General features: G+C 45.1%; 1 protein-coding gene across 1 annotated transcript; it reads right to left on the bottom strand.

Annotated features, from left to right (window-relative positions):
* Positions 1 to 31473: 31473 nt before the first annotated feature.
* On the bottom strand, positions 31474 to 819996 carry LOC146789044 (collagen alpha-6(VI) chain-like). Its single transcript, XM_085631022.1, has 37 exons — positions 819941 to 819996; positions 649932 to 650011; positions 472275 to 472865; positions 440546 to 440671; positions 412330 to 412947; positions 405790 to 406356; positions 395671 to 396228; positions 364153 to 364728; positions 336067 to 336639; positions 302158 to 302501; positions 279780 to 279858; positions 269163 to 269308; positions 260047 to 260139; positions 257936 to 257989; positions 244696 to 244767; positions 244569 to 244595; positions 241241 to 241285; positions 241096 to 241149; positions 237266 to 237328; positions 233784 to 233849; positions 224184 to 224237; positions 222479 to 222511; positions 217559 to 217621; positions 198946 to 199008; positions 190492 to 190554; positions 182900 to 182962; positions 182737 to 182787; positions 180355 to 180390; positions 178009 to 178071; positions 159044 to 159106; positions 153823 to 153858; positions 153694 to 153730; positions 149882 to 150375; positions 143195 to 143291; positions 92891 to 93559; positions 89107 to 89173; positions 31474 to 39043 (listed from the first exon to the last, which is right to left on the bottom strand). Exons 2-36 carry the CDS (start codon positions 649996 to 649998, stop codon positions 89112 to 89114), a joined length of 6666 nt encoding a protein of 2221 aa, XP_085487148.1. The 5' UTR covers positions 649999 to 650011; positions 819941 to 819996; the 3' UTR covers positions 31474 to 39043; positions 89107 to 89111.
* Positions 819997 to 998941: the final 178945 nt, after the last annotated feature.

Below are 998941 nucleotides of genomic sequence, written 5' to 3'. Positions count from 1 at the left end.
AATGCGTTACTAAAATCAAGTATATAGCCATCAGCGTCATAAATGAAATATTCATAGAATCAAATCATACAATCGTGAGAGTGCTGCAAATGCCTAATACATGGTAGGATTGTGCATTAGTACATCAGTGAGCAGAGCTGGCATCCATGGCAATGTCACTGACCATCAAATTGCTTACAGGGATAAAAATGCACATTCTATTTCCGTACCCCAAAGAGCAATAAAACAAAACAGATGCTACTGTCCATGCCGCTCTATCTCCAATAAATATGAACACAGAGGAGACAAAATGTCTCTGGGACGAGAAGTGAGGGATACGGTAGATTCATAAATGTCCATTTTTTCTGTACAGTAAATGTAATCCTCCACCCCACCTTTCTCGGAGGTGGACAGTCCTTACCCCATCTTATAGCAACCCTTCTTTCACAAGAAGGATAGCTAAAGCTGTGAATTTACACCGATGCTTGGGAATGCCTTTAAAATGACGTAACAAGGCTTGAATCGCGGAAGGAGTCATTTGGATCAACTATATTTGAGACAGGATAGTAAATATTCTTTCCTAGAACCGGGGGGTCAGGAACATGCCAGGTGACATTGGCATCTAGAGCATGTGGAGCCGGTTGCAAGTCCTATAGCATGCAGACTCGCTGGGGGGTATTGTACTCTATGTAGGAACTTAAAGTGCAGTAATCTGTGTCTGCTATATAGGGATACCTTTTGGGTTTATGTGCAACAATATCTCCAGATGTTATCTGTGAACAAAACCAAAGTCTTAGGCGCCCATCCTCCTGACTTGTAGCTCAGGGCGGATGAACTCATCTGACATCACATTGTACAGTTTGGTTATGAGCCCTTGGGCGGAGGCAAATGCTAGCGGGAAGGTAAGAAAGGGGGGGGGGGGGGGGGGGGGGGAGGGCGGGGCCAGGGAGGAATCATTAAAATAAAAAGTAGGAAAATGTGCCTGTATTGTCTTTTTGTTCTGCTACTATAGGAAGATACATTAGGGTATAGTCCTACTCCTTTGTTTAAACGCTTCTAGGGTAATAAGTGTACCACCTATTACAAAACAAAAATCCCCCTTAGTCTTCAGCCCTATTGCAGTCAGTTGCTGTTGTGCCTTTGATGCATAGCAAAAGGGGAGGATCAGAGATCGAGATGTAGAGAGAGAAGAATTCTCGAATATCCGGTAAGTGTGCCAAGCGTCACATATGCATGAAATTAGATCTGAGCACAAGTGGGTTTGTGTTATTGTCTCAGCAATGAGATTGATCAATAGAGTGTTCCAGGTCATGTCTCGTTCAATTTTGTGCATTGGCAGTTTAAATTCCTCTGGCATATGGGAATGTCAGTGTTGCCCAGGCAACTCTAGGATGTTTCCCAGGCGCAGAAGATGGATTGGACTGTGCTGAAGAAAGCTTTGGTGAGGGGCAAGGGTATGTTCATGAATAAATAAAGTAGCTGGGGTAGAAATATTATCCTTATAACCACAATGCATTACACTAGTTAGATTAGATCAGCACTGTAGCCCAGAGCTCAGCTTGATGTTTAATTCTCTGAACTACCAGGCCATAATTTGCCTAGATCACCTAAGACAGGTCACGGAGAACCATTATTCTTGTATATCTTGTTGAATCATCAACCATAACAATGGAAACTAGACAGTGAGTTTGCACATTCCCGATGTAAGAGGGATCACCTGGCATTAACTCCAATTAATTTACAGTCGTGAGAATCTACCGAATCTTATTCTCCCTCTCATGATAGGGCAGAGATTAAGGGTGGGATCTTTGACGTGAAGAACAATATCGTCCGCATAGAGGAAGATAAGATAGTCCTTCATTGAAGTGTACGGGCCACGATTGTGATGCTTTTCTTTTGAAATGCTAATGCGAGGTTCAGTTGCAATAGCGGTGACGGGGCATTCCTGCCGCATACCATGTGACACTGGAATAGCGGAGGATATGTAGACATTGATTCATAGCATAAGCCACAGTTTCAGCATACTGCAGCGGCATCTAACAGAAAAGCCCCTCACCGTGCTAGAAAGTTTTTCAAGCATATATACCCAGGATAGAGAGTCAAAAGCTTTCTGAGCATCCAGACGTACAACGGCAAATGGAAGTTCAGGGTCTATCTGTTTAGAACATGCAAAGATTGTCTGACGTTGATCTGCCATGTATGAAGCATGATTGATCAGAGAGACCATACCTCTCATATATCTCTTATAGCTATTATTTTGGCAAGTGTTTTAGTGTCAAGATTGATTCATGACAACGGATGATAGGATGAGCAATCTTCCGCAGGTTTCCCTAACTTCAGCAATATTGTGATTACCTGCTCGCTTAGGGATGGAAAAACTCTACTCAACTCTCAGGCTTCGCCATAAATGTCTCATAAATGCTTGATCTAAAAAATAGATTAACAATCCTTATAAAATTCAAAGATTAATACATCAAAGCTAGGTGCCGTTCCCCTGATTAGTGATTTAATCGCTTCACTCGCTTCTACCGTGAGAGGCATATTGAGGGGTTCACTCTCATGCATTTTAAACCAAGAGCGGAAGATATCGGCATGATACTTGGTTACCCATCCGGTTGATAAAACGCGATATGGTATGAGGAAAAGGTTGACAAGATATCTTCTACCATCATGTGTCTTGTCTCTTTCAGACTTTGTACAGTCAAGATATCCCTAGAGTCTCATGAAGGACTCAGCAGTCTAGCAAGTATGCAGCCAGGATGTTCGCCGTCCCTATAGCACCTGGCTATAGCCAGGAACTTAACTTCTTATTTTGCTTCATCCCATAACTTAAGAGAATGCAGCCTGAATCTGGGTGAGGATAGTGGAGCCATGTGTCTGTGCATAGTCATCTTTTAACCCCTTCAGCTCCCGTTCCAGAGTGTGAAGTGTACCCTGTATTGCTCACAGTATACCTGATGGTTTAGAAATGCAGAGGTCACAAATATAAACTTTGAAAGCCTCTCAGTGTGTAGAATTGCTATTAACAGAGCCCTCATTGAGTTCAACGCATTTGAGTATACCCTGCCGGATCTCCTCCTTAACCACTCTGTCTGATAGTGCAGCATAAGTGCACATCCAGGGGCAGTAAGTACTTGGTGAGGGCGTCATAGTCAAAGCTAGGGAGACCGGAGAATGCCTCGATACAGTCCGTGGAAGCATAGGTGCCTCAGTACAGTTCTCACATACATCTCTGGCCATCTGTCAGAAATCAATACACGAATGTGCGTCATGGACTGTGGAATAAAACACGCATTCTCTATTTAGGGGATGTGGGTACCACCTGAGAGTGCGCGCAATGAGTAGGACAACCTGTCTTGTGATTATGTAAGATGGTATAAAGTCTCTTCCTCCCTCCCCCCAAATAAAAGTAGAGCTGGGCAACAAAAGACACATTGTTATTTTAGAATGAGATGGTATCAATGTTAGTACCATACGTGTTGATGAGTGTAACCTGTGTACTTCCAATACATCCATACACTAGCAAGAATGGACCCTCTATGTCTGCAATGGTGGTCTCATGTCTAACATGAAGAGAGAACCTGAGTAATATGGTCACCCACAGGAATGTGTGCTTGTTAGACCTGACAGCCTTAGGGTGGTCTTCCCCAAACTTTTTGCCTGGTTTGCTTCACTTTTTGCTATATTCGTTTTGTTGGCCTTAGGACTCTAAGCACTTCACCACTGCTAACCAGTGCTTAAATGCATGTGCCTCTCCCCTAAATATGGTTTAATTGACTTATCCACAATTGGCATATTTAATTTATCTGTAAGTCGATAGACTGTAAATTAAATGCTACTAGCGGGCCACCCACACAAGTAGCCATTTAAAACATGTCTCAGGCCTGCCACTGGAGAGCCTGTGTGTGCAGTTTACACTGCCATGTTGACTTGGCATTTAACACCTAATGCCAAGCTTTAAACTCTCCTTTTACTACATATTACTCACCCCTAAGATGGGCCATAGGTAGCACATAGGGCAGGGTGCTGTGTAAGTAACATCTAGCACATGTACTTCTACGTTTTACCTGTCCTGGTAGTGAAATACATCTAACTTTATTTTCACTACTGTAAGGTCTACCCTCTCAGAGGTTAACATTGTGAATTTGTTATTACACTTTTAAGCTGTAATTCCTAATTGAGAAGGAGTAGCCCTGTTATGTTTACCATAATTGGAATGGTAATGATAAATCCTCTTTGCTGGCAAAGTTGGGTTTAACATAACTATTTTAGAAATGCCACTTTTAGAAAGATGGCATTTCTCTGCTCCTGAAGCTCTGTGTGTCAGCAGGCCTGTCTCAATACACATCTGGGGTGAGCGTAAGGTGGAATTTGTGCATTCCCTTTAGACAGCCACACACAAAGGAAGGATAGTGCCCATCTGCATTCTGATGGCTCATCCTGCACAGGATGAATGGGCAGTGCCCTGTCCCCAAAGGTGATTATCCCCCCTGTAGTGAGTCTGGAGCCAGGTCTAGAAAGTGAGGACCTTTTTACACTTAAAAGCCCCTCTTTTAAGTCACCTCCACTTCAAAGGCACAACTGGGTATAAGTACTGGGTCTCTGACCCCACTAATCAGACACTTCTGGACCTGTAACAAAACTCTGCCAGGAAGACTGACTGCTGTGCTGCTCCTAAGACTGCCACTCTGCTGGCCTGCTGCTCTGGAAGAACTATTTTCTGCTGTGCTGCCCTACTGCCTGCCACCCTCTGTCCCTGCTGCGGAAGAACTGGACTATTGCTGTAACCCAAAATGATCTTTAAGGGCATGCTAGCTTGCCTTCTGTTTTGAGACTCTGGGATATCAAAGTCTCACCTCCTGTGCCTGTTCCATTGGAAGTGGACCCTGGAGGCGATCACACATTTAATGACCTGTGTGTTTGCTCTACCAGGAACATAGGTGAAAGGGCTCCAGCCTCGAACATACTCGTGAGCATCTTCTCCAAATACAGTTCCATCTTGCCTATGTTGGTGGTTTCAGGTGTTCCTAGAAGCCACAGATTGTTGCAACGCGAGCACGCCTTTAAGTCTTCACTTTTGGCACGTGTAAATTCAAGCAGGTTTTCAAGGTACAGTAGTGATTTAGAATGCGTGACTGACTCATCCTCGCTCAGATTTGACCATTCATGTTCTCCTCGAATTGGTCCAGGCAATGTTGCATCAGGTCTACTCTGGATATTAAAGTCAGTGTTTTTTATCAATAATCTCAAGGCCGCTTAGTATATCTAGCAAAACACACAAGATGATGGACGGAATGTTGCACATTGGCAAAACATTCATCCCAAGTCACAGATCTGGGTTTAATCCATCGTTATTTTGCTCACCACGCCACCCCAGTTCAAACATGGCCATATGCAAATCAGTCTTGACCCTGTGCCTCATGGGAACAGTCCAGCCCGAACTGCCAAGCCATGTCTTCCCTGGACCGGAATCAAGCATCATAGGACTGGTTTTGGGGGTTCACCACTCTTCAGCCAGGATAGCTTGACTCCCGTGGCGTAGTGAGCACGGGACCCACGTCTAGGCATACTCTTCCCACATAGGGCGAACAGCAAAACACATAAGATGATGGACGGAATGTTGCACATTGGCAAAACATTCACCCCCAGTCACAGATCTGGGTTTCATCCATCGTTATTTTGCTCACCACGCCACCCCAGTTCAGACATGGCCATATGCAAATCAGTCTTGACCCTGTGCCTCATGGGAACAGTCCAGCCCGAACTGCCAAGCCATGTCTTCCCTGGACCGGAATCAAGCATCATAGGACCGGTTTCGGGGTTTCACCCCTCTTCAGCCAGGATAGCTTGACTCCAGTGGCGTAGTGAGCACAGGACCCACGTCTGGGCATACCCTTCCCACATAGGGCGAACAGCAAAACACACAAGATGATGGACGGAATGTTGCACATTGGCAAAACATTCACCCCAGTCACAGATCTGGGTTTAATCCATCGTTATTTATAACCCAGATCAGTTGACTGGGGGTGAGTGCTTGCAATGTTCAACACGCCGCCCATCATCCCCTTTGTTTTGCTTTGTTCACCCTAAGTTGGCAGGGTATGCCCAGACGTGGGTCCCTTGCGCACTTTGCCACTGGATTCAAGATAGCCTGGCTGATGACGGCTGATTAGCCAGAAACCAGTCCAAGGATGCTTGTTTCCATTCCAGGAAAGACATGGCTTGGCAGTTCGGGCTGGACTGTTCCCATGAGGCACAGGGTCAGACTGATTTGCATATGGCCATGTCTGAACTGGGGTGGCGGAGTGAGCTAAAGAATGATGATGGATTAAACCCAGATCAGTTGACTGGGGGTGAGTGCTTGCAATGTTCAACACTCCGTCCATCATCCCCTTTGGTTTTGCTTTGTTCGCCCTAAGTTGGCAGGGTATGCCCAGACGTGGGTCCCTTGCTCACTTTGCCACTGGATTCAAGCTAGCCTGGCTGATGACGGCTGATTGGCCAGAAACCAGTCCCAGGATGCTTGTTTCCGGTCCAGGAAAGACATGGCTTGGCAGTTCGGGCTGGACTGTTCCCATGAGGTTTTAGGAGACAAGGGTACCCCGATATGTGAACCTGGGGTGATAATGAAGAGTTAAGAACAATGGTTCAAGGATGGCCCAAAAGGGTCCAATAGAAAAGGTGACCCAGGCAGGGTCACTTGTTTTTTAAGATAAGTGAAATCAATTCCGTAGGGAGCAGGAGACAAAGTACGTAAAGGGTCATGTAGGTCAAAAGATAGCAGGTATTTATTTAAACAAAGTCAATTTTAGAATGCTCACAAAATAAGAAAAGCGTGGTGTGAAATAGTGATAGTAGTTTTTAAAAAGACATCGCATTGACAACAATATAGTAGTTGAATTCCATAATTGATCTTTACAAGTTATAAAGAATTCATGTTGTGGGGTGGTCGACGGCGTTTCGAACCCAATTATTGGGGTTCATCTTCAGGACAGTGGTGAGCATGTATTTTGAAGTTAAACTGCCCGTAAAGTTCCTAGAGTCTCCAAAGTGGGAGGCAGGGGCTTCAAAGGTTAATTATTTGAAAACAAGCAGCTTGGCAGTACATAGATCCGCCTGGAGAATGTAATTTTCTTTAGAGGGGCGACAGGGCAGTGAATGGGAGCCTGAGGCCGAGCAGTCAGAGACGTCCTGCAGCTGTTGGGGCTGGCTGATGACTGTTCCCATGAGGCACAGGGTCAGACTGATTTGCATATGGCCATGTCTGAACTGGGGTGGCGGAGTGAGCTAAAGAATGATGATGGATTAAACCCAGATCAGTTGACTGGGGGTGATTGCTTGCAATGTTCAACACTCCGTCCATCATCCCCTTTGGTTTTGCTTTGTTCACCCTTAGTTGGCAGGGTATGCCCAGACGTGGGTCCCTTGCTCACTTTGCCACTGGATTCACCTCACCCTGATTACCATTGAATGTTTGTGTAGTTTATGTTGTGTAGTTTGTGTAGTTTATGTTGTTTTGAGAGCATGATCTAACAGAGCAGCTTAAAGGACGTTTCGAGAGGTTCTTTACAGAGGATTATTCAGTGTACATGTGGTGCCAGTGGTGCCAATGTTTCCGGTTTTGCACATTAGAGCAGTCTATGACAGACTCAATTAAGCAACCCTGCGCTTGTTGAAACATCTGAGCTGCAATCTTAGCACACAATTTGGTTGCTTCACTGTTGCGAAAGTAGGGTATCATGCAGTCAATAATTGTTTGACTCTGGTGTGAGTTCCTCAAGGGTGGGGATGCAGGAAGCTTATCTTCGTGCACCCGCAGAGCCGTGAACGTGCCCGCAATAGAGGCCCTGGCATGGCACAGTACCAGCTTGGCACCCGCACCTTCGAACCAGCTCCACAGGTGATCACCAGTGCCTAGCCCAGGCTGCCGAGCCCAGGGCAGCACTTCCCATTCTGGCCAGGTCTTGACAGTAGCTCTGCCACTGTGTTGCAGCATGGTCTGGTTCAGTGTGGCATAGAGATGGTCCCGGCCGACGGTCAGGTAGGTGTAGCAAGCTTGCAGGCTGCTGGGGTCGTCTATGCAGCTCCAAGGACCCTCTGCCAATGAACATAGCCTCAGCGATGCTTGGTGACATGGAGATTGAAGGAAGGGCCAGCTCTACATCCGAAGAGCTCCAAAACAATTTATTTTGCCAGACAGTTGGTGGAGTTACTGGGAGCGATTTCACAGTATGGCCATGTTGCCTGATGCTCTCTAGCACCCCCAGGCAGTGTCTTTTTAGAACCATAATCCAGCTGCAGATGTACTTAACCTTTGTTTCACAGGTCGCAACAAATAGTACTCTGTATCCGAATGGAGAGCATATTGAGTTTGAACTTTGAACACAAACAATGATTTTGTTTTATCGTGTAATATATGGTATAATTTTATTTTTTTTAAAGTACCGAAAACAACAAGGAACAAGCCTTTGCAATGCAATAGGTCTTGCATTAGTTAAATTTAGAGCTATTGTCTTTGCAAATGAGAATGTTTTTTTTATATTTTTTTGTTATTTATCATTGCAGTAGCATATCTACAAAAGTCAATAAATAAAGTTGTGTGTCTGCTGTTTTTTTTCTATTTATTTAGTTTCGTAGCAATTGCGGCACGCCGGGCTTCAACCTAAGGTGTTTAAAAGTAAAGTGCTGCGTGCTGCTATTGCTACAAAAGTAAATAAATGGAAAAGAAATGCCGCATTTGCCCGCTTTTGTTTTTTTTAAATTTACATTTGTAGCAATAGCGGCACGCCGCGCTCTAGCTTTAGATGTTTAAAACTAAAGCATGGCATAGTGTGCCGCCCGAGGGGAATTTTGCTGCTACGGGCATTGCATTCAGATATGTAATACATCAAGTAACTAACATTACACATACAACTAGCCAGGACTATTGACATTGTCAATTGGTGTTAGTTGCATAAGACAAATAAGCAACTGTGGCTTTTTTGTATAAAATATTGAAAATGCTTCCGTTCTGAAATGCACGTCTGGTGTGTTTTTTTATGCATAGTACAGTAACCAAGCTGGCATGAGGGTTCCCTTACTGACAAACTGTATTCTAGCAGAGCAAGGTAAAAGAAACTGGTAGCAGAGGGGAGCATGCATCCATTTGAGACTTGTTAAACTTGGAAACTATAGCTTTCGAACACCTGCTTATGTAAGGACACAGAAAGCAGTTAAGAGTAGAAAATAAGTATTATCCATAGCTCTTGGCACAGATTAATGTGTGGCCAGCTGAGATATCCAGCTGACAGAGAGCGACTAATCATTACAGTTTTGTCACCTACTTTGGGAAACTATTTCTCGGTTTGCTCACAAGTCTTTTTAGGTCTTGCCTACGCAGCGCGCATGCGCTGCAAGGAGATCTTTAGTAATCGATTCACTTTTTGGGCCAAAAATGTGCACGCATTGCAGTGCTTTCAATGGCAACGCGTGCACGTTTGGCGATTCCCTTGCGGGAGCGAGCTTTGAAACCATCTGTTTGTAATTAACAGATGGCTCCTGCTCGCTCCCGCAAGGGAAGCAGGCGCAGGCCCCCTCCTCTCTCTCCTCCCCCTGCTGCCTTTCCCATCACAAACCTTGATTTCTGGGCAACGTGTTCTTCGGTATTCTTTAAATCCTTTTTGGAAAATTGGAGTACAAAAAACATTCACCGTCACGACCCGTGCATGTGCACAAATGATTGTGCATGCAAGGGCAGCTATCTGAAGGCTTTTTGCAATAAACGTTTTTATAAAAGCATAAACAAACAAACATTGGCAAAGCCAAAAGGTCAGCACCCAACAAGGAACCTATGGGCATTGTCAGCGCTTGTAATGAGAACAGGTTCGAACCATGTGCTTACAGTGGTAAGAAGACACCACATGGCTGTACAAAAGCCCTCTGGAGCTGCCCCGAGCCCGCACCTACCAGTGCTTCACGTCAAACCATTCAGCTGTGCAGATTAACCCCCTGCCAGCCGGGCCGTTGCCAATGCTGAGTCCAGCTAGGTGGATACAGCTGACAGCATTGCAGACTGAGTGGTCTCTGGTGCTCAGAGTCTGAGGATAAGCCTGAAACAGTCTGTCCTCGTCAATTTTGGGAAGAGAAAATTATTTGTGGCTACTGACTAAATGAATTTTAGGTGTGATGCAGAACACAGGATAGTAATTTTTACCCCTACTCTATCCAATGATTTCCCTACTGTTGCACTCTTTGGAGTGGGAATAGTAATTTTTACCCCCTCGCTATCCAACGCTTTCCCTACTGTTGCACACACTGGAGTGGGAATAGTAAATTTTACCCTCCCGCTATCCAACGCTTTCCCTACTGTTGCACTCTCGGGAGTGGGAATAGTAATTTTTACCCTCCCTCTATCCAACGCTTTCCCTACTATTGCACTTACTGGAGTGGTAATAGTAAATTTTACCTGCCCGCTATCCTACGCAAAAAATATTTAATATTTTTAAATAATATTACGTTAATATATATGTATTACATTTTTTTCTTTTTTACTTACATTAATTATTTATTAATTTTAAAGTTATTTAAGTATTTTTAAGTATGTTTTAGTCAATTATATGTATTATTTCATTAATTTTACATTACTTTTAAGACATTTAAAAAGTTCGATATTTTGACCAACTATATTTTTTACAATGATATTTTGGCATTCTATATTTTTTCCTCGATATTTTGGCAGGTCGATATTCTCCTTCTCCGCAAGACTTTTGGAACAACTGCACCCCGGAGTACTGCAGCTCCACTTCTTAAGGGGTGTGGTGGCACCAACCGCTCCGGGACCTACGACTGTGGCCTTGGGTGTCACATGGAGGAGAGCAGAACCTCTGCTGCCTTTCACTGAAGTGTACCGTACGCCCTCTGACATGTAACACCACCAGCTGTACTCCTGCCCTTCCCAGAGACGCTGCAGAGTCCTGCACAGGATAGGGTGACCAGACGTCCCGGTTTTCCCCGGACGGTCCCCGTTTTTGGAGAAGTGTCCCCGTGTCCCGACACTTCTCTCAAAGTGAGTCAAATGTCCCCGTTTTAGAACAGTGTCTGGGTTAAACAAAGAAATGTCCCGGTTTTTTACTGTTCCGTTTTCACTGCGTGTGACTTCGGGGACTAAGCAAAAATTTCGAGGGGGGGCTGAATCTTCAAACAGTAGGCAGAGTGGCGCTGACTTCGGGGGTGGGGGGCTGAATCTAGGCAGAGAGGAGCTGCAGGGGCTCTTAGGAGGGGTGAAACAACAGCGAGGCCTCATTAACATGCAAATGGTCTTTTTAAAGACCTGTGAAGTGCTCTGGCACGGCTTTGTGTCTGCCCGGGAAGCTGTCTCATCCCGGGCTGCCACACACGAGGGGGGGGGGGGGAGGGCTGAAGCCCTTTGAGTTCAATGGGTGATGCGCACCTGGTGAGCGCTGTAGCAGGAAGGGAAATCCTTGTTCACGCAGCGCAACCTACGTCTTCATGACGTGGCAGCCATCGGTCATTGCCTCCATCAGTCTGGCCTGACACCTTATCAAGAGAACACCTTCAGCCCTGCAGTGATCTTTGTTGCTCAAAAAGTTTGGTGCATGCCCGCCATGTTTCTGATGACCTCGCTCCAAACATATTTGTTTATTCGAAACAAACTTCTAAAGTGGAAGATTATTCTAAACAATACAAAAATGCCCCCACACCCTGAGTGTTTTATATCTTGGTGTTGGGTATGATTATTTGTTTTTCTGTTTGTGACCACCAGATTCTATTGGGCAGTGATGGACGGAAAGAAGGGCACATCATATTGTTCACTCGAAATAATTGAGACCGTCTGATGTCTTTACTCTAACTGCCCATACTCTGCTGGGCGGTCGAAGTGAAATTTCCGTGAGCAGAGCCTGAAGGGTCAATGCCGTTGGAGCGCAGGCAGCCTGCCCTAATCAAAATAGAGTGGGCAAGCAGAGGGTTTTGCAGACAAGGTAGTCAGTCAAGTTTCTGATGAAGTACCCTAACCGCAGGACTCTGAATTAGGCCCCTCATGATCTTCCAAGATGTATAATTGCAAGTCTGATGACAATTTATGTCATTATGTAGCCCACATGAGGTATGACAAAAACTAATATGAATCTTGAAACAATTTAAATTCAACAAAGAATTGTTTTGAAATAATATTGAACTCTGCTAAAGTTACTAAAATAGACTTGTAAAGAGAATTCCTCTTGCTAAAGGTGTAAAGCTCTCCTAGATAATCTTTTCCACATAATTTTTGAATGTCAAGTGTCTGATGTACCTTAAAAATTGTCTCTTCACCATCTCTTAACCTAAAGAATCCTTGCAACTTTTCATACACATGTGCTTTATTATTACAGTTTAATATTATTCATTCTACCATTTTAGACGTCTGAAACTGTTTTATTAGTGTAAAGTATTATTTGTCAATTAGAGTTTATAAGTCATTAAAGGCAATATATCCCCTCTCACACACTTATTGCATGCCTCATATTTATGTAATGGTGTTGGACAAGAGTTAGTCTGGTGCCAGAGGGACGACTGGCCAGGGGTGCATTGCTCTTCGGTTAGACTGTCTCTAGACAAGTATTACTGCTGTAGAACTTTACATGTTTGTTGTGGACCCGAAAACATCCTGCACGCACCTTTGAGAAAATGATCGTAATAAAGTCTGACTAGCTCTGCTAGAGGAGACCTGGGTGAAAGATATATTGTAATACAGGGTGGTCACCAACTATAGCAAATGTTGAGGCAAAGTCTGTTTCAATGGAATTAATGGTTACTGCCGGTAAAAGACCTCTGATTTGTCGTCTGTAATGCTTCATCTTGGTCTTATGGAGGGAGATGTCCTTGTAGTCCCTTTTCTATGTCTATGACAGCTGTCAAATAGTCCTACTTTTATGTCGATGGTTACTGCAAACCTTAGTCCTACTTCTATGTCTATGACCTGTCCCCGTTTTTTGTTTTGAGAATCTGGTCACCCTAGCACAGGAGTAAAGCAGTAGCTTGTTTTTCCTGCTCCACACGTTTTGCATTTGACTCCAAGGACTCCACGGTTTTACATCAGCACAATTTTTAGTATCAACTACGAGACGGCTTTTAGCTGTTGTAGGCAACATGGCGTCTGTCGTGCATGGCACTATCTGCGAAAGCCTATATCTCTTGGCTCTCACAAGACCCATCGTCCAATATTTGTAAACCTTCAGTAAGTATTTTACTGACTCGAGAGCCCAACCCGTCTATGAACGAACACCGCTGTTCCACGTCAGTGTGTTTATCAAGGGAATTAATTCATCACTGTCAAGTCGGAGGTGAGAACACGCATGACGTGACAACACGCATGACGCATCTACACAAAGATCACGCAACATTATTTCACGCACGAAACGGGGTACATTTTAAAACTGAGGTATGACGGGTTACCTTAGGGCCTCACGCGATACGGTGTTTTAGACACATTATATAGTGCGCATATACACTAAGATGGGTGGTATTTGAATCATACTGACGTCATTATACGCAAGAATTCTCCCTCATATCCGTAACAGTACTCTTAAGTGTCATATTAAAGTGATTTTCTAATGACTTGTGAAATGTGTGCTTGCCCATTGTTTAATACAGACTTTTTTGCTTTAATTACAACTGTTTTTGATATAAAGTGCATTTCCCAGTACAGGACTAATTCATCCGAAATGCACGAATGAATGAATACATTAATGTATTCATAATCAATTGCTCTTAATCATTACATGAAACAACGAACACAGTATTTTCTGGGTACAAAAATGAGGATTTTAAAATCGTGTAAGAGATCTGTCGACATTAAAATTCTTAAAAGAAATAGAGACACAATCGAACAATATGGGTATTAACTCTTGATGACGCGCAGCTAAGACCAGATTGTTTTCATGATAAAATATAAATAGATACAAATACTCAAAGAGTTGAAGAAGACAAAGTACAGAGAGCTCATGGCGCAGCTTGACTAATGGCGCGGGCCCTTTAAGGCGCGTGGACGCACCCGTTTTTCAGAAAAAAAGTGTCAGTGCAGGAGGTAAGGGGGGTTAGTCCAGAATCACAGAACTGCCCTTACATCTGCTTTGCCATCAGACCTGGGTGCATTTTACTACCTCACAGAATCAAAGAGCACCCCATGCTTATCTCATTAATGGTATGTGCTATAACGTTGCACAAAAAACTCCCTCCCTACCGCCCAGTACAAACAACAGGTTTTCTTAGCAGTAGGTGTAGACAAGGACATGCTAAGAGGCATGTCCTTGGGCACTGGATGAGCGTCCATGGGGCAGGAGGGGTCAGAGCGCAAGACCTGAAGGACATTGGCTGATGGTACAGAATGCTGGGAAGAGATTGGGTAAAGTTAGAATAATGTCTGCATATAAACAACCATGGAAAGCCTTGCAGCACGAATACTGAAAGGGAGCACTCCTCGAGAATGCTTTTCAGGCTGCAAAAAAAGACATAGAAAAAACTTCACACACACCTGCTGTGGAGCGAACCCGCCTTTAAAGGCACAGTCTGTGCAGGGCAGGAGGTGAAGGGACGAGCAACATATACAGGAAGCGGTCTCCCATGCATCCATCCCCCCACTTTACCCCATATCCAACCCCTCGAAGCACTAAAGCAGACTACGGTGATATGTATGTATGCCCGGGTGCTCTGCAAAGAACACGCCAGTGGTACAGAGCAGAGATTTCATGTTCTGAAGCTCACTACAGTGGTGTGTTGAGGTACAGAGCAGAGAATGAAAGGCGCACCCAGCACATAGCAGAGGGGCGCCCTTAGTCGCGGTATGGGCAGGAGCAGCCAAGGGTGGAGAGTCCTTCTTTGCTGTCACCACAACGGAGGGGTCGCGCCCAAGACGTCATCGGGGTCCGCCCAAGGGGGCAGCAGCTTTATAAGGCCCCGCAAGGCGAGGGATCGGCCTCTTTTTCCCTTCACTGAGCACCGGGATCCATCACACCGGATTCTCACAACCACCCACCCACCCTGGCAAGAAGGCAGAATGTGGCGGAATTGGCAGAATTTCTTGCAGCAGAAATGGGGGCTACCCCAAATGTGGACTGATTTACTGGACTTTCCTCTTGGAAGGGTGTTGATTAATGTGGGCACTGGGCAGGCAGGAGGGGGAACTGACCTGCTGGTGGTCCTGGACCTTTCTGCCCTACCCCGGGATGCCAGAAATTGAACATTTTGGGGGATTTTGCCTAGTGGTATGGTAGGTATCCCCTGGCAGGGATGGACCGCGATGGTGCCCTGGAAGTTACTAATAAAGGGATGCCCTTGGTTGAAGGGGAGGGCGATGAATAGGTTAAAGGGGCCTGCTGGCACTTGACATTAACCTTTCTGAAATGTTCCTTTGTAAAGGAAGGTCGAGATACTGATGTGTTGCTTGCACAATCTATGAGCTGTTCATCTGCCCTATGTCCTGCTTCTTATAACAATTATGTATGATCTGGCTGATCTTATGAACGGTGTTCTCATAACAATGTTTGCTTAACTATGACGAAGGTTGTCACTTATCATTTCACAATGCGTGGTGTCTATGTGATTAAAAGGCTACGCCCTTGGTTAAACCACAGTAATGACTATTGTCCACCTCCTTGGGAGTGATGCAGTGGGGCGCAGCGAGTGGCACGTGTGAGCGCACTATTCATGTTCTGAAGCTCACTGCAGTGGTGTGTCGGGGTACAGAGCAGAGATTTCATGTTCTGAAGCTCACTACAGTGGTGTGTCGAGGTACAGAGGAGAGATTTCATGTTCTGAAGCTCACTACAGTGGTGTTTCGAGGTACAGAGACGAGATTTCATGTTCTGAAGCTCACTACAGTGGTGTGTTGAGGTACAGGGCAGCGGTTTTGTATTCTGAAGCACACTACAGTGGCATGTTGAGGTACAGAGCAGTGGTTTTATATTCTAAAGCACACAACAGTGGCGTGCTGAGATACAGAGCAGTGATTTTATTTTCTAAAGCACACTACAGTCGTGTGTTGAGGCACAGATCAGTGATTTTGTGTTCTCAAGCTTACTACAGTGGTGTGTTGAGGTACAGGGCAGTTATTTTATTTTCTGAAGGTTACTACAGTGGTGTGTTGAGGTGCAGGGCAGCGGTTTTATGTTCTGAAGCTTATTACAGTGGTGTGTTTAGGTAGAGAGCAGTGATTTTTATTTTCTGAAGCACACTACAGTGGCGTGTTGAGGTACAGGTAAGTGGTTTTATTTTCTGATGCACAATACAGTGGTGTGTTGACGTACAGGGCAGTGGTTTTATATTCTGAAGCACACTACAGTGGTGTGTTGAGGTACAGAGTAGTAATTGTATTTTCTGAAGCACACTACAGTGGTGTGTTGAGATACAGAGCAGTGATTTTATTTTCTGAAGCACACTACAGTGGTGTGTTGAGGTACAGAGCAGTGGTTTTATATTCTGAAGCAGACTACAGTGATTTGTTGAGGTACAGGGCAGTTATTTTATTTTCTGATGGTTACGACAGTGGTGTGTTGAGGTGCAGGGCAGCGGTTTTATGTTCTGAAGCTTATTACAGTGGTGTGTTGAGGTACAGAGCAGTGATTTTTATTTTCTGAAGCACACTACAGTGGTGTGTTGAGGTACAGGGCAGTGATTTTATGTTCTGAAGCACACTACAGTGGCGTGTTGAGGTACAGGGAAGTGGTTTTATGTTCTGAAGCTTACTACAATGTTGTGTTGAGGTACAAGGCAGTGATTTTGTATTCTGAAGTACACTGCAGTGGTGTGTTGTGGTACAGGGCAGTGGTTTTATATTCTGAAGCTTACAGTGGTGTGTTGAGGTACAAAGCAGTGATTTTATTTTCTGAAGCACACTTTGTAGGAAGGTAGGATCTGACTGCAAGGTTACCTCCATTTTAAGGTCTTGCCTACGCAGCGCGCATGCGCTGATTAGGAAGGCCTTTAGCCGTCGCTCTGCTCATTTTCATGCACACACTCGTGCTTGTGATGGCATCCACCTTGCGGGAGCAAGCAGGGGTGTGCCACAAGCACGAGTGCAGTGCTTGAAAATGAGCAGACTGCTCTCCCAAGCGCGCGCGAGCCTCTTTCCTCGCCCACACATCCCGGCCACTCACTTGCTTCACCCTCTCCGTCTCCTTTTTGCTCGCGCTTCTTGTTTTTTTCGTGTGTTTATCTCCCTCTTTCTAGTTTCAAAATATTGGCATGTACCGTTGTCAGCTCCCAATGGCGTTTGGCTGCCGTAGCGTTAGATTGCAGAGCGCCTTCTCGCTCTTCTGAGCGTCCACACCCCGAAGCTGTTCTGGCAATTGCCATGTTTTACTGCTCCCGGAGCAGTGGTACTCTCTGCCTACAGACACGAGAGCACAGAGCAGAGCCCGAACACGGAGAAGCGAACCTACCTCTATTTTCATGCGCGTCCCATGGTTGCTTGGATACCATCCGTGACCTGGAAACTACAAGGTCTACTTCCGGACATGTTTTGTTGATGTTGCATCAGAATTGGTGAACAAGGAACCGGGATGGAATCTGCTGGACAGCAAAGTGAGTTTCAGGAGTGCTTGAAAATTGGGATGGGGGCTTTGGAGTGGCTGCGAATATTGGGGTTTTTGATGCCTCTTGCACACATAGTATGTAGTACCACCTGGAACTTACATGACATCAGAGCACTCTCTGCTGGTCAACTCCCGCTCCTTATTGGGGCAATGCATAATAGCTGATCTAGACCGTGGAGGAGAAATTAAGGTTCTCAGACATGTCTTCTTTCCTACGCAATTCCCCCCTCTGTTTTAAATCCAGACTTTGCCCTAGCCTGCTTGCCTATAATCCTACTTTCATGTCTTGCTTCCATCTCTCTTCGGTATGGGGGATATGCCAGTCTAACCTGTTTCGGACCAACCCTCAAGAGAGGACAAGTGATAGGCGTGTAAAGGTCTCGGCTCAAATAAAACTGTTGGATGAAAGCCGCCCTTCTGTTGTGCATAACATTTCCGCCTGCCTACTCGTCCTTGGGGTTACTCTCCTACAGGGCCGTTTCTAGGTGTTTTGCCGCCCTAGGCGAGAATTGAAAAATGCCGCCCCCTCCCTTTTACCATCACTCGCTCCCTCTGTCATCCAGGCTAGAAGAATTAATTCATTAGATATTCCCAAACTCATGTTTTTGGACGCCCCCTTCTGCCGCCCTAGGCGGCCGCCAAGTCTTGCCTAATGGTAGAAACGGTCCTACTCTCCTACAGTGGTGGAAATGCATGTCAAAATATGGGAACTACTGCCGGTGTGCCATGGGGGCGGGGTCAGATTAATGTGGGTCGGGGTCAGAGATGGAGCTAAAAAGAACAAGCATTGGCATAGCCAATAGGTCTCGTCTTTGGGACCTTATAAGTGTTTAGTTATCCAGCACAATATCCTTGGTGCAACAACATCAAGTGTTGCATGGCTAAACACTCATAAGGTCCCAAAGGCGAGACCTATTGGCTATGCCAATGCTTGTTTTGTGTTTGCCTAGGGGATGAATCTGGAGTTTAAATTTCATTGGGATTTGTAAGAGAAAATAGTCCCTTTTTAGCCTGTAGTAGAATATGGATAGGCAGGAGGAACAATTATTTGCATTTAGATTAATGAGCTAATAAATAGCATATTAATAATGTGCAATCAACAGAAATGTGTTCTCTCTAAAATAGTGTGTGGCATACCCACGCATGTCTATACATAACTCAGGAGCAAGTAAACTTGCACCCACATTTTGCGGTGGTCCGGAGGCCTCACTTCCGCCTGCCACAATCCTGGCTTCTAACCACATCTAACAACAGAGAAGCATCGCAAAGGGGAAGAATACACGAAAGCCATATTTTGCCCGTTATTTTTGCATGATGACATATGGTTCTGTGCGGAAGTGCTATAGAAAGTTTATTTAATTCCCACACAGCCCTCAGCTGTTAATTCGGGGAAAATGCATGCAATGTAGATAGAAGCGTGTCACTTAAAGCACGCGCGCAACAATGCCGCAGGTCCAAAGAAAGAAAACACTGCACTTTAACCCACGCATTTCCTAAAATATTGGAGAATGCAAAAGTTTACGCGCATGGGGGAGCGAAGGAAAGGGATGAGGAAAAGAGCTGCGCAAAAACATATCCCCAACAGCAAGTACACTTTTTTTTTAAAAAAGGGTTGCAGAAACCGGAAAGTATGTCGTGCAAATAAATACAAATGTAGCTTCCCGAGCACTGAACAGCCATTGTAGATAAATGAATGGTGGATTTCGACAGAGGAGCCCTGGCTCTCTGAAAAGGAGGCAGGGGAGGAGGAGCTGGTGTTAGAGGCGGGTCTACTGATACTGCATGGAGCGCAAGCGGAGAGGAGGGCGGGCAAACTACTGATAAGATGTAGGGCTTTATTTTATGTTCATAAATTTATAACATAACGCATTCACATGCCGGGAGCTTCTTTTAAATACATAAACTACCAGCTAATTGAAATGATTGTTGTTTTGCTTTTAAATTAAAAAGGTTCATAAAAATGCATGCCATGTAGGCAGAAAGAAGCACGTCACTTAAAGCACTGTGCCAAAACAAAGAAAACACTCGGGGGTGGGGTGGGCTTGGTGGTTGGGCAAATTTTACAGGAAAAGAAATTGTCCTACATGGCATTCTTGGACTAAGTTCCTGCTCTGATTTTATCAGTCTCTGTTCTAGTCCTGCTTCCTGAACAATGAACAACTTACCTTTTATTCCAATATTTCCAATCACCCAACTTTACAGAATGCTTGTTCATTTTAACTACTTTTCTAGGTGTAGAGAATCAAGATCCCTTGTCCCTTCCACTGGAGGTCTTTAGACTTTCACTCAATTTTCTTCTTTCACATTTTAGCTAGCGATTCTTAACAGTTACACACTTTTTCTATGCTTTTCCACTTCTATGCTTCTCCACTTCTCTCACTTACATTCCATAAACCACTGCCTACTGACATGTTCATTTTTGAACAAGACAAATGGAGAGACTTTGGTTTCTAAATTGGGAATGGGTCGAATCGGCCACAAAAGATTTTTCACCTCTTACATCCAGTCCAAACCATTAACCAAAGATAATTCTATATTTTCTTTAATTACTCTGTTACAGTGCTTCACAAGACTATTACTTCTAGGATGATATTGAGAAGTGGTGACATGCTTGATTCCAAAATCTCTGAGGAAACCTTCAAACTCACAGGAAACAAACTGTGGTCCATTGTCAGTAACAATCTTGTCAGAAACACCTTTTCTGCTAATAATTTTTGCAACATGTACTCAATAGCACTAGATAGGACACTGCTTATAAATGTGATTTCTGGCCACCAGGGGTAATAATCTATTACCACAATGCCAAACTTGACCTGATCACTAACTACTTCTAGAGGACCAATTATATTGATAGCTAATTTAGACCCCACTTTGTCAGGTACAGGAACAGAACTTGCAGAACTTGGTATACTCCCTTGGGTTTTGTCAGTTGATACACAAAACCTACGTTGCTTGACGAACTGTTTACATCCCTATCCATTTGAGGGCACCAGTGCATTTTCCTCACTCTCCTTTTGAAAGCACGCATTCCAATGTGGTCTTTGGTGGCTAGATCCTCAACCTTCGATCTTAAAGAATCAGAGATAACTAAACGATCTCACCTATGAAGAAATCCCTTGACTATGGATAATTCAGGTCCTATACGCCGGTAAGCATACAAAATTGCATCAGAATTCGATTTTGGCCAACCTTTATTCACATGGTCCATTACGACACCAAGGGTAGTACCCTGCTCCATTGCTAATGACCATTATGATTCTGCAATAGCGTCATTAGTAGCACCCAACAGCTCACTGACCGCGATCTCTAAAACATCCTTAGAAACAATGTCTTCCTCCTGACTAAGCACCGATGGCAATCTTGAAAGACAGCGGTACAAAAAGGGGGGGTGATGGACGGAGCATCAGAACCAATCAAACACTCACACCCAGTCAACAGATCTGGGTTTGATCCATCACCGTTTTTTAGCCCACTCTGCCACCCCAGTTCAGACATGGCCATATGCAAATCAGTCTGACCCTGTGCCTCATGGGAACAGTCCAGCCCGAACTGCCAAGCCATACCTTCCCTGGACCGGAAACAAGCTTCCTAGGACCGGTTTCTGGCATTTCAGCCGTCTTCAGCCAGGCTTGCTTGAATCCAGTGGCAAAGTGAGCAAGGGACTCACGTCTGAGCATACCCTGCCAACTTATGGCAAACAAAGCGGTACAAAAAGGGGGGGTGATGGACGGAGCATCAGAACCAATCAAACACTCACACCCAGTCAACAGATCTGGGTTTGATCCATCACCGTTTTTTAGCCCACTCTGCCACCCCAGTTCAGACATGGCCATATGCAAATCAGTCTGACCCTGTGCCTCATGGGAACAGTCCAGCCCGAACTGCCAAGCCATACCTTCCCTGGACCGGAAACAAGCTTCCTAGGACCGGTTTCTGGCATTTCAGCCGTCTTCAGCCAGGCTTGCTTGAATCCAGTGGCAAAGTGAGCAAGGGACTCACGTCTGAGCATACCCTGCCAACTTATGGCAAACAAAGCGGTACAAAAAGGGGGGGTGATGGACGGAGCATCAGAACCAATCAAACACTCACACCCAGTCAACAGACGTGAGTCCCTTGCTCTCCATGCCACTGGAATCAAGCTATCCTGGCTGATGAGGGCTGAAAGCCCGAAACCGGTCCTAGGATGCTTGTTTCCAGTCCAGGGAGGACCTGGCTTGGCAGTTCGGGCTGGACTGTTCCCATGGGGCACAGGGTCAAGACTGATTTGCATATGGCTGGGTTCAAACTGGAATGGCATGGTGAGCAAAAAAACGATGGATTTAGGCCCAGATCTCTGTACTGGGGTGAATGTATGACATTGTTCTGCATTCTGTCCATCAATTGTTGTTTTTGCATTTGTCACCCCGAGTGGGAAGGGTATGCTCAGACGTGAGTCCCTTGCTCTCCATGCCACTGGAATCAAGCTATCCTGGCTGATGAGGGCTGAAAGCCCGAAACCGGTCCTAGGATGCTTGTTTCCAGTCCAGGGAGGACCTGGCTTGGCAGTTCGGGCTGGACTGTTCCCATGGGGCACAGGGTCAAGACTGATTTGCATATGGCTGGGTTCAAACTGGAATGGCATGGTGAGCAAAAAAACGATGGATTTAGGCCCAGATCTCTGTACTGGGGTGAATGTATGACATTGTTCTGCATTCTGTCCATCAATTGTTGTTTTTGCATTTGTCACCCCGAGTGGGAAGGGTATGCTCAGACGTGAGTCCCTTGCTCTCCATGCCACTGGAATCAAGCTATCCTGGCTGATGAGGGCTGAAAGCCCGAAACCGGTCCTAGGATGCTTGTTTCCAGTCCAGGGAGGACCTGGCTTGGCAGTTCGGGCTGGACTGTTCCCATGGGGCACAGGGTCAAGACTGATTTGCATATGGCTGGGTTCAAACTGGAATGGCATGGTGAGCAAAAAAACGATGGATTTAGGCCCAGATCTCTGTACTGGGGTGAATGTATGACATTGTTCTGCATTCTGTCCATCAATTGTTGTTTTTGCATTTGTCACCCCGAGTGGGAAGGGTATGCTCAGACGTGAGTCCCTTGCTCTCCATGCCACTGGAATCAAGCTATCCTGGCTGATGAGGGCTGAAAGCCCGAAACCGGTCCTAGGATGCTTGTTTCCAGTCCAGGGAGGACCTGGCTTGGCAGTTCGGGCTGGACTGTTCCCATGGGGCACAGGGTCAAGACTGATTTGCATATGGCTGGGTTCAAACTGGAATGGCATGGTGAGCAAAAAAACGATGGATTTAGGCCCAGATCTCTGTACTGGGGTGAATGTATGACATTGTTCTGCATTCTGTCCATCAATTGTTGTTTTTGCATTTGTCACCCCGAGTGGGAAGGGTATGCTCAGACGTGAGTCCCTTGCTCTCCATGCCACTGGAATCAAGCTATCCTGGCTGATGAGGGCTGAAAGCCCGAAACCGGTCCTAGGATGCTTGTTTCCAGTCCAGGGAGGACCTGGCTTGGCAGTTCGGGCTGGACTGTTCCCATGGGGCACAGGGTCAAGACTGATTTGCATATGGCTGGGTTCAAACTGGAATGGCATGGTGAGCAAAAAAACGATGGATTTAGGCCCAGATCTCTGTACTGGGGTGAATGTATGACATTGTTCTGCATTCTGTCCATCAATTGTTGTTTTTGCATTTGTCACCCCGAGTGGGAAGGGTATGCTCAGACGTGAGTCCCTTGCTCTCCATGCCACTGGAATCAAGCTATCCTGGCTGATGAGGGCTGAAAGCCCGAAACCGGTCCTAGGATGCTTGTTTCCAGTCCAGGGAGGACCTGGCTTGGCAGTTCGGGCTGGACTGTTCCCATGGGGCACAGGGTCAAGACTGATTTGCATATGGCTGGGTTCAAACTGGAATGGCATGGTGAGCAAAAAAACGATGGATTTAGGCCCAGATCTCTGTACTGGGGTGAATGTATGACATTGTTCTGCATTCTGTCCATCAATTGTTGTTTTTGCATTTGTCACCCCGAGTGGGAAGGGTATGCTCAGACGTGAGTCCCTTGCTCTCCATGCCACTGGAATCAAGCTATCCTGGCTGATGAGGGCTGAAAGCCCGAAACCGGTCCTAGGATGCTTGTTTCCAGTCCAGGGAGGACCTGGCTTGGCAGTTCGGGCTGGACTGTTCCCATGGGGCACAGGGTCAAGACTGATTTGCATATGGCTGGGTTCAAACTGGAATGGCATGGTGAGCAAAAAAACGATGGATTTAGGCCCAGATCTCTGTACTGGGGTGAATGTATGACATTGTTCTGCATTCTGTCCATCAATTGTTGTTTTTGCAATCTTGAAAGACAGTCAGCCATTATATTGTTAATACCTGGACTGTTCTCCATACGGTAATGAAACCACTTGGCTATCCGGGATGTGGCTCTACTGCACCCTTAAAAAGTCAACCAAAGGCTTGTGATCCACTCGCACCACAAACTCACAAATACTGCTAGAAATGATTCACGTCTACCAACAAGCCAAAGCTTCCCCTTCAACTACTGAGTATGAAGAATCAGCACCTCTAAGACTAGGACTTGCAAACACAATGGCTTCATCCTTGCCATTTCTCCTCTGCTGCATCACCGCCCCTAATCCATACTGATCAGCATTAGTGACCACAATGCTAGGGTCTTTTGGTTCGAATGGTTTGAGCAGAATAGCAGTAGCTGTAACCTTCCTAATAATGCTGCATTCTGGGAAGCACACATCGCTCCAAAAAATCTTCCACCCTTTTTCAATAACATACACATAACATGCTTTCTTTCAGAACCCCTTGGTATAAACCAAGAGTAAAACTCCATCAAACCTATAAATGACTGTAACTGATCTTTTCCTTGTGGTATTGGAGCATCAACAATAGCCCTCACAAGATTCTCTTTGGAATCCACTCCACATGCAGATAACTTGTGTCCTAAATAATGCACACATGCTACTCCAAATTTTCATTTCTCTCCCTTCAAGGTTGCACCTTTTTCCTCTAGTACAGTGAACACATACGCCACTCATCATCAACTTACTTTATTTGGTTGTATATGCCTGGCCCTAGAAGCCTTGTAGAGAATGACGATTCTCCAATTACTATGCAGAGATAATGTTGATTTCATTAAAGACAATGGAGGCTACCATTATGCATATACTTTTATTTGCTGCCCAAACATGCCGCCCTTTAAAGAACCTCGAATACATCACAAAGTAAAAGAATGTTTAGACAAGCAGTATAAGTATCCTGTGCACTGCATCATCTTCCTCTTTTAGGTGCGCAATCCAAGTGGTAAATCGCTTCTTCTACGGTGAAAGAACGCTTTTATGCATTATGATCTAAAAAGAGAAAAGATTCTCACAGTAAGGAAGTACTGGAAAGATTAATGAATGCAGAGGAAAAAAACATGAGCACTATGCGTAATGAGTGAAAACATTAATAGTTATCAAAAAGAATACCAAACAGTATAATCACAACATTAAATGCAAAAACCCAAATTCCTCAGGTGAGGAGGGTGGGATAATGTTAGCCTCCGTTGTCTTTAATGAAATCAAGATCCTCTCTGCATAGTAATTGGAGAATAGTCATTTCATTATAAGACCAGAGGCTACCATTATGCATGTTTAAAGCCACTCAAGGCTACATTACTAACATGCTCTACAGGTCTTAAATAAAACTTAGCGAAAGTACTAGCATTAGACCAGTCAGCTGCTTTAAGAATCTCTGGGAGGGAACCCCCCTGCCCAGAAAACCTTACTAGCCATAGCTCTTCTTGAAGAGTGAGCACCGAACCTAGCGAGATCTACACCTGCTTCGGTCATAATTGAGCGAATCCATCTTGCTAAAGTAGCAGTTGACACTGGTTTATTTGGTCTAACATATGACAGGAGTAATTGATCAATGCCATCCGCTCTATGACTACGAATTTTTATGTCCTACTCTTTCATGCAATTAAAAACACACAATATTTCACAATCGTGGAAGAAAGGGTAAAATATGGATTCCGACATAGTCTTAGTTCTCCTCCAAATGTTGAAATGAACACCTTCAGAAGAATAGAACCTGTTAGAGATTTCAAGGGCATTAATGTCAGAAACCCCCCTAAAGGAGATTAAGCAGAGTAAAGTTGCAAGTTTTGTGGATATTTGCTTGAGAGAAAGTAGGGCGTTGTCTTGCCAAATACAGAAAAGTTCAAAAATCAGATTAACATCCCAAAGAGAATTATAACGTGATTTAGGAGGTCTTCTTAATCTAACCCCTTTCATGACTCTTTTAATTAAGGCATTACTACTAATTGCTAAATTATTTATCAAAGCATGGCTTGAAGATATTGCGGCTATCTAACAGTTTAAAGTTCTGTAGGAAAGACCTGAATAGAAAAGATGTGTTAAATAGTTAGCTATCAGTTGAACAGGGGCTTCCACGGGATCCAAGTTCCTCTCCAAGCACCAACTACACCACTTTTTTAGATGCCCAAGTATCTTTTCCTAGTGCCTGGTGCCCAAGATTCCTCCAGTAAGCTTTTAGCCTCTCCTGAAAGGCCAGGATATCTCTCTGAACCCCTGAGATCCTCCAAGCAAGAAGGTTCATTTTCCCTTCTAGAATAAGAGGATGTTCCTCTCCGTCTGGGCCCAGAAGTAGACCCAAGGATGCTGGGATAAAGCATGGAATGTCTATTGAGAGTTCCATTACCCTGGAAAACCACGCCTGGGACTTCTAAAAAGGAGTTATTAGAATGATATTGCTGAGTTCTTATCTTACTTTCCATAGCACTCTCTGTATCATTGAGAAGGGGGGGAAGGCATAAGCCCCCATCTTCCCGCAGTCTTGTAGGAAAGCATCCACGCTAGGGCATACAGGTCTGGCCTCCAGCTGAAGTAGGACTGGACCTGACAAGGTAGTCTGTTGGCAAAGAGGTCCAATCGTATTGGGCCCCAAAGATTCTCTATCAGGGAAAAGACCTCTGGATGTAGCATCCAGTCGCTGGAGTCTGAGATACCTTGAGTTCCAGTCTGCTCTTACGTTTGATACCCCTGGGATAAATTCTGCCTCGAGAGTAATTTTGTGTTGCCTGCAGAAATACCAGATTTGAGCTGCTATATCTGATAAAGTCTTAGATTTGGCTCCCCCAAACCCGTTTATATAGGAGACAGCTGAGAAGCTGTCTAGACGAATCAGGGTGTGGGAATTCTTTAACTCCTCCCTGAAACTCATTCGGGTATTCAGACCCGCTAGCATCTCAAGACAATGTATGTGCAGAGATGGTTCCACTAGTGACCATTTCCCCCCCAGTTTCCATTTTTCCTAACCGGGCTCCCAAACCACTGTTGCATGCATCTGATTATAGGATGAAGTCCGGCAGGTTTCCAAAGATGGCCTTCCCATTCCAAGCTTCTAGGTTCATCTGCCACCATAGAAGGTCCTCGCGGGTGTCTTTGGAAAGGGGTAGCATGCCCCCGTACCAAAGACCTTTCCTTAAACCCCATGCCTTCAGTCTCTGTAGGGCTCTGTAGTGGAGGGGGCAAGGAGAGACTGCCTGAATTGATGAGGAAAGAAGATCCAGAACTTTCCCTCGGAAAGATTACCACTGGACTGAGAACTTTGGTGAAGCACCATGGTGCTGATGAGAGGCCTAAAGGTAGACAAAGGAATTGATAAAGAGTTCCCTTCCAAAGGAAGGGGAGGTACTTCAGGCAGTCTCTGTCCATAGGTATTGTAAAGTAGGCATCCTTGAGATCCAACTTTACCAGTCAGTCTTGTGTCTGTAAAATGTCTCTTAAGAGATGGATACCTTCCATCTTGAAGTGTCTGTAGACAGCCAGTTTCGGGTTCATCCTTAAGAAGACAGCTTTATGTTTCTTTGTAATTAAGTTAGAGTTCGCATTGCCTAAAAGGCATATGGCACGCTGAGACCCCCCCTCTCAGGAGGTAGAGGTTCACGGGGTTGTTATTTCCCCTTGCTTCTTCGGCCATGTCCAAAATACATGTAAGCGGGCCGAATACATCCAGGAGTTTATCCTGGCATTGTTTAAGACATTTCTCAATGCCTTTTCTGGGATCTTTCCCATATTTAAAAAGGAATGTAATTAATTCTGGGTCCAGGTTGGGAGTGTTAAAGACCTTGTCCTCAGCAGAGGGCCTGGGGCATTCATTTCTCATTAAGTTGTGAGTCTCCTTGTCAAGGCCTTTCCTACATGGTCCATAGGCCACCAATCAGCACTGCGACGGTGCCTAATGGTGGTGGGGTCGAACATTTCTCCCCCAAAGGGATCCTTGATCCCAGAGAAAGTAGAAGCTTGTTCTGGGTCATGATCCAGCATATTGGTAGTATCCAGGGTATCCTCTGGATCAAAGATAAACTCATCTGGTTGTGTGTCATCAAAATCAATGTCGTCTGCAGAGGGGTTAAGGGCATCACTTCTTTCTCTTGTGCCACGAATGTCACTTCTTTCTATCATGTCGCTAAGGGCAACTCTTCTTCGGGCCCCTGAAAGTTGGCCTTTCTCGATTGTGTTGCAAGGAGCACCAATCTCAGTTGTAGCGTGGAGGCTACCTGAGTTAAAGGCGTGGTTAGTGCTTCCTCTTTTGGGAAACCTTCCCACATTTATGGTGTTCCGAGGTGGAAGAGGAGTCCCCATCTGAGAGGGAGAAAAAATTATTCTCAGGGGGGCTTACCCTCCTCCTCTTAGCTAATGCAGCGTCCACCGCCTCTTTTACTGAGGATCTGAGTTCCTCCTCTATATATTTATTCATATGTTCCCCCATATTATCCTTGGTTTGGGGGTTAATAGGATCGAAGTCCATTAGTAATTAAATTAGATAGTATTTGTTATGCCCAATTAATATTATATGTGCATGAAAAAGGATTATTCAAGGATTACTCACTTGGTAGAAGTTGATTATGTTGCTTCCTAAGAAGGTTAAAATGCATGGGTAATGATTAAAACGACAAATCGCCACAAAAGGGAGTCAACACGCTGAAAATACGATAAAATTCGTCAAGCGTGATTGCTACGGTGAAGCGCTGGCTGTAACTGACAACTTTCAGCTCGAGCGCGAGCTGTTACCATGGTAGCATCACGCCCGGAGTGTCAACATATAGGAAGGACCTGCCTTCCAGGAAGAGACACTCTGGATGAGACGCGCACACGAAAGTTGTTGCCGGAACGGCTGTTGCCCGGTAACTGGTGAGTTTCTTTGTTGCTGGGGGCCAAAGCCACCCGCAATGTGTATATTTAATTGTGTTGTTATTTTCGAGGGCACGCAGCGAAAAATATGTTGCGATCGAGCCCTCGGTACAAATAGACGAATTTGGGACAGAATACCCGGCCCAGGAATTAAGTCTGAAGAATTTACAAAGAAACACTTATAAACTGAAGACTAAAACAAAACTTAAGAATTACAATGAAACGCCTATGAATAGAAGCCTCAAAAGACTTACCGGGCCCTCTCTACATAAGGGAGGACGTGTTAGTACGATCGAAATTGTATACAAATAAGCAGGATTGCAAATTATGGCTAAATCAAATAAACAGCAATTTAAACAATAAAATAGTAAAAATCATACTTTAAATGAGACTGAGTAGAAGACAATACTTGGTATTGGTAAATATAGAAACTCTATCAAGATTAAAGTATAATAAAACAGTATAAGAGTTTCAAAACTAAGAAGCAGAGCTGATATACTTATCTTGTGATGGGCAGCTAATAAAAGAGGAAGATGATGCAGTGCACAGGATACTTATACTGCTTGTCTAAACATTCTATGACTTTGTGATGTATTCAATATTTTTTAAAGGGCTGCATGTTTGGGCACCAAATAAAAGTATATGCATAATGGTAGCCTACGGTCTTGTAATGAAATTCTTATGCATTTATTGCATGCATGCTCATGCCAGAAGTCTTTGACTGATGAAATTTCTGCGATGCCCGTGCACACGAACCCCATTTTTGTACTGCTACTCCTGTGCGGCATGCTATCCGACACTGCATGTACTGTAGGGTTGCCTTTTCCGGTCCATTTTATCTAAAACTCGAGCCTGAACAGCTTTTTGTTTCATTAAATTTAATGACCTCACAAATTCAAATTTCCGACACTTAATTCTGATTGGTGAAAAAGTTTTTGAGACTTGACCACACCAAGCTCTGTTAGTTCCAGGCTTGGTTTCCGTCTACTCTCCACAAGATGTACCATTTATGGGGGCATCAGTACCAACTTATCCACAAGTCTCAACCACTTTGGTACATGTTCACCATATATATCACAGCATTTCAAGTTTTTACCTTTAACTTTTGCTCTCTAACTGTAGTGCAACCTTGCAGCATGGCCTTTTGTTTGAACCGCTATCCCATCTGACGCAAAACACTGGTTTTCCTGTATCGGCATTCCAGTGAGTCCATTGATTATGTTAGAAAATGTTATTAATTGCTTGCTTTCCTCACCCTTTGACTGCTAATTGGGTTTATAAATTGGCCTTTTCATTAGGCTACCTCCATGCAGATAGCAATTATTTGGGAGGATAAGCCGCCTTCTACTTCCTTCATGAGGACACCAGGACATTTTACCTCTATTCCTAGATTCAAAGTCTATGTTCTCCTACATAGTTTTTTTTTTTTTTTTTACTTTGTCCTTGACTCCTGTCATGATGAAGACCCTGTTAAATAATACTCTGAGGGTCGAAACATTCACATATTGTCATTGATGTGGACTGCTCATGCAAATTCACTCTTGCTAATTAGAGAAGTCACGTGCAACCATCTATTGTGTTGTTTTTATTCACATTGTAATCATACCCACTTTTTCTTGCACTTGTGAAATTAACCAGCACTGCACTATTCCAACACTCACATTTGCAGCACCCCGTTTTTCTTGTTTTGAATGTTTTAAGTTTTTTTCAGTGTATTTAAGAATCTGTGTTCTCTATTTTCTGGTTAAATATGCGAAACCTACACAGAACATGTCGGAACCATTGACAAGTGTCCTGTATGGTTGTATGACGTATTCATGCATGCTTTTACAATGCATGCCTTTACAATGCGGGCAATACAATGAACGCGTCGTTACCACGCATTCCATTACAACGAAGGAAGTGCTGGAGTTTGGAATAGTATATTTTACTATTCCATCTCCAGTCTGTGCAACGGTAGGGAAGGTGTTGGATTTAAAATCCAACAATGAGTTCCCCAAAGCAAGCCGTTGTAATGACTTGCGTTGTAATGGAATGCGTGGTAACGATGCCTGTGTTGTAATGGCACTGCGTAGTTCTGTCTGCGTTGTAAACGCTGTTTCCCGACCTATATTACCTTATTTATGATCTTTTATATCTGTATATGATTTGGAAACTAAGAATCGAGTGAGTGAATCTGGTTTATATCTCAATGTAATTACACACTACTCTCTCAAGGGAACCACTGTCGTTTTGACCTCAGGTTTAAACCAGAGACCCTGATGTTGCCTGAGAACACGGGTCTTCTTGAGGGGTCAGCAGTCTCCCAAAAACAGATACCATGGATTTTCATTAAATGGTACACATGTTGAGATTTTTTCTTTTTTTTATTATTTTAGTATTATAGATTTTAGATGGGAATTAATGTAGCACAAGATAACCCCGCATGCCAACCTTTTCCTTTAATCAGTTTCTAAAACTTTGGGCTAAATCCTAACCCCATTGGTTGCTGAATATAATATGGAGGCGAAATAGAAGGAGGCTGGACTCTGTCATGTGAAAAACATGGACGCATGCTCGAACTGGTAAGCTGTAGGTGTGCTTTCTGATTCGTTATAGCTAGTAAAAGTGCAGAATTGTTATCTTAGAGATTCAATAGGTATCCATAGGTATCTTTTTGCACCCTGAAGTCAGATCAGTACTATCCCTGTAAAAGAGGAGGAGGAAAGGACTCGATCAAATCATTGGCATTTATTTTGTACAAATATGATGCAAACATTGAGAACGACATGTCCCATCCCACCCTAGCCCGTTGGTCCTTTAGTCAAGAAAAGGTGATTGGAGTCATGTGCTTCTCCCGCCTGAGTCTTGGCTTCCTCTGCTGTTCTGTGTGATCTTCAGCAAGTTACTTGATGTTTCTCTTCTGGTTCTTGAAGCCCGGAGGATACATTCGATTAGCAATTGAAATTGTCTATATTTGGAGGAAGTACCTCTACTGAGCAACGTATAATGCAGTATTCACACAGCGACATAAAAGTTCAGAGGCCTGATACCATGGCGAATCAATCGCTGAGATCCTGTGCTGTCCTCAAACTAATCAGAAGGCTTCCGAAATCAAACCCATATCTATGAATCAAACGAATCCCACCTACGTGTTAGGAAATTTACATTGAAACAAGGTTATCCTTGTGTACAATGCACACTTCAAGTTTCCATTCCCTACATTTAACTCAAAAAAGTGTACATTTATTTTCCTATCAGTCCTTTTCGTATTAAAGGTAGTTTTTTCCAAGATTCCATTTTTGTCTGTTCTTTTCCAATTGTTGTTGGATGGGTGTCATTTGTTGCAGGATTGCAGAGATTCTTTACATATGTTTTTCATACATCTGTTCTTCCTGTAACATTTTTAAACGCAACATAAAAAAATATTTATATACATAAAATTGCACATTGAATAGACTGGTTGAAATCTTGAGGTCTAGTGCAACTGAAGTGATTCAGGACTGTGGGGCGAGAGAGGCGCCTGTGAGGAAGGGCTGCCTGTCCCAGAGGCATTGGGGGCGTGAAGAGGAGCCCCGTTCACCAGGACTAGCTGGGAATACTTTTGTCACCTTTGTGTCGCTTTATCGCTCGTACCTAGATTCCGCAGTGTGGGATGCGCGCAGGCAGCACCCGGGGCATGCGCGGGCCCATCCCGTGCCTGTCAGTGCCAGGAAGAGGCGAGGTGGGGCCACCCCCCTTGGCCTGTTCTGCTGGTTGCAGTCTAGATTGTTTAGTTGTTTCTCTGGGTGTGTGCAGTGAGTGCAGGTACATTTCTCTGTCTTCAGCTGGTTTTCGCTGACACTTCGGAGCAATCACCACTGACTTTGGCTGTGATCAGGGCCGGATTGGCCGTAGCGGGCACCAGGTGTTGCCCCGGTGGGTTGGAGTGGTGGGGGCTAGTTTTATGGCCATGGGGGCCAGTTTTCCAGCAGTGCGTCAATATCGGCCCTCAATAATAGAAGCGGCAGCAGGGCTTTTTTCTAGCACCCCTCCCCCTCAGAAACAGTCGAGCAGCCAGGGCTGGTTGCTGTTCTCATTCCGGGCCTGGCTGTGATTGGATGTCACTAGACCCCCAGGCAGCACACTGACATGTATTTTTTCTTGAGACCGGTTGTGGAACAGCAGCAAAACCTTCCTGGAGGCAAATCTGTTCATCTGTGGGGGTCTTTTAGCAAGTTCTGCACATAATTTGTGTTTATATGGTGTTATCTGTGGGGTTGGGGTGAGCCTTCTTCTATTTGTATTGGCTGCTTGTTCTGCTCCCAGGAGGGTGGTGGAGTTGGGTGGCACAAGTAATATAAAAGGGTTGGAGGGCGATCAGGGTGGACCACCGGGTGTTATACCTCTGCCTTCTGTTAGGGGTGTCCTAAGGGTCAAAGACAGGTATTTACGCTCTTACTTCCTATTGTTAGCCCCAGGTGTAAGTAGAGGAGACGTGGCAGCTCCTAATCAAAGGAGCATTTTAGTAAATGCGGGGGCTCAAACTGAACTATAGTCATGTTGTCTCCCACAGTCAGACCCCTCACATGATGATTTGCTGTCTGAGTTGAAGGTTGCCTTAAAATGCTAAACTAGACCCTGTTCTGTCTAGCATACCTCAGATTGCATCTCAAGTCTTGTTAATCCTGGACCATTTGAATAATGTTTGGTTCATCATTTAGGGCAGTAAACTTTACCTGCAATGACCAACCCTTTTGATTTAGCCCCATTACGTAGAACCAGTGTTCCTTTCAATAACTCAGGGGGCATATTTTCAAGGGCTGGCGATAACATTATTGCTGCTTTAGCGTCTGTTTTTAGGCGAAAAGCGGCGATAATATTATCGCATTATTAACAAGGACACGCTAGCGCGTGTTTCCTTGCCTTAGCGCCCGTTGTCAGCACGCCTCGCATCGCATCGTTAATGAGATGCAAAGGAGGCGTGCCTGACAAAACTCCATGGGAAAATATCGCTAACCCAGCTTCGTGATATCATCAACGAGGGGTAGTGATATTTGAAATCTCATTAACTATGCCTTAACGCAGGAATTTAGCATCTGTTAAATTCCTGGCTAAGGCATACCTAACATGGGAGGTAGATTGTGGGGCTAAGACCACAGGGCCCTATCATCAACCATATCGCCGTTTTCCACGGAACATCGCTGGAAAACCAGCGTTGTTCCATGGAGAACGGCGATATCCCCACTATCGCTGGAATTTTTATCGCCTCAGTGATACGCGTTGTTAATAACGCGCTATCCGGGCGATAAATTCCAGCGATAAATAAAAAAGCGCTAAGCGCGCTTTGTGATATTTATCACCCTCTATTGATGATATGCCCCTCAGTTTTTCCAGGTCAAGCCATGTAGGAAGTCAACAGTTGTCCCTTTGGTTCCTCAGGGTCAACCAGCATCTAGGGATGTGTTCAGCCTCGATGTTACAGCCCATCCTCCTCCTTCCAAAGCAGCGGTGGTAATTAATCTGCCCCTGGAAGCGACTCCATATGTGATGGTTTTGGGGAATGTTCCCCCACGGGTCAATCCTGTAACCAAATCCTTGACTTGTCAAAATGTAAAGTGGTACACTGGCATAACCTGCATTCCAACATTGGCATGGAAATTTTTGTTTCGATTAACATGGTCCGGAGTGCTAGCTGGCTGAGCCGGGATAATAAGAGATGTGCAGGGGATTGTGTGGTGGTAAATTTCAACAAACCTACCATTCCTGCATGCGTCCTGGCCAAACTGAGCTCACTTAGCTCTTCAAAACCAAGTAGCATCCAAGCACTCCCTCTGGGTTTTTTCTATAAGCCTGTAAAGGTCTATCATCCTATGGGAGAACCAGGTGTGGCAGGGCGGGATTCTTAGTGTAGTTTTCCAACACCCCAGTTGATGTCCCCAACCCTGAGTTTATCGCATAGATTCACCTCCTTAAGTAACCTTGAGTCTTACTGAGCATCCCTGTCTCACCTCCATCACCCTCCAGGACTATATCTCTCCAGGAGGCCATTCCGGCTAATTATTTGAACAACCTGGAATATTGCGGGGTCATCCACCAAGTTAATGACCTTAACTGGGTGCAGGTTGTCAAGTCTTGTCAGATCATCTGCCTCCAGGAGCAATGGGAAGAGAACATACTTTCTTTCTAGAAGGATATAAGACCTATGCTTCCCCACAGCGCCCTCTGTGGTGAGGAGAGCTAGTGAGGCTTTGATTAGTTGTGACTGAATTGTGTGGGACTGTAAAGGATCTGGAATGGGACGTGCACATGCTGCATGGGCTGTAAATATCTGTTCCTGGCCTTACCCTGACAGTATTGGTTAACTTTTACAATGCAAAGTTTGTATTAGGTGGGGGTCTAAGGAACCGGAAGGAGCCGCCTATAGCGTCAGATATCTGGTGGCTGTCGGAAATGGGACCACCCCCTGTCCCGGCAGCTCCTATAAAAAAATCTAGGCGTGAAGTGGGAGGTCGATCTCTCATTCTCGGTTCAAATACGGCAGGTGACAGCCACCTGTTTCAGTAAATTGAGAAATTTGAGGAAATTTCTACACCTGCTACCAGAAGATTGCCGCAAAATCATAGTCCACGCCACGGTGACATCTAGGCTGGACTATGCAAATGGCCTCTATTTGGGTTTGCCAAAGTACCTAATTAGACGACTGCAGATGGTCCACAATGCGGCTGCGAGACCGATTAGACATGTTCCATTCCGTTATCATGTCTCTCCGCATATAAAAGAGCTCCATTGGGTACCGGTGGCAAAAATAATTGAATTCAAGGCTCTGACTTTGGCATTTCGAGCTATGCAGGGTAACTGTCCCAGCTACCTAAAACAAAGGTTATGCTGCTATAAGCAGACTCGCTTACTTAGGTCCAATTCACAAAAGCTGCTCTGTACCCCGCGCTTTAGGAAGGCTCGCCTAGGCGGCAGGCCCTTTACTGTCGGGGCTGCCAAATTGTGGAACTCCCTGCCAAGCAACCTCCGTCACATTGATTCAGAGCCTCTCTTTAGGAAATCAGTTAAGACCTGGCTCTTTAGGGCAGAATAGTGGTTTAGGGTTTCTGCTCTGGGCTTTTCGTCGGCTTACTGCCTAATGCTAGAGTTCCGGGACACCATTGATTGAGGTAGCTGTTTGCGCTTTATAAATGTCGGTATTATTATTATTATTATTCTACCCTCTACTGTTTATGCGCTGCTACTGATTCCTTGTCGGATCATGGTACCAGGAGGGAGATAATAATACTAGTGGGTGATTTCAATTGTCATCTATGTCATTGCACATTAGCGCCAGCCACATTTAAGCCCAAATGTATGTTGGATAAGGGGATTCATATGATTCACACTAAGGAGGGTCTAGGGCTTAACAATATCTTAGTGTTTTTGCACTAGATAAGCAATTTAACTCCCCAACCCGATCATTTTTCCAGAATTTAAATGGAGGGGTTGTATGTCTATTATAGATTTTTATGACCTTTGTTCCTGCTTATTTCTAACTACCCCCTGTCCTTAGTCGTTGATGGAGTAATTACCATTAGGCCATGGGGCGAGGAGCAAAGGGGGCTCCCTTTCGCCGATCAAGGCAGGAGGCTTAAAGGGTCCCAGGTGGAACCGTTGCAATTTAAAGCGTCCCTTTTTTCAAGTTGCGAGTAGGAGCTATTCACCTGTTTGGACGCAAGTGCCCCACATAGGGCTGTTATGTCAGCATTTGCAGATATTTCTCAGAAAGTTCTAACATTATTGTCGGTTCCTTTGACAAATGCTGGCTCACAGGAGCCTAAATGGTTTTAGCCAATTCTAAATCTATTCTGCGGAAAACTGCTTGGGAGGAACAAGGCCAGGCTTGTGAGCTTAGAGATAGCTCTCTTTTCTGGAGGGTAATAAACAGGCCTTATTTTGCAGAGGGAACTGGTCGGTAAAATCCCACCATATCTCAGAGCAACAATCGATTGACCAGTTTGAAGGGAACTATAATTTTGGTTCAGAAGGAGGTTAAGTTAGGATTAGTGTGATTTTCATATTGGAAGAAGACTCCCAGGGCACTTGTGTGCTATCGCGTAACAAGACCCCTGGACCTGGCGGGATCCCCCCGGATTTGTTTCTTGATAATATTGAGATCTGGGGCCCAGTTTTGACTCTGGCTTTGAATGCTGCTGCTCGGGTGGGAGTGTTGCCCTCATGGTCTACCGCGATGATTGTGCGGGTATTTAAGAAGGGGGGACAAGAACAACCCACAGTGTTTCCGCCCTATCTCATTGATCGATGCAGTAGTCAAGGTTCTTGGGAGAAAAATCCTATGCAGGTTGATGGAGTGGGCCAATGCCAATGACCTATTCTCAAACATTCAATATGGCTTCAGGCTGGCAGGTCGACATCTTATCAATGTTCAAATTTGTACCTAATTATCAACAAGTATATGGCCGCCAGGTAGGAATCTCTCCATTTGGCCTTCATGGACCTTACGTCTGCCTTTGATAGGGTTAAGCGTACAAAGCTGTGGTGTCTGCTTCTTGCAATGGGGCTCGACCCAAATATTGTGGGCTTTTTATCATACCTGCACTTCGGCATTGATGCAATTTTCTCAAGGTGCAAACTGCACCCAGCCTTTTTCCACAAGTAAGGGTGTTGGCCAGGGGGGCATTCTTGCACCTTTTCTGTTCACCCTCTACATTAATGGTCTTGAACAAGCCCTTTTCTCTGTCCAGGAAGTTTGCCCGAGGGTGGGAATGAGACTGCTCCCGGTATTATTATATGCCAATGATGCGGTCTTCATGGTCCGCACCGCCGTGGGGCTGCAGCTACTATTGGACAAGTTTGTTGCCTATATGGATAGTTTGGATTTGGAAGAAAATTTTCCAAGTCATGGTAGTTGGTCCAATGTCCACTAGTTCCAAGACATTTTGAGTGGCTAACTACACCCTGGCAAAAGTCTCTGCCTTTCCTTATTTAGGGGTGATATTTAATGTGAACAAAAACTTGAAGCCCCTGATTGATGGGAGAAGGTGTAAGCTTGTTAAGTCTGCAGGGCCAGGGGCCAGCTTCGCACTCAGATTGGGTTCCTGGGCACCACGTATTTACCTCAAGATCTATCAGGCTAAATGTGTTTCGCATGTCTTGTATGGCAGTGAGGTATGGGGGTATGTGAAGACTGACAAAATTCAGTCTGCCGAACACTAATTTTTAAGAAGACTGGTGCAGGTCCCTAAAAACATCCGGGCTTTCACTGTCCCTGAGGAGCTTTAAATAAGATATTTAGCTGACAATAGTTGCCCTCAGACCTTTGATGTGCTGGATGAAGATCTAGACCAGGAAGGAACTTAAGCTGAAAAGATAGATCCTTTCAAGACTGCCTGTCCCTTGACCAAGTGACTAGAATTCCCAGGATCGCTTATGCGAAGGCAGCCTTTGCTAACCTTGGCCGAGCAGATATATTTTTGAATCCCCACTCACTGTCTCTTTTAGGATTGAGAAGGGCAAAGGACTTGTTTTAGAGCATGTATCGTTAACTAGAGAACAAGCAGAGATGATGAAACCCATGATGAGGGGACATATGCTTCTGAAAACACTTCAGGGCCTGGAGCCTTACTTAGCCCAGGTACCCAACTAGGACAGATGTGTTTTGGCTAGGTTTAGGTGTAATTTGATACACCATCTTTTGGCATCGCCCAGTGGCTGGTTTCATTCTGACATGTTGTCCTACCGCTGCAACAATAGGTCTCCGCAGGACACTTTACATTTTGTAAATATTTTAGAGTGCCCAGAAAGCAGTTTATTATCCGATTGTTGAAGTGCCTGAACTTTACGCAAGTACTAATGTATTGTTGCCAAAGGGGGGGGTTTAATCTGTTTTTATTACTGTGTGGTAATTAACTTTAACTATTTGTATTTTCTGTGCATATCCTATGTTTGTATGATTGTATGTGCTGTGTTATTATGTTATTTTATGGTTGTTTTAACAACCGAAGAAAGATTTTATGATGAAGATGATGATTTAGGACTGCACTGTGATGACCCTTGGATAGATTTGTCTTTTTACAGCCACACCGCTGCAATTCTGGCGCCATTGGCATGATTGTATGTAAGTATGTTGTATTTGTATAGCGAGATCCTAGCTGAGGCTCCAGACAGTCACTTAGATGGGACCAAGGCTTGGATTTTCTTAAATCTTTGGGGGGGGGGGGGAGCAGGCCCACTCGAGGTTGTATGTTCATGTCACATTGAGGTACAGTACTGTCCTGCTTCTGTTTTCAAGCACCATTTAGATATGTACTCTGGAGGCTTTGACCTGAAATTTGAAGAAAAAAAAAAGATATTGAAATTGACTTGTCCTGGTCAATAGAACAATTACATTTTTAGAGCAAGGCCTGCCTAGTGTTTGCAAAATTAATAATATAAAAAAGCAAAACATTGGGGCAGTACCCCTCTCTACGGCCATGGAGTATGACTTTGTGCTTGGCAGCTAACTGGAGCTTTCAGTATGAGACGAGGCTGCTAAGCGTTCTGCACTTTAATGTTTAATCAAACCCCAATTTAGTTTCACTAATTAATATTATAATAAACAGTTAAGATTCACACACAATCTCTTCACTGATATTGTTTTTCCCTTCGTTTTCACGTCATATATTTCTCTTTTCTTACTCATGGCCACCCCACTTTCTGTCCTCCTCTTCCTTTTTCCTCCCCCTGTTCTTGCTCTTTGTTTCTCTCCCCCCTCTCTCTCTCTCCTTATCAATTTCCCTATTTTACGTTTCCCCCATTTCTTTATGCAGTATTAATTCAAGGGTTTAACATCGCATTGACTAACTGGAATAAAATTGTGCACTTTACAAATAGGACCTGAAAAGAAGGAAACAGAATTATTGTATATTATCGCCGGTATTTCTCGTTGTTAATTTCTTCTCACTTCTTCTTTTCTCCTTTTTCTCAAGTGTCCCCTTTTTGTCTCTCTCTCTCTAATCATTTCCCTCTTTTTCACTCACAATATTCATTTCTTTCTTTCGTTTTCTTCAATTCTTTTTTCCCTTTCCATCACTTGCTGCATTTTAGTGCCGGCTGAGACAAAACTTGTGTACTCTACTGTGAAGGGCATGGAGCTCCGCCTCCCACAGCTATCTGATCAGTGGCGTAAGGAAACTTGCGGGGGCCCCCCTGCAAAGTGCATGGAGGGGGCCCCTCACACTCTGTACCCAGTCAGGAGCTCTCAGACCCACCGGTGTGCAGTGCCAGAGGGCGACCCCTGAAGCTTGTGGGTACCAACCGCGGGAGCTGCAGGGGCTATTGTTACACCACTGAGACAACCTGGTAATATTTCCTTTTATTTTAGGTCTTCTTATTTTAGTAATTTACCATATGAACTCTGCCCACTCTCTCAGCTCCTATACATACTCAACAAGGACGCCCCTATATGCCCATGAGACACGGGCTCAAGCATATTCTCGTTTGCATAGGGAAATCGCATCTGGACATCAGTGGAATCCAAAACAAATTAGAAATGTAGTTCTGTTCCAAGTAAATTGCATTAGGAATCAAATCTGAGTTTCTGACATTGGTATTAAATCAATCCATGTGCAGTACAATATAATACACAGTCATACAACAGAATTATGTACAGATGACGCTTTGCTCACATAGTGATCATATTTACAACATATAATATGCAAGACACAAATGCTTAATTTGAGCCAGTGCTTTCCGGTGCTCTGTACCAGTACTTAATTGGAAGCACTGGCTCTACTGACAGTCCACTGCATGGTGGCGTGTAGTCTGTTTAATTTTGAGATGAGTATACAACAGCCATGTTTATTAAGTCAAATCGCATTGAGAATGAATGATACCAGCCTCTCACGCCATTATTATAGCTTTGTGTGGCCTGAAATAGTCTGCATTGTCATACTTGTAGGAGTGTGATGGCTAGGTGTTATGTTGGTACTTTCCTTGGCAGTGCTAGCAGGGGCAATGCATGGTGCAGGCTGCAACGGCCTTCCGAGAAGGGCCCTGGCAGTTATTCTTTTACAAATGAAGCACTGCAAGACGCTGTACAAACCCCAATGTTATATGTTAATCCAAACAAAATAGAGGGAAAAGGGTAGTTCAACTGTGGTGTAGCAAGGATACAATGGGTTCAGTAAGAGCAAGGAAAATGTCCTTTTTGATTGCTGTTGGAATAGTAACAAACAGCAATTATCAGAGTTCAATGAGCCCCCTCGAGCTTTGTGCCCTGGTGCCACTGCACCTGCTGCACCAACAATAGCTAAGCCCCCTACTTTCTCATCTCTCTGTCCTGGTCTCCTCTTTACTGTCTCTCTTCTAAAGTGCCTGATGCGCCTGCTGTAATTGCCTGGGGGAGCTGGAGGAAATGGCAGGGGTGCCAGAAGCGGCCCTATGCCCTCAAAAACTGGCCTCCTATGCTCCAACCCCCATGGGAAAATGCCCAATGGAATAAATGGTAAGTCCAGCCTTGGTAGAGAGTCGTCTTGGAGAAGAGGGGCGCTTGTGAAACCAGTCCCCTCTCATTTTCCTTGAGGCAAATTTCCCTACATTATGCGTGCAAATACTGGGGCTTATTTAGAAGCCCATTGCGCCGCCGGTGCATCTCATTTATTGATGCACCAGCAGCGCACTGGGCTTCCCCATATTTACAAGGCCATGTAAAGTCATCCTGCATGACTTTCATGGCTTTGTAAATATGTTTACCCTTTCACGCCACGCATAAGTATGCGTGAAAGGGGCATTCCATGGGTATTGCTGTGGGTGTTCCCACTCAACATCCATGGAACTTGATGCATTCATAGAATTACAACATTTTGTAAAGCTGGGAATGCGTCAGAATCCTACACCTCCCCAGGAGAGGCGTAAGGAGGCACAACGAGGAGAAAAATATTTATTTTTCCTCTTTCTATGCGTGCTGCAGAAACGTGCTGCATTCTGCAGCACGCATAGAAAGAGGAAAATGCCTTTAATTATTGATTTTGTGCAGGAAGGTGTCCCTTCCTGCACAAAAACAAGCATCTCATCAGCACTGGCACCCTTGCAAAATGAGGGAAGGGTGTCTGCTCTGATGCATGGCTGCTGTTTATGCGCTGGCGCAGGAGAGAAGGGCAGGAATGGGCCATGTCTTGTAGATACGGAGCATTCCTGCCTTTTTATTTTGATGCACGACAGAGCAGCAGGAATGCTTGCTGCGCTGCCATGTGTCAAAATATTGTAAATGAGGTCTATTGTGCCTTTGGGGGAGATGCCGCAGTCACAACAGACTTTCTCCTTAGTGCCTAATTCCTAGTATACTGGAAATCCTGATGTGATCATTTTGACCGTGAAAGTACAGAAAGCATGGGTATTGGTAATTTTGTGCTGCCAAATCACCTATGGATTTCGAGATAGCCCCTAAGGAATGAAGAGTTAACATCAAAACTGGGGTTGCCACACCTGTTTCCACCAAAAATCCCCCAATTTATGGCCTTTTTCTGGAGACCTATTCCACCACGTTTGATCTGATGAATACGTTCCCAGACCTACCAAAGGTTCTAATACCAAAGGCGGGATACCCCATTAGAACAAATTCCCTAGTCAGACAATCATGTTTTGTTTCTGCCGAAACTACAAGTTCTGAGTAATACGAAACGATGGGTCTGATGTGTGAAATAATGCTTTGGCAGGTGTACGCTCTTGAAATTGCACACCACGCATATTGCCTTCAGCCTAATCTCATTGCCTCACTAATAGAGCAGACCTACCCACTTGGACCTACAGCCACCCTTGTCCTTTCAAGCCTATCCGTCCGCCTCCATCAAATGTCCTCTCCACCTACGCCTCTTTTGTCCTCAGCCTACCCCTCAGTACCTATCTGCCGCCCCATTCCCATCTGATCTCTAGTTAACTTCTTAGTTACCTTTTGATGTGGGCTTACCAATTTCTATGCCCACCCCTCGCCAAACTGGCCTGTCAGTCCAGAAATAAAATAAAGTATAATTCATACTAAAAACTCCAGCAAGTAGTACGCATTCCCCCCCAAAAATACATGCAGGCATCATTGTGAATAAAGAACACATAGTCCTCAAATTCCATCTCCCTATGAATTCTGTGAGTCCTTTCCAACTCATAAAATACCCTCATTTTGCAATTGGCAGCCTTCTTGGCCTTTGCTGCAAGCCGCGGGCCTGAGAGCTCCCATCCAAACTCTCTTAGGAGCCAGTTTAGTCAATAACAAATATGTCCTTGCACAATGGTCCTTGTGTTAAATATAACATGTTTTTTAAGTTAATCGTTCACCACCCACAGGGGCTCACATTTACTAATGCTATGTATAAGGTTTGTGACATTTTTGTGACACAAACCTCTCACAAAGTGTTAGGGTGTGATTTACTATCCATGATTTGCATTGGATACTATCCCAAAGTAACTCAAAGTTGCGCTATGCGCTGCTTTGCGTTACTTTCCGTCTACGGGGCATTCTGTGTTTGGTGCATGGGCGTTCCCATGTGACCACTGATGGGCTTTGATGCAAATCCATATCTAAATCATTGGTAGAGAGGGGTTTGTGCCAAAACCTTACACCCCCTCAAGGCAGGTGTAACGAGGAGAAAGGTTTTTAAATTCTCCTTGTTTGTCCCATTTTTCATGTGAGCTGCAGTGTACAGCACACATGCATAGTGGAACAAGCCTAAAAGCATAGTTTTTGTATTGGAAGGCTCTCCTTCCAGTACAAAACCTATGTTTCAGAGAACGCACACACCCTTGCACTATGGCATAAGGGTGTGTGCGTTGGCAAATGGCTGCTATAAGCAGTAGCATAGCCAGAGTGTCATGGGCCTTGGTGCAAGGAAGGAAATGGCCCTCTGGCTACTGTTGGAATTATAAAATACAACAATAATCAGGGTTCAGTGGCCCCTCAGTCCTCAGTGGGCCGGTGCCACTGTACCTGCAGCACCAATGAAAGCTGGGCTGCTTCGCAAGGTGCACCAGCACTGGTAGAGAGAAAAAATGCACGATATCTTAGTAGATATAGCACATTCTTTCTTTCTCCCTTTGAAACAAGACAGTGAAACAACTTTGATGCACCGTTGCCTTGTCTCAAAGAATAGCAAATCTGTGCCCAGACATTTATTGTTATGCAGCTCAGCAGTACTTACTTTATCAACCTCAGAAGGATGAAGGCTGAGTGGGCTCACTGAAGTTTAAACGTGTGCCCATGAGGACAAACGCAGACTCATAGTATGTCAAACACAGACTCGTAGAGTAGGTGCATGTGTCCACTGATCCACGGACCCATCACCTTCATTTCTCTCAAATCCTTTTTCATTTGTTAAAGCAACACCATTCCGAGTCACAGAGCCAAATTGTGTATTTCTAAGGTGAAATACTTCGGCCGCTCAGCAATAGTAGGCAAATGACAAAACTGAATCCCAGTTGTTCACTGAAGCGCTTGCATTCTCTGAATATTAAACCCATCCGACTTTACAAAGTGCTGCCGCTTGGCCTGCATTCTTGCCGCATTTCCCAAGGCCTGTAGACTGCACAATAGAAAATACAATATTCGAGGCAAAGTTATAACTCCTAACATAAAAATGCCCGCCCCAAGCCACACATACTTCCTAAAAGGTATACATGGGCAGACGAAATCCTCCTCACCATTTCCTTAACTTGTCCAGTCTGACCCCACCTTTGATTTTTAAAAACTAATCACCACCTGTTTACCAGTGCATATCCTCCCATTGCAAACACAATACCACCTCTTGCTCAAGTAACTCTGGGGCCACAAGAACACCCATTCACACACAGCATAGATATAGTCCCCTCCCACTCTGAGACGTCACACTTCCCTACCGCGTGTTCCTTTCGGTTTCCCATCCTTGCCAGCATTATTCACTCCATCTCCACCCTGACTATTTGTTGATGGTCGACGTAGCTATGTTGCGAGCAAAGTTCGCTACCAGCCAGAGGTGCTGCATAATTGTGAAAATCAGAGCTGCCACGTGGCCTCGTGTCCAGTACCACACCTGCAGCCAGGGCTCAGGTTTTTTTTCTTTTATCCAAAAGGTCTAGGGCTTGCAGTCACCTGCTACAAAGACAAACGTTAAACTGCTAATCAGAAAATGCTGTTGGCTATGAACCCAGGGCTACTAGAGGTATCAGACACAAGTGTGGTCAGTTGGCTGCAGACGTCACTGAGCTCAGTAAACCGTACGTCACCCCAAGGAATGGTCCGTTTATCTGCACACAGACCAGACCGTCCTGCAACCCCCCACTCTGTTTCGCTTCCCAGCTGTAGTATTGCGAGAGACCATGGGATAGTCCATGGTCCTCACAATAGTAGGGGCGGTGCTAGAAGTTAACACCCCTCTAAAATGTAAGCATAAGGTGGGCTCGACGGAGGTCGAGACCACGTGGGTAAGGTGAATAAAATGCCCAGGGCGCTGGGCGTGGTTCAGTTCCTAGCTGGCCACCAACATTAAACCACTGTGTCGCCCACCTTTGTAAGTCTCCAGGGCCTACGCTAGTGCGACACCACACCAGCTGTCCCTAAGCACAGATTTGTGGGAAAGGAGAAGCACAAGTAAATATGGGATCAGTGCGCCCTGACATCACAAACAGCAAGTGCAAACAACAACAACTCATACTGGCCGTCTGTCCTTAGAAAGCGCCAAGTCGCACTAAATGGCCAACATACAAATCTTCCCTTAATTGTTCAATTATCTTTGATTACATAAGAGCAAATGTCTGCGACACATGACGGAAAATCGTTTAAAAGGCAGACTAGCAACAGAATCTCCTCTGTTAATTAAAATAATGTAGGACACTACCAGAGTCTAGCGAGTCATTTGGGTTTGGGAACAGGTGTGTTAAACTGATACTGCAGTTTTATCCCCCATTTGTGCACATTTAACCTAACGTAAGAAAAACACATTGGGTGATTGGCAAAGTTAAATCGACCGACCGAAAATGTCTACTCCGGAAAATCAATAACGTAAGAGACACGGGTTCTGCCCAAGAGCAAAGAGGATATGGGGCACTGAGGTAATCACTCTCAGCCACGGAAGAGGCCTAAACAATACCAAGCTAGATTCTCTCTGTTTGTAATCTTAGAGCCTCCAAACAATTTTTACATTTATTGCCTGGTCGGGATTAGAACCCCCCCCGATCATCCCCTTCGTAGATATCTCATTTAGTTCTTAGTGCTATGGTTATCTGGTGCTAAATCTTGTGCTCTACCAACTCTTTTCACACCCGACCAATTATACCCCGTACGCTGCAGCATTAACCCAAAGATAAACTGCGCCCCCCCCCGCCCTTCATTGTTTACCGTAAACTTGCTGCTGTTGTGCTTACCGTTACTATGTATTGTCCTGAGACATTGTCGTTCCTAAACGTTTCGGGGGCAAGAGAGCCCGCGCCGGCCTAAAATGCGGCGGCTGGTATCTTAAGGTAATGCCGCCATTTTCTACTGAGCATTACTGTACTGGCTATGGTGCTGGTAAGTTCCAACACGTGCGATCCTTATGATCCTTTGGTTCACCCTTGCCGAGGGGGGTCATGGCCTCGCCTGATCGGCTCCCACCTGAAAGGGCCATCCTCCAGGCTGCCCGCCAGCACGACCGCATCTTTCCTACAGCGGGCATAGAGCTCGCCTCCATGCCGCTGATATTTCTGGCTCTCATCACCGGCAGGCGCTCAGCACCCGCTGCTGCATGCTCTTGCATCCAGCTCAGTATTGCTCCTCCCGCCGGTCTTTTGACCGCGACTCGACCAGCGTGCTCCACCATGCCCCTGTGCAACGTAAGTGCTGGCTGCGCGGCCGCGCCGCCATGGAGGTGGCCCCTGGAACGCAGGGGCCTGTGTTACGTCGCACCCCTGCTGGTGGTGTAATGTTCTAGGTCCCCCCCCCCCAGTGAAGAACAGTAGCCAAGATGTGGTTCCAACCTTCATTTATTGGTTAGATAACTTATTACACCTAAGAGCGCCGGGCATACTGCTCCGATCGCTGTAATCCGCCTCGCGCGTCTCGCACATGTGCAGTAGCGTCCAATATGGCCGCCACGCGCATTTGCGTGCCTACGTAGTGCGCGTCCACTAGACCGCGACACTACATATCTCCCCCTTTTATACCACACAAAACTAATTACATAACTGTGAGTGTTATTCCAGTTCATAGTCTTTAAACTTGGATGGTCTCACCACCACTCGCCCAACTCGGGTGCATCTTACCGGGGTAGTGTGTCCTTCTCGACCCCCTTCTACGACTGGGCTTCCCCTTCTTCCTTCTTGGGTACCTTTTCCTTCTCTGTCTCCATTCTCGCCCACTTCCCGGGTCCTTTCCTCCGTTGTTGGTCCTTCTCGTACTTTCCTCTCGCTGTTAAGGTCTTCGGGAACACTCTCTTCATTCTCTCCGTTAGGAGTTCCTATTTCGTTTCTCGTGTCCTCTGGTGATGTCGCTCCTTCCTTGTCCTCGCGGGGCCACTGTAGAATGTTGTTGCATTTGGCCATACGGTCCTGGGACCACACATTTCCATCGCTGAGCAACGCCGCTTGGTCATACACTTCTTCCACTCTTAGGGGTGGGGAGTATTTGCTGTCTCCCTTTCTTTTGAGTACTGCCAACTTTACCCTGACCCACTCCCCTTTTTTTAAGGCTGTCTCTTTCATGTTTTTTCTGCGGTTGTAATGTTCTGTATATATCCTCTGTGCTTTCTCCAGGTTGTGTTGCACCACTGCTGGAGACCATTTGCTCGTGATTGTCTTCTCTTTCCATGCGACATTGTCTTTGGTAAAGGGTTGCCTTCCTCGTAGAATTTGAAACGGGCTGTACCCCGTGCTAGTGGGGGTGATGCGGTAGGCCCACACCGTGCTTTGTACTTCCTTTTCCCAGTCTTTGCCCCTGGAGATGGCTGCCTGTATGGAGCCCATTATCACCCTGTTGAACCGTTCTACTTGACCGTTGCTGGCAGGGTGATGTACTGACGTATGTTTGAGTAGAATGCCATTTCTCTCTGCAAATCGGGTCCATTTGTCTGAAGTAAACTGGGGTCCGTTGTCACTAATTATGGCTCTGGGGATGCCTTCCCTGAGGAATACCGTTGTGAGGAATCGGAGTATTGTGTCAGTGTCCATTTCTTCTTGAATGTGTACCTCTGGCCACTTTGAGTATTTGTCCACTATAACACATATGTACTTGGGGATCCCCTGGCATGTCCGCTTGACGTTAGTACCTTCACTAATGGTTTGTGGTCCGTTTTCAGCAGGAATCGCGTGCCCCACAGGAACTGGCGATACTTCCCCATGGCCCATACTACGGCCAACATCTCTTTCTCTATCACGCTGAACTTTTGTTCTGAATTCGTTAGTGACCTGGAGGCAAAGCTGATCGTCTCCTTCTTGCCGTCTTGTCTCTCTTGCATGAGCACTGCTCCTAACCCCTTTTCGCTGGTGTCTGTCATCAATATAGATTTTCCTAGGGGATCGTACCCTTGTAGCGGGATAGCCTGGCTGATTTCTCGTTTAACTGTGTCAAACTCTTCTTGCGTGTCTTCCGTCCATGCAAAAGCTGTTTTCTCCCTCGTGAGCTGCCTCATGTGGTGCGTTTTCGTGGCAAAGTGTTGGCCAAACTTACTGTAATATTCTGCCATCCCTAGGAAGGATCTTACTTGGTGGTGGGCGGAGGAGCATCGCAGATGGCTGTCACGTTCCCTTTTTTTGGTGTTATTCCCTTTTCTCCGATTTCATGCCCTAGTTAGGTGACTGATGACATGCCAAAATGGCACTTCTCCCACTCTGCTGTTAGTCCGTTTTCCTCCAGGATCCTAAGTACCACATCCAGCTTCTCATCGTGGTCTTCTTGTTCCTTCCCCATCACTAGGATGTCGTCTTGGAAGTATTGTACTCCCTCTATGTCTCTGAACATTTTGGAAAACTGCTGCTGCTGATGCCAGACCAAAGGGCATGCGGCAGAACTGATAGCACCCAAATGGAGTTATGAATGACGTCAGTTTCTTGTTCGTGGGGTGGAGGACTACCTGGTGGTACGCCGACTTTAGATCGATGGTGGAGAACCATTTCACTCCTTTTGTTCGTGCCAGCATTTCCTCTATGCGTGGTAGCGGGAACTTCTCGACCACGATACATTTATTGAGTTCTCTGAGATCCACACATAAGCGCACCTTGCCTGTCGGTTTCATGGCCACCACCAATGGTGCCAACCATTCCGCGCTGTTGATGGGTTCAATAATTCCTTCTTCCTCCAGTCGGTGTAGCTCCTGTTGCACTGCCTCTCTCACTGCGATCGGTATGTTTCTCACTTTGTGTGTCACAGGGTGGACATTCTCCTTGAGCACAATTTTGTGAGTAAATTTTTCCAATTTCCCTATCTTGTCACCAAATATTTCGGGTGTTCGCTTCGCAGTCCCGCTGCCTTAGACCATTTTCCTTCCAACGTTACTAACACTTGGGTGGATTCAGTTGCATTCCCAATTCTCCTTGGTCCATCCACCCTAGGACCAAGGGTCCTTTCTCTGCTACGTACAATTTCCACTGGGCGCTGCGTTCTTTGAATTGGAAGAGCAGTCTTCGAAATCCTACCATTGGGATAGGTTCCCCCGTGTATGTGACCGGTCGTATGTCGGGAGGTTCCAGATGTGGGCCTACTTTAGGTTCAAATTTCGCATTCCACACTGATCTTTGGACGATCGTGTAGGGGGACCCCGAATCCGCTACTGTGGTGATTTCCACTCCTCCGATGTGAATGTCGCACTGGGGTTTGCGAGACCTTCTGCCGTTAATGCCTAGCACTTGGTCTTCCACGCAAAGGACGTCTTCCTCTTGACCCTCTTCTTCCTCTCCTAGGTCTTGTGCCACGTATTTCACTGCGCGCTGTTTCCACTTCCTTCGACACACCTTCTCATAGTGGTCGACCAGGCCGCAGAACGCGCACTTTACTCTGAAGGCGGGACATCGTTTCTCATGTGCTGCATGGTTCGGGCTCCCACACCTGTAGCACTTCGACGTTCCTTCTTTGTCTTGTTTCCACGTTTGTCCTGGTTTTCCTTTTCCCCTTGTGCGTTCCCTTGTTTTCTCCTGGCGCCGGTTTTCCTCTTCCGTATTGGTCGGCGTCCTCCACCTTGTTTATCGTGGGTCTCGGGACTTGGTCTCTCTTCGCTGTGTCTGCGCAGCGCTTGGTTAGTTCTGCTCTTTTCACGATGGCTATCACGTCTTTTAGCGTCGCATCTCCACTTGCCCACAATTTATCCTGCACCGTCTTGCTTGTTGTGTGCATTACTATTTGGTCCTTTATAAATTCGTCGTGTAGAGCTCCGAATTTACACGTTATCGCTAGCTTCCTTAGTGCTGCAACATAGTCGTCAATCGTTTTTCCCGCTTCTTGCTTCCTCTGCTGGAAATTGTAGCGGTCGATAGATGTGCATACTGCGGGGCGATAGTGGTTGTCTAAGTCTTCGATGGCGTGTTTGAACACATCATCGTCCGCTGCTGGTCGGGTGACCGGTGTTAAGTTTTGGAATACTCGTATGCCCTCTGGTCCCAGATTATGTAAGAGTATCCTCTTCCTCCGGCTGCTGGAGAACGCCTCTTCATTCTCGTCTTCCAATGCTTCGAGGTAATTTTTGAAATATTCTCTCCAGTCCTCCCATTTCATTTGAGGCTCCCCTGGCCTTGGTAGGAACGGGACTGGTGTCGTTAGTGCTGACGCCTGTGCGCACATCTTTGCTCCTGCCTGTTTTCTAGGACTGCCTGGCGCTTCCGTCCCTTCTCCTCTTCTTCGGGTCGTCCGGGCCTCTTCAGTACCTTCTGCGCTGTTCCTCCCTGATTCCGCCAGGGCCTCCTCTATATCTTGCTCTGGTCTGCTTGCTTACGCTTCCTTGCGACTGGTCGGCACCCTTGTTTTTCTCGTGCCTCCTTCTGGCTTCCGTCTGCCACTGCCGCGCTCTCTCGGTGTCCTGGTGTCTCTCCTGTGACCACCTGGTGTACCTGCTACTCTCTCCTCCTCTGGGTGTCCTTCAGGGTCGATTCATCCCATCCTCGTCGCCACTGTAATGTTCTAGGTTCCCCCCCCAGTGAAGAACAGTAGCCAAGATGTGGTTCCAACCTTCCTTTATTGGTTAGATAACTTATTACTCCTAAGAGCGCCGGGCATACTGCTCCGATCGCTGTAATCCGTCTCGCGCGTCTCGCACATGCGCAGTAGCGTCCAATATGGCCGCCACACGCATTTGCGTGCCTACGTAGTGCGCGTCCACTAGACCGCGACACTACAGGTGGAGCTCCTCCCGCCGTTTGTTTTTTTTACCGCGACCGCGCTCACCAAAGCCATTGGCTGCGAGGCCGCGTCGTTGCGCGGCTGCGGAGGGGGCCCCTGTGTTACGCCCCTGTATCTGATTGTACCAGTCGCCATATTAACCTGCTATTGGTACGACTGGAATGGTCTTTCATAAAATATGGAGTTTTGCTATTACACTGGCTTATCACCATTTCATAAGCACTGGGATGACACTTTTTGTCTTTATTTGTAAAAAAAAATCCTCCATATAGTATGCAAGTACATTGTGCAGAATGACGAATCTCCCTAACTCTTTATGAGAACATCTGTGTCGTCAGTGCCGTCCTATATGTAACAAGTTACTTATCTTTGGTAATGCTGTTTCTTGTGGTTACTCTATCTACCACCAGATTCCTCCTCCGCACCAGACTGGATCTTCAAATGACTTGCAATAGCCGGTAGGTGGCATCATCGGCTTCCATTGCGGCTCAATCCCAACCCAACATGAGGACACGTTGACACATATAATCACCATCCATGCGTGGCAATACCTGTTTATCTCCTTTTTTCCCATTCTTTGAGACCCAAAAATGTGACTGACAAGATTGAAATGTGAATTGGCAGTCAGTAAATCTAATTTTGGATCTTACTGATTTCCGAAAGGCTGCAAGGGATCTGCAGGTAGAAAGAATAGAAAAGATTAGAATATACATCAGGGTTCTCTAAAGTCGGTCCTGGAGGGCCGGATCCATGGCAGAGTTTTAAGATAACTACATTTATCTAAATGGGGATATGCTAAAGATCGAGCCCTCCAGGACCGACTTTGGAGAACCCTGATATACATAAGAGAGGGCATTATTGAAGGAACCATATTCTTCTGATGGATACTAGTTGCAGATTCCTCACCTTTTGAATCAGTACAAAAGGGATCTCCCCAAAAGAGGTATGACCGAGGAGTGAACTTGTATCAGGAAGCCAAATAGGCCACCCTGTAGACCTTAGACCCAACCTAGTAGTGGCTGGTGAAAGTATGGACTGAAACCCATGTTTAGCGGCTTTGCAGATATCGAAGACGGGAGCAACCTGTTCTCGCGTTTCTGTTGCAGGTGGAGAAACACAGTTTTTTAGTTAGAATAACGCTTTTGTTTTAGGAGTTAGGCTTAGGGAGGAGAGGATACATTTGAGCGAAAGGTGCTGATAATGTGGGATGGTGTTCTTTCTCACTGGAGAAGGCCTGGTTATCAAGGTCATCAAGCCAGCACCTGGAAAGATCGAGCAGAGTGGAAAGTTACCTACGAGGAGGTGTTCAGCTGGATGGCATGATCACCTGATGTGACTAGGGGTGTGTCTTCAAATTTTGGTGTTGGAATTAGGGACAGCGTCCGTGGGTTGAGTTAGGAGAGGAGATCTGATGAAGAAAGAACGAGCATCTTAGAATGAGCTCTGTAGCCTTATGCTACTTGACTCATTTAGGAAGTCATCACGCGCTGACACCTTTTCTTGATCTTGCCTGGGGAAAATGCTCTTCAGGGATGTCATGTTAGCAGTAGTGTAGGGACAGGCTAATGCGTTCCACTTACGAGCCGCCGATGAATAAAACCCTTGATGTTGGCGCAGTAATATTCTGCATCCTTATTTTGAATTGGTAATCCTTTGTCTGCTACATAGACTAAATTTTGCATGTAGATTTGGCTTTGTATTAGTTTCAATGTATTTCGGCACTCTCATCTTGAGGTGTCTGTATGTTCAGTTATTCTTGGCTTTGTAATAAATTAACTAAACGTAGAACCTGGAGTCTGTGATCCTTCAAAGCCATGGTTTATTTGTACGAAGAAATTTTAATTGGTAAGATATTTCTCCCCTCCACACTTTTAAGGAGGAACCAATGGTCCATTGACTAGGGATTCCAGAGACAAATCAGAAAAGGGAATCCGGCCCCATCAGTTGGTAGCACTGTCGGATGGTTTCATCTTGAAGTGAGGGGAGAATCCAGAAAAGCTTAGGGAAGTTAGCGCCATAGAGCCCAAAAGAATGAGAGCCCAAAGGATCGAGAGCGGTGGATGACAGAGATTGGCGGAGACTGACAGACAGTGACGGTGCAGCGGGCACATCTGTGAACGGTGGAGTGAGCATGAATAGGGATGTTGTGTGTTAAATTACGGTGATGATTTGATTGTGTGATGTCTTGCGGAGTTGGGATGAGAGTCGAATGAATGTGGTTTCGGGCCGAACAAGTTTGGTCCATGACGATGATTTGATTTGATGTCAGGCTCGACAAGTAGCCTAATATCCTGGGATAGATTTGTGCTGTAGAAGACATCGATTTGATGTAATTGTCTGACCAGTGATTGTGGGAAGTCGCGAAGCTCTATCGACGACCCACCTGAGAATCTGTGTGTGAGTGGATCTGTCAGAGTCGTCCGGAAAGCCTTGAGCATGAAGGTGGACTATATAGACTCAAGTGGCCAACGCAGGTCGTGGTTCACGGTGTATGAATGTTCTTGAGTGACTGAATTCTATCGATCTCATTTATGTAACTGTCCGGTCGTTATGCGGGCAGACAGTTACTTGTTTGGTTTATGTGACTGCCAACTCATTTCGTGGACAGATAGTTACTTGTTGAGAGCCAGACAATTACTTTTTTATGTGACTGTCCGGTCGTTTCTCGGACAGACAGTTACTTGTTTGGTTTATGTGACTGTCCGGTCGTTTCGTGGAAAGACAGTTACTTGTTTGTATGATTGAGAGTGTGAATGCGTAAAAAAAGGTTGTAAAGGAGGGTGAACTGCTGTGAGGAGGAAGAGTGACGTCGGAGTGCGCCGCGCTGCGATATGTAGGTTGGTATACCGCTGAGCTGGGATTTGTGGGTTGTCATCAGGAAGTTGAAACGAAAATATCTTATGAGGAAAGAGTTGATCTAATCATGCAATGCTTTAAAGTATTACAAGACCTTTGTAGAGGAGATAGAGGAGTGGTTACTTGAGTGAGTGAAGAGGCACCACCCGAGGATACACCAGCGCATAACATGGCAATTAATGTAGGACTTCATACTATAGTTTGACTTCAAAATTGGCATAAGATTACTGAAAAGGAGGGAGATTAGGCTTTTCCACGCTATGGCTCTTTTAGATTAGAGGTTCTGTACCAGTTGAGGGGAGTGATGGCTTCATTGCGACTTCCACCTAGACCAACACAATTTGAGGCATTAGATGCGTGGAAGAGAGCAGCACAGGCGAGGAACAAGGAAAGAAGTCAGGGAAGGATGAAGAGGGCGATGGACCACACAGTTAAAGAGGTGGAGGGTTGACACCATTGAGGGGGAGAGGCTATTTCCATTATTGGGAAAAACAGGAGATGCTCGGAATAGAAAGGAAGAGGAGGATAGCGACACCAATGACAGTTTGTTAGACAGATTACTAGCAGAGCGCCCCTCACCATACAATCCAGATTCAGATGAGGGAAGGCGAGCGTTGGTAAATGCAATGGACAGGGAAGAGACAGGAGAACCACAGACGAACCCTAGTGCAAGAGTAGTGGGAAAGATTTCAATTGAATTGAAAGGAGTGGGGCGTTCAGCAGGAAACACAGAGATGAGCTGAATTAACACTGCTACGCGGTTACCGGAAGCCCTCATGGTGCCGGTCACTATTGAACCTATAGTGTCGGTGTATGATCCAAGTCAAGGGGAAAGAGGTAGTCAGCCACAGGCAGGAACGGGAGAAAGAGTCAACTTAGGAGGAAATGTTACAACAAATGGAAGTGGGCCATATTTGGTGCCATTAGAAGCTAGCACCCCATTGCCTGCAACTGCAGACCCTTCCAGAGTGTGTGTTGGGACTATGCAGTACGATCAGTTTCATTGGCAGATTCGCACTCAGACTTGAGGATTTGGGAAGCCCAGTTAGAGGACCAACGGAAGGATATTAGAAGCCAGAGCCGATCAAGGAGTTTCGGAGAGTCAGCATGTCTCATTGAATACGGTGACAGGGAATAGCCACAGAAATCAGAGCAGCGAAAGGGAAGGACCGAGTAGAGTGTCAAGTCAGGGAACCATTAAGGCTGCGCTAGAGGCCAAGGTGCTGGAGGTAGTGAGGTTAAAGGCAGTAGTAAAGGAAATAATCAGTGGAAGTCTGCCATTGGAAAGAATAGTGCTTTATGAGCAAGATGGGCTGTTGTTTGTGGTGAAGGATGTTACTCGCAAGGTGAGACTAGCACATGAGAAATTAACAGAATTGGCACAAAGGTATAACGTGGATTTTATCCAAAACAAAAATGTTGTAGGGAAGTCATAGACTGAATGACAGTGATCAGGAATTGGGAGAGAAGAGAGTTATGGGTTTGAGAACCCACATCCGAGAACAGGTTGTAGGGGTACGTGCATGGAGCATGCTTGATAAGTAGGAGAAAAGATGGTTGAAGAAAAATAATGAAAAGAATGGGTTAGGAGATACACAGTCTTTGGAAGGAGGGGCAGCAGGAGTAGAGGCTTATCCATTGCAGGGGGTACCTAGCGATGGATATGTGCATGTGCCTTGGAGCAGGGGTGTTTTGGCAGCATTTACAAATGACTTTCCTCGGCTGAGGAAGAAGCCTGCCGAATGGTACAAGCAAGTTGATCATTTTGTCAAGATTTCTAAAGTGTTGTGGATTGATTTAAACACTCTATTTGACATTTTGATACCTAGTGATTTGTAGTCAGCTTGCAAAATTACTGTTGATTGGCCGACTGTTGAACCAGATTGAGACCCTATAACACATGATCCGTCACCTTTGGTTATTAAAAAGTTTGAGCAAGTAATCACATGGTTTGCAGTCTAAGATCTCACCACAAGATATCAATTGGGTTAAGATCGATCGAACCACTCAAGAGCCAAAGGAAACCATGCATGCTTACTACGAAAGGCTCTTGCAAGCCTTCAAGCTGTACAGTGGGTTGGATACTCTAGATTCCAAAGACATGGGACAGTTTGTTTCCAAATTTGTCCTGGGATTGAGACCATAGATTAGCTTTATGATCCAGTAGCATTTGATTTGTTGGCAGAACAAGTCTGTGGACGAGATTCTGCACTATGCTAGGTACTGTAGTGATGAGGTGGATTCTAAGCATAAGAAATTAAAAGACAAATTGATGCTAGTCCAGATCAGGAATGCAGATAGAGTAGACCAAGTGCAGATGAGAGGAGAAACTTTGGGTCGGAAGCAGGGAAATAATCATGGAGGAACCCAGAATGCGTTGATTCACGCGGGTCAAGGAAGCGGTAGATCCACAGACCCCAAGACAGGGATTGAGGTTGGTACCCTACAGACCCTTTTTCTCTGTTTTTATTATCCCTGCCAGATCCAAGAATAAAGGGAAACTGGGATCTGACAGTGGATTTTTAATCTTTATCCCCCTGGCCAAACACATCTCATTAAGTGCTCCCTGAAAGATGGTCGAGCCCACCCTGACTTCTAGGCGTCAGAGTGTCCCGATGATGAAGCATGACACCACTAGGGTGTGTGAGGGAATATAAAACAAAAGGACGTGCCTCCTTTCCCACTCTATAGTGGTGTTATACTCATAGCTTCACATAGGTTGTCCCACCTAATGTTATCTCAGGGATCGTTCCAGAAATCCTAACCACTTGACAGCGGTTAGGTAATCAGCGGAGTACTTGTTGTGAAATAGTGTTATAACACGGGAGGGTGCACTCCCCTCTTGAGTTCCTCTCGGCCCCTTACCAAGCGGAAAAGATTTTCCTGCTTGTTTTGTGTACCACACTCTGTATATACTATACCAAAGTGAGGTATAGTGTGCACAGAGTCCAGTGGAACCCCAAAGGTAGGCAGAGGTAAAGTTAGTTTTGAGATTACTTTTCTTACACAGTGTAGTATACCTGGATACTACACTTGGACATTTCCTGTAAACAGGTAAGTAAAATCGTTTTTGTTCGTTAGTAAAATTTGAAAGCATTTCTTTAGGTTTTACAACTCCACACTTAGAAACTTTTCATAGAAAAACAGTCAATGTTATCCTATGGAGGAAAATAGTGTTAACGCGTCAAAGATAAGTATTTTGTTGTGGAAGTTGGTATTCTTGGGTTAGACTCAGGGGTCCCCCGGGTCAAGGATGCACTCTTGTTACAGCCTCAGTGGCACTAGGACGGCAGGGTGCAGAGTGCTGAGGCCCAATGTTATCCAAAGGGGGATAGGGGATCTCCGGTTGGTTGCTGCTGACGAGCAGGCCACTGGGTTGTGGGAGCAGAGCTCCTGGATTTAAGCTCAGGGCAAATGGGGGTTTAGGCCAGCACAAAGGAAGCACCCTCAGCGGCACTGGGATGGCTGGGTGCAGAGTGCTGTTTTGGTATCGGAAGCCTTGTAGCTTTCAATGGGTAGTCTCTGGTTTGCAAAAGCACTGCAGGCTCGGGACGAAGGTCTTCTGGGTGCGACCACCACTTCGAGAGGAATGTTGGGATGTTGGGGTTGGTTTGGCACCGTCGGTTGGGCTACCCAAGGCCATGGGGCGTCGGGTGCAGGGGTGCCTTTTAGGGTCAGATCTTCTTACCAGCTCCTGGTAGCGGTTGGGGGGAATCTTCCAGATTTAGGGTGCAGGCGTCGGCTGGAGGCTTGAGGCAGGTCAGGGATCACTGGATCTCGGGTCAGGATCGCCTGGGGGACCTCCTCGTGGTGTTTGCCCACTCGACCTTGGGCCATGGATAGCGGGTGCAGAGTGGGGAAAATTCGCAGTTTCCGGCTGGGACCAGAGGTTGGAGATGAACAAATCCAGTGTTCACGGGAGACACAGTCTTTGTGGTTGTAGGCAGGCAGGTCCTCCGGGGTTTTTGAGGTTGTTGGCTGCAGGACACAGCGGGATTTCAGAGGAGCAGGTTCGAGGTGGAGACAGGCCGGTAGGGCTGGGGCCAAGTCAGTTAGCGTCTTCCTCTTGTTTACTTCTGCACGGCTGTTCGGTCCTTCTTCTTTTCTTCTTGCAGGTTCTTGTTTGCTGAAGCAAGGTTCAGGGGTGCCCCTAAATACCAGATTTAGGGGCGTTACAGGTAGGTAAAAAGGTTGGGAGCAATGGGTCCCTTACCTGTGGTGGGTACACCCCCTATTATGCACCTTCCAGTGGGAGGGGGACATATGCCTTTCCCTGGTTGGCTGGGTCCCCCATCAGCAAGATGGCGGAGGCTGGGAGTTGTGCTGAACCTTGCTTCCCCCACCTGACAGGTGGAGTTTGCAGAGGTGGGCACACCTGTCTTCCTCACTTGTTTTTCCTGCCGGTTCTCCCACCCAAAGTGGGGGTCAGAACCAGTGGGGAACAGTTGCTGAAAGCAGCAAGTGGCCTGGGGAAGCTCACTAAGGCGGCAAGCCTTTGAAGCTTCCCCTTCGTGGACCCTGCCTATCCTGGGGGAGAAGGATTAGCACCTCGTCCCAGGATGTGCATTGTTTCAGGCCCCCAAGAGCGGCAGGCCCTCGACCCAGAGGTCCAGAAACATGCTCGGTGGTGGCAGCTGAAAGCAGCCACTCAGGCCAGTCACTAGTGGTAGGTCGTTTTTCAGGGGGCACCTCTAAGATGCCCTCTGTGTGCATTTTGCATTAAATCCCACACTGGCATCAGTGTGGGTTTAATGTGCTGAGAAGTTTGATACCAAACTTCTCAGTTTTCAGTGTAGCCATTATGGTGTTGTGGAGTTTGAAATGACAAACTCCCAGCACCATATACTCTTAATGGCAGCATTGCACCACTTGTGTCTAAGAATGGACTTAGACACTCTAGGGGTACAGGGCTTAGGCACCTATACCCTCACCACTGGTATAGTGCACCCAGCTAGAGGGGTGACTAATCTATGCCATGGCAATGGGTTGTAGGCATGGCACACAGGGATGTGTGCCATGTCGACTCTTCACTTTGTTTTGCACCAAGACACACAGCCTGCAAAGGCAGGGTGTGAGTGTAAAGGTACAGGACCTCTAAGGAAGGCCTTCCCTGGTCACAGTGCCCTGGGTACCTATGGTACCATTTACCAGTGGCTGACCTGTGGCCAGGGATGCCAATTGGGTTTTGGTGTCAATGCAGTTTTAGGGAACATAGGCCCTGGGTACCTGATTAGCAGGTGCCCAGGGCACACTCAGTCAAAGCACATCAGCAATTCAGCAAAAAGTAGGGGCAACCATGCAGAAAGAGGGCACTTTCTCACACAACCCCCCCCCCCCAACAAAAGAGGATAAAACTAACCATTCCCTAGAGAGTCTTAATTTTCTAAGTGGAAGAACCTGGAAAGTCCATCTGCATTGGAATGGGCAGTCCCAGGCCTGTGTTCCACTACAAAGTCCATTCCCTGTAGGGAGATGGACCACTCCAATAGTTTAGGATTTTCACCTTTCATCTGCATTAGCCATCTGAGAGGTCTGTGAACTAGGAAGTGAGTACAAAACAGGTATGGTCTCAGCGTCTTCAGGGACCAAACCACAGCAAAGGCCTCCCTCTCAATGGCACTCCAGCGCTGCTCCCTAGGGAAAAGCCTACTGCTTATAAAAGCAACAGGTTGGTATTCGCCCTCATCGTTGGTCTGGGATAGGACCGCTCCTATCCCTAGCTCAGAGGCATCAGTCTGCACAACAAACTGCTAGTCATAGTATGGAGATTTGAGAATTGGTGCTGAGCACATTGCCTCTTTCAAGGTGTCAAAAACCTTTTGACAGCTAACTGTCCAGTTTACCTTTTTGGGCATCTTCTTGGAAGTACGTTCTGTGAGGGGAGCCACAATGGACCCATAATCCCTTCACAAACCTCCTGTAGTACCCAGTCAAGCCAAGGAAAGCCCTGACTTGGGTCTGGCTGTTGGAGCTGCCCAGTCCAGGATAGCCTGGATCTTGGGCTGTAAGGGTTGTACTTGGCCTCCACCAACAAGGTGGCCCAGGTACATCACAGTTCCCTGCCCTATCTGGCATTTGGATGCCTTGATAGTTAGGCCTGCAGTTTGCAGGGCATTTAAAACCTTCCCAAGGTGGATCAGGTGATCCAGCCAGGTGGAACTAAAGACAGCAATATCATCTAGATAAGCTGCACTAAAAGATTCCAAACTAGCAAGGACTTGGTTCACCAACCTCTGGAAGGTGGCAGGGGCATTCTTTAAACCAAAGGGCATGGGGCGTGGCCAAGATGGCGGCGGAGTAGCACCGTTTCTTTGGGGCTCCGCTCTCCGTGGCTGAAACAAGGCATCAATCTGCAGTTTTGATACCCCCGATGCGGCTACAGAGAGGTCTCCGTGGGCCCTGGACGTTGGAAGCCAGTGCGGGTCCGAGGGCGACTCCTGGTTTTCGCTGTACCCGGCTGCGGCGATTCCAGTGCTGCGAGCACGAAGGCCGCCACAGGAGCCCGTCGGTGGAAGAAGGGCGTAGAGGCTGCGGCACCTGCTGACATCGAATCCGGTGGAGCCTCGCGGTGCACGGCGGTGAGGCGGTGGTGTGGAGAGGTGCCTGTGCCGGCGGCAAGGAACGGCGAGTAGGCCTTCCTGGGGTCCGGGACCGTGGGGCGGCGGTCTCGGGGGAGGCCCTGTGCCTGGGCCGGGCAGCAGATGCGCAGCCCTCAGGTGACCCCTGCATAAGGAGGCAGGCAGCGACAGTCCCCTAGACCTGGGCAGCAGTGTTGGGAGACTTTGGCAACGGTACACGGAGCTCGCTGCAAACGGCAGAGTAGAGGCTGGAGCTATGGTTGGCGGCCGTGAGTGGAGGCTGCCATGAGGAGCTGCAGGCAGAAGGAGAGTGAAGAGCCAGCAGCGCTTGGAGACATTGGCGCCGACAGAGCCACCGGCAGAGTTTGGGAGTGAGGAATGGTGCGGAGCGGTGCCAGCGCCACGGGGGTGATGCGGTGAAAGGTGCATCGAAGAGGCCTCGCTGGACACCGATTGGAGATGGTCCCCCAGGTTGGATTAGGAGTTCTGTGGGACAGGGGACCAGACAGCATACAGGCTGCGATGTCTGAGTGGATCCCTGGTCCAGGCCCTGGAGTTGACTTGGCGAACTGTGAGTACCTACTTACAGGTAGCCCCCGACGGCGGTCTCGGCCCTGAATCCTTGCCAATACCTGGGGAACCGGTCGCACCTAGACTCTCCCAAGCAGACAGGCCGGCCAGGCGGGGAACTAGGAGCCAGTAGCCAGAAGGCAGCACCGCGCTCTCACTGTTGTGATCTGCCCTGTGCCAGGGCCGGAGGTGCATCTCTTCAAGGAGGGTGTGGGCAGCGGAGTGCGGGCTCCTGTGGTGAGGCCTTGTTGGAACCTGCACCCAACTGGAGGAACTGCCATTTTGATTTCCACGACCAGGCCCAGATGACGTGCCATAAGGAATAACCCAGAGGTTTAAACGGCGGTCCTTGGTGGTGCGAGGGCCGACGGGGGGATGGAGAGCTCCGGAGGCTGGTGGTCAGGTACAGTCCCCACCCACACCTTCTGGCGACGGGCCACAGTGCTCAGCGAGAAGATCTTTTTTTTTTTTTTTTTTTTTTTTTTTTGAAAACCTTTATTTAACAGTTCAATAAGAACAAGTATGGGCCTACAACCCCCCAGGGCCGGCCGCTAAACAATCAGGGCAATAACGACAAGCACAAACACAGGCAGCACTTCGGGGAGCAAAATCGTACTACTATTACAGTGAACAGCGTAAGTAGGGCACCAGGAGAAAAGGTTTTCATTTTATAATGAGACAAGGCAGTAGGATCAGGTGACAAGCAATTTTAAAACAACAATCACGGATCTGCAGGGTAATGAATGTTAGCGATTTACAGCAATCTGTTAGGTCGATGGCGCAAACACAAGAACATCAGGATGGGGAAGAACTTAATATACAGTTGCGCCCGCAGGCCCCCGCCAAAACTCCCCAAGAACACCTCGGAAGTTGTGAACACATGGCACGGCAACGAGGCATAACTACAGGGAGTGTATCACGCTGATCCCAGAAAAAGAAAAAACAAAGAGAGTCAGAGAAGAAAAAGGAGGCCATGGAAAAGAAGATGAAAGAATACAGAATCCCCTCCCCCAACCCCCCACCCTGCACCTCTGCAAATGAGTACGGCCCCCCCCCCCAGCAGTGTGCCTGTCGCCCTGGAACCAGACCCGAAATATAGAAGAGTAGGGAAAAAGAGGTAGGAAAAGACCCCCACCGGGCGGGGGGGTAGAGAAAGTATTTATAAACTTGGAGGAGGGCCTTCATAACAGACCCCCGGCGTTCTCCCTCCCGCACGGTAAGGTTCCCCTAAAGTGACAGCGAGAAGATCTTCAAGACCACTGCCTAGTGGGTGATTGGAGGGGAATTAGTTCCAATCGGAAGATATTTCGTCTGGAGGGTCGTCAGACCCACACAACACCGGACCACTGCAATGACTACGCCGCGGTCAAAGAAGGACGCAACAATTAAAGATCTTTTACAGAAGCTGGGGGCACAGAAAACAGGGGGTTCTGGATCTGAACATCAGATGGCCCAGCCTGTCGAGAAGGAGATGGATCCGGACACTGGGCGAGCAGATGACCCGATCACGAGGGGCTTCCTGGAGAAGCTGTTTAGTTCACTCAGGGAAGATTTTTCAGGCCTGCGGCAAGATGTGGCCTCCGACATCAAACAGTTGTGAACGGAGATCCAGGAAGTGGGAGATCGCGTGGACCCCCTGGAACGCAATGGGGATCGCAGGGAAGAAGAAATCACTGAGCAAGCCCGGGAACACGTAGATCTTCGCGAACGGAATGAGGAGCTCTATCTCAAACTGGAAGATTTGGAAAACCACTCGAGGCGATCCAATATCCGCATGAAAAGGCGTGCCACTCCAAGCGGATGGAGGCAAATTGGAGGACTGGGTACTCCGCTTCTTTCGACATATACCGCCAGACCTGTGGGATAAAGAGATTATACTGGATCGCACCTTTCGCGCCGGGAGGCCTGCCTCCGGCCCAGGTCAGCAACAGGACATTCTCACCTGTCTGCACTCATACCGACAGAAGGAGATCATTATGACTGCCACATGTGACCGGACGACTGTGGCGTTTATGGGGCTACAGGTGGGAGTCTTCCAGGACCTCTTACCGCTTACTCTTCAGAGAAGCAAAGATCTGAGGCTGGCCACAGCCTTCCTCCGAGACCAAGGAGTGCGCTACAGATGGGGGAATCCATTCAGACTGTCTTTTGTTTGGAATGAGGAGCTACAAGTGGTGCGGAATCTACATGAGGCAAAGGAAATCTTGGGAACGCACTGGCAGAAGCAGGAGGCTCGGGCCCCTGGAGGAAGGCCCATCCTCTGGGAAGCCACTTAAGCCGAATCGGAGAAGAGGTCTCAGAAAAGGAAACAACAGGAAGCCATCAGAGGAAGAGCGCCAGAAAGAAAGGGAAGCCCTTCTGCATCAGATACAGGATCGGGAGGGTACTGGTGACCCCGCCAGTAAGTGATCTCCGCAGCCGCAGTCCCGGGGCCCATAGGTGGAGATGATGGTCTAAACCTTGGAGCAAGGGACTTCGGCCTTGGTGGGAGGAGCTCCACTTCTGGAGTGGTGATGACCGCCCGCTGGACACATGGACCCATGCACGATAGGGCGAAGCATTGCCTATGGACGGCAAAGCGGTTGTTTACTTGTTCTCTCTTGCTCTGTTTTTCTTTCCTTTCTTTTCTTCTCTTTCCTACTCTCATGAGCTCTGAGGTTCTCACAGAGACAGGAAGGGTAACATTTCGAGTTGGGAGCCCACCGGTAACAAGCAGAGGCGAGGGTCACCATGTGTTCCATCTACAGGGGGCGGGGGAGACATGGAAGGCTATACTACAACGACTGCGTTCCCTGGCTGAATTCTTCCTAGGGGGAGCTATAGGGCCTCAGGACGAGCAGCTGCGACCTGCACCACACGACAGACGGGTTGCTTATTACACTCCACCTGACGGGAGGTGCGTGGCATTGGGGAAGGGGGAGGGAAGGGGGGACGGGTAGGGGGTCTTTTGACAGGCTATTGCGGGCGGATGGGACAGGGGGACTGTGCGTAGTCAGGCTTGCTACCCTGCATCCAGCGGCTGCCAAGGCATATGCTCACAATATTTACCAATGACAGGCCTTAAGGTGGTTATTCTCAGCTTCAATATTCGGGGTCTTAACTCACCTGTTAAGAGACGAGCGCTTCTTGCTTTGTTGAGAGATGCCAAGTGTGATATCTGCCTCTTACAAGAGACTCATCTCCTGCACGCGGACTGGAAACTACTCCGGTTGAAATGGTTCAACAGACAGTATTTCTCATCGGGTGTGGGGAAGAGGGCTGGGGTGGCTACCCTGTTTGCATCGCACTTCCAAGGAACGGTGATTGGGGTGCATGCAAATGTACCGGGTAGGCTGTTGGCACTGAAGGCATCGATTGGGGGCCCACGCATACACTATAGCCTCCGCTTATAGCCCCAATGAGCAACAGGAAACCTTCTTTCGGGACTCGTTGCACACTATCCTTGAGTCTCCAGACAAGGACTTGGTGATGGGGGGGATTTCAATTTGGTCCTAGACGCTCAATTGGATAGACCGGCTCTTCATGTGGGGCACTCAGGATCCATTTTAGATTTGCTGCTACAGAGATTGGGGGAGGTTGGACTCACAGATGCCTGGAGACACCGTTATCCAACAGCCCAGGAGTACACCTTTTGTTCCGCAGCGCACTAAACATACGCACGCATAGACCTGTTCTGAACCTCGCCTCAGGTCATGGCGGCTACAGCCGATGTGGCTATCAGGACAGCAGTACTTTCAGACCATTTCCCAATTACTCTAACGCTACTCCTCCCTGGGGGAACCCCCCGACGAGGGACGTGGAGACTGAACCATAAGCTGCTCACATATGATGCCAATATTGTTGAAATACGGGTTGCTATTAACGCATACCTGGCTGTGAACGATGCGGGCACGGTCGATATAGTCATGGTATGGGATGCCCTGAAGGCAGTCCTGAGGGGCCGCTTTAAGCTATTGCTGTGGGCCTTAACAGGGAACAGAAAGCTAAGCGTGAGAACTTGGAAGACCAAATCAAGAAGTTGGAGGGAGTCCACCGCCGTACTGGGGTGGTTCAAATGCATCAGTTACTTACTAAGGCGAGGAAACAGTTGAGGGCCCTTGACCTTGACCATGCCGAATATGCTCTTTTATGCACCGTACAGCGTTATTATGAGAGGGGAACAAAGCCGGGAAGCTCTTGGCACACGCACTCAGGGCCGAGACAGTTGCACGTCGAATAGCAGAGATCAGGAACGACCAAGGAGAGATCCTGAGGTCGGATACGGACATTGTGGCTGAATTTGAGGCTTTCTACACTGCCTTCTACTCGCCAGAATGTCTGGACCCTGTGGCGGCCAAAGAGTATACGCTTGGGGCTCCGGTGTCTCCTCTCCCGGCCTCGGAGGCAGCCCACTTAGAAGTGGATATCAGATCCGAGGAAGTCTTATGAGCTATCCAAGAACTCTCTCTCCCGTGAAAGCTCCGGGCGAGGACTGCTTTTCGGCCGACTTCTATAAAATATTTGTATCAGATCTTATCCCCCTCCTGACACGGCTGTTTAATACATTTAGCGCGACTGGGAGGCTGGTACCATCGATGTCAATCGCCGAAGTGGTCGTGATCCCCAAACCAGGGAAGGACCTCCTGGAATGTGCATCGTACCGCCCTATTTCTCTGCTCAATGTTGATCTGAAGATCTTTACGACTGTTTTGGCGGCGCGGCTCGCTACTCACATGCAAGGACTGGTTGACCCGGATCAATTGGGCTTTATTCCAGGACGTAATTGCAGTGAGAAGACCAGGCGTTTATGTCATCTCCTGGATAAGATGCAGCGCACACAGACTGCGGCGGTACTCCTGTCGGTAGACGCCGAGAAGGCGTTTGACTTGGTTCATTGGCCCTATCTCCGACAGGTACTAAGCAGGTTTGGTATTGGGAAATGATTTATGCAGTGGGTGAACTGCATATTCCATAACCCACAGGCACGCATCAGAGTGAATGGGGTCGCCTCTCGTCCTTTTCAGATTGGGTGGGGCACGAGACAGGGGTGCCCACTCTCACTTCTCCTCTTTGCGCTCTATATGGAGCCATTTGCCGAAAGAGTTAGACCACTCCCTACCATCACCGGGATCCGGATGGGAGATAGATTTTGCTTTATGCAGATGACGTGGTGCTATTTCTGACTCAACCGCTACTCTCTCTCCCTCCCCTTCTAGAAGAGATAGAAGCATTTAGCGCAGCCTCAGGTTTTAAAATCAACATGCGAAAGACGCAGGCCCTCAGCCTAACATTGCCCAATATAGACCAGCAACAAGTAGCGGCACAGTTCCCATTCTCATGGGCCCCTAGTAGCATTACATATCTGGGGATCCAGGTTTTCCCAACAGTTAATAAGATTTCTCAGGTGAACTACTTGGAGATCCTAACCAAAGTATGAAAGGTGCTGCTCAGCTGGAAGACACACGTCTGCTCATGGTTGGGCAAGATCGCTGCAATCAAGATGATGATTTTACCCCGTATTCTTTACATAATACAGATGCTCCCTCTATGCTTGCCGCCCAAAATATTTGCCCAGCTAAAGCAGCTCGTTGATGGTTTCATATGGGGTGGGAAGAGGGCACGCATGGCTCATCACCTGACATATCTGAGGCAAGAGGATGGGGGACTCGGCGTTCCGCATCTGGGATGTTATTATGAGGCAGCGCAATTACGCTATATGATAGAGTGGTATCAACTGGAATCAGAAAAACATTGGTGTTTTCTCGACCGCGGGGTAGCGGGTATACACATCTGGAAGGTCCCCTGGTTTCCCAAACGACCCAGTCCACAGGGCGTGTACATCTCTCCTGTCTTGAGGCCCACCATGAAGGTATGGGACAGAGTACAAGAGAGAAGTGAGCTCTCGACTGTCATGTCCCCTTTGACCCCTTTTATAGGTAACCCAGATTTCCCCCTGCTAATACCGGGAATGCGTACTTGAAATGGCAGGAAGCCAATTGCAAACGCATAGGAGACCTTTTTGATACACAGGGAGTTATGGATTTCCCCCAATTAGTGTTGGGCTTTGGGATCCCCAAAGTAGCGTATTGGCAGTACTTGGTGCTGCGTCACTGGGTCATCCAGCCCCAGGTATGTCCACATGCAGGTCGCCCTCTTACTAAGTTTGAGCTCTGATTCATCACCCGTAACTCAAATAAACGTCTCTTATTAGATATCTACAACTTTTTGAACAAAGCTAAGAACCCCTCTAAATCCCCGGCGCAGCGCAGGTGGGAATCAGAAGTGGAGCGGGAATTTTCCCCGAAGGAGTGGGCGGACATTATCCATAGGCCAGGGCCTCCTCCTGCAGTACCATGGGTAAAGAAAAGCAGACAGGCACACTGACGCAACATCTATGGCAATGTCCTAAGATACAAGCCTTTTGGGACTCTATCCTATCTGATATTGATACCATATACCATACAGAACTCCCTAGATTACCTAGTTAAATCCTATTGGGACTCCCCAACCCTCTTACATATCCCCTTAAGTCCTATAGGGGCAGAGCGATTACTTTGGCACTAGGGGCGACTAATGTGGGAGAGGATGTGGTCCGTTGGCTAAACTGCCGACTTTGGTGCTGGAAACCAGAGTTCGAGCCTCGAGGTCGTGTCCACATCCTGTGATTCTAGCCAAATCACTTAATCTCCCCGTGCCTGAATGTGTAATGTAAATACGGTGCTCATGTAAAGTGCTCCAATACCTTCGGGTCGAGTTTGTGCTATATAAATATGCAAAAAAACAAAAAACAAAAAACCAAGTGCTACTATCAAGGTGGGGCACGGAAGACATCCCAACAAAATTAGACTGGCTTCATAGAGTCTAGGAGGTAGTGGGTATGGAAAGGATCACAGCTGGGATTAACCGCACACTGCCCAAATCTGATAAGACTTGGGGTTCCACCGTGGCCTATTTATCCTCGGAGTTTGTAGAGCTCACATGCCAAAGGTATTTATGGGTACTCCGGTTCCCTACTAATCCCCCGCAGGCGAGCAACCCGTTCAGGAAGAGGTGGTGCTTCCCATTGGCTAGAGTTCTACTCTTTTGAGTGATGGGAAATGTGTAGGCCTCTGACTATCTTCTTTTCTATCCCTTTGGTTTTCTTTCTCTTTCTTTCTTTCTCTATCTTTTACAATACACGTATAATTCTTACTATTCCCCATCGGCCATTGGTTGTAGGTGGGTGTTGTGTTCAAATTGGTCACCTAAAATTGAAATAAAATGATTTAAACCATAAACCAAAGGGCATAACAGTAAACTGATAATGCCCATCAAGTGTGGAGAATGCAGCCTTTTCTTTATCTCCTGGTGCCATGCCAATCTGCCAGTACCCTGCAGTTAAGGCAAAGGTACTTAGAAATGTGGCTTCACCTAGTTTGTCTATCAGTTCATCTGCTCTTGGAATAGGGTGAGCATCAATCTTGGTGACAGAGTTGAGTCCTCTATAGTCCACACAGAACATCAGTTCTCTCTTTCCACCCTGTGGATGAGGTTTGGGGACTAGAACCACTGGGCTGGCCCACGGGCTCTTGGAGGGTTCAATAACCCCTAAATCCAGCATCTTGCTGACTTCAGCTCTGATGATTTCCTTGACTTGTCAGACTGGCGATAGATCTTGTTTTTGACAGGTGAACTGTCACCAGTGTCCACATTATGGGTACGCCAGTTTGTCTGACCAGGGGTCAAGGAAAAGAGCTTCGCATACTGCTACTTGCTTGCAATCAGTCTGCTGTTGGGCAGAGAGGGTGTCTGAAAAGACAACTCCATCTACTGACTCATCTTTTGGGCTGTAGGAGAGGAGGTCAGGAAGAGGTTCACTCTCTGCTTCCTGTTCCTCCTTAGTCACCATCAACATGGTGATGTCAGCCCTGTGATTGTAGAGCTTTAGGCTTTTCACATGGATAACCCTTTTGGGTGTCCTGCTTGTGCCCAGGTCAACAAAATAGGTGACCTCACTCTTTTTTTCTAGGATAGGGTAAGGGCCACTCCATAGGTCCTGGAGTGCTCTTGGTGCCACTGGCTCCAAAACCCACACCTTTTGCCCAGGTTGAAATTCAACCAGTGCAGCTTTTTGGTCATACCAGTGCTTCTGAAGCTCCTGGCTGGCCTCAAGATTTTTGGATGCCTTTTCCATGTACTCAGTCATTCTGGACCTTAGGCCAAGCACATAGTCCACAATATCTTGTTTGGGTTCTTGGAGAGGCTTCTCCCAACCTTCTTTTACAAGACAGAGTGGTCCCCTCACAGGATGACCAAACATTTAAAAGGGGAAATCCCTTCTCCCTTCTGTGGCACTTCTCCGTAAGCAAAAAGCAGGCATGGTAAGAGGACATCCCATCACCTTTTGAGTTTCTCAGGGAGTCCCATAATCATGCCTTTCAATGTCTTGTTGAATCTCTCAACAAGGCCATTGGTTTGTGGGTGATAGGGTGTAGTAAACTTGTACTGCACTCCACACTCTTTCCACATGTGTTTGAGGTAAGCAGACATGAAGTTGGAACCTCTGTCTGAAACCACCTCCTTAGGAAACCCTACCCTGGTGAAGACACCAATGAGGGACTTGGCTACTGCAGGAGCTGTTGTAGTCCTAAGTGGATTGCTTTAGGGCACCTAGTGGCATGATCCACTGCCACTAGAATGATTTTGTTCCCTGATGCTGTGAGAGGTTCAAGTGGACCCACTATGTCCACACCTACCCTTTCAAAGGGGACCCCTACCACAGGCAGTGGTATCAGGGGGGCCTTTGGGTGGCCACCTGTCTTGCCACTGGCTTGACAGGTAACACAGGAGCTGACAAACTCCTTCACCTTTTGGTGCATCTGGGGCCAGTAAAAGTGGCAAACTAGCCTTTCCCAAGTCTTCGTTTGGCCCAGATGCCCAGCTAGGGGGATGTCATGAGCTAAAGTTAGGAGGAACTCCCTGTACCTTTGTGGCACTACCACTCTCCTGGTGGCTCTAGGATTGGGGTCTCTTGCCTCAGTGTACAGTAATCCCTCTTCCCAATAAGCACTGTGGGTACCACTGACAACTCCCTTCGCTTCTGAAACAGCTTGCTGCCTCAGGCTTTCAAGAGTGGGGCTGTCCTGCTGCCCCTGGCACAACTCTCCCCTAGAGGGTCCCCCTGGGCCCAAGAGTTCAACCTGGTAAGGGTCAAGCTCCATAGGCTCAGTTCCCTCTGGGAAGTCCAAGTCCTCTCCCTGAGGAGAGGGGTCCTGATCCTTTTGCTGAACAGAAGCTGGTTCCCCAGTCTTCTAACCTTTTCTCTTGGTAGGTTGAGCCATACTTTCAGACTCCAACACTTTCCACCCTGCCTTTTGCTCTGTGCTCTTGTTTTTACACACACCAATTCAGGGATATCCAGCATTGCTACATGGGTTTTCAATTCTACCCCAGCCCATACTGAGTTTTCTAGGCCATTGCCAAGCAGACATGCAGCTGGAAGCCTTGGAGAGACCACTACCTGCTTCAGGCCAGTAACCCCCCCCCCTCCCCCCCCCCCAGTCTAATGTCACCATAGACATTGTGTGGTTAGTGGTAACACTGTCAGCATTGGTGACTGGGTAAATTCTCCCAATCAAGTATTACTCAGGGGAAACCAGTGTATCTCTCACCATAGTGACACTGGCACCTGTATCCCTCAGAGCTTCTATCCTAGTTCCATTAATCCAAGGGTATTGTAAATATTTCTTTAAGTTGGGTGGCCACACAGCTACAGTGGCAAACTCAACTTCCCCTTCTGAAACTAGAACTGCTTCAGTGTGCAACCCGATTTGCTCTTGGCACACTGTTGATTCCATGGAGACTTGCTACACCAGAAGTAGCTGTAGTAGGGCTATGGGTCTTCTTGTTAGGGCAAGCAACATCTCAAGTTAAGTGTCCCAACTTCGTTCAGTTGTTACACCAGGCCTTTGCAGGATCAAACTTATTTCCCCTGTACTTAGTAGTAGATTGAGAAGAGCTTTGGGACCCACCCCCCTGTGCAGTTTTTTGGAGCCCTTTAGAAGACTTGGGCCTTCTATCTTAGGGATTCTCACCACCTTTGCCCTGGGGAGATTTTGCAACCCTTTCTTTTGGTCACCCCCAGTGGCTGTTTTAGTCACCCTTGTCTTGACCCAGTGGTCTGCCTTCTTTCCCAATTCTTGGGGAGAAATTAGACCTAGGTCTACCAAATGCTGATGTAACTTTTCATTAGTGCAATTACTTAAAATATGTTCTTTCATAAACAAATTGTAAAGTCCATTGAAATCATGCACAATGTGTCCAGTTAACCAACCATCTAGTGTCTTAACTGAGTAGGCTACGAAGTCAATCCAGGATTTGTTTTGGGTTTTGTGAGCCCCTGTGAATCTAATTCTATATTCCTCAGTTGTGAGTCCAAATCCCTCAATCCGAGTTCTCTTCATGAGGTCATAAGACCCAGCATCTGCCCCAGAAAGTGTCAGGAGTCTGTCTCTGCAGTTACCAGAGAACAGTTCCCAAAGGAGTGCCCCCCAGTGTGACTTCTTCTCTTTTCTAATTTCACAAGCCCTCTCAAAGACTGTGAACCATTTTGTGATATCATCACTCTCCCCATATTTAGGGACAATCCGTTTGGGGGTTTTAGGATCATAAGATTGCTCTTTCTCCTTATTAAGTAAAGTGATGCCACAATAGATGGGTGCTAGGCCCATCTCTGCTCTCTCTCTCTCTCTAGAGCCAGCAACCTGGTCTCTAGATCCAGTCTTTTGGTCAACCTTGCTAAAAGGCTGTCCTCCTCATTGAGGCTGTCCTCAATGTCCTCAGTGGTACCTGATCCACCTGTGTGGGATCTAGGTACTGAGAGGCTGATTCTTGGAGTCAGGTGCACTTGGGCCCTTTTCTCCCTATGAAGTGGAGGGGTGGGGGGTTGGTCTACCTGATCATCCCCTCCCTCTACTTCCTCATCTGATTGGTCTTCACCATTTTCAGATGGGTGGTCCTTAGCATACCCAGCCAACAGCTCCTGGAGCTTTTGTTTCGTGGGATGGGACCCCATGGTTATGTTTTTAATTTTACATAGGGACCATACCTCCTTGAAAGACAAGTGAAATGAAATTAAATGAAATTAGGATTCTAAAGCACACTAATACCCGCGGGTGTCTAGTGAAGTATTCTGCAGGTGTCAAGTGAAGGTAAGGGGTGAGGTCAAGCTCCTCAACCTGGTCCGCTATGGCATTGTAGTTATTTCTACTATCAGCTAGGTTCTAGTTTGAGACATTGTTAAAAAAAAATTCTAACCCCCTCTAACCCTAGCTAAAGTTACTTTTTATTTTTCTAAAATTCTACATGGACTTAACCAAGAACCTAGCAAGACTTTTAGTAATTTAGCAAAAATGCCAATTTATTAAAATCTGAATTCTAAAGACAATTTAAGAGTTCTGTCGTGTGATCAGATGGTAACCAAGTAGTCCAACAAATGCAAAGTTGTATATCCCACCGCTGATCCACCAATGTAGGAAGCTGGCTCTGTATATGCTATACCAAAGTGAGATATAGTGTGCACAGAGCCCAGTGGAACCCCAAAGGTAGGCAGAGGTAAAGTTAGTTTTGAGATTACTTTTCTTACACAGTGTAGTATACCTGGATACTACACTTAGACATTTCCTGTAAACAGGTAAGTAAAATCGTTTTGTTAGTTAGTACAATTTTAAAGAATTTCTTTAGGTTTTCCAACTCCACACTTAGAAACTTTTCATAGAAAAACAGTCAATGTTATCCTATGGAGGAAAATAGTGTTACCAGTTCAAAGGTAAGTACTTTGTTGTGGGAGTTGATATTCTGGGGTTAGACTCAGAGGTCCCCCCGGGTCAAGGATGCACTCTTGTTACACCGTCAGCGGCACTAAGGCGGCTGGGTGCAGAGTGCTGAGGCACAATGTTATCCAAAGGGGGATAGGGGGCCTCCGGTAGGTGGCTGCTGAGGAGCAGGCCACTGGGTTGTGGGAGCAGAGCTCCCGGATTTATGCTCAGGGCAAATGGGGGTTAGGCCAGCACAAAGGATGCACCCTCAGCGGCACTGGGGCGGCCGGGTGCGGAGTGCTGTTTTGGCGTCAGAAGCCCTGTAGATTTCAATGAGGAGTCTCTGGTTTGCAAAAGCACTGCAGGCTCGGGGACGAAGGTCTTCTGGGTGTGACCACCACTTCGAGAGGTAAGTTGGGATGTTGGGAGTTGGTTAGGCACAGTCGGTTGGGCTATCCAAGGCCATGGTGCAGGGGTGCCTTTTAGGGTCGGATCTCCTTACCAGCTCCTGGTCGCAGTTGGGGGGACCTTCCGGATTTAGGCTGCAGGCGTCGGCTGGAGGTTTGAGGCAGGTCAGGGATCACTGGATCTCAGGCCAGGATCGCCAGGGGGAACTCCTCGTGGTGTTTTCCCCCTCGAGCTTGGGCCGTGGACGGCGGGTGCATCCGCAGTTTCCGGCTGGGACCAGAAGTTGGAGATGAACAAATCCGGTGTTCACAGGAGACTCAGTCTTTGTGGTTGAAGGCAGGCAGGTCCTCCGGGGTTTTCGAGGTTGCTGGCTGGAGGACACACTGGGATTTCACAGGTTCGAGGTGGAGACAGGCCGGTAGGGCTGGGGCCAAGTCAGTGGGCGTCTTCCTCTTGTTAGCTTCGGCACAGCTGTTCGGTCCTTCTTCTTCTTTCAGGTTCTTGTCTGCTGAAGCAAGGTTCAGGGGTGCCCCTAAATACTAGATTTAGGGGTGTTACAGGTAGATAAAAAGGTTGGGACCAATGGGCCCCTTCCCTGGGGTGTGTACACCCCCTATTATGCCCCCCTCCAGTGGGAGGGGGTCATATGCCTTTCCCTGGTTGGCTGGGTCCCCCATCTGCAAGATGGCGGGGGCTGGGAGTTGTGCTTCACCTCGCCTCCCCCACCTGAGGGGTGGAGTTGGCAGAGGTGGGCACACCTCTCTTCCTCACTTGTTTTTCCTGCCGGCTCTCCCGCCCAAAGTGGGGGTCAGAACCAGTTGGGACCAGTTTCTGAAAGCAGCAAGTGGCCTGGGGAAGCTCACAGTGGTGGCAAGCCTCTGCAGCTTCCCCTTCGTGGACCCTGCCCATCCTGGGGGAGGAAGCTTAGCACCTCTTCCCAGGATGTGCATTGTTTCAGGCCCCCAAGAGCAGCAGGCTCTCAACCCAGGGTTCCAGAAACGTGTCTGGTGGTGGCAGATGAAAGCAGTCACTCAGCCAAGTCACTAGTGGTAAGTTGTTTTTCAGGGGGCACCTCTAAAACGCACTCTGTGTGCATTTTGCATTACATCCTACACTGACATCAGTGTGGGTTTAATGTGCTGAGAAGTTTGATACCAAACTTCTCAGTTTTCAGTGTAGCTATTATGGAGTTTGTAATGACAAACTCCCAGCACCATATACTCTTAATGGCAGCATTGCACTTACAGTGTCTAAGAATGCACTTAGACACTGTAGGGGTTCAGGGCTCATGCAGCTGTACTCTCACCACTGGTATTGTGCACCCAGCTAGAGGGGTGACTGATCTATGCCAGGGCAGTGGATTGCAGGCATGGTGCACAGGGATGTGTGCCATGTTGACTCTTCACTTTGTTTTGCACCAAGACACGCAGCCTGCAAAGGCAGTGTGTGAGTGTAAAGGTACAGGACCTCTAAGGGTGGCACAATAAGTGCTGCATCCCTTAGAGGCCTTCCCTGGTCACAGTGCCCTGGGTACCTGTGATACGATTTACCAGGGGCTGACCTGTGGCCAGGGATGCTAATTGGGATTTGGTGGCAATGCAATTTTAAGGAAAGAACATAGGCCCTGGGTGCCTGATTAGCATGTGCCCAGGGCACACTTAGTCAAAGCAAATCAGCAATTCAGCAAAAAGTGGGGGCAACCATGCAGAAAGAGGGCACTTTCTCACAGAAGTGTCAGATCAAGAAGGAGCTGGTTGGATCAAAGTAGTTTGTGAAAAGCGAGATGATGGCATTTGGGTTTCAGCTGATGGTCGGGCAGTGTTACCAGACTGTTTATTGAGCCCTATGGCCAGGCAGATTCATGGAGCAGTTCACATCGGAAGGGATGCCATGGTGCGAGTGTTCAGACAAATGTGGTTCAATCCACGATTCTGTGTGATTGCTGAAGCTGTGTGTCACAGATGTGTTATGTGTCAACAGATGAATGCTGGAAAGAAAACTGTGGTTGCACTGGGTCACATTGGAAGGCCTGAGGGTCTTTTTAACAGGATCCAATTTGATTTTATTGAGCTGCCCAGGTGCAATGGAATGAGGTACATCCTAGTTGTGGTGTGTGTTTTCTCACGGTGGTTGGAAGCGTATCCAATGAGAAGGTGTGATAGTCTTACAGTAGCAAAGTTGTTGGTCAGAGAGCTCATTCCACGTTTTGGATTTCCAACTTCATTGGAGTCGGATAGAGGAACGCATTTTCACGATGATATAATGAAGCTGTTGTGTACTGCCTTACAAGTTGATCAGAGATTGCATTGTAGCTACAGGCCGGAGGCGTCTGGGCTGGTGGAGATAAACGGGACTCTGAAGGCAAGGATGGCAAAGGTGTTTTCTTCGACGTCTTTGAAATGGTCGGATGCTTTGCCTTTGGTGCTGATGAGTATGCGTAGCATCCCAGATAGGAGACAGGACTTTTGTCCCACGAGATCTTAATAGGGAGGGTGATGCGCTTGCCAGCAGTGCCATCTACAGCATTGATAAACATCACCGATGATTTGATCCTTGATTATTGCAAAGGACTGGCTGATGTGGTCCGTTCTGTGTCTCAACAGGTTGAAGCTGCGACTGCACCGACCTCTGCCATGATTTGTATCCAGGCGATTGGATACTTGTCCAGAAGCATGTGAGGAAGAACTGTCTTGATGCTCGCTGGAGCGGTCCGTACTAAGTGATTTTGGTGACAAATACAGCTGTGAAGTGTGGAGTCTTGGCGAACTGGATTCACGCCTCCCACACCCGCACAGTTTCAGGACCCTTGGAAGAAACAGCTCCTCTCCCTGAAGAGAATCCAGCTCTGGCTGCAAGGCCACTGGAGAGGACGAGCCAAGCTGTGAGGGTTCCTGATTGGCTGGTTACCCACCAGAGCAAGCTGAGGGGGTCATGCTACACAAGGCCCAGGTATCGACTCTGAGGGAGACGGTAACGTTGTGAGGGGTAGAGTCAGACTCGGCTATAGGAACTGGTGTGGAAAGTGGTCGGGTGCAGAGAAGGAGGGTGGAAGCTGCAAGAGAGTCGTGGCCTGAGAGACAGAAGAGACAGAACTTGAGACTTGCTCCTGAAAGAGACCTTGCTCCTGTATCTGAAACATCTGAGTCAGAATTAAGTGATACAGAGCAAGCACAAGAGGGCGTAATGAGATCGAGGAGAGCAAAAGTGCTGTGTCAGAGATACGCTGCCCTGGAGTGGACTTACCTGGTCACAAATGCCAGGGGTAATGGGGACCGGGAGACTGAGGTCTGTACAAGTGGTGAGCAGAGCCTCCGAGTTGGTCATCGAGATTGGATTACTGGTCCCTGGGATAGAAGCCGATGCTGTGTTGACAGTGACTGTACCAAATCCTCCGATACTGAGTGGCGTACGTAGGTTGATATTGCGAGATCTGTCATTACCAACATTTATGTATCAGCTGCCAGCTCAGGAAATTGCAGCAATACGTCTTGAGATTCTACAGAGTGTCATTGATGAAATTGGCTCAGATCTTGTGAAGTATTGTTAATTGAACTGTTAACTGTAAATAAATGTTTATTTGAAGAAGAAAACCTAGGCCCGAGGGGAAGAAGAATAAATTAGGGATCTTTTCCATAGAAGAAGAAAGAGGGCTAGGGAAGTCCTTTGAACTGTCTACATAGTACAACAAACTGTGAAATCGATTTCCAAGACTCAGAGGAATTGTGCATGGACTTTGTTGATCGGCAGTAAAAGGCAGAGAATCTTCTCGCTGTGTGGATCCGAACCCAGAAAAAAAAAGTGGAGTCTGGAAATCCGAACAATAGAGCTAAGTGTATAATAGGTACACTTATAGTAGGAATACTCGTAGTTATAGCAGTAGTCATTATTATGACTGTAAAGAGTTCACATGAAGCAGAAGTTGATGGGGTGGGAATACAAGGGACATCCACACCTACCACTTCTAGCACAAAAGAGGGTACATTAGGAGCTGACAAAGCTATGCTAGATGAAACTGGTCGAATGTTGCATGTAGATTTGTCCAAGGGTGATTATACGTTGAATACTTATGCTAAATTGTTGTATTAGTATGTGAATACGATGAATGTGAGAGACTTATGTGTATATGCAGTTGCCTGCGTAAGTGGAGGAGGGAATTCGTCATCACCATTTGCTCCTGACGTATGGTATTACATGTAGTTTATTGCTTAGCATGTTTTACAGTAAGGGTCACTATGAATAGTACTTTTTGAACTTTGACGTGGTGCTTTCAGAAGTTCCAGCCTATAAGCACCTGAATAAGTATGACTATTATAAGCAGGAAGAGAGGATAGGGAAGTATTTCATACCTACTGTTACATTAGATACAGCTTATGTACATCGTCTTAATTTGACATGCCTACTGACTGACATAGAGAAGAAGTTTGAAGATCAGGTGGAAGATAGACAGAGCCAATTAACAGTTAAGCTTAACAGTAGAGAAGGAAAATTTGAATGGACCAAGGAGGAGTTAGCACATAAGGTGAAGGGTAGTTATGGTCCAATAGCTTTAGATTTCGAGCAACGAGGGAAACTTTGCATCAGACAAGTACAGACATATTATGATAAAACCTTTGTTGGACAGAGAGTGTGTGACCACATATTTACAATTGAAGCTACTGCAAAGAAGTTTTTGATGTATTTGGGGCAATAGTACCGAGTTTGGGAGTTGTTTTGAATGATGTAAAGATTAGACGGTTGTCAACTATTGTGGATAAGTTGTCAGCGAATACAGCTCAGTCTTTGTTGCTGGTGGATGGAGAGATGGTATAGAGAAGAGCTATGGTGATGCAGAACCACCTTGCACTAGATGTGTTGTTAGCAAAAGAGGGCAGAATATGTAAAATGCTGAGGGTCCAACAGTGCTGTACTTATATTCCAGACCATAGCAAGGATTTAAAGAAGTAGATAAGTAACATTACTGAGATTCACCATGAGGTACATGACCTGGCAACGGAAGGTGTTTGGGATAAGGTTGGGAAAGGATTAGGAAGAGTTGGAAGATGGTTTCCACACTTGGAGAGGGGATTCTCTGTTACATTTTGAGGCCTATCATGATAGTTGTGATCTGTGTGATTCTCTTGCTTGGAGCTATAAAAGCTTATAAGTTGCATAAGTCAGGACAGGCTGAGAGATCTCTTAGTGAATGAGAGAGGAGAATGGAGAGACTGCAGGATAGTCACTATGAGAATCTCAAGAGCCTAGAGAAGTTCAGACAGGGAAGACTGGCTACGGCTTTCGTTTAGGTCGGTTCTTTCCACAGGGAATTGTGATTGATTATGATGACACTTGTCATCAGAGGGGAGAACTGATAGAGCTCTGAAAACTTGTAAGGGTGCCTTATAATCATGAGTAGGTTGCACCTGCATATATTCCATTGTTGTATTAACTTTTGGTTATTAGAATGTGCAATGTAATAACGTGTAAAGTGAAGTGAAGGGTAATTTTGCATAATGTGGGGAAGATTAACATTGAAACTGTGTTCTAAATGATGAAGTTTAATGTTCGTTCACTAGCGACTAATGAGAACCTGATCTTTTGACATGTAATGTACTGATTTAACCCTTCACAGTAATAATGGTTGTGCATAAATGTGTTTTAACGAAGCTCATATTGATTCTTATGTTAGCCGATTTTTTTTTTGTATGCCTCGTGTAATTTCCCTGGCTCTCGAATTGAAATGTTCGCAATGTTCATGAGTTAGTAGGATTTTTCCGTTCTCACGTTTCTGTTTCAGGTGGAGAAATGTAGTTTGTTAGTTAGAATAACGCTTTTGTTTTAGGAGTTAGGCTTAAGGAGGAGAGGATACATATGAACGAAAGGTGCTGATAATGTGGGACGGTGTTCTTTCTCACTAGCGAAGGCTTGGGAATCAAGGTCATTGAGCCAGCGTAAGGAAAGATCGAGCAGAGTAGAAAGTTACCTATGAGGAGGTGTCCAGCTGGATGGCGTGATCACCTGATGTGACTAGGGGTGTGTCTTGAGATTTTGGTGTTGGAATTAGGGACAGCGCCTCGGGGTTGAGTTAGGAGAGGAGATCTGATGAAGAAAGAAGGAGCATCTTAGAGCGAGCTCTGTAGCTTTATGCCTCTTGACCCATTTAACGAGAGTGTACTTCTTAGGAAGTCATCACACGCTGACACCTTTTCTTGATCTTGCCTGGGGAAAATGCTAAGTAGGAATGTCACGTTAGCAGAAGTGTAGGGACAGGCTGATGCTTTCCACTAACGAGCCACCAATGAGAATAAAACTCTTGCTGTTGGTGCAGTAATATTCTGCGTCCTGATTCTTGAATTGGTAATCCTTTGTCTGCTACATAGACCAAATTTTGCATGTAGATTTGGCTTTGTATTAGTTCCAATATATTTCCACACCCTCATCTTGAGGTGTCGGTATGTTCAGTTATTCTTGGCTTTGTAATAAATTAACTAAACTTAGAACCTGAAGTCTGTGATCCTTCGAAGCCATGGTTTATTTGTACAAAGAAATTTGAATTGGTAAGATATTTCTCCCCTCCATACTTTTAAGCAGGAAGCAATGGTCCATTGACCAGGAGTTCCCGAGAAAAATTAGAAAAGGGAACGGCGTGTCCGGCACAAAGAGCACGCCAGAAAGGCGGGTGCGGTATAAGTACCCTCCCCCGACCTCTGTGCGCCATAAGTGACGTGCCTAGCATGCCAAGGGGAAAGGGCTCCTTCCCCTAGTCCAACCACCAGACTAGAAGGGGTGGTGTTTGTGCCCAATGGCACTAAAGGGCCACCCTTTTAGGTGGCCCCCCGTGGGGGCCGCGGGCAGCCGCATAGTGCCATCATTGGCAACATCCCCACCCACAGTCTGAGCATGCATGAATAAATAAATACACAACACAACTTTTGTTATGGGAAAATATTGCTGCAGGTTTTTTCCATACAAAAGTATGCAATATGGTGGGCTATCTTACAGGTGATCCAAGGGCAGGCAGCTGTAACCAACCTATGCTGCCCTGCCCGCCTGATGAGCCAGCACTGTGGGTAACCCAATCAGTGCTACACCTTTTGGGTGATCCTCTTCCCGGATCATGTGACATATTGGTCCCTTATTACTCACCCCCCTTTCAGGGCGGAGCGTAGCAAGGCAAGCCCCCGGTTGGTCAGGCCCCCAACCGCCTGAAAGACTAACGGGGCACCAATGCGGTTTTCCAGGTACCTGCCCTGAGGCTCTTGGGATTTGGCTCTGGCACCCCTATTGTGTTCGTGCAGAGGTACCCATCTGTACCCATCTGCTTTCTGATCACCCTGTAACTACCAACTCCGACACCATAGCTCCCCAATGTTCTGTGAGGGGGAGAATCACCCTTCCTGCTGTTTAGTGATGCATTTTTGATCCTTTACTGCCCTACCCTAGCCAGCATGGTAGGACTTGGCATGACTGCTACTGGAGAGAACTACCATACTCTTGTGTATCCTCCCAACCTCTCTAAAACGGCTGCAACATCTCTCAAGCACTCCACCCTGAAAACTCACCCTGAGACCCTGATCTCTGAATTACGATACAGCACTGACAAGGGCACAGTCATCAATGACCTTATTTTCTACTTCAGAAGACCATCTGCATGGCGCAAAACCATCGCGCACCTCCTCAATGTACACGGAACCAGGAACATACCATATGGGATCAAACTCACGATAATGCCCTCCGCATTATTACGAGCTGACCTCACCCTGTACAAAAAACACAGCATTGTCCTGATCCAAGCTACAACTAACAACCTCAATAAATTTGCGGACCTGTTTATCCTCCTCAAAAACCATGTGCATGACACCTGCCGGGCAACAAACACCCGCCCCAACGACCCCCCAACTAGCGTGCCCAGCCACCCACAAACCACCCTCCTAAGGGCGCACAACTCAGATCAACCTAACCCTCCATCACGCCACCTAAACCTACCAACAGAATTGTTCCCAGACATTTGGTCTCCTCCCCCCCAGCTCCTCCCTCTGACCTTGAGACCGAAAAGCTCCCATTGGCCTACGACACAAGTCGACCCAGCTCCTGATCCTCCCACCAACGCATGCCAATAGAACCGCTACCAAACCACTGTCCCCCTGCCTCCAAGCGCCTCCCTCTTATATTGATACCGAATCTCTGCACTACAGAGCAGCTCCTCCCTCTGCCCTGAGACTGAAACCCTTCCACTGGCCTACGACACAGGTCGAACCAGCCACTCTACCCTACCATGCGCCTTCATCCTATATTGATATCGAAACTCTGCACGACAGACATTTTTGTGTGGGAAAGTTGTGGCATCACCGGGCTGACACAAATTTCCTACCAGCCAGCGTTCCCCCAGGTCTCCCAATAAAAATGGTGCCTCACTGTGCGGGAGGCCCAGATACCCGCGACAGGCAAGGGCACAAAACGTATTGAGGCAACATCATAATTGCATCTCACAAAACGGCCTGGTTTTGCAAGGGGGGCCACCTGGGTTTTTGGCCCCGTGCTTGGTGGCCAGCTAGGGAAACCTACCAAACCCACACATTTCTGAAAACTAGACACCCGGGGGATTATAGGGAGGTATGGCTTGCGTTGATCCCCCAACCTTTTCTTACCCAGAATCCCCTACAAACCTTAAATTTAGGTGAAAAAAATCACTTTTTCCACACATTTGTGTGTGGGAAAGTTGTGGCATCACCAGGCTGACACAAATTTCCTACCACCCAGCGTTCCCCCAGGTCTCCCGATGAAAATGGTGCCTCACTTGTGCGGGAGGCCCAATTTATGGAGGCAGATTTATGGAGCACATTATCACCCAGTAGGGTATCCTGGTGTTGAGCCGGTGTGAGTCTAGCCAAACCGATGGCCTAGTGGAACTACTCAAAAAGCCAGGTCTTCAGCTTCTTAAAGAATTCAATAAGCGAGGAGGCGCTTATGTGTAGCAGCAGGTCGTTCCATGATTAGGAGCGATGTAGGAGTAGACTCGACTGCCAGATCTGGTTTTCCATATTTGTGGGATGCGTAGGAGTCTGGACGAGCTCAGATGTCTGGAAGGTTTGTAAAAGCAGATGCGGTTGTTGAGGTTTGCTGAGCCAGTGTTATGTAGTGCTTTGAAAATGTGGGTGATGAGTTTGAAATGTGCCCGTTTGTGTATGTAGAACCAGTGGAGCTCCTTGAAAATGTGGGTGATGAGTTTGAAATGTGCTTGTTTGTGTATGTAGAACCAGTGGAGCTCCTTGGGTGTGGTGTGATGTCAGTGCAGAGTGGGAGGTTGAGAGTGATTCAGGCTGTCGAGTTCTGAATGGTCTGCAGCCTTCTGGTGAGCTTATTGTTAATCCCAGCATAGTGGTTGTTCCCGTAGTCCTGTTTACTTATGACAAGGGCGTGTGATGGTATTCTGGAGGCTAAATGGGAGCCATTTGAAAAAAATATGGTGACAGCATTGACTTGGGCAGTCATGTTGAGTTTGCTGTCAATGACGATCCAGAGGTTGTTGGCGTTAGTGGCGGGGGTGGGTGTAGGTTGTAGATCTGTTGGCTATGAGATGGAGTCTCACGGTAAAGTGCTCATCCTGAAAATCATGATTTCGGCCTTGACGGTGTTCAGCTTCAGATGGTTGGTTTTCATCCAGTGGGCAATTTCAGTCATGCAGGTTTTTCCTGGTTCAGGGCGTCTTCTCTCTGAGGGAGAGAATGAGTTGTGTGTTTCTGGCATAGAAGAGGACTTTAATGTTGTGAGAGTGGATGATGCCCAGGGAGGATGCATGCTGTATTCCGCAGATGAGGGCACGGGTGTACAAGGTTTAAGTTGCCAAGCTGACAGACTAGGTTCTTCCAGTCATGAAGGAGCAGATCCATTGAAGTGGTTGTCTTTGGATTCCAATGTTATGTAGGCTTTGGATTAGAATGGTGTGCGATTGCATTATACGCTGCTCAGAGGACCAGAAGGATGAGGGACGCTGTGTCTTCTCCATATAGAGCAATGCAGATGTCATCGATGGCGGTGATGAGGGCAGTATGTGTGCTGTGGTTGGGTTTGAAACCAGACTGCATGGTGTCGGGGAGCTGGTAGTCATTGAGGTATTTGGTGAGGCGTCTTTTTATGATTTCCTCTAAGACCATGACTGGGAATGGTAGCAGGGATATCTGTCTGTAGTTGGCCAGTGTTGTAGGGTCCGCGGACGGTTTCCTCAGCAGTGGGAGAACAATTGTGTGTTTACAAGCAATTGGAAGGGTGCGGAAGAAGTGGAGGCATTCAGAATGGACATGAGCATGTCATTGATGGGTTGCAGTCCTCTAGGGCAGGCGTGGTGGGAGCAGGAGTCTGATAGGGCCCATGAGTAGAAGGACTTCAGGGTAGGAGTTGTTTCTCCTTGGATAAGATCGGGAGGCTTTTTGCAGGGTTTGTCGGGACCAGTTGCTAGTTGAAGATGCTGTAAATGGCAGTGATTCTGTTGCAGAACTGAGAGAGGTTGTTGTAGAGGTCCTGTGCGGGGGTGATCAAGTTGGAGTTGGCCCCGGTGAGGTGAAATCCTTCACAATGGCGAAGATTTCTGTGTTTCTTTTGGTGCTGGCATCAATGCACTCCACCAGAGGGGTACGTTTGTTGGTTCAGATAATTTGATAGTAGTGTCTCAGAGTGGATTCCAGTGTGCTCTTGTTTGCAATTTACTAGCTCAAGCTCCATTTGCACGCCAGTTGTTTGCAGTGGTATTTAATCAATCTTAGTTCCTCAGTGTACCAGCTGGCCTGGGATCTAGATCTTGTTGTAATGCTGTGTTTTAGGGGTCCCAGGGAAACAGAGCAGGAGGGGATCCAATTATTTTAATTCTTGATGGCTCCGGGGAGGCTGTTGCTGTATTCATGTCAGTGGGTCTTGAGAGCAGTGTTCCAATCCATGTAAGTGATGCTGTTCCAGTTTCAGAGGGCTGGTCTATCAGCGGTGCATGTGTTATGTTATGTTATGTTAGGTGATTTATACCGCGCATGGCTGCCCCAGCAACAGGGCGTCCCAGCGCTAGCAGAGCCGGTGGCCGGAAGAAATGACGCTAGACAGATGTAAAAAGCCAGGTTTTGATCAGCTTCCTGAATTCCCAAAGATCGTGAGTGCTGGGGGCAGCCTGAGGGATAGAGTTCCACAGTGCAGGGGCCTGGGCTTTGAAGGCACGACGACCCCCTGCTCTGCATCGGCGGACTCGTGGGACGCATAGAAAATGTTGATCGGCAGAGCGTAGTGCGCGCGTAGGAACATAGGCGGTGCAGAGTTCCTGCAGGATTTGGGGACCCTGGCCGTGCAGAATCTTATGAGTAGTGCATAGGGTTTTAAACTGAACTCTTTGTTTAATGGGCAACCAGTAAAGACGGTGGAGAAGATTGGAGGTGTGGCACTGCCTAGGCAAAAAGAGTACGTGTTGCTGCATTCTGTACTCGTTGGAGTCTTGCGGTGATTGTTTTATTGACGCTGAGCAGAAGGCCATTGCAGTAGTCTAGGCGAGATTGGACCACCGATTGCACTATTAGGTGACGGGTAGGAGCATCGAAGAACCCCAATATGGGTCTGAGGCTGCGCAGGAGGCCGAAACAGGTACCAGCCACTTTTTTTTGCATGAGGCTCAAAAGAGAGGGCAGAGTCAATCAGAACCCCTAAATCTTTAACAGCGTTTTTCGGTTGTGGAGGGGAGCCCAGGGTCGCAGGCCACCACTGGTAATCCCCTTTGTGGGTGTCACGGCCTACCAGAAGCAGCTCCGTTTTGGCAGAGTTCAACTGTAGGTAGTTGTTTGTCATCCAATCTGAAATGGCCAGAACATCCGCACGGAATTTCAGTTGGTCTATGGCCGGGTTGTTGGTAAAGGTGAACATCAGCTGGACATCATCCGCATAAGATACCATTTTGATGTTACGTTCTTTGGCTAGAAGAGCCAAAGGGCGGACGTACACGTTGAACAACGTGGGGCTCAAGGCAGAGCCTTGGGGAACACCACAGCTTAGTGGGTAGATACTAGATAAATAAGGGGGGGCGTGGACCTGGAAAGAGCGCTCTGATAGAAACGAGGCAAACCAGGCCAGAGCCCTGCCTTTGACCCCGATCTCCTCAAGCCGTTGGAGAAGGATCTTATGGGAGACCGCACTGAGATCGAGTAAAAATAGTGTAGACGTACTACCCTCATCTAGTGTTGCCGACAGCTGCTCTGTGGACTCTAGATATTTAGTCAGGATGATGTTAACATGGGATTCCATAATCTTGGCCAGATATGGAAGCAAAGATATCGGTCGGAAATTCTCCGGCAGAGATGTATCGAGAGTGGACTTCTTTAGTAGTGGGACAACTTTGACATGCTTCCAAGATTTAGAAATCACTGCCGAGAGGAGGGAGTTGTTAATAAATTTCCGGCCCGCCATCATAAGGCAGTTGTGGAATTTCCCAAAGATATCTGGTTTTACTGGGTCGTCGGGGGAGCCTGATTTGACTTTGGCTGCTAAAGTAGCTAAATCTTCAAGAAACACAGGTGGCAGAATTTCTAGGGAGTGTGGGGGTGCACTCGGGGTAGGGTTTGCCATGAGCTTGGAGGAGCTTTGCCTCGTGTCAAGTGCACTGTAAATATGTTCAACCTTATTAATGAAGAATTTTGTCAGTGAGTCACATTGGGTATTGGAAGATATGGTGTCATTGGTTCCTGTTGGAGGTTGCAACATATCTTTCAGGAGGGAGAAAATGGTTTTAGAGGGGTTGGAGCTAGAAGCAATCGATACTGCATAGAATGAAGCTTTTGTCTTTTGAACTAAATTATGATAGGTTTTTATAGCCTTTCTGTAGGTATTTTTAGCAGTGTCGTCATACGTGCGCCTCCAAGCCCGTTCCAGAATTTAACTTTTTTTTTTCCTCCCCGACGGATTTCATTGTACCAGGTATGTGTTTGTGTGCGCCTAGCTCCTGACAGTTTCTTCGGGGAGCTGCCTCCGGGTCAGAAGGCCAGTCTGGGCGGGAGGTATTTAGAACTGATAGAAAAGTGGTTTTGTCCAATTTATGCCAAGGACGTTTCCAGAGGGGTGGGCGAGAGGCCCTCAGGATGGTGCCTGCCAAGTCAAGACACATGGAAATAAGGAAGTGGTCTGTCCACGTCAGAGGGAGTGGGGTAAGTACTGACAGATTTTGAAGATTCGAGAAAACTGGATCCAGTAGGTGGCCAGCTTGATGTGAAGGTCCCTCCACCAGTTGAGATAGTTGGCAGGCCTCCAGATCACCCAGGAAGTTAGAGATCTCCTGGGAGTCCCGGCATTCCAGGTGAAGATTAAGATCGCCTATGATATTTAGATTAGCTAATTCTAGGGCAAGAGGGGAGACAGGATGCACCAGAGCCTCTTGAAAGGCCCTGGCTGGGCTGGGTGGGCGATAGATAAGGAACCCAGTGAGGGTAAAGTTATGTGTTATAGAGATTTTAAACCAGGTGCTTTCGCAGTCGGGAATCGTCTGTGGGGTTAATAAACACTAAAAGGCACATTTGTATATCACTGCTAGACCGCCCCCTCTTCCTTTAGGCCTGTTCTGAGTAAGCAGCTATTAGCGTGCCGGTAAAGCCAAGGTTGTAATTGCCATGGAATCTGCAGTAAGCCAGGTTTCTGTCAGAAATAGTATATCTGGGGCAGAGTCCAGGAGAAGATCAAATACGTCAGCATGGTGTTTTGCCAGTGACCTGCAATTAAGGCTGTATATAGTAATTGGTGTAGAGCCTGGGACCTCATGGGGATGACTAGGGCCCAACATGACTTTAAACCCACAGTTGTGGCACTGTTTCTAGGGGGTGTCATGGTGCCATTTATAGTGCTTGCAAGGCTCTTTGGGTTGTAGGGCAAGCAGCTGCTCCCGTGGGTACTGTAGCTTTAGGGGAAAACCAGGACCAGGGGTCCTGGCGCCAGGTGCCGTACAGGTGTGGACGGGTGCAGATGGGCTTGCCTTTGGCATGCCTTTGGCGCGCCAGCGGCGTGCCCGCTGCGCGTCCGTGGCGGCATTCGGTTTTAATGGTGGGGAACGGTGAAGATCGCCCGCCTCCTCCACAGCCCGGAAGTACGTCACTGGCGTAGGGGAGCAATTGATCCGTTCCCTGCCCTCCACTCAATCGGCAATAACCGCAGTGGACCGGGGTCTAGGCCGGTGATTACAGTGCAAAGTGCGCGATTTAAAAGTATTCCAGCAGTTAAAATTGTTAAAAACTGTATTTCTTAAACAAGCTAAAAGCGTGGGCAGTGTAATCGCAGCAGAACAATTAGGCAGCGCGAGCACAAGTCAGGGCTAGAGCAACAAACCCTCTAGCTGCCCGCTCCGCTGCGCGTCCGTGGTGGCATTTGGTTTTAATGGTGTGGAGCGGTGAAGAATGCCCGCCTCCTCCACAGCCCGCAAGTACGTCACTGGCGTAGGGGAGCAATTGATCCGGTCCCCGCCCTCCACTCAATCGGCAACAGCTGCGGTAGACTGGGGTCGGGGCCGGTGAGTACAGTGCGAAGTGTGCGATTTAAAAGTTTTTCAGCAGTTAAAATTGTTAAAAACAGTATTTCTTAAACAAGCTAAAAGCGTGGGCAGTGTGATCGCAGTAGAACAATTATGCAGCTCGAGCACAAGTCAGGGATAGAACAACAAACCCTCTAGCTGCCCGCTTTGGACTGGGACGAAAATGCTGAAATTAACGTGGTTGCGATCTGTACAGGAGACTGGTGTGGGCTTGTCAACTCACATGTGTTCAAAGTTGGTGAAAACAGATGCCATGAAGTGTCTAGTGAAGTGGGTAGCTCCCTTTAATAATTGGGTGAAGCACAGGCTTCCAAGGTCTTCGATAAATGCTTTTGACTTGGATTCGGAATGGTCTTCGAAGTTCAAGTTCAGGTCTCAGAGTACTATATAACTGCTAGCTTCGAGGACGAGTAGTGTCCCGAAGCCCATGATGGTGTTGGTGAAGTTGATGTGCGGTCCCAGTGGTCTGTAGATGAGAGTGCTACTTAGGGTGTAGTTGGATGTGACAAGGAGCTTGAACGACCGGAGTTTCATGCTGGAGGATGACATGTCCATAGAGGTGGTGCAGCTGAGGGTGGACTTGTCGATGATGGAGATTCCACCTCTGGGTTTGTGAAGTCTGTCTTGCCAGGTGATCTTGTAGCCGCAGGGAGCGTGATGTCATGCAATGTCGGGTCCTAATGTGGTGATGTCAGGGGCCGATGCAGGGTTCAGCCAGTTTTCCTTGAGGTTAAGTAAGCATTGGCCAGTATTGTGCAGCAGGTCCCAGATCTCTGTGTGAGTGAGCGGGTGTTGAGGAGCATGCATAGGAAGGAATGCAGAGTGTTGTGTGGGCGGTCGCAGGACTGTGAATGTGAGAGGGTTGGGTGTTGGGTACTGTTGATGGGGTGTGGTGAGCTGTTGGATGTGGGTAAGTGAGCGACTGCTTGTAGGAAGTGTGTTGTGTGGTGCAGCGAGGCAGCATGTGGAACAGCGGCTGTGGTTGAGGGCAGGGACGGTCGCAGCGTGGTAGTTATGGTTGAGAAGAGGACTAGGGTTCCTGGCACTGGACGTGGTCCAGGTGCATTTGGCATGTGTTGGGCACACTGACGATGCATCCGCTGTACATATCCGCACCATTAATTAGGTCCTGGGAGTGGGGTGTTCCTAGATTTTTGCCCTGAGCAGGGCCTTCAAGACAGCACCCTTTTCTTTTCAAAATTATTACTTTTCAACTCTTCCTAAAAATACTTAGGGAACGTATAACTTGCCCGCAAATATTCCTTGACTGGAGAATAGTAAATAAGCTTCCTGGAATATATGACCACAACACAGCATGACGATAGAAATGTGTTTTCTTTAAAACTGCTAGAATGGGAAAAAAAATCATAACTCACAAGTCTTTTTTACCTTTCTCAAGATCTGGCCCCGGCACATTGTGTCCTGAGAATTTGTGGTGGGTATTTGTTGATTCCACCTGCCAATGTGATAACAGTTTGTGAGTTTGCAATTTTTATATATGAGAAAAACCAACAACTTTCATCTGTACATTTATAAATATAAGTCCTCATTTTTCACATGGATATACACTGTAACACACAAGATACACCCTAAATATAGTAAAGCTCCAAAAGCTGGGTATCCCAATCTAACTGCATATTGATATCTGTTTCAAGAATAAGTAATGCACATCTGCTTGTTTGTAGCTCATCTAGCAATTTCCATGTAAATTGCACACTATTTTGTCGATTGTGAATTTGCTATAACATAAACATATTTTTAATTGGGTAATTCTCAGGACCAAAGGGCGGCTTTATCAGCTGTGCCTAAGTGGATAAATGAAAACGCATGAAATAAGTATTCTGGGCCAGCAGGTCCCAAAAGATCTGCCTTAGGTGCTCCTTGAAGTATACTCCTGTTATGTCTCACCATTGTTTTCCAGTATTTGAGAGTTCCACAAATGTCCTCGAATCATTTGTAAGAACTCCCTAAATCCACCTAAGAAAAAATATTTCTTTGTGTAAATGAACTCTCACCCACTGATCACTGCAGTGGAATGCTTCATCGTAGCGTTCTCCCTGATAACAACTGTATCCAGTTGGTATCTCTTTCAACCTCAACCCTCGAGGGAGCATTGGTGTGATGGGTGGGATCTTGAAATGTAAAATTTTCTACATGGTACCCTTGGTTTAGTTTTTCAATAAATGGTCAGTGTGGTAAGAAAAGCAGAAGGCAATGCCTTTGAGATTCTTTGAAGGGTACAGTAAAAACAAAAAGTCATGAAAGAAAAACCTAAGAACAAGAATATATACTCCACTCAGTCATTCAAAAACATTTTTCTGTCTTTTTTTTAGATATAGAATGCATAGAATTTCTCCCGGATCGGTTTGTACGAATGCTTTCAGTGAATGTGACTCAGCAGAATGTGGAATAAGTTACTCCTAAAAGATTCTGGGGAATCTAGGGATCTGAACTAGTCTTGAGGAAAGCCATGTGACAATTAGTTGGCAAAAACGGTGGCTGAAACATATAGACCAAAGTAGATACTCGAGTGATAGAATCTCGAAAAGCATTGAGGAAGTTCTATGTGCTGAAATGATTGGGTTGGCCCCCTCTCTGTGGTTGGTAATGAAACATTGTGAAGCTGAATCAACCCAAGTATACTGCTTCTCTACCCCCTTAAACTGATTAGCCTGATTTGTAAGTAGCTTTAAAAAAATACTACAGCTCATGCATGACAAAAACCTGCAGTAAGTTCATCTGTCTCTGAAATCCATTGTACTTCCAAATATTTAGACCCTTCTTCAACAGAACAGACCATTTGTAGTAACGCATAAAGCGAATAGATACAAATTGAAGATGCAGTACATCTTAACATGGCAGTTCCAATAGAGGGGCTGTGGCCAGAGGAGGGCCATGGCACATGTATGGTGTTATTGTCCTGGTGTCCAGACCTTTTAGAAAGAAGTAGATGTGACAGTCGCCCTCGTCCAAATGATGAACAAGGTGTTTTCAGGTGTGGTGATATTCAGCTCATCTTCCTATTTGCCACTAGAATTATGAGTGGTGTTTGATGACTTCATGCATAAGTACCTGTAGGTCCATAAGACACTGTTTTTATTTCACCCTTTATTGAATAAATCCTCAAGGTGTGACAACTCTCTAGTCACCTTGATGTGGGGTGTCAGTGCCCAATGTTATAGTCACTCCAGTTAGAAGTGATCCCTAGGCGTTAGGTGGAACAAGTCCATGAACTTTTAAGTTTCTTTTGCTTTGTATTGTTATATGTCTCCCAAGACTGAGGGTCCCACCTCCATTGGGCAGAATTTCTAACTAATATGCCAGGGAGAAGTTCTGGGTTATGTGCTATTGATCTTAGAGGAGAGAACAGTAGTTTAAATCCATCCTGCCCAGCAGTCAAATAACAATGGTTGAGCAGGGTTTAAATAAACTGATTGGCAGGAACCCAAGTGTTTTCTATATTTATGTGGGAGCCATAGTGCATGTTGCAGACAAATGTGGGAGAATGTCTGCTGCAAGAACACCACGGTTTTGTTGAACAAGCTGTAGCCCATCCTAAGGCAGGGAGGATTTGTGCTCCATGGATGTAATTGTCCACATAGGAAAATCTGAGCCATCAATTCCCAACCTGTTGGAAGATTGTAGTCATTTTAATTTGTGTCCTTTTCCCACCCTAAAGGAATTTCTCAAGCCTCCGATGGATACATTTAAGAATTACCTGGGGCATCCAGAGAGGGAGCTTCTGCACTATGAATAGAATCCTCTGGGGACAATTTGTTTATATCTCACCATCCTCGCAAGCCAGGAGAATTCAAATGACCCCGCATGTGAAGGTCTTTGAAAAGGGTGTGTAGCAAGCCAGGGAAATTGGTATTATAGATGTCCTCCGACCTTCTAGGGAGCTGAACACCAAGACATTGGATAAGCCTGCCCAACCAGAATAGGCTGAACTGTTGAATAAGTAGGGAGCCCGATTACTGAGTCTTAAGCCCATACTCACTGATTTCCCAGACTTTATTTTAAACCTGGATTTATAAGAAAAGTTATTCAACAAACTTAATAGCACCGGCAGGGATGGTCAAAAAAAAGATGTCATCAGTAAACATTATGGCTTTGTGATTTTCCATTTTAGTTCTCACTCCACTAATTGCATCCAAGACTTTACCTTTTTGGATAAGGAGTTTTAGGGAGAGAGCCAAGACTAATGGACAAACTTCACAACCTTATCTTGTGTGCCAACTTAAGGGAATGGATGAAGATAGTTTGCCATTGTTTTTGCATCTTAAACAGCAGATACCGGAAATGCTATTGACTGAAAATGATCCACTTCCCTTACTTCAGTCTGCTGATAAAGCACTGTTATTCATGCCCAAATTAATGTTGTATGGTATTCATCATGGACAGTGTACACATTCCCTTTAGGGGTAAGCAAAGTTCTAGGTCTAATCAATTGAAATCAGAAACAGCCCAAGAAGGCCCTTCAAGACAGATAGGCGATTATGTGTTCTTTATACGTGGCTCTAAACTAATTGGACAGTTCTTCTTAGCTAGCACTAGCTGGTTGATGGTAGTGGACAACCACCATAGCAAACTAACATCTATTTAATGTTATGAAATTACATTAGCACCTCTACCACAATGCTGTGAGAGCTCTCTGAAGGCGCACACCCGTGATAAATCCTGTGCTGCTAAATTGAGTGAGTTTAACTACAACTGTGATGACGTCTCTGAAGTTTCTGGCTTTGGGGGGCCAGCAGCTTCTCTGAGAATTTCAAAAGGTTGTTTAGTTGCTCAAGCAGGTACTTCGGTACTTTACCTTTTAAACTGTTTTTTAGCAACCAAGGTAAACACCTCCTAAGCTCCTTTGAAGGACAGAACAGCATTACCCGTTTAAATAAATATTGAAATAAAAAAATTGCAGATTGCATCTACCACAATGCTGAGACCCTACTGATAAACACTGTGATACTTTGACTAACCGTGACCGGGATTATGTTAGACCAATAACTAGATACTGAAACTAAGTACCCACAATGTTCCTATTTGCATCTCACACCTGGTCTATAGCAAACTGATTGTACCAATTTCTAAGAATTGCAGATGACTACATCAATGTGCACACATCATGACAATACATGCATTATTCATAGACGTATGAAATGTAAACACTTACGTCTAAGTGCAATCACAAAGGGTTGAACAAAACCAGATGCGTATTGAAAGTCTGGTTTATGAAGTCGTCCAAGCTGAACCAGGTGATGATCCACAGGATGACTGGCTAGATCTTCCAGCTCAGCCCTATTAAAGTGCGGTCCCACTGACACCACAAATATCGCAGAACCCTGGCATTTGGCTTTTAAGGAAGCCTCCTTTAGAGTGCGCTTGTCCCAATGACTCGACTCACCAGCTGATATCACAAATAGGATCTTGCTCTTTCTTGGATGGGGAGCTTTTGACAACATATTATCAACTGTCCACTGCAGAGTTTGCCCAACAATAGTAGGACCACTGAGCTGAAGGACAGACTCTTGGATATGTCTCTTCATGTGGTTTTTGTTTCCGTGCGATAGCAAATCAAATTCCACATGTGGGTTTCCAGTTCTACTTGTGGTGTTTCCATGGGAAGCGAGCCTCACTAGTGCTACTCGATCCCCGGAAACTGATGTTTTTGGCTGCTTGGCAATGTCAAAGTTATCTATCAACGTAATAAGGAGATCTTTGGCTTTCAACCACTGGTCCTCTACCACATTCTGGAAACTGTCCAAAAGGAACACAACGTCGGTACCTAACTTCGGTGGCGGGTCAATATCCTGCTGGCATGAGGGGTCCGGTTTACATCTGTCTACAAAACATGACAGAGATACATGGTTATTGTGTCCAGGCAAATACTATAAATAAGATCACAGTAAAAATAAGCATTTAACATAGATAGATTCATACATACTTTAGGGAACACTAATAACGTTAAAGTAACAGCCCTGCACCACTCTCCAAACCCAGCTTGCCCTCCAATCACTCAGTGTCTCCTTGCATCCTAGAATCATACATAAGCTCCTCCAGATCAAACTAAAAACTTTTTCCTTGACTACTTTTGTAAGTTAGATCTATGGCCAAAAGCATTGGGCGAGCTGTTGAATAGGGTCTCTGTCACTGCCTTGTTGTGCGATGCCATTTCAGATGTTCAGAATGGATACTATCAGAAATCTGATGCTAAAGCTGACTGAACATCACAAACCTGCAGGGCCACTGAGCCTATCAACAACTGTTCTACACACAAATGTACTCCTGTCAAGCAATGAGTATGTCAAGCATTCTAGAAGACTTGTAAGAAATGTGGAACACCTCTGTGGTCTTAGCCATCAAACAGCAAAAACATTCACCCGCATCTCATTGAACCTGACTCATTCAATTAACACACCAACAAGACCATACACTGTATGGAAGGCTATGTGATGTCATACCAGTGGCAACATATGCTGTGCACAAGCCAATAACACAGCATTTCTGCTCTCTGCATCTGTTAAGTTTTCTTCTGCTTTGTTCTGTCCTTTTTCTGTTATCCATCTCCTCACCAGCACCCACACTGCTTGTCACCCTTACCTTTAGTTGCCTCCCTGACTCTTGCTCTCCCTGCATATCCCTTGTACCACTACATCTGTACTTCATCTTCCTCACCATAAAAGGGTTTTCAGATTTTGATTGTATTCGAGGTGCCAACATCTGGTATGAAAAGTGTTGCTGGGACCCAATTCTTATACCTGTTCATGAACATTTCGATCCCTGTGACTAATAGTTTCTTTGCCACTATGCGGAGCCTCATGCTACATTCCCTTATGAATGGGGAGGTTTTGGTGTGCCAGATCTGCTGTTATAATTCTTGGCGGCTCAGTGCCAATTTCCATGCCATTGGTATCATGCAGATGTTCAATTACCTTAGGCGAAACCTGAAAGGGACCAGGCCGGAAGCATCCTGCTCTCTTCTATCCTCCCATTGGGCACACCGAGGGACCCCTCTGACATACAGACCTTGTCCACTACTAGTTAGGCATGGGGAAAAGTCTGCTGTTTCTTAGGAGGGGGCTTAATTTTTTCTCCTGCCATCCCACTGACACAAACCTCTGACATCATCTCATGACTGAAATACTGGTACAGCGTACATTAATTGCCCTCCAACTACACCCAATGGGGGTCCTATTTCTGGACGGCCATGTCATCAGCCACTCGGACACTGCCCACTTTATGCACGCCATGTATAAGGACACTTCATATTCAGATGACTTCACAATATTCTGCTTGATAGGCTACTGTCTTTCCCGGTGGAGATGGATGACTACCCTCCATTGACCTTAGTAAACACCTCCGCAGAGGGGATGAGACTGGTCTTCAGGCTCTACCAAGTCTGCGTTACATTGAAGCCGGACTGCACCAGCGGGGGGTGGGGCAGGTAAGCATTGGAGCGTGACCTGGGGAGCCTGATACCTGAATAGACCTTGCGCTATTGTACCCAAACAAAGCTCATAACCTGCAACCGTTGGCGTAAGCTTTTGCATTACAAATTTCTCTGCACATACATTACTCCTTGTGGTCTAGCTAGAACTTACCCTGCTTGAGAGCATCACTGCCTTAGGCTGACAATGCCAATTTCATGCACTTTGCGTGGACGTGCCCATTTAGCCAAACACATCGGATGAAAATCCTCACCCTTGTGTCCACCATGATTGGTAATACCCTTACACCTGACCCCCTACCAGCCTTACTGGGCTACATCAAGGGTATTCCACCAAGTACACGAAAATTCACTGCCATTGCGATGTTACTCGCAAAAAGATGGCTGGCAATATGCCGGGGTAATAGACACTGTCCCACTGACGCCGACTGGTTAAAAGACATGCTTTATTGTGACACTACGAGAGAAGTGTATGTCACGCTGCAGCCCCCCACATCATGACCCAAATATATATGGTGACCGATGCGTGATTACTTATTGACATTGGACCCTGATGCTTCCAATTAAGATAATATGAGACCCGGACTTCTGTATGTGTTGTACATCGTGGTTTTGCACGTTGGGCGTTGTTAGACCCATATTGCAGACAGCTACAGATCTACATTCTGACCACTCAGCTGTGCCTAATGTCTTCTTATTTACCTGCCCAATTAGATGACTAGCCTATGTTTTCTTTTTATTGCAATCCTCCATTGATTCTGCCTGACTAGTGACATGCAATCACTACTGGATATGTGTATGCTTGTTAGGCTAATGTTCTTGACATTTCAAATGAAAAATAAAGGTTTTCTTTTTTTGAAAGGTGGTGTTGGCACAATTATCTTGATTGGTTAAAGTGGTCATAAACAGACTAGAGAGAGAGTGCTAGTGCCTTGAAAACTAAGTCTCTCTTTAGAGTTCCAGAGCATTAAATGCCACCCACGATTCAGCCTGCAGAGGAACATATCACAAATCATTCTACATTTTGGTACTATTTTTCTGCTGTTCCTCTACGAAATGTTCATGTTTCTCTGACACGTCACAGTCACTCAGTCATTCATTCTCTCAATTATATTTTGAGACATAATGGTCATGCTATTTTCCTCCAAAATCACCCCTTCACCATTGACATCGATGTTTCACCTCCCACCCTTTCACTTACTTAAGCCCTCCACTATATAGACCCACAAAAGCCCAGTGAAACAGTCCTCAAGTACATGTGTACTCACATTGCTGCTCAATTTAGAAGCACATGGCAATGGCGCAAATAATGGTAGGTTCCAGAGGGTTACCATGTGCAAATAATATTAATTGGAGCTTAACTTCACCCTGAGAAGGTCTACAATGTCCACAGCAATCACCCTTGCAGGGTCCACAGCAGGGCTCAGGTGCTGCTAACAGACTGAGTCCGCCATATCTTAAGTGTCCCCTGTCCCATCCAGCAAGCTGCTCTATGGATTCTTTGCATTCGAAGGCTTTGGAGGCTTGAAGATAGAAGATGTAGAGAACCCCTTTTTGGTCAAGGCCAGAGGTCTAGTCCAACCTAACCTCCTGTTTACTGGACATTCATGTTGCAGGGCTTAGGAAGGGACCACCACACATAGCTCATGGAAGTAGGCAATTGATAGTTTTTGGTAGTTTTTAAAACTCGTAGAGTGGCCTTCTTATAAACATTTCCAACTCTATGATAAAATTGAGACTACTGACCAGAATGGGATAAACCTCCTAATATGAGGATTCAAACACCATCAATTAGAGAACAGCAGTGACTGTTAGCAACCAAACTTATCACCTGTTCTGCTCCAGCTTGGTGGATACCTCTCTGGAGAGATCACAATGTGGCTTATCTCTCTAGAAAACACCAAAATAAATACACAGGAGACCCTACTGCTGAGGCTTCAGCTGCAGCTATCTCTTTTTCCTGCAAGTCCTTTTCTTCTTCACATAAACTTTGCTTGCTTCCATTTTTCAAAGCAGGTCCTGTCCTCTTTCTGCCCAGCAGGCCATGTTTTCCTCTTTTCCCACTCCCTTCCATCAGTTCCAATGCACGTTGTTCCAAGAACCTACCAACAGTTCCCCATTCTCCAGCAGTTAATGTTGTCCTCACCTTGCACACTCTTTTCCGTCATCACTAGGCTCTGCCCCCCCCCTTTCAAATTCTTGCTGGGTTGATGTCCAGCTTTACTCCTGCTTTTCCAAAACCACCCTGAGCATAAACAACACTCATACTCTCTAAAACAGACATGTTAGTTTAGAGAGTGTATTTACATTGCACACACATACATCACAACACAGATATGCCACTTAATTTTGTGTCAATGCATTCACAAAAGCACACATCTCTAATCACACATCTGGTATACAATACCCATCTCTACACTTTAGACAGAACTGTGTACCCATCAAAGATAGCAAAAATATACCACATGGATATCACAGTGTTGAAAGCAGTATTCTCCACCAGAGCACACCATGCACTATGGTACAATACACTGTATTAGGAAAGGAATTATACCATACATCCATTACACAGCTGAAATGTGGCTTCATTTGCAATATGGCACTCAACATCTTTTTTTTTTTTTAAAGAATTTTTATTGATATTTCCCCAACCATCGCAGCATTAAATCAACGTTACATACAATAGCCTCGTGCAAGAGAGCTAGGCAACTCAGGACAGTGCAGGAGAAGTTAGTTTCGCAGCATTTTCTTCCCTATGGCACTCAACATCTTTTGTGACAACAGACATCTGTCTGCAGGGCAATGGGCAAATATTTTAGAAGATGTTGTCCAGTGGCGTAATAAAACTTGGGGGGGGCCGACCCTGGAAAGTACATGGAGGGGCCTCCCCTCTGGAGTCAATCGGATACTCTCAGGCCAGGGTACTGTGCTGAGTGGGCCCTCAGTAGCTCGGGCCCCCCGCACCGTAGGGGCTGCGGGGTGCCTGTGTTACACCACTGATGATGGCTGCACAGCAGTTCTCACCAAGACTAGACTCCAGCACTGCTGGGGCCAAGATATGAAGCCTAGGGAGTCACTCATTTCCATCACAGGAGCTGAGCATGCCCAGTGTAGTTACAGGGACTTGTGCACAGAAACATGATTGGTCCCTTATCTGTTTTAATAGACAACTCTAGCTGAATGTTACAAGGGGTGTCTTTTCTGCTATGAAAAAGGTGCACTAGTAGATTGATGGAATGTAAGACAGAAACCCGCATGCATTTAGCACGCATGCCTTCATCATGCCGTCAGTAAAATGAATGCGTCGTTAGTACTCATTCGTTCAGCACGCATATCGTTATAACGACTTGCCTTAGATGCGCACTGGACTTTGGAATAGGATCATTTACTATTACAACTTAAGTCTGCGCAACAGTAGGGAAGGTGTTGGACTTTAAATCCAACAATATTCCACAATGCGCCCCTTCTAAAGCAAGTCGTTCTAACGACTTGCGTGCTGAACGAATGCGTGCTAATGACGGGTTTGTTCTATTGCCAACGTTGTGAAAGCACAGCGTGATTCTGGCTTCGTTCTACAGGATGTTTCCCAGATTGACGACCTTGAAGACTGCTGAGAGCACTGACGCTGCTTGAGTTCTGTCTAAACCCATGGGAAACAGTAGGGAATATGTACCAAGCTGAATACCGCACCAACAGTGACCAGTGAAAACAAGACCTACATATATGTAACCGGTAATGGATAAATGTTAAGTGTAACTAAACGAAACAAAACATAACAGCCCTTTGTAAAACTCTCTGACACCCACTGGATCTTGTGCTGAATAAAATTGCTAAATACATAAATTAATGCATAAGGAATTAGGTCCAGCCCTCTGGTCTAACCTATCAAACGTGAAGCAGCTTAAGAAGTGATCCATGCAGAGATGTAGAGCAAGGATCCAAGATGCATAGATACCCAACATGGGGAAGCATTTGCAAACCTGTTGTAGCTGAAGGACAGAGGGAGAAAGTCTACATGGACAAAGGCCTATGAGACGAAAGAGCAAATGACAAATGGGAGGCCTTGTTCTGGCTCAGAAAGAAGCTCCAGGTACATGCTGTTGGTGGGATAGTTGGAAACCCAAAGGATGTAGACGCACATCCAATCAGGGTTTATAACAGCCTTAGGAAAACCTCGTTTAAAGCGCCATCATGGTTACAATTTAAAACCTAAAAACTGCTTCACTCAATCAGCTCCAGTGAGCTGTGCAGTCATACGTTTCATGCAAGACCGTAGGCTAGCATTATGCATAAGTCTTTAATTGCAGCAGTTCAAAGAAAAACATTAGCCACACTTAAAATTCCAGAAACAGACTGTCACTAGACCAGAGTCTATTTAAGTCTCAACCCAGCAGCCATCTTCCTCTTTTATCTGCTGCTCCTTAACAGCTAATTTTCAGGTGTGAATGGGCTTACATGTTTAGACCTCGAGCTGTATTTAAGATTTAAAGACTGTTGAATTTATATCATAGTGTATTTACTGTGGTACTTTGCAATAGTTCTTTCTTTTTCTGTTTAATTTTGCATTTTAGCGTTAATGTGTTACAGAGTAATGTTAAATTTGTTTCTTTGATCCCAATTTATTGGATTTATTATTCATTATTTAGGCAAGTTTTTGAAATTTGAATATTATAAATCGTGTCTCACCATTTACTTGGGCCGGAGGGGGCACGGCAGTAACGGACTCAGAGCGAGGCATTTGTTATGTGCACTTGCTCTAAGGAGACATGCGCAGTGAGGCTTCATTCGGGGCTTTTGGACGCAAAGTGTTTTGGGTGGCGCAGACCTCCCTTGTTTTGGTTTGTGACATCATGACACTTGGTACATGTTTTGGTGGCCATTTACTAAACCAATGATTTTCAGCATTTGAAGTCGATTTCGGCCACTTTGATGCAGTTTTAAAACACGGTTTTTATTTGTTGGGAATTTGGTGAAATGTGTTTGTAAAAAACAAAATATATATATATCGGGAAGAGAATAGGTTTAAGCTTCATAGGGACAGTTTGTAGTTGAGGTTATTCAGGAGTAAAAGTTGGAAATTGTTAGAAGGAGAGACATCTGGGGGAGGTTGTGACACAAAAAACAATGGTGCAGGACAAGGTAAGAGCCTCTGTGAAAGAGGTGGTTGAATCTATTTTTAGAAGGAAGAAAAACACTGTAGATATTTTAGGACATGAGCATTGGTCCTTGGATGAGGACAAAGGAAGTAAAGATAGAAGATCTGGCAAAAGAAAGATGACAAAGAGGAATATTAAGTTGGATGGCAGATATCTATCTTGGAAAAGAGATGGGCCTAGCACCACAGAGGAGGAGGGTGTTCAAGTGTCAGAAAAGAGGGGGTCCATGGTGGCACGAAAGAGATTCAGACGAGACCTGATGATGTTTACGCCATGACCAGGGGGATCATGGATATGATGAATTCATCCTAGATGAGTATGATAATGATGGTTTGGACATGGACAATGATAAACTTGAGAAAGAAAGCTAAATGCATTGTCAAGAATCCACATGGGGTAGACATGTTCAGTACTGACATGATTAGACACTCCAGGAGTGCCAATTGATGGCCAATGCCACAGGTGGCTGATTTAATAAAACTCTGGATTAAAAGACCTTTGGAAAAGGAATCTAGGGCAATGATGAGAGTGGAGTGTTCTCGTCCCGTTGTAGAAGACAAGACATGTGTAACACTTGGCTTTGACCAGACCTACCCAGACCTAATAAGTGTCTGTGTCGTGATCCCAAAAAAGGTCTGGAGAGGGCACTGAAGCAGTGCCAGGACAGGCTTTTAGATGTCATTGGACCTTAAGCCAGAATTTTGGATATGGCTGAAGAGGCGAAAATAAAATCAGTTCAGGTGAATAATGATTTATTCTGTGGCTGGCCACCGAGGGCGATATGGTTCTTAGGAAACGTCAATGCTGTGTTAATGACAGAGAGGAGAAAAGCAATTTTGATGCGGATAAGTCCTAGACTAGGGGACTTTGCAAAGAAGGAGCCTACAGAAGACCCTAAGAGGTATCTGTTTGCGGATGGTTTGATGAAGGGTGTGGGGAAGTATGTTTCCACATTTGCCGGCCTGGATATGGCTCAACTCTCATTGAGAAGAGTGTTTAGGGGCCGTGTTTGTGATCGGGCCAGAGCAAGGGGATTTTTCTCTGGCCAATCATTTTTAAGGTCCCAATATCAGTCGCAAGGTCAAGGCTCCTTTAGGGAATTTCAATCCGCAACTGGATTTTTGCCCCCGAGAGGAAGAGGTGGCAGAACTTACCAAGCCAGAAGAAGGGTGCAGTTTATCCAAGGATCCCAAGGTAGGTACAAAGACAGTTTTTGGTTCTTTCTTAGGAAAGGTAGGGGGACAATTACAAAAGTATGTACACATTTGAAGGATTTTAAGTAGAGATATATGGATCATAGATACAGTGCAAGAGTACACATTAGAATTCTGAGAATACCCTGCACAGTCAAAGGAACCATGACAGATGGTGTTTCAGGAAGACCAACAGATGTTGGTATTGGCTGGGGTACAGGAGATGTTAAAGAAAGGGTCAATAGAGAGAATATCAAAAGAGAAAGTGACTTTTATAAGTACAATATTTTGGTCAACAAAAAGTACAAGGGCTGTTAAATTTGCGAAATCTGAACTGGGATTTGGTCTACAGGCATTTCAAGAAGGAGGGCATTTATCTGTTGCGGAATAATTTGCAGAGGAACGACTGGATGGTCAAACTGGACCTCAAAAATGAGTATTTTACCATTCCAATGGCGAAGGAGAGTTGCAAGTTTCTTCAGTTCAGGTGGTTAGGAGTCCTTTATCAGTTGACTTGCCTTCCTTTCGGACTGGCGCCGGCACCTTGGTGTTTTACGAGGTGTTGAGGCCAGTAGCGACTTTTATCAGAGAAAGAAGCGTTTTTATGATTTTTTTAATCATGTCTCAGGATCAGGGAGAGTTGAGAGAGCAATTTTAATTTAGTAGCTGGCCTTTTGAAATCTCTGGAATTTTTGTTCAATATGGAAAAGTCAGTGTTGGATCACTGCCAGGAGTTGGATTTCCTCTGGTTTTATGTGAATCCTGTGACATTGAGTTTGCCAGAAAAGAAGATGATGAAGAAAAAGACATAAGTCAGGCAGGTTTTAAACAAGCAGTCAATTACACTGGGATCATTAGCAAGAGAAATGGGTTTATTGTCATCCTCAATTCAATGGTTTTTCTGGGACTGCTTCATTACAGGGCTCTGCAGAGATTAAAGGCGGAAGGTTTGAGGTGAGGATTATGGTACATGGACCAAATTTAAGTTTTTGTGGAAGCACAGGAGAAATTTGTTTGGTGGTTAGACAATCTGGATGCCTTAAAAGGTCAGCAAATTTTTGGAGGATGTCCGGATTACATGCTGGAAACAGATGCAAGCCGTTTTGGTTGGGATGCTTGTCTAGGTCAACAGGAGACAAGTGACAGATGGTCGTGGGAAGAAAGGTTCAAGCACATAAATGGTTTGGAGATGAGAGCAGGACATTTTGCTTTGCAGAGTTTTGGGAAGGTGTTAAGAAATTACAATATTTTGTTAAAAATGGACAATGTTTAGGTGGTGCGGTATATAAACCCATTGGGTGGAAAGAAGTCGAGGAATCTGACTCAGATTGCAAAGGAGATTTTGAATTTTTGTCTGGAACAAAAAATAGGTTTACAGGCAGAGTATTTTCCAGGTCTACCCAAAGCATAAGCGAATTGGAATTTGAGGTATCTCAGGGACTACAGCAATTGGAAGCTGAATGTTCTTTTATTGCAGAGAATAAAGAAATTGTGGGGTCCCACAGGCATGGATTTATTTGCCGGATTGGAAGGTAGAGGGTTATGCATTCACTTCTTTTGCGATGATACAAAGGACATTGTTGATGGTGAGGAGGGAGATTTGTCAGATAATTCTGGTAACTCCTTTTTGGACAGCTCAATATTGGTTTTGGGAGTTAGCGGTGGAGGAGCATTATTTGATTCCAGATTCAGGAAAGGTGCTGAAATGGCCAGAAGGGGAGTTGCAACCTTTGGTCGTGGAAAAGACTTTGATCCTTCTTGTTTGGAAGATTTCAGGAGAGGAATCCAGTTTGCAGGACTTTCACAACAGGCTCAGGAGTTGCTCATGGAGTTACGGGCTCCAGGCACTAGAAAGCGCTACATTGGAGCATGAACAAAATTAGTATGTTGGAGCTTGGAGAGGGACTTGGATCCCATGGCAGCTTTTTCCATAGAGGCGTCTAATTTCTTATATTTGTTGTTTGAAAAAGGCATGAGTTATAGGACAACTAATTGTTACAGGTCTGCGGTGGCAGGAGGTCATGCTATTGTAGGAGGTTGCTTAATAGGAAGGATCCCTTAATTTGTAGAGTGATGAAATGCATAAAGTTACAGGTATAACTGTCTGTGGAATGTGAATTTGATATTGATATTTCAGTTGTTTGAAAGATGAACCACAAATAAGTATTTATCTTTACGGAAACTGTTTTGTAAGGTGGCAACTTTGTTATGCTTAATCTCTTGTAGAAGAGTATCAGATGTACGAACTTTAGAGGTAAGTAATTGATTTTAAGAATCCAGATAGAGTACTTTTTCAAATTACGAGACAGACAAAATCGATGGGCCTTATTGCGAGTATGGTAGTTGACAGGACCGCTGTACAGATAGTTGGACCACCACAGGATCACTACATCTGCTGGGATCCAGGATCCCGAGGAAGTGATGCAGTGGTCAGGAACAGTAACATGCTGGCAGTGCCACTGCAGCACCAACGAGCATATTATGAGTTGCGTGTCCACCGCCCGCTATGAAAAAGGTGGCAGAGAGACAACCTGCCACTCCTGGGCCTTGGGATGCATGCAGGGGGGCACATGTTGTGCACCCCTGGAATTGGACCCCAGTTCCTGCATGGTGTGGCATGCACAACATGGTGCATGCCACACTGTGCAGGAATGTGCTGTGAGAGTCTTACAGCGGCAGTCTGTCTTAAGGCTCTCCTGTGAGCCTAGGCCAGCCGCTGCCATGACACCACCAACGCACCGCCCGCCATGGGTTACAGTTGTAATCTGGCGAATGCACTTCTGACTTGGCGGTCCTCCTATTGGTGTGGTGGTGGCGGGCCGACAGGGGGACTGCCAAACCCGTAATAAGGCCCTATGTCTTCTATATTTTATCCGAAATTTGACAAGCATCGTAAGTTTTGTGTGGTTCGTTGCTTGAGAGAGTATGAGAGTAGAATGGATGAGTTTCGAAGAGATGGAGTGAATCAATTGCTGATTTCTTATGTGAGACTTTATAATCCAGTAAGTTCAGAAACAATAGTACGTTGGGTGAGGATTTGTATGCTTGAGGCAGGGGTTGACATACAGAAGATGGGTGTACATCCAGTCAGAGGTGCGATGGCGGGTACATTTTTCTTGTCAGGTGGTCGATTGTAGGAGATTGTGAAAGTAGCTGACTGGTGTAATGCAGATGTGTTTGTTAGGTTGAATTTGAAACCAGTGGAATATGTTTCATCTGTTGTTTTGTCACAGCTTTGAACATGCATAATGCTAGCCTCCAGTCTTGACATGAAATGTAGAATCTCCAAGTTTGTGAAGAGCGAATTTGGATTTGATTAAAGACACGGAGGCCAGCATTATCCCACCCTCCATTCCCAGGTATGGATAATTTGGGAGGCGGTAGTGGATATCTAAGAGATATAATAAATGATAGTTTGTTGGACATGTTTTGTGAGAATGTTTTGGAGGAAATGATTATATTTTGTTAATATTATTTTTCAGATGGACAGTAAGAGGGAAGAGTCGCGGTGCGGAAGACGTTGTGGCAATGCCTTTTTTGGTTGTTGTTTTTTTTTTAGTTGATACAAGTTGTTGTGACAGAGCGGCTTAAAAGAGGAAGATGACTGCTGGTTTGAGTCATATATACTCTAGTAACATTCTGGTTAAGGAATTTTAAGAGTGGTTAATGTTTTCTTTGAAATGCTGCAATGAAGTTGCAAGAAAAGATGTCATGAGTGATGTCACTGACCATGTCATGAGTGATGTAATATGTGAGGTCATAAGCAGTGCATGTCATGAGTGATGTAATATATGAGGTCATAAGCAGTGCATTGCGGGGAGAAGTTATAGTTAGCACAGGTAACTATAACTGCTGAATTTCACTGATTTTGTACGAGTGAAATCTGAGCTTAACTATAATGTAACTGTAACCTTTGCTTTTTTCAGTGAGCATATATATATATATATATATATATATATATATATATATATATATATATATATATATACATATATATATTCCTCTCCTAAATGGCTAAATAATAATTATATATATATATATATATATATATATATATATATATATATATATATATATATATATATATATATATATATATATATATATATATATATATATATATATATATATATATATATATATATATATATATATATATATATATATCCTACTGGCGGTCGCCAGTAGGTAGTTATAGTTAGGACCACGTTTCCATAGGAAATCCGCAACATTCTATTTTGAATAACTTTTGCGCCGGTCGACGAATCCTCGCGAATTTTTCAAAATAGGTGGGGCGCTACGCTCCGCTCCTACCCTGAAAGTCTCGGGGGGATTCGTCAAGCGGGGGCTGAGATAAAAGGGGGGTCCCAAAACGCGTTTTTCCCATGCATTTTTCCATAGGACCTTTAGACAGGGCTACAGCCCGAACGGCTGAACAGAATTACTAGAAATTTGGCAGAGAGGTAGTCCTCAGGTCAAGGAAGTGCCTTTTGTAGGTTTGGTGTAAATCTGTTCAGTAGATTCTGAGAAAATAGCCTTTAAATCAATATATATATCTGAGCCAGCTTACGGTGCGCTTACGGTACGCTTACCGTACGCGTACGGTGGCGTGCGCGAGCGCGAGCGCGATTCTGATTGGCTCTTAGATCTTAGTAAACATTCGAATCGGCCGAAACCAGGAAGCGGCGGCCGCCATTTTCTCTCTCGCACTGAGAGTGATTTTTAAAATTGAAAGCCCAAAAACATGTAAAGGGGCTGTTTAGACAGCTCCCACACACATAGGCATGTTGAGGGAGTCCCCAAAGATCCCCCAAGGCCAAAAACGAAATTTTTATTTTTTCGGTAATTTCGCCGATTACGCTTACCGTACGCGTACGGTAAAAAATTATTAAAAACAAAAAATCATCCACACTCTCTCCACCCCGTGTGCAATTGAGCATGGCTTATCACAGGTGAGATAAACTAAAATATTAAAAAAAATAAAATAAAAAAAAAAATTATCCACACTCTCTCCACCCCGTGTGCAAATGGTGCCCGAAGGGCACCATTTGTGCATGGCTTATAAAATATACGAAAAATTAAAATATTACCTTTCAAAACGAAGTGCATCATATGTCCTCCATGTGCGCACGGTGCGCGAAGCGCATCCTGCGTACATGGCCCATCTAGCGTAACGTGGGCACGCGGTGCACGTAGCGCACCGCGTGCCCACCGTGCGTGCATGGCACTAACTGCGTAAAGTGGGCGCGCGGTGCGCGAAGTGCACCGCGCGCGCACAGAACGAACTGCGTTAAGTGGGCGCGCACGCCACGAATGGCGTAAAGTAACTTAGCATTTAAAAAACCGTACAAATTCACTGAAAAAACCATAGGTTTCACACACGTTATAGTTAGGAATTAGCATTTAAAAAACCTTGCAAATTCACTGAAAAAACCATAGGTTTCACACATGTTATAGTTAGCGGAAATTTTACTGATAAAAAACCAATGAAATTCCCACGTTATAGTTACTGCAGGCAACTATAACTCACGCGACCGCAATCTTCTGCTGATGACATATGTGTCTTTATGAAAAAAAAATATTTGTAATATATGTATAGCTAAAAATGTATGGAAGAAGACATGGGCAAATAAGTGTCTAAATACAGTATTAGCATCAGCAGAGGATTGCGGTCGCGTGAGTTATAGTTGCCTGCAGTAATTATAACGGGGGAATTTCATTGGTTTTTTATCAGTAAAATTTCCGCTAACTATAACATGTGTGAAACCTATGGTTTTTTCAGTGAATATATATATATATATATATATTCACTTAAAAAACCATAGGTTTCACACAAGTTATAGTTAGCTGTACATTTCACTCGTAAAAAACCAATGAAATTCCACGTTATAGTTAGATCAGGTAACTATAACTTGCGCGCCCACAATAAACTGCTGATGACGTCACATATTACATCACTTATGACATGGTCAGTGGCATCACTCATGACATCAATGATGACATCTGAAATGACACATTGTGCATTGCGGTCGCGCAAGTTATAGTTACCTGATCTAACTATAACGTGGAATTTCATTGGTTTTTTACGAGTGAAATGTACAGCTAACTATAACTTGTGTGAAACCTATGGTTTTTTTAAGTGAATTTGCAAGGTTTTTTAAATGCTAATTCCTAACTATAACGTGTGTGAAACCTATGGTTTTTTCAGTGAATTTGTACAGTTTTTTAAATGCTAAGTTATGTATTTATTTTTAATTTTTGCGCGCCGAGAAAAAAGGGGGGTCCCAAAACGCATTTTCCCCATGCAATGTCCTATAGGACCTTTAGCCGCAGCTACAGCCCGAACTGCTGAATGGAATGACACCAAATTTGGCAAAGAGGTAGTCCTTAGTTCAGACTCGTGCCTTTTGCTTAAATGGTGTAAATCCATGCAGTAGTTCCTGAGAAAATGACATTTAAAAGTACATATATATCTATGGCCTCGGAGGATTCGCGCACCCTATGCGCACACAATGCGCACCCTGCCGTGCACGAGCTGTATTCTAATTGGCTGTCAACACTCCAAATCAGGAACTGTTGGCAGCCATCTTGTGCCTCGGTAGATCCGAGGCACAAGAAACCTAAAAAAAGCGAAAAACGCAAAAATTTCGGCCGAAAAAAAAAAAAAATCTGCGCTGGCTCCCGCGCTGAATATGCTAATTTGCCCTGGGTACCGCCAACCCCCGAGGCTCTAACATAATATCGGCGGGGGGCTCACGGCCCCCTCGCAGCCCCGGGGACCGCCACCCCATGGGGCTTCTTTAAAATTGGTGGTCCCCGGGGACCGCCACCCCCTGGGGCTTCAATACATTTGGTGTGGGGGGCTCTCAGGACCCCCCAGCCCCGGGGACCGCCACGATCTCCCGAGGCTTCTCCGGGAGCAACGTGATTTTTATTAAGAGCTCTTGACTCTTGACTTTTTACTTGCCGCCTACCTGCACTTCCTCAAAGCGCCTCGGATCCGGCGCCCTGATCCTCCCTGGCTGCCCTCTCTCCTGCACGTGACCAGACCGCCTCCGCTGATCGCCCCCTCCTCGCCTGACTCTCGGAGAGGGACGGGCGGCTCCTCCATCTTGGGCGGGTCTGGCCTCGGCGCTGCAGCTCTTTGGCTCCTCTCCCCCTGCCACGCCCCTTTGACCTTCCTTCCTCATGTGTCGCCCCTATATAACGGCTCCTGTCTTCCGGCGGCGCAGCGGACGGGCGCAGCGGGCGCGACGGAGGCGCGCCGAAGTTGTGCCTAGGTTAAGCCCGTCTGTGCCCGTCCGCGACGGGCCGGGACCAGGGGCCACACACCCTGCTCCTCACTTGGTCTATTCCTCCGCTCAACTTATAGCACTATCTGCCTCTCCTTTTCCCTTACATCATCTACACTCACTTGGTATTCTTTCCTCCCCTTTGCCTCACTCGATACCAACCTCTTTCAACTCTTCCTTTTGTCCCACTACATTATCTCCGGTTTCTCGTCCCCCCCCTGCTCCCACTGTGGCCTCTGCCTATTTACCTAATACCCGGTCTGCAGTCAAACACCAGACAGCACTCTTTAATCTTTTGACTACTGACTCCCCTGACTTTTTATTTCTGACTGAAACTTGGTTCACTGCCGACTCTCTCCCTGATCTTTTAGCCATCCTCCCCGACACCTACTATGCCCTCCGAGCTGATCGCTCGGATGGTAGGGCCGGTGGAGGGGTGGCGATGATCGTCCGGTCGACACTTAAATTTCAACTCCTCTCTCACTCCCTCATATCCAACGTGGACTACCTTGTGGCCCGTTCCCTTAATCTCCCCTCTCCTCTCACTGTTGTTCTTGTTTACCGTCCCCCCCAATCGATGCCTTCTTTCGTAGCCTCTATTCAGGATCTTCTAGCCACCTTGGTGGTTAACAACTCCTCCGTTCTATTTCTCGGAGATTTCAACTTCTGGCCAGGAGATCCAAAGGAAGATCTCCCTTCCAAAGACTTTTCTGCCACTCTCCACTGCTTGAATCTCACCTCCCATGTCACAGCCTCCACCCATGTACAAGGTCATATCCTTGACCAAATCTGGTCTTCTCGTCCCCTTGCTTCACCTCCCTCTATTTCTCCTTGTGTTTGGTCGGATCACCATATTATTTCCTTTTCTATTCACTTGGGTTTGGTTGATAAGCCCTCTCTTCCCAAAAATCTCCTTGCCCGTAACTGGAATCAGACCGACCTTGATTCTCTTTCACTTTCTTTGGTTTCCTCCGCTCCTGATCTTACTAACCTCCCCCTTGAGTCCCAGGCCAACGCCATCAGTACATGGCTTTCCTCCTCGTGCGATCGAGTGGCCCCGCTAAAAAAGATCAAGGCGGTTCGCCCTTACGATGCGCACAAATGGTTTTCTCCAGAGCTTAAAGCTTTAAAACTCGAGCTCAGGCGGTCGGAACGTCTCTGGAGACGGCAGTACTCTCCCCCTTTGCGCGCTAAATATAAATCACTCCTCACTGATTACAAACAAGCTATCCTTGTGGCCAAAACCTCCTATTTCACTGAGAAAGTAGCTCTCTCTGCAAACAAATCCCGTGAAATATTTTCTCTGGTTCACAATCTTGCCACCTCTGATCGTTCTTCCCTCGGTTTGGTCCCCTCTCAGTCCCTCTGTTTGTCACTCAATGACTTTTTTATAGACAAGATTGTGAAGATTAAAGCTAACATTCCGACTGTACCCCAACCTACCCCTATGTGCTTTGCTACCTCCCCGCTTTCTTCCCTCGCCACTTTCCCCCCTATTTCTCTTGAGCTATTCTACAATTACCTGCTCAAGGTTAAATCTGGTTCCCCGGCAGACTGTGCCCCGGCGCGCATCCTTAAAACTCTTTTTACTGACTCTCCTGTCCCCCGCTCACTCTACTTAATTCTTCTTTGGCCTCTGGTTCTGTTCCTTTATCATTTAAATACGCCGTTGTTCTCCCCATTCTAAAAAATCCTGGTCTGGATCCCTCCCTCCCTGCTCATTTCCGACCCATCTCCCTTCTCCCCTATTTAGCAAAAATCCTCGAGACCCATGTCACCTCTTGCCTCTCCTCGTATATCGAGGATAATGGCCTTCTCACTTCCCATCAGGCGGGCTTTCGCTCAGGTCACTCAACGGAGGCAGTGGTTCTCGCGGTTCTGGATGAACTCAAGGGGAAGACCGATTCCAACCTCCCCCAAGCCCTGGTCCTTCTCGATCTGTCCGCTGCGTTTGACACGGTTGACCATTCCATTCTTCTCGCCCGTGTCAGCGCAGCGGGCATTCGGGGTGCAGCCCTCTCCTGGCTGGCATCCTTCCTTCGGGATAGGTACCAGGCGGTTCATCTCTCCGGTTTCTTTGCCCCCCCCCGTCCGGTCACCTGTGGTGTTCCCCAGGGTTCTTCTCTTTCCCCTCTTCTCTTTAATCTTTACGTCTGTCCCCTTGTCACCTCTCTTCTTGAGCTGGGGGTCTCTGTGTATAACTACGCAGATGACCTCCAGCTCGTCTTTGATCTTTCCTCCTCTCCTGACTCTCTTCCTAAGTTCAGTTCCACCTTAATCTTCATTTCCGAGTGGATGAGCGCTAACCATCTTAAGCTCAACCCCGATAAGACGGAACTTGTTCTCACGGGTGGTTTATCTAACCCCTGGTCCCCAGCACACTGGACCCTTTCTTTTGGTCCCCCTCCTACGCCCTCTCCCTCTGTTCGCACCCTCGGCATCAAAGTTAGTTCTGACTTAACAATGCATAGTCAGATTAGCTCTGTTGTGTCTTCCTGCTTTCTTTCCCTCCGTCTCATCCGGAAAATCTCACGCTTTTTCACCACTGATGCACTCAAAACCATAGTCCTGGCTTTAGTCATCTCTCGCCTCGACTATGGGAATGGCCTGTACGTGGGCATTCCTGCCTACGAGTCTCGACGTTTACAGGCCATTCAAAATCAAGCTGCCCGCCTTATTTTCTCCCTTCCCAAATTCTCTCACATTACTCCTGTTCTCAAATCTCTTCACTGGCTCCCTATTCATTTCAGATCTCTTTTCAAACTAGCCTGCTTCGCTTTTCGAGCTCACTCCCGCTCTGCCCCTCCCTACATCACCTCCCTTATTTCATCCCACGTCACTAGTCGAACCCTCCGTTCTTCTTCTCTTTCTCTTCTGCACATCCCCCGTTTCCGCAAACTCAGAACTGGTGGCACTCGCCTCTCCGTTTTGGCCCCCCAGTTCTGGAACAGCCTTCCACTTCATATTCGCTCCATCCCCATTTACACCCACTTTCGAAAAGCCCTCAAAACTTTTCTTTTCATTCAGGCTTTTTCCTCATAGGTCCCTCGGATCCCTTCTGTGAGCTCTGACCAGGTCCCCAGCGCCAGGAAGCCGCTTGGCCGCAGTGCGCTTTATTAAATATTTTTTCATTCATTCATTTTCATTCACCCCCCGGGGCAACTTCACAATATGGGAGGGGGGGCCACGCGGACCCCCTCCTGGAGCCTTGTATAGGCTCTGGGGACCGCCACCCCTAGGACCAGCTCCTGCAGTGTCCCAGGGTGCCCACCCCCGGGACACTGCTGTTTGCAATGGCAGGGCGGGAGCCTCGCGGCTCCCACCCTGCCATTGCAAACTGTTTTGCTTCATTGAAGCGAGAGCAGGGAAACCTTCTCTCGCTTCCATGAAGGAAAGCAGTTTGCTTTTCCATATGGGGAGCAGCATGTTAGTTGCTCCCCATGTGGAAAAGCAATGCCGGCTCCCGCAGGAGGCGGGGAGCCGGCGGGACTTGGGGACCCCCCACGGTCCCCAACGGTGAGGGCCATCCCCGGGGGATGGGGTCCCCGGGGCTACCAGTAGCCCGGGAGGGGGGCCACGTAGCCCCCTCTCCAATTAACATAAATTTTTTTTTAAATGGCCGGCCCCGGGGGATGGGGTCCCCGGGGCCTTGAAGTGGCCTGAGGAGGGGGGCTACGCAGCCCCCCTTCAAAATAGAAAAATATTTTAAAAAATAGGCCTTGCCCCAGGGGATGGGGTCCCTGGGGCACGGAATTGGCCACGGGAGGGGGGCTACGCAGCCCCCTTCCCGATTTTTAATTTTTAAAAAAAACAAATTGGGGGCAGGCCCTGGGGGATGGGGTCCCCAGGTCCAATACATTGGAAAAAGAAGGGGGCTACACAGCCCCCTTCTAAAAAAAAAGGAAGGGGGGCTTGCCCACCCCCGGGACACTGCTGTTTGCAATGGCAGGGCGGGAGCCTCGTGGCTCCCACCCTGCCATTGCAAACTGTTTTGCTTCATTGAAGCTAGAGCAGGGAAACCTTCTCTCGCTTCAAAGAAGGAAAGCAGTTTGCTTTTCCATATGGGGAGCAGCATGTTAGTTGCTCCCAGAAAAGCAATGCCGGCTCCCGCAGGAGGCGGGGAGCCGGCGGGACTTGGGGACCCCCCACGGTCCCCAATGGTGAGGGCCATCCCCGGGGGATGGGGTCCCCGGGGCTACCAGTAGCCCGGGAGGGGGGCCACGTAGCCCCCTCCCCAATTAACATAAAAAAAATAAAAAATGGCCGGCCCCGGGGGATGGGGTCCCCGGGGCCTTGAAGTGGCCTGAGGAGGGGGGCTACGCAGCCCCCCTTCAAAATAGAAAAATATTTTAAAAAATAGGCCATGCCCCGGGGGATGGGGTCCCCGGGGCACGGAATTGGCCACGGGAGGGGGGCCACGCGGCCCCCTTCCCGATTTTTAAAAAACAAAAAAAAACAAATTGGGGGCAGGCCCTGGGGGATGGGGTACCCAGGGACAATACATTAGAAAAAGAAGGAGGCTACACAGCCCCCCTTCTAAAAAAAAAAAAGAAGGGGGGCTTGCACCACTTTGCAAACGCGCCCCCTGGCGCGTTTGCAGAGGGGGAACTAATTTCCCTTGAATACTGGTGGTCCCTGGGGGCCAACTAGCCCACCAGGAACTTCCAGTATGTTCCAGGGGGCTGCGTTGCAGAGAGGTGCAATGAGGCCATGCCCCTTTTTACACCTCTCTGCAACGCAGCTCGTTGGGCGCCAGGGGACCTTAGGATTCAAGGGGACTTAATCCCCCAACTTAAAACGCGCCACAGGGCGTGTTTGCACACGTCTCCTCAGGCCCCGCCCTCTTCCTTCACCATTGTACAAATATTCCTCTAAAATCAGCCGAACTCCGAATTCCGATTTACTCACCTGTCATCCGGAGAGAACCCAGTCCTGCATCTTTTAGCCCAGCACTGACCCTGGAAAGTAATTCTAAGCGTACTTACCAGTAACTTGTATTTCCTTCCATAGGAATCCATTGTGTGGTTTTCACCAGAAAAGTTTCTAAGTGTCCATTTTTGAAATATACAAATATTCCTCTAAAATCAGCCGAACTACGAATTCCGATTTACTCACCTGTTATCAGGAGAGAACCCAGGGCTGCATCTTTTAGCCCAGCACTGACCCTGAAAAGTAATTCTAAGCGTACTTACCAGTAACTTGTATTTTCTTCCATAGGTATCCATTGTGTGGTTTTCAGCAGAAAAGTTTCTAAGTGTCTATTTTCACAAACTAAAAATATTCCTAAAAAATCGTCTGTATGACTTAAACACATTCTTTCAACTGTTTACAGGAGATTCAACAGTGCTGGATCCAGGATCGACCACTGAGTAAGAAAAAGTAACGATAACACTACTTACCTGCTAAGTGAAGTTTCTGTCATAGGATAACATTGGTTATTCTATGTGAAAAAAAATTCTGTGTCAACTTTTAAAATACAATAATATTCCTTACAAATCACTACTGTAACCAAAACGCTTTTACTCAACTGTTTATAGGAGATGTCCAAGGACTGAATCTAGGATCCAGTCCTGTGTTTAGAAAAGTAATCCATAAAGTAACTAATTGCATTTGACTAGAAATTCACATTGAGCTCAATGTTGCATTGTGTTTGAAATTCTGTTGCTCATTGCAACAACTGTAACTACTGTACTTAAAAATCTATTGCCTATTTGCAAAGTATTTAAACTAAAGTAATTCATTCTGAGAAAGTATATTTTGTATTGTAATGTATAATGTAATAAAAAAAAATCTAAAAATAAATAGTTTAAAAAATGTAGTAAATCAGTATCAAAAAAATGAGTATAACAATTAATACATTAAAAATTGTCATTTACAAAACCTTTGAAATTCACTGAAAAAACGATAGGTTTCAGGCCTGATATAATTAGGAATTAGCATTTAAAAAACCTTTGAAATTCACTGGAAAAAACCATAGGTTTTAGGCCTGATATAGTTAGGAATTAGCATTTAAAAAACCTTTGAAATTCACTGAAAAAACCATAGGTTTCAGGCAGTGCTTAATTTGTGCCGGTGCTTTCCGGTGCTTAGCACCGGCACTTATTTTTTAGGGCCGGGTCTACGCATGATATCGGCTTACTACATTCCAGTACTGCTACATTTACACGGTCTTCCTGGTAAAGAGGTGATATCCCACTGCAAATCCATATCTGGGTTTCAGTGTTGGGCTGATTAGGCATGGATTTGGGGGTAAAATGTTTGAATTTGGATGACACGTCCGCCTGCCTTATAATGAGGCACAAACCTCCAGAAACTTCATGGGTGAGGTCCTTGCCTCAGCCGAACTAATAGCAATCACAGCGCCAGTGTGATACAATGACTGCTTGAAAATGGATTAATAGCCCGGCCCCGTCCCTCTTTGGAGAATCGGCAAGTGTTTCCTCCGAGTCGGACCAATGCGGATTAGTGTCCTCACTTTTCACCCGCCCCAGCGCACTGCGCAGCTTCAGCACTAGTCTGTCAGCTAAAGAAGCAAGCAGAGTGTCACGCAGCAGCAGCTCTAATTAAAAGTTTTGAAACAAAAAGGCAGTAAGTAATGATTTAATTTTCATAGCAGGCGCAAGTATGTCTTGTTTAATGGTTGAGTTACATGCCCAGAAAAGTGTAACCTCTCATTACTTGCGCTTGTTTTTACGTAAACGTAGCTTAAATTCATTTGCATATTCTATTGCAGATGACCTGCCATACAATCCTGATTGCAGGGCTACACGAGTGATGATAAATAACGTGTCTGCATGTTGTTGTTTCTTCTACAGCAACCAGGTTTCCAGCTTTCATTTTTTTATTCGTACAGTGTTGTGTTCTTTCTTACTGTATTTTGCAGAGATCTGAAAAAAGCATGACGAGCCTAGAGCTAGGCCTTTATAAATATAAAGAGAAGGGGAAACCAATGGTCGTAGGGAATGAAGAGGATGAGTTTGCTTGAAACGTGGATGCTAGAGATTGCAGTATTTGTGACATAAGGATTTATACTACTAAAAGATAAACCCTGTCATAATTGCAGTTAAGATTTTAACTAGGTCTAAAAAAGAATTATATTTCAATATATATTATACAATACACACATTTGATAGATGTGAGTGCAATCGAGTATGCCAAAAATGTGTCTTGGAATCGGTCTAATAAAATTGCAGCTCATTACAAGGCAAATGTAATACATTTTTTGCACAATTACGCCCACTTTGTGATTAGGACAAAGGCTTCAGAATGAAAAAACTCCGGCTCTACAGTGTCAGGTGTAGTATAATTTCCAAGGAAGTGTTTTCCCCAGCAATGGTAACCATGTTAAAAGTGTTCCCCAAACTATCCCTTGTGGTTTATTCACCAGTTCTGAAATTTGTAAAGGTAGGACTTCTGGGTTGATCACCAACATCTGATCGAGTGAGCCAGCTTTTTTTCACGATGCCCACCACTTACGGTGCTCAGAGGCATGGTTAAGGCCTTCATTCATGCAGTTCAATACATGGTCCATGTAAAAGGGATTTGGATGAATTCTTGTAATTTGCGAGACAGGACTCTCACCTTGGATTTTCTTTAACATCCCATTGCATTCTGTAATCTGTAATCTTGGTTTACTTTAATTGTACCCATTGTACTAAAACGAGATTACACAGTTTACTAAAATAAGAACATGACTGGATTAGCCTTCCCCTAATGACGTAGAGCCATCAAGTAAATACACAACAGCGTCCCTTTAGATGGATTTTTAGAAACACCTGTAAAGTACCTTGGTTTCCATGGGTGACGTGGGGGTGATTTTTCCCTGCGATTAAGACAAACCATCAATTGATCAACTTTTGCTCCATACAAAACCAGAGCACACGTCATGAGCATCATTGTTTTTTTAACCAGCATTCCAACGGAGCAAAGAGGGCAGCAATATTCTTTACAAAAATGTTGTTATTGGCAAAATAACTTTCCGCCTTCATTCCTGTTTATCCACCCCTTCTTTACTTTGCCTGTCCATCCACTCTTGTCGATATGTCTTTCTTTACCAGATCAACTTTCCCCAACTTTCATTTTTTCAACAGATGTACTCCATTTCCCTCTTATTAGATCCTCTTCCTCTTTCTCCGTTATGTCTGTCTCTCTCCTTTGTTTGCACCCTTCATAGCATTCGCTCTGTCTTCATCCATCTCATTACTTCGATTTCTTTCTCTTCCTCATGTTTGTCTCTCTCTTTCAGGCTCTGTCTTCTCTCTCGCTTGTTCTTTCTCTATTTGCATTCTATGCTTCCACCTATTTGTATCCACTCATTCTGTCTTCTTTTTTTAATTCCATCCCTTTCTGACTCCCTTTAATCCAGTTTCCCTCCCTCCATTTAGCTTTGTGTTTTGCTTTTTCTTTTGCACTACACATCTGTGTATCCTCTTACATTAGTTGTACTTTCAGGTACCCTTTCTGTTCCACATGTTGTTGAAGATCTTTCAGCAGCACTACACCTACAGAGTCAGAAACCCTTGGCCTACCCAGCAGTGGAGACGTTTTAAGGCATGGGCAAAGAGGGTCCCTGCCTTGGGCCCCAGTCTTTCAGGGGGCCCCCTTATAAAACTAGCTCTGTTCTGAAAAGAGTGACTTGCCCTGATTACCATGACTAATTAGTTTTTAAACAGATTGTTTTAAATACCGTTTTCCTTTTTAATGTGGGTGATATGTGAGAGTCTATTATGGACATTTTGGAGAGATATGCTGTTTTTATGTTTCATGTAACATCTTCAAAAAAGTTTCTTTTAGACCAAAGCAGTACCTCTCAAATGAAAAATGGGAGGGCATCACAGAGATTATTTGCAGCAATATTAGTGTGCTGCTGCTGTGTTAAATGTTGAAAACACGAGTCATAATCCCTGAATATTGATGTAAACACATTTAAAAATTTGGACGAATTTCCCTTGATCACATAACATGCCTATCCTTGAGGCCTGCACTACTGGTCACTCTTGTCCACAAAAAATGCATGTGCCAAAGGTTTGAAGCACTGGGCTAATATCAGCTGGCTATTTAGTATTTATATGCCAGAGGATTGTGGTATTGGGCAAATATCAGCTGCCCCTATGATGTGAATAGGCTTTCACAACTTGCCATATATAATATACCAACCAAACAGAAGCCTACACAAGTGGAAATGTCCGACTCGGGTATGTAACATTTGCAGACCTCCATTATATGCGCTGTAATGCTTAAGTCATCTGCACATCTGAAAAGTGTTATTTTCAGATACCATACTACAGCATTACATACTGTGCATATGCAAAGGGTCTGCATGGTATACTATAGGCATATCTGTGACATTACATTTTACATGAGCATATGATATATGCACATTTTAGAGACATGATATTGCATATATTCAGAGGTTTTAGATGTCCATATTTAGCATATTACAGGACTGAATGATGTACATGAATCAGTTACAGGCAGTGCATATGCCAGAGAGGTGCATACTGTGCATCGAGTCCAATATTCTTCATGTGATAGATGCCCTCATAGTGGGCTCGTACCTCTCAGCTCTATAATACCATATATTTTTTGGTAACAAGATGTACATATATCAGTGAAAAGCAAATTCTCAGAGCAAAAGAATTGAGAAGTGTGGTGTGCTACTCTCTCGTACTAATAGAATGGTCCGGGGCAGTTTAGGGTGTTATTTGAAAATCAAGCCTGGGGAGTAACAAAACACAAGAGAAGTAGATAATAATTCCAGCATTACTTTAGAGTAAGGCCTTTCATGGTCAGAAAAAGTTAATTATCTGCGATTCCAAAAGTTATGACATCCAGTCTCTTATGTGGGTTTGCCTTGATTTTATTAACAACATGTTTTGCTTTAATTCTGATCAGTTATTACATCTGGCTTTCAGTGCCAGTTTAGGATGTGGGTGGAGCCAATATAGTAAATGGGTAGAGCCAGTGGAGGAGGTGGGTGGAGCCAGGGAGTGGGTGTGGCCTCCTACAAAAATTTGAGCACCTGTACTTAATATTTTACAAATTAAGCACTGGTTTCAGGCCTGATATAGTTAGGAATTAGCATTTAAAAAACCTTAGAAATTCACTGAAAAAACAATAGGTTTTAAGGGTGTTATAGTTAGCTGGACCTTTCACTCGAACAAAACCATTGAAATTCCTCCGATATAGTTAGTTGTACTAACTACATCTCGCGCGCCCGCAATCCACTGCTGATGATGTCACATATTACATCATTCATGACATGGTCAGTGACATCACTGAAGACATCTCAAATGACATCACTGATGACATCACTGATGACATCATCCATGTGACAATCAGATACACCTCATCATACACTAGTATAACCTTTCATCACTCACTGTAAAATACAGAGTGCCAGATTTAAAACCATTGACACACCAATACAAGTTTCTAAACACCCACTCAGTGATTCCCAGATCTATACACACATCTAATCACTTACATATAGATTCACTCATACATGCTGAAAATGATCAATAGAACACTATCAAATATACTTATACACCTATATCGACATTACACACCAGCACACATCCTAATCACTTATGAAGTCATCCTACTCACTTATTCAAACAATGGATCATACTTACTTTTACTAAGCTATACACTTATAAAAACACCACTTCATCTATTCATATAGATAATAACTCATACTTAGTGTGTTATAAAAACACTATTACAAGTATACAGTTATCCATACAGTCACTTATACAATCACTGAGTCTTATGTATACTTATTTATATACAACAACTGACACATACACTGGCTTTTATTTTTCTAGTTTGTTGGACATGTACCATTGAGACATATATTTGCTCATCGCCACACCCATAAAGATATTCACTCACCCAAACAACGGTTATAACATGTAGTTTTAACTTCAGATACCTACTGAATCAACTATTCACACATCTTTGGGCAGTCACACACCCCCCACCGAACCACACACACATTCACTCTCCAATACAAATACTCAGTTAACTAATCAATAAATAATATAGACTTTCACGTAGCTAGTAACCAACTGGTGCATCAGTTTACACAACCACTGACAAAGTGATACAGATATTCACACAGTTTAGTCACTATCCAATATATTTAGTGAGACACTATAAATTAGTCAAGTAAACAGTCAATCACACTGCTACTAAATCCTCCATCCAGATATTTATATTTATATATCCACTCATTCTTCAATGCAAATTGATATATATATATAATACATATTTAAATAACGAACCAAACCACATTCACTGGATGATGTCATCAGTGATGTCATCAGTGATGTCATTTGAGATGTCATCGGTGATGTCACTGAACATGTCATGAATGATGTATTATGTGACATCATCAGCAGTGGATTGCGGGCGCACGAGATGTAGTTAGTACAACTAACTATATCGGAGGAATTTCAATGGTTTTGTTCGAGTGAAATGTCCAGCTAACTATAACACCCCTAAAACCTATTGTTTTTTCAGTGAATTTCTAAGGTTTTTTAAATGCTAATTCCTAACTATATCAGGCCTGAAACCTATGGTTTTGTCAGTGAATATATATATATATACACTTATAACATTATTGGGATCATTGTTATATACGTGTGTGTGTGTGTGTATATCACAGCGGTACAAAAGGGGGTGGTGATGGACGGAGCATCAGAACCAATCAAACGCTCACACCCAGTCAACAGATCTGGGTTTGATCCATCACCGTTCTTTAGCCTACTCTGCCACCCCAGTTCAGACATGGCCATATGCAAATCAGTCTGACCCTGTGCCTCATGGGAACAGTCCAGCACTGCCAAGCCATGCCTTCCCTGGACCAGAAACAAGCTTCCTAGGACCGGTTTCTGGCATTTCAGCCGTCTTCAGCCAGGCTTGCTTGAATCCAGTGGCAAAGTGAGCAAGGGACTCACGTCTGAGCATACCCTGCCAACTTATGGCGAACAAAGCGGTACAAAAGGGGGTGGTGATGGACGGAGCATCAGAACCAATCAAACGCTCACACCCAGTCAACAGATCTGGGTTTGATCCATCACCGTTCTTTAGCCCACTCTGCCACCCCAGTTCAGACATGGCCGTATGCAAATCAGTCTGACCCAGTGCCTCATGGGAACAGTCCAGCCCGAACTGCCAAGGCATGCCTTCCCTGTACCAGAAACAAGCTTCCTAGGACCGGTTTCTGGCATTTCAGCCGTCTTCAGCCAGGCTTGCTCGAATCCAGTGGCAAAGTGAGCAAGGGACTCACGTCTGAGCATACCCTGCCAACTTATGGCGAACAAAGCGGTACAAAAGGGGGTGGTGATAGACGGAGCATCAGAACCAATCAAACGCTCACACCCAGTCAACAGATCTGGGTTTGATCCATCACCATAGCTTGGCAGTTCGGGCTGGACTGTTCCCATGATGCACAGGGTCAGACTGATTTGTATATGGCCATGTCTGAACTGGGGTGGCAGAGTGGGCTAAAGAACGGTGATGGATCAAACCCAGATCTGTTGACTGGGTGTGAGTGGTTGATTGATTCTGATGCTCCTTTCATCACCACTCCCTTTTGTACAGCTTTGTTCGCCATAAGTTGGCAGGGTATGCTCAGACGTGAGTCCCTTGCTCACTTTGCCACTGGATTCAAGCAAGCCTGGCTGAAGACGGCTAAAATGCCACAAACCGGTCCTAGGAAGCTTGTATCCGGTCTAAGGAAGGCATAGCTTGGCAGTTCGGGCTGGACTGTTCCCATGATGCACAGGGTCAGACTGATTTGCATATGGCCATGTCTGAACTGGGGTGGCAGAGTGGGCTAAAGAACGGTGATGTATCAAACCCAGATCTGTTGACTGGGTGTGAGTGGTTGATTGGTTCTGATGCTCCTTTCATCACCACTCCCTTTTGTACAGCTTTGTTTGCCATAAGTTGGCAGGGTATGCTCAGACGTGAGTCCCTTGCTCACTTTGCCACTGGATTCAAGCAAGCCTGGCTGAAGACGGCTGAAATGCCAGAAACCGGTCCTAGGAAGCTTGTTTCCGGTCTAAGGAAGGCATAGCTTGGCAGTTCGGGCTGGACTGTTCCCATGATGCACAGGGTCAGACTGATTTGCATATGGCCATGTCTGAACTGGGGTGGCAGAGTGGGCTAAAGAACGGTGATGGATCAAACCCAGATCTGTTGACTGGGTGTGAGTGGTTGATTGGTTCTGGTGCTCCTTTCATCACCACTCCCTTTTGTACAGCTGTGTTTATATCACACACATGTACATAACAATGATCCCAATAATGTTATATGTGTGTGTGTGTGTATATAAACGCGTATTGACGACAATGGAAGAAGAAATATTTCAAAAGCACCTATCTCGGGTCTGTGTCCATCACTGGTTTCCTGTTTATCTGGAATCTTGCTGGAAAGAAGTTTTATATATATATATATTCACTGAAAAATCCATAGGTTTCAGGGGCGTTATAGTTAGCTGGACTTTTCACTCGTACAAAACCATAGAAATTCCCCTGTTATAGTTAGTTCAGCTAACTATAACTCGCGCGCCCGCAATGCACTGCTGATGACGTCACATATTACATCACTCATGACATGGTCAGTTAAATCACTCATGACATCACTGATGACATCTCAAATGACATCACTGATGACATCACTGATGACATCATCCAGTGAATGTGTGTTTTTCTGAAAATTACATCATATGTTTTATATATGTATATCTCAAGGTCGATGGATGAATAAATGGTTATATAAGTGTCTAAATGGATGATTTGTTTTTGAAAAATTGATTGTATAACTGACTAATTAAGTGTATCTTAGTGAATACATGGCTTAGTGAGTAATGTTTAAATATGTAAATATCTGTATCAGTCTCTCACTTTGTGTATAAGTGGCTGCATGGGTTGGTGAGTAGCTACATGAGTGTCTATATAGGTTATTAGTTGGTTTTTTGAGTATCAGTATAAGTGTCTGATGTCTATATGGTTCGGTGGGGGGTATTACGTAGTGCATAGGTGCATGAATGAGTGACTCACTGTTTGTATGTGTTGAAGACAGCATATGTGCAGGACTGTATGGGTGGATGAGTGTGTGCATGGGTGTGTTAGTGAGTGAATGACTGTCTTAATAGTGTCTCTATGAGTAACTACATATGTTTTAAACTAGTATATGTGACTATTGGTGTATATAAGTGAATATATGTGAGAGTGAGAGATTGAAAGAGTTCCTGTATGAATAAGTATGTGTTTCTATAAGTGATTGTTAAAAAGACTGAGTATGTGTAAGTTTCTGTAGAAGTAAGTGTGGTGGTGTGTATAACTGTATATGCAGGTAAACGGATTTTTGATTCTTTATTAGCATGAGTGACTATGTGTGTGAGTAACTTTATGGATGAGTGGCGTTGTGTAACAGGATGTATAGGTGTATGAGTACATATGATGAGTGAGTACATGTATGAGTGACTGTATAGGACTGTTGGTGAATGAGTGGATGTGGATGTGGATCTTACAATTACTGAATAGGTTGTTGTATCTGGTATTGGTATGTCCATTGTTTTGAAAATTTTAATTTCTATTTTTGAATGTGTGTATCAAAGGTTATATTAGGGGGAGAGGAGGTCTGCCACTCTATCACAAGGATGATGTCATCAGTGATGTCATGAGTGATGTCACTGACCATGTCATGAGTGATGTAATATGTGACGTCATCAGCAGTGCATTGCGGGCGCGCAAGTTATAGTTAGCTGAACTAACTATAACGGGGGAATTTCGATGGTTTTGTACGAGTGAAAAGTCCAGCTAACTATAACGCCCCTGAAACCTATGGATTTTTCAGTGAATTTCTAGGGTTTTTTAAATGCTAATTCCTAGCTATAACGTGCCTGAAACCTATGTTTTTTTCAGTGAATTTCAAAGGTTTTTTAAATGCTAATTTCTAGCTATGCCTACAGAGATAGGACATGTGAAGAAAGAAGGAAAAACGCACAGAAAGAAAAAAAAGAAATGCAGAAAGAAGCAACAGAAGTCCTCAAAGACGAAGAAAAGTGCAGGAAGAAGTATAACGTGCAGAAGGAACAAACAGAAGAGCAGAAACAAGCCTTGTTGCAAAATCATCCTGTACCCTCAACTTTTTCAGACGGAAACTGGTGGTAACTGAGTCTGACTAACCAGTCCTAGAGCCAGTGCTATGTTAAAAGACACTCAGAATACAGTGAAAACACCTACATACACTAGGGCACACTATGTGTTGGGGTCCCCCTGTGATTAGCATGACCTCCTCTGTAAGCCCCTAGTATATAATAGGGCAGGGGATTAAAACTACCTCTTAAAACGCACCACAGGGCGTGTTTGAACACATCACCTCATGCCCCGTCCCCTTCCTTCCCCACTGTGTAAACACGCCCTGTAGCCGTTTTAAGTTGGGAGATTAAGTCCCGTTGAATCCTGAGGGTCCCTAGGGTCCAACTAGACCACTAGGTACCTCCAGTAAACGCCACAGAGCTGCGTTGCAGAGAGGTGTAAAAAGTGGCACGGCCTGCACCACCTCTGCAACGCAGAGCAGTGGTGCTTACTGGAAGCACCTGGTGGGCTAGTTGGACCCCAGGGTCCCTCAGGATTGAAAGGGAATTATTTCCCCAACTTAAAAACGCGCCACAGGGCCTGTGGGCGTTCTGAGTTGAGAGATTAAGTCCCCTTGAATCCTAAGGGTCCCTAGGGTCAAACTAGCCCACTAGGTACCTCCAGTAAGCGCCACAGAGCTGCGTTGCATGGAGGTGTAAAAAGGGGCGTGGCCTCAGAACACCTGCCTGCAACGCAGCTCCCTGGCGCATACTGGAGATACCTGTTGGGCTAGTTGGCCCTCAGGGACCCTCAGTATTGAAGGGGAATTAATTCCTCAACTTACAACTGGCCAGGGGGCGCGTTTGCAGAGTGCTGCAAGGAGGGGGCGTGGCCTCCGGCGCGATGCCGGTCTTTTATTTATTTATTTTTAAGAAGGAGGGCTGTGTGGCCCCCTTTCTTTTTCTAATTTATTAGCCCTGGGGACCCCATCCCCCAGGGCCTGCACCCAAATTTTTTTTGTTGAAAAAAATTAATTTGGCCCTCCCAAGGCCTTAACCGGCCCCGGGGACCCCAACCCCCAGGTCATGGCCTTTTATTTATTTTTTTATTCTTTAGGAGGGGGGCTGTGTTGCCCCCCTCCTCAGGCCACTTATGGCCCCGGGGACCCCATCCCCCGGGGCCGGCCTTTGTTTTTTATTTTTTTTTTTAAAAATGTATATTTATAGAAACACCTAGGACATGCTGGACAAACCGTATGTACCTATCACCATGACGATTTGCGTGATATTCATTAAAAGGCGACTATGCATACAATGAATCCACGTAGAATGTATTCACACCGCTAGTGAAGCTCTGACATGTCTGATACCCTACCGTGCCTAATCCCGGCGCCCCCGCTGGTGGGTACTCTCCAAGTAGACACCCTTGTCGCTTATTTATACAAACATGGGAAGGTTTTGACGGGCACATTTAATACACATGCACACCAAGCCATTCAAAGGGGATTCGACAAAAATTCGACCAAACTATGCAAGAAACCCCCTCACGGTTAATAAAATACACATCCACCGCCGGATGTGTAATACTTTTTATTTTACTCTCTGGAAAGGAGACAAACCTCACTTGAGAGTCACAGCGTGCTCCTGGCTGAGCCCAATGCTGTGTTACACCCACCAGTGCCCGCCGATTGCCACACACCTCTGTGTTGTATTCCACCAGCTAGTGCGTATGCTATGACACTCTCTAGCCCATGTGCACTGTAACACCACCCCGTGAATATGTCATGCCACACTTGCCTTCGCACGGGTTATATTGCCCCATCTAACATGCCTTCCTCGATGCCTATGTTATAAAGCACAGCGCTATGCCATACATATTACAATCTGGGATCCATATCTTTGTCACAGTGCATATGCAATGTTACACTACCCAGCACATATTTTATATTACAACTTTAGAGACTACTTAGGTTACACAACACTGCCCTGTGCATATTACACTCCAAGGCGCATATCACATAGCAAACGCTAGTGCCTGTGCTATCTCGCGCTCTCCAATGAATCTGTCATTGCGCACAATGTATTGCATATTATATTTCACGCCCCGGTTCATCTTATATCACACTTTTTGGTGCATAGTTTATACCATATACTATATCTAGTTTTCATTTTCAATCGTGCTCTCAGGACTATGTTCTATATAACACTGCGTCCACCTACCCTTTTCACGGGCATTACATTTTGCGATGGGGGGTGGAGGGTCAGGGGATGTTTCTGCCAAGTGAGCCCGGAGTCACAGTCCCAATCGTCCTCTTCTTCCTGAATAAAAGTGAGATTATGCTGCATACTTGTTCATATTTTAAGTAGTTCGCACAGACACACATTTTAAAAACAATAAAGTTCCTAATACCCACCTTCTATGAACAGTTAGCTTGCTGCCCCATCTACCTCCTCCCTATCCTCTGTTGTCTGAATCCATGGACTAGCCTCCTCCCTCCTGCCATGCATGGTCTGATGTGCTGCCACTGCCCTGCATTTACCATGATATACCAGTCCACTCATCCTGCCCTCCATTGCCCAATTCTATGGCCCATCATTGACCTCCTGCTTAGCCTCTGTGCTTTGCTTGCTGCCCCTATTCTCCTTCCCCCTGCCCTCCGATGTCTTTGTGCAGGCCCCTGCTCCATCCTTTTTGACCACCATGTTCCATGGACCTGCCACTCCTATCTACTCTGAGTGTTCTGTTGAGCTGCCACTCCCCTACCACCTGCCTAGCATTGTCAGATGACTGTAACCTGTCCCTGCCACCTCCACCCTGCGTGTCCACATGCCATGACCCTATCCCCTCCCTCCTGTCCTCCATGGTCCATTTTACTGCCACACCCTTCTGCCCTCCCTGGTCTGTTGTGCTGCAACTGCTCCTCCTGCCTGCCCCGTGCGGTCTGTTGTGAGGCCCCTTCCCCTGAACTCTCTTGTCTGTGCCCAGGTCCTGACCCTCATATCCTCCATGGTCCTTTGTGCATGCCCCTGCACCCTCCTTCTTGCCCATCATAGCCATTGTGCTGCCACTAACCCTCCCGCTTGCCATGCATGGTCTTCTGTGCTGCCATGGCCCCTCCCACCTTCCCTGTGTGGTAAGCTAGCTGCTCCTGACCCCCTCCCACCTTCCCTCCATGGTCTGTGTGTATGCCATCATAGTCTCACTGTTGCTCTCCATGGTGTGTCTTGTTTCTAGTGCCCATGAAGCCTGACCTCCATGGTCATCTTGCTGCTCCTGCCCTGCCCCCTTGCCCCCAGCCCTCTGTTTCCATGTGCAGACCCCTATTCCCTCCCTCCTGGCTTGTCGGTTCCATTGTAATGCCCCTGATCCGTCCCTCCTGCCCTTTATGGTCTGTTATGCTGCAGCTTTCTCTCCTGTCTGTCCATTATGGTCAGCTAGCTACCATTGCCTCTTTCCCCTCTGTTGTCTGTTGTCCATGTGCATGGTCCTGTCCCCTCCCTATTGCTTTCTATGGATTGTTGTGCTGCACTCCCGTCCCGCATGCCCTGTGTGGTGTATTGTGCTGCTGCAAACCCTGATGCCTGCCCTGTAGGGTCAGTTTGGTGCACCTCTCAATGTCCCTCCTGTCCTCTGTTATCCGAGTCCATGTCCCTACCCCAATTACTCCTGCCTACCATGATCCAATGTACCATACTTGCGAACATTTTGAACTTGGTAAGAGGGAGATTTTGAAATAAAACTGGGGTATTGATTTTCCCCTTTGAGTTACATTGAAAAAGAGAAGATTGTAGACAGGAAACAGATCAAGTAAAGCCCATTTGAGCTTAAAAACATTGGACGTTTCCTGGCTGAAACGGGTCTGTTGGCATGTATGGTTGTATGACCACTGCCTCTTCCTTCTGCCCACAATGGTCTATTATATTGCCACAGCCTCTCTTGCCAGTCCTGTATTGTTGGTTTGTTGCCCCTGCCCCCCTTTCCACTGCCCTCCATAGTCTGTTGTGCTGCCACTGCCCTTCCTGCCTGCCTAGTGTGGTCAAATTGTTGCCTCTGCACTCTCCTACCTGCCTTCAATTTTCAGAGTCCGTGCCCCTGGCCTCTGCCTCTCAACAGTATCCCAATGAACAACTAGATTGCTAACATTCTATATTTATTACAAAAGTGTGGAATGCCTGACGTCATCTTGATGTAATCAAAACTGTAATGCCTAGAGAATTTCCTTTAGAAATTACATATATGAGAGGGTCTTATTTGCATCAAAATTATGGTTAGTGCTCTAAAAAACTAAAATGAGGACATATTTTCTGAGTTTTCAAATAGCGACAAAGAACTTTTAAATTATTTGTAATCTTAGTTTTTTATCCAGTTGACCACTTGATTAAATGTTGCATCCAAGGGGAGAGGGTGTGGTGTTACTTCCAGAGCTGCAGACTTTGCAACTGGGGAACCAGGTTGGAGTTTCTGCTTCAGCTCAACATTCTGTGATTCTGGTCAAATCACTTAGTCTCCCCATGTCTACAACCAAAATGAATTTGATCTTGTGTGATGTAACCAATGTTCATGTAAAGCACTCCAATACCTGACAGGTTTGCACTATATAAAACTGCACTCAAAATGTGCCCTAATTTTTCTTTCTTCAGCACTAATCATAATTTCTATGGCAAAATGAACCCCCTCATTGTGTTCCTTTTTAAATTAAATGTTTTAAGTGTTACCAGTTTATTCCAATCAAGATGGCTTCAGGTGTGCCATACTTTTGTCATAAGTAAGACAGTAAGCGCTCTAGTTGTTCTTAAGAACACTCTGGGACATTCTGTCATTGGGCTATACTTGGGCTACATCTGGGTTATATTTGGGCTACATTTGGGCTCTTTTGTCTCTGGTGGCCATCTTGGGAGATTTATTTGTAATGAAGTTTCCTAATTTCCTCATTTACTGCAGCCTCCTCAGTAGGAAATACTTTCAGTTTTTTACTTTGATTCCATCAAGAAGGCATTCAGATGTGTCACACATTTTCCATAAATTCTGAATGTTAGCACTCTAGTTGCTCATTAGATCACTGTAGTAAAGCTACTGCTCACCAGGCAAGTCTGCTGCTGGTATTCAAAGTGCATGTTTCAGTCTGCATGTCAGAATGTTTTTATGAAATAAAAGAGGATTTCAGAAGTCAAAATGTGCCCTAGTTTTTCTTTCTGCAGCACTAATCATAATTTATATGGCAAAATGAACCCCCTCATTTTGTTCCTTTGTAAATTAAATGTTTTAAGTGTTACCACTTTATTCCAATCAAGATGGCTTCAGGTGTGCCATACTTTTGTCATAAGTAAGACTGTTAGCGCTCTAGTTGTTCTTTAGAGCACTCTGGGAAGCTGCAGTAGAACACAAAGGAATCAACTGACAGTCTCTGTAAAGAACAAAGTGGAAGCAATACGTGAAGCCGTAAGTCCTTTATTAATTCGCCAACACAGCTCCGAACGTGGAGCGCAAGATACAGCAGCTGCTCCGGATCACCAGCTGTCAACTGTCACCGCAACTGACAGCTGGTGAGGTCACAGCTGGTGAGGTGGCAGCGATATGGTGTCCTTGCAGGGACACGCAATTGCATTGGACACTACGGTGTCCACAGGAGGACAATAGACATACACAACACATCTTCCCCCTAATGAACAGAAGGATCATTAACATAACATAGCTAACAAAATACCTAATCACAAATGTAATCGCTAAGTTTTGCGGGAGGTACTATCCTTCTACCACACCTGCTGGTACTGAATGGTTGTGACTCGTTGTACCTAGGAGTAGGTGGCAAAACCCTGACTACTCTACCTGAATCCGCGCCAGTGGTGGCAGTGCGAACTACCTCATGAGGGGTGTGGGCCATTGGGTTGAGTACCTCAGTGTGTGATGTGAGTGGGTCCTGCATGGTTTCACTGTCGGAGGAGTCAGACAGGGAATTGTGATGCTTGTAGTCACTGTTTTTTCCTCCGTCATATAACTCACTGTGCACGTTGGTGGGAACTGCCGTGGTGGGCTAGCATACAGAGAGGGCAGAGAGGTGCCACACCTTACCATCACTCAAAAGAGCAGAGTTGCAATACACCTTGTTAACAATAAGGGGTGGGGAGAACCTGTTCTGACCCTTCGCAATGTGACCACTTCTCTTCACCTTCACAGTGTCCCCGATTGAGAGTTGCACTTCTTTGCAACCGTGTTTTAGGTCGTACATTTTTTTTGTTTTGGTCTGCCCAAGCTCAACTTTCCTTCTTACTTGGTCACTAGTCCAGTGCACTCTCTTTGAAGCTAAAGTCCAACCCACATTGTCTCTTGAGAGGGGCGTCCTGCCCCGCATGAGTACGAATGGGCTGTGGCCAGTAGAGTCGCATGGCGTGATTCTGTTGGCCCATAATGTTTAAAGGATCTCTTTTTTCCTGCACAGTCTGTTGTCGTTGGACAACTGGATAATGCCCTTTAGTACTCTATTAAAGCGTTCCACAGCGCCGTTTCCGGCTGGGTGGTACACCGATGTAGTTTTGTGCGAGATTTGGTTTCTAGATGTGTAGGCCCTGAATAGGTCTGACAAGACCTGCGGTCCATCGTCACTGGTTATTTGTTTTGGGAGCCCTTCTCGTGTAAACACTGAATCTAAAAACTCAACCACTGTCTTAGAATCTGGCTTGACTGTAAATTTGAGTTCCGGCCATTTGGTAAAATGGTCTATAACAACTATTATATACCACTGCTCATCCTTTTCCACTATGAGGCCCATGATATCTATCCCCACTCTTTCCCATGGCATGGCTGGGCAACCAATGGGGTGCAACGGTGGTCTAAGGGTTACTTGGGTCTTGTCGGATTGCTGACACATGTTGCAGCTCCTGACTATTCTTTCTACGTCTATGCTGACCCCAGGCCACCAGTAATTTTCTTTGACTCTTCTTTTACACTTAACTATGCCTAAGTGTCCCTCGTGACATATGTCAAGGATTCGTTTCCTTAACGTGACTGGGGGTACTACTCTACTGCCCCTCAATAGTAAGTCATTTTCGTGTGATAGTTCTTCTTTCACTTCATAGTAATGTCTCATCGTTTCAGAGAGTCTATTTTTGTGTGTCCACTCTCCCTCTAACATCCTGATTACAAGACAGATGTCTTTGTCCTTTTCTTGTTCTGCGAGCCATTCTTCCTTTGAGATTCCCTGTAGATTGTCATCCAGGCTGGCTATACAGTACTCCTCCACTTCTGTTGTGTTGTCTTGGTTCTCTTCACTAACAGGTAATCTGCTCAAGTAGTCCGCAACAACGTTCTTCACTCCGGGTGCATATTCTATGTTATAGTTGAAGTCAAAAAGGCGTACAGATAAGCGCGCCAGTCTAGGTGACGCTGAATACAGGCCTTTCGTCGTGAACACCTTGGTGAGTGGCTTATGATCCGTGCACAGTGTGACTTTGTTTCCCCACACATAATTACGATAGTGCTCCAAGGCCTACACACATGCCAATGCTTCGCGTTCAATGACAGAGAATTTTCCTCTGTAGGTGTCAATGACCGTGATGCGAACGCAATTGTGTACTGTATTCCCTTGTCGTCTTTTTGAGTCAATACGGCTCCAAGTCCCTTCGAACTAGCATCAGTTGTGATGGTGTTACGGAGTGAAGGATCAAAACCTTGTAGAGGTATAGCATTGGATAGATAATTTTTAACGGAGATGAACGCAGCTTGACACGTGACAGACCAGTTGAATTCACTCCTCATCTTTAGTAGTTGTCGAAGATCATACGTTTTCTCAGAGAAGTTCTTTATGAACTTCGCATACAATTCAACAAGGCCTAGGAAAGACCTCAACTCCTCCTTGTTTTTGGGTACAGGAGAGTTTTTAATTGCATCCATTAAGTCCTTTTTCGGGTAGATTCCATTTCCATTAATTTCGTGCCCCAGATAGTTCACTGACTCACACGCAAATTTGCATTTACTGTACTCTGCCGTGAGGCCTTTTTTTCCCAAGATTCCTAGTACCTGTTCTACTTTATCATTGTGCTCCTCCTTAGATTTACCCATTACTAGTATGTCATCCTGAAACATCAGGATACCTGTGACTCCCTTAAAAATGTTGTTCATTAGTCTTTGGAACATCGCTGCTGCGGATGCTAACCCAAAAGGTACTCTTGTGAATTGGTAACACCCAAAGGGTGTAATGAACGTCGTGAGTTTTTTGCTTTCACGATGCAGAGGTACCTGGTGGTACGCCGATTTTAGATCGATAGTTGAAAACCATCTGACTCCTTTTGTGGTAGCTAACATTTCACTAATTTTGGGTAATGGAAATTGTTCAACAATTATATTCTTGTTCAAGTCCCGTAGGTCCACACATAGTCTCAATTTTCCGTTTGGATGTTTGGCTACGACTAATGGTGCGACCCATTCGCTAGCCTCCACTTGTTCAATTATGCCTTCTTTCAGGAGTTTCTCAATTTGTTTTTTTACTTCATCTTTTATTGCAAACGGTAGATTGCGAGTTTTGTGTACTACCGGTGTTGCATCAGGTTTCACTATAATTTTATGCTGGTACCCCTTGAGTGCTCCAATTTTATCTTTAAAAACATTTGGGTACTTGTGTTTTATGGTTGTGTCGTAGTCATTTGTGTCTTGTACCACTAGGACAGGGTCAGATTTGCTCGGGTCTAAGATGATGCTCAAATTTCCCTGGTCCATCCATCCCAGCACCGATGGGTCAACAGCAGATACATAGAGTTTTCCTTCTGATTCCCTTCCTTTGTAAGCAAAGTTTAGTTTTCTGTAACCACACACGTTAATTGGTTCTCCAGTGAATGACTTTATCAGTATATCTGCCTTTTCAAGGTGACTACCAATACGTGGTGTGAATTTTTTTTCCCATACCTTTTTGTTCACAATAGTATAGGGTGAGCCCGAATCGGCGACAATGCTGATGTCGACGCCTCCGATGGCCATATTGCATATGGGTTTCTTCTTTTTAGTCACGCCGCCAGCGCTGACCTCATTTATTTGCTCCTCTTCGATGCTGAGGACACACATGTTGATGTCGTCTTCATCTGATGCATCATTCTCATATCCTTCTGATTCATAGATGTTTTTCACGGTGCGTGCCTTACGTCTACGACATGTCTTTTGGAAATGCCCGATGACACCACAGTAAGTGCATTTTACTCCTCGTGCAGGGCACTTCCTGTCGTCAGCCCAATGCGAATTGTCTCCACATCTGTAACAACGCCTTGCTCCGTTATCCACAGGTTTGTTGTTCATGTTTTTCGCAGACTTGTTCCATGTGTTTTTTGAATTTTGTTTTACATGTGTCACCTTGCTGACGGTACACCTCTCTTTTTTTTCGTTGCTCTCTGCTATGACGGAATTGCGCATCGACCAGTTAACTCTGATTTTCTGGTAACGTCAATTATGTTTTGGAGTGGATACTCCCCTTTAGCCCAGAGACTGTCCTGGATGTCTGCATTTGACCCTTGCATCACAATTTGATCTCTTATGAACTCGTCGTGCAGATTCACAAAGCGACAGTTTAATGCCAATTCTTTAAGTGCAGACACATAGTCGTTGACTGACTCTTCTTTTCCTTGCTTCCTGTGGAAGAATTTGTATCTATCCACACCGACGCACACATTAGGTTTATAGTACGCATTTAAGTCATCAATTGCGTTAGCGTAAACATCATCTTCTCCCTCCCCTCTTGTTTTCTTGTTAATGCTGTTGTACACTTTTATTCCTCCTGCTCCGAGACAATGTAGTAGGAGTTTGTATTTTTTTTTAGGAGTAAATTCATCATCATCATCAAACTGCGAGATGTAGTTGTTAAAATACTCCCTCCATTTTTCCAATTTCAGTATTGGTTCACCCTTGCCTGGTAGGAATGATTGTGGAGGGGAGAGATTCCACAAGTAGCCTGATGCCATGCTGTATTAAGTGTACTCGATTTTAAATTTCCTCTACACACAGTGCTTTATTGTGCTAAAATGTTGCTTTAGGTTTGTGTTTAATTCCTCATCTCTTTTTTTTTTTTTTAATTTATATTGACCAGCGCATAAATAGCGTTTCAGTTCGCTGCCGGTAACTGTTTAATTGGATCGCTCTTAAGCTGCCGGGGCTTTTTTTCCCGAATGCGTGTGTGCGCGTTGCCTTGGTGATTCAATTTCACTCTATTGTTTACACTTTGGAAATCCAAAATGGCCGCACGTTGTGGTGCGTCGTGCGTCACTTCTTTAGATTCCTGAGGGATTCCTCAACGCGTCTGTGCGCAATACGTCACATTCAATTTGCTTATTTCGTGACGCTGCTCCAGCTGACAGTTGGCACCGTTAAACTGTCACTACTCTTCGATTTGTGTCTGGTTCTGCGTTTTTCCTCACACACGCTGGATTCAAACAGACTCGCTCATTTTTGTTCACGGTTCCCTCTGTCAAAGTTCCACATTCCTTTTCTTTTTAAACACCACAGCAATTTTCTTGTTTGTATTTTACACGCAATTTCTTGAATTTCTCTTCACGCATTAAATTATTACGAACCTTGTATTTTTCCGTCTTGTTAATCTGCAGCTGATAAATTTTTACAGATCTCTCACACGTTTTTCCGCTAGAGTTCTTCTTTCTATTCTGTAAGATTTTCTTCTCACGTCGTTTTTTTTTTTTTAAAAGTTCATACCGACTGTGGGTTCCGGTGTTGGCGCTCGTCGCCACTTTGTAAAGAACAAAGTGGAAGCAATACGTGAAGTCGTAAGTCCTTTATTAATTCGCCAACACAGCTCCGAACGTGGAGCGCAAGATACAGCAGCTGCTCCGGATCACCAGCTGTCAACTGTCACCGCAACTGACAGCTGGTGAGGTCACAGCTGGTGAGGTGGCAGCGATACGGTGTCCTTGCAGGGACACGCAATTGCATTGGACACTACGGTGTCCACAGGAGGACAATAGACATACACAACAGTCTCTGCCCTTGTTGGATGTACATGTTTTACTGAGAATGTCAGACTTCATTCTTACATGACTGAGAAAGATAATGTGAATTTACAGAAAATATGCTCTCAGTTTAGCTTATAGATCACCTTCCAAACCTAAAGTTTGAGTAAATAGTTTTCTCTCAAACATGGTTCGTGATATCACAGCAGAAGGCTTTTTCACATGGTAAAATCACCTTAGAACACACCACAATTCCTAAAATGAGTATGGTACCATCAACAAATGATTTATAATGTAACTAAAGTCTTAAAACCTTCTATTAACTGCAATGCTTTTTAATGAGGTGCAGGACGAAAGAATAAATGGGTATATAAGTGTCTAAATGGATGATTTGTTTTTGAAAAATTGATTGTATAACTGACTGATTAAGTGTATCTTAGTGAATACATGGCTTAGTGAGTAATGTTTAAATATGTAAATATCTGTATCAGTCTCTCACTTTGTGTATAAGTGGCTGCATGGGTTGGTGAGTAGCTACATGAGTGTCTATATAGGTTATTAGTTTTTTTTTGAGTATCAGTATAAGTGTCTGATGTCTATATGGTTCGGTGGGGGTATTACGTAGTGCATAGGTGCATGAATGAGTGACTCACTGTTTGTATGTGTTGAAGACAGCATGTGTGCAGGACTGTATGGGTGGATAAGTGTGTGCATGTGTGTGTTAGTGAGTGAATGACTGTCTCAATAGTGTCTCTATGAGTAACTACATATGTTTTAAACTAGTATATGTGACTATTGGTGTATATAAGTGAGTATATGTGAGAGTGAGAGATTGAAAGAGTTCCTGTATGAATAAGTATGTGTTTCTATAAGTGATTGTTAAAAAGACTAAGTATGTGTAAGTTTATGTAGAAGTAAGTGTGGTGGTGTGTGTATAACTGTATATGCAGGTAAACGGATGTTTGATTCTTTATTAGAATGAGTGCCTATGTGTGTGAGTAACTTTATGGATGAGTGGCGTTGTGTAACAGGATGTATAGGTGTATGAGTACATATGATGAATGAGTACATGTATGAGTGACTGTATAGGACTGTTGGTGAATGAGTGGATGTGGATGTGGATCTTACAATTACTGAATAGGTTGTTGTAACTGGTATTGGTATGTCCATTGTTTTGAAAATTTTAATTTCTATTTTTGAATGTGTGTATCAAAGGTTATATTAGGGGGAGAGGAGGTCTGCCACTCTATCACAAGGATGATGTCATAAGTGATGTCATGAGTGATGTCATGAGTGATGTCACTGACCATGTCATGAGTGATGTAATATGTGACGTCATCAGCAGTGCATTGCGGGCGCGCGAGTTATAGTTAGATGAACTAACTATAACGGGGGAATTTCTATGGTTTTGTATGAGTGAAAAGTCCAGCTAACTATAACGCCCCTGAAACCTATGGTTTTTTCAGTGAATTTCTAAGGTTTTTTAAATGCTAATTCCTAGCTATAACGTGCCTGAAACCTATGTTTTTTTCAGTGAATTTCAAAGGTTTTTTAAATGCTAATTTCTAGCTATGCCTACAGAGATAGGACATGTGAAGAAAGAAGGAAAAACACACAGAAAGAAAAAAAAGAAATGCAGAAAGAAGCAACAGAAGTCCTCAAAGACGAAGAAAAGTGCAGGAAGAAGTATAACGTGCAGAAGGAACAAACAGAAGAGCAGAAACAAGCCTTGTTGCAAAATCATCCTGTACCCTCCACTTTTTGAGACGGATACTGGTGGTAACTGAGTCTGACTAACCAGTCCTAGAGCCAGTGCTATGTTAAAAGACACTCAGAATACAGTGAAAACACCTACATACACTAGGGCACACTATGTGTTGGGGTCCCCCTGTCATTAGCATGACCTCCTCTGTAAGCCCCTAGTATATAATAGGGCAGGGGATTAAAACTACCTCTTAAAACGCACCACAGGGCGTGTTTGAACACGTCACCTCATGCCCCATCCCCTCCCTTCCCCACTGTGTAAACACGCCCTGTAGCCGTTTTAAGTTGGGAGATTAAGTCCCTTTGAATCCTGAGGGTCCCTAGGGTCCAACTAGACCACTAGGTACCTCCAGTAAGCGCCACAGAGCTGCGTTGCAGAGAGGTGTAAAAAGTGGCACGGCCTGCACCACCTCTCTGCAACGCAGAGCAGTGGTGCTTACTGGAAGCACCTGCTGGGCTAGTTGGACCCCAGGGTCCCTCAGGATTGAAAGGGAATTATTTCCCCAACTTAAAAACGCGCCACAGGGCCTGTGGGCGTTCTGAGTTGAGAGATTAAGTCCCCTTGAATCCTAAGGGTCCCTAGGGTCAAACTAGCCCACTAGGTACCTCCAGTAAGCGCCACAGAGCTGCGTTGCATGGAGGTGTAAAAAGGGGCGTGGCCTCAGAACACCTGTCTGCAACGCAGCTCCCTGGCACATACTGGAGATACCTGTTGGGCTAGTTGGCCCTCAGGGACCCTCAGTATTGAAGGGGAATTAATTCCTCAACTTACAACTGGCGCATTTGCAGAGTGCTGCAAGGAGGGGGCGTGGCCTCCGGCGCGATGCCGGTCTTTTATTTATTTATTTTTAAGAAGGAGGGCTGTGTGACCCCCTTTCTTTTTCTAATTTATTATCCCTGGGAACCCCATCCCCCAGGGCCTGCACCCTAATTTTTATTGTTGAAAAAAATTAATTTGGGACCCCAACCCCCAGGTCATGGCCTTTTATTTTTTTTTTTATTCTTTAGGAGGGGGGCTGTGTTGCCCCCCTCCTCAGGCCACTTATGGCCCCGGGGACCCCATCCCCCGGGGCCAGCCTTTGTTTTTCATTTAAAAAAACATATATATATATTTATAGAAACACCTAGGACATGCTGGACAAACCGTATGTACCTATCACCATGACGATTTGCGTGATATTCATTAAAAGGCGACTATGCATACAATGAATCCACGTAGAATGTATTCACACCGCTAGTGAAGCTCTGACATGTCTGACACCCTACCGTGCCTAATCCTGGCGCCCCCGCTGGTGGGTGCTCTCCAAGTAGACACCCTTGTCGCTTATTTATACAAACATGGGTAGCTATTGACTGGCACATTTAATACACATGCACACCAAGCCATTCAAAGGGGATACGACAAAAATTCGACCAAACTATGCAAGAAACCCCCTCACGGTTAATAAAACACACATCCACCGCCGGATGTGTAATTCTTTTTATTTTACTCTCTGGAAAGGAGACAAACCTCACTTGAGAGTCACAGCGTGCTCCTGGCTGAGCCCAATGCTGTGTTACACCCACCAGTGCCCGCCGAGTGCCACACACCTCTGTGTTGTATTCCACCAGCTAGTGCGTATGCTATGACACTCTCTAACCCATGTGCACTGTAACACCACCCCGTGAATATGTCATGCCACACTTGCCTTCGCACGGGTTATATTGCCCCATCTAAAGTGCCTTCCTCGATGCCTATGTTATAAAGCACAGCGCTATGCCATACATATTACAATCTGGGATCCATATCTTTGTCACAGTGCATATGCAATGTTACACTACCCAGCACATATTTTATATTACAACTTTAGAGACTACTTAGGTTACACAACACTGCCCTGTGCATATTACACTCCAAGGCGCATATCACATAGCAAGCGCTAGTGCCTGTGCTATCTCGCGCTCTCCAATGAATCTGTCATTGCGCACAATGTATTGCATATTATATTTCACGCCCCGGTTCATCTTATATCACACTTTTTGGTTCATAGTTTACACCATATACTATATCTAGTTTTCATTTTCAATCGTGCTCTCAGGACTATGTTCTATATAACACTGCGTCCACCTACCCTTTTCATGGGCATTACATTTTGCGATGGGGGGTGGAGGGTCAGGGGATGTGTCTGCCAAGTGAGCCCGGAGTCACAGTCCCAAACGTCCTGTTCTTCCTGAATAAAAGTGAGATTATGCTGCATACTTGTTCATATTTTAAGTAGTTCGCACAGACACACATTTTAAAAACAATAAAGTTCCTAATACCCACCTTCTATGAACAGTTAGCTTGCTGCCTCATCCACCTCCTCCCTATCCTCTGTTGTCTGAATCCATGGACTAGCCTCCTCCCTCCTGCCATGCATGGTTGGATGTGCTGCCACTGCCCTGCATTTAGCATGATGTACCAGTCCACTCATCCTGCCCTCCATTGCCCAATTCTATGGCCCATCATTGACCTCCTGCTTAGCCTCTGTGCTTTGCTTGCTGCCCCTATTCTCCTTCCCCCTGCCCTCCGATGTCTTTGTGCACGCCCCTGCTCAATCCTTTTTGACCACCATGTTCCATGGACCTGCCACTCCTATCTACTCTAAGTGTTCTGTTGAGCTCCCCTACCACCTGCCTAGCATTGTCAGATAACTGTAACCTGTCCCTGCCACCTCCACCATGCCTGTCCACATGCCATGCCCCTATCCCCTTCCTCCTGTCCTCCATGGTCCATTTTACTGCCACACCCTTCTGCCCTCCCTGGTCTGTTGCGCTGCAACTGCTCCTCCTGCCTGCCCCGCCCGGTCTGTTGTGAGGCCCCTTCCCCAGAACTCTCTTGTCTGTGCCCAGGTCCTGACCCTCCCTTCTATCCTCCATGGTCCTTTGTGCATGCCCCTGCACCCTCCTTCTTGCCCATCATAGCCATTGTGCTGCCACTAACCCTCCCGCTTGCCATGCATGGTCTTCTGTGCTGCCATGGCCCCTCCCACCTTCCCTGTGTGGTCAGCTAGCTGCTCCTGACACCCTCCCACCTTCTCTCCATGGTCTGTGTGTATGCCATCATAGTCTCACTGTTGCTCTCCATGGTGTGTCTTGTTTCTAGTGCCCATCCTGCCTGACCTCCATGGTCATCTTGGTGCTCCTGCCCTGCCCCCTTGCCCCCAGCCCTCTGTTTCCATGTGCAGACCCCTATTCTCTCCCTCCTGGCTTGTCGGTTCCATTGTAATGCCCCTGATCCGTCCCTCCTGCCCTTTATGGTCTGTTATGCTGCAGCTTTCTCTCCTGTCTGTCCATTATGGTCAGCTAGCTACCATTGCCTCTTTCCCCTCTGTTGTCTGTTGTCCATGTGCATGGTCCTGTCCCCTCCCTATTGCTTTCTATGGATTGTTGTGCTGCACTCCCGTCCCGCATGCCCTGTGTGGTGTATTGTGCTGCTGCAAACCCTGATGCCTGCCCTGTAGGGTCAGTTTGGTGCACCTCTCAATGTCCCTCCTGTCCTCTGTTATCCGAGTCCATGTCCCTACCCCAATTCCTCATGCCTACCATGATCCAATGTACCATACTTGCGAACATTTTGAACTTGGTAAGAGGGAGATTTTGAAATAAAACTGGGGTATTGATTTTCCCCTTTGAGTTACATTGAAAAAGAGAAGATTGTAGACAGGAAACAGATCAAGTAAAGCCCATTTGAGCTTAAAAACATTGGACGTTTCCTGGCTGAAACGGGTCTGTTGGCATGTATGGTTGTATGACCACTGCCTCTTCCTTCTGCCCACAATGGTCTATTATATTGCCACAGCCTCTCTTGCCAGTCCTGTATTGTTGGTTTGTTGCCCCTGCCTCCCTTTCCACTGCCCTCCATAGTCTGTTGTGCTGCCACTGCCCTTCCTGCCTGCCTAGTGTGGTCAAATTGTTGCCTCTGCACTCTTCTACCTGCCTTCAATTTTCAGAGTCCGTGCCCCTGGCCTCTGCCTCTCAACAGTATCCCAATGAACAACTAGATTGCTAACATTCTATATTTATTACAAAAGTGTGGAATGCCTGACGTCATCTTGATGTAATCAAAACTGTAATGCCTAGAGCATTTCCTTTAGAAATTACATATATGAGAGGGTCTTATTTGCATCAAAATTATGGTTAGTGCTCTAAAAAACTAAAATGAGGACATATTTTCTGAGTTTTCAAATAGCGACAAAGAACTTTTAAATTATTTGTAATCTTAGTTTTTTTATCCAGTTGACCACTTGATTAAATGTTGCATCCAAGGGGAGAGGGTGTGGTGTTACTTCCAGAGCTGCAGACTTTGCAACTGGGGAACCAGGTTGGAGTTTCTGCTTCAGCTCAACATTCTGTGATTCTGGTCAAATCACTTAGTCTCCCCATGTCTACAACCAAAATGAATTTGATCTTGTGTGATGTAACCAATGTTCATGTAAAGCACTCCAATACCTGACAAGTCTGCACTATATAAAACTGCAAATACACAAAAAATAAGTGTTTTGCACACTTCTGTCATTGGGCTACATTTGGGCTACATCTGGGTGATATTTGGGCTACATTTAGGCTCTTTTGTCTCTGGTGGCCATTTTAGGAGATTTATTTGTTATGAAGTTTCCTAATTTCCTCATTTACTGCAGTCTCCTCAGTAGGAAATGCTTTCAGTTTTTTACTTTTATTCCATCAAGAAGGTATTCAGATATGTCACACATTTGCCATAAATTCTGAATGTTAGCACTCTAGTTGCTCATTAGATCACTGTAGTAAAGCTACTGCTCACCACGGAAGTCTGCTGCTAGTATTAGAAGTGCATGTTTCAGTCTGCTTATCAGAATTTTTTAATGAAATAGAAGAGGATTTGAGAAGTCACTCAAAATGTGCCCTAATTTTTCTTTCTTCAGCACTAATCATAATTTCTATGGCAAAATGAACCCCCTCATTGTGTTCCTTTTTAAATTAAATGTTTTAAGTGTTACCAGTTTATTCCAATCAAGATGGCTTCAGGTGTGCCATACTTTTGTCATAAGTAAGACAGTAAGCGCTCTAGTTGTTCTTAAGAACACTCTGGGACATTCTGTCATTGGGCTATACTTGGGCTACAGCTGGGTGATATTTGGGCTACATTTGGGCTCTTTTGTCTCTGGTGGCCATCTTGGGAGATTTATTTGTTATGAAGTTTCCTAATTTCCTCATTTACTGCAGTCTCCTCAGTAGGAAATAATTACAGTTTTTTTACTTTGATTCCATCAAGACGGCATTCAGATGTGTCACACATTTTCCATAAATTCTGAATGTTAGCACTCTAGTTGCTCATTAGATCACTGTAGTAAAGCTATTGCTCACCAGGCAAGTCTGCTGCTGGTATTCAAAGTGCATGTTTCAGTCTGCATGTCAGAATGTTTTTATGAAATAAAAGAGGATTTCAGAAGTCAAAATGTGCCCTAGTTTTTCTTTCTGCAGCACTAATCATAATTTATATGGCAAAATGAACCCCCTCATTTTGTTCCTTTGTAAATTAAATGTTTTAAGTGTTACCACTTTATTCCAATCAAGATGGCTTCAGGTGTGCCATACGTTTGTCATAAGTAAGACTGTTAGCGCTCTAGTTGTTCTTTAGAGCACTCTGGAAAGCTGCAGTAGAACACAAAGGAATCAACTGACAGTCTCTGCCCTTATTGGATGTACATGTTTTACTGAGAATGTCAGACTTCATTCTTACATGACTGAGAAAGATAATGTGAATTTACAGAAAATATGCTCTCAGTTTAGCTTATAGATCACCTTCCAAACCTCTGTGGGAAAAGTATGAGAAAATAGTTTTCTCTCAAACATGGTTCGTGATATCACAGCAGAAGGCTTTTTCACATGGTAAAATCACCTTAGAACACACCACAAGTCCTAAAATGAGTATGGTACCATCAACAAATGATTTATAATGTAACTAAAGTCTTAAAACCTTCTATTAACTGCAATGCTTTTTAATGAGGTGCTATCATGTATATTGGTCCCAAGATGGCTGCCAACACTTCTTGGATGAAGTACTGACAGCCAATCAGATCTCACGATGAGATGTGTGGTTAGGCTCTGCCCAGATATGTATGTGATTTTACTTTTGATTTTCTCAGGAACTACTGAACAGATTGACACCATATATGCAAAAGGCACATGCCTGACCTGAGGACTACCTCTTTGCCAAATTTCAAGTAATTCTGTTCAGCCGTTCGGGCTGTATCTTGGACTAAAGGTCCCTATGGAAAATTGCATGGGGAAAAGCGTTTTGGGACCCCCCTTTTTTCTCAGCCCCCGCTTGACGAATCCCCCCCGAGACTTTCAGGGTAGGAGCGGAGCGGAGCGCCCCACCTATTTTGAAAATTTCGCGAGGATTCGTCAACCGGCGCCAAAGTTATTCCAAATAGAATGTTGCGGAATTCCTATGGAAAAACGGTCCTAACTATAACTATCTACTGGCGACCACCAGTAGATAATATATATATATATATATATATATATATATATATATAAAATTATTATTTAGCCATTTACGAGAGGAAGAAATGCAGAATTTTATTGTTACTTACCATAGCACAATGCGCATTGCTGTAGTCTTCTTATCAGTGAGTCATGTTCGTCTCCAGCGCTATACTGTAGTATCTGAAACATCCCAGTGGTATCCAACTGTGCACAAAAGATGGTACAGAATGAAACTCTTCACATCACACAAACATAGTTAATATATTTTCTAAAAACACTCCTTTCTATTTCCCGATACCAATGACCATTCAACTCTTTTGGACTTATCTAAATATGTAAATTACACGAGTAAATCTACACATGTAAATTTACTCACCACTTCCCAGTGTAAATTTATTACAAAGTGTAGACTGATGTTTTCACTCTATGAAACAGGGTGTGGAACTACATTCATTAGTGTAAAGTTACTATTATTAACTTTTAAAAAGTAGGCAGAGTTCTCCATTAACGGGACAGATATCTCCCTATGGTAACTTTAAAAATATTTTTAAAGTTAAATATTTCTGTAAATTAATGTAATATTTTTATTTTAAATGTAGAATGAAATATAGAAAATGTTACAGTACTGGTAATTTAAATTTGAATTAAATATTTTAATAATTTAAATATATTCGATTAACATTATTTTCTGAAAGATTTATGTTAAAAAAAAGTGTACCCAAAGTAAAATATGTACATTTATTTATTATGGTTTAAACTTTACTAAAAGTTATTTATAGAACTTGTTTAAATTGATTTAATTATTACAAAAATAAAGATACATTTACTTTTAAATTAAAAAAGTTATTAAAATATTTCATAATTAAAAAAATGTAATGTATTTTTTTCTAAAAAATTAGGTTTATATACATTTTTTAAAAGTAAAAAAAAATCATAAATTCTAACATAATTTCCTATGGGGTGCTATTTTAAGTCCCTTTAGCACTTATTTTCTATGGGAGGGTGTTGAAGTGCAAGTGGTGTGCTTGTGGGATGCTTGACTTACTCCAGGTCTGAGCTGGAGACATGTGCAACTTGTTTTGGGACCTTTGTGGCTGCAGTAGTTTTAGAAGTGAAGTTTGTGACTAGGAATATGCTTATTCAATGTGGCTGTGAGCATGTCTCTACCTAAACCCCTCCTTAACCCTTCATAAACCCCTCATCAATCCTTCCTAAAAATCATCTATTAAGTTGTTAGTATGCCTCATTTTCCAGCTTTTATTTTCAGATTTGATCTATCGTTCATGCACTGCCCTCCCGTGGTCTAAACCAGGGATTTCTAACCTTTTCTGTAAAAAGAGCTACTTATATTCAATGAGCCTCATCCTGAGCATTTAATATTATTGATGAAATAGCAACCAACATATTTGAGATTGTCAGCAGTGATAACAAAGGTGCATTAGGCAGGTTTGCCAGCAATCACCCTGGCACCAAGGTGATAATACGAGCAATAAGTCTCTCCAACTAAAATAGTTTTAAATACATTTTCGAAATTCAGCCATTTTTCTCCAAACATCAGCCTATGAGTTCTGCAAATGCACACATTTTTGTGTCCAATATGTGATTTTATGATTTTGGTATACATATAATAACTCAACCAAGCAAAAGCTTCTATGCTAGTAGGCTAGACTATATATGGGAGAGCTACTCACAGATAGCTGGAGAGCTACCAGTTGCTCACAAGCCACAAGTTGGAGACTCCTGGTGTAAACAGTTGGATCTGACAGTGAGGAAGGTGGGAGTGGCACCACGCAGAACCAAGAATAGATGGACTAACACAGGTTTGGCCTGGATAGCTAGCAACTGGTCCAACTGCTCCACAAAATGAAGCTGCAGGGTACGCGTGGAGTTTTGCAGAACAAACTATTCTTTTGAGAACCCTTGTAGTCCGAGAAGCATCTGAAACCACATTGCAGAAACGGTTTTGTTGGTTTGGAAATGGTGTTTAAACTGGCTAATGGCCACTTTCTTCCCTAGTGGATGATGTCCCTTGTCAGACCCAAGTGTGACACAGTTCTGATTAACTGAATCTTCTTAGAGGCAACTAAGGTGCTGAGGAAGTTCACAGAATGCCCAAGACTGATTACGGCCCTTAGTGTCAGAGCAAGGTCAGACCATGACACGTCCTTTGATGCCACTTTGTTAAGGCAAAAACCTAGGTAAGAGGACCACTTGGCATATGCTGAGGTCAGGGTACAGACTGTTCGTGTCTATGATTGAAGTACTGATGAGATGTTGGCACAACAACAGTTTCTGCTTTCCTGCATCTTTAGCACATGATCAGCACCCAACTCTGATGGGATCTACTGAAGCATCTATGAATAACTCAGGGACCGGGAGCTACGGCGAAACTGGCAGTGGCAGAAGATACAAAGGGCCTGTTTCTACATCTGATTCTCAGATGCTTAGTGCTGTAACCGGGAGGTCCAACATCAGCACTTGAAGCTGAAGAGGAAAAACTGGGTAGTCTCCCTGTCATCTATCTTCACACTCAGTGTCTAGGGGACGAGTCTGAAGTAAGAATGGAGTATATCATGGAGGAAAATATTACATTTGGATTGAGTAAGAACTGGCAACTCCTGATCCTGCTGTTCCTGATATCATAGGTCAGGAAAGTCTAAATAATTTGCCATAGGATCCACTTTCCCTTAGAGGAGAGCAAACAGAGAAGGTTGGTGCCAAATCCTGTTCCCCCTAAATATGTAGTAGCATGATGTCTGACTAAATTGCATACAGGTGGTACCTCTGACATTGTTGCAATAACTTAATGAGACTATTGTGGCATGAGAGAGGTGAGACATCTCTGTACTCCTGCATACTCCTGTATCTCTTGTTGTTTGTGTTAACAGGCGGTGTGCCCAAGAACTACGGAAGGCCAATATCCTTGGCTTTTTGCAACAGGGATCTACAATCACCAGTCAAATACACCTGGCCTTCTGATTAATTGATTCTGTCAGTCTATTAGAGGATGGGTGACTGGGAAGAGGTCTGCAGAGCCAGCTGAGGCTCCATCATCGGAAATGTGTCAGTTCTCTAAGCTCAATCAGGTGGGGGAACTACCTGTTTAATGGGACGTGGTTCACTCCTCCCACCAAACTATATATGGCCCCCTTATATTGGGAACACACTTGTCAAATTCAACAAAAAATTATAACAACAGTCATGAAACTCTAAACAACTTAAATCAATCAATCAGTGGATTTCCAAACGCGCAGCTAATCACACAGGAGGCAATTGATGTGCAGGGGAAGAGGCAGTTGCAGAGAGATCAGTTGAACAGCCAGGCCTTGAGTGCCTTCCTGAATTCCAGAAGAAAGGTGGAGCTTCAGAGGTGCAGAGGGAGGTCTTTTTAGGATTTCACCGCTAGGTAGGAGAAGGAGCGCCCTCCTCTGTTACTCCAGTGAATGCGAGGGGTGTATGCAAGGGACAGCGATGTAGATCGCAGATGTCTGGAGGATCAGTGGAAGTTCATGTGGTGGTTGATGTAAGCTAAACCTTGGTTGTGCAAGGCCTTGTAGGTGTGGATCAACATCTTGAATTGGGTGATGTTGATGCATTTGAAGAGGTCGAGGATGACTCTGGCTGCAGAGTTCTGAATGTTCTGAAGTCTCTTCAGGAGGTGGGTGGTGATTTCTGTGTACAGTGTGTTGCCATAGTCCAAACAGCTGGTGTTTATGGCCTGGGTGACGGTGCGTCTGATGGTGATGGGGAGCCACTTGAAGATCTTCCATAGCATACGGAGTGTTAGGAAGCAGGCAGAGGGGACTGCGTTGATCTGGAATTTCATGGTAAGCTTGCTTTCCAGTATTATGCCATGGTTTCTTGCATAGTCTGTGGGTGTGGGTGAGGGTCCGAGTTCCACTGTCACCACAAATCCTTCCATGGTGAGGGGTTGTTGCCAAAGATCAGACCCCCATGGTTGTGTGGTTTTCCAGTAAGGAAGGAGGTGATCCACTTGAGTTTGTTTCCTTGAATTCCGATGTGATGTAATCTCTTGATCAAGGTGTGGTGGGATATGGTTTCGAATGCCGCGGAGAGGATGAGGAGGATCAGAGCTGCCATTTCTCCTCAGTTGTGGAGGGTTCTGATGTTGTTGGTGTCTGCGAACAAGGTGGTTTTGGTGCAGTGGTTGGAGCGGAATCAGATTGGGAGGTGTTGATAAGATGGTTGTTCTCCAGGTGTTGCGTGAGTTATCATTTCGGTCTTTTCCAGGACTTTGGCAGGGAAAGGGAGCAGTGAGAGGAGCCTGTAGTTTTTGAGGTCGCATGGGGTCGGCGATTGGTTTATTTAGAAGGGTTTTGCTTTTGCGTGTTTCCATCCTTCGGGTAAAGTGGCTAAGATGAGAGAGGCTTTGAAGAGGGTATTGAGATTGCTGCTGCTTCTGTTGCCTCTGAGGTTGAAGATGTGGTGCAGATAGGGGTTCGTGGGGGCTCTGGAGAGGACTGAGTACAATATGGCTGTGGAGTCCTGTGGGGTGAGCAGGTCCAAGTTGGTGTGTGGATGGTTCTGGGTGGGTTCTGTGGGTGCATGGTGAAAAAAGTCAGAAAGGGTGGACTGGGGTTTGACATTTTTGTAGATGGTGGAGATCTCTTCATGGAAGAAGCCTGCCAGTTTATCGCACCATTCTTGTGATGGGGTGATGCTGTTTTTGGTGGCGGTGAGGTTGGAGAACTCTCTGGCGAAGAGTTCTTTGCTGTGGCTGGAGCTAGCTTCAATGCAGTCTGCAAGGGTGTTCTTTTTAGTTTCTCTCCGAAGCCAGTGATAGTGGTTGAGTGCCATCTCGAAGATGGTCCTGTCTGCTGTGTCCTTGCTAGTGCGCCATTTTCATTCTAATTACTTACAATCGCGTTTCGATGCTCTCAGGTCTTTGTTGTGTCATGTAGCCTTTTTGGCGGATGTCCTGTGTTACTGGGTTTGATGGGGGTGATGTTGTTGGCGCAGTTGGTGATGCAGGTGGTAAAGTCCAGGTTGGGAGCCGATCCTGGGTGGGAAGTGTTAAGGGCGTTGGAGCGCTGACTCTCTGATACTTTGCTCCAGCTGCAGTGGGGTGAGCTGGGAAGCTTGGAGGCGGTGGTGGGGGGCTGTGATGCTGAAGTGGATGATGGCTTGGTCTGTCCAAGTGAGTTTGGAGACATGGCTGAACTTGACTCTGTTGCTTGAAGTGTAGAGAGGGTCAAGCGTGTGTCTTTAGATGTGAGTGGGGCTGGTGACCAGTTGGGTGAGTCTGATGTTGTCCATGCTTTCGAGGAGGCTGGTGGTGTTGGCGTGGTTGAAGTTATTGCAGTGGCAGTTAAGATCCTAGAGGAAGATGTACTCTCTAGAGTCTATGGCAAGCAGGGCTATGAAGTCCGGGTTGGTGTTGCAAAAGCTGGGGCGCAGACCTGGAGGTGTGTATGCGAGGGTGCCTCTGAAGGTGGATTTTTAATCTGTTCGGAGTTTGAAGTTTAGGTGTTCCATGATTAGGGTGGCATCATCTGTGGTGGTGCAGTGGATAGTCTCTCTGCAGATGATGGCGATTCCACCTCCGTGTTTGTTGACCCAGTCACGGTGTGCACTCTTGTAGCTGTCAGGTGTTGCTGAGGCGATGTCAAGTGTGGATGAGGGGGTAAGCCAGGTTTTGGTAAGGAAGATGACATCGGTGAGGTTGGTGATGATGTCCCAGATTTCGTTGGTGTGCTTGTAGAGAGATCATGTGTTGAGAAGGAGGCAGTCGAGTTGTCCCGGTGTGGGAGTGCTGTGCTGTTTTGGTCCGCGGTGGTGTGGTGGTCGCAGTGGCAGGTGCTCCAGTGCTGCAGGAGAAGAGGCAATGTAGGCAGTAGAAAGGTCCTACTATAGAACGGGGCACTGTGTGGCAGCAGTTGTTGTTGCTGTAACCAGTGTGCAAGGCTCGAAATTCAGGTGCATTGTATTTGCGGGGGGTAGGAGATCCAGGGTTACTGGTGCTGGGCACGGTCCATGTGAGGCAAAGAAGGAATAAAGCAAGCAGGCAGAAAACGGGCAAAGAAAAGCAAAAAGGCAAAAAGCAAGCAGGCAGAAAACATGCAAAGAAGGTTTTGAGCGAAGCAGAGTCAAGACCCAGAGAGGGTCATAGCGGAATCAGGGCACCACGAAGGTCAGCTGCTCGCTGGAGGCGAGAGGTTCAATGGGGCCATGCTGAGGCCTACATTAAGTAAATCCTGGGAGGAGAGAGGGGCGCTGGGTGGTGGGGGCGGGGCTGGCAGGTGAGGTGGGAAGCAGGCAGCAAAAACGGGGAGGTAGCTGGAAGGAATAACAGAAAGCAAAAGCGAGGAGAAATAAAGCAAAGAAGGAATAAAGCAAGCAGGCAGAAAAAAAGCAAAGGAAGGCAAATAGGCAAAGAATGGAATAAAGAAAAGCGGGCAGAATACTGCAAGAAAAGCAAAAAGGCAAAGAAGGAATAAACAAGCAAGCAGAAAATTGGCAAAGAAAGGCTCAAGAGCGACCCATAGAGGGTCAAAGTGGAATCAGGGTACCAAGGGAGGTCAGCTGCTTGGTGGAGGCGAGAGGAGTTGGTCAGGGATCTGCTTCATTCTTAATTGAAAGAGTCAGAACTGGAAAGGTAAAACCTAAGCTACCCCTTTTAAAAAGTTGGATGTGCATTGTAGAATCCATGTGTAGTGTAAGTCCTGCTCATCTGCTTTTTTTGGAAATGTGGATCACCAGTGCACTAAATTCTATTATCTTTTATCTTCACAGCATTGATAATACGTGAATGAAACTAGAAACAGAGTTCTTACCTTGAAGGCTTCTTGAATATGTGGTACACTGTTAAAAGCTATCACCACAGGAACAATGTCAAGGGCACTAAACTCCATGACCGCTGTCTGGATAGAAGGAGCATCCTCCGACTGGCCATTGCTGAAGAACACTGCCACTTTTCTCACGTTGGCACCTTGGAGGGTCCTCTTGAAGACATTCCGAGCCACAAATCTCATGGTCCGGCCGACGTTCCGCCCGCTGGAAGACCTCTCGAATGGTATCCCTCTCACAGCAGTGAGAAGCTGACTCCTGCTGCGTAGGTCAGAGAAGCGCACCAGGTACTTGTTGTTGTAGTTGTACGACAAAATGGCTACCCGGGCACCACTGGGGCAGTTGCTCTCTCTGATGTTGAGCAGACTCACAACTGAAAGCACAGTGTCCCTCATCTTCCGAAACACGTCTGGTGTGACGTCCTTGGACATGTCTAATGCAAACACCAACTCAGTAGGGTACACAGGGCAGACCGGATTTCCTGAAAAGCAATAACCTGATTGTTAAGTGATGAAAAATTAAGATGTTGCTGGAACAGCTTCTATAAAGAACCTGAATATGATTGGCTGACATGTTCCTGTGTTCCAGCCTGACTTTGCTTGTTTGAGTGACAAGTTTATTTATGCATCAGGACCTCTAACAGATTGCTGCTCTAACTGGCGGTGGAGACTACATATCCCAGAATTGAAAATGTCACATCTTGGGCAACTGCTGTAAACCTTTCTTAAAGCTGAATTGATAGTCCTAGCAGGATGTCATTTACGGAAACCATATTGAAGGGTATGTTTTCATAATTCGTAAGACCAACACCACAGCAACCAAAGGTGCTGGGGAGTGGATTTGAGCATTACCGAATCATATTGTTCACTAACATATGGCTCTGCTGCTTTATTTCAGTATAGGTAGAGAAACAGGCTGCCCTGTGCCACAAACTCGCCTTTGCACCATAGTACAAAGGTGTGTGCGTTCGGTACAGCATAGGTTTTATGCTGAAAGAGTATTCTTCTAATACAAAATGCTATGCCTAGACACATTTTGAAACTTTTCACACATTGGGTATGTGCTCTACAGTGTAGGACACATACAAGGTGTGAAAAGTTAGGAGAACTTAAAAGATTTCTCCTTTGTAATGCCTGACTGAAGGAGGCATTATTTTTAGCACAAGACCCTGTCTACCAATAACGATGAGAATGCCCATGCGTCAAAAACTATGGGGACGCCCATGTACCACCCACAGAATGTCCCCTTGGCGCAAAGTAACACTAAACAGTGCAAAGCACTATTTGCAATACCTTATGTCTACTTTCCACTGCTAAAAATGTTTGGGCTGGGAAGTAAATAGTTTGCGCCTCTTAGTGTCACTTTTCGTGGCTTTGAGGTAGCACAAAATATTGATATATCTGCCCTTTAGTGTTCTGTGAATTTGCAGTTATAATACAAGGAAACCCCAGGGGAGCTGTAGAGGATCCTACGTTCACTTCAAGAAAAAGAGGGTTTAATTTAACGATGGCAAGCTGCTTAGAAGTTATCCGCACCCAATCAAACACATTCCAATGTATGTTTGACTGACAAGACTTATTAAAAGTTGTATTTAGATGAGTACTTACCGTGTGAACAAGCTAAGAAAGGGAAAGATCAGAGAGAGAGAAGTGTTATTCCCAAGTTCAAATGTATATTTTCAACATGTACCTGCTAGTAATACAATACCATTTAACATTAACTTTTTCAGTTCTGGGATCTCAAATCCTGGCAGAAACGTCTGAGTGCCAGTTACAGCCATTAACAGTTTAAGACAGAGGTGCAACCAGTGGCGGCTTGCACAGGTAACGTGGTGCGGCAGGGCAGGGTGGGGGGTAGTGGAGTTCGACATACGAAGGGAAAGGTGAAAGTAAATAAATAAATAAATAAAACCACTTACCTTGCGCTCGCTGCATTGCCGAGTCGGCGTTGCGGCGGGTGCAAGATAAGTAGTTGTATTTCTTTCTTTTTTTACTTTCACCTTTCCTGTCGTATGTCGAATTCCACTACCCCCACCCCACCTGACCGCACCACAGCGTTACCTGTGCCAGCCGCCAATGGGTCCAAGAGAGCATAATTCACCACGCAAATAAGTTAGATTTAGAGTCTTTTATGTACATTTATTTTGAATGAGTATGTTGGCTGGACGCATGGGGATCTATTCACAAAGGTAAACTGACACATGAGTAAATCTATACATGAAAATGTACTCTTACAGTTTTGAGTAAATTTACTAATTTTGGTTAATCACCATTCTTGGGTGTGTTTTTTTTACAGAAAAGTGTCTCCGCCGCAATAAACCAGGGTGTTGCACCTACTTTACAACAGTAAAGTCACTACTAGCAAATTTACAACTGTTTTTATGATTCCGCACACTCTCTGTCACTGGGGCGAAATCTCCACCAAAGGGAGAAGATATCTTGAACCGGAGTGGAGTTCTTTCTATGATAAAGTATAGGTAAAAATGTAAACGTTTATTAAACTTAAAAAAATATTTAAAATACGGCTATGTTAAATATTAATGTAAATAAAGGTATAAAAGTACTTTAGTCTAGAACAAATTTACTAATATGTTATCGTATTTTTTATTTAATTGTAGACTAAATATATAATTATTTTAATATATTAAATTTAAAATAGATTCTTTAAGTATTAATACTTTTATGTATTGATATATACATTTTATGTAGTTACAATAGTATTTTTCAAATTATTTATACAATTTTAAACATTAAATGTTAAGTCCCTGCTTTCATTATTTCCTATGGGAGAGGACTGAGGTAACAGTGGGTGGCCCTGTGCGGTGCTAGACATATTCCAGGTCTGAGCTGGAGTCCCTCAACTACTAAGTCCTTTCATCCTTTTTAGCTGCAGTAGATTTAAAAGTGCAATGTGTGACTAGTAATGTCTGTTTTGTTGGGTGGTTGTCTGTCCTCACCTACGCTGCTGCTTAACCCTCCTTTAACCCCTCCTACCTAAACTCCACCTATTTGGTAGTAAGTACGCCCTCTTTTTCAACCACCCCCCACTGGTCCCTCCCCATTCACTTCTAAGTAGTAAGCTTAGATGTGTGAGGATCGCTCCATAGAAAAGGTAGGAGAGGTGGAGGAGGAAATCTCCACTCGTAGGTTGGTGAATTGCATTTTGTAGTATGTTTAGTAGTACTGCTGTAGTACTACAGGATGCAGTTTATGAATAGGTGCCTGTGTTTTCTGCACATGTGTAGATCTGCCAGTGAACGCTGAACCTTTAAGCTACAGCATTGGAAGTGTAGGAATGCATTAGTGCTCTTATTTCCTCTTTTTTCCTGAGGTTTCAAAACATAGCATAGGTAGCCAATTGGAAAGGCTAAACTCCCCGTCTAAGCTACCCATGCTTTCAGAAAAACCTAGGCCGCCACTGATGTATAAGATATAAAGAAAACACGGGGAGATTCTCTAATACAGCTGACATTTCACTCTGCGTCACCATATCATGCCCCATGCCCAATTGGCTACCCTAGGTTAATCAGATGTGGGATCACTCACTGATTATATCATCCGCTTTTGTGTATGGCCTGCTACGCTACACCACGACCAACAACTTCACTCAAACACCTCTCCACCAACAGGACGTCTCCACGATTGCTTAATTCTTTGAAGTATTTGGGAATTTATTTGCTAAAACAAATCAGATGATGACTGCAGTAGAGGTGATTACCTCCATTACCGTACTGGGTTATGCCCTACCTATATTTTAGCAACGGACGTAAATATATGCATATTCAGAAGAAGGTACTTACTGCATTTACTTCGAATAAACTCGATGAGATCACATGGCTGTGGAAAATAAAGAATTAAAAGAAAATAAGCCAGTCAGTCCTCCTGTGGCAGCTGCTGAGGACAACTGGAGTCTTGCCATAGATACTTACCGATAGCTGTGTCTGGCCCTTTGCTCCTTTTGCCCCCTAGACGAATAAAAATACAGATCATTAGATGATTAAGTGGATCTAGGTCAAAGCTCTCACTTGTATTTGACAGAAAAGGAATATAGCATTAAAGACAGTGGCTCTGAAAGCCAAATGTACTGTATTGAATGAACATCTTGCACTCATCCCTGTGTACTTTACTCAGTACTCCATGTCATTCTGTTCTACCTCGAGCTTCTAGACTAACATAAAACGATCTTAACTACATACAAAATCAAGTATGCATTGCACTCATAGATCACGTCCTGAAATATATCTGAAATAATTCATCGCAACGCTGGCCAATTGCATAACTACGCTTCCAGGAGCATATGCTTTCCAGCCAGGGCTCTAATACCTAAATTCATCAAGCGGCACTGTTCACTCCTCGATTGAAAAGCCTCATTGCAGATTCCAAGGACCTCAACAACTAGGGTTCCATCTCAAACCTATAATGCAGCAAGAAAATGCTGGTGCTGGAGAGAGAAGTAAATAAATCACCCCAAAACATGCAGCACATCTCTCCCTACTGAGCGAGTAGTAGTCAGACCTGCGATGTGAACTGAGAGAGCACTTGTAAACATATAGGAGGACCTTCCTATCCTTCTACATGAACACAATCCAGCAGCACTTGACAATGCCTCATCTTTCCCCGCCTATTCCCAGCTATGAATGGAGGAACAATGGCGTACTGAGCTCATCCGGCAATGAAACCTATAAGCCACCAGTAGAAAATATGGGCCTCATTTAGACCCACTACAGTATTTAGGAAATAGATCTTACACCTGAACATTCTAGGGTACTTCTGTTACACCTCAGTCAACAAGTAGAACTGGCCTTAGTACCAGCCAGTACTCACCCAGTCTATTGCAACAGTTCTACGTGGTTCAAAAATCCACTAAAAAGCTACAAAGAGCTAACAATTAGGTGGCCAGAATGTGCTTTAAGAAGAAGAAACAATGAACGAGTCAAATGACTCAAATGTATCTCCACTAGCTTCCAGTGAATTGTATGGCAAGAATGAAGTTTATGTATCATGCACAAAGCCTTCTGGGACAAATGTTGTAGAAACAAATCAGCTATCACTGGTCTTCTCATTAAGCAACAAATGCCCAAACCAAGATAAAATGTATGGGAATCAGAGGCAAGTCCTCTGATTCTTATACACAGCATGGTCCATTACCGTGGAGCACCCTTCCCTAGACGAAAGGATGAGGTGTATTTTGTTTCTGTTTTGGATTTGTTTACATGTTCACAAATCCTTGGGTTCCAGGCTTTCTAAACCCTACAGGGCAGATTTACGAGGACTGGCGCATCCCTGCATATCAGCAGGGATGCGCCAGGTAAGATGCGTCACGCAAGTTTACCCTTGCACCACCACAGGTGTGCCGCATTTACAATGCGGTGCATCGTGGCGCAAGGATAAACAGATGTATGACGCATCTGATGGCGTAAGGGAGGCGCATTGCTGGAGTCGTGTCGCAAGCGCGACGCAACTCCAGCAATGCTCAGGGGCTGCCCATACCTAACATGCTGTGTCACGCCTTACGCCCGCTTCAAGCAGGCGCAGGGTTTTGACGCAGCGGCGTCAGAAAAGTGACTCAGTGAAATCTTGTAGATTTCACTGTGTCACTTTTCCGAGGCTTTTTCCGATGGAATGCCCACCCTGCATACATTTAACCTGATGCAGGTTTAATGTGGCGCAGGGCTTTACAACATGACGCATCTCCCTAGATGCATCACGTTGTAAATAAGGCGCAACATAGCGCATGGTTTACGCCATCGCTGCGTCACAGAAGGGATGCAACGGCGGCATAAATGTGTCGCAAGGGTCTTGTAAATCTGCCCCATTGTGTACACGAGGACAGGTGCATTACCTCCTTTATACAGTTATTTTTATTTTTGTACACTAGCAAAATGTTGAAATCTGTCCTTTTGGTATGCGTATTAATTAAAAATGATAAGCCTCTGCACTTTGTGGGATCAAACAATATATAATACAGTAGTCCTTCCTCTAATAATGATATTTCACGACGTCACTGTCATCAGCAGAATGAAGCCTCATGTTCTAACCACAGACAAATGGCATTACCTGTTATTATAACTTTAGAATGATGTGTGCTACTATAGCCCTAAAGGTATCAAAACAGGCTCAAATTGCTGCAGCCCAGCCCAGCCCAGCCCAGCCCAGTCCAGCCCAGCGTCACACATAGGCATTCACAGGCACTGCGACATACTTCCATTAAATCATGGCACCAGGAAAATAAAGTAAAACCACAGAGCAACCAAAGTTAAGTTTATTAAAGTAATATATATATCACAATGGTGGGCAGCATGGTGTGAGTAAACTTGCTCGAAAGCTAACCCTTAGTGTCAGTGTCTTTTTCTGAGAAAAAAAAGAGGATATTTCATTTGGTGTTTACACACATGCACACTCACATAAATAAAATGTAAATAATTGAAAATATTATAAATAACATTAATTTGAAAGTAAAATGAATTTTTATTAAATAATTAAACATAATTTAAATTAATTCAGTTCCTAACTTTCAACATTTATTATCCATGAAATAGGAATAAAAATTACAGTGAAAAAAGTCAGTGAGGATAAGATTTTCAAAAATAACATTTAAAAATATTTATACATGATAACATTAATATGCTATAGAATAAATTTGATTTTGTTAATGTGCTGTTACATTTTATTTTCTTAGCACTAGGATAGTGATAAATATATATATTTTTTAAACTTTATTAATTTTCCCTATACTTTACCATGAGGAGATCTCCACCTATGTGTGCTAAGTTACTAGTAGTAACTTCACACTCATAAATCCATTTGTATGAGACTCCAACCTATGATGTGAGGGGAGTGGGACATATAAGTCAACATCTAGGGGAAAATTTACACTCAGAACTTGGTGAATAGAAAAAAAGAGTTACACCTAGGCATAGTAATACATATACCCATGAGTAAATATGCACATTTCTGTTACCATTGTGAATAAGCTCCATAGTTTGATTTCTTATCACACACTTGTGGTGGCAGAGTGTATCTTGGTTTGCCATCTTGACTCATTTCTGCTTCTCAAAGATTTGTCCTCACACTACATGGATTAAGTAAAATGCTTTGTAGAGCGCAAACCACTGTTGCAAAGGAAACAGTTATTTAACACAATAGTATGTAGGGACTGTATAGAAGCTTAGAACATATATCTGATATATGAGGCGGTTTGCACAAAAAAGACTCTTATGTAAACCTGACCTTGAATGTAGTGCACTGATGAGCCTTGTATATAAGTTCCTGACCTGGGACAATAAGCTAGCACTTCAAAAATCCCTTTGTTTCAATAAATATTAATTATTTTCATAAAGAATTGGGGGGGGGAATGTTACTGATAAAAAGAGGGTGTAATTGCAAAAATCTGTCATATGGTGGGTTTATGTATTCATGTTAGTGAGGCATAGAGGTTGTTTATATGTAATATGTAATAAAAAAATCCTCTCACTGCGTATTTTATAATCACAGTAAGGTCAACAAAGATGTATTAACGATTAATGTGATGCCATCAGGGACAAATGGCACATGGAATTACTCATTTCATAGAACATGCTAAATATTATTTATATTAGTAATTGGCTGAAAAATCTAAATGGCAAGATCTGGCTCATTATATGTAGTCATCTGCATCAAACGTTGGATTCTCCTTCCTTTTATGTCATCGGGGACAAATGTTATATGATGTCACATCCCACAGTCATCAAGCCTGTGACGTAGAATACATATCTGAAAAATCTCCTCAAAATAATTTTTGAGGAGGACTGTGAACCTGCAACCTTAGATCCAAATAAGAAGCGATTACGTCTCCACCTCCCTGCCTCTGACCCTAGTTCACCACCTCACCTTGCACCCCTGAACAGAATGTCCTTCTAAGTAGCTTGAGTGCACATTGTACATTTTTTAAAGGAAGCCGAAAGTCAACACTATCCTTCGAAAACCTGAGTGATCAAACTTTCTGTGGCTCAGCTCTTCGGTGGTATTAGTAAGCTTGCAAATATTTGGAGACATTCAGAGTCTCTGTATGTTTCATTCACATTCTCAATGGGATGTTAGGACTAGTCAGTCATAAACAGATTTATATTGTAGTAATAACTAGGAGGCTTAAAATACCTAAGTCTGGATCAGAAAGTGTTGCTAAAGAGGCCACCAAAAACATCCTCAATATATATTCTGTTGGTGGAGAGGTGATGTGGCTTCCATGCTGCCCACCCAACAGCAACTGAAAGGTGATGGATGGAATTGTTGAATCAATCAGAACTGCTGATAATTATTATGAGCATGTTCCATTCCATCATTTTTAGATTGTTTGTGCTAATGTTGGCAGATACTAATCATACACTTAGCCATGCACTCATACAGGATTGCCCAAAGATGAACTGCTAGGGCAATTCATCTCTAAATTGTGACACAAGCCAATCTAGGCATTTTTTGGTACTTAGAAGTTGCATGGGTCCATAAAGGAAAGTGAGCCTGGGACCCAATTCAGCAACAGGGCTTTGACGGGGATGCATGTGAGGGGCAAGGGATGGGGAGGATTAGAAAATGGCTGGGGGAGATGAGTGATAAGGGAGAAGAAGTGAAGAATTGTGAGTCATGGGCAAGAAATGGTAGTAGTGTTGGGCTGAGAAGCAGTTCAGGAAACATGACTTCTGAAAGTACACCACATTCACAGTTGAATGCCATTAATAAATGTATGGGAGGGCACTAACACTCTCTATTGTACTATACCCTCCTTATTGGCCGTCACCTTCAGGTCAAGGTCAAAAGTCTGTTGCGAGACAAAATATAACTATTGGCCTGATTACAATGGTGGGGAGACTGCCACGACAGCCTGCCAGTGGTGGTCTCCCTGCCATTTTCATCAACTTCACTGCCCGCCATATTTGGCGGTTGGAAAGACCGACTGCCACAGATCTGACGGGCTCAAGGAGCTTTCCGACCACCATCACACTGCCCACAAGAGTAATATAGCGGGCAGGAAACATGTCTCAGACGGCGGGGAGACTGCCCCCACGCCATCGTTATCAGGCCTTTATTTTTTTTATGCACAGCAATTTGACAACTCCCTGTCCAGTGCCTTTTTCTTTGATTCATATTGCAGAGCATGTATAGGTGTCACCGTACCATTCTTCCGGGAGGTCCACGTGCCCCTGGCAATCCAGCATCCCCAGGAATACTGGCAATACTCTGCAAACAATAATGAAAATAATGAGTTACTTTTTCTTTTCGAGTTTGTATCTGAATTATTTATTGAAGTATTCTTTTTAAATGAGTTTTTGTCTACTGCAGACCAATTATTATTCATCCCACATATTAAAATATTGTTATATGTTGCCTGTCGTATGTACTGTTCAATAGGACTGATCAGTAATGGTAGATAGATTCCTTCAATAGGTTATTCTCGATTTAAAATGGCCGACATACTTACTTTGTTGACTTATAGACACTCGGTATGAAAACGTCAATACATCACAATTTTGTTACTGGTTAATAATGTCCAATAGACTTCTTCAATGGGCTATTTCCGATAAAAAATGGCTGACATACTAACTTTGCTGACTCATATATATACCGTATGAATACGTTAATACATTGCATTATATTTGCCTGGTATCTGCGAGTTAGAATTTTGTTACATTTTGCTTGACATATACACTATATAACATGATTGGTTAGTAATGACAAATAGCTTTCTACTATGGGCTATTTCCAATTAGAATTGTCAGACATATTTTGTTGACCCATAGATATTTAGTATGAACACATCAGTTCATTGAATAATACTTGTCAAATTGTATCAGCTTTTCAGCATTTATTCTGAGAAACTGAGAAAGTTTTATTTAATTGATGCCATTTTAAAATTACCAATAGGTTCACATCTTGCACCAATGGGTGTGTATAGAAATCTTATATGAAATGGACTGACCGTACCATACTACTCTATGGTTGAGTACATAATCTCTAAGAATGGCAAATTCTACATTTGTGTTAAGGCATTGACAAGTGTATAATCATTATGAAATGGTGCTTATATGCTACACTGTAAGGTAACTGCGTTATATGCTGTCCTAAACTAAAACAGGTAGGGAAATTAAGAAAATCTAGTGGACTGTACTTCGCCATGTTTTGGACTATATGAAGTGCTATGTGAGATATGTTTCTTGTTCCCGATGATGCTAAAGATTTAACTATTGCAGGTTACATATTTAGAATCTCTACTAGTTTTAGGATTTGATATAGGTTGCTTCTGGGCTAACTTTCCCAATATGGGCAACCTATCGATTTAACATTGAAATAATGACTCATAGAGTAGTGTATAGCAGAGTTATTAGGATTTAGGATGTCAGCCTCTTCACTATCATCCACTAGCCCTTTTCCAACATGTGCGTATGTGTAATACTTTGAATCAAATCTAGCTGAACGTAAAGTCCTTCTTTTAAAACATCAATCAATGTGTTTTATTCATAGTAGATCATTGAAGTTGAGACATGTTGCCAATTTGTTTGGAATGATGGATAATAATCACATTTTATGAAGTTATTTTAGGTAAGATTTAGCATTCTGGTTTTCGGGTAGTTTTCTTCACATATAGTTTGAAGTCAGGTATAATGGCATTTTGCCTATTTAGCATAAATAACATTGCATAATTCCACATTAGCCACACTTATGTTCTATTTCTAAGTGTTGAAATTGTGTTGGACAACTTCTATACAAACCGTTAGATTATGTTTGTCTTGGAATAAATGACTAAATGTGATCTATTTATTGTACTTTTCAATTTTAGTCATTCTTGCACAAATGTATATTAATATCAGACTATATGGTAAGAGAGCAGTAGTTTATTCTTGTCAGTGACAGACAACTATGTGTCATTGTCTCAATTTGTGTGACACTGTTTTGGTAATTAACCCACAGAACATTGTTGATATACATATCATGTATCATTTTGTGTAAATATTTTAACTATTGAAGCATGTGTTTTGCTGTTAATGTCTTAAAGTACGTTTTTCTATTTTGTGACAGCCCTGAAGAAATCCATTGTTTTCAGGAACAAAACGTGTTGGCTGTGTTTACCATTGTATTGAGAAATTATATTAAGAATATTTTCCAACTATATATGATTCACTGGACTGTTGGATTTTCAATTTGACTCACTGGTCATTTCTGGACTAATTACATAATGATGGACAGTTCCATTCTTGTCATTTCTTGATATGCCCATCCTATCCTTTTGTGATTTATGCCTATTAAGGGATTTAGAATGGTTAACCCACGGAGCAGGGCTAATAATTTCTTGGAACTTATTTGAGTGCGGTGCCACTTATCACAAACATTCAAACAAGTAGCTTTAGGTAGCCCTTATAATCTGCCTTATGATCTGAGATGGCTAATGGGTATTTCAGGCACAACTGCATAGAAATAGAATCAATAAAATGATCTGTCCAATCCAGCAGCATAAGTGGGAAAAAAAACACACACAAAGGACCGGGGGCCCCTTACTATATCGCTAGCCTCATGAGTTCTAGTCTCTCTCCATTTTACCAGGCCAAGATATCAGTGGCTCTTGATCCCCTAGAATTTTGCTTTATCATCCAAGTACTCCTGTACCGTCCTCTCTACTGTCATTTTGGACAACATATCCTACCAAGCTTTCTCCAATGCCAAGCTTGTTGCAATTCTTGACACTTCTGTAACCCAACTCAAAAAAATAGATGGTGCTATGGAGGATTATGCTGGTGGTTTTACAAATTGGCTACTTTCCCAGTCGTCTTAGTGACTAACACCACCTTTCTGCACTGCAGCTGTGGTGCAGTTGTGTCATTTATTTCAAATCAAAATCTTCCATATCAGGCAGGGCTTAAAGTTGTCTGCTACTCTTGATGCCTCCAACTATGTCAAACCCAAGAACAAATCCGGTTCTATTTTGCAATCAGTTTGGACTGACAACCTCCCAATCTTTATACGCACCACCTGACTTGTACATTCTTCCCAAATGTATCAAATCAGTAAACCTGTAATTGCAACAAAATGTTGTGCAAGGATGGTGTAACAAGAAGAAATATTTGTATTTCTCTCGTTGCTTCCTCTTTGGATGTTTGATGCATTCCGCATCACACGAGAAAGAGGAAATTGCCTCTTAGGAGTGTTTGTGTGCAGGAAGGTATATCTCCCACGCAATAACAGTCCTGCTTGTAACAAAGGCACCCAACTGTGTCTGTATTGGAGCTAGGCAGCACACAGAGCAGCAGCTCAGGGAGGGATCCGAAGTGTGCCACATCTTACTAGATATGGTGCAATTCTGCTCTCTCCATTTTACCAACACAGCACAGCAAGTTTCCTTGCTGCATTGTGGGAAATTGTAGTAAATCTGGCCTCTTATCTCTGAGAGAAGAGCCCTTGCCATCAACTAAGTCATAGCAATCCATCTCCTAGCCAAAACAAAACCAACCTCAATCTAGAAAACAACCCCCCAAAAACATATCTCAAGATGACACGTGATTGTCTATTTGTAATTTCCATCACACTGTGACATAGTCCCGTACAATATCTTTGAAATAGCATACAATCCCATATTAGATGATAAAAAGATGCACCTGCTATTCCATAATGGGGGCACGGTGCTTGCTACTAATGAATATATTTTCTGTATTTCTACCGTTGTCATGTAAGTTCTCTGCAAAAGGTTACGTTGGATCTACTTTAATTTACACTAGGTGAGACTGTTTGCACCTTTATATGGGCTTTATCTGTTTTAACATTGTCTAACACAATATTAAGCTGCATCCCCCCATACCGCCCTCCCTTCAAGTTGCTCTTGAATCATAGAGCAGATATCACTATATACTGAGCTAAATCTAGTTTACCTCCTCCACACAGAACTATTGTTTCAAAAGCTGGATGCAAGGAGGATTCTCTGGACTACATAGTTCTAGATCTCATTCACAACTGTGAAGTGCACCACTATGAATAGCTTCCAAAATGATATAGTCCATCCAGTCAGTTTGTATCCAAAATATTGTTTAATCTTCATATGAATATTGTAAAAACAGCCAACACGTTTCGTCCAACACCTGTGGACTTCATCAGGGCTGTGGAACATACAGTGTATAATACAACATTTATAAATGACTGACAACACAACATTTACAAGTACAAAACGACACAATGATAAAAATTCCACATGGCATAGTATAGATTTTAACAAGTGTACCAGCAGGGACAATATGTGCAAACAAAAAAACAGTATTGTGACAAGACCAATCAATTCAGAGCGAAAACCAAGTGGTTGTTGGGTTGTAAGCCTATGTTATCAGAAACCCTTGTTTTGTTTGGTGCATGCGCTTATTTCTCCAAAAACAATGTGACATGCACAATGATTAACTACTTGCTTATCGTTCACATAAACGGGGAGGGGCAGGGGATGATACAAGATGGTAGGAAAACTGCCAGTCGGGCTTCTTATGCTTTCAAAATATCTAAGTTCAACATGTGACCCAACATACGTAACGGAACTTAAAAGGCCCATTGGCAAAAATGATATGATGAAAACGTTGAGGGAGGTGTGTTTGCTCCATAGGCTTGCTGTTTCAATGTTGTTGTTTATAGTTCAAGATCTGAAGCTTGGATAATCGCCTTGGGAAGCCCCTTTGCTAACCAGTGAAGGAAACACAAATCTGGAATATGCCCTCTAAGGAAACCGCCAGGGAGAAAAAGCGAAGAGCAGAAAAAAACTCTCGAATTCACCAGTAAAACAACAGCAAGCAGGATACGAAGGAGGAAAACCAAAACCAGAACAGGGGATCTGGCAGCGATGCAACACAACGGGTAGATCATCTGAAAGCCTTACATAACCTGAAAGAAGTAAGGTGTAAAGAGGCACTGAAAATACCTCACATTGGGCTGGGCAATTACCATAGAGAAGCATTGGACAGTGGACATGATGGATTGTGCAATATATAGAGAAGCCCCTCCCGATCATAGCGATGTCAACCAATAAAGAGCTTCCCATGGGAATCATGGCTTGCCGACCCCAGTCCTCCTCTAAACTGCCACCATAGAGGAGCACCCCTCACAGAGTCAGACGCGCCTGAAACCAGCCACGGGACTCTCTCAGAGGGTGAGTCCTGCTAACAAACTGAGGCGCTTCCCGTGGGCACACTGGACAGTTTATCCCCCCACAGAGCACAGGGCTTATTAGGTTATAAACAAAAGAATCTCAAAATCAATCGAGGGACATGTACCGCAGACGGAGGTTTCCTATGATTTATCACTGACAGGGTAGCACTTCCAATGGACCAAGAACTGCAATTTCCCACACACATTTCGAGAATCACAGATATCAGAAACTTCAAACTCAGGATTCCAGTTGACAAGGACAGGAGGCGGGGACAACCCAACATGATTGAAATGACAAGAAGTAAAGGGTTTCAACTGTAAGACATGGAACACAGGATGTATCCTGCATGAACGAGGTAGGTGAAAATGAACCGCAACCAGATTAATAATCCGAACAAAATGACCAAGCAAACATGGAACAAGTTTAGGATGTCGTCCATGGAGGTGCAGGAAACAAGAGGAAAATAAAATCTTATCCCCAGCTGTGTAAGTAAGGGTCGGACAGTGACATTTATTTGCTTGCACTTTCATCCAGTCACTAGCTCTGGACAAACTGTTTGAAAGAGTGTCTCTTACTGACACTAGATATTGCAAAACGTCTTCAGCAGCGGGTACAAGGGAATCTGATGGAACAATTTCAGGACACATCTTGGGATGGAGACCTTATAAACAATAAAAGGGTGACACCCCAGGGGCATTATGCGTGCTGTTGGTGTAGGCAGATTCCTCATAGGGCAAACGAGAAGACTAATTATCATAGGTAGCATTACAAAAACAATGCAGGAATGGTTCCAAAGTCTGATTAGTATACTCTGGTAGCCTATTGGTTTGGGGTGGAATCCTCAAGATAAGGCTCTAGATATCCAAGAGTTGAACATACAGCTTTTCAGAATCGGGAAATGAATTTGTCCCTCTATCGAAATGATGGTTGATGCTATGCCATGCAAGTGAAAAACAATATATATAAAACATTGTACCATCTCCACAGATGTGGAGACCTGCTGAAAAAGAAGCCATCTTGGAGAACCTGTCAACAGTTACCATGATAACAGGGGATCCTGTTGACTTAAGTAAGTCCACAATCAAATTTGTCAATTTAGTGTGCCAGGGTCTAGGAGCCACTGGAAGTGAATGAAGAAGGTGATAGGACTTAGCATGAAAGGCCTTGTATTGGTTACATATCAGACAAGAAGATACATAATGTTCTACCTCTTTTACTACAGTAGGGCACCAGAAGGATTGAATCCAGAGTATTCCTCTTGCCGCGATGACTGGCACTTAGGGTGTCATGACAGATTCAAAAGTGTCCTTTGCAACTTAGACATCAGAACAAACAGGGCTCCAGGTTTCAGTACTCAATGATAGACATGTTGGTTTGATTTTCCTCGAAAAGGAAGTAGCTACAAATATTATTTGTTCCGGAGGCAATAAGGTTTTTGGCTGAGATTTCTGAATAAGAGAATCCTGACAAGATAAACAATCAGCAGGGATGTTACAAGAACTCGAAATGTATGTGACCATAGAACTGAACTGGAAAAAAAAATATGCCCAATGGGTTTGCCAACAGTTTCAACACTGAAAGTCTTTCAAAACTTGCAGATTCGGATGAGCCATCCTTATTTCATAAGGGTGCTGACTTCCTTGAAGGATATATCTCCATTCCACATAGGCGTCTTTGATAGCCAAAAAGTCTCTCCTGATTGCTGAATAGTTTTGTTCCCAAGGTGACAGAGAACAGGAATAATAAATGATGGGATATTCAAGTCTATCATCTTTTTTTAATTGCAGCAGGACTGTGCCCAGTGCCTTTCTTGATGCATCGGTTTCCACTATAAATTTCTTTATGGGATCTGTTTGTCTCAATACGGGAGCTGTAGTTAAGGCTTTCTCTAAAGCTTGAAGGGTGATTTCGGCCTCATGATTCCAATGAAACCATGTTCAGATTTTCTTTCTCTCAAGAAGAAATCTGGCATGAATATTCAGAGAAGTTGTAAATGAACTGTTTATAGAAACTCTGAGTCTCTTTATTAGAAGTAGGGGCAGGCCACTTTAACAGAGCTTGAACTTTTTTTAAGATCCATAGTAAATCCACTAGGGAAGTGAAGGAATAACAACTACTCCACTTTAACTTGTCCAAACATGCATTTCTCTGGTTGGCTTGTCAAGGAATGCTCTCTTAACCTATGCAGAACTTCTTGGACATGTTTCTGATGTTTTTCCAAAGACCAGGAAAAGATCAAAATATCATCCAAACAGATGATCACAGATATGTTCAAAAGATCGACACAGATAGAATCCATGAAACATTGAAAGGTAGATGGGCATCACAGTACCCAAATGGCATCAGCTGATACTCAATATGTCCAAATGGAATCTGGAATGCTGATTTCCATTCATCTCTTGGCCTTATTCTCAGCAAATGATACGCCCCTCTAAAATCCAATTTAGATATACTTGGGCCCCTCTGACCGACTCCAGAATATCCTTAATCAATGGACGGGGATACAGATCCTTAGTTGTGATCTTATTCAATCCTCTATAACCCATGCAGGATCCTAATTCCTTTGATTTTGATTTTTAGGGCACAAAGAACAGAGGGCCCCTGCCAGGAGATATAGCAGGAACTATGAGACCGTTTTCTAAGTTCTTATCAAAATAGTGATGTACAACCTTTTTCTCTGTTTCTGAGAGTAGATACATCCTACCATATGGTATTTCAGATCCTGGTACTAGATTTATTGTACAGTCATAATTACAATGTAAGGGTAAAGCTTAAACCTTCAACTTTTCAAAGACATCATCCAAGTTGTTATAATGTGTGGGAACAGGAGACAAGCTTGCCACCATCGCTGCTGGTATTTCAAGGACATGGTTGTTAGACCCGGCCCTCGGAACATAGCCATACCTGACCCCTGCACCTCACACAGCCCCCGATCCCACGACCTAGCCGATCCTTCCCACCAGAACACACACACCCGACCCAGACTTTCCCGTCCGTGGCCTTCCTCCTTTCGGCCACACCGGGCCCGCGTGCCCACTTCATGCACCAAGATGGCCGCCCGGCCCCAGCGCGACCCTGGCCTAGAGGCGCCACTCCGGCTGGAGGACATCGCGCTCCCCTTGGGATGAGAGAGGGAGGAGCAGTTTCTATCACACCTCTGAGCTTCTCTGGGAAGGTGGGTTTCGATCGGCCCGCCGGCCTTCCCGAGGGCTGGCTCCACGCCTGCTGGGTGTCTGGGACTCCTCCCAACCCGGCCCTGAAAGGATCAAAAGACAATGGCAGGAAAACCCCGACAAGCGACCCCCAGGTGACAAGACCTCTGCCTGCACAGACTCCGGACATCAAAGAGGAGTCGCCCTATAACAAGGGGTGCTCTGGGACTGTCCGGCAGATTCGCCTTGGAAACACCTGAGCCCTGCTGAGTGACTCGCGGCTCCCTGAAGATCGTAAGACCTCCGAACTTGTGCTTGAGCCCTGCTGAGTGACTCGCGGCTCCCTGAAGATCGTAAGACCTCCGAACGCGTGCTTGAGCCCTGCTGAGTGACTCGCGGCTCCCTGAAGATCGTAAGACCTCCGAACTTGTACTTGAGCCCTGCTGAGTGACTCGCGGCTCCCACAGACTCTCTTGGTCCCGCCGGACCCCACGATGACAAGTGTATCCCCCAGCTCGAGGATTGTGAGCTGCGCGCCGGGTACGCTCCTGCATTTGATCCCTATCCCCCAAAGACTGTCCCGCTACCTCCAACCCCCCTCAAAGGCTCTGTGAGCCTGCGCTCCACTTGTATATATTTGCCTCGCTGATCATAAAGATCCTACAACTCTGATCTGATAAAGATTTATTCTTAAGAACTCCCGGTGTGGTGTCTCTTTGTCGTGTGGTGCCGAGTGTACGATCCTAGATACGAGATTCCTCCCCGGAGGAGTCTCCCGCCAGTGCCCGGCTACGATATCTCGAGGGTTGGTCTCAGAATAGTCAGGGCCCCCTCCGGGCTCCTCTGAGGTCGCCTTCTAACATTGGTGGCAAGCGACGGGATTCGGGCCCATAATCTAGAGATCGTACCGTGAACGGCTAACGCACTACCAACAAAGATGGCAGAAGGAAACGCCGTGGTTCTCACAGAAAACGACACCAGTACCGTGTTCCAGGCGGAACAACTGGAAGAGTACACACACCGAGAATTGAAGCAATTCTGCAAGGAACTCAAAATCGCTACCACTGGTCTCAACACCAAAGAAGATATGCAAAAGGCACTAAAAGCTTGGGTGGATTCTGGAGCCCCCCGCCCAGAAGGAGCGGTGGAGCCCCACGACGAAGCTGGACCCTCCCAAGGAGAACGCAGCAGCAACCAGGCGCGAAGCTTCGTACCAGACGGGGGCCTATCCCCGGAGGAACTCGCAGACAGAGAAAGAAGTCGCCATCACAAACTCAAAATTGAGGGCGAGTTGAAATTAGCCGAGAAAAAACTAGCAGTGGAACAGATGCGGGTGCAAGGAGAACTAGAAGAGAAGAAACTCCAATGGGAGCACGAAGGAAGGAGACTGCAACTGGAACATGAACGCAGCTTGAAGGAAATGGAGCTAAAAGCAAAAAGCGAAGAAGCGCGGCCCCCGGGGAACCGAGAGGCGGCATCCCCGGCGGAGCAGAAGGTCCACATCCCCAAGGATGTGGTCAAAGAATATTACAAAAACGATGACATTCAACAGTGGTTCCGGGCCTACGAGGTCGCCATGGCCTCCCATCGGGTCCCGCAGAAGGATTGGGGGGCCGGGTTGTGGGGACGATTCCTGAGCGAAGGGAGAGACACCCTGCTTGACCTACCAACCTCCATGCAGACCTCCTATGACCACATGAAGGAGGCCCTCCTCACAAGGTACGGCCTCACCCCGGAGATGTACCGCCAGCTGTTCCGGGACTGCAGGAAGATCCCGGGTACCACCTGGGTGGAATATGTGAACTTTTTCAGCCGCGCGTTCGATGGGTGGATCAAGGGCAGCAAGGTAACCACCCTGGAAGAACTAACAGACCTTATGTTGTGGGAACACCTGGCTGCGAACTGCTTTGTGGAACTGCGCCAGCATCTGCTCGACAGCAAGCTCACGGATCCGAGAAAGCTGGCTGTCGAGGCGGTTCGCTGGACCAACACCCGTGTCTCCCGGGGCCCTGTAGGAGAGTACCCCCGAGCCAGTCAGGGACCACCCCGCCAGAGAGGGGGGGGAAACCAGGGAGGGCAGAGAGAGTCCCAGTCTAGTCCCCCGAACACCCAAGCTCCGCCTTTCCCGGCACCCCCACCAGCTGTATCCGGCCCCCCCCCTGAGACGGGGGCACTGGGTGACCATCACTTGTTTCCGTTGTCAGAAGCCCGGGCATTACGCCAACGACCCTGAATGCCCCATGGCCCCACACACCACCCAGGCAGCACCCCCCGCTAGACAGATAGCCAATGTAGCACTGGGGGAGGAGGTTAAGGAGACCGTAGAGTGGGAACCCGCAGCCATGGCCCTAGTATCCTTAGGAGATAGAGAAATGGTCCCTGGCAGCCTCCTGCCCTCCAACACGAAGAAATATGGGCAACTCGTAACGATCAATGGCCACCAAGTAGAAGCCCTCCGTGACACCGGGGCCAGCATCACCGGTGTCCTCAGTCATTTAGTCCACGAAGACCAGGTCCTCCCCAACGTCTTTTGCCCGGTCATTTCAGCAGACAACACGGAAAGTCTGTGTAAAGTAGCCCTGGTGCCTTTTGAGTGAGGAGGGGTGGTCGGTAAACTGAAAGTCGCAGTGAGGACCTCCCAGCCAGTCGACTGTCTCCTGGGGAACGACCTGGAAAGTTCCCCTGGAAACAAGTCGAGCGCAAGACCCACCTAGGGATGATGGGCCTCCCGGAGTGGGTGTGCGCCACCACCCGATCCATGGCGGCCCGACTGACCCCCCTGGGGGAAGTCGACGACGCCCCGACCACGGAAGATAGGATGGTCCCCGCCGAGGGTCCCCACATCCCCCCACAAGAAGGGTCGATCGCCAGTGACGAACCCCCACCTTCCGACTCCGCCCAGGTCACCGAGTTAAGCGATCTGCCCGAACTGGCCCAGTGGCGCCACGAGGGGGGCCCCTCCCGAGAGGAGTTTTGCCGTGAGCAGGCTACCTGTCCTTCCCTGGTCGGGCCCCGGCAACAGGCAGAGGCCCAGGCCGCGGGCGACCAGACTGGGACGCACCGGGTGTACTGGGAGGATGACCTTTTGTACAGCGAGCAGAAGTCGGTGGAGCTAGGATCCGGCCGGGTGCTGGTGGTACCCCTACGCTTCCGAAACCTCCTCCTGGGCTTGGCCCACGACGTTCCCCTCGCAGGCCACTTGGGCCAGGACAAAACCTACAGTCGCCTCGTGACTCACTTCTACTGGCCCAGAATGAAAGCCGATGTAGAAGCCCACTGCAAGTCCTGTCCCACGTGCCAGGCCAGTGGGAAGAGCCGAGGAAAGCGCAAGGCTCCCCTCCAACCCTTCCCTGTCGTCAGTACCCCTTTTGAGCGGGTCGGGATCGACATCGTGGGGCCTCTGGACCCCCCAACCTCCCAAGGACACCGCTTTATCCTCGTCCTGGTGGACCATGCCACCCGATACCCTGAAGCCATCCCTCTGCGCACCGTCACAGCCCCCGTGGTGGGCCGGGCGTTGATGGGAATCTTCTCCCGCATGGGCTTTCCCCGCGAGGTCGTGAGCGATCGCAGTACCAACTTCATCTCCAGATACATGACGTCCTTGTGGCAACAATGCGGGGTGTCCTATAAATTCACCACCCCGTACCACCCCCAAGGGAACGGCCTGGTAGAGCGGTTTAACCGGACTCTGAGGGGGATGATCGCGGGCTTGGAAGAGCCCCTCCGGCGTAAGTGGGACGACCTGCTCCCCTGCCTCCTATTCGCCTACCGAGAAGTTCCCCAGAAATCCTTGGGGTTCAGCCCTTTTGAGTTGCTCTACGGGCCCCCCGTCAGGGGGCCCCTCAGCCTGGTCAAGGAAGGGTGGGAGGCGGCGCCCCGAGGCCCCCCCCGAGATGTGTTCCGATACGTCCTGACCCTCCGGAACCAGACTAGGAAGTTCCGAGAGATGGCCGAGGCCAACCTGGAGGCGAGCCAGGAGGAGATGAAGCGCTGGTACGACCAGAATGCCACTCTGGTCGAGTTTCAGCCGGGCCAGCAGGTATGGGTCATGGCCCCCCTGAAACCCTGCACCCTCCAGGATAAATGGACCGGGCCCTTCAAAGTGGTTGAGCGGAAGAGCCAGGTCCAGTCACCAAGGGACCCCCTCCGGGTCCTCCACGTGACCCGCCTCAAGCCCCACTTTGTGCGGAAGGAGCTGAGCCTCCTACTGGCCACTGATGACGGGTCCGAGGAGGAGTCGGATCCTCTCCCGGATCTCCTGTGCACCAAAGAGAAGGACGGCTCCGTAGAGGGGGTGAACCTCTCCCCATCCCTCACTTCCCAGCAACGTGAGGATTGTCGCCAGCTCCTGGGGCAGTTTTCCGACCTCTTCTCCCTGGTCCCCAAAGTCACCGACTGGTGGGTCCATGACGTGGACACCGGAGACAGCCCACCGGTGAAACACCGAGCCTACAGAGTCCCTGATCGAGTCCGGTCCTGCATTCAGGCCGAGGTCTCGAAGATGTTGACCTTGGGAGTGATCGAACCCTCAGACAGTCCCTGGGCCAGCCCCGTGGTCCTGGTCCCGAAAGCAGCTGCCCCCGGTGTCGCCCCAGATCTCCACTTCTGCGTGGACTACCGAGGACTCAATGAGGTCACCCGAGCCGATGCCCACCCCATTCCCCGAGCCGACGAGCTCATTGACCGACTCGGGGCTGCTCGGTTCCTCAGCACCTTCGATCTCACCTGCGGCTACTGGCAAATTGCGCTCACAGAAGGAGTCAAGGAGCGGTCCGCCTTCTCCACCCCGGATGGGCACTATCGCTTTCGCGTGATGCCCTTCGGGATGAAAAATGCCCCGGCCACTTTCCAGCGACTGGTAAATAGAGTCCTGGCCGGGCTGGAAAAATTCAGCGCTGCATATCTCGACGATATTGCAGTTTTTAGTTCCGAATGGAGTGAGCACCTCCAGCACCTCCGGAGGGTGCTAACCGCCCTGCGCCAGGCAGGCCTCACCGTGAAAGCCAGCAAGTGCCAGATTGGGCAAGGGTCGGTAACCTACCTAGGGCACCAGGTCAGAAGCGGTCAGGTCGCCCCTCTACAGCCCAAAATCGACGCCATCCTAGCCTGGGAACCCCCCACTACCCAAACGGAGGTCCGAGCCTTTCTGGGCCTCACGGGCTACTATCGAAGATTCATCCGGAATTACGGCAGCCTGGTCGGTCCCCTCACGGGACTCACGTCGAAGAAACAGCCCAAGAACGTGCAGTGGACCCCTGCCTGCCAAGAGGCGTTTGATGCCCTGAAAGCGGCCATGTGCACTGCCCCCGTCCTCCAGGCCCCCGTCTATTCCAAGGAATTTGTGGTCCAAACGGACGCCTCCGAGCATGGAGTTGGGGCCGTCCTGTCCCAGGTGAATGACCAAGGCCTAGACCAACCCGTGGCCTTCCTCAGCCGAAGACTGTTGCCCAGAGAACAAAGATGGAGCACCATCGAGCGCGAGGCGTTCGCCGTAGTCTGGGCCCTCAAGAAGTTACGCCCTTACCTGTTCGGCACCCATTTCAAGGTCCAAACCGACCGTCGCCCCTTGCGATGGCCCATGCAGATGCGAGGAGAAAAACCCAAGCTACTGCGGTGGTCAATCTCCCTCCAGGGGATGGATTTCACCGTGGAACATCGCCCTGGGACTGACCACGCCAACACCGATGGCCTCTCCCGGTTCTTCCGCCTCAGCGAAGAGAACCCCCAAGAGGATGGGTAGTTCTCTCCGGCTTTCAGCTGGGGGGGACGCGTGTTAGACCCGGCCCTCGGAACATAGCCATACCTGACCCCTGCACCTCACACAGCCCCCGAACCCACGACCTAGCCGATCCTTCCCACCAGAACACACACACCCGACCCAGACTTTCCCGTCCGTGGCCTTCCTCCTTTCGGCCACACCGGGCCCGCGTGCCCACTTCATGCACCAAGATGGCCGCCCGGCCCCAGCGCGACCCTGGCCTAGAGGCGCCACTCCAGCTGGAGGACATCGCGCTCCCCTTGGGATGAGAGAGGGAGGAGCAGTTTCTATCACACCTCTGAGCTTCCCTGGGAAGGTGGGTTTCGATCGGCCCGCCGGCCTCCCCGAGGGCTGGCTCCACGCCTGCTGGGTGTCTGGGACTCCTCCCAACCCGGCCCTGAAAGGATCAAAAGACAATGTCAGGAAAACCCCGACAAGCGACCCCCAGGTGACAAGACCTCTGCCTGCACAGACTCCGGACATCAAAGAGGAGTCGCCCTATAACAAGGGGTGCTCTGGGACTGTCCGGCAGATTCGCCTTGGAAACACCTGAGCCCTGCTGAGTGACTCGCGGCTCCCTGAAGATCGTAAGACCTCCGAACTTGTGCTTGAGCCCTGCTGAGTGACTCGCGACTCCCTGAAGATCGTAAGACCTCCGAATGCGTGCTTGAGCCCTGCTGAGTGACTCGCGGCTCCCTGAAGATCGTAAGACCTCCGAACTTGTACTTGAGCCCTGCTGAGTGACTCGCGGGTCCCACAGACTCTCTTGGTCCCGCCGGACCCTACGACGACAAGTGTATCCCCCAGCTCGAGGATTGTGAGCTGCGCGCCGGGTACGCTCCTGCATTTGATCCCTATCCCCCAAAGACTGTCCCGCTACCTCCTACCCCCCTCAAAGGCTCTGTGAGCCTGCGCTCCACTTGTATATATTTGCCTCGCTGATCATAAAGATCCTACAACTCCGATCTGATAAAGATTTATTCTTAAGAACTCCCGGTGTGGTGTCTCTTTGTCGTGTGGTGCCGAGTGGACGATCCTAGATACGAGATTCCTCCCCGGAGGAGTCTCCCACCAGTGCCCGGCTACGATATCTCGAGGGTTGGTCTCAGAATAGTCAGCGCCCCCTCGGGGCTCCTCTGAGGTCGCCTTCTAACAATGGTATAGACAACAGTGGTCCAATCAGAAAAGAACAGAAAGATTACTAGGAATCAAGGAGGTCTAAATTACTCAATATCTTCAATCAATATATGCAAACCCTTGCCATATCAATCACAAGCTATGGGGTCAAGACAGGAAAACAGAATAAATCAAATACATTTGTACACACACATGTATTAAATTCCAAATAACTATTAGTTACATTTTTGTAATCAAAGTAATCATACAATTTTCATCAAAACATTAACTTTTAGATCCAAAAATGATTTAGTGATAGAATGGGTGCTCAGAGGAGGTGCTTGTGAAAATTGAGAGTGAAGAAGAATAAGGGCGGTATGGACCCATTTCTTAAACCATATTTCTTCATATGGAAGCTTGTCCAACATAGAAGTGCATGATTACAATCTATTTCATCTAAAGACTGCACAGTATTAGGTAACAATTGCCACCATGTGATTCATCTATTTTATCCAGGCTTAATTATGGGATGTGTGGGAACGGGTAACAAGCTTACCACCATCGTTGCTGTTTTTTAGGACAGGCAGCCTACCCTGATCCTCCCTTCATTTGGAAGAAAGGCAGTTGTAGGTATAATATCTGAACTGAAATATGATCCTGGTTAGCCAATTAATATATGGATTGTGACGTACCTGTAAAAGTACTCTAGAAATCAGAGGATGATGGGGTGAAGATATTAGATAAAATTCCAAACACTCTTGATGATTGAAAGCTCTCATTTGAAGGAACTTTGTACACTGGGGGACTTGAACGGATAGGAGGACCATCCACTGTCTGTACAAAATCTGCCTTTACCTTAGCTTGAATGGAAACATGTTTGGAAAAAGCCCACTCCTTATCCATGGCAATGCCCGTGGCTCCAGATTCCTGTAATGCCAAGATGGAAACAGATATAGACGTGTATACTATGGTAATTGGTAGCAGAAATAAATTACCATGTTCAGAATTTCTTGGGGTTCCACAAGACTCAGCCTGAGCAGAATTCGCAGAGTTTCACTCTGCGGAACTTGGCGAAGTGGCAGAAAAGCTCCGCCATGCTCCGCGGAAAGCCACCAGCAGCAGAGTCTGTTAAGTTGTGTTGCTTGCACTTATTTTTTGTGCCAGGAGTTTGTCCCACTCTCTAAAATTCAGCGCGATTGGCAATGCGTGTTGCACCAGAGGGTGCTTCTGCTTTCTGCCACTCGAGTAGACATTCTACTTGAGCAGCAGTTTTCTCAACACGAGTGGCAGAGTTCTCAATGCGAGCGGTCGCGACCTACCACCACTGCCCCCGATGAGAAATCTCACCAGGAGGAGGTCTAGCGTGTTATTTTTTCTCACAAGCGCTCGCCAACTTATCGTTCATGAGCCGCTCAAGAGAAAAAACTCCACTCCGCGTCACTTCGCAGAGTTTTTGAGAACTCCGCACAGAGCACAGAATGGGTAAAACCTAGCGAAATTTCCAGCAGGTCGGAATTCTTAACCCACCCCTACACAAGACATTGCTTGAGGAAGTGACGCAATACCCTACTCTTCCTTACTCTTAAGGACAGAGCTTAATCATTTCCTGAAGGCTTTCTTGGTCTCACAGGACACTAATGAAGAAGATATCCACTTTCTTCACAATACAAACAGAGTCCTTATGCTCGCCATCTATGTCTCTCTTCCTCAGAGTTGGGGCTCCTGGTGCTCCCTATCTGCATTGGCTCTATTGTGACCGGCGTCTGTAATTGCTTCTCACTCTTCCTAGATGGAGCTGGAATTCTCATATTGGAAACAGAGAACTGACTACAACCTCCCTTTCTCTCCCTTCTTCTCTCAATGATCCGGTGTTCTCAGTTTAATGCTGACTCAATTGCTTTATTGAGAGTAGCGAGGCGGGGCACATGGATGAGTTCATCCTTGATTTCCTCCTTTAATCCCCTGCGATACGAGGTCAACAGTTTTCATTCTACCCAAGTTGTTTCAGCAGTCAGGTGCTTGACGCATGTCACATAGGATAACACATCCTGTGCTCCTTGTTGAATTTTGCAAAAAGCTTCTGTGGAACTCTCAAGATCAGGCCTCACAAACATTCAGAGGAATACTAAGGCAAAGGTGGAATAATCATCCAGTCTTGGGTTCGCAGCTGCTACCAAAGGTGTTGCCCAAGCCAGGGCAGCTCCAGTGTGGCAGCTAATAAGATAGCCCACCCTGGTCCTGTCTTGAGGGAACTGAGTTAGTCGAAAGGCAAAGGGAACTGTAAAGAAGTCCAGGAACTCCTTCAACTTATTTTGATCTCCATCAAAATGCTGGGCTCCAGCATGGATAAGTGGGACTTCAGACAGCATTTGCATTTTCATTATGTAAAGACTCCAATTCAACCAATTGCTGTTGTATGGTATCCTGTAAGGCTTGAGTAGGATCCGTCTTTTCCTGAATAGGTTGGTGTCACAATTTCTCAAGAGCTGGATGCAAGGACTGGATAGTTCGAGATCTGAAGCTTGGACAATTTCCTTCGAAAGCAGCATTGCCAGAAAGTAATGGGAACACCAAGCTGGAATGTGCCGTCTAAGGAAACCACCAGGAGGTAAAGGCAAAGAGCAGAAAAACCCTTCTGAATTCACCAGTACAACAGCAGCAAGTAGGATACGAAGGAGGAACACCAAAACCAGAACAGGGGATCCGGGAGCATTGCGACACACTGGATAGACCTTCTGAAAGTCTTATATAGTGAATAATAACCTGGAAGATGTAAGGTGTAAAGAGGAAGTAAAAATCACTCATCTTGGCCTGGTCAATTCCCATAGAAAAGCATTGGATGGCGGCCATGATGAATTTGGCAATACATAGCGTAGCCTCCGCAATCATGGTGACGACAACCAATGTAGAGCTTCCCTTGGAAAGCATGGCATGCACACTCTAGTTCCCCCCGAACTGCCACCACCAAGCCAGCAACCCCATATAAGTGCGGGCGTGTCCACCCGACGTGCCCAAACTCAGCTGCGGGACATGCTTGGCAGGCACGTCCAACTAGGAAACCGAGTTGTGTCCGTGGGTGCACCCATCATTTTGTGTGTTGAGTACCCGATCTGTACTCTGTATACTACCCCTGTACCCCAAGATTTACTGATCATTTAGACCAGTCATCCATTAAGCAAAAAGTTCAAGCTGGGCAAATTGTACCTCTTGGGTTCGTAAAAGCATGATATTATCAAACAAATCTCCATAAGTAATGCGCATCTTCTTGCCTATTCAGGCATATATGTCACCAGTTAGCCTGACAAAGCTTTTTCCACCTAAATTAGAGCTTGTGGAGTGTAGAGATGACATATCGTCAACTTGAAATTTATCGAACACCATTTCTAGTGTATCAAATTCACAGTTATAGGGAATATTTAAGCTTTGTGTAGTTATGAAAATAATGTCAATCATACTCTGGCACATGGCACACTGAGCCCTCCGCACTTAAGGGCAACTTAATTGGGGATATCACCGTAGTTGGTCTGGTAGAAAAAAAACAAAGGTGTCTATTAAATTCAGCTGCAGTTGGAATAATATATTCACCCAAGCATTTATGATCCGACTAATTAACAGTATAGGAGACATATAACTAGGATAGGAGAACAGGGTAAGCTAAGTCAGCGGCTTAGCTTGGTCGACATCCTTCCTGCAGCACCCTCTTCCCCCATGCTTCGTGAGTGTGCTGCACCAGGCAACTACAATGCTCTGGCAGAGGAAGTAGGATTTCCAGGCCAAGTGGACGAGATGCTGTATTTTGAATGTATTTTAATGAAGAATGAGCAACATGGATTAAGTTATCAGCGAAAGGGTGAGGATTTGGCAACCCGCATGCAAAGTAGAATTTTATTTGATAAAGCAAGGACGAAAAAGATGCACGCAAAACTATGAAAATGATTCTTACCCTCTTTCCTCTACTGCCCCTCACTCCAACATCCCCAGGAAGGCCAGAATCACCACGGTCACCCTATAAGAAGAGAGAAAATGGATAATAGTTATGGCTTAGGTGGAAGAAATCCAAGCCTATGAATGGGAATGTATGTGCATATTCACGAGACTTGGGGACATATGTTTGTGGTGTGTGTGCACAATGCAGACTAGGTGCATCCCGTTTCCAAAAAGCATGTTGTCATAAGTGCCTGCATTAACGTTCTGGATAACTTGCTGGAGAGAGCACAGTAGCCAAAGTGGAGCACCAGTTCAAAGTACTGCTCTGTGCTCCTGTGCAGAAGGCCCTTGACCCTCAAGGGCGGACCTGATGGCTTTCGGAGTCTCCTTCCGTGGGTGAGGTGCAGGGTATATCAGTGCCTCTGCTCGCATAACCCATCTCTAACTTTGGAGGATGGCTAGTGACCCCACAAGCCCACTGCTAATGAAGTCTGAACTGAATGGTTTCGGGGGGCCCGGGTAGTCCTGGTACCCTCTATGGATCCCAAAGGGCAATACCCCAGTGCCACCTGCTGGTGGGGCTGGTAATCCACCCATCGATTGCCTCTTTGCCTGTGCACCTAGCTCAGTATTATGGCTTAAGCACAAAAGTTGTCCCTAATTTGCATAGTTTCATGCCCATACAAATGATGGAACGCACACTTTACACTGCACGGACACTAACTTTGCACCTGCGCAGTATGGATTACAGGAGCAGCAGCCCACTTGTCTGCGGGCCCTTCTGTGTTTTTAATGGTACGCAGGAGAGCAAAAAGCAAGTGAGTGTGTTTGTATTGCAGAATAATTTTCTAGAAACACCCACTCGCACTCAATATTTCAAAAGAACAGTTCAAGGCACAGAACACTCTTCTCTTAAATGAAATGCTGCAAAGGGCTTACTTCAAAGTTTTCTCATTCCCAAGAGCATATAGTGCCCTCTGTCACTGTGTCCTCTAGAGAAGACTACAGCAATAGTCTTTATCTAAAATTGCCATACTTCCTAGTTAGCCTTCTATAGAAAATCGAGAATGGTGAAGCAAACTTAATCTCTTAAACTGGGCCGCATGAACACATTGTATTGGTTTTGACCTAAATTTAGTGGCTTACTCTCTCCAGTTAAGGAAGTGTGCATTCTACAGAAAAGGCATTGATACTACTATGCATTACTTCTGCACAGCCAAAACTGATAATAGGCCTAAGCACCTTCAATGTAAGTCGCAGCAAAATAGCAGTTTACTGAACACGAGGTTCTTCCCACAGTAGCAATGTCTCTTGAATATGTCACTTCAGGTCCTATCACTAACAGGTAACATTGGTGGTAGTTAAGCTTTAATAAAAACTCAATTGAAAAACTCCCATATTTATGGGCTGATTTGTGAGTGGGTCACATTTCTTTTTTCCAGATACCTAAAGCATATCAACATGAGTTCCATTTGGGAACTACAGCAGGAGGCCATTGGTTGGTTGATCCTGGAGCTGAGCTCGGCAGGTGAGCCCACACTCCCAGAGCAGCATTGTTGACCATCTTGGTATGTGGCAGCATTCCATGTCCCAATTCCTACAACTGGGGAGTGCAACAGCATCAAGGAGCAGAGACCACACTTTGGAACTGTTATGATGTTTAAATGCTAAGATGGACAAAGAAAAAAAGCAGAAGGAATCCAAAAGGTTTGCCATTCATGGCATTCAGAGGTGAGCAGTAATGTAAAAATCATTGATTCCTGACAATGGGATAAATCTACCATTGGTGAAATTGCTGCTAAATCAATTATCATCTCAATGTTGTAGTATGTGATAATTTTCCCGGCAGGAACCCCACCGATGGTAGATTAACTCCATCCTCCTGGAAATCACTCAATCTAGATAGCCATTATCCCTGAGTGTCTTCATACTTCAGTTTCTTCTTCTTCTTAATCTGCCTTCGGCGTATGTCTGCTACCATTTGTTGTAAGATCTCAAATTGTGAGTATGTGGTGGTAGTATCAAGCCCTTCACATTTTTCATACTTTATAAAATTGTGGCAAATAAAAAAGGTATGAAAAGAGTGAGATGATTGCATTGAGATTTGCAGAATGCAATAAAAGTAAGATGAAAATGACACAAGCCATGCAGGAGGGCAAGAGAATTTGTCAGATTCAAAGAGGGACCTATTTAAAGAACTGTCAGAAAAAAGTACATATGTTTATTGATAGCCTGATAAAGTGGGAAGAAATCCAACTCTTAAAAAAAGTGTCCAAACAGCATGTCAGGGAACCTCTTACAACAGAATGAACCATAAGCAACAGAAATAATATTACCGTACGCTTTCACATGTGTTTGATACCTTTGGTCCGTTGTACCCTGGGAATCCTTCTTGACCCTGGAAAACACATCACACCACATTATATTACCAAATGTTCTCATCTTTCACCAGATTACTTTCCAAGTTTTGCCCTTCTTAAGGATTTTCAGTAGTCCACTTCCACCCACTAATCTCTCAAGGTTGCCCAATGGGCTCTTTCTTCAAAAGCGGCCTGGGGTATTCACCAGGGCCCATCACCCGCTCCATTACAGCTGCAGATTGCACAGTCTGTCCCAAAGCATCACAGGCTCACCTGAGAGGAGCATTGTTGAGAATCTGTGCCACCAGAGATGAAACTTTCATGGGACACCCATTGCATCACCTGCCCTTTTCTCATGCAACGGGGAGGATCATATGCATCATACTAATTCAATATTTATTCACTATTTTTATCTCAAATACATGACGGATCATGGAACTATTCATGTATGATGGTATTGCTGTCATTGGTTTTCTCTGAATGCCTTTCTTCAACAGTGTAGCCCAACAGAACTTTGTAACAAGAACACCTCACACTCATCCTTTGCAGCACAGACATGTCTGACCAAATACACTGATACCAGTCCACCTTGGCATTTGTCAAAAAGAGCCCCTATACTAATACCATATATAACTTTTAAGTGCCCTACATGTACAGTGTATTTTAGACAAACACCCCGGCACTAACACGCCACCAAAGCCATATAGTTGGTGAAGCATTGCAATATCCGGAAGAGTTCAAGATTCAATCATAAGCCAAAAATCAAGATTACCATAGACCAACAGTATGCATGGGACACTCCCCCTGCCACCGTCATGCATGCACCATGACAAAAAATCCACATATTTGACTAAGCGTTGGCACATCAACAGGTGTTCAAAATCATCTTGCCAACCTACCTATCAACCATTCCGAACAGTTAAGTTAAATGGACTACATTCACATATGCGCAAGATTGCATCAAAGCCGTAGAATAAGCTAACAAGGCCTCTGAACTGAACAACTACCCTAAACTGAGCAATGGAGCCCCATGCGCCCCCACAACAAACTGCAAAGCTCTCCTGACTACACAGAGCCACTTGCACAATGCATCACACAATTGTGTGACAAGACTTAGCAGCGTGATGCGCAGTTGAAACCATGATACACAGCTCAGTAGTCAGTTCTTCCAAGTCGACCACTATCCAATATGATTCACAACTAAACAATATCACACACAATAATCACAGTCCATCTTAATCTCAGGGTACCCAGCCCCTAAAGAATCCCTAGTACCACACAATTGGAGGAATTGAGATATGTTGATAATTGTAATATAACACAGCACAACACGACATTACAGAACATAACTTCAAGCAGGTGTAGCTGTATTCTACCTTTGAGATATGCTCGAATGATGCACTTCGCTGTGCCAACATGTAAAATCGAGCTACACAAATATTTGTAACATAACATAATATACAGCAGCACAACACAACAGCCCACAATAGTTTCTAACAGGTGTAGATGTAGTCTATCTCTGAGATGTGCTCAAGTGAAAAGCATTGCCCAGTTGCTAAGAAGAAATCCAGTGCCTTCACCACTGTGTGCTCACTTATTATTTATAGTGGAGGCATTTGAAGACCTAGGGCCTTATGTAGGTAGCCTAACATTTACCACTTCATAAATACCGAATTTTACCGATTCGGTAAATTACCGAATCCTGAAATGTCCCCCTTACATACCAAAAGCCTGAATACCGGTCGGTAACGGGATTTTTACCGAAAATCGGCCGTTACCGACCGGTATTAGGCTACCTACATATGGCCCCTAGTCTTTAGCAACATGCACTTTCTGAAGAGTGTTTGAGATTCAGGCTCTTTTTATTGAGCGGACTTTACAAAAATGCGACATCACAGTTGTGAATCGCAGAACCTGCCTCTGTCCGCAGTAACATTTTGGTAAACACAGTGTGCAGATATCCCGGCAAATAAGCACTCAGTGACCTCGAATAGGCTAGGGAATAAGAAAGAGGACATCAGAGCAACCTATAAGAGACCACAGGAACACACAGGTATATGGCTAATCAACTGCAACAAATCTCAGAGCACACTTCCCAGCAGAGGCATTTCCCAGGACATCAGAGGCTGAAGAGTTTTTCAGTCCACTATATATATGAGCCCGGATAGAGTTCCCTTGGGCTATTCACCTTTAAAAACATTGTAACGTGATTATATGCTACACGATTATATATGTTGACAATCTTAGATACTTCACAATTCCCTATGGTGTGACTGTGTGCTGTCTCAGATGGCTATTTACACCCTTGTAACACTAAGTAAACATTCCAATTAACCAGATTTTAGTACATTTTGGCCAATCAGGGTTTCGGTTTCCCTTCCTACCTTGCCACCTTTGCCACCCTGTTCGCCATACCCATCTCGGCCATCGTCTCCCTGTAATGAAACGAGATGGTTAAACACCCAGTGGTCCTGACTCGAGATACAATTGAAATTGAACCAAATCAACCAGGGCTGAAACATCATTAAAAGCAAGTTGAATTCTCACCATAGGTCCACGCCAGCCGGCAGGTCCAGTCTCTCCTTTCTCACCAGAGTCTCCAGGCGGACCCTATAGAGCAATGTAGAAAAACAATAACCATCTCAAGGACTGGTTTTCCATTGCTTTGTTCATGATCAACTTTATGTTAAATCAATACCCCTGCTTGACCCACCATAGGCAGAGTAAATAAGGAATTCTCACTGAAAGGAACTCAATTTAAAGCAATTCAAAAGTAGATGACTAGTAAGGGAATGAAGTGCCAGATGTACGAACCATTGCTTTTTCAAATGTACAACTCCAGTTTTAAAAATCGCGAAACCTTTACTGACTCCTAAACTGGTATTTCTGACCCCTTACTGAATCGCGATTTGGAAAGGGCGGATCGAAGGCATCCCTTCCAAATACAAATTTGCTGTGCAATGTATCAAAGCTGCAAAACTTTGAAAAGCTCCTGGCAACCTAGTTGAAATGGCAACTCATTCACAACCATTTGTGAATTAAAAAAAAAAAATGTTTGCTGGGAGTCATTTTTTTAAAAAGATTGCGACCCACTCCAATTTAGAAATATAAGAACTCGCATGCGATTTCATAGGCCGGTTTGTAAAGCCTTAACTGCACATTGCAATCAGATATATACGACCAGATCTTCATGCATCTGTCCAGCAGTTTTGTGGAGGCCCGATCCATCTTTGGCCCATGCTCATCCTAATTTATTCACTTCTCCTAACACGTTTTTGACATATACCTGCACTGCCAGCCATTGTCTATTGTAGTGTTTTACTATGCTTGCTGCATTTCTCCCTGAAGGCCTATTTATTTGCACTGAGCTGGGACTAATAGTGTTGATGAGGGATGTATATATTTGAAATGCAGATTCATTTCAGAATGGAAAGAGGACCATATCTGTGATGGATGAATGCTCGGTGACCATGAAATTAGGTGACGGTCTGGCCAATCTGTTGTTTGATAGATTGCACCCTCCTGTGTAGTAGATTCATGAGTCGGTGACAGAGCGGATGGGATTCAGCGACATTTAGGATGAGCTCTTAGGTCTAAGTCTCATATGTGAAATAGAGAATGGAAAGTTTAGAATTAGCACAACCTCGCAATCATCTTGGCTCCAAAGTGGGAGGAGACATGTCATTACTGAACATGTTTGGAAGAAATATGCCTTAATTTGTCCAAGCAGTATTTAAAGATTCACAGCCTCTAGAGTCAAATCTGGGGATATCATATCTGATAAATGGCTCTTGGAGAGGGGCACCGGGTATGGTTGCTCCCCATCACCACTGTTGTTAGACTTATGTAGCCTCTAGCCTTTAGATTAGCAACAATATTACAGGACTGTGGAATTGGAATAGGAGACAAGATACGTAAGGTATAGTTGCTGATGATACCCTGGTGTATATCTCTCCAACACATACTTTTGTGCACTTATTAATTCAAATGCTAAGCAGTTTGGTCATGTGTTGGTATGAAAATTAACAGAGAAAAATGTGTCCTTCCCCTTAGCAAAGCTGACAAGTGAGGAACAACCTAATGAAGGCCTTTGCTAGGAAACAGATACCTTCCCATAGGCATGCAGATAGAGCACACAACAGATAAACATCATGACTATAATATGGGATGGATACTTGATGGGCTTAGAGCCTCAGTGAGTTCCTGGAATTCACTTCCATTATCTGTAACTGGAAGAATTGCAGTGGCTAAGATGGTGTTTTTGACCCTTTGCCTGTGTAGGATGCAAAACACATTGTGTGAACTTTCACAAGCTGTGCTTAAGGAGCTCGATAGCTAGCTAATCTTGCTGGTGTGGGCTGGTAGGAGAAGCAGGGTCACATTGGATATTGTGAGAATAGAAGGGGAGCCTGGAGGCCTTGGTTTCCCTGACCTGGGACTGTATTATCTCGCAATACACCTGCAACATGCAGCAAGATGGTGGCAAGCATATGACTATAGAAAGGGAGGGTTGTCACAATTTGGAAGCTGTATATCTGAATAATGAGTTTCTAACCTTCTAAAGGCGCAATTTCTACAATATGAAAAATTTGCAAAAAAACGCTATAGATATTTGGAGGGAGTTTCCAAGTGCCCCAGTTACAACATTATGGATGTGCTGCTGGAAATGGGGCAGAGCCGTAAACTAATTTCTCTCATATATAGAAAGCCCTGAAAGGGGACAGAATGACTATCCCCATGAAAACATGTCAACTGTGGGATGCGAACATTGAATTTCTGCTGATGAACACAGAATGGGAGAAAACACGTGCACTGGTTGAGGGTGTGTGTAGCAAAGCATGCTTTAAACTGACACATTTCAGTATCCACCATCATAGCTAAAACTTCATAAAATATACTGAGACATGTCTTCTATGTGTCCCAGGTGTACGGATTGTTAGACTACTTTTGCACATATGAAATAGAGATGTGCGAAAGTTGCTGAATACTGGGATCGGGAAACCTACAGCGTAAGTCAAGCACTACATACTGGGAGCAATAACAAAATCCACTGGAATGAGAATGCAAAATAGATTTGCTCTATTGGGGTTAGTATTGGCTAAAAGACGCATAGCCATCCACCGGATCCGATCAGAGGGACCAATGATAGCACCTTGGGAGCAACACCTCTTAGGGTGTTCTCTAGCACGGAACGATTTACTGGTGTGGTCTGCAATGAAGCAAAAGACACACAATTGATGGATGGAATGTAGAACAAATCAAAACATTCACCCCCAGTCAAGAGATCTGGGTTAAATCCATATTTTGCTCACCATGCCACCCCAGTTTAGACCTGGCCATATGCAAATCAGTCTTGACCCTGTGCCTCATGGGAACAGTCCAGCCCGAACTGCCAAGCCAGGTCCTCCCCGGACCAGAAACAAGCATCCTAGGACTGGTTTCGGGGTTTCACCCCTCTTCAGCCAGGATAGCTTGATTCCAGTGGCATAGTGAGCCCAGGACCCACGTCTGGGCATACTTGGCGCACTTAGTTCGAGAAAGCAAAAGACACACAATTGATGGACAGAATGCAGAACAAATCAAAACATTCACCCCCAGTCAAGAGATCTGGGTTAAATCCATCATTATTTTGCTCACCATGCCACCCAGTTTAGACCTGGCCATATGCAAATCAGTCTTGACCCTGTGCCTCAAGGGAACAGTCCAGCCCGAACTGCCAAGCCAGGTCCTCCCTGGACTGGAAACAAGCATCCTAGGACCGATTTTGGGGTTTCACCCCTCTTCAGCCAGGATAGCTTGATTCCAGTGGCATAGTGAGCCCAGGACCCACGTCTGGGCATACCTGGCGCACTTAGGGCGAGAAAGCAAAAGACACACAATTGATGGACGGAATGCAGAACAAATCAAACATTCACCCCTAGTCAAGAGATCTGGGTTAAATCCATCATTCTTTTGCTCACCATGCCACCCCAATTTAGACCTGGCCATATGCAAATCAGTCTTGACCCTGTGCCTCAGGCAAGAGTCATGATTTGCAGATTTTCTGATCCCACATCCTCCTTACACGTAGAAAAGCTCAGCTATTAAGGCAGATGCTACACAGTAGAAAGTGTAAGGCGAGAGATGTGACCATGCTGCTCCAGGATGTGGGCAGGTGTATACCCATTGAACCTGCAAGAAACACCACAACGATAGGACCTTGCGTGTTTTCTAATGAGCCATGCCAATCCCTGAAGCACACGCATATTTATTCCAACAAGGGTATGCAACAGCTCCACTTTTTAAGGCAGTGGTGGGGAGTGGCTTCTCCATACATATAGATATTTCCCTGGTGGAAATAATCAATCCTGCAGATTATTTGGAAGATCCACAGTTCTCAGCGGGAAGTCTTGGGCATTAAAACCAGGCCTGGAACTCTTTAATTCACAATTAGATCCCTGGGGAGTTTTATGAATCCCTGAAAATTAGAAAACTCATCAGAACATGGGAAGAAATGTATGACACAGAGAATGATCACTTTTTTCAAAAACCTTTGTGAATTCCTCTCCGACATTAACATTGACGGTTGCTTTATTTTTAACAGTTCTTTCTAAAAATGTGAGTGCTCTGTAATATCCTTTAATTGACTACTACTTCAATACGAGAATGAATTAATAGAAAATATTTTGATTGCTTGCAGATTTCTGCACCACTTTCCTCCTTCTTTTTTCCCTCGCCTTATCTACTATGCAAGCAAATAAATAAATGATGCCATAGTAGAGACATGTACTGACTGCGTTCAGCGCACTCCCTGGCTCTAGCACCATCTAAGGCTAGTAAGTGTGTCCAAATATACACACACTAACATAAACTACTCTATAGGGCGTCACTGCATTACATTTTAAATATTTCTTTCTGTTTTACTATTATAGTTAAATTGTAGCAGAGCACACTCTTATGTTATCCAATTTTCCTGTTTCATTCTTTTAATTGGTCCTTTGTTATAATACACCCGGAGCCGGTTCACTGTATTTTTGTTTTTAAAGTTGAACATGCACAGTAGATTTCCTTCTACAATTTGCAGCGAAATGTAGCAGTTAAAGGCCGAAGAATTTTGCTAAACTTTGGATTTCCATGTGTACTCCTACTGGTCTCCATCGACACCTGAGGATTGTCACCAGGGCAAATTGTATTCAGGAGCAAGCAATGCAGACATGCTTTAGCACATGTAACTCTACTACACCTGCAACATATTACTCCAAGTGGACACTCTCTTGCTCCTACTATTACATGGTATATTTACGCCTATTTCCAGGGTTGGAATGGTCATTCTAAATGTCTTTGAATACCATAAAGCTCCAGCTTTATGGCTGCTCCAACCACTTTGCATTACACTCATTTAATCCTCGTTTCCCCCATCCCTACACCTAAGTTTATGACTGAGAAAAATCTGCCTCACTTCAGTCACTTGCACATTTTCCCAGGTCATGAGTGAAGTTTGAGATTGGAAAAAGTTGCAAATATTGATTATGAAATGTGTGACGGAAAGTTCACCCATTTGCTCACATAAGTGACACTGGATTCAAGCTAGCCTGGCTGATGACGGCTGATTAGCCAGAAACCGGTGCCAGGATGCTTGTTTCCGGTCCAGGGAGGACCTGGCTTGGCAGATCGGGCTGGACTGTTCCCATGAGGCACAGGGTCAGACTGATTTGCATATGGCCATGTCTGAACTGGGGTGGTGGAGTGAGCTAAAGAATGATGATGGATTAAACCCATATCAGTTGACTGGGGGTGAGTGCTTGGAATGTTCTACACTCCGTCCATCATCCCCTTTGGTTTCACATAAGTGACACAGCAAAACGTTTTATGAATCAACAATTTGAGATGTGAGGGCTTATTTTCAATATACATCTTAAAGAAAATCATGTACGAGACCTCAGTGTCAAGTTTCACAGCTTTTGATACCATTTATATATGAATACAGATCAGTAGCGTAACGATAATTGAGGGGGCCCACCTGCAATGTACGTGGAGGGGCCCCCTCCGGACTCTATCATACAGATTGCACACTATTGGGGAGGGGGTCAGACATGTGAGACAAGTTAGATGTTAACTAAACTCAGCCATCCTCCTCCTCGTCCCTGTCCTTCCACCATAAGGCAATCTGCTCCTGAGATATAGAATGTTTGCCTCCTAAAGTATTTTTGTTTTCGTCTTTTATATCATGCGTTGTTTTGAACGTAGTGGTAGATTCGGTTTATATGTCAATTGAATATTTTTCGTGGTTCAGTAAGTCGTGGTTCAATACTTAGTGGTTTGGCTCTGGTCGTTGTTTAGCCTTCGTGGTTTAGGAGGTAGTTGTTTAACCATACAACCCTTTTCATACATAGCTACATACAAACTACTCCTGTAAGGGAGGACATAAGTAGCATTGCCTCTCCAACAACACCAGCTTGTTCCTGTCTCCTGCCTCGGGGAAGCACCACAGGGTCAGGCCTGACTTTCATGCCAGGTCATGGGGCCCGGCCTCTGCCTCCCAGATTCCTTGTCAGTTGCCCTTCGCTTTCTATGTCACTAACGGGCATGCGCAGTGAGCTGACAGCCATTGATCGACATGGCCCATGTGAACACACACAAGGTCCTATCTTTGTGGTGTTTCTAGCAGGTTGTATGGTTATACACCTGCCCACATCCTGGAAGCAGCATGACCACACCCCTTACCTCACACTTTCTACTGTGGAGCATCTGCCTTACTAGCAGAGCTTTTCTACCTGTAAGGAGAACGAGGGGGCAGGAAAATCTGCAAATTGTTATTCTTTCAATCAGGAAGTGAAACAAGAACCAGAGAAATAGACACACAATCATATTTTGTAGTGAGCAGTAGAAGGTAAAATAAACGCTCTCATCAATCCATTTTTCCATGTATCCATAAAATGTTTTAATCAAATACAAACAAAAATATTATTGTGATTTCTATCGCATTCTTTGGGTTTAATTGTTCTTGGCAGAACACGTAATAATTTTTTAAAAAAATATAATTTCTGGCAATACATTCTCAATTTCTTGCATATAACAACTACAAGACTGTTACAAGACTATTTCCCGTGCACATGAGACAAAACCTTTCATGCAGACGAGGCAGGCTAGAAATTCACAGAAGGAATCCCAACCACATCTGGGTGCAGTGAAGGCCCGTAAGGGGACCTTCCTCTTGTCGTTTCCCCAGTTGGTTTTAGGTTAGACCTTTTACACTGGTTGGATAGGAAGATCTGCGGCTGATTGAACGGCACGTGTGGTTGTGGTCACAGGTAGGATTTCAATCTAATAGAATTTTATATTGCAGTCCATTTGGGTGTATTCTTGCAAACATCTCTCAGTAGGTAACCACATAAGGATTAACATTAGTTAGTGGTAGTGGTGGGTTTTTGGAAGTAGCTTTCAAAGAGTCCAGTTGGAGGAGGCAGGAAGTCTACTGGGGCTCCAGCACTGGGGGCGATGGCGGCTAGATATCCATTACTCTGATTTGCGGAGTGGCGGTACCTGCTTCTTACATGATGGCACCATTGGGCATGGGTAGGAAGGCGGTTTCTAGTGTCACCAACAGGTATTGTGGTTTAGTACTCGGGTTCAAGAAGGAAGCAGGGACGGCTGCCAAGCAAATCGTAACAGCTGTTACAACATTAGGGGCAGGCTGTGATGAGCATTATTATGACCCTCTCCATCCCTTCGTTATTTGGGAAGGCTGTGATACCCCTTTAATATACGTCATGCCATGTAGGGGCCTCAGAAGCCCAGCCCACACCGCTCCATTACAGTGAATGTGATACTACACTGCCTATTGGGACATTGATTGATAAGGGGAAAGTTCTTTAATGGTTGTATGTGTTACATCACTTAATCCCACTATCGTTCATGGGGTTTATTTATTTTCACCTATATGTCATACATTTTGTGATGTAGGGATATACATATGCATAGGTTGGTAATTGTAGACTGCAAACCTAACTCGAGGACAACGGAGTTCTGAAAAGAAGGATGGCGCCAATTTTCAATGAAAGACAAGGCCATATGTCACTAGAGTGCGTGGATTCTGCAGCAATATACCCGAAATCAGGCAATGTAAGCAAATGTATAGTCCACATACATCTGAGTCTTACCTTGCTTCCTCGCGGCCCTGGAGCACCATCGATTCCGTGTGCACCCTCTAGTCCGAACGCACCCTGCAATGGAATAAAAGTGTAAGCTGCAAGCACCCAAAGACAGAAGTCAACGTGAAAATTATGTTCTCTATTTAAAGCCTGCCTTAAAAAAAAAGAGCGGTTCAGTGAACTTAGCGGGAAATAAAAAGAATCATGCTTTTACATTCACTCTTACTTTTGCCTCTAGTTTTGGCCAACTTCAGTACCAGAAGACTGAGTCACACCTACTCACAGCAAAGTCTTTATCAATGGCATTCACTGTATTGAGGTACGAGCAATTCATTGACACTTGCCTCACTGTCTAGACTTCACCCATGCAGTGGAGGGACACACACAAGAAGTGGAAGAACAGGCCACAGAAGCTAATAAATAGGAAGTAAGCAAATGAGAGTGAAAATAAAGCCAACCAATGGTAAGCAATGGGTGGGCTCAAAGTCCACTGTAAGCTAACAGTACCTCTCGCAGCAGGCAATGCAGCCTCTGTCTGGTATGCGAGTCCTAAAAATCATGTTTTTTACATTCACTATGACTTTCTCCTCTAGTTAGAAGACAACAGTGACCCCAGACAATTGTAATGTAGTAAAATTAAAGGAATGGACTGGTGAAAGGGCTTTCAGCGCTCCAAGAGCAATACAATTTTGACAGTTGAGCTCTCCCCATACATTGAAAAAAGGCACTGTATGTACTTCTTTCAGTAATTTGGTATTGCAACTGGGTGGCGCTCTAAGGCTCCTACCTTACCTCGCCTTATGGAAATACCAAACCTCAAATTCGCATTAGCACCCACGGGAAACAGCAAGCCATTTCATTGCGCCTCATTCTGGCTCAAGGATTTCAGTGCCCTATGAATGTTCTGGCAACAAAGACCAGTTGGCATCAGAAGTGGCGGTAGAGCCTGAAAAGCCACACAGCCTCCCACCACTATTATGCTTGCGTACAGTGCCATCTGCATGAGTGACCGAAATAGACGAGCCCATCCAGAATCGAGGCAGTCTTGAGCCAAATGTTGGCTTCTCTGTCCTGTAGGAATAGCCAGGTTAGAGCCAAGTGATCAATCCACAGGCATTAATGTATCCTTCATTTACTGCCTGGAATGTTGTATGTATTTTAAATATTTGCATTGCATGCATGAGCTGTGAAGCGGTCAGCGACATCTCATGTGTTTCATTGTTGGAATAAAGTCTGATCTTTAGCTTGCACGTGGCATGACTCTACCTTAGTTTGTGACTGGCCCATCTGTAGCGGACATGGCAAATGCAGCAGTTCCCAAAATGAGAAGCAAGTAGGTTTGTAGACAGGGTGAGGCAGCGTACAGTGCAAATACAGGGCGCCACATTCACTAGAGCTTTTCCCAGTGCCAGCTTTTCCCAGCGGCAGATCCTCCACTAAGGTGGAGGAGGGTTGTCCACTGCTCTCTAAGCAGCGCAAAAAGGAAAAATAAAATGATAACACAATCTTATTGTCATTTTATTTCTCCAAACTGAGGCAGTTTTACGGGGTGGGACGGGGCTGGGCAGTCGTCATAGCCAGCAGGGGAAGGAGTGGTTTGTGCACTTAAGTGCGCATGACAGTTTAGCCAGCCGTCTTGGGCCGGCCAAACTGTCATGCACACTTAGTATGTTCTCCACCTGGCTGTTTTGGGTGGAGAACATACTAGACAGGCTCCCATTTCCTGTCTAAGCACAGAAGTAGGCATCTCAGTCCAATCATGACGCTGCTGTCATGCCTTGGTGCTTCCTGCTAAACTTCCATGCATCGTGGACAGAAGGACGGAGGAGAGGCAGCAGCCGGCGTTCTGCAGGTAAGTGGTCTTCGTTTTTTTCTGAACTCTCCGCCACCCTGCCACTGTTCCCTAGCAGCGGCCACTGACTTTACCATGTTTGATTGTGCCTTACTCCTGGCTAATATGTTGATTACACCTGAAATAAACACGCCTTTTTCGCAAAGCATTTTGTGTGAGTAGTTGTGTCTTACTCAAGGTTTAGATATCTAATGCACACAACAACTTTCAGGAAAAGACCTATTTACCTCAAACATTTTCATTGGGAATCACTAAGTTTTATCCTTGAAACCACCCCGCGGCCGTTGAGGGATGAGGACAGCTTTGAATGTGAGCTATCCTCACTGCACACCACACTCACCCTCAGAGGAACTTTGTTGTTGTTTTGGCACTCATCCATGAAGGTGTTCTGTGGAACCTTGCCGACCCATGCCAAATGTGTATTATCTGCTGTCTCCTTTCTGTCATTTGCACCTGGGAGGTTCCGATGGCAATGAGAGACTACTGCTCTGAGAATGCTTATGCGGTGCATTTGATATTACAGAAGAGGATGCATATCGTTTAAAGATTACCGTTTTAAATGATTTGTCAGAAAATTATCACGTTTTAATTAGCAAAATATTTATATATGCATTTTTCATTTGTGAATAAATGTTATTCTTAATTATTATATTTTTCATTACATAATGTAGGAATTGGCCCTTTCGACAAGGTCATCCCAAAACTTTTTGACTTCTCCCTCCTGTTTTCCAAATCGGTTTTTGTTGGTGTTAGACCCTGGGCACATTACCACTGCTAACCAGATCTAAAGTGTTTGGGCTCTCTCCTTTAAATATTGTGAATTTGGCTTAAACCCAAATGGCATATTTAATTTACTTGTAAGTTCCTAGTATAATGGTACTACCTGTATCCAGGGCCTGTAAATTAAAAGCTACTAGTGGGCCTGCAGCACTTATTCTGCCACCCACTAAAGTAGCCCTTTAAATAGGTACCAGGCCTGGCATTGCAGCCTGTGTGTGTAGTTTTAAACTGGCATTCCAACCTGGCAAGTTAAACCTCTTGCCAGGCCAGACATCCGTTTTTAATACTTATAAGTCACCCCTAGCTTAGGCCCTACACCACCTAGAGGGCAGGGTGCAGTGTATTTAAAAAGTTGGACAAGTACTTTTAAGTTTTACCTGTCCTGGTAGTGAACAACTCTTAAAATTGTTTTTCACTAATGTGAGGCCTACCTCTCCCATAGAATAACATTGGGTTTCCTTATTGCATTTCATAAGTGGAAACTTTCAATTAGGAGCAGATTGGAATATTGTGTTTGGTGTCTAAAGATATGTAATTTAAAACCCTCTTTTATGGTAAAGTTGGGTTTTGAGTTTTAATTCTGAAAATTACACTTTTAGAAAGGTAGCACGTTCTTGTCCTAACCATTTGGTGCCTGCATCCTGTATCCTGTATCACATGACAGGTGTAACTGGCAGTTGGTCTTTGTATATTTCTCCCAGACAGTGAGACAAAGGGAGAGTAAGTGTTGGCAGGATGGGCCATCTCTGAGATGAGTGACTGCCAGCCTCAATGAGGCTGAGTGACGCAAAGCCTCGCAGCCCAGTTGCCAGCAGATCAGAAATGAGTTGACGTGAAGCTTCATAAAGCCTCGCTGCACATTTTCACTGGAGTGATGCAGCGCAATGCAACCCGGTGCAGGAACTCGCACTGCGTACCTTGCAGCTCCTCGGAACCGATGCCAAATTGTGTAAAGCCTCACAAGGCGACACCGTGCAGACCATACACCAGGATATATTTGTTCAGCAGGCATAATCTGGTCCTGTATCTGGCCCATGCTCCTTTGTGGTTGCCCTGAATTTGTGACTTTGACCCGGCCCAGCACGAAAATTTTTTCATTTAAATCTTTAGAAATTGCATATCTCTGGTTTTACTGATTGGATTCTTGATGTCTTGGTCTTAAATAATTTATGAAATTTTACTCTGATTTTCTAAATTGATGTGGGATTTTTTATTGCGTTGTGTTTTCACTTTATCACTGTTTGAAGTGCTACATAAATACTTTGCACATTGCCTATAAGTTAAGCCTGACTGCTTTTGTGCTAAGCTACCAGAGGGTTAAGCACACGTTAATTTGGGGTTTGTCTGTGTTTCACCCTGCCAGTGATTGTGGTTACTTCTCGAGTGGGTTTCACCCCCCTCAACCAGTAAACCAGTTTCCTACACATAATTATTGAGATTTGTTTACACACATTGTTCTTTATTATTTTATTGACACGAATAATTACTGCTCTATTTTATATTTGATGAATTACTAGTATTCTGCTTTAATTTATATATCTATATATGTATATGTTGATTCCTTCATGTGCTAAACAAAGAACCATATTTTTAATAAATATACCTTTATGTGGATGTTCATGAATTAATTTGGGTTGGCAATATTATATTTTAAAAATGCTTTAACAGTACATGCAGGTATTTAAATACAGTTATGTGTAATCATTTGATAAACAAATTGTAATTATGTTCACTGAATTATGTATTTCAATTTGTATTTATATATGCCCACAATTATATAACTATGCAATAATTGAAAGTAACATATCTTGCTACCTTAGATTTCAGGTTCATATCTTTAAATGTGTGTTTTTCATATTCATCATTATTACACATGCTGTTCTTAGTGTTTTCTATAGATACCGTCTGTGCACAGGTTCTCATGATAACTTTCTTTTGCACATGTGCTAAACATCTGTAAGTTACTCATTTAAATGATTCCTTTTGAATATGCCAAATGCCTGCCATTGGTACTTTATTCATAAGCATCAATAGTACATGTTCACAGTGCAAATCACGAGCAGGGTGAAATGATATTAACACACCATGCATGTAGTAAGGCACATAGTAAGACACATAGGGTGTAATTCGCATGTTATTTCTGTAAGTAGTAGTATCTTACGAATGTATCAGGTGTGGACCTAGGAGCTTGTATTTCCATGAGTAAGGCATGCTTACTCATGACCTGACTCACTAGGCTTTTTTTCTGCAAGTAGTCATTTCACTAGAACAAATTTATAATTTTCCCTTTCGGGGACTTGGCCTACCTTTTACAGGAGAACATTGCATGCACTTCCAGGCTGGTAAACTACCTGCAAAAAGCATGTAAATACCCCCAAAGATATGCTCTTCCACACCCAACTACCACTTACGTGTGTCAAAAAAATGTTTGTGAATTGGGCCAATGATGCTTAATTGTGCTTTATGATCACTCATGAGCTCAATATTATGTGTCCTTAGAACACACACAGGTTTGCTGATCTCTTAAGCATGGACAAACTTGAGTGCGCTCAAGTAACTCCAAATGTCTGCTAGCAAACCAGCATTGTCCAATCATGTTAAAAAATGTAACATATGATTTTAATTAGCTGTACGCAACATTCACCAGACTCTAGTTTCACAAATATTTAAATATGTTTGAATGAAAAGTTGAACTATAATGTAGAGTTATCCTAGATGACTTTATCTTAGGAACCGCAGAGGAACAGCACAAGTAACATGTCTCCTTGCAGATTACTCATCAGCCATGACTTCCACTTTCCAATCTTGTGGCCAAGAGCCTGGTACGCATCTCAAACGATGGGTTCTCAGTTTTCATAGAAAAGGAGATGTAGACATTCAACACTTCCACGTAGCAATCACTTTGTCATGTTATAGGTAGGATGCAGCCCAAGACATGGCCCCTCAACCTTCTGAGAACTTTCATACCCGAGTCTGCAGTTCTCGTGTTTACTTTGTTTAACCAGCTCATGGAACTCACCTGAGAGACAACTGTAAATGCCCTGCCTCACTATTTCTGGTAACGTAGGTATGTTTGTGCTACATATATCAATAAATAGCTGCTTTTCTATAAATGGAAGCAATATTTTTGCAATATCTTTGCCCAATACTTGCAGTGGTCTAAAATGTGACAAACAGACTGCCTCATCCACTTCTCCAAATGCTTTTTGCAGTGAGACTTCTAACTCAAAATGGAAGAAAAGATAAACTATTTTATTTCAAAGCATTTTCTTATGTTGATGTAGGAATCTCTTATTATTGCCTTTCTTTTCTAGTTCATTATAGTTTTGGTTATAGATGGATATGGCCTTTGCAATTTTATCACTGAACCATGTTTCTGACCTGCTTGTGAATATCTATATTTCTTTTTACTACCATCAGCGTCAGCCATTTTTCCAGTTTATAATAAGTCTATTGACTACTCCTAGTTAACATAATTCTCTCCCTTTCCGATGGATTAGTAATCTGCCCTTTTCTAGCCATCTCAACGTTCTTTTCCACACCTGGTCAACTGCAGATTTCACAAACCTCAAGGAACAGTAGGGGACTTCAGAGTTGCAGAGTGACCAGACCAGAGTGTTGGTCTCAGATCATACACAACTACTGCAAGGTCATCTCTGATTAGTGTGCCTAGGGCAGGACCCGATTGCCTGTTGGGCCAACTACTTTTTGAGCAAATGATAGTGCCTTCAAATTTTGCAGGATGACTCTCATTGGTTGTGGGTTTTTGATGCAGAGTTAAGACAATGACGTCCCCTAAAACTATAAGAGATGTTGTATCAATGCCAAGTATTGCTAACGGTCAAGGCTGCCACACATTTAACATCCAGGAGAAAGAATTAGATAAGAATAAGGAATATTGAGAAGATATATATAAATGTATAAATGAAAAGTTCTTTGAATTTTATTGGATCCTCATAGTCCATTACTATGATTGTGTAGGTTTTTTTTTATCGCTCTTGCTAGCAGTACATTAACCCCTTCGCCGCGGGGTAATTCCCAAACGGCCGGGGGGGGGGGGGCGGCGCCGCGGTGCTCGTGACGAGCCCAACTCATCATGAGTCACAGTGGAGCTGTGCTCATGACGAGCTGGGCTCGTCATGACCCCGCCCACTAATTAATTCTCTTGCACAGGCGGGGAGTCAATCACGCGTGGGCGGGCCGCAGCCGTTATGACGAGCCCAGCTCGTCATGAGCACAGCTCCCCTGTGACCTATGACGAGCTGGGCTCATCATGAGCATGGAAGGGGTTAATAGACGAATACATCCTTCACCCCACCATGAATCTTGTTTCCCTATCAAGCCACCATGCAGTGGCGTAGCAAGGCCAGGTGGTACCCCGTGCGGAAAATTTCTTGTCACCCCCCCACATTGAAAATAATATTATTTTTTCCCCACAAAATGTCGTAAGCTCCCCAATTTTTTTTTTTGTAAAAACATTTTTGCCATTTTGTCACCCCCCTCAGTAATGACACCCGGGGCGGCCCGCACCCACCGCACTACCCTTCCTATGCCACTGCCACCATGCACCCAGCCCTATCCTGAGCCCTGTGATTGATTGCAGATCTCTTATTAAGCAGCATACAACAAAGTACATTACAGGTATACACGGGGCTTCCCTCTGTTATCTGAGCATAACCCGCATCTGTCAGGCCTTTAACTCTTTCCAGACCCTAGTTACTGATGTTTGACTGTGGTGCTGAGAGCTCAGTGGAGAAGTCAGACTGAACTATTTGTATTATTTTAATTTCACTGTCACAGCACCAGGTACCTCCAACACAGATTCCCCTGGTCCGGGGTGTCTACACATCCACTGTTGATTGTCACTAATGCCGGTTGTAGTGCGGCAATATATTCTTCCCCTGGGCCTGTTCTTCTCCATTTGAACACAGACAGATGTGATTTTTGAGAACCAGTGATGAATCTGTATATTGCATTTTTTCTCATCACCCAACAAGTGACAGTCTCATGGCCAATCAAAGAAGGTTGGTTCTGAGGCCTTCTCCATTTGATGTTCTCAAAAGAACATAAAATCTTTCTGTGATTAACGGTGCTCCACCACCTGTCTTCCATGAACCTAGTTTCAATCTACTTAATGACACAGTGAGAGATAACATTAACAGCAGCAAAAAAATATCAGATCAGTAAAGATAGAAGAAATACCACAAGGAGCTTTCAATGACCGTGCTGTGCCAGGCAGGGAATAGACGTTTTGGGATATAATTAAGTCTAAAAGTTTTCTGAGAACCAACACAGCTGAACCGATATCCTCAGAATAGTCTTCTCGTAAGATATATGTGTACTGGGTGGCACCAAGTACAGTTCTGCATGATAAACCTTTTTGTTAGGTTAATAAAAAACAATAAATACAAGTAAGAGAAAAAACACTCAAAACTTTGACGCACATCAAATCAAAAGAAACTGAGGCCCCTCCTGTACAAATAAAAACTCAATAAAAGTTCATCGCTGGCCTCAAAACTGAAGAAAATGTAGACACAGGGTGAGTAGCAACAGCCATACAAATTAATACATCCTTTGAGGCGCTCAGTAGCGGGTTTTAAAAATGTAGTAGTTCTGTCACGTACTTGTAACGCAGCGTGCGACACAATACCCAATGGTTCTAGACATCGGGATACGCATAGAAACCCAAGCTTGCCGCCCGAGAGCTATAAGACTGCTTCAAAGATGAGATGATGACCCCATATTATGTGGAAAGCTTTTTCGTCACAACAACAATGTAAACACCAGTCCAGTCTTAGCACACAACATGCAGTGCCACGCTGCACACTCACCGGAATGCCCCGTAGGCCTTGGATTCCCGTTGTTCCCGTTTCGCCTCGGACTCCTTTACTGCCCTGGAGTGTGGAAGAAGAAAGAAGCAGAGACATTACTGTGGGGCCAGGGTGGGCGGACTGACAATACCAAAGAGCCAATAGGAAACGAAGTAAGGGGTTCAAACTAAATTCAGATAACAAACGTTAGAAATACTCATTGGCCGATAGAAATATAAGGGCGTGACCTGAGAGGACTGTGTGGAGAACACACTCATAACGTGATCGAAATAACACATGAATCATACGTGACCGGTGGTTTCAGAAAGGATCTGGCAGTGGGAGAACCTGTCTTGTGTTATGTTATTTGATGGACATTATAGCACACCCTATGCAATTAGTGTGGCTTTGTAGCGCTCTCGCCCTCTCCACTTGGTTCTGAGGCTTCTTTCACTGGGGTGTCAGCTTTCAAGTTATTCATATATATGAATACTGTGGCCAAAGATAGTTCTAATTTGTAAAAATAATAATAATAGTGCAGGGCCCCAAAGTCGTTCTTAGGAGCCCTGGAGTGCTGGGTGTCCTGAATACCGAAGGTGCCTAGTTTTCATAATACCACATGCCTCTTTCCCTATAATTCCTGTTTCTCGCTCTTGCAGATTCTTTCATCCTTGCTTTCTCCCTTGCCATTGTTTTCTGTCTTTCTCTCTCTCTCCTCCTCCTCTCTCTCTCTCTCTCTCTCTCTCTCTGTCTCTCTCTCTCTCTCTCTCTCTCTCTCTCTCTCTCTCTGTCTCTCTCTCTCTGTCTCTCTCTCTCTCTCTCGACCTGGGTCAATGTTTCATGATTGAAAATAAGTCCCATTCCCAAAAAGGGGTGACGGCTCCCATCACCGGCAGCACTGGCACAAATTAAGCACTGACTGGCAGGTTTTAGCAATTGCTTCTGTATCTCAAAGTTTAGTATTGGCGTGGTTTTACGGAGGCTGGAAATAGTCTCCACATTGTGTTGAAGTTAGTGTGACACTTGAGCAGAATTGGATACGTGTGAGGTGTTATGTCTCATGATTTTTTTGTTTTTGTTATGTGTGCATGTGATGTACGGTTTAAGGTGCAATTTGGCTACGAGGTGCATAGGTTTCGAAAAGTAAATAGTGCTGTCTGAGTGCCAATTATGGAAAACAAATCTAATATATCTAATTGCCCTACATTTGTGTGACTTCCCATTAACCTAATTATTACTGATTTATTACTAAATTGACATTCCACCTTCCACGGGTTGGGGTCTTGCGCCGTTAACTGGTCTCTTTTTGATCCCAGGCCAATATCCAATTATCTTCCCTGGTACAGAAAAAGGGATCAGGGCATACACCAACCTGATTTTATGCAGTTGGTTTCCCGCTCCCGCGTTGTTTCTGGTGCGCATACTGCTAGAACAGTGTGGGGAGGATGTAGAGCACGCAGAGGGAATCATGGACACGCCTGGAGGACCTCAAGGTAGATGGTTGAGTTGGAGATCACCTTTAGAGTGTAAATGGAGTTGAATTTCATGCTGCCTCCCACACAGCCACCAACAGGAAAACTGATTTATGTGCTTTGAAGTGGAGAAGTTGACCCTACTACAGGAATTGATTTTCCTCGCCTAGCCCCTGCTTCTAAAATCCTTCTCATTTGTGTGGCTGTGGATTATTTTTAAAAACTTGTACAAGCATGCTTCTGAGAGCTGTGGACACTGCTGACAAGGAAGGTTACCAAGTGCCCCCATCACTGCTCTGAATAGCCCATGCAATGGAGACAGAAACACAATGAATTCTGGCTTGCGTGCACGTTTGCTTCTAGGTTTTCAAGAAATTGTCGCTAGTGTTTGCCAATGGCTACTTACATGTATGTGGATGTGTTTGGTGGAAAGTAATGGACAAGTTTCATGCAAAACAATGCAGCCAAGGTTGGGACTATGATCACGAAAGTGATGTGTGGTCCTTAGAGGCAAAAAAGTACGACAATGAACTACGTCCTGGTGCTGCGTAAAAAACACAACTTTTATCTCATAGACAATGGGATGAAGAGCTAAATAATTCACCTTTGCTCCATTGTACAAAACCATCTTCCTGCCACATTCTGAAAAGTGAGAAATTGGGCAACCAAGCAATAGCAGATTAAGAGAGTAGAGGTTATTTGTTCACACAGTTGTGGCTATTTATATCAGAGGATAGGAGTCTAGCTGGCTTTTGACGAGCCTCTGTGGGTGCATGAATTGGCATATGCAAGATCTGGTAAGGGTGCAAAGTATTAATTGTGGAGAATGCATCAGCCTTTTGCTGAACCGTAGGTTTATTTGCATTCTGTCCCATCATTTCATCGCGTGTTGCGGATTCTATCCCATTAGGTTTTCTCAGGCCCTCGCGTGTTGCAGGGTAAAGGCCAACCGTATTGTGCCTGTGGTGGGCACTTGTTAGAAATATTGGCAAAGGAATCGGTCTCGCATTAATGTGCCAACACATGCAAACAGCATTTGTGATTGCGTGTGTTTTCAACGTCTACATGAGCCCCCTCGCGGCCATCGTACGCAAACACAACCTCAGCATAATCTCCTACGCCGACGACACCCAGCTGATCCTCTCCCTGACCAACGACCCCGCCGCCGCCAGAGCCAACCTGCACGAAGGGATGAAAGAGGTAGCCGAGTGGATGACGACCAGCCGCCTGAAACTGAACTCGGACAAGACGGAGGTTCTCATCCTGGGCTCTTCACCCTCCGCCTGGGACGACTCCTGGTGGCCTCCCGCCCTGGGCACCGCACCCAAACCGACAGACCATGCACGCAACCTGGGCTTCATCTTGGACTCCTCCCTCTCCATGACCAGGCAGGTCAACAACGTCTCCTCGGCGTGCTTCAACATCCTACGCATACTTCGGAAAATCTTCTGGTGGATCCCCACCGAGACCAGGAGGACCGTCACCCAGGCCCTCGTCACCAGCCGACTGGACTACGGTAACGCCCTCTACGCCGGTACCACCGCCAAGCTCCAGAAGAGACTCCAGCGGATCCAGAACGCCTCAGCCAGACTCATCCTCGACATCCCACGATCCAGCCACATCTCCGGACATCTGAGAGACCTTCACTGGCTCCCCGTCAACAAGAGAATCACCTTCCGCCTCCTCACCCACGCACACAAAGCCCTACACGACCAAGGCCCGAGCTACCTCAACAGCCGAGTCAACTTCTACGCTCCCACGTGCCACCTCCGATCAGCCAACCACGCCCTCGCCGCCGTCCCCCGCATCCGAAGAGCGACTACAGGAGGAAGGTCCTTCTCCTACCTGGCCGCCAAGAACTGGAACTCCCTCCCGACCGACCTGCGCCTGACCCAAGACCACCTCTCCTTCAGGAAGAAGCTGAAGACCTGGCTATTCGAGCAGTAGCGGCACCCCCCCCCCCAGCGCCTTGAGACCCTACGGGTATGTAGCGCGCTTTATAAGTGTCATTGATTGATTGATTGATTGATTTTCACACACTGTTACTTTAAAAGTGAGTATATTTGCAATGTTATGTTATGTTATTGGTTATTTATAGAGCGCAGATCACTGGGTAGGACTTTTGGCGCTGGGTAATGAAAAGTGAAGGTTTATAACCTGTGTAAACAACCACGTCTTTAGCAGTTGCCTAAATTTGGTGTAGACAGATGCCTGCCTCATTTCCAGTGGAAGTGTGTTCCAGAGGCGAGGGGCTGCAATAGAGAATCTACGACCTCCAGTCCTGAGTTTCTTGTAGGTGGGGGTGACCAAGTAGTGAAGGTGACTTGATCGCCGTTCTTTAGTCAGACAATATTTTACAATGCAGGCTTTCACAAAGCCTGGGCATCTCAAATGCATCGCCTTGAACACCAAGCAGCATGCCTTATATCTGCATCTCTGTGCCACCGGCAGACAATGGATGTCCATAGTCACCCATGTGATAGAACCCCTCCTGGAAGCTGAACTATCAGCCTAGCAGCCTGGTTTTGAATTAACTGAAGCTTGCGCCTAAGGGATTTTGAGAGGTCCAGATAGAGAGAGTTCGCGTTATCCAGTCTGGACATGACCAGTGCAAGAATAACTTAGATCAAGGCTTCTCTCGTCAGGAATTTCCTGATTTGTTTTATCCGGCGACGTTGCAGGAAACAAGCCGAGGTCACTGCGCTGCTATGTCAGTTCTTGTTCCTGGAAATGCTGGGCTGTTATCGCTCTTATGCTTTCTGGCAATGTTTGCGGTGCTTGGAGAATGCGGGGGGGTGGCAGTTGGTTGGGTGTACATGAAGGGGCAACATCTTTGGTCTGTTGGTGGTGCATTTGGAATAAAGCAGCTTTTGGATTAACCATTGGAGCCCTGCGACTTTTTAACACTGGCGACGATTGGCTGTAGGAGCACCACCAACGTTGGAAGAACCCACGGATTGATTTGGAATTATCGTCCGAATTGGTAACATTAGCGTGGATGTGAATGGACTTTAGACTCTACATCCTATCGATAACTGGTTTCCCTTCAAGTATACAACAAGTCAGACTGTTGCTGGTTTTTGCTCAAGGCATTGCGTATCGTGCTTGTAACGGGACAAGCGGCAAGAAACAAAGAAGCGAAGAGTTACTGCCGTTTTGAACAGGCAAGTCGATTAAGGAGCTGTGGCTTGCCGGAGGTATTGTGTTGCGGTGCTACAGTGATTTCTAGTAAACATTCACTCTTACCGGTGTGATTAACGGTCTCACGGTGCTCGAGCTGACTTTCTGCCTGCATGCGCGTCAGTCGAATCTTCGTAGACTCGCCCTTCGCGCTTGTGTCATAGCGCATCACGCATCACCAGCCTCGACATGTTCCACTTACAACCATTTTGCATTGTAACCACATTCTTATGAATAGAAGAAATCATGAACGGACCCATAAATTCTGAAATACCTTTTTTCAAAAACCTGGGTTTCTTGACCAACACCCACTCCCCCACACACCATAATTTGGACTTAACAGCATTCTTGAAATCAAACCGTTTTTTTATACTCCGTTTGATAAGAATGAATCCTGGATTCCACCTTCTTCCCATCCAAAGGAATCAGATCTTGCAAAGGAAACCAAGTTGGATTCAACTTTGACTTTGCATGTCTGCCCCGCAGAAGAAAAAAAGGCGAGTTACATACAACTTGGTTCACCGTGGTACGATGAGCCCACCATGTATCACGCAAAACATCCTTAAGGGGAATTTTCGTATCCAACGCTGTTTGCACACAACCCTTGACAACGCGATTCATGCGCTCAGACAGACCGTTGGCCTGAGGAGAATAAAGAGCTGTTTTCAGATGAATGATACCAAAATCATTCAAAAATTCCCCCATCTCAGAAGAGACAAATTGCACACCATTGTCAGTGATTAGATATTTCGGAACACCCTCCCCAGCAAATTCATCTTTCAGGAATTCCACAATAACTTTTGTATTGACATTACTCACACATTTTGTAGATACCCATTTGGATGTATAATCTACCAAAAGGATAACAAATCTCTCAGACGGCGCAAGTAAATCAAATGGACCCATTAAGTCCAAACCCAACTTTGTCCACGGCTGACTAGGAACTTCCACTGGAGACAAAGGGGCATTGTTGACTACTTTGGACTTATCATTAGACGCACATAGATGACAATCTTTGACCACAATCTCCACCTGACGATCCATAATGGCCACCAATATCTCTCCCTAAGCCGTGATTTAGTGAGACTCCTTCCAAGATGCCCCTCATGAGCTAAATTTATCAATTTTGGTCTCAAGGATAAAGGAGGAATAAATCTACTACCTCTCAACAACCCCCCATGTGCAATAGTTAACTCATCCTTAACAGACTAAAAAGGACTAAGCTCAGGATCCACATCCTTGCAATGAACCGGCCAACCCCTAATGATAAAATCCTTAATACCAGAAAACGAAGGATCTTCAGAAATAGCTTGACTCCATTCTTCATGGGAAATAGAGGATTCCCTAACCCAAGAAACACATACCTGTTCCACATCCACATAATCTCCCTATTCTTGAATTGGCAATCTGGACAGACAGTCAGCAGTCACATTCGAGGACCCAGGTAGATATTGCACTTGGAAATTGAACTCCTCCAATCCCTCACTCCAACGCTTCAATCTAGGAGTCAATCTGTCACTCTCCATACACGAGAAAACTTGCACAAGAGGACGATGGTCTGATCTTACAACAAAGGGAATACCCCAAAGGTAAAATTTAAAATGCTTAATTGCCCAAACTATTGCAAGCGCTTCCCTCTCAATACAAGAGTATTGCTGCTCAGCTTTTCTTAACGCTTGAGAAGCAAAAGCAACAACTTTGTCCACCCCATTCTCCACTTGGGACAGTACTGCACCCAAACCAGCCAAACTCGCATCAGTGGTAAGGATAGTTCTCTTGTTGGTATCAAAATGGCCTAAACTGGGTAACTGGCTGATGGAACGTTTAACAATTCCAAAAGCAACTTCACAGGCACCATTCCACTCAAAATGAGTGCCTTTCTTAAGCAAATTTCTTATAGGCTCAACTACAGATGCAAATCCTTTAACAAACTTAGCATAGAATTCAGCCAAACCCAAGAAAGATCTAACTTGCTCCTTATCCATTGGAGTTGGAGCTTCAACAATGCTCCTAGCTAATTCTAGTTTAGGTTGAATGCCCTCCCCTGAAATTACATGCCCCAGATATGTAACTGAAGACACTCCAATTCTATACTTCAGTTTGTTGATTAACCATTGGAGTCCTGCGACTTTTTAACAAAGTGCCACATAAAATGCAAGTTTATCTTCTTTTAATATATGGGATTCTGCTATCCCTGCATACAACCCGTCTCTAATGTTGTATACATCAATTTACCCCTATCCTCCAGGGATCTTTCATGTCTGCAATGTTACATGTTACAAGACACAGCAATAAGACATGCTCGTGCCTGTCCAGTCTACCAATGTTACAAGGCTAGAACCAGACCAAATACATGCAAAAACATGTAAAGGACGGAGAATGAAGGGATGTTAAAATGTACACAGTGTATTCTATGGAAATCAATATATATTTTACCCTTTCGCCCATTTTTACAATGTACTAACTATAGAAGCCATGTTGATAAAAAGGCTAAAGGGAAAGACAAAAAGAATTAAAGAAAACATTTCAGTTTTTAAGAACTCAGCAGGGAGTGGGGACATTAAACTGGAGAGCCTGCCACAGCTGCAAGACAGGCACAGAGGAGGAACACAAAAAACACTTTAGAAAGGCAGCTCTCTACTAGTAACATTAAAGGAAAACAAAACGTGGAGTTGAATTGAATTTATGAAAACTATAAAACTGCAATATAATTCTTAGCAAGTCTTACTTTCAAAGAAAATATGTTTTTCTTATTTTTCGTGTAACGTTTTGTCTACATCAGATTCTGAGTAGTCAATATGTAAAAATGCACATTGTGTTGATTTTAAAGGGAGCAGCCATCTTTCTAAGATACCTTCTGCTATAGAAAAATAGCTAATTAGGTGCATATTAAAACTAACGCAACTTCAGCATGACAATAAAAGCATATTCTAGGAGGCGCAATGACACACCAAACAGCACAAAGCTATAGTTTAGACAGAAATACTCTTCGTTGTAAGAGTTCAAACCTTCTCTCTGTGTATGTTTCAGTATTGGTAACAACAGGTACCACATAACTCTCTTGTTAGCCAGATCTAAAAAGTCAATATGCCGTAAACGGGGCACCTGCAAGACCACATTGTAACATTCAACGTGTTGCAAGTTTACATTTTTTAATGTTACATAGTATCCATATGTTGTTTGAGAAGAATAACAGTATAACAATGAATTTATTTTGTGTTACAATTCCGAGGCCAGAAATATCGACCTTCACAATGACTTCATAATAGTGACTAACGCTTTGTTGTAAAGGTTACTTTAGATAATAGATTTACTGGTATAACTCCACACCTGGTTACCTTGCAATATAGTTTTAGTCCATGCTGTAGAATCGATACGTGTGCAGGTCACTATTGAAAACACAGCACTGTGACTCCCTTCAACATGGATCTCCTGTGCATGCTGACAAACCTTTAGCATGTCTATAAACTTGCAGCTGTGCATTGAAGCATGGCTGCTTCCTGTCTCTGCCAGGGGTGATATACAAACAGGGCTATCACAGGCTCACCACATCATGATTCGCTTGGTCCACCTCAATCTTTGAGCAGTGGCAGACTCCTCGTATACTGACCTCATGTGTCAGTGCAGCAGTTATCTTTGCATGTCTATTTTATGGAAGCCGTCCTTAGAAAAGCAGTCTGCGGCCCTGCACTGGGCTTTTCTTTCAGAACCCCTCGGTAGCTTCTGGGGGAGTGCAGGCCCCATGGAGAAGTATGATTGTGTGAATGCTACAGGCGCACACATACAGGATCTGGCTTATTTGTTGCAACCCCTCCAGGGGAGAGCCGGTAGCACATTCAGTGCTTAGTTTGTTAGAACCTAAGTGCCAGGGCCCTTCTCAGGAGACCACTGCAGCTTGCAGCACTCATTGCCCCTGCCAGCTCTGCCAATGACAGCCCTCCTCAAAGTGTGTCATTTCAGACTATTCCAGGCCACCCAAAACTATAGGAATCATGTGATGGGTGGCAGTTATTACTCATTTTTAATACAGACTGAGTTATTTAACAATGCTGTTGTGCTCACCTCAAAATTAGACAAACAGCCCCACCATATGCCAGACTGTCATAAGTACCGGTGCTGTCAATTAAGTGCCGGTGCCAGCAGCGGAAAGCACCGGCTCAAATTAAACAGTGTATTATTTATCTTTTCTGTTACCCCTGTGGTCCAGGAGTAGAACCATGATTCCAGGAGCAGAACCCGGACACCAGGAGCAGAACCGGGACAACAGGAGCAGAACCAGGATTCCAGGAGCAGAACCAGGATTCCAAGAGCAGAACCAGGATTCCAGGAGCAGAAACTCACTGCAACATTCACCGACCATTTGTGGTGCATGGAATGGAAAGTCCTTGAATATTGAACAATAGGAAGTAGAAGAGTAGAGGAATAAGTAAGTGACGTACAGGAAACAACACAGACATTATGGTTTAGAGAACACTCACATGGATGGCCATGTTAGCTTGGGAATAACTGGCTGCATTCCCAAACTCTTGGGATATGTCCCCAGGGCGTTGATTGATAAAGTCCTCTCCAGAGGTTTATATTGTTTGACAATAAGAGGGTTGAATAAAGCTCTTACTCAAAAAATTTGTAGTGGGTTCGCTACATAACTTGCGTGGTCTAGCATCCATGAGATGTGGTCTCTTTAAGAGCACTGGGGCAGTGTTCTTAGTCAGAACACCTCCGCAGCTTTGCTGAAGACACAGACTCCATCTTTCAGGTGTGCAGGTACAGGTAAGACCAGTTGGGCTTTGCGGGGCTTGGTGGGGGAGAAGTAGACAGACAGCAGGATAGGTAAAATTAAATAAAAAAAATATAAATATATAATCCCGGGGAAAAGCCCAAGGATTAGATAGGCTCCCTGGTAATCTGTTTAAACATGATAAAAAGGTCTGGGTCCCTTATGTCAATCTAATTAGTAATGCCATTGCAGCAGGAGCTCCAAAACCGGCAACATTGACAGGGGCTGAAATTGTCCCTATCCATAAAAAAAGGTAGTAAACAGAAACCTGAGAACTATAGGCCAATTAGCCTAATAGACATGCTCCAAAAAATCTACGCATAACAACTTTTAAATAGGCTCAACAAATGGATAGAGACTAGCCGCATACTGTCCCCGTCCCAGGCAGGATTCAGACCCTGCACAAGTACGGTAGATCAAGTATTCAGACTGTTATGCATCATTTGAAAATATGTCACGGTAAAGGGAGGCCACATCTACATAGCATTTGTGGACTTTAAACAATTAACAAATGGGGAAAATAAGTTTGTGAGGTAACTAATGGGGCTGCCCCAATCAACACCACTAATCCCAATGTTTCACGACCTAAACATCAAGTGCATAGGGCAAACAGCAACATTGCGACCGCTGCTTTACTGGATCCGACTATGGATAACACCAGAATTAGCGGTATACAGAGAAGGTGTAAAAGAACTCTTAGCCATTGACATATGTTTAACTTTTTCTTGGCTCAGATTTGTCATGAAATGGCTCATAGAACTAGGCCTTAGCTCATATTGGGCTGAGCCACATAACCTAATATCGAGCTGCAAAAATGTTCTGAAAAGAACATATTGGATACATATCTCGAATGTACTTCATCGTGACCCTAATTTGAGAAGGATTAGGACTCAATTCCTCAATGTAAAACCTATCACGTTCTTTGAAGAATTTCTTGACAATAAAAAGCCTCATTTGGCAAGAATCTTGTTCTTAAAACTAAGATATGACACCTTGCAGATTAAGAGTTATACTGTAACGAACTTGCACGTTATGCACTTTAGGGTTAATTGAAACATATGCTCAGGCAAGGAGGAAATGGATTCGCCTGTTGTGTAATACATTGGGATTCAGAGAGCACCAAAACGCTTTAAGGGTGATGACAGTTAGCATTGTACCGTATGTAATATTTGCCATATCTAGATATTTGTTTGCAGTAGGGATTATACAAGGCAAGATGGGGCTAAAGTTGTGATGTTGTAGTGAATAATGTGCTCCTCTGTCTGAAATATGCACTTTGAAATGCATTAATCTTATTTGTAACTTTTTAATTGTATTATATACAGTTTTAGCTGATTTTATATATGCATACAAAAGGGGGATGTATTGGAGTACTTAGTGACCAGCATACACCGTTCCTATTTTAAGTAATGTACTGAGACCGATGATTATTTTATTGAGAACACCATAAATCCTGTTAGATGAATTTCAGATTATATTAATTGGTTGTTGTTAGAAACGGGTTTCCCGGTAGGCTAGGGCATGCGCCAAGGCCAGGCAGAAACCCCTGTTCTATTCAGGGCAAGGGAGCTACACACTGAGGATAACCCTTTCTCACCCCCTTGGTAGCTTGGCACGAGCAGTTAGGCTTATCCCAGAGGCAATGTGTAAAGCGTTTGCGCAACACACACACACAGCGGCGACACCCTAGGCACACTACATAAGAGACTCCACACAAGGTTATATAAAAATATCCTTTGTATAATGTAAAACACATTAGAGTACAATCACAGATATATATACACTGTGCCAATTTGCACCAGGTCACAATTTACAGGGGACTATGTACAAGTCAGCGCCAATCAGGTCTCTGCCAGAATCATCACAAAAACAACCAATAAATGAATGAAATGAAAAAAAATATTTGTAAAGCGCGTGGTTACCCGTGGGCATCCCAGCACTAGCTGTGGCGCCACTTAAGCTTTGAACAGATCAAGGGAAAAGAGAAGTTTTCAGTTGTTTTCTGAATTTCAGATAATTAGATTCAAGCCGCAAGTGGTGGGGAAGGTGGTTCCAGAGCTTAGCCGTGTTATATGAAAACAGACGGCCTCCAAAACAACCGGTAACTACTGGCATGATAATGAACTTAGCGTCATCACATTAGCATAAACCACATTAGCATTAGGCATACCCACATTAGCTCAGGAGTAGAATGAAAACATCATTGCATGACATTAGGCATCACCTTATGCATAAATGCAACATCATTAGGCATAAAAATACATAACGCAAGCACCTATTAGAATGGGGCATAAACACATTAGATCAGGCATGAACCTAATAACCTGATGTTAGACCTAGAAAACATGTTATGCATATATCAGTATAAACACACTGCCCAAACAGTAGTGGTGCACCCCTGAGAATGTGGTAGTACCCATATGGCAGGGACACAACATGGCCTTTAAAACAACCGTGCCCAACTGAAGATAATAAAGAAAGTAATGGCACCAACCGTACCACCAGAGCCCCCTGGGACTCTAAACCAAATGGTCCCCAACGTTGCAGCTGCCGCTAATGGGCGGTATAGCTGTGCCAACTAGTCTGGGCATGCTTGTGCCCTTGCAGCCCCACTCTGAAAATAGTTTTGCCAAAAACGTTGCAGCAGCCCGCACATGCGGTGCCGCTGTGTGCCCCAAGGGACACTGGGCCCGGTCCATGCTGGTGCCCCACTCTGGGACTCTAAAAATGGACTTTGCCCCAACGTTGGAGCGGCCCACTGTCCTCCGGGGCCACTCAAGAAGAACAGGCACCGGCTCTGTGAGGTAAAGTAATCAAGCAGAAAGCCTAAGGACTGCAGGTATCAGGTAGAGCCCCACTCACCGGGTACTCCCTCGTGGTCTCGGCGTCGGCTTTCCGCTCCCAGACCGGCCCCACTCACCAGCAGTCCTGGGTCTCTTCCGGTCATCCTCCGTAGGAGGGGGGCAGGCACTGACCATGTGCCTCAACCGCCCCCCCTCCTGGGATTCCCTGCCCTCCTCCTAGTCAACACCGAGGGGCTCTCCCTGACACACGGGCGCCCTGTTTGGCTGCAAACAGTCTTCTGGTCTCAGGGGCCGGCCCTGCCCACAGTCAGGCGGACTTGCCTGGCTTCCGGGTCGGGCCGACGGCTCTTCCCTTCCTCGTCTCAGGTCGCGGCGGTGATTTCCTAGAGGCAAATTGGGGGGTGGGCACCCGCTTACCAATAAAAGCAATTGCGGGGTGGGCACCCGCCATTAAAAGCACATAACAGCAGTGTGGGCTCCCGCTAGACGGCAATCATGGGGGGTGGGCACCCGCCGGCAAAGAGGTAGAAACACGGGGTGGGCTGCCGTCGTGAGTACACGATCAGCTAGGTGGACATCCACTCACAGCAGCAGTCAGGCGGGGTGGGCACCCGCTTTTACCGGTAATATGTGGCACAAACGCGGGGAAGACTCCTGCTGATTTCAGGAGCACAGGGGGAATCCCACACGCTGGGGATTCCCTCGCCACACAGCACTGTAGGGGACAGACGCTCCTCACCTCCTGGGCAATAAAGACAAATCGCTCATGGGACGCTAGAAAGCAGGCAGGAAAGTCCTTGGGGCTGGAATAAAGTTGTAGCACTCACAAGGCGCTAGGTCCCACGATGAAGAGGCAAGGCTGGACAAGGTCAACAGACCAGGGGACAGCACACTAAGCAGAGCAGCAAATCCTAAGAACAGTCAAGCACAACAAAGAGGCAATCCTTCCAGTGCAGCAGCCTTTACTCCTGCAGAGTCTTTTTCTGGGTCCAGCAGATGCAAAAGTCCTTGGTGCAGTCAGGCAGGCCAGCACGCAGGGACCCTCAGCAGTTGGGTCCCGCGACGGTTCCTGCTGGCACAGTGTTCCCTCTAAGTCAGCACAAGAACAACTCATGTATTTATACACCCTTCTGCCATGTTACTAGAAGGGGGCAGAAGCTTCTGGAAGGGTCTTTGGGGAAACCAGTCCCAACTGATTTTGGGGGAGTGTAGAGCACCTTGTTTACCAGGCTTCTCTCCTCGCTTTGTGAGCTGGGGCTTGGTAATCAGACACACCACAGGGGGGCGGAGCCAGCATTGTACAGGGTAGGCACAGACCTATTCAGAGACAGGGTACTTCTCCTCCCACTACTCCAATGGCAGATCTGCTATTCAGCCTGACACTGACTAACCCTGCCCTCCCTGGAACCAACCAAAACCTCACCTCACCCCGGTCACTTCTAGAACCAGACATGGAATACACATCAGGCAGGCAGGCACACAGCACACATACATGCCAACTTCTAAAAGTGGCATTCCTAAAATAGTGAAAATAAATGTGCGCACACCATTGCACAGCATTTATTATTTCCATTCCACACATACCAAACATGACATACTTATCTTGTTCCATTTAGGAGTTATCCCATCAGGAGGGGGGTTTCCAATGTTAGCCTATGGAGGGCAGAGAGCACACACACTTTGCACTGCTAACCAGTGCTAAAGTGCCCAGAGTTCAGGGATGACCCTGCAAAAAGGGCCAAGTCCAACAGTTGTACAATATATGTTCACATTATAGTCAAATATGGACAGTTGAATATTCTGTTTTTACTGTAAAACTTTTTATGGCCTTTGGCCGAAATAAAGTTTTTATGATGAGTATCTCTTAACAAAATGTATCAGATGTCATGCAATGGAGTAGAATAAAAAATATATAAAACCACTAACCTTGCTCAAGCGCAAGGTAAGTAGTTTTCTCTCCTCACCCGCCTCGCCCCTGCCCCACTGCTCTTACCTGTGCCGGCTGCGCATGCCACCTTTTGTGCACTAGTGTGTGCGTAACTATTCTATGTATGAAGAAATGGTATGGAAATTTCAGGTCCTGCTATTAAATCTCCTGATCCATTCACAGATAAACCATCGTTCTTAGATTAGAATTCAGATGTAATGTAATAAGTGGTTAAGGCAGTAAATTGAGAATCAGCCAGTGGTTTTAGTACGCATTACATGGAAATGAGCTTCCACTCCCAAGGGTGATTCGAAGTGTGCGTCTGTGTGTTCCAGTCCGGCTGGTGGAAGCCTTTTGTCTATCCTGGATCCGAGGAATAGATTTATAAGTGATCGAAACGAAGGGAGTAGAACTCTTTGGCTCCAATATACTAGTGAACATAAGCCCCTCCTCAATATAGCCTGAATCGGACTCCTATCCCCAGTAGTAACCGGTTTACTCAATGTTGAATGCATGAGAAGAAAGAGGAGACATTCGGACCTTGGTTTAGAAGGTTGTATGGACCAGGAGATGGGTACCTAGTTCTGACATTGATGGATGATGTAAGTAAGCTGGGCTGGATGCACAGTACTCCGAAGTGAGAAGAGATTTTTTTGAAGAAATCCACTGAATGCCTGATATTCAAGCCCATTCTGCAATGCAGTGTGCTGATGGTGTTTGTGCTCCATTCCAGTGTTTAGTAATGACCAGAATACAAGCCCTGTATCAGTGTTCAGCCCTCCTTGGTAGCTTTTGGGCTTATCTAGGTTGAAGTTCAAGAGACATGTTTCTCAGTCAGATTAGGAAGGTCTGCAGAAAGCTACATTTCCTTTGCCTTGTTTGTGTTGGCCTCCACTCTCTCATTCTCTGTTTTGGTTGTCCTACAGTCTCCTTGTCTACGGTCTAGTTACAAGTTATCTTTTTTTCTGCTGACCCCAGTGCTGACGTTCATGCATTTTTATGTGTACACATATTTATTGACTTTTGCATCTCTCCTTTGCCCCTGTCTTGCACATGTTTTGTTTATGCAGTTGGGTCTCCTCTGTGCTTTTGTAACCTACTGCTCTGTTTCCCATAGACCGGACCTAATATATATCAACTCACACGAAGGGTTGATTTTTGAAAAACATAATTAGCTAAGATTAGCAAACAGAAGCGGAAGCTGGAAAAGAGGGGTTTACATTTTATGTTCAACAAAAGTCATTGGGATGTTAAAGGTACCCACACCAAGAAAGAGTAAGGATGTAATGAGAGAAAAAATGTGTCTATTTGCTTCATGGAGCAGATGTGTATGGTTGGCAAAGAGTAGTGCAGGAATGAAGATGGCTCTACACACGAGTGCCATTCAAGCGAAGAATAATAATAAAGAAGAGAAAATAGTCAAAGTAAACGATTATAAAAAAATCTGAGGTTTCCTAAATCCGTGCATGCATGGGTTCACGTTCCGTACATTACGCACACTTCGGGTTGGGGAAATTGGCATAAACCCCATTTATTTATTTTTTGGTGATCTCTTACATACCCTGTGCAGCTCGCAGGGTGTTTTAGAGGACCTTGTTATATGAACATATATGTGCATATCTAAACAACCCACATAATACTCAAGAGTCCTATGCATAACTTGAAAGAAACCAATGTAATTTACGCAAATGCATAATAATTCTGTTCTTATGTATGGCGCTCATAGAGAGCCTCCTTCATTTACTTCAATTTCTGAATTTGACGAAGCAACAGTAGATAACACAACCGGGTACCCACTGTTGTGAAGTCATAAAAATCTTCCAGGCCAGTCTGACAGGGTTCTCTGGGAGCCTGTCGGTGCAGCGCTGCTTGTCTGCTTTGAATGAAGGCAGAAAGCATAACTGCAGGAGGGGTAAGGAAGTCAAGGAAGTTGGTAAGTGTTGGCCAACTATGGCAAGTAAGGGTTTTTATTTACCTTTGAGACAGGGATAACAGAGGCTTTGTTATGTATGGTGGCTCCCCCATTACTCCTTTGCCTCAGCCTAGCATTTGAAAGCAGGGGAAGTGGATTTTGGGGGGCCATACAGAGCATAGAATGTTAGATGGATAACAGTGAATTACGGGGATGTTTTTTATCCTGGAGTTATGAATAACATCAAAGACAATGTCATAGACAACTCAAGCTTTGCTCTCGTTCTTTGATGTCACTGAGAACATCTCTTTGAAAAAACTGCCCATCATTTGTGACGCACTGACCTCCCCAATGGTGTCTATCATTGTCCACTGGGGCCAGACCCTTGCCATGTTTTCAGGACAGCGCATGAGATAAACGTACATGCAATAAATCTATATGAAAACTATTTATTTAATATTTATTTATAGAAACAGAGCTTAACTTGAAAATATGAATGGATCCAGCTTTTGTCGATCTATGCAGGTACTCCTAAACTACACTGAATGCACTATTCATTTGTAACTTAAATGTAAGCCCATGAAGAACATGAAGGTAAGAGGTGGCCCACAAACCATAGAGGCAAACATCTGAAGAGAATGTATGAACAGTCAGAGATAAACACACTGGAAAGGAAGGGAGGAAGAGGCTGCACAAAACTAACTTGATGAATTAAGGTTAGTACCAGCTGTGTTAGCACAAGGATAACACCTTTACAAAACAAGGCTAAGGGACACTCAGACTAATGCTGCACTCCTCACAAATTCCACTTTGGCTTCAGATCCGCCTGTTGTATCAATGTCAAACCACATAATTTATTTACACAATAAAATAAACACAAAAACATATTTTAGCAAATGTTTACTCCTCTATAACTATCCATTCTCAATTCACAATTCAATATCTTCCAGTAGTCAGTTAGGATAAGCTAATTGCAATTTAGTGTAATCCTTTTTAATCAAAATGTGAACATTTTCAAAATAATCATTTATTTTCAATTTTAGGTCTCGACCTACTGACAGCTGTAACTGTGTTGTTGAGGATCTGCCGTCTACATATTATATACGTGGAGTGGGTCCTGCATCAACCACTTGATCATGATTCGATGGCTTTCTTATCTATCTCAGTTCCATGCTGCCTATCTATTGGCCTCTCCAATCTTGCGTTTGTGCTTTACTGCTTTTCTGGTTAGTTGACTTCCATTGCTGATGTAAGGGAACAATTTTTCTTATTTGGCTTTGCGCAACAGGAGTGCATCCCTTTCCTTGTTCTCTTACCCATCATTTCCACTTTACTTTTCATTTACTAACTTTTTTTAACTCTTTTTCTTTTTACCAAAGTCTGGCAGCAGCACACAGCTGCTAGGCGATTCATTTTTGGGCGTTTGTTCTTGGACCTCCTCTCAAAGCACCATAAACCTACCCTTCCCCTGTCTATGGCCTTACGCTCCCTACTGTTTGTTCCTTTCATAGGTGTTTTTATTATTATTTTTGTGAGGGCTGGCAGGTTCACATTTCTCCCAGGTCACCAGTTTCTCCCCCATTGCACAGCATCCAGCACATACTTTATTTCTTTAATTTGCCGTTCTGAAACACATTCAGTCATCTTGGAATGGTAAATAAAAAAAAAAAATACAACAAAAAAAACCTGAAGATGGCAGTCAGCTAACAGTGTGGAATTAATTTGTTTTGCTTTAAAAACAATTTGAAGATGGCTGCCACACATCGTCTCAGGATTTTCTTTTGTATGAAATAAAATCTTTACATGATGACCACTGCAACTGCGACCATCTAGTGGAGGAAGGAAACAAGCAGTGGCAAAACCTTTGACATTTTTAGATCTTGCAATCTGGAAGTGGTGGTAGAGGTTTAGAGGAGTGCACAATGCATTATTAGCCTTTGGAGACCATGACTGAATGTAAGGTGGCGATGCATAACCCGAGAAGGTCACATAGGAACAGGGTAAGTAGAAGGAAACATGTCTCTCACAGGGTCCACTTTACACCCAGAGTCCACGAATGGCAACAGGCACACACACTGATAAAGCAAATAGGTCTGGCCTGCATTTTCAGATATAAATAAGACCTATTGGAAACTATTAGAAGAACGATCATTTGGCAATTGAATTTTGTTTGGCCGTAAAGTGATCCAATGTGTCTTGCAATGAAATAAAATATTACAAAAATAACTGTTTTGTATAAAATGCCTGTATGAGATAAAGAGATTAATGTTACAAAAATGGGTAGATAGCTTGCACATCTCCGTTGTAAAACAATCCCCTCGTACATTTTTAATGAAAGCACTTCATAGGAGGTAAACGAATTCTCCTGAACAGACAATTCCATGATCGTGAAACTATATTACTCCCTTGGGCTGATCCAGGATGTGACGAATAGCGGAAGGGGGCACCCTCAAGCAAGCCTATGATTTGAAAGGCGCTGACTCAAAGCCCACGCTGTGTGTATTGAACACAAGAGAGTGGCTTGGCCAGACCTAAAGGTGAGAGTTACAATTCAAAACAAACCTCTGGTCCTGGGATTCCTTGTGCCCCTGGATCACCAGGGAAACCGGGAGCTCCATTTTCTCCCTGTGGAAGACAACAATAGCATTAGTGCCCAATACCATCATATGCATACGGCGGGCTATGGTATATGCATCCTGTGCTCATAGACATCAAGGCGAATGTATTAATGTGTGTAACCACTGAGCAGGTACCGCATGGTCTGCAGCAGCCCACCTTCATCTACAATGGCAGACTCTTGGATGATTATTAAACAAATGCGTATATTGTGCCTAAAAAGAGGAATTTATATTTACTGTCTTAAACCTTTGGCACTGCAAAGTTTTTCATAATTCAATAGTACAGCAGAGTTGAACACTGTAATAGGAGTACATTTCTATATTGGACAAATTAGATGAAACAGGAAAGTATGGCGATGAGATTGTACATTTTCAGTAATTCCAAAGCGTGGTACAGGCCTGGAGCCCTACACCCCATGAAGGAAGGGTGGTCTAATGCATTATCGAGTTTGAATATCAATCTACCCAAATATTGAATGCAAGATATCAACTACCACTATGCTCTGAGGGTAAGTGTATGCAATAAAGTGTATATTTATTATTGCTTACCTCTATCTACCTGATGACACATATTTATCATCAAGAGACTGTGGAGTTAAGAATAGCAAATATAAATTTACCAATGTATATACATAACTTCACAATACGTTGGAAGTTGTTATTTTTTGATTCAATATTCTGGTATGAAGATATTACTTACCTCAATACTGTGGTAAACAACCCAAAGAAAACTAGAGTGAATCGCAAGGAGAGGGAACATGTAAAACCAGGCTAACTTTGTTGCTCAGAGATATTGAACATCAGTTCAGTGTGTACTTCAGCAACGCAGTAATTCTGAAGTACAACACAAAGTGAGGGGAGTTCCACCCTGCCACGCAAACTAGAAATAATTGTAAAAAAAAGCAAAACTAAACCAGTCTTGGATTGCTGCTGCTAAAAGCAATTCCACGTATAAGGAGAGCTTACCACGTGATAATACATCAATCGTCTCACTTTCAAAACTATATCAAAATTAAGTTCAGCTATGTCCTTAGGAAAACTTCTTAAAAGACTGAGGCAAAAGTTGAAACACAGAGGATTACATCACCAAGCCAAAAAGTAGACATAATAGAACACTAATGGTCGAAATATAAGTCGCGAAAAAGAGAAAGCAGTCATTTGAATTGGCTTACTGGTGTTGTACTTCCTACTAATTATTGTGTGCAGGTTTTATTAACCTATAAATGGACATAGGCTTATCTATAAAAGTCTAAGATTGTTCTTCACATTATGTCTTTTATTTCACTCTTTTTTCTTTTTTTTCCCCTCTGTTTTATTTATGTAATAATTTTCTTTATGTTAAAATCATGGGTGCCATGCTTTGCAAACATGTATTATTAAAGTGAGTAAAGTACCAAATAAAAGGTTCAAGGAAATTGATGGCAACAAATAAATGAAATAAGCGTAAGTAAGATGAAATACGCAGAATCTTTTTTTCAATCAGTGGCTACTTCATTAGAAACATACATTAGGAAAAATAATCTATATAGTGGTGCATAATTTACTATTAGGCACCCTAGAATGATTATAACGTGGTCCAATAAGGACCCTGATGATATTCATGAAAATGTAAGGCTGGAAGGAACATGACAGTGTTGTATAAGACTCCTGCAATCAGGGCCGGACTGGCCGTAGCGGGCACCGGGCAATCCCCCGGTGCACCGCACGGGTGGGGGCCGGTTTTGAGCCCCTGGGGGCAAAATCGTCCCTGTAATAAAATTGGCCGAAAACCGCCCTTGGCAAAGAGCTCGGAGGGGGGGGGGGATGGGGGGGGGGGAGCAGCCGAGCACTTTGCTTGCCAGGGCCGGTTTTGGTTTCCAGTCCGGAAACTGCCTGCAATGCTCCAATGACTGCACTCATTCTTTACAGCCAAAGGGAAGACTGTGGTACCAAGGATAATGCTCAAGAGCACATCTGCAAACAAGGATGTTACCAGCTGATTCACAAACCTGAACGTGACAGTTTGCAAAATGAATGCAGGCAAGGGATGCCCTGTACCACATAACACAAATCTGTTGAATGTTAAAAGAGTTCACAGCAGTGCGGTTAGAATTGCTGGCGTATCTACTCAGCTATATCCTGAGCAAGTCCTAAATTGTTGGAGAAACACAGCCATAGTGGTAGTTGCCAAATGCTGGCATTGAGTGCTCAGAAGTGGTAAACATGTTGTAACCTTTTTTTCTGTGTAAGGGTATCTTTACCTAGTGCCTGATTCATAATTATCACCTTTTACACACCAGGGGTTACATCTCATGGGCAATAAAAGCATCTGCATGCTTGTGTGTCCCTGATTTTCCCTCTACCCACCAACATTATGTTAGTATTTCCACTAACTGATACATGAGTAGGCACATGGTGTAGACATGAATATTCACTCACAAGTCACCCTGTGCAGAGCCAACATTAATGCCCCACCTCGTTAAATAAACTGCATCCAACAGGTTCTCAGCGTCCAGTAGCTGAACATCTGTACATCATAATAACCCTGACAAAGACTCACGCTGCTGCATGTGTGTCATTCACATGGAACGGAAGGTCCTTGATACATAAGTGCCCTCCACTCTGTATAGAGGGAATAAGTTGATCTAACTACTCACATCACCATGTCCTTCCGGATAGCTGGGTCACACATAGGGCAAATTACACTCATTGAGAGAGAGATATATAGCAACATACATTCTTAACTTGTTCTTTGTGCCTACATGAGGAAACAAACGTATGAGCCTCAACCGGGACAGAGGTGGATATATACCCAACTGTCTTTTCTATTTTTCTTTGTGATTGTGCACAATGGGCCGTGAGGTGGTTGCATGGCCATCTGAACCAACATGTGGGTCTAAACCTCCTGCGTCACCTAGGAGCCCAAAGAGTGGTCCCGCTACCCCAGAGTCCCCAGGAGATAAACCTGTGGGCTGTACATCACTGAGGGTGGATATGTGCTCAACCCGCATCCTTGAAAAGTGGAATTTAGACCTGACCTCAGCTCTATCTTATCCTCTGGCTTTGGAAGGTCCAATAAGGTGCTTTCATTCCTCTTCGCGCTTTGCATATCTGTGTTGATGAAGAGAAAATGAGGACGAGGGTGGCCCCAGATATCTGCCAGCTAGTGTTTTGGACGTAGCACTGTGCTGCTTGTTAAATATAAATAGGAGTAAATGTTTGTGTATTTCGTTGTCTGTTTTTTGTTCTTAAGACATAGGGGTACATTGTTCTTAAGATGGAGGGATGCATGTGTGCATTCTCAGTATATTAAGCATTGTATCCACAATTGCATATCTGCTATTGATTTCTTATTAAAAATGCAATTTGTAGTTGTTGCCAATGAGCCAGGGTATTACCTGTATTCACTAAATTGTGTTTTTATGTAAGATTACAATGAATAACTGAGTATGGCAAATGTTCGATACCTATTGTTTGTCTCATAAAGGTTATATTTAAAATGAAATGAGCATGTCATGTTGCCATTGTTTGAAACTCCTTTCCACTACTTACTTGCCACCCCTTGCTGTAGCACCACACGGCAGCAGCGTAGTAAAGAATTTATGTGACACCGGCTCTGACAGTGATTGCCATCACTGTACAAACACAGCAGAGGAGCAAAACTTGCCCCGTAAACCCATTACTCCTTTCTTTTCCCATTGAGTTACCAGCCACCCCTTGCTGTAGCACCACACGGCAGCAGCGTAGTAAAGAATTTACGTGACACCGGCTCTGACAGTGATTGCCATCACTGTACAAACACAACAGAGGAGCAAAACGTGCCCCGTAAACCCATTACTCCTTTCTTTTCCCATTGAGTTACCAGCAAACCCACAGTGTGGGCATTAATCATTGGCCTTCTCCGGATGCTTGAACAATAATTTATTGAGTTCTTCATGGTCTTATTTACTTTTGTGCCCTAAACTTATCCCTGCCACACAACATGTGATGTGTTCAGAAGGTTATTGATTCCTCATCCTCATTGCTCGACTTTTACCAGGAGAGAACAAACCACAGTGCAAAAAAACTAGTTAACACAGACACCAATAGAAATGTGCATCTAGAAGGTGAAAGATCACCAACAAAAGGGAAACATTTACATCAAAGATTGCTCAGATTTTTTGGGAATTCACTATCCCAAGTTCTCATCCATTTGTAACTGTTCTTTCAACTATTTTGCCTTGATCAGCGTTGATTAGGTGAGCCTGTAACTTCTTACCAGAAAACCCAGTTTTTGGAACATCCCTGTACTCTTTTGAACAATGAACTAGCGCTTCCTAGGAAGGTGCCCATTTTGAAATTGAAACTGCTCTGTCATTGGCACAAGTTCTTCCAGGATGTGAAATCATGGTTGTTTCCCCATTGGTAAAAACTCAAACGGAATGTTGCCAATTTAACTTGTTACCACACCTCCACCCTTCTTCAGGCTCTGATAACACAAATGCACAAATTTCACACGGGCCAGCTTTCGACCACTCTTGAAAAACACAGAGGTCTAAGTTCCTTGAAACTTGAGGTCATGCCAGGAAGGGCTCCGAATCTGCCCTAGTGGAGATGATGGATACATTTGAGAATCATCTTAGGTCCATGAAAAAGTTGGCTATTTTGCAAATTAGTGTGGTGTTCTAACTAACTTGTGGCTCTGGTTTTGTACTTTGACTTTTGCACCAAGAAGACAATTTCAGTTGAATGTTGCACTCTATTAATACAAATTCAATTCACATTTCTGAAAACTTTAAATGAAAAAGAAACCTGAAACAGATATATTCTCTACACAATATTCACTTTAACTTCGACGTAAGCATACATCTTCAGAATGTACAAATATGTGAAGGTGTAGTAGTACCTTTGGCCCCGGGATTCCCTTCCGACCTTCCACCTGTGCAAAAAGTAGCAACATAGAAATAATATTATTGCAGCTTTTAAACATTAACATTAATGCAAGTCACATACCTATGCTGCTACTTTTCAGGAGAAAGAGACACACCTTTTTTGAAAAGCTTAAATACGAATTTACATATTTGTGTTGTCTGGCTTGAGTAACATGTGACATGCATGTTTTGATAAGCCTCAGTATTATGCGTTATTTAATAACAGCGATTGTAACAAAAATCTTGATTTATAACGAAGAAACACAAATAATAAATAGGAAATAAGGAAACTTTAAAGTATCTATTTTTTCTTTTCTTGAAATGCTGACTAGTGAAATAAAGATAGTAATAACAATTATTATTCCTTTTTTCGCCCTACAGCTTACTGCCCCCCTGTTTACATCATGGTCAGCTGATTCCCACTTCTTCATCACCCCTGCATCAACCCTAAGGCGCCATCCTTCCTCTGTGCTGCCGGTAGCTCAGCAGTTTGGCTGCAGTGCTACATTTTATTTCAATAACAATTGGGCTTTTTCCCTTATCCCTTGCTGGTGACTTCTTCAAACAGGACCCAAGTTATGTGCTCATTATATGGATGCAAATGTGACTTCACAGGAAATGACGTCACACAAACGTGGCAATACCAGAAGTGACATTGGTAAAGAAATGCAGAATAACTAAAATAACAATACAATTTCATTAAAGGAGACTCATATCTTACAAGAGTAGTGAGCAGTGCTTTGATGTGAGTGACAGCACAACACACGAGCCAAATGTGTGAGTCTCACTCCCAATGAGTGAAACTTGAAGGCTCTAAGTGTATTTCATTTTTCAATGACATTATCAAGGCTTGTTTTTTTAAACTATAGCTAATAGAATAATGTATTACTTTAGTCATGGTTAGTTTAGAAAAAAGAATATATTATATCTGGGACATGTTTTCAAGAGACACTTGTACTGATTGGGCTGCTCTTCAATACCAAGTGACATACATGTGTTGGAGAGCCTTAGTATGAAGGAGCAGACACATTTTGATGAGCTTCAATGTAAAGTAGCAGCCTCCTTTTGATGAGCTTTGATACCACATGGCACAGATATGTGAATGATCTTCAATACCAAGCATCGTACACATGCCAAAAATTACGGTTCCACCAAGTTACTTATATGTGCTTATTTATTCTTGTGACACTCTTCACAACTAATTAACATATATGTGCTGACGACCTTCAATATCAAGTAGCATACATTTGTTGATGAGCTTCAACCCCAAGTGACGTACACAGCCTAATTAAACATGTTACCAAGTGATGTAGGTGTGCTTATTCTTGTGCCACACTTCACTACCAGGCAACATACGTGATGAGGTGTCTTCAATAACAAGTAACAAGGATGTACTGATGATCTTCAGTATCGAATAACGTGCATGTGTTGAAGAACCTTAATCCCAAGTCACATACACATACAAATTAAACAAATTGCCTAATGACATATGGGTGCTTATTCATGTCTTGACACACTTCACTACCAAGTAACTTACATGTGTTGATGATGTTCACTGTTAACTAACATGCATGTGTTGAAGAAATTCAATCCTAAGTGACAAACATGGGCGAGCCCTGGGTTCCTAGTTTTCCAACTACGCAACATACAACAGCAGACACAACAGAGCGTCAGCCTTACTGATTTCCCTTTGGATCCGGGTGATCCTGGCTGGCCATGTTGTCCAGAGTCTCCCTGTAGATATAAAATACAGAACTGGATCAGTATAGGAAATGTGAATACAATCATAGTAATTCATTTGGTATGGTGTGCAAGGCAGAGTTATGAGGGACTCCCTGGATCATCATATTCAGTGTCTTGCTATATTATGTTATGTCAATGGTGCTGGGCCATTTGATATTACAGATTGCAGATACAGTGCTCGTACAGACAGGCTCGGACTAGAGTACTAGAATGAATTGGGTTTGAGGTTTGTAGTCAAAGTCAGGAGCTGGGAATCTTAAAGCATAACTATAGATGTAAGAAGCCTCAGTCTTAAAATAAGCTGTGATTGAGCTTTAGGCATTCCACGAAGAGAAAAAACCACAGAGGTTAATCAATTTTAGTAAGATAATTTTGAGTCAAATGTAGTATACTATTACACTATGTTACTTTACCAACACCATCAATGAAGCCACCAGCAGAAGCAAAGCACTTTTCAAGACAATCTAGCACTGCCAGAGCCACCTATTCCTCACTCCACAGAAAAGTGCACTGCCCTCAACCTCTTCTTCAATTAAAAACTACAGAAGATCTGATAGTACATCAAACACAACAAAACTACTTTCTCTTGTACACCCACCCCCTTCCCGTAGAATCCTGCAATGGTCAGCTTTCAAAGCTATTTTTCTCGCAGATCTCGCCAACATACTCAACTCCCTCAAAGCCACTTTTGACGAAGATGATGTCTTATCATCATCCTTTTTCGAAGCTCTCCTCCCTGCCGACCATTGTCTAGACATCCCTCACTCAAGGAATCTTCCCAGAAACTCTCAAGACAAGCCAGATCCTCTTACTCCTAAACAAACCTAGACTGGATCCATGGGACCTTGCCCACTACCAGCCCATCATTCACCTACCATTAATCAGCAGGATCATTGAAAAAGCATTTTAAGTTCACTTCCCAAATCAAATTTATGCTAACCATTTCCTACATGACTATCAGTCTGGCTTCAGATCACGCTGCAGCATGGTAACTACTACATTACACATCGTAGATGATGCTCTCTGGACCACAGATGAAGATGACCTGCCTCGCGATGTTGTTTGACTTCTCATCTGCTTTTGACACAGTCCACCATCTCACCATCATATGCATACTGGAGCATCAAATGGGTTCCCCAACAACATCCTTCGATGGTTCTCCACCTACCTTTCGAACTGACACTAGTTTGTTCATCTGAATACCCCCAAGAATGTCCCCACCATCTTCAACCTGTAAATGGAGCACCTTAGTACTCTCCTCTCTGATACCAGCATCCAGATTCACTAATACATGGAAGATATACAACTCTAATTGAAAGTCTCCCCTGCTTCAGACATCCAATGCCTCAAAAACTACCGGCACATTATACAGACTTGGATGTACAGCGTCTACCTGAAGCTCATCCCTACCAGGATAGAATCCCTGTTATTTCCCAAGAACACGAAACAAGAAACAGCACAAACATGACTCAATTACATGAACATTGATGGTTTCGAACCCCAACTTTCACCAAATGCTGAGTCACCTGGATTCATCCTGGATACCAGCTTAATCCTCAAGGAACACATTACCAAAAACAGAAAGACAGCTGTAAGAAACTGGATTGTAGGGGGGTGACTACCCACGTAAAGGAATAATCACATCCCTTGTCAGGGTCAAAGTCACCAAATTAACCTGAGTACAGCCCCCTGGTAGCTATAGTACAGAGCAGACAGGATTAATTTAGGGCAATATGAAAGGTATTTATGCAGTACAAAAACAGTAATACCGTTGAAATACATAACGATACAAATCCAAAACAGGACTAGAAAAACAGAGTACATTTTATAAACAAAATGACACCATATTGACAAATATCCAATAGGGGAACCAGAGGTATGTGTTTACATTTTTTGAGTAGGAATAGCACCAAGAAGTATAAAGTGCCAATGACTGTGAATGGTGCGCTAGGTTGGGCCCTAGTCACAATTTAACGCTGACCACGATGGAGCATGGGTCGGATACACCATCCAGGTTTGCCGTGGTCAAAGATTTTACCTTCTGACTTTAGGTCTTTAAGAATCAATCCAAAACAGGAGGGAAATTGTAAAGCCCCACAAGACCTCAGGGGAGGCATACACAGACTTACACGGAGTCAGGCAGGGCCCCAACAGCAGGGTTCAGTCCAGGTTGAGCCACTGGTCAGCAGGGCAGTTGCAGTAGCTTGTTGTATCCCTGTAGCTTTAACAGGAGTTGAGCCTTATAACCATTGGAGTGCTGGGTCCAAAAGAGAGCAAGTCTAATCCTCAGGTTGCACACAGCAGGTCCAGTACCCTTCTGATCTCTCTCAGGTCTAGGAGTGTTTTTAAGTAGGTCTGATGAGATGCCACATTTATGCTTGACAGGAGCTAGTGGCGGGGAATGACTCCTCGGCACACCCTAACCAATGGAGTAAAAGGTCCCATGGCCAACCATACCCACTTTAGGAATTTTCAAGATGGCACGATTAAACGTGGGCTTTGAAGGCAGGGAGTATGTGTGGAAAGTGTACGATGGTAATCCTAAGGTCCCTCCACATCTAAAACGAAAATCTGGTTTGGGGCGTCACTGTACCTCCAATAATCCCAGGAACAGATGTTTTTTCACATTCTGTTTCCCCATCTTTCAAATGTCCCCCCATTGTTATATGTAAACTCCAACAGGCATGTTGATCAGGATTTGACACTCCAGCGGGATATGACATTGCAATGTCAGAAAAAGGTCCATTGTGTTTGGAACCTTCCTGGCTGTGGGGACATAGGAGGAGCCCCGGCCAATTGTCAGCAACTATTTGCCTTTCCTAGGGAACAACAGCACCTCCCCACACCTAAAGCCTTTAGCCTGCTATGGAAGCAATTTTTCATCAAGGGGGCTTTCACCTGCAAGGCAATAGTTAGAGCTCATGCAAATGGGCTATCGAAGACTTTAGGCAGGGAAAAGGTAACTTTCTAAAAGGGCATGAATTTACTATTAAATTGGACTTTGAATACCTATTAAAAATAGCTGTTTAATTTTTTTTTCTAGCTGTTTCGTAAGCAAAATTAGATTTATTAAATAAAAGTTTGCAACCCAGTGTTTTCTCATGGAATAGCCAACCTTGCTACAGTGAAAATAGCTTTTGGGCCTTTTTCAATGTAAGGAAGTTTCACATTAAATTCCTACATGTCCTACTTTGAAATTCCATGCACTCTGCGTTATGGGTAATAAGGCCTGCATAAAGATGACTTATTAATATTTCAAATTAAGGTTTTAACCTGTCAAAATTGGTTTTTGGGACTGCCAACAGCTCTTGGAAACACATACCCACAAGGCAACCTTTTACAACTTTGAACCGTGGAACCTGGTAATTTACCTGATGCCACTGCACCTCCCATGCCTTGACTACGACCAGCATTCTCTCACCACCGCTCAATGCTCCAGTTATTTCAGCCCATTACACAGACCTGAGGTTAGTGCCGTAGCTAGGCGTCTCTTGTGTTTGGTTTCTCCTTTTATCAAGTAACCCTTACAGTCTGAATTAAAATGAGGAACTTTTAACAGAAAAAGGGACTAATTGTGAGAGTTGTGTGAAGTAAAACAACATAAAATAACAGTAAACAGGATCATTATCATCAGTGAAGGAACCGACAATACGGTGCTTAGGATTTAGCACAGGGGCCAGTGTTCAAATCACCAGTAAGTGGACTCAAACTTGTTTCAGTAATTCTTCTTAGACATTTTCTCAAGGACTCATACCCCAAAATCTCTCTAAATGAACCATTTTTGAATAAGAGACATTTTTCACCTAGGTCTAATTTTAACTTACAGAGAGTAAAAGGGTAAACTCAGTGGTGGTCTCCGCAACTGGCTTTAGGGATATGGAGGTATGTCACATGTAACTGAAGGGGGATGAAGAAAAGCATGCTCAAGCTTACTGTGAAGCATCCATGTATGGTTGCTAAAGTGATTGTGTTCTTTTGTCACAGACTACCTCTCCTGACATAAGGAGTGTGCCTTACCACTAGAACTTGAGTGGTCCTGCTCAAAAGGCTCAATACACAGCGCTCTACTGGGAATACACTATAAAAATACCACATACATACATATATCCCTAGTAACTTGACCTGAGCAGCAAAGCATCACTCAGAAAATTGGGTTAAGTATGTGAGTAAAACCAACCAAACTTCGATAGATCTGAGATATAATGAATGTAAATGTCGCATCTAAGTTTAACTAAAGATATAAACGTGTTTCCTGCAGCAATGACAAGAAATATGTAAGAATTACAAAGATTAAGGGAAAGGAAAAATATTGTCATAGAAAATCCATAGGAAAAACTTTACATTAACATTTTTAGGAAATAGAAAAGTAATGAAAACTTTTCTAATCAACCTTCAAAGAATTGACCAAAACCTAGGCTTCCTTCACGGCCAATCCAACAGTGCCCATGCCTGGATGTAAGCTACGGCTCTGCCCCGGAAAAGGATTCTTATCTGTGAGACCAACCTCAAGGCTATATTGAATTAGGACTCCAGAAGGTCTGATATCTGTTGGGACAGTCTTAAGGGCAGTTCAGACATCTGGTATAAAAAGGTTCAAGTGAGACAAGGCCACAGTATAAGGCTGACCTGTAAGTGAACCCAACTCTCTGATTTTGGTTTTTCCTCCTGGCCGAAACTTCCATGCACAAATTTACAATTAACATTGGCTCTTTTCAAATGCTCATTGGGATCAGACATGAATATTTACATATTGAGAGATCTTTGATATTGGATTGTCTTTCAAAGGTACATCGGTCATAATTTTTATAGACTTCATAAAACTCTGGCTAGAACATGGTTCTGCTGTCATTGGACCATGACCTTGCTTGGTTGATCAGGTTATCCTAGTGAACTGCACAATATTTAGTCTAAAACAAATAAAATATATATTTTTTTACAACCTGGAATCTTCAGGGCAGGTCGCAATGATTTCACCCTTGAGAAAGGTTGTTGTGGGGGTACTTCCTTAAACTAAATTCACCAATCATCATCATCATATATTTCTTTATTTCGGTTTATACGCCACAAAAGAACAAACACAGGTATATAAAAATATGGCAAAAAACGGTTAAAAAGAAAGATTAATTTCTTTTTCATTAAAATGATTCTTGAGTTAAAAACAACGAGAAGTTCAATCACATTGCCAAATCCTTATTTTATGCTTTATGAAAATTTGTCTCTGCCCACCACATTGAGCTTAGAAAACATGAGACCGCATAGGCAATATGGAGTTTGGAGTTATATTTTAGGAGCTTGAATGCTTCTATGCAATGCATTGTGCCAAGGTTTCTACACAACTGGATCAACCATCTGTGTCTAATTGTATGGTATCCCTTGCAAAAGAAGAAAACATGGAGTTCAGACTCCTCACCCGAGTTACATGCTGGGCACCCCAATGGAGTGCCACTAGACCATTTGTTAGTGAAGGCACGCAAGGGGAGGCAGCCATGCCAAAACTGCACATACAGTTTCCTGGCTAATACCGGACGGATTTCGTCAAGGCATGGTTTCAAATTATACGTGACGTTCACATTCAGAAAATGTGATGTAAGAGAACCAGTGGTAGAATCTTCGTGAAGTTTATCAAGTTTTCCACCCCAGTAACTAGTTCTTAGTTGTTTACGCGAGATTCTCAAACATGCTGTATCTGGGTTATCCCAAAGATCGTTTCGGCCAATTGCAGAGAGTCTCAAAATTTCTAAGAGCTCGGATCTATACTCGGCCAGTTCTGATCAACCAATCACCAATCAACTGCAGATTCCTTCCAGGCTTTGCAGACTTTCCTCTGGTGCGGGTCTGTCCTAGTTTCCGGGTAATCCTGAACTCAGGAAATAAGATCTGAGTAAGATGCAGGAGTTTATTGCATATCAAGTGCCCCCAATCAACTAACCTATGTTAACCCAGTATTCCCAGTGCTTCCAGTTATTTGTGAATTTTACAAAGACCATCAGCTCCCTCATAATAAGTCAGACTTTCTCTAAGCACATACGTTTCAAGTTCCCCCAAAAAGAAAAAAAGACAATTTGTAGTAGATTCACATCTCATTATCCCTGAAGGTCAAATCAAGAAACAGGCCTTCTGAGTTCTGGATCACATCCTTGGAGTAGGAACTCAAGAGACTGGTGGAATAGCTCCTCCAATGTTTCTTTGATGATGCAAATAGATTTTTCAGTTAAGCATCTATCCCTTTCTTGACCTGTTTCAAATAGTTATCTTATAAAAAACATGGAGCAGGAGCACATAAAGGCAAATCATGACTTGCCTCTATTCAGAGCCATTTTAAGCCATGTACAAGTAGTCAATTGCCCAGAATACCCTCCTTCCAGCTCCCCTTGTAAAATAAAGGACCTTGCTTTGGATAAAAAATAACCAGGGTCTTTCCAGCCTTAGCTCTTATGATTTGAGGCAGTTGGTAGTAATTAAATTAAAATGGAATTCTTGCTATCTCACCCTTTCTCCTTAATTCACCTCACATCTTCTACCTCACCTCTTTTTCTTCACTGTTCTCCCTCCCTTTCTTTACCTCTCTCTTTCTACAGCTTTCTGTCATGTCTGCCTACCACATTTATATCTACATCACCTTTTTCTCAATGCAGCACTTTATTTCCCACCTCTCTCTACTTCTCTGACACAATCTCACTTCTCTCTCCGCCTCATGCCTCTCTCTGAACCTCACTGTTGTTTCATCTCACTGTTCCATATCTTTCCTCCTACTTCTTCGCTCTCTAACTCATATCTCTCCAACCCTCCCTTCTCCATCTCTTGACCTCACCTCTCTACCCCTTTGACTGCCTTCTCTCTACCACACCATTACCTAAAGTTTCTACTTCAAATCTCTCTCTACCTCACCTCTCTCAAACTACCTAACCTCTATATTTTTTTCAGAATTTGTTTACTACCTCAACTCTCCACCTCCCCTCTCTCTCTCTCTTAAACTCCTTCCTCTACCCCACCTCTCTCATTATCTTTCTCTATTGTTTGTACAAGTCTTTTAATCTGTCTTTCTACAATGTCATTACCTTTTCTTTCATCTATCTCTGCACCACCTTCTCCATTTCAACTTGCCCTCTCTATCCACCCTCTCTTGCCCAGCTTTTCGCTCTTCATACACTTCTCTACCTCCTCTCTCTCTCTTTCTCTCTCTCTCTCTCTCTCTCTCTCTCTCTCTCTCTCTCTCTCTCTCTCTCTCTATCTCTACCTACTTCACAACTTTCTTTCTCACCCTCTCGCTCCTTCTCTACTTTTGTGTCACCCTCACCTCTATTTCTCTACCTCACCTTGTTCACTCTGCTTCAATCTATTTTCTCTCTTCACCTCCCTCTTTCTACCCTTCACCCCTCTCTCACTGCCATTTGTTCTGCCTCATTACCCTCTTTCCATGGCCTATATTTCTATACAGCTACAAATTTTGCACCCTCTACATTCCCACTCTCTCTACCTTGCATCTTGGTATAATTTGTTTACTGCCTCTACCTGTCTATATCTACCTCTCTCTTCTTTTACCTCTCCCTAACTTACCTCTCTTTCTGATTTACTGGGGTACAATGGAAACACACCCCATTGTGCACACCACCACTCTCCTTTCTTTCTTCCTTCCTCTCCCTAGCTTTCTTTATCTTACTACCTCATTATAAAACCATCCTTGTCTTTTTACCTTCATTTCTCACCCTACCTCTTACTCTTTCTACCTCACCTGTATCTTTAGTTTATGTCTGTCTCTACTCCCATTGTCTCTACTTGGTCTCTTGCACTATACTGTGCTTTTTACCTCCCATCTTCCACCATCTGCCATTTCACTTACTGCACAGAGTGTAAGGTCAGCATCTAGCAAGAGATATGTACACAAGAGAAACACAAGAGGAGGAACAAGGCTGGGCAAGGTAGATAAGGGGAAATGATCAGAGTTCCATTAACAAAACTGTGAAAATCCTCAGAGCAGTGACTGTTGCAGAGCGAATAGCAGTTGCTAGAGTAGATTTTTTAGTATAGGTGGATTTATTAGTATTTACGAATATCTGTTAATTAAAGCTACAATTTCAAGTGCCATGGGCACATGTCCTTTTTTTAGCAATATGCATTCATCCATTAACACTCACAAAAATACTCTTAGCACTTCTTCTAACTAAATGGAAGCAACAAGTTGGTTAGACGCTAAAGTCCTTGTAAAACAGCATTACAAGACGAAAACATCTACTTCCATGCTAAAAAAAAAATGACTGTATCAATGCTTGTTCACACATTCCTTTGGTGCTATCTGGCTGTGGAGGCTGGGTAGCTAGCACTTTTGGCTTTTTCTGCTTGCCTTATGCCTGATAATTGAATATAAAATTCAAGATAGTTGGCCATTTCAAGAGCTTGAATTAGACGAGAATGGGTTATCCATTCAAGGTTATTGTAAACATATATCTGGTATTCCAAGACCCTGTATGGGGATGTATAGAATAAATATGTTTATGTTTAATATTAAAGTACATTAATTGTATATATTTTGAATGTAAAACAAAAGAAGGAAATTGCTAAAGCACTATTACCTTAGTTTGAATAAAATCTTAAATTATTTTAAATATATTAAATAAAATTACAATAATTCTGAAGTTTAAAATAAAAAATAAATTCCCACCTAAAGAATATTTATTATGAATTAATAATTATTAAAAGTCATAATCAGAATAATTTAAAAGTAATTGAATTATGTTTTATTACAGTGCAATGTTACATTAAGTTTCAAATTAAAAAAAGGCTGTGAAAATATTTTATAATTCATTTGAATTAGAATTTTATATTTTTTCATTGCATTCAATTATTCTCAACAATTTTAAAAGAATTCATTTAATTTGACATTATTTGTTATAGGGTTTCATTATAAGTCCTTACGTAGATAATTTCTATGGGAGGGTGTTGCAGTATCTGTGGTTGGCCATAAGTGTTGATGTACTAATTACTGATTCTTTTAGTCAGTAGTAACCTTCACTCGTAAATCTAGCTTCATCTCCTTTTTCCCTTTTTTTGCGGGGTGAAGATGTGTAATCCTACATTTTAAGTAACTTTACAGTAGGATTTTGTAAATTGGCAAAAGTAATAAAGTTACTCAAAAGTACAAGGCTATATTTACATGTGTAAATTACGCACAAGTGTAAGATGCCTTAGTGAATAGCCACCTCTAGTGTGATCACTGCCATGCATACATGAGTTATCAAAAATTTAAGGGATCTCCTGCAAACATTCATATTTTTTTTCAAATATTGCCCCCGCTTTCCTGATGTAATCCAACCTCACAATGTAATCATCCTTAAAACTTTCCAGACAATTCATTCTCCTTGTTCCACTGAGCTGTAAGAAAATGTTTTGGGAAAATCCATTAAAAAAGCTTTATTTGCCTTGTCTGAGCATTTTTTTCGTCAAGTGTAAAGCCTTAGAACACGTTTTTATTCTAGGTTGGCGCTTGATACAAACCTCTCGTAACTATCAGCAGCTCAGTGGACATTCTTGAGTACTCACATTCTCTCCTTGGTCGCCTTTTCTCCCAAGAGGACCACGTTCAACTGAATCAGCTCCCGAATCACCCTAGAGGGAAATGGAAAATGTTCATAACTTTTATATGAAAATATGTTATGTCTGGTGTGTCTCTGTAGTAGCTCCATCCCCACAAGTAGATACACAAGAGACTTGTTTCAGGTCAATATCAATCAATTTTCCGTCACACTCTCTAGGAAGCTGAAATACCACAACTGTCTCTCCATCAAGATGAACAGCATTAACTCTCACAGATGAGCCACATTCCTTCCCTGTTACATCCAACTTCAAAACTCGCTGTACCAATCAACAAATATATCTTACCTGAAGAAGAAGCTCAAATGTTTACTAACATAAATGCATCCTTTCATCTCTTCAATAAAGGAGGTATATAGTGCCAAAACTAACACATGAACCTGGACAGCATCTTTAGTGTTGAAGCACGCTTCACAACCATCAATACTTGTGCATTTCCCTTCTTAACCTCAATATTCAATCAAATGCCACAATTCAAGGTGGCAGCCTAGGCATTATCTTCAAATTTATGGTAATTTTCTGTGAAAATTTGCTCTTTCTATTACTTCATTCTGCCAGAAAACCTTTTCTTCTACCACCCTGTACCAAGAGCTAACCGATGATTTCTAAACTTACTCTAGGCTTCTGAGACAACCAGGAACATACATCATAAAGCACAGACATTTCCGATTATGGATGGATACAGACGACAGTCACCTAATGCCAGAATTTACATTTAATGAACACTCCACCAAACACCCCATATCTCTTCCTGGCTACATTACAGTCAACTATTAGTTATTTAATATTAATTCCAGTTTATTTCAGTTGAACGGAAATAAAGAAAAATAACCATGAACAGCAAACAATTTCTTCAATAGTAACATTGTATGAGCTTAGAAGAAAACAAGAACTAGCATTGCAATAGGTAAACTGCCAGGATAGACTGACTTCTGCACAAAATATTCAACACAGAATCACTCTTCAATGTACATTGCCATTTTCTAGGCCCTTCATGCATTTATCAATCTTAAAATCTTTGAGGATTCAATTTCATGCAAAGCCTACCATAGGCTTCTCCGCAAGTCATTTGATGTAAAAGATCACATCGAAGTGATTACTTGGCTCGACTGACATCACCACAGGACTCTTAAACAGTGTAGCTGGTCACTCAGCTCTGACATTGTAGAGTGCTACTGTTCACCCCTTTGTGGCTGTGCACTATATAGAGATTCAGCACTTCATCTGGTAAGCACAGGAAAGGGATCTCACTTTCCCACCTGAGTGGGGGTCAGCCACCTGAATCCTTAACATTTAATGCTGCTCTGGGTTGCGAGTTGAGCGAAAACTGGGCCCTTGACCTGTATACATCTATGTTGAATTACCATTCAGATCAACTTGGTGACCCTTCGTTCAACTTTTCTCCCATATAAAGCAAATTCCTGCACTTCGCCTAACAAGTAGGATTTGAGAATGGGTAAAGTCATCACTATGTCGGTAACATGTCTATGACAACCTCATATGAAATAATGTCCATGCAGGGTTTGCACACACACTATCACCAGTTTGTATTTCTTTACACAATAGACTAAATTTACAATGAATGAGGGGTACCTACCTTCTTTGACAGTCACAGGTCTCAAATCCAATTACATGCCTTTAAGTCGCCCACTTTTTGATCCAGGAACTTGAGCATAAATAACAGCTGTCAATAGGTTCAAAGCTCTATTTCCTTGCTTGACTGCACATGGTCACACCCATCCCCTGCCTACTTTCAGACCATGCTGTCTGTGCCTCATGGGGCTGATCAGGGACCCAGGTGTCTCTTTTCACTCTTAAACGTATCATTTAAATGCCATCATGTGAGTTGGCAGTTCTCAGTAATTGTTGATATTTGAGTATCTGAGATACTCCTGCCCCTTGAGGACTGAACTGGAAAGAAGCACACCAAACAAGTTGGTGAGCGCTGAGGCCTTACTCCTGGTTCCCATGTGGCATATGTCATAATAAATGCTGTTTACAACCATATTGTATCTTCTATTATTAATTTCATTATCTTGTAAATAGAACTTAGGACACAATATTTATATCAGACACAGATATTCCACTACCATATTGTCAAATCATCTGTGTCTGCCGTCAACATACGCCTGCTACCTGCACCTTCTTAGATCACCCTGAAACTATGCTAAGACTGCACCATGCTGGACAATTCTCCTCTAGACAGGGATCCATGCATCAATGTCTATGATGGCATTATTACCAAAGTAGCAAAGTTTCCAACAAAGTGACATGAGGAGGATGTTACAACCATTGCGTTTCGCTTCCTGCCAGAGTGGCTGGCACTAGGGCGGAGAGCACTCTGGACTGTGCTAATCCATTGCATGCATGCATGTTGGTCAACTCAATCTCCTTCTAGTCCTTTGCATGCATGCTGGCCAACTCAATCTCCTTCTAGTCCTTTGCATGCATGCTGGCCAACTCAATCTCCTTCTAGTCCTTTGCATGCATGCTGGCCAACTCAACTTCCTGCAGAAATACTATGGTGCAGCTGTTCTGTGCCTACAGAGGTTTAATCCCCTCCTCATTCGGAAGCCTCTTCCTAACTCCCAATTAGATGAAGGGACTACTTTAATTATCTTTTTCTGACATATGGTTGTCTCCCCTGAGCTGTCCCTGTAACTATACAGCAACTGTCCTCAATGTCCTCTTGTCGCGCCAAGTTGTCATTCTATAAAACCCACCAACAACCAGTTTATTTGCATGAGGATATGGATGCTTCTTAATGGAAACCAGTTAACACTGAAAACCAGATACTTCCCAAGTTACCATCCTTTCGAAAGGCCTGGAAAGCTAATTCGTTTACAGCGCGACCTATTCTTATGATTGACGGAAAATATAACTTCCAGTGTGTGCATTATTAAGAATACAGTGTGACACAACACAGGGTGGCTGGTGTGGCAAAGCGTAACAGTGTGGACATAGGCTTGAATGATTTAGCACACCATACTATACACTTCGTATAGCATACCATTAGGTGAAGCTACCAGAACAATGCATACACATAGCATAGTATTGTACAGCCTAGCACAGCAAAGCATGACATAAAATTGCATGGTAGAGCATAACATTAAATAAGATGAATGCTAGTGTGGTGTTGTGTAGCACAGGAAAGTATTGCATTGGACAGCATAGAATAGCACACTATACGAAAAGAAATGCTAATATTGGCTAAATATACATATTACATAGTATAATGTAGCGTAGAAACCTAAGCACAGAACAGCATTCCAGGAACTGGATTGGCATGGCATAACATATCATAACATAGCTCAAGGAAGAAAACATAGCATCACACGACACAACAGTGCATGACTTGGTGTGAAAACATATAGCATAGAATAGGGAGACCACAGAGAACAGGCAGAGGCCAGAATCATGATCAAGCTTACTGGATCTCCACGGAATCCCTTCTCACCGCGGTCTCCTGGGATCCCCCTTATCCCTGGACTTCCCTACGGTGGATATAAAAACAAGAGTTAAGGCTTGAAAAAGAAAACGTCTAAATATTTTTTTTTATATTTGACGTTGGAGTAACAATTATTTAATTTCAATTCTAGTTTATTTCAGTCGCATGGAAACACAGTGAAAAAATAGCCATGCATGTCTGATTGCATCAATTTCTTCAATTTTAACGCTGTGTGATGTATGGAAGAGAACCAGCACATGCATTTCAATAGGAACATTGCAAGAGTTATTGGTTTTCGGTATGTCTGTTTGTATGTTCTGAACACCAAGCTCGGTTAGAGCCTGGCGGACAGAGTGTGAGGGAACCGCCCTATAAAGAGATCCCCGACTGGTCTGTGGGATCTTTAACCCTTCAGAGAAACCACCCGTGGAGCAATTGCTCTGATGAAATATGAGTCTTATGAATAGAAAATGCATGTTGTTTTGGCCCCGCCCAGGAAACGTTTATATTTTTCAGAAGCAAACTCCCAAACCCGGAGTCTGTTTTTAAAAAAACAGGAAAACAATGTCTGTGAGAGACAGGAAGTTTACCACCTCTGTGGCAGGGCCATTGACTGATTTCCCTGCATGGGACCACCGTGGCATGCAACTGTGTGAGGGTCGCAACACTCTCAATGGGATGTGGTGGTGGTCACTATGACATTGAGGCCGTGTATTGGATGAACTGCCATGTCAAGGGTTTCCAATGGCGGAGTCAACTCAGAACCCTCCTTCCAAAACCCGTAGTTAGCTTGGTGGGGAAACTGTCAATTTATCACCAGTTCTACTATCACAACACCTTTGCTCCTGATAACTCACAGCGGATAAAAAAAGTTCTACAGTGAGTGTAAAATCTATAAACAACTTAAAAATGACACAAAAGCAGATGAATGGCAGATAAAGCGGGTGTAATTTGGGCATCATAGCCAATTACTGTGTTACAGAAGGCCAGGCTGTCACTTGCTGTTCCCACGAGCACTAGAAGGCAAAGGGATTCATGTCCAGGTGACCAATGGCAACTCCCTAAATTACTTCCATAATGACTCGCTTTCAAAAGAAAAATACATGTATGCTGATCACAGCCAAGAAGCATGCAATTAACCTATTATTGCTCAGCTCCAATTAGTGGGAGATTTGATTCTGTACTCAGAGGAAAACAAAAAACAAATTAAAAACAATGGGCCTAAAGCGCACAGTTTCTCATTTAGAAGATATATGTGGACAGTCTCAAGATCAGTAGTACGTCTCCTGAAGTTTGACTCATTAAAAAAAAATGTATTTTGATTTTGAAAACAATGCAATAAAGAACAGTATTCAGATGATACAATCAACATCCCCCCTCTGATGGCTTCCTGGAGCCATCACAAACAACCAACTTCATTTAATTTGGACTCCTTTTTAAATGATGAATATAAGGAGATATGTACTTAGAATTAGACATAGACATGCAGACAGATAGGAGGTGCTTTGTCCCTCTTTTGAGTGGAAGGGGGTAGTTGCAGTGTCAAAAGGGAAATACTCCAAGGAGCTATGCCATTTTGCGGTCCTTTTTTGAAGGTAGGTCCAGAGGAGCGTTTCTCATGTCAAGCCGGTATGTCCCCATGCGTCTTCCTTCTTAAATAGGGATGTTCAATCAGCCTGGAACTACGTGATCTCAGGTTTCCCCTGGGCTGTAGTGAGGTGTCATCTTCAGAAAGTGTTCCAAGACTATCACCAAGACTATCACCTAAAGGTCTTGTAGATTATGCAGAAATCTTGAATAATAATATTTCTGGATTCTTTTCAGTTTAATCTTTTTTCATTTATACTAGTATTTGTTACATAAGTAGATACGACAATAAATTAATTGGAGACTATCGTATCTAATTAGGTCTATCTAATTGTAACTGAAATACAGCTAAATTTACAAGTGATAGCAATGTTCTTAATTCAGAAACCTTTCCTCCTTCTAAAGTTAATAATGTTAAGTACTTTTTAATTTGGCAATACTAACAGAAACTACTGGAGTGCTGTAAGACAATTCAGTGGTGTGTGTGTCGGCCCTATTAAAAAATTATTTGGCGCATCTAGGTTTGAATTAGATGCCCAAAATACTCCATCATCTGTAGGCACACATGCCAGGTTCTAATTGATAAAATATAGTTGTGCAGAATTGACTGCCCACAGATAAATAGAAAAACTGTCAATGTGGCTGAATTTTCACAGTCATTTGGGGGTTCAGCAGGCATCGTCACTGTACCTGGAAAATACCAGTCTTGGGTGTAGCCACTGGGAATATTGGTAAAACTCATAACCTATTACTTTGTGTTGGTTGAGATAGCTCCCCAATGTTTTTGTACCTGATTTGTACACATATATTTTCTCCAAAAAGAGTTGATTGGTCTAAATGAGTTGGGAAGGTTAACTAAGCAGAACTACATTTTGTAGGTTGTAGGAGAAGACATTTGACCACCAGCTAATGGAGTCCAAAGAAACATCCTAATGCACATTTCCCAAACTCATACTTCTACGAATTGACCATCTTGTGGTCAATCCCGAAGTGCAAGTTTACTGAGAAAGTACTCATCAACATTTTTATCTTGCCGAGATTTCAATGAGATCTCTGTGACTCCCTCGAAAATTAAAAATATAGTCAAACTGTAGGGCTAAACCTATGCTGAGTAGATGCCTCACATTTTTCAAAACCTTTGTGAATTAGGCCCATTGCCTCGTAATAGAAGTGCGTCATTTATAACAAATTTGATTGGTTACAATAGTGCTGTGTGGTCACCCAGCTCTGGCCACCACTTCGAGTCAATACGTCAAGACTAGAGAAATAAAAATATATCAGAGTGCGGTGCCTGTCGTTGCATAGGTGTTCTATACATTTTGAAATCCATAGAAATGACTTCGTTGAGAAGATATGTTTCATGTTATGATATTGGACTGATGCATTTTTTAAGGATTGTTGTTGAGTGTTCTATAAATTTATATAGCTTTATTGCCCACTGCTGAGCGCTGTATCGAGGGACTATATAGAAGGAAAAGGAATTTAAGGGGTTTTGCACTATGGTGAAAAGGTATGTTCATGGTGCTCAGCAGCCTGATTGTGTGCCAGTGCTAGAAGAGTGGAGGAGAGTACAATATCTCTAAAGATATGATGCTGATCTGCTCTCTCCTCACGCGGTGCAGCATTTTAGCTGCTGAACTATGTTGTGTGAGAATTTATTAAATGAACACCCTAGTGTTTACATGGTATTGTAAGGTGGAGCTGGGCACCTTAAAAATCTGTTCAACAAAAATTATTGGTGTTTCACTGGCTTGTGGTAATCTATTGATTTTATACAATAAACAGCTTGACCCATCATGGAAGAGGTGTGAAGTAATTATTTGTTTTACATGAGCTGCAATTTGAATTGAAGTAGCACACTCTGCCCTGGATTACTTGGCTAGCTACAATTTATGGACCACGGTAAACTGGATGAGAAATCGTCACCTGAAAAGATGACTGGTCATGGTCTATCATCATTCATGAGGGACAGGGGCTTTCTGGTGGTAAACCAAATTATACATTATGGTCAACACATATAGATATATTAGTACATAAAATTTCCTTCAGGTTATTTATTGGTCCGCAACAAAAGAAATGGTCTCATACATCTCCCTAACCTCAGACCCTGTATCCGGCAGCATATCAGACACTCCTGTCCCATCGGTTGTCGAAAATCCATCAGCAAGAAGTAGCACTCGTTCAAGTTTGCATTGTTGCAGCCAATCAAGATGCACAATGACTTACCTGGTAGCCTAGATCTCCTCTAGCGCCTTTGTCTCCTGGAGAACCACGGGTCCCCTGCAAGTCAAACCACACGAATATGTTTTCTTCTGTTTTTGTGATAGCAAATTTATCTGCATGGTTTATAGTTAACTGAGGGAATCACTACCTGTTCACCGTGTATTCCGTCAAGCCCTCTGTCGCCAGTGTCCCCCTAAAATTAACAGGATGGTAGGAAGAGATGGTTAACATTAGTCTTTCACTTTATGTCAAGTAGATACATGGTGTTTAGCCCAGTACTGAGGCAGACTCAACCACCTCAGGTCAGAATGAGATGTTTTTTTGTGGCTGGCATGCTTTTTGGATTGATACATTCTGTCCAAATAACACCAGATAGACATCTGGTTTAGCTCATATCTAGATTCAATGCATCTGGAGAAGACTACGGCTCTTATTTATTCCGATGGGGCTGGTCACAGCAGTTACAAACTGCATTAGAATGTGTTTTTGACTTTCACACAGAGATTTCGATTCTTTGTTTAGATTTCTTTATTATTATGATAAAAATGAAACACAATGCATCAGCAATTCAAGGCATGTGTCCATCAGGCCATAAGGCAGTAAGATGAGTATCAACTCCAGAACTCTCTCCCCTCCCCATAAAAATAAATTAAAACCATAAAAACCTCTGGACCCAGTGGCAGTCAAAACAAAATCAGCACCACTATAACGACGACGTATCTATGGGTGGGACACTCTCCTTGGTGGTAGGGAGGGCCTCTGACAGACGAAGAAGCCTTAAGTATTTGGGACAGGTAAGCTCGTGGAATTCTGACGTCAACAACTTTAGAAACGGGACGCCAAAGTTTGGGAAATGAAGTTCCCCGGGAGGACAAGGTAAGGGTTAGGCGTTCCGTCCCTAAAATGTACCACATTCGATGCAAGCATCTCAAGTAAGTGGGAATGTGCCCTGAGCCCCAATGTGTGGAAATATTAGGCATGGCTGCCCTCAGGGTTAGACCAATCTGTCTACCCCGGCAGGATTTGAGTGATTTCGATTCTTTAAACAGCTGAAATCTCAGTGTGAAAGTCCTGGGAGAGATAAAGAATGATTGGGGAAATCAGACCTGGAATTACCATTCCCCACATTTCCCACTTCCTCATTTCTTAGTGGACCCCCTGGGTCTAATTTATAATGAGTCGTATTTCCCCACAACCCTTGTAAATGATACATCCAATATCGGTAATTATTGGGGGTTAGAGTTATCAACGCTGCTGAAATGGGTAACAGTGCCCATGAGTACCTATGGGGCCCATGAGTACGTGAAAACGTATTCTGAACTTCAGGATTTCTCAACCATTCATTGACGTGGCCTCCCTTCATTTCAGCAGCCAAAGTTTGAGAGTGAAGTGACTCTTCTAACTTGTTAACATTACTAAGTTGATTGTGACTTATGAACAATTGAGTGGCCCCAATGCAGCCTTCTCCGGACCACAACGCTTTGAGAAACCCCACTGTCCTGCATAAATATAATACAGCAGTGTCACAAACACATCCTCTTTATTACTTTCCCAGAAGATACTCTTGGCACAGCTATGTTTAGCTACTTCTTGTATGATATGTTCAACTCAGTATACTTTTGTTTATGTGAATTGCCATATCTTGACCCCTACAATACATACCGCTCCATGCCCACCAGAAGCTACTGGTGAGATATGGGCTGGGTCTGAAAGTTTTCAGGGTGTGAAGGCCTTCATTCCACACAATCCTCTTCAGCAGGAATTGAATGAAGGTTACAGCTCTATCAGAGGCTAGGGAAGGAGGTCTCTACTGGAAAACGCGTGATCAGCAGGGACTTGCATGTGCCGAGATCCCCTGTATTAAAAAGATGACACTTCCCATACGGCAGCACACAACATCATCATCAAACCACGTGACTCCTTTTGGCCAGGGTTTTCCAAATAATTCTATTTTGTTTGCATTTGTCACATAATCCACAATATGCTGCATAATTAGCAGATTTTACCCCCAGAAAATGTTTCTTGTTTAAATGGATCAAAAGTTACTAAAAACACCGCAACACGTGTTGCTGCACAGTGAAAGGCCTTTCGTAGAGGTTGACTGGTCACCTTTCAGTTGCTTGTTGCAGTATTTGGGTGTTACACGGGTACTAATATGGTGAAACCTTTGTCCATACAATGTTAACATGTTGATGAAATAATGAATGATACTGTCACAAAATATACTGCATCATTTGCCTTTTCTTGCTGCATTATTTTAGTCAAGCCTGCAGCATCATTTTATCCTCCTCTGACATGATTCCAGTGGCCCTACTAATGGTTTATGATTTGCCTCAACAGCATACTGCTGCATCACTTGCATTGAGAAAATAAGCTGCCCACTGTTTCAATTGGGTTATAATTGAGACAGATCCGCTTGAATCCCAGAAAGCCCCTTCCGTCTTGTGCACGGATCAGCAAGGCGCTGCAGATGTTACGTTTTGCTTGGAGGTACATTTGAGTCTATTTTGAATGCATTGGTTAATTTCCCTTAACCAATGATCTTGCACAGGCCAAGAGCTAAGGAAGACTTTTAAGCAAGCTGCAAGAGCCTGAACTCAATGAGGAAGAGGAAAGTGAGCAAAGCTGCTTTTCCTGAGGCGGCAGGTGCTCTTTCTGGGCCATCCCCTCTCCAGAGCAGCTCCAACTTGATGCTCGCTGTGAGTGACATACACACACAGTGGCAGCTGGTATTTGAAGGCAGTGGGAGGCGAGTCGCAGGGGGAATGAAGTAAAAATGTAAATAATGGTCAAGGGTCGGGGGGAATTAATTAAAAAGTAAAATTCTCGCTTACCTGTCTGTCGCTGCCACCTGCTGTCGCCGCCGCCTCCTCTGGGTCCTCTTCTGCCCGCTTCCAGGGCAGGAAGCAGGAAGCACTCGGCTCCCAGCCTCCTAATAGCAAATCACAATGCTGCAATGCAGCGCTGTGATTGGTCTGAGCGCCATGGATCGGCTCTCAGACAGAGAATGGGAGGCTGGGCATGTTCTCCATGCAGGCTGTAATGCAGCCTGCATGGAGAACGTGTAAAGTGCGCATGACGGTTTGACCGGCCCAAGATGGCGTACCAAAGCATCCTGCGCTCTTGGAGTGGGCAAACGACTCCTCACCTGCCCTGCTCAGTGAGTAGAGCAGCCCTACCCCTATCCGACCTGCTCAGTGAGGCGATGCTCCTCCGCCTTAGCAGAGGAGCCGCCACTGGACACACAAATCTGGGACTGGACAAACAGCAATTTTTTGTAGTTCTACTTTTCACAGAAGAGTTGTGTGAAAGCCCTTTTCCTTCCTTATCTACTTCTGCCTTTTTATTTTACCCCCTTAATATTGTACCAATTAATTAATTAATTATAAAGAGTGTTTGTGAAAATACTATAAAAGCTCTATAAATAAAAAAACGTTAATGACAACATTTTCTGAGTTGAAAGACTAAGCACATACCTTGTTTCCATGCATCCCCCGTACGCCCTGTGTAGGATGACAACAAAGTGTTTGTTAATGGTGGTCATATTACACAGGCGCCATGTTTTAGTGACTAACATGGAAGAGGTGTCAAGCACGCGCTAACCTTAGGGCCTTGTGTTCCCACACAGCCAGCGACACCTTGTTCCCCCACCGGACCTTGAATCCCTCGGTCACCCTGGAAGAGAGAAAAGACATTGATTTAGAACAGCAGTACTTAATCTTTTGACAGCTGTGGAACCCCAATGAATCACTACTGACATCTGGGGACCCCCACTGAGTCATAATGGGAAGCACGAGGACCCCCGCCTAAGCGACTTCAATGATTTGAACTTCAAAACAATACAAAAAAATAAAAATACAAAAACAAGTATAGATCAAACAAATGCTCAAATATCGAATTATTTGTTTTAAATTACAATCTTTTATAGAAAAAGGTTTCATGTTTTCAATTTTTCTTCTTAATTTGTATATTCTTTAGTAATTTTAATGTAAAATTTTAATATTATTTAATTTTATATAACACAGTCATGGACCCCCTGTGTAGGCCTCGCAGACGTGGTTCTTCGGACCACAGGATAAGAACCACTGATTTAGAGAGATGGAGAAAACAATAATTGCAACGTGGAAGAGCGGAATAAAAAGACAGCATATTGTGGCAACGGACAAATGATAGAAGCGCTAATCTTAGGATGCAATATGAATTTTATTGAAAAATCGAAAAGCGAATTTTAAAAATGTAGCTCAAACTAAAGGGAACCTCCCATATAAATCAGAAGTGTTCGCATGTGTGGTACCTTTATGACAAGGCATTTTGCTATAGTTTAGAAAATCGTTCTATAAATAATGAACCATCTTTTTTCAGATTTTCAACAGTATTGTATCAAAGATTTCAGTGGTGGCTGCAACCGAACAGAGGTGGTGGAGTGGGGCGGGGGACGGGTTTGAGGGAAGGAATTTAAAAAAATAGAAATCACCTGGGTACGGTCTCTCCTCAACTCTTTTGACTCCCAGTCCGAAGCAGGTAGCACACATGATCCCCTAAGCCAATCACAATGCTGCTGTCAATGGTCTGAGTGCTGTGGTTTGATACTCAGACGGGTACTATGAGCCTGAGCATGTTCTTCACCTGGCTGTACAATACAGCCGGGTGGAGAACATGCAAAGTGCGCATGACTGTTTGGCCGGCCCAAGACGGCTGCCCAAACCGTCATGCTCACTCAGAGAGTGCCCACCTCTCCTCCCCCTGACTTGCACAGCGCAGCCCCGCCCTTCCCCGCACCTAGAAGTGAGCAAGTGCGGAAAAATAGAATGATAAAAAAATTGTGTTATCATTTTATTTTTCCTTTTTTAACTGCTCAGACCCGAGTGTGGCGATGCTCTTCTGCCTTAGAGAAGGATATGCCGCTGAAAGATTTATAAGCAATGAATGTCCTTTTCCGGGAATTTACCCCATAGCACCTTGTCATTTGTATTTTTTTACAGTATTTAGCAGCGTATATGATTATCAGGTGTCTGAAGGTGCTTTGTAAGTAACCAATCGGAACATGCCTTCTAATTTGGTTTATCAGGTATTTGCACATTATTTTTTAACCATATTTTTACTGAGGATTATCTTCAGATGGATGACCATCATTCATACCAGTTCATAATATTTGCATGTTGTATTTACTAAGGGCCTGATTTAGATATCAGCCGACGGGTTACTCCATCACAACGGTGCCGGTAATCCCAACCGCCGAAATATAAATCCCGTAGGAAAAAATGGGATTTATATTTCGGCAGACAGGATATCTGTCAAGTTGTGATGGAGTAACCCATCCGCGAGATCTAAATCAGGCCCTAAGTTCTTTGTCAACGTCTAATCGGGAATTTACTAACAATTTGTTTTGGCAGGGTTTATAGTGATGGATGGGGGAGGAATAATAAAGGAAACCAGTCCCCCACCACCTTATTGTGAGTCACAGATGGGACTCATAGAATTGCCAGAGGTTCCTTGAGGTCAGAGAATGTTACAAGCAAACTCTCTGACACCAGCCTAGACACACTGCCAGCTACAGCAAACACGCACCACCTCTCATGACTCCATTCCCCCTCTCTCCTGACCGATCTCTTTCTGTTTTGGTTCGCTCCTGTTCCACTGCACGCAGATCTTTCTTCAGCATGTCATACATGTGGCCATTTTTTGTGTCTTGGTTTACCTTTCCTCCTTCTCGGATGGGTGTTAATTCCTTATTTCATTCCTTTAACTCAACAGTGATTCGTACTGACAAACAGTGGCATAGCTAGACCTACTGCCACCTGGGGCGGACATGACTTGCTCACCTCTGCTGTCCACAAAATCAGTGCCGCCCGGGTCTGGCCGCCCCGCACCCTCCTAGGCATGCCACTGCTGGCAAAGCTGCTCTTCCATGTTTTTGTGTAAGTTGTATTATTTTTAACTGTATAACTTGAAGTTTTTAGTCGTTTTTACAGTTATTTGTTTCTGCTGTCATCATTTAAATACACTAAACCTGCTATGTATGGAGCAACCCCTAAAGCAGAATAATAAATCCAAAAGAAGTAGTAGTCCACAGGAAGACTTTATTATCTTCAACCACCGACAGGACTTGCCAACAGGTCCGCTCTCCAGTGTCTCCTCAGTCAGAATGCCAGTCTGTCATGGAACCATCAGACTCACATTCTGTCACCAGGACAACCACTGACATAGCTCAGAACACAGAAATACAAGCAAATTACAACACATCCCCTTTACCAACAACCAAAAGAAAACAAGCCCCCAGAAAACAAGATGCATGAACTAAGAAAGAAAAGCAATATACCTAGCATTTACACAAACAACTAAAATACAAGAAACACAAGAAAAATAGCACTAATACAAAACATAATCTTTAAACTTTGAAGGCATGTGCCCTCGTCTATGCAACCTCCCAAAACCCTCATTTCCCTCTACTGAAACACAACCATGAACACTGGCTGCACCCGGAACCGAGCCATCAGACTTAACCAACCTAGACATACTCCAAGTGCAACCATTGTCCAAGGTCACAACATTTTTTTTAATTGTAATGATGACAAAAGGACCAGATAGATTAGACACCCCTTTGTGACAACGTTTCACTCTCTTCACCCAAACTTTGTCACCAACATTCCACACCCTCTTCTTCACGGACTTCTTGTCATCATAACGCACCTTGTATCGTTCCTGATACTCAGAAAGCCTAGTTTTCCTCTCCTCCTCACATACACCCTTGCTCACCCATTTAGGCAGCCAAACCGGATTCAACTTAGAAACTGCCAACCTCCCCCTTAAAGCTTCAAAAGGAGATTTCTGAGAAATCGCATTGGGAACCGTTCGATGAGCCCACCAGGTTTCCCTCAACACATCACTCAAAGAAGCCTTGGAATCAAGCGCCCTTTGAACACAACTCTTGACAACCCTGTTCATCCTCTCCGTGAGACCATTGGCCTGTGGAGAATATAATGCAGTCTTCTGATGAACTATCCCAAGACCTTCAAGAAAAACTTGCATCTCTTGGGAGACGAACTGCACACCATTGTCTGTAACCAGAAACCTGGGCACCCCTTCAGAAAAAAAAACATCCTTAAGAAACTCAATTATTGACTTGGAATTGACCGTGGCCATACACTTGGTAATCACCCATTTTGATGTGTAATCTACCAAAAGTACAACAAACCTCTCATGAGACGGCATTAATTCCAACGGACCCATGATGTCCAACCCCAACTTAGTCCACACTGCATCTGGTACAACCACAGGTGAAAGGGGAACCTGATTGGCCACATGAGACTTGTCATTGATAGCACATAAATGACAATCTTTAACAACAGATTCCACCATTCGATCCATTCCTGGCCACCAGTACCTTTCCCTAACACGTGCTTTCGTGAGACTTCTCCCAAGATGTCCCTCATGGGCCAGATTAACCACCTTATCCCTGAGGACACCAGGCGGAACCAATCTATCCCCCCTCATCAATTTGCCTCCACAAAAAGATAAATCATCCCTTACACTCCAAAATAGTTCCACAACAGGATTAAGATCTTTGTAACTTGGCCAGCCTTTAGCTACAAACTCTTTCAGAGAAACAAATGCCTCATCTTCAACGGCACCCGCCAACCACTCTTCCTCTGAGAGCGGATCTTCCATCACCCAATTCACATTCTCAGACACATCATTAAATTCTTCACCACTCGCTGGCAACCTAGACAAACAATCAGCTGACTTGTTACTCAAGCCAGAAATGTAGTGCACACGAAAATTAAATTCCTGCAAACCTTCACTCCATCTCTTAAGCCTAGGAGTCAAATGGTCACTGTGATGACACGAGAAAATTTGAACCAGAGGGCGATGGTCAGATTTTACTTCAAAAGGAATTCCCCATAAATAAAACTTAAAATGATGTATGGCCAAAAACACACTCAACGCCTCCCTCTCAATACAAGAATAGTTAACCTCCGCATCTCTGAGAGCCCTGGAGGCAAAAGCCACAACCTTCTCTACACCATCCTCCACCTGCGAAAGTACTGCTCCCAGACCCTTGAGACTCGCATCTGTTGTAAGAATGGTTCTTAATTTCGCATCAAAATGACCCAAAGTGGGCATCCTTCCAATTTCTGATTTAACTAACTCAAAAGCTCTTTCACACTCAGGTGTCCAGACAAAATGCACCCCTTTCTTCAGTAAAACTCTAATTGGTTCAACCACACTGGCAAACCCTCTCACAAATTTGGAGTAAAACTCCGCCATGCCCAGAAAAGACCTAACCTGCTCCTTATCCTGCGGGGCAGGGGCCAACACAATACTCTCTGCCAACTTGAGTTTGGGTTGTATACCCTCTCCAGAAATAACGTGTCCCAGATATGTCACAGATTTCAACCCTATACGACACTTGTCTCTTTTAAGAGTGAGCCCTCTTTCCTTCAACTTGCACAACACAGATCTCAAAACCCTTTCATGCTCACTCTCACACTTCCCATAAGCTAAAATATCGTCTTGGAAAAACAAGACATTAGAAAGATCTCCAAGTACCATCTTCATAATTCTTTGGAAACAAGCTGCGGCTGAAGCCAGCCCAAAAGGCATCCTCAAAAACTGGTAAGCCCCCAAAGGAGTAACAAAAGATGTTAGATGCCTGGAACTTTTGTGAAGTTTAACTTGATGATATGCGGAGGACAAGTCCAACACGCTAAAAACCTTGGCCCCCTTTAACAAACTGATGCATTCAGAAATGTTAGGAAGGGGTTGTCGATCTACCCAGATCCACTCATTTAATCCGCGCAAGTCCACACACATTCTCACCGCTGTTCCCCCATCCTTGGGTGCCAAAACCACTGGGGCCAGCCACTCTGACACCTCAATCTCCTCAATCACCTTCAAATCCAGCAATCTTTTAAGTTCCATCTTCAATGGTTCCATCATTAAATTTGGCACTCTACGTACCTTATGTACACAAGGCTTAGCTGAACTCTTCAAAATAATCCGATGTTCAAAACCATTCAAACAACCAAGATTATCCGAAAACACTTCCGGGAAGTCTTTGACATATTTCTCATTACTAACCTCATCATCAATCTTTGAAATTCTCCCACTCAACCTCTCACACAATTCATCCATCAACATTACTTGATCTCTCGGGTCACTGGCATTGGGATTTAAAATTATACCCAAATCACGTTGATGCCTCCACCCCAGCAGATTGTCTCCCCTCACAGCAACATAAACTTTCCCCGTTATTACCCTCTGTTTAAATCCAATCTTAGCAGTTACATATCCAACAATGTCCACACGGGAACCACCATAACTAAAAGGAGCAATATCCGGAGGTTGTAACATCACGCTATCCAACCCAACCACCTCATCCCAAATTTTGTTCCCAATCAGTGTGAAAGGCGAGCCAGAATCAGCCATGACCGTGAAGTTGTTGTCATCAACAGAAATGTCACAAAAAGGCATGGTGACCCTACCCGAATCCACCTTGTCTCCTACTTCTGAAATGTTGGATATAACTAATGTACGAATCATATCAGAAGGACTTTCTACATTATGACTCTTCTTAGATGATTTGCAAACCCGGGCATAATGCCCCTTGATACCACAGTTTAAACATATCGAGTCTCTGGCATAACAGTTAGGAAAACTTGAGGAATGTGAAAAACTTCCACATCTATAACAGCGTACCCTCCTAATGTCATTGCTATTCTTCTCCCTATCAAAAACACGCTGTTGTCGAGGATCACGCTCATTTTTTTGTTGGATGTCTTTGTCTTTACCACTAGCAACATGTGACTGCGTGTTCTTCATAGTGTTTTTATTCCTCGATCCCAACGACACTTTAGCGATCCCCTCAGGGAAATCAGTCTCATCGTCACACTCTGCCATGGAGTGGACACTTCCTTGACCTCTCTTCGTACTGTCATTATGAGCTAGGTTACCATCCTCTTTGTCTTTTCTAATTTCTTTCACCCAGGAGGAAGTGTTTTCAACACCTTCCACTATTGCGATTGCCTCAGTCAGAGAGGGATTTTTAGACAGTAACTTCCCTTGTACCCTTGAACTATTTGTGCACCGCACAAGTTGATCTCTTACCAAGGAGTCTGACAATTCGCCAAAGTCACAGGTGCGTGCTAATGTCTTTAAGGAAGCAATATAAGTTCCAACTCGTTCTGTAGGACCCTGAATCCTTGTGAAAAATCTATGACGTTCCAAAACCACATTTATGCGCGGTCCAAAATATGTCTCTAACATTGTCATGGACATTTCATAGACATCTGATGGTTCTCCATCTCCACTACCAATAGTTAGAGGATCCATGCTGTCGTAGGTGTTCCTGCCTTCAACACCTAAATTGTGTAATAATATAGCTTGTTTCCGTACAGCAGAGAATTTTTCTCCCCCAATTGCCACCAAATAGGAATCAAATAGGTTCCGCCACCTCTTCCAAGGAAGAAGGGGTTCACCCTTTTCAGATAAAAATGCTGGGGGTTGGGACATGCTGGTGGAAGTGGCCATATTTTAATTAATGTCCAACTTAAATAAAATAACCAGAAAAACAACAAAAATCCAGATAACTGTCTCACCTCAAAGTTTCCTCGCAATTACAATGCCAGTATGTGAAGTGGTTTGAAAAAAACGCAGGTTATGAAGAATTACCCAATCCAAAATGGCCGTCACGCTCACTGACGCGAGGTGTGAAAAACAGCCCAATCTAAGATGGCCGCCACGCTTGATGACGCTTCACCCCACGTAACGTGAGCTTCAATGTCACAGCGTTAGAACTCAAGACTGAGTCAGAGAACGAAGGACGAGACGCGTGCGAAGAGGGGTTGCCATGGAGTCAGCAGCGCGCAGAGATGGCCTCGTGAGACGTTTGAAAGTAAGCAACGTTTGAAGGCAGCAACGTTTACTTAACACTTTTCGAGACCGAAGAAAAATCCATTTATAATCCAAATTTCGCTGAAATTACATCGTAGTTGAGTAGGTCAGTAAGTCCAAAGAGTAGCCAATGAATATTAAGATAATTCGTTAAATCCAAGGTTAGACCAAAACATTAATCAATCCAGCGTAGGTTCGCAGGGGAATCGGTGGTTGCAGCTTGTCCCCAATCAAGCAACTCGTCGCCAGTAATAAATCCAAAAGAAGTAGTAGTCCACAGGAAGACTTTATTATCTTCAACCACCGACAGGACTTGCCAACAGGTCCGCTCTCCAGTGTCTCCTCAGTCAGAATGCCAGTCTGTCATGGAACCATCAGACTCACATTCTGTCACCAGGACAACCACTGACATAGCTCAGAACACAGAAATACAAGCAAATTACAACACAGAAATAGTTGGCACAAGCCAAATCAAGTTTTTCATTAGTTGGAAAGGCAGGAGCAACGTTAACAAACACACAAATCACTTCCAAGCTTTCTGTGTTTGGACAGGTAAGTGTGGTATGGGTCATCCATGCACAGTAGTTGTGTTAGTGACAAGAAGCAGAGACAAGGTTATGTCCAAGGTAGTGGATATAGAGATAAACATCAAAAACCTACACAATAGTCAATCGCAGTTTAAAGAGGAGTCATACCTCTCCGAATTATTCATACACAACTAAACATGCATAGATAGTGGGCTCAATAGACAAGAGATGGCATCCTGAGAGCGAAGACTCATCGCCTCTTTTTCCTGGCCGATGGAAGGGTGCAGTGCAAAATCTTCTTCCTTTTCAGAGAGTGGATATAAGGGCCCTGATTAAGGTCGAGAAACCTGTACCTATATCGGAGAACCAGAGTCTGAATTTTACATACAGTAGAGTTTATGTGTCCATGCTCTGCCACAAGGACGAAGCTACAAGTGTCTGAGAGCAAAGTAAACTCTTGTCTCTGTTCACTCCTTGTTATTTACTCCATCAAGACTACTTTCCTTCAAATCATTTTCCAATGTCTTTGTCATCTTCCACACAGAGATTGTGCAAATTGGACATTGTAGTGAACTTTGTCACATATGTTTGGGACTTGCCAGGTCTCTTGGCACTGTTAGGAGTCTCAAAAATATAGACGGGGCGTGTCCAAGATGGCGCGTTTTCTCGAAGCTCCTGTGCCTGTTCTCTTCTCTGAAGGTTGATGCCTTTCCTTGGGTCCTTTTAAGCCTGGGGCTGCCTCTGGGCCAACATCCAATTGCAACCTGAGGTGTGCGTGGCTGTGACACCGGCAGCGATTCCTGTGACAGCATTTCAGCCTGGTGCAGCTCTGGTACCGCTCTGTCAAGATGGCGGCTAACCCGGATCCCGGGGCCCAAGTGACTCTTTCGTTGGTGATTGGAAACCTGCCGCATCTCCCTGAGCGTGCAGTGACCAGAGCTTCTCAGCTGAGGAACACACTCCACAGCAGTGTTTTGACTGCCTGTCCTTAGTCCAGTGTCAGCCTGCCCACGACGGCCTAAGCCTTCCACCCAGCAGGGAGCAGAAGGGGGTGAGAGAGCGTGCAGGCCGGGATGGCAGTCTACTCAGTTCGCCAGTCCACGGCCCAACACAGCTTGTGGACTGACACCCCTCTGCTCCCCTACCTCCCCATCTGCCTGAAAGTGCTGGAGCTTGGCTGGGGCTGGAGTGGAGCCTTGTGCAAGACTAAACCCTTGCTTGGGAGAGCTGGTCGGGAGAGCGCGTAGAGGGCCTGGTGAGGCCTGCTGGAGGTTCTTTGACTGCCCAAGTGCCCCCTGCATGCTGCCTACCTGTGGGGGCCGTTCCTGCTCTGTGCCTCCCCGCATGAGTATGAGCCCTGGAGGTTGGTTTCCTGTGAAAAGAGGAGCGTCTGGAGGGACCGGCTGAACCAGATGCTGCCTGGATAGATACTCGGGTGCTGAGGGGGAGTGCTGGGCCATTCTTGGGTCTTTAATTCACTCTCTGGGATCCTTTGCTCAGTGTGGGGATCCCCCTTTTCCAGTGTATGATGCAGATTTGTGCTATGTGGAAGTCTTTCAGACCTCCAGGGACCCCACCTTACTACCTCCACTACGCCCTTAGCCCTGATTTACAGCAGCGGTCACTTCCAGCCCTGCTCATCACATCGTATCAGACTACAGTGTAGCAGCCCCGCATCCCCAGCACAGCAGCAAGTCACCCGGAGGGTGTGACACATGGCAGAGCCCCCTTTTGCATTTGAGGTGCAGCCCCCAGCTCCCCTTCGACTGCATTCTCCCCTGCCTTGCGAATCTCTGGTGGGCGCTGTACTCTGAATGTTCAGTCTACCACTCCGATACTAACTGCCACTTTTCTCACCTTAGCCTTCCACTTTCCAGTTGGAACAGGGGCCCGCTCCTGGGACCACTAGGACTTACTGGCGCAACACAAAAAAAGACACCACCCTTAAGGACATCTTCACCACGACCCCGGCGAGAAAGATGGACCTGAACAGAGAAGCATCTTCCCCCACCCCCGGCTGATGAGACAGCGATGGAGGGCCCTCCTGGGGATGACATTGAGGTGACGAGGGCATTCCTGCAACAACTCTTTGGGATTCTCTGGGAGGATTTTCCTACCCTCAACCAGGAAATAGTGAGGGACGTGAAGGACCTCAGAAGTGATGTAGGTGATTTGGGTCAGTGAGTGGATTCTTTGGAGCAAACCTATGACTGCCGTGAAGAAGAGCTGGATGGTCACCGCCGAGAACTCATTGAACTACGAGACAAGAACATGGAGCTGCACTATCAACTTGAGGACCTCGAAATTCGATCTCAGAACTCCAATGTACGCATCACAGGTGTTCCCTTACAGGCAGTACCGGGGAAATTGGAGGACTACGCCACTCATCTTTTTTGCTTTGTGGACCCAGAACTTGCGAACCAAGAAATCATACTCATTCGCACCCATAGAGCAGGCTGCCCAGTTAGTTTCCCAGGATGAGCGCAAAACATTGGTGTTATGGCTAAACAGATTGGCTCCCTAAATGCAAGGCGTTGTGGACCCTGACCAGACAGGATTTATACCCAAGTGGGGCTGCAGCGACAATACAAACGTATCTGCCACCTTCTGGATAAGATGCTGCACACCTGCACACCAACCATTCTCCTCTCTATCGATGCAGAGGTGGCATTTAATCGGGTCCACTGGCCAGATCTCCATGCGGTGTTGGCGCGCTTTGGCCTTGATCCACAGTTCTGTTGATGAATCCAGTGTAGCTATGCTTCCCTTAAGGCAATGGTGAGGGTTAAAGGACTCTTGTCTCAGCCCTCTCCTATCGCTTGAGGCACTTGTCAGGGCTGCTCCCTGTCACTTCTACTATTTGCCCCATATAACTGGAGCCCTTTGCCGAACGGAAACGAAATAACATGCATATTACAGGTATAGCCATGGGCGGGGCAGGGAAAACCAAATCGCACTCTATGCTGACGATGTCTTACTAATTTTGTCGAACCCTCACGATTCACTGTCTGTGGTGATAGGAGAACTGGTGACCTTTGGAGGAACTTTTGGTTCAAAGCCAACTTCCAAAGGTCCTCTATTTTGATCCTCACCATTCCAAAGGTTGCTAGAGCTCAGCTCGGGATCAGATTCCCGTTCACCTGGGTCCCACAGTGGGGTGGGATACCTGGGCCTGCAGATACATCCTACTCCTGGCAAAACTTCAGAACATAACTATGCAACACTCCTGAAGACCACCCGCTCAGCCATGTCCAAATGGAAAGGTTACGGTCTCTCTTGGCTGACATTCTTACTGAAACATTTGTATGTCATGCAGATTCTGCCACTACAACCTCACCCATAGATGCCAGGGAGATTACAGCGTCTTATTTGAGAATTCTTCTGGGATGGTAGGAAGGTGTGAATGGCAAAGACACGGGCATACCTACCCCAGTTGGTTGGAGGACATGGGGTTCTCAATCAAATGTGCTATTATCAAGCGGCACAGCTGCGTTATATGGTAGAGTGGTCCCGGCCTAGCACTGAAATGCATTGGCACTTTATTGATCAAGTGATGTTAGGCATTCATACCTGGAAGGTCCCATGGCTACTGAAACCGCACCTTCCAGTCTGAGTGTATATCTCCCTGGTGCTCCGAGCTCCCATCGAGGTTGGGATAGGATTCAATGTCAGCGAGGATTATCCACCCCGTATCACCTCAGACACCGATTATAGGGAATCTGGATTCCCCCGTACTCCATGGCTCAACGTCTACTGTGTGGCAGGAAACTGTAAAAGGATAGGTGACCTATTCAATACTGATGGCTTTATGGGCTTTCCTCAAATCTAGTTGGTTTATGATCTCCTGTCAATGGCGCATTGGCAGTACATGGCCATCTGCCATGACATATACACCGTTCTCACCACACTGCAGACAAGATTCAAAACACCTGCACAGCGACAGTGTCAGGCGGAATGCAAACCAGTAGCGGCTGCTCCTGTGAAGCATCAGTGAGGCTGGGAGGAGGGAATGGTAGGATAGGGTAAGGGGGTTTAAAAGACAAAAAAAATAAGAACACTTGGCAGGCCGCCTTCTCTCTTCCGTCCGCTCCATCCTCTTCCTGGCTTCTGCGCAAGTAGGAAGCAGGAATCACCCAGGCTCCCCAAAGCCAATCACAATGCTGCAATGAAGTGTTGTGAATGGTCTGAGCGCCCTGGTTCAGTGTTCAGACAGGGAATGGGAGCATGGGCATGTTCTCCACCCAGGTTGTAATGCAGTCTGGGTTTAGAACATGCAAAGAGCGCATGACTGTTTGGCTGGCCCGAAATTCGTTGTAAAGGCATGCGTGGTAAAGACGCGGTCATTGTAAAGACCACGTGGTTAAGGCATGCGTGGTTTAGGAATGCGTTGTTGTGCCATACAACCCTTTAGGAGGCTATTTTGTGGCCTGGTCTGTCAATGGTCTCCTTTTACATTCAAACAATTTGGTCATTAGTCAGTCAATTACCCCTGGACAATACTTAAATGTATGTCTGTGGCTGGGAAGACACTCAGGCCTTCACCCAAGATAATGAATGATGCAGAGCGATGTTAGAGGCCTTCTTGTGCAGAACTAATCCTAGGACAACTGGGAAGAGATAATAGCTTGCACTGTCTTCTTTTGGAAGTCTTGACCACCACAAAAGATCGGTGTCCATTTATAAAAGTGGGCCTTAATCGTGAAAAACAGATGCTGATGGGACCCATTTGATTTTATCTCGCCTGTGCCTAAGGGTTTCCTCAAACTCTTCTGACGGTCTAGTCTCCTCAGCTGCAAGTGAACTCAGTGTCTCCTCTAGCCACATCTTCTTACCCTTGCCTGATTAGCCAATCAGGATTCCAGATATCAGTAGTGATTTCTGAGCTGCCTGAGTTTGTGAATATTCAAGATGACTAGTCTCGCCCTACTGAATCAAGCTCATCCAATATGAAGTAATGGTGACTATTGTAAAGTATACTTTGGACTACATACAAGTCTGTGTTGTCACAGCCTCAAATTGGTTGTAGCTGTAATGGAGATCAGATATGGCGTGTAGTGCTCCTTGGGAGACGTGTTTAGCAACCAGTGTATCTTGTACATTTGCTACTGTAATAAATATGAATACTGGACTTCCTGTCCTCTTCTGATGTCATTTCCTGTTTCAGACGTTGAAAGCAGTTCATAAAATGGAGGCAAGCTTACCTAAGACAATGGCTTACATAAAGGTTAAATAACGAACATAATACATTATCTGTGCGTCAATTACTTGCTGCCCCCATGTCATTACACAACGATGCGATACAAGGGTGCATCACATGAAATATGATGTAAACTGAGATTTGAATAAATTACTTTTCGAGGATTATGAACAATGATTCAGCTCGTACATTTGGTCAACTAAGAAATAAAATGTGGCTGACTTACCGATGCTCCTTCTTCTCCAGCGTGCCCAGGGAGGCCCTTCAAACCTATGCGCCCCTGAAAGAACATGGTTGAAAATGAATGTTTCCGCCACTCTGAACTGGAGCAGTGGCTATAACTTTCCTGCAGTTGGCTAATTGTATTGATACCCTCATTATCACAACCTAAAATAGACATTGGCAAAGTCAATAGGTCTGGCTTTAAGGCTGGTGCCAAAGGTCATATTGTTTAAATATTTTTTTATGGCAAGCATATGCCACAAAAATAAAATTTAAAAAAGAGATATTACGCCACCAACTAAATAAGGCTGCCATATTCTTGTATAGAAAATATAACATTTGAAAAATATCCAGTGATGTGGCTGTTTACTAGTGATAGTTTATAAATAAAAAGAGTTCCAGCTGCTCCATGCATTTTTTCTTTTTTTTCTTTTTAGTATTTTTGTTTCTGATGGGTACAAGAATAATTCACATAAACAAGCACTCAAATTCAAGACTACTACAATGTTACAATGTCACTTAAACCTATCACAGCAAGTCAAAAAAACAGACAGAAAATATATCCTCATCTAATTTCGTCGCTGAAGTGAAGGCAAAGTAGCCAGCCAATATTTAATATTAAAATAAAAAATACATAAATAACACACTTTGAACAAGCTCTATCACTGATGAGAAAGGGGCATATTTTTTGGCAGTAGTGAACACTTTGCACTAGCTTTGTACGGTCACTCAAAGTGAAGGGAGCCAATAGGTAAAATGGCTGACCCATAGCCCCATTCTTTATGCTTTCGTGGGCAAAAGAAAAATGTAAATGACAGATTAATGGACCAATGGTAGAATCTCGTTAAATAAAAGTCCCTCTATGTATGTATATTAGCTCTTTATTTGTTTTCAAACACAATAGTCTGGTGAGAAATCTAGAGCTGTCTCAAAGGCCAGACCTAAAAACAATGTCAAGACATTCTGTATACTTCTTGATGTATCTAGAAGCTTTGCTATTTCCACTACGAATGTACTTCAAGGGACCAACCATAATTTTGATATATTAGGGTGGTCTTTGCTTGGATCGCAACAAAATGGATGAAAATAATGAAACACTTGGGTGAATTACATCAGGCTTTAATACTATGCTGCATTCAGCAATGATTTGTGACAGCTGTGCTCTAACTTTAAATGTTATGTTGGGTGGAATATTTGCAAATCACTTTTTTGCCTATGGTATCCAACGTTGTTTTAGGAAGGTGGAAGGAATACCAGATTTTCACAAAATTTGTGAAATTTATTTCAGGTGGATATACTGCCAATCTAGCATTGTTGATTTCTCCTTTCTCCCATGCAAGGCTTGGCTATGCTGGCTTCCAATGTCCTGATGAACACTGAAATGTAGACTTTACTACTGTTTCTCGGTTCCATTTCTATGCACATGCTTTATTTTGTTTCAATTATGGTATGGGAAAAACTCTTAAAAGGACTTTCTGAAAATAATTGCTTAATCAATTCAAACGAAGAATACCATTCTAGTGCTAAAGCGGCAGTATGATCAACAAGATATACTTTGAAAAATACTGTTTTTTGAGTTCTACTGCACTTCTGCTGACTAGTAAATATTATTACGTCATTGTTTAGTTTGTGTTTTTTTATTTATTTTGCATCACTATCTCATTTATGTCACATAGATTTTTATAATTCACAATGTGGTAAGATCCTATCCGAACTATGGAAATATCTCCAGCACTTAGAGAGCGGCTTTAGGTTGACTGCATGAAGCATAAGAGGGGTTCTCCATTTATTCTACCATTGGGCATTAGAAAAAAACATTCATGAAACTTCTGGAGAGATAAAAGAAATAAAGAAAGAAAGAAATGAAACAACAAATATTCTATTTAAATGTTTCAACAATATCAGGTGGTACTGCTATTTTTAGCCCCAGGTCCAACAGGGTATCTCATAACAGTTCTGTGGTCTCTCCAAGGTAATCTGAGTTCATACCTAATTATGTTGTTTTATTATTTTTTATATGGTACCTTGGGATTTTTTGAGATTATGTCCCCTACGTTAACCAAATCAACATTATATTACAGGTTGAAAGAAGTTTCTACACCGACTTGCTCTCACCTTCTGTCCTGCTTTCCCATAGGCCCCGACCGCACCTTTGTCACCAATGCACTTACACAGAGTGCAGCAGCAAGTCTTTTCAGCGACTTGGGACTGGAGAAATAGAGACAAGACTCAGTCACAGTGGTACACAGACAAATTCACAATCGTAAGAGCATGGACACAAAATATGTCATCAAATACCTCCAACAACGACAATTATTCGGTGTACCTGTTTTATATGGCCACCTTGGACCATACCAAAGTCAACCTTGGGGAGGCTTTAATATACCTTTGTAAACAGGAACTCGTTTTTAATGTGTGTGAGAATGTGTGAACTGTGTTATGTGAGTGTGGGCCTTTATATCTACTATAACCTTTAGTTTGATTACGTTTTAGAAAATATTTGTAAATACATTTTGAAAATTGATTTTGGCATGAGTTCCTATGTGGATGCTCAACAGACTTGAGATTAAGAGCCTGGCTAATGTGGAGCATCTGTCAAACATCGATGGATGTCCCTTCTGCCATATTTTAAGGGAGCACAGAGGCCAAATACACTGTAAAAATGGTGGATGGACCATTCCCTGAACTTTTGGCGGATGTTTTGCATCTTCTACATTCTAAACTCTAAATCTAGCCCAAAGTCCATCTGACAGAAACTGATGTACAAAAGAGAGCAATAATGGCGCTTTTGCTGACATTGACGAAGGCAGATTGCCGAAACATGTCTTAGCGTATTTACAAACCAATAACAAATTGGTGAGCATACCCCCTGTGAGTGCTGAACTTTTGTTTATGGAGCTAACTATAACTTATGCCCCTGCAATGCACTGCTTATGACCTCACATATTACATCACTCATAACATGGTCAGTGACATCACTGTCATTTGAGTGATTGGGAGTGGTTTCTAAAGGTTACTGAGTGTTAAACATATATACTAAAGTAAGTGGCTATGGGAGTGCCAGTATGGGTGAGTGAAACAAATTCAGGACGCCTTATGGCCTTAATAGGGAGGAAGAATTGAATACCCATATTGGTCTCTGATGCCTGGCCAATATCTATCCGTAACTCTGCTGTAACCATATTCAGGACTATCGTCCATTTTATCATTCTACAAATACTTTCTATCTATTATTCTTTACTAAGTCTCCTTTTATTTATTCTTTGGTAGTGGGTGTTGTTTTCTCCGTGACATATACATTTTACATTGGGTGCACATTCACATTGGTCATGATTTGATTTTGGGTACGGTTCTATATGTGGACATTTGTCCTTGATTGTATCTTTATCTCTGTGAACATCTTGACTTGCTGTCTATGATGTGTATCTGTGTGCATACAATTGGGCATTGGCCCTTGAATAGGAGGTCATTATCAAGGTTCCTCCGCTATGTCCCATAGAGGGCTCTAGTATCCATTCATGATATATATCCTCCAATATGTATATGTTCAGCAATCTGCGTGTTTGGGAAGTTATCCAAACAGGGTGTTTATCAAGCAAGTACCTGTACAATCTTGTCTTTACCTGAATTAATATTTATCACTGATTTACTCACATTTGCAAATTAATGCGACTTGGCATTGTATTTTTCCAGAGTGTGTCAATCAGGACTGAAATGTATTTATGCTACACATGGGAAGTGTTACTTGTTGTTCCACGTTTCATATGTATGTAAAATACAATTAATTCAGGAATCATAATTCCGGTGTCAAATGTAAAATTCAATTTAGTATTCGTATTTAATTCATTCTATTTTTTATTTTTTATTTAGATTTTTACTTTCAAAATTTAAAATGGTAACAATGGCGTGATTTTATCTCTGACCCTTGCAGATATAAAGTCGAAATACTGTGCGCACAAGCGATCAAATGAATTTTTAGAATGCAGAAATAACTCTTCTATATCTATGAATTGTTATGACGTATGATATGCATTCATATAATCTCTTCAGGTTCGGGGCAAGGTTCAATACCAGAAATTTTAAGATTGTGATTATGGCCTGTGGGCAAGAGGGCACATTTTACCACACACTATGGGGCTGTCCGAACATAACACGCTACTGGGAGGTAGTTATGGAGACAATTACGCGGGTTTGTGGTTTCGAGGTTCCACCTGAGCCACGGAAGTGCCTGCTCAATATCTGGAAGCCCACAGACCTCAACCATGCAGCACAGGCCTGGGCGACCCTTGGGATTACACTTGCTAAACGCAACATTGCGCAGCACTGGGGCACACACACTACCCCCCAACATCAGCAATGTTGTCAAGACCTAGATAGGGCAATGGTGGCAGAAAAAGCAGTCTTTATGCACAAAGGGTGTCCCCAAAAATGGGAGAGGGTGTGGGGCAAGTGGAATTTGTACCACGGCAACATTTGTGCCTCCCCTACGGAGGAATCAGACTCAGACCTAAGCGATTAACCCAAACGAACCATTAAGAAACCACTTACACGCCAGGGATCGGGAGCCCAGACACTCATAAATGTTAAGTTATGTACATTGTATTACGTGTGGAAATAACCCGGAATGTATATGCCATCTTACTGGACATTGCTATGTGTACTCAGCAAGGTTTTAAATTTACAATAATAAACAAAAAATAAAAAAAAAGATTGTGATTATGCCATTTCTGGTAAAGCATTTGCTATTATTATTTGTAACTATGAGGTTGAAAATCATGTTTTTTTCGTTATCAATGAATTACGCACAAAGAGTAACTCTTCCATGTCTACTATGACGTATCATGATTTAAACGTCTTCCTGTCAACACTCTGGTAACTTGACAAAGGCCTCTTAAAACGTCCCTGAAACCTTTGTTTTTTCAGTGAATTTATATATATGTATATTTATGTATATATACAGCTGAAAAACCTACCTGGTTAGCCTGCAAAACGCCGGAACACGCCATTGCTGTCACCGCCACCGCCAAGAGTCACACCGTGCCAGAGTCAGCGTCGCCGCCCCGGGACTCCATCTCCCGGCAGCACTAGCGGCGGCGCGCTCATTGAACGCAGCGCCAGCGCCTGGAGGCGCACATAAGATCAGCTGAAGGCCGCGTCGCGGGATCGCGCGCGGGTCGGCGCCGGGGCTAAGCCCGGGCAAAGGGCGGGCCCTCTGTGGCCCTCAGTGACCGAGGTAGGCCGGGCTGGGCCCGGTCCCTTATTTCTCATTTTTTACATTGTAATTATTTGTCTGCATTCGTGCCCATTTGAGTAGAAGGGTAATTTGATGCAAGTACTGTGATAGCTATACTGCACCCTGGTCCTACCTGCTGTGCCAGGGACTGACTCAACTCCAGACTTTTATTCATTTTATATTGCTACATTTCTTTTTAATTACTGTGGAAAATGTCTAAAACTTTACGATCAGGAAGGGTAGTGGGAGAAAAACCTGCCCGGAAATTAACTACCTTCCGCACAAGAAACAAGTCAGTAACCAACCCACCTTTAAAAAGACAATGTCTGTTATCTGAACTTTGGGATCTATCTGGTATAAAAAAACCTAAATGTGCGACTCTACATAATCCAGATACTAAAGTCTTGGAAGTACACGTACCAACTACCTCTGTGCCCCGATTTCCCCAGGTCCAGCAGGGGGCCCCCCAAACTATGGCAGGAGGGTCTCCCTTTCGGGACCCTACAGATGGGAAGTTGACGATTATAAGTGAGCCAGTGCACATACCATCGATCCCTCAGTTACCCATGAATGACAGGCCGGGGGATGACCTGTCTGCACTATCCATTGATTTGGAACTATGGGGACGCTACGTAAGCCCTGCTAAAGTGGAATCTCTGGAGCAATTTAAAGTTCAGGGGGGAGCCACCCCATCAGGGTTAATGCTGTATAGTAGCACCCCGTCGCTAAATAGTCATGAAATATCTGACTTGCTAAACTCTTCCAAGAGCCTCGACCTCAATCTCCTGGATAATATCTGCACTGCAGAAGCACGAGAAAAGCCGATCTCTGAGTCCATGATCGCGCTGGAACAACTCCTTGCTTCAATTTTGCTGCTTCTAGGGAAATTTGTAGGCAGCTCGGACTGTATCCTTGAATCAGTTACCCAGATCCTAAAGTTATTGCTGCAGAAAGTGCCGGATGCGAGTAAGGCCTCTCCCCCTAAGTCTGAACAATCTGTATCTGAGGGGAAATTCAAAGCCATTAGAAGCGAACTAGTTAGGAAAAATGAAGAGTCTTCTATGGTCCCTCATAAGGAGTTGCCTTATACTGCAGCCTCTAACTGTATCAAGAATATAGTCCTGGAGATAGAGGAGGAGGATAAAGTCTTGCCAGGCCCCAAAACGGTTCAGGAATTATTTCCTATCTTTGTCCCGGATGGCGGAAAAGACCTCCTGGCCGACAAATCTGAGGTCAATGAAGAAAAGAGAAAATATGGTAAACAAAAAAGTACCAAAGCCAGTAAGAGGAAACCTATTCGAAAGTATAGAAAGAAGAAGCAACGGAGGATCATTTTCCAAAAATGCACAGAGACAAGGGAGAATGAAATAAGGAATGGGGAATCCTTTTCTACTGCTTTAAAAGTGGACATGGGTGTGAATGTATCCTCTTCAACCTCGGTGGAGGAGGAAATTGAACAAGGCAGCCTGCCTTCCCAGGAAGATTTACCACAAATTGGGGGCTCTCTCCCAGGCTCTCCTTCTCGGAGTGCTCTTGGAGGTCCAATTTCTAATCCATCTGGGTTTTTAAACCCTTTGGCCCCCCCCTTTGTGGTAACAATTGACTCTGAAAATTCTCGCCCTCCGGCCCGGCCTGTAAGTACGTCAAAGGCCCCTGTGGATGTGCGTGTACTAGATTTTGTTCCATTATTTGATACTGACCTCTTATTAAATAGAGCCTGGCTTCTCAAGCGTTTCAGTGAGGTTGAATGTCTCTATCACATTCAGTCTAGAGACATTGAACTGGTAACTTTGTTGGGTGGTAGTCGGGTTTTGAGTATTCGGGTGAAATTTTATTCCCCTATCATAACAAATTTGATACTAGAACAGGCTGAAAATTTTCAACGCTTAGGTATTGATATTCTACCTATCCCTACCCCAGGCAAGCCAAACTCTTTCGATAAGCAGGGGTTGAGGGGTGGTGAACAAAACGGGGTAACCTCTCCTCTGAGAGACCTGAAAATTTGGGTTTCCAGGGGAAAACGCACAGTATCGCACGTGAAGCCTCTCCCACTAGTTGAGAATTCCACACTCAATGATGACAATAACCGGTGGAATTGGCTCCATAGTGCATTATCAACAAAAAATAAGGATAACCCCAAATTGTTCCACCATCTTTAACCCAGCCTTAAACATAATTTCCTGGAATGCGGCCGGATTCCATAGCAGCCCGGAGAAAATGACCTTTTTATCCACTCTGGAGGCTGATATATTGTGCATCCAGGAAACATGGTGCATAGATAGGTTAACGCCTTTAAAAGATTTTTATGTTTTGGAAGTTCCGGCTGCGCCCTCTAAGAAAGGGCATGCTAGGGGGGGGCTCGCTTGTTTACTGTCAAATAAGTTTCAATGGAGATTTTGACTCCAGTAGACTTTTCCACACAATAACATTAGAAAATATGTTCCATGACAATGTAAAATATCCCATGGTAATTTTCAATGTGTATATTCCGCCTGAGGAATGTTTTAATGATAAATTGCAGCGGGTTCTCCAGTATATGGATAAGATAAAAAATTCACCTCCTTTTCCTGTAATTTTGCTTATCGGTGATTTGAATTGTAAAGTTTCAAACGCTAGTCTAAAACTCTTCAGGGATAAAGCTAAGGAGGAAGCACATTGCATCCCCCAGACGTTCTTCCCTGAAAACTTAAAGACAAATAAAAGGGGGAAGATCTTGTTAAAAGAATTAGCGATCGGGGATGGTATTATCTTAAATGGAAGATTTCCATCCGACGTCCCCGCAAATCATACCCACAAATCCCCCTTTGGGTCATCAATTTTGGACTATGCTATCGCCAGCTACAGTCTGTTTCCCCAGATTCTTGACTTAAAGATCACACCCACGACTCTGAGCGACCACAGTATATTGTCACTATCAATTTCGTTAAATTCTATGAATACGGCATCCTGGTCGCTAAATGGCAGGGAGGCTACCTTCCACTCGACATCTGGAAGATGCTTCTGGAATAATGCTGCCATTAATGGGGTGCAGGAGCTACTGACCGATACCCTTAGGGAAATAGAAGAGTGGAACGGAAATGAAATAGTTTGTTTTGAGGAATTCTTGGTAAAGATTTTATTGAATGCTAAAAAAACTGTCCCCCCTAGGAAAAAAGGAGAGGTAGTTTCTCTAACTCTCCGTAATCTGAATAGGGAATTAAACAAACTAATCCGTGCACAGTACGTCGAAAGGGTACTGGAACGTGGGAAAGATATCGCTAGGTTAAAAAGAAAGAGAAGCAGACTTAAGCTAAAAATTAAAAGGGACAGGGAGGATGAAGTATGGATTAAATTAAGGGAATCTGCTGCTTATGGCAACATTAAAGATTTTTGGGCAATAATCGGGAAAGGATGTGGTACTCGCCACTCCCCTACTCCCATAGCTATACCAGAAGATCTATGGTCCTCTCATATCCGAGAATTATATGCAGGGAATGGGACCACAGGTGTGGATAACTTCATGTATGCTGCCCCTGATGACTCGGTCTTCTTTCCCTCTGAGAAGGAAATCGAGTTGGCTATAAAAAATATGCGATCCTCTGGGGCTATGGGACCGGATGAGCTTCCGATGACGGTCCTAAAACAAGACCCTTCAACCTGGAGTAAAATCTTGTACCCCCTGTTTAGGGCATGCCATCTTTCTAAACGTGTCCCTGCATCGTGGAGAGGAAGCATTCTGGTCCCTATCTTCAAAAAGGGAGCAAGGGACAGTCCCAGTAACTATCGCATGATTGCGCTCCTCGACTCCATCGGAAAGGTCTTTGCGAAATGCCTCCTGAGATCTCTTTCTGATTGGGTCGAGGAGCGCAACATCTTGCCGTTGGAACAGACTGGCTTCCGAAGGGAACATGGCACTCTGGACAACCTGACTGCCCTTCAGGTTATTACTGATAAATATGTCCAGGTGAGAGGGGGTGTTGTATACGCCGCCTTCATTGATTTCTCCACAGCGTTCGATAAAGTAGATCGGGGAACGCTGTGGAGAAAATTGGCGAGGATGGGTGTCCCTACTCCCCTGCTGGAATTGGTGCGGGCTCTGCACACTGAGACCTGGTGCAGGGTCTTAATGGGGGGCGAAAGGGGGCTGTCGGCCAAAATACCATCTCAGAATGGCCTTAAACAGGGCTGCTTATTGGCGCCCCTGTTGTTTTCCCTATACACAACTGACCTCCCTGCAGCTGTGTCCCATAGTGAGGGGATCGCACCGTTGATAGGAGGGGTGCCAATAGCCTGTCTGATGTATGCCGATGATGTGTTATTGCTTGACTTAACTCCCGTGGGTCTGGCTAATCGGCTTCAGGCTCTTCAGGACTTTGCTGGGGAGCATCATATGAAGATCAATATTAATAAAAGTAAAGTGATGTGTATTGCTGGTAGGAAGAAATGCCGCTCGACAAATTTTGGTTGGGCTATCGGAGGGCTTAGATTGGAGGTCGTAACTTGTTATACCTTTTTAGGGAAAATATTCTCGGTCAATATGAGCGAGAATTCTCATATAGAGCATTGCTCCCGCAAAGCTCTTGCCCAAGGCAATGGGTTAAAGTCCCTATACCTGGCAACGGGGAAAAGACATTTTTCTAGCCTTCTAGAAGTATTTAGAGCTAAAATCCCCGCAACCATCTTGTATGGTATAGAAATAATTGAGATAAAATATTGGGACTTTTGCCACAAGACTGAGGGAAAACTCCTAAGATCCCTCTCGAATCTTAACAATGCCTGTCCACTGGCTGCTTGCAGGCTGGATTTTGGACTCAGGAGTGCCTGGGTTCAGGGGCTGTGCGCCTTAATAAGGTGGGTAGCCAGCTTAGCCAGAGCGAGAGAAGGAACCCTGCGAGTTTTACTCAAAAATGAACTTTTGGGCAATTTTAAGGAGTTCTCTAAACTTGTTAGTAATTTTAGAAGGGCTGTGAAAATCCTTAGACTGGATGAAAGCGCTCTTTTCTCCTATTCTCCCACGCAGTTAAAGCAGGTCCTCAGGGAGGCTTCGTGGGAGTATTGTTTTCTATCTGACAAAAAAACAGTTGGAGATAAAAGGAATGTGGAGCCGCTGATCTCCTCCTATAGGTTGAAACAGCCCCAACCATATGCCCTGTGGAACCTGCCACATGGGATACGTAGGTTTTGGTTTTTATTACGTTATGACTTAATCCCTCTTAACGTGTTGCTGTCTAAATGGCATGGCACTTCACCATTGTGCAATCTATGTAAATTAAATAACCAGGACTGTATGCATGTACTTTTGATTTGTCCTATGTTACGTAGCTTGCGCAAGCGATGGCTTAAAGTAATTTGTCTTCGCCTCAGCATTGTCACTTTACAAGATTTTCTTCATGCACTTTATTGCCCACCAAATGAAATGTTTTGTGCTTATGTTTTTAACTTTTTTAAAGGATTTTTAGCTATTTATTAAATTCTCTGGAAGATTGTGCCGGCCCGGCCTTGTGGGACTGATGGCTTGCAGTGTACCTATTACGGTCCGAATACTATGTTTTTATAATTCTTGTACTTGTGATGACTGTGTTGCTTTGTCTGTACATGTTTATGTGGCCCTCTTTGAGAGCCAAAACATAATAAATAAATTTTGAATTTTTTTTATATATACACACACACACACACACACACACCACACACACCACACCAAACACACACACACACACACACCGAGTCATGTTTTCATGCCCACCTTCAAAATACAATTACAACTTCTGGAAGTGATCCAGGGCAATGATCACACATTGCACAATCTGAGACAAATAATTATGTTTGAATGTCAATATTCACTGTTCAACTACACCTTACTGTCTCTGAAAGCAAACCAGGCGATAGTGACACATTGAGTACTCTGAGACCAGGCACTTACCTGTCCTGCAAGCAAACCAGGACAATAGTCAAACATTGAGTACTCTAAGATGATGAGTTAAGTTTCCATGGCTACCATCAAGATACAATTACAACTTACCAGCGCTTTGAACAATCTTCTGCCAATATCCTGCATCCCTATCGTTAACTGAGATTGGTATTCAAACCCTCTTCCGAACTCGATAAGCGAAATATCGTGGATTCCACTAGCGCCTTCCAGAACGACGGTGAACAATGCACTTAACCCTATTGAAACAAAATAATTTAATAAATGTGAATCATATTGAACTAAAAAGTAAATAATGGCCCCCATCATGCATCTGGCCCATTTGCCTCTTCTCATACTATCAGGCTGTCAAAGCTGACTCACTAACACCACTAAGAAAATTGTGCACCATTTAACCTGCTTCATATTCTTCCTTAAGTGGTTTTAACTGCTGGGCCCAGGGGTAGACCCCAACACTTGTCAACCCCTTCAAATATGCAGGAGACAAGTTGGCAGAATGCTTTTGCATATCTTCTGCACAGCTTATGAATGGGAACAGTGTATTTGCAGACACGCACATCACCAATTGTCAAGTGTTTCCACCTTAGAAAAGGATTTCTATCAATCTTGACAATCACATAGTCCTGACTGCTTCCAGGGTGGAAAAGGTGCCTCAAAAAGAATGCTTACAAAAAGCAATGTTGGACCATATTAAAACTTAAACCGCCCATTCCCCTCACCTACTGATTTACCTGGATGAAAATCTACCTGGTTTTACATTTGTAGAACCAGGTAATTTGAATTTACAGTCGAAATAAGCTTTTTGATCTGACACCTGAAGTGTCCTCTTTCAGAATCTATTAGATATATGTTTTTTGGAACTATTCCTTCCTTCTTAACAATTAAACAGTGGGGTAATATTTCAGTCCCAATACTTTTTTGGCCTTTCCGCAACATTTATAACTAGGTTTCTGAAGTGGCCACCTGCTACACACAGCTGGGTTCGTGGCAGGCACATAAGATGGTCATCCTTTATATAGACATATGTTGATTTGCCCAAATATACAAATTTACCTTGAGTCTGAGCCTTTGCCATATGCCTATACGATTTGGATTTGTCTTCGAAAGGTATTCTCAGGTTGCTGAACAGACAATAACATAAAGTTAGTGTGCAATGACACCATGTCCTCGTAGCCTCTCTTCCATCAAAACCCTGTCACCTGAGTGTTTCTCCTTATCAACTCTGAGGAGCTCGATTCCTAGGAAAAATAAGAGCGGAGAAAACGGCAGACCTGGCCGGTGTCTCGTTCAATAGAGAAACGGGAAGAGGACTCCTTTAATTCTGACCTGCGCCGACAGTCCTTATATTCGAATAAGGGAGGGTCAAACTTCATACTTTGTAGAGCCTGGAGCATGAAGTCCAGGGTACAGTATCAAAAGTCTGTTCGGAGTCCACTCATACTAATGTCTTTGAGCCCCAGATTATCATCGGTCCTTATCTGCACCACCTGAGGGTGCCTCAGGCAGTGACATGCATTTCTACCAGGCACAAAGCTATTTTGGTCACTTATGGACAATGGTGTGAAGCACCTTAGCTGATCTGGTTGCAAGAATTTGGCTTCTATGTTTATGAAAGAAATGTGCCATGTTGAGCACTTTTTGCTTCAGTCTAAATTTAGTGATTCCAAGTTGTCTAGGAGTGGTACTGCAATATGAGGATTTGAAGCTTTTTTCCAGTGTGATGATTCGGGCCTCAATTCTCTATATCTCGCTTTCCTAATCTTTCATCCTCACTAAGAGGTAGGATTTGGCCTGTTACCAAATGACTGTTTTGAAGGCCTCCCAAAGGGTAGTTGGTGAGGACAACAACCCCGCATTTATTTCAAAGTATTCCTCTAGCTCTACTGCTTTTCAAAGTGGGCTTCTGTAACTCATACCTAACCGCTGACAATCACCTGCTGTTGTATTAGTGAACAAGCCCGATTGCTCAATATAAGTTTTCAATTCAACAATTCATCTTTTTTCCTGGAGTTCTGATGCACATACCTCAGTCTCCTTTAACAGGATATGAAAAGCAAATTTCGCTGATTTGTTTCACCCACATACAAGCCCTGACCCAAGCTCCCTTCACACTAATATCAATAATTTTATTTATCTGTTCACTTATTAATTTACATTTTGTTACATGCTCATGCAGTTAGAAGCAGCTTCGTCAAGATACATGAAAAACAACAGTAAACAGTTCTAGAACAGTATGAACACTGAAAATCACATTACTAAAATAAAGACAGATGTGAATTGCACGCATCAAGGAGATAAGGTTTCCCACAGACAGAGACCGAGTGGTGGGTGAGAACATCCAGGATTTAGGAGGGACCCTGGTCAATCTTAGCACCTTAACCATTTAGGACACTACCTCTGCCATCTCTACGGTACTCCACCCACCAAATTTATAGATGACTGCCACTTCCTTTCAGTGTACTAAAAGTTTTGCGGATGACTGCTGTCGGTTTTGACAACTGCCCACCAAAAGAAGGACTTTTTTTTTTTTTTTTTAAACAAAAAGCAATTGACCCCCACTCTCTGGGAGCTTTCTACCAGGATGGCAAGGTCCCTCAATGCCAGGTTTCTCCTGGAAGTGACAGCAGGAAGACACAGACATTACACTGTAAATGTTAAATAGGGCGGGCGGTGAAACGTCCTCCCTCCAAGAAGTATTCAATTAACCGACCGAATGAGAGGGGGAGGAGGGTGGGATTTCATGGGGGGGGGGGGCATTGTTGACAGAATACTTAAGGTTCATGTGTCTCAAATGAGGTGGACAGACCAAGGGGGGCGTGGCCGAGCCAGCCAAGATGGCGGACTCCTCTCCCTGAGGCTCCTGCTCGGCAGCCCGTAAAACAATTAGTCCTACCTGCCCCGGGCATCCACCGACCCTGAAACGTGGCGAATCGAGCCCAGCAACAGCGGTGACACTCCTGACCGGCTCCAGCTCCCCGAGATCAAGGCTGGGGCGGTGCCGGGGGCTCCGCGCGCGGACACTGGCAGACCGCACACAAGATGGCGGACGGATTGGAGAGGAGAGGCGACGAGACTGGGGAGCCACGGCGTCCCAGGCAGCACGATTGACCCGGCTGGTGATCGCGACCGCCCGTGCGGGTGCCCAGCGACAGTGAGGCAAAAGCAGGATCCGGGGGGACGGCCTGGGGGCTCCGGCGGTGACGAGAGCGGAGCGGCGGGAGGGCGCTGATCCCCTCCCCCCCAGTGGCGGCGGACAGAGGATGCCGGGCTGGATTCTCGCCGGGGTGACGACAGCCTGATGGAGCGGCCCACACAGCAGGTGAGCCCCGATCGGGGCGCGAGTTACGTGGAGACTCCAGCGTTCTGTCAGGGGGTGATAGTTGGTGCAGCACCTGACGGGGGTGAGGGGAGCAGCCCGCTGTCCTCGGGAGCCCGGGACGAGGGGCCCCAGCCACAGCCTTAGCGGACGCCAGCGGCCAGGCGACGGGGGAAGTGCGGAGCCTCGGACAGGGTCACCAGCGGAGGAGAGAGGTGAGCCTCGACCGCGCACCATTGCTTGACTGGCCCAATCGTGCGCACCCCATAGACTCTGAGGGACTGCCAGGTCAGGAAGCGCGAGGAGTATGTGAGGCCTACGGCGCTGATACCACGGGGCCCGACGGGATGAGAGGGACCCGCCAGGGGCGTGCGGCGTTCCGAGAGAACCTCTGAGCCTCACGGAGACGGGCTCGGTTGCACTTTCTGGGGCCCAGAGGAAGCGGAATACTCACCTCCGCACGAAGTACGGGGCGGGCCCGCGGACGCTGCGAGGTCGCTGACCTCCCGTGTGCCAGCCCCGTCGACGAGCTGAAGACCAGGAGGGCTGCGGGCGGTGCGCTCTCCAACGAGACAGTGGGACACGGCCCGGTGGTGACAGCTCCCTGAAGTGCCACAACTGCGGGGAGATCGGGCCTACCAGACCAATCAAAGTGGGGGCACCAGTGAGCGGACGTATCCACCGACACCACAATGGGTCGTCAAAAAACGGCAGGGATGCCGCCAGTCTCTCACCAGTCCAGGACGACCGAGCCAACACCGACGAGACCCCCCACGGCACCGAGCCCGTCAAAGATGACCCCACGTCCAGAAAACTGGACCGGGTCCTGGCAGCCATAGAACAATCTTGAGTGGCAATGGAAGGAAGGTTCGGCGAGTTGTCATCAGACCTGGGCCTCCTCCTTCGACGACCACAGGAAATTGGCGGACAAAGTGGCGCAAAGCGCGCACTCTCTCCAAACACTGGAACCGCAGGTGCAAAAGCAGGGCAACACGCTCCAGGACCTACTCACTCGGATAAAGGTGCTGGAGGATAAGACGGACGACCTAGAAGGGCGCTCCAGACGGAGCAACATCCGGATCATGAATTTGCCGGAAGGAATCGAAGGACCCAACCCGGTCAAATACATCTCGGATTGGATCGCCACATTCACGCCAGCAGACGCTCTCACCGTGTTTTTCTCCATGGAGAGGGCCCACAGAGTGCCGGCCCGCAGACCGCAGCCGGGCATGCCCCCTCGCCCCTTCTTGCTCAAACTCCTCCATTATCAGGACCGAGACGCTATCCTACGGGCCGCCAGACAGCGGGGACGGCTGCAGCTAGAGGACAAGCAAGTTATGCTGTTTCCGGACTACTCCCGGGCGGTCCAGCAGCAGCGGGCCACCTTCCTGGCAGTGAAGCGTACCCTGCGCTTGAAAAACATACAATATGCGTTCCTCTTCCCGGTCCGCCTCAAGATCATCTATGGAGGCGAGACGCACTTCTTCACAGACCCGGGAGAAGCGGCGACATGGGCGGAACAGCTCACACAGCACCCCGGGGATGGCCCCGGCCCTCGCCCGAGAGCGACGCCTGGGCGCCCGGGCCGCCGGACCCGGAGGGCCTCCTCCACGCCGATTAGTGGGTGGACCGGAACTACCACCGCCAGCTCCCCGGACCTCGCACAGATTATAGCGGAGCGTCAGAAGGCTCGCCAGGCGGTGGCCACTCTGAGTCCCCAGGACAGAGGATCGGATTCGGAACGTGGCCCTCACATCTTTAGCTTGGACGACGAAAAGAGTGCCACGCCAGGATCGCGAGAGGGCTCGATGACACCCCCCGTGGTGACCCCCCAGACCGCGGACACACATGGAATAGAATAACCACTGAGCCCGACACCGGGCAGGACATTTATAGACATCAATGATATACGGGCAACCGCCAGAGCGGGAGTCGGCAGCCACCAGATCCACCACCCCCACGGTTACGAACAAAAGTTACACCATGGCAACCAGTTTGGGCACATCGCTTTGCACGATGCGCCCCCAGTATTGGGACTGTTTCCCACCGTTGTTGCAGTTCACCTCCCTACCCTATGTGTTCCCTCCCCGTCATTCCCAGAGCGGGCAAGGCAACCTTCACGGACGAAGCAGTACACAGACGGACGGTGGGTGGTGGGCGAGGGGTCGGACGCGACGGCTGAGGGGTCCACAATACAACAAGGACGTATACACGTGACCTCCCACAACATGTCCCACAACTCTCCTAACACAGACATAAAATTCCTGACACTTAATGTTCGGGGAATGCATACCGCCCGCAAGCGATATTCCGTTTATGCCTACATCAAGAGACAAAAGGCCCAGGTAGCGCTCTTACAAGAAACGCATCTGACGGCGGGGGAGGCAGACCGACTACAGAGAAAATGGCGAGGCATAATATGTGCCACGACCTACTCTGCATTTGCTAGGGGTGCACTAGTTTGGATCAGACCGGGGGTGCCGTTTAAGGAGCAAAGCAGACTCGTGGACAGAGAGGGCCGCTATGCAATACTGACGGGACTGTTAGAGGGCCAACCACTACTGATAGGGAGTATATACGCCCCCAACACAGAACAGGAGGGCTACTGGGGCAAACTTACACGCACGTTGGCCCATCACACATCGGTCCCATGGCTCCTGGGAGGGTATTACAATTGCACCCTAGATCCACACCTGGACCGCTCGCACCCCCCGCCAGCCCACTCATCAGCATACAAGCAGGCCACAGACCTCCGCAGCTGGGCAGACAGATGGGGACTAGCAGACATTTGGAGAACTCACCATCCCACCACGAAGCTTTACTCCTTTCATTTGATCCCACACGATCTGAGGGTCCGGCTAGACAGATTCCTATGCTCCACGTCGCTCTTACCCTCAGTACAAGAGTCGGACTACCTAGGCAGAGTAGTGTTGGATCACGATGCACACACGGCGGTCCTCCGATGGAAACCTCCTCACCCCCCGATCCCAACATGGAGGATGCCCCGGGAATGCCTCACAGACCCGGTATTCCGCCAAAACCTTGAGGAATTTATGCAGGGCCAATTTCGGCAAAATGATAACACGGCGTCCACGCGTTCATTTGAATGGGATGCATTCAAGGTAAGCGCCAGAGGCCACTGCATTCAACAAGTAGTTGGGGTCAGGAGAGTGCTAGACAGGGCATTGCGGGGGGCGGAGACCCAGCTCGCGGAACTCTCGAAAAGGGTGGATCGGGGAGACGCCACCGAGGCGCAACTATCAGCGGCCAAATCCTCCCATGCAACAGCGCTGCGAGATCTGCGCAAATATAACTTTCGGGCATACGCAACACGGACACACAAAGAGGGGAATAGGGCGGCATCCCTCCTGGCTTGGCTAGCCAAGCAAGACACAGCGCCACGCCCAATCACAGAGCTCCGGACCCCGGACGGGCAGCTCAAATGTTCGCAGACGGATATCCTGCACATCTTCCACGCGTACAATGCGGCCCTGTACCGATCCCCACGGGTCAGACCCTCGGGAGACCTTACCGGTTTCCTAGGCGGATCGCCCCTGCCCACGATTCCCCCCACGATCGGTAAGGAACTAGACAAGAAACTCAAACCGGTCGATGTGAAGCAAGCAATTAAAGCCCTAGCACACGGGAAAGCGCCAGGCACAGACGGATTCCCGATTGAGTACTATAACACATTCGCGACACTGTTGGCGCCGCGGCTGGTCTCCATATACGAAGAGGCGGTAGCCCGCAAAATGCTCCCAGACTCGATGCGGGCGTCGATATTGGTGACCTTCTTGAAGCCATACAGAGATCCCGTGCTCCCGGCGTCCTACTGGCCGATAACGCTTCTGAACACGGACTGCAAGATCCTAGGGAAAATCTTAGCGGAACGCTACAGCCAAATCCTTCCCACACTGGTGCATACGGATCAATGTGGATTCGTTCCACGGCGTAACACCTCACATAATTTGCGCCGCCTTTTCCACATTCAGGATCAGACGAAAGAACGATTTCCCCAGGCGGCGTGTCTCGTCCTGGACCTGGAGAAGGCGTTTGATACCCTGCTGTGGCCTTACCTATTCGAGGTCCTGCGACACGTAGGTGTTGGGCCCACGCTGCTGGCCTATACCCAGCTGCTATACGGAGGCCTCACCTCCAGAGTGAGACTCGGCAAACTTATATCGGCACCATTCCCAGTGACCCGCGGGACCAGGCAGGGATGCCCCCTCTCTCCTCTCCTCTTTGCCCTGGCGATGGAACCCCTGGCCATAAGACTGCGACGGGAGGGGGAGGCATGGGGGATACCCATAGCAGACGTCACCCACTGTGTGTCATTATATGCGGACGATCTCCTGATATATGTCCGTGATATCTCGGCTGACCTCACGCCAATCTGGACGACGCTGTGAGAGTACGAGGGAATCTCGGGACTCCGGGTCAACTGGGAGAAATCGTCCATTTTCCCTTTGGGCACCCACGCGGAACCCCTAGAGATAACGTTGGGCGATCAGGCGCTGAGATGGGATGGGACAGCCCCCAGATATTTGGGGGTGCACCTATATCATTCCCCCAGAGACCTCTTTGAGGGGAACCATCGAAGGGCACTGACGAGCCTGCGTTCGGCGGTAGGGTTTTGGAAGACATTGCCACTAGCACCCATGCTCTTGCAAAAATGATCATGGTCCCAAGGATGCTTTACTACTTTGCGAACCTCCCTATCATCCCGCCGCGCTCCTTCTTTCGGGAACTAGACGCGCTGCAGACAGCTCTGATATGGGGGGGCGGCCGACACCGAGTAGCGCTGCGCACACTGTACCTCTCCACGACAGCCGGAGGCCTGGGAGCACCATCCTTTGAATCGTACTTTCTTGCGGCACAGCTCCAGTGGCTGTCCCACTGGACGGCAGAGCGACACATAGGGGAGACGATCACGGAGGGAGGCAAACTGCCTTTGCCTGTGATCTGCCGACTGCTCATGCCGGGCTCCAAACCGACACGCACGCACCCGCTCCAGGTCGCTATAGCCCGCAGATGCATGATGAGGATCCACCGCATGTCGAAGGGCCAGCCACTATATTCCCCTCTACAACCCCTTGTGGGCTTCCCCCGACAGAGCGGGTACTACACCACGAGGGCCCTCCAGGTGTAGACGGATCATGGGGTCACAGAGATGGAGGCTTTGTTCCAAGAGGGACAACTGAGGACATACGCACAACTGGTGGAGTGGCATGACCTCCCCCAAGGGCAATTTTTGAAACACAGGCAGCTGCTGGAGAGTAGTGGCCGTTTCTGGCACACACGCGATGGGGAACCCCCGACACATCCGGTGTTACACACAGTGCTGCGTATGGGAGCAGGCAGCCACCTCATCACCTGGCTTTATAAAGCGATCCGGGAGCTCACAGACGTCTCCCTGGACAACCTTCGGGAAACATGGGACGACGACGAAGGCAGAGTATTCCATGATGCGGAGTGGCGTAAAGCCCTGGAATCCCCAAAAAAGGTGTCCAGGAACGCGCGATTCAAAAATATTCAATTTAATATCCTAAACCGGGCATACCTCACCACGGACAAACTCCACCGGTTTTACCCCGATACACGATTTGAATGTCCCCGCTGCCACCAGGTAGACGCCGATTTCAAACATATGTTTTGGGCCTGCCCATCCATACAACGTTTCTGGGGAGGAGAACACCAAGCCATTCGAGCAACAACCGAACTCCCGTCCGCCCCCACCTGGGAGGAATGTGTGCTGGGGATAGCCCCGAGGAGGAAATCCGCGAAGGTGCAGTGGAAGTTCATTTCCTTGGCCCTTCTCCTCGCGAAGAGAAACATCGCGATGCACTGGAGGGCCCCAGAGGGGCCGTCCGGTCCGGCATGGGTGGGCGCGGTGCTCAAGTGGGGGGCAGCAGAGGAGGAGCTGCTGCGAGAAGAGGAGGCGAAGGGCGCCCGCAAACGCCCGATATCTATGGAGTGGGCGCAGCTCCTCATCCTTTTTAAGCAAGCAAGCGCGACGGGGGAGGCCCCAGACATGACACAATCCACCCCCCATGCCCCAGAGGCCTCCCCCGACCGCCCCGGATCGGCAGAGGACACGAGCAGCCCATAAGGTAGGTAACATACCTAGACGTGAGGGCAAGTACGAACCCAGTCCCCTGCTTCGCGATGAGGGGTGGGCCCGCCCCCCCCCCCTCCCCCTGGGGAGCCCCGGAGCGCACCACATACACTTACCACCAGTCCATACATAATCTGCCACGGGAGCTTCACGTCCGCCGATCCCGCACCCTCTCCCCCCCCATACTTCACTCACTGCCTCCTTCCCCCCCTACTTTACCTAGTTTCGGGCCCCCCCCCTACCCCAGGGCCCCACCCAAGCCGCCCCGTAGGCGGCAATAGCCCCAGTTGGCGGTTTCCACACCGTTGTTCTAGTTACACGACATGATAGGGAATCTGGGAAAGAAGGGAACGCTGCATAGACCAAGTTGGGGAGGTAAAGTTGACCCCGATCGAGACGGAAGGTGTAGGCACGATCAGGATGATTTGCTTGGGGGCCGGATAGAACCGACCTATGGGAAGACAAGTCTCTCGGGCCATCACAGGAGATCTCAGCAGCTAATGGACTACAGTATACACGCACTATAGCTTTCTTAAAGGTCCATGACGTTATGGCACAACGATTCACGCTTATAAATGTGAATGTTTCTTGTGATGCAATACATGCAAAACCCTAATAAAAACATGTCAATTAAAAAAAAAAATGAGGTGGACAGACCAAGAGTTTTGCAGGCAGGGTACTATGTCACATTTGTGATGGAGTACTCAATCTGCCAAACTCTAAATGAGGTCTTAAGCCTGGGAGGCTGACTGTCCAATTACACACAGATTTAGAATAGGTTTATGTACAAAAAGAACCATCATTCTGTGGAAAGACTTTGCTACCCATGTGATCCCTGTAGCATCTTTCAATGTTTTCAAATCCAAGAGGTACAACATCTTTGAGTCAAAAAGGCCATGGTCAACAGCACGTCTCCTATAAGTATTTAGAAAGCCTAAAAAGAATTGGTCAGATGATGCACAGTAAGAGAAAGAAATAACTATGACTTTCTGTTTTTAATAAAATTGGACACATTTTTTTGGGGTGCAAAATCAGAGGAAACAATTGTTGCTCTATGCATGTCTTTTGCTTAAGTACAGATGGGATCTGAGCTAAAGAGGCTGTTCCTAGGATGTCTTGAGTTCAGGGCAGAAGAAAGATTATAGAGGTGCATGGAGACTGGCACACTTAATGTCAGTAGATCTTGTCTACTCTTCACAAGAGTCACACCACAGCGCTGGAGTCACACCACAGCACTAGAGTCGCGCAACAGCACAAGAGTCGTGCAACAGCACTGTACCTTCCTTCCTGAGTTGTTCCGATACTTTTTCAAGCTCTTCCACACCCTCGTCCAGTCCATCAGAGAAGATCACTATCACCTGTTGGAGACAGAGGGCATGTTTGTACATTCACAGATTTAAGGAAATTTGCTGGAACTAAGTCAAAGTAAAATAAAGAAACCCTGAAAGTAAAAACATCAAACACCAAAACAGTGCCTTTCTTCAATTGTCAATGCTTGTTTCTCTTCTGCAAACACAAGGGACACTGTTTTCCCTGCCCAGACTACAGGGAGGGGAAACTGCGAATTAGTGCCAGTGCTTCTTCTTACACAATCCTTTTTCAAATGTTTGCCTTACAGTTCTGAATCTCTGATCTCACATTAACCCCTTCAGTGCCCGCCCCTTTCCCCGCCCAGTGCCGGCCGTTGCATTAGCGGGCGGGGTCTATGACGAGCTGGACTCGTCATGGGCACAGCGCCACCGCGGCCCATGACGAGTCCAGCTCGTCATGGGCACTGAAGGGGTTAAGGCAAAGATACCTTTTGTAAATATAGGAGCTTTGAAAAGTTCAAACCATACCTCTCAGCCTTTCAAAGCAGCTTAGGAGGTGAGAGGCAGGCCACCAGATATTTGACCACTAACTGCATCACAGGAAGTGACATTATGTGACATCATTAGACTTAGTGACATCACATTTCTCTATGCCTAAATATGTTAATGATGAATATATTATATCATCTCTATAATGTTCAGCATCAGCGCAATTCAGACATGTGCCTACTGTGAACGGTATTTACGCAGTGTGAATGATAAACCTAGTAAATCCAACCCTCCTCACTAAATAATGAAAACAGGCTTAGGTTAAAATCTCAGATGGAACATACATGATAGAATAAAGATGTGGCCTATGGGAATGAGCTGCCAGCTTTGGTGTCCACTGACCTGGGTCTGAATCCTAGCTGAATCACTGGAGAAGAATTACTGCCTGTTTATAGATATGTTGGATCTCTGTGATAGCATTGTATTGTATTTTAACGTAGCAGGCCATATTACAGAAAGTGCCCTGGGTGCGCAATGGGTGTTTGCGCCCACTTTGTGCACCCCCGGGGCATTTGGTATTACAGAAGGGGCCGCAGACATTTGTGTGGCTTCTTCTGTAAGACCGATAGCGCTGGTGCACTTAAAGCTCCAGTGCTATCTTTGGGGGGCGTTCCCTCATTTGCATGGGAGCGTGCCCCATGCCGTATTACAGGCGCAGTCGCAGAGGCAAAGACAATCTCAGGAGGGGCACTGACAGTGCACCACCTAAAAGATGGCACACTCTCAGTGTGCCCCCTGATGGCAGCCCTCTGAAGGGGGAATATGGGACCGCATGGACCCCCCAGACATCCCATTGCAGGAGGGTACAAGGGGATCTCTAATCCCCCTTCAAAGTGCAGGCGGGTTGCCGCCAGCATAGTGAAGCACCCCCTGGGGGCAGTGCATTCTATGTAATAGGGTGCACTTTCTCTGTGTGCACCCGGCGCACCTGTTTTAAGGTTTGCCAGGCGCAAACAGGGAAAGGGCACCTTCATACATAATATGGCCCATGGTCTTTAAATTAAATCACTATTACCTTCATTAAGTTTTAAGTGACCGAAATATTTTAATTAATCAAACAATAAATGAATACCTTACACTCCCGGTTTAGGTACATTGTGAGATTCTGGGTGACTCCTTTAATCTCTGTGTGTCTTAATGTGTTAATGGTATCTTAAACCCCTCCTAAACTTTTGTGAATATCTCATTTTCATCAGTTGCAATTAACACAACTTCAAACCCACAAGCAGGTGCACTTCATGGCAGCATAAACACAGCTAGTCAGTGCTTAATTTGGGCCGGTGGTTTCTGATGCTCAGCAGCAGCACTTAATCATCACACTGGCACTTTTTGAAGAGCACCAGTTGAGGACATATTCATTTATGGTAGGCATGGGGAGATTAAGTGATTTGCCCAGAATCACAGGATGTTGAGCCGACGCCGAGTCTCAAACCTGGTTCCCCAGCTCTGGCCATTACGCTACATCCTCTTCCCACTTTCATGGTTAGTAGTTGGTTCGGTTCTAGGCGGGGCTAACAGGAGAAATGGGCTGGTGCAAGCTGCCTCCTGACGAGAGCCCTGGCACTTATTTTATTTTTACAAATTAACCACTGCAGCTGTGTTCTTGCCATAGAAAATGGATTAACTGCTCTCTTCGATATATCATTACCATTCAGTGCTATAGTATTGCCACAGACTTGCACTTGCGGCAAGCGTGGTGTTTCCCTCTGTTAGAGGCACGTGGAACCTGTGCAGCAGGCGCTTGGGCACCAGTGCTTCTTGCCTGGAAGGAGTCAGCTCTGGTTCTTCCAGTTCTGACTGATTGACTGTCAATGATTATACAGCTCACACTACCACATGGGTGCATTTACGAGGTCTGCATGGCCTGAGGTGGTATAAGCGGGGTTTTGTTAGACAGAGTTAAATCTAACATTTGAGTTTTTGATAATTGCTTTCTTTGATTCCAAACACCTTTTCTCATTTCTTTGTGGTTTATTCAGATCCGTTTCTGAAGAATTTGAACGGACATTACAGCAGGTTGGCGCCTCTGCTTCGGCTTTGATCACGAATTGGTCTCAAACTCTGTGGAGAGATTCTGAGGCCGGACTTAACTATTACAGAGGGTTAAAAACAATTACAAGGTTCAGTCCCCAAAATCAAGAATAACCATGCAGGCCTGGAATTCCCAGGGTGATAAACACCTGCTGTCCCTGGTTTTGGGGACTATTCCACTTACATTTACTAACTGCTCTGATCAGTGGAAATGTGAGCAGAAAGGGACAGTGGGTTTCTTTGGGGTGGGGGCTCATGCAAGGGTGTGGAGGCAAGTGAAGGGGCTTCTGGGGGAGGGATAGATGCTCCTCTTGTACTGGGCCTAGTCCCTCTACGTTCCCTGGAACCCCCAATGTTTTTATTGGATACATTTATACCACTAGTAAAACTGACCTTAATATTCTTGCACACAGTAATTTTATGTGCAGGAAGAATGGACCATGTGGTAATCAGGAGGGCAGTGCTTAATTTTAGCCGGTAGTTTCTGGTGTCGGCACCGGCGCTTTAATGTCATCAACCAACTCGTAAGACAGCAAGCAATTTACAAAAAGAGGCCTAGCCTCTAGATACCGCACCTATCAAGATGTAGGGTATATTACAAATGCGTGGGGCTCAGATCAAGGGAAGATAGCCTCCTGGGTCCCCATAAGTGGATATCATCCACACACTTGTACACCAAATAAATCAGCACCCACTATTTATTGTTTTACCAAATATTGTCTTTTCTGGTCAAAACAAAATTAATCAATTGTAACTTTGAAATTTGAAGTAATTTACATCCACATTTCACAAATTCATTCAAAGTTGTTCAGCCTTGTTGTGTGTTGAAATATTCTTTATTGACAATATGCAAGATATTCACACCCACGTAGCCAATGCGTTTCATCCCTTCTCTCGAGACTTTAACAATTAAATATACATTACAATGACTAATACCTGCCACCCAAAGCTATAAGAATTGCTTGAGCGTTATTTATTAGTCATTTTAATGTATATTTAAAAAAAAATGCTGTTTTGCAGTGTTGATGATACAGCCCCTAGTGTCTGTAATTCTGTTACAACTGAACCCTGCACCACGGCTAATGCCCTCTAGGTTTGGATGTTCTTGGTGCAAATGGGCTTGTTTTACCTGCTCATTAGAACTAGGTTTGTGCAGTATGAAACACTTAAAAATGCAGTGTTCTGAGTAAGCCTGGGGTGTATTGTGAGCGGACTTCTGTGCAAGTCTGTTTTATCAAAAATAGAGTATGGTGTGAGTCTGGGCATCAACAGAGTGTTGGACAGAATGCAGAACAATGTCATACATTCACCCTAATACAGAGATCTGGGCCTAAACCCATCGTTTTTTTGCTCCCCATGCCATTCCAGTTTGAACCCAGCCATATGCAAATCAGTCTTGACCCTGAACCCAATGGGAGCAGTCCAGCGAGAACTGCCAGGTATGCCCAGACGTGGGTCCCGGGCTCACTCTGCCACTGGAATCAATCTATCTTGGCTAAAACCGGTCCCAGGATGCTTGTTTCCGGTCTAAGGAGGACCTGACTTGGCAGTTCAGGCTGGACTGTTCCCATGAGGCATTGAGTCAAGACTGATTTGCATATGGTCAGGTCTAAACTGGGGTGGCATGGTGAGCAAAATAATGATGGATTTTACCCAGATCTCTTGACTGGGGGTGAATGTTTTGATTTGTTCTGCATTTCATCCGTCAATCGTGTGCCTTTTGAGCTCTTAGTAATAAGAGAGCTCTAAGTACGTCTTGATATTGGCAAAAACAGGGTTATTAGTGCCTACTGGATATTGTCTGGATTTGCATACATTGTGGATTTTAGAGTAGAGCTGCTAGTATGTATTGATAGTGTCAAGAGCGGATCTATGAGTGCATCTGCGTATTAATAGGATTAAAGCAACTGCTGAATTTTATAGAAGGATCATGCTATTCAGACAGAGACTGACCATTTTATGTGACCCTAATTTGATGAAATGAACAGGCCCAAAAATAAATAAATGAATAACTAAATAAATAACCTCAGGAATACGATAATCTTTAATGCTAGTCTAAATGCTTTAATATTTTTTAAAAAAGAAGGAAATGTTGAGATTAACGTGATACACAGTGTCACAACACTCTCAGCATTCAGTTCCACACGAATCTTTGATCAATGCATGGACAAAATATTTTGAGGAACATTATTTGATGGTATAATACTCCACAAGACACCGTTGCACAGCACAGTAGTGGTTAGTTATACTATGCGTGCAGTTTTTCTTATAGCAGTATCTATCACAGTACAGTAGTTTTAACCATAACAAATTTTACACAATGGACTTTAATATGATGGATTTTGCACTATTGTGTGCATTACCGATGGAACTAAGGGGCATACTCTCAAGGACTCATCGCCGATTCAGCTGCACTTTTCCGCCACGAAAGTGGCGACAGATTTATCGTCCTATTCACAAGCCTGCGCTAACAGCCGACATCGGCAGTTTACCTGCGATAGCTGCTGCTAAAAACATCGCCAATGCTGACAGCAACAACTAACGCTAATTATATGCAGAGTAGGCGTTCCCGTGCAAAAACTCACGATAAAACCACTTTGCGATATTGTCAACGACCAGCCAGATCGGGGATGCTGTCCAAAAACAGCCGATAAGGCATGTTAGCAGCCGGGACCTAAGACCTGCTTTTTTCTGGTCTTAAGTAGGACGAAAACCTGCAGTATAAAGGGAGCCCAGCCCAGAGCCACATCTGAAGACCAACAGATGCCATGTAGCTACTAATCATGCAGCTTGGAGACCCAAGAGGGCCGCAACACCCACTGCCACCACCCCTAGGACCACCCACACCCCCAGGACCACCCCCCCCCCCGGACTACTACCGAGGCAGCACCGAACAAGACAGTGGACCTTCTGAAAACGCACCAGCCTCAAAGACTCAACGCCAGAGGATGTCATTGCCCACTACAGGCTCTAACAACAACCATCCTCCGCATCCTAACCCACATTGCCCACAGGCTGACGGTACCAACACAGCGGACAACCAACATCCCTCTGCAGACAAAGCTGCCGGCTATGCTGCACTTGTTGGCCTCTGGTACCTTGCAACCAACAACTGCCAGAGTCGGAGGAGTCTCACAGCCAGCCCTATCAAAGTTCCTCACACCTGTCTTGGATGCCATCATCAGCTTGATACCTCAGCACCTTCACTTCCCCCACACTGCACAGGAACAGCTGGAGACCAAGCAAGGCTTCTATGCCATAGCTGGCTTCCCGCATGTGTTGGGGGCAATTGACTGCACACATGTCCTACTTGTGCCCCCTGCCAACACTGCACACAATTACCGCAACAGAAAGCACACGCATTCTATCAATGTGCAGGCAATAGTGGACCATCGGGGACTGTTCACCAATGTTGTCGCCAACTTCCCAGGCAGTGTGCATGATTCCTACATCTTCCGACAGTCCATCATCAACCAGCGCTTTCAGGATGGCACCTATGGAAACGCACTGCTCGTTGGTAAGTACCAACGGAACACACCACACACCACACACCTCAACTCCACAATCATACAACTCACAACTGTGGGAATGCACACGTAACAAAATCACATAAACATGCCAACCAACATGCCCACATACCAGACACGACAACACAAGTAACAGTGGTAACAGGGGCCAGACATGTAGACAAACCATCTACAAAGGCATAGCCCCTCTACCACCCAATTTCAGAATGTGGGGAGAGGTGGCAACCAAGAATGTGCAAAGGAGTCAAGTGATCCATGAATGAGAATGTACACAATGCCAAGTGTGGCGGTGATGTGCTGGACAGCCTTGAGAATGCAGAGCACAGATATGTCCATGTTGACATATACTGCTGGTGTTTGTAGTGTTGTGGACAGCGGACGCAACCATGTTACCCCAGGCAGTGGGGAAGACCTTGGACATGTAGCTATGTCCCCCACCCTGTAAGCGTAAGCGTAGTGGGTTGGGCCGGCGTACGCCAGTCCAGCATAGGAGTGTGCATAAATAGGCCGGGGCTCTGGGCGTGGCTCACTCCCGGGGTGGCCACCAAAATAACTACTGCGTGTGTCTCAGTGTCCGCTATATCCTGACCACAGGCCTACACACATGTGGCCGCCCACCTTCAACGGGCAACATTACAGTGTTGTTGTCAGGCTTGTGGATATGACAGACAGGCATGACAATGGTGTGCCATAGGAGTACAAGTGATGCAACCGCGCAGCGCACACAAGTAAATAGGCTCGGGTGGAGGGAGGAGCAACTGTGAGGCTACGTAATACACATTGATCCCGCATATTTGCCAGAAGCAATACATGGCAAACATAAATCCAAAAGTCGCAGAAATCACACACCACAAAACTTGTAAGTCTGCCAACACAGCATGCAGAACCACCAATTTACACTAATCTCACTTACCTCTCACAGGTGATCAAGGATATGCACTCTGCCTGTGGATGATAACACCCCTCTGAGCCCCAAACACCCTGGCCCAGAGGCACTACAATGTGGCCCACATCCGCACCAAGAGCATTATTTTTTTATTTTTTATTTTTTTATTGGCATTTTGCATAAAGGTTACAAACAGTGGCATTGCTTACACAGTTCTGCGTTACAAGTCGATCTGTCATAGTACAGTATAGGAGGTAGCAACTAATTTGGTGTTACATAAGCATGTGTTCATTCGCATTGTTTGAGATCGGTATGCTACAGCAATAAATTACATGACCTATTTGCGTTGCGTTGCATTACAGTGTAGAAAACAGGGGGTAGAACACAGATATCTCATTCTCACTTACATTCGGGCCATGCGGCCGGTTCTTGTTTCTCAGTTCAATGTGGGACTTGCAGGCCAGTGGTTTTATTGGTCTATGTTTCAGCTATATCCGCTGAGCTCAGCCAGTTTACAAATGGGTCCCATATGTCCCTGGGGCAGGAGCGCACCGGCATCTGCTCCCAGTACTCCGTCAGCTGAGTTTTGCAGTAAGTTACCTCCCGAACCCAGTCCTGCACCGTGGGTGGCGAGAAGACCCCCAATGCATTGTCACCTGTCTCTTAGCCAGCAGTAGTAAAATGGCAGGGAATTTCCACACCTCCGGTGGTATATGAGGTATAACACCCAGTAGCGCCACCAGTGGTGTGCAAGGCAGTGGTTGACCCGTTATGATACGAATGTAGTGTAATATTCTAGTCCAGAAAGCTGCTATATGTCTGCACTGCCATGATAAATGTATGAATGATGCTTGTGGTGCCCCACATTTCCAACAGTGGTCGTCCGTGCGCAGACCCATCTTTTGTAATTGCATGGGGGTCCTGTATAGTCAGTGTATGTATTTAAAGTGTATTAGCCGAAGCCGATAATTTGGAGTCAGCTGCTCCAGTTGCCTGCAGCTCCTCCGTAAGGCTCTCGCCCAGGTCTGCTTCCCACGCTGTGCGAGATGACGGCACAGTGATTGGGTGATCTCGTTGTGTGATAGTATAGAGTAGTGTGATCAGTTTGTGGCCGGATTCTACAGTAAGTATGTTTTCTAGCATGGAGAGCTTTGGGGCAGCTTGGGAAATGTCACAAAGGTGTGTCTGCAGGCCGCTCTTACCTGATAATAGAGCAGCATGTCTAGGGCCGATGGAGGTGGGGGCCCGTACATCTGCTGTAGTGTAAGAAAGTTATCTCCAGGATATAAGTCCAGGATATAAGTCCTGGCCGGTTAGTATAGTGTGTAGCTTGGCACGCTCACGCATTTTATGGTCCATTAGTGGTGGGAGCAGTGGGTTGTCCGCCAAGGGCATGGAGGGAGCATATAGTATGGCTAGGTTGGCACGCTTGCAGAGCCCACCCCATGCCCACCTTAGTGCCTCCACAGGGTCCACCTCATTGTGTGGACGCTTGAAGGGTTTATAGATGGCAGTCCGAAGCGGAAGGGGAGCAGCTCTGTCCAGTTCAATCGCAATGTGGGGCTGGAAGAGGGTGGGGTGTGTCCAATAGTGCAGGAACTGTGCTTGCACTCAATAGGCGTATAAGGCGAAGTCCGGAGCTGCCAGTCCGCCCTGCGCCTGCGTCAGCGGGAGTATTTCCCAGGCTATCCTAGGTTGTCTTCTATCATTAAGGAACCGAGTTTTTTTTTTAATTGTGCCGTGAAGGGGACAGGGACATTTACAAATAAATATAACAACTTAGGCAGGATGATAATTTTGTCCACTGCTATGCGGCCTCTTAGAGACAGAAGGAGATTCTTCCACCTTCGTACCCTGTCCTCTATCCAGTCCGTCACTTTTCCATAATTGCAAGTCCAGATTTCTTGTAAGTCGTTACTTACCCATGCGCCCAGATATCACGTTGGCCCATTTGCCCAATCTATGGGGTATTCCGTTTCGAAGGGCTGCGTGCCGGATGTTAGCGGGATTATTACAGATTTGCCCCAGTTTACCTCCACTCCTGGCAAGACCCCTTACTGCACCACCTCGCGTGTCATAGGTGCAAAATTGTCTTTTGGGTTCACCATATACAGGGGGATATCGTCTGCGTACATTGACACAGTGAATGCACGTGTGGTGAGTCCAATACCCTTATCTGTGTAGTGTTGCCTGATTCTGACCACCAGCGGCTCAGTTTCTATCGCAAATAGTAGTGGCGACAAAGGGCATCCTTGTTGTGTGCCTCTTATAATAGATATCGGGTCAGAGACTAGACCATTAACCCTTAGTCGCGCCGTTGGTCTGGTATAGAGCAGCTGTATCTGTTTAATGAATAGCGGGCTCATGCCAAGGCGATGTAGGAGCGGGAATAAGAACCCCCAACTCCAAGGAGTTAAATGCCTTAGTGGCATCTAATAACACTGCCACCGCAGGCACATGGGGGGCAAGGTAGTGTATGAGCGCGAATAGGTTTCTCAGGTTGTGAGAGGTGGATCTCCCCGGTATAAAACCGGATTGGTCCGGTTAGACTATCAGCGGTAACAGCGGTTGGAGTCGGGTCGCTAGGAGCTTAGCAAAGATCTTTGTGTCTAGGTTAATAAGTGAAAGTGGCCTATAAGAGTCACACATTACAGGGTTTTTATCAGGCTTCAATATGGTAATGATGATGCCCAACTCCGTGGCTTCGGTACAGACAGCTAAAAGTAGCGGGGCCAGGAGGTCGGAGTATTCTTTATAAAATGTTGCCATTAAGCCATCTGCTCCAGGTGGCTTGTCTGTAGGCAGACTGCCTATGGTGTGTCACACGTCTTTGATAGTAAAGGGGAAGTCGATGTTTTCTCGGTGAGCCCTGCCAAACCATAATAAGTATGCAGAGTCAAAATATTCGTTCAAAATCTCAGCTGGCAGGTGAGACCGGGAAGTATACAATTTCCCGTAAAAATCTGCCATGGTGTCTAATATGTCGGGCGGAGCGTGCACCACGGAGCTCAGTTATGAAAGTGGAACCTCTAGGGTTTCGGAGCATGTTCGCCAGTGTCCTCCCCGGTCGGTCCCCTTCCTCATAACAGTGCGCCTGTATATGTTTGTGTAAAAATGTGGTTCCCCTGTCTGCCTCTTCTTGGTAGTCAGTGAGCTTTGCTCTGATGTCAGCTGGGGTTGTGGGGGTAGGCACGTGATAGTACTGTGCTTCTAGTGTCTGTATCTCTGCTTCTAAGCAATGTAAGCGCCCTCGAATGTCTCAAAGTACCCCTGATTGTCAGCTATACAAAGTCCCCGTATAACCACCTTGAACGCCTCCCACAAGGTCCCCAGGTTATCTACTGACCCCAAGTTTTACTCAAAATAATCTGTGATCTGCGTTCAAAGGGTTTCCCTAAAGGCTGCATCAAACAGTGTATTAGGAGGGAGCCGCCATGCGAACGGCTGAATATAGGGTTTTGGAACAGCTAGAGTCAGCGTCACCAGGGCGTGGTCTGAGAGGGTACTACCCATGCATGTAGATCTTTGGTTGTGAGCCAGAAGTCCAGTCTGGATCATGCCTGATACTGCTGTGTTATGCATGTGCCCACCCGCAGCGCAGGATGTTGCGCATGCCATGAGTCTACCAGATGGTGATCTTGAAATATCCCCTTGAGTACTGCCATGGCCTTAGGGTGGTGCGAGCGGGATACTCCCTCCCTATCTTCGGAGAGCGACATCACAGCATTGAAGTCGCCTCCCCACAATAGCGCCGCAGTTCCCAGTGACTGAATCTGTGTTGGGTCTGTATAGTATGACCGGCCTATTGTATAATGATCCCTTCAGTATTATATATCTAGCCTCTGGATCATATAGTGTTTTGTGTGTCTGCCATGGTATACCTTTCTTAATCATTATGGCCACCCCACGAGAATAGTTTGAGAAGCTGGATATGTGAACTTCGCCCCACCTATTGTTGGTCAAACTTCTTCGGGCATCATCCTTCAGGTGTGTCTCCTGTAGGAGACATATATCTGACATGTGCCTACTTAGATATGCCTGTACTAGTCTTGCCTTGTGGTAGTCATTGAGACCACTAACGTTCCAAGTAGTACATGTTAGTTTAGACATGGAGAGATGCGGTGCTAGGTGCTGTAAGTGCCCTGGGATGCCAGTGTTGGGACAACTGAACCCTGGTATCTGCTCTTAGCCTGTCTTGTAGTTCATACCTGCGACTTGACTTATTGTGCTCATACAGAATGCTGCATACTCCAGATTGAGAGAGCTGTCTGACAGATCTATGGTGTAATGAACTTGCCAACAAATAACTTGAAGTACCCCTGTCCACCATCCCACCCACACCAACCCCCAAAACAGGTTGTGCATTCCTCAGACCCTCCCTCCTCCCCCTCATTGCGAGTGTTGACCTGGATGGTGTTTGGTCAATGGGAATCATCCCGTAGTGGCATGGATTTGCCGGCTTACTGCCCCGTCCTTTTAGTGACAGGGTGGCCGAGCATTAAGACTACTCAATCTAATATTTTAAATCAAATCAAACCTGGAGCTTTAGTCGTTGTTTGTGAGAAAGTTGCTCTGTATATACTGTTCCCAAATAGGTACAGGGTGAACAGAGTCCACAGTCCCCAGAGGTTTGGCAAAGGTTAAAGTTAGATATAACCTTACTTTCTAAAGTGGTTGAGCAGTAAGACAGTATCAGAGGACAGTGTAAAGCATTTGTTGCACGCACTCAGTCAGCAAATGGTCTCACACACTCAATAACTGAACTCTAGGCCAAAGGTATATGTATAAAAAATATATGCTTGTTTTATTTTAGAACCAACAATAGGTAGTAAAATATACTTTCTCAGAATGAGATGCTTTATATAAATACTTTTGCAGTATGCAATTGGCTTTTGTAGAAAGTTACAAGTGGTTGCAATAGGCAACACAATTTTAAACACAATAATGCATTGAGTTCAATGGAAGTTTCAAGTAATTTGCAGTAGATTACTTTTAGGATTACTTTTGGGATTCCAGGACTGGATCCTAGATTCAGTCCTGGGTCAGTACTTAGAAACAAGTGATAAAAGTCGACTTATTTACTCTTGTGATTTTTAGACAATATTTTGCTATTTTAAAAGTTAACAATGATTCCCTATGGAAGAACATTTGCAGGTATAGTATGTTCTCGTTACTTTTGTAATCCAGTACTGGGTGCCTCAACTCAGTACTGGGACCTTTATCCAAAACAGGTAAGTAATTACGTTTTCACAATTTATACGATTTTTAAAGAATATTTAAAGTTTGCAGAAATCGACACAAGAAATTTCACAGAAAAACAGTCAATGGTTTCCTATGGAAGAAAATTGGGTTACTGGTAAGTACGGTTGTGAATATTTTTCAGGGTCAGTGCTGGGCACCAAGATCCAGCACTGGGAGCTCACCTAATAGCAGGTGAGTATTTTCGTTTTCATTACTCGACTGATTTTTGGTGAATATTTTAAGTTTTGAAAAGTCCACACTTCGAAGAAATTTCAGAAAAAAACAGTCAATGTTACCCTATGGAGAAAATTGCGTTATCGGCTTTCAGGTAAGTACTCGACTGGCAAAGTTGAGATTCTGGGCACAGACTCAGGGGTCTCCCAGGGTCAGGTAGGTACAGCTGTTACACCCTCAGCGGCACAGGGGCAACCGGGAGCAGAGTGAGTTAGGCCCAATGTTATCCTATGGCAGGCAGGGGGGCCTTGGTTGGTGGCTGCTGACTAGCAGGCCACGCGGCTGTGGGAGCTGGGCTCCTGGTCACTTGCTCAGGGCAAATGGGGAAGTAGATAGGTGTAGAGGTTACACTGCCAGGGCCACTCGGGCGGCTTGGTGCAGGGTGCTCAATTGATTTCAATGGGAAAGCTCCGGTTTAAAAAAAGACTGCAAGCTCGGGGACGAAGATTCTTCAGGTGCCACCACCACTTCGAGAGGTAAGTTGGGTAGTTGGAGGATAGGTAGGTACCCCGGAGTTGGGCACAGGGGGCCGCAGGGCACCGGGTGCAGGGGTGGCTTTTGGTGTCAGGAAATCTTACCCTCTGTTGATCGCGGTTGGGGGGCACCTGGTTCTGAGGCTGCAGGCGTCGTCAGGAGCGTCGAGGGAAGTCCTTGGGTGCCAGACTCGGGGTCACAGTCGCCGGGGGGTCGTGGTCTTTGTTCACTCCGGCACAAGCCAGGCTTGGCGGGTGCAGAGTGTGAAGGGTTTGCGGTTCCGGGCTGATGCCAGGGATTAGAAGCAGATTTTGAGTAGAGCTCTACTCATGGGAGTCCCAGGTGCTTAGAGTCAAAAGGTAGCCATGTCCTCCAGGGTTTGTGAGGTTGCTGGCCACAAGAGGTGCCGGGTTGTAGCAGGAGCAGGTTCGAGGGGCGACAGGCCTGTAGGGCTGGGGCCAAAGCAGTTGGTGTCTTCCTCTTCTTAGCAGCTGCAGGGCAGGTCTTCTTTCTTCTTGCTATTCTTTGTATTTTGGAATCTGGAATCTGGGGAAGGAAGGTTCAGGGTGCCCCTAAATACTAGATTTAGGGGCATTACAGGTAGGTGAAGGGCAAGGACCAATGGGTCCCTGTCCTGGGGTGGGTACACCCCCTATTCTGCCTCTCTCCTGTGGGAGGGGGGCTGTAGCCTAGTCCTGATTGGGTAGGGCCTCCCATCTTCAAGATGGCGAGCGCCCGGAGATGTGCTTCACCTTGCCTCCCCCACCTGAGGGGTGGGGTAGGCAGGCTGGCACATCCCCTGTCCTTATTTGGGGTTTCCGGCCAGGCTTCCCACCAGAGTGGGGGCTGCCAGTGGCCTGGGGAAGCTCACAGAGGCAGCATGCCTTTGAAGCTTCCCCCTGCCCATCCTGGGGGAGGAGATTTAGCCCCTCACCAAGGATGTGCATTGTTTCAGGCCCAGGAGAGCAGGGGTTCTCCTACCCAGGGGTCCAGCAACATGTCTGCTGTGTGGCAGCCTAGGCAGCCTCTCAGACCAGACGTGGCTTGTAGGTTAGGTTTCAGGGGGCATCTCTAAGATGCCCTCTGGGGTGCTTGGTACATTAAATCCCACACTGGCATTAGTGCGGGTTTAATGTGCTGAGAAGTTTTGATACCAAACTTCTCAGTCTTCAGTGTTGCCATTATGGTGCTGGGGAGATCGTGTTTGACGAGCTCTCAGCACCATGTACTCTTAAATGGCAGCACTGTGAGGAACTTCGATTTCCGATCGCGATCAAATCAACCCGCCATTTTGTGCTCCGCCGCCATTTTGTGTTGCCATAACTCAGGCAGCACTGCTTTTTCTGCAGCTTCATGTTGAAATAGCCCTTCTGCCTCTATTTGCAAAGCTGGTGTTAGGACTGGCCGAGTACACTAATCCCTGTCTGGTTTTCCTAATCCCCGTCTCAACTATCTGTTGGTTCACACTATTCTTCTCTGACTTTATCTTATCGTCTGGCCTTCACTGTCCTCTGCTAGCATTCTCTCGTTTCGCAACTGTCTTCCAACACACACAAACATATCTCGCCACCTGCAAGTTTATTACGAATCCGTTAATGAATTAGTTTGAGGGAGGTGTGACAAACACAGTTGGAGGAGAGGTTTCTTCGAGTCATCTGACACTTTTGTTTTCAAATCTCTCCTATTGGTTCTGTCCTGTTTTCCAACTTTCCTTATTGGCTCTTTCTTGTATGTGCTGGGTGTATACTTGGTTAATGTATATGTTACCTATATGGTATAAAAGTTTGTGCGCCACAGAGTGAAGTGGCAGTCTCCTGAGAACCTACCTTGTGTACTTCTGGGACAACTGTACTAGCTGCAGCTAATAAATCTGATCTTCTAACGCCTAGCAGAGTGTCCCGTGTCTCTGTGTAGCTGAGCAGGAGAACCCAGGAGATTAAGGCATACCCTGCGCCGCCAGGCCGAAAAGGTTCTGGTTCTTCAACTGCACTTACATTGCCCAGGAATGGACCTGGGTACTGTAGGGGCACAGGGCTCATGCTCTTGTGCCCACACCACTGCCATTGGGAACCCAGCTAGAGGGGTGGCTGATGTATGCCAGGGCAGTGTAGGTGATGGGCATGGCACACAGGGATGTGTGCCATGTCGACTCTTTGTTTTGTCTTGTACCCAGACACTCAGCTTGCAAGAGCAGTGTGTGTGTGTTAGGGTACAGGGCCTCTAAGGGTGGCACAATGAGTGCTGCAGCCCTTAGAGGCCTTCCCTGGTCTCAAGGCCCTGGGTACCTAGGGTACCATTTACCAGGGGCTGACATGTGGCCAGGGTTTGCCAATTTGGGTTTTAGCTGATAGGCAGTTTTCAGGGAAGGAACACAGGCCCTGGGCACCTGATTGCCAGGAGCCCAGGGCACAACAAGGAAAAGTGCATCAGCTATCAGGCAAAAAAAGGGGGGGGGGTTACTGCAACAGAAACCCACTTTCTTACCGTGTTCGATACTGGTAGCGCCCCCCCAACAAGCAACAGTTCATGTAGTAGTCCATGTTTAGTCATTGTCACTCAATTGGCTGCCGGATGATCTTGCAGCCTCAGGATCGCTGCCGTGTTGCTGTCTTGCTGTCTGCTTGGCAAATTTTATTGCCGCACTTGCTTCAGTAAAAATCATAGGTTTTCCTCCAGTGTGCACTCTTAGCTTTGCAGGATACAGCATTGCATACCTTGTGCCACCTTTTTGGAACAGTTTCTTTGCCGGCATAATTTCTCGCCGCGCTGCCTGTACGGCTTGGGTGAAATCTGGATGGAATGAAACGTTGTTTCCTTGATGTCTCAGGTCACCTTTCTCTCGAGCCAGTCTCAGTATGGTGTCTCTGTCCCTCTAGTTGAGTAGGCGAGCTAGGATTGTTCTAGGTTGCGCACCAGGTGAAGGTCTAGGTCCTAGCGTTCTATGCGCTCTCTCCACCAGGAACATCGGCGACAGGTCAGGGTCGAACAGATCCCTCAGGAGACCTTCTACGTACTTTTCCATGTTGGTTATGTTGGTTGACTCAGGAATGCCTGTTATGCGGACGTTATTTTTCCGTGACCTAGCCTCCAGGTCTTCGTTGCATGCCTTGATGACATCTAGTACTTTGTCCATCTTGAGTAGTTGCTCTTGTGTCTCAACTTGCCTGTGGTCCGAGTCCGAGACTCTAGTTTCCAGGGTGACAATTCTGTCTTCCTGTTTATCCACTTTTTGTGTGACGTGTTCCGGTAGCAGCGCCATGCAGTCTAATTTGGCATCTATCGCTCTGAGGCTGACTTTGACCTCGCGGAACATGCTTTTGATGTCTTCTTCCTGTTCTGGTTCCATCTGTGTTTCTTGCACCACCGTGATGGAAGTTGAGTCGATGTCTGGCAGCCTGGAGGAGCGCTTCCCAAAATTCATTTTAGCTTGTTTGTTATCTGATTTCCCTATGCTTGCTCTCCTCTGGTATCATCTGTCTATTGGTAGGCACGACCACAGGGTCCCGCTCCACCAGCGCGCCCAATCTCAACGCCCTCTAGGGGGAGTTCTTCGCTCCTCGGAGTGTAGTCCCTCGTTCTGATGGTCTATCTCGTTTGTGCCTAATGGTTGCGTTACCATTATGGTCTGGGTTATTGCATAGTGTTGCAACGGTGTGCACCCTGTGTTTTTGCAAGTGACAACTGTCGCCGTATCGCCTCCTTTCCAGGCCCTTGTAGGCTGCACGGCCACGAGTACTGTGCAGAGGGTTGCCACGCAGTGCGGTGGCAGCCACGCAGCCCCTGAACTGTGTACCTTTGCTGAGGTGCCTTGTAGGCCGTTAATGCATGGGGGCAGTTCTTGCTCGGTTTCTTTCCTGCTGCTGTAGGGCAGCAATAGTGGGGGATTTCTGTCCTCCATCTTTCACCGCTGTCAGGACGTGCAGCTTGTGGGACCCCTAATGCAGTCAGCGCATGCTGTCAGTGCCTCACCTCAACTTTCGGCGGAGAAATCTAGGCCTACACAGCGCTGTATCCGTGAGCAGAGCTAGGGCGTCTCCTTACCGCTCTTGGCCCAGTGGTATTAAGTTGCTCTGGTGTGGCTAGTGCACGGTCATCACTGCTGGTCTCAGTGTCCCTCTTGCACTTGTGTGCGCTTTCCCTGCCGGCACTCGCTGCCTCCACCACAATGCGTCGCTCCCTGCGTGGCCCGTGTTGTGCGGTGGCGCTCACATGCTGTTTATATTTCAAGCTGGCGAGAGGTGGTTTGGTCTGACTTTTTATCCTCCCTGAAGACTCCCAGGCTGATATCTCCTGCGCTCCCGCTTCTGTAAGTAGGCGCATGGCGGGAGGGGAGGTTCAGATGCAGCCCAGGCGTTCACTGTCTCTCAGCGCCGCAGATTACCTCGGGCCTCCTGGTGATCGCCTGACGGCGCGAGTAGGCCTGCCGCTGCCGCTCGCTCACCTGGCCATGCCGCGCTGGATTGGCTCACAATGTCCAAGTTTCCGCTCCCCTCCCGCCGCTGCAGGCTATATCCACCGCTGCTCTCATCTCCTGGCTCAGCCCGCTCCGAGTGCGATTTCTGTTCAGAATACAGTTCGTCTCTTTGAGTCACCGTCATTCGGTCGGGGAAATTTTCGAGTTCTCAATCTGTGGCACTCCCAGCAGTTTCGCAGCAGTTTTTCCCTGCAGATCATGGCTTGACGTCTACAAGGATCTCGCCAGTTGTTTCCCTCTCGTTCCGAAGTCTCTCCAGTTTATTTTTAGTTATGGATATGTAGTTGGGCACCGGATAAATGAAGGATTGTGTTTTTGCCGGCAGAGCCACACTAGCGAGCTGCTATCTTGCAGCTCGACTCAGCCATGCCCACCGCACCAGGGGCATTGTTGAGCGCACATTTGGCGTGTTAAATCACATTTCAGGTGCCTGGACATCACAGGTGGAAGACTCCTGTACAGCCCAGAAATAATGTGCAAGATGATCATTGCATGTTGTGTATTGCACAACATATGTGTATGCACCAATGCACCATGGATCCAAGTGCCAGATGCACCGGACGATGATGAGGTAGATGAGGCAGGTGGACCACACCCCACTGCAGCTGCAGCAGGAATAGCCCGAAGGAACACAATCATTGACAATTTCTTCGCATGAGCACGTCACATTGTGACTGTCCTTAGCAATCATGGAACAGTACAAAACGACCACATGAACAGCATATGTAAAAAGATTCATTGCAACACACATTCTCTGTGTGCATGTCAGTCTTCTGCATTAGCACATCACTCTGACAAGTGTAAGTGCAACATTAAGTGCTAACAATCTCACAAATAGCAAATAGATGGTGCGTATGTCACCTCTCTACAGAGGGGCTGTTTAGGGTGTCACATATTCGAAATGCCTTGGAATTGCATGCGCCCGGCACCCCCTGAGAGATACCATAGCAGCTGATGACGACTTTATGCACATCGCTATCCAAAAACCAACATATATACACCCCACACACAGAAGTCCTTGCTCGCAGTTCTCTTGCATGGAATGACCTTCACACTTATGCACAGACCATCCGAGGAGTCCAACCGCTGCACACTCAAACAAATCATTGCTCCGAGCTGTGGCATCCACATAACTTTGACTTTAACTTTTTTACACACTGCCCTATTACCTACATTGACGTGGAGCTAAGTTGGGAAATTGCAATACTGTTGTTTAGGAGCAATGAGGCCACCGCTAGTTCACCTTTCCCAATCATCTCACTGCCTATCTGGGTCACGGTCAAACATGTGCATTGATATCAGTTCCCAGAGAGTACCTTTTTTTGGAATCACTGCCTCTACATTCATCCATGCTTTCATACTTGCTTGATCATAGACATGACACATCTGTGTGAATTAGAATGTTTTAATCACATTCGGTGAAGTGTTGAAGCTGGACCAGTACATGGCCATGCAAACCCCACTTTACATTGTTGCCCCGTGGAGGGCCAGCCAAAGTCCTTTAGGGATTGACAAGTTCATCGGAAGAGGAAGAGTTCAGTCCACAGTCTGATTGCTGTGTCATTGGTAACCAAACCAAATATGGCAGTCCATGTCGAGGGCCAAGGTGAGTGTTGCAGAGTGTATCGGGGGACAGTGGAAGGTGTTATTCCAGGGCATGATGCAGAGGGCAGAACCAAGATGAAAAAGGCCATATGGCGGAGATGAATGCTACTGCTTCCTTCTTACCACAGAGGCAGAATCATCCACATCATCGTCCTCTGATGTGTGATGTGCCTCACATGTGGGTGGTGATGTTTTGTTTGCAGCACTGGGTGGCACTGACACATCAGGGGCCGGAGGTGGAATGTCGCACTGTGTGGCAGTGACACATCAGGGGCCGAAGGTGGAGTGTCTGCCACACTGTGAGGCACTGACACATCAGGGGGCGGAGATGTGAATGGAGTAGTAGCAGCAGCATTCATCTGCGCCAGGCCTGGTGGCAGCAATGCCATGATGAGGATCGGCAGGGCATGGAAGATCCCAGCTACATCTCGCTGGTGTGCAACCGTGGTAGCGATTCTTTCCGCCTGCTTACGCTCCATGTTCTCCATGATCCTGGGCATGTGTCCCAACTCCCGGCTGACATCGCTGGAGCCACTCTGACTAGACAGTTGTTCTTGTCTCAGAGTAATGACTCCAGTGATGTCAACCATGGCTTGTTGGAGAGCATGGAGCGGACTGTGGGTGTCCGTTAGGGACTGTAAGAGATCCCTGATGGGACTTATACACCCACGTATGGCATCTAGTTTGGGTGCCATGAGGTCGAACCCCACCCGCACCTGATCAGCCATCTCCTTCTGGCCCTCTAACACACGGCATTGGAATGCCATGTGTTGGTCGTGGGGGTCCTGGGAGACAGCTGTGGTGGTGGGTGCTTCCTGCTGTGTGGTCTGTGCAGGGGGTTGCGTCTCCTTGATGCAGCTGGGCTGCCCTGCTCCTCAGGGTTGGGTGCTGAGGGTGTCCATAAGCTGTTGGAGGGTGTCGGAGTCGAAGGTGTGGAGCTCCTCTTTATCATCAGTGAAGAGGTGTATGGTCTGCTCTGCAGGAGGTGTTGATTCTCCCTCTGCAATGTAAAGGGGAGATGCACTTTAACAGTGTGTTCCATGTATGTTCACGCACTGGACAATTTTACAAACAGACTGCATGACAATGTACATTGTGACTGTTTGGGAGGAGATGCCTATTTGATGCGGGGCAGTGGACATTTCCACACCATCAGGGATGTGAGGTTGTACTTGTACATTATCATCTCACAGTTTCCTGCTATGCCAAAGGTGATTGGCCAGGTTCTACTCACAAGCAGCAGCAGTTGTGTCCTCTGTTCTGTTGTGAAAGTGTCGCAGTTTGTACCAAATTGTTGTCAATGTTGATGTGTTCTGATTCTTATGTGTGTGTGTGCTGCATTGTGGAGTCGCCCCTGCAGCTCTGATTTTGCTGGCCCTTATCCCTTTCAGGCAGTGTGCCCTTCACGTCTGTGCTTATACAGTGCTGAGATATTCCAGACTTGGGTAAATTGGGCTCTTGGTGGGAGTTGGAACTCTTGGGCATGGTCTGTCCGCAGATGTCTTGTTGACGTCAGGGGTTGTTTGTGCATGTGGATGTATCAGAGTGTGACCTGCTCCTTCACGGATGTGGTCCACACTCAGCCACCTCAGGGTTGTGGCGTGCACCATGTCATGATAATTGGACTGCAGCCATGCTAATCATCATGCAGTGTCACTTGCATTGTCAGTGTGGCTCACGGACCCGCAGTCTTGCTGGGTTCGGCACATGTGCATGGGTTTGTTGTGAGAGTAGTGATGTGTGGGGAGGGCCCCCTCTGGGCACATTGTCGACAGGGGCCTACTTGCTGTTTCTATGTGTGCTGCAGTATGCCAAGGAGATCAGGGACCTGATCCAGAGTCATTGGGGGTGTGCACTGTGCCATACTTAATTGTGCATGTGTGCCAATGTGCCCATCTCCCCCCGTCTCCCCAGTCCCTGGTCGTTACTCACCCTGTTGCTGTTGGGTCAGGTCATGTTGAGCAGTGTCCGGTCCCCCAACTCCTGTCACCATCTCCCCACTGATGACTGTGGTCACCATTTCCTCCATCTCATCCAGCTCCTGCTGTGGCGCTGGACTCCCACCTCCAGTCTGCATTGCTGCTTTCCGGTTGTTCGCAAGTTTCAGCTTGGTTTTGCCTTCACATCATTCCAGCGCTTCTTGCAGTCGTCCACTTCCCTTCTCTTCACTCCGACTGCATTCACCTTGGCCAAGATGGACTGCCATATTGCATTTTTAGTTGCCAATGACACAGTGGAGATGATGAACAGTTGTTGGTGGTGTTCTATCACCTCCGTAATCAGGATCTTGTTTTCCTGCGGACTGAATCGAGGGTTCCTCTTCTTCTTCCCCTTGCCCTTCTCCTTCCCCGAGGTCCCTGGCTGTTCCTCCGGGGGTTTTGTGGGGTTCTGGTTGGCCCCTGTAGTTGCTCCAGCTTCCTCCATGGTGCTTCTCAGTTGTTTGTGGTTTTGTTTGGTATTTCTTTTTTTTGCAGCTTTTATGGTGATTTTTCCTGCCTGACGTGGGAATTGCAAGCCTGGCGCTGCTTATCGCTGATTTTTTTTATCGCTGTTGGGCCCATCGCCACTTTTTTCATGTTCGAATTTCCTTTTTTATCGGAGTCCCGTTGATTTTAACGTGGACATTTAATGCGTTATCGGGAAACTATCGCGTGTTGAGAATACGCAGTTGACACGGCGTTCTTTTACCGTGATAGATGGCGATATGTCAACTTGCGTTAACCCAGATTGGCGATAATTATCGCCCGTTCTTGAGAATACCCCCCTAAATGTTTTAGATGGACAACATTTTAGCTGTTATACAAGCATTTTACTGTCATGCATTTAGAGATCCCCACTTCAACGAATCGTTAGTGAAATAAATCAGGAAACCCTTATCACATCTGTTTTCTGAAATGATCATCATAAGTCGACGAATAAAACACATCTATCTGACGAATAAAACACATCTATCGCCACTTTTATAACGAATTTAGTCACTTTGAATTGCCATGTCACAATAAACCACATTTTACCCATTTCATTAGAAATATGCACCTCAAAGTTAACCAAGTGTACTATTGGCAGCTGCAGGATCTTGCAAATAAGTCATTGCACCACATTGGCTGTTGAAAAGGTTTGGCTCATTCGTTGCACTGAATCATACACAACCCGATAATTTTTTAAACGTATAAAATTGCACTGAGCTGACGCTGCTAGCAAGAACCCCAACTCTGAAGTTTTTTCCAGCACCGCTGAAAAGATATGGCACCAACCAATGGCGGGTGAGTAAATAGTGATAAAAGAAATTATCCTGAGAGAACCCTGTGACCCTTGACACATCCTACCTTGGCTTGAGCTGCTGATTGGTTCTTGAATGTTGCCCAGAGGGAGCGCAGGCTCGATGCATCAAGACGCGAGGGGCCTTTCACCGTCACCGCTTTCAGAGTCTCTGCCATTTCTTTGCTGTAGATTTGGAACTTGGGGGCAATGGGTGTGATGGCGTCCTGGACATGCAGGGCCAAGCTGGCCTGTGTGTTGGTGCCCCGACTGCAGCTCACAGTGCTGAGCGAGGACACCCAATGCAAGATGTCGGGGAGGCGTGTCTCGAGCTGTGATTGGCCGTGGAGTAACCTCTGACCCTCTGCCAGACTGGAGATGTCAAATCCAAGAACAATGTCGATGAGACAATCTGATAATAAAACAAAACATAGGTTAAGCACCAGTAACCGCCTTGAGATATTAGGATCTACAGGTGTGTACACTGACGCCCCATTATGAGTGGGACAATGAAAGGCCTGGTATCCATCGCCTGTCCATCAGAGCAACTGCTAAAGCAAGCAATGGTACTTCCATCATACATGATTATGTTTTTGGGGGATATCATGCAGGAATTGGAGCAGAACTATGCTGGAATCTCTGACCCACTTCAATTTCTACACGTTTCCCCTTACTTTCGCCCAGTGTTTGACCCTGACCTTTCACGTTCTTTAAGCAGACAAAGTGTCCAGAAGAAAAGCTCTGGGCCCATGTTGGTTTTGTGCAATTTGTAATTTCCAATAGGGCCTGTAACCCCTGTTGCCTACACCGCTGGGCATTATAAGACACTCACAACGAGGCTCCTGCTGTATCATTCCTGCTTCTCTCCCCATTGACCAAAAATGGTGTGAAGCTGACATAAAAACGTCACCTAGAATAAGCCACAACCTGATATTTCCCTTCCAAATTACTTTGTGTGTTACACAAAACTGTTCACTGTTAAAAAATCTTCTTTAATTTATTTTGGAATCATAAACCAATACATACATTCCACGAAACCACATCAATTCTACGTTTTGCAACAGCTACTATTTTGAGATCACCCTATTAAATTTCGAGTAGAAAAATCATGTGGCTCTTCCACAAATTAAGATTTTTTCCCCAAAAAGACAGAAAAATCTCTAATTAATTAAATTAAATGCTGTGTTATAGGTAGCATAGTGAGCATGACATCCGTATGTGGTACGAGATAAAAAGAAAGATTTTATAGAAAGGATTTATTTTACCAGCTGGGTGTGGGGGTGTCAATGTGCCTGGCTCCAAGATGGCCGCACTTCAGTGAGGCTCCTTGTGCTGGGGATCAATAACCAACAGCATCCTCACTAAAATGGACTGGAATGCATGAATGATCAAGGCTGCCACCATGCCATCGCAGGCGCTGGTGATGATGGGGCAATTCCAGTTCGACTGCCATTTATAGAGTGCACTTTCAAAAGCCAGACTGCTGAGGTCTACCAACGCATATGGCCATCATGGCTGCCGCACTGAAAGAGAATATATTGCACTAGAAGCCCGTTTCACTGCCACGCCTGTTGCCTGCAAGACTCTGGGGATAGAGGTGCCCAGGACTACCTGTCCCATCCCCCCTTGCGGCCATCGCCGCAAAAGCAATCCTGTTAGCACCCGGAGGCGCTTAAAGAGGAGAGCGGGCTCCTGCAGCACCAAGGGCGGGCCCGTCTGCGCCCGTCAGCGGCAGGAAGAGGTGGGGCGGGGCCAGGCCTCTTGGCCCCTGGACTTTGGAAAAGCACGTTCTTTTTTATACAATTAATTAAACTGACATGCCGGCAAATCTGAAATCACGGGAGGGAAGGTGGTTACGCAAAAATGTATGCCTAACTCCACACTTGACTGCTTTCTATTGTGAGCGGCAAAGGCGATAAGGAGATTGAGGTTGCCGAACGGCGGCTATCAGTGGGAGGATGCCCGGCCACCGACCTAGACTTGATGGACGCCCAGGCCGCTCAAATGATTGATTTTAGCCAAACAAATTCTGCACCCATGAGTAGCTTTGCGGCTCCATCTTCCGCTAAGCAGCCCTGCACAACACCTCTAACTTTACCAGTACGACATACGGCTGGAAATAGGAAGAAAAAAGTAAAACATACGGAGCCCACAAGATGCACACGGACCAGGTCAAAGAGACAGTCCCAGCACACATGCCCAGAAGCTCCGGCATCACCCTTACAAGGCCCAGCTACCTCAAATGGCATTAACTTGTTATTACCAACTCAGCCACTAGATATTCCTCAGCAAATGACTGTGGCGTTAATATCCCTGCTAGAAGAGACAATTTCTAGAAATGTTCTACCAATCTTAGCTAGATTAGATAAATTGGAGTCTACTGTGACAATTATGCATTCTACGGTTAGTGGTTTAATTACAGGGGTAGGGGCAAAACTGAACTCACTGGATGGGGGCTCTGTTCAAAGGGGGACTCTAAACCCACATGAGGGGTCATCTGCCACATGCAACACTCAACCACCCTGTCCGGTGAATAATGCTGTCCCTAGAAACCCAGCACAATAGCACAGAAGCACCAAGGGTCCGCTTGCACTAGTCAAGTGGCAAATATACGCATGCTTTCCAGTAAAATTAAGCCTGGTCCACCATCCGCAGTTATTACTGGGAACTATGTACGCACACACCAACTAACACCCCTATTACTGCCCCACAAAAACGGCCCAATTAATTGTGATGATAAAGTGACTATACATCTCCCACCAATGTGCTGTCCTTATGCAGCCATTCTCACCAATGTTCCCACCCTTCAGGAAAACCAAATTGAATCACAGTCCCAACTAAAGAACAAAACCTACCATGATATTTTAGACGAGTCAGCTGGGTTGGCCCGTTACGCAAGCCATTCCCTGGCGATTGCATTGTTATGAATTGCAGATCCCCAATTATTGCCAGTCGGTTGCTGGGATGGGGGTCTCACTTAAATAACCAGAGGCTGGGCAAAGCGATCGCCATTTTACCACTTGGGTTCTTCTACAGGCACCTTGAAAACAGTGAGAGGAACCCTTTGGCCAATTAAATGGCCAGTGTAATGACTCCTACACACCAGGAGCCCCCCCCTTTGGAAACTAGAAACAGGTATCATCTCCTGAGTACTCTAGAATCTCAAGACTGACTATCCAGAGCATCTTCATCTTTCGCAGAAGATATATCTGCTATGCAGTCCGTTGCCATTTCCATGCCATGCACCAGCAGTGATCCTGTTTTAAGTGAACCTGCAACAAATAGTATTCATCTCCATTCCCAACAAATGTGCGGGGGTGTCACCAACACCATAGGGCTTACACAGGAATCCTTAGTCGACTCCCAGGACTTGAAAATCTTATCCTGGAATGTAGCCGGTATAAAGTCTAAGATAACCGACCCAGATTGGTGCAAGCTAATGGATGGTTTTCATTTTTGCCTTCTGCAGGAAACCTGGGCAGTTGGACGTGTCCATAGGGTAGGTTGTACCACATATAGCATTGAAGCCAAATAGCCGGCAGGTGGCCTCTTAATCTGGGTCAAAAACTCGCTGGCATGTGAAATCAAGGTTTTAAATCATGATTCAGATTAAATACTTGGGCTAGAACTATCACTGGGTAAGGAGAATGTGCAAGTTAGACTTTTTAACATCTATAACAGGATTATTAGCGCCCATAGACCATCTGGGACAATAACAACTCTGACTAATTACCTCGATTCAGCCCCGGGAAGTCACTGACTGATAATCGCCAGAGACTTTAATACAACTTTTGAACCAGTTGTTTACATACAGGATCTTATTTCAGATGAGGACATGGCCAGGGGGATTGCTGAACTTCAGATACCACCTATTAAGAAATGCACTAGAGTGGGATAACAAGTCTTGTCTCTCTCTATTGTATTTGGGGTCAGAGCTTGTAACGGCCAGACACACTTTGATAAAGAGGCGTGTCACACATTTAAGAGGGGGGCTTCTAAGACTTGGATCAACTATATTCGTGTCCATCTCGATCTTTGGTCTAGTGTTAAAGATATGGCTATTTTAATTCGAGAAGACCGGGTTCACAACGCCCTGTCTCTTACGTTGACTGGTCTAGCCTCATTGTACGGTCATCCCAGGATTTAGAGTACTCCGATCATTACTACAAACAACAACAGAAGAGTTAAGTGGCCCCTTATTTTAGCTGATCCAACTGAACTCCCCAAAATAAACACAGAGGTGGAGCAGACCCTAATAGACTTGAGTACCTCGACCATAGGGCCAGAAGTCGTTATGACCACTTTTTTAAAACTGATTTCAAATATAAGACCTCATTTTTATAAACAATGTACTAGATTAAAGCGGAAAACAGCCCCTTGGTTTAATGAAGCCTGCAAAAAAGCCAGGGATAACTTATTTGATGCAATGAAATGGAAGTCTCCCGTAGATGTAAAAAGCTGCAGAAAGTCATATAAATTGGCACAAAATAAGGCAAAAAGGGACTGGGAGTCTGAAAAGTGGGGCATGCTTTTAGATGCTGCGAAACATAAGAATAGCCAACTCTTTTGGCACCTTCTGTCGAAGGGTTCACCAAACCTAGAAACGGAAACAGATTTCCTCATTCAGCCCCATGTGTGGGAGGACTATTTTGGGGATTTATTCGCAGGCCAGGGGTTCCTTTACGATCCAGGCACACATATGAACCTTCAGGATTTTGAAATATCTGATGGACACAACATAACAGTAGACGAAACCATCTTGGCCATAAATTAGATGCTGAGTAGGAAAGCCCCGGGCCTAGATAAGCTCCCGGGAGATCTGTTCAAAGCCGAACCCATTATATAGGGCCCCGTGCTCCAAAAAGTCTTTAACACCATCTTGCTTGGGGGAGCCATTCCGGAAACCTGGCGGGGCACCAAAATTATTCCCATCCACAAAAAGGGTGACAAAGGGTCGCCTGGTAACTATAGGCCCATCAGCTTAATAGATGTTTCCCCAAAAATATTTTGCAAAATCATTTTGACCAGAATCCATGATTGGATTGAGGAAAATAATGTTTTGTCTGACCTACAGGCAGGATTTAGGGCCTCCACAAGCACCACTGACCAAGTCTTCAGATTCCTCCTGTTAATATGGAAGGAAATTACCATCAGAGGAGGTCATTTATATGTGGTGTTTGTGGACTTAAAAATGGCCTTCAACTCTATAGATCGGTCCCAACTTTGGCTAGCATTAAGCGAATTAGGACTACCAATTTATTTACTCAGACTCCTGATTCGGCTACACCATGACACCTATGCCAAGGTTAGGTGGAATTCCGATGGCAGCCTGACCAATAGCATACTGGTCCGGAAAGGCGTGCGCCAAGGTCGCGTCCTTGCCCCTACATTATTTACCCTCTATATTAATGGTCTAATTGGTGAACTCTATAATTGTGGTGGTTACCCCCCCGAAATTGGCAGCCAGCGCAGTGCCTTGTCCGCTTTTTGCAGACGACACACTGCTTATTGCCAGACACCTTGAGGAATCCAAAACCTCTTAATTAAATTTGCTAAAGTCTGCAAAGAAAAGGGCTTAGAAATAAACTGCTCCAAAACCAAATATATGTCTTTTAATCCCTATAAATCCAGCAAGGGCAAACTCGTGCTGGGCACGCAAGTCAAGTCCTTTGATTACCTGGGAGTTCGCATCAGCGATAGGCTGGTATGGAATCCGCAGCTGGAAAAGAGTACTTTGACCCTCCAGCATGTAGATTGTGCCATAGTACGTAGGGCTAGGGCCTCACGCTACCGGCCCATTTCACCTATCCTAGAACTGCATAGGGCAAAAGGTCAAGGAGCTGCCCTATATGGGGCCGAGCTTTGGGGGCCGGAAAATCTGACACACCTAACCCTTACTGAAAATAAATTTATTAAAGCCATCATGAACCTGCCAGTGAATACACCACTCCTGCCACTTAGACTAGATCTTGGCCTAAAACCTATTGAACACTTTGCCATTCTCAGGGCACTTTTGTTCTGGATTAGGGTTTGGACAATCAACACCCAGGTCCCGTTGAAGGAAGCCATGGTCGAGCTGATTGCCCTGCACAAGCAAACAGGTTGAATCAAGTGGTTCAACAAGAGGCTTGGTTTTTAAAAATAGGGTTGGGGCAGCTCTGGGAGGAACCTGGGACCATTATTAAATCTATGGCCCCCCTTGTTAAAAAAAGGTTCTGGGGACTGATGGTCTCGGAAAGCATTGAACGCTTTGCACATGGCACTTTAACTGTGAGGTTCTTAAATGTTAAAGGTAGCTTTGGCTTCGAAACCTTCCTGGACGATATCGAACCACCACAGGCACGAGCACTGTATATCCAACTTAGATACGGAACCATTCCTTTAAATGCAAGGAGAAGTAGCTGGGGAAATGTGTTGGTTAACTCATTGTGCCCTTCTTGCCACACTGCTCCCGAGACACTTGAGGATTTTCTTTTTTGTTGTCCCTCCTATGCGGATCTCAGAAGAACCTGGATAGCTCCTGTCTGCCGTATGCTTTCTATTAGGTGTCCTTCAGAAGCCACATGTATTTTTAAATCAGATACTACAAGCTGGCTAGTGTTTGCTATTTCGAGATTCTTGCTATCTGCCTGGTGGAAGAGGTCAAAATGTGTTAACCAGTCTCTGAACATTGTTGTGCCTATTTAGCTCAACCTGTTTCTATGATTGATCCTGCTCATTGTGGGCCTCATTTATGAGAAGTGATGCCCTCCTTGCGACATAATAAATAATAAATGCGTCATATTTACTGTATGACACATGATGTCGCAAGGAGTTGCAGATACGTCAGTATTTCTGACGTATATGTAGGCGCAAAAGTGACGCATTGTTGGAGTGTCTCACGAAAGTGAAAGGGCCTGCATCAGTCTTACGCCTGCTGTGAGGCAGGCGTAAGATATTGACGCATTTGCACCCGAGAAGCGGCGCAGTGAAATCTCATAGATTTCACTGTGTCACTTCTATGAGGCTTACTTACGTGAGAAGGCCCACCCTGCATACATTATACCTGATGCAGGTATAATGTAGGGCGGGGGTTTGCAAAGTGACACATCTGCTTAGATGCGTCACTTTGTAAATAGGGCGTAACAGGAGACATGTTTTACGTCGCCGATGCGTTATGAAAAGTGACGCAACAGAAGCCCAAAACTGTCTCAAGGCCTCATAAATAAGGCCCTGTGTTTTTATAGGACTTATAACTTTGTTTTTTTTAATGGATATCTCAATGAACATTCTTTTAATGTAATATTAACTGTTTTTATTCAGATGTACTTTTTTTTTATGATGTGAATGATCATATTTTTGATCCAATAAAGTAATAAATAAATATATTGCACTAGGACGTAATGAGGGCCACTCTAACTCCTGGGCTGAAGCCTTCGCTGGACCAGCGACACCTATCTGACCTGCTCTGCAAGCTATGCTGACCTGGACTGGTGCCTGGCCTCGCTGTGGGTACTTGGGGTAGGCCGCTCTCAGCCCTGTTGGATCTGGACACTGGGGAGGGCACTCCGGGCTGGAGCTGTGGCCCAGATCTGCATGTGGTCCCAATCGTGAACTGAGGACCATGCAGAGTTCTGGAGCACCTGTGTAGCCTGGGCTCCTGCTGCTTCCCATGACGCTAAGAAGCTGGTTGTTATCAGCCTGCTTGTGATTCCCAGTGTCCTCCTTGGCTGATGCAGTGCATGTTTTTGTGGTTTTTTGGTGATTTATTCCCAAAACTGATTAGCAATTAATTCCTGAACTAGGAGAAGCACATTGGCTGCAATATTTTCAGCCCCATTTAATCTCTGCAACACCTTCTATGCGGGTTGTCTGTCATCAATTAAGAATACCTTAATCTAGTTAGCTTTTCCTTTTATGACCCCTCCTGTGGACAATATCTATACTTTTGATGGTAGGAGCTCTTCCAGCAACCCCCTTTTCCAATATTCACAGAGGTTCTACTGCACTCTTCCATCAAGTTGTCACTCTCTTCGCCACAATTGAGTCTTTGTTTTGGGGCTCTATGCCCTATCGCCAACCCTGCAGCCACATGCTCTCAGCTTGGGACCTTCTGGCCCTCTACCATAATGTTTTGCACAGTTTCCCAGTGCTGATGATGACCTCTCATTCATCAAAGAGGTTAAAAAGTATAGATAGATGGATTAAACCCAGATCTTTTGACTGGGGTGAGTGGTTGAAAGGTTTCAGCACTCCATCCATCATCTTGTTGTGTTTGCCATGTTCGCCCCGGCCTAGCAGTTTGAGTTGGACTGTTCCCATGAGGGTCAAGACTGATTTGTATATGGCTGGGTCCAAACTGGGGTGGCATAGTGAGCAAAAGAACGATGGATTAAACCCAGATCTCTTGACTGGGAGTGAGCGGTCAAAAAGTTTCAACACTCCGTCCATCATCTTGTTGTGTTTTTCTTTTTTGCTTTTTATATGCTGGACCCTTATAAAATAGGCCAGACCACAGATATAATGTATATGTACTTATAACAGCAATACATATTGTGGGAGTAAATTATACCAGTAACGGCTAGCACATTCCAGCTTAACTGCTGTGAAGAAGCACTTGTTCAAAATTAGTCAAGACATGGATTTTAATGATTTCCTATTGGATCCCCATCTACGGAAAAAAACGATTTGAGTCCAAATTACTAAATGCCATCATTAACGAAGTACAGGCATATTCAGAAAGGGAAGCTACCAAAAGAATTAGACAAGCAGACAGAGAAACAATGCACACAATCAATCAATCAATCAGTGGTTTGTTAAGCGCAACAACCCACCCGCAAGGGTCACAAGGCGCTGGGGGGGGGGGGGGGCAGTTTCGCAGGTCGTAGATGAACTTGGTGATTCGTCGAAGAGCCAGGTCTTGAGGTCCTTCAAGAACTTGGAGAGTGTTGGTGTCTGTCAGAGGTGGAGAGGGAGGGTGTTCCATACCCTGGCCATGAGGAAGGAGAAGGAGCGGCCTCCTGTTCTGGTCTTCTTGATTCGCGGCACAGTCACAAGGGAGAGCTGGGCCAAGTGGTGGTTCATGTAGGCGGGTCAGGTGGTGTGCAGGGCTTTGTGGGCGTGGGTGAGAAGGTTGAAGGTGATTCTCTTCTCGAGTGGGAGCCAGTATAGTGTCCGCAGGTGTTGGGTGATGTGGCAGTGGCGTGGAAGGTTGAGGACTAGTCTGGCGGCGGCTTTCTGGATATTTTGGATTTTGCGGGTGAGGTTCTTGGTGATCCCGGCGTAGAGTGCGTTGCTGTAGTCCAGTCTGCTGCTGATGAGGGCGTGGGTGACGGTTTTCCTGAATTCGAGGGGAATCCAGTTGAAGGTCTATCGTAGGAGATGGAGGGTGTGGAAACAGGAGGAGGTCCATTTTGAGTTCGGAGTCCAAGATGATTCCGAGGTTGTGTGCGTGGTTAGTGGGGGAGGGTGGGCTCCCGAAGGCGGGGGCCACCAGGTGTTGTTCCAGGCATCGGAGTGTGAGCCCATGGTGAGAACTTTGGTTTTGTCCGTGTATAGTTGAAGGCAGCTGTTGTTCATCCATTTGGCGACTGCTTCCATTCCTTCTTGAAGGTTGTGTGTGGAGATGTTGGGTTCGTTGGATAGGGAGAGGATGAGTACGATACGATGTTGAGTCCGTGGGATCTGACGATGGGTGCAAGTCAGGCCATGAAGATGTTATGTTATGTTATGTTACAGGGATTTATAGAGCGCACGTATACCCGGGGGTGTCTTGGCGCTAGACATAACAGAGATACAAGACTACTTTGCCTCTAATGCTGGAAAAGCCAAGTCTTCAATTGTTTCCTGAAAGTTAACAGGGAGCTAGCGTTTCTGAGGTAAAAGGGAAGAGTATTCCACAATTTGGACGCTCCATAAAAGAAGCTGCGTCCACCCCAGTGGGCTTTGAAAATTCTAGGAACAGCAAGTAATCGAGCTCCAGTGGATCGCAGCTGTCTAGTGGGACAATACCAAGAAAAATGATCCTGCAAGAAAGACGGACCGATACCATGCAAAGCCTTAAAGACAATGCACAGGGCTTTGAAATCAATTCGCTGAGGTATAGGAAGCCAGTGAAGATAGCGGATTTCATTGGAGACAGAGTGATATTTAGAAATATCCAGTATGAGGCGGGCTGCAGAATTCTGGATCATCTGAAGTTTATGCAGATGTTGCTTCTGGGCGTTCAAGAGAAGACCGTTGCAGTAGTCAAGCCTAGATGAGATAAGGCAGGAGACTACTGTTCTCTTGGTATGATTAGGAATGTAAGGAAAGATTTTCCTGATTTTTTTTATAAGAAAGTGTGATGCCGAAACTACCGCATTTGTGTGGTGATGGAAAGTGAGTTTGGTATCCATAAGTACGCCCAGGTTCTTTGCCTTAACCACCGGGTTGGGCGGGGAGCCCAAATCGGCGGGCCACCACAGATCATTCCAAGGGGGCTGAATGCTGCCGAAAATTAGGACTTCCGTTTTACTGGAGTTGAGTCTCAAGCAATGTGCTGTCATCCACTTATTAATTGCGCTCATACAACTCCTGAACTGCGGAGCCGGAGACTGTTGGGATTTGGAAGCTGCCACCACAATCTGAGTGTCATCGGCATAGGTGGTCAGACTGAAGCCAAAGTCCCGAATAAGGGGTGCTAGCTCAGATACATATATATTAAATAGTGTGGGGCTTAGTGAGCTCCCTTGTGGGACGCCACAGGGAAGTGTGTAAAAGTCTGAATTAAAACCATCCATGGATACGGTGGAGGTACGATCTGTTAGAAAGGAGGCTATAAGTGCTCGTGCTGACTCTCCCAATCCAAGTTTCTCCAGACAACTCTGCAGAAGACGATGATCCACCGTGTCAAATGCCGCAGAGAGGTCAAGGAGCACCAGAGCTGCTGCACCTCTGCCATCCATAACTGCCCTGATCTCCTCGGAGGCTTTGATCAATGCCAACTCTGTACTATGATCAGTCCGGAAGCCAAATTGGGTATGATCCAAGAGGCCATTGGCATTGATAAATAGGGACAATTGGTTGTTCATTATTTTGTCCACTATCTTTGCTGGCAGCGGCAGTCTGGCAATGGGCCGATAATTGGAGGGGTTAGTCGCATCAAGAGTGATTTTTTTCAATAAAGGTAAAATGGAAGTCTGCTTCCAGCTGGTCGGGAAAACACCGGACAGGGTGGGGCTGATGGAGGATCCTTGGGGGACTCCGCAGATGATCGGTGTGGGATCTGAGAGGAAGGGTGGGAGTCTGGTGCGCTCTGCAAGAAAGGAATGAATGGATCCAGTCGAGGGCCTTGTCCTGGATTCCTGCATCGTGGAGTCTGCTGACTAGAGTGCAATGGGAGACTGTGTCGAAGGCTGCGGAGAGGTCCAGGAGGACGAGGGCTACAGTCTCGCCTCTGTCGAGGAGGGAGCAGATGTCGTCTGTCGCGACGAGAAGGGCGGTTTTGGTGCTGTGGTTCTTCCTGAAGCCTGATTGGGAGGAGTCGAGGATGTTGTTTTCTTGTATGAAGGAGGTGAGCTGACTGTTAACGTTTTTTTCAATGACTTTCGCCGGGTACTGGAGTAAGGAGATCAGTTTGAAGTTTTGAGGTCGGTGGGGTCCACAGAGGGTTTTTTCAGGAGGGGGTTGATCTCGGCGTGTTTCCAGTCGTGGAGGAAGGAGGCGGTCTGCAAGGAGCAGTTGCTGATTCGTCGAAGCTCGGGCGATGATTTCTGAGGCTCTGTGGTAGATGTGGTAGGGGCAGGGATCCATGGGTAGACTTCATAGTCTTCAGGGTGTCTTCAATGGTGAGGGCGGTCCAGCTGTCAAGTGTTGGCTTCGTGGTGTGGGGGACGGTGGGTGCCTGTTCTGTGTGTGGGTTGTCATCGAAGTTTTCAAAGATGGTCTTGATCTTGTGATGGAAGAAGGTCTGTTGTCTCACTGTTGGATTGGGCGAACTCTTTGATGATGCCGAAGAGTTCCTGGCTGTTGTGTGCGTGGGTGGAGATTCTGTTCTGGAGTGTTTTCTTCCTTGAGTGTCTGATGAGCTTGTGGTGGGTGGCGGTGGCTGCTTTGAAGTTGTCGAGGTCTGCTGTGGTTTTGGACTTGCTCCATAACTTTTCGAGGTGTCTGCATGTTCTTCTAGATTCTTGGAGTTCGGTGGAGAACCAGCTGGCTCTCTTGGCATGCGGTTTGGAAGTTTTCTTGAGGGGGCGATGGTGCTGGCACAGTCGGTGATCTAGTTGTGTAGGGTACGGATGCCGATGGTTGGGTCGTCGTCTGTGGGGGTGGGAGCGGAGCTTCTGAGGGAGGCGGTGAGCTGGTAGTCGGAGATCTTGTTCCAATTCCTGCGCTGGAGCTGGTGTGGACGTGTGCGGGTGATGTTTGTTTGAAGGTGAAATGGACACAGCGGTGGTCCGTCCATGGGAGTTCAGAGGTATGGCAGAAGTTGATGGAGTTTCCTGCTGTGAAGATGGGGTCAAGGGTGTGTCCTGTTGAGTGCGTGGGTTCTGGTACAATATGTTTGAGTCCGATGTTGAGGAGGTTGCCCAGGAGGGAGGTGGAGTTGGGGTCTTGGAGGTTGTCGAGGTGGAAGTTTAGGTCTCACAGCAAGGTGTATCCGGAGTAGTTGATGGCTTGCGGGGTGATGATGTCGGTGATGAAGTCGGAGAAAGGTACACACGGTCCGGGGGTTCAGTAGATGAGGGTGCCTCGGAGGGTGGTGGTTGGGTTCGTCTATATCTTGAAATGGAGGTGTCCCATCAGGTTTGTGGGCCTGTCGGTGTAGGTGCTCAGTCGGAGGTTAGACATGTGGGCTATGGCGATGCCTCCTCTGGGGCGGTTGGGGTGGTCCTTCCAGGTGATCTTATAGTCTTCCGGGATGGCGTTTGCGATGTTAGGTCCTGAGGTGGCGTTCGTCCAGGTTTCTGCAAGGAAGGTGACGTCGGGGTGGTGCTGTCGAGGAGGCCCCATATTTCCGCGGTGTGTCTGTGGAGAGAGCGGATGTTGAGGAGGATGCATTGCAGGGTTTGGGGTGTGGTGGAGTTGAGGTGGGTCTTCGGTAGCCCTGGGTGGTAAATTCCGTTCCGCTTGCGGAATTTGGGCAATTTCGCGTTCTTTGTGGAATTTTTTGCTTGTTCGTGCTTTCAAAATGCGTGTTCGCGAGATCGTTCTCCCCGAGCACGCAAACAGCGTTCGCAAACAAGAAAAAAGCATCGCAACCGCGCGGAACAAGCAATTACGCATGTTCGCGGAAATTTCGCATGCTCGCAGAGATTTTTTACCATTTCGCAGGGGTTTGTGTAGCGCGACTACGCAAATTCCGCCCATCCCTAGTCTTCGGTCACATTGAAGGCGAAGGAGCGGTAGCAGTGGCAGCAGGAGAAAGTTCGGACTCAAACATATCGTCGATCGGTTTGTATTTGTTGTCCTGGCCGGAGTTGAGTGCAGAGAGGGCCGAGAAACTGTAGCGTTGGCAGGTTGGAGGACCAGGGTCCCTGGCGCTGGTTGCGGTTGGGTCGTGGACGGGCGCATACAGACTTGCTGTTGGCGTCCCTTTGATGCACCCGCTGTGCATGTCAACTGCATGGCTGTGCAGCGCATGCCATTAAGTAGGGGTCAGGGGAGGGCGGGGCAGCTGGGAGGCGGGAGCAGGGACACGCAGGAGGGGGAGGGGTCGCAGTGGCAGCAGCGGCAAACAGGCAAAGAGCGTGAGGAAAAGAGGGAAAAAGGAAAAAGAGAAAGAGTAAGCTTAGAAAGAAAAAATAAAGGATACAGAAAAACAGAAAAAGGAGGGCAACAACAGAAAAAACAGCAGAAAAATAAAAGGACACAGTAAGGAGGATCACACAAGCAGGGAGAGGGGCAGGGCCAGAGCATGAGGCAGCGGACTCAAACCTACCTGGGAAGCGCTGGGAGCAGACACTTTTTGGTGGAGCTGTGCGAGGGGAGAGCAATATTCTGATCAGGAGGTCAGAGGTCGGGGAGATGGCGCGACGCGGCGACGCAAGATGCCTGCCACCTGAGAAGCTCCTCCGCATCGAGCTGCGCTCAAACAAGAAGGGACCTTTTCTGGGAGCTGGAGCCTCATCCAAACGATGGATTCCAGTGCCGGACCGCATGGAGACGATTCAGTGAAAGTCTCAGAACATGGCACGGTCTGGAAATTATTTTATTTTGTCTCATATCCTCCCGTATTTACCACGGCCGCCATTTTAAATGTTTCTCCTCATGCGCTGCACATTCCATTAGCGCGATGTTGCCGCTTCATCAATTCTCTTCTACACCTCCTCATATTTTCTCAACAGACTGAAGTCTTCACCTGATGAGCGCAGGAAGATTGTTTTCAGCATTTATTTATCCCTTTTCTCCTCACATCGCCACCAAGGAACTATGCTTTGCCTCACATAGCGCTGTGTAACTTGTGGGTCTTCACGCCACCTTCAGCCCCTTTCATATGGCGATAGTTACAACGTTTACCCTGCAGTAATTTTTAGTACCTTCCCTCATTTTTTCTTCTGTTAAGCTTCATACATCGCTTTTGCTGACATTTTTTTTTTTTTGCTGTTTATTTTTTATCGCTAGCAATTTTCTCCTTCTACGCTAGTTTTGTATTGATAACCGCTTCAAGGCTGCTCACCATTCACAGTTTCCCAGCCTCTAAGTAATGATGGAGCATCCACATAAGTCTCAGGGGACTTCATCTGGAGGGCGCAAGAATGCAAATGCTGGAGCAGGCAAACGCCTCAAAAAGGATCCACCTTCTCCCTCCAAATCACCACTTCCCCTCACAATTAGAAGATATCATGGAGGAATTGCGCCTTATCAGGCCTTTCATGACTGACACTGCAGCCACCCTCAACGTATCGAAGATAAATGGTCGGGTCTCAATTCCAGACTTTCAGATGTCAAACAGAAGGTCAGTGACCCCCAAGACGTCGTTGCCAGAGTTGAAAATCTTACAAAAGAAGTAAATCAACTTAAAAAGACCACGGAGGATTTGGAAAATCGCAACAGACGCAAGAATTTGCGTATTTATGGTATTCCTGAGAATTCTGAAGGCTCCGACATGATTGCTTTCTTGAAAACTCAAGTTCTTTAAATCGTTGGCCTTCCAAAATCCTCATAGAGCTCATAGACTGGGGCCCCTGAGTGCGTCCCCCTCTTCAAAACCAAGAGGCATAATTGCTTATTTTCTCTTCTATTCAGACCTCATGGCTATTCTCAACGCTGTTAAACAACACAAGCAGTTACTATGGTCTGGCCATAGAATCTTCTTCAGTCAAGACGTCTCCAAGTCGACTGCCAACTGACAGAAGGAGTTCCTTGAACTCAGACCCGCCTTGCGATCTATGAATACACGTTATGGATTAATTCATCCTTGTTTCTTTAAAGTCACCTACAAAGACAGAACTGTGAGCTTTGAAGACCCAGCTGATCGCCGAAAATTCATTCATTCCCACAAAGGAGAACTAATGGAACTTAGCAAACCATGATTGTCTGTTACAGTTTTCCTGATGTGTTTTTCTTAACGTTTGGCCAGTTTGTTGCAATTGTTTAACCCCTTGAGTGCCCCGCCCTTTCCCCCTCCTGTGCCGGCCCTTTCATTAGCGGGCGGGGTCCATGACGAGATAGTCTCGTCATGGGCACAGCGCAACCGCGCTCCATGACGAGACTATCTCGTCATGGGCACAGAAGGGGTTAATATATCTTTTTTTTGTTTACTCCCTCTTATGTTCCCTAGATCTACTCTTCCCTATGTGGCTGATGATGTTTCTTACCCTCGTTTCTCTCATGTTTTGTATCGTATGTGCAGTTCAACCTCATGGCCCCGTTCTACCCTAGTGTATGGTAAGCTCCCTTTATTTTACCTCATCTTATCCTCTTTAATAAATGCATCTCCTACCCTTCGTCTCACAACCAACTCAGTCCTATTCTGTAACCTCTTTCTTCTCGGTGTTTCTTTTTTGTGTGGTTGTCTTGCCTTTCTCCGCCCCCCCTCTCACTTCAATGTCCTCTCCCTTGAATGGTCTTATGGCTAAAGCCTACGGGCTTTTTGTCATCTTCTTCCTGATATCTACTTTGGGGGAGATCTATCCTCCTCCTCTTTTTCTTGTATTTGCTCCTTTTCTCTCTTTCCTTTTCTCCCTCTGTACTTCTGGGTCTCATATATTATTCCTCTCTTTAGACCTTTACTTCCTTTTTATTTCTCACTCCGTCCTCGTGCTTCTCTCTGTCTTTCATTATTTTTCTTTTAATTTATATTCTGTATTATTTTCCCTTCAGGATCTCTTATTTGCTGCTGTATGACCTGTTGGCTCCCTTATCCTTTATTCTTTTCACACCTCCATGATCTTTTTTTCATTCCCCTTATCTGCCCACTGATTTTTAAGTTACTTCCACTCAACCTTCTTTCCCAATCTACTTTCCTTTTCAAGTATCTATTTTGCTATACCTCTTACTCATAAAAGGACTCCGTGTTATAACCTGGAACGTTAAAGGATTGCGTAATCCTGTCAAAAAAGAGCGGGTGCTATCTCACCTCGCCAGACTGAACTGCCATGTTGTGATGTTGCAAGAGTCACACCTTAAATTACAAGACTTATCATCATTACGTAAACAGTGGGTGGGTGAAATATTCTGTTCACCTGCTGTTAATAACAAGAATGGTGTGATAATTTTATTTCATAAATCTTTGAATGTTTCATTACTAAATGAGTTTACTGATACAAATGGTAGATGGTTATATTTAGATGTTAAAGTTAACAATCACCAGCTTTCTCTTTGTAACGTTTATGTCCCTAATGGCATCGACCTATCTTTTTGCACAACTTCTCCACTTTCCTTTCCTCACACTCGGCTGAGCACTTGATTATGGGTGGGGATTGTAATCAATTTATGGACCCCTTTCTTGACCGGAAATCCCTGACCAGATACATTCCTAATAAGATGCAGAAAGGGTTTCTCAAAACCATTAATAATAGGGGATTGATAGACATATGGCGTACCTCCCATCCTGATGTTCTAGAATTTTCCTTCTTCTCACCTGTCCATAAATCACACTCATGGATTGACTACATTTTCCTCACTCAACCTGCTCTACAATTTGTGAACAAAGTCGAAATTGGCTCTATCCTTATTTCTGACCATGCTCCGGTTATTCTTGATATGGACTACCCTTCACCCTCTCCTACTTCCAGAAGATGGCACTTCAATAATTCCCTTCTTTTAGACCCACAATTTTCCGAACAGTTTATCTCATTTGCTCAGGAGTTTTTTCATCATAACCTCTCTTCCGTCTCTCAATTCCACTCTGTCTGGGATGCTTTTAAAGCTTCCGCTAGGGGCTTTATTATAGATTTTGCGTCTCGGAAAAAAAAGAAAGCCCTCTCTCATTCAACACTACTTCTACAACAAATCAAAACTTTAGAACATAAATACCTCACTACTAACTGCCCTGATACATTGCCCCTTCTTATTAAAGCCAAAATGCAATATAACAAATTATCTTGGGATTCTGCCAGCAATTTTCTTCTCAAATTTAATGCTGAAATGTATGGTGGTCGTCATAAAGCAGGGAGATCTCTAGCAAACTATCTCAAAATTAAGAAACAAATATCTAAAATTGTGGCCATTAAAGATGAATTAGGGAATCTACATCTTTCAGACTTGAACATACTTGAATGCTTCACTAAATATTACTCCTCTCTTTATACTCCTAAAATGCACCCTCCTCCAAACCTCATTGATTCCTTTTTTCAAAACATTCCTAAATCACCTGATAATAGCCCCGATCTCTCATCTCTTGACGCCCCCATTTCTGTTAAGGAACTTATCGAGGCGATGGCCTCATTACCCAAAGATAAAACATCCCGGGCCGGATGGTTTCACAGTTCGATTTTTTCTACACTTTAAAACATTTTTGACACAGGGTTCCTTTACGCAAGCGATGCTTTGTTTAATACCTAAGAAAGACAAAGATACCTCTCTGTGCAAGAATTATAGACCAATTTCCTTAATAAAAACACCGATTGTAAAATCTACGCAAAACTTCTCGCCCTTCGCATCAATAAGGTTATCCCCAATTTAGTTAATGTATATCAATCCGGTTTCGTGAAAGGTCGGTCCATCACAGATAATTCACGTACTTTTCTAAACATCATACATTTAGCCTCAAAGTCTAATTCTCCTGTCGCAGCCATCACTTTAGATGCCGAAAAAGCATTTGACAGGGTTACCTGGGATTTTATATTTGGCGCTTTTAAATGGCATGGTTTCAGTCCCCCTATCATTAAATTTGTGAAGCTCTTATACTCAGCACCAACTACGTCTGTTTGGGTAAATGGAAGTCAATCCCGATACTTCCCCCTTCTTAGGGGAACTAGACAGGGCTGCCCTCTCTCTCCCCTTCTTTTCATCCTAGCCCTTGAACCCCTCCTGGAAACTATTAGACGTTCAACACAATATAATGGATTTCAGTTTCAAAACCTAGATATCAAATTCACTGCTCATGCAGATGATATTTCACTATTTATTTCTAACTCTTCTGTTTCTTTGCCAGCCTTTTTCTCCCTATTACATGATTATTCTTGTGTTTCTGGATACAAATTGAACGTAGACAAATCAGAAATCCTACCTCTAAATAAATTCTGCCTCCCCTCTATGTTTACTGATTCTGGCTTTGAATGGACCTCTTCTCACATTAAATGCCTTGGAATTTTATATTGTAACAATATCAAGGTACTCATTAAACTCAATCATACTGATATTCTTAAGAAGCTTGCGGCCCTCATCGATGACTGGTCACCACTTTTCCTTTCATGGTGGGGTAGATTAGCTACGATTAAGATGGTGCTCCTCCCAATCATTAACTTTAACCTCTCTATGCTCCCTGTCTCCCTTCCTAATACTTTGTTTTGTACTATCAACAGTTCACTGATTAATTTTCTTTGGAATAAACGAAAACCCAGAATTTCATTAGCTCGCCTCCAACTTTCTAAAGAATTGGGTGGGGTTAACTTTCCCAATCTCAGACAAAATCATTCAGCTTTTACCTTGAAACAAATTTTTACTTTTTTTCCGACTCCACTACTTCGTCATGTATGGCATGGAGCGCATTAGAACAAGCCCAATTGTAGGAAGGTGGAATCTGACTATATGGTTGCCCCCAACTTTCTGCCTGGTATATTAATGGTTTTTGACTAGTCTGGCTGGGATCCTGCTATCCAGGACCCCAGCCTATCTCCTTCTTCTCTAAACTGATGTAAATACCCTAGGTACATACCAATTGGATACTGGGGACACCCTATGAGGCCCTTGTAGATGGTACCCTAAGTACCCAGGGCATGGGTCCCTCGGAGGCCTACCAGGGGCTGCAGCACTTATTGTGCCACCCCTGGGACAGCCATACAAACTGACACCACCAGACCACTACTGTAGTCTGGGTAAGGTGGTGCTTGCACCCCTTACAGGGATATAGGTATCCTGTATCCCACTTAATACAACACATATATCCTCATAGGTCACCCCTAAGGCAGGCCTTGCTAATCCTATAAGGCAGGGTGCTGAGATATGTGTGAGGGGGAACCCCTACCTGAGTAGGGCCCCTCTGCAACCTTCGTAAAACTATTGCTGGGTTGTTTGTAGTGCAGCCATACCATATACTCTTAACCGCATTATAAGTAATCGCGATAGTGTGATAACTTGAGAGTGGCTGCACAGAACCATGTCGTGTTTGGTGTCAAACATGTAGGAATCATACCCCCAATCCAACCATGGGAGTGGGGGCATGATTCCCCCCAGCTAGAGGGGCGATATGGTAAAAGCGGCAGAATTTAGACATCAATTTAAAAGTGCACACGTAGTACAAAATGGATGCTACCCGCCACCCACACGACTCTGGCTGCCTGTTGCTGGGCAGAACTCCAGCCACAGCAGCTGGACAATAGGGATCTTGTTGCAGGGAGGTGCACCCACCTCCCCAGACAAACTATGTGGATTGGAACTGGGTGGGTGCACCATAGGATGTCTTTCAGACTTGCACATAGGCTTCTCCGGTGCCTACTTCTGCATACACCGCCTCAAACCGGTTCAGGGGCATCCTGTCCTCTGCCCAGGTGGGAAACCACACAAAGGGGAGAGGGTGTAGCCACGCTTTCCCGCCTGAACTCTCATTGGTGGGCTCTGATCTGGACACTCCTCTAATCTTTGGATAAAGGTGAATACAGGGTCCCCAGAGCCTCAGATTATTCTTGGACTTCACAGACTTGAACTTCGACTTGCTGCCACATAGCTAAAGGAAGACATCTCCCTTGGGGTAAAGGAGTTACCCCACTGCTTGGCAGGCACCTGAAACACTGCAAGTGACCTGGTTGGAACCTCACTGCTCCTACGGACATCGACGACTCTTTCCTACCTTGAGGTGGGTTTCCAAGCATCCCAGAGGCCAGTGAGTGTGCACAGCAAAGCTCAGCACCGTGGACCCCGTGGGTGCCTAGATTCCCAATACCCCAGGACACCGGCTACCTCTTACACAGCACCCGACCACGACAAGCGGGGAAGTTGTGTTTTGGCCCATGTTTGAGCCAACCTCTCAGCATCATTTGTGCCAAAGATCAACGCCCTAGCCCACTCCGGCGACCCGTGGGTGCATCTTTATGCACGCCAAATTGCTGCCTCCCCTGGTCACTTGTCTCTCAACTAGTGGGCCCTAGTGGAGGTCAATCTTCACTTTCAAGAGTTCCTCTGGTTGCTCCAGGCCTGCTCTTCAGTCTCCTTGCTGGAGACTTTGCTCCAACCTTGTAGGTCTGCACCAGTAGCTGTTTTGTGTTTCTTGCATGGGTTGCAGTTGCCAAGGTTTAGTGGATCCAATCCGGACACTAACACTGCAGCGACCCTCAGCCTTTGTGGGACAGTTGCTCTCCAGAAGCTGGCCTTCCTTGACACCTTCTGGACCCCGTGGCTGATGATCCAAGCTACACCTCTTCCACCTGGAAGCACCCAACATTGAAGGGCTCCTTCTCCTGAGCCCCCTGGTCACTGTGCCGTGACCCAGACTCTGTCCCCTCTGCTTTCAGGTCCTTCTCTTCAAGATCTACATTTTCAATCTTCACGACATCGACGACGCTTCTTGCTATCAGCAGTTCTTCACGTTTTGCCATTGAAAATCAGCCCGCGACCCGACATCGAAAACGACCTATGCACCCGGCTTCCCTGGGGAAGGTAACAGTAGTACCTCGGTACTCTCGTGGGTGTGGGCCCTTCAAAAGCTCAACTCTAAAGTATTGAACTTGAACTCCTGGTAGAAGTGTTTTTAATCTTGTAAATTCCAACCGCGACATTCTCCATAGGCTTTAATAGAGATCCCGACAGTAGCTTCTGCCACTGCATGCGTCTCCCGTGAGTCCCCTTCCTCACTACCTTGGGTGGTTTCACAAGGGGCCAGCGACCCTAAATGCCCTAGGCATTGTCTATAGAATTGTCGTGGTTCTTATACCACTTTTTGATATATGGTTTGGTCCCCCCCTGGGGCCCTATGATTCCAGTGCTATTTATTGTAACTATCAATGCTTGTTTGAATTGTATCTTTACCTCCAGCCTCATAAAGAGACTAGTGGGATTATTCTTAGAATAAATACATATATTTTATATATATACCTGTGTGGACTACTCTTTCATTTGGTTATTCCAGAGGTTATCTATGGTAAAACAATAAGCTTAACACTCCTTCAAGACTTAGCCTGAAGGCTGCTCTCCACAGCTACCACTAGGATAGCTTTCTTTAAAGGTTGTCTTTAACCTATCACCATAAGAGTCGAATTGGACTGGTGCAAGGTGTCCCCTATAACTAGTGGACAGCATATGCCAGGCCAACTTCTCACATTGGTGTGCAGCGGTTGGATTCAAGCTTGCCCTTGTTTTACCAGGTAACAAATTGAATTTCTAAAGTGAAAGCCACTTGGTACTAAAGGTACATATAAATGTAAGCTTAGAATACAATAAGTTCTACTGAACTTAGGAGTTGTGTGTAGAAGGCTTAGCACACCTTGACTACAACTCAAGAAAGGGTTCAGTAGGCCACACCTAATGTAGGTAGATACACCAGTACCACTACACTAGAAATGTCTTTAGGTTCAGGAGCCCATAAGGCCCTGGAAGGACCACAGAGGGTCCCAGTCAACAAGTATGACAACCTCTCTTTTGCTGAGCTTAGAGAGATGTGGACTACTAGACAACTGAAGACAAACAAAGGTGGCAACACTCAACGTCTCAGGGAAATCCTGCTCATTGCAGACTTCAAGCAAACTCTAGTGTTTGAGGGGGTAGACAGGTTGGGTGGGCATCCCACAGAAGAAGACACCCAGGTGGTGGACTCTGATGAGGAACAGGAAGAGGAAATTGAACTTGACCTGGATGAACCAGACCACTCACAACATGGAGGTGATGGCCCAAGAGGCACTCCCTCCATCCCTAATGGGAGAGTGGTGGATCCAAACAGAAGGAACAGATCCCCCTCAGAGGAGTCTAACCATTCTGGGAGATCCAAAAGGACCTCTGCCTCTTCTCAGAGAAGAGAATCCTCCCAAGAGAGGAAATGTAGATTGATCCAGTTTGAGCAAGCCAAGCTTCAGCTCAGAAGAGAACAGTTAGCAATAGACAGGGAGTCCCTGGAGCTTCAGAAAGCTTCAAGAAAGTGGGGTCTAGAGACCCCTGATGGCAGTAATAATACCCCTAGAGTTAGAGAGAAAACTCCTGACCATAAGAACCTGCATAAGATGGTGCCCCCCTAATAGTCAGGGGATGATATCCATAAATGGATCACTGCACTTGAAAGGGCCTGTAACGTACAAAGGGTCCCAGTAGATCAGTGGGCAGCAATCTTATGGCTCTCCTTTGCTGACAAAGGAAGAGACAATCGCCTCTCTGTTAGGGAAGAGGATGCAGATGATTATTATATATTGAAAAATGCTTTGATAGATGGGTTTGGTCTAACCACTGATCAATACAGGTTAAAGTTCAGAGATACCCAGAAAGCACTAAATCAAGATTGGGTAGACTTTGTGGATTGTGCTACCAAGGCTCTGGAAGGTTGGTTAAATGGCAGTAAAGTAAATGATTATCAGGGATTATACAATCTCATCATGAGGGAGCAGATCCTTCATAATTGTCAAAACTAACTCTTACACCAGTACCTGGTGGACTCTGATCTGACCTCTCCCCAAGAATTGGGTAAGAAGGCAGACAAATGGGTCAGAACCAGGATTAGGCCCAAGAACCAAGGTGGTGACCAGAAGAAAGATTCCACAAAGCCCAAAGAGAAAGGTGGAGATAATAAAACAGAAACGTCCTCTGAAGGGCCCCTAAAACCCAGTTCTGGGGGTGGGTCCCAAAATCCTTCCTCTTCCAATAAGAAACCATATTGCCATGTGTGCAAGCAACCTGGCCACTGGAAAACTGACTCCAGTTGTCCAAAGAATGGCAATAAAGAAAATGTTCCTCCCATTGCAGCTCCAACACCTCCTTTTACTACTAGTAGTAATCCCCCAGGTGGTGGGAGTGCACCCAAAAACTTAGTTGGGCTTTCTTGCGGAACTCAGGTGGACTCTGGCCTAACCAGGTACCCTACACAAGCAACTCTAGTCTGTGATGGTGGCATGGGGTTTGCCAACTTTACCATGAGTCCCAATATCTTGGGCAGGTACAGACAAGAGCCCATAATCAATGGTCAGAAGGCTGTGGCCTACAGGGACACAGGGGCTAGTGTCACCATGGTGACAAAGAGACTAATGCCCCTAGAACAGCTTTTACCTGAGTTTAGCTACCAGGTGACCAATATTGATGGAATTAGGACAGACCATCCCATGGCAGTGGTAAATCTCAGCTGGGGAGGGGTCACTGGCCCAAAGAGAGTGGCTGTGTCCCCAACCTTACCTGTAGATTGTCTACTTGGAATGACCTGGAAATCTCAACCTGGGCTGAGGTAGACCACAATGCCCATTTAAGAATGTTAGGTTTCTCTGAGAGAGTGGATGGGACCCTGAGTGCCTCACCTCCACACCAGGAAGAATTAAAGGGAGTGAAGCCTGAAACAATGGATCACTCCACCCAAACAGAGAGCATAGGGGGTGAGGGTCAGCCCCCCCCCCCCCCCACCAGACTAAAGGTAAGGGTCAGCTTTCTAAGGGAACTGATCCTGCCCCTTGTGAAGTAACTGCCCCAGAAGTGGTCAGGCCTGTCCTGGCCACAGCTCTGATGGCAGGGGATCCTTCCAATGTGGTACCCAGTCTGGAGCAGGTATCCTGCCCCTCTCTACCCTGCCTCAGTCAGCCCAGGGCTGCAGAGGTCAGGGAGGTCAGTGGACCCCTAGTGGACCCCTGTCCAGAAGAACCCCATCATCAGCAGATTAGGGACACCCAGCAGAGTAGTTCTAGCCAGGTGACCATTCCTCCACAAACTGAGGGATCCCCCTTACCCCTAGGTACAGGTACCCCCAGATGGACTTTGTTGGGCACAGGGAAACCTGGAGCATAGTTGCCCCTAACCTTCCAGTGCCCTCCACTATTCCAACCAGAGGGACCCAACCCCCAGCTGTAGGCAGCCAGAGGTTGACCCTTAGGGCCAGATATGACACAGTCATGGACAGAAAGGCTTCCATGGTGACCAGTGACCTGAGGAGGTTGAGACCGCCCCAAATAGGGCCTCACTTCCAGACTCAGACACCCCACCAGCCTGCTTCTGTACCAAAATCCAATACAGGTAATTGCCCTAGACTTTGGAGAAACTCTAAAACCCCTTGGGGTAGGATTTCCCAAGTGGACCATGAGACAGGGAGCAACCATGCTAGTGCAGGTTCTTCCTTATATGGCCACTCAGGAAATAAAGACTTATCTGGACAAGGTTAGCCTTATCTCCTTTCGTTGGGGGGGGGGGGTTATGTAGGAAGGTGGAATCTCACTATATGGTTGCCCCCAACTTTTTGCCTGGTATTTGAATGGTTTTTGACTAGTCTGGCTGGGATCCTGCTATCCAGGACCCCAGCCTATCTGCTTCTTCTCTAAACTGACGTGAGTACCCTAGGTACATACCAATTGGATACTGAGGACACCCTATGAGGCCCTTGTAGATGGTACCCTAGGTACCCAGGGCATGGGTCCCTCAGAGGCCTACCAGAGGCTGCAGCACTTATTGTGCCACCCCTGGGACAGCAATACAAACTGACACCACCAGACCACTACTGTAGTCTGGGTAAGGTGGTGCTTGCACCCCTTACAGGGATATTGGTATCCTGTATCCCACTTAATACAACACATATATCCTCATAGGTCACCCCTAAGGCAGGCCTTGCTAATCCCATAAGGCAGGGTGCTGAGATATGTGTGAGGGGGAACCCCTACCTGAGTAGTGCCCTTCTGCAACCACAAAAACTATTGCTGGGTTGTTTGTAGTGCAGTCATACCATATACTCTTAACCGCATTATAAGTAATTGCGATAGTGTGATAACTTGAGAGTGACTGCACAGAACCATGTCGTGTTTGGTGTCAAACATGTAGGAATCATACCCCCAATCCAACCATGGGAGTGAGGGCATGATTCCCCCCTGCTAGAGGGGCGATATGGTAAAAGCGGCAGAATTTAGACTCCAATTTAAAAGTGCACACGTAGTACAAAATGGATGCTATCCGCCACCCACACGACTTTGGCTGCCTGTTGCTGGGCAGAACTCCAGCCAAGGCAGCTGGACAATAGGGATCTTGTTGCAGGGAGGTGCTCCCACCTCCCCAGACAGGCTATGTGGATTGGAACTAGGTGGGTGCACCATAGGATGTCTTTCAGACTTGCACGTAGGCTTCTCCGGTGCCTACTTCTGCATACACCGCCTCAAACTGGTTCAGAGGCATCCTGTCCCCTGCCCGGGTGGAAAACTACACAAAGGGGAGAGGGTGTAGCCACCCTTTCCCGCATGAACTCTCATTGGTGGGCTCTGATCTGGACACTCCCCTAATCTTTGGATAAAGGGGAATACAGGGTCCCCAGAGCCTCAGATTATTCTTGGACTTCACAGACTTGAACTTCGACTTGCTGCCGCACAGTTAAAGGAAGAAATCTCCCTTGGGGTAAAGGAGTTACCCCCCTGCTTGGCAGCCACCTGAAACACTGCAAGTGACTCAGTTGGAACCTCGCTGCTCCTACGGACATCAACGACTCTTTCCTACCTTGAGGTGGGTTTCCAAGCATCCCAGAGGCCAGTGAGTGTGCACAGCAAAGCTCAGCACCGTGGACCCCGTGGATGCCTAGATCCCCAATACTCCAGGACACCGGCCACCTCTTGTACAGCACCCGACCCCGACAAGTGGGGAAATTGTGCTTTGGCCCATTTTTGAGCCAACCTCTCAGTATCATCTGTGCAAAAGATCGACACCCTAGCCTGCTCCGGCGACCCATGGGCGCATCTTTACGCACGCCAAATTGCTGCCTCTTGTGGTCCCTTGTCTCTCGACTGGTGGGCCCTAGCGGAGGTCAATCTTCACTTCCAAGAGTTCCCCTGGTTGCTCCAGGCCTGCTCTTCAGTCTCCTTGCTGGAGACCTCACTCAGACCTTGTGGATCTGCACCAGTAGCTGTTTTGGGTTTCTTGCATGGGTTGCGGTTGCCAAAGCTTAGTGGATCCAATCCGGACACTAACACTGCAGCGACCCTCATCCTTTGTGGGACAGTCGGGCTCCAGAAGCTGGCCTTCCTTGACACCTTCTGGACCCTGTGGCTGACGATCCAAGCTACACCTCTTCCACCTGGAAGCACCCGACATTGAAGGGCTCCTTCTCCTGAGCCCCCTGGTCACTGTGCCGTGACCCAGACTCTGTCCCCTCTGCTTTCAGGTCCTTCTCTTCAAGATCTACATTTGCAATCTTCACGACATCGACGACGCTTCTTGCTAGCAGTAGTTCTTCACGTTTTGCCATTGAAAATCAGCCCGCGACCCGACATCGAAAACGACCTATGCACCCGGCTTCCCTGGGGCAGGTAACAGTGGTACCTCGGTACTCTCGTGGGTGTGGGCCCTTCAAAAGCTTAACTCTAAAGTATTGAACTTGAACTCCTGCTAGAAGTGTTTTTAATCTTGTAAAATTCAACTGCGACATTCTCCATAGGCTTTAATAGAGATCCCGACAGTAGCTTCTGCCACTGCACGCGTCTCCTGTGGGTCCCCTTCCTCACTACCTTGGGTGGTTTCACAAGGGGCCAGCGACCCTAAATGCACTAGGCATTGTCTGTAGAATTGTCGTGGTTCTTATACCACTTTTTTGATATATGGTTTGGTCCCCCCCTGGGGCCCTATGATTCCAGTGCTATTTATTGTAACTATCAATGCTTGTTTGAATTGTATCTTTACCTCCAGCCTCATAAAGAGACTAGTGGGATTATTCTTAGAATAAATACATATATTTTATATATATACCTGTGTGGACTACTCTTTCATTTGGTTATTCCAGAGGTTATCTATGGTAAAACAATAAGCTTAACACTCCATCAAGACTTAGCCCGAAGGCTGCTCTTCACAGCTACCACTAGGATAGCTTTCTTTAAAGGTTGTCTTTAACCTATCACCATAAGAGTCGAATTGGACTGGTGCAAGGTGTCCCCTATAACTAGTGGACAGCATATGCCAGGCCAACTTATAACACCAATATTCTCCATTTTCTCTCCTTTTTGCTATCCAGGTCACTTTACCTCCGAAGCGTATGTCCTTTCCTACTCTTATTCACTCAAGGGCTCTCGTTGTATCTTCGCTTAGCACACATCTTTCTATGAATGATCGCTCCCTAAGCACCCCGATCTGGTATAATAAAAACTTTAAGATCAATTATCGCGCCTTTTTCTGGAAAGAACGGATTGACAAATGTATCACTACTCCCCAACATCTGATGAAAGATGGTTCTTTCATGTCTTTCTCTGAACTTCAATCCTTATATAGTATTTCCTCGCAGCATGACTCCCAATACAATTTACTCAAGGATGCCCTTACTCGTTATTACTTCCATGCAAATCCCAACCCTATTATTGTACCTGAACATTCATCTCCTTCTACTGATTCTATTGATTTCTCCACACAATTTAAAGCTGCCACCATCTATAAGTTATTATCTCATTCCCTTGATGCTCGAGCCAAATCACATATGGAACTAATCTGGGAAAAAGACTTAGGCCTTGACCTCCCCTTTCCTACATGGGATCTCATTTGGTCCAAAATCCACACTATTTCACGCTCAGCCAGCACCACGCAGACCCTATACTATTTTTTACTCCTAACGATTTATACAGATTTAAATTACTAGATTCTCCTAAATGTTGGTCCTGGCATCACGAGCATGAGGTTTTTTTTCACATGTTTTTCTATTGTCCTCTTGTAAAAGCCTTTTGGTCCCGCATTTGGTCAAAATTGAATGACATTCTATTGTCTAACATTCCTTTCCATATTGAACACTTTTTTTTGGTAATCTCTCCTCTGCCTTGGTAAACTATAAAAATGAAGGTCATTTCATTAACTTATTTCTAGCTGTCACACTTCAGATTACTACTACCAATTGGAAAGACACCTCAAAAATTTTGTACCAAGCATGGTGGAATTTATTATGTCACCATCACAGAACGGACAGCGCTTATGCCACTTCCACCTCTTTGCTGATTAAAAGAGATTTACTATGGTTACCTTTAACTAATGTTTTATCTAGGAAGTCAGATTAATTCCCATTGTTATATATAGCTTTGTTGTTTAATATATACTGAATATTGCTCTTAACATGTTCAATGTTTCATCTTTTTAGGACTCTTCTTTCTCTTCTTTCTTTCCTTTCTCTCTTATTTTCTTCTTTTCCTCTTCCTTTTCTTTTCCTTTTTTTCATCTCATCTGAAAATCTTCTAAAATGCACCTGTACTTAGTATAGTTTAGATTTTATAAGGATATTGCCTGATATTTTTCTAATACCATGTTCTATTTTACCACTTTCCTGTCATTATCAGACTCTGTACTGATGTTTTACATTGCTTACAATCTCAATAAAGCATTCTAAACTAAAAACAAAAAGAAGGTCAGAGGTCTTGCTCATTTTAAAGTAATTGACATTGGCTTCCAAATCTCTCTCAACACGAATGCACACTATTAGCACTATAATGTCATCTGCCTTGCAACTTCTTAAAGAACATTCAAACCTTTTACAGCATGAACACACACCAATGGAAGACATAACATAATTAAACTGAGTTTTACAAACCTTGAAAGTTGGCGAACTGCCATGGCAGCGCATGAATGAGAGATCCATGGTTTATTTATTTAATTTGACTTCAACCCAGAAACAAATGGCTAAAAGAAGCAAGATGCACCCTTCTAAGTTATTCACTTATCCAGATGGGACGAACCTGGACCTTATTATTGAGGCTATGGAGATAACCATCTCAGCTACTTACTAGTAAAACAACATGTTAATGTCAACGTTCAAGATCAATAGGACAGGGTCAGTGAGAGAGAGTGGCTAACATTTATTTAAGTAAATCTGCAGTCTGAGAGCCTTCTTTTGTAGGTAGAAACGGACTTATGAATGATCACTTGCTTGATGAAGCAGCTGTGCACTCTATAAACTGTATTCATTCATTCATTCAGTGTTTTAGAACAAAAAACTGTTTTCTTTGTAATATGTAACCAAAATGTACCTTATGCCACTGCAAGAAAGTATACATTTTTTGTTTAGTTAATGAAAACTGTACAATAAAATGAGAACCAAATAACAGAAAGCTCATTAGTTTCCAGTATATCAAACATAATTTAAAAGGAAAATAATCAGAGTGAAAGCTCACGGTTATTAAGGAAAAATATATATAAAGATGTCATGAAAACATTGATTCACTCTACCAATGTGACCAATCATTGTCATATGTGTATGAAGCAAAAATAACTCAAGATACAAAGATTTTCTTTCACCCTCAACAATGCACTAGGGCCCTGGAGTCATGAGAGCAAAGACAAAGGTTCAAAGAAAGAAAAATTACTGACATCTTTTAGACTACTGTGGAAATGGCCAATAAATTATGTTAGAGCTACACTCATCTAATTTTATGGGACAGTAAAATAGCTTCTTCCCTAGAGAAAACACAATATCATCTAAAGATTGTCAATAATCCTTTAGTCCAATAATCCAAAAGAGCAGGGTACAGAGAGATTATCTGAATTAAGTCCTCATTTTGCACCTACAAAGTCCAAAGCATTTGCTCTTAGCATACCAAGATCACCTGGCAAATCTAGATGAATTGGTCGCAACCATTAGAAACACAGAGATGACTTCTGAGTCAGTGGTGAAGATAGCTATTGTTGAGGTTTCTATGCACCACAGGAGGAATAACTATAAGGAGTTGCCTTCTACTTATTAAAAATCAAACCAATTCTCTATAAATGAGAGGGATCACAAGATACTATTAGTGAGTTAATTAACTAGGGCATGACTCATAGTATTTCTACTCCAAGCTCCCCTCGATTTCAGAGATGATTTAACAGTGCTAAGGCTTCTCACAGATGAAGATGGTCAAAAGTCCATATTCAAGCTATAGAAGGCATCCAATGTTGTGGTACCTAGGCCTCTCAAAAATATTTCATGTATGCCCCATCCAACATAATGAGGGACTTTAAACCAACAAATTGATCGCACATGAGCCTGAGGCAAAGCTTCACAAAGCTTGGGAATAGAGGTGTGGCTCACTGGTTAGAGGCGGCAGACCCGTAAGCAGAGGACGGCCCGGGACCAGGGTTCGATTCCCGACGCAGCGGGGTCGTGGACCAGGGTCAGCGGACTCGATAATTCTCGCCTCGGTGCCTACTCCAGTCAGGGACCACACTCAGCAACTCTGGGCATTAGCTTGCCTCATCTTCACAACAGCCCCCCCAGACCGCCGGGGATGCTTGGTCGCACCTTAGAGATACCCATTAGGGACCATCTCTCAGGGTGAGCCAGGACGGGTTCCCCAGCGGTCGAAGCGCGGAGATACTCCTCTGGGAGTCGATTCTAGCGCTATATAAACCCACAATTAAATTAAATTAAATAATGTTACACACAAAAGTCCTTAAGATTCCTGGCAAGCACAGGGACTTCAAGTAAAAACGCAGAGGGAAAAATATTGAGTTGTTCCTTTTTTCTATTCCATGAGAAAGTAGGCACATTAGTACTTACGGTTAGCTAGTGATTCCAAAGGAACTTGTACTTTCCACAATGACTGACGTTTGGGACTATCAATAAACATTTACATTTTTAAAAGATCATTATTCTGGTTAAGACACAGCAAGTAGCCACACAATCAGCTAAAAATCAATGGACCACTGGAATTGTTCCTAAAAAAGGGAGCAAAGAAGGGAGTCAGGAAGTAGGTGTCCTGGCTAAGGAGACCAATGGAAGTCCATAAAGGTTTAGGATTTTGCAAGATGTCATCATTCTCACATGTGAGCCGCAAAACGTTTTGTAATGAAGTGCAGGTGAGATTAAGGGACTCATTTACAGTTTGATGAAGTGGGAGCCACCATATTTTGGCGAGGCGTCTGCTTCACTAACCCACATTCCCCCACCTCACTTATGTGTGTGTGAATCACTAGGGTTAAGAAAGTGAAACCTCAGCTGGTTCTGCCCTCAGAAAAACATGACCTGGTAGTCTGTCTCTCACAGGTCCACCGGGGTGAAGCATCAGGAGGTCTGCTCTAGTGGTGGGCTCACACATACATTCTTCCTGTCTGTGACTGCAATGCACGACAGTCCAATTCAGTAATTAATAATCAATATCCCATCTGTAGGGCTTTTTTCGTGTGAAACAAAAGTAATATAGAGAGGGTTGTCATGACATGGAGTCCCGTTTGCAATAAAATGTCTGACAAAAGTGCTTCTTCTGAGTCTGCATTTTTGTCAGAATTTCCCTGCTGGGACAGAAACCTGTAGTTCTGTAGTTGCAATGAGCAGCCTGCTGTGGAATGGGCTGAAACAGTATCAAACTCAACCCTAACTCCTAAAGTAGGACTACCTCATCAGCTCCATAAATAGGCTTATATGGCGTTTCCTAGCATTCAGTGATATTCTAAGAAAGTCGCTGCATGGTGCTAAGGTCTCAAATAAATTTACTCTGTCTCAAACCATTTTTATATAATGATTTTAAGAAATCTCAAAACTCTCTAGCACAATTGAGTTGCCACAAGTTTTTTAGCCTCCCAAAAAGTGTTTTTATAGTTCTCTTAATTGCCTTCTAAAAATTAATTTGTTAGCCTGCTTAGTGACCTCGAAATCAATCTTTTCCCAGTGTTATTGGTCTCTCCATTAACTGTGGTTCTTGCTGGAGGAGTTTGGGGACTTTAAGGGTTGAAAATGCTCCTTGTACTTCCTATGTAGGACCTTTGATTTGGAGAAATGTCAAGTCTTATAGTAATGAAGCAATCATCAATTTCGGTTACAGTACCCCCTGTGAACGTCAGTTCACCACAATGTCATAGATAACAGAAGTGACAACTTGCATCTGTTAACTCTTGGCTCACCCCATAGATTCTCATCAGTCTTCTAAACATTGCCAAGAGACTCGGGGGAGCAAGAAGTGGATAATGAAGAAATTGACTGACATGATTAGAGCCTAGTGTCATCTCTTTTGTTGTAGGCCTTAGGATTACTAAGACCTTGGATAGCAAGCGTGGTGCCAGGAGTACGAAAAGGCAAACCTGTTGTGGCATCTACCACAGGCTACTGCTAATGGGCATCCATGATACCACCCCACTAGATACTAACCTGCAATTTCCTCTTGCAGCAGCGGCTCCCTGTGCGACAAAGATCTGTCTGACATTTTCCACTTTTTGTAGAATGCTTCATGTTGAAAATTATCCTTCTTGAGCACATCATCTCTCAGGAGCTACTTTGACTTAAACAGGTGCATTTCCCTCTACCAATTACTTCTTTCACAAGACCAGCAACCTGCTGAACCCCAATCTTATCCAACATTATATTTAGAAAGGAAAAATCCAACTAATTTGTTGCATGTATTATTTTATGTGATTTCTTGTATGAGTTACTAACATCACTCTTTAATAATTCGTTGGTGGCATAGTGGAGCAGCCATCATTTCTTTTTCAAGACAAATCCTGAAAGTGGGGGTTTGTTTTGAAAAAAGTAAAACATTTACATTTGTTTTTACATGTGGGAGATATTTTTTATTTCCTGAACGGGACTGCTATGCCATTCTCTGACATTTGTTGCTTTCTTATGTATGGCAGTCCCATGCAGTAAAAGAGACAGTGGAAATGGCTTCAGAAGTAGAGCTCTAAATATGATAGGATTCCTAACTTTACTACTCCTAAATGCCCTTTGTGAATACCGAAAGTCGTAAAGTTAGTATTTTGTCTCAGATTACTTTTGCGAATCGGGCCTATAGTTCTTTAGCTAATTTTGGGTGGTGTTATTTCAAATGCAAATAAAACAAGTTTAATTATGCAATTTTAGGCTCTTGTGCCCACAGGTTAGACCTGCTCCCATACTGTCATGTTAGATCTGCTCCAAGACATTCAGATGATACACACTTCAAGACTTTCAGTTTACAGCTCCTGCTGCATCGCATTACAGCTCCTAATAGGGTCAAGCTATACTTTCTCCATCACCTACAAACGATTCCTGCTCCAAGCATATCAAGTTATTCCAATGCCAACATGGACAGGATATATCTGTTTCAAGATCAGTAGGACATACATGCAGCATATCTTAACAAGACCTGTTTTAACACCTTCAGGACATACAGCATAAATCCAAGTCTTGGACTGACAACTGCCTGCATAGTTAGCTCTTGGGCAACAACCATATTCTTGCAGTATGTTTCCTTAGGGCTGTCAATCAGGGCATATATACAAATTCGATCCTTAAATTATGAGATATGAAGGTGACAAAAAGAATGTTTTGGATAAAACACAAAAAAGGCACTTACTGCTTTTGGATTCTTCTGTGCAGATGTTTCGGACAATTCGTTTCTTAATTGAGGACAACTCGTTAAAACTATCAACAGTAAATTTATTTTCTGGGGATCCAGCAATTTGGAGTAACTGATTGTGGCTGAAATTCCCGATGCCCAAAGCGAAGATATTTATGGACTTCTTTCTCAGGGCTTCTGCTGCGCTGGACACATCATCGTGCGATTTGCCATCTGTGATGACAAGTAGGAGCTGCTGAATGCCCTCGTTGATTCGACTTCCCACTTGAGGATTAAAGTGGGATTTGTCTACTAACTCCAGAGCTCTGCCAATATAGGTATTTCCTTTCATTTGCTGAATACCTCCAACTTTAGTCTTTATGTCAAAGTTTTGGGATGATGGACTAAGACTAAACTCCTCTTTGTATTTATGGCTATACTGAGCCACTCCGATATGCACCATGCCTGGCCGGGTGTCAAACTCAGCCACTACTGATGTCATGAAGTTCTTCATCACCGAGAAATCTGAGCCGTGTATGCTAGTGGAGCCATCAATCAGGAAGACTATGTCAGCTTTTTCAACTTCACACTCTGCAAAGGAAGAGGACAGAACAGTGACTCATCAGTGTACAGGCTTGTCATGATCAAATTAACTCCTTGAGCCATGACTCAATAGCTCTAGGGTGGTATGCATAGCATAGTAATATCAGCCAGACCAAGTGTCTCTAAGGCTCTGGTTTTAGAGGAAGAAATATTTATCAATATTGTTATCCTCTACTATTCCACCTAAATAGGTCAAACCAAATATTACAATTGCAGGCAAATACATATTATTTACTGAACCATTGTTTTCAAAACCACAACAATGTCATGCATCTAAATTTTAAGTTTTACTAATAAAATTACATTTTATTGTTACTGCCGTATTCCTAGTACTTCTGTCCCCTTGTAAATTCTCCCAGTACAATGTATACCTCAGAAAAATATATCATTGCAAGTGCCAAAGTATTGAAAAACATTGATGTATTCTTCATTTGGCGAATGAAGTAACTGAGAAATAGAAAAGTATACATAAAAAAAAGACAAATCAATATAAAGAAACCCCACAGACCTGGTATTTAATCTGGGCCTGAAAGAGATTAAGAAATAATTAATCCTTAAAAAAACAGGATAAGGCTGAACAATTATTTAGTCTAAACAGCAAACAGCAACAAAAGAAAAAATAGGTTGCAATCATCTTTTTTCCATGTCTATCATGATACAGAAAGGAAGAAGAAACAACAATTTAGACCACATGATGGAGAGAGAGAAACCCCATATAAAAGCAGGTAGCAGTAAATGAAAAAATATCTATTGTTAGGGGAGGAACTAATGCTTTTCCCCCATTGCTGTGTCCACCTTGTCTTCCATTGCCAACCATTTGGCAAGATTTCCAAGATGAAATCAAAGAGGAGAGGGGAAATGTAGCACTGGGCGTTCAAGCACCTAGGCAAATACATTTTAAATACCTCTTGTCTCATTTAAGCATAACATTTTTGCAATATTTTAAAGGCATAGTTTCAGCAGAAAGTGTGTGTTGGCCCATGTAATGAACTTAAATATATCTGAATGATGATTGGAACATGTCTGGAGAATACAACTGCTGCTGTTTTAGCTTTGGCAAAATGTGGATGGATAAGCACAGGTGGAGTGTAAAGTAGCAGCTTTGAATTTATGCCACCATATACCTGGCAAATGTGACCCCACCTCAGAGTCAGATTTGAGTGCTTCTAGTCAGCAAACTAGTTGGCGAACCAAATGAAAGAGGAGTCAAATGTGTATTACCGTATCCACAATTTGGGTGATCCATTTGGGTTCTAGCTGTTTCAGACTCATTGCTAGTCGTTAGTCACTAGAAGTTACCAGTGTTGGGGACGACATACAGAAAAACCCCTGACCATCCGGCCATAAAGTAGTTGTGAGGAATTTCAACATTTGAATATCTGCTTTCTTTGGCCTCTGATACAGTGTGGCTCCTTATGGGAACCCAACCTCATGCGCTTTGTTTATAAGAACAGTAAACTTTAATCTAAAGTTGCCATACCTGTCACTCTGGTACATTGACAGCTTGTGTACAGTTGTTCAGTAAGCATTTGGGGTACAGGAATATGCTTTTAAAGGTGCATGTGGTCTGCAATCATGCCCCAGAGCATAGTCCTAAAATGTATAAAAAGGTTTAAAAGATGTAATAGCATTTGTTCGGATAGTCCAAAGTAACATTATACAGGTAATCCTTTATTAAAAGGCAAATGGCATGATTAGATTTCTCTTTCTTATAATGCTTCTGTAGCTTAAGAATATTAAAAATAGTGTGCATAAGCTCAGCTGAAGTCTCCAAATCTTTTGCACCTTTAACAGCCAAAGACAATCCCTGGCAGAACAAAGGGGACAAGTGGATCCCGCAAAAAGGCTCTGAAGATGGCGAAAGATGAACAGACCCAATGGAATTCAATGTCATAAACTATCTCTGTAAAGCTTTTGCAGGACCATTCCACTATCAAATGTGCAAAAAAAGTGGAAAAGACTTAGAACAGATGGGAACTTTGGTAGACATTTTCTTTGAAGGGTGTTGAAAGTAACCGGACTCAGGTGGAGTTAGAAGACCTAGTGAGCACTGCATAGTGGCACAAGGAAGCATTCATTATGATTTGTGAGGTACCAGAGTTTGTGCCCTAATTTTTTGGCCTCTAATCATGTTCAAGAAGCAAACATTTGTTCACAACACTTCAAACTATAGGAAAGAAGAGCTTGGATACAGGAGTGCAGATCATGCCAGTGAAACCTGCTTAACCAAGTGGAACTTCTCCTGTGGCTCGAAAACAAGGAAGGGCTAATAGAAGAGAAATGCATTGCTTGGCTGTAAAAAAAACACAGTGGGCCAGTTACAGTTGGACATCTATAGCTGGTGGCTGCTGAGGATGCTTTGGATTTTGCTTATGTAGAGCATCTTGAGGGCAGGTTGGAAATTAACATTGTGCTGTAAACTGTCCTGGAATATTGGGGTGCCCCCGCTACAATTGGACTGATATTTGTAGACACTTTTCTACAGATCGAACGCTTTTGCCTGGTTACTTTGTTAAGAACATCTCATGGATTTATGGAAAGTACTGCTACCAGTAAACTAAACTTTTCCTTTTTAAATACAAGTTTATGAACAACATTTTCTTTCTCCTGAAAAAGCTGGTGATGTCTCATTGATTTATTTTAGTACCACAAATAAAAACTGTGCTATTTCCCCCGTGGGTATTTAAGGAAATAAGGACTTTTCTTCCGAATAATACTGTTTTTCTTTTACCAAAAGTAACACCAATAAGTTTTTGTTCTAATCGTTGCTAACTAAAGCAAATTCCCTTAATTTTTACATACCTGTCTGCGATATTTTAGGTCTTTTAATACCTAAACGGATTGCTATTTGGATGGCTTTTGAACATGTCCTACATGTGCCAGATAATGTCTTCAAGAAAGGCCTTGCTGCTTGAGTCAAGCAACCAAGAGAAGCCAGGGAATCCTCTATGAAAAAACAATGTATTTTTTAGGACTAATATTCGCTCCAATAGTTTAACAATCTGATTTGTTCTTTCCTTGGCCCATCCAAGAAGTCTTTACATTGAGGGTTGGAGGAAATAGATCCTTTATTAGGAAGGTCAGGTTTGGAACAGACAATGAGGCACTGACTTTAGCGGTGGAAGCTTAGCCCCAGCAGCACCAAGCTCCAGGGGGCCTCAGGAGGCCCACCCTGGCACTGTGCACGGGCGACAGCCCCCTGGCTGTGTAGCTCCTGACTGGGTCTGAGAAGGGGGTGCTCTCCAAGTACTTTGCAGAAGGGGCCCCTCAAGTTGACTGACTTGTATCTGATGTGGCACTAACCTACCCTTAAAAGTGACTGACCATGGGCCCAACACTCACTACAATATCTAGGGGTGCAGCTGACACCGACGGTTTCGGGACTATATGGGGCCAACTACGCCTCAGTGTTGCCACACTTGCGGCAGGAGCTGCGGCGGTGGACGCCCTTATACATATCTTGGCTGGGGCGAATCAACGCGGTAAAGATGATGGTACTACCCCGGATCCTTTACTTGTTTCAGGCCTTGCCGATCCCGCTGGAGAAGGCATTCCTCCCGCAGCTGAAGACGTTGATTACTCAGTTTGTATGGCAGGGAGGGAGGGCCAGGCTCCCTTTCACGGTGCTTCGGAAGCGCAGGGCGGATGGAGGGATGGGGCTGCCGGACTTTGAGCTATACTATCAAGCGGCCCAATTGCGGGTCGTGCTGGAATGGACGGTGCGGGAATCGGAGAAGCATTGGCTTCATATGGACCGTGCGATAGCCGGCAGGTCCATTTGGGACCTGCTGTGGAAACCAAGGGGAGATAGACCGCCGAATGCATATCTTAGCACGCCAACGCGCACTACTTTGGAGGTTTGGGATAGAGTCTCGCGGAGGGAGGGGTGGACGACATTCCCTTCACCTTACACCCCGATACACTTTAATCCGGCCTTCGCCCCAGCCAGAGAGGAGGGTCCCTTTGATGGGTGGCGAGAGGGAGGGTGTCTAAAGCTGGCGGATCTATTCGATGGGGGGGAGTTCCGCTCGTTCCAGGACTGTAAGAGTGAATTTGGAGTCCCCAACAGTGAGCAGTTCCACTATTTGCAGCTCAAACACTGGGCCACGGCGCCGCAGTACAGGGAGGCGGGCTGCCGGAGCCTTACAGTTGTGGAGAAACTGGTATTGTCACGGGCGGGCTCAATGAAGGGGGCGATTTCGTCTCTATATGAGATACTGCTGACTACACTACACACACCCAGGGCCAGGCACATAGACTTCTGGGAGCGTCTCCTGGGGAGGGAGGTCACTGAGGATGAGTGGAAGGGCCTGTGGCGGGACATTCCTAGGCATAACCTGTCGGTAGGCCTGAGGGAAGCTCACTACAAGACCATCTTTGATTGGTACCTATACCCCACTAAATTGGCCAGGATCTTCCCGGGGACCTCTGCACTCTGCTGGCGGGGATGCGGTCTCCTCGGGGACTTCAAACATATCTGGTGGGACTGCCCTAGTATTCAACCTTTCTGGGCTGAAATTTTAGCGCAGATTAAAGAGATTTTGGGCTTTGAACCGCCCGGGGACCTTGCTCATGTCATCCTGGGTCTTCGGGGAGAGGATTGGGAGGGAGTGTCCAGGGGGGATAAAGCTATATGGTGGCTCTGCGTGGGGGCAGCTAAACTCACGGTGGCAGCGGCATGGAAGAAACAGGCTGCTCCCGCTCTGTCCCTGTGGCATGCCCGCCTGTGGCGCTTGCTTTCGATGGAGCGCTTGGCGCTGTGCTTTAGGGATGATCCCACGGCCTTTGAGGAGTCTTGGGGATCGTTACTGACCTTCTTGTCTAGGGGCCTCCCGTCAGCCGTCATCCCGCCAGCGTGGCGGAAGATGCGTCTCTTCCGCACCTGGCTCTCCACAGACTGAAGCGGTCTCCCCGTCTTTGTCTTTTCGGACGCTATGCAGCAGCCTATGGGGGGGGGGGCGGTGGGAGGGGGGTAGTGGGGGGGGGGGCGGTGGGAGGGGGGTAGTGGGGGGGGTGGGGGGTGGGACGGGGTACAGGAGGAGTCTGCGGAGGGGTTCCTCTGGGCCGCACACGGAGCATCTGAACCACCTATGGGGAATTCTGTAGAGCCCTAGGGCCGGGGGAATCCCGAAAGTTATTTGTTATTGTATGACTATGCATGTGCAATGCTACTGTTGTTCTGAAAATCAATAAAAAACGATTGCTATAAAAAAGTGACTGACCATGAAGGAGGTAGATGATGTGTGTCTGCTCAGTCTTCCTGCAAAAGGAGTTGGCATTGTATTGGAGGCCTGCAGAGGGAGAAGGTCCTGTGAGAGATATAAAGAACACCCAGACGTGCAGTGACCATGAAGATAAATCAGCTTCCTGGAGATTTTCATGCCAATATGTGAGCACATCATGAATAATTCTGTGCACATATGTTCCTGAACTGTGAATTAATGTAATCATCTGCCTCTCAGAGTTGGTGTGCTTTACAGCTCTGAGCTCTCAGTGTGAAATGATTCACATTGCTTGATGATACATCTGAGCAAATGTGCCCTTGAAGTTTCGCTTCGCTCAGGTCAGTGCCTATTTAACAAAGGCGGTAATGCATTTGCTAAGGTTTGCTTTACCAAACCATTTCCCTGCATTGCCACTAGTTCACCTTGGTAGCTGGAGTGGGACAGGGGAGAGTGGGTGAGGGGATTGGTAAAGTGGCTGGCCTCAGCACCTCCATTGCTACAGGAATCCCTGCTCAACCTGAAAAACTGGCCAGTGGGCCTCTAAAACACCTCTCAGAAGTACCTGGTATTTTCCATACATTTCTCATGCTCAGTTCACCTACTTCATGTCGTCATTTTATCTTCTGCTGGGATGGTGAACCAGATTCTGCTGCTGGAACCAAATCCAAAATCAAAAATGATATTGCTACAGCTTTAAAGTAAACCAAAAAAGAGAGGATCACACAGTTGTTATATTCAGTATAAGGAAAACCTACTTCCATTGTGGGCGATCATTGTCTTTGCACAAGCACAGGTTGGAAGGCCTTCAATACTGTGAAAATAGACTTGTGTACAAAAACGATGATGTGAAGTATTAGATTGCTTTTCACAGGGTGCTCCTGGACCAGTGGATGTAGTGGTCATCCAACATAATCCAGACACATTTTCTATTACTAGGTTAATTGGGATTGGTTTAGGATCATTTTAACCCACAAATATGTTCTAATTGTGTGCCCACCAGTTGAAAGGTAAAAGACAGAGCAAGGTGTTGTTTAGCTGGTTCAGCTGTTCAGACATGTCATTCTGTATTGACCTCCTATAGAGATACGCATAAGGACCACATTTATGCAGATCTGACAATCTCTGGGACTAGAAAGCTGCCTTTTGTTGATCAGTTTCAAGCTGTTGAAATGGATCAGTGGCAGGCACCTTTCCAGTGGTTTGAAATTAAAGGTAACAGTTTGTCTCCAACGATGATAGGAATGAAGAGTAACTGATGACCAGAGATCTATATGGTTCAACGAAAAGAAAGTACCAGCTGTTAGAGGCCAGGTTATGAGATGGAACTCTCACTTACCAACTGTCTAGGTATGGTTAAATGTAAACCTTTAGGCAGAGGCAGGCCACAATTGGAGCTAACTCATGATCAACAACTGCTGGAGTTGTAATGAGATCTACAGAGGGGGTCGACTACATTGGAAATGGTGGATGCGTTTTGTAGAATATATCCTAAAAATTCACCCAAATCAAAAAATTTTCCTGCCTCCAAGAAGGTACATCTTGAACCTGCACCAGCATTGTAAACGTCTCCAATGGAAGAAATGTGTTCACATCATAGCAGTCTAAGTTAGGTGTATGTAGTCAATATTTCCCCAAGCAATCAATAATAGCTACCTTTGATCTACTAGTTCAGAGGTGTTGACCCTATTTCCCCTGGAAATAGCAGTTTCTGAGCTCTTTTGAATAATTATGCTGCTACCGAATGTGCACTGGTTAACTATTCCATGAGACGTCGTACAAGGCAAATAAAATAAATCTTTATTGTCACTTATAGAGGTCATGAGTCTTTGATGCTTCTGGTACAGTAAAACCTCATGAAAGGAAAGTCACATGCATACGCAAGATGGTTTGTTGGGGATGCAACCCAATGTCTCGGACGTTATACAAGTCTTTGAAGCCACAGTAGACAGAAGGGACTGCTGTTGTTCTTTGACAGAGAAACAGAAAAGGTAGTGGGTTTGAAGGGAATGCCTTACCTTTAACTTTTTAAACCTTTAGGGTAACTGAAAAGTGGTCTGGGGCCAAAGCATGCCCTTGTTTCAGACCTGCTCCTCAAAATGATCATAGTAGAGATATAGATGTTGCTATTGTTGGGATGACTGTGAATAAGGAACTTTTTGTGTTTATCTCCTGAATAATTATGAAAATAAAAACAAATATATCTCTAAAAATTCATGTTGAAGTATAGCAAGTAGCTAACCATAACTTCTCGACTTCTCAATTCAAGGTGGCAGAGGAGTACATCCAGGCCAAGTTGAGATGTGACAGTATTTAACCCAGTGCAGAATACTTTGCCTGACAACCGAGAATTGTGTTGGTTGTTTTGGTCTCCTATTGCAGGGTTATGGACGCTGAGATGCCGTACTTTAAGGACAATCGACTACCGGACATTTTTTGGGTGGTTTATGGCAAACGTACTACTGATTTAAACCTGAGAACAGGTATTTGTGGCTGGAAGTAATCTAAACTCTAATCGAGGAAAGAGGAATTACCTGCCACGAAGACACAAGTGCTCCCCACTGGGAGAAAAAATTGGATATATCTCCATCTCACCACGGGGCGGAAACTGGCAGGGATGACACTGTCCTTCACTTTATGAGCAAGCAGGAGTAAGAAAACACCAGCCCCAAAAGAAAGGACATACACTTTTTAAATTTAAAAGTTCCCAGTGTTGGGAGAAAGGTTTTTGATTATGTCTGTGCCATTTAACACTGAGAATAGGCAATCTGTAAATAGCGGCCATTGAAATTTCCTCTGTGGACCTGTGAGAAACTAACCCTGCTTTGATAAATACATTTGCAAAATTGTTTGGAGGAGGAATAAATCCCTGATTTAGAGTCCTGAAGAAGGTGGTCTTTTTACCTTGATACACTTACCACCGAAAGCCGTCGACGCCAGTCTGTCTTGAATCCACCCACAAGAATTCCTGGGAAGGAATAAAGTGTTATCCTACCAGTTTTTCTTTTTTAATGTTAGATGTCGGATCAATTTGAAACAGTTAATGTAGGATTGTGAAAAATGGGTTTCCTATTGTATTTTATTTTTCCATGTTGCTGATTTATTGGAGCATTCTTGTTGAATTTTAATATTAATGTGTACTGTATTAGTTTTTCCACTGCATGTAATGAATGAATTGTATTGATCTTCGTATAAGCTTTGCAATTTTATTTTACACTCTGGGTTACAGAGTTTTTATTGAATAATAAAAATAAAAAAAATTCTATATACGTTACATCTCATTTTGGGGCATATTTATGGTAGTAACTGTACGGTGGAAACTGTATAATTGGTGTGTGTACAAGTGTGAATGGTATGCTAGTAGTGCAAGTGTAGGTACTATCTGGTTTATCCAGGGGAAACTTTATTTCGCTACTGATTTACAGTGCCCTGTTCCCTTGGACAGTGGGGCCGCCTCTCTAGTTTTATTACTGTTTTTGTCTCCTGCCAGTCCACATCTGGCCTTCCCTTCACATGCCACTTTGTTGTTTTTTTCGCTCCCTTTGGTATCCCTTGATAATATTGAGCTCAACCTATGCACTCTTTGTTTCAATATGCTACCGATACGAATTTGCTCCTGGGGCCCGCCTGCTACCATCTGCTCCTCTCCTCTGTGTCTGCTATTGGATTGTTTACTCATGGTATAGGTGACACCTTGCTCTTCTTAACCTACAGTGGAGAGTAATTTCAACTATTTTGCATATACCTATAGAAAGATTTGTAATTGATGCCCCCACATAATAATGTAGTGTGTCTTGCCAAAGGTGGAGGACAACTACAGAGTGAGGGTTGTAGCCCTGATGGCTCTGTGGGGACATTCCAGGGTTTCTCTTTACCCTTTTACTTCTTTCTGGTTTCCCTCAAAGCCTCATATGTAGTGCTTGTTTTATTAAGTACTTGAAATCAGACTCACGGGGAGTCACAGGGTCAACATCAGCATCCATGCCATAGGAGCTTGACATATCACGCTCAGTGATGAATAAATGAACCTCATCAGCATAGCAGAGGTTATGAGAACAAAATTCTCAATACAGACACCTTTCTTTACTTTTGAATTCGGTAGTAGAAAAAATAAGGCTTCAGTGGCTAGAAACGAGAGAACGGGGGACAAGGGGTTACCCTGCGAGGGACACACGCAGCGGTTCTCTGTTCCGGCAGAGTGAACTTGGGTGCCGCCCAGTGTGTTCTGTGGGGGAAACGGACCGTGACAGAAATACACTCGCCCCGCGCTCATTGCCAAAGTGGCCCCACGGTCAAAGTCCCCTAGGGGTTTATGAGAAAGCGTAACCTCCCAGCAAAAAAAGCAAAAAAAAAAAAAAAAGCAAACCCGTTTACAGAGCCCTCTGTTGGGCCTAGGGCAGGGTTGCCCAAATGAGATCTGGGACAGTCCGACAAGTGGTGATTGGCAAGAAACAAGGCGAAAAAACAAAACAAAAAGCCAAAAATTTAAAATCTAACTCAGTAATAGAGGAGGACTCTCTATATAATAAATCAGTAAACGGAGCAGGACAAAGGGAGAGGCTGATCTCAGTGTCCACACCTACAACAGTACAACTGTTAAAGCCGAATAACCAAACAGGGATTCGAAAATTCTTTTTCTTAAAAGATCCAATGGCGGCAATATACGCCCCCTCAAAAGAATCGTTTCAGTTACCAAGCCCAATTCAGCCAGATAAATTAGAAAATATTGCTCTGTGGTCTCCTGTAAACCCCACTAACGCATTACCAAAGGATCCACTTGTGGGAACAAACACAGGCTGCCTAGGCTCAAAGAAATCTGCGACAATAACAGCTCAGGTGCACCAGGCAGCCTCTATATCTTCCGCCACAGCTTTTACAGCAAAATCTGAAGCACCTGCCAACATCTCTATCGAGAGCGGAACAAAGATAAATACTATTGTAGACCCCGCGGAGTCGCCTGAGACCCACACTGGGGGAAATAAGGAGCGTGAAAATTCAAATTTCAGTTGCACTCTTACTAAAGCAGCACCAAATGGAGTTTCCACCATTGAGGCCTTAAAGGTCGGTAGGCAACTACTTAGCCCTAAGGAAGCAGGCCAATCTGATATTAAATGGCTCAAACACGGAAAATTAAATCCAATTGAACTTGCAGCAAACATAGTGCCCAAGGATTCAGTGAGCAGCAAATCTCTTTCTGACATAAACGAGTCAAATTTGACTGAAATCCTGGAATTATTAGAATCCAATCACCAGGTCAACGTCTGTTTTAGCCCAGGTTCAAGTAAAAAAAATCCACAAAGGAGATCTATGCTTGTTTCATCCACACCGTCAAGCCCACCGGGCATAAAAAATCTCCAGGTACCAGAATTAGTGGAGATTAGTCATTTCTCCACAATGATTAAACAACAACCTAAAGGTCTAAACCTTTTTTTACCAATAACAATTTTATCCGAAAGTGGATCAGATCTCGGGCCAGAGGCATCGGCGCAGCATTTTGAAGATCACCCCCATACGCAGTGGGTGCAAACCCTGATTCAGACCCTTGAACAAGCCATAAGGGTTTTAAACTATCAATCAGACAAAATGGACGTTCAAATTGACCTTGTAAATCTTATTGCCAATCATATTTCAGGTATAAACACCAAATTAGATTTAATAACCACCCTCCTTTCAGGAAGAGAAAATCCGGAGCAACAAAGACTCACAAATAAAAATAAGTCAACCTGCTGTTGCAGCCCAATAATAGAGAAACTCGTATCCCTTCCCGAAATTTTAAAAATCGTCCTAGGGGTAGTAAAATCATCATGCACCAGCAAGAATTTTACAAATTCCCCCCAAAAAAGCGTCGTTCAAGAGAAACGTGCAACTCAAACTAAAAAAATAACACAGGAATCAAGCGATATCAACGTTGAATTAGTAAAAACAGAGATCGAGCCCCAATCCAATCTATCAGACGCCCCAGAGAGCCCCGTTAAACAAGTACTCGAGGTTGTTAAACCAACAAAAAGGGAAAGAAAACGCGCAAGAAAGGCTCGGCCTAAACACAACAAACAATCTAGCCTTGCAACGGAAAATCTATTCCCGTTATTTACAGTAAAATCACCCAGGAAAAAGAAAAAGAAGACTTTCTCCCCGCTCCGGGCGGTTTGCCCCATAAGTGACCAATCTCAAGACTACCAGCTGTTCAATCAAAAGCAACAGGGCTCTAGTCACTCTTTCTCACCCCAAACCTCTCCTCATATTACACTAGGGGCTGGGAACCCCCACCCTAAGGACAAAAGAGCTCAAAAAGACACCTCGATAGCCCAAGGCCTAGGAGGAAAAACAGGAGTTAATAAAGGAGCAGGTCAAGAAAAGTTCTCGTATTCTTCAGGAAGTAATATCCCGAGGAGAGGCAAAGGTTGGAGCATTCAACAAGGCGATTTACAACAAGACGAAAGAAATAAAGAGTTAGTACCGGAAAATCATAACCTTCTACCGACGAAGATGTTGGATCAGCCAACACCGCACAAGCCCGAAAACGAGTCAAAACCAATCGCAGTAACGATAAGGGGAAAGTCTCGCTTATGCAAATTTCTCAACCAGGATCAACGAGAGTCGCAAAAAAGGAAAACATTTCACAAAAGCCCCGGAACATCGAAAATGAGTACAAAGGCAACATCTTCGGATCCCTCCGTGCGTGTCTCACAACACGAAAAAAACACCTCATTTACCCTAACAACGGAAGGCAGAAGAAAGGAAAAAGATCCCCTCTCGCATACTGAGAACTTTCAACCGGACGAGTTTGAACTGAAACTACCGTTCATACCAGAATATTCATCAAAGGGAACACAAGATATGCTAAACAGAGGAAATCTCCTGAGGCTGTTTAACGAAATCCCAGAATTAAAAGGTACCCGCTCCAGCGACCTAACCTCGGTTGAATTCATAAAAACAACTGGGTCGGGAATAGAAGAGACCCTGACAACCTGGACCTCAAAGGACCTGGTGAAAAAAATCATATCAACGAGCGGAAGGTTTGGAGCATGGGGAATGACGTTAAAGGCTTACGAACGCCCAAGGTACCCGCACCCTCTTCTTAAAAACCCAGATGAAGTAAATAGATCAGGGAAAAGCCATCTAACATGTGTACGTGGAGCACGTGCCAACTCCCCAACAGCTTCCTCCAGAAACAGAAATGATACAAGAGAAAGCCCCGACATTACCGAGGACAGCTCACAGGAATCTAGGGACTGGTCCTGGGTGCCCAGAATACTAAACAATAAGCATCCCTAATCAAGCAAAGTTAAGCAATAAATCAGAGAGCAGGACGGCCAATAAAGCGGAAGTCGCGTGTAAAGTCAACATCTCGCTCTGTTCGTGGAATATCCACGGATTTCACAATACGGGGCAAGACCAAGAAACAAAATCATTTTTGATTCAACATGATATTATCCTGCTCCAGGAAACCTGGAATTTGGTTGCAAGTCCAAATCCAGGATTCATAGATCATCACTGTATGGCAGAAAGATACTCACGTTTTGGACATGCGAGAGGGGGCCTATCAACGTTTATTTCACATAAACTGAACTGGGTAACGGAAATATTAGATTCTGGATCCAAATGACCAAACTAAGTAGTAATCAGACACCCAATGAAACAAACTGGCAACTTCTACTAATCAATGTTTATATCCACCCAGAAAGAAAAGAGCAGAAGGGAAAATACACAACCCTAACTAAATTAATATCATCAACGCAGAGAAGCCATGAGAACTGTCAATTATTGATCTCAGGAGACTTTAACAGCAACCTTTTAGCTAAACAGTGGGGAAGTAAAAGAAAAGCCACCCAGGGAACAAGAGCATTTGTGAATAACCTAGACACACTTGACTTGACAATTTTGAACGGAAAAGTCACGGGGGACGACCCAGCAGCCGCAACATACTTAAGTGGAAAAACTTCCTCAACGATAGACTTTATAATCACTAGTAATAACCTGCTCCCACAAATTAATCAACTCAGTATTATTCCAAGGGCCGAAAGCCTCTCGTTCTAAACATGACCAAAAAAGTCAATTTTGCACAAAAAATTAAATCAATCTTGCAACTGCCAGAAAAATTTAATCTCCGAAAGCTAAAATGGCGGGGAGTGGTACCCCAAGCCATACAAGAGACAGTTAAGGTTTTCGTGGCTAAACAGGGCCGTAAAGAAGAAAAGGATTGTGTTAAATCTTGGGAGCAATTGGCTTATCTCCTAGTTCATAAATTCCTGGCTTCCCTGGGACGTACCCCAAGAACGGTGACCAGAAAAGATCCCTGGTTCAATCAAGCCCTCAGAAAACAAAAAAGAGCAATTGCAAGAGAAGTGCAACTGCTATTACAAGCAGGAAAAATGGGATTTAGAATAGAAAAAACGAAGCTGCATGCATTGAGGTGCACCTACAGGAGGAACCTGTGGAAGGCAAAAATAGCGCATAAAGGATCCATTTGGCTGAAATTATTATCCGCTAGTAAAAAGCCCAACAGCAGCGAGTTTTGGAGCATAATCAACATGTTGTCAACTGGCCCAAAACTGCTGCAAGAAGCAGGAATTGGAGCAGACATCTGGACCAAACATGTGCAATCATTGTACAATAAGGCAGGGACGGGACCTGTCGGAGGGTCCCTTGGGGAAGACCAAGTTCAAAAAGTAACAAAAGACTCTATCATCCCAGTACACGTGGAAGATAGCTCATTAGAAACAGCGCCAACCATTTGCGGGATAAACACCTTGACAAATGGGAACGAGCTAAGAGTGCTTATACGGAAACTCAAACCCGAGGGAGCGGCTGGCCCCAATGGTATCCCTAACGCCTTCTTTAAGAATGACCCAGAGTTTTGGTCCTCATACCTTACTCCACTTTTCAATGGGATTTATAACCAATCTAATATCCCGGCTTCTTGGAGGGGGAGCATCATCCACCTCATATTCAAAAAGGGAGACCACTGTAAGCCTGGGAATTATAGACTAATTGCACTGATCGACGTGGAAGCAAAATTGTATGCCTTGTGCCTGTTAACGCAGTTGAAATGTTGGATGGAGGATAAACATAATCCCCAAGTTTCAGACAGGTTTCAGGCAAGGTATGGGTACTATAACTAATCTTGTAAACCTTGCTCTTTTAACAGAAAAAGCCCCAAAAAAGGGATCTCCGGCTGTTCGCCTGCTTTATTGACATCAAATCTGCATTCGACAGAGTGAGCAGGAGCCAGCTATGGAAGAAACTTAAAGAATGGGGCCTGCCAACCACAATGCTCAATGCCATAATTGCCTTGCATACGGATACCTGGGCAAGAGTTAAGTTGGGCAACGGGTTGAGTACAACTGCAAGTATTCAGACGCAAAGCGGTTTAAAACAAGGTTGTGTTTTAGCCCCCAGTCTATTCAATCTGTTTTTATCCGACATCGCACCTTACATTGAAAAACCAGAGTCACACCCCCCGAAAATGGTCAACGAGCCAATTGCCATATTACAATATGCGGATGATATAGTTCTGTTGAGCCAAACTCCCATCGGCCTACAGAGATCAATAAACAATCTTGTAGCCTACTTGGACAAGGAAAAAGTGGAGCTAAATAAAGAGAGAACAAAAATAGTGCGCCTAGTGGATCGCAAGAAACTTAAGTTCAAATGGACGGCTAAGGGGGCAACTGTTGAGGAAGTTAGCTCATACAAATATCTGGGCGTAACGATTGGGCAGGGTGCAACCCATAAAGAACATAAACTGGTACTAAAAGCAAAGGCACAGTCATTAATTTATGCATATAAATTACTACGCAAAAAGATGGACTGCCCAAACTTCTCTCATCTGCTTAAAGTAATGACCGCCCAAATACAACCTTGTTTGTCCTACGGCCTGGCTCCTTGGTGCGGCAAAGAAGCGCTTTTACTGAATATACTGCAGACAAAGATCTATAAAGCAGTTTTCGATTTGCCTAAATCTGCCTCGCCCTCCCAGGTCAGACTGGAATTCGGCCTCCAGCACCAGAAATTCCGAGGAATGAGCTGCTTTATTAAACTTTGCCATACGCTCCGCTCTTCTGACCCGGATACCTTGAATAGCTTGTGCTGGGAAGAAATTAAGCTCCAGGGGGATTTATTAACACAGAACTCCTGGGGAAGCTTTCTGAGAGAGTCCTTGGTGGAGATGGACTTACAAGCAGCATGGGCCAACGGGTTGGACAGAGGAAGCTTTGGCAAAATAGTAAATAGTGCAGCTAAAAAGAAATCCTTGTGTGCTGACAAACAAGCGCTCTCCAAGCGGCGGCACGGGTGGACAGTTATAAACTCCTACAGACTTTTGAGGCCACAACCATATTTATCCACCCATTTTAACTTGCAGTTAAAAATAAGCTTTCTAAAGTATCGAATGGGTGTGCATGAGGCTAAGGATTTATACCCACAATGGAAAACGCCATTTAAAACAGAGTCTTGCAGACTATGTGGTTATAAAAAGGAAACTTTAATCCACCTAATATGTGCCTGTACCACCGTTTTAGACCAAAGGAGACTACACTTGAAATCTATTTTCAATGAGCTGAACATTCGCTCCAGTAGGCAAGCGGTGATTTGCTGGCTAGAGGGTACATCGACTATACTGACATGCCGTGGAATTAAATACATGAATCTAGTCAGCAGACTTTTACTGCAAGCTGATGGAGATCCAAAACAATAGCAGTTTAACGAGATCACCAGCATCCCCAACGGTTTTTTCATTCTTCTGTCGTTTTAAGTTACAGTTGCTAATGTAAGCGTTTTTAAACTTAAATCTTGCTGATAAGTGATGTGGATTTTACTCAGAACATTACGGTTTTAGTTCATCGTAATATTTTATCTGTTCCGGGGGGGGGAAGGGGGTTTGTAATGATTTTAAGTAATCAAACAATAAAAAAATGATGATGATGATGATGAGAGAACGGGGGACAAGGGGTTACCCTGTCTTGTTCCCCTAAATAATTAGAAAAAATACAGAGAAATTGCTGTTACTCAAAGGTTGGGCAGAAGGTTGAAAATAAGGGAGAGTAAACATGTTTATAAAATTAGGACAAAATGAAAAGATTCCATTACTCGAAATAGACATTGCCAAGTAATTTCATCATTTCCCATAAGAAGTGCAAGTAAACTAGATGGAGGTTTAGGAGAGGGAATTGATTCTAAACTTGCCACATAAACCCTGTATTGTTCGACAATAATCTAGATTTTAAAATGCCAGATTGATCTAGAGAGATAATACTACTTAATATTTGTATTTTCTAAAATTGTTGCATAAATCTTACAATTTCGATTTATTAAAGGAATTGGATATTTCAGTAGGATATTTATCTGGTTTGAGTAATACAATTATTCATGCTTCCATGAAAAATCTAGACCATGGGTCTACTTCTGATCAGTGAAAATCGTGGTGAGCTACTAAAGGGCAAGTAACTTGTGCATTGTTACCAGATACCCCCTCGCCCAGCTTCATTGACTTTAAACCTAATGTCCATGGAGCCCGATACTATGGTTTGAACAAAATACTGTGACTAGGGGTACAATGATAGGGCTGCCATGTGCGTTAGTAAGTGCATGGTCTGTTAGGATATATGAACATGAGTGTGAATAAATAGTATGCACAGGACATACCTTTTGCCATATGTGTCATTGTTACATGTACAACACAAACATACTACCCTTTGTTTTGTTTTTAAATGTGAAAAATATAAAGTGCATTAAAATATACTGCAAAAATGTCCACTTGATGGAAAATGTTTCTGCACTTTAAATTTCTCCAATTTATAAAAAAGAATATTCTTCAGCTATAAATATAGCAGCGTGTCTACCAGTCACTGGTAGCAAGAAGGCTGCTGTTTGTAGTTGCACTTTGAAAATACAGAACATTCAACTTAAGGGTTAAGTTTATGTTTATGTGCATTACATAAAACTCATCATTTTAAATCTCTCCCATGTCAAAGTGTCTTTACAAACAGCAGGCATTTTACTCCCCATGGCCTCTAGACATGGTGCCATATTTATAATGGCATAATACAGTCATTTGTTTAAATGTGAGTAATTTAAAGTGAAGAAAAATGCTTCATAACACATTAGGATGTATATGGATTAATTTAAAGTAGAAAAAAACATAAGGACAATGTTTCATAGAAACATTTTTATTCACTTTAAATTTCTCCTATTTAAAAGAAAATGTTTGTATTTTTCAGTTATAAATATGGCACTCTGTCTATCAGCCACTGGCAGCAAGATGCCTGCTATTTGTAATTGCTTTAAAAAGGGAGACAATTAAAAGGAAACTTAATCATGAAGTTAACTCTTCATTTTCCTTTTCTTTCTTGTACAAGAATTCAGAAACATAATTTTGCTCTCATGCTCCAATATTGAGTTGGGAACAACTTTTATTTAGAAGTTAAATACCTCAGTTCTTCAGTTTTGAACTTCTGTGACCCACATGGGTCATAAATCTCAGTGCAGCACTGCTCATTAGCAAGCTCTGTTATCTGCAGCCTAATAATAATGTAAAATAAACACTTTAAAAGGAAAACACAACACTTAATTTATTGCACTTCTTAGTTGAAAATGAACTTTGAAGGCTAGGAGCTACTCTGAAGGTTTGTGGGAGCTGCTGGTAGCTTGTGATCCTGATCTAGACACCACACCTCCATTACCAAGGACATTCAAAGAGATATAATGACAGCTTGGTATGGAAAGTTTATAAAATTCTGAAAGTATTGTATCAGGACAGGAGGCAGTTCCGGTACTGAGGGAGTCTATAGCATTTTTAATTTCCTCACCATCTATAGAGGATTTTAATTATTGTATATCAGTTTCAGATAATGCAGATCATTTAAAAAATAAATCTATCTCATAAGTATGAATTTGTTCTGCTTTAATATTTATAGTGGAGATGATTTTAAATTCCCAGATAATATTTTAAGTAAATACCAATATTTTCCAGTCTTTCACATATATTTGAATGCGAGCTTGCTTTATATAAAGAACACTGGCAGGTAATTTGCCACCTAGAATCAACATAATGTTTTGCTTCATCATTGGATCCTTGCAGCCCAGACCTTTACCTAAGCAATGAATTGTGTACATGGTGGAGATTCTCCAACCTCAAAGCTATAAATATTGTCATTACGCAAGACGTTCAACATAGGGGTTAGCATTGAAGCAGGACGGCAAGGAGAAGGCAGGAGAGCTGTGATGTTCAGCAGGAGGCAGCCAAGGGGCAGGTAAGTACCTTTTAATAACTTTTAATTATTTGGGGTGGGGGGTGGGGGAGGGCGCGGAGCGAAGTTCCACAGAGTTGATTGCCAACTCTGTGGGACTTCACGTAGAGGCACTACGCCTGCTCCTCCCAGGGTTAGTTACAACCAGGGTCAAATAAACTGAAGCTATAAGTGCACATTTAATACATTTTCTTAAATGTCTAGGGCATTCATAGATAAAGGTTGAGGCTGGTCATGGTATACAACAAGATGGGTAGTTTAAATTTTGAAATTTAACTCTTCCAGTTTTTCATAGTGGAAGTGTCAAAACAACTGTATTTGAATCCGCAATCTTAATTCTAGGTTTAAAAGCTGCAAATTCTTCATGATTGCAACAGTTTCCTTGGCTTGTTATGAATGTAAAGGTTGTTTCTTTCTTCCATTAAAAATGGGATATGTCTAGCTGCTTTCCTCTTCATAACCAAATGGGTATGATGCAGTACTTTAAGTATGACTTGTCTTGGTTTAATGTGATTGCCCCTATGATGTGATGGAATACAACATGCTTTATCAATTTCAAATATCTTTGAGAATTTAACAATAGGCAATGCGGCTGCATATTTTCCATATATTTTCTGCAATCTTGACCTAACATATTTTGGGAAAACTAAAGATTGGCAAATGATATTGCCAATTCAAATTTTCTAAATCTAATTTTTCATAGGTAGAACTGGGAGAATCTGATCAATCAAGGCTTTACTTTAATTTCACAATAGCACAATGCGTTCAGGACACCTGTTCCCAAAAAAAACATCTTATATATTAGCCTGAATTGTGTTGGAAGTTTGAACTCTCCATATAATCTTGCAATTGGTCTTAAATTAATGTCTACCTAAATCCTAATAAATAATTCTTAACACCGGGGCATTCAATAGGTCTTCAGTCTTTAAAATAATACTGTTTGAATTTATATCTAAAAAGGATTTTAAACATTGAACACTAAATAAAGCAAAAATAAAAATAATAAATAAAAGTAAGTTATTCAACTGAATGTCTGGGTTAAGTATTGTGCAGACTTATACTCCAGTGCGAGCTTGAAGACTGGTGCCACCTTGCCACATATAAGCCTGATGATGAGATCATGGGAAGTGAGAACATTGTTGTCTCGTTTTCTGACACCATTCATAGAGTCCCACTGCCCTGGAAAAGCTCCTGGCCCTGACAAGTTTACAGTGGACCTTTTCTGATCAAAGACCACCATTTGGGCCCTTTTCATTAATTTGTTAACTAATGCCATTCTGGAGGCCGCTGATTTAACATAAATGTGGCTTAGAGCAGAGATAATTCCTATATTTAAAAAGGGTAATGGGGTGTACACCATCGAACAGCTTACAAAAAATCTGCAAACAACTATTGGACAAACTCAAACGTTGGATGGCCATGCCATGATATTGTCACCTTTCGAAACCGGTTTCAGGGCGAAGATAATCACCATCAACACATCTTTCATTTCACTCTGCTAACTTGGAAATATGTTAAATTAAGCAAGGGTCACCTGTGCATGGCATTAGTAGATCTATGAGCTGTGTCCAATCTAGCGACAAGCTGTGGGGGTGTTTTTGAGTCTATGGGTGTCCTAGCCTGCCCGCTGTTCATTCTGATAAGGCTCTGTGCAAATAACTATGCGCAAGTACGTTGGGGTACACAGGGCGAGTTGACTAGCTGTATAGCCATCCGAAGAGGCATACGGCAAGGCTGCCTACCCTTTTTACATATATTGTACATCAAAGACATACTGCACTACACCAAAGACTGTGTTAATGATTCTCCAGAAAGCAAAATCCAGTTCTTCTTTTCACTGATGATACGTTATTGATATCCAGAACCCCAGTGGGCCTGCAGAACTTACTAAACAAGTTTACTGAATTCTGTGACTCGCAAGGCCTGGAAATTAACACATCCAAGACCAAATATATGATCCTAAATCTGCATAAGTGTTATCGGGGTGCGTTGGAGTTGAAGGGCGCACACAGAAAAAATTAATTACTTTGAATATTTACAAATAAAGGTGTCTAATATTGTTTCATGTAGCCCACAAATACAGAAGAGCATCTGATAGTTCATTATAGAGCTGCTGCAGTCCTCAAAATGCATAGATAATCTCTCTCCAGACCGGTGCCCTATAGTTTAACAGACCAAAGGCACAAGCTGAAGGATTGCATGGAGCGGAATCTAGTGTGGCTAATGTTTGTGCTCTGACGATGAGAGAAAATAACTCTGCTAGATCTTTGTTAAATTATCCCCACCCATCTCCAGAGCACTCCCACTCCACCCTTTTTCTGGATCACACAAAACAGAGTATCTTGCTGTCCTTAGAGCACTTTTTCTAAATGAAACGGTGGTCTACTATAGAACTGGACTCTTACAGGAAAGGTGTATTAGAAACTATTAGAACTTGGATACTGGCCTTACTCCATCTTGGTTGCACAAAGTGAAGTCGTGGCTCCATCAACTAAGCCTGGAATCTCAAAGGAACGATCCATGAACTATCACCGGGTCTAAATGAGTTAAACTCAAACTGATTTATTGGAGCACTGTACTTGAAACGTGTCCCTGAATAAAGAAGTTGGGGGGGAGGGTAAATTTACTGACAGTTTCCTTCAGATTTTATTTGGCATTTTACCAATTAGTAATAACTGTGTTGGCAAGTGCCAACCTGGCACAGCAGGAAATGGCATTTATAATATATGCACTAATGGCCAAAGAATGAGGAACACATTTTATTTTTCTGCCAGGCCTATCAGACAGCTGGGAGAAAATGGATTAGACTGCTTTGCCTTAACCTGGAAATTAGACATTATCAAATTGCTTTACCAGTTCTTAAATCTGACACTAGCATAGTAATTGTGTTCGTTATGAGCAAATTTTTATATTCTATCTGGATTCTGAAAAAAAGCGATCAAATTGTCTTTTTATTGTTCTTCCGCACTATTTTTTATAACTGTTGTAAAATATTTTATGGGGTTAAATCCCAAAATAAACACAATTTGGCCAAGTAAAGATGCAAGTATCTCTATATCAGGTCTCCAACAGGTCAACCGGGATCTACAGGTAGCCTGAAAGCTGCCTTTGAATAACTTGCACATGAAAATTACTTTTCCTCTCTTGTCCTTCTGTCATTTCTCAATAGTCGTCTTCCTCCCCTGCTTCTTGATTTCTCTTCTTCGTTTCTTCTCTTTTGTTCTATCTCTCTTTCTTTCTCTACTCCTTTCTTGTGCTCTTTCTTTCGGCCTGGCCTTGTTTTTGTGTCTAATCTGTATCTTTATTGTAGCTGAATTGTCATACTGCAGGAGGGATGATTGACCATTATTTACCCTTATCTAATCTCTATATTAGTTAGAAGCCCAGGATAGTTTTTAGTTATCAGAAGTAGGTGGATGCCCCTGGTCTAGATGATATGGTCACTGTTCCTGACTTGTGTAGTTACTATATTATTAACCACATTTATATTTGAAATGTTCTAGTTTCGAACTTATGTATAAAGACAGCCACTGTAAAGAAATAACTTTTCAGTTGGGGAGTCAAGCTAAACCATATGCAAATGCAGAGTACCGTTGCACAGTTTGATAACCTTAGCCACAAAAGTATTATCTGATTGAGGTCTCCCCTGTTTGACTAATGGAACTGATGAGTGAACAAGACACATATCAAGCCCAGAAGTAGAGAAAATTAGAGTAATATAGTAGTAGCTTCCAGTGACTTGTCAGATATATAACAACTATATTAAATATGTAAACATGTACTTTGCACTAAGGATGAGGAAGAACTTATATAAGATGCATACTCACGTTCACCCTAAATTGAATTTGGGGTCATATGCTGAAGCACTGTTTGAGATTAAGTACAGTTGATAAATATTTATGTATATATTAATTCTAGTGAATCCAAAATTGTAGTGCTAGGGATATTCATTTAGGTAACTCAGTGACATATGTATTAAAAAGGCTTTTTGCGATTCTCAAATTGAGATTTTTAGCAAATCGCAATTAGAGAATCGCAAAATGCAATGTATGTAGGATTTGCTAAAAATTTAGCGAATCCTACATATTCCTTATTTGCGAATCGCAAATTGAGATTCGCAAATAAGGAATTCCTTCCGATTCATTCCTATGGGCTAGGAGGCCCATAGGAATGAATGGGAAGACATTCTCAATTTGCGATTCGCAATTAGAGAATCGCAAATTGAGAATGCAATTTCAAGTGTGCCAGGGTGTCAAAATGACACCCTGTTGCACCCCTGAAATATGAATGTGTGCACATGTGGCACGCTTAGGGCATGTATGTGCGCCACATGGCACTTTGAAAAATGCAAAAAAATGCATTTTTCAAAGAAATCGCAAATTACCACTAACCTGAAGTTGGTGGTAATTTGCGATTCCTTAAGCCAAAAACGCACAATTTGGGTGCTTCCTACATTGCATTTAAGGAGTCGCAATTTGGGATTCCTTAAATGCATTCGCAAAATAGGAAATCACAAATTTTGCAATTCCTTATTTTGCGAGGGCCTTTTGAGATGATACATCGCAAAAGTCTTTTTCCCATTCGCAAACGGGCCGATTCTGAGAATCGGCCTGTTTGTGAACGGGAGTGGGCTTGATACATATGCCCCTTAGAGTGCATGCTCTGAACTTTATTCATTAATCAAATTTGGTGAACTGGAGGCATTATGTGAAAGTTATATGATGCTTGGATTTAGGATTATCACAGTTACCAGCAGTGCTCTCAGTCCATTAATTCTCACAAATGTGAGATAGTCAGATGCCGGATCACCGCTGTAACATAGACGAAATGTGGTAATATAGTTGGAAGATCAAGACAGTGAAATTAATGTAGCAATTAAACTGCCCTATATAGCACATGCTGATACAGACAGATCCAAAGTTAGGGGTCTATTATAATGGCGGGCGGATCGCCACCGCCAGTATGGTGGTGGTGATCCGCCTGCCATTATTCACCGCCCGCGTTCCATTTCCCCCCCGCCATATTAGGATGGCGGGGGGGACTCCGGCGGACAGAAAGACCATCCACCGGTTTTCCGCCGGTCTAACAGGAGACCAGGCGGAAAAGGGGAATCATATGGTGGGGGTGTCTGCAAGACAACGCCATCCATATCAAGATGCAGGCGGTGAAATGCCTTTCCATGGCAGTGTTGCCGCCATGGAAAGACATGTGGAGTCTGCATAGGGGGGCCCGTTGCTGGCCCCCAGGCTGTCAGGGGGGTGGGGGGTGCACATGGGGGGTACCTATGGTACCCCCCTACATTTGCATGCATAATGTCGCAGGCACCGCGCGGTGCCTGCCACGTTGTGCATGCAACTGCCTTTTTAAGATTGTGGCGGGTGCTGCCAAAAGCACCTCCTGCCACAATTTTAAAAATGTGGGATGCGCCCGCCGGTGTGGCGGGCGCATCCTAATTGGATTTGCGGGACCGCCGCACACATTGCGGGTGGTCCCATTTGCCGAAACGATGGTCCGCCCGCCATTGTAATAGACCCCTTAGATGTGGCCCAAGTGTGCACAGACATAATATCGATTTTTTAATATCGACCTTCATTAATATCGAGTTTTAAATATCGTAGGGACAGAATATCGCCATCAAGAATATCGACGACCAGAATATTGAACTGAAGATAAGAAATATTGATTTTGTTAATATCGAAGTTAGTAATTTCGATAGCAAAAATATCGATGTTAATAATATCAATGTTCATATTAGTGTTATGTATTTTAGTATGTATTTTATGTGTATGTGTTCTACATTTTTTGTTAAGTATTGTACTGTTTTTTTAAATATATGTATACAATTTTTAGACGTTAATGATTGAAGTAAATTATGCATTTTAGTACCTTAGCAGGTTGTTGGTTTATAGGGGAATAGGGTGGGAAGTAATTTAATTATAGTTAAATTAAATAATAATTTTTAAGAATTATTTTTAATTAAATTTTGCGTTTTAGTTCTGTAGCGGGTTGTGGGTTTATAGGGGAATAGGGTGGTAAGTAATTTAATTGTAATTAAGTGATAATTACATTTTATTTATTGTTATTGATATTTAATTTATTGTTAATTATTAGTTAGTAATTATTTTTTATTAATTGATTAATTGATAATTATATTATTTTGTATTAATATATCATTGGATCAGGATGTGAGTTTATAGGGAAATAGTGTGGGAAGTAATTTATTTGTAATTAAGTAAGTATACATTTTTATTCGTGGGTATTGATGATTCATTTCTTGTTAAATAATTATTAATTGGTAATTAATTTTCATTTGTTATTATTTATTGGCATTGATAATTTATTGTTAATTAATTATTAATTGGTAATTATTTTTATTAATTGATAGTTAAATAATTGTGTGAAATTATTAATTTTTATTTATTGTTATTTTTTAATTTATTTATTGTTAATTTTTTAATAAATCATTATTTAATTACAAAAATTATTTAATTTATAAGTGTGTTATTTTTAACCCCTGCGCTATCCAACGCTTTCCCTACTGTTGCACTCACTGGAGTGGGAATAGTAATTTTTACCTCTACGCTAGCCAACACTTTCCCTACTGTTACACTCTCTGGAGTGGGAATAGAAATTTTTACCCTTACGCTATCCAACACTTTCCCTACTGTTGCACTCTTTGGAGTGGGAATAGTAATTTTTACCCCTATGCTATCCAACGCTTTCCCTACTAATGCACTCTTTGGAGAGGGAATAGTAATTTTTACCCCTACGCTATCCAACTATTTTCCTACTGTTGCACTCTCTGGAGTGGGAATAGTAATTTTTACCTCTACGCTATCCAACGCTTTCCCTACTGTTGCACTCATTGGAGTGGGAATACTAATTTTTACCCTTACGCTATCCAACGCTTTTCCTACTGTTGCACTCTCTGGAGTTGCAATAGTAATTTATCCCCTACGCTATTTAACACTTTCCCTACTGTTGCACTCTGTGGAGTAAGTATATATATTATTTTCTAAATGTATATGTTTAATTTATTTTAACATTATGGTGCCGATTCCGATCCGTTAAAAAATATTTCCGTACGACTCGTATCCGTATTTTTTTCCGTACGAATCATACAAGTCACGTCCAACCCGTGAAGTACGATTCGTTTGGGAAAAAGTACATACGGATCGGCCCGATCCGTACGAATCGTAGCGGGAAAAGTTGCACGAGACGTACCCGGACACTTTTCCGTACGATTCGTAAAAAGACAGTCCGAGCATACAAGTATGATCAGGACCGGCTATCCGATTTACGAATCGTACGGAAAGCGGCCCGTACACGGGGAATGACACTACCCGCTACGAAGCAAAGTTTGTACGACTCGTAGCCCGGGAAAAGTTGTTCCTGGGGTATGAGTCGTACAGGCCCCCCCACCCCCCGGATGTACGCACCGTACCCCCACCCCCGTATGTACGCACTGTACCTCCACCCCCCGTATGTACGCACTGTACCCCCACCACCCCCCATATGTACGCACCGTACCCCCACCCCCTGTATGTATGCACCGTACCCCCACCACCCCCCGTATGTACGCACCGTACCCCCACCACCCCCCGTATGTACGCACCATACCCCCACCCCTTGTATGTATGCACCGTACCCCCACCCCCCCATATGGCCACACTGTACCCCCAGCGCGTATGCGCGTAGGGGCGGATCATACTTGCTGGGCCATAAAACGCTGCTTACATACGTACGGACGGCGCATACAGGCTGTTCCGGATCTGATTCGTAGGGTTTTTTTTACCCGTACGGTCTTTTGTACGATTCGAACGGAAATAGGCTTTCTGTACGAATCGTACTTCCTAGGTTGTACAGACAGTTTACCGGGTACGAGTCGTACGGAGAAAACGCTCCGTACGACGATTCGTAGGGCCTTTTTACCGGATCGGAATCGGCACCTTTATGTATTAGTTATTATTTTTAAACATGTTTTAATGTTTTTTAACTGTGTTTCTTTTAATTATATGTATTATTTACTTTATTTTACATTATTTTTTTAACATTTCTAAACAAGGATATTTTTTACAACTATATTTTTGACATCGATATTTTTTTTCTCAATATTTTTGTACTTACCATGATGTAGATAGGATGTCGATATTCTTGACTTCCAAATTTTTGCGTCAATATTTGGGTACCTCGATATTCAGTTTGTCGATATTTTGTCAGGGAACCAGCCCAAGAACGTCCGTTTTAATTGTTGCAAACTCACAGACAGGGCACCCATGGCGTTATATCTCTAACCACATTTGACTGCATCACTGATCAGTAGGTATTGCCACAGTCTTCAGAATTTACTTGAAAACCTGCAGGTCTCTATTTGAAAATTGTGCAATCCTTGAACTGAAGGAACTGCTTTTCTAGCATTTTTAGACGGAGAATCCACCATCATTTGCTCTTTACTTTTTCATTTAACTCCACAGCTTATTCTGCTTGTCAATAAGGAAACAGATATGTTCTCCAAAAGGCACGGATCTATGCTTTTTTCCTGTTTAAATGAATGGATACCTATCTATTAGCAGATCCTACATCTGCCATCGAATGCAAGAGTTCTGCATTCTGAGTGTACCTGGCAGTGCTCAAACCCTCAGTAGTCAACAGAAACTAAATACTTCTTTTTCAAGATGACCCAGGGCATAAAGAGCATCTTCTACATCTTTACTAACAGGATGTTATTCAAAACTTTAAACTCACCTTTCCTGCAGTTCATTCTAAACCCTCCTTCACGCGGCAGATCCTACATCACAGGCATGTTTTTACAAAAGTGGATGCTCCTCGACGCACCACAACTAATTTGTGAATTGCGGTGTTTGCAAATTCAGTTCATCCTGGAAAATTTGTGCTTTTAGTAAACAAATAAATTAGAGAACCGTACATTCTGGGATACCATAGCAAATTGTACATTATCAATAAGCCTTCTCATTACAAAATACTTTTAAAAAAACAGCAAAAAAAAGCAAATTGTAGCATAAAAGCCATACCAGATACTGACGAGTTGCATAAACCTTCCGATACATTGATGTAAATTTCTTTGAGTCCATCAAAGGTGCCCACGAAGAACATTTTCTCTGCTATCCCTGCCATCCCCATCAGTTCTTCTGTGTTCGCCTGGTCAATTCCGATGGCATATATAATGATTCCGCTGTCCCGCAGGCGCTTGGCTGTGCCGTTGAGCAGATCCTTATCATGGGACTCTCCATCAGTGAGGACAATTAGGATCTGAGGGACACCACTGGCTCTACGGCTGCCAAACCTCTCTGAGAAGAGCATCTCAGAGTGGCGCAGAGCATTGGCTGTGTATGTGTTGCCTCCGATGTGCGGATCATTTTGCAGGACTTCAACAACTTTGGACTTGGTGTCATAAGTGTTCAGGTAAAAGATGGTCTTAGGACCATCTGAATACTTCATTGCCCCAAATTGAACCTTGTTGCTGCCAACGTCAGATTTGTTCACCAGGGATATCATGAATTCCTTCATGGTGGTATATTCATTGTCGTCAATGCTGCCAGAAGAGTCTATTACAAACACAATGTCCGCACGCTCTATTCTTTTGCATTCTGTAAAAAAGACAAGACATAAAGATCAGTAAAGAAGTACAACATATCATGTTAGACATTTTCAATGGGTAGTTCGTTGTGGACCATTTTCCTTGTTACAAAAGCTGAAATGATTGGACGGCATACTCGTGCTTATTTGGTCTATGCACTTATTTTTGGTAGGTTATGAATTTTGATTTTTTGGAGTGTTTTGCAGTCTACACTTGTTTCTGCTGAGTCTGAGGAACAGAAGTAGCTGGTGGAAATCATCAATTTACAAAACATGTATTGATGTCACAAAATAGCGCAATGTCATGCAGTTGCAGTCACCTAACCATTGAAAGGCGTTTTTTTCATTGCTCTCCATTCACCCATCTGTATATCTAACACCTCCTCATTCACATGGAGCAGGTGAAGGTGGAGACGTGTTCTTACCACTTAGCCCTTCTACTCCAAATCTGTTTCAATAAGAAACAGTTGGATGTACACAGATTAGTAAGGGAAACGATTACCTTTTTGTGGGTTTACTGGCTGAAAAATCAGGACCTTCCACCAGGCGTTAATCTGCTTATGCAGGTGTTCACTTATTGCACAATTGTCATCTCTTTATTGAATATACCATAGCCGTATAGCCTGCTGCTGAGGGCTATAATGATTGTTATAGGCCCTGCCCCCAAATCATAGGCCTGGGCTGCAGGTGAGCGCCTATACGGGAAAGGGTTCATTGTATAGGTGAACACAGAAAGTCTATGTTGGCATTAGAAAAGTCCACCCACAAAGGGTAGAATGTTCTGAATTAAACAAAATGAGAAACATAAAAATAATGATTGAAATGTTGAAGTAAAAGGTGAGTAATGAGCTTAGCTTTACTGTTAGATAAATGCTACTCCAGAAGGAAAGAAGGAGCATCACGTAAGTTGTTGGGGAATATCCAGTCACTGGTTTCAGTTTTGGTTGAAATTATCTCTTTGTTGGCTTTCAATGCACACTATGTGTATTTGTGTATGTAATTGATTCTGATGCAGATGCTAAAATTCTCATTTATTGCATACACTGTATTAGGATTCCAAACCTGAAGGGTCAGTTTCTTGGAAATCATTAAAGTGAAGAACCTAGCAGCATCTTCATTGGTACTGTTGGGAGTACTGGGATAAAACCTAACAGTAGGTGCCTGGTCTTTTGACACAGGGAGTTATGTCATCTATTGTGCACGCTGCCATAACAAATATAAGCTGAATTTATTCTAAATCGCCTTCTTGCATGAAACTATGTCTATGCAGTTGCTCAAGTGGTAAAAACTAGCCATCTCCCAAAGTGTGTGCTCCTAGTCCCATGTGGGGGATTCCAATTAGATGAAGTTCGATTTCATTTCTAAAGTCATCCTTGGGAAGAAATACTTGGGTAGCTAACACATGCCAACATGGAGTAACAGGGTAAATACAATTGAGTACTGACTGTGAGAGCTTCCTGCACCCATACCTGAATTCTTGCTTACATATACAATATTGTCTTTGGGAGGGGAGGCTGTCAGGAAAGTAGAGACATGGCATGGGGTCAAAAGGTGAAGAGACAAAATGGATGTCCCGATCCTAACTCTAATCAATATCCACCGGTCGGTGTCTGCTGTCACATGTGTATTCCCAAGGAATATGCTGCTGCGGTAAACCAGCTCCTACCATTGACCCTAAGTAGGAGCCACTAGAGGCCTGTGAAGCTTGTACCTTTCTACCACTCCTATCTGGTGATGTCTCCTCCACCACCAAAGCTAACTTCCATAGAAGCATGATGAACATCATGGACTGGATGGAGGGCAACGGTTTCAAACTCAACACCGACAAGACGGAAGTCCTCATCTTTGGGAACAACACCTGGCCATGGAACGACGCATGGTGGCCTTCAGAACTTGGCCCACCCACCCCCCTCCCTGACAGACCATACCCACAATCTCAGCATAAACCTAGATAGCAAGCTATCCATGAACAAACAAGTCAATTCCCTTCGCACACCCTTTGCATGCTCCGTAAGATTTTCAAGTGACTCTCAGCCAACACCAGAAGAACCGTCACGCTGTCCCTCACCACCAGCATACTGGACTAATAAAACACACTCTATGTAGGAATCACTGCATGCCTCATGAAGAGACTCCAGACTCTACAAAACTCAGCAGCAAGACTCATCCTCGACCTCCCCAGAATGACCCACATCACTCCCCATCTCCTACCCTCCCTTCCCCCTGACCGTGGTTCTCTTCTTTCTCCTACCCCAATTCCCTGCCTTATTTAGGCATCCTCTCAGCCATTCAGATTTACTTTTCCTGATGATGATCCCATAACCGCTGTTGGGGATCGAAAAGTCATCGACCAATACATCTTACTTCAACTTGTACTTATGACTGTTGTGGAGTACAAGATGTTCTTTCTATTGTGACTGTAATCTTGATATCACTTAAAAGTCACTTTACAGCTATATGCCTGAGGTCAGGAAATCTTTTGATTTCAAGAACCCTGTCACTTTCTGCTCACTTTATGTTGTTTTATGTTGTCTAATGTTTATTGAATATGTAAATAAATACAACACGTTCCATTTGGACAATAATACACCCAACGGTGATTGCAGTTTTGTGGTTATGGTTCTATATATTCCATGGTTAGAGGAGAGAGCACAAGCGCTTTAGCACTGTAAAGTGTGCAGAGTCCTAATGCCAGCAAAAACGAGATCAGAAAAAATGGGTGAGGAAGGCAATAAGTTGGGGGAATGACCACCCTAAGGCTAACAAGCCCAACAGTTTCAAAATATAAATTTCATATTCTACGGGTTATCTTCATTTCTTCAGTGGTGTCTTGGTGCACTTTTGCACCAAAAGCAACTACTTATCAAAGTAACTCAACACAGCTGTTGGAATAAACTATATTTTAAACATTTCAAAATAATAGCTTTTCTTGCTATATTGTACATTTAATTCTGATGTTTGATTGTTATAAACTTCATGTACACAGTTGAGAGACTTACTGCAAAAATATTGGGCCTTTAAACTGTAAAGCAGTCCAATCTATTTACCACTTTGTCTCTGCCAGATATGTCTGCCAGACAAAGTAATGACCAGGAAGGGGCCAGAAGCAAAGCTATATAAAGCTCACATCCAAAATAAACAACAATTGGCAAAGCCAATAGTTCCACATTGGCTGACAGCCTTTTTAGTTCATCAAGGTTTTTTTTTATTTATTTCTTTCTTTATTTTTTATTAAGTTTTGGTTGCAAGTAAACATAACGGGTTGTAGCTTAACCATACGACTTAGCAGAGTGCCAGCTTTTTCAAACAAAATAGGTAGCATGGTTGGGACCATTTGTCAGAGATTCTTCAAGTGATTACATAACCAGTAAAACAATGACATTCCCTACGGCTCCTAGCACCACACATGGAAAATTCGCTCATGTTCATTTTCCCAGTCCAGCACATGGCCCAGTCATCCCCTCTTGCTGCCCCTATGTCCCATTTAATGATCATTCTCTGTCGCCTGTGAGTGTGCGGGGTTCTTGATTCCGGTCTCATCTGCATCTGACTGTTCTAGAAGGTGCAGTCTCAAAGGATCCCATATGTCCCTTGGACAAGATGTGGGCTGCATCAGCTCAGCATATGTATTCAATTGTTCTTGACAGAATATGAGGTCATTTAACCATTCTTTAAATGTGGGTGCTCTCCCCCACCTGCAGGTGACGCTGCGCTTGGCCAACAGGAGCGCTATGGAAACGTATCTCCTGGATGGGGCATCTAGGTCCTTTGTGCATCCCAGCAGTGTGACAAGTGGCGTGTCGGGTATGTGCAATCCCGTCAGCTGATCAAGTGCCTCTAGCACCTCGGCCCAGTATCTCCGGACATGGGTGCAATCGCAGGCCAGGTGTAGAAAGTTGGCACCCACTCCCACGTCTATCTCACTTATCAGTGTCTCTTAAGTGAAAGCACAGAAGTTTTGTAGGCCTGTAATACAGGCGATGTAGATATTTATAGTGGATAATCTACAGCCTTCTGCTGGTTGATTCTTTTCCAGTCTGTTGACAGCAGAACATCCACTGGTCGTCACTTAAGGGAAGCCCAATTCTTCCTCCCAGCGCCCTTGCGCTGTAGGAGTTTCGTGTGGACTGTCTGTTTGGGTGGTGTGATATAACTTGGAAACGACATGTGTGGGGGTGGGCTTCTAGAGCAGGGCGTGTAGAGGGGCCATGATGGGTGGTTCATTTGGAAATTCTGGGGTGAGGGCTTTAATGTCTTACCGAATTCTGACATACATGAAGAGTTCCATGGAGGTTGGTGAAATGTCCCCGAAGAAATCCTCCCGGGTGCGAAACCTCCCATTGTTATAGAAGTCCCCCCAGGTCAGTGCTGCAAATTTAAGAAGCATCTGTCGACAGCCCTCCTCATGTGTGATGGGGAGATCCATTCTCCCTTGGAGAGGCAGCAGAGGGGAGTACATTTTATTAAGTGTGTGGCAGTTGGCTATATCATGCCAAGCTCTGTTTGTGCAGTCAACTGTGGTCGGATCCTTACATTTATGGGCGACCAGCGAGCTCAAATAGGCCGAATAGGGGACTGGCATCATGTGCCCATTCTCGACTGCCAGGTGGGGCATGTACGGCGGTGGGTTCATCCAATATGCAGCATAGTGAGCTTGGGCACAGCAGAAATAAAGTTTCATATCTGGAATTTCAAACCCTCCGGCTATAAATCATTGAGTCATTGTTTCCCATTTTAATCTAGATTGTTTCCCCTCCGAGGTGAGTTGGAATGAGCTAAGATTTAAGAGTTTTAAAGAAGTGTTTACCGGGGGCGTATGGGATGTGGATGAAGAGATACAATAACTTGGGGAGAATTACAATTTTTATCAGTGATGCTCTCCCTGCCAGCGATAAAGGCATAGCGATCCATGTGGTGATCTTATCTGTTACCGCGTCCAGCACCCGCCCATAGTTCGCTCTCATTGATTCTTCTCTATCTCTTGTCACCACAATACCCAGGTATGTGACTGCGCTGTCGCCCCAGGCCAAGGGATAGTCTGGGTCGAACTTTTGGCTGTGTCAGTGAGGGGAAAGATTTGAAATTTTCTCCAATTTATGTTGATTCCTGAATACATACTGAATTGTATGAATTCACGTAATATCGGATTGAGGTTTTCCTCAGGGTCCCGAAGGTACAGGGTGTGATCGTCAGCATATAATGAGATAAAAATGTGTCACTTGGGATAAATGATAGCATGTTCTCGATGATGTTGACACAGTTTGACTGCCAACGGTTCTATCGCGAGCGCGAAGCGGAGGAGTGACAGAGGGCACCCCTGCCTTGTTCCCCTAGCAATGCTGAAAAGAAAAGAGAAAATACCATTGATTAGCATTTTAGCCTGCAGTTTGGTGTAGAGTGGCTGTATCCAGGCCAAAAAGAGGATAGGGAATCCCATCCATCTAAGAACACAAGCTAAGTAGTCCCATTCTAAAGAGTCGAAGGCTTTAGTGGTGTCTAAAAAGACCGCCACCGCATTCTCCTACGGATCAATGTCCTGTATGACAGCAAACAGGGTCCGAAGGTTGTGCGACGTTGCTCTGCGAGGCAAAAAGCCTGATTGATCTGGCAGTACCTGGGTACTCATTAGAGGGCTTATACGATTCACCACTATTGTTGCTAGGATTTTAGCATCGCAGTTAATGAGGGATAGCGGTCTGTATGAATCGCAGCGATCTCCTGCTTTCCCGGGTTTGAGGAGGGATATGATGTGTGCCTCGCACATTGTTTGGGGAAGGACACCTGTTTGCCTTGCTTTTCCGTAAACATGTCTAAGAATTGGGATGACAGTGGTGCTAAATGCTTTGTAAAATTCAGCTGTGAGCCCGTCAGGGCCTGGGGCCCATCCAGACCGTAATTGCATGATCGCGGCTTGAATGTCGTCACCTTCAAAGTCAGCCAGGAGAAACTCCCTTTGGGCATCCCCCAGCCACCCCAGTGCTGTGTCTTTGAAATACGGTACAAATTCTGCCGACTGCATCCTGTGTGATGTGTATAGTGTACTGTAAAATTTATGAAATGTGGCCAATATGTCCAGGGTGTTTCTGTGTAGCTGTCCATCACCATCAGCTATCTCAAGGATAGTAGTCGAGAACCCAGGTGACCGGGGCCAAGTCTGTTAGCACCTCCCCTGGTCTATCTCCCTCCCTGTATTGCCGGGCTTGGTGATATTTTCCCCCGAATTTACATTCCCTGTCTGCTGTCTCCTGGTATTCCGTCATCACTTCTCTGATTCGTTTTTGTACCTCTGTGGTGGGTGCTGATTGCATTTGGGCTTCTAGATGTTTTAATTCTTTTTCCAATTTCTGAAGTGTGTTTTGTATATTTTTCAATATCCCACCCCCTTTTGCAATGCATGTCCCGCGAATGATTACATTGAATGCCTTCCACACTGTGGAATATTGTAACACTGAATTTATGTTGCGTGGGAAGTACTCTTCTATCTCCTGTTCCAATTTGGACCGGAAGATAGTATCTAATAGGGTGTGCGTAGGTAGCCGCGAAGACCGATATGGCAATTCCACGCATGGTGGGGTAAGAGTCAGCAGTACAGGCGAGTGCTCAGAATAGGTGGGGGTAAGTGCACTTATTTGGTTAGCCATGGTTTCAGACCTCTGGACAGCAACCACACATCAATGCGTGACCATGATGAGTGCGATGTGGAGTGGCAGGTGCCCTCTCTTTTAGTCGGGTGTGAATTCCTCCAGGCATTTATCAATCTGTGTTCCATAGTGATGTTTTTTAGATGGCATTGGGCGTTTGAGTAGTGGTGTGATTGTGGGATCTAATGTAATATTGAAATTGCCGCCCCACACTACATGGGTGGAGCCAATATCCAGAATTTTAGCCCATAGGATATGAAAAAATTCAGGCTTGTCAATGTTGAGTCTGTAACAGAAGACAAATGTTATGGATTGGGATGCCACGCTCCCCCACATGATGCTGTGGGTCAGTTTGTGAGCCCATCACTATGTAAGGAAGACTATGTTTGATTAGTAATGTTGTTCCTAGTGCTTATGTTGAATATGAGGAGAAGTAACTGTGTGTTGCCATTCGGGCCACGCATGATGTAGTTAGAGCCGAGGGGCCAAAATATGTTTCCTGTAGCATAGCGCATTGTATGTTATGTATATTTAAGTACGCTAGGATATGCCTGTGCTTGCGGGGGTTTCCTAGGCCGCGCATGTTCCATGTTAGGATATTATAGCTATGGGATCCAGGATGGTTCATTTCGAGTGCATGTGTTTAATCTCATGTTAGGTGCGGAGGTTATGTTCTGTGTCAGAGTTATGCTGGTCTGGTCAACTGTGATCATGTTGTCATCTCGTGTCGTAAGTTTTCCCTCCCTCCCACCTCCCACAACAGCAGCGCAATCCTGCTGTGATACATGTTCCCCCCCTCCCTCCCTGCCAAGCCCATACCTGCGTCCCCAATTTGGGAGCATGAAGTAACTCCTTCGTCAACAAAGGTCCAGTTCATATTAGGGATTTCCTTCTGGGTAGAGTCCAGAGGGCGACACAGTGCTCCCTCATATGCACGAGGGAGCTCAGAAAAGGTTATGATGACCTGCATGCCCGAATGGAACAGATGAACTTCTGGGAGAAGATCCATGCAGTGGTTCCAGTTTTCATCACCATGCTTATCTTCGGTTCATCTTCTTCTTTGTGGGCTTAGAGTGTCTACACGCCCATCAGCATTTGTCTGAGTCTGTATCCATGGGTGTCCGGTGAGCGTATCGTAATATTTTCTTAATTCAATGTCCGATAGAGCTGCAGTAGACCTGGTTGGGCTAGAGGAAGAGTCATGTCTGGAAGGCTTTAATGAGTGTGGATTTAAGGAAATCGCTAACGTGTTGGAAGTTTGTGAAAAAATGCTGTTTGCCTTGGTATGTGATTCTTAGACGCGCCGGAAACAACATGTCATAGGTGATGTCCGCCTGCTGGAGTTTCTTCAGCACCGGGAGAAATTTTTTATGAGCTTCCTGAAACGCCATGGTGAAGTCCGGGTAGATGGTTATATCCATGCCTTCTAACGATAACGGCTGTTTCTCTCTCGCTAGACGTAGCGCCACATTCCGGTCTCGGTAATTTAATATCCTAGCGATTATCGGCCTTGAAAGAGCTCCTGGCGGGGGTGGTTTGGTCAGCGATTGGTGCGCTCTTTCCACTATTAGCATTGCGGAAAACGTTTCTCTACCGAACAGTGTTGTGAGTAGGCGCTCGACATATTCCTCCATTTTGCCCGTGTTCATAGACTCTGGCACACCAAGAATTCTAAGGTTGTTTCGGCGTGAACCGAATTCCAAATCTTCGGTTTTTGCTGCTATCACTTTCACATGTTTAGTAGTTGCTCCTTACGTCCAGTGGAGGTATCTTCCAGGTCTGAGATACGCTGTTCAGATTCCTTAAGGCGCTCGTCATGCTGATCTAGCTTGTGTGTGATATTGTCCATTTGTGTGCACATGGTGTCCATTTTGGCCTCTATAGAGGTTAGGCTGAATTTCATGATGAAGAGGAGTTATTTCAGGTCCTCTGTCGAGGTGTGTGCGCCTGCGATCGTTGCGTCTGTCTTGTCGCCTTCCGAGTCTGCTTGTGTTCTGGTGGACTCACAAGCTTTGAATGGCAGTTTAGTTTGTTTCCCGTCAGCCTTTCCAATGCTGTCTGCTTTATGTTGAGTTGTCCAGCTGTCTATTCTGGATCTTGCTGGGAGGGCTGGGTGCTGGAAGTTCGAATGTGTATCTGTCTTATTTTTAGTTCTTTAGCACGGATGTCTCTGCACAACATTCAAGGTTCTGATTTCGCCTAGCACCCTGCCCTCTGTTTTATTATTGGCGGTCAAGCTGCTGCTGTTTGGTTAGGGAGTATATGTTACAGTTTTGTGAGCTTGTGTTGGCCTTTTGGCACTATGTAGGGGAGGTGATAGTTTCCTGCCCTATCCGCAATTGCCACAGAGCAGATCTGCCAGGTCATGTTCTGGCTCTCGCGCAGCTTTTATATCTCTCCTTACCTGGCCTGCAAGGAACTCACAGACAGGCCTACTTGTGCTGGCTGTAGGCTGTTGAGGCTCTTATCCTGGGGCAGTAGCTTCCCCGCAGCACACGCTCACGTTACGATTTGTCCTGGGCTTCTTAGAGTAGAGACGGCGCTTTGCGGCCTCAAATCGGGGTAATAGTGCGTTACTGTTTGTGCAATAGTAGAGCGTGCACTGGCTGGCTATTCGCCCTCGAGACCTCATGGAGTTTGCTGCCAGTTGGATGGGCCTCTCATGCACCGCTTTAGCTTGTAGCGAATTCTCTGGGTCGGCCGCGGTGTTTCTCGCCCTGGGCTCGATGTGTCTGCCTTTCTCGCGACACACTTGCTCTATAGCTTAATGTTAATTTCTCCGCAGGCGGAGACCACGGGCCTCGATCAAGAGCCAGGATCAGCGGGGAGGACACTCTCACATGCCCCACAGCCCGTAGCCCACAACTCAGTCCGGGCGGCAGCGAAGAGCTCTCGATTTTGCACCCTGGAGTCCTTAATCGCCACTGTTATCTGCTGGTTATAGGGGGGGGGGGGGGGGGGGGCAGCGATCTTGCCCGTGCCTCACGAGTTGGTCCGTTCCCTCTGTTATGGCTCCCTCTTACCGCAAGGGTGTTTCTGCTCGTGTGGTTCTTAACGGCGCAGGTAGCGGGCAGGGGTTGGGGCCTGCAGTGCCATCTGTAGCTCAGCTGCGCTGTGGGCGCCGGCTGGACGTCCCAGGCCAACTGCCCTGTTCCCGGCCCGGTCGCCTGCGGGTGGCCCTTAGCGTCTCGCCTCGGTGCTCACGAACGCTGCTTTCTTTTGCTGATTGTGGAGCGGGGGGGTCAGCTCCGCCCGTGCTGGCCCGTCATCTCGTATTGGCTCTCTCACTCCGCATATGTCCCTTTTCGGTGGCAGCGGCTGATAGATGGTGTGTGCGTCCGCCATCTTTAGAATCATCCGGGGCTGAGCGTATACGGGTTTTCTGCGCTGGGTAGACCCTTTCTGCGGGTTACACTGGTGTTAGGTAGTGCCAGCAGGCTTCAGTTATATCCTCTGGCCTCCGACATATGGGCAGGATATTGTTGTCTATGCTTCCTGAGCTGCAGGAGCCTCACGCAAGTGTGACCATCTTGCTTGTGCACCTTCTAGCGCCCCCGCTTCATCAAGGTTTTTGTAAAACATTATTGTTGGGGGAGCTGCAAAATAATTTTTTATCTTAAAAAGCACACATTGCTATTGTACTCCCCAACACTTAGGGAACTACTTAGTGTATAGATGTGCTCCTCATGAAAGAGCAGGATGCCATCACACATAGTGAAGTTAGGCAATGGCTGAATTGGGATAATCAATTGCCCCATGCTGGATGGTGTAGTGGGCGGAGGAAAAGTGCGAATGTTTGTTAAGATGGGAATGTATAAGCAATTGGGTTATTCCCACTCAGACAACAACCACAATCCTTGTCCGGGTGAACCACAAAAGTCACGAAATTGACCTGTATTTAACTCACTGGTAGCTTGGCACAAGAGCAATCAGGTTTAACTTAGAGGCACTGTGTAACGCATTTATGCTGTTGACAAACAGTAACAAAGTGGAAACACAATATAATAACAATCCCAAACCAATTTAGAAAACTTGAGAACGTTTAAATTTAAAAAAATGGTACCAGAATGAATAAAATCCAATGAGTAGAACCAGGTAAGTATAGAGCCTAAAAACACAAAGCGCCACTCGCGGTCATCTAGTCGTGATAGACTGGGGGTTAATCACAAGTTCAGGTCGACCGTGATGGAACCCGGGCCACATACAGGGAGCAGGGTAGTTTCGCAGATACAATTACCTTCTCAAAGTCCGTTGTGAAGAAGACTGTTTGCGGCGGAGAAGGCTGCAAGGAGCAGAAAGCGTCACAGATGGTCCACACTGTAGTGTGAAGAGCAGGCCTGGCATTGAGATGGTTGTTGCTGTAGTACCAAGATCCGTTCTTGTGTCATGGATGGTAGTGGCTTGAGCTTAGAATTGATGGTCACTATGGGCTGTCATTGCTGTAGCTCAAAGTACAGATCTTGCGCTGCCGGTTGCCTATGGCGGTTACCGTAGTGTGAAGAGTCAGGTTCACCAGAGGTTGTCAATGGCAGCCGTTGCAAATAGTAAAGTCTCACCGCGTCTGGGCCCATGCGCGGTCGAGAACAGCCTAACACTTAAATATTTCTTCTTTTCTTCACAGGAGGAGCTTCACTGATACCAACCAAGGATGCAGGACCTGGAGAGGCAACTCTTGGGAATCAGGAACTTACTCCAAAAGAGGCCAGCAGGGCTCAGGCAGGTCCAGTTGCAGGACCAGTTGAAACAGGTCAGCTTGACAGTTGCAACAGGGCCTCTGGAGATTGTTGTGTCTCGGTAGGTCAGAAAATGAGATCACCTAAATGACCCTTAAAGTCACTCAGGTTGCAAGTGCCAAATGATTAGGACAAGAAGTTGAAATGTTCAGAATTGTGAACTGAAAATTCAACTTTACCATTAAAGAGGTTTTTAAGTTACAATGCAATTCATTTGTGTCCAAATTTGGCATCTGTTTCTGTTCCAAATCAAACGTTAGCACGTATTGAATGTAATAAGGTAATCCAATGTTATCAAATAGGAGAGATAGGCCTTACAGTAGTGAAAAACAAATGTAAACGTTTCTCACTACCGGGACATGTAAAACTTGACCTCACATGTCCCTGCTCTATGAGCCATTATGGCCTACCTCAGGGATGAATAATATATGCATTAAAAAGGAAGGTTTAGGTTTGTCAAAGGGTTTATTTTGCCAGGTTCAAATTGCAGTTTAAAACTGTACTACAGGAAGCAGTGGTAGGCTAGAGGCAGGTTTTAAAAGGCCACTTTAGTGGGTAGCACAATGAGTGCTGCACTTAATGTCCAGGTCCTGGGCATAGGTAGCACCACTTTACTAGGGACTGACAAGTAAATTGAATGTACCAATCAGGTACAAGCCAATTGTACCATGTTTCAGGGAGAGAGCACACACGCTTAAGTGCTGAAGGGCAGTGGGAATTTCACAGAGTTCTAAAAGCCAATAAAAACGAGTTCAGGGAAGGGAGGGAGTGAAGGCAAAACGTTTGGGGTGACCCTACAAAGAGAGCAAAGTCCAAGAGAATGTCCCTTGCATAATATACAATTGTGTTACCTGCTCTTCATGCCCAAACTTCATATCTGTGATTCTGTTTTATATGTTTTTAGTCATGTTACACATTGATCCTGTGGCGTGCACTGATCTAGATCCAAACTGATGACAATGCATGGTTCAGGATCTAGTTCTGAACTGGGAGAGGTGCATCAAGTGCACCCTCATAGTGAAGGGGGTCTACCATCCCTATAACAGGTTTCATGGTAGAGCACGGTGGTAGCAGCATGCCATGTTAGTGCATTATAATGACAGGCTTTTTACATGTGAAATATGATTGCTTACCTGCTACCCCATTCCTCTAAAGTTCAACTGAACCCGTAATCCTAAACGCAACACCCTGTGAGTTGTGCTTGTGTATATATATTTGAAGCAGTATGTGCCATGCAGGAGTGTTGCAGGCCTGCGGATTCAATTTTGGTAGCCACAGCCTTGATCAGAGTACAAGATGGAGGAGCAGTTGCATTTTTCCAGACAGCATGTGTGTATTGCTGGCATTTACTAGATAGGATGGGGAGCACCAAACACTATGATGAGGAAAGAGGAGACAGGCTTTCCTTACAATTGCCGTCCCGATCCATGGGACTGGAAATGACTGATTACTGCTGCCATTTGGTGGATGGCAGCGGGTTCATGGTGAGGCCAGCAGTATCTGTTGATAGGGAAGAAGGTCCTTTGAAGGGGCCCAGATTCTTGTCTCTCTTCCTGATCGCGATGAGGAGGGGTCCTAAAATGCAGGGTGCAACCTGCTCTCACCTCTTTGTACTTCTGTGGGGGGCACACCACCTGGAGACTGTCCAGCTGGGCAGAGCATTCTTGCAGAAAGAGGCCAGGCCTCCTGAAAAGGGATCCCTCCCCTAACCGGTTCCAATGAGCAGACCTGCAATACACGTCTTCCGCCTGGGAAAACAGAATAGAGATGGACACTCAGGACTCGTTGTTGATCGTTGTGGTCTCCTTTACTGTGGAAAGGATATTCTGCAGAGTACTCAAGGATTGCAAAGCAGCTAAGGTTGGTTACACACTGACAGCCAACTCCAAAGAGGCAAGGGAACACAGCCTGGAGTCTGACCTGAAGGAGAAATCACTGATTCTTCTGGGTGCCAAGATATCCTGCCTGTGGGCAATGGGAAGGAAGCATTAACCCTGCAGGAGGGGCGGATTGTGAAAGGAGTGCTATAATTGACCTTGGCGTAGGGTTCATCCGACAGAGCTTCATGACGCAAGAGGACACGAAGGAATTGCAAGAATGCCAGGTGAGACAGTTTGATCATTGCGACATATTCCTGGTGGTGGTGCAAGACCCCTGGTGTGGTGTGTCCATGTGGTGGGCTCTATTGAAGCTGGGTTATGCTCCCATTGATGGTCGTTGTGCCCCATAAGTGGACTGTGTGACTGCAACACTGATGAGTGTTTCATTGGGTCACGATCAGTTCCAAAGTATTTGGATTGTCTTACCTCGACACAGCCAAGTCGTTTGGTCGAGGCCAGTCCTCTAGGCTAAGTGACCAGAGGTACCCTGTGGGGTGTCATGTGAAGATTCTAGGTTGTTGACTGTGCTGAAGATAGCTCCTGGTTCCCACTGTGCCAAAAACCCATCATCTGTGGGCAAGTGACAGGCAAGCCCATGAAGAATTGCCAAATTCTCTCCAGAGGGCTGGAGCAAGCAGAGAACTGCAGCCCCTGCCTGAAGTTGGCCACTGTTAGAAGCCTCTGCTCCTGCCATGAACCTGGAAGTGATAACCTGTGTGACTGGCTACCACGCCACCCGAAGAGGACTGTACACGCTGCTGGAAGCACCTGTCTGCCACAGAGGAGAGCCCATTGCAGCAGGAAGAGTGAATGCAGCCTCACAACGCTCTTGTACTTCCACACACAGCAGCAGGCTTACGTTGTTGCTGATAAAAAACCAGCTGTTGCAGGAAGACCAAACATGGCCCACACTGCAACCATGGAGTGGTGAGAGACTGAGAAGGTCGAATGGAGCACAGAGCTGCTAAGCTGAACTTGGAGAAAGATTGATCAGGACGAGGCCTGGGGGACTGTGTGCTAACCTAGATACAAGATACAAGAGGCCTGACCTGTACCCATCAGTTTACCTAATTGAGCCTGAGCCTGCTACAAGGGGGGGACCCAGTTCCTGAGGAGTGGGCCCACTAAAGCCAGGTGAGGTGACAGTTTAATCAGCAACGGCCACATCTGTAAAAGGGGTATTCATGCATAATTGAATATGTAGTGACCTATGTTTTTGTGTAATAAAAGTACTTGTCTACTGCCTCCTGAACGTTGTATGACAATGACACACATACAGACCAATGGATGAAGGTGGCTGGCTAAAAGCCCGGATGAGTAACTATGTAATATGTATACATTAATCAAATGGAAGATCTTGCCTTACGCCAGGCCTACAAATTGCTGAATTTGTGAGGCTCTGGGGTTTCTCCACCAGTGCTGAATTTGCATCAAACATCATAATACACAAAACTGGGGAAAAGCCAAGTTCACTTCATTTTAGAAACAGTTTCAAGCAGCAAGAGATTCATTGCCCACATGGGAAGTTAAAAATGAGACAGACCCATTCCTTGGCGAGGGAAGAAATGGTTCCTGAACAAGTCTGCAGTAATAAGAGTGTTTTATGAAGTGTTTATGGTAACTGAGCACAGTCCATGAAAAGTTATTACATTCAAAATCACAATTTATGAAAAGATGAGGATTGGATTTTCAACAGGAGAGTAATGCAAGTTGGCCTTGCAAGGTACCATATTTCTCTGCGTTACTCCATCATCTCACTTGTTCCAGGACTGAATAATAAGTTCCTCCTGGACCCAGCACATAGCCTCCCTATCAGTTCTTTGATTCTTGGGTTTCCTCCTGGATTCCACTGGTTCTCACATTGTCTTGACATATAAGAAGAGTAGGAAATATAAGAGGCTGGGCTTTTGGCTAGGTTCACACTATAGAAACACCGTATACATACATACAAAACAACATTCATCAGGACTGCTCCAATGCTGCTTCCATTTAGGAAAGAGTTGAAGACTCACCTCTTTGAAGAACACTACATCACAATGCATTAACCGTCCACAACCCTTCCTCTGCTATCACTTGTTGACTATATGCTTGCACTTGACCATGTACAGTGTTCTGTTGCATTTTGGCTAGGTTTGCGCTATTGAAATACCATATACATTCATACCTACATACATGCATACATACATACTGACCAATTATGCTTGCTTGTCTTCTTTCTGTCCTTTTAGACACGTGGTTTTCCATTGTGAATTATGTCACTTGTGCAATAGTATTCTGAGGACCAGACACAGCTATGCAATAGGATGTTGGGATCTTCTACCAGGATCTGTGAGCTCTGACATCACAGGAAGTGCAAGCACTGATTGGGTCTGCCCCACCCATGGGTGACTGAGGTCAGGATGTTTCAAAGAGTGACATCATTGCAAGGCACCCCTGCTCTATAGGCACTGGGAGGAATAGAGTTCCACCGCTATTGTTAGAACCAGGGCCACTGGAGTTATGCAATTCCACGGCCACAGCTGTTTTCCATCATCTGTTGCATAATCTGCAAATTGTAACAAAAAAAGTTTGTTTCTAGCTCAAATGTATCAAACGTTACTGAAAATGCATCGAGGTGACTTTGCTCATAGTGGAAGGCCCTTTGCAGAGTTTAACTGGCCATCTTTCCGTTGGTTTTGTCTGTATTTGGATGTTGAACTGGCATTAATAAGATAAAATCTTTGCCCAGGCAGTATTACCAGTGTAACAAGCATTGGAAAAGCCAATACTTCTTGTCTATACAAAAGGTATTGGTTTTGGCAATGTGTTTTTGCCATGCTGTACACAAATGTGGCTGCTGTTCAGCATGGCTAAAAGTTAGTTGTGTAGAGTTTCCTAGAGTGGAGTGGGGGGAGTAGAGTGTTGTAGACTGTATTTGTTGGAGTAGAGTGTTGTATAGTTGAGTAGGGAGGATTAGAGTTCATTGGTTCAGTGGCAGAGAGTGTCATAGAGTGGTGTGGCGTAGAGTGAAGTGGCATAGAGTGGAGTGAGGTGGAATAGGGTGGAGTGGGATTGGATTGGATTGAGGTAGTGGAGTGGTTTGGATTGGAGTAGACTAGGGGGGATTGGATTGGAGTAGAGTGGGTTGGAATGTGTGCAGTGGGCTGGATTGGAGTGGGTTGACTAAATGGGGTGGACTGGATTGGAGTGGGGCGGATTGATATAGGGTGTGGTGTATTGGATTGGAGTGGTTTGGAGTGATGTGAATTAGATTGGTTTGAGGTTGGGGTGGATTGGATTGGATTAGAGTAGGGTGGTTTGGAGTGGCGTGAACTAGAGTGGAGCGTAAGGGGTGGATTGGGCTAGACCGGAGGGGTGGTGGATTGTAGTGGGTGAATTAGAATGGAGTGGGGTGGATTAGACTGGAGTGAGGTGGATTGGAGTGTTGTGGGCTGGATGGATTAAGTGGGTGGAATGGAGTAAGGTGGAATGGAGTGGGGTGGAATGGAGGTGGGTGAATTGATGTGAAATGAATTGGATTGGCATGGGAAGGTGTGGATTGGAGTGAAGTAGATTGGATTGCAATAGGTGGAATGTGTTGGAGTGAGGTGGATTGGTTTGAGTGGGGTGGATTTGATTGGGGTGGATTCAATTGAGGTGGATTGGATTGGGGTGGGATGAAGTGGACTGGGGTGGGGTGGATTGGGTTGAGGTGGATTGGATTGGATTGGATTGGGGTGGTGTGGATTGGAGTGGGGTAGATTGGATTTGCCTAGATTGGGGCGGATTGGGGTGGGGTGGGTTGGAATGGGGTGAGGTGGATTGGATTGGAGTGAGGTGGATTGAAGTTGAGTGGTGTGGGGTGGATTGGAGAGAGGGGGATTGGGATGTGGCAAATTGTTTTGGATGGAGTGGGCGGTCGAAGTGGGGCAGATTGTTTTGGAATGGAGTGGGGCAGATTGGAATGGGGCAGATTGTTTTGGATTGGAGTGGGGTAGATATGCAGGTGGTACACAACTGCTCATCTTAATAGGGGAGAAGCACGAAGAAACCAGATAAAACCTTTCTAGCGGCCTCTCCGAGGTAGCCAGTTGGATGAGGGCACACTGCCTAAAACTTTGGCAATGTGTTTTGCCATATTGTACAGCAGAGTGGCTGCTGTTCAGCTAGGCTTAACGTTAGTGGCATTGCATTTGCTAGAGTGGAGTGGGGGGGAATAGAGTGTTATAGACTGGATTTGTTGGAGCAGAGTGCCGTAGAGTGAAGTAGGGAGAGTAGAGTGTCGTAGAGTTTAGTAGACATGATTAGAGTTCTGTGGCAGAGTGTCATAGAGTGCAGTGTCATAGAGTGGAGCGGCATAGAGTGGAGTGACATAGAGTGGAGTAGGGGGGAATAGAGTGAAGTGGTTGGAGTGGATTGAGGTAGTGGGGTGGATTGGATTGGAGTATATTGGGTGGATTGGATTTGGGTAGAGTGGGGTGGATTGAGTGGAGTGGGGTGGATTGGATTGGATTGACTAAATGGGGTGAACTGGATTGGAGTGGGGGATTGGATTATTTTGAAGTGTGTGTATTGGATTAGAGTAATGTGGTATGGAGTGGGGTGAATTAGAGTGAAGTGAAGAGGGGTGGATTGAAGTGGGTTTTATTGGATTGGAGTGGGTGGGGTGGATTGGTTAGGAGTGGGGTGGATTAGACTGGAGGGGGGTAGACTGGCTTGGAGTGAGGTGGATTGGAGTGTGGTGGGCTGGATGGATTGGGTTGAGTGGGGTGGATTGGACTGCAGTGCAGTGGGGTGGACTGGATAGGGTGTATTAGATTGGTGTGGGTGGATTGAAATGGGGTGGGGTGGAGTGGATTGGATAGAGGTGGGATGGACTAGAGTGGGGTGAATTGGACTGGAATGGGGTGGGGTGGAATGGATTAATGAGAAATGGAGACAATGAATTGGAGTGAGGTGATTTGGAATGGTGCTGGTGGGATGGATGGAAGTGGAGTAGACTGAATTGCAGTGGGGTGGATTGGACTGGAGCGAGGTGCACTGGATAGGACGGGGTGGATTTGATTGAGGTGGTGTGTATTGGAGTAAGGTGGGTTGGATTGGAGTGGGGTAGATTGGATTTGGCTGGATTGGGTTGGATTGGAGTGGGGTGGATCGCAGTGGGGCGGATTTGAGTGGGACGGATTGTTTTGGATTGGAGTTGGGCAGATTGGAGTGAGGTTCATATTTTCAGCTAGGCAAAAAGTTTGTGGTATGGAGTTTCCTAGAGTGGAGTGGAGTGGGGGGAGTCGAGTGTCATAGACTGGATTACCAGGAGTAGAGTGTTGGAGAGTGAAGTAGGGAGAGAACAGTGTCATAGATTTGAGTAGAGGCGAGTAGAGTTCAATGGTTCAGTGGCAGAGAGTGTCATAGAGTGTAGTGTCATAGAGTGCAGTGTCGTACAGTAGAGCGGCGTAGAGTGGAGTTACATCAAGTGGAGTGGAGTGGGGTGGAATAGGGTGGAGTGGGATTGGATTTGACTGAGGTAGTGGGGTGGATTGGATTAGAGTAGATTTGGGTGGATTGGATTGGGGTAGAGTGGGTTAGATTGAGTGGGGTGCATTGGAGTGGGTGGATTAAATGGGGTCGTCCTGTTTGGAGTGGGGTGAATTAAAATGGGGTGAAGGGGATTGAATTGGAGTGGGGTGAATTGTATTGCAGTGGGCTGGGGAGGAGTGGGGTGGACTGGATTGGATTGGTGTGGGGTGGATTGAAATGGGGTGGGTTGGAATTGATTGGATTGGGAAGGCATGGGATGGACTAGAGTCAAGTGGATTGGAGTGGTGTGGTGGACTGGAGTGGGGTGGTCTGGAGTGGGGTGGAATGGATTGAGGTGGAATGGAGTGTGGTGGAATGGATTGAGGTGGAATAGAGTGGGGTGGAATGGAGTGGGGTGGAATGGAGTGGGGTGGAATGGATTGAGGTGGAATGGAGGGGGGTGAATTAGAGTGAGGTGATTTGGATTTGCACGGGGTGGGTTGGAGTCCATTGGATCGCTGTGAGGTGGATTGGAATGGAGTGAGGTGGATTGGATTGCGTTGGGAGGATTGGATTGGGGTGAATTGGATGGAGGTGGATTAAATGGGGGTGGTGTGGCTTGAAGTGGGGTGGGGTGGATTGGATTGGGGTATATTGGATTTGGCAGGATTGGGGTGGATTAGGGTGGAGTGTATTGGAATGTAGCGGGGTGGATTGGATGGAGGTGGAATGGATTGGAGTGAGGTGGATTTGATTGGAATTGGATGGATTGGAGTGGGGCGGATTGTTTTGGATTGGAATGGGGCGGATTGGAGTGGGGCAGATTGTTTGTATGCAGATCCTAACCAACAGGTTATCTCAATGGGGGAGAAACACAAAGAAACCAGCAACAAACCTTTGTAGCTGTCTCTACAAGGTACCCAGTTGGATGAGGGCACACTGCCTAAAACTTAACGCTGAAAAACAGAAATTCTACCTTTCAGTTGCACCCACCAGATTTTGGATTAATCATGATGGCTTATGTCCCTTGGATCCACACCTAAACCAAAATAAGTTGTAAAAAACCTAGAAGTCCTCATTGATGAGTCCTTAGAAAACTTTTCTGCTGGGCTCCAGTAGTTTGATGCAGAACCGTTGTTCAAGCCCTAATTACCAGTAGCTTGGACTACGGAAACGCCCTATACATGGGGAAGGCCGACTATCTTTTTACCCACCTGCTGATGATACAAAACTTGGAGGCAAAACCCATGTGCAATAAAGACAGATTCAGTTGCACTTCCACCTGCCTAAAAGCCCTCCACTGGTGCCCATCCAAAAGAGGGCCAAATGTAAACTTCTCTTCCTCGCTTACAAAACTCTTTATGACTCAGGTCCCATGATCCTTCGATCTGAAGTGAAGTTCTACAAACCTAAAATAAATCTGAGATCCGAAAATCTAGCCTTAGCCAAAACCAAATGTGTCAAAAAAGCCATAGCTGCTGGCCGCTCCTTCACCCATCTTGCCGCAGCCCAATAGAACTTGTTACCTTGGACCCCTGCCTCCCGAGTGACTGCCTCAGTTTCAGAAAGAAGCTTAAACATGGCTCTTCCCAGAGTAAATGATTTCATCCCTTAGATCGTCCCTTCCCCCAGTACCTCAGTAAGGATGTGGGGCAGTTGTCAGCGCTGAGAGTGCTCAATGCTCATGCTCTTCAAGTACTGCAAAATAAATAAATACATTGTTTTTGGATTGGAGTGGGGCTGATTGGAGTGAGGCAGATTGTTTTGAGATGGGAGTGGGACAGATTGTTGTGGACTGGAGTGGGCCAGATTGTTTTGGATTGGGGCAGATTGTTGGAGTGGGGCAGATTGGAGTGGGGTGTATTGGTGTGGGCAGATTGTTTTAGATTGAAGTGGGGCAGATTGGCGTCGGGAGGATTAGAATGGGGCAGATTGTTTTGGATTGGAGTAGAGCAGATTGAAGTGGGGCAAACTGGAGTGGTGTAGATTTGAGTGGGAAGATTTTTGGGATTGAGTGGGGCAGATTGTTTGGACTGTGGTGGGGAAGATTGGAGTGGGCAGATTGTTTGGGATTTTAGTAGGGCAGATTGGTGTTGGACAGATTGTTTTGGATGGAGTGGAGCAGATTGGAGTAGAGCAGACTGTTTTGGATTGGAATGGGGCAGTTTGGAGTGGGGCAAATTGGAATGGTGCCGATTGAAGTGTGGCAGATTGTTTTCGATTGTAATGGGGCAAATTGTTTTGGGATTGGAGTGGGCATATTGTTTTGGATTGGAGTGGGGCAGATTGGAGTTGAGTGGGTTGGGAGGATTGGAGTGGATTGGATTGTGGTGAGCAGTTTGGATTGGAGTGAGGTGGATTGGATTGGTCTGGGGTGGATTGGATTGAGCAGGGCATATTGGTGAGGGGTGAGATGGGGTGGATTGGCATGGATTGGAGTGGGGCGGGTTTGAGTGGGGTGGATTGGGGTGTACTGCAAAATTATATGTCAAAGCATAATTTCAGAAATAACACGTAAGAAAAATCAATGTCGCTTTGCAGTAAAATAATCCTCATGCTTAGAGAGCAGCGGACAGACACTGATTATGTTGAATCAGTCAGTGCTTGATCCCCGCTCCACAGAGAGGAACGGAAATGATGTTAGGCCTGCCTTGACGAATTTCTCAGCCGCAAAGAAATGTGCTATGCAAGACAACAAATGGTAAACAATGTTTTTGTTACTAACAGTGCCTCGCATGCCAGACTCATCCGCTAGCGCATGCTATTGCAAGTTCGACCCAAAAATTGACACAATAATGAAGTAATAGTATAAAAAATGTGCTGTATTATGTCGCATAATTTGGCTTTTCTTGCCACATAATTTAGTGAACCCTTCGCATAATGTGGTGCTCCCCGCTGCATCATTCCAAGGGCTCTGGTTAGGGTGAATAATCATTATTGCTGCAGAGCAACAAATCTCTCTTACAGAGTTCAAAGCCCTGCCTGAAATAAGTTTTCAAAGTCGTTAGCAGCGTTTTATTTTTGTAAAAGAGAAATAGGGCAAGTGCACTGGGAGTATTGCTGTGGCCTGATACATATCAATCTCCAGACAGACTTTAATAAAACCACGAACCCTGAGAACCACCGCCCGAGTGATACAGAACAGAAAGGGCGGAGCGATGGGAACATTTGGATAGATTTGAGGGGCCCTGCGTAAACTCCTGATAACCGGTGTTTACTGCTGGCGTGTTCTGTGCAACAGAATGATTTATTATCTTTTTCGGCAAATTTGCCTTGAAGAACGTCCCAGAGCGCGAGGGAGAGAGTCTAAAGCCGCGCGCATCATAAAACAGAAAGCAGCCAATCCCGGCGGCTCCTTTGACAGAGGCGGGAACACGTTGCCAAGAGAAACAGTGGTCCTGGATAATGAGGTCATTTATCTCCGAGAGGAGGGACTCGGATGGAGACAGGCCCGAGCCCAACGGATATGGCCTTTGGGAAGAAATCTAGGGCGGAGAGTTCATAGGTAGGACCAGTGAGTGAGTGTGCTGCGCGTGGGAGCCTATATGTGCATGGAGGAGAGGGGAGAGGCGGGTGTGTGATTTGATACACACAATACCAACCAAACAAGCATTTGCAATGCAACAGGTCTCGAATTTGTCAGATTTGGAGCTATTGGCGTTGTAAATTACAATGTGTTATCTATATGTTTCGGTTTGGAGTGTAGTGGATTTATGAACAGAGACCTAGCTGCAGCACTGTCTAGAGGACTAAGAATAGAAATTACAACTGGGAACTGAGACACTTAGAATGGAGGAATTACTGACAGTGTCCAGAGAAGCAGCTACCAGCACTGCCTAGAGGACTATGAATGAGAAATTACGACCATGACCAGAGACGCAGCTGTAGCACTGTCCTGAGGACTTAGAATGAGGAATTACCGACGGGAGGATTACAAGGGGCAAAAGGACGCTGGATAGAGGGAGTATGAGATGAATGTAAAGGGAGAGAGGACCCCAGGAAATAGCTATGACGGGGAAAGATCTGGGTGAAAGTAATGATGTCAGGGGGGGGGATACGAGGCAGTGGGTTGGGGACAGGGTAAGGAGGGAGCAGAGAGAAGCGGAGGGTGAAAGGGAAACATCCGGGTGAGAAAACAGGAAGTGGGAAGGAAGTTTTCAAACACTTCCAGCCGCAATGAGCTTGTGCAACACCCCCCACCTCCATGAAAGCTCTGAAGTCTCATATCTAACTACGTGGCCTAAGTTCAAAGTACGAGGGTTGCCGTTTCTAAGGAAGGTGTAAATACAACCATTCACCCACGGCAAGATTAACCTCCACAAAAGAAAGCGGCTTGAGGGTGCAGTCGCTGCTGGAAGGCGCTGGATAACACCTCATCAAAACAAACCGGGTACACAAGGAACCTGGTCATACAACAGCCCAGGGTGAGAACCATCAACTACCTGCACCTCAATCCTCTTGACAAGTCTGAATGATTGAATGAATGCATCCACAGAGCTGGTCTTTCCGCGGAAAGCACCCTGGGAAAAAACAGATTTGTCACAACTTTCTCTTTATGTATTGAAAATGTTTGAGGAAGGCGAGGGGGAAAAATAAAGTAGGGCCACGAAAAGAAAACCAAACGAAAAGCAGACAAGGGGCCTACGACCGTAAAAAACAAGCATTTGCAATGCAATAGGTCTCGCAAATATAAGAGTTTGAGCTATTGGCATTGTAAAATTACAATTCCTTTTATTTATGTTTTGGTCTTAAAACAAACAAAAGGCATTGTCATTAACAATGTCAGTAGCATAAACTCGCATAAAAGCAGTGTGTGGAGTGCAGCAGTGTGCGGCGTGCAGCGTTTTGTGCGGCGTGCAGCAGATGTGTGCGGCGTGCAGCAGTGTGCTGCGTGCAGCAGTGTGCGCCGTGCAGCAGTGTGCTGTGTGCAGCAGTGTGCGGCGGGCAGCGGTGTGCGGCGGGCAGCAGTGTGTGGTGTGCAGCGTCATGCAGCAGTGTGTGGCTTGCAGCAGTGTGTGGCGTGCTGCAGTGTGTGGCGTGCAGCAGTGTGTGGCGTGCAGCAGTGTGCGGCGTGCAGCAGTGTGCGGCGTGCAGCAGTGTGCGGCATGCAGCAGTGTGAGGCGTGCAGCAGTGTGTGGCGTGCAGCAGCATGCAGCAGTGTGTGGCGTGCAGCAGTGTGTAACGTGCTGCAGTGTGTGGCGTGCTGCGTGTAGCAGTGTGCGGCGTGCAGCAGTGTGCGGCGTGCAGCAGTGTGTGGCGTGCAGCAGTGTGTGGCGTGCAGCGGCATGCAGCAGTGTGTGGCGTGCATCAGTGTGTGGCGTGTAGCAGTGTTGCGCGTGCAGCAGTGTGTGGCGTGCAGCAGTGTGTGGCATGCAGCGGCATGCAGCAGTGTGTGGCGTGCAGCAGTGTGTGGCGTGCAGCAGTGTGTGGCGTGCATCAGTGTGTGGCGTGCATCAGTGTGTGGCATGTAGCAGTGTCACGGTTGCAGCAGTGTGCGGCGTGCAGCAGTGTGTGGCGTGCAGCAGTGTGTGGCGTGCAGCAGTGTGTGGCGTGCAGCAGTGTGTGGCGTGCAGCAGTATGTGGCGTGCAGCAGTGTGTGGCATGCAGCAGTGTGTGGCGTGCAGCAGTGTGTGTCGTGCATCAGTGTGTGGCGTGTAGCAGTGTGTGGCGTGCAGCAGTGTGTGGCGTGCAGCTGTGTGTGGCGTGCAGCGGCATGCAGCAGTGTGTGGCGTGCAGCAGTGTGTGGCGTGCATCAGTGTGTGGCATGTAGCAGTTTTGGCCTTTAAACAACATGTCCTCCCCATTTGTAGGGTTTCTGTGCTCTGTGTTAGGCAGGCTAACCATTCAAACATGCTCTGTAAAGCTTCAACATGATAAAAGCCCCGGCACCTCTTTGGTTACAAATTAAGCACTAGGAAAGTGGCTGTAGCCAAGACACTATTGAATTTTAGTTTATATGCTCTGTGTTACGCAAACTAAATAAAGACATATACAGTGTAAAGCTGCTGCCTCATCAAAACACCGGCACTTCCTTTGTTACAAGTGTTGCGCGTGCAGCAGTGTGTGGCGTGCAGCAGTGTGTGGCGTGCAGCGGCATGCAGCAGTGTGTGGCGTGCAGCAGTGTGTGGCGTGCAGCAGTGTGTGGCGTGCATCAGTGTGTGGCGTGCATCAGTGTGTGGCATGTAGCAGTGTCACGGTTGCAGCAGTGTGCGGCGTGCAGCAGTGTGTGGCGTGCAGCAGTGTGTGGCGTGCAGCAGTGTGTGGCGTGCAGCAGTATGTGGCGTGCAGCAGTGTGTGGCATGCAGCAGTGTGTGGCGTGCAGCAGTGTGTGTCGTGCATCAGTGTGTGGCGTGTAGCAGTGTGTGGCGTGCAGCAGTGTGTGACGTGCAGCAGTGTGTGGCGTGCAGCGGCATGCAGCAGTGTGTGGCGTGCAGCAGTGTGTGGCGTGCATCAGTGTGTGGCATGTAGCAGTTTTGGCCTTTAAACAACATGTCCTCCCCATTTGTAGGGTTTCTGTGCTCTGTGTTAGGCAGGCTAACCATTCAAACATGCTCTGTAAAGCTTCAACATGATAAAAGCCCCGGCACCTCTTTGGTTACAAATTAAGCACTAGGAAAGTGGCTGTAGCCAAGACACTATTGAATTTTAGTTTATATGCTCTGTGTTACGCAAACTAAATAAAGACATATACAGTGTAAAGCTGCTGCCTCATCAAAACACCGGCACTTCCTTTGTTACAAATTAAGCACTAGGAGGGTGGCTGTAGCTACGTGTTTGCAGCTACACACAAATAAAAATAATAACGTAGCTCCACTTTAGGTCATATTTATGTTTGTGTCTATGGAAATATCAACTAATTTGTCCACAATCACAGGCTATTAAGCATATTCAGACATTAAAACCTGGTTTCAAAACTCGTAGGTTAGCAGTAGTGGCCTTTAAAGAACAACCCCTCCCCATTTTTCCGGTTTGTGTGCTCTGTATTGGGCAGGCTAAATAAAACAACATGCTGTGTAAAGTTGCCACCTAATCAGAGCCCCGACACCTCTTCTGTTACAAATTAAGCACTGGAAAATTGGCTGTAGCCAAGCCACTATTAAATTTCAGTTTATGTCCTCTGTGTTACACAAAATAAAAAAAAAGTATAAAGTGTAAAGCTTCTGCCTCATTAAAACACCAGCACTTATTTGTTACAAATTAAGCACTAGGTGGGCGGCTGTAGCTACGTGTTTACAGCTACACACAAAAAGGGAGCCTGAAATTCTGCTGTAGTGTGAGTTTCCATGTAAGTTTCTACACTTGAGAAAGGAAACCAGGACCGGCTAAATAAACCTAAACAAGCCTAGCAATCAAGATTGTAATCTGTTAGTCTGCAGCATCTGTGGAATGCAAATGGGCAACAGCAGGATGCTAAAGTTGTTAAACCAATAAAGGTCACTACTGAAGTTATAAAAAAAGAGAAATAACAAACACAAGAAAAAAAATACATTTAAAAGAGACAAAAAACAAATTAACATTTGCACGCGTGTCTGTATTTTCAAAAAAATAAAACAACAATGAAGCAGCAAATGTAAAAAAAATCAATACAAACATATAAAATACGAGATTACAACATGGTTTCTGAGTACCTGTAGCTACGTGTTTGCAGCTACACACAAATAAAAATAATAACGTAGCTCCACTTTAGGTCATATTTATTTTTGTGTGTATTTAAACATTAAATAATGCTCGCGAGCGTTCCGTGGTTGATGCTTGGGTGACTGCTCTCCGATGCATTGTGTGGAAAGTTACCTTTATAATTATTATAGTCGCAAGTGAGTTACCTTTATAATTATTATAGTCGCAAGTGGTGATTGTCTCTGGTTTTTTGTGCTAATTAACTCAGGCTAACCAAAAAACATGTTCTGTAATGCTGCCCACATTAAAGCACCAGCACCTCTTTGATTACAACTTATGCACTAGGAAAGTGGCTGTAGCCAAGACACTATGGAATTTAATTTACATGCTCTCTGTTATGCAAACTAAATAAAGACATATGAAGTGTAAAGCTGCTGCCTAATCAAAACACTGGCATTTCCTTTGTTACAAATTAAGCAGTAGGAGGGTGGCTGTAGCTACGTGTTTGCAGCTAGACACAAATGAAAATAATAATGTAGCTCCACTTTAGGTCATATCTATTTTTGTGTCTATTCAAACATTAAATAATGGTCGCGAGCATTCCATGGTTGATGCTTGGGTGACTGCTCTCCGATGCATTGTGTGGGAAGTTACCTTTATAATTATTATAGTCGCAAGTGGTGATTGTCTCTGGTTTTTTGTGCAAATTAACTCACAGGAGACAAACAAAAAATCTGCATGCTGTCTAAAATAGTGAAACCGAACTGGAATCCAGGTTAACAGACTTTAAATAGTTTAAGAGCCTTTTTCGTGAAGCACACAAGAAGCCCGGCGGAGCATGGCGTGCGCGCGCTTGGGGGCGGGGGAGCGGACCCTTTGAAGTGCTCCCAAAAGGCAGATTGCATGGCGACACGATGCGCGTGATTGTGCGCGTGCTAGCCATGCAATCCGCTTTTTGGGAGCACTTTTCAAACCCGCTTTCTATAGTCTCGCTTTGCGATCGCTTACGCGATAGCAAGGTCGAGACCTAAAAATCATTAGTGTAAAGGAGGCCTCGAAGTCTGCCGACGCCTTAATCCTCCGTTATAAGAAGCAGGAGGCACTGATCCGAAGGGTGGAGGGCGGCGGCGCTGACGTGAATTACTGTGCAGTCCACGGCCCGCTTTCGAATCCCTACTTATGGAGGTCATTAGCAGGCAAGGGTCAGGGATTGCTTGTAATCATTCAAATTAAGTGCTGACTGAACTATCCTGTTGGGGCACCGGATTTATTTCCTCTCAGGCGGCTGCAGATCGGGGACTGCGGTGTAATACATGAAGCACACGGTACCGAAGTGTCCCACCCCTGGTATCGCCTCCCACCAGCACAGTATCCCAACAACACTGCCACTGCAATGCCACTCGGTGGAATGCATGACGGCCTGCCCTGCTTTTCACATATCACATTGTGATGGACTGGATCACAGTTTAGAGCCGACAATAACAAGCATTGGCCGCACGCGCGCCTCGCGCTTAAAGTAAAAAAAAAAAAAAAAGACAAGCCCGGCGGAGCGTGGCGCGCGCGCGCTTGGGGGTGGGGGAGCGCATTCCAGGCGGAGGAGTGGACCCTTTGAAGTGCTCCCAAAAGCGGAGTGCATGGCGGCACGATGCTCGTGATTGTGCACGTACTAGCCATGCAATCAGCTTTTGGGAGCACTTTGAAAATCCCCTTTACAATAGTCTCGCTTTGCGATCGCTTACGCGATAGCAAGGTCAAGACCTAAAAACAGATGCATCGAGTTCACAAGAGACAGGTACTTTTCCAGACACAGCAGGCCATATTATTTAGTCATATTTTGCAATGCTACATGATGCTGTGTGTGGGTAGCATGGCTATTTAAAAAAAAATATATATATTTTGGGTTGTTAGGTCATCTAACTGATGTTCTTTGGGGCAGATTTATGTTAGACTTGCGCCACTTTTACACCGCCGTTGCGTCACTTTTGTGACGCAGCGGCGGCGTAAACCCTGCGCCATGTTGCGCCCCATTTACATTGTGACGCATCTATGGAGATGCATCACGGTGTAAAGCCCTGCGCCACATTAAACCTGCGTCAGGTTTAATGTATGCAGGGTGGGCGTTCCATCGGAAAAAGCCTCGGAAAAGTGGCGCAGTGAAATCTACAAGATTTCACTCAGTCACTTTTCCGACGCTGCTGCGTCAAAACCTTGCGCCTGCTTGAAGCAGGCGTAAGGCATGACGCAGCATGTTAGGTATGGGCAGCCCCTAAACATTGCTGGAGTTGCGTCGTGCTTGCGACACGACTCCAGCAATGCGCCGCCCTTACGCCATCAGATGCGTCACGCATCTGTTTATCCTTGCGCCACGATGCGCTGCATTGTAAATGCGGCGCATCTGTGATGGCGCAAGGGTAAACTTGCGTGACGCATCTTTCCTGGCGCATCCCTGCTGATTTGCAGGGATGCGCCAGGAAACATAAATCTGCCCCCTTGTCTTTTATGATGCTCAATACTATGAAGTGTTACTTAACCTCAGGTTTTGTGTTGTGTAGTTAATTATGTTATTTTGTGAATATTTGTACCAAACTAATGCCTCACCATTGAAACAAACTGACTTTAACCATGTTATGTTGTTATTTTAATTTAGTACAGCGCCCAAATCACCCCAGAAGGGTATCTGGGCGCTAGTGCAGTCTCCTGCAACAGAAGAAGAGAAGGCACCCTCAGACATTGCTGCTGCATTTAAGTGCCAATGAATCTGGATATGTTTGAATGTCGGATGGCATGCGTTATACACAGTGGCGGCTTCGCAGCTCTGGTTCGTCTGGACCTCGCGGAAGCGTTGGGCTCTGCTGAACACGGTTTCAGTGTTCAGCACATTTCTACTGGGATTGCATTGCTCTTGGTTGTTCTGCCAAAGTTACCTCTGGGAATCAGGTCCTTGGTCTAGGAGGACATAAAGGTATATCATCACTAACTACAGGAATTCACTCCACTGAGGCCCTCCATCCTTCTTACTGGGAAAAACACTTTGGATCCAAAACCTTGTGGTCCGATCCATCTGAGGTCTGAGAAAATTGAACCTGGTGTTAGAGCTCAGGAAAATCTTCACTAGATATCCATCTCTTAGAGGCTTACATTTAAAGCCCCCTTGATTACTCATCTGATTTATTATGACATCGTTCTAGTGGTTCTTTCAAGGAAAATACAGCAAACTATTTATTTTTTGGGGGTAGTTTTATATAGCGTAAACCCGACCCGAAGGTATCAGAGCGCTTTACATGAGCACCAGTTGCATTAGAGACGGACACATTCATTTTGTTAGGCACGGGGAGATTAAGTGATTTGCCCAGAATCACAGGATGTTGAGTGTATCTGCTGAGACTCGAACCCGGTGCCCCAGCTTCGAGGTCGATGCTCTAGCCTCAGTGACAACTGCGGCACACTACTGATGTCTGTTCCTAGAATCAATTGTGCCTTTATGGGAGCTCTGCTTTTTCCTTCTGACATCAACTGTGAAAATGTTTCTAGCTACATATTTGTGGTATTCAAGACCACCACAAATTTCACAAACCTCCAAAGTCACAGCTGTTCATGTAAGTTTCCCTCCCTAAAATATCAGGGGCCAGCTATCTGCATGCCCATGGTGAACGTGCTCTTACCAATACAAATAAATCGTACATTTCCACCGAAGATTTGCATAGATTGCATTTTTTGGGGTACTCAAAATCCCGACCAGAATTAATTTAAATTTAAATGAACTGTAGTTTTCCATGCACACTCCTCCTACTTTAAATGTACTCTCCTTAATAGATTAAGAAATCTACTAAATTCTTCTTATTCTAGACTGGAAAATATGTTTCTCTGTAGAGAAATCATTTCCCCAGACCCCCCTAAAATATGATGAAGTTACCTTTGGATTCCTACCCTGGAAGCAGGCATTACCAGTTTGGGAAACAACTTTCGAAATGTTTGTAAATACTCACAAACCCATGTGACCCTTATCACAGCACACTTTTCTGATCTTAAATATGAACATAGTAATTCAAGAAATTTCATATGACTGGCTGATTGGCCACAGCATTAAGTTTGAGTGTTACAGCTGAAATTTTATAGATTCTTGTTTGGTAAATCAGCATCTTATAATTGACACTCGGAGTTCACTGTTTCGTGCACCTCTGCAAAGCTTAACTTAGATGTCCCAGAAAGTTTATGGAAGGTGGGTGGTGAATCCATGCCTTTCAAGGTTGTTGATGGAGAAAAGACTAAAATGGAATTGAAGACCAGAAGGAGATTGAGTGAAAGGATACTAAATGATGTAGAGTGGTGAAAAAGCTGAAGACCAACCACACGAATGGTACGCCCAGTACCAGTGAGAATGACATTTGGAAGACTCAATGGGATTGAAATCTCTTTTCAAAACTATAAGCTATCTATGGCCTATATGCTAACAATTGTGATTTCTATATTGGCGAGGTGACCCGGAATACATTTAGTGCAAATAATGGCAGATGCATAGTACACAGTGTTTGCACAATTGTCACACGTCAAACATCTAGCATATTTGGGGTGTTAGTTAGTCTTACCCTCATAGGGACTGCAGATCCCAAGGAGCATATTATCTTCAATTTTCTTCAACACATCAAAGTTTTCCACAAAAAAAACCATCTCTCGCTTCCCGCTGATCTCTACCAGTTGGGTTATATTTGCACCATGCACACCCACTGAATAGATTGTTATGCCCGTCTGTCTCAAAAACGTTGCGGGGTCCTTGACTTCATCCGTTGCTTCTCCGTCTGTGATCAAGATGAGAAACTGTTTGACTTGCTGCCTTCCACCTTTATGTGGTTTAAAGTAATCAGCCACAAATGTCAAGGCACCTCCAGTTAGGGTGCCTGCACCTAAAGGGGTCATGCTATCGATGGCACTCTGAATGTCACGTTTGTTGGTATGTTTGTTCATTTGGAATTCCTCCTTGTTTGTGTCACTGAACTGTACAGCGCCAACCCGTACCTTGTCAGTGCCTATATCCGATTTGTTGACCAACTCACGCATGAAGGTTTTGATCTTCTCAAAATTATCTGGTCCTATGCTTCCTGAACCATCCACCAAAAACATGATGTCCGCCTCCATCTGCTTGCAGGCTACAGAGTAGATAGATAAACAGATTAATGAAAGAAGTGACAGTACCATAATGTAAATCAGACAAAGCATGAGCTAATCAGATATTGATAATATCAACTTTTTTTCTCCTAGTCTGGTCCACTTTTTAGTATATGTTCACATTGCTGGCACAGTGCTCTATTTATACGGATTTTTTCATAATTGTTCGATAAAACGTCGATTAATTATTACCAATTAAGTTGTTATTGCAGTGCTTTAAGTGTAATAAAATAGTGCAAGTGATAATCACCAAGTTCATCAATGAAGCAGCAGGTGAAAGGTGTGGGTGCTCACCAGCCCTCTAACCATAGTTTTAAACAATTGGTAAACTCTTTACATTTTGTTTGTGTGACCTGTGGCCTTAATTTGCTTTATCAAATGGCCCTTCTATTTAGAGTAAGTCATGAAGGCACACACACTCAGAATCTTTTTTTACTCCATTAATAAACAATTCATAATGTCTTAAACAAGAGAGGCAGTACTTTCCTGGTTATATAGGTGTGTACAATTTTTTTCTTTATGCTTTGGAGTCCAGGAAGTTCATTCACTTGTCGATAGTGGGTAAAATAAAAAAAACAAAGCTGCTGCTAAGATTTAGGCCTATCTTTGTCAACGTCTTAATGTTTCTGTATCTAAAGTTCCCAAGTAACTAAGAGCAATTCTAATGTGCCTTATTGCAGTTATCTGACTAATCCTCAAGGCAATGCAACTGTACAGCACAAGATAACCTAAAAATAATAGCCATCATCATACAATAGTCTGAGAATTTCTATATGGAGTGGGGAATAAGTTTTAGAATTTCCTCTCTTGATATCATTGATATTTCTCAGGTACTTGCCAACAGTTGCTCTTTTCCTTCTGTCACTGAATCCTACAAAGTGCAATGCAGATTTGCATAGTTGTCCTCCCGCTCTCTGCTTTTCTGCAACTTTTCGATGCTTCTCTTGGTTTAAGTAGTAGACATCCATTTAGTAAAATTACTATTGTACTTGGATGACAGTGAAACAGACTCATACTACAGATTGTCTAGACCATGTCTATTTATGAGTGAATAAAAGTTACCCTTGAAGTTGAGAGATCCAAGTTCTACTCTTAGGAGGGATGGGATCAAAGTACTGCCTTTCGACTGCCTCACAACCTCGGCTCTCCTTCAAGCTCATTCCAACAAGTTAGAAGTCCAACTGTCTTCAGTGGTGGCTAGTCAACGGGGGCAATAGATCAGTGCGCTGTCACCTGTGAATGTTATCATACTGCCCCTGGCCTATGCTCGCATTTATAAAAAACAAATGTCTTAGCCGTGAGCCCCGGGTGTTTCTGGCAGAGGCCATTATGACTGCTGTTAGTCGTTTGCTCCACCTAGGCTTCACTAAAGCGGCATGGTGTTGAGGCGGTGGTAGAGACCTCAGTGCAGTAGCCCGTCCAGACCTGGCTATTTCCCGACGTGACACTTCTGCAGGCTGTGTCCCGGTCCGGCCTCTATTACAGGATTTTGGATAACAGTGACGTGGGTACCCGAGGCTGCCGCTGTCCTTGCTGCTCCTGCTGTTGTGCTGCCCCCCTCGGGCTCTGGGGACCTCGACTGCTACATTTGGATGGGAGAGCGACAGGCACTGGTGAGGTGAGCCTCTGGATTTGTGAGTACCATTTATGCTGACTACAGCATTAGAACGGAGGGGTGCCAGTTGCTGCTGCTTTATCAAACATCACACTCAATGCAGGCATTTTTGAGGCTGTTTAAGGCTTCACTGAAGGTTTGGACCCACACGGTCCCTCAGGGGGCATCAGGTGGGGCGACAGAGACATCGGAGGTGAGAGAGGCATTGAGGAATGGTGGTGTGTGCATAGGAGTTTGGCGGTTCCTCATACTGAGCAGAAGCGGGTGTCGTTAGGGCGAGTGTGGCATGCTCTCAAGGAGTCCCCCCTTACACCAGATAACTTCAAAGAGCAGCAGAAGGGCAAGGACATCAGTCACACATTGACCCTGGTTGCAAATAGTGTCACTTCACCTATTGAATTTTATTTTAGAATTACTGACTTTTTAAAGCTTGTTACCAACATTGACAGTATCTCACCATTGCAGACCCCGGGTAGCCTCCCTGACGTCAAAAGCAAGCCAATAAGCAAGCTAAGACTCTTAGACCTGTTAATAGCCCTGTCAATTGGGGACATTTACAGCGCAAGTCTATAGTGCATTCATTTGGTCCTCATACCGCACTCCCCATTAACTCTATAGGAGCCGAAACTCATCACAGGGGGGGTGCTGCAATGTGAGAAAGGAGGTAATTCTGTAGATGGGGTAACTCTCATAAGCAATCCCTCGTCACTGTCCCATAACAACAGCATCGGACACGGGAAGGCTATTCATGCAGCCCTGGTTTTGGTGGACGTAGACATTGATGAGCCGGCAGATTCGCTCCAGCTACAGGAGATGGAGCCGATGCTCCTTAGCCCCTTCGGTCTGCCTGAGCTGAGTTTGAGTAGGACCACCAAGAGAGAGACTATGCAGGACTATAATCACCTGCTTACTCCCTTAAAGCTGCCCCTTACGAAATTCCATTCACCTCCTGATCAAATATCCCAAGCCCATTTGGAATCGCTCCCATTGGACCAATTCAAAGAATACCTTTCAGGATCACCCCCTTTTTTATCAGAGCAAATGAAAAGAGGTGTTGATACTGATATCTCGGAGGCCGAAAGTACGCCCTAAAGAGTAGCGCACTTCCAACCAGTGACAGAAAGCATAAGGGATGGGAAAGATGCCAGCAGTGCATATCCAGTTTCCTTGATGGCATCCCTTTGAAACTCTATACTATATCATCTGGACACAATTTCTTCGGCCCTCAAATGTCACTCCGGTAAAATGGAGTTGAAGGTGGATCTTCTTAACACTTTAGCTGTTCATGTTGTAGGCATTGATAACAAATGAAAGGCTTTTAATAAAATAGTACTCAGAGTGCAGGTCGAATCTGCGCCTAATTATCAAACCTGCTCGTCTTCAACTACACTTGATCTTCTTACCTCTGTTCCATCAGTTCTATCTGCCATACTGGATGAAGTCAGAGGCTCTAGACAATGGCCTGAAAACTGTCCCCCCGGGATGTGCTGTAAGGAGGAGTTTTCGGTGGAGGCACAAACGCTTGTATCGTCAGATGTGGCACTCCATCTCAATGGCAATGGATGAGGGGTGCTCAAATAGGGCCGGCCTTCAATCCGAGTGATGCACCACCTAGTTCTGGCTGACAGAAAACTGCCCTAATGTCAATTGGGTTGCCAAATAACGCACATTCTGCACCTCCCACACCCCAATGGTTGACCAAAAGGGAGAGAAAACAGCAGAGGAAAGCAAGAAGGAACAGGGCATTCGATCTAGCCACTGTAGGGCTAATACGGATAAATCTGCACAGTTAACACCTTGCTCTTCTGACCGGGCCACAACTATGGCTCTCCAGCACACCCTTAATAAAGGATATGTCATCGAAGGGAATGCAGATCTACATGATTTTCCAGCCATCCACTCAGAGACGTTTTAAGGCATGGGCAAAGTGGGCTCTGGCCCACGGCCCCAGCCTTTCAGGGGGCCCCCTGATAGAGCCAGCTATGTTCTGTAGAAAGTCTTGCCCTGTTTAACTTCTATATTGTTAAAGATTGTTTTAAATGCCGTTTTCATGCAACATTCATGAAAAGGATTTTTTTTTAGATCAAAACAGGACTCGCATATGAGAAATGGGAGGGTGTCACAGAGATCATTTGCAGTAATATTAGTGAGCACCTGCTGTGTTACAATATTTAAATCACACGCCACTATCCAAGGATATTAGATGTGAATACATTTAGAATTTGGACGAGTGTGTGTGCGCACTGTTAGTGATGTGATCAAAGAGGCCAAAAAAGAGATGAAATTGGATCATACATCAAAAGTTGTTCTGAACAGGGGCCCTCAAAATACAATTGACCCAGGGCCCCCAAAATCCTTAAAATGTCCCTGCATCCACTGCCCCAAAAGCTACTCAGTTGCAAGCAGGGGTGGCTTGCTGCAAACAGGGTGCATTTTCCAACTTACAGGCTTCATCCCAGCCTTGTCCAACCATCCAGCTTGACCCATTGACTGTATTAGGGCTTTCTCCCCTGGTGATGCCTATTGCGCCCTCTGTGTTACCTACCAGATGCGGTGAGAAGCTCATCTGTCCCAGAGAGGAAGCAGCATCAATTATACAGCAAGTTGATCACCATCAGGATGGAGCAACTATACATATCCACCAACGGGACCAGTGTCACATCTCCTGCCCCAAAGAACAGCAGCATGCTTCTTGATATCTCATGGCACAGCCGACCCGATGCCATTGCCCCTGCTTCAGGAACCGCAGCATACATTTTTTAAATGCAGACTACCCCATGAGCAAGGTCCAGGTTACCCAGGCCGTAGTGACGGGGCACAATACTGGCGTGGCAATATTGGCAGAGAGGGAGGCCGATAGTAGAGTCTGCTGAAGAAACTTGTGTTGCCTCTCAGATATGCTTCTCAAGGCAATCACAGCATCCTTAACAGGAGCTCTATTCTCAAATTGATGGGCACTCTAGTGGGTTTAGATCATATAACATCTAATGACCTTGAATTTGTGGAGTTCAAGCCTCACCCCACAATGCAAGGCAGAAATATAACAGTGACCTCTTGGTCCAACCAGGAAATAGTTCACCGGGTTTGGAAGCAAGGGCTAAATTGTTTGATGGGGTTATTGAGGTCGCATTTCAGACCCTTCCACTTTATGCCACCCCTTGACATCCTAACCCTTTGAACCCTACTGCCACCAAAAGTTGTTTTCTCAGAGGAGCGGTTGGCCCAGAGCAGCTTAGGAATGACTATCAACCCTTGAAGGTTACCAGCGCACTTTATCCCCGGGAAATTAAACACTGAATCGAGCTTAATCAAAGCACAAGGAGAGACGATTGGCTTAGGCTAGTACTGTACTAAGACATGTTTTCACCTATTCAACAAGAGCAACAGGGGATTGCCGGAAAGAGTAGAATGGGTATGCCCTGTGGGATGTCTAAGATCAAGGGGGGGAGGGGAATTTTAATCCAACTCTTAATTCACGTGGTGCAGATCTTTCCCCCCAGGGGTCCCTAAACCTTTTAAACTGTACAACTCTGGAGTTTTCGCTCTCTTCCTGGAATGTTGCTGGACTCAAGGCTAAACGTGACAATGACATGTGGGTCGACTTCAGGGAGACCTTCGCAATAGTCTGCCTGCAAGAACCTGGGTAACAACAACATTTTGCCTAAATGGCTATAAGGCTTTTCACCTTGCTGCTACTCGAGCCTCTTCTGCTAGAAAGATGGGAGGTCTGGTAATTGTCCTCTCAGTCACGATTCATTCTAGAATATTCTTTTATAAATCAGATAATCCTTTTTACCAGTTGCTTGGTCTCTAATTTAGTGTCGGCACAAGGTCGGGTATTATTAACTTTTGAACTGGACCACGGTCTGGAAATCTCTCGGTTGAGGGAGGTTAAGGATATGGCTTTGTCCAGACCAGATCTGTTTGACAATCTGCCATCCCTTTTTTCCCTCAACAAAAGGGCATTTAGGGACGTGTTATGCAATACACAGGGCAGCAAGGGGGTAAAGTCAGAACTATGCCCTCAGTTATCCTGTGTTTGGCTGACCCCTTCTGATAGCCCACAGCCATTTTTGCGATTCAGTGCCCAGAACCACCAGAATTTCCTCCTTCTGAGGTTTAGCCTCATTTTGGTTAGTCGCTTTCCCCCACTGTAAAACTGGGAGCGTGTACTTGGTATCCACCCCTGCGATCAGATTTTTGCACAAAGCACCTTACATGTAATGTTTTTCGGCAGTTGTCATGTTGAACCTAGATCTTGTAACCTCAAAGTCCTTTTGAATAAATTGTCCTTCAACATTGCACTCAGGCACTTTATTACCTCCAACGTTTAGCAACTGACAAAATAATAGCAGCTGTGTATACTTACCTCTGATGAGTAACAAAGATTAGGAGGAATCTATTACCTAGCAAGGAAGACCCCCTTCAGGCCTTCTCAAAACCTATGACAACTCAGGGTTGTTGGGCCATGCTGGACTCCATAGTGGTCTTTCCATCCCTTGCCAAGTTCTCATTATTGTACCCGTGAATAGGGCCTCTTGTTTTGGAGGGTTTCTGACTTTGAATCTGCACTTTCTACCTTAGGTTTAAGGGTAGACAAGTGATGGTCCTCTCCAAGTTTTACCACATTTCTTGTCCATTGCAACATCAGCATTTTAGTTATCTGATGCCTTAACCTCGCCTCTTAGCATAGGGCAGTGGTTTTTGTTTTGTTTTGTTGTTGTTGATGTTTTGATGTTTGAGAGTCTGGTCACATGCCTTGGGGATGTGGCCCACATACTACACCCACTTAGTTGGCCTATCCCAGCTTTTGTCTGGTTGACACCTTATTTATGTCTGGCCCACTTCCTCGCGAGAATTAATAGCTGTTAATATTAATATTAGTAGGAGCACATAGCAGACCCTAATTGAGGTTTTTGTTCTCCTTCTTTTCCTTGTAAATTGAACCTGAATATATCTTGTTTTTAACTCTGAAGTCTTGGTTTGAGCATGTCAAAGCTTAACAGTGATTTTACTTGTATCGCTTTTATGATGTATTGTTCTAGATATACCTGGATATTAATTGTACTTTTATGAATTTATTTATTTTCGTATTGCACGTTTACGGTCTATTTAATTAGATCGGATAAAGCTTATTCTGATTCTGACCCATGGCCCATCTGCAGAGTTCCATGCAAAAACAAGGCAGTCTGCAGATGGATGCCTGGACTGTGCATGTTTGGTGTCATAACTCTCCTATGTTTCCTCACACAGGCGCAGTCCATAGATTTAGCGGAATAGTGTTAATGCTTCAGGCAGTAAGGCATAGCTGCTGAAATGGGAATGTCATGGCACTCATCAATGAATCACCGTGACCACTTAGAATCCACTCGGAGCACAAGGCGAAGGATCCCAAGCCCTCTTCTCTCATCCTTCTGATAGGTATGGAGCTGTACGTGCCCTGTCATAAGAGCGGGTGTTCATGGGGTGGGGGTGGTAGAGTAATGGGAGTGTGAGACTGAGTGTGAGCGAGCATGAGATGGAGTGAGAATATGAGAGGGAGTGTGTGCAGGTGTAAGTGTATTAGTGTGTTTGAGAGAATATGTGTACTAGCATTTGTTTGTGTTTAAGTGTGTGTGTGATAGTGTGTGTGTGTGTTAGTGTGAGAATGTGAGAGGGAATGGGAGTGTATGTGTGGTATGATTGCAAGTGTGCTGGCATTCAGGATATAATTCTTGTCATAAAGGTGTATACCAGGTTGTCACTCATGGAAAAATGTAGGCCCTGGTGTATTGGAGGTAATTCCTGGCATGTAGGACACCCATGGCAAAATGATGGTGCTGGCATTTTGCAGCTATATTTTGGCATGAGAGAGTGTGGTTAGTTGTTGGCAACTATATTGACCTTGGCATACTGGGGGCGATTCTTGATATATTGTGGAGTGCACCCATGACAGAATGCTGGGCCTGGCACATTAGAGTTAATTTTTGACACAGTAGGGCACCTATTGCGTATGGGGGCATCCATAGCAAAATTCTTGCAATGGCATATTTTTAGTAACTCCTTGCATAAGGAGTCACCCAAGGCATTTGGGGAGGAGCACTATGACAAACTACTGGCCCTGGCATACTGGAGATTTTCCTTGACACAAAGGTGGCGGGGGGCACCCTGTGCAAATTTGATACCAATGGGGGCAACTCCGGGGACGGTGAGGCTTCCTTGGCACACCATGAAAGTACTTGAATATTTCAAGCATGCCTTCTCTGAGCCTATGGCTTTTTAGCAAATGTATAAGAAGATTATGCTTTAAAGTATGTTCCCTGTTAGCTCTAAAAAAAACTCAAGCTTGCCTGATTTGGTCGCTCAATAAAATTAGGTGCAAATTACTCTCCACCGCTCTCAACAATCACCAGCTGCCACTGACTATATATCCCTCCTTCGGAAGATTGTCCAGTCCCTGCAAACTGAAGAACTCTCATGGATGCTTTGGTCATTGCCTGTTTGGACTATTACAGCACAGCCTACTCTCACCTCTCAGGAAATACTCATCATTAGACTTCAAGGAGTGTCAAAATCTGGCAACTAGAATATATCTCCACTTATGGAAATTGTATCATATAATGCCAGCCCTGAAAGCTATTCACTTGTTTCCAGTTGAATTCAGGATCAAGTTCACAACATTATATGTCTTCCATAAAACATTTGTGGCACAGATCTTAGATACTTACCTTCAGAACCTCACTCACCACTACACTCCAGCCACGAACCTGCAACCTTAATAGTTCTTTTAAGTGGCTAAGGTACAGTAGAAAATCCTTGGGGCTTCAGGGTTGGAGAAACTTGGGAACAGCGTCAGCCCTCATCACTGCATGGACGTTTGTTGCCTTCAGTTCAGGAAATTTCTTAAGCTATTTTCCAACCAGACCTTGCGGTGGAAGCGACAGAAGAATGGTAGCTCTACACATTATGCATGTGACCAGACTGTAACTCCCTTGCTGATAGAACTGTCATGTATTTTTGTTTGTGTTCCTTTCTATTTCAGTGTTCTGAACAGGACTAAGAGAAGTGTAGCACTTTTTAAAACCCTTGCATGAATAAATAAATATATAACATATCATATCACATGCATAATATAATATACTAAAGTATAACACACATGTCAGACTATACCCTGAAAACATAACACAATGTATAATTCCATAGCAAACCACACATATTATACCACACCTTACAGAATTCAACACGCCACAGCACAAACGGGCACAAGACAATTTGAAAAAGTAGGATGTAATAATGCGCTAAGTGCCTGTTAGATGTTGTTTGATTGATGTTGGGTGGTCCAACCATGTGTGCGGTGCAGCTGTCATGCTAGAAGAAGTGTTTTTATGTCCTTCCTCTAGAAGCCATGTTTGGTAGTTGGTGATGACAGCTTACATACACAAATAAACAATCATTGACCATTTAAAGCGTCAGTGATGTCATACATGTGTCCATTGCCACATTACCTCCCATATCCTTGGAATTTGCATGTAACAAACCACCCTGAAAAGCATGCTGATCTGTTGATTGATTCCTTCTGTTTAGGGTGCAACATCTAATCCAACATGCTCCAATTTATTACCAATTGTTTATCTTACCATCAAAATAGCATCACTCTAATAAGCACCGAAAGCTCACTCCTATGTACAGCTTTTATTTTCCAAATAGTCTAATCTGGACACAAATGGATCAAGAAAAGCATAAATAAATCAATGATCTAAAAAACGTAGCTCCATTTTTATCGTGTACTCTTGATAAAATCAGCATCTCAGGTCTGGAGGGTCAGTTCTGTTATGTGTGCTTCTTGCTAATATGGTGAAGTGATGTTGAAGGCTCCTATTTTAACATTCTCGATTAAACTTAAACACATCTCTTGTGAACAGACAGAGTAAATGCTGAGGTTTCTCACCTTCTTTTGAGCACATCTGCGGGACAATTTGATGTTTGATGTCTTTCAAAGAGTCAAAGTTCTCCACATAATGGACTCTTTCGTCTTTCCCAGCAATCTCCTGAAGTTGTGTCTTGTTGGCTTGTTTTATTCCAATTGCATACACAGAGACCTGCTCATCTCTAAGCATCTCGGCAGGCTTCTTCACACTGTCCTCTGACTCCCCATCGGTGAGTACAATCAGGTAGCGGGGAACCTTGCCCCGGCGTGAGTTGGAGCCCGCTTTTATCAGCGAAAGCATGTAATTTAGGGCTTCTCCAGTCTTGGTGCCTCCTCCTAGCTGCCTGATGTTCTGAATGGCCATCTTCAAATCCTTCTTATGGGAATAAGCATTCATTTTGATTTCCAGATTGATGTGATTGGTTTCCGAAAATTGCACAGCGGCCACCCGAACTGTGCTTGGCCCAATACTAAACATGTCCACTACCTCCACCAGGAACGTCTTCATTTCTTGGAAATCCACTCCTGTGATGCTGCCGGAGCCATCGATGAGAAAGTAGATATCTGCCTGTTCGATGTCATTGCAAGCTAGATGGAAAAAGCAAGTGAGAAAGTTATATTCGGGCATGACCGGCTTATGGAGAATGACACTAACTCAACAATGAATTTTGGAGTCAAACAGAAAAAAATGAAAGAACATTGGAAGAGCACATACGTGGTCTATAATCTACTGAATCAGGTGAAAGATTATTTTGGTTGGAAGAGAAACCAGAGTATAATCCACTGATTAATGCATTTTCAAACACACGCACCAAGGGTCACTGTATATTCCAACACCCTCAATGTGTTTACATTGATAGTATGATCACTCATGTAATTAAAGGTTACTTATCAGTGCCTTTGTTTTGTACCAATTAGAGACACTGTTGTAGCTCTGAAAGCCCACTCATTCACACCTCTTATGTAGTCCAAATATCACTCATTTAACCCTTCAAGGTTTAGTCTGGGTGCCAAATATGGCACCACCAGTGTCAGATCCAAATTGTTGAAGGTCACCGCACACAACCTAAAAATGAGCATTATGTTTCAAATAATGGCCAGGTGGGTCCAGGTCAACAGCTTGAATGTAAAAATACTGCTGTTGCTAGCGTTAATTTTGTTACCAAAACTGGTCTGGGTATCCCAAAAAGTGCCCTTATCCTTCTAACTTTTTCATATCTTATTTTGCTCCCTATGCTTTTAGCCAATGCCTACCTGCCATTTTCCTTTTTTAATTTTGTAAACAATTAATTTCTTTCCACCATCAGTCAGGGAATAGAAAGATGGAACAGACATATCTGCACTGTAGTTTAAGCGTGTACATTGAAAGGACACTATTTACCAGCCCCAATTTCTCCAAGCCAACAGTCCTACATCACAGTTTACAGGGCGCCTCCATTAGGAGCAGGATTTTATTCAAGCACCTTTAACAACCACCAGCGCGCGCTTCTGAATTGTTTATGGTGCTTTGTTTCAGACTTCTCGGTCCTCCAGTTCTTACACTCAATGTGGTGGTTACAGAATTAGGAGGCCTGGATATGCAACCCAACTGTGGAAAAGGATACGCAGAACCTCTGGCCCAGCTTACTTTACTAACAATTTGAACAAGGTTCGCATCAAAAAGTGATGCGAACCTGGTGCAGAGTGTTGTGGTGAGATCTATTTTCCAAGAGAAATTATGTTCTGCGTTGTGAAGTTGCAAAAATGTAAAGGAAAGTAGCGGTATATGGTACTTTGCGATACTTTGCATCAAGAAGCCCTACCATGGGTCATACATGGGTGCTCCAATGCCACACCCACAGGTTTTGATGATTTAATTTTGATTTGTATTGAACATTTGTATAGTACACGAATGCCCGAGAGCATCAGAAGGTTGTCGAAGAGGAAAATAGTGAGAAATTTTAGTTGGCGAAGAGCCAGGATTTTAACGATTCTCTGAAAGATGAAAGCGTTGGACTGTTCTTTATGTCAGCCGGAAGCAAGTTCCATGTCTTAACCGTCCCCAAAATGAAACTTCTTCCACCCCAACGAGCTTTCTTAAATCTGGGGGTCTGTAGAAGTTTGCTGAGTGAGGAACTTAGGTTTTTAGAGTGCGCGTACCAAGTCAAATGACTTTTCAAATATTGAGGGCCGGCACCGTGCAGTGCCTTACATGCTAAACATTGTGATGTAAATTTGATCCTTTTTCCGACTGGGAGCCAGTGCAATTTTCTCAAACCGTGGGAGACTGGCTGAGATCTGGGGATATCCAGCAGCAATCTGGCTGCCGCATTTTGGAGTTGCTGTAACTTTTTTTTTGTAAGTATTGTGTTTGAATAATCATGTACAGAGCATTCCCATAATCCAGTCTGGACAAGGCTAATGCTGTCACAACTGTTTTTAAGGTGTCTGGAGGTATGAAAGGAAGAATGTTTCTGATTATATTTAAAATGAAAAAAAATGTAGAGGCAAGAGGACTAATCTGATTTTTAAAGGTTAGATTATTGTCAATGATAAACCTTCTTTACTGGGACTGGAAAGTCTCCCAGACTAGATGGCCACCATCTAAGAGACCAAAAGGAGGTTTCTGAACCCAGCATGAGAACCTCTGTTTTTCTGCCGTTAAGTTGTAAACAGTTGGAGCTCATCCACTGATTTACCTGGGACATACACCTATTGAATTGATCAGCAGTTTCATCCATATTGCTAGAGACTGGTACTACTAACTGAGTATCATCGGCATAAGATACGACTGAGAAGCTGAACTCCCTAATAACTTTAGCCAGAGGGATAAGATAAAGATTAAACAAAGTGGGGCTTAGAGACAAGCCCTGTGGTACTCCACATGGAAGTCTGAATTGGTCAGATGAAAAAGCTACCATCTTCTACTGTTTGAACTCTCTTCGATAAGAATGATTTAACCAGTTTAAGAGCAGTGCCTCTTATCCCTAGATCTGATAACATGTTGGCCAGTACTTCAAGATTCACGGTATCGAATGCTGCCGATAGATCCAACAGAATCAGGGCGGCCTTACCTCCGGCATCCAAAATTTATCTTAGCTCTTCGACAGCCAAGACTAATGCCTTCTCGATGCTATGCCCCTTCCGGAATCTGTATTGAGACGGATCTAAAAGTTCCTTTGAAGAGATGAACGACGTAAGTTGTATAGTTAACAGCGACAAAACGGAGGTGATGGAATTAGGTCTGGGCCGTCCCCTGTGGAATAAGTCCTGGTGGCTGACTGAGGCTGGAGAATGTCCACACCCTGTCCCCAAAGTCAAGAACCTTGGGATCATCTTTGATGACCAATTGAATTTCTCTGCCCAGGTAGATAGTCTCACCTCTTCCTGTTTTTTTCTACTGAAAACCTTGAGACAAATCTTTCCGTTCATCTCACAGGAGCTGCAAAAGACGGTGATGGAGGCACTTTTCTTGTCTAAGCTGGACTATTGCAATGCCCTATTTTTGGGCACTGACAAGTCCCAGATGAGAAAACTGCAATCCCTACAGAACGCTGCAGCAAGACTACTTCTGGACATACCCAAAGGACAGTCAACTTCGGCAGGAATTAAATCACTACATTGGCTCCCTATCCAACAACGGGTGGAATTTAAGGCTCAATGCCTTGTGCATAAGGCACTGTACGGTGGCGGTGCTGAGGACATCCAAATACTGTTCCCACCCTATATTCCCCCACGTGCCCTGAGATCTGCTAGTCTGGGTCTTATTAGGACCACAAAGATCAGACGGGCAAGATGGGGGGGCAGGGCGATATCACAATGTGCTGCAAAGTTATGGAATAAAATGCCTACGGCCATGAAACTTCAACCCAATTTGCAGCTTTTTAGGAAGGGTTTGAAAACATGGCTGTTTACTTCCGCATAGGTCCTCGGTTAATACAGTGAGTCTATCCTGTTCACACACCCTAGCGGCAAGACGCCACGGCAATCAAACGCTCTATAAACATAAACATAAACATTTCTCCAACACCCTTTCCAGGAAGGGTAGTCTAGAGATTGGTCTATAGCTACTGGGATCAGCTGGATCTAAATTGTTTTTTTTCAAGAGAGGGAGAATCAAGGCTATTTTCCAAACATCAGGAAAAAAAACTGAGCTGATGATCTCTTTAAATACCGCCCCCAGTAGTTCACTGATAATTTCAGGAACAAGGTGCAGTATTTTTGGGGGGCAAGGATCAGATGGAGCCCCAGATATGGATGTCCTTACCATCTGAGTGATCTGTTCTGTGATGGGTGAAGAAAACGAAACAAACAAATTAGATGGGGAGGATGTTGTGACTACTGGATGATTTACATTTGGTGTTAGATTACTGTCCCTGAAGGACTTATAAACTGCCTCCACTTTGTCCTTGAAAAACCGTGCTAGAGAGTTACACAATTCAGCACTGCTATCGATGTTGGGGGCTCTGGTAGTTCGGCTAGGCTTTTTACTGTCATGAAGAGTTCTTTGCTAGAATTCTTCGCCAGCAGAATTCTTACCGAGAAGTACTTGCTTTTCTCTTCCATTATTAATATCTTACAATCTGAAAGTGATTGTGCATATTTAGTTTTTTCTGATGAGTCATAATTTGCTCTCCACTGCATCTCCTCCTTCCTTCTGCAGATTTGTTTCTGAGCTCTCAGTTTATCAGTGAACCAAGGTTCTGAGGGATTTTTCCGCTTAGTGGAAAAAGTCCTTTCAGGAGCTAGTGGATCAACCGCAACCTTGATCCAGGAAGAAAACCTATAAGCTGCAGTGTTTGCATCTGTGATCAGGTCGGACTTTGAACTGGTTAAGGACAGATTTAATGCAAGGGGGTCAATGTTCCTCCAGTCCCGATTTTTGGTTACTGTAGGAGGGTTATGAAGTCTCGAGGAGTGCTGGGAAGTACTCACTGTGAACATTATTGCCTTATAGTCTTATCAGAGAATAGGCAGCACTTGTGAGAACTTCATAAATAGATTTGATGTAATTATAACATTTAAACTATGTCCTGCAACATGGGTAGACTGCTCGACTAGCTGTCTCAGGGAAAAATTGGCCATAGTATCGATTAGCGAGGCTGTGTTACTGTCCTCCAGTTTTTCCAAATGATGTAGGCAATGCCTTTAGTATTTGTGAACTAATAATTTGATTGGTTGGTATGCAAAAAAAACATATTAGTACAGCCCCCTTATGTAAAGTTATGCTATGAATTTGTGTGCTTCTATTGTACTGCTCTGAGAAACCTTTTTGTTGAGATCTCATGTATTTTACGTTATTTTATCAAATTCATAATTAAGTGATCTAGGTGATACTTTTAATCCCAATGAAAATCCTGAAAACATACGGAGCCTCATGCCTGCAACCAAAAAGATTAGATAAAAACGCAAATTAAAAAATTACATACATAAAAATGCCAATGAGAATCTGGACCAAGTAGAGGGGAGAAATGTAAGAGGTGAGAAAAGTGATTTCTGATTGAGTGTTTGTTTTTAATTTGTGTTCTCATTATACTTTTTAGTTGGAAGGCTTTAAACCCTAACGTGAGGGACAAACCAAGGAAACAGGATCTTCCCCAAAAATACAAGGAGTGAAGCAATTGACCAATCTGTAATGTCTGCAGAAGGTAAACAGATTCTTAGTAGAGGACCTCAGTGTAAAGATGTCGGGGCCCACAGAGAGAGTGACTTGGTATCTGGATCTGGCCCAGGGCACATGTGCCCGGCCCCTTTTATTGGCAGGGTCACATGTACTGTGTCCTGTGACACCTCTGATGGATGGGTGTGGGGTAAGTGTAGAAGCCAGCCCTCTAGGAGTGGCTGGTAAAGGCAGACACACAGAAACACTAGAACAGTGACCAGCCGGTCACTACACTTAGGAGAAAAGTGGGACAAAGAAAGAGAAGAGTGATGGAACAGAGCTCCCATTTTGCGAGAAATATACTAGAGATACCGTGAGAAGTGGATTGGGGAAAAGGTAGCAGGCTCTATACGGGTGAATCTGGGCATTATGTAGGATAGGGTCAGATGGAGATTGTAAGGGGTAGAGTCAGAGAGTGGTATGGAGGAATGGCAGTGGCAGTGTGCTACCATCCCACTGCGTGTGCGGCAAAAAGTAGAGGACTGCAAGGAAGGCAATAAAAGCTAAGTAAGAGCGATAGGACGATGACAAGAGGTATGATGTGGGCCTGGAGCAGAAGAAGAGAGCAAAGGATATGTGGTGATGCCCCACTGTTTTGAAGGTTTTGAAGTATTGTAAAAAGAGGTCTTCAGGTTTAGCAGGTCTAGCGCACAGAGCGAGGGAAAATGTTTAAAAATAAAAATGATTAAAAGAGTATAAAAATAGAAATAATGTTCAGAGTGAACAAGATTAAACAAAATATATGAGAAAAAAATAGTTTTCGAATTTATGGAAATGCAAATGTATATATTCAAAGGTATTCACATCCCAATGAAAAGGATTAGCATTTTTAACTCATTGATTCCAATTCATTCTTTTCAGTCAATGTTTTCTCACATTTGTTTTAAAATCACGACTGTGCTCAATAGCTTGGATCCTACCTGTTTGGACTATCTCTGTTCTCCCTGCATGTGATAAGGTCTTCAGCTGCACTTCATTCAAAATCTTCTTCCAAAATATCTGGGAAAGATCCGTCAGATTTGAAAACAACTTAATATCAGAAATGTACTGTTCTGGTGGGTATGATGCCATTTGAGCCAGCTGGGTATGATTTGCATCTTGTACTCCAATGACAAAGAAGGACACGCCATCTCGCCTGAGATGTTGGGCTGCTTCAATAACACTGTCCTTCGAAGGCCGATGGGTGATCAAGATGGCGATCTGCTGGGTGCCTTGGTTCTTCCTGCTCCCCTTCGATTCACTGAATACTTCTAAATGGGTGAAATTGATGGCCGCTCCGGTGTGTGCTACGCCATAGCTCGTCGAAAGGGTCTGCAGTAGTCTTAGAACATCATCTTTTTCTGTATTTTCTCCCAGTGAAGTAATCACTTTGGGCACATTGCTGTACATCACCAGACCAATTCTCACACATCTTTCCTTGACGTCAAGGGCATAGATGGTTTCATTCAAAAATCCTTGCACAAGTTTGAAGTTTTCAGTATTATCGACGGATTCATCAACCATGAACACGATGTCAGCCAGTGCAGACGGGTAACAATCTAGAAAATAATTTACAAAATTAAATCAATCAAATTCTTCATTTACTTGAAAATTCACTCATGGACAGCAGTGATACAGTAATGAACATTATCAGACGATGAGTAGGCCTCTCGTACAATATTAAATCTGTTAAAGATTAATTAAATTATTGGTTTCTGCTCTCCTGCATAACCCCCGCTGCAATGAGGAATTCTAGGAAGGGAAATAGAAATATTGAATAAGTATTTTCCCTTTTTTTTCAAAATTTGTTTGACTAAAAATACAGTAGTAAGCAACAGCACTATGAATCTCTATAGCCATCCCTTCTCAATGTTTCCTACCCTAATATCCTTTTTCTAACCTCTTAATGATCCGTTTGTTGATTGGCTGGTCTGGGGCTGAGCCCTTTATTTTCGAAAAAGTTACAGGCAATATTTGACTTCTTAAATGTGCTTGCCATTACCACAGCTCTGGATACGACATGTGCAAATCATAAAAAGAAACTCCTGAATCCATATTTCATTCCATACATTAAATCCTCTTAGTGGTACATTCATTACATTTTTATGATTTTTGGCACTGCTCATTAATTACACCTTTTCGTCGCTATATAATAGCTCTTATCCATGCCCAATCTGCAAAACGGGTTTTTGTAAGTGTTCCTGACGCAAGTTAATTTATATAATATTAATAAAAATATCAATATGGGTTAAAGAGTTAGACTGTTTGTATAAAACATGTGAGCATGCACTCCCCGTATTAAAACCGGTTTCCAATTTTCTTATGAATGTTGAGTTGCGATATCCCCAGTCACCTGTAATAACGAAATAACGTAGCTGCTCAACTGTAATAATTTATTACGACTGATTTGTGATTTCCTAATATCTCATTCCCAAGCCAGCAGCTAATGAAAGAACATTAGCACAGCTGCAGTTCATGCTATGGAAAAGAGAATGACTTTCCATTCTTCTGATCTGTTTTTCATCTAGAGTGATCAGCACAAAGGAGATATTTATGAAAACGTTTATTTTTGCATGTTTTACATTATTACATGAAAGTCTGAATCTCTTGCATGTTTCTACAACTTCTGTGCCACAGAATTTTTTATCAATCAGACTTACGCATTAAACTTCTTATATATTTTTGCAACAAATTACTGACTGCTTTTAGTGTGTTTAATTTGCCACTACAGATTGTGCTTTTGCCTCCTGCCTGCAACCATACTCTCGGTTTCATATGAAAGAGCAAGACACCAAGCATTTAACTGGTTTGCATGAAAGGAATACATGCTTTCTGCCTTTAGAAAGGTATTCTGATGAGCCACCTTGGAGTTCCAGAACCTTGTAAAGAAGGAGTTTCTTTGTGTCTTGCAATATCCTTATGAGTACATCAGTGGGTACTATCTCCCATATATACAGATGAGAGACAGAAGAAGGAATATGAGGCTCCAGTTTACTACCACAGTGGTTTAGATGCCAGCAGATGTGTTTTCCTGGAGGTGCCTTTTTTTAAAGCTATTTATTTATTTCTAAAGCATAAAATTAATTGAGAGCGACCTTCGCTTCAGGAGTGCAGAGTTGTAAAACAAGAGAACTTTAGCTAAGCGAAGTATTTCAGCTTCTTCTTGAAGTGTCCCTGATTTTACAGGTGGCATAGCTCCAAAGAGATTTTGTCCCAGAGCTGGCGACCTAGAACTATGAAGAACCTCTTCCAGAGCTGGCCTATTTGAAGCATGACATTTTGGTAATCCATTATTCTTTTTACCATGTGATCTCCCTTATATGGAGTCACCAGGGACGGGTCATAGTTAGTTTGCAGATGTCCATTGACTGCATTCTGGGGAATGAAGTCGCCCCAAGTGTCAGGAGAACTTGAAAGGGCGTCCACCACAGGGGCCCTGACAGTTCAGTTGTCTGGGGGTAGCACTCCCAAACGGAGGGTACAAAACCCCAGATGAAGGGTCAGGGGAGGAAGGACTTATCCCTGACTTCTGCCTAGCCCGAGGATACAGACTCTCGATTAAACGGCCAGTTTCAGGATACCACCCCATAACTGCTGGTAGGGGGAGTGGAAAAAGGATGTAATGCACCTGGAGCTATTGCCCCCCAATCTGAGAAACCACAGAGGACAGAGACCCCTGGATGGCTTGGGGCCATGGCTTTTTACACTGACAGCTGTCAGTGGCCTCTGTTGGTTGTTGTCCTTATGGACAGAGTTTTCCCTGGGTAGTGGACATAAATCAGACTCAAAGGGTGGAATGGGCCACATCTCTTTGTTGGCCATGGTGGTACTGTGTACCAACTGGGATGCATATGTGATCAAATTAAGGTTAGACGCTGCACAAATGGGTCCACAGGTAAGTAGAAGGATTCCCCATGGGTCAGCTTAGTGGCCCTAGAGAGTATGGAAAGAGGGATCCAGCTGGGTTCTGAGAGGCATAAAACATGCATGTACCCCTGCAGTAGTGGGCCATTGTCCATGTTCTATCTCCCTAAACATGGAAGTCCATCAAGGTAATGATTAGGCTACCTTGTCTTTAGGCTGGAGGAGGGTCTTGTTGGAAAATGGCCCCCTCTGAAGGGTCACCCCAAACCTTTTGCCTTCTTCCTCCTATTTTTCTGACCTTCTTTTTGTTGGCCTTAGAACTCTGAGCACTTTACGACTGCTAACCAGTGCAAACGTGCATGTGCTTCTCCCCTGAACATGGTAACATTGGTGTATACAAAATTGACATATTTAGTTTACTTGAAAGTCCCTTGTAAATTGGTATACCATATGCGCATGGCCTGTAACCTAAATGCTACTAGTGGGCCTTAAGCTCTTATTGTGCCACCCATACAAGTAGCCTTTCAAACCTGTCTCAGGTCTGCCATTGCAGGGCCTGTGTGTGCAGTTCACCTTTAAGCTGTAATTCCAGATCAGAAAGGAGTAGTTACTGCATGTTTTATATCTTTGGAATGGTAATGAAAAATTCTCTTCATTGGTAAAGTTGTTTTTGACCTTACTATTTTAGAAATGCCACTTTTAGAAAGTGGGAAATTCTCTCTTCTTACTGCTGTGTGTGCCTTGCAGCCTGTCTCCAATACACGTCTGGGATGGGTGACAGCTACACTTTGTGCATTTCCTCTAGACAGCCACAAACGGTGGTTGTGACAGAGCACTCCTCTGCATTCATCTGCATTCTGATAGCTCTTCCTGGACAGGGAGAGGGGTGAGCTAATGCACTTGAATAGGCAGTTTCCTGTTTCCTACACAAAGGGTTGATTACCTCCTACTGATAGTCTGGAGCCAATGCTGGGAAAAAGGACCTGTGCACGCCAAGGGCCTGCTTTGAAGTCACCCCACTTCAAAGGCACAACTGGGTATAAGTACTGGGCCTCTGACCCTACTAAAGACAGAACACTGCTGGACCTGTGAAGAACTCTGCCAGGAGTAAAGACTGCTGTGCTGCAAAGATTGCCACTTTGCTTGACTGCTGCTCTGGAAGACATGCTTTTCTGCTTTGCTGTGCTGCCATGCTGCCTGCTGAGCTCTACCCTGCTGAGGACAAGGACTGGACCCATCTCACTTGAACCTAGAGTGACCCCAAGGGATTGCTGGCTTGCCTCCTGTTGTGAAGTCTCAGGGCCATCAAAGACTTCCTTTAACCCTTCAACAGTACCTGGGCTCTGCCATCTGTGAGTTCTACCTTGCCAAGTGGTGTGAATCCAGTCATGGGCACTTAAATTGCGACTTCTCGTGTACAGAACCATCAAAATCGACGAAGTTATGACTCTGCACCGATCCAAACTAATACATTGCCCTTCGACGCCAACGCAGGAGCTGATTGATAACATCACTTTGACGGACTGTGCGGCTCAATAACAATGGCCAGCGCGGCTCAATGACAATGCATTGCCTGCATCGTCAAGGGGTTCGTTGATGAAGCCTTCATCGTTTGCGCGGATCGAGACTGATGCATCGAGTCTTCGAAGTCAACACTTCCACCATCCAAGGTATTTTTTGCAGCAGGACCTTCATGAGTCCTGTAGCCGGACTGCCCTCCATCATGGTCGTCCTGAACTTTGAAATTACCCCCGTCCAGCAGGACCCTAAGTAACCCATAAGCACTAATTGCTTATAAGCACTATATTTTGATTTAATCTTTAAAAATTCATAACTCCGGTTCTACTTTTGGGACTTTTCTCGTTTTGGTCTTATTTTACTCATACCCATATAACCTATTTCTCTAACCCTGTGTTGCTGAGTATTTGTGTGTTGCACAAATACTTTACACATTGCCTCTTTACATAAGCTTGACTGCTCTGTACCAAGCTACCTGAGGGTGAACACAGGTTCTTTTTTAGTGTGTATCTAGCTCACTCTGACGAGAGTGGTGGGTCCTGCTTGTACAGGGTACATACTCTGACAACCAGAAACCCCAGTTTTTAGGTCTCGCTGAGCTCAGCGCATGCGCTGGCTCGAAGAGACATTTTGTATGTGGGATTTTCAAAGTGCTGCTGGCTGGCCTAACGCTTGCGTTCACGCGATCGTGCACGCGCGCAGCCAGCCGCCAGCAGCACTTTGAAAACTCGTGTGCGTCATCGCGATCACTTTCGCTTTCAGAGCGATCGCGATGACGCACGCGCACACACAACTCCCGCTTCTCCCCCTCCCCCACCACATTTAGCGTCTCCGGCTGGTCGCGCGCGGCCAACGCTTGTTATTTCTACTGGTGGGATTGGCAGAATTCGTGTTTTCTGATCTTTAGAAAGTTTTTGAACACCCTATTATAAGGAAAGAAAACTCGTTTTCTGGAGAAAAAAAATACCCCCTGGAAAATGTTGTATGATTGTCAAGTTGTTCTCTCATAAAAATAATTTGTGTGAATATTAGCCTCATAAAGTTGGCAAGGTTGTCTGGGTACCTTCCTGAACTGCAAAGAAACGAAGGACCACAAAACTGCACACCTTCTTTTGCTTCATATTTTGGCCCACGCCTCTATTGTGAAAAACTGTTTCAATATTCCCTGTTGGGACGCTGGCCTACAATTCAATCTGTGCAATAGCCGTTTAGTGCACGATCATATGCCAGAAAATAGAGCTGACACACAGCCGATTTTACCTGCAAATCCTGCACGGCGTCTTACCTTGGGAGTGAGGGAGACCGCTCCAGTGCAGGCACTCGGTGTCTGAGAGCAGGCTGATGCTTGTCTCGGAAATCATGCACCGTGACGTCCGCACCTCCAGGCAACTACAGCCCTCTCTCCTGGCTGCTTCTTCACAACTCCTCCCTCCCCTCGCTCGCTGCTCATCAGCACACACAAGACGCGACCTGACCCTCTTCCGCACACCGCGCACTCATTCAATGCACACCCTCCCTCCATCGCTCCCTGCTGACTGGCCACGAGCGCCAGTCGCTGCTGTTTCCTGGAATCTGCAAAGATTGTTACCCAGCTGCGGCGTGTGTACTGTTCAGTGCTCAGTTTATGATGATTAAATGCATGCAGGTTGTATAGGGAGCCAGTTAAGCCAGAGTTATATAACACCAAGGCTGCCTTAGCGGCGATTCCACCAGGAGCCTCTTTTTTTCCCCATCACTAAATTTCTAATCTCACTTTTGTAGGTTCCTTTTCACCCCTACTTTCCCATTATGCCATCCTCTGTTTCTCCTTCGTTGGCTCTTTCGTTCTCTAGCCCTACGTCAAACTCCGAAGATAAAAAATAAGCCTCTGTCCTCAAAAATAAGTCCAGGCAGTGATCGGAGTAAGATGAACAAGCATTTGCAATGTAATAGGTCTCTCATTGACGAGAGTTTAAGCTATTGACATTGTAAATGACAATGCCTTTTATTTATGTTTTTGTTTTTAAAACATACATAAAAGGCATTGTCATTTACAATGCTAATAGCTTAAACTCTCTGAAATGCGAGACCTATTGCATTGCAAATGCTTGTTACATTTATGGATTGGTCAGTTTCATAGATTTCACACATGTTATACGAAGTTACTGATTATTGTCGACCGGTTTCGGGTAGAAACGTATCACTTCTTGTGTAGTTTGATCTGGTGGGATCTTATGCATTTAATGCATACAACTATCACTGGGGGGGAGGTTAGAATTATGACCTAACAAGTTTTTTAGTTTCGCTATTGTAGCATGATCCCTAGCCCAGTAGCATGCAGATGACCACGCCATACACGGAGCTCTGTAGTGCATGTCTTTATTCTTCAGAGTGGTACCGTTAACTCACTGTACGCATTGTGGCATGAACTTTATTAACCACCCCCAGAAACACCCAAACGATTATGTCTATTAAGTTCTACGGAAACCATCAGAGACCAGAAGGGTTCGCTCTACATATTTACAAGACACAACATCTCCCCTCTGTTAAATAAAAAGTACTGATATAACACCTATACGTCATAATTCCTCAATGATCTGTTGAGGTGCTTGAAGCAGTCTTCCAGATCTAGTCATGTGAGGTTAACGAAGCGAAGGAGTATGGCCTGCCTCAGACACCGGGGGCGCAGCGGTAGGTGTAGGAGGCAAGCTCTCCGGACTCTAGAAAGGTCTCACTTATGAAATGTGGAGCTGATGAACATAGAGGGAGGTGCTTGAAGTGCGATGAATGTCTTTTTATGGACTTTCCAGGACGTTGAGCGGTCACCATGTGACAAGAATTGTGGTTGCTGCTTGAGTAGGGTTTCACCCCCCTCAACCAATAACCCACTTTCCTACATTAGTACTCAGCAGTGAGATTTTAAACTTGCTTGTGCAGTGCCATAAAGCAAATTTGCTTAACACTAAAATCACAGATAACTAATTTGATACAATTTTGAGTTCATTTTAACATTTCCTTGATTAGTTCATTTGCTTTTTCTACATTCACCCTCATTCTGCCTGACTGTCTGTGCCTGTGGATACACCTGCAAAGATGGAGTTTGAGCTTGAGAATCTGGATAACTACACTATGGTTCAGCTTAAAGAGTTCTGTAAGGAGAGAGGCCTTCTAGCCAAGAGAAACACCAGTAAGCCTGAGCTCCAATGTCTCTGAGGGCCTGGGAGTAAGTTCATCAGTCACTGACAGCACCAGTGGACCAGGAGGGGGACAATGATGTGGAGGAGCAAAAGGAGGACTTGGGCACAAGTCTTGAGTTGCAGCACCCGTAAGGGAAAGGGGCAACATGCCCACATGATTAGTGCCTCCTTCCAGGCCAGGGAGCAGTATATCTTCCAATGGCATGTCCCAGAGGAGCTTGAGGATAGGAAGGCTGAGGGAGAGCTCAAGATGCAGATGGCCAAACTGAAATTAGAGGAGAGAAGAGCTGAGAAGAAATTGCTTCTGCCTCATTCAGTGACCGTGAAGGAGCATAAACTCAAGGCAAAGCAAAAGGATTCTAACAGTAAAGGTGCCAGCGATAACCACAGATCCAATTAGATAAAAAGGTTCACATTCCTAAAGATTTGGTGTCTACTTATATGGTGGGGGTGATATTGGCAAGTGGTTCTCAGCCTATGAGGTTGCCTTTGGGATGCACAGGATGTCAGAGGAGTATTGGGGTGGGAAGTCACTGAGGTGAATTTTACAGGAGTAGCCAGTGGTGTTTCAAAGGTAAGTAGCCCCCGGGAACAGAAGACAGACTAAGCCATGATCTCCCTTAGCTTGGGAATAGACTCAGAGAGTGAGCTTGTAACTTCCACCAGGTGAAGGTGAATGGGATCTCTGTCACTGATTTGAGGGATACTGAGGCTAGCCAGACCATGGAAGTGGAAAGGCTGGTTTCGCCAGAGCAGTACACCAGCCAGGTATGCAGGGTAACTCAGGTCCAGGTGCAGGACTTTTTCCATCCCATGGCCCTGGTTTCCCTGGAGTGGGGTGGGGAGGCGGCCCAGTGGGAGGGTCATAGTCAGTCCCCAGATGCCCATAGATGGCATTCTAAGGAATGAGTTGCCCCCGGCGTCAGGAGAGCTGGGAGGGGCAGTTGCCCAGGTCACTCTGCCAGTTCAGTTTTCTGGCTGTACTACTCCCAAGCGGAGGGTACGGCAGCCCAGCTGGAGGGACAGGGAAAAGGGGGTGTCCCTTGTTTAGCCTCGGGTACAGACCCTGGGCTGAAAAGCCAATCCCATAATACTACCAGGGGACAAGTGGGAGGTAGAGTAGAAGTAGAGTGCTTAACACCCGGTGCTGCAGCCCCCCACTCTGACAAACCTCAAAGATCAGCAAACCCTTAGGAGCCCATATGGAACTACTTGCCATCTCAAAGGCTGGAAGAGAGGCGTACCCAATGTCTCTGCTTTGAGCTTCCACCTGGCAGTAAATGGTCTGGGGCCTGGCTCTTCACATTGACAGCTGTCAAGGGGCCTCTTTTGGCTGCTTTCCTTATGGGCAGAGTTTTCCATGGCTTGGAGACAGAAGTCTGGTGCAAGGGAGGGAATGAGCCGCATCACATTGTTGGCCATGGTGGTATTCTCTGCCTACTGGAATGCGTCTGTGAGAAAGCTAAAGTCAGGTGCTTCACAGATGGGGTTCACAAGTAAGAAAAAGGGTTGGCCAGGGGTCAGTCCAATGGCTCAGGGGAGTGCAGACAGAGGGATCCTCCTGAGTTTAGGGAGGAATACAACAGACAAGTACCCTTGCATAACAGGGCCTTCGTCCATGTTCTGTCGCCTAAGCAGGTAAACCCATCAAGGTATTGATTAGTCTACTCTGGCTTTTGGCTAGAGGTGGGTCGTGTGGGCCTTGCCCTCTCTGCAGGGTCATCCCCAAGCTTTTTGTCTTCACCCTCCTGTTTTCTGTACCCACTTTGGTTGACTTTTACGACTTTGTGCACTTACTCCTGCTAACCAGTGCCAACGTGCTTGTGCTCTCTGCTTTTAACATGATAAAGTTGGCTTACACCCAAATGGAACATAACTACAGATACCCAGGGCCTGTAAATTACATGCTACTATTGAGCCTGCTGGGCTGATTGTGCCGCCCATTTAAGTAACCTTGGAAAGCAAAGCATGTCCCAGGTCTGCCTTTGCAGCCTGTGTGTGAGCAGTTTTCAACTGCCATTTCAACCTGGCAAATAAATGTTTTTCCAGCCCTAAACCTTTGTTTTTAATACATATAAATCACCCCTAGGGTAGGCCCTAAACAACCCATCGGGCACGCTGTGTTGTATTTAAAGCTGGACATGCACATTTACGTTTTGCATGTCCTGGTTGTGAAAAACTCTCAAATTTGATTTTTACTATTGCATGACCTACCTCTCTCATAGGATAACATTGGGTTACCTTATAACATTTAATAAATGATAACATTTCATTGGGAGCAGGTATAAATATCGAGTTTGGGGACTACAGAATGGTTATTTGGAAATTTATTTAATGGCAAATTCGATTTTAAGTCACAATTAAGTGACTTTTAAAAAGTTAGAATTTTCTTGTCTCAACCATTTGGTGCCTGCAGCCTGTATCCTAGGTCACATGACTAGGTGCAGCTGGCAGTTGGTGTTTGTGTATTACTCCTTGACAGTGAGACAAAGGGGGATACGTTTTGGCGGGATGGGACATCTCTGTCTTAACTAGGAGGAGGATCTGTCCCCTACCACACTCACACATCGATCAATCAATCAATCAATCAATCAATCAATCAATCAATCAATCAATCAATCAATCAATCAATCAGGGGTTTATAAAGTGCGCTACTCACCCGTGAGGGTCTCAAGGCGCTAGGGGGGAGGAGCAGCTCTGGATCAGTCGAAAAGCCAGGTCTTGATGTCCTTCCTGAACATGTGCAGGGTCGGGGACCATCTGATGTTCACAGGGAGCTTGTTCCAGGTCTTGGCTGCGATGTAGGAGTAGGCTCTCCCGCCAGTTCAGTCTTTGCGGATGCAGGGGACCTCTGCCAGGGCGAGGTCGGCGGAGCAGAGGTTCCTCTTGGGTGCATCACAAGACTATGCTTCAGAACACTCACAAAGGGTTGCACACTAGTCATTTTTGCCCCCAGACAAGCTAGGACCAGGGCAGGGAGGCAGGAAATTCGAGACACCTCTGTAGGGGGAGGACTCTAGAAGCTTCTCCCACTTCAAAGTGGGCACCAGGTATAAGTAGTGGACCCTCAAACGCAACTCATCAGATCACTTCTGGATCTGTGGAAGACTCAGAAGGACTGCTGTGCTGCTGTGCTGCAAGAAGGGTTGCTACTCTGCTGCCATGCTGCCTGCATGAGAAGGACTGGACCTCCAACTGCTAGTTGGCTGGCCTCCTGATCAGATGCTCAGGGACGGAAAAGGCTCCAACCACCTTCAACTAGGCACCTGAATTCTGCTTGCTGTGAGTCCTTACCCCCCAAGTGGTGTCCTTCCAGGCCTGAACCCTTGGAAGTGGGCCTGGAAGTGCTCTGCCAGCCCAATTGTGGTCTTCAGCCGAACTGACACAGTGTGATGCGTTTCCTGCAGTTCTACAACAGAACCAATTCTGCGCAACACATCTCCAATGCAGGACCTCACAGCTCATTGGAACTGTCGCTGCATGAGGCATCTCTGATGCAGGACCACACATCGCATTCCCGCAGCTCCTTGGAACCACGGCTGCGCGACGTATTCTCTATGGAGGACTGCTCACTGCTCCGCAATCAGGATTGAAGGTATTTTGTTCAGCATGCCTAACTTGGTCCCTGTATCCAGCACGCACTCCATCAAGGTTGGGCTGAACTTGTGACTACATAACCATAGTTAATAATAATAATAATACACATTTGTAAAGCCCGAACAATCACCCGTAAGGGTCTCTAGGTACTGGGGCCATCGGGAAGATTAAGCAAGCTATTGCCCAGAGTCACATGGTGCTGGGCTAATCTGCCGCCGGCAGATCGAACCGTGATCCCCAGATTCTGGCGTCAGTCGCACTGACTGCGGTGCCACACCTCAAAGTTGGTGCTTTGTGCTTTAAAGCACTATTTTTGCTTAAATATTTAAAACTGTGTAACTCATGTTCTACTAGTTTGAATTTTGCCATTTTGGTGTCAAATAATTTATTAAATATTACTTACTTGTGAGAGATTTGTCTTGTGGTGTGCTTTCACGGTATTGTGTGATATATATACTTTACACATTGCCTCTGAGTGAAGTCTGACCGCTCTTGTGCCAAGCTACCAGAGCGTTGAGCACAGGTTAATTGGGGGTTGCTTGTGTTTCACCATGACAAGAATTGTGGTTGCTGCTTCAATAAGGTTTGACCCCCTCCACCAGTAACCCAATTTCCTAAAAGAGGCTACACCGCTCACTACCACCAAGGCTACCTCCAAGGGCTCTCCTGAGAATGATTATAGCACGAATACTGAATTGTTATGACTGTAATACTGTTTTGTGGTTGTCCACGGAAAGAGGTCCTTTACAACATCAAGAATTGACCATAACACGGTATTCAGACTTCATGATGATTGTACGAGGGATTCAAGAGTGCATTTCTTGATGCTAAATAGAAACTGGGTATCCATAAAGTCAAATACTTCCTCAAGGTATCCAACAAAGCACAAAATAAAAGTTCATGGAAAGGCTCACTTCTTCACTAAGGCTGCAAAGGCTTCCAAATTTTTCAGAAATTATGTTAGCAAAGGAAGAAAATCACCAAACACTCTGAAGTCAAATTAAAGGACTAGAGATGTAAATTAAAAAAGAAAGTTGACTGGATGGGACTCTATACCATATGCTTGGTCATATATATATTTTTTTCTTGTTGAACGGTGAGGACCTGGACATCGGAGTTGGTTCTACGCCTATAAGAGAGTCAGCTGACAATCGACAACTATTACCTGCATTCTACAGGTTCTGTTCACATTTAATACCATTGCAAGGGCTTTGATCAACTGAGATGTTTCCTATGGCAGCGAAGGGTGGGGATCCAACTTTCTATGTGTGTATCACTTTATATGTGTTCTTAGTAGTGTTATGAATAAGGTTTTGGATAAAGGATCAATGTGGCATGGTGGGTACAGAAGTTTACCCTGGTTTATTAGGTGGCAGCAGAGCAACAAAAGTATGGTCCAAATGCCTACATCCATCCGTTCCTACTCGAGTTAAATAAATATGCTAACTACATGTTACATAATCACAACAACACAAGGTTCTACATACTATCCTGGAATTTAAGAGGTCTGAATAACCTATAGAATGCTTGACAGGCATTAGCCTGTATAGAGAGAAATAGAGGGAAGATAGTTATGCTACAAGGGATACATTTTAACATGTGACATTAGGTATACATTATGGGCATGGGAAAACAACAGATTAGGCTATAGGGTTGAGAATATTGGTCTATAAAACTGGATTTTAAAACAGGAAATATATACTTGCTAGGTATTTAATACTGAAAAGGACCCTACTAGATATGCCTGCCACTCTTTAAAAACACATAGTGCTAAAACGCTTACCTTTTTTGATCAAATAATTAAAGTTTGCAAAAAAATAAATGTGTGAAATATATTATGGGGAAGAAATAAACCTTGCCCTACAACCAAGACTAGCCAGATTCAACCCCTTGATTGGTCACATGCCTACCATGGTGAAAGCAACATTTCAGATTATGGAGATAATGGGGCTAGAGGATATTTTAATGACACAGTAAAAATATAACATTTCCATACTACTCTTCTGTCCAAGACTCGTAGTCACGAATAGACTACTTGCGTGATTGATCGCCAAATATTCCAGCTCGCCAGCTATTAAACTGATATGTTTAGAAAGCCCTGACGAAGTTCCTGTGGCAGTGGGGAACAAAACGCGTTGGCTGTGTGCCGGTTTTTTAAAACAAGATAAAATAAAAAGAAGAACTTTTTGGATTATACAATTGTCGTCTGGTTGACTTTTATCAAGTGCACCTTCCTTTTTGTGTAGACTACTGGGTGATATGTCGAGATATTGTACCATGGACATCACAGGTTACATACTTGTCCTGCACGTTGTGAGACCTCTCGTCAGTGGAGCTTGAGATAGCATTCCCATATCAGGTTTGACAGACTGGTTGCTGGAGTGCTCCTGACTTGGCATTTCTACAATCACCCATTAAAGAAGCCTTTAATTTGGGCATGGAATATGTGTGTAAGCATGACACCTTGTGTAAAAAGCCCAAAGTATATATTAGAGGGGTGGCTATTTCCAAATAGGCAGGAGTCCTACAGGGCTGGAGTACACTGCTGCAACGGCTAGGGAAAGATCTAGCGAGTCACAAAAGTAAATATACTGAAACAAAAGACTCCTTCTGGCAGTGATCAATTCTCTGCCACTTGGTTACCTGGAAATGGCAGGTGGGTAAACTGCTTACATGGCCAAATATATTCTGGCTTGCCAATATTGGGACGGTAGAGGCTGGGTAAATGTTGGTTATGATGGAAAGATAGAGGTGAAGGCGATCAATTATCTTATTGGAAAAGAAGCCATAGAAAACATTCTAGCAACCTTTGCAGCATATTGTGGACAATTACATACCATAAGATCACAATTGCCTACTGCACAAACAGACCAAAGCCTTGACAATGTCACACGCTTTCATGGTTAGATGACTCACACAAAGTTTTTCTCTGAGCCTATATTGGCAGCTGAATTAAGGGAGCTATTGATAACCTGACAGCCGCCTGGATCAGACAGCTGCACTACAATTTTACAAAGCATATAAGAAATTCCTTGTTCCACATCTGCTTGAAGTCTGTACTGAGGCACTGAGAGATGGTAAACTCTGTTCATCCACCAGAGAGGTGGTTGTCATGGCTCTTACCAAACCTGGTATAGTTATGAATTTATGCCAGCCGTATAAACCTTTGCCTTTGCTCAGTGTGGGCAATAGACTCCTTACTAAGGTGATTTGTTAATGCCAGGCTCCATTGATGAATGGTCTGATGCTACCTGCCTTGGCTTGACTTGTTGCAGGTAGGGCCACATCGCTGAAGTTATGCACACTATTTGAAGTAATGAACCTGCTGAAGTCCACCTTAAAATATTCTCAATGTTCCTTGATTGTGAAACAGCTTTAGATTCACTGGAATGGCCATTGTTGTTCACTACATTACACAAGTTGAGAAAAGGAGCTCATATGCTAAGTCTTATCAAGCTATTGTATGCACGTCCAGTGACTAATTTCGAACCAATGGGTTGGTGTCTGACTCATTTGATATTCAGAGGGGAACTCCTCAGCGGTGGTCCCCTCACCATGTTGCTTTTTGTAATTGCTCTGGAGCCACTGAAGTGTTGGATACATGAGCACAATGCATAGAGAATTAACAGTCCCAAGATGGAAGCTGCTCATCTCTTTTTAGGCAGACAATATTTCTCTTTACATTAAAAGACCACCGGAGAACCTTTGTCCCATCATCCAGGAAATAATCAGGTTTCACAGCTTCTCCATAACCTGGGAGAAGTTTGAAATCTTTTTGCTAGCTCCAGTCACAATTCTAATTTAACTGGAGTACCCAGTATGGTAGTGCTCTGAGGGCGTTAAATATATAGGCATTAAAATCCATAGAATTTGTGAGGTGGTAATCCGAGATAACTATGACCTAGTGACAGAGAGTCTCTCAGGTTTGATAGATCAGTGAATTGGGCTACCATGATCCACAGCGGGAAGACTCACACTCATTAAAATGGGGATGCTTAAAAAATATCTGTATTCACTAATATTCCTACCTCACTGAATCAGTCCTTCGTCTCCACATTAGAATTGATGGTGACCCACTTTACTTCAGGAAGTGGGCAGCGATGGGTGCTGCGGAGATACTGTTGTGCAAATATTACAAAGGTTTTTTTTTAAGTTCCTGACTTAGACACATACTTTAGCACTGCCCAGGCAGGTGGTTTCAAAAACCTCCTTGATTGCCCCATCTGAATTTTAAGAATGAGCAGGTGATAGTTTGTACACTGAAGACAGGAGTAACGGCTAAATTACCCAGACATTGGGTATTGAAACAGTGGCTACGAGAGATGGCTAAGAAGATGAGACTGTCCCAAACATATTAACCTGCTAATCCATTACAAAGTAATTCTCTTCTCCCTTGAAGCAGAGAAAAGTCCTATGACATCACAAGGCAGAGTTTGATTGTCGCAAAAGGAACATCTTATTAAAAAGCAGACGTTCATTGCCATTGAGTAGTACTGATTGACAGGGCCAGCCCAACAGCTGATATATTCACTTATTTAGACTTAGACACCTGATACAGTTGACGTTTCCTATGTACCCAGAACACCTAGATGAATCTGACTCACATTATACAAATGTAGAATATTAGAAGAAGGTGTGCAAACTCCATCAGAAGGCAGTGAACTCAAGGGCTGGATGTAGTATCCGGGGGTCACCTTTCTAGTCTTTTATCACAGAATCCTTTCTTGGGTTCTGTATTCGAATGCATTGCGAAGTGTCTACTCTGTATTCTAAGGAGCAGCCGTGGCCCACGCAGGTAAGAGCGGTGGGGCCGGGCTGGGGGAAATTTCGGCAGACGACAACGAGGGAAAATTAATTATTTATTTAATTTTCCCTTGTCTGTCGAATCCCCCCCCCCCCAACCTAGCCCCACCGCCCCACTGCTCTTACCTGCACAGGCCGTGGCTGCTAAGAAGGTTCCATTTGAGCTAGGTAGCCAACTGGATGAAGGTTCCCTTGTTCACCATAAACAGAAGTCCACCATGTACAATCTGTAGCTTCTTTATTTAGTTTTTTGTAAAGTGCAGATGGGGTGAACTTGATAAGTGTTGGCAGTAGCAGTAGTTTCTATGAACTTTAGACACAAACTACTCCATTTCAAATGTCTGCACTGCATTAACTATACATCTGTAACCTTGCACACAATAAACCCCTTGTTATCTCAGAGTGCAGAAAATGCCAGACTGCACATGCTAATTATATCCACCTAGCCTAGAGTGACCATCAATCAATCAATCAATCAATCAATCAAGGACATTTATAGAGCGCACTACCTACCCATAGGGTCTCAAGGCGCTGGGGGGAGGGGGGTGCCGTTACTGCTCGAACAGCCAGGTCTTCAGCTTCTTCCTGAAGGAGAGGTGGTCTTGGGTCAGGCGCAGGTCGGTCGGGAGGGAGTTCCAGGTCTTGGCGGCCAGGTAGGAGAAGGACCTTCCTCCTGTTGTCGCTCTTCGGATGCGGGGGACGGCGGCGAGGGCGTGGTTGGCTGAGCGGAGGTGGCGTTTGGGAGCGTAGAAGTTGATTTAGTTGTTGAGGTAGCTCGGGCCTTGGTCGTGTAGGGCTTTGTGTGCGTGGGTGAGGAGGCGGAAGGTGATTCTTTTGTTGACGGGGAGCCAATGCAGGTCTCTGAGATGTCCGGAGATGTGGCTGGTTCGCGGGATGTCGAGGATGAGTCTGGCTGAGGCGTTCTGGATCCGCTGGAGTCTCTTCTGGAGCTTGGCGGTGGTGCCGGCGTAGAGGGCGTTGCCGTAGTCCAGTCGACTGGTGACGAGGGCCTGGGTGACGGTCTTCCTGGTCTCGGTGGGGATCCACCAGAAGATCTTCCGTAGCATGCGTAGGATGTTGAAGCACGCCGAGGAGACGGTGTTGACTTGCCTGGTCATGGAGAGAGAGGAGTCCAGGATGAAGCCCAGGTTGCGTGCGTGGTCTGTCGGTTTGGGTGCGGTGCCCAGGGCGGGGGGCCACCATGAGTCGTCCCAGGCGGAGGGTGAAGAGCCTAGGATGAGGACCTCCGTCTTGTCTGAGTTCAGTTTCAGGCGGCTGGTCGTCATCCACTCGGCTACCTCTTTCATCCCTTCGAGCAGATTGGCTCTGGCGGCGGCGGGGTCGTTGGTCAGGGAGAGGATCAGCTGGGTGTCGTCGGCGTAGGAGATTATGTTGAGGTTGTGTTGGCGTGCGATGGCCGCGAGGGGGCTCATGTAGACGTTGAAGAGGGTGGGACTCAGCGAGGATCCTTGAGGGACGCCGCAGATGACTTCGGTGGCCTCTGACTTGTACGGTGGTAGGCGGACTCTCTGTGTTCTTCCGTCGAGGAAGGAGATGATCCATTCCAGAGCCTTCTCCTGGATTCCGACGTTGCTGAGGCGCTGTACTAGGGTGCGGTGGCAGACAGTGTCGAATGCCGCGGAGAGGTCTAGGAGGATGAGGGCCGCTGTTTCTCCGTTGTCCATCAGGGCTCGGATGTCATCGGTGGCGGCGATGAGGGCGGTCTCGGTGCTGTGGTTGGCTCGGAAGCCAGACTGTGAGGGGTCGAGGGATCCATTCATCTCAAGGAAGGCGGCCAGCTTCTTGTTGACGGTCTTCTCGATGACTTTGGCTGGAAACGGGAGGAGCGAAATGGGGCGGTAATTCTTGAGTTCGGTGGGGTCCGCTGTGGGTTTCTTGAGTAGAGCGCTGAGTTCGGCGTGCTTCCAGCTCTCAGGGAAGGTGGTGGTGTCGAAGGATGTGTTGATGATGTCTCGCAGGTGGGGTGCGTTGACAGCGTCGGCTTTGTTGAAGACGTGGTGGGGGCAGGGGTCGGTCGGAGATCCTGAGTGGATGGAGTTCATCGTGCGGACGGTGTCTTCGGTGCTGATCGGAGTCCAGGCGCGGAGGGTGGTGGTGGGGGGTGGTGGTTCGGTCGTGGTGTGCGTTGGTTGGTTGTTGAAGCTGTTGTGTATGTCCGCGATCTTGTTGTGGAAGTATGAGGCGAGGGAGTTGCAGAGGTCTTGCGATGGGGTGATGTCGTTGTTTCCTGCGCTGGGGTTGGAAAGCTCTTTCACGATGTTGAAGAGTTCCTTGCAGTTGTGTGCGTTGTTGTCCAGCCGGTCCTTGAATGCAGTTTTCTTGGCGGCGCGGATCAGCTGGTGGTGCTTCCGGGTGGCAAGCTTGAAGGTGGTCCTGTTGTCCGGTGTTGGTTCCCTTCTCCAGACTTTCTCGAGGGCTCGGCAGTTCTTCTTGGAGCTCTTGAGTTCGTCGGTGAACCATGGGGCTTTCTTGCTGCCGGGTCTGCTGGGCGGGGTCCTCAGTGGGGCGAGCTCGTCCGCGCAGTTGCTGATCCACTTCGTGAGGTTGTCTGCGGCCTGGCTGGGGTTCGCTGAGCTGGCAGGAGGGAGCTGGCTCAAGGAGGTGGTGAGCTGGTCGGCTGTGATCTTGTTCCAGCTTCTGCGGGCAACCTGTTGCTGGTGGTGGTGGGTCATCGTTCTTTTGAAGGTGAAGTGGACACAGCTGTGGTCCGTCCATTGAAGCTCTGTGGCGTGGCTGAAGGCGATGTCTGTGCTGGATGAGAAGACTGCGTCGAGTGTGTGTCCGGCGAGGTGGGTGGGGGTGGACACCAGCTGCTTGAGTCCAAGATTGGCGAGGTTGTCGAGCAGGGTGCTGGTGTTGCGGTCGTTGTTGTTCTCCAGGTGGAAGTTGAGGTCCCCCAGGAGGATGTAGTCAGCGGAGGGGAGGGCATGCGGGCTGACGAAGTCGGCGATGTCCTCGCTGAATTGGGTGCGTGGTCCCGGAGGTCGGTAGATCAGGGTGCCTCTGAGGGTGGTCTTCGGGTCGGTGTGGATCTGGAAATGCAGGTGTTCGGCGGTGGTAAGGGTGTTGTCGGTGCTGGTCGTGATACGGATGGTGTTTCTGTGGATGATGGCGATGCCTCCTCCCATCTGGTTGGCGGTGCGGTCCCTCCGGGTGATCTTGTAGCCCTCTGGGATGGTGATGGCGATGTCGGGTGCTGAAGAGGCGTTCATCCAGGTCTCCGTGAGGAAGGCAACGTCAGGGGCTGTGGTGTCGAGGAGGTTCCAGAGTTCGATGGCGTGTCTGTGGACGGAGCGGGTGTTGAGCAGGATGCACTTGAGGTGGGTGCTGCTGGTGTTCGACTTGGCGGGTGCAGGTGCGGGGCAGGTCCGGATGCAGGTGAACTTGCAGGCGTGGCAGCTGAAGGGTCCGTGGGTGCGTCGTGGTGTGGCTTGGTAGCATCCTGGGAGTCGACCGGCGTTGAGTGCGCTGAGGTTGGCGGCGGTGTACGTCAGGCGGGTCGGTCGGGGTCTTCGAGGGCCAGGGTTGCTGGCACTGGGCGCGGTCCAGGCGCGGACGGGCGTAGACGGGCTTACCTTTGGCGCGCCTTCGGCGCACAATCGGTGCGCCCGCTGCACGTTCGCACGGTCGCCATATATGGCGAAGTGCGCGGGGGGGGCGGAGCAGCTGGGAGGCGGGAGCGGGGAGGGTACACAAAGAAAAGGGGCGGGGCTAGCGGTGATGGCGGGAAGCGGGGAGGGATGAGACGGGGACGTGAAAAAAACGAAGGTGAGGTCAGGCACAAGTGGGGGAAGAAAACAAATCAACAGCACACAGCACAATACAAATTAGCAGATCACTATGGCAACAACGGGGAGACGGGTGCGTGAAGAAAAAACGAAGGCGATATCAGGCACAAGTGGGGAAAGAAAAACAACAGCAAACAGCAAACAGCACAATGCAATACAATACAAATTAGAAGATCACTATGGCAACAACAGACAGGAAGCTGGCACAGACCACGCCGCTCGATGTCAGGGGGCGTGGTCACGCGGCGGAGCCGGGGCTGCGAGGCAGAAGGCGGGGAGGCACACGCAGCAGCTGGTGGCCGTGCGGCGCGGGGGTGTCCCAGAACTGGGTCACACTCACCTGCGTCGCACGGTCGCCATATATGGCTAAGTGCGCGGGGGGGCGGAGCAGCTGGGAGGCAGGAGCAGGGAGGGTACACAAAGAAAAGGGGCGGGGCTAGCGGTGATGGCGGGAAGCGGGGAGCGGGGAGCGGGGAGGGATGAGACGGGGACGTGAAAAAAACGAAGGTGAGGTCAGGCACAAGTGGGGGAAGAAAACAAATCAACAGCAAACAGCACAATACAAATTAGCAGATCACTATGGCAACAACGGGGAGACGGGTGCGTGAAGAAAAAACGAAGGCGATATCGGGCACAAGTGGGGAAAGAAAAACAACAGCAAACAGCAAACAGCACAATGCAATACAATACAAATTAGCAGATCACTATGGCAACAACAGACAGGAAGCTGGCACAGACCACGCTGCTCGATGTCAGGGGGCGTGGTCACGCGGCGGAGCCGGGGCAGCGAGGCAGAAGGCGGGGAGGCACACGCAGCAGCTGGTGGCCGTGCGGCGCGGGGGTGTCCCAGAACTGGGTCACACTCACCTGCGTCGCACGGTCGCCATATACGGCCAAGTGCGCGGGGGGGGCGGAGCAGCTGGGAGGCGGGAGCGGGGAGGGTACACAAAGAAAAGGGGTGGGGCTAGCGGTGATGGCGGGAAGCGGGGAGCGGGGAGGGATGAGACGGGGACGTGAAAAAAACGAAGGTGAGGTCAGGCACAAGTGGGGGAAGAAAACAAATCAACAGCAAACAGCACAATACAAATTAGCAGATCACTATGGCAACAACGGGGAGACGGGTGCGTGAAGAAAAAACGAAGGCGATATCAGGCACAAGTGGGGAAAGAAAAACAACAGCAAACAGCAAACAGCACAATGCAATACAATACAAATTAGCAGATCACTATGGCAACAACAGACAGGAAGCTGGCACAGACCACGCCGCTCAATGTCAGGGGGCGTGGTCACGCGGCGGAGCCGGGGCAGCGAGGCAGAAGGCGGGGAGGCACACGCAGCAGCTGGTGGCCGTGCGGCGCGGGGGTGTCCCAGAATATTGTGCAATATTGAAAACAGGTAGTGACTTGACTCTGCAAGATGGGCAACTACGTGGCAGAGCCTACATTGCTGAATACGACTTGTTACAACGCGAGTCATTATATTGCGTGCCATTACAAAGCGGTTGTTACAACGAACGCGTTGTTACCACGCAAAGCCATTACTACACAAGTCATTACATCGACTTGCAGTAGATGGCGCGCTGACATTAGAAATGTATAATTTATAGGCCTGGGCCAAAATTCTGCTCCGTTCGCGGAAATTGCGATAATTTGGCATTTTCACGTTCCGCGGAAAGCGCGAAAATGTCAAAATTTCCACATTCCGCAGCTCAGCGATAATTTGTTTCTTGCTCGCGCTGTAAAATAATACATTCTCGCATGCGAGCGATCGCCTTACCTGAATCCCCACGTTTGCCGACAAGTTTTCCCGATCCGGTCGCGTTCTCCACGAAATGTTGGATTGTTGGTAGCCATTTGCGCTGTCTCGCGACAGTTCGCGCCCGCAGTAACGTCATGCGTCGCGCGTTCACGTCTTTCTTCTCGCGATCATGCACCGCGAGACAAGTGAAAACAAGATGGCCGCGCCCGCGAGCAACCGCATGGGTAAGTTGGCGAGCCGCGACCATGCAGAAAATACCGCGAACGGGCGGGAAAAAAACTTCCGCATCTTCGCGATATTTCCGCGTGTTTGCAGAGATTTTTAACATTTTCGCGATAATTTGCAAAATTGAATTTCGCAAATTCCGCAAGCCCCTAATAATTTACTATTCCAACTCCGGCCTACGTAACAGTAGGCAAGGTGTTGGAATAGTAAACTATACTATTTCTGATGTTAGCACGCCATCTACTGCAAGTCGATGTAATGACTTGCGTAGTAATGGCATTGCGTGAACTGCATTGTAATGGCATCGCAATGTGATGCCTGCATTGTAAAGGTTGTTTCCCACATTGATAGCACTGCTGGGATTTGCCTGAATCTGCCAGAAGGGTGGCAGTGCTGGCTTTACCTCTGGCAAAACTCGGAGTAGCAAAGATGACCCTGAAGGGACCAGTGCATTGCTTAATTTGCAAAATAATAAGTGCTAGGGCCCTCGTTAGCCGGCCACTGCAAGTTGCACTACCAACTGCCGTGCTGGCGCTGGCAATGAAAATACCAACACAACAACTAACCATAACACTCTTACAAGTGTGACATTTCAGACTATTACAGGCCCCCAAAGCTATAAGAATGTCTTTGGGAGCAGCTCTTAGTCATTTCTAATGCAACTGTTGTTGTGCTTATCTCTAAATTAGACAAACAGCACCAGCATATGGCAGACTGTCATAAGTGCCAGTGTTGACAATCAAGTATTGGTGCCCAGCACCAGAAACCACTGGCTCAAATTAAGCATGTACCAGTGCATCAGATGAAAGACTGGCTCCATGCTACGAAAATGCTAAAACATAAGCTATGCTCCAAATTCATCAGCGAGACCCAAAGACCTATGAGAACCCTTGAGAACTTACCTACAGGACTGATTCCATCTCTCAAATTTAAATGCTGGACATCTTGCAATCATAAATTGCATTTCCGGGCTTGGACAGAGTGACAAGCCCTCGTTTTGCTCATGGCTAGCTCTTGCGGATTTTTAACATATTCCCGTTTTGTCTTTTAGGTTAATTTTGGTTAATACCATTTTGCCCCTGTTTTTAAACCCCGCCGGCCACGCATACCTGCTTGCTGTCCTCCTAACCTGCACGATAATTTGAAATCACCGCACTTCGCGGGTCCCTCGCCACTGTCTCAATTGGCGGCCATATTAGGTGAGGGGGGAGATACTCTGTGGTCTAGTCCTCATTTAGGAGGCACAACCTGCATAAATAGCAGGCAAATTACCAGCGAGCTTCTACTCAGCCTTGCGCATTTCTTTGCAGTGCTCTGCTTATTGGCTAGCTCTTGCGGATATTTAACATATTCCCGTTTTGTCTTTTAGGTTAATTTTGGTTAATACCATTTTGCCCCTGTTTTTAAACCCCGCCGGCCACGCATACCTGCTTGTTGTCCTCCTAACCTGCACGATAATTTGAAATCACCGCACTTCGCGGGTCCCTCGCCACTGTCTCGATTGGCGGCCATATTAGGTGAGGGGGGAGATACTCTGTGGTCTAGTCCTCATTTAGGAGGCGCAACCTGCATAAATAGCAGCCATGCCCACGCGCAGCGTCATCGCGCAGCGGAATTGCCGGACTTCCGCCGGAGTTACGCCTGAGTTCAGCCCGTCCGCGCTGAGGACGTGCTGCAGGGCGGGCGTGACCCGGTGAGAACTTCCTTTCCTCTGCAGGGAGTACCTAGGCAATACTCCTTGTCGGAACTTCTGACATACAAACCACCAGCGCAGTGATGTTCTCATCGTTTCTCTCCTGAATGTATTTTATACTCCCAGCGATGCATGACATGCAGGGCTCCCTTTCGGTGCCCTGCTCCTAGTGGTACTAGATCTTATTCGCGTTCAGGGCGCCTGTCCGTTTTGCAACCTAAAAATGGCTTTTTAATCAACACCCGATCGTTGATCAAGCACAATATTGTCTTCCACGAATTTGTGGAAAATAGACAGCCCGACTGGGTTTTTATCACGGAGATCTGGGCTTCGGATTCTTCCGGACATGATTTACTTTTGGCCATCCCTGAGGGCTATTCTCTCCATAGGCAGGATAGAGCTCTGCGTAGAGGTGGAGGAATAGCTGTTCTGTTTAAATCCTCTTTCTCTTGCACTGTTAAATCTCTATCAATGCCTGGAGATTGTTTTGAGGCACTCTATTTTTGCATTCTTTGTACCCCCTCTGTTTCTTTCACTGGGATACTTATCTATAGGCCACCCGGCCCTAGGGCTAGTTTTCCCTCAGATCTCATTAGAATCCTAGAACCTTATTTTGGAAAACCTGATCTTTCCATCCTCGGGGATTTCAATTTCCATCTCGATGAAATCAACTCAAAGGATGCCCTGACATTAATCGAGTCACTTGGAGCTTGTGATCTCGATCAGTTGGTGAACAGTCCAACACATATTGCAGGCCATATTCTTGATGGAATATTTACTAGTGATTCTAGGATATCTGTCGGTTTGCCTCTGCCTTTGACTTGGACAGATCATCTTGCAGTACCATTTGAACTTGCTCTCCCCACTCTGTCCTTAGCTAATCGTATCGACACCCCATTTATTCCTAGGAGAAACTTTAGAAACATCACTGATGATACTATTGTTTCTAATATCCGGATTTCCAAATCTTTTTCCTTGAAGGATGCGGATGAGGCAGCTCAAGAACTTATGGATGCTACTATTAATGTAGTGGAAAAGCTTGCCCCCGCCTCCCTTCGATATGTAGCTCGACAGAAACCTACAGCACCTTGGTTCTCTGAACACCTGAGACTTCTCAGGCAGAGATGTAGGAGTAGCGAGAGATGTTGGAGGAAGTCCTGGGATCCGAAAGATCGAGCGGCTCATAAATCTGCTCTACGGGACTACAAATTGAGAGTTGTGGTGGAAAAGAAGGAGTATTTCTCCAGTCTTACAAGTTCCCTAACTTCATCTGGAGAACTTTTTAAGATTGCTGACTCACTCTGCTCTCTTCAGCTCCCTGATCCGGTAGTCAGCTCTCAGGTTCTCTGTAATAACATCTCTGACTTCTTCTATAGTAAAATCTCGGATATTCATATTGCCCTAGAAATCCAATGCCACTCTCTGGATAAGGACATCCCTTCTGTTATAGCTAGCTTGGAAACTTTGGGTGAAGGACCTTCCAAATCACTCACGCAATTTCCCTCTTTGTCCTTGGAAGGATTGAATCTCCTACTTGATAGGACTAAATCTTCCTCCCCTATGGACCCGCTACCGCTAAAAATATTGAAGGAATGTAGAAACAGCATTCTTCCTCTCATGCTGGAAGTTATGAATAGGGCTATATCTCAGGGTTCTTTTCCATCTGTTTGGAAGAGGGCTATTGTGAAGCCTCTCCTTAAGAAGCCTTCTTTGGATCCTGGCCTCCTCAAAAATGTTAGGCCTATCTCCCTACTTCCTGCCCCTGCAAAAATATTGGAGGCCCATCTCAATTCCCACCTTTCTACCTTTTTTGAGACCAGTGAGTATCTTGATAACACCCAGCACGGATTCAGAAAGTACCATAGTACTGAATCCGCACTCACCGTTGTTGTAGACAACATTCGACGCAAAGTAGATTGTGGCCAAACCACAATATTGGTCCTTTTAGATCTTACAGCCGCATTTGATACCCTGTCTCCCGCCATTTTAACATCTCGGCTTAGGGAGGCAGGGGTTACTGGATCGGCCTTGGATCTTCTCAACTCTTTTCTTCTGGGTAGAGAACAGAGAGTGAAGCTCGGAAACTTTCTCTCCCCTGCCAAGTCATTGCAATGTGGGGTGCCACAGGGGTCGGCTTTGAGTCCGACCCTGTTTAACATCTATGTGGCCCCCCTTGCTAGACTAGTAAAATCGCAGGGGATGGAGGTGGTGTCTTACGCCGACGACACCCAGATCATGGTGTCACTGGCCCATTCCTCTGTCCATACATCCGCCATTAGCTTTAGGTCTTGTATGCAGCTGGTAGCAGACTGGATGATTATCAACTCCCTAAAGTTAAATGGTGATAAAACAGAGGTCCTGGTCTTCTGGAAAGACCGAGACGTTTGGTCGGATGAGTGGTGGCCCTCATCCCTCGGTATTTGCCCCACCCCCTCCCAATCAGCCAGGAATCTCGGCGTGGTTTTTGACACCTCACTCTCTATGATGCCCCAAGTAAATAGGACAATGGCCACTTGCTGGGGTGTTATCAGGATTCTAAATAGGATCCGTGACTATCTCTCACCTCATGCCCGGAAGCAGATTGCAGTCGCCCTTGTGGGCTCCAGGCTTGATTATTGTAACTCCTTATGTGGAGTCCAACAAAGGCCTTATCCATCGACTGCAAATTGTGCAGAATGCTGCAGCACGTTTTGTTTTGGCCCTTCCTTTAACATCCTCAGCCACGACTGCTAGGAGAGATCTTCATTGGCTCCCTGTTCAGTATAGAATCTCCTTTAAGATTCTTTGCCTTACATACAGAGCCCTAGTGGCTGGCTCTGATGATGCACTTGGGTCTTTGCTTACTCGCTACATCCCCACTAGATCTCTTCGATCTGCTAGTCTATCTCAATTGGTAGTGCCTCTCACAAGACTAGCTAGATGGGGAGCGAGAGCTTTTTCTGTTGCTGCCCCTAAGCTCTGGAATTCTCTTCCAATTGAGGTTAAAATTATTCCCTCAATTGATTTGTTTAAAAAGGCCCTTAAGACGTGGTATTTTATCAAGGCTTACCATTAAGAGATTACTGATTTGATCTGCGAGCTGCATTATTTGATTTAGGTGCCTTGACGCCCACTGGGCTAAGTTTGCGCATGACAAAACTCACTTCATTCATTCATTCATTCATGCCGAAAATCATAGTAGAAGACTTGGAGAACTGGGGCTCTCCTTTTATTCTGGAGTATTACTGTTTATGAGATCTTTCCTATTTCCTCACTTACCTTTCTGATTATGAAAATTGTTAGCTGATACTTGAACCAACAAAAAACAGACAGATCACTAAACGCTTGTTGAACGATAACTCATACTGCAGATATATTGCGAGAAAAACTCTTGCCACTGACTAATGTTTTCTTGTTAATTGTGGTTTCTTTCTTTTTCTTTTTGTTTTTCTTTTCTTATTTCTGTATTATGTATACGATCTTGGGAAAAAGCAATCAAAACAGATCCGGTTAAAGAGCAAAAGGCACGTCTTCAAATCCCTAGTCTGGATTAAAAGACACAAATGTCAAATGTTAAAAAAACCAAAGTAACAACATAGGAATACACAAGTTCACAACTGGTGTATACAATTAAGAGGAAGGCAATGTCACAATAAAATGGTGTAATGCTAAAACAGATACATTTCAAATCACAAATAAATTTAAAATGGCAGATTATCAGCAAATGACAAAACAATATGAGGCAGGGCTGTCCAGCGACTGCATTTACATAAGTAGGCACAGGCCTGCCCATGCTCTGTGTAGTGACCGGAGGCCGGGGCTCCAGGCCCCGGTCCAAGCGGGTTAAAGAACGAGACCTCACACACTTCTCTGATTGCTTGCGAGTGTAGCCATGAGCAGTCCACAGCCCGTTCATTTATCCCTGTCGGCCGCGCCCAGCCTCTAGGGTGGGTGGATACATGTGTCCTCTGTAGAGACCGGGTGGCACTCTACACCAGGGGTCTCCAACCTTTTTGCCAGTAAGAGCTACTTATGTTCAATGGAAATCATCCTGAGGTACTAATCTTTAGTATAGTGAACACATCAAACCAGATTACATTAGCCGCCCCACGATGCACGTTCATAAGCAGTATACATGTCCATGCATCAGGCAGTGTTGCCAGCAGTAATATAAAAAATAATTTGCCCATTTGGGGTGCCTTGTCAGGGGTAATACATAACAGCCATAGCTGCAGTGCTCCTGGCACCAAGGTGATAATGTTAGTAATACGTCTCCCCAATGCCAAATTAATTATCAATCAATAGCAGATTTATATTTATTTTGGAAATTCAACCATTTTTCACCTAACATTAGCTAATGAATTATACAAAATACACACATTTTCGCCTCAAATTTACTCTTTTCAGTCTTGGTAGACATATAGTAATTGATTCAAGCAAACTAGGCTGGACTGCACACAGGAGAGTTATTTAACGGTAGTTGGAGAGCTACCAGTAGCTCACGAGCTACCCGTTGGAGAAGCCTGCTCTACACTCTGTTGTTCAGTCAAAAAGCCTATACTGTGCCTACTCTATTGTGGTGAATTAGGAGGAACTAGTCCACAGGCACAGAATTTTTAAAGGGTTTACAATTGTTCATTCAATTGGTATATCTCGCAGATGAAGTTCATAGGTGGTTCAACCTCCCACGGTGGGCAGCATAAACATAGCCACACAATTAATATATTAGACGTACCATTCACATAGGTGGTATTTGTGGTGGAGTTTGTGGAAACAAAGGGGCCGGGGCCTGCAGTGGTAGTGGAGGGGCGGCCGGTGACTCTTGTGGAGGCAGTGGTGGGAGATGCAGTGGTCCTGGTTCCTGAAAATTAAAATTAATTAACAACCATTACTTAAGTATAGTAACTAGACACCTTACATTCTTCTGAATTGCTTACTCTACATTATGTAAAGGAACAATATATTGATTGTATCGTGGGGAGCTCTATTCCTCTCCGAGGTGCAATTCAGGTTGCATTTTTGTGCAATATGAGATCCCTCACTAAGGCTCAATCATTCACTCACCTGCTGACTCACTCATATGCTGCCCCACTCACTCATGTGTGGTCACTCTTACACATTCATTTATACACTTACATATATTTATTCACTCATTTCTGCATTGATTGGCTCACTCACTAGATCGCTCACTGTGTAGCTTATTTTCTCACACAATCACTAGTTCACTAGTTCGTTTGCCTGCCTGTCCACTGAATCTGAATCACTCATTCACTATCTTCCTCAAGGAGTTGTTCATGCACTAGTGCATTCCCTCACAGTAATCAGCTAGCTCACTGGATCACTTACACACTCACTCATTTTAACTTACACTACTCAATCACTCACTGATACTTTCAGAACCCCTCCTCACTTACTCACACACTCACTCACTCACTTTAACAAATACTCCTTGCTCACTTACTCACTCACTCACTCAGTTACACACTCGCTTTCACAATCACTTCTCTCTCATTCTGATAAAGATTTTGATTTTTATACATTCAGGGTGCCCCAACGTGATTGAGCAGCAGGGGCCTAGTCTGTTGAAGAAGAAACTAATTGGGATTTTAGTTTGATGACCTCTGAGGTCCTCTTCCCTTTGCAAAACTGGAATGCGAATCAGCAGAAAGCCTAGAACCTAATGGATAGCTACGGTCATGTAAATACCAGGCCTCCTTCATTTGCTGCGACATTGCAATATGCTTCAAAGGCAACAGGTGTGGTGATGTGAAGATCATCCTGAGGGTTAGTCATTAGCATCATTTTAGCAGACTCACAGAAGCAGCGCAAAACCTCAAGATAAAAGGAGCAAGGTAGTTTCAAGAGATAGAAAAGCTGCTCCTTGGAGAATGGGTGTGAGACCGGCCTCACGGCGTTGCCCTCTCCATCATCCCGCCAACCTGCAACCACCCTCAAGACACGACATCCCCGACTCCGGCCGCCCCAGCCACCCCCGATCCACGGGCCGGCCAGAGACCTGACAGACTCAACACCCTACTACGCATGCCCAACCGAGGGAGCGGGAACCCTCGAGCCAGACCCAGAGGCGCCAGCCCAGTCACACCTCGGGTCGCCTTCCCCGGGAGGACTCAATCGGCCACCAGGCCCCTGGGGAGCAGGCGCCTCCCCTACCGAGCGTCTGGGGTCCCTCCCAGACCCACCTGAAAAGACCAAAGTGAGCGGCAGGAAATCCCGCCGAACCCCCTCCGTCACCCCAGTCCCCCCTCTGCGAGCACTCCGGACTTCAAAGAACCAGCGGAGTATAACAAGGGGTGCCGGAGAAACAAGGACAGAGAAGACCTGGAACCATCTGAGCCTGCTGACGCTGTCGCGGCTCCTGAACGCTGAATTCACCTGGGCCTGCTGAGTGACTCGCGGCCTCTTGCTTTTGAACCATCTGAGCCCTGCGGACGAGGTCACGGCTCCCGAACCCTGATCCACCTAGGCCTGCTGAGTGACTCGCGGCCCCCAGCTATTGAACCATCTGAGCCCTGCTGACGGAATCGCGGCTCCTGAACTCCGACCACCTGTGCCTGCTGAGAGACTCGCGGCGCTCCCCTTGAGGACGACTCGGTAAGAGATCGCCCAGAGACACGACACCCTCCAGCTCGAGGATTGTGAGCTTCCGCAGGGTATTTCGCAGAGACACTATCTTGAAAGACTGTCCCGCTACCCCCATTCCCCACAACTGATTTGTGGTACGTTGTGCCACTGCTGTACTATTTGCCTTTTGGGTCATAAAGATCCCTTGAAATCATCGATAAAAGAACTTATCGTCCTACAAAGAATACGTGTGGTGTCCCTCTGTTCACAGTGCAGATCAGGGTGTGCGCGCCTGGTTCGGCTTACTTGGGAGAGGTGGGTCAAAGGGGTGGGCAAGTCGTATATCGAACCCCCTTCCGGCGGACGCCTTTCCAACATTTGGTGGCAGACGACGGGATCCGAGCCGACACCGAAGGAGAGCGTGCAGTAAACGACTGACGCACTACCAAAACAGAAATGGAAGGAGAAACCTCCCTGGGTGCCACAGGTACCGAAATAAGCTCACCGTTCCGAGAAGATCAATTGGACTATTACACGCATAGAGAACTAAAACAGTTTTGCAAAGACCTTGGCATCGCTACCACCGGACTGAGCACAAAGGAAGACTTCCAGAAAGTACTGAAAGCCTGGGTCGAGACGGGGGCGCCCCCGACCCAAACGGAAGGAGACTCTACCCATGAACAAACAAGCACCCCGGCGAGAAACAACGGGCCAGAGGGGAACCTGTCCTCCGAGGAACTAGCGGACCGAGAGAGAAGCCGCAACCACGAACTGGAACTGGCAAAACTAAAAATCGAGGGAGAGATAAAACTGGCAGAGAAGAAGTTAGCCGTCGAGCAGTTACGGCTACAAGGGGAACTCGAAGAGAAGAGACTCCAAAGGGAGCACGACGAAAAGAAACTCCAGCTAGAACATGAACGCGGCCTGAAGGAGATTGAGTGGCGGGCTAGACACGAAAAGTCACAGCCGCCCGGGAATCCCCAGCCCGCTCCCGCCGGGGAAACCAAAGTTCACATCCCCAAGGATGTGGTCAAGGAGTATTATAAGAACGATGATATCCAGCAGTGGTTTAAAGCCTACGAAGTCGCCATGACCTCTCACCGAGTCCTGCAGAAGGATTGGGGGGCTGGCCTATGGGGCCGGTTCTTAAGCGAAGGAAGGGACACTCTGCTCGATCTGCCCTCCGCGGTCATGAACTCCTACAGCCACATGAAGGAAGCCCTCGTGGGCCGGTACGGACTCACCCCCGAAATGTACCGACAACGGTTCCGAGATTGCAAAAAGATACCGGGCACCACGTGGGTCGAATACGTGAACTTTTACAGCCGAGCCTTGGACGGGTGGATCAAGGGCAGCAAGGTCTCCACCTTCGAAGAACTGTTCGATCTGATCGCCTGGGAACATTTAGCGGCCAATTGCTTTATAGAACTGCGCCAGCATCTCCTAGACAGTAAACTCACCGACCCTCGGAAGCTGGCCGCTGAGGCTGATCGTTGGGTGAACACCCGGGCCACCCGAGGCCCCGTGGGGGACTACGGCTGCAACAGTCAGGGTCCCCCCCACCAGAGGGGCGGAGGGAACCACGGCCGACCAAGAGACTTTGCCAGGGGGTCCTCCACCAGCCCCCCCAGCAGCCCACCAGCGGCGGGTTCGGCCCAGTCTCCAGCCAGCACCGGAGCCCCAGGACGACCAGGTCCACGAGCTAGGATCACCTGCTTCCGCTGCCAGCAGCCCGGACACTACGCCAATGACCCCCAGTGTCCCCAGTATCAGCGAACCACAACGACCAACCCCACGACCCGGCAGATGGCCTCCGTGGCTCTGGGGGAAGAAATGGAAGACTCCGAGGAATGGGAACCGGCGGCCATGGCCCTGGTCTCCCTTGGTGATCGAGAAATGGTCCCCGGGACACCCTTGCCCGCCAACACAGAGAAATACCGACAGCAGGTGACTATCAACGGCCACCGAGTCGAGGGCCTTCGCGACACCGGGGTGAGTGTCACCGCGGTCCACCGCAGCCTAATTTCCGAAGACCAGATCCTAGCCGGGGCCCTCTGTCCGGTCGTATCCTCCGACAATTCTGAGAGCCTCTGCCAGATGGCCCTGGTGCCCTTCGAGTGGGGAGGGGTCTCCGGAGAACTGAAGGTAGCGGTCCGGACCTCGCAGCCGGTAGACTGCCTCCTGGGCAACGACCTGGAGAGTTCCCCGTGGGGGCAAGTGGAACGAAGAGCCCACCTGGAGATGATGGGCCTACCAGAATGGGTCTGCGCCACCACGCGCTCCATGACCGCACGAGTGGCCCCCTCCAGGGGCGGTGAAGCCCTCTTACCGAACACTTTCCCCGAGAACAGGGACCCCCTACCAGAAGCAGACAACCCTCCTTCCGAGGAAGAAGGAGACACGAACCCAGGGGAAGGACCGGAACCTTCCGCCCCAGAGGCCCCGATGGAACCCGAAGAACTGCCCGAGTTGGCCCAGTGGCACGGCGAATGGGGGCCCTCCCGCGAAGAGTTCTGCCAGGAACAGACCACTTGCCCCTCCCTCGAGGGACTTAGACAACAAGCCGAAGCCCAGGTCGCCGGTGATCAAACCGGAACCCATTGGGTCTATTGGGACAATGGCCTCCTCTACAGCGAGCAAAAGTCAGCCGAGCTAGGCGCAGCACGAGTACTGGTGGTACCCCTGCGGTTCCGGAGCCTCCTCCTGGGCCTGGCCCACGATGTACCCTTGGCAGGACACTTAGGCCAAGACAAGACATACCAGCGATTGGTGACCCACTTCTATTGGCCCAAGATGCGAGCGAATGTAGAAGCACACTGCAAGTCCTGCCTCACGTGCCAGGGCAGTGGGAAGAGTGGCGGAAAACGCAAAGCTCCCTTACAACCGTTCCCCGTTGTAAGTACCCCGTTCGAGCGGGTCGGCATCGACATCGTGGGACCCCTGGATCCGAAGACCGCCCAGGGCCACAGATTCATCCTCGTCCTGGTGGACCATGCCACCCGCTACCTCGAGGCCAGCCAAGAAGAAATGAAGCGCTGGTATGACCAGAACGCAACCTTGGTCGAGTTCCAGCCGGGCCAGCAGGTTTGGGTCATGGCTCCGGTGAGACCCTGCGCCCTACAAGACAAATGGACTGGTCCATTCAAGGTGGTCGAACGGAAGAGCCAGGTCACGTATCTGGTCGACGTACAGTCCCCACGGAACCCCCTCCGGGTCCTCCACGTAAACCGTCTCAAGCCCCACTTCATAAGGACAGAACTGAGTTTGCTACTGGCCACCGATGAGGGGGCAGAAGAAGACACTGAACCCCTGCCCGATCTCCTGTGCACAAAAGAACTGGACGGTTCCGTGTAGGGTGTGAGACTGTCGGCCACCCTCACCCCCCAGCAGGCCGACGACTGCCGCCAGCTGCTCGGACAATTCGCAGACCTTTTCTCCCTCATTCCAAGGGTGACCGACTGGTGTGTCCACGACGTGGACACCGGTGACTGCCCGCCTGTGAGACACCGAGCCTACCGGGTGCCTGACCGGGTCCGCACCTGCATCAAGACCGAGGTACAGAAAATGCTCAACCTAGGGGTCATCGAGCCCTCCGACAGCCCCTGGGCCAGCCCGGTGGTTCTGGTCCCGAAGGCCGCCTCCCCAGGGGTCGCCCCCGAACTAAGATTCTGTGTAGACTATCGGGGGCTCAACGCGGTCACCCGCGCAGACGCTCACCCTATTCCCCGAGCCGACGAGCTCATCGACCGCCTGGGGGCCGCCCAGTTCCTCAGCACTTTCGACCTGACCTGCGGGTACTGGCAGATCGCTCTCACGGAAGGGGCGAAAGAGCGCTCTGCCTTCTCCACGCCAGATGGCCACTACCGCTTCAGGGTCATGCCGTTCGGAATGAAAAACGCCCCAGCCACGTTCCAGCGGTTGGTGAACAAGGTCCTGGCCGGACTCGAGGAGTTCAGCGCAGCGTACCTTGACGATATCGCCGTATTCAGCTCTCAATGGCACGAGCATCTCCAGCACCTCCGACAAGTACTAATGGCCCTGCGCCAAGCGGGCCTGACAGTGAAAGCCAGCAAATGCCAGCTCGGACAAGGCTCCGTGGTCTACCTGGGGCATCAGGTGGGCAGCGGCCAGGTCGCCCCCCTCCAGCCGAAGATCGATGCCATCAAGTCCTGGGAGCCCCCCTCCACGCAGACCGAGGTTCGGGCCTTCCTGGGCCTTACGGGGTACTACCGGAGGTTCATTAAAAATTATGGTAGTATCGCAGGGCCCCTCACAGAGTTGACCTCCAAAAAGCTTCCGCAGAAGGTGCAGTGGAGCCCCCAGTGCCAGCAGGCGTTCGACGCCTTGAAAACCGCCATGTGCACCGCTCCCGTACTCAAGGCCCCCGACTACTCCCAAGAGTTCGTGGTCCAGACCGACGCATCCGAACATGGCATCGGGGCCGTGCTCTCGCAGTTCGACGACAAGGGCATTGATCAGCCCATAGCCTTCATCAGCCGAAGGCTGCTGCTGAGAGAGCAGCGTTGGAGTACTATAGAGCGAGAGGCCTTTGCCGTAGTCTGGGCCCTCAAGAAACTGCGGCCCTACTTGTTCGGAACCCATTTTCGAGTACAGACGGCCCACCGGCCCTTGCAGTGGCTAATGCGGATGAGGGGGGAGAACCCCAAGCTACTACGATGGTCCATCTCTCTCCAAGGTATGGATTTCACTGTCGAACATCGCCCCGGGACGGATCATGCCAACGCCGACGGCCTGTCCCGGTTCTTCCGCTTCGGCGAGGAGAACCCCCCAGTGGATGGGTAGTTCTCCACGCCTTTCAGCTGGGGGGGACGCGTGTGAGACCGGCCTCACGGCGTTGCCCTCTCCATCATCCCGCCAACCTGCAACCACCCTCAAGACACGACATCCCCGATTCCGGCCGCCCCAGCCACCCCCGATCCACGGGCCGGCCAGAGACCTGACAGACTCAACACCCTACTACGCATGCCCAACCGAGGGAGCGGGAACCCTCGAGCCAGACCCAGAGGCGCCAGCCCAGTCACACCTCGGGTCGCCTTCCCCGGGAGGACTCAATCGGCCACCAGGCCCCTGGGGAGCAGGCGCCTCCCCTACCGAGCGTCTGGGGTCCCTCCCAGACCCACCTGAAAAGACCAAAGAAGTGAGCGGCAGGAAATCCCGCCGAACCCCCTCCGTCACCCCAGTCCCCCCTCTGCGAGCACTCCGGACTTCAAAGAACCAGCGGAGTATAACAAGGGGTGCCGGAGAAACAAGGACAGAGAAGACCTGGAACCATCTGAGCCTGCTGACGCTGTCGCGGCTCCTGAACGCTGAATTCACCTGGGCCTGCTGAGTGACTCGCGGCCTCTTGCTTTTGAACCATCTGAGCCCTGCGGACGAGGTCGCGGCTCCCGAACCCTGATCCACCTAGGCCTGCTGAGTGACTCGCGGCCCCCAGCTATTGAACCATCTGAGCCCTGCTGACGGAATCGCGGCTCCTGAACTCCGACCACCTGTGCCTGCTGAGAGACTCGCGGCGCTCCCCTTGAGGACGACTCGGTAAGAGATCGCCCAGAGACACGACACCCTCCAGCTCGAGGATTGTGAGCTTCCGCAGGGTATTTCGCAGAGACACTATCTTGAAAGACTGTCCCGCTACCCCCATTCCCCACAACTGATTTGTGGTACGTTGTGCCACTGCTGTACTATTTGCCTTTTGGGTCATAAAGATCCTTTGAAATCATCGATAAAAGAACTTATCGTCCTACAAAGAATACGTGTGGTGTCCCTCTGCTCACATTGTAGATCAGGGTGTGCGCGCCTGGTTCGGCTTACTTGGGAGAGGTGGGTCAAAGGGGTGGGCAAGTCGTATATCGAACCCCCTTCCGGCGGACGCCTTTCCAACAATGGGAAAGAGGGCAATGGAGAGGAATCGCCACGAGGCTTTGAAAAAATAAGTCCAACTACTGTATTTGAAATAAAATACTGCAGCGAATTGTATCTGCTATTATAAACATTTATTAGTAATGTGCACAAGTTTACGTTCAAAATAATTCATGCTAAAATGAAAATCATTTTTAGTAGGTAATCATACTTAAGTTTTATATGCCTGCACGTAAATAAAGTGCTGAATTAAGTTAGTCTAACTGTCAATGCCATGTTAACTGGAAAATAATGTACTAACACTGAAAGATCTGTTTTTCACATTGAATAGTTATTTGTGCAAAATGTTTTTCTTCTCTTTACTGCAGATGTTGCGGATTTAGAAGCCTACTGTTAGCCAGGGAATAGACCCTTGTTTTGTATTAAACAACTGATAGTGAGGTTCTTACCAGGAGGAGACAAAACGACAGGAAGGCTGATTCATGGGAAGAAGTTTTGGATCACAAGAAAACAAGTTTGTAACATTTCAAGGAATAATATCTGAAAACCTGTTCTGCTTTGGTGAGAACATGGGGATTAAACTTCTTTCCAGGAGAAACTGGTATTCTATTGGTGGATGAAGAAGATGAAAGAAAATAATGTTGCAACAATTTGTGTGTTTATATTAGTGCTTGTTCCTAGAGTAGGCACATATTCCTTCCCCGACTCTCTGACCGGAGACTCATCTCTTGAGTTTCTGATATCTTTTTTATGTGAGACTGCTTTTTGGGATCATTCCTTGGATTGTCTGCTTTTATTTTTGAGCTGAGAATACTTTACAGCTTATAATGCAAAGGCTATATGCTTGCGTACTGACTCTGTCACCAATAACCTTTATGGGTTTCTGAACTGACACCTTTCCTCTCATTATTCCAGTTTTTTTAGAATAGGGAGTTTCCTTAATGGAACACACTTGTTGTATTATTGCTATTTTGACTGTGACCTTGACAAACATTTAGGGGTCTATTAGCATGGCGGTCGGAAAATCACTCCGACCGCCATGGTAGCGGGAAAACACCACCCGCCAGGACCGCGGGAAAACCACCGGTCCAATTATTATGCTCCGCAGTGGAAATACGACCACGACCTTCGGATAGCGGCGGTTAACATTGTGGGGGGCGGTGCTGCCAGCAGCACCGCCGCGATGTCGAAACAAGCATGTCCTGCATGTCCCTGCACTGTGTTGCAGGCACTGCACAGTGCCTGCCACCTGGTACAGGGACATGAAGGGGGTACCCCAGTGCACCCACACACCCCTCCAACACATTGGGGGTCCGCAATGGACCCCCGGAGACATTCTCCGCATGCCTTTCCATGGCGGTTCCACCGCCCCGGAAATCTGGCTACCACCGGCATCATAATCGTGCCGGCGGTGCTTGGCTCTGATCCACCACAATTGTTGGGGTTCAGCTCCGCACGCCAGGCAAGCTGGCGGACTGCAACCGGCGGAAAAGTGGCGGGTGGAAAATCACAACGCTACAGTCACGACCGCAATGCTAATCGGACCGGCGGTGTTCAGGGCTTCGATGCTGGGTGGATGTCCGCTGCCGGTCTGGCGATTGCTACCCGCCCAGCGGAGGATATCCGCCCTCCATCATAATGGACCCCTAAGTTCTACGTTTGAATCAAATATCATTTGATGGATTATATTAACTTTTAATGCTGAAATCTAAAGATTCATGACTAATAAATAAAGAGATGAAAACTTAAATATTTTGAAAATAAAACCCTTCAACTCACACTGACTCTTTTTTTTACCCAATTTAAATCTTTAATGATGTATTGTTTATAGATGATTGCTCCTCATTTCTCTTTGTCGACCATCAAAGATCCATACAACCAGTGTGGGGGGGTTAATCGATTATAACCCCCGAAGATTGAGAAATAGAAACCTCGTTCCATCATCAATCATCTCAAATATGTAGAGGGTAAAGATTCCATCGTTTTGAGAGACAGTTTATATGGCGAGCTCATAAACTAATGATCCAAAACACTAATTTGTACAATATCCAATAGCATTATTACTTCACAGCAGGACATCTGTTCATGTGTAATTTACTAACCTGTGTGATGGACAGAAACTCTGCATGAACAGCACAGTCACTCGAGGAATAATGTCCCTCTGAAAGATCATTGCTCTTTTCAGTTTGGTTGATAAGGACCACCCATACATCTGCTCCAGATTTGGAGGCAACACATTAGAATGATACTTGAAGATTGCACGCGTGTCAGGATTGGCTGGTGGTGGTTGCAGTTGAACCACCCTTTAAAGAGGCCAACTGTATGGCCCACTTAAGTCCAATAAAGCCTCAATACCAATTGACTATCAAATGACTATTAGGTTCAGAAAGAAACTTAAGACTTGGCTCTTTCCCTTATAACTAATTCCACCCCTTATGGCCTCTTCCTCAGCGATTAGCAAACACAATCTATGGCTGTTATACCGCCATGATATCCCCATGGGGATGAGTGTTTGCACTTAATAAATACCATTAAATAAATACCTGGGATATTTCATTTCTCTTATGCACTTGTATTAACTTGGTAAATCATTGACATAGTTTGCTACTACTCAATCTTCCAGTGACCTTGCTCTCCATCACTCTGACTAACTCTGAATAACACAAAATGTTCTACAATTGTTATAAGTCAAAAAACGAATCCTGTGATTGGCAACAAAGCTGTGTTAAAAGTTGTACACTTGTTGAATTTCTGCATTCAACTGTTTGAAGCTGAAAAGAGGACGTTGCTCAGTTAAAATGTGCATGACCACAATTTCTGGTTTGGTGTGAGAGCCTCATGAGCGTCATGGAGTATGATCATGGAAGATGTGTGTTTATCCCTTTAGTCCGGAGCTGAATAAACCTTTATTGGTTTATGGGAGTCATCAGTTTTCTGGACGAGATTCAAGAGATTTGAAGAGATCCACAGATCAAGCCACTTAAAGATTTTGTTACATGCATTGTTCACACTTCTAAACAATTCACATTCACAGAATTACACCTGTTGGTGTGTCCAGAGGACTGTGTGCATCTGCCTGAAAAGACATGCCAAGCGGGTGATCTCCATTTGTAACACGCCCACTCTGAAGGTGTTCATTTCCCATGCGTTACCCTGCATGTGCCACTTAATTTTCCTCAGTTGACTTCTCACTGCTTAAGTTGTGAAAACAGTCCCACCGATGTGTAACAATGACCCCGAATCAAGTTGAGCTATCACCAGCAGTGCTGATATCAATGCCAACGATGTTAATATGCCACCATCACAGATATCACTGTGTGAAACAGAACATCCTCTTCCTGTTCACGGCAGGAGGGGGTGGGCTTTATCCATGATCCCACTGCTGCAGCTCTACATCTTCAGACTCAGATTAATGCTAGGAAGAGATGTTTCATTAAGTGGCGTCCAGTAATGGCTACACCCATATTCCTTCTCAGAGTGTACTGATTTGCATGACCCGGTGGTACCACCAACGCATTGCCACCACCTCTATGAGGGCTCTACACAGCCTGAAAATGCATTAGTGGCCACATAATTAAAAAATATTAAATATCTTATCCCTATCACAAGATCCCTGGTGTTACAATTTCAGAATGCAACGCCCATTATATTTTTTATCTTACTATCCATTGTTTTATTTTTGGAAATTTCAAATGGTGCAGGTAGGTCTGTTAAAAATGGCAGTAGAAGCCAGTCATCTTCTAGCATGGCTGGCCATTCACCCAAGGTCCACTGGTGATGGATTAAAGATAGTAAAACTCCTTGTTTTTTTTTTTACTACACCCTGGAACAACCCTTTGATTAGGCATCTGATGAATTGATGAGGGTTCAAACATTAAAACATGGTGGCCGCTCTCTAGGAGAAAATGGAACCAGACTAGTATGGAATGAGTTGAACCCTAGTGAGAGAGAGAGAGAGAGAGACAGAGAGAGAGAGAGACACTCTACCTTCTTAGGAAACTCCAAAAACCTACTTTGCTCAGACTGCTTTTTAGCTGAGGACCTGCTATGAAGAGGGCAGCATCTGAACATTATAGTGGCTCCTGCCTTGCACCCGGGTCAACTCTATCTACACCTGCTGAATGCAAAGCAGCACTTTACAAATATCTGAAATGAATAAATAAATACATCTGCAATTCGAATTTTGCATAATTGTAATGTGGATTACAGACAGTTATTGATATTGGTAGAGTTTTTCATAAAGGTACTTAATGTCAAAGTGTAGAAAACAGGTGGCAATAAAAACATACAAACAAAAGTCAATTAAACCAAATATCAGTACATTTCAATGTGGAAGATGTCGAGAATCAGTGTCTGATGACAGTAAGTTAGTGGGAGATGATACCAAGGTGTCAATTGTCGACATGAAGTTTAGAAGTAAGAGGACACAGACAAAAAGTAGTGCATCGTGATCAGGCGGAAAGAGGGTGTAGGGAACAGCACAGACCTCATGCACATATGTAAAAAGAGGCAATTAAGGCGCGCTTGAGAAAAGTATCCAAATATATTTTCCAAATCCTGTGAAAAACTGCTTCCTAGTCAGAAGGAAAATATGCTTATCTATAGCTGTATTTTACCCGCTGTATGACAAAAAGCAATTAGGAATCAAATTTACAAAACTTGCGCCAACTATCTCAAAAATACCAGAATAAAAAAAGCCTTTTTGTATGATTTTCTTTCATCCCTAGCTAGTACCAAGAGTACTGCCCTACTTTGCACACTGTGGTCCTGGGGGAGGCTTTTGCACTGCTGATGATAACCTTTGTAGCAGTCCCAGAAACGTTTAGAGCTTTCCCAAGTTACATTTTTGTAATATTTGGCACCGCTTAACTTATCGGAGGGCAATGGATTTACTGGAAAGGCTAGTCGACTAATTTAATTTCTCAAATTGTAAATTAATAATTCCTAGAAACTTGCGTTAGTTCTGGCATCAAGTCTCTCTTTAGAGGCCAAAATAGAAACTCCAAACCCCGTTGCCAAGAACAGCAGTGATATGTCCTCCTTTTGCAAAAAAATAAAATTAAAATAAAACTCTTCTCTAGGTCAAAAGACCCTCAAAGGTGTTAGCGATTACTTTTCACAGGTATGTCAATAAAAGCAACTCTGTCCTATGTTTTTCCTGGAACAGTTTTAATGAACTATTGAGCCACTTTTATATTATGCAATTTAACAATAAAACCAAGATCAAAACGGAATGTATATGATTTTTATCACATGTGCTTGATTATTAGTCTCTCGCAAATTCGCTCAAAGATAATGTCATAACAAGTGTAATTATAAAATCCCAAATTGTTTTAATCGATAATTTTTTCACCCCTACAATAGTCTCTGATATGACATTTGTGGCAAATCCGATTTCTAAGTGCTTAATTTGTGTGACTGGTTGCCAGTGCTGGTCCCTTTTGATGGCCTGGACTTATTTTTTATCATCAGATTTTAACCAAGTGAGAGTAAGGCATGAAAAAGAAGTTGGAAGAGAAAAATAGTAAAACAATGGCAGAGGGAGCAGGAAGGCATGAAATGAATTGGCTTGAATTACATAAAAAGACAGGAAGTGTAGGGTTGTGGAAGAAAGAGGCAGCCTTTAATTCTGCACCAGCGGCAGACTTGTTAGAAAAACTTTAAGTCCCTTCTATCTATTCACTTATTTATTTTACAAATTAAGCACTGCAACTTTAAATAGAAAGACTAATGCATGCAGCCCCAGTTTACAGCGCCTGCTTCCCAAACATACACAGAAGAATGCCAGGACCTGTTACAAAGATTTATGGAGTATATTTTTCCAGGCAGAGTCTCGACTTACGCCTGTCGACTGCCAAGTGTGTAGATCTTGCCTCACTGGTGATACCAAGAGGCTAAGAAGTAGATGTTCTCTAGACGGTGCCTGGTCAGTGGAATGCCAACTCCCCGCTATGGTCCTCCATGGTGATGGATATTGACCATGGCACAGACTTCTTGCCAGTCACTGCCTTTGACTTCAGTTGCATCTCTATAGCAGTAGCTGGGAAGACCTTCAGTTGGTAGTCTCCACAGAGCTGAGAAGAAGCCTAAATCCAGAGGGGAAATCTCTGTCTCTGTGCTCTTCTTGGACGAAGAAGAGCTGTACTGCCTGGAGTATCCCCGGCCCTTGACGATCAGCCAGAGCCAAAGCTGACTGAGACAGACCTTCATGGAGGACAACATCAATGAGCAAGATTCGTGAGGACTTGCAGCCTACCCAACAGAAGCATCACTGCAACATCTGCAACATCTGCATCATGAAGAGCATTAATAATGTCCTGGTGACGTGAAAAACTGTGCTGGTTGTCGAGCAACATCCCTTTCTCCTCAAATAACTGCCCTCTAGTCCATCAGTAGTGAGCACTTGAGCTTGGGACTCAGTGCTAGGGAGAAACATGGCCTGCATAAGATCACTTACGCCCAACTGTAAGTTTGCGGCCACCTGTATTACACTCCCTGCACATGGGGTATCCTTTTGAGATCCTCCTTCCTCTTGCGTTGTGTTCTGGAGGCTGAGTCTGGTTTCCTTGAACTCAGAAACATTAAAGCCATCATTAAATGACTTATGATTCTCAATATGTTGTGGTTGCTCCATAACACTCAACTAGGGTGTCCTGTTGTCCCATTTGAGTAGCAACCAGTCCAGTGGTTGATAACAGACCAATGGGACCACGGGCTCCGACCCACTGATCCACCTTCCTTTGAAAAATGGTTCCAGATGAGATACATTATTAACATCCATTAAATGAATTGACATTGGTTTATCTGTTAGAGAACTTAATTGCTAAAAGACTAAATTGTTTGGAAACTTTGTGCTGTGTGATATTGTTTCAAAACCTGGCACTAGTGGATAAACATCCCAGTAGTACAATAACACTGAACATTTCATCTCTGCACCAGCAGATAAGGGCCTTCAGATTTCTTCTGAGTATTAGTTTAACTACTCTTTATTTTTTATATCTAAATAAAGAGCTATCCATTTGTATGTATTTGCCTTCACTGGATGTTGATTTTCTTTGTGTGTAATTGCTGCGTAATTTCCTTTTGCCCCATCACCTCTTGAAGCAAGCCTTGACTGCTGTTAGACCTGGCATCCTTGGCATGGTTTTCCCTGACTTTTTTGCTGCTACCTCCTGTGTTTTTGAGGCTGTGCTGGATTTCGTTTTTGCTGGCTTAGATGCTTTAGGCACTTTGCCACTGCTGATCAGTGTCAGTCAATCAATCAATCAATCAGAACATTTGTAAAGCACACTACTCACCCGTGAGGGTCTCAAGGCGCTGGGGGGGGCAGGGTGCTACTACTGCTCGAATAGCCAGTCCTGAGTAGCCTCCTGAAGGTTATTAGGTCCTTGGTCTGCCGTAGGGGGATGGGGAAGATGTTCCAGGTCTTGGTGGCGAGGTGGGAGAATGATCTGCCGCCGGTGGTCACTCTTCGGATGAGGGGGACGGTGGCGAGGGCGAGGTCGGCGGAGCAGAGCTTGCAGTTTGGGGTGTAGAAGGTGAGTCGTCTGTTGAGGTATGCTGGTCCGGTTTTGTGGAGTGCCTTGTGTGCGTGGGTGAGGAGTTTGAAGGTGATCCTCTTGTTGACGGGAAGCCAGTGCAGGTCTCTCAGGTGGTGTGTGATGTGGCTGTGGCGAGGGATGTTGAGGATCAGGCATGCAGAGGCGTTCTGTATGCGTTGTAGTCATTTCAGGAGTTTAGCCGAGGCACCTGCGTAGAGGGCATTTCCGTAGTCCAGCCTGCTGCTGACGAGGGCCTGGGTGACTGTTCTTCTTGTTTCGGTGGGGATCCATCTGTAGATCTTGCGGAGCATGCAGAGGGTATTGAAGCAGGATGACGAGAAGGCATTGACTTGCTTGGCCATGGAGAGTGTTGAGTCGAGGATAAACCCTAGGTTGCGTGTGTGGTCGGTAGGTGTCGGTGCTGCTCCCAGTGCGGTCGTCCATCAGGAGTCGGCCCAGGCTGAGGGGGTGGAGCCGAGGATGAGGACCTCCGTCTGGTCCGGGTTCAGCTTCAGATGTCTGTTCTTCATCCACTCGGCGATGGCTTTCATTCCTTTGTGGAGGTTGGTTTTGGCGGTGAGGGAGAGGATCAGCTGGGTGTCGTCGGCGTAAAAGATGTCGTGCATTCGGGCGACGTGGGCGAGCGGTGCCATATAGACGTTGAACAATGTAGGGCTGCGGGATGATCCTTGGGGTACGCCGCAGATGATCTCGGAGGCTTCAGAACGGAAAAGGGGGAGGCGGACGCTCTGGGTTCTGCTGGAGAGGAAGGAGGTGATCCACTCCAGAGCCTTGTCTCGGATCCCTGCGTTTTGGATGCGTGTGCGTAGGGTGCGGTGGCAGACAGTGTCGAAGGCGGCTGATAGGTCTAGGAGGATGAGGGCTGCGGTTTCGCCGTTGTCCAGCAGGACCCTAATGTCATCGGTGGCGGCGATGAGGGCAGTTTCGATACTGTGGTTGCTGCGGAACCCGGACTGGGACAGATCCAGGATGTTGTTCTCCTCGAGGTAGCAGGTCAGCTGTCTGTTGACTGTCTTGTCGATGACCTTTTGCAGGGAACGGGAGCAGGGAGATTCTTCCGGAAGTTCTTGAGGTCCCTCGGATCCGCCATGGGTTTCTTGAGGAAGGCGTTGATCTCGGCGTGCTTCCAGCTCTCCAGGAAGGTCGCGGTCTCGAAGGAGAAGTTGATGGCCTTGCGGAGGTGGGGTGCGATGGTGGCGCTAGCTTTGTTGATCATGTGGTGTGGGCATGGGTCTGTCGTTGTCGTTTATGTTGGTCCAAGTGAGTAGGGGATCGATGTGGGTGGTGTTCGTGGGGTCTGTGGTGTTGGTGGCTGTTGGGACGGTCAGGTTGTTGAAGCTGTTGTGGATGTCTGCGATCTTGTGATGGAAGAAGGTGGCAAGGGAGTCGCACAGGTCTTGTGATGGTGGGATGTCGTTGGTGTTGGAGCTGGGGTTGGAGAGTTCCTTCATGATGTTAAAGAGCTCTTTGCTGTTGTGCGCGTTGTTGTCGAGGTGGTCCTTGAAGGAGGCCCTTTTGGCGGATCTGCTGAGGTGATGGTGTCTGCGGATGGCGGTCTTGTGGGCTGCGTAGCTGTCCGGTGTCTGTTCGCGGTGACATTTCTTCTCTAGTTTTCTGCAGGTTTGCTTGGAGGCCTGGAGATCCGCGGTGAGCCAGCTGGCTTTCTTGTTAGTGCGTCTGTTGGAGGGTTTCTTGATCGGGCGAGAGTGTTGGTGCAGTCGTCGATCCAATGCCTGAGGTTGCGGGCGGCGGTGTTGGGGTTGACGGGTGGGCTTCGGGCGAGGGTGGTGTTTAGCTGGTCTTCGGTGATTTGGCTCCAGCTGCGGCGGGGGATCTGTTGGGTGCGGTGGTGCCTGGTGGGTTTCCGGAAGGTGAAGTGGACGCAGTGATGGTCGGTCCAGTGGAGTTTGGTGGTGTGGCTGAAGGTGACGTGGGAGCTTGCAGAGAAGATGGGGTCAAGCGTGTGGCCGGCGGAGTGGGTGGGCGTTGTGACGAGCTGTCTGAGTCCGGGGTTGGCGAGATTGTCAATCAGGGTGGTGGAGTTGGTGTCGTTTTTGTTCTTGAGGTGGAAGTTCAGGTCTCCGAGGAGGATGTAGTCTGTGGGGGCAACAGAGTGCGTGCTGACGAAGTCGGCGATGGAGTCGCTGAACTGAGGCCAGGGTCTGGGGGGGTCTGTAGACGAGAGTTCCTCTGAGGGTTGTGTTGGGATCAGTGTGGATCTGGAAGTGCAGGTGTTCGGCGGTGCTGAGGGTGTCGTCGGTGCTGGTCGAGACCCTGAGGGTTTTCTTGTGGATGATGGCGATTCCACCTTCTACTCCATTGGTGCGGTCCATGTGGGTGATCTTGTAGTCGTCCGGGATGGCTATGGCGATGTCTGGTGCTGAGGAGGCATTCATCCAGGTCTCTGTCAGAAAGGCGACGTCCAGGGAGGATGTGTCGGGCAGGTCCCAGAGTTCGACAGCGTGTTTGCGTGCGGAGCGAGTGTTCAGTAGTATGCATCTGAGGTGGTTGCATCCTGTCACGGTGGGCGGTTTGGTGGCTCGGAGGATGGTGAAGCTGCAGCTCTGGCAGGAGAAGGGTCCTTTGGTGTGCTTCGGGGTGGCCAGGAAGCAGGTGTGCGGTCGACCGGTGTTGAGTGCGTGGAGGGTGCTGGTGGCGTAGTGGTGGCGGTCGGTGTGGCGTTCGCGGGGACCAGGGGGTCTGGCGCTGGGCACGGTCCAGGCGCGGAGGGGCGCAGACGGGCTTGCCTTAGGCGCGCCTTTTGGCGCGTCTTCGGCGCGGCTGCCATAAGAAGGGGAGGTGGGAGGGAGGAGCAGCTGGGAGGTGGGAGCGGGATAAATGGGCGAGCAGATTGGTATATCGATTTACCAGTAGGTCCCTAGTAATGTGCACTGAGTGTACCAGGGCTGGTAAATCAAATGCTACTGGTGGGCCTGCAGCATTCATTGTGCCACCCACATAAGTAGCCCTAAAAAGATGTCTCAGGCCTGCCACAGTGGTTCCTGTGCACAGTTTGTTAACTGCCATGCCGACGTGGCAAGCACAACCACTTACCAGGCCCTACCCTTCCCTTTTCTTACACATAGGACACCCCTATGGTAGGCCCAAGGTACCCCCCTGGGCAGAGTGCAGTGTATGTGAAAGGTAGGACACATACTGGTGTGTGTAACATGTCCTGATAGTGAAATACTGCCAATTTAGTTTTTCACTATTGAAAGGCTATCTTGCCCCATAGGACAGAATGGGGAATATTTTGTAATATTTTACAAGCATATCTTCTCATAGGGATAAGATGGAAAAATGGAGTTTGGTATCCATGAATTCAGGATTTAATAACACATCTTTTAGTAAAGATGGTTTTTAAATTGTGTGTTTGAAAATAGCACTTTTAGAAAGTGGCTATTTTGTTGTTCAACCTTCCTGTGTGCCGCTGCCTGTTTGTGGATTGACTGTCTGGTTTCAGTGTGACAAAGACGGAGGATGTGCATTCCCTGTAGACAGCCTCTGGGGGGCTTTGGTGTGCCTGGTCCTTCTTGGATGACTCAGCCCTGAGCTGAATAGACCCTGGCTGCATATAGAGTGGTGGGAGGAGATTTACCTTGCACCTGAATGGAGCCTGTCTCCCTTGAACAATCCTGTCTCCACCTCCTGTGGTCATGCTTCACCAGTGAAGGCAGAACTAGTTTGAACTGGGCTCAGAGCCCCATGCACAAAGAGAACAAAGACATTTTGGGGTATAAGTGTCAGACCCCAAACTCTAGCCTTTAGACTACTTATGGAATCAAGAGGAACCTTTGCCAAGGAGAAGAGCTGGTGAAACTGCAGAGAAGTACTGCCCTTGCTGTATGTCTGGGGTTGGCCTGCAGTTGCTGTTTCTGCCAAGGAAAGGAGAAGGACTTTACTGTGTGCTGTGTCCCCTGCTTGAGGAAAATCTCCAAGTGCTTGAGAAGAACTTGCCTCCTGTTTTGAAGTCTCAGGGAAAAAATTACTTCACCCCCCAGCTCCCCGGAACTTGCTTGCTGGGAGTTCTGACCTGCCAAGAGGTGCCTGTAACTGTGCTGGGCCTCTGCAGGCTGTTCCTGCTGTTGGGAGCTTGAAGAAACCTAAGAGAAGTAAGAAAACCTGTTTCCAATGCCTTCAACGATGCCGCTGTGACGCCGCGACCCGCACTGGGGCACCACTCGTGAAGTGAGCAACGCATCGCCCGGCCTGCTCCGCAGCTCCTGTAGTGAGGGTGATGGATTCACTACGGACATTGCTAAGTTAGCACACGCTTAGTTGCCATGTTGCGGCTTTTGCACACGTTCCTACAAGACATTGTTTTTCACTAAACTCTGCTTGTGCCTGTTCTCATGAGAACCGTCTGCTATTCGCGTTCCTTGCAGTTCTCTGTGGTTTTCGTCTGCACATGATATACAAGGTTGAAAAACAATGTCCCTTGTTATTCTGCTCTGGTAAGTCCCCCGCACTTAGACATAACACGAAACGCAGCTGCACTGCTGAAAATCAAGTGCTTTTAATATTACATGCATGTATGTTAGACACACTTGGAGAAAACCTTTCCAGAGAGAAGAGCTGTGCTTGTCCAGAGATATAAACCTTTGCATCTAGACTTGGAGGTATGGGGTCCCCCTGACAAAGCCCAGAGGTCTTCTTTTTTACAATAAACTAGTTCCTAGCCTTGGGAGGGTGGCAAGGCATAGTAGGCCGTTTTCCACCAGCTTTAGAAAATGATATCCCCTTTCTCATTCTATGTATTTGAAATAATGCTGACTATATTGTATTGCATTATGCTCATAGTACTGGCATGTGTACTGCATTTTAGAGCACGTTAGTTAAAATAAATTTTTTAATCTATACCGTGTCTCTGATTACTGATGTTGTGGACAAGTATGAGTGAGTGAGCGAAAGAGTGTTCTTGCTCCCGCGATTCCTGGGAGAGCATGCTTATTCCGCAGCCTGTGCTATTGTGGCAGGTACCATGGTGAACGGTGAGTTCAGGTCCAGTGTTGTGCATACGCAAGCGCTAGGTGACTGTACCGTCCAATTGGCAGAGCTGCGCGCGTTGGTGCTTGCTCTCGAGTTTGCTGATCCTATTGTGACTACTCTCACTGTGAGTGATTCTTATTACTGTGTGCAGTCTTTCAATGACAACTTATTCTTTTGGTCTCAGAATGACTACCGTGATTCCAAGGGCAGTGCATGTTATACATACTCTTGGCCACCAGCGTGTGGGAGTGCACGCTGTTGGTAACAGTTTGGCTGATGACGCAGCCAAATCAGTTGTAGCCACGTGTTTAGTTGCAGCTGTTACAAGATCCATGACTAAGATGGATAATTACATTTTGGCAGCTATTGCTGCTACTGAGAAGGGTGGAAATTACCCACAAGTGTTCCATTCAAAGTACTCTTATCATATAAGTCCCGACAAGCTTCTGTATGTAAGAATTAATGACGTTGGAGATCGTCTGATCCCCAACGTGGACCGCGGACTTTCTTTGATAACAGCCACACACGAAGGCTTGGCTTCGGCCCATACTGGCATGTCTGCAACAGTTTCTATCTTGCAGCAACGTTACTGGTGGCGTGGGCTATATAAACAGACACGTAATTATGTGCTGTCTTTCTGACATTTGTCAGCAGATAAAACCTTCTACAGTTACACGTCCACCACAAACACAGCTGTGCAATTCTAATAAGCCTTTTGGCTGTGTATATCTTGATCACTGCGGTCCATTTTGTTCAGATACTGCTTATAAATACATTTTAGTTGCAGTTGATTCGTGCACACGTTTCAATTGGGTTTGGCCACAAAGCAGTGCTGACGTTCTAAATGTCATCTGGGATTTGCGTGTCTTTGTGGGAAGTTTTGCCTGTGGTACCTTCCATTCTGGCCAAGGTCCGGCATTCGCCTCTAAGGCGTCCAAGGATGCGATGAAGTCTTTGGGGGTGCTGGTGCAATTTTCGGCTCCATACAGGCCTGGGGGCAACTCAATTGTGGAGCGAATGAACCGTGACTTAAAGCAATCCTTGACTGCTAGAGTCTTAGGTACTGGGAGGAACTGGCTAGCCCACTTGTATAGCGTGCAACGTGCACTTAATAATCTCCCTAGACGATCTCTGGTGGGCGGACCCAATACGAAGTGCTCTAAGGCATAAATAAATTTGTGCCAGACCTTGGTGGTCTAGACGTGCGGTGTTTGCCGCAACCTTTGACGTAGATAATCATTCTACTATGTTGCAAGACTTACAAGAGGCCCATGACTGTCTTGCTACTGAACATTTACCCTCTGCCATTGATACAGCACTGCTGATTCCAGTAGCTGGCTGGCTACCCAAAGTTGGAGATCTGGTCCGAGAGAAGGTGAAGAACAAAAAGGAGTTTGGCCCCTCTTATTGTGCACCGGTTCCAGTGCTTGGCGAGAAGGGTACTCGTAAAGCCATTTTACCACAGCTTCCTGGTCGCAAAGACAACAGATACATCTCAGTGGACAATGTCAAATTACAACATCTGGCCAATTCTGAATAGTATAACACCTGCTTTATCATGTCCGGCAATTTCAAGGAATCCAGTGATTGGCGCATCTGACACCGTGCAAAATGACACTGCCATCGAGATGCACTCTGTTGCTGATCACTTGCTAGTCCCACCAGCTTTCCCCTTGTTACATTCTATGTTTATACATTGTAATTTAGTATGTCAGTACATATGCTGTGTTTTATTAAGTTCACACTGTATGTTATATTAGCATGCGCTCTGTATTCTTTTGTCTGGGATTATATATTCCATATGGATTGTTGTTATCTGCATTCCACCTGGTTGGCTTCAGTCATCTCTGAGGATCAACCTGAGCAGATGTTAAGCCGTCCTGCCAATAAATCTGCTTTTCTACTATTTGGAGTTTCATCATCTTAACACCCCTGTAACGAGAAAAATGAATATGAACAAGCGAGTCGTTGCCTGGTTTGCAACCAACTACTCTCAACCAGTCACGTTTTTCTTTTGACTCGACCATCTCCTCGTCATTTGGCCCTACAAAGTTCTGTATTTGTGTCTCCTGGTTTGAACAGACTTATTTGGTCCCTCCTTGGACATAGATCTGGTTGGTGCTGATCCTGATTTTTCTGTTCATGTCCATTGGGGTTGTGACAGTCTGCTATTCGCGTTCCTTGCAGTTCTCTGTGGTTTTCGTCTGCACATGACATACAAGGTTGAAAAACAATGTCCCTTGTTATTCTGCTCTGGTCAGTCCCCCGCACTTAGACATAACAGGAAACGCAGCTGCACTGCTGAAAATCGAGTGCTTCTAATGTTACATGTATGCATGTTAGACACACTTGGAGAAAACCTTTCCAGAGAGAGAGGAGCTGTGCTTGTCCGGATATGTGAAACTTTGCATCTCGAGTAGGAGGTATGGGGTCCCCCTGGCAGAGCCCAGAGGTCTTCTTTTTTATAATAAACTAGTTCCCAGCACGGGGAGGGTGGCAAGGCACAGTAGGTCATTTTCCACCAGCTTTAGAGAATTATATCCCCGTTTATATTCTATGGAATTGTAAAAATGCTGACTATATTGTGTTTATGCATTATCCTGATAGTAATGGCACGTGTTCTGCATTCTAGAGCACGTTAGCTAAAATAAAATTTTTAAACTATACCGTGTCTCTGATTACTCATGTTGTGGACAAATATGAATGAGTGAGTGAAAGAGTGTTCTTGCTCCCGCACTTCCTGGGAGAGTTGGAGTTACATGTTCTGGGTTGTCTAATCATTGGTAGCTTCGCTGTAGTACGGAGAACAAATGAAACACTATAGCTAGTCAGATTGGGATTTTTGGGCACTAAGGTGGGTAGTTGGTACACCACTATACACCGAGGTCATTGTTTTCTGCGCATAGTTCTGTATATGTGCAGAATCCCTGCAACACTCCGACGCCCTTCAACGCCCACCGACGCAGGCAGTTTTCGGCCGTGCCCGATGCCAGCGCTCGCACCGACTCTGTCATTGCCAGTGACTGCATCTTCTTATCGCGGTACCGGTAACCGCTGAGGGTGACTCCAGGGAGCCGGCCTCGACATTAACACCGAAGCCTCACTTCTTTAATGCCGAGCATCGTCACAAACTTTGTTTCCAGCGTACTTTTTTTGGGGGGGTCTGTGTGACTCCATGCCTGACGCCGCGATCCTCGCGGTCTTGGCCATACTTTTGATTTATTGCTGTCACGACTTCACAATAGCCCCAGTTGGTGCTATTTGGTTTCTACAAGCTTATTTTTGCAATATCCTTTTGAAAGTCATTTTTCTGAATATCTGTATGTTGGATTTTTTCGTTTTGGCCTTGTTAAGTTTAGATAAAGATACCTTATTTTTCTAAACTGGTGTGGTGTTCATTTGTGGTGTTATCACTGTGTTACTGTGAGTGTTGGTACAAATACTTTACACATTGCCTTTGGGATAAGCCTGTCTGCTTGTGCCAAGCTACCAAGGGGGTGAGCAGGGGTTATCTAGAGTGTGTATCCCCTTTACCCTGACTAGAAGCAAGGGTCCCTATTTGGACAAAGGTACCTACCTCTGCAAACTAGAGACCCCCATTTCTAACAACTGCTTACCTTAGTTGCTACTAAGGAGTCATGAGAGGGAAGAGGGTACTTGGTTATTAAATTGAAGGCAACGTCATTGGTAAATGACCACGGACACTACCTAGTAATCACGGACTGCCCCAGACCCTGGAGAAAGAGCCTGACATTGTCCTCTCCAGCTTCCTAAAGTAGACAGTATTCCCCAATTTTATGCATCAGAACATAGACCTATTAGGTTTTGGCAGCATTCAAAGCCTTTACATCTCACAGAAAAGTTCTGTTTATTGGTGCCCATGATGTCAATGATATAGCTTTTTCCCTACAACCAACAGCCGGCAGCGAGATCAGCCTATGGAAGATAGTACAAAGCTAAATGCCTACAACCCGGATGCCGGCAGCGATGAACAGGCCATTTTAAGCATTAGAGAAGGGAAGAGAAGGGAAAAAGAAAAAGAAAAGAAAGAGTAATCAATACAACATTGACACCCCTCTACCCCCTCTCCTCCGCACCAGATTCCCCCTGTACCACGTATGTCTGGGGTGTTTTCTACTGGGCACATGCATGTAGACAGTACCAAGAGGAGGGCCTAGGTAGCTTCTGTATCTTCCCGGGGGAGCAGGCGTAATATCTGAAGATATTTTGGGGTGATCACTTCCGTGAATTCTGCTGAAAGGATAGGGATAAAGGGGGCCCGCAGGTCTGGATAGGTGGCCGCTCTGTCCTCTACAGTGAGTGACATATGCTCCATCGCCAGGGTGAACCATAATTTGTGCAACCATGATACATGCTCCAAGATTTTCTCAGTACCGCAATGGGAGAGGGTTGCTTGGCGAGCTGCGCTTAGTGCTGGAACCATTTCCCTGCCCCGTTTTGATCGTAACAGAAAGGTCAGGGGGTTAGATAGTCCTAGGATAATATAGGCAGGGAATCGGGTATATCAGTATTGAATGCCAGATCAATATCATTCCAGACCTGCTCCCAGAATCAGGCTAATTTGGGACAATGTCGTAGGAGGTGAAGAAGTGAATCTGCCCACAGCCCTGCCAGCACTCTTCAGATTGCCCCTTATTCCATCTATGTATATGTGCAGGTGTGAGATGCCAGGCCGACTGTACTGGCCATGTTGTCTGCAGTGTGATATACCCTGTAGAAAATATCATTCCATTCTTTAGGGGAGAGAGAGCGGAGTAATTCCTCTTCCCAGTGTATTTGGCCCTTAGATTGAGAAGTGGAGCCACCATCAGAGAGCAGGGCGTAGAGTTCATTAATGAGGTGCTTGTCACTATTCTTAGGAGCAGCCATTTCTCAAAGCTAGTAAGGGGGTGGGAGGAACCAGTTTTGTAACTCGGAGTAGACACCCAGTGTCTCAGTTGTAAGTAATGGAACGCGTCTGCCGGAAGAAGAGAGTAGTCCTGCTTGAGTCAGTCGAAGGAGATAACCCCAGTAGGGTAAAAAAGTGAGCGCACTCGCTTACAGCCCTTTTTGCACCATCAACCCAAAAATATTTGAGTTATACCCTCAAGGGACGGTGGGATTGTCGATAATTGGGGTAATTGGGGAAGGAAACATCGTCTACAGTGACCCACACCTTCATTGTCACCAGCAAGGAGTACAGCCCCAAAGCCTGGTGCTTACGAGGCAGCCAGGCCTCTCTCCAGATATTAACACTGGCGACCGTTTGCCCCATGAAGGATCAATGTTTTCCTGAGTGGAGGCGATTCCACTCTATGATGTAGCAAAGATGTGTGGCTTGGAAGTAACGCACGATCAGAGGGATCCTGAAGCCTCGATCTCCTTTTGAACGAGACAGTTGTTTATGGTGAAGGCACGACTTCTTGCCATTCCAGATGAATCGGTAGATGGCTATTTGCAAGCTGCGCAACACTGGGGTGAAGGATTCAGTGGAATGGTTTGGAAGACAGAATGTAGGAATGGGAGCATTGCCATTTTAACTGCGGCAATGTGGCCAGTCCAGGCGAGGCGCAAGCGGCTCCATTAGGATAGTGTCTTGTTCGTTTGGGCATACAGGGTGGTCTCTTTCTCTCAGACGAAGGGGAATCGCAAATTCAAGACGGACTTGTGTGGAGGGGTGACTGACAGGTTCAAAATCTGGGATTTTTGGATATTGACTTTAAACCCCGAGACCTCAACGGATAGGTGTAGTTCATTGAGAAGGGATGGTAACGAGGTCATCGTGTCAGATAAAGATAAGATGATATCATCAGCATAAAGGCTAATGGTGTGGCTGTCAGCAACAAACCGAATGCCGGAGACCTGCGGGTTGTCCCCAACTCTCTGTGCCGTAGGCTCCATATACAGCGTGAAGAGAAGCGGGGACAGGGAGCAACCCTGTTGGGTCCCGCGCGATATAGGGAACGTGGAGGATGAAATCCCGTTGACATGAGCGAAAGCGCGAGGAGCACTATAGATACAGCATTTCCAAGTAATAAATTTATCCCCAAACCCAAATTGGTGGAGGGTCTCGAGAATGTTTGGCCAGTGAACACGGTTAAATGTCTTCTCAGAGTCAATGGAAAGAAATAGAGTCTCTTTTTGTTATCGCTGGGCGATATCATTGAGGTACAAGAGTCATTAAGGTTTGTCACCACATTGCCTTATAGGGATGGAACCGGATTGGTCGGGATCAACCACAGCCGGCATAAGTGGGTACAGGCGGGAGGATGAAAGTCTGGCAAAAAGTTTGTTGTTTATGTTAAGGAGAGGAATGGTTCTGTACAACCCGCAGTCCCAAGGGTCTTCAGTGGGCTTGAGTATCACCGAGATAGATGCCTCTAGCACCGAGTCTGTCAGGGCACCAGAGTCAAAAAATAAGTTAAATAGTTTAGTAAGGAGAGGTGCTAATTCCTAACAGAAGATTTTTTTAAATTGGGAGTTGAATCTATCCAGCCCTGTGGCTTTTGAGGGTTTTAGGCAAACGATAGTCACAATCACCTCATCTAATTGTATTGGTTGGTCTAACTGACATGCGAGCGCAGGTGGCAAACCTTTCAAGGGAACCCCGGCGGAGTATAGGGAACTATAAAAATCCTTGAATGTCGAGGCAACCTCCGCTTCAATGTAGATCTCTGCACCCTGAGCCGAGCGAATTGTCCTCACGGAGCCAGAGAGGATTTTGTTGTGGAGCCTATGAGCTCACATGCAACTACAGTGATCGCTGCTCAAATAAAATGTATGCTTGAGGTGCAAAAGGCCGTACTTTGCCCTATCGAAGTCAAGGCATCCCCGCTCTCACATCCCTCAGGAGTCTGTCTGTAAAGTCTGTAAAGGCTCAGCTTCCCCTGAGCCACCTCAGGGCAGTGGAACACCCCTCAGCACTGCAGCGATCCCACGGCCACCTACCATTCAGCTCGGGCGTCTGTGCTGCCCCAGAGTTCGTTGCTTCATGCCCAGGAATTAGCCAGAACTGTGGGCTTTCTCCGCACCCCAGGTGTGGTAGGTCTGCTATAGCCTCGAAGGAACCTGCTAGGAGAGGCAGGGAGGGTGCAGGTCGTCGCTGTAGGTGCAGTGGGACGGTGAGAAGGAGATATGCGTCTCACCCATCTGCCATCTTGGACACGACCCCACCATTTTCATCTCAAAAAGTCTTATTGGATTTTTCATTTGGATATGCAGATAAGTTAGTCATTTGTTTTAAATTCCATTCACAAGAAGAGTTAGCTTCTCAGCACTTGAAGCTTCTATGAGTCACTGAATGGTTCCAAATCGTTCCAAAGCTAAAAGTTTCACAGCGTTAAGTATTGACAGACAGGGTCCTCCCAGTAATGAGACCATATCACACAGCCACTTGGCGGTCGTGCTTTATAATTAATAACTTGCCCATGTTGCTGGCAAAAACATATTCATAGCAACCCATTCTCCAAAGGGTTGCCTCTATAATAGATTGGGTGTCCCTCCATATTTATTCCATGCCTTTCAAAGGAAATTATTCCTTCTCCATAGTGGATCACGGTCCCCTTTTATAAGAAGAACACTTGCTACAAGTCCGGGCCATTGATTGCTTTTCAGAACTAACTCCTCATTTTGCAATATTGTTTTTGGAGAACCAGAAAAATTGCTGACATGATAAGGTGGGCTGTTCGACTGGAGCAGGGTTAAGGCTGATTTGCATATCAGTGGATCCAAACTGAGGTAATATGATGTTCAAAATAACAATGGATTGGGATGCAGCCCGAGTAATTACAGTGGCTGAGATTAATTCAAGCATTGCGCTGATCACTTTTTTGTATACTTTACAGTGTCGCACTAAATGGAATGGGTATGTACAGACGTGGATTCAATGCACAATGAGTCACTGGAACTAAGCTATACCCGGCTGATTAAGCCCAGAACTAAAGAGAAACTGGCCCTGCTTGCTAGTGTTCTGGTTCAGGGAAGATCTGGCTTGGCAGTTCGGGCTAGACTGTTCAGATTGGAGCAGGGTCAAGAATGATTTGCACATAGCTGGGTCCAAACTGAGGTGACACGGTGTGCAAAATAATGATGGATTAGAATGCGGCCCTGAGTGATTTCCAGTGGCTGAGATTAATTCAAGCATTCCATCCATGACTTTTTTGTATATTTTGGGATAAGTTGGGTGGCATTACTAAAGTGCTCAGCTGGGTCAAGAGGAGTATTTTTGTTGAAATGGTCCCCACCAAGCCAGCGGGAATCTGAATATTCCATGGTTGGTCCTCTTCTAGGTTGGGGCCACTTTGGCTCTCGCAGTTTGATGGGCCACCTGTTTATTCTTTAAATGAGTCTTTCAGTCTTGTTTATCTAGGCTCTTATCTAAAGCCTGTTTCCACTATTATAAGGTCTGTGTTCTATAATAATATATCTTTCCTTATCCAATCTATATTCTGCTCTATTTATTCCTGTGAAATTCATATCTTGATCAGACATCATTGTGTTGCTTCTTGTTCCCCATATATCCTTCAAAATTCTCATTTTGTGCCTTTCCTTATGAACCTGATTTCATGTTGTATCGCATTAGCAGCAGTATTTATACTCCTGGATCAAATATTGTGTCTCCTCCCCTGGCACTCATCTTCAACAGATATGCCTTCTCAATCCGGTAATCTTCTGTCTCCTTGTTGAAAGTATCTAGTAGATGTTCTCTCTTATGTTATAGTTCGGGCCTCTTACATTATTTTTGACACACCTCAATCGTCCTTTTTTAAAACTTTCTAGATTAATTTCTGGCTCCACCTTTCCTGCCTCTTTCTCTACCTTTCACTTGGCTGCAGAGCGCCTCTATCCTCTCCTTATAAGCAAACAAACAGTAGAAACCCTGATGAAGAACTTTAATGATTTATATTAAAAATAATACAGGACCAGCTGAAACGCTTTACATGCAGGTAAATGTATTTGAAAATACCCTTCTTTCATTTGCAACTTCACAGTTCCTGTTGTAGGAAGATATGGATTATGTAGGAATAGGCAGTTGTCCACGTCTTTTGGGCTGTCTGTAGCTGTACCATTACAAAGCTGTAGCCTTGAGTTCATGCTGGCAGCTAAGCGCAGGCTGAACTCTCTTGGAGGAATGTCTTCCTCTTAACTGAGTGTCTGCAGATTACTTAGTTGTTTTACTTTGACAGAACTCGATTCATCCTGTTTAATTTGATGGGCAATCTAAAACTGTAAATGAGGTAGCAAAGGATCCTGATGTCCTAGTGATACTTCAGAGTGGAAAGCTACTTTCTCATGTGTTAGAGCAGATGCCCTTTGACTTGTTGATTTTTTAATAGATTTTTCACACAAGCTCACCAGTGTCATATCTCAGGTATGGATCCCATTCCAGTTTATATCATGATGAGGGGCTCTATCACAGTTCTAAGGCAAGTTGGTAATCTGCATGCTCTGAGAATGAAGGGAATTGATGCTTTTCAGGGATGGATATGTGGTCTAATATGTAAATGTTAATATAATCCTAGGGACATCAGCTGGAGCATGATTTACAGTTGGGTCTTGGGGAGGTGGTAGTGAGATCCTTCTAATTGTAGAAGAGGCAGTAAATACAGTAGTTCTAAGATTCTACGTCAATCGACTGCTGCAATTATGTCTGCCTAACTGCCCTATAGCGGAGGTAATTCCCACATTCCATTCAACTCTAAATCAGGTAATCAGTGTTTCTGGACTTCAGATACCCTATCCGCAAGACTTGCAAGGATGTAGAAGCAGCTCACTATCAGTATTGAGCAGCATACAGAAAGATGGCAATTTAGGAACCTAGCCAGTGTAAATGGTAAGAATGCCTTTTTCTCAAAAACACATAATTGCTGAAAACAGGTAATAATGGGTCAAAACGATGAAAGCCTGCATTAATGCTCATCCGTTTGAATGAACTTGTTATTGCCATATCCTTATCACTCACCTGTACCTCCTTATATAAATACCGAGGTACCATCCGCACATATCACACATTTTCTATGTGAAATGCATTTTGGACAAGTTTGCTGAAAATTTGTTTGCTGCAAGCTCTATTTACCTCTTACAAGATGGCACCCATAATCAGATTGCTTTTAGAAGCCATGCTTACTAAATTCTCTATCTTTATTTGGACTAAGAGAGAACATCCTTAGAACTAGAGAAAATCTGAAACCCCAACTCTTCCGTACTGCCTTTGACCAGTCTAACCTGCATTAGATTACTAAAATCTCACATCCTAGTTCATTGCCTCATTTACAGCTGTCCCTCATTGGTCAGACCAATGATAAGGCTTCTCCATCCAATGAACATCACTGAAAGGGTTCTATGTGTAATCTGCCCTCAGACTATTCAGGGCTTAGTTTTGGATTCATTATACAAGTTACATACATTTTTCTTCTTCATTTATCTTATGCATTTTTCTTCTGTTACTGTCTTTCTTCATTGGCACTCTGAGATGGAAGATGCTGTGTTGCATTATCTTACAAAAATAACAATTTAATAAATAAAACCATTAAATCAATGCTTGTTTGTCTGCAATAAGATCCACCAGACCCTGATGAGTTTAAAGAACTGGGAAAGGAAAAATAGCTAGATTACATTTTAAAATGTGTACTTCAAATATAGATATGCTGACATGCATATTAATATCTAATATTTTGTCACAGACTCGCTCAGACATATTTTGAAATATTTTGGAGAGTCTGCAAAGATATATCTTTAGATCTATAAATAAAAAGCAGTACTACAGAACACAAATATTTATAGTGGGAGTGGGCGGAATTTGCGTAATCGCGTTACGCAAATCTCCGCGAAACGGTAAAAAATCTCCACGAACACGCAGTAATTTCGCAAACAAGCACAATTGCTTGTTCGCGATGCTTTTTTCCTGTTCACAATTGCTGTTTGCGTGCTCGGGGAGAAATATCTCGCAAACACGCATTTTGAGAACGCAAACAAGCAAAAAATTTCGCGAAGTCGCGGAATGCAGAATTTTGGGCAATTTCGCGTTCTCCGCGGAACGCGAAATTACCCACATTCCGCAAATTCCGCGAGCGGAACGGAATTTACCGCCCAGGCCTAATTTATAGGACAGATGTGAGTGTTTACTTCTTTGATTGGTACACTAGATAGCCAAAGCAATGACAATAGCAGAAACATTTCACACCTCTCAGATGGCTGTGATTTCTGTAAGGTAATATACCTATCCTGATCTTGCCAGATTGATGTGCTTATTAATAAAACCTGTAGGATAGCCGAATAGATTGCTAATGGGGTAGTGACAACTAGTGTTCCTCAAGAAATTCTCTAACAAAATCATTGCAGACAAAATTACATAGTTTTTGTTTCAATATTGAATACAATTTGACATTTTATTAATAAAAACAAGTATGTTGGTATTTCTCGCAAAGAAACATATAGCTAAGAGTGTCTTACCTGGAGAACCCAGAATAGCATATTCTGTTTTTGTGACATTTGTGATAATTTTAGGCAAGGATTGGGAAAACTGATTGATCTCTTTTGTTGATGGAATCCGGTAAATGAGATCTGATGATGACGCCATGGCTTGTAGGTTGGCCAAAGAGGCCTTCTGCAGACCGACTGCAATAACTTTAATTCCATCTTGTTGCAGCTCCAGGGCAGGCTGCTCCAGATCATCCAGGGAAGTTCCAGAAGTAAAGACCACTAGCACTTTAGAAAATTGTGATCTGTCTCTCTCTTCTGCTGCTCCTCTAAAAAGGGTTTCATGAACCTTCGTAAGAGCGTTGCCAGTTCTCAGGGACCCACCCTTGAAAACAACATTCTTCTTAATATGGTTCAACATGGGGCCCTTTGCCTTGTAAGTGGTGAGCTGGAACTCAGTATGGACATCGTCGCTGTATTGAGCGAGGGCAGCTCGATATTTGTCAGCTCCCAAGTCCAGACCATTCAGGGCTCTGCTCAGTAAACTCTTCATGAACGGGAAGGTTTTGCTTCCAAGGGTGTCAGAGCTATCAACCAAGAAGACCACATCTGCATATTGAGGTGCTATAAAAATACAAGTAAAACAATAGGTTAAACTAGTTTCTTATCCGTACTCTTTACTGAAAATTAGAAATTGTATGCATTGAAGTGAATACATCACATTGTGCTTTAAAGGGTCTTAGTAAATGGGTGCTGGTATATAGAGTAGAAGTACTAAGCTAGTTCAGGTACATCTGTTTTATAATCTACACAGTCTTTCAGCTATCAACTCCTTGATATATAGAAAGGATCAGGCAAAATGTACTTTGGTGATGCTATAATACACCCACCCACAGATATATATATATATATATATTCACTGAAAAAACCATAGGTTTCACACATGTTATAGTTAGCGGAAATTTTACTGATAAAAAACCAATGAAATTCCCCCGTTATAGTTAGTGCAGGCAACTATAACTCACGCGACCGCAATCCTCTGCTGATGCTAATACTGTATTTAGACACTTATTTACCCATGTCTTCTTCCATACATTTTTAGCTATACACATATTACAAATATTTTTTTTTCATAAAGACACATATGTCATCAGCAGAAGATTGCGGTCGCGTGAGTTATAGTTGCCTGCACTAACTATAACGGGGGAATTTCATTGGTTTTTTATCAGTAAAATTTCCGCTAACTATAACATGTGTGAAACCTATGGTTTTTTCAGTGAATTTGCAAGGTTTTTTAAATGCTAATTCCTAACTATAACGTGTGTGAAACCTATGGTTTTTTCAGTGAATTTGTACGTTTTTTTAAATGCTAAGTTACTTTACGCCATTCGTGGCGTGCGCGCCCACTTAACGCAGTTCGTTCCGTGCGCGCACGGTGCGCTTCGCGCACCGTGCGCACACAGTGAGCACGCGGTGCGCTTCGCGCACCGCGCGCCCACTTTACGCAGTTAGTGCCGTGCACGCACGGTGGGCACGCGGTGCGCTACGCGCACCGCGTGCCCACGTTACGCTAGATGGGCCATGTACGCACGATGCGCTTCGCGCACCGTGCGCACATGGAGGACATATGATGCACTTCGTTTTTAAAGGTAATATTTTAATTTTTCGCAATAGTTATAAGCCATGCACAAATGGTGCCCTTCGGGCACCATTTGCACACGGGGTGGAGAGAGTGTGGATAATTTTTTTTTTTAATATTTTTTTTTTAAATATTTTCGTTTTTCACTTCTGTGATAAGCCATGCACAATTGGTGATCTTCGGTCAACAATTGCACACGGGGTGGGGTTAGTGTGGATAATTTTTTTTTTTTAATATATTTTTACCGTACGCGTACGGTAAGCGTAATCGGCGAAATTAGCGAAAAAATAAAAATTCCGTTTTTGGCCTTGGGGGATCTTTGGGGACTCCCTCACCATGGCTATGTGTGTGGGAGCTGTCTAAACAGCCCCTTTAAATGTTTTTGTGCTTTGTTTGTTAATCATCTCTCTCAGTGCGAGAGAGAAAATGGCGGCCGCCGCTTCCTGGTTTCGGCCGATTCGAATGTTTACTAAGATCTAAGAGCCAATCATAATCGCGCTCGCGCACGCCACCGTACGCGTACGGTAAGCGTACCGTAAGCGCACCGTAAGCTGGCTCAGATATATATATTGATTTAAAGGCTATTTTCTCAGAATCTACTGAACAGATTTACACCAAACCTACAAAAGGCACTTCCTTGACCTGAGGACTACCTCTCTGCCAAATTTCTAGTAATTCTGTTCAGCCGTTCGGGCTGTAGCCCTGTCTAAAGGTCCTATGGAAAAATGCATGGGAAAAACGCGTTTTGGGACCCCCCTTTTATCTCAGCCCCCGCTTGACGAATCCCCCCGAGACTTTCAGGGTAGGAGCGGAGCGTAGCGCCCCACCTATTTTGAAAAATTTGCGAGGATTCGTCGACCGGCGCCAAAGTTATTCAAAATAGAATGTTGCGGATTTCCTATGGAAACGTGGTCCTAACTATAACTACCTACTGGCGACCGCCAGTAGGTAATATATATATATATATATATATATATCACTCGATCTCGTGACACCTTCCCTCTGCTTCGCGCAGAAATGACAAGTGCAGACCATCAATAGTGATCACATGTCTGCGCTTAGCATAAACCCCCGTTTTTAAAGTGACAGTGCATGTCCTCATTAATGAACATAGAAAAAATATTCGTAAATACTTACTATGGGTCATTTCATAAAAATGTCAAATATAAATATTATGCACATATATCTGCTTAAATGCTTCTAATGGCTGAATCATCACAATTCTAGACATTTTGCCTATTATTTTGGCAGTTTGAGTTTTTGGCATAAATGCATTCATGACCCTATTTCTACAGTTCACAAGTGGTACAATTCATAACTAAATGTGATAATAACAACGTGCTCCCTAAGAGTGGAAATGAAAACATATATTCCTGTATAGACCAAACAAGTTGGACGAACACAAGAAGATACATCCTATAAAAATAATAACAATAAATAAACCAGTTACTTTATTCCATATGAAGCCATCTTCAAAAGTCAATCGTTTTTATTAAATTATTGGTCTAAATCGTATGGCTCCTACTTTTGCCATTACTCCATGGGATCACCTTGCTGAAGTACATTGTTCCATTTGGTAGCTAATGCTATTTCTGTACTTCAGAAGATTCAACTGTTTGCCGATTATCTCAATCCCTATCTCAATAAATAATAAAACTATCAAAGTGACTCCGTGCTACAGTACTTGGAATTAAAGTGACTTGTGCCAATAAAGTGCAAATACGGAAACAATAATTTTTCTCATTTTTTACAGTATACTTTATCTTGTTTAGACTCATCTTACATAGATTCCTATTTGAGGTATGGACGTGGTTGGTGTTAAGAACCTATTTAAAACACAGTATAAATATCAAATACACAGGGACCCTACTTAAAATTGACCAGTAAAAAGACATAAAGATAAAAACTACCCTCCTGTCTAAAAACCAATGATTAAAACCAAGGTCAAAAATTAATTTTGTGCATAGATACTGTTCCTTTGGCAGATCCTCAATTGAAATGAAAAGATCTAAAAATTAATCAATTCATGTGTATTTTACATAATAAAACCATCATACATTTCATCTTAATTCATATCACTCGTATTAGTGGTCAACCTCTATACAGTTGATTGCTATAGGCAGATCTATAGACCCTCATCAGAATGTATGAAGATCTTCTGTTGCGTTGAGCCTACCTGGAGACTTGGAATCGAATTCTAGGATATAGCTTGTCTCCAGGCGTCGTAATTTGGCCTCTCTGTCCCCCCCTCTTTTTGCCAAGGGTATGGCTTCAATAGCAAAATAACGAAGATGTTGTGGATTACTGTCATGCCTGGAAGTGTCTCGCAACTGGGTAACTCTGATCTTTGTTAGTTATTGCCCTTAAATACTGCAAGATACGTTTATGTACTGCCAGCTTGGTACTGCCTATATACTTTAGATGGCAGTCACATTCCAGTACATAGACACAGTATTCTGTCTTACAGGTTAGATGTTGTTTAATTTCCCTCACTGTTCTGGAAAAAGCAGTAATATAGGTCTTTGTATTACTCCCAAACTGACAGGCTTTGCACGATAAACATTTAAAGAATCCCTTTCTAGTTGTTAACCACATGTCTTTCCGATAGCTCTCCTGACTGTTCTTGGCCAGCATGTTCCACATACTCATCGATCTTCTGAAAGAAATTGAGGGATTTGAGGGCATCAGGTCACCTATCACAGGATCATCCTGGATAAAGTGCCAATTATGTCTTATGATGCTCCTCGGTTCTTTCTCCTGTTTGGAGTATGTTAAAATAAGCCTGACCGGTGTGTCTTATTTTCTACAGTCAACTGTGGGGTTTTAGATCTATACACAAGGAGATCCTCCCTGGACCTTTCTTGCGATTTCTTCATGGCGGCCTCCACTATTTTAGGGCTGTACCCTCTAGCTAGAAATCTGGCACTACTCTCCATTTGTTTGACCCTCGCATCTTCCGGATCACTGCAGATGCGGTGGATGCGGAGCATCTCCCCATAGGGGATGCTCCTAATTAAATATGGAGGGTGTGCACTTGACGTGTGTAAAAGTGTGTTACCCGCCATCGGTTTTCTAAAAAGGGTAGTTGTTAAAACATTGTTTTTTGTTAAGACTTGAACATCTAAAAAGGTCACTGAGCGCTTGCTGATGTTAAAAGTAAATTTAAGATTAAGATCGTTTTGATTAATTTCATCTATAAATTTCACCACACTTTCCTCACTTCCCTGCCACACAATAAAAAGATCATCTATAAAGGGCATCCAGGAGACAATATTTGTGGTATATACATGTTCAAATTGATGCATGAGGACCAGTTCCTCCCACCAGCCCATAAACAAACAGGCATAGCTGGGGGAGAAACTGGCCCCCATTGCGACACCTTACACTTGTTGATAAAACTGGCCATTAAAAAGGAATTGGTTGTTTTCCAAGCTAAAAGATAACATGTCTAACAACATTTGAGTATGTTGCACATACATCATTGGTCCTGTGTTTAAAAAGTACTCTACAGCTCTCAACCCGTCTTGATGTCTTATGCAGGTATAAAGAGAGTATACATCTAATGTTGCAAGCAATAAGTCTGAGTCCCAGGACAAGTCTTTAATTTTTGTTAAAATGTCACTGGTATCCTGCACATATGACTTAAGAATCTTCATGTGAACCTGTAAAAAATAATCAATATATTTGGAAAGGTTTTCTAGTGGCCCATCACAGGCTGCAATGATTGGCCTACCTGGAGGTGCATTTATGCGTTTATGGACCTTTGGTATGAAATAAATATATGGCACCAATGGATGTTCTTTCTTGATGAATTTGTATTCATCCCAACTCAAAAGTCCCAAACTTTTCCATGCTAACAGGTTTTTAAACAGAGAATCTTGGATTGCCTTGTATTTGAGTGGAGTACTTTTTCTATAACACTAGACATCATTTAACTGACTGAATGCTTCCTTTAAATATTCTTTCATCGGCCAGAGGACAATATTTCCGCCTTTGTCTGAAGTTCGTATGACCACTTCCTCATTTTGCAGCTTTAAAATCAATTGATTATATTTCCTTTGATCGTTTGTGTACATTCTTTCAGATCTATTTGTGGCAAGGGTTAATTTTTTTATCTGTCCCACTACGTGGTCACTAAAGGAGTCCAGTCCATCGCGGGTTGCAAGGGGGATAAACTTGGACTTCATCTTAAAGGGAGTGTCAGGCCTCGTCTGTCCACTCATAGACAGGATTTCCTGGACATTTGGTTGTTCTCCACTTGCCAACTGACACAGATCTTGATATAGATTAATGTCCGCGACCACCAATCCAGAAGACTCTTTATTTGCCACTGTTGGAGTGCTTAAAAATAAAGGGTCAGTGGTCGGCCTTTGTAGATGAAGTTTTTTGAGTTTGAGTTTGCGTATGAATTAGTATACATCGGCCCTTGTTCGTGTATACTGGAAGTTGGACTCCGGGCAGAAGGTTTAGCCCAAGGGAGAGTAACTGCTTTTCTGCTTCTGACAAATTGATGTTGGCCAGGTTAATTATGGTGTTTGCTTCCTGTTTTTGTAATACTGTTTCAGAGCATTGTTGTTATTCAATGGGGTTGGCTAGTTTCTTTTGGCTCGGCCCTGGCCCCGCTTTTTTGACTCTCCATTTCCTGCGGGCCTGGCGTCTCTCCTGTCTCCTTTGAGATTTTGTTTTGCGACCATCCCCTGGTTGCGCGGTCTCAGAGGGTCCCTTCTGCCCTGCTTTAAAATGTCCAATTCTTCCCCCAACGTTAGCTTGATCCCATGCTCCATATTGTTTCTAGCACTTTCATTCTCTGACTCACTTTCAGGTGCTGAGCTTAGCTCTGACGTTGAGGATAATTCTACACGCTGTTTATTTGTTCCGTTATCTCCTTGTATACGCTTATTTGCTGTGGCTGCCCTTAGTGAATCATAACGTCTAGCGAACATAAAGATTTGGCTATTGGCGTAATCATCACGGTCTCTCTTGAATTTATACGTTTTGCGTACCTTTATTTTTTCTTCCTCCTTCGCCAGTCTGCTTATCATTTCTTCCCTCATTTTCTGTTCCATCCGGGACTCTCCTCCCTGCTGTTTCATACTTTCCTCTAGGGCTTCAATTTTAGTTTGTAACTCTGCTCTATCAATGTCAACGTACTTCACCAGTATCTGCACAAGTCGTCTAGATGATTCGAGGTTACACTCACCCCATTCTACCATCATCAAGGGGTTAGGCGCCTCGTAGCTGGGGGCTATCATAATACGTAGCCCCCTAGGGATACTCCCTACGTCAAGATACCTTTTCAACGAGCACGCCTCCCACCATTTCAACTGTTCCTGGCATTTATATTTTTCCAATAGTTTAAAATTTTCTTTTAAACCATTCGTTCTGGTGCTGGATTCAGTGTTTCCTTCAACATTGGCAATTATTTGGTTCTCAATAACATCTGAGAACATTTCCTCTGCGGCGAGCTCGCGGGTCCTAAGCGCTTCAGCAGAAATCCAACTGGCTATTCAAAAATATATATATTTATATAGATATATAAATATTTATATAGTTATATGTAGGTTTTCTAAAAATAAAAAATTTAAATATTTAAAATGCAAAAAATCCACTGAAGTCCATCAGTTATACACAACTGCAGTGAATGCCTGGTTTTAAAAAAAATATAAAGTAATATTCTATTATGATATATCTGCGACCAACCCCCTCCCTGCATACAACGCTTGGCATTGCGCGACAGGCATCTGGACACAGAGCCTGATCAACCCCCAACCATGCACAGCCTTTGGCAGGCGCTCAAGCCACAATGAGCTGCTAACCATGCACAGACACCCACCCATTGTTCTTCCTTTTCAGAAATGTGTCTGTTTGTTCATGTTGGACTCCCACCGGAGCACTGGGGTCGATGCTGGCTCCCACAGGAGTCCTGCAGGATCACACAAATTTCGTACAGGCTCTTGCAAAAGTCCCACAGGACCACGACTCTGGACCCTGACCACCACAAGGATTAGGGGCCAGGGTATTCATACCCTAACCCCTTTTATGTTTTTTCAGTTTATTGTTAAACACTTTGGGGACTGAGTCCCCGAGGAGTCCTGTAATAGCAGCTGCAACATTTCTCCTCATGTTGAGGCCACTCAATCACATTGATTGGTCCAGCGGAATGATTATTTTCCAGAGGGACTCCTATGAAAGTCCCACACCACTTGACATCACTAGTTTTTTTACCTTAATTTCTAAAAACTGGTTGGACAAGTTTACCTCAAATCACAAACAGCATGCTTTCTGAGTAACGATCTAGCTTTCTGCCAAATTTGGTGTAATCAATCAATCAATCAAATTCTACTTATAAAGTGCACAGATGCTTCAGAAGAAACGTCCCAGTGCTAAAAAGCAAGAGAAACTTTCCTGCTGTTGAGGCAAACAAGATGATCTAAACATTGTCAAAAAGAAGAGTTTTTAGCTACTGTGTAAAAATGGACTCACAGGGAGCCATCCATCCATCCACCAACAAGAAGGCAGCGCACTCCAGAGTTTGGAGGTCAGAAATGCACAAGATAGGCCTCTTTTTGTAGCCTTAGACATTTTTGGAACCTGCAACAGTCTAAGGCCATTTGATATTAAAGTTGTAGATTGTTGGTAAGAGTGCAGTCTTTTTCTTAAATACAGAGGACCAAGTCCTGATACTGCTCTAAGGCAAGGTAAGTACTTTAAATTTAACACGTTTGACAAGCAACAACCAGTGTAGGTGTTTCAAGTGAGGAGAGATAGACTGACGATATGGAATTCTTAAAAATCAATGTAGCTGCTGTATTTTGAACCATCTAGAGTCTGTGGGTTAGAAAAACAGGGAAACTCAAATAAAGACTATTTGCATAATTCAGTCTGGATGTTATCACCGAATGAACAATTGTTTTTGGAGTATTCTCTGGAACCAGATGTAGCATCTTCTTCAAAGATTTGAGCTTTGCAAAACAGACAGCAGACACCTGTTGGATCTGCAAAGAGAAGGACAAATTCAAATCTAATAAGATTCCAACATTTCTGGGAGTGGAGATAGGCGTGGGAGAGGGATTGAGTGCCACAAGAAGCGGACGGGCACTTTGCACAGAAAATAGGATTTTGTTTTCAGCAAACTTAATTTAAGAAAGTTAGCATTCATCCACACTACCACTCCTTGCAAACACTGTTTGAAAGTAGTGAGGGCATTGTCATTATGTTCCTGAAGTCACAGAAGAAGTTGGGTGTCATCAGCATAAAACACCACTTGCGCACCCCAAAATTCAATAAGTTTAGCTAAGATTTCTAAATATAAATCAAGAAGAGTGGGGCTCAGGGTTGAACCCTCAGAACTCAATACTGCAGTGCCCGGGGAGGACGTGAAAGGAGGAAGGTGCACTATCTGTGATCTGCCCTTCGGGAAAGATTTAATCTATGCAAATGCCTGGTCCTGAATGCCTGCCAATTTGATTCTGTTTAGCAAGGTGAGACCATATCAAAAGCAGCTATTAGGTCAAGCAATACTACTAGTTCAGAACACTCGGATCAAGATTTCCTTTGAGAACTTTAGTGATCTCCAGCACAGTGGATTCAGTACTGAATCCCGGAAGGAAACAGGATTGGGAGTCATGCAACACATTATTAGATTTCAGATTAAAAGATAGTTGTCTGTTGACACCATTTTTTCAAACTTTTGGCCGGAAACAGGAAAAGAGAGATAGGTCTGAAATGATTTAATATAGCTGGATCTGCTTTAGGTTTCTTTAACAGGGGCAAATGAAATGCCTGTCCCCATTCTGAGTAAAAAGAACCTGGCTCAAGAAAATTGTTCAAAATGTTGTTTAACACAGGGGTAATGGTTGAGGAGGCCAATCTGAGAATATGGGGAGAACATGGATCCTTAGCTGAAACTGATTTACATTTGTCGAGTTCTTTAAGAGAGTCAGTCCCTGAAGTGGCATTAAATCAGCCATTTTTTCTGTCTTCTTGTCTAACTTTTCCTACGGAAAGTGCATGTGGGAAGAAGTGTTTTGGGATCCCCTTTTTCTCAGCTCCCACTTGACGGATACCTCCGAAACTTTCCAGAAAGGAGCTGAGGCCAACTACCACTGCACCCATAGTGTGTAACGAGGTATGACTGCCGGACTTGGCTTTAATGTCAGACACTGCAGGCAACCCTGCATGGACATCCATCCCCTGTTGCACACAAAGCTTTTATACCAAAGTTTTTAATACTTTAAAATTAGGGAGCTGCTGTGAAACTGTGGGCCAGATGTACGACCATTCCGTTTTGTGGGTTTTTTGTTATTCACAATCTGCAACTAGCAAAATGGAATGTACTAATGTGTCTCAGACACATTTAGCGATTACCAATGGGGTCGCAAATTATCTGCCTCATCGATAGTCATGAGGCAGGTCACAATTTGCGACCCATTGTCTGTGTTTGCTTTTTAAATAAAGCAACCTTTTATTTTGATATGCAGCCCGTCTTCCTTCAAGGAAAATGGGATGCGTTTAAAAGAAAACAAAATAACATTTTCTTTTCATTTTTTAAGGGGGACCACTGCCTGCTGTTAAAAAAATATTTTCACTGCCAAACATACAGGAGAAGGGGTCCCCTGGGGACCCCTTCCCGTTTGCAACTGGCTTACCACCAATTTAAAAATGGTGGTAACAGTGATTGTTTTGCGACCATATTTGCGGTTGCAAAACAATCGTACATCCCCTTCCGACTTGGTATTTGGAAAGGACCCCCTAAGCACGCCCCATCCTAATAGCAACTCGCAAACCCTATTTTGCGAGTCGGTAATAGGTTACCAACTCCTAAAATAGGGTTTGAACATGCTACAACCATTTTAAGTGGTCACACACAGTCTGATTTTCCATTTGCAACCACTATATATGGTCGTACATATGACCCTCTGGAAAAATGGATAGGATGAAGGCTACCTATGTAACTATATTTTGCCTCTTTAAAAATACATTATATCTTTTATTACAAAAAACATCTACTTCCCCTTCCATTTTTAACCAGCTGGTTTCATGCCTGCTCATTTACTTTAGCCTGACACTCAGGAAAGGCTTTAGATTGTACATCTCCTATTCCAATAAAATGGTGTTCGGGAGTGCCTCACTTTTATCTTGAATCGAAAATGCTACTGCTCCGATTGTCCAGTAGAACTCTGTGGTGAAGCTCCATTTGATCACTAGGAAGTTAACTCACTGACTGGTGCAGGTGCTGGAAGCACGTGTTACACATTGCAAATCAGAAAGTTTTCCTGACATGTTTTACGGACTGATATCTCCTGGACCTGTCTGATGCCTTCAACACCATATTCCTCCACCTATTACAAAGGCTGCGTGAAATCAGCCTGCATTGCACTTCTTTGTATTGGTTTTGCTAATTTCTGCACCGTAAATCTCAATCAGTACAGCTGCCCCCTTTTAAATCCAACCCCAGGTTGACACATTGTGGTTTTCCCGAGGGGTCATCCCTGAGCCCTACTTTGTTTAATGTTTATATGTCACCTTTGGTGGATATTGTTGAAGCTTGGGGGTTTGAGATCAGTACCTAGGCCAATGGCGCTCAGCTTATTATTTCCAGTGATGATAGGAATACAGAAACGTTCATGAGATCTAGTGAGCTGCCTTACAAAGATGGCAAGGTGGATGCAGTCTCGCTATCTGAAACTCAAGGCAGAAAAGACTGAAATTCTGCTCTCTGGAAGTGCACGTAGTCTTTGGAATGACTTTCGTGGCCCCCTTTGTTAGGCCCTGCCACCGGGCCTAAAAGATTTGTTAAGAATCTGGGTTTCCTGATCGTTTATTCCCACTCCATGCATGACCAGGTAAATGCTGTCAGTGGGAGCTGTTTTGGGTTCCTATGGACTCATCGCAGATCATTTCAGTTAATCCTGGTGGTGTGACATAAGACCCTTGAACAATCTTTGATTGTGAGTAGATTAGACTCCTTCAACGCTCTGTATGTTGGAATGGCTGAGTGTTTGTTTATTCGCCTCCAATTGATTCAAAATTCTGTGGCAAGAGCGATTTGCAGTATTCCGTTAAGGAGCTCAGTCGGGAATAGTTTAAATTCTCTTCACTGACTACCAGTTCGCAAGAGAGCCATCTTAGAGCTACCTTCCCATGCGCATAGAGTGTTTTTTGACAGCGGTCCAGTGATCTTGTGTAGAAAACTCATTTTTTACCAGACAGCGCAGGCTCTTCGCTCGGATAGAAGGCTTTGATACAATGCAGGTGAATTCAGAGATCTTGAATAGTTGGCCACTCTTTCAATTACTTGGCAGCATCATTCTGGAACACCCACTCTCTCAATTTAAGTTTGACTTCTGAGTTCCTAACCTTCCGGAGGATGATGAAGACTAGGCTCTAATGGCTCTTTGTGATCTATGGAGTTTACCTGTTCCTGGGGGGTCGCTCTCCATGCCGCACAGCTCCACCTAACTGTGCCCGTGCTCCCGCCCTCGCTGCTGCCGCAAGTTCAAGCCACCTGTGTGGCATCTCCGCTTCCCTGCTGCCGTTTTTTCTGCCTTTTACTTTTGCCCTCTCTGCCTATATTCTTTCTTGCCTGTATTACATCATTTCCGCCCATTTTTCTCGCCATTTCGGCTCTCGCCACTCAATTTGCCTCTCTTACTGTTGGCCTTCTGCCTTTTGCCTTTCTGCCTCACTCCCCGCAGCTGCGTCGCCTGTGGCCCCGCCCCCCTTGCTTGCCCATTCGCTCCTGTACCCGCCTCCCAGCTGCTCCTCCCTCCCACCTCCCCTTCATAATGGCGGCCGAAGTGCAGCCGAGCAGTGGGCGTGCCGCTGGTGCGCCAAAGGCGTGCCTAAGGCAAGCCCACCTGCGCCCGTCTGTGCCTGGACCATGCCTAGTGCCAGATCCCTTGGCCCCCACGAGCGCCCCGACTCCGCGGCGATGCCAAACTCCTCCACATGTGAGGTTCTGTCTCGATCCGAACCCGTGTGTTCGGTATCGTAGTACTGACACGATCTTGGTACCAGTGAACCGTAAATGATCCATTTAGTATGTGACAGTGTTTTCGCTGTGCTACGAGCATGGATTCACTGAGAAATAGGGCATTCCGTTGTAAATTCATGGCATCCATCTTAGATACGGCATCCATCTTGTTTCTTGCCCTCACATAGTCAATGGACAAGCAATGACCCTGGCTGAATCACCTTGTTAAGGACACGTAAGCGTTAGTCCAAGGAAGCTGATGCTGCGTGACTAGGCAGAAGCTACCTCCCTTGCCTGAGGCCAATCGTGCTATACTGGTTCTTGTGTTCGTTGGCCTGATCACGATTAGGAGGCCGAAGCCAGTAGCCATGCCAGTTTATGACCCACAAACATCTCTTATCCTACTTATCAATCTTTCCCACCTGGCTCCGCTCCTCTCCTTCTGGGCTTTTACTATGGGGAGGATACAATTTTTATGATGGGGAGGATCGGTCGAAGAATGGAAAACTGACATGAAGACTTGATCGAACACTGGAAACTTACAAATAATTATCGTTTGGTATATGTTTATTGTTTGTTTGGGATACCGGGCTAGGCATGAAAGATATTTTTGCAACGCTGCCTGAGGACACATTTGGTGTATTTAAGGAGCGACCCACTTTATACAATTTGAACAGTCTCCTAGATTCTGCCTTTGTGTGGTTCCTACGACTTCTGTGTCCCTGCAGTAAATAAACCTTGTTCTCTGACGCCACCATCGAGAAGCCCATGTCTCTGTTTATTTGTGCACCAAGGCAGGAAGGAACTCAGGGGTCTTTTAGGTGTTGTTTCCCTGACACCTCTGGACTCTAGAAAAGTCCAGAACCTCATTTGGCGCCCAACGTGGGGCGACTTCAACCGGTACCGGTCCAAAGCCTGAAGATTTCGAGGAGCTTCGTGTGAAGATTCCGGAGGGGGGTACCCCACTTCATCGATCCCTGTATGTCGTAAAAGTGGCCCGACGATCTCTTCCACGAGGGTTCCCGCTCCCAGACGGCTACAGAGGACCGCTGCCCTGACTGTCGCCCTGTCTTGGACCCGAGGTGCAGACCTTAGTACGGCGAGACGTAGGCGGGTTCTCCTTGGTGACGTCTTCGACATTTCAGTTAAGTATTAAGTGGGTCGCGCCCAGTCTGATTGCTCTTAGTTGCTCTTGTAAGGATTTATCACTGGTTGCTCTTGTTCGGATAATCCTTTTGCTCTCTGGGTACGTTTGTTTTGGATTTGTAGATTATCACTGGTTGCTCTTGTTAAGATAATCTTTGGTTTGGTATTGGTTCATTTGGTAGGCCTAAGTTCTTTGCGCATTTTGGTTAGAATTTGTCTTCAGTTCGTAATGGCTAACCGTAGTAATTGTTTCTTGTCCTGGTTAAGTTGCAGCAGGGATTCCCGGTTGGAGGACTCGTGTCCGGTTCCTCCAATCGGAACTCCTACATATGAGCTCTATTGTAAACATGGTGTGGGTCCTATCACTTATAATTGAGTGTGGGTCCGTTACACCAGGAAAGATGGTGTCCTTAGTTGGCCACCACATGGTAGCTTTGAAACTAAAATTCTAGACAATCTAGAAGTGAAGTTGTTTAAAAAGAAAGCCCGGCCGGCAATGTTCGATTCTTTTCGCTTTTGGCGTAAAGAAGCTAGACAGAGAGAAATTAGAAAAATAAAGAAGGAACAGAAAGAGAAAGGGTTGACTTTAATGCAGTCTGCTAGGCAGGTGCATGTCAACAAAACTGAAAAAGCAATAGAGGTAGCAAATAGAAAACATAATTTGGCGATTGACAAGTGCTACCCTGCCTTGCCATCGTGTCCTGCTAAGCCAATAGAGGACTGTGAAAAGGATCCCCTGTTGTCTTACCTATTGAGATCACCTCCACCGTATGCACAGGGTATTACAGCACCACAGTTACCACCTGTTGTGCAACCGGCTGCTGGTCAGCCTGGAATAGTTGTTCCTTTTCCTTTGATTCAAGCTCCTATTCTTCCTGTGGTTAATGTTCCTTCGGCACCCCCTCTACCTGGGTTGCCTATTCCGCCTTTGCCTGACGTTTCGCAAACTGCTTTACCTACTACTTCTACCCTTACAATTTTATCTGCTCCAGCTTCCTTGTCCCCGAACCCTGTAAACATTCTGACTCCGCTTCCTGTTCGTCGGAAAATAACCGACTCTGTAACTAATATCTTAACTCCTCTCTACAGGTCTTTAATTAAGACACCTGTTTCTGACTCTACACAGAGACGTAGTCAGCTTCCTGGTCCCCAGGAATGAGGAATATTAGATTCGACAGCTCTTAGGTGGATGTCGAAAGCTGTGAAGTATGATGCACGAAGAGTGTTGGATACATTTATGCAATGGAATGAACCAACTCAGCGTTATGTCTTTGACGTGATGTGTTCCCTTTTGCGTGAGGAATGGGATGATGATGACTTAGATTCCGTTCCCGCTGACTTGATACATATTCAGAGAAGGTTCGCTGCAGGAATGGTAATAGGTTCGGAAGTAAAGGAAGCGATAGAACTGATTCTAGCATACAGGTCTGATTCTCCTCTTCGAGCACCAAGGGACTCTGATGGTTCTCCGATTACTAGGAAGAAGCGAGGTCAGTATCCGATGAGGGAAGTTCCGCCGATATGGCGCGATGCAGTTCAAGCTGATGCGGCTAATAATATTTTAGCTGCTCCAGCACATTTCCATAGAGTGTGGATACACATCCCTTGGAAGCGGGCCGAAGTATTAGCAGTAAAACAGGCGTTGCCGGACCCGCGTAAGAATCCTGCTGGGTATTATAAAGAGTTAACCCAGACAGTTCAAGGATGCGTCATGAATTTGGCAGACATCGAAATGCTATTTGGCAATGTAGTGCCACAGCCTATATGGGCCAAAATTCGCCATGAGAATCACCAAGTTGCTTTAGGAGGTGATTGGCCAGCTATTGTAGCGGCAGATGCACAACAAGTTGGTGGTGCTAAACCTGAGCCTCTGATTGCTGCTTTGCCTGGCAGAATAATCAATTTGATGAAAACGCTGATGCCAGCGTTACGGGTCAACTGGGATAAATTATCTGCATGCAAGCAAAAGAAGGACGAAAGCGTCTCTGATTTCTTCACTAGATTTGAAGAGACCTTCGTAGACCACAGTGGGCAAGATATGAGTACTGAGGGAGGTCAGAGGTTGTTTGTCGACAAGTTTGTGTTTAATTTATTGCCTGAGCTTAGTAACAAGTTGAAGGATTCTGAGAGTGCATGGGCGGTATCGACGACAGCACAGATACTCGCAACTGCTCAGTATTACGAAAATAGAGAAAAAGAAGAGAAGGAAAAGTCAGAAAAGAAGACAAAAGACTTGAAAACTAAAGTTCTTTTGCAACAGGCATATCCGTCTCGCTCGAATCAGTCAGATTCACAGCAACGACCCCAGTTTCAGCAACAGCCACAATTCCAGCAAGGGATGTCCCAAAGATCTGACTATGGTTTTCCCCGACAACAGTTAGCATGGAATCAGTGTGCCTATTGTAAAAAGGAGGGTCACTATAAGAATGAGTGTCCAGTTCTGCACTCACAAACTAGTGGTGTCCCAGCTCAGAGAGGTCGTGGTGGGTTTATGCAAGCTCTTAGAGGTAGAGGACGTGGTACTATGCCTCCACAGACTGATCGCCCATCTAATTATTTCGATCAGCGAAATGTACAATCTACACAATCAGGTAGATCTCCCCAATACCATGTTGAGGATTATTATGAAGGTAGTGAAGAAGTTCAGCAAAGTGAGTACTAGGACAGCCACAGGCAGAGAGAGGGAGTAGTATCAGTTCCAGTTTATCAGAGTGGACCTTATGTCGCAGTAGCTACATCAGGCGTGATTGAACCATTTCTGTTGGATACTGGTGCAGCAAAAAGTTCAATTATGCACGCGAAACTCCCTGGCGCACCTTTGTCTGGCTCAACGAACATTTCAGTAGGTTTCTCAGGCGCCCCTGTTCACAACCCTGTTTCTGGTCCTTTGTCAATTTCTGTTGGGCCATGTCAACTAGAAGCACCCCTTATTCTGACGACCGGTTGTAATGAGAATCTGCTTGGTTTAGATCTGTTGAAACGCCTGCATGCGACATTGTACTGTTCTCCTTCGGGAGTACAGCTCACGTTGGGTAAGAGAGTCATCTCTCCAATGTACTTGTCGATGGATAAGCTCCCACCGGAACTGCGTTCTCTCCCTGATAACCTTTGGGCGACTGGTCCTAATGATGTAGGTCTTCTGGAAATCCCCCCTTATGTAGTGAGTCTGAAGGCAAATGTTAGATTCCCACGAATCCCACAGTATCGGATTTCAAATGAAGGTGAACATGCGCTTTTACTGATCGTGCAAGATTTGATACAGAAAGATGTGATAGAAGAAACTAGAGGAAACGTCTGCAATAGTCCTGTTCTGCCGATTTTGAAACGCACTGACCCTTCCAAACCTCCAATCTACAGATTTGTGATTGACCTCAGAGAGGTTAATAAAATAGTGGTTCCACAGTTTCCTGTGGTCCCAGATATCACTGCATTATTGACGTTGATTCCTGCCTCAGCTACATGGTTTACAGTGATCGACTTGAAGAATGCCTTTTTCAGCATTCCGATAGCCGAGGAAAGTAGGGATATTTTTGGTTTCTCCTTAGGTGGTCGTAGTTTCAGATTCAAGCGCGCCCCACAAGGTTATTGTGAAAGCCCTTCAATTTACAGCCAAGCATTAAAAAGTCAATTAGATGCTTTTGTACTTCCACCTGGTGTTGCTCTGATCCAATATGTAGATGATCTTTTAGTGGCTGCTGATAACAAGGAAACTTGCAAAATAGCTACAATTTCTTTGCTGCGTCATTTATCAGACTTGCATCACAAGGTTTCACCTTCTAAACTACAATATTGTTGCCAAGAAGTGACCTACTTAGGTCATCTTTTGTCAAAGGAGGGAAGAAGGTTGACCCCAGAGAGAATCAAAGCAATTTCAGAGATGACTGTACCAAGCACACAGAGAGAAGTGCGGGCGTTTTTGGGCATTACGTCATATTGCAGACAATGGATCCCAAATTTTTCTCTCATGGCAAAACCATTGGTGGCTCTGACTGAAAAAGGTGTTCCGAGTCCTTTGCCATGGTCTGATGAATGTCAACAGAGCTTCTCGGAATTGCGTGATGCGTTATGCTCAGTTCCTGTGTTAGGTACTCCTGACTACAGTAAGCCGTTTACACTATATGTCCATGAAAGAGAGGGTTGTGCGTTGAGTGTCTTGACGCAACAATTTGTTGGCAAACAGCGACCTTGTGCGTATTTCTCATCCACATTAGATCCGGTAGCCAGAGCGTTGCCAAGTTGTTTGAGAGCTACAGCAGCAGCTGCAGTGTCTATTCGACAGTCTGCTGGATTGGTCATGAACAACATGTTAGTAGTCATGGTCCCACATGCTGTGGATACTCTCATGAATCGAACGAAAACTCAGCACCTCACCAGTGCTAGACTATCAGGCTATGAGCTGACACTTTTGGCAAGTCACATTCAGATCAAGCTATGCAGCATATTGAATCCAGCAACGCTGTTGCCGACTACTCAGGAGTCGAGTGATTCAGAGCCCCATGACTGTTGTTTTAGAACTGAGGAAGAGACAAAAGGTAGGATTGATTTAAAAGATACTCCGTTACTAGATCCAGATGGTACTTTGTATGTCGATGGATCGTGTTTCAAGCTACAGACTGGTGATGTGACGGCTGCGTATGCAGTTACGACTTTGAGTACGGTTGTCGAGACTGCAAGAGTGAGTCAGAATTCTGCCCAAGCTGCAGAATTAATTGCATTGACAAGAGCGTGTATTCTAGCTGAGGGAAAGACAGTGAATGTGTTTACTGACAGCCAGTAAGCCTTCGGCGTAGCACATAGTTTTGGTCGCTTGTGGAAAGAAAGAGGTTTTCTCACGTCCCATGGGACTCAGATCCAACATGGACAGTTAGTCAATGACCTGTTGGAATCTCTGACCATACCGAATGAAGTTGCGATTGTGAAATGCAGTGCACACCGGAAGATTACGGATGATGCTGGCCGTGGGAATGCGTTTGCTGATGAGGTCGCCAAAGAGACGGCCAAGAACATGATGAGCCGAATGTACGTTGCAACGTCTGCAAGATGGATTGCTGAATCAGGAATGTGTGAGAATACGATTGAAAGTGTGAAGGCAATCCAGAATGAAGCAACTGAAAATGAGAAGAATGCATGGAGGGAGAAAACGGGTAAAATGGATTCGAGTGGATGTTGGGTTGATTTGTCTGAGCATCAGCGTTGGATGCTACCTGATGCGTATGTACTTGCGGTAGTCACTATGGCGCATGGAGCGGCGCACATCAGTTCAAAAGGGATCTGTAAGATGTTAGCTCCAGTATGGAAGAACGATGGAATTACTAAGTGCGCGGAGAGAGTGGTGAAAAATTGCATGGTATGCCTGATGCATAATCCTGGCAAGGGAACCCCAACCCCAGCTGGTCACTTTGCTCCCCCTTCTTGTCCCTTTGAAGTGATTCAGTTGGACTTTATCCACATGGACAGATGTAATAATCTCAAATATGCCCTAGTGGTAGTCTGTGCTTTTTCAAGATGGATTGAAGCGTATCCGTTAAAGGATAACACTGCTATGTCCACTGCCAAAATCCTCCTCAAAGAGTACTTCCCCAGGTATGGTATGCCACGGATTGTATGGTCGGACAATGGATGTGAGTTCGTAGGGAAAGTTATGCAGAGTGTGTGTACGGGTTTGGGAATCAAGCAAAAATTCCATAGCGCGAATCACCCACAGGCAGCAGGTTTGGTTGAGGGGTACAATGGTACCTTGAAGCTGAAACTTGCTAAAATCCAAGCTTCCACTGGTTTATCTTGGCCAGACGCACTGCCTTTGGCTTTATTTTCCACCAGAGCGACTGTACACTCTCGAGTAGGGCTTAGCCCATATGAGATTGTGTTTGGTCGCCCTGCTAATGTCTGGGGAGTCCCTAGGCCCAAGGAGTTCAAACAGATTGAATATCCAATGTTGATTGATTACCTTTTTGACCTGACTGCTAAATTGAGTCTTATTCACCAACAGGTATTTGAATCCTTGCCTAAGCTGCCAGAGAGTCCAGGTCACACATTGAAACCCGGTGATCTGGTTGTGGTGCGGAACTTTGGACGGACCCGGAACCTCCAGCCAAGATTCGTGGGTCCGTTTCAGGTGCTCCTGGCCACAAGAACTGCTGTACGCCTGGCTGGCAGGAAAAATTGGGTGCACGCTACCCATACGAAGCGTGTGCCTCTCCCACTCCCCTACGACAACTGGGTTAGACAGGGATTTGGTGTATCCGAAACAGAACCTGTTCCTAGGCTTATCCCGTTCAGTGATGCAGAGTACATGACGGACAAACGATCTGAAACACAGAACTCTGATACTGCACCGGGAACGTTTCCGTTGAACCCTTAACAGAGTGTTGTACAAAGTGAACATTTGCCACCTGCGGATTTGAACATTACTGCACCTGCAGATCAGCTGTTTCAAGATCAGACAAGACCCGGAAAGTACAGATATAACCTACGTTCTCATCCCATGAACCGATAACATTGAACCTACGTTCTCATTCCATGAACCAATAACATTGCAAAATCACCTTTCCGTTTGAAAACTGTTTTGATCTTATCACGTTGCATTCAGTCAGGAAGTTTGCTCTATAATTTTTTTGTCCTTTTGTTTTTGTTGTTCTCTCGCCTTGCCATCTGGGTTGCCGTAGGGTCGTAACGTGTGCCTTGTTTTAACTTGCAGGGGGCCAGACACAAGGTCGGTCTCTTCTGTTTATTTTGGGAACTCCCAGGGTAAACAGAGGCAATTTTTCACCAGGTACAAACCATCCGTTGCGAACGGTTGTAGAAGATGGAGCTTCCTGAACTGCGACGAGCTAACGTCTTAAATGCTCATAAGACAAAACTGTATAAAATTTTGCATAGCAAATGTTTCATGATGCAATGCGCTCTGACCTTTCTGATTGTTTTAATAACTTTGGTAGGCGGAATCGTTTTTGGTATCCAATTGATTTTTGCACCTGTTACATCTACAGTGCCTCCCAATGTTTCTGTTTCTCCGACTGTTGTTTCTCTTTATTCTTTTCACCCTTTTCCTGCACACGAGCAAGCTCGACGCTCTGAGTTTATAAATAACACTTTCATTCAGCTCTTGCACCAACACCAACTAGTAGTAAATACAACGAACTGCTGGGTGTGTGGTCTGATACCACATACCATGAACAAGGGTATCCCCTATCTGGTTCTGCCCTTTAGTTATAATGGATCATTTTGGGCATTTCAGACCATGTTCGCCTATGCTCTAGAGATCTATCCCCCGCGACCTCCGCGTTCCACTAGGTATAACTCTGCTAATAGAGCCTTGGTAAAGGGAATTACTGACATGGTTAGAGATGTCAATGACACTCCGTTTATTCCCAAGGATGAGTTACGAGTTTATATGGGTTGGAATGCTACGGAGTACGGCATTAGTTTGGGTGAAAACAAGCGTAAAAGCTCGACTCCGATTTGGGTCGTACCTCACCAAGGTCAGGTCTGTTTACAAGGGAATGGGAGGAATCCGAGAGCTCGACTAGGGAAGAGTGACTGTACTGAAACGTACGTTTTTCCATCACAGTCTTCCCCTGCATTCTTAGCTGCTAAGGGTACCTATTTTGTCTGCAAAGACAGAGCATATACATGGCTGCCGGCTGACTTTTCAGGCTCATGTTATATTGCCCGACTATTACCTCCGACATACACTGCTGCACCGGATTATCACAAGACTAGAGTTGTGAGAGGTGTCTTCGACAAGGAAGATACAGCTGGCCAAGAAGCAGGAGACTTTTTCAAAGGTTTCCTTCCGTTCTGGGGGCCCATGGCCAACAGTAGGAACTTGCGTCAACTAACACGGGTAGTTGAATCCACCATTACTAAAACTGCTGGTGCCCTTAGTAACCTGACAGCTGAGCTTCAAGCGGATCGCCTCAAGACGTTGCCGAACCGTATGGTCCTTGACGTATTACTTGCAGATCAAGGTGGAGTATGTAAGATGATCCAATCGAGTTGCTGTGTCTTTATCCCAAATAATGCGCCAACAGTATATGAGGCCATTTCTAAGTTACACAAGATCACTGACTCTATTCATGTAGACAAAGGTGATTGGTCACTGATGGGATGGTTCTGGAATCTGTTATCTGCGTGGGGATGGAAGGTTCTGATAGTCATTGGTGTTTTGTTGGTATTTTTATTCTCATGCTGTCTCATCGTTCAGTGTGGTCCTGCCTTATGTGGCCTTTGTGCTGCAACCTGCGTAAGAAGACCACCGTTTTTTAGGAGATACACCACGGGATAGAATAATGCTCCAACAACATATCAGTGACCTGATGAATATAGAGATGGATTCTGACTAGAGTAAGTTATTGCCTATGTAAGGGCAAAAGGACGGTCTGAGGTTCTGTCTCGATCCGAACCCGTGTGCTCGGTATCGTAGTACTGACACGATCTTGGTACCAGTGAACCGTAAATGATCCATTTAGTATGTGACAGTGTTTTCGCTGTGCTACGAGCATGGATTCACTGAGAAATAGGGCATTCCGTTGTAAATTCATGGCATCCATCTTAGATACGGCATCCATCTTGTTTCTTGCCCTCACATAGTCAATGGACAAGCAATGACCCTGGCTGAATCACCTTGTTAAGGACACGTAAGCGTTAGTCCAAGGAAGCTGATGCTGCGTGACTAGGCAGAAGCTACCTCCCTTGCCTGAGGCCAATCGTGCTATACTGGTTCTTGTGGTCGTTGGCCTGATCACGATTAGGAGGCCGAAGCCTGAGGACACATTTGGTGTATTTAAGGAGCGACCCACTTTATACAATTTGAACAGTCTCCTAGATTCTGCCTTTGTGTGGTTCCTACGACTTCTGTGTCCCTGCAGTAAATAAACCTTGTTCTCTGACGCCACCATCGAGAAGCCCGTGTCTCTGTTTATTTGTGCACCAAGGCAGGAAGGAACTCAGGGGTCTTTTGGGTATTGTTTCCCTGACACCTCTGGACTCTAGAAAAGTCCAGAACCTCACATGCTCAACGCCGGTCGTTCATCTACCTGCTTCCAGGCCACCCCGAAGCGCACCCACAGACACTTCACCTGCCGGAACTGCAGCTTCACCAGCCAGCGTACACCTGCACGGCCTGACCCTCCCACCAGGGCAGGCCACAACCCCCTCAGATGTATACTACTTAACACCCACTCAGTCCACAAACATGCCATCGAACTCTGGGACCTTCTCGACTCATCCGCCCTGACGGAAACCTGGTTGAACCCATCATCGGCACCCCACGTTGCCATACCCATCCCGGACGGCTACAAGATCACCTGCAGGGACCGCACCAACAGACCAGGAGGAGGAATCGCTATCGTCCACAAAAATACCCTCAGAATCTCGATCAGCACCGAAGACACCCTCAGCACCGCCAAACACCTGCACTTCCAGATCCACATCAATCCCAACACCACCCTCAGAGGAACCCTCATTTACAGACCCCCCGGAACCCAGCCACAGTTCAGCGACTCCATCACTGACATCATCAGCTCGAACACCCTGGCCTCCACAGACTACATCCTCCTCGGAGACCCGAACTTCCACCACGAGAACACCAACAACAGCAACTCCACCACCCTGCTCGACAACCTCACCAACCTTGGACCCAAACAGCTCATCATGTCACCCACCCACTCTGCTGGACACACGCTCGACCCCATCTTTTCCGCCAGCAACCACATCACCTTCAGCCACACCACCAAACTCCACTGGACCGACCACCACTAGATCCACTTCTCCTTCGAGAAAGACACTGCACACAACCACCCACAACGAATCCCCCATCGCAGCTGGAACAAGGTCACCGAAGACCAGTTAATCACCACCCTCGCCTGAGACCCACCAACCGACCACACCAACACCGACACAGCTGCCCGTAACCTCAGGCAATGGATCGACGACTGCGCCAACACTCTCGCCCGATCAAGAAACCCTCAAACAAACGCACCGACAGAAGGGCCATCTGGTTCACCACCGACCTCCAGGCATCCAAACAGACCTGCCAAAGACTAGAGAAGAAGTGGCGCCACAAGCAGACACCGGGAAATCACGCGGCCCTCAAGAATGCCAGCCGCAGGCACCACCAACTCATTCGAACCACCAAAAGGACCACCTTCAAGGATCGTATCGACAACAATGCACACAACAGCAAAGAGCTCTTCAACATTGTGAAGGAACTTGCCAACCCCAGCTACAGCACTTACGACATCCTGCCGTCACTAGACCTATGCGACTCTCTTGCCACCTTCTTCCACCTCAAGATCAGAGACATCCACGACAGCTTCAACACTCAGACCCCCCGACAGCTGCTGACACCCCAGACCCACCGCACCCCAGTCACACCGACCTCCTACTCTCCTGGAACCACGTCAACGGCGAAGACACCATCATAACCATGATCACGATCCACTCCGGCACACCGTCAGACCCCTGCCCTCACCACATCTTCAACAAAGTGAGCTCCATCATCGCACCCCAACTCTGGAAGATCTTCAACAGCTCCTTCGAGACCGCCACCTTCCCGGAGAGCTGGAAACATGCCAAGATCAACGCCCTACTCAAGAAACCCAAGGCAGCCCCAAAGGACCTCAAGAACTTCCGGCCCATCTCCCTGCTCCCGTTCTAGGCAAAAGTCATCGAGAAGATCGGTAACTGACCCACTTCCTCGAAGAGAACAACAGGAAACACAGCACCAAAACCGCCCTCATCACCACCACTGATGACATCAGGACCTTGCTGGACAACGGCGAAACCGCGTTCCTCATCCTCCTTGACCTCTCGGCCGCCTTCGACACTGTCTGCCACCACACCCTACGCACACGCCTCCACAACGCGGGGATCCATGACAAAGCCCTGGACTGGATCACTTCCTTCCTCAGCGACAGAACCCAGAGAGTCCGCCTCCCTCCATTCTGATCAGAAGCCACCAAGATCACCTATGGCGTACCCCAATGATCATCCCTCAGCACGACCCTTTTCAACGTTTACATGGCACCGCTCGCCAACATCATCGGATCGCACGACCTCAACATCGTCTCATACGCCGACGACACCCAGCTGATCCTCTCCCTCACCAAGAACCCCGCCACCGCCAAGACCAACTTCCACGAAGGAATGAAGGCCGTCGCCGAATGGATGAAGAACAGTTGCCTGAAACTGAACTCGGAGAAGACGGAGGTCCTCATCCTTGGTCCCACCCCCTCCACATGGGAAGACTCCTGGTGGCTGGACTCGCTGGGAGCTGCGCCGACACCCACCGACCACGCACGCAACCTGGGGTTCATCCTAGACTCATCATTGTCTATGACCCAGCAAGTCAACGCCATCTCTTCCTCCTGCTTCAACACCCTCCGCATGCTTCGCAAGATCTACAGATGAATCCCCACAGGAACCAGAAGGACGGTCACCCAGGCCCTCGTCATCAGCAGGCTGGACTACGGTAACGCCCTCTATGCGGGAACCACAGCCAAACTCCAGAAAAGACTCCAATGCATACAGAACGCCACCGCACACCTCGTCCTCGACATTCCCCGCCACAGCCACATCACTGCCCACCTGAGAGACCTGCACTGGCTCCCCGTCAACAAGAGGATCACCTTCAAGCTCCTCACTCACGCTCGCAAAGCACTCCACGACGCCGGACCTACATACCTCAACAAATGACTCACCTTCTACACTCCCATTCGCCAGCTTCGCTCTGCTGACCTCGCCCTCGCCACCGTTCCACGCATACACCGAACGACCACCAGCGGCAGATCCTTCTTCCACCTCGCCGCCAAGACATTGAACACACTCTCCATCCACCTGCGACAGACCCAGGACCTGCTGAACTTTAGGGGACTTCTCAAGACCTGGCTATTCGAGCAGTAGCAGCCCCCCCCTGTAGGACCGGGGGTCACCAGGCCCTATGGGGGTAGCGTGGCGCGAGCAGGTAGGCATCCAAGGGCTTACGTGTAAAGTGACCATACAGCACACACATCCACTGAGACAGGAAACGCACGCAATAATTGACACCACACAGTAGGTTGCATAAAACCAATCAGTTTTATCTAGATCAACATTAGGATCAAAAGCATTTCATTAGGAATAGATTGGCAGTTCATTAAAACATCAAAACCTGGCATTGAATCAAAGCGCGACACCTGGTGATCCTGGGGAGCGTCAAACACAGCGTTTACGCCAAGCGTGGCACATAGCAATTCATTAGCACTTCAAAACATGGCATTTAAGCATAGCGCTGCACATAGCCAATCAATAGCACTTCAAAACATGGCGCTTAAGCATAGCGCTGCAAATAGCCAATCAATAGCGCTGCAACACATGGCATTTAAACATAGCGCTGCACATAGCAATGCATTAGCACTTCAAAACTGGGCATAAAAACCTAGCGCTGCACATAGCAATGCATTAGCACTAAACTGGGCAATTCCTTTGAGCATTAGACACTGCAATTCCCTCTAGCGCTGCCCTTTTCATACCACTGGGCCAGACATCAAAGCTCTAACCCTGGCAACCAAACGAAGTATTACACATCGCTTTTCCTGTGGGCATTAGGCGGGGTCCTTGAAACCACTCTTCAACAGTCAAGCCAGAATATGACTTCTCGCCAGGTAGGGGTGAAGTCGCTCTTGGTGATCTCCTCGGATCCCCACCAGGTCCTTCAAGGCAGGTACCTCGTTAAGGGGGTCGTGGGCCAGTTTTTCTCCTGCTCCGTGGCGGTGGGGGCCCAGTCACTCCACGTTAGATTTCCCTGAGGGAGGGGCATGCTCCGGGCCTCGAGGCTCGAGGTCCTCCCGCCCTCCTCCCCAGGGGTTACCTGTAACTTCGGCCTCCGCTAGGTCCTTGCGCCGGTCTCTTCTCGGCGGGAGGGCTCACGGCTCCTGGAGCCCCTCCCGCTCGCTGGGTGAGCTTCCCGGCTCCGTCCGGGACAGGGGAAGCTTGGTGGACGGGCCCACAGATGATGGCCGGGAGTCCCGCGTTGCGGGGCCTCCGGTGGATCTCCCCGGCGGCATTTGATCTCCGCACTGTTGAAGAGCTGGGGCCGAGGCGCGCCCGCAGCCGCCAATGGCAGTGCGGCCTGCGGGGGCACGGCCCAGTGAGCGAATCCTGAAGCGGCGGGGGCGGCGTTGATGAGTCCGCCCCCGTCAGGTGACACAGGCTACGGCTTCAAGGCCTAGCACGGCCCTTGCTGAGTGGCTCCAGGCCTACCGAGGCCTTCACTATATTCCGGCGGCCTTCTCCGCCCTGGGGGATTGCGTTAGCTCGGCGGCAACAGCAGCGACGGGGGCCCCGGGCTTAGAGGGGACAACCTTTCCGGCCCCGGGCCGCAGCGGTGAGCGCTCTTCAGGTCCCCCACAGTGGGGGGGGGAGAAATTAAGGGTTGGCCTGCACCGTGGGGGGTGGCAATTGATTTGGCGCCCAGCGCCCCCTTTTTCTCACAGCGACGTTCTGTGGTAAGTTTCTGTGGTAAGTTTCTGTGGTAGGTTTCTGTGGTAAGTTTTAAGGTCCTCTTGGCGCTTGTTGGTTCTGGCGCCCTTAGTAGTTTGGTTCCTTGGGGGGGGGGGGGGTAGATTGAGTTGGTGACTGTGGGGAGTTCTCAGTCAGGCTTGGAAGGTTGCCCCTGGGTTCCCCTCCCGCTGGGCGAGATCAGTGGGCTAGTTCAGGATCCCTCACTCAACTTAAAAGGCAGCACCTAAGCCCTGCCACTTTCAGTGGCATAGGTCCCTGACTAGGCCCTACCGCCTAAAACTCCTGCGTAGGTTCCCCCAGGTCTGCGTCGCCCCAACTGACTAAAAATGTTCCCTCCTTTCCTTAAGTATCCCTAGGTCAGGTGACCACCCTCTAAGGCGGCAAAAGTAAACCCCACCCTTCTTCTAGAAGGTTCCAGCAAGTTCCAGGAGCTTCCCCACTCTAGCTATAGGACAAAAAGGCGGGCTGGTGTCGCAACAATGTTGTAGGGTCCCAGCCAGCTCCTGGCAACTAGGGTGCTACTAAAAAGGCCACTCCGCAGTAGCAGGGGCCTGTGGCAGCCATATTGGGGGAAGAGAGCACCAGCACCTTAACACTGATTAGCAGTGGAAAGGCGCTCGGAGACCTAAGGCCAACGAAAAAGAAGGTGGAAAAAAATGAGGCAAGGGCAAAAAATACAGAGAAAGACCACCCTAGGGCTGACAGGTCTAACACCCCCCATCGCCTTGAGACCCTCATGGGTGAGTAGTGCGCTCTACAAATACTTGATTGATCGATTGACCGGGTCTGAGGTTTAGCACCGGGATATCCCTTCTGGGGATGATTGAGTGTTCCACAAATATTATAAAGAAATAAAGAAAGAAATAAGGAAGATATTTGAGAACTCATAGACAATATTTCCTACTTTTTTTTTCTAAACCATAACTTGCATGCCACAAAAACCCTAATTTCTTCATTTAATGCAGCATTCTCTGTAGGAAATGCTTTCAGTTTTTTTAGCTTTGATTGCATCAAGATGATGTTCTGGTGTGCCATAATGTTGTCATAAATGCAGAAATTAGGGCTCTAGTTGTTCATTAGTACAAATTAATGAAGTTGCTATAGAACAATGGAGAGTCAGCTGAAAGGGTGCTGGTGGAATTATGTTTCACTCACAATACCAGACTTTTGGTCTTACATTGATAATGAAGATATTCCAGAATTTGTAGGAAACAGAAACTCCTTCTGGCTTTCTAGAGCACTAAACATCATTTCTATGACAAAATGAAACCCCTAATTTTGTTGATTTACTACAGTATCCGCTGTTTTAAAGTTCTGATTCCATGATGATGGTGCATAGGTGTGCCATGCGTTTGTTATATTTATAATTGACAAGGGGAAACCCGTGAGGTATGAAGGACCTAGGGTACTTACTATTTTGAAAAACAATAGGTCCTTCAAAAACAATTCAGCATAGGAGAAATATAGACCAGAATCGGCTCTATATAATTATGCAATGCCCAGCCGGACATTGAAGTTTAATGATCAAAAGACCGAATAATTTAAACATACGTGTAGATATTGAGTGGGACACAGTCCTGTGTCCTTCAACAATTAACACAATTACAAACAGTCACACATAAAAGACATTTATCAGGCTGAAGAGGGAAGCTTATTGCCGATAAGGAATACAAGGGCAAGCTTTCAAGACGGTACAATAACATGCACAAATTTTAACATATGTGTTTGACATGCATGTTTGTACACAAGGTCGACGAGGTTTCGATCTATTTACGCAATACATGGATCCTCATCAGGACTAGTGAATTAACAAGCCTGAGAGTACAATTCCTGTGAAAAGATGAAGGGGGAGGAATAGAGAAGGAAAGGAGACATTCATTAAAAACAAACCATAGATACTAAGAATACTCAATAATGGCAGTAGTAATGCACGTCACAGCATAAGCGAATATTGAGCCAGAAGAGGCTAATGCAAGTGGGAAGGAACATTTTCTGCATTTTAAATAAACTATAGAAATTTTTTTTTCCGGATATGCAAGGAGAAAGGAGAGAGAATTGCTAAGGTGCAGATACCTCAATTATGAAGGTGAGAAAGGTAGCACGTCAATTTGGTGTGAGTAACCACTAGCAGATAGGAACCTGAGGATAAAGGGGGTGAGCGAGGTCTGTAGACCGTGAAGTTACGGTACGCGATCGGCGGCGTGATAAGAATGACTGGTACAATGTTAACCGCAAATACGGGTGTGAATTAACCAACGGTATATACACAGTTAATAACTGGGTACATTAAGCCAAGGTGATGTGAACTATATGTGTGGGGACCGAATACAAGAACCCCGGATTGCAGTGATTCCGTGAAAACCCGATCGGCGGCGTGAAGAGATCTCCTAGGGGGCTGGAGGCATACTGAGCAATGTTAAGGAGCCTGGACACTAACCTCGAGTGGAGACGGACAGAAGCGTTGCTACCAGATGGGAGTAAACCAGGTGGGGTTGTTGTCGGGAGGTCCAGCGGCCATGGGGAGGATCACGGAATTAGGCGAGCGCTGGGACTGAGGGGGAGGGAACAGAAGGTGAAGGGATGGGAAGAATGAAGGAGCCAAGGCTAATGGGAAAAAAATTTCCTTCTGTTCCCTCCCCCTCAGTCCCAGCGCTCGCCTAATTCCGTGATCCTCCCCATGGCCGCTGGACCGCCCGACAACAACCCCACCTGGTTTACTCCCATCTGGTAGCAACGCTTCTGTCCGTCTCCACTCGAGGTTAGTGTCCAGGCTCCTTAACATTGCTCAGTATGCCTCCAGCCCCCTAGACAGATCTCTTCACGTCGCCGATCGGGTTTTCACGGAATCACTGCAATCCGGGGTTCTTGTATTCGGTCCCCACACATATAGTTCACATCACCTTGGCTTAATGTACCCAGTTATTAACTGTGTATATACCGTTGGTTAATTCACACCCGTATTTGCGGTTAACATTGTACCAGTCATTCTTATCACGCCGCCGATCGCGTACCGTAACTTCACGGTCTACAGACCTCGCTCACCCCCTTTATCCTCAGGTTCCTATCTGCTAGTGGTTACTCACACCAAGTTGACGTGCTACCTTTCTCACCTTCATAATTGAGGTATCTGCACCTTAGCAATTCTCTCTCCTTTCTCCTTGCATATCCGGAAAAAGTTTTTTCTATAGTTTCTTTAAAATGCAGAAAATGTTCCTTCCCACTTGCATTAGCCTCTTCTGGCTCAATATTCGCTTATGCTGTGACGTGCATTACTACTGCCATTATTGAGTATTCTTAGTATCTATGGTTTGTTTTTAATGAATGTCTCCTTTCCTTCTCTATTCCTCCCCCTTCATCTTTTCACAGGAATTGTACTCTCAGGCTTGTTAATTCACTAGTCCTGATGAGGATCTATGTATTGCGTAAATAGATCGAAACGTCGTCGACCTTGTGTACAAACATGCATGTCAAACACATATGTTAAAATTTGTGCATGTTATTGTACCGTCTTGAAAGCTTGCCCTTGTATTCCTTATCGGCAATACGCTTCCCTCTTCAGCCTGATAAATGTCTTTTATGTGTGACTGTTTGTAATTGTGTTAATTGTTGAAGGACGCAGGACTGTGTCCCACTCAATATCTACACGTATGTTTAAATTATTCGGTCTTTTGATCATTAAACTTCAATGTCCGGCTGGGCATTGCATAATTATATGGAGCCGATTCTGGTCTATATTTCTCCTATGCTGAATTGTTTTTGAAGGACCTATTGTTTTTCAAAATATGCGTTTGTTATAAGCATCTAAGGATAGCACTCTATTTGCTCATTCGAGCACTGTGGTGAAGCTGCAGTAGTACACTGAGGAATCAATTGACATGCCAGCTGTTGCTACTAGAAGTACATGTTTTAGACAGAATATCAGACTTTCTTCTCACATGGCTGAGGAAGATAGTGTGAATGTACATAAATTGTGTTCTCATTTTAACTTCTGGAACACCTTACTTAAACTCGAGGAGAAAATCATGAGACAAAATGGTTTTCCCTTAGACATGGTTCATCAAATGTCAGAAAAGCACCAGCAATTCTCACAGGGTAAAATCACTTCAGAACACACCACAATTTCTAAATTAGTATGGTGCCACCAACAAATAATTGTTATTGTGACTAAAATCTGTTAACACTCTTCATGTGTTCCTTTTTGTGACCCTCAAAAATAAGCTTTCACTACAATGCATTTCAAACAGGACCATGCCCAGGGTTCTGTAATGGCTGCCACAACATGTTGTCCATGTTGTGGCGGACGAATCAAGGGGGTCCCTGGACCAGCCCACATGACCGGGAGGTTAGAATGTGCTCACCCTTTGCCCATATGTTTTTTAAATTCATTTTTAAGATGTTGGGCCATGTTCTTGAGTCCTGTAATGGTTGCCACAACATATTGTTCATGTTGTGGTCACCTAACCGGCATTGACCAATCTGCATTAAATTGGGCAATCAGAGCATGGCTGGATACCAACACCTTTTTAAATGCTAATTTCTTGAAAAGAACTGAACAAATATACACCAAATAACAAAAAATCACGCTTTCTGAGTAAAGTTTTACCTTCCTGCCAACTTTGATGTAAGAGCAAACTTTCCTATGGGAATTAAAGTTGAATATCAATGTTTTGGGACCCTCATTTTTCTAAAACCTGCCTGACAGATCAATGCTAAATTTTCCATGAGGGAGCGAAGTTGATGCTATTATTTTAAGTACGTTTTCTGCAGATTCATCAACTGGTGCCAAAATTAATAAACAGAAAAATGCCTTTCCTATTGAAAGTCTAACCTAAGTATAACTACTCTAGCACTATTGCCACCAAAGGCACATATATACTTATGCATGTTCTGGTGCTTTTATTGCACAAAAAGTAATGTTATAAAAGACATACATCACAGGGAACTGTGAAATATAGAAAATACTTCAAGTTTGCCTGAGAAATACAAATGTCATCATTATAGTGACAGCAGCCAAACCACACTGCAGGCTTTTAGGGTTGTGTGACATGGGGGACCAAATTCGGGCTGGACTGTTCCCATGAGGCACAGTGTCAGACTGATTTGCATATGGCCATGTCTGAACTGGGGTGGCAGAGTGGGCTAAAGAACGGTGATGGATTAAACCCAGATCAGTTGACTGGGGGTGAGTGCTTGCAATGTTCAACACTCCGTCCATCATTTCCTTTGGTTTTTGCTTTGTTCGCCATAAGTTGGCAGGGTATGCTCAGACGTGAGTCCCTTGCTCACTTTCCCACTGGATTCAAGCAAGCCTGGCTGAAGACGGCTCAAATGCCAGAAACCGGTCCTAGGAAGCTTGTTTCCGGTCCAGGGAAGACATGGCTTCGCAGTTCGGGCTGGACTGTTCCCATGAGGCACAGGGTCGGACTGATTTGCATATAGCCATGTCTGAACTGGGGTGGCAGAGTGGGCTAAAGAACGGTGATGGATTAAACCCAGATCAGTTGACTGGGGGTGAGTGCTTGCAATGTTCAACACTCCGTCCATCATTTCCTTTGGTTTTTGCAAGAATATAAGCAACAAAAAATGCAAACCATGGGACACACTCTCTGGCTGCATTATTTTCATCAGTTTGAGTCAGAAACAATATTTTCGGTGAAATCTGCACATTTTGCAAATTATGTGACAGAAGTAGAAAATCCATAACTATGCGTTGAATGCTGCAACCCCAGAATTGTATAAATCCATGGACCTTACGAAAGCCTGTTATTTTATTTATCAACAATTGATTAGTAAAAAGTTAGCAAAACAGAAACATTCTAATTCTAACCATTATTATGTGCACTTTATAGAAAATCTAAATCCCCCTAAATAAACATGTAACATAAAATGTATATTGGTTACCATGTGAAATATGGCGCTTATTGCAATTTCAGGCTTCTGGTGACATTTAGGTCGTTTATTATGCTACCAGTACCCATAATTCCCTCTTAGAAGATCCCATGAACACCAAACACAACTCCAAAAGCTGCATGATGTAAGTCACCACATGGATGCGCACCAACTACCTGTAACTCAATGCAGAGAAAATGAAAGTCCTGAATTTTGGACCCAACAACTCCCCCTTGGACGCTACCCGGTGACCTGCTGAATTGGGACCTACCCGACACCGACCGACTGGGCACGAAACCTCAGCGTCATCCTGGACACCAAACTCTTCATGAGACCCCAAATCATTGTCATCACATCCGCCTGCTTCAACATCCTCCCCATGCTCAGAAATATCTTCAATAGCTACCCCTGGACACCAGGAAGACCGGCTCTGATCATGAGCAGGTTAGACTATGGCAACCCTCCATACTACGGAATACCCACCCACCTCACACACAAGCTCCAAACCATCCAAAACGTCGCCCCAAGATTGGTTCTTAACCTTCCCCACCGCCTATGTTCCAAGTTCTCAAGGCGACCCTTTCCACTCCGTCTCACCGTAGACTGATAACGTGAGTGCACGCTGGGATGCAGAGCTCTGCCGCAATACGTATCCCGGCTTGAAGACGCGCATGGGATGCAGATATGACGTCCTCTCTCACAGATGAACAATGGCGCTGATGCTGTGCTCAGACTCGGTTGCTCTCCTCCAATTATAGACTACGCCTCATACATCTTAAATACCTTCCCCATCTCTTTTGTACCCCGGAGAGGTTGTATGAAATGGGCCTGATTGTGGATGCACAATGCATGCGTTGTTTGGTGCCTAGCTCGGGTTTTTTTTTTGCATCTCTCCTGGGATTGTCTGGACATACTGAGCTTCTGGACTGAGATATTTGTGATGATCGAGGAAATTACTGCCCTACCACTGCGCATCTTGTGCGGCTGGGATACGTAAACGATGTCCCTGCTGAGGTACTTAGACTATCTGCACTTCTTCTTTTGCTTGCCAAAGGTGGAGTTGCAATGAGATGGGTCCAACTTGCATTGCCACTTGCGGCTGACTGGCCGAAGGATGCAGTGTACTGTCAGGAGCAGCTTAGTGCCTTTTGGGAGCTAATGCCAATGCATTCCCGCCTGACTCAGGATAGTCTCTTTTTGTTAAAAACCTGCTCAAAAACTGGTGGTATATGCTAAGTAATGTACATCGCAAGTTTACATGTCAAAACCCCCTGATCGTAAATGCCTCATTGCTGAGTGAATTCTCTCTCTATATCCCTTATTTTCCCTCCTTTTTTATTTCCTCTTCTTTCTTCTCTTCTTTTAATACTGGTCCCGGATAGTTTACAGCCTCCGTATTAGTTATATTATGGGCCTTGGCCTAGTACCATTGAATTGTATGATGATTCCTGTATCCACTTTACTCTGTAATTTTTTTAAAATAATTTACAAACAACCTAATACCTTCCCCACCACACCAAGATCACGCCTCACCTCCGGGAAGTCCATTGGCTCCATGTCCAGAAACGCTGCCAGTTCAAAATGCTCACCCTCCCCTCCAAAGCACTTTATCAGAAGGGACTTACCTACCTCAACCGCTGACCACACTTCTACTAGCCAACCCGGAATCTCCGATCCACCTTGTTGTCCCTTGCACAAATTCCCCATAACCGCCAATACAGGTCAGGAGACCGCTCATTCTCCTACCAAGCAGCAAGGACCTGGAACCCCCCTCTTAGGACATCAGAACAGCTACCACACTCACAACATTCAGTAAGAAACTGATGACCTGCATATTCGATTGATGCTTTGGACCTCCTGCACTTACTCAGTGCTTAGATACCCTAACGGGTGATTCGTTTGTGCTATACAAATTTTCCATTACATCAATGGCAATGCTTGACCATATTAGAGCTGTCCATTATATATATAGGACTTGTAGCCTATGACTTTTCTCATTTTTTAGTCTTGTGTATACACATTCACAGCAGGTGATGGAACAGCGCACTCTCTGCAGAGCTCTTTAACCTGACTGCAAGAGGTTTGACTACTGGCAAGGTGGACTCTATTTTCAACCCCACTAAGTTTGAGCAAAAAAGTTCAATTTAGTTGGATTACAACAAAAAAAATTACACACAGAGCTAAAGCCCATAACAATCTCATTATCAACAATAGTCAGTTGAACAGCAAATTCCGTACAGATTTTGCAGTAAGCTGTGGGGGGTTTATTTCCCTATGGTTCCAACACACCAGTGAATATTGCCAGTATTCTGAGGACCCAGAACCCAACATAAATCTGCCTTTTCTCTTCCAGCAGTCCTCCTTTTAAAACTGAAGCTCAACAAAATCACCATTTGCATCTAAACTATTATTCCCTGCGAGTTGCCATGCATTGGTGATTGATTGCCTTTCAAAGGTGTGAAATGTGGCATTATATAAAAACAATCAATTATTATTTAATGATGTTTCTGAGGCATTAAGAATTAATCTGAATGTGGGTGTTGATGTGTTTTTTCAATCATTCCTGCATCTGTGTTTTTTACACCTGCCAGGAATTCACAAATTTATTCAGTGGTGCCTGCTAGGGAACAGTGGCAGGTTAGTTGCCGCCTCTCAATCAGTCAGAGGGAATTGTAAACGCGCTACTCACCCGTGATGGCCTCAAGGTGCTGAGGTTAGGAGGGGGGGTCCGCAGGTCTGTTCAGCCAAAGAGCCAGGTCTTGAGGGTCTTCCTGAAGGTGTTCAGGGAGGGGGCGAGTCTGATGTCTGCCAGTAGCTCGTTACACGTCTTGGCTGTGATGTGAGAGAAGGATCTTCCACCTACTCTGGCTCTGTGAATGCGCGGTGTTTCCACCAGTGCGAGGTTAGTAGATCGGAGATTTCTTTGGGGTACGTGGAAGTTGATTCTGTCGTTGAGGTATTTGGGTCCGCTGTTGTGTAGGCATTTGTAGTGAGGATTTTGAAGGTGACTCTTTTCTCCACGGGGAGCCAGTGGAGTCTTCGTAGGTGTTGGCTGATGTGTTTGTGCCGGGGGATGCCAAGGATGAGTCTGGCGGCGGTGTTCTGTATTGTCTGGCATTTGCGAAGTAGGGACTTATTGATGCCGGCGTAGAGTGTGTTTCCATAGTCCAGTCTGCTGGTGATGAGTGCATGGGTGACTGTCTTCTTAGACTGAATGGGGATCCATTTGTAGGTTCTGCGGAGGATGTGGAGGGTGGTGAAGCAGCTGGAGGCGACGGCGTTGACCTTTTGGATCATGGTGAGTGAAGAATCGTTTACGATGCCGAGGTTTTTGGCGTGGTCTGAGGGGATAGGTGGGCTTCCGAGGGTGGACGGCCACCAGGTGTTGTCCCATGCTGAGGGGGAGGTTCCAAGGACGAGGACTTTTGTCTTCTCGGTGTTGAGTTTCAGGCAGCTGCTGGTCATCCAGAATGCAACATCTTGCATTCCTTTCTGGAAGTTGAGTTTGGTGGTGGTGGGGTCTTTGGTCAGGGAGAGGATGAGCTGGGTGTTGTCCGCGAAGGATACTGTGTTGAGACCGTGTTGTCAGACGATGGCTGCGAGGGGGCATGTAGATGTAGAAGAGGGTCGGGCTCAGTGATGAACCTTGTGGAACTCCGCAGGTGATTTTTGTGAGATCGGAGAGGAAGGGTGGTAGTATGATCCTTTGGCTTCTTCTGGTGAGGAACGATCAGATCCAGTCCAGGGCTTTTCCTTGTATGCCGGCGTCGTGTAGTCTGGTGACTAGCATGCGGTGGGAGACAGTGTCGAAGGCTGCTGATAGGTCGAGTAGGATGAGGGCTGCAGAGTGGCTTTGGTCCAGGAGGGTGCGGATGTCGTCTGTGTCTGCGAGTAGGGCGGTCTCAGTGCTGTGGTTGCTTCGGAAAACAAGTTTGGGACGGGTCGAGGATGGCATTCTCTTTGATGAATTGTGTCAGTTCCCTGTTGACTGTTTTCTTTGCTACTTTGGCTGCAAAGGGGAGGAGCGATATGGGCCGGTAGTTCTTGAGGTCAGTGGGGTCAGCTGTGGGCTTTTTGAGCAGGGGCCTGACTTCTGCTTGCTTCCAGTCATCTGGGAAGGTGCCTGTTTTGAAGGTGGTGTTGATGGTGCTGTGTAGTTTGGGTGCGATGGTGGGTGCCGTTCTGTGGTAGATGTGAGGAGGGCAGGGGTCAGTGGGGGCCCCCGAGTGGATGCCTTTCATGGTCAAAGCGGTGTCTTCGGTCGAGATCGGTGTCCATTTGGAGATGGTGGGCTGGCTGGTGTCTCTGGGAGGCGGGGGCCAGCTGTGGCATCTGGTGGATGGTTGATGAAGTTGTCGTAGAGGTTTTTGATCTTGAGGTGGAAGTAGGTTCCAAGCTTGTCGCAGAGGTCTTGGGACTGGGTGATGGCTGTGGCTGTGGCTTCGCTGCGTGGGTTGGTGAATTCCTGAATGACACTGAAGAGTTCCTTGGAGTTGGTGGAGTTGTTGGGGATTTTGTTGTGTATGATGTTCCTCTTGGTGGCTCTGATTTGGTTGTGTTAGTCCCTCATGGCGTCCTTGTAGGTGGAGTAGTTTTCGGTGGTCTTGGTGTTTCTCCAGTTCTTCTCCAGGCATCTGCAGGTGCGCCTGGCTTGTTGGAGATTGGTGGTGAACCAGGCAGCTTTCCTGGGGCATTCTTTGTTGGGGTTGCCTAGCGGGTGAGATCGTCTGTGCAGTTGGAGATCCAAGTGTGGAGTCCTCTGGCTGCTATGTTTGCGTCGGGTACCCAGGTGTGGTTATCTCAGGGGAGGGTGTCATTGAGTTGCTCGTCAGTGACTTTGCTCCAGTTCCTTCGTGGTGGGCGTGGGGCTGGTTTGGGTGCCTTGGGTTTGTAGATGGTGAAGTGTACGCAGTGGTGGTCGGTCCATGGTGGTTGCGTTGTGTGGCTGAAGCAAACGCTATTTCCTGCAGCGAAGATGGGGTCGAGGGTGTGTCCTGCTCTGTGGGTCGGTGTGGTGAAAAGTTGTTTGAGTCCGATTTTGGCGAGGTTGTCGCAAAGGATGGTGGAGTTGGGGTTGTCGAGGTGGAAGTTCAGGTCTCCAATCAGTATGTAGTTCGTTGTGCCGATGGCATGGGGTGCGATGAAGTCGGTGATGGTGGTGGTGAAGTGTGTCTGAGAGCCGGGGGGGGGTCTGTAGACGATGGTTCCTCAGAGTGTGGCATTGGGGCTAGTCTGAATCTTTAAATGCAGGTGTTCGGCAGAGGGGAAGGTTTTGCTGGAGGTGGTGAGGCGGAGGACGCTCTTGTGTGCGATGGTGAGGCCCCTCCCGGGTGGTTGGGGCAGTCCTTCCTCTGGATCTTGTATCCATCCGGGATGTCGGTGTTGATGTCGGGGGCAGAGGAGGCGTTGGTTCAGGTCTCTGTGAAGAAGGCGATGCCGGGTGAGAGAGAGAGTCAAGTAGGTTCCAGATTTTCATAGCGTGTTTGTGTATGGAGCGCACGTTAAGGAGGATGCATTTCAGGGTGTCGTTGGTGCTGGCAATGGTGAAGTTGGAAGGCAGGGTGGTGGTGAAGGTCTGGCGGCAGTAGAGGCAGGAGAACTGGCCGTGGGTCATGGTCGGCGAGGCCTGTTGGCAGTCTCTGAGTCTTCTGGCGTTGAGTGCGAGGAGGGTGGTAGTGTTGTAGCGATAGATGGTGAGAGATCCAGGGTTCCTGGCGCTGGCAGCGGTTGGGTCGCGGACGGGTGCAAACGGGCTTGTCTTAGGCGTGACTTTGGCATGCCAGCGGCACCCCCGCTGTGAGCGTCTGTTGCGTGATCGCGCACCGGCCGCAATTAAGTAGGGGAGAAGGGAGAGACAAGCAGCTGGGAGGTGGGCGCGTGAGCGGGCCAGGGGGAGGGGTCCCCGGGGCAGCAGTGGCAGTGGGAACAGGGGGAGCGGGAACAGACCAGTAGCACGGAAGGGCACAATACAGAAGAAATACACAATATAAAAACGAAGCAGCAAGTAAGGTACGGATTCAAGGCTGATTGAGAAATACAGTAACAGTGGGGCAAACGCAGTCACAAGCTCAAAAACAACAGACGGGCACAGAGGTCATAATAATGGACTGAACTAATTAAGGGAAAAAAAACAACAGAGGGAGCAGGAGCAGTCACAGGCACGGCACGGTCACAGTCCTCTCCTCCATCCTCCCTCTCTTCCTGGCTCCCGGCAGCAGTCTGACTACCTAACTTTGCTGACACCAGCATGACAGCAGTGTCGGTATTGGTCTGAGCGGCAAACAGTGTCTGGGAGTCTGAGTCTGTTCTCCACCTGTCTGTGCAACACAGCCAGGTGGAGAAATGCTAAGTGAATATATCTGTTTGGCTTGTCTGAGATGGCCGGTCAAACTGTCATGTGCACTTATGGTGCACAAACCACTCCTCCTCACGCTGACGACAGCCAAGCCCCCCTCTGCCCTAACCTGGCTCTGTACTAAAAATAAAATGATAATAACTTTGTATTATTTTTTTTTTTTTTCCCTTTTGCAATGCTCAGAGAACAGTGGGGAGACCGCTGATTGGATTCCTGGTGGGTCTAAATGCATTTACTAGTGCAAATTTCTCTTCCACACATGAAGAAAAATCAACCGTAGTAAATTCTACTCCAAGGGTCAGTAATTTGCTTTGGAAGATTGGGAACACCCACAAATGTGTATGGTTATTGTTTTTATTAGCAAACTCCTCCCCAACCCCTTTCCACTCTGGAATTGATGAGAGATTTACTGTAGACAAAGGCTGGGTACATTCTTCATCCAGGATGGGAACGGAAACACATCACCACCAGATTTGCTTGGGGTGCAGGGGAAGATTTATTTCCAAGGTGAAAAATCTATACCCCGCAAAGAAAATAAAATACCAGAAATTCCTGTTTTTTTTACATTCTTTCAGGAAAGCATCCCGACGAATGCTTGCAAGGTGAGACGTGTCCCCATTACTGTTGAACACCTTTTAGATAAGATTCAGGGTGTTTTACAGGAAACCTTGCAGCAGCAAATAGATATGAAAGGATGCTTCTGCATTTTAATATTGCTGGTGAATAGACCAACACAATACATGTTTCAAAAATTGAAGTTCTCTCCAAGGGTTCTTTTAAAATAATCCAGTTGACCATTTAGTCAACTCGGTATGACAACCTTTACAACAGCATAAAAAGTGGGCGACTGTTTTGGATGATATGAGATGACGTTTGTTGCGGGGTGAGTTGGTAAGGCTGTCTAACCAACCAGAGGTTGTAAAAACTAAAGTCGAAGCTCGGAACTCCAATCAAATATGGAGCTTTTCTAACACTGAAGGGGAGCCAGGTAGGCTGCAAAGCCCCATTGAAATGTAGTTTTAAGTTAATAACTGCTCAGGGAGGAGCATGCCAGTTTATGATACAGTTCCATCCTTGTCTTTCCCAGTATACACTATTCAAGTTGGATATGTGATAATCTGCCTTTATTTTAGGGGTATGTTAAATTTGATTTAAGTGTATTAATGATTTCAACAGGGATTCAATATACAAAAATCAAGGGAGCCTGTACATCTACAAAATGGTGGATATTTCCTCTGGGGCCATGCTACATTAGTTAGAAATGGTTTCGCCACAGGTATACCCAAAAGAGGAGAGTGTTTGAATACAGGTGCAAGGTCACTAATCTTTGTAGTGGTCAGATACCCATCTTTCTCCTATACCCGCAGTGCAATCTCAGAGGAGGATTGAAAAACTCCGTCTGGCAGATCCAAGGCGTCCTACCAACAGACACACATTTATTAGAGCACACGGCCTTAAACAACACCATGCACCAGGTACCAGTGGTCGCTGCTCGCGGGCCCTCACATCACTACATGGACCACACGGGCAAAAATAACAGATCAATCCAGCAGCATGCAGGAGTCAGAGCAGTGAAAGCTTGCACGAACTTAACACAAAGAAATTCCTTTCTCCTACATATGTCTGCGTCTAGCAACTTTGCAGTCTTCTAGCAAATATAGAAAATTACCTTTTTTAGAAAAGAATTGTGATCCCTTAACTTTTACTGACTTTTGCTTCCTACATATTCTTCAGTCTACTACCGGTTTGAAGTAAAATACAGCCGAATACATTTCTGAAGCAAAATATCCTGATCTGGGGTTTCCAAATGTTGCACTTACTAGTTAGGTCGAGCCTGGGAAGCGCATGCGCTGCTCTGTGAGGCCTGCTGTATTGCGGTATGGCATAGAAGCTCCGCCCATTTCCCACCCATTATTTCATTGGCTCCTGGTACTGTCCTTGCGAAATTGTTGCTTTTCATTTGTGAATAGGTTTAGTAGCCCCTCCTTGGTACTGCCTTGGCTACATTTGTAACCTCCCATAACGACTGGACTTTTTACTTATGTTGTTATACGGTCTGCTTTATAGGTCAGTGAGCATTATTTTATTTAATGATCTTCCCCTATTCCCACGACATCGCAGCATGCCACACACTTTTACTAATGTATTTATTTAAATTACAGCGCGGGCTATAGCGGGTGTGCTTCTTTAAATATTTAATTTACGACACGGTCCACTTTCACTTTAGCGGTCGCGCTTATTTAATCATTTACTTTACAGCGCGAGCTGCTTTCATATTAGCGGACGCGCTTATTTATTTATTTAATTACCATTGCGGGCGGCTTGAACTTTAGCGGCCATGCTACAGAACCTTTCTAAATTAATTCATTTTCTTCACTTTGGTTGATAGTGCTCCATAGGCCCTATCACTTTAATGTTGGCCGCGCCCCTTTCTTTAGAATCTGCTCACTGTAACCTGAATACACGAGCAGTGTCTAAAGAAAGGGGCGCACCCACCATTAAAGTGGTCTCGTATTCGCAAGAGTTTGAGCTATTGACATAATGCCTTTTGTATATGTGTTGCTTTTAAAACACATAAATAAAATGCATTGTCATTTACAATGCCAATAGCTTAAACGCTTGCAAATGCGAGACCTATTGCATTGAAAATGCTTGTTGCACTTGCTAGTGAGTCAGCCTAGCTAACGGACGACAAGGAGCAGCTCTGCCACAGCCCACAGAAATGAAATGAATGAAATGAAATGAAAGTACATTTATAACGCGCAAAACTCAACCCAGTGGGCATCAAGGCGCCTTGCATAATACAGTGAATCACAGTGCTGTGCTTAAGAGTAAGCTTTCCCAAAAAGCCAGGTCTTAAGAGCTTTCTTAAAGAGGGGCAAGGATGGTAAATCCTTAAGCTCGAAAGGGAGAGCATTCCATAGGCGAGGGGCCACTGATGCAAAGGCTCTACCTCCCCATCTTGTTTTTTTAAAGAGGGGAATAACAAGGAGGTTCTGATGAGAAGATCTGAGGCATCTGCTGGGAACATAATTAGAAAGCAGAGATCCCAGTCCGTCAGCCGCTCCTGCTATAAGAGTCTTATAGACTAGGCAAAGGATTTTAAAGGAGATGCGTTGCTCAATGGGTAGCCAATGGAGATTCTTCCTGGCTAAAGTGGCAGAGGCAGAACATGGAAGGTCCAGAACAAATCTCGCTGCTGCATTTTGAATTATTTGCAAGCGATATAGCAATCCCTTGTTAGTCTCTGTGTATAGTGCATTGCAATAGTCTAGGCGAGAGCCGACCAATGCTATGACTGTTTGTTTTCTTGCCTGTGGGGATAGGTAGTGAGCTATTTTGCGAAGGATTTTTAGAACTCCCTAGCAGGTAGCTACCGTTCTGTTGATTTGTAGGTTCATGGTCAGCTCAGTGTCAAAAATGACCCCCAGGTTTCTTGCCGACTGTGAAGGGATCGGACAAGTTCCCAGTGATGGCGGCCACCAGTCACTCGACCAGGCGTCCCTGTCCTTTCCGAAAATCAGCACCTCGGTCTTGTCGCCATTCAGCCTCAAGGAGTTGAGGGTCATCCAGTCGGCCACCGACTGCATGCAACTCCTGAAGCTGGATGCTGTGATGGTGACAGACCGTGACAGGGAAACCATGATCTGAGTGTCGTCTGCATAAGACACTACCTCCATCAACTGGGATCTCACTAGTCTAGCAAGTGGGGCCACATAGATGTTAAATAGGGTCGGACTTAAAGCCGACCCTTGTGGCACCCCACATTGCAAAGACTTTACAGGGGAGAGGTATTTGCCCATTTTGACCCTCTGCTCCCTGAGCTCTAAAAATGATGATAGAAGGTTAAGGGCAGGCCCCTCCACTCCCAATTCCCTCAGTCGAGATGTTAGGACTGAGGGAGAAAGGGTGTCGAATGCAGCGGTCAGATCCAACAGAACCAGCACCGTGGTCTGTCCTTTATCTATATTCATTCTGATGTTATTTGTCACAACTGTGAGTGCAGACTCTGTGCTGTGAAGTTTTCTAAAACCATGTTGAGTCTGATCTAGGAATCCAGAGGAGTCCAGAAATGCAGATAAATGATGGTTCAGGTGCATCTCAAGCATTTTAGCTGGGGCAGGTAGAAGAGAAATTGGTCTAAAATTTTTTAGCACTGTAGGGTCCAGTGATGATTTCTTAAGTAGCGGCCTGACAATCGCCTTCTTCCAAGCCGAGGGGAATACACCATAATGTAGAGAGCTATTCATAACCTCCAAGATGAAGGGAAGGAAAGTGTCTCTACATTCCTTCAAGATTTTAAGCGGGCATGGATCCAAGGGAGAAGAGGACATTATCCTGTTCAGGAGGAGGTTGAGATTTTCCATAGTGACAGGAGAAAAATTGGTAAGGGTCTTGTCAGGATTTTTTGACCATGTTTCTAAAATTGCCAGATCCGTGGCTATATGTGTTCCCAGCTGCTTCCTCTGTATTTCCAATTGCATGGAAATGTCTACGATTTTTGTGTGAAAAAAGCTTGAGATATTATCACAGGGTTCTTGGGAACCTATTATGGGATCAGGTACCTGTAATGCGCAGAGGGAATCTACAATTTTGAAAAGTTCCCTCGATGATGTCAGTGATGTAGTAATGTTGGAAAAGTGATCTTGTTTAGTTTTAATGACTAAGGTCTTATAGAGCTTTAGGGAACTTTTGTACAGTTCTCTATCTTTCATGTCCCATGTCCTCCTCCACTGTCTTTCCTGTCTTCTACATTCTTGTCTCATAAGCCTAAGTTGCTCCCCAAACCACGGGGCAGAAGGTTTATGTCTCGCATCATATCTAAGGGTGGCCGGAGCTAGAATATCCACTGCCCTATAGATGCAGTTGGCTAAATCCGAGGCTGCTTTCTCTGGGTCAGAAGTCATGGAAAAGGTTCTGAAAAACGGGGCCAGGGAATCATTAGAAATATTTTTATAGTTTTGCTTATATTCTCTTGAGGAAAACTCCTTCATGGGAAACTGTTCACTAGCGATGGTAAGTACAATAGGTACTGCTGAGTGGTCAGTCCACACTAGCTGTTCTGGTGGGCCAGTCGTGATCCGGGAGTCATTAGAGAAAATGGCGTCCAACGTATGTCCTGCTCTATGTGTAGGTTCCCCAACCAACTGTGTGAACCCGCAAGCCTCAAGCGAATCAATCAGGGATATAGTATCTTTAGATGTGACATCATCTAGATGAAAATTGAGGTCCCCTAATATGGTAAAATGCATTTTACCTGCGTAAGGTTCTAGTAGTCTAAGCAAGTCACTACTGAACTGTGATCTCAGGCCAGGAGGCCTGTATATCAAAATCCCAGAAAATGACGAAGATGGTGATAGTGAAATACAAAAATAAAGGGCCTCAAAAGGGTCAGATGATTTTGACAAGACATTAGTTCTACATTTGAGATGAGACTGGTGAAGGATAGCTAGTCCGCCACCTCTCCGTTTGACTCTATCTAATCTCTGTAGGACATAGTTCTCTGGAATGGCTAAGAGGAGGTCATGTCCTGATGTATCTGTAGCCCAGGTCTCCGTGATAAACACACATGCTGGATTTCTCGCTGTCACAAAATCGTGAAAGTAGATGTTGTTTTTGATGATGGAACGGGCATTGATCAAAAAGCCTTTCTCAACAGTGTCCTCATTGAACACATGACAGGGGGACTGGGCATTGTTAATGAGCTTGGGGATGGGAAAAGGATTAGACCTGCATGTACGGCATAAATATCCTTCCCGTAGAAATTCCAGAGTATGCCTGTGATGACAGGAAAGCAGGCTAGGTTTCATGGCTAGCAGATCCTGGATGGTATATGAGTAGGTTACCTTGGAGGACATCTCTAAGTTCCCTTTACTCAGCCCGTCCTGCAGCCCGTCCTCGGCGCGGACGAGCGCAGACGGGCTGCTAATCGCCTAAATAGTGTGTGGCAAAGACCCGGCGACAACACTAGAACGCTAACCTCAGAGCGTCACAAGCACACCCCCAAGATGGCGGTCGGGAGGAGAAAGCAGCGCAAAATCACCCTAAAGGTGAGTCTTGTGTATTTCAAATTTTAAGGTGCGAGCAGTGCGAACATAGTGGGGAGGGAGGAGAACAGGTAGTAAAATAGCAATGCAGTATGAGCACAAAAATGTTTTAAAAGCAAAATGCTCTGAACACAATATTAAAATTACACAGATGAGCAAACAGCAATATACTCGAGCAGCAGCAATGGTAGCAATCGTAAAATGATTCAATCAGTGGTCCTAGCGTAGATGCCTAGTCCCCTAAATAGCGTTTGCCAGAGACCCGGCGACAACACTAGAACGCTAACCTCAGAGCGTCACGAGCACACCCCCAAGATGGCGGTCGGGAGGAGAAAGCAGCGCGAAATCACCCTAAAGGTGAGTCACAGCAACAGAACACGTGCACTGCAGCACTCCGTGTCCTCAGGATCGAAAGCTGCTGGACTCCACCCCACAGGACTCACCAGCTAATAAAAGCCACTCAAGCACTGGAGTAGGCAAAGCCTGCTTTCCACTGTAGACACCTAATTCTACATCACCCCCCTTGGGTCTGCCCCACCCTTTTCCATTAAATGAATGGAGCTCTTCAGACCCCGCCCTGGGCCAGAGCAGTATACACCCAATATCAGGCCAAATCATTGCTGATAAAACTCCTCCCACCTTCCACAGTGATGTAATTCCCCGGTTTGTGCCTATAGGGTGAGAATCATCATGCTCGCTCGGCACATGCGCAGTCTGGTACTCCTGCAACCAAACACAATCAAAATCCTTTGTAAAAGAACAACTATTAGCTTTTTGACTTGAGCTGCTTGTACGTTTTTGTCCCCCTCTCCCATGATGGCGGTGCAACGCCCCTTTTGCCCTTTAGCACCAGCCGCCCCAGGGAAGTTACAATGGAATGCTGTGTTCATGTCTTAAATGAGTGCGCTACACTCAACCTCATCATTTAGACCTGTTGAGTCTGTTGATAATTTCAAAATACTATATTGTTCCTTGCAGAATTATGTGTGTATGTGGCTAGTTAATGTGTGAGTTTTCCACACCTAATCCTTGACTCAATTCTTTTTGTGTTGTCATCCCTAGGTATTTCAGATTACAGGGGCAAGTCAAAAGGTGAACACTGTTTTGGCTGTTGGAATTTGTGTGGGATCCAAAGGAAATATAATATCCTGGTTCAGCTTGTGAGATAGATCAGGCTGGGAGTAATTATGACATGATCCATATAGAACGTGGCCTGAGTCGCCCCAGAGTGTGTTCTAGACGGTATGAGTCATACTGGTGTAGGGCCTGGAGAGTATTATCTCATCTTGAATGTGCTTGTTTCACTTGAAGGCAAACGAGTCAATCAAACGATGGCCCACAGCTGACTACGATGGGCCTGTGCTTGTTGAAAGGGTCAAAAATACGGTCCCCAAGGCCATTCTTGTGTGAGGTGTTTTATTGTGTGTCTTGAGAAATCCTTCCCTACTATTGGTCCAACTCTGTTTACATACCCTTTTCAGTATTTATTGGGGATCCTCAAGCTTATAGTTTCGCATTGAGACAAGATACATGGATATCAAAAGTTTTGAGGTCTTATTTATAGGAATTGTTCAACTTTTGATTCTCTTTGAGGGCCCAGGGATGGAAACTGTTGAGACTTAGTAATTAATTATCTTGCGTTTGTACATATTGCTGAATTAAATTAGCCTTCTTTTGCTGTGTTTATTATGGCCCACTATTTTCAATTATTGTCTACTCATATTAGCTGTGAACATCATGTTATGTTCTGTTAATGATATTTATAGAGCGCAACAAATACCCGGAGGTGTCCTGGCGCTGACTGATTCCCTGAGACTAGTATCTGCTAAAAGTAGAAGGACGCTGTAGGACTTGGCCCTTTTTCCCTCATTTTTTTTCGTTTTTGTAGTATTGATGCAGATTCAGGGAGCCATTTTATCTACCCCTGAAACTTCTGTCTGAGGGCCTGAAGCACAAAATGGTGGCCACCTGTGACATCACCAGCATCCACTGGAACCTGCTAGCACCTTCCAGAACATTCCAGAACCCTGTGACAGTTGGAGGCGGTTTAGAATGTTGGGAAGCTAAGACAGAGAGTTGGCAGTTGGAGCTGGCAGTTGGCACCTGACTGGTGAAGAGTGAGCAGCAAAAACCTGAAGGAGGAAGGAGTGAAGCAGCAGGGGTGGAAACTTGTGCCTGGAGTGGGGTCCATAAACCCACCCTTGATACTAGTCCCTACTGACTGAGCCCAGCCTGGAGCCCTGTGTGGGAAGAAGTCAGAAAAACCATCCTAAGGACCTGGACAGCAGGAACAGGCCTTAGAAACAGAGAACAGCAAGTTCCTGACCTGGAAACTGGTTTCCCTGGAGTCCGACGTCGAGTAGCCTGAGACCCGGAGCCCGAGGTGGAGAAGCGGCGCCGACTGGAAAGCGGACGTCGTGCCCGGAGCCGCCAGAGGTCGAGAGAGGGCGCCGTCAGAGGTCGTGAGGAGTACCAGAGGTCGAGGAGGAAGTCACCCGAGGTCGAGTGAGCGGCGTCATCGGAGGAGTGAAGTCCGCCCTCCGGAGTCGTCGGAGACCGAGGTGAGGTGTACCGGAGGTCGGGAGTGAGGATCGCACTCCGGAGTCGCCGGAACCTGTGAGAATCGTGCCGGAGGTCGGGAGTGGAGGACGCACTCCGGAGTCGCCGGAAACCTAAGGAGAGGAGCACCGGAGGTCGGGAGTGGAGGTCGCACTCCGGAGCCGCCGGAAGTCGACATCGAGCCAAGGCCGGCCGACGTCATCGAATCCGAGGTCGCCATCGGACCGGAGCCGCCCGAGGTCGACATCGAGTAAAGACTGCCCGACGCCATCGAATCGGAGGTCGAGATCGAACCGAGGCCGCTGACATCGAGACTGGAGCCGCCTACCGGCGTCGTCAAAGAACTGACATTGTGCCGAGGCCGCCGACATCGAACTGGAACCGCCTCACGGCGTCGACACGACTCCAGCGGCGTCGGAGCATCAGAAAAAGGGCAGTAAGTGGAGTAGAGGGCGCCTAAGGCCCTGTGGAGACCTGAGAGACTGCTCTAAGGGGCTAGGGAGGTGCTGGAACCAACCTGACTGTGCCAGGGGTGAGCTGGGACTAATCTAGAGAAGTGGTGTGGAGGGAGAGAGCCAGGTCTCTGGTATTCCCCCCTTGATCTACCTCAGTTTAGGCCTCAGCCTTGTCCAAACCAGGGAGTAGACACCCCCAAGCCTTCCACATCCCCACAAGCTGTGCCTGGGCCAAATCAGCCCTTAGGAATTCAAAAGTGATCTGATTCTATGAGTGTCACTGTCAGCTTTTAAGTATTTATTAGGGGCACTGTATTTATTGTATTTAACCTATTTATTGTTTCACTGTATTTATTGGTCCACAGTATTTATTGATGCACAATATTTATTGGTTTACAGTATTTATTGCCTCAGAATATTTAACTGCCTGTATGTATTGCACTTATATTTATGCCTTCATTATTTATGATCACCCCTGTTTATTGAATCATTAAGCCAGTATTTATTTGACCTGCACTATTTAAAAAGTTTGTATATTGTGATTGTTATTTATTTATCTAATCAGCAACCAAGAGAAAAAGAAGATAAAGAAAGATATTTTCATAATTTTTACGGTGTAGAGTCGTTTTTGGAACGGATGCACGCATGGTTATTGTATGGGTATGACGTATGCTTAGCACGGTGCCTGATTCCTGACCACTCGAGCCAAGCTACCACAGTGTGTCCGGAAGACCACCACCACCCTTTCAGAGTGGGAGTGTGGTTTTCCAACAGACGCCTACTCTTTAGAGAAGAGCCAGGTCTTTAATTCTTTACGGAAAGGCAAGAGATCCGTAATGGTGCTAAGATAACGGGGCAATTCCTTCCAAGCTATTGCTGTGCCGTAAACAAAGCTTTTGCCCCCCCAACGGGCTTTCTTTATACGTGGCACCTTGGCCAAGAAGGCTTCTTTAGACCGCAGGGATCTTCCTGGGACATACCATCGTAGTCTCAGCTGTAAGAACTCTGGACCCGTACCGTGTAAGGCCTTAAATGCTAAACACAGTGCCTTAAATCGTATTCGGCTTTTAGAAACCGAGGATAAACTTGAGGAGCCTGTGAGCAGTCTAACTGCCGCATTCTGTAGTATCTGCAGTTTCTTTAACCCTCTCTGTTGTATATTGAGGTAGAGTCCATTACAATAGTCCAATCTGGCCATCACTAGAGCCCTGACTACTGTTTGTCTACTTTCCCTGGGCAGCGAGGGCAAGACTTTCCTCAGCATTTTAATGATATAGATGGTTTTAGATGCTGTTGTAAAATTGCAACTTCGATGTGATTAAGCATTTACTAAAGACATGAATTCTCCTCCCTTACACATGTTCCTTCTGTTATGTTGACTGAAGTCTGGACTCCATTTTGTATTGTCATGTCTCCACGTGCTCAGCACGAGAAGAGTCTTATCTTTGTGTTGGTTGCTCTTGTAATCTGCCTAGTAACAGTCTATAAATAGTTTCTTTATCCGTCTGGCGCATGCCCAGACTTGACCACATCTGTTATCAGTTAGTTCTTGCTTGACCATGTTTTCGCGGGCTTAAGGAGTATGTCAGCTCCGCCCACATATCGATCTTGTATTGCAAATGTCCATAAAAGGTAACATTTCTCGTCTCATGTCGTATCCTCCCACTTATGAGCCCCTCTGTTGTGTATAAAAGGGGACCGTGTATGCAAGTTCTTTGTGCTACTCTATGCAATACTGAAGGGTATTGTATGGATTGTAGGACCACCCTTAAGGGTTAATAAACCGTGTCTTTGTACTTTGCAGTTTCCGTGCCAACTTCCTTATAGGCTTCTTTACAGGAGAGCGAACCCTTGTGTCCTGCGGGCCTAGCTGGGGCCTGTACTCATCAATTGGCGCCCGTCACGTGGGGCTCATCGGCGACTCGGATGCTCGAAGGATTGGTCGCGACGAAGGTGAGGAATTTGGCCGGGGATGTGATCACTGTCAGAGGCACTTTAGTCCTGGCATCCCGAGGTTTTTCTTCCTTCCCTTCCGAGCTGACCATCTGGGTGGCGCCGGTCCTCGACTGAGACCTCTTCTGTCGGTTCTGCCGTGACAGCCGTTTGGGCGAATTTCGGAGCTTGGCAGTTGGAATCTGGACACTTGATTGGTAAGAACCGTTGTACGGTACTTGCTCCGAGTTTTTGAAGCCTGGGTTGGCTATTTGAGTTTGATTTGTGATGACCGGTCATATCTTGTATTGATTATTGTGAGAATATATGCGTTGCAACACATATAGGCAGGTAATGTGGAGATATTTCTCCGGAACTGTGTGACTTTGAACAGCACAACGTTTAAGTGCCATTTTTTTGATAATACTGCATATTCTGCATTATTTTTGAGCATGCCTGCTTTTAGCGCACTCCGTAAGTGGTGCTGCTGCTTTGGAAACCGGTTAAACCTCGAGGAATCTGCTCCAGCTCCCCCAGAGGGGACTCCTAATAGGGATATGTATGTGAAGCATGGTCTTTCCTCCATAATGTACAGCACAGTATGGAGGAAATATACCAAGAGGGATCCTGAGTTACGGTGGCCGTTGTATGGGTCGTTTGATATACGTAAGATTGAGTATGTGGAACAGTGTATGTGTAAACGGCGTGCGCGTCAAGACATGTTTGAATGTGTGCGACTATGGGTGAAGGAAGTGCGTGAGCGAGAGAAACGCGAGAAAGCGCTGTTTGACAAAGAGCAACGAAAGAATGATCATGTGAGAGCGCAGGAAGCAAAGCGTCGGGAGGAAAGAGAACAGACGGAGAAACAAGAGAAAGAACATAGGTTACAAGTCTCGGGTCAATATGCTGTTCGTCAGCCACTTTATCCTGTCCTTGATAATCATGACGATGATTTTTATTTATTAGATCGTTCTCCGCCTCCTTATGTTGGCGCGTCTGCCCCGAGGCCACAAGATTCTGGATCGGGTTCAAGTAAGGTAGACACGCGGTCCATGTTATCGGCCGAGCGAATGGGTGAGCTTCGACAGTTTTCCTATCGTGCATGTAAGGGCAAGTTATCCCTTGATGAACTGTTGGCTTCTTGGGAGTCGTGGCAGGATAGAGAAAGGGTGTATTTCTTGGGACACTTTTCTGATGAAGTGATTGCCGCCTTTCGGAAATATTCTAGTGTCTTTGAACCTGCTGATGTGGTATTAGATTCTAAAGCATTGCGTAATGGTGTTTTCTCTCCCTCTAAGGCGCCTGAGGCGGTTCGGCGACTGTTTGCGTTGCGGGATGCGGCAGCAGACCTTAAAGAGAAAGCGCGCCAACACCTTGAGGAGGAAAAGCGGTCGGATTCGTGTACCGGAGGCGGCCATTCATCCACCTCTCAATCAGATAAGAGCGATCCAGTGCATGCTAAACCAATGCGCGAAGCGGCGCCTTTGTATGTTCCTCCTAAAGGAGCGGGGACTAGCTCGGACATTACCTCCGCCGATGCTAAGGGATATTTTGTGTATAATTGGGTTTATACTCCCTGGCATAGGACTGACGTCATGGCATTAAAGAATGCGTTGCCTGATCCCCGCAAGAATCCAGCGGCCTTTTACGAAGAAGTCGAGGGGGCCTTGAATTCTTGTATTATGACCTTAGCAGATATAGATTTGTTCTTTGGGCTTATTCTACCACCGGATATGTGGCGATCCGTGCGGAAGGTGGATGATGTTGCCACTTTTAAGGCTCGATGGTCTGAACTTGAGGATGAGGATAGGGAGAGAAAGCCCGCGCAGAAACCACCTCAGATTATCTTAGATCTCCCCGCTGCTATTTTGACTAAGTTGAAGACCATCATTCCCCCTAAAAAGATTGACTGGAATATGCTAGCCTCGTGTCAGCAGAAAGCCGATGAATCAGTTGCAGATTTCTTTACGCGCTTTGAGGAGACGTTCCATGATTTTAGTGGTCAGTCTCTTACGGATGATACGGGTCGGCACCTTTTTGCTGACAAATATGTGGCGAATTTATTACCGGCAATTGCAGCTCGCCTCAAAGTGAGTGAAAGTTCTTGGTCCACTACGACCCCGACAGCCCTTCTGACTATAGCTCAGTACTATGAGCGCCAGGAGCTAGAAGCAAAGGGGCAGGAGGAAAAGAAATCGAAGGATTTAAAAACGAAGGTGATGTTAGCACAAGTATATGGTCCGCCCCGACGGGGTGTAAATAGAGGTAGGGGAGGATTTTATGGTCCTCCCTCGGGCCGATCTGATCTGAATAGGAATCAATGTGCGTATTGTAAGCAACCGGGGCACTGGGCCAGAGAATGCCCAGCGTTGCATGCTTCACGGCAGGGGCACGGTCAGGGACACACTCAGAGTGGCCCCAGAGGTAGAGGGGGTTTCTCGAATTTTAGAGGGAATTCTAATGATCACGCTCGTTTTGACCTTGCTGGGCAGCAACGAGATAGGTCAAATGTTTTTGATCGACAAAATCAGTATCAAGTGTCGGGGATTGACCGTTCTGGGTACCATGATTCTCAGCATGCATAGGAATGCGTTGGATGGGGGTTGGAATCAGTCGAGGTGCCAGTTGATCAGAGGGGTCCTTACGTATCAGCTGAGGTTTTGGGCTCCACTGATCACTTTCTAGTGGACACAGGAGCGACTCGTAGTGCGCTGTCTAAACAATTGGTTCCGAGGGCTCCCCCATCTGGCTTAATGGTTACATCGGTAGGGTTCGATGGAACACTCTCCCGAAGCCCTCTTTCGCAGCCCCTCACATTTCAGGTTAATTCCTTTTCTGCACCCTGTCCGTTTTTGTTAGCTCCGAACACGCCGGATAATATTATGGGCCTTGATATGCTGAAGCACTTCAGAGCTACGATCCGGTGTTCCCCTGCTGGAGTGCGGGTGATATTGAATGACAACTACCCCCTGTCTGAACGGATGTGTGTGGCTACAGAAGATGCTGTGTTAGCTGCCCTCCCCCGTGCTCTGTGGGCCACTTCGGATACTGATGTGGGACAGATGGTGATTCCGCCTGTTCACATTAGTGTCCAGGAGGGGGCGGTGTTACCACGCCTTCCCCAGTATCGTATTTCGCAGGAGGGGGAAGAGGCTCTTATACAGATTGTGCAGGATTTGATTAAGGTGGGAGTGGTGGAAGAAGTTCCCTATAATGTTTGTAATAGCCCGATTCTACCCATTCTGAAAAAGGATACGGATGCCAAAGTCTATCGGTTTATCATTGATTTGAGAGAAGTAAACAAGATCGTGATACCTCAGTACCCAGTGGTTTCGGATATCACGACGTTGCTTACTTTGGTCCCGCCTACGGCGACCACGTTTTCAGTTATTGATTTGAAAAATGCCTTCTTTTCGATTCCCATTCATCCCGATAGTCGATACCTTTTTGGTTTCACTTTAAATAATAGGTCTTACCGATTTTGTAGAATTCCTCAGGGCTATACGGAAAGCCCTAGCATCTACAGTCAAGCTTTGAAAAGACAATTGGACTCCTTTGTTCTGCCCGAGGGTGTCGCCCTCATTCAATATGTCGATGACATCTTGCTGGCGGCTGACACCCCGGAGTTGTGTGAAACGAGTACGTTGTCTTTGCTTTCCTTTTTGGCATCCCACAATCACAAGGTCTCTAGGAAAAAGTTGCAATTCTGTAGACCAAAGGTGACTTATCTAGGTCACCTTTTGTCTAAGGAGGGACGTGCACTCACACCAGATCGTGTCCAAGTGATTCTGGATACGCCGACGCCGTCCACGCAGAAGGACGTGCGCGCATTTTTGGGTCTTGTCTCTTTTTGCAGGCAGTGGATATTAGGGTTTTCGTACATAGCCAAGCCATTGTTAGCCCTTTTGACAAAAGATACACCTATCCCGCTCCCCTGGACGAATGAGTGTGACACTGCCTTTCAGAAACTGCGACAGGCCCTCTGTTCAGCACCAGTGTTAGGGACTCCCGATTATACCAAGCCTTTTTCGCTGTATGTGCATGAGAAAGATGGATGTGCATTATCAGTTTTAGTACAGATGCACGGCGACAAGCAGCGCCCTTGTGCATATTTTTCGGCTGTACTTGATCCTGTTGCTCGAGCATTGCCTGGTTGTTTTCGCTCGGTTGCGGCGACAGCTGTGTCAATACGCCAGAGCGAGGGAATTGTGTTATCCCATAAGCTGTTGGTATTAGTCCCCCATGCTGTTGATGCCCTGTTTAATCAGACAAAGACGCAGCATTTGACCAGTGCCCGTTTAACGGGATATGAGCTGACGCTTTTGGCTCCTCATATCACGTTGAAGAGGTGCGTGACGTTAAATCCTGCCACATTGTTGCCATACCCCGAGACTCGGTCTGAGGCACGAGAAGCACATGATTGTATCCTCATGACCGAGGAACAAACAAAGGGTCGTATTGATCTCCAGGATACGCCCTTTTCAGATGTAGATGGAGAACTGTGGGTGGACGGGTCATGCCTGAAGCTACCAGACGGTACGACTTCAGCAGCGTATGCGATTACCACATTGCAAACAATAGTGGAGACAGCACGCATACCACAGAAATCAGCTCAAGCAGCGGAACTGATAGCATTAACACGAGCATGTGAGCTCCGTACAGGATTGTGTGTGAATGTTTATACAGATAGCCGCTATGCCTTCGGAGTAGCGCACGATTTCGGCCTGCTCTGGAAGGAAAGAGGGTTCTTAACGTCGCATGGAGTACAAATAATGCATGGGGAGTTAGTTCATAATCTTTTAACTGCATTGACATATCCGAAGAAAATTGCCATTGTTAAATGTAGCGCCCATAGGAAGGTAGTCGATAAAATTGGAGAAGGGAATGCGTTAGCAGACCGGGTGGCACGGGAGACTGCGATGCAGCCCGGTGCTACTGCCATGTATGTAGTAAAGTCGCAAGTAGAAAGATGGCATGATGCGAAGGAAGAAGTGCGAGAAATACAGAGGACCGCTTCTGATAAAGAATGGGAGCAATGGTCCAGTGAGGGAGAACTGGATGATGAAGGTTGCTGGAGAAATAAGCAGATGGATCGATGGAAATTACCCACAGCTTTTGTACAACCTATGGTTCAGATGGCACATGGGCTAGCACATGTTGGAGCTTCCGCAATTGTAAAATTGCTTACCCAAGTTTGGGAGCATCCAGAGATTGCTAGCACGGCAAAGAGAGTGGTGCAGACCTGTATGATCTGCTTGCGGTACAACCCAGGAAAGGGGATTCGGACCCCAGCAGGAGGGTTCGTAACACCTACTGCACCCTTTGAGGTTTTGCAGATGGATTACATCCAGCTCGAGCGTTGTAACAATTTGAAGTATGTTCTAGTAGTGGTGTGTGCCTTTAGCAAATGGGTTGAGGCATACCCTACGAAGGACAATACTGCAATGACTACCGCTAAGATGCTGTTGAAGGAGTTCTTCCCTCGATATGGCGTTTGTAGACTTCTGTGGAGTGATAACGGGCCCCACTTTATAGCGGACGTTATAAAGTATGTTCTGAAGGGTCTAGGCATCACCCAGAAGTTCCATGCAGTATTCCACCCTCAATCTGCAGGACTAGTCGAGAAGTATAATGGTACACTGAAGCTCAAGATCGCCAAAATTCAAGCTTCAACGTCTTTGACTTGGCCAGATGCTTTACCGCTGGCATTGTTGTCAATTAGGTCGGTACCGCACTCTCGAATCGGTCTTACACCATATGAGATTGTCTTTGGACGTCCAATGAATATTTGGGGTACACCAAAACCTAAGACTGTGTATGATGTACCTTGCGTAATGATGAATGATTATTTGGCACAGTTAACGGATAACTTGGTTTCCATTCATCAACAGGTCCGGGAGGCGCTCCCTGATCGGTCCACCGGCGAAGGACATAGTCTCCGGCCTGGAGACTATGTCATGCTGAAAATCTTCGATAGGACGAACAGCCTGGAGCCGAGATGGGTGGGCCCTGAGCAAGTCTTGCTGGCAACAAGGACGGCTGTGCGAGTTTCCAACAGGAAGAATTGGATCCATTCCCTGCACTGCCGCAAAGTACCGCCCGGATTGGTGGAGCCTGCTGTACTGACCGATCAACGAGAGATTCTGACCACAGAGAAAGGCCGTGCTGTGGAATCGAACGACGCTGAGGAGCTCTTTCCGGACCACGCGACTCCTGGAGGAAGGCGATATCATCTGAGGCCAAGAAAGTGAATCCTTCAGTATTGGGACATGTTGTCAGAACGGCCTTTGGGTTAGTGAAACGGAGAGCCAGTGAGGCAAGGGGGGGGGGATCAGCCCTGCATTAGTGTAGTGACACCCGTCTTGGCCCGTTGGTGAAGAAATCGACCGCTGCCCAAAGGGAAGAGTTCTGACAAATCTTTAGTTTCAGGAAGATATTGATTTTTTTTATTTTTTGACATGGAGAAGAAGAAGATCCTCTGCGCAACAGGTTTTATGCTCACAGTAACTATTGTTGGGATAACCACATGGTTTGTGGAGAACGTGACTCCTGCTCGAGAGTTGCTTGTGTTGACCACTCCAGTGCCTGCGGAGCACTATTTCTATACCCTTCCATACCAAGAATTGAAGCATCGTCAGTCTTATTTGAATAACACTTTCATTCAGATGTTACATCATACCCATGTTGCCACCAATGCTACGAACTGTTGGATATGTGGTATGATGCCAGCTCATCAGAAAAAGGGAGGAACGCCATTTATACCTCTTCCTTTCTCTCATAATGGCTCTTGTAGAGCATGGTACACTTTGCTTTTTGCCACTCGGAGACCCACAGTGGGACGATTACTCTTCAGACTCAATAAAGAATGTCATCAGGATAAAGATGGATATCCGCAAGCGAATGGGACAATTTGGGAATGGGAAGAGTATCGACCAGACAATGAATCGATTCCATATGTTTTCACGAACACCAGAGACACTGTGGGAAAAGACAAATTTGTGATTCAAGTGGCACAAGCTCAAGCGGACCTGTGTGTCCAAAGTGTGGGTTATATTCCCGTCGGTGTTAGCGATTGTATTACCATATTAAACATCGATGGATTGAATAACAGTACTTTTTTAGCATCCCATAATACGTACTTCGTGTGTGGAACTAAGGGTTATTATCGTTTGCCAGCCGGTTGGTCTGGAGTATGCTATGTATCATTTTTGTTACCTCCTGTATTTCTGGCACCTGCATCCTATCATAAGGATTTAAAGTTGTTAAATAATGTGACTGTAAATAGGTATAAACGTACTTTATCAATTGATGATGTGGATCAAACTGACACCAGTTTACAGCAGTATATCGACTTCAATCTAGGATTGTTTTTCTTCGTTGGAGCTGCCCTAAATAGTAGGAAAATTCGAAGATTAACACGAGTGGTAGAGGCTGTGACCAACCAAACCGCTGCTGCTCTTGGGAATCTTACGGAAGAATTACAGATTACCAGAATTGTTGCATTGCAGAATCGTATGGTGTTAGATGTTATGTTAGCTGATCGAGGTGGAGCTTGTAAAATTATCGGAAGTAGTTGCTGTGTGTTTATTCCTGACCACACACCTTCAGTCTATAATGCAATTAACAGGTTGCATAAAATTGCAGCTGAAATCCATACAGAAAATGGCACTTGGTCCTTTTCTGGATGGTTTTGGGCATTGATCACTGCTTGGGGTTGGAAGGTTTTGACTGGTCTCTGCATAATTATAGCAGTCCTGTTTTCTTGCTGTATCTGTATTCAATGTGGTCCTTTGCTCTGTTCCGTATGTGTATCATTTTGTATCCCCGATAAGAAAGCTATTGCCAATGTCACTTATCAGAAACGTTTAGCTAAGGAAGTAGAAGAGATGATGATAATTGATATATATGATGATTATTTTAACAAGCCGGATGTCTTCAGTAAATGCTGAAAGGGTCGTCTGTTGTAAAATTGCAACTTCGATGTGATTAAGCATTTACTAAAGACATGAATTCTCCTCCCTTACACATGTTCCTTCTGTTATGTTGACTGAAGTCTGGACTCCATTTTGTATTGTCATGTCTCCACATGCTCAGCACGAGAAGAGTCTTATCTTTGTGTTGGTTGCTCTTGTAATCTGCCTAGTAACAGTCTATAAATAGTTTCTTTATCCGTCTGGCGCATGCCCAGACTTGACCACATCTGTTATCAGTTAGTTCTTGCTTGACCATGTTTTCGCGGGCTTAAGGAGTATGTCAGCTCCGCCCACATATCGATCTTGTATTGCAAATGTCCATAAAAGGTAACATTTCTCGTCTCATGTCGTATCCTCCCACTTATGAGCCCCTCTGTTGTGTATAAAAGGGGACCGTGTATGCAAGTTCTTTGTGCTACTCTATGCAATACTGAAGGGTATTGTATGGATTGTAGGACCACCCTTAAGGGTTAATAAACCGTGTCTTTGTACTTTGCAGTTTCCGTGCCAACTTCCTTATAGGCTTCTTTACAGGAGAGCGAACCCTTGTGTCCTGCGGGCCTAGCTGGGGCCTGTACTCATCAATGCTACCGCATTTACTTGAGGCCCTAAGGTCAATCTACCATCAAGTAATATTCCCAAATTCTTTACCTTTCTAGTTGGATAGGGGGGATTGCCCATTAAGTCCGGCCACCAGGAGGGAGTCCAGAAACTCGTGCTATTACCAAACAATATCACCTCAGTTTTTTCCGAATTAAGCTTAAGGCAATTGTTGGCCATCCAACTGCCAACTGCTAGCATGCACTCTCGAAAGCGTCCTTCCGTATCAGCCTCTCCCTCCGGTGTCAGAGATACCACAATTTGTGTATCATCCGCATATGATGTGAGGCCAAAACCGAAGGCATCGAATAACTGGGGCCAGAGCACTAACATAAATGTTAAAAAGAGTTGGGCTAAGTGAGGATCCCTGAGGGATCGACTTGCGGTCGGACGTTCCGACTGACAGATTACGATGCGACCGAACATTGTTTCCTATGGGAGCCCGTGTTACGCCCGAGAACCGGCCGTAACACAGACTCGTATGCGGAAATGGGGTGTTTGCCCAAAACCCTGCACCCTGTCGCAGGCACCTTATGGTGCATGCCACACAGTGCAGGGTTTTACAGGAGAGTCCCTTAGGTACCCCCTCTGTCATCAACCGTAGGGTGCGGTGTCAAGGGGGCCCTGCCAGAGTCCTCCAAAGTCATTTTCCGACAGCCTTTCGGTGTCAGACAGGCCGACGCAGAAAGGCTGTTGGAAAACAGCATCATAATCTTGTGGGCGGAAACGCTATCCATAGGGGTGTACGATGCGGTTCCGACCAACATAAATACTTCGCGAGTCGCTCGGAACCGATTCGGAATGACCGACCGATTTACGTTCCGACCGCGAATATCGTAATTGGGCAGTCAGAAGTTAAACCAACTGAGTCAGTCAGAAGGGCTCCGACGCAGTCGAGGAGATTCCGACTTTCGGGAGGAGGCTTTCCACCCAACATCGTAATCAGCCCCTAAGTCTCTAATCAAGCAGACAGGATATTTTGTGTCTTTTAGGTATCAGGGTATTTGTATTACCAAAGGTTAGAGAAAGAAATCTTTGAATTTGTCCAAATAGCTCAATGGGACTCTGCTCTAGTTGTTATAAGTCTCCCTGGAAGCTCATTTAATATCAGGAGTAAGGATCTTCAAGAAACCCTGCTGGCTGCCATTAGAAACCTTCCTACATAATATGTTGATACAGCTTCTCCGTATTTATATATATTTTATATTTGTTTACTACTTATGTTCAAGAAACTACTCTGGCTGCCCTTAGCAACCTACGTACTTATTGCTGATCTGGCAGCCCTTTAAATCCTACTCACCTATTAGTCTGACATGCTTAACATGTAAGGCTTTACATCCAGACATCCATGTATAGTTGGGTAAGGTGCTAAAAGCATCAGCGTTTTAAACTTTACCAAGGATATGTCCATTGAGCTGGTAGAATAATCACATTTTTGGGAAAAGACCTTGAAGTCATTGTTTGTAGGAACCTCCCTAGTATATCAGGAAACTCTCCAGGTGATTTTCAGATTCTTCACTTCCTATTGGAGTTCTTGAGACATTGAAAAACTAGTATTGCAAACACATTTTTTAATATTGTATTATTTACAAAATGTAATTTTTCGTTTTGTGTTGCTGAAATGTTTCATGTTTCAAGTACTTTATTCAATTTGCCTGTTGGTGAGCATACTATTAAAAAATACAAATGAGACATTAAATTAATTTACCTGTTGTTCACTTTTTGTGGAATTGTTCTATAAATGATGTTTATTTTTTTCCACTGCAGATGTGCAATATATTGCGCTCTGAGACAACATTAGTCTGTGGAAGGTATTTGCTTAGCCTCAAGTGGATATGATATGATACTCTGGCTTATCAGTTCTACTTCCTTTGGGAGAGTCTGACATGTGTCAAAAGTTGAAACTTCTCTGGAACTGACCAGATTAAAATACACATTAGAGGCTCCCACACTGCACGGGCTCAGTCAGTAAGGAAGAGAGCGATGGGAGGAGGGAAGGAATGGATAAGATTAGGTTGCTTGTTGGAGCTCAATCTAACACGAAGTGGATTGACGACATTAGGCAAAGCGGCTCTTGCCATGACTCCTGAGCGCTAAACAGCGGTGCCTGACAAGATGGCGCCATGTTCAGCTGTTCTTTGCTACCACAAGTGATGATAAAACCGTGATGTCTTGTATTTGTGAGTCTGTACTCCTTTCTAATTGGCTCAGCTCTCGATGGCGTCATTTCACCAACAAAAAATCCTTCTGGTGAATGTTCACCAGTATACTGGATGCACAGCATGAACTATAGAATCAATACTTCACAATATTATGATGCAAACAAGAAAAAACAAATAATTCCATTGATTTATGCAAAAGATATGTAATAATCATAGGACATTGGAATAAACAATTTAGCATCATTAATGTATCGAGTTTGCATTGAATATCATCATTGAATTTCATTTATGTATTTGCATTTGTTGTCATCAGATGGTGGTAATAATCTGATTCCAACGCCCTATGATTATTACACATCTTTTGCATAAATCAATGGAATTATTTGTTTTTTCTTGTTTGCATCATAATATTGTGAAGTATTGATTCTGTAGTTCATGCTGTGCATCCAGTATACTGGTGAACATTCACCAGAAGGATTTTTTGTACTACGAGGCCGGCTGCCTCTCACTGGGTTGCCCGCACCTTTGTTTTAAAATTTGAACCAGCCTGTTTCCTATACAAAATAGGAGTGCGCTGATCACACATTCAGTCATTTCACCAACACCATAGGATCTTGAAGTAGCTGAAAGGGCATCAAATACACTTTGCATCCCGTTATACTTTTTTTTTAAACAATCTTTATTTAAACTCGAGACATCAGCATGCTAATTTAATATACTATGGGCCTAATTTCGAGTTTGGTGGTGGCCTCCTCTGAACACTGCTGTGCCTCTATGCTGTTTTACTTAGAGGGCAGAGTTTGACAGGTTTTTTAGGGCATTCAGGCCATGTGAGATGGCAGCTCTGATGTCAGTGTGTGGGCTGTTTTTTGGGGCTGTTTGTGGGTCTGTTTTATGGTCTGCTGGATCGGTTATTACTGTTGATTTTCCTGCTATTAAAACAAACATTGTCTGAAGCAAACTCAAATCCATACAGTCTTCCATACCTTGTTAAATACTCATAGAACGTTTCTTTACAAGCTCAAAATTGCCTCAATTTGCAAAGATGGGCCACATTTTAGGTGGAGCATGCAACAGTGCATGTGCTGCATACGGTCTAGCTTGTGAGACACTATTGTTTACAATAAAGGGCTTGGAGCCCTTTCTTTGCTTTATATTTGTTGGTTCCAGTGTCACTCTTCTTTACCGCCTTCTAATTGGCCAGAGCAGGTAGTGTCACTGCCATTCCTTTCTGTAGAGTACGACCCATGCTCAGATTGATTCAACTGAATCAGTGCCTGTCACCTGATACTGACATGATTATGCTACTATTTCTATTTCTTTTAGTCCCTTCCACTCCCCCTGCCCTGTATGATACTCCCTCTCTCCTCCCTTGTTTTGTTTTATCTATGCAACGCTACCCTTGCTATCCGTTATTGCTACTCCCTCCCCCTCTATTGTTGTTTCCACCCCACTTTTTTTTAACATATTGCGCAGCAGAGCAACATTGCTGTTAGACTTTTCAGCCTTAGGGTGGTCTTCCCCCAAACCTTTTGCCTTTCTCCTCCATTTTTCTGATCTCAGTTTTTTTTTGCCTTAGGACTCTGTGCACTTTACCTCTGCTGATAAGTGAAATGTGCATGTGCTCAGTCCCTAAATCATGGTAAAAGTGGCTTAAACCCCATGGACACATGTCATTTCTTGTAAGTCCCTGATAAAGTGGTGCTACATTTACCCTGGGCCTACAAATTAAATGTTACAAGTGGGCCTGCAGCAATGATTGTGCCACCCAATTAAGGAGCCTTTTAAACACGTCTCAGCCCTGCCATTGCTGCCTGTGTGTGCAGTTTAAACTGACATTTCGAGCAGGCAAAATGAACCTTTTGCCAGGCACAAACCTTCCTTTTTCTGCTTTTTCCAACCAAATGTTATTGATTTTTTGCACAAAACGCAACAATACCAACAGGGGGCAATTCATTGAACCAGCATAATTATAGGAAAGAGTACCATTTCTTAGACAATCCCACTTATAGGACGTGATATATCCAATAACTGTTCCTGATCTTCTCAAATTTACTTGAACAGCCCTGGTCCTCATATGCTGGCCATTCCAACAGTGCACACCAATCCACTCCCTTCGCCGATCTGCCATCTAAGGGGGGTTGTAGACCTCCATTTATGGGTGATATCCTGTTTAGTCACCAGTGTTGAGACCCTAATATAAATGTGTTTTATCCTTTGCCCCCTTAAATCCTCCAGTAACCCCATTAAAGCCACTGTGGGAGTAAGAGAAATGCGGCTCTGGGAATGGAGGTCCTGGAGGGCCCAGGCTGCCCAGAGGAGGGTGTCCCTGTCAGGTGGCTGAGGATACGAGCTATGAAAGGGTGGGATGGAGCCCCTGGCAAGGTCCACCGAGCCAAGGACTTATGAGTGCGCTCCACCATAACCAAGTTAATAATTGGTCGGCAGGGACCCAGGGCTGCAGTCAGTCGTCCAGGCCAGAGGCCTCAACCGCCTTCAGAAACCTAATGAAATGGAGATTGTTCCTATGAGACCGATTTTCTAAGTTTTCGGCTTGTTCTTCGAGAAACACAATCACTTAAAGAAACTTTGAGACCTGTAACTTGAGGGTGGATACCTCACCCTCAAATGATGACACCCTGGTCTCCGCCTTGCTCACCCGACTAGCGATGTTCAGTAGGTCTTGGGGTAACAAAGGGACATTCATCTGCACTTCGCCCACCTTCAGCTCAACTGGCTCCCTCAAGCCTTGGATTGCCTTAAGGATAGTAGCAAGGTCCGATTGTGCAGGAGACTGCTGTAGCACTTGAGGGCCACTGACCGCTTCTGAGTCTGGGCTGAGGTATTTGGTTGATATTAGTCTGGGCCGGTGCCAGAGGGGGCAGGTTGTCGCATCCCATCTTCACCAGGGCCCCTCTGGCCATAGCTGAGGTCCCTGTTGCACCATCACCTATGGCCCGCTTACCCAGGAGGTGGGGGGGCACAAGCAGCCAGGGCAGTGGTGACTCTGTGAAAATGACACTACTGGTCACTACAAATCCAGGCAGGCAGCAAGCTGCCATCAGTCTACAGGGGCTCCCGGTTTCCGCAAATGGTGAGCAATGCCTGGGGGTCAGTCACAATGGTGAAATGCTTTCTGTACATAAACACATAAAGATTTTCACAAGCCCACACTACAGCCAGGTTTTCTTTTACTGGCTGTTAGTAGGCACATTCAGTCTGAGAGAGTCATCTGCTAGTATAGGTCAATGTGTCTTTGAGCATTTGGATGTCCATTGTGTTGAGCAAGGATCACACCCAACCCCACCGGGCTTGCTTTCACTATGATTTCAATGTGTTACTTTGGATCAAAAGAGGCAATTTCAGTTGTATTTTCAAATGCATATTTTATTTTCTTGAAGCTTTAGTCACATTCAGAGAACCACTGGAAGAGAATATTCTTCTTTGTCAACTCTCTTAATGGAGCATTGTCCGTGGAAAATTGGCGTCCATTTTGTCTTCTCGTCGTGGTGCACTTAGTTTCTCTTTCGCTTTGCAGACCGTTATGAAATGTTTTTCTTTTCCACAGCCTTTGCATATCTGTCCAATGACAGGACATTTACCTTCGTGTGGAAACGAGAATCCACGCCAGAAACACAATTTATTTTTCCTCTGAGACATCGTCTTATGGGCCTCCACTTTGTGTTTCTCCTTATTGTTCATGATCAATGCTGACTCATTCTGAGCTGTTCCAGCTTCCATATCAGAAGCCTCTCAAATTGAATGTTCTTCAGCTCTTGTAGCCATGAGTACCTTCTCTAGACTGAGTATCTCTCTCAGCACGCGTCGCCTGAATGAATCGTACAGGCAACCATGGATGATTTCTTCGTCATTGAATTCACTGAACCTGCAGTGCTTGATGAGGGTATCAAGTCTTTAGACAAACTCTGCTTCGTTTCACCGTCTTGGTGTCTTTTCTGATTTGTAAATGTAACTTTCATAGTCAACATTCGATATTGGATTGGAATTGTCGTCCAACATTTCTTTGATTTGATACTTCATCATCTTGTGACATTTTGTTTAGCACTTTTTTAAACTCCATTAGCTGCAAGGTTCTTTAAGTATTTGATGATCTTTTTGTCATCTACTTCTTCTAGAGCATCTATGAAGTCATCAAGCGTTTTTGATCCATGCAGTCCATCTGGTGCCAATATTCTGCTTTTTGGCTGTTTACGCAACTTTGTAAGGAGTCGGCCGAGGACCACAAGGATCCTACGGCACATTATCACATGACACTATAGCACATACATTGCAGTCAGGGTTGTCCCCAGCTAGCTACTGAAAAACAACCACATGCCTGGACCTACTGACAGCATTGCTTACTGACCCCCGCACTACAAAGGGGCTTTATATGATTCATTGCTATTAACTAAATTTGCAAGGCGAATAAACACTTTGGTCATACAGGCCCTGTCACTTTGTTGCAAGCAACATTATGTAAGATGAGTTGACCTCAGGAATATTTCTTTGAATTTGTCCAAGGAAGGATGGTTCTGTCGTTGTCTTTGGTACACCTGTTCCACATGTTTGAGAGGAGATTGTTCTTCTCTTGTCTTTGGTGTACTTGTTCTCTGTATGTGTGGAACCCAGCTGCTGCTGGCTGTTCCTGAGCAGCTTTGTGTGAGAGGGAAGCCTCCACTTATTTGGCTTTGATAATGCTGTTTGCTTGTGAATAAAGAAACCCGGCACTGCTTTTTTGCGGGTTGCTCATGCTCCGTGCATGGTGAGACTGGTTACTCCACTGTAGCATATGCATTTCCTTTCCTGCATGCATGAAGGATGCTTGAGGCTCCCATAGTTTCTGCTTATGCTATAAATGTATACTGGGTCTGAGAAAGGTTTGCACTGCAGAGAGAGTCATACTTCTCATGTATCTGTAAAGAAACTAGTACTGTTACAGCCCAGATGTACCTCTTCTGTATATGAGGGAAAAGTACGCTGCTGCTGCCATGCCGGTTCAGAGGGAAGCCTGCTCTCATGCGGGCCACACTTTACTTGCTCACTATGTGATAGCAAACCCTGAAAATTCCTTTCTCTGTGCAAAAGCCAAAACTATTGACTAATTCAGTGCTTGGTTTTACCTTATGCAAAGCAATGCAGCACAGCAAGGAAGTTGCAGAATGCATCAAATGTGTAAAGAGGAAGTAACAGGGAGAAATAAAGATCTTTTTCCTCATAATGCCAGTCTTAGATAGGAGCATAATTTTGGCCCAAACACATTTTTACATGTCTTTGTAAATATGGTTTTGCACAATATACATAGGTGGACACCCGTGCTTCACTCATGCTCCACCCATGTAACACCTGCATGACACAAGGTAATGTAAGGTAGCGCTATGTGCTGCATTATTTTGTCTTACAAAATCAAAATGGATTTTGCACCATGGCTGTGCAAAAAAGTGATGCAACACAGTTGCAAAATCTTGCAAAGATCTGGACCTAAATGTCCCTAAGTCTTTGGGCAAACGTCCCCACCAACCCTTAATCAGCTATAAATCAACCTTTGTATCTTATAACCATTATAGGCACGTGTATAGGTTCTCCCTTGCGTTTAGCTCCTGTGGGCTTTCGGTGTCGACCTCTAGTATGGTACGAGTCTCAAGTCGTCTCAGTGCGCCACATAATATTTAAAATGTTCTAAGTTGTTACTATGTGTTTCCTTGCAATGGCAAGCCACTGGATATGTGAAATCGGAGTTGGTGATTGCTCTTATGTGCTGGAGAATCCTCTTGTGAACCTGTAGTTTTGTACTACCTACATAGTGCAGTTCACAAGAGCACTCCAGCACATTTATCGCATGATCGAATTTGCATGTCAAGAGTTTTTTAATTTTGATCGGCTGATCTTTGAAAGGTGTTAGATGAGAGGTTTTGCTTATGCCAAACTTACATGCCCGGCATGTGGTAAAATTTACGAATTCCTTCCTTTGTGTTAACCAATTGGCTTTGGTTATTGTTTCAGGACTGCTACTTACTAGGGAGTCACTCATGGAGGTTGCCTTCCTGAATGTTATAGTTGTTTTTTTGGGCAACCTCTCTCCTATTATGGGAGCGCTAAGGACAATGGGCCAGTTTCTCCTGATTATGCTACATAGGCTACTTTTCTGTTTGTTATATGTTAACATTAGCCTCGTATTTTCTTTATCCTGTGTTGCATCATCCGTTGGTGATGGCCTGGATTGTGTTATGTTTTGAATAGTAAGTCTGCTCTGCACTGACCCCTTGTTCTTTTAATAGCTGTATTGATCGTGCATTCCGAGTAGCCCCTAGCTAAAAATCGTTCTTTACTTTCTGCCTATGCGCTCTTTAAGTCTGTGTCCCTGCTACATATCCTTTTCACCCTAAGCATTTTTCCGTATGGAATGCTATGTATGGTATGTTTGGGGTGGAAGCTTGATGCATGCAAGATGGTGCTGCCAGCTGTGGGTTTGCGATGTAGTTTAGTTTCTCTTTGTTTGTTGAATATAAACACCTCTATGTCTAAAAAGTAAACTGATGTGTCCCTGATGTTGCATGTAAAATGAAGGTTAATGTTACTGTCATTGATCTGTGAGATGAACTCTGTTGCACTTTCCTTACTGCCCTGCCAAATTACAGAAAGGTTAACCAGTTGACCACATGTTTATCAAGTGTTTCCTTGTAGACGGCTTTGAGGAGCATTTCTTCCCACCACCCCATGTGGAGGCAGGCGTAACTCTGTGAAAAACTAGCCCCTATTGCTAAACCTCTGATCTGTTGGAATATTTGTTGCTGAACCATGAAGAAGTTATTTTCTAAGCAGAATTTGGTCATACTGATTAGCATTTTGTTATGTTGGTATAGACCTATTGCTTTGGTGCCTAGAAAGTGTTCCAACGCTCTAATCCCATCCTTGTGGTGTATACTGGTAACAATGCAGACACATCTAGAGTCTTTAATAAGTAGTCCTCTTCCCACTTGCAGTCATAGATGTGTCTCAAAAAATCACTTGTATCCTGCATATATGATGGTAGGGCACGCTCATGTTCCTGCAAAAAGTAGTCAATATAGTGTGATGTATTTTCCAGCAGACATTTTTTCGCGGAGGCTTGGCAACGTCTTTATGTACCTTTGGGATGAAATAGATCACAGGCATCGTCGGGTGATCATTTTTTAAGAACTTATATTCGTCTTAATTTAAAAATCCAGCGCTTTTCCAGGCTAGTATTTTCGAATAAAATTCATTTTTGATGACATTGATGATTTGGCTGTTAATTCTTTTGTAGCAATTTGCGATCGTTCAGTTGCTGCATTGCTTCTTCCATGTATTGTGTTTTAGGCCATATTACTATATTTCCGCCTTTATTGGAATTCCTTATGAAAATTTGGTCATTATCTTGAAGTTTCTTTATTAGTTGATGGTATTTGTACTGTTGTGCTTTCTGATGTTTTGGAGTTTCTTGCGTTTGATAATTAAGTTTCTTTATTTGCGCTGTTACCTGTTCATTGAATATGTCTATGACATCCCTTGGCATGATGGGCTGAAATATGGATTTTGGTTTAAAGCCTGTGTTGATGGTATCAAAGACATCTATTTGTTGATATTCCATTGCCATTTGTGTAGATATTGGTTGATCTTGTGTGGTCTGTTCATTTTGTAGTGTTTGTACGTCACACAGCAATTGCACATCAGATGCTGTCATGATGTTCGGACTAACCAAAGGCACTTCCTCTATTGTTTTTTTATTATCCTTTGTTTTGCATAGGAGATGGAACTTCCTCAATTTTACCTTGCGGATAAATTTATAAATATCTATTCTCGTCTGAGAATAGTTGAAATTACTCTCCGGGCAGAATGACAGTTCGAGAGAGAGCAATTGTATTTCTGCTTAGTCAAGGGTGATTTGAGACAGGTTAATAATCATGTTAGGGTTTGAGGAGGATTGATTTACTTGCGCTTCCAGTTTTTGTTGGCCGCCTTTTTGTTTGTCCTAGTTTTCTCATTGGCGCCTTTGCCGCCGTCTTTCTCGCCGCCTTGTATTCCTCCTTTGTCTTGTTTATAGTTTAGAGTCCTGGGGCGTAATGTCTGACGCCTGTCTTGACAGAAAAAATCCAATTCTTCCACCAATGTTAATTTTGTTCTTTGTTGTCCTGGTAAGCCTCTGTTTTGTTCAGTATCAGATTCACTTTCAATGGCTAAACTTAGATCTGATGTTGATGTTGTCGCCTGCGTATCCATACCTGTTCCGGACCAGACTCCTTTTTTGGTGGCTTTGAGCGAGTCGTATTTTTTTGAAAATGTAAAAACCTGCCCACTTTTATAATCTTGTTTGTCCCTTTTGAATTTAAACACCTTTCTTTTTTTGATTATGTCCCCGTCCCTTTGTAGTCTGAATAGCATCTCCTCTTGATATTTACTTGTTACTTCATTCTGTTCAATTGTGTCAATTTGCTCATTAAGTTCCTCTATCTGATTTTGAAGATCAATCCGGTCTATCTCGGCATACTTCACTAGTATTTCTACCAGTTTTTTTGACGACTCCAAATTGCATCCAGCCCATTCCTGTAGCATGTTTGGGTTGGGATTTTAGAAACTGGACGCAATCATAATCCTGAGCCCCAGTGAGATTCGACCCACTTCAAAGTACCTGGACAGTGACTTGTGCTCCCACCATTTGGCCTGCTCATGTTTCATGAGCTTTTCCAGGTTTCTGAACATCTCCCTTGTGTTAGTTAGTCTGGCTTGGCTGCTGCTTGCTTGTGCTAGCATGTCAGTCCTTGGGGCATCACTAAACATTTAGGGGCATATTTACAAGCCCCCTGCACCACTTTTGCGTCACTTTTCCCATGTTAAAAGTGACGCAAAAGTGGCGCAAGGGGCTTGTAAATATGCCCCTTAGTCTGCTGCTGCTTTCCTACTCGGTGGCCCGTCGGCGGACATTGTTTTAGGGAGATATTAAACTTTGTGTCTGGGTTGTTGTATATATATATATTTTTGTAAAACAGTCCGAGATGCAAGCCTTTACCCGAAAGGGACACGGACTCTAGAGTTGCATGCACTCAGAAAAATGTATTTACAGGAACATGTCGATATGGCGTGTTTCGGCCACCAAGTGGCCTTGATCACACACATATATATATATATATATATATATATATATATATATATATATATATATATATATATATGATACTAGAAACAATGAATTAATTTAAATAATTACTATTCAATCAAATGATCAATTAATAAATAATTGTTATTAAATTATGAGTTCATTAACCCTGTCCTCCTACAACCCTAGCAGCTCCCACCTAAACATAACTAGAAAAGAACTATTCCACAACTTACACAATTTTTTAATTTTTTTTTTTACAAATTAATCATTAATACTAACTAAAATGGAATAAAATTGAATAACATTTCCACAATTTACATATTGCAAATTCAATTAAATAAATAATGATTAAAAGTTAATTAACTAGTACTTAATTAAATTCCTACCCTGTACCCTACAAACCTTTTTCCATGCAACTAAAATATAAAGTGTGGATCAGCAGTTCATGTTTTACAAAATGCAAACTCAAGTAAATAAATAATTAACAATTAATAATTCATTGTTAATCATTTATTACTTAATTACCTTCCTATCCTATACATTACAAACCTAGCAGCCCACAACTAAAATATAAGTAAAATAAATAAGTATTCCATAATTACATAATTAAAAATCAATTAAATAATGTATTACCAATGAATAATTCATTGTTATTTAATTATTTATTAATTAGCTTCCTGCCCTATACCCCTACCATTCTAACAGCCTGCATATTACATATAACAAAAGTAAACCAGTGTTACATAAATTACATAATAAATATCAATCATATAATTAAATAAAATGTATTTTAAAATTCTCAGTTATAGATTACCTATTTAACTTCCCACCCTATTTCCCTACAAAACCAACAACCCACTACAACACTATAAATTACCATTACATATTAATAAAATATTCTAAGTCACTTAACATTTCAAGCTATATTTTAAAAACAATCAATAACATTAATATAAACAATAGTAACATATAGAGTTAATGTCAACTAAAACACATTAAAATAAATATAACTATATTTTTATGCACTACATTCGTGAAAATTATATTAAAAACATCAATAATATTTACAACTATATTACTTATCTCAAAAAATGATGTTCTTGCCAACTATATTTGTGCATCATGATATTTGTGTGTCACAATATTTAATTTCAATATGTCTGTCTCCTGATATTTTTAAAACTATATTTTGTCCAAACACTGCCTGGAGCCATGGTTTTCCTATTACACTGTTTACATTCATTGTGCATTTTATTGTGCTTTGTTTTCTGTGTTTCTACTAGTTAGCTTACCTCTGCACTGTAAATACGCTATGTTATTGAATTGTCATAACATTATTTGATATTTAACTTTGACATATTTATTACAGCTTTACTAAACGTGTTGCACTGTACCTAGACTCACCCTATACCACTACGCTTAGGGTAGGCAATACATGCTCATCCTCATCTACCAGGAGAGACTAGAATGCCTAATGAGGGCACCCTCCATCACCCAACCAGTTCCATGAAACCTGGCTAATTAAGACCTCGGCATTCTCTTTTAGAGTGCCTTCTGCAAGCTGCATCTGCGTATCCTCTGAGAAAAAGAGTACCAAGATTATGCCAAAAGAATAAGAAATTAAGCAAAATAATCCCTTTGATTTATGTGCTTTGTGGCCCCAGGCCCATCTCTCCCGTGATGCCGCATCGCTCTACCCTGCGTCTGCCTCGTTTTACTGCTTCCTTTCCCCTGTCTTGTGCTTTGTTGTCTGTTTTGCCTCGTTTTTGCTGCTTTCTCCTTTCTCCCTCCTTTTTTCTCAGTGCTCTCTTCTGCTTTTTGCCTCCTTTTAACTGCTTTCTCCTTCCTTGCCCCTATTTATATGCGTGCTTTCTTATGCTTTTTGCCTCGTTCTTACTGCCTACACCTTCCTTTTCCCCATTTTTCTGAGTGCCTCTTCGGCTGTTCGCCTCATTTTTATTGCTTTCTCCTTCCTTTCCGCTGTTTTTCTGAGTTCTGCTTTTTGCCTTGCTTTTACTGCTTTCTCTTTCCCTTCCCCCATTTTTCTGACTGCTTTTTCCTTCTTTTGCCTCGTTTTTCACTTTTTTCCCTTGTTTTTTCCATTGATGCTTCCTCCTGTTGCCTGTTTTCCCTTCTCCCGCCTAGCCCCGCCCACCACCTCACAGCACCCCCCCCTCCTCCCAGAGCCTACTTAATGAAGGCCGCTGCACGGCACCGCCAAAAGCAAGCACCTCTGCACTGCCTTTGACCTCCGAGCTCTGGAACCCAGACCCACCAACAACCCTGATGAACCTCCAAGCAGCAGTAAACAGCTCCAGCACCTCGAGACGCTCACGGGTGATGTGGCGCACTTTAAAATGTTTGATTGATTGATTGTGGTTATTTCTGTTTGCTGTTTGGTTCATTTACAGATGTTTTCTGAAAGAAATCACTTAACCCTTTCGGTGCTCAGGGCGGCCGGGAGCTGTCCTGAGACACGGTGGGCGTTTGTTCAGGACGGCTCCCGGCCGTCCTAGCACTTACCCATGGGGGAAACGCTGGTGCTCCACCCGTGGACCGCCCATCATGCTGCTTCGATTGGGCAAGGGTCGCTCCCCTTTGGGGGGCATATTGTTTGGCCGTTTCTGCCCCCCCTGGGGGGGCAGATCAGCCCAACTCATTTTTTAGATGGCCCACTGAGCCACCAGGGATTTTTTTGTTTTAGTTTTTTTTTGGTAGTGCATGCGGGGAGCGCCCCCTTGGGCAAGGGTCACTCTCCTTTGGGGGACATATTGTTTGGCCGTTTCTGCCCCCGGGGGGCAGATCGGTCCAAATAATTTTTTAGCTGGCCCACCAGGGATTTTCTTTTGTTTAAGTTTTTTTTTTTATAGATTTGTAATGCATACGGGGAGCGGCCCCTTGGGCAAGGGTCGCTCCTCTTTGAGGGACATATTGTTTGGCCGTTTCCGCCCCCAGGGGGGGCAGATCAGCCCACATGACTTTTAGATGTTTTTTTTGTTTTAGTTTGTTTTTTTTGTATTACTAATGCATGCGGGGAGCGGCCCCTTGGGCAAAAGTCAAACCCCTTCGGGGGACATTTTGTCTGGCCGTTTCTGCCCCACTGAGGGGGGGATTGGCCCAAAAGGATTTCAGATGGCACACTAGGCCACCAGGGACTTATTTTTTTATATAAATGTTTGGGGGGAGCGGCCCCATGGACAAGGGTCGGTCACCTTTATGGGCTTAAATATTTCAGCTGTTTCTGACCCCCTTGGGGTCGGCCTTTTGCTTTTAGGCCCACCTACCCATCAGCTTGGCTGGTAGATTGTGCGTGGACTGGTCCATTCTTTGCATATGTGATTGTAATGTTTTTTTTCTCCTTCAATTCTAGTGCTTTTTGCGGTTTCTGCAGTTTTGCGTAGTTGCATTTATTGGGTAAGAAATTTTTTTTGGGTTGTGTTTACTCCAAATTAGTATTATTGTCATGCATGAGTGAATTTTTTGTAAGTGGTGTCAAAAATGTCAGCATATTTTGTTTATGTTTGGAGCATGAAATTCTTTGCGATGTCTTTTGCCTTGTCTTTTGCGTATGTGTAATTTTCTTTTCTTTCTCTTTTTAGTGGGATATTGTTGATCCTTGCTGTGTCCGTGCAGAGTAGGAGGTGAGTCTATCTGCTTCTGACATGTGAGTGGTATAGTTTTGGAGTATATAGGTCTTTGTGATAAAGCCACATTTTGAAAAAGTTTTGCCTATTCAGTTTTTTCAGTTGTTTATGGATGCTGTATTTTTGGCTGAGATTGTTGAGCAGACTAATTTGTATGCGGAACAGTATTTGAGGGACAACAGTGCCAGACTTAGGCCTCACTCTAGAGCTACCCGGTGGACTCCCACAAATCTGGATGAGATGAAGAAGTTTTTGGGTTTGACTTTTTTGAAGAGTTTGATAAGGAAGCTGTCCATTGCTTCCTATTGGTCTACTAGTCCATTGATGACAACAGCCATATTTCCTGCAATTATGATTCGTGAACGGTATTTACTTGTGCTTCGGATGCTGCATTTTGTTGATAATGCTTCGGCATTGCCACAAGATCACCCTGGCTGTGAGCGTCTTTTTAAAATTCGACCATTTCTTGATCACTTTGTAGATCAATTTTCAGAGATCTATACTCCAGGGAAAGAAATAGCTATTTTTGAGTCTTTGGTCCTGTTCAAGGGTCGTTTGGTTTTTAGACAGTACATTTCTAGCAAGAGGGCACGTTATGGAATTAATATGTATACATAGTCTGAGAGTAGGACAGGAAATGTCTATAATTTCCGGGCGTACACTGGTAGGGATTCCACTATTGTCCTCCCTGGTTGTCCGTCCACTTTAGAAGTTTCAGAGAAAATTGCATGGGAACTTGCTAGAGGACTTTTTAACAATGGTCACCATTTGTATCTAGATAACTTCTACACTACTGTGCAATGGTTTAAGGAATTGTTCAACGTGGACACTTTTGCTTGTGGCACAATCCGCTCTAACCGTAAAGGTCATCCAAAAGAGCTTGTTTGCAAAAAGCTTCAGAGGGAAGTGCCTTGCATAGTGATGAACTGCTAGCTGTGAAATGTGTGGACAGGAGGGATGTGTACATGCTGACTACCATCCATGATGAAAGTACTTCACCTGTGGCTATTTGGGATCAGGTTGCTGAAGTGCGCAAACCTGTGTGCATTGTAGACAACAATAAGCACATGGGTGGTGTTGATAGAGTAGATCAGAGGTTGGAACCTTACACTGCTCTTCGTAAGGCTTACATTTGGAATAAGAAGTTGGCCATCCATCTTTTCAATTTAGCAACTTTTAATGCTTTTGTTGCGTTCAAGGAGTGTTCTCCAGCGTCAAAGATGACTTTTGTTCAGTTTCAAGAGTCTGTGATAGGCAGCCTTGTTGTAGTGGAAAAGGCAAGTGTTCCTAGAGTTGGAGTGGCGGAGGATGTGGCTAGATTGAAACATCACCATTTTCCCGATTTAATTTCTCCAAAGCCCAAAACAAACAATCCCTGTAAGAGATATAGAGTCCGTTTGCGAAGAGGTATGCGGAAGGAGAGTCGTATGCACTGTGCTGATTGTCCTTCTAGTCCTGAGCTGTGTGTGCTCACATGTTTCAGATTGTATCACACTCAAAAGAGATTTTGGGAGCAACCGTAAGTCTAATAGTGTACTGCCTGGTCTGTGTGTTTTTTTTATTTGTTGTTCAGTTTCACTTTTGTCATTAGAATGATGTCTTTAGTTACCGCTGTTGCGATAGAAGTTATAATTTTGTATCTAGCTCCAATTGGTTTGTAATTTATTTCTTATAAAATAAAATGACAGTGTGCGTGGACTGGCGCTTGGCTGGTGGTGTGCATGGACTGGAGCTTGGCTGGCGGTGTATGTGGACTGGTGTTTGGCTGGCAATGTGCATGGACTGTCCCTTGGCTAGCATTGTGCACGGACTGGTGCTTGGCTGGCGGTGTGCATGGACTGACGCTTGGCTGGTGGTGTGCATAGACTGGCGCTTCGCTGGCGGTGTGCATGGACTGGCGTTTGGCTGGCAGTGTGCGTGGACTGGTGCTTGGCTGGCAGTGTGTGTGGGCTGGCGCTTGGCTGGTGGTGTGCGTGGGCTGGCGCTTGGCTGGCAGTGTGCGTGGGCTGGCTCTTGGCTGGCGGTGTGTGTGGACTGGTGCTTGACTGGTGTTGTGTGTGGACTGGTGCTTGGCTGGCGGTGTGCGTGGGCTGGCGCTTGGCTGACGGTGTGCGTGGACTGGCGCTTGGCTGGCGATGTACGTGGGTTGGTGCTTGGCTGGCAGTGTGCGTGGGCTGGTGCTTGGCTGGCAGTGTGTGTGGGCTGGCATTTGGCTGGCAGTGTGTGAGTAGTGACTTGCTGCTGGTCATTACACACTGCTAGTCAAACACCCCTGCAGACACTATGTCAACCACCAGCCAGTGTGATTGCTGTGTCATGTGGGCGTATGAAAGTGACGGGCCCTTGAATGGCTCTGTTTGTTGATGTGAATGTTGTAATGTGCTGGGCCCGTGACTGACGGTGTGAATGGTTTTCTGTGTCACGTATGAAAGGTGTGTGAATGGCCTTTAAAGAGGTTGTTTGCCTTGCCGTGGCTTTACAGCTCACGAGCTGTAAGTCATTGATTCAGGTTTTTAGCCTTTTAAATATTAACATTTCTTTTTTTGTGAAATCTCTTGTTATTAGAATTTTACACTCTGAACCTTCACTCACCCTCATGCCAAATCCAACAAGTATGTGTGAGTACTTAAGGAATTGTTCATTTTGAAGGAATATTTGTCTTTTCTGTCTTTCTATGCCAGGGTGTATATTGTCTCCACATTGTCTGTGGATGTGAGTGTTGTAATGTGCTGGGGCTGCAGCTGGTGGTGTGAAAGTGTGTGTCAAGTATGAAAGGTGTGTGAATGGCTTGTAAGGAGGTTGGTGCCTTGTCATGGCTTTACATTGGTTCAGGTTTTTAACCTTTTAATTATTAACAGTGCATTTCCTTTTTGTGAAATCTTTCATTAATAAAATATACATTTTGAACCTCTCACTCACCCTTGTGCCAAATCCAAACAGTATACGTGTGTGTACTTGAGGAACAGATGGATAGGCAGTCATATTTGTCTCATCTGTCTTTCTGTGCTAAGGTGTAGTCTGTCTCTAGGGAAAATTTACCAACTTTAGATATTTCTGTAAAGTGAAACAAAAAATGGAGAGTGCTGGGTGTTGTTACTCTCATGGATCCCAACAAGTTTTTTCACTCACAATGCCATGCAAACCTCAAAATGTGACTATAGTCACGCATTTTCCTCGCACATAATATTCTGTTGTAACAAAAACACAATTTTCCTACCACCCTGCATTCCCCCCAGGTCTCCAGATAAAAATGATACCTCACTGGCGTGGGTAGGTCAAGTACCCGCGACAGGCAAGGGCCCAAAACCTATTGAGGTGACATCAAAATTACCTATCGCAAAACAACCTGGTTTTGCAAGTGGGGTCCCCAGGGTTTTTGGCCCCGGGCTCTGGGGTCATCTTGGAAAACTACCAAAGCCAAATATTTCTGAAAACTAGACACCAGGGGGAGTCCAGCGAGGTATGGCTTGCATGGAGCCCCCACCGTTTCAAGTAACAAAGCATCTGGTTTCACTGTGAAAATTTAGTGTGTCCACGTTGAGTTTTGGGCCATTTCCTGTCACGGGCACAAGGCCTACCCACACAAGTGAGGTACCATTTTTCTTAGAAGGCTTTGGGGAATACGGGGTGGGTAAATTTTGTGGATCCACACAGATTCCAGAACTTTCCACCACAGAAATGTGAGGAATTCTTTTTTTTTTTTACAATTAAATCTGGCTCTCCAGCGGATCCATGCCCAACCAGTGTCTTTCGGGTAGCCCGTCCTGTACTGGAGGAATGCATCATCTCCGTCCTCAATAGGTCGTTGGAAACAGGGTATTTACCACTAGAACTCAAGGAGGCTCGTGTAAGGCCTTTGTTGAAAAAACCTGGTTTGGATCCTGCAATACTGAAAAACTACAGGCCCATCTCCCAGCTGCCTTTTTTCTCAAAAATATTGGAACAGCATGTACTAAAGTCCCTGTCTTTGTACCTGGAGTCTCATCAACTACTCCATGAGCAACAGGCAGGGTTCCGAGCTCATCACAGCACCGAGTTGGTGATGCTCTCGGTGCTGGATGAATTAAGAGGCATGGCTGACTGTAAGACACCGAGCGCCCTGATCTTGCTAGATCTATCAGCGGCGTTCGATACGGTCAGTCATGCCCTACTCCTGGACAGGCTGAGCGATTTTGGGATCAAAGGCTTAGCCTTTAAATGGCTGCAATCCTTCCTTTCGGGTAGGACACAAAAGATACAACTAGGGGACGAAACATCTGAGGTGGGGTTTTTAGAATGTGGGGTGCCACAGGGCTCTGCCCTGTCCCCACTCCTTTTCAACCTCTACCTACAACCTCTGATTGCATCATTGGCCTGCATGGGCTGTAGAGCTTTTAATTATGCGGACGACATGCAGCTGTTGCTGAGTGTCGACAACACAAGGACTGCACAACTTAATGCCCAGAACATCTTAAGGTACACTGTTCAATGGATGACTGAAAATCTGTTGAAGATTAACCCAGACAAGACTGAGGTACTGGTGATTCCATCTACCGCCTCACCTTGGAATGACCTCTACTGGCCAGCAGAGTTAGGTCTTGCTCCAAAACCAAGTTTGAATGTAAAAAGTCCGGGGATTAAACTGGACTGTGATCTCTCAATGTCCAGTCAAATCTCCTCTGTGGTGGGAAGCTGCATAAATGTGATCCGTCAACTGCGGAAGTTAGCTCCTGTCCTTTCTCAATCAATGATGCGCTCAATCGTAGTAGCAACTGTTATTTCAAGGCTAGATTATGGGAATGCCCTCTATCTGGGACTCCCCAAAACCCTGACAAATAGACTACAGGTCGTGTTGAATGACGCCGCACGACTTATTTTTAGACTCCCACGGAGAACTAAGGCCTCCCCTCTGCTTCATAGCCTGCACTGGCTCCCCATTAAAGAGCGAGTGGAATTTAAGAGCCTATGCACGGCCCATAAGGCAATTTACGGCCAGGCTCCAGCTTACATTGCAGACCGTTTGGTTGTGTACAGCCCAGTGAGAACTCTCAGATCTTCAGATTCTCAGCTACTGGTCTGCCCCCGTTACAAATTAGTAACTAAGGGAGGCAGAGCCTTCTCTGTGTTAGTCCCTCAGCTATGGAACACGCTGCCTGAGATGCTGCGCAGGGAAAGGAACCTCCTGCGGTTTAGGAAGATGCTAAAAACACTGTTGTTTAGAAGGATTCTGAGTGTCAGCTAGACCAGGGAGTGTCTTTCTTGCAATGTCTGCCAAGCTTATTGTTGTAACTAGAGATTTCAAGCGCCTAGAGACCTGCATTTTTCTCGGAAGACTTTGAAGAATGCGGGGTGTGTGGAATTTTGTGGATCCACACAGATTCCAGAACTTTCCACCACAGAAATGTGAGGAAAATGTGTTGTTTTTACAAATTGTAAGGTTTGCAAGGGATTCTGGGTAATAGAACCTGGTGGGAGCCAGACAAGTCACCCCATCCTGGATTCCCTTGGGTTTCTCGTTTTCAAAAATATATATTTTTGCTAGGTTTCCCTAGGTGCCGGCAGAGCTAGGGTTCAAAATCTATAGCGAGGCACTTTGCAAAAAAGGGTCAGTTTTCACTGTGAAAATGTAGCGTGTCCACGTTGCATTTTGGGCCGTTTCCTGTCGCGGGCACTAGGACTACCCACACAAGTGAGGTACCATTTTTCTTATAAGGCTTTGGGGAATGCAGGGTGGGTGGTATTTTGTGGATCCACGCAGATTCCAGAGCTTTCCACCACAGAAATGTGAGGAAAATGTGTTTTTTTGTTTGTACAAATTGTGAGGTGTGCAAGGTGTTCTCGGTAACAGAAGCTCTTGAGAGCCAGACACGTCATGCCATCCTGGATTGCCCTGGGTGTCTAGTTTTCAAAATGTATAGGTTTACTAGGTTTCACTTGGTGCCGGCAGAGCTAGGGTTCAAAATCTACTGCTAGGCACTTTGCAAAAAATTGTCCGTTTTCACTGTGAAAATGTGGTGTGCCCAAGTTGCATTTTGGGCCGTTTCCTGTGGCGGACACTAGGCCTACCCACACAAGTGAGGTACAATTTTTCTCGAAGGACCTTGGGGAATGCAGAGTGGGTAGAATTTTGTGGATCCACGCAGATTCCAGAACTTTCCACCACAGAAATGTGAGAAAAATAAGTTTATTTGGACAAATTTTGAGGTTTGCAAGGGATTCTGGGTAACAGAACCTGGTGGGAGCCAGACAAGTCACCCCATCCTGGATTCCCTTGGGTTTCTCATTTAAAAAAATTATAGGTTTGCTACGTTTCCTTTGGTGCCGGCAGAGGTAGGGTTAAAAATCTACAGCTAGGCACTTTGCAAAAAAAGGGTCCGTTTTCACTGTGAAAATGTATTGTGTCCACGTTCCATTTTGGGCCGTTTCATGTCGCGGGCACTAGGCCTACCCTCACAAGTGAGGTACCATTTTTCTCGGAAGACTTTGAAGAATGCGGGGTGTGTGAAATTTTGTGGATCCACACAGATTCCAGAACTTTCCACCACAGAAATTTGAGGAGAATGTATTGTTTTTACAAATTGTAAGGTTTGCAAGGGATTCTGGGTAACAGAACCTGGTGGGAGCCAGACAAGTCAGCCCATCCTGGATTCCCTTGGGTTTCTCGTTTTCAAAATTATAGGTTTGCTATGTTTCCTTCGGTGCCGGCAGAGCTAGGGTTCAAAATCTACAGCTAGGCTCTTTGCAAAAAAAGGGTCCGTTTTCACGGTGAAAATTTGGTGTGCCCACGTTGCATTTTGGGCCGTTTCCTGTCGAGGACACTAGGCCTACCCACACAAGTGAGGTACCATTATTCTCATAAGACTTTGGGGAATGCGGGGCGGGTGTATTTTGTGGATCCACCCAGATTCCAGAGCTTTTCACCACAAAAATGTGAGGAAAATGTTTTTTTTTTTTTACAAATTGTGAGGTGTGCAAGGTATTCTGAGTAACAGAAGCTTGTGAGAGCCAGACACGTCATGCCATCCTGGATTGCCCTGGGTGTCTAGTTTTAAAAAATGTATAGGTTTCACTTGGTGCTGGCAGAGCTAGGGTTCAAAATCTACAGCTAGACACTTTGCAAGAAAAGGGTCCCTTTTCACTGTGAAAATGTGGTATGTCCATGTTGCATTTTGGGTCGTTTCACGTTGCGGGCACTAGGCCTACCCACACAAGTGAGGTACCATTTTTCTTGGAAGACTTTGAAGAATGCGAGGTGTGTGGAATTTCGAGGATCAACACAGATTCCAGAACTTTCCACCACAGAAATTAGAGGAAAATGTGTTGTTTTTACAAATTTTGAGGTTTGCAAGGGATTCTGGGTAACAGAACCTGGTGAGAGCCCGACAAGTCACCCCATGCTGGACTCCCCTGGGTGTCTAGTTTTAAAAAATGTATAGGTTTGCTAGGGCTATCTAGGTTCCTGCAGGGTTCAAAATCTACAGCTAGGCACTTTGCAAAAAAATGTGGCGTGTCCACGTTGCGTTTTGGGCCGTTTCCTATTGTGGGCACTAGGCCTACCCGCAAAACTGAGGCACCATTTTTCTCAGAAGACTTTGGGGAATGTGGGATGGGTGGAATTTTCTGCATATACACACATTCCAGAACTTTCCACCACAGAAATGAGAAGAAAATTTGTTTTTTATGTACAAATTTTGAGGTTTGCAAAGGGATTCTGGGTAACAGAACCTGGTGGGAGCCAGACAATTGCCTTTTGGGCTGTTTCCTGTCACAGGCACTAGGCCTACCCACACAAATGAGGTACCATTTTTCCCATAAGTCTTTGGGAAATGTGGGGTGGAATTTTGTGGATCCACGCAGATTCCAGAACGTTCCACCACAGAAATGTGAGGAAAATGTTTTACAAATTTTGAAGTTTGCAAGGAATTCTAGGTAAGAGGACTTGGTGAAAGCCAGACAAGTCACCCCATCCAGGATTCCCCTGTGTGTATAGTTTTCAAAAATGTATAGGTTTGCTGGATTTCCTGAGGTGCTGGTAGAGCTAGGGTTAAAAATGTGCAGCTAAGCACTTTGCAAAAAAGTGTCAGTTTTCACTGTGAAAATGTGGTGTATCCACGTTGCGTTTTGGGCCATTTCCTGTTGCGGGCACTAGGCCTACCCACACCAGTGAGGTACTATTTTTCTTGGAAGACTTTGGAGAATGCGGGGTGGGTGGAATTTTGTGGAGCCAGACAATTGCCTTCTGGGCCGTTTCCTGTCACAGGCACTAGGCCTACCCACACAAATGAGGTACCATTTTTCCCATAAGTCTTTGGGAAATGTGGGGTGGGTGGAATTTTGTGGATCCACACAGATTCCAGAACTTTCCACCACAGAAATGTGAGGAAAAGTTGTTTTTTTTTTTACAAATTTTGAGGTTTGCAAGGGATTGTGGGTAACAGAACCTGGTGAGAGCCAGACAAGTCACCCCATCCTGGATTCCCCTGGGTGTCTAGGTTTAAAAAATGTATAGGTTTGCTGGATTTCCCTAAGTGCTGGCAGAGCTAGGGTTAAACATGTACAGCTAGGCACTTTGCAAAAAAAGGGTCCATTTTCAGTGTGAAAATGTGGTGTGTCCATGTTGTGTTTTGGGCCGTTTCCTGTCGCGGGCACTAGGCATACCCACACAAGTGAAGTACTATTTTTCTCGGAAGAGTTTGGGGAATGCGGCGTCGGTAGAATTTTGTGGATCCACGCAGAATCCAGAACTTCCCACCACAGAAATGTGAGGAAAATGTGTTTTTTTAAACAAATTTTGAGGTTTGCAAGGAATTCTGGGTAACAGATCCTGGTGAGAGCCAGACAATTCACCCCATCCTGGATTCCACTGGGTTTCTAGTTTTTAAAAATGTATAGGTTTGCTAGGTTTCCCGAGGTGTCAGCAGAGCTAGGGTTCAAAATCTACAGCTAGGCACTTTGCATAAAAAGGGTCCGTTTTCAGTGTGAAAATGTGGTGTGTCCATGTTGCGTTTTGGGCCATTTGCTGTCGGGGCACTGGACATAACCACACAACTGAGGTACCATTTTTCTCTGAAGACTTTGGGGAATGCGGGGTGGGTTGAATTGTGTGGATCCACGCAGAATCGAGAACTTTCCACCACAGAAATGTGAGGAAAATGTGTTTTTTTTAAAAACAAATTTTGAAGTTTGCAAGGAATTCTGGGTAACAGAACCTGGTGAGAGCCAGACAAGTCTCCCCATCCTGGATTTCCCTAGTGTCCAGGTTTCAAAAATGTATAGATTTGCTAGCTCTCCCTAGGTGCTGACAGAGCTAGGGTTAAAAATGTACAGCTAAGCACTTTGCAAAAAAAGGGTCAGTTTTCACTGTAAAAATGTGGTGTATTGACATTGCGTTTTGGGCCGTTTCCTTTGGCGGGCACCAGGCATACCCACACAAGTGAGGTACCATTTTTCCTTGAAGACTTTGGGGAATGCGGGGTGGGTAGAATTTTGTGGATCCACACAGATTCCAGAACTTTCCACCACAGAAATTTGAGGAAAATGTGCTTTTTTTTGTTTTACAAATGTTGAGGTTTGCAAGGAATTCTGGGTAGCAGAACCTGGTGAGAGCCAGACAAGACTCCCAATCCTGGATTCCCATGGGTGTCTAGTTTAAAAAATTGTATACGTTTGCTAGGTTTCCGTAGGTTCCGGCAGAGCTAGCGTTCAAAATCTACAGCTAGGCACTTTGGAAAAAAAGGGTCAGTTTTCACTGTGAAAATGTGGTATGTCAACATTGCGTTTTGGGCCGTTTCCTATTGTGGGCACTAGGCCTACCCACACAATTGAGGCACCATTTTCCTCGTAAGACTTTGGAGAATGCGTGGTGGTTGGAATTTTGTGGATCCACGCAGATTCCAGGACTTTCCACCACAGTAATATGAGAAAAATTAGGTTTTTTTCAAATTTTGAGATTTACAAGGGATTCTGGGCAACAGACCCAGGTGAGAGACAGAAAATTCACCCCATCCTCGATTCTCCTGGGTGTCTAGGTTTAAAAAATGTATAGGTTTTCTAGATTTCCCTAGGTGCCGGCAGAGCTAGGGTTAAAAATGTACAGCTAAGCACTTTGCAAAAAAAAGGGTCAGTTTTCACTGTGAAAATGTGGTGTGTCCACGTTTTTGTTTTGGGTCGTTTCCTGTCGCAGGCACTAGGCATACCCACACAAGTGAGGTACCATTTCTCTTGGAAGACTTTGGGGAATACGGGGTGGGTAGAATTTTGTGGATCCACACAGATTCCAGAACTTTCCACCACAGAAATGTGAGGAAAATTAGTTTTAAAAAAAATATATATTTTAAGGTTTGCAAGGGATTCTGGGTAACAGAACCTGGTGAGAGCCCGACAAGTCACCCCATCCTGGATTCCCTTGGGTTTCTTGTTTTCAAAAATATATATTTTTGCTACGTTTCCCTAGGTGTCGGCAGAGCTAGGGTTCAAAATCTACAGCTAGGCACTTTGCAAAAAAAGGGTCCGTTTTCAATGTGAAAATGTAGTGTGTCCACGTTGCATTTTGGGCAGTTTCCTGTCACGGGCACTCGGCCTACCCACACAAGTGAGGTACCATTTTTCTCGGAAGACTTTGAAGAATGCGGGGTGTGTGGAATTTTGTGGATCCACACAGATTCCAGAACTTTCCACCACAGAAATTTGAGGAAAATGTATTGTTTTTACAAATTGTAAGGTTTGCAAGGGATTCTGGGTAACAGAACCTGGTGGGAGCCAGACAAGTCATCCCATCCTGGATTCCCTTGGGTTTCTCGTTTTCAAAATTATAGGTTTGCTATGTTTCCTTCGGTGCCGGCAGAGTTAGGGTTCAAAATCTACAGCTAGGCACTTTGCAAAAAAAGGGTCCGTTTTCACTGTGAAAATGTGGTGTGCCCACGTTGCATTTTGGGCCGTTTCCTGTCGCGGACACTAGGCCTACCCACACAAGTGAGGTACCATTATTCTCATAAGACTTTGGGGAATGCGGGGTGGGTGGTATTTTGTGAATCCACACAGATTCCAGAGCTTTCCATCACAGAAATATGAGGAAAATGTTTTTTTTTTTACAAATTGTGAGGTGTGCAAGGGATTCTGGGTAACAGAAGCTTGTGGGAGCCAGACACGTCATGCCATCCTGGATTGCCCTGGGTGTCTAGTTTTCAAAAATGTATAGGTTTGCTAGTTTTCACTTGGTGCTGGCAGAGCTAGGGTTCAAAATCTACAGCTGGACACTTTGCAAAAAAATCGTCCGTTTTCATTGTGAAAATGTGGTGTGCCCATGTTGCATTTTGGGACGTTTCCTGTCGCGGGCACTAGGCCTACCCACACAAGTGAGGTACAATTTTTCTCGAAAGACCTTGGGGAATGCAGAGTGGGTAGAATTGTGTGAATCCACGCAGATTCCAGGACATTCCACCACAGAAATGTGAGGAAAATCAGTTTATTTAGACAAATTTTGAGGTTTGCAAGGGATTCTGGGTAACAGAACCTGGTGGGAGCCAGACAAGTCACCCCATCCTGGATTCCCTTGGGTTTCTCGTTTTCAAAAATGATAGGTTTGCTACGTTTCCTTTGGTGCCGGCAGAGCTAGGGTTAAAAATCTACAGCTAGGCCCATTGCAAAAAAAGGGTCTGTTTTCACGGTGAAAATTTGGTGTGTCCACGTTGCATTTTGGGCCGTTTCCTGTCGCGGGCACTAGGCCTACGCACACAAGTGAGGTACCATTTTTCTCATAAGACTTTGGGGAATGCAGGCTGGGTGGTATTTTGTGGATCCACGCAGATTCCAGAGCTATCCACCACAGAAATGTGAGGAAAATGTGTTTTTTTGTTTTTACAAATTGTGAGGTGTGCAAGGTATTCTGGGTAACAGAAGCTCATGAGAGCCAGACTATTCATGCCATCCTAGATTCCTGTGGCTGTCTAGTTTTCAAAAATGTATAGGTTTGTTAGGTTACACTTGGTGCCGGCAGAGCTAGGGTTCAAAATCTATAGCTAGGCACTTTGCAAAAAAATGGTCAGTTTTCACTGTGAAAATGTGGTGTGCCCAAGTTGCATTTTGGGCCGTTTCCTCTCTCGGGCACTAGGCCTACCCACACAAGTGAGGTACAATTTTTCTCGAAAGACCTTGGGGAATGCAGAGTGGGTGGAATTTTGTGGATCCACGCAGATTCCAGAACTTTCCACCACAGAAATGTGAGGAAAATCAGTTTATTTGGACAAATTTTGAGGTTTCCAAGGGATTTTGGGTAACAGAACCTGGTGGGAGCCGGACAAGTCACCCCATCCTGGATTCACTTTGGTTTCTCATTTTCAAAAATTATAGGTTTGCTACGTTTCCTTTGGTGCCGGCAGAGGTAGGGTTCAAAATCTACAGCCAGGCACTTTGCAAAAAAAGGGTCAGTTTTCAATTTAAAAATAAAGTGTGTCTACGTTGTGTGTTTGAGCCGTTTCCTTTCACTGGCACTAGTCCTACCCACACAAGTGAGGTACCATTTTTATTGGGAGACTTCGGGTAACACAGAATTGTAGAGCAACTCTTATTACGTATTGACTTTCAATGCATGTCTGCCTTCCAAATGAAAGACAATGTGTAAAAAAGAAGTCACTTTGAAAAATGTCCTATAATTCTCATGCTAGCATGGGTACTCACAATTTCAGAAATGTGCAAATATCTACTGTTTCTAAACTTTATATTTTGTTCTGATTCAGGTGTCTTTCATACCGATTTTTCCATGTATATATTTTCCAAAATTAATTGCTATATACCCAGTTACATAATAAATAACCATTGTAAGACGCTGCTTAGTTATTGGCTCTGGGTTCGTCAGGTTCATGCTGAACCTACAAGTCCTATATATCCCCACAACCAGAAATGTCCATCAGATGTAACGGTATATTGATTTCAAACAGCTGTCATAGTTAGAAGAAGTTACAGGGGAAAATGTAAGCACAAATGGCTGTTTTTTTCAACTAACTTTAAATTTTTCCATTATTCAACTGTTAGTTTCTATAAAGGAACCTTGAAGGATGTCCACAAATGACCCCTAGCTGAATTTAGAATTTTGTCTACTTTTCAAAAATGTATAGCTTTCCAGTATCCATTATTGCTTTCATACCCATTTCTACCATTAACTGGAAGATTGTTGAAAGCACAAAAAAATGTAAAATGACAAAAAATGTTGGTTTTCTGACAAAAGTCTGTCTGTCTCTAAAAGCTGGGGAAATGGTGATTTCAGCCACACAAACCCTTTGTTGATACCAATTGCAGGGGAAAAACCAGACACTTTCATTTGCAGCACTTTTTTCCCATTTCACCCCAAAAGAAACCAAATTTAGCTGTATTTTGGTTAATTTCTGGGTCCCCTCCAGGGGAATCCACAAGCCCTTGGTACTTATAGAATCCTCATGATGTTGAAAGAAAAGGACGCAAATTTGGTGAGGATACCTTATGTGGTCAAAAAGTTACAGGAACCTAAGCGCAAACTACCCCAAATAGCCAAAAAAAGGCTTAGCACAGGGAGGGAAAAGGCCTAGTAGCGAAAGGGTTACATTATTTTGCCTGGTTACCTATGCTCAGGTGTATCAAAGGTTTGCGCATCCCTTGTGTCATGCAAGGCTCCGCAAGGCAACACAAGCAATTAAGTTATATATTCTATGCCACTTTGCGTGGCTCTGCATGGCAAAGTAAATCTGGAGTAATGCAAGGCAGCACAAGTCACTGCTTTGCATTACTCATGCATGGGTGGAGCGTGCATGTTTCCATGCATCTACCCATGGATTTTGGCGCATTCCTATATTTACTAAGACTAGGAAACCAAGGGAATGTGTCAAAGTACTCTGCACTCCTAGGTGAGGTGTGAAGAGGAGACATATGTTTATTTATCTTTGTTATTTCCTCTTTCCACATGTGTGGCATTCTGCAGCACACATACAAAGGGGAAAATGCCCCTGGGGGAATATAAGTGTGCAGGAAGTTGTTCCTTCCTGCACAAAAACAATCCTGGCTTTTACTCAGGCTCCCTTCCACCATGGCATAAGGGTTCCTGCATTGGTGCTTGTCAGTCCAATTGCGCCAGTGCAGAGAGAAAGCAGGAATGCGCCATATGTTAATAAAAATGGCGTGTTCCTTCTCTCTCTGTTTGATGCAGCGCAGCTCAATCCTTCTCACTCCGTTTGATGCAGAACAGCAAGTTGTCTTGCTGTGTTGCTGTGTTGCTTTGTGGCAAACATTGATAAATCTGGCCCCTAGTGCTTAGGGAAATCCATGGATGCTCTGTCTTTTGATAAATACAAGCCACTGCTAAGAGACAATAAAAACAAACACTTTTTCTGTCACTCGCGAATAGCTAGCTTTCTGTTCAAGGGTCTCCAGTTAGTGCTGATTTAACCAATTTTAAGTGTCTTGAGATACAATTGTGCATGTTGTTTAGTTCTTTTCAAGTGAACATTGTACAGAGCATCTGCTCTAAGGGAAATCCTGTGTGCTTGCTAAGCATGCAAGAGCACGTGTACCTATGTGTTTTGTGACGAACATTTACAGGCTTCAATTGCAAGATTTGATCTTAAAACAAACAAAAGCCCATTAAACCGGTACACTCAAGGACACACGTGGTGTATAGTTCTGTGTTTTTTCGTTTGCACCTAATGACAGCGTTGAACCATCCAACAGGAATGTGTTTGAGCCCTAAAAATACAAAAACCCCTTAGTGTAGACAAAGAGAAATAAACACTGAAAAGTACCGCCATAATAGAAAGGTGTGGGGCTGCTTAGAATTGCTCAGTATAGCCATCAAATTGCTTCAAAGTTTTACATACACGTATTCAAGGCTAACCATGTTATCAACCTTGGAATATTTGTTTTATTAACTTTATCCAGATGGTTTATCGTCTACCCCATGAAGCCCATCACAAACACGCTTAAGTGGTATGGTTACACAAGCTGTCCAACACAAGTCCTTGTGCCAAGAATTCCATTTAAGCAGGAATGTTGTATATCTTGGAGTAGAAGACCTACTCCCAGAAGGACAGCTATTGCCCTGCACTGTAGACTGTATTTTTGAGAAAAAGGATGCACATTGCCGCTGAACGCCCATGTCCGGGTACAGAAAGGGCCATTGATACAGCACAGTGAGCACAAGGTCAACCATGGTTGGTTTTATTCATGAGCATAAAAAAACTATTCTATTACCTACTAAGTTATGCTTATATGGATTTGAAGTAACTGTTGGCCGATCAGAGCTTGTGGGACTTCCTAATTCAAGATTTAATTCAAATTGTGGACTGTATTTCAGGGGAAACAGCAATTAAAATGCAGTTTAAACCACGTATGTCATTACACGCGAGCATTAGATAGCATGTGTATTTACCACACATGCCTTTACTACACAGATTTTTACCACAATCTGCTTTAACTATGCAGGCCATTTCCATGAAAAATAAATGTACAGAGGTAAGTATATGTATGTGTGTGTGTATATATATTTATTTACATATATATATATATATATATATATATATAGTTATAGTTAGGACCGTGTTTCCATAGGAAATCCGCAACATTCTATTTGGAATAACTTTGGCGCCGGTTGACGAATCCTCGGGAAATTTTCAAAATAGGTGGGGCGCTCCGCTCCGCACCTTCCCTGAAAGTCTCGGGGTGATTCGTCAAGCGGGGGCCGAGAAAAAAGGGGGGTCCCAAAACACGTTTTCCCCATGCATTTTTCCATAGGACCTTTAGTCGAAGGTACAGCCCGAACGGCTGAACAGAATTACTTGAAATTTGGCAGAGAGGTATTCCTCAGGTCAGGGAAGTGCCTTTTGCAGGTCTGGTGTCAATCTGTTCAGTAGTTCTTGAGAAAATAGCCTTTAAAAGCATATAAATATCTATAAGCGCGCACCGTGCGCTCACCGGGCGCGCACCGTGCGAGCACCCTAACGTGCACGAGCGTAATTCTGATTGGTGGTTACATGTTAGTCAACGTTCGAATCGGTCGAAATCAGGAAGTGTCGGCCGCCATTTTGTTTGTTTTCAGTGCGAGAGTGAAAAAGGAAGGTGGCGAACGTGAAAAGGGGGCAGGGTAGAGAGTTCCTGACCCCCTAGCCTTTGTCAGGGGGTCCCTGAAGGACCCCGAAGGCAGAATATTTTTAAAAAAAAACTTTTTTTAAATATCGCGGGGGTGCGCGCACCGTGCGCGCACGGTGAAAAATCAAAAATATAAAATTAAAACATTTTAATACGTAGTTTATTGTAAAATAAATATATAAAAACAATAATAATACATAAATAAATTAGCATTTAAAAAACCGTACAAATTCACTGAAAAAACCATAGGTTTCACACACGTTATAGTTAGGAATTAGCATTTAAAAAACCTTGCAAATTCACTTAAAAAACCATAGGTTTCACACATGTTATAGTTAGGTGGATATTTCACTCGTAAAAAACCAATGAAATTCCCCCGTTATAGTTAGTTCAGATAACTATAACTTGCGCGACCGCCACTCTATCACAAGGATGATGTCATCAGTGATGTCATGAGTGATGCCACTGACCATGTCATGAGTGATGTAATATGTGACGTCATGAGCAGTGGATTGCGGGCGCATGAGTTATAGTTATCTGAACTAACTATAACGGGGGAATTTCATTGGTTTTTTTACGAGTGAAATATCCACCTAACTATAACATGTGTGAAACCTATGGTTTTTTAAGTGAATATATATATATGTATATATATATTACCTGCTGGCAGTCGCCAGTAGGTAGTTATAATTAGGACCTATTTTCCATAGGAAATCCGCAACATTCTATTTGGAATAACGTTGGCGTTGATTGATTAATCTTCGCGAAAGTTTCCACACTTTTGGCCAGCTCCGGTCCGCTCCTATCCTGAAAATTTCATGGTGGTTCGTCCAGCAGGGGCCAAGAAAAAAGGGGGGTCCCAAAATGCGTTTTCCCCATGCATTTTCCCATAGGACCTGTTGACGCAGCTACAGCCCGAAGTGCTGAACGGAATTACACCAAATTTGGCAAAGAGGTAGTCCTCAGTTCAGACTCGTGCCTTTTGCTTAAATGGTGTAAATCCGTTCAGTAGTTCCTGAGAAAATCAAAAGTAAAATCACATATATATCTGGGCAGAGCCTAACCACACATCTCATCGTGAGATCTGTTTGGCTGTCAGCACTTCATCCAAGAAGTGTTGGCAGCCATCTTGGGACCAACATACATGATAGCACCTCATTAAAAAGCATTGCAGTTAATAGAAGGTTTTAAGACTTTAGTTACATTATAAATCATTTGTTGATGGTACCATACTCATTTTAGAAATTGTGGTGTGTTCTAAGGTGATTTTACCATGTGAAAAAGCCTTCTGCTGTGATATCATGAATCATGTTTGAGAGAAAACAATTTTCTCATGCTTTTCCCACACAGGTTTGGAAGGTGATCTATAAGCTAAACTGAGAGCATATTTTCTGTAAATTCACATTATCTTTCTCAGTCATGTGAGAATTAAGTCTGACATTCTCAGTGAAACATGTACATCCAACAAGGGCAGAGACTGTCAGTTGATTCCTTTGTGTTCTACTGCAGCTTCCCAGAGTGTTCTAAAGAACAACTAGAGCGCTAACTGTCCTACTTATGACAAACGTATGGCACACCTGAAGCCATCTTGGTTGGAATAAAGTGGTAACTCTTAAAACATTTAATTTAAAAAGGAACAAAATGAGGGGGTTCATTTTGCCATAGAAAGTATGATTAGTGCTGCAGAAAGAAAAATTAGGGCACATTTTGAGTGACTTCTCAAATCCTCTTCTATTTTATTAAAACATTCTGACATGCAGACTGAAACATGCACTTTCAATACCAGCAGCAGACTTCCCTGGTGAGCAGTAGCTTTACTACAGTGATCTAACAAGCAACTAGAGTGCTAACATTCTGAATGTATGGCAAATGTGTGACATCTGAATGCCTTCTTGATGGAATCAAAGTAAAAAACTGAAAGTATTTCCTACTGTGGAGATTGTAGTAAATGAGGAAATTAGGAAACATCATAACAAATAAATCTCCCAAGATGGCCACCAGAGACAAAAGAGCCCAAATGTAGCCCAAATATCACCCAGATGTAGGCCAAGTATAGCCCGATGACAGAATTGTCCCAGAGTGTTCTAACGAACAACTAGAGCGCTAACAGTCTTACTTATGACAAAAGTATGGCACACCTGAAGCCATCCTGAGTGGAATAAAGTGGTAACACTTAAAACATTTAATTTCCTAAGGAACAAAATGAGGGGGTTCATTTCGCCATAGAAATTATGATTAGTGCTGCAGAAAGAAAAATTATGGCACATTTTAACTTCTCAAATCCTCTTCTATTTCATAAAAAAATTCTGACATGCAGACTGAAACATGCACTTTGAATACCTGCAGCAGACTTCCCTGGTGAGCAGTAGCTTTACTACAGTGATCTAATGAGCAACTAGAGTGCTAACATTCAGAATCTATGGCAAATGTGTGACATATCTGAATGCCTTCTTGATGGAACCAAAATAAAAAACTGAACGTATTCCCACTGAGGAGACTGCAGTAAATGAGGAAATTAGGAAACTTCATAACAAATAAATCTCCCAAGATGGCCACCAGAGACAAAAGAGCCCAAATGTAGCCCAAATATCACCCAGATGTAGCCCAAGTATAGCCCAATGACAGAATGTCCCAGAGTGAATGACAAAAGTATGGCACACCTGAAGCCATCTTGAGTGGAATAAACTGGGAACACTTAAAACATTTACTTTAAAAAGGAACACAATGAGGGGGTTCATTTTGCCATAGAAATTATGATTAGTGCTGAAGAAAGAAAAACTAGGGCACATTTTGAGTGACTTCTCAAATCCTCTTCTATTTCATTAAAAAATTCTGATATGCAGACTGAAACATGCACTTTTAATACCAGCAGCAGACTTCCGTGGTGAGCAGTAGCTTTACTACAGTGATCTAATGAGCAACTAGAGTGCTAACATTCAAAATTTATGGCAAATGTGTGACATATATGAATACCTTCTTGATGGAATCAAAGTAAAAAACTGAAAGCATTTCCTACTGAGGAGACTGCAGTAAATGAGGAAATTAGGAAACTTCATAACAAATAAATCTCCCAAGATGGCCACCAGAGACAACAGAGCCCAAATAAAGCACAAATATCACCCAGATGTAGCCCACATGTTGCCCGATGACAGAAGTGTGCAAAACACTTATTTTTTGTGTATTTGCAGTTTTATATAGTGCAGACTTGTCAGGTATTGGAGTGCTTTACATGAGCATTGGTTACATCACACAAGATCAAATTCATTTTGGTTGTAGACATGGGGAGGTTAAGTGATTTGACCAGAATCACTGAATGTTGAGCTGAAGCAGAAACTCCAACCTGGTTCCTCAGTTGCAAAGTCTGCAGCTCTGGAAGTAACACCACATCCTCTCCCCTAAGTGCAACATTTAACCCCTTCAGTGCCCGCCCCTTTCCCCGCCCTGTGCCGGCCGTTGCATTAGCGGGCGGGGTCTATGACGAGCTGGACTCGTCATGGGCACAGCGCAACCGCGGCCCATGACGAGTCCAGCTCGTCATGGGCACTGAAGGGGTTAATCAAGTGGTCAACTGGATAACAAAACATAAAGATTACAAATAATTTAAAAGTTCTTTGTCGCTTTTTGAAATCTCAGAAAATATGTCCTCATTTTAGTTTTTTAGAGCACTAACCATAATTTTGATGCAAATAAGACCCTCTCATATATGTAATTTCTAAAGGAAATATTCTAGGTATTACAGTTTTGATTACATCAAGATGATGTCAGGCGTTCCACACTTTTGTAATAAATATAGAATGTTAGCAATCGAGTTGTTCATTGGGATACTGTTGAGAGGCAGAGGCCAGGGGCACAGACTCTGTAAATTGAAGGCAGGTAGGAGAGTGCAGAGGCAACAATTTGACAACACTGGGCAGGCAGGGAGGGCAGTGGCATCACAACAGACTATGGAGGGCAGTGGAAAGGGGGGCAGGGGCAACAAACCAACAATACAGGACTGGAAAGAGAGGCTGTGGCAATATAATAGACCATTGTGGGCAGAAGGAAGAGGCAGTGGTAGTACAACAATACATGCCAACAGACCCGTTTCAGCCAGGAAACGTCCAAATTTTTAAGCTCAAATGGGCTTTATTTGATCTGTCTCCTGTCTACAATCTCTTCTTTTTCAATGTAACTCAAAAGGGAAAATCAATACCCCAGTTTTTTTCAAAATCTCCCTCTTACCAAGTTCAAAATGTTCGCAAGTATGGTACATTGGATCATGGTAGGCAGGAGGAATTGGGGTAGGGACATGGACTCGGATAACAGAGGACAGGAGGGACATGGAGAGGTGCACCAAACTGACCCTACAGGGCAGGCATCAGGGTTTGCAGCAGCACAATATACCACACAGCGCATGCGGGACGGGAGTGCAGCACAACAATCCATAGAAAGCAACAGGGACGGGACAGGACCATGCACATGGATAACAGAGAACAGAGGGGAAAGAGGCAATGGTAGCTAGCTGACCATAATGGACAGACAGGAGAGAAAGCTGCAGCATAACAGACCATAAAGGGCAGGAGGGACGGATCAGGGGCATTACAATGGAACAGACAAGCCAGGAGGGAGGGAATAGGGGTCTGCACATGGAAACAGAGGGCTGGGGGCAAGGGGGCAGGGCAGGAGCGGCAAGATGACCATGGAGGTCAGGTAGGATGGGCACTAGAAACAAGACACACCATGGAGAGCAACAATGAGACTATGATGGCATACACACAGACCATGGAGGGAAGGTGGGAGGGGGTCAGGGGCAGCTAGCTGATCACACAGGGAAGGTGGGAGGGGCCGTGGCAGCACAGAAGACCATGCATGGCAAGCGGGAGGGTTAGTGGCAGCACAATGGCTATAATGGGCAAGAAGGAGGGTGCAGGGGCATGCACAAAGGACCATGGAGGATAGAAGGGAGGGTCAGGACCTGGGCACAGACAAGAGAGTTCAGGGGAAGGGGCCTCACAACAGACCGCACCGGGCAGGCAGGAGGAGCAGTTGCAGCACAACAGACCAGGGAGGGCATAAGGGTGTGGCAGTAAAATGGACCATGGAGGACAGGAGGAAGAGGATAGGGGCATGGCATGTGGACAGGCAGGGTGGAGGTGGCAGGGACAGGTTACAGTCATCTGACAATGCTAGGCAGGTGGGAGGGTAGTGGCAGCTCAACAGAACACTCAGAGTAGATAGGAGTGGCAGGTCCATGGAACATGGTGGGCAAAAAGGATGGAGCAGGGGCATGCACAAAGACATCGGAGGGCAGGGGGAAGGAGAATAGGGGCAGCAAGCTAAGCACAGAGGCTAAGCAGGAGGTCAATGATGGGCCATAGAATTGGGCAATGGAGGGCAGGAGGAGTGGATTGGTACATCATGCCAAATGGAGGGCAGTGGTAGCACATCAGACCAGGCATGGCAGGAGGGAGGAGGCTAGTCCATGGATTCAGACAACAGAGGATAGGGAGGAGGTGAATGGGGCAGTAAGCTAACTGTTCAGAGAAGGTGGGTGTTAGGAACTTTATTGTTTTTAAAATGTGTGTCTGTGCGAACTACTTAAAATATGAACAAGTATGCAGCATAATCTCACTTTTATTCAGGAAGAAGAGGACGTTTGTGACTGTGACTCCGGGCTCACTTGGCAGAAACACCCCCTGACCCTCCACCCCCCATTGCAAAATGTAATGCCTGTGAAAACGGTAGGTGGACGCCGTGTTATATAGAACATTGTCCTGAGAGCACAATTGAAAATGAAAACTAGATATAGTATATGGTTTAAACTATGCACCAAAAAGTGTGATATAAGATGAACCGGGGTGTGAAATATAATATGCAATACATTGTGCGCAATGACAGGTTCATTGGAGAGCGCGAGATAGCACAGGCACTAGCGCGTGCTATGCGATATGCGCCTTGGAGTGTAATATGCACAGGGCAGTGTTGTGTAACTTAACTAGTCTCTAAAGTTGTAATATAAAATATGTGCTGGGGAGTGTAATGTTGCATATGCACTGTGACAAAGATATGGATCCCAGATTGTAATATGTATGGCATAGCGCTGTGCGTTATAACATAGGCATCGATGAAGGCACGTTAGATGGGGCAATATAACCCGTGTGAAGGCAAGTGTGGCATGACATATTCACGGGGGTGTTACAATGCACATGGGCTAGAGAGTGTCATAGCTAACGCACTAGCTGGTGGAATACAACACAGAGGTGTGAGGCACTCGGCGGGCACTGGGGGTGTAACACAGCATTGGGATCAGCCAGGAGCACGCTGTGACTCTCAAGTGAGGTTTGTTTCCTTTCCAGAGAGTAAAATAAAAAAGTATTACACATCCGGCGGTGGATATGTATTTTATTAACCGTGAGGGGGGTTTCTTGCATAGTTTGGTCGAATTTTTGTCGAATCCCCTTTGAATGGCTTGGTGGGCGTGTATATTAAATGTGCCCGTCAATAGCTACCCATGTTTGCATAAATAAATGACAAGGGTGTCTACTTGGAGAGTACCCACCGGCGGGGGCGCCAGGATTAGGCACAGTAGAGCGTCAGACACGTCAGAGCTTCACTAGCGGTGTAAATACATTGCATGTGGATTCATTCTATGCATAGTCGCCTTTTAATGAATATCACGCAAATCGTCATGGTGATAGGTACGTACGGTTTGTCCAGCATCTCCTAAGTGTTTCTATAAATATATATTTTTTTAAAATAATAAAAAACAAAGGCCGGCCCCAGGGGATGGGGTCCCCGGGGCCATAAGTGGCCTGAGGAGGGGGGCAACACAGCCCCCTCCTAAAGAATAAAAAAAAAAAAGGCCATGACCCGTGGGTTGGGGTCCCCGGGGCCAATTAATGCCTTGGGAGGGCCAAATTAATTTTTTTCAACAAAAAAATTAGTGTGCAGGCCCTGGGTCCGCAGGGCCAGTAAATTAGAAAAAGAAGGGGGGGCACACAGCCCTCCTTCTTAAAAAAATAAAATAAATAAAAGACCGGCATCGCGCCGGAGGCCACGCCCCCTCCTTGCAGCACTCTGAAAACGCGCCCCCTGGCCAGTTGTAAGTTGGGGAATTAATTCCCCTTCAATACTGAGGGTCCCTGAGGGCCAACTAGCCCAACAGGTATCGCCAGTATGCGCCAGGGAGCTGCGTTGCAGACAGGTGTTCTGAGGCCATGCCCCTTTTTACACCTCTATGCAACGCAGCTCTGTGGCGCTTACTGGAGGTACTTAGTGGGCTAGTTTGACCCTAGGAACCCTCAGGATTCAAGGGGACTTAATCTCTCAACTTAGAACGGCCACAGGGAGCGTTTACACAGTGGTGAAGGGAGGGGACGGGGCCTGAGGTGACGTGTGCAAACACGCCCTGTGGCGCGTTTTAAGTTGGGAAAATAATTCCCTTTCAATCCTGAGGGAACCTGGGGGCCAACTAGCCCACTAGGTGCTTCCAGTAAGCGCCACTGCTCTGTGTTGCAGAGAGGTGGTGTAGGCCGTGCTCTTTTTTACACCTCTCTGTAATGGCGCTTACTGGACGTACCTAGTGGGCTATTTTGCCCCTAGGGATCCTCAGGATTCAAGGGGACTTAATCTCCCAACTTAAAAATCGGCCACAGGGCGTGTTTACACAGTGGGGAAGGGAGGGGACGGGGCCTGAGGTGACGTGTGCAAACACGCCCTATGGCGCGTTTTAAGTTGGGGAAATAATTCCCCTTCAATCCTGAGGGCCCCTGGGGGCTAACTAGCCCACCAGGTGCTACCAGTAAGCGCCACTGAGCTGCGTTGCAGAGAGGTGGTCCAGGCCGTTCCACTGATTACACCTCTCTGCAACGCAGCTCTGTGGCGCTTACTGGAGGTACCTAGTGGTCAAGTTGGACCCTAGGGACCCTCAGGATTCAAGGGGACTTAATCTCCCAACTTAAAACGGCCGCAGGGCATGTTTACACAGTGGGGAAGTGAGGGGACGGGGCCTGAGGTGACATGTGCAAACACGCCCTGTGGCGCGTTTTAAGAGGTAGTTTTAATCCCCTGCCCTATTATATACTAGGGGCTTACAGAGGAGGTCATGCTGATCACAGGGGGACCCCAACGCATAGTGTTCCCTAGTGTATGTAGGTGTTTTCACTGTATTCTGAGTGTCTTTTAACATTGCACTGGCTCTAGGACTGGTTAGTCAGACTCAGTTACCACCAGTATCCGTCTGAAAAAGTTGAGGGTACAGGATGATTTTGCAAGAAGGCTTCTTTTTGCTCTTCTGTTTGTTCTTTCTGCACGTTATCCTTCTTCCTGCACTTTTCTTCATCTTTGAGGACTTCTGTTGCTTCTTTCTGCATTTCTTTTTTTTCTTTCTGTGTGTTTTTTCTTCTTTCTTCACATGTCCTATCTCTGTAGGCATAGTTAGAATTTAGCATTTAAAAAAACCTTTGAAATTCACTGAAAAAACCATAGGTTTCAGGCACGTTATAGTTAGGAATTAGCATTTAAAAACCTTAGAAATTCACTGAAAAAACCATAGGTTTCAGGGGCGTTATAGTTAGCTGGACTTTTCACTCGTACAAAACCATTGAAATTCCCCGTTATAGTGAGTTCAGCTAACTATAACTCGCGCGCCCGCAATGCACTGCTGATGACGTCACATATTACATCACTCATGACATGGTCAGTGATATCACTCATGACATCACTGATGACATCTAAAATGACATCACTGATGACATCATCCTTGTGATAGAGTGGCAGACCTCCTCTCCCCCTAACATAACCTTTGATACACACATTCAAAAATAGAAACTAAAATTTTCAAAACAATGGACATACCAATATCAGTTACAACAACCTATTCAGTAATTCTAAGATCCACATACACATCCACTCATTAACCAACAGTCCTATACAGTCACTCATACATGTACTCACTCATCATATGTACTCATACACCTATACATCCTGTTACACAACGGCACTCATCCATAGTTACTCACACACATAGTCACTCATGCTAATAAAGAATCAAACATCCATTTACTTGCATATACAGTTATACACACACCACCACACTTACTTCTTCAGAAACCTTCACATACTTAGTCTTTTAAACAATCACTTATAGAAACACATACTTATTCATACAGGAACTCTTTCAATCTCTCACATATACTCACTTATATGTGGAGAAGTGTGGCTCAATGGTTAGAGCGGCAGACCCTGATGCAGAGATCTGGCCCGGGACCAGGGTTCAATTCCAGCATCGGCGGGTCTTGGGCTCAATTTCCTCGGACCTGATAATTCTCGCCTCGGTGCCTACTCTAATCATGGGTCCCACTCTGCAACTCTGGGCAATAGCTTGCTTAATCTCCACAACGGCCCCAACAGCGCTGGGGATGCCTGGCTTCACCTTGGGGGTGCCCAGGAGTGGACATTTCACAGGGAAAGCCAGGAAGGGTTCCACAGCGGTATGAGTACAAGTGCCAGGACGCCCCGTTGCTGGGGCAGCAGTGCACTATACAAGTACAAAATTTCATTTCATTTCATATACACCAATAGTCACATATACTAGTGTAAAACATATGTAGTTACTCATAAAGACACTATTGAGACAGTCATTCACTCACTAACACACCCATGCACACACTCATTCACCCATACAGTCCTGCACACATGCTGTCTTCAACACATACAAACAGTGAGTCACTCATTCATGCACCTATGCACTACGTAATACCCCCCACCGAACCATACAGACACTCATACTGATACTCAAAAAAACAACTAATAACCTATATAGACACTCATGTAGCTACTCACCAACCCATGCAGCCACTTATACACAAAGTGAGAGACTGATACAGATATTTACATATTTAAACATTACTCACTAAGCCATGTATTCACTAATATACACTTAATCAGTCAGTTATACAATCAATTTTTCAAAAACAAATCATCCATTTAGACACTTATATATCCATTTATTCTTCCATCGACCTTGAGATGTACATATATAAAACATATGTAATTTTCAGAAAAACACACATTCACTGGATGATGTCATCAGTGATGTCATCAGTGATGTCATTTGAGATGTCATCAGTGATGTCATGAGTGATGTCACTGACCATGTCATGAGTGATGTAATATTTGACGTCATCAGCAGTGCATTGTGGGCGCGCGAGTTATAGTTAGCTGAACTAACTATAACGGGGGAATTTCAATGGTTTTGTACGAGTGAAAAGTCCAGCTAACTATAACGTGTGTGAAACCTATGTTTTTTTCAGTGAATATATATATATATATATATATATATTACCTACTGGCGGTCGCCAGTAGGTAGTTATAGTTAGGACCACGTTTCCATAGGAAATCCGCAACATTCTATTTTGAATAACTTTGGCGCCGGTCGACGAATCCTCGCGAATTTTTCAAAATAGGTGGGGCGCTACGCTCCGCTCCTACCCTGAAAGTCTCGGGGGGATTCGTCAAGCGGGGGCTGAGATAAAAGGGGGGTCCCAAAACGCGTTTTTCCCATGCATTTTTCCATAGGACCTTTAGACAGGGCTACAGCCCGAACGGCTGAACAGAATTTAATGAAATTTGGCAGAGAGGTAGTCCCCAGGTCAAGGAAGTGCCTTTTGTAGGTTTGGTGTAAATCTGTTCAGTAGATTCTGAGAAAATAGCCTTTAAATCAATATACATATCTGTGGCAGCTTACGGTGCGCTTACCGTGCGCTTACCGTGCGCTTACCGTACGCGTACGGTGGCGTGCGCGAGCGCGATTCTGATTGGCTCTTAGATCTTAGTAAACATTCGAATCGGTCGAAACCAGGAAGCGGCGGCCGCCATTTTCTCTCTCGCTTCCTGAGTTGGGCAGCAAAAACGAACCCCAAAAATGTGTAAAGAGGCAGTTTCATGAGATCCTAACCACCCAGCATTGATACAGGGGTCCCCAAACCACCCCCAAGCCCAAAAAAAAAAAATTTTTTTGTTTAGGAAAATTGCCGATTACGCTTACCGTACGCGTACGGTAAAAAATTGTAAAAAAAAAAAAATTATCCACATTCTCCCCACCCCGTGTGCAAATGTTGCCCGAAGGGCACCATTTGTGCATGGCATATAACATCTAAGAAGTTAACAAAGAAAACATTTCACAAAGATGCGCAAAATATGTCCCCCATGTGCGCACGGTGCCCGAAGCGCATCGTGCGTACATCCCATCCCGCTTAACGTGGGCACGCGGTGCGCGCAGCGCACCGTGTGACCACTGTGTGTGCACGGCACTAACTGCGTAAAGTGGGCGCGCGGTGCGCGAAGCGCACCGCGTGCTCACTGTGCGCGCACGGTGCGCGAAGCGCACCGTGCGCGCACGGAACGAACTGCGTTAACTGGGCGCGCACGCCACGAATGGCGTAAAGTAACTTAGCATTTAAAAAACCTTGCAAATTCACTGAAAAAACCATAGGTTTCACACATGTTATAGTTAGCTGGACATTTTACTGATAAAAAACCAATGAAATTCCCCCGTTATAGTTACTGCAGGCAACTATAACTCACGCGACCGCAATCTTCTGCTGATGACATATGTGTCTTTATGAAAAAAAAATATTTGTAATATATGTAAAGCTAAAATTTAATGGAAGAAGACATGGGCAAATAAGTGTCTAAATACAGTATTAGCATCAGCAGAGGATTGCGGTCGCGTGAGTTATAGTTGCCTGCAGTAACTATAACGGGGGAATTTCATTGGTTTTTTATCAGTAAAATGTCCAGCTAACTATAACATGTGTGAAACCTATGGTTTTTTCAGTGAATATATATATATATATATATATATATATATATATATATATATATATATTACCTACTGGCGGTCGCCAGTAGGTAGTTATAGTTAGGACCACGTTTCCATAGGAAAACCTCAACATTCTATTTTGAATAACTTTGGCGCCGGTCGACGAATCCTCGCGAATTTCTCAAAATAGGTGGGGCGCTACGCTCCGCTCCTACCCTGAAAGTTTCGGGGGGATCCGTCAAGCGGGGGCTGAGATAAAAGGGGGGTCCCAAAACGCGTTTTTCCCATGCATTTTTCCATAGGACCTTTAGAACGAGCTACAGCCCGAACGGCTGAACAGAATTACTCGAAATTTGGCAGAGAGGTAGTCCCTAGGTCAAGGAAGTGCCTTTTGTAGGTTTGGTGTAAATCTGTTCAGTAGATTCTGAGAAAATAGCCTTTAAATCAATATATATATCTGAGCCAGCTTACGGTACGCTTACCGTAAGCGTACGGTGGCGTGCGCAAGCGCGATTCTGATTGGCTCTTAGATCTTAGTAAACATTCGAATCGGCCGAAACCAGGAAGCGGCGGCCGCCATTTTGTGTATTTCACTCTGAAAAAAAAGAGTGAAAACAAGGAAAGGGGGCAATGAGGAGAGTTACAGACCCCCTAACAATTGTAAGGGGGTCAAAGAAGGACAGAAAAGTACAAAAAAAACATTTATTGATTTTAAAAAAAATCACGGGGTACGCTTACGGTAAGCTTACGGTAAGCGTACGGTAAAAAAATAAAAATAAATAAATGAAAAGCAGATTTAAGAGTTTAGATATTAGGGAGCTCTAAAAAGAGCTGTTGTGTTTATGAAGTCATTTTTTTAGTGGTACCTACAAGTAAGTACCGATGCAGAGTCTAAGGTTCAAGAGGAAGACTCTGTTCCCTTCATCATTGAAGTGCACACCATCTCCTCTATAAATGTCTTGCATGTCATAACGCAAGTTGTTGTGGTAAATGGCACCCATACCATAGTCACGGAGGAAAGCAGAAACAGATTTGTTGACGTGCTTTCTTGCTTTGTCAATCTGTGGACAGAAATGATTGGACCAGTTCCATTTTTGCCTTTGGCATATGTTGGAAAACACAAAGGCAGTTTTAGGGAAAAGTGAAAACAGTTGTGCAAAGGTGTCCTTCATAAGCATTTCCAGACCTACCCCAGTCAAAGTGCCTAGGTCATTGCCACCACAGTGCACTATTATGAGGTCAGGGTGTTGGATTTGCATGAAGGATTTCACCAATGGCATCAATTGGTGCCACTTTAACCCTCTCTGACCAATCCATTTAATGTCTACATTTGGCAAAGCAAGGTCTCTCACCATATCTGTTTTCTCTGCAAACTTTTCACTCCAGAAGACATAACTGTGCCCTACAATCCACACTGTGAACATCTTCAAAGGAGATCTGGATGCACTCAGGAGGTGTCTTTCAGTAGAATGGCAATATGAAAAGAAAGACAGTTTGGAAATGGAGGCATACATATTTTTTTCAAAACAAAAAGAACTGATTGGCTGTTTCATACCATTCAAGAATAAAAACTAGGCTGTATGTGTAAATTAATAGAAGCATGTTTTGTATTGGTACAAAAAAATGTGTAACCAAAGAACAGTACTATGGATTTGCTGTTAGGTTTGAAAAGTCAAGCACTCTTGCTCTGTGGAATTGAAACATTGTGTGTCGAACTTCTGACCTAACTGCACACAGCAGTGTTCCATGAGCTGTTGCTATGGTAGCAGGCAGAAGTCAAGTTGGGGGAAGGGTACTAGGCAGAAGTCAAGTTGGGGGAAGGGTACTTTTGGAAAAGGGTTCGTTTACAACCAATAGAAATGTGTGATTACATGTGAAAAAAAGGGGGAAGCACTGAGATTTGAAACTTACATGTATATGTGTGGAAAAATAGAGGGAAAGTTTGCCATTATCTGGTTCTGCTGAGAGGAGAGAGGTGAACACAACAGAGATCCTGGCTCTGATAATCTGCTGTTTGAGTGTCACATTTCTTTCACAACTAACTAATTTTAAAGGTGAGTTTACAGTTTGAGAGGGTATGTATGTGGTAACTTAAGAAATGAATAATAGAAATGGGAATTGTTTTTGTTGTAGTTACACATGGTGGTTTCATAATGTGTCAGTGTGTAAAAGTGATTTACACTTGCCCCTGAAAAAAAAAGAGCAGTAAGTGTGCTTTCAAATTGGCAAAGAAATTTCGTTTTGGGACTAATGTGAAAACATGACTCTGTGTGCATAGAAGAATTATAGGCAGAGATTTATTGCGTCTTGCTCTGGTGATTTCACAGTTGCATTAGATGGAAAGGGGGAGCGAATTTTTGGGGGAATAAGCAGAGGGTTAGCACACACCCATGTCCTTGTCGTGTATAGTCATGCACAGTATTTACAAGCCAGTGGGGTTTTCAGGTTTAAGTCTGTAATGCAAATACATTCAGCATCACTAAGGCTGGTTGCCCTTGGTGGAGTGTAGGCAGTCACAGAGAATGCACATGGTGGTGGTCTGAAAAAAAAACAGCTTGGACACGTGCAATTAAATAAATCAAAAATAGTGGTTTCATAATGTGTCAGTCTGTAAAAGTGATTTCCAATTGTTAAAAGAGGCAAAAATATTTTTTGGAAAAAAATGTAAATATGTGTACTGTATTATAAATTGTTATAAAAATATTAATACTTTTTTCTTTTTTTTCAGATCGATATAGAAAATTTTCGAAAACTACAACCATTTTAAAAACTATTTTTTAAAAAAACAAATGAATAAATATTTTTTTGAGTGAGTATGGTAAGTCAATGTAATGTGATAAATGATTTTTAGTGTTTTTTTTAAAAAAAATAAAAAAAAGGTACGCTTACCGTACGCGTAGGGTAAAAAAAAAATAAAAAAAAGTTTTTAAAAACATATGTAAAAAAAAGATGAAAGATAAGGTTGGCTCTTAAAAGAGCCGTTGTGTTCATGCAGGGACAGAGGAAAGAAAGATTGGGAATATTAGACGGTACGACAAGTGTGCTGATCTATTTTATTGTTCACTAGGGAAATACTGGTCTCCCTATAAGTAATTAGATCGTGACAAGTGGCGCACCGTACTTCAACCCTCGCAAACCGAGGGTTAATTTCCAGAGGGCCAGCAAAAGGAGATTCTCCCCCCACAGATGAAGGGCTCACCTGACCTGCAGAAGAAGGAGTCTGCCCTGCAGATGATGGTCCAGGCTGAGCTGCTGTGGATGTACTGGCTCGTCTTTCTGAAGAGTTACCTCCAAAAAGATGACCATGTGTCCTTTTGTGTACATCCTTGAGGTGTCTGATCATGGTATGATTCCCAAAGGAATACTTCCTGTCAGGATTACCTCTAGAAAGTACACGCTGACACAGCCTGCAAGTAACTAAGGGTGCATTCACCTTTTGCTGGCCTTCTGGAAAAGTAAAATAATCCCAAACATAAGAAGGCTTTACTTTCCTCGCTCTCTGCCTCAAGACAGTGCTGCTGGTGCTAGCCTCACTCTCAGAAGGGCTCTGCTGTTCTGCCATCGTATCCCAAAGACAAACCAGCTCCTTCTTCCAAGGGATCACAAGCAGAAATGAGGGGAATGGGTGTGGTGTAGGAGAGTTCTAGAACTGAAAGTAGTTTCAACCAATCAAAAGTTGTGTTTCAAGATCACATGACCTACCGTACGCTTACGGTGCGCTTACGGTACGCTTACGGCAAAAAGTACGCGTGCGCGTAAAAAAGACACGCGCTTGCGCGCATGCGCATAACAGTCATTTCCCGGCACTTCCGCGTAACGTGCGCGTGTTGCGTAAGCGCGCACGCGTCCCACGCGCAGTACGCGCGGCTACGCAAAGTACGTAACTATACGCAAGCAGCGTAGATAGATTACGGACGTTGCGTAAACCGTACGCTTACCGTGAGCTTACGGTACGCGTACTATAAAAAAAAAAAAAAAAAAAAATAAATAAATCTGGAAATAAATTTTACATGTTTATTTTAAAAAATATATATAAAAAAAATATTTAAGGATTTTAAAAATTTAAGCATAGTCTTTATAAAAGATAAGAAAATTAAATTAAAAATATGTTTGAAAAAAATGAAGAATAAAAAAAAAAAATAGCATTTAAAAAACCTTGCAAATTCACTGAAAAAACCATGGGTTTCACACACGTTATAGTTAGGAATTAGCATTTAAAAAACCTTGCAAATTCACTGAAAAAACCATGGGTTTCACACACGTTATAGTTAGGAATTAGCATTTAAAAAACCTTAGAAATTCACTGAAAAAACCATAGGTTTCACACACGTTATAGTTAGGAATTAGCATTTAAAAAACCTTAGAAATTCAGTGAAAAAACCATAGGTTTCACACATGTTATAGTTAGCTGGACATTTTACTCGTAAAAAACCAATGAAATTGCCCCGTTATAGTTAGTTCAGCTAACTATAACTCGCGCGCCCGCAATGCACTGCTGATGACGTCACATATTACATCACTCATGACATGGTCAGTGACATCACTCATGACATCACTGATGACATCTCAAATGACATCACTGATGACATCACTGATGACATCATCCTTGTGATAGAGTGGCAGACCTCCTCTCACCTTAATATAAGCTTTGATACACACATTCAATAATAGAGACTAAAAATTTCAAACAATGGACATACCAATACCAGTTACAACAACCTCTTCAGTAATTCTTAGATCCACATACACATCCACTCATTCACCAACAGTCCTATACAGTCACTCATACATGTACTCACTCATCATATGTACTCATACATCTATACATCCTGTTACACAATGCCACTCATCCATAGAGTTACTCACACACATAGTCACTCATGCTAATAAAGAATAAAACATACATTTACTTGCATATACAGTAATACACACACCACCATACTTACTTCTACGGAAACTTACACATACTTAGTCTTTTAAACAATCACTTATAGAAACACATACTTATTCATACAGGAACTCTTTCTATCTCTCCCTCTCACATATACTCACATATATACACCAATAGTCACATATACTAGTTTAAAACATATGTAGTTACTCCTGAAGACACTATTGAGACAGTCATTCACTCACTAACACACCCATACACACACTCAGCCACCCATACAGTCCTGCACACATGCTGTCTTCAACACATACAAACAGTGAGTCACTCATTCATGCATCTATGCACTACATAATACCCCCCACCGTACCATACAGACACTCAGACTGATACTCAAAAAAACAACTAATAACCTATATAGACACCCATGTAGCTACTCACCAACCCATGCAGCCACTTATACACAAAGTGAGAGATACACTTAATCAGTCAGTTACACATTCAATTTTTCAAAAACAAATCATCCATTTAGACACTTATATACCCATTTATTCTTCCATCGACCTTGAGATATACATATATAAAACATATTTAATTTTCAGAAAAACACACATTCACTGCAGCTTCCCAGAGTGTTCTAAAGAACAACTAGAGCGCTAACTGTCCTACTTATGACAAACGTATGGCACACCTGAAGCCATCTTGGTTGGAATAAAGTGGTAACTCTTAAAACATTTAATTTAAAAAGGAACAAAATGAGGGGGTTCATTTTGCCATAGAAAGTATGATTAGTGCTGCAGAAAGAAAAATTAGGGCACATTTTGAGTGACTTCTCAAATCCTCTTCTATTTTATTAAAACATTCTGACATGCAGACTGAAACATGCACTTTCAATACCAGCAGCAGACTTCCCTGGTGAGCAGTAGCTTTACTACAGTGATCTAACAAGCAACTAGAGTGCTAACATTCTGAATGTATGGCAAATGTGTGACATCTGAATGCCTTCTTGATGGAATCAAAGTAAAAAACTGAAAGTATTTCCTACTGTGGAGATTGTAGTAAATGAGGAAATTAGGAAACATCATAACAAATAAATCTCCCAAGATGGCCACCAGAGACAAAAGAGCCCAAATGTAGCCCAAATATCACCCAGATGTAGGCCAAGTATAGCCCGATGACAGAATTGTCCCAGAGTGTTCTAACGAACAACTAGAGCGCTAACAGTCTTACTTATGACAAAAGTATGGCACACCTGAAGCCATCCTGAGTGGAATAAAGTGGTAACACTTAAAACATTTAATTTCCTAAGGAACAAAATGAGGGGGTTCATTTCGCCATAGAAATTATGATTAGTGCTGCAGAAAGAAAAATTATGGCACATTTTAACTTCTCAAATCCTCTTCTATTTCATAAAAAAATTCTGACATGCAGACTGAAACATGCACTTTGAATACCTGCAGCAGACTTCCCTGGTGAGCAGTAGCTTTACTACAGTGATCTAATGAGCAACTAGAGTGCTAACATTCAGAATCTATGGCAAATGTGTGACATATCTGAATGCCTTCTTGATGGAACCAAAATAAAAAACTGAACGTATTCCCACTGAGGAGACTGCAGTAAATGAGGAAATTAGGAAACTTCATAACAAATAAATCTCCCAAGATGGCCACCAGAGACAAAAGAGCCCAAATGTAGCCCAAATATCACCCAGATGTAGCCCAAGTATAGCCCAATGACAGAATGTCCCAGAGTGAATGACAAAAGTATGGCACACCTGAAGCCATCTTGAGTGGAATAAACTGGGAACACTTAAAACATTTACTTTAAAAAGGAACACAATGAGGGGGTTCATTTTGCCATAGAAATTATGATTAGTGCTGAAGAAAGAAAAACTAGGGCACATTTTGAGTGACTTCTCAAATCCTCTTCTATTTCATTAAAAAATTCTGATATGCAGACTGAAACATGCACTTTTAATACCAGCAGCAGACTTCCGTGGTGAGCAGTAGCTTTACTACAGTGATCTAATGAGCAACTAGAGTGCTAACATTCAAAATTTATGGCAAATGTGTGACATATATGAATACCTTCTTGATGGAATCAAAGTAAAAAACTGAAAGCATTTCCTACTGAGGAGACTGCAGTAAATGAGGAAATTAGGAAACTTCATAACAAATAAATCTCCCAAGATGGCCACCAGAGACAACAGAGCCCAAATAAAGCACAAATATCACCCAGATGTAGCCCACATGTTGCCCGATGACAGAAGTGTGCAAAACACTTATTTTTTGTGTATTTGCAGTTTTATATAGTGCAGACTTGTCAGGTATTGGAGTGCTTTACATGAGCATTGGTTACATCACACAAGATCAAATTCATTTTGGTTGTAGACATGGGGAGGTTAAGTGATTTGACCAGAATCACTGAATGTTGAGCTGAAGCAGAAACTCCAACCTGGTTCCTCAGTTGCAAAGTCTGCAGCTCTGGAAGTAACACCACATCCTCTCCCCTAAGTGCAACATTTAACCCCTTCAGTGCCCGCCCCTTTCCCCGCCCTGTGCCGGCCGTTGCATTAGCGGGCGGGGTCTATGACGAGCTGGACTCGTCATGGGCACAGCGCAACCGCGGCCCATGACGAGTCCAGCTCGTCATGGGCACTGAAGGGGTTAATCAAGTGGTCAACTGGATAACAAAACATAAAGATTACAAATAATTTAAAAGTTCTTTGTCGCTTTTTGAAATCTCAGAAAATATGTCCTCATTTTAGTTTTTTAGAGCACTAACCATAATTTTGATGCAAATAAGACCCTCTCATATATGTAATTTCTAAAGGAAATATTCTAGGTATTACAGTTTTGATTACATCAAGATGATGTCAGGCGTTCCACACTTTTGTAATAAATATAGAATGTTAGCAATCGAGTTGTTCATTGGGATACTGTTGAGAGGCAGAGGCCAGGGGCACAGACTCTGTAAATTGAAGGCAGGTAGGAGAGTGCAGAGGCAACAATTTGACAACACTGGGCAGGCAGGGAGGGCAGTGGCATCACAACAGACTATGGAGGGCAGTGGAAAGGGGGGCAGGGGCAACAAACCAACAATACAGGACTGGAAAGAGAGGCTGTGGCAATATAATAGACCATTGTGGGCAGAAGGAAGAGGCAGTGGTAGTACAACAATACATGCCAACAGACCCGTTTCAGCCAGGAAACGTCCAAATTTTTAAGCTCAAATGGGCTTTATTTGATCTGTCTCCTGTCTACAATCTCTTCTTTTTCAATGTAACTCAAAAGGGAAAATCAATACCCCAGTTTTTTTCAAAATCTCCCTCTTACCAAGTTCAAAATGTTCGCAAGTATGGTACATTGGATCATGGTAGGCAGGAGGAATTGGGGTAGGGACATGGACTCGGATAACAGAGGACAGGAGGGACATGGAGAGGTGCACCAAACTGACCCTACAGGGCAGGCATCAGGGTTTGCAGCAGCACAATATACCACACAGCGCATGCGGGACGGGAGTGCAGCACAACAATCCATAGAAAGCAACAGGGACGGGACAGGACCATGCACATGGATAACAGAGAACAGAGGGGAAAGAGGCAATGGTAGCTAGCTGACCATAATGGACAGACAGGAGAGAAAGCTGCAGCATAACAGACCATAAAGGGCAGGAGGGACGGATCAGGGGCATTACAATGGAACAGACAAGCCAGGAGGGAGGGAATAGGGGTCTGCACATGGAAACAGAGGGCTGGGGGCAAGGGGGCAGGGCAGGAGCGGCAAGATGACCATGGAGGTCAGGTAGGATGGGCACTAGAAACAAGACACACCATGGAGAGCAACAATGAGACTATGATGGCATACACACAGACCATGGAGGGAAGGTGGGAGGGGGTCAGGGGCAGCTAGCTGATCACACAGGGAAGGTGGGAGGGGCCGTGGCAGCACAGAAGACCATGCATGGCAAGCGGGAGGGTTAGTGGCAGCACAATGGCTATAATGGGCAAGAAGGAGGGTGCAGGGGCATGCACAAAGGACCATGGAGGATAGAAGGGAGGGTCAGGACCTGGGCACAGACAAGAGAGTTCAGGGGAAGGGGCCTCACAACAGACCGCACCGGGCAGGCAGGAGGAGCAGTTGCAGCACAACAGACCAGGGAGGGCATAAGGGTGTGGCAGTAAAATGGACCATGGAGGACAGGAGGAAGAGGATAGGGGCATGGCATGTGGACAGGCAGGGTGGAGGTGGCAGGGACAGGTTACAGTCATCTGACAATGCTAGGCAGGTGGGAGGGTAGTGGCAGCTCAACAGAACACTCAGAGTAGATAGGAGTGGCAGGTCCATGGAACATGGTGGGCAAAAAGGATGGAGCAGGGGCATGCACAAAGACATCGGAGGGCAGGGGGAAGGAGAATAGGGGCAGCAAGCTAAGCACAGAGGCTAAGCAGGAGGTCAATGATGGGCCATAGAATTGGGCAATGGAGGGCAGGAGGAGTGGATTGGTACATCATGCCAAATGGAGGGCAGTGGTAGCACATCAGACCAGGCATGGCAGGAGGGAGGAGGCTAGTCCATGGATTCAGACAACAGAGGATAGGGAGGAGGTGAATGGGGCAGTAAGCTAACTGTTCAGAGAAGGTGGGTGTTAGGAACTTTATTGTTTTTAAAATGTGTGTCTGTGCGAACTACTTAAAATATGAACAAGTATGCAGCATAATCTCACTTTTATTCAGGAAGAAGAGGACGTTTGTGACTGTGACTCCGGGCTCACTTGGCAGAAACACCCCCTGACCCTCCACCCCCCATTGCAAAATGTAATGCCTGTGAAAACGGTAGGTGGACGCCGTGTTATATAGAACATTGTCCTGAGAGCACAATTGAAAATGAAAACTAGATATAGTATATGGTTTAAACTATGCACCAAAAAGTGTGATATAAGATGAACCGGGGTGTGAAATATAATATGCAATACATTGTGCGCAATGACAGGTTCATTGGAGAGCGCGAGATAGCACAGGCACTAGCGCGTGCTATGCGATATGCGCCTTGGAGTGTAATATGCACAGGGCAGTGTTGTGTAACTTAACTAGTCTCTAAAGTTGTAATATAAAATATGTGCTGGGGAGTGTAATGTTGCATATGCACTGTGACAAAGATATGGATCCCAGATTGTAATATGTATGGCATAGCGCTGTGCGTTATAACATAGGCATCGATGAAGGCACGTTAGATGGGGCAATATAACCCGTGTGAAGGCAAGTGTGGCATGACATATTCACGGGGGTGTTACAATGCACATGGGCTAGAGAGTGTCATAGCTAACGCACTAGCTGGTGGAATACAACACAGAGGTGTGAGGCACTCGGCGGGCACTGGGGGTGTAACACAGCATTGGGATCAGCCAGGAGCACGCTGTGACTCTCAAGTGAGGTTTGTTTCCTTTCCAGAGAGTAAAATAAAAAAGTATTACACATCCGGCGGTGGATATGTATTTTATTAACCGTGAGGGGGGTTTCTTGCATAGTTTGGTCGAATTTTTGTCGAATCCCCTTTGAATGGCTTGGTGGGCGTGTATATTAAATGTGCCCGTCAATAGCTACCCATGTTTGCATAAATAAATGACAAGGGTGTCTACTTGGAGAGTACCCACCGGCGGGGGCGCCAGGATTAGGCACAGTAGAGCGTCAGACATGTCAGAGCTTCACTAGCGGTGTAAATACATTGCATGTGGATTCATTCTATGCATAGTCGCCTTTTAATGAATATCACGCAAATCGTCATGGTGATAGGTACGTACGGTTTGTCCAGCATCTCCTAAGTGTTTCTATAAATATATATTTTTTTAAAATAATAAAAAACAAAGGCCGGCCCCAGGGGATGGGGTCCCCGGGGCCATAAGTGGCCTGAGGAGGGGGGCAACACAGCCCCCTCCTAAAGAATAAAAAAAAAAAAGGCCATGACCCGTGGGTTGGGGTCCCCGGGGCCAATTAATGCCTTGGGAGGGCCAAATTAATTTTTTTCAACAAAAAAATTAGTGTGCAGGCCCTGGGTCCGCAGGGCCAGTAAATTAGAAAAAGAAGGGGGGGGGGGCACACAGCCCTCCTTCTTAAAAAAATAAAATAAATAAAAGACCGGCATCGCGCCGGAGGCCACGCCCCCTCCTTGCAGCACTCTGAAAACGCGCCCCCTGGCCAGTTGTAAGTTGGGGAATTAATTCCCCTTCAATACTGAGGGTCCCTGAGGGCCAACTAGCCCAACAGGTATCGCCAGTATGCGCCAGGGAGCTGCGTTGCAGACAGGTGTTCTGAGGCCATGCCCCTTTTTACACCTCTATGCAACGCAGCTCTGTGGCGCTTACTGGAGGTACTTAGTGGGCTAGTTTGACCCTAGGAACCCTCAGGATTCAAGGGGACTTAATCTCTCAACTTAGAACGGCCACAGGGAGCGTTTACACAGTGGTGAAGGGAGGGGACGGGGCCTGAGGTGACGTGTGCAAACACGCCCTGTGGCGCGTTTTAAGTTGGGAAAATAATTCCCTTTCAATCCTGAGGGAACCTGGGGGCCAACTAGCCCACTAGGTGCTTCCAGTAAGCGCCACTGCTCTGTGTTGCAGAGAGGTGGTGTAGGCCGTGCTCTTTTTTACACCTCTCTGTAATGGCGCTTACTGGACGTACCTAGTGGGCTATTTTGCCCCTAGGGATCCTCAGGATTCAAGGGGACTTAATCTCCCAACTTAAAAATCGGCCACAGGGCGTGTTTACACAGTGGGGAAGGGAGGGGACGGGGCCTGAGGTGACGTGTGCAAACACGCCCTATGGCGCGTTTTAAGTTGGGGAAATAATTCCCCTTCAATCCTGAGGGCCCCTGGGGGCTAACTAGCCCACCAGGTGCTACCAGTAAGCGCCACTGAGCTGCGTTGCAGAGAGGTGGTCCAGGCCGTTCCACTGATTACACCTCTCTGCAACGCAGCTCTGTGGCGCTTACTGGAGGTACCTAGTGGTCAAGTTGGACCCTAGGGACCCTCAGGATTCAAGGGGACTTAATCTCCCAACTTAAAACGGCCGCAGGGCATGTTTACACAGTGGGGAAGTGAGGGGACGGGGCCTGAGGTGACATGTGCAAACACGCCCTGTGGCGCGTTTTAAGAGGTAGTTTTAATCCCCTGCCCTATTATATACTAGGGGCTTACAGAGGAGGTCATGCTGATCACAGGGGGACCCCAACGCATAGTGTTCCCTAGTGTATGTAGGTGTTTTCACTGTATTCTGAGTGTCTTTTAACATTGCACTGGCTCTAGGACTGGTTAGTCAGACTCAGTTACCACCAGTATCCGTCTGAAAAAGTTGAGGGTACAGGATGATTTTGCAAGAAGGCTTCTTTTTGCTCTTCTGTTTGTTCTTTCTGCACGTTATCCTTCTTCCTGCACTTTTCTTCATCTTTGAGGACTTCTGTTGCTTCTTTCTGCATTTCTTTTTTTTCTTTCTGTGTGTTTTTTCTTCTTTCTTCACATGTCCTATCTCTGTAGGCATAGTTAGAATTTAGCATTTAAAAAAACCTTTGAAATTCACTGAAAAAACCATAGGTTTCAGGCACGTTATAGTTAGGAATTAGCATTTAAAAACCTTAGAAATTCACTGAAAAAACCATAGGTTTCAGGGGCGTTATAGTTAGCTGGACTTTTCACTCGTACAAAACCATTGAAATTCCCCATTATAGTGAGTTCAGCTAACTATAACTTGCGCGCCCGCAATGCACTGCTGATGACGTCACATATTACATCACTCATGACATGGTCAGTGATATCACTCATGACATCACTGATGACATCTAAAATGACATCACTGATGACATCATCCTTGTGATAGAGTGGCAGACCTCCTCTCCCCCTAACATAACCTTTGATACACACATTCAAAAATAGAAACTAAAATTTTCAAAACAATGGACATACCAATATCAGTTACAACAACCTATTCAGTAATTCTAAGATCCACATACACATCCACTCATTCACCAACAGTCCTATACAGTCACTCATACATGTACTCACTCATCATATGTACTCATACACCTATACATCCTGTTACACAACGGCACTCATCCATAGTTACTCACACACATAGTCACTCATGCTAATAAAGAATCAAACATCCATTTACTTGCATATACAGTTATACACACACCACCACACTTACTTCTACAGAAACCTTCACATACTTAGTCTTTTAAACAATCACTTATAGAAACACATACTTATTCATACAGGAACTCTTTCAATCTCTCACATATACTCACTTATATGTGGAGAAGTGTGGCTCAATGGTTAGAGCGGCAGACCCTGATGCAGAGATCTGGCCCGGGACCAGGGTTCAATTCCAGCATCGGCGGGTCTTGGGCTCAATTTCCTCGGACCTGATAATTCTCGCCTCGGTGCCTACTCTAATCATGGGTCCCACTCTGCAACTCTGGGCAATAGCTTGCTTAATCTCCACAACGGCCCCAACAGCGCTGGGGATGCCTGGCTTCACCTTGGGGGTGCCCAGGAGTGGACATTTCACAGGGAAAGCCAGGAAGGGTTCCACAGCGGTATGAGTACAAGTGCCAGGACGCCCCGTTGCTGGGGCAGCAGTGCACTATACAAGTACAAAATTTCATTTCATTTCATATACACCAATAGTCACATATACTAGTGTAAAACATATGTAGTTACTCATAAAGACACTATTGAGACAGTCATTCACTCACTAACACACCCATGCACACACTCATTCACCCATACAGTCCTGCACACATGCTGTCTTCAACACATACAAACAGTGAGTCACTCATTCATGCACCTATGCACTACGTAATACCCCCCACCGAACCATACAGACACTCATACTGATACTCAAAAAACCAACTAATAACCTATATAGACACTCATGTAGCTACTCACCAACCCATGCAGCCACTTATACACAAAGTGAGAGACTGATACAGATATTTACATATTTAAACATTACTCACTAAGCCATGTATTCACTAATATACACTTAATCAGTCAGTTATACAATCAATTTTTCAAAAACAAATCATCCATTTAGACACTTATATATCCATTTATTCTTCCATCGACCTTGAGATGTACATATATAAAACATATGTAATTTTCAGAAAAACACACATTCACTGGATGATGTCATCAGTGATGTCATCAGTGATGTCATTTGAGATGTCATCAGTGATGTCATGAGTGATGTCACTGACCATGTCATGAGTGATGTAATATTTGACGTCATCAGCAGTGCATTGTGGGCGCGCGAGTTATAGTTAGCTGAACTAACTATAACGGGGGAATTTCAATGGTTTTGTACGAGTGAAAAGTCCAGCTAACTATAACGTGTGTGAAACCTATGTTTTTTTCAGTGAATATATATATATATATATATATATATATTACCTACTGGCGGTCGCCAGTAGGTAGTTATAGTTAGGACCACGTTTCCATAGGAAATCCGCAACATTCTATTTTGAATAACTTTGGCGCCGGTCGACGAATCCTCGCGAATTTTTCAAAATAGGTGGGGCGCTACGCTCCGCTCCTACCCTGAAAGTCTCGGGGGGATTCGTCAAGCGGGGGCTGAGATAAAAGGGGGGTCCCAAAACGCGTTTTTCCCATGCATTTTTCCATAGGACCTTTAGACAGGGCTACAGCCCGAACGGCTGAACAGAATTTAATGAAATTTGGCAGAGAGGTAGTCCCCAGGTCAAGGAAGTGCCTTTTGTAGGTTTGGTGTAAATCTGTTCAGTAGATTCTGAGAAAATAGCCTTTAAATCAATATACATATCTGTGGCAGCTTACGGTGCGCTTACGGTGCGCTTACCGTGCGCTTACCGTACGCGTACGGTGGCGTGCGCGAGCGCGATTCTGATTGGCTCTTAGATCTTAGTAAACATTCGAATCGGTCGAAACCAGGAAGCGGCGGCCGCCATTTTCTCTCTCGCTTCCTGAGTTGGGCAGCAAAAACGAACCCCAAAAATGTGTAAAGAGGCAGTTTCATGAGATCCTAACCACCCAGCATTGATACAGGGGTCCCCAAACCACCCCCAAGCCCAAAAAAAAAAAATTTTTTTGTTTAGGAAAATTGCCGATTACGCTTACCGTACGCGTACGGTAAAAAATTGTAAAAAAAAAAAAATTATCCACATTCTCCCCACCCCGTGTGCAAATGTTGCCCGAAGGGCACCATTTGTGCATGGCATATAACATCTAAGAAGTTAACAAAGAAAACATTTCACAAAGATGCGCAAAATATGTCCCCCATGTGCGCACGGTGCCCGAAGCGCATCGTGCGTACATCCCATCCCGTTTAACGTGGGCACGCGGTGCGCGCAGCGCACCGTGTGACCACTGTGTGTGCACGGCACTAACTGCGTAAAGTGGGCGCGCGGTGCGCGAAGCGCACCGCGTGCTCACTGTGCGCGCACGGTGCGCGAAGCGCACCGTGCGCGCACGGAACGAACTGCGTTAACTGGGCGCGCACGCCACGAATGGCGTAAAGTAACTTAGCATTTAAAAAACCTTGCAAATTCACTGAAAAAACCATAGGTTTCACACATGTTATAGTTAGCTGGACATTTTACTGATAAAAAACCAATGAAATTCCCCCGTTATAGTTACTGCAGGCAACTATAACTCACGCGACCGCAATCTTCTGCTGATGACATATGTGTCTTTATGAAAAAAAAATATTTGTAATATATGTAAAGCTAAAATTTAATGGAAGAAGACATGGGCAAATAAGTGTCTAAATACAGTATTAGCATCAGCAGAGGATTGCGGTCGCGTGAGTTATAGTTGCCTGCAGTAACTATAACGGGGGAATTTCATTGGTTTTTTATCAGTAAAATGTCCAGCTAACTATAACATGTGTGAAACCTATGGTTTTTTCAGTGAATATATATATATATATATATATATATATATATATATATATATATATATATATATATATATATATATATATATATATATATATATACCTACTGGCGGTCGCCAGTAGGTAGTTATAGTTAGGACCACGTTTCCATAGGAAAACCTCAACATTCTATTTTGAATAACTTTGGCGCCGGTCGACGAATCCTCGCGAATTTCTCAAAATAGGTGGGGCGCTACGCTCCGCTCCTACCCTGAAAGTTTCGGGGGGATCCGTCAAGCGGGGGCTGAGATAAAAGGGGGGTCCCAAAACGCGTTTTTCCCATGCATTTTTCCATAGGACCTTTAGAACGAGCTACAGCCCGAACGGCTGAACAGAATTACTCGAAATTTGGCAGAGAGGTAGTCCCTAGGTCAAGGAAGTGCCTTTTGTAGGTTTGGTGTAAATCTGTTCAGTAGATTCTGAGAAAATAGCCTTTAAATCAATATATATATCTGAGCCAGCTTACGGTACGCTTACCGTAAGCGTACGGTGGCGTGCGCGAGCGCGATTCTGATTGGCTCTTAGATCTTAGTAAACATTCGAATCGGCCGAAACCAGGAAGCGGCGGCCGCCATTTTGTGTATTTCACTCTGAAAAAAAAGAGTGAAAACAAGGAAAGGGGGCAATGAGGAGAGTTACAGACCCCCTAACAATTGTAAGGGGGTCAAAGAAGGACAGAAAAGTACAAAAAAAACATTTATTGATTTTAAAAAAAATCACGGGGTACGCTTACGGTAAGCTTACGGTAAGCGTACGGTAAAAAAATAAAAATAAATAAATGAAAAGCAGATTTAAGAGTTTAGATATTAGGGAGCTCTAAAAAGAGCTGTTGTGTTTATGAAGTCATTTTTTTAGTGGTACCTACAAGTAAGTACCGATGCAGAGTCTAAGGTTCAAGAGGAAGACTCTGTTCCCTTCATCATTGAAGTGCACACCATCTCCTCTATAAATGTCTTGCATGTCATAACGCAAGTTGTTGTGGTAAATGGCACCCATACCATAGTCACGGAGGAAAGCAGAAACAGATTTGTTGACGTGCTTTCTTGCTTTGTCAATCTGTGGACAGAAATGATTGGACCAGTTCCATTTTTGCCTTTGGCATATGTTGGAAAACACAAAGGCAGTTTTAGGGAAAAGTGAAAACAGTTGTGCAAAGGTGTCCTTCATAAGCATTTCCAGACCTACCCCAGTCAAAGTGCCTAGGTCATTGCCACCACAGTGCACTATTATGAGGTCAGGGTGTTGGATTTGCATGAAGGATTTCACCAATGGCATCAATTGGTGCCACTTTAACCCTCTCTGACCAATCCATTTAATGTCTACATTTGGCAAAGCAAGGTCTCTCACCATATCTGTTTTCTCTGCAAACTTTTCACTCCAGAAGACATAGCTGTGCCCTACAATCCACACTGTGAACATCTTCAAAGGAGATCTGGATGCACTCAGGAGGTGTCTTTCAGTAGAATGGCAATATGAAAAGAAAGACAGTTTGGAAATGGAGGCATACATATTTTTTTCAAAACAAAAAGAACTGATTGGCTGTTTCATACCATTCAAGAATAAAAACTAGGCTGTATGTGTAAATTAATAGAAGCATGTTTTGTATTGGTACAAAAAAATGTGTAACCAAAGAACAGTACTATGGATTTGCTGTTAGGTTTGAAAAGTCAAGCACTCTTGCTCTGTGGAATTGAAACATTGTGTGTCGAACTTCTGACCTAACTGCACACAGCAGTGTTCCATGAGCTGTTGCTATGGTAGCAGGCAGAAGTCAAGTTGGGGGAAGGGTACTAGGCAGAAGTCAAGTTGGGGGAAGGGTACTTTTGGAAAAGGGTTCGTTTACAACCAATAGAAATGTGTGATTACATGTGAAAAAAAGGGGGAAGCACTGAGATTTGAAACTTACATGTATATGTGTGGAAAAATAGAGGGAAAGTTTGCCATTATCTGGTTCTGCTGAGAGGAGAGAGGTGAACACAACAGAGATCCTGGCTCTGATAATCTGCTGTTTGAGTGTCACATTTCTTTCACAACTAACTAATTTTAAAGGTGAGTTTACAGTTTGAGAGGGTATGTATGTGGTAACTTAAGAAATGAATAATAGAAATGGGAATTGTTTTTGTTGTAGTTACACATGGTGGTTTCATAATGTGTCAGTGTGTAAAAGTGATTTACACTTGCCCCTGAAAAAAAAAAGAGCAGTAAGTGTGCTTTCAAATTGGCAAAGAAATTTCGTTTTGGGACTAATGTGAAAACATGACTCTGTGTGCATAGAAGAATTATAGGCAGAGATTTATTGCGTCTTGCTCTGGTGATTTCACAGTTGCATTAGATGGAAAGGGGGAGCGAATTTTTGGGGGAATAAGCAGAGGGTTAGCACACACCCATGTCCTTGCCGTGTATAGTCATGCACAGTATTTACAAGCCAGTGGGGTTTTCAGGTTTAAGTCTGTAATGCAAATACATTCAGCATCACTAAGGCTGGTTGCCCTTGGTGGAGTGTAGGCAGTCACAGAGAATGCACATGGTGGTGGTCTGAAAAAAAAACAGCTTGGACACGTGCAATTAAATAAATCAAAAATAGTGGTTTCATAATGTGTCAGTCTGTAAAAGTGATTTCCAATTGTTAAAAGAGGCAAAAATATTTTTTGGAAAAAAATGTAAATATGTGTACTGTATTATAAATTGTTATAAAAATATTAATACTTTTTTCTTTTTTTTCAGATCGATATAGAAAATTTTCGAAAACTACAACCATTTTAAAAACTATTTTTTAAAAAAACAAATGAATAAATATTTTTTTGAGTGAGTATGGTAAGTCAATGTAATGTGATAAATGATTTTTAGTGTTTTTTTTAAAAAAAATAAAAAAAAGGTACGCTTACCGTACGCGTACGGTAAAAAAAAAATAAAAAAAAGTTTTTAAAAACATATGTAAAAAAAAGATGAAAGATAAGGTTGGCTCTTAAAAGAGCCGTTGTGTTCATGCAGGGACAGAGGAAAGAAAGATTGGGAATATTAGACGGTACGACAAGTGTGCTGATCTATTTTATTGTTCACTAGGGAAATACTGGTCTCCCTATAAGTAATTAGATCGTGACAAGTGGCGCACCGTACTTCAACCCTCGCAAACCGAGGGTTAATTTCCAGAGGGCCAGCAAAAGGAGATTCTCCCCCCACAGATGAAGGGCTCACCTGACCTGCAGAAGAAGGAGTCTGCCCTGCAGATGATGGTCCAGGCTGAGCTGCTGTGGATGTACTGTCTCGTCTTTCTGAAGAGTTACCTCCAAAAAGATGACCATGTGTCCTTTTGTGTACATCCTTGAGGTGTCTGATCATGGTATGATTCCCAAAGGAATACTTCCTGTCAGGATTACCTCTAGAAAGTACACGCTGACACAGCCTGCAAGTAACTAAGGGTGCATTCACCTTTTGCTGGCCTTCTGGAAAAGTAAAATAATCCCAAACATAAGAAGGCTTTACTTTCCTCGCTCTCTGCCTCAAGACAGTGCTGCTGGTGCTAGCCTCACTCTCAGAAGGGCTCTGCTGTTCTGCCATCGTATCCCAAAGACAAACCAGCTCCTTCTTCCAAGGGATCACAAGCAGAAATGAGGGGAATGGGTGTGGTGTAGGAGAGTTCTAGAACTGAAAGTAGTTTCAACCAATCAAAAGTTGTGTTTCAAGATCACATGACCTACCGTACGCTTACGGTGCGCTTACGGTACGCTTACGGCAAAAAGTACGCGTGCGCGTAAAAAAGACACGCGCTTGCGCGCATGCGCATAACAGTCATTTCCCGGCACTTCCGCGTAACGTGCGCGTGTTGCGTAAGCGCGCACGCGTCCCACGCGCAGTACGCGCGGCTACGCAAAGTACGTAACTATACGCAAGCAGCGTAGATAGATTACGGACGTTGCGTAAACCGTACGCTTACCGTGAGCTTACGGTACGCGTACTATAAAAAAAAAAAAAAAAAAAAAAAAAAAAATCTGGAAATAAATTTTACATGTTTATTTTAAAAAATATATATAAAAAAAATATTTAAGGATTTTAAAAATTTAAGCATAGTCTTTATAAAAGATAAGAAAATTAAATTAAAAATATGTTTGAAAAAAATGAAGAATAAAAAAAAAAAATAGCATTTAAAAAACCTTGCAAATTCACTGAAAAAACCATGGGTTTCACACACGTTATAGTTAGGAATTAGCATTTAAAAAACCTTGCAAATTCACTGAAAAAACCATGGGTTTCACACACGTTATAGTTAGGAATTAGCATTTAAAAAACCTTAGAAATTCACTGAAAAAACCATAGGTTTCACACACGTTATAGTTAGGAATTAGCATTTAAAAAGCCTTAGAAATTCAGTGAAAAAACCATAGGTTTCACACATGTTATAGTTAGCTGGACATTTTACTCGTAAAAAACCAATGAAATTGCCCCGTTATAGTTAGTTCAGCTAACTATAACTCGCGCGCCCGCAATGCACTGCTGATGACGTCACATATTACATCACTCATGACATGGTCAGTGACATCACTCATGACATCACTGATGACATCTCAAATGACATCACTGATGACATCACTGATGACATCATCCTTGTGATAGAGTGGCAGACCTCCTCTCACCTTAATATAAGCTTTGATACACACATTCAAAAATAGAGACTAAAAATTTCAAAACAATGGACATACCAATACCAGTTACAACAACCTCTTCAGTAATTCTTAGATCCACATACACATCCACTCATTCACCAACAGTCCTATACAGTCACTCATACATGTACTCACTCATCATATGTACTCATACATCTATACATCCTGTTACACAATGCCACTCATCCATAGAGTTACTCACACACATAGTCACTCATGCTAATAAAGAATAAAACATACATTTACTTGCATATACAGTAATACACACACCACCATACTTACTTCTACGGAAACTTACACATACTTAGTCTTTTAAACAATCACTTATAGAAACACATACTTATTCATACAGGAACTCTTTCTATCTCTCCCTCTCACATATACTCACATATATACACCAATAGTCACATATACTAGTTTAAAACATATGTAGTTACTCCTGAAGACACTATTGAGACAGTCATTCACTCACTAACACACCCATACACACACTCAGCCACCCATACAGTCCTGCACACATGCTGTCTTCAACACATACAAACAGTGAGTCACTCATTCATGCATCTATGCACTACGTAATACCCCCCACCGTACCATACAGACACTCAGACTGATACTCAAAAAAACAACTAATAACCTATATAGACACCCATGTAGCTACTCACCAACCCATGCAGCCACTTATACACAAAGTGAGAGATACACTTAATCAGTCAGTTACACATTCAATTTTTCAAAAACAAATCATCCATTTAGACACTTATATACCCATTTATTCTTCCATCGACCTTGAGATATACATATATAAAACATATTTAATTTTCAGAAAAACACACATTCACTGGATGATGTCATCAGTGATGTCATCAGTGATGTCATTTGAGATGTCATCAGTGATGTCATGAGTGATGTCACTGACCATGTCATGAGTGATGTAATATGTGACGTCATCAGCAGTGCATTGCGGGCGCGCGAGTTATAGTTAGCTGAACTAACTATAACGGGGCAATTTCATTGGTTTTTTACGAGTAAAATGTCCAGCTAACTATAACATGTGTGAAACCTATGGTTTTTTCACTGAATTTCTAAGGTTTTTTAAATGCTAATTCCTAACTATAACGTGTGTGAAACCTATGGTTTTTTCAGTGAATTTCTAAGGTTTTTTAAATGCTAATTCCTAACTATAACGTGTGTGAAACCCATGGTTTTTTCAGTGAATTTGCAAGGTTTTTTAAATGCTAATTCCTAACTATAACGTGTGTGAAACCCATGGTTTTTTCAGTGAATATATATATATATATGCCACTAACTGCTGAAGTTAATTTTTAACGTGCATGCCACTTGCACGTAGGAGGCACCCGTCATGCAAAGAGTTCAGCAGTTAGTGGCATTTGTTGGGATATCAAAATGTGAACTGCCGGAACCGCCGCAGCCAGTCTGATTAACCTGCCAAACACTGAGTTGGATCATAACTACATGAGGAGCGGTGATTACAATAATCGGTGCTCTCAGGCACAAAAGACACCCGATGGCAAGTAAGCGGCTGACGAAAGAACTGTAAAACGAGCGTTAGGTTCCTTTTTTAATGCACAGCGAGACAGTGCGATCAACGAGTGATGGACCCAGTTCCCATTACAGATGGAAGTTCACTAAGAATAATATCGAATTGGAAGAAACTCACTACTATAGAACGCTATGACATGGGATACCTACTCCAAGATGGCGACTATGCAAATCAGGAGGGACTGGCCTATACCCAGAGTCCTTCCTTGCTGAAACGCTGTGTAGGAGGAGCCTATTTGGCTTTTTAAACATCGGACTACCAAACACCTTCTTGATCACAAAACAGCGTTTGAGAAAGTCGTGTAAGACGAAACGCGTCATGCTGGGTGAATTAAAGAAAGGATTACAGAACCTGTGAGTGCTCCTGTGTGTTCCTAAAAGTAGGGACTATTTGTTGGTTAATATATATATATGTATGTATATTTATTCACTGAAAAAACTGTAGGTTTCAGAGACGTTATAGTTAGATATTAGCATTTAAAAAAACCTTAGAAATGCACAGAAAAAACCATAGGTTTCAGGGGTGTTATAGTTAGCTGGCCATTTCACTCGTACAAAACCATAGAAATTCCTCCGTTATAGTTAGTTCTGCTAACTATAACTCGAGCGCCCACAATGCACTGCTGATGATGTCACATATTGCATCATTCATGACATGGTCAGTGACATCACTGATGACATCACTGATGACATCTCAAATGACATCACTGAGTTATAGTTAGCAGAACTAACTATAATGGATTAATTTCTATGGTTTTGTACGAGTGAAATGGCGAGCTAACTATAACACCCCTGAAACCTATGTTTTTTTTCTGTGAATTTCTAAGGTTTTTTAAATGCTAATTTCTAACTATAACGCCTCTGAAACCTATGGTTTTTTCAGTGAATTTCAAAGCTTTTTTAAATGCTAGTTTCTAACTATAACGTCTCTGAAACCTATGGTTTTTTTCAGTGAAATTCAAAGGTTATTTAAATGCTAATTTTTAAGTGTGATAGTAGTTATACATACTTTTTTGTACTGATTTTCTACAGTTTTTTAACTATTTTTTTATAAATATTTTATTCATTAAATAACATTATATAATTTTCTGAAAATTGCAAAAAAAGTTGAAAAAAACACTCCAACTGAAATATTGATTATTTTTTTTGTTTTCATTTTTTATTATATATTTATATTAGTCGCGCTCTCAAAGCGTACACATCACGGTGGGTGCGCGGATTCTAGCCGCCATTTTAGAAAAGCTGTGAAGGATCCGCGTACGGTGTGTGACTGCTGCGTGTTTTTCAGTTACATCATATACATTTAATATTACGTGATGTGCACGATTGGTATGCGACCAGTCCGTGACTCCTGCTCCCGCGCATTCGTGACACATGCGGATTATGGTACGAGATGCTTGCGCGGTGGCGGGTCCCGCGTGACTTCATATACAGGCTGGGGCGCGCTGGGTGCGCGACTCCCGCAAACAAATTTTATGTTCCAAAATGATATGTATGTGTCTTTATTATACATATTAGGGCAATATATTATCTAAGATATTCATAAAAATAATATATTTGTACTTATAATAAACTTCGCGAAGTCAGGTGCGTGCATCATGAGCGCAGAGAACCAGGTCAGCAGAGCCGTTGTACAGCCAGAGAACCAGGTCAGCAGAGCTGCTCTAGAGCCTAAGAAGCAGGTCAGCAGAGCTGCTCTAGAACCAGAGACCCAGGTCAGCAGAGCTGCTCTAGAGCCAGAGACCCAGGTCAGCAGAGCTGCTGTAGAGCCAGAGAAACCCAGTCAGCAGAGCTGCTTTAGAGGGAGAGAACCAGGTCAGCAGAGCTGCTCTAGAGCCAGAGAACCAGGTCAGTAGAGCTGCTTTAGAGCCATAGAACCAGGTCAGCAGAGCTGCTCTAGAGGCAGAGAACCAGGTCAGTGGAATTGCTTTAGAGACAGAGAACCAGGCCAGCGGAGCTCTTTAGAGGGAGAGAATCAGGTCAGCAGAGCTGCTTTAGAGCCAGAGAACCAGGTCAGCAGAGCTGCTCTAGAGCGAGAGAACCAGGTCAGCAGAGCTGCTTTAGAGCCAGAGAACCAGGTCAGCAGAGCTGCTCTAGTGGCAGAGAACCAGGTCAGCAGAGCTGCTTTAGAGGGAGAGAACCAAGTCAGCAGAGCTGCTTTAGAGCCAGAGAACCAGGTCAGCAGAGCAGCAAAGCTACTCTGTCTACTACTCATTCTCTACTACTGTACTACTCTCTCTACTACTCACTCTCCTCTACTCACTCTCTAATACTCTACTACTCTCTACGACTCTCTCTACTTCTCACTCTCTACTACTCTCTCTACTACTCACTCTCTACTACTCACTCTCTACTACTCTCTACTACTCACTCTCTACTACTCTCTCTCTCTACTACTCACTCTCTACTACTCTCTACTACTCTATACTACTACTCTCTACTACTCACTCTCTACTACTCACTCTACTACTCTCTACTACTCACTCTACTACTCTCTACTTCTCTCTACCACTCACTCTCTACTACTCACTCTCTACTACTCACGTTCTACTACTCACTCTACTACTCTCTACTACTCTCTACTACTCTATACTTCTCACTCTCTACTACTCACTCTCTACTACTCGCTCTCTACTACTCGCTCTCTACTACTCACTCTATGCTACTCACTCTCCACTACTCACTCTCAACTACTCACTCTACTACTCACTCTCTACTACTCTCTACTACTCTCTCTACTTCTCACTCTCTACTACTCTCTCTACACCTCACTCTCTACTACTCTCTACACTCACTCTCTACTACACACTGTCTACTACTTGCTCTCTACTACTCGCTCTCTACTACTCTCTACTACTCACTCTCCACTACTCACTCTCTACTACGCGCTCTCAACTACTCACTCTACTACTCACTCTCTACTACTCTACTACTCTCTACTACTCTCTACTTCTCACTATCTACTACTCTCTCTACACTACTCTCTACTACTCACTCTCTACTGCTCTCTACTACTCACTCTCTACTACTCTCTCTCTACTTCTCACTCTCTACTACTCACTCTCTACTACTCGCTCTCTACTACTCGCTCTCTACCACTCTCTACTACTCACTCTCTGCTACTCACTCTCCACTACTCGCTCTCAACTACTCACTCTACTACTCACTCTCTACTACTCTACTACTCTCCCTACTTCTCACTCTCTACTACTCTCTCTACTACTCACTCTCTACTACTCTACTACTCACTCTCTACTACACACTGTCTACTACTTGCTCTCTACTACTCGCTCTCTACTACTCTCTACTACTCACTCTCCACTACTCACACTCTACTACTCTACTACTCTCTACTACTCTCTCTACTTCTCACTCTCTACTATTCTCTCTACTACTCACTCTCTACTACTCTCTACTACCCACTCTCTACTACACACTGTCTACTACTTGGTCTCTACTACTCGCTCTCTACTACTCTCTACTACTCACTCTACTACTCACTCTACTACTCTCTACGACTCACTCTCTACTACTCCACTACTCTCTACTACTCACTCTCTACTACTCACTCTCTACTACTCACTCTCTACTACTCTCTCTCTACTACTCTCTACTTCTCACTCTCTACTACTCACTCTCTACTACTCGCTCTCTACTACTCACTCTTTACTACTCTCTACTACTCACTCTCCGCTACTCACTCTCCACTACTCGCTCTCAACTACTCACTCTACTACTCACTCTCTACTACTCTACTACTCTCTACTACTCTCTCTACTTCTCACTCTCTACTACTCACTCTCTACTACTCTCTACTACTCACTCTCTACTACACACTGTCTACTACTTGCTCTCTACTACTCGCTCTCTACTACTCTTTACTACTAACTCTCCACTACTCACTCTCTACTACTCGCTCTCAACTACTCACTCTACTACTCACTCTCTACTACTCTACTACTCTCTACTACTCTCTCTACTTCTCACTCTCTACTACTCTCTCTACACTACTCTCTACTACTCACTCTCTACTACACACTGTCTACTACTTGTTCTCTACTACTCTCTACTACTCACTCTACTACTCAATCTACTCCTCTCTACGACTCACTCTCTACTACTCCACTACTCACTCTCTACTACTCTACTACTCCCCACTACTCTCTCTCTACTACTCACTCTCTACTGCTATCTACTACTCACTCTCTACTACTCACTCTCTACTACTCACTCTCTACTACTCTCTCTCTACTACTCTCTACTTCTCACTCTCTACTACTCACTCTCTACTACTCGCTCTCTACTACTCGCTCTCTACTATTCTCTACTACTCACTCTCCGCTACTCACTCCCCACTACTCGCTCTCAACTACTCACTCTACTACTCACTCTCTACTACTCTACTACTCTCTACTACTCTCTCTACTTCTCACTCTCTACTACTCTCTCTACTACTCACTCTCTAACACTCTCTACTACTCACTCTCTACTACACACTGTCTACTACTTGCTCTCTACTACTCGCTCTCTACTACTCTCTACTACTCACTCTCCACTACTCACTCTCTACTACTCGCTCTCAACTACACACTCTACTACTCACTCTCTACTACTCTACTACTCTCTACTACTTGCTCTCAACTACACACGCTACTACTCACTCTCTACTACTCTCTACTACTCACTCTCTACTACACACTGTCTACTACTTGCTCTCTACTACTCACTCTCTACTACTCTCTACTACTCACTCTACTACTCTCTACGACTCACTCTCTACTACTCCACTACTCTCTACTACTCACTCTCTACTACTCTACTACTCCCTACTACTCTCTCTCTACTACTCACTCCCTACTACTCACTCTCTTCTACTCTCTACTACTCACTCTCTACTGCTCTCTACTACTCACTCTCTACTACTCACTCTCTACTACTCTATACTACTCTCTGCTACTCACTCTCTATTACTCACTCTGTACTACTCTCTACTACTCACTCTGTACTACTCTCTCTCTACTACTCTCTACTACTCACTCTACTACTCACTCTCTACTACTCTCTATTACTCACTCTCTGCTTCTCACTCTCTACTACTCACTCTCTACTACTCTCTACTACTCACTCTACTACTCACTCTCTACTACCCACTCTACTACTCACTCTCTACTACTCTCTACTACTCACTCTACTACTCTCTACTTCTCTCTACCACTCACTCTCTACTACTCTACTACTAACTCTCTACTACTCACTTTCTACTACTCACCCTCCTACTCTCTACTACTCTCTACTACTCTCTCTCTACTACTCACTCTCTACTACTCTCTGCTACTCTCTCTCTACTACTCACTCTCTACTACTCTCTACTAGTCTATACTACTACTCTCTACTACTCACTCTCTACTACTCACTCTACTACTCTCTACTACTCACTCTACTACTCCCTACTTCTCTCTACCACTCACTCTCTACTACTCACTCTCTACTACTCACTTTCTACTACTCACTCTACTACTCTCTACTACTCTCTTCTACTCTAACTCTACTACTCTCTACTTCTCACTCTCTACTACTCACTCTCTACTACTCGCTCTCTACTACTCGCTCTCTACTACTCTCTACTACTCACTCTCCACTACTCACTCTCCACTACTCGCTCTCAACTACTCACTCTACTACTCACTCTCTACTACTCTACTACTCTCTACTACTCTCTCTACTTCTCACTCTCTACTACTCTCTCTACTACTCACTCTCTACTACTCTCTACTACACACAGTCTACTACTTGCTCTCTACTACTCGCTCTCTACTACTCTCTACTAGTCACTCTCCACTACTCACTCTCTACTACTCGCTCTCTACTACTCTCTCTACTTCTCACTCTCTACTACTCTCTCTACACTACTCTCTACTACTCACTGTCTACTACTTGTTCTCTACTACTCGCTCTCTACTACTCTCTACTACTCACTCTACTACTCTCTACGACTCACTCTGTACTACTCCACTACTCACTCTCTACTACTCTACTACTCCCTACTACTCTCTCTCCCTACTACTCACTCCCTACTACTCACTCTCTACTACTCACTCTCTACTGCTCTCTACTACTCACTCTCTACTACTCACTCTCTACTACTCACTCTCTACTACTCTCTCTCTACTACTCTCTACTTCTCACTCTCTACTACTCACTCTCTACTACTCACTCTCTACTACTCGCTCTCTACTACTCTCTACTACTCACTCTCCGCTACTCACTCTCCACTACTCGCTCTCAACTACTCACTCTACTACTCACTCTCTACTACTCTACTACTCTCTACTACTCTCTCTACTTCTCACTCTCTACTACTCTCTCTACTACTCACTCTCTACTACTCTCTACTACTCACTCTCTACTACACACTGTCTACTACTTGCTCTCTACTACTCGCTCTCTACTACTCTCTACTACTCACTCTCCACTACTCACTCTCTACTACTCGCTCTCAACTACACACTCTACTAGTCACTCTCTACTACTCTACTACTCTCTACTACTCTCTCTACTTCTCACTCTCTACTACTCTCTCTACTACTCACTCTCTACTACTCTCTACTACTCACTCTCTACTACACACTGTCTACTACTTGTTCTCTACTACTCGCTCTCTACTACTCTCTACTACTCACTCTACTACTCACTCTCTACTACTCTCTACGACTCACTCTCTACTACTCCACTACTCTCTACTACTCACTCTCTACTACTCTACTACTCCCTACTACTCTCTCTCTATTACTCACTCCCTACTACTCATTCTCTTCTACTCTCTACTACTCACTCTCTACTGCTCTCTACTACTCACTCTCTACTACTCTATACTACTCTCTGCTACTCACTCTACTACTCACTCTCTATTACTCACTCTGTACTACTCTCTACTACTCACTCTGTACTACTCTCTCTCTACTACTCTCTACTACTCACTCTACTAATCACTCTCTACTACTCTCTACTACTCACTCTCTGCTACTCACTCTCTACTACTCACTGTCTACTACTCTCTACTGCTCACTCTACTACTCACTCTCTACTACCCACTCTCTACTACTCTCTACTACTCATTCTCTACTACTCTCTACTACTCACTCTACTCACTCTACTACTCTCTACTATTCACTCTCGGCTACTCTCTCTACTACTCTCTACTACTCACTCTCTACTCTCTATTACTCATCCTCTACTCTCTACCTCTCTACCTCTCTCTCTACTACTCTCTACTACTCTCTACCTCTCTACCTCTACCTCTCTACCTCTACACCTCTACCTCTACACCTCTACCTCTACACCTCTACCTCTCTCTACCTCTCTCTACACGCACACATATGCACATATATATATATCTGCATTTATATATATGTATGTATATATATACATACATATACTAACATATATATAATCTGCATATCTATATAAATACAAATATAAATGCATGCATACATATACATATATGCATACAGTCAGTCAGTCAGTCAATTACTTTTATTCGATCAATTAAAGATCAAAAAAAGAGACAATACAAACAGATAGTCACATTACATAAAATACAAAATACATATTCATCAATTACAAATATAATGACATTGACAAAGATAAAAAATTTGAAGAGAACTTATTTCATAGGTTCAGTTCTAAGATAAAAATAATAAATAGGATATAGAAGTAAAATTTCCAATTAAAATGTCTAACAGGGATAGAAAACTCCACACCTAAAGGCCACCCTCCGTCACAACCACATCAGTTATGCTAAGAACTAGGCCGTACACTGAGACGCTTCTTGCTAATGCGTACGGCTGCCACTAAAAAGTTTGCTACATAGAAAGCAATAGTAGTATTGGGCAGCAGTTGTAAGAACAGAAGCGCTGGCCTAACCTGAACAAAGCCAGCCCCTTTAAGTATAGGTGACAAATATTTTGCCCTAATCTGTGCATAATGTTCACAAAACATAATAAAATGTAATGTGTCTTGACAGGAGAAATTGTCACAATCACATGGGGTAGCATTATCAGGAGTAACCCATGTGGGATAAAATCCTAGCACAAAATGTATCAAGTTTAAACGGAACTTGGTAAGGAGAGACCTATGAAGTGGGGTGGTTACAAATGTCAGGTAAGGTTCAAGACCGGGGACAGTTATTAGCCCGTAGTTCCTTCTCACTAACGGCTTATTTAGTCTATGTCCTCCCTATCGGCCATAAAGCGTGTCAGTAAAGTAGTCTTGATCCCCATGATGTCCTTTTTATTAATACAATCCGGGGAATTAAATAACTCTGGTCTACCTGCTGTTACCAACATCTCTTTAACATATACTAACCATGGGATTCTCAGTGCTCTATCCAAGGCAAGGCAATCCTTGAGTATCCGATGTGTTAGAGGAATCTCCTGGTTAAGCCAGGATTTTAACCAGCATATCACAGGGGCCACTTTAATTAAGTCTGCGACAAACCCCATACCCAGTTCTGTGTGTATTGTAAAAGTGGGTGTAGACTGGGGGACAAACAGCAAAGATCTTAAAAACTTATTTTCCACCCTCTGTATGGAGTCGGTGTTAGTATAGCCCCATATGGCAGAGCCATAGGTGGCTATTGCCAACGATTTTGCTTTGTAAACTTTCAGAATAGCCTCCAGAGGGCGAGCTCCCAATCTTTTGGTGAAACCAAGTATAGCTGCAGCCGATCTAGCCAGAGAGTTGCCTTTTAATTTGTGTTGTGGGCCCCATGTACCTTTCTCATCAAAAATGACACCCAGGTAAGTGAAAATTGGGACCCTTTTGACCTCGTAACCTAGACAAAAAAAGATTTTAAATTTCTTTTTCCTACTGGCCTGACCGGTGACCATAACCTGTGATTTTTGAGTATTAATTTTCAGGTCTAATGATGACATAAAATCACCGAAAGAGGCCAGTAGTCTGTCAAGAGCTACCCCTGAGCGCGCCAAAAGCACGGCGTCATCCGCGTATAGGAGAACTGGGATCTTAGTGTCTCCTACACGAGGTACATCCACCACTGGACTGGACCCAAGGCATTTATATATAATGTGAAAAGGAGAGGTGCCAATATGCACCCCTGCCTTACACCCCTCTCTGATTTAAAACAGCTGGTGCACCTTCCCCCCTGGGTAACTCTCACTGAGGATAGTAGGCCGCGATGGAGATCTGCCAGAAATCCAACTAGAGGTGGATCAACCCCTATATCCAAAAGAATCCTCCACAGTTTTGACCTGTTGACCAGGTCAAAAGCTGAGGAGAGGTCCATGAAGGCCATATACAGAGACCCCTCCTTAGCAATCGTGTATTTGGAGATAAGTAAGTGAAGATTTAAGCATTGATCCTGCGTGCTCCTATTAGCCCTAAAGCCATATTGGTCGTCCGATAATATGCCGCTACCCTCGAGCCAGGTATTCAATCTTCCCAAAATGACTCTGCCTAGGATTTTAACGGAAGAGTCAATTAGGGAGATAGGCCTGTAACAGGCCGGATCTTCCCTCTGGCCTTTTTTGAAAATTGGGATGATTATAGATTTTGCCCAAGACTCGGGGATATACTTATATCTTGCGGCATTAAAGACATTTGTTAATATTTTGGCCCACAATTTAGGTGCAGACCTATATAGATCTGCAGGAACACCGTCCGGACCTGGCGCCTTACTCTTAGATGTCTCTAGGATAGCTTTTTCTACATCCTCCTCCTTGAAGGCCGCGACTGGACCAACCTGGTTCAAGGGTAAAAGCCCCTCTAAATGCCCAGACGAGACTGAACTATAGATTTTTCCAAAATGGGCTAACCACTGCTCGTCAGGAATACAACATTCCATAGCCTGGTTCTCGCTACCGGAAAAAAAAAAGAGTGATTTATCACTCCCCAGAATTTGGAGCTATCCCGCATGGTATCTGGTGATAGTAGATCGTTCCATGCTTCTTCTTGGATCTCTTTTTTACGAGTTTTAATAGCCAGTTTATACTGTTTTCTCAAAAAAGCAATCATATGTCTGTTTCTTGGTTTACCCTTAATTGCCTTCAAAAGGGCAGAATGGGCCTTGCTACATTTGGTATCAAACCATTTTTTGCCTATATGGGAGCCTGACTTGGAATTAACCAAGAGGGCCGCATTTATATGTAGGCAAATGGTAGTGTAGGCCTCGACTATACTGGAATTGGTATTCGCATGGTCTAGGCAAGTACCCATCTCCGGTTCAACCTTAGACAGAACTTCTTGTAAGAAAGTGATCGGAGTCACCTGGGCCCATTTTAACCTCCTGCCCTGATCTTTAGCTACAAGGGCTCTGGTACCCAAATTTCTTGAGTCTTTAAAGACCCAAAACCCTTGCGAGGCAACCTCAGCTATCACTGGATTGTGGTCACTAAATGCGGAGTCCTCCACCCTGTAATTTAAAATCAAGGAAGAAAACAAAGAAGAAACAAAAATGTAATCGATGACTGACCCTGAGTCAGGGCCTTTAAAAGTACACATTCTCTGCCCATCCGTGCAGCAACCAGGTTCAGAGAGGTCTGCGGAAGCCAGTAGACTCTCCAAAGCCTCGCCTTGTTTGGTATGTTCAAAATGTGTGAGTGATGAATAGGGAGATCCATCCTCGTCAATCAAAATACAACCTAGGCTGCAGGGATGGATATTTAAATCACCCATTAGGATGACTTCAAAACTGTCGTGTGACGCTCTGTAATTATCCAGAACCTCCCCCAGAGATTCTAGGTGCTGGTTTGGACTGACAGAATCTTTAGAATTATAAAAAATAATCAAAAGCAAAGAAGGGGAATTTGCCACCACTAATTCTACAGCCAAGCAGTGTTGGGAGCCAGAGTCTACCTGTTTGGCGGATCCTTTCAGACTTAATGAAACCAATAATGCGAGGCCCCCCTTTGCCCTCCCCACCAAGCTTGATGTAGCTGGGATATAAAAATAGGCATAACCGTCCAGAAAGAGGCTATTTGCTGTGTCCCAGGTTTCCTGCAGTGCAATGATATCATGGGACACAACGTAACCCACCCATAGCTCATCCTTACTTTTCAGTCTAATACCGGCAACATTCCAGCTTAAAATTTTACAGGTATTTTTTTTGGAGGAGTCATATGGCTCTATAGCTGCAACTCCCTTTTCCTCAGTTCTGACTATCAAAGTGTTTAGTGGGGAAGACATACTAAGAGATGACCCCTCTCGCTAAACTCTCAGGGGAGTGAGGGAGAGTTTGGGTTAAATCCCCTACCTTCCTGGGTTTGACCAAGGCTTCCCATGATGTTTGGATGGAAATTATAAAAGTGCCTGACATCATGAGCCCTTATTTCCGACCTATCTCCACTAAATGAATGATCACAAATAAAACGCACCACTCGAGTGTCCTTGAAATTAATAATAATACAATCCCCTGAAACGTTTTTTGGTCTGGGACCCACCCAACTAACTCTTCTGGCAAAGAGAATCTTCCCGTCCAAGAAGTTCGGGATTGGTCTCTTTTGATTAAGCCAGAAAATAACTTTATTTTTGAGTTGTTGATAGGATTCCTCTATACCAATTTTCAGTTCCGGGACACCAGTCAAGACAATGACATAAGGAATCGAATCAGGTGGTATGTGGATATGGATATTAGAGGATTTAGTTGTTCTATCCCTGGTATCTGTCTTTAATCCTATGTGTGTACCCCTACTAACAGATTTCGTTCCTGGTGAATCCCTTAAGCCGATCCTGACCTGAGTATCACCTCGAGAGGTGGTATTATCTGAAGGCAGGGTTCTAGGGGGAATTACCCTAGAGTTAGCTATAGATGGTGTGTCAATGATGGAAGGAGAAAGTGACGGGGCGGGAAGAATAGGGTTCACTTTGATGGGGTTAACACTATCCTTGTTGGCTAATTTAATGACATTTTTTAATGAGCAAAAATTGTCTAGAATAGTTTGCTCAAGTCGATCAACTTTATCAGAAACCACCTTTACCCTTTCTAGAAGTGGCAATAGTAGGGAGCGGACTGTTTGTTCGATCTGAGACATCAAATCACTAAGTTGAAACTGGTCCAGAGGCCTGTTAGAAATTTCATCCACAGGGGAATTATCGACAACCTGGACCTCATCGGTCTCTAGAGGTGGATATGTCATGGTATTAGAATGCTTAGCCTGTCTCCCCCCCTGAGTCAGCCCCTCTCTCTTCCTCTTTTAGACAACACTTTTAGCCCCCTTTTTGGTAGCTCTTGTCTGTGGATGAGTTGGAACAGGTTTAGAGTGAATTATAACGTTAGTGACTAAAGGGGCAACCTCACTCTGAAGATCATTTGGATCATTATGGCCGAGTGATATAATAGTACTGTCCCCTATGTCCCGCTCCTGCACAGCATTTCCCACGGGCTGCAAAACTAAATCCCTAGGGGATTTTGCTAAAGCAAGTAATCCCAAAGATGAACGCCTGGCTTGTATTAACTCGGAGGATAGCCTCCGCTCTGTAATTGCCATTTCATGTTCTAGAACAGAAACTGCTCTAGTGATAAAATGATCAAGTGTGCCAGACACAGACCCACCTCCTCCCAAGCGCTTCCCCTTGCCTGCCATCCTATACTGTATACGCCCCTATAACAGCGCAATCAAGATAGTATTGTCAATGAGCTGAAACAATAAAGCAGTAATCCAAATGTCAAAACCCAAAACTGCCTTCCAATGAACTATGCAAAAGGATCACAAGACTCAGCTACCAAATCCGTTATACACTGCTCTTGTGTCCAGAGCCAACTCGACAAACAAATATACCTTTTCTGGTGGTGCACGTATAGCAATGTTAAGGAAGTGGCCCAGTCCAGTCCGCTCCGGGCAGTGACGGGCAAGGACGGGCCCGCCCTTGGCTCGGGCTTTGCCCGGGCGCTGCCGGCGCGCGTCCCGCGCTGCGGTGTCACCAGGCGGCCTATGTAGTGTATCGGCGCAGCCTGGTGACGTCACCGCAAGTGCCGATATCCGGGTGGTGCTGGGAGTTGTAGTATGTGTGGGCCGTTCACCTCACGGCAGCAATTGGGAATCAGCAATATCGAGGAGCGTCCAGCAGCAAGGACCGTCTAATTTCCCTCGAAAAACACCCTCGTGGCGATTGTAGGGCACCAGGAGCAATTATGGCAGCAATGCATGTTATGTACATGAATGTTTGAAAAACACTAATACAAGCAAAGCTAAAAAGACACCTAATTACAAACAGAATTGCATTAACTTAAACGAGGGTGAGACCTATTGCATGTCCAATGCTTGTTTACTTTGGTTCCATTAAGAAGGCATTCAGATGTGTCAAACATTTGCCATAAATTCCGAATGTTAGCACTCTAGTTGCTCATTAGATCACTGTAGTAAAGCTACTGCTCACCAGGGAAATCTGCTGCTGGTATTCAAAGTGCATGTTTCAGTCTGCATGTCAGAATTTTTTAATGAAATAGAAGAGGATTTGAGATGTCAAAATGTGCCCTAATTTTTCTTTCTGCAGCACTAATCATAATTTCTATGGCAAAATGAACCCCCTCATTTTGATCCTTTGCAAATTAAATGTTTTAAGTGTTACCACTTTATTCCAATCAAGATGGCTTCAGGTGTGCCATACTTTTGTCATAAGTAAGACTGTTAGCACTCTAGTTGTTCTTTAGAACACTCTGGGACATTCTGTCATTGGGCTATACTTGGGTACATCTGGGTGATATTAGTGCTACATTTGGGCTCTTTTGTCTCTGGTGGCCATCTTGGGAGACTTATTTGTTATATGAAGTTTCCTAATTTCCTCATTTACTACAGTCTCCTCAGTAGGAAATACTTTCAGTTTTTTACTTTGATTCCATCAAGAAGGCATTCAGATGTGTCACACACTTGCCATAAATTCAGAATGTTAGCACTCTAGTTGCTCATTGGATCACTGTAGTAAAGCTACTGCTTACCAGGGAAGTCTGATGCTGGTATTGAAAGTGCATGTTTCAGTCTGCATGTAAGAATTTTTTATTGAAATAGAAGAGGAATTGAGAAGTCACTCAAAATGTGCCCTGATTTTTCTTTCTATGGCAAAATGAACCCCCTCATTTTGTTCCTTTTAAATTAAATGTTTTAAGAGTTACCACTTTATTCCCACTTTATTCCAATCAAGATGGCTTCAGGTGTGCCATACGTTTGTCATAAGTAGGACTGTTAGCGCTCGAGTTGTTCTTTAGAACACTCTGGGAAGCTGCAGTAGAACACAAAGGAATCAACTGACAGTCTCTGCTCTTGTTGGATGTACATGTTTTACTGAGAATGTCAGACTTCATTCTCACATGACTGAGAAAGATAATGTGAATTTACTGAAAATATGCTCTCATTTTAGCTTATAGATCACCTTCCAAACCTCTGTGGGAAAAGCATGAGAAAATAGTTTTCTCTCAAACATGATTCATGATATCCCAGCAGAAGGCTTTTTCACATGGTAAAATCACCTTAGAACACACCACAATTCCTAAAATGAGTATGGTACCATCAACAAATGATTTATAATGCAATTAAAGTCTTAAAACCTTCTATTAACTGCAATGCTTTTTAATGGGGTGCTATCATGTATAGTGGTCCCAAGATGGCTGCCAACACTTCTTGGATGAAGTGCTGACAGCCAATCAGATCTCACGATGAGATGTGTGGTTAGACTCCGCCCAGATAAATCTATGATTTTACTTTTAATTTTCTCAGCAACTACTGAACGGATTTACACCATTTAACCAAAAGGCACGAGTGTGAACCAAGGGCTACCTCTTTGCCAAATTTCGTGTAATTCCGTTCAGCAGTCCGGGCTGCAGCTGCGATTAACGATTCCTATGGAAAATTGAATTGGGAAACACATTTTGGGACCCCCCTTTTTTCTCAGCCCCCGCTTGATGAATCACCCCGAGACTTTCAGGATAGGCGCGGACCGGAGCGCCCCACGAGTTTCGAACATTTCGCGAAGATTCGTCAACCGGAGCCAAAGTTATCCAAATAGAATGTTGCGGATTTCCTATGGATAATAGGTCCTAACTATAACTACCTACTGGCGACCTCCAGTAGGTAATATATATATATATATATATATGTATATATATATATATATATATATATATATATATATATACATATACATATATATTCCATATGCAAAGACTCTCAATTGGAAGCGCCACACGTTGCGTGTTAAAACTCTTTATTGGCAGACTGCAGCAACACAAGCCGGTAAGTTTCAGCAATTCCTCCGTTCTGTTAGTGCTTTCACCATATGCGTTTCTGGACCAACATCCCTTGTTCACTGGCTGCGCTGAGGAGGGAAGTCAGGTGAGCAATCATTAACGCTGTGCTCACAGCGTGTCTTTTAGTCCTGCCTGAGTGGGCGTGTACAGTGAGTGCATTCTGGTCTTCCGAGGTCTTAAAGTTCACAATGGAAGCTACCTTATGTCCCTCTCACCAAGTCGTTTTTCCCAGATGGATTTAGCAAAAACCAAGTTCCGCTTGCATTCTGCCTCCTGTCCCTTCAATTAAACACGTAGCTCCTTTGGCACCACTTCCATCATCGGTGCCGTGGACCCGCTTGATTTGCAGGGGGGCGTTTCCGCGACCAGAGCCGGCCGCTCTATATTCCATATGCAAAGACTCTCAATTGGAAGCGCCACACGTTGCGTGTTAAAACTCTTTATTGGCAGACTGCAGCAACACAAGCCGGTAAGTTTCAGCAATTCCTCCGTTCTCTTAGTGCTTTCGCCATACGCGTTTCTGGACCAACGTCCCTTGTTCACTGGCTGCACTGAGGAGGGAAGTCAGGTGAGCAATCATTAACGCCGTGCTCACAGCGTGTCTTTTAGTCCTGCCTGAGTGGGCGTGTACAGTGAGTGCATTCTGGTCTTCCGAGTTCTTAAAGTTCACAATGGAAGCTACATTTCGTCCCTCTCACCAAGTCGTTTTTCCCAGATGGATTTAGCAAAAACCACCAAGTTCCGCTTGCATTCTGCCTCCTGTCCCTTCAATTAAACACGTAGCTCCTTTGGCACCACTTCCATCATCGGTGCCGTGGACCCGCTTGATTCACAGGGGGGCGTTTCCGCGACCAGAGCCGGCCGCTCTATATTCCATATGCAAAGACTCTCAATTGGAAGCGCCACACGTTGCGTGTTAAAACTCTTTATTGGCAGACTGCAGCAACACAAGCCGGTAAGTTTCAGCAATTCCTCCGTTCTGTTAGTGCTTTCGCCATAAGCGTTTCTGGACCAACGTCCCTTGTTCACTGGCTGCGCTGAGGAGGGAAGTCAGGTGAGCAATCATTAACGCTGTGCTCACAGCGTGTCTTTTAGTCCTGCCTGAGTGGGCGTGTACAGTGAGTGCATTCTGGTCTTCCGAGTTCTTAAAGTTCACAATGGAAGCTACCTTTCGTCCCTCTCACCAAGTCGTTTTTCCCAGATGGATTTAGCAAAAACCAAGTTCCGCTTGCATTCTGCCTCCTGTCCCTTCAATTAAACACGTAGCTCCTTTGGCACCACTTCCATCATCGGTGCCGTGGACCCGCTTGATTCGCAGGGGGGCGTTTCCGCGACCAGAGCCGGCCGCTCTATATTCCATATGCAAAGACTCTCAATTGGAAGCGCCACACGTTGCGTGTTAAAACTCTTTATTGGCAGACTGCAGCAACACAAGCCGGTAAGTTTCAGCAATTCCTCCGTTCTGTTAGTGCTTTCGCCATACGCGTTTCTGGACCAACGTCCCTTGTTCACTGGCTGGAGGTGGGGCGCTCCGCTCCGCTCCTACCCTGAAAGTCTCGGGGGGATTCGTCAAGTGGGGGCTGAGAAAAAGGGGGGTCCCAAAACTTGTTTTCCCCATGCATTTTTCCATAGGACCTTTAGTCCAAGCTACAGCCCGAACGTCTGAAAAGAATTACTTGAAATGTGGCAGAGAGGTAGTCCTCAGGTCAGGGATGTGCCTTTTGCAGGTCTGCTGTAAATCTGTTCAGTATTTCCTGAGAAAATAGCATTTAAATCAATATATATCTGTAAGCGCGCTCCGAGCGCGTACGGTAAGCTTACCGTACGCGCACGCTGCCGTGCGCGAGCTTAATTCTGATTGGTGGTTACATGACTGTAAACATTCCAATCGGTCGAAATCAGGAAGTGTCGGCCGCCATTTTGTGTGTCTCACACTGATAAACAAAGGTGGAGAACGTGAAAAGGGGGCAACGAAGAGAGTTGCAGACCCCCTAGCGTTTGTCAGGGGGTCCAAGAAGGTCCCAAAAGTGTGAAAAATAAATTTTAATTTTTTTTTAAAAATCGTGGGGTGCGCGTACGGTAAGCTTACCGTACTCGCACGGCAGAAAAAAACTATAAAAAAAATTGAAGTAAAAATCAAATTTAAGTGTCTAAAAACAGCCGTTGTGTTTATGAAGTGTTTTTTTTGTGGTACCTACAAGTAAGTACCGATGCAGAGTCTAAAGTTCAAGAGGAAGACTCTGTTGCCTTCATCAGTGAAATGTACACCGTCTCCTCTATAAATGCCTTGCATGTTGTAACACAAGTTGTTGTGGTATATAGAACCCATACCATAGTCTCTGAGGAAAGCAGAAATAGATTTGTTGACGTGCTTTCTTGCTTTGTCAATCTGTGGACAAAATTGGTTGGACCAGTTCCACTTTTGCCTTTGGCATATATTAGAATATACAAAGGCAGATTGAGGAAAAAGCAACATTAATTGCACAAAGGTGTCCTTAACAAGCATTTCCAGACCTACCCCAGTTAAAGTGCCTAGGTCATTTCCACCACAGTGTACAATAATAAGGTTAGGCTGTTGGAGGTGTGGAAAAGAATTCACCAAAGGCATTAATTGGTGCCACTTTAACCCTCTCTGACCAATCCATTTAATGTCTACATTTGGAAAAGCAAGGTCTCTCACCATACCTCTTTTTTTCTGCATACTTCTCACTCCAGAAGACATAGCTGTGACCTACAATCCACACTGTGAACATCTTTCAAGGAGATCTGGATGCACTCAGGAGGTGTCTTTCAGTAGCATGGCAATATGAAATGAAAGACAGTTGTAAAATGGAGGCATACATGGCATACATATTTTTTTTTAATAAAAAGAACTAATTGGCTGATTCAAACCATTTTACAGTTAAAACTAGGCTGTATGTGTACATTTTTAGAAGCATGTTTTGTATTGGTTCAGAAAATTGTGTTCCCTCAGAAGAATAATTTGGATTTGCTGTTAGGTTTGACAGGTGAAGCACTCTTGCTCTTTGGAATAGAAACATTGTGTGCTGAACTTCTGACCTCTCTGCTCACACCAGTGTTCCATGAGCTTTTGCTATGGTAGCAGGCAGAAGTCAAGTTGGGGGAAGGGTTCATTTGGAAAAGGGTTGAAGTTTTCAACCAATAGAAATCTGTGATTTCATTTGAAAAAATGTGGGAAGCACTGAGATTTGTAATTAACATGTATATGTGTGAAAAAAGAGAGGGAAACATTGCTCTGGTGAGAGGAGAGAGGTGTACAGCTCTGAGATTCTGACTCTGATAATCTGCTGTGTTCTCCTCTCTCTGCTTTTCTCATTTCCGTTGTACTCCCTCAAGGACCTTGTAGGGTGACATTTTTTTTTGTGTACGGTAAAAAAAAAAAAAATTACAAAAATTAATTAAAAAATGTATAAAAAAGTTGTGAGGTAAGGTTGGCTCTTAAAGGAGCCGTTGTGTTAATACACGGACAGAGGAAAGAAAGAATGGGAATATTAACAAGGACCACAGATGTGCTGGTCTATCTTATTGTTTATTAGGGAAATACTGGTCTCCCCATTAACAATTAGACCATAACATCTGGTGCACCTCATTTGTACCCTCTGAAATCGAGGGTTCCTTTCCACAGGAGCAGAAGAGGGTGATGCTCCCACCGCAGAGGAAGTGCTCGGCTGAGCTGCCGAAGATGTACTCGGCTGAGCTTCTGCGGATGTGCTCGGGTGACTTACTGAAGGGTTTGCTTCAGTATGTCGAGCAAAAGTCCTTGGATGAACATCCCTAAGGTGTCTCAACATAGTGTGATTACCAAAGGAATACTTCTTCCTAGGATTACCTCTAGATAACACACACTCACAAAGTGAGCAGGTAACTAAATGAGCATTTACCTTTTTTTGCCCCTCAGGAAATGTAAAATACTCCCAAATAAAAGAACTCTTCTGTTTCCTCCTTCTCTGTCTGATGATGCTGTTGCCCTGCTCACTCTCAGAAGAGGACTGCTGCTCTGCCATTGTATCCCAAAGACAATTCAGCTCCTTCTCCTAAGAAATCACAAGCAGTAATGAGGGGAATGGGTGTGGTGTAGGAAGATTCTGGAACTGAAAGCAGTTTAAACCAATCAAAAGTGTTGTTTCTTGATCACATGACCAACTGTACGCGCACGTTAAGCTTACCGAGCGCGTACGGTAAAAGTACGCATGCGCATACGAAAGACACACGCACGCGCGCATGCGCATTACAGGCACGCTTGTAAACTTCCGCGTAACGTGCGCGCGCACGTGCGCGTATGAAGCATGCGCTTACGTGTCGCGTAGAAAGTACGGACGCGTCCGCAAATTGCGTAAGCATGCGCACACGGAGTATAAATATTACGTACGCTCAACGTACATAAAGCGAAGCGTGCGCTTACGGTAAGTTTACCGTACGCGCACGGTAAAAAAATAAAAATATAAAAAGATAAAGGTTTGTTGAAGATATTAACTATGTTATACAACTATGTTTAACCATTTATTTGAAAAAGGTGAATCTTTCTATATTGAAGAATGCATTAAAACCATGAATATATACATAGGTAGCATAGTGTTTAAAGGAAAAAATACAAAGAAACAAAATGATGTAAAAAAACAAGCAAATTCAATGAAAAAACCATAGGTTTCACACACATTATAGTTAAGAATTAGAATTAAAAAAACCATGCAAATTCACAGAAAAAACCATAGGTTTCACACACGTTATATTTAGGAATTAGCATTTAAAAAACCTTGCAAATACACTGAAAAAACCATAGGTTTCACACACGTTATAGTTAGGAATTAGCATTTAAAAAACCTTGCAAATTCACTGAAAAAACTATAGGTTTCACACACGTTATAGTTAGCTGGACATTTCTCTCGTAAAAAACCATTGAAATTCCCCCGTTATAGTTAGTTCAGCTAACTATAACTCGCGCACCCACAATCCACTGCTGATCCACTGCTGATGACGTCACATATTACATCACTCATGACATGGTCAGTGACATCACTCATGACATCACTGATGACATCTCAATGTGGAGCACGGCGCATGGATTGAGCGCGGCTTCACTCCTTGGGGCTCAATGTAGAGCTATGAACTTGCAATTATTGAGGAAGCAACCATCTATGGATAAGTAATTACGGACTACATCTCCCATTAATCATTGCGTTTTGTCTCATCCAGAGCAGCTGCATATCAGCGGACGATTGGATTAAAAAGGAGGATGTGGCCCGGCTTGCTTCCTTCGACTGCGGTGCCTCTGAGGAAGTGAACTACGAAACGCGTCAGGTGGCAGTCGTATGCTAATAGACTGAGAAGCGAAGCTGTGCATACCAAATAAATGCTTTTACTGGGGAAAAGAGTGTCGTGTTCGAGTGCTGCTTGCCTTGTGGTCACCCCAACGAGCCTGGATATATATATATATATATATATATATATATATATATATATATATATATATATATATATGTGACCAAGGCTCGGAGGAGCCGAAACTTTATGGCGGCAAAACTGCACGAAATAAAATAATGAGCACCAACTTGTTTGGTCTGTGTCCGTGTATGCTGTTACAGTGGCGAAGATTCAGCTGCGGCTCATCTGCGGAGTACTTCATATACACATGTAGATACATATATATATATATGTGTGTGTGTGTGTATATATATTTACATATACATATATATATATATATATATAAATATATAAATATATTAGACACTGAAGAAGGAATTTCTGAAACGCGTCTGTTTGCTGTTTTGTTGATCTGCTGATTAAACAACAACTGATACGGAACCTCCCCGTGAGTGCTGAACTTTGTTGTAAGACAAGGACTTATTTTGGAAGCGTTGATATCGAAAACGTGGGACACCGCCGCGTGACAGCACCCGCCTGCGAGTGCCTTGGCTCATCTGGTGTAAACTTGGTAGCGGAATATAAATATATATATACATATATATATGTGTGTATATATATTCACTGAAAAAACCAAAGGTTTCAGGGGCGTTATAGTTAGGAATTGGCATTTAAAAAAACCTTAGAAATTCACTGAAAAAACCATAGGTTTCAGGGGCGTTATAGTTAGCTGGACATTTCCCTCGTACAAAACCCTAGAAATTCCCCTGTTATAGTTAGTTCAGCTAACTATAAATCGCGCCCCCACAATGCACTGCTGATGATGTCACATATTACATCACTCATGACATGGTCAGTGACATCACTGATGACATCACTGATGACATCTCAAATGACATCACTGATGACATCACTGATGACGTCATCCATGTGATAAATTAGTGCATCTTCTCACACCCTTATATAACCTTTGATACACGACTCAAAATTTCAGATGGCCATTTTGAAAACCATAGATACTCCAATACCAATAACTACATACCCACTCATTGACTCTTAGGTCTACATACACCTCCACTCACTCACCTGTACAGTCACTCATACTTACAGTCACTCTGTACAGGACAATCATATGCATTTATACACCTATATAGACACTCACACACCGCCAATCATCCATTGAGGTACTGACACACCTAGTCAGTCGTGCAAATAATTAATTACAGTCCAATTTACTCACCTATACAGTTAAACACACTCAAGTTCACTTACTCATAAAAATACTAACAAATTATGATGCTCTTATACAATTACTGATACAAGCACACACTCATCCATACAGCCACTCCCAAAATCACACACTCTCACATATAAATAGCTATATACTCACATATACACTGCGTTTCACATATGTAGTTACTGACACATGTACAACTGAGAATATACATTAAATCACTAACACACCCTTACATACAGTCACCCAACCATACAGTCCATCACAGATGCACTCTTAAAACCATGCACCCACTGAATCACCCACTCACACATCTATGCACAGAGTCACACACACCCTACCCACACAAACACTCAGGCACCCATACAGATACTCAGACAACCAATCAATAACTCAGATAGACACTCATATAGCTATTCACAAAACCATGCAGTCACTTATACACCAACACACAGACACATACAGATATTCACACAGTTTAGTCACTAGTCTGCAGTAAGATACATTTAATGACTCACTTATAGAGTCAGTTACGCACCTAGAAAATCACCCATTCACACACTTATACACCCACTCATTCTTCCATAGGCCTTTCACTATAAATATATAAAACATATTTAAACTTTTCAGAACAACACACATTCACTGGATGATGTCATCAGTTATGTCATCAGTGATGTCATTTGAGATGTCATTAGTGATGTCATCAGTGATGTCACTGACCATGTCAGGAGTGATGTAATATGTGACGTCATCAGCAGTGCATTGCGGGGGCGCGAGTTATAGTTAGCTGAACTATCTATAACAGGGGAATTTCTAGGGTTTTGTATGAGGGAAATGTCCAGCTAACTATAACGCCCCTGAAACCTTTGGTTTTTTCAGTGAATTTCTAAGGTTTTTTAAATGCCAATTCCTAACTATAACGCCCCTGAAACCTTTTTTTTTTCAGTGAATTTCAAAGGTTTTTAAACGCCAATTCCTAACTATAACGTGCATGAAACCTATGGTTTTTTCAGTGAATTTCAAAGGTTTTTTAAATGCTAATTCCTATCTATAACTTATCTCTGAAGATATCATGAAAAGCATTCTTTTTTAAAAGTAGGGTGCACATTAGTTTTGTGGAAAAGCATCTTTTGATTTGTTAAGAAAAAGCAGTTTCAACGTGGAGTACATATCATAGGATAACATTTTCTCAGCTCAACCACACCTGCTACTTGCATTTGGAAAGCACTGTTCGAACTTAAAACAATCGTCAACTTTTAACCTGCACGTGTCGTTAAATGTTCAAGAAAATGTTACAAAGAAATATCGTAAAGTTTTAAAAAATTGATGAACTTTTAACCTGCACGTATTGTAGAATGTTCTAGAAAGTGTGTTGATAGAATACGTTGCACTTCTGACTTCTATGTGTTGTTGAATATTAAAAAAAACGGTTCATATGAAAAATTAAAAAGAAACCAATAGAGAAGTTTTGAAACCTAAAAGAATCAAGGAACTATTCTAATTTATTCCTTACATGTATTTATGTGTGCAGCAACAAAATTATAGACACAACAGCACTAGGAAGAGGAAGAAGCAGGGAGTGGGGGGAGGGGGGAGATGGGCAGCATGGCACACATGCACAATTAAGTACAACACACATATAGACTAACAATGGCCAAAATGAAACACACCAACAAGGAGCACAAGTCACACAACCTGCCAACACCACACCACTGAACGAGCATAGAAGTGAAAACCATGCTGCATTCTTACAGGATGTGTACAAAGGCCAGTCGTTGGTGTTGTGGGATGTCTGCGACCGTGGTCATCATGGATGAGATGCCCAGCATGTGGCACATGGTCGAGTTCACTGTGTGTTATGTTGCCAAACGGTTGCTCCTCCCTCCCACGAGCCCCCACACTTTTGTACGGTGAGCTGTTGTATCTCGTGCACTCGTACGGCACGCCATTGTAATGCCTATTTGCACATGTCCTGCTACATTTCAACTACAACATCACAGTGCCGTTTGGAGGTGGTGCATGCCACTTTACAACATCGACTGCTGTGGCTCTTGTAACAGGCCACACCAGAACACAGAGACACACTTACCGCACTTCCTGTACACGGACATGTCCGAGACACCCCGTTCCCCTTGCCGGATAGGCACACTCCTGCACTGACCTGTGAACGACAGACCAGCACACGCCAGTTGTGCATGCAGGAGGATGCGTATGTAGCTACACATCCAGGCTCACTGCCAACGCTGAGGTGACAGCACACTGTGATGTTGCAGGGCTCGTGCCTATCATGCTAAGACAATGACCACAGGGTCACACTTTCTAATATGTGGGTTTGGGGGGCATTGGCGGTCCTGGAGTTGTTGAGATGAGTCTTCTGGCCCTCATGGGAATCCCTGTATCATGCTCATTGACTCTATAGCACCTGTGGGTGTTCTGGTGTGGCTCTTGGGTGTGTTCCCTTTCACGGTGCAGGTAGTTGTCCTGCTTAACACCAGCAGAAAGCAGGTGTAAAATCCCTGGTGCTAACGTGTCTTTTTTTATTTTATTTTTTAATTTTTTTATTGAGCCAAAAGAGAAAACCAATGGAACAAATTACAAAGCATAGCATAGAGTCGATAAATTAAAGCAAGATAGGCAGCAAAAAACATAAACACAAAATCATCAAAAACTTTTAGTCCCATTGAAGACAATGCCAAATTCGTTCAGTTCTAATCTGAGAGGTAAGGCCCCTGGCCTTAGCTAGGGCGATCGCCAATTCATATACCCCTCTTAATAACTGCCTAAACTCCGCCAACGTAGGGGGTTTAGGTTCAATCCAGACCCTGGCAATACATAGGCGGCAGCAGGCCATAATAATGGAGAATAAAGCTGCTGATATCAAACCTGAGTCCACTATAAACCCCAGAAGTATCTCTTTCTCTGAGATGACAATATTAATGCCTGAGAGATTGCACAACTCCTCGGAAATTCGTGACCAAAAAGCAGAAAGTACTGGACAAGTAATGAACATATGTCTGATATCTGCAGCATAAAGTGAGCATTTAGGGCACTAAGTTTTAGGTGTAGTATTAAGGGAAGCCCATTTAGAAATAATTTCCGGCGTGTAGTACAAAAGGAATAACATACACTGTTGCTGAAGTTTTAAATTGATAGACGTAACCGAAGTATTAATGGTCAGTAATGACCTATGCAAATCTGTTGTGGTAATATTAGTTCCAAAGTAGCGATTTAATTTTTCTACAGCCTGAATAGCGTCATCAGCTGCGCCTATAATCAAGTGTTTATATATTTCTCCTATACAACCCCTGCCCCAAAGTTGTAGAAATGAACTTGCAGAGTCCCCTAACGTATTAATGCTCACTAAGCCTTCCCCATTAATAAAAAATTCTCTAATTTGCAAAAATTTAAAGAAAGAGTGGTTAGGAACCCCAAATTCATCTCTAAAAGAAGAGAAAGATCTAAATCCATCCTGGTCGTACAATTGTCCTAACTGTATTACACCACAGTATTGCCAGGTCTTCCAAGCTGAGTCGTCAAATATAACCCCCAGCCTGGGGTTCCCAGTTAAGTAAGTACTTGCATGCAGATCAGGGATGTTATACTGCTTTGAGATGTCCCGCCAAATCCAAACAGCGTGCCTCAGTATCTTGAAATGAACACGTTTAAAGTAATTCGGGTCTGTCATCTGAGAAAGTACAAACCTATACTCTGGCCCGCATACTAACTGATATGCGATCAACTTTTGACTTATACCAAAGCCTTCCATCAGGCTCTGCAGGCGCGTAGCAAAATCAGCCCAAAAATATAGTTTAAAATCCGGTAATCCAAGACCACCCCTCTCATATGGGAGTTTAAGAAACTTAATACCCCGCCGGGCCCTTTTATACCCCCAAATAAAGCTGCCTATAATGCCATCCAATCTTTTAAAGAATGAAAGTGGAACCCGAAGGGGGGTGCTTCTAAACAGATATAAAAACTTTGGAAGAACATTCATCTTAATAACATTACAGCGCCCCCAAATAGTTAATGGCAATTGATGCCACCTACGCAGGTCCGTGGCAACTTTCTTAAATAGTGGTTCATAGTTAATCTTCACTATTTCTTCCATGTGACTAGTAAGGTTAACTCCTAAATAAGTAGCATTTTGGGTAACACCCAAAATAGATGAACAAGGAATAGGTTCAATATTAGTGATGGTTTGAATTTTGTTAGTATTAAGCTTATATCCTGAAATTAATCCAAAGCTCTGTGCTTCCGAAACGATCTCCCCCATTGCTTGAACCGGATCCGTTGGAAAAACGGCTATATCATCCGCATAGGCGGTTATTTTAATGTATACTGTATGCTGGTTCCGTAGCAGATGGCAAATAAATGGTTCAATATAAATTGCAAAAAGCAAAGGAGAGAGGGGACACCCCTGTCGGGTGCCCCTCTGAATGGAAAATAGTTCCGAAGTCAGACCGTTAAGCCTGATAACAGCCTGCGAGTTTGCATAAATTTTCTGGATAGCCGAAACAAACTTACGACCGATCCCTACTTCCAGCATTATGGCCCAGAGTGCCCCCCATGTGACTCGGTCGAAAGCCTTCTCGGCGTCCAACAATAACATAGCTACTTTGCCACCTAAACATTGGGCGGCGTCAAACACGGCTATGGCAGTGTTAATATGAGTTGTAGTATCCCGCCCAGGACGAAACCGCGCCGTTGATCCGACACTATTAACTGTATGAATGGGGCGAGTCGGGAGGACAAAATCTTGGAAAAGATTTTGGCGTCATGGTTTATGAGTGAAATTGGACGATAGGAGCCTCTCTCAGCCTGAGGCTTCCCTTTTTTGAGAAACACAATTATATTAGTCTGTTTCCAAGACGGGGGAGCATCTCTGCCGTTCAAAATATCGTTCACCACCTTTAAAAAGACCGGACCCAAAGTTTTTAGGAAAGTTCTATAGAACTCCAAAGGTAAAGTGTCCCCTTCAACAGCTTTCCCTGAGGGTAAAGCCTTAATTGCTTCCAACATTTCAGCTCCGTCCACATCCCTGTCCATTGATAGAGTAGTAAGGGGGTTTAGAACATTCAACCCACTCTCCTGTATATAAGCTGCCAACCCAAAATGATCACATGTCATATCATCACTGTATAGATCTATATAAAATTGCCTAAATTGCTCCAAAATCTCTACAGGTTGACGATATGTCAAACCGTCCTCCCCAGTGATACTCTTAATTTGCGTATGGGCCCTTGAATCCGCAAGCTGATAGGCTAATACCCGTCCAATCCTCTCTCCATATTCGTACTGTCGTAGTCTCGATTCATGATACTGACTAGCGATTTTCTCCCTCATCTCGCGGATAATCTTAGCTCTCGCTATTACAAGTTGCTGGTGGATGTCAGCTTCTCGAGGATCTCTATTTAATATTGCTATAGTGTGACACTGTTCTAATTCCAAACACTCCCTTCGCCCGGCTGCTGCAAGCCGTGCTCTGACCTGGTATTGGCGAAATAAATATTGTTGGGTAGTGCCCCTAATGTATGCCTTAAGGCTATCCCAAACCATAGACCATGAAGCAGTATGGGCGTTAGTATCTATAAAATCCACAATCTGACCTTGCATAAGTTGAATATAGTCAGGATTTTTAAGAAAAATTTTGGGAAAAGTAAAACCCCTCGCCCCCCGCAGTATTGTTGATCCAAGAAATATTGAGACGAACAAAGGATTGTGATCCGACGTAATTTTTTGACACACCTCGATATTAGAGTCTACTAGTCTAACTAAATTGACAAACACCATATCTATCCTAGAATATTGACGATGTGGTTGTGAGAAATATGTAAAACCATTAACTAGTGGGTAGATTGCCCGCCATAGATCAGCCAACTCGTGTATGCGCAAAAAATCTTTAATAGGTGCCCTAGTAGATACCATTCTAGCCCGACCTAAAACATTTGAAGAATCTAATTTCTGATCTAAGACACAATTAAAGTCTCCCATAAGCAAAAGTTCACCATCCCAGCCCAACAACTCTGTGTTTAAAAAAGAAATGTCTGTGGGACAATCGTTGTTCGGACCATAAACCACACACATTGTGAGTTTATGTCCAAAGACCAGGAGTTGCGCAATAACCCATCTCCCCCTTTTATCACTAAGTGAGCGTAATAGCGTATATTTTGTGGTTCGGGCTTGCAACAGTGCGACACCCCGTATTGAAACCGTCTGGGAGGTACATATTATCAACTCAAATCCCATTTGCTTAAAAAAATTACGATCCTTGAAAGCCAGGTGAGTCTCTGTTAGGGCAACAATCTGTGGTTGATAGGCTTTTAGTTCCTCAGAGACTAATCGTCGTTTAATAGAAGAGTTCAGCCCAGCCACATTCCAGCACATTATACGAACTCTAGATGTTTTCTAAGGGATATAACGTGTCTTATCGCCGGAATTTGTTTCGCATTGCAATTGGTGTGAAAGTTGTGTATGTGATTTTTTCCGTGTACACAACAATATACGAACTGAGCAGTGTATCTCGTCAAGATCCAGCACCTGACTCACTATTCCCAATCAATATAAATACAATGAGATTTCTTAATAGATTTTGTGTGTACACTGTAAGTGCAGCCAATACCTCAGTGCAATACAATACAGGATTTTACTATTTAGAATAAATCGCAAAGGTGCACCTCGTGTCTTTTTGCATGGGACCGGCTACTCTCCATTTCATTATCAGCACTTTAACGGAAGTAAAGTTGAGATAAATCTTATACACTATTCAGAAGTTGGTGCAAACTGCAGATATCACCAGTATTCCAGCGATAAGTGCCCCAAAATTTAAACCCATGGTGGACTCCATCAAATAACAGTAATAAGAACAAGAAAGAGTCACACAGCAGTTAAGAGAACAACCAAAAACATTATTAATTTTTTTTCAAACTAACTTTATTTTTTATAATAATAAATATATAAACGATAAACTATTTCCAAACTTTATTTTTTTATTAACATAAATATAAACAATAAACTAATAAACAAAATGTAACAACAATAATACAAAACAACAAGGCGGAACACTCCTGTGGGAACCACGGATGTCGACGACAGACCTGGAAAATCAGAAAGATTGTTTAAAAAAACCAACATGGTATTCTCAACAAAATACCACAAGAAACAAATCACAGATATATAAAATGTGTACAGCTAACATCATTTTATAAGTTTAACTTACAAAAACTGTAAATGTTGCCGCTTTAAAATATTTACCGAATCTGAGGAATTTTTTTTGCAGAAGGCACCAAGCCCACAACGTTTTTCTTCAGTGGTGAAGAAATTTTTAACTTTTCCCAAGGGGCAAACCAAGACCAATGCCACCTTCTTCATTCGCAAGATTTGCCAAAGAGTTCTGTTACGAGGGGATCCTAACAAAAAATACTCGTGCGGCACAGCAAGTATGATGAAACACCTAAGGACCCTTCATCCAAACAATCTTGCACGAGAACCACAAGTGTGACGATCTTTAAAACACTACATGCATAGTGCATACTACTTTGAAGCAGTTCATGCCCTAAAGCCTACCTCACTAAAAGACTACATGCTAACTGACTAAATGATTACAGTACTATAAGGAGACACACTGGGTGAGTGACAGGGTGTTTGCTAGAAGAGTATGAATACTAACTAGGGAATTGAAGGTGTGAAACACAACTGTGTAGGTGATTAGAGCACTGCATCCATACTGCATAGGCATTTAAAGCAGTGTATGTGCTAAGGCCTGGCTCACTGCATGACTACTTGGGTACTGACTGAATGATTAGAGTACAGCAAGAAGAGTGCCTAGGTGAATTTATAAGTGCTCGGCTTTTCGCACAGGGAATGGATTAGTACTTGGTACTGAATGGGTCACTAGAGGAGTGCAAAGGCAGTCACAAGTGCTGGACTGTATGGATACTGACTAGGAAATTGAAAGTGTGAAAGACAAGTGTCTAGGTGGTTAGAAGACTGCATGCATAGTGCATAGGGGTTTGAAGCAGCCCGTGTGCTAAGGCCTGGCTCAGTGTATGAATACTTAGGCACTGACTGAATGATTAGAGTACTGCAAAGATAGTATCTTAGTGAATTTATAAGTGTTTGGGTTTTAGCACAGTGAATGGATTAGTACATGGTGCTGAATGGGTCACTAGAGGACTGCAAAGGGAGTGACAGGGTATTTCCTGGAAGTGAACGGATACTGACTAGGGAATTGAAGGTGTGAAAGACAAGTGTGTAGGTGCTTAGAGGACTGCATGCATAGTGGATAGGGGTTTGAAGAAGTCCATGTGCTAAGACCTGGCTCAGTGCATGAATACTTAGGCAGTGACTGAATCATTAGAGTACTGGAAAGAGAGTCTCATGGTGAATTTATAAGTGTTTGGGTTTTGGCACAGTGAATGGATTAGTACATGCTGTTGAATGGGTCTCTAGAGGACTGCAAAGGAAGTGACAGGATGTTTCCTGGAAGTGTATGGATACTGACTAGGGAATTGAAGGTGTAAAAGACAAGGGTATAGTATGTTAGAACACTACATGCATACTGCATAGACATTTGAAGCAGTCTATTTGGTACTTAGAAACTGACTAAATAATCAGACTACTTCTAGGACAGTGCTTAGGTAAAACTTTTAAATTTTCAGTTCTGCCACAGTGAACAGAATAGTACATGGCACTGCACCTTAGTGTCACACCCTGACTCATTTTAGCAATGCATAGGCAAAGACTACCTTCTAATGCGACTAAAACTTGACAACATGAGAGGTTTTAAATTAGTTATCTGTCAGCAAATACACGATGTTACCAAATGCTTCTCTCACAGTGGTTCTCAAATGCACACAGACTCACAGTGTAATTCTAGACAACAACCACTATACCTAGGAGTTTACCAAAAATCATTCACTACTGTGGAAGTGGTAAGCGAACTGCACATAATCTTCATATTTCAGGACTGCACTTTTATGTCAAAGCCTGACTCATATAATCAAAGCATAAGCAAAGACTGGCTTCTAATGCTACTAAAACTTCACAACATGACCGGTTTTAAAACAGGTATATGTCAGCAAATACACGATGTTACCAAATGCTTCTCTCACAATCCTTACCCAAATGCACACAGACTCACAGTGTGATTTTAGACAAGCAACACTATCCTAGGAGTTTACCAAAACTCATTCACTACTCTGGAAGAGTTAATGGTACTGCACACAATCTACATATTTAAGTACACCACATCAGTGTCAAAGCATGACTCATTTAATCAACGGATAAGCAAAGACTGGATTCTAATCCTACTAAAACTTCACAACATATATATATATATAATGAAAGCATAAGCCATAACTGTCTTCTAATGCTACTAAAACTTGACAACATGACATGTTTTACAACACTTATCTGTCAGCAAATACACGATGTTACCAAACACTTCTCTCACAGTGGTCCCAAATGCACACAGACTCACAGTGTGATTCTAGACAAACAACACTATCCCTAGGAGTTTACCAAAACTCATTCACTACAGTGGAAGTGGTAAAGGAACTGCACACAATCTACATATTACACGACTACACTTTAATGTCAATGCCTGACTAATTTAATCAACGCATAAGCAAAGACTGGCTTCTAATGCTACTAAAACTTGACAACATGACAGGTTTTAAAACAGTTATCTGTCAGTAAATACACAATGTTACCAAATGCTTCTCTCACAATCCTTACTCAAATGCACACAGACTCACAGTGTGATTTTAGACAATCAACACTATCCTAGGACTTTACCAAAACTCATTCACTACTGTGGAAGGGGTAAGGGGACTGCACACAATCTACATATTTAAGTACAGCACATCAGAGTCAAAGCATGACTCATTTAATCAACATATAAGCAAAGACTGGATTCTAATGCTACTAAAACTTCACAACATGACAGATTTTAAAACAGTTATCTGTCAGCAAATACATGATGTTACCAAATGATTCTCTCACACTGATCCTAAATACACACTAACTCACAGTGTGATTCTAGACAAGCACCACTATCCCTATGAGTTTACCAAAACTCATTGACTGCAGTGCAAGTGGTAAGGGAACTGCACACAATCTACATATTTCACGACTGCAATTTACTGTCAATGCCTGACTCATTTAATAAAAGCATAAGCCATAACTGTCTTCTAATGCTACTAAAACTTGACAACCTGACTGGTTTTAAAACAGTTATCTGTCAGCAAATACACGATGTTACCAAATGCTTCTCTCACAATCCTTACCCAAATGCACACAGACTCACAGTGTGATTTTAGACAATCAACACTATCCTAGGAGTTTACCAAAACTCATTCACTAGTCTGGAAGAGTTAATGGTACTGAACACAATCTACATATTTAAGTATAGCACATCAGTGTCAAAGCATGACTCATTTAATCAACGCATAAGCAAAGACTGGATTCTAATGCTACTAAAACTTCACAACATGACAGGTTTTAAAACAGTTATCTGTAAGCAAATACATGATATCACCAAATGCTTCTCTCACACTGATCCCAAATACACACTACCTCAAACTGTGATTCTAGACATGCACCACTATCCCTAGGAGTTTACCAAAACTCATTCACTACAGTGCAACTGGTAAGGGAACTGCACACAATCTACATATTTCAGAACTGCACTTTTCTGTCAAAGCCTGACTAATTTAATCAAATCATAAGCCATAACTGTCTTCTAATGCTACTAAAACTTCACAACATGACAAGTTAAAACAGTTATCTGTCAGCAAATACACGATGTTACCAAATGCTTCTCTCACAGTGGTTCCCAAATGCACACAGACTCACTGTGTGATTCTAGACAAACAACACTATCCCTTGCACTATATCAAAACACATTTATTCATCTAGAAGTAGTACTACATTTTAGTATAGAAACATAACATAACTCATTTCACAAATTCATAAACAATGACTGGTTTCTAATTCTACCAAAATATAAAAACTGCACAGTTATCTGTTTACAAACACATGAAAACCACAAATGCTTATCACAGAATGGTTTCTACATGCACACACATTGTAGAGAAAAAAAATACTCCCTACACTTTAGCAGGAAAAATACATCAGTCTGATTAAAATCAAAATAGTCTACATACATCCCCTCACAATTAAATAACTCATCTTTCAAGTTATTTTGTAGATTAAGGAGTATATCAATCACTCACCATATTTTCCTTTACAGAATCTCTGCACTGTGCACCTCTCAGCAAAAGCAAAGAATGAAAAAGTTTCCCTTTCATTTTCCACACATATACATGCAAACATCAAATCACAATCCTTCGCACATAAACTCAAAAGCAAACACACATTTCTATTGGTTAAACATTTCAACACTTTCCAACTGAAATACATTTCAACCCTTCCCCCAATCTGCCTTCTGCCTGTTACCATAGAAACAGGTCATGGGACACTGCACTGAGCTCACAGGTCACAAGTTCAGCACACAATGTTCCTACACAAGGCAGGAAGTGTGCTTGACTTTTCAACAGATCAGCTTATCATATATAATGTTCCTTACAATCTGTTTTTGTTAACCAATAACAATCATACCTTTAAAAAACAAACATATACACCCTACCTTTCAGTGTAGAAAGTTGTCATACAACCAATGATTTCTTGTTGTTTTTCAAAAAACGTTGCCGTGGATCCGCGCACCCACCGCGAGAGAATCCGTGCATCCAACGCGATAGGATGCGCGCACCGTGCGCGCATTTCGACGTTTTTTTTTAAAGGGGGGCTCCCGGAGGGTCCTTCTGGGGCCCGCTAAGCACCTCTAGAGGGTCAGAGTATTTCCACTCTGCCCCCTTTATATGTTTTACACACTTATTCCCCTTGCTTCTTCAGCCTCGCTTCTACCGAGGCAGAAAATGGACGCCAACAGTTCCTGGTTTCGAATGTAGAGAGACACTCGGCAGCCAATTAGCATTCTGCGCGCGATCTGGAGGGTGCGCGCTCGGTTCGGGGAGGGTGCGCTTACGGTGCGGGTACGGTCCGCGGATCCGGCCATAGATATTACTAACTATTTTGCCTTAATTTTCTCAGGAACTACTGAACAGATTCACACCATATATGCAAAAGGCACGAGTCTGAACTGAGGACTACCTCTTTGCCAAATTTGGTGTCATTCCGTTCAGCGGTTCGGGCTGTAGCTGCGATAACAGATCATATGGGAAATTGCATGGGGAAAACGCGTTTTGGGACCTCCCTTTTTTCTCGGTCCCCGCTTGACGGATCACCACGAAGCTTTCAGGGTAGGAGCGGAGTGGAGCTGGCCAAAAGTTTGGAAAATTTCGCGAGGATTCGTCAACCGGCGCAAGACTTATTGGGAATAGAATGTTGCGGATTTCCTATTGCAAATAGGTCCTAACTATAACTATCTCCTGGCGACCGCGAGTAGATAATATATATATATATATAGATATATAGATATCAATGCTAAAAGGTGCCCCACAGGTGAGGAGCACTCTGCATCAGCACAATTCAAATTCCAGGTACGAACACCGCCTGGCTTGCCGATAGATTAAACAGCTGTCCCGTTGTTACCGCCGACGCGTTTCGAAGTATGACTTCTTCTTCAAAGGCTTCAACGGTAAAGGTGCGCATTTCCAGTCCCTAATACGCCCTCATTTATGCTTGATTGCACGCCCACAAATGGGCCGTCCGTAATGAATTCTGTGCAGTGCATCCTGGGGGTAGTAGTGCCGGAAAATCTCTTCCCACAAATGGTGCACTAATATACTGTTAGTGTTTAAAAGTTCTCAGATGAACCTCAGCAAGCCGTGCATGTTCTTATCCTATGCTGGTGCCCCACGTCGTGGCTCTTTGTATAATGAACCACGTGGCCCCCTTGTTGAGCGTGGTGGTGCTCCTCGGCGGCTGGGACCGCCGCCTAACATCAACACTACAAGGTGCCCCACAGGTGAGGAGCACTCTGCATCAGCACAATTCAAATTCCAGGTACGAACACCGCCTGGCTTGCCGATAGATTAAACAGCTGTCCCGTTGTTAACGCCGACGCGTTTTGAAGTATGACTTCTTCTTCAAAGGCTTCAACGGTAAAGGTGCGCATTTCCAGTCACTAATACGTCTCATTTATGATTGATTGCACGCCCACAAATGGGCCATCCGTAATGAATTCTGTGCAGTGCATCCTGGGGGTAGTAGTGCCGGAAAATCTCTTCCCACAAATGGTGCACTAATATACTGTTAGTGTTTAAAAGTTCTCAGATGAACCTCAGCAGGCCGTGCATGTTCTTATCCTATGCCGGTGTCCCACTTCGTGGCTCTTTGTATAATGAACCACGTGGCCCCCTTGTTGAGCGGGGTGGTGCTCCTCGGCGGCTGGGACCGCCGCCTGACATCAACGCTACAAGGTGCCCCACAGGTGAGGAGCACTCTGCATCAGCACAATTCAAATTCCAGGTACGAACACCGCCTGGCTTGCCGATAGATTAAACAGCTGTCCCGTTGTTAACGCCGACGCGTTTTAAAGTATGACTTCTTCTTCAAAGGCTTCAACGGTAAAGGTGCGCATTTCCAGTCACTAATACGCCCTCATTTATGCTTGATTGCACGCCCACAAATGGGCCGTCCGTAATGAATTCTGTGCAGTGCATCCTGGGGGTAGTAGTGCCAGAAAATCTCTTCCCACAAATGGTGCACTAATATACTGTTAGTGTTTAAAAGTTCTCAGATGAACCTCAGCAGGCCGTGCATGTTCTTATCCTATGCCGGTGCCTCACTTCGTGGCTCTTTGTATAATGAACCACGTGGCCCCCTTGTTGAGCGGGGTGGTGCTCCTCGGCGGCTGGGACCGCAATCAAGCGTAAATGAGGGCGTATTAGTGACTGGAAATGCGCACCTTTACCGTTGAAGCCTTTGAAGAAGAAGTCATACTTCGAAACGCGTCGGCGTTTGTGGAAATATGGATTTTTCTGATCAGTTATGTCCCCTATCTTGGACCCCAACGGTTCCATGTATGAATCACAAGTACATGTATGTTCCCTCCAGTTCCAGTTATGAAGACGCAAACACATGTGCGTCCACCGTCAACATGTCCTCTTTCAGATCCGCCATGAATATGCCGGATATTCCATTCCTAAGTATGAAAGGCCACCGGCTTTATATGGTTCACTTATGCCATTTTACAGTCCAGGCAAGTAGGCCCTGATTCTGTCATCAAGCTCTTCTTGCCTTCTGCCTCTGAAAGCTCCAGTCTGAGCCTGCATCTGTGACCATGAACTTTGTCTCATTCCCTGCGCGGCTCACGAAGCCTGTTGCCTGCCAAAAACTGTATTTCACCTTCGAAATTATCTGCTTCGCTCCCTGCCCGATGCATTCCTGTCTAGTAGTCTAAGTAAACATTCTTCCAGCTACCGAGCAAAGGCCCAGCTTCTCTGTCTTTATGCAAGTAATTCATAGCCCTATTACTATGGAAGACTTCTGCCCTCGCATCTAGTGTAGACACTTAGACGCTTGTACACGCACTAACAGTCAGTATAGTCAGTATAGAATAAGATTCTACTCTAAGAGACCTCTCTTTTGGATAACATAGTTCTTTAAACATAGGATGTTAGATATGATTTGGGATTAGGTTGACTTGACCCTCCAGACTTCTGTCGCCACATGTAGAGCTAAATGTCAAGTCCCCTTCACCCCCTAGTTTCACGTCAATCACACGTCATGCTGCTGCGCGCGCATTTCTGCCAAGTATTTCTGCTGACATTGCGAAATTCTCTCATGGAACCACCCTATTATGACATCACATCTGATGACGTTCTTTAATCACACCCAGTTACGCCTATTTTTTGCTACGTATGTATCTCTTATCTACACTATCAATTGTTACGCCTCTTGCATTTGCTTCACTGTAATGCCTATTGTATAAAAGTGATTAATTATCAATAAAGTATGTACTTCACTTCCTGAACCTTCGTGGTGATGGAACTTGGAGCAACCGATTCGAATCGTCCATTGGAATAAAGCCCATTCCGAACCTCTAATACCACGGATTCTGCCTCTTATTTACTGAGCTATTTTTATTATGTTTCTGTATCAAATTAAGTCCCGGTAATTAAATTATTTACCACATGAATGGCGCCCGAATAGGGACACTTTCTCATCTCACGCGCCGGCGGTGCGTTGCAGGCCCGGTCTCCTGCCACAGCTGGACGGACAACAACGCGTACCAGCAGGATTTCCTGTATCTCCCTCCGGTCAAGCGGGGGCGACTGAGGCTGCGATCAACACCCAGACGAGGCGGTGAGAAGTGCGAAGTATCCCGACCAGAGCCTAGCTGAGAGAGCAAGATCCGAGGTATACAGAGGCCCTTCAGGTGTCCAGAGTGTCCGAAGTTTTCGAGTCGAGTCCAGTCCGGTCCAGTTCAGTTCCGTTCCGAGGCCTTCCGTTCCGAGCTACCCGGTGAGTACCATTACTGGGGAGGCGTTCTGACGTGCACATAGGTTGTGCCGGTCAAGACGGGTTTGGGTACACAAATCCGGTCTGCACTGTTTCAGCAGTGTATCTGTACTGTTTAGCAGTATATCTAGTATATCAAGTATATAAATTCAGAATAATCCAGATAATGCCGAGTATTATGTTTAGTGATTAAGTTTTCCTTAGATCGTCATCATCATTGTTGCTCAGTTAAATGTTAAATGTTAAATGTTTTAAATACGTTCTGCATATTGTGGTATGAATGACTGTTCATTATTGTGTTTATTTGTATTAAGTTTGTTCAAGATCAAGTATCAGATCAGTTCTCAATATGCCGCTCTTTTCGAAATTAAGACAGATCACAACAAGAAAAGGGGTACTCGAAGAAGCCGTTCCTATTCCTCCTAGGGACACTCCAGGGTACTTCATGTATCACAAACACGGCTTAGACGCTATATTATTTCTTGATTTATGGGTAGACTACACCAAGGAATTACCAGAAAGTCAGAGGTGGCCCGCAGCTGGGACCTGGGATGCAGAGTGCATCATGAAAGTAGAGGAAGAGTTATGGAAAAGGAAAGTCAGACAGTCACAGAAAGACGCCGTTGAGTTATGGCGTAAAGAATCTCATAGACGTACAGAAAAAGCACTCCAACAGGAAGAGAAAAATAAAGAGAATTCAAATAAAGTCCGAGAAAATCTATTAATTGAAGAAGGTACACGAGTGAAATCAGAACAAATAGACAGACAAAGAAATGCCCTTATGAATGGTATGTATCCCCTCCTGGCCGAGGGATTACCTAAGGCTACTCCGGAAATACCAAAAGACTTGCCACCCCCATTGTTTCCAATAAAAATACATCCTAAGGGGCATCCTAGAACCGCAGAAGATGTCTTTCTTTCCTCATATTTAGATGACGCAGCTCCCGAGTATGCTAATCCCGCCCCACATAGACCGCCTGCCAGGGAGGTTCAACGCCAAGATCCAGTATCTGTATCTCTACAGCAACAAATCCTGACACAAGTTCCGGCAAGCACATCTGTTTCTACATCTGTTCCTACAGCTACTTCTATAGCTGTGCCCACACCTATAGTTGCTGTATCGCGTTCAACGAATCCTTTCACGCCCGATACCCCAGATGGGGCTACGGGAGGTGCTACCAACATTTTTTCTACGCCACCCAGAGTAAATAAACTTACCTTTCAAGAATCAGCACATTCACGTACCCCCAAACTCATAAATGCCCGCACGCTTAAAGAACTTCTTATAGATTGTAGATATGACCCTGTGCCCGGCAAAGAGGACGAAATGATCATGGCATCATTACGTATCAGACGAGCCGCGGTGTATTTAGGGAAGATACCAGGAATGACTGTGCATCTAGATAATATATATCATTTTGTCCAAACAGGGCGAGATTCTGAATGTATTAATAGAGCTATGGAATACCAGAAAGTGGAGATACAGGGGGAACTGTTACGTTTCCTCATAAATTGTGTGATCAGAAATCAAGACCGACCGGGGGTAGACCCGGAAGCAATGCAAATTCTTACCAGATGGAGCCAGAATATATCAGAAGGGAGACATGATAAGCAAAATTGTATAATAGCCATGTGCCGAAAGATCCGTAAAGAAATAGAACGCCTACACGAAGAGAGATTAGCAGTAGACCAGTTCGAACAAAGCGAGGAGGAAGGATCAGGACTGCCCACAGGACAGTCAGACACCATAGCCTATGTAGGTAGAGGAAGATCTTGTAATAGTACTAGATGTTTTATTGACCCGATACGTCCGATATGTTCAGATAATAACAGGAATTTCCAAACACCTATAATAAATATAAGGTCCCCCGAGCATTCGTTCCAAGCCGCTGACAAATTACTCCGAGAACGAAGGGGTTATCATTTTCTCGATTCTATGGATGAACAAGAATTAGCCAGGTCAGCCGTTCATTGGGTTGACAGTCCCGGAAAGTATGGTGATGATACAGTAGCACACACATTTTTGAATCTCACCCCAGATGAACAGCCTTTAGCTGGGATTTATATGATTCAACAACTCCTTATACTATATCAGAGTCAGCATTCAGATCCTGGTCCCTTACCTGATATATTGACTGAATTACTCACAAATAGATGGAGAGGTTCAGGTACTAAATTAATTAAAGAAATACTAGAATCAAGAAAGCAGTACATTCTCTTTGTATGCCCAGAACATGTCTCACTGCCCATCAAGGAAAGAACCACATATTACATGGACAGACAGAATCCCTTGCGAGAAGTACACCCAATAAAAGGCGAGGACAATGAGTTTAAACGTGTATTTGTATATACGCCCATATCGAAAATAGAATTGTTACAAATGAAGAAAGTGGTACCCAGTCATGACAAAGACCCAGCGGGTTTCCACCGAGAAATTAAAGACATGTTACTCATGGGAGAGTATACCTATCCCGACATTATGACAATATTAAAGGTATTAATGCCTGCTGGCATTTATGAAAAACTCAAGGAAAAAGAGTGGGAGGTGGGAGACCAAAAGATAGAATGGTCAGCATTAGAAGCAGAAGAAAAGGCCCGAACTGCAGGAGCAGGGCTTGGGGATAAAACTAAAGCACTACCAGGTTTACTAGTACAGGTACTGCCACGTTTATTAACTACGAAAAAGGAAGACTGGGGTACAATTTCAGCCTGTAAACAAAAGCAAGATGAAGACACTAGTGATTTCTATGCCCGATTTGAAAAATGTTTTGGTATAAATAGTGGCATAAAAGCAAGTAGCGAATCATACCCACATCTGTTTGTGACAAAATTAGTTGAAAATTCCTTACCCCAAGTGAAGAATAGAGTATTAAAATTCGAGAGTACCTGGCAAGGTAACACCCCATCACAAATGTTACAAATGTTACAGAAAGCTATGCTAGATAGCATTCAACACATTTGGTTCAATAAACATTTACGAGCAGCAGCTAAACAAAAAGTTCGTACCTGTATGATCTGTTGTCAGTTCAACCCAGGAAAAAGCGTACCTGTAGAACAGGGTGGATTTCAGCCTCCTGATCACCCTTTTGAAGTCCTCCAGATGGATTATATCCAGATGGAACGATGTCGAGGATTCAAATATGTTCTCGTAGTTGTCTGTGCTCTTTCCCGTTGGACAGAGGCATACCCGGTTTCAGATTACACTGCCCCGACTACTGCCAAACAGTTGGTTCGAGAATTCTTCCCACGATACGGTTTACCACGTGTTGTCTACTCAGATAACGGCCAGCCGTTCTCATCCGAATTAATGAAACACGTTTCACTTTTGTTAGGCTATCAGTGGAAATTCCACTGTGTCCGACACCCCGAGGCAGCAGGTCTCGTAGAAAGACATAATCAGATCCTGAAAATCAGGCTGTCCAAAATATGCAGAGAGAAAGGTGTCGACTGGGTAGTAGCGTTACCCGTTGCACTCTTTTACATGAGAATGGTAGCACACTCTCGAACAGGGCTATCCCCGTATGAGGTGATCTTTGGCAGACCACCAAATATGTGGGGGACGCCCATACCACGCAAAATAACTGATATTGACTGTAATATGCTGACAGATTACTTGGCTTCCTTGACGTCTGCACTACAATCTTGTCGTTCACAGGTAGCTGCAGCCTTTCCCGACAACACTGAGGTGAAACCCCATGACGTAATTCCGGGGGACCTGGTCCTGGTGAGGAACTTTGATCGAAAGACTCAGCTGGATCCTAGGTGGAAGTCACCGCAACTGGTCTTGCTCACCACAAGGACAGCCGTGAAGATCGAGGGCAGGAAAGGCTGGGTACATTCAAGTCATATCAAGAAATTTCATGGACTACCATCGGATGTAAATACCACACCTTGTGTGTCTTCACCCATTGACTCAAAACTTCCTTTGGTTGAAACGAGTAATCATGAACATTATAAACTAAAACTCAGGTCTAATCAGTCGAGCAATTTGATTGTTTAAGTCCTCTCCAAGGTGAAGCGGTTGAATTGTCTCTGACATGTATCCCTTAGACCTGAATAGAGAACACACCCGAAAAATGTTGAAACGACATGCGTACTGTAAATCACTGCGTAGTCATTGCACAGTGACGTTATTAATTTTGTTTTTCTTAAGTCTTTTGATAATTACTGCAAGTATATTGTTGCATATATATTATCCTATTTCTAGACACGTTTATAATGTTACTGCTGAACATTCTTTTAGTGAATTACCTCCGCTTGAGTTGTCTTATAGATTTGCGCTGCGCAATAACACGTTTATTAGTATGTTACATCATTCCCATCAGGTTAGCAATGCTACAAATTGTTGGATATGTGGCCGACTCCCTCCCTATCAGAATTATAAAGGAATTCTACCTCTCTTTCCATACCCGTTCACACACAACGGCTCCTGTGGAGCATGGTTTAGTTTAATTAATTCCCTAGATTCGAATTCTGCAGTTTATCAAGATAACTGGGTATGGGGAAATTTGAACTTAGTTTTACTTAAAGTCTGCTATCCTAACAAGGAGGGACTTCCCAAGAGAACAGGAACTGATCTAGAAAATGAAGTGTATGGATTAGGTAATTTTACGCTTAATCTTATGATCCTAAATGTCGAATCCGAAGCTACTCCAATCTTGCCCGCTATGTCAATATTTCCAGTAAAAGGTGAATTATGTGTAAGAAAGAATGGTTCCATACATATGGGCCATAGTAGATGCACCACTGTAGTAGAATTTAGTGATCAGGGCAAGTCTACATTTAGAGCTTCCCGCCATTCCTATTTCATATGTGGTCAGACGGCATATGTACGTTTGCCTCTAGATTGGGATGGTACCTGCTACATTGGATTCCTTTTGCCACCAGTTTTCCTAGCTCCTCCTGATTATCACAGAAATACTCATTTAGTACACAATAGAGAAAGGAGAGATCTCCCAATAGTCGATTACACTGAAACAGCATGGGAAAAATATACAGATTTCAATAAAGGTCTCTTTCCCTATATAGGTACAGTTACCAATAGTAAGCTGATACGTAGATTAACTAGAACCCTTGAAGCAGTAGTGAACGAAACTATTTCCGCCTTAGGCAATTTAACAGAAGAGCAGTCTGCTATGCGGATTGTTGTGCTTCAAAATCGTCTTGTCCTTGACGTCATCCTGGCCGATAGGGGCGGAGCCTGTAGGGTCATCGGATCAAGCTGTTGCATTTTCATACCAGAAAATTCGCCATCTGTATATAAAGCCATAACTCGCCTTCATAAGATTGTAAGCCAGATACACCAGAATCCAGGCACCTGGACTTGGTCCGGTTGGTTTTGGAGTGTATTATCTACCTTTGGATGGAAGGTCCTATCCTTCCTAGGTATTGGCCTTCTCATACTATTCAGTTGCTGTCTATGTCTACAATGTGGACCAGCGATCTGTGGTCTGTGTGCCACATCGTGTATTCCACCACCAAGATTTCATTCATCCCAGAAGAAAAAAGAAGAACAAATGATGCTATATGAACAGATCAACGGATTGATGAAGATTGATATCTCTTAACGGGCAAGTAGGGGACAAGGAGGGAATGTGGAAATATGGATTTTTCTGATCAGTTATGTCCCCTATCTTGGACCCCAACGGTTCCATGTATGAATCACAAGTACATGTATGTTCCCTCCAGTTCCAGTTATGAAGACGCAAACACATGTGCGTCCACCGTCAACATGTCCTCTTTCAGATCCGCCATGAATATGCCGGATATTCCATTCCTAAGTATGAAAGGCCACCGGCTTTATATGGTTCACTTATGCCATTTTACAGTCCAGGCAAGTAGGCCCTGATTCTGTCATCAAGCTCTTCTTGCCTTCTGCCTCTGAAAGCTCCAGTCTGAGCCTGCATCTGTGACCATGAACTTTGTCTCATTCCCTGCGCGGCTCACGAAGCCTGTTGCCTGCCAAAAACTGTATTTCACCTTCGAAATTATCTGCTTCGCTCCCTGCCCGATGCATTCCTGTCTAGTAGTCTAAGTAAACATTCTTCCAGCTACCGAGCAAAGGCCCGGCTTCTCTGTCTTTATGCAAGTAATTCATAGCCCTATTACTATGGAAGACTTCTGCCCTCGCATCTAGTGTAGACACTTAGACGCTTGTACACGCACTAACAGTCAGTATAGTCAGTATAGAATAAGATTCTACTCTAAGAGACCTCTCTTTTGGATAACATAGTTCTTTAAACATAGGATGTTAGATATGATTTGGGATTAGGTTGACTTGACCCTCCAGACTTCTGTCGCCACATGTAGAGCTAAATGTCAAGTCCCCTTCACCCCCTAGTTTCACGTCAATCACACGTCATGCTGCTGCGCGCGCATTTCTGCCAAGTATTTCTGCTGACATTGCGAAATTCTCTCATGGAACCACCCTATTATGACATCACATCTGATGACGTTCTTTAATCACACCCAGTTACGCCTATTTTTTGCTACGTATGTATCTCTTATCTACACTATCAATTGTTACGCCTCTTGCATTTGCTTCACTGTAATGCCTATTGTATAAAAGTGATTAATTATCAATAAAGTATGTACTTCACTTCCTGAACCTTCGTGGTGATGGAACTTGGAGCAACCGATTCGAATCGTCCATTGGAATAAAGCCCATTCCGAACCTCTAATACCACGGATTCTGCCTCTTATTTACTGAGCTATTTTTATTATGTTTCTGTATCAAATTAAGTCCCGGTAATTAAATTATTTACCACACGTTAACAACGGGACAGCTGTTTAATGTAGATTGATGTTAGGCGGCGGTCCCAGCCGCCGAGGAGCACCACCCCGCTCAACAAGGGGGCCACGTGGTTCATTATACAAAGAGCCACGAAGTGGGGCACCGGCATAGGATAAGAACATGCACGGCCTGCTGAGGTTCATCTGAGAACTTTTAAACACTAACAGTATATTAGTGCACCATTTGTGGGAAGAGATTTTCCGGCACTACTACCCCCAGGATGCACTGCACAGAATTCATTACGGACGGCCCATTTGTGGGCGTGCAATCAAGCATAAATGAGGGCGTATTAGTGACTGGAAATGCGCACCTTTACCGTTGAAGCCTTTGAAGAAGAAGTCATACTTCGAAACGCGTCGGCGTTAACAACGGGACAGCTGTTTAATCTATCGGCAAGCCAGGCGGTGTTCGTACCTGGAATTTGAATTGTGCTGATGCAGAGTGCTCCTCACCTGTGGGGCACCTTGTAGCGTTGATATATCTATATATATATATATATATATACTAGTATGAATTCACATTGAGATATCTCTTTGCACTTTATATGTAGCTTAGCAGCTGAGCAACAAGCCCACTAGGGCAGTGCATCTCTAAAGCAATATTGAAAATACTGACCAAACATGAAACATGCATTAGTCTGCCTACAGGGCATATATATATATATATTCACTTAACCCCTTCGGTGCTCATGACGGAATGGTTCCGTCATGACCCACGGTTGAGCTGTGCTCATGACGGAACCATTCCGTCATGACCACGCCCGCGCAAGATTCCGTCAGCACAGCGGCGGAATCTGCGCAGCATCGAAGGGGTTAAAAAACCATAGGTTTCACACATGTTATAGTTAGCTGGACATTTCACTCGTAAAAAACCAATGAAATTCACCCGTTATAGTTAGTTCAGATAACTATAACTCGCACGCCCGCAATCCACTGCTCATGACGTCACATATTACATCACTCATGACATGGTCAGTGGCATCACTCATGACATCACTGATGACATCATCTTTGTGATAGAGTGGCGGTCGCGCGAGTTATAGTTATCTGAACTAACTATAACCGGGGAATTTCATTGGTTTTTTATGAGTGAAATGTCCAGCTAACTATAACATGTGTGAAACCTATGGTTTTTTAAGTGAATTTGCAAGGTTTTTTAAATGCTAATTCCTAACTATAACGTGTGTGAAACCTATGGTTTTTTAAGTGAATTTGTAAGTTTTTTAAAATGCTTTTTTTTCAAGGTTTTTCACCGTGCGCGCACAGTGCGCGCACGGTGCGCGCGTATAGATATTTATATGCTTTTAAATGCTATTTTCTCAGGAAATACTGAACAGATTGACACCAGACCTGCAAAAGGCACTTCCCTGACCTGAGGACTACCTCTCTGCCAAATTTCAAGTAATTCTGTTCAGCCGTACGGGCTGTACCTTCGACTAAAGGTCCTATGGAAAAATGCATGGGGAAAACGCATTTTGGGACCCCCCTTTTTTCTCCGCCCCCCCTTGACGAATCACCCCGAGACTTTCAGGGTAGGAGCTGAGCGGAGAGCCCCATTAGTTTTAAAAATTTCACGAGGATTCGTCAATCGGCGCCAAAGTTATTCAAAATAGAATTTTGAGATTTCCTATGGAAACACGATCCTAACTATAACTATCTACTGGCGACCGCCAGTAGATAATATATATCTATATATATATTCACTTAAAAAACCATAGGTTTCACACATGTTATAGTTAGCTGGACATTTCACTCGTAAAAAACCAATGAAATTCCCCCGTTATAGTTAGTGCAGGCAACTATAACTCACGCGACCGCAATCCTCTGCTGATGACGTCAGATATTACATCACTGTATTTAGACACTTATTTACCCATGTCTTCTTCCATTAATCTTTAGCTATACATATATTACAAATATTTATTTTTCATAAAGACACATATGTCATCAGTGATGTAATATTTGACGTCATCAGCAGAGGATTGCGGTCGCGTGAGTTATAGTTGCCTGCACTAACTATAACGGGGGAATTTCATTGGTTTTTTACGAGTGAAATGTCCAGCTAACTAAAACATGTGTGAAACCTATGGTTTTTTAAGTGAGTTTGCAAGGTTTTTTAAATGCTAATTCGTAACTATAACGTGTGTGAAACCTATGGTTTTTTCAGTGAATTTGTACGGTTTTTTAAAGGCTAAGTTATGTATTTATAAAAAAAAAAAAAATTCAGGTTTTTCACCGTGCGCGCACGGTGCTCTTCGCGCACGGTGCGCGCGCTGTGGGCGCTCGGTGCGCTTCGCGTACCGAGCACCCCCGGTTCGTAGTGCGTGCCGTGCGCGTGCCGTGCGCGCACCTCGTGATTTAAAAAAAAATTAAAAATAGTTTTTTTCTCCCTTGGGGCTCCTTCTGTGATCCCCTGACCAAGGCTAGGGGGTCAGGAACTGTCCACTCTGCCCCCTGTTCACGTTCTCCACCTTTTTTTTTCACCCCCTCAGACTGCGAGAGACAAAATGGTGGCCGACACTTCCTGGTTTTGACAGATTCGAATGTTTACTGACATCTAACAACCAATCAGAATTGCGCTCGCGTAATTCTGTTCAGCCGTTCGGGCTGTAGCTGCGACTAAAGGTCCTATGGAAAAATGCATGGGGAAAACGCGTTTTGGGACCCCCCCTTTTTCTCGGCCCCCGCTTGACGAATCACCCCGAGACTTTCAGGGTAGGAGCTGAACGGAGCACCCCATTTGTTTTGAAAATATCGCGAGGATTCGTCAACCGGCGCCAATGTTATTCAAAATAAAATTTTGAGATTTCCTATGGAAACTAGGTTGTAACTATAACTATCTACTGGCGACCGCCAGTAGATAATATATATATATATGTATATATATATATATTTATATGAAGTAGCCTTTTTCTTCCACAGTTCATTACCTCCAGAAACAGGAACGGACTCCAGTTATTTTGTGCTGAATCTTTTATTATTTCATTTGCTTTGTGCGCTGTGCCACCATGACGCGTTTCGGCCTGTGCAGGCCTTGATCACATGACAAGCCCACAAGGCTTCCCCATTTTTAAAGCGCCAGTGCATACAATAAATATAGAAAACAGACTGTTGTTGTTAAAATTGCATTATGCAAAATAGCAGCTCAATCTCACAATGTTAAAATCTTTTTGATCATACCAAATGCTGGCCATGTGCAAATAAGCATATATATAATATTTTGTATAAATACAATAAATATATACTGCACATCAATAAAACCATTCCTCAGTTTGTTATTGCCTAGAACTGCTCAATGCTTCTTTCTAAATGTTTAATACAGATAGTTATAGTTAGGACCTATTTTCCATATAAATCCACAACATTCTATTCCCAATAAGTCTGGCGCCGGTTGACGAATCCTCGCAAAATTTTCCAAACTTTTGGCCAGCTCCGCTCCGCTCCTACCCTGAATGTTTTGCGGTGATCCGTCAAGCGGGGGCTGAGAAAAAAGGGGGGTCCCAAAACGCGTTTTCCCCATGCTATTTCCCATAGGATCTGTTGCCGCAGCTACAGCCCGAACCGCTGAACGGAATGACACCAAATTTGGCAAAGAGGTAGTCCTCAGTTCGGACTCGTGCCTTTTGCATATATGTTGTGAATCTGTTCAGTAGTTCCTGAGAAAATGAGGGTAAAAAAGTTAGTGATATCTATGGCCGCGTAGGATCCGCGGACCGCACCGTAAGCGCATCCTCCCCGAACCGAGCGCGCACCCTCCCGATCGCCCACTGAATGCTAATTGGCTGTCGAGTGTCTCTCTACATTCGAAACCAGGAACTGTTGGCGGCCATTTTCTGCCTCGGTAGAAGCGAGGCTGAAGAAGCAAAGGGAAAAAGTATGTAAAACATATAAAGGGGGCAGAGTGGAAATACTCTGACCCTCTAGAGGTGCTTAGGGGGTCCCAGAAGGACCCTCTGGGGCCCCCTTTTTAAAAAAAAAAAAACGGCGTAATGCGCGCACGGTGCGCGCATCCTATCGTGTTGGATGCACGGATCCTCTCGCGGTGGGTTCGCGGATCCAAGGGGAAAAAAAATGAAATTGTTGGGAGATAAAGATTGACCTTAAGTGTTTTGTTCTTGAGTGACTCTAAAAAGAGCCGTTGTGTTCATTGAGAGTTTTTGGTACTTATATGTAAGTACCTATACAGAGTCTAAAGTTGTTGAGGAAGACTCTGTTTCCTTCATCAGTAAAGAGTACTCCATCTCTCCTATACATCTCTTGCATATAAAAGCGCAGATTGTTATTGTAAATGGACCCCATTCTATAGTCTCGGAGAAAAGCAGAAACAGATTTATTCACATGTTTCCTAGCTTTCTCAATCTGTTGACAAAAATGATCGGACCAGTACATATTTCAAGACTGCACTTTTGTGTCAAAGCCTGACTCATTTAATCAAAGCATAAGCCATAACTGTCTTCTAATGCTACTAAAACTTCACAACATGACAGGTTTTAAAACAGTTATCTGTCAGCAAATACACAATGTTACCAAACGCTTCTCTCACAGTGGTTCCCAAATGCACACAGACTCACAGTGTGATTCTAGACAAGCACCACTATCCCTAGGAGTTTAAGAAAAAACTCTCAATGAACACCACGGCTCTTTTTAGAGTCACTCAAGAACAAAACACTTAAGCTTAATCTTTATCTCCCAACAATTTCATTTTTTTTCCCTTGGATCCGCGAACCCACAGCGAGAGGACCCGTGCATCCAACGCGATAGGATCGAGAACGGTGCGCATAGGGTGCGCGGATCCAAAAAAAAAATATATATATATATAAAATACAGTTTTGCACATATAGTTAAAAAAATATTTTGAAAAATATAAAAAAATATGTTTGAAAAACCCATTAAGTTCAAATAATATTTTTTAATTTTTAAAAGAATTAATTGAAAAAATAAGTTTAAAAAATGGTGATAAAAAAGTATTTAAAAAAAAGATAATTAATGAAATTGACACACTGAATTTGAAAAATATAGAAATCCAATCAAAATCATTTAACATGATATCTTCAGAGATAAGTTATAGATAGGAATTAGCATTTAAAAAACCTTTGAAATTCACTGAAAAAACCACAGGTTTCAGGGGCGTTATAGTTAGGAATTGGCATTTAAAAAACCTTATAAATTCACTGAAAGAAACATAGGTTTCAGGGGTGTTATAGTTAGCTGGACATTTCCCTCGTACAAAACCCTAGAAATTCCCCTGTTATAGTTAGTTCAGCTAACTATAACTTGCGTCCCCGCAATGCACTGCTGATGACGTCACATATTACATCATTCATGACATGGTCAGTGACATCACTGATGACATCACTGATGACGTCATCCATGTGATAAATTAGTGCATCTTCTCACACCCTAATATAACCTTTGATACACCGACTCAAAATTTCAAACGGCCATTTTGACAACCATAGATACTCCAATACCAATAACTACACACCCACTCATTGACTTTTAGGTCTACATACATGTCCACTCACTCACCTGTACAGTCATTCATACTTACAGTCACTCTGTGCATTTATACACCTATATAGACACTCACACACCGCCAATCATCCATTGAGGTACTGACACATCTAGTCAGTCATGCAAATAATTAATCACAGTCCAATTTACTCACCTATACAGTTAAACACACTCAAGTTCACTTACTCATAAAAATAATAACACATTCTTTGTCTTCCTGCAGAAAAACAAACAGCACATGACACAGATATCCTTGCACTATGGTGCATACAGCCACTCACAAAATCACACACTCTCACATATAGATAGTTATATACTCTTACACACATATACACTGCGTTTCACATATGTAGTTACTGACACATGTACAACTGAGATATACATTCAATCACTAACACACCCATACATACACTCACCCAACCATACAGTCCATCACAGATGCACTCTTAAAACCATGCACCCACTGAATCACCCACTCACATATCTAGTCACAGAGTCACACACACCCTACCCACACAAATGCTCAGCCACCCATACAGATACTCAGACAACCAATCAATGACCCATATAGACACTCATATAGCTATTCACAAAACCATGCAGCCACTTATACACCAACACACAGACACATACAGACATTCACACAGTTTAGTCACTAGTCTGCAGTAAGATACATTTAATGACTCACTTATAGACTCAGTTACGCACCTAGAAAATCATCCATTCACACACTTGTACACCCACTTATTTTTCAACAGGCCTTTCCCTATATATATTAAACATATTAAAACTGTTCAGAAACACATACTCAATGGATGATGTCATCAGTGATGTCATCAGTGATGTCATTTGAGATGTCATCAGTGATGTCATCAGTGATGTCACTGACCATGTCATGAGTGATGTAATATGTGACGTCATCAGCAGTGCATTGCGGGGGCGCAAGTTATAGTTAGCTGAACTAACTATAACAGGGGAATTTTTAGGGTTTTGTACGAGGGAAATGTCCAGCTAACTATAACACCCCTGAAACCTATGGTTTTTTCAGTGAATTTCTAAGGTTTTTTAAATGCCAATTCCTAACTATAACGCCCCTGAAACCTTTGGTTTTTTCAGTGAATATATAGATAGATATATATAGATAGATATATATATCTATATATATATATATATTCACTGAAAAAACCATAGGTTTCACACACGTTATAGTTAGGAATTAGCATTTAAAAAACCTTGCAAATTCACTGAAAAAACCATAGGTTTCACACATGTTATAGTTAGCGGAAATTTTACTGATAAAAAACCTGTGAAATTGCCCCGTTATAGTTAGTGCTGGCAACTATAACTCACGCGACCGCAATCCTCTGCTGATGCTAATACTGTATTTAGACACTTATTTGCCCATGTCTTCTTCCATACATTTTTAGCTATACATATATTACAAATATTTTTTTTTCATAAAGACACATATGTCATCAGCAGAAGATTGCGGTCGCGTGAGTTATAGTTGCCAGCACTAACTATAACGGGGCAATTTCACAGGTTTTTTATCAGTAAAATTTCCGCTAACTATAACATGTGTGAAACCTATGGTTTTTTCAGTGAATTTGCAAGGTTTTTTAAATGCTAATTCCTAACTATAACGTGTGTGAAACCTATGGTTTTTTCAGTGAATTTGTACGGTTTTTAAATGCTAAGTTACTTTACGCCATTCGAGGCGTGCGCGCCCACTTAACGCAGTTCGTTCCGTGCACGGTTTTTATCAACTTTAATAAGCCCTGTACATTTGGTGGCCTTCGGCCACCAAAAGCACAGGGGGTGGGGTCAATGTGGATAGTGTTTTTTTTATTTCGATTTTATAATTTCATGTTGCCAAAATTTAGTTTTTTTTACCTATTAATAAGCCATGTACATTGGGTGGCCTACGGCCACCAAAAGCACAGGGGGTGGGGTAAGTGTGGATAGTGTTTTTTTTATTTTTATTTTTTTACCGTACGCTTACGGTAAGCGTACGGTAAGCGTACTCGGCGAAATTGCCGAAAAAAAAATAAAACCGTTTTTGCTCTTGGGGGATGTTTGGGGACTCCCTCAACATGACTATGTGGGAGGGAGTTGTCAAAACAGCCCCGTAACATGTTTTTGGCCATCATGTTTGATAAACAACACTCAGTGCGAGAGACAAAATGGCGGACGCCGCTTCCTGGTTTCGGCCGATTCGAATGTTTACTAAGATCTAAGAGCCAATCAGAATCGCGCTCGCGCACGCCCCCGTACGCTTACGGTAAGCGTACGGTAAGCGTACCGTAAGCGGGCTCAGATATATATATTGATTTAAAGGCTATTTTCTCAGAATCTACTGAACAGATTTACACCAAACCTACAAAAGGCACTTCCTTGACCTAGGGACTACCTCTCTGCCAAATTTCTAGTAATTCTGTTCAGCCGTTCGGACTGTAGCTCGTTCTAAAGGTCCTATGGAAAAATGCATGGGAAAAACGCGTTTTGGGACCCCCCTTTTATCTCAGCCCCCGCTTGACTAATCCCCCCGAGACTTTCAGGGTAGGAGCGGAGCGTAGCGCCCCACCTATTTTGAGAAATTCGCGAGGATTCATCGACCGGCGCCAAAGTTATTCAAAATAGAATGTTGAGGTTTTCCTATGGAAAAGGGGTCCTAACTATAACTACCTACTGGCGACCGCCAGTAGGTAATATATATATATATATATATATATATATATATATATATATATATATATATATATATATATATATATATATATATATATATATATATATATATATATATATATATATATATATATATATATATATACTTAAGAAGTCCTTGATTAAGCAGCCACGCCGTGCCAGAAGAACACAGCTCGCACTCCAGGTAGGTCAAAAACATTTTATTTGAATAGCTGACGCATTTCGACCAGGACGTCTTTGTCAAAGCTGGGAACTACACATTGTGGCACAGTGGAGGGATAAGAAAAAACAACATAAGAAAAAGACTTTGGGCACAAAAGAAATGTGTGCCATCTCATCAGTCACAATAAAAAAGACTATGTAAGTCAGGAGATTTTTGAAAACATACAAAATTAAAAGGAATGTCGTTTTTGTCATGCAATTGAGTAGCAAGTGCCTCACCACAAAAAAATAAAATAAAGGAAAAACTGTATGTAAATATACTTATATGTATGTCAGGTGAAACACATTGGAAATACGTAGCAGGTGAGAAATTGCTAGTGCAAATGGATTTCACCCAGGCATGATCCCGGAATGTGCTTAAAACGGGAGAAATTCTCCACCATGTTCTTGACACACAATATGGCAAAAAATGGGTTCACAGGTCAAGTGATAGATATATATATGAAAGGAAAGAATCGCCGTATTTCAGACAGGTTGCTACAGGGCTAGTGGAAGGCCCTGAGTGGCTTCAAAAGAGGGTCCATCAGTGAGGTAACAATTATAATATTAGTTACACATACTCTATGCAAACAAACAGCAGGAGTTTTAGGAGTGTTTCAAGGTTTATAGCAGAACTACTCTTAGCCACCAGACTTGGATCTGATTAGAAGGCTGGATCTCTGTTAATGGTACAGACCGCAGATGACTGAGCGACCTAGTGAAACAGGATATTAGGAAAAAGGGACCTAAAACAGTCATATTGCTATAGGGAAGGGATTCATCACAAAGTTAACTACTAACCAGATGCCAGGCTATGGCCTTCTGAACTTTGTGCAACATCCCCTGATAAAGTCAGTCATACACTGAGTTTAAAAAAAATATATTTTAAGGCTGTATCCTATTAATGTGCATGATCTCCCTCTGCAACAATGGGTCTTAAATATTTTAATAGTATTCCCTTACTAAATCCTCAAAAATGCAAAAATGGCAAAAAAAAATCACAAGTGACCTTGTTGAACCGAAAACATAATTGCGAGTTTATACTCAGGACTTACCAAAGAAGACACTTCCTAAAAGATAGATCATAATAATTCAAGCCAATGATCAAATTCTAACTAGTGCTATTGTTAAAAATAGAAATGAACGAGAGACCCTTACCACTTTCCAATGTCATTGAAGAGATCATCCAGATGAAGAAGATGAAAAAGGGCGCCAGCCTCTTCATGCTGGACGTGGCTCTAAATGAAACAAAATCACAGATAAATTAAGATATCATAAATATATGGTATATTCTAACATATGACTGTGGAATTCTATACCCTGCAGAATGTCATTTGTAGACTCTTTAATACCTGGAACAGCTATCGTGGCTCTGACAGCCTTACAAGAAATGTAGGACCTGTGCAGTCCATGGTAATACTCTGGCTTCACATCTAAAGACAATTGTGGCAAGACCTGTGAATACCATGGTAATATTCTGGCTTTAGTTCTAAAGACAATCATGGCAGGACAAGTGAAGTGCATGGTAATACTTTGGCTTTACATCTAAAGACAATCATGACAAGGCCTGTGAAGTGCATGGTAATACTCTGACTTTACATCTAAAGACAATCATAGCAAGACCTGTGACGTGCATGGTAATACTCTGGCTTTACATCTAAAGACACTCATGGCAAGAACTGTGAAGTCCATGGTAATACTTTGACTTTACATCTAAAGACAATCATGGCAAGATCAGTGAACTGCAAGATAATACTCTGGCTTTACGTCTAAAGACAATCATGGCACGACCAGTGAAGTCCATGGCTTACATCTAAAGACAATCATGGCACACTGACACGGATCACACAAAACAGCTCCAAAGCTCAAGCTTGAAAAGGCGCCTTAAGAAAATATAAACTAGCAGCGCCCAAACACAGTTCAGATGTTTCTACGTGATGCTCACATGGACATTAGATGATGATGATGATGATGATGATAATGATGATTGTTCTTTTTCTTCATCATCATCTTATTACTACTAATATCATTTGTATTAATATTATTATTAATAATAATAATCACAATCAATCAGTATATATCATGATTCAATGAGTACTTATTTGCATTATTAATATTATTAATATTATTATTAGTGATAATAATAATAATAACAATAATAATAATTGCTTATTGAATTATAAATACCACTACTACTACTAGGACTTCTAATAATAATAACAATAATAATAAGTACTCATTGAGTAAGTCTACTTCAGATCTATGCTTATTTCACATTACGAGCCCAAAGTGATATGAGCTAGGACGAATTTCAAAAGTTGTTAAAAGACCAAATTTGGAATTCTAGATAGTTATTGTGGGGCGTTTGTGTGAAAAATAATACTTCTCCGGTGGTTTTCAACCTAAGTTGAATGAATATAGACAGCGAGCGCACTTTCCAAAACCAAATTCCTCACTCCGACTGACAAGAGCAGGATTGGTGGAATTGTACACTCATGCAATCCACTCCAAATGTGGCATTCTGCCAGCATGGCAGACTTAGTGCACCTTCAAGTTGGGTTTAGAGGCAGAATTGTAGGTACTTTTGGGGCGTGCACCCTTCAATAGTAACTGTGCAGCCAGATGGTAAAGTTTGTGTGTATTCACATAGCTCTTGCTTGTACTTTTACCCCCTCAGATGGTAAAGGTTGTGTGTATTCACATAGCTCTTGCTTGTACTTTTACCCCCTCAGATGGTAAAGTTTGTGTATTCACATAGCTCTTGCTTGTACTTTTACCCCCTCAGATGGTAAAGGTTGTGTGTATTCACATAGCTCTTGCTTGTACTTTTACCCCCTCAGATGGTAAAGTTTGTGTGTATTCACATAGCTCTTGCTTGTACTTTTACCCCCTCAGATGGTAAAGGTTGTGTGTATTCACATAGCTCTTGCTTGTACTTTTACCCCCTCTGATGGTAAAGTTTGTGTGTATTCACATAGCTCTTGCTTGTACTTTTACCCCCTCAGATGGTAAAGGTTGTGTGTATTCACATAGCTCTTGCTTGTACTTTTACACCCTCATATGGTAAAGGTTGTGTGTATTCACATAGCTCTTGCTTGTACTTTTACCCCCTCTGATGGTAAGGTTTGTGTGTATTCACATAGCTCTTGCTTGTACTTTTACCCCCTCAGATTGTAAAGTTTGTGTGTATTCACATAGCTCTTGCTTGTACTTTTGCCCCCTCAGATGGTAAAGGGTGTGTGTATTCACATAGCTCTTGCTTGTACTTTTACCCCCTCAGATGGTAAAGTTTGTGTGTATTCACATAGCTTTTGCTTGTACTTTTACCCCCTCAGATGGTAAAGTTTGTGTGTATTCACATAGCTCTTGCTTGTACTTTTAACCTCTCAGATGGTAAAGTTTGTATGTATTCACATAGCTCTTGCTTGTACTTTTACCCCCTCAGATGGTAAAGTTTGTGTGTATTCACATAGCTCTTGCTTGTACTTTTACCCACTCTGATGGTAATGTTTGTGTGTATTCACATAGCTCTTGCTTGTACTTTTACCCCCTCAGATTGTAAAGTTTTTTGTGTATTCACATAGCTCTTGCTTGTACTTTTACCCCCTCAGATGGTAAAGGGTGTGTGTATTCACATAGCTCTTGCTTGTACTTTTACCCCCTCAGATGGTAAAGTTTGTGTGTATTCACATAGCTCTTGCTTGTACTTTTACCCCCTCAGATGGTAAGGTTTGTGTGTATTCACATAGCTCTTGCTTGTACTTTTAACCCCTCAGATGGTAAAGTTTGTGTATTCACATAGCTCTTGCTTGTACTTTTACCCCCTCAGATGGTAAAAGGTGTGTGTATTCACATAGCTCTTGCTTGTACTTTTACCCCCTCAGATGGTAAAGTTTGTGTGTATTCACATAGCTCTTGCTTGTACTTTTACCCCCTCAGATGGTAAGGTTTGTGTGTATTCACATAGCTCTTGCTTGTACTTTTAACCCCTCAGATGGTAAAGTTTGTGTATTCACATAGCTCTTGCTTGTACTTTTACCCCCTCAGATGGTAAAGGGTGTGTGTATTCACATAGCTCTTGCTTGTACTTTTACCCCCTCAGATTGTAAAGTTTGTGTGTATTCACATAGCTCTTGCTTGTACTTTTACCCCCTCAGATGGTAAAGTTTGTGTGTATTCACATAGCTCTTGCTTGTACTTTTACCCCCTCAGATGGTAAAGTTGGTGTATTCACATAGCTCTTGCTTGTACTTTTACCCCCTCAGATGGTAAAGGGTGTGTGTATTCACATAGCTCTTGCTTGTACTTTTAACCTCTCAGATGGTAAAGTTTGTATGTATTCACATAGCTCTTGCTTGTACTTTTACCCCCTCAGATGGTAAAGTTTGTGTGTATTCACATAGCTCTTGCTTGTACTTTTACCCCCTCTGATGGTAATGTTTGTGTGTATTCACATAGCTCTTGCTTGTACTTTTACCCCCTCAGATTGTAAAGTTTTTTGTGTATACACATAGCTCTTGCTTGTACTTTTACCCCCTCAGATGGTAAAGGGTGTGTGTATTCACATAGCTCTTGCTTGTACTTTTACCCCCTCAGATGGTAAAGTTTGTGTGTATTCACATAGCTCTTGCTTGTACTTTTACCCCCTCAGATGGTAAGGTTTGTGTGTATTCACATAGCTCTTGCTTGTACTTTTAACCCCTCAGATGGTAAAGTTTGTGTATTCACATAGCTCTTGCTTGTACTTTTACCCCCTCAGATGGTAAAGGGTGTGTGTATTCACATAGCTCTTGCTTGTACTTTTACCCCCTCAGATTGTAAAGTTTGTGTGTATTCACATAGCTCTTGCTTGTACTTTTACCCCCTCAGATGGTAAAGTTTGTGTGTATTCACATAGCTCTTGCTTGTACTTTTACCCCCTCAGATGGTAAAGTTGGTGTATTCACATAGCTCTTGCTTGTACTTTTACCCCCTCAGATGGTAAAGGGTGTGTGTATTCACATAGCTCTTGCTTGTACTTTTACCCCCTCAGATTGTAAAGTTTGTGTGTATTCACATAGCTCTTGCTTGTACTTTTACCCCCTCAGATGGTAAAGGGTGTGTGTATTCACATAGCTCTTGCTTGTACTTTTACCCCCTCAGATTGTAAAGTTTGTGTGTATTCACATAGCTCTTGCTTGTACTTTTACCCCCTCAGATGGTAAAGTTTGTGTGTATTCACATAGCTCTTGCTTGTACTTTTACCCCCTCAGATGGTAAAGTTGGTGTGCATTCACATAGCTCTTGCTTGTACTTTTACCCCCTTTGAAAACTTATGTCACGGAGAGTAGAGACGGGACGAATCTATCTGTAATGCGAAGGTGGTTCTGACAAGGATCACACGCTTTCACTGTTGAGTAAAGAAACAAAAAAGTAACCTACATACTTATTATTCCTTGCCAATTGAAGTATGGTCCACATGAAAGCATTTCGGCATGAGTAAATATTATGCTTTAAAGATTTCCAGGGCGTCTACACCTGGTTTGGTGCTTTCCTGTTAACAGCCAACTTAATTATTCATGCACTCAAGAAAATTTATATAAATACCAAAAGCAAACTAATCCTGCAAGAAAGACTATTTAGGCTAGACTGAGAATTCAAGAAAGGGAAAACGGTGGGGAGTAAGGGGGGAGAGGTGGAATTTCACATTGTGCACAGTGCACACTAACGTTCACTCGGCACTTTAAAGAAATGTTTTCTTATTGTTCTTATGAAACTGGGGAACAAACGCATCCTATCACTGATCTGAGTTCACCTGTGGGACGAAGGAGTCTTAACCCAATCGGAGTTCACATTACACCGGTTTATTTTCAACAGTGAATTATAACACAATGTGCTGTTTCAGTTCAAAAGTGTGGCTTGCAGGTAGCACATACACAGCTCTGCTGGACACAAGCTAACCGGCAGGCTTACCTTTCTGAGACACAAGCCTGGTGCAAGCAGTTTACTTAAAGATCTCTATGACAGTTTTATTAATCCTTGGTCAAACTGTACTGCTTGTAAACGTGGCCTTCCACGTTACATAAGACTTTTGCAGCACATTTATTAAACTTGTCATCTTTTTCTACCAAATGAGGGCAAAAAGAGGTGCGGTATCAATTAATGAATTAGGTCATTTATATAAGAAGCACATGGCTGCTCCTACAGCAAAAGACAAGCCATCATGCACCAGTAGTTTAAAAAAAAACATGTTTTCAATACATTCTTAAACTTGTTATATGAAGGCCAAAATAGCAGCTTGAAAGGAAGGGAGCCCCAGAATGTGGGTCCTAGAAAGTCAAAAGAACGACCCGCTCGCCTTGCCTGTTTGTACCGGGAGAACACGGCAGATGTATGGCTCGCCAAGTCAAGGATCGTTCTGGACAATAGGGATGGACCAGTGTGTCGTGACAAACTGGAGCGTAAGAGGATGAGCAATGTCCTGGTAGGCTAAGACTCTGGAAGGTTGGTACAGGCCATGAGACCTTTAGTTCTGCTTGCATTTCAAAGACCCTGGCTTCTGCTCATACCTGATGACATGCACACTTTTTGTGGGACATTTCTTATTTTCCTATGTCTGTATGCCCAGTCCTGTGTTCTCTTCACAAGTTATATCATACACTACTTGCTCCCCCTGACTCCCATTTGGAAGGCTCATTTAAATCTGTCCCCTCCATCACGACTGTCTCTGAGAGTTTTGTGAACTGATTTGTTGGGTAACATCTTATCGAACTCTTTTTTTTAGAGGTTCGTTGTCTCCATCTCAGAGTCCTAACCCACCTTGAATTCCCAGTAGAGACTGGAGGGTCTCACTGAAGCGCTGTGGAGGAAATTCATCCAGGCTACAAGGGGGCGTATTATACATGCAGCACATTTTCCTTCATTGCGCCGGGTGCACCTTTTTAAAAGATGCGCCCGGTGCAATGAAGACAAATGGGCCGTAAAGTGCGGCCCCCAGGGCAGCCGCGAACTCACGCGGCCCTGGGGGCAGCACATTCATGTGAAAAACAGAGCAGCTGCTTTGAAGCCGCACCGTGTTTTCGCAGTGCAGGTGGCAACCCAGGACTAGAGATCCCCTTGCAGGCAGTGATTGACTGCACCCGCCCGAAAGGAGATGTCTGAGGGGTCCATGAGACCCCGTTTACCCCCTCCTGAGGGCTGCCCTTTTAGGTGGCGCTCTTTCAGTGCGCCTCCCGAGAGCTTCTTTGCCTCGGCGCCGCATATGTAATAAGGCGCTGGTCCCGAGGCAAGGGCATACCCTCATTTGCAGGAGGCACGCCCCCATGCAAATGAGAGAACGCCCTCTGAAGATAGCGCTGATGCTTTATGTATGCCAGTGCAGTGTAAAATACATTTTTTATCGAAATTCGAGCATACAGTGCATTTAAGATTATTTCATCTGTTTTATTTCAAACCACAGTAAAATGCTAAGTACAGAAATATTCTGGTGTAAGAGATACCATCTAATGCTGCAGCTTTCCTCCCCTCTGTCAGTGCCTGGAGATGATGAACGCAGGGAGGTGCTGGCTGATGTCCCGCATCTGGCAAGGCTTTTAAATCATGCTCCTAAATCATTCTCCTGAAGCGCTGAAGCTCAACCCTCTGGAAAGGAAGCGGCATCCTCAATGCTTATGCAAGGATTGCTCACAGGTAGGTACAAACTAACTGAGGTAGTGGCAGCCTTAGCCAATGGACAGAGGTTTTCAAAACTTCTTCAGAGGAAAAGCATGTCTTTGTTTTTAGGATTCTGTTTAGGATTATGGGCCTGTCTAACTGGGTGTGTAGAAGTGGAGTAGGTAAATCTGTAAGGGCCAGATGTATCAAGATTAGGACTAGCAATTACCTAATCGCTACTCCTAAATTATGAAACTCTTGAGTTTCCTTTAGCGATTCCTAATGAGTCGCAATTAATATAAATGAGGTTGGTCACAATTTGTGACCCATTAGAAATCACTAAAACCACAGGGATGGTGGCCAGCTGGCGTCAGCAGACCATAATGTCTGTGGTTGCTTCTAAATAAAGCAATTTGTTTTTTTATATGCAGCCCGTTTTCCTTAAAGGAAACAGATGCATTTAAAAAAGAAAAATGTAAAGTTTTGTTTTCATTTTTGTAAGAGCAGGCAGTGGTTTGTGGGACTACTGCCTGCTCTTAAAAAACGTTTTCACAACCATTCACAAAGGCGAAAGGGTTATCACCTACTTGAAGGAGGCAGTAAAATGCGAATGTTTAGCGACCGCATTTTGGTCGCTAAACATTCTTACATACCACTACGAATCAGTATTAGGAAGGGATGCCCTAAACAGGCCCTTTCTTAATACCGAATTGGTGTGTTTTCACAATTTCAAATTGTGATTCTGTAACCTGTTACCGAATCGCTCTTTAGGAATGATACATACAAAATGCATTTTTCCGGTCCCAAATGGCCCAATTCTGAAAATGGGGCCATTTGCAACCGGAGGAATGCTTGATACATAAGAGCCATCAGCCTGCTACACGTGCTTTCTCTATTTAACATGATTTCCTCTCACGGTTCGATCCCCGGCGCCAGCGGCAGATTAGCCCAGCACCATTGACTCTGGGCAATATCTTGCTTAATCTTCCCGACGGCCCCCAGGCCCTGGAGACCCTTATGGGTGATTGTTCGCGCTTTACAAATGTGGATTATTATTAACGCCGTTTCTTGATAATATGCCCCCAAGAACTTCTGCCTAACCCGGCCTCCCATTTCTTTCCAGCACTCAGGAGCTGTGCCATATATGTCCCTGTGGGGCTTGTTTCTGTGGGCTAATCAATAATCTAAAAACATAAAATACACATATTTCAGCTCTAAATACTTCCTGTGCAGGTTCTTCCAAACACATTGGCAACACTGACTGCGATTTATGTCACCAGCAAGATTGAGCGTCAAATTCTTACGAACAAAACAAGAATTACAAAGCGAAATGTAATTAAATAAAGTGGGGTGTAATTCACTGCAGATGTTCGAACAGATGTTTCCAATCGCTTTACTCTGGAGGAGTGCTGGTGTCATATGACTCTGAACAGGGCTACACTGGAAAGTTGTCTACCTGCCAGTGAAGGGGTGTCATTGGATGTTCAGCTACAGCATGCTACGTCATCTCCTGATGTGTTTGGACTTTATGTAAAGAATCCTACTCAAAGCACCTAATTTTTTTAAATGGCTGAGTCACAAAACTACTTTTAAAGAAAGTAAAATACTCACAGTTCTGTGTCTGCAATTTGAGTAGATTTCTGACCTAAGTGTGACCGTTCACCTCTAAACGAGGCTTGAAACCATGGGGCGAGCGGGTGGACGTCTGCGTGCTTTTGGTGAATTTGCTGAAAATGTCTAATTTGCACAGAGTCACTACTGATAATAGACGCACCTCAACACACCTAATTCAGGTAAGTTAATTGTCACCTCCTTGACCCCCCACATACTATCCTCACATTTTTGTGCATATTTCAAACTGTGATGTACTATTTTTGGAAGTGAACCCCTTGCTATAGTAGGGCACACAATAGTTGTGTGTACCCTTCCTCATAATAAGTATCCTTTTCCGAGTTCTATAGATGGCTTAAATCCCCCTCCTCTTATGTTTCTGATATAAATTATCTTATTAATACATTTACTTTTATTTTGGAGCTTTTCTGTATGATTTGGCACCGATCAGTGGACACATTTCCCTAGAATTTACTGGGATGATAGAGCCCACCACTATTGGTCTTTCTGTTCTAGTGCACGTATCCTCTTCCCACCAATCTCCAGGACTCACTCAGGCCCCTTCACAGATCTCCAGCACACAGCCTCTGACCCCAAGAATTCACTATTGATACACTCCAGAAGTAGTAGTTGTGGCACTTATATACCATGTGTATTTGTAAAGTGCACGTTCACCCCCAACGGGGTATCTTGGCACTAAATAGCAGATGTTTATTGTTACCCAACTCAATGGTACTCATTTTATCGACCTCGGAAAGGATGAAAGGACCTGCCGGGATTTGAACCTGCAACCATGAGGTTGAACACAGGCCCCTGCAGTGGATGCATTAGCCCAATAAGCCACCAGACCCAGCATAATATATAGTGCTTCATACCCCATTGTGAGGTGGTGAGGCACATTACTGGATGGGTGGAATTCTCTACCTTTAGGAAGTGCTTCGTAGGTCCTGTGCTGTACTGGCGCTGAGCTAATATGTTAAGCGTTTAGTGTCATTCATGTGTGACCTGAGGGGTGCTCTCGTCTTGGGACGAAGGGCTTAGCACTATGATGGAGGAAGGAGAGGTGAGAAATAGGAGCACAGATTAGGACAATAATTACCTGCCATTCATAATTCATTACGCAGGCCAATGTTGAGTTTGTGATGATTACTCAATCCATTTCCTGTGCTGTGTCCAGCAATTGGACCACACCCACTCGTTAAGCCTGGTTGAACTGGAAAGGAAGAGAGATGTGTACAGAGAGAGGGCATAGATCTGCCTGGGTGGGCTGTGTTAGTGTCATCACTTGGATGACCATCATCATATAATGTATAGTATTAACTATGGTGATGGGTGCTGGGACCTGCAGGGGTGAACTATTCTAAAGTCCTCCTGAATGCTTGCTACGTGAGGCAGATCTCTTCTTGCATTGGCTGCCAATCCTCCTTGGTGTTTGTAATGAAGAGAGACGGCTGGTGAAGATGTAAGTAGGTCCTTTATTAGAGAGCGTCCCATCCAGAGTCATGAAGCTTCCAAGATCAGCATCAACTGATCTCATGGAATCACATAGCCAGACATCACTAGCATGGAGCGACACTACATTCTACATTCTCCCACTGGTAACACAACTTGCCTAAATACCCCATGACTACTACAAGATACCACAGCATTGAGTGGGTTGAGTGGTATTCCATTAGTGTAGGCTTGCCCTGAGGCACATATGGGCTGCTACGGTAATAGCCAGTTGAGCTAAACTTCATTTATAAGGACTATTAAGAGGGTATATTGTCATCCAGCCTTCACTGATTAGTGTTGGTGTACATGAAGTTCACCCATGGTGATCCCTGCAGTGTCTGAGCACCACTGTTGTGTAATGTGCACTGATTGCAGCTGCTGTGAGTGTAGTCCGATTGGTGCATTCAAGTGATCTTTGGGCACTGTTGGGCACAGTGACCTGTTCTGACCACAAGTTTTGTTCTGCGTTGATGTCAGATGTTCTGGATCTTGACCCCAGGAATAACCGGGATTGAACTTCCTTTTTGAATTTCGGATGCACCTGTATATCTCTATCTCGGCTTCCGAAGTGTTGGTGTCTGCGCTGGAAATGAGGTTCTACCAGTGGTCATTTTCTGAAACCAAGCAATAATTTGTCAAGGTTCTAGACCTGAGCCTTGAAGGCTCATTTGTAGTTACTTTTCCCTTGGATGTCTCTATGAATGATGCAAATTGCGCTGATAGCAGAGCATTTGGATATTGTAAGTGAGTGTAGTGTTTGAAGCCCTGGTCTCATGCATTCTCTGGGGTGGAGTCTTACTGCTGGGATTGTTATCCTTTGCATTTTTCATAGTAGTAAGCAGGTAGCTCCTCTGTACAGACCATTTAGGTAGTCATCCTGCAATATTATTGGCCTGTGATTTCTGATAGCACCCTAGGTGCAGAAGTATGCATCTTGACATCCACAGTGAGCACCCCAGCTGCTTATAGTAACCATAAGTCCAAACATGAACCCTTAGCTCATCTAAGGCTCACCTCTGACCTTCTATTTCAGGATCTTCCCTCATTGATATCAAAGAATTACCTGCATCCAAACCCAATATCAGATATTCGCTGTCCCTGATCTATCCACCATGTTATTAATTTTTATTTCTCTTCCAGATGGAAAGACAATATCTGATAACATGTATCCCTTCTGGAATGGGTGCAAAGTAAACATGTCTGCTACAGGATCTCTCTCAAGGAGAGCAGTTTCCACATTTTGACTCAGAGGAGCCCCAGTGCATGGTATTGCCAAAGTGGATAACAAAGACGGCCAATAATCACACCTCTTTAGTTTCTAAATTGTTGCCTAAATGCTTTAAATGTTCTCCCTGGTTCTCCGTGATCTAGGGACTGATTTAGAGTTTGGTGGACGAGCGCTTCGTCACAAAGTCGACGGATATCCCATGCACCAATTAGACGTGCAGCAGATCCTAATGTATGGATGGGATGGATATCCGTCACATTTATGAAGGCGTATCCGCCCGCCAAACTCTAAATCAGGCTCCTAGTTCTGTTTAAAACCAAACCAAACGTTGCCACTTAGATCAAACATGGCAGATATCCTATGATGAATCTGCTACAGCAGAGCCTCCGAAAGAGCTGGGTGTCTATAAAAATGGTTCTTTATCGAGACCAGTTTATTAGTCCAGCAGAATAAATGCATCTTGCAGAATACAGAAGGATATTTTCACTGCTTAAGGAGTTGTCAGAAATGTCTAAAATCACTTCTGGTTTGACTCTCTCTCAATCCTTCTTCCAACTGATGAACACATATTTTGTAAACAAGATCGCCAACCTTAGATTGGATATTGGAAAGGGATTGGATGACATTTACACTTGGGAATGGAACTTACTAACATGGAATACCCACAAATATCGTTGACTAGCTGCCGACAAAATTCAGAGAAAATCCCCCACAAATCGATTCTATGTTGTGGGGACACTACAAACCTTATATTTCATAGGAGAACTCCTTAATTATGATTGATCAGCCGAAAATTAATCGATATGTTGAACACCATGATATAAGTTTGGCTGCAGATTTAGAGTTTCGACTTGGTCCTCTTGTCGTTGGTTCATGAATGGGGGGTTTTTATGCAGCAGCGGCTCCTCCGCCAAGGCGGAGGAGTGTCCCCCACTGCATTTCTGCAGTGCAAAAAAGGAAAAATAAAATGGTAGTAACATGTTATTATCATTTAATTTTTTTGTGATAAAGTCAGTTTTGGTGCGGGGCTTGGCTGTCATCACAGCCAGCAGGCGGAGGAGTGGTTAATGCACTTAAGTGCATAAGATGGTTTGGTCGGCCCTCTTGGCCGGCCAAACAGTCATGCGCACTTAGCATGTTCTCCACCCGGCTGTATTGAACAGCCTGTGTGGAGAACATGCACAGGCTCCCACTCCCTGTCTGATTGCCGAACCAGTGTGCTCATATCCATCACGACGCTGCTGTCATGCTGGTGACAGTAGCGTTGTGATTGACTTATGGGAGACTGTGTGCTTCCTGCTTCCGAGAAGAGAAGCAGAGGAGGTACGACGGAGGAGAGATGGCGGCCGTGCCGAGGTAAGTGACATTGTCTTTTCTTTTCCATTATGTGTAGTTTGCCTGCCAGCTGTGGCAGGACATTCTACCATTTCTTGGTAAAAGAACTGCTACTGTCTTCTTCTGAATCAAACTGATTATATTTTCATATGCTAATTCTTGTCTTTGTAGACCTGCTGGGCATCATTAACTGCTCCTTACTTTCTTTTGTCTCCATTTTCCTCTTTATGTATGCATATGTATACATGTATGTATGTATGTATGTATGCATCTATGTTCATATTGTTTTTGTAGCGCAAACCTAACCACAAAGTAGCGGAGCAATATCCTCTGCTTCTACCCAATAACATTTTTCTTTAAACTTAAATATACAGGATCGAACACATACATAAAGTTAATTAGTGATGGGAGAGATCCACTAGTGATCAATGCCTTAATTTATACATGCTAGTCGCCAAGTATACCATAACAAGTAACGAATCCATTTATTTAGGATTCATGGATTTGGCGGCTGCCTTTGATCATGTAAATAGGGAGAAATTGTGGCTAATGATGACCCAACTTGGTATCGATCAGGGATTGATCACCATTCTCAGGGAGCTACACAGAGATACCACAGCTAGGGTACGCTATAACAATGAAGGGGGCCTTACTGAAGCTTTTGGGTGCTCAAGCGGGGTAAGACAAGGATGCATTCTTGCGCCCTTTTTATTTTCCCTTTATATTAATAAGCTAGAGCAGACCCTGATTGCTTTTAACACTGACTGCCCGAGAATTGGAACGCGCCAAATACCAGTTTTACTATACGCTGATGATGCCGTATTGTTAGCCCGTACCCTGAAAAGCTTACAGATTTTAATCGATGGCTTCGTGAAGTTCATGGGATCCCTAGACCTCTCAGTAAATTTGGGCAAATCATTCGTGATGAGGGCAGGGAAAAAATCTTGCACCACATTTATACACAGAATTGGGTCTCACACACTGGAAAGTGTACAACTCTTCTCTTACCTAGGGATATTGTTTGATGAGAGATTAAAATTTACATCCCTGGTAGAAGAGAGATGTGGGAAACTGATATCTTCAAATGGTGCAGTGACCAGCTATGGGCGCAGACTAGGTAGATGGTCCCCAGAACAAGTATTGCATTTGTATAACTCCATCTGTTGTTCTAAAGTTCTGTATGGAGCTGAAGTCTGGGGCTTTGTTAACACCACACAACTACAGCGGGAGGAAAATAAAATACTGCGGTCCTTACTTAAAATCCCGCAGAGTACCCCAGCGATCATCGCCTATAGAGAGCTAGGGAGACCATATATCGAAGACACGGTCAAGCTCAGACCGATCCTGGCGTGGCTCAATATTTGGTTAAACACAGAAGCGAAGTTAAGTAGACTAATATTGAGCGACTGTCTAGGAAGAGAGAAATGTATGAAGATACCCTGGTTTAAATATGTAATGGTTACCTTAGAGAAGCTGGGTCACTTAGAACTTTTCACCAATCCATCAGTGATTAGAGCCCAGGACAAACTAATGGTAAAAAGTCTGTTTGTGGCCCAAAGGAACTCAACCAGAATGATGGAAGAAGGGTCCAAGAGGTCAGTGAATTTGCACAGTCAGATCAAGAGCACATTGGGAATGGAACCCTATCTCTGTTTATTGTATAATGCACAGGATAGATTTTTAATATCCCGTTTTAGGCTCAATCTTTTACTTTATTTATTGGCGGACCCACAAGGGTACACGGTACCGATTGAGCAGAAGGGTGCCTGCGGCTGCGACAATCGGTCTCCGCAGGACACCCTTCATTTTGTATTTTTCTGTTCTTATTACTCCACACCCAGGCGAAGTTTTTTAATCGATATACTGAAAAGGGCTAAATTGACTCAGGCGAATTCAGCATTATTGTTTTTACAAAGGGCAGCTGACCCACTGACTCTGTGTTGTATATTGAACTTTATCAAAGTAGCACTGAGACTAAGATTAACTAAAGATCAGGTTTAAACTGCGTCCGTTTAGAAGTGATGTATCTGTTAGGTGATATGACTTTTTTATTCTGTTTTATCTTTATCAAATGTTCTTTCTGATTGATTTAATTGCTTTTTAAAAAAAAAATGAATGAGACTCTGTATTGTGTACATGTGCTTTTATGGTGTTTTTAACACCCGAATAAAGAACTATTGATTGATTGATTGATAGTGATGGGAGAGATGCTAGTTTGTAGACAGTTAATGTATTGTGATGCATGAACTTTCATTCACTAAAAGGCCAAGAGTAGCAGAAGTGACATCACGTGCCCTTTGACCTTGAATTACATCACATGAAGTGACATTATCTAACATTTAACCAAATAACAGTGTGTGATACCCTCTGAACTTTGCAATAATAAAATCACCACAATTGACATGATGCAAGTGGATGGAAAGTTATTACTAGTACAAATATGAATCTCCAAATAAAAAATACATTAAAAACCTGATGAAAATGCTCCACATGTTGCCATTATCAAAGAGTATTCTAGGCTATAGTGCTGCATTAAAGTGAAATGGGGTGAGGACTTAGGTGTAATGCCTTATAGTCAGACTCCTGGCCCTTCAATGAGTTATGCATCTACTCATTACACAGAAATGGATATCATTTTAATATGCTTATTACATGAGAGAGGTGTTAAAGTAGACCTGTCTAGGGCAGCGGCTCGTAATCATTGCCAGTTATAATAACATGTTTTATATAGTGCTTCCTGCTCCAATTCTGCCATTTCTAGGCACTGTAAATTACAAGTGTTGTTATTATCAGATGTAAGGTTACTCAGTTTACTGACCTCAGGCGGATAGATGGCTGAGTCTGACAGCTAGGATGCAAACATTTCAAAATTGTTATGTGAAAATGATGCACGGCTTACAAAAGACAGTCAGCTCACTGAGGTATACTGTCAGCTGAAGTAATATGAACTTGAAGCAGAGAAACAGTGACATTTATGCTGTCCATCTAAAGACTCGGGTGTTATAACTTTGGCAAGAGAGTTAAAATTAAGGCAGAGAGTATCAGTGAAGCAGAGCGGACCACAAAACATTCTTAAAATATGCGCTAATGATCGAGAACAAAAAAAGAGCTTTGCATTTGTGGCTGACTCATATAACTAGCACCATTCATCATGCATCAGCCAGCATGTAATATGCATACTACAATGTATGTATCCCTATTTAAATATACTGGGACTCCCCCCTCAAACACGGCATCTCAATGGAAAGGTCTGGGTCAGTAGTATTCAAAGCAACAATCACTTTACTACAGCTTCCAGGGGCTATGATTGTTTTCAGATGCGGGTCAAGCCTCAGTGAGATATGCACAGCGGTTTGGTAATGTGGAGTGATGGTACCAGCTATCGTGACTAAAGCAGAGCTTAGCCTTTGTATCACACACTGGAGGTGCGATGAACCCACACACACCTGCACTGTCAAGCAATTCTGGACCCTTAATCCATAACTCATCCAAATCTACTCTTCAGTATCTTTATTTTCAATATCCATTGTAACCTACATTGTAAACGTTTTTCATAAATACGTATTAGTGAAAGTTATGCGCAGATTTTAAAGTGAGACTTTCCTACTGATTATTGCTTGCAGTCCCCACACATACGAACTTCAGGTGTTACTTTAAATCGCAGTAAGGTAGATCGGATGCTGTACCTTGAGCCTCTCATTTCACTTTCTATCCTTGGCACTGGCCCTCATGTACCCACGACTCACGCATTAGATTGGTGGGGCCAACAAGTAAAGTCTTCTATGGCCACGACTGTAAGCTTCCTTTAGTGTTACAGGAGTGTGCTAACAAGGGCAGGCAAGGTCGGTGTAATGTTGCGGACCCTAGGCCAGGATTGCTAAACTAACATAGGATGCAGCCACTTGGTTATGGTGGGGGTAACTGGCCCAGGGCACGTGAACCCAGCCACCTTTTATTAGCAGAGTCACCTGACTGGTGAAGCCTGTGATGGATGGGTGTGGGGTGGGTTTGGACACTGCCCCTAGGTAGGGGCTGCATTATGATGTGTCCTACAGAACAATACAGTTGGTTAGCACCAGAGCTTCTGTCATCCTGAGAGCACACAAGGACAGAGCAAAAATGCACTGTCGCCATTCACACTCAGCTGTCACCTCCGAGACAGTACAGCAGATGTGTGAGTTTGCAGTTTGTAAGTTTGTAGCTTTATATAACATGGCTTATCATCTGTGAGGGTATCCAGGCACTGTCCATGGTCACAGGGAGATTAAGTGATTTCCCAGAATCACAGGATGTTGCACCAATGCTGAGACTCAAACCCGGATCCCCAGCTCCTGGGTCGGCAGCTCTGGCTGAAGCACCACATCCTCTCCCTATAGACTCCACTCCCAATGTGAGCACACCTCTGGCAGAAATGTAGTAATACCTAATGCCAGAAAAAGGAATCAGTGGGATGTTTTAGATCTGCAGAAGGATTCAGCAACATCATTTGGCGAGTCATAAATTCAAGGGTCGCAAGCAGCATCCCAGGGGTCGCAAACTGACGATCAGGGGTCACAGCTGCAACCTCTGGCAACCTCCAACTGACGTCCATTTGACATGCTCTTTAAAGAGGCGCATTTGCAACTCTTTCCTAAATTGAAGCAGTGTTGGATGGATACACGATGCTCTTCCAGATCCTGGGTGTTTAGATGGAAATGGGCTGATGGTGGTTTTTTCTTTTTCACACTTCTTGGTCTGCAGTTGATTGTGTCCTGGCTGCTGAGAACCACCAGAGATGGTAAGCCTATCTTCAAGATAATCAAGAGTGCTGGTCATGATGTCTTTGTGAATTAGTCAGCTAGTTTTGAAGATAGTGTGGGTCAGCAAGGGGAGGCAGTGAATTCCATCAGGAAGGTAGTGATTTGATATTATTTTTTTCAGGCCCTGGATGAGATGTACTGCAGCTTGTAGGATCCCTTTAAGGGGTGACAGGGTGGAGTCTTGGAGGTCATTGAGCAGGGCGATACAGTCATTCAGAGGCAAGAGAACAAAGGTTTGAACAGCAGGTTTGAAGTCAGTTTCTGGAAGGAGCAGTTTCAATTTCTTTAGAATATGAGCTGGTACCAGGCCATCTTTGCTTTTTTTTGTCCATGTGTTCCTTGAGGGTGAGGTTAGCCTCCAGAGTGAATCCAAGTTACTTGGTTGAAAGTTGGGGTTTGAAGCCATCAAGGTTCATGTCATTGAGACAGGATTGTATTGTTTCTTGTTGTTGTTGTTGTCAAAGAATAGAAATTCTGTCTTGGCTGGGTTGATCTACAGGTAGGTGCCAGACCTCCGGGTCTGGATAAGGTGGAGACAGAGTTTGAGGTGTTGGATGTCTAAAGCAGATGATAGCTTTTAGTTGAGTTGTGTATCATCTGACTTTTGGTAAATCTTGATGCTATTTTATGTGACTAGAACATGAAGTGGCTCCATGTAAAGGATGAAGTTGACAGTATAGACCCTTGAGGGACCCCACAGGTGTTAGGAATCTTTTGGGATCTGGTGGTGCCCATGTGGAAAAATTAGTATTGGTGGAAAAGGTAGGTAGAGAACAAGTGAAGGACATTGCCAGTCAACCCCATTCAAAAGTCCAGTGTGCGGTTGAGGATGGGATGGTTGATTGTGGTGAATGTAGCTAAGAGATTCAGAAAAATAAGGGGGTAGGGGATCATCTTCATTTGTACTGTTGAACATAGACCATTTATTCAATGATCTTGTGATAAATGGCAGGTGAGTGATGGGCTGCTAGTTGGCAAGGTCATCTGGGTCTAGTGTAGGTTTCTTATGGAATGGCAGTATTGTATGTTTTCACTATACAATATAGGCATCAAAGAAACCACCATTAAATAAATATAATGGAGCAGATATTAATTTTGTGAATTTACCAAAAACAAAGACCAGAATTTTTTTAGAAATTGTGTTTACACTGTTTTCTTAAAACCTCTCATGCCTCAAGGACTTCTTCCTAAGTCACAAGCAGGGACATAGCTTCAGGGGGGGTGTTTGTGGTGCTACCCCCCGCTCCCCCTCAATAAATGTATTTTCTAATAAATAGGTCGGTACAGGAGCTCACAGACGGGTATGGTAAGGTGTTTGTCTGATTTCACCTGGGATTTTTAAATACTCACTCAGATAAAAAAAAACACACACTCACTATTGTCTCTGTTTTGAAGTTCTTAAAATATGAGTGTATTACAAAATACTATGTTTTAAGTACCCCCTCACAATCTTAAATCCTTTCCCTTTCCACTTGTCCATAGCCCCCGTATGCGCTGCTTCTCAAATACTGGTTAACATGATGTGCTGGTCTGAATATCAGAAAATCTGAAGCTGAACCCTCCCAGCCCCCCACCCCAGTCTTGCTGAACAAGCCATACCCCTGGTCACATGTTTGATGTTTGCTACTCTCATGTGAGATGAGGCTTGAAGAGGAGAAAAGAAGGATAAATGTTGGGGATGTTAACATAAATAAAGCCTCAAATCCAGATGGTTCATGTAATGAGAGGGTAAAAAGATTAATGAAGAGTCCATCAAACTTCCCTCTCTACTAATTATGCTAAATTTCGGTTGCTTTTTGATGAGTGCTGTAGGTAATCTGTGGTGGCGCCACTATAGGAGGGGCTTAACTATGAACGTGAACCAAAAACACTAAATCTAAAACTGATGCTAGTGCCTCTTCTGGACGTCAGTATTAAAGACGAATGTGGGAAGGTCTGGGGTACTGGGCACTGAACTGAATTTTTTTTTATTTTGACCACTAGACATTGTAAACAATGTTTGACAAGGTGAAGAGATATTTGTTTAAGAAAACATTTTGGATACTATTCTGGACTGGGGTTATATCAATACTTCCCTTGAACAGTTAGGAGATAGGCAGGCCTGAACACCAGAATTCTGAATCCCTGGTGCCTCTTTGCAAGCACTGTGGTTGTGGGAATCACAACTCACGCCTCATCACCCACCATTGAACTGCTTCGGTCAATCTCGTTGCTGGACCTTTACATCACCAATGGTTAAAGAACTAGCAGTAGCGTTTTCGAGAGTTGGCATCTGCCCACATGCATGGCATGCTCTGCCCTGAAAAGTGTGGCGGGCCCTAAAATCACCTCCACACTGCAATGGGAGACTGATCAGTCCACTGAGTGGCTGGACACACTCATTGAGATGTTTAGTGCCAGAACTGTACCCCACCTTTTATTTAGAGAACCAACATTGGTGCTCTCATGGGCTGGCAACTGCCCACATAAAGGATGCTCTAACCCTTGAGAATTGTGACAGGTTCACAGAAATATCTACAAACAAATCAGGTCCTCCCTGCAGGTTTGCAAACTCAACGAAGTAAACACATGTCTGTCTTACTGGCTCTTCATGCATCAGCCAGACCATTAGCAATAACACAGCAGAACAAGCATTGGCATAGCCAATAGGTCTCGCCTTTGGGACCTTATAAGTGTTTAGCCATGCAACAGTTGATGTTGTTGCACCAAGGATATTGTGCTGAATAACTAAATACTTATAAGGTCCCAAAAGCGAGACCTATTGGCTATGCCAATGCTTTTCTTTGTTTGCAGCCCTGTCTGCACCAAGTGTATCAGCTTTAGTGCCCATTGAGTGTGTATAGGAATTCTGCCTGGAGAGAAGAGTGCGCAGGTGTTCAAGAGCAGTGAGTGAGTGCGTGCCCTTCAGGTGCACAGGGTATCGAAGCAGACACATCTATATACGTACGTTGATGGGTGTTCCAACAGAACTGGCACAGGGGGGTCAAGATAGGTTGGTAAAGGCAAGGAACCAGATCCTTAAAGGGGCCATCTAGAGGGTGATGTAGCAATAGACGGGGCCACTGGAATTATGCGGTTGGGTAGGGGCAAATTATGTGGCAGGGTGGAGTAAATTATGTTGCAAGAAAAGACAATTTATGCGGCACATTTTGTGATAGTATTACTTCATTGCATTGTCATTTTTAAACTTGTTAACACTGGGTGTGTATTAATTGCACGTGATTAGTACCACGTGTCGGTTGTGTTTTTACTAACTTTTTATCCGTTTGAGGTGAAATCAAAAAAAAATTGTTTCTAAAATCTGCAGATTATTCGGCAGGTGATGAATTATGTGGCAAACGCTGAAAATCTACAATTATGTGAAAATCGCCGCACAATTGCATCATTCCAGTGGCCCTGACAATAGGTCTTAAAATTCCAGCTGACGTCATCAAACAAAGCAACATTCTGGAATGTATTCTGTTGATTCCTACCACAAAGCAGTGTCAGGGTTTCCTGTAATAGCACGGATTACTGCCATATATTCCTCCTGTGGATTACTGATTACTGAAACAGATTACTGTTACTCATTGCTGGAACAAATTTCAGGCGTATATTGGCGAAACAGGTTGCGGGCACAGATGCCTGCCACAGATTACTGCCAGGAGTAACTGAGTGTCACGTGTTCATGTCAAAATACCTCTCACAAAATGCTGCCGCCGTTTACATCTCTGCTGTGAGTTACTGCCACGGGCTATCGCCACAGATCGACCCCAGTCGTCACTGCTGCAAGTCACTTCCACCTATTTCTGCCACAAAGTGCCACATAATTTAAAAGTAAATATTTATAACCGCTAGCGAGGATCTGTCGAAGCTCAGGACCAAATCGAAAAGCTATCTTTCTCAAGAACCAAGACAGCAGAAAGATCTTGCCCAACCCGACACCTCGATGTTTATTCCGTGCTGCTGAGGAGGCACTAGCAGACAAGTTTCTGCTAGCCTCCCTTGGCAGAGCCCACCTCGCTTTCAACCAGGTGCTGCTGTGCGGTTCGTAAAATACTGAAAGACGTTTCGTGGCCCGTCGTAAAACACGGGAATTAAACTCTTCAGATGCAGGTTTGCCATGACAGGAACATAGCACCCGCTAATACAAGCGCAACTTCACAGCGCTATAAGTAGCAGTAATTACACTCATCCTTCTCGTTGGACAAAAAAGAACGAGGAATAGACCCGCCACTGGACCGTGACACTTGATGGTAGCGCTAGAGACGGGTGGTTCTGTAGCAGAGATGACCATACAGTGAATTCACTTAAACATCCACCCAGGTTCCGGGGAGGTATAACTGTTGAGGGTGGTCTCCGAGGCGCTAGAAATGGAGCTTAGTTTTAGGTACACAGTTAGAGGTAGTTCGTGGGCCAGTGTGTCAAGGGCTCTAGAACGAGTAAGAAAATGCTCCCTCCCCCTAACCCGACTACTGTATGAATTATAAACTAATGCTCCATAGTGGCACTGCGCCTGCTGCACCAATCAAAGCCACGCCTCAGCACAATACCACACTTCGAATCCCAGCTCCCCAAGTTCACTGCACTTTGTGGTCTTGTGCACATCCCGTTTCTTCAAATTCGCAATTGCCCTTATCTGACAACATCTAGAGCGCTTAGAAGCCCCGCTTAAAATGAGCGGACTAGGGTAGCCGTTTGCAGATTACATTCGTTCTGAGGGCTGCGGGAGTTTACGATTGTTGCTTTAACTGGTGAAATAAACATTGGTAAGGGGTGCTGCCAGAACAGGGGGCTGGGGCGGGCAGAGGTAGGCCAGACTCGAGGCTCTAGAAGATAAACTTTGACATCTTATGTAAACTCGTCTTGTGAACTCCCCTGTCATCCAGGAATAGGAAAAGGGACGAATAACTGAATAGTAGCCCTGTAGGGCTGTGTTCAATGAGAAGCGGCACTGTGGGCCAGTGATTTTTACAGCACATGTAATAGGAGTGGAGAGATGATTGTATAACTGAGAAGGATGAGCGCGGTGCGGCCATAAGCAGCAGCACTGTGCGGGTCATGATGAAATAGGAGTTTTGTTTTATTAAAAGCTTAATAAAGGCAATACTGCGGGGTCGCCTCAACTTGCCCCCAAATCTCCGCAGGACGTTTTAAATTGCCAACTTTTCAACTCTGTCAGCTGCCTCTAGCCAGAAGGTAAACAAGAACAAAAGAAGCACAAGCAGGAAGTTGGATAAGGGAGGGGGTGGCAAATGGTGTGCACTTTTGAGGCCGCTTTGATGTTCTCAGTGGCCGCGCGGCTCATTAAGAACATCAAAGCGGCCGCGAAATGATAACGCAGGCTGCCAAATGGTGCGCGCGCCCGGCGCACATGCACTGTAGTTGGCGGCCTGAAAGCACTGGTTTTGCACTTCCAAATCCCCCTTTTACAAAAGCTCTCGCGAGAGCAGCGCTAAAGCGCTGGCTCAGGCGAGACCTAAAAACAAAGGATGAGAACTAAAATTGTAATTCGATCACCGATCAAGAGCTTAATGTTAAGAGGTGAAAGAAAACTGAAACACAGGTGCCAAAAGGCTAGCCCGAAACACCGGCGCAGAGACCTATTGGATTTAGCGATGCGTTTTTTGCCATTATTTATGGCAAAACCATTTCTAAGATGGTTGCTGTCCATGCTGGCTTGGTGGATCTCCTGTATTAGCTTTTCAAAAGTGTAAGGAAAAACATTACAAGGTGGCAACTATAGTAGTAGTGGGTGTCAACACTGGTGGGAGAGGGCAGTGGTGCAGTAACAATTTTCAATTTTCAAAGCGGGGGAGCCATCAATGTTTCATCATTGAACTCAAAGGGACTGTGAAAAATCGAAGCATTACACAAACAGCAAGTGTAGCAATTGAGCCATGGCCTTTCAGCAAGAGAATAGTAAAGGTGTAGTATGTAGCTATTGGTGCATTTTGGAGCATATATATCACTAAAGCATGTTATTGTAGCACACTGTCATTTACAGACATCACATTCTCCATTGTCATGAATAGGGGTGGGTGGAATTTGCGGACACTCTCTGGAATGCCGTGTAGTTACATGAAAACTGCTCAAGATTCCATAAGGTTTCGCAAACAGGTGGATATAGTCACATTGTGCTGCTCATGCTATTGCACCGAGAGCTCGTTCCACGCAAAAAAATCAGTGCAAATGGCACCACGCGGTGCACCATAGGGCGCTGCTTCTTGAGTTGATTTTGCAGCCACTCAAGTAGATTTTCTACTTGAACTGCAGCTTTCTGACTGCAAATGGACGCGACGGCCTGCGACTGCTTGTGTTGCGGAAATCTCACCAGGTGCTCTCCTAGCAACCAAAAATCATGCTAGGGGGTGCAAAATCTTGCTCGCTTTCGCCAACGTACCGCTAGTGAGCCTCGCATGAGAAAAATCCGACACACAGCAGTTGGTGTCATTTTTCTGGAACTCTGCGTTGAGTGGCCAAAATTCCGGCAACTCCGCTGGCAGAGCAGAATTTATCACCCACCCCTAGTAATGGCCACAAATTTTGCATACAATAAACGATATAGCTTACAAACAATAATGTGTGCAAATTGTGTTTCAGCAAATATTTTTTATTTGTGCAGCACTCAGTAAAGAGTCTTGAGCGTATTGAAATATTTGTTTCCATGCCACTTCAGAATTATAAACTCAATTTAAAAAAAAAAAATTCTACAGTTCCTTCATAGGTATTTACATTTTGTTTTGTGATAGAAGAAATGACATCCTACAGCCTTTCCTTTCTCACAGCAAGAGAGTCACATTGTTCACTTTACAAAATCCTCTCACTTTGCAGTCAGAGAAAGAAAAGCAAACACTAAACTCCATGTTAAAAGAATTAGCAGCAATTGGTCAGAAGACACAGCCTTTTATTTAACCTCTGTCTTTGAATACACAGCAAATGTGACAAGATAAAAACAAAGTGTAAACGTGTCTTTATTGCTCATTCACCTTTGGGACTCCAGCATGGGTATTTTGGGAGTGCTGCTGCAGCCCCTGTGCCCCTGCCTTCCAGTGCCTATGTGGTATGGGAACATTTGGAAAGTAAAAAAAAAAGAACTGTGACATGAAATAGAAGAGGAGCAGCATCATGATGGAGAAGATGAGACTGTAATGCAAGGCAAGGGAAGTGTACACCGTCTTAGACAACCAAACTTGGCAGTCAGCAATGCTTCTCTGAGCATGACAGAGACAAGCCTACAGAGGTAAGCAGGGAGCGAAAACAGACAAGGGAGTCAGCAAATCATAAGCAAGGGGCGGGCCTACAACCCACGGTAAGTGTATTGGAATCAACATTTTACCAACGGACAGCAAAAGCAGTCAGCAGATCGAGACCTAAAATAATTCCAATCTTTTCAAGGTAATGCATCAAAATCCAAATGTATTAGAAACATGACTTAGGATCCAATGAGGCAATCTCTGGATATTTACAAATTTATCAGCCTCACTTTTTAGATCTTGCCTAGAGGTAGCTTCAGCTGTCTCGTTAGCCTCATGCAATCAACCAAAAGAAAGACCCATGCTTGATACCTGATAACCGTAGGCCTAAAACACCAATGGTTATAGGGAAGGCTCTGATGAAGTTGGGTATTCTTCAATCATTCTTCATCCACTGTTGTATGCATGAACTAAAACTCCGTAAACACATCATCTCAATCGATTTCACAACACTATGAATCCGTGAGTATATTAGACTTCGACTTTGAAGGCTTTCCTCGCCATTGGTGACTAATAAGACTTTGAACTTCATGGAATGTCTTCAGAAGGTTTTCCACAGTTGCCATCATCTCATTGGCATGGCCAATGATCTATAAGTCCATTTCTTATTACCTCGCAGTCCAAAAAAGGAAGCTTTAGAAGATAGTAAGAACTTGGGGCCTGATTAAGAATTCGGCGGATGGGTTACTCTATCACAAATGTGCCAAATATTCCCTTCGCCATATCACAGGTGCAATTGGACAAAATGCAGCGATGCATGATATCTTGCTAGCATATATTTTTCAAACTTTGAAGAAGTCATTCCTAACAAAACGTAAAAAAAGTGAAGCCCAGACAATGCACAACAATTAAATCTTTATCAGCCAATGGCCAACAATTAATTTGCTGTGAAAATATCTAGACACATTGTACTTAAGTCCCTCCTGTATTACATTGAACTCTTTATGCTATATGACAATGGATATTCAAGCAGATTCTATAGATGAGCAGAGAAAGCCTTGATTTTAAAATCTGTGTTTCACAGATTGGACCAGGGGTTGTTCCTCTTGCTACTGACATAGGTGCTCATTTTGTTGGAGAAAAACACATATCCTCGAAATATTTCAGGTGAATGGGTTCTTTTACGCCAATCTCGAGAATATGTTTTCTGTCTCATCAAAAATAATTTGAGGGGCCACTTTTAATGTATCCTGTCAGTTCTTTTGTGAAATATCTGCAATATGCCATTGACCTATCTGTGGTCCAACCTGGGTGCACATTTTCACTCACCGTGCAGTTATTCGTGAGACTATCCAGTGATAACGATGTCTTTACAAATAAGCAAATACCAAGAAGGGAAATTAATATATGGAACCCTGGTAAGGTTACCTATAGCATTTTAATGCCATAAGGTAAATCTTTGATCTGGACCAAAACAAAAACTTCATAAGAATGGAGTAGTTAGATTTGGTATTTACAGAATTAATCTGCTAAATGTTACAGGGGCTGTCACTGGTGCAAAGATTTGCTAAGATTGTGAAACACTGGAGACCACTCTCTTGTCTAAAAAAAAAGCCCTAGAATGCTATTGCAAAAATAATTATTGTTGCAAACAGATTTTATCTGTGTCCTTGACTCTAAGCAGTGTTCAATGGCTACCCAAGGAGGCCATATCTCGCGGTGCGGGTCCTCATTCAGTGTGCCCCGTTGAATTCTAATATGTGCCTTATCTCCTGGTACTGAACCTAGCATAATTCCGGGTTTTGAAGCAAACATCACACCCTGAAATTTTCATCAGGTGAAATTCAGCTGAGGAAACCTGCTGAAGCGTACAGGCCAACAAATGCGTGGCAAGAACTGAATTATAAAAATTGTGTTGGCTCAAGCACCAACATCTGCAGGATTTGCCCCATCTTCAGGGCCAGGTTTGCAATGGGTGCTATTTATGGAACCCGCTAAATTTTGAGCCCTGCTGTGTCAGATTTCATTTGGTGCATAACACATCACACCCTTCTCTGGAGCATTCTTGTTGAAGGCCTAAACGTTAACACATGGCGTTAACAGGCAAGGCTACAAAGTAACTGAAAATGTGTCTTCTCTTGTTTAGTTTTATAGTCGCTTTTAGGTTTCGAATGTAACCCTGACCCTTATGTGAAATGCTGCGTCATCTTTACTCCCTGGTCCCTTCAGCGGCTGAAATAAATAAACAAAAGCTAAACATTACTTGAAGATTCTTCTGTGGTAATGTTTTGCTCTTGAGACAAATCTGTGTATGACAGACAATACGAAGCAGGACACACTCAAATACAAAGTATGGTACACTCAAAACATACACCCATCTGGACACTGAAAACTGGCAGATTAATTGCAGCTGTAATTTAAGAAGGATGAACTCTTAATCATATGTTTAGGTCACAATTAAATACTTGCCAAACAACAACATGAGATCATTCTTGCGAGTCTAAGACAAGTACCAGGTGTCTCATAGAAGTCAGGTACAGTCTCTTAAAAAGACCCATTCCTTACCATACTGACACCGCTTCTCCACAAACCTGTTCAGAGTCTGTGATGGAAACCTTGCAACTGGGGAAAGTCTTCCCTGGACTGCCAAATGACATACTCTGCCATGCTATTGCCCGGTTAATTAGCGGTAAGTTTCATTACTTCGAGTCTACAACCTCCCCGTTACCATTCCTCCCTCCCTGTGTTCGGCTTCATTGGCTGTGGATTACAGGATTTCAGGAAATGAGGTCAGTGGTCTTATATCCCACAGGATGTGGGTGTGGCCTAGAGGGAAGGGATGGGAGCTACATGTGTTTTTTGGTTTTGCTTGATAAAGGCTGCGGAGAGGAGCTAACGCTCATAGATGTAAGGACTGTGACGGGGAGGTTAGATGTGGAGATAATGGTGAATGTCCTATTACTTACCGGTAATCTTCATTACCCCGATTCAGAATCCTTCTCGTCCCAGTCCACATGTCTGGACTGGGACGAGGAGGGTGGAAATGAGAGGGTAATGGTGTGCTTTGTAAGTGGCAAACAATTACAACACACCACAAGAGAGTGTGTCAGCTCACTACTAAAGTCTACACTGGCTCTCAGAAAATGAAACTATTTCATTCAAGATTCTCTGCCTGTTGTATGCATGCATTGAAGCCTCAGCTCCCAAATACTTGCAAGATAAAATGCTATATATACACTACACATAACCTACACCCAGCAGAATTGCTTAATCAGATGGAAACACAGAGTTAATCGCCTCTGGACCATCCTGTGAGGACAACTGCAGACACCTGGTACTGATGCACTTCAGATGAAACCTCCAGACACATAGGTCTTACCCTCTGAGTCAGCATTCTTCTCTTCCTCACACTCTTGCTGCCAAATTGCTGACTGACATTTTCACCAGTGTATATATTTACCTATGTCTTAACTGTATGGTGCACATTTGACCTTGGATATGCCAACTGGACATGGTCTCTGCACTCTTGACGGAGCTGACGCCCACCCATACTCCCTCTTTCCTTGTAAGAAGTAACTACTTTCTAACCTAAGTGCCCACACATCTTCTTTAAGTTCTCTATTTTACTGTATAACATGAACTATGTCAGTTGACTCTGATTCTGCTTCCTTTGTTAGTTCATCCCCTCACCTTCATAAGCCCCTATCGCCGGCTGTTATCATTCCTTCGACTCACTGCCTAGGGAGCTAGGGCCAAATCAGTTTTATATATTGTGCACAATATAAGTAAAATAAACATAATTCCATGCTGATTGCTGGTCAGGATATGATTTCCACTGCATCATTGAACCATGGGCAGGATAGCTGAACACCCTGTTAACACCCAGACTTCAGGTAACATTATATATGGGTCTGCAAAACCTTTTCTTTTTAGTTAGGTCTGGCCTTTGACACAGCTTTAGCTGCCTTGCCAGACTACTGTTTTTCACTCAAAAAATCACAAATAATACACATACGCAGAGCAATTTTTAGTTAGCCAGCGTCATGCTTTGGTGTGTAAAATTGTTATTCACATTTAACTTCCCATCACCTTACATACACTGTGCTCTCTACTTTACCCCTTGGTTCCCTGAGTGAGAGTACAAAGCCTGAGCACATTGTTCACATCCCCCCAATAAATTGTTCCTTTCTCTTCAGTTGCAAAGCTGTTCCAAAGTGCATTTTTTATTTTATTTACGTTTTATATTAACTTTAAACACTGCTTGCTACTTTACCTGCACTCTCTTTTAAAAAAGTTTTTGTAATCAAGTGTCTAAGTGACAATGTCACATTGTTGCAGTTTGTGATTTGAGTGATTGGTCAGGGGGTGATCTATTTTTGTGTCTTTCACAACTAATAGTACTAAAAACATTGTGCAACTGAAAGGCTTGTTTTGTGAAAACAGCACTAGTAAAACCACTACACTGGTTACACTTTTTTTAATTTTACATTTTTATCACAAGGATAAGATGGCCGCAATTAAATAAAGTGTAGGCAACAAAAGTTCTGTCGGATCTACTCTGAAGAACTTTTGCACATTTTCACTGAAGCAATTTATAATATCCTCACCCTGTGATCGATCACTGAAAAAACACACGCGATGACTAAATTTAAAAGTTCTCTGAAAATGTAAATTATATAATAAATAAAGCATATCAAACGACGTTTGTGTATATATACACAGGTGCTTCATAGAAAGGGGAAGCGGTGCAGTGCTTGTGAAAGGTGAACTTTCTGAGATTTGAAAATACAAAGTAATACCTGGCTACATGGATACAATGCTTTCTACTGTGCATGTTTAAGTGTAGGCTTTTAAAAAAAAAATGTTATTAATTTTGTGGCATACACTTGCAATAAAAAAAATAAAAAGTAAACATAACCCTAAAGCCAGACCTATTAGCTTTGCCAATGCTTGTTTTTTTTTTTACCAAGTAGCTTTTTATTGGCTTGAGCAGAGTTACTTTGAAATGGGTCAAGCTAGTCTCTTCTTTGTAGCTCTCCTTTCTTAGGGGCAGTGCTGTAACACCACTCATGTTCTTTCACACCCTCCTCCTCCTTACAGTGTTAGATTTCACAGTCCCACCAGGCCCGGACTGGCCGTAGCGGGCACCGGGCAATCCCCCGGTACGGCGCACGGGGGGGGGGGCGGGTTTGGGCCCCTGGGGGCCGTTTTTGTTACAGGGCCGTTTTTGCAGCATAGCTGCAAAATCGGCCCTGTAACAAAATCGGCCGAAAACCGGCCGAAAACCGGCCCTGGCAAAGAGCTCGGCGGCACCCCCAAGCCCCGGGGGGGGGGGGGGGGGGGGGGGGGGCCGGCCGACCACTTTGCCAGGGCCGGTTTTGGTTCCCAGTCCGGCCCGACCTCTGCGCATACAATAGTTTGCATGCTAACCTCAGTCAGGAACAGATATGATATTCACAGAGTGCAGAGCATCTTGATGGCTAGGGTGTAGGCAATATCCTTGCGAAGCTGTCATTTGGCGCCATGAGAGTGACTACAGCAACGCCACTAAGCATGCTGGGACATTTAGTTTCTTTCCTTTTCCACGTTGCCAGTTTGACCCTCTAAGCCTGACACTCCTGAGTTCTATTGGCTGAATGACTAGGATTGGCTGAAAGTCAAATGTGTGACGTCATCAATCATAATTACAGATTACTGTTTTTAAATGCATATATACTTGCTCAGTGGTGGGACATGCACAAGACGTCAGGGCAAAATCCTTGGGGTTAGTTGCTTCCATCATTTCATTTCTCACAACATCTGTTGCAACAATGTTGCAAAGCAATATTTCTGACAATGCCCACAAAGCCTAAGGCGTTAGCGTGTTCTATATATTGCTATAATGACAACACAAAATAATTGTAGTTTAACATACAACAAAACATTGTAAACATATGGAATAATATACAAATTTATATTCAGTAGACCCCTAAAAATTAAAATTTCCCACCCTGGATTACATCAACACAAAATAATTTGCTACACAGCAATAAGCACACTCCCACGTAGGGCTAGTGGCATAGAAGAAGGACTAGGATAGTTCGATGGGACTTTAGGGTACCAAGTGAGGCTGGGAGATGATGGTGTTTGTAGATCACTGAAAGGATAACCTCAGTTTACATACTAGCAACCTGCCCTTGGAATGTCTTACACCAGCAGGGTGGGACTGACATACTGATATATAAGCTACTTTAGGAGACGTGTAACTACAAGTCCTACCATTCGAAGTAGTGCGGACTGAAATACCAGTATTGAATGAAAGTCACCCTTTTGACTTGGGCACAGCTACTGGCAAGGGGCTAGATTAAAAAAAACTTTGCTGTGGGTATCTGTGACTTACTTTTACAGTCATTCTTGCGTACTCCTGTATTTTAGGAGTAACCCTAATTTACCACTTGCTTACTCGTGGAATTTAGGCACAAGTAAGGAGTATAACCAGAGTAAGCCATAGGAATATCTATGTGGTTGGGCACTCAGAGTTCAGCCAGTAAGGGAGGGAGGGGCCCCATCCAGCCTTACTGGACTGCTGTGTCCCTCTGATTGGGGTAGACAGGCTCTGGCTTGAGGACACAGATTGTCTCTGAATTGTTTTCAGAAGAATTAGTGGGTTGGCTGAGCTCTCAAGTCAGGGCTAAGCGCGTTGGCTCATAATATGTCAGCGTTGCGCATTAGCATCTATACAACATTTATTAATTACGCTGACTTCAATGGAAGTGAGACATCCACTCACATGATCTGCTATATTTACTATAAACTAAATGCCTCATGGGTATGGTATGAGGGAAGTAATTCAACCACTCTTCTCTAAGCTAGATTTACCTCTCCCTCCGCACACTGACAGATGTTTCCATAGCTACAAAACTCTAAAACAACCCCAGTCACAACAGCAGCCCTTCCAGAAACAGTTTAAGACATAGGGACTACAGAAAGCAGGCATTTTGAAGGTTGATTCATCGAAATGTCTGACATGGCTAAGGTGGCATTGCATTCTGCTTGCCACCTCCCATAACATCATATGGTGAGCGGGCGGTAGGCATTATTCCCCAGGCCCTATGTTTATTACATCCTCGAGCTTATGCTATAACATTTATAGAGTCTATGCTAAGCCTGTCCTGTTTATTACCGATGTGGCACCACCTGGTAAATACTGCTTGACAAGGCCAGTTAGGGGATCTGCTGTGTTTTCTGTTTTCCTACAGTACATGTTTTTAAACTTTGAAGCAAGGCCTCTTCTAATGAGGGGCTAGTTGAGTTTGGTGACCCCCATGAGGTCCCTAAAGTTCTGCTTTACCTGATAGGGTAGCCTCTAGCTTCACACGTATCTGCTCTACGGCCTTTTGTTTGCTGCTCCTTGCAGTAGTGTAACAAATCTTCAAACCACCCCCACCCACCCCCTGCAAAGGGGCCGCCATTATCCACTCCCTAACTGCCTTGCCGCTTCTGAGTGTTTTATTTGCTTGCAGCTGGCCAGCCCAAGAGGACCCCCTTTGAGGTGAAAGGTGTGGGGACCTACCTTCACCGCGGGGGCTGCAGGTGTCTCTGTTACGCCCCTGGATCTGTGACAATATGATGGGAAAGGAGTGTAAACTAGAACAACTCAACAGCGCTCTTAAAGGGCTAGATGTACGACTTTTTTTTGCGGTCCCAAATGGGAAATCGGCCCGTTTGCGACCGCAAAATTGGTCTGCCCCAAGTACAAACCCTATTTTGTGAGTCGGTAAGCTATTACTGACTCACTACATAGGGTTTGTGACTCTCTATTAGAAAGGGGCATGCCAAGGGCGTCCCTTCCTAATAGTGACTCGCACTTCAATGTACGATTGTTTTGCGACCGCATTTGCAGTCGCAAAACACTCACAGTTTACCACCTACTTCAAGTAGCTAGTAAACCACTCGCAAACAGTAAGGGGACCCCTTCCCCTTTGTGAGTGTGTGTGAAAATATTTTTTAAGAGCAGGCAGTGGTCCCAGAGACCACGGCCTTCTCTTAAAATATTAAAAAGAAATGTTTCATTTTTTTTTTTTAATGCATCCCGTTTTCCTTTAAGGAAAACGGACTTCATAAAAAAAAACAGTTTTATTAAAAAAGTAGTCACAAACACGGTGGTCTGTTGACCCCAGCAGGCCACCATCCCTGTGAGTGCTGGCCATTCCTAATGGGGTCGCAAATAGCACCTGCCTCATGGATATTAATGAGGCAGGCAATTTGCGACCCCATTAGGAATCGCTAACAGTGTCTGAGACACTGTTGTAAATTGCATTTTGTGAGTCGCAAATTTGCGAGTCGCAAAATGTAAGGGTTGTACATCTGGCCCAAAGTCCCTTAAACTTTGTTCCTGCCACTGTCTTTAGACCTTTGCAACTAGGAGAAGCAGGGACTGTCGCAGGGGGACGAAACGGCAAACACCCCGGGCTGTCCCTATTCGACGTCCTTGCCGCACACGTGATAATCAAGTCTAGAGTCCAGTTGTACACAGAATGCTCTCTCGCAGGAACAGCGCTGCTCTAGCTCGTTCAACTACTTTCAACCTCTGGTACCTACTGGAGCCGGGGTACCTGTTTTGCTAACTGCACAATTTTGCATTGGTGCCCAGACAATTGTGCACCTCACCGGCCAGTGCAGATACATTTGCAGTAAGCTATCCGTCCAAAAACAACAATGTCACCCAAAAAAATTGATTTTTGCCCAGAAAGGTCAGTGCAGCAGTAAGTGGAAAATTGCCCAACCACCAATTGCTTGGATCAAATCAGCAGCCACCCCAAACTCCACCAGAATTGTTCCATCCAAATATATGAAACAAATTAGGTAGCAGCTCACGTGATGCATGAGATATTCACGTGTGGGTATGAGTGGGCCTCTCCTGCAACACCAAAACTAGACCACCCTCTGTGCTAATAGGCAATCAATTGGCTGAGGTGTAAAATTACAGACTGGGGGATACAAGCTGTCTCTTGTGTCTGCCCTGTAATAGTGTCCTTATGTTTCCCTGCCTTGAGATCAGAAGAAAAGGGCTTCATTCTGACAGCATTAGCCACTGCTACCAGAAATGTGGACTAAACAAGGGTGTGTGAAACTAGGATGTCACTGACAAAGGTGACGTTTGCAACTTCGTGAAGTTGCCATGTTCTCACCTTGATCCGTAGTTAAAATGCTGTTAAATTGCCCTGCAGAAATTCGTTTTATAATAAAATCCTGCCAAAATACTGTTTTGTAGAGGTTGTTGAATTAAAGAGGCATCCTGCTGTTGAAGAAGATGTGATGTGAGTGTGCCAGGTTCCAAAGGCTGCTATGGCTTTCGCAACATTCTGTAGAAAAGAAAACTTTGAAACTTCATTCGTTTGTAAAGTTTCTTTGCTTAGGGTCATTCATGTGAAAATTACGACTTTTGCAGCAATTTACACCATCAAAAAATGCACATATTTCACTCTAAACAAATAGTTCTTCTGGTATATACGTTGGTGAACACAGTGCTCCTTTCCTACAGTGCCGTTGTGCATCAAAATGTTAGCTTGCATTGCATTGGAAAATTCCGCACATGATTTCGAGCATGGAATTATGTATCGAAGAAGCAAGCTGTGTAAAATACACTTCGGGGGAGATTTTCAAAAAAGTCGCGCAACGCAACGCAGCCCCATAGAGAGGATGGGCCGCGTTGCCCGACAGGGAGGGAGCAGGAGAGCGCCACATCTTCAGAGAAATGGCTCTTTCCTCCCCTTTCCCTTGCACCGGCGCTGATTTCAGCTGCTGTGCGCCATGCACACACCTTAGCGCCGCAGCGCTGGGGTGTGTGCATGAGTGTAGCATAGGTTTTGTACAGGAAGGGTATCCTTCCTGTACAAAATACTATGCAAGGCACGATGCAAAGCTTTTCCCACTTTGCATACGTGCTGCAGAGTGCAGCAGGCATGGAAAGTCGGAAAAGCACGGAGAAACGAAAACATTTCTCCTGCTAGCGCCTCCTTTGAAGGAGCATTAAATTTCGGCACAAAACCATATTTACAAATCTTTGTAAATATGGCTTTGAGTCAAAAGGCAAGTATGATTGCATGGGAACGCCCATGTACCACCCATGTTACGCCCCCTCGGTGCAAAGTAACGCAAAGCAGTTTTGCTCTGGAAAGAAAGCAGCAAAACAAAAATTTGCGCTGGTTAGCGTCACTTTTGTGTCAAGTTTTCGAAAATCTGCTCCTTCGTGTCTCGGTTCTGTAGTGTGAAAATTATCTCGCTTTACCCAGAAAAACGTCTGTGGAGGGCTTAAGGCAAAGAAAAACTGTGAAATATCACGAAATTTCACAGAAGGTGAAAAAAATAAAAATGGACATTTGCGGGCAGAAAAACACTGGGACACACCAAGTAATAGTTCTATATTGTCATGTGGCCACCTCTCCTACCAGTAAACATAGCAAAAAAAGGTTGACCGGACCACCTCTTAAAAAAGTATTTTTTTGTGTAAGACTTATCTCACCAAATCATTATTTTTTATTTATTTCAAAAACCTTCAATTTGTATTAGTAGAGGCTGTGTGCAAACCTTGAATGGAAATGCTTTTCCCTAAGCAAGGACTCCTCTTAGATTTTGTTGTAGGAATGATTATCTAGTGACAGATTGATTACAGCATCCATTAATTGTGTGATATCTGCAGTGTTTTGGGAAGGCGAGCCATCTTTTTCCCATCTATCACCCTGCTCCTTTCTGCTCCAAAGGGACTTCATTTCCAGCAATTCTGGGATGGTTTCCAAGAGGCCAGATTGTCTTATAGTCAGTAGAGTTGTAATTGATATAAACAGACTTGTCTTGGTCATAGTTTCTTAATGGTTTAATGTATCATTTGTAACTACAATGAGGCATGTTCAGGAAGCCTCTGATGGAGGAGAGCTTTGCGATAAGGAGGATGTGCACGAATGGGCAGATTCACAAACCCATTTGTGCGTAGAGGTTCATTTTATACTTGCAAATGCCTTAATGTACCAGTGCAAATTTACTTTTTGTGCGCATGAAATGTGAATTTACACTTATAAATTCATTTACTTACACATATGACTAGAACAGCATGGGGTAACGTTAGGAGACAGTAAATCTGTTTCGCTGGGCGGAGGAGGGGCCGGTTCAGGGTGGGGATGGTCTGAAAAGTTTCTGAACACCAATATTTATTTACATTTCTAGGTTCATTGACACTATCATAGTGGTCATGGATTGAATCCTAATAAGGGCAGATATGCATCCATTTCCAGGGTGTCAATGGTCAAGGAATGCATACTAAATCAATCGGGGTTTATGGGAGACGGTTTCTTTATAGGGCCGCTGTGGAGAAAATAAGGGGCCACTTGTACAACCATTTTATTTTGCAACTTGAAAGACGCATTTAGCAATTCCCAATGGGCTCACAAATGGCCTGCCTCATTAATAATAATGAGGCAGGTCACAATTTCCGACCCATTGGAAATGGGCAATAACACATGGGTGGTGGTTTGCTGGGAACAGCAGGCCACATCTGAGTTTGCTTTTAAATAAAGTAACTTTTTTTTTTAATGCAGCCTGTTTTACTTGCCGAAAATTGGGATACATTTCAAAAAGAAAAATTAAACTTTTCTGGTTCATTTGTTAGGGCAGCACCCCTGTCTGCTCTTAAAAAATGTTTTCGGAACCATTCACAAGGGTGAAAGGGTCCCCTGGGGGCCCCTTACTGTTGGTAACTGACTTACCACCTACTTGATGTAGGTGGTAAACTGTGTTTGTTTTGCGACTGCATTCTGGTCGCAAAACAATTATACATGCTCTTGCGAATCACTATTAGGAAGGGACGCCCTTGGCACGTACCTTCCTAATAGCAACTCGCAAACCCTATTTTGCGAGTCAATAACAGATTACCAACTTGCAAAATAGGGTTGGTACCCGACAAACAGCATTTTAACGGTTGCTAACAGACCGATTTTCCATTAGCGACTGATAAAACGGTTGCACATCTGCCCCAAGATTTCCAAATGCAGTTTCAGTAATCATTTACACAAGGATAATCATACAGCATCCACATTTATGCATGTGGAACGGCTTAAATTTGTGAGTACACCTGGAAAGCATTGCCTATTATAGATTCCCAGGAACATTCCTTGAATTGTTTAGGGAAATTACAAAAGTGAGTGAAGCTACTTCGAAACATAAGTGTAAACTTTGGGATGTGAGATTATGACAGTATCAAAATATGGAAACCTATGAATCTTAAAGTTAAATGTTGACTTTCATTATTTCTGCATATAAGGGGGCCCCCACAATGCCCAGGTGCATGCATGGAAATTTACTTCCCAATACTTACGTCTGAATGTTAGGGACAATCTGCTGTAGTGTGTTAGGAACGTGCATTTGCACAATTACCCATTTTTTATTCTCCACAAAGAAAATACTTTCCCAGTTAGATTTAACTTGATTTAATTTGGTGATTTTTAAAGCGCAGAATGCACCGCTACACAGCATCACTGCACTGGAACAATGAAACTAAATTGACCCAGGAAGCCTGTCCTTAAGTGCCACCCAGATAATGCCGGACATGGCTTTTGGGGGGTCCTAAACCCAAGATGTTTCTTAAACTGCCTATGTTTGAGTGGGAAGGAAATCTACAGTTTAGATCCCACACATTTAAAATGCTCTCACAGTGCAAGCCACACTCAGCAGAAGGCAATTCCATAGTGCTCAAAGCGGTAGGTTTGACACGTCTCCTCGGTAAAAGCACAGACGAATATGCAATGAGGTTTTAAACTGGATCTGCTCTCTGACTGCCAGCCATTGCAAGGTTATTATTCTGGGACAGACTTGTCAAGATACATCACAGAGAGGACAGCAATTTCTTTTCACCCAAACAGCTTAGGGGGCATATATTCATGCAAGCCTAAAAAAATATGTATGATTAACACCCTGAAGGAACGGATAGACATCGATGGGGCAGCCCTAAACTGGTTTGAGTCTCATTTTTCTAACCAATCGCAAATAGTTGAAATATGGAGCTCTGTCGCTCGTAAAACCAAAGTAAAAATAGAGGGGTCCTAGAGGTCTAGGTCCTATCCCCAGCCCTGTTTAATCAATATTTCGAATTACTTGGAAAGTATTCTGAGTAATTCTGGATATCTTTACCACCCATAAGTGGGTGATAGCCACATCTGTCTGAAGCTTTCTTCCCCTAAAGACATCCGCCAACTCTCCAACACGCTTGTTTACAAGATTCAAGAGTGTTTGGCTAACCGCTGTTAGACCTGGCTTTTCCAGTGGGTTTATCCCCAGACTTTTTGGTCTCCTGTTTTTTACCCTGTTTTTGTTGGTTGTAGGACTTTGGGCACTTTACCATTGCTAATCAGTGCTAAAGTGCATATGCTCTCTATGTAAAGTGTTATTATGGATTGATGTTTCCATGAATGGCTTATTTGATTTACTACTAAATCCCTAGTACAGTGCACTGTGTGTGCCGAGTGCTAGTTGGCCTGTAGCAGTGATTGTGCCACCCACACAAGCAGCCCTTCAAAGGGGTCTCAGACCTGCCAATGCAGTGTCTGCATGCAGTCTCTACTGCCATGTCGACCTCGTGAGTGCACCCACTTGCCAGGCCCTAACCTTCCCTTTTATTGCATGTGAGTCACCCCTAAGGTAGGCCCAGGGTACCCATGTGAGCAGGGTGCAGTGTATGTGAAAGGTAGGACATGTACTGATGTGCGGGACATGTCCTGATAGTGAAATACAGTGTATTTTGTTTTTCACTGTTTAAAGGCTATATGTCCTATAGCATAGAATGGGAATTTATTTATAACATCTTATAAGTATAACTTCCCACTGGGAAAAGGTGGAAAAATGTAGTTTAAGTGTGCCTGAACTCAGAGTGTAAAAATGCATCTTTTAGTAAAAATGATTTTTATATTGTGTGTTTGAAAATACCACTTTTAGAAAGTTGGTATTTTCTTGCTCAGCCATCCTGTGTGCCTCTGCTAGTTTCAGGATTGACTGTCTGGCTTTGGAGTGACAGGGATTGGGGATGTGCATTCACTGTAGACAGCCACTGAGGGGGGTGGGGGTGAGGTGTGTCCTGCCTTTCCTGGATGAGTCAGGGCTTGGCTGAATAGACCTGGGCTGCATTTAGAGTAGGGGGAGGAGATTTCCTTGCACCTGTATGGGCGTGGTCTGCCTCACACAATGCTGTCTCCATCTCCTGCCGGGAAGCTGGACCAGAGAGGACAGAACTGGTTTTGACCGAGCACAGAGCCTCTCTGCCACAAGAGAACAAATAGAAATGGTGTATGAATATTGGGGCTCAGACCCCAGAACTTTAGAATACTTCTGGACTCAAGAGGAACTTCTGCCAAGGAGAAGAGCTCGGAAAGCTGAAGGAGAAATACTGCCCGTTTGCTGTGTGCTGTTTGGGGTTGGCATGCAGTAGCTGTTTCTGCCATGGTGAGGACACATGCTTTGCTGTGTGCTGTTTATCCTGCTTGAAGATCTCCAAGGGCTTAAAGTAGAGCTTGCCTCCTGTTCTGAAGTCTCAGGGACACAAAGACTTCACCACCAGCTCCCCTGAACTTCCTTGCTGGATGTTCTGACCTGCCAAGAGGTGCCTGTTGCTGAGTTGGGCCTCTGGAGGTTGTTCCTGCTGTTGGGAGCTGGAAAAGAGATGCAACAACGAGAAGTGCGTTGCATCCGTACCTGATTCTGACACATCGCCGCCGTGCGGGCAGAATTTCCATGCATCACCATCGTGCCGCTGAAGAAACTGATGGATCTCCTGCCCGTGGCTGGATAAAATTGCTGCTCGCCGCATTGGGTGCACCGATTTACGAAGTCGGAGATCACTGCACCTATTCCAACGCAGGCCCTGCTATGCAGCTGCAAGAACCAACTTATTGTGGGACCGTGGCTGGAAAGACCAACACAGTGCTGTTGCCCCCACTGCCGCATCGAGAACTGAGGCATGCCCGATCACCACGCATCGCACTGGGGTGCCAAGTCTACAAGGACACCAGGCTGCAGTAAGAAACTGATGCATCACCTCCCTGCGCAGTCAGAAACCAACCCATCACCTCCCCTTCAGTAAGGAACCAACGCATCACCTCCCCTGCGTGGCAGTAAGGAACCGAAACATCAACTCCCCCGCTGCTGTTTTTTGTTTACGATTTTGATGCATCCAAGGTACTTTGTGTTGAAAGTGTTGTCACTGTAGTTTGCTATAGACAGAACTGTTTTTACCTTCTAAGAAGTAAATTTGGATTACTGTATTGTGGATTTTTGACGTTTTGGTCTTGTTTGGTTTAAATAAAGATTACTTATTTTTATACACTGGTGTGGTGTCCATTTGTAGTGTTTTCACTGTATTACTGTATGTGTGCACAAATGCTTTACACACTGCCTCTGAGATAAGCCTGTCTGGTTGTGCCAAGCTACAATGGGGTTGAGCACGGGTTATTTTAGAAGTGTATCCCCATTACCCTGACTAGGAAGAAGGGTCCCTACTTGGACAAAGGTGCACATCATTACCAACTGGAGACCCCCATTTCTAACAACTGCCACTTAGACCTTAACCCAACAAACTCTCAATTTCTACTATTCTACTAATATCACCTAAAAATCTAGCCTCCCTGTTCAAGAGTGGCTTGAATCGTACTATCCCTTGAACTGCAAAACTTCCACTATGGATAACACCACATTGCGGTGTTTTACCCTTTACAATTGTCTTAACCTTCAGAAGCAAACCTCGGCCATGGCCAAAAGGACCAGCGCCCAGCTTGGACTACTCTGTAGTATCGGGCAGTTTACTGATGGGGAGGACTTGACAATCCAGGAAGTGGTACTCTCCACACTGGACTATAGTAACTCAATCCTCTCCAGACTCCTTAAAGTACATCTAGCACCCCTAGGACCATAGCGTCATGCGGCTGCCCATTTTGTGACAGGTCACAAGAAATTAAACTTCATCCCTCCTTTCCTTTATACACTGCAGTGGCTGCCCATCGAACAAAAGCAGAATGTGTGCATGCATCCCCCATAGAGCTCTTCTCAAGACCATGCCCACCTATTTGTTTGGAAAACTGAAAGCCTCTGGCATTCACTGGGGATCGAGAAAAGCTGAAGCCCTCCTGTGGGAACCTCTGACATTCAAGCAAAAACATCATATGAAACAGGCATTATCTGGCAGTGCAACGAGGATCTGGAACTTCCTCCCACCAGCTCTTGCACAACCTCTAGTCTTGCCTAGCTTAAAAAGAAACTCAAAATACTCTTTGGAGTACGCAAACTCTTTTACCTGTCTTCCATAATATGGACTGCCTCTCTGTTTTCATTTGTTTTGTTGTTGTTTTCTAATGATTGTTGTCCATAATTTATTTCTTGTCCTCTTGTGAAGGACTTAGCTAACCTTGAGCTAAGTTTGAGCTATAGAAAACTGAAAAAATGATTAAAATAAATAAATAGGCTGTGGCAGTAGTCGAGGCAAGATAGTATGCACGAGACAACCACTTCAGCAAGCGTATGTAAAGAGCAGAGCTTTCCAGATGATACAGAGAAGATGAAAGCATAGCTTGGACACCGCCTTGATCAGAGGGATCATGGAAAGACCTTGATACAACACAATCCCTTAAGATTTCACTTTGTGTTAAGTAGTGGGGGGAGAACCCATACTGACAGGTGATGCAGCTAGGTTGCTACAGGTTTTATGGTTCCAACTATTAATAGCACTCTATTAGTTGCATTTAACTTGAGAAAGTTGTGAACCATTCTTTGTTTGATGGCTGCTAAAAATTCTCTTAAATTCATGGTGGTAAAACATTTCTGCTTATGAAGCTGTAGAATATGATCGGTGACATCTGCATAAGAAAATGCTCTATATGTCAAAGATTTGATAAGTCGAGAAAAGACAGCACGTATACATGAAAGAACATATGTAACACGGAGGAGCCTTGTGTAATGTCTTATTGATTCATCATCCTCGACCTCTTGGATGGAAAAGGTGAAAGGAGAGAAATTGCGGGATCTTTTCTGAAACAGGCTGGACCACTTAAGGAAAGTGCCTTTCAACCTGATAGCCGATAGTCTTTGGACCCATAGTACGCAGTCCACCACATTAAAAACAGCAGAGGGGTCCAATTAAATAATTATTGAAATCCAACACTTGCCCTAGACTATCCCTAAAGACATTTAAAGGTCTAACACAAATAGATTTTGTTCAGCGTGCTTGGTGAAAACCTAATTGCCAAGAGTCAATAACCTTAGAATGTTCAAGGAATTCTGAGAGCTTTGTGGCCACCAATTTTTCTTGCATCTTGCCCAGAGCCATAAGCAGACTAATAGACAGGTAGCTATTACCATCTACAGGATTAATGGTGGAGTTCTTCAAAGACAGAGCGGACATGTCGGCCTCCTGTGAGCTAGCACTAGTCCAGATGGGAAAGAGCCTTTGATGTCATTGCTGATGCCAGTGTTAGGGACCTCAAAATGGCACCTGGACAAGGATCGGTTGGTCAGCTGGATTTAGAGATAGAGATTCCACCTGTGCTGGGAAAGTAACCGAAATGACTCTCAGCAGGCACCTGTCCTGATACAAGGAGTAAATTGGGGATGCCCTCATCAGAACGTCATGCAGCTCTAATTCCATTGCAGATCCCTTGACTTTTAAGATAAATATGAATGGCCGAAGCATCACTTTTCAAGGGTGCAGGAGAAGAAAACTGGGCAGTTTAGCAACTTTTACATAAATGTGTGACATCCTCAGTAACAGTTCCTCGCCGGAGTTATCTGGATATACTGCAGGATCCGGTTCCAAAATGGACACAAACCTAGCTTTTGTCAAGGCCTTTAAAGTGGCACAGAGCTGTCTGTGGGAGTTAAGTGTATGTAGAATGAAAGCATACTTACTTAAGTGTATGCAGTATGAAAGTATACTTGCAAACTTTCAATCACCAAAAAGACGCAGGATTTTCAAGTTTCAAACATGCAAATATAACTAATTTAGACATCAGAAAAACATTACATGACCTTTGACCTTTGACCTGACTGACATAAACGGAAAATGAACTTGCATGACAAAAATGACAGGCCCCAGAATCCAACACACCTATGGCGGAAAACAACTGGACTGGTAGAAAGTGTATGCCAGGGAAAGGCAGCCTTTGTTTGCCTGCAGTCTTTCCTTTACCCTATGCGGTGTGCTCAAATTCATTTAACCCCTTCTGCAGTTAGCCCCCAGATCCACTCTCTCTTATTTATTTTTACTTTTGTGATATTATATAGCACGGACATAGCCATGGGGCATCATAGCGCTTTACAAGAGTACAGTTGCCAGCGTTTATCGCAAGAATATATTGGAGATACTGAACATGAAAAGAGAAAAACAGACATTCGAGAGTGTCTGGGACATAATAAATTTAGCCCAAGTGTCTTTCAAAGAGAAGAGTTTTAAGCTCTTTTCTAAAGGTAGCATGGTGTGAGGTCACACCGAGGATCAGAGGAAGGGAGTTCCAGATTCTTGTAGGGTTTTCTGAGCATGATTGGTTTATGTCGTTCCCGTTTGAAGGTGGAAGACTCCAGGAGAAGGAATTCTTCCTTTCTTGAACCTCTCTCCTGCCTTCGTCCCCAGCGTACAACTTTTCTTTTCTCCCTGGGCTGCTTTTATCTCACTGAATTCACTCCAACCCTATCAGCAGCCTTCCTTATCCCATCGCTGCCTCGTGCTCAGGTTTTTCCTCTTCTGCAGGACCACACAACCAGTTGGAAGGTTAGAGGGGGTGCCCTGGAGATATCATCGCCCTCATTCCATCTCGTTTGCTGGACACATTGGCTACTCATAGTGCTATCCATTCAGTCATCCTAATTAGCGCCTGCCTGGCCTTATTAAAGGGGTAGGAGGTTGGTCTTAAATCTTTATGTGGGAGGACTGCCACATAAGCCATAGTCTACCGCCTAATTCAGTAGTCTTGACAAGTAAATGGAAAGCGATGGAAAGTTACTTTAAGCTTGAGCCAGGGCCCTTTTGTTTCAGTAGCTGTTTGTGTACCAGGTAGTCTTGGCCAACAGGAGGGCTGAAGGGAGGGATTCCCAAAAGCGTGTTCCTGCCATTACAAAAAAGCCTGCAATGAGGCAGGTGCCCGAAAAATTGTAAATTGCCAAGCCCAGAAGACATATACTTGTGTTGAACCAGACCCCCAGGACTCCCTCCGCCCTGCACGTATTAGGCAAGTAAAAGACTGCTTCAACACTAGGCCTTGTAAACCAAACAATGGATGTTCAAGTTATAACTAGGGCAATGTCTTAGGATCAGAGGAATCCTGATTAAAGCTAATTTTTACAGGCAGCAAGGCACAACACCTCATTTCCTCCATCCACTCGGGATATGTTAAGACCCTGAATCACGGATCCAGGTCTGTATTTCTGACAATCACCAACCATAGTCATTCTAGAGCGTTGCTTTGTTTGATGACATCAGCTGTGCTTTTGAGATATAGTGTGACATAATTCACCAGATGGCCTCTTAAATGCCGCTTTAACGCGTATCAACAAAGAAAAAATATAATGTAAGGATGAGACTTTCTAAACTACATGAACCAGATGTAAAAGTTTCAGAACAAGCAAAAACCCAAAATATTTATTTCTGTCTCGTATAAAATGCAACATTCACAAGACATAACACATCACAGATTATGTGTTGACATTTATTGCAAGAATATAGCGTTTCTTGTGACATCTTAAGTGAGTTTATGGTTGTATAATTCCAGAGTTCGTCCTAGCGCTTCTATAAACATGTTTCATGCAGTAAAGTGTGTGTGGTTAGCAAGGAGAGTGTTTATGTGATTGGATGTTTTATAGATTTCCTGGAATCCAACCTTTGGCAGCAATGTGAAACTGCTTGACTAAGAAGGCATGTTATGCCTGCAAACACTCAAAATAAATGTGTATTTAATTGCTATCTGATGACGGGCACGTGTGGCGGCTTCTAAAATACAAGGTTCATTCCTAGTGTAAATGAAAATAACAGGGCCTTTTGTTCAACAATAGAGTTATAAAAGCTGGCCAGTGATCCAAAGAGCTGGGCACAGTCCTGGTGCCGAGGACCGACAGGCCAAGCTTTCCTTTTGCATGCAGAGCTGGACAAATTCGCCAGATTTTGCAATCCTGGGTGATATTTGCCTACTCACTAAATGCTGATACCACGCTCTGGGGCATTTGCCGGGTGCACATTTACTGCCCCACTTTGAGACTTGGACCTTGGACTGGGCTTCCCCTGCTCCGAGGTGCACAAACCAGGAAGATATGGTTCCTGCCCACACGAGTTTGGCCAGGTATTGCCAGGGAGTCCCATTTCAGGAAAACTCTTGCCAGGATTTGCACGGGAGAGGATTTAAGGGTTTAAGGGTATGAGGTAGCATTCTAGAAGAGTAGCTCAACAAAAACAAAGAAAATACAACAGTTGTAGCCAAGACCAAATAACTCTATGCCATGAGGTAGCATTCTAGAAGAGTAGCTCAACAAAAACAAAGAAAATACAACAGTTGTAGCCAAGAACAAATAACTCTATGCCATACATAGCGAAAGATATTTAAAAAGGGTCTAATCCCAGCCTACTATTTGGATAACACAAAAAGGTAGATATGAACTAAAAAAATGGACTGAAGCATTCTGAACACATAGCGAAAAATTATAAAAATGAAGAATATTCGTTAATTCCATGGGGCGAAATTATTTTTAAAAAACTAAGAAACAATGTAAGCTGTTTAGTGGAGCAACTAAAAATTGAAAACATGACAAAAGCTAGCTCATCTCTTTGAATGCTGTACACAACGACTACGACTAGAAAGAGATTTTGTGAAGCGCAAATTATCCTCCCACTTCAGATAATTTCTTTTCCAGGAAACCTTGGACCATTTACCTTGAGGATTACAGGAGTACCATTTGTGTAGGATCACATTAGCAGAGTTAGCAGTGGATTTGTGGTTATTAGGCTTTTTACTTGGGGTGTGCGAAATTCATGTAATTTACTTTTGCGTAATTATGCACAATTTTCGGAAAAAATATTTCAAATTACAGAAATACAAACCTGGCATTTAGTGTTAAATTTGAGCATGAAATGCTCATTTGTGTGATAAAAAATAGCACAAGAAACACAAGTGCTGCAAATTCTCTTCCTTCATGCTGTTTCTGTGTTCCAACAAAATAGGATTCCTACTCATAAAGACTTGAAATTATGTGATGTGGTGCATAGGAATGATTTTGGAAATTTTGCATGAGAATCATATTGTGAATTACTAGAAATGCGTGAGATTACGTCAATGTTACAAAAAAGGCCTAGTTTTCACTACCAGTGTGTTTACCGGTCATAGTGAATTCCCATTAAATCATCTCAGAAGTGAAACTTGAAGCATTAAACAGGAGACAGGAGAGGGGGCATTGGGGGAGGCCAGAAGCACTACAACATTTCCTCCACTCAAGCATGGGGAACCCGAGGTCCTATGAGAAGAGAGTGCTGAGTGAATAATAAGGCCCTGGCAGGAACTCAGTTGCAGAGTTTTTCCAGGAACAACCTGAGTCAAGGCCTTACCAGGCTTCCTGAGCCAAGCACAGCTCTATTTGGACCTTCCATTCTTGGCACCCTAGTACCTCTTCTTGGAAGAGTGACCTTTTGAAGAGAAGAACGTGTCTATGTACTTCACCCTCTTTCATTTTTCAGTTCCTAAATGTAGAGTTTCTATAAATATTGCAGTGCAAAAACATACCCAACCAAAGTTAAAGATGTCCACCTTCAAATATTACACTGAATGTCACACATCTTAATAATATTGAAAAAGAAACACTCCGCATTCGAAGATCGTTTACTTTACAGCTCTAAGTTGGTCCAAGGGCCTTGTAGCCCGGTCCTTGGTGCCCTGCTCACCTCAGGCAAATTCACAGAGTGAACTCCTAGCAGGATTCCCTCCCTCTGCACAGAAGTCCAAAGACCAAGAAACAGCACACAAGAGTTTCAAATATTATATTTACTATGCACATACTTTGGAATGCAAATGTCAAATCACTCGACCAGACTGACAGGATATCCAAGAGCTGGGAATCGAACCCGGGTCATTAGGGTTTAAAGGCAGCAGCTCCTTCACTAGGGCAAATCATCTGTGCTTTATCACTGTAGGAGGTGGGTGGGGATTGTACATATTTACCCTTCACTTTAGCAAATGCCTGACTTACTCCGAAGCCTGAACTTCAAGTTGGGCTTTTCAGACACATTTACCATTTTTATTAACGTAATTCGCCCAAAAATCACCGAAGGTTCCAAAGCCGAGAATTTAACCCAAGTCAGTAGGTTCCAAAGGCAGCAGCACAAGGCACACTGCCAAACCTCCATGAGGTGCTGTTTTCCCCTGACATCTTAGCCTAAATCTGTAATCATCATTATTGGATGTGGCTGTCAGTATTGGAACATATAGCACTCGATTTAGTTAAATGTCATACTTCATTAAAAACGAAAAAAACAGAGGGACATATTTACAAGGAAATGATGGAACGTGGATCTGTGACAAATTTAGCAGCGTGGAGCTCCTCCATATCTAAAACGCAGGGATGCACCGTATTTACAACAATACTGCACACTCCTGTGTTTTTCCAGGTGCTAAAAATAGCTGTCTAGCACCAACACAGGCACCCTTGCACCATAGTGCAACAGTGCCTGTGTTGCAATGATGATTTTTGTGTACTGGAAGGTGCCCCAAACCTGCACATAAACAATCAATAATGGTGATTTGCTTTTTTTATGTGTGCTGCATTCTGGAGCACGTAGCAAATTGCCATTATTTAATGATTGCTTGTGTGCAGGAAGGGGCACCTTCCTGCACATAAACAATCATCAGTGGCATCTTGTTCTTTCTATTTGTCCTGCAGAATACAGCACACATAGAAAAACCGAAAACGAGGAGAAATAAAAGTATTTCTCCTCGTTGCGCCTTTGCAATGCCAGATAGCGCATGGCGATAGTTTTTGGCGCTGCCTCAGATGTACAGATCCTTGTAAATCTGGGGCAGCGTCAAAAAGCAATGGGTGCTGCAGTAGAACGCCCACAGTAACACCCATTGCACGCCCCTTTTACTCAGATACCTGTGTGAAAGGGTACCATATTTACAAAGCAGCGTTAAGACACAAAAAGTGGCTAAACGCCACTTTGTAAATATGGAGCAGGCCATTCCGCCACCGGAACGTCGGTAAAAGTTGTGTTCCAGTTGCTCAATCCCCTTACAAATATGCCCCAGAGGCTTTAACTAAAATTGAGGGTGTCTTCCTGCAAGATGCTGCAAAAGATTGAGAGGTACGTCATATAGTCCTACACAGCAGAAATGCAGGCAGCCTGCACAAAAGCAGCACAGAAAGGGGGAGAGGTCCATAATTAGGCAAAAAGAAGGATCTACGGATGGATAACTGTAGGTTTCGAGCACTTTGCTGATGAAACCAAATTTGAAATAGAAGTAAGCTTGGTGTTAACACCTACTCAATCTTTGTGCTTCCTTAGAGAAATCCAGTTTAATGGGTGACGGAACACTTCATCTTCCGTGCCCATTCAGTTACTGGCCCCTTTCTAATGATCATGTGATAGTGAAGATGCAGAGCATTAGCATGACCATCCTCTCTGTGCTCCAACTTCCAGCCAGGAGTAGATCCACTCACACGTAAAGCGCTGAGCGAACCCTTTTAGGAGTGACCTTCTTTAAAGGGAAGAGTGGGTTGGCGCATATAAAAATGCATTTTTACGTATTCAAGACAAATGCACTGATTTGTTAAATCAAAGGGTGGGACTAAGAACATGGTGCCCAGCACACATGGATCAATCTAGTTTAAAATGTACTTAGATCCATATTCCTTATTACAATGTAAATGTGCATTATAATATCACACGATGGAAAAATGCACGAAAATAGTACACATCTGCTGTCCAGCATATCTTATTTTAGTGTGCTTGCTTTCATCGAGTTAAATGCTGTTGACATTTACAGCTGCTTCACAAAACTCTTGTAGTCTTTTTGCCAAGCCCTGCTATCTACATGTATTAGTTTAAATAGCTGATTATTGCCCCCATGGCATTAATTACTCTAAGGAGGTGAGCTGCGTTTGGAAAAAGAAATGGATAAATAAATGTGCTCTCTTTACAAACATTAAAATTGGAAAAAGCAGGACGTGCATGCACCATTCCTGGTCTGTGATGATGCAAACCTCTGTCTTCGGACACATCCTGGTGCAATGCTCCAGCCCAGTCGCCCCAGTCACTTCTTGTTCTATGTTGTTTGGCATGAATGGTACATGTGTTAGAAAACATTCCAGAAATAAAACACCACACGATGGAAACATGCACGAAGATAGTACACAGCTGGTGTCCAGTGTATCTTATTTTAGTGTGCTTGCTTTCATCGAGTTAAATGCTATTTACATTTACAGCCGCTTCAAAAACATTCTTCTATTGCTTTTGCCAAGCCCTGCTCTCTACATCTATTAGTTTTACCAGCTGATAATTGCTCCCATGCCATTAATTACTCTAAAGGGGAGACGTGTACTTGGAAAGGATGCTGTTTAAAGAAAAGGATAAATAAATGTGCTCTCTTTACAAACACACTTTGAACAACCATGAGATGCATGCACCGTTCCTGGTCTGTGATGATGCAAACCCCTGTCTTTGAACAACCATGAGATGCATGCACTGTTCCTGGTCTGTGATGATGCAAACCCCTGTCTTTGAACAACCATGAGATGCATGCACCGTTCCTGGTCTGTGATGATGCAAACCCCTGTCTTGGAACAACCATGAGATGCATGCACCGTTCCTGGTCTGTGATGATGCAAACCCCTGTCTTTGAACAACCATGAGATGCATGCACCGTTCCTGGTCTGTGATGATGCAAACCCCTGTCTTGGAACAACCATGAGATGCATGCACCATTCCTGGTCTGTGATGATGCAAACCCCTGTCTTGGAACAACCATGAGATGCATGCACCGTTCCTGGTCTGTGATGATGCAAACCCCTGTCTTTGAACAACCATGAGATGCATGCACCGTTCCTGGTCTGTGATGATGCAAACCCCTGTCTTGGAACAACCATGAGATGCATGCACCGTTCCTGGTCTGTGATGATACAAACGACACACTTTGAACAACCATGAGATGCATGCACTGTTCCTGGTCTGTGATGATGCAAACCCCTGTCTTTGAACAACCATGAGATGCATGCACTGTTCCTGGTCTGTGATGATGCAAACCCCTGTCTTTGAACAACCAGGAGATGCATGCACTGTTCCTGGTCTGTGATGATGCATACCCCTGCAAAAAAAATAAGATTGGGGGCGGGGCGTGGGGGGGGCAAATTTCCCAACAGTAAGGCTGGCACATAATATTAAAAAACATTATACGGCAAGCGTGGTGCAGAAGAGGGGTTGAAGGTGCACTGGAAAGGGAGAGGAAAGGAAGGTGGATTGGTAGGGGTACTAGGTGAGAGAGACCGAGAGCACATTATTTTGTCAAATAGCCAAAAAATGTAATTCCAAACAGAGCTTCTGTGTTTGTGAAATTCCTGGTGAAATCCAACTGAAAGCACCTGTACCCAACTATGTATCCCAAAATACATTTATTAGAGGTGCGTAACACTCCAAACACCCCCCGAAGCTATGCACCTATTCATGCAATCAATATATAATGTTTCATCAATAGAAGCATGCACGATATTTACCTACTATGTGCCATACAAAACTATGAGAGACAATGCTTTATTTTTTATCAATAATAATGCTTCGTCCGAACAAAAGAAATAACTTCTACCGTACACTAAATAATGTATTTTCGGACTATATTGGTGGCCACGCCTTAGCAAGTCTTACTGTCTACTATCGAGGTTTTGTTGCCTGTTAATTCATGAATTTTATCCCTAATCCCTGTTTGCTCAGTCACACGAGTGCAGGGACACAAATCTATGCCAGTTACATGTTTCGTCCCCAGAGGTATCCATTCCAGACCCATTTGTTGGGGCCGGCGGGATGGTTGAGGCAGCCGAATGCTTGTCACTGACACACACAGAGATCCAGGGGCACTGAGTTAAGGCAGACCTTGTTTCAATCCCTCCGACGTCAGGATATTGAGTACTGTGAAAGTGGGTAATAGTGACTTCTGTTATTAATAGCGCTTAGAAACAGCAGACGTCTGGCATGAAACGCTATGGATCAAATGGCTGATGACTCTTGGTACCTTTCAGTAGAGGGTTGAGGCGGTTTTGTGGGGGGGATATGTGTGCATTGATTCATTGTAGGTGATGGAGATCCTGCACAGGGCTCACTTGTCGTTGGTGTGGAGATGCCTCTGTGTTGTCTGTTGTGTAGATGGTTCCTTGTCCTGGTCAATGTCTCTGAATGCTTCGATCTGTCAGTTGACCGAGAAAATCACAGAAGGTAACATCAAGCCCGATTTGCTGTGATTAGAAGAGGTGTGCAGCAGGGACCAGGAAATTAAGCTATTCAAGGCAGCATTTGAACTTTCCTTCTTCAGGGCTTATAGGGTCAGCGAGTTAGTTGCCCCCACAAAAAAGGAACCCGGGGGCTGCCTGCATATGTCGAGTGGACATGATCATGGGAGAAGGATATATGGTGATCTATTACCGTCGTTCAAAGACGGACCCGGCGGGCAAAGAGACGTTTACTAGGATCGAATGTATCATGGACAAGACATGCTGTCCGGTGTGCCTCGTCCGGGATTATATGCTACAGGGGGGGCCCGCACTGGGGCCAATGTTTACACATAAGAACGGGTCATGCTTAAGCCAGTTTCAGTTTATAGCAATAATGCGGAAAATGATGGAAAGGGCCGATGCAAGGGATTTCGAGTCATACTCATTCCGCATGGGGCGGCTACCACGGCGGCGGACTTAGGGTTGTGCGCGGGTCAGATCAAAGCAATAGGGCGCTCGGCATCGGGCACCTTCAAACGTTACCTACGCCACTCAGTTTACTGAGTCTGGTTTCTTACCCTGCCTTTGTCTAGGTCCGTCGGAGCGGCTCAAGAAAGATTGGATCGTGGGGCACCTCTATATAATGCGTGCACAGCCATGGGCGATGGCAAGGCGTGAATTTGGTGGAGTCTGTCTCCAGAACACGGAAGTGATCTGGCTGGGGCGATCAGGAATGAAGTATGACCAGCTGCTCCCCGCAGTGCAGAGGGCACTGGGGTAAGGGGGCAGGCCAGACGCAGTAGTGGTGCACCTGGGAGGGGGGTAATGACCTGGCAGCCATAGGGAGGAGAGGCCTCTTGGAGGAAATGTTCACAGGCTTTGCAGCTCCAGAGAAGTTAGCCCACCTGGCAGAGATAATTTTTTCAGAAATAATAGTGCGCAGGGCACGGAGGGGGCCCAATACCAGGAAGCGGTTGAAATATCCAGACACAAGCTAAACATTACCATGGCAAAGATATGCGGGCCAATAGCTGGGGTTTCGTAAGGCATGGCTTCATTAACCTGAGATCCCCGGGTTATCACATGGAAGACGGGGTATACCTGACGATGGTGGGTATGGACATGTTCATACTTAACATTGTGGGGGTCCTAGAGCAAATTGGTTTCTCGTAAAGCACGAGGAGGAAAAGGGGGCGCTCCCTCCGATCATCGAGCCATAGGTAGCATGGCAGAAGAAGCACAGGAAAAGTACACGAAAGAGGAGATTACTAGAGGTAGATGGGCGGCTCACACAGCGTCCTGGGATGCCTCACAGCAGGTGCCCTGAGTGAGAGAATGACAGCACACAGCCACAGGCAGAATTGATGAGATGCTCGCGCATGATCCGTGGGATGCCACGGCAGGGGCACGGAGGAGCAGGCGAGTGGCCAGCAAGGGCCTCAGGCATGCGGAATGGCACTTGCAGCCAGGCTGGTCCTAACGGACGCCCACAAAAATCGGTAGCAAGGTAAGCCTGGAACCACAAACAGAGAGGCCTGGCAAAGGGTCATCACCAGAAGAGGTCGTGCTGTCAGGAAATGAACAACCACAGGAATGTAACAAGGAAAATGCAGAATATACAACGACATGGATGTTTTTGAATGACCAAGTAAATTGTGAGATGTACAACCATGTTATGTGTGAGTAAAATGCAGCCTTTCTATGCACAAAAATCATGTTGTCACTGGAATGATTAAGGGAGAAAGGGATGCAGTGTTGGGCGTTGAGAGGGGGAGGAAGGCTCGCCCCTGGGATGGGTCTGACTCAGTTTCAAAATATGGAAACCTATGAATATTAAACTTAAGTGTTGACTTTCATTATTTCCACATATGAGGGGAGTCCCCACAATGCAAACCTTCCATTATGGATAACACCACATTGCGGTGTTTTATCCTTTACAATTGTCTTAACCTTCAGAAGCAAACCTCGGCCATGGCCAAAAGGACCAGCGCCCAGCTTGGACTACTCTGAAGTATCGGGCAGTTTACTGATGGGGAGGACTTGACAATCCAGGAACTGGTACTCTCCACACTGGACTATAGTAACTCAATCCTCTCCAGACTCCTTAAAGTACATCTAGCACCCCTAGGACCATAGCGTCATGCGGCTGCCCATTTTGTGACAGGTCAGAAGAAATTAAACTACATCCCTCCTTTGCTTTATACACTGCAGTGGCTGCCCATCAAACAAAAGCAGAATGTGTGCATGCATCCCCCATAGAGCTCTTCTCAAGGCCATGCCCACCTATTTGTTTGGAAAACTGAAAGCCTCTGGCACTCACCGGGGATCGAGAAATGCTGAAGCCCTCCTGTGGGAACCTCTGACATTCAAGCAGGAACATTATATGAAACAGGCATTATCTGGCAGTGCAACGAGGATCTGGAACTTCCTCCCACCAGCTCTAGCACAACCTCTAGTCTTGCCTAGCTTAAAAAGAAAATCAAAATACTCTTTGGAGTAACTTTTGGATACAGCTGCGACCACCTCTTTGCATCCCTTTTCACGAGACACATCCAGCCTCTGCGTACGCAAACTCTTTGACCTGTCTTCCATAATATGGACTGCCTCTCTGTTTTCTTTGTTGCTTATCTGTTGTTTTCTGGTGATTGTTGTGCATAATTTATTTCGTGTCCTCTTGTGAAGGACTTAGCTAACCTTGAGCTAAGTTTGAGCTATAGAAAACTGAAAAAAATGAATAAAATAAATAAATAGGCTGTTGCAGTAGTCGAGGCAAGATAGTATGCACGAGACAACCACTTCAGCAAGAGTATGTAAAGAGCAGAGCTTTCCAGATGATACAGAGAAGATGAAAGCATAGCTTGGCCACCGCCTTGATCAGAGGGATCATGGAAAGACCTTGATACAACACAATCCCTTAAGATTTCACTTTGTGTGAAGTAGCGGGGGGAGAACCCATACTGACAGGTGATGCAGCTACGTTTCTACAGGTTTTATGGTTCCAACTATTAATAGCACTGTATTAGGTGCATTTAACTCGAGAAAGTTGTGAACCATTCTTTGCTTGTTGGCTGCTAAAAATTATCTCAAATTCATGGTGGTAAAACATTTCTGCTTATGAAGCTGCAGAATATGATCGGTGACATCTGCATAAGAAAATGCTCTGGATCTAAAAGGTTTGATAAGTCGAGAAAAGACAGCACATACACATTAAAGAACATATATAGCCATGAAGAGCCTTGTGGAATGTTTTTTTGAGTCATCACCCTCGTCCTCTTGGATGGAAAAGGTGAAAGGGAAGAAATTGCGGGAACTTTTCTGAAACAGGCTGGACCACTCAAGGAATGTCTTTTTAAGACTGGTCTCCGATAGTCTTTGGACCCATAATACACAGTCCACCACATTAAAAACAGTGGAGGGATCCACTAAAATATTTATTGAAATCTTACACTTGCCCTAGACTATCCCGAAAGACATTTAAAGGTCTAACACAAATAGATTCTGTGCTTGGGGAAAACCTAATTGCCAGGAGTCAATAACCTTAGAATCTTCAAGGGATTCTGAGAGCTTTGTGGCCACCAATTTTTCTTGCATCTTGCCCAGAGCTAGAAGCAGAATACTAGGCCAGTAGTTATTCCCATCTACAGGATTAATGGTGGAGTTCTTCAAAGACAGGGCGACCATGCCTGCCTACCGTAAATTAGCAATAGTCCAGATGGGAAAGAGCTGTTGATGTCATTGTTAACGAGGTTTGCAAATGCTGGTTCCAGGGATCTCAAAATGGCAATTAGAGAAGGATTGGTGGCGAGCTGGATTTAGAGCTTCTCAAGAGAGAGATTCCACCTGTGCTTTGGAAATCACCTTAAATGACTCTCAGCAGGCACCTGCCCTGATGCAAGGAGAAAATTGGGAATGCCCTCATCAGAACTTCATGCAGCTCTAATCCAATTGCTGAACCCTTGAATTTTAAGGTCATGAATGGTGAAGAAAACTGGGAAGTTTAGCAACTTAAAAAAAAACATGTCACAGACTCAGTAACAGTTCCTAGCTGGAATTATCTGGATATACTGTAGAATCCTGTTCTACAATGGATACCAATCTAGGATTTGTAAAGGCCTTTAAAGTGGCAAAGAGTTGTCTGTGGGAGTTAAGTGTATGTGGTTTGAAAGCATACTTGTAAACTTTCAATCACCAAAAAGAGGCCGTAGTGTCAAGTTTTAAACATGCAAATTTAACTAATTAAGACATCAGGAAAAAATAACATCACATGACCTTTGACCTGACTGACATAACAGGAAAATGAACTTGCATGACAAAAATGACAGGCCCCAGAATAAAACACACCTTTTGCGGAAAACAACTGGACTGGTAGAAAGTGTATGCCAGGGAAAGGCAGCCTTTGTCTGCAGTCTTTCCTTTACCCTATGCGGTGTGCACACATTCATTTAACCCCTTCTGCAGTTAGCCCTCAGATCCACTCTCTCTTAAATATTTTTACTTTTGTGATATTATATAGCACGGCCATAGCCATGGGGCATCATAGCGCTTTACAAGAGTACAGTTGCCAGCGTTCATCGCAAGAATATATTGGCGATACTGAACATGAAAAGAGAAAAACAGACATTTGAGAGTTTCTGGGACATGAAACATTTAGCCCAAGTGTCTTTAAAAGAGTCTTAAGCTCTTTTCTACAGGTAGCATGGTGTGAGGTCACACGGAGGGTCAGAGGAAGGGAGTTCCAGATTCTTGTAGGGTTTTCTGAGCGCGATTGGTTTAGGTATCGTTCCTGTTTGAAGGTGGAAGACTCCAGGAGAAGGAATTCTTCCTTTCTTGAACCTCTCTCCTGCCTTCATCCCCAGCGTACAACTTTTCTTTTCTCCCTGGGCTGCTTTTATCTCACTGAATTCACTCCAACCCCTATCAGCAGCCTTCCTTATCCCATCGCTGCCTCGTGCTCAGGTTTTTCCTCTTCTGCAGAACCACACAACCAGTTGGAAGGTTAGAGGGGGTGCTCTGGAGTTATTCTCGCCCTCATTCCATCTCGTTTGCTGGACACGTTGGCTGCTCATGGTGCTGTCCATTCAGTCATCCTAATTAGCGCCTACCTGGCCTTATTAAAGGGGTAGGAGGTTGGTCTTAAAACTTTATGTGGGAGGACTGCCACATAAGCCATAGTCTACCGCCTAATTCAGTAGTCTTGACAAGTACGTGGAAAGCGATGGAAAGTTACTTTTAGCTTGAGCCAGGGTCCTTTTGGGTCAGTAGCTGTTTGTGTACCAGGTAGTCTTGGCCAACAGGAGGGCTGAAGGGAGGGATTCCCAAAAGCGTGTTCCTGCCATTACAAAAAAGCCTTCAATGAGGCAAGTGCCTTGAGAAACTGTAAACTGCCCACCTCAGAAGACTTATTCTTGTGTTGAACCAGACCCTTCTGCGTCTCTTAACCGTTCACGTATTAGGCAAGTAAATCACTGCTTCAAGACTGTTCCTTGTAAACCAAACAATGGGTATTCAATTTATAACTAGGGCAAATATGTTAGGATCAGATCAGGATCATTTCCTCCATCCAACGGGGATGTGTTAGAACCCTGAACCGCAGATCCAGGTCTGTATTTCTGACAATCACCAACAATAGGCATTCTAGAGCGTTGCTTTGTTTGAAGACATCAGCTGGGCTTTTGAAATGCATTGTGACATCATTCACAGCATGGCCTCTTTAATGCTGCCTTAATGCGTATCAACAAAGAATAATTATAATGTACATGTATCGGATGTAAAGAACAAGAAAAAAAAAAAAATCTTTTGTCAAATCCACACGGGCGGTTACAATGCCATGTTTGGGGCTTAGATTGGTAACTAGGACTGGGACGCAGAGGTTGCCTTTCCTGCAGCTATCAGTAAATACTCAGGGGCAGATTTATAAGCCCTGTGCGTCACTTTTGCGCCGCCGTTGCGTCACTTTAGTGACGCAGCGGCGGCGCAAAGCCAGCGCCATACTGTGGCAGATTTACAACGTGACGCATCTAGGGAGATGCGTCACGTTGTAAAGCTTGCTTCACATGTGGGCGTACCTGCACAGGGGGGGGGCTCCGGCGCAGGAACGCCTCCGAAAAGTGGCTGAGTGAAATCTACAAGATTTCACTCAGTCACTTTTCCGGCCATGCTGCTTGAAGCAGGCGTAAGGATTGACGCAGCATGTTAGGGATAGGGGCACCCGGAGCCTTGCTGGAGCTGCGTCGTGGTTGCGACGCAACTCCAGCAATGCGCCAACCTTACGCCGGCAGATGCGTCACGTATCTGCTTGTCCTTGCGCCACGATGCACCGCATTGTAAATGCAGCGCATCTGCGGTGGCGCAAGGGCAAACTTGCGTGACGCATCTTCCCTGGCAGGGGTGCGCCAGGGAACATAAATCTGCCCCTCAGTTTTAACTGGATTACATTTTACACGTGCATCTTTCATCCAGCCTCAATGATTGAGAGTCTGTTCTTGGTCGATAAATATCCAACTCTCGTGAGATTCTTGCGTACAGAACAAAAGAGTGTTGTCACCATGCTGATGAATGACGACACGCAGTCAGCCAATATGTCCCTGAAGTCCAGCATGCACAGATAAAAATATGGGCTTGCTGCCCCTGTTTTACAAGCTTAATTATTAGTCGAGACTTTGATATGCTTGTGATAGAAATGTTTTAAATGGTTGAATTCTGTCTAGTATAAAATGCAACATTCACAAGACATAACACATCACAGATTATGTGTTGACATTTATTGCACGAATATAGCGTTTCTTGTTACATCTTAAGTGAGTTTATGGTTGTGTAATTCCAGAGTTCGTCCTAGCGCTTCTATAAACATGCTTCATGCAGTAAAGTGTGTGTGGTTAGCAAGGAGAGTGTTTATGTGATTCGATGTTTTATAGATTTCCTGGAATCCAACCTTTGGCAGCAATGTTAAACTGCTTGACGAAGAAGGCATGTTATGCCTGCAAACACTCATTTAATTGCTATCTGATGACGGGCACGTGTGGCGGCTTCTAAAATACAAGGTTAATTCCTAGTGTAAATGAAAATAACAGGGCCTTTAGTTCAACAATAGAGTTATAAAAGCTGGCCAGTGATACAAGGAGCAGGGCACAGTCTTGGTGCAGAGGACCGACAGGCTAAGCTTTCCTTTTGCCTGCAGAGCTGGACAAATTCGCCAGATTTTGCAGTCCTGGGTGATATTTGCCTACTCACTAAATGCTGATAAACCGCTCTGGGGTATTTGCCAGGTGCACATTTACTGCCCCACTTTGAGACTTGGACCTTGGACTGGACATCCCCTGTTCTGAGGTGCACAAACCAGTAAGATATGGTTCCTGCCCAAACATTTTTGGACGGGTAGTACCAGAGAATACGATTTAGGGAAAACTCTTGCCAGGATTTGCACGGGAGAGGGTTTAAGGGTATGAGGTAGCATTCTAGAAGAGTAGATCAATAAAAACAAAGAAAATACAACAGTTGTAGCCAAGCAAAAATAACTCTATGTTATGCATAGTGAAAGATATTTAAAAAGGGTCTAACCCCAGCCTACTATTTGGATAACACAAAAAAGTAGGTATGATCTAAAAAATTGACTAAAGCATTTCTGAAGACATAGAGGAAAATTATAAAAATGAAGAATATTTGGTAATTCCCTGGGGTGAAATTATTCGCAAAAACCCAAGAAGCAATGTAAGCTGTTTAGTGGAGCAACTAAAAATAAAAAAATTCGTGAAGCTGCAAGTTGTCCTCCTACCTCAGATAATTTATTTCCCAGGAAACCTTGGACCATTTGCCTTGAGGATTACAAGAGTACCTTTTGTGTAGTATCAGATTAGCAGAGATAGCAGTGGATTTGCGAAAATTAGGACTTTTATTTCAGGTGTGCGAAATTCATGCAATTTCTTTTTGTGTAATTATGCACAATTTTGGGAAAAATTAGCAAAATTACTGAAATGCAGACCTGTCATTTAGTGTAAATTTTTTGCATGAAATGCTCATTTCTGTCGGTAATAATAGCACAAGAAACACGAGTGCTGTGAATTCTCTTACTTCATGTTTCTTCTGTGTTCCAACAAAATAGGATTTCTACTCAAAAAGACTTGGAACTATGTGACGTGATGCAAAGGAATGATTTTGTTAATTTTGCATGAAATCATAATGTGAATTACCAGAACTGCAAAAGATTACGTCAGTGTAACAAAAAAGGCCTAGTTTTCACTACCAGTGTGTTTACCAATCATAGTGAATTCACATTAAATCATCTCAGAAGTGAAACTTAAAGTATTAAACAGGAGAGGGGCATTGGGGGAGGCCAGAAGCTCTACAATAATTCCTCGACCCAAGCATGGGGAACCTGAGGGCCCATGAAAAGAAAGTGCTGAGTGAATATCAAGGTCCTGGTAGGAACTCTGTGGCAGATCCTTTCCAGGAACAACCTGGCTCAAGGCCTAGCCAGACTTCCTGAGCTAAGCACAGATCTATTTAGACCTTCCATTCTTGGAACCCTAGTGCCTGTTCAATTGTTTTATTGATTTTGATCATAAATAGACAAGACCATACCAAAAAAGAGCATCGGAAAAAGGTACAAGTAAGTTATAGTTTGTTAACTAGTGAACTATCTAACAGTTGTATAGCATCTTATTATCTAGTAAACAATCTTAAGTACCCATTAATATAATTATATAATATAGTAAAACAAAAGAAAATAAAGAAAAGAACAGGAAAGAAGTAAAGATAGAAAATAGAAAGTAGACAATTCATTTAAGAGAGAAAAATAGTAAAAGTTATTGGAACCCTAATACAACTTGAGTAGAACTACATAGCTATAATAAAAATAGATATGTAATTACTAATTAATTAACAGATTAGGATTAGTCATGACTGTAAGGCTATATACTTATCAAATGGTTTCCAAAATAAATGATAGTTAGATGTGTTATGGATAACACCTGTAAGAGATAAATTGGCTCTTCTTCTGGAAAAAATTATACATGCCCACCATGTATGTACTGACAGTAATGAAGCATTTTTCCAATTAGCAGTCATGGATTTCAACGCAGCTGCTAATAAAAAATCAATAAGCTTGCCCTCAAGATCTGTCAATTTTCTTTGTAGTAAAGACTGATTTACAAATGATGATAGTATAAGACAATTTAGCTGTAATAATAAATATTTTCGTTACAATATTTCAAACATCACTCCAAAACTTACCAATGTTAGGAGAGTCAAAGAGCATATACCTTAGCAGTCCTTCTGGTTGAGAGTACTTCCAACATACACATGAATTCACAATTTTGCTTATGTAACCAAAAAGGAGTCCACAAGCAACTGAACAAAATAAATGTATTCATTTGATATAGTGAAATGGGTAACCATCGTTGAGAGGCTTTTCAACCAGATTTTCTGCCAAATATCTAAGGATCCAACTCTTTATTCTGAAAAGAAGTTATGAAGTTAATATTATCACTTGCACTTCCATTCAATTTCTTTTTATAAATGAGAGATACAACATGGGATGAGGAGCCCAGGGTTTGGATATACACAGCCACATCAGAGATAGTGTTCTGGGGAAAATTATTAGGAAAAGAGTCTAGTATTGAATTACACATTAATTCATATTTATAGCTATCTGCAGATATTAACATGAACAATTGTTGAAGTTCCTAAAAAGATTTTTAAAAAGTATTGTTACGGTATATATCTTTCAAGTAAAAAATACCAGCTTTAATCCAGGAATTCCAAAATTGTGTGCATCTATTTAACTTAAGTCTAGGATTGTACAATAATGATGAGTGTAATGTAAATGCCATAGGGCATTGAAAAATGTAATCAAGATCATGTAGTATTAATTTTGGTAGATTTCACAATTGTTGATTTCCGAAGTAAACTCTTTGAATGAGACTTGGTGACTAATGCAGGCAACAGAAATTGGGCAACTAAGTTTTGTTCCATACTAAGCCAAGTAGGAGTATGGTTCTGTGTCACAGCTTGAAACCATAACGTACCTTAAAATGAATGCTTTTTGATACTTTACAAAATCAGGTAAACCTAAACCACCATTGCTCTTGACTACCTTCAATTTTTTATACCTTGTACGAGGATGTTTGTTATTCCAAATACATTTGGTAATGATGCTATCTAGTGTTTTATACAATTTAAGAGAAATCTGTGCACACATCATGGAGAGAAAGTAGAAGATTTTTGGAGCAATAGCCATTTTAATAGTCTATCTTCCCCCACCATGTTAAATGAGGTGCAGTCCATTTTTTAACCTTTTCTCTGATATAGTCTAAAACACATTCACAGTTTAATGAAATCAATTGTTTTATATTATGTGAAAATAATATGCCCAGGTATTTGATTTTATCTTTGCCCCAAATGATATCTTTGTTGGGAACCATAACTGGTAAACAATGAACATTTAAGGGAAACATTTAGTTTTTTTTAGTATTTAGCGAGATCTTGAAAATTGAGAATAAGTACTAATTAAATTTAATAATGAGGGAATTGTTGTAGCCTGATTACCAATATAGAGAAGTACGTCATCAGCATATGCAGAGGTTTTAATAGGAACGTTATTAATAGTAAGATCTTCAATTTCCATAGTATTTCTGATCGCAAGTAACAAAGGTTTTATTTCCTGTAAGAAAAGTAAAGGCGATACTGGGCACCCTTGCCTAGTATCTCTGTGAAGTAAAAATTTATGAGACCTCTGACCATTAATAAAAAGTTGAGCAGATGGACCCCAAATAAAAAGCGGAAATCATATGAATAAATGAGGAACCCAGATTAAATGCAGCCAGTGTATGAAAGAAATATTGCCACTGCACTTTATCAAAAGCCTTTTCTACATCTAAAGCTAGAAGGCCAGCTGGTTGAGTTAATAATGCACCACTTTCAATGGCATGGAATAATAATCTTACATTGTTTATTGACTGTCTGTTTTTCATGAAACCTGATTGATCAATAGCACAATGGAATGCAGTTCTGAAGCTAAACTTGTTGCCAGGATCTTTGCATAAAGTTTACAATCCTGATTAATCAAGGAAATAAGATGATAATTTGAAACCATAGAGGGGTTTTTATCTGGTTTTGGAAGGACTAAAATCAAAGCTTTCGCAAAAGACCCTGATGTTTTTCTTGTAAGACTAAAATGAGTAAATAATTTGAATAAATGTGGTGACAGGCGAGTAGCAAATTCTTTATAAAATTCTACTGGAATACCATTCGGGCCTGGAGATTTACGCAACTTGAGTGATTTAATAGCTGAGAGTACTTCATCAATAGAAATTGGCATATCTAATTTATTTCTAACCCATTGAGAAATTTGAGGTAAATCACACTTCTCTAAAAAATTATCAATAAGTGATAAATCATTAGAAGGAGGTTTATTATATAACTCTGAATAATAATTCATAAATTAATTTACTATTTCTGTATGAGATATAGCTTTTGCCCATCAGATTGGTGGATAGCACTAATTTGAGTTTTATCTTTCTTAATACGCAGATAGTTTGCTTAAAAGCTTCCAGATTTATTAGCATTAAAACAGAATTTAGCTTTAGAATTAGAGAGTTGTATGCCTGCTCTAGTGCTTAATATGGAGTTCAGTTCATAGCAAAGTTTTTGCAGGCGTATTTTGTATTTAATGTCACTGGATGTAATAAAAGAAGTTCATATTGTGCAATTTGTTTGTCTAATTCTTGAATTCGTATATTAAATGCCTTATTATTATGAGCCATAATTGAAATTGTAAGTAACCCCCCCTTATGTACGCCTTAAAGCCATCCCATCTTTTTACAATTGATGTAGAAGCTTCGGGATTAAACATAAAATATTCATGAATTGATGATAAAATTGCGGGTTTGTTGTTGTTGTTAAGAACATTATTTGTATTCATGCGCCATCTTCCTCGAGACTGTTGAGAGACTGTAGGATGTAAAATGTATGAGACAAGTGCTTGATCTGAAATATCAATATTTTAGATAGTGAGTTCAGAAATAGAGGGAACTAAATGACGTGATATTAATAAAAAATCTAATCTAGAATATGAATTATGAGGATTAGAAAAAAAAGTAAATTGTTTGTCTGTTGGGTGATGTAAACGCCAGATATCCACTCATTTAGTTGATTTAAAAAAAGATTTAAGAGCAAAAAAAGCTTTTGGAGGGCGATACTTGATTTGAGAACATCTATCTAATAAAGGATCACTTATAAGATTGAAATCACCTCCAATAATAACTGGAACATTAACCAATTTTAAGACTTCTGACATAAGAAGAGACCAAAACTCAGGGTCATCTTTCGTGTGACCATACATATTAATCAAGTGTAGGACCATGTCATCTATTTTAATTTTAGTTATAAGAAAACGACCATTAGAATCGGACGAATTGTGTAATATTTGAAGATTTGGTTTTTTTGCAAATATAAATGGCAACTCCATGTTTCTTATTGAGAGCAGGTGAAGAAATAATATTACCCACACAGTTTTTGTTTGTGTTTGCTAGTATAGTGTCATCAACATGGGTCTCCTGTAATAAACAAATATCAGCCTTATGCCTAGCCAGGTAATCCAAATCTTTAGTATGTTTAGCAGGATGCTGTAAACCTTTAACATTAAAAGACACCAGTTTAATACCATGAATATTAGACATCATTGACAGATATTGAGTAGAGAGGAAAGTAAAGAATTAAAAGAAAAAACAAAATATACATAGCTCTGTTGAAAAAGAAAGAAAAAGAATTGAAAAACATATAACAAAGACAACATATAGACAGAGATAGAAATCTTCAATAGCACACACGCATAACAAGAATAACCAATCCAAACGTGTCCAGTAAATAATTACATCAATTTAGGCTAACTGTAAATGCGTAATAATGTAATATCTCAAGTAACATTTTCATTAGTTTCCATGTAGAGCTGCGAGTGCTGGTCTAAGTATAGACGAAGGTCAGCCGGACGTTGAAAGGACTTTGAGAAGCAATCTTTCCATATTCGCATGGTAGACGGGTCGAACAGTCCATATTTAAAGCCACAACTTCTTAGTCTTGGACGAAGGTCAGTAAATTCTTTGCGGATTTTTACAGTTTCCTCGGCAAAGTCTTGATAAATAAGAATCTTATTACTGTTGACCATCAAAGATGGAATTTCTCTTGCCGGTTTCCGTATTAATACAAGATGGTTACGACGCAACACCTTGAATATCATTTGATGAGGTTTAGTTCGAATTGGGCTTCTATGTGAAGGAATTCTATGAGCTTTGCCAATCTCAAATGTTTCAGTAAAGTTTAGCTGTAAAAGGCCAGGCAATAGGTTTTCTAAGTACATCCTGCAGCCGTTACCTAAAAATTCTTAAATTGTACTGCCGTTTACGATTTTCCAAAGCTAGTAATAATTTACTCATTGGTTCTATTTTCACTGCAACAGGAATAAGAGCATCTAATTTGGTTATTATTTCTTGAATTTTTATTGCATTGTCAGAAACTTTGAAATACTTGCCATGTCTTTGCGCAAATTCTTAATTTCTGACGCAATAGTGTCTATGTTAGAACGAATGTCCTGCATTTCCTCAAATAAATCAGCTAAGGAAAGTTCACAAGAGTCTATAATTTAGGCTTGACTGTTGGAGGTGAAGTAGTATTTTTTTTTACGTTTGTTGAGTGCCAAAGGAGTATTTTTTCCCTCCATAGTAACAAATTAAATATTGAAGGCAATAATCAATTCAAATTAGAATTTCCAATCCCTTAGATCTGAAGCAGTATTATTTAGCACTGTGCAGCAGCTAAAACCAGCTGTGGGAGTATCCAGGCCACAGCCACGCCCTTTCCTGCCTGTTGTTCCGCCCTCCGGACATAGAAAATCAGCAATGCCTGAGTGGAAGCATTGCTGAAAGGTGCTTCTCCACAAACCTCTACAAACCTCCTTCAACCTCACCAAAAACCGGAGTAAACGACTCCTTCGGAAGCTGTCACTAGTAGAAGTCTTCGGGTACTATTTTCATTTGAAATATAGCCCCTTGAGCTTTGAAAATCATCGTAAAGTGGGCCGAAATCCTGGAGCTCACTCCGTGGTGGCCATCTTGATTCACGCGCTCGCGCGGCTCCCTCCCTAGTGCCTCTTCTTTGAAGAGTGACCTTTTGAAGTGACCTTTTGAAGAACGTGTTTACATACTTCACCCTCTTTCTTTTTCCAAATCCTAACTGTATAGTTTCTATAAATAGTGCAAATACAAGCCAGTTTTAAAGACAACATAACCAACCAAAGTTCCAGAAGTTGTCAACTTTAAATTTTACACTGAATTTCACACATCTTAATGCATGTGTAACATTTTATAACAATGAAAAAGAAACATTCCACATTTGAAGATCATTATTTTACAGAGTATTTGGTCCACGGGGCATTAGAGCCTGGCCCTTGGTGCCCTGCTCACCACAGGCAAATTCACAGAGTGAACTCCTAGCAGGATTCCCTCCTTCTGCACAGAAGTCTAAAGCCCAAGAAACAGCACACAAGAGTTTCAAATCTTATATTTACTTCAGGTGGAGCTTTTCAGACAGATTTACAATTTTTACTTACATAATTCAGCCAAAAATCACAGAAGGTGCCAAAGCCGAGAATGATCCCAAGTCGGTAGGTTCTAAAGGCAGCAGCACAAGGCCAAGGCCAAACCTCCATGATGTGTTTTTTCCCACTGATGGTATAAAGGAATAGATACAGAAACGTTTTCGAGTAGAGCACATTTAATTACCCTCTCTTCACTTATTATTTTTGAAGAATTGTATCAAGACACATATACACTCTACATAGATACTAGCACCTAATCAAGAAGAAAAAATATATATACACAAAAAATTATATATATACACACAAAAAAAACCATGACATAAATCACAACATTCTGTACATAAAAAAAGACGTCAATGTATAGCACAATAACCCTAAAGAAATTATTTACATTAGTGTCCTCCTTACAAATCTGGAAGGACCACTAAGAGGGAGTCAAGGTGGTACACAAGGTCCATCAACTAGTATAGGTCATTCCATGGCGGGTGACTGGTACAGTGCCGGAGAAGGGATTGAGCTCACTATTGATTCGAGAAAAGTGAAATACAACCTTTGAATAGATGGGAACGAAGAGGTTGAATGATTCACTGACCGAGGGAGCACCACCTTTTACTTAGGGAGGTGTACTGCCATCGAGCACCTAGGAAATTAGGTATTGCCGCATATTGTGCATTTTTGGCTGTGGTGACAGTCAGAGAGATTTTTGGTACACTAATGTATTAACCCTGTCCTGAGGAGGCCTAAGAAGTATTAAGGCTGAAACGTGGTTGCGTGGACACTTCTGTAGGAGGAGTCGTTGAAATATAGTGATTAATCGAAATTGTATGATGGTACACTGGAATGATCTATGCTAGTTGATGGACCTTGTGTACCACCTTGACTACCTCTTAGTGGTACTTCCAGAGTTCTAAGGAGGACACTAGTGTAAATAATTTCTTTAGGGTTATTGTGCTATACATTGATGTCTTTTTTATGTACAGAATGTTGTGATTTATGTCATGTTTTTTTTTGTGTGTATATATATATACTATTTTTTGTGTATATATATTTTTTCTTCTTGATTAGGTGCTATTATCTATGTAGAGTATATATGTTGTCTTGATACAATTCTTCAAAAATAATAAGTGAAGAGAGGGTAAATAAATGTGCTCTACTCGAAAACGTTTCTGTATCTATTCCTTTATACCATTCGTGATTGTATAAAACTACGTCCCTTACCCAGGTATATAAAGGGTGATTTGGGTATACCCCTGTTGATTTTGACGTGTTTTTTCCCACTGACATCTTAGTCTAAATCTGTAATCATTACTGGATGTGGCTGTCAGTAAAGGAACAAATAGCATTCGCTCTAGGTAACTATCATACTTAATTAAAAAAGAAAAAAACAGAGGGGCATATTTACAAAGAGATGACAGAGTGCGGAGCTGCGGCAAATTTTCTAAAACGCAGGGATGCGCCATATTCACAGGAATGCGGTGCAGCCTGCATTTGCCCTAGCCCTGGTGCTAAAAATAGTTGCCTAGTGCTAACACAGACACCCTTCCATCATAGTGCAAGGGTGCCTGCGTTCCAGGGAATGATTGTTTATATGCAGGAAGGTGTCTCTTCCTGCACATAAACAATTAATAATGGTGATTTGTTACTTCTATGTGTGCTCCATTCTGCAGAAATAGCAAATTGTCATTATTTAATGATTGCTACTTCTATGAAAAAACAAAAACTAGGAGAAATAAAAGTATTTCTCCTTGTTGTGCCTTTGTAACGCCTGATATTGCATGACGTTAGTTTCTGGCGCTGCCTCCGATTTACACATTCTTGTAAATCTGGGGCAACGTCAAAAAGCAATGGGTGTTGCGGTGGAAAGACCACAGCAAAAACCAATTGCAGGCCCCTTTCATACAGATACCTGTGAGAAGGAGTACCATATTTACGAAGCAGCGTTAATACACAAAAAGTGGCTTAACGCCACTTTGTAAATATGGAGCAGGCCAGTCCGCCACTGGAATGTCAAAAAAAGTGATGTCTGGTGCCACAATCTCCTTGCAAATATGCCCCGGAGGCTTCAACTAAATTTGAGGGTGTCTTCCTGCAAGATGCTGCAAAAGATTGAGAGGTACGTCATATAGTCCTACACAACAGAGATGCAGCCAGACTGCACAAAAGCAGACACAGAAAAAGGGACAGGCCAATAATTAGGCAGAAAGAAGGATACACGGGTGGATAAGTGTAGGTTTCGAAGCATTTTGCTGATGAAACCAAATTTGAAATAGAAGTAAGTTTGGTGTTATCACCTCAATAATCTTCCTTAGAGAAATCCAGTTTACTGGGTGATGGAATACCTCATCCTCCATGCCCATTCAATGACTGCCCACTTTCTAATGATCATGTGATAGTAAGGATGCAGAGCATTGGCAGGACCATGCTGACCATGCTCCAACTTCCAGCCAGGAGTAGATCTATTCACAGAGAAAGCGCTGAGCGAACCCTTTTAGGAGGGACCTTTTTTAAAGGGAAGAGTGGGCTGTCTCTTATAAAAATTGATTTTTACGTGTTAAAGCCAAACGTCCACACACTTAAGTGCACTGATTTGTTAAATAAAAGCGTGGGACTAAGAACATGGTGCCCGGCACACATGGAGCAATCTAGCTCAAAATGCACTTAGATCCATATTCTATTTTCCTTATTTCAATGTAAATGTGCATTCAATATCACACGATGGAAAAATGCACGAAGATAGTACACAGCTGGTGTCCAGTGTACCTTATTTTAGTGTGCTTGCTTTCATAGAGTTAAATGCTATTTACATTTACAGCTGCTTCAAAAACATTCTTCTATTGTTTTTGCCAAGCCCTGCTCTCTACATGTGTTAGTTTTACCAGCTGATAATTGCTCCCATGCCATTAATTACTGTAAAGAGGAGAATTGTACTTGGAAAGGATGCTGTTTAAAGAAAAGGATAAATAAATGTGCTCTCTTTACAAACACATTAAAATTGGAACAAGCAGGAAGTGCATGCACCATTCCTGGTCTGTGATGATGCAAACCCCTGTCTTTGAACAACCATGAGATGCATGCACCGTTCCTGGTCTGTGATGATGCAAACCCCTGTCTTTGAACAACCATGAGATGCATGCACCGTTCCTGGTCTGTGATGATGCAAACCCCTGTCTTGGAACAACCATGAGATGCATGCACCGTTCCTGGTCTGTGATGATGCAAACCCCTGTCTTGGAACCACCATGAGATGCATGCACTGTTCCTGGTCTGTGATGATGCAAACCCCTGTCTTGGAACCACCATGAGATGCATGCACCGTTCCTGGTCTGTGATGATGCAAACCCCTGTCTTGGAACCACCATGAGATGCATGCACTGTTCCTGGTCTGTGATGATGCAAACCCCTGTCTTGGAACCACCATGAGATGCATGCACCATTCCTGGTCTGTGATGATGCAAACCCCTGTCTTGGAACCACCATGAGATGCATGCACCGTTCCTGGTCTGTGATGATGCAAACCCCTGTCTTGGAACCACCATGAGATGCATGCACTGTTCCTGGTCTGTGATGATGCAAACCCCTGTCTTGGAACCACCATGAGATGCATGCACCATTCCTGGTCTGTGATGATGCAAACCCCTGTCTTTGAAACACACCCTGATGCAATGCTCCAGCCCAGTCGCCCCTGTCACTTCTTGTTCTATGTTGTTTGGCATGAATGGTACATGTCTTGATGTTTTAGAAAACATTTCAGATATTAATATTCTCAAACGCCACTGGACAGTAGAGCTCAAAATGCGGGAATGTTCCAAGTGCCTATAATTAACACTAATACTTTCATTTTTTAGGACCCTCTTACACGTCCTTCTCGGATAAGGGCTGCAAAAAACCCAACATTATTTTAAATACACGTTTCTTTTTTCTCAATCAATTTAATTCCATCAATACATAATGTTTCATCAATAGAAGCATGCACGCTATTCACCCACCATTTACCATGTAAAAATATGAAAGACAATGCTTTATTTTATTTTTTAGCAATAATAATGCTTCATCCGAGCAAAAGAAAGAACTCTTGCATATACTAAATTATGTATTTACGGACTATATTGGTGGCCACGCCTTACCAAGTCTTACTGGCTACTATCGAGGTATTGTTGCCTGTTAATTCATGAATCTTATTTCTAATCCCCGTTTGCTCGAGTGCAGGGACACAAAGCTATGCCAGTTGCATGTTTCGTCCCCAGAGGTATCCAGACCCCTTTGTTGAGGTCGGCAGGATGGTTGAGGCAGCCGAATGCTTGTCACTGACACACACACAGATCCCGGGGCACTGAGTTAAGGCAGACCTTGCTTCAATCCCTCCGAGGTCAGGGTACTGAGTACTGTTAAAGTGGGTAATAGTGACTTCTGTTATTAATAGCGCTTAGAAACAGCAGACGTCTGGCATGAAACGCTATGGACCAAATGGCTGATTACTCTTGGTACCTTTCAGTAGAGGGTTGAGGTGTTTTTGTGGGGGGGGATATGTGTGCATTGATTCATTGAAGGTGATGGAGAGCCTGCACAGGGCTTGCTTGTCGTTGGTGTGGAGATGCCTCTGTGTTGTTGTCTGGGGTGTAGATGGTTCCTTGTCCTGGTCAATGTCTCTGAATGCTTCGATCTGTCAGTTGACCGAGAAAATCACAGAAGATAACATCAAGCCCAATTTGCTGCAATGGTTTTCAATAGCCGGCACCAATAGGATCAGGGTGGCGTCGGCAACATCAGCATTCCGTTCTGTATCTCTTGGCACTGTCAGGGCGCTGCTCAATGTGTGAAGATGCTGCTAGGAATGTTAGGTTTGCACTATGTGCCAGGATGAGGCCACCTGTATTATAGTGGTTTTCTCATGTCATCTAGTAGTTAATAATGCCATGTGGCTGCTGAAAGAGCTAGATGCTCTCGGGGCATGAAGGTGCCTTTCCACATGGTGGCTAGCAGGGAGCTGTCATACATGCCAGGGAGTCACTAGTAATATCGAGATGCTTTTTAGCATGTGCTGCAAGTGCCATCCAATTGCAGGTAATGGCCTTGATCAGTGCTTAATTTGTAAAACAATAAGTGCCAGGGCTCTTGTCAGAAGACCACTTCAGCTTGCACCACACAGTGCCCCTGCCATGCTGCCAATGATCGAAACAACACAACTACTAACCATCACACTCCTACAAGTGTCCCCAAAGCTGAATGGCTTGGACAGCAGGTAATAGTAATTTTTAATGTGCATTGAATTAAAAATTAACTGCTGGTGTGTGTCATCTCTAAATTAGCCAGAAATTGCCTTGTGGCAGACTGTCTCAAGCGCAGGTGTTGACAATTAAGTGGTGGTGCTGAGCACCAGAAACCACTGGCTTAAATTAAGCACCTCTCATGCTGCAGGATGACATCATTTATTTTATACTACTATTCGGGGTGCCTGCTGGCTCTTTATAATAATATAGTGCCACTTAATATGGAACGGTGCTTCCAGTGACATCCTGTGCCACATACTATGGCAGGGTTTGCCAGGATTATAAATACCAGATTGCTCATAGAAGACCCATAGCGCTGCAATGCTGTCTCTTAATTCGTCAATTATGATATCAGGCTGTTGGCATCAAGCTTTTAAGGGAAATTTAGTGTCTTTAATGAAGAAGGGACAAGAAAGTATACAACAGATCTGTTGCTCCTGCAAGGTCATTTAAACCCCGGTGAGAGGGTCAAAACTGGAGTAGACAGGACAGTGTTCTAGCACCAGCATTGGCAGGTTAGTGAGTTGCTGAGCAACTGCTGACGAAAGCCCCATGGAACCTGTGGCCCAATGGCGTTGGGGCATGGCTAAAATTGTGGGGCTGAATGGTTTATTGAGTGGCTAAGGGCTTTGGGGCCTGGCTAGCATTTTAAGGCTCAATGATTTATTGAGTGGCCCAAGGGCTTTGGGGCCTGGCCAGACTTTTAGGTTTCAATGGTTTATTGAGTGAATCCTGTTAACGTGGCTTGATATTAAAGCTATGACTACTACTTAAAATTATGTCTAGGTGCAAAGCCTTGTAGCAGGTACTTTACAAAGATTAAATTTATCAAGTATGTATGTTAGTATTCATTTGCCTCCCAACCACTCCGTATCGGGCATCCTGATTTATCGCCCACCTGGCAGAATGTATGACTTTACTTCCACTTTAATGGAAGCCATTACTCACTTAGCACTTAGAAAGTCCAGACTTCTAGTGCTAGGTGATCTCAATGTTCATTTTGAAGATCCACTAGACAATGCTGCCTTTGAGATTCAAACGGAGCTTCTTTCGGTTCAACTTGAAATGAAAAACAAGGAACCGTCTCATCAATTAGGTCACCTACTGGATCCTATCTTTGGGAACTGGCAGGGAGTTCACACCTTAGAGTCTATACCCATCCCTTGGTCGGATCACTACATTATCCCGATCACGATTCAACTGGACAGAACTGAGCATTTCCAACACCAATCTCTGCGGTATAAACGCAGAAAATGGAAGAGCTTTTCTATAGAATCTTTTATTAAAATTACTCAGGAGGAGGGCCCTCCTAAAGGGGAAGACTGTGAAGCAGCTAACAATAATCTAAATAATATCGTAATCAAGGCCCTCGATATCACTGCCCCCAGTCGTATCATGACTAATGCCAGGAGACTAAAAAAAGCTGCTCCCTGGTTTAGCCAAGAACTGCAGACCATGAAAACAACCTGCAAAAAACTTGAGAGAGCTTGGCGCCAGAATTTCTGCGCAGAAACTAAAATAAAGTATAAAAACTCTCAAAGAGTGTACTACAAATCTGTACGTTTGGCTAAGGCAGAGCACTATCATTCCCGTATCATGGAAGCAGGCAATTCCTCGAAGGAATTATTTCAGATTTACAAAGAAATATCTGTAGTAGATACTAACTCCTCCATTCAAAATGATTCTGTGGAATCATGTAATGAAGTTGCACAGTACTTCTCAGGTAAAATTAATAAAATATATACAAGCTTCGCCAATCATGTAGAGTCGGCTTCTGACTTCACAGAAAATGACAGTCTTATTAAGACTCTAAAGTGCCTCAAATCTTTTGAAGTTCCCTCGTACGAAGTCCTGTCTAAACTGTGTAACAAAATCAAATCGGGCTCTCCCCGAGACCCGGCGCCTCCGAAAATTTTAGCTGAAGCCTTCCCTGCTCTAGAACCTCATTATAGACATCTACTTCAGATCTCATTCTCCACAGCTTGCCTGCCGGCGGACTGGAAACAGGCAGTTGTACTACCAATCAAGAAAAAGCCGAATGTCAGCCAAGACATTATGGACAACCTTCGGCCAATTTCCCTGCTACCTTACTTAGCTAAGCTAGCCGAGAAAATTGCCAACATCCAACTCATGGAACATCTTGAAGAACACGATGTTTTCCATAAATCCCAGTCGGGTTTCAGATCTAACTTCTCAACGGAAACGGCTCTCCTCAGTGCCACTGAAACCCTACGCAAGGGAGCAGACGAGGGCAAGACCATGGCCCTCATCATGCTCGACCTCAGTGCCGCGTTTGACACTGTAGCACACTCCATCTTGCTACAGTGTCTAAACAAAGCTGGAGTAACCAACAGGGCATTGGGATGGCTGAAAGCCTTTCTGATCGATAGAAGCTTCCAAGTCCAAAGAGGGACTTCCCTCTCAGACAGTGTGCGGCTTGAACAGGGGGTGCCTCAGGGCTCGGCCCTGAGTCCCACCCTGTTTAATCTATACATGGCCCCCCTGGCAGAGGTGGTGCAATCGTTCGGCGTGGAGCTTGTCTCTTACGCCGACGATACGCAACTTCTAATATCTTTGACGCAAGCCCCATCCACGGAAGCCGTTAACTTTAACAACTGTATGAGCAGGCTGGCATCTTGGATGACAGAGCACTGTTTAAAACTGAACGGAACCAAAACAGAGGTCATCATCATTGGAGGTAATGAGACCAATTGGACTAAAGAATGGTGGCCCACCTGTTTGGGTCCTCTGCCCCCTCCCAGCCGGGAGGCGAAGAATTTAGGAGTCTGGGTTGACAATAAGCTATCTTTTGATAGCCATATAAAGAGAACTGTAGGCAAGTGCTTCGGAGTGATGAAGACTCTCAACCGTACCCTTGACTTGCTGCCTCTCAACTCCAGACGGACTATGAGGCAGGCACTAATAACTTCCCGGATTGATTACGAGAATGTTTTACTCTTAGGCACTTCAGAGAAAAATATAAAGAAACTACAGGTCATGCAAAATTCGGCAGCACGCCTAGTATTAAGACTACCCCGCAGAGCCCCTTCCCGACCCTCTCTGGCAACTCTCCATTGGCTGCCTGTCAAGAAGTGGATCATTTTTAAAGCTCTGCTATGGTGTCACAAGATCCTCCATAACAAGGCACCTGCCTATATGTCGGATCTGGCTTCGCCATATGAACCCAACAGAACCCTTAGATCCAAAGGTACAGGTCTGCTCAGAATTGCCCGTCCTAAAAAGGCCAGAATGGGAGGCAGATCCTTCCGCACAGTGGCAGCGAAGCACTGGAACCTCCTGCCCATGGACATCAGGTTAGAGGTGAATGAGACCTCTTTTAGGAAGAAATTGAAAACTTGCCTCTTTAATCCGTGATAGGTCCTCTTTTTCCACATAACTCACTCTCTCCACAGCGCGGGGACACGCCGGGAGGCGTCACCAGGCGCTTTTACAAGCTCCTTTAAACTAAACTAAATATCGCATTCATGTTTTTTTTTGCTTTTGCTCTGCTCTATGTGTTGCAGTTCTTTACTGACTTTCAGACGACTGTCTTTTCAGACTTTCAGGAGACTGATAATACTCAGATGAGTATGTCACTCTGTAGTCTTACATCTTAATGTATGTGGATCTTTCTACACTTAGTTGCACAAGATATTCTTAAATCCCTATAGTGGCACACATGTATGTGTATTTTAAAATACCACTCTGAGGCTTTCTTTATCGATGGGGCCTTTCCTGTCTATATGTGTTGGTAACTATTCAGCCTGATGAAACAGGAACTACAGGCCCTTGGTTCTTCTTGGCTGGCAGTATAGTTTAGTTTTATGAAAAATGACATTCTCCCCTCTGGATGCCAAAAATCCTCCACCTTCTTCAATCCTGATCCTCATTTCATGTTAGCTTGATTTCTCTCTTTATGCTTATTGTTAGAAATGAGGGTCTTTAGTTGGCAAGGGCTTGCACCTTCGTCCAAATAGGGACCCTCCTTCCTAGTCAGGATAATTACACTCCAAAAATAACCCCTGCTCAACCCCTTGGTAGCTTGGAACGAGCAGTCAGGCTTATCTTAGAGGCAGTGCGTAAAGAATTTGCACATAAACAACAGTAATACAGTGTAAGCACTACAAAAGGACACCACACCAATTTTAGAAAAATATCCAATATTTATATACAAGACCAAAAATGATAATAATCCGTACTTAAAAATCTACAGTTATCAAAACACTCTTTAAAAACAGTTCCTTGATGTCGATAGCTCCGTCCGGGGCTATCGCAGCATCGTGAGCAAACAAATCCAAACAGTTCTGGCTGACCGCAGCGTTGCGGGCCAGCTACGGTGTCGGGAAGACCCGCAAACAGTATCTTTTAGAAATGCAGGGAGCTGGCGACCTCTCGTGGAGTTTCCTCAAACACGGTGTCTGCAGGTGTCAGTTCCGGAGGTCGGTGCAGGAGTCGTTAGGGCCCTCAAAGCCACTTGCGTTGCAGGTCGGTCTCCTCTCTGTTGAAGTCAGGAGCTCTGGTGTCGGCAGGTGTAGGGTGCTGTGGTGCGAAGTGCAGTGGTGTGGTGTGCGGTTCCCTCAGGTCGCGCTGCGAGCAGCAGCTCGGTGGCGTCGTCGGTGAGACCAGGGTCATGGTGCGAAATTAAGGCGGTGCTCGTCACGGTGCTAGCAAGTCCAGGTGCAAGCAGTGGCGTTGTCGCTGCTGAAGCGCTGCCGTCGGCTGACGAACTGGAGTCTATGGCGCCGGCGTCGGTAGGCCAAGGCTGCGGTGCGGGGTGAGGGCGGTGCGTCATGTACCTTTACAAGAGGTGCCCTCGAACCACGGTGCAAGCAGTGGCGTCGATTTTGGCATGGAGTGTCATCGTCGGGGATACCAAGGCATTGTCGTGAAGCAAGGCGGTGAGGAGTGCGGTGAAACAGGTCGCGGTGCGAGCAATGGCTCGGTGGCGGTGTCAGCAGGTGTCGTCGGTGAGACCAGGGTTGTGGTGTGGCATTGCGGCGGTGCCCCCTGCGGTGCCAAGGCATTGTCGTGAAACGAGGCTGTGCGGAGTGTGGTGCCCACAGGTCGCGGTGCGAGCAGCGGCTCGGTTGCGCGCGTCAGTATGCGTTGTCGGTGAGACCAGGGTCACGGTGCGGCGGTGTCCTCTGCGGTGCCGTCAGGACACGGAGTCAGCAGCGGCGTCTTAGATGTCGTTGAGTTGCTTTTCCTCTGTTACAGCACAAAACACACAGTCCCCAGTGCTGCGGGCAGAAGAGCTTGAAGTCTTTGTTGTTCCTGAGACGTCTTGAACTGGGGGCAAGCTCTACCTCAAGCCCTTGGAGAAACTCACAAAGCAGATTGCAGAAAGTTCAGTCCAGTCCTTCAACTGCCCAATACAGAAGCAGCCACTGCAGGCCAACACAGCAAAGCACATAGCAAAGTGGTAGGTCCTCCTCACAGCGTCTCCAGCTCTTCTTCTTGTCAGTCTTCTTGATCCAAAAGAGTTCTAAAGTTCAGGGGTCTGGGACCCAGTATGTGTATCCAAAAATCCTTTGATCTCTTAGGCAGAGAGTGTCTGTGCCCAGTCAGAACCAGTTCTTCCTTCTCTGGTGTGAATTCCTGGCAGGAAGTGGAGACGTCATTGTCAGAGGCAGACCAGGCCCTTTGAGGTGCAAGGAAATCTCCTCCCCCTTCCCCCATTGCAGCCCAGGTCTATTCAGCCCTTTCCTGACCACACCTAGACTATCTGGAGCCCTCCTGCTCCCCAGCCTTCTGTCATCCAAAACCCAGACAGGCAATCAACATTCCAGCAGAGGCACACGGGATGAGTGAGCAAGAAAATACATACTTTCTAAAAGTGGTATTTTCAAACACAGAATGTAAAAATCACCTTCACTAAAAGATGCATCTTTAGATTATGTGGTCAGGCATACTAAACTTTATTTTTCCACCTAGTTCCCAAGGTCAGTTATGTTTGTAAGATGTTATAAACAAACTTCCCATTCTGTCATATGGGGAAAAGGTAGCGTTGTAATAGTGAAAAATGAAATGGGCTGTAATTCACTACCAGGACATGCCACCCACACCAGGTCATGTCCCACCTTTCACATACACTGCACCCTGCCCACAGGGGTACCTTGGGCCTAATTTAGGGGTGACTAACATGTAGAAAAGGGAAGTGGGTACACTTGCCAAGTCGACATGGCAGTTGCAAACTGCGCGCAGACTCTGCAATGGCTTTTTAAGGCTACTTATGTGGGTGGCACAATCAGTGCTGCAGGCCCACTAGTAGCAGTTGATTACAGGCCCTAGCACACTCAGTGCACTTTACTAGGGACTAACAAGTAAATCAAATACCCAATCGTGGAAACACCAATTCATAACACAATTTACCACAGGAGCACTTGCACTTTACCACTGATCCGCAGTGAGAAAAGTGCGCAGAAACACTACGCCAGCAAAAGCAGAGTCAAAACCGGGAGGGCAGAAAGCAAAAACTCAGGGGAAACACGCCAAAAGATGCCAAGTCTAACACTTATGCTAAATGAATTGAAAATGTTGCTCTGTCTTTAATGTTAGGTATATGACACCACTTAAAGGAAATCAGAGTCAAAGACCTGTATGTAAGAACTCTTCTTAACCACTGTGACTATTATGTGCTGCCTTGCTATTCCAGATGGTCACTGCACATACACACACATGATAAATTGGGGTGTTGTTTGACTGGTGTGTGAGCCCGTGTAAAGCAACATCTGCAATCCCTTGCAAGGTGAACCACAAAATGTCACTAAATTAACCTGTGCCTAACCCTGGGTAGCTTGGCACAAAGAGCAGTTAGGCTTAATTTAGAGGCAATGTGTAGAGTATTTATGCAGCACACAAACAGCAATAAAGTGAAAACACTACACAAGAAACATCCCACACCAATTTAGAAAATAGAGTTCACTTTAATAAATTATTTGAGATCAAAACAACAAGACTCCAATCAGTAGAACCAAAGATATAATTTTTGTAATGTTTTTTGGTAAAAACTAACACCTAAAAGATCAAAGCCCCACTGCAGCCATCTAATCGCGTGAGACCGGGTCAAAATCGAAAAATATGGCCGACCATTATGGTGCGTTGTTCGAAAAGTGGATTGGGCCCCGTCTGCGCTTACCTTAGGACTTGGAAGAAATTTTGAGAAAAATATTTTGGGAAGGGAAAGTTCAGCAGTGCACTGCTGTAAGAGATCCCTGAGGAAGGATCGGCGTCGCCGGATAGTCTTGGGTCCAAGCCGTCGTGAAATTTCTACATTCAGACTTAGGGCACCATTAGGATGGTGGGCGGACTTTGGTCCGCCTGCCACCCTAGCGGTGCTGGGACCGGCCACTAAGGGTGCGGCGGTCCCGAACCACCAATTAGGATGCGACCACCACCCTGGCGGTCCCATCCCGCATCATTGACATTTCGGCAGGCGGTGCTGTAAGCAGCACCCACCGCAATGCCAAAGAGGCATGTTGTGCATTACCATACACAACGTGAAAGGTGCTGTGCGGTACCCCCCAGTGCAGCTCCCCCACCACCTAAAGGCCTGCAACAGGCCCCCAGAGTCATTTTCCGCATGCCTTTCCATGGCGGCCCTCCGCATACATCATAATATGGATGGCGGTGCCTGCAAGGTATTGCCACCATATTGTGAGCTTTTTCTGCCTGGCCGGCAATCGTGATGATTGTCGACCATCGGAAAAGCAGCGGACGGACTTTCCGTCCGCCGTGGTACCCCCGCCATAGTTATATGGCGGGTGTAAATTGTGATGTGATGGCGGGCAGATCGCCACCGCCGGCCGGGCAGTGGTGATCCACCCCCATCATAATGGCCCCATAGTCTCTGAAATGCAAGTAAAAAATCTCCAGCGGGATGAGGCAGAGGACTGCAGCAGAAGACAATTCCACCACACCGGATACTCTTTTGGCAGAGGATTTGCTGCTGTGGAGAAGAACGGGAGAAGCTCCAAAGTATATCCGATCGATGATGTACCTCAGGCGGATAGGCAAGCAGGTTGGTCTGGGCCTTCTCCTGCTTATCAGAGCAATTTTTAACCAAAAATCTTCCAAGTCCCCACTCTTGGATTTTGGCTATCTGGACACCTTCAGCACCACTTCCAAGGGCCAGGGCTGGTGCGGCACCACTTGGAGGATCAGGACTCTCTCAGGCTGGGTTCAAATGTGGGTCCAAGGTGAAGATAGCCTTTTGTGTTGCTGAGGCTCAGAGCAGGAGGCCAGCAAACTGGCCTTTTAGAGTCACTCTGGTGGTCCTGGGTTCAAGTTGCAAGTTCAGGCCTTCTTTCCCAGGCAAAAGATTAGCAGGGCAGAAAGGTGGAAGTTCTGAAAGGCGGCAGCAGCAGGTCAGCAGTCCAGCAGAGTGCTAGCCTTTCCAGCAGAACAGTAGTCCTTCTTCCTGGCAGAGTATCCACAGATCCAGAAGTTTACTGAAGTGTTGGTGTCTGAGGCCTTTTTTTATACCCTGGTGACCTCTTTCTGGAAAGTGGGAGAAGCTTCTAGGCAGTGGCTTTAAAGTGCATGGAGTTTCCTGACCCCCTGCCCTGGCTGCTGTGACAATGTGGAGGTGATAGGTCCTTTGTGTGAAGGGAGAGCACTCCATATTCAGTTGCAAGTGGAGCTGTGCCCAGGTCCGTCCCCCATCCTGCCAACAGATGGTCAACTGAGGCACCGCTAATCCCTCTATAGTGCGACTGTCTGGGGGGAATTCACAAAGTCTAACAGTTACACCGAGTCATGTGACCCAAAACAGCCTGCAGGCATAAAAGGGCTAAGGACAGAAAAATGCCATCTTTCTTCACCTGGCATTTTCACAATTGTAATAAAAACCAGACATTACCATGCAATAGGGTTTTTCATGGCAACACCAAAGACACCAAACATGACATAGCTATCTGCTCCCAATTGGGAACTATAGATTATTAAATGTAATAAGGAATCTCCAATGTTATCCTATGGGAGGGAAAATGTGACATACCGGCGGAGCAAGGGGCTTTGATAATAAGCCCCTCTAAGTTTTGCCGATTCTTTTTGCCAAGATTGGTTGCATGAAAACTAAAAAACACATGGTGAAAATGTACCCCTCTTTTAGACCTTGATAGCAATCGGATTTGAAACAAATGGATTAATCAAATTTAACTAGGATGCATATGTCTGTGCAAAGACTTTGGATTGTCCACAAAATTAATAACTACCTTATAATCAGTAAAGCTTGCATAAAGGCTTCTTGGTGTGGACTTAATCATGATCAATATGGAATTCTTAACAGATTGCCTGTTGCATCATAATTGGACCAAACATCACCTGATAACCTCTAGCATTCACTGTCCATCCCTCTAATTTATTTAGAAGGATGGAGTATACCACTGCACCTCAACATTGAAAAGGACCATAAGCTAGGTTTGGCCAGTTCCTACTTTTTGGTCTGGGTTTAGCCAAGACCTTTTGATTTTACTAGAGTGATATGCATAATACAGCTCCTTATGGGGGCTTTCATTCAGCCGTCTTCATTCATTGGTTTGTTGCTGTGTCATTCATAGTTGTATTATGCTCACCACAGCATAGAGCAGTGGGGCAGTCCACTTCAGCCACTGGCTAAATTCACTGTGAGTGAAAGCATTCTGCTCTTGCACAAGAAGCACATTCACAAACAATGAGGGCAGTGGGGCAGTCCACTTCAGCCATTTGCTAAATTCACTGTGAGTGACAGCATTCTGCTCTTGCACAAGAAGCACATCCACAAACAATGTGGTTCTCTTCTCTTCCAGAAACTGCTCTGGCAATGTGTCCTTTTTTAGATAAAAAAATAGTGATAAAGTTTTGCAAAAAAACATGATAAAACAAGCACTGACAAACGCAAAACGCTAACCTTTTGTCACATAAAATATTTGGTCCTTATTTTTGGCAATGTCCCTATGTTTTAATATTTCCAATTAACGTTGAAGCTATCCATTTACTATTTGCTTTCATCTGTGACAAAGTCAGCCAAAGTCCACGTGCTATACTGCTGTGCGATTTCCCTAGAACAAGAATCTATGCACGTGTTGTGGAATTAGGCTTGGGAACCAGTATTCATCTAGCTTTTTTTCACAGAACTAAAACCCAGTAGGGCATGTAATTCAAACCTAATGCTGTTGATGCAGACTGACTCTTCTGAATTTTATTTTTCATCCAAATTCCATGATGTTAGTTAGTATCACAGCAGATGGGGAAAGAGATCGGCGCAATCCTGCTTTGTTCATATACACTGATTACCCAAAACCACGGCTCGGTGGCAGCATCAGCAGTCGTCGTCGGTGAGACCAGTGTTGCAGTGTGGCGTTGGGGCGCTGCCCCCAGCGATGCCAAGGCGTTGTCGTGAAGCGAGGTGATGCGGAGTGTGGTGCCCACAGGTCACGGTGCGAGCAGCGGCGCGGTGGAGGCATCAGTAGGCGTCGTCGGTGAGACCAGGGTCGAGTTGCTTTTCCTCTGTTACAGCACAAAACACACAGTCCCCAGTGCTGGGGGCAGAAGAGCTTGAAGTCTTTGTTGTTCCTGAGACTTCTTGAACAGGGGGCAAGCTCTACCTCAAGCCCTTGGAGAAACTCTCAAAGCAGATTGCAGAAAGCTCAGTCCAGTCCTTTCACTGCCGAAGACAGAAACTGCCACTGCAGGCCAACACAGCAAAGCACACAGCAAAATGTTAGTTCCTCCTCACAGCTTCTCCAGCTCTTCTTCTTACCAGTCTTCTTGATCCAAAAGAGTTCTAAAGTTCAGGGGTCTGGGCCCCAGTATTTGTATCCAAAAATCATTTGATACTCTAGACAGAGGTTGTCTGTGCCCAGCCAGAACCAGTTCTGCCTTCTCTGGTGGGAATTCCTGGCAGGAGGTGGAGACGGCATTGTCAGAGGCAGACCAGGCCTTTTGAGGTGCAAGGAAATCTCCTCCCCCTTCCCCCATTGTAGCCCAGGTCTATTCAGCCCTTTCCTGACCCTACCTAGACTATCTGGAGCCCTCCTGCTCCCCAGCCTTCTGTCATCCAAAACCCAGACAGCCAATCAACATTCCAGCAGAGGCACACGGGATGAGTGAGCAAGAAAACACCTGCTTTCTAAAAGTGGTATTTTCAAACACAGAATGTATAAATTACCTTCACTAAAAGATGCATCTTTAGATTCTGTGGACAGGCATACTAAACTTTATTTTTTCACCTAGTTCCAAGGGCCAGTTATGTTTATAAGATGTTATAAACAAACTTCCCATTCTGTCATATGGGGAAAAGGTAGCCTTGTAATAGTGAAAAACTAAATGGGCTGTAATTCACTATCAGGACATGCCACCCACACCAGGGCATGTCCCACCTTTTACATACACTGCACCCAGGGGTACCTTGGGCCTACCTTAGGGGTCACTAACATGTAGAAAAGGGAAGGTTTAGGGCCCGGCAAGTGGGTGCACTTGCCAAGTCGACATGGCAGTTGCAAACTGCGCGCAGACTCTGCAATGGCATGCCTGAGTTACCTTTTTAAGGCTACTTACGTGGGTGGCACAATCAGTGCTGCAGGCCTACTAGTAGCAGTTGATTTACAGGCCCTGGCACACTCAGTGCACTTTACTAGGGACTAACAAGTAAATCAAATACCCGATCATGGAAACACCAATTCATAACACAATTTACCACAGGATCACTTGCACTTTACCACTGATCAGCAGTGAGAAAAGTGCGCAGAAACACTACGCCAGCAAAAAGAGTCAAAACCGGGAGGGCAGAAAGCAAAAACTCAGGGGAAACATGCCAAAAGATGCCAAGTCTAACACTTATGCTAAAAGAATTGAAAATGGTGCTCTGTCTATAATGTTAGGTCTATGAAGCCACTTATAGGAAATCTGAGCCAAAGACCTGTATGTTAGAACTCTTCTTAACCACTGTGACTATTATGTGCTGCCTTGCTATTCCAGATGGTCACTGCACATACACACACATGAGGTGTTGGTTGACTGGTGTGTGAGCCCGTGTAAAGCAACAGCTGAAATCCCTTCCAATGTGAACCACAAAATGTCACTAAATTAACCTGTGCCTAACCCTGGGTAGCTTGGCACAAAGAGCAGTTAGGCTTAATTTAGAGGCAATGTGTAGAGTATTTATGCAGCACACAAACAGCAATAAAGTGAAAACACTACACAAGAAACATCCCACACCAATTTAGAAAATAGAGTTCACTTTAATAAATTATTTGAGATCAAAACAACAAGACTCCAATCAGTAGAACCAAAGATATAATTTTTGTAATGTTTTTTGGTAAAAACTAACACCTAAAAGATCAAAGCCCCACTGCAGCCATCTAATCGCGTGAGACCGGGTCAAAATCGAAAAATATGGCCGACCATTATGGTGCGTTGTTCGAAAAGTGGATTGGGCCCCGTCTGCGCTTACCTTAGGACTTGGAAGAAATTTTGAGAAAAATATTTTGGGAAGGGAAAGTTCAGCAGTGCACTGCTGTAAGAGATCCCTGAGGAAGGATCGGCGTCGCCGGATAGTCTTGGGTCCAAGCCGTCGTGAAATTTCTACATTCAGACTTAGGGCACCATTAGGATGGTGGGCGGACTTTGGTCCGCCTGCCACCCTAGCGGTGCTGGGACCGGCCACTAAGGGTGCGGCGGTCCCGAACCACCAATTAGGATGCGACCACCACCCTGGCGGTCCCATCCCGCATCATTGACATTTCGGCAGGCGGTGCTGTAAGCAGCACCCACCGCAATGCCAAAGAGGCATGTTGTGCATTACCATACACAACGTGAAAGGTGCTGTGCGGTACCCCCCAGTGCAGCCCCCCACCACCTAAAGGCCTGCAACAGGCCCCCAGAGTCATTTTCCGCATGCCTTTCCATGGCGGCCCTCCGCATACATCATAATATGGATGGCGGTGCCTGCAAGGTATTGCCACCATATTGTGAGCTTTTTCTGCCTGGCCGGCAATCGTGATGATTGTCGACCATCGGAAAAGCAGCGGACGGACTTTCCGTCCGCCGTGGTACCCCCGCCATAGTTATATGGCGGGTGTAAATTGTGATGTGATGGCGGGCAGATCGCCACCGCCGGCCGGGCAGTGGTGATCCACCCCCATCATAATGGCCCCATAGTCTCTGAAATGCAAGTAAAAAATCTCCAGCGGGATGAGGCAGAGGACTGCAGCAGAAGACAATTCCACCACACCGGATACTCTTTTGGCAGAGGATTTGCTGCTGTGGAGAAGAACGGGAGAAGCTCCAAAGTATATCCGATCGATGATGTACCTCAGGCGGATAGGCAAGCAGGTTGGTCTGGGCCTTCTCCTGCTTATCAGAGCAATTTTTAACCAAAAATCTTCCAAGTCCCCACTCTTGGATTTTGGCTATCTGGACACCTTCAGCACCACTTCCAAGGGCCAGGGCTGGTGCGGCACCACTTGGAGGATCAGGACTCTCTCAGGCTGGGTTCAAATGTGGGTCCAAGGTGAAGATAGCCTTTTGTGTCGCTGAGGCTCAGAGCAGGAGGCCAGCAAAATAGCCTTTTAGAGTCACTCTGGTGGTCCTGGGTTCAAGTTGCAAGTTCAGGCCTTCTTTCCCAGGCAAAAGATCAGCAGGAAAGCAAGGCGGAAGTTCAGAAAGGCGGCAGCAGCAGGTCAGCAGTCCAGCAGAGTGCTAGCCTTTCCAGCAGAATAGTAGTCCTTCTTCCTGGCAGAGTATCCACAGATCCAGAAGTTTACTGAAGTGTTGGTGTCTGAGGCCTTTCTTTTATACCCTGGTGCCCTCTTTCTGGAAAGTGGGAGAAGCGTCTAGGCAGTGGCTTTAAAGTGCATGGAGTTTCCTGACCCCCCTGCCCTGGCTCCACACTGGCTGCAGTGACAATGTGGAGGTGATAGGTCCTTTGTGTGAAGGGAGAGCACTCCATATTCAGTTGCAAGTAGAGCTGTGCCCAAGTCCACCCCCATCCTGCCAACAGATGGTCCACTGAGGCACCGCTAATCCCTCTATAGTGCGACTGTCTGGGAGGAATTCACAAAGTCTAACAGTTACACCGAGTCATGTGACCCAAAACAGGCTGCAGGCACAAAAGGGCTAAGGACAGAAACATGCCATCTTTCTTCACCTGGCATTTTCACAATTGTAATAAAAAACAGACATTACCATGCAATAGGGTTTTTCATGGCAACACCAAAGACACCAAGCCATCTGCTCCCAATTGGGAACTACAGATTATTGAATGTAATAAGGAATCTCCAATGTTATCCTATGGGAGGGAAAAAGTGACGTACCGGCGGAGCAAGGGGCTTGTGAATACGCCCCTCTAAGTTTTGCCTATTCTTTTTGCCAAGATTGGTTGGATGAAAACTAAAAAACACATGGTGAAAAAGTACCCCTCTTTTAGACCTTGATAGCAATCGGATTTAAAACAAATGGATTAATCAAATTTAACCAGTATGCATATGTCTGTGCAAAGACTTTGGATTGTCCACAACATTAATAACTACCTTATAATCAGTAAAGCGTGCATAAAGGCTTCTTGGTGTGGACTTAATCATGATCAATATGGAATTCTTAACGGATTGTCTGTTGCGTCATAATTGGACCAAACATCACCTGATAACCTCTAGCATTCACTGTCCATCCCTCTAATTTATTTAGAAGGATGGAGTATACCACTGCACCTCAACATTGAAAAAGACCATAAGCTAGGTTTGTCCAGTTTCTACTTTTTGGTCTGGGTTTAGCCAAGACCTTTTGATTTTACTAGAGTAATATGCATAATACAGCTACTTATGGGGGCTTTCATCCATCCGTCCTCATTCATTGGTTTGTTGCTGTCATTCATAGTTGTATTATGTTCACCGCAGCATAGGGCAGTGGGGCAGTCCACTTCAGCCACTGGCTAAATTCACTGTGAGTGAAAGCATTCTGCTCTTGCACAAGAAGCACATTCACAAACAATGAGGGCAGTGGGGCAGTCCACTTCAGCCATTGGCTAAATTCACTGTGAGTGCACGGATTCTGCTCTTGCTCAAGAAGCACATCCACAAACAATGTGGTTCTCTTCTCTTCCAGAAACTGCTCTGGGAGTGACAAAACAAGCACTGACAAACGCAAAACGCTAACCTTTGGCCACATAAAATATTTGGCTCTTATTTTTGGCAATGTCCCTATGTTTTAATATTTCCAATTAACGTTGAAGCTATCCATTTACTATTTGCTTTCATCTGTGACAAAGCCAGCCAAAGTCCACGTGCTATACTGCTGTGCGATTTCCATAAAACAAGAATGTATGCACGTGTTGTGGAATTAGGCTTGGGAACCAGTATTTATCCAGCCTTTTTTCACAGAACTAAAACCCAGCAGGGCATGTAATTCAAACCTAATGCTGTTAATGCAGACTGACTCTTCTGAATTTCATTTTCATCCAGATTTTTATCAAATTCCATGATGTTAGTATCACAGCAGATGGGGAAAGAGATTGGCGCAATCCTGCTTTGTTCATATACACTGATTACCCAAAACCACTTCAATAAGACGTCAACTCAGTAAACCGAGCTGCCATATGGGCTGAAAACAGCCACGTCATCAACTCCATACCACCAGTTCACTTTTAATTCCACTTAATCCCCGCTTTAGATTTGGGTTGTAATGGAAAATCCTACACCTTCTGGAGAAAATGCTAAAACCGGGTGAAAATCTATCAATTGGGATTGACTTCACTTCTCTGTCCAACCAGTCAATTTAATTCCAAATGTAGCAATTCCTCCAGAAATCAGAGGTCTTTCAATTGATTTCTAACTAAAATCCATAGCACGGCTATAGTCTATCTTGAACCATACGAGGCTTGTAAATGCCATATTAACAGCCATAGGAACTGGAAAGCGCCATGTAGCTCTAGTGCTAGATTTGACTAGAGGACCTGACACAAGGTGGGATCTTTGTAAGCATCCAGTTTTAAAGCAGCAAAATTGTGGTTCTGGGGAAGGCACATTCAGCTAACTCAATACCACACAGTGAGATTGTATGTAACTTAAACGTCACCACATCCAAGCAGCAGCAACAATTCAGATATATTAATTCTTTATCTCAAAGTACTAACATGGGTTGGCAGTGTGCCACAATACAAGCCACCTCTGCGACATTTGTAAAGACCACCAGGTTCATGGACGGCAATCTCGCTGTTTGTTATTGAATTTATTTCACGTGTCTTACACAGAAGTACAATGTTGCTGCTCTAAAATTGAATGTTTACAAAGACCCCTGCTTATGTCAGGTCGTCTAGTCAAATCTAGCACAAAAGGTAATCTACTGGTCTCAATCTGTAATATTTTATGCAAATCTTTGAGGCATATTTGCTAGGAAAATGTTGGAGAGCGGCATTAAGCCAAAAGGCTAACGCCGTGCTTCGACAGTTTCCAAATGCAGGGATGCGATGTATTCACAAGAATATGGTGCACCCCTACCTTTCCCTTAACGCTGGCGGTAAATGTAGGTGCCTAGTGCCAAAGCAGGCACTCTTGCACCATTGTACAAGGGTGTCTGCATTGCAGGGAAAGATTGTTTATGTACAGGAAGGTGTCCTGCACATTAAGAATCTGAAATGGCGTTTTGTAACTTCTATGTGTGCTGCAGAATGCAAAACACATAGAAGTTGCAACTCGGGATTTTTTTAATGACTGTTTATGTGCAGGAAGGCACACCTTCCTGCACATAAACAATCAATAGCACATAATGCAGCACACATAGAAACATCAAAAACAAGAAGAAATAAAGCTTTTCTCTTCATATCGCCATGTTAAGAACAGTTTTCCCCTGGTTTTAATTTTGGCGCTGCTCCATATTTACGCCACCCTTGTAAATATGGGGCAGTGTCAAAATCAATGGGTGTTGTGTTGGAACGCCCATCGCAACACCCATTGCACGCCCCTTTCACACTAAGTGTAGCGTGAGAGGTGGTCTTTTTCACAAGGAGGCGTTAACGCCACCTTGTGAATAAGGCAAAACCCCTATCGCCACAGGAACGTCAGAAAGTGACGTTCCTGTGGCAATAGGGGCTTGTAAATATGCCCCTTTGTTTGAAAGTAAAGATTATATTTCGCAATGCAGTGAAAATTGCATCACAGTGTGCAGTAAACCTTTCAAGGAGTAAGGAAAACTTAACCAGAGAATCTTTGCAAACTTCACAACCTCGAGAGTGCACTGAGATGAGCCCAGGGCTAGAGCCTGGTGTCCCTGATAGCTTGGAATCATCTGGTAATTCTCATCCTATCAGGAGTGTTGCCATTCGAAGGCATTGCCAAGGGTTCATAAGAGGTGAGGAAAGAAACAAGGCTTGGTCTAGTTTTGTTAATCCATGAAGACTCCTTCCAAAAGTGTTCCCCAATCAGCGTGATTGAGCATGGTCCAGCAAGAAAATCCTCGATTGCGTATAAGCATTTGTCAGCTAACGAGCTATCATGCAGTTGCCAGAACAATTGAAAAATGTGCAAAATCGAAAAACAGAGCCGGCTGATTAGTGGCTGCAGAGGGGAAAAACTGTGGGCCAGATCGCAAAACATATTTTTGGAATTTAGTGTTACTTTTCCTTACTGGGAAATAGTGCAGGGCTTTCTGCAAAGCCCAGTTAGCAATAAATCTTCATAGGCTAGTGTGAAGTCCTAAGTTAGGCCTGGATGCTTTTGTGCCAAGCTACCAGAGGGTTAAGCACAGGTTAATTTAGTGACTGTTTGTGGTTCATCATGACAGGTATTGTGGCTGTTGTTTGAGAAGGGTACAGACCTCCCTCACCCAAACAACCCAATTTCTCACAATGTCTGTCTTCTTTGTAATGTATTATTTTGCTTTGTGATAGAGTGTATCTAGTCTTATGCACTTCACTAGAATTGGGCTTAGTCTGCATTATCCTATGCCAATTACCAGTCATTTGCATTTTAATCATTTACATTTTGATTTGGACTGACAAACAATATTTGCCTTCTGTAATGAGTCAAAATTACCTTCATTGTTTTGACTTCGAACTTTATTTGGTGTAAGTTTGATTGACTTGGTTAATCTCTATTCCGAGGTCATCATCCTTTGGAACCTACTCAAGCCCCCCAGCAGACACTTAAGTATAATAATTTAGTGTCAACATTGTTACAAAAGCTACAATTTGTGCCAACCCCAGCCGCTTCATTCCAATGCTCTTGGTCTTATGTTACTTAATTTTTGCTTGTTTACTTATTTTTGATTCTTCTTTGTATGGTGTTTTAGTAATGTTGCACTCATTTAAAAGGCCATTTGTTGCTCTGTGAGACAGAAGTGCTCGGACAGGAGAGTGTCTGATCCTATGGAACATTTATAATTCTTCAGAATTGCACTCTGAGTCTATTCAACAGGCCAAGATGCTGTGCTAAAAAGTCTGTTAACCCTTTTAGTTGCTTCTTTATTCTTGGTAAGTGTTTTCAACAGTGTATTTGAAAATCACAACCATTTTTCAGATAAGCATATAACAAATGAAAAGTGGGTCTCTATTTCAAAGGGATTGATGGGTCAAACACAGAATTTTAAAATCCACTCTTTGTGCGAGCAGAAATAATGTTGTGGGGCGGGCATATATACAGCACCCACTGTAGGACATCATGATTTCTCACCCATCATCAATCATTCCTCCCCCATTGTTTCTCATTCATCATCCACCATTCTTCATTCATAATCTCTCATTCATAATCCATCCTACATGATTATCATCCCTCATGTCTCATCCATCACATCTCATTTATGGTCCTTCATTACTCATCCACAGACCCTCATCCATCACCTACCATTTCTCATCCATCATCACATAAGCCTCACCCCTCGTCAATCATTTCTAATCCATCATCAGTCTCCCCTCATCCATTGTTTCTCATCCATCATCCATCATTCCTCATCCATAATCCCTCATTCATCATCCATCATACCTCATCATCATCCCTCATGTCTAATCCACCACTTCTCATTTATCATCCATCATTACTCATCCATAGACCCTCACCCACCACCTACCATTTCTCATCCATGAATGCGTAAGCCTCATTCCTCCTCCATCATTTATCATCCATAATCTTTCATACATCATCAAGAACAACCATTCTTTCCCATCCCTAATCCCTCATCCATTACTCCTCATCTGTCATCCATCATTCCTCATCCCAAAATGGATGTTGTACGTAAGTTCTACAGTCTCTTCATATGTGGTATGGAGTTGCTGGGCAAGTCGATATGCCACATTGTGTGCATGTCCATGTGCGGACATGTTTGTATAGGAGAGTGAGCATGGATGTCCTTGACAATCACAGATTCCCGGTATTACCCTGTTAATTCTTATGCATATCAGGACATTCAGAAATGTAGTCAAACTGCAATCGTATGAGTGTAAATTTTCACCTTTCTTTGGCTGACTTTTGTTGATCAGGCCATCTGTGGATAATTTTCTGTAGTTCATGAACATGGTTCTAAAAAAAAAAGTCCGATATTTTCTCTTGCAGGTTTGTATTAATACAACTTGCTTTGAATGTTCACAGGTTGCCAGAAGAATTCTTAGGAAGTGTGACAGTCACGGTATTCCAGGAGCATCCCTGCAAACGTTTTGTGAATTCCTGTTTAGGACGTTTTTAATGAATTTTCAATTGAGAAAATGACCCTATTTTGCATTTACACAAGTGAATCTGTATTGTGGTAGAAAGATTTCAGTCCGAAATTATTTTTTTTTCTCTGTGGGGTAAATATTTTTCGCATTGGAGAAACACTCAGGGGCATATTTACAATGAGGCGAAAAGCGGCGATAATTTTATCGCTATATTAGCAAGGTCACGCTAACGCGTGAAACCTTGCTTTAGCATGGGGATTTCTAACGCCCAGCTTTGCATCTCTAATGAGATGCAAAGTGGGTGTTCTTGACCTCACATGATAGGAGAAATGTCGCTAAGCGACATTTCTCCTATCATCAAGCCCCACGCTATGAAGCATAGCGTCAGGAAAAGTAGCGATAACACCTGTTATAGCTACTTTCCTAACACCTGCTTCAGGACTGACTTAGCCATGATATCCTATGGAAGGTGGATATCATGGCTAAGTTTGTGAGTCCCTATCAACTAGCTAACGAGAGATTATCGCTGGGTTTCCAGCGATAATCTCACGTTAGCCAGTTAGCGCTAGGATTTTTATCGCCGATGAGATAAGCGTTCCTAATAGCACGATATCTCAGCGATAAAAACCGGCGCTAGCTGGCGATAATTATCCGAACGCTAAGTGCGCTCAGAGATAATTATCGCCGGTTGTTGTTGATATGCCCATATCTTCTTAACCCCTTCCCCGCTCATGACGGAACCGTTCCGTCATGAGCCACGGTTGAGCTGTGCTCATGACGGAACGTTTCCGTCATGACACGCCCGTTGGCGGCCGCTCCGCCTGCGCGGCGCTGTTTCCCCGCCTGTGCGGGGGGACAACGCAAATGGGTGGAGTCATGACGGAACCGTTCCGTCATGAGCACAGCTCAACTGTGGCTCATGACGGAGCGGCTCCGTCATGAGCACAGGCCCACCGCGCTGCCCCCCTGCCCCCCCAGCGCTGCAGCGGAATGTCCGCAGCAGCGAACAGGTTAAACTCCTTCCACTTTGCGAGTGTCCCCCTCCCCCCTTTACCCACCAGTGACAAAGATTTACTCCTGCCTTTGAAAGGAGTTTATCTCTCATATGGAAGGTATGAGTTGGCAATGGAATGCTTGTGAATACCCTCAACTCCAGGAGATTGTAAACCTTCACCAAGATCCCCCCCCCCTTAGAATGTTTTTTTTTGCCACTAATATTACGAAACACGGGAGAAATAGCACGTCTGTTTAAATTAATCTACGAGAGTAAATTCACCTCTTTTCAATTGCACCAGTCAATTTGCACTTGTAAATCGGGGCGTTTGGGTACATTGCATGCAGTTAGGCGCTGACATGTTTTTTCCAAGCACGTCTTAGGTGCGCAGTTGAACATTTTTATATGCATGGGTTACAATTACACAGACAGAAGATTTCCTATCTGGGCTCTTAAATTACAAGACATACAAACATAACATCTAAACAACGAAGTGATGCTGCTAAACTCCCCAGTCATCAAACACCAAGACAGCAGGGCTAACCTCAAGACCTCATGGGCTGTGTCACACACTATTTCAATTACAACTCACTCGTGTAGTTACACTGTGGACTTTCAATTAAGTTTGATGTGTGCTGCAGCTTGTTAGATTACAGTCATTATTCTTATGTTCAAAAATGTGCAAAGTATATGCAAATATTGTGACTGCTCTGTTTGGTGCAACGGAATATTTGCCTCAGGTTTTCGACACAAAGATTCATCTTGTTTTGACAGATCATGACCTCACGCTTAGAAATGGAAGCCAAATCTTTGCAGCTGAATCATTAAACGAGAGCACATTTTACATCGCCTGACATCACCAGTTTTCATCGCAAACATGTCACTTTGCTGAACACAGCTCTGGTGAAGTGTAGAAATAGCTCTCAAATGGAGTAAACCATGCGTCGAATTGCTAAGGGCAAGACGGAACTCCTCTGAAGAAAAGGATTTTTTTTGAGTCACAAGCCTTGGTGCTGTTTGAAAGATTTAAAAAAAAGGGGCTACCCAACAGTTGTTTTGACTGACACATTTAGGAGAGCACGAGAAAAAATATAGAGAAAATCTCCTCATTACTAAGAAAAAAGATACATCTGACAAAATTGGAAACTCTTTAAGATATAGTGGGTGTAGCGCGAGTTATAGTTATCTGAACTAACTATACCGGGGGAATTTCATTGTTTTTTTACGAGTGAAATATCCACCTAACTTTAACATGTGTGAAACCTATGGTTTTTTAAGTGAATTTGCAAGGTTTTTTAAATGCTAATTCCTAACTATAACGTGTGTGAAACCTATGGTTTTTTCAGTGAATATAGATATATATATATCTGAAAAATACTTCAACGACGTTCTCCGCATTTCCAGTCTGGCAACCAGAGACTTGAACCCGGTAATATGAGGCAGATATACTTTATTGAAAACCCTCAAGCCTTACACGTTTCGGACACAAAGTGCCCTTGCTCACAGGCCATATATATATATCTATATATCGAATGTGTACTAATGTACACCAAAAACCGACTGATAAAAATTCTCTATTACACTACAAATCATTTAATCCTCAAGCCCTGCGTGATAATTTACCTGTGGGTCAGTTTTTGCACTACCGACGGAATTGTAGTACAACTGAGAAATTTGATGAGCAGTCAGCAGAATTGGCAGGCAAGCTTGAGAAACGGGCATACCTGAAAAAATTGTGAATATAGCTAGGAAAAGGGCACTAAATACACCCAGAGCAGCCTTACTTGAGAGGAACGCGAAGGAGAAAGGGGATTGTCTTCCAGTGGTCACAACATTTGACTCATTATCAACAAGGATACGACAGATCATTAGGAAACATTGGCCTTTACAGAGTACGAATGATTTTGTTAATCGTTTGACTTGCCCGTGCGGGTTGCATTATATTGGTTTAACGACTCGCAAGATTAAGATCAGGATTCAGGAGAAGCTGAATACTATCAAGGTGGGCAAACTGACCACTCGGCTGGTGGGGCACTACCATGAATTGAGACATCATTGCAGAGACATCAAGTGGACAGTGTTAGAAAAGGTCTGGGGAGACACATTAAGTATTGAGAATAGACTGGCTACAAAAGAGGCCCGATCGATTTATCAGGAGCGGGCTGACCGACAGGGCCTCAACGATGTGATTGAATGGAACAAGGTTACAGCACATAGGTGTAGGAACCCAGAAACAATGTTACCAGTAATATGGAATTAGATATGCATGCACAAGGATGGAGTCAACCTTTGGATAAAATGTCCGTGATAAATACATGCCAGGCGTAAACTAACATTGTATTAACAACTGATAACCACCGTACAGTAGTTGGTCTGAAGTATGAATTGACTAAAGTGAAGTTATTGATTGTACAAAATGTATTGATTATCAGGCCCTGCGGGATGCTTGATTGTGATTTCAATTAGCCTAGTACATAAACACCTGGTCTCTCAGTATGGGCTTATTGATTTGGAAGCTCCAGTTTTTCCTGAATATTGGTTTTTTAAAAATTGAAATTCCATTTGTTAAGATTGAAATTTCGTTCTTTCTAAATATTGACATTTCAGTTTTTTTAAATTGCACTTCAACTCTTGCAGAAACCTGTTTTCCATCCTCATGTTTTCACGCTACATTAGACCACTCTAAGATGGCGCTGAACATGCACGCCCTGTGACCAGCATCCACGGGAAGCAAGGGGGCGTGTCTATACACCCACGCTCTGGCGTTCAAATACACCACCAACATGAAGGGAGAGTAAGCGGGGAGCGAGTGAGCAGAACGCCAAGGCTGGTCCGGTAAGCGGGTCTTTGAGCACTGACGGGCAGCAATAGGAAGAGCCCTGGGAGGTGGTGTTTGGCGTTTTGAAGGCTGACCGAAAACCTGGTAATAACTGGGGCTTTGGGAGAGATGCTTGTGGGAAATGCATGAGACATTGTCTTTGAAACAATGTAACTTAGAAAAGGTTGACGAGGCATACCGCGCTTCCCCTTTCAAATGCTAAAGATATGTAGTTTGATCTTGCCACATCCTAAGCGGCTAAATGAGTGGTAATGGGAGAGACGAATGCAGTAGAGACATGAGATATCTTCCCCTAAACGGTGTAGCTCAGGAAGGGCTGATGTGAGGGTCGCGCTTGTGTGTGGCAAATCGCGCTTCCCTGTCTAACGTTACAGGTGCTCAGTTTCAAAAGGTTTTTCCACACCCCAGATGACTAAATTAATGTCAATGGTTCTGAAGGGGAGATATATATATTTTGTTTGTAGGTTGATGGAAAGCAACAGTGACTGTGAAATGTGGGTATTGTGGACAAGTACACCTTACCCTCAGAAGGTGGCTGCCGGTATACTATAAGTGGGCAACCACCGGGTAAATATCCTTGAGCTCCCATTTTCAGTGGGCAGTAACATAAAGAAATTGCTGGTGTGTGTAACTCAGTGTATTGTTCGGTGTTGTTTGTGTCTATCTTCCACAGGAAAGGTACTGTGATTGACAGTTTGGTGATTACTGACCCCTAGCCCTGAAGAAATTGCAGAAGAATTATCAACAGGCAATGAAACATGTTGGCTTTTTGTATAGGAATAATGAAGCACGACAGTAGATCTTGTTTTTAACATGAGCAAACACTCAGCATAGAATAAAATTGGAAATAGTGCCATTGGTGGTTTAGCTTGTTTTTATAGTGTGGGAGCTAGGAAAATTCTCTTCTATAGCTCCTACATGAGGGGGTCAGGTTTTTTCACAAAATTCTTTTCAATTTGATTGTGCACAATTTTTCACATATATATTTTATATGGTGTGGAGGCTGCCGATAATGAAAAGTGGAGCACTCTGATGAGAACCTATCTGTAGCTCCCTGGTGGGTGTTTCCATGAGGTGCCTCCTCACCGTTCACACATTTGTTTAGTGGCGGAATAGTAAAATTGTATGAAGTCAGAAGTACACACAGTAGAGTGGTTGTGGAAGATGGGTAGACAAAGATTTTTTAGAGAATGATAGGAGCTCCCCAAGTGTAGAGCATTGGCCAGCTAGTACCTGAAGTAGAAACACCAACAAAAGGTGTGGGGAATGCCCATGATTTTTATCCTGATGCCAGCACTCCAAACCAGGAAGTTTTGGCAGCCATCTTGTGCCTCGGTAGAAACGAGTCACAAGAAAGCAGTGAAAAAAAGATGAAAAACAAGAAAAGGGGGCACGGTAGAAACACCCTGAACCCCTAGGCCTGCTCAGGGGGTCTCACAAGGACCCCCAGGGCCCAATAAAACGTTTTTTTTTTATAATTTCGGTGGAATTCGCATAGGGGTCGTGAATCCCACTGAAATTATTTAAAAAAATAAAATGAGGGCTCCCGCGCTTCATTTTAATGAGGCCCCCGGGTGGGCCAGGTCCCAGGGACATTGCCAAAAACTAATAGCGGGGGCCCGTAGGGGACCTGCAGCCCCGGGGACCGCCACCCCTCCCGGAGCTATGCTCATTATGTACCGGGGTCATGCTGCCCCCCCTGCAGCCCTGGGGACCGCCACCTCCCCGGGGCTTTTTGAACAAATAACGCGTGGAGGGGCACGCTGCCCCGGGGACCGCCACCTCTCCTGGGCTTCATTAAATAAGTGGTGGCCTTGCGGGCCCCCCTAAGCCCACCGGGGACCACCACCTACCTGGGGCACTTTGTATTTAAATGCGGGGGTCCGTTATGGACCCCCAGGGACCACCACCTCCCCGGGGCTTTGCAAACATTGGGCAGAGGGTCCCCTCCCGGAACCCTTGATGGCCCTAGAGACCGCCTCCTCCCAGGGCCTGCTCCTGCAGTGTCCCGGGGTGCCCACCCCCGGGACACTGCTGTTTGCAATGACAGGGCGGGAGACGTGCAGCTCCCGCCCTGTCATTGCAAATGCTGCTGTGCTTCATTGAAGCGAGAGCAGGAAAACCTGCTCTCTCATCAATAAAGCAAAGCAGGATTGCTTTTCCACAAGGGGAGCTGCATGTCAGCAGCTTCCCATGTGGAAAAGCAATGCCGGCTCCCGCAGGAGTCTGGGAGCCGGCAGAGACCGTGGGGGCATTGGGGCTCTGCAATGCTCTGCAAACGCGGAATCTGGTGCACGGCTGGTGGGTCAATGAGGTCCTCTTGTGTCCTGAGGACCTCAGGACACAAGTGGACTTCATCCTCCGAGCAGCAGTGCACCAGAAGCTGCGTTTGCAGCATGGTGTTAAAAGGGGCATGGCCTAGGATCATCTCTCTGCAACATAGCTCTGTGGTGCTTACTGGTGGTACCTGGTGGGCTACTTGGCCACCAGGGACCTTCAGGATTCAAGGGGACTTAATAGGGATGTTATAGTTAGAAATTACCATTTAAAAACATTAGAAACTCACTGTAAAAACCATAGGATTGAGGCACATTATAATTAGCCATTTTTGTTTAAAAAACCATTGAAATTCACTGAAAAAAACATAGGTTTCAAGGACATTATAGTTAGAAAGTAGCATTTAAAAAACCATTGAAATTCACTGAAAAAAACATAGGTTTCATGGATGTTATAGTTAGTTGCACATTTCACTCGTACAAAACCATAGAAATTCCGCTGTTATAGTTAGTTCAGCTAACAATAACTTGTACCCCCGCAATGCACTGCTGATGACGTCACATATTACATCATTCATGACATGGTCAGTGACATCACTGATGACATCACTGATGACATCTCAAATGACATCACTGATGACATCATCCACGTGAAAATCTGATGCACCTCCTCACACCCTAATATAGCCTTTGATACACCCACTGTAAAATACAGACTACCATTTTCGAATCCATCGACACATCAATACCAGTTACTACATACGCACTCACTGATTCCTAGGTCTACACATACATCCACTCATTCACCCATACAATCACACATACATGCAGTCAATACAACACTATCATATGCACTCATACACCTCTACAGACATTCACACACCATCACTCATCCAAAGTTACTCACACACCTAGTCAGTCATGCAAAGAATCAATCACACTTCCATTTACTGACCTATACAGTTATTCACACACCACATCACTTATTCAAACAGAAACAAACACATACTTACTCTCTTATACAATCACTGATACAAGTACACACTCATCCATACAGCCACTCTCACAATCACTGACTCTCACGTATATTCATTTATGTACTCCAACTCTCACATACACTGCCTTTTACATATGTAGTTACTTGGACATGTACCACTGAGACATCCATGTTATGTTATGTTATGTTAATCTTTATTTGTATAGTGCACGTACACCAGGTTGGTTTCTTGGCGCTGCTCTGAAGGTGTTAGACTAGATGTTACTAGTATGCCTGTTTAAATAGCCAAGTTTTTAGCAATTTGCAGAAGCTCATGAGGTTAGTGCAGGATCTGATCTCAAGTGGCAGAGAGTTTCAGAGTTTGGGGCCCAGGGTGGCGAACCTTGCCCCCCAGCGTGTTTTAGCCTGAAGTATATCTGTTGATCAAACTGTTGATGAATTTAGGGCTTTTACTATTCAGGGATTTGAAGTAGGCCTGGTCTAAAATTTCGTTCCGTTCGCGGAAATTGCGATAATTTGACATTTTCGCGTTCCGCGGAAAGCGCGAAAATGTCAAAATTTCCGCATTCCGCAGCTTAGCGATAATTTGGTTCTTGCTCGCGCTGTAAAATAATACATTCTTGCACGCGCGCGATCGCCTTACCTGAATCCCTGCATTCGCCGACAAGTTTTCTTGATCCGGTCGCGTTCTCCATGAGATGTTGTATTGTTTTTAGCCATTTGCGCTGTCTCGCGACAGTTCGCGCCCACAGTGACGTCATGCGTCGCGCGATCACGTCTTTCTTCTCGCGATCATGCACCGCGAGACAACTGAAAACAAAATGGCCGCACCCGCGAGCAACCGCATGGGTAAGTTGGCGAGCCGCAACCATTCAGAAAATCTCGAGAACATGCGGGAAAAAAACTTCCGCATCTTCGCGATATTTCCGCGTGTTTGCGATAATTTTTAACATTTTCGCGATAATTTGCGAAAGTGGATTTCGCAAATTCCGCCCACCCCTAATTTGAAGATGATGCATCCTACCTTAAAGGCGCATCTCTGGGGTATTGGAAGCCAATGTAGTCTTTTAAGAAGAGGAGTGATATGTTGATGCCTGTTTTCTTGAAAGATCAGTCTGGCCGCCTGGTTTTGAACCATTTGAAGGCGGTGGGTGAGGTAGGACGGGATGCCAAGGTAAAGAGAGTTGGCATAATCGATGTGGGACATCACCATAGCGAGACCTGCCTGTGTTTTTGCTTCCTGAGTGAGGGACCTACTGATTTTTCTTATTTTCCTTAGTTGGAAGCAACATGTTGAGATCACGGAGCCAATTTGGTTTTTCATGGTGAGGTCTTTATTGATTATGACACCCAAGGTTTTTGCAAATGTAGAGGGGACGGGGGGCTGTCCCAGTTCTTTAGGCCAATAGTGGGAGCTCCAGGGGTTCAATGAGCCTCCTGTGAGGATCACTTCTGTTTTGTCTGGATTTAACTTGAGGTGGTTCTTGTTCAACCATTCACTCACCAACACACCCATACACACACTCACCCACCCATACAGCTATTTCCACATGCACTCTTGAACTCATACACCCAGTGAATTAACCACTCAAACATCTATGCACACAGTCACACACCTCCCACCCACCCACACATACATTCAGGCACCCATATAAATACTCAGGCAACCAATCGATAACCCATATAGACACTCATGTAGCTACTGACCAACCCATGCAGCAGCTTATACAACAACAGACAGACTGATACAGACATTCACACAGTTTAGTCACTAACCCATGTATTCAGTATGACACATATCACTCACTTAAACAGTCAGACACTTAAACACCCACTCATTCTTCAATAATGCTTGGCATATATATAAAACATATTTAATCTTTAAACAAACACAAAGTCTCTGGATGATGTCATCAGTGATGTCATCAGTGATGTCATCAGTGATGTCATTCGAGATGTCATCAGTGATGTCACTGACCATGTCATGAATGATGTAATATGTGACGTCATCAGCAGTGCATTGCGGGGGTGCGAGTTATAGTTAGCTGAATTTACTATAACGGCGGAATTCTATGGTTTTGTTCGAGTGAAATGTGCAACTAACTATAACGTCCCTCAAACCAATAGCTTTTTAGTGAATAATATATATATAAATATATATATATATATATATATATATATATATATATATATATTCACTGAAAAAACCATAGGTTTCACACATGTTATAGTTAGCGGAAATTTTACTGATAAAAAACCAATGAAACTCCCCCGTTATAGTTAGTGCAGGCAACTATAACTCACGCGACCGCAATCCTCTGCTGATGCTAATACTGTATTTAGACACTTATTTGCCCATGTCTTCTTCCATACATTTTTAGCTATACATATATTACAAATATTTTTTTTTCATAAAGACACATATGTAATCAGCAGAAGATTGCGGTCGCGTGAGTTATAGTTGCCTGCACTAACTATAACGGGGGAATTTCATTGGTTTTTTATCAGTAAAATTTCCGCTAACTATAACATGTGTGAAACCTATGGTTTTTTCAGTGAATTTGCAAGGTTTTTTAAATGCTAATTCCTAACTATAACGTGTGTGAAACCTATGGTTTTTTCAGTGAATTTGTACGGTTTTTTAAATGCTAAGTTACTTTACGCCATTCGTGGCGTGCGCGCCCACTTAACGCAGTTCGTTCCGTGCGCGCACGGTGCGCTTCGCGCACCGTGCGCGCACAGTAAGCACGCGGTGCACTTCGCGCACCACGCGCCCACTTTACGCAGTTAGTGCCGTGCACGCACGGTGGGCACGCGGTGCGCTACGCGCACCGCGTGCCCACGTTACGCTAGATGGGCCATGTACGCACGATGCGCTTCGCGCACCGTGCGCACATGGAGGACATATGATGCACTTTGTTTTGAAAGGTAATATTTTAATTTTTCGTAATTTTTATAAGCCATGCACAATTGGTGGACTTCGGCCACCAATTGCACACGGGGTAGGGAGAGTGTGGATAATTTTTTTTTTTATATCATTTTTTACCGTACGCGTACGGTAAGCGTAATCGGCGAAATTAGGGAAAAAAAAAATCCGTTTTTGGCCTTGGGGGATCTTTGGGGACTCCCTCAACATGGCTATGTGTGTGGGAGCTGTCTAAACAGCCCCTTTACATGTTTTTGTGCTTTGTATTTTCATCATCACTCTCAGTGCGAGAGAGAAAATGGCGGCCGCCGCTTCCTGGTTTCGGCCGATTCGAATGTTTACTAAGATCTAAGAGCCAATCAGAATCGCGCTCGCGCACGCCACCGTACGCGTACGGTAAGCGTACCGTAAGCGCACCGTAAGCTGGCTCAGATATATATATTGATTTAAAGGCTATTTTCTCAGAATCTACTGAACAGATTTACACCAAACCTACAAAAGGCACTTCCTTGACCTGAGGACTACCTCTCTGCCAAATTTCAAGTAATTCTGTTCAGCCGTTCGGGCTGTAGCCCTGTCTAAAGGTCCTATGGAAAAATGCATGGGAAAAATGCGTTTTGGGACCCCCCTTTTATCTCAGCCCCCGCTTGACGAATCCCCCCGAGACTTTCAGGGTAGGAGCGGAGATGGCGCACGACCCACTGGGGTAAAAGAATGGCACCACAAGTACCAGAAAGCCACAGGAGTGGTTACGCCCACAGAGGCGGGGACTTGAACTATTTACAGGTGCTCGAACTTAGCGTTTGCCATTTCGCAGTCAAAAGCCTCAGTTCCTGAAGAAATGCGATGAGCATGAAACGCGTCGGACTTTTGGCAAATTTGAGTGACAGCGGCTTTCTCTTGCAGGCGGCAACTCCCAATAAAGAAATTAAGCGATACAAACCTGCTGTGGTCCCTTCCTTCACAGGCACCCTTTTGCTGTTGGATGTTAGCGGCCTGCCTGAGCCACGGAAGGTGCCCTGCTGTTTTACAGACCGGCTGTTATGTTAAACAACATGACGGCACACGGAGCAGGAGCGATGTTGGGGGTGTTGAGGTGCCGGTTCTAAGAGCTAGCTGTGTGCCGCAATCCACTGGGAAACATTGTTTGTTATCACTGCAGATGGCGCACGACCCACTGGGGTAAAAGAATGGCACCACAAGTACCAGAAAGCCACAGGAGTGGTTACGCCCACAGAGGCGGGGACTTGAACTATTTACAGGTGCTCGAACTTAGCGTTTGCCATTTCGCAGTCAAAAGCCTCAGTTCCTGAAGAAATGCGATGAGCATGAAACGTGTCGGACTTTTGGCAAATTTGAGTGAAAGCGGCTTTCTCTTGCAGGCGGCAACTCCCAATAAAGAAATTAAGCGATACAAACCTGCTGTGGTCCCTTCCTTCACAGGCACCCTTTTGCTGTTGGATATATATATATATATATATATATAAATTCACTGAAAAAACCATAGGTTTCACACATGTTATAGTTAGCGGAAATTTTACTGATAAAAAACCAATGAAATTCCCCCGTTATAGTTAGTGCAGGCAACTATAACTCACGCGACCGCAATCCTCTGCTGATGCTAATACTGTATTTAGACACTTATTTGCCCATGTCTTCTTCCATACATTTTTAGCTATACATATATTACAAATATTTTTTTTTCATAAAGACACATATGTCATCAGCAGAAGATTGCGGTCGCGTGAGTTATAGTTGCCTGCACTAACTATAACGGGGGAATTTCATTGGTTTTTTATCAGTAAAATTTCCGCTAACTATAACATGTGTGAAACCTATGGTTTTTTCAGTGAATTTGCAAGGTTTTTTAAATGCTAATTCCTAATTATAACGTGTGTGAAACCTATGGTTTTTTCAGTGAATTTGTACGGTTTTTAAAATGCTAAGTTACTTTACGCCATTCGTGGCGTGCGCGCCCACTTTACGCAGTTAGTGCCGTGCACGCACGGTGGGCACGCGGTGCGATGACAAAGCAAGAAAGCACGTCAACAAATCTGTTTCTGCTTTCCTCCGTGACTATGGTATGGGTGCCATTTACCACAACAACTTGCGTTATGACATGCAAGACATTTATAGAGGAGATGGTGTGCACTTCAATGATGAAGGGAACAGAGTCTTCCTCTTGAACCTTAGACTCTGCATCGGTACTTACTTGTAGGTACCACTAAAAAATCATTTCATAAACACAACGGCTCTTTTTAGAGCCCCCTAATATCTAAACACTTAAATCTGATTTTCATTTTTTTTTTTTTTTTTTTCTACCGTACGCTTACCGTAAGCTTACCGTACGCGTACCCCGTGATTTTTTTTAAAATCAATAAATGTTTTCTTTGTACTTTTCTGTCCTTCTTTGACCCCCTTACAAATGTTAGGGGGTCTGTAACTCTCCTCATTGCCCCCTTTCCTTGTTTTCACTCTTTTTTTTCAGAGTGAAATACACAAAATGGCGGCCGCCGCTTCCTGGTTTCGACCGATTCGAATGTTTACTAAGATCTAAGAGCCAATCAGAATCGCGCTCGCGCACGCCACCGTACGCTTACCGTAAGCGTACGGTAAGCGTACCGTAAGCGGGCTCAGATATATATATTGATTTAAAGGCTATTTTCTCAGAATCTACTGAACAGATTTACACCAAACCTACAAAAGGCACTTCCTTGACCTAGGGACTACCTCTCTGCCAAATTTTGAGTAATTCTGTTCAGCCGTTCGGGCTGTAGCTCGTTCTAAAGGTCCTATGGAAAAATGCATGGGAAAAACGCGTTTTGGGACCCCCCTTTTATCTCAGCCCCCGCTTGACGAATCCCCCCGAGACTTTCAGGGTAGGAGCGGAGCGTAGCGCCCCACCTATTTTGAGAAATTCGCGAGGATTCGTCGACCGGCGCCAAAGTTATTCAAAATAGAATGTTGAGGTTTTCCTATGGAAACGTGGTCCTAACTATAACTACCTACTGGCGACCGCCAGTAGGTAATATATATATATATATATATATATATATATATATATATATATAAAATCTACTGGCGGTCGCCAGTGGGTAGTTATAGTTAGGACCTAGTTTCCATAGGAAACTAATATATTGTTTTCGCAATAACTTTGGTGCCGGTTGACGAATCTTTGCGAAATTTTCAAAACTTATGGCCCGTTACGGTCAGCTCCTATCCTGAAAGTTTCGGGGTGATTTGCCAAGCGGGGGCCAAGAAAAAAGGGGGGGTCCCAAAACGTGTTTTCTCCATGTTATTTCCCATAGGAAATTTTAGACATGGCTACAGCCTGAACTGCTGAACAGAATTACACCAAATTCGGCAAAAAGGTAGCCCCTGGTTCAGAAAGAACTCTTTTTGTTAAATGGTGTAAATCCGTTCAGTAGTTCCTGAGAAATTCATGAAAAAGAGATGTGAAAAGATCAATATCCCATAGGAAACTTTAGACACAGCTACAGCTCGAACTGCTGAACAGAATTACACCAAATTTGGCAAAAAGGTAGTGCTTGGTTCAGAAAGCACTCTTTTTCTTAAATGGTGTAAATCCATTCAGTAGTTGCTGAGAAAATCAATATATATATATATATATATATATATATATATATATATATATATATATATATATATATATATATATATATATATATATATATATAAAAAATATACACTCTGAGAAGCTGGTTTAGTATATGCTGCACACTTATGTAAGTGGGCACCCTGCACTAATCTAGACAACCGTTTTGGTGATTTAAGAGGTCGTAGACAACCTTGGAAAACTCTCTAACTGGTAGCTGTGGAGAGTAGCCTTGAGGCTTAGTCCAGAAGGAGTGTAAAGCAGCTTGTTTTACCAGAGCATAATGTTATTGGCATAGATTAAGTGAAAAAGAACCAAACAGTGTATTTATAAAAATATGTATTCATTATAAGACACTCACTAACACATACAGATATCTCCTATCCGGAGATATACACAATGCACAAAATACTTTGCAATAAAAACAGGTAAGTAGCACAAATACACAGTGGTCGCCAAGGGGAGAACAAACCATATACTAAAATAGTGGTATGCGAACCCCAACTCAAGTCAAGACTATACCCAGAAGACATAGAAGTGTGGGGACCCAAGGAACAACCCTAGGTAAGTACCCAGGAAATCCACAGAGGCTGTGTGCAGTGTGTGAACACAACCGTTAATAGAAGTCAATGGGTAAGTTGCGGTTGCAATTTTAAAGAAGGACCCTTCCCAGTGGACCCTGAAAAAACACTGTGGAGGACAGAAGGCTGGAGAGCCACCCCACCCATAGATACCCTCAGAACCAGGATACCTACACCAGGGAAGCCGGGTACATAGGTGTGAATTGGCATCAGAAAACGCTGTCAAACTCAGTGGAGGACTTCAGAAAGATGTCGCTGCTGGTGAAGGCGAGAGTGGCCGGTGGAACCCAAAGTTGGATTCAAGATGAGAAGTTCTTGCAAGCAGAGGGGACAGAGTATATGCCACTCAGGAGTGACTAGGAGGCACAGAAGACGAATGCCCATCAATTTTGGGTATTGCAGGAGAGTTGACAGTGACCTTGGAGCTACAGCTGTGAAGACCAGGCAAGGCTGTGGATAACCAGAAGCCATTCACGAGCTGTCCCATGCCGAATGTCGAGAGTCGAGGGGTTGGTGTCTGTCAGGAGCAACAACAAGCCTTGGCAACTGCAAACAATGTAAAAAGCAAAAAAGGTGCAGTGTCGGGACCAGCAAGGTCCAGGTGACTCACCACAAGCAGGGGAGTCAGAGCAGGCCCCAAGCAATTAGGGGAGACTATTGAAATAAAAGAAGACCCTCAAATGGACCCACAGGACAGAGGCACTAGAGTCTATAGCTGACCTCATGCAGCTCACCAAAAAGGCAAGCCCACGGTGCAAGGGATGTGATGATGACAAAGATCTTGATCACAGAAAATGCTTGAGGTTGGGGCTACTTGGAGCCTGAAGATCTTGGAGGAAGAAAGCCAACAAGCCTTTGCAACGGCAAGTCAATGCGGAGCACAGGGATTCAGTTCCTGCGGCTACAACGAGGGATCCTGTCCTCAAACTTAGTGAGAGGACAGGGCAGGCATCACAAGATATAAAGAACCACCACCTGTGTTGCTGAACCTTTTGGAGTACGTGGGAGCCCAGGATTAGCAGACCTGTCAGCTTCATTGTGGTGTCTGCAGATGCGGGGAAGTGACTCTTTCACTTCAAGGGAGATTCCTTCAAGTGTCTTGGATGTCCACAGGCCTTGGAAGGTTCCTGTATGGAGCACGGGCACAGACATTGCAGCACACTTGCAGGACGACGAGACCAGGAGTAGCAGGAGTCTTCCCAGTTGCAATCTCGGAGCCCAGAGCAAGGTCCAACGAAGTTCAGAGTGCCCAGATGTTCGAAGAAGTTGTGTCTTGAAATGAATCTTATCCCATGATAAATATGGGACCCACCTACAGGTAAACCCTTAAGTACCCTTAGGAAAGGGTTCAGACGATTCAGGGTTCCCTCCCAGGGGAGGGCTCGGACCGTGGGGAGGATACTCCCATGTCCTTTGTCCAGTTTCGCGCCAGAGCGGGAGCCAACGGCTCCCTGAGCTGGTTTGAACTGGAATATGCAAGGAGGGCACCAAGTGTGCCCTTTAAGCGGACTGAGTTGCGCTGGCAGGTGCTCCCACCCAGCTCCAATACACTAAACCCTCTCTGGGAGGTGGTCACAGGATAACTATTGTTCTGCCTTCCCCTGCCTGAGCTTGGCTCAGTAGCAGCAGGGTAGAATCGTGTCTCTGGTCGGCAGCAGCCATGTTGTGCTGTCCAGGTTTAGAAGACTGGTACAATGAGCCCTGAGGGCCTCCCAGAGGAGCTTTACAGGGCATGGAATCATACCTCCCACACCGTTTACGGTGACAGGGTTCGTTACAGCCAGTTTAGAGATGGTCATTGCGTAATGACGCATGGCCACTCTATGTATCTTAATGGCTGGTGCACTTGCAACCCTGGAGTATGCTCATGCAGGGACTCCCTCACACTTAGAACCGAGCAGCCTGCCTTCACGATTGAAAGGCCTGCTTTAGGGGTGACTTATAGGTTTTAAGTGGAGTGACCTTAGATATAGGGAAACCTATATCTGTCGTAAGTGGTTCTAGCACCAGCTTACACAGGCTGCAATAGCAGACCTGTAGTTACAGTTTGAGTGATGTCCCATGGGTGGCATAATACATGCTTCAGCCCCTGGGGGACCCCTGGTGTACCTATGACCTCAGTACCACATACCAGGGTCTTATAAGGGTACACCAGTATCCAATATGGGATGTACCTAAATACTTACCATGTAAATTTAAGGTAGAAAGCACAGAGACTGGGGTCCTGATTAGCAGGATCCCAGTCAGACTAGTCAGAAACAGCTTAGCACCAGCCAAAAAGTGGGGGTAACCATAAAAGCAGATCCTACTTTCCTACACACACACGTGTGTGTGTGTAAATATATATACTTCCCAAATCAAAGAGTTACATGTTAAAAATAGCCACAAGAAATCTAAATATGATATAAGGACCAAAAGATATGAGGCACTTATTCAGAAACTAAGGAAAGACATGAAAACTATTATAAGAGGCAGTGATAAAGGAGGGAACATTGTACTAATGACAAGAACAATGTATGACAAGGAGGCTTACTCCCAGCTGAACAACAGGGAGCACTACGAGCGAAGCAATATGTCAAAGGTGAAAATAATGCAAGCTGAATTCCACAAAAAGTTATTAAAATGGAAAAATAAGACAATGCTAGTCAATGATGAATATACATTTCTGAAGAACAACTTTCCCAAAATTCCATTTATTTATTTCATCCCCAAAGTACATAAAGACATGACAAACCCCCCGGGCAGGCCCATCATTTCTGCCAGGGGGGGCTTATTGGAAAAAACATCAGTTTATCTTGATTATTTTTAACAGGGAGCTGTAAAATCGTTGGAATCATATGTCCAGGACACTGGGGACTTCCTTTTGAAATTACAAAGGGTTGAGTGGAAGGCAGGTTTTTGGATGTTAGCGTTAGATGTATCATCGTTGTACACAAGCATATTACACAATGATGGCATGGCAGCGGTAGGATACTATCTATCCAAGAGGGAAGAACAATTTAAGGACCATACTGCCATGCTATTAGAAATGCTAAAAATCTGTTTACATAACAATATGTTCATGTACAATAATTTGATATATTGTCAGTTGCAGGGCGTTGCCATGGGGGCCAGTTTCTCCCCAAGCTTGGGAGGAACTGGTCCTCAAAACAGAATACAGCAATATAATGGAATCGCATATTATTGCGTGTTACCGCTACATAGATGACCTGTTTGTAGTTTGGGAAGGAGACAGGGAGACAGCTGAGGAATTTGTCAGGGCGATCAATATCAATAATCTTAACCTTAAATTCACGGTTACTATGAGTCAAACAAATATTACCTTTTTAGACACAGAGGTGTATATTGCAAATGGTATGATTGAAACCAGATTGTTTAGAAAAGAAACGGCTGGTAACACTATTTTACATGCTGATAGTGCCCACCCACACCATCTAATTTCTAGTATACCATATGGTGAGATGCTGCGCTTGCGGAGAGTATGCAGCAATGAGGCAGATTTGGAAGAGGCTCAACTATCCAGCAAAAACAGATTTCTCCAACGAGGTTATTCTGAAGGGGTTATTGATAAAGCCATAATCAAATCCCGACTTAAAACCAGACAGGAGTTACTGAATAAATATAATGACACTATTATCAGTAACCCAATATCTCAAGTTATCTCCAAATCACATAATGAGTTTCAAATAATAACTGGCTTCAACAAACAACATCGTGATCTATATCGTATTTTTAATCGTAATTGGCCCATTCTAAAGAGTGACCCTATTTTAGGCCCAACTCTTCCGCGTAGGGCAACTCTCACCTTCCGTCGAGCTCCCTCAATGAGGGATTGTCTCATTAATACGAATCCTGAAATTATGGAAAAGACCAGTTGGTTACAAACAAATGGTGGTTTTTTTAAATGTAAAACATGCAAAGCATGCACACACGGGGTAAATACTAAATACTATAAAGATGGATTCAATGACAGAAAGCACAAAATAGATAAGGTTTTAACGTGCAAAACAGAATATGCCGTATATGTGCTCCAATGCTCTTGTGCACTGAGATACGTGGGTAGTACCAAATTGGAGGTACACAAACGTATCTTACAACATTTAAGGGCAATCTCAAACCAGGACAACACCTACCCGGTTGCTCGCCATTTTAAGGAGGTACATCACAGTAATAATAAGGAATTGACATTCTTTGTGATTGATTCTGTACCAGCTAGTAGACGTGGAGGCAATAGGGAAGCTTTGCTACGAAGATTGGAAACCAATTATATACTCCGTCTAGATTCCAAATTTCCGGGTGGGTTGCATGTCACGGAGGATTTACATACCATCTTGGGTCAGTAATATAATCTCTTATATATACAGTTTCTGGCTGTGTTTTGTACAGGGGGAATATGACAATCACCGGTACATTTACGAATCTGGTATAATTTTAAATGATGTTTACAAATGGTGTTTATCATTGTGTGACACATATTTTAATTATTATTTTTATATACTATTTATGGTCTTATAGTAGGTAAGAGGCACCATTTTCGAGATGTATGGTTGTATCTAGCTGCACCATACACACAAATGAGAGAATATATATTAGGCTGACCTACAGAACAAATCCCAGGCATTTTTGCACTTTCAGAACGTTTGCACATTTATATTTATTTATATATTGCATATCTATTTATTGGATCCCATTTTTAGACATTTTACTGTTCACACTATGAGATTGGACATGCTTTGAGATTATTTTAACATTATTCAACAAAGAAATCTCTTATCAACATCTTTGACTATAGAAAGTATATATCCATCGTGGGCCTGTAACATTATTCCGTGGGCATGACTGGGCTCAGTCTGCCCACGTCTTTTCGTTATGCACTCTCCATGCAATTTTTTACATTTTTTACACTTTTTACACTTTTTACAACTGTTGTTTATATATTTTAACACAATTGTTTTTAATTTGGTTTTTTAACCAGTTGAGGTGGTATCACTAAATTCTTTTTGCACTTGCATCTTAGTATGCTCCCTTGTATTTTGCACAGCTGCAGGGATCTGCAGCATATAATAGGGTACCGCTGGCAAGTCATGGGAGACACCGGGATTTATCCCTCAATTGTTTTTAATTATGATAAAAGGTGGTTTACAATATTTATTTAGGTTATTTGCCAATTCTGCAGACCTACATGCACATATAAGTATTTACTATGCATTAAAGGAGTCGTTGGAATGATACAGTTGCCGACCAACGTGCGGATTGGCTATATTCAACTTACTTAATTTTGAATCAATGTCTACATTCGCAATATAAATTTTGTATGATACAGTGATATCTTTTATAATGAGACTATGATGTCAATATGTTGATTTATATTGTATAAACTTTCAATAAGAAGACACTTGTATCTAAAACCACATTGATAGTCTGTTTTCCATGTCTATGCCTATTCCCTGGTATCACGTGCATAGTATCTTTTCTTGCTACTTAAGGGAGTGTTTAGTAATTTCACGTTGTCATGTGAACAAGTCTCAAGCCGAGTCGAAACGTTATGTCGACTAGCACGCTAATAGCTAAATAAAGTTTTTGCACTGGAAATACGGTCCGTGTCTGCACTGTGTGGGGCAGGTGCCACGAGGAGGCAGCCTTGACGGGGAAGCGGAACTGGACAATATATATATATATATATATCTCCTAATAATTTTGCCATTTTTATTTACAAAGGTCCCTGTGTGTATGTACAGGGAATTTGCACATAGAAATGCCATATTTTTTAGGATCTCCACTTCGACTATTGGGTCAGCCTGTCTCTTTGTTCGCTGCTCCATTTTGGACATTCACTTCTCAAACAAATACGTTATGACAGATTTAGACAAGGGTCTCCTGGCTTATTGTAACCTACTAGATTAAGTAATATTTTTATAATGAATCTAGACCTAGAACATATGGTTAGACAGCCAGAGAAATCATAAGTGAGGGACAAAAACCTCAACACCTGCCCTATGGCCTAATGTTAGGTGCGGCACCTCCAGCCAGTCCTCGTTTATTAGCCAACAGCATGCTGCATTCTGCAACGTGTACAAAAATAACTATGATGCTAAAGAGTATCTACTAGCCAAAGACTACAAAGTGCTATTGGCTAGGAGGTATTGACTGACTGAGGGTATCACAATTTACATGAGACCAGGTAAGAGCTATGTAGAATGGAGGCTTACAAGCTAGAAAAACTACATGTTAAAGACCAAGGCCTGATTTAGAGTTTGGGGGACAGGTACATGACGGAGTACCCTGTCCACCAAACTCTAGCTCCACACTCCTCATTTAAAGTCAAATGGACAATAAGTATTCCATCGACAAACCAAATACTTGCTCTGATAGAGTTGGGACCATCTGAGGAAGGACTTTACACCATCTGATCCATCCCTATTTAGGGTGTATGGTGCAAAGTCTATTTTTCCTGTCCGTCACCATAACTAAAAACCCCATGGTAATAGACAAAAAAAAAACAACAATAACCCCACTGCCTGGGAGAAAACTCCCAGGGTATGGCCTCATTAGTTTTTTTTGAAAAACAAAAACAAAACATTTGAAAAGTTTGATGGCCGACCATCATGCCTGACAGTATTGTCCTTTTCAAACATTTTCCACATTGACTGTCACCACCATGACGGCGGTCACAGTCAATGTAGAGAGTTGTCCGCAGTTCCGATGGGCAATTCTAAATCTGGCTGGTCCCTTGGGATAGCAAAGTTAATGCTCTCTGCCATCCCAATGGATAGCTCCATCCGCCAAGCTCTAAATCATGCCCCAAATCCTGTCTTTTGACCCAGCACCATTACTCATACTGTCACATGTTGGCTCTACATGCAATGGATTAATGTAGGTTCATGTATGCAATGGAAAAAGTTAAACTACAAGCGCCGACATGGTTAGAGCTGTCATCTAACAACTGTAACTGATTGAAAGTCAGATTGGTAACATTAATCCAGTTGATGCCTATGTAAGTATAAATGTCATATTTGCAACACCTGGCTCCTCTGTGGGATCATTTTGAGAGATGGCCAGATGCTAAATACTTTTGGAACAGTTTGTAACAGTTCAATCCATTGTTGTCACTGGCTCCATTTCAAGAGGGTGTCTTCAACCAGACCTAGTGTTTCTGCCAGCTACACTTAGCATTCCCTAAAGGCAAAAAATGTACTTTATATAGAAACATGTTTAATGTTTCTCATTCATTGGCTATGGGAGGCTGAAAGTCATATGGACACAGTAACCACCTATGTTATTATTTGTTTCTTAGAAATTTGTAAACCCCCGCTTACGCAGGTGTACAAAAGCTAAAGAAAACCAGCAGTATTAAATGTAAAACAGTAATCAAATAATATAAGGATGAAAGGAAAATGTGCAGTCTGGATCAATTACAAAATTTGAAAACCTTAAATAAGCTAAAAACCCAGAAAAAGCAGACAACCATAATGGAAAACTAATACCTAAAAATAACAAACGAACAAATAACTAAAATAGGTGCACTTACTGCAATCTTTAAGAACTTTAGTAAACAGTAATGGAGGTCTAGAAACTAAAACTGAAAGGGCAGAAACTTTGGTCTGAAATGGACACCTGGGCAGTAAAACTAAGGAGATCATTGAACCTAAGCCTGGGCAGAATTTCGATTATGATAACGTAATCGGAGTAATTTTGGCAATTACGTGTTACTCTTTGACACGGAATTATGGCTAATTACTGATCACTCCTGCTTGAGTAATTAAGAGTAATTTGTGTGAAAAAATCCTAACACACGAGCACATTTAGTAAGCGCAAGCGAGCGCTCAGTATTTGTGTTTTGAGGAATTTAGCATTGTTTTTAGTGCAAAATACATCCTCAATTGCATTTTGGATGCAGGGGTGCATTTTGTGTTAAGAAAATATCGCTAAAAACTCCAGTAGTAAGTTGGGGGAAAATCCTACCCCAAAACACATTTAGTGAGCGTGAGCAGCTACTTGCACTCGCTATTCGTGTTCGATTGCACAAAATGTTTGAATGTATTTCGTAATTCTGTGCTTTTATGATTGTTTGTTGAATCAATCGAATAAAGCCTTCTTTGACTTGACTTTGAGTGTTATTTCTTAGCACAAAATGCATCCTCGTGTCCATTCTGTAAAATAGCGCTAAACGCAGAATTACTCTTCTTGTGTAATTCAAGAGTAATTACACAGAATTCTTAGGTAGTCTAGCGTTACTACGCTAAAGGAATTACGTGATTTAGGCTTCCCCCTAATTGACACTGGGGCTGCGTGCTACATGTAATGAAAACCACAAGGCTGGCAGGGATTTTAGCTGAAAAGGATCCTCGAATACATCTGGAGGAGTTCCAGCAAAAAGGAATGATGCCAGCCGAGGCACCATGCCATGGTCAGCATTTTGTTGTTATTCAAAGGCAGGCATGCCAAGCGGGGGTTGATTTGGAAAACAAAAAAGCAATGATCATGACACACTGGTGTTAGCCCACCTGGACAGAAACATTTTTTTTAATGGCCAGTGCTGGCTGTGGACTGCAAAAAATATGCGTGCCACAAGGAAGGGCTTCCAATGGCATGTTTTGGAGCGATCTGAGATAATCCTTGAGATAGAGATGAATCGCCCATGGGAGTCGCGGCACGGCCTTGTCCTCAAGAGTAGATGAGGAAATGTGTCCCTAACGATAAGATTTAAAACAGTGTTTCACAGAGCTGTCAAACAAATGAGCCTTGACTCATAAAAGGGCCAAGATCAGTAAATTAGGAAATCATAAAAAGTTTATTAAAAATATCAAAGAGAACTACGCAAGCCAGAAAAATAGATAGTCTTAAACTCAGATATTATTTACGATGAATGCTCTCAGTATTTAAACAGATGCAGGGGGAGGAGCCTAGCGCGCAACCAAGATGGCCGCGTAGGTGCGAGGCTCCCGAGGACCTCCGCGACCTCCTACGAATATCCTGACATTATCCTGCCCTGGATGAGGGGACTAGGTTGGTGAACCTGAGCTGAGGTGGCACCCGTTTCCCGCTTCCGAATCGGACCTCGGACACCGGAGTGAGCACCGATTGAAGTGTGCGGCCTTCCCTTCGCCGGACCCCGGATTTGCGCAGTGGGGTGATCCAGGGACAAAGTGAACAACAGCGGCAGGCAGGGCCTGGCGACTCGCGTGCCCCGCACTTTCACTTTCACTTTCGCACCACCTTGTTGTCTCTGCAAGGTTGGGTCGCGGAGCCCTTGGTGTTGGTGTGGTGTGGCCTTGCTGGGAGACCCTGCCTGCCTGCCGGCAGTGTCCACCCCGCTGCCCCGAGGGGGCCCCCCCGGAGCCTGTGTCTGCTTTCCTGCCCTACACGGCGTGGCTGGTGCGACTGGGAGACTGGCGGCCATGGCCACGAAACAAGATGGAGACCGGGTAAAGACCAAATCGACCCGGCGCGGTGCCGTCCATCAGGCCAACAGTATGGACCGCTATACCCTCCAGAAGGGATCGCCCGATGGACCGCGCAAGCCCCCTGAGAGTCCTCCTGATACCCCAGACCTGCCCGTAGATTTGACTCTGCGAGATGTTATGGGCGCCATTGCCGAGATGAAGGCCTCGGTGGGCCAGCGGTTTGATACACTGGCGCAGAAGATTGACTCGGTCCTTGTGGATGTTGGCCTGGTGAGGGCCGATCTTTCCAAAACCAATGACCGAGTAGATTCTTTGGCCCACACCGCATCGGGCCTAACGACAGATGTGGCGGCCTTGCAAACGGAGGTGCGCCGGCTTAGTCGGGCGACGGCGCTAATGGATCGGCGCCTGGAGGACTCCGAGAGTCGGGCACGGAGGAACAACATCCGCATTATCGGGGTGCCCGAGGGACGCGAGGAGGCGGTGGCGGATCTTTTTGTGGAGGACCTGATTGCTACCCATCTCCAGCCACGGGGGCTAAGCAAGTTCTTCGCTGTGGAGAGGGCTCACAGGGTTCCCGGGGGTCGGCCTAATGTCGGAGCCCCTCCGAGACCTCTCATTGCCCGGATTTTCAATTTTCGGGATAGAGACGCTATCCTGCAAACCTCCAGACTGCATGGACCGGTCAAGCTAGACAATATGGAGGTTAATTTCTATCCTGATTTCACTCCAGCGGTCCAGAAGCAGAGACTGAGCTTCCTAGGTGTCAAACGCCGTCTTCGGGACCTAAACCTCAAGTATGCCATGCTTTTCCCGGCCAAGTTGCGTGTGGAGGTAGATGGTCGCACGCATTTCTTTGATCGTCCCGAGGCGGCCGGGGACTGGCTGGATACTCTGCCCGGGGATCGTGATCGGGGGGGCGGGGGGGGGGGGGGCGGCGGGGGGTAACGGCACGCTGGATCAGGACTGAGGGTCTCATAATGGGCCTCACTCTGGACGAAAATGATGCCACTTTTAATTCTGCGTCAGTTTTTTGTAAGTTCCCCTCCTATGGAGGTTGTGTTGGGTCTCTTGGGGGTTCTCCCTCCTCCTCTAGGGGGCTTAGTTAGTCTAACTATATATGGGGCGACAGGCACACTGCACGTTGGGGGGGCTGTTTGGGCTCATGCAGGGGTGCAGGGAGGGGGGAGTTCTGTTGCGGTGGGTGGGTTGGGATGGGGTGTTGTTCGTTCTTACCACAAGGCAAACGTATTATTGTGTTGGTTTTAAGGTGCTCTCCGGGGTACGAATGATGGCTCTTGTATATGATGGGGGGTAGGGAACTAACTTTGTTATCCTGGAATGTGAATGGACTGGGGGACAGGATCAAACGGGGTGTGGTCCTGCAATTTTTGAAGCGAATCTCGCCTGATGTAGTCTTCCTGCAGGAGACGCACCTCATTGGTAACTCCTTCTGCGCCATGAATCGGCGTGGATATCGCCTAGTGGCTCACTCGGGCTTTACGTCCGGCTCACGGGGTGTGGGCATCATGGTGAAGAACTCGCTCCCGTTGGAGATTGATGAGGTGCTCCACGATGATAGGGGACGCTATACGGTCTTGGTGGGAAGACTGGAGGGCAAAGTGGTTGTCTTTGTGTCAATATACATCCCACCGGGGCTGCAGTCGACCACCTTTGCGGACCTTGGGCGCCTTCTCCTTGGCCTTCCGGGGGGGCTTTTGGTTGTGGGGGGGGATTTCAATGCGGTGGTATCTGGATCTTTGGATCGTCACCCCCCTAGGGACCTCCCCCGGGCACAGGCGTGGCTCCCCGGCCTCTTAGATACATTTGGATTAGTGGACTGCTGGCGTTTAAAACACCCCGCGCAGTTACAGTATACTTTCCACTCGGGAGCCCATGGTAGCCTCTCACGACTAGACTATGTCCTTGTCCAGGCGGCCTATGTTGGGAGGGTGGGAGAGGTACGCCATTTGCCACGGGGTATTTCGGACCACTCCCCGCTCCTACTGCACTTTGATGTCTTTCTGAGGGGTGAGGGTAGGGTGGTCCCAATCAATCCTTGGTACCTGCGCGACCCCCCCATTCGCGCTGCATTGATTAAATCCCTTCAGCGATATTTTGATGAGAATGTGGGGTCTGTGCCTTCGGCCATACCGCTATGGGAGGCCTTCAAGGAGAGGCCCTATCCCTCATTTCCCATGCCCGGAGGCGCGAGCGGGAGGAGGTGACCCGGATGGAGGCTGAAATAGCCGAGTTGGAGGGGAATCTAGAAGGTGGGGTGACGGATGCTGCATTACATGTCCTCCAACTCAAGCAGGCGGCCTACAGGGCCCTCGTCACGGAGGCGGCCAGGGGCCTCAGTAGAGAGCAACAGGGGCGTTTGTATGATGTGGGTGATAAGGCTGGTAAGCTTATAGCGTGGTTGGACAAAAAAGAGAGAGCGAATCGTGTGGTCCCGCAGATTGAGAAAACGGATGGTGTGTGTGTGACCGAGCCAGAAGAAATTGTCTCCTGCTTTGCGGATTATTTCCATGGGGTGTATTCCCCGGTGTCTTCCTGCTCGGAAGAGGATTCCCTCGCCCTGCTCAGTGATATCGTGCTGCCCTCCCTTTCTGGGGAGGACAGGGTGTCGTTGGACGCCGCTCCCACCTCCGACGAGATCGCCCTCGCCATACGCTCGGTCGCTTCCGGCAAGGCCATGGGTCCGAATGGTCTCCCTATCGAGTTGTACAAGTTACGACCGGATACGCTGGCATCCCACCTCCGGGCTATGTTCCTGGCGGCACACTCGGTGGGCTCCCTCCCACCGGACCAGCGTCTGGCTACAATCGTGGTCATCCACAAGGAGGGGAGACCTCGGAACCGGATTACATCCTATCGGCCCATCTCGCTGCTGAATGCGGAGCCCAAGATTCTCGCTAAGGTACTGGCCAATCGGCTGGTCGGCGTGGTGGGCGATTTGGTTCATCAGGACCAGTCTGGCTTTATTCCTCATCGCAACACGGCCCTTAATCTGCGGCGTTTGCACGGTGTGCTCGCACGTGCCCCGTTTATACGGGAGCCGGCCATTTTGGCGTCCGTAGACGCCACCATGGCGTTTGACACGCTTGAATGGCCATATATCTGGGCGATGCTTGCGAAGTTTGGATTTGGCCCAGGGTTCATCAGTTGGGTCAAATTGCTGTATTCGGGCCCATTGGCGCAGGTGGTGGTGAACGGAAGAGTATCGGCTCCGTTTGAGCTGGGCCGAGGCACTCGACAGGGCTGCCCCTTATCGCCGCTCCTTTTTGCACTTGCCTTGGAGCCCCTGGCGGAGTGGCTGCGGTGGGAGCCTTCCATCCGTGGTCTCCGCTGGACCCCCGAGTATGAGGACCGTGTATCCTTATACGCTGATGACATCCTCTTGTACCTAGCTTCCCCACGTAAATCACTCATAGTACTAGTTGATGTTCTGCATTCATTCGGTCGTAACTCCGGTCTGGTCATCAACTGGGCTAAATCGTGTGTGTACGTTCTCTCTGGGGAGGCTCCTATCCTCCCGCGGGGCTGTCCGATCCAGGTCGCCCCGCAGGGATTTAGGTACCTGGGTGTCTTCATTACTCTGGACCCGGAGGCTCGGTATGATCGGAACTTGCTTCCCCCCCTCCAGCGTCTGAAAGAGGATGTCGCGCGCTGGCGGCGTTTGCCGCTTTCGCCGCTCGGCCGGGCGGCATTGTTTAAAATGATGTCGTTGCCGCGTTTCCTATACGCGTTACAGAACACGATGGACCTTGTCCCGGCGCGCTACTTCCGAGAAGTGGAGAGTTTGCAGCGCCGCCTGTTCTGGGACGGGAGGCCACGTATTGCCCTGTCTAAGCTGACGCTCCCCTGGTATGATGGGGGGATTGCCCTCCCGGATATTAAACGGTATTATTGGGCCTCCCAGCTAGCCGCAATTAATCAGGGCCTATATGGGCCAGCCTTAAACCCTGCGTTTGAAATGGATAGGATGCTACTTCCAGGTGGTGACTATAATCGAGCGCTCTACTCTAGCGCGCCCGACGCTCGCCTGACGGGCCCCACGCGTGTCATGGTGCAAGTGTGGCACACGGCTAATGCTGCAATGGGGTGGAAGGACCGTTTGACCCGGGCGTCACCACTATACGCATCTGAGCGGTTGGGCTCCTTGTGGACCTCGAAGGGCTTTGAGAAATGGGATTTAATAGGCATCAGCAGAGTGGGGGATCTCTGGACGAGGGGAGGATTTAAAACGTTCGAGGTGCTGCAGACGGAATTTCAGTTGCAGGGCAGCGAGTACTTTCGGTACTTGCAGGTCCGGCATGCGCTGGGCTCCGTCTTTCCGGACGTCGCCTCCATCCCGGAGTGCTCCCCCCTGGAGGATAGAGTGCTGGACGGACACGTCCCTGACAGCACGATCTCACTGATCTATAAAAAACTAATCAACGATCGCTCAGACTTGCTGACTGCCCTTCGTGAGGCTTGGGTGGCCGATGGGCTGGAGCTGGACGACGAGGACTGGATCTCCGCGGTGGCCTCCCCGAAAGAGGTGGCCATACCGGCTCGCCTTCGTTTCGTCCAGCTCAAGATACTCCACAGGGTCTATATGACGGGGCCAAAGCTCCTGCGTATGGGCTATGCTGAGGACGGTTTTTGTAAGCGTGGGTGTGGTGCGCTGGGGACCTTTTTGCATATCCTTTGGGAGTGCCCGCAGGTGGAGGGATTCTGGCGAGGTGTGCATGAGGTGCTGCGAGTGGTCACGCATGTGGCGCTGTTGCCCGAAGCGAGGAGATGCCTGTTGAATGTGTGGGAGCCTACCGACTACTCGGTGCCGCAGACGTGGTGGGTGACTCTGGGATATATGGTTGCCAAGCGTGATATTGCCCAGCTGTGGGGATCCCAGAGCACCCCGACAGTCTCGGCCTGGAAGGAGCATATGGACTGGTGCATGTTTCGGGAAAAGGTGGTGTATGTGGCGAGAGGTAAGCCTGCGACATGGGTGAAAGTGTGGGGCCCCTGGAACGCCTACCGCGGGGGAATCTGTGCTCCACCCCTACTGCCTGATCCATCGCCGGCCCCGTCCCCTTAGCCAACTCATCCCCCCGGTACCTGGGCATCGGGTGCCCCCAATCCTAGTTCAGATCTCTCCCCCCCCTCTTGAGACTCCTATAGATGGCTAGATTCCCCCTCTAGGGGAGCACGTGTTGCTATTTCGATTGAGGATTGCCTTGTGGGTTTGTTTGTGTTTGCTGTGCTTTAAATTTAAAATGGAACCGTAGGATGGGGTCTGCATAATGTGACACGCAACGATGTTATCTCCTGTAAATGCTCGGCAGCGGCACCATGTGTTTTACAAATGTATACCGTATGCTCCTTATATTGCTAGCGGCCGGCCGGAAGGTTGTAGGCCCATACTTGTACAATTTTTTTGAGTCCTGTAATAAACGGTTTAAAAAAAAAAAATAATAATAAAAAAAAATAAACAGATGCAGCATGCGCAAATTCTGGAAAATAGTCTAATTACAGAAAGTGCATCAACTCAATAGAAAATCAGGCAGACACCCTTAAGGCTTGGGGTAGAGTTCTAGAAGAACTGTCTCACCCCCAAAAACACATCCATTTATGATACATTTCCCCACGCAAAGCAATGAAAATCGCTCAGTCAGCATAAAGTGATCAAATGTATCAACACATCATCAAAACGTAAAACAGCATCATAAAATGTCGGGTAATATCACCACCCTAGCACTATCCCCCTAATGACATGTTAGCACAAATCTGGTGGCATGCATATTGGAAGTCTTATAAATGAATGGACCCTCAGTGGACAGACTGAAAGAGACCGTAGACAGCAACAAATGTACTAAAGACCCTCTTGTGATGTTTTTGAGAGCAGCGTGTCATTACACAACATCAGTGCACATTTTAATTTATGCGGTGTCAGTGAAAAGTGAAAACATGTTGGAATATAGCTACTCCAAAATCCAAGATGGAGCTGAGGCCTAATCAAGGCCTATCTTGGCCTATCCCAGAAAATATAGTTCAGTACATCACAGCATTACTGTTTCATTTGAAAATTGTTGATGTTACTAAGCAAATATGATTTGGTCAAAAAAGGATCCAACAAACGTTAGCTGGCTGGTGCTGGGCAAAATGTGCTGTACTAAAGCAGTCCTTCTGGAAAATGCTGCTGGAAAAATGAGGGGGACATGTGAGAGGTTGGTGGATGGTACAGCTGTCAATGTTTGCCACCAACCTTTAAATGATCACCTGAGTAGGCATAAGTTGGTAAGACTCTTTGAGTGTATGTTATGTTAAGCACAGGACCTATAGATATCACCACAAAACCACAAGTCAAAATATTCCATAGTTTTACACTTGCAACTTTAATGGAATGGTTACTCATTTTAATGGGTTTTCACTTGGGGATGACCGGTGTGGCTCAGTTCTAGAACGCAGAGTCCTCGATCAGTGTGAAGCTGCTATAATGGATAAACTTGATACTATATGTTGTCGTTTCTTTGAAAAGAGCTTTGCAAAGAAAGCAACCCACTCTAACATGTATTTGTATGCCAATTGTTTGCCACTTTCTAATTTCAGGCATGATCAAACTTGTGGGGCCAAAATATGGTAAGAATAATCCATGAAATTTCCATAATTCATTATGTAATGCATTTAAGTATGCTATCATGTAATATTGAATTGTGGGCAATACTGTGACTTGTACTAGTTGAAGTGTACACTAAAAGTAATGAAACTTAGTATACATCACTATGGCTAATAGTTATGGCGTCTCTGTGATACCTGAACCTCTGGTAGCTATAGTTCAAAATCTACTATGTTTCTTTGTGGTTGAACAATACAAGTTGAAGTGGCTCTTCGGGGGCCAATCAGCCCCTTTGGTAGTGAAAACCTGAAAACATCTATATCTCTTTAGCTGTTTTCCAAGGTGAAGCATGTCCACACCTGCGATGCTCCATGGGACCAGATCTGCCTCTTTAGGGAGAGAAATTTCCCGACTAAGAATAGCTATTGTTCGTAACCTTGTAAAAAGCATAACATTGCTAACCAACCAACACCTACAGTGGCTGATAGTGCAGCCACTCGAGGCCAACAGTATCGCAGAAAAAACACGATGGTTCTAGGAAGCCTGTGAGCTGAATCCCAAAAGTCATCTGGGTAATGCCTGCTGCAAAAGAGCACACCATAGCTGAAACCCTGATGTTAATATATTAAAGTTCACTGCCTATTCAGCTCACAGGCTTCCTAGAACTGTTGTGGTTTTTCTGTGATACCGGTGAGTTAATGAGTAGGTAGATGCCGGCAGCCAGTGGTTTATAGATTGGATATGCCTTCATAGCATGGTTTCTATTTTAATTCTGGTGACACCTTTTAGGGACACAAACAGTCATCCCGCATCTTTACGGACATTGAGCTCATTGTCCAATCCATTCCTCATTCGGCGCCAACTTAATTTCTTCTGCAGCTGGGTGACGAATAATGGGCGTGAGGGTATGGGCAGCTCACAGACACTGTTTCCAATTGGACACTTTCACGTGGCACGTAATTTTGGTGAATAGCACTTTTCACAATACTTTTTCACATTTGGTTGATCCCACTTCGTGTTGCGTTATGCAGGTATGGTGTTCTGCGGTCCTGCGCCAGGTATAGTATCATGAGGGATACGTGACTATAAGCATGTGGAGCATCTTCCTATCGAATACATTCACTAGCTCTGAACTGCTTATTTCTTTGTAAGACTTGTTTCTCTTCTTGCGTATTATGAGCTCGCATTATATCACTGAGTTTTTTCAATTATACCTCACGTATAAGCAGGCGTATAGCATATTCAGTTGCTGTTATGAGTTTGAAATGTTACATTTATTGACTGTAGCATTGTTTGCTTATAGATTCCCCTGAGGAAGGGTGCACACTGCATCCGACATGCATTGGGATAGAGTGACTTACGCCCATTACGCATGTTTCTTCCTGTTGTAAGGAATTCAGCTCAAAAGAGAATTCAAGCGAATAAAACAAGATTCATGAAGCAATGAATTGATATAACTACGAATGATTGTTGGATTATCTTTTTAAGTTCTCGCCTGAGCCAGCGCATGCGCCGCTCTGCAAGACATTTAGTGAGTGGGCTTTAAAAAGCCGACCACAGCTTTTTGTGTGGCATAGAGCTTGCGGTTATGTGCACAGTTACGAGCAGAGGCGCCATCTGGCTTTCCTCTCGCTCTCCCAAGCACGTGCGCCTCGCTCCACCTCTCTGTCTTGCTCGCGCTTCAACGCCCCTCCCCCACCACAGAGCACAGCCGCGGGTCTTGTTGCCCTTTCTTTCTGGCTCATCTACCAAGCTACCTTTACGACATTCAATTGGTGTAACTTTATCTCCTACCAACAGTCTCCTTTGCTCTCTCTCAAATCGAAGAAAGACTTTCACCTACCCGAATCTTGCGGCTGATCTCAGTCCCGATCTCCATATTGCCGGTTAAAAGGGCACACTCCGGGTCGATCCCTCAACCGGATTTCCCAGGCAACCTTTTGCAGAATCACAAATGACGAATGCTCACTCTGCTCAGCTGTTTCCGGGGAAAGCATGCACAGCCAGCTCTGGTCAGCGCCCCTCTAACCTTCCCTGACTGCCCCAGTCCCACCCCTTGTGCCCCTCTTTTTCTCTACGTGCGTATGAAACACTCTTTTCATCTCTGGAGATAATCGAGCGCGGAACATGAAAAAAACCGTAAACTGGTAACTTCTTTGCAGTTTCCATTTGCACCATGCCTAAGGGTGTGTAAAATACAATCATAATTAGAGATTCTACAGTCCTCGTGAAGCAGACGGCATCGGCCCCACCACAAGCGCATTAGTAACTTTATTTGCAGCAACACGGTGTTCAAAATAACCAGGAGAGGGACTCAGCAAGCAATAACAAACATACATGCTACCTCGCCCTGAAATCTAAGCCCCTTCTTCAAGCGACAATAATGCTGACATCACATTTAGGAGGCGTTCTAAATATTTGATCTAGTGCAGATCTGGCCTCAAGTTGCAGCTGCGCACTTTACGGATACAATTTTTATCTCAACATAGAACAGATTTTTATTTTTTTTACTGAGTTTTACATAGCACCAGTTGCGTTACATGAGGACACATTGATTTTTGTTAGGCACGGGGAGTTTAAGTCATTTGCCCAGAATCACAGGATGTTCAGCGTTGGTTCGAGACAGCGCATGCGCACCATCTAGAGCTGAGACCTAAAAAGGAGTTAACAATGGCACACATTATCATTATTTTCTTTGCAGGAAATTATCATGGAAAGTTCGTAATTTTTTTCCAGTCAGGAGACCGAATTATAACACCCAAGCCCCAAACAATTCTGGCACTCATATAACTTGTTGAGTGGGGGTGAGCTAATGCTATATTGTAAACACCCATGTATGAAATGAAATACAGAATTTAGAAACATACATGTTATCAAAATGGATGCGCTAGAACTGCCGCATTTCCCTGCTCCTGCGTGATGAGCTGCGCCAGTCTACGTTTCTGTATTTGAATTCTGGGACTTGTAGTCTTGTTTCATAATGGATTTAAACAAGACCACACTTCCCAGAATACAAAGAAAACACGTGGGCTGGATTAACACATCCCGCACGGATCTGAAAATTTGACAGGGGTGATGAGTTGCATTAATTATAACCACATACACCGTTAATAAACAGCCAAGAAATATATTATCACGCAAAATAAATGGAAGTGTCTTATGATGTGGTAAACATAAATCCCGTCGAGTAGTCCAGAGAAGGGGACGTTTATTACCCATTTTCTGCTAATTCCGGCCGGTACAACACAACCAAACTGTCGGGAATGGAGGTCACTTAAAACCAGTTGAAATATCTCTTGTTTATATTAGAATGATGAGCGTACCCTTGGTTTTGGCCAATAAATTGAACACCTATACAACATCGTTATAGGGGAAAAATACATTTGCCCTGGGACCCCAACTCCTTAAACTGACCCCGATAAGCAGAGACGGGTGTAGCGGGCAGCAGAGAGAACAGTTGTTTGCAAACAGAAATAGAGTTGATACAGAGGGGGTCCTTTGGAAGGTGGGCCCTGGGCAATTGCCCACTTTGCCCATACCTTACCGCGCCCTGCTTCCCCTCAGGCCTTTCATTCCAGGCTTTCCCCCGTTATACCCTCTCCTGCACTCCTCCTCAGCCGCCGCCCTACATGCTCCCCTACAGGCGAGACCTAGTGGCTATGCCAATGCTTGTTTATATGTGTTATGCAAATAATGTTTTGCTAATGTGCAAATGTATCGCACATCACTAAACACCAGTTAACTTTGGTATGATGCATAGTAGTGCACACTCTGTCTGAGACTTTGCAGTCCTCGTATTTCCACTGATTTTGCATAGGCTGGGGGGTAGTACCGCCCCAGAGGGTGCACACTGAAACTTCATATATCTTTTGTTTCTTTGGTTCACTTATGGACATCAAAAAGCAAAGTGCAAAAGAGCTTTTTTTCACAACTTTATAACAGTGGCATTTTCAGAATTGTGACTTACAATCTGCTTTAAATATTACAGAGGATTTTAAAGTGCAATACCTCACCAAACATGATATTTCTACCTCCTCACAAACAAACGTTATCACTTATTAACTCTTTGACCGTGGTGCGAATTCCGGTGCGGGTAAAATAATGAGTGAGCATAGTTCCGACGGCCCCCGTCCGTCCAAACCACATGCCCACTGTGACGTCGGACGGCCGGGGACCGTCCGAGTCATAGAAAGGTTTAAATGTAATATGGCAACCCATTGTTATCCGAAGGGAGAGGTAGGCCTCACAGCAGTGAAAAAATGAATTTAGGAGCTTTTTACTACCCTGCCATATGGGCTGTTTAGGGCCTACCCTGGAGCTAACGTATATGTATGAAAAAGGAAGGCTTAGGCCTGGCAAAAGGTTTGTTTTGCCAGCTCAAAATGGCAGATTAAAACTGCAGGCACAGGCTGCAATGACAGGCCTGAGACAGGTTTTAAATGGCTACCTAAGGGTATATGCTGCAGGTCCACTAGTAGCATTTCATTTATAGGCCCCAGGTACATGCAGTGTCACTTTACTAGGGACTCACAAGTAAAATAAATGTGCCAATTGGGTTTAAGACCCATTTACCATGTTCAAAGGAGAGAGCACAAGTACTTTAGCACTGGTTAAAGTTAACAGTTAGTTGTGGTTAAGTGAACAGAGTCCTAAAGCCAAGAAAAACAAATTTGGCAGCATAGGAGGGGAAAGGCAAAATGTGGGGGTGAGCCTGCAGAGAGGGCCAGGTCTTTTAAACAATAGTTTAAAAGGAAATGGGGTAATGTAGGTTCCTTTTAGGCTCAACCCCCACCTCCCTGGGACTCCAGCTCCTATTCTCTTAGAAAGAGGGGAGCACGTGTTGATGTTGACAGAAGCAAGGACACAGTTCCTACTGAGCAACGCAGAGTTCTTTTGCTTCTCATTGGTCTGTTAGACCTAGTGGAGGCAGGGAAGCCAGCAGGAGGTGATGCTGCAACTCCCAACTATCTGTCGCTTCCCTCAAGTCTGCAGAGATATGGTGGAGAACCAGTGCCACCCCTTCCACCGCTTCTCTCCGCTTTGTGGAAATCTGAGTGTGTTGGACAAAGATGAGGAGCCAGTTGATCAGCACCCAACTTTCTGTCACTTTTCTTTAGCACGTAATGGAGATCATGGGTGTCGTAACAGAGAACAGCCTGTTCACTTCCTTAAAAAATCAGAGACAGATTTGACTCCTCTCTACAACGTAAGTGATATACAGCATTGTTTTACTTCCCCATTACATTTCAATTTTATTCACCCTATCGTTATAATGCTGCAATAACAATAAAAATGTAAGAGCCCACATCAGACTGAATTGTCTCTAAGTGCTTTAATAGTTTTTATTAGCGCCCAATACAATGTTACCCATTTTAGCAATCTCAAGATGCTGGAAGGGTGAGCAAGAGCTGCAACCATTTGTCCTCCTATCTTGCAGATATTTGGATAGATGTTCAGCTCGCTGAGTTATTTTACAAGCTTCTATTATCAGACTGTAAGGTTAATGGCATATTGGAAAATGTATCCTGTATCATTAAACGTTAAGGAAAAACTAACAAAGTTATTTCTGATACTAAATCTCATAATATAAGAAAGAATAACATACCAGCACTACAGTCTCTAGTGTCCAATGATAACAAGTACAATGTGCCAAAAATGTTTGGCTGCTCAACATGCTACTCCCTTAAACTGTAGTGACTTGAATAATAGCCAAGTGTGCTGATAGCTAGACCTTTGGCCTGATTGACAAAAGCAGTTGTAAAACATGCCTTGATAATGTACACCTTTGTGAAAATGTGGGGGTGCTTTCCTTATTTTATGATAATTTTTAATATATGTGGGCATCATTATAGATCACTTGCGTATACAACGGAATATCCGAAGAGCACTGACATAATCCTAATTTCCATCTCTTTACTAGCCCTTCTTACAGGCACCATGTGAATAATGTATATTGTGGTGCATTTTCACATACTTACTTCGGCCTGAACCATCTATGTGTAAGTTGGAGGTGGGAAATGTTTATGAATGCCACGTGGGTCTGTACTCAGCTCACTTAACTTGGATTTCCTACAACATACAACCCAAACTCTCATGGAGGTGGCCACTGGAGGCAACTGGTCTATTGAAGTGCAAAACCACATTTACTTAATGCACATGCACATATAATGTTCATGTGTATATCACATGTATATTAAAGGTGTGCAAAGTTACAATGTTCTTTTCTAGAAACCTTTAGAAAACTCTGTGTGAGTTTTGCGACAGTTCACATGGCAAAAGGTACATTTGCGGAGGAAACCCCTGAGTTTATTGCCCATTAATATCATGATCATCATCAAAAACAGTACATATCAGAACAGACTTTAAAATACAGCCAAGTACCCATAGCAAATATACTGAAGAGATGTCATCATTCAGGACTGGTGCTCCATCAGCATCTTACTGAAATGGGGAGGTGGACTGTGAGACCATCAGCCTGATGCCACACTAGTGACTGTCCTCCCAACTGCTTTTATTTTGTAATCCTTTTCTATTTACAGATCTTTGAACTCTAGCAAGTTGTTAAACTTGAGATCTAACCCTACAAGTAATCCCCAATTTCTTTTGAATCGCTTTATGCTGGAGCATCTGTGCGGGAAGCTTGTTCCTATTGGCCTCGCTTGGGTTTTGATAGCAGGTATCTTCCTTGCAGGACTGCTATACATCCACTTGGAGGTTCAACACTGCTCTTTAAGTCTGCACACATATTATATCATGTTGCCAATTAACAATTTGTATATAATTTAGAGTGCTTCCCTTTTCTCTGTGTTTACTTGTTCTCTCAAACCAGTTCTTTGCCGTACGATGCTCATTTAAATCTGCTTCCCGACTCCACCCATATTTTTCTGAACCCCACTTGTCTTAGAGGAGCACAGAAAAATGATCTTTTGAACGGTAGTGTAAGAAATTGGGTTACTGGTTGGCTAGGTTGTGAGGCCTGGTCAAGCAGCAACCGCAATCCTTGTCAGGGTAAGGCACAATCAAACCCCAAATTAACTTGTGCTCACACCCTTTGTAGCTTGGCCCAGAGCAGTCAGGCTTAACTCAGAGGCAATGTATAAAATATTTGTGCAATACTTCAAACAGTAAAACAGAGGAAACATCACAAGAAATTATAGCTTAATTTAATAAATAAAACAAGACCAAAAATCCAATCAGTAGAACCGGAGATATTAGATTTGAAAGATTTTGGTCAAAAGAGTGCTAAAAAGCACAAAGCGCCAACTCTGGATATCTGGCCCTGCCCTGCCAGACTGGGAAAATGGCACAAGTTCAGCCCGAACATGATGGAGCATGGGCCAGCTACAGTGACCCAATTAGGCCCGCTGAACTTTAAATCCTGTTTTGTCGAACATTGCGTAGATCTGAGTTGAAGATGCGTTGCACAACTGAAGCAATGCCTCTGTTCAGAGATGCGCCGAGGCCGCGATGTGAGGGCCTGCATCATTGTCATGGATCCCGTCGAAAGGTGAAGTCCAGCTGCGAGGATGCAGCAAGTAGTCGGAGCGATGCGGAGCTTGCTGTCATCATTGAAACTGACGTCCACAGAAGATGCAAGGGCCTGCAGCGAGGATGTGTCACACAGTGGTAGTTCTGAAGGCGATGCGGTCTGTGGCTGCAATGCGAGTCTTTGCCATGGGTCCAAACCCACGCAGCAGCGGAGATGCCTTGGTTCTGCTCAGGGTTGCACCACGCAGCAGAGGAGATGCATCGATACTGCTGGATTTACAGCTGGCAAGCACCTTAGGCCCAGTTCCAAGGGTCCAGGACTGAGGTGGCACCATTTGACACTTGGCAGGGTAGACTCACAGATGGCCGAGTCCAGGTGCAGGTGCAAGGTAGTTGGAAGCCTGTTATGTCCACAAGGTTTCAGATCAGGAGGCCAGTCAAATAGCCCTTGGAGTCACTCTGGGGTTCTGTGTTCAAGAGTTGCAGGTCCAGTCCTCCTCACCCAGGTAGAAGGCTGCAGGCAGCAGATCAGCACAGCAAAACAGGAGTCCAGCAAAGCATATTCCAGCAGAGTGGCAGTCCTTGAGCAGCACAGCAGTCCTTCTTCCTGGCAGAGTATCCATAGGTCCTGAAGTGTACTGAAGTGGTGGTGTCTGAGGGCTAGTACTTATACCCAGTTGTGCCCTTGAAGTGGGGGAGAAGCTGCTAGAGTTTCCCTTTGAAGTACCAAGGCATCCTGCCTCTCCACTCCTAGCTCCAGTCTAACTATAGGGGTAATGCGGTCCTTTTGTGTGGATGCAGGACACTGCTTATTCAGGTGCAAGTGGGGCTAGGGGTGTGCCTAGCTCCTTCCTCCCATCCTGCCAATGATGGCCCATCCAGGCACACCTAAGCTCCCTATTGTGTGTGGCTGTCTAGGAGGAATGCACAAAGCTCCACTGACAGCTACACCCAGTCATGTGACCAGAGGCAGGCTACAGGCACTAAATGGCTAAGTCAAGAAAATGTCAACTTTCTAAAAGTGATTACCAAGGGATGGGGCATGTTTCTTGTCAGTAAGGTTAGGCCACTGTAAATTGAAAATCAACAAATAAAACTATTACTGACATCAGTTAGCAACACATTTAATTGATTTCTGTGGTCACGAAATTCAATTAACGTAATCACATTTATTCCATCTGATACTTTTTATGAAAATTCTCAAGAAATTTCTTGAGAATTTTCATGAATAGTATAAGATGAAATAAATGTGATCACGTTAATTGAATTTCGTGACCACATGATCACATTTATTCCATCTGATACTTTTCACGAAAATTCTCTACATCTGTTTATGGCATATGTGGTTCTAGCCACACATCCCACTGGTTTGTACACAAAGTATTGGAAAACAACCAAGCAATGAAATAAACCAAGCTTGGTACTTATGTTCTGGGTCCTATAGCTAAAGTTTCCGAAATAGTTGAGAAGTCTAAGGAAAGTAATACTCCATTGATCCTACTGAGTTATCCGATTGGATACAACATGTAATTTGTTTCATAGACAGTGCCAACTCAGACATTTGTTTGGAATACCAAAAAGGTTTACTGCTTAAAACTGATCTGTGACTAACAGAATTGACCTCTTTAGACGCAGTTTCATTGGCCCAAGGCTATTATTTGAATTCAGATTCATCAAAGCACATAGATGTGTTTAAATCAATAGAAAAGCTCAAGCTTCCTTACGTAGAGTTTTCGGACTGCGTGTTTTGGCCTGGACCTAGGGAAATCTGATGGTCGCTTTCATTTCCATAACAGGTCCCAGTATTACTTTACATTAAAGGACCTACGACTATCAAGCCCCTAGACCAGCATTCTCCCACAAAGACGCAGAGGATCCTACCACCAGTACAACAGAAGCTTCTTGAGACCTATCAGGAACGGGACAATAGTAAATTTCAAGCTGGTCCGCCAGTCATGTGAGGCGGTGGAGGTGGAGAGTATTGCAAACTTTTTAGAAACCTGGAAACTCGTGTTTTTTAGATCCTTGTATCTATCAGACTGTTGGAGGTATCAGATGAGATTTTTCAGTGACCCTCTTGAAGCATTTGTCTTCCCAAATCTCTTCTTTTTTCTTACACCGACAAACTGTTGGTTCAGAAGGAAACTTAGGCGCTGCCAGAACAGGGTGCAATATACCAAGCACAGATACGTGTTATAAAGGGTTTGAAAATATTTTTAAAAACAAGGTGTGACTTTCTGAGTGTTCACATGATTTGTTTTGCCCACTCTGCTGACTTCTTCCACCCTAAGATGTTGCACAGAACTGCAAAAAAACACAGAACACACCTGCTGACTGATCAGCTGTCATTTCTGATTTCTGTGCAGGAAGAATGAAAGACGATTTGGCCCAACAGTTCAAGAAAAATTCCCATTACTCAACATTCCAAAAAGGGAGCTATTCACAGCTTTAAGGTGCCATCTGGTGCCATCTCCTGCTCTCTGTTTGTCACACTCTACAACAGCCTGACTTCGCCTTAATTAAGCCTGCTCTGTTAAACATGCAGATCGACACATTGTGAGCCAGTATTCCAATTTAAATTTGCATTTGGCACCTGTTTTTATACATATGCACATGCAAATCGTGATACTGGGTTCATGAATGATGTAATATGCAAAAAAGAAAAATACTTTAGACTTTTTCTCTAAGATAATAGACTTTGAATCTCTCTTGCGCAATTTCTATTCCTACATAATGTTGCCAGCGATCTTTCTTCCTTTTTGTGGTCAATACAGTAAATTAAGTTACAAACAAAATAGTTAGTTCTGGATTAAAATAGAGGATTAGCATTTATTTTTAAAGTTTGTTTTGTTAGTACTATAGTACTGGACCTCTACTACGGTGACCACATTCCTCCAGTTCATGGAAGACACTATGGGGCATATTCTCAAGGACTTATTGCCGAGCTATCTGCACTTCAGCGCAGCAAAAGTGGTGAAAGAATTATCTCCCCATTCTCAAGCTGGTGCAAACTGCCCATATCCCCAGTTTCCCAGCGATGGCATCCGGAAAAAAACATCGCCAGGGATGAGAGCGACAACTAACTCCAATGATATGCAGAGTAGGCATTCCCGTGCAAAAACACCCGCAAACACCACTTCGCGACATTCACGTCGACCAGCCAGATCTGCGATGCGAACCAAAAACAGGCGATAATGCGCGTTATCAGCAGGGATCTAACACCTGCCTTTTACTGGTGCTAAGCAGGACGACTACCTGGAGCATGAAAGGGAGCCCAGCCCAGAGCTACATCTGAAGACCAACACATGGCATGGAGACACTGATCATGCAGCAGTTCGGAGACCCAAGTGTTCCATTACACCAACCGCCACCAACCCCATGATCCCCCCCGACTGGACCATACCCCCCCCCCCAGACTATCACCGAGGCAGCCCAGAAAAGGACAGCGGACGTTCCGAAAACGGCATGGCCCCTCAGCCACACAATAGCGGAATGTGGGGAGAGGTGGGAACCAAGTATGTGTGAAGGAGGCAAGTCACCCATGAATAAGAATGCACACAATGCCAAATGTGGCGGTGATGTGCTGGACAGACCTCAGTATGCAGAGCACAGACCTGTCCATGTGGTCATATACTGCTGGTGTCTGTAGTGTCATGGACAGTGGACGCAACCATGTCACCTCAGGCAGTGGGGAAGAGCTGGGACATGTAGCTAAGTCCCCCCCCCCAAGCGAAAATGTTGCAATGTAGCATGCACCCAGAGGGCGGGCTCGCATGAACGGATCATACATGCCAAGTGTTGTGTGTATCTGTATTGCCGCAGCATGAGCCAAATGCCTATATACATCAGCTGCGCCAGTTCAGCCAGGCATGTACTCTACATCTGTGTTCGCCCTATCCTTACCATAGGCCTACACTCATGTGACCCACCACCTTCAACTGCCAACATCACAGCGTCATTGTCAGGCTTGTGGACATGCGCAGACAGGCATGACAATACTGTGCCGTAGGAGTGCAAGTGATGCAATCGCGCAGGCCACATAAGTAAATGAGTTCAGGGGGAGGGAGGAGGAGCTGCGAGGCAACGTAACACCCAGTGATGCCGCTCATATGCCACATGCAAGACATGTCAAAAATGAATCCCAAAGTCGCATTCATCCCACCCCAACAAGCCACTTCACATTTCATGAATGCAATCAGATTACAAACTTGCACTAGGGATGAAAGCTCCTTTGTCTGAACCATCAGGCAGGAGCACATCTGCACCTCCGACCTCGGAATTGCATGTGTCCGGCAACCACTGACAGATACCACTGCAGCTGATGCCGACTCCCACACTACGCACAGCCCAAGGAGAGACCAGTGTATACACACCCCGCACACAGGAGTCCATGCTCGAAGTAATATTGCATGGAATGGCCTTCACACTTACTCCCACAACATCCCAGGTGTACAATCGGTGCACACTAAACTCATTGATCCGAGATGTGGCATTTCATCTACAGGACTGGCGCAGGTCAGAACAGTGCCGCTTCAACAAGAGCCACTAACGCAATGGCCGAACATCCCGGACAAATGCACAACCTCTGTCACATGGAACTTTACCGTGCACAAATGCTGCATTTACTGGGGGCACTGCCAATGGCAGTGCTGCGGATCACTTACCGGCTGAGCTTCCGCCTTGCCAACGTCACCTGTATTCAGCCTGTGTTGCATTGTCGGTCATGCATATTCGAGTTGATTGTCATTGATGTCTGCCTATCCAACAGGACCGTAGATGAACTGGATTTTGACATGTGTGTGCGCCCCCTGTTGGCCCACGACCAAGAGTGTCACTGTGATACCCGTTTATGGGATGCCTTGATACTTGGCTTACATGGTGGCAGCTGGACCTGGGAGATTGCACTAATCCTCGTGTGCAGTGACCACATTGAACCGCTCCCCTATTGGGCTGTAGTGCTAATTGGTGTAAGGGGGTGGACACAGCACATCTGTCCGGACCTGCTAATGGATCCCCTCGCTGTCCTGTTTGATGAAGTCGACAACGACCTCATGTTGGAAATGTTAGCCTATGAAGCTGCAATCGCTTTCATGGATGAGTAACTATGTACCTGCAGCCACAACTGATTTGAACACATTGCACATATCCCGACACCTTGTTGCATCTCGGAGATCTGATCACATATCCCACGACAACAGTGGACATGGCTGCATTGGCCTGGACTCCGAATACATGAGCGGACAAAAATGCAGCTTAACACACACCTGTGAAAGGTGAGGCACTCCCCCAGAGTGGACAGCGGCACTTGGCAACATTCCTCATTCTGACATACTGCAGCATTGGTCTGCATGTTGTGGCACTTATCTTGCTCATACTGATACGCATATGCTAATAAAGTCTATGCACCTTCACTTGTATTCAACTGTGATGAGTGTTGACTTGAATGACAATGTGTGTCTCAATGCCTATCTGGGTCATGGCCGCATGTGATTGCTGTGTCATTGGTGACCAAACAAAATATGGCAGTCCATGTCCAGGTCTGAGGTGAGTATCCCTCAGTGTATAGGGGGACAGTGGGAGGTGTTATTCCAGGGCATGGTACAGAGGGTAGGACCAAGCTGAACCCGGCCATATGGCGGAGATGAATGCTATCACTTCATTCTAGCCACAAAGCCAGATTCATCATCGTCTTCGTCCTCTGATGTGTCAGGCGCTGCACATGGTGGTGGTGTTTTGGCTGCATCACTGTGTGGCACTAACACTTCAGGGGGAGAAGATGTGGTTGTGGTAGTAGCACCAGCATCCATCTGCACCAGGCCTTGTGGTGGCAATGCCATGACGAGATCTGAAGGGCATGGAAGATCACAGCTACACCTCACTGGTGTGCAGCCGTGGCAAAGATTCTTTCTGCCTGCATGCGCTCCAAGCTCTCTATCATTCTCATTATGTGTTCCAACTCATGGATGACATCGCTGGGGCCACTCTGACTAGGCAGTTGTTCTTGGCTCAGAGTCAGGACTCCAGCGATGTCAGCCATGGCATGTTGTAGAGCAAGGAGCGGACAGTGGGTATCCGTTAGGAACTGTGAGTGGTCCCTGATGGGACTTAGACACCCACATATGGCATCTAGTTTGGCTGCTATGAGGTCGACCCCACCCGCAGCTGGTCAGACATCTCCTCCTGGCACCCTAACACACGGCGTTGGAAGACATGTGTTGGTCATGGGTGTCCTGGAAGACAGCCGTGGTGGTAGGTGCTTCCTGCTGTGTGGTCTGTGCAGGGGGTGGGGTCTCATGGATGCAGCTGGGGCTGTCCCTGAGCTGTTGCAGTGCATCGGTGTAGATGTTGGGGAGGTCCTCTTCATCATCAGTACTGAGTTGTTGGGTCTGCTCTGCAGGAGATGTTGATTCTCCCTCTGCAAAGGGGAAATGCAGATTGACATTGTGTTCACATGTATGTTCACGCATTGTACAAGTTTACTGTCAGACTGCACGGCAATGTACATTGTGACTGTTTATGAGGAGACGCCTATCGGAAGCCGGACACTTGGCATTTCTACGCCATCAGGGATGTGAGGTTGTACTGGTACATTATCATCTCACAGTTTGTTGCTGTGCCAAATTCGAATGGCCATTTTCTACACACAGGCAGCAGCAGTTGTGTCCTCTGTTCTGTTGTGATAGTGTTGCACTTTGTACCACATTGTTGTGTATGTTGGGGTGCTCTGCATCTTATGTGTGTGTGCTGCATTGTGGGTGAGTTGCCCCTTCCGCTCTGATTTGGGTGGCCCTTATCCCTTTCAGGCGGTGTGCCTTTCACTTCTGTGCTGAGATGTTGCAGACTTGGGTAAATTGGGCTCTTGGTCGGAGTTGTGACTCTTGGGCATAGTTTGTCCACAGATGTGCTTTACTTACTTGTGCATGTGTGCCATTGTGCCCATCTCCCACCGTCCCCCCAGTCCCTGGTCGTTACTCACCCTGTTGCTGTTGGCTCAGGTCATGTTGTGCAGTGTCCGGTCCCCCAACTCCTGCCACCGTCTCCCCAATGATGGTCCCAGGCTGGTCCTCCGTGGGGGTTCTGGTTGTCCTCTGTACTTGCTCCAGCTACCTCCATGGTGCTTCGCAGTTGTATGTGTTTTTTTTGTGTTTTTTGTTGCCGCTTTTATGGTGATTTTTCCCGCCTGACTTGTGAGACTTGCAGGCTGCATTTTTTATCGCAGTTGGGCCCATCGCAGATTTTTTCAAGTTCGGGTTCAGATTTTTATCGCTGTACCGGTGATTTTATCACGGACATTTGACGGGTTATGGGGAAACTATCGCATGTTACTGCCGTGTTGTGAATAGGACGTTGACACAGAGTTATTTTCCCTCAATAGACGGCGATATGGAGGATTGCGTTAACTGATTTTGGCCATGGTTATCGCACGTTCTTGGGAATATCCCCCTATATCCTGTCCTGGATGTCTGTGTGATAGCCTGAAGCATTCTGGGTGTTGCAGTTTTGGTTTACATCCAATTAACTAATTAGACTAACACACTTGAAATTAATGATTTGCAGAGGAAGACCTCGGGACTGCAGACAGTGTTTATAATGACCTGGTGTGGGGTGTCCTCCTGAGCCTTTCCTGAAAAGTTTACATTGCCTACGCTAGTGAACTGAGACGAAGACAGCTCAGTCGATTGTTGTGCTTGCTGCAAAGATCGGTGTGTTACATGACAGCACAGGGTGAAATGCTGCTTGAGCGAAAGAGTCATTCATATTTCTGATGTAATAAGTTGAGGACACGGGCCAAGAGTAACAGATAAGATTTTCATTGCTCTGCTCGGCTTAAAATAATAGCCTGTATGTCTATGTACAAGGTAAACTCATTTATGTGCGGATAAAAACACATTGAATTCCCATGATCTCAGGAGCTTTCTCCGAACATCTGGGGAAGATTGACTTCTGTCCCTGAGCCACAAACCTTGAAGCTCGGCGTCTAGTTCGGATAAAACAACAACTCTGAGGTCAGCCTTCGGATGTATGGGTTTATCAGAGTCCTGGATGTTACTGTTCAAGGCAGCAAGCTGTCAGCAGCGCACTCCATGTGCTGTACAGTATACAAACAGCTGATTACAGCCAGCTGCTAACTGCAATTTCTGATTAATCACGAGGGAGTGCCAGGGGGAAATCGGTCCATAAAGTCCTCACTTTAGATCAATGCTGGTCTGCGGCCTCTCTACCCCCAGCAGCTTCTATTCAATTAATAATACATGTATTGTTTGAACAGAGTCCATGTGTGTTGTGGTGCTCGACTTGGAGAAACATAGAAAGTATTTTTAATAAAAAATAAATAATTGAACACCAAAAGTGAATGCAAAACTGATTGGTGCCATTGACATCAATTCACCCAAATGGCAGGAGTAGTAGTGGACGTGTTATCACAGATCCTTAGAGAACGTGGGGGCATATCAACAACAACCGGCGATAATTATCTCTAAGCACACTTAGCGCTAGGATAATTATCGACGGCTAGCGTGAATTTTTATCGCTGAGATAGCGTGCTATTAGCAACGCTTATCTCAATAGCGATAAAAATCCTCACGCTAACAGGCTAACGTGAGATTATCACTGGAAACCCAGCGATAATCTCACGTTACCTTGTTGATAGGGACAGGCAAACTTAGCCATGATATCCTTCTTCCATAGGATATCATGGCTAAGTCTGAAAAATATCAGACGTAAAAAAGCAGCGTTAACCGCGGTTAGCACTGCTTTTTTTGTCTCTAACAGGGTTAGCGACATTCTTGATAATAGGAGAAATGTCGCTTAGCGACATTTCTCCTATTATTTTACTCTGGAACGCCCCCTTTGCATCTCATTAGAGATGCAAGGGGAAGGGTAGAGTAAAAGAGTGCTAACATGCAAATTTGCATGTTAGCACCCTGTTGTTGATAGGGCGCTAGTTTTATCTCTCCTTTTTTGGCTTTTAAAGCCAAAAAAGCAGAGATAAAGCCCTTGTTGATATGCCCCCAGGTGTGTTACTGTGTAGGGAACTGGATTATTAAACTATAGTGGACAGAGGCCAAACCTGGCTGTGAGTTCTTTGATGTCCCATCAGGCCCAAACTAACTGACCCCCAAAGATAGGCTGAATTCTCTTTCGTCCTTGGGGGGGTGGCTGAAGCAGCAAGGGTTTTCTCGAATACAGCGTATCATTCTTGCACAGCAGATAACCAAAACCACACAACAGTTAAGAACACATGTCCAAAACTCTAGGTGGAAACAATTCTACAAGTGGAACTCCACAATCAAGGCTCAATGCAGTAAAAAAAAATAATAATTGCAAAAACGAATTTTAATGCTTACCGGTGAAGTTAGATTTGAGTCTAAGTTAGAAATCGCTATTTTATCAAATATTTTCTCTCAGGGAGGAGGCATGAGAATTGACAACGTATTACTCATCCACTAGATTTGCTCTAGACACAGGGACACTGTTCCTAGATGCGCGTGCACCCTCTAGTCACAAGGGTGAAGTTCCACAGGGTCAAGCTGGCTTCACTGACAGTACCTGGACCTCTTGTTGTTTAGCAAGAAGCCCGTGGAGCAAACTCTTGTTTCTGAGATTCAAGACACAGTTAGTTCTCTGTTGGAAGTGGCCGAGAAGGGTATTTACAAGGGCACTACCAGACAGTTGTAGGTGATTACCTCTTTTTCCATCCCATATTGTGGAACTCTGCAATCCTGTTCCTGTTACTGAGCTCTGCTTTCAGGTAAAACAACATTTCTATAGTCCCTTTCAATACAGAGTTTTTAGCTGCAGATCATTCCACCCCTTGTGCAGGGCTCGCCAATTTTCACCGTCAGCTTTTCCAGTGGCCACTACCAAATATCAAAGGAAATATAATCCTTCAACTATCACATGGTTTCTAGCTCCAACAGTCTAGGTCTGTCCTCCCAACTCAAATGAGGATAGTGCTGCAAGAGATATTCATAGGCAAATGACCTGGAAACTATAAAACTAATCTGCTGTCTTGTGTAGGTTTCCGTTGAAATAGCAGTAGCGGCTTCGCCCAACCCCCAAACATAAATATTAGTATTTTACTTCTATGTTTTTCACAAGCTTTGCATTGTCCTTTATGTGTGGTAAGAGTTTCTGAGAACCATGAATTTATATTGGACCTATTTTTGTCTCTATAAAGAGGTGTATTTTCACAGCTGAATGAAGAGGGCCTGGATCAACCCGTAGCCTACATTAATGGGAGGCTACTTCCATGGGAACAGAGGTGGAGTGCAATTGAGAGGGGAGCCTTTGTAGTGGTCTGGGCGCTGAAGAAGATGAAACCATACCTATTTGGACTCACGTCCGGGTTCTGACAAACCATAGACCTCTCAGATGGCTATTGGAGATGAGGGGTGACAATCCCAAACTGTTGAGGTGCTCCAACTCCTTACAGGGAATGGACTTTACGCTGGAACACCGTCCTGGAACAGACCACACCAATGCTGATAGTCTCTGCATGTTTTTCTGCTATAGTGAAGAGAACTCCCAGCGAGTAGGGTGGTTCTCCCCACTTTCAACTAGGGGAGGAAACATGTTAGACCTGGCATCCTTGGCGTGGTCCCCCCCTAACGTTTTACCTTCAGGCATCCTGTTTTGCTGACTCTGTTTTTGCTGGCCTTCGGACTCTGAGCACTTTACCACTGCTAACCAGTGCTAAAGTGCTCGTTCTCTCTCCCGGAAACATGAGAAGATTGACCTATACCCAATCGGCATCTTTAATTTACTTAACACTACCTGTGCCCAGGGCTTGTAAATTAAATGCTGCTACTGAGCCTGCAGTACTGATTGTGACACCCACTTAAGTGGCACTTTAAACATGTCTCAGGCCTGACATTGCAGCCTGTGTGTGTTCAGTTTTAAACTGCCATTTCAACTTTGAAACAAACCTTTTGCCAGGCCCAAATCTTCCCATTAAAAAACATGTAAGTCATCACTAGAGTAGGCCCTGGACAATCGGAGACAGTTCACAGTTCAGGGTGCAGTCTATTTAAAAAGATGGACATGTACTTTTAAGCTTTCCATGTTCTGGTAGTGAAAATCTCTTACGTTCGTTTTTGACTACTGGAGAGCCTACCTATCCCATAGGAAAACTTTGGAGTTACCTTAGTACATTTTGTAAGTGTAATTTCCAAATGGTAACAGGTAACTAGTTCATGTTTGGTGTCCCTGAAATTGTGATGAGAAATCCTAACTTATAGTGAATTCGGATTTTTAAATTAAAATTTTCAAAATGCCACTTTTAGAAAGTTTCCGCTTTCCGGCCTTTGCCATTTGGTGCCAGCAGCCTGTCTCTGGGTTACATGACTGGGTGTAGTTGACTGCTGGGCTTTGTGTATTCCTCCTAGACAGTCACACAGAAAAGGGAGCTTAGGTGTGACTGGATGGGCCATCGCTGGCAGGATGAGAGGGAGGAGCTGGATCCAGCTCCACCTTGAATAGGCTGTATCCCTTCTCCACACAAAGGGCTGCAAACCCCCTGTAGTTAGTCTGGAACGAGGAACAGGAAGACAAGGGACTTGTGCACTTCAAAGTCATGTCTCTAGAATATTCTCCCTCTTTTAAGGCACAATTCAGTATAAATACTGAACCTCAGGCACCAACTCTTGAGTACACTTCTGGACCTGTGGATACTTTACCAGGAAGATGGACCACTGTCCTGCTGAAAGGACTGCGACTCAGCTAGACTGCTGCTATGAAGGACAGCTGCTCTGCTATGCTGACCTGCTGCCTGATGCCCCCTTGCCTTGGTGAGAAGAGCTGCCCCTGCATCTGTTGAACCCAGGACCCCAGAGTGACTCCAAGAGCTAGTTAGTTGGCCTCCTGACTTGAACATCAGGAACAGAAGGCTCCTACAACCTCGACCCCAGCACATGGACTTTGCTATCTGTGATTCTACCCTGCTAAGTGGTGCCTCCCTAGTCCTGGACCCTTAGAAGTGGGCCTAATGTGTTCTGCCAGCCTAAGTTGATCCACAGGAACTAAACCATCTTCTTTGCTGTGCAGCGCAACCCCAAGGAGAACACACTGTTGCATGGATCTTCCCCTTCGCAAAGACCCTCATCACGTTGCAGCCCGCCACCTCATAGGAACTGCCACTCAGTGAAGCATCCTTAGCGCAGGCCTTTGCACCCCTCGTCAATGGCAGCCTCAACAATGACGACAGACTCCGCATCGCAGCCTTGCAGCTCATTGGAACCAACATATCGGACTTCACACTGCAAGCCCTCTTTGACAGGTCCTCAGTGATGATGCATGACCTCGCATTGCAGCCTCACCACATCTCAGACCTGACGCATCACTTCTGCTGTGCGACGCACCTTTGACATGGACCCTTGCAACACTCCGTAAACCAGAATAAAAGGTAATTTGTTCATCGGGCCTAACAGGGTCCTAGTAGCCAGCCCGCACTTTAATGCGGTTGGCCTGACTTGTTACTTTGTCACAGTCCAGCGCAACCGGATATCCACAGTTGCCGCTTTGTGCTTTTTGGCCCTATTTTTACTGACATCTTTAAAATTGCATATCTCCAGCTCCACCAATTGGATTTCTGTTGTTTTAGTCTTGTTTTATTTATGAAAAACAACTCTATTTGTCTGACCTGGTGTGGGATCCTTTTTGTGTGCTGTTTTTCACTTTATAACCACTGGAAGTGTTGCACAAAGACTTTACATCTTGTGTCTTAATTAAGCCTGACTGCTCTGTGCCAAGCTACCAGAGGGTTGATCACAGGCTAATTTAGGGTTGGCTTGTGCCTTACACTGAGAAGGTCTGTAGTTGCTGCTTGACCAGGGCTCACCAATCTACAGAGAATTCTCCAGCTCAGAGTCTTTCATACTATTGCAACGGTTATGAAAACTAGTGACAGTAGGGCAAATGTAATATTTTTTTATGCAGCACAGAACCTGAATTTGTGTCACTTTTGGTGACTTTCCATCAGTGCAAATTGGTGAAAAATGTGGCCCTACTTGTCTAGGCTGTTAGTTTTATATTTTTAAAAACGTGGATGAAATCATCCACTCACTCTAGCACAACATCCATACTAAACAATATGGCCACTTTTAACTCAAGCATAAGGTGAAATGTGTGACTCATAAACTGAAACACAACTAAGACTGAGTCTTCTTCAAAGGCGTATGGCTAAACTGTTAAGCACCATCTACCCTCTTGTGGACTGAGCACTTTGAGATCAATTTTTTCTTCCATGTTACCAACCTAAAGCAAGAACTATTGGAGACTGATAATTCAATATTAGGCTGCGCTTGGAGCTAGTTTGTTCTGCATCAACTCACCTCCCACTTTAGTGGCAGAGTACTGAAGTGGATCACATCCATTCTGAAAAACAGATCTCATTTGGTGACTTGCAGGGTTATTTAGAATGTGGCAGATGTAGGACATCTTCCAAACAATCACATATTTTCTCTCCACTCTATTGAAAGTGTATAGCCAGGCATGCACTATAGAAAGAGCAGACCGGACATCTGCCAAGTGTGGGGTACACGATCCTGTAGACTAGAGTACATTTGTGGTCTTTATCTGACACTATCTAAAACAGCGGTGTAACTGTAGTTCTATTTTTTCATCGGACCCTGAATACTCAATCAGGTCTTTCCCGGTGTCCTCTTGGTTGCGGACTCAGTTGGAGTATGGAATGATCTTCGTGCTGTGTGGCTAATGGTAGAGTGGGCAGCATTCTGGTTGTAAGTCCCGCACTGCCATTTAAAGCCACCATTTTAAGCAAGCTACAACTAACTTTTTCATGGGGAAATGCAATAGGCTGCACAAATGTATAAAAGAACAATTGTAAAGTGTTTGTGGACCTTCACTTTCTAATGGGCCGACTACCATGTTTACTCATGGCGATTCGTGGTAGTGCTAGTGTGAATACCAATAGTTTTATTTTTTACCTAGCTCTCCCACCTGCTTCATAAGATGTCTTTTCTGGTCCCCAGTAGTTTAAGGGCTCACTGGGCAGGAAAATTGATCTTCGTATTGTGTTCTTGCTGTATGGCTCATGGCAGAGCGAACACCATTCCGGCTGTAATTCATGTAGTGCCATTTGAAGCAGCCATTTTAATCAAGCAGCAGTCTAGGCTGCTATTCTGATTTGGCCAATTCAAGTACAAATTGCTCCTTCTGAAAGAAGACGCCCTTAAAATTTTGCAAACCAGTGGAGAATTATGGTCTAAAATCAATGTCAACCTAATTCAAACACAACTACAAGCATCCCTGAATAGCAACATGTAAGCTAGAAATCCAAATGCTCCTCTTTCTATTTACAGACGTGCTAAATAAAGGGAGGTTTAAGGAGAACCTCCCTATGACACAGTTGGAGGGTAAATAGAGAGTAATCTATCAGATGCTGATTTAGTGCAGCATCAGTCACAGTTAAAATATATAAACAAGGCCTTAAGACCGATAAATCTCATTTTGAACATGCAAATAAAAGAATATTAGAAGTCCTTGTGACAACATTGCGATAAATACACACTTTCTCAATCCTACACACGTTTCAATGTCCAAGCCTATTAAACAGTTATTCATTAACCTACTGGCAATAGTCTATTCTTCACAGTTGCTAAAATTGACCTAATCTTAGAGAAAACCCATATCTTAAATGGACTTCTCTTACAATGCTAACCATTGAAAGGGCAACCTCTTTGTTATTTTCCAACTAATCAAATCCTCAGATTACATTTGTCCACATGCAGTCATCCAAATGTTAGTCCCTGTACTAGTAAATAAAAATCACAGAGCTAGTTAATCTCTTATTGAGTTCAAAGTCAGTTCCAAGCCGTTGGAAGCACAGTGCAGTCTCCTCACTACTTAAAAATCCAACCTGGACCCTGTGTCAAAAACTACTGCTCAATTCCTTTCACAGAAGGTGAGGATGATTTCTATATACAGCCACAAAGCTGGGAACATCACTTTTCAAAATGATACTCATTAGAGGAACACCCGATAGAACACCAAGAAAAAAGGGGTGTGGATAAAGTGATAGCTAGAGGGACACATGACCCTGTCTTTTTCACCATGGAGGAAACTATTGCTGCTACTGGTAACATGAAGAAGGGAAAGGCACCAGGCTTAGATGGAATCCCCGCGGATTTATATAGGTCAAAACCAAGAGACTGGGGCTTTCGAAACAGCATCTCTAATGAAATTGCTAGGGGAGCAGATGTCACAGAAACCTGGAAAGGGGCAGAGATCATTCCCTTATATAAGAAAGGGGATAAAGGGGATCCTGCCAACTACAGATCTATTAGATTAATTGACGCAGACCAGAAACTATTTAGCAAGAAACTACTGGTTAAAATCCAGGCCTGGCTAGAAGAGAAACAGATACTTCCCCACCTGAAAGCGGATTTTAGGCCAAAAACAAGCACTAGAGATCAGGTGTTTAGTTTCTTACTGTTAATCTGGAAATGGGTCTCAATCAAGAAGAAGACAGGCCCTACAACCAGTTGGACTGCCTATTGTCCTGCATGTAATCACACCACCGAATCATTGGAACACTATTGTTCTTTTATCCAGCTTATGCGGAAACCAGGAAAAGATGGTCAATCCCCATCTGTCGGTGGCTATTGGTCCTACGCTATGCTGAAGCAATGCGTATCATAAAATTTGAAGTTGTAGGGTGGATAGTATACCCTGTCTCAAGATATCTGATGTATGCTTGGTGCATACGGGGGAAGCTTCTGGAAAGTACCCAAGTCACACTATGAACTTTTGCTGTTATTTGCTCGTTTAAACAGGTCATAAAGTCATAGTTCATTACTGATGTTATAAGAAAAATATTTTCTGTATAGAACGTTGAATTTTCCACAATCAAGAATGCACGCAATTTAATATTTAAAGGACCATATGGCAGCCACGGTCCATACAGGTAACAGCGGTGGGGCCAGGTGAGGGGGTATTTCGAGGGACGATGCAGAGGGAAAATGTATTATTTATTTAATTTCCCCTCGGCATCGTTCCTCGAAAGCCCCCCTTAAGCGGCCCTGCCGCCCCACCGCTGTTACCTGCACGGACTGTGGCTGCCATATTGTCACTAAATATAGGCCTAAAAGCTGTTAAATGTGTTCTTACAAGTACTATTGTTCACTGTTGACTGGTATTTACTTAGCTGCTGAACAAAATCTAAGCATTTTAATAGTAGGAAAGCATTTAATTTTAGACGAGAAAGCTCATCAAGATTTAGGGCCTGATTATGAGTTTGGCGTTGTGGGAGCTGGGCGGCACACCACCACCCTGTTCCCACACCACCAAACTCCACCATCGACCACCTGCTATATTACAAGTTGTAATCCGGCTGGGTGATTTTGTGACGGCTGGCCTTAAAATGGCAGCACTGTGGGACAGCCACAGTGCATTCCAGCATGGCATGGACTGTAAAGTCCATGCTGTGCTGGAATTTGGGATGCAGAAAGACAGGGGGCATGCCATGTGCCACCTGCATGCACCCCCATGCACCAAGGCACCCTGTGGGGCCCCCTAAATTTCCTCACCGCCAACCTTTTCATGGTGCGCTTACCGCCATGAGAATGAGGGCAGTGAAAAAACTCATAATATGCTTGGCAGTGCCGCAGCGGCACCACCAAGCATAATGTGGCCTCAGACCGCAGATCACAGATCTCTTGTGGTTGCGGTGGTTCTCCTGAGATACGAGTACTGTACTTGTGATACGGCGGTCAGACCACTGGTGCAGTGGTCTCCGACCTCCACCATACCTCAACCGTGAGTTTGGCATAATCATACCGAGGGTATGATTACGCCAAACTCGTGATCATACCCTTAGTCACACTGGACTTAGGGAATGTGTATCCAACTAAATCTGCATAGTATCATAATTTTGATGAATTGCCATAGTTATGTGCCCTTACCACTGTTACACTCATAGATTCTGACATTTAGTAATCCAACAGTAGTAGCACATGATGGGCCCTGAAGTGAGATTTTTGTCTTCCTCTCTTGTTTTTTCTTTTTCTCATCTTTACTTAGGCACGTAACTTCTCTAGACCAAAACGTATGGGCGTGCATTCTGTTAATAGTGGTAGTATCAGGTCTTGTATTTTTTATATTGTAATGCTGGCACAAATTAGTAAGTTACTCACTGCAGTGCTCTTGTCTAACCCTTGCGTGTATTGCTGAAGTCTTTTTTAACCATGTTTGTAGAGACTCGTGCTAAGTTAGAATGCATTTTATTTTTGAAATGCTGGAACTTTTAATTCTGTAATATGTACTGTTTTATCAATATTGTTGCTATAACTATGTTTATATTTATTTTATAATTTTATGGCCCTATGGCCAAAATAAAGTTACTACTGCTACTGTTCAATGACGCATCTCCCAGCAGTAGGTAAAAGTCTTGAAATGCTGGTTGCCATCCAAATTTCTAGGTCTGGGCAGAGTTTGCTAAGTTCTGCTAAGCAAAACTCTGCGAAGTGACAAAAAAAACTCTGCCAAGCTTTGCAAAGTTCCGCGAGCGGCAGAGTGCGTTACCTCGTGCCATTCACACTGATTTTTTGTGCCAGGTGTCTGTCCCGTGATGGAAAATCAACTTGAACGGCATCACATGCAGCGCAAGAGGGCGCTGCTTCTTTCTGTCACTTGAGCAGAAGTTTTACTCAACACGAACAGAAGGTTTCTCAACGTGAGCGGTTGTGACCATCCGAGACCGTCTGTGTTGGAAAAATCTAGCTGGGAAGTGGTCCAGCATTGGATTTTCCTCGCTCGCGCTCGCCAACTTACCATTGGCGAGTGCAAGCGAGGAAAAAAGTCTTCTCCAAGTTTTTCAGAACTCTGCAAACTCCGCAGAGTGTGGAATGCGAAAAACTCTGCTAACTCCACAAACGGAGTGGAGTTCACTGCCCAGGCCTACAAATTTCCAGAGTCATGGAAGAAGAACATTTGTTGGATGACTACCAGATGGGCTTCCATCCAGGTAGAGGTACAGAGGCCGCATTGGTCACCGTGGTGGATAAAATTAGACTAGTCTTGATGAAAATTATGTAGTGGGAGTGATACTTCTTGGAGCTCTCAACTACTTTAACACTGTAGACCACCAGGTACTGCTTCATAGACTAGCTGAGGTGGAATTTAAGGATACAGTGTGGTACAGGTTCAGGTTGTTTCTTTTTGACTCCTTAAAAGCACTAACATTGGACACCTTTAGATCACCTAGTGGTCAGAATACCATAGGTGCCTAAAGGGTCCAAATCATTCATAAGCTAATGATACTCTGATCGTGGTTTTCCTAAACAAACTAGCACCAAGGACTGTAGTCTTAGCTGCATGACTGCTTAGAAACAGCCCTGCAATGAATGGATGGAACATAATATTCTAAAGCTCAACACGGACGAGATTGAGATCTTTCTTTTCGACAAACTTCAATGGAGCAGCAGTGGTCAGTTCCCATGGGAGTGCACCTGTATCTGCAACTGGGAGTGACGTGTTATGAGAACCTTGCCTTTGACCAGCATAATTAGACTATCATAGCCTCTTCCCCTATTGCTTTAAAATCATTGAGGAAAACTATCCCCAATAAATCACATGCAGCAGTGGTTTTCAATGTTATAATGTCTAGATTGGACTATTGCAATTCTTTGTATTTGAGGTTACAACATGCTCAAATTGCTAGGCTTTAGTCTATTTAGAACTACGCAGTAGGATAGGTCTGAAAGCAAAAGAAAAATAATCATGTGTCGGGGAAAGAAAAAAGCTAGAATAGCTGCCAGTTGATCAAAAGGATTAAGTTCAAGATCATGTAATTGACATAAGTTTTTAGTTTACAAAAATATCCCTTAAGCAGCAATCAACCTTTTAAAGGACCATTGTCCATTGAGCCCACTAAGATTTTCAGGACAGCCCCTTTTTCAGGTTCCCACAATAATAAAATTCCAGTATGAATGCAGGCCCACCTGACATATGGTCCAAAAAATGTGAATGAGCTTCCAGTGAGCCTGAGACAAACTCAGAATCACGTATTCTTTAGAAAAGCCATCAACCCCTTTCTATTTAAGCAAGGGAGACTTTGGTTGGCTTTCTGGGTCTCTTTGAGTGACATTTCTAGAGTTTTTAAGCTAGCACCAATGCAACATTGGGTGGGGTAGGTGTGTTTGTAGATAAATAAATACAATATCTACACCGACTGCTTCAGAATAGACCACTAGGATGATCAGTAAAAGCCAGAGGCATGACTGTATGTCTTCTGTTCTCACTCAATCCCACTGTAGACCTTGGAAAAGGACATCAACTTAATTCACATTCCTTCTCTATTCACTTTTTAAAATCTTTATTTCTATCAAAAAACGAATCACGGGGAATAGTTTATTATTCATTTAACATATTTAATTTATGTTAATGCATCATGTGATTTAATCATCATGATTGAAAAAAAGAGTGAAATTTCTCTATAGATCTGGCTTGAGAGCAGAGTTGTCTTCAAGACGTTTTAATAGCAGTTTTGTTTATAAATTTACATACTGTGGGCTTTGGCTCCACCTAGAAGAATACCACCCATTCACCACATGCTATTGGCTATTTGGTGTATCATTGCACCACCTACAGAGTACCTGTATTGCCATACATGAGGGACTATTTTACATCATACAAGTATGCTGAACCATAAAAAGATACATTCTTTATCTCTTAGATGTATTGTAAAGAGAAAGCAAATGTTTTTGTCTTTTTTTTTTTTGCAGCTGAATGCTTTTTAAAGGTTTTAGGGCCTGATTTACAGTTAGGCAGACAGGGTACTCCATTGCAAATGTGGCGGAATACCCTCTCGGCAAACTGTCCAGTCCATGCCTTGTTTTAGAGAAAGGCAGACTGTAAGCTTTATTTTGATGGAGCCCCCGTTGGCTGTGGACGCAAATTTCCTCAGACTACACGACTGAGTAGGGGCCATTGGAGCAAGGACAGTAATCTGCATGCCCTATTATGTTGGATGGTGCAATGTCTTTTCTTCTGTCCATCATGAGTGACAGAAAATAAATAATGACACCTATAAACTGAGAGACAATTCTCAGGGTTTGGGGGTCATTAGTTTTTTGTTTTTCAGAAACAAACTCCTCCTTTGGGAATTTTCTTCTGAAAAACAAAAACATGTAAAACATTTGGTGGACAGCCATCAAAACCATCCATCAAACTTTACATTGAAAGGAACTGCATTGACTGCGTTTTTTTGTATGTACAGAAATGAGCGCTGGGCTGACAGTCATCTCTTATGGGCCTTATTACAAGTCTGGCGGTCCATGGACCCCAAGACCTGTGGGGGTGTGGCGGTGGCAGTCCAGCCACCTCCGCACCAGTGGTCCGACTGCTGTTTTATTAGTTTGGCAGTCGGATCATCATTTGACCATTCCAACTGCCAGGGAACTGTGTTCCCTGGTGGTGACTCGGAGGTCAGGGACTCAGAATATGCCTGCGATGCTGCTGCACCACCATGCATATTTTGAGTTTCCCAACCGCCAGCCTTGCATGGCGGTCAGCACTGTCATATAAAAGCTGGCGGTGAGGAAGCAAAGGGGCCCTGCTTGCCCCATGCAGGTGGGTGCATGCAGGGTGGCACATGTTGTACCCCCCTGTGTGCAAGCACCCCCCCAGTTCCAGCATGGCATGGACTTTACAGTCAATCTGTGCTGGAATGCGTGTGGTGCTCCCACGGTGGGGCAATATTAAATGCTCATTGAGCCTTTTTACTGCACTGCTGCGGGACCACCACGCTGCCCGCCCGCCAGACAACGATTTGTATCGTAATCTGGCAGGCAGAGTTTGGGTTTGGAGGTGCAGGAGCGGAGTGGTAGTGAACCGCCCTGCTCTTGCACAGCCAAACTTATAATGAGGCCCTAAATCTGACTGACAGTAGTCCATCAGGATGGCAGAGGCAATATCTTCTGTCAGAAAAAGTAAATCAGGACCATAGTCAGCACTCAAAATGCAAGCCAGACCAATTGGCTTTGCCAATGTGCATTAGGAAGCAGCGATGTACAATATAACTAAGTATCGGCTTCCAATGGGTTAGTACAGACAAACGGTTTCGATATGCAAATAAAGGCATTATGTTTGTATTTGCTATTAGCACTCAAAGATGATGACATGAATAAATTAAGGAATGTTTTTCATCCCCATATACATGTATTCTTACAACTTTCATTTCCAATTATATTTCCAGTCCGAAAGCACATAGTTCATTATGCATTTGCATAGGAAGTTATACCACTGCATTTCCCATTCTCCATCTGCATAGGAAGTGACATCACTGGCTGGATTTCATACTGGATTTCCATATCATCCATCTGCACAGGAAGTGATTACTCATTTCCCACTAAAACCATCTTTAAAAGAAGATACCAAGCAAGAGGGCTTCATTTCCTATCATCCATCTGCACAGGAAGTGACATCACAGCATTTCCCATCATCCATCTGCACAGGAAGTGACATCACTGGATTTCCTATATTCCATCTGAACAGTAGGTGACATCACTGCATTGCCCATCATCCATTTTTACAAGAATTGACATCCCTGGTTTCTTGCCAAAAATGTCTTTAAAAGAAGAAGCAACACAAGATGATTTAATTTCCCATGTGACACCACTGGATTTCCCATCCCATCTGCACAGGAAATAACACCACTTCCTACCTTCTCTCTACTCTAATCAACTCTTTAGGGAGCCCCAACACCTGCGGCATCCCCAGCAAACAGCGGTCACAGACAACGGCATTGCCTATTTGGGCCTGTTAGGGCTAGACAGGGCCTTGAGCCAGACGCCCTAGTCCAGTGAAACGTATAAGGCAAGATAAAATCATGTGTATCACCAAGCAGCCCCTACGACTATTCCACACAAACACACGCAGATGTAGACAACCCAGACACTCGCATAGCATTGGCTCAACACATTGACCAAACCTTGAACACATTCCAACAATCACCACAAATGCTCAAACTACGGAATACACATTCCAACTCATGCTCCCTCAGTAGTACTCGATGCACCAGACATCAGAGAATTCTGTGTCAAGAACTGATCCCACTCTAGACAGTTGTGATGGTCCATCAAGAGCAGCCAAATACAAGCAGCTAAATTCACAACAGATATGTTGCTGTAAACAGAGGTTTACATCCAGAATTTCAATGTTTCAATATCGATCTGCCAAAATATTGTGGTAATATCAACTTCCAGAGTATTGTGAAGATAAATATATATGCCTGTGGTAATTCTATAAGGCAAATGTAGACAACAGGCAGTGGAGCGCTGAACAGGGTCATCGACAAGCATAATAGCATAATGTCAATGCATGATAGGAACAGTAGGTGGTTTGTGAACTGTAATTGCATACAGATACAGTGTTCTTTGAAAATGAGGAGTATTCAACTCTTTTCTAAATTGGAGCAGCTTTAGGGCACTCCTGGTGGATAAGGGGATGCTGTTTCTGAACCTGGAGGCATTGATGGAAAAGGCCTGCTGGCTTTTTTTTTGTTGCACGTTTAACTCTGCAGTCTGATGATGTGCTGGCTGCATGTGCGCCGAAACCCACCAGAGATGTTCAGCTTGTCTGCAAGATAAACAGATGTGCTGGTTGTGACGGCTTTGCAATTTACGCAGGTTTTCAAGATTTCGTGGGCTGCCATGTATGGGTAAGTATTGGTGTACTATACTTAACTCCACATATATATATGTGATCAAGGCCCTGCGAGGCTGAAACGCGTCATGGCGGCACAGCGCACAAAATAAATTGAAGGCACAAGAAAGAGGAATCTATTCCATTTTTTGATTCAGCAGTGCAGAAATCTTTGGGAAAAAGGATTGTTGGTGAAATATATATATATATCAACCAACAGGAGCGGCATGATGGGGCACAATGGAGGAGTGAAAGAGGAGAGGTACTAACCTTGTGAACTGTCGGAGTCCTCTTTCTATGCTGACATCGTTGGTCCAATGAGATTCCTCCATGATGGACAAATACAAACCCCCGCGAAATTTGCAAAACATTGGCAGTCGAGCGTAGAACTGGCTGGAAGAAGGCAATCGCCGAAACGCGTCCCAGGTGCGTGACTGATGCTTAACACGCTGTGATTTTATGCTTAATGGTGGATATTAAAGCCTTGCTGTGACGAGACCCCAGCTGTGTCAGACCTGCTTTCTTAGGAGGAGGCAGGATTGGTGGTAATATATATATATATATATATATATATATTCACTGAAAAAACCATAGGTTTCACACATGTTATAGTTAGCGGAAATTTTACTGATAAAAAACCAATGAAATTCCCCCGTTATAGTTAGTGCAGGCAACTATAACTCACGCGACCGCAATCCTCTGCTGATGCTAATACTGTTTTTAGACACTTATTTGCCCATGTCTTCTTCCATAAATTTTTAGCTATACATATATTACAAATATTTTTTTTTCATAAAGACACATATGTCATATATATATATATTATCTACTGGCGGTCACCAGTAGATAGTTATAGTTAGGACCGTGTTTCCATAGGAAATCTCAAAATTCTATTTTGAATAACTTTGGCGCCGGTTGACGAATCCTCGCGAAATTTTCAAAACTAATGGGGCGCTCCGCTCAGCTCCTACCCTGAAAGTCTCGGGGTGATTCGTCAAGCGGGGGCCGAGAAAAAAGGGGGGGTCCCAAAACGCATTTTCCCCATGCATTTTTCCATAGGACCTTTAGTCGAAGGTACAGCCCGAACGGCTGAACAGAATTACTTGAAATTTGGCAGAGAAGTAGTCCTCAGGTCAGGGAAGTGCCTTTTGCAGGTCTGGTGTCAATCTGTTCAGTAGTTCCTGAGAAAATAGCATTTAAAAGCATATACATATCTATAGCCGCACACCGTGCACGCACCGTGCGCGCACCGTGCGAGCACAGTGCGCGCACCGTGCGAGCACAGTGCGAGCACCCTAACGTGCGCGAGCGTAATTCTGATTGGTGGTTACATGTTAGTCAACGTTCGAATCGGTCGAAATCAGGAAGTGTCGGCCGCCATTTTGTTTGTTTTCAGTGCGAGAGTGAAAAAGGAAGGTGGCGAACGTGAAAAGGGGGCATGGTAGTGAGTTCCTGACCCCCTAGCCTTTGTCAGGGGTTCCCTGAAGGACCCCGAAGGCAGAATTATTTTTTTTTAAATCGCGGGGGTGCACGCACCGTGCGCGCACGGTGAAAAACCCAAAAAATAAATAAATAACTCGCGCGACCGCCACTCTATCACAAGGATGATGTCATCAGTGATGTCATGAGTGATGCCACTGACCATGTCATGAGTGATGTAATATGTGATGTCATGAGCAGAGGATTGCGGGCGCGCGGGTTATAGTTATCTCAACTAACTATAACGCGGGAATTTCATTGGTTTTTACGAGTGAAATGTCCACCTAACTATAACATGTGTGAAACCTATGGTTTTTTAAGTGAATTTTCAAGGTTTTTTAAATGCTAATTCCTAACTATAACGTGTGTGAAACCTATGGTGTTTTTCAGTGAATTTGTACGGTTTTTTAAATGCTAAGTTATGTATGTATTATTATATATTTTATATATTTATTTTACAATAAACTACGTATTAAAAAGTTGTTTTTTTTTTTTTTAGGGTTTTTCACGGTGCACCGTGCGCGCACCCGGCGATTTTTTTGAAAAAAATTAAAATGTTTTTTTCTGCCTTCGGGGTCCTTCAGGGACCTCCTGACAAAGGCTAGGGGTCAGGAACTCTCTACCCTGCCCCCTTTTCACGTTCGCCACCTTCCTTTTTCACTCTCGCACTGAAAGCAAACAAAATGGCGGCCGACACTTCCTGATTTCGACCGATTCGAACGTTGGCTGACATTTAACCACCAATATATTTGAGTCCACAGGTGCATTGTAACATGTAAACTGCGTATTCAGTTCGGCAGGTATAGTGCCCTTTTATTGGGTAACTTTCTGTGGAGAAAGCAGTTGTATAACTGGTAGTATTTTTCCCAAATTTGCAGGCGCGGCAAGAGCTGCACCTGTAAAATCCCATTTTTGGAGATAACCAACTGCTTTTGGATGTTAATTCAGGACTAGATTTCACTAAATCATTATACATAGAATGAGCTTTACGGAAAGTAATGGTGGGCCTAATTGGAAGTACCTGCTTCAAAGTTGCATCAGTCAAAACAATGGGCCATTGTTTATTAATGATGGACTTCATATCATTGGCCTGTTTACTGTATGTGGTAACTTTGTTGGATTCTAAATCACCTGTTGGGTTTTCAAGAGGTGTACTCAATGAATGGACAGTATTACTTAGTAATGATAATCTCTCTTTGCTGTTGGCCTTATCTTTCGCTGATTTTAGTTTCCCTGGATTGTACCCTCTTTCTAAAAACCTTAAAGTGGCATCATTCTGATGATGAATCAAATCACAAGGTTTGCTGCATGCTCGGCGTATGCGTAAATATTCGCCGTAGGGGAGGCTAGTAATAGTATGGGCAGGATGGAAACTGTTGGCATGTAAAATACTATTACCAGCTGAGGGCTTGCGATATAGACATGTTTCTATGCAATTGTTCTCAATGTAAACTTTGATGTCCAGAAAATTGCAAACAGAATTATCTATGTTAGCAGTAAATTGCAAATTTCTAGTGTTGACATTGATTTTGCTAACAAAATCCTCAGCTTCCTCTTGAGTACCATGCCAGATGAAAAAATGTCATCGATGTAACGCCACCATCGAATCACAGGTCTGCTCCACATTTCCCCATGCTCTTTCTGTAGGACATGCTCCTCCCACCAGCCCACGTGAAGACACGCGTAACTAGGGGAGAAGCATGCTCCCATCGCCACTCCTGGTAATTGTTGGAATAATCCACCATCAAATGTGAATACATTGTTGAAAAGGCACCAGCGTATCATAGATATCAACATCTTATTGTGTGAATAAATTTCTATAGATCTTTTGTTTAGGTAATGTTATATGGCTTGAATTCCATCCGTGTGCCTAATACTAGTATAAAAAGCAGCAATGTCCAAAGTTATGAATCGATATTCCGATGACCAAATTTGATTATTGAGTTTACATAAAAAATCTTTACTGTCACGTAAATAAGTAGGTAGTTTGATTACAAAATCCTGTAAATAATAATCAATATAACGTGAAGTGTTTTCAAAAGTACTTTTGATGGCAGAGATAATTTGTCTACCCTGTACAGGATTTGTGCTTTTGTGTACTTTAGGTATGAAGTAAATTGTTGGAAGAACAGGGTATGCGTTATAGAGGAAATTAAATTCATCTTTACTGATCATATTGTCTCTTTTCCATATCGTAAGATCATCTTTGTAGTTTTTATTTATTTTCATAAATTCAGTTGTACTGATTCTCCGATAACATTCTTTGTCGTTTAAGTGTCGATAGGCTTCCAGTTTGTATTCTTTCTTGCCCCACAATACTATATTGCCCCCTTTATCACTTTTGTTAATGATAACCTCGTGATTGGTGTTAAGTTTTTTCATCAAATGAAAATATGACCGTGGTTGATGCTTGAAATAAGCTCTATTTGTCATCTGCTTGTTTCGTGTTCTATGGATTTTCTTTAATTCTTCCGTAATCCGGTCATGAAAAATATCAACCGCTTCACAGGGCATGATAGGAACAAAAGTGGAGGTGGGTTTAAATGGACTTTGACCAGGAAGAGAGATGTTAATACCTTCTGCCTCTGCCAATTCTTGTTTATCAATATCTACAACATTGTGGTCATCGTTGTTAGTACTCAATGAATGAAGAGTTTTCATAACCTGCACATCGCCAGCCGTAAAATTCACAGTATTATTGTTGGATAGACTAGATTGTTCAAGGTTCATTGGTGACTCCAAGTCACTTGCTTCTCTTTGACTGGTTGCTGGAACATTTTTTCATTTTCTTTCTCTTTTTTAGCATTTTTTACCAATGATGGCCCTGGGGACCGCCACCCCCCAGGGCCGGCTTCTGCAGTGTCCCGGGGTGCCCACCCCCGGGACACTGCTGTTTGCTATGGCAGGGTGGGAGCCTCGCGGCTCCCATCCTGCCATAGCAAACTGCTTTGGTATTTGGAAGAGAGAGCAGGAAACCTGCTCTCTATTCCAAATACCAAAGACGATTGCTTTTCCACACGGCATGCTGCTCCCCATGTGGAAAAGCAATGCCGGCTCCTGCAGGACGCGGGGAGCCGGCGGGGCTGTGGGGGGATTGGGGACCCCCCACGGCCCCCAACGGAGACCAGGCCCCGGGGGAGGGGGTCCCCGGGGCCATAAGTGGCCCGGGAGGGGGGCTACGCAGCCCCCCTCCATAAAAAATAATATATTTTTTTAAAAGGGCCATGCCCCGGGGGATGGGGTTACCGGGGGCCAAAAAAAAAGAAAAAGAAGGGGGGCTACACAGCCCCCTTCTAAAAAACAGAGGGGGAAAAAAAAAGGATTGGGCCGGACGCCACACCCCCTCCTTACACCACTCTGCAAACGCGCCCCCTGGCGCGTTTACAGAGGGGGAACAAATTCCCCTTCAATACTGGGGGTCCCTGGGGGCCACCTAGCCCACCAGGAACCTCCAGTATGCGCCAGGGAGCTGCGTTGCAGAGAGGTGTAATGAGGCCACGCTCCTTTTTACACATCTCTGCAACGCTGCTCCCTGGCGCTTACTGGAGGTACCTGGTGGGCTAGTTGGCCGCCAGGGGACCTCAGGATTCAAGGGGACTTAATCTCCCAACTTAAAACTTGCCACAGGCGCGTTTGCACAGTGGTGAAGGTAGGGGGCGGGGCCTGAGGTGAAACTGTGCAAACACGCCCTATGGCGCGTTTTAAGTTGGGGAATTCATTCCTCTTCAATCCAGAGGTCCCCTAGGGGACAAATAGCCCACCAGGTACCTCCACTAAACACCACGGAGCTGCGTTGCAGAGTGTTGTAAAAATGGGTGTGGCCTCTGAAGACCTCTCTGCAAGGCAGCTCCCTGGCGCATACTGGAGGTACCTGGTGGGCTAGTTGGCCCCCAGGGGACCTCAGGATTGAAGAGGAATTAATTCCCCAACTTAAAACGCGCCACAGGGCGTGTTTGCACAGTGGTGAAGGTAGGGGGCGGGGCCTGAGGTGAGATCTGTGCAAACTCGCACTGTGGCGCTTTATAAGTTGGGGAATTAATTCCTCTTCAATCCTGAAGGTCCCTGGGGTCCAAGTAGCCCACCAGGTACCTCCAGTAAGCACCACGGAGCTGTGTTGCAGAGTGTTGTAAAAAGGGGCGTGGCCTCTGAATACCTCTCTGCAATGCAGCTCCCGGGCGCATACTGGAGGTACCTGGTGGGCTAGTTGGCCCCCAGGGGACCTCAGGATTGAAGAGGAATTAATTCCCCAACTTAAAACGCGCCACAGGGCGTGTTTGCACATGTCACCTCAGGCCCCTCCCCCTTCCTTCACCATTGTACAAATATTCCTCTAAAATCAGCTGAACTACGAATTCCGATTTACTCACCTGTTATCAGGAGAGAACCCAGGGCTGCATCTTTTAGCCCAGCACTGACCCTGAAAAGTAATTCTAAGCGTACTTACCAGTAACTTTTATTTCCTTCCATAGGAATCCATTGTGTGGTTTTCACCAGAAAATTTTCAGTGTCCATTTTTGAAACGTACAAATATTCCTCTAAAATCAGCCGAACTACGAATTCTGATTTACTCACCTGTTATCAGGAGGGAACCCAGGGCTGCATCATTTAGCTCAGCACTGACCCTGAAAAGTAATTCTAAGCGTACTTACCAGTAACTTGTATTTCCTTCCAAAGGAATCCATTGTGTGGTTTTCACCAGAAAAGTTTCTAAGTGTCTATTTTCACAAACTAAAAATATTCCTAAAAAATCGTCTGTATGACTTAAACACATTCTTTCAACTGTTTACAGGAGGTTGGCCAGGGCTGGATCCAGGATCCACCACTGAGTATGAAAAAGTAAAGATAACACTACTTACCTGCTAAGTGAATTTTCTGCCATAGGATAACATTGGTGATTCTATGGGAAAAAGTGTCAACTTTTAAAATACAATAATATTCCTTAAAAATCACTACTGTAACCAAAGCGCTTTTACTCAACTGTTTACAGGAGATGTCCAAGGACTGAATCTAGGATCCAGTCTTGTGGTAAGAAAAGTAATCCATAAAGTAACTAATTGCATTTAACTAGAAATTCACATTGAGCTCAATGTTGCTTTGTGTTTGAAATTGTGTTGCCCATTGCAACAACTGTAACTACTGTACTTAAAAGTCTGTTGCCTATTTGGCAAGTATTTAAACTAAAGTAATTCATTCTGAGAAAGTATATTTTGTATTGTAATGTATAATGTAATTATAATGTAATTTAAAAAAATATATCTAAAAATAAATAGTTTTAAAAATGTAGTAAATCAGAATCAAAAAAATCAGTATAACAATTAATACATTCAAAATTTTCATTTAGAAAACCTTTGAAATTCACTGAAAAAAACATATGTTTCAGGCCTGATATAGTTAGGAATTAGCATTTAAAAAACCTTTGAAATTCACTGAAAAAACCATAGGTTTCAGGGGCGTTATAGTTAGCTGGACATTTCCCTCATCCAAAACCCTAGAAATTCCCCTGTTATAGTTAGTTTAGCTAACTATAACTCACGCCCCCGCAATGCACTGCTGATGACGTCACATATTACATCACTCATGACATGGTCAGTGACATCACTGATGACATCACTGATGACATCTGAAATGACATCACTGATGACGTCATCCATGTGATAAATTAGTGCACCTTTGATATACTCAATCAAAATTTCAGACGTCCATTCTCAAAACCATAGATACTCCAATACCAATAACTACATACCCACTCATTGACTCTTAGATCTACACACACATCCACTCACTCATCTGTACAGTCACTCATACTTACAGTCACTGTACAGGACTATCATATGCATTTATACACCTACATAGACACTCACACACCACCAATCATCCATAGAGGTACTCTCACACCTAGTCAGTCATGCAAATAATTAATCACACTCCCATTTACTCACCTATGCAGTTATACACACACAAGTTCACTTACTCATAAAAATAGTACCACATTCTTACGCTCTTATACAATCACTGATACACACTCATCCATACAGCCACTCTCACAATCACACACTCTCACATATACACTTATATACTCTTACACACATATATACTGCCTTTCACATATGTAGTTACTCACACATCTACCACTGAGATATACATTCAATCACTAACACACCCTTACATACACTCACCAAACCATACAGTCCATCACAGATGCACTCTTAAAACCATGCACCCATAGAATCACTCACTAACACATGTATGCACAGAGTCACACACACCCCACCCACACAAACACTCAGGCACCCAAACAGATACTCAGACAACCAATCAATAACCCATAGAGACACTCAAATAGCTATTCACAAAACCATGCAGCCGCTTATACACCAACAGACAGACAGATACAAACATTCACACAGTTTAGTCACTAGTCTGCAGTAAGATATGTTTAATGACTCACTTATACAGTCAGTCACGCACCTACTAAATCATCCATTCACACACTTATACACCCACTCATTCTTCCATAGGTTTTTCCCTATATATATATTAAACATATTTAAAATTTACAGAAACACACACTCACTGGATGACGTAATCAGTGATGTCATCAGTGATGTCATTTCAGATGTCATCAGTGATGTCATCAGTGATGTCACTGACCATGTCATGAGTGATGTAATATGTGACGTCATCAGCAGTGCATTGCGGGGGCGCGAGTTATAGTTAGCTGAACTAACTATAACAGGGGAATTTCTAGGGTTTTGTATGAGGGAAACGTCCAGCTAACTATAACGCCCCTGAAACCTATGGTTTTTTCAGTGAATATATATATATATATATATATGTTTTGAAAAGTGGTGGTGCCGTCCGTGACCGCAGATTGAGTGTGGGTTCGCCGCCGCTGGAGCACTGAGCGGCATTGCGGAACGGGAATGCCTGGCTGAAATTCTGCACTTCAGACATGACTTTGTTTCCTCAAAATGTGATTGTTTTATTGGAAAAGAAATGATGGCACCCAATTTTGGGACGATTGTTGTTGGACTACCAGTCCCAGAATTCCGTGATGGGTAATCAAGGAGTAATAAACATAAATGATTGGAATTGCTGGTGGTCGTTTTGCCATTTGATTTTCAACACAGCTGCCTAAGGAAGGCTTATGGCTTGAAACGCGTAGCAGCAACAGATTGCAGAGGCTGTCATTTGGGGACCTGTGCTATCCTGGGTGTGCCTCCACCTTGCGGGGTAACTTTTCAAAACATATATATATATATTCGCTGAAAAAACCATAGGTTTCAGGGGCGTTATAGTTAGCTGGACTTTTCACTCGTACAAAACCATTGAAATTCCCCCGTTATAGTTAGTTAAGCTAACTATAACTCGCGCGCCCGCAATGCACTGCTGATGACATCACATATTACATCACTCATGACATGGTCAGTGACATCACTCATGACATCACTGATGTCAAACAGAAGAGCAGAAAGAAGCCTTGTTGCAAAATCATCCTGTACCCTCAACTTTTTCAGACGGATACTGGTGGTAACTGAGTCTGACTAACCAGTCCTAGAGCCAGTGCTATGTTAAAAGACACTCAGAAAGAATACAGTGAAAACACCTACATACACTAGGGAATACTATGCGTTGGGGTCCCCCTGTGATCAGCATGACCTCCTCTGTAAGCCCCTAGCATATAATAGGGCAGGGGATTAAAACTACCTCTTAAAACGCGCCACAGGGCGTGTTTGCACACGTCACCTCAGGACCCGTCCCCTCACTTCCCCACTGTGCAAACACGCCCTGTGGCCGTTTTAAGTTGGGAGATTAAGTCCCCTTGAATCCTCAGGGTCCCTAGGGTCCAACTAGACCACTAGGTACCTCCAGTAAGCGCCACAGAGCTGCGTTGCAGAGAGATGTAAAAAGGGGCACGGCCTAGACCACCTCTCTGCAACGCAGCGGAGTGGTGCTTACTGGAAGCACCTGGTGGGCTCGTTGGCCCCCAGGGTCCCTCAGGATTGAAGGGGAATTATTTCCCCAACTTAAAACGCGCCACAGAGCTTGTTTGCACACGTTAACAGGCCCCGTCCCCTCCCTTCACCACTGTGTAAACACGCCCTGTGGCCGTTTTTAGTTGGGAGAATAAGTTCATTTGAATCCTGAGGGTCCCTAGGGTCCAACTAGCCCACTAGGTACCTCCAGTATGCGCCACAGAGCTGCGTTGCAGAGAGGTGTAAAAAGTGGCACGGCCTGGACCACCTCTCTGCAACGCAGCTCAGTGGCGCTTACTGGAAGCACCTGGTGGGCTAGTTAGCCCCCAGGGGCCCTCAGGATTGAATGGGAGTTATTTCCCCAACTTAAAACGCGCCACAGGGCTTGTTTGCACACGTTAACTCAGGCCCGTCCCCTCCCTTCACCACTGTGTAAACACGCCCTGTGGCCGTTTTTAGTTGGGAGATTAAATGAATTTGAATCCTGAGGGTCCCTAGGGTCCAACTAGCCCACTACGTACCTCCAGTATGCGCCACAGAGGTGCGTTGCAGAGAGGTGTAAAAAGTGGCAAGGCCTCGACCACCTCTCTGCAACGCAGCTCAGTGGCGCTTACTGGAAGCACCTGGTGGGCTAGTTAGCCCCCAGGGGCCCTCAGGATTGAAGGGGAATTATTTCCCCAACTTAAAACGCGCCATAGGGCGTGTTTGCACACGTCACCCCAGGCCCCGTCCCCTTCCTTCACCACTGTGTAAACATGCCCTGTGGCCGTTTTTAAAGTTGAGAGATTAAGTCCCCTTGAATCCTGAGGATCCCTAGGGGCAAAATAGCCCACTAGGTACGTCCAGTAAGCGCCATTGCAGAGAGGTGTAAAAAGGGGCACGGCCTGCACCACCTCTCTGCAATGCAGAGCAGTGGCACTTACTGGAAGCACCTGGTGGGCTAGTTGGCCCCCAGGGTCCCTCAGGATTGAAAGGGAATTATTTCCCCAACTTAAAACGTGCCACAGGGCGTGTTTGCACATGTCACCTCAGGCCCCGTCCCCTCCCTTCAGCACTGTGTAAACGCGCCCTGTGGCCGTTCTAAGTTGAGAGATTAAGTCCCCTTGAATCCTAAGGCTCCCTAGGGTCAAACTAGCCCACTAGGTACCTCCAGTAAGTGCCACAGAGCTGCGTTGCATAGAGGTGTAAAAAGGGGCATGGCCTCAGAACACCTGTCTGCAATGCAGCTCCCTGGCGCACACTGGAGATACCTGTTGGGCTAGTTGGCCCTCAGGGACCCTCAGTATTGAAGGGGAATTAATTCCCCAACTTACAACTGGCCAGGGGGCGCGTTTGCAGAGTGCTGCAAGGAGGGGGCGTGGCCTCCAGCGCGATGCCGGTCTTTTATTTATTTTATTTTTTTAAGAAGGAGGGCTGTGTGGCCCCCCTTCTTTTTCTAATTTACTGGCCCTGGGGACCCCATCCCCCAGGGCCTGCACCCTAATTTTTTTGGTTGAAAAAAATTAATTTGGCCCTCCCAAGGCCTTAATCGGCCCCTGGGACCCCAACCCCCGGGTCATGGCCTTTTTTTTATTTAAATTCTTTAGGAGGGGGCTGCGTTGCCCCCCTCCTCAGGCCACTTATGGCTCCGGGGACACCATCCCCCGGGGCCGGCCTTTGTTTTTTATTATTTTTAAAATATATATATTTATAGAAACACCTAGGACATGCTGGACAAACCGTATGTACCTATCACCATGACGATTTGCGTGATATTCATTAAAAGGCGACTATGCATAGAATGAATCCACATGGAATGTATTTACACCGCTAGTGAAGCTCTGACGTGTCTGACGCCCTACCGTGCCTAATCCCGGCGTCCCCGCCGGTGGGTACTCTCCAAGTAGACACCCTTGTCGTTTATTTTTACAAACATGGGTAGCTATTGACGGGCACATTTAATATACACGCACACCAAGCCATTCAAAGGGGATTCGACAAAAATTAGACCAAACTATGCAAGAAACCCCCCTCACGGTTAATAAAACACACATCCACCGCCAGATGTGTAATACTTTTTATTTTACTCTCTGGAAAGGAGACAAACCTCACTTGAGAGTCACAGTGTGCTCCTGGCTGAGCCCAATGCTGTGTTACACCCACCAGTGCCCGCCGATTGCCTCACAACTCTGTGTTGTATTCCACCAGCTAGTGCGTATGCTATGACCATGTGCACTGTAATACCACCCCGTGAATATGTCATGCCACACTTGCCTTCGCACGGGTTATATTCCCCATCTAACGTGCCTTCCTCAATGTGTATGTTATAACGCACAGCACTTTGCCATACATATTACAATCTGGGATCCATATCTTTGTCACAGTGCATATGCAACGTTACACTCCCCAGCACATATTTTATATTACAACTTTAGAGACTAGTTATGTTACACAACACTGCCCTGTGCATATTACACTCCAAGGTGCATATCGCATAGCACGCGCTAGTGCCTGTGCTATCTCGCGCTCTCCAATGAATCTGTCATTGGGCACAATGTATTGCATATTATATTTCACGCCCCGGTTCATCTTATATCACACTTTTTGGTGCATAGTTTATACCATATACTACATCTAGTTTTCATTTTCAATCGTGCTCTCAGGACTATGTTCTATATAACACTGCGTCCACCTACCCTTTTCACGGGCATTACATTTTGCGATGGGGGTGGAGGGTCAGGGGGTGCTTCTGCCAAGTGAGCCCGGAGTCACAGTCACAAAGGTCCTCTTCTTCCTGAATAAATTATGCTGCATACTTGTTCATATTTTAAGTAGTTCGCACAGACACACATTTTAAAAACAATAAAGTTCCTAATACCCACCTTCTCTGAACAGTTAGCTTGCTGCCCCATCCACCTCCTCCCTATCCTCTGTTGTCTGAATCCATGGACTAGCCTCCTCCCTCCTGCCATGCATGGTCTGATGTGCTGCCACTGCCCTCCATTTAGCATGATGTACCAGTCCACTCCTCCTGCTCTCCATTGCCCAATTCTATGGCCCATCATTGACCTCCTGCTTAGCCTCTGTGCTTAGCTTGCTGCCCCTATTCTCCTTCCCCCTGCCCTCCGATGTCTTTGTGCATGCCCCTGCTCCATCCTTTTTGCCCACTATGTTCCATGGACCTGCCACTCCTATCTACTCTGAGTGTTCTGTTGAGCTGCCACTCCCCTCCCACCTGCCTAGCATTGTCAGATGACTGTAACCTGTCCCTGCCACCTCCACCCTGCCTGTCCACATGCCATGCCCCTATCCCCTTCCTCCTGTCCTCCATGGTCCATTTTACTGCCACACCCTTCTGCCCCCCCTGATCTGTTGTGCTGCAACTGCTCCTCTTGCCTGCCCCACGCGGTCTGTTGTGAGGCCCCTTCCCCTGAACTCTCTTGTCTGTGCCCAGGTCCTGACCCTCTCTTCTATCCTCCATGGTCCTTTGTGCATGCCCCTGCACCCTCCTTCTTGCCCATCATAGCCATTGTGCTGCCACTAACCCTCCCGCTTGCCATGCATGGTCTTCTGTGCTGCCATGGCCCCTCCCACCTTCCCTGTGTGGTCAGCTAGCTGCCCCTGACCCCCTCCCACCTTCCCTCCATGGTCTGTGTGTATGCCACCATAGTCTCATTGTTGCTCTCCATGGTGTGTCTTGTTTCTGGTGCCCATCCTGCCTGACCTCCATGGTCATCTTGCTGTTCCTGCCCTGCCACCTTGCCCCCAGCCCTCTGTTTCCATGTGCAGACCCCCTATTCCCTCCCTCCTGGCTTGTCTGTTCCATTGTAATGCCACTGATCCGTCCCTCCTGCCCTTTATGGTCTGTTATGCTGCAGCTTTCTCTCCTGTCTGTCCATTATGGTCAGCTAGCTACCATTGCCTCTTTCCCATCTGTTCTCTGTTGTCCATGTGCATGGTCCTGTTCCCTCCCTATTGCTTTCTATGGATTGTTGTGCTGCACTCCCGTCCCGCATGCGCTGTGTGGTGTATTGTGCTGCTGCAATCCCTGATGCCTGCCCTCTAGGGTCAGTTTGGTGCATCTCTCCATGTCCCTCCTGTCCTCTGTTATCCGAGTCCATGTCCCTACCCCAATTCCTCCTGCCTACTATGATTCAATGTACCATACTTGCGAACATTTTGAACTTGGTAAGAGGGAGATTTTGAAAAAAAACTGGGGTATTGATTTTCCCCTTTGAGTTACATTGAAAAAGAGGAGATTGTAGACAGGAGACAGATCAAATAAAGCCCATTTGAGCTTAAAAACATTGGACGTTTCCTGGCTGAAACGGGTCTGTTGACATGTATTGTTGTACTACCACTGCCTCTTCCTTCTGCCCACAATGGTCTATTATATTGCCACAGCCTCTCTTGCCAGTCCTGTATTGTTGGTTTGTTGCCCCTGCCCCCCTTTCCACTGCCCTTCATAGTCTGTTGTGCTGCTACTGCCCTTCCTGCCTGCCCACTGTGGTCAAATTGTTGCCTCTGCACTCTCCTACCTGCCTTCAATTTTCAGAGTCCGTGCCCCTGGCCTCTGCCTCTCAACAGTATCCCAATGAACAACTAGATTGCTAACATTCTATATTCATTACAAAAGTGTGGAACGCCTGACATCATCTTGATGTAATCAAAACTGTAATACCTAGAGTATTTCCTTTAGAAATTACATATATGAGAGGGTCTTATTTGCATCAAAATTATGGTTAGTGCTCTAAAAAACTAAAATGAGGACATATTTTCTGAGTTTTCAAATAGCGACAAAGAACTTTTAAATTATTTGTAATCTTTATGTTTTTTTATCCAGTTGACCACTTGATTAAATGTTGCACCTTGGCGAGAGGATGTGGTGTTACTTCCAGAGCTGCAGACTTTGCAACTGGGGAACCAGGTTGGAGTTTCTGCTTCAGCTCAACATTCTGTGATTGTGGTCAAATCAGTTAATCTCCCCATGTCTACAACCAAAATGAATTTGATCTTGTGTGATGTAACCAATGCTCATGTAAAGCATTCCAATACCTGACAAGTCTGCACTATATAAAACTGCAAATACACAAAAAATAAGTGTTTTGCACACTTCTGTCATTGGGCTACATGTGGGCTACATCTGGGTGATATTTGTGCTGCATTTAGGCTCTTTTGTGTCTGGTGGCCATCTTGGGAGATTTATTTGTTATGAAGTTTCCTAATATCCTCATTTACTGCAGTCTCCTCAGTAAGAAATGCTTTAAGTTTTTTACTTTGATTCCATCAAGAAGGTATTCAGATATGTCACACATTTGCCATAAATTCTGAATGTTAGCACTCTAGTTGCTCATTAGATCACTGTAGTAAAGCTACTGCTCACCAGGGAAGTCTGCTGCTGGTATTTAAAGTGCATGTTTCAGTCTGCATATCAGAATTTTTTAATGAAATAGAAGAGGATTTGAGAAGTCACTCAAAATGTGCCCTAATTTTTCTTTCTTCAGCACTAATCATAATTTCTATGGCAAAATGAACTCCCTCATTGTGTTCCTTTTTAAATTAAATGTTTTAAGTGTTACCACTTTATTCCAACCAAGATGGCTTCAGGTGTGCCATACGTTTGTCATAAGTAGGATTGTTAGCGCTCTAGTTGTTCCTTAGAACACTCTGGGAAGCTGCAGTAGAACACAAAGGAATCAACTGACAGTCTCTGCCCTTGTTGAATGTACATGTTTTACTGAGAATGTCAGACTTCATTCTCACATGACTGAGAAAGATAATGTGAGTTTACAGAAAATATGCTCTCAGTTAGCTTATAGATCACCTTCCAAACCTCTGTGGGAAAAGCATGATTCATGATATCCCAGCAGAAGGCTTTTTCACATGGTAAAATCACCTTAGAACACACCACAATTCCTAAAATGAGTATGGTACCATCAACAAATTATTTATAAACCAACTAAAGTCTTAAAACCTTCTATTACCGGCAATGCTTTTTAATGAGGTGCTATCATGTATATTGGTCCCAAGATGGCTGCCAACACTTCTTGGATGAAGTGCTGACAGCCAATCAGATCTCACGATGAGATGTGTGGTTAGGCTCCGCCCAGATATATATATGATTTTACTTTTGATTTTCTCAGGAACTACTGAACGGATTTATGCTATTTAAGCAAAAGGCACATGCCTGACCTGAGGACTACCTTTTTGCCAAATTTCAAGTAATTCTGTTCAGCCGTTCGGGCTGTACCTTCGACTAAAGGTCCTATGGGAAAATGCATGGGGAAAACGCGTTTTGGGACCCCCCTTTTTTCTCAGCCCCCGCTTGATGAATCACCCCGAGACTTTCAGGGTAGGAGCTGAGTGGAGCGCCCCATTAGTTTTGAAAATTTCACGAAGATAAGTCAACCGGCGCCAAAGTTATTCAAAATAGAAGTTTCAGATTTCCTATGGGAACTCGGTCCTAACTATAACTATCTACTGGCGACCGCCAGTAGATAATATATTACCTACTGGCGGTCGCCAGTAGGTAGTTATAGTTAGGACCCCTTTTCCATAGGAAAACCGCAACATTCTATTTGGAATAACTTTGGCGCCGGTCGACGAATCCTCGCGAATTTCTCAAAATAGGTGGGGCGCTACGCTCCGCTCCTACCCTGAAAGTCTCGGGGGGATTCGTCAAGCGGGGGCTGAAAAAACCATAGGTTTCACACACGTTATAGTTAGGAATTAGCATTTAAAAAACCTTGCAAATTCACTGAAAAAACCATAGGTTTCACATATGTTATAGTTAGCGGAAATTTTACTGATAAAAAACCAGTGAAATTCCCCCGTTATAGTTAGTGCAGGCAACTATAACTCACGCGACCGCAATCTTCTGCTGATGACATATGTGTCTTTATGAAAAAAAAATATTTGTAATATATGTATAGCTAAAAATGTATGGAAGAAGACATGGGCAAATAAGTGTCTAAATACAGTATTAGCATCAGCAGAGGATTGCGGTCGCGTGAGTTATAGTTGCCTGCACTAACTATAACGGGGGAATTTCACTGGTTTTTTATCAGTAAAATTTCCGCTAACTATAACATGCGTGAAACCTATGGTTTTTTCAGTGAATATATATATATATATATATATATATATATATATATATATATACACACATACATTTTGTCCACAATATTTTTCCGACAACTGAGTACTGAAAATATTAAGATTAAACAAGCAGTGGCAATGCTAATGACTGCCTGCTGCCAGAGAAAAACAACATCAACTATCTACTTATCTAATACACTTTATTAGCATTACAGTGCCATGCGTATGCCCCTGAAAGTTCGAGCTCAGGCACCGAATAAATAGTAGGCAGGCAACGCCCAAAAACATCCCAGGTCACCTTTGAAGTCCTGTCAAAATGGCTGCCTTGATTTTCGTTGGTCGGCATGCGAATGCACACGGTTTGCCTCTACACCTCAACTCTAATCCAGAGGAGAAAAAATACTTCACAGCACACTACTTGGCCGATCTGCAAAGTGTCAACAGCTGCACGTTGGTCCCAGGGCACTCCCTGCACAGTGACATCATAGTTCTTCTGAAAACTTCAAAAGTTGCGGTTGTCCCAGTGCTGCCTCTAACACAAGCTTTTTGTAGCAATTTATGAAATTGATGTACTCATTACAAATACTGATGACATCTCTTTCCATCCCCTGAGCTCTGGATCCCATCATAGCTCATATGCCCTTGAGTGAAAAAACTACAATTCGCCACCTGTAGTAAATGCACAGGACTAGTACTTATAGACTGGAATTACTTACAAGTGATTGATGTATGAGCATTTTGGCAAAATGGTAAATTGGCCAAAAGAGACTGCATTATGAGATGTGCCCACTGTAAGCAAATTTCCAAGTTTACGGCTGACATAATATGGTAGTTCAGTAAGCCATGTGCTTGCCTGGAAGCCTGTGTGCTGGCTCTAGATTGCTGGTTCAAATTTAAACACATTGGAGTCGTCCTTTTGTTCTTGTGAGGTTGATAAAAGGGCAACCAATTTAGCGAGGATATTAATTGTACACAAAAGTGTTGTTATTATATGAATTGCTTTGGTGAGCATGCTATGTAAATATTTGATTTACTATTGCCATGAGTGAAGAGCTTTAAAACCACTAACTGAGAATGAAGCAAGGATAAAGTGATTTATTTTAATGCAGGTTCTCGTAGAATGATCTAGTCTCAGTATAATTTCGATGTTCTGTAATATCACAAAGAATTTCCAAGGTGCTAAATATTCCCACGCCTGTAGAATTTTAAGACGCAAACATGCATGAATGGAGCATGAATCATACAGAAAGCGAGTGTAAAAATGACCAATGCGAGCCCTACCTGCACAGATTTTATGCCTCATTGCAGCTCTATAGTTTGCAAATGAGGTGCGCCTAGGTGTGGCTTTGGGACTGCGATGAAAATGAGGTGCACTCCATCAAATAAGTAACATTTTGAAGCAGGTGCGGCCGCACAGGTAAGAGCGGTGTGGTGAGGCGGGGGCTCAGGTAGGGCAGGGTGGGGTGAGGGGGAAGTCAAAACATGATGGGAGAGGTCTAAATAAAAACAATTTAAAAACACGCTTATCCTGCGCTAGCCGCATCACTGTCTCGGCAATGCGGTGAACATTTTTATTTAATTTTCCAATCCCGTCTGACTCCCGTATCACCGCTCTTACCTGTGCCAGCCGAGCCTGTTTTGAAGATTCACTGAGTTTTGGGAGTGCAATTACTACGCTTATCAGAACACTAAGGGCCTAATTCACAAACTGCCCTTTGCAGCATGTTTGTTGCAATACAAATCCTACTACAAATTGCAATTCAAAAACTGCGTGCAGAATTTTTACACATCCGCATTACCTATACCTATGTGTGCAGAGTTCTCAGTGCACAAAAGTATAGGTTTCAGCAGTGAATATGGGAGGGACACAGGAGAGTGGCTCAAAGAAGTGGCAGATTTAGTACTAAAGGGGATGGGATTAGGGAGGAGTCAGAGGGGTTTAGGAGGGTCAGGGAAGGGTTTAGGGAGGGACATCACACATTCACAAAACAGAAAGCCACTGACACTACGCTGGGGGTGGAGACATGTAACTTACACTGTTGTAGTCATTTTACACTCAGAGTTTGTGACTACTGAAAGTAAAACACTTACTCCAAAGTCTAAACTTAGTCAAAAGCAAGTTATAATGCTCAAAGACAAGAGTGCGGATTACATAGGTAATTTACAGCCAATCCGGGTGATGTGCACAATGTGTAGTGTACATTCTCTTCGGTGTACTGTCGGTTGAAACGGATGCCGCGTGCACAGAAACCACAGACTCCCTTCCGTCTGTCTGTCGACAAAGCACATCTCTTCATTAAGACTTCTTTTCATGCCAAACCCATGGATGGCTGAAGTGCGGCAACAATTAGAGTGTGGGATCTATATGGGGTAATGAGACGCACGCCTGTCTGCGCGCGAACAGACTGCACTCCCAGGAACACTCCTGGGCAACAAGCATTGGCAAAGCACATGCTGCATTGCCTAAGTGGGAGGACTATGATGTGGTAATTACAAGAAATAACAAAGAGATCAATAATTCGAGTAATAATAACAACAACAATGATAATACTACATCTGCGGCTAATAATAATAAAATAATAACAATAAAAACAATTATTAGGATAATTATTATTAATACTAATAATACATGTATGATAATAATAATAGTCGTTAGTCATATTATTAGTATTATAACTGTGAAGTTTGAAATGCTTCTGCTACAACAAAAATGTATTTTGTGGTATTCCATGCAGCTGGAGCTGCACTGTACTAACTACATGCTTAGCAGAGACAGTTTCTAGGGATTGCAATATGGCACAAAATTATATCTGTGTACATCGGCATAAATTATATCTGTACATCGGCATAAATTATATCTGTGTACATCGGTTCGAATCAACTCACCAATCAGTGAACAATATTAACTCCTAGCCAAAAGGAATGTATAATCAAGAACATAGTGCCTGCACCTTTCTGATCAATGCCAAACTTGTGATCAAATGACTTCAGTAAAGGACATTCATTGTGTAGCATCCGGTCTAAAAATAGCAAAGCTGCGGTACTTACAGGTTTGAGGCGGTCCCTCCCCTTTTCTGTTCAAGCGCAGAGAAGACCTGGGCTGCCGAGCGGTTTTCGCAAAGCACCTAGAGGCAGTTTACAAGACGCCTGTTTAAAAGGCTGCTGGGGCCCCGCCCCTTGTCCAATGCTGGGGCAGCAGCCAGCACAGGGGAAGGGTCTCTCCCGGCTCTGCTCTCGTCCAGCCTTCTGGCCGTGGGCAGGATGCGTGCTCTGGCGCTGCGACAGAACGCCAACCCCTCCGCTCATAACTGACTCCTGAGAAAACGAACTTTAACAAATCCCTTCTCCCGAAATGATTCGATTTTAATGTGTGAACGCTCGACATGTTCCTGCTTGAGAATGGGAGCTATAGGTATAAAAGGCTACATTTCCGAATCTTAAAAAAACAGAGCATATTCTTGGCAGTGTAATGGCAAAAATGCCAAGAGTTGTGAGTGGTTTTCTAGGTGGAGCATAAAGGGCCCATGGAGGTTGGATTTTTCACCAGCTTTAGTCCCTGAATTCTGTAGCTGTGATTGGAAGCCTCTAGTTTTCCGCTGTGAACAAGTTCTTTGAATGCATTTGAACATTCCATGTAAGAGTGTCAAGGAAAGTCACTTGAAATGGATTGTCACACTACAAATCTAAGTCATGACGTCAGCACTGCAGCACTCTGGGCCAACCCTCTTAGCATTTGCCCTCTGATCAATCTTTCCTTTGCCATCTTAGAGGTGGTTAGAGTTCACATTACATCAATAAATTTCAATTAACAGTGTAACCAATTTGGCTACCTACACAAGGATTCAGTGACTAAAGTTAAGAAGGTTTATGCAAGTTAGCAGTCAGGTTAAGGTACACGCATCTCAGCACCATGCTATAAAGATGCAGAATAACACCCAGAAAACCCAACCTCGCAAAGAGGTTTAGGGGTACCAGTATGAGAGCAGAAGTTCAGTCACAGCAATACAAAAGATCTAAACACAATTTGGTTTCTGGTTCTCTCTTCTATCCATGCGTTAAATCTAAAGTCATCTAGGATTAAGTCAAAGCTAATAGGATGGTTCCAGGGCCGGTGCTAGGCGTGGGCAGCGTGGGCAGCTGCCCAGGGCCCCGTGCCTGCTCGCAGCCATGGGGCCTCGCACCTTTAAAGACATCAGGAGTTCCGAGGCCCAGGGGGCCCCCTGAGAGTTTTTTTTTTTTTTTTTTTTTTTTTTTTAAAACCTTTATTTCTTCAAGAATCTGGACACAGCTATTCAGCCGACAACCCGGAGGTTCGGCAGCTTCGATAGGAGAGTACAAAGAATCGTCCACAGTACATTGAAGGAGCAGTGAGAAGGTTCCATTTTTAATAATTACAAACACACAACAAACCCCAGCAAGGCAGCAACACTGAATGCCCACGGTGATAGCCCCTCAGGGGGAGCCGGACCCCAATCGTCTAACAGTCACAGTACTATGGTAAGAGGAAAAAGGGGGAAAAGCAGAGGCCCAAGAAGTCAATTAACCATCACATCTGCATACTGAGCTGGAAAGAAGGTCAAGAAGAAAGCTGTTCCTCGGGGGGCTCCAGCTCAGGGGCAAGACATATTCCCCCCCTGTATTGATTCCACCGCCCCCAGATGGCATGCCACTTCCGAGGGCGGCCTCTGGCACAATATACTGTCTTCTCCCTGAGCATACTCCAGTCCATATTTTCTTTCCACGCAGTTAACGTGGGGGGCCCCCCGGAACCCCACAAGCGCGCGATGTCCCTCTTAGCAACCATGTTACCCAGGGTCACCCACTGGGTCTGTGCCTCATCATGGTCAGTGGGCCCCCAGACATTCAGGAGACAACACCGCGCTTCCGGCTGCATAGCAATGCCCATCACCTCCCCCATCACCGCATGAACTCGCCTCCAAAATTCCGTGATGACACCACATTCCCAGATGATATGTAGGAAAGTACCCACCATACCGCATCCCCTCCTACATAGGCCTTCCTCAGAGAATCCCATATGAACCAGTCGCGGCCCCGTCACATACACTCGATGCAGGATCTTGAGCTGCACCAGCCTCAGACGCGACGGGATCGCAACCTCCTTAGGAGAGGAAACAGCAGACTGCCAGTCCTCATCATCCAACTCGAGTCCGTCCCTAGTCCACTGGTCCCGCAGCCCCAGTAGCATATCAGCCCGAACATTTATCAGTTTCTTGTAGATGAGCGAGATCGTGCTCTCCGGCATATGGCCATCAAGGATCCGGTCCTCCAAAGGAGAGGACTCAGGCACCTTCTCACCCTCCACGAGGACTGACCGCAGGGCATGACGCACCTGAACATATTGGAAAAACTCAGACGCCCCCAACTCATACTCCTTCTGCAACTCTTCAAAGGACTTCACCCTACCCTTAATCAGCATATCTCCAACCCTGGAGATGCCGATCAAGTCCCATTTATCAAACCCTTTCGTATGCCAAAGCCTACCCAACCTTTCAGATTCAAACAACGGGGCAGCTAGGGTGAGCCTATCCTTCCAGCCCAGAGAGTCAGTCGCCATCTTCCATACACGCACCGCCACCCCAGTGGGCCCCGTGAGGGATGAGTCGAGGGACCGCGAGTACAACGCCCTAAGATAGTTCCCACAACCATCTGTCCATGGCATAACCAGGGCTGAGGGCCGGGCCATAGAAGCCGTGGTTAATCGCGGACAACTGGGTGGCCCAGTAATAGCGTCGGATGTCTGGAAGCGCGATACCCCCGTCATACCATGGAAGCGTCAATTTAGCAATCGCTATCCGCGGCCGCCCATCCCACAACAACGTCCGTTGGAGGCTTTCGACCTCCCGAAAGTACTTGGCCGGCACCCAATCTAGAGTATTTTGCAATGCGTAGAGGAACCGAGGAAGGGACATCATTTTGAACAAGGCAGCGCGCCCGACGAGGGAGAGCGGCAGCCTCCGCCAGCCCTCAACATCCCGCCGCAGGCGCGCCAGGGGGTGAGCAGGTTTCTCTCATACCGCAAAGCGGGGTCCATGGAGATAAAGATCCCCAGATACACGAAGCCCTGCTGAGCAATCTGGATCGAACAAGTTCGCGGGACCGGCGGAACCTCACCACTCAGGACGTATAAATACGATTTACTCCAGTTGATGACGAGACCCGAATTCCTACCGAAGGATGTAAGAACGTCACAGACCACTATGAGTGAGTTCTTGGGCGAGGCAAGATACAACAAGATGTCATCAGCATATAGCGAAGGGGGTGAGCAGGTTTCTCTCATACCGCAAGGCGGGGTCCATGGAGATAAAGATCCCCAGATACACGAAGCCCTGCTGAGCAATCTGGATCGAACAAGTTCGCGGGACCGGCGGAACCTCACCACTCAGGACGTATAAATACGATTTACTCCAGTTGATGACGAGACCCGAATTCCTACCGAAGGATGTAAGAACGTCACAGACCACTATGAGTGAGTTCTTGGGCGAGGCAAGATACAACAAGATGTCATCAGCATATAGCGAAATGCGGTCCTCGTGTTCGGGCGACCACCGAAGGCCACGTATATCCGGGTGCCAGCGTATCCACGCCGCCAGCGGTTCAAGAGCAAGGGCGAACAACAGAGGCGACAGGGGGCAGCCCTGCCGAGTCCCCCTCCCAAGCCGGAACGGAGTCGATGCCCGGCCATTTACCACCACACTCGCAAGGGGTCCCTCATACAGCAACCTCACCCAGCTCACAAAACCAGGGCCAAAGCCGAACTTGGCTAGCACAGCCCACAAATATTCCCATTCCACCGTATCGAAGGCCATCGTGGCATCAAGAGACGCCACAATAGCCGGTTCTCGCAGCGTGCCAGCCCTGGCGATCACCCCATGAAGGCGCCGAAGGTTCAACGCGGTGTTGCGATGCGGAATAAAACCGGATTGATCAGGGTGAATCAAGTCTCCAAGTACCCTGACCAATCGGCCCGCCAGGATTTTAGCCAGGATCTTCGGCTCGGCGTTGAGGAGTGATATGGGCCTATATGAGGCACACTTGTCTCGGGGTTTACCATCTTTATGTATCACAACAATTGTCGCCAGCCTCTGGTCCAACGGGAGGGTCCCACTCCCCCGCGCCTCCACGAACATGGCGCGCAGGTGAGGGGCTACCCTATCCGGGAACAGTTTATACAGGTCAATCGGCAAGCCATTCGGGCCCGAGGCCTTGCCCGAGTTCAGCGCGCGAATAGCTCCCGCCACCTCATCGATCGTTAAGTCTCCATCAAGATCATCTCTATCTACATCAGAAAGACAGGGCAGAGCGATATCCCGCAAGAGGTCACGCGAGTCCTCGGGCGGCCTATCCGACACTGAGGCATAAACCTTACGGAAATAGTCCGAGAAACACTGGACAATCCCCTCAGGTTCCACAATCACCTCTCCCCCCTCTCCCGTCAGCTCCGGCACTACTCTATTAACCCGTTCTTTTTTATCCAGCCAAGCTAGGAGCTTCCCGGCCTTGTCACCAACATCATACAGGCGGCCCTGCTGTTCCCTACTGAGGGTCTTAGCGGCATTTGTCACAAGGTCCTTATACTCGGCTTGCTTCAAGCTCAGCTCATGCAGTGAGGCCGCTGTTACCTCCTCCTCTAGCGCTCCCTCCAAAGCCACGATCTCCTCCTCCACCTGCATAACCTCGCCATCTCTCCGCCGCTTGGCCGCCACTACAAGTGAGAGGGCCTCCCCTCGCAGCACGGTCTTAAATGCTTCCCAGAGCGACACTGCCGAGTCCACGGACCCCTGATTATCCTTGAAATTTTTTTTAACTGTCTTCACCAGTGCGCTGCGCATCTTGGAATCTCGAAAGTACCAGGGGTTAATAGGAGCCACCCTTCCCCCTCCCTCTCGGCCGACATCCAGCCTGACCCACACTGGCGAATGGTCCGATATGCCACGCGCCATGTGCCTGGCCTCAGACACCAAAGGGGCGTGCACAGCCAAAGTGAGCAGATAGTCAATCCTAGAAAGGCTACCATGCGCCCCGGAGTGGAAGGTGTATTGACGCTGTGTGGGGTGTCGGAGCCTCCAGCAGTCTATCAGGCCGAGTGTGTCTAGGAAGTCTGGAAGCCACTTCTGAGTTCCCCCTGTGTCTCTGGGCGGGCACCTATCCAGCAGCCCAGAGCCGACAGCATTGAAGTCCCTCCCTACCACTAACATACCCCCCGGGAGATCCAGCAAGGCCCTACCCAGATCTACAAACGTGGAGGCCTGCAGGGCTGGAGGGACATAAACCGAAACTAAAACCAAAGTTCTACCTTCCCACCTCCCCGCCACCGCCACAAACCTCCCCCTATCGTCAACAACGGTGGAGTCCACCTCAAATGGTAGCGAGGCCCTGACTAGGATACCCACACCCCTAGACCCGGAGGAAAATCCCGAATGAGCTATGAATTTATAACCCTTCCTATTAAGAGCATAGCACGTGTTACCTATAAGGTGTGTCTCCTGCAGTAGGGCAACATCTGGCAGTGACCGTTTCAAGTGTTGCAAAACTATCCCGCGCTTAATGCGATCCCCCAAACCATTAACATTCCAGCTAATAACACTTAAACCTCTACCCCCCATCCCCAAACACAAAGAGGCCCACCCCCCCCGAAGAGCCACCATGGGACAATACCGAAGATGATCACTACGCCTTGCAGAAACAGACCCCCCAACAACAACCCCAAAACCCCAACCATCCCCCCCACCCTGCACCCCTGCTGCAGCTTACAAAGCCCCCCCAACTTGCAGTGTGCCTGTCGCCCTACCAAACCCAAAATCTACAAAAAGCACCCTAAGGGAGGAAAGAGCTCCCCTCGTCCTCCCGCAACCCTCCGCATTTACTGCACTCTAATCAAGTCATCAAAGAAAGTCAAATCGAGTCAGACCGGCTCCGAAAAATCAGCCTTGCCCATCCCGGCCACTGTCCCCATCCGCGGCAGTGTCCTCTCCCGTCCGCCGCCGGGGCAAAGCGTCCAGCCATTCATCGGCCATGACAGGAGACTCAAAGAAGAATGTCCGATCTTCGTACACCACACGTAGTCTGGCAGGGAAGAGCATGGCATACTTCAGATCCCTCTCCCGAAGTCGCCTCTTCACCCCCAGAAAGCCCTGTCTCTGCCTCTGCACCTGCTGGGTGAAGTCCGGATAGAAATTCACCGACGCGTTCTGGAAGGGGACCGGGCCCGTCACCCTCGATGCTTGCAGGATAGCGTCCCGATCTCGAAAATGAAAGAGCCGGGCGACAATCGGCCTCGGTGGGGCTTTCACCTTGGGCCTCCCACCCGGCACTCTATGGGCCCTTTCAACCGCAAAGAACTTCCCAAGACCCTTAGGCTGCAGATGGTTAAGCACCAAGTCCTCGACGAGCAGGTCAACCGAAGCCTCATCCGAGGACTCCGGGACCCCGATAACGCGCACGTTGTTGCGCCTGGCCCGGCTCTCAAAGTCCTCCAGCCGGCGGGCGGCGAGATCACTCTCGGTCCTCAGCTTACGAACCTCGGTCTGCAGTTCCGTGACATCATCGGCGAGGCCCGTGGTCTTGAGGTCCAGGGTTTTAACCCGTTCATTCGTTTTGCCCAAGTCCGCACGGATCAGGTTAACATCCACCAAGATGGCATCCACCTTATGCGCCAGGGCATCGAACTGTCTCCCAATCGAAGTCTGCATCCCTTCGAGCGCGCCCATGACATCCTGCAGCGAGAGCTCCGGGGCCAAGGGCGAGGCCGCCTTCTGGGTATCCGGCGACTGGCTCGACCCACTCGGTGATCCCTTCTGCAGAGCATAGCGGTCCATATTATTGACTTGAGTATAGGCTCCCCGCCTGGTAGACTTAGGCTTCAGCCGATCCACCTCTGCTTTGCCCGACATGGTTGGTACCAAGCAGGTCGGTTCAGATAAGACAGCCCTCTCTCAACGAGAGGAATCAGGGGTAATCAGTTCTGCAATGGGCCGCCAGAGTAGCATGTAGAGCGTCCAAAGGATAATAAAGCCACCAAGAGCTCTCCAGGGGCAGGGCAGACAAAGGGAGAGAAAGCGAAAGTGAAAGGACGGGGACCTCCATCCGACAGTTCACACCTCGCCTGGCTGTTGTTGTTCAACTAGAAGTCGGGCATCCTGCCAACTCTATCCCCTGGCATCCCTCGGAGATAGGCCGCAATCTTCCGCCATGCATAACTCCGGTTCCCGGTGGGCGATCCGATCGCGGGTAGCATCAATCGCCTCCCTGACAGGTCATCTACACGATGCCATGCATACAGACAGGATTAGAGACAGGATAGTCGACGGAGGGCGCGAGGGTCTCGGGAGCTCAGAGCTCACACGGCCATCTTGGTCAAGCGCTAGGCTCCTCCCCGCCCCCTGAGAGTTTATGTTTTTCGTTTTTATGTCAATCTCCCCCACTGGCCCGTCTCTGTGGGCCTAATGGCTGCATCAGCATGTTGATGACAGCAATCAGACAGGTAATGTGAGTGCCCTTGCCTTTGAAGTGGCCCTGCCCCTGTATGAATAAAAGACAGACTATCCTGCAGGGGCACAGCACAGGAGAGAGTGGCAATGGCGGCGCATCACAATGGAAACTGCTCACCAAGGACAAATGGAAAGGGAGCAAGAGGTGAAAGAAAGGGGCAAGACAAATGGAATACAGTGGGCAGAAGCATAGTGCCAATATCGCCAACACTCCCCACCCATCATACCGAATAGATAAACAGACAAGACACCTTTATCGTGGAGAAAATTGCTGCAGGTTTATTAGCATACCAACTATGCCAACATGGTGGGTTATCTTACAGGCGATCCAAAGGCAAGCCGCCCCTCGCGGCCTACCACCTGATGGGCCAACTTGCATCGTAGCCTTAGCCAATCGATGCTCAGCAGTTATGGTGCGGGGATAGCCCCTCCCACCTCCAGTGAACCGTCGGTTCTCCCCATTACTCATGCACCCCCTACGAGGGACGGAGCGTTCAAGCAACCCCCGGTTGTACAAGTTTCCAACCGCCCGTAGGACAGATGGGGTGCCGTTGCACCTCAGGGTCCACCGCGAAGACTTCCTGGGTATATTAGGCCTCAGCACCCTTTGTGCTCATGAAGAGGGTACCCCAGAGGACCTTTCCGCCTCTGGATTGCCCTGTAACTCCGCCTGCAACACAAAACAACAGATTAGAAATTCCTTCCCCCTCACCCTGATTACGCCGGGTAAGCGGTAGGGAGGGAACGGTGTCTGGGGTGAGGAGAAAGAGGCCGCTAGGTGGGTGGGTGGGAGGAACTTATACCTTTCCCCTTCCCCCACCTGGGCCGAAATGACGAGCGGGACCCCGAAGGGGTCTCGCGACGCTGGGCTATCCCGTGTGCCATCTTGTAGCACTAAAGGGGCCGCCCTCATATTAGGGTCCCCTGCGTGGACATCGGGCAGCCCACAGATAGGTAGCACCCTTCGCTCCCTTTAATGCAACTTCAGTGAGACTCGTTATAGTTCTTTCACAGTCTGATCATGCCAGAACTGGAGCATTTTCAATATTATATGCAAGGAAACTATGGATGCTGCTTATTCATCTTATGCAACTAATAACCACTGACAAAGCCAATAGTACTGGCTTGTTCTAGGTGTAATTTTACTTGTTGTAATATTTATCTGGAGGTAATGATAGGTTTTTTACAACCCACTTAAAGACCTGCTCTCAGGTCAATATGTAGACCGTTTTTTTGGCTAGTTGTTGACCTGCTTTATGGTCAAGTGAGACGGTGTTTACTGTTGATTTTTATGATAATAAAACAAACATTGCCTGCAGCAAACTCAAATCAGTGCAGTCCTTCCATACTTACAAAAAACTTATACAGCATGTGTTTACAAGTTGAAAACTGCGCTAGTTTGCAAACATGGGACACTTTCTAGCTAACTAACTCCCTAATGGGGGCCCCTTTTATTTTGGTGCAGAGGCCTATTTTCTGTCCCAGTCTGATGCTGCATGTTAGGCAGGGCCACTGGAATTATGCGATTGTGCGGTAGCGGCGATTGCTGCATAATTATGCATTTGACGCATTTGCCACATAATCCATCAGCTGCTGCATAATCTACAGATTTAAACAACAAAATTGCTTTCTATCCCAAACAGTTCAAAAGTTACTAAAAATGCAGCGACACGTCATGTAGGTAGGCCCTTTGAAAAGCTGGAATAGTCAACTTTCTGTTTTCCACTACTAAATTTGGGTGTTAAATTGTTACTAATGGGGTGCAACCAGTGCCCAAACAGTGTTACCAAGTTTAAAAATGGCAAACAAATGAAGTAACACTATTTCAAATTTTTCTGGGTTATGCTGCATAATTTGCCTTTTCTTGCCACATAATTTACTCACCCTGCCACATAATTTAACCCTCTCCTGCCACAAAATTCTAGTGGTCCTGTTGTTAGGGTAATCCATGGCAGTAATTTTGTTCCTGTTTATATTTCTCATGCTTTACTGAATCTTGCATTCCCCAAGAGTGCTAGCTATTTCCAGCATGTGTGTTTGTGTATTTTATTTCACAGCATATTACTCTTGGATGATGCACCCTTTGTACTGAGTCGCCTCCAGGTGTGTATAACAGGCTACAGTTGAGCACTTTGGAGTTGAGGCTGCAGGCAGTACAACTTTCACACTGTGCCTGTCTGTGGGTCAAAAAGGTTTTCAGATTACATGACCATTTAAAATATGGCCTCTCTGCAGAGCACAAAGAGCAATGGTCCTGCATTGCAGTTGTGATTCTATGCAAGTGTGTGTGAAGGAGCTACTTATTGGTCAAAACAACAAGGTGAAAGTAAAATCATTTATTGTAGTTACTCATTTAGCTTAAACTGCTAACAACCATTGACAAAACCCAGTTGCGGCCGGCATGAGTCGGCCGCGGCTGCGTTTTGTCAATGGTTGTTAGCTGTTAACTGTGGGGGTGGAGGTTACTTTTAATGTAAAGGAAAATAAAATAACTTTCTTAGCCAGCCCGATCCAATCCTGCGTCGTATCTTCTTAGGGCCCTCACATGTTCCTATTCTGCCCGGGGCCCCAAATATCCTAGGACCGGCCCTGGATGGTTCAATAGTGTAAAGCATGAGTAGTCACAAACATTTCCCTATGGCTGCAAAGTACTGTCTGGGGCATGCCTAAAAGCCACACCAATGTCAGCAATTGGAGGGTCAAGTGATGAAAGGAGAAGGTAGGGGGACGCAAAGCACATGCATGGTGAGGACAACAAACCAAGCCTTCATGTGACTTCTGTCTGCCAACAACGCTCTATTTTCATGCACCAAGAATTAAAGTCAAAGCATTAACTTCTAATGCAAAATGTGAGAGGCAAAGAGATACTCATCTGGTGGCTGAATTGCAAAATGTGAAACCAGAAAACATGGTATAAGTCCTGGCTTTCCGCCTTGATGAAATTGTGTGATCCTAGACAATTAGTTAATTTCACTTTGTATCCAAATTCTTCATTATCACATATGAAAGCCCCTTAAAATATATGAGTTCAGGATGTGTGCTGTTCAAAACCTTCTTTTGTGTTTTATTTAATAAACTATTATGTTGTTCCAATTATATAAAACCAATGCTACCTACAAGGTGCACCTGACAAACAGCTTGTCTCTTGGGTCCCTAATGGCATTGATTTCAGAATGGGGGTGGCATGAATATTTCCGAGGTCATGTTTGAAAACTATGCTAATAAATGCCTCACAATACAGTAACATAATCTGATCTACTAAGGCTAAATGCTCATGCATGTTGTTTTTTTTCAGTTTGCAGAGAGTTTATCATGCTTTAACGTTTAGTGAAAAATGTATTTAAAAGTAAAAGTGTCCCTAACCATAAATCGTATAGGACACCTTTTTCTCTTCTTTACCATTTCTTTAGTTCACGTGTAAATAAAGTATGCCTGTTTGTTTCATATCTTTCAGAATTTTCCTCCTCTCTCAAGCGAAAAGCAGCCCAGTGCTGCTGTTCACCAGAGGCCAGCCATTACATGTCAGGAGAGCCCCATGCGGCCTCCAAGCTGTATTTTGAGTACCCCTGGTCTAAAGAGATCTCAATTTCAGTGAAATACAGAAAGAACAAGGAAGTAAAGGAAGTAAGGGAAGGTGTCAGCATCTCAGAATCTCGGTCAAGAGTCATCTTGGGTCAGGGGAATTTGAGTGTTAGCCTTAGCCACACTCTGCAAGAATCAAAGGGAATAAGCATAGAGGTCTAAACCAAAGTCCATAGAAAAGTGGCATAACATCAAGCAGGGTGAACACTAGATATTTCCACCAGTGTCTCTCAGGTAACCAGTGGCGGCTACTCTGCTAAGGCGGAGCGTCGCCCCACTGCTCAAAAGGGAAAATAAAATGATAATAGCATATTGTATTATTATTTTATTTTCCCTATTGCAGTCAGTGGTTTGTTGGGCGGGGCTGGCCAGAGCAGGGGAGGAGTGGTGTGCACTCCCTAAGTGCGCATGAACTGTTTGGCCGGCCTTCTTGGGCGACCAAACCGTTCATGCGCACTTTGCATGTTCTTACCAGGCTGCATTACACAGCCTGGTCAGGAACATGCACAGGCTCCCTGTTCCAGTGTGAGTGCCCAACCACGGCGTTGTGATTGGCTCAGGGGAGCCAGTCTGCCCCGTGCTTTCTGCTGCCACTGGCCGGGACAGGAAGCTGAAGAGGACAAGGATGGAGAACGGAGAAGAGGCGGCGGCAGGCCGTTAAAGGTAAGGTTTTTTTTAAATATTACATTCCTCCCCCTTTCCCCTCCCCTGTCCCCCCACCTCCGTCCGATTGCCGCTGCTACCACAGGTAACACCCCTCTGTTCACATCCTCAGGGGTTCCATTGTCCATTTCCATTCTCATGTTGTAAGTTGCAACATTTACAAAATGTCCCACACTGAACATAAGAATGACATCATCCTTGTTCAACCAAGCAATGTTGCAAAAATGCTGAATAGGACTCTTTAGTTAACGCTCTGGCTCTCCATGCTCATTGTCCAGGTCTTCATGTCAGGCTCTCTATCTCTATCGCTAATACAGATTTTTATCTATTCTCAAATAGGCCTGGGCGAAAATTTCGTTCCGTTCGCGGAAATTGCGATAATTTAACATTTTCGCGTTCCGCGGAGAGCGCGAAAATGTCGAAATTTCCGGTTTCCGCAGCTTGGCGATAATTTGTTTCTTGCTCGCGCTGTAAAATAATACATTCTCTCGCGCGCGCGCGCGATCGCCTTACCTGAATCCCTGCGTTCGCCGACAAGTTTTCTTGATCCAGTCGCGTTCTCCATGAGATGTTGTATTGTTTTTAGCCATTTGCGCTGTCTCGCGACAGTTCGCGCCCGCAGTGACGTCATGCGTCGCGCGATCACGTCTTTCTTCTCGCGATCATGCACCGCGAGACAACTCAAAACAAGATGGCCGCGCCCGCAAGCAACCACATGGGTAAGTTGGCGACCCGCAACCATGCAGAAAATCTCGCGAACATGCGGGAAAAAAACTTCCGCATCTTCGCGATATTTCCGCTTGTTTGCGAAAATTGTAAACATTTTCGCGATAATTTACGAAAGTTAATTTCGCAAATTCCGCCCACCCCTATTCTCAAACTAAAAATCTATGTGAACGCACCTGCAAGGACAAAGCCATGCAAGCAGAAATGGAAAACTGTATTTTATACAGAGTGGAAAACAGGCCTAGTTAGGATAACTTTAGAGCATTAAGTAAATGGTGCACATTTTATTATGCATGTACACTATCAAAACATAAATCAATATTACTGGTCAGTACATTAGATTCATATTACATGTGGCATACAGTAAAATCTTTATTATGTATGTGTAGTAATGGCTCAGAACTACATTTTGAATGAAATATACGAAACATTAATGCACACATTACATAAATCCATTGTCGTTTCTAAATGTAGCACATTCTAAATAGGTAAGGATGGTTTATTCATCAAGTCTCTGAAGTATCATTTAATATGGTTAAGGCACACAGCGTATGCATGAATCCTCTAATTCTACAGTGAGCGCACTTCAATAATGATGTCAAGTGCAACACTTTATAATAATGTTTTTAGGCCACTCAGGAAACATGTGCATGTGCATGTCCATGTTAAGTATTTGTGACGTGTAAAGGTGGGGCCAAAATTACAATGCTCCGTCAGCAACAAAAAAACATTCCAGAATGCCTATTTTTAGGTCTCCCTAATAGACAGCCCAAGCAGTCTGGTTGGAAAATACCTTTTGTGAGCTTATGGCACCATTGCATACCATTATCCTTCTTTATTGTCCCTCTCATTATTAGCTTACAGGTCTTACAGAGCATTTAAAGCCCACCCATTGCTTACCGTTGGTTGGCATTATTTCAATGCTCATTTGCGTGCTCATCATTTGATGGCTTGCCCTGTCTATCCTGTGTTTTTCCTAGCTTTTTTCTTGTGTCCTTCCATTGCTCATTTTAGGGAACATTTTCTTTTTCTTTTTGCTTAAGCACTGTGTTATCTTGGATGGATAAATAAAAAAATAAAGCAGATGGAGCCCACATCATTATCCTAGCATGTGCATGCGTTCTGACGCATGTGAGCATCGGTTAAATGATGCAACTGCAATTGCATCTATTTTTTCAATTTTTTATTTTGATGTTGCTGCACAGTGTTCTGGCGCTTTACAGCACCATCAAAAGCAATTGGCAAAGCCAGTAGGTCCCAAAGGCGAGACTTAATGACTTTTCTAATATCTATTTCTTTTTGCTTAGGCATTCCATGAGAGTACATGTGTTTCCCAGTTCTGTCCCTGATGTGTTTCTCACACCAAACAACTATCTTCCCCCCCACTCCATATTTCTCTTTTGTGCTTCTCACTGCCTGACCAATCCCTTAACGCTCGGTATTGCTTTTTTGCACATGTGCTCATTCCCCTGTATTGCTTCCATTTGTGTGCCGTATTTCCCCTACACCATCTACTTCCTATTGCTTTCTACACCACCCATCCACTCCTCCTTTGTCCCCTATCGTACCACCAGTAAACAAGTTATCTTTATTGTTTTTAATATATATATATTCACTGAAAAAAAACATAGGTCTCAGGGACGTTATTGTTAGTTGGACTTTTCACTCATACAAAACCAGAGAAATCCGGACGTTATAGTTAGTTGAGCTAACTATAACTCACGCCCCCGCGATGCACTCCTGATGATGTCACATATTACATCATTCATGATATGGTTAGTGACATCACTGATGACATCCCAAATGAGATCACTGATGACATCACTGATGACATCCTCCAGTGACTGTGTGTTTCTGTAAAGTTTAAATATGTTTTATATATACACACCAAGCTGTATTGAAGAATGAGTTGGTGTATAACTGGCTGAATGCATGATTTAGTAGGTGCGTGTCTGACTGTATAAGTGAGTGATTAATTGAGTCTTACTAAATGCATGGGTTAGTGACTAAACTGTGTGAATGTCTGAATGTTGGTGTGTAAGTGGCTGCATGGCTTAGTGAGTAGCTACATGAGTGCCTATATCGGTTATTGATTGCTTGTCTAACTATCTGTATGGGTGCCTGAGTGTCTGTGTGGGTGGATGGGGGTGTGTGACTCTGTGCATAGATGTGTGAGTGGGTGATTCACTAGGTGTTTAGGTTCAAGAGTGCATCTGTGAGGGACTGTATGGGTGGGTGGGTGTGTGTATGTCTGTGTTAGTGAGTGAATGAATGTCTCAGTGGTACATGTGTGAGTAACTCCATATGTGAAAGGCAGTATATGTGAGTGTTGGAGTATATAAATGACTATATGTGAAAGTGAGTGATTGTGAGAGAGGCTGTATGGATGAGTATGTGCTTGTATCAGTGGTTGTATAAGAGACTAAGTATGTGTTAGTATCTGTATGAATAACTGAGGTGGTGTGTGTATAACTGTATAGGTGAGTAAATGGGAGTGTGATAGATTCTTTGCATGACTGACTAGGTGTGTGAGTAACTCCATGGATGAGTGGAGGTCTGTGAGTGTCTGTATAGGTGTATGTGTGCATATGATAGTGCTGTATTGATGAGTGACTGCATGTATAAGTGACTGTATGGGTGAATGAGTGCATGTGTGTGTAGAGCTAGGAATCAGTGAGTGGGTATGTACTAACTGGTATTGGTATCTCTATGGTTTCAAAAATGGTAGTCTGTATTTTAGAGTGTGTGTATCAAAGGTTATATGACGGTGTGAGGAGGTGCATCAGATTATCACGTGGTTTGTTCCATCAGTGATGTCATGAGTGATGTCATCATGTCATCAGTGATGTCACTGACCATATCATGAATGATGTAATATGTGACGTCATCAGCAGTGCATTGCGGGGACGCAAGTTATAGTTAGCTCAACTAACTATAACGTCCGAATTTCTCTGGTTTTGTACAAGTGAAAAGACCAACTAACTATAGCGTCCCTGAAACCTATGGTTTTTTCAGTGAATTTCTAAGGTTTTTTAAATGCTAATTTCTAACTATAACGTCCCTGAAACCTATGGTTTTTTCAGTGAATTTCTAAGGTTTTTTGAATGAAAATTTCTAACTATAATGTCCCTAAAACATATGTTTTTTTCAGTAAATTACATAAATACATGCATTCTTTTGTACTAAAAAAATAACTGTAAAAGTACTGTGTCATGACTCCTAATTCAACCATGATTAAAACTTAGATCACACTAATCACGATATTAAACCATTCTAATGCTAAATGTTTCCTATGTTATTTTTAATTTTTTGTAATATGAACCATAGTTTATTCATATGTCTTGTATTCAGAATCATAGCAAGTATTAGGCGTTTTCAGTCACGAGAAAGCAAATTATCCGAATGGTGGAATTAACTATTGTAATTGCTTTTTGTGTTCTAGGAAACAACTAACTAAAAGTATTTCTTCAAGGAATCATATTTAGTTTAAAGCTTTATTATATGTGTATAGCAAGAGTTATCAAGATATCGAAACTTTAGGTATTTGTATAAAAGATTCTAAAAAGTTCAACGTGTGTTTGATATTTAGTTGTTACATTGTTTGTTTATTTGCATTTAGATCTAACATCAGTAACACCTGTTTACAAACAGACAGAATTCAGGAGAAACTGTTCCCTTTCGAAACTATACATTCCAGAGTCTTTGAAAACAGAAATCTTAAAAGAAATAAAACGCTTGATAACATTTCGTCATTTATCTTTTTCTCTCTCCTTGCCCTTATTTCTCCTTCTCCCCTGGGGTGATATAGTGTGGCCGTGTATATTCTACGACAGCCTTTCTATTTCACCTTAAATGTGTTGGTGGCCCTTCAGCGTTAGGACTCAACATTCAAAAAGTCCCAGAGAACAAAAACAGTAAAGATGTTAAACGCTTGATAACATTTTGTCATTTATCTTTTTCTGTCTTCTCGTCCTTATTCTCCTTCTCCCATGGGGCAATATAGTGTCACCGTGTATACTCAACTACTGTGACGGTGTAGTACCTCAAGAGGGCTGGTGGCCTGTCGGCGCCAGGACTAAAGAATTTGGAATACAGGTTACTGGCCTTCATAACTTAGTGGCTCACAGTTTCTGAAGGTCACAGTGTATTGCCAAATAGTACATTAAAAAATTCATGTCTGCATACATAGTTCCTAACTGAAGGCCTTCAGAAACCCTACATTTCCGAGTGACATTTCATCATGGCATTTGTCTTTTTCTCTCTTCTAGTTCCTATTCTCCTTCTCTCCTGACATGATGTAGTACGGCCATGTATATTCTACTACTGTCTTTCTTTTTAATCTAAAAGGAGTTGGTGGCATATCAGCACTAGGACTGAACATTCCTAAGTCCCAAAGAACAAAAACTTGAAAGCAGTAAGACGCTTGATAACATTTTGTCATTTATCTTTTTCTCTCTTGTTGTCCTTATTCTCCATGTCCCCTGGGGTGATGTAGTGCGACCGTGTATATTCTACTACTCTCACCCTATTTTACCTCAAAGGAGTTGGGGGCATGTCGGCGCCAGTACTAAAGAATCTGGAATACAGGTTAGTGGCCCTTATAATATACAGACTCACAGTTTCTATGAGTCACAGTGTGCTCCCACAATAATAAAAGAAATACTTCCTTTATACATCACTGAATGGATATGTTTAAACTAGTACTTTAAAAAATTCAAAACTGCATAGTCCCTCTATGAATGCTTCAGTACAAAAGTACTCCCTCCCTCGCTCATTGCATAACTGCATAAGTAATCCATGATTGATTTAATTTGTGTGGTAGTAGTGCCTACTTGATTCTATAACTGCATCGCTTCTGCCTAAGTAACTATGGGTCATATTCTCAATGAAGTGGCGGAGAGAGGTGATACCTGTTTGGCTGAATGCCTGTCTCAGCCACTTCGGAAACGCGAGGCTGCATCCTATTCTCAAGGACATGGTGCAGCCTCGCGTTTCCCCCTGTGATGGCGCAAAGTTTCAAAACTTAGGGGGTGATTATGATGGCGGGCGGATCGCCACCACTGGGCCGGCGGTGGCGATCCGCCCACCATCTCAACCTGATTTACCCCCCCATTATTATGGCGGGGGTATCGGGGCGGACGCAAAGTGCGTCCGCCTGTTTTCCGCCGGTCGGCAATCGTTCTGATTGCCGGCCGGGTAGAATTGGGCCTCAATATGGTGGCGGTGCCTAGCAGACACCACCATCCATTTTAGGATGGGTGTGAATCTAAGCCTTTCCATGGCGGGGATGCCGCCATGGAAAGGCTGGCGGGGATTCACTTTGGGGGCCCGTTGCTTAGCCCCTTCACCACAAGAACATCACTGAAAGTGACGTTCTTGTGGCAATAGGGGCTTGAGAATACGCTCTTATATCATTAAAACGATTATACCTTCTAGTTTACAATACTGCACAGAAACTGTCTAAGTAAAATGATGACTTCCATAGCAATTTCTGGGTCATTGTTGGAGTGCATGGGTAGTACCTGAGGGAATCCATCAGTGCTTCCGGTTTTCTCAATCATTAATTAGGTGCAATAATACAAACGGTGGGATTGCATAATTCCATTCCAAATTTGAAAACATATATTAATAGCGAACACTAACAGAAAACGCTATTGTTTCAATAACAAGCGGGTATCATATAACCTTGTGCGGCCTTCAAGTAACAGGTGGCTTAATTAGCAAGTGACATTGACTTAGTCTTCTATGGAAATCGCCCACTACATTTTGCACAATTTATACACCAAATATTTAATCAGTCTGAAACTCAAGGCCTACCACATTTTTCTAAACTATCCCACTACTGCCTTGTTATCTCTTTTCAGACTATTTTTATAATAATACCGGATTTAATTCATTCTAACTTTGCAAGCACATTTGGCGGGTTCCTTGTTGGTCCTTCTTTGTTTCCGGAAAAGTCGTTCTGTAGCTCCTTCTACAAATGGCTGCCCGTCCACTGCTTCTACCCCATCCACGACAAACGGAGCAATACCGTGGACGAATGCTAAAACTTTTTGAATGCTTGCCATTGGCAATATTTGACATCAGATATCGCCTGCATTTCCGCTACGTGTACTTCACCTGTGTTCAACCTGTTTTTTATCGTCTCCGGTGCACTATGAATGCGACCTCCAAGTCTGCCACTGTACTACTTCACACGATCAACTGGATTGTGAACTGTTGCTGCGTCCATTGCTGGCTCATGACCTGGAATGTACTGGAGACACACGCTTGTTGGATGCATTTCATAATGCAATATAGGGAAGATGGAGTATATGCGCTCATGCGGAGAGCGTCTTGCAGCAGGCTATCATCGAATATCATGCAAGTTGCCCTGACATGCTCCTGCTTGCTGAAGTTTATGATGTCCATGTCTGTTCTTTCGACTTGCTAAAGTGGATAGCCATCCTCTTTGCTTGAGCTAGTCAGAGCTAGTCAAAGAAACGGGAAACTTGGCAGTTGGGGACTTAACTAACTATATTAAAAGTTATGTAGTCTGCAGACAAACCTCTGAGATGTTCTATTTTATAATAACAGTTCTTTTTAGCTGAGAAGGATCACTGACAGAATATCGACAGTCAGAATATCGAGGTACAAAAATATTGACACAAAAACATCGATGTCCAGAATATCGAAGTCCTGTCTACATAATGGTAAGTACAAAAATATAGAGAAAAAAATATTGTTGTCAAAAATATCTTTGTTAAAAATATCGTTTTTTTATGTTTAAAAAAATAATATAAAATAAAGTAAATAATACATATTAATAAAAGAAACATAGTTAAAATTATTTTAAAATGTTTAAAATTATAACTAATACATATAGGGGTCGATTCCGATCCGGGTCAGACAGCTCTCCGAGAGCCGTTCGTAGCCTTACCTTGCGACCGACTCGTACCCGAAGCCGGTCCGTCCGGGCGATGAAGTACGATGCGCATAACTGACACAAATCCGACCGACACATAGGCTGTGAGTCAAGCTTCATTTTCCGCCCGAGCCGTACCTCCGATCGCCAAACCGAGTTGCCCGGAAGCAGTTCCCACAGAAGTTTCCGGCCGGACAAGTACAATGCGCAAATCATACGCGCCGGACGGGTCGCTACGTACAGCACGTCACAGCATCCGGAAAAGAAGCATATCAGGTTCGATTCACGCCAGAACACAATCCACGGCTACAAGACGGACCAGCTAGCAACGGGTGCGAGACAGAGCAACAAGCAGCGTGTACGAGACGAACACATCATGAATCCCATCACGCAGGTCATACCAGTACTGTACATCTATGACCGGATCAGGAACAGACGCGGATGGTGCAGACGGTAAGTCAGATACCCACCACACAAACAAAGGACACGTACCCGCAAAATGGCACACACACACAGGGGACCCATATCCTGGCCACTAGCAACAGGCCACCATAGGGGTTGCATGGCCATCACCATTACCACCCCCACTCATTGGGGGTATGTTGCCCATCACTCCTGCCACCCCCACTCATAGGGCTTATGTTGCCCATCACTACTGATACCCCTAACAATAGGGGACCTGTTACCCATCACTCCTGCCACCCCCACTCATAGGGGACCTGTTGCCCATCACTACTACCACCCCCACCCATAGGGCTTATGTTGCCCATCACTCCTGCCACCCCCACCCATAGGGACTATGTTGCCCATCACTACTGCCACCCCCACTCATAGGGGGTATGTTGCCAATCACTCTTGCCACCTCCACCCATAGGGCTTATGTTGCCCATCACTCCTGCCACCCCCACACATAGGGACTATGTTGCCCATCACTACTGTCACCCCCACTCATAGGGGGTATGTTGCCCATCACTCCTGCCACCCCCACCCATAGGGCTTATGTTGCCCATCACTCTTGCCACCCCCACCCATAGGGCTTATGTTGCCCATCACTCCTGCCACCCCCACCCATAGGGCTTATGTTGTCCATCACTACTACCACCCCCACCCATAGGGGGCCTGTTGCCCATCACTACTGCCACCCCCACTCATAGGGCTTATGTTGCCCATCACTCCTGCCACCCACCCATAGAGACTATGTTGCCCAGCACTCCTGCCACCCCCACTCATAGGGGGTATGTTGCCCATCACTCCTGCCACCCCCACCCATAGGGCTTATGTTGCCCATCACTCCTGCCACCCCCACCCATAGGGCTTATGTTGTCCATCACTACTACCACCCACACCCATAGGGGACCTGTTGCCCATCACTCCTGCCACCCCCACCCATAGGGCTTATGTTGCCCATCACTACTGCCACCCCCACCCATAGGGGACCCGTTGCCCATCACTCCTGCCACCCCCACTCATGGGGGACCTGTTGCCCATCACTACTGCCACCCCCATTCATAGGGGACCTGTTGCCCATCACTCCTGCCACCCCCACTCATAGGGGACCTGTTGCCCATCCCTACTGCCACCCCTACTCATAGAGGGTATGTTGCCCATCACTCCTGCCACCCCACCCATAGGGCTTATGTTGCCCATCACTCCTGCCACCCCCACCCATAGGGCTTATGTTGCCCATCACTCCTGCCACCCCCACCCATAGGGCTGATGTTGCCCATCACTACTGCCATCCACACCCATAGGGGACCTATTGCCCATCACTATTGCCACCCTCACTCATAGGGGACCTGTTGCCCATCACTACTGCCACCCCACTCATAGGGCTTAGGTTGCCCATCACTCCTGCCACCCCCACCCATAGAGACTATGTTGCCCAGCACTCCTGCCGCCCCCACTCATGGGGGACCTATTGCCCATGACTCCTGCCACCCCCACCCATAGGGCTTATGTTGCCCATCACTACTGCCACCCCCACCAATAGGGGACCTGTTGCCCGTCACTGCTGCCAACCCCACTCATAGGGCTCATGTTGCCCATCACTCCTGCCACCCCCACCCATAGAGACTATTTTGCCCAGCACTCCTGCCACCCCCACTCATAGGGGACCTGTTGCCCGTCACTACTGCCACCCACACCCATAGGGGACCTGTTGCCCATCACTCCTGCCACCCCCACTCATAGGGGACCTGTTGCCCATCACTACTGCCACCCCCACCCATAGGGCTTATGATGCCCATCACTCCTACCACCCTCACCCATAGGGGACCTGTTGCCCATCACTCCTGCTACCCCCACCTATAGAGACTATGTTGCCCAGCACTCCTGCCACCCCCACTCAGAGGGGCCTGTTGCCCATCACTACTGCCACCCCCACTCATAGGGCTTATTATGCCCATCATTACTGCCACCCCCACCCATAGGGGACCTGTTGCCCATCACTCCTGCTACCCCCACTCATAGGGGACCTGTTGTCCATCACTCCTGCCACCACCACCCATAGGGCTTATGTTGCCCATCACTCCTGCCACCCCCACCCATAGGGCTTATGTTGCCCATTACTCCTGCCACCCCCACCCATAGCGCTTATGTTGCCCATCACTACTGCCACCCCCACCCATAGGGGACCTGTTGCCCATCACTACTACCACCCCCACTCATAGGGGACCTGTTGCCCATCACTACTGCCACCCCCACTCATAGGGCTTTTGTTGCCCATCACTACTGCCACCCCCACCCATAGGATGGGTGATGCGCCACACATCCATCATACCAACATTAGGTATGTCAGCAAAATACATCCCCCCTAACATCATGACAACAGTGTATAGTCTGTGACAAATGCCCACAACAGTGATTGTGAATTCGAACATACAATGTAACTACCTTCACATGTGTGGCCAATGTCAATGTAAAACTAACACCCACTCACTGTGTAGAACAAAAGTGAAGTGCGTGGTTCCAAAATTCAGCAAATGTTGAGTATTGTGGTGATGGGGTCTAAAACCCCCCTCATCACAGTGACCAAAAGGTAAGTGTCATCATGGTCAAAGCTGCAAATGCCAAACAGCATGTATGATTCCTGGTCCCAACACATTAAACACTTTTATGGCAAAGTAGTGGTTGTGTCCCATACCCACAGAGATGTGGTGAGGCTAACAGTGCTGTGAAAACCTCACATACTCTCGGTCATGTGCAGACAAGCACCACCCATGGGGGCTGACATTACATACAGTGTACAATGACACAAAAGCTGAAGTGACCATCACAAAGCATACACACATCTTGAAAATAGACACACAAATCAAAACATCCTGTGTAGACTGTAGGTGTCAGGTCACAAACTCCCATTCCATGGCAGCAATGGGACCTAACAACCAGGATGAATGTGCAGAATGATGTGATATGACTCACAGGGACAGCAGGGAAAATCACAATAACAATATCCAGACAATGGCCCACAATAGCAATACCAATGCACTGGTGCAGAAGCACAAACACAAACAGGCAACCTCACACTGCACATCTGACACAACAGGTGTGTGTGTGTGTTTCAGTAACCCCAGGCAACTACACAACACATGAGGGGGGCTGAAACACAGTGAGACAGGTGTGGACACAGTGCCATACAAAAGTAACCCATTCTTGGGTCCCCCTTAGTGGGCAATCGGGCATTGTGATATGAGAGGGAGCACAACAGACACATGTGACACAAGCTGGAATGAACAGCAACTAACACAGCAAGAGACTGACACACAACAGCACTACCCCAGGGACCAGACATTGGGGTGACACAAGCATGCATGATACGTTCACTGTGATGCCGTAAAAACTGTGAAACCCAGACATGTGTCCTGTGCCACAAACGTACATCAAACCTACACAAACACAAATCACTCAGCATGGCCCGTCATCCATGGACAAATGGGAGCTAGGGACCCATCCATGCAAACATTTACATCTGTCCACCCTCAACACCACACACCCTGAACTGCACCAATGTGCATCTGTGAAGCCCACATGGACAGGTGACATTGCACATGCACCCATGACAAACACAGTAATGTTGGGAGGAACTAAGGTGCACAGACTCATCACACAAGGACAGTCTACAACCCTGGTGAATGACAGACATACTGCACAGTATGCGGTACATGGCCATGACGTCAAAGCTCACGTAACCTTTGGAATACCTGCCACAGTCCCAGGACAATGCAGAAGCCAAGGAGAACCACAAGGCACACATGCTGATACCTGCCAACATTGCAGCCCTGATCTGGATGAGTGGGAGCAGTCACACAAACATACACATGTCTCAATCTCTGAAAGGTACCACCTAGGGACAACTACATGATATTATGAACAAAGAAGTGCCTTGGGGACCCCTGACTGTGTCCCATCTGCGTCTGACCACATAATCACCACTCAGAACTGACAAATCCCAATGATGAAACACCAATTAACAGTAGTGAGTCATGCACCCACACATCTGGTAGCCCAGGGCAAAGATGTGGGATGAACACAGTACAACTGAGCAAGCATCAACAACAGGAACATATCAAGGTAACACTGCCTGTGTATGTAAAGGGATGCAGACACACATACACATGCTCATACAACACACACCATGGGCCTAGGCAATGTCCCGGAACAACACACTTACTTGAGGGGACTCACCTCCTGTGGAAGCTCAGCTGTGCCAAACATAGTCCCAGCAGGTCTCAGTCATGTCAGCAGAACATCTGGTCAGTCAGCCATCAGTTACCACCCAATGAAGGCTCTGGTAAGAACAGCCTGGGTACGGGAGTGTCCCTTACGTCATCTGCACATACTCAATATATATGTCCAGCAAGTTGCACAGAGAACCCACTTACTCCTACACCAATGATGCCCACACCTGCAGGTCCAGTGGAGATGCGCCCACAGTCAGGGAAACAGACAAATTGAACAATGGGAAGCACATCATATATGCATGTGTGCAAGCCACAGATGTGACCATGCAAATGAAATGTTTACAGAGATGTTCACAAATTGTTAATCATGACACACCCAGTTAGCTGCAAAGGATGACATAGATACCGACCACAATAGGATACATATCTCATGGACCACATGGAGTACCTCACATCAACACCTCAGTATTCAACATTGAAAATCCAGCATTACAACTGCAAGGTCATGATAAACATCATCAACATAATGTACAGCTAAATCAAATTCACAAGGATAAAGAAAAATGCTTTATTCAGCAATTTTTAAATGCAAAGTCCTTTCAAAACAAAGGCCAATGGCCAGTCCATATCCAGATGTCAACAATGTTATTTGAGTGACAACTGTCACACGTTGCTTGCCTGCACTGGTAAGGACAGGGGACATCCCCTCGGAGGGGCATACATGGGGCAGGCCAGGCACCGCAGGGACAGGATCAGGGCTCAGCAGAAGGAGGCAGTGAAGGGGTGGTGGATGCAGGAGAGTCACTGGCTACTACAGTGGAGCTGACTGAAGTAGTGGGTGCAGTCACAATTGTGGGGCACAAGTCAGATGGGGTGGGTGCCGGTACAACTGCAGTGGGAAGGTCAGATGGAGTGGACTGGGTCCCCACTGCAGTGCCCGGGTAAGACAGGGTGGTCGTGGACTCCACTGCAGTTCTTAACTGAATGAGAGCGGAACGGGGTTCAGGTGAGGTCGGCAGGGCAGCGGGGGGGACACGGTCCCCACATCAGTGGCACAAACTGTCTGTCCGGGGGTGGTGGGGGTGGAAGAGCAAGTGGTAGGGGGAGGACCTGAGCATTTTGGGTATGGTGTATCTGTGGGTGGGGGAACCTGGAGCAGGGCGTGGCGGGGGAAGCTGTGGAGTGGTGGCCTGGGGGATGGAGGACTGAGACTCTGTTGTGGAGCTGTGGGGCGGGGGTGGGGTCTTGCTCTTGCGGCTCCGGGGGGACTTGCGGGTGGGGGCCTCAGTCTGACTGCACCTGGGGGAGGGTTTCCGGGTGTGAGGGGCACTCCCCTTTGTGTGTGGGGACTTCCTCTTCCCCTTGTAAGTAGGGGTGGGCGGAATTTGCGGAATTAACCTTCGCAAATTATCGCGAGAATGTTTAAAATTATCGCAAACAAGCAGAAATATCGCGAAGATGCGGAAGTTTTTTTCCGGCATGTTCGCGAGATTTTCTGCATGGTTGCGGGTCGCCAACTTACCCATGTGGTTGCTTGCGGGCGCGGCCATCTTGTTTTGAGTTGTTCTCGCGGTGCATGATCGCGAGAAGAAAGACGTGATCGCGCGACGCATGACGTCACTGCGGGCGCGAACTGTCGCGAGACAGCGCAAATGGCTAAAAACAATACAACATCTCATGGAGAACGCGACCGGATCAAGAAAACTTGTCGGCGAACGCAGGGATTCAGGTAAGGCGATCGCGCGCGCGCGAGAATGTATTATTTTACAGCGCGAGCAAGAAACAAATTATCGCCAAGCTGCGGAAACCGGAATTTTTGACATTTTCGCGCTTTCCGCGGAACGCAAAAATGTCAAATTATCGCAATTTCCGCGAACGGAACGAAATTTTTGCCCAGGCCTACTTGTAAGCTGGATTTGCTGGGTCGGTGGGGAAGAGGCCAAGGTCACAGAGGAAGAGCTTCTTGGGAGATGGGGTTGCAGGTGAGGCAAGGGAAGGGGTCTTAAGGGAGAGGTATCTGAGGACTGCGGAGGGGTTGTGGATGACTGTGTGTGTGTTTGCAAACCATCCCCTGTGAGTGTGGTATCAGTCCCCTGAGGTTGCTTGTGTGCACATCAAGACCTTGGTTTGGGTGTTTGTGTGCTGCCTGTGTCTGTGGGTTTGGGTCAAGGTGCTGGTGTGTGTGTGCTTGGGACAGGTAGGGTGCTAGGAATCGTGGGTGGGGCAGGGGTAGGAGGGGTGTGGGACTGATGGAGGAGGGACACTGCTGCCGTCAGGGAGGGGGCCACGGACTGATTGGTCCTCTGTAGGGCAGACATGCCCAATGAAATGCCCTCCATGAATGACACCAGTTGTGACAGACTGGTGTGTGCATGGAGGACACTCAGCATTGATGTCTGCCCTACATGGATCTGTTGAAGCAAGTCCATAGACTCCACACTCAGGGCAGCAGGGGACACATGGCAGGGGGTGCGGTGCCTGGCACAAAGGAGACATGCTCCCGAACACGGAAACCTCCACGGACCTCTGGGATGGGAGCCGATGGGAGGGTGGTGATGGTGGTGGTGGTGGCGGGGACAGCCTCACTAGCTGGGGTTTGGTGGCTGCTGACACCCGCCTCCACAAGGGAGTCATCCTCCGAGCTGCTGTGGCTCTCAGCTGGGGTGGATGGTGCTGAGGACTCCTCGGTGTGGCTCCACTCGCCCTCCATGCCACTGGGTCCCTCCAACTCCTCGCCTTCTGTCCCAGTCAGGCTCTGTGGCTCCTCCTGGTCCGTGGAGCTGTCCCCTCCTGTGGCCGTGGATGTATCTGGATAGAATTAGGAACAAAAAAACACCATCAGTCACCTGCACTGACTGCACACACCACAGTGAGTACAGCACATTACAGGGCAAGACCTGGCATCATCAGCTGAACACTGCTCAAAGTGTTCACACTGTTTAGAATAAGCCAATTGTCAGTCTCACCATCAACCATGGCACTCATATCCCTCCTGGACTTGCACCCATATGCCTGTTGCATGTTGGATGCTAATACCTCAATATGCAGACATGCACCACCTACACATTTGTTGGACATGCAAGTGAACATGTAGAAGTATGTCACTTTACACACATCACATATCTTGCCACTGACTCAGTACAGGTGTCAGGATGAAGGGATGGCCAGAGTCTCATTTCACATGCTTGTGATGCCTACCAGCAACCCACACTATGATGTTCTCATGTCCTGATAGTCAATGCCACAATGGGGTGCATGGAGCACATTTGACTCCAATGCAGGATCACTCATAGCAAGTTAAATGCCATGGCACTGGCATGCCTGGAAAGTCAGTCATCACTGTCTCATGTCACAGGGGCAGGGCATCCAGACAACAAGAGTATTCACTGTGTCACAATCATAGGTCATGGGTAAAGCAAACTCTGCAGCTAACAAGTGCACTTGTCCATCCCCTGCAAACAACATATCCCGCACCCAGATGACCCCACATCATACAAAACAGACATGAGTCTCTACGAACACAACTTCCTGTACATGAGCACATTGCAGTCTGCTGTGCATGGAACACAGCTGCCTGAAGTTCAAAGTTGCATACACCATTGTGCACTGTCAAGTGATCACACACCTATATGTCACACAGGTCTTGTCTCTTATAGTCACATCTCAGATGTCCTGCTGAACCTCAAACTCATGAACACCCCAGTTGTCCAGAAAAGGTAACCACACCACAATGACACAGAGGCAGACACCTGAAGGCACATGTCACTAAGCACAATCTGTAAATTGATGCACAGGAGTGGGATTAAGGAGTGTTTCTAATGTCCTAGAGTAGGCATGACTGCCCAGGTCTACGTGAAACAGTGTATAGCCATGGACCGTAGTCAGGTGGCTAAGCAAGTGTGACACACTTGATATATATACTCCTGAGGCCCACAATTTGGAGTCCCCTGCTGCATGGGTGTGTTTGAAATACCCCAGGCACATGTGGCGAGTCAGACCAGCAATTGGAACACATATCAAGGGCACACACAAATCACATGTCAGATCTCAGGCATTGTGTAAACAATTGACCCACCCATGAAACACACAAAAGAGTCACGGTAACAGATGCTGGCCGGAACCTGAAGCATAGCTGACTGCAGGGACACAGTGCCCTAGTGACACAAGCCACAGACTGTAGGGTGCACACCGGTGGATCAGATGAGGAGGGTGCATCACACAGTTGAAGGACATGAGTCCTGGACTACAAGACCTATGTAATGTGGAAGTGTGACCAGGCCAAAAGACTGCAAATAGCATGTCAGACATAGTACACAGATTAGGCATGGACTTATCCCCTCCTTGCTGCTGTCTGGCCTTCAGCTGCCCATCCAGGTCCAGGAAGACCACTGCCAGACTCCTGAGCATGTGGGGGGGTCAGGGTCCGGTGTCCGCCCCTCCTGCGAGGAGGTGACAGCTTCAGCTGGACCCTTGCGATCCTCCGGGTCCAGCCCCGAAGGTCCTGCCAGCTCTTCTGGCAGTTGCGGATCCGGCGCTTGTAGACCCCCACTTATCGAACTGTCCGAGCGATGGTCAGCCAGATCTCCTGCTTCTGGTGGGCATCAACCTGTGAGAATGACAAAGTTAAAAGTCCATTAACATACATACCCCATATTTGTGCTGCACACAGTTGGATATACAAGTCGTCATCACAAAGGAAAATGAGTTACACGCCCACCTTTTCTTACTTAGGCATCTTGTTTCATGAGACTGGCTCATGGACAAGTGCGATTAGGGCAAGAACACTTTTGTTCTCAAAGACAATAATGGCTTTAAAAAGCTCGATACAGAAACTGGGAAAGAAGCCCTTTAGGGAAATTTTAACTGTGTATAATGCAACGTGTATATCGGTGGCTGTGTATGGAGCAGGACTCTGGGGGTATGCCAATATAAACGCTATGCAATTAATTGAAAATAAGTTTATGCGGTACATGCTGTCTGTACCCGATAGTATTGCAACCCTTAATTGTCATGAAGAGCTGAGGCAGCTGGATATCTCAGATATAATAAGAATTCAGCCCATTTTACTATGGCACAGGGTTTGGACTGTCAATGAGTGTGTTGTAAATCGTGTTATACTTCAGGATGTGCTACAACTTGAAAACGTAAATGTTTTCAAATGGTTAAAGTATGTGAAGACCTTTCTGACAGAAACTCACTGTCAACAATATTTTGAGGATCCACTTTCAATGGTACACATCTCTAGAAAATTACTGAAAAAACTATGCATGGAACACCTCAGGGAAAAAAGATTGTTAGAGGAAATAAAGAAAAAGACAGTGTATTCTCAGCAGATGATACTGAGTGGTGCTAAATACAACCATACTTATGCCTCTCTATGTCAAACTATGATAGATTTTGCCTTACACGTTTTAGATTTAATATTGTTTTTAGATTATTAACTTTCCCAGAAATGAACTCTTGGTCCAAGGAACTGTGTTTATGCCCATGTGATGAACTATCTTCGCAATCTGACATTCATGTGCTGTTTTTCTGCAGATTTTATACCTTGCCCCGTAGGAAATTTATTGTCCCAATTCTTAAAGAGATGATGGCAAAAAGATGCCGTCCAGCGTTTTTAGATTTGCAAAGAATGGACACTGTATTTATTGTTGCTTCTTTGACAGAATTTTTTAAATATGTTTTTAAACTGCGTAAATCGATGGATGGATAATTTTTAACCGTCCATATAGAAAATTTGCACTTCTCCCCTGTAATAGCAACTATGTATTGAGTTATTTTTAATTGTATTTGTATTTTTGTTGCTTTTATGGTTACTGTTTGTTAACCGAATAAAGTATATTTTGACTTAACTTGAGTTACACAGGTAGTGCACCCATGGAAATGGACAAATGCCCTGCATGTCTGACATGTTAACATTGCCTGGGAAATTTAAGCTTGCACAAATGCACTTTAGCTGCAGAACACCTGTTCATTACATGTACCTACACAATTTGGGGGATGAAAGTACTCAGTGAGTACACTTGCCACTGGTGTACACATTGCTAGTACTGCTAGTCAGACAACATGCACATTTAGGAAGGCAGTGGACTGCACACTCACCTGCTTTCCTGGTTTCCCATATAGCTTGCTGTACTGTGGAAGGAGCCCATCCAGCAGGGCATGGGGCCCTCTCCAGAGTACGTGCCATAGCAGTAGCCAGAGGATGCAGGGACAGCAGCAGTGGTAGCAGAGATGTGGTCCAGTAGCATGTAGTGCAGGCAAGTGAGCTCCCTGGGGGCCAGCCAGCCTCATATCTGTGCTGCAGAGGCAGAATCTGTGCCATGTGTCCCAAGTGATAGGTCCAACACGGTTGCATTCTATGAATCTGACCAATCCATGGAATTGTACGACTCGTACACGTCTTCCGCATTGTTCAAATCTTCACCTTCATAAAACCCTAGTAATTGCAACACTGTCGTAGGCATCCAACTGAATTTTCAGTGCCCAACTCATACAAGTTTTGAATTTGCATCCGTCTCCAAGACAGTCCAGGGCCAATGGGTGCGCATGGCTCGGTCAACTGACTGTACAACGCGTAGTTTGAAAATACACACGCACCCGTCTCCATACGATTCAATGGCCAAGGCGTGCGCAGGGCTCGGTCCATGCCTGCACGACACGTATGCATGATAGTCACCCGCATCGGTTCGCAATGCAGTCAATGGCTAAGCGTACGCACGGCTCAGTCCAGAACTGTGCAATGCAATGGTATGTACGTCACAGTGAGACCTATAGCCCCAATTCTGATGTACACCCACAGTCTGTGTGCATGTTGTGTCTCAGATGTGGCTGATCAAATGTGCCCAATGGGAGACAGTCTCCACATCCGTGTGGTTTGTGCATCAACATTGATATAGTGTGTGTGTCTACGAGACGTTCATGTAGGGCCTGCAGAGACAACAGCGGCCACTACCTGTGGGACTCACGGTTGTTTTGTGGCGTGTACATGATACGCCATGTCATGCCAGTGTCCATGTGGCAATACAGGGACCGTGGGTATCTGCATGTCAAAGAGCTGTGATGCCTGGGAGAAATCAGGCCTCACTTGTCACTGTGGTGTGTCTTTGTAATGTGACAGTAGTACATAGGTACTGTGACACAGCCCAATGATTGGCCATTGCACTACATGGAACTTATTTAGACATGTGGACTTGAGATGTGAGGTGATGTGCATGTAGGTGACATATGTGTCCATACCCAACAACACACACCTCAGTACATTGTGTATTGTCATGATGTATCATGTGATATTTTTCTTGATCATATCTACATGGGTGGATGAATCGACAATCTTCCTTTGTTCATCTCTGTACTGCAGGGCACCAGCTGTCCATAGACCGTTCCCAGACCTTGAAACCATGCAGGAACGTGACTGCATCCGACGGTACTGCTTCACCAGGCCACTGATTGAGGTGTTGGCGGAGCAGTTGGCGCTACATCTGCTACCTGGCCAGACATACCCTACAGCACTGACCCCAGAGGTGAAGGTGATGGCAGCCCTGCACTTCTTTGCTACTGGTACCTTCCAGTACACTGTGGCTACTGCTGGTGGTATGTCACAAACTATGTTCAGTCGTGTGCTACGCGATGTCTTGGAGGGGATGTTGCATCTCCTTGACCTGTACATCAAGTTTACTAGCCTAGGTCAACTCACTGAAATAAAGGATGCTTTTTATACACTGGGGAGGATGCCGAACGTCATCGGATCTATTGATGGTACACATGTGGCCCTGGTACCACCATGGGCACATGAGCAGGCATACTGGAACAGGAAACATTTCCACTCCATCAATGCTCTGGTGGTATGTCTTGCAGACATGTGTATCACACATGTGTGTGCACGTTTCCCCGGTTCTCCGCACAATGCCTACATCATGAGGAGTAGTCGCATTGCAACGCTGATGTCACAGATGCCAGACCAGCATGCCTGGCTTGTCGGTGTGTACTGACTGTTTACCATTGTGTGTGTTTGGCAATGTTGTATTCCACCCTCTTTCAAAACTCAGCTAATTGTTCAATTGTTTGTATGTAGGTGACTCCGGATACCCCAACATGCTGTGGTTGCTGACATCCCTCAGGAACCCTGTGACACCAGCCGAGATGCGCTACAATGAGGCACATGGTCGGACCAGGAGTGTGATTGAGCGGACATTTGGTCTCCTGAAAAGCTGCTTCTGCTGCCTGGACAAGAACGGAGGGGCCCTCCCATGTGACCCTGCAAAGGTGTGCAAAATTATCCTTGTATGCTGCATGCTACACAACATGGCAGTGCGGAAGAAGTTACCTCTCATCTAGGATGACGATGACCTACCTCCGCCACCTGTGGAGGATCCAGGCCTGGGCCATGATGCCAGTGATGATGATGATGAGGCTGACGTCCGCACACAGCTCATCAACAACTTCTTCACCTGAATGTGAGTTTACAGGGTTGTTATGTCAATGTATTGAGTTAGCCTGAAATGTGTTCGCTGCTGCTCCATTGCTGTTTGAGTGTGTCTGTGTGCCACTTGACTGGATGCGTGCAGAGATGTGTCCTTTCAGGTGGTCTGTACTCCACAATAGTGTCAAACTGCTAACTTATTTCTGTGTAGGTTTATTTTGCCATGTTTTGTGCTTGTGTATTGCATTTCTCTCCTGTTCTGCTGTGCTTTTGGCTGTGTCTTGTGTCTGTCATTCCCAGGGTACTTTGCCTGTTGTTTGGTCTTCACTGACCCCCAACACCCAGAATCCAACACCAGTGTGGAAGTTGTCAATTCCTATCAAGTGATGTACCACACTCCCCTGGACTTCAATTCTTTAAAACTTTGTGACCGTGTGTCCACTGTAACGTAGAATTGCCTTGCAACTATTGTGGAATAAACATGTTTCTGATGTGTAATGAACCTTTGCTACGCTTTGTTATGTGCATTGTCTGTCTTCCCACATCTGACTGACATTTGCTTACCTCACCTGTGGGATTGTTACCACTGACTGTGGATAGGTGTGGTGTCTGTGCATTCCAATGTATTTCAGGTCAACATCATTGTGTGGGATGAGTTGCATGGACATGGTGAGTATGTGTTGTGGTGCCATAGTGGTGTGTCTCCCTCACATGTGTCACATCACCATGACTCACATAACGGTGATCGCATTGTTGTAGTATTTGGCATGCACTGTGTTGTTTAGCAGATCAACATCTCCATGACACATGACAAGTTGGAATCACAACAGAGGCAAGTATGGTGTACTGGTGAGTTTATTTACAAACGTGTGAGGATAGTGCACAGGATGGTGGGTGCTGTACATTGGGTCTTGAATCCAAAGTTCACAGTAGAGTTGGAAGTGTATGTAGATGAAATGTCCAGAGTAAAGTCCACAGTCATCTGCTACATTGGACCAACATGAACCCTCCATGTCATGTAGGCGAGTTGTGTTAGATCCGACAAGGTGAACGGTTTGTGCACAAAGAACATTGTCCAGAACAGGTTTAGAGGCCCTGGGAGATGTGCATGGACATCTGCGTCTCACTTGTCCTTCTTCAGATGACCCCTCTTCTTCTTCGGGGCGGATCCTCAGGTGCAGGCGTCTGCGGTGCAGAGGACTCTCCGCCAGAGTCATCCACCCTCCCTGTGGCACTGGCAGATCATGCGGCAACAGATGTTGTGGCCACACAGGGAGATGTGGACATGTTGGTGCTTATCTGGCGGAGGCATTGGAGTATGTCCCGATGCACCGCAGTAAGTGCATCCCACTTTGCCTCCATGAAGGCATGCTGGGCAGCCTGCTCCTGTTGAATGTCCTTGAGGAACCCCACTACCTGGCCGAATCCTCTGGTGCTATCCTGGTACACATCTATGATGCGTGCCAGTTGGGGGGGTCATCATGCAGTCCAGACCCCTCTGCAAGGCGCGTCCTCTGCCTACCACCCCTCCCAGCACCCCTATCCACACGGGCAGGACCTGCGGCGGCACGCACAGGTGACACTGGGCCCCCTTGGGTGTTGTTGCTGGTGGTGTTCTACGTAGCTTCCTGGGGGTCCTGTGTCCCTGTGCTGTCGGTATTCTGTGGCCTTGGTCTGTCTGTGTTGGCGGGAGGCCCTGTCTGTTGCCAGATGCTGTAGGCGTGGGTAAAGGGGGTGCAGATGTTGGTACTGCTGGTGCTGCATGATGACTCACAGCGGAGGTACCAGGTTGTTCGTCATCATCCGAAGAGTACAGAGACGGATCCACACCAGAGAGCTCAGGGTCCACCAGAGTCTGGGACAGGGACTCCTCTTCATTTGCTGCTGTGTCCCCAACACCACCTGTGTTTGGAAGAGACACACAATGTAAGTTATGTTTCTACAGGCATCAATGGTTCACACACATGACATTTTCTACTGTACGTCAGGATGCGTGCCTGTACACTGCTTTGTCCAAAGTTGTCACGGACAGAGATTGATATTGTTGTGGCACATTGCCCAGACAAAAAGAAACATTTCAATGTGCATGTCGAAGTGTGTGCATGCCCAGCTCATGTATAGATTTGGCTGTACATGGCCATTACTACTCAAGGGCCATCACGTTGCTGACACAGGTGTGTCATCCCTGTACACATTTGACCTTTAACAAGGACATACGTGCAATTCCACTGAGGATTTGTTGTAAGATTGGGGCATGTGTGGTAGCAAATTTTGCTAGTCTTTGTGTGTCACATTGGTGTATTGGCACAACATGGTCACAGTCCGGTATGCCTGTGATCTCTTGGGAGAAAGTGTTTTTTTACAGTGTTCCTAGTTCCCATCTCATTTCATACAAGTGATGATGTCACCATCGTTAATGAGTCTGGTGCTGAGTTTTGTACATGCATATGTGATTTGACTTGTCAATGTTCTCCATGGTGACATGGATTGGGCAAGGAAGCACTCTGGCTTTTCAATGCTCATGACAGTGAGAGCCGGTGGTGTGTGTGCTGCGGTTTGGCTGCTGTGAGTAGCATGTTTCCTCCAATGCAATCCAGGTTAGACCTTGTGTCTACAGTGTCTATGTCAGTGAGTGGTGTGTTGTGTGAAGGATGCATATGTGGCATCATGATGTAGGAGTGGAATGCAGCTCACAATAGCACCGAGTGTGAATGAGACCATGCTATGGTGTCGGCTATATTGGTGTGTCCATTCCATTCACTGTCAGATGTTCCCTGTAAATGATGTATGTGTGAGTTCCTGTGTGTTTTTTGCAATGTACTATATATGGCTCTCCACACTTGTCATCTGCAAGACACACCTCCACAGCCAGGCCAGGGGGCATCTCTGGACACTGCATCCCCAGACAGTGACTTTGAACATACGGTTGCAATGGCTGTGTGTGCGACCGTGTTTGGTTTGGCCAGTGCATATGTGTGATTTTAAGCCACATCATTTATCAGGCCCATGTGTCAGACATCTTGCCCGGTCATTATCTTTGTGAGTGACTGGTACCACGTGTGCAATGTGTTTTAGCATAGAAGGTGTGTGTATGGCCACCATTGCAGTGGGTGCAGGTTAAACTTTCAGGATGTCAGTCAGTGCATTCCTGGTGTTTGTAGTTGCACAGTTCCCAACATGGCCTTGTGCTCCCCACAACAGGGCCCAGTGTAAAACATCTTGTCAGTCCATTCCCACTCCCTGTGAGGCAAACATGGTTCAGTGTGAGCTTACTGGGCCATGTGTGTGGGTGGGGAATGTCTGTGACTGTAACTCCCATCATGCTTTTGGCTACACCCCCCTTCCCAGCATGCCCATACTTCCTTCCTTTTGACTCTGCTTCCCTGTGAGGGGATGTGACAGCAATGGCAAGATGGCTGACTGTGCAGTCCTGGTGTTTGTTGGTGCCCAGTTCCCAGCATGGCCTTGTGCTCCCCACAACAGAGCACAGTGTCAGACATCTTGTCAGTCCATTCCCACTCCCGGTGAGGTGAACATGGTTCAGTGTGAGCTTGCTGGGCCATGTGGGTGGGTGGGGAATGTCTGTGACTGCAACTCCCATCATGCTTTTGGCTACAACCCCCTTCCCAGCATGCCCATACTTCCTACCTTTTGACTCTGCTTCCCTGTGAGGGAGTGTGACAACAATGGCAAGATGGCTGACTGTGAAGTCCTGGTGTTTGTTTGGCTACAAGTCCAAAGAGAGACCCTGTGCTTCACACAGCAGCACCCAGTGCGGTGTATCTTTGGGTGATATTTCACTACTGTGTGAGTCAATGCATTCTACCCGGTGAGTTGTGTGGAGTTTGTGTTGAGGGGTGTGTGTGTCTCCATATGCTGGTAAGTATGGTCAGAGCTGTCAGTCCTCCTTCCCACCCGGCCAGACATCCCACCATGAAACGTGCGCACAACCCCTACCAGGGCCTTGTGCTCCCCACAGCAGGACCCAGGGTCAGCCATCTTGTCAGTCATTTTCCACTCCCTGTGATGTGGGCATGGTTCAGAGAGGTCTTGATGGGCCAATTGGGAGGGGGAGCACTATCTGTGACTACAAACCCCATCATGCTTTTGGATACACTCACTTCACCTGCATACCCACTATTCCTTCCTGTCAGTCAGCTGCACTGTGAGGTAGTGTGTTTGTGGTGGCATGATTATCTATGGGTTACTGTGGCTTTGCTAACGGTGCATGGTTTCACTGTCCCCTTGCCACACAATATTGAGTATGTTGGTTGTGTACTCACCAGGCTCCTGTATGTCTGCTAGACCATGGACACTCTCTGGTGGTAGGATGTCCCGCACCTTCTCCTCCCAGGACCTAAAGTATACTGGTTTGGCAGGAGGGCCACCACCAGTGCGCTGACTCAGGCGTGATATTTCTCAATGAGTTTCTTGACCCTCCTGCGCACATCATACCACCTGTTCTGGATATCATCCTTTGTGCGCAACGTTGGTGCTTGTGCGTTCACCTTGTCCACAATCCTCGCCCACATCTTTGTTTTCTGTGACATGGGTGTTCTTTGGACCAATGTACCAAACAAATGTGGCTCTACTCTGATGATCTCGTCTACCAGCACTTCTAACTCACTATCTGTGAACTTTGGATTCTTCTTTGGGGGCATGGTGATGGGTGGTGGTGGTGTGTAATGTGTGTGCGAGGGTGCAAGTGAGGGTGGGCGGGGGTTGGTTTTGCTAGTTGTACGTGTGAGTGCTTTTGGTGAGGTGCTAATGGTGTGGAAGTTGTGTGATGGGTGAGTTGTGAGTGTGTCTGTGGTTTCTGTGTGATGATGTTCTCTGCTGGCTGTTGTATTCAATTTTTCAAAGGATCATGGTAGTGATTGGTGTCCTTTATATAGATGCAGTTGTGGGTGTGTCTTTGTTCAAATTTTTTTTGTTGTTGATATTTATTGACTTTGTCATTGCTTGTTTGGTCCTTTTTTTGTATTTTTTCCTTTGGGTTTTCTAGGCATGAAGGAGACGTTCTTCTGACCGAGACGGACGCTGATGTTGGCTCGTGCGGGTTTCTCCGGGTCTTTCACGCTGACTTTCTTCTGTGTTTGATACGCGTCGGTCGCAGAGATCTCTATTGCTTCAGGTCCCTGTTTTCTGTGCGTGTCGGTCATACGGCTTGGGCTCCGTGCGAGTCGGTCTGATTTTACATCGTACTGCGCGGATCGGACATCGCGGGTACGTGTCGGTCGGGTTCATTCCTGGTGCATGTCGGTCGGTGCTAATCGCGTCCGTTCTCCGAGCGAATCACTGTTTTCCCTACGGCTCGGTCGTACTGCTTGTATTCCGTACGTGTCGGTTGTAATTAACACGCGTTGCATCGTACTGCACGGGTCGTACGGCGCCGGTCCGTGTTGGTCGGTCTCCGTTCCGGGTCGGTGTATATATACTTACTTAATATTTATAAATACTTATTTTAATAACTTATACATTGTTTAAAAACATAAAAAATTATGAATACACACACACGCCAATAATATAAATAAAAATATAAAAAATATATATGACAAATTAAAAAATTACAAGATTTTTATTCTTTTTAAAATACATTATACACTACATAAACTAAAACAGCAGAGAAAATATTGAATAGCAGAGGGGATACAATTACTATTCCTACTCCATACAGTGCAACAGTAGGGAAAATGTTGGATAGCGCAGGGGTAAAAATTACTATTCCCACTCCAGTGAGTGCAACAGTAGGGAAACTGTTGGATAGCAAAGGGGTAAAAATTACTATTTCCACTCCAGAGAGTGGAACAGTAGGGAAAGTGTTTGATAGTGTAGGGGTTAAAATTACTATTCCCACTCCAGAGAGTGCAACAGTAGGGAAAGTGTTGGATAGCGAAGGGGTAAAAATTACTATTCCCACTCCAGAGAATGCAACAGTATGAAAAATGTTGGATAGGGCAGGGGTAAAAATTACTATTCCCACTCCAGAGAGTGCCACAATAGGGAAAGGTTTGGATAGCGCAGGGGTAAAAATTACTATTCCCACTCCAGTGAGTGCAACAGTAGGGAAACTGTTGGATAGCGAAGGGGTAAAAATTACTATTTCCACTCCAGAGAGTGGAACAGTAGGGAAAGTGTTGGATAGTGTAGGGGTTAAAATTACTATTCCCACTCCAGAGAGTGCAACAGTAGGGAAAGTGTTGGATAGCGTAGGGGTAAAAACTACTATTTCCACTCCAGAGAGTGCAACAGTAGGGAAAGTGTTGGATAACGTAGGGGTAAAAATTACTATTCCTACTCCAAGGAGTGTAACTGTAGGGAAAGTGTTGTATAGCAGAGGGTTAAAATTAACATACTTATCCATTTTTTTTCAAATTAAATAACCAATTACTAATTAATTAGTAATAAATTATTTATAAATAATAACAAACACAAATTAATAATTACTTCATTATAATTAAATTACTTCCCACCCTATTCCCCCATGAACCCACAACCTGCTACGGAACTAAAACACAAAATTTACTATAAAACAAAAGTAATACGTTTTAAAAGTGTAATACATATATTAAAAAAAATACAATACTTAACAAAAAATATAGAACACATACATTTAAAATAATACTAAAATACATACCACTAATATAAACATCGATATTATTAACAACGATATTTTTACAAACAATATTACTGACTTCGATATTAACAAAAACAATATTTCTTACCTTCATGTCGATATTCTGGTCACCGATATTCTTGATGTTGATATTCTGTCCCTTCGATATTTCCAACTCAATATTTTTGTACTCCAAAAATACAAACTCGACATTATGTCTGTACACCGAGAGAGAAACGTAACTCAAGATGGTCCTTCCTCTATTCTCTTTTTCTGCTAACATCTCCCTTTATCAGATATCGATTCACTACTATATTGATTATAATTCTATCATACACTTTCTTTTTTGTTGTGGCACATATGCTGCACATTACACCATGTACTTTAAAATACATTTTTAAAAATGTATCATGTCTGTGTCATATGTTACAAACAATTTACTGACAGTTAATTTCTTTCCCAACATGTTTTTAACGTAATTTGCCTGCCCCATGTTCACTACCCACCAACTACTAGCAATCTTGAGCCTAAGCAAATGCAAACCAGAAACTCTTTTCAAGTTACAGTTGACAGTGTCACCATATTACTATTGCAATGCATAAATCTCCTGGGCCTTTTCGTAGTGGCAGCAAACTAACATACAACTACATGTATACCTGTGTTTTATAGCTATAGCGTCTTCCAATATATAACTCGTGTGAAAATACATGTTCAAGCATAGACATACCGTGGCAAAATTAAATGTTAACACCAATCGTCGAGCAATGTAAATTGGAGCAATATGTAAGTTGCAACTGTGAGGCATATTAACAAGCCCCTATCGCCACCACAATGTCACTTTCACTGATGTTGTGGTGGCAATAGGGGCCTCGCCTTATTAACAAGGCAGCATTAAGCCACTTAACGTAGCTTAACACTGCCTTGTTAAAATACACTCTGTTTAGCGTGAAAGGGGCGTCCAGTGGGTATTGTGAGGGGCATTCCACCTCAACACCCATTCATTTTGATGCTGCAGCCTATTAATAAGGGTAGCATTAATAGGAGGCAACACCAAAGTTAAGACCAGAAAAACCCAAGTCTTAATTTAGCGAAACAAAAAGAAATTCTTTATTTCTCCTCGTTTTTCTTTTTCCATGTGTACTGCCTTGTGCAGCACACATGCAAAAAGGAAAATGCCATGGTTTGATTATGTACAGGAAGGTGTCCCTACCTGTACATAAATAAACATTTTCTCAAAATGCCGTTTACATCTGTGCTGCATAAAACAGCACACACGTAAATTACCAGCTAGCATTTGAGGTTTGTTTATATGCAGGAAGGGACACCTTCCTCTACATAAACAAATCTCCCTGCTCGCAGACACCCTTACACTCTGGTGCAAGGGTGCTAACGTTGGCGCTAAGTTCCGAATCTAAGGGCCCCATTAGGATGGCGGGCGGACTTCAGTCCTCCCGCCACCCTAGCGGTGTTGGGACCTGCCGCCAGTGCTGCGGCGGTCCCGTACCACCAATTAGGATGCGATCGTCACCCTGGCGGTCGCATTCTGTATTGTTAACATTGCTGTGGGTGTTGCTGTGAGCAGCACCCGCCGCAATGCCAAAAATACATGTAGTGCATTGCCATGCACAATGTGGCAGGCACTGTGCGGTGCCTGCCACCTTGTGCATGGCACCAAGTGCAGACTACAGGGGGCCCACAATGGGCCTCCAAAGCAATTCCTGCCAGCCTTTCCATGGTGGCATCACTGCCATGGAAAGGCCTTAACCACCAGGCATCATAATTTGGATGGCGGTGCCCACCATATTATGCCAGAGTTCCACCCAACTGGCAATCGTGACGATTGCGGATCGGCGGAAAAGTGGTGGACGGACTTTCCATCCGCCGTGGTTGTGATGGTGGGCGGATCGCCACCGCCGGCCGGGCGGTGGTGATCCGCCTGCCATTATAATCACGCCTTAGCGTCATTGCAGTGACAAACGCAATGCTCAACCATATCCTTGTTGTTATAGTGCAGCCTCACATTTCTGAAGTGGCGGAAAGACACATTTAGCCAAGAACGCTAACGCCTCTCTCCGCAACTTCCTTCATAATATGCCCCTGTGTGCGGCTTTTTTATATAGCACAGAAATCTATGATAACTTTGTCTGCCCATCCGATGTCCCCAGCAGCCCAGTGACAGTCAGCGCACACGGGCCACTGTTACCTTCCTTTTACAAACCACGGGACAAAACCCTTAGAGACAACGGAGGGGGGGGCTCAACGGATGTGTCATTCTCAGTCTCTGGATCTGCCACCCCTGTAATATACACAGGTACAACACCAGTAGGAAGCTTCACAATACCTTAACTTATATTCACGTGTGCTTCACAACTGTGCACAAACCAATACACGAAGTGTGGAAACATTTCATTTTTTTCATCTCACTGAAGTTAATAAAGCATGTCCGTGTTAAAGCCCCCTCCCCCCCAGTATTTTCCCACGAGCTTCAATCTGCAAAAGTACATTTCTTTTACACTACCCCACCCGATATTACACCCTAATTCATCCCTATACATTACACACAAGACCAAGTAACCCTTGCAACATCACAAAGGTGGAAAACAAGCTTTTTTTTCAGAAATCGTTAACTGATTGGGTGATAAACAACATTATGTAGTGTAAACTAATGTGCATATTACTTTCGTGAAAAACTATGTTTCTGATTGATTAATCAAAAATGTTTGAAACATACCCTACATAGGATAAAATTACACGTGCGGAGCGCAACCACACCTACTATTTGCATTTGAAAGGTCCTGTTGTAACTTAAAAAAATAGTCAACTTCTGAACTGCACGTACTGTTGAATGTTCCAGAAACTGTTAGAATGAACTATGGTGAACTTTTAACCTGCACGCAGCATTCAATGTTGCACAAACTGAAATTTGGTGAACTTGTGACCTGCAGCCTTCCATTAATGTTACCCAATATTCCTTTTGAACAAAGCCAGAAGCTCCATGCAAGCTCCCTTTGCTCAAAAGCAAATCTGCTTTGCTTCATAAAAGTGAGAGCAGATTTCCTCCTCTCGCTTCCATCAAGCGAAGCAAAAGTTTGCTATAACAGAGCCGCAACTCTGCATAGATCCTGTCTTGCCATAGGAAACTACAATGTCCATGGCGTAAGCACCACGGCTCATTGTTGCAACCGGCCCTCGGTCATAACCATACCCAGCGCCATGCAAAGCTTCTCAAGAAAAATTGGACGATTCGCCTCCATCCAATTTAAAACCTGCGAACATCGTACTCCCAGAGGTCGCCAGTCCGCAATAGACCCCCGTATTTTAATTCATGAATGCCGAAAGAAGTAGTGCCCCCGGGACAGTGCGGTGAAGCTTCACCCCTTAACACTTAATTTTTAAGTATACCTCCAAAAACGTGCTGCTACTCGGAGCGAAGGGGCAGGGAAGACGCCATATATATATATATATGTATATATATATATATATATATATATATATATATATATATTTCAAACAATGGCCTTGCAGCTTTGGGAGAGCACTCGATGGCGCTCATTAATCATGTAGTCTGCCTTCAAGCTCCACAAATTATTCTGTGTGCCAACACGTTTTGAGGTACAATCCTCTTCTTCTTGGGCAGCAATTATCACACTTGAAGCTCGCATTACACTTGTAAAAGCATTTCCGGTTTTATTTATTTATATCACCCCCTCCAGTAGGCGTGTGCAAAGTGCAGTTCATTATGATGCATGCTGGGACACCAGGTCCTTAATGCGAGAGTTGGTATTCATTTAGTAAATGTCAAATGTTCATTTGCTATTTTAAAGTTCATTATTTCCTTAGTAGGTCGTGGTTTGCTTATGACAGATTTACTGATAAAAAACCAATGAAATTCCCCCGTTATAGTTAGTGCAGGCAACTATAACTCACGCGACCGCAATCCTCTGCTGATGCTAATACTGTATTTAGACACTTATTTGCCCATGTCTTCTTCCATTAAATTTTAGCTATACATATATTACAAATATTTTTTTTTCATAAAGACACATATGCAATCAGCAGAGGATTGCGGTCGCGTGAGTTATAGTTGCCTGCACTAACTATAACGGGGGAATTTCATTGGTTTTTTATCAGTAAAATGTCCAGCTAACTATAACATGTGTGAAACCTATGGTTTTTTCAGTGAATTTGCAAGGTTTTTTAAATGCTAATTCCTAACTATAACGTGTGTGAAACCTATGGTTTTTTCAGTGAATTTGTACGTTTTTTTAAATGCTAAGTTACTTTACGCCATTCGTGGCGTGCGCGCCCACTTAATGCAGTTCGTTCCGTGCGCGCACGGTGCGCTTCGCGCACCGTGCGCACACAGTGAGAACGCGGTGCGTTTCGCGCACCGCGCGCCCACTTTACGCAGTTAGTGCCGTGCACGCACGGTGGGCACGCGGTGCGCTACGCGCACCGCGTGCCCACGTTACGCGGGCACCATTTGCACACGGGGTGTGGAGAGTGTGGATATTTATTTATTTATTTATTTTTTTTCGTACGCGTAATCGGCGATTTTTAAAAAAAAAAACAATTTTAATTTTTTGCCTTGGGGGTTCTTAGGGGACACCTTCATCATGGCTAGGTGGTTGGGAGCAGTCTAAACAGCCCCTTTACATGTTTTTTCCCTTTGTTTTTCATCTTCCCCCTCAGAGTGCGAGATAGAAAATGGCGGCCGCCGCTTCCTGGTTTCGACCGATTCGAACGTTTACTAAGATGTAACAGCCAATCAGAATCGCGCTCGCGCACGTCACCGTACGCGTACGGTAAGCTTACCGTAAGCGCACGGTAAGCGCACCGTAAGCTGCCACAGATATATATATTGATTTAAAGGCTATTTTCTCAGGATCTACTGAACAGATTTACACCAAACCTACAAAAGGCACTTCCTTGACCTGTAGACTACCTCTCTGCCAAATTTCAAGTAACTCTGTTCAGCCGTTCGGTCTGTAGCTGTGTCTAAAGGTCCTATGGAAAAATGCATGGGAAAAACGCGTTTTGGGACCCCCCTTTTTTCTCAGCCCCCGCTTGACGAATCCCCCCGAGACTTTCAGGGTAGGAGCGGAGCGTAGCGCCCCATTAGTTTTAAAAATTTCGCGAGGATTCGTCGACCGGCGCCAAAGTTATTCCAAATAGAATGTTGCGGATTTCCTATGGAAACGTGGTCCTAACTATAACTATCTACTGGCGACCGCCAGTAGATAATATATATATATATATATATATATATATATATATATATTCACTGAAAAAACCATAGGTTTCAGGCACGTTATAGTTAGGAATTAGCATTTAAAAAACCTTAGAAATTCACTGAAAAAACCATAGGTTTCAGGGGCGTTATATTTAGCTGGACTTTTCACTCGTACAAAACCATTGAAATTCCCCCGTTATAGTTAGTTAAGCTAACTATAACTCGCGTGCCCGCAATGCACTGCTGATGACGTCACATATTACATCACTCATGACATGGTCAGTGACATCACTCATGACATCACTGATGACATCTCAATTGACATCACTGATGACATCATCCAGTGAAAGTGTATCTTAGTGAATACATGGCTTAGTGAGTAATGTTTAAATGTGTAAATATCTGTATCAGTCTCTCACTTTGTGTATAAGTGGCTGCATGGGTTGGTGAGTAGCTACATGAGTGTCTATATAGGTTATTAGTTGGTTTTTTGAGTATCAGTATGAGTGTCTGAGTGTCTGTATGGTTCGGTGGGGGTATTACGTAGTGCATAGGTGCATGAATGAGTGACTCACTGTTTGTATGTGTTGAAGACAGCATGTGTGCAGGACTGTATGGGTGGATGAGTGTGTGCATGGGTGTGTTAGTGAGTGATAGACTGTCTCAATAGTGTCTTTGTGAGGGGAGCCCTTGTCTTTCGACCCTGTGGAATTGTTTGCTGGCCGTTTTGGGAGTGTTGCGCTGCTGAACTGTTCTTTCGCTGGGACCCTGCGTTTTGTGAACTCCTGTTGCCGCTGCCACCAGTGCTACAACTCGCGTTTCCCGCAGCTGGGGGGGGACTGAGGCAAAGAGGCTGGTAGACTACACTGACCAGAATCCTCCAGGGCCTGAAGCCGCCTCCTTGTCCCGCCCATGCCAGGTGGAATAAATTGACCAACAGCTACGCGCATCGCGGAACGCGTGCGGGAACGAGCCCGGGCGAAGCCCGGGACAAGGGCGGGCCCTCTGTGGCCCTCAGAGGCCTGAAGAGACTGGGCTGGGCCCGAGACCCTGGTTTTCGTGAACTGATCCCTCTTTTTTAAGTAACAAGTGAGACTTTAATTCTTTTTAACATTTATGTATAGTCGCATTGCAACTTAAACACGTATTGTTTCTATTTAGGATGTCTAAGGCTAAAAATGGAAAAACTGCTACGGGCCATAGCACTATTGACAATTACATGGTAAAAAAAGTCACTCAGATCAACAGTGAACGTCGGGCATCTCTAGGGAAAGGGCCCCCTGCAACAGCACTGGTTGAGACGCCGCCTCTGATAGCGATGGACGCTGAGGGAGAGGCTAGCGTCAATGGTGCTGCTAGAGAAAACCCGGTCACACCGATTGTGGTAAGGACTGAGGTCCATGTAGAACACCAAGATACATCCAGTGAGGATTTGGAGGAAGTTCCGCCAGCTATAAGGCCGGTACGCAACTGTAGGCGAACACAGATAAAAGGGGGTGGGAAACAGAAGAAAAAAACTACTGCTGTAGATTCTGCTATTGTTAATGTCCCACTTAATAATCCCTTTGTGTTTACCGGAAACAAGGAGAATAACTTAAATGCTAATATTGTACAACTGGTTGCCCTCATAAAAAACCTCGAGTCTAAATTGGAATCTAAGGTAGAGGAGGCTATCAGACCTTTAACCACCAAGAGACACTCTAACAGCTGAGGTGTCCAGGCTTGGTGGCCTGGTATCTTCGTGCGAGGCTGTAGTTACTGGATTAAGGGATAACCCTGGGGAAGGCAGACAGGCAGGGATGGTGCGGGGAAAAATGCAGTCAAATTCCATTAATACGATGGCAGTACCTACCACCGTGAGCAGGGTTCCAATAAAAGCAACCACACCAGCCACTTAAATAACAATGGATCCACAGATTCAATCTAACCCTGTTTCAAGACAGGGAACAGATAGTAGGTCGCACAGGAGTAAACGCTATCTTAACCTACCGCCCGACTGTGCGCCATTTGTGGTAGTTCTAACTAATGTCCCACCCTGCGGTACTCATCCTGCCTCACCCTATGACGAGTCTCACGCCTCACTTAAAAACAAAACAGTGTCATGGCTTAATAAAAACTGTGGCTTTCCAATTGCATATTTTGATCAGATAGTGGCAGTCAGGCGGGTGACTTGGGTGGGCCCATCGAAAAAAATTGGAAGCGGACACTGCATTGTTGTGAACTTCAAACATCCCCAACATGTGACCACCGCTCTCTTAAGAGCTTCGTCACTGATATATAATGAGAGCAGTATATGTGTCCGACCTCTGGGGTACTTCTATGCCCATCTCTGTCATAATTCCCCCCAACAAAGGTTGTTTAGTCCAGTGGCTGAAACTCAGATCCAGGCCATGGACACCCGCTCTCAGTATAATATTGTTAACCCGAGGGGATTTGGAAACGTTACCAATACACAGAATAGACCTAATTTTTTGGCCCAACCTTATTCCGGGTTTAACATCAACACACAGAACAGGTACGACCTTCTATCTGGCCTGGACATGTGTGATTGACATGAGATCCCTGTGGGTCAGGGCATCTCAATCTCAGATGAACTGGTACCTATCCTGAACTCACAGGATAAAAACTGTGGTAGCAATGTTGTCTCGTGGAACATTGCGGGGTTGGCTGCAAAAATGGCAGACATAAACTGGGTCAACTACATTAAGCAATTTAAAGTTATCTGCCTACAAGAGACATGGCTGGTTGAATGTGATCTTTTTCTAGAAGGGTACAAGGCCTTCTATGTCCCGGCCACACCATCATTAAGAGGCAGACCTAAGGGTGGACTGGTGATTTTCGTTTCTATCCTTGTTACCTGTAAAATCAGTAGAATTGATGCAAATGATCCTGGTATGATGGGTTTGGTTTTAAATGGGGAACACTGCCGAGTATGTTTAGTGAATTTTTATAATGCTGCCAATGTCACTTCAGTATCTAATTCCGTCTCTGTCCTGCATGCCTTTCTCATTTCCTCTCTAAATGATTTCAATCACAACCTCATGATTGTGGGGGATCTAAATGTCCACTTGTGTGGAGACCCTCTGCACAAATGCATAAATGATTTGAGTTGTGAGCGTATGGAGGGACTCCACCTGGATCACACAATGGCTGGGGAACTATGCAATGCTCTCCTTGATAACCTGGACCTCTCCCTGGCCATGACACTCAGGGATCCATTTAAATGTTTTGATACCCCAACCTTTAAGTGGCATGGGAGGGGCACCTTTATTGATCACATGCTGTTGTCAGCGACACTGCTACCTTTTTTAGATTCGTTTGATATTGTCCCAAGCAAATTCAGTGACCATAATCCTTTAACAATCCGTCTGAAGGGACCTTGGTTCACTAAGGAAAGACAGATATGTAATTCCAGGAGGCTGGGCACCATAGATGGGAGGCGGCGACTCAAATGGTCAATGGTGACTCCAGATTTACTGTATAAAAACATTGTAGACACATGTACGGAGGATATTGTGAACTGCACCCAGGTAGGGGCAGACCCACGACGGGTTCTCACTGCTTATCAAAATCTGTCGGAGAAGGTGTCAGAACTGATGTCGGCTCCTGCAAAGATGAATGTGGAAAAATGTGGGCCAAGATGGTTCAATCATGATTGCTCCAAAGCTGCTCGTGACCTCAGGCTAGCACTGGCAGCTACTCCGAGAGTGCAGGAAAATGTCAAACTGTGCCGTAGAGAATATAAGTCCATTCTTAAATCCCATAAGGAGCCGCTAAGAGTAGAAGCGTGGAATGAGTTACTTGATCCCTCTACCTTAAAATCCAGCACCAGATTTTGGACAATAATTAAAAAACCATTTCTGGTAGAAGACCCGGGTAACGGTCTGGACTGTTGTATTACCAAGGAAGAGTGGGAATTTCACTTCAAACAATTATACTATTCTGGGTTACCTGTTACAACTGAGAAATTGCCTGATGCTAGGGGAGGTGCTATTAGGTTTACTAATGGTGAAGTTATGGTGGCCATTGAAGGACTTACTGCTAGAAAAGCCCCAGGGCCTGATGGGATCCCCCCCGACTTGTATAAGTCTGATCCACACTTTTGGGCGCCCATCCTGGCTGCAGTATTTAATGCAGCTGCCAAAGTGGGCTGTCCTATCTCCTGGGGACTATCAACGATTGTTCCCGTTTTAAAAAAAGGAGATAAGGGCAGTCCTCACTGCTACCGGCCAATCTCATTAATTGACTCCATGGTCAAAATTATGGGGAGAATTCTACTACAGAGAATAACATGCTGGGCGACTGAAAATAACATCATGTCGATTTCTCAGTATGGTTTCTGTGGGGGGCGCTCCACCATAACCCAGTGCCTTAACCTCTTCCTTGTATTGAGCAAATATACCACTGTACAGAGGGGAACTGTCCATCTTGCCTTCATGGACCTTTCTTCAGCCTTCGACTGTGTTAACAGGGGGGGCTGTGGAGGTCCATGAGGGAGAAAGGTGTGGATCCTGGGATAGTCGACTTTCTGGTGGATATGCACAGTAATACCAGTGCTAACGTCAGATATTCTGTAAATGGGGACACCACTGGTAATTTCGACATAAAGAAGGGAGTGCGTCAGGGCTGCAGTCTTGCCCCCTTCCTTTTTAATTTGTATATTAATGATTTAGATGATTATCTACAGAATGTACAGGCAGACTGCCCTAGAGTCGGCAGGCGGGGTATTCCAGTTCTTTTCTACGCAGATGATGCGGTTTTATTTTCGAGAACGGAGAAGGGACTCCAGGCGCTTTTAAATGCTTTTAACATTTTTATGTCTGATCGAAATCTATTGGTCAACAACTCCAAATAATTCATAATGCATATTGGCCATAAACCAAAAAGAATTTTATTTTTAAATTGGATGATGTCCCAATACCAGTCACAGAAACATTCTCATATCTTGGTGTCCTGTTTGATACCAAGCTTAACTGGGGTCCACACCTGGTCAAAAAGAAAGGTGAACTGACAAGGGCTAATGTTTCTGTTTTTAACTTTGCGACAAAACTGGGTAAGAAGCCAATTAACGCAATGATTAAGCTTTACAACGCCAAATCTGTTGCTACAGCTGCATATGGTAGCGAACTTTGGGGATATGTGGCTGGAGAACAGTTGCAGGTTGTTGAAAACAATTTCCTAAAACGTCTACTTTGTGTCCCCACTAGTACACCCAACTTGACAGTACATGAAAAACTGGGAATCCAGTATTTAAGTGATATTTTTTCCTTACGGCCACTGATTTGCTGGGTGAAACTGTGGATAAATCAGGACATACCTCTTACCCATTTGATTGTAAGAGATCTTGTATCTCAGGACAAACACATGCGTGTCCCCTGGTTAAAATATCTGAAATCCTGCTTTTCCAGGCTAGGCCGTCTGAATTTGTTTGAAAATCCTAGCGGAATTGTAAAGGGGGATATAACAGCAATCAAACAAGCCTTCTATAAGGACAAGTTGGCTCAAAGGGAAAGTGAGGAGCTTATGAAATCAAGAATTAGGAAATATGTGATGTTAAAAACTTGTGAAAGCATGGAGCCATATTTAATGAGTAATCTCACCTCTCATGAGAAATTCTTGTTTACTAGGTTTAGATTTGACATCTTCCATCATCTTTTAATTCGACCGAAGTCAGACATTTTTAATAAGGTTACAGCACCCTGTGGCTGCGACGGGAAGTCTCCTCAGGATATGCTGAATTTTATGTTTTTATGTAGGTTTTATGAATATCCCCGCAAACGTTATCTTGTTGCACTCTTAAGGAAACTTTAATTTTAACCAAATCAAACCTGCCTTTTTCTATTTGCAGCTTTTGTACAGCGATAGTGTCTTACAGGTTAAAGAATTTTTAAAATTAACCGTCAAATTACGGTATTGCCTAGACCAATGATGTTGTACTTACTATCTGCACTTTACCCTGTATCTGGATCAAGTTATTGGCAATGGGCTACGTGTAATATGATTCTTGTATGTGACTATGAATTATTGTAATAGTATGAATAATGTTTTTAATCGTATTGTATATATGTGCACTTTTATGGTGTGAAATATAACCGAATAAAGTCTCTATTGTATTGTATTGTATTGAGTAACTACATATGTTTTAAACTAGTATATGTGACTATTGGAGTATATAAGTGAGTATATGTGAGAGTGAGAGATTGAAAGAGTTCCTGTATGAATAAGTATGTGTTTCTATAAGTGATTGTTTAAAACACTAAGTATGTGTAAGTTTCTGTAGAAGTAAGTGTGGTGGTGTGTGTATAACTGTATATGCAAGTAAATGGATATTTGATTCTTTATTAGCATGAGTGACTATGTGTGTGAGTAACTCTATGGATGAGTGGCGTTGTGTAATAGGATGTATAGGTGTGTGAGTACATATGATGAGTGAGTAAATGTATGAGTGACTGTATAGGACTGTTGGTGAATGAGTGGATGTGTATGTGGATCTTAGAATTACTGAATAGGGTGTTGTAACTGGTATTGGTATGTCCATTGTTTTGAACATTGTAGTTTCTATTTTTGAATGTGTGTATCAAAGGTTATATTAGGGGAAGAAGAGGTCTGCCACTCTATCACAAGGATGATGTCATCAGTGATGTCATTAGTGATGTCATTAGAGATGTCATCAGTGATGTCATGAGTGATGTCACTGACCATGTCATGAGTGATATAATATGTGACGTCATCAGCAGTGCATTGCGGGCGCACGAGTTATAGTTAGCTTAACTAACTATAACGGCGGAATTTCAAATGGTTTTGTACGAGTGAAAAGTCCAGCTAACTATAATGCCCCTGAAACCTATGGTTTTTTCAGTGAATTTCTAAGGTTTTTTAAATGCTAATTCCTAACTATAACGTGCCTGAAACCTATGGTTTTTTCAGTGAATTTCAAAGGTTTTTTAAATGCTAATTTCTAACTATGCCTACAGAGATAGGACATGTGAAGAAAGAAGAAAAAAAGCACAGAAAGAAAAAAAAGAAATGCAGAAAGAAGCAACAGAAGTCCTCAAAGACGAAGAAAAGTGCAGGAAGAAGGATAACGTGCAGAAAAAACAAACAGAAGAGCAGAAAGAAGCCTTGTTGCAAAATCATCCTGTACCCTCAACTTTTTCAGACGGATACTGGTGGTAACTGAGTCTGACTAACCAGTCCTAGAGCCAGTGCTATGTTAAAAGACACTCAGAAAGAATTCAGTGAAAACACCTACATACACTAGGGAACACTATGCGTTGGGGTCCCTCTGTGATCAGCATGACCTCCTCTGTAAGCCCCTAGCATATAATAGGGCAGGGGATTAAAACTACCTCTTAAAACGCGCCACAGGGCGTGTTTGCACACGTCACCTCAGGCCCCGTCCCCTCACTTCCCCACTGTATTAACACGCCCTGTGGCCGTTTTAAGTTGGGAGATTAAGTCCCCTTGAACCCTGAGGGTCCCAAGGGTCCAACTAGACCACTAGGTACCTCCAGTAAGCGCCACAGAGCTGCGTTGCAGAGAGATGTAAAAAGGGGCACGGCCTAGACCACCTCTCTGCAACGCAGCAGGGTGGTGCTTACTGGAAGCACCTGGTAGGCTAGTTGGCCCCCAGGGTCCCTCAGGATTGAAGGGGAATTACTTCCCCAACTTAAAACGCGCCACAAGGCTTGTTTGCACACGTTAACAGGCCCCGTCCCCTCCCTTCACCACTGTGTAAACACACCCTGTGGCCGTTTTTAGTTGGGAGATTAAGTTCATTTGAATCCTGAGGGTCCCTAGGGTCCAACTAGCCCACTAGGTACCTCCAGTATGCGCCACAGAGCTGCGTTGCAGAGAGGTGTAAAAAGTGGCACGGCCTGGACCACCTCTCTGCAACGCAGCTCAGTGGCTCTTACTGGAAGTACCTGGTGGGCTAGTTAGCCCCCAGGGGCCCTCAGGATTGAAGGGGAATTATTTCCCCAACTTAAAACGCTCCACAGGGCTTGTTTGCACACGTTAACTCAGGCCCCGTCCCCTCCCTTCACCACTGTGTAAACACGCCCTGTGGCCCTTTTTAGTTGGGAGATTAAGTTAATTTGAATCCTGAGGGTCCCTAGGGTCCAACTAGCCCACTAGGTACCTCCAGTATGCGCCACAGAGCTGCGTTGCAGAGAGGTGTAAAAAGTGGCACGGCCTGGACCACCTCTCTGCAACGCAGCTCAGTGGCGCTTACTGGAAGCACCTGGTGGGCTGGTTAGCCCCCAGGGGCCCTCAGGATTGAAGGGGAACTATTTCCCCAACTTAAAATGCGCCATAGGGCGTGTTTGCACACGTCACCTCAGGCCCCGTCCCCTTCCTTCCCCACTGTGTAAACATGCCCTGTGGCTGTTATTTAAGTTGGGAGATTAAGTCCCCTTGAATCCTGAGGATCCCTAGGGGCAAAATAGCCCACTAGGTACGTCCAGTAAGCGCCATTGCAGAGAGGTGTAAAAAGGGGCACGGCCTGCACCACCTCTCTGAAACGCAGAGCAGTGGCACTTACTGGAAGCACCTGGTGGGCTAGTTGGCCCCCAGGGTCCCTCAGGGTTGAAAGGGAATTATTTCCCCAACTTAAAACGCGCCACAGGGCGTGTTTGCACATGTCACCTCAGGCCCCGTCCCCTCCCTTCACCACTGTGTTAACGCGCCCTGTGGCCGTTCTAAGTTGAGAGATTAAGTCCCCTTGAATCCTAAGGGTAACTAGGGTCAAACTAGCCCACTAGGTACCTCCAGTAAGTGCCACAGAGCTGCGTTGCATAGAGGTGTAAAAAGGGGCATGGCCTCAGAACACCTGTCTGCAACGCAGCTCCCTGGCGCATACTGGAGATACCTGTTGGGCTAGTTGGCCCTCAGGGACCCTCAGTATTGAAGGCGAATTAATTCCCAACTTACAACTGGCCAGGGGGCGCGTTTGCAGAGTGCTGCAAGAAGGGGGCGTGGCCTCCAGCGCAATGCCGGTCTTTTATTTATTTAATTTTTTTAAGAAGGAGGGCTGTGTGGCCCCCCTTCTTTTTCTAATTTACTGGCCCTGGGGACCCCATCCCCCAGGGCCTGCACCCTAATTTGTTTTGTTGAAAAAAATTAATTTGGCCTTCCCAAGGCCTTAATAGGCCCCTGGGACCCCAACCCCCGGGTCATGGCCTTTTTTTAATTTAAATTCTTTAGGAGGGGGCTGCGTTGCCCCCCTCTTCAGGCCACTTATGGCTCCGGGGACCCCATCCCCCGGGGCCGGCCTTTGTTTTTTAATATTTTAAAAATATATATATTTATAGAAATACCTAGGACATGCTGGACAAACCGTATGTACCTATCACCATGACGATTTGCATGATATTCATTAAAAGGCGACGATGCATAGAATGAATCCACATGGAATGTATTTACACCGCTAGTGAAGCTCTGACGTGTCTGACGCCCTACCGTGCCTAATCCCGGCGTCCCCGCCGGTGGGTACTCTCCAAGTAGACACCCTTGTCGTTTATTTATACAAACATGGGTAGCTATTGACGGGCACATTTAATATACACGCACACCAAGCCATTCAAAGGGGATTCGACAAAAATTAGACCAAACTATGCAAGAAACCCCCCTCACGGTTAATAAAAAACACATCCACCGCCGGATGTGTAATACTTTTTATTTTACTCTCTGGAAAGGAGACAAACTTCACTTGAGAGTCACAGCGTGCTCCTGGCTGAGCCCAATGCTGTGTTACACCCAGCAGTGCCCGCCGATTGCCTCACACCTCTGTGTTGTATTCCACCAGCTAGTGCGTATGCTATGACCATGTGCACTGTAACACCACCACCCCGTGAATATGTCATGCCACACTTGCCTTCGCACGGGTTATATTGCCCCATCTAACGTGCCTTCCTCGATGTGTATGTGTTATAACGCACAGCACTATGCCATATATATTACAATCTGGGATCCATATCTTTGTCACAGTGCATATGCAACGTTACACTCCCCAGCACATATTTTATATTACAACTTTAGAGACTAGTTATGTTACACAACACTGCCCTGTGCATATTACACTCCAAGGCGCATATCGCATAGCACGCGCTAGTGCCTGTGCTATCTCGTGCTCTCCAATGAATCTGTCATTGCGCACAATGTATTGCATATTATATTTCACGCCCCGGTTCATCTTATATCACACTTTTTGGTGCATAGTTTATACCATATACTACATCTAGTTTTCATTTTCAATCGTGCTCTCAGGACTATGTTCTATATAACACTGCGTCCACCTACCCTTTTCACGGGCATTACATTTTGCGATGGGGTGGAGGGTCAGGGGGTGTTTCTGCCAAGTGAGCCCGGAGTCACAGTCACAAAGGTCCTCTTCTTCCTGAATAAATTATGCTGCATTCATATTTTAAGTAGTTCGCACAGACACACATTTTAAAAACAATAAAGTTCCTAATACCCACCTTCTCTGAACAGTTAGCTTGCTGCCCCATCCACCTCCTCCCTATCCTCTGTTGTCTGAATCCATGGACTAGCCTCCTCCCTCCTGCCATGCATGGTCTGATGTGCTGCCACTGCCCTCCATTTAGCATGATGTACCAGTCCACTCCTCCTGCCCTCCATTGCCCAATTCTATGGCCCATCATTGACCTCCTGCTTAGCCTCTGTGCTTAGCTTGCTGCCCCTATTCTCCTTCCCCCTGCCCTCCGATGTCTTTGTGCATGCCCCTGCTCCATCCTTTTTGCCCACTATGTTCCATGGACCTGCCACTCCTATCTACTTTGAGTGTTCTGTTGAGCTGCCACTCCCCTCCCACCTGCCTAGCATTGTCAGATGACTATAACCTGTCCCTGCCACCTCCACCCTGCCTGTCCACACGCCATGCCCCTATCCCCTTCCTCCTGTCCTCGATGGTCCATTTTACTGCCACACCCTTCTGCCCCCCCTGATCTGTTGTGCTGCAACTGCTCCTCCTGCCTGCCCTGCGTGGTCTGTTGTGAGGCCCCTTCCCCTGAACTCTCTTGTCTGTGCCCAGGTCCTGACCCTCCCTTCTATCCTCCATGGTCCTTTGTGCATGCCCCTGCACCCTCCTTCTTGCCCATCATAGCCATTGTGCTGCCACTAACCCTCCCGCTTGCCATGCATGGTCTTCTGTGCTGCCATGGCCCCTCCCACCTTCCCTGTGTGGTCAGCTAGCTGCCCCTGACCCCCTCCCACCTTCCCTCCATGGTCTGTGTGTATGCCACCATAGTCTCATTGTTGCTCTCCATGGCGTGTCTTGTTTCTAGTGCCCATCCTGCCTGACCTCCATGGTCATCTTGCTGCTCCTGCCCTGCCACCTTGCCCCCAGCCCTCTGTTTCCATGTGCAGACCCCCTATTCCCTCCCTCCTGGCTTGTCTGTTCCATTGTAATGCCACTGATCCGTCCCTCCTGCCCTTTATGGTCTGTTATGCTGCAGCTTTCTCTCCATTATGGTCAGCTAGCTACCATTGCCTCTTTCCCATCTGTTCTCTGTTGTCCATGTGCATGGTCCTGTTCCCTCCCTATTGCTTTCTATGGATTGTTGTGCTGCACTCCCGTCCCGCATGCGCTGTGTTGTGTATTGTGCTGCTGCAAACCCTGATGCCTGCCCTGTAGGGTCAGTTTGGTGCATCTCTCCATGTCCCTCCTGTCCTCTGTTATCCGAGTCCATGTCCCTACCCCAATTCCTCCTGCCTACCATGATTCAATGTACCATACTTGCAAACATTTTGAACTTGGTAAGAGGGAGATTTTGAAAAAAAACTGGGGTATTGATTTTCCCCTTTGAGTTACATTGAAAAAGAGGAGATTGTAGACAGGAGACAGATCAAATAAAGCCCATTTGAGCTTAAAAACATTGGACGTTTCCTGGCTGAAACGGGTCTGTTGGCATGTATTGTTGTACTACCACTGCCTCTTCCTTCTGCCCACAATGGTCTATTATTTTGCCACAGCTTCTCTTGCCAGTCCTGTATTGTTGGTGTGTAGCCCCTGTCCTCCTTTTCACTGCCCTCCATAGTCTGTTGTGCTGCCACTGCCCTTCCTGCCTGCCCAGTGTGGTCAAATTGTTGCCTCTGCACTCTCCTACCTGCCTTCAATTTTCAGAGTCCGTGCCCCTGGCCTCTGCCTCTCAACAGTATCCCAATGAACAACTAGATTGCTAACATTCTATATTTATTACAAAAGTGTGGAACGCCTGACGTCATGTTGATGTAATCAAAACTGTAATACCTAGAGTATTTCCTTTAGAAATTACATATATGAGAGGGTTTTATTTGCATCAAAATTATGGTTAGTGCTCTAAAAAACTAAAATGAGGACATATTTTCTGAGTTTTCAAATAGCGACAAAGAACTTTTAAATTATTTGTAATCTTTATGTTTTTTTATCCAGTTGACCACTTGATTAAATGTTGCACCTTGGTGAGAGGATGTGGTGTTACTTCCAGAGCTGCAGACTTTGCAACTGGGGAACCAGGTTGGAGTTTCTGCTTCAGCTCAACATTCTGTGATTGTGGTCAAATCAGTTAATCTCCCCATGTCTACAACCAAAATGAATTTGATCTTGTGTGATGTAACCAATGCTTATGTAAAGCATTCCAATACCTGACAAGTCTGCACTATATAAAACTGCAAATACACAAAAAATAAGTGTTTCGCACACTTCTGTCATTGGGCTACATGTGGGCTACATCTGGGTGATATTTGTGCTGCATTTAGGCTCTTTTGTGTCTGGTGGCCATCTTGGGAGATTTATTTGTTATGAAGTTTCCTAATTTCCTCATTTACTGCAGTCTCCTCAGTAGGAAATGCTTTAAGTTTTTTACTTTGATTCCATCAAGAAGGTATTCAGATATGTCACACATTTGCCATAAATTCTGAATGTTAGCACTCTAGTTGCTCATTAGATCACTGTAGTAAAGCTACTGCTCACCACGGAAGTCTGCTGCTGGTATTTAAAGTGCATGTTTCAGATTGCATATTAGAATTTTTTTATGAAATCGAAGAGGATTTAGGAAGTCACTCAAAATGTGCCCTAATTTTTCTTTCTTCAGCACTAATCATAATTTCTGTGGCAGAATGAACCCCCTCATTGTGTTCCTTTTTAAATTAAATGTTGTAAGTGTTACCAGTTTATTCCAATCAAGATGGCTTCAGGTGTGCCATACTTTTGTCATAAGTAAGACAGTAAGCGCTCTAGTTGTTCTTAAGAACACTCTGGGACATTCTGTCATTAGGCTATACTTGGGCTACATCTGGGTGATATTTGGGCTACATTTGGGCTCTTTTCCCTCTGGTGGCCATCTTGGGAGATTTATTTGTTATGAAGTTTCCTAATTTCCTCATTTACTGCAGTCTCCTCAGTGGGAATACTTTCAGTTTTTTATTTTGGTTCCATCAAGAAGGCATTCAGATGTGTCACACATTTGCCATAAATTCTGAATGTTACCACTCTAGTTGCTCATTAGATCACTGTAGTAAAACTACTGCTCTCCAGGGAAGTCTGCTGCTGGTATTCAAAGTGCATGTTTCAGTCTGCATGTCAGAATTTGTTTATGAAATAGAAGAGGATTTGAGAAGTCAAAATGTGCCCTAATTTTTCTTTCTGCAGAACTAATCATAATTTCTATGGCAAAATGAACCCCCTCATTTTGTTCCTTTGTAAATTAAATGTTTTAAGTGTTACCACTTTATTCCATTCAAGATGGCTTCAGGTGTGCCATACTTTTGTCATAAGTAAGACTGTTAGCGTTCTAGTTGTTCGTTGGAACACTCTGGGACATTCTGTCATTGGGCTATACCTGGGCTACATCTGGGTGATATTTGGGCTACATTTGGGCTCTTTTGTCTCTGGTGGCCATTTTGGGAGACTTATTTGTTATGATGTTTCCTAATTTCCTCATTTACTACAGTCTCCTCAGTAGGAAATACTTTCAGTTTTTTACTTTGATTCCATCAAGAAGGCATTCAGATGTGTCACAAATTTGCCATAAATTCAGAATGTTAGCACTCTTGTTGCTTATTAGATCACTGTAGTAAAGCTACTGCTCACCAGGGAAGTCTGCTGCTGGTATTGAAAGTGCATGTTTCAGTCTGCATGTCAGAATTTTTTAATGAAATAGAAGAGGATTTGAGAAGTCACTCAAAATGGGCCCTAATTTTTCTTTCTGCAGCACTAATCATACTTTCCATGGCAAAATGAACCCCCTCATTTTGTTCCTTTTTAAATTAAATGTTTTAAGAATTACCACTTTATTCCAACCAAGATGGCTTCAGGTGTGCCATACGTTTGTCATAAGTAGGACTGTTAGCGCTCTAGTTGTTCCTTAGAACACTCTGGGAAGCTACAGTAGAACACAAAGGAATCAACTGACAGTCTCTGCCGTTGTTGGATGTACATGTTTTACTGAGAATGTCAGACTTCATTCTCACATGACTGAGAAAGATAATGTGAGTTTACAGAAAATATGCTCTCAGTTAGCTTATAGATCACCTTCCAAACCTCTGTGGGAAAAGCATGAGAAAATAGTTTTCTCTCAAACATGATTCATGATATCCCAGCAGAAGGCTTTTTCACATGGTAAAATCACCTTAGAACACACCACAATTCCTAAAATGAGTATGGTACCATCAACAAATTATTTATAAACCAACTAAAGTCTTAAAACCTTCTATTAACTGCAATGCTTTTTAATGAGGTGCTATCATGTATATTGGTCCCAAGATGGCTGCCAACACTTCTTGGATGAAGTGCTGACAGCCAATCAGATCTCACGATGAGATGTGTGGTTAGGCTCCGCCCAGATATATATATATGATTTTACTTTTGATTTTCTCAGGAACTACTGAACGGATTTATACCATTTAAGCAAAAGGCACATGCCTGACCTGAGGACTACCTCTTTGCCAAATTTCAAGTAATTCTGTTCAGCCGTTCGGGCTGTACCTTCGACTAAAAGTCCTATGGGAAAATGCATAGGGAAAACGTGTTTTGGGACCCCCTTTTTTCTCAGCCCCCGCTTGACGAATCACCCCGAGACTTTCAGGGTAGGAGCTGAGCGGAGCGCCCCATTAATTTTGAAAATTTCACGAAGATAAATCAACCGGCGCCAAAGTTATTCAAAATAGAATTTTCAGATTTCCTATGGGAACTCGGTCCTAACTATAACTATCTACTGGCGACCGCCAGTAGATAATATATATATATATATATATATATATATTATCTACTGCGCGCACGGCCCGAACTGCGTAAAGTGGGCGCGCGGTACGCGAAGCGCACCACGTTCCCACTGTGCGCGCACGGTTCGCGAAACGCACCGTGCGTGCACGGCCTGAACTGCGTAAAGTGGGCACGCGGTGCGCGAAGCGCACCACGTGCCCACCGCGCGCGCACGTGCGCGCGCGTGAAAAAGTTTTGTTTAAAAAAATATATTAATAAATACATAACTTAGCATTTAAAAAACCGTACCAATTCACTGAAAAAACCATAGGTTTCACACTCGTTATAGTTAGGAATTAGCATTTAAAAAACCCTGCAAATTCACTTAAAAAACCATAGGTTTCACACATGTTATAGTTAGCTGGGCATTTCCTTCGAAAAAAACCAATGAAATTCCCCCGTTATAGTTACTGCAGGCAACTATAACTCACGCGACCGCAATCCGCTGCTGATGACGTCAGATATTACATCACTGTATTTAGACACTTATTTACCCATGTCTTCTTCCATTCATTTTTAGCTATACATATATTACAAAAAAATTTTTTCAGAAAGACACATATGTCATCAGTGATGTAATATCTGATGTTTCTATCCAAAAAGCGGTTTTCTTTTGCCAATCTCTTTAGCACCGTTTGATGAATCTTTGGGAAATTTTCAAAACTTATGGCCCGCTCAGGTCAGCTCCTGTCTTGAAAGTTTTGGGGTGATTCGTCAAGCGATGGCCGAAAAAAAAGGGGAGTCCCAAAATGCATTTTCTCCATGTTAATTTCCATAGGAAACTGTGGATGCTGCTACAGTCCGAACTGCTGGACAAAATTACACCAAATTTGGCGGAAAGGTAGCTCTTGGTCCAGAATGCACTCTTTTTGTTAAATGGTGTAAATCCGTTTGGTAGTTCCTGAGAAATTCATATATTTACAAATATTAATATCTGGTGGCCATGAAGGATCTGCAAACCCCCCTCAAGCCAGACTCGGATTGGCTGGCAACAGTTCCAACCAGGAAGTGTTGGCAGCCATCTTGTGACTTCGTTGAACTGAGTCACAAGAAAATAGGTGACAAAACTAGAAAAGGGGGCAGGGTAGAAACACCCTGACCCCCTAGGCCTTCTAAAGGGGTCCCACAGAGACCCCGAGGGCCCAAAAAACAATTTTAAAAAATGTCCACGGGAGTCGTGCTGAAAAACAAATAAACCAAAGTTAAGTCACCCACGCTTTGTTTTCTTGAAGCCCCTGGATGGGCCAGGTCCCGGGGGCAATGTTTAATCATGATGCGGGGGCCCCGGGGGACGGCAACCTCTCCTGGGATAAAAGAAAAAAACATAGTGTGTGGGGGCTCCTGCCCCTCCACACTGCCCCGGAGACCACCACCTCCCTGGGGCATACATCAATTCAGTGTGGGGGTCCGTTCCTGACCCCAGCCCCGGAGACCACAACCTCCCCAGGGCTTTAAACCTGTTGGGAGGGTGGCTGCGTGGCCCCCTCCAGGATCCTTTTCTTGGCCCTGGGGACCTCCACCCCCAGGGCCGGGTCCAGCAATCTCCCAAGGTGCCCACCCCAGGGACATTGCAGTTTGCTATGGCATGGTGGGAGTACTGTCCCCGCCATGCCATAGCAAACATCTGCTTTGCTTCATGGAAGCAAGAGCAGGAAAACTGCTCTTGCTTCCATGAATCGATGCAGATTTGCTTTTAGGCAAGGAGAGCTGCATGTTTGCATCTTCCTCTGCCTAAAAGCAATGCCGGCTCCCGCAGGAGGAAGGGAGCTGGCAGGGACCGTTGGGGCATTGGAAGGCCCGCCGCGGTCCCCAACGTCATGACCATGCCCTGGGGGATGGGGTCCCCGGGGCCAAAAAGGCCCAGGAGGGGGGGGGGACTCCCTTTTATTTATTTATTTTTTTACTTTCCGGGCCCCGGGGCTGATATTGGGCAATGGAAGTGGGGGGGGGGCAGTAATTTTTTTTTTTTTCTCTCATGGTAGGAGACTCAACCCTATCGCAGCTCTCAGAGCGGCCCCCCAGTGTAATGTCAAGGTGGATTTGCGGATCCATCTTAAATAAAAAAAATGATAGTATATAATTCAAAAGGTAGTGTTGCATTTGTGAACTATTTTTGTAGAGCTAGTGAGATTGAAGTTCATAATCACATTAAAGTTGATAGAGTTAGAAATAATATAAAACATTAAAAAATTAAAAGTTAAATTTGAAAAATGTTTTGTGTTGCAGTACATTTAATTTGTGCTTTCGTTTTACAAATTTGCGACAGGCTCGTGAATCCGGAAAATATTTTTAAAAAGTATGTATGTTTAAAAAAAAGATTCACTGTTGGGTTATAGGGTGGCCCTAAAGAGAGCTGTTGCGCTCATTATGACTTTCTTGGAGCTACATGTAAGTGCGGATGCACAGCTTAAGGTTGTTGAGAAACACTCTGTTTTCTTCATCTGTGAAATGAACTCCATCACTTCTGTAGATGTCATGCATATCAAAACGTAGATTGTTGTTATAGATCGAGCCCATCCTATGGTCCCTGAGGTAAGCAGAAACAGCTTTATCGACTTTCTTCCTAGCTTTCTCAATCTGTGGACAGAATTGATTTGGCCACTTCCATTTCTGTCTTTGGCCTATATTAGAGTATACAAAGATGGTTTGAGGCAAAAGCAACATCATTTGTGCAAAGGTATCCTTCAATAGGATTTCCAGCCCTACTCCAGTCAATGTGCCTGGGTCATTGCCACCACGGTGCACAATCATGAGGTCAGGGGGTTGGAGATACAAAATGGTTTTAACCAAAGGCATCAATTGGTGCCACTTTGGTCCACTCTGTGCAATCCATTTAATGTACACATTTTGCAAACCTAGGTCTTTGTCAATACCTTTGTGTTCAGCATAGCTATTGCACCAGAAAACATAGCTGTGCCCTACAATCCATACTGTAAGCATTTTGAAGTGATGTCTGGAAGGAATGAAAAGATGTCTGTAGCTGAGGTAGTCAGTTGGTAGAATGAGAGGTATGTAAAATGGTGGAGAACATGCTGTTTTTGAGAAAACCGATAACTGATTGGCTGCTTTTCAATATTGTGCACTCAAAAATAGGATGCATGTTACTTTCCTGAAGAAGCATGTTTTTGATTGGTTATTAAAACATGTTTGAAAGGTACAGTAGATAGAATAAGGTGATATTTTGCAAAAGTCAACCACACCTGCTATTTGCATTTGTAAGCTTGTGTGCTGAATTTGAAAATGTGGTGAACTTGCGACTTTCTGGGACAGTTGAATGTTGCAGAAAGTGTTACTATGGAAACTAGGATTAAACAGAATGGGGGAAGAGTTAAAACTTAACTGTGGTTTTAAAATGTGAAAGGGTAACTTAAATATAAGTGATATGCTTCTAAATTAAGTTTTCCCAAATCAGTAGTATGTTTAGAAGTAGTGTGTTGTTAAAAAATAATACTAGTATTATTGGAAATAGGTTTTTGAACTCTTGTAAGAGTTTGCGGCTCCATCGCGAGCTACACTGCGCCACTGCGGTGGAGTCATGACTTCAGTAAATTACAGAACCAGTTTGGGCACTTTTAGAAGACACTTAGAAAGGGTTAATATGTCTAACCACTAGAACTGTGTTTCAGAATTTGATTTAAAATAATGAAGGAAGCATTTTGATTTGTTACTTACATTTATTTGTGTGCAGAAAGAGAGGGAAAGTTTGCCATTATTGTTTTTACCTTATTGAAAGTGGTGCATTACATTTATTGTGTGAATAGGAAATCTTTTTATGAGTTTCTGATATTTCATATTCTGCAATACTATGTGAGTTACAAATTTGTAAGGTGTGTTATGTATTGTGCAGTAGTGCTTCACTCTTTGTAGTGATATTTTTAACTTTGAAAAGCATTATTTTTAAAGTTTCAAAATTATTAGAGAAGTGTGATGAAATGTACAAATGTGTATTGTAGTTTGGTATATTGTACTGAAATGAAGATTGAAATAGGTTGTGCATAGTAATATGTGTGCCTTGGTAGATGGATTAGTGATTATGGTACTTCGTATGAGTCTTTGAAAAGGTATGGTTGAAGTACGCAGTATAAATTTAGGTGTCTGCTTGACATGAGAAGTGCAGTCTGTCAAGTTTAGAGGACTGCATGGTCTAGTGACTGAGGTATGTCTCTACTTGTACAGTATTTTCACACGTGTTATGCATCTGAAGATGCTAGATGTATAAAATACAGGAATTCATCTATTTGTATGTTTCTTTCATATATGATGCCACTCGCAAAACGGTACATGAATGCATGCTTTCAGGAATATGGTGAGACTTACAACAGTGATATGCGAAGGATTGCTGTTTTATATTTGCCTACGCCCAGCACTCTGAGTAGTTGCTGAATGGTGAAAAGCTGCAGCGCAAAAGTGAGGTTTAATACATGTTGGCAGAAGGATTAGTGATTAGGTTACTTCGTATGAGTCTGTGGAAAGGTCCATTTGAAGTACGTCACATACATTTAGGTGTCTGCTTTTAATTAGAATTACAGTCTGTGAAATTTAAAGGACTGCATGGTCTTCTGAATGAGGTATGTCTCTACTTGTACATGTATTTTCACACGTGTTATGCATCTGAAGATGCTAGACATGTGAAATACAGCTATACATCTATTTGTCTGTTTCATTTATGAATGATGCCACTAGCAAAAGGTACAGACACATGCATGCATGCTTTCAGGAACATGGTGAGACTTACAACATTAACATGGGATCGACTGCTGTTTTATATTTAGGTAGGCCCAACATTCTGAGCAGTCAGGGAATGGTGAATAGTGAAGCTGCAATACAAAAGTGAGTTTTTTTAAAACTCTTTTTATTAAGCAGTTGATTCATGACACAGGTCAATGATAGCGGATCACATTACCATGAACAGGCCTCTCGCAGGGGGCCTTAAGGTATTCTAAATATCTTCTGCAGCTTGTTCTGAAATTTTGAGGAATTCTCATTGCCGCCGAGCTAGTTTCAGTCCCCATCTACCCCCTCCACTGAGCATCGACAACATCTCCTTTCTCCCCCCCTGTTTGGTTATTTATACCCCGGTATTGCTTCCATGGCCCCCATATTTTTTCGAATTTGCGTGGCCAACCCCGGGATTGGTATATTGTCTGTTCAGCCAACTGGACCCAATCTCTAGATCTTCTTTCCAGTTCTTAATCACCGGAGGTCTGCTTGCCCCCATAGCCTGGCTAGGTTGTGCTTCACTTCCGCTGCAGCCACCATGAGCCAGGTGTTAACATGACATGCCACCTTCTTCCACCGCAAGATCGCAGACATCCACAACAGCTTCAACAACCTTACCGCCTTGACAGCCAATGACACCTCGGACCCCCCGACCCCCATCCGCATCGACACCATGCTCACCTGGACCAACGTGAACAACAAGGACACCATCAAAATCATGAACACCATCCACTCCGCCTCTCCGTCAGACCCGTGCCAGCACCACATCTTCAACAAAGCTAGCGCCACCATCGCACCCCATCTCCGCAAAGTCATCAACATCTCCTTTGAGACCGAGACCTTCCCGGAGAGCTGGAAGCACGCAGAGATCAACGCCATACTCAAGAAACCCAAGGCGGATCCGAGAGACCTCAAGAACTTCCGGCCCATCTCCTTGCTCCCGTTCCCAGCGAAGGTCATCGAGAAGATCGTCAACAGACAACTGACCTGCTACCTCGAGGAGAACAACATCCTGGACCCATCCCAGTCCGGGTTCCGCAGCAACCACAGTACCGAACTGCCCTCATCGCCGCCACCGATAACATCAGGACCCTGCTGGACAACGGTGAAACCGCGGCCTTCATCCTCCTGGACCTCTCAGCCACCTTTGACACGGTCTGCCACCGCACCCTACGCACACGCCTCCACAACGCAGGGATCCGACACAAGGCTCTGGAATGGACCACCTCCTTCCTCTCCGGCAGAACCCAGAGCGTCCGCCTCCCTCCATTCTGTTCCGAAACCTCTGAGATCATCTGCGGCGTACCACAAGGATCATCCCTCGGCCCGACACTGTTCAACATCTACATGGCACTGCTCGCCCACGTCGCCCAACTGCACGACCTCAACATCATCTCCTACGCCGACGACACCCAGCTGATTCTCTCCCTCACCAAGGACCCCCTCACCACCAAAGCCAACCTCCACGAAGGAATGAAGGCCCTTGCTGAGTGGATGAGGAAGAGCCGACTGAAGCTGAATTCGGACAAGACGGAGGTCCTCATCCTCGGCTCCACCCCGTCAGCCTGGGACGACTCCTGGTGGCCAACCACACTGAGAGCAGCACCGACACCCACCGACCACACACGCAACCTTGGGGTCATCCTCGACTCGACACTCTCCATGACCAAGCAGGTCAATGCCGTCTCATCCTCCTGCTTCAACACCCTACGCATGCTCCGCAAGATCTACAAGTGGATCCCCACCGAAACAAGAAGAACGGTCTCCCAGGCCCTCGTCAGCAGCAGGCTGGACTACGGAAACGCCCTCTACGCGGGAGCCTCGGCCAAACACCTGAAATGACTGCAACGCATACAGAACGCCTCTGCACGCCTCATCCTCGACATCCCTCACCACAGCCACATCTCACCCCACCTGAGAGACCTGCACTGGCTCCCCGTCAGCAAGAGGATCACCTTCAAGCTCCTCACCCATGCACACAAAGCACTCCACAACACCGGACCAGCATACCTTAACAGATGACTCACCTTCTACACCCCGAACCACCAGCTCCGCTCCGCCGACCTCGCCTTCGCCATCGTCCCCCGCATCCTAAGAGCGACCACCGGCAGAAGATCGTTCTCCTACCTCACCGCCAAGACCTGGAACACCCTCCCCATCCTCCTACGGCAGACCCAGGACCTACTGACCTTCAGGAGGCTTCTCAAGACCTGGCTGTTCGAACAGTAGCAGCACCTCCTCCCCCCCCAGCGCCTTGAGACCCTCACGGGTGAGTAGTGCACTTTACAAATGTGATGATTGATTGATTGATTGATTGATTGACTAGGCCACTTCTCCTCTACTGCCACTGCCAACAATAACTACTTGCCTTCTAGCATCACCAACACACCCGTCACCTCCCTCATTGTTTCAATTATTTTGGACCAGATCTTTTGGATTTAATGGCAAGTCCAGACTGTGTGGTAGAATGTGCCCAACTCACCACATCCCCTGGGACAAACAATCCTGACCTAGACAGGTAAGATCTGTGCAATAACCTTAGCTGCACTAGGCGATATGGAGCCCTTATTTCTATCTCTCTTGGGCCCTGCAGTGCCTCGCTCCACTCTTCATCATCAAAGTGCCCCAGTTCTGTCATTCAAGCCTCTCTAAGTGGGGCAAGGTGGTCTGGCATATTATTCATAATCTTTCAATATGTCAGAGGGCATCGGGTCCAGTAACCGTCTGTCCTCCAGGGGGGAGTTGTCTGGGACAGCTTCCCTTTCTGGAAGATGACATTTCATGGCATGTTGCAGTTGACGGTATCAAAATATTTCCCCCAATTCGTATTCAGTGTCTCGAATGTAACTATGGTGCCTGCCCTCCATACATCGCCTAATCTCTCGATCCCTACCGTGGGCCATTTCGTGTATGCTCTCAGGTTTTTAACCTCACTCAGGCTGTCGCTATCCCATAGTGGGGTTTCTGCTGTAAGTTTCCAGTCTCATCCCAGGCATCTATTGGCCGCTTTATATGCTCATATTACCGCCAGCATGTGAGGCAGTAACACACTCCCTCCCCCATGCCATGTAGAAGCACTGGATAATTCCTGCTCCTCATGGCCAGGCGATCCATTCTATATACTGGCTCCAACCGATCCTCAAACACCCATTCATTTACTACTATTAGCTGGGAGGCCCAGTAATAGACCCAGAGGTCTGGGATTGCCAGACCCCCATTATAGACACCACGCTGTAACTTTGCCAATGAGATTTGGGCCATCCCACAGCAGGGACCTCAAAATACCATTCATTCTACAGAACTAGGATTCAGGAACTTCAAATGGTGTATTGTGATGAATGTTTAACACTCGCGGGTAGGTTATCATTTAAAAAAAGCTTGCGTCCCCATCAGCGAAAGGGGAAGTGCATGCCAGTGGCCTACATCTGCCTGGAAGCGCTTGATCTGAGGGAGAACGTTATGAAATTAAAAAAAAATGTGATTCTTTTGATATTAATCCCCAGGTACGTAAACCCGTATGTAGCCACCGGGGCTGGACATCAAGATGGTAGGGACAGGGGGCCCGAGGCGAGTGGGAAAATCAGAGACTTGTCCCAATTATTTAATACCTGGCACAGCTCCCAAATAAATCAAAGATATGCAGAATTCTCAGAATGGAGGTACAGGGTTTATTCACATAAAGTAGGATATCGTCCGAGTAGAGTGATATCTTTCCTTCCCAAGTATCATCTACTGCAATTCCCCGGATGAACGGGTCTCCACCGACCCAGGTGAACAATGGCTCAAGCGCTAGAGCAAAGAACATGGCAGAAAGCGGACATCTCTGTCACGTGCCCCTCTGTAGCTTTATCACACTGGAGACGTAGCCATTCACCCGCACTCTGGCCCACGGTGCCTTATAAAGTAGACAGACCCAGGCGCAAAAGTTAGGGCTGAAGACCAGTCAGGGTAACAAACCAAATAAGTAGTCCCACTCCACACTGTCGAAGCCCATCCAGATATCGAGGGGGAAAACTGCCAAATCCTCCGCTCCATATGCCCTCGCCATGTGGAGCACCCCGTATAGCCGTCTTAAGTTTAAACGTGTGCTACGTTTTGGCATAAAGCCGGATTGGTCAGGTTGTATCACTGATGTTATTACACCTGCTAATCTATTCATCAGGACTTTGGCTAGGACTTTGGGTTCCACGTTAAGCAGGGAAAAGGGCCAATTCGATGCACACTCCGCTTGCAGCTTTCTTTTTTTGGGAATTACCACTAGGGGGGCAGTTCTTTGGTCTTCAGGAAGCTTTCCTCTCTCCTTGGCCTCTAGGAACATGTTCAGGAGGTGAGGTGTCAGTTTTTGAGCTGTTTTCTTGTTTAACTCAAGAGGCTAACCATTTGGACAGGGGCCTTACCGGATTGGAGTCCCCGAAGAGCCCCTGCTATTTCCTCTGCCGTCACATCACTATCTAGCATCTCCCTATCCTCCGTCGTTAGGGTACGTAGGTTCATTGTTGCATGGAGTTCTGTCAATCTGCGCCAGAGCTATTAGACTTGGGGTGTATATCTCCTCGTGAAAATCTGAAAATACTTAGGCTATTTTCTCGTCCCCCATGTTTGCCACTCCTTCGCGGTCTAGAATTTCCGTCACGCAGCTTCTCTTGCTATCTCTTTTTTCAAGCCAGGCGATGGCCTTGTCTCCAACCTCATAAAGCCTCCTTTGGATTGATAAAGCTGGGCCCTTGCTGCACCCTCCGCTACATCCCGCAACTCCCGTTGTGCCATACGCAATTGGTGCATCAGGGTCTAGTTATGTTCATCCCCACCTACCAACTCGGACTCTAGGGTCACCATCTTGTGTTCGAGCTCCTAGTATTTTAGCCTGTCCACTTTTTTTTGTAACCCTTGCCAGGGCTTGATATTGTCCTCTTATCACTGGCATGTAGGACTCCCTGAGAACACAGCAGGAGTCCACCAACCTCTCATTTTGCTGAAAATATCTCTCAGTGCCTTCCTGCAGATGTTCCACAAACTTCCTATCTGTTAGGGGCCACTGTTAGCACTGTTGCTGTCTGCCCCTTGAACCAGGTGACCACCGGCGAATGATTTGAGATGCTCCTCGCAAAATGTTGTGTATCCCGGAAGCCTCTCACTTCTTGGCCCATAGGTGAACAGATGGTCTATTTTTGATAGACTCCTATCTCCCTCCGATTGGTGTATGAATTGGCGCTCCCACCTATTATGAGCTCTCCAGGCACTGGGGTGGGACGACCTATGGAGAGTCTCCATAGGTCGTCCCACCCCAGTGCCTCCACAAAACCTCCCAGAGGAGTCCCGGTGTTTGTAGCCGCCCTCCCTGGCAACCTGTTCTCTGATAGGGAGATGACATTGTTCATGTCACCCCCCACAATAATGGACCAAACGGCATCTCCAGGAGTTGCGCCCCAAGGGCTGATCTAGTCTTGCCCTGGTGGGGTGCACACGGAGCCCAGCTTCAGAGTTCTACCATCCCACTTTGCTGTCTGAAGTACAAATCTGCCCACGTTTTCCGAGGGACTTAAGCTGTGGTGGTTCTGAGAAGGATTCCCACTCTTCATGACCCTGACGTGTACCCAGCATTTGCCATTAATTTATACCTCACCTATTTAATGCTTCATGGTTGTTCCCTTGCAGGTGTGTTTCCTGCAGGAATACCATGTGTGGCTTGTGTCGCTTGATAAATTGGAGTACTAGTATGCGCTTTATTTTGGACCCCAGGCCATTTACATTCCAAGATATAATTTTAAGCACTTTTTGCTCTTTCATTGCCCACTTCTAAGTATGCCCCCAGTCTCGCTTGGTCAGTTCTGATGTTTGAATGTCCTCCAGGGAGTGACCCTCCCCTCCCCCTGCTGTGTACCCCACCCCAAAACATTGTGGCCCGGTTAACTGCTTCTGTGCTTACAATAAAAAGAAAGTGCCCTTAACTCCCCCCTCCCTGCCACCCTGCACTGTGGGACTGAAACTTCCCACGGCCCCAATTTGCAGAGCGCCTGTCGCCCCCAACTACAACCTAACCATCTCAATGGGTTGGCTGCCCCATCATGACTTCTCCACATGCCTACTCGACCCACAAGTATCTTCTTGCCCCTTGTGTGGGGCGCCCCCACACATCTCATTTCACCCCCTTTCCCCTACCCCCAGACCAATACACATTGCGTAGTTAGAAAAACAATCCGAGTCCAAGATATCCATCAGTTTCGTGCAGTTTCCCACCTTTCACAGCAGACCCACCTCCCAGTCGGCATCTCTTATTCCTTATAGTGATTGTCCTCTGGTGGTCCCTTTATCATCCAGTTAACCCTGCCAGCAGTAGGGTTCGGGCCTTCAGTGTTGGCCAATTCTCCTTCATCGGTCTACGACATGGCCAGGGACCAGTCCAAGTCCTGGCTGCCGTTTTCAAATGCCTGGGAATCTCCCTTGAGTAAGGCATGAGGGTGGACCTTCACAAAAGTGAGATTTAAGACATGTTGGTAGATGAAGAAGTGATTAGGGGACTTTGTATTAGTCTCTGGAAAAGTATAGATGAAGTACGCTGTATAAATTCAGGTGTCTGCCTGAAATGGAAGTGTAGTCTGTCAAGTTTAAAGGACTGCATGGTCTTGTGACTGAGGTATGTCTCTACTTGTACGTATATTTTCACACGTTATGCATCTGAAGATGCTAGACGTGTGAAACACATGTATACAACTATTTGTCGATTTCTTTTATGTATGATGCCACTAGCAAAAGGTACAGACACATGCATACATGCTTTCACGAACATGGTGAGACTTACAACATTAACAGGAGGGATTGCTGTTTTATATTCGGCTAAGCCCAACATTCTGAGCAGTTGATAAATAGTGAAGCTGCAACAGAAAAGTGAGGTGTAAGACATGTTGGTAGATGGATTAGTGATTGTGGTACTTCATATGAGTCTCTGGAAAGGTATAGTTGAAGTATGCCATATAAATGTAGGTGTCTGCTTGAAATGGGAAATTTAGTCTGTCAAGTTTCAAGGACTGCATGGTCTTGAGACTGAGTTATGTCTCTACTAGTTCATGTATTTTCACACGTGTTATGCATCTGAAGATGCTAGACGTGTGAAACACAGGTATACATCTATTTGTATGTTTCTTTTATGTATGATGTCACTATTTAAAGGTACAAACGCATGCATGCTTTCAGGAATATTGTGAGACTTACAACAGTGACATACAAATGGTTGCTGTTTTAGATTTGGCTAGGCCTAACATTCTGAGTAGTTGCTGAATAGTTAAGCTGCAAGAGAAAAGTGAGGTTTAAGACATGTTGTTAGATGGATTAGTGATTAGGCTATTTTGTGTGAGTCTGTGGAAAAGTACACTTGAAGTACACCGTATAAATGTAGGTGTCTGCTTGAAATGGGAAGTGCAGTCTGTCAATTTTAAAGGACTTCATGGTCTTGTGACTGAGGTAGGTCTCTACTTGTACATGTATTTTCACACACGTTATGCATGTGAAGATGGTGGATGTATGAAAGACAGGTATATATCTATTTGTATGTATCTTTTATGTATGATGCCACTAGCAAAAGGTACAGACACATGGATGCATGCTTTCAAGAATATGGTGAGACTTACAACAGTAACATGGGAAGGAATGCTGTTTTATATTCGGCTAGGCCCAACATTCTAGTAGTAGTCAGTGAAAAATGAAGGTACAGCACAAAATTGAGGTTTTAAACATGTTAGCTGAGGGATTAGTGATTATGATACTTTGTATGAATCTGTGGAAATACTTGAAGTAGGGTTTATAAATGTAGATCTCTGTTTGATATGGCAACAGCACTAAGTCCAGTTTAAAGATCTGTGTACTCTTGTGACTAAGATATGTGTCTATTTGTACATGTATTCTGAAATGTGTTATGCATCTCAATATTGTAGATGTCTGAAACACAGTTAGAGAAATATTTGTATGTTTCTTTTATGTATGATGGCACTAGCAAAAGGCATAGACATATGCATGCATGCTTTCAGGAACAACTTGAGACTTACTACAGTGACAAGGGAGGGATTTGTGATGTAAATTTCTGGAGTTCTCTTGATTCTTTCTGTAGTTGTCTTGCCTCTTTGTGCATCTCTATTGCTTTTTTTTCTGTTGGCTCTTTCTGCATTTCTGTTGCTTTTTTCTGCACTCCTCTTCCTCTTTGTGCAATGTTCTTTTCTCTTTGTCCCCCACTGTTGCCTGTTTGTGCACCTCTCTTGATTTTTCTGCACCCCTCTTGTCTCTTTGTATATTTCTGCATCTTCCCTTACCTCTTTCGTCTCCTCTCTTGCCAATTTCTGTACCTCGGTTGCTTCTTTTTGCACATATCTTGTTCCTTTCTGCACCTCTCTTACCTTTATCTATACCTCTTTGCTTCTATCTGCACCTCTCTTGCCTTTTTCTGCATATCTGTTGCTTCTGTTTGCATTTCTCTTGCCTCTTTCTGCACCCTTCGTCTCTCTTTTTGCATCTCTGTTGCCTCTTTGTGCATCCCTATTGCCTCTTTCTTCACCTCATGCCCTTGTTTCTGCATCTTTCTTCCCTCTTTCTGTACCTCTCTTGCCTCTTTATGCACCTCACTTGCCTCTTTCTGAATCTCACTCTCTTCTTTCTGCACCCATCATGCCTCTTTCTCCACTTCTGTTGCCTCTTTCTGCACCTCACTTGCCTCTTTCTGTACCTCTCTTGCCTCTTTCTGCACTTCTCTTGATTCTTTGTGTACCCCTCTTGCCCCTTTCTGCACTTGTCTTGCTTCTTTCCACACCTTTCTTCCTCTTTCTGCACTTCTGTTGCTTCTTTGTGCGCCTCACTTTCTTCTTTCTGCACTTCTCTTGCCTCTTTCTGTACCTTTCTTGTATCTTTATGTACCTCACTTGACTCTTTCTGCACCTCACTCTCTTGTTTCTGCATCTTTTTTCTCTCTTTCTGTATCTCACTTGCGTCTTTCTGAATCTCACTCTCTTCTTTCTGCACCTCTCTTTCCTCTTTTTCCACTTCTGTTGCATCTTTCGACACCTCACTTGCCTCTTTATGTACCTCTCTTGCCTCTTTCTGTACTTTTGTTGCTCCTTTCTGCACCTCACTTGTCTCTTTCTGTACTTTTCTTGCCTCTTTCTGTACTTTTCTAGCTCCTTTCTGCACCTCACTTGCCTCTTTCTGGACCTTTCTTGCCTCTTTCTGCACTTCTCTTGCCTCTTTCGGCACTTCTCTTGCCTCTTTCTGTGCCTCATGTGCTTCTTTCTGCAGCTCTCTTGCTTCTTTCTGCACTTCTCATGCCTCTTTCTGCACTTGTCTTGCTTCTTTTTGCACCTTTCTTCCTCTTTCTGCACTTCTATTGTGTCTTCCTGCACCGTTCTTCCTCTTTCTGCACCTTTTTTGCTCCCTGTTGTACCTCCTTTGCTTCTTTCTGCACCTCTTTTGCTTCTTCCTGCACATCTACTGCGTTTTTCTCTTGCCTCTTTCTCTACCTCCTGCTTCTTTCTGCGCTTCTCTTGATTCTTTCTGCACCACTCTTGCTTCTTTCTGCACACTTATTTCCTCTTTTTATACCTCTCTTCCCTCTTTCTGCATCTCACTACCCTCTTACTGCACATCTCTTGCCTCTTTCCGCATTTCTGTTGCTTCTTTCTGCACTTCTCTTACCTCTTTCTGCACCTCAATTGCCTTTTTCTGCATCTCTGTTGCTTCTTTCTACACTCTTCTTGCCTCTTTCTTCTAACTTTCTGCACCCCTCTTGTCTCTTTGTATTCCTCTCTTGTCTCTTTCTGCATCTTCCCTTACCTCTTTCGACTCCTCTCTTGCCAATTTCTGCATCTCGGTTGCTTCTTTTTGCACATCTCTTGTTCCTTTCTGCTTCTCTCTTACCTTTATCTATACCTCTTTGCCTCTATCTGCACCTCTCGCCTTTTTCTGCCCATCTGTTGCTTCTTTTTGCATTTCTCTTGTCTCTTTCAGCACCATCCGTCCTTCTTTTTGCCCCACTGTTGCCTCTTTGTGCATCCCTTTTGCCTCTTTCTGCTCCTCTTTTGTCACTTTCTGCACTTCTCTTGCCTCTTTCTGTACCTCTCTTGTCTCTTTCTGCACCTTACTTGTGTCTTTCTGCACCTCACTCTCTTGTTTCTGCATCTTTCTTTCCTCTTTCTGTACCTCTCTTGCCTCTTTATGCACTTCATTTGCATCTTCCTTCTTCTCACTCTCTTCTTTCTGCACCTATCTTGCCTCTTTCTCCACTTCTGTTGCCTCTTTCTGCACCTCACTTGCCTCTTTCTGTACCTCTCTTGCCTCTTTCTGTACTTCTCTTGCTTCTTTCTGCACTTCTCTTGCTTCTTTCAGTACCTCTCTTGCTTCTTTCTGCATCCCTCTTGCCCCTTTCTGCACTTGTCTTGCTTCTTCCTGCACCTTTCTTCCTCTGTATGTACTGTTTTGCTCCTTTTTGTACCTCCCTTGCTTCTTCCTGCAACTCTCTTGCTTCTTCCTACACCCTTATTCCATCTTTTTACACCCCTCTTCCCTCTTTCTACATCTCACTTGCCTCTTACTGCACATCTCTTGTCTCTTTCTGCATTTCTGTTGCTTCTTTCTGCACTTCTCTTGCCTCTTTGTGCACCCCTCTTGCCTTTTTCTGCATCTCAGTTGCTTCTTTCTACACTCTTCTTGTCTCTTTCTTCTAACTTGTTCCGTCTTTTTGCACTTCCGTTCCCTCTTTCTGCACCTCTCTTGTCTCTTTCTTCACCCCTCTTGCCTCTGTCTGCACATTTATTCATCTTTCTACAGTTCTCTTGCCTCTTTCTGCACTTCTCTTGCTTATTTTTGTACGTCAGTTGCTTCTTTATACACTTGTCTTGCTTTTTTCTGCATCTCTCAAGCTTATTTCTGCACCTCTCTTATGTTTTTCTACAGCCGTCTTGTCTCCTTTGCACTTCCCTTGCCTCTTTCTGCATCTCTTGTGCCTCTGTACACTTCTCTTGCATGTTTGTGCACATGTATTGCTTCTTTGTGCACCCCTATTGTCTCTTTCTGCACTTCTGTTGCCTCTTTCTGCACTTTTCACATTTTTCTGTAGCTGTGTTGCTTCTTTGTGTATTTCTTATGCTTTTTCTTATGCTTTTTTTCTTTCCGTCCGTTTCTTTCTCTTTCAGTGCATTTCTACCTCTTTCTGCAGTTCTCTTGTTTGTTTCTGTACTTTTGTTTTTGTATTTGTTATATAGAGAATAGCAATGTAATTATAAGTAATTACTTAGTGGTTATTGATGTGACAAACTATTTAAAGTTTTTTTGTGTTTTAGAAATGTATTTTATTTGAGACACAAATTGAAGATGGCAAGAAAAAATGAAAAGAGAAGAGAACAAAGAAAAAAGTACTTCTTAAAGTAAAGTAAAAATAGTGCATCAGAAAAATGGCAAAATGTTACGCAGGATAAAATCTCATCTGGTAAGAGCTCTAAACAGTTTCTTAAAACAGTTGGAGAGAGAATAAAGAAAGTCAATAATAATGAAAGGAAAATGAAAACTTTTACAAGAAACCAGAATGAAAAGAGGAACTGTCATGGTAAAAAATCATTACTTGTAGGAAAAACAACTCATATGATAAAAAGGCAACAGCATTTTAAAGAGATACGTATAAGAATGTTTAGAAGTAGAGTAATTCAAATTTTATTAAAAGATTGTAAAATGTATGAAAGATGATCAGCAGCATATAAGAAAAAGCAACACATTGAAAGTGTAGTAGATACTGCTTTTGAATTGAAACAAAAATTATTTATTTAATATTGAAGAGAATGAGAACATTAGATATAACAATGGTGTTTATGAAAGAGAAAAGCAAAAGAAAAGACTTGTTAATAGAAGTAACATTTGTAAAACTTTTACTGGACAACGGAAGCACACTTCCAGTACTGAGCCTTTTTTTAATGAGGAAAGCTATTTTCAACAGAACACATTAGTACATGCAGTTGATACTAGTGGTTGTCCTATTTCTAAAGAAAAAATGGTTGTTAGGAATGTGGAAAAAGTAATAGCTGAAGAAGTTCAAGGGAGGCGTACACAAGCTCCTGTATATAAGTGGGATTGTAGCAGTATTTGCAGTATTTAACAGGAACCTATTGACATATTACACACTTTTTTACGATAATATGCAAAAAAAGTGTTAAACAGAAGATTAAGATGTTACAAGGACTAGATCCAGGTAAAATAAGAAAATATACTCATTTGTAGGGTCATTCTCTGTCTTTCAAGAAAAGTGTGCCAAATACTTTTCATCATTTAAGAATGTTAGCGGTACACCACTCTGAAATGCGGAAGTTAGTAAGGAAACTCTACTATGTAAAAACTCCTGCATTATATTTAAGTGGAATTAACACTGCTCTTTGCACGGTTTAGTATCAGATGTTCAGAAAGTTTGTGATATACAGTTTTGTTTTTTTAATTCTGAAGAGGAGTTCAGGCAATTATTACTAGTCGACGTTTTAGTCTTCGAGACAGGAAGCGACTCTCCACCCAGAAGTACTCTACGGGTGCATTACATAGACGGGATTCCACAGTCTGCACGTGTACCTCTGTCTCCAGCTGGGCCTCCACGGCGCTGGATACTGCCCGAACACGGAGCTTCCCTTTCATTTTCCAAGTAAGCTTTAGTATTGTGGACGAGGTTTTTACTATTTTGTGATTTCCGTATTTTACGCCTTATGGATTCGTGCTTAAGCTGGGCTGCTGCTGCCCCCTAATTGCACTCGTTATACGAACGAGTAGCATTTGACCCGCTGTTGCAATCACCTTTGCTACCTGGGGTCCCCCGGCGTTCTCGCCCAAATTGGGAGGCGCCTCATTGATCACCCTCGATGGCCAGTTAATCTGTCCCCCTTGGCCTTCACCCGCTTTTGCTCTTACTTAATTTCTCTCAGCCATTACGAGTGGAACACGGGTCACGTGCTAAACTGCTATACTGCCCTTACTACGACACACGAACGCATATAACCTTGGTGTTTGGCGCGCGAGCCTTACCGGGATTCTACTGCCCATCGCACAGTCTCTTAACCACCACAAGTGGAACACAGGCTACACCCATTACTGCCCTTACTGTGATGTACTCATATCTATTACCTTGGTGTGTAGGCTACGTGCCTTACTTGGCTTTAACCTCCCTCGTACATGGACATCGTTATCGAGCACCGCTAGTAGCACTTGGGCATATGAGCAACCGCCATAATTAGGGATTCAGAATTAGTCTTACCTTTTGGCAGCATGTCCGCTCTTCTCTCGCATTAGGGAATACTATCTTGTGCACATTCCATCATGGCGATGGCACATTACGCTCTCTGCCACTTGCGCACGCATTAAGCTTTCACTATCCCATGCTGTTTCATGTATACTGCTACACTTACTTGTTTTTAACTTACGCTAATTAAGTCGGGTCTCTTACTCATTAGATTCGCTTTTATCTAGATACCTTCACCTCAACAATGGATCAAGTCAACAGTGATAGATACCTGAGCCCTTTTATTATTGGACTACCTCTGCGTTATTCCTGAGAGGTTAGTCTGATCTACTACTCTCTCTCCTACCACCAACACCGATGGGAATTGCATTCACTGACACTCTCCTATTATTACTTAGGTCCACCATTCCACTTACACTGCTTGTCCTGACACAGACTTAATCAGCAATCGGGCGAGTACCTTACTTCCAGGCTTCCAGGCTTCCTGACCAATATTCGCTTTGGTAAGCTAAATCCTATCCACCTAGCCTATTCTCTTTTCTAGCCTTTACTTTGCTCACCTCTTCTCTGCCTTATTATTCTTTTGGGACCTCAGAGGTTACTCTTTCTCCTTCACTTTTCTTTCACTTTTATCTTTCCAGAGCACCAGTCTTCTTTCACCACTCCGAGCACTGGTCTCCTCACTTTTTTCTAAACAGATCTTCCCACACCAACTTTCTTCTCCTTCGTGACCGACACCTCACTTCTTGTGGTTTCTCACCATCAACACATGAATTATAAGTCACTTTTTATCATGCATTACGTAACTACCTGGTTACATATCTGGTCTTTAAAAATGTTGTATATATTGTATTATATTGCAACCCTGAAGAAGCCCATGTCTGGGTGAAATGTGTTGGCTGTCTTCTTATGAGAACCAGGTACATCTTGAATAAAGATAACTTAAGATCACAAGCAACAACGTGGAGTTCCTTATTCTTTGCTATATGTACATACTATATGTTTTAACATTGTGTAAATATTGCCTCTCATACCCCATTGAATCAATTTTGAACTTTGTGGTCATGTGGCAGCTGACCATCTGAGGAGGGCAATATCCAATTACTACTGTAACTAGTCCTGGCAATGCAATCGTCTGCAAACCAGCTGTTTGTTCGAATATTAGAAGGAGTTTAGACAAAGTGAGAGTTTGATAAGCGTAGGTGACGAAGAACATGGAAAAGATAGTAGTATTGATGAGTTTGCAGAAGAAATTACAAAGTTTAAGACAGTTTCAGCTGAAAAAACAAACTATGGGGCCGAATACAATTGCGGAATGCCTGCCAGCCATGCGGTTGCGGTCCTTCCGTCCTCCGATGATTTCCCCCGCCAAATTTGGATGGCGGGGGAATCTGACCACGACCATGGTGGTCACAAAGACTGTCTGCCACGGAACTGCCACAGGCAATCGTTACGATTGCCTGGTGGAGCGGGGCTTATCGGTAAATTAGCGGTGGTGCCAAGCAGGCACCGTCTGCCAAATTACGATGTTGGCTGTAGCCAGCCTTTCACCGCCATGGAAAGGCTGGTTGGGATTGGGTTTTGGGGCCTGTTGCGGGCCCCCCTTTTGTTGGGGGAGGAGAGGGTACACTTGTGGGGTACCCATGATACCACCCTACATTTCACAGCACTATGTGGCAGGCACAGTGTGGTGCCTGCCACGTAGTACTGTGGAATGTGCAACGTGTCATATTGACATCGCGGCGGGTGCTACTCTCAGCCGCACCCGCCGCAATGTTAATGATCAAGATCTGACCGCCATGGTGGCGGTCGTATCGTGATCGGGTGTGCGGGACCGCCGCATGCATGGCGGACGGTCCCAGTTTACACAAGGACGGCAGATGGACTGGAGTCTGTCCGCCATCCTAATGAGTAACCCTGGGCGTCGTTTGCGTAGTAGCACAATGCGTAGTTACGCGAAGTGCACTTCACACTATGCAGCTGAGTAGTGCGGTAGGGAAAATGCTGTTCGCACTGATTGCACAGTGCCGGATGCTTGTACGCACTGTGCAATCATTGCAAACGGCATCTTGCACAGTGCAAGCGGTTGTTTTCTGCCGCTCTAGTAGATTTGTACTCGAGCGGCAGTTTTCTCAACGCGGACTGGTAGTTTCTCATCGCGAGCGGTCGTGAGCATATGTGACCACTCGCAATGAGAAACCTGACCTCCCCGCGTTGAGAATCTCGCCGGGAGGTTAATTTTCCACGCTCCCGATCGGCAACTTGATGTTGCTGTTCGCGAACGAGGAAAAAGTCTTGCCGGGATGTCATTTTGCTCGTTTGCAGTTGCCAACTTTACGTTGAGGACTGCGAGCAAGCAAAAAATGCCCGCTATGCTACTCATTTTTGCACTGTGCTACGTGCAATTCGTGTTGCGTGTAGTTGCGCAAACTACGCAAGTGTAGCGTAGTCCTACGCCCAGGGTTACTAATGAGTACCTATGTTTGTATTTGTTGTCGCCATACTCACTATAGAAGTCAAACTAGGAATGTTGATTTATATTTAAAAAGTGAAAAGGAAAGCAATGATAAGTGGCAGCAATTTGGTGCCTATTTGTTGGTAGAAGTTCAGTTTGAATTGGGTACTGATCAAGTTCTTTGTAAATACTGTTACAACAAATTAGAAGAGAACAAAATGCCAGCTAGAGCAGTACATAACAACATAGAGTTGGGACCTATTCCTCAGAAACTGGCACCCATTTCAGGTCATAGTTTGTATAAAACAGGTAAGCTGCCACCTGCAGATTTACAACGAGGTCTGAAAGGAAGAGTTGTGTACTTACCTTTAGATTTTAAGAAAAATATTGAAACTGTTGGTGTAGACAGCGAGGAAAATGAGTCAGTAGTTATTCTAGTAAATGGTGGACCAACAAAGAGTTAAAAAATATGGCAAGAGATTGTAGATGTTAATAAACTTCAAAAGGCTACATCATATCTGGTACAGAATAATATTTATTATAAAAATGTAAATGTTGATGAATAGGTAATATGCTTAGAAGATGAAATAGAAATTTCAAGTGGGCATATAGAAAAAGTGAACAAGTCCAGGAGTGAATAAATTTATGACCATTACACAATACATCCTCAACATTTGAAAGAAATGATAGGAAACAGTATTGAATCATTTCAAATGAAGGATGCACAAAGAGCTCCCATGAGTGTATCGGAAAAAAGTTTAGAAGCTTGTTGTTTTTCACAGCTATTCCCCACTGGAGAAGGTGGACGATTTGATGAGCGAGTTGTACGGATTTTAGCTTCAGAATACCGCTCACCAAGGTTGTACTTGAAGATCCAAGATTTTGACAGTGCATTCCATATATATTTCATCCTCTGTTTGAAAGTAAATTGTCTGCACTTTCATATGCAGTGAACCACATATTAAAAACAGTAGTTCAGCTTCAACATGTTTCTGCAAAAGAATTAATGGACAAAGCCTTACAAAGAGATGAAAACTTAGAATGTCAGTAAATTAATTTGATGGCGTGTCAACAGGGTACCAATGAATATTGGTTTCATTGTCATGGTAAACTTACATTTATATTAAGAAACTTAGGTACATCAACATGCTGTCGGTACATTCTTCACTGTGGGCACTTGTAGGAGAATTGGAAGTTTTGCGGTCACTTCACTCGCTGTGCTTGGCTACTAGTAAAGATAAAAACGCCTTGTTCTTTGGATGTTTATACTCATATGCATTTGGGTTGTACCTCCGGCACTCTCCACTCAGCCTCCATGGGCTGTGGTGCCAGTGCTTATTTTTGTGCGGGGTCGCCGTGTGCCCCAGTGTCGGTCAAGTCTTTGTACTGCTGCTCGGGATGGGGCTGCAGGAATGGGGGCGGCTGGGATGCCCTGGCTGTTGTGCTTCATGCTAATTTATGTTTTCATTAGCAGCCGTAGGGGGAGGGGCTACACATTAATAACTCAGGAGTGCTCCTGCCTCCTGTTGTGTGCTTCTGGTGTAAGCATCTGTTAGATTGAGAGCCATTTAACAGAATTGCCTCCACCTCCTCCCGTCCCCTAGGACTTAATTGCCTCCCTTCGGTGCAGGGACAGAATATCGAGTACAAAATATCAAGTTGCACAAATATCGAGTCATTATTATCGTGGGTCAGAAATATCGACCGCAAGAATATCGTTGTCAAGAATATCGACTTAAGTATTAAGGTAAGTAATATAGATTTTAAAAATATCAAAGTGCTTAATATCGTTTGCAAAAATATAGGGGGTCATTACGATTGCGGTGAATCTGCCACCGGCAGCCTGCCGGTGGTGGATTCACCACAATTGTGTGGCCAAATCCCGCCTGCCAGATTGCGATGGCGGGTGGTGTGAGTGGTGGATGAAAAGTCAGTTTGCCACTGGTCTGACAGAAGCAATCGTAACAATAGCCTGTCAGACCGCATCACATCAGAAGAATGATGGTGGTGTCTGGCAGGCACCATCCGCCATATTACGATGCTGCCTCCCTTTCAGCGTTTCCATGGGGGTGAAACTGCCATGTAAAGGCTAAGGGGATGTACTCTGGGGGCCCGTTGCTTGCCCCCTTTGTGCCGGGGGAGTTTTGTTTAACACTGGGGGCACCTATGGTACCTCCTTACATTTCCCTGCACCAGGTGGCAGGCAATGCGTGGTGCCTGCTACGCAGTGCAGGGTAATGCAAACAGTGCATTTAGGACATTGTGGCAGGAGCTGCAGCCAGCAGCACCGCTGCAATGCTAGAGTTACACGATGTGACCGCCACGGTGGCGGACGAATCGTAATCTCATGTGCGGGACCGCAGGCTTATAGGCGCCTCTCCCAATCCCTGCAACGATGGTGGACGGATGCCATCGTAATCACCCCCACAGTTGTTAAAAATATCGCTTTTTATTATTGTTATGTGTTTTAGAATATATTTTATATGTATGTGATGTATGTTTTTTGTATAATTGTTTGTATTTTTAATATATGTGTTACATTTTTTGTAGTTATGAATTTTTCTCTATATGAATTTGGAGGTGATTTAATTATATTAAATGTATTGAATTGTTTTTTTTTAGTTTGCATTTTTAGTTCCGTAGCAGGTTGTGAGTTTATAGGGGAATAGGGTGGGAAGAAATGTTATTATATTAAATGCAGTGATTAATTTATTAATACTTTTTTTAATTGTGATGTTATAGTGTTAAATGTGAAAAGTAACTTTTTATTAATTAATAACAAATTGGTTGTTAATTAATTGATAATTAATTATGTAATTAATTTTAGGTGGGAGTTGTGGTGTTTATAGGAGTAAAGGATGGGAAATAATTTATTTTTAATCTATGATTTAATAATTGGTTGTTAATTAATTTTTATTAATTTATTGGTTATTAGTTTTGGTAATTTTGTAACTCATTTTAGGAGTGTGTTGTGGTGTTTCTAGGTGTAAAGGGTAGTAAGTAATTTATTTTTAATTTATGAATTAATAATTGGTTGTTTATTAAGTTAAATTAATTTATTGGTAATTCATTTTGGTAATTGTGTAATTAATTTTAGGTGTGTGTTGTGGTTTTTATAGTTGTAGAGGGTAGGAAGGGTGGGAAGTAATTTATTTTTAATTTATGAATTAATAATTGGTTAATTAATTTTATTTAATGAATTGGTAATTAATTATGGTAATTGTGTTATAAATTTTAGGTGTGTGTTGTGGTATTTATAGGAGTAAAGGGTAGGGAGTAATTTGTGTTTAATTAATTAATATCCCGCTGTCAGTGGCTGCCTGCTGGGTTCTTCCGCGGCCGGAGCCGCCAAACCGCCACCAGCCAATCATAGCGGCAGGAGGCGCTTGAAAATCAGGAGCGGGCCTGTCTGCGCCCGTCAGCGGCAGGAAGAGGCGGGCGGGCCTGGTCTCTTGGTCCCAGGAACTGGACAGCGGCACATCACTACTACTGGCCTGGTCCTCCTTTCCACGTAAGTACATTTTTCTTATGAAATTGAACTCTACCTGAAATGGCAGCAAATATGAAATCACTGGGGGGAAAGGCGGCCACTCCAAAAGCCCTGACAAACTCTACCCTTGACTATTTTCTTCTTCGGGCTGCAAAGGCTATCGATAAGGAGATCCAGGTTGCGGAACGTCGGTTATCGGTGGGAGGGGGCACGGCTAGTCCTATTATGGTCCTTTCTGTTATGGCTGATGCTCAGACTACTCAAACGAATGCCACTGACCAAAATAATCATGCATCCAACAGTGGTCTATTCATCCCATCTCCCGCCCAGCCACCTTGCTCATTACCCCCGGTTTCACCCCCAGTTTCACCAGTACGCGAATCCCCAGTTAAAAGAAAAAAAAGGTAAAACATTTGGAGCCCACACGGTGTCCATGGACCAGATCCAGGAAAAAGATCCAGGACATGAACCCAGAAGCCCCCGCTGAAACTCAACAAAGTCTATCCTCTACAAATGGCTCCAACTCTATTTTGCCTTCCCTCTCCGAGAAACTATCCCCGCAAATCACTGAGGCATTAACATCTTTTTTACCTATTTTATCCAGACTTGATAAATCGGAATCAACTATGGAATTAATGTACACTCTGGTTGTTGATATATCATCAGGGGCAAGGGCCGGGGCTAAGAAGAAAGTGTTGGATGGGGGTCAAATCACCGAGGGGGGTACAAACCCTAGCGAGGGGTCCCCAGCAACTCACGTCAACCCATTAACCTGTACTGTAAATGATGATCCTCCGAGCAATTTTTCTAGTGCAGTATCACAAAGGCACTCAGGGCCCCCGTGTACCAGACACCAGGGGAATTCAAGCTCACCCCATAGCTCAACCAGGCCCAGTCCCGTACCTGAAACCTCCACTGGGAACTTGACAGGTTGCAATCAATAAATATCCCCCATAATGCAGCACAGAAATGGACCGGTCAATCGTGATGACAAGGCGACCCTCCATCTCCCACCTGAGTGTTGCCCATATGTGGCAATTCTCACAAATGTTCCCCGCTGCAGGAAAATCCACAAGAATCACAGATCCAGTTGAAGAACAAAGTTTGTCACTGGTTACTACAGAATACAAATTTCTCAAATACTAATTATCACAACATTTTGTTCCTAAGGCGGGTAAGCTGGGTTGGCCCGCTAAGTAAGTCCTTCTCTGGAGACTGCGTTGTGATAAACTGTAGAACCCCAATCCTAGCAAGCCAGCTGCTTGGTTGGGGGCCACACCTAACAAATCTGAGGTTGGGCCTAGGGATCGACATGTTACCGCTTGGGTTCTTCTATAGGCATCTTGACTTCAGAGGGGGGAACAACTTGGTTACCAAGATACCAAATAAGAAGCCCCCTATATGCCAGGAGGTTCCGCCTCTGGAATTAAGAAATAGATACCAACTACTGACCGATTTAGATTCCCAAGACTGACGACCCATAGTACCTCCTCCCCCACTAACCATTCCAGGGGAACCACCTGTCATGCAGTCTGATGAAACCCCTGAGACCTATACTCATAATGACATTGCCCCAAGCAACCTAGTAACTAAGAATTCCAACCAGTACCAACAACTAGAGTCTGAGGGATAAACTAACATCATAGGACCCACCCAGGAACCTATACTAGAACTCCTGGACCTGAAAATGTTATCCTGGAACGTTGCAGGAATAAAGTCTAAGCTAACCGACCCTGACTGGTGTAAGTTGGTGGATGACTTCCATCTATGCCTATTGCAGGAAACCTGGGCGGTAGAGCGCGTTCATACAGCATCAAAGCAAAGCAGTCAACAGTTGGCCGCCCAGCTGGTGGTCTTCTAATTTGGGTAAAAAACACACTTGCCTGCAAAACCAAGGTTTTACACCTGGGCTCAGAGGAAATACTTGGGCTGGAACTGTCCTCCTTAAAAGGGAATATTCAAGTCAGGCTATTTAACATCTATGATTGTTTCAATAGCCCCCATAAGCTATCTGGCACAATTACAATGCTAACTAATTATCTCAACACAGCAAAGGGGAATCACCAACTCATAGTTGCAGGCGACTTCAACACAACATTTGAACCTGTTGATTATATCCAGGACCTAATATCAGACGGGGATAAAGCTAGAGGGATTGGAAAGCTCCAAATACCATCTATTAAGAAATGCAACAGGGTGGGGCAACAGGTCTTATCATTCACTATCACCTATGGGGTCAGAGCCTGTAATGGTTGGACAGGCTCCGACAGAGAAGCGTGTCACACATTCAAGAGGGGGTTACTAAGACCAGGATCGACTACATCCTCGTCGATCTTGAACTCTGGTCTAATGTTAAAGATATGGCGTATTAATACGGGAAGATAGCAACCAAAATGCCCTAGCTCTCACTCTCTCCGGCGCAGCCCTATTGCACAGACACACTTGGCCCAAAAGCGCTCCAGTAATCACCAGCAATAACAACAAAAGAGTTAAATGGCATATAATACTGGTTGACTCAACTGCTCTCCCTAACATATATTCTGAGGTCGAGCAGACTCTCTCTGACTCGAGTAAAACTGCTACCAGTATAAATGACATCATGGCCATATTCCTGCAACTGACCACCACAATAAGACCATTCTTTAATAAACAATTCAATGTAAATTTATTTGAACGGAGAACTGCTCCATGGTTCAATAAGGCTTGTAGAAAAGCCAAGGATGACCTAATTGTGACGGCAAAGTTGAAATCGCCTATAGAAATTAAAAACAGTAGGAAGTTGTATAACCTAGCACAAGCTAAGGCAAAAAGGGACTGAGAGTCAGACAACTAGCGTTTGCTTGTAGAGGCATCGAAGCAGAAGAATAGCCAAATGTTTTGGCACCTACTGTCAAAAGGGTCATCTGACCTGAAAACAGAAACGGACTTCCATATACAGCCCCGCGTGTGGGAGGAGTATTTTGAACAGTTATATGCAGGACAATTGGTCCCCTATGACCCAGGCCCACAAACGAGATCCTTAGACTTAGTAATAACCGAGGAGACTGTTATTACTCTAGACGAAACTATCCTATCTATAAAGTCTTTACACAATGGGAAAGCCCCGGGCCTAGACAAGCTCCCGGGAGACATGTACAAGGCAGAACCTATAATATGGGGACCTCTGCTCCAAGTGGTCTTCAATGCCATCATGTGTGGTGGCGAAATCCCGGCGACCTGGAGGGGCGCCGAGATTAGCCCTATCTACAAAAAGAGAGATAAAGGGTCTCCCGGTAACTGCAGGCCTATCAGCTTTATCGATGTCTCCCAAAAAACTTCTGTAAAATTACCCTAACTAGGATCCAATATTGGATCGAGGAAAATAATGCCTTGTCAAACTTACAGGCAGGGTTTAGGGCCTCTACAAGCACCACAGACCATGTTTTTAGATTTCTTCTGTTGATATGGAAGGAAGTGACCATCAGAGGAGGCCACTTGTATGTTATGTTTGTGGACTTAAAAACGGCCTTTGACATCCTGATCCGTTTACACCATGACACATACGCAAGGGTCAGGTGGAACTCTGATGGAAGTCTTTCAAAATATATATCAGTTCATAAAGGTGTTCACCAAGGCTGTGTTCTTACCGCAACATTATTTACCCTTTACATTAATGGGCTATTAGGACAGCTGTATAATTGTGGTGGCGACACCCCCAAAATTAGCTGGCAGTGTAGTGCCCTGTCTGCTTTTTTTAGACAATACGCTACTCATTGACAGAATGCCCAAAGGGATCCAGAACCTGTTGAACAAATTTGACAAATCCTGCAAGGAGAAGGGGCTTGAAATAAACTGCTCCAAAACAAAATATATGACATTTAACCCCAATAAATCCCACATGGGTAAACTTATGCTGGGCATGAAAACCTTGGAGCAGGTTAAGGCATTTGATTACCTGGGCGTGCGCATTAGCGATAGGCTGGTCTGGACACCACAAATTGAAAAGAGCACTCTGACCCTCCAACATGCCGATTGTGCAATAGTTCGGAGGGCCAGGGTGTCTCCATACCGGCCGATCTCGCCCATTCTGGAACTTCATAGGGCCAAAGGTCTAGGAGCAGCCCTATACGGGGCTGAGCTACGGGGGCTGGAAAATTTGAAGGATTTAGCCCTCGCTGAAAACAAATTTATTAGGGCGATCCTGAACCTACCTATGAATACTCCCCTCCTGCCGCTTAGACTTGATCTTGGTCTTAAACCCATAAACCACTTTGCTATTCTCAGGGCTCTCCTGTTCTGGATTAGGATATGGACTAGTAACACACAGGTCCCGGTGAAGAAGGCCCTGGAAGAGTTAATTGCTCTGCATAAACAAACAGGTCGTATTAAGTGGTTTAACATGATCAAGGACTGGTTCATAAAACTAGAGCTGGGGTGTATCTGGAAGGAGCCAGTGTCTATAATAAAACCAATGGTCCCCCTTCTTAGAAGAAGGTTTTGGGAGTATATGGACTCACAAAGTTTAGAAGGTAATGCACATGGCACTTTAACCTCTAGTTTTCTAAACATTAAAGGATGGTTTGGTCTCGAAATGTTTTCGGACGATATTGAACCCCCCCAGGCAAGAGCCCTGTGCATTCAATTTAGATCTGGAGCTCTCCCTTTAAATTCCAGAAGAAGCTCCTGGGAAAATGCGTCTGTAACATCACAGTGCCCCACATGTCATATTTCCTCTGAGACCCTTGATCATTTTTTCTTCTTTGGTCCCTCTTATGTTGATGCTCAGAAAACCTGGATAATTCCTGCCTGACGTTTATTATCTTTTACACGACCCAGTGAAGCCTTACGCATCTTTAGGTCAGACACCACAGGGTGGCTTGTATTTGCAATTGCGAGATTTTTGCTCTTTGCTGGGTGGAAGAGGTAAAACATGATTAAAACTGCTTCTGAGAACTTGACTTGATAATACATATCAATCTGACCCGAGGGAATTGTATAAAGGTTTTTATATTTTTTAGATGCAATGGCAACATGTTTTAAAATGTAATTTTCTTATGAAATACGGTACTGTATATTTTAACTGTTTTTTATGCATATGAATTGTTCTTTTATGATGTAAATGATCATATTTTTCATTGAATAAAGATATATATATATAATTATTGTATAGTTGTTAATTAGTATTAAATATTTTATATTTATTTTGGGTAATTGTTTATTTTTGTGTGTGTTATTTTTACTTTTAAAGGGGTAAAAGGTGGGTATTAAATACATTGTAACGATTCAATTATTAGTTGTTAATAGTAATAGTTTTTAATTTTAAAATAAGTTTTAATTGTGTTTTATTATTTTATAGTTTAATTTAGGTGTGTGTTGTGGATATTATAGTGTTAAAGTGTGTGTAGTCAATTAATGTTTATTCGTTTTTTAATTAATATTTGTTTAATTGATTATTAATTATGTTAGTTATGTAAATAAATGTAATTAAAAATGTTGAAGTGTTTTGTTATTGGTGTGGTGTTGTAGGGTAGGAAATAAAATAAATACATTTATGTTTTATTTACATTTTTTCTTTGTAAATATGTTCTAGTTTAAAAGAATTATTTTATTGTAAATGTATTTATTATTTTATTTTATTTAATATTTGTAGGTTTTTGTTCAATGTAATTAATATTATAATATGTGTTATTTTCATATGTTTAATATTTTGTATTTTTATTTTTTAAATATTTTTTATTAATTATATATCTATTTAAAAATGCAATGTTTTAAAAAAAAGTTTTTAAGTGTGAATAGTAATATTTTATTCTCCAGTATTCAACACTTTCCCCTACTGTTGCACTTACTGGAGTGGGAATAGTAATTTTTACCCCTCCGTTACTCAGCAATTTCCCTACTGTTGCACTCACCGGAGTGGGAATAGTAATTTTTATCTCTCTACCATCCTGCACTTTCTCTACTGTTGCACTCTCTGGAGTTGGAATAGTAATTTTTACCTCTCCGCTATCCAACACTTTCCCTACTGTTGCACTCACTGGAGTTGGAATAGTAATTTTTACCCCTCTGATATCCCACAATTAAACCTACTGTTGTATTCAGTGTGGTGGGAATAGTAATTTTTGCCCCTCCGCTATCCAGCACTTTCCCTACTGGTGCACTCACTGGAGCGGGAATAGTAATTTTTACCGCTCCGCTGTTCTACACTTATCCTACTGTTGCACTCAGTGGAGTGGGGATAGTAATTTTTACCCCTCCGCTATCCAACACTTTCCCTACTGTTGCTATCACTAGAGTTTAAATCTCTCCTCGAACCTGGGTTTGTGGACAGTATGGGAACTAATGATCCGAATATCTCTAACTCTTTCACCCTTCTCATCCCATCTGACATATTTTTGTAACACTAATTCCTTGAAAACTAGGAAACATATTTAAAGCAAACACATCAGAGGAACTTCCTTTAGTAAAAGTCATTCTTTTGTGTTTAGTTTGGCATCATCACATTCAGTCATGTATATTTCTGTAGAAGTCAGCAAAGAACGGTACTTGAGTTAAAATGTGAAAAATAACTTTTTAGCAGTCCCTCGCTTCCCCAATCAATCTGAATGAAATTTGGCGCAGCAAACCAAAATTGGTGAACTTTTTTGTTAGGTTTCATCCAAATTCATCTGCCAAGGTTACTAAGAAATATAAATAGCATTTCAGTGGAAATCCTGGGCCCAATTTAAATATTGGCAGAGAGGGAACACTGTTGCAGCTGTGACAGAGTTGCCTCCCAGCCAAAATTATGGTTGCTAGTTTGGATTTGGGCGGACCACAGTTTGACAATGGCAGAGACTACTCCTTCTCCACTGTTGTAAAAATCCTTACTCCATCAATGCTGTCGGAGGCTTGGCTATGTTTCTGCCTACTTATTTTAGATGGGTGGACATAGAGCAGTCTTTCAATGCCCATCACTGCCAGGATAAACCTGGTATCAAAGGGCATTGAAAAGTGCACACCCAGTAGCAGAGAAAGGACAATTCTTACAAAGTCAAGTCAGGCATAAAGGAGGAAATGTAGAACAGCATCAAAGGGATGCCCCACGAAGGAGCAAGTAGCAAGGGAATGGGCTCATTTGGTAGAAGACAGACTATCCTGCAGAGAACCACAGCTGTCAACATCAGAATATGACCTGTCAAGTGGCCTGGAACTGACCCCTATGACACTTCACTTCTTTTTATTTACTAGATCAGATGCGGCTCCTCTGCTAAGGTGGAGGAGCATTGCCCCACTGCTTTTAAGCAGTGTAACGAAGGAACAATAAAATGATAATAAAGTGATGTTATTATCAGGTGGTGGGTGGGCGGGGCTGCTCTGCTCTCAGAGCAGGCCAGGGGAGGAGTGGTTTGCCCACTCCTAAGTCCGCAATGACACTTTGACCGGCACTCTTGGGCCAGCCAAACCGTCATGAGCAACATAGACATCACACCATCACAAGACCTCTGCAACTCCCTCGCCACGTTCTTCCACCGCAAAATCACAGACATACACGACAGCTTCGGACCCCAGACTCCGCCTCCAGTCACCGAACCAACGACCCCCACCACCATCCTCAGCACCTGGACCCCCATCAGCATTGAAGACACCACCCACGTCATGAACACCATCCACTCTGGCTCCCCCTCTGACCCTTACCCCCATCACATCTTCAACAAAGCCGACATCATCATCGCACCCCACCTCTGGAACATCATAAACAACTCCTTCACGTCAGCCACCTACCCTGAGAGCTGGAAGCACACAGAAATCAACGCCCTTCTGAAGAAACCCACAGCGGACCCCAAGGACCTCAAGAACTTCCGCCCCATCTCTCTTCTTCCCTTCCCGGCTAAAGTCATCGAGCAGACCATCAATAAACAGCTGACTGCTTTCCTCGAGGCAAACAACTCGCTCGACCCGTCCCAGTCCAGATTTCGAGCCAACCACAGCACCGAGACCGCCCTCATCGCAGTCACCGATGAAATCAGGACCCTGATGGACAACGGAGAAACAACCGCTCTCATCCTCCTAGACCTCTCGGCTGCCTTCGACACCATATGCCACCGCACCCTGATAACCCGCCTCTTCAACACTGGGATCCAATGAAAGGCCCTGGACTGGATCACCTCGTTCCTTTCCAACAGAGCCCAGAGAGTCCGCCTAACTCCTTTCCTCTCAGCGGCCACCAAGATCATCTGCGGCTTACCTCAAGGCTCCTCGCTCAGCCCAACCCTCTTCAAAATCTACATGAGCCCCCTCGCCGCCATCGCACGCAAACACAACATCAACATCATCTCCTACGCCGATGACACCCAACTGATACTCTCCCTCACCAAAGACCCAGCCACCGCCAAAACCGACCTCCAGGAAGGAATGAAAGACGTCGCAGAATGGATGAAACTCAGTCGCCTGAAGTTGAACTCAGACAAGACGGAGGTCCTCATCCTCGGAGAATCCCCTTCCGCCTGGGACGACTCCTTGTGGCCTACAGCGCTGGGCTCCGCACCAAAGCACACGGACCACGCACGCAACCTGGGATTCATCCTGGACTCCTCCCTCACAATGACCAAGCAAGTCAACGCCGTCTCGTCATCTTGCTTCAACACCCTGCGCATGCTCCGTAAGATCTTTCGGTGGATCCCCACCGAAACCAGAAAGACCGTCACCCAGGCCCTCGTCACCAGCCGACTGGACTACGGAAACGCCCTATACGCAGGAACCACAGCCAAACTTCAGAAACGACTCCAGCGCATACAGAACACTTCCGCACGACTCATCCTCGACATCCCCCGCCACATACCACTTATCCACCCACCTGAGAAACCTGCACTGGCTCCCCGTCAGCAAGAGGATCACGTTCAGGCTCCTCACCCACACACACAAAGCACTCCACGACAATGGCCCCGAATACCTCAACAACCGCCTCTCGTTCTACACCCCCACCCGCCAGCTACGCTCTGCCAGCCTCGCCCTCGCCACAGTCCCACAGATCCGCAGAACCACCACTGTAGGAAGATCGTTCTTCTACCTGGCAGCCAAAACATGGAACTCCCTCCCCACACACCTACGACTGACCGAGGACCATCTCACCTTCAGGAAACACCTCAAGACCTGGCTTTTCGAGCAGTAGCGACACCCCCCCCCCCTCCCTCCAGCACCTTGAGACCCTCACAGGTGAGTAGCGCGCTCTATAAATATACTGATTGATTGATTGATGTTCTCCATGCAGGCTGCATTACAGCCTTTATTTGAATATCTGAAAGGAAAGTTTTCACAGCAAAAAGGGATATCTGTTTAACAATGGAGTTCGTGAGGTAGTTACCTGAGCTGTAGCTGGGGATGTATTTTGTTTTTTTATAGCCCGAACTCGACCTGAAGGTATTTGAGCACTTTATTTACATGAGCACCAGTTATATTACACAAGGACACATTTATTTTTGGTAGGCATGGGAGATTAAGTGATTTGCCCAGAATCACAGGATGTTGACCTAATGCCGAGGCTGGAACCTGGTTCCCCAGCTCCAAAGTCGGCAACCCTAGCCGTAAGGCTACATCCTCTCCCCCAGACTGACAGATCTAGCAGCCAATCATGATTTTACAGGGCTACACTCATTGGTCACTGATGCTCATTACCATTTACAAAAAACCTAATCGAAGATGTATTTGTCTTGACTATAAACACTCTGGCACACACAATTTGGGTCACCCAGGAACCACAAATGCAAATGATTAAACATGAACAGCCTAATAACTTGTGTCACATGGAATGTGCTGGGTACGCCTAATAAAAGACATAAGGTTCTCACTTCTCTGAAGAAAAGGAAAATTTAGATTGCAAGTCTCCAAGAGAAGCACATGACAGCTGCAGTGCGAAAAAACTTGCATTTGGAATGGAGGGGCCAGTTGATCGGCACCATTTTTAAGCTTTCACCGGAGATGCACTGATTTGGTGGCCCCCGGATGTGCCATATGTGATAGGTAACACACACATAGACGCCGAGGTCAGACATGTTATGCTGGAAGGCAAAAAGCATGGTAGACCCTCAAACCTGATGGGTATATATGTACCAAATGTGAATCAATCACAAAACTTGACAGACCTAGACCCCTTAATGTTCCAAAAATGCAAATACAACACTGAAAACAGGAGAGAGACTGTACCGTTGCGAAAGATGTACAGAAAGACAGATGAAACCACCACTGGGAGGCTCTCCATGTAAAATACACACACATTGTTTCCTGAAATGGTGAAGACAACAGGGGTTAATTAAAACATGGATTGAAACTCGCTCTGATTTTGCTGAATTCGCTTATTACTCACCTGTGCATTACATATATATAAGAACAGGCATGTTTTGGTCACACCTGGAGGTATAGGGGACATTATCCATACAGAACACTTGAGTTGCACGACCTCAGACCACAACCCACTGACAATAAGGATGGGTGAGATTAGCTTGCAGATACCCACATGGAAGCTTCTACGTGAAGCACTGTTTGACTCTGTATTTTGCTCCCAAGTGGGAACTCACACTGCTAACTATTTAAAGGAAAGCAGGGCTCTGCAAGTAATGTAGGTATTGAGTAGGATTTATTCAAAGTGATGATCAGGGAAATCTGCCTAAATGCTGCAGATGGGGTTTAATATATGATTCCCATTGTAAGAAATTAGGTTACTGCTTGGGGCAGGGGGCGAGACTCTACTCAAGTAGCAACCACAATTCTACTCAGGTTGAAGTAACAAGCAATCCTTATATTAAACCTGTGCTCAAACCTCGGATAGATTGGTACAGAGCAATCAGGCTTGACTCAGAGGCAATGTGTAAACTATTTGTGCAACGCTTCAAACAGTAATACAGTAAAAACACATCACAAAAGGATCCCACAAGAGATTTAGAAAAATAGGGTAGTATTTAATAAATAAAAGAAGACCAAAACGAGAAACATCCAATCAGTAGAACCGGAAATCCGCAATTTTAAAGATTTTATCAAAAATAGCACCAAAAAGCACACAGTGCCAACTTTGGCTATTTGGTCACGCCGAACCGGGGCAAAGTCGCAAGTTCAGACTGATCGCGATGGAGCATGGGCTGGCTACAGGAACCTATTTAGGCCCGCCGAACAAAGTACATTCAATCCTGGTTAGTGCAATGTTGCGATGATCCACGCGAAGATGTGTTGCGCGACCAAAACGATGCATCAGTTCTGAGCAGCTGCGTGGCCGTGATAAGGAGTCTAGCATCATAATCACGCCTTCCATCAACAAGGGATGTGAGGGCATAGGGCTAAGGATGGGTCGTGGAGTGGTGAGTCTGAAGAGGCTGTGGAGGCAATGCAGGTTTCGTCGATTGGTGCAATCCACGCCATGAGCTGGGGTTGGCCACACAGCAGAGAAAATGCGTTAATTCCACAGTATCCGCAGAGTCTGGCAGAGCACCTTAGGCTCACTACCAAGGGTCCATAAAAGGGATGACATCATGTGGCAGGGTAGACTCACAGATGGCAGAGTCCAGGTGCTGGGTTCAAGGTTGTTGGAGCTTTCTGTCCCTCAGGCTCTAGTCAGGAGGCCAGCCAATTAGCCCTTGGAGTCACACTGAGCGCAGGCCCAGTCATTCTCAGACAGGCAAGAGGGCAGCAGACAACAGGCCAGCACAGCATGGCAGCAGTCTAGCAGGGCAGGAGTCCAGCAGAGTGGCAGTCCATCAGCAGGACAGCAGTCCTTCTTCTTAGGGCCAATTCTGGCCGCAAAACGAACTGACCGACACGGACCCGGACTGGATACCGACCGACACACACCAGCGCCGAACGACCCGCGCAGTACGATGCAACGCGCGTGAATTACTACCGACACATACAGAACACAAGCCGTACGACCGAGCCGTAGGGAAAATAGTGAACCGGACGGAAAACCGACGCAAATTCACCGACCGACACGAACCCGGAATGAACCCGACCGATCCGTATCCGCGATGACCAATCCGCGCAGTACGATGCAATGAGTGTAAAAACAGACCGACTCGCCGTACGACTGACACGCACAGACAACCGGGCCCACAAGCAATAGAGACCTTCGCGACCGACCTGTATGAAACACAGAAGATAGGCAGCGTGAACGAGGCATATAAGCCCGCACGAGACAACATCAGCGTCCGTATCCGTCAGATGAACGTCTCCTTCATGACTACAAAACCCAAAGGAAAAAAGACAAAAAAAGGACCAAACAAGCAATGACAAAGCCAATAAATATCAAATAAAAAAAACCCGGGACAGAGACACACCCACAACTCCAACTATATAAAGGACTACAAACACTACCATCATCCCATGCAAACAGGAGACACAGCCAGCAGCAAACACCAGTACACAGCAACCACAGACACACTCACAACTCACCCATCGCACAACTCACACACCATCAGCACATCATCCAAAAGCACACACACATACACCCAGCAAAACCAACACCAAGCCACCCTCACTTGCACTCTCACACACACATCCCTCACCACCACCACCCATCACCATGCCCCCAAATAAGAATCCAAAGTTCACAAATAGTGAGTTAGACGTGCTGGTAGACGAGATCATCAGAGTAGAGCCACATTTGTTAGGTACATTGGTCCAAAGGACCCCTATGTCACAGAAAACTAAGATGTGGGCGAGGATTGTGGACAAGGTGAACGCTCAAGCACCAGCAAGGTGCACAAAGGACGATATCCAGAACAGGTGGTGTGACGTGCGCAGGAGGCTCAAGAAACTCATCGAAAAAGATCACACCCTGAGTCAGTGCACCGGCGGTGGCCCTCCAGCCAAACTAGTCTACTTCAGGACCTGGGAGGAGAAGGTGCGGGACATCCTACCACCAGAGAGCGTCCATGGGCTAACAGACATACCAGAGCCTGGTGAGTACACAAACAACATACCCAAGATTGTGTGGCAAGGGGACAGTGACACCATGCACCGTAAGCAAAGCTACAGTAACCAATAGATAATCAACCCAAGATGTGTATGCCAGTCAGACAAACACAATACCTGCCATCTCATAGTGACTTGGAACTGTGTCATGACATGCACCAACCTACAAACAAATAGAGCAAGGCAACGGCACAAAACGAAATAAACACTGACAGACAGTTTGCCACCACAAACACACTACCTCACAGTGCAGCTGACTGACAGGAAGGAATAGTGGGGATGCAGGTTAAGTGAGTGTATCCAAAAGCATGATGGGGCCTGTAGTCACAGATAATGCTCCCCCTCCTGATTGGCCCATCAAGACCTCTCTGAAACATGCCCACATCACAGGGAGTGGAAAATGACTGACAAGATGGCTGACACTGGGTCCTGCTGTGGGGAGCACAAGGACCTGCTAGGGCATGTGCGCATATCAGAAGCAGGACATCACTGACTGACATCCTGAAAGACAACTTGCATGCCCTACAATGGAAGCACGTTTCATGGTGGGATGTCTGGCCGGTTGGGAAGGAGGACTGACAGCTCTGACCATACTTACCAGCATGTGGAGACACACAAACCCCTCAACACAAACTCCACACAACTCACCGGGTAGAATGCATTGACCCACACCTCTGTGAAATATCAGCAAAAGATACCCCGTACTGGGTGCTACTGTGTGAAGCACAGGATTTCAAAGTCAGCCATCTTGCCATTGCCGTCACACCCCCTCACAGGGAAGCAGAGTCAAGAGGGAGGAAGTATGGGCATGCTGGGAAGGGGGGTGTAGCCAAGAGTATGATGGGAGTCGCAGTCACAATCTACACCTACCCACATGGCCCAGCAAGCATACACTAAACCATGCTCGCCTCACAGGGAGTGGGAAGGGACTGACAAGGTGTCTGACACTGGGCTCTGTTGTGGGGAGCACAAGGCCCTGCTGGGAACTGGGCTACAACAAACACCAGGACTTCACAGTCAGCCATCTTGCCATTGCTGTCACACCCCCTCACAGGGAAGCAGAGTCAAGAGGGAGGAAGTATGGGCATGCTGGGAAGGGGGGTGTAGCCAAGAGTATGATGGGAGTCGCAGTCACAGACAATCTACACCCACCCACATGGCCCAGCAAGCATACACTGAACCATGCTCGCCTCACAGGGAGTGGGAAGGGACTGACAGGATGTCTGACACTGGGCTCTGTAATGGGGAGCACAGGGCCATGCTGGGAACTGAGCAACAACAATATCAAACTCTGTCCGTTACAAGCTGGGAAAAAGCAGTGTACAGGCAGGCATCTGTTTGTACAGTAGAAAATGTCATGTTTGTGAACCATCGATGCATGTAGAAACATAACTCACACCGTGTGTCTCTTGCAAACACAGGTGGCACCAAATGAAGAGAATCACCCGGCCCAGACTCTGGTGGACACTGAGCTCTCTGGTTTGACTCTGTCTCTGTCCTCTTCGGATGATGACGACCAACCTGGCCCCTCCGGTGTGAGTCATCATGCAGCACCAGCAGCATCAACATCTGCACCCCCTGTACCCACACCTCCAGCATCTGGAAACCTACAGGGCACCCCGCCAACACGGATAGACCAAGGCCACTGAACACCCACAGCACAGGGACACAGGACCCCCCCGAAGCTACAGGCAAAACCACCAGCATCACCACCCAAGGAGTCCCAGTGTCACCTGTGCGTCCCGCCGCTGGTCCTGCCCATGTGGATAGGGGTGCTGGGAGGGGTGGGAGGCAGAAGGCATGCCTTGCCTTCTGCATGATGACCCCCAACTGGCACGCATCGTAGATGCGTACCAGGATAGCACAGGAGGATTTGGCCAGGTAGTGGGGATCCTCAAGGACATGCAACAGGAGCAGGCTGCCCACCATGCCCGCAGGGAGGCCAAGTGGGATGCCCTTTCTGTGGTGCATCGGGACATACTCCAATGCCTCCACCAGATCAACACAAACCTGTCCACACCTCCCTGTGTGGCCACAACATCTGTTGCAACACCATCTGCCAATGCCACAGGGAGGGAGGAGGACTCTGGCGGAGAGTCCCCTGCACCGCAGAGGCATGCACCTGAGGATCCCCCCCAGGAAGAAGGGGGGTCGTCCGAAGAAGGACATGTGAGAGGCAGATGTCCCAGCACATCCCCCAGGGCCTCTAAACCTGTTCTGGACAATGTTCTTTGTGCGCAACCCGTTCACCTTGTCCAATCGCACACAACTCGCCCACATGACATGGAGGGTTCACGTTGGGCCAATGTAGCAGATGACTGTGGACTTTACTCTGGACATTTCATCTACCAGCACTTCTAACTCTAATGTGAACTTTGGATTCCAAAACCAATGTACAGCACCCACCATCTTGCGCACTTTCCTCACACATGTTCGAAAATACACTCACCAGTACACCATACTTGCCTCTGCTGTGATTCCAAATTGTCATGTGTCATGGAGATGTCGATCTGCTACACAACACAGTGCATGCCAAATAGTGCAACAATGTGACCAACGTTAGGTGAGTCATGGTGATGTGACACATGTGAGGGAGACACACCACTATGGCACCACAACACATACTCACCATGGCCATGTCACTCATCACACACAATGATGTTGACTTGAAACACACAGGCATACACAACCACAACACCTATCCACAGTCAGTGGTAACAAGTCCACAGGTAAGGTAAGCAAATGTCAGTCAGATGTGGGAAGACCGACAACGCACCTAACAAGGCATAGCACAGGTTCATTACACATCAGCAACATGTTTATTCTAAAATAGTTGCAAGGCAATTGTACGTTACGGTGGACACATGGTCACAGAGTGTCTGAGAATTGTAGTCCAGGGGTGTGTGGCACATCACTTGATGTCAATTGACTACTCCCACACTGGTTTTGGATTCTGGGTGTTGGGGGTCAGTGTTGAACATCCAACAGGCAAATTACCCTGTGAAGGACAGACACAAGACACAGTCAAAAGCACAGCAGAACAGGAGAGAAAAGCAAGACACATGCACAAAACATGTCGCAAGAAACCTACACAAAAACAAGTTAGTTAGTACACACCACCTGAATGGACACATCACTGCACGCATCCAGGAAAGGGGCACACAGGCACACTCAGACAGCAACAGAGCAGCCACAACACATTCCAGGCTAACGCCATACATTGACATAACAACCCTGGAAACTCACATTCAGGTGAAGAAGTTGTTGATGAGCTGTGAGCGGACGTCACCCTCATCCTCATCATCACTGGCATCTTTGCCCAGGCTGGGATCCTCCAGAGGTGCCGGAGGTTGGTCATCGTCATCCTGGATGAGAGGCACCTTTTTCCGCACTGCCATGTTGTGTAGCATGCAGCATACAAGGATTATTTTGCACACCTTTGCAGGCTGATATGGGAGGGCCACTCCGGTCTTGTCCAGGCAGCAAAAGCGGCTTTTCAGGAGGCCGAATGTCCGCTCAATCACCCTCCTGCTCCGACCATGTGTCTCATTGTAGCGCATCTCTGCTGGTGTCACAGGGTTCCGGAGGGGTGTCAGCAACCACGGCATGTTGGGGTATCCGGAGTCACCTACACACACAAAAATGAACAAGTAGCTGAGTTTTGTAGGAGTGCGGAATACAACATTGACAAACACACACAATGATAAACAGTCAGTACACACCGAAAAGCCAGGCATGCTGAGCTGGTATCTGTGACATCAGCGTTGCAATGCGACTACTCCTGTAGGCATCGTGCGCAGAACCAGGGAACCGTGCACACACATGTATGATAGACATGTCAGCAAGACATACCACCAGAGCATAGATGGAGTGGTAGTTCTTGCTGATCCGGTATGCCTGCTCATGTGCCTGTGGTGGTATCAGGGCCACACGTGTCCCATCAATAGATCCAATGACGTTCGGCATCCTCCCCAGTGTATAAAAGGCATCCTTTATTTCAGGGAGTTCAGCTGGGCTCGGGAACTTGATGTACAGGTCTAGGAAATGCAACATCCCCTCCAAGACATCGCGTAGCACACGACTAAACATAGTTTGCGACATACCACCAGCAGTAGCCACAGTGTACTGGAAGGTACCAGTAGCAAAGAAGTGCAGGGCTGCCATCACCTTCACCTCTGGGGTCAGTGCTGTAGGGTATGTCCGGCCAGGTAGCAGATGTGGCGCCAACTGCTCCGCAACCGCCACAATCAGTGGCCTGGTGAAGCGGTGCCGTCAGATGCAGTCGCGTTCCTGCATGCTTGCAAGGTCTGGGAACGGACGATGGACAGCTGGTGCCCTGCAGAACAGAGATGAACAAAGGAAGATTGTCGGTTCATCCACCCATGTGGCCATGACCAGCCTCAATATCACATGATAGATCCTGACATTACACAATGTACTGAGGTGGGTGCTGTTGGGCATGGACACATATGTCACCTACATGACCATCACCTCACATCTCAATTCCACATGTCCACATGAGTCCCATGTAGTGCAATGGCCAATCATCTGGCTGTGTCACCCGACCTATGTACTGCTGTGACGTTATAAACACACACCACAGTGACAAGTGAGGCCCGATGTCTCCCAGGCATCACAGATCTTTGCCATGCAGAAACCCATGGTCCCTGTATTGCCACATCGACACTGGCATGGACATAGCGTATCACGTACACACCACAAGGCAAGCGTGAGCCCCACAGGTAGTGGCCACTGTTGTTCCTGCAGGCCCTACATGTACGTCTCTTAGACACACACACACACCATCAAGGTTGATGCATATACCACATGGATGTGGAGACTGTCACCCATTGGGCACATTTGATCAGACACATCTGAGACACAACATGCACACAGACTGTGGGTGCACATCAGTATTGTGGCTACAGGTCTCACTGTGACGTACATGCCATCACCCCCAGGACTCAGGGTGTATGTGACATGGCCTAAACATATCCAACATGAAACTGTGTCTGTGACTCATGCCCATTACTGTACAATTGCACATTACAGTGGTAATGTGCACGACACATAAAGGATTCTGCCCCCATGTACACGTGCATGGCCTGGGAGTGGCTGCACAAAAGTGCCATCCAACAAACCAAATGTGCCCCCCCCCAAACCCCAGGGAATGCAGCCTTACATGCCATGGGAAACTGTGTGGCCACTGCTGTAGTGTGGTAGGTGTGCACAGGTGTCCCTGGCAAGTAATTGTGTGTTGAATCCGTCGAATAGTCACACCATTGAGGTCCGACGCGGGTGACAATGCGTATGCATTGCACAGTTCATGACCCAGCCGTGCGTACGCTTTGTCATTGACTGCAATGAGGTCCGACGTGGGTGACAATGCGTATGCATTGCACGGTTCATGGCGCAGCCGTGCGTATGCTTTGTCATTGACTGCAATGAGGTCCGACGCGGGTGACAATGTGTACGCATTGCACGGTTCATGACCGAGCCGTGCGTACGCTTTGTCATTGACTGCAATGAGGTCCGACGTGGGTGACAATGCGTACGCATTGCATTGTTCATGACCGAGCCGTGCGTACGCTTTGTCATTGACTGCAATGAGGTCCGACGCGGGTGACTATCATGCATACGCGTCGGCAGGCATGGTCTGAGACAGGCGTACGCCTTGGCCATTGAATCGTATGGAGACAGGTGTGTGTGTATTTTCAAAATACGCGTTGTACAGTCAGTTGACCGAGCCGGGCGCACCCATTGGCTCTGGACTGTCATGGAGACGGATGCGGATTCAAAACTTGTACGAGTTGAGCACTGGAAATTCAGTTGGATGCCTACAACAATGTTGCAATTTCAAGTGTTTCATGAAGGTGAAGATTTGAACCATGCGTGTACGAGTCATACATTTCCATGGATTGGCCAGATTCATAGAATGCAACCGTGTTGGACCTATCACTTGGGACACATGGCACAGATTCTGCCTCTGCAGCACAGATATAAGGCTGGCTGGCCCCCAGGGAGCTCACTTGCCTGCACTACATGCTACTGGACCACATCCCTGCTACCACTGCTGCTGTCTCTGCTTCCTCTGGCTCCTGCTATGGTACGTACTCTTTAGAGGGCCCCAGCCTTCACTGAGAAGGCGAACCAGGCCCTGCTGGACGGGCTCCTTCCACAGTACAGCAAGCTCTATGGGAAACCAGGGGAGCAGGTGAGTGTGCAGTCCACTGCCTTCCTAATTATGCATGTTGTCTGACTAGCAGGACTAGCAGTGTGTACACTAGTGGCAAGCATTCTCACTGACTACTTTCATCACCCAAAGTGTGTAGGTACATGTAATGAACAGGTGTCCTGCTGCTAAAGTGCATTAGTGCAAGCTTAAACTATCCAGGCATTGTTAACATGTCAGACATGCAGGTGATTTGTCCTTCCCCATGGTTGCACTACCTATGTAACTCATTTCCCTTTGTGATGATGACATGTATACCCAAATGTGTACAGCACAAATCAGGGGCATGTGTGTTAATGGACTTTTAACTTTGTCATCCTCACAGGTTGATGCCCACAAGAAGCAGGAGATATGGCTGACCATCGCCCTGGCAGTTCGTTCGGTGGGGGTCTACAAGCGACGGATCCGCATCTGCCAGAAGAGGTAGCAGGACCTTCGGGGCTGGACCCGGAGGATAGCTAGAGTCCAGCTGAAGCTGTCACCTCCACGCAGGAGGGGGGGACACCGGACCCTGACCCCCCACATGCTCCGGATCCTGGCGGTGGTCTTCCCAGACCTGTATAGGCAGCTGAAGGCCAGACAGCAGCAGGAAGGGGGTACGTCCATGCCTAATCAGTGTACTATGTCTGACATGCTAATTGCAGTCTTTTGGCCTGTTCACACTTCCACATTACGTAGGTCTTGTAGTCCAATACTCAGGTCCCTCAATTGGGTGATGCACCCTCCTCATCTGTTCCACAGGTGTGGCCCCTACAGTCTGTTGCTTGTGTCACTAGGGCACTGTGTCCCTGCAGTCAGCAATGTTTCATCTACCGGACAGCATCTATTCCCGTGACTCTGTTGTGTGTTTCATGGGTGGTTCAATTGTTTGCCCAATGCCTGAGATCTGACATGTGATCTGTGTATGCCCTTGAGATGTGTTCCAATTGCTGGTCTGACTCGCCACATGTGGCTGGGGTATTCCAAACAACCCCATGCAGCAGGGGACTCCAGTTTTGGGGCCTCAGGAGTATGCATATCAAGTATGTCACACTTGCTTAGCCACCTGACTACTGTCCAGGGCCAAACACTGTTTCATGTAGACCTGGGAAGTCATGCCTCCTCAAGGCCATTTAGAAACACTCTGTAATCCCACTCCTGTGTATTAAATTGCAGGTTTTGCTTAGTGACATGTGCCCTCAGGGGTCTGCCTCTGTGTCATTATGGTGTGGCTTGTTGTTACGTACAACTGGGGTGTCCATGATTCCGAGGGTCAGCAGGACATCTGAGATGTGACAATGAGAGACAAAACCTGTGTGACATATAGGTGTGTGATCATCGGACAGCGCACAATGGTGTATGCAACTGTGTCATGCAGCTGGGTTACATGCATAGCAGACTGTGATGTGTTAATGTACAGGGAGTTGTGTTTGCAGAGACTCATATGTCTGATTTGCATCATGTGGGGTCTTCTGGGTCCTAGATATGTTGTTTGCAGGGGATGGGCAAGTGCGCCGGTCATCTGCAGAGTTCGCTTTACCCTTGAGCTAGGATTGTGAGTCAGTGCATATTGTTATTGTCTGGATGCCCTGCCCCTGTGACAGGAGACAGTGTTGACTGACTTTCCAGGCATCCCAGTGCCATGGCATTTAACTTGCTATGAGTGATCCTGCATTGTGTTCAAGTGTGCACCATGCACCCCATTGTGGCATTGCCCATCAGGACATGAGAAAATCATAGTGTGTGTTGCTGGCATGCATCACAAACATGCGAAATGAGTCTCTGCCCATCCCTTCATCCGGTCACCTGTACTGAGTCAGTACCAAGAGATGTGCTGTGTGTATAGTGACAGCCTCCTACATGTTCACTTGCATGTCCAAATAATGTGTGGGTGGTGCATGTCGGCACATTGGGGTATTAGCATCCCACATGCAACAGACATATGTGTGCAAGTCAAGGAGGGATATGTGTGCCATGGTTGATGTTGAGAATGACAATTGGCTTATTCTAAACAGTGTTGGCACTTTGAGCTGTGTTCTGCTGATGATGCCAGGGCTTGCCCTGTGATGTGATGTACTCACTGTGGTGTGTGCAGTCAGTGCAGGTGACTGATGTTGTTCTCTTACTTTCTATTCCTATGCAGATACATAGACGGCCACAGGAGGGGACAACTCCACGGACCAGGAGGAGCCACAGAGCCTGACAGGGACAGAAGGAGAGGAGTCAGGGGGACCCAGTGGCACGGAGGGCGAGTCGAGCCACACAGAGGAGTCATCAGCACCATCAACCCCAGCTGAGGGCCACAGCATCTCTGAGGATGACTCCCTTGTGGAGGCGGGTGTCAGCAGCCACCAAACCCCAGCTAGTGAGGCTGTCCCCGCCACCGCCACCACCACCACCATCACCACCCTTCCATTGGCTCCCATCCCAGAGGTCCCTGTAGTCTCCCGTGTTCGTGAGCATGTCTCCTTTGTGCCAGGCACCGCCCCCCTGCCCCTGTGTCCCCTGCTGCCCTGAGTGATTAGTCTGTGGACTTACTTAGACAGATCCATATAGGGCAGACGTTGATGCTGAAGGTCCTCCATGCACACACAAGTCTGTTAACGCAACTTGTGTTGTTTATGGAGGGCATTTTATCGGGCATGTCTGCCCTACAGAGGACCAATCAGTCCATGGCCTCCTCCCTGACGGCAGCAGTGTCCCTCTTCCAACAGTCCCGCACCCCTCCTACCCCTGCACCACCCACGATTCCTAGCAGCCTACCTGTCCCACGCACACAAACACCTACACATTCTCACACAGCCACAGACACGGGCAGCACACAAACACCCAAACCAAGGTCTAGACGTGCACCCAAGCAAGCACAGGGGACTGATACCACACTCACAGGGGCTGGTTTCCAGACACACACACAGTCATCCACAACCACTCCGCAGTCCTCTGAAACCTCTCCCTCCCAGCCCCCTTCCCTTGCCTCACCTGCAACCCCATCTCCCCAGAAGCTCTTCCTCTGTGACCTTGGCCTCTTCCCCACCAACCCAGCAGATCCTGATTACAAGGGGAAGAGGAAGTCCCCACACACAGAGGGGAGTGCCCCTCACACCCAGACACCCTCCCCCATGGCAGTCAGACTGAGCCCCCCACCCGCAAGTCCCCCCAGAGCCGGAAGAGCAAGACCCCCCCGCCACCACGCAGCTCCAAGGCAAAGTCTCGTCCTCCATCCCCCAGGCCACCACTCCAGAGGCTCCCCCGCCACTCCCTGCCCCGGGTTCCCCCACCCACAGATACACCATCCCCAAAATGGTAAGGCCCTCCCCCCTACCACTTGCTCATCCACACCTGGTCAGACAGGTAGTGCCACTGATGTGGGGACCGTGTCCCCCCCGTCCTGCCGACCTCACCTGCACCCCATTCCGCTCCCATGGATGTAGGCACTGCAGTGGGGACCCAATCCACTCCATCTGACCTTCCCACTGGAGTTGTGCCGGCACCCACCCCATCTGAATAAAGCTTTTTTCTTTATCCCTCTGAACTTGATTTAGCTGTACATTATGTTGATGATGTTTAACATGCCCTTACACCTGTAATGCTTGGTTTCCAATTTTGAATACTGATGTGTTGATATGAGGTACTCCATGTGGTCCATGACATATGTATCCTATTCTGGTGGGTATCCATGTCATCCTTTGCAGCTACCTGGGTGTGTCATGATCAACTATTTGTGGACATCTCTGTGAACATTTCATTTGCATGGTCACATCTCTGGCTTGCACCCATGCACATATGATGTGCTTCCCATTGTCCAATTTGTTAATTTCACAGACTTTGTGCACATCACCACTGGACCTACAGGTGTGGGCATCATTGGTATAGGAGCAACTGGGTCCTCTGTGCAACTTGCTAGACATATGTTTTGAGTATGTGCAGAGGACTTAGGGGAGACTCACGTACCCAGGTTGTTGTGACCAGAGCCTTCATTGTGTGGTAACTGATGGCTGACTGACCAAGTGTTCTGCTGACATGAGTGAGACGTGCTGTGAATATGTTTGGCACAGCTGGGCTTCCACAGGAGTTGGGTTCCCTCAAGTGTGTTGTCCCGTGACAGAGCCTGGGCCCATGGTGTGTGTTGTGTGAGTATGTGTGAGTATGTGTGTCTGTGTCCACATCCCTTTTCATACACAGGCAGTGTACCCTTGATATGTTCCTGTTGTTGATGCTTGCTGAGCGGTACTGTGTTCATCCCACTAAAATCTAATGACAAATTAAGGGAAGGAGTGCACTCGCTATCTCTATACATGCTTAGCAATTCTTATCGTCCCAACGCGAGTTTGCACCCCAGTGGTTTACAGATTACTGAAAAAAACGAAACTTTCAAAAGCATCGCTATGGAGACAGCATAACATCGGAAGACCTTGAGTGGAACTTTGTAAAGAAAATTATGATTGGACTACATATCATTTGTTCGGAGAGGTGATCAAAGACTTGAGAGACTGTTGTATCTTCCCTTTTCCTCCCCTTGGTACCTTCCATCCACCCCCGCCTCCCTACTCACCTTGGTATCTCCTGAAGCTCATGATGGAATGTTGACAAACTGCTCGCCAGTGCGAGAGCGGTTGGCCTGAATAAAGAAGTGTTACCTGTACTCGGCTCTGTCACTTCATTACAGAGACGTTCAATACATTTATATTCTTAATCAAGAGAAAGTGATTTTCATCAAGACCACGACATTTGAACATTTCATTTCATTTTATATTCGATTGTTTTCTTTATATGCACAGTTTCTCATGTTATTATTATTTTTCAGCACTAATTCTCAATTTTAGATGGGGGTATTGTTTTTGATGACGGGGTTAGAGCATTGTGTGATTTGTAGGCATTAGTCATTTTCATTACGAGTGATTACAGGATTCAGCAGGTCACAAGGTTTGTGTTAATTAAGCGACTAATTGGGTAAACGTGTGGGAGCATGTTTTAAGAACTACCTGGGTGGGAGGGAGAAGAGATGAGGATTTTCCAAATACGAAGGAAGGCACGAACATGCTATTTTTGCCGGTTGAGGTTTCACAAGGTAAATGAGCACAGCTTCTTTTCAGTGGAAGCAAATAGAAGGGCCTGTAGTGTTTGGTTTATTTCACTTTTGTTTCAGAGAGTGTATTTTTGAGGGATGTTACGGGTAAATTTGGGTATAAAGTAGGGCTGCCATTATGGTTTACAGACATTGAGCGAATTTCATTCCCGAATTGGTATTGATGTAGTTTTTTCTGATTTATTACAGCAACCCCTGACGAAGAATTAACATAATTCGAAATGCATTGGGCTTTTTAATGTGTCGGCTCGAGGTATGGTTGACAGCACGTGCCTACGTAATAGCCTGGATTGGCAGCACAGGGCATTTGAAAATGCGGAATAAAGAATTCTGATTCAACTTAGCTGTCTCCGGAGTGATTTTACAAATATTGAATACTTGGACTACTTGTTTCTTGAACAATCGTTTGATATACTCTGGATTAATCTGGTGTACTTTGAAAAAACATGGTTTACTTCTTGAGGAGAATGTGTCCTCATTTTCGCAGTGCAACAGCTAGGTGCGCAAGCGTTGTACCTTTTGGGAGAGTCATTGACATACTGTGGAGGGACGTACCACAGTGCTGTATTTGCACGCATAAATTCGCAATCCAAGCAAAATCTAATGACAAATTAAGGGAAGGAGTGCACTCGCTATCTCTATATTTGCTTAGCACTTCTTATCGTCCCAACGCGAGTTTGCACCCCAGTGGTTTACAGATTACTGAAAAAAACGAAACTTTCATAAGCATCGCTATGGAGACAGCATAACATCGGAAGACCTTGAGTGGAACTTTGTAAAGAAAATTATGATTGGACTACATATCATTTGTTCGGAGAGGTGATCAAAGACTTGAGAGACGTGCAATACATTTATGTTCTTAATGAAGAGAAAGTGATTTTCATCAAGACCACGACATTTGAACATTTCATTTCATTTTATATTCGATTGTTTTCTTTATATGCACAGTTTCTCATGTTATAATTATTTTTCAGCACGAATTCTCAATTTCAGATGGGGGTATTGTTTTTGATGACGGGGTTAGAGCATTGTGGGATTTGTAGGCATTAGTCATTTTCATTACGAGTAATTACAGGATTCAGCAGGTCACAAGGTTTGTGTTAATTAAGCGACCAATTGGGTAAACGTGTGGGAGCATGTTTTAAGAACTACCTGGGAGGGAGGGAGAAGAGATGAGGATTTTCCAAATACGAAGGAAGGCACGAACATGCTATTTTTGCCGGTTGAGGTTTCACAAGGTAAATGAGCACAGCTTCTTTTCAGTGGAAGCAAATAGAAGGGCCTGTAGCACGTGCCTATGTAATAGCCTGGATTGGCAGCACAGGGCATTTGAAAATGCGGAATAAAGAATTCTGTTTCAACTTAGCTGTCTCCGGAGTGATTTTACAAATATTGAATACTTGGACTACTTGTTTCTTGAACAATCGTTTGATATACTCTGGATTAATCTGGTGTACTTTGAAAAAACATGGTTTACTTCTTGAGGAGAATGTGTCCTCATTTTCGCTGTGCAACAGCTAGGTGCACAAGCGTTGTACCTTTTGGGAGAGTCATCCCACTATTTTGCCATAGGCTACCAGATGTGTGGGTGCATGACACACTACTGTTAATTGGTGTATCATCATTTGGATTTGTCAGTTCTGAGTGGTGATGATGTTGTCAGACACATATAGGACACAGTCAGGGTTCCCCAAGGCACTTGTTTATTCGCAATATCATGTAGTTGTCCCTAGGTGGTACCTTTCCGTGATTGAGACATGTGTATGTGTGTGTGACTGCTCCCACTTGTCGGGTTCAGGGCTGCAATGTTGGCAGGTGTCAGCATTTGTGCCTTTTGGTTCTCCTTGGCATCTGCATTTTCCTGGGGATGTGGCAGGTATTCTGAAGGTTACGTGAGCTTTGACGTCATGGCCATGTACCGCATACTGTGCAGTATGTCTGTGATTCCCCAGGGTTGTAAACTGTCCATGTGTGATGAGTCTGTGCACCTTAGTTCCTCCCAACATTACTGTGTTTGTCATGGGTGCATGTGCAATGTCACCTGTCAATGTGGGCTTTACAGATGCACATTGTTGCAGTTCAGGGTGTGTGGTGTTGAGGGTTAACTGATGTAAATGTTTGCATGGAAGGTCCCCTAGCTCCCGTTTGTCCATGGATGAGGGGCCATGCTGAGTGATTTGTGTTTGTGTATGTGTGATGTACGTTTGTGGAACAGGACACAGGGTTTCCCAGTTTGTACGACATCTGCCTTTGTCATCACAGTGGAGGTGACATGCATGCTTGTGTCACCCCAATGTCTGGTCCCTGGGGTTAGTGCTGTTGTGTGTCAGTCTCTTACTGTGTTAGTTGGTGTTCATTCCAGCTTGTGTCACATGTGTCTGTTTTGCTCCCTCTCATCTCACAATGCCTGATTGCCCACTAAGGGTGTCCCAATGATGGTTTACTTTTGTATGGCACTGTGTCCACATCTGTGTCACTGTGGTTCAGCCCCCCTCATGTGTTGTGTAGTTGCCTGGGGATACTGAGACACACACACAAACACATGTTGTGTCAGATGTGCAGTGTGAGGTTGCCTGTTTGTGTTTGTGCATCTGCATCAGTGCATTGGTATTGCTGTTGTGGGCGTTTGTCTGGATGCTGTTTCTGTGATTTTCCCTGCTGTCCCTGTGAGTCATATCACATCATTGTGCACATTCATCCTGGTTGTTAGGTGCCATTGTTGGCATGGAATGGGAGTTTGTGAGCTGATACCTACAGTCTACGCAGGTTGTTTTGATTAGTGTGTCTATTTTCGAGATGTGTGTATGCTTTGTGATGGTCACTTCTGCTCTTGTGTCATTGTACACTGTATGCATTGTCAGCCCCCATGTGTGGTGCTTGTCTGCACATGGCCGAGAGTGAGTTAGGTTTTCACAGCACTGTTAGCCTCACCACGTCTCTGTGGGAATGGGACACAACCCCTACTTCGCCCCAGAAGTGTTTAATGTGTTGAGAGCAGGGATCATACATGCTGTTTGTTATTTGCAGCTTTAAGCATGATGACACTTACCTTTTAGTCACTCTGATGAGGGGCAGTTTAGACCCTATCACCACAATGCTCAACATCTGCTGCAGTTTTGAAGCCCACACTTAACTTTTGTTCTGCACAGTGAGGGGGGGTTCTTTTTCCATTGACACAGTGCTATAGTGATGCTTGCCTTGTTTAGGGCACACTCATTTGTTAGTCACACATGTGCTGTTAGTTACATTGTATGTTCGAAGTCATGATCACTGTTGTGGGCATTTGTCACAGACTGCACAGTGTTATCATGATGTTAGGGGGATGTATTTTGCTGACATACCTAATGTTGGAGTATGATGGATGTGTGGCGCATCACCCATCCTATGAGTGGGGATGGCAGGGGTGATGGGCAACAGGTCCCCTATGAGTGGGGGTGGCAGGGATGATGGGCAACAGGTCCCCTATGAGTGGGGGTGGCAGGGGTGATGGGCAACAGGTCCCCTATGGCTGGGGTTGGCAGTAGTGCTGGGCAACAGGTCCCCTATGGGTGGGGGTGGCAGTAGTGCTGGGCAACAGGTCCCCTATGAGTGGGGGTGGCAGGAGTGCTGGGCAACATAAGCCCTATAAGTGGGGGTGGCAGTAGCGATGTGCAACATATGCCCTATGGCTGGGGGTGGCAGTAGTGATGGGCAACATATGCCCTATGGTTGGGGGTGGCAGGGGTGATTGGCAACAGGTCCCCTATGAGTGGGGGTGGCAGGGGTGATGGGCAACAGGTCCCTCATGGATGGGGTGGCAGGAGTGCTGGGCCACATAAGCCGTATGAGGAGGGTGGCAGTAGTGATGGGCCACATATGCCCTATAAGTGGGGGTGGCAGTAGTGATGGGCAACATATGCCCTATGGCTGGGGGTGGCAGGGGTGATGGTCAACAGGTTCCCTATGAGTGGGGCTGGCAGGGGTGATGGGCAACAGGTCCCCTATGAGTGGGGGTGGCAGGGGAGATGGGCAACAGGTCCCCTATGGCTAGGGGTGGCAGTAGTGCTAGGCAACACGTCCCCTATGGGTGGGGGTGGCAGTAGTGCTAGGCAACAGGTCCCCTATGAGTGGGGGTGGCAGGAATGCTGGGCAACATAAGCCCTATAAGTGGGGGTGGCAGTAGTGATGGGCAACATATGCCCTATGGCTGGGGGTGGCAGTAGTGATGGGCAACATATGCCCTATGGTTGGGGGTGGCAGGGGTGATCTGCAACAGGTCCCCTATGAGTGGGGGTGGCAGGGGTGATGGGCATCAGGTCCCCTATGAGTGGGGGTGGCAGGGGTGATGGGCAACAGGTCCCTTATGGATGGGGTGGCAGGAGTGCTGGGCAACACAAGCCGTATGAGGGGGGTGGCAGTGGTGATGGGCAACATATGCCCTATGGGTGGGGGTGGCAGTAGTGCTGGGCAGCAGGTCCCCTATGGATGGGGGTGGCAGGAGTGCTGGGCAACATAAGCCCTATAAGTGGGGGTGGCAGTAGTGATGGGCAACATAAGCCCTAAGAGTGGGGGTGGCAGTAGTGATGGGCCACATATGCCCTCTGGCTGGGGGTGGCAGGGGTGATGGTCAACAGGTCCCCTATGAGTGGGGCTGGCAGGGGTGATGGGCAACAGGTTCCCTATGAGTGGGGGTGGCAGGGGAGATGGGCAACAGGTCCCCTATGGCTAGGGGTGGCAGTAGTGCTAGGCAACACGTCCCCTATGGGTGGGGGTGCTAGTAGTGCTGGGCAACATGTCCCCTATGGGTGGGGGTGGCAGTAGTGCTGGGCAACAGGTCCCCTATGGGTGGGGGTGGCAGTAGTGATAGGCAACAGGTCCCCTATGAGTGGGGGTGGCAGGAGTGATGGGCAACATAAGCCCTATGAGTGGGGATGGCAGTAGTGATGGGCAACATATGCCCTATGGCTGGGGGTGGCAGGGGTGATGGGCACCAGGTCCCCTATGAGTGGGGATGGCAGGGGTGATGGGCAACAGGTCCCTTATGGATGGGGTGGCAGGAGTGCTGGGCAACATAAGCCGTATGAGGGGGTGGCAGTAGTGATGGGCAACATATGCCCTATGGGTGGGGGTGGCAGTAGTGCTGGGCAGCAGGTCCCCTATGGGTGGGGGTGGCAGGAGTGCTGGGCAACATAAGCCCTATAAGTGGGGGTGGCAGTAGTGATGGGCAACATAAGCCCTATGAGTGGGGGTGGCAGTAGTGATGGGCAACATATGCCCTATGGCTGCGGGTGGCAGGGGTGATGGTCAACAGGTCCCCTATAAGTGGGGCTGGCAGGGGTGATGGACAACAGGTCCCCTATGAGTGGAGGTGGCAGGGGAGATGGGCAACAGGTCCCCTATGGCTAGGGGTGGCAGTAGTGCTAGGCAACACGTCCCCTATGGGTGGGGGTGGCAGTAGTGCTGGGCAACAGGTCCCCTATGGGTGGGGGTGGCAGTAGTGATGGGCAACAGGTCCCCTATGAGTGGGGGTGGCAGGAGTGATGGGCAACATAAGCCCCATGAGTGGGGGTGGCAGTAGTGATGGGCAACATATGCCCTATGGCTGGGGGTGGCAGGGGTGATGGGCAACAGGTCCCCTATGAGTGGGGGTGGCAGGGGTGATGGGCAACAGGTCCCCTATGAGTGGGGGTGGCAGGGTGATGGGCAACAGGTCCCCTATGGGTGGGGGTGGCAGTAGTGATGGGCAACATGTGCCGGACGGGTTGCCATGTAGGAAGTACGCATTGTATTAGTCAGGGCGGAAACTGCTGTGGATACTGCTTCCGGGTGACTCGGTTCGGCGTTCGGAGTTACGGCTCGGACGGAGAATGGAGCTTGAATCACAGCCTACGTGTCGGTCGTGTTTTTGGCAGTTCTGCGCATCGTACTTCATCTACAGGACGCACCGGCTACGGGTACGTGTCGGTCGCACGATAAGGCTACGGACAGCTCTCGGAGAGCTGTCCGACCCGGGATCGGAATCGACCCCTTAGCAGTGTATTTGCAGGGACAGACGTTTACTGAAGCAGTGGTGTCTGCGGTCCAATATTTATACTTGGTACCCTTCCTCAGGAAGGTAAAAAAAAAAATAAGCTTCTAGAAATTCCATTTGAAGTTCCCAAGCATCCTGCCTTCCCTGTCCTGGCTTCAGACTAACTACAGGGGGTATGCAGCTCTTTGCGTTTGGGCAGGACACAGCCTGTTCAAGTGGGTAGTCAGTAAAAATATCGAGTTAGAAATTTTGATTTACACTGATATCGAGTTTTAAATATCTTGACAAAGAAGTATCAAAATTGTATAGTTAATTTTAGTGGTGAGTTGGGTTTTTAGGGAACTGGATGGGAAGTAATTTATTTGTAATTAATTAATAATAAGTTGATCATTGACATTTATGAATTAATTGATCATTAATTAGGGTAATTTATTTTAAAACAAATGGTGTTTGGGCTTTGGGTTTATAGGGTTCAAGAGTGGGGAGTAAATTAATTTTACTTACTTTAAAATTAGTTGTTAAATACCATTAGTTTTTGAATTTATTTTTCTTTCTATTGTGTAATTCATTTTTTTACAGTTTCTTTTAGGTGTGGGTTGAGGGGATTATAGGTGTAAAGGGTGGGAAGTTAATTAAATGTCATGGGTTTTAATTTGTTTTTTAATTAATAATATTTGTTTAATTGATAATTTTGTTAATTATGCAAATACTTTTTTTTATTTTTGATGTAGGTTGTGAGTTGTGTGGTGTTATAGGCTAGGAAGTAAATAGATTACATGTATGTAATAATTAATGTTTTTGTTAATAAATAATTTCTCAATAAAAATACGTATTTGTTTCAAATTTTTATTTTTATTTTATCTAATATAATATTTGTAGCTATTAGTGATATGTTTTTAACATTATAATATGTTTTTATTTCTTTTATTTTTAATATTAAATATATTCTTATTTTTATTTTCAACACATTTATACATTTTTTTACTTTAAAAAAATATATTTTTTTATTCTGTTGATGATATTTTGTTTGTTTTTAATTTTGAACTGACTGGAGTAAGACTAGTAAATTTTACCCCTTCGCAGTCCTAAAGTTTTCCTATTGCTGCACTGACTGGAGTGGGAATAGTCAATTTCATCCCTCCGCTATCCAACACTTTCCCTACTGTTGCACTCACTGGAATGGTAATAATAATGTTGATCCCTCGCAATCCAACACTTTCCCTACTGTTGCACTCATTGGTGTAGGAATAGTAATTTGTACCCCTCCGCTATCCAACACTTTCCCTAGTGTTGCACTCACTGGAGAGGGGATAGTAATTTTTACTCCTCTTCTATCCAACACTTTCCCTACAGTTGCACTGACTGGAGTGTACAATTTAAGTTTAAAGACTTTTCAATAGTTTAATGTTATAATTTATAATATCATATTTTTTTAAATAGATTTTATGTTATTGGTGTATGTGTATAAATATATATATAATTTATGTGTCAAATTGTTATATATTTTACAATTATAAAATACATTAAAATTATTCGTTTAATTGTATATATATTAATTAATCTACCAACAACGACTCCTTCCGGACTCTTACGGACCCCTGGAGAGTGGCGCATACGCCGGTGGAGATAACCGGCAATCTCAACTCATCAATGTAAACTTCTGCAATCCGCGCGTGTGAGAAGTTGGCCTGATATATGATGTCACTAATTCTAGTGTACACCTTGTATCAGTCCAAACAACCCTTATGGTGATTGGTTGTAAAGTCAACCTTATAGACCAGCTATCCTAGTGGTAGCATGGACAAGAGCAGTCTTAAGCTAAACTCTGTATGGCATGTGAAGCCAGCTGTTATACCATATGCAATCTCTTGAATACCAAATGAAAGGACACCACAACAGATATATATAAAAATAGAATGTATTTATTCTAGTCAAAATACCCTCAGCACTCTTTATGAGATTCGAGGTAAGTACAACACAGTCTTATTTAAGCATACATTAAGTCACACAGGTAAGTAATACAGTTAGGCCCTAGGGGCCACGCAAACCATATACTAAGTAGGTGGTATAAGAACCACTGTCATGAACACAGGATAGGCCTATGCCTAGGGAATTGCTGGGGCTACACTATACTACCAAAGGTTAGGAAGTGGGAGGCCCACGGGATTCAGGTGCAGAGTGGAAACACTCACGCGTAATGCGTAAAAGTCGATAGAAATAGTAGTTATTAGAAATTAACAGTTTTAGGACACTTCTGGGAGAGCTAGGAGTTCGAGACTTGGAAACTAGACCCTAGGGTAGTCAATACCCTTGTGAGCACCGGAGTACTCAAGTTACCTAGCCCACGGGCTGCGGGTGCATAGGTGTGAACTTGCGTCGGGTTTCGCCGTTGACTCCTATGGATGCCTGAGGGAAAGTTGCTGACAGGCAGTCAGTGAAGAGTGTCCGGTGGATCCCAAGGATGGAATCAAGAAGGAAGGATACCTGCAAGCAGAAGGGACAGAGTCTAGGTCACCAGCCAGGAGCCAGGAAGGAACCAGGAAGAGGTGAAGCTTGTCGCAGCAGCCACGGGTACCAGGAGGCGTCGAGGATGACCAGGACCAGGAGGCGAGCTGTCCCACGAAGGCTCTTGCTGTCGGCGGCGTCGATGTCGAGTTAGGACTCAACAAGCCTTGGCAAGCGGAACCCACGCAGAATGGAGGACTTGCTTCTGGTGCAGACCAGGAAGGTCTGGGGTGCTTCTCTTTCACAGAGGAGCGAGTGCCAGTCTGGAGGAGCCGGACCAGCAAGGTGAAATCAAAGGTTCGTCGTCGCAGAGGTCAGTAGCCAACGGGCCAGCAACCGGACAACACGTCGAGCAACTCAGATGCAGAAGGGCCCCACCCAGAATACGTGAAGTGTGGGGAGCTGATCTTCTTTGCAGATGGTGCTCGGGATGGGGGCTTCTGAATTCCCCAAGCACAGCCTCGAGGAAGCCTCAGAAGTCGCGCTAGTCAGTTACTAGCCACTTTTCCCTAGTCGGCGGTCCCACGTCCCTCGTCGCCTCTTCCCCGGGTCTCAGCTTTGCTGTAGAGGTGGATCTGGTTCAGAGGTGTTTGGAAGTCTTGGCGCTGGTCAGTCTCTGCAGTCGTCCCTTGTAGGATCAGTCGCAAAGCAAGCAGCGGTCGCTGGATGGTGCCTGGTTGCCCAGGGTGGTCACTCCTTGGCCACAAGGGAGATTCTTCAGTCTTCTTCCTGAGGTCGAATGTCGAAGTTCCAGAGTTTCTGTTCAAGTTGCAGATTCAGGATATTCTAATTCTGCAGGGCTCAGCTACCTACTGATATACTGGGCTAGTGGGCTGGGCTACCTGCAAGGTCCCTCCTATGGGTGGGACCAGGAAGGGGAGTGGTTACACCCCCTTTCCTTTGTCCAGTTTCGCGCCAGAGCTGGGGCTGGAGTGCCCCAGCACCGGTTTGAACTGGACTATGCATGGAGCACCTTGTGTGCCCCAGGCATGTCTCATTCCTTTCAGCCCTCCCTGCCCCAATACACTAAAGTCTGTCTGGGGAGGTGCTAGCACCTCCCCAAGCAGGAAACCTATTGTCCAGGCCTCCCTGGCTGGGAGGGCTCCCAGCTGCAGGAGGTCAGACTCGTGTCTGTGGCAGCAGCATCCATTTTGTGATGCTGAGGCTTTGGTCAGAGTTAAACAGCAAAGTAGGATTTTAACATGTCTCTCCCTCTAGAAGGGGGGAATAATATCCTCATCACCAGAAATGGTATGGGGGTATTATTCCAAAGTGTTAGACACCTTACACAACATGTTTTGATAAAGCCAAACCATAGTTACCATAACCGTTTAAGATTATAAGGTACTTTAAGAGTATATGGTAGGCTATATCATAGAACAGCTATAAGGACATGGTTCCGAAAACTGCAGACAGGCTCAGCTCATGCTAGAGCACCATCTCACATGTTACCAAGCACTCTGCCTCCAGGATTGTTTAAGGCCTGCCATTGGAGTGGCTGATAGGTACACATGTGTCTATTTTAAGGGTAGATATAGGTATACTATATCTAAGCAAGGGGTGATTACACGACCTTGCCCCAGCTGAGTGATCAGCCAGTTGTGTCTGATTGGAAGGCCAGGCCAGGGGTGGCATAATACATGCTGCAGCCCCTGGGAGGCCTAGGGTACACCTATGCCCTGGGTACCTAGGGTACACTGTACAGGGTCCAATAAGGTGAAACTTACTAATTGGGTATGTACCTAGGGTACATGGAGTCCATTTTAAAGAGAGAGCAGAGAGCCTGAGACCCTGAATGGCAGGATCTCAGGCCAACTAAGTCGAAAAACCAGCTAGACACTAGGTAAAAAGATGGGGGTAACCATAGTCAGATATCCACCTTCCTACACAGCGCTCTCAGGAATCACAGACCCAACGAAGAATAGATGAATTGCTGTTTATTCACACAACGCGTTTCGCCAATGGGCTTGATCACGTGTAAAAAAACACACACCATGGTCGACAAACTTAATACTGTGGAAGCAATAAACACAGAAAGGGGACAGCATGTACAAAACGATCAGCAATGCTCAATAAATAGAAACAAATCAATGAATAAATTCCATGTGGACCTTGTTCTAAGTACTATTGCTGACACTCTTAATGTTAAATATATCACCAATAAATCGTGGATGAATATGTTTGCACCCTCATTATGATTGACAGAAATACAGTCAGAATCAACCGTTGTGTCCTCTCCTTTTGTAATGCCATCAACAATCCGGGCATAATGCTCTCATAACATTTCTGGGATTTCATAAATAAAACAGTACATTTCGCCAGATCTGTCGTGAACAATAAAGTTTTTGCTCTACGAACTGGCAGCGCCCCATGCGCATATCACGTACATATCCTAGCAACCAATTTCACCTTCACTAGAAAACCTTCTGTTTCATTGAGAACAAAACCTTCATAATGAAGTGGTATACTTCATCAAAACCAATATATAAATGTATTGGAGCTGGTGTATCAAAAAATACATCCCACACATACAGACGTGACCATAATGCGGAGTTCTCTGTTTTATACATAGAAATGTCGTCCTATCTATTGCGTGTCGTATTCGTGCTAAAATACCACAACTTCCTCAATATTTAACCCGACCACCCCAATCCTGTTGGCAGACATTTTGTTTATCCAGCCAGTGTGCTTTTGCCATGGGCCTGCATGTCTTCTCTGTTTGTGGCCAAGCCTCCTTGCTGGTTGTTGTTGTTCTGACCTTGTGGCTGGTGGCCATTTTGTGTAGCCAGGCAGTCTGCTTTCCCCATAGGCCTGTATGTCTTCTCTGTTTGTGTACATGCCTCCTTGCTCAGTGTTAGTTGCTGTTGATGACCATGATGCACTGGCTGGCAGCCATTTTGTGCGTCCAGCCAGAGTGGCCCTTTGCCTTAGGCTTGAATGGATGGTTGACAATGTAATAAATTAATATGCTTGCATACATTTTCACTTATCTTAAAAATAAATACATTTTTTAATTGTAGTTTTTCTAATTTTACATATTTTTAGTTTTATTTTTTCAAATTAAAAACATATATATTTAGATTGTATTTTTAAAAAAATGATAGATATTTTTTTATGTTTTTTAATTTTTTAATGTACATTTTTTTATTTTTTTTACTTTATTTTTATAATTAAATTTTTTTAAACGTTTTACAAAAAATTTTCTTCAAAAATGATTTTTATTTTTTACTTAAATTTTTGTAAATTACACTCTTTTTAATTTTGATCTAAAAATTTTTGTTTCATTTTCCTAACATCTGGCATCAACCACATGACTGAAATAAGTACATTGCACAGCAGCATTTATTGTCTAAGGATTATTCCATTGTCACCTGCACCTCCCAACGTGATATACATAAAGCAAAATGTTACATCTTTATGTTGTTGTTGTTGGTCTTTCTGATCTTTCTTGAGTGTACTGCACACAATGAAAATTTGTTAGTGTGGTTTTACAAATGGATAGTTAGACTGTTTTACTGCTAAATCACCACGCTAAATGATATTTTTTGTTTGCACTACAACTTGAACTGTAACAATACCATGTTTCACTGATGTTCTTCTTGCTTGTGTGCTTTTAGGTGCACAAGAGCTGAGCCATCACCCACAGTACTGCCAGACAGAAGGCCGCTGCAACACAGTCATCTCTTCGGCTTGTTGTGAACCTACGTTCCACTGCCAATTGACAGCTTCAAGATGGCCCCAAAGAAAGATGCTGTCAAGAAAGTGGCTAGTGGGGATGAGAAGAAGCAGATTTCCATCACTGGCGTGCCGACCAGAACCTTTTCAGGAAAGTTGTGCCTACCACACTACACTGCCCTCCGGCGAGCAAGCTGAAAGCAGCATTCTTGCATCAACAGCACCACCTCCCAGTCAGGGAAGCAGCCAATGCAATCATGTTGACGTCGAAGAGTAGTGATGTTGAATTGGATTTGTCCCTTTCGCAAAGTAGTATACAATCATTTCAGGAAACACAGCAAAGTGAACAGCAGCCACAGCGAGCAATGGTAAATTTGTCTGATGTTGGAACAGGAGGTTAAGCTTCCTTCGGAGCAAGAAGTTGACCCACTTCTTTTAGAATATTTGGCTCCCAGATCTCTGGCAAGGAAAAGGAAGGGTACTACTGCACCATCTTCTCCAAGACCCACTTCTGATGATGATGATGAGATGATGATAGGGACGTGGAGTGGATCCAGACAGAGACCAGGAGACAACGGGAGAAGCAAGGGAAAAGAAAAGTTCCAGAAAGACTTAGACTTATGGAAGGGGATGAAGAGGAGGATGACCATGACTATGTAGTCATAGTGGAAGGTGACACGGAGGAATCTGACATTGCTATTCAACCAGCTCTGAGGGTTGGGGCACATGTAGCTCCATCACTGACTCACATATTTGCAATGCCCCAGATGAGACCTGCACCAGACCCTGCCTCAGGAGAAGCAGAGTGGCCATCAACAAGATGCCCACCTACCTCCAGTTCATATTCAGGTATTGGCCCAGTAAAAAGTACTCCTCCCCAGTTTGGGACTTTTTTACAGTTAGCAAAGAGGAGGAGCACATTGCAATATGCATCGTTTGCCACACAAATGCTCGTCAAGGTAAGCCTGGTACACATTATGGTACTGGTGGTCAGACAACCCATATGAAATAACACCACACAATCAAGTGGAAGGAGCACCTTAAAAAATTGCTGAACATGGTGGTGGTGGTGGGGAGAGCCGGGGAACATCAGCTACAAGTCCAATCATGGTGGAAGGTGATGATGAGGAAGAAAAGGCTGACATCTTCAGCAAAGTAGCCCTGTCCATAGCAGTGTGCCAGCAGATTCACCCACCTCAGCGAATTCAGAATGGCACAAGAAGACTCAGAGTGAGATGGAGACACATCGGCATACAGTCACTGCCCCACCACCACGCACATTGAGTCTGCCACTAACATCTACTTCTCAAAAGAGGCCTGTGTCAGTGCCCCAAGAAAAGAAGAAAATTAAAGCTACTATTACGGGCATATCAAGGCAGTAGGGGCCCTACGAACGAAACCACCCAACCACACATTTTTACAATAGCAAACTGGCAAAAACATTAGCACTGGACCCCCTTCCTTTTTCTTTTGTTGAAGGAGTGGGATTCATAGAATTTGTGGCAGCCATCTGCCCAAATCGGAAGGTACCAAGTTGGACCTATTTTGCCAGAATGGCTGTTTGAGTGCTGCATCACGATGTACGGCTATTGGTTGGACAAGCTTTGCAGCAATGTGTTGTTCACACCATTCAACTGACAACAGACAAGTGGATCAGTTGTCAGGTGACTGATTACATGTGCATCACTGCACACTGTATCTCTTTTGCAGGGGTAAAGCAAAAGATATCTTCAGGTCTTGGCCCTGAAGAAAGTTTTAAAAGCATTTAGTGGCATGCAACAGTGGCCATGCTTGTGATGGAGGATTCACATACAGCTGTAAACATCTTGGGGGAATTTAACAGCAAGGTGTATGAATGGCTACAACCCAGAGGTCTTAGAATTGGATTTGGTGCCACAGACAATGGCAGTAACAGAGTCAATGAGGCTATTTCAGGGTCCTGTGTTTGGCCCATTGCATCAACCTGGTGGTGCAAGACTTCATCAAAAAGGAAGATATAGTCATCAACATACTGACCACCTACAGAAGAATCTACACTCATTTCAGCTATTCTTTTAAAGCCCGGAAGCAGTTGTGGATTATTCAGCGTACTAATAGAGCACCAGTTAAAGCCCTGATACACGATGTGCCATTTCGTTGGAACTCCACCTTTTATATTTTGCAACATCTGTTTGAGCAGTACAAACAGATTAATGACTATGTCATTCAAAGAGGAGGGGATGCAGTTGGGAAAGCTTAGACCATGGATGTGGTCAAATGGGGCCCAGTCAAATGTCTGACACAGATGCTACTACCTTTTGAGGTTTTCACATGGGAAGCTAGCAAGAAGGACAGTACAATGGGCCAAGCTATCCCGTTGTTGCATCTCCTGCAAAACCAGGTAAAGAAGGTGTCTGAAGGGTTCAACCCCACAGGTGTGAATGAAAACACAGAAGTGAATGCCTTGGTTGAGACCTTAGTCCTTCGCTTGGCTTCTAATATAAGGCTGAAACATAACATCATCGAGTTCAAAGAGTACATCTGTGCCACACTAGTTGATCTACGGTATAAAAAAATTCTTCCCATTTTTGTTCCTTTTTCTGAAGGGGATGTTTTTAAAATACAAGAGGTGGATTATCGAGCAAGTTAGAGACTTGGAAGAAGAACAGCTGGAACTTTGAGTCCCACCCCGCAGTTCTGGGGTGCTAACTCCAACTTCCAGAGAGGGCAGTCTTGTCTCACAGCTGCCAACACCACCATCAACCAGAACACTAGCAACAACAGCAACAGAAGGACCGGACCCAACCTCTGCATTGTATTGGTTTCAATTAGCAGGGTTCAAGTCCTGTGCAGAGGCAACGGCAAAACAGGTTGAGTAAGTGGCAGCACCACAGGATGCTCTGGGAGTATCTGGATGATCCAAAAGAGGTCTATGTGGATCAAAACCCATGGATGTATTGGTAAGGGAAGATGCGCCAGATCCTTTCTTTCTAGCCTGCTGAGCTCTGGGCTCAGCAGGCTTGCAATAAAGAGCTGAGCAGGTCAGAGCTCAGCAGGCTGACAATAAAGGATCTGACTTGTCCTGTCGCCAGTGTGTCTGCTGAACATGTGTTCAGTGCAGCTGGTGAGGTTGTAACAGTGAGAAGGACCAGTCTCTCACCTCAAAACGTGGCGAGATTGACTATGACCAACATCAACAAAAATTGTATACTACACAATTACTCCATTCCTTAAACAGCAGCACAAGAGGAGGAGGAGGGTGATTGGTCCAAAATTAAATCAAATTTACTTCCCGGACTAAGTATGCCAGTGCCCCCATTGAACTTTTACATTTTTTTCTCATTGAACTTAGTTCTTTCTTTGAAAAAACCCAAAAAGAAATTAGCTAGAAGAACATAATTATTTTTGTGTCAGATTTATGCTGCCCCACCTTTTTTATTAGTCACATATAAATTGCTGGTTTGCAGTTGAACCAGTGTGCATTGAAGAAGCCTTCACAATTCGTTCATGACATTGGGGACAATGCCTGCTCCCCTTGAATTACTATTGCCTAATGCCTATACTTTTTTGCATCACTTAGCACTAGAAGGGCTGCCTCATAAAATCATTTATTATCCACAAGACTGCCTGCCAATACCAAATTCCAATCTGTTGCCTGCATCAAAGATGATTGAATGCCTAATACTTAAACTTACCGTGCTTGGATTAGAGGAGGTAACTTCGACTACTGCAACGGTGAATGACTGATTGCATGAGTGATGATTTAAGTTGATTGATGATTCATGTGGTGGGGGATAGTGAGGGAGGGTGTTGAACTGTAATGTGGGAACTTGCATGAGATGACTGATTTGCAATGTTTGGGGCCTGAGCGGTGGGCGATAATTTGTTCCTTGGATGTAATGGACCTTCACAAACATACTTAGCAAAAATGAATTAACCTGTGTGGTCCACTCCTATGACCTTTTTTTTTGTCATCTAGGATGGCTGCCCCAGACAATCGGTTTATTTACATGACTGCCAAATTCCAATCTGTTGCTTGCAATAAGGGGGAGAAAGTGTACCTACCACTGTGCTTGGTGTGGAACAAGTAACCATTGGTCAGATTATTGAGTGACTGTGAGTGATGATTGATGTGGAGGCTGAAAGTGAAGAAAGGTGTGCTGAACTGTAATATGGGAAATTTATAGAGATGATTATTGATTTGCATTGTTTGGGACTTGAGGGATAGGCCCTCCTTTTTTCACTGTAGGTTATCAGCCCTTTCACACTTAGCCAGATTTAATTGCAGGTGGTTTGTTTTTTCTGGTTCTTCAGGGATCAGAACAGTCACTTTAGTTAAAAAAACAAAAACCTATGCAAAATACTGCAGTTCTGTTCCTGTAATTGTTCTTCAACAGCAGTGAACTCCACATCTATCTTGCTCTGGTCATCGCGATTCATAATGATAGTGACTGGCCTGGGATGGCGTTACTCTGGGTCAGGAGGAGGATCATGGAAGAACTCAGGGCGAGAGCTGCAGGACTACCTCATCAACAGCTAGAAGAAATAAGTTATTGAGTATCGACTTCAGTTCAAGGGTAAACCAAGAGTCTGAGACCTAGTACTCAACTGTGTGTAATAGAGAGAGGTGCGTTTGTGAAATGCTGCTCTGTGTGTGTGTGCATGTATGTTGGACTTGTGGCAAAAGCGATACTCTGAGTCCGCATTTATTTTGTTGTTGTTGCTCTCAGCCTTCTTGATACACTCCTCATGAAGCTTTCCTTCCTTGTGTCCATCTCCTTGACTCTAAAATACAGTTTCTCTTTTACAATCCACAGGCCTTCTTCTAGTCGTCTTCACGAACAAAATGGTGAAAGCTAACTGAGCTCAAAAACACTCCTGCTTACCTGCTGGACCAGTGCAGACAGGTCCCAAAGAGTGGACATTACAGAGGAGAATGCAGGTGCACCACCTAATTTTGTAGTACAGTATCACTTTTCTTTTAACAATCAATCATATTAACTAAGAGCAATGGGTGGGTGGGTTCACTCCCCAACCTAGAAGACAGAACATTTAGATAACTGATAAATTGGGTCTCGGGGCAAAAGGACTGTTTGCAATGCATTTATCTGTATTCTGCCATACTCATTCCTTTGTTTTCTTCTAACAGCAGATTGATGACGAATGATGTGCTGTTGCTTATTACCAAGATGAAAGTTGGCCTTTTTCTGTAGTGTTTGTCTTTGTCAAGCCTTTCCCCAAATACCCTTACCCATCCATTCATTAAACCCCTCACCCTCTTCAGCCGAGCTGTGTGATTTATTGAGGTTTAGCTTGAATTACACCATCAATGGATCACACACTTGGTTGGGCGGCTGCAGTGAAAGCTACACCAATGTACTGTAGAATATTCTAAGCAGTAGCCCACACCAGCCCAATTCCAACTGGCGATTAAAAATATCCATATTTTTGATATAGAATGAAGAACATCAGTCGTCAGCATCATCATTCAGGCCTTGTGTTGCCTAACCGTAAATGCCTAGCCTAAGCTTGTTCACTCCAGACTTTGAGTCTATTTTTCATAACTTGAAGATTTCACAAATACTACTGCTAGCTCCATATTAGCGAAATCTTACCAGCATTGCTATTTTTTCTATTTTAGCACAATCAGGCATTCTCATTGTGTCATCACGTAGTACTCAGGTGGTGTCAATTCTTTGTAAATCTTTGATAAATATATAACCCACTTACTCACTCTGTCTACTTCCATTCAGTTGCCAATGATGGATAATCAATCAATCATTTGGATCAATCCTACAGTTGGAGCTCACCTGGGGGGGACTGGAAGTGGGGCCTCTCTTGTGAAGTTGTGGTGCCTCCTTGTTATTGCTGCATGTATATTCAGGTAAGACAACCTGTATGGATGAAATTTCACTTAGTAAGAAATAAATTAACTGCTACTGTTTTTTATCTAGATAGTTGTAAACAATGTAGGTCATCATGGCAGCATTTCTCTTAATGGTCAAGATAGTTAGAGAAGTATAAGTCTAGACTCTATAACTAAGTGCTACGCTCTCTTGTAAGTTACAAGCACATAAACAGGCTGCGTAAAACTACTTGAAGGTAGCAGTGCAAAGTAGAAGTAAAAGAAACTATTTCAGGGATAAATTTAGATTAAAAAAACAGTTTCCCGCTTTATTTATTTACAAAGAAACCCATCCTGTCCACCCAAACAACATGCCCACCTCTTTCCCCAAACAAAAGTGACCCAAGCCCCAAAACTCAAAATGTCCAAGAATACGTCTCTCCACTCCCAACTACCTTCCGACCCTCTCCACCCAGCCCCAACAAATCCCTCCCACCAAAAAAAAAGTCTAGAAGAGGGCATTATGGCTGTCGGTCTGGAACTGGTCCTGGCTCTGCTCCATTATGGTGAGCAAGCCCTCGATGGTGTCCAGCAGCTGCAGGATGCGGCACAGCAATGGGCTGCAGTCAGTGTGGTGGGAGGTGGCAGCAGTTGTCTGGCGAGGGCGCCAGCAATGGGATGGCCGGGAGGCTGGAGGCTGTTGTCAGTTAATTTCCTTTTTCTCCTCTTCCCGGACCACCAGCAACCGGTATTCCTGCTGGATACACTCCAGCCTCTGCCGCTGCAAACGGGCTGCTTCTCCTGCCTGGTGGGTGGTCCGACTGGACCAGCAGGAACAGCTATATTGAAAAATAAAAAAGGCAGACTGTAAATAATGCTCTGTGCAAACAATTTTTTTTAAATTAATGGGAGGCATAGCAGCAGTACATTGCTTGTCCCCTAGTACCATTGGAGTTTTATGAGATTATGATTAGGAGAGTCACAAGGCCAATTTTATGTTTTACCCACACATGTTGCCAAACATAAAAAATGACTGACTGTGTGGCAGAAAAGTATTAACCCCTTCAGTGCCCATGACGAGCTGGACTCGTCATGGGCCGCGGTGGCGCTGTGCCCATGACGAGTCCAGCTCGTCATTGACCCCGCCCGCTAATGCAACGGCCGGCACTGGGCGGGGAAAGGGGCGGGCACTGAAGGGGTTAACAGGCAGAGAATAACATCACAGGATTAAAAACAGTGATCTGAGTTGCTTTTTTCTTCTAAAGCCTTTTCATGTAACTATAAACAGAGTCTGACACTTTGAGTTGAAAAATAAATCACTTGTCACTAATGAGTACTGCCTTATGCACTATATGGAGTACAAGTTGTGTGTGGTGCTAAAATATTGAAGCCAGGCTCATTGCTAGCCAGCGCCTCAGCTAATTTGCTACTGTCTGCAGTTGTAGTTGACAATGATCTATTTTTAATTCAAATGGCCCTGCTCTTTGCCAAATGCATTTCTCTTTCTAGCCTGTCTCAAAGAGGCAGATGAATAATAAATAAGGTACTGTGTCACATACCTCATGTATGAAATGCTGCTATTAATATATTATCCTGTCTGCCGTAAGTAGATGTTGAGGAAAATAAATCTAACGGACTGCACTACAGCTAAATGAACAGGCTATATAGATTTTATTTGGCACATTCGGCACTGTGTATCCCATTCGCCAAACTTGACACCCAATCATGCACTTACTCTCACTTTGCTCTGTGGCCTCGCCTGATACCATGTATTTTCAACAAATTAATTTGCTGGGCAGTAACCAAGGAAAGGAAACATGATATTCTCTACTGCAGGGGCAGAGTAGAGGGATTAGACAGGTAGAGTAGAGCTTTTTTTTAAATATATAATAAACGGGCCACTACACTGATCATCGATTCATCATCTTTGACTTATTGTCATGCTCCTTCACTCGCGGAGCCATAAACAAAGACGCGAAGGTCGCGTCTTCCCGTCCCGCCACAACAAAGGTGGAAAAACTACAATTCCCAGAGGCTGGGTGTTAGACCTGGCACCATTGGCGTGGGTCACCCTTCCATTTTTGTCTGTGCCTCAATGTGTTTTTGTGTTGGTGTTAGCTGCTCAGGGCACTGTGCCACTGCCATCCAGTGCCACAGTGCAAGTGCTCCCTATGGTAAAATGTATTATGTGAATTGACTTCCACGTTTGGCATATTTGGTTTACTGTCAGTCCCTTGTAGAGTGCACCAGGGGTGCCAAGGGCTTGTATATCCAAATGCTGCTAGTGGGCTTGCAGCACTGATTGTGCCACCCACCGAAGCAGCGGGGTAAAATGTGTCTAGGATCTGCCACTGCAGAACCTGCGCGCGGTCTGGTACCGTCGCGCTGACTGAGCAAGTGTCCCCACTTGCCAGTCCCTAAACCTTCCCTTAACTACATGTCAGTCACCCCTCTGGGAGGCCCAAGCGCAGGGTGCATTGTAGGCATAAGGTAGGACATGCCCTGATGTGTGTGGCATGTCTTAATAGTGAATTACAACCATTTTCGTTTTTCACTATTGAAGGCTACCTGCTCTCCATAGGCCAGTATGGGCTGCTGGGATCGCTACACGCTGTGACCCCAGTGGACTCAGAGAGCATGGTAGAAAGTCATGTTTAGTATGCCTGAACTCGGGATAATAAAATACATCTTTTAGTAAAGGTTATTTTAAGATCCTGGGTTTGCAAATGCTACGTTTAGAAAGTTAGCCTTTGCGTGCCTGACCATCTCAGTCCGCCTCTGCTGTGGGTGTGTGTTCTGCCTAGCAACAGTACAGGAGCAGGGCTGGGGGATTCCAGGAGACAGGTTGGCTGCCAGGTGGTGGGTAGAGAGATCGCACCAGGATGGGTGGGAGGAGTACACCCTGACTCTTGAATAGACCTGTGCTCTGCCACCACAAAGCCGGCTCCGCCCCCTGTGGAGCGGCTGATGTCTCTGCCCTGCTGCTGAAAGGAAAGAGCAGAGTCACCAAAACAAAGTACTCCAGGACTGGACTGAGCCAGGTCCAGGCCCCCTGGCGCTAAAGAACAAAAGAATCACTGTATAAAAGTAGGAGCCTGGCTCCTAAGAAATCAGATCCAGATTGAACCACGAAGGAACTCTGCCCGACTAGAAGGACCTGGAAGAAGCTGAAGGAGGAGTAACTTTCCCTGACCTGAGGGACTGGCCTGCAGTAGGTGCCTTGCTGAGGAAGGAGAGGAAAAAGACTAAAAGAGACTTTTGCACTTTGTTCTTCAACTATCTCCAAGGGCTTGGAAGAAGAGCTTGCCCCCTGAACTGAACCCCAGGACCAGTGGGTTCACCGTGTCTCCGCTCGTCTGAGAACTCGAGCCGTGTGCTTTCTCCCGCCGGAGTGCTCTGCGCACCTTGCCACCCCTCCTAGGGCCGTGACACCCAGAAGCCTGGCCGCCTCCCCTCGCCGAGAGCCCCGCTCTACCTGAGTCGCTCTGGACCCATCGAGGCTGGCCGCCCCGCTTCCCTGTCACCTGCCTGCCACTGGAGCGTGCCTGGTGCCCTCTCGCCCTCCTGCCGGATTTCTAATTGGGAAGTGAAATCAAGCCTCGGACGGCCGCCCGTACGTCGTAACGTATCCGGCCGCCCCGCTTCACCTCCCAGCCTGAGTCTGACCGTGCCGCCCTCCGCAGTGACCTCCCGCACAGTCCGTGTCGGGGGCCCTGGGCCGCACCTGTCTACCGAGAGCCGCCCGCTGAATTCTTGATCCGGAAGACCCGCGAGGTGCAGAACCTGCATCTCCCCCGAAGACTTGTCCAAGCACACCGCACGTCCCCAGGTACAGTGAACTCTCTATCGGACTCGGGGTCCGCAACGTTCTTATTTCCCCGTATCACTGTACCCCGGGTGCCCTGCGCATCATCGTGACTGGACCGACTCAACCGAGCCCTGTGCAGCGCTCGTGATCGAATAAGTTACCTAAGACAAGAACAGTGCCTAATTATCATCTTGTGGCTTCCATTTCGCAACCGTTATTGATGGTCTTGTACACGCCTGCGTAACAAAGAATCTTTTATATAAAGCATCCGTATTTTTGATACAACTTACGCCTGGTGTCCGTTTGTGGGGGATCGTTGTGATTTACTGTGTGTTATTATAAATGCTTAACCGACAGCGCCCTGAAGTTTAGCCCTGACTGCTCGCGCCACACTACCTATAGGGTGAGCAGGGGTTGTTCTGAAGGTGTACTTCTCTCGCCCTGAATAGAAGAGGGGACCACTGCTTGTCACAAGTACCTACCTGTGCCAACCAGAGGTTCCCCATTCTAACATTGGTGGCAGCGGTGGGATTTTGAATTTGCATTTATGATTTACATACAGTGAATTATTGATCACCACGTAGAGCAGACCTATAACGCAGCCACAGATTGATTGACAGTTATTGCTAAAGAAGAATCTCCACCTTAAGAAACCATGCCTAGCTCAGTCAGTGGAGGCGGAGCGTCCTCTATATTCTCTGGAGTTGATGACATCGATTGGGAGCAAGAGGCACTGAGGAAGTGCACAATAGATGTCCTGAAAGGATATCTCTCCAAGTACAGAATTACGCAAAGTGGACTAAGCACCAAGGATCAGTACGCAAAAGCGCTGAGAGCCTGGCACGAATCAAAGTTCCCAGAGAATGCACGGGAGGTGATACCCCCAGAAGGTGTTTTTTGAGCCTAGCAGAGGCCTGTCGCCAGAGGAGATGGCCGACAGGAGTGCCGCACGAGCACATGAGGTGGAGATGGCAAAACTGCAAATGGAGATGGAAAGGCAAAAGCTGGCCATGGAGCATGAGGTAAAAATGAGGGAGTTGGATCTCAAGGCCAGGAGTTTAGACAACTCACCCTCTGGTGGCAGCAATTCAACAGAGTCAAGGGTGCACATTCCTAAAGATGTAGTCAAAGAATATTATAAGCAGGATGATATTGGGCAGTGGTTCAGGGCCTATGAAGTAGCCATGTCCTCCCACCGGGTCCCTGAGAAGGATTGGGGAGCGGGGTTGTGGGGAAGGTTCCTAAGTGAAGGGCGGGACACACTGCTGGATCTCCCCTCGGAGGTCAAGACATCCTATCCACACATGAAGGAGGCTCTTATGACAAGGTATGGGTTAACTCCTGAATTGTACAGACAGAGATTTAGGGATTGCACCAAGAAACCTGGTACCACTTATGTAGAATATGTGACCTTTTTTTGCAGAGCGCTGGATGGTTGGGTGAAGGGTAGCAAAGTGAATGATTACCAAGGGCTGTTTGATTTAATTGCATGGGAGCACTTGTCGGATAATTGTTTTCCTGAGCTACGCCAGCACCTGATCGATAGCAAGCTGTCCAACCCGAGGAAGCTTGCTGAGGAGGCAGACCGCTGGATCAGCACCAGGGTCCACAAGGGTCCCGTGGGAGGCCCCGCCAAAGGTGTTCAGGGTCCCCAGCAGAAGAGTGGGGGGGACAAGGGTAAACAGAGGGAGTTCTACAGAGGGCCCCAAAGTAATTCCCAAGGGAACCAAGGGAAAGGTTCTCAGCCACCCCCACCCCCGAAGCAGACCGGGGCCCCGACAGGTAACCCTGTTCAAAGAGGGCCCCTCAGATGTTACAAGTGTAACAACCTGGGGCACATTTCTGTGGATCCCAAGTGCCCCCTGTATGGTAAACCAGCACCCTCTGGTGCTCCACCCCCCAAGCAGGTGAATAGTGTAGCCTTGGGGAGGGAGATAGATGTCCAAGGGGCGGGGGATCCCGTACAGATGACCCTAGTCTCATTAGGAGACAGTGAGATGGTCGCGGAGGCCCAACTGCCCCCCAATACTCAAAAGTATGGGCAGTGGGTGACCATAAATGGCAAGAGGGTGGGGGCTCTTAGAGATACAGGAGCCAGTGTGACTGCTGTCAAGCAACACCTGGTGTCTCAAGAGCAGGTTGTCCCACACACATTCTGCCGTGTTGTCAACGCCGACAACACAGAGAGTCAGTGTCCAATGGCTCAGGTTCCCTTTGAGTGGGGGGGGGGTCTCTGGTACTCTGCAAGTGGCTGTGAGAGAGGCCATGCCTGTTGATTGTCTCCTAGGTAACGATTTGGAGAGCTCCCCTTGGGAAAAGGTGGAGAAGACAACTCACCTGCGGAGGGTGGGCTTGCCTGATTGGGCGTGCGTGACCACCCGGTCAATGGCAGCCGGTAGGGGTGTTGAAGGAACCCTGGAGCCTGAGGGAGAGGCCCAGGAACCGGCCTTAGAGAGAGGGCAAGGGAGGCACGGGAATCCGGCTCCTGAAGTTCCCACGGCCCAGGAGGAAGCAGACCTTGAGGAGGATGCCCTGGAGCCTACCGGGGAACAGATAGCCGAACTGGGGGACCTGCCTGAGCTGACCCATTGGCAGCAAGAAGGAGGCCCCACCAGGGAGGAATTCTGCAGGGAGCAGAAAGAGTGCCCCTCTCTAGAGGGTATGCGGCAGCAGGCTGCAGCCCAGGCCAATGGTGATCAGTCCGGAACTCACTTGATCTACTGGGAGAACGACCTCCTATACTCAGAGCCTAAGGTTGCTGCACCTGGGTCAGCCCGTGCGCTGGTGGTACCCCAGAAGTTCAGAGCCTTCCTACTGGGGCTGGCTCACGACTAGGGCTCCCAGTTTTCCGTTTTTACTGATTTTTACAGATAAATACAGACAGAAAACTATTTTTTTCCTGTCTGTATTTATTTTTAAATACAGAAAAATACGGAAAAAATGTCTTTTTTCTACTGTCAATCATGAGTGCCAGGTCAGTAAGTGTACAGATTGAGAGGTAGGGCAGATGAAAAAAAAAATACATTTCCTAATTAAGCTTAATTAAGTGCAGATCTACAGTTATTTATGCTATTTTGCAATGCAAGTGTTTTCAGATAATACTATTGCACTGTATACTGCTGAAACCTTTTGGACATTCAAATGCAAATGTTCATTTATCAGTCAAATAAATGTGGAAAAATACCCATTGGAGCTTCATTTATACAGAAAACACAAAATAGAAATGGATAAATACAGACAAAATTAGCAAAAAATAAATATGGATAAATACAGACGGAAATGCAGAAAAAATAAATACCATAAAACCGGGAGCCCTACTCACGACGTACCGTTAGCAGGACATTTGGGGCAGGACAAGACCTTTGAAAGGCTTGTCACCCACTTTTATTGGCCCCAAATGCGCAGGAGTTCTGACACTCACTGCAGGACATGCCAGACTTGCCAGGCAAGTGGCAAGAGTGGAAGGAAGCTGAGAGCTCCACTCCAACCTTTCTCTGTGGTCAGTACCCCATTCCAGCGGGTGGGGATTGACATTGTGGGGCCACTGGACCCCAAGACAGCCATGGGCAACAGGTTTATCCTGGTCTTGGTGGACCATGCCACCCGGTACCCTGAAGCCATCCCTCTGAGGACAGTGACGGCCCCCGTGGTGGGACGGGCACCGATGGGAATTTTCTCACGAGTAGGATTCCCTCTAGAGGTGGTGTCTGACAGGGGGACCAACTTCATATCGAAATATATGAAGTCCCTTTGGCAAGAGTGTGGTGTGACCTACAAGTTCACCACCCCTTACCATCCCCAAGGCAACGGGTTGGTTGAGCGCTTCAACCGAACCCTGAAGGGCATGATTATGGGTCTTGAGGAACCCATGAGGCGTAAGTGGGACGTCCTCTTACCATGCCTCCTCTTTGCGTACCGCGAGGTGCCACAAAAGTCTCTAGGGTTCAGTCCCTTTGAGCTTTTGTATGGCCACCCAGTATGAGGACCTCTTAGTCTGGTCAAGGAAGGCTGGGAGCAATCTCCCAGGAAACCTCCCCAGAATGTATACAGTTACATGCTGGCTTTCCGGAACCAGACTAGGCGTTTCAGGCAACTTGCTGAGGCAAACCTGGAAGCCAGCCAGGAGGAAATGAAGCGGTGGTACGACCAGAATGCCACTCTGGTTGAGCTTCAACCTGGCCAAAAAGTGTGGGTCCTGGCCCCTGTGGAGCCTTGTGCACTCCAGGACAAGTGGACAGGACCCTTTGAGATTGTGGAGCGCAAGAGTTCTGTCACCTACTTGGTGAACTTGCGGTCTCCTAGGAACCCCTTAAGGGTCCTACATGTCAATCGGCTGAAGCCCCACTTGGAGAGGTCCGAAGTGGGCATGCTCTTGGCCACCGATGATGGGACGGAAGAGGAGTCCGAGCCTCTTCCTGACCTCTTGGTAGCCTCAGAGCGAGACGGGTCAGTGGATGGAGTTAACCTCTCACCCACCCTGACCCCTGAGCAACAGGGTGACTGCCGCCAGCTGCTGGGGCAGTTTCCTGACCTGTTCTCCCTGGTTCCTGGTATCACAAATTGGTGCGTCCATGATGTGGATACAGGAGACAGCTTACCTGTGAAGCACAAAGCCTACCGGGTAACTGACAGGGTCAGAGCCTGCATCAAAGAGGAGGTCTCAAAGATGCTTGCTCTAGGGGTGGTTGAGTCCTCCAGCAGGCCTTGGGCCAGCCCAGTGGTCTTGGTCCCAAAGGCTGCAGCGCCGGGTGCCACGCCCGAACTCCGGTTCTGTGTGGACTACCGAGGACTCAACTCAGTCACGAAGACTGACGCGCACCCCATCCCCAGAGCTGATGAGCTCATCGATCGGTTAGGGGCTGCCCGGTACCTCAGCACGTTTGATTTAACGTCTGGGTACTGGCAGATCGCCTTAACTGATGGGGCCAAAGAGAGGTCCGCATTCTCTACACCAGATGGGCATTACCAGTTCCGGGTGATGCCCTTTGGAATGAAGAATGCCCCTGCCACCTTCCAGAGGTTGGTCAACCAGGTGTTGGCTGGGCTGACCGAGTTCAGCGCCGCATACCTGGATGACATCGCAGTGTTCAGCGGCACATGGGAAGAACACCTGCAACATCTCTGGGAAGTGTTGATGGCGCTGCGCAAGGCAGGCCTCACGATCAAGGCAAGCAAGTGTCAGATCGGGCAGGGTTCAGTGGTGTACTTGGGACACCAAGTGGGGAGCGGCCAGGTGGCGCCCCTCCAACCCAAAGTTGAAACCATCCTGGCTTGGGAGCCCCCAAAGACCCAGACGGAGGTGAGGGCCTTTTTAGGACTCACCGGGTACTACAGGAGGTTTGTCAAGGGGTATGGCAGCATCGTTGCCCCCTTGACAGAGCTGACTTCGAAGAAGCAGCCCAGAAAAGTGATATGGACTGACACCTGTCAGGAAGCCTTCGACACCCTGAAAACTGCCATGTGCACGGCGCCCGTGCTCTTGGCTCCTGACTTCTCCAAAGAGTTCCTGGTGCAGACGGATGCATCAGAGCATGGTGTAGGGGCTGTTCTCTCAAAGATCACTGAGGAGGGCTTTGACCAACCCGTAGCCTTTATTAGCAGGAGGCTACTTCCCCGGGAACAAAGGTGGAGTGCGATAGAACGAGAAGCATTCGCTGTGGTCTGGGCGCTGAAGAAGCTAAGACCCTACTTGTTTGGGTCTCACTTCCGGGTTCAGACCGACCACAGGCCCCTCAGATGGTTGATGCAAATGAGGGGTGAGAACCCAAAACTGTTGAGGTGGTCCATCTCCCTACAGGGTATGGACTTTACGGTGGAGCATCGCCCTGGCACAGATCACGCCAATGCTGACGGTCTGTCCAGGTTTTTCCGCCTTAGTGGTGAAGAACTCCCTGGGGTAGGGTAGTTCTCCCCACTTTTCAGCTGGAGGGGACACGTGTTAGACCTGGCACCATTGGCGTGGGTCACCCTTCCATTTTTGTCTGTGCCTCAATGTGTTTTTGTGTTGGTGTTAGCTGCTCAGGGCACTGTGCCACTGCCATCCAGTGCCACAGTGCAAGTGCTCCCTATGGTAAAATGTATTATGTGAATTGACTTCCACGTTTGGCATATTTGGTTTACTGTCAGTCCCTTGTAAAGTGCACCAGGGGTGCCAAGGGCTTGTATATCCAAATGCTGCTAGTGGGCTTGCAGCACTGATTGTGCCACCCACCGAAGCAGCGGGGTAAAATGTGTCTAGGATCTGCCACTGCAGAACCTGCGCGCGGTGTGGTACTGTCGCGCTGACTGAGCAAGTGTCCCCACTTGCCAGTCCCTAAACCTTCCCTTAACTACATGTTAGTCACCCCTCTGGGAGGCCCAAGCGCAGGGTGCATTGTAGGCAAAAGGTAGGACATGCCCTGATGTGTGTGGCATGTCTTAATAGTGAATTACAACCATTTTCGTTTTTCACTATTGAAGGCTACCTGCTCTCCATAGGCCAGTATGGGCTGCTGGGATCGCTACACGCTGTGACCCCAGTGGACTCAGAGAGCGTGGTAGAAAGTCATGTTTAGTATGCCTGAACTCGGGATAATAAAATACATCTTTTAGTAAAGGTTATTTTAAGATCCTGGGTTTGCAAATGCTACTTTTAGAAAGTTAGCCTTTGCGTGCCTGACCATCTCAGTCCGCCTCTGCTGTGGGTGTGTGTTCTGCAACAGTACAGGAGCAGGGCTGGGGGATTCCAGGAGACAGGTTGGCTGCCAGGTGGTGGGTAGAGAGATCGCACCAGGATGGGTGGGAGGAGTACACCCTGACTCTTGAATAGACCTGTGCTCTGCCACCACAAAGCCGGCTCCGCCCCCTGTGGAGCGGCTGATGTCTCTGCCCTGCTGCTGAAAGGAAAGAGCAGAGTCACCAAAACAAAGTACTCCAGGACTGGACTGAGCCAGGCCCAGGCCCCCTGGCGCTAAAGAACAAAAGAATCACTGTATAAAAGTAGGAGCCTGGCTCCTAAGAAATCAGATCCAGATTGAACCACGAAGGAACTCTGCCCGACTAGAAGGACCTGGAAGAAGCTGAAGGAGGAGTAATTTTCCCTGACCTGAGGGACTGGCCTGCAGTAGGTGCCTTGCTGAGGAAGGAGAGGAAAAAGACTAAAAGAGACTTTTGCACTTTGTTCTTCAACTATCTCCAAGGGCTTGGAAGAAGAGCTTGCCCCCTGAACTGAACCCCAGGACCAGTGGGTTCACCGTGTCTCCGCTCGTCTGAGAACTCGAGCCGTGTGCTTTCTCCCGCCGGAGTGCTCTGCGCACCTTGCCACCCCTCCTAGGGCCGTGACACCCAGAAGCCTGGCCGCCTCCCCTCGCCGAGAGCCCCGCTCTACCTGAGTCACTCTGGACCCATCGAGGCTGGCCGCCCCGCTTCCCTGTCACCTGCCTGCCACTTGAGCTTGCATTGTGCCCTCTCGCCCTCCCGCCGGATTTCTAATTGGGAAGTGAAATCAAGCCTCGGACGGCCGCCCGTACGTCGTAACGTATCCGGCCGCCCCGCTTCACCTCCCAGCCTGAGTCTGACCGTGCCGCCCTCCGCAGTGACCTCCCGCACAGTCCGTGTCGGGGGCCCTGGGCCGCACCTGTCTACCGAGAGCCGCCCGCTGAATTCTTGATCCGGAAGACCCGCGAGGTGCAGAACCTGCATCTCCCTCGAAGACTCGTCCAAGCACACCGCACGTCCCCAGGTACAGTGAACTCTCTTTCGGACTCGGGGTCCGCAACGTTCTGATTTCCCCGTATCACTGTACCCCGGGTGCCCTGCGCATCATCGTGACTGGACCGACTCAACCGAGCCCTGTGAAGCGCTCGTGATCGAATAAGTTACCAAAGACAAGAACAGTGCCTAATTATCATCTTGTGGCTTCCATTTCGCAACCGTTATTGATGGTCTTGTACACGCCTGCGTAACAAAGAATCTTTTATATAAAGCCTCCGTATTTTTGATACAACTTACGCCTGGTGTCCGTTTGTGGGGGATCGTTGTGATTTACTGTGTGTTATTATAAATGCTTAACCGACAGCGCCCTGAAGTTTAGCCCTGACTGCTCGCGCCACACTACCTATAGGGTGAGCAGGGGTTGTTCTGAAGGGGTACTTCTCTCGCCCTGAATAGAAGAGGGGACCACTGCTTGTCACAAGTACCTACCTGTGCCAACCAGAGGTTCCCCATTCTAACACTGGGCCATAGTCGGGTGAGGACCCATCAACCCAGGAAGTATAAAAACACTTCCGGGACACCGAAACGGCACTTGACAATCCGTTTCGGATCCTGGCTGCAAGCGGACGCTTTCTTTCCCGCAGATTTAGGAAGCGGACTATCGTTGACAACACCCTTGAGGACTTCACAAGAGCGGAGGGATTCCTACTGGAGCCTCCGATTTCCTGAGCATTATTGAATATCGTTGACAAAACCCTTGAGGACTTCACAAGAGCGGAGGGATTCCTACCGGAGCCTCCGATTTCCTGAGAATTATTGAATATCGATGACAAAACCCTTGAGGACTTCACAAGAGCGGAAGGATTCCTACCGGAGCCTCCGATTCCCTGAGCATTATTCCGGAAGAGGTCGGTTACGGCATTTCGCTCATTGGTGAACTGTGAGTACACGCTGCTGGTTTCTCCCAGATCTCCCGAGCCCATACCAGGGCCCGTTGTGTCCTCCGTCCCGAGCACTGTAATAAACCCCCTAAAATTCTCCTGCTAACTATCGTTTTGCACTAAGGGGCTTCAGAGCATCTGTCAGCTTCCAAGACTTTGTGAGGAAGTTGGGGCGGAGATCAGTAGTTCAGTCTGCCAATCGCTGTGACGAATTCAACAGTGACGACTGTGCGAGAGATTGCATTCCTGTAGCGGTGAGGTAAACCGCACAGGCGTGACCCGCTGAAAGGTTCTCAGAGGGGACACCAGACTCACAGGTACGTCCCTGATAGTGGGAACAAGACAGGGGGGAAACAGGGATAGCGAACGAGTAAGGAAGAGTGCTACACTTCCCTAATGCGTGTTCTGTGACTTTCATACAGGCAGTTGAGACACCCTCATAGACCAGACCCTCAGCTCAAGACCCTGAAGACCCGTGTTTCTGTTCCTTGTCCCCCGAGTGCGTTCCCTCATAGCTGTATACTATTACACTCTAGGGAGAGAACGTGTTCGGTGGCGAAGGAATCATATTCTTCACGACATCGTCCCTGCTGGCTGCTACGCAGAGGTTAGTGGGCTCTATTTTCCTTCTTGAGTTGCTGACACCTGACAGATTGTCAAGCCCAAGAACGACGCCCAGCCCGGACGATGGACACTAACGTCGTGTTGTCCTCCCTGTTGGAGAGCTTAACAGCACTACAACAGGAGGTGCAAACCTCACGCCTAGAAAATCAGGATTTACGTAAAGAAGTGAATACCTTAAGACGGGAAGTCGCTGGTTTATCCCGTAGGGGCCCGAGTCCTTACATTAAAGAGGCAACACTCCAACCCCCTTCTCATCCCACCCGGTTTCCTTCAGTCGTAGATACACAAGGGGGTGGGTTCTTCACAGCCTCTCCTAGTCCCCCAACATCCTCCGAGACCGCTCCCACGATTCATGTGCTCCAGAAGCTCAGCATTCCATTGGCACCACCGGAACGCTTCTATGGAGAACCAAAAAAGTTTGAGACAATCCTCAATCAATTTCGCCTGCACTTCTTGTGTAAACCATCGGTCTTTCAAGAGGACACGGCAAAAACTGCCTTCATGATGTCCTACATGGAAGGGAATGCGGCCAGCTGGACTATACCCTAATGGAACGCAACGACCCGGTGTTACACCACTTTGCAGACTTCTGTGTGGAGCTGAGAAAACTCTTCGATAGGAAGTCCCATATGATGTCCCTGGATCGCGAACTCCTTACCTTGCGGCAGGGGTCCCAGGACCTCTTAACTTACATTACCTCTTTTAACCGGTTAGTGGTGGAGACGGACTGGCCACAGGAGAAACGGACCACTCTTTTCTACCAGGGGCTAAGAGGAGATCTGAAGGACGTTTTGGCACAGGTAGTTCAATTGCCTCCCACGTGCGAAGAACTGATAGATCTTACCGTCCAATTGGATCACCGTCTTCAGGAGAGAAAAGGGGATCGGAGTCACGGGGAGATGCGTCCTCTCTTTCCACGCCCAAAAAACCCCGTGGAGGAACGCCCTAAAGGAACGGAAGGACCCGAACCGATGCAAATCGGGGGAATCCGAGGTCCCCTCACTAACGAGGAGCGAGAAAAACAGAGAAAAATGAAACTCTGTTTATATTGTGGCAAAGGAGGGCATTTTATATGGGAATGCCGAGCCCGAGCTCAACTCCCCGAGCGAAGCAGTTCACAAAAAACCGTCGCATCCCTGGAGAGCCCGGAATCAGCGGAAAACTAGCAAACCCGAGTCAGCCAGAGATCGCTGGTTCGGGTAAGTTACCTTTACCGATCTCATCCATCATCGCAAACACTCTGCAACCTGCTGTAGCACATCTGTATGTGGGTGTTTCTCTGTGGATTACAGGATCAATCCCAGTGCACTTGGAAGCCTTGCTGGATTCCGGGGCAACCGGAAACTACATTGACCAAACGTACGCACGACACCTTGGAGTGGCAAGTGAACGAAATAAGAACCCTGACAACGTGAGAGCTGTGGATGGCTCAGAACTGACGTCCGGACCCGTCGTAAGACATACCCATAGCCTCCTGATGCGACTTGGGAAGGACCATTATGAACGCATCTCTTTTGATCTAATCGATGCCCCCCAGTTTCGTATCATATTAGGCATACCATGGCTTACTTTACATGACCCCAAGATTAGCTGGGCCGACCGCACGGTCTCCATGAATTCCCCGTATTGCAAGGCACACTGCACAGAAGAGACCACCAGACCAGAGACCGATTCCACGTCACTCGCAGTATTGATGGCCAACGCATGTAGCCCATCCATCCCTGAAAAACCAAGCCAGTTACCGGAGGCCTACCAGCAGTGTCAGTCTCTCTTTAACAAACAGAAGGCCACTCAACTACCTCCACACAGGACCCATGACTGCCGGATTGAATTAATTCCCGGAGCGGACATTCCATGCAGTCGTGTTTACGCCCTGACAGAGCCCGAAACACGATACCTGAAAAACTACTTGCGCACTCTTCCTCGCCGGCATCGTCCCCTCTTTTCTTTATTCCAAAGAAATATTGTGCCGAATTAAGGACTTGCATAGACTATAGAGCGTTAAATCGAGTCACAGTAAAAAACCGCTACCCACTCCCATTGATCCCGGTACTCTTGGACCAGCTGAAAGGCGCCAGATTCTTCACGAAACTAGATTTAAGGGTGCATATCATCTCGTCAGAGTAAGGAGTGGAGACGAGTGGAAGACCGCCTTCCGAACCAAGTTCGGGCTTTTTGAATATCGGGTGATGCCGTTTGGGCTCTGTAACGCCCCAGCAGCCTTTCAATATTTTATGGATGAGGTGTTGAGAGGCCTCCTGGACGTCTGTTGCGTGGTGTACATAGACGACATCCTCATCTACTCTCCCTGTCTGAAGGATCACATCAGGCATGTGACGGCCGTATTGGAAAGGCTGCAGCAACATTCCCTGTACGCAAAGTTGGACAAATGCTTGTTCCATGTTCCAGAGGTGGCCTTCCTCGGCTATGTGATTAATGCAGAGGGATTTCAGATGGATGATACGAAGGTGGAGGCGATCACCCGCTGGAAAACTCCACAACATGTCAAGGCGGTCCAAAGTTTCTTGGGATTTGCAAATTATTACAGGCGTTTTATTAAAGACTTCTCCAAAGTAATCCAACCTATAACGCAGTTGTTAAGAAAACATACCCCATTTGTATGGGGAGAAGAGGCCGAAAAATCATTTCAGGACTTGAAATCCAGATTTACCCAAGTCCCCATCCTAAGACATCCTGACTCTTCTCTCCCATTCGTGGTGGAAACGGACACTTCCCAGTACGCCCTTGGAGGGGTATTATCCCAGCGACACCCCCAAACGGGACAGTTACACCCGGTGGCCTACTTCTCCAAAAGACTTACTGCCAGTGAACTAAATTACTCTATCTCAGACAAAGAGTTGCTAGCCATCAAACGGGCCTGTGAAGAATGGCGCCATTACCTCTTGGGGGCACAACACAAAATTGAAATATACACCGATCACCGGAATCTGTTGTTCCTCAAGACAGCTAGGGCGCTTACACCCCGCCAGCTACGATGGACCTTGTTTTTTGCTGATTATGATTTTGTCATCAAATACAGACCAGGCTCCCAAAATGGGAAGGCAGACGCGCTCTCCCGCTTTGAAGACCTCGAGAAACAGGGAGACCCGGAAATGCAGGCACCTCCCTTGATTCTAGCAGAGGGTACCATTGCGGATTCAACCATAGCAGTACTCTCCTCCCAGAACTTCCTCGAAGAAGTCAAGACTTCCCTGGCAGATATTTATGTACGGGCCTGGATCCAGGAGGAACCCGAGCACAGAGTCGTAACTAAGGACTTGTTGTACCGCTCTCATGCACTGTACGTACCTACGGTGAGTCTCCAGAGACAGGTCCTGACTTGGGCTCACGATACAGCGTTAGGAGGACACCTGGGAACCTCCAAAACCATTGCCAGTATTGAACGCTCCTTCTGGTGGCCGACAGTCAAGAAAGACACCAAGGACTACCTTAGTGGGTGTTCGATATGTGCTCAAGGAAAGGCGAGACACTCTAAACCCATGGGACTTCTACGCCCTTTACCACTCCCTCCCAGACCGTGGCACACCGTCTCTATGGACTTTATCGTGGAAATGCCCCCCTGTAATGGATACACAGTGGTGCTAGTAGTGGTGGACCATTTAACCAAGATGGGGCATTTCATACCTCTGAAAGGGCTGCCTACCTCCTCCGACTTAGCCTTTGTCTTTCTCCAGCATGTAGTTCGACCCCATGGCATACCCAGCGTTCTCATCACGGACAGGGGATCCCAATTTACCTCTCGGTTTTGGAGAGAGCTATGCAAAGCCTTGGATATCGACGCCAGGCTGTCCACCAGTTTTCATCCCCAAACAGATGGCAAAACGGAACGCCTCAATCAGACTGTGGAACAGTACCTTCGCTGTTTTTCCCTCCAGAGCGCTACAAACTGGATTACCCTTCTGTGGACTGCAGAGTTTGCATACAACAACTCTGAACACTCCACGTTGGGATGCTCTCCCTTTTTCTGCTTGTACGGCTACCACCCAAACATGCTCACTTTTGATTGGCCCATTCAATCACCGGTCCCTAGCATTCAAGAACATCACGCACATTTACGCGCCGTGCTACAGGAAGCGAAACAACACCTCAAGACAGCGCAGGCGGCTCACAAAAGATTTGCAGATCGCAAAAGAACAAAAGAACCTGAATATAAGGTGGGGGACATGGTCTGGCTGGCTACAAAAAACCTACATTTAAAGTGGGCCAACAAATTCAAACCCAAATACATAGGTCCCTATACCATAGTTGAAGCCATCACCCCCGTAGCCATGAAACTATCCCTACCCACATCATGGCGCATACACCCCGTATTCCATGTGTCCTTGCTACAACCGTGCCCTGACCACATTAGATTGCCAGAACGACCCCCCCGATGGAAATCGAAGGACAAGAGGAATATGAGGTGCAGGAAATCCTAGATTCCCGGTTAGTAAGGGGTAGGGTTCAGTACTTGGTAGACTGGAAGGGTTACGGGGTTGAGGATTGAACCTGGGAACCGGTACAGAACCTCCACTCTATTTTCCTTCTTGAGCTGCTGACACCTGACACTTATTCAGTCACGGTACAATTCAAAAGGGACAATTCTGAACAAGTGTACATTAAATATGTTATGGGAAACCATGAAATATATTCTGGAATCACTTCACATGAGTATCACATTAAATGTGGCAGATGCCAAAAATTGATTTTCCAATTTGGTAGGCTGAGACGGAAGAACTTAGGAAAAATTAAAGGAGTGAAAAACTAAGAGGTGACTGAGTGAGCGAAGGGACAGCACACCTTGTGTGCTCGGTTTGCAATGCATTGAAAACATTGTAAATGCCACTTTAACTGAAGCAGACGCACACTACACAGACAACACTGCAGTCACAAACTGATTGATCCATACTGCACTTTGGTCATATTTGGCAAAAATGCCATAGGTTGGGGCAAGGGGGGATGACGAATGATAGGTATGACAGATCTGGTTCACTTTACAAATACGGTGAGTCAAGGGAGTAGAACAAAGAATACAAATAAATAACCCACACTTAGAACCATAGCTTTGAATGATATTGATAACCCTTCATAAACCAAGTAAGCACAGTAGGTGAGCAGCATGCTCCTCATGAGAAGAAGCTGCCTTGCTTATTTATCCAAACAATCCAAATATTCATTCATCTTTCATTCTAATGCACCTATAGCTACCATGATTACGCTTTACTTTCTCCTATCCAGTCCTGCACCAAAATAAAATTCCCAATACATTATCTACCCATTAATTAGAAACCCTTTATTTAACCATCCTTTCGCCCATACATCCCTTTACCCACCCGTGCTTACTTTCATCCACCCACACTTTCAATCATATAGGATTTAGTTTCTTTAAGTCCCCTTCCATTCTTTCATGTGTCCCTCAACCCATCAAAGCTCATTGCAGATAGAAGAGCCCATAAAAACTCAACCGCTGTTCTGGCTGGTAAAGCTGGGGTAGGGATTTTTTATGACGACGAGCGACGCCAAAGCAATAGCTAGTAAGCATAGTAATTGTAAGAAATTATGTGACTTACCAGTGCCCATCCCTGCTGCTGCTTCTCCTCTGCAGCGGCACTGGAGCTTCAGCAATGTTCTGTATGGCTAGAATGAAACATTACACATACTTTGGTTCCCAGATATGCAACTCCAAATACAACTACAACGCAGCACTACAGCTCAGTTAGCACATCAGTATCTTCCAAATATCACTCCGGGCATTTGATTGGTTGGTTCACAAAGTTAGATAAGCCAGGCGTGGAAAAATGGTCAATGAAAGACATATGGTGCTGATTGGCAAATGCAATAGGAGTGGGACGTCATACGTTTTTTCCAGCCATGCAGCACTGTCATGGGAAATTGATGGTATACTGTCACTATAAATGAACGAGTCTACAGTACACTGCATGGGGGGTCAAGGATGACCATGGCCACTCTCTTGTGAACTGAACTGCATTAGAGCTAAGCATAAGCAGGAAAAGGAAAGCCTTCTCAACAAACATACATGGCGATTTTTATTTAAAATGCTAGCTTACTTGGGCCTGCTATCTGAATCTTCACAATGGACAGAACCAACATTCCAATACCCCAAGATTCTACCATAAGAAATCCCAAAAATCATTAAAAGGACTTACTAGGATCAGCAGAGCCCTCAGCAGCAGCGCTGGTGGTCTGCCTTAGCTGATCAGCTGTTCCTGGACCCTCAGAAATGTCCATCTTCCTGCCCTTGGGTGCTGATGAAAGAAATTAAGAAGATAAATAAAAATAGATTAGTGATTCAGTTAATAATATATCTACAACATTTTTATGAAAGGCCAACGCAGTCGCTAATACAGATTACCTATAGTACTACTAGTTTTGACTCGAGTCTATTGAATGTTGTTAAATCCATATTCCAAAATTCCTTAACCAAAAAGTACATTTGGAACTAATGTATTGCAGTGAATGTACTTTACGAGTTACATAAACAAAGTCACAGGGAGAATGCGCTACTCAGTGATTCACTTTAGTGACAGTCTGCAATGGCTACTTAATTAATCAGCCAGAGCGAGCGCCTGATGTATGCGATTAGAGAGTGCTAAGCAACTGCCTAGCAAAAACTAGAAACTGGATCATACAATAATATACCAGCGTAAACTAAACATAACTTACCTCTCAGTGTGAGCAGCAAACTATTCAGAAAACAAATGTTAACATTGTCGAACACAAACGCAACAAATAATTAATACTCACCGAGCCCAGGAATCTTGATGCCTAGCAGGTCGAGCAAGTCATGTTCCCGGTCCAGAATGCCTGTCGCCTGCTGCTAGCATAGAGGGGAGGTGGCGCTGCACAGAAGAAACTAGTGCTGCCACCTCCTCCTCTCCAAAGATCGCCTGGGGCTGCACACCTGGGCGGTGATGCCATCCGCAAGTAGAAATAATAAGAAGGAAAAGGAAGAGGAAGCAAAGAAGAAAGAAATAAGGAAGGAAGGGGAAATAAAGTCAAAATACTCAAATAAATTACACAAGAACGTAAAATACACAAACACAAAGACACACACTATTTAAAAAATAAAAATGAGGGGTTAGAAAGTCAAAAAGGAGGAGGATTACAAAGAGTATGGATAGATAAAATTTAGGCCCAGAACCATCACAGAAAGCAGTCAAATAAGATGGCCGTGCCCATGCAGACCGTGTGCAGCTGTTCGCTCACTATTTAGAATGCGAGGGCACACTTGAGAACCACATAGTGCCGTCTGCGCACAATTTTGGAGCGCGTAGGCGCACTCCGCTTTCTCAATGCAAAGTGAATGGGCGAGCCGGCAACCTCTGCCAGCAAGTGGAACTCCGCATAGTGCAGCACAGTTTCTTTTCAACTCAGTGGAATTCCGCATAGTAGGAAACCTCCGAACTCCGCCCACCCCTAGTTTTCATATGGGAGGAACAGGCCTTGTAGTAGTGAAAAACAAGTTTAAGAGGTTTTCATTACCAGGACATATACAACTTAAAAGTATATGTCCTACTTTTTGAATATACTGCATCCTGCCCTCTGGGCTGCTCAGTGCCTACCCTAGGGGTAACTTATATGTATTAAAAAAAGAGTTGAGCCTGGCAAAAGGTTTATTTTGCCAGGTTGAACCAGTAGTTTAAAAACTACACACACAGGCTGCAATAGCAGGACTGAGACATGTGTAAAGGGATGATTCTTAAGTGGGTGGCACAATAAGTGCTGCAAGGCTACTTGTAGCATTTAATTTACAGACCCTGATTAAATGTACTACCACTGTACTAGGGACTCATAAGTAAATTTAATATTATGCCAATCGGGCTTAAGCCAATGTTACCATGTTTTAAGGAGTGAGCACATGCACTTTAACTATCAAGTTCAGCAGGTGCCAGATCGGGCATGGTTCTGTGGTTTACTTGGGTCACTAGGTTGGAAGTATCAAGATACTTCTCTTCTAGGCCAAAATTTAAACCATTCTAGCTCCAAAAACCCCTAACACCCAGACAGAGTTGAGAGCCCTTCTTGGTTTTACCTGGTACTACAGGAGATTTGTCAAGGGGTATAGCACCATTGTTACTACCTTGACAGAGCTTATTTCTAAGAAGCAGCGCAGACAGGGGATCTAGGTGGAGGCATGCCAGAATGCTTTTCACACCATGAAGAAGGCCATGTGCATGGTGCCCATGCTCAATGCTCCTAACTTCTCCCAAGAGTTCATTTCGCAGACAGATGTCTCAGAGATTGGCATAGCTCATAGCTAAATGAAGAGGGCATTGATTAACCAGTAACCTTTATCAGCAGGAGGTTAATTCTCAGGGAACAGAGGGAGAGTGCAATAGAAAGGAAAGCCTTTGCAGAGATCTGGGCACTGAAGAAGCTGAGACCACACCTATTTGAGTTACATTTCTGAGTTCAGACAGAACACAGTCCGCTAATGATGATGAGAGTTAAGAACCTCAGATTGCTGATGGGGTTCATCTTCCTACAGGGAAAGGACTTTATGTCGCAGCATCACCCTGGAACTTACCATGCCAATGCTGATGGTCTCTCTAGGTTCTTTCACATTAGCAACAGTGCAGTTCCCTCTGGATTCAGCATTGGGGAGAACACATGTTGGACTTGACATCCTTGGTCTGATTTTCCCACTACATTTTTCCATCCATCCTCTTGTTTTTGCTGACTTCTTTTTTTGCTGGTCTTACGACACTGCACACTTTACCACTACTAATCAGTGCTAAAGTGCTTGTGCTCTCTCCCCAAAACATGGTAATATTGGCTTCCACCCAATGGGCACCATGTGATATCACTTGTACCCAGAGCCTGTAAATGAAATGCTACTGGTGGGCCTGCAGCACTCATTGTGGCCCCAGTTAAGTAGCCCTTTTAAACATGTCTCAGCCCTGCCATTACAGCCTGTGTGTGCACTTTTTTTAAACTGCCGTTTCGACCTGGCAAAATAAACCTTTTAAATGAGGGAAACGTCCCCACCTCCCACACCAAAAAATATATATGTATATAAGTCTCTCTGTAATATGCAAGAACGTTCGGTCAATGTTTAATCCATAGTTGAACAGATCTTCATTTTCCTGATGTTAGCTTCATCAATATTATAGTGTTGAACATTCATACTATCTGGACACGTTGAATAATTATCCATGTTTGCAAAACCCAATGCATTTTGGGACTTGCCCTTCATCAGGGGTAAATTTCCTAAACTACAGTAAACTTTCAATTAATCAAGTGATCTGGATCCTACCATACAAGCAAACAAAAAACGCGATTGTGAAAAAAAATAAAGGAGAAGGTGATCACAACTTGTGCTTGGTGGGTTTGAATAGTGCTAATGAATCCTTTGTTGGCTAAACAATTTAATGTGAAGCATAACAGTGATCACATGCAACAGACTACAAAGTAAAAAAAGGTATAAAAATAAAAGTGATGATTAGATGCACAAATATTACTAGTGCAAATGTGTGAATCTTCCAAACAAATAGTGTGATCGTTAGTGAAAGTAAACTGAACAAGAGAAGCGTCCCAAGTTTAACTGCGGGAAGCTGACACGACAGTTCCAATATCACAACAAAAAGTCAGTGCGACCGGTCACGGCGAAGGTTTGCAGAATAGTCCACTTAAATAACCTGAGAATGCAAGTGAAAAGGTAATACAAACTGTGAAACTGGTTGTGATTCAAAGCCTCCGTGCTACAGAACCGTGAAACAATTACGAAGTCATGCGATAAAATAAGCTCAATCAAAAGCCCATAATCATGAGTCACCTTACTGAAATGGTAGTAAACGTGTACTCATCAGGAAAGTAAACCCTGTGTAAAATGCTCAGTTCAAATCGGTTGTATGAGAAATACTTGCACATCACAAAGATTCTGCCTCCGCACACTCACAAAGGCTTTCACACTAGTCTTTGCGCCCCAGACAAGCTGAAGTCAGGACAGGAAGGAACATAATTTTAGACAGCTCTGTAGGCGGAGGACTCCAGGAGTTTTTCCTACTTCAAAGTGGGCACTAGTTATAAGTAGTGGACACTCAGACCCAACTCTTCAGATCACTTCTGGAACTGTTTACTCTGCTGGAAAGAAGGACTGCTCAGCTGAGTCTGCCCTGCTGATGTGCTTGCTGACCAAGGTATGCTTTGCTGCCGTGGCCTGCCGTTGCTGCACCAGGATTCCTCTGCTGCTGTAAGCTCTCCTGGCTCAACCCAGTCTACCTGTGCCAAACCAGGACTCCAAGGAATCTCTAATGGTCAGTTGGCTGGTAACCTGTTCAAGTCACAGGGACCTAACAGGCTTCCTCAACATCGACTCATCTCCACGCATCTCATTGCTGCGCGACCTGGCCCTCCATCGTCTTTGGCCCAGCGTGATGTAACTTGTTGACCACGTTGACGCATCTCAGCAAAAGTCCTCCCAAACCTCATTTCTTTCTTTGACACCGATGCTGTCAGGTGCAGACACCAGCCCAGTGCAATGTATCTCGTCCCCTGAGCCGGTGTATCTCAGCACAAGTCTCCGCAAAACCCTATCAGCCTCTTTGACTACAACGCAGGACCTCACATCACACCTCTTCACCCACAGTCATTAACTCAAATATTCACGCAGCATCTCGTCAACAGACCTTGCATATCAGCTCCTCGCAGGGTTCCTCGATGCTGGCCCACGTAGCTCGAAGCACGGGCTGCGCATTTCGTGCCCAAGCCCGCAAGGTACTTTTCAGCAGACTGAGCTCATACTTGTATCTATCCCGCACTCCTTTGAGGTCAACCTGAACTTGTAGTTTGGACCTAGTCTACCACAACCATAAAGCCATGGTTGGAGCTTTTTGCTTCTTAGCGCTCGATTTCTACAAAACCTTTAGAATTGCATATCTCTGGTTGTACTATTTGGATTTTTGACATTTTAGGTCAAAATAATTTATGACATTTTACTCTATTTTTCTAAATTAGTGTGGGAGTTTTCTTGTGTTGTGTTTTCACTTTTTTACTGTTTGCATGCTTCATAAATACTTTTAACATTGCCTCTACGATAAGCCTGAATGCTTTTGTGCCAAGCTACCAGAGGGTTGAGCACAGGTTAATTTGGGGTTTGCTTGTGTTTCACCCTGGCAAGATATGTGGTTCTTGCTTGAGTAGGGTATCACCCCCTCTTACACTAACCTTATTTCCAACAACAGTGAAATTCGCCACATTTACCAAACTCTAAATAAGTACTCCTGGCCTACTAGAATTAAAAAATAAATCAGTAGTACAGCAAGAGCAGGTTACAAAGTTAAGATATGGATCTATTGTTTAGCAATAACAAAACAACTATCTTTCATGTGGCTATTGTATTACAGAACTTGCTATGGCCTTTAATGATACCCCTGTTAGGAACTCTCTTGCTATTGATCTTTAAAAATCACTATATCGTTTAAGAGAAAAAAGAGAACGTTTGTAATTTGTTTCACATTGGTGAAGCCAAGCTTTAAATGCTCACTTACATTGACTACATCAACATTGGTTTAAGAGATGATACGTAACGGAATGCGCAGTCAGAGAAATTCTGTTGTATACTGTTCCACAGATCATCTGCCCTTCTTTTGTAAACAGTGCAGCCTCTCCATGTGCATATATGTCACGCATATATGTCAAGATTGACTTTTCCCCTAAATGGCTAGCTAACCTCAGTGCTTAATTTGAGCTGGTGGGTTCCGGTGCGAACACCACCACTTCATTGGTTTCCGGTGAGTGCACCAGCACTTAATTGTCAACACTGCACTTATGACAGTCTGCCACATCTACTCATCCAATTTAGAAATGAGCATAATAGGGGGCGTGGCTTGATGTCGGATGAAGATGGCGGTGCGCCGCTGAGGCTCTGTGCGAGTGCGCATGAAGAGGTATTGATAGAACGTCACTTTCATTTATAAATTGAGCTTTCCTGCCTGGTACCTAACCAGGAAGCTCTGAAGATGCTGCTCTTATCTATTTTATTGCCTGGGAACATGTAAATCACCTCCTGACAGGGACGCATCTTTACTTCAAGGGCTGACGATAATTTATGGTGCGCTGAGGAGACGCACTGAAGCAGGACAGTCTGCGTCTCCACAGATGACTTCAGCTTATAGCACTGCAAGTGAGGCAGTATGTCTGTGGCTGGTATTTCAGTATATTTATATTATTTCTTGAGCTGAATTTTTTATTTCTTCGAAACCTCTCCATTTTCAACTGACTTTTCAGGAAGAATTTGAGTGACTTGCGCACACATTTTGTTCTAAACAAGTATTTAACTATTTTTTTTACTTTGCTTGTTTCTGCCAGGGCTTCTAATTACACATCCTAATGTGTTTTTGACCTAATTTAAGGCTTTTCTGAGGAGACTTCTCTTTTTATTTTTTCTTCTTACAAAGGGCATATTACCAATCACTGGTCAGGTCTGTGTTTTCTTCTCTTTGTACATGAAGACACTTCTCAGCCATCCAAAATAGGCCCATACGTGTGGGCAGATCACAAAATAAGAAGTATCTGACCCGACTTTCTTTAGGCAAGTCCCTTAAACTTACCCCTGCTGTTCGCAGTTACTTCGAAATGGACAGTGTCTCGCAACACAAACATTCTAGCGCTTCTTCTTCCTCAGTCACACCTGGTATGGTTGTTCAACCTAATACCAGCAAAGCACCAACTAAAAGACTTAAAAAGGATCTGCCGTCACCCTCTAAATTTCCTCACAATGCTTTTCTAGATATGCTATTAGAGGAAATGAGAGCTCTATGCCTATTCATGGAAGAAATTAACATTAGATTACAAAATCTTTTGGAAAGATGGAATCTCATGGAGGAGCCCGTTTCTAATGTTGAGCAGCAAATTTGTGACTTCAAGGATACTCCACCTTAGGTCAATCTTGTTCAGAACAAGTAACTAGCTTAGGCAGATAGGTTGGCGATTTGGAAAATCGTAACAGAAGAAACAACCTTCGCATTTACAGATTGCCTGATGGCACAGAAAGTACTAACCCTACATCTTTCTCAAGACTTTTCTACCACAGATTGCAAATCTTTATGAAGGTCCGTCTCTTAACATCAAAAGGGCTCACAGACTTGGGCATTCTCCTAAAGTTCCAACCACATTTAAGAAGCCTGGAGGAGTCATCTTGTATTTTATAGAATACACAGAACTAATGCAGGTCATTTTAGCTGCCAGACAACTTAAACGCATATCGTGATCTGGACATGATTTAGTCTTCTCTCAGGACTATGCTAAGATTACTGCAGGAAAAGAGTTCTTGAGTACGAGGCCAATCGTGCTGTCCCTCGGAGCTCGATTTGGGCTTTATCATCCTTGTCTCTTTAAGTTAACATACAATAATGAAACTACTAGTTATGAAGATCCATCCAGCCTGAAAGAATTTCTTGCAAGTCAAAAAACAGAAAAGATGGATTTTATTGCATCAACTTGATACTTCGTTTTTTTTACTTTTTTGCTTCATCATGTTTTTTATGCATTGATATTTTGCTTCATATTTGAAGATATGTCAGATAAGATGTGTTCTCATTGTGAAGTTCTAGTTGGAATATTGTTACAGGGTTGGATGCGTTCTTTGGTTATTATTTACTGCCTTTTACTAATTAGAAAACTTTTTTGCTTACAGGAGTGATTTTGTCTTATTTCTTGGTCTTGTCTCCCATCATGTGCATTATTGCCCTTCGTGTGCCTCCCTTTCTTCTGGGGTATTGATGTCCCATTTTCTCCTGTGGTCTCCCCCATTAACATCAACAGTTTTTGTAGCTATGTTTATTTTTATTGCTGCATTCTTCTTTCATTCTTTCCTATTCAGACATCTTATCCTTGTTTATTCTTCTCATCTCTCATTCTTTCTTGTATTTCTTCTATGGACATGCTCCTCCGTTTTCTCACTATTATTGCATTTCTCATTCCTAATGAAGTATGCGATGCCTTTTAATCTTTCCAAGGACAAGTCTAATTGTGTTCATTGCATTATTTCTTTTAAATGTTTTTGACAATAGTTTTCTGGAATGTCAAAGGTTTAAACTCTCCTATCAAGCATCAAACGTTTGGCAAACCTTAATCCCCATATTGGTGCCGATTCCGATCCGGTAAAACCCGGGTACGAATGGTCGTACGGAGCGTTTTTTCCGTCCGACTCGTACCCGGGAAAAACAGCTTACAAACTCGCAAGTACGATTCGCACAGAAATACCATTTCCGTGCGAGTCGTAAAAAACACCGACTGGCAAAAAAATACATACAAATCTGAATCTGGACGGCGCATACGCGACGTCCGGACGGAGTCAGACAGCGTTCTACGGACCAGCAAGTACGATTCGTGCCGACGTCACTCCGCACGCAGCATTTTTTACGGGAGCCAAAAACTGCCGGGAAGTTGAGGACGACGCAAACAAGGAGCCCCGGTACGCGACGGACAGCGATGAACCCAAACCTACGCGTCATCCCGGCCCTCATAGCCTACCACCTCGTGTACAGAAACCGACGCAGACGCGCAGAAGGTCAGAGCAACCCCAGGGGCAAAGGGGGGGGTGTGTGCAAGGGGCAGGAAACATAACCCACACCCCACAAATTACTAATACATCCTGCACATTAATTACCTCCATGGTCTGGTCACTTCGGGGGGCGTGTCCACCAATCCCACGTCCCGCCACAACGGAAGTGGACGTGGACGCATACCCGTCACCGCCACAATGGTGGTACGGCCCGTACCCACGCCCCCAGAGTGTGGGCACGGGCCGTACCACGCGTACCCCTACATCACCGCCACAATGGTGGTACGGCCCGCACCCACGTTCTCCAGAGCGTGGGTACGGTCCGTACCACGCGTACACCTACGTCACCGCCACATTGGTGGTACGGCCCGTACCCATGCTCTCCAGAGCGTGGGTACGGGCCGTACCACCATTGTAGTGGTGATGTAGGGGTATTTGTGTATGGACCGTACCCACGCCCCCAGAGCGTGGGTACGGACCGTACACGCGTACCCCTACATCACCACTACAATGGTGGTACGGCCCGTACCCACGCTCCCCAGAGCGTGGGTACGGGCTGTACCACGCGTACCCCTACGTCACCGCCACAATGGTGGTACGGCCCGTACCCACGCCCCCAGAGCATGGGTACGGGCCGTACCACCATTGCAGTGGTGATGTAGGGGTACGCGTGTACGGACCATACCCACGCCCCCAGAGTGTGGGTACGGGCCGTACACGCGTACCCCTACAGCCCCAATACATGATGGATACAAGGCGTACACACGCCACGGATGTAGTTGTACGGCTTGGTGCAGCACATCAGCTGTAAATTGGGGGTGGTGTATGGCCAGGACAGCAGTGTACCACAGCAACGGTGCAGGTGGGTGGGTGGGTGCAGAGGACTCCCAGCAGTGCCCAGACATATGAGGGGTGGGTGCAGAGGACCCCCAGCAGTGCCCAGACATATGAGGGGTGTGTGCCTATCAGTCCCAGCAGTGCCCAGACATATGAGGTGTGTGTGCCTGTCACTCCCAGCAGTGCCCAGACATGTGAGGGGTGGGTGCCCATCACTCCCAGCAGTGCCCAGACATATGAGGGGTGTGTGCCTATCACTCCCAGCAGTGCCCATACATATGAGGGGTGGGTGTCCATCACTCCCAGGAGTGCCCAGACATATGAGGGGTGGGTGCCCATCACTCCCAGCAGTGCCCAGACATATGAGGGGTGTGTCCCTATCACTCCCAGCAGTGCCCAGACATATGAGGGGTGGGTGCAGAGGACTCCCAGCAGTTCCCAGACATATGAGGGGTGGGTGCCCATCACTCCCAGCAGTGCCCAGACATATGAGGGGTGGGTGCCCATCACTCCCAGCAGTGCCCAGACATATGAGGGGTGGGTGCAGAGGACTCCAAGCAGTGCCCAGACATATGAGGGATGGGTGCCCATCACTCCCAGCAGTGCCCAGACATATGAGGGGTGTGTGCCTATCACTCCCGCCAGTGCCCAGACATGTGAGGGGTGGGTGCAGAGGACTCCCAGTAGTGCCCAGACATATGAGGGGTGGGTGCCTATCACTCCCAGCAGTGCCCAGACATATGAGGGGTGGGTGCAGAGGACCCCCAGCAGTGCCCAGACATATGAGGGATGGGTGCCTATCACTCCCAGCAGTGCCCAGACATATGAGGGGTGGGTGCAGTGGACTCCCAGCAGTGCCCAGACATATGAGGGGTGGGTGCCTAGCACTCCCAGCAGTGCCCAGACATATGAGGGGTGGGTGCAGAGGACCCCCAGAAGTGCCCAGACATATGAGGGGTGGGTGCAGAGGACTCCCAGCAGTGCCCAGACATATGAGGGGTGGGTGCACATCACCCCCAGCAGTGCCCAGACATATGAGGGGTGGGTGCCTATCACTCCTAGCAGTGCCCAGACATATGAGGGGTGGGTGCAGAGGACCCCCAGCAGTGCCCAGACACATGAGGGGTGGGTGCAGAGGACTCCCAGCAGTGGCCAGACATATGAGGGGTGGGTGCCTATCACTCCCAGCAGTGCCCAGACATATGAGGGGTGGGTGCAGAGGACTCCCAGCAGTGGACAGAGACATGGGGGGGGTGTACATCATTATCAGATGACCACAGCTCCATGGGTGAATGTACGTATCCCTAACTTAGGACAATGAGGATAGTGCCATAACAACACATCACTGACAGCATTGTCCCACTCCCAGGAGGAAGGAGATCTTACCCCCATTGCATGACACACCACATGTGGGTGTGAGGACAAATAACACATGCATACCCACCCCTGGCAGATGCAGCACAATACACACACTGAGATCATGCCACAAGACTGTATAGTCATGTCACTGCCTAACAAACTAAGAGAGCCAAAGAGAACACACACTGTCACGTACATCCCAGGACTGATAGGAATGTTCAGGTGCTGGGCTAGCCACCAAGATGTTGTCTGTCATGGAAGGAATAGTGTGGAGTTCCCACAAATACAATTCCCACAATTGTGAGTCAGGTGTTCAAATACCCAGCAGAACAAGTACCATATGTGTACTAGGCTGGGATTACACACATGCATTGTGCGGAAAAGGGACCATTTATCCATGAAGGCATGGCAAAATACTCTATACACAAGTACAGTGAGTACCAAGGATGGCACAGACAATGCAGGCGGACACATTGCTGAGCAGGCATGCCCAGAGTTGAAGGGATCCATCACCAACAAAGGACATGTAGACACAGGGCAACACAACAATTGTGCAACTCTCTGCAGGGGAGATGTCAGGTGCCACAGAGGAAGGAACACCCCTTGCGACAATGTCTCCAAACACAAAGAGCATACACGACAAAGAATCTTTGCAGAGATCGCGTGATGGCACGCAGATACCAGGTTCCACCCCATGAGCAGCAGACCACAACATTTCCCTGAAACATAACACATGCCCACAACCCTAACTCCTGTAGCATCAGCATCACCATCAATACCTGAAATGCAAGACTTTTCCAAAGAAAAAGAAAATGCTTTATTCAGCATGAAAATAATAATGTGTAAACGAGACTATTCACAAAGGCCAATGGCCAGTCCATATCAGCAGTCCTTGGGGGGGGACACATGGCCATGCGTCTCCCCTAGCTTGCCTGCACATCACAAGAGTGTTTCGTCGACTGGGGTGGGGGGTATCATGTGGGGAAGGACCAGGCACCGCAGGGACAGGAGGGGGAAGGGTAGGTGTTGTGGGTGCAGGGACGGACGACTGCACCACAGGGGGTGGGGCAGCGCCAAAGGTGGAGGCGAGCTCAGCACTGCACACTTCTGCCCGTTCTTCAAGCGTCTCCCCTGCACCCGGAGAAACAACAGGCCCCAAGGAGGGGGGTGGGTCAGAGGGATGGGTTGCAGCACTACTGGGGGAGGTGGTGGACGGGCTGGGGGACTTAACTCCCCTACCCGGGGAGCTAAGGGGAGTGGCATCGGAGGGACTGGGGAGTGAGTCATGTGGATGAGGACTGTGGCTGCGTGCCTGCCTGTGTGCCCCAGACCCAGTGGGTGTGCCTGCTACCCCCTGAGTGTGCGTGTCAGGAGGTGTGCGCTTGCCCTTACGTGGTGGTGTGCTGCTTGTGTCTGGTGGGGTGCGTGTGTGTGGATGTCTGGGTGTGCTTGGGACAGGCATGGGTGTTGGACTTGTGGATGGGCCAGGGGTAGGGGGGGAGGCAGCGCTGCAGGTGACTCGCTACTGCCGTCAGTGACGAGTCCAGGGACCTCGGCAACATCCGTTGGTCAGACATCACTGATGACATGCCCTCCATGTACGATACCATCTGGGTCAGCAGTCTGGTGTGGCCATGGAGGACAGTCAGGATCGATGTCTGCCCAACTTGCAACTGCCGCTGAATGTCCACAGACTCGGCAGTGAGGGCAGCAGGGGGGACAGGGGCAGGGGGTGCGGTGCCTGGCACGAAGGAGACACGGTGTGGCCTAGCACGGACAGAAGGGACCCGAGCAAGTGGGAGGGCGGTGATGGGAATGGAGGGGGCGGCGAGAGATGTACTGCTGCTTTCAGCTCTGGGAGCAGCCTCCGCCCCCTCTGGGAGATCAGCCTCGGACCCGTCTGCCTCGTAGTCTGTGTTGGTACTGGGCAGGTCCTCCGCCTCACTCCCCTCGCCCTCCGTGCCACTAGATTCCATCAAATCCACAGCAGTGGTGGCACCACTGCTCGATCCCTCCTCCACGTCCGTGCCGGTGTCTCCCTCGGTGTCCTCCGATGATGCTGTGAGCAAGGTGAAGAGACAGGAAAAAATCAGTCACCTGTATACATCTGACACATGAGTCCAAACAAAATAGGCAACCGTGCATATCAGGAAAGGCATCAGGAGTAACATCTAGGATACTCCCCACATATGTAAGCCCTGCACTCCCCAGTTGGTTGACGCACCATGCCACTTGCAAACAATGAAAATTGGGACACAACAGCAAATAACTCGAAATCACAAGATCATGAGAAGCTAGTGTCTGGGATCAGTTGAGCACAGCAAGACTATGAAGGCTTGCCACCTCTTGTTCACTGGGAAACAAACAGTATTGTTGCACCCAAGGCCAAATACCACATGCCAATGCAGAAGGTGTCCCCACACTCAGAGACCTGTGAGTACTTTTGACACCCCAAAGAAATACATTGTGACTCCTGGAGAATTACAACCCTTTACAAAATGGACATGTCTAGCATGTGTGAATGTGGCACTCTGTGAACACAACACACGTGTCTGTATAGCAGAAGTCACACAAGGAGGTGCACACCAAACTACATGTACACAGTCATTGTCTGAGCTGCCAGACTCATTCAAATCAGCCACTGTTTGGAAGAAATGGCGTAGCAGTAAGTACATATACATGGCACCAGGGTGGCTGGATGACTTGAAACTCGTAATTTGGTACCAGCAACAACCAAGGACTAACCCAAATGCTAGCACACCGTGGGAACATGTATATGTGTGAACTCCAAACAAGTGTTGTCCAAACTGTGCATTACTGTAAAATGTGCCAGCGTGTCCCTGGAAAGTGTAAAGGTGGTGTCTTGTGCACTTCCTTGGGAGACATCTGTCATGCAGGCACATCATTGTCCTTCACAACCAAACAACAAGGTCAAGCATATGAAACATTGAGACATGTTGACAGGTGTAGTGAGTGCCAATGGACATTTTCCCCGAGTAACAACTTGAATAATGTCATTTGTCACATGGCTATCCGTCACCTGATCACACAGTTGGCTACACATATGACCTACTGACTGTCATCTAGAGTGGCACACATGTCCACACCCAGGACAATGCATAAGCTAATGGGCCTGCAATTGTTTAGCAAAAAAGCCTAACTGTACTGTGGGTACCCCCTCATGGCAAGCCAGGAAGTACCCACAGATGTCAGCACACAAAGTCACAACTGTGTAGCATCTGAACCACACACAGGTGCCAAAAATGTCCAAGCAGGATACATGATTGTCAATAACTGACACAGGCAATGAAGCACCAACAGCAAGCACTGGCCAACATCACGGGGGCACTGCTCGATGACTTTCTGTACTTTGAATCATCACACACAAGTCAGAACTGGCAATGAAACATCAGGGTTGAACATGTACGCCCCTCCCGCGCACACCCACCCATACCTGAGTCAATGTGACTGATACCAATCAAGAAGTGAGAGCTCATATTCAGGGTTACAATAACTGTGCTTGAAAACTAGCTTCATTAACACAACATCACCTTGTAGGGCTGGCAAAACATATTGGTCACAAACAAACATCAACAGATTGTTGTGAATAGCCACACAGGCACTGCCCAGTGTGAGTATGCACAAGCAAACTGGTGTATCCCTGTCCAGTGGGCAAATGTATCACACATGTGAAAACTACTACCTAGGCCAGGGAACAATGCCACAGAGGCAGAGCCATTATGAACCCACAGTGAATGTGCACAGTGTTGGATGACACACATGAGTAGGAGGGCAGGCTGTGACAGGCGACTGTAGTGTGCACACTGCTCCATGGTCCTGGAATGAGCTGACTGTTACAGGAGGAACCGTCCCAGCACTATGCATATATCCCACTCATGCACATCATGTCTGAGGCCACAACATTGGTAATGCATGCAGCAAGTCTGTTCATTTGAAGCCTCACACTCCTATGTTGGGACTCAGCATCAGTGGCAACAAATATGCACCCCCTAATGACTGTACAGGATAGGGCACAGGCAGACCACCCCCACACAAGATGCTGAAAGCAGTGTGCACCTTGATAAACTGGCAGCCTAGATGACCATGTGCAATAGTGATCACATACAGACCAGGTAACACATGTCAAGGAGGGGAAGGGAGGAAGAACAGCACAGGTTGACTGTGGGGGAACAGGATAGGCACTGCACATATATACCCTGGCAGTGTCTCCAGGCGACTGAGCAGCAATAAAAGCTTGCGACACACAACAAACACACATGTACCTACCCCCTTCCTGCTGCTGTAACTCCTGTATCCGCCTATCCAGGTCAGGGAAGACCACCGCCAGGACACGCCGCATCTGGTGGGTCAGGCGCCGGTGCCCGCCATGCTTGCGAGGAGCCTCCTCCTTCAGCATGACCCAGGCGATCCTCCAGGTCCAGCACCGGATGTCCTGCCATCTCTTCCTCACTTGTGGCAGGCGCCGACTGCGACCCTCCGCCAATTGAACAGCCTTGACGGCGTCCTTCTAGATCTTCCCCTTGTGGTAGGGGGATACCTGTGTGGATGACAAAGTGGGACAACATCACTACACCTACACCATGTCACAGAGACACACAGTTGACCATCTTAGATTTGTAGAACAGGGCATAGTATGCTGGCAAGTAATAGCACCTTAGTCATAGGGACTGGGGACGCAGCAATGCACTACATGGCATAGTAAGTACACAGGTGGCATGAGGGGTGCGAACCAATCCCTGATCATGGCACACACTGTGCATCCCAAGCAACACAAGGCTGATGGACAGCAACGCAAAGCAGTCACATGCGCCAGGCCACTGACGAAACCTCAGCAGAGTACACAGACACACACAGGCACACCTCAATCACCTGCCATTGGCAACAGCGGATGCAAACCTCACTCTGCACATGTGCCACTTGACAGGGGGGGGGGTCACAGGTGTGGGGCTAGCTCAGCAAGTCAGACACACAGCACGGCTTACTTCACACATCAGATGGATTGAGCAGTTGCCTCCTCCATGCAGCTGTGGTGCAACACTCCACATAGACATTCATCCACATGACAAGAAACATTCACACGCATCAATGTCCAGGGGGCGTACACATCATTTGGACACCCTCACCACTCTCACCACAGCTCCACTCAACTCTCACACACATCTGTGGGTGCAGTCACCTGTCACACCGGGGTGACCACTGAATCACCGCAGGACAATAGAACAAGAATGCCCAAGAGGATTTGACTGGCGGAATGTGCCATGCACTATGCAGTGAATGTCACAGTAAGCACAATGCAAGTGAGGATTGCACACATGAACTACATCAAGCCCTGCATGAGAGACATAAGCCACCCCCCCCCCTGGGACCCACTCCACCCAACATTGCATGTCTGTCACACCTGGCCACAATGCCTGAAGAGACAGACACAATAACGGTGCACAGACAAAGGTACTGGAGTCAGCACTCAGCTGCTCCCCTGGTCGACCATACAGCATGGGGTACTGTGGGAGGATCACATCCAGCAGGGCCTCGTTCTCCTCCTGGGTGAAAGGCTGGGCCCTCTCCACAGTCCTTGACATGGTGCCAGAGGGAGACAATACAGCAGCAGTGGTATCGACTGACATGTTGTGCAGGCAAGTGCCCTCTCATGGGTTCTGCCTGCCTTATATCTGCCTTGCTGGCCTATTTCATATACAGGAGTACAGAGTGATTGGTCAGACTCATTTGCATCCTACGTTTCCTCCAATCCCTTTAAACATACACCAGTGACAGCCTTTGCATCTTTTGATTTTGCAGCATCATGTCAAGTCAACAACCACTTCGCAACAATGTTAAATGTGGCCAACTGATTTTTCCAGATCACATGGTGTAAAATTTTGAACTTGAAACTTGGTATCCATGACAACCAGCATGCATTTAGGCCCTAATACTTGTCCCTCATGTGTCCCCATTGTAATTCTTAAATCCACACACAGGTACGGCGCTTTTCACACGTACCCCTAGGGCACCATCACTACAGTGATATGGGCCGTACTCACGCGTGTACGGCCCGTATCACTAGGCCCTACGGTACCCCCAACGATAGTGATACGGCACATACTCACGCGTGTACGGCCCGTACACGCGTGAGAATGTGCCTATCACTATCGTTGGGGGTACCGTAGGGCCTAGTGATACGGCACGTACTCACGCGTGTACGGGCCGTACACGCGTGAGTACGTGCCTATCACTATCGTTGGGGGTACCGCAGGGCCTAGTGATACGCAGAACACCGGTACAACGACACCCATGGGCAGACGAGGCGCGTGATTGAGAGGACGTTTGGACTCCTGAAGAGCAGATTCCGGTGCCTCCACAAGACCGGCGGCGTCCTCCCATATGCCCCGGTGAAGGTCTGCAAAATCTTCATTGTGTGCTGCATGCTGCACAACATGGCAGTGGAGAAGGCTGTGCCACTCATCCTTGATCCGGATGAGCAGGATCATCCACCCTTGGAGGATGAAGGGCTCGGGCACGGGGCAAGTGAGGATGAGGATGAGGATGAGGACATCCGGAGTCAGCTTATCCGCAACTTCTTCTCATGATGGTGAGTCCCTGTGTCTGAGTGTGCACGCTTTGAGCCTTGTGTGGCATGTGTTGCAATGTGTGTGTCGAGCTGACTGTGTGCTAAGTGACTCGGAGGTGTGTTCTGATGTGTCATTCAAGTGATGATGTCATTCCACACATATTAGCTGGGACACTAAATTTGTTAAGGGCATGGTGACAACATCATTCCTGTAGAGTACATGTACATGTCTGCGGATTACTAGCTCTTCGCTGACTTGTTGTGTGTCTGTCCTCCACAGGTTCTTGCGGCTGTCATCTGCTCATGTCATCATTGCCCTCCTGCAATTCCTCATGAGTAATGCAACGTGTGCTGGATCAGAGTTACATGCACAGACATGGTGACAAGTCATTTGGGGTAAGGAGTGCAGCAAGGCATTTTGTGGGTGGTACATGTTTGTGATATGTGGGGACTGCTCCTGTGCATGTTGTGTTACCATGCATACATGTCGACTCACCGTGGGCCACATGACGTGTTGCATGGCTCCCATGAATTGATGGTCACCCTTCCTGACAGTCATCTGTAATGGTGTGTGGATTCTGATGAAGGCATCAATGTGTGTATAACGGCTCCAAGGAACATACGGGATGCTAATGGTGGACATAGTGTGGGACATCCCCATATGAGGCTCAATGGGGAATTGTAGACTCTCCGTGTGCAGAAAGGGGTGTTAGGCTCAACCCCTTCACTTGTGTGCCAGCTCAGTAGGATTTACACATCTGTGTCTTGAAGGGGGTGTCCAGTGTAGGTCACACATGGTCAGCCAAATGACCTGTGAGTCTGTTCCAATTGATGCATTTCCCTTAGTGTGCGGCTGAGTAATAAAGGTGTTTGTCACACTCCAAGGTGCCTCATCTCTGTCAATGCAGGTCTCTTGCCACTTTGCATGCAGCATTTCTGGCATAGTTGTGGAAGATTATGCATAGGAGTCCATGTGTAGTTTAGCAACATGCATGCAGTTGCTCATGGGTTAGGCTCCCTATTGGGCATGAAGTACATGGTCGTGTATGTTTTTTGGCATGTTGGTCTGCACAATGGGCCACCAATAGCTGCTGAGGGTGTGTCTCCTGTGCGCAGGTTGGCCTTCAGTTTCGTGATCCGGTGTCATGCTTCTTTGGTGATTGTGCATGCATTGTCTCTGGGTGTGCCATGTGACACTGGACACTCCTTACTTTACACACGCGCCTGTTGCAGTTGTCCTTCTGACATCCTAGTCTATGTGTGCAAATTCTGTCATTTTGCACGGAGATGCCGCCTGCTGCTGCGGCCCCTGCAGCAAGGGCCAACAGAGTATCCAGATTTGGCAACACACACGCCTCCAGGATGCTCCTCACTTCCTCCCATTAATTTTGCTGTCCTCAGCTTGTCTATGCCACTGTTGCCGCCATGCGGTGCCAAAGGCTGGACCATCAGCACATGCAAGGTGCACATTGCACCACCATCCTGTCCTTGCATTACCCACATCACACTACAGTCTGATGTATCAGCCACACTCCAAGCTATGTCCATCCGCACATCTAACGCCTGCTGTCAGACATACCCTGGGCACACACACAACACCTTTGCATGCTGAGTGTGCAACTCCAACTGCCTACACTGCGCTGCCCCGCCTTCCAGGCCCTGTCACACCAACCAGGCCACGTCCCTAATACTCCCCACCGGCTCTGTAGCCCAGCAAGGGCATGGGAGTGGGACTCAAGGCTTCAGCATGTAGTATGGTGTCATCGTCTGGGACATTTAGGTTTAGGTTTAGGTTTAGTTTATTGCACAGTTAATAAAAACTCACAACATTTAATAGCATAATTTCATTGCTAAAAGTTTGGATTTAAACGAACAAAATAAAATGAAATATCAACTTATCTGAAATCTTTAAAAGGTTTTAAAAGTCATAGTTTGAGTCTATTAGTGTCCCGTTTTTTCTTTGAGTCTGCCCGCAACTATATCAAAAAATGTTGTTGTTCTGCAGTTTAGTTGAGTTTCCGTGGGGTTAAAACAGAGCAACACGGCCTGTCTTCAGCTGGTTATCCTCCTCTGATTCCAAAGGGTCCGGAACAGGGAACGCCTTATGTCCAAAAGGTTTTTACAAATACAGATAATGTGTATTAGATCCTCCTTGCCGGAAAGGCATAGTCTGCAAAGATTTATTGTTTTATCCCTCTTCCAGGGTGCTAAATGTGGCATTATGGGTATGTTTCCTAAGCGGAGGTTAAGGAACTTGTTTTTTGTTTTGTGTTAGGTACTGTTGTGGTTTGAAAGTTATGTAATCTTTCAAAACTCCCCATCCATGCTCTCTCTTGGCTAAAGTTGCCTTATCCTCTTTTAACGAGATCGCCTTGGTGACTTTTGTTACCACTCTTTTAAAGGTACCGGCGTCAGTTGGAGACTTCCACAGTTCTGTTAGACCCAAGATGACCAGTGATTCCATTAAATAGGTCCTTGCTGGGGATTTGTCTCGTTTTATCAGTTCAGTCCAGAGATGTGCGTTTAGTGTTCCTTGTTCAGCTTTTCTGATTTTCCACCAGCTTTTTATGTATGCGCCTCTTCTCTCCACTGTTTGTTTTTGTAAGCCGAACTCGAAGTGAATTTGGGCTGGTGACGAATAGGTGGTAAGGTGGAATATTGCCCTATATGCACGACTAATGGTGTTATCCAATATTGTTGCGTCTTTGCCTTGCATAGATTCGAAGCCATAAGTAAGCATAGGTTGTAAGCGAGCTTTTATTACCTGCAGAAGAGGACCCAGGGACCGGTCTGGAAGAGCTTTCTGAAGTGGCTTTATCGACATGAAAAAAGTTGTGCCCTTCCGACGAATGGCTTCTAATTGCTGTTTAAAAGAGCCATTGCAGTCTAATATAATGCCTAAGTATTTGTAGGTGAGTACCTGCTCTAGCCTCTGACTATCCAAACGCCATAGACATTTCCTTTTTTTATGGTAATTTATTGTAATTATTTTGGTTTTGTTTAGGTTGATTGTTAATGAATTAACTTTGGAAAATTTGTTTGTTTTGTCTAAAAGATGTTGGAGGCCGATAGGGGACCGGCTGATGAGGACCTGATCATCGGCGTAAAGGAGGTTAGACAATAGTGTGTCACCCAGCCGTGGTGCATGAGATGTAATTGTTATAAGCCCTCTTGGAAGGTCTGCTAGAAAAAGGTTAAATAACATTGGGGCCAAGACGCAGCCTTGTTTCAGTCCCTTGTTGGTCTGAATTTTTCTGGAAAGAAACCTCCCAGATCCTAGTTTGATCCTGACCCAAGTGTTGGTATGGAGCATTACCAGCTGCTGTAAAAGTGGTCCTGGAATTCCCCATTTATCCAGTTTCTGCCAAAGCTTGTGCCGGTCCACGTTGTCAAATGCGGCAGAATAATCGATGAAGCTTAGAAATAGGGAGGTTTTGGTGGTTTTCGCCGCTTCTATCAAAAGGGTTTGCGCCATGATGTTGGTTGTAGTTCCATGGCCGCTTCGAAACCCGGTTTGGGTTACTGTAATGATGTTTCTTTCAGTTGCCCAAGCTGTTAAATCCTCCAAAATAAGGCCCGCATAGTATTTCGCCTCAGTATCAATTAGAGCTATGAGGCGATAGCTTCTAGGGTCATTCCTGGCCCCCTTTTTGTAGATCGGACTTATGATTGATCCTTTCCAGGATGGTGGAATTGTAGTTGTTGTTCTAATTTCACAGAAGACTGGTGCTAGAATTTTGCTCCAAAATACTGCGTCGTTTTTGTACAGTATTGGCGGTATCCCGTTTGGACCGGGGGCTCCCTCCGTTTTACCTTTAGATATTTGGGTTATAATTCTGCCCGCTTTTTCTGGGTAATGGATTTCCTCCCTATGCACTATTAAATCAGGAGATGTTAGTTGTTCTCTGAACTCCTTTGGGCTTTGAGGTGAGATGACTTATTCGTGTAAGGTGAATTCTCTTCTTTATTAGATGTGCAGACCTTTTCTAAGCTCAGATGCGTATCGTCAGGCCGATCATCGCCGATGAAAGTCTCCTCTTCTAGAGCGACTGTGTTGAAATGTGCTACTAGATAAGTGGCCCAGTCGGATTCTGATATATTAGAGTCTATACCTTTGTGGCCTGGGTGCTGGAGATTGTGAATTATTTTCCAGAAGCTAGAGCTATTCTTTTGTTTAGAACTATAGGCGATTTTTATCCAGAGATCCTCATTCAGTTGTCTTTTCCTTGCCCAAATTTTCTTTTTCAATTGAGCTTTTTGAGTGCGAAGCTCCTGCTGTAGGGCTTCGATGTTGGGGACTTTCCGGAGCCACTTGAGGATCTTTGTTATACCTCGTTTTATGTTTTTTATCTCTGGCGTTGTTATTTTACCGAAAATAGACCATGAGGTATGTCCTTTGTGGGTTTTTAGTTCAGTCCCATGTTTAGCTCCCAGTGTCTGTGTGAAATTTGCCCAGATGTTAGTTAAATTAGAATGTGGGCGAGGTGTTTGATGTATGATAATTTTTGCGCTGGCTGCTAGCTTCTCGATCTCTGACGTTTTACACCTTATTCATCTATAGTTTGCTGTATAATCTATGCCAGTTTGGCTATTTTGCTCCTCCGCTTTGTTTTCGCAAGTCAAGCTCAGATTGGCTTCCAATGGTAAATGGTCACTTTGAGAGCCTCCTCCTATCCTAAACGCGCTTATTTTCTCGTAAAGTGGAAGTGACACCAACATATAGTCTAAATAAGAGGTGGTTTTTGAGGAGAAGAATGTTGGTGCCGGTGGGATGTCCTCTACGTGGCGACCGTTGAGTACTCTCAAATTTAGCTGTTCTAGCTCTTTCAATAGTTGGCAAGCGTTTTTTGAGGATTTGCCTGGGATCGGGAAAGATTGACTCGGAATTTCCCAAGCTTTGTCCATTTCCTTGGTCATGTCGTCAGTTGTTTTGTCACCAAAGAGGTGAAGGTTAAAGTCGCCTGCTACAAGCGTCTTTTTCCATGTCCCTGTCTTCCATTAGTTTTGTTAATACTTTGACGAGTTCCATTGATCCAGAATGTCTGTGCTTTGGGTGTATACATAAATTGACAATGTATAGCTGTTGAATGGGCGAGTTGGTTGTAAGTGTTAGTGATAATACCTGTATCGCGTTTGGTGGAGTTAGGTTTACTGTAATTGTTTCTGTTTCACCTATTGTTGATATTGAAGCGAATATTGCCAATCCACCTGCCCTGTGTCCATATAAGAAGCTACTGGTTGCCGGATGTGATTGACTTGTGTAGCCTTGTAGTGATATTTCGTTTGTCTCCCATGTTTCCTGAAGGAGTATCAAGTCGAAGGATTTAAAATAATTTATTATTTCGGGGTCCTCTAGTTTGTCCATGAGACCGTTTATGTTCCAACTATAAATTTTAAGTTTAGGTCTTGAAGGATCTCCAGAATTAGTAGTTGGTGCTGGTACTGTATGTCAAATTACGGTCCGTGTTATGCTTGTTCTGCATAGAGATAGTTGATTAGGGCTTAGTCGTTGAAGATTAGTTTGATGGTTTCCCACTCCCGGTGATCGACTGAGAGCTCCTTTCAAAAGTGATTTGACATTTTGATGGCGGTCCTGATGTTTTTCTTCAAGTAGCGGGGTAGGATACGCTGGCCTTTTTACTGCTTGAAGTTTTATTCCCCAATGGGAGAATCTACTTGATTCCTGCATGATTTGGTTAGCTACATTGTTAGTTGACCAGAAGGTCTTCGTTATTTCAATGCCATTGGGCGATAGGGCTGGATGGAATTTGATGGCGAGCAAGTCGAGGGTGTTTATATTTCCTAATTTGTCGATTGAATTAATTAACTTCAGTATGTTACCCCTATTTAGGGTATCTGCTCTTCCTCTAGATTAAATTCGGGTATGAAAAGTATTGTATCTGATTCAGATTCCCCTAGGGGCCGTAATTCCTGGTGTGATTGTTGATTAGTTGTATTGTTCTCTTGTAAGCACTGGGTATTGGATAATGTTGAACTATGAATTGTTCTTGCACTATGTATTGATTCCTTGATTTTACTGCTATCTTCTACTATTGTGATGTCTACTTGCAAGTTGCCCTTCGGTTCATTGGTTATTGTCTGTATTCTGGGGTGTGTGCTTTTTATTAGGTGGGCGGATACTGTAGTCGGTGTTCTAGAAATTTCAGATTCCTCTTGGGTATATTTGCCGGCTTCTGGGGCCGCTGGTGGTGCCTCAGCTTGACTTACACCGTAGCCCCTATTGGTCTTGTGGGTTGGGGATCTTAGATGACGTAGTAACTTCTGCCCTGGTTGTTCCCTGGTTTCGTCGTTTGTAGTTGTCAAAGTTCCTGTTCTTGTTTTGAATGGTGTCTCTTTAACTGATTGGTTTATGTGTTGAGGTGAAGGATTTTTGTATTCCATAGGTTGGATTATAGCTCCCGACTGTTCCTGCACCTTTGGTGGAGTTGCCAGGATGATCTCTTGTGTGGGCGGTTGGCTAGCTGGCTTATCATACCTGCCCTTCCTTATTTGTTTGCGTTGAGTGCGCGCGTTCTTTAAATCCTGCGCTAGCTCTTCTTGACATTTTGCTGGATTGTTCTCTGAGGTCTCTTCTGTTGTATTTGTAAGGTTTGACTGCTGGAACCGTTGCTGTGTGGCGCCGACTGAATTGTTTTCATGTGCAGATAAACTTTTGTCGCGAGATGGACTTTCCAACCTTGCCTTGTTTATTAGTGGCTTTGCTGTTGTTGATTTTATATCCTCCAAGAGATTTCCTAGCATCGTTGGTAATGAAGATAGTTTGTCGATTATCGGTGAGCATACGCAATTAGTTCTTTCAATTTGAGTCCGTTTTACTGACTCTTGTCCTCTTTTGATGAGGCCGTTAAGATCGGCAAGTTTTCCATCAATCCCCGTTGTAGCCACTGCCAGCTTTTGTAGAACTATCAGTTGTAAGTCTAATTTGTCTGATTGATACTGGAGGGCTGTGGATGATAGTTGAATTGTATTAAGTAAAGTTGTCCAGAAGATATCAATGGGGTCTCTTGTCCCTTCTGGGGACTGGTGTGTGCTCTCGTTTCTTGGTCGGTTCGCAGGTTGTTTAGCATTATAAGCGACCACTAGTTCGTTCCATTCTTGTGTTACCAGGAAAGTCATGTCTTTTTCCGAGGAAGATGAGTCCTTGTTACTTTGATGGGGGAGGAATTTTTTGGGCCTGTTACTTTTTCTTCTAGGGCATGTCCCTTGTTGTCGTAGGGATAATTTAATTCTGAATTGAAACAAACTTCGTGACCACTAAGCGGGTTGGTTTCTGAATCTTTTTTTGCATACATTATAGCCGTTTTCTGTGTAGGCGAGGAGCTTAAAGTTGGAAGTTGAGTTGGAGAGATCTCTCTATTTGGAATGTGGTTGCCGGGAAATCCTGGTAAATCTTCCAACTCTGAAGCGAATTTGCCTGGTATGACATCTTTTGGCATTGTGCAGGATACAATTGATTCCTGGATTTGACCTTCCGTTAGCGGGGCTGGATTAATGTCGCCTGGTTTGGTTACGCCTTCTTTCGGCGTTAGGTCACTATCGCCTGGTTCCAGTTCTTCTCTAGCCCCGGTTTTATCTATGATTTGTTCTTTATTCTCCCTTGGACTTAGAGGCTTATGGATTTCTGCAACAGTATGATTGGAGGCTTGGGGCAAAGGTTTGCTTACGTCAGCGGGTTGCAATGGGGTTTGCAAACCTGTTGCAGTATAATTTGATGAATAAATCTCATTTCCCGGGTTCTTTAAAAAGGTAAATTTAGTATAAATTTTTGGTTGAAAATCGTATTTAGTTATTGATTGCTGACCTGCAAAGTTGATTAGGTCCTGTCCCTTTCTCGTTTTTTTGGTTGATAATAAATCAGATGTTAGGGTCGTAGTTTGGTCTGTCTCTGTTAACTGGTTTTCATCTATGAAGGAGTCAATTCCATGTAAGTCTATATCGTTGGAGCTATTGGATGATCGTTTGTTTTTGGTTGATGGCCCTGCGCTTGAGGTTGTGTTGTTCCTTTTGTGCTTCGCCGTTTGCTTTGTTGGAGGTTTTCTTTCTCTTCCTGACCTCATGTTATCCTTTTCTGTGTGTTGTCCTGTTCTGTCAAGGCTTCAGCATGTAGTATGGTGTCATCGTCTGGGACATGGCACAGGTATAATCTCTCAGCATGTCAATCTACAGAGTGTCCTGGACCCCCCTCTCCACCAGCACATGTGCACAGCACCTCATCATCAGCTCGTATGCCATTGACAGCCAGGTGCTCCTCACCCTCAGCAAAGACACAGACATTGGCAGTTCCATCATTCAAGTATGCATGAGATCTATTGATGGATGGCTGCACACGAGCCACCTGAGGCTGGACTTGTACAGGACTGAGGTGAACATCTGAGGATTGTCCCCTTCCAGCTGGGTCAAGTGCCTGTGTCCCACCCGCAAGAGCCCTGCACAAGCACCCAGTACCACACACACAAGATGGTGTGCATCATGTTTGGCTCGCTCACATATGCCATGCTAGTCCACAGCATCTGTACCTCATGCTGCAACGCCCTCTGCATTATGCACATGATCCACAGATAGATCCACTCAAAGAAAAGACAGACCATTCCCCAGGTCCATGACAACATCCATGTCAAATACTGCCCTGCCCTCTACGGAGCAAGTACATCCAAACTCCCAGGAAACTGGTCCACTTCCAGGGGGCATCTGCACACCTCAGATTCAACACCCTGCGCCCCAGCCACCTCACCGTCCACCATGGATAGCTGCAATGGATCACTGTCTGCTGCAGGGTGACCTCCACACTCCCCACCCACACTCAGGAGGCAGTCCACAAACCTGACCCCAACCAACCTTGTACGTCTGTCATCCTAGATCCCATTGGGCCATCTCCATGCATCCAACCTTGCCCTGGCCACCGTTCTTCACATCCACCATACTCCAGCATACAGGACATTGTTCTCCCACCTGGCCACACATACCTGGGACTCCCTCCCCGGGAACCTCCACATGAGCTATGACCTCTACGCCTTGATGATGATCTCCCAAATAGGTCTCTACGCACAGTTTAGCAAGCCCCCCCTCAGCAGCCAAAGGCCATCATAGGTGAGTGTTGTGCTCCATGCCTACATTGAATGATACCTTGTGACCCATGTGTGTCCTGTACCAGACTCTGATCCCAGGGTATGGATGGCTGGAGTTGGTTCAACACTCAGCCATAGTTTGACATTTCCACACACATATGTTGTTGAATGATGCAAAATGACAGGAACGTCTCATGTCCAAAGAGAAATTTTTATTTACGGTGGGGTAAGTGCTTTGGTAGATGCAATTGGGTGCTGTACCGGGGGAATAGAATCCAAAGTTCACAGGGGGAGATGGTATCCTTGGCATTGGAAGTCATCAGAGTCCAGACCACAGTGTTGGTCATCATTGGTTAGACTGTGACCAGCAAGTCCATGTGGCAGAGAATGTCATTGGATGAGGTGCTGCTGTTGCGCCGGAGGGCCAGGTGCCAGGCCAGGTGACCTGGGAGATGGGGATGGTCCGCTGACTCTCACGGTCTTTTCCGTGGACGACCCACCTTCCTCCGGGGACCCTCAGATGCAGGCCTTGACGATGCTGGGGACGCTCCGTCAGATGAATCCTCCTCCTCCTCCCTCCCTGTGTCTGGTGCTGGTGTACGCCTGGTGGCACAGGGAGGGTTTGCCAGGCTTTGGGCGATCTGACGGAGTGATTGGCTCACGTCCCTGTGCACTGCCAGGAGCTCAGCCAGTCTTGCCTCCATCAGTCCTTGGTGTTGTTGATGATTGGCATGATGCTCGACCTGCAGGTTCTTAATGTCATCGAGGGTCCCCTGCATCTCGGAGAGTCTTGACACGACCTGGTTGATGCCTCTGGTGTCATGCCGGTATGAGTCCAGGATGTTGCGTATGTGTGACATACCGGGGTCCTGAGCTGGCTGGTCAGGTTCGCGCCTCCGCCTGCCTCCACTCCCACCACCCCTGCCCACTTGAGCCTGGCCTGCCCTTGTGGGCACATCGGGTCTACGGGACCCCTGAGGGATGACATTTGCAGGGTTGCCTGCCTCCTCCTGGGTGCCCGGAGAACCTTGTCCCTCCTGGTCAGACTGTCTCTGTTGTTCAGTGTGAGCAGGGCTCCTGGGTCTGTCCTGGGATGTGGCAGGAATGGTGGTGGTGGTTGGCACAGATGTACCTGACGCAGGTGCTGCAGGGGCTTGGGCACCAGAGGGTCCAGGTTGGTCGGGGTCATCCACGGAGTGGTGAGAGTCGTCGCTGCCGGTCGGATCGTCTTCACGCGGTGCCTGGGACTGTGATTCTTCCCCCCCCCCAGTGTTGGGGGGAGATCGACGACGTTGCCCTGTGTGTGAGAGAGAGACAATGTTAATGGTGTTTCATGCGACATCTATGTTTCACACATATTCAAGTTGACACATTTCCTCCAGGTAGTTGGATGTGCCTAGCATTCCTCTCAATGTCCACTTGGGGATGGGTATGTTGCGGGGGACAGATTGGGATGTTCTCCTGAGTGTTTGACCTGTAGATTGTTTGCTCTGATGCTTATTTGGCTCTGGATCGGTCTTGTTGTGTCACATGTCCATTGTGGGAGTGTGTAAATCTGTTGCCTGCCCCGGGTGTATGTGCTTGTGTTAGGGGGGGGTTTGTGACTGGGCCTGCTGTTGTGGGCAGTGTGAGTTGTCATTGGGTCTCCCAGGTGATGTGTCTGTCCCCTCATGGTGCATGCTGGCATGACAGTGAGTGCGAGTTCCTGTGCTAGATACCTGTGCTTGTGGAGTTGGTGTTTGAGTGTACAGTGGTCCCAGGAGGGCCTTGTGCTGCATACAGCAGGGCCAAGTGTAATCTACCTTGTCAGTACTTTGCCAGTCCCTGTGCATTGTGCATGGTTATGTACCTATGCCATATGGGCTGAGGGCATTGGTGTCTGCGTCTCATTTTCACAATGTGTTGTGTGGGGCCCACACTCCCAGCCTCCCGGACATCCAGTCTTGTGTTTGTGGTTGTTGTAGGCTTGGACATGGCCTTGCCGTGCCTTGATTTGTGAAGGGTGCATGGTGACGTTAGTGGCATGAGCGTGGTTTTTGAGTGTGGTTGTTTGCGGTGAGTGCTTGGGGGAAGTTAGGTGCATTTGGTGTGTATGTGGTGTGGACCCCATTGCCCCCATGTTACGTAAGTTGTTTGTGTACTCACCAGGCTCAGCGACTCCTTCGACTCCGTGTACTCCCACCGGCGGTAGCAGGGCCATCACCTTCTCCAACCAGGGATGGTAGTGTACGGGTCTGCGGGGCGGCCCACCTCCAGTGATGTTAGTCTGGGAATATTCTTCATTCACTTTCCTCTTGACCGCCCTGCGCAGATCGTACCACCTGGCTTGGCATTCATGCCTGGTCCTTCGGATGGGCGCAACAGCATTCACCTTGTCGACAATCCTCTGCCACATGGCAGATTTTTCAGATATGCTGGTCTGTCTGACCAATGTTCCAAACAGCTGTGGCTCGACTCTGATGACTTCATTGACAAGGAGGTCCAACTCCGCCATTGTGAACTTTGGATTCTTGTCTGTGGGCATGGTTTGGGGTGTGGGTGTGGGTGTGGGTGTGGATGGTTGTGGGTGTGTGGGTGTGAATGTGACGGTGTGTGTGTGAATGTGAAGAGGGGGATGTTTGTGGAGGAGGTTGTGTGAAGGTGTGTGAGTGAAGGTGTAGTGGAGGTATGAGTGATGTGGAGTAGTTTCTATGTGGAGTTGTTTGTCAGTGGGGTCTGGCAGCAGTGGGTCTGTTGCAAAGGCTCATGGGTTGTGTGTGTGGGCCCCTTTTATTGGTCCATTTTTGGGTGTGGCTGTGTTTGAATTTTGGTGGGTGTGTTATAAGTGGTGGTTGTGATTTGGGCCCTCTGTTTGCCTGTTTGGATGTCATTGAGATGTATTTTGTCATGTAGACGTGTTTTGTGGTGTTGTGCGAGTCGAATTGACCCTCCTTGTGCTGTTTTGCAGTGTTCTGGTTCTGTAAGAGTCATTTTCGCGTAGGTATGATCCGTACATACGCGATGCTGGGTGAGGGTGCTGGGGTACGGTGTTGGAGTGCGGCGCGTACATGCGGTGGGGGTTCGGACGTACACGTGCGGCCCTGGTGTACGGCGCGTACATGCGGAGGTACGGCACGTACATGGGGGGAAGGCGCGTACATGGGGGAGGGGGCCACGTACATGGGGGGAGGGCGCTTACATGCGGTGGGGGTACAGTGCATACACGTGCGGCCCTGGGGTACGGCGCGTACATGCGGAGGTACGGCACGTACATGGGGGGGTAAGGCGCGTACATGCGGTGGGGGTACGGTGCGTACACGTGCGGCCCTGGGGTACGGTGCGTACATGCGGAGGTACGGCGCGTACATGCGGGAGTGATGTGCCTACAGGGGGGGTACGGCACGTACATTGGGGGTATGGCGCGTACAGGTGCGGGGCTGGGGTACAGTGCGGACAGGGTAGTGTACGGTGCTAACATATTTGGGCTGTACGGCTCGTACACGGGCATGAGTTTACCCGTGTACATGTGTGCTCCTGCGTTGGCTCCGTACGGGCCTTTTTACGTGCGATTGTGTATTCGGACGGACGGTCGGGATCGTACTTGCGGGCTCGGACTTGTGTTTTACGATTTGCACGTAAAAATGTCCGGCTCACTTTCGTACACTTTTCCCGACAATATTCGGACGTGAACACTTTCCGACGCACTCTCGTAGACTTTTCCCAACGCTATTCGTAGTTATTTTTCACGGACGAATCGTACTTGGCAGTTTGTACGGTACTTGTACGACTCGTACGTAAAAAAATACGGATACGGGTCGTACGCAAATTATTTTTACCGGATCGGAATTGGCACCATTGTGTTTTTATAAGAGACACACCTTAAAGAACTAGATTGTATGAAAATATGCAAGGACTGGGTGGGGGAAGTGTTCTTTTCACCAGGTAATGGTAAAAAAATGGTGTTATCACCCCATGCCATAAATCGCTGCAGGTTCAACTGCTTTCACAAGAATCAGATTCAGAAGGCAGATGGTTATTGCGTACATTATCTCTCAACAACGTCCTTATTGTTTTGCTTAATGTGTACGGCCCTACGCCCAAAATTGGCTGCTTTAGTCCGCTATTGCTCTGAAACTATTACAGCACTCAGATGATAATTTAATATTAGGAGGCGATTGTAATCACTGTGTTGATCCCATTGTAGACAGACACTCTTCAGCTCACTACATTCCCAAGAAATCACAAAAGGCATTTTTACATTCTATTAGACAACGTCACTTGACAGATGTCTGGCGCTTATGGAATCCCTGCTTGAGAATATACATACATTTCACCAGTTCACCATACACAATCTAGGATAGATCACATTTTTCTCTCACATCATCTTACCCAATCCCTCCATAGTGCAGATATAGGCACCATTCTAATTTCTGATCATGCCCCAGTTTCAATTTAATTAGACCTTTTACCTAAACCTGATTCTCCTAAACGGTGGAGATTCAACAGTTCTTTACTGATGAATACCAATTTTACTTCTTTCACTTTCTTTTTTCATTAATACTTTCATTTAATCTTTCTGGTACTATTTCCTGCAGCTAGAGATTTTATTACAAATTTTGTCTCCAAAAACAGGAAAGCATCCTAGGCTCACTCCAAAACAATACTTTAGAATATCAAACATCTTGAACATACCTATTATACTTCTCGCACACAGCAGTCCTTGCAACAACCTTTTATTTATTTTTTGTGTTTCAATTTTTTATTGAAATTTACAAAAGAATACATATAGTATAATAACTGTTTGCATTATCATACAATAAATATATAAGAAAATTGTTATATATAAGCATATAATAAAACTTTCTGAATAATTAATCATATTATATAATTTAATAAATACATAAACAGATCCATGCAAAGACAAATATTTGACTTTATATTGAGGCCATAAAAGATGGAATTACGGGAAGGGGGGCAGGAGAGAGAAAGGGAAGGTAAAGAAGGGATCACAAAAGAAAACGATAAATGAAAATGTACACAAATATAAGACATAATGCTATATAAAGCTATATAAATATGTTCCTGAGAAAAGAAGACACTCTAGAAAAAAAATAAGAATAGAGAAAAGATGAATATAAGGGATAATAATTTCACTTGATGTATAAATATATATATTAAAAGATACAGAATTATATGTAAGTGTTCTGGTGAGTAGCTATTAAAAACAACAACAAATAATAGGTAGACACAATATGTATTAAGATTTATTAACCACCAATAATGAATGATGAATGAGAATGAAAAGGGATAAGAATTAAATTACTGCGTAGATGGGTCATTAATATTAGCATCGGTATTTAAAGCTAGAAAAGGTGACCATACTCGAAGAAAGAGATCAGATTGATCCTGTATGTTGTATATAATACGTTCGTAGGAAGCTGTTTGAATCATGGCCACCATCCATATTTCTTTTGATGGTGGTTGAGGCGACTTCCATTGCTGTAGTATACAAATTTTGGCTGTAGCTAAGGCTGTGTGTAAGAGTCGGGCTTGTGGTTTAGAAAGTGATTGTGATTGACGTGTATCATGTAGAAGAATGGTAGCATGCGAAAGTGGAGTTTGTAGAGGCATCGTGGAATGTAAGGTTTTACCTATATATTTCCAAAAGGGTTGGATCACTGGACATCCGCAAATCATATGAGAAATGTTACAAGACGTACTATCACATCTCCAGCAGTTTGAATGGGGAAGCAAGCCAGCTTTATGCAGTTTTGTTGGTGACCAATGCCAATCATGTAAAATCTTGAATATGCAAAATTTCAATCGTGCTTCACGTGCACCCTTGTTGAGATTGTTAAGAATGTCAGACCATTCATTATCAGTATAAGAGACTGATAATAAGGTTTGCCATTTAGTACGTAAAGTTTGCGATAAGGGTTGAGAAAAAAGATGCGAAGTGAGAGTTTGGTAAAAGCCAGATGTAGCTCCTTTCATCTTACCCCAAGTGTGGAGATATGTTACAATTGGTGAGTCAGGCAAGAGCCATGGTGGAGGTCCTAGACTCCTCCGTAAGGATTGTCGTAACTGGTTGTATTTTGAGACTTGTATATCAGGCAAATGGAATTCTTCTTGCAGTTGGGCAAATGATTTAATATCACCGTTTGAAAAAAGTTGATCTAAGGTGCAAACACCTGCTGTTTCCCAAATAGGCCAAGATATTGATTGTCTATTAATACGAATTGCAGAATTATTCCATAATGGGGCTTTTCTATGAAGACAAGGATGTGAGCCCAGTAAGCGGTGTGCCCTTTGCCAAGCAGCACGCATAGCCGACAAAATAGGATTAGTGGTGGAGTCTCGGGCACGAAATTCCGAGCCGTATAAAACAGAAAGACCTGCGTTTGTTAATGAAAGGTGGCGTTCAAGATGTACCCACTGTGGTGTATCCGATGAATGTGAAAGCATATATGACATTTGAGAAAGCTGTAATGCCAAAGCATAATGCTCCACTGAGGGTAGACCTATTCCTCCATAGGAGCGATGAGCCTTTAGTTTTGAAGCTGAGACACGGGTTTTGGCAGAGTTCCATATAAAGGATTTTATCTTAGGATCAATTGAACATAGCGTGGTTAAAGGGATTTGAATAGGAAGCATCCCGAGGACATAAAGAAAACGGGAAAGAGTAACCATTTTCACGGCTTGAACCCTTCCCCACATTGAGAGACCCAGTGCCTTCCATTTTTCAAAATCACGTTGCATTTGAGCGATGAGGGGATTGAGATTATCCGTAACCATACTCTCTAGGCCTTTGTTCACTAGTATGCCCAAATACTTGAGATGAGAAGATTTCCATTGAAAAGGAAAACCTTGAATGGCCGCTATTGTGGTCCCATTCGAGATGGGCAGTGCTTCGCTTTTGTTCCAATTAATTTTGTACCAAGAAATGGAGGAGAAGTCACCTATTATTTTTAACACAGATGGTAAAGAGATGGAGAGATCTGTGAGTGTAAGGAGAATATCATCTGCGTAGAGATAAATTTTGGATTCTCCTGTCGGAAGAGAAATGCCCTTAATATAAGTACATTGTCTTAAGGAGGCAGCCAACGGTTCCATGGCTAGAAGAAAGAGTAACGGGGAGAGGGGGCAACCCTGACGAGTACCTCGATTGATAGAGAATGGATCTGAGATAAAGCCCCCACAATTTACCTGTGCCAAAGGATTTTTGTACAACAAGCGTATTTTGTTTATGAATTGATCTCCCAGGCCGAATTTTTGTAACACCCTAAAAAGATAATCCCATTCAATTCGATCAAATGCCTTTTCCGCGTCAAGCGACAAGGCCAAAGCGTCATCCGGAAGATTCTTGGCATACCATAGTGTGTGGGCAAGAGTGCGAAGATGGTTCCTAGAGGAACGCCCCGGAACAAATCCTACTTGGGTATGATGTATGAGAGATGGGATAACCTTACGCAAGCGAGAGGCCAGAATGCTAGCTAAAATTTTGATGTCACAATTCAATAACGATATGGGACGATAGCTCCTACATAATAAAGGGTCTTTGCCAGGTTTAGGTAACACAGCAATAATAGCTTTATTAGATATAAGGCCCAAGGAGGCCTCACCCTCTGCCTCTTGGAACGCGAGTAAAAGAGAGTCAAGCACATGCACTCCTGCCCAACGATAAAACTCTGCAGGAAAGCCATCCTCTCCTGGTGCCTTATGAAATGGCAATCCAGCAATTGCATGCGATATTTCTTCCCTGGTAATTTCACCTTCCAATAAGATTCTACCTTCATCTGACAAACAGGGTAAGTTTACGTTTGTAAGAAAAGAATCCAATTTGTCAGTACCAAGCTGAGTTTCAGCAGTGTAAAGAGACTGATAATAC

This window comes from Triturus cristatus, chromosome 10, assembly GCF_964204655.1.
Source record: "Triturus cristatus chromosome 10, aTriCri1.1, whole genome shotgun sequence".
Lineage (NCBI taxonomy): Eukaryota > Metazoa > Chordata > Amphibia > Caudata > Salamandridae > Triturus > Triturus cristatus.
Note: the sequence above shows the minus strand (reverse complement) of the source record. Positions and strands in the feature narration are given on the sequence as shown.

What these genes read in the sequence shown, in the direction of transcription:
- LOC146789044 (XM_085631022.1), bottom strand. Translation starts at nt 649,998, where the DNA reads ATGAAGAGGCTGGCGCCCTTTTTCATCTTCTTCATCTGGATGATCTCT. An exon ending in ATGGGAAAGCAGGACAGAAG is followed by an intron (nt 257,990 to 260,046) that starts GTGAGAGCAAGT and finishes ATGTTCTTTCAG; the next exon opens with GGGCGCATAGGTTTGAAGGG. An exon ending in CTTTGTGATTGCACTTAGAC is followed by an intron (nt 89,174 to 92,890) that starts GTAAGTGTTTAC and finishes TCACATTGGCAG; the next exon opens with GTGGAATCAACAAATACCCA.